The sequence below is a fragment of the Melopsittacus undulatus genome, chromosome 4 (assembly GCF_012275295.1).
Source record: "Melopsittacus undulatus isolate bMelUnd1 chromosome 4, bMelUnd1.mat.Z, whole genome shotgun sequence".
Classification (NCBI taxonomy): Eukaryota; Metazoa; Chordata; class Aves; order Psittaciformes; family Psittaculidae; genus Melopsittacus; species Melopsittacus undulatus.
The window spans coordinates 76,951,636-78,091,301 of NC_047530.1; the positions used below are offsets into that span (position 1 = coordinate 76,951,636).

The 1,139,666-nt window shown below is 37.5% G+C and overlaps 3 protein-coding genes and 1 pseudogene across 3 annotated transcripts; 3 read left to right on the forward strand and 1 right to left on the reverse strand.

The window, feature by feature from the left end:
- Window positions 1–111,339: 111,339 nt before the first annotated feature.
- LRP1B (LDL receptor related protein 1B) lies at window positions 111,340–676,419 on the forward strand. Its single transcript, XM_034061327.1, has 92 exons — window positions 111,340–111,430; window positions 117,768–117,893; window positions 227,585–227,722; window positions 316,079–316,198; window positions 317,506–317,634; window positions 324,749–325,006; window positions 350,783–350,945; window positions 386,350–386,572; window positions 389,431–389,602; window positions 391,478–391,621; window positions 394,681–394,917; window positions 403,902–404,082; window positions 406,873–407,092; window positions 409,764–409,953; window positions 414,582–414,704; window positions 416,340–416,480; window positions 420,586–420,711; window positions 422,499–422,615; window positions 427,934–428,014; window positions 429,281–429,448; window positions 430,500–430,682; window positions 437,331–437,531; window positions 441,121–441,366; window positions 446,346–446,537; window positions 448,115–448,319; window positions 451,614–451,778; window positions 452,696–452,940; window positions 463,288–463,419; window positions 464,744–464,971; window positions 468,411–468,585; window positions 468,879–468,973; window positions 473,445–473,594; window positions 481,974–482,114; window positions 484,065–484,190; window positions 485,258–485,389; window positions 492,434–492,568; window positions 492,994–493,123; window positions 496,413–496,539; window positions 496,694–496,845; window positions 497,138–497,262; window positions 500,416–500,787; window positions 516,922–517,111; window positions 518,521–518,725; window positions 530,698–530,890; window positions 531,352–531,477; window positions 537,189–537,317; window positions 539,694–539,813; window positions 540,839–540,952; window positions 541,146–541,295; window positions 544,347–544,469; window positions 546,309–546,428; window positions 548,678–548,806; window positions 549,761–549,883; window positions 553,705–553,845; window positions 554,950–555,137; window positions 555,358–555,541; window positions 557,496–557,581; window positions 563,081–563,203; window positions 566,116–566,297; window positions 569,620–569,819; window positions 580,721–580,909; window positions 581,463–581,611; window positions 584,327–584,420; window positions 586,011–586,127; window positions 586,298–586,417; window positions 589,058–589,177; window positions 595,619–595,735; window positions 605,565–605,671; window positions 606,328–606,457; window positions 606,809–606,915; window positions 607,684–607,816; window positions 613,001–613,123; window positions 613,655–613,777; window positions 614,036–614,173; window positions 614,672–614,806; window positions 615,835–615,954; window positions 618,203–618,444; window positions 624,009–624,232; window positions 624,487–624,593; window positions 627,854–627,970; window positions 630,352–630,525; window positions 631,010–631,135; window positions 640,433–640,597; window positions 649,686–649,847; window positions 652,563–652,737; window positions 653,346–653,450; window positions 655,469–655,582; window positions 667,949–668,025; window positions 670,336–670,426; window positions 670,821–670,965; window positions 672,006–672,104; window positions 674,538–676,419. The coding sequence occupies exons 1-92, from the start codon at window positions 111,340–111,342 to the stop codon at window positions 674,676–674,678; spliced, it is 13,917 nt and encodes a 4,638-aa protein (XP_033917218.1). The 3' UTR covers window positions 674,679–676,419.
- A 140,762-nt stretch (window positions 676,420–817,181) lies between these two features.
- Window positions 817,182–1,002,344, forward strand: LOC106023561 (von Willebrand factor D and EGF domain-containing protein-like; annotated as a pseudogene).
- LOC101878368 (ragulator complex protein LAMTOR2) lies at window positions 996,922–999,178 on the reverse strand. Its single transcript, XM_013130151.1, is given in 4 exon segments — window positions 996,922–997,094; window positions 997,097–997,250; window positions 997,253–997,292; window positions 999,126–999,178. Coding segments are annotated over 4 exon segments (420 nt in total).
- Window positions 1,002,345–1,095,268: 92,924 nt separating the features above from the next.
- Window positions 1,095,269–1,095,823, forward strand: LOC117435990 (transcription factor 15-like). The gene has a single exon (XM_034061329.1). It carries the CDS (start codon window positions 1,095,269–1,095,271, stop codon window positions 1,095,821–1,095,823), a length of 555 nt encoding a protein of 184 aa, XP_033917220.1.
- Window positions 1,095,824–1,139,666: the final 43,843 nt, after the last annotated feature.

A 1,139,666-nucleotide genomic window follows, 5' to 3' on the forward strand; every position in this document is an offset into this window, starting at 1 on the left:
AGCAAAGATGCGCCCAGAAGTTTTTTGAGGGAATTCATTCCAGCCTAGCTTTCCTAAGGGTAGAGTAGCTTTAACTATTTGTTTATCAACAAATACTATGCTTCATAAATTTCATGGAAAAAAATACACTGTGACTCTTTAAGAGAATGATCCTACTCAATCCCTAGCATACAGGGAGCTGGTCCAGCTAGATGGTTTTTCTGGGGGTAGGCTGAGATTTTTTAATTTGGGGTTTGTTTTTTTTTTTTTTTTCAGGAACACTAATATAGGCTATATCTGGAGGGGAAAAAATTTAAAATGAACAGAAAAGCTAGGGTACTTAAAGTGATGGTTAGAGGCTTTGCTAGCAGGACTGTGCTGCTGTAATTGCTGCTAACAAGAGTCCTCAGTGTGAAGCTGGCCTAGCATGGGAGCAAGGGCACGGGCGCTTGCTTTGTAAAGCTGTGGAAACTTGCCCACAGGTCCCTCCCACTCGCTGCTGTCAGACACTCAGTGGTACCCCAAGGATTAAGCACATGGATTGGAAATTAATGGGACAAAACTAGATTCAGCTTTACTGTTCCAGATTTAAGAATTCATGCTATTACCTTAATATTATGTATTTCCTCAAGGGCTTGGAAATTCCTTTGAATCTGAGCTAAACAAGAGATGGGACTAAGAAAAGCATACACCAAAAGTAAGAAAATGCTTGGCCTATATCTGACCATTCAAAGGTTTGTTTTGTGCTTGGTTTCATTCACTTCCTATCGCCCAACAGAAGACTTAATTTTCTCTGTGCATATTAATAATATCATGCAGGGAGACTAATAGTATGCAGTGTGTGTTTGAGGGAGCAGGTGGTGTCACTCTTTTAATTAATTTATACAGAAATTATCGTTTTCCTGCATTTTTGGTTCTATTCTAAGACCTTTTCTTTTTTCTAGAAGCATTTGCATCTAGGTCTAATTTTTTACTTTTCTGCTGTTCTTTTTAAATAATAGAGGTGTTTATTTAAGGGCAAGTAGGAGGTGCTGGGAGGGGCAGGCATCATGATTGAACTGTAGGCTCCAAATTGAAAGGACTTTTGAAGTTTGATGTTATTAAGAGCACACTTAATCAAGGGAAGCAGCAAACAGTTTGTTGAAAGACACATAAATACCAGTGGTAAACTAATTTCAGTGGCATAAAACCCAATCAACTCTTGCATATGAAGTAAATGGAAAAAGGGTACTTCTGCATGATACAGCTCTGCTATGTACTGCATTAATTTACAGCAATTACTTTCTTCTGTTGACCAAAATGGACTTTTTTTTAATCAACGGAGTAAAGCAGGGGCAGAAAAATATTCAGAAAGCACAGCAATATGCAAAAGTAGCTATGGGATTTTCCTTTTTTTTTCCTTCTTAGTTGGTCATATTTAATAATCATAAACTGCCTTGTTGCTTAAGAACCTGACCTTCTCTCTTAGCAAAGCTCGCACCTAAAAATCCTGCAAAGTTTCAATTTCTAAATGTCACAAAATATCAAATGGGTGCAGAAGATAAGAAGCAAGTCAATAAATGTTTGTATTCTTCTCTTGATGCTCTTTTGTATTTCATTTTATATGAAAAAAAAAAAACAAAACAAAATTTAATCTCTCTCAAAATAAAAGAAAGAGAGCAGAGCCTGGGGTAACAGTCAGTTAAAATATCAATTACAGTGCATAGTAGTTTACTGAAAAATAAATAAATAAACCCCAAATCCTTTCAAACTATTTAGGAGAAAGCATACTGTTTCCTATGGTGGGAAGAAGTATAATTAAAAAGCTATCAACAGTCTGGGATTGTCAAAAGTACTTTGTCACCTGAAGCACATTCCTTGTAATTATCTTTCAGGCTTTAAGCTAGGTCACCATTAACCTCCAAAGAAGAAGGGTTACTATGCTTTCTGGTGTGAGAAATTGTATCATCATGTAAATTAAACTCTGTTAGATAGTCAAATTGGATTTGGGAAACGATTGAGTATTAAACCTAGTCATGTATATTATCAAATGACACAAAGCATGAAATGCTAAAAGGAAAAGAAACAGGTTTTTTTCTTCTTTTTTCTTCCTCAAAACTGTCAACATTTTTGTACAATTTTTTTTTTTTTTTTGTGAAGGTAAAAAGAGAAGAAAGTGAAATGTGGACCTATATATGTTTGGAATACTCTTTTTTTTTTCTTTTTTCAAATCTCCAGAGAACAGAAAATGAGACAACCCAGTGCTAGCTGCTCATAATATAACAGTACTCAAAATCACACTTCCCTGTTACTCAGGATCTCATACGCTGACCCATAATTACGAAGGTTGATGGGCAATGGCTCCTTCTACCCATATGAATCCAGTTTCCAAAATTTCCTGCTGATGCGTCTACAGCAGTCACAGCTGGGTGGAAGTCAACTTTGTCTCTGCAACTTAGTCTACCTGCTACTATGGAACACATGAAAAAGTGTACTGAGAAACTGATAATATTATTTAGAATAGGTAAGGTATTATTTAGGAAAAAGGGAAAGGAAAAAAAAATTACTTAAGTTTCTTTTTACTGTAATCAGTGTATGCCTGAAGAATTTGCAATTTCAATCCAGAGAAAATAAATGCCTTTTAACCATAGTTTTGGTTTTTTTTTTTTCTTTGCTTTTCTAGCTGTGCTTACAGCAGTGCAGTATTTCAGTGACCAGCATAAATTAAAGAGTGGTTTCACTTTGCTTGGTAAAAGCTTAATATTAGGCAGTGCTGGAGGTGAGCCTGCAGAGACTCCAGCTCTGGGGATAGGTCTAAGGATTGCATGTTTCTGGAGGTGTTTAAATGGGCCATGTTGAGGTGTATTATCAATCAATTTTCAGAGTTTCAAAACTGCTTGTGGTGGCAAACTTGTTCATTGTCCTATTTCATGTTATCCTGTTTGCTGTGTACTCATTGAAATACCATAAGCTCTTCCATAAATCTCAAGCTCATGACAGATTTCTCTGTATACCAAGCCCAAACACAGCAATATGAGCTCAACATATCCATGAGATCTCTCAACTGAACATTGTGAGTGGCCACGCTTGTCTGTGTCACCAATGTGATGTTTGTACCCACTGCAGTGTGTTCAACAAGTGCTGTTCTGCTGTGCTTAACAAGGCACCAGCTTGACACAGGCATTTTAATGTGCAAAAGAAAAAATTTTCCCTTTTGCAAAAAATGGTGTACAGAAAGGAAAACACTGAACTGCAGTTAATGGTGAGAGAAGAGGGGATGATATATATTTCTGAGAAACAGGGCTGAAACTCGTGGCTTTGCAAATTGCTTACATGCAATTCCATCATTCAGGAGCATACATGCCTTTGTAGTTGCTAAATATAAAAATAATTTGCCAACGATCTGCAAAGCTTTCTAAGAGTTTAATTTTTTACCTTTATTTTGAAGATAACTTTTTTGGTAAATTTTGCTGCCATGTTGCATGTTGACATTGGGCTGTATCCAGTATTTATTGTCTTTCTGCTTTCAACTTGTAGAAAGTGGGTAATTGAAGTGGTATGCACAATAAGTGAGAACATCCATTGGTTCCATATAAGCCTTTTAAAAGCCACAAAATGGAAAGTAAGGCAGGCTAATATGAATTGCAAAGGACACAATTAATTTGTACATGAAAGAAGATTTTAGTATGCCATTAGCCTAACAGCCAAAAATAAAAAGGCAGTCATGTATAACCTTGCCAAAAGTATGACAAACTACTTGTCATGAAAAAGTTTTGTATTTTAAGCAAATGCATAATGTTTTTATAAAAATTGTTCTGTTAACTCTTACTTGCTGCCAATGAAATTAGGCTTAAAAACAATATCAAAAGGTCTGATCATTTCAGAGTAAACAACAAAAAAATAAATCATGAGCATCTGCTAAAGCAAGTGGAAGTGCTGTTGCTGTTGAGAAGACTTGGGTTTTCAACAAACCAGTTTTGTCTCAATTCCTCTGTATCCCTACTCCTTTCCATATGGCTTTTAAATTGAAGCATCAATTTAAAAAAGTTACAAAGAAGTTGTGAATTGCTGTTCTGCATCCCAGATCTTTAAGAAGTTAAATTTTCTTCTTTTTTTAATTATTTATATAAAAGTCTTTTTTATTCCCCTTTCTTCTTTGAAAGTTACTTAATCTTGTTCAGCATATATTATCTGCGTATTATATATCTGCGTATTATATAGCACTTATTCTATTTTTAGAAAAAGTATGTAAATTCTAACAAATTAAGTGGTTTTATTTCTAGGTGTAACTAGCCAAGGTCATAAACTGCTCTTGAAGATTCTTCCTAGCAATGAAAGTTAAGTTACGCTAGAGATACAAAAAGACAAGATTGTGTGACTGATAGATTATTTTCTGCATACTGTGAAAAAAAAATAATCAATGGATTTTGGTAACCTAATTTAATCAATAACAGTGTAATTCCTAGTAAATCATTGATGACTTTTATCCATCATTACAATCGTGCAATAATTATTAGTCCTTTATGAAAGTATCTGATAACATTAAATAATACAGGTAGAATAGGAGCATACTTAAGAAACAAGGAGCTGGTGTCTTGTCAGTGATTGTGAGCAACCATTATTTATGTTAATAACACTTAAAATATCATGTTGGCTGAAAAAGAGACCCCTGAATCTTACAGCAATAATAGAGATTCCAAATTTTATCTACTGGAAATAAGGTGGGGGATATTTGCTGGAAAAATGTGTTTCTCAAATATTGCATGGTTTGCAATGTTTAGTATGTATTTACTTGAAAAGGAAAAATCATTATCATAATTTATGGTACAATAAACTTCAGTATGAGTGAATTTTATAAGCCTTTCTCATGTGCCCAGTAAGAAAGTCTTATTGATTATCAGTCTGATTTTTTCATTAGTGCAGCTCATTTCTAGCTCCATTCAAAACTGGTTGGTGAAAGAAGGGACAGTTTTCAGTGCCTATGGCAATTGAGACAATTTATCTGCAGACAGAAATTTCCTCTCTGAGTTGCAGTGCTCTGATGGCAGCTTGGTGGTTTCTGTGCAAAGTCATGACCAATCTGAATCCACTTCCTTCCATCCTATTTACTCACCTTCATACTTATCCTCTGCAAAGGTTTTATATTTCTTTTGAAATCTTTGCTTGCACATGTCTCTGGTGACTTCTTAAAAAGATCCAGTTGGGTCTCTTTTGTATTGGGTGGATTTATGATATCACTTTAGTCTGGCATACTTTGCCATATACATATATATATACATATATATATATGTATATATATATACACATATATATATACACATATATATATATTTAGACGAATACATATATATATATTTTTAGACGAATCCTATTAATTATTTTCTAGATTTGTATCTTTCTCTTTTCTTCTTTGATGCTGTAAATCTAGACAACAGGACTGATGAGAAACTGGGAGTCAGTGCATGCTGTGTGGCAGAGAATCTGCATCTCACCTCTTTTCTGCTTCCTCTGTGATGCTTCTTTTCCATTTCTAACAAATTTCTTCACTCTGCTTTGTTTTATTTCTCTCACTTTTCTTTCCTCCTCTCAATAAATGCTACCTTCTTCAGCCTCATATTTCCTCTGGTCGTGTGCAAGCACAAGGCTGTGCTTGTCCCTGGGCATTATTCCTTCTACTCTCCTCTCCAATATGGTCCGTTCTGATTGCAGCCATGGCACAGATTTTGCATGTGAGCTTTGCAGTAACTCACACTTCTGTCAGTTTCCAGCTGTGGAAGATACCCCTCCTGATGAACCAGACATTGCAATTAATGACTATTACAACCCCATTGAGATTTCCTCCTTTACTTTGGCTGTCTGTAGCGCTGACCCCAGGATGGGATTGAATGGTGAGACAAAGATCTGCCACTTGATCTAACATTAAAGTCAATTGTTGTTTGGGCAGGGGTTTGAACCCCCCCCCCCCCCCGTCTTTAAAGAGTCATGTAAGATTCCCTAAAAATATAAGAAGTATCTCATCTTCTTCCCCATCTGGATTTCTGTGGTTCATTTTGTCTCCCAAGGAATCCACACTTGAAAGCACAGCTGGGGTATTAGGCTTCTTTCCAAAGACTTAAAGAAACATCAAGTTCAAATTAGTCTTAAATTTCATGGGCTTTTTTTTTCCAGCTTCATATTCTGAGATAGGGACAATTCATAATGACCTCTGCCATATGTAAAACTTGGAATTATATAAAAAGAATAATTATAACAATTTTGTTATTATTATTGGTTGTACCTGTATTATTCTTTCCAGGCCACTTAAATTTTCTTAGCTTATTTGTTTAGGAAAAAAAGTTTAGGTGAAGGATTATACCATTTGGACTATAAATGTGAAGAGAGGAGTGTGGAAAAGGCAAAGAATCAGACTCACCCTAGCATAATTTGATCAGTTTTGGTGAAGCTACACCAGGGATTAATTTGGCCCAAGAAGCTGGTAATCATGTACCACAGATGTTGCGGTATTTGAGGGCAATGGTCCATGATAGCAGAAGGAACAATATTATGCCCCAAAGGACCTATCAAATGAATGAGATGTTAGAGAGGTTTTTAACTCAGTGAATCAATACTGGTTGCAAGATCCAAGTGTGCCTAGGAAATGAAAGACTTTACTGGATCTTAACATTTTTGATTAAACCTACTTATGTCTGTTTCAGAGCAACCCGAGGGCATTTCTGATACCACACCCTAAATGCCTATATAGAAATGGACAATTCAGTATGCAAATAGCATTTTTATTTCTTAACCAATAGTCTTAAAAATTTTGAGGTAATGTCTTCGTGTGTAGCTCAAATCTGTCAGAATTTTTGTGTTAATAGAAGTGCTTAATGTAAGATCTTAAAATATTTTCACGTATTTGTTGCAAGTGAATGGATGGGAAAATCTACAGACATTTATGTATTTTGAAACCCAGATAGTTTATCATCTGGAGGGTAGAGGTCAGATATGTATTAGACGTAGCACAATTATGGTTTGTACTCTGTGATTAAGTATCAGAAGCATTAACCAGCCACAAAATTACAGTCATAATATTAGAATAAAAATGACAGTTACTCTTGTAAAAGGCTAATGAGGTTGTATGTGTATATAACTCTTCTGTAATTTAAAATCTGATACAGACCTGCACATACTGATTCATTCCTCCCACTCAAAAAAATAGACTTGCAAAATCTTTCATATGCCCTAAGGTAAACATTGAGTCCTTTGTTATATAATGCCGCCAAACTCTGAATCACTGGTAGCTCATTCCCAGCAAACCAGCTAGTTTAAGTAGGCAGCTTGGGAACTCTGGCCTTCTGGGTTTCCTTCACTGGGTAAGCTGTAAGGGGCAATGATGATGAACCTCAAAAGCAGGTTTGGTTTCTTTACTGCTTCTTTAACTGGAAAAGTTAATAGTGGAAAGAACTTCCCAGGCAATGTGGAGCACCTAGTGCAGTCCAGTTATTTCTCCTGGTGACCAAATAACAAGATGCTTTATATTCTAAGAAAATCTCTTATGCATTTTCTAGTTTCTTAGCACTTTGGGTTTAGTTTGGTGATTTGGGTTTTGTTTTTATTTGTTTGTTCCCCACCCCCAGTTTGTTTGGGTGTTTTCAGCATTGTTTGTGAAAGGGCAGTTGAGTCTCAAATTCTGCTCATCTTGGTACCAGCTGTGGACTTCATTGTTGCTGGTTTGCTATGTGTGTGTTTTATTTAGATTAAAAAGCAAAGTACATTCATTTGAGTCTTAGGCAGCTTAGCATAATTAATTGTACAATAGAAATAACTTAATTAAGTTTAAACATTGGTAAATTAAAGTCCTCAGAAAGCAGTTTTACCATTTTTACACTGCCAGACTAGGTTTCACTAGAGATTATTTTTTCAGTGTAGTCAGCACAAGGAAGTACAGGGAATAGGAACAGTCAAAAAAAAAACCCCAAACCCCATGAGGACCCATTGCACTGGTGAGAAGGGGGTCAAATGCTCTTATTCTAAGACATGCAATTCCCCTAAATGGCCATTGCTTTGAAAGGCTGAAATGATTCATGTCTCTGTGCCTGTTCAATCCACTTCCTGGAAAGACTTTGCTCGCCCTATATAACAGTGTATATTGTAATACTGTGTTGCGTTTCTCATGGCTGTCCTACAGAAAACGATTGGTTGAGCGTCTACTAGCCCTGTGTGGTCTCCCGACAACTATGATTTCTTCATTACTGTCCCCATGATTGGATGTTGATTAATGACTTAAAAATAAAGTCTTCATCAAGTTAGCAGTCCCTTGGGCTCATGAGTCCCCCAACACCTCAACTATTTTACCTAATTTATTACACAAATAAAAATGAAGTACTGCAGTCAGATTGCGCTGGGGAGTTGGAGCAAATGTGCTCCTGTGTGCTGTGAGGTCTTGGAGACCCAACCTCAATCCAGAGGGACTACAGCACATCCTCCGAGAGGTTTGTCCTTAAACCAGCTCACTCCTTTTGAGCTTTGTGGCTGTTTTCACCTACATAAAATGAACACTTCTAGATATGCCTGGCAGTGCATATTTCTGCCTTTTTGCTGCTCAGGAAAAAGGTTAAGAATGAAAATATATGCCAACTGAGGTCTTTTCTACTGATTTTTCAAGGTAGAGTCCAGCTGACAGATTTTGTATTGGCAGCTGGAGAAGCATTCTTAGAAATGACATCTGCCTATTAAAAATCTCCCTCTTACTTTTCCTTGTCCTTGGGGATTTCAAGACTGCAAATCATTTTCATGAGAGATGTAACCTTAGATTAAGTTATGTAAAAATATATCACTTCCATCAAGTGAAATAATCACAGTATGATACAGGAATATTAAACCAACTGTCTTCCTGCATGGTATGCACATGAATTTTCAGAGTTTTCCTCCAAGTGTCTTTGTTGGTTATTTTGTTTTGTCACACCTGTAATTGTATATAGCAATCTAGATTTCAAAATCCTGACAGGGCTGCTATGGGTTCCACAGCATACATAAATCCATCACACTGTATGAGATAGATTTTAAATTGATGGTACCACACCAAGCACCGAAATAAAAGCACTAGCAGCACTTATCCTTGTAGACTAATAGCTGCAAATGATTTTATGAATCATTAGTTCAGATCCTATAGTCCTACCCATTTGAAACCATTTCTAGATTAATGCTTTTTTGCCTGTGATATGATATTAATAGTCTACTGAAAAGCATGAAGTTTCTAGTAGTGTGTCACAGCAGCATTTATTGATGGAAGGGAGTTTGTAGTAATGCAATAACTGATTAATTGCTCTGATTCTGGTAGCCAGTGCTTTTTCAAGAGGCAGTCTCCCAAGAGCTAGTATCCTGGGAACAGAGCCAACTACTGAGCACATATTACCTGCTCCTGAGTAGTTACACCTGGGTGATAACATGGGACAGAAACATTTTGCCTGTATTTGGTGAGTGGATGCTGGCCAGAACAGGACACAGATGGGTGTTGCAGCAGCAGGTCCCTGTGTTTTTGCTTCTGAACCCTTTCCAGAACAGGGTTATGCCCTTCTGACTACATTCAGGACTTCCTGTACATGCCACAAACAAAGAAGTTTTCTTCTTTAGTGAGTAAATAAGGCCATGAATTCTCAGTTTTGTGGAAGAAGCCTCATCTCTGGACTCTCCTCTTATGTCTGCAGAAGAGATCCTGTTATACAAAGGTGGATATTTTTTCTGTATGGCAACTATGCATTTAACCAGTCATTTTCTTGTTCAATTCAATTCATTTATTTCAGTATTTCTCTAAGCACAATGTGGTAAATGTCATCAGTGGTTTGCAGCAGTTAGCTGAGTAGCTTTCGCTAGCATCATTTGTGTTGCACTGACGAATCCTGATCCTGCTTTAGGTATTTAGCTGCTGTTTTTACTGATTTATTTCTCAAAATGTGGTGAAATATGCTTGCTCTGAGTAGATTTTTTCACTAATGTTTTCTAGTGATGACATAGAGATGATCCCTAAAATCAGCGCAAGGAGGAGGGCTTTGCTTTCTGATGCTGAGGGTTCATTGCCCAGTGCATTTCCTTCCAGAGTGTTAGTTGCAAAATAAAGGGTGACAATCTAGAAAGTCAATGCTTATCACACTTGTACTTTACGTTTTCCTGCAGCTGAGGGAAACAGCTGGGTATCTTCCAGTACTCTCTGCATCCTCCATGTGAATGTCCTTTCCTTGATGAGTGCCTATGCCCTGGCAATGATTGTCCTGGTGAGAGCCTCCTGTTATCAGGGACTGTGACCACAGGCCTTCAACTCACAGACTGCGTAAAGGCCATGCATCCTACTGCAGATCTACGGCTTTGTGTAAGCTTTATAATCACAACAGTTTCAAATACAGCTCTATGAGAATAATTAATACAAAGAATGAGCAAAACTGTTTAAGTGGTTATTTTAAAGTAAATGAGTCTCACCTCCTACCTTTTGGCTTAATAGATATTTAATATTAATGGTAGTAAAAAGGTGAAATTGAATTGGGTAAAAAAAATAAAACCCAGTATGTCTGCTCCTACTTAGGCAGGCAGAACAATGCTTGTGTTTTCTACCTACCCCTCATTCTCTCTAGAGAGGGTCTGGCGATGGGCCTTTGGAGGAGCCTCTTTACTCTCCATTTAGCAAAGTGAGCAAAGGAGATCAGGCTCTTCATCTTACATATTTAAACGATGATGGCATGGTCACATCTTTAACATGATAGCAGAAAAGATGTATGGATCCTTTGTTACTTAATTGGCTTTCTTTATTGTGCAGCTGAACCCAGGATAATAATAGAAGTTAGTAATAACACTGTGATATAAGGACCTGGAGTGCTGGAAGGCTGACACTTGAAAGGGATGCATTTTCTGTAATAAGTCCTTCAAACTGTTGCAGTGTTAATGTTGTTAGTGCTGCATTTAGTTTGCTTCTCTTTCTGCAGAGATAGTTTAGTAAATTATGTTGAATGTATTTTCTTCTGCATCCCAGATGAGAGACTGACATACATCTGTACCTGGTTTGAAGTGAAAGTTAGAGGTGTAACTTTTTCCTTCTGCTCTATTCTAAATTCATAGGCTACAGTATCTCGTTTATATTACTAAAAATAATATGTCTGCATTTTCCAGATGTCTGTAAATAAAACATGCAGGCATGCCTACATTTTAAGTTGCAATGTATAATGTTGCCATATATTAATAAGTGCAAAAGTCAGATTCTGCTATCACTATGTTAACACTTAACTTTTTAGGTAGACAGATAATTTCATATTTAGATCATGTTATCAGACATATTATTCAGTTGCTGCACTGCAGACCTTGAACACACAGGCTGACATTGATAGCTACCAAATGTGCCGTAGAGGTTACAGGAGAATTATTTCTATCGTTATGTGCCTCTGCATTTTTTAAGTAAACTGAAGGAAGAAAAGAGAGAAGAAATGCAAGAACAAGTTTCTAGAGGATGACTGTGTAAACCTGGGAAGACGGATGGGTGTTACCTCCCATAATGTGGGAGGTTCCTTCGGACCAATGTGACCCACACTGTTGCTGGAGGAAAGGAGAACAGCACGAAGTTTTCCTGAGATTTTCTACATTTTTTCCCCCTTTCAGGGTTAAGGATCTTGTGTTGCATATATTAGAATAATCAATCAACTTCAGTAGCACTATGAGGATTTGTACCAGCTAAGGATCATTCTTCAAGCCCTTACAGAGGTTAGCGTGGGGTATTGCAAACCTGAGTCAGCCTTCGCTGTCTAGTTGCCTTAACCAATTCCTGAATGCAGTGCTCAAACATATCATAATATTCGCCCGATCCTCTCCCTAAATAAGCATGAAAAATTCCAGGAAGGTTTTTCTGTCATTACTGATGTTCATAATGTAGTGAGATTGATGGATTACACTGAAATTCTCAATGTGGCAGTGGCCCATTTGGAAATGCATTGGAAAAGGAAACAGCTTTTAGTGCAGAGACATGCAAGAATATTTAAAGGTGCTTTGGTGAAATGTGCTGGATTTAGAAGTGATGTGGGAATATCAGGAAGAAGCATAATTTGAACAAATGTGTAAATTGTGAAATTAAAAGTTTTTTACCGAGCTTGAAAAAAGTGGCATTTTTACATATCCACCTCTTTTATAGTTCTAATTTTTATAATTTATAATAAAAAGGTAGTGTATTGTGGACAGTCTTTGGGAAAACTTCAGTGCTCTCTAACAAACAAAAGCCTTTACAGGAGGTAGTCAAAGGGCTTGTCAATAAATTTAAAATACGGACTTTCTTACTGGTACTTATAGTGAACATTGTACATCCAGATGGTTTTGTAGAAGGAAAATTTGTATCTAAAACTGAGAAAGGAGAAAAGCACAGGATCAAAGTAAATCAACTCTTAATTCATGCAGTATGTTGGTGGCAAATGTAACATTTGCCAATATTTGGCTTCATATATTAATTAACACATTTGTGGAAAATACATATGTAACCATAAAAAAATAATCTTTGCATATGATCCACGAATGACCAACTGTCCAGTTTGCCTTGATCACTAAAAGCAGAACAATTTCATATACAATAGAGAAAATCATGTCTTTACAAAGATACCAAAGCCCAGCAAACATCGTTCTCCAAACTAACCTGCTACTTTCATCCAAGAAACAGCATTTCATCTTGTGCGAGGTGTCACTGCCCATGGCAGGGGGTTTGAAACTAGATGATCTTAAACTCCTTTCCATCCCTAACTATTCTATGGTTCTAAACCTATTTTTTGATCTTAAGCATTTGACACCCAGTCCAGCTGTCTTATATGGTCAACATGATCAAACTATCAGAGACTTCCACTGAAAAGGTCCCACAAGGCTACCAGTCTGCTTTAGTCAAATCTGAACAGTCACAGCAAATCAAACTCCTGAATCCTGTATCGAAAACTTTAATTTCTACCTCCAAGATCATATCTGCACTATCTTATTTTTTTCCAAAAACATACCAAGCTTCTTTTCAAATCAATTTGCCTATACCCGTTTCTTTGGGAGGCCTGCAAATTGTCAGGAATCTCCTAAATTCCAGTCTAAATTTATTCATGAGCAATTTATAGGCCCTTGGTCTTGTATGAGTATCAGCCTTTAAAGTTAAATAATTCTTCTCCCTCCCTGCTGTTTACTTCTAAATGTACCCATAAAGAATAATTGTATCCCCTCTCAGACTTCATTTTGCTAAGCTACACAGACCAAGTTCCTTTTAATTTCCTCCTCTTTAATCATCCTACCAGGACTTAGTTGTACTTTTTCAAACCAGGGTATGTAGAATAGTTTGCAGTATTCTGCATCACATCCTGCTAATGCTTCATGTGGCAGTCTTGCCTCTGCTTAAAGCTTACCTTCATGAGTTATCTGTTACTAAATTCTGCAAATAAGAAAATGTACTCACAAGTTAGTTTCAAAAAACTTACATCTTATCAGGGTCAGGAATTATCTGTTTGATGGCAATGCCTGTTAGTGCCTAGTTGCTTAGGTTGGACTCAAGTCTTTGCAGTGAAACGTGCAAAAATTTCTAAGGACCCTGATTTCTCTAACTAGTTTTATTGTGGTCTGCTCAAGAAAGAGGCATCTCTACCTTAACAATGCCATTTTTACATTGAATCATAACTACCCTAAAGACATCCTAAGCAGGCTTCAGCTTGCTATAAATAGAATAAAACCTCATGTGCTGTCCTTCCCAGTTTCATCAGCCATGGTGTAAGACAAGTTCTTCAGTGCATGCTAAGATCCGTAAGCTTCCAGTTTCACCTACACGTTGCTCATTTTGCAGTTTATGCTCCTTTTGACAGCTCACCTGGTTTATCAAATGAATTTAAATACAATTTTTTGGCATTTGGGTGGTTAACCACAATTCACTGTAGTCCTTCTTTTGTCCTCTGTGATTATAAGGATACTGGGGAGGGACTCCTCATTAGGGACTGTAGTGATAGGACAAGGAGTAACAGGTTAAAATTTAAACAGGGGAAGTTAAGGTTAGATATAAGGAAGAAGTTCTTTGCTGTGAGGGTATTGAGGCACTGGAATGGGTTGCTCAAGGAAGTTGTGAATGCTCCATCCCTGGTGGTGTTCAAGACTGGCTAGACAGAGCCTTGGGTAACATGGTTTAGTGTGAGGTGTCCCTTCCCAATGCAGTGTGGGTCTGGAATTTGATAATCTTAAGGTCCTGTCCAACCCTAACTATTCTATGGTTCTATGATTATCATCCAGTGCAATGTCAGGTCTATAGGCAAGTGTCGTCAGACTTCTAGCCTTGTGCTTTAATATCTGGCCATGCATCTTCCTGGGTCTCTGTTCTGGTTAAGATGAGTTCAGTTCAGTTCAGATGAGTTCAAATAACTGACCTCTAAGGTAAAAAGAGTGAATTGGTACCTTGTCTATGGCAGGTTGAGCTTGGCTGTGGCGAGGCATGATTGCCTGCTCGTGTGCACTAGGCTGAGGGGGATACATCAGAACACAGGGATGGAAAAAACCTGACTGTGGACAGCCACAAGCTCACCCAGGGACTGGTGACAGTAGGTGACTGAGTAAAAAGGCAGTATTATTCTGCTGGCAGAATAATGCCAAATGTGGCATTATTCTGCTGAATGAGTAAGATTATTCTTCTTTTTATTAGAGAGAGGTACTAGGTGAAATGCTCTTTTGCATTCCCACTCTTGCAGATAGAAAAGACTTGTGAAATTTTATTTATGTTATCAAAAGTTGTATGCTTTGTCAGAAATAAAATCTAAGCTTTTAGCATTTTATATTGGACCAATATTTCTCAATAGATTGCACTCCTGATCTGTCTGCTGTTAAGAGCAGAGACATTTTCAACACCAAACCAGGGTTTCCTCTGCCTGGATGGAGACCATTGTTACAGAGAGTTGTGTCTTCCCCATTCTCTCCACTGTGCCCAGTATTAGTGGAAGGATGCTCACTAATTTCAGTTGGCTTTAACTCTTGTCTTAAATGATCTGAAAGCAGCCACTTCACTGTAATTCTTTTGTAGTAGATGTTACGAAGAAATTGAATCCACTCTTTATGATGAAATCACAGTTCAGTAGCTGACCAGAAGATACAAGTGAGGGTGCTTTCTGAACCAGTGGATTTCTATTTTGATAAAGTTAATCATGGAATACGTGCCTCAAAAATACACAGACCAGACATTTAAGAAGTGTGAATTTCATATAGGATAATCAAGCCAGTTTTGGAAATGCTCACCTTGGTGGAATCACACCGGAAAAGAGCTGGTGGATTTTTCAGGCTGGAAATAGCACTTTCTCTGCCACCTCTCTGTTATTGACAGAAAAGTTCTGTTCTTTGGATGTTCCTTGTGCTCTTAATGATGAGCTGCTGAAGAGGCTGGAGATGTCTGTGGATGTCAGTATGGTTTTCCCACCTATCATTAAATGGCATGTTGGACTTCTTCCCCAGGGTTTGTGAGAAGTTACCTATGCAGGAGTACCTGCTTTTTCATAATATGCAGAAAATGTGACATTTGAAGACATTAGATATCATACCATTTGCCATAAATGGATGTTAGAAGAGTGTTAGAGAAACATGCAGGGGATTAGGTGTTGGTTGAGCAAAGGCAGTTTGAACGTTTCCTGTAATAACACATGCATGAAGGTGAGGCATGTAAGAGGTAGAAATCACCTTCTTCCAAACTAGCCCCAGAGGCTACCCAACTTGATGCACTTGATAAGTGGTTCCATTTTTCTGCAGTGTATGTGACATTTTTATGTGTGCAGGGTAACAGAATGGCTATTAAAGATTATATAATTTATTTCAAAATAGTAAAATGTAAATTTTTCCCCCAACATCATAACTGCAGTCCCTCACAAAAGGCAAGCTGGAATCAACTCCCCATTGATGTGTGTAGCTGATTGTGTGATTTATATACATGAAGGCCTTATTGTGAAATTGCAATTGGAAAAAATCCACAGAAGAGCGTATATGCATTAAGTGCCAAAGCCCTCAGTCTGAAAGCAACCTTCAAAAATACTTTTATTTGAAAGGCCATATTGACAGGCTGTGTTCTAAGCAGAGTTACACTGATTATATGGAAGTACATTCTCCTTTGAACTAAAATGCACTGCTATTAGATGGATTTTTTTAGTCAGGTGTTTAGTCAGGTGAGTCTCAAAGAATGACAGCAGATATACTACCGCAGTTAGGGTTCTTTTTCTGTAATTAGTTGTAACTTTATCCTGAATATTTAAAGAAGTGTGCATTTTCCATTGAAAACTTCATGGATGAAAGACATCAGCTGGTGTGTCTGGAAGAAGACATTCCACTAGTGGAGGAAAATGGGGTCACCAGATACCAACTATTAATCTTTAAGAGCTTCTCATACTACCTGTATGCTGTCATTATCTTTTTTTTGCTACCATCTATGTCTTTGGTTATTAATATTCTCCACAAGGTTTACTTGATTTTTCTTAAAGCAGTTCTCCACCGTTGGCTGCTCTGTAGAGATCCTGCCACAATTAGATGTGCACACTCAGCTCCTTTCATTGCACTTGCTCCTGGTGTGGTATTTACAGCATCCTGAATAACAGCTGTGCATTTGTGTGCTGTAGAAGCTAACTGTGGTACTGATGATCACCATTTCACTGTCATGGTGTGCGGCTTTAACCTCTTGTTGTACCCATCTGTTGTTTCCACTTCACCTTATGCTTTGTTATGAAATTGTTGTTGTGGGGATTGTCTGTCTGGGATTGCTATTACATAGCATTTAGAATGCTCCAGTCCTGATCACAATCCAAAGCTTTTAATTGTTGCTGTGACACAAATACATTGACAAGGTCAGGCCTGCTGTTATGAAAACTAAAGCTACCTTTTGACTGAATTTCTCTATGTGAGTGTCCTTCAGTTACAGAGAGAAACACTATTTATGTGCCCCTCACCTGCCCTCCATGTATCTCCAGGGTTTCAGTTCTGTGGGCTTTTACTCACTTCTCTCTCCTATTTAAGTTAATCTTTTTGTTTATTTCTGGTGCCATATATTGTTCAATGACGTTTCTAAGCCAGGGAGCATGGCTGAGATGTGGGTTGGCTCCCACATGGCTTGGGAGACTCCTTGGGTATTGCTTTGGGTTCCTTGTCCTGCCTATTCCACCCATTTGGCAAACCCCATGCAGATGTCATCTACAGGCACAGTTGTGATGATGGATGGCCCTCATGCCAGCAGTCATGAGTAAAGGACTCCTTTTCCTTTGTCCATCTGTGAGTGCCTAGCGACTGTTTTCCCCAGGGTTTTGAAGCATACTTTGCAGGCTACCATAATTGAAAAGGTTAGGTGAAATGGCTGGTGAATTTAAAACTGATAGCATTGTCTCATGTAATTTCTTTATGCTTGCTAATGAGCCTTCGTCTCCTTCTGTTCATATTAGGGAGGTAAAACAGTAGTGGAAGTTGAGATACAAAGAAAGGCTTTGACAAAAGCCAGTCTTCCATGAAATAAAATCTCAGCTTTTAGGAAAAAATGACCCACTAATAAATTACATTCAAAAATGTGTCTTCAAATAATGCGTGAAGTCTCATTTACATAAAAACATGTCTGGGAGCCCTTAAGCTCTCATTGTTCTGCAGCAAGCCAGAGTCTCTTTCAGAAAGACAAATGAGAAGTGTCCCTGCTTGCAAATTTAACATAGAAAAGTGACCGTTTTCCTGCGTCCCCTATTTTAATTAAATTATTTTCCTAAGCTTAGTCTGTTGACAGACCATTGCAGAGGATGCTTGGGTTTGAGTCCAGATGTACTGTATGCATCCCATTGGTGACATATAAAATTCTGGTCACCCTGGGATGTGTGTGGTCACTGGTGGGCACCACACATCCAGGTTTGAGCCCTTAGGGAAAAGCATTGGAGACTTTTTCCCCAGAGGAATATTGTAGATAGCAGAAGTAAGTAATGATGCTAGCTAATGGCAATCCTGATTAGGATTTGTAGAAGAACACCCATTATGGGATTAATCACCCCTCTCCTCTGTGCTGTGAAGGACTCTGCCTACCTTAAACTCTATGTGTTTTCACTCAGCGTGTGTCCATATGGGAGCACTGCCCTGGCGCTGTGCACAAAGGTTAGCTCTGTGGAGCTCATCAGGCAACTCCTATGGGCAGAATAAACGTTTTTTAGAAAGGTGTTGGTTTTGAGGATCTGCAGACAATTCTGCTGAAGAGGAGGCTAGTACACAGCATTACGGATATGCAGTGAAAGGTCATCATGTCCCACTTTCAGAGGGTTCTGTGTTAAGCAGTATTTCTCCCCATGGGCTCTGTAATGTGTAAATGGCACCAATTTCCTCAAATCTCCACTTCTAGCCAGGTTTCCATTAAGTCTGTATTTGCTGATTAGGTTCTTTCTCTAGAAAAGAGCAGTTACAGCATATGTTACAGAAAGATAAAGTGAAGAAATCAACAAAAAGAAAATATTTCCTTTATTTTTCTTCATGATTCTGCTTCTGAGTTTTCAGAAAGAGAAGGGACAGCAGCGTAAGGTGGGGAAATTCAGATCAAATCTCAAGTGAATTAGCATTCAGTCTTGGTATCAGGGATTTTTTAAACCTTCCTTAGCCTAACATCTCCCCGCAACAGTCTTGTGAGAAAAGCAGACCAGGAAAAAGGAGCTTGTAACAGCAACTTACAGGTTTTCCTCAAAGGTTAATTAATTGCAGTTAATTGTGAAGTACTGCAGCAGTGAACAGTAGCTTTGAATTTGGTAATGGAAACAAAAAAAACCTGAAAAAAATGGGAAGGAACAATGAAAAATGCTTATGAAACAGCTTGCAGATGTGCTTTTTCCTTTCCTCTCGGTAGGTTCACTTTGCAAACATAACTCAGACAATTTACAAATATAGTTACAGCAGAGAATTAATTAAGGAGCTGTGCAGTGTCTTGGAAAGAATAAAATGTTTTCATTAGCAAAGTTAAGACTGGCAATTCTGTAAAGGACTCAACAAGCCAGACTTTACCCATGTGCTTCACAAAAAAGGGTGACTTTAAATGAGTGTGTCCCCTGATTTTGGGCCGTTTCTATTTAGATTAAAACAGACATTGAATCAGCAGTAAAAAGAATAAAAGGCTCTTTTTTTTCCTGCTTTCAGTTGCTCTAGAAGAAGAATCTTCTTGGAAAATGAACTGACTGGTTTCAGTGGTTCCTCAGGAGAGTGTGTGTTGTGGAGTACAAAAACGGGACTGGAATAGTCACTGCAGGAGATTGGGACCATCTTCTCTTTCCACTTTAGTGCTTTGAAGAGACTATTGTTTTATTAGCTTTAAGGTGGCACTATGAAGCTCCAACCAAAACTTGTCAGCAACTGTTAGGAGATAGTTTCTAACCCAGGCAGTTCACCAGTATGCAAGGTAGGGGATGGAGCTGGTAGAAGATTAAGTGATTTCTTCAAGGCCAGTCAGTGGCAGAATTAAAAAAAACCCAGAACCCACTCCCTTCATATTAGTGTTTCATCGTTCATCGTTCTCTCTGCCTCTTGTCTACCATGATCACAGTGTTTGAGCCACTGAGCCACTTGAACCAGTGTTCAGTGGAAAGCCTTTACCTGGTGTCCTGAAAACCATAACCACTGCATCACTGTCATACCTCTGGGTATGCTGCAGAGCCTGTGGTGAGCCATCTCTAGCACTGATGAGGGGGAGCAGTTCATGGCACAGCCTCCCTACTAACCTTGTCCCGAAACAAGAGTCTCATCGTGCAGGGGAATTCATTTTGCTTGCTTTCTCATCTGCTGAAGTAATAGGGTCAGATCAGTGGGGAAAGCAAATATTACTTTCAAGTTTCCCAACTCCCCAAGAAGGTTGCTCTCTGTATATCATGTGGTTGCAGTTCTCCAGCTGATGTATTTATTTCACAGCCATAGCTCTGAGTGCACAGAACAGGGTTGCACAACAAAAAGTAGTTCACAAAGAGAGATACTTGCCTAGAAAACCTAAAACTGAAATAACAGAGTGCAGGTACACTCAGAGATACATAAGATATCACTGGCAATGTTTGTTCATAGCAGACTCATCCTGTCATAATAAAGGATCCCTTGAGCCATCTCAAAGTCTTATTTCAAAATTTATTATACTATTTAGCATATACAAGGTTAAGAAAACCAGCACCATAGCCAGATGGCTGGGGAATTGTATCATCCTGTTGCTCTCTTCCCTACTGCCAATAAATTTGGTGGCCAAGGCAGGGCACCAGATGCAAGATGCTGCAAACAGGGCCAACCGTGGGAGCTGTCTCAAGCGCCTCTGGTCTGTTGCCATTCTCTGGGGGCTGCCTGTGTGAGTGGGCTGGATAGTCCCAGTCGCATACAAGTTATTGCTGTAAGAAGAGAGCACAGCAGGGTCTGAATCAGAGGAATTGGCCCTTTTTCCACTCCTTAAAAGAGGAGAAATATTACAAGTGCCATGAGGTTGTTAAGAAATGAATTAGGTAAAGATGAAAAGTCATATTCAATTAAATCATGCCCTTTTTCTCATGTAGATAATATGACACTGAGGCTATGCTTCACAGTTTATAGATTTGAATAAAAATTGGTGCTAATAGTTCAATTTTGTGTAATTATCATGCTAGTAACATTGAAAATGAAGAATCTGGGTAGAGGGAGGAGGAGACATTACTTCTATAAATAGTTAATATCCAGAGGAGGCAGATGGGGTAAAATGATATTTAGAGATTAAACTGGCAGCAAAGAGCCTCCACGATCTAATTCCAGCTGTGACCCAGAGTTTCTGTCCATCATGAGTTGTCACTGAAGCTCACTTAAGTCTATTTATTTATTTATAAAATCTTTTACATGATGATAATACCTTGCTATCTTGCTGCAGCTTTTTGGCAGTTCATGTCTGTATAACACTTTGAAGCAGAGCTTGTAAAGTGCTAAGTATTATTAAGATGAGATGAGGAGAATCTCTTATCTCAAACATCAAGTTCTGTGGGATGGAGAAAGAGGCAGTGATCTGTTACCCATAATACTTCTCTTCAGACTAAGTTTGATCAGCCTTAGTGTGATTCAACAAAACCCTGTTCAACTATGGGCAAATGGACATCTCTATTATAAGTGATGAAACGGAAAGCTGTAAAAAAGGAGAAATCACCCGACACAATCTTTGATCATGATCTATCTGTGCCTCAAAGGAGAACAAACATGTTTGCAGGAGTAAGCCAAAAATAACTCCTACTGTTGTTCTGCTTGCATAAAGCCATCAAGAGTGTGCACAGACAGTTGTTGCTTTTGTCAGTGTTGCGCGGTGTTGCCATGCCAGTGAAGAGGCTGCCAAGGAGCTCACCATGAGGGTCGTATTCTAGCAATATGATCCCTGTTTGTGAAATTTGTGAAGCATTTAAACACCTTTCAAAAATGAAATGAAAAATTCTGATGTCACTCAGTAATGATAAGCTCCTGTTAGACCATCTCTGGGTTAATTTGAACAGATAAATAAAGATATGTTTTCAGGAAAAAGCTTATTGCAAAGAAAAAGCCTGGACAGAAGCAGCTATGGGAGCAGATGGTAGCAGGATGGATTTAGATAAGTTTTAAGCAGCAGCACCAATTCTCATCAAGCTTTTGAGGAAGAACAGGGGAGAGGAACTCTGTATGTAAAAATGCTTTTACATGTCAATAACTGCATATGAAGTAGTGCAGGGACTCAATGTTCAGAGGCTGTGCTTTACTTTTTCAGCAGCGTGAGCTTTCTGGACATTATCTCAAGGTCAAGACAACGCTGTTAGGCCTGCTATCAATCAAAGAATGAGCACCTTGCTCATTCCTCCTCACTCTGCCTCATACTCCATTCTGGATCCCTGTGCACAGGGTCAGCCTTTGCAGCCTTATTGCCTTTTACTTACAGGATTTAGTGGTTCAAAACATAAATAGGACTTTGAGTTCTTCTGATTTGCTGATCTTTTGAGTGTTATGCTTTTGTTTTTAGAAAGAGCTTCCTTTAAGTAAAACACTGGGGAATGAATGCAGACTCCTAAACTTGCTGTTATTAATTTGTTTTCCTGGTGGATCTGCAGCACCTTTCTGTGAAACATGGTGACTTCATTGCTTAATAAAAGTAAACTAATAAAATCTCTTATATCCATTTGCAAGGGGCCTGTAAATTGTACCGTAAATTCTCATCTTCAATAATTGTGTACTTCAGAGGATGAGTTAGACAGAATAGAGTTTTTTGAGTAGTTGTAGTCCCTGAAGAACATATTTCAACCAATTTTCATTAATAAATAATTATAATGTACTGGTTCTAGAAGATTAGCAAGAATATTACAAGTATAATATTCCCAGAATTACCAGCTTTGCAAGAATATGGCATGATAGTATTTGCATCTTTTTCCTCTTTTATCTGCTGTGGCCAGTACTTGGGATGGGGTAGAATAATGGGCAAGTGTTTACCCTCTGTCTCTTTCTTCCCAAAGACATTTTGCATGTCACTAATGGTGGACTCCTGTATGTGTTCACTCATGAAGCTTGGCGTTATATATAGGACAATATATATAGGGAGTATGTATGGGAAATGCTGGTAGGAGCATCTAGAGTTTTTACCTCTACTCTCTTAGGAACCATCCATCTCTCTGAGAGTCAGCATTTTTGTATTTTCTATCAGCACAGTATTCCAGGACTGTCCTAATTGTGTGTGTCAGGTTTTGCTATGCATCCTGTGAGCCCCTCCATGCTAAGTAATCTTTTCAGGATAGACAGGATGCTCCTTGTTATTGATGTATTGTTTTTTCAATATGCAGTCTGGAAATGTCAACATATTAGAAGGTAAAACTCTACTGTAGAAGCTCTTAAAAGTCAGATTTTGCCAACCACAGACTTGTCAAAGGGAAGTATGTAAGGCTAATGAGGGAAGAGTAATGGTATCTTGAATCTCACAGTGCTTTATATTAATTGCTTGCAAATGCTGACTGCTGGCAACTCTTACACAGTCAAAGTATAATGGACTTGAGAGGCCAAACTTGCATTCCTGCAATGTAGCAATTTTTTATAATGCTGTCAGAATAATTACAGAGGCCATCTAAATGTCTATGCCCACCTGTTATGGTTTGGGAGATCTGCAGGAAGAACAGCCTTCATCCAAGGGCAAAGAGAAGAGTGGGAGAGGTGTAGCAGTTATTTCTGTGGTGGTCTTGAAAATCAGAAATGGCAGACTTACAGCTGGAGAAATGGCTGGTTCTGCATGAGGTCAAAGGCTTTATTTTCTCCTAGTCCTCACCTTGCAGTGGGTATTTTTCAGACCTGTGCAAGGGCATAATATCACCACAACAGGCGTCACTCATGCTTGGTACCTGGCAGTCATTAACACCTACATGTGCAGGTTTTGAAAGTGTGAATTCCCATGTTGGCACATGGTGGGGTGAAAAAAGTGTCAAATTCTTGGGAAGGTTTTAGTAGTTGAAATCCTGACCTGCCAGAGTTCAAGTGAAGGAGAAGAAGGTAGACTGACGCTCTTTGCCAGATGTATACACTAAAGAAAACTGACTCCAGTTGTTAACAGTATTGGCTTGCTATTTTGAGACATCCAACTGAGCTTTCATGCTTATTTTCATACAATGATTTAACATAGTTCCAGTATAGCCCATGTTTTACATTTTTGGGAGGGTAAGAGGATTCATATTAATAATACTTCCATTTCATTAAAATTAAAGCCTGTGTAACATTTTGAGACCTCACTTGGAGTATTGTGTACAGTTCTGGTGTCCTCAACATAAAAAGGACATGGAACTGTTGGAACAAGTCCAGAGGAGGGCCACGAGGATGATCAGGGCAATGTAGCACCTCCCATATGAAGACAGGCTGAGAAAGTTGGGGCTGTTCATCCTGGAGAAGAGAAGGCTGTGTGGAGACTTCATAGCCTATAGGGCTGAAGGGGCCTATAGGGATGCTAGGGATTGATTCTTCATTAGGGACTGTAGTGATAGGACAAGGGGTAATGGTTCAAACTTAAACAGAGGAAGTTTAGATTGGATATAAGGAGGAATGTCTTCACTGTGAGGGTGGTGAGTCACTGGAAAGGATTGCCGAAGGAGGTTATGAATGCTCTATCCGTGTCAGTGTTCAAGGCCAGGTTGGACAAAGCCTTGGGTGACATGGTTTAGTGTGAGGTGTCCCTGCCCATGACAGGGGGGTTGGAACTAGATGATCTTAAGGTCCTTTCCAACCCTAACTATTCTATGATTCTATGATTTATACAAACACAAGATCATACAAATTATACATTATAAAATCTAAACCCAAAAAAACAACAAATATGTTTGATTCAATAGTAATACTAGAATAGTTGTAAAAAATGTAAATACAAATTACCTAGAATGTTATATACACTTTAATTAGCTCTTGCTACATCTTCAGAGGAGCTCTGTAGAGTTGCAGGGTATAGACAAAGAAGGTCCAATATCCCAGCCCTTCTACTAGCTGTTGAAGTAATTTGTCTCAATTTATCAGTGTAGTCATAGACAATACTCACACAAAATATATTCGTTCAAAAACCAGAGCAGACAAACAGAGTTAATATTTTAGATTTCACTTACTCAAAATATATTGTCTGACTTTTACAGAAGAAAAAGTAAAAGATATATTAAGGACAGGGAAGTATTGCTTATCTAGTCCAATAGATTGAAAAATGTTGGGAGACAAGGTGGGGAAAGTCATGCCTAGCCCAGGGAGTGTGCAAGAGCAAGTTTGGCTTCTTTTGCCTCCTTTTTGCAAGATAGTTTCCAAGTTTTTTGACAGTCTTCATTAAACTGAGGTAGTTTATCTTGCTTTGTGCATCACGGCCTGCCTTCATCCTTTCTTGCTCTTTTACCCTGAAACATGTGTTCTCTTACCTATGTAAACAAAGTGAATATGCAGAAATGGAAAGGATAGGATGGCACATTATAACGTGTCTCTTTTGCTTTTTCCCAACTCAAAATGTTTCAACTTTTTTGTCTTTAGAGGATTGTTTGCAGGGTTTTTTTTTGTTTTGTTTTTTATTGTTTTTTGGGGTGGTGGTCGTGGGGTTTTTTTTTCTTTTTTCTTTTTTTTTTTTAGTGCCATATGAAGTCTCAGGAGTGTTTAACTTTTCAAGAGCTGCTAAAACTATATCAACAGCCATTAAGACTTTGGGGAGTATTCTGTTTATGAAACGTATTTCCAGCATTTCCTTTTATTCACTGGGAATTGTTAGGATATTGTACATGTGTGTGTTCCAAAAAGGTTGTATTTACTTGTAGCCCTGTGCTGTAGAAATTATAAAGATTGAGCAATCATAGCTTCTAATTAAAGGACATGGTGGAAAGTATGAGGAACTTTGGGGTTTTAAGAAACAAAATTCCATTTTCCTGCATACGTCATTAGCAATGGAAAATAAAGGAGAAATTAATAATTAAAGTGCATTACATTAATACCTTACTTTTCCCTTAGGTTTCAGTTCCCCATAAGTGTGTGGGTTGGTTACTAAAATGAATCGCTGTGGTTTTGGGGTGCCAGCAGTGGGAGACTGAGGTGGTCCCTGTGGACAAGTTGTTGAGGGGTTGGCTGCAGTGTCCCCAGCACAGTTCAGTAAAAGTTTTCCAGTTTGAATGGTGACTTGTTTGGCTGAAGCTGATACTTCACTGACAAATGTCTTCTGCTGCCAGATTGCTCTTGTGCAATGGGAGCGTTTAATAACACTGTGCCAAGACTTTGGGAAGATGTACAGGCTTGGTGGTTGCTTGTGCAGCATTGCGTATGGGAAGCTTTCACCCATAAAAATCACTTGGTTGACATCAGAAGAGGTGTCCATGTTAATCAGCTCATGCTCATCTTTATGAGAAGCTTGACAATAGCTGCAGGCTCAAGATTCAAGGCAAGGTTTCAGTCAAAATATAAACCACAGTCATTTCTGTGGCCAGATTTGCACCCTGTGCTGTGACAGAGGAGCTATTCCTAACTGTGGCATGGAGCATTCATAAAAGACCTTAAAAGCATCCTGTAGACCAAAGCATACTAAATTGTGGCTCCTGTAGAACTAGCCAAAAGATAGATCAAGACAGTTTTGTGGTTCTCAGTGTGCCATGTGTACCCAGATCACCTTCCTTAAACAATCTGGGTGGGCCCCAGGCTTACCTGAAATTTAAGTGTCCCCATAAATAACAAAGCCTATTGCAATAATTATTTTTTTTTAGACATTGGAGATTTTTTTTTCTCCAAGGTTTTCTTAAAAGTTTTTTCTTTCTTAAAAGGTTTTCTTAAAAGTTTCTAGATGGTGTATGTAAAGTTATTTTTGCTTATACTTTTTTGCTATACAGTAAATAAGCTCAAATGCAAGTTAGCTTTGAAAAGATCTGACTGCTCCTAGAATGCTTCATGTTGTTTTACCTAAAATATATGTGCAAAAATAAATGTGCCTTCCTTTTGAATTTAGACAAAAACTAGGTAGCAAAAATTATAACTCTAGCAGAGCGATGGAGATATGCTCATTCGACCCTACTAAAAGTTGTCATTTTCAATAACTTTTTCTGCATGAAGAAAACTATGATGAAGTCTCAAAAAATTAAGCAAAATTACAGTTGCATAATGAAGCTAAGACCTTCATGGCTGGTAATAGAAGAGCAAGAATTTAAAGTTTAGTAAATTCATAGTGGTTTGGAAATGTTGTGACAGAAAGAGGGCAATGCAGATACAATAACAAGAACTTTCCATCCTATGACTTCATGCTTCCTATGAACAGATTGCAAGTTCTGGCACAATCTGTAGCAGAAAACATGTCTATTTTTCATTTTGCAATTATGAGAAATATCAGCAGTTCCTATTTTTGTAGATTTTGCTGGGGAAATTTGGCCAAGTTGTTCAGAAGCTAATCCCTAAGTGTTTTTATAAGTCACGTGCATTTACATGCTTCACGTTGTGGCAGCCCTGTTCTCAGTGAGCAGCCTCATCCAGATTCACAGCAACAGTAGGACCTTCCCTACCAAGAAGGACCAGCAGCGTGTAGCCCAGAGTATTTCTGTGTCTCTCCCTAAGTTCTTTTGCAAGTCCTGGACACTTCTCCACATCTGACATTTAACTCACCTGCCTCCTACACATACTGTAGCCTGATCCAGCTGCAGACTGAAATACTGTGCAGTGAGACTGATGCTGTCATTTAGTCCCTTCTAGTTCAAAATTGTTCTGGAAAGCAGAAATAAAGAGAACAATATTAGTGGATCTTTTCTGAACAAGCTTGGTTCTGACAGAGTCATGGGCTGTGAGGTGCAATTTGTCACATTCATTTATTTGTTTTGATTTGCTTATGCTTAATTTTCTCAAAGTGAGTTTTTTCCTCTGTGACACTCTTGTATGAATGGGAGCTTTAAAGTCAACAGTACAGAAAGTCAAACATGACTTGGTGTATGCCATCTTTATAAGCAGTAGCTCTTTCACACACAAAGGAGGAAATGAAAGCATGCTTCAAAGACAGTGTTTCTTCTGCAGCAGGATCACTGACTGTGTGATGCAAGGAATGATTTCTGAAGTATATTCACAGAGAAGCACAAGAGCTTTGATGCCAAATGTACACGGGCTGTGATGAGTTTAACTCTGCAAGTGTGAAAAAAGCCATGTACTTAGATTGTTCTGTGTTTTTTTTTAAATTAAGGATTGATTATAGTAATAAGCAAAGCATACACGGGGAAAGGTATCCTGTAATGAATGTAGAAGGCTCTGTTATACATAGCAGAGTATTTGCAATGCTATTTGGCTTTCCCTTTGTGGATGCTCAGCTGATTAATGTCAGGCATTTTTATACTCACAAAACAAAAGGATTTGTTCTGTAGTAGCTGTTGCTTTGTTGTTTAAGAGACATGCAGCGTGACAGAAAGTTTCATATGTCTTACTTTTTTCTTAGCCCATTCCTAGATGAACCATGGTTATCACAACCTGGGGACTGCTATGATTTGCATTGAGTTCCATAAGGCCTCTGTGTATCTGCTGAGTGGGCACCAGCCACTCCATCCATCTCCATGCTTTTTTTCACAAGCTCTACAGAGATCAGACAGCAGCTCCTGCATCTTCTCTGGGAGTGGAGAGAGCAATGGGTTGCCGTAAAGCACAAAGAGCGCAGATGGTTTAGTTCTTAACATTTCAAGAACTTTTATTTTTAATTTATTTTGGGCTAATGATAGAAAAGACAATTAACCTTCCATCATGAAAAGAGTTTCCCTAAACAGCTACGCTACACATAAAGTTCAGGATAAATAGGAAAAGGAAATCTGCTTCACCTCTTTTAGGCCAAAACTTGTGCATATCTGTTCTGAATGCAATTGCCATATTTTGTTATGTGCCCAGGTCTCTAGATGGGTGTAAGTTGTGGGAAAGTGGTGGGACTTTTTATTATTGTGAGACATAGAGCATCTGCATGCAGCTTCTAGTAAGAAGGCAGTATCTTCAGTTATGTGTTTCCCATCCCCAGATTGAAATACTGAGGTGCAGCATTGTTGATAATGGTTTCTCTTTTACTTCTTTCTGTGTGCAGGTTCAGTCTTTACTGCTTCTCTAAAACAAGGTGCTTGTAGGAAATCTAGACCTCTGCTACATTTTCTTCAGAGCATAAAACAATACCTGCAACAAACTTCTTCAGCATTATCTGCCTGAAAGCCTGGAAACAAGTTGGCCTTGGGGCTAACAATACAATTTCTCTCCATTCCTCTTGCCTGGAAATTTGTCTGTATCTCTTCCTTCTGACTGTTTCGTTGCAGAGAGGCTCCTGAGGATTGCTTTTTCAGGTTAATTTTCATCTCATGTCAGCTGGCGGCCTCATAAGAAACAGCACAGGCATTCAGGGAGCAAAGACTTAACCCCAAACAGGCAGGTAATCAGACAGAGAGAAATAGGAGATGATGGCACGAGATTATATTCCTCACCCAAAGTGTTCAATCATGCTATGTCTGACAGTCCTTTTCTTAAACCACCCTGTCCCATAGCCAGTCCCTTGTGCCCTAGCATGCTGGACATGTGGAGCCCTCCACTCCTGCCCCTGTTGCAGGGTGGCTGTGGGACCAACCTCTCTGTTGTCCATCCAAACTAAGTGATATTTAAGTGCATGAGAGAGAAAAGTGAGAAGGGTGTTATAAATATGAATGCCGAATATGACAAACTATTTAAGAAATTCATTACTTGTGAGCGGAAGGTGGTGCAGCCCTGCATGATGCACGTAAGCATTAGCAGTGCACCAAACCCAGCTCTGAGCTTGTGACTTGTGAAAAAGTTTTGTCTAATGGGGAAAAAAGCTGAAGCAATCAGTGCTGCAAAGTGCTGACTGGAAGAATAAACATTAAAGAGATAAAGCAAACCAGAAGGCAAAAGCAATCAGATTTGTAAAAGAGAGCAGATTCTGATTTTATCTTATGGAAATAAATGCAATAAAAGCTTTCTAACTGGAGTTGTATAGAGTTGCAATTTTTTTTTATGCAATAGGAGGAAAATTGATGCTGGTGTTTGCTTTAATATTTTATGGAAATGCTTCAGCAAATAAATTGAAGTGTTTTTTATTTGCAAACAGAAGGTAAATGGGAGAACTGAAGCTTTTTGCTAAATATATTTTTTCTATTGGGCGACTTCACCCTATGGTTCGGCAGCTTTCAGATACCATTTAAACATCATGAACCAGTTCTGAATGTCCAGGAGTGAAAGTGTTAGGGGCTAGAAATGCTCGCCTCTGTTTTACCACAAAGCCTTCAAAGCCACAAAGCCTCATACCAGTGGCTCACAAGAGAAGCAGTGCTGTGTGGATCAGGTATTTTGCATGTTGGCGTCCTCCATCCTGAAGTCACGTTGGCACCCTGGTGATTTCAGTGCTGCTTTGAGCATGCTGAAGCATGGACCATCAATCTGACCTAATGGCCAGCATTCAGATCCTGTCTTGATGTCACGAATGTAAAGCCTGTAGTATAATAAAGCTGACGGTGAAACTGCAGCACATACAGACATATATGTCTTTTCCTTTGAAAAATAAGGGAGCCAGCACAATGCGTTAAGGCAGTCATTTACTTCTATCTGATAGGGGAGGAAAACAATTAACACAACTAAAAATAGTCAGGGCTTTTTGCCCTATGATCTCTCTCCATCCTATGGATCAATATGTCCTGAGCTTGCATCCCATACATAAATAGCTTTCATGGGTGAGTTGACCTTGCTGTGGAATAGATGGATCTTTAATCAACAGAACTGTGGTACAGTAGTATGAGAAGGGTAGAGGCTAACAGAGTTTATAAATAACTGAATTCAATTAAATTTAAACCAAGATAAATCAGAAAATATTTCCCTGAAACCTGAAGACTCACGGTCATGAAGACATCTTAGTGCCACAGGAAAATAGTATCAGAATGTTAGCAAAACCTGGCAGTTCTTCTTTTCAGTGACTGTTTGGAAGGGGGACTCCAAATACTGCCACCTTTATTAATTTACCTTTGACAGGTAGAAACCAGAGCTGCAGGAGGCTCTTTTTACACAGGAGGCATGATGGAATAAGAAGCAGGTCTGCCTGTGAAACAAGTCATCACACTGAATAGTTCTGTTATTTCAGTGTGTGAGGAAGGTTTGCACTTTTTTCATCCCTAAAATTGTTAATAATTGAGGACATCTCTTTCTTTTTGGAAAGTTATGGTTCTTTCATTGGTATTGTGCTGGGCATGCTTTCCCAGATGAGTCATCAGAAGAACACTGAGATGACCTGCATGTCTTTGTACTTTGGACATTTGGTTGTACCCTAGGAGAATTGTATTTATTTTTAAAGTTAGGAAAGAATTATTTATTTTGAGATTTTGTTACCAAAATGCAATCTAGGCACTACATTAACTGAAAGAATAACCATTAATTTCTTTTATTTGTATTTTTGCCTTGTCAATTTTCACTACATAATTAGGAAATAATTTTCTTCAGTAACATAATTTAAAAAGTTCATAAAAAACTGTGAAGTTCTTTGTTTAAGAACCACAGAGGGCAGACAGGATTGGCATGCTTGTGTATGTGTGCAGTGCGTGAGGGTACATACAGGGTACCTGCAGGAAAAAAACCCTTCATGTGTTTTTCCTTCCTTTCTGCAAGACTGCACCAAGTTAATGCAGTGAGCAGTGAGGCAAGTAAAAAGCATTTGAAATGGGGAAAACCTGAGTGTAATAAATATAAAAACTCTTCAGCAAGTAATATAAGACATGTTCAGTTCTAAATTACATCTGGAGAATGCTGGGGCTGCTTTGTGAGAAAATATAACCAGTTGAAAGAGGATAATATACTCCATGTATTGAGGCTGCGCCAAGGTATGCTACAGAAAGAGTCCAGGAGTCTGCAATTATGCTGATACTCCAGCATTCGTCACTGTGTTGAATTTTTGTGATTTCCATGCTGTTGGCGAGGCACAAACTCTTTGCAATTCTCAGTGCATGAGGCAGACTGCCTGGGGAGAAGGGACTGATAATTAACCCAGGCCATTAGGACAGCCAAGTTCAGTCCAGTCTGACGGGTGTTCTGTCACACTTGATTTATTAATTTCTGCCTTACTTAACATAAACTTTTATTAAAACTTCAATTTACAATTTTCATGCCAGTTTTAAGCAATGTTCAAATAGAAGATGTAAATAATTAGCATTAGGTGAAATCCTTCATGTCCTGATTTGATTTCTGCCAACAGGAAAGTTGCAAAGGAGAAAAAAAACATCCGTGGAAGTACAGAATGCAAATTGCTCAGCATGCAGCGAGTCCCAACACAAGCTGGGTGTTAATTTATTTAAAGCTCATGATATTATAATGAATTCAGGGTTTGCTTGGCTTTGAGGGAGAAGTTGTGCATATATCAGGTAACAGTAGGATATAACATTCAACCAGTTAGTCTGGCCTCTACTCTTGTGGATGAAGCCCATGCTGCCTCCTCCTTCATCTTTTGAAAGCAGATGCATACCTCCTTGGGTGTAGGATCAAATTATTGTGAAACTGTGCCCTGGAAGGAAGGAGAGAAAGAAAGAAGTCTATTACATCTATAGAAGTCTATAACATCTTTTCAATGTTGGGCATGCTGTGTCTTCATTCAGGTATTGCAAACTCAGAGGAGGAAAGGCTGAGCCATTTAAATTTTATAGCTGTATAAATTAGAGATAGAAATCACTTCTGGAATAGGGTGAATTGCAATTGCCATATTCAAATGGCAGCTGATGGTTAAGTTTTGCGAGATGCTGATCATTAGTAATAGTCACTAGTAATAATTTTATTTAAATTTCAGCAGTGTCCAGAGATTTCAGTTTTGCTCAGAACTGCCGTGGAAGTCTTTGTACAAACACCTGACAAGAGATCTTCACAGCATTTTAAAGTAGGAGATAAGAATTGTTATTATTCTCATTTTAGAGATTTAGAGAGATCGAGCAATTTGGGAAATGGCTTCTGAGAAGTCTAAGGCAGAGCATTGCTCTGCTGTTAGTAAGCAAAGCAGAAATACAGTCAATACTTTGTTGGCTACAGCTTAACTATTTTGCTTTTTTAAGGTGTACCTTTTCTGCCTTTGCTTTTTGGAAATAGTCGGTGTTACAGTTCAAGTAACAAAAAACTTCTGTTTAAGTCCTTTGCCATTTTATTTGTCATGATTGCAAAGTCCCTTATATATTAGCCCACAACCACTGTTCACAGACAACCTTCTCTTAATATCTTGGGTTTTTTTGGTTTTGGGTTTTGGTTTCTTTTTTTCTGGGGTTATTGTTTGTGGCTTCTGTTCTAGTGTTATCTTTGAGTTCAGTACATAAATATTGGAAGTTTTCCACCCCAAGTCTATATAAGCAGAACAGAAGAATAATAAATATCACGTTAAATTATGCATGGCACAATAGCATGTTAACTACTTTCATGTTCACTGAGTAAAATGGAGAAAAGCAATTTGTGTCTAAACAAGGGCAGCATTTTTACATTGTGGAGGTCACTGGAACACATTGTACTCATTAGATACGCAGGAACCTTGGTAAAAAGTTGAATCCTAGATAGGCACAAGCAAACCTCTAATGGATAGTCTGCAAATACATCAGCTGATTTGTAAAATGTAAATGTTTTATGAGTAATAGGGTTTTAAAGCTGATTTTGATTAATGAAATGCAATCTACTTATTCCTTCAGCAGTCAGCCTACAAGCATCTAACCAACTAATTAGTCTGTTTAGGTAAAGTATTAAATCTGCCTTTTGCTTAAAAATAGGAAAAAGGAAAACAGGCTTGCTCTGAAAGGTAAGTGCACTGAGGAAAAAAAACTTCACTGCTGTGAATGACCTAATTAGAAAAGTACTATAATTATATAAAACTTTGCCAGGCTTTTAGTTCTAAACATAATGACCATTTTAATCTCAGAAGTGAAATTATTAAGTAGAAAAAATGGGGGGAAACAAGAATTACACATTTGTATTTTGCAGAAATTTGCAAACTGTGATAGAGGTGGTTTTGTAAAATCAGGGGAAGTCACAAATCTTACAGGTAGTTTAGTGGTCATTAAGGTGGACAAGGCTAGAAAGTCCAAGGAGTCTTTTCTTGTTTATTCTTCTAACTTGCATCTGCGTGCCAGAGGCCCTTCTACGATTACTTACGAGCATTGGACACCACAGCATTTGTGAACTGGCTTCCTTAGATGGTCTGCTGAAGAAGACACTTCCAAGTAGAACTTGTTGAAAGCCATTGACACAGATGATATCCATGTGGTATTGCTGGTTTTGATATATTATCAACGGAAAGCATGAAAATGGATTTTGCAGATTTTTTTTTGTTGTTGTTCCAGTTTTACCATTTTGCCTAATTTGTTTTGTCTTGGCTCTCCCATTAAAGCGAGTAGTTCGAAACATGTTCGGTTCCAGCATATTCCTCTCACAGGAATAGAGCCACAAGACTGAAAACTGCAGGCAGTTAACACCAGTGCCTAAATTAACCGCCTACCCTTGAGGTATATTACTTACATATCTTGATTAAGAAGCACTTCTGAGGAAGAAAGGTAACACCACACTTTCAGCCTATACATATGTCCATCAAATATGGCGACTGGAGAGCAAAGACACTTTAAAAGGCAGTGAAATGATACCTTCACAGGGTTAAGGGAAGGGAGAATGGTGGAGTCTGGAGGAGACAAATGAAAACTCATTCCCTAGAATTCTTGAGTTTTCTGGGAAAATATACTGGTTGGGCTATTCCATTGCAATTCATGACAGTGTCCTCCCAAATGGCGCTTGTAATTGGGCTTAAGATTAGATGAGGTCATACATGCCTGTTGGTGTTAAGATCATTCCCCAACACTCAAGCAACACTGGAGAAACACAGAAAGTTTGTGTTTAATCTCATGCCTGTTCGGCCACTGATGATAAGTAATCATTCCCCTGCTTCACTGAACTATTGGTCTTTGCATAATTCTTTTAAGTTTATGTTTACTTATTATACTGCCTGCTGCTAGGGAGAGATGGTAGTTTTCACAAGACACATCTGGCATGATAAATCTCAATTAAATTGTGCCTTAATGACTGACTAAAATCTTCTTTGGGTATAGCTTGAACAAATGTGAAAGCTTCAGTCTGTCTGTAATGTGGTAAGTTTTTCTGTCTGAGTGACAGCTCCACTGCGGCAGAAGGAAAGTTCAGTCCTTCTTCATCAGTCAGTGGCAGAGACTTTGGTAAGAAATTTCTTGCATTCCATTTCATAGAATCATAGAATGGCTGAACCCAGGACAACCCATTCCCCCTTGTCCTGTTACTAGAGTCCCTGATGAAGAGTGCCTCTCCAGTATCCGTGTAGCCCCCTTCCGATACTGGAAGGCTGCTATGAGTTCTCCATGCAGCCTTCTCTTCTCCAGGCTGAACAGCCCCAGCTTTCTCAGCCTGTCTCCATACCGGAGGTACTCCAGTCCCCTGATCATCCTTGTGGCCCTCTTGGACTTGCTCTGACAGCTCCTTGTCCTTATGTTGAGGAAACTAGAGCTGCACACAGTACTCTAAGAGGCATCTCACAAGAGCAGAGGGGCAGGGTGTCACATTATTCTTTTTTTTTTCTTTTGGTAGCAGAATATCTGTTTTCTTTGTTAGTATTTTCTTGCATTCAGATAAGTTTCAGAGATGTCTCTTTTTCTCCACCCTTCCATTTCCCATTAGCTCTCACAATAACATGTGTTGATTTTTCTTTACTGATAATGCCGACATAACCCTGACAGTACATCAGCTATTTCCCGTAGGAAATGCATTGCTTCTTCCAGGAAGAGAAGAGAATGGGAAAAACATATTATATTTTTATTATATTTCTAAACCAATCTAAATTATCTGCTTCAGTACATGTGTAGACAGTACAGCAGAACAGTCAAGCCTGTTTTCTCTTGTTTCAAAAATTTTCTTTTATGGTGCATCTAGATAATTTCTTTTAGTGAAGAAACTTCTGCAAAAAAAGTTACACAAAACCCCTATATTTCTTCATTTTGTGCAATCAGAAGGATTTGATACATAAACACCATTTTATCCTGAATCTGTACTAATCCACGTATTATTAATTTGTTTCCTCAATCCTACTTAGGATGACTTTGGTAAGGATCCTCTGGCTGTTATTCAGCATGCTTATTCTGCTAGTATTTTCATGTTTATCCCATTCTCTCTCTTTTGGGTAAGAATTAGGATTTATTCTTCCACTACTCTGGAACCTTCTCACCCTTTCAAATATCCCAGGGGGATCTTTCGTAATTCAGTTACTGTTCCTCTGCAGCTCTAGCCGTGAAAGCTCAAGCAAAGCTGCTTAGCAAAGAAGTGAGCTCACTTTAGAAAAAAATTGCTGGATTCACCAGGCTTTTATGTTTGACGTATCAGTACCACATATCATTTTACTGGGGTATCCACTTCCTTCACTTCCTCATAGCGTCTGCATCAGCGTCAGCAGAAATGGATTGTCAAACAAAAAGTGACATAAACTATATATCTTGCTCTTTTTTCTATCAATATATCTATAGTCTTTTAGCACATTTCTGTTTCATTTCCCATGAGATGCTTTTAGCACTTACCCTGTTTAATACCCTCTGAGCTTTCAGAGCACAGCAACTTTACATCAGAAAAGGTTTATAGTACTAAGTCCAAGAAGTGAAATGTTGCCGTCTTTCCACAGCGGAGTGGAAAATCCTCACACCGGAATAATGCCTGGAAGTCATTAGTGGCAATATTAGTGGGAAAACTGCTGCTTTTATTCCAAGCTTACTGCACAATGATATTCTAAAGCCTCTGACCATTGCCACAACAACATTCTGGCACCCTTTTTGTGTTCAAACAGTGCAACTGGTGCTGCCCATAAAAGCAGTGTCTTCATCTGCAGGTGCAACAGTAAAGGAATCATGGGAATACTCTTTACTGTGAGGGTGGTGAGGCACTGACACAGGTTGGCCAGAGAAGCTGTGCCTGCCCTATTCCAGCTTGGCTGGTTTTTGAGTAACATGGTCTAGTGGAAGGTGTCCCTGCCCAGGATTTGGGGGAAGGAACTAGAGCGTCTTTAAGGCCCCTTCCTACCCAAACCATTCTGTGATTCTATGAATATCCATGAAAACACAGAATAATTAATATCCATAAGAAAATTGAATCCTAGCCAGTGCACCTAAGTTGGTGGAAAGTTCATCTGAAACATAGGGATGAAAAAACACTAAAAGGCTATAGTTACTTCATGTTGCTGGATCATCACTAAAATTGCTAAACACATTCGTCATCAGGATACATTTATTTTAAAAAATGGTCAAATGCTTTTTGCTGTGACGCCGTTAGACCATTTACAAAAGTTAAAATGGTTTTACATTCTGTTAATGTGTTACTGGAATAAAATCATGCTGCACATTTAGCACTGGATTATGTGGAGAGCAGCCAACAGTTGTAACATTGATTGCAAGGTCTATGCCTAAGTAGTTCTCTCCCTGATTTATGAGCAATGCATTATCATTTATTGAGTGACAGAGTAAGCTACTAGATTTGTTAATTGGACAGTAAGCCACACTTTCATTCTCATGTTACAGCGTTTTTCATTAAGAAGAGACATATCTAGCATTTAATGAAATGCTTAAATAAATGGGTACAGAAGTGTTGACTATAGACCCTTTGCATGTTTCAGCAGAAAGGAGTAGTTTGCCATGTATTTATTAATTAGTCTGGCAAAACATAATTAAAGGACTGTAATCTCTTTGAGGAAGTTAACCAACCTTGTAATAAATACCAATTTATAAGTACAGTTGGTCAACCAGTATGAAGTAAAGAGGTAACCTGCACAGAAACTCATTTTAAGCATGGACACAAAATAAATGAGTTATCCTCATGAAAAATACAGCTGACCTTGCAGCTTCAAAGCAGCAGATTGCAATATTTTCACAAATTCACATAGTTTTTTTATCTCCTAGCAACTGTATGTCTTTTACATATTTTACCACATCGAACATCTTAAAGAGATTCTCTGATGACTGTTGTCGGAAAAGAGTCATTGTAGTGCAGTTCCTGGAAGACTGTTGTTTTTCATAACTGTGCTTAATGTCTTTATGGGAAGCTCTGAAGCTACATAAAAGATTTTGGTGTAGGAATTTGATATAACAAGCACTTTCAGTTATTTTGTGGTGTTTACAAAAACACTGAAGTCTGAGTTCAAGAACTGGCATGGCTCCTGCTGATGTCAGTCTGAGATGCAGCAGTGTAAAGTATACACATATATATGGAAGAAGTGTAGTGTGTGTGTATATATATTTTATAATATATGTGCACTTTATATATGTATCTTAAGGGTGAGAATTTTCTTCATTATTTTTTTCACTAGTTTATCAGCAGAGTTCTGCTTATTAATTGTCTCACAGCTTCTGCAATAGCAAGGTTTCAATTAAGACTTAGTGCTCCCAGCAGCAGGTGAGGAAAGGCGTCTGGGACTGTGGTAGTAGTGTGTCTGTCTGAAACACTGAAAGGTTAAACATGAATTAGCTGTACATTTTCATTTGTGTAAGAAATCTTCTGTTCTTGTACCACTAATGGTAATAGATGACGAAATTTCAGAAGATCATGTAACAAGCTTGTTATTTTCTGTGCCTATGCTAGGAAAATAGTGGATCTAGGTGCAGACTTCATCCGAAATACATGAGGAGGACAGAATGTTTGCTGCTCTATTGTCCATCTAGTCTTCTCTTTCCAATAGCTGAGAAGCAGAAAGACTCCTTACAGGACCTGAGCTGCTGTGATGAAATAAGGGCAGTATGGACCCTCTTTCACTGTAACATACGGAAAATCATTTGAGCTCATTTGAGCCTTGCCATCTGAGCCTATGAAATCACAAACTCTCTGTTCAGTTAGAGATAAATCTGTCAAGAGCTGAACCCGATGGCTAAAAATCTCATTCACTCACAGAGAGAAATGTTAGGGAATTCAAAAGAAGATACTGTATTTGCAGAGGTTTGCCCTATGACTGAGGGCTGAGCCTCCTGAATGAGGTGAACAGGAGAGTAAAGATGCCAGTAACAAAGCTGATGTCAGGCTGGCATCACTTATGGAGATCCAGGGATTCAGCTTCATGGAAGGAAACGCCAGCATTTGCATGCTGAGCTCTGGCTTTTCCCTGTGATACACACTAGAAAGCTGTGCTGTCCCACTGGAAATTACCCCAGGCTGATCCATTGGCACAGACGATATATCCAGAATCACTTCTTACGTGACTTGTAACTTAACAGTGAGCCTAAGACGTGAGTATTATACCTCTCTCTGCCATTAGGAGTTCAGTTGTGGTTGCTATAAATCGCTCTTTGGTCCCACCAATTTTCTATCAATGTAATTGATAGTGTGCTCGTTTCTCTACCCTGGCAATTTTGTGTAATCAATTATAACACCCTCGTCAGAGCAATTGCTTTGTGAAACTTGTGAGATGATACAGACCTCATGCAAGCTGTACAAAATTACCAATTATAGAACTACACAATCTTTTCCAGGATGCCATAAAGTGTCGTTATTTACCCTAGAAAGAGAATGTCTAAACAGATCGGTTTCTTATCAGATGCCATTGCTCAGGGATCTGAAAAATACGGAAATGCCCGAGTTTAAATCATCTGTATGCCTGAAACAGCATAAGAAATTAGTTTCTTGAGCTATTTTTATGTTTTTCTAGCTTACAGCTAAATCATGCATTATGGTGAATCATTAACTACTGACTTTTATAGCTAATCCTTATATAGCCCATTTTTAGCTTCAATGATATTTTTGAAATACAAGTTTTTATAGACTGCAAATGTGCATTAGACAATGCAATTATCTGTTTTCAACATGTCTCCAAGTTTATTCTTTCTCTGGAGAAAATTATATAGAGAGGCTGACCTTTATTTATAGTGTTCTTTGTACTGTACTTTGATTCCTTCTACAGCCTTACCTTCATGGGGAGTGATTTTCCCATCATTTGGGAGAGATACACAATTCAATTCCTGCTACACATAAAATCCCCACTGATTTGCCGCACAGAACAAAATAGCCTATATTTGCAATTGCAGGCACTGTGCATTCACTCTCTGTCACCAGGGAGGGGACAAATCAGTTCAAACTGATTCCTACCAGGATAAGATTGGAGGGACATATCTGTTTGCTTGCTACATTTCAACTGAGAACAGGTCAGGCCTTTAAACTCAAATGCAAGTTCTCCTGTCATTTCTATGTATGGAAATGCAGATAATCGAAGCTTTATCTTACCAGAGACAATGTAATTTTATGCTTTGATTTATTCTGAAGCACATGATTTGTTGTTCTCCCCAGTCCCAAAGAGTGGATATCATCCCAATGAGTTTTCTGCAGAAAAATTAAATAAAAGAAACTGTAGAAGAAAGAGATCTGTGATGAAACCTGGGGCTTGTCAGTGTTTTAGCACATATACCTCTTGGTGACAGTGACAAAATACAGATAAAATTGAGGATGTAAATAGAAAAGTATGTGGATTTAACTCTGTATGCGTATACACTCAAACTATGAAGAGATGCAAGGAATCTCAGTTGGGTCAGCATGAAGTCCACAGTGTGGGATCTCCTTATGCTAGCTACCAGCAGAAAATGCCTGGCATGGCCAAAGCTTGAAGACTGGGTCTCCTGCTGAGAGCTGTTCTTTTGCATAGCATATTGGAATGGTTAATGCAATAAAATAGGAAAAGGATGGGAGAAAGTGAGTGAGACTCAGGGAACAGGTAGCACCTTCAGACCTGGGTATGGGGAGCAGGGACAACTGCTGCGCAGCCTGGTCTAGTGCTCTCAGACCCTGGATTGCTCTGGGACCTGTCTGTGCTGAAGGAGACACTTCATATAATAAGAAAAATAGTGCTTTGGGGAAGGAGGTTTGTGCTGAAAATGGACAAGGTAGTGGCCCCTGCAGCAGGGCAGGGCAGCAGTGAGGAAGGGAGCAGAAGCTGGCCAGGGCACTACTACTTTGTGAGATATAGACACAGATATCAGTGGGTTTTTTTGAGAGCTAATTTTGGTCCTACCTTCCAGATAGAAAAGCAAAAAGACCAATAAAAGTGTCCTGAAAAATATAGCTGTGGTTCTGATTGCTGCTTTCTCAAGAACCTCTCAGCATTACTCACAACTCAGCTCATTCTTTGTTATATTTAGAAATGCTTCACAATAAGTTTTTTAAATAAAAATGAAAAGACCCCCGTGGCAGTTCAGACAGGTGTTTGTTACTGTTGAATGATTTGATTCAGGTTGACAATTGAGATACTTTGATTAAATTTCTGCTATCTGAAACAAAATTATTTGTTTCAGTTTTTCAAGGAAATTAAAATTCTATGTAAGCTTTATTTACCTGGAGATGTTACAAGTACCTCTGCTTTCAGCTGAGTTCACAGGGTTTGTGTCTAGGGTTTGGTAAGGATTAATTTAAACCTGTACATAGATTATACCTTTGTACTTCCTTCTCTATGCCAGCACCACTATGGGCTCCCACCTGGTAGTCAGAGAACCAAGGAATCAATCCAAATCCATTAAACAAAAAGAAAAAAAAAAGTATATATGAAATAGGAGAAGATTTCAAGTTCAGCTGGGCTAACTGCTGGATGTACCTGGTTTCAGAGAATGAGAGCCTGGTGGCAGGGTTGGGTCAGGATCACGGCAGCAGCTGCAGGGATCTAGGCTGGTGTGTGATGAGGGTTAAAGCATGTCCTTACACTGGGAGTGGGACAGAGGGCACAGAAATTTGTGAAGAGGGGCTGGGTTCATATCACTTGTGGTCTGTGATGCTAAAGAGATTCCAGCACACCTGTCTGTTGGTACCCAGGTCTTGCTGGGCCAGTTCTCCAAAGGTAATAATTGGGTCCAATAATGAAAGATTGACTCATGCTGAAGCTGAATTTTTAATACTTTTAAGGTGGTGCATGTAAAATGAATAAGAAAGAGAGTTTTGAGCTTAATATAAAGATAAGCCTCTTAAAGGTAAGGCAAACAAGTCAGTCTCATATGCAGATGCACCAGCAAGGCTGGGAATATTATGCAGTAGATGGTGGATAATGATGCTTTAAGGGAGAGAATATAGAATTGTTGATTTTTTCACAGCTCTCCTTTTTACTTTTTGTGGATAGGAAAACAATTAGACCTGTAAAGCTCTGTGGTGAGGCACTAAGATGGGCAGCAACATATCAAATGCCTTTTCTCATGGGGAGGTTAAAGCACTGTGGGTAAACTTTTAAATAAACAGAAGGTTTATTCACGGTAGTTGGGTGCCTTTCTTCCAAACTGAAGGCATCCTTTTAATAAAAATTATCCAGCTTCCCCTTCCCTTGCGGCCGCTGAGGGTGTGTGTCCACAGGGGCGAGCACAGGGAGCGCGTTCCCGCTGGCTTTGGATGCCTCACAAGTCTTTCTGTGTGTGTCTTAATAGCCTTCTGAGGGAACTGAAGTCTCATTTTGTGAGACTCTGAATTTAAATCCAGGTCACAGAGATGTTAAATAGCAAATGACACATTTACTGTGCCGCCCAGCTGCCTTCTGTAATGCAGCAGGAATGCTTTCTGAGCAGGGACAGTATGCCAATATTAACTTACATACAGGTTGTTTTGTTGTGAATGCTAATGTTAAAAACAAGGAAAAAAAAAGGATGCTGCTGACATTTAAATAGCTGGTTATTCGCTTTGCACCTTCTCTCTTGAACTGCTGATAGTCTTTCCTGACTGAAGAATTCCCAAACCGGTTCTTTTTGGTCCAGATTCTTATATTTATACTTATTACACAAAAGACCCCAATGATTCCAATTTCCAGGTCACCAGAAATCAAGATCATCCTGTGGTGTGCTATCCTGACTCCTGTGCTTAGTTAACAACCCAAATTACATCTTCAGTTTATGATGCTATCCATAATATTCTCCTTTTGTAATGGCACATACGTTATTTCTCAGGGAGAAACACATTTTGTTAGAGACTGCTGCATTATTGCAGCCCTACAAGCAAATAATGAAGTTGGACACCTGCATTCTGTACAAAAAGGCTTTTATCAGGCAGATGGAGAATGTGCTCTAGGGCATCAGAAAGGCTCATCACAAGATAGAAAAGATGGGGATATTAGAGTATTCGGTATGCAGATGTCCTTTCTGGAACAGTATTGCAAAATATATACCCAAACAGAAGCTAAATTGACTTTTGACCAATAGATGGAGACAAAAAGTGGTTTTTTTTTCATTAACTTCTCTGATGTATTCCTGCTGAGCAGGTAAATTTACCTGCAGTTCTCTCTTGGTAGCAAGTTTGTTCCAAGTGGCTCTCCCTCTCTCTCCCCACCCAATAAATATTATAATATTATATAATAATATATAATATAATATATTATTAGTTAGCTCTTCCGAGTGGTTTCTCAAGTGCTGTGGTTTGTTTTCTGTGGGTTCGTGTTGGTATTCTGAACTTGGGCAGCTGAAGATTATTTTCTTTTTGGCCAGGTTTTCGAAACCTGCAGCTTGCTGTCATAAAAGTAGCACCTGGTATAGTGCCTAAACATTATGGAAACTAACCACATGCCCTGTCAGTTAAATGGCTAGGAAACACCTCAGTCTTTGCTCTAAGTTCATTCTTGCTTGAGGAATTGGATGTAACTCAATTGACTTTAGTAATACCACATTTGGGAAGGAAAGAAGGTTGGCTCCATCCTAATGTTGCTGCACAACTCACATGTGGACGGAAACTTGGTATAAATGTTCATTAAGTTTCTGAGGACATTAGCACATATATGTTATCAAGTCAGTGTATCTGTGATGGGAAGAATTGTGCTTACTTTGCTGAAGTATGGCAATTGCCATCTTCTGAACACCAGAAAATTATCTGTGCAAGGTCCAGTACCCTAAGCATGTGTCTCCTCAAGACAGGGGAGCCCTGCAGCCCCTGGGTCCTGCAGCAGGCCTCCAGAATGCCTGGGGTTAAACCAGTGTCACGTGAAAGGGAGGAGATTTTCTCAAACCCTAGTGTTTGATCTGTCTACCAGCACTCCAGGAAAGCTGAGACCCTTGTGCATGACCAGTCTGTCAGCATCCTGTTATAGGGACCCTTCACTGAACAGTCTGGAGGGCGATTCAACTGACTTGTTGAGGGAAACACTCCAACAGAATAATGGAGACCCCTCAACAGGTCTCTCCCTTTATGTTACGCTCTGCTGGCAGCTGCTAGCGCCCACGAAGGACCAACACTAACAGTTTATGGACTAACACTCTTTATTAATATAAAATCGTGACAAAATAATGTTCGTGATTGCCAGTGACAGGGGCTGTCTGCAAAATCAAGCTTGAAGTGATACACGACCACACTATAATCACTAATAACAGCTGGCGTGAGTTCATTAGCACACATAAAGTTCTTACCCAACAGGCGTCCCTATGGGGGAGAAGACAAGTTCAGCCCATCAACTGACCCCAGAAGTTAAGACAGAGTCTTCCCTGCTTTCCCTTTCCTAATTTCACATACTTATACAGTTTTATTCAGGTTAGTAACTCCTGTAACCCTCCCACCATGTATGGAGTGGTCAATTAGTTTGTATAAGGTTACATCATTTTCATTGAAAGGAAATCCTAAAGTTTTGCTACTGTGTGAAGCCGTATGTTGACAATGACCATGTGCTTCCGAGATGTACCAGGCTTCTGCATATTAACACAGGTTTCAATTTTTTAACTTTGCACCTATGGAGCTTGAGTGACTCTGCTCATACAGACTTTGTTACTGATGGGTGTAAAATCTTCTTGTTTTGCTTTTAAAAATACTAATCTAGTTTGCCTGTTTGGCAGCTGCTGTATGATCTATCAGTACATGGTGCGTTCAAGTTCCCAATCCTGCAATGAGTATGACAGAGCCTGTCTGTGGAGACTTTGCTCCACTACACCCTTTGTTCAGCTTCTCTTGGCATATGCCAAAGTTGCAAGGTTGACTGGGGAATGATCACTGGGTAGATTCCCTGCATGCGAACTGCATCCCATCCTGGAAGTAACAGCTGTGTTTTACCCTGAGTTTTCCTTAGTGTTATAATATAACATTGTGGGGAGGTGGTCTCTAATTTCCCTTATTTTCCCACAACCAGGGCCACCATTACCCATCCCAGTGGCATGGCCAAACATCTCAATTTAGGGCTTAGGAGATGAGTAAAAAGCCACAATGACCTGGTCTGAGCTGCTGCAACAAACAGCACTCAACTTCAGTTTTCATCATGCTAGCATTTCTGTTTTATGATGCCATGTATTTGCTATGAATCTCACAAATGTTTATTCCTAAATATAGAATAATTTAGCCACTGAATCCAAGAACATGCTTCACTTTATGTCTTAAGATATTTCTGGTGATGGCAGTGGTATATTTCATATGGGCAGTCGAGAGCACAGATGTGTGTATCATAAACTCATACAACAGTTTGAGTTGGAAGGGTCCTTAAAAATCATCCATTTCCAATCCACCTGCATGGGCAGGGATGCCTTCCACTAGAGCAGGTTGCTCCAAGCCCTGTCCAACCTGGCCTTGAACACTTCCAGGGATGGGGCAGCCACAGCTTCTCTGGGTAACCTGTGCCAGTATCTCACCACCCTCCAGGTAAGGAACTTCTTCCTAATACCTGATCTGAATCTCCCTCTTTTGTTTTAAAGCCATTCCCCCTTGTTCTGTCACTACTTATAAAAATATGGATGTGTGCATGCGCATGTGTATTTACTTGTGAGATTTTAGCTAGCTTACTAACATGACAGTCTTGCAGGCAGAAAATCTGCTAGATGCTAATTGAACAGTGTCATGTGGGAAATGTACCTTCACAGACCAGCATGGAGAAGTACTCCCAACTGCTCCTAGGAGAATTACAAGCTTAAGCACTGGTGTAGAGTTTTCTTCAAAATATCTTGTTGTAAACTTCTGCTATATTTCCCTGAATGTGGAAATATGGACAATAATTAGGCTTGGCATCAGATTTTCCCTGCTCATGTGCCAGTTTTTAATTTAAGTCAATATGATATTGCAGTTTGCCCTCTTCTGAATCTTTCTGCCTTCTAGGACTGAATTACCCCAATATCTGAATAAGGAGTTTTCGTTTTCCACTCACCAGGTGCATGGGTTAAACTCTTTCTTCTTTCTTCTGTGTTCTAATTGCCATATTTCAAAACCACACATTTATTCCCAAAGCCTTGTTAAACTCTAACACTGTTGTGTTATAAATCTAATGTAGATAAATGTGTGCTGAGAAAAAAAAACATACCAAAAAACCCAACAGAAAAAAAAATACAAACCCCAGAAGCGCTCTGCCACCTGTTATGTTTTGATATACTGCAGTGAATCCATACCTATTTCTGATCCATGAATGTAAACATAATTTTAGTTTAGGTCTGATTTCCGCAAAGCACAAACTACTGTGTTTAGTTTATAAATTACTTCTTATATATTCTGCTCATGGCTGGTGAATATAATTAACATTTTCTTGTGAAAAACCTGTATCTATAAATACCAAGGCTTTGCCACACATTATTAATTGAAACAAAAAAAAGGTGGGGTTTGCTGCTTTCAAAAAATATGTAATATATGTTCACACTCCTTCTAATGAGTATAAATGTATATATTTTATGTTTATTAGGAGGGGGATATGAGAATACTGTGGTAGTATTTAAGTGTTGCAGCAGGATTAAATTAATGAGACCTGGAATCACTTTTCAGTACTAAACACTCTTTCTCATGCATAGAGCTGATTTCAGTCCTGAAGAAGGTGTGTAAGAAGTTTGCATTAATATATAATCAGAACCTAGCATCAAGGCAACCTGGCATCTATATCCTTTCACTATTATTTACTTCTTCTTTGAAATAAAACCCAACAAAACCTCCATTGACCTTGAAATTATGTTTGTGTTTGGTGCCATTAAGAATATATTTAAAATGAAAGTTAATGAGTTAAAATTTTGTTAAATGACAGTGAAATGTAAATACTAAGAATCTGTCTGCATCAAACAAACCATCAGAAGATGGACTTTGAGTAAAACCATACAAGATAGAGCCTGAATTTCAGTGTGATCTTTCATCTGTTCACAGGTTGGAAAATAAACCAACTCAATTCGATAAACTGAAGAAAGTAAAGCCAGAAATAATCTGTTCAAAATGGGTTATGAACTGGACCCTCTTGAGTGGGTTTGTCAAAAGCTCTCCCTGACTGTGTTGCAAGTCAGCTGTTAAGGCTGCTCCTTGTTCTAGCAGCTTGTGTCTTTGTTTTTTTTTAGGATCATCTTCTTGCCCTGGTTTCCAAGAGTTTGATCACAGTATTTATAGAAATTCCCTGGACAGCTGATATGGGAAGTTTACCTCTTAATGCTCATCTTTGCATAAATAAACAAACCACAAGATTTAAATAGAGACCTGATTTGGAAAACTTGCATGCAAGCAATCAATGAAAGTCCCTTAAACACAACTTTGTTATTAATTACACATTAAGTATTTATCTCCTCAGGCTTTGGTGGTGATACAGCATCAGCAACATGCTCTTCTGCTGGGTGAGGATATAAATTTGGGAGGATGAAGCAGTTTAAAGTGTCTGACTCTTGCTCCTGGGGCTACATTTTCTCTTTTCTCCTTAGTGAGGAGTTCTGATAGATTTACTTCTTTTCTTGGCTAGATGGCAGGTCCTTGAGGTCTTTATTTTCTGGTAGACACAAATAAGGCTTTTCTTCAATATGAACTATTCATAGAATAAAACACAAAAATGTTAAAGAACATAAAACTTTTAGTCTTGGTCCCAATCCTTCCACCCCTTCCTTTAACCCCATGAAGGTGATATTCTGCTTGGAGTTAACTTAGAGCTATGACTCAGAAGTAAGCTAATGAGCTTCAAAATGGGTTGGAGCATGCTGAGTATTGAAGTTGCTTGTAATTTAGCCCTAAGTGCGTAAGGGGTTTATTTGAGAATGCATTTTACTGCAGGTAAACATGATGAGCTGGGCTTGAGTAATGCAATTTTTTAGCTCATTTTCTAATGTACCCTGCACCCAATTTTCTGCTTATTGTGCCAAAGTCAGTTTGGCATGATAACACAAGCCCAGATTGTTCATGGTCAACTGGGGATTCCATTAGGACAAGAAAATTATTTTTTCATGGGATATAGGGTTTACTTGAACCCACTAAAGAGAAGGTAGCCCTATATTTCACCTTGATTAAATAAAAAAAACAAAAACAAAAAACCTCTGTTATACAATTACACCAAGTGTCATGTTCTGATTTATTGTGTCAAACCTTTCTTTCTTGTTGCAGCACCACAAAGGTCAGTTTCAAATCACATCTGCTGCATAAGATCCAGAAAGAAACTGATAATGTATATAAAAGCCAGGAATGCAATTTTTGATTTTCAATGTCACTGCTTTTGTGGTGGGGAGCCAGACCATAGCATTTCACTTGCTTTTCAAAATATTATATGTAATGCTTTTTTTCAAAGGAGTCTAGCTGAACTGTCTGGAGAATTGGGGTCAGGGTTGGAGATATACCTAGGGAGATGCTGGGAAAAACATCTGCAGACTTTCATGACATAACCCACTCTGGTGGGATTCCTAGTGATTAATTTTTCTATGTAGTTCCATGGCAAAAGGGGGAAAGAGGTTGCTTAGAAAAACTTTAGTGGCACGTGTTGGTGTTGCTCTGTTATGTCGTAGAAATTGTTTCTAATTCTTCCAACTCATTAAGCAATTAGAAAGCAGAAAGAACACTTGCCACCTGAGCTGATAAATTTTGTAAACCAGTATTATTTATAAATTACAAGTATAAATAGCAGAGGAAATAAACGGCAAACAACCAGAAGTTTAATATGTTTGTGCAAGCAGTGTATGTTGGTGAGTTTCTTTTGAACTGAATTGCTCAGTTCTTCAGACTATTATATGTATTTTATAATAAACTTACGTGTATTGTATTATTTTAATCACTTAGTGATTTTAGTGACACTTCACAAAGAATTGCAGAAGATGTGATCATTAAATATGCGACTCACTGATTACTTTTGTCCACATCTAATGGTAAATATTTCTTGAAAGTGAAGATGCTGACTTTGGGATGGAGAGCAGCTCAGCTCTCACACCTCTTTTCAATAACCTCCGACATCATAAAGTGTCATCTTTGCATGTCAGACAATGGAGCGCAGAAAGTGCATATGCAAAAGATCACTGAGGATAATAGTGATTTTTCAGCTGACTGCAGTGATCTTTGATGTGGTTTGCAATATTTAACTAAGTTTTTGAACACTGCTGTTCCTGCAGGTTAAGTTCACAAACTGCAATGCAGAAAGAGGAGCTAGTCAAATAAACTGATAGTTCTATAAAAACAAGCAATCTGCAAAGTGCTAGAAAATCCCATTTTGGCAAGAAAACACTCTAGCTTTGTTCTTCTGGTGTTCTAGCGTTATGAAGAGCCCTCAGCAGAGCTATAAATTTGTGTTACATAAATGTTTATCACCAGACCTCTATGCATGCAGTGTATAATTGGAAACACTATCCATCCTCTTTTCTTGAGCATTTCTCACTTCACCTTTCCTGGTCTTTTTTTGCAGGAGGTCTTCATTTCATATAAGCTTAGGTGATTCAGATAAATTAAAACAAGTGTCTGTACAGACAGTGTTATTTCAGTTTATATGACATATTCCACTTTACCACAGATTGCCTGTGGTGCAGAAATCTGTTACTCATGGTAACAAGTTCCTGTGTCCAAGACTTTAATCTGTTTTTTATATTGATTTAAACCACAGTAAAAGTGGTTTATGAGATTTACAAAGCCTTTTCTCTAGTTTGGCTAGATTAATTTAAAAGCATGCTAAGTCAAAGAACAACTTGGGGTAGATAAATCCTTATTCTTTACCTGTTTTTCTTTTTCACATGTTCTTGTTCTTATAATCTCTTATGACTGTGTATATTACGTGACACGGTTTGATATAATCTGACAACAAGAACTTTTGAGCTCTTTTCCCAGCAGCTGTGGGTGATGTCCAGGTTTTTGAAAGAAGATGCAGCTTGCTGTTGTAAAAATAGTACTTACTATAGTGCCTCAAGATCATGGAAATCAACCACAAACCCAGTCAGCTGAATGGCTAGGAAACACCCCAGTCTTTGAAATCCAAACCACATTGCTCTTTCATTTTTGCTTGGGTAACTGGGTGTGACTTGATTGACTTTAGTAATACCACATTTGGGAAGAAGAGGTTGGCTCCATCCTAATGTTGTTGCACAACTCACATGTTCTGTGAATGGAAACGTGGTATAAAAAGTTCACAAAGTTTCTGAGGATATTAGCACATGTATTTTATCAAGCATGTGTGATGGGAAGAATGTGGCTATGGGACAGATAATTACTGAATAACTGCTCATATAGTGAAAATAAATAGAGGGCTACAAAATCATTGTCAGTTGAACCTAGCTAATTTCTAGTTGAGCGTATCAGAAAAAGGTAATTTTGGAAGAAGTCTTAACTCCAGATAGTTGCATATAGTGGTATCAGTGCTGAAGTGAGCTGATCATTCTCTGCTTTGCTTTCATTTAGCAGAGCCAGAAGTGCTGAGGAGGGGGTCTGTCTATCACAGAACAGCAGTCCAGCCTGCAGCATGCTGTGATGCCAGCCAGCTAGGCCCATGTTGTAGGGGGGTTGGGGTAGGTACTGTACTGTGTCTGGGAACTGTAGAATAAAAGCAGTCAAAAGATCATCAGGGGGTGGGAGCACCCCTCCTATGAAGGCAGGCTGAGAGCGTTGTTGTTCGGCCTAGAGAAGGGAAAGTTCCAGGGAGACTTTAGAGCATCTTCCAGTACCTAAAGGGGCCAACAAGAAAGCTAGAGAAGGGCTTTTGACAAGTGCATAGAGTGATAAGACAAGGGGGAATGGCTTCAAACTGACAGAGGGGAGATTTAGGGTAAGTATTAGGAAGAAGTTCTTTACTGTGAGGGTGGTGAGGCACTGGTACAGGTTGCCCAGAGAACCACTGGTTGTGATTGCTCCATCCCTGCCAGTGTTCAAGGCCAGGCTGGATGGGGCTTTGAGCAACTTGGTCTAGTGGCAGGTGTCCATGTCTGTGGCAGGGGTTTGTAACCCTAAGATTGTTCCAACCCAAACCATTCTATTGTTCTATGATAAACATAGATTATCTAGGTGAAGTGTGGGAAAATTATCATAGAAGACTGAATGGATAAGATTGCTAATCTTGTGTTACATTAATTGTGTAGTATATGTGAGTGGGATGGATAACCTCCCTGGGGTACCATCCCTATCTTGTTTTTGAGCTTCTAAAACAAAGCTGTGATGCCCCTAGCAAAAAAAAATAATACAATGGTATTACTCAAACACTCCTCCTACATTCAAACACTATTCAATTTAATGTGAAGGAAAAAAAAGTTCAGAAAGATTCAGTGAAAAGAGTAGGCGCTTTTCCAGAAAAAAAAAAAAACACGACTTTTTAAAGCTTCTTAAGTAGTGACACAACTCCAGGCTGTTTGTGTGAGATTCAGTGTGAGACTAACTTACATGTCCCTATCTACATGCAACCCATGTGTCTCATCTGTTGTGCCAGTGGAGACTTGGATCAATAAAGCCAATGAACCCTGGGGAGTGGCTGGACTCAGGCTCCCCTCGTGTTGCTCTTCAAATTCCTCTGCCTGCATGCGCTAGATCTCCAGTGGTGATGGGATTTTAGGCATCTGGCTCATATGAAGGCATATGCATACTGACATGGAAATTTTAATTTTCTACTTCAGCTTACTTGCCATGATCTCAGAGATTCATGCTATTTTTGACTTATAAACTTTTAACTTCATCTTAATGAAGTTGAGCTAGTAGAAGGTCCCATATAAATAATTTAATAATATGCTGGAGTGAAATGACTGCTGCCTAACTAGTAGAAATAACAGAAGTGATTAAATTAAATTCAGTATACACATTAGCCACTGAACTACATGTCCGTAAAAGAAAGAAGAGTGTGGTCTAAAGAGTTGTCTCTTTTCCTCCCACTGCTTCATAATTATATCTTCAGGGAAATGCCAAAGCTCAGCATTTAACAATCTGCCATCAGAGACATGTATGAGGAGATTTTCAAGAAAGGAGAGAGTTGTTGGTCTCTTTTGTACGAAAAAAAGCAGTCATTGTATAGACAGGCAATCCTCTGCTGAGAGGAGCATTGATCTATGTATTTATGTACCATGTGAAGTTAATAATTCTAAGTTTTTCCCCCCAAGAAATCCACAACAAGGTCATGATCTCCTATGAAATGTTTGGAAAATAGAGCATAAATCTTGAACAATGTCAGTCTGTCACTGCCCTACAGCAGGTTTGTATGGTTTGAAAGAGCACAGCTGGCCAATTCAGTGACTTTGAATGTGTGCCATGAGGGATGGCTTGGGCAAAACCCAGCCCCTTTGGAATGCCTAACTGTGGGGAGACATTTGCAGTGTAGGAAACAGTGGAATGAGATATTCATGCAGAATTAACAGACAGCGTAGAGTAAACAAATGTAAAAATTAACAAAATACTTTTACTAGTGGCAGACTGTAAATCAAATTAAAATATCCTTTGGAGCTGTAATGTATATGCAGATATTACTGTTACTTTGGGGTGAAACCGAAATGTCTGGATGAATACTAACTTGTTAAGTTCTCATCATAAGTAACTTCCAACTTAAATACCTATGTGATTTACCAAATGGACAAGAAAAAATCCAGATGGTGGCTGTCAGGTGTTTCTTAGACATTTCAAAACATGGCTTGTGTAACTGCTCTTCTCTGAACAGGTTAGATTGTCCAAACAGATTCTGGGATGCAGAAAAAGATAAAGTACCCTCAAGAAGGACAAGACAAACTTAAGCACGTTTATAAGTGCATTTATTTGGCTCACTGAAACACTCAATAATGGTTGAAGAAGACTCTTTAATTAAGTTACACATGCTCCTAATCTAGTGAGACAGGGATTTTTCCAAGACGATATTGTCAGATTCCAAGTGAGGTGGTAACAACATCTCCTGCTTTGCCATTTGTAGTGACTGATCAGCACTTGCATTTGTCCCAGTCAAAATCACAATAATTTCTACTTACAGCAAAAATCAAAATACTGTATACTATTACGTTTTATCCAATTTTAAAGTCATAGCTCCTAATGACCTCATGCATGGTCTTGAACCTCACAGGCTGGTTTATCCATATGTATGAGAGCAACAGTAATATGCTTTTTTCTTTTGGGTATGCTTTGCTGCAGCCTGTGAACAAGAGAGCCCATCATCTTTCCTAGGATTTTGCAAAACAGGAAGTAACCAAAAAAGCTGGTTTAATTTCAAGCTCCATTAGGCACAGTGTTTGCCAAATGGAAGAAGACCAAATTGTTTTGTAACTTTGTCCTGAGACCTCTGTGTTGATATTAACAATCAGAAAAAGTAGGGAGTAATAAACAGAAATCACATCTGAATCCCTTACTTTGAAATCACTTTGAGTCTTTCAGTGTGGGTTTCACTTCCCTCCCCCCTCCACCCCTCCCACCCTTTTCTTTTTTTCCTTATAGAAATGTAAATTACTCTGGAACTATTGCCTACAGAATTGTAGTATCAACCTCAGTTTTCTAGTACTAGGTTGTTGAGATCAATATTTGAATGACTTAAAGATAATTACAGCATGTATATATATACACACACATACACGCACAAACCTTATTTTTCATACTTTTAAAAAGTTGCAAATCCATTCATAGCATTATATGATGTAAACACTGTAATTAGAGGAAGTAAATAGTAATGTTAATAAGTAAAGCTGATTTTAATCTAATCTACTTTGTTTACCGTGAGTTTTGAGTGGCAAAATTGATTTCTCACTCTGCATACTGTATTGCTTGTTTTCATGCAGAACTTTTCCCCCAGGAAGCTGTATGTTCAAGTCTAATCAGATGCTGATGTGTTATTCTTCTTGCAAATGTTGCGTTATCACATTTGCTGAGGATGGTGGGTTGGCGCTCATCACTTGAGAGCTGGGTCCTGCTGAATAGGTTGAATGATATGTTTTACAATTTCACATTTACATTTAAATGCTGAAGTTATATGCAAGTTTTTGAGGTTGGAAGAAGTCACTAGTGTACCCTTAAATGGTGTCCAGGAAAATGTGGACCACAGTAAATCATCTGCTTTTTTTATGTCCAGCTCAAGTATTTTTAGGGGAAGTTTATTCATTAATGTAAGAAATATCTCACTAACTCTAATAAGAGATAGGTTGGGCCTCTGCTTTGATGTATTGGTTCAATTGATTCAGCAGCCAGAAAGATTGATATGAAGGTATTCAAACCCTGTCCTGCAGTTCTGGCTGATGTTCATTAGCTGTGCGCACAGGCCCCAGTGTGCCATTTGTAGGCTTGGCAAGCCTGGGAGTAGCTGTTGGGCATATGAACTGTATAGCTCTATTCTCCATTTCTAAAATCTTCCCCTTGAGAACTGTTGCCAGAGTTGCCAGCAGAAGGTTGTGTGAAATATTGAAACTATCCCCAGTTGGGAAAACAGGGACCCTCAAAAGGAAATAATGATGCAAGATCTGAGGTCATGTCCCCATGAGGGAGAGTGGGCTCAGGCTGGAGGTGTTGCCATGTGTAAGGCAGAAGAGATGAGCAGGAGAATTAAATTGATTCAGTGTAACTGATTTAAGTTGTATCAAATGTAAAATTGATATATATTTTTGTGCTTGTTTGTTAAGAAAGATGGGATCGGTTCTCAAAGCTATCCTTGGGGCTGTGCCTGCTGCCCACGTGTGGTGTTGATATGCAGTGCCAGCAGCAGGCTTCTTCATCCCAGAGTGCTGGAGAGTGAATGTCAGCTCATTTAATCTTTGTCAGCATGATCCTCCCTCACTTTATCCTCTGAAAAGAAAGTTTAAAAGGATGCATTTAGAGAAGTATTTCCAAGGCTCGCTCAAGGAAGTGTGCTTCTCAGTATCTTCTGGGTTTAGTTTAATCTGTTACTCTCCAGGCAAATGATTTCAGAGTCACTCCTAATGCCAGAGATGGAATATTTAGTTCTTATTGAAGCTTTTAATACAGTGATTGCTCTGTAACTCATCATGGTGATAGCTGTGTGTGCTGGGCACTGTTTAAAAAGTTAATGTTTACCAGGAGGTGGGAAATCTTAGGGCTTTCTGTAGTTGGAGCTAGACCCATCCTTGTCTTTTACTCAAATTTTGTATATATGTTTGTGTGCATATATACGCATGTATATATGTATGTATATCTGTGTATGCCTGTGTTGTCAATCTTATTTATCTACCTACCTGCCTACCTACTTATCTGCCTGCCTGCCTGTCGTATATGGTGTCATATAAAGAGCTTTAAAAAATATTTTCACGTCCATGTTTAGTATGACACAAGTGATTCCCAACACTTTAGTGCTTAAGTATTCTAAGACCTGACTAGTCATTTTGAGAATATGCTGAATATATTGGCTCATTGTTGATCGTCAAATCCTTTGGATGCTCTTTTATTGTTGTGGGAGAGCAGGAGACTTTTACAGCCAGGAAAGAGCAGCTTGTGTAGTATTTCCTACAGAAGCCTCCTCTCCTATACCAGAGATTTCTGCTTCCCAGGGAACGGAAGACAACACACACTGCTTGGCTTTATTGCAAGGCCCTGCAACAGCTGAAGAAATGGATCCACTCATTCAGGACAAGTAAGCAAACTCAGCTGGCTGATGAAAGGAATCCTAGACAATGGTGTTCAAACACTCGTTCCCATTTCCTCCCCCCCCCCAACCCCCCAGATGTCTGGTTTCAGTTTTAAAACGTAATAACATTTCATTAAGGAGCCATAGCAACCCTTGACTAATTTGTGAAGAGTACATTGTGAGCTACATTCTGTACTTATCAACATTTGAGCACTTTAGATCTTGTTTCATCTCATTAGTGGATGTTTATGGGACCTGAGGGTTTCAGCACTCTCTGACTCATTAGTCAGCCTGTGGTGGTGCAGGTTATATACTACAGGAAACTATTTCACCAGCCTTTAAATGCTTGTACAACCTTCAAGAGAAGTTCAGTGGGAAATGTTTTCTCGCATTAAACAGTCAGTCAGAAAGGAATGTGCAAAGGTGTGTTGTTTTTCTTTAAAAACCACCACTTATTATAACGCTGAGTATATCAAAGTCATATTGTGCTTAGTCGCAGACAGCTGCACAACTGAAGAGATGTTATTTAAAAGGGCTGGATATTTAAATTGCTGGCTCTGGAAAATTTAGCATGGGGTGGCATTTACAGGAAACAGCAAATCAGAAGAATGTGTCATTCTGGAAGTTGCTTGGTTTTAACATCAGGAAGAGTAGGAATCCTGTTTTCATACTCATTTACTGGACCAAAGCCTTAAACACGGCAGTTAATATAGGTTCATGCATGATCTAATTCATATGAAAACAAATGTTCATTTCCTCTAATACATTATTAAGCAGTACACCATTTAGTAAGCTGTCGGTAGCATCTGTTGAAGAAAGGCAAATAAAATACTGATGTGGAAGGAGGTAGTTTGTCCAGCATACCGGCATGTAGTTTCACATACTGTGAGTAAAATTATGGGGTGCATAATTTAATAGCAAATAATCACCAATCTACTTTTTGTGGCTTTGTTTCTAATGCTTTTCTCCCCCATCATGATGTACAGTTTTCTCTGAAATGCACTAACAAACAGGAAAAACAAATATAAGTGTGAACTAACTGTGTGATATAAATGACAGAACAGGATGTGGCATCTTAAATTTGTTTGCAATATGCTGCAAGTCAAAGCATAGGAAACTGCTTTATTAATGAGCAGTTGATAGTCATGTTAATTAGGAAATCACAGAAAAAAAAATGCGCTGCTTGCCTGATAATTGCCTTATTAGTGCTGCATAGGCTGTATCCATTTTTTCAAGGATTCATGTGGAAGTGGGATTCATATGTTGTGCTTTTGCAAAGATAGTATGGATTTGCTTCATTACAGATGGAAGTCTGGTAGTGTAATTGGGAGAAGATAACGGGTAAGGTCCTTAAAAATCTCTGCCAAAATGGAAATGAGATGAAGATCAGTATCAGATCTTATCTGAATAAATATTTCTGAATTTTACAGTTGCTACATGGTAAACTGCAGTAACGGAATAATAACTTTACAAATTGGAAATCTCTAGCCTCATTCATCAAGTATACCTGCACAAGCATTGCATGAGTTTGCTACCAATCTTTTATGCATGAGTCACTGTGTACGTTGTGATTTTGATGGGAAATGAAAACCTGAGGACTCATTGATGGGATTTGGATTTGAAAGAAAAAAAAGCCAATATTTTATTTCAAAAGGCTGAAGTACAGATAGATGCAGTACCAATGTTTTTCTTTCAGGCCAATGACATGGTTATTTGTTTGTAGAACAGCAAGCTATTAAGTTCCAGGATGTCATCCTCTGAGAGCCTTGTGCTGCTGAAGTTGTCAGGGGACACAGCAGCTTGGCCACAAAACCTGCTCATGTGAGGCAGAGGCTGTCAGGAATGCTGCAGGAAGACGTGCTGCAGCCCCAGCATCAGGACAGGGCACCAGAGCAGCACCAGCACTCGCTGCCCCTGCAGCTTTCCCACCCCTTTTCCTCTTTCCCTTTTGAATATGAAGCAATGTGCAGATGCCAGAAGGTTTACAAAGGGTGAAACAGCTACACTTAGGTCACATTAAACTGTTTTCAGCAGTTAGTTTGAGATGATGCTGGTAGTTATGATGTGAGGACCCTGCTAATTGAAAACAGACCAACTCAGTACCTGTGTGCTTGCTGGAGTGGCTGCACTTAAGTACCAGATGACACTTGAGAACGTCTTCAAATTCTATTGCTTGTTCCATTTAATCCATTTCTCTTGATTCTTGAGGAAACTTCTCAAATGGAAGCTGCAGGCTGGAGTCCTCTGGCAGGATTTGAGGTAATTGTGATTTTTTCATGGTCAACATATAAGCTTGATAGGAACAATTGGAGCTCTGCCTGGAAGTGTCTTTTGCCATGGTGGGCCTGAAGCTTGATGGAGGGTCATGAGGCAAATGAGTTGAGGAAGTAATGAGGGAAAGGGCTTGCAGGATAGGGAAGGTTTTGCTGGGCACTGCTTTGTCTTTAGACTTTTTTGACTTAGGCTTCCGTGGATTAATGTGTAACATTTTCTTCCGGAACAGGACAACTCTGTCACTCTGATTTCATGGCCTGACATAAATCGTTAGGTGATCAGCTGTGAAGAATCAAGGGAATGTGCTATTCTCTGAAGTGTTCACATGAAGGAGCGATTGCTGCAAGAGCATGGAGGACTTAAAGGGACTAAACATTAAATGCTGTCTTAAGCTTTTGCGTCTCTTGTTAAGCTTCTTTCTCTTGGTCCTGATGACATAGTCCTGGCTATTTGTCAGGTATTTCCAGCAGTCCAGGACAAGTTAATAGAGTTATCTCTTTGCTTTCTGTAAATTCTGAAGGACAAGAGGGCATTAAGGCCCTGGAATTGCTGCCTTTAAAGGCTGTTTTGAGGACTTTTCTTTGGCCGATACCCCTGTGTAAATGGAGTGTCTAGACCTGGGAAGCAGCTGCTGATGTTTGCTCTTCATGTTGGTAAGTTGTGTCACCCTATGACTCCACAGGGATCTTCTCTCTTCATCTGTGCTGGCTTCCTTCTCTCCTCAAAATGGTATTTTTTCCCCACTGTCCTTTTCCTGTCTTGCTCTTCTTGCTCTGTCCCTGATGTGTATCAGGGTGTGAACCCCCTGGAGTTCAGGATGCGTCTGCAGCTCTTTCCAGGATCCAAGGAGATGTTGTAAACAAATGCCTGGGGGACCATAGCAGGAATGTGCAGGATGTGCTCCATATCTGTTATGCTGCTATCTCCTGGTAGGACAGGCTGCTATTTTTTACCTTGAGGTGTCCATGTGGGAGAAGCCAATGGGCCATGCTGGTAGCACTATCTCCCCTCTACAAAGAATTGCATTGCTGGGTTTCTGCTAAGAAAGATTTATCAATCCTTTAAAAATGCTAAAAAGAAAAAAAATCTTTATAGTTAAAATTTGACAAAGATTTCCATGACAAAATTATGACTTCTTATCGGAAATAAAATTAAAATGTGCTTTTGCAAAGTGAACTTTCTTATGAAGCATTTCTCCTGTACATCAAATGTAGCATCTTGGTTGTAGCCTCAAGAGTTAAGTAGATCACTTACATCTTCTTTACTATATAGTGATGCATCTGGTCCACATCTCAGCAGACACTGAAGCATTTTATTAAAGTCAGAGACATGTAAAAACGTATTGCTGAACTGCCATAGGCAAAGTTCTTTGGTGAACTGGAAAATGAAGGAGCTGCCGCAGGGGTCTGATTCACCACTGAACTATGATTCAGTTGAAAATTATTGGAGTCACAGAGATGTCACACTGGGGTGGCATGGTGCTAAACTGGTCCCTTGCCTTGCATTTAAAAGCACAGGCTGTGCATTTTCCAGTTGCTTTATGGTTTTACCACGTCAGTGCTGAGCAAGGGGAATGGGTGCAGATCTCATTTCCTGTTGTTATCAATAACAGTGACAGTTCATAACTCTCTGGTGAGTTAGATAATATTTTTGTTCATTTGTTACTTTTATATAAGTGGACAAAAAAAACCCCTAGCAATAAGCACACGATAGTCAAGAGAATCCTGATGCTCACCACGTGAAAAATTCATACAGTGATTACAGTAGTAAAAACAAGTGAATACTCCAGTTTAAACCCACTCTTTACTTTGGTCCAGCTCACCGACATGGCAAAAAATACATCTTGTACCTATGAGATAGATGGCACTTTTTATAAAGGTATGAGGAAAGTCAGTAATTGTTCTAGTCAACAATGACATTTGTCATACCCTGTTTAGTGAACTCAATTTCTCTACTGGTTCGAAGTGTTGTTTGTGAAGTCCTTGATGCTTGACACATTGATTTGTCTGTGTAAAAAGCAGAAATGCCTAACATTTACCAAAGAACAAGTTTTCCCAGCGGGTTTCCAAGTTGGAGGTCTTTTGGGCGACACTGAGTGTTTCTTTAGCTGCAACTCGGAGGATGCATGGAGAGGGGAATAGGGGAGGCTGCCTTTTGACCTTATGATGCCACATCCATCGCAGAAACTGGAACCGTTGCAAAGTTCCTACGTCTAAGCAAAGCCTTTGAGATTCCATCTGCTTCTTTCAGAATCAGCTCCTGTAGCCCCTTACTTATGGAGAATGTTGTTTATATGAGGTGCTGTCTTTCATGTGAAAAAAAAGCAGCTAATATATAAAGGCTGTGACTTTGAGTCAATAACTGATACATTTGCTATTTATTCCATGCTGAAAAAAGACTCATCATATGCTGTTTATCTAAAGTAATAGGAATATACACTGTTTTCTCTTTTAAAGGTCTATAAAGCAGACATTAGCTGATTTTAAAATACATGTGCTTCATGCTCTTGTGTAAAGAAGTCACAGTCTGCCCAGTTATGTTCGATTGCAATTCCACTGAACAGTTTCTTTTGCTAAGATATTGGGGTTTTTTTCCTGTGAATGTTTACTCTGGAGATGTGATTTGACTTCTTTCCCTGTTCAGGGTACAAGTCATGCTGTGCAATGTACATTTTGCATGGTATTCTGCTTTCACAAAAAACTAATGAACATGAACATTTGGGATTCATTGGAAATGGTCTACTTAATGTGATGCTTCTGTATAGCATATATAGTACTTTCCAAAAGTTACTGCTTCTCAAGTCCTTGCAGCTATTCCTATCAGATATACAGGGGAGCACTACCAAGGACATGTAGTACACTAGTTTTTTAAGTGCCAAAATGACTCTGATTGATCTTAATTCTTACTTATTCTCTGCACTGTAATTCAATAGGAAGACAAGCTCCAAATTCTGACTTGTGGCAGTGTCTTCGTTAAGACATGATTGAGTAATGCAGAGAGCTTTAGTACTTGGGACACTTCTTGATAGACTTTTCTGAGTATTTCTATTACAACAGGAGTCTAACCTTGATCTTATTCTTTCTGAAGCCTATGATGATTTTCCTATTAAATGAATTGCCTTAGCATTAACTGGTAATAAAGGAAGAGGGCAATTGTCCTTAGGACTAAACCTTTCAGCCCAGATCATTGTAAAAGTGGTGTTAGTGTGATTAAGAAGATCCAGGCCAAACTATTTAACTGCTTAATTTTGGAAATGAGATAGTGCAGATTGCAGTGGAAATGCCCCAGATGCAAGATCAGCGAGACATACTTTAAAAAAACATACATATGTGAAATTGTCTGCCCATGAAAACACTGAATGAATATATTTGTCCCACCTCTGTTGCAAAGAGAGTGAGAATGAGGGAAGCCCTGCCACCATGCCATGCAGAGAGAGAGACCCAGCTGTAATCTGCTGGGAAGTTTTCTGGGCCACTCTCAAAGGGGGTTTGGGAGACAGAGGTATAACTCCACAATTATATAGCTGCTGTGATTTATGAAGGGAGCAGTCCACAGCCATTCCTCTGCCTTCTTAAACTAATCATTTGTGGAACTGGTTTAGTTTTAGGTTGGAAGCTTTGTTCACCCAGTCCCAATTTCCATCCACTTTAGATAGCAAAGCTGTGTGCTGCCAGCTCCCTAATGAACCCCTCATTCTTTAATGTATCAATCTTGATAATTCCTCTGTGAAGTTAAGAAAAGCACAGAAATTTTAATTGTGCCATTAAAAGCCACCTAGATCCTTGTACTGAAATCCAAAGGTACCTGTGAGATTTCTAAAAAATCTTACATCTGACAGGGAACTGAACTTGCATCCTTTTCATTACAGACTATTGCTGTAATGATTTGAGCATCTTTTCCTCATCAGGGACAGCATATTTACTGTGCTATCCATTAGGGAGACAATTGCTTCTGGAAGATATGCCAAAATACCACTTTTTTGATGTGAGAATGTTCACAGTCACCTGTATAAATAGCAGTGGGCTGCTAGAGAAAACTGTATTGATGCTTTTGCCTTTGCTTCTGGGATTTACTTTATTTGGCTTTCATGATCAGTGAGAATTTTGTAGAACCGCTTCTCCAGAACAACGCCTGTTGTCTTGAGCAGGGAGGCAGTGGGCGAGTGCAGAGGTCCTGGGGGGCCCTGTTGTCAGTCAGAGCTCGTATCTGTCTGAAACGGTGAGTTTAATTTAAAAAATATTTGGCTTCTGCAATGGGTTCTATTTCTAGACCCATACTTTGAGGTGGAAGAGGTGCAGGGATCTGAGAATACTTACCTGTTATTGTTGCTCATACACTGCTGCGCCAAAGCAGTAATAGATGTGAATAGATTTCAGGTAGATAATTCGATGGTAACTTTCTTCTGAGCACTGCAAAGTGGGAACCTTTGAAAGAAAGAGGTTAAGAGAGAGAAGTAAGGAGGACTGGAGTGCTGTTATTACAGCTATTTTTCTTTACTTCTAATACATGTCATCCTCTTTTATTAGGAGCTGACTGTGGAACCAGGAAAACCGATGCCACAGTATAAAAATGATACATAGACAAGGAAGTATTGTTGATAAGTGATCTGAATGGTACTGACCTTTTAGGAAAAATGAATAAAAATATACATGTCTTGAGACTTTTAACAGTAAAAGATCACCTGCATTCTCACAGGTGTATCCTCTGTATTGTGCACAGACAGCACGAGTACTTCTAACCAGTGACAAGAAAAAGAAAGCTACTCCCAGCCACAGGAACCAGTACATCAGGCATTGTGTATTGGTAAATCCCAGCTCTCAGTGCACCAGGGAGCTGAAAAGAGAACTGAGAATAGCAGAGATGTCAAACTTGAGTGAATGCTCCCCAGATCCCACTTTTACAACTATTACACTCTCACTACACTATTCAAATATCAACTAATTAATGTTTGCTATTGTGTGTGATTTAACCATATATTCAGGGCTTCCTTGTTCACTTGGCAGCTATAAGATGTCACTGCAAGATCTATTGAGAAACTGAGGGAGAAAAGTCAATTTTTACTTGCAGCCTTGTGAGCTTTCAGTGATTTCCTATAAATTTGTACTGGCACTCTCCCAGATTCAAACTCATCATTCCTGGTTCTCAGTGGCCATAGGCACCCAGCCTTCCTGTTTCACATATTAGGTCACAGTGTTTTTCTTAAACATTAATTTTTCGTAGATTAGATTTTGTAAACACATTGTTTGATCTAGCAGTCTGTTTATATGCATTTCATGTGAAACTTCCCTCTTCATCTTCATGAACAAGGTTTGTGCATCCTGCTCTGCAGAGGATGATCTATTACTTAAAGCCTTCCAGGACTCTGAACAGGAGGGTTTTGGCTGACGTGTCTTTTTGTGAGCTTCTGCTTGGCTGCAACAAAGAAGTCTGGGGAAAAGACGTCAGCCAGCTGATAACGCTTGCTACGTCACAGCTTTCTGGAAGACTTCTGTTTAGACTAAAATTTACAGCACTAGAGTCATCCTAGACCATATGAATATAGCTTGAACAGAGGAGGTTTTAGTTACATGCATCCCATTCTCTAATGTACCCTAAACATGTATCTATAGAAAGAAAATGTAGGCAATGAGGCTGGGGATGTGTATAAGAAAGCTTCTTAAACTTCTCTGTGTGGATGTTATAATAAATATACACTCACACATATATGCATCTATATACAATTAATAAGCTTTCCATTAAGGAGTATAGCTAGGGAAATTGGTCAAATATGGCACTTTAACCCATCCATTTGAAGATGACTGATTGCTTTCTGCCTGCATGTTGCCACAGGGATACCTGTGCATGTGTTTGCAGAAGGGTTGGTGGAGCCTATAGCTGGCTGAAGGCTGCTGTGAGGCTCCCCAGGGCATGGGAGGTGGCTGCAGGTGGAGAAAAAATATTTACACAGGAAATAGCATTCCTCAAGTGACATACAGAAATAGGAATTAAACAAATAAAGAGGTCTAAATCATCCAGACTTGGGTTTTCCTCTTCTAATGCTCGTTACCATTGGAGTACTTGAGAAGAGTTGATTTCCAGAGCATGTGCAATGTAGTGTACTGCCAAGTAACTTTGAGCTGCCTAATTTCCCCTTGCTGTTTTCTTCTTTTCTTTTATATACACATTAGGCAAAAAAAATTAGAGAAACCAGGAATGAGAGGAGAAAGGAACAGCCCCAGTGTCACTTCTGAATTTAGCTATGCTATGGGCATTGTGTAATGCTGATAAAAAAAATTAACCAACTGAAGCATTAAAAAATGGATTTTCTTCTAAATGAATTAGGCTGAATTTAGCTTGATGTTCCACATCACAGAACTGTTAATCTTTCTTCTGTGAACCTGAAAGCTGTCGGTCGTATGGAAGTGAAGGCCATATGTATGATAAGGCAGTGGAAATTTTTCCTTTTCACTTTCAGCAGTATTCTTGGTAGCGCAGAACAAAACTGCTGAGGTCTTGAGAATGGACAAGGTCTTTGTCTCTGCTAAGATCTCTGAAAGTGAACCATGACAAGTGCAAGGTTCTTCACCTGGGTCGGAGCAATCTCAGGCACACCTACAGGTTGGGCAGAGAAGAGATTCAGAGCAACCCTGTGGAGAAGGACTTGGGGGTGCTGGTTGAAAAGAAAATGAACATGAGTCGGCTTCAGTGTGTGCTCACAGCCCAGAAAGCCAACTGTATCCTGGGCTGCATCAAAAGGAGCGTGACCAACAGGTCGAAGGAGGTGATCCTGCCCCTCTACTCTGCTCTCATCAGACCTCACACGGAGTATTGTGTGCACTTCCGGTGTCCTCAACATAAAAGGGACATGGAACTGTTGGAACAGGGGAAGTTTAGACTGGATATAAAGAAGGAATTCTTTACTGTGAGGATGGTGATGCACTGGAATGGGTTGCCCAGGGAAGTTGTGAATGCTCCATCTGTGTCGGTGTTCAAGGCCAGGTTGGACAGAACCTTGGATGGCATGATTTAGTGTGAGGTGTCCCTGCCCATGGCATTGGGGTTGGAACTAGAAGATCTTAATGTCCTTTCCAACCCTAACTATTCTATGATTCTAAAGAGTTATAAGAACCCTATTATAGGGACCTGTCTTTCTCTAAGCAGGGGAAAAAAGCTAGCAAGGAGACTGGGAGGTAAGAGCGAAGGGAGCAGGTAAGTGTTAGGGAATTAAAAGAGAGACAAGAGGACTGCTAACAGCTGAAGATTTGACTGTAGGATTGACTTAGTTCATTGGAGATAGTTTTGTCAGTTTTAGCTGAGGAAAAGCTGAAGATCACATAAGAAATCTGACTTGGCACTTTGGGGTGCTGTGTACAGGCCATTTGATCATTCTCTTGGGGAAAAAGAATTTCTTCCCTTCCAGACTGCTAGGGAAAAAAAAATATTTTTTTTTCTACCCAGATTCTCCCTATCAGGATTTTGGGTTGATGAAAATTACCTGTCAGCAGAGGTCTGCTGTAATGACATTTCTTAAGGCATTGGCTCTTTAATAAAGAGGAATTAAAAACTGATTTAGGGAATAATCACTTAAAGAAGCTGCAGCAGATGGTATTGACACCTACAAGCGTGATCCCTTCCCAAGCTCCTCGTACAGCAGAGGTCTTAGAGCACCCTAGCAAGTGCCTTATCCGAGGTGTGAATGCAGGTGTTTCAACAGCATACTAAAAAGTAGAGAGAGAGAAATGGAAAAAAAAAAAAAAGTGTTTCTGGACACATTCTTGGGAATACAAAAGTTAGTAAAAATATATGAATTCTTCTAGCATAGAGGAGACTGTATGGCAGTTGTGACTGATGACCCAAGGCAGTGCAGGGTCAGACCACCGGGGTTCTCACCTCTCCTCTTGAGCAAGCCACACAAAAATGGAGAATGCTGATTTACTTTAGAGATTGTAGTGTAAAATCTCTAAAAAAAAGAGAGATCCAAACGTTTATGCTAAGTTTTTAATATTTAGTTTGAGTTCAATTTGTTGCTTGAAATAAATACTGTTATGTGAAATTCGGAAAATTAATGGGTCACTCTGTTGTTGTTGTGGTTTAAGCCCAGTCGGCAACTCAGCCATGCAGCCGCTCGCTCACCTCCCCTCCTTCCTCTATCCCGATCCCAGAAGGATGGGGAGGAGAATTGAAAGAATATAACTCCTGCGGGTTGAGATAAGAACAGTCCAGTAACTAAGGTATAACACAAATCACTACTGCTACCACCAGTAATAATAATGATAAGGGAAATAACAAGGGAAGAGAATACAACCACTTACCACCTGCTGACCAGTACCTAGCCCGACCTCAGCAGTGATCTAGCCCTTCTGGGTTACTTCCCGCAGTTTATATACTGGGCAGGACACGCTGTGGTATACCTCTTTGGTTAGTTTGGGTCAGGTGTCCTGTCTCTGCTTCCTCCTGGCTTCCTCTTTTCCCTCCAGAGCATGAGACTCAGAAAGTCCTTGGTCAGAGTAAACATTACTGAGCAGCAGCTAAAAACATTGCTGTTATCAGTGCTGTTCCCAGGCTGAAAGTCAAACACACAGCACTGCACCAGCTACTAAGAAGGAGAAAAATGACTGCTACTGCTGAACCCAGGGCAGTTGTACAGAAATGTCAGCCCCTAGAAATGTCATTGCTATTTCTTTACTAGCTTAACTTCTCATTTTTATACCAGTAATTTTGTGTCTGGTGAAAATGTGCTGTCTTCATAGAATCTCAGAATTACAGAATGGTTTGGGTTGGAAGGGACATTAAAGGTCACCTGAGTTCCAACCCCCTGCCATGGGTAGGGTCACCTTCCACTAGACCAGGTTGCTCAAAGCCCCATCCAACCTGGCCTTGAACACTTCCAGGAATGGGGTATCCACAGCTTCTCTGGGCAACCTGTGCCACTGCCTCACCACCCTCACAGGCAAGAATTTCTTCCTAATATCTAATTTAATGTCTTGCTGCTAAATAATGGAACTAAATTTATAAGAAGGATAAATTTTCTGCATTTTGAAGACAGTCTTGTTGATAATTGACACTTAAACAGTGCCTGATTATAAACAGTTTTTGTTTTTTTTTGTGAAGGTGATGTTCCACGTTAACATCAGGAAGAACTTCTTTACTGTAAGAGTGACAGAGCACTGGAACAGGTTGCTCAGGGAGGTTGTGGAGTCTCCTACGTTGGAGATATTCAAGGCCCGCCTGGACAAGTTCCTGTGTGATGTACTCTTGGTTTCCCTGCTCTTGCAGGGGGGTTGGACTAGATGATCTTTTGAGGTCCCTTCCAACCCTCGGGATTCTGTGATTCTGTGATTCTTCAGCCTGCTGGAGGTAGGGGAGAGGTTTGCATACCATCTACTGCCACAGCTCCCACATGAAACAGAATATCCTGTAGGCTTTGGTGCTTCATCTGTCCTCATAGATGTGACTGGCACCTTGTTGATAGGCCTTCAGCCATCAGCTATCAGCCACTTCTGGGGCTGCCACAAGAGTAAGGCAGCTTGCAGCCATGGCCGTTTTTCAGAGAGCTCACACACGGCATATTCCCCTAGGTGGCAAGGGTTCAGCCTTTTGTTAGACACAGGCAATATTCTTTTTCCTTTAGCTGTTCTCAGACAGTCCCTTTAAAAATAATGATCAGGGTGGGGAGCGCAGATCTGGTGGCATCCATGAGTAATGCAGCACTTAGTGCTCTTAAGTGCCCCAGTGCTGCCAGTCAGGCTGCGCTTCTATGGCCCCATGGATGTGCATGTGATGTATGTGTTGGCATTCTTGTGGAAGTAATTAGGTGACCCAAGACATTTTAGTCTCCTTTAAGCCATAGTAATGCATGTTACAGTTTGCACTCTTCTTACATACTGCACTCTGTGATGAAACGATAGCTGCATTTTGCTGTAGGAAGCCAGTGCAGAGCTGGGACAGGCTGGTCAGAGATGAAAGTGTAGATCGTGTCTTCATTTTCTACAGAAGTCTGCTTTACCTCTATTGCAAAAGACATACTGGAATCTGGTAACTCAGCAAGGAATTCAACTCCATTATAAAATGCACAGCATTACAAAAAAAACCCGAATGGATAATGAAAGTACTGTATTGAATTGCATTATTATACCTACCAGAAACAATGCAAAATGAGGCATGATTTTTCCATCCTGGTTCTTGCCTTTTAAAATTAGTTACCCCCCAGTTAGCATTCATTTTTGTTTGGGTGGATAATTAGATGGCTATTCCATTTTATTAAAGCAAGTGCAACAAATTGATCACATTATTTTCAAAATGCTTTGCTTTCTTACAAGTAATTGAAACACTGGGACCAGAAACCCACCATCAATACCCACATTTATCTAATTTAAAGTTTTAAATAAACTTTTCAGGAGGGGAGATATATATTATGATGATTTTTTGATGCTGATGAAAGTAAAACTTGAGTTTTCTTGTGTGTGTTTTTTTCAACTAAACCTCTTTGTTATATATTATCTTGTAAGAAGTATTTGAAGGTTACTATGAGATAAGCACAAATGGTTGGTAACTCCTTTTTCTGTTGTTTTATCCTAATTAAAATCCAGAATGTTGTTTACTGCATAGTATTTAATTGAGGTTTGCAAACCCCAAGTAACAATTTACTTTTATTGTTTCAGCAGTTCAGCTTTGTTTCATTTTGATCACAGAAGAGCTACCAAGCAAACAGTTCATCTGCATACCATAGATTTTTTATTTTTTTTTTTCCAGTAGGTATTGTTCCTAGTGGATTAACTCTTTCAACAGCAACTTTGTTATTGCGGTTGTAATTACACCTCATATATAACCTATCACATCAGTAGGAGGAAAAGTTTAAGAGAAATGGCCATTAATTTTCTTCATTCAAATTGTGTTTGCTCACAAGAAGACAGGCTATTATTTCCTCTTACAAAGGCCATAATGAGAAATTTTCTGAGCTGATTGTTCAGATTAAGCAAAAGGCAATGTGGCTTTGATTAAAGTCCATTTGAAGTCTTGAGCCTAGGCATAGAAGCACAGAATCATAGAATCAAAGAATTGTTTGGGTTGGAAAGGACCTTACGACCATCAGGTTCCAACCTCCCTTCCATGGGCAGGGAAGACTGTGTCTCCCAAGGCTCTGTCCAACCTGGCCTTGAACACTGCCAGGGATGGAACATTTACTGTTTTGTTGGGCAACCTGTTCCAGTGCCTCATGACCCTCTCAATAAAGAACTTCTTGTTGAATGGGGAAACAAATTTGGTTTCTAAATCCCAGAATAGTTAGGTAGACCCCAAGCCTGTGTTGGCTGGGATTTTTTAGTAGAAAAAAAATTTGCAGGGCTAGATTGCCTGAAAAGGTTAAATAAGTGAGGAAAAAAACCCAAACAAATAAACCCAATAAGTCCTATTGTGAAGAATTCATACTTTGAAAGGCAGTGTTGCTAAGGCACATAAAATCCTTTCTTGCCTAGGGTAAACACCATTTAGTTTCTGTAAATTCATTTTATATTCACTTCTTAGAGATGATTTCCCTCCTGTATTGTTAGTACCTCTGTTTCCCCCAACATAGCACCAGGAAAATAACAAGCAATATGAAATTTGTAAAGGTATCAGTCTGGTATCTTTACAGAGTTGGTCTGATGCTGCTTTCTTGTTTATACCCATAATGTCCCTTGGTAGATATGCCATTTCACAGGATCTGATCAATAAGGTAGCAACAGCAGCAGTCAGTGAGCTTCAGCAGTGTGTTAATAAATCCCACTTTTCCAGTGAGCTATATATGAACTGGCATTGAAGTCACTCGGAGATTGGTGAGCTAATCAATGGCAGGATTGGACTCAAAAGCCTAATGAAGAGGGACAAAAAATACACTGCCACTCCAAATATTGTTGCCATGAGGAATATGAGAAACTTTACATTTGTGTCCTATGATTTGCTGCACGAAAGAAAGTATTTAAGTATCAACATTCAAGTTTCACTGATGCTAGAGACTATATGAAGGTTTCATGGAATAAGTTAAAAGTGGAACAATTTAATCCCAAATATTTACTGCCATTTACATTTACAAAGAAAAGGGGGAAATATTTAATGTTGCAGTGCACTTGGGGCATTGCTCGTTCCTGTTGGTAATTGTCCATCGCATTCCCATAACAAATTTCAGCTGCACAGTCAGTTAAAAGGAACAGGTAGCAATTTTAGGTGTTCTCAGCTGGATTTTTCAGTGACAAAGATATGCACTGATGTTGAGGGGAAAGGTGAATAAAAAAAGGATGACTCTTCCATTTTGATGTAACCAGCACTCGTGTGGTCTTGTGGTTCTGCAGTTGTGTTCTTGTCTGGTGTTACCCTCCCCATTCATCAAATACGGCTGTTGGATAAGACCTGGAACAAAACCTCAAGAGGTAAATTGGTACTACTTGAACAGTGGAATCATCAGCATCATTAGCCATACCTTTCTATTTCATTTACTTTCCTATCTTTACCCCAATTAAGTCTACAAAGATTAACCAATGTTAATGGAACTCACAGTAAGTGTGTTGTATGTGTTTTTTTCTAAGGGGAAAAAAACCCCAACAAACAAAACAAGAAAAAAGACCACCAAAAGCTTTTCAATCAAGCTGAAGTATCAGATGGAGAACAGATAAGATTGCTTTTGCTTCAGTTAGAAACTTTCCTATCTATGACAAGGCTCAGAAGGTGGTGCACAGTTTGGGTTTTTTGTTTTCAAAGGACTTGACATTGTCACTCCATACAGAAAAAACAGTTCATTAGAAAAAGCAGCTACTGTAGCATATACTTCACCAGAGATTGCTTTAGGTATTTTTTGCATTGGTTCAAGTATGTGCAGCCTGTGCAATGGGTTTGCATTGGAGCTGTGATGGTGGGGCAGAGTTTTGCAAGGATGCATGTGAGCCCTATTAGAGTGAAAACTGAAACCTAAACATATGTTCTCTACTCCTAAGCAGTGTCTCAAATAGTTCACAGTTATACAGTCTCCATTTAAAAGTTGATGCCTATTACTAGATCATGCAGGGATGGAACAGCTCAGGATTGACCTATTGTGTTTAAAAAGGAGTGATGGAAATGCTTCTTCTGAGGGACTGTGGTTGCAAAATGAGATTCAAAGAGAGAAGGGCTTAGCTGAGAGGTCTCATTTCATGTTAATATTGGCTAGTCTGTATCCTAGTGGAAAACTATATTCTTTTCAACTTCACTTTTGTGACCTTGATATTTTGCTTGTGGCTAAATGAGGGATATTTTTTAGCTGATACTCTGGTGAAAACCACAGTTTTATATTTGTGAAGCAAGCTGGATTTTTCTGTTACTGTCGTGGTTTGAGTGCAGTCAGTAACTCAGACCCACGCAGCCTGCTCGCTCACTTCCCCCCACCCCTTCCTTCCCTCTCCCCTCTCCCAGAGGGATGGGCAGGAGAATCGAAAGAATGTTAACTCCCATGGACTGAGATAAGAACAGTCCAGTAACTAAGGTGTAACACAAATCACTGCTGCTGCCACCAATAATAATAATGATAAGGAAAATAGCAAGGGAAGAGAATACAATCGCTCACTACCCGCTGATACCCAGCCCAACCGAGCAGTGAACTAGCCCTTCTGAATAACTGCCTCCAGTTCTGTATCCTGGTCATGATGTGCTGTGTTATGGAATACCTCTTTGGCTAGCTTGGGTCAGGTGTCTTGTCTCTGCTTTCTCTCGGCTTCCTCTGCTCCTTGGCAGAGCATGAGACTCAGAAAGTCCTTGGTCAGACTAAACGTGTGAGCAGTAACTAAAAACATCGGTGTTATCAGCACTGTTCCCAGGCTGAAAGTCAAAACCACAGTGCTACACCAACTACTGAGAAGGAGAAAAAATGACTGCTACTGCTGAACCCAGGACAGTTACTAACTTGTCTATTTCCTTGTATGCTAACAGAAAATATGAGAATCTATATGTGTAACTGTCATCTTTAATTTCTGCTGTACAAGTTTTATCATTAGTATTCATTACTCTGTAGTCTTTTTCCAGGGAATGTTTGCAAAGGACAGAATAGAAGAGTGTTTTTTGTAGATTGACACTTGAAACATGAGCAGCTTTACTTTGACACATGGGATCATGTAGTATATTGTATTCTTTGATTAAGTGCCTGCTCCCTTGCCCAGTGAAGTCAAAGAAAGAACTTCTGTTGACCTAACAGAGTTTCTTATTAGGATGAGATTATTATCAAAAAGGTAGATGAGTGAAAAAAATAGTTGTTATTTTTCATAAACATTATTATAAATTTAAAATTCATGTCCAAATTATATTCTATTAATATTCTGGGGTATTCCTCTTAAATTCACTGGTTCGGTGATTAATCCTGCCTTAAAAAAGTTTCCTAGACTACTGAAACCCAGGCAACACAAAGTGACACGAATGCAGTCAAATTCTTTTAACAATCTGGATATTTATAAAACAGTTCCTGTTCTGGTACTTACCTAGCACTAGGTTTTTTTCTTTCTAGTTTTAGTTTTGCCTTGTTTTCAAAATTGCTGATTGATCCATAAGTGAAGTCAGTGTGAGTCTTTCCATTGGTTTCACTGAACTATGAAACAGACACCTCATGTTATTGCGTACATTCACCCATCAGCTTAGCCTTAATGTCTTATTTTTTTGAATGAAAATAATAACTCTGCAGGGCAACTGATCACATTATTTGCCATAAATCTGCATTACTCTGTCCTAATTTTAGCTGGGATAGAGTTAATTTTCTTCCTATTACCTGGTACAGTGCCATGTTTTGGATTTAGGACGAGAATAATGTTGATGACACACTGATGTTTTATTTGTTGCTGAGCAGTGCTTACACTAAGTGAGGCTTTCCAGCTTCTCACCCCACCCCACCAACTGACCCCAACTGACCGAAGGGATATTCCAAACCATAGCCTCATGCTTGATATAGAAACTGGGGGCAAAGCTGGCCAGGGGCCACTGCTTGGGAACTGGTTGGGTATTGGTCAGCAGTTGGTGAGCAATTGCATTGTGCATCCCTTGTTTTCTGTATTTTGCTGTATTTTTCCCAATTCTCTCCCCCATCCCACTGCAGAGGGGAGTGTGTGAGCAGCTGTGTGGTGTTTAGCTGCCTGCTGGGTTAAACCACGACATTGTCACACACAAGAACTGCCTCTTTGCCAGAGAAGATACTTCAGTTAAAAGGCTGCCGGAACAAATGTACCTGCCCTGCATCCCAAAGTCACGTTTGATTCCAGCAAAATAGAAAAGGAGCTTCATCAGGTGAAGTCCCTCTGTTTGAAATGCCCAGCTGCCATTTTTACAATTTGCTTGAGGAGAAAGAGCTGAATGTCCTGGTAGATCATGGTTTACTTTATCTAGACAGAGATCTTATCATCACAGGATAGAGCTTTTCCCTACAGATGATAACAAAGCTTTTGCATTGCCAGCTTGTAACAAGAAAGTATCCAAAAAGCCTCTTGTTTAGTGAAGCTTCCTTTCATTACAGGGTATCTCAGTGCTAGATGAAATCATGGTAGACATTCACAATAATCTGTTCAGGTGCTCTGTGCTTCCAACCAGGTCCATTTCTCATGTGTTTCTGTGCTCTTACTTGGAAATAAAACCAAACAAGCAGAACATCTAAATCAGAAATTCTCCTTAATAATTCCCCATATTGTGATGGCAGTATTATGTTTAGAGAGTCTTGTACATTGTCATTGGCTACTGGCAGTATAATAAATAAAAACTAAAACTGTATTGAAGCTGCAACTTTAAAGGCATGTATTTTAAAAGAATTTCAGCTTTCTCTTTAATGATGCATATGAGAGTTAAGTTTTTTGCACCTTATGTCAAAACTTAGAAGACTGATCCAGGATCTGATTTTTTTTTAATATTACTTACTATTTCTACTTGTTAATAAATTCTTTTCTCCAAGGTTACAGGCATCAGTCACATATTTCAGGAGCCTTTTGTTTCTTATGTGCAATATCTATGGGTAGCATAAATGCTTATTGGAATCTCACATTTAGTTTATCACTTTGGTGTCTTTAGTAGGCCTTTCAATACTTAGCTCTATTTAGTGGTCTTAAAACAACAAAAAAATGATCCATCGTTTACTTATCCACACTAAGAGATCTCATACTTTCTGTAGCTGTGCATACACATTTTCTGCTAACTTTTCTGTTAGTGACCAGCTTCACTCAGGTGTAGCATCATTATTCTCTTACTAAATCTTCTGGTGTTAGTTTATTATTGTTTCAAGTTTTCTCATTTTTAAATGAGATGTTGGTAACATTGTATAAGTAATTTAGTTTCTTACTGGTACAATTGCACTTCTCATGCTTTCCTGACCATTAGTGAATTTTCTGTGAGGAGAACCATTGCCTTTATCTTGTCTGCTAGTAGCTGTGTTTGGTAGGGAAATTATTTGCATGCTGTTATACTCTCCAAGGCATCGAGTAAAGCTGCTGTTTAATAAGAAAATCTTCCTTTGCAGATTTATTTCAGACTGTATCAGTACAGAGCTCATTTTGCACCTATTATTGGTGCGTCTCAGTGCAAAACATGAGAGGGCTTGGGAGTGGTTGTATAACTGAAATGTAAAGAGGAAGTGGAGGTAGTTTAAAAAACCAGCCAACCAACCAGACTTGTATGAGCTGCATCTAGAATCAGGGTATTTAAAAGGAAAGTGTAATATTCTTCCTTGAAGAAAAACTAAATGGGAAGTTAAGGAAATCCTTCTACAGCAATGAGCATCAGCATATGACAGTTTCATGTCAAGAGATGCCAGTAGTAGTAACAGTATGTATGCAGTGTGACAGGCAGTTTAAGGCTAAGGCCACATATTGGTGGTCTTTGCATGTGAGCTTCCCTTCCCTGGGTACCTTGGGGAATGATGAAGGTGTGACAAATACCACAGAACTGTAGAATGGTTTAGGTTGGAAGGGACGTTAATGATCATCTAATTCCAGCCCCACTGCTACAGGCAGGGACACCTTCCAGTAGACCAGATTGATCCAAACCCTAGCCTGGCCTTGAACACTGCCAGGGATGGGAAGCCACAATTTTCCAATTATCCCAGCCTCCTCCCTGAAAGACTCCCCCTCTTAGTAGTAGTTGGGCACAGGGAGGCACAGGGAGGCATGCACACCTTTCTGTCTCCCTGACTACCCTGATGTGCCTCTTGCACCAGCGATTTCTTACACTGAGCATGTATACACAGTGTGGGAATGATTTTTCAGTAATCAAAATACAATACCTAAGGAAGCCCTTGAGAGGTGGGATTTCTAGCAGTGAAGTTGGCTTCAGGCCTTCCAGAAAGCCTGTGGACGCAGCAAGTGTTTTGTAATGTTTGCTCGGTATCTCATCTCCAAAGCCACAACAGAACTGGAGGCACCATTTGGGGAAAATCAGTTTGGTCCCAGCAAGCCAGCTTAAAACAATTTTAGGGGTAAAGAGCAGTGAAGAACCTGTGCTGATCCTGTTGTAAAAGGTGTGTATGTCATATCTGCCTCAAGCTCTCCTAAGTTTTCATTTCTCTTAACTTTTGGAAGTAATTGCTATTACAGATATGGTAAAAGAGCAGAAAAGCTCCCCTCAAGAAATTATAGATATTTTTTTGTCCTAGCAAATGATACGAGGATTTCTTTGATGGCATGAAAAATTTATTTAAAACAGCTTTGTCCTTTGGTAGACCATCAAAAGAAATGCTACTGGTAACATTACATTGTTTTTGAAATTGAAGGGGTTTGCCTCTCACATGCCATTGCACAGTGTGTGCATGGGGCTGTAGCGTTGTGACGTGATGTATGTGCTGGACTTCAGCTACATGTAAAGCAGAGGAGATTATAGCAACTGGGCTGTAGTCCAGAAGTAGGTACTCCGGGTTCTTGACTAATTTTTACGCCTTCCTACATAATACAGAAAGTGAGACAGTATTATTTCAGAATAAACAGTATAGGGCAAAACTGCAGGAGTGGGTATGCTAGGGTCTCTTTGGAGGATGCTTCCCTTTACCCCTCTTTCTTTCGTAGAAAACAAGAGTTCTGTGTGAGCTTTGCCTCCATCTGAAATCATCTCCTGCTCTGGAGTTTCTCTGCCAGCAAGCTGTGACTCTGCCAACTGTTACAGAAACAAAAGCTCTTTCCAGTTCACTTCACCCAGAAATAGCCTGCTGTTTGAATTTCTTCCTAGCCCATCTCTCAGCTCTCTATTTTAACATTCCAGCCCCAATTCCGTGGGGAGGGTCCTAAACCTGCAAGGTATTTTTTCCTTGCAGGTCTGGCCTCGAGCACCCTGCAGGCTGATCTGCGGGATGCTGTGCCACGGCCTCCTTTCAAGGCATCGGGCAGAGACACTGGTGCAGAGAAAGGTCAGAGCTCTTCATGGAGAGAGATCCAAGGGAAATGCAGCTTTGTACACTCTCAAAGACAAGTTTTTGCAAAGGCTATCAAGAAAACAGATGTGTAATATCTCAATTCTATTTTAAAGCTGCCAGACAATAATATAACACTGAATCCATGGTCTGATACATTCTAACCAGAAGGAGACAAGGAAAAATACTTTTGTTTCTCAGGAAAAAGTGATTATGCTGATTGTATGCTGATATCCAGAAATCTTCCAAGATCAGCCAATAGACACAGAGGACAAAATGCTAGATCACCCATTTAGTTTACAGATATCTGATTTAAAACAATTATATGAAATTTTATGTACTGAGGTATGCACAGTGCAATGTACCGATGGGCTTCCCAAAGTGTATCCTGCAACAAATAATCCATGTGTGTTATCCTTGGCTTGTGAGCAGAATGGGCTGGACAGATTACATGTCACTCCCAGATCTGGCTCACCCAAATAGGTGCAAGAATTTATTTGATCAGGCCCCTCCAAATTAGTGGTGTAATCACTATTACTTGCTTAAATTATCATTTCTCTAGCAGCTATCATAATACTGTTAAGTGAAGGAAAAATGGGTGAATCATTGAAAATTACTTGACAGTTTGAAATACTATTTTATTTCAACCTCCTCTGATCAGAAATGTTTTTTTAGGAGAATTTTTAATGTATTTTCAAATTGTCGTGACACAATTTGACCATGACACAAATACATGTTTAAATCTTTCCCATTTAGTTTTAGCAACTAAGAACATTGATTCCACCAGAATAGATTATGTCTACCAGATATGCTGAATGCCAAAGCTCCCCTCCTTCTTTCATTGCTGGGGAACTTTGTGTTGGAGACTTGAAGATCGCGTATGACACTATTCCAGCTACCTACATCAAAATTTCTTGATTGCTTTACAAACTTGGCTTACTTTGCAAATCCTTTGAGTACATTTCCTTCAAGCCCATTTTGACTTAAAAATATTTCATCCAAGAAATTGGATTTTTCAATTTACTATAACTTAAAAAAAGATTCAAGCTAGTGTGGACGACCCAATACAGTGACTATGATGTTTTAAAAGTCATCAAAGCAATTCTTTCTTATCATGTGAATTTGCTTGCAAGTTTGACCTTACTTGCTACCTTTTTTGCATGTACTGCAGTGCTTTAACCACATGATTTCCAATAATCTTTCATGGCTATAGCTTTGCTTAGAAAGTCAGGTGGCTAGATGTCTCATTTCTTTGCATGAACTCCATCTGAAAATTAAATACATTGAAACTACAGGAAATAAAGGGTGAAGCAGAAGCTTTTTTTTCTTATGGAAATTATTTAAAGTGTTTCTAAACATCTCACAGGCCTGTTAAGAGCTGCAGTAGACAGATGATGTTCCTGTCTTCATTCACAGATGTCTTCATCTGTGAAATTCAGGACACTGTAAATAGTTCTTAATCCTGTAAGCTTAGTGATGTTGTATGGAAATGATTATTGTATGTGCTGTACATGTTGCATGCTGGCATTTCTTGGAATAAACAATCAAACTAAGGCTTTTGTCCACATTCAAGTGAGACTTTGAAGAACAGATGACTGAACTTATTAAGACTGTGAATGAAGTTAGAAAGGACTGTGATTCCACCAACACAGAGAAGTGGTTTCTGAGGTTTGTAGGAAAGATTACTGCTTATTGATCAAAGCTCCAAAAAACAAAGTAGAAAAAAAATTACGCTTTTTAAGCTCAGGTCATTGTGTAGAACCCCATAAATTCCTCCACTAATCAAGGATCTTGCTTTTCAGAGCTATAAGAAAGAATAGTAAGAAGTGTGGCATCAGAAATTTGAGTAATACAGCCTTGATAATCTCAGATACTCTGCTCTTTTCCTGTGTGTTGCTGGCACCAGGATACCTAAAAGAACCAGTCTTCTTGTAAAAGTCAGATACAAAGTATAAGAGATGTATGTTATGAATTAGGAAGCTTAAGACCGTGAGCTCTAGCAGACAATCTTCTGTCTGTATAATATTTTATACTTGCAGGTTTTCCTTAATGAATGGTTTTGGTCATCTTAATAGTTTTAAGTGTTATAATTACAACTCTGAGAGTGCACTATGCTAAAGGGCACAGCCCTTGGGGCATGGTACCTGTGAACCTGGTGTTTGCAGAGGTTTTGACCCCATTAGCTGGGAAAACTCGAGTGCATTTGAGTCACAGCAATGCTTTGGGGAAATCTCCATCTTATTCCAGTATAATTAAGGAAATCTAGGCCACAGTGATTCAGCACAGAGTGTTTTGTGCCCACTCAAGCAGCATTACAGGGAAATGTTGACAAGGTGTATTAAAATCTCCAGGATTGTAATCTGTGAGTTTGATTGCCAAGCAGAACAGAGACAGTTAATGTCTTGAATGATGCATTCTGCAAAACCAGTTTTCTAAAGTTTGAATATGATATCTATTTAATATATCAAACCTTCCTATACTGCAGTTTCTGGGCTGTACAGTTGGTGCTGCAGGGACACTGCAGCAGTGAATGGGCAGCCTGGGCACTGTGACCAGGAGCACACGTTGTGCCAGGCAGGACAGTTCACATGATGAGCTGGAGTTTTACTCTTTGGATCTTTGTGCAGCAAGAAAAGAGTGAAATTTTACATCATATGCATGTCTCAAAGGAGAGAATTGAAATTCCCACTAGAACAAGGTCAGAATGATAAAAGTGACATGAAAGAGGGTCTTTTTAGAAGGATGTCATTGAAAAATGAGGGCTTTACAAGGAAAAAAATGTGTCTTGGAGTTGGTAATGGGATACAGATTATATTTCCTATATGTCACTGTCTCTGTTCCTATATAGATCAGTAGTAGTGGTTGAACATCATAACTAGCTAATAGCTGAGTTAGGCAGGCGATGTGAATGTACTGACTGTTTCAGTCTATTTTTTTGCGTGATTATTCACATCTCAAAAATGCCGTCTTGACTCTTGAGTAGCTGCTGTCCCCATTAGTGCTGTAAACAGGGAGGTCAAGGACTGGACTAGAACAAAGGCTGAGCTATTGCTTCTTTTCAGACTAGATTGAGCCTGGAAACTCACAGTGAGAATACAGTCACTCTGTAGTGAGATTTCCATCTGCAAGACACTCTTCCTAAAGAGCTAAAATGTCTAGCCATACTTATGCCTCGTTATAAGGAGTGATTAGAAATTAAAATAATGTGAGGAATGGTTTTAAAAAGAGTAGTTCAAGCTCACCCAGCAAGAACAAGCAAGGTAACTTTATACCTAAGACACAAAAATTGCAGCAGTATTCTGAGGATAGTTTTCTGCCTCAGTCTTGTAAGTAGCCTTTAAAAATTGTAATTTTATTTACATTTCTAATTTTATATATTTCTAATCCTATTTGTAATCCCATGCATTTCAATGGACATTATGTACTGAAGTGCATTTAATTCCATTCTCTCCTCCATAGATAGGGGGTTCAGGGCCCAATGATTCTGAGGGAGAATCGACCAATGCTTTGAGAACCATGAATCTTCCAATCACTAAAGTGGTGTTTTATTAGAACACAAGCCTAATGATTTAGAAAAAGGTAAAGGTAAACTCTGGTTTTCTGGATGAGACAAGTTGCATGTTAAAATAAAATAAAAAAATATATATGAAAAAAGGGGGGTGAACACCATCCTTTCATTTCCAGCCTAGTGACATTATTAACCCTCCAGGTTGCTACCACAGCCTGTAGTAAGCAACAAGTAATGAGTAAGAGGTAACAAGTAACAAGCACCTCTTTTTTACAGTTGCACCCTGCTACTGAAACACAGCACAAATGCTACATACCCACTCAACTATAAGAAAGCTAATTAGGTGCTTTTACCACCTGTCCTCAGTGGTAATGTTTATCTCACAGGGATGCCGATGAAGACATTGAACACTGCAAAGCGCTAACTGTTAGGTGTTTGGGAAGGAACAGAGTGCTGTACAACTCAGCACGGTGGTAGCAAAGCACCCCACCATTTTTTAGTATCCACAGTCCCATGGAAATTCTTGCTGTCCTTATTGATCGCCCAAGGGGAGTTAAGCGCTGGAAATGGAGTTGGCAGCACCGTGAGGGGCTGCGCTGCTCTCTTGTCCGAGTAGTAAATTGTCATGTAAAGGCAAAGGTGTCAGCAGGACTCTGCCACTTTGCAGATGTTTTACAGCTAAATGGGGCTCAGTAACAGAGTGCAGGGATCCTCACCTTGCTCAGTAATAAACTGTGATCACAATTAGTATTTTGTCTTCTTTATTGAAACAGCACTATTCTCAGCTGCCTTCTCTGTAGGTTCCAGAGACATTCTGGAGACAAGAATATAATTTTTGTAATATATATCAATACTTACATACTACTTACATACATAGCAATGTATGTAGCTATTTCTGGTAATTTCTATACCTGCACAGTTGTATTTTGGGCCATTTCGTATGATAAATAAAACACAGGTTTAGGATTTGTTTGGACTAATTTTCATTCACAGCTGGTGTGGAATAGATGATGCCAAGAGGAATATGGGACAGGGGAGGTCTTCCTGGATTGGGGCATGGCCACATAATCTCTTATACTAATTAATAAAACTCCATTTTAAGATTATTTGGTTCATGGTGTACTTTTGTCTTTGGTGTTCTTCCTGGGAGGCTGTTCAAGAAGATGACATTTTATGAGCTGTCAACTTCTTAAGCTTTGCTATTCTTAGACCAAATACATAGTAACTTACTCCTTAGTAATGTCATCTTTAAACTTGAATCCTTGCCTCCTGATGTGTACTCCTTTTTCTCACTATTCCATCCAGCCTTACCTTGGGTTTAAAGGTATATGACATAAACCTGATTTTTTGGTTTTGAGGTAATTAGTAATATATTGGTTTTTTAAAGGAAAACATAGGTAAGAAGTGTAATATCAACATATAGTCTAATTGCTATGTCATTGTTATTTTGGAGTGATTCAGTATATGTGTCTGCAATGTGACTAGAAGGTTGATAAAGTAATTACTGTTTTTATGAATCTTGGAGTTATTATTCCCTCAGTACAAGCCCTTGTAACTTGTCAGCTTCAGGGGGAACATTCATCACAATTTTTTTATAGTGACATGATATGAAAGTGGCTTATGCAAGAAAATTCAGCTTACATGTTCTAATAACTGCTTTCAATTTGTTCTTCCCATCAGTGCCATTAATATGCAAATACAATACAAAATTATGATGTCACATTATAGGCCTATTCACTGTATTCTACTTTGTGTATGACATTAGCTGTTCTTCTGGAAAGATAAAAGTGTATGAAAAAAAAAATAAGGATGACCCACATCACTTATCGCTATAACCATGACAAAAGAAAGGAGCAAAAGGAAAAATGAATACTGGAAAAAAGAATTAGATCTCTGGGTCAGCCATGGGCAGGTGTCCTTCATAGACAACTGAAATGTATCAATGATGTCGCCGGAAAGGCTTAGTTTATTATCATATTGACACTCAAATTTGTGCTTTTGTTCAGTTTGCTCTGTTGTACTATTTTGCAATATAGTTACATAGAATCAGTTTTTAAAGTAATGGTCTATTTTGCTGTAGCAGTAATACGTACATGAGTTGTTATATTTGTATTCATTTGTAAACTTTAACTTCTCAATAAGTGTGAAATTCAAAATACTCAGATAAATGTTAATTTAGTATCAGGTAAAGGCCATTTTAAGAAAACTGTACAGGATATGGTCAGAATAAGTGCAGATGGCACAGAAATAGCTGTGTAAAAAAAACCAGAAAAAATAAAAAAATAAGAAAACAGTATATTGCCAACTGTTAGTTTGAGATGTCCATCCCTACCCTCTATGCATCCCACAGACTGTAGTGTAAAAGTAATTTGTTGGAAATAGCAATAGGCAATAAGAAAAAGTGATGTCAAATGTGGTACTTGGAAGACCAGTCTTTAACCTGGGGTTACAGCAACCTCCACCTTTCAGATTTTCAGAACCATGATACCCTATCCTGATGACATGTAACTTTGAGAGTTGTTTAAAAATGTTCTTCTTGGGTAAGGAAAACATGGCCAGAAAGGCAATGCATGAAGTAACACCACCAAAAGATTGCCTCAACTTAGAATAGTTTTTATTTTAAAATCAGATATTAATAGAATTCCCAGTTCTGTTTGGGTTTTGGTGTGTTTTATTTTTCTTTAGTAGCCCCACTGGCTGGGGAGCCTGAACATATCTATCATTTCCTTCAGAGCTTTGTCAGATGGCAGTGATTATAACTTTATAAACTCCATCACTAGGTCCTCCCTGCAAGACCTAGACACTAATGTGAGATTTATGAAGTATTTAAGTACTTGGTTTAGAACTGAGATCCAACAACCACCCTTCATCTGCTGATTTTTTGGCTAAACACTACTGAGACATCTAAAGATCTGTAGAACTCCTCACTATTCTTGAAAGAGGTGCTGGCTCAAAGGGGCTGTGAGCCTTCCCCACCATTACAAAATATGCAGGTATTGGGGGTCACACCAGTATAAAACACATGGGTACTGGGATCATGCCTACACCTACTTTATTTGCCCCTTCTCCTGCCAGAAAACCCCAAGCATGTGGCTGGTGTGCTGCACATTCTGAGAAAAACACTGCAGAAAGCAGCGATTTCTTCTAACAGTCCCATAATCTAGAAATACATACCACTGCAGTAGGGCAAGCTGGTTCAATTTTTTTTATTTCATGTGTATTTATGTGCTATCCTACAGTTTTTACAAGACCATAGATAAAGCTGCATAGTATCCTGCAGGATTTCTTTTTTCTTTTTTTTTTTTATTTTAAAGATGGTAAAAGTTCAGATCAGGTGTGATTAAAGAGAAGAGGAGTTCAGGTCACCTGTGATTGATTAATCAGTTGCCTCCTCATTTCCACTTGGTGGAAAACACCTGGACCTTGTAAAAATTCAGAAGGCAGAGATGGAAAACGAAAAGCAGCAGCTTTCATGGTGCTGCAAGAAAAAACATTTTCTGGGATTTAATGTGGGAAGAATGGATAATCGGAAATACGCATGATCAGGGTGAGTGGTAGTAGCTTAGTGGTATTTAGATAAAACATACAGTTTTGATGGTGATAGGAGGGGTGTATTTGAACTATGGGTGGCTTAGGGTCTGGAAACCGTTGTGTTTTTATGTCTGGAGATGGTGAGGCTGGTTAAGGGTCTGGGAAATGAAATGGAAAAGGACACTTATTTACAGCAGCTTTGGGGCAGTGATTACACAGGAAGAATAGCAAATTTTGTGAAGATAAGAAAGGTAAGACAGGAAATACTGTCTCTGGGGTATCTCTGCAGTATTCATGCCCTAGGACCAAAACCCAAGGGGGCTGCAGTGCTCTGAGGTGTGAGAGTTGTTCTGCTGAGAATTTAATGTGCTGATACTGCCTGGGTTATGAATTATTCTTGAAAATGGGTCTCAGGTTGAATTTTGGGGAAGAGCAAAGGTATAACAGGAGAAATAATGCCATTTGCTTATTTTGATATTTGTATGGGGGCGAGAAGGTGCATGTGGGGGGTGAGATGGGGTGAGGGTATAAGGGGATTTTTATAGAAGACCTGTGCAAGTTTAAATGCAAAAGGGAGACACATTCAAATTGTGTACTATTAGCTATAGTTGAGCTGTGACTTCTGAGTGCTGTATAGAAGCAGTGACACTGTAATAACAGGAGACACCTCATTATGCAAGAGGAAAAAGAATGCTACCTAGGTGTCACTGGGGAATTTGGACTAGAACTGGTGCTGACCGTGGCTTATGGAAGTGGTTTACAAAGCCATGAAGGACTAATGAGGTTTGTAACCTCAGAAATGTTGCTCAATGGTTTCTTTGAATTTGGCTGTTAAAGCATGGTAGATTCTGTATGACATGGAACTGGTTCTGAAGTCTAGTTGTGTATTGATAAGGCTCCTCATGACAAAAATACTGTCTTTCTATGCTTTGGAACGAATTGTATCAAACATACATAACACTTAGAACAACTTGGATTGAAAAATACCCATGTATGTTCTGCTGTGTCAGAGAGCTTTTGCCAAGCCAGGACTGTATCCTTGGTCAAAGAAGAGGAGAATAATTTAGATTCTTGGAAATAAACAGATAAATAATATTGGCTGTCTACTTGAAAGTGATTTGTGTGTCTGGGTTGTGTCAATTCTGTTTCTTGAGGCTTGATGCAGACACTTTGAAAAGCAAAGACAGTGTATTTCTTAGTTTCAGGGACAGCATGCTGTATCCATACATGTGGAAAATAAATATGCAGATCTCCAGCAAAGATCTCACTCATGTTTTATTTTGGAGAAGAGGGAAAAGTAGAAGGCAAAATTGATGCTGAAATATCATAATTTAGTCACTTTGGAACATTCATGGGGCCAAATCCTGAATGTGGTTAGATAAGGGTAAATTATGTTGATTCACATGGGTGAGTATTTTGGTTGACAGGTGAACTGCTTTCATTTCCTTGCATGTCTGTATGCATCCCTGCATACTGAGGTTATCTGTTGCGTAATGGTTTTTTTTTCAAGGCCAAATTTAAATTTGCCTCAGCTACTTATTCCATTATATTAAAAATAAATGTTTCTGGCAATGTCATCAAAACACATCAGTCTAATCAGCATCACACAGTGGATCCCTTCTCAATGTGAATTGAGAAATATCTATCTGGTGTTTAAGGCTGACTGGCAGCTGCAATGCTGCTATGCAATTCAAAATCCCAGGGTTATGTCTCAGGGTGCTGTGTACTTTTGAGTCCCAGAACAATCTAAATTGCTCTTCTCTTTTTCTACCTATTCAGCACTGAGTTTAGTAGACTGGGGCTAATCAAAATATATATGTGTGTAAGGGAGAAAGTGAGTTTTGTACCAAGTACTCCCTTCCTTTTAAGGAAATGCAACTGACTGAAGTATATATAGAAATCTATATATATATCAAGATTCATATATGTACATACATGTTTGTATATGTATATGATATTCACGTATATAATGTTCATATATACATATATGAATTTAAACAGAAGTACTGAGGGAATTCCTTCATCAAGATATCTGAAAACTTGTAAGAAGTTCCTGTTTTGTGCAGTTGACAAAGGAACATCCCTCAAATGTAGTCATATATTTGTATATTTGAAAAAGTGGAAATTTATCAAACTTTGAAACCCAGTTTTCAATAAATGGATTAAAAAATGTTATTTAAATTTATGGGGAAAAAAACACCAAACAACCAAAAAAAAAAACAAACCCACCAAACCAAATTTTTCAACATACTTTAATTTAAATAAACTTGTTTTTTTTTTTTATTTTTTTCCTACTTCTGTCCATACTTACATGTTGCAATTAATACAAGTGGTATACTTATAAAAGCCAAGGTGGAGCGTTAAAAGTGAAGGAGGATCACTCTAATTTGTGCAAAACAGTTGTTGTAAAGGTTGAGATAACCACCTTGGAGATATCCAGCGATTATTAGGAGTCTCCAGGAGAAAGCCCCTGTCTGTAATTAGCCATTAATCAAAATCCTGATTATCTGGCCTGTATCCAGTGGCATTTCCAAACAAGATGATAACATGAAGCCTGTGTAATTCTGTTACATTAGAAAGCTGTAACTAGATTTCCTGTCAGCTGTTGCCACATAGCTACAATGCAAAAGCGTTTTTTAAAATAACTTTGTCAAAGATAGGTATGAAAAGAACAGGTGAAATATGTTTTTAAAAGCAACCTGAATGGATGAAATGGTCGCAGATCATATGTAATGTTTTCTTCTTTGTCTTTGCTTTTCTTGGAGTTGTTTCTTCTTTTCATGTAGCTGATGTTTGAGTTTGGTAGGAACCTATTAGCAAGTGGGAAATACCAGGATTTCAAATGCTGAGTTTTCAGCTGCAGAGTTAATGTAGCAAGAGGCTGGTGATGGGGAATAGTCCTGACCTCCCCATATATTAGACTTTGTGATAATACTGAGTTTTAAGATTCTGTTTCCCACATCAAAACCTTTGTCCCTTAGTTGCAGAGCTAATGTGAGAGCTGCTTTAATGCAGCTTGTATAATTCATTGAGCTTTTCTCCTTTCAGCAGCTGCCAGCATCTTTCATCGTCTACTCCTTGGGGAATGTAACATAATGCAAAGGACTGTGTTTCTGTTTGCTGATTACAGCAGTTCTGATGTTATTGCATAATCTGGACATTGTTCTGAAGTGTTAAGTGTTGCATGTGTTTCGTGGTGATCATAAACTGTAGGAGATGGGTCAGCAGTGTGCTGCTGTAATATGTGGGAGATAATTTCCTGAATGTCTGTAAGGACTAATTTTTTGCAAAATGTCCATAAATGCCATGCCCAAGTGATTTGTTCCTTTGGGCATGGTATTGTTTCTTTAACAGAAGATTGTTTTGTTTGGCAATTAATTCCTGTTGATTTCTCAAGATAGATTTCACAGGTTTGTTAAACTTTTTCTCAGGGAAGTTTGAGCATCCTCTTGGAATGATGATAATGAGATGTAATTGGAAAACAGACCTATCAAGGTAATTGTTGGGTTGTTTTTACTGTTGTTCAGTAATTGTTCAATGAATAGTGGTCTGAGCCACCCTAGAAGTGGAGGCCAGAGCCCAATTCTAACACATGGTCTGATGGACTCCTTGGTACAAATGCTTGTTTGCATCCTAGGAAGCTTATATGGTGACACGCTTTCAGAGGAAGAGTGTGGAGTCCTTAGCCAAAAGCCCTAGTTTGGTTGGTCCTGTTGGAGATTTTGGGTGAATTGTCTTTCTTCCTTAGCTGAGGAATTTGAGATGTGTCAACTGCTTTGACATACACACTCTAACCACTTGACTGCTATAGAAATACCCCTCCGGCATGGCGTGAAAGGAAATCGGAGAGACATTTTTTGTTTATCTAATGGACATTGATGCCAACCTCAAGGAGAAGGCTCCAGTCTGTGATACTTGTGTGGACTGAGGCACACACCAGTGTACTAAATCGGAAGTAGCTTCTCCAGAAGAAGCAAGGCTTCAAGCCCATATGGGTAACATTTATCATTAACTTAATTGTGGGTCAGTCTCTCCACAGTGCCATCCTTTAGAGCACCAGTGTTGGAATTGTTCAAGTGTCTCTGAACAGAGACCTGCTGTGCAGAGACCTATTTCTATAGATGGGAATTTCTATGTCTAGTGCTCTGGACCTGTTTTTATCACTAGCAGAGACTGAGTCTGTGTAATGACGCATCCTGTGGCTTGGGCACAGCACTGTTATTGGTTCAGCATGTTTTTGTTTCTCTACAAGAGTGTGAGCAGTGCTGGCAGCATGAACCAGAAGCTTTGACACTTCGCTGAGTGCGTATGCCCTGCTCACATCATCAGTTTCATGAAGCTTGTAGCAATTAGTCTGAGTGGCCATATCTTTTTATTCTATCTCTTCTGGTGACTTATTTCTCTAAAATACAGATGCTGCTAATCCTGTATCTTAGTTTGGAAAAAAATAAGGCATTTATTTTTCATCTCCCTTTTTAAAATGTATTTCTGAAAACCTACTAAAATGAAATAAGAAAGTCAGTTTGCAGTTTCACCTAACTGTAATGATAAAGTGCCATTCTATTAGTGAAGGGGGGGCAATGATGTAGGCAGCTCAGTAACTGTACACAGTCCATTTGCTCTGTTCGCTGTGTTTTTTTCAGGTGCATTCTATTATTTAAAAATAAACCCACTAGAAACAGGATACTGTTGCTTTTGCATTGAAAGCTGGCAAGTGTTAGTGTCCTGTTGAGCAAAGCTCTTTGCTTATTTTAGGCTAATCCTATGAAAATACTGTAGAAGTAACAACTCTGGTTCTTTTTTATGTAATCTTGCAATGGGGAAGATCCCAAATCTTTTGAAGTTGGTGACAAAATGCCATTGACTTGTTCAGCCTGTAAATCTTTTATTTATCAACAAGAAAGTAGAAGTAAATAAACTTTTTCCTTGACTTTAATTAAACCTCGCTACACACACAAGTTTTACAGAGCACTTAAACCAGGCAAATACAGCACTTGTACTATTTATGTGTTGAAGAATTCCAATTTTCTTCAAAGCCAAATTTTCTGCAGTATCATACAATTACTTTCACCTGTATATATGCTTTTGCTGCAGGACTTGCCCTACATGTGTTTAAAAGATAGGAAAGAATTTCTACCAGGAGATAGCATGAAAGATCAAATGTTTTCCCTGTCTTCATTTTCTTTATCTCTTTAGAGGGCTGACAGACAGCAACAGGTAATTTGGGGTCTATATTTATGAAGAACTTCAACACCTTGATGTTGCTGTTACCAAACCAAGCCTAGGTAGAAATGCGGTCACTTCACAGGGATGTCTGACAAAAGCTGGCTTTTTTGGGGGGACAGGCAGGAAGAGAGGAGGAAAGAAGTGCTTCTGTTTAGATAAAAGTTGAAGTAACCTAAGAATAGGAAAAGCAAAAGGGAATAATATTCAGCAGAAATGGAATATATATGACAAGAGAAGTAACCCTTCCACTAGGATTATAGAAGAGAGAGGAAAATACGGTTTTGCTTGAGTAATTAAAAAGGGGTTATAGGCTTGTATTTGCCAAACAGGGAGAATATGTGCTATCTGCATTGGGAGTGCTTAATCCTTTTTTTTTTTGAGTTTGTAAGCATTCTTTCCTAAGTCTAGCTTGAGAAAACATTATGTGATCACTTTGGTGGCTCATGACAAACAGCTGCAATCACAAACAGGTCATCAGTTGTTTAGAAACAAGATGTGAAGTTTGTGTGGGGCAAAAATAGCGAGTATCTGCTGCATTGTGACATTTGGATTCAGAAGAAAGTGAGGTTTTTCACTCTGAATGTGTTCTCACGCTGAATTTATCACGTACCACATTCTTCTTCTTCATCCTCCCCATCATCTTTTCTCCCAGTGATATTAAACAAAACACCATCAACATTTCTTAGAGCTAAAAATGTTTCCTGCCATTCTAACATTTTACTGAAACAAGGAATGTGGTTTAGTTTCATGGAGAACTTGTTTCCTTACTTTTTGTTTCCCTAAGTATCCCTGTAGTATCAAAACCTTAGGCAATCTAGCTTTTCCTAGCTCTCTTCCCCAGGTGCATACTCTTTGCTCAGCAGTTCCAAGGTCTGTGATGATGGCATCTAGTGCTCCTAACCCTGGCTGCCTTAACAGCCAAGGGACTGGTCAAATGGTTCTGCAAATTCCAGGCTCTGTATCTCTTGTGAATTTGGAAAAGTGGGGTAATAAACAGATTTAGTTATGTTTCTGTTTTTTTAAACTTCATTTGTGACCTTGTAATTTTGCCACATTGCATAGTATCTGCCCTGTAAAGTGTAGTCCAGTAAAGCCATTAACTTAACTTGCATTCACTGGGAAGAAGAGTGAGAGAGGTTGAACTTTTCTCCTTTCTGAAATGGGTCCGCTCAAAATTTCTAGAAGGCTTAAGGAAGAAGCTAATATTTTAATTGCCTTGTACTTCTCCAGCTGAGTTTAATGGTGCTGTCAGTGCATGAGATGTCATGAAGCAGAAATACATGCAGGAAAACACATGACAAGAAATACAAAGCCTTGCTGATTCACTCTGAAGGGCCAGCTCCTGTTCCTTTGAGTCTATTGCTGGTTGTGTGTAATGGCAATTTAAGACCAGCTGATCATGGTTATGTTTTACTGCAGCTGGAGTAGATGACCATTGTAGGTCCTTTCCAACTGAAGTATTCCAGGTCACCTGCCCTTAGCTGTAATGTAAATGTGTGTTTATCTGTGAATATAAGAACTTGCACAAGAATTCCTAGTGGAAAATCTGTAACTTCTGTGGAAAGGAAACAGATTTTTAAATACGTTCTTCAGGAAGGGCACTGAGGAAGGGTGGAACCACTATTGCAGCTGGGTAGCAGGTACTTCGCTGAGGGGTTTCAGGCAGCTTTGAAACTGTTTGTTGATTTTACTTGTAAATCTACTTTAAATCTGGTGCCTCTGTTGCTTATATGTTATGGTTCCCCCTTCTAATTAATGTTCTGCTAATATTTAATACGCATCACTGCTTGCATTATAAACCTGAAGGATATCACCACTACATGGGAAGACATGTCGATCTTAGATTTTCTTTCTTTTATTTTTTTTTCCCCTTTTACTATGTGGGTGTAAATTCTTCATGTTCATACTTCACTGTGCACTGGGGATAATAATAAAAAACAAATGCAAACACCTTATTGTAAGTGAAAAAAGTATTAATAATGGAGAAAGAAAACATCAAAATTTGCATTTGGTGTTTGCTCATCTGAGTGTTTTTAAGGCTGTCAGCTGGCAGGGGGTGTTCAGCCCAAACAGATGTCCCTTTTCTCTGCTGGAGACCAAAAACAGAGGGACAAACTGGATGTTTCATTGCTTATATTTCTCATGAGAGAGCAAGTGATGTGAAACTTAGTTTCCACATTACCAGAGAGAAAACAGCTGTTTCCACAAGCTTCAACTACAGATTTCCTTGCTGCCACAAATGCTGCAGCTCATACAGTGTGTCGTACATGCAGAAGGACACAGCAGAAGGTGAGGAGAGCTGGTATTTGTGGGTGCCTTACAGCCTCAGTACAGGGCATAAGATTTATTTATGTAACTAATGGATTTTGTAAATAGAACTTAAAACTTGAGTCTCTTGCAAATATGCATTAGAGTAGAAATATAGAATCATAGAATAGTTAGGGTTGGAAAGGATCTTAAGATCATAAAAATCATAGAATAGTTAGGGTTGCAAAGGACATTAAGATCATCTAGTTCCAAAAATGCTGCCACAGGAAGGGACACCTCACACTAAACCATGCCATCCAAGGCTCTGTCCAACCTGGCCTTGAACACTGCCAGGGATGGAGCATTCACAACTTCCCTGGGCAACCCATTCCTGTGTCTTGCCACCTTTATAGTAAAGAATTTCTTCCTTATGTCCAATCTAAACTTCACCTGCTTAAGTTTGAACCCATTACCCCTTGTCCTGTCGCTACAGTCCCTAATGAAGAGTCCATCCCCAGCATTCCTATAGTTCCCCTTCAGGTACTGGAAGGCTGCTATGAGGTCTCCACGCAGCCTTCTCTTCTCCAGGCTGAACAGACCCAACTTTCTCAGCCTTTCTTCATACAGGAGGTGCTCCAGTCCCCTGATCATCCTCGTGGTCCTCCTCTGGACTTGTTCCAACAGTTCCATGTCCTTTTTATGTTGAGGACACCAGAACTGTACACAGTGCTTCAAGTGAGGTCTCATGAGAGCAGAGTAGAGGGGCAGGATTATCTCGCTTGACCTGCTGGTCATGCTTCCTTTGGTGCAGCCCAGGATGTGGTTGGTTTTCTGGGCTGTGAGCACACACAATATATAGCAAATATCTGCAAGCAGCTTGGGGGTTTTAATCTGAAGTGCAACTAATTTGCATCTCTGATTCAAAGGACTAAGCAGGCGTAAGATATGGTACAAACATTTCCTGTATGTGCTCCTGGAAATCAGAGTTGTCAAAGATCTGTTGGAATGAAGGAAGAGTGTCAAAGCTACCTAAAAATAATAAAATATAGCTATATTTTTTGTTTTATTTATCATTTTGAAATGAAATAATCAATCTGCAGAATAATGTATGTTATTGTGAAGAAGTTATCTCCTACGCAGAAAACCAGCACAAAGATGGATGTGAGCTTAGTCTCCTTGTTTTATTTATCCTGGTGTATTCTAGTTGAGGTTCATTCCCACTAACGAGATCAAAGCAATGTTCTTCTTGCACTAACATGTTACCTCAAAGACATTAATTGCTTTTCCAAAATACATCTAAGTTGGCAAACCCACAGAAATTAATTTTGTTTTTGCACGTGCTTATCCAAACTTTGAATTAAAAAAAAAAATTATTACCCTTTGTGCCAAATGGATACCTAGGAGATCACTCTCCAGCTTAGCTGATGTGAAGGAAACCCTGGCAGGTAGTATCTCTCTAGAAGTGTAGCTAGTGGTCAGTCCTGGCCTTAGTGTGGGAGCTGGTGTAGGATACGCTGGTAGAGATAAGGGTAATGAACTTTTATTCTCCACCGTGAGATATTAATAGGGAAGCAGAACTAATAGGATAGTAGTGTAACGCCTTTGTAAATGGGCTTCAATAGGATCAGCAATGAAAAGGTAATGGTGAATTATGGCATATTCACTTCTACCTGTGTGCAATGTATTCCAGTTCAACTAAATTGGTGGTTCTTACTGTTATGATGAATCAGATGTTTTTAGCCTGTTGGGCAATTATTTTCTTTAGTTCAAGCAGTCCAGATTGCGGAAGTGTGCTTAAAATACATATATATTAAAAAAAAAGAAAAGAAAAAAAAAGGCTGGTCCAGTTGTTTCATGATATAATTCCAGCAGATGTGCAGCGCAGGTGTACATGATCAACAATGCTTTATGACAATCCTGTTTCTAATTTTCTTCTAATTTCCTTGATTGCTTATGAGTTAATTGTGTGTGTAGTGATAGAAAGACTTCAGAATGCTGCTTCATCAGTTAAGAATAAATCAACACATTTGAAAATGTAGTAAAATAGTTTTAGGCTTGTATTTATGTTTTGTTGAGAGGTGAGTGCTTTTTTAAATTTCTTTTTCTTAAGGACTCAGTGTTCTGCAAACTTGATGTGCAATTGGCTACTAAATTGGAAGTTAACTGATTAAAGAACTGTTAGTATGCTAATTAAGAGATACTTATATATTTCTATCTTTCAAACACCTTTGCACGGCTTGTACAAAGAACGCAGGAACTGAGTGATGCTTTGGTTTTAGTTCACTAAGGAGTTTATACAAGTACAAATATAATTGCACCTCTTTTTGCAAATTGATTTTAGTGTTTAATTGTTTGTTGAATAGTTTACAGAATAATGAGTGTCGTTTCCTTGTACTATACTATAAATATGGCAAATTTTTAATTAGGATAATCATGATAGCTTTCTCTACTCCTGTAATCAAGCTTTGCTTTTTCTATCCAAGAACTAATGTACATCTATGTCATGTTAGACCAATTTTGTTTTTCTAGAGAGTACAGGATTGTGTTGATTGTATGTCTGCTTTTTGTTGTATGTCGGCTTTTTGTTGTGTGTTTTCTGTTTTATTTGTTTGTTTTTTAATAGAACTTCCCTTCTTGAATCTTGGCTGTGCCTCTGTTGAAAAGGTAATTAGCTCCATTGGATGAGTTTTAATTACTTTTAATATTCTGATAGAAGAATTAAGAGCTCTGAAGTTTTGTTCTGAGATTTGAAAGTTTGGCTTTCTGTAGCATTTGAAGAAAATCAGGCATTTCCTAGTTTAAATGCTGTTGATAATACCTCTGAGTAAACACATTAAGGTATAAACATGCTTATAAAGAATTTTTTAAAAGCACTGTTAAAGCTAAATGCTTGCCATTGGTTTTAGGTGTAAACTTAAAGCCTATTTACAGTTTTAAAAATTAAACATCCAGAAAAAGATAACCAATTTGAGCAAAAGGTTGTGAGTGCTCCAAGTACCACATGGAGTGATCGCATCTATGGGCAACATCAGTGGGCAAACCTGTATTGCTAGCACACCTCTGGGATGACTGAGGGTACTCTGCTTCCCAGGGGCTGGCAAACTGGCATACTGTGTCCACAGGCCCATCCAGTGCCACTATTCTGACTCTGGAGAACATTTCCTTGGTCACAGCACTGTATATTATGAGGAAATATGCTCCACTTACTTCTCGTTCCACCTCTGCTTTGGTTATTGCCCATGTGATGTTTACTCCTTATGTGACTTCCAAGCATGTATGACTTGTCGTTACAAAAAAGCTTTGGTACCAAGGTAGTGCTGTGGATCTTAAGCTGACAAAAGATGGGAGTTGTGTCCAAGACTTACAGAGGTGCTTCATTTTAGTGTGGAATGGTTACGTTCAGTGGGATCGCACTTGTGCAACACAGGATAGATATGAGCAGTGCTGCTATGCAGGTGAGTGAATGAAACCTTGAAGTTGGTAAGAGGCAATGTGAAACTGCAGAAGAGGGTTTCAGTTAATGTCTCAATTTCAGTTACTTCCTTGTGCTTTTATAGTCTGGAGCTCAACCTGAAGAGGGCAAAAGTGCTCAGGGCTTCAGTGCCTTGAAAACACATATTACATCCTCAGCTTAGATTCGCAGGAACAGAAAGACTTAAGCTGTGTTGTTATTCGAGAGTGAAATACTGTCCTGTGTCTGATGGCTTGTTATCTTCTGGAGATATCTGAAGGGACCATCTAATGAGTTATATATGAGACAGCAAGACAGATACTTGGCATTATTGTTTCATGTCATTATTAACATGACATATTGTTTTCCCCATGCCCATCTCATGCTGCTCTACTTTGAGCATGTTCTCTTATGAGTGTTTCAGGAGTTACTGTTGGAAATTTTTTTAGTGAAGTAGACTTAATCAGAAAAAAATCCTATTTGTCAACATCTTGCACATGTGTGGAAAGCATACCACTTCTAGTGAAACTTGTTGAGAAGAAGAGGGTTCTTGGGTTTGTGAAAGAACTCTTGGCAAGAAAAAGATCTTAACTAATTTTGCTCTTTTGAGCAAAAAGCAGTTTTCTACCACCTACAACTTCATAAAGATTCATGAAGTTTTTGTCATACCATATTGCTGTATTGTAAATGACGATAGATCAGCAGAAAGGCCAACTCCTCTTTTCCACAGAAACCAGAAACTTAGGTTCAAATTTACCATTTCCTCTCATTTGTCTGTAAAAGCAACAGAGGGTCCTAGTTTATATTACAGGGTGCATGGTTGCATGCTTCTGCTATTGTTTGATAGCTTCACAAGCAAAGATTTTGGGAAGGGCTTTAACCAAGCTTACTTCAAGCACGATGATCAAGGGCGAGTGGGATATACAAATCTGGTTTGAAAAGGGTGCTTAAGCAATCAGGGAGTGTCCAACCACAACTGACATCTCCTGAGTAATCTCGAGCTACCCATGTGCTGGTTCACCTGCATGCAAGGTTGGATCTGCAGCTACCCATGTACCTTGTCACCTACTGGTTCGACCCTCACCTGTCCATACCGGCAAGTGAGAGTCCTTCCAACCTGCACAGTGGATTTTTTATATGAGGCGCAGCTTGTGCAGAGCTGACAATGTAAATGCCCATTTGATTGCTAATAATTGGAAGTTACTTGTTCGTGTGGCTTTCACTGCATTGAAGGTGGTTTCTTCAGCTCTGTGGACACAACACATAACATGCAGAGCTCTAGCTACTTGCTCATTGCAGTTTTGCAATTATGTCATCAAATACAAATCTAGACATATGGTCATTCCTATAAAATACGGAGCCTGAGAAAACTGGGGAGAGCAGTGATGAGCTGGGAAAAAGATCCAGTGGAAATACAGAGTTAAATGTCAATGTCTGCATTATGCCTAGTTAATATTTCAAATGAATGTCATCAACTTGTTATAGAGCCCAAAGGATTTATATGTTTTTGTGACAGATGATCATGATTCCCATCAGTACCCTTAATGCCAACATCTGTAGGATTCCACCTAATTTAGGAAACAAATATATTCTGTCCTTGTCAAAACAAACCCACCTTTGTATGTTCCAGGAAATTCTTCTTACTCTAGGGTCATTGCAATTAAGGGGAGGACAGAGATTTTAAAAGAGATATGGCACAGTTACATTATGTGATCCTTTTGGCTGCTGTTTTTTAATGCAGGTTGGCTGATGCCAGCTTCTTGTCTTTGTAGCACACTGAAAAAATGCTAATAGCTCTGAGTAAACACATTAAAGTATAAATATATGAACAGACTGTGGAAAGATCTGTCATACTGCCTGTCCTTTATGGATCAAGAATGGGTGGAATATATTTTATATAACAGTTGTATATTCCATTCATAAGTTTAAACTCCACTGAAATTTTTAAATTTTAGCTTATGCCTTTATTGTTCATTAGGGAGAGTCTCTCAAAACCTAGCTTTTAGGACCACCTTTACATTTCATCATGGTCAGTCCAGGTACTCATGCACAAAGACACCTGTATAAACATTCCTTTTTCTTGTGTCTCTTCCAGCATCATCTTACATGGTGAAGATATTCCATTCAGCCTTTTTTCATTCTGCTAAATGAATAGATTTCACTTAATGTCTTCTCTTGGTGATCTTTATTCCCCAGGTCATATTTCAGCAAGCTGGAATCCTTCATTGTTTACATGGGTGTACTAATACTGAAGGAAGAAATTATACTCCATGTTGTACATGGATTGGTTTTGCATATACAAATACAGGTGTGTGATACCAGTGTAGCATTACTGTAAGGAGAAATAGAGCTTTGTGCTCTTATGTCCTTCTGTGGAAAGTACAGACAAAAACTCGGGTAAGTCATGTCTTTCTGGGTTAATGATATAGCAGCATGACTAGAGGAGGAAAAGCCTGACCAGAAATGATGAAAAATAGTAATGGGATTTCTCATGAACTATCTGAAGAAGGCTAGAAAATGCAGAGTGGGAAATGCTAGCTTGTATCTGGTAATGCAAAAAAGAACACCATTTGAGTTTATTCAAAGAAATTGTTACTTTCAAAGCACTCATAAAATGACTTCCCTAAAATCTATGCAGTTCTGCAGATTTCTGTTATTTGTCACTTCTATATTATGTAAAGTAACTATCTGGGTTAAGTTCAGCTTTGGCTGAATTTTAATTCATGCAGTGCTTAAAGCAGTTACCTTCAGGGTTTGGGAAAAAGTAGAAATTTTTCATTATGTGGTCTCTTTTATGTTGGTGGTGTTGGACCAAATGGTGATTGAAAGAACTTAGAAAGTTTTTCCCAGGTACAGGATGATACTTGGGATATTTCTTTCAATAAAATGCTTGCTTTTGAATGATAAATGTACTATTATGTACTGAAATACCAGCCTTGAAATTGTCTTGGTCCTGTGTTCTTACGACAAGATGAGGAAGCGCAACAGTGTCTATCAGTGAATCTAGCCAGAATAAAAATGAACTTGTAAGCTAATAAAATGAGTCTAAACCACTTTATTAGAAGCAGCATTGAGTTAAACAGGAGCGATACTGCATTTCTTTTTGAATGATGAATAGACTTCAGTTTCAAAGGTTATTTTCTCTTGTCTACTTGATGTAGACTTATTGTAGCACTGACAAGTTCCTTCAGACTCAGTTGGTTTCTCTACAGATTTTGAACGTGCAGAGGTCCAGTTTCTAAGTTTATAAAGCACATTTCACACAAACTAGTAAGTCCTTAGGCTGCTCTTTCTTTTGCCTTCATCTTGATAATTTTTGTTTTAGTTGTCTCTGTTTTCATCTCTTTCTTGTCTTATCTCCAGCATAATTTCAACTTTTTCTTGCTTCCTCGACAGCAGTCCCACGGTGCTGTTGGCCTTTTCCCTCTTCAAATGAGACACCTTTCTTTCTTCCTGGCAGCTTTTTGGGGGCATCATTAAGTAATGTCACTTGGGAGAAATCAGAAGGGAGATGGTGCCCCTTGATGTTTTGTCACCAGTGTAGAAAACCATGAGGACCAAACAACATATCTGTTGTTCTTGCTGAGGTCACACACAGTACAAGAGTGAAATGATGCAAAGGGGTTCTCTTGCCAGTGTCCAGTAAAAGCCTTAAAGACATGATTTTTCTGGGGTGAAATCAGTGGCATTAGAAAGAGTTCTGTGGAAACATGGATTTCAAAGTCATTCATCTCTGTAAAGCATGAGAGGTTGTACTTTTCTTCACTAATGCTCACATATACACACATTTTTCTTCTGCATGAGTTGAAATCATTTGGAATGGCAGATAAAACTCCATGGGAGGTTAAACTATTCACACGTCTGCCAAAAGAGAGGAACTATGGACCTGGTTCTGCGTCCTCTCTCTTCAGACTGCATTGTGTTGTGCCTATTTTAGCTAAAATTGATTCACAGTGTGATATTTTTGACTGAACAAAGGCCAGGCAAATTGTTGCCCATGGTCCAGACTGAGGTAGAATGCTGTTCTGATGTGAATTTCATCAACACAGCAGGAAAGAGAAAAATGGATCCGATGGGCTAATGTAGACCAAGATGGTTAAAAAATTATTTCCTTTGTGAAGCCTAACATAAATAATTTGCAGTTTCTGCTTCAGTCCCTGGGGATGATGGGAATGGTGTACAGAGATTTCAGCAGAACCTTGAATCTTAGGCTGCTTGGGCCAGTGCAATAACAGCTGACCTGACATGTCCTTTCTTGGCCACCTCCAGTGACTGCCTAAAGCACATTAGTGTTCCCAGCTGGAAGTTTGGAAAAGTCATGGCCACGTGTATTTGACTTACTATCTTCTCTGTTAAATTCTAATAATACTGATTTTAAAAGTCCTTGGTTCATTAAGCAAAGCACTGAACAAATTAGTTGACTAGAGCATCTTGTCCTATTTTTATTCCGATTTTTACCTTGGGCTTCAAATATATGGAAGTTTGGATCAACTGTTTGATGTGTTACAATATCATCTTTTTTCTAGTTCCTCAAAAGGTGGATTTCCAGAATACATTCAAATATTCAGTAATTTTAAAGTGTGTCTCAAGAGATCATCAAAATATCTTTATACAGGTGGTATTAGTTTAAAAAAAGTATTCCCCTGTGTATTCAGTACATTCATCACCTTGGGTCTTCTTTAATATTCATGCCTTCAGTCTGCAATGCTTTTTTTTTTTTTTTTGTCCCCCGTGATAATATGATTCTCTTTAAAATGAAACATATATTTTATTTTTCTTGTCAAATTGCCCTTACAGTCTCTTGGATTTTTCTTGGTATTTATATCTTCCAGGATTTGAACACTTGCTGTTATTTAAACTTTCTTTATGATAGAGATCATTACTAGGTAGCAAATAACAGAAGAACATATTTTCTTTGTGCAGAAAGCAGCTTTCAAAGCTTCCTGTGTATGTTGCTGGATTTTACTATTCTTACTGTTTCCTCTGAATCCATCATAAATTACATTAGTCTCACAATGTGGTCTCTAGAACTATATTTGAAACCATTGCTATAGGGTTTTTGTTGGGTTTTTTTGTGTGGGTTTTTTTTTTTTTAATATCACTGCATAAAATGAATCTTCACTGCATAAAATGAATCTAAGAAAAAGTTGTTTAGAAATGTGTTCTTGCTGTATGCTCTGTGGGGGAGGATTCGGTGGGAAAAAAGTGTCCTGTATTGTTATCAGTCAACTAGAAGTGAAATGATAAAAAATAATTAATTTTGTCATTCCTAAGCCTCAGTTTAGTTAGACTTGGTTCAGTTGGTAACACTCTTCTGGTATCTGAACTTGTTTGTAGTTTAAAGAAACTTGTTGGAAGGTGATAATTGTTTTTTATAAGCCCTCAATGACTCAATGAGAAATATGTTTGAATAACTTAAAATAGTCATCACAAAGAAAGTCAAAAGCTATGTGAAGGAAGGCATGGACTTCTCTTAGGGAGAGAAGATTAATTTCTCTGCTGATCTTGTAGCTTAGGTAGATGAAAGGCAAGGGAGAAGTTTCTTCTAGTCTTGGTGGTCTCTAAGTGCACTAAGCAGTGAAGTCACACGATGTGCTTGATACCACTTTGACATAACTTCACAGGCTGATTTAATTGCAGTCCATAAGTGATGGTGTAATAATATCTCTTATTCAGTTAAGGAACAAGGTTTTTACTGCATTTCTTAATTGGAAGTACATACACAGGTCTTTGGAGCTATCTTAGGAATTAGCGTGCCTTAGTTACTGGTGCTCGAAAATGTTTCAGTGACCCATATCTATAGTTTTTGGTCATTTTAGATAGAGAAGAATAGGTGCCACCATTTTGCTACAGGTGTGCTTTCTGTGAAATGGCACTTTAAATCTACTTGAGCATCATTATTGAAGAAACTCAAACAGTTTGGATCTTAATTGATATTAATAGGCATAACCTTCAGTGACGTGAACTTGGCAAGCCAGGAATTGCAGCTGTTCTCAGCAGTAGTGGCAGTAACAAAGATAATTAATTGTTTTTCCCTGGGAAATATATTTAGATTATACAAACTAAATATGCCATTCCCTGAACCCTTATTCAGGCTTGATCTGCAAATACAGTAATTGAAACTAAAGTTGCTGAATTTTGAGTATTACACCATAATACTGCAATTATTTTTAAGAAATACATATTTTTTTAAGAAATTAAACATTTTAAATATTTATGACACAAGCTTCCAAATTATGGTTTAAATGGTTAATACCATGCATGATTTTGTTTGCATAAAATAAATACTAGTTTGATATTTTGTAAGAGTTGGTTTAGAACAGCTGGTACTTGAACTGGTCCCGGCAGGAATGTGCAAAGGGTATCATATTGAATATAATGGAAAATGTGCCTGGCAGAGTTTTAGACAAAAAATATTCTTGAGTGAGCCAACTTCATTTGCTAAGCATTTACAGGCAGCATTATAATCCTCCTGGATTATGAAGAATGTATCAAGGTTCAGTCTTGAAGTGTTGAAGTATTCAAAGAAGTGTTAAAGGTGCCCTAAAATGTTAAGTCCCATTGTGTAAGAGACTTCTGCATAGGTTATTGATTCTCAGGCTTTAAATTCACAGGTTCATAGAATGGTTTGTGTTAGAAGGGACCGTTCAAGACCATCTAGTTCCAACTCACCTTCTACTGGACAAGGTTGCTCAAAGCCCTGTCCAGCCTGGCCTTGAACACTTCCAGGGTTGGGTTAGCCACAACTTTTTTGGGCAACCTGTGCCATTGCCTCACTGCCCTCACAGTGAAGAGCTTTTCCTTCTACCTAGCATAAATCTCCCCTCTTTCAGTTTAAAGTCATTCTCCCTTGTCCTGTCACTCCATACCCTAGTAAAAAGCTCCTCTCCGGCTTTTTTGTATGCCCCTTTAGGTACTGGAAGGCTGCTCTAAGGTCTCCCTGGAGCCTTCTCTTCTCCAGGCTGAACAACCCCAGTCTTCATAATCCATTACATTTCACTTAAAATTTTCTGAGTGGTAACAAATCTCTGTGGATACTTCCTCTGAAGAGAACCTCAAATTGCAATGGCCATTGAAGTGCTTGATACAATGCACACTGCAGCACCTGGGAGGGGGTGAGACAACAAAGATGTGCTGCAGCAAGCACCTCCTGCATCCCCTTCTTTGGGGGTGTTATGTGGTAAGTGGGCTGTGCGCTTGGGGAGTATTTACTTCTGGTCCTGCTTAAAACTGTAATAGATACAACCACAAGAGTGTATATTCATATGCTTTAAGTGTGTGGGTTTTATTAACACTTATTATAATAGGGGTTGTAAATCTCATGCTTTGAAATGCTGTTCTCAAAAGTGCTGATATCCTGAGCAAGGGTTTCTTTCATCAGTTATTTATTTCTACAATACGAAGTCTCTAGTGCAGGTATAATTTTGTCTATACCGATAACATCTACCCTGAAAAGAAAACATGTGCTGGATGCTCTATTGCTTGGTACAATACTAATTTCCTATTACAGATTTAAAATCTGTGGTATCTTAAAAACCAGATAGCAGTCCTGGGCAGGAGCCACTGATGACAGAGAATGGTCTCTGTCCAAATGACGGCTCTTGTACAGAGCAAAGCGGGGGCCCTTATTTATTCCACAAATGTCTCCCTTCACTGTCAACAGATGAGGCTTTATTTTCCCCTAAACTAATAAGGCACTAAACCACCAAGCTAACCATATAGCTTTGTGGTGTATTTCTTAAGCCAAGCTTCTATCAAATCATGAAGGCCTTTGTGCTGCTTGGTGAGAGGTACAGACTTTGCAGCAGGAATATCTGATCTTTATGAATGGGGTGAAGCTCTTTTTTTCACTTGCATCTTAGCTGAAATCCAAATTTATATATCATGCCTTGCATGCAGCAAAAGTAATGAGAATAGTGAAAAAAAGACATTGCATGCAGTCAGTAGTTGAAATGATTTAAATGTTTTGTCCTGTACCTTTCCTTCAGTTAACTGCCCAGAAAAAGCACTTTGTTAGTGTATTGAATGAAGTTTCTTGAGTTCATCAACTGAGTTAGTTATTTCAAAACTCGGTTTATCTGGATATCCTTGTGTTACTTTGACCATTATATGTCTGGAATATCAGTTGCTTAGGACGAATAATCTATGTTGGCATTCAGGTCTGCATCTTTTCAATAACAATAGGTTTTTAGAGGTAAAACTGCTTTTGCCTGTGTCCTAAAATGGAGTGGACTGCTTTTAGTGAAAAAGGGGAAACTTAAAAATATGGCATCATAGAAAGAAAAACAAACAAAACCAAAACACAACAAAAGCAAAAACAAAACAAACCTCCCAAAATGTAAACAAACAAAAAAAAACCCCAAACCCAATCCCAGACACCACACATATGCCCCACACCTCCTCAAACCCTGAAAGTATTACTTTTATGCTTTTACATCAAATTACTTTTATATTAATACTTTTTATATCACTGAATTACTGTAATCATAGATCAGGCCAAACATCTCTTTCTGGAGTGTGTGCGCATGGAATTGTTTCCAAGGAATCATAAGGATTGTGTCTGTTTCAGTGATTTAGCCTGGTCACTGAGATTCTATAGAGCAGCTGCAAAGAGTAACTAGCACAGCGCCAAAGAAACAGGGTTGTCGGTAATACCCTGACTTGAAAGCATTTACAAGTGAAACCGTTCTGCTGCAGAGCTCCAAAGCTTCGTGGGTCTTCTGGGGAGAATTGCTTGGTTGTGTGGTTCTGCATCTCTTTCTTTCCTGCTGCTAGAATATAATTAAAGTTGCTAAAAATACATGCTTCCTAATATTGTTTTTTTTTTCCTGTGTAGGCATCTGCTATTACTCTAATCTCAAGGGAGGAGATGGTATAAGGATGAATGCCACTTAACGCTATTAGTGATCTATACTACACAGAGATATGAGAGAACCTTATTTATGGCCTGACACAAAGTCCCATGAAGCATTTAAATTAAAAATAAATATATATATTCAGAATAACCTGCTGGCTTTGTTAGTTTTATGAAGACTTTTACCCATCAGAAGAGAGAAGGCTTCTGAACTGCAAACTACAAGTTTTATGCTAGCCTTGTGAGAATTTACATTTTTAGTGCTAAGGAAATTAGTAGAACAAATGAGGGCATAATTACTGTGCTTTTTTACAATACTGACATCATACCTAATTATGGTTTAATCTACAGAACATAGTGTTTGTTTAACAAGTCCCAGCAGAGATCATTCAAGCGTATGTTTTCACATCACCTGGAGGTAGCTGGGAATGACTGTGGCAACACTGTCAAAAAATGACAGTTTACAAGATTTTAAGTCTTTTACAGTATATGGCATGACTCACCTTTAATATGCATGAAACCACTTAAGGGCAAGCAGTAAGAAGTATTTAGAGCCACAATAGCTCAATGCAAAGAGAGTCTCTTTTTCCTCTTTATGTGTAGTAAAAACTAAGGTGTGATTTTCTTAACCTACTCTCAACATCTAGTAAAGCTGGCAAAAAAAATCCTCAACACCCTTCTTCCTGAAGTGAGGTCTGGTTATTACTAACAAAAGTTAAATATTGATCATCAGTTTGACCTGCCAAAGTGATGGTATCTGCAGGTTTTATCCTGAGCTTACTACCTGATGATGTCTTTTGTTGTTTATTTAAAGCTGGCCACTTTTTCCTGAATATGAAACTCTCAGTTTCCTCTCTCGCCTTTTCAGCAATCATTTGCGTTTTAATTATTGTTCCCCACATGTGGATAGTCTCAAAATTAACTTAAGGATTTTTGGACAGAAGAGAGTTGAGACAAAGAAGAGCCTGAGTTTGTATTTATGGTGGTTTGTTTGAGGTTTTGTTTTTTATATAACATCAAATAATTTAGAGTGATAGTACTCGTTTTTCCTTGTGTGATGAGCTAACAATGATCCTGGAATGGAACCTAAAACAAGAGCTCCTTCCTGCAACAATATTGTCATCAGAGGTGGGTGATTCTTAGCTTTCTTTAAAATTGAAAGCTTTTGTTCTCCATCCATACTTGAGGCCTGTGGTGGTCTTCTCCCTAGTGTTAAAGTGTTAACCATTCATTTCTTGTTTCTAAGGAGGAAATAGGCATGTGTGCTCATTAATCCTGCTTGTCATTACCCAAGGCTCACATAACTCACCCCATGCTATTCCCGCTGTCCTGTGTGGGATAAAAAAATCCAGGCAGGGGCAGTTTCAAAACTTGTTTGTAGGTATCTGACTGTCACCATGCTTTCCTAGATGATGTATGTTTTTCATGGGAAAAACATGCTTATGTTTTTCACAAAGGAAAAAGGTACTTCAGATTTGAAATCCATCCATTATTTTGATGTGATCCTTCCTTGTAACAGTGCTGGTTTAGAATACAAGCTGCCCATGTAAATGCCATTTAAAATTTCCTAGTAGTAATGATTTACTAAATATTACATCTTTTTACCTCAAAATAAAATGTTTGCCTACTCAGACAGTCACATTCAGGGCATACTGACAGCAGCAGCTAAAATTACAATGCATTGTCATCTAGTGAAAATTATTAATTGGTGAATTAAGTTAAACCTTGAATTATCACTTGGATCATCCTATCAAAAATTCAGACCTGAACTACAGAAGATCAGAATTTTAACTACTTTTCTGGCTGTTAAATTGCAATTAAGCCTATATTAGGTGACCCTTTCATGTACCATTGACTTAAATCTTACAATTTAACTTAGAACTGTTGATTTGAGTTATTTAAAATAACAGCTATGACTTCAGTAGAGCAAAGCATAAATATGGAGCCATTTGTAGGATTGGAGTAGATTTAAAAAATATTTATATGAAAAATAGATTAAATTTTTTTGTTGTGAGTTCCTAATGTTACAAACACATCTGTAGTATTTTTTCTGAACTTTTTGATATTAAAGTTATTCAGGTACCAATTTTAATCGAGTATTTAACCTTGCTAAGAAGATTCTCCTTTTAGTTGTTTATGTAGACTGTATTTAGAAAGGAGTTTTGGCTTGGTTGTCTACTTTTTTTTTTTAATCCTTCTAATCCTTGGCTTTAGAATTAGGATATTTTTCCTGGATTCAGCTGGGATAGAGTTACCTTTCTTCGTAGTACCTGGTGCAGAACTGTGTTTTCAACTTAGTCTGGGAATAAAAGAAATGGAAATGTTTCAGTTGTTAAGTAGTGGTTACCCTAATCAAGGACTTCTTAGTGTCCCATGCTGTTCCAGTGAGAAGAGGCACAAGAAACTGGGAGGGAGCACAGCCAGGACAGGTGACCTGAACTAGTGAAAGGGATATTCCATACTGCAGCATGTCATACCCAATATATAAACTGAGGGGCATTGGCTGGCTGCTGCCAATCACTGCATGGGGATGAGTTCAGTGTTGATCAGTGGGTGTTGAGCAATTGTACTGTGCATCACTCGGGTTTCTTGGGTTCTGTTCCAATTTATTATCATTCTCACCATGTTATACTTTATTTCAGGTTATTAATCTGTTCTTATCTCAGTCCGCAGGTTTTACATTTTCTTGATTTTTCTCCTTCCCATCCCACTAGGGTGGTGGGCAGTGAACGAGCAGCTGTGTCGTGCTTTAAACTCAACCACACAGTCTCTCTCTCACACACCCCCCCCCCCCCTTTTTCTTTCCTTCCCCCCACCCCCGCTTCCTGAGGGATGGTGAGGAGAATCGAAAGAATGTAACTCCCACAGGTTGAGATAAGAACAGTCCAGTAACTAAGATATAACACAAACCACTACTGCTGCCACCAATAATGATAAGAGAAATAACAAGGGAAGAGAATATGATACTACCCACCAAAACGAGCCAGACCCAGAAGACAGCGAGCCCTTCCAGGTAACCCCACTTACCTCCCCGGGCGTGACGTGCTGTGGTATGGAATACCTCTTTGGCTAGATTGGGTCAGGTGTCCTGTCTCTGCTTCCTCCCGACTTCCCCTTCTCCCTGGCAGCACATGAGACTCACAAAGTCCTTGGTCAGAGTAAACATTACTTAGCAACAACTAAAACCGTCAGTGTTACCAGCTCTGTTCCCAGGCTGAAAGTCAAAACACAGTGCAGCACCAGCTACTAAGAAGGAGAAAAATCAACTGCTATTGCTAAACCCAGGACAAGCTTCATGGTACTTAGTTGCTGGCTGGGATTAAAACATGGCAGTATCTTACAGTTTTAAACCCATTTCCCTGTAGACTAATTATTCCAGTATAAAATGAGCATGTATTAAGCATATGTAGTTGCTTACGGTAGCAGTTCTGGCCTTTCATTTCATATAAATAGTTTGTTATACAAAACAAAACCTTCATATATAAGACTTCTCTGGTCATAAAAATTTAATTATATAGTAGGCTTCCATCTGCTATCAAAACCTGTTCATCATTATTTTATGTTATTTTAAGTGGAATCATTCTGAGATATGCTGGGTGACAGCAGGCTTGCCACTCCTGACTATGAGATTGTGGTAGGACAGGGCTTCCTTTCTAGGTGCAAAAATACCTTAATGTTTATTGCCTTCTGATAAGGTTTTCTCCAAGAGTTTGGTTCTCTTCTTCTGCTTTGCCATCTTCCATGTCATTATGCACTCAGTTTGTGTACTCTGATTGTGTGCAAGTTGAAAGTTCTTCCGTTCATCTCCCCCAGCCCATTACATTAATCGCTGTGGGATATCTTGCTATCCATCAAGCTCCGCCACTATCTTCCTGACACTGATCATGGTTAGCAGAGCAGTTAGTATTAAATGACTGGCAATGGAACGACAAAAGAGTGGGCAGAAAAGATGGATAGTCCCGTGCTACTGTGCTGAAGTGTGAGCTGTAAGCAGCAATTCAGAGCTGGGTAAATACTATCTGATTGCTGTAATGACAGCTAAGCTGCTCGTTATAGCAAATGTTCTCTCTATAAGAGTAGCTGAGAACTGGAATAGATGAGCTATGAGGGACAGAAATTTCACTGCAGGATTTAAGAACTTTGTCAATAATAGTGCTACGTAGAACTTAGGAAACAAAGCTGTGATTTACTCTGAAGGAGCTGGACTGTGTAACCTCATGAAATCACTGCTAGTCCTGTACATTTTGAGGTTCTCCAAAATTCCCCAAAGGCTGATGACTTCTGGTTGTTCCTGACTCACAGAGGTGGGAGGGAAGGGAGAAAGGTCCACTGAATCCCTAAGAAGTGATACATTATATGAGCTCTTTTTCTTGAACAAACCATTTAGCTTCAGGAAGACTGTACTGTTTCAGGATTAAACTCTCTGGTACAGTATTGAAAATATAATTTTTGGTAAAAGGAATGTATTAGCCACCAATGATAACACAGCCTCAGTGTCCTTCTCCAGGAAAATAAAAAAGAAAACTAAAATGATTCAGTTTAGTTCAAGTACTTCATAGTTGCTTCCATACTGCTTTGGGTTTTCTGGTCCTCTTGTCTAAATAGAGCAGATTTTTTTTATTCCCACAGTGTTCACAGTATCTTAAAATACTGTGTTTTTCCTTCCTTGCTTGGGCAGTTGTTCTATGAGTTTGAAAAGTTCAAGGAAATGGGCTTATGTTTTACTTGTGGTAACACTACTGAATTAAAACAATGACATAATTGATTACCCTTTGATAGATGGAATTTTTCTAAACTAATTATCTTTCAGTATTTACTAAAATGTTAGTATGTGAAAATTCACAATGGTAGAACAGCTGCTCAACAGAGGACTTATCCAAAGGTATTGTAATAAGCTATGTAATGTTTTGCAGCTTTCAAAAAAGAAAATACTGTATATGGCATTTCTTTAATTAATTTGTCTTAAGTCTGGATTTCCATCCTGCTTTAAGAAAAAGAAGTAATTTTGCCATGAAAACATTACAGTTTTATTTGGAAGCTTTACAGCTAGCAGAGTTACAGGTTTAACTTGGAAATAGCTGAGTTAAAACTGCTAACACAGATAGATAAAACAGATACATTTGAAGTCCTGCTTGGAGGCACAGCAAGTGGCACACTGCTTCGAATTGGGTTTGAAATCAGCTCAGTGACTTGTTCTCAGTCCCAATCCTTCTGTTTATTTCCTCTGCTTTTCAGGAGTTTGTCTTTTAGACCTTTTTTGAGATTTGATCCTGGGAGTTGCTGAAAGCCTTTGTCTTTTCTCCACTGAGCTTCCTGAAGAAGCAGCAAGCATGTATGTGTACAAAATATGTAGTGTGCAAGTCATCTCTTCTAGAGTTTTTTTGCATGTGAAAGTTTGTGTTGCTTATCAAGAAACTGTGGACTTCCTTGAACTAGAAAGCATGTAGTGTCCTCATATTTGAGCTCTTGGGTGTCTTTTGAAGGTTTTTGTCAAGATCCTCACAATTCTTTATAAAGACTAATTTTATTTATGTAATTAAAAAAAAAAAAAAAACAACAAGAAACCAGACACATTTCCACCTGATGAGGAGCTTTCCTCAGAGCAAATTAAATGGTAATATTAGAAACACATATGATAATACAATCCAAGGTAGAAAGGTCTAGAGACTTACACATTTCATATAAACAGTTTCTTCAAAGACATATTGTTCTGTGACATGGCAGAGAAAGATAACTTATGTCAGTGGAAACCTTTGAGGACTTTCCTCAAATGAGAGCATTTTCACTCATATTCACCCTGGCACTGTCTGTCAGCAGCTGAAAGGGCACATTGTTGACTCTGTTATGGATCTTGTCATTCTTCCTACATAGAGGGATAAGCGGTGGCCACTTTGACCCTCCATCCTGACATTAACATTCAGTCCAAGTCTGTCCGTTCAGAAAGGACATCTTCATGCTGGGGAACATGTTTGCATGTTTCCTCCAATTTTCAAGGAGGCAAAAGGTAATTGTGAGGAACTGGTTCATAATGAGCTTGTTGGGAATTCAGCTTCCTTTCTCTGTAGGGCTACTTGGAGTAGGGACTGTCAAATGACAAGATTACAGGTAATGTTTTTTTATTAGTATATCTCTATTGTATTAAAAAAGCACCTGGCTATCCTGTAGTATTTTTGTGTCATTAGGGAACATCACTATCATGTCATTTTGTAGTTTGCTGAGATATGTATTATTGTGTGACCCATTGTTGATTAGGTAAAAATGCCCTTTGGAATATTTGGGTCTTATTATCTGAATATTTCTTAGAATTCTTTGTCCATAAATTATGTTAAACTAAGGCTGAATAATAACATGCACTGGTTCAAGTCCACCGGAGGGGGAAGTTGGGATCAGCCCCCTTAATGGAAACAGGTTTTTGTTCAAAGAAGAACAAAAATTAGGGGAACAAGACAACCCCTAGACTTATCACATACAAAAAGACCTCAGGATTTGTATGAAACAGTGGGTGCTTCTTGTTAAGACTGACCTCGTGCTCACCAACAGGGAGGGCCTGGTTGGAAATGAGATTACCTAGGGCAGACTTGGTTGCAACATTCACAAGATGGTCGAGTTTGAGATCCTCAGGAAAGTGAGAAGAGCGTGCAGCAAGCTCACTGCTATGGACTGCAAGAGAGCAGACTTTGGCCTTTTCAGGAGCCTGCTTAGTAAGGTTCCATGGGATATAGCCATAGAGGGCCCAAGCCTGTTGGTTGATATTCAAGGATCACTTGCTACAAGCTCAGGAGTGTTGCATCCCAACTAGAAGGGAGTGCAGCAGGAGGCCCAGGAGACCTCCTTGGATGGCTAAGGACCTGCTTAGGAAACTTCAAAGGAAAAAAGAGGCTTATAAAAGGTGGAAGCAAGGACAGGCGGCTGTGGAAAGCGTACAGGGATATTGTCCAGGAAGCTAGGGACCAGGTTAGGAAAGCTAAGGCCCAGTTAGAGTAAAACTTGTCTAGGGATGTGAAAGATAACAGGAAGGGATTCTATAATTACACTGCAAATAAAAGGACAGAGTAGGGACAACGTGGGCCCTCTCCAGAAGCTATCAGGAGAACTGGCTACCCTGGATTTGGAGAGGGTTGAGGTTCTGAATGACTTCTTTGCCTCAGTCTTTACTGGCAAATGCTCTGACCACACCACCTAAGTCTTGGAAGGCAGACACAGGGACTGTGGGAATGAGGATGTTTGACCCACTGTAGGAGAGGATATGGTTTGAGACCATCTTAAGAACCTGAATGTGCACAAGTCCATGGGACCTGATGAGATCCATCTGTTGGTCCTGAAGGAGCTGGCAAATGAAGTTGCTAAGCCACTGTCCATTATATGCCATCCAGAGGAACCTTGACATGCTTCTGAGGTGGGCTGATGCCAACCTTATGAAGTTTAACCATGCCAAGTGCAAGGTCCTACACCTGGGTTGGAGCAATACCAGGCACAGCTGCAGGTTGGGCAGAGAAGAGATTCAGAGCAGCCCTGCAGAGAAGGACTTGGGGGTGTTGGTTGATGAGAAAATTAACATAGAATCATAGAATAGTTACAGTTGGAAAGGACCTTAAGATCATCTAGTTCCAACCTCCCTGCCATGGGCAGGGACACCTCACACTAAACCATGTCACTCAAGGCTTCATCCAACCTGTCCTTGAACACTCCCAGGGATGGAGCATTCACAACCTCCCTGGGCAACCCATTCCAGTGCCTCACCACCCTAACAGTAAAGAATTTCTTCCTTATATCCAATCTAAACCTCTGCTGTTTAAGTTTCAACACATTACCCCTTGTCCTATCACTACAGTCCCTAATGAATAGTCCCTCACCAGCAACCCTGTAGGCCCCCTTCAGATACTGGAAGGCTGCTATGAGTTCTCCACGCAGCCTTCTCTTCTCCAGGCTGAACACCCCCAACTTTCTCAGCCTGTCTTCATAAGGGAGGTGCTCCAGTCCCCTGATCATCCTCATGGCCCTCCTCTGGACTTGTTCCAACAGTTCCATGTCCTTTTTATGTTGAAGGCACCATGAGCCAGCTTCAGTGTGCGCTCACAGCCCAGAAGGCCAACCGTATCCTGGGCTGCATCAAAAGGATTGTGACCAGCAGGTCAAAGGAGGTGATCCTGCCCCTCTACTCTGCTCTTGTGAGACCTCACTTGGAGCATTGTGTGCAATTCTGGTGTCGTCAGCATAAAAAGGACATGGAACTGTTGGAACGAGTCCAGAAGAGGGCCACGAGGATGATCAGGGGACTGGAGCACCTCCCATATGAAGACAGGCTGAGAAAGTTGGGTCTGTTCAGCCTGGAGAAGAGAAGGCTGCGTGGAGACCTCATAGCAGCCTTCCAGTATCTGAAGGGGGCCTACAGGGATGCTGGGGATGGACTCTTAATTAGGGACTGTAGTGACAGGAAAAGGGGTAACAGGTGCAAACTTAAACAGGGGAAGTTTAGATTGGATATAAGGAGGAAGTTCTTTACTGTGAGTGTGGTGAGGTACTGGAATGGATTGCCCTAGGAGATTGTGAATGCTACATCTGCGTTGGTGTTCAAGGCCAGATTGGACAGAGCCTTGGGTGACATGGTTTAGCGTGAGGTGTCCCTGCCCATGGCAGGGTGTTGGAACTAGATGATCTTAATGTCCTTTGCAACCCTAACTATTTTATAATTTTGTGATGCTGTCTCTAACAGTATTTGCTCAGCCTACTAACTTATAGAACTAGTAGAACTGAGTAAGTCTGAATTATGAAGACTTATTGCAGATGTGTGATGTAAGTAAGAAACTTGAGCATTAATATGTATAGATTAGTTTACGGGCTGAGAACGAGGATGTCTGATGTCAATGAAAAGACTGACCAGGCTTTATACAAGACATCTGAAACCTTGCTGTGGGAAGTTGAGCAGACTGAGAAAAGCTTGCGTGAGGCATTGGAAGATACATGGCATAGACTGAATGTATGGTGCTTTTAGTGACTGGTACCTGTGCATGTGCTTTGCATATGGGTGAAGCAATTAGTTGATTAGTAAATTGTAAGTGATATCTAATATGTCAGGAACTAAAAAAATGCACATAAAACACATATGCTCCTGTTTAGGAATGCATTATATGTGTGAACTTACCCAGAGCTGGTTAAAGCCCCCTTGCACTGCGAAAGCACAAATCAGGTTCTGGTAGATCTTAAGAGAGATTTTTGGATCCTGTGAATGAAAATTTACTTTCTGACTTTGAACACAGCATTTTACTTACCTGAGCAACCAGAAGCCATAAATACATGGTAACTTTCTTAATTCTCTGAATGTAAAACTCTGTTTACTGTTTCACAAGACTTATTCCAAGGTTTTTTGGCTGAAGTTTAGTGCAGCCAAAGCCTAACTGCTTTACTGAATGATGGGCTCTGAAAATGGAAATTTAACTCCAAAGGTATAAGAGGTTGAAAAAGTATTACATGAAAGTCTGAAAAATCATAAGTGGAAAGTGCTATGCATGCTCTTTCTTCCTATCTCCCTTTCAGTTACAGTAATTGAGGTTTCAGCATATGATGAATTCTAGTATAAATTACTACCTGAATATACTTTTCAACTTTTGAGTAAATTTTCCAGAAATTAATCTGCAAACCCTTCCAAGAAAATCCGAAATGGAAAACAGTTTTGAGAGGGGGGGGGGAGAAAACATTGTGAATTCTTACGCACTTGTAATGAAGATAACTTAATTAAAATCAAAGCAAAACTAATTAAGAACTTAAAAGTGCAAGGTTTTGATTGCTTAGTATCCCTGAAATATGGAAGAATGGGTTTGTTATCACTGATAGAAGTTCCTGGTCATGCAGACAGGTGATACAGTCACTGATACAGTGGATCTGTATAAAAATGTACAGGAGTTTTACAGTTTTCTGACCACTCTTCTTGACCTTTCCAATTGCTCTTAGTCTTTCTGCTCTTTTGCTTCTGAAAAAAAGTAGTATTTTGGCAGGCAATAGCCCTTGGTTTTTGGTAGCTTTGTCTGGGTATGCAGCTGGGAACAAAACAGCTGAGCACTTGTATGAGTTTACCTTTTTTATTCATGGTTTTTATGGTTCTTTCCTTGATCTCACTATTCCTAAATTGAAAAAGAAAGCATATATGCATTCATATTCCCCTATTCTATGTGTGCCAAAGTTTTGTTTGAACTGTGGTTAAAGTGTCTTTAATTTTTTAATGAGTGAAATTAAATCCATGAAACATTCTTTCTTCAAGTTAATCTTAAGCCATTGTTTTAAAAGCTTTTAAAAAATGTTAGGAAGATCTGTTATCCCTAAACACTCATTCATGTAGTGCTGTATCATACAATTTTAAACCTTCTGTGTGAATGTAGGTTTTGGATTAGTTTGTTCACTTGGTTTTTAGGAATATTTAGTGAAACCTTAATGAGCAGGCTACCTACTATAATGGATCAAGACTTTATTAGGCTGAGTTTTCTTCATTTTGAAGATTGTTGCCATATGGGAGGTTGTTTTTTTGAGTTCTCAGGTGCTCTTAGCAGATGGAGATTGAAGTGTTCAGAAGGCAACACACCAAGCAACTGCCATCCAGAGTAGTGGTGTCACCTAGACCATAGCAGAAGCCTGACAGATCTGTAGAGCGCCCAAGCAATGGAATTCTAGAAGTGTGGACAGTGCTAATGTCTGCAAAAACAATTCTAGAAATAAAGCATTTATGTGCTCATCAGATTCTTTGACAAAGGCTGATTTTAATTAGGGAATCATTTAAATTCTCGTGATAGAAGAAGCACGCAATGAAGAAGCACTCAATTATATAAAATTATATAAATGTTATCTCCTATATAGTTCTTTCCAGGAGCCCTGTTGACCTGCTTTTCATAACTGCATTCCCTCAAATAAGAAGGATCCAGATAATTTTGACCTCTACCAGTCGATGTGATTATGGAGGGTGATCTTTATCCCTCATCATTTAGCAGATGGATGCATATTTACAAAGGCAGCTTCCTTATAAAAATAGGAACATTCCTGTGATAGAGAGATACTGGTCAATGTATGTGTGGAGGTTGTTTGATTGCCTTTCCCTCCCTTGCTCACCCCTTGTCTGTTAACAGTATAATGGATTTTTTGTTTTCCAGCTTCAGTGTAGTTACACAAATTCTGATTGTAGTTACTTTTCTAATGGAAACTTTTAGCTTTGTCCTCTTAAAAATATGTCTATCCTTAAAGTAATTAATAACACACACACCTCCTAGCCTCTCCCTCCGTTCTCCTCCCCCCCCCCCCCCCCCATTTCAGGCTCTAGAAACATTTTCTTTAAAGCAAAGGCACTGGCTTTTTATAAAAAAAAAAACAAACCAACCTTTCCTTCTTAGAAGCATTGTCAGGTGTTTGCAGCATAGGATAGGGGATACTGTCCTTAGGGAAGCAGATCTTTCATTTACCCAAAGAGAGATGATTTTGTACCATCTGCTCTGTATCTCAAAGAATTTGGATGTTAAAAATGTGAATTTTCTCATCTGGTGGGAGCCTGCCTGTGCAGCTGATATAATACACAAGGAAACAGTGTGTGGGGAGGTGTCACCAAATAATTGTTTTCTTCACTAATAAGGGGATATTAGATGGCCATTTTTTAGGAAGTGATGTTAAAAAAAAAACCACAAAAAAAACAAACAGGCTCTCACTAATTAGTGCATATTTATGATCAACAGGCACAGTTCATGTTGTAAAGGTGGCAGCTGAAAATAAAGATAATTCTATAGATATGCAAAAGAAAACAGTTTGAAAAAGCACTTGCAAAGCCCATAACCCCCCTAGCTAATACTAAGCTGCTTTATTCTAAACAAGATTAAGTTTTTCAAGGTGTTTTATAAGTTAATGGCTTAGTTTTTTTTCTTCTCCCATTCGGCTAGAGTTTTCTCAAGACAGAATATAAAAAAACTTAGATCTTCATAATTCCTTAACTTTAATAAAATACAAACCAAGAATTTTATTTTATGGAAATAGCTAAATTATTATTGAAAAAAAACAAAAAAAAAACCTTTTTTTCCCCAAGCACATAGACTCAGAACTGAGCTATATATAAAATAGATGTTTAGAACTTATTTATGTGTAGTTAGTTAGGCTATTTTTGTAATTTTCACACAAAATAAGAGAAAATGCAAGATTTGTTTGTGTAGACATATGTGACCATATGCAGATTTAGAAGAACCTGCTGCAGTAACAGGCAGGAGATAATCACCTACAATAATGCTTACTGACTCCTGTATCTCTGTTCCTCACAAAAAAAAAAAGGGAAAGAAAAAGCTGTATATTTTATTTCCCATCAGAAACCTACCAGGTTTTTGTGTCAGCCTGTCATTACCCTTGAGCATGGTGATAGGATACTCCCCTATTCCAGACAGCTTCCTCCTTTGAATGCCGTTTACTCAGACATTTATGGTATTTTTCAGAGGTTCCTGCTGGATTCCTGTTCATTACAGCTGGCAATAGCACTGTTCGTATGTGTTTTGACTGGCAGTTGACACTAATTAGTGAAAAGTGATTTTATTAGGGACAGAAGTATAAAAATATAAGAGAATGTTGCAGAAGAGAAAGATCTTTAATGGTAGTGTGGCTCTACTGGTTGTCTTATGCTATGCTTTAAATTTGGCATTTCCAAGGGAGAGATGTTAAGGAATCTGTGAAACGGAGATCTTTTCCCTTCATATTCTTTTCCTTACTTCTGGGGTTTCTTTGGTGACAGCCACAGGCCTAACAAATAGGGTTTATTATAGACATCGAACTGAGAAGCTACAGAAGAACAGTTCACAGTGACTTCATTGGTATCACTGCAAGTTTTGTTTACCGGCTTGAATAACTAGACTGAAATTCTTCATCAGCTTCAAATGTGATTTTTCTTAATGCTGGGCTCTGCTTGCTGTGGTATATAATTAGACTTGGAATCTAATTTTGGCATAAATGGCAGCACTGATTTCTTCTTTTACCCAATGATTGTCAGTTATGAGTTACGAGAAAACCAAGTCTGTAGGTCTTGTGCATGTCGGAAATTGAGAAGGTTCCTGTAGAACCAATTACTTGTGTAAACTTTACTATGTTAGTGTTTTCACAATTTTGCAGTTTATATTTATTTGTTATATTTTTTCTCACTTAGCTGTCAATTCAGAAATCTATGAAAAATAACATTTAGAAAAATCTAATTTGAAATAATTTGATCTTGTGAATCTTAGTTCATGAAGTTAGCCATTTCAGTTACTTTTTGCTCTGAGAAGTAATTGTTCTTGAGTGGCATAAGTAAGTGGACATGATAAATAACTCGTTTTGTGCTAGTCTTAATGTTCCCAGGTCTATTACAAACAGATGTGTAATACACAGAAAATGTCAGGTCACACTGTACAAGATTTCCATAGAGAAACAGAAATCTGTTGTGGATTTCAAGAATATTATAGAAACAAATATTAAACAGCTTGCCATACAGATTTTGCTCATGCTACTACATACCTTTGAAATGCTGAAACTTGCCAAACTCCCTCTCACTTCCTGACTTCCAAGATGGTTTTTCAGGAAGCACTATTAAAGCAGGACCTTTAATAGTCACCCTGATGGATTTAAGCAAAACCACTTTCATGTGCATAAAACTTACCCTTTTATTTATAGTCATTCATTTTTTTCAGAGAAGATATACAATTTAAATGACTGAGAGCTGTTTTCTGTTCAGTAAATGCAAGGAATGAAAGTATAACAAAAATGCTTTGATTCCTACGGAGTTACAGAAGCCCTGATACAGCTAGTTGAGCAATATGAAACATATCTACATAGCAGTTGCAACTTCGACTCATTTGGAACTATTGATACTGATCTTCAAATGAGGTCTGCACATATGAAATGATAGGTTAATTTTAACAAAGTGCTTCCTTTGTTATTTCATAGAGTAATGATAATTAAGTGTATCATTAAAACTGTGCCATAAGGGTTTTCCTTTGAAGTTTCATCAGGTTTACAAGTGTGTTTAGAAACATGTCGTACAGTGATTAGGTGACAGATTGTATGTGTAGTGTCTGCAAAATAGATATTTTGTTCAGAAGGCCAGTTAAGTTGTGAGGTTTTTTATTACCCTGCTGGTTGCTGGTTGATGTATCAGACTAAGAAATGAGTATTGTAACACTTCCTGAAAAGTCAAAGCACTTAAGCATAAGTTGCAGAAAGGAATGGCTTTCCAGAGCACAATTCTGTTCATTAGCTTTGACTTACATGGTGCTAAGAAAAAAGTAGCAGTATTCATGGCCTTTTGGAGGGACCTAAACAGAGGGACAGCTCTACAAGTGGAGTTTGGGTTATTCTCCTTACTTATACCCAGTTGTATATCTTTGTAACAGCATTGGCTCCTGTGAAGTAATTTTTCACTTTTCCTGGTGTAAGAATAATAAAGGAACCTTTTCTCAGTGACCTGCAATATAACCTTGTGGAAAGCACTACTGTAATTTATATATTGATAAAATGAATGTAATATATTGCACAGAGGCTTTGTGAGGCTTAGTTAATGTTAGAATCGTTTTACATTAATTAATGATGGAATAGTATTGAGTTAATTAATTCTAGATCTCAAGGACATCGGACTTTGGTGGTTGAATCCGGCAGATAGTTTGGGTGTGCCAGGCTTCCAAAATTCCCCTCTTTATCAGGCCTTTGTTTTCAAGGTGCCTTAGTGTTGACCTTAAATAACTAAATCCTTTGCACATTTGTGACATGAAATATAAAATAGTTTTGGTATAAAACTGTGGTAGGATTTGGTCATTAAAATATATACCCAAAGAAACAGTAAAAAATTTGTTTTAAAATACTCCTGACTGCTTATAAAAATACATCCTTAAAAATGTGACCACTTGAAACAACAATTTGAAATTATTTTCTGGGGCAGGAGAGGAGAATGGGTACCTCCCTACTGATAATATGAAATTTAAGCTTCTTGATTTCTATCTAGTGAACAAATTTACTTCATAGTGAAATAGATAGAAAGAAATAGAATTGTTTAAAGATCTGTTTCATGAGGTAGTTTATGCTAATGCAATTGATGTCTGGTTGGAGCAGTTATGGGATACTCCCACTGATGCACTGCAGCTCTGCAGCATCAGAGCATTAAATACCATTAAATTATTACTTCACATATTTTCAAGTTTTTGCTTTGTTCTATGATTTCAGGATAATTTTATTTTCACTTTTCATTGTGCCACTTTTATTTCCTTCATTCTTAATCACTGCATTCTAGACAATTCTGATTTTCAGCAGAACTTCAGTTATGTGACATAGGAGGGTTTCTGTGTTGTGATTGCATGAGTTGTGTCTCCCAGCACTGGTTGTGTAATGGAGAGCCTCATTGTCCTGATGATTCAGATGAGTCTTTAGACAGACGTAAGTAAAGAAGGAGCCACTCTCATTTTATCTTCCTTTCAACAGTAACCTTTATAGTTGCACTAACTATACAAATGAAAGGACAGATTCAATTTTTTTTTTTTTTTTAATAAATCCTGAATAAATCCACATATCAAGACAAAGAGGTTGCATTCACTGTATAGGTGAGAGCCAGTAGAAATGAAAGGCATGGAAAGTGTTTTGTTCATCTGCTGCTGTGTAATGAGCACTCTCGCCAGAGCATACGTTCCCTATGCTCTTACTGAGCTGTAAAGGGCAAAGTTAGAACTGGGAGAATGTGTTCCTCTAAATACATTTAGGCAGAGGTGGGGGGGAAATGATCAGTGCAAGATGCTTTCAATGAAAGTATGAAAAGCATGCAAACATCAAAGGGAGGAATGAATGAAGATGGAAAAACCTAGGAGGGGACAAGAAGCAGAGAAAGGAAAATGAGAGAAAGCTTTAATAAAACAATTATGATAAAAGACCTTGTTTTTTTAAATGTGGCTAAGAGTTTCTGAAGACTGGAGTAGCAACCTTACAGACTTTTTTTATCAGCCATGTAGACTACTGATGAGGTGATATGAAATCTTAATGTTCCCTTGTTTCCTGCATTCTGAGAAAAATGAAGGAATTTCGTGATTTTTATCCCCAGGATAATCACTTAATGTAAGAGAAGAACCATGCATTTTGTATCAAAGCAACACTGAATCTCAAGAAGACTAGAAATGTGGTTTACTACGAAAAGAAAATAAAATATCAAACATTAGACAGTATTTTGGAGTCTAATCTTTAAAATGAGGGACAGAAATTGGAGGTGTCTGGAAACAGTTGTTGCCTGAACAAACCTTGGACTGATGATTGCAAGCTTCCTGCTCCACCATTTGTTCTCTGGAACAGACAGGAAAATTGTCTCTGGGGCTGTGGTGAGGGTGCTCTGATTATCCACCTTTGAAACAGTTCAGAATTCTAAAAAACCTGCATACTTGTGCTGGAAGCAGTAGGGCCAGTTAAGGTTTTATTACTGCACTGATGATTGATTACTGTCTTCTCTAATACAGTATTTTCAAATATGGTACCTGCAGTTAAGAGTTTTTCTGCCAACTAATGGATATTGTGTTAGGGACACAAAACCAGTCACACATGCAGTTTTTAATTTGCCTCCTGATATTTAGCATGTAGTTCAAAATCCAGTGGATGGCTAGATATTTTCCTCTCAAGAACTTTCCGTGTTTGTTGTACTGGACCATATGATCTGTGTTCAGTAATGCCATTGAAAGGCAGAGCTTATTGAAATACAACCTTTTAAATTTACTGATGGCTTGAAGGGGAGACAGGGTGAGAAAGCAAGCCTGTTCTTTTCCTGACATCAGCCAGACTGGTCATCTTGGAAACACCTTCCCCTTTTTAAATGCTAACAGTTTCGGTAGGATGTGTTACTTAGGGTGTCCTAACTCAAAGGTACGAGTTAGCATCATTTCCTTTCTGGTTATAGAGCAGGAAGATGCATGTACAGCTTACACAGCCCTTGGCTGACAAACTGCAGGTTAATGAGGTCCCTGGGCAACACTTGACTGTATGGCCTGAGATGGTAATTATATTGGGTCTGGTGCCCTGTCTCACCCTTCGAGTTCAACTCAGCCCAGGACTCTGCGTGAGAACCAAGCAACAGGACTTCTTACATATTTGCTTACACTTTTATTACAATTATGTTTTGGTCTTGATAGTTCTTTATTTGTTAAGTTAGCACAATTTGCTAACAAATGTAGTATTTTTTAGAATGTGTGTATGTATTCTAGCTTCATCAGGTAAGTTGTTTCTCAGCTTTAGAGATGAATATGTTCCAGAATTTTCCTGCTCATATTTTGTATCATAGTTTCAGTAAGGATTTATAAATGACATTAAAAATATGAAATATTTGAAGACTCTGTGGTGTTAATGTCAGGGATGCAGTACCTTCCAGTTTTAGTGCACTGAGTCATGTATCTGTTTATAGATGAATGCAGCCTCTATTTGTCAGCTCTTTGCTGACTTACGTACAATGAATTATTTGGTGTAGCCTGACAGATATTGCTAGTTGTTCCTATAGCCATAAACAAATGGAATTTGATTGATTTTCTGTGGATTTGCGCCTAGCAATAGGACTTTCTGGGTTCTAATAATGTGCAAGCATTGATCAAAGGTCTTTCTTCAAGTGGAAGTTCTTAACTTCTATCCTGTGGGGATTTCAAGTTGCATAAAAGGAGAGAAAATTTCATGCTGCAGCTTTTCTCATGGTAAGAATAGAAGTCTTATTAGTCTCATTATTCAACCATCTATTTGCAGAAACCTTCTAGGCACTAACTATCTTTATGACCTGTCTCCATGTGGCATTCTAACCAGGTTTTGCAATAGAGACTTGAAGTTGTTAGGCTGGCCAAAAAAGCATGGTACAACTGTATCGGCTCCATTTCCTCAGGAATCCACTTGAAATTGTACAATCTAGTCACTTCAGCAGCGTTAGTAAAGAGCTCTAGGACTGGACAGAACAGAGAAAAAGGTAGTATCCCTTGTTATTTAATTCAGGCTCTGCCCTGGGGCAGGGCTTTATGCAGGCACAGCTTCCATGGGCTTTCAGCAAGTGTGAAGAGGGTCTCCTGTCACTTCCTATGTTTGTTCCTCTTCTGCTTCTTACATTTCACTAAATGGTCTTACAAATAACTGTAAAACCAGAAGTGAATTCCTGCAGCACCTGTACTTCTGTTCTCCTTGGTTTCATAGCAGCTGAATTCTTTCTGCTCTCAGTGGAGCTGTTGCTTTTTTATAGAGACAAAGAACCTGATTCTGTAACTTGTAATTAATAATTTAGGGAACAAATTTGGTTGCTGTTCTGTTTGTAAGTTGTTAATGAGAAAATTGATTAAAAAAAAAATAAAGCTTTTGACCAAGTTATTTCTACCTTTCTTGGGTGGTAGGTCTCTAGGTTGTTCATAAGTTTATTTGCAAATAGTCAGAATTTAAAAATCAATTTACTAAACCTAACTGGATGATGCTTGGGTCTTTAGTAGGCTAAATCAGCAAGCACACTGGAAATCAATAGAACTCTGTCAGATGCCGCAGAATCTGGCCAGACATGTTTGACTTCTACAGATAGCTGTTGGTCTGGAGGTTGATGCAAATGTTTAGAGGACTTCCTTAATGCATTAAAAAAATAAAATTGTGGAATGTGGACTCATCTGCCAGACTATTTTGATTGGACAATTACAAAAGTAAAATATACAGTTAAAACACATAGAGTTCAAAAAAACCCAAATCTAACTAAAAAAATACAAACCCAGCTCAACCAACCAACCAAATAGACCACAAAACCCAAACAAACAAATCCCAAAATAAACCCATGAAAATAGTGACAGCCTTTTGTGTCATCATTGCCTGCTTTAGGAACTCGGTAGTTGAAATCATTTTTTTAATACTGTTTTTCTTATTATTTTGTATCTGTGTTTTGTTTTTTGTTTTGTGGGTTTGTTGGGTTTTTTTAGGGTTTGGTGTTTTTTTTTTTAGTTTTTTTCTTAATTTTTCTATTCTTGCCATTAGTATAGGTCTTAAGTTGTAAGCATTTGCCTACCTCAGCAACTTTTATAGGGGCTTACGCAGGGGAGTTCACTAATTGTATCTCAAAGATCCAGTTTACAACACTGCCATTTTTGGGATACCAGTATGTTTTACGTTCCACAGCTGTACCTCTGAGTAATGCATTAATCTCTGCATAAGTCATGAGATTGGAAGAGGAAGGTGCTAATAACACCCTGTGATACTTGCCCCATGAACAGAGACTTAAGTCTGACACGAGTATACCCTGGGCACTTTTCATATCATTCTGTGGCATGCTTCAGGCAGCAGTGCTTTTCTCCAGCCCAGTTGTCTATTAGAACATCTATGACTCTAACTATGGCTTGAGTATCACGAATATCTTATGAGAAGAAAAAAAAACCAACAAAAGGAAGCACAGTAGAATATGAGATCTACTACGATGTTGTGAAAGTACCAGACACTTTTGGCAACATAGAAATTCTGAAGGCTATTCCCTGTGTACTGCTAGGCTACAACTTTGTCTCACACATTGTCTACAACTGCATTTTCCCTGTAATCCTGACGCTGTTGTTCTTGTATGCGCTCCTTCTTAAATGGTATCCAAATGACTGCATACACAATTTATTTGTAGCTAACTGGTCCTGAATTGAAAGAATCCCAGTTTCTGTTAACAAATCATCAAATTAGAAATGTCCCTCTCTGTAGAAGTTTGAGTATAGGTAACCTTATCATAACATGTTGAAATTATCTCTGGTACTAATCCTTTTCCAGGATTATAGGGGAATATCATCTTCTATAATCATGATTAAACTGAAGCTGGAGGAGCAAAAGAAAGGCAGCAGCCAGAAATACCTTTTTAAAAGCTTGAGTCTTTGTTTGCTAAAATAGCTTCTTTCATCCTCTGGATGCTAATAATGTGAGACTAGTTCCACAAGTTTAAAAATTCTTAACTGAGTACCTCAATAGTAGCTCTTCAACCAGCAGAGTATAAGATAATTGGATGTCACGTTGCTCCTGTGGTAAGAACAATGAAGATAAAATTTCCTAAAGCTCCTAATTCTTTTATAAGTAGATTCATTGAAATTCAACAGAAACCAGGTTCACAAACCACTCTTGTGTAGCTTTGGAAAATCCCAGATCAATATATAACTTGCATGTGTTAAAGCTGAGCTGCCATGAGGCTACTGAAAGTAAATGAAGAAAATACTGGACATGAGGGAAAAATATGGTTTTGGGTTTGCGCTCTTTATAATTTTACTGTCTGTATTGAACAAGGAGTCTGATCATAAAATTGCTGTTACTGGTCATATGAATTTAAACTGCTTTGAAGTGATGAATGTATACTTGCTTTATTCTCTCTGAATCAGAATTTTTCATATCAGAACAAAGCTTAACTCTGAAGCTCTTGTAGGAAACGAACTGCAACAAAATGACAAATGTCAACAAATTTTATGAAACTGCTGCTAATTTACATAAAATTAAATGATTAATGTAGCAATACAATATTCCTGTGTTTTTATGTTAGCTGGTGAAAGCAAGTGCTTCTGACAGAATAAAGGAAGTGTTTTGAAACAGGATTAGCTTTCCTGATATCATTTTTACAGACTAGAAGAAAACACACTTCCCATTGAGGGTCTCTTGGCAGTTCACCCTGGCAAAGTTACTGTAGTTAGTAAACACTGGTCAAGAAGAGATGTGTAAAGATGTATTTGTTATAGCTATGTTTAGCCATCCTACTTTCTGGCACATAGCCTCTCAGGTTTGTTGTGCTTGATCCTGTTAGATAGTTTGCCGTTGTCTGTTCCCTTTCCCAGTGGTAAACATCTGCGTGGCTGCTACCTGGGCTCCAACTTCCGACCTCTGCTTTCTCCTTACTTTGTTGTTTGGGAAATCTGCCATCCTCAGCCCTTCTAGGAAATGTCATTTTGCTGGTGAGATGGGATTGCTGATGTTCTGGTAGTTAACAGAATATTAGAGCAAACAGTCTGGAAAGGATGAATGTCGATGGTGTTCATACCCTCTAAGCCTTTTGGAAAGGTTATAGGCAAGTACCCCGTTGAGACAAATCCTGCATTGCAGCCAGTCTGAAGGAGTTCAGATTGTTCCACTGTGGTGTTTGGGACTGGTGGTGATGAGGCCCAGTTGTCTTCCCGAGGGGGTTTGTACTTTGGGATGTTCCTGCATTTCTCACCATTAATTCTTCTCCTTGTCCCTGTTGTTGAGTGCAGGGGATGATACTTGTCTTGAGCCAGGGAATAACCTTTGTGTTTTCACACTTGCTCTGTCACAGCCAACTTATAAGCAATGGTACTGTGGCCCTAGAGAACATTTAGAGACAATTCCTTTTCATGATTTCCCAGTGGGCCCTAATACTACATCTGAGACAGAAGCACCCTGTCAAATTACTGGAATAAGTGTGTTATCCTCCACTAAATAAAACTAGTTCATTTTGTGTGAGTGACTTTGAATACTTGGTGTGATTAAATATATGTCTGTGGTTCTACTGTGGAGCTTATTATGATTTGGATTATGATTTAGACACACTGGGTGTGTGTGACTGAGTGTTGGCTGCCAGGGCTGCGGGGGCCTCTGTGAGGAGAGGCAGAGCTGCCCTATGCCAGAAGCAGCCAGTTCCAGCAGGTTCCGCAATGGTTGGGTCTGTCAGCAACGCTGGAGGCCGCGCTGGGACAGTGTGTTAAAGAGCAAAAGGAGTGAGGAAACAAAAAGCCTTGTGAACACCCAGGCCCCAGGAGGTGGTGCAGTGGGTGGTGAAGCAGATTGCCCTGCAACCTGTGGGGAGACCATGGAGGAGCAAGTGGATATTTCATGAAGAAACTAGGGCCTGTGGAGAGGACTGCTGGAGCAGTCCTGAAAGGACTGTAGTACAGCTCTGAACTAAGTCTTCCCAAACTTGAGTGTGTTTTGACTGTGACAGTAACTGGTGAGTGCTTCTTGGCTTTATCAACTAAGAGAGTTGCTATCTTACTTTCCTCCACATCCTGTTAAAGGGGGAAGCAGGTGGGCAGTTGGGGGGGTGCCTGGCAACTGGGCGCAGTCAGCCTGCCACAGGGCTGTCTCTGTTTCCAGTATTATATGGTCTGTGTCCATACAGCCTGTGTATAGACATAAACTTGCAGTGAATGGAAGCCAAGCAAATGTGCTGGCGTAACATTCAGTACTGGTGCAGTGCTCAACATGAGCTGATGAGCCCCACCAGAATGAGGTTACGTGGCTTTTGCTTAGCACAACATTACATTCTGCTGTCTGAAGTATGGAATGACTGAGCTCATGCCTGCTCTTAATTTTTTTTAATAGATTATTTTATTTTTTTTTTACCATGAAGAGTGGCTCTGTGTGTCCATGGTAACTGTGGGAACTGGATTAGGACAGGAAGATCAGATCTACAAGGGGAATGTTTGAAAGGTTAAATAACAAAGTGCTTGAGGAATGCCATGCTATATGGAACAGGTACCTATGTTATACATGTCAGCCAGGTAACACTGCAGGAACTGATACACTGTAGCGAACACGAGTATTTTGCAGGAGCAGGGTGTAAGTCTGGTATCAGAAGCATAGCAAGCCTCCTTCCTGCTGACTTGTCAGGCACTGCTGTGGTATTCATTTAGGGTTAGAAACAGGGGCTTGCCTTTTGTTTTGAAGGGGGCTGCAGTTTAATAACTTTAAAGACTAGAAGTATTCAGTAGCTCTCTTTATATATATATATATATATATATATGTATATGCATATATATGTGTACACATAGAATCATAGAATAGTTAGGATTGGAAAGGATCTTAAGATCACCTAGTTCCAACCCCCCTGCCATGGGCAGGGACATGTCACACTAAACCATATCACCCAAGGCTTCATACATATAAAAATCAATCTATTCATTTCCACTGTAGTTTCCAGTCTGTTCAATGTTGTTTGACATTGACCTTGACACAGTGTGTACACTCCGTCCTGTTTCAGCCAAATATAGTTGCCTTGAAAGGTAGTTAAGATTTTGCAACAGATTTTGATTTTCTGTAGTGTGTTATGTGTGCAGAAATTTGAACAATTATTTACAATTTGACAATATAGTTACATTAACTTATTATAGGCCAGTAGGTGTTTGTAAGGGTAGGTCATTTATGGCTTAGTAGCAGTGACTCATCCCTTCCAAATGTACAGTTTAAGAAAGAAAGATTACTTTTTTTTTTTTTTTCAAATGTTTGAGCACGTAATATGGAAAGATCTTTCCTGAGTACAAGGGAAAATGTTGTCTAAAGTGCTAGAGTTTGTGACCATCTGAGTATATAAAATGTAGCATAAGATTTCATTTTGCCTTTCCACATGGGGCAAATTTTCAAGTGTTTATGAATTTGGAGGAGGGTGTGTTGTGTCAAAATCATGCAATCTCCAGCCTATCTGAAAGATGAGAACTATACAGGGAGTCGTGTTGTTGCACAGAAACTTATCATCCTTGACAAGAGGTCCATGTTCAAATAGATACAATTTCTGTAGTTCTCTGCTGCATATTTTCTTTTGGAATAAATTGTGCAACAAGGTCAGTACTGAACGACTTAAAGATCATTGTGTGTCTCAGTGACTTGGTCATTAGAAATGTGACTTTTCTTTTTTTCCCGGTGGCTGATTATCTTGTGCATGATTTTCCACAAGTGATTCACAGGGAATTCAATTAAATGATTGCTGCCAAAATGAGCCTCTTTTAAGGTCTTTGGAACCATGTAGGTGTAATACAAGGCCAAGATAGAGCCTTTGAAGGATGATGCCCAATACTTAACACTCAGAAACAGCTCATTTGTGGATTAATTGCTTGCTAAAATTGCATGTCTTATACAGAAGCAGATCTAATGGCATATATACTCACACAACAAGAAAATAAAAAGATTGGTCTTTAGAAAAACCTATAAAAGTAACTCATACTTTGACCAAGACTTTGTTTGCAAATTTTTAACCAAGAGCAATTTTATTTTCCCAGCTGAACTTTGAATTATAAAAAAAAAAAGTCCATGTATGTGAGAAGAGATGGAAAGACTTGGCAGAGTTTCTCTTTCATGGGATTGTGCTTGCTGCTAAGCCTAGTGTAGTTTTTTGTTTTTTATTTTAAAGCTCTTTATTTAGTTTGATGTGTACTGATTTGGACTTATTTCCATTATGTTTTTGTTCTTATTTCCATGTGCATTTGTCCATTCAATTTACATTCTTGTTTACAACTTAATTTTATTACTTATTTCGTATCTATGCCACTGAAACTCTTTCAGGGCATTCTGTACTTCAAGTATCTCTTTCATTCCAGCTCTGTGCTTTCACACAAGTTTTCTGTTTAGCCCTAATCCTCCCTAATCCTCATTACTGCTTCGTTCATTATTTTCCCACTTTTCTTGCACTTTTTGTTTTTTAGTTCTGCTGACGGAATTACTAAAACTACTATGAAAACTGTGTTCCTTTATTTTTTCTCTGTCATAATTCTAAACAGAAACCCTAACCCTTTCCTTTGTCATAGGTCTCATCCTTTTCACTGATGTCCTGATTCTTCTCCCTTCATTTCTATCTCTGTTTTTATCTTCCCATTAATAGTCATTTGTCTCTTGCTGTCTTGTCATGCTGCTGCTGCTCAGCAGTCAGCAAAAGACTGGAAAAGATCAGGAAAAGATAGTATTTTGGGAAATGGGAAATGCACCTTACACAGGATAATTGAAGCCAATGTCAAGATGATTGTGAGAGTGTTGATTGTTAGGCTATCATTGCGCTCTCTGCCAGGAATAACTTTGATGAAAGCGAGGTAGAGAAATTACCGTCTCACAGCATTGTCTATTGATTAGGCATTGATAAAATTTAAAAACACATTTAGAAAAAAAAACCCTTAGCTACATAGCATCATCAAAATCCTTTTTGGATTTTAGAAACTTCAGAAAGTAGTTTTTGATAATGCAGGGATTTATAAGTTACAGCAATCTTATGTATGAAATTTCTTGAAAGTTTTTTATCTGAGGTGGTGCCATTTCACTGTGGGCCCCCATTGCACTGAGACTCGTTACAAATGTTTATAATTACAGTGATACATCTGGCCTGTAGCTCCTGTGCTGAGAGAAATGCAGTGTATTTAAATAGTGGGCCGAATGGTTTTCTTTATTTGTCACTTTAAAAGTGCTAAAGTGTAATAACCATTTTTCTTCTCAAAATTACTGATGAAAATAACTCTCATTAGCAAGCAGATGGCTTTCTGGAAGAAAAGTAAAATTGCTCTTTCTGAAAATAGGGCTGTGATTTAAAATAAGAATTTAGATGTGTTATTAGCAATAAAATGCACAGTAGTTTTAGTCAGCAAAGGGGGCACTTTGCTATGGACAAAGAAATAATGCAAGACAGAAACCTCTGGTCACAAAGAGTAATGCATAAGTATGACAAAGGAGTGTAACTCACAGTTGCCAGCAGTCTCGATTCAGCTGTGCTACGTTTCAGCTTTTTAATAAAGCAGAAAAGGAAATGGTGAAGATTTCATTTCAAATAGCATCCTTCAGGATTTCATTCCTTATGCATATGGATATACAGGTCTAAACAGAAAGACCATGTTTTAGCCCCAGTGCTTCTGGGTGAAACTTACCTGTGCCAAATGAAACACCTTGAAGTCTGAGTTGCTTAATGCCTTCATCTTGCACAACTCTAAGATGCATCAACTTCCGTGTGCATCTACTTTGTAGCACTGTGAACTGTGCCCTCAGAAACAGGTCTTAAATTGTATGTAAAACTAGGATATGCCTAATATGAAACAGTTCTGTGTTAATTCTATTTGGGGGAATAGGCATTTAGAGGATTGGACCCAAGTCTGTGTGTATATTTCCTCACGGAGAATGCTAAATTAATTTTTACCATCTGACCTTTATTATTAAAGGTATAGTTTCTTAAAAATACAGCTTTTAATAGTGTATTTGCCAATAACATGAGTTACTTCAAAGTAAGCATGTGGCAAATTTATTTTTCATTATTTCAGTGTTGAAACAAAATGTAGGTGTAAACAAAAGTTGTTTCTGACCTTTTCTGCTCTATCTCTGTACCAGGCTATTTGATATTTTAGGTAATTAAAAAAATTATTTAATCTGAAGCTGTCTAATGTAGATCTCTAATGTGCTGCTGACTTTGGTTTTCTACTTTCTTGTTACAAGAGGTAATTTAGTTCTGCTGTGTGCTCCATAACCTAAAGCTAATGCCAAGTTCAAGTGTAAAACCCAGGTACAAATAATGGATAGTATAAATAATAGATATCTGCTCTACTATTAAGAGAGAAGTTACAGTATAGTACCCGCTCAGTACAATAATAAAATAAAGATACATTATTCTTACTGAAATCTATCTTCTCGCCTCTCACCCCCTCTTTTTCTTTTTTTTAAGTAAAATATATAGCACCTGTTGTTTTGCCTTTCAGTGAATTTTCTTCACCCTCTTTCACCCCCTTCATCCCAGGAAGTTGCTGGCATCCATAGCTCTGCTTTACATCCCTGGGAAGCCACATACAGGAGAATCTACATCAAGCTGGGGCTGCAGGAGCAGCAATTTTTTTCCAGCATATAAATTCATAAGGGAACCTAGTCAGACATCTGATTTTTCATAATACTAAATGCTTTGTTTCACTGATGTGTAATTCCCTGTTCAAACTGAGACAATTCTGTTTAATAGCAGACTTATTTTCACAGTTGGGCTTTTATTCAGTAACACGGTACTAAGTTCTCCACCCAAGACAGAGAATAGTCTGCTATTCTTCCACCTTATCCAGAGCTGGGGATTTAGGGGTTTTTTTAGGCTTTTTTATTTATTTGGGTGACCTGCATGCAGTTGTAAGTGTACTGAAGGCTGGCAGTTTTTCTCATTAGGCTCCTGTAATGTCAAATCTCTTTTCACTTGGGCTGCACTGGAGATGTGTCTGAGATCAACAAGGTCAAAGCTGAAGTTACTGTAACTGTATAACTTCTTTCCTGGTAACAACCCTGGGGATTTGAATGTATCTGATGTGTAAGGTCGGTTGAAATTAACTATTTTTGTATATACAAAATGTTAATTTGCCTTGTTCTTATCTTACTTTGCAGTGACTTTGGCGTGGCCTTCCACCCTAGTCACTTCTTGATATGTAGTAGATTTCATGCATATCCTGACTATGTGGCTTCATAGCAGGAGGAGGAAATTACAAGAAGATCATTAAAGTGTGAAATTAAATTCTTAAAGATGAAACATCTAAAATAGCTAAAACATTACCCCAAAAACAAACAGTGCAATTGGTACTACTTAATTACATGCTTAATAATTTTATACCAATGTAAAGTACATTGATGTACTAATCCATTTCATGTTCACTGCCAGTACAGATTTCCTCCTTCTTACTTGCTTTGAATCTTATCATTATTGTACACATAAAACTAGTATTCTTAGAATTTTTATAACATTATTTCCATATAAAATGGGGAAAAGTCTAATATATGAATACTAAATAGCTCATTAACATGGTTTGTAATATATCTATTAATGATAAAAGCAGCTGAGAAATGCTGGTATAAAATAGTACTTCAATCCCAGAGTATGTCTAAGATTAGAAGAACCACGCCTTGGATAATAAATGCTTCAGGGAAAACAAGAAATCTTAAATACAAATAGCATCAAATAAAAAGTTTTGTATGCTTAATTAAACATATTAACAGATTCATTTATTTCAGTTAAATAATTAAATTCTTGTTACCAGTACTGGTAATATATTTTTTTTTTGTGATTAAAACAAATAAATAACCTGAAAAGGTTTAAAATTCTTTTAAAGGCAGCATTTTCTCTCCTGAGATTAAGGACATGTTTATCTAGAACTGGCACAAAGATTCTTAATGATCTGTTTACACAGCAAGCAAAATGCATGAGAGAGCCTAATCTACTACATCAGAAACTCTGATCTTTACATTTGCTCTTTATGGGCAACCCACTGTCTCCAGGAGTGGCTTTGAAACTGTTTAGCTGATGAATTGCTCCCTCTCTGCTCATGTACTTTAAGGTTTGGTTCTTGAAGGGTCTGTGGCCCTTTACCTGTGCTTCCTGTGTCCAGGCCACAGGAACAGGCCGTTGTGAATTGCCTGTCCAAAACTGTCCACAGGCTATGTGACAGAGAAAAAACCTCCATTCACAGCAAGCATTTGTTAGAGACTGGAGCTGAACTTTAGGATGGTATTTTTCAGGATTAAATGATATATCTGGGGTTTAAGTATCGTCAATTTGTATTTTGGTATAGATTTAGCTAACTGCTTTTTCCCTCTCTGCAAGCTTTTTTCTACTGACCTAACCCAGAGTCCTGTGCTACTGTTTAGTTGCAGTTGTGCCATAACAATTCAGCTTAAGTTTTGTGTTCCACCTCAGGATTCTAATCTATGAAGAAACACTGCTGACAGCTTTAATAAAGGGGGCAGATGCAGTCCTTAACCTTTGCTTAGATACCAAATTGTACAAAAACTAATAAAGAGCAAGATGTAAAAATGCTTTCCTATCTGAAATGTAGATGAATAAATATCCCACAAGTTACTTCTGTTAGAAATGCATCTGGTATTGTTGAGAGAAAGTATTATGGAGTACACTTTCTACACTTCTGAGTATTGAGCCCCAAATTGGAAAATTCCCACTGATATGATTGTTTGGTTTTTTTGGTGTTTTTTTGTGGGGTTTTTTTGTTGTTGTTGTTGTTTTGTTTTTTTTTCTTTATTTTTAAAATGGACAGGAATTTCTCCTGCAATCTCAGCTTGGTTAATCAGGGGTAAGCCACCAAAGCAGGAAACCTGGGGGATGGCTCAGAGGTAGCATGAATTCATATATAAGCAAGGTAGACTGCAGAAGATCAAGGTAGAATGTAGAAGATCAGTCCAAGGTTCATCCAGAGTCTGGAGAGGGACTTTTCACAAGGAGATGTAGTGACAGGAGAAGGGGTAATGGCTTGAAGCTGAAAGAGGTAGATTTAGGTTAGATACAAGGTAAAAGTACTTCTGAGGATGAAGGTGATGAGGCATTGATACAGGTTGCCTAGAGAAGATGTGGCTGTCCCACCCCTGGAAGTGTTCAGGGCCAGGTTGGATAGGACTTTGAACAACCTGGTCTAGTGGAAGGTGCCCCTGCCCATGGCAGGGGCTGGGAACCAGGTGATCTTTAAGATTCCTTCCAACTCAAAGTATTCTGTGAAATGCATGAAATAATGTCCTTTTCTGCTTGTGAAGGAGAAACACAGTCCTCATGCTGGGCTTGGACATAGGGGTTACCTCCAAGTGTCCCTTCCATTGTTCATGAACACTGTTCACAGTAATGGTACAGAAAAACACAAATATTAAAAGAAGACATTTCATAATACTATTCCTTAGTCCGCCACAGAAAAGGATGTTGGAGGAAAGCACATGGCTAATTTACCGTTTCTATGAAGTATGTGCTATGGATTTGAATATTTTATTTAACATTCTTCTATTTTTCCCTAGAAGTACTGGAAAAATGTGAAATAGATAGATGGTTCTTAATAAGCTAAAACAAGGTTAACTTTGACTAAGCTAAGCCTAAAGAAAAAGAGTTTTGGTGGTTGGCACTTTTTTGAGCTGTTGATATGCTGAAATGATGCAAATAATATTCCTTGACCTTTAAGACATGGTCTCTCTTTTTTTTTTTGGCTTGCCACTATCAGAAATAGTACCCAGAAAGATGAGAGCACATAGTAGTTACACACCCAGCATCTCTAATGCAGCCACAGTTTCATAACAGAGGAAGCACAGCTAATGCCAGTGCGATAATCTGCTGCAGCTGCCCACTGGAAAAACCTCTGAAGGCTGTGTGGGAGAAAAGGCTGAGGAAAAGCGCTTGGCCTTGCAAGGGGAAGCTGTAGGTGGAGAAGCAACAGGATCTAGTCAGTTCTCAGGTCTTGCAGACCATGCAGCCGTTGCACCTTTATCCAAATTATAAACCGTTGCTGCCAAACAGTGACGTATACAGTCTTGCACTCGTGATTCACCTCCTCCTACCGGATATGCCAGACACTTAAAGTGCTATCAAGAGCGTGTTAGCTCCCTTTCTTAAAAACAGCTTTATCTTGTGGTCCAGTCTGCAGTGTACATTTTTTTTAAAGGGAGTTGATATTCACAGTAACTGAAATAAATTAAATACTTTGCTCTAATTGGGAGTGATTCAAGCCTAGGAAGGAAAATTGCAGTGATCCAGACAGCTCAGTTGCTTTTCTGCGGTAAATCATAAAACCATAAATCATGGTGTGTTTTTATTCTGTTTTTCCATGACTCAGCTGTATTTGTGGCCACATTTTAGTTGCCAGAAGGATTACAATTTTCAGTGCATAAAAGTGACTGAGATTCTTTAAGAGAATTTTAATCCTCTCAGTCTGATTTTTGATTTTTTTTTTTTTTTGTGTGACAGTCAGTAGCTGAAAAACTTCATGCACAGTCAAGGGAAGTGTTCCTTTTCCGTTGTGGAGGAGAATGTGTAAAGAGATGTATAAAGTTGCAACTGGAGAGTCAATTGTGTAGAAAACGCAGTGATGCAGCATCTCAGTGCTTATCTCATTAATTGCCTCAGACTTCCTCTTTTTTTTTTTTTTTTTAAATCCAGATTTTGACTCTTTGTGTGTATGACCTTCCTTGGAAGCAGTTGGTAACTTACTAAAAGACCTCAGAAGATCAGTGTAAAAAAGTTACTCAAAGCTGAAGGAGGTATTGAATTTAAGGTGCTTCTATATGGCTGTCTCTGTTCTGGAGCTCTGCTTGCATATTTCTCTCTGTGTAGGGGAGCACTGTGTCAGACGTACTTTTATTTATGTTTGAATTTAAAGATTTATTTTTATTGTCAGAGCACTGCAAAATAACCTTCTTGTAAGTGTGTATTTCTGTTTTTCTACAATAATGCTCCTTCTACTTGTGTATAGCAGGTAAGGAGCCCTGTACTTGCAAATGCACAGGTACATTGTCAGATTCAGCTTAGGCCTGAAAGGAGATCTTGTGCTACTCTGGTGCAATGCTGAGACTGAAACCCCTCCCTTAGGAAATGCATCTTACTGGCTCGATTTAAGCTGCATATGTACAAGAACCATTAGTAAAACAGCAGGTCGGCAGAGTAGTACTAAGCTGGTATTACTCTAGCAAGGGACTGCATATGCGTTTAAAGATTGAGATCTGAGGGTTTGCCCAGAATAATGCTGTTTTGGTGCAGAGAGGTAGGCAGGATTCCTTCTCAAGCACAGGCTTATTAGTGGTACAACTTAATGATACTGGGATTTTGAAGGGTTTTTGTCTTATACCAAATATATGCATCAAGTTGACAGTTACATACTTTTTAGCAACTAAAATTGCTAGAATAAAAAATTATATGCAAAGCCCCCAACCATTGTCAGCACAGAAACATGCCAAGTACCAAAGCTAATTCCTACCACCATGTGATGGCCTTGGTAAACTTGGTACAGCATGTACCCAGTTTACTGTCACTGATTTGTATTGACAGATTTCCTTCAGCAAGATGTTTTTGGCTTGTTAAAACTGTATTAGATAGTCTGCAGCTAGCAGTAATATTTGGATAGTGATCCGTACCCACCCCAGTAAACTGCCCATGAAGCAGTGATCTTTGGTGTAGCCTCTGTGCACAGTTGTTCTGAGCTCATTAAGGTGTCTTGCCCTCTTAGAAGGTATTTGCTATATTAAATATGGAGTTCTGACAATAAAAACAAATGCAGCATGGCATGGAAATACGTTAACATTCCCTGGTTCACTGTAGCATCATGTTTTTAGGGTAACAAACAAAAGTGGTATAATAAATTCATCTGGCATCAGCCCAATTACTCTCAGTGGATAGTAACGGCCTTCACAGGGTTCAGGGTTGTATTTTCTGCATCATTAATATTCCACCAAAGCCAGGCAAGATTGTGAGAGTGGTGAGGCACTGGAACAGGTTGCCCAAGAGTTTGTAAATGCTTCCTATCTGAGAGTGTTCAAAGCCAGACTGAACAGGACCTTGAGCAACCTGATCTAGTGGAAGGTCTCCCTTGCCCATGGCAGAGTGTTTGGAACCAGGTGATCTTAATGTCCTTTCCAACCCTAACCATTTTATGATGCTATTGAAATAAGGAATGAACAAATTAAAAATTAGAAGTCCTTGAAGGCTGTACAGGACCATACACTGGTGTATTACTGAGAGAAGATTATTAAGATAAAAATTCAGAACCAGTGTAGATAGTTTTCCTACTAGCTGTTAGGGTTTCCTCCAGCCACCAACAGCGTAGCCAGTCACCGATGCTACTGCAGTGCTTTCTGTGTTGCCATTGCTTGTTATTGATTACTCAGACCTAAATTCAGACCAGCCTCTTTTGCATCTCTGCTTTGCTCAGTGCCTGAGCTTTGAGTGCTCAGTGTGGCTCACTAATAAACTGTGTAACAGCAGTTGTACATGGCCAGAACATCTCAAAATAATAATCTTCTCAAATTTAATCAGACGTATGTAATGACGTACAATGAAACAGGTGGAACGTGGCTTGTGCGAGCTAATGATTTCTCAGTGATCTACATGGCACCCTCCATTTCCACCTAGACAGAAGATTTCATCCTCCACAGCAGCTCTGTCTGTCAGTAAGAGGGGAGAGCTTTTTAGCTGGTCTTGGAGAAGATTTTACTGATATATAGTTTCCTTCCAGTTTGGACTTTGTGAATCCTTTGTCTACCCAGCTCAAGTGCTCAGTTCAGTGTTTTTGAATCATAAAAGCCTACAATGGATTGGGTTGGAAGGGACCTTAAAGGTGATCTAGTTCTAACCCCACTGCCGCAGGCAGGGACACCTTCCACTAGGCCAGGTTGCTCAAAGCTCCGTCCAACCTGGCCTTGAGCACTGCCAGGGATGGGGCAGCCACTGTCTCACCATCCTACCACAGATTTGAAGTTCAGTTTGTAAACTGTTTAGTAACTGTTTAGTAACTGTTTGGTTTTGGGTTTTTTTTTTTTTCATTTTTGGTTTTCTCCCCCACCACCTCCTCCTCCAGAGGGCATTTGCAAGGCTGTTTTAGCGAGGTTAGTATGAGGCCGATTGTGATATGCAGCTAATTCTGGCACCTTGTAAATATCAAAACAACACATTTTATTTCTACACTAATAGACTAAGGTCAAAAAAGCCTTTCTATTTGAAATAAAACGACATTTAATCTTCATTAGTATCTATAACTTAAAAGCTGCAGGAGGAAACAGGAATTTTTAATACTGATGGGTTGATGTTTCAGCCTACTCTCTAAGGAAAACTTTTAGAGACAAAAACATAAAATAATGATAGAGCATTCTGGTGTATGCCAGCTTGTTTTGAGTGCTGTGTACATATGCTGCTTTCTGGCCATGGTGCTGCGAAAGGATTGGTCAGTGGTTTTCCTGGAGATACTCTGAGCTTGGTGCTTACTCTTGTTTCAGGATTATTCTCACTTATCATTAAATCCCTTCAGTTTCCAAACTATATTTTGAAATGGGAATCTGATAGCCATTGGTCATTTCTGAACAACAGCTTTTTCATGTTGCTGACTCACTTGGCATTATTCCCCCAGTATCATTTTACCTTATTTACTTTATGTGTGCATCTGCTTAGTTCTCATATTCCCTCAGGGTGTAGAAGATGACTAATCCAAGTCCTCAGTTTTAGCTTACTACTTTCTTATTCGTACAGTTTGATGTGCAGTATAAATATCATTGTTGCCTGAGCACTAATGTACAATTTAAAAACAATAAATACCCCATTTGCTGGATGCTAATAGTTCATTCTGTGCTGTGTTATCACCTATTACTTCTGTGAAGAATTTATCTTCTGAGGAGGTGATTCAGTGATCATTGCTGTGCCATATAAACTCTTACATCTCTTTTTTTTTTTTTTTGGCAAATGCCAGACATAGGCTCGGCTGTGCCTTGTCATGGATTTATCCTGATTGCCAGAGTGCCTCTTCATGCTAGGGCAACTACTTGCCCCTGGGCATTGCTTTGAATGGTGGAAACATGGTAAAACTCAAACCAGCTCTGGAGGAATTGCTGGTGCTGCTGCCTGGAGCCCCACTCAAATAGAGGTTGTTTTGAGATGAAAGATGATTGTATCCCTGGGTTATATTCTCAGGTATAAGTTTGGGGGTGCACAGGCTTTGCCTTATACTCAGCATAGCTTGATTAATAGTATGCTACCTCCAACATGTTAATCAGTGCTGCCTGTCCATGTAAAAATTGTAGTCGTTCAGGCTGGCTTTTTTTTCTGTTCATTTTTGCTTGGGTTTTAGTATATAGATAGATATACACATCTCTATATAGCCACAGAATGGTTTGGGTTGGAAGAGACCTTAAGCTTATCTGTTTCTAACCCCCCTGCAATGGAAGGGACACCTTCCACTAGATCGGGTTGCTCAAAGCCCCATCCAACCTGGCCTTGAACACTGCCAGGGATGGGGCAGCCACAGCTTCTCTGAGCAACCTGTTCCAGTGCCTCACAGTAAAGAGCTGCTTCTTAATAACTAAGCTAAATCTATCCTTTTTCAGTTGAAAGCCATTCCCCCTTGTTCTGTAACAACTTGCTCTTGAAAGAAGTCCCTGTCCAGCTTTCTTGCAGGCATATATCTCATTTTGCATCTTTAGCTTGTGCAGAATGTTATAATATATATATTTATTTAAGGTCCATTTCACTCATGAGGAGTGTGGCTCCTCATTTCAGTCTTGTGTTGCCTTGAATATCTTTTATGTTTCTACTTTCTTTTCAAACCGTGTAACACAGGAAAAATATACCTCACTGTTTTTCCATATTGACACTGAATGCAATGGTCCTTCAGTTTCATAGCTTGTTTTACTAATGTGAATCAACTGAAAAATTTTTGCTATTTTAACAGAATTTTCACCCCTTATTTTGAAAGACAGTATAGCCTGTAACGGGCTTTATTTCAGCCACATTACAAATGTTATTCTTTAATCAGTCAGGAAGGTTCTGAAGAAAGGTTGGTTGGGTGTGACCAGTCTATTGCAGCATTAGCTCTGGCATAAAATAACAACCTTTTCTTCCTAGAGATTATTTTAAATACACAGACTGATCTGAGAAGTGCCAGGAGTTGTGAGATAATGAAAATGTTTTGGCCCCATCTTTAATAAGGATTTTCAGCTTCAGTCAGTGAAGCGTATTGTAACATGAGTAGAAGTGAGAAACGTAAACAGTTGCAATAAAATAACCTGTGCTTAATTTTAAAATGCAAAGTGGCACATAAAGAATATAGGTTTATCTAGAAGAGAAAATTTTAAGAGAAAAAATACATGTGATATTTCATTATTTCTAAGATTGTGTCTGTCAAATAGTGAGGAGGAAAGAAGTGGTTTTTTTTCCTGTCATGTTTATTTTTTGAATTTTTTTCTTAACAGTAAGGTAAAATAAAGAATATCATCAGCTTTTGTGGTGAGTAGTGGTATAATTAGTTTATCAGCCTATTGGCTGTTGGAAAAGATCTATCTACCTATATGAAAAGAATCTCATTAAATAAAACAATAGCTATATAACTTATGTATAGTTCTGTCAATAGATGTCACAGATATCACATGGTAGATTTAGCTAAAAGATAAAGCATTTTAACTTCTTTCTAAATGTAATAATTCAGACAAAGATGAAATATATATACACATGAGGACAGTCATACATACATATAAAAAACATCTCTTACAGTGGTAGGTTATTTTGAAGAAGGTTTATAATGATATGAATGAAGATCATAGTCAGTGTTGTGGACTGATTTGGAGAAAACTCCAGGAACAAACTTGCCAACAAAGTTTTCAAGCTGACAAGCAGGTATTCTTTATTGAGGCGCCGGGAGACACGGGGGATAGCTCCTCCTAACGTGTGTCTCTCTATTGCTACACAAGCCATCTTTATATAGTCCCTGGGCATACATACATATTCATGAGTTCCCCTTGTTTCAGGGTAGAGAAACATGCTTTGGTGTGTTAGCACAGTTCTCATGGAACACCAACAAGTGCATGGTATGAAACCTGGGATATTGCTGTATGGGTGAGTTAGAGATGCTGAGCTGCTACTGAAGCTAAAGCAGTTTCTGAGCTTGTATTGGCAGACTAATAGCTTTGGGAATAGCTGTATCTCTTGGTGACTGGTTTATTTTGCAAGTATCTCACAATTGCTTAATTGTTTGAAGAAATTCAATATTTGAGGATTTAAAACAAGGTAGTATTTGATTGTCTGTGCCTATAGCCTGAGTCAGCAGTGTAACTATCAAGAGCACTGAAGTCTATGAAACAAGTCACGGAAAAGCAGCAGTGAAAATGCACACTCGGCTATGCAGAGGCTGTTTCCGTCTTGCACACGATCCTAGTACAGATGTACCTTGCTACTATATTGTTGCTGTAAGTGGTACTGCTCTTTAGGGCAAGTTTTTGTTGTGGTCCCCCCTCCCTGAATAAGTGAAACAGTTGGCCAATGTTTTTCCAACAAGTAATTTTATTTCACATTTCAAATGAAAAAGTTTGTGATATTTACTTTATAAAATGGCCAATAAAACAGTATTCAAAATGTTCCAAGCACACACACAGGACAAGAACAGAGTATATTGAATGTCAGAAACAGTAGGCAGAAGTAGAGCACGTGGTGACTTCATATTTGGCAGGTACCTATCCCATCTATGCTTGTTTGTAGGTTTAAAAAAGAATTGTAAACCTTCAGTTTCATATCTGTGTTGATTCTGGAACAGCAATTTGTTAGATAATGGCTGTAACAACTGCCAGGCTTCTGTCATATTCATTGCAAAATGATATGATAATTAAACTATTGGTCATTCTTTCTGTCTTGTACTCGTACTTCAGGAGTCATCATTTTGGGATGTGGGGTTAAAGCTGTCAGATAGGAACTACTGCTTTAATGAGATGGTTAGAAAAGAGTTGCAGTTTGTAACACGTAAACAGTAAATTAATCTGCCCACTAACTTGGACAGCTCCTTACCCTTGGTATCAGCAAAAGGTTTCTCACAACATGAGGTGACCTACGTGATATATTGTGCAAAATATATCAAAAGAGTTGAAAAACCTACATTATGATACATGATTGGTTAATGTGGTATGGAGGATGGGGACAAGGATCATTTAATGGTAATGATTAATGATAAAGATTTGATGGTAATGGTTAGTACCAGTGCACATAAATTACTAATGAACTTTTAAGCTTTCCTAAGCCTTTTGTTTGCAAGGTAACAAATATACATGCATGTGATCAGAGCAGCATAAAATTATTGATCTGTTGAAATATTTGTGGTTGCCTGCAGGCAGCGTAATTCAAACAGGTACAAGACTTATGCCAGAGTGATTTTCAAAAAGAGAAAAATTTGAAAATGAGTTCTCATTTTGAAACATTCACAAGAAATGTATGTGATGGAGTTGAGCACAGGGGCAGAAAGGGGAGAGCAAAGCTTTGATGGTGTCCCTTTAACTGCAGGAATCTCTGAGAATTAGGTGTGTTAGAGCAGGGTGGTGCGGAACATATTGAATTGTCTTATTGGTACAGTTGTACTTTATCTTAATTTCCTCTTACATATGACAGAAAAGGACTCCTTTCCTCAGTGTACCAGATTGAGACAGTAGGGTATTTACACATGTGTTTTTCAAGTAGACAGAATGCATAAAAACATACTTCAGAAAGAAAGCAAGAAGACTGTAATTATTTATGGCATTTCTCAGTGATCATAACACTTCGCTTTCTCCAAAGGTTTTTCTAAAACCTTAGATAATCTTAGGATCTTAAGATGTCTTGGATAATGTAAAATAGAGTTTTGCTGTTTGTTTACCCTTTTAATCTTGTTTTTCCCACTAAACTTACTAAGGGCCTTTTTCAGCTTTCTACTGTAAATTATTACAAATAAACTTGTCCTATAATAAAAAGAGGAGAATAAGATAGTTAAAACTATTTATCATAACACACTTGGCTAGTCTGGCATGTGTAAATTGGCATCTACTTATATGTCGTTCTTTATCTTACAAAGCAGAACTAAACCCAAATGAGGCATAGAGCCTTCTTGCTTTAGGAAAATGCTGGAGGTTACTTCTGTCTTTTTTTATTTATTAAACTCAGAAACTGTTAAAGAAAACTTTTAATAGAGGTAAAGACATATTGTCCTAAGTTATCTTCTCTGTAGTATCTTTCACATGAATAATTTGCCTTTCAAAGTGATTTTGAATTTTTTTTTAGCTATGTCAGGAAATTATTACGTATACTTGGTCATTTCAACTACTTAAGGTGCATGCTAAATACACCTGATAAGCATTTAATTTAGCATTAATGGGATAATCATTGTATGTGAAATACTGATTTATTATAAAAGACACAGTTACGAGGATCTGACATTTATTCAATTCATTATTCATGTTAGATAGCAATTAAATTTACAAGGTTATTTTAAATTGATCAGTACAGAATTTTTGTAATAGTAGTTACCATAAGACAGGAAGTGATACATCATTTACAGCTACAATGCCATGTTAACAAAACATTAATTTTAACTCATGTCTAGACATTCAGCTGTTAATTATAGTTGTTCATTGTTTACAATATGTTGTAGCATAGAAGGCAGAATATTTTTAGGAAGTATAATGGGTATTTTGTCCAAGAACTAAATTGTAATTTGAACAAAGTTCTCTTGAAACCCGTCACATGATGCTTTTGGATCTCTTAATTTTATGGCAAATTGCACACAAAAGCTATGTAGTGGAATGGAAAATATATTAAAAAAAATTTCTCTAAAAAACCTGCAGGCAGACATAAAACCTGCTGGTTTTCATGAAAGGCAGTTTTAGCATCTCTAGCTTTAGTCTTCTGTTTCCTTAATCTCCATTACTTTTTTGTAAGTCTTGGTGAGTTACTGTTTCACATTCTGAAATTCCTATTAAATAATGTATAAAGTCCCTGTCAGTCTCATGAAAAGTCAGAGAAAGTGAACACTAAGTTTCATTGTAAGAATAAGGATTGTGTTAGACAAGAAACTGACCTTCCTGCTGATCACTGCCTTTGAAGAGTGGAATTTCCCAGCACTCCCATAGACAAGAGTAATACAGCACTGGGACAGGGATATAGAGCTCAGACAAGGGAGGCAGATGAGCAGTTGTGTAGCTTGTGCTGGACTCCTGAGCTTCTGCCAAGATTTCATGTTGGTGAGCTCCCTGCAGCTGTTGATCGTCTTGAAGGCAATGAGCAGCTCTCTGTCCTGGCAAATTCTTGCTCTTCCAACCATTGGTGACTGTAGTTGGTCCTGAGTAGCTGGGGAGCTAAATAATAAATTCTTTCAATTTTGGCTTGTTGCTTTCTGCTGCTTTTCTTTGAAGTGCTTAGTAGCTGTTGAAATTCTGCTGCTGAATAGGAATTTTTTTTCTCCAAAAAATAAAAATATAAGACAAAGAAGATGCTGAAATGAGAGGATACTCCAGAGACTCAAAAAGAGAAAAAAGGAAACCTGGCTGTGGGAGGTAGTTGAAAGAAAAAATCTTCAGTATTAAGTTAGGGCAGTGAATTCAGAAAACTGATGTTTCCAAGCCTTTTAAGTCCCTCTCCTACCAAAGATGTGTTTCTTCTGCCATGATAATTGCTATTTATTAGAAAGAAAAAGCACAAGCTGGATTTGCAGTATGTAGTTGAGGAACAAAAATATATTTTTTGTGGGAAATGCTGTGGGTAACTTCTAGTTAGCCGGCAGTTCTGGTATCTAAAGAAAATTGCTTTTATATACAGATTTTTTAAGTTGGTATTAGGACTGATCAATAACAGTGGTATGAGGCTACAAATTTTCCACTGTGAGAGTGATAAGGCACTGGCACAGGTTGCCCAGAGAAACTGTGGCTGCCCACACATTCCTGGAAGTGTTCAAGGCCAGGTTTGACAGTGTGGAAGGTGTCCCTGCCCATGGAAAGTGTCGCTGCCCATGGCAGTGGGATTGGAACTAGATGATCCTTTGCTTTCCAGGTCCTTTCCAACCCAGACCATTCTGTGAAATTGTTGAAGGCTTGTGGAAAATAGTTAGAAAAATAATAGCAGGTGCTTAATCATAATCAGCAGGGTTTATTTTAAATATTTTGTTTTGGTTTAAAAAGGGGAAAAAAAAACACAAACTTTTTTTGGGAGCAATGAAATGGAGGAAGATTCCTGATGATTCTCATGCCTCAGCTCTGAGTATGCAGAGAAGAACAGGAAAGTGCAACATGTTCGTAAGAACCAAAACTTGTAAAGCATCTGCATATAAAGTATCCAAACCTGTATGTGAAAAGGGAGGACTGGGAAGGAGAGTGTTTGTCATCAGAAAATTGGGATTTTGAGGTCAATCAGTAGATCAAGACACAAAAAAAACAGGCCACAAAAAGGTCAGTGTGCACTTAATTCTATGCTATACTTTCAACAATACATAAGATGCAACTATTTACAAAAAACTGTGAAAGACTGTACACCTGTGGTTTAGTGTGCTTATATTATTAGAAGTTATTTGTCTTCTAGATTTCCCAGGATTAAAGAAAAAAAGTAATTATTGACAAAGTCAGATGGTTTTTCACAAATTTTATGTATTACAAAACTCCATCTTTTCAATCCCTTGGAAACTGGGAAAAAATAAAAATATTGTGGAGAAGAGCTCTAATCTTTTTTCTCTGATTTATCTAACATATAAAATGTATCCATTCTTTTTAAACTTTCAAATAAATAGTCTCATTCATTGTTACACTGCTCCAAGGAGGAAAAAATGACAATTGTACAGAAAAAATTGAAATCACACAATCTTACTGCTCTTAGAATTAGGAACTTGGATTTTATGGAACAGCCAGTGACTGAAACATCAGTTCTGATATTAAAACTCCTCTGTAGATTTGAAATGTGTCATCGACTTTCCCATCACTTCTGGTTTAATGTTCTTGTGATTCCGTAAAGAAATTAAAATAACAAATTATTATAAGTGTAACACTGTAAATATTTTTTTTTACAGAAAACCTAAATCATTTGTGCTGATAACTGCTTCCCTCCCATTCTCAGCTTTTTAATTTTTGTCATTTTTTTAATGTTTAATGCAGAAATATGCTTCATGTTACTTGAAAGTAGAAAAAGTGGAACAATTTGGATACAGCAAGATGAAACATCTCAGGGTTTTTTGAGTTTTGGGGGGCCTTCACCCCTTGGATTTGTACCTCAAATTCTCTCTGCTGTAATTGTTCCTTATTCCAAATACTTTTTTTTTTTTAAGATCAGTTATCAAAATAAATAAAACTTGTTCCATTATTTCTATCCCAGCATTATATTTGTCAGAAGGCCAAGTATTTGCAGGATTTGTGCTGCTGCTTATGGGTGGAAATGGGCATATACCTCATGCCACAAAACCTAAAAATGAGTGTATGTGGTCAGTATCCTGAACCCATGTGCTATTATGGGAGTAGATATTCTTAATACAAAGACAAAACTAATTATGAGCAGGTCTGATAAACTAAAATGAAAAATCAGAGCTAAGAAACCAAGAGTAGAAAAGGACAGGTACATTCTTTTGGATTTTTTTCAGGTTTTCAATAACTTGAGTAACTCTACACATATAGCATGTTTCAGTGGAATTAAAAGCAACATTTCCTCCCTTTTTTCCATATTTTTATTGTTCAAATTTTATCTCGTATATCTGCAGACCTTTGTAGATACTAGGCTGAATTTTTGTAGCTACAGCAGATTTGATTGTATAGGTACTTTTGGAATAATTAGACTCTTTAAGAAATTTAAGAAATGAAGCATTAGTTAAATTAAAAAGGGCATAATTATGATTTTCTATTAGTCAATTAATTTGTTTAACTAAGTGGAGAGAATAAAATGCCCCAAAGCACGTTTTCTTTTTACAGAGGATTATTCCCACAGCATTATTTAATTTTGTTTGTATGTATGTATCCTACAGAAATTGCCTCTGTTCTGTTTTTTTCTTTCTTCCAGTTGTACATAATGCATCTTGTTAGCACATCCGTAATTTACAGTCTAAATTCTCTTGAGAGACTGTGGTTTTCCCTCACTTTTTATCCAGATCTCCCAGGTGTCAGTGTTCAAAATACAATGAAGAAACCTCAGGTTCACAAAAGAAATTCTTCTGAATCATCAAGGCACTCATCCTTTTTATATTGAAAAAATGCAAAGGCTAATGTAATTAAAAACAAAGTTATTTCAAGAATTGATTTATCTCACAAACTGGTGTCCTGGCTTCAGAAGTAATAGTAGATGGAAATAGGAAAAGCGGAATTTTGCTTCCAGCACTAGGCTATAGCTGGTCATAGGATCTAAGTGTTTTTACAGGTTTGCATTCTGTAACTTTACCTTCAGATTTTTAGAACATCTCTCATGCTGTGTTAAGAGGTTCCTTATCTTTCTAGCTGTAAAAAGGGAACAGTAGGCAGAGCATTCAGAGAACAGCTGTGTGCTTTTTTCTCATACCGGAATTAAACTTGAACTGTTCTTCTGCTTCTGTAGCAGGTGGAGTAACACACTTCACTCATAAGAAAGAAGTAGCAATATGTTTATTGATATAAAATAAGGGTTTAACAAAGTTCAATAGTAAATGTGGTAGTGGTTTAACAAGATTCAATGGCAAGGTATACTTGAGTATTTACTGCCTAGAGTTACAGAGTCAGACAAAACTATCAGGGAGACCCTCCTATTGAGTCATGAGGTTCAGAAGGGACCCTCTTGTTTTCTAAAGTCCATCTCAGAGAGGAGTCTTGGTGTGGCTACATGCAGACTTAGTCTCAGACTTGGTCATTGGTTTATTTTGAAAGGATTGTATGGGCACAATTAATCCTTTATATCATTTAGCTAAGTTTTCAAAGTTTAGCAAGCTATTAATCACTTACCAAGAGTCTGTTGCATCAAGGAATCTCTCAACCTCAAGAAGTAACCTTGAGAGGCGTCCTTACTCAAGGAGTGATCTGGCATGCAGCCCACTACTGTGGAGGAGATCTCAGTGGGCCCTGGGCTTGTCCACTGTTTATGGAGTAAAATAATTGAGTCATAGTCATGTCTGCATACTAACTACAGAAGTTAGTGTTTTTTCCAAGCTTGGCTTGAGTTGGATCTTGACCAACTATTGTGGGGTGGTGTTCACGTGTCTGAGATTAGCTACTGACTATTGTGTTGTTACCTCTCTCCCCTGAATCCACTTCGAGCCAGATGTGGCCTATCACAACCCAGATGCATCCATTACCACCACCACTGGTGTTACCACCTGAGTAGAGCTGGGAATTGAAGGTCAGGTTTGGGAGGGTAGAGGTAGAGGGGAGCACACTGCCACACCTCACAAGGAAAGGCCCAAGTATCCAGGATTCACTTTTTATGCTGTGTATAGGTTAACAATTCAAACTGGCAGTGAAATTCCCTATTTCATGCTTGGCATGCTGTACTTCACAATGTCGTCCACAGCACAGGCTCCTCATGTACAGCGTGAGTTTAGTGGGCATATGCTGTAGTTGAGCAGAACATTTACACTGCCCTTATCTTGTCTGCTTAGGCTGCCAGGCACAGGAACAATTAAAGGCTACATCCGCAGAGCTAAGACCAATGCCTGTCACTTAAGAAATGTAAGTCCAGGGTTTAGATCTTCAACAAACAGCTCAGCTGCCACTCAAACTGGCAGTTTCCACCAGCTGCTTATGCTTTCCAAGAAATCATGCTCCACTATGCAGAGTGTGGGTGATGGATTGGGTTATGTTGGAAATACTGTGGCAGCTGTAGATTAAGTATTTGCCATTCATTGGAGCAGGACTGCAAGTGAGGCAGTTGTCATTAGCTGAACATCCTCATTGACTGGTTCTTGAATGTTATTTTGACTCAAAATGCTTTTTTGATGCTGACCCAGTGAATATTCTATATGTAAAATGGAGCAGTGCTATCAAGCAGAATAAGGTTGCCTGCTGCATCTTGCTGAAAGATGCTGGGCAGGGCAGTGTGTGGAGTAGGAGAAACAGGAGATGTGTGTTTAGACCTTTTTGATGTGGTCTGGGACAGTTTTTGAAAAATAAATTGTTGCAGAATTGTGCTATTAGGGCACTGAATTGTAAATGAGAGTAGTAATACGCTTTCATCTTAATCCCACAAAGTAAAGGTCTGTATTTCATATTTTTTTGTGTTTTAATTAAAGTTATGGAAAGATGAAAAATGCAAGATCTTATTTCTCATAAATGGCCTTTCACCTGCTTCAGCATTTCAGTTCATTTGCTGCTATTCTTTTAGGCTATGACAGATTTAGCATCTTTTAAGCTAAACTAAGGCCTCTCTTGACCCTGCCTTCTCCTTCATCCTGTCCTGCCAGGGGAGGGGGATAGGAATAGACCAAAGAGAGATTTGAAATTCAGTTTACCATGAGTAGCTTGGACAGCCAAGCTGCTGTCTGGGCTGGCGAGGTAAAGCCCCATGGAGGCAGCTGTGCTGCAGTTCAGTAAAAGCAGCTTTTCTCAATGTAATGTGGGAACAAAAAAAAGTTAGGATGTAAACTGTGAGATTAATTGTCGTATTTTCAACTTATGGCTTTTCCTTTCCTGTATCTTTTTAGTGTATTTATTTCCTCTAATATAATATCTGTGTCACAGAGAATAAATATTTAAAAAGGAATTGAACCTACTGAATGAAAAGATATTTAGAATCATACTACACTTAATATTATAGGGTCTCTGTAGTAAAATATCTTTGTAAAAATTAATCATTGTCTTACAATTTTTTGTGACTATATGAGGATTATTTGAGCAGAAATGTGGTTTATGGAGGGATTCCTATTGAGAAATTGCTTTCAAAGGTTTTCAAGTAGAGCAGTGCTCAACTATACAATTTTCAGTTCTGGAAATCTGTTTCAGTTCAGGAAATCTGTTTTAGTGGGATTTGTACTAGAATCAGAGAAAAGTTACTATTCCAGTGCCGCTAATGTCCTTAATTTTTAAGGTCATAGTTTGAATGCTTTATCTGTGGGAGAACTATACTCTTAGGGGCTTTGCCATACTCCTGTCACTTAAGCTGTCATTCAGTAAAATGCAAAGGACATTGATTTTAAAAAAGAAAATCCTGCCTTGGAGTAGATCCTTTAGTTTGTTACAAAACAATGAAGTCTAGTGACTTTATTCAAGGCAGTAGGTTTTCAAAAGGAAAGGTCTTACTTTGTGTATTATTGTTGCTTGAAGATTGTGGAGAAGAAAACAAAAGTAGTTTTAAAATACCCCACCAAACTGGATAAGGCACACAATAATTCCTTTAACCTATGGGACATGAATGTAGGTGCTGCTGTGTAAAAGAAATGATAAACTTTTGCAGAAAGAAGTTTTAACAGTCCATCTAGTGTATAAAATTGAAAAAGCTTACCCTAAAATAAAGAACAGGATAGAATATAGCAGGTTCCACTCCTTGATCTTTCTTAGCTGCTCTCCACAGAGGCCAGGGAAAGCTTTAATGCTGCATGAAAATACTGTCTGTGAAAAGGCAAAGTAAACCGGGCAAAGCTGCGGAATAGCAGTTGGAAGGCTGAGGCTGCTTTCAAATACAGAGATTTGGTACACTGCACATTAGGAACAGCCATCCTGATGTTCTTTAACGTTTTCAGGATTTGTGATTCAGTGGAGAGTGCGCTGCATTAGTGAGGACTAGCAATGTGCTGGTTTGCTCAAGAGCTTCCCAACATGCTGCTGGTTGCAAATTGGGCTTGCATTTAAGCATCAGTGAAGAGATTTTGGAATGAAACTGTTTTGCAAACAGTGCCTCTCCATGTGATTTTAATGATAAGTCTACAACATCTGGCTATGGTTTTGGAATCAGCACTCATACATTTGCATACCCTGGTCCCTCCAGAAATTATTATACTCTTGGAGGGTGAGCAGTGGATTTTCTATAAACACTATCTCCATGGTTTGTGATATAATAAAATCGTAGAATGATTTGTGTTAGAAGGAGCTTTGAGGATCAGCTACTTCCAGCTGTCCTGCCACTTTTGATTGCTTCTAAGCAGCCGAGAACAGATACTTTGCAGTTGTGTTAATTTTAAGAGAGTTTGCTGAAAGTTTATTTAGTTGTGCCTGAGATTGGTTATTTTATTCTTCTTGTTTTCCAACTCCTTCATAAGTTTCTTACTGTTGTTTTAACCAGTTCTGTTCCACCAGAACCATGGGGCACTGCAGCTTTTTCCATGCAAGACTAAGATGCCAAGGACTGTGCTATGTATCTTGAAAACAAGGACACAGAGCTTTGCATCTTGTGTATGCTGAGCCTCAAAACTACCAATTCTGATGGAACTGAGATGTTCCTGTCAAAAAGACTTCAAATATGCGTTCTTGTTTTTACATTGAATTAGTAGTATATCACTTTTTTTTTTCTTATGATTGTTACATTTTGGAGGTGGTTTCATTATCTCAGTGTAAGGATAGTAACTGTAAGAAGGGGATAGAAGTAGTTGTAATTGTCCAAGTATCAATACAGACAGAAAAAAGGAAGCAAATACAAAAATAAAATGCCCTAGTTTTTTAGAACCTCAGTAGACAGTAGTGTTACTGAGTGCATTGGAATTTATCTGTAGCATTGGTGCATATGTAGTGTTTTATTTAGAGGATATTAAAAAACTGTATGCCAAAATGTTAAACTTTTTAATATGATGCAGTGGCTAACTGAATAAGATATGCAGGATCTACCTCAGGCAATTGATTGGATATGTGTTTATACTCACCAACATAATGCTTTTGCATGGATTCCCTTTAATTTCCAGTTATGGTCCTGAGATGTGGATTCCATGTTTCCTTGGAATAACTGAATGCTATTGCCAATACCTTATGAAACACAGAGAAATGTTCTTTGTGCTGTAGTGTTGCCAATAGCACATCAGTTTGTGGGGGGAATGTAGCATGGGATATCAGGGCCTGCAGCCTCTACTGCTCTCCCATCCTGCCCCTCTCCTTCCCAGGGCACTGGCCATGCACTCACCAATTACTTGGAACACATCCCGGTGCTAAACAAACTTCTCAATAAAAAAAAAAATAACTTGCTGAAATGGGAGATTTCGTTTTGTTTGGTGTATTGGGTTTTTGGGGTTTTTTATTTGTTTGGTTGGTTTGGATTGGGTTTTTTTGTGTGGGTTTTTTTTTTTAATGGCTATTTACTTATGGGGCTTGCAAGTTAATTGGTTCAGTTCCACACTGAATCACTTTGTGGGAACACTGAATCACACTGTGGGAACAGAGACCACCAGCTGGTTTTGTTTCCTTTATCCTGGGGGTAACAGAAATGGCAGTCTGAATGGAGACAGATTTGTGATTTCCACAGGGGAGCCAGCTCCCACTGGTGTGCGGAGACTGCTGTGGTAGGCACAGCACCCTGACCACAGCTACTCTGCTCCGTCTCTTAATCTGAGTTGACAGGTCTCTGCATGGTGATCTACTTCATGTGGCTTTACCAGCGAAGTGTCTAGTAGTCCAAAACTCCCTTCAGTGGACTACACTTTTGGGATGAGGCTGTCTATGGGTGGGAGTGGTTCCATTTGGGATGGCTGTTGTGGAGTGCTGGGGTTTTGTTGTTTGTTTTTTCTTTTGCCTGCTCTGAGTTTGGATCTGAAATAGTCTTTATTAAATTTTTTGCAGGCTCAAAAAGCCAGAAATGGATAAAACAGAGTGATAGCATAAAAATATTCTCCACCAATAGATGGAGCACTAATAGACACAGAGCACTCCAGTAATAGAATCAGAGAATAGTTAGGGTTGGAAAGGACCTTAAGATCATCTAGTTCCAACCCCCTTGCTGTGGACAGGTACACCTCACACTAAACCATGTCACCCAAGGCTTTGTCCAACCTGGCAGAGATGAAGCATTCACAACTTCCTTGGCCAACCTCTTCCAGTGCCTCACCACCCTCACAGTAAAGAACTTCCTCCTTATATCCAGTCTAAACTTTCCCTGTTTAAGTTTGAACCCATTACCCCTTGTGCTATGAATACAGTCCCTAATGAAGAATCCCTCCACAGCATCCTTATAGGACCCCTTCAGATACTAGAAGGCTGCTATGAGGTCTCCACACAGCCTTCTCTTCTCCAGGATGAACAGACCCAACTTTCTCAGCCTGTCTTCATACAGGAGGTGCTCCAGTCCCCTGATCATCCTCTTGGCCCTCCTCTGGACTTGTACCAACAGTTCCATGTCCATGCACACAATACTCCAGGTGAGGTCTTGCAAGAGCAGAGTAGAGGGGCAGGATCACCTCCTTCAACCTGCTGGTCGTGCTCTTTTTGATGCAGCCCAGGATACGGTTGGCCTTCTGGGCTGTGAGTGCACGCTGAAGCCGGCTCATGTTTGTTTTGTCATTGACTAACACCCCCGAGTTCTTCTCTGCAGGGCTGCTCTGAATCTCTTCTCTTCCCAAGCTGTAGCTGTGCCTGGGATTGCTCTGGCCGAGGTGTAGGACCTTGCACTTGGCATGGTTGAACTTCATGAGGTTGGCATCAGCCCACCTCACAAGCATGTCAAGGTCCCTCTGGATGGCATTCCTTCCCTCCAGCGTATCAGCTGAACCACACAGCTTTGTGTCATTGGCAAACTTGGCTGAGGTTGCACTCAATCCCACTGTCCATGTAATGACGAAAGTGCTTCCGGTGTCATTGTATGGAATGTGAAATTTATTTCTTGCCCTGGGCATTGTTAACTTTATTGTCTGTGGGCAGTTCCTAAATGTCTGTGCTGCATTTGTTGCCTTTTGGAGTTTGAAATCTGGAGGTGGTGTTCTTTAGAAGTGCATTGGGTTCCAGTTTGCACCACAGACTGTCCCCAGGAATGAAGAAAATAAAGAGGACTAGCTAAGGCAATTAAAGCAACAAACTCATCTGTACAGTGTGACTTCATTTCAGTGGTAACCATGTGTTCTGAAAATAATTGACTTCAAGTCCCAGTCAAATCAACACTTGTAAAAGGAGAGGCAAGAGGTGGATCATATAGTGACTATTCTGAAGAAAAATGGGTAGTAGGACTACGAGTGACTAAAGGTTTCTTTATGAGCAGTTCTAAACTAAGTCTTTCAAGAACATGCTGATATATGAGTGATCCAAAATTAAATCTATTATTTAAAAGGCACTTACTGTAATGGCCAGTCTGACATCAAAGAACTTCCAAATTTGTGTGTGTGTAAGACCAATTAATTGTTTCTTATGTATTGTATCTCTTTGTTTGTTGTTTATGATAGCATGTATAGATTTTTTTTTAAGATATTTTGTAGATTTTTCATTTATAACTCCAGCACGAATGCCATATCCCAAATTTGACAGGAAGTTTGCACCTCGCGTTTCTGTGATTTTTACTAAGTCAAGCTATCAAGCCTAAAGGAATACATATTGGATACACGATGAGCGTGTTATTTAGGTTGGCTGTCTACAACTGCTGTTTCTCATTGCTTCATCTGTAAGGAGCAACCATTGCAAGCCTGGAGATTTGGTATGTGACCTGAGAGCAGAAGCTACACCAGATGTGTTTTGCAGTTTGCTGTCACTGAAGTCCATGGTAAAGGGTTCATTGATTCCAGTGGACTGAGATCAATTAGTCTTCAATTAGAACATGACCTTCATAGACTTTCTCTGATCAGCATTTCCCTGAGTGCTGCTTGGCACTGTCCTAGCACCAGTCTGAGTAATTTTTGTTTCTATGGATCTGCATTACTGCTTTTAGATTGACGTAAATGGGAAGTAAATTTTTTCTTTTGATTTATGCCTGTACTAATGCAAATCTTTTACTTAATGCAAGCCATTGGTTGCTTTTAATCTGTTATTCTTTTTTTTTTTAATTTTAGAATCTCTAGGTTTGCTATAGGTTCTATAGTGATTCTTAAAAAAAAGAGGAAAGAAAAGATAATCTAAATGTACACAGGCAAATACACCAGTTGTTAATCATACAGAATTTATTACCTTTTAAGAAACAGAACTGCACATTTCCATAAACTCTTTAAATATGCTGGTTAATTGGTATGCGATCTTTCCTAAATGTGCGAGATCACTTCAGCCTGAGTGCCATTCACTGCTGTAAATTTTGTTTTCTGACTTCTAATCGTTAGTGGTTATTCTCTTGGTGATCCTATGAGCCTTAAGCACAAATACTTCATATATCCCACTGAATAACTAAGTCTTTGGAACTCCTTAAATAAGCATGGATATCCCAAGATATTTTTAGTCTTTTTTTTTTTTTAAACTTTGCAGGAAGTAAAATGAAGTGACATTGTCACTATATAACATAATCTGCACTAATTTTACTATTGTAAGGCTGAAGGCTATCATATTTTGTAGGGATGGGCAATATCTACTGTTTGCTGTAGATGGGAAACACATGCAAGTGTTGTAAATGCACACTGTCTGAAAAAGCTTACTTGTTTGTTGTTTTTTGATTCTCAAAATTGTAGTTAGTCCTGTGAAAGATACTGTATTTCTGTACAAATTGTATCTTTTTCTAGTCTTTAGACTGTAAGACTTACAGTATTTTTTCCAGTGCTTTGTTAGTAAGAGCCAAATGTGTTCCCAGGACACTTTTTCTTTATTGATCTATGATGACAGATAAAAGACATAACTATGCTTATATAAAAATGATAAATTTGAAAGTGCATTGTTTTGATGATCATAGAATCATAGAATAGTTAGGGTTGGAAAGAACCTTAAGATCATTTAGTTCCAACCCCCTTGCTGTGGACAGGGACACCTCACACTAAACCATGTCACCCAAGGCTTTGTCCAACCTGGCCTTGAACACCGCCAGGGATGGAGCAGTCACAACTTCCTTGGGCAACCCATTCCAGTGCCTCACCACCCTAACAGTAAAGACTTTCTTCCTTATACCCAATCTAAACTTCCCCTGTTTATAAGTTTTAACCTGTTACCCATTGTCCTGTCACTACAGTCCCTAATGAGTAGTCCATCCCCAGCACCTTGCTACTTCTATACGGAGACTAATTTGAAAACTGAGGTGATTGGAAGTTTTGATAACACTTTTCTATATTTTCCTGGTTACTCTGAAATGTTAATCACTTCTGTCTTTTTGTGTAGTTTGTATGTGAAAATGGTTTTGTCCTCTCCAGTGCAGGTGTTTAATCCTGGCATCCTACACTGTATTTACAGGGACTCTCTGAATTGCAAGTAGCATGATGGTAGTTACAAATGTTACCTCTCCTTAGAATTCAAGATGAAAGTCAAAATTTCCTTGTTATTTATGTTTTTTTTTTTTTCTGGAGTTGTATTACAACAAGGCATTTTAAACTCCGGAACAGTTGCTGACCAGCTGCTTGCCTTGGCCTGTACAGATTGACTGTTTTTCTGGCTTTGATTTTGCATTATTGATGGTGGTACAGTTGGTTTTTCTTCGTGGGGTTGGATTTCTTTTATTTTCCTTTTTGTGTGTGTGTATGTAGTGGTAGGTTATTTTTGTTTGGTTGGTTGGTTGTTTTTTCTTTTTTTTTTTACTGGGTTCCTCCGAGTAAAAAACTCTTTTACTTCAGTTAGAGACCATGGTGTTCTAGTTCTCAAATAAGGGTAAGGCAAGTATGCTGGTCACAGGCAGGATTATTCCAAATGTTCATTATCAGTGTTTTTTATTGGTGTGTAACAGGGCAGAAAAATCACTAAATCCATGACCAGTGTGAACCAGTCTGCTTCTAATGGGACATGGAACAGAATGGAGAAGCTGGGATCTGAGACAAGAAAATAGCAGTTGGGGTTTTACTAAAAGATTGAAGTGCAAAGTCACATCAGGGAACATCCAGCTTGTTGAGCTGTTTGTCTTATCTGACCAATCAGTTGCTTTTACTTTGGGTTTCTGAGGATTTTGAGACACTGAAGTCTCCCAGCATACCTCAAAGCTTTATAAACACTTTTATCCTTGCTTTTTTTCAGTACATACACTGAGGCACAAAGGGGCTATATGGTTTCTCCAGTGAAAATGAGAATAATGGAACATTTTGAATCCTGGGGCATAGCACTAAATAATATGTATAGTGTGTGTGTATGTCAAAATATAGTGCTTATATACATATACTTAGTGCTAAAAATATTTTTATATATATTATCTTTCCCCAACTGTCTCATTTTGTTGGGTTTAAGTTGTATTTATTTCATTTTTTTAACCTATTTAAAACTTAGCCTTTCCTCAAATATTGCCAAATACTGTGAGACATTTGTAGCTGTCCTAATTCTGGCTCGTAAGCCATGCTAAAAATTACCCCTTCAATTGACAGCTTTCTTTGCCAGATTATAATATTCCCATCTGATTAGTTATCATAACTGGAGGTTTGTTGTTTTTTTTTTCTGAAAAGTACAATTAGCAGCGTTTGTTTCAAGTTCCTGCTAGGAGTCTGCTCTAGAATGTTATTTCTTTAATGTGTTCTGAGCAATAAATGTTACTTACGTATTTTTGAAAAATCTCTTGCTAAGAGTATATTTTCATCACTTTCCTTTCTTTCCTTCTCTCCCAGTGCCAAGAAATAAAAATTAAGTCGTGAATAAATCTGGAACTAAGAACAACCTTGGCATTTAACTGTGTGGGATTCTGGATATGCAGCCGTGGTTATTGTTAAGATTTAACTATTTATGAAAGTAATGCCTCCTAAGAGGTAGCTGGGAGAAGGGGAAAGCTGAAGGATTAGGAGCTCTCAAGAGTGCAGAGTTGGGGAATTGTGTACCTCTGGGCAGGATGTGCACTGCTGGGCTGATATGGAAGAGGGTTCACCTCATCATTGAAACTAGGGGGAATCGGAAATAAAGCTTGTGCCTTTTGCCAGCAGGGCCATTTCATTTTCATTCATTAGGAAATTCAGAAGCTGTAAGCTAGAAAGCAGACAGCAGTTGTTTTATACCTCTTTATTTATCAGCATTGATGGAAGAGGCAGACAGCAATCTTGCATGTGGCTTTTATAGAACTTTATAAAGATAAACCCCCTATAATATATCCTTCACTTCTGATGTGGCAGTTGACGTTTGCTGAATGTCTGCTGAAGTGTGATTAAATTCTTGGAGAAAAAGAAAAGTTACAGCAAGGAGCTGTTATAAAGCATTAGAAATAAATGCTGAAGACTAGATGTGCCTGGTTTCCGTTATGGGCAAAAGAGTGTGGTGGGAGTTAACATAGTAGATCCAAGTGGAAGAGGGAGTACGCAAGCAGAGAACAGAGCTAGTCCCAGATTTCACATGTTCACGGTCTGACTGTTTTGCAGAGTTGTGGGTTTTTGGGTTTCTTTGGTTTTTTGTGGTTTTTTTTTTATGTGTGTTTTGGTTGCTTTTTCTTTGTTTGGTTGTATTTTTTGTTTGTTTTTTGTTGGTTTGGGTTTTTTTTTGTGGCGGGGGTGGATTGAAATTGAACAAAAAATTGAAGTAGAATTAGATTAGATATTAGGAAGAAGTTATTTCCTGTGAGTATGGTGAGGCTGCCCAGAGAAGCTTTGGATGCACCATTCCTGGAAGTGTTGAAGGTCAGGCTGGATGAGGCTTTGAGCAGCCTGGTCTAGTGGAAGGTGTCCCTGCTGATGGCAGAGGGGTTGGAACTGGATGATCTGTTTTTCTTCCAACCCAAACCATTCCATGATTCTATGATGATATAAAAAATACCCCTGTTTCAATATGCATTAAATACAAATTGGAGCCATGGACTACTGTGGTAAGAAAGATCACGGAACCATAGAATAAGTAGGGTTTGGAAAGGCCCTTAAAATTATCTAGTTTCAACCCCCTGCCATGGACAAAAGGTGTGGATAAGTTTTCTGTTACTCAAAGTGAGAAGTCATACACTCTCTTTACTTCTGTTTATACTTGACTGTTCTGACTTCATATTGCCTTCAAATTATGAGAAGTCTGAAATGCTACACAGATACTGTATAAATGCCACATATTGCTCTTCTAGCTTTGTAGAAAATCTAGATTTTTATTTGTTTTAATAATTGTTAATAGGAGTAAAGGATCTGAAATTGTGTTTATTGTAAAATTTAAGTTTCACTAATCTCTTCCACAGATTTTTTGGATTTGGATATCTTGCAAAAACACTAAACTAGAAACTAGACTGAGTATTTCCAAAACATAGGTAGCATTTTCAGTCATGCACATCAGACCATTAGCAATCATTTTTACATTTAAAAATTAGTCAAAAGCAATATAGCTGTTTAAACTTATTTTAAATTGCCTGGTTATTTTCAAGCTGAAGGCTTTTCTCTTTGATTCTTTTTTTTTTCTCCTTTTTTTTTTAAGAAGATATAAAAAGATTAAAAAGATCTGCATTGTCCAGAGTTTAATTTGTATTGAAAAAAGATATAAAAGACTAAAAAGATTTACATTGCCCAGAGTTTAATTTGTATTGACATTTATATCTTACCTGTAAGGTTTAGGAAAAAAAATGGGATCAAATTAGGTCAGACACATAAAAATGAGAAGATATTGCTTAGAGCTGTGTGAGCACTGAAACACGGAAATCCAACTTAAACAAAAGTGAGCTGGAAACTCAACCCAGCATGTGAGACATGGACTGGGGGGCTGCAGAAATCTGTTTTATGTTTTACTGAGTATTTCTTGAAGGCATGAAACTCTGGGTTGGAAGGAAAGAATTCGGAATTCCAAATTTATTTTAATAATCATCTCATCAACAATATTTGTATGGGAGAAAAGTATATGTTTACCTGCCATCCTGTAGATGATAAAGGGCATACAAACTGAACTACTTTGCAGTAGTAATGCTGCAAGTCTTAATCGTCCTGTACAATTTAGCACAGCATGCAATTACAGGCATTTTATATTACAAAATATACTTGGCTTTAGGGGATTGTCACTCAGATACAGGAAAAATGTACCATATAAAGAAGTCATAATACCACAAACTGAATTATTTTCCTATTCTGTGTTTTTAAAAGTAGATGTATAAATATCCCAAGATTTCCTTCACTATCACCCTACTATATACCGATCTGTGGTGTATGTTCAGTGTTCTCAGAATCTTTTGTATGAACTTGCTTTGTGATTGTGTATTGAGTACAGAAGCACTTTTTCCCCCATGTTTGCTTAATGTGGATCAAACAGATTATCAGTTAAATTTTCAGTTATAAAGAGAAATTTCAGAACTTGCAGTCCCATGAACTATAAATTTCTACCCAATATTTTATTCCTAGGAACTTTATGTTCATATCAAGTGAGATAAATGCTTTGCTATTTACATGTTAATACTTACATGATACTTGGTGTTAACAAAATCTTCATCATACATATTCTATCACAACAAAAGGAGATATTGTTGAAATCTCCTTGTCCCTCCTGTCAATGAAATGGATACTCTGAACATTATCTGGTGACCTTGATGGCTGATGATATTTTAAAATCACTAATAAAAAGCTGGTTGTGATGGTAGTTCTTGGCCAGTGGGGAATTACCTGACCCTTTCAAGGCAAGCTGCACTGCCTCAATGTATCAGCTATCTGTAAAATGCACTGCTGGAACATTACGAAGTTTAGTATGTTGGGGAGATTTTTGTGAGATGAAAGCAGTGCATAAAGAAATCTATTTAAATAACTTTGGTTTCTTTAATAGGATGTAGCTTGAATCAAATTCCTTACATTTCAGTATTAATGACCCTAAAAGTAAAATTACTTTTTCTTTATGAGCATTTATATCAATATAATTCAGAGCTTATCCAAAACCACATAGCTCTGCAATTTCCTGAGCAACCAGGGAAACAACCTCGATGTAAAACTTCGTAATGTGCAAGCATTTGTCCTCTCCCTTCTCTCACTGATGTCTGAGCATAATAAAACATGGCAGTATGACAGATACCTTTTGGGAGCACTTAGCACTTAAAATGGACTCTATGTATTACAATATTAGAGTTACTAGCATAAAACACCCCAAATAGATTTACATTTAAATTGTAGCAGAACGAGGGACACAGTATCACAGCGAAGCAGCAAAACAGGAAAGCAAACCCCAGCATGCATCAGCTTCTTATTTCAGTCTCCAGTTAGTCAGGAAGTTAGGAACTTAATTTTGAGTTACACTTTGCTAACAAATATTGCATAAACTGTCGGCAGCATGGACCAGGGTGAGGGCAGATCCTGGTGGCTTACTGCTGTGACAATCCCTGTCTCCTAAGCTCCTCCTCTTTGCTGCTTGTAGTCTTCTATTTTCTTTTAATTTTATTTTATTTAAATTTCCCTCTCTCTCTTTCACTTTCCCATCTATGACCCTCACACAATATGTCTCATTCTCTTCCCCAGAATGTTATTTCTTCAGATTCTATGAATCACCGAAGTGTGGCCTGTTTTCCTTGAGACTGTGGCTATATTGGTGTAAAACTGGCATGTAAATATAGGGTAGAATATGTCTAATTTTTCCTCTGGTCCACAGAACCACAGTAGATTAAGTCAACTCCTAATAGTTAATGGAGTGATAGCGATTTTTCTGCAGCCATGTCCATGTGACATGGAAGAAATATTCAGAAATAGAAATGGTGCTTTTTTTGTAGTTAACTTCTTCTTAAGCAGTTGATGAGTGTGGGGTGGGTTTGACTGAGAAATGTGCTTTGTGAGAATGGGTCATCTCTTGGTTCTTAAACAACTTGTGTGTTAGTAAAACGTGGGTAGTTAAATTCTGCTTTAGCAAAAAAATCATGCCGTTCCTACACTTGAAAAGTCGACTTTTCCATTGCCTGATTCTGCAGGTTTTCTCAAAGTGTAGTTACTTCACTTATAAAACTTTTTAGATATCTTGTGATTTATGAATGGACTGAATTATGCTTTCAATAGAAGGGTTGTTTTTTTTTTATAATACTGAGAAAATAAACCACATATTTAGAAGGGGACTACCTTGTACTAGTATTTTGTGACTTACAGAAAATGTATTTGTCTTAATAACATTGATTTTTTTTTTATTACTTTTATAACTACAAAAATAGTTAAGAGTGTGTCACTGAGGGATGATTCCAATTCACTTGAGAGTCAATTTAAATTACAAATGAAATAAGGAAGAAGTGCCCTAAAAACTGATGTGTACATATTTGTACCACAATGAACAGATAGCAATTAGTGATAAGTGATTTGTCTCAAAGCTGCTTTGAATAGCACATGAAACAAAGCTCAATACATAGTAAATAAGCTTAGATTCGCTGGAGAGAAGACAGAGAAGTTAATCTTCCCTGCAGGGCAATAATGTTCCAGGTGATATATTTAAAATGGGTTTTGTTACATTGTGTTTTAATGCTTCCAAACAATGGGTTTCACTTCTTTTTTCTTAGATTCTTACACAAATAATCTGTTTGCGAGGCCTAGACTTCCCTTGAAAGCTTGTGTCTTTTTTTTCCAAATGAATCAATAGCATCAGTTAGAAATGATTAGTAAGGTCAAACTTGGTATTGCACCAGAACATTATGTAACCAGAGGTGGTCATGGCATGAGCATACAGTATTGACTGATTACGCTTTCACAGTGGAGCATGGATTGTATCAGAAATAAGTGGGCCCAGCAGGACTAGGGAAGTGATTGTCCTCCTCTACTTGGCTCTGGTGAGGTCACACTTCAAATACTGTGTTCAGTGTTGGGCCCCTCACTGTAAGAAAGACATTGAGATGCTGGAGTGAGTCCAGAGAAGGGCAGAGAAAGAAGGTTCAGGGGAGACCTATAGCTACCAGAAAGGAGGTTATAGCAAGGTGGGGGTTGGTCACCTATGTGACAAGAAATAGGACAAGAAGAGATGGTCTCAAGTTGCAGCTGGGAATGTTTAGACTGGATATTTAAAAAAAATGGGTTGTCAAGCATTGGAACAGGCTCCCCAAGGAAGCGATGGAGTCATCCCATCCCCGGAGGGATTTAAAAGATGTGTAGATGTAGTACTTAACGACATGATTTTGTAGTGGACTTGACTGTGCTAGGTTAATGGTTGGACTTGATGAGCTTAAAGATCTTTTGCAACCTAAATGGTTCTAGGATTCAATGACTCCATAAGAATTAAAGGCAATTGCTGCATCTAGAGACAACAAAAATACACATTACACAGAAATTGTGTGAAAAATTGACCCACAGTTCAATCCATCTGAACTGGAGGGTCATAAGGAAGGAGTGGTCTCTTGACAACTGTTTATTGATGAAATAAATAATTTTCTAATTGATAGATGAAGAACATTGTGATGGCTGTAAAGAAGTCTCAGCTGTTTTGCTGAGACCAGTGTGTACAAAGAAGTAGTTATTTACTGATTATGGATATTTTTATATTGTTCTCTCAAATTTACCACTCTTAATGATGATAACTTACAGGCATTCATATAGATATCTAAACTGATTGTGTATTTTACTGAGCATCCTGTCTCATATCTTCTGGCAGAGTTTTATTTAATGTATGTATTTTTTTCATTAATCAGGTTTGAATCGATTGTGGTTTATACTCTTCAGCTATTTCTAATTTTCAGTTTTGGTTTTGATTATTTTGTTTACTTCTTGAAAATTATGTAGTGCTATCTGACATTACCCAACAGAAGTACATTTGAAGGTGGATTTTTTTCTGTGTCCTAATTTGGCAGAAGTAGGACTACTGGATGTCTGTATTTCCCTGAATATATTTCCTTTCCATGAATACCTTTTTTGGCTGAACTGGAAAACTTCAGACCAGACATCCTGTAGTGTTGTCATAGCCAGTGCCTTGGTTAGACTGGAAAAATCCAGGTCTGCTCTTGAAGCACAGCAGGTCAACAGATCAGCATTTGTGCTTCACAGTAAGCTCAAACAAGTAAGGTACACTGAATGTGATGCATGCAGGTGGGTATGTGTTCCTGTCTAGGTAATCCAGGATAGGAATATATGAGTCTTAATGATGTGGTAAAAATAATAATAGCTGGTGGAAGTAAAGGATTGTTTTCTGCCAAGTCTGTCCTTAGAAGCAACTTTTATTCACCACATGTTTTATATGACTGATTTCCTTGATGTATTTCTTCCACAGAGAGGAAGATGGGGTGGTGGAGACTGTTGGCAAGTCAATTAAAATGTTGTGGGAAATATGGGGAACTCTGGGTGTTACCTTAAATTACTGGCTGCCTCTCAGATGCCCCTCTCCATTGGTGTGGCACTGGCTTGGCAGTCAGCCCTGTGTTTTCCAATTGCCAGCCTGCTTTATCGAACCACCTGAAATCAGTGGGGAAGTGCTGTGCAAAAAAATAATGGCAAGGTTAGGTCTTCATGCTGAATGGCAAATGTAAAAGAAACTTGAGGTGGAAAACCAGGGTATGGCTTTCTTCCAATATACATCTTATTAAAGAAGGTCTTACAGGAAGCTGAAGTAGCCACTTAAGCAACTGGTGCCAGCTCATTTGCAAATCAGTGTGGCAAGCTTGAGCAAGTTTATAAGCCCCTCCATCCCCTTCATGAGTCTAGTGAGGGCTGTTGCAGAATGTCAAATATGGACTGCCTCACTGAAACAGAAATCACTTGTGTTGATTTTGAGCTTCATTTCAAAAGCTTGAGATGTTGCTCTGGTGTGGAAGTTGAATAAAAAGACTTCAGAATGAAAAAAAATTACATCCCTGTAGAATTCCAGGCGTAAGCTGGCAATCAGGAAAGAACATGATCCATAGACTTTTTGGAATAAATGCAAATTATTTTTGGGCTGAAAATTGCAAAAGACAGGTTAAAAGCACATTATTGCAAAAACAGCTTATATCTTACATTAGTCATTTGTTGTGTAAAATTCAAACCAGAAATAAAAGCAGTATGTAAGACTGTTTATTGGTGAGGTTTGTATGCAGGTGTTTCTTACAGCAGTAGGAGGTCAGATAGATGCTTTGCAAGCAGCATAAAAGCCAAAAGATGTAGTCGTCCCAAAGTGCCCATAATTCAAAAGGCATATGAGAAAAATTGTGTTGCTGAGTTGTACACCCTCTTGGGGCTGCCTCGAGTTCACAAGGGATGTGCAGTCTGTCTTTCAAGGAAGTTTATAGCAAGTGTGTGAGATGCTGTAGTAAAACAGAGAGCATACACCCATCTTCCCTGTTTTTGTTGTCTTTCTTCCAAAGAAAAGGAAAGCAAACATTAATCATTCTTGCGCACATTACAGCAAGCACAGATTGTCCCTCTCTACATGGTCACGCAAAAGCCAAGGAGTGGTATGCTTTTAGCATGCATTGCACTATCACAGCCACCCCCTTTTTCACTAAAGGTTAGTTCACGTGTTGATTTTAATTTACAGTTCCTCCTTCCTTTAACAGTGGATGGTCCAGACTTGGTCCATACTCTGTCTGGAGATGCCTACTGGGAGCAGTTCGGTCCTGATACTTAAAATGATGTGTTTGTTGTCCTGTGTATAATCAGGTTAAACTTGTTTATTGAGCTATTAGTGTTTCACAGAAAGGTGAAATTTTGCAAGGAACAGTGACTTTATTCTGATGAGCATACTTGTGTAAATATTCTCATTCTCTTTATTCTCATTCTTGTGGTTTAAGAAACAAGACAAAGAGCAGCCTTAGTCACTCCTACAGCCTAAATTACAGCAAATATATATCACACTTCTTTGAAAAGCCAAAACTTCAAATATTCTATGTTTTCAAATTGTGGAAACATTTCCAGTGCATGTCCTAAAGATATCTTCTCGTTATCTGCCCCTTTTACATCTCTGTTACTAGAAATTATGGTTGATAATTACCGTAACAGTAATCCCTTGGAAGTTACTTAGTGAACACAGATGTACTTGGAGTTTGTCATATGCCAAAATCTGGTTGTGAGAAGGTGGTGCAAGCCAGCTTAAACAATGTGATGATTATAGCACTTCATCAAGTGAGTGCCTACCATTAAGGGGACAGTGTTCTAAAAGCACCTCAGCACTGAAAATAGAACTGCATGCATCATGCTTTAAACTGAAAGCAGTTCACTTTAAAGAGTGCTGTTTTAGTTAAGATATTAGCAAGAAATTCTTCCCTGTGAGGGTGGTGAGGCACTGGCACAGTTGCGCAGTGAAGCTGTGGATGTCCCCTTCCTGGAAGGTTGGATGGGGCTTTGAGCAACTTGGTCTAGTGGCAGGTGTCCCTGCTCATGGCAGGGGTTTGGAACTAGATAATCTCTTTAAGGTCCCTTTCAACCCCAATCATTCTATGATTCTGTGATAAAGAGCAAAGGTATAGGTTCTTAAATCATTCTGGTGCTCCTATAGGCATTACTGTATAAACTGCTGAAACTTTATATAGCCTCCAATCATTTTCCTAAACTTTGTGTTTCTGTGAAGCTTTGATCTTTGTACAAAGCTGACAAGTGATGAGAAGATTTATGGAGTCATGATCTGTTACCATGTGGTTTATCTTGTCAAGTTAGTAGCAAAAGAACAAATAGTTGGATGAATTTTGCAGGTAAGATTCAGTTAAGGTCACAAATACTATTCTGTGATTTCACCTTGGCTGTCTCTCCAGTCCTTCAGTGTTTCTTACTGTAGTGTTTTCAAAACAAAAGCAGAAACATATTTTTAATCTGATACTCTGCAGGAATGTTTCATCAGTTGTGTGTGAATGTCAGTGATATATGAATGTGCATGCTAAATTGATAGAAGATCTTGAAACATGCTACATGCTAGCATTTCAGATTAGGTAATCACTAAAAGTAGTAACTCAAAACTGATTTAAAAATATTGTTATTAAGATAACTTACATTGTTGCCCACTATCAATATATGGAAGCTGCCACATACTATACCCTAATATATATGGGATTTCAGAGGCTGGCCTACTGCTCTCTCATCTGAAGTCTAATAAATTTTCTTGTCAAGCTCAGGTTAGCGCTGAGAGTTTATAAAAAAATCCTTTGATTTTACTGTGTAACTAAAGGTAGACTACTGAAAATTGATTGATGGCAACTTTTCGGAAGTATCTTATCATTACTATGTGCTACTGAATTAGGGAAGGGCAATATATACTAATTCACATCCATGCAAACATGGAGCGCATTTATCAAAAAAGACTGGTAGTGGAAAGCTTCTTGACAGCTCAGTAACATGCTAAGATTTATTCTCTTGCACAGCTTTGTGTTATCTTTTCTGTCCATCAAAATGAAAAATTTTGTGGCTTGAGGATTTTAATTGCTTGAAAAGCTCTGTCAAGACACATGACTCCATATGATCTCACTGGTTTTAATCAGGAAGGGAGAATCTAGATGAAAATAAAGCCTGCAACTCCTAAGTCTTTCTAATCCTTCTCTTAAAGATCAAAACAGAAACCTCAGTTTCTCTCTGTAGTCACTGAAAGATACGAAGCCAAATAGAGAACATGCTTCACCATCAAAGGAGCAGAAGTTAATTTAAGTTATTTACCTTTTGCTTTCACTCTTCCAGATGTAATTTTTTTCCTCTAGCTTAGCAAATTTCTCCTTATAAAAATACACTTGCTTAAAACATGTAAGTTACTTGTACCACAGCATGGCCAAGGAAAGTTCAAAGGGACATTATTAATTGGAATGCTTGGAAACAGCATGTCCCCTAACCACAGTAGAATTCAAGACAATAATTTTATCCTAATTTATTTCAACTGTTCTGAAAGATAAAGTTGATTGTGAGAGCAGCTGGACCTTGAACTTTTGTCCTTAAGACATTTTTAAGGATTTATTGTGGAAAACAAAGGAATGAAAATATAAATCAGTTATGTAGTTTAGTCCCAGGGAAATGTATACATCAACACTGAAAGCATTCATGTGTATTGTGCTTCATATTCTGACTGTTTTATTGGCAAGCGTTGACTTGTGTTGCTTATGCAGCTGACCATTCTAAACAAACCCACAGATCAAAATGACTTCAAACTTTGGATGTTTCATTTAAGATTTATGTTTTAATTAGGCTTTATATTTAGATGGAGGCTCTCCTCCATGTTCCCACGGTGAACCTTTGCTGTCTGTTTTAGTATGGATTAGTGTGGTGGTGTCCATTTTATGCTAGCATTGAATATTCAGGAGTATCAGTGCTCGGTATCAATTTGACTGCTTTTGAAGCATTTTCATCTTCATTGCATAATGCAATTAACATTAAACTACTTATTACCTTCTGCTGGACTCTGAGGAAGATGTTCATGTGAATTAGTGAATCGGTTCTTCCATTTTTAATGCTGTTACTAGACAGTAACTAAACAAAAAAAGCCAAACCAAAAACCAAACAAGCTAAAAATAATCCCCATGTTTTTAAGAGCTGTCTTCCAAGAAAGAAGTCCAGTCAACTCCCGCTTTTCAGAATGTCTGGAATAATTTCTCAAATATCAGTCTAAATGAATTATATCATAGTAGAGTAAATTTCTCCTTCACTCGTTTACTGTTTCTTCTCTCTTTTGCTGTTCCATAATTACCTAGTTTAAGGTATGGCCATATGAGTGTTTTACTTCCTTTTCACCTTTTTTTGATTTTGTTCTTTATTGTTGATGCTGATAAAATTATATCATTTTGTCCAACTTGGAAGAGATTCTCTCTTCAGAGCTCTGCACCTATACATTTAGTTTACTGAAAGCCATTTTTAGATGTAGACTGTAAAACTTAACAATTCCTTTGTTAGTTTTTTATATGAAATACCATTACAAAGAAGAGAAAAACAACGACAAAGAAAAGGAACACAGGAAGAGTTTTTTTCATAGGCTGCATCCTGCTATGAAATACTGACCTGTACTAAAAGTAGGAAGACATTACATTTTAGATCTTGTAGTCTGCTTATCACAATTATTTTGTTCACAACATTTGATAGCTTGCAGCAAGTGGAAAGAAAATCTAAGTGTTCAAAGGGCAGAGTATTTTAAGTATCAAGAGTGCATTCCTTGGTCACATAGTAATGTCTTCAGTATGGAGATGTTTCTGTGTTATCCAAATCACATTCCAATACCATTCTCACCAAACCTAATGGGAATACAGTTGAATTTCATGTGGGATTATTGTGATTTACACCCATTCTTTACTAGAGTGAGTCTTCAGCCTTCAATAGCATCTACACTGAGTAAATAAAGGGCTACAGGTAAGCTGATATTACTCCTTGTGCTGGTTTTTTGGTTTTGGTTGTGCCCTCCCACAATGCCCTCCACCTCCCAAGTTGTAAGCAATGTCAGAAATTTTAAGTGATGTCATGTCTTTGAGCCATGAACTGTTTCTACCATGCTTGTGGTAATGCAGTGAGTTCTTGAAGCTGAGCTGCTAAAGCTGATCTTTAAATCAGGAACCAGCTAGTATGAGAAAATGTAGCCTTAGGGTTGCCTGCTACCAAGACTATAGAACGTCAGCTGTCATAACTATATTTCTAGTTATCAGTAACTTAATATGAGAAATGATTCACCTATTAAATCTATTAAGTCATCTCCTTGTGAATGACTGGCTAGCAAGGTTGTTAGCATTAAAAACTGTCTTCCCTGTCCTTAGTAATGTAAGTAAAAAGGAGTTTGCCAAAACCCAATGTCTCTAACCTTTTCAACATCTTTCCTTTTGCCTTCTCCCCCCCCCCCCCCCCCCCCCCTTTTTTTTTCCCTTCCCAAAGTAGAACTTAGTAGAACTCTGACCCCGTCAAGGAAAAGGTCTGTCTCCTTCTCTGATCCTTAGAGGTGTGACTACTTCATGATTTGTGGGTGGTGCAGCAAAATGCACCAGAGATCTTCAGGATTTTCAAAGTTTTGTAAACCCTTTTCTCGTATGACTGTTTTCTTGACTTTGGCCATGACTCTGCAAAGTAGCTTCAGAAATGGATGTTTATTTTGTCAGCAAGTTTCCTACCTCAGTTCACACAAATGTTGTCTTTATTGCCTGGGAGAGAGCAGTGCTATTAATGAATACCCACCTGCCTACCTTCCAGAGCTAAACAGGATACAGCCTTTACTCAGCAGCAACATGAGCTTGCACATAAATCCACCAGACAGAATCTTTTATTCAGAGCAGGACCTCAATCTGATTCCTCTGATTATAATCCCCTTCTCCAAGCAAAGATTAGTCTACCCTATTTCTACCTTATCGGTTGTTCCCAATGCTGACTTTGTTTCTACCTTTTGAGTAAGGCCCTGGGATGCCGTGACTCAAAGTGTAGCTGCACAGGAGGCTGACTGCATCCTTTCATGGAAAAAAATGAAACAATAGCTCTCATCTCTGTACATTAAAGGAAAGGGTTTGCTGAAAAGAAGGACAGTAAAATCCAATGCTCGTGCCTTGTGCTCTTTGCCAGTGTTCTCCCTGAGATAGCTAAGCATCATCAAAGGAAAGCTTGCAGGAAAAAGTATTGCTGGGTATCTCAATTGTTTTTACCTGCACTTTGTCTTTTGGCCGTAGGCAGAAAGTTGCTGCTGTGCTGGGTGTTTTGTGGCCTACCTTTCTATTTATGCCTGTGAAGCAGGCTCTTGTAAACATGAACTCTGGATATTATTGGTGATTAATAAAAAGTCATAGTTGGTGTGTGCATGTATGAGGTGTCTTTCTTACAATGGCTGACAGTAGTAGAGGGCTGTGGGGTGAAGGAGGGATCTATACAATTAACTTTATGCCAGGATGGATAATCATTGGGTTTGAAGGCTTACCGTTCAGGCCAGGCCCCATGTAAGGCTGATCTCACTTGGCTACAGCTTTTCCTGCTGCAGTGTTTCTGCAGAGCACAGGATGTATGGAAGGTCTTCTGATTTGCTGTTTTATCCATGGAGACCTGGGGGTGAAGGGGGTCAGGGGAGATCAGAGCTGACAGCAAGAACTCCTCTCCACATTTTATGCCTGATTAGTGGGTGTACAGAACTCTATAAAATAGTTTGTATATGCAAATGAGCAAATAAGTGAATTATCAAGAACTATCAGTTAGGAAGGAAAAAAAGTCAAGTGTCTTATCTTTTCTGGAGACATATGCTATGACTAGATAAGCAGTTCATCTTCCCAGGTATGTTCCATTAAATATATTATCCAATCAGCTAGGATATATAAGACATATTGCAACTCTAATCTCCTCAGGCAAGTAGTATTCAATTATATTCAATTATGCTTACGAATTTAAAAAGAGAAATATCCTGAGCATTTTAGAGTGCTTGCATTTTTGGCACTCAGTCTTGCTATGTGAAGGCTAATAAAGAACATTCCTTCTAAGAAGACATAGGACAGGCAGAAGAAATATTGAAAAAATACTATAAGTTTTGAAGTGGAAGTGTTCACTATCCTTCAAAATGGTTTCCTGGCATCTTATCTGATGTTTTGAAATCAGGTCAAGGATGGAGAATGAGAAAGAATTGCCATCCATTTCTGTCCTACTGTGTATGTTTTGTGTATATAGTTATAATTAAAATAGACAAGCTGCTGAATACTTTGTTTGCAAGTGCCCTTTCTGTTTTAAAAGTGCATTCAATTATGTACTTTGTTTTGTTATGTAAATTGCTCTTTGGATTGAATACTGTTCAGGCAGACGGATTTTCCTGTTACTCCTCCAAGCAAATATTAGAGTTGTCAGAAGTCTCTTGCGTGTAGCTCCTGCAAGCTCTCTGGAAGAGATGTTTGCTCTACCACATAAGATGTAGCAAATCAGCAGATCAATCACAGACAAGTTCATAATTTGGTTGGAGACTACTACTTTGTTTGGTTTGACTTGAAAAGTATCTAACATCTTTGGAGGCTTATGGGAAAAACTGCTTTATATCTGTTACTGGAAGAACTTGCAACAGAGGTTACTGGTGAGGTTATTTACTGCTTTCCCATATCAGTTGTATATCTTCTGCTGAGCTTTAAATATAGTGGCAGAAATTTCGATGCCAATTATTATTAGTTAAACTGAATAGTAGGATATTTCAGTCTATGAAATATGTCCAGTATTTAGGAGAAAGAGAAATTAAAGGAAAACACATTGTTTGGCTGACTATTATATATAAATCCCAAATTTCATGCATTTTTGCTAGATATATGCTTATATTTTAGCATCTACTTTCTTTAAAGGTCCTTTATTTTTGCACAGAGCATGTTCCATACACCCATGCAAATGGGTATAACATCCAGTGTTATTCCTCCCTTCTTTCATTTTTGTTTGTCATTGCCTCAGCAGCATCAGGTAGATGTAATCTCTGCACTGAAAAGAAGCCAACCATGTGCTCCTTCTTTTTCCTCTTGCATGTAGGTGCAGCATAAAAGGTGAAGCTGCTGGTGGCCAAACAGATTCTCCCATATGGTCCCTCCTCTAAAGCCTTCCTTTTGCCTTTTTCAGTAATCTGAGCCAAGGAAAATAGTTGTTTCCTGGTTCAGTAGCAGAGATGAGAGATCCAGTATAGGCAGGAGAATAGTGAGGAACAGAAGCTCTTGTGGTTTAAACCCTGCTGGCAGCTAAGTACCTTGCAGCTGCTTGCTCACCCACCCCTACCCTTCCCCTCTCCCTGGGCAGGATGGGGAGGAGAATCTAAAGAATGTAAAACCGTGAATTAAGAACAGTTTAATATCTAAAGTACATACAGTGATAATAGAATACCAACAATGACAATAATAACAATAATAGGAAACAACAAAAGAAATGAAAGCTCAGAAAGCACAAGTAATGCACATTACAATACCATCAGTCACGCACTGACCGATACCCAGCCCAACCTGAGCAGCTATCAGTCCCTTCTAGATGACTCCCCCCAGCTTATATACTGGGTATGACATGCTGTGGTGTGGAAATATCCTTTTGGCTAGTTTGGGTCATGTGTTCTGTCTCTGCTTCCTCCTGGTTTCATGTGCCCCTCCTCACTGGCACAGCATGAGAGATGAAAAGTCTTTGATCAGGGTAAGCATTACTTAACACACGCATGTTTTAGTTGTTGCTGTCAGCATTATTCCCAGACTAAATCCAAAACACAGCACTGCACCAGCTACCCTATCCCAACCAAAACCAGGACACAAACATAGTCTCACTTGTTATACCAAGGAAGGTCACGTGGTAAAACAGGACTCTTCATCCAAATTGGTATGTGTCAATTTGAAGATTCTACCTATAGATATTTAGTCTTCACATGTGCCTTTGAGTGTAACTAATCACAGCTGAAACCTTGGAAAAGTAACACATCTTCAATTAGCCGTATGTGACCTGGAAGTGAGCAATTCTAAATAAAGCAGTTCCAACCTAATCAAGTAAAATACTTTTTTTTTCTTCTGATTCTCTCTGCTCTAGCACAGGGCTGTTTGTAAATTAAAGTTTTTGGAGATTGGCTTTTTCCTTCTCTCACAGTTTTTCAACACAACACCAAACTGAAAGCAAAACACCAATGTGGTAAATAGGGCTTATTAAATACTTAGTGATGTTGCCTTCTATTTCCAACCTGAGGTTCCCAGTGGGTCCATACACTTACCTCACTAGATAACTTTGCAATAAACTGTTCATCTCTTTGAAAGTGCAGTGGCTTTTCAGAAGATAAGCGATTGAGACAGCATTAATAAAAACATTGGTCGCAACACTTACCTTGTGGTGGCCACTTGGGAAATGCTGCCTTCTTTTACATTAATTCTTTCCTGTGTTATACTGGAAATAAGAGTATTTGTGTAGTTGTCCCCACAGCTCTTCCACTCTCAGTCAGTCCAGTCACAGATAGTTAGGTCATGCTATGTGTTTCCTTCTGAATTCCAATTTTTAGAAAAGTCCAAGACTCCCAGTGGATCAAATTAATTGGGGAATGAAACAACTGTATTATATGGTTTGCCCTGTGGCTTTAAAGACCAGAAAACATTATTCTGATGACCTACATAGAATCTCTCCTATGTAAGCAGCAACTCTTACCTTTGGTAAGCAATTCCTGGTATTGAACCAGAAGACCAACTATTAATTTGACAGAGTTACCAATTAGTAGTAAAATCCATGTATTCAATAGTTGAGTACATTGTGCTGTGTAAGGAAGAGTAAGCCAGAAGTACTTAATAATGACAGTCCAAAATCAAGAGTATGTGCGTGTCACTACCTCAGCTGATTACCATGATTGCAACTGAAGAAAATCATATTTTGCAAATAATAATAATAAAAATAATATCCCTTGATCACCTGCAGCACCGGTCTGGGGTTCTGTTTTATTGCCTGTGTAAAAACTCAGTATCATTGGTTGGGAATAAATCTCTCATGATAAATTTTTGAAATGATTTTTCATCTTGGCATTTCAGATGCATAATGTGCGTGCCAGATTTTCAAGCATTAGCTCAATAATTATCCAAGGATAGCTCAAAGGGTCACTAATGTACCTGAGTGACATTACTAGGAATTTCATGAAAGATAAAAAATATCTGGGCCTAATAAATATTTAACCAGAAGTACATTAATGCTTTATATTCTTCATCAAAGTTTATTGTTCATCATCGAAGTAGCTTGTAAGATTAATTTTTATATAGAATGTAGTATGTTAAACTACAGAGACTTTTTTTGTTGATCATAGAATTTAAGAGGTGTTCACAGGTTCATGAAACATATGCTGTTTTAAGAAATAATGAAGAATGTTGAGAAAGAAACAAAATTTGTTCTTTTCTCCCTTCCTTTTTCAACAGCAGTTTTAATGATACATAGAATCAGCAAGTCTTTAGAAAATCTATTTTTTTTTTAGAGAAATAGAAAATCTTGACTTAAAGAATTCTGGGGAAATATTGCCTGGGGATATCAAAGTTATCCTGCATTTTAATGAAATCACGAATGAGTCAATTTAAAACTGGTATAGCATAAACTATGCTTCCTTCCTATGTCTGTTTGTAAACATAAAGATGTATGCCTAGGGGAAACTCAGTTGCTCTTACGTACGAGGAGGAAAAAGTCCAAGTAGGAGTACATATTTTTCCTTATTCCCTGTGGGTAAACATCACAGAAGAAAACCTAGTTAAGTTTCATTTCTAAGACAGAACTGCTTGTCAATCGTTGTTAATCAGGTTTGGTGGAGGCAGAAGTGTGTCAGTGTGTGTATCAGTGTAGTGTTGCGATTTACATCAAGTCAGTTGAGCATAGCTCTTGTCTAACAAACCATACAAACCATAATATCAGGTTGTAAGGCTATGAAAAGTCTTATTTATTAAAGCTTGTTTTGCAGAAAGTTCCCTGGATTGTGTAGCAAACAGCAACTGTCTTTAGAGAAACCTTAAAAAGACCAAAACAAAACAAACTTTGAATTTGGTCATTACATACAATTACATACATAAATATAGTAAATACTTACAGTTGAAATAGGGATATGTAATCTGTAGGTCTTCTAAATGGGCATGATTGGAAGTTAGAACTGACACATGCACGTAGCTGATTGTGTAACCATTGTCTTATTTTGTCAAAACTGGATCCCCAAACTCTGCTGAATTGCATTGTGTATGTAAGCTTTTCTAAAACAGCGTTTGTGCTAATTGGCAGAATCAGGCATCAGTGGTTACAACTGACATCTTGGCTGTCATCCATCAAGTCACACAGTGACATACTGCTTAGGCTGACTGATCATTTTGTTTAAAATGAGTGGGACGTGAATAGAGCAATCCTTGCTTGACAAAACTTAGGTCCTACATCCATGTCTCTTTTGATAATAATAACGAATCACAGCGGTATTTCGTGAATAGAAAGAATGTGTTGACCATTGTTCACTTTTTTTGTTTTGGTGACTCCTTGAGTACTATTATTTTTACCAACAATCCATATGACTTCAGAGAAGTAGAATGTATGGCAACAAGTGTAAGTTTTTTGTTCAGGTTAAGCAGTTTTACCAGTAACTATCAATTCAAATGGAACTGGAAGTGTACTAAATAGGCATGCATGCTATTACCTGTGCTTGAAATACGAATATGCCTTGAAAAATACCACATTTATTCTCACTGATTCAAAAGTGTTGCTTCACTGTATTATTATGGGATTCCCTGGCTTTTTTTGCAGTGTAGGTCAGCATAGCATATAGTATATGGACTTTATATGCTCAAATTACGTAAAAACAGTGCTTCATGAACCCAGCTATAAATAAAATATGCAATGGGATTTATGTTGCAGTAGAAATCCTGAGTAATTCTTAAACTGGGTAATCATTCTTGAGCAATCCTAATTAATTATTGAACTAGTCTTTGTTCCTGAAATGCTCGAAATACAACTGTTTGAATGAAGTGTAGAAGGAAAGCTCAGACTTCCAAGTGTGAAGGTGGACATTAATTCTTACTGCATCAATTGCAGAAGTTTGTTGTCTCTAAAAGTATATATGGACTTACTTGGGCCATGAAGATACTGCTGCAGTTCTTATTACCATACATAGCCGTAGAGAAAGTGAGATCTCTCCATCTGATGTGCTGATCCACCATCATCACAATATGATCTCCAGAAATTGTTTTGCAAACATTACCATGTAATAGGAATGCTACCATGATACATAATGCTCTCATTACTTCCTGTAAGTTCATATTTTCTTAGCATCTCTTAATTTCTCTACTGACTCAGTTACAAATGGTCACAATATTTTAACAGCTTTCCTTCTAATATGACATTTCTGTTTGAGGTAAAAGTCATGCTCTCCTCCATCTCTAATTAATTGTACCAGCAGTCATAACATTTTATTGTGTGATTCATACAGCTTTTATTTGGCATGAAATAGAAGCAAGCTAGCTTGAGCTGTTCCAAGTTCTGAGTTGTGTATTTAATTCTTTTTATCACCTTATAAGATATTTAATGATTCCCCTTGTCTTGCTCAGGTATTTTAGGGACCTTGGTGGTTGTTCTCTTAAGAAGTTGTTAGCTGACAGCTCAAAGATCAGCCATCCTGTCTGTATGCTCTGTGTCTCCATCCCTGCAGTATGGTTTTGCCAGTATCTGATCTCTGCTCACTGCAGCATGGTGACAGGACCTGCTAAAAGAGTTTGGATAAAACTAACCTTAATCCATAAACCAGCCAGTTGCCTTTCACTGTTTTGCTTTTCTATGCTATATTAATGTGCTGCACCAACACTGATTGTGATCAAAATGCTTAACAAGGAAAATAAACAGTAACAAGATAATAGCAGAACAGGCTTGATAGAGAAGCCCTTTCTCTCCAGCTGCTGTACAGCGTAAGGACTAAAACCACCGTGTCATAGTGGATATACCTCTGCCAGGTCATTAAAAGAGAGGGTACGTTCCAATTACAGAGAAATAACGAACTTACAGTCTGCTTTCTCTCTAGTGTTAGTAGATTCATTGTTAGTCATACATTATTTCACAACACCTTAAATACTGGTTTTAATTACAATTTCAATAATTGTGTATTGCAGCGATCTCATATCTAAGATATTTCTATCCAAGACTAGCATGCGTCTAGTATATTTTCCATGGTAGCAGCCTTTAGCTCATCAAGACAGCTATATTAGGTAAGCAGGGTGAAAACTTTTTGCTTCTAGTGGTTGGTTAGCAAAGTCTGGATCTATTTGGTTTAAACATATGCTTAAATGAGAGTTAAAGCAAGATGAAGCGAAGGAAAAAAAAAATAGAAATGATGGAATCATTTGCCATAGCTTCCTTAAATCACTGTCTTCTACCTAATGTCATGTTAGTTCAATATTAAAAAGTCTAAAAGTTTCAAAAAGTAGATGATGTTAGGTCACTGTAGATAAGGAAAAAAATGGACAAAAATGGAATAGCAGTGGAGCTTTTAAGCATCCAGTAAAGCTGAGATTGATTTCTGCTTCATGACAGGACAGTATGAACAATTGGGCAAAACCTGGGAATCTGGATTGGCAGTGTTAAGAACACATTTATCCTGTCCATGCATTTCTCTACCAACCAAAGGGAAAGATTAATCTTTGGCTCCTGTGGTATGGACACCTATATACAAAAAATAATTTCATTGGAGAATAGTTACTACTCACCCCTGTGGCCATTGCATGAATATTTAGCATAAGATCAAAATGCGATAACCATGTTCTTGCTTCTGATGAAAAAACACACTATCAGAAGTGATTTGCTGTTAATATCAGAGAGCCTCTAGGTGACAACTGCCTTTCAGAAGCTAGCCTTCATAAAATGGCATGCAAATGCTGTCTGATTTGCAAATGCATATTTCTCCAGGGCTTTCTATACAATAACCTCAGATACGAATTAGTTTTTTCTTCCCAGAAGTGGCTTTGGAAGGTTCTGTGCTTGAAGTTACTTTTGTTTGTGTTTTGTAACTTACTGATATAATTCTTCAAAGCAAATTCCTTAAAACTTTTTCATTTTTGAGATCTATTGACTTACCAAAAAACAACTTCAGAATAAAAACCAAAAAAAACCCAAAAAACAACACAAACCCAACCAAACAAAAGTATTAAAAAATGGGTAGGAATGGAACAAAGTCTGGTGAATGTACTTTGAATTGCAGTAACATCTGTAGGCTTAGGAGCTTTGAGCCAAACATAATCTAATTTAGGTGTGTACAATCAGTTTCTGATTCTTTTCCTTATAGAAAATTATGTAAAGAAAGCCAAACCAAAGTACAGACTTTGCAGAAGTTTCTGTCTTTCAGCAGATTCTAAAACATCAAAACTGTCATTCTGATATTTACAGGGTACATTTCCAAACTGCAAGCCAGATCTTGTGCCTGTTTTACTCTTCTGTGTATTTTGTTGTAAAGGTTGTACTTACTGAGAGAATTAAGATTAATAGGATAACATCACATCAATGTCAGTGTCTTTAGTGCTGGGCACCAAGTCTTTTTTTCTAATTCTCTAACACATGCACACACACAAACATGTGGAGTAGAGTCTATCCTATGAGTTGCCAATTTATTTCGCTTCAGTTTTTGCAGAGCCAAGAGTGTGAGTGACAAACACATTTAACTGTTAAATGTTTAACTATATTTCAGTGAGGATATAGGTTCTGGATAGGCTGCAGGTATAGAGGAAGATTGCAACATTCATTGTCAGTATAGAATGTCTCATACTTCTGTGCATTTCTCTAGCTTTGAATATAGCAAATCTATTAACTCCTGACAAAGAGTTTATAACGTTTAACAGGAAGAAGAGTATTTTACAAGCATGGCAATGATTTAAGTATTTTGTAGGCAATTTCCTTGCTTTTAAGCGGAACTGATGGTAATGCACATTGCAGTTTCTCAAATGTATGTGTGCTTTCATGTGAGTGCTTTGCTGAATGCGGGTCAGTGGCCTGTGCTGAGTAGAGAAGAACATGGGCACATCCTGAAATATAAGCACACTGTTACATACTTTGCTGTTTTGCTCTAAATACACTACATTGGTAAATATTACTTAGTAATAAGGAAAGATTGCTAGGATAATGAACCATAAATGCTGCCCTTCGCAGCATATAATGCCCTTTATAAGTCTTTTAATGCATCTGTATAGATATATATATATATATATTTGCTTATTATAATACACTTATCTTTGCCTCTGACTTGAGTGGAACATGTGCCTAAAAATGCAGTGTATTTACACAGAGGTAAAATGAGGGAGAACATCTGCATTGTTAAATGAATCAAAAATGATTCCTGAAATCTCTGGTCTGTCTAGAGTAATGTGTAAACTCAAAAAATCAAGTTATTCCATGTAACAAAGTATGATTTCTTATCCCCACACTAGCCCCAGCTAATTCTGAGGTAGAGCCACCTTCATCAGCTTGTTACAGAACTTATATGACTATAAAACTTGGCCTCAGTAGCAGAGACTGACTATGAGACAGAATTTTCCCTTGAACTGTTAAGTACCTATATGAGAGCTTTTTGGATATAAATCACTGTAGCAAGCATTCTAGAACTTTTCCATGTCCAGCTGTGAAGCGCAGTTAGCATTATCAGGCAGATGTTTTACCTATAATACGAACAAAGTTTGTCCACTGTTACTGGCACAATGAGCAGCAAAGATGGTCTCCTTTCTCATCCTGTAGCTGTTTTATGGTTTATCTGAAATTCAGAAACATCTTGCTCTGAAAGGTTTCTGTATTACACACACTTGTCTGTCCTGTCCTTTCAGAGTGAAACAACTCGATTAGTCCTTTTCTGTCCATTGTGGAAAATCTACTAACTGTGGTTTTCTTCAGAAACAAATTTCCAAAGAGTTTAAATCAGCTGAGGCCAATCTATTAAACCACACTGCCAAATCATCTCCTGAGCTTTACCTTCCTTACTTGCTGCTACCTGACCCTTTTAAGAACACTTGTGGAAGAGAGATTGCTTTCTGATTAATCCTACCCTAACAACCTACAGCTAAGAGGAATGTAGACACTGGGAGCAGTGATGTTGGTCTTGCACCTGAATACCAGGACAGCCGAGGTGTGTATCCTAACCCTAATCATGCCTCACTTCACATTCTTGTTTCTTAATAAAAGATGTTAACAACTGAAGTTAGTACTTCTCCTCCAAGTGTGATCTCACATTGTTCTCTCAGAGTAGCTAATAAAATGGAGAAAGTGGGTTTGTTTTGCAGTTACCTCGGAATGCCATTATTTTTGTTATTACATGACTATTTTAGCTCAACCTTGACTTCCTTTTGTATTGAAAGGAAAAAGAGAAGATGGCAGTTAAATAAGCCTTTTACTTCTAAACCCCCTCCATTATCTCTAGTCTTGCTTAGCTCTCTTGCTATTACAATATATGCATACATACGGATGAATACGGATAAAAATAGGAATAAATTGTGCTAACCCCTGCATGCTGAAGAAAAATTAACCCGATTTCCAGTACTGTTTTCTGACTGTTTTGAAGTAGAGCAAATATTCCAACCACAGGAATACTAAGGCAGAATCTAGTGTCTCTTACGTAGTGAGAAACAGGTATGGTAGGCTGCTACCCGTAGTAGCTTGCTTAATTTAACAAATTATGTTTACAAATGCTTGCACGTGTTTAAGGTTAACCTGTTCTCATCAAAGCAAACATTCTTAAATGCTCTTATTATAAGATTGAAACCAAGACTTGGGCATTCATTTTTGCCTCCCTTCTTTTCCCCACTAAGAAATATTTCACCTTTTGTGATTATACACATGGGCAGATGATCTGCAGTCTTTTGTGATTGAATAATGTAACTTAATGGTTTCTCAAGAGGAATGTTGTTGATATGTTGGTTTTGTTTCTTTTTTTCCTTTGGCACAGTTTGAAAAGGATGACTGAAAGATTCCTATGAACGTATTAAGTATGATCAGCTCTAGCAATGTTCTCAGCAGCACTTGGGTCATAACTGAAGACAGCATAGTGCTATCACTAGTTTGGTGGGATGCTTAGGGTTATGCAAGTCAAAATTACTTGATACATTTTACTAGTGAAAAAATGCAGAACTAGAATTTCAGTGAAATATGGTCTTAAAAGACAGATAATAAATATGCATGTCAATGTATATAATCTTTATTTATATACTAGATCAGGAAATTATTTCTAGCAGAAAAATAGCCTTTTTTTCTAGCTAGATTTGAAAGGACAAATGAGAGGATGCTGCATTGCAATAGAGCACATTCCAAGGTTGGACCCTTGTCACTTCTGTGTTACGCCTACAGTTGCACTTACATATTGCAGCTTCTTCCCTAATTTTTCAGCAATACCTGACTAAAGAGCAGTTACCTTCGGTGTGGGACAGTAAGTGATATACAGGCAATGAAAGAACATTTTATACTTCTTGTATATTCTGTGGATTTGCACTTTTATTTCACTTTACAGGAAGAAACACAGGAGATAAACCAGGCAGCATTAGGTTCTCATTTTCTCATTTTCTCTTTTTTTTTTTTCATTTTAAATGCCCCGAGACACTAACTTTGTTTAGCCTGCGAGCTTCAGATTTTTATTTCAAGTGTCATTCCTTATCATTATGATAAAAAGACATTGCAACTGAGAGAAAGAAGATAGTTTTCTGTGTATGTTTTCAGACTGTCTTTCCAGTGGATATTTTCAAACACAAGATCCTGTTGAATTTGAAGTACATAGAGGCTGATTGATGCTGTAATTGATTTAAAGCTGATTTCTCTTAGAACTGTCATTGTAAGACTTGAGGTGATAACAGCTTTCATCATGAGCACTGCATATGGTTTACTGATAAAAAAGTTGGAGAGGAAATAATATATTTTAAAACTTTCAGGATGGAAGGAAGAGAAGAAGGAAGAAATGAAAAAACTCTGACTGTGTTAACATTTCTGCTGGATCCAAACCAGCAGAGTCCTGCATCAGGGCCAAAAAGATGAATGCAAATCATAGAAAAACAGGTAAAAGAAAAACAAAAGAAGGCTTCAAACCCTTCAAAAGGCTTCAAAAGAGAAAAAATGCATATTAAAAAAAAAACACAACAACATCTCAAAATACTGTGACAAATTCCTTTAATGTTACTAATTTACCTTCTGCAGCCAGTTTAGCCCAACTGGGTTGAAAATCTGATACACAAATCTATATGTAATTATATATTATTTTACATTTTAAAAGGCATATTATTTTAGACTTTGCTCTCTGGTTTTGATAGTTTTTGAGGTGCCTGAAAATGGCACTTTTCTCTATTTTTTTTAATTCTCCTGGTTTTACCCTTGGTCAAGTTCATTCACACCTTGAGATCAGAAAAATTCTTACCGCCGTTCCTGAAATGCCTAAGATAGAAAAAGGCAGTAAAGCAGGCATATGCTTTTAGACTCTTATGCTGATACATCATGCTGTGATTAAAGTGCAAGCACCATAATATTAAGCAAGTCATATACTGTAATTTGGTTATTTAATTATAGGGTCTTTATGTGGAAGATGAATAACCCTCCCCAGATTTGTTCCTTGATTCACATATTTATATTAAAGACTGGGATTTTAGTCATGGCATCTCCATCTGAAGTGCAGTTGGACATATGTAGTACCAGCAGGTGCTATTGTGCCTCCAAGTTTTTGATTCTTTATAGGCCTTCTAACACTTTGGAAGCCATATATAGAAATACATGAGGTGACCAAATGCTATTTATAGTATTTAATATGTGTGAGGTTTTTTTAATGACTTTTTTTTTCTTTAGTGGTGATATTTCTTTGGGTTTTTTGGCAAGACCAGTGGAGATTAATTTTATTATGTGTTTTATGCAAATATAGGTAATGATCCATTAACCCATGGTATCACAGCTATTTTTGCATTCATCATTCAGTGACCTTCTAAAAAATATGGGGAAAATAAACACAACTCCAGCTCATTTGTTATCAGTATAATAAGCTTGTAATAAAATAGCAAAATTGGAATCCTAGGTGAGAATGAGGAGCTTACTGTTAGACACACAACTACCCCAACCCCCACCCACAATTAAAAAAAAATCCCACAACTTTTACAGTGAAACGTTTGACTTTTGATTTGGCAGTTGGGTGAGAGAGTGTAAGAGCAACAGTGAATAACAATTAACCGTAACAGGGATAAGAGAAAAGCTGTTGTAAGTATAACACATAGTGTTAACAGACAATGACATCAGGGTCTCTTTTTTTCACATTATCCCACCCATATGTGTATCTTTAGAATGCTTGTGACTGGAAAAGGTACCTGCATCTTCTGTTTTACCCATATGGTCCCATAGTAGCAGATGCCTGAAATGGCTTAGGAAAGGTGTGACTCATACTATCTGCTGGATTTTTCCTGGCATTTTTTCCCTTGATTTGTCAAAATATTGCACAAAAGAATGTTCATTTATAGGATTACAGACTAAAACCTACATTTAGAAATGCTGTCATAAATGCCTGCATGCAGTCTGGCTGTCTTTCCTGCCAAGGACTGTTAATGCTTAAATTAGCCACCTGATGGTCTGGTGCCTTGTTCACAAATGTCAAATGCTCATGAAAGAAATAACAGTTTTTTTCTACAAATTCACAGAATAACATTCTGAGTGAGCTCATAAACTCCACTAATTGTGGGCTAAAATTTGCATGTACTTCCTTTTGCATTGTTTACTGCTCCATTTTAAGTTAAATTATGACACATAGAGCTGCTACCAAGGCTGCAAGTAGCACTCTTAAGACTTTCTCACTTTGAAAGAAAAACTGGCCGAGACAAGAAAGCAGAAAACTTGATCTCAGTCTTGTTTCTTTTTTCTCATTAAAGTTGTATATAATTATTAGGTAAATTATTCAAATTACAGGCTTTTCCTCTCTACAGGGCTTATTCAGGTAAAAGACATATTAGTTTGTGTGTTTTTCTTCCACTGAAGTATACTTAGTGTTTAAGATGATTTGTTTTTTTCTTCTCCATCTCCTCTTTGCTCTTGCTTGCAGTGGGCTTATGTTTCCCAGAGCATCCTTTCACAGGGGAGATAAAATGGTTATTTTTCTTAAATATGTACATATGTACCCCCTTGAACTTTTTTGTTTCTAGAATATGCAGCAAATGAGACAAAACTCTCGCTTCTTCTCAGCACCATCCCTATCTTTCGTTTTGTCCTGTTCTGTTTACAAGGATAGGTCACCAGAAAAGGGGAAATAATGAAATATGACTATTCCCAAGGTGCATAACATACCTGGGACATGTCGTGAGGTTAAATTATGGTGATAAAATATGTTATTTGAAAGTAGATTTTTTTTTTCCTTAGCTGACAGGAAAGAAGCATTTAAAGCAATTTTATTAGCTACCCAAACTGAGTTTGATCAAGAGAGGCCACACTTCTTTAAAAATGGTAGGGGACTGGTTAGTCAAAGATGGCAAATATCTGTTCGATTTTATTTCCTGCATGTTAGCTGCATGCAGGGTGGTAATGTTTCTTGCTTTCAGAATGTGAATGTATGTGAGCCAGCATTTGGAAATCAAGAACGAGGGCACAAAGAGATCTGGTATTCACAGCAGGAACTTCAAACCTTGTGTCTGGAACACACTACTTACTTTTAAAACCTTGTGCTCTGAAAATCTGTTCCAAACTCATTATGCTAGTTAAAGCCAGGCAATAATGAGTCCACAAGTAACTGTTTGCTTTGGACCATAATGGAATATGGCAGCTTCCTGACTAGACTCAACTTGATGAAAATTCAAATATAAACGTTATGAACGCAGTAGGGTAACCGCTAAGGGTTGGCAATATAAACTGTTCATTTGATATGAACAGCGTAAAAAACGGCTGTATCAAAGTATAATGGATTTGAGAGTTTTGCAGCATATTTAAACTGTATTTGAGCTTTTTTTCTTACACCATATTGATTCCCTAAGCTTGTTAAAGTCGTAACTGATCGTAATTAGCAGTAAGCTTCCAGGCAGTTGTTGTAATAATACATTCTTTTTAAAAGGTTATGGGACTTTGTATGTAATTTATGTATAGAATTAGGATAACTAGGTCTGGCTAACTTAAGCTACACAAGATTTGTAAGAAATGTTTTATACCTTTTTTGTTTTTATATGGGTTCAATAAGAGGTTTCCAAATATTTCTGGAATAAGTGGTTTTCTTCATTTTTCTTCCTCTTTTGTTGTCTGGATTTCTTTGTGGCTAAAAAACAGTTAACTAGAAGACTTCTTTTTTTTTTAGTTTTTGTTGGTGAAATTTTTTGTGTGTCCTCCCTCCCCCCAACCTTACTTTCTAATCTTATATGCCCTTTTTTTGTTTGTTTGTTTTTTGTGTTTTTTTGTTTGCTTTTTTGTTGGTTTTTTGTTTGGTTGGTTTTGGTTTTTATTTTTAATTATATGAGAATGGTATGGCCTAGACGTGGCTTCCACTGGGATTTTAATTCGGAGGAAGGATGGAGTTTCTTGAAAATTTAGTAAGTCTTTGTATGAGGTTTGATATCACTCAAGCCCAGCTCTTCACCTCCACATTGGCATGTGGAAATTCATCTGCACTATGAGAATGGTGAGGCATTGGCACAGGTTGCTCAGAAAAACTGTGGCTGCCCCATTCCTGGGAGTGCTCAAGGCCAGGCTAGGCGGAGCTTTGAACAAGCTGGTTTATTGGAAGTGATCCCTGCCCATGGGAGCGAGTTGGGACTAGGTGATCTTTAAGGTCCCTTCTAAACCAAACCATTCTGTGATTCTATTCAGGACATCAATTTCATTTTATTTAGATCAGCTGCTGTGGTCCAGCAGAGTACTCAGTGAGAAACTAGCAATTCCCTTATTCATTAAGAACAGATAAAACTAGCTAACATAGGGCTTCTTTGGAGAATCTTCATATTGTGCTTTTGTTATGCATTATTTATGTATATTTGTTCTAGTGGTGAGTGAAATGGATAAACATTAGGCATTTTAACACTTTATAGAGCACAGTGAGGTAGAAAAGTATTCACACATGGAGTGCTTCTATGCTGCGCATTCACTTAAATGCAAACACCTCGTTGTCATTCTTACATAGGGTAAATGAAAGTGTTGGAGACAAAAATCTTCGTCTTTGATAGATTATAGAGCATTTCTTATAAAATTAGCAGAGTTTTGTTATTTTGAGAGGCATATCAGGGATACTCACCTGATCTTTCTTTGAGGTATTGTTGTGGTTTATACCTAACCACACAGTCTCTGTCACCACCCCCCACCCCCCCCCCCCCCCCACCCCCCCCATTCTTTCTGTCCCCCCCTGCCCCATTCCCGGAGGGATGAGGATGAGAATTGAAAGCATGTAACCCCATGGGTTGAGATAAGAACAGTCCAGTAACTAAGGTATAACACAAATCACTACTGCTGCCACCAATAATAATAATGATAAGGGAAATAACAAGGGAAGAGAATACGATACCACCTGCCAAAACGAGCCTGACCCCAAAGAGCACAAGCCCTTCCGGGTAACTCCCAGTTACCTCCCTGGACATGACGTGCTGTAGTATGGAATACCTCTTTGGCTAGCTTGGGTCAGGTGTCCTGTCTCTGCTTCCTCCCGGCTTCCCCTTCTCCCTGGCAGAGGATGAGACTTGCAAAGTCCTTAGTCAGAGTAAACATTACTTAGCAACAACTGAAAAACATCGGTGTTATCAGCACTGTTCCCAGGCTGAAAGTCAAAACACAGTGCTGCACCAGCTACTAAGAAAGAGAAAAATTGACTGCTACTGCTAAACCCAGGACAGGTATTCTGAGGCAGAGTTAGAAAACAAGTACAAGTTTCAATGATGCTGTAATTTTTGTGTCAGTGCAGAACATTATTTGATGTGATTTAGAGCTGCTATACACTTTTGCTGCTGTTTTCACTGAAGTGTCAATAAAAGAAATAATAAAAAGAAATTAGGCACAGATTAGCAATTACTAAGAATATGGGTACTTTTAGTGGTAAAGTTAGAAAGGAAGTGAAGAGAAACTGCTCCTGATGGGAGCAGTACTTTGGTTTACTAGTATTGCTGCTTCAAAAGCTTTGTAAAGAGAAAAAGGAAATCTGTTGAGCACTGTGTGATTGTCATAATTGAGTGATATTCTGTAATTTGAAAAATTAGCTAAATAAAGAACAATTGTAATTATGTCACTGATACTGCAATTTCAGGGGAAAACAGTTAAATAATTTTCATTGATTACAAATACTGTATTGTTTGAGGAAGAGAGCTTAATTCCCAAAAAGTAGTTTTGGGGGTTTTTTGGGAAAAAAAAAAGTCCTAAAAGAGGTATGAATAGTAAAGCAGTTACACCAGTTTTCTAAGTCAAGTTTTTGACCAGAATGTGAATTTTGCTCAAGGTCTAAGACTTTTACTGACTCCCATCTGTATCGCTGCTGTCTTCAGTAACAGCGGGTTTACATAATACATTTTGTGTTGATAGTGTCAAAACTTTTCGTCTTGACATCTGCAAAATTTCTTTTTTCTTAATAATTTTGTTTCATTGATAAAGATATATAAACTATGTTAAATCTGTATTGTAACAGCGTCAGTTTTTTTCAGTAAGATACATGGGTGCTTATTCTGTGTAACACAGTGCAGTATAATATCCAGAAGTAGAAGGAAAATAAAATGTTGTTTCATTTGTTTTAGAACTTCCAATGCAATTCATGTCCTGTAGGGATGCCAAATTTAATTTCATCATGGTTTTTTAAATTTATAAATATATGTGTGTGTATAAGTAGAAGGATACATTCATATATATCTATATATGAATATAGCTGCGCAAACATAATTTAAGAAATTGTAGTAACAGTTTCTTTCTGGTTGTTTTTAATCACTATCTTTCTGTTGCTAACTGCTCTGCAATCATTTTTGGCCATATGCCATGCTGTGTTCTTAAGTCAGTTAGCTACATTGCTCTTTAAAAGGCTCTTCTCAGCCACTAACTGCTTAGAGCATGCCACTAAAATACTGAAAAGTGGTAGAAGCAGGGTTTGGAGGTGTAGCTCTTCTCTCCACCTACACTGTAGAGTCAGGTTTACTTTTTCCCTCTTTTTAGTTCAGTGACTACATACATAGTACATATAAAATGTGATAGTAGAAACAGATAGAGTTGCGTAATACCTGACAGGATAACAGTTGGGAACCCTCCATGGAGATGTGTAATAGGGATTAAAATCTTCTCAGCCAGAGGAGGATATGGACCAGGATCTCCCCTGGGGAGTGTTTTGTTAGCAGGGTAGGCAGTAGGCAGGAGGGCACCATTTTTTTCTCTTTTTATTTCTGATATAATCAAACCTCATCTGCATAATGAGCCCGGCAAGTGAGAGAGCTGAATGTAGTCTTGCCCTGATGGGTCTTGACCATAAATCTGAATATTTTCAAACATCATTTTTGTACCTGCTCTGTAAGGGGAGCTCTGGGTACCTATAAGCACTAGAAAGTTGGATATATGCTCTTAATATGTATAGATTTATGTGCATAAGGCTTCTTGAGCATATATTCTAGAGTTTTATACCAAAAATGTCAAAGTAAAGCTACTTTGGCAATGGTATTTTTGTTGTTTGTATAGAACTGTTCTTTAAAATAACTTGTGGGAAAGGTACAGATGCTAGATAGAAGGATAATGTTGTGCCAATATTTAAAAAGAATAAATGCTGACCTGTTAGCCTGCTATTGATCTGGAGCAAAATAATGCAGTGGTTAATACAAGGAAGGTAATGTGATTAACGCCTAATAGCATTGGCTGAGGAAAAATGGATCCTACCAAGCTATCTTGATATTGGTTTTGATGAGATTACAAGCTTGACTGATAAAACAAAGATGTTGAGATTAGTCATATGCCTTGGAAAAAAATGTCTGTGGCCTGTGATACCTTAAGAACAGCAGTTAAAACAACACAGTGCAGTAGACTAAAAATAAATGACTGGTATATTTAAACACAATTATATTTAAAATAATGTTGGCATTACTGAGTAGATAAGTTTTAAGGTTCTTTGTACTACTGAAGACATTTTATCACATGTAATAAATAGAAGATCAGTATTCGTGAAATGTTCAGAATACACAGGTATTAGGTATGTGGTTAATGCTGATAGTGACTGATCAGACTGGACAAAATTTCTCCTATGCAAACAAGCAGCATGAAGAAAAGCCCATGCCTTTATTAACTTAAAACTTTCAGAAAGGAAGATCCTACTTAGGAAGTCATTACTCTTGCAGGCTGTTATTTCTTATGGAAATTAATTAAATATGAGTTCTTAGTGTTATCCCCTCCTATGTGTACACAGGGTGTATCAAATAGAATGGAAAAACGGTACTTCTTGAGTTTTATCATTTACAAACACTGTCAGAAAGTTACCTAGTTCTGTCCACGAGTCAAATCATGTGCTGGCAATTTATTTTTTTTTTTTTTCTAGGAACAGTAATTTGATAGCAAATGGGAGGGGAAGAGGTTTTTCCCTTCCAAATAATTAAAAATAGCTAAAGGCTGGAACTATAGGTTTTAATAGGACATTCAGTCATGGTTCGGGCTGAATTTCTAAATAGTAGAAAATTTAAAGTGCTTTTTATCCTTAGTTAGACAGCTGACTGAATCATCTCACTGCAGTGATTCTTTCCATTTTAAACTGAAGGATTATCATCATTATGGGGATAGGGTGTATGTGTGAGGCCAGCTGAGCCACTGTCTAACAAAGCATTTGAAAGTTTTGGAGCCTGGAGGGGGGTGTCAAAACTTGTTCCAGCAAAAAATTCCAAACACTGTAATATAGGTAAAGGTGAAACTCATAACATTTCTGTCTTAATAGTAATGAAGTGGAAATTTCTGATAGCCAAAATTCCATGCACAAACTGAGGAGCGGGTGAATTTTGGCGATGCTGGTGCTGTCTTTAAGATCAGGAAAAATCTCTATCAAACTAAGGCATTGGCAGTTGTCAAGGAAGAGCAATATATCCCCTACTGGTATATTTTATTTTGAGAAGCTTTAAGACAAAAATTACAGTAAGTAGGATTTTGGAAGGTGAGAAAAAATAGGAGATAGATGGAACCAGCCCTATATTCAAGTTAGGCAAGACAAATTCCCAATTTTTTAATAAGATAAAATAGTTGTAGAGAATAGAGGAATATGCTATAAAAGAAGAATGCTGACAAAGCATATATTGTTAAAAACTGTGGAAGGATAATGAAATAGGACAGGGAAGGCTGAAATTTCATCAGCATTCCATAATGTAAATGAAAAGAAGCCATTACAGTTGATCTTCCTTAAGGAAGTGGTCTACATATTTTCATTTCTTAAATCAAAAGAGAGACTAAATGCTTCAATAAAAAAATCCTAAATTTCCTACTTCTGATTATTGTAAACATCCTGATGGGAACTAGATTTTGAATTTTACAACTAGAAGAGATGAAAGGGAGAATGATTTTCAAAGAAAAGTTTTTAAAATCATTATTATTATCTTAAGTTTTGATGTAGAATCAGAAGAGGTCGTTTTAGAGAAAGAGGAGAAGTAAGAGTTGGTCATGTTGGGAGAAGAGGATAAACTGGCATTAGGAAAGTAAGCACAAATTCTGAGTATAGAATTGACTTAGTATTTCTATGCCAAATTAATTTTTGTTTTAAGGGATTTACTAAAATATGTCCCTGAAAGTATCCTACACATTGTTTCAAGTCTAGTTTTCCAACACACTTAAAATTGCTTTTTATCTCTGCTGCTACCTTTGTGACCACATAAAAATGAATAGAATTCACTCACTGTTCATATGCTTAAATAGTAAGTGTGTGTGCCCCTGTTTGTGTAGTGCACATCCTCAGGACAGTCATGCTTTTGTTATATATTTTTTAAATTTTCTTATTGTTTAGTGTGCATTACTTTATCAAGCTAGATAAATTCTGATTGTCTGGAGAGTAGACAGGAAAATAAACCAAGAACATTAGTGAACCCCAGACTAGAATTTCAGGTAAGCCTGAAGCAAGTGTACTTAAATGGTCCTAAAGACCAATATGCTTAACATAGCAATAATAGATTTTGGTTTTACAGACCTGCATCCTTTTGGTGCATGACCTGGTTTTGGAGTGAGGAGGAAATTGCTGAGAATAATTTAATGCAAGCTTTTCCTTTTGAAATGTTTGGAAGTGTAAGGAATGCTGTAAGTCTTTGCAGGAAGGCTTCTGAGTTTCAAAATCTTCTATATTAACAGGAAATTCTGTCAAATATCTGAAACACCAAGGACCTCCTCATAACTGAGCCTCAGGCTTAATTAACTTTATCTCTTACAGGTATTGAAGAAATATTTTGTTGACAACAAAAGTATTTTTAAATTTTTCACCATTCTTACTGAAAGAGGTTCAGGAAAGTACAGAAAGTTCCTGGTGATATCATATGGTCCTGAGATAATTTTTTTTCTCCCTATCCTTGTGGTGTAATTCATCACCAGTACAGCTTAAATATGAATGCATACTCATCCTGCCTGGGCCTGGGATCCCTCTAATTCCCTGACCAGGCTGGCTAGCTGCACAAAAGGAAGCCTTAATTAAATTATTACATAAATTCCCTTTGGAGAAGCTGAATAAAATTCACTAGATGTAAGATATCCAGCTCTGAGCAGATGTGAGAGGAAACCTCGGACATCTAGTGAACTGGCAAAGAAATCCCAAATCTGTGCTATTGAAATGCAATGCTTAACAAAATGAGTCATTTTGAAAGAATTGCACCCCCTTTTGAAGCATTCTTGTCTTTTCTCAGCCTAGCTAGTGTCTGGGATGTTTGTTTGGATTTGATTAAATGCATTGTACTTATGACTGACAGTCTAATAGGTGCAAAATGGGAGGATGTAGGTTTGCCGCCTCATTCCTCTGCAATATACAAACATGTCAGAAGAGAATCAAAAAAAACCCATATCTGTTCTCTTGATAATGACAGGGTGCCAAAGAAACCAAAATATTTTGCAGGGATCTCTCAGTTTGATATATTGTGTGAAAAGGGGAAGAAGGACATCCCAAAATAGTATGTTGGTAAGAACTATGCTGAAAACATCTGAAATGTTTGTGTTTGGGTTCCCTGAATCAGGTGCTGGGAGAGATGGAAAGCAAAGCCTTGAGTGTGGCCTATGATGTCTTTATAGTCCCAAACATCATCTTACATTTACAGTTCCTGGAATCAAGGAGTGCAAGTACAAGTTTGAAACAAGATATTTCAGCATGCCATAAATGAGTAACCATTCAGGACACAGTTTTTTCTCAGTTTAAAACAACTTTAGGTTTTGAAATACTGAAACTGATAAGGTATTGCCACAGCTGTGCAAGGATGTAATCCCCTGCCTGTTTGTGGCTTTCTGTCTAACAGTAACTGTTAAGTAAATCAGTTTAGGATGTTATTGTTAACTGTGGTATCCCCTGGCTTGTCATGAGTTTTGGTGGAAGAGTCATCTCTTCCATTTCAGAATGGAGCTCTATAGCTCAAACTCAGATTGCTGTCTGAGCCTGAATCCCACCCCACAAAAACATACATAAGATGATATGCATAATGACCAACAGTGTTACATTATATTTAGCTGTTGCATTATATTTAGCTTCCTGACATCTGCAACATTCTTTAACAAGACATAAACCTAACATGAGACCTTAACACTAGCATACTCTTCTGGGTCTCCTATGTCCTTGTAATGCACAAGTAGCAGAGACAATTCCTCATTGAGGAGTTCAGTTATTCTAATGTAGTTGCTAATGCTAGTCAATTAGAATCTCCTTGTACTACAGGGAGGTCTTTAGTTATCTGTGGGACCAAACAAAATTTAAATATCTTTAGAATAATATCTGTTTAGAGAGAAGTGAATAGTATTCTGAAAAGATGAGGAAAGCTCCGACTTTTTCCTCCTTAGTAAGGACTTTTTTCATGGAAATAAGATGTTATGTAAGTACAAGCTCTTGTTTTATACCAAATAATAATGATGATAAAAATTAGAGTGAAACAGACTATTTGCATATGGTTCCTCTAGCAGCACTGTTTCTGTTGTTTCCTTCTCTGCTGTCACGTAAAGCCTGTTACTTGGTGCAGTGAGCTGTGTTGGGAGGTAATATGTGTGCAAACTGTTCAGGTTTTTGCCCAGTAGGGTTAGTTTGTGCATGTTCAAGCTCTGTAAACAGGCTTGGATTGTGCAAGTGGTAGTGTTGGTACACAAGAAGAGGACAGCCAAGCTTGGGCTGTAGAGGAAGATAAGGGTCAGATGCTTTAAAGTGCCATGGAACTTCAGTCCTGGTGTTTTGTTTGACTGATGTGTGACTTGACTGGGAGGAATTTAGCAGTCGGCTGGGTAAGTAGTTGTTTTAGAGGAAAATACAGGATAATAATGTCCAGTGTCCCAGGCAGAATATTTTTCTGTTGATTTCAGTCCTTGACCTTTGTCATTATGCTGTCTTTCATGTTTTGCAGTACAGCAAATTTTCAACAGATTTTCAGCTCTGAGTTGTCTGACAGTTCTGCATGAGTAGGTTCATGCTGGTTTAAATGTTGTCCTACTACTGACCTTTCAAAGGGTGCTCTTAACCTCCCCTTTGCAGAGATGCAGATTTTTCAGAGTGAGGTAAGGAACACCTTCCTTCTGTCCAGTCATGTAAAACTGAGTTTAAATACTTCTTTGGGAAACTATGAGAATGCAAAATCAAAGAATAAATGGGGGGGGGGAGGGGGAGAAGGAGAGAAATGTCCTAATTTTTTCAACTAGGTAACTCTTATCCAATAATAAATAAAATAGTAGCTGTCTCAAAGTGCAGTTGTATCAGGTATACACCAATAAAAATAAACTTAAGAAAAATAAGCTTAAGGTTTCAGAAACATAGTTCAGAAGCTTAAAAACATCTAAGCTAGTGATATTGAATCCAACCAATTGAATAAAGTCTTTTGGAAAGTGGCCACTAGGGAAACATAAGGATGCAGGACAAATGGAGACTTCCCAAACCTTGGGATACCTCACAGGTTTTAACCATGACTTAAGAAGAGAAGAAAGGTGCTACTTAGGTAGAATTTGTATCTGTGCCATCATAACTGATAGGCAATGACAAACTCTGCCCCAACCTCTTTTTGAACCCACCGATTTCCATCAAATCCTGTAACAATGTGTTGCAAGCCTGTGGTTTTAAATTGTGGGTTTACGAGATTGATTCTTCCTAAATTGATCCTCCTATTTGTGTGAAAAAACATGGAATAATAATGTTTTTTTCAACTTCATCTTATGAATCATTATTTTACATTCTCTGGTCTTGTTCCTCTTTCTTTATCAGTTTGTTCTCTGCTTGTGGAGTTTATTTACTTTTTATTATATTTTTTCTTTCCTATTTAGAAACTTCTGTACAGTGGATCTTATTTTTTTGTACTTTTCAATAGTTCTGCTCTATGCCTTTCTTGAGGTACGATGTTTAGGATTGCATAGAGATTTCCAGACATCTTACATCAGGAATTTATACAATGGCATAATGATGTTTTTGAGATACGCTTAATAGTTTTCTGTTTGCCTTTTTGAGTGCTACTGAGCATTAAGCTGACACTTTTAAAGAACTGTCCGTTATGACACCAGATGTCTTCTATGTGTGGCAATGTATTATCTATTATTGTAGAGCCTATTACTGCACTAGGTAGGGTTATTTTTACTTGCATGCAGCTCATTGCCATTGAGCTGTATCTGGCGTTTCATCACCAGACATTCTGTATTGTCTGGGTCTTTTCAATCAAACTTACGTACTTATGTTCAGACTTGCTATATGATTTACTTAAATGTTGAATATTATGGATCTGAGTGCTGATCCTTCAAATAACCTGCATCTCCTTTCATATTACAAATAATAATAATAAAAAAGTAATTGTACCGTATCCTTTTTATCTTTTAGGGACTTCTTAATTCACAAGATGACCCTCTCTCTTATTTCATAATGATGCAACTATTTGAAGATACTTATGTAAGGAAAACTAGCAAAAAAGGTTATCATATAGACAGCTTATTCATTTCCAGAACCTTCTTGCCTGGGCTCATATAGATTTAAGAGGCACTTAAACAGTATTTCTTTACATTAGGGTACATTTCTTTATGTATCCTAATAATTCTCTTATCTTGTATGTCTCGTTCTTGTATTGTCTATTCTTTTTTTTTTTGTACAATTTCCATATGTTTTCTAAGATTAGAAGTCTTTTTCTTTTGTATCTGTACTAATTCTCTTATGTAGATACTAATGAGATACTAATTGCTGTAATACTGTCCCAAATAGTAATACTTCAGGGACATGGGTATGATCTGTCACATGTAGATTGTTCATTAGTCCTAAAAAAAGAAAATAAATTAGGTGAAATACTTTATTTTCTAGTAGTGAGTGGATTTTGCTTTTGGGGGTCTCATTTCTTAAGGAGGATTAGTATACTTTATATTTGTGTTTACATAAGCACAGAACTCACATTTCTGCTGGGGAGAGCCAAGGTCAACCAGACAAGTAAACCTTGAGGAGCCACCCCACATTTTCTGATTTGGGTTAGACTCCTGTTGTCAATGGCACAAAATGCTGAAAATGGAGGTCACCAGAAATGCTGGAATGGAGCACAGAAGCATATTAAATACACATTTAAGGACAGATTAATAGTAGCACAGAATGGGAATATCTGAACAGTTCTCTTTGCCACCCCCTTTCCCTCCCGCCCCCCCCCCCCGCCCCCCCATTTTTTAACACATAATGATCAAGGTGATAATTCCTTTTAAGCAGAAAATTAATACAGTTTTCTATGCCTGAGCTGGTACTTTAAGAATATGTGTGCAAACCTGGATTTTTTTATGATTGTGGGGTTTTATTTACATGAGAGGGAGGAAAAAAGAATTCCCTTAGCAATTTTTTTAATCTGGATTTTTACTAAGCTCACATTATGAAAATGACTTGCCTCTGAAGGGCTGTTCTGTATAAATTTAGCCTTCATGATTAAATTTAGCAATAGAGTGAAACTGTGGTTTAACTTATTTAGAAAATCTCAATCCATGTCTTAATGAACTTTCCATAATCAACATATATGGGGGGAAAGAAAATTAAGAAAATTCAATATTAAACAGTTAAAGCATGACACTGTGCAGACCCCAAGACACTAGAAAGAAGAAAGTCCTGCTAAGCTTTCCTTTAAAGAACGTTTTCCATTGCCTAGAAGCTAATGTTTAAAGTTATTTTCCACCAGTGGAGTAGTACTGTGTTTTGAAGAGCAGAATTTGATGTTTTCTTTTATTACTGCTAGAAAGCTTACTCAGTATAAGGTAAAAAAGATGTTTTGATGCATTGTCTTTCTCAAATGAGTTCCCAGCAGTGAGAAATTAGAGATTAGTGTCAAATGGTGATTCCCTGTCACTGAAATATGTACTAAAACAGCAGCTCTCACAACACAAAGCTGTCTGGAATTCTACTATGTAGTGCCATAAAGACAGTGTGTATTTTTGAGTTGTTCATGGGCAGATGTGAGGTGGAGGAGTTAGTAACCTATGTTGCTCTTGAAAAGATGTAATCTGTCTGCTTCTGCCCCCTCCTCCCTCCATTTTTTCACATGTAATTTCCGCAGTAAAGCCAAAAAATTACATTTGGTATTAATAATGTTTCTAACCTTCTTAATGATTGTTTAGATGATGACTTAGTAGGGATAAGATTATTCAGTGGTTCTGATTATAAGACTTGTGATAATAAATAGTGATAATAAACTCAAGGTTAAATAACACATAGCACCTTTCAGTGTGAGAGTTCAGATGTTATATACGCATAATTAATTGTGCTTTAGAAGATTACTATTATAAGCATGTAAGTAGTATTAAGGAAAAACGAAAGTTAGCAAAACCAGTATTTTGTCCCTAGTTCACATCATGGACCAGAAGACCAAGGTGGGGTGTAGAAACAAGCAATCCTGAGTTTCAGGCCCTCTCTTAATCACTGGACACAAATACTTTATTAAAACCAAACCACATTAAACCAGCTAAAACTTCACGCAGATTGCTATTCAGTTAGCTACAATTACCTAAACGTAGGGGAAGAGTGAGTAAATGTGAGTAAAACTTTGATGGAGGTAGGGGTTTTCTTTGTCCCAGAATGTTACTTCAGTGGTACTGAGGTGAGGTATGTGTGATGGACACAAAGAGGCAAAACACAATGAAGTACCGACAGAGGTAAAGTTATCACACCAACAGAAAAGGGGACTGTTCAGGAGATTGAGACTCGCTGAAACTTTGCTATTCCAGTACATAAACAAGTCTCTTCATTTCCCAGCTGCCCTTGCAGTCAGTCAGACTTTGAATGTGAACAAAGAGGTAGGATTTGGGGTCTTCTAATTTTATTTTATTTACTCTAGCTGTAGTTTATTTTTTTTAACTTTTTATTTCTCCAGAGCTTTATTAGTGAATAGGATTTTGATTAGTCAGAATCAGAAAAAAAAATAGATGTGTAGTTCACAGCATGGATGCTTCTTCCTAAAAGCAAAAATAAACCTGAATTATAAAACATTTTGAATTACTATTTTATTTGAATGTGCACATATATTTTGTTACAAGAAGTGGCAAAGAGAAGGGGCAAGCATGGAAGACATTTGTCACTTGGAAGAAGAAATGGCACTGCCTAAAATAATGGAGAATCAAGTCCCACTAAAGGTGTTTTTATGGGAGTCACCACCACAAAATATGGCCTTTTACCATTTTCCCCCAGGACGAGCTGTGAGGTGAGAAATCAGCCAGGGCTGACTTAGTCTTGTGACAGGATCTAGGAGTCTACAGAGAAAGAGGCTTTACACCTCTGCTCTGTGGGAACCCCTTGCTCACATCCTTGAGAATACTTGATCTCCACTGTACCCCTGGCAGTGGGAAACTGCAGACCTGGCTGCACACATGCGTACAGTCACAGCAGGGTGTATTTACCACTGATGGCTGGGAGCTTTTGTTCTGCCCTTCAGCTCCCCTGGGTTTCCAGGGTGAGGGAAGATTTTCTACACTCCTTGGTTAGCTGAGAAGCAGAACACATTCAGCTCTGGCAATTCAAAATGAATGCAAATTAAGGTAAATTAGAAAATCATGAACTATCTAATTCTAATCCTCCTATTTTCACAGTATTTATTCAGATGAGATTTCTATTAACAGTGTGTCGGACTCACAAAGCAATTAATCCTGTCCGGGTCACAGATTCCTCTACAGATACATTGACATTCTCTAGAGAACAAAGGATTTGATCTTTTGGGACTAAGATGCTGACTTTTTTTGTTTGTTTGTTGTTTTGGTTGGGTTTGTTGTTTGATTGGTTTTCGTGTTTGTTTTTCCATTTACTTATCACTGTGCTCACCATGTGAGGGAGTATGATTAGTTACATTGCTGCATTCTTTGAAGACACAGTTCAGGAGATATACAGCAACTTGAGAAATATTTTCCATTGCTGATATTCAGAGCATTCAAAGTGATTGTGTCTTCTTCCTTCAAGTCTTCTTTGCCCTCATCTCCCTAACAAATAATGGCTGAATACACAGCTTCTGATTTCTACATTTAGTTTGGTACCTGACGGAGAAACAAACAACAGATAATGATTCCTCTCAAAGAGGACAAGTGTTAGATAAACCATCATGTACTTTGTTGACAGAAAGATGCATTCTGTCTCAGTTCCACTGAGGTCCAGGAGTCAGTTCTGAAGGTAGGTGCCTTTTGTGCAAGGTAGTTTATTTTCTGCATAGCTCTAATACCATAATGCTGAAGTAAATGCATGCTTTAATTATTCTAAAACATAATTAATACATTAGTTTCCATAGTAACTTGTCATTGCTGTGCAGTGGTTGGAGCTAGTGACATTTGTGAGTGTAGAAAGTCAATTTATACAATGATTTACAATTTAGTGTTTGATTTCTCAAGTAAATATTTTTATTGTTGGTTATGGCCAGCTGCAGTTATATTGACGTTGTTATATTGTTATATATTCCATAGGTATAAACTAGATGAGAAAATTAGTCATTGAGGTCACTGTATTTTAAGCATTAAGAACTGTAATTGAAATCTGTTTCTGCAGAAGGCTATATTTTCAAAAATATACTACTTTGACACATGGGAATATTGTTTCTTCAGGGCTAGCTCCTCTATTAAATAAAGATTTAAGTGTTTAGCTCTGAAGGAATCATTACTTTCAACCAGGGACAATTCACTGAGCCAATAAAAAGGCTGTGTACAATTCAGAAAACAAAAAAAAATGTTCTTGGCTCTAATTAGTTTTCTTGATATATAAGGTAATATATTTCTCAGAAAGATATAAATGATACCAGTAGTTTTATTTTGATGTCATAAGCCTTCTAAAGAATTACTGAGTTTAAATGAAATATACATACAGTAGTTGCAACCCTGGTTTCCAGTGATAGGCTCGCAACTACTGTTCCATGTATCTGTACATGGAAGAAACTGTCATGGCTTAAACCATGAGCTGTTGCTGCTGCACACGTTTTGTTTGTTTGTTTTTTAATAGCCATCTTTAACAGGTTATGGAAATCTGCAGCAATAGGACATCTTGGAGAAGTGCTAGTTCATCCCAGAACACATTTGCTGCTGTGGAAGAGAAGTGACTCACAAAGCATGTCTTCATTAGAGAATCTGGTAGCTGCAAAACCACAATTTACCCCATAATACTTTGACAAAGACACCAGAGTCGATGCTGATCAGGCTAGAATGCCAAATACCCATGGCCTTGATGCAGATTTATCTATGATTAGTAGACAGTATTGCGAACATAACTTGAGCGTATACTGATCTCAAAGACAGGACACTGTTGGTGTTAGCTTGATTTTTGAAACTTTATAGGTTCCTTTTGCTTATAGGTTCACTAGATCGTCATAGTCTCATAGAATCATAGAATGATTTGGATTGGAAGTGACCTTAAAGCTAACCTAGTTCCACGCCCCCTGCCATGAGCAGGTCACCTTCCACTAGACCACATTGCTCAAAGCCCCATCCAACCTGGCCTTGAGCACTGCCAGGGATGGGACAGGCACAGCTTCTCTGGACGACCTGTTCTAGTGCCTTACCACCCTCACAGTAATGAACTTCTTCCTTCCTAATATGTAATCAAAATCTCCCCTCTGTCAGTTTAAAAACAATCCCCCTTGTCCTATCACTCCATGTCCATGTAAAAAGCCCATTTCTAGCTTTCTTGTGGGCCCCTTTGGGTACTGGAAATCTGCTTTAAGGTCTCCCCACAGTCTTCTCCAGGCTGAACCACCCCAGTGCTCCCAGCCTGTCTTGGTAGGAGAGGTGTTCCAGCCCTTGGAACATCTTTGTAGACTCCTCTAGATTCACTCCAAAAGGTCCACATTCTTCTTGTGCCTGGGGCCCCAGAGCTGGATGCAGTACTCCAGGTGGGGTCTCACCAGACTAGAGCAAAGTAGAGGGGCAGAATCACCTCCTTCAGCATTCTGGTCACTTTTCTTTTGACACAATTCATGACACAGTTGGCTTTCTGGTGTGTAAGCGCACAGTGCTGGCTCATGTTGAGCTTTTTGGCTGTGAGCACCCCTACATCCTTCTCCTCAGGGCTGCTCTCAACCCATTCGCTGCCCAGCCCATATTCGTGCTGTGGATTGCCCCAGCCCAGGTGCAGCACCTTGCACTTGGCTTTGTTGAACTTAAAGAGATTTACATAGGCGAACTCCTGAAGCCTGTTGAGGTCTCTCTGGATGGCAGGTTAGCTCCTAGTGCATGGGATAAAATTCGATATATTGGAACAGTAGCTTCATGTATGATTTTTTTTTTAATAATGTCAGTTTTTAGAATGCAGGTGACTTGTTATTCATTTTGAGGACAAAGTACAGAATGAAGAATAAGCACAAATGTGACTAAAAAAGCTTTAAGATAGGATAATGCAGACTAAGGAGGAAGGGAAGTATTTCTGCTGTGAACGTACCCTGTTGAAAAGGTCCCTATGGAGTTAACAGTATTCTGACAGTAATACAGACATTGACTCCAACATGCAGAGTTAAAGGGGTATGTGTGATCCCATAGGTGGCTTCCCTGTTGTGTAGATACAGGCCTTTGCAGTTCTCCAAACTGCCTTTTGCTTTTAGGTGGGTAACCTCTTGTGTAGCTGCTGCAGCTATGTTTTCTAGGGTCCCATGGCAGTAATGCACCTTGCTGTTGTTGAGCTGTGGTTTCATGCTGACATTCCTGTGGTATTCCACATGTAAACCTGTGGTGGGTTCTCATGGGAAGGAACTGCTGCTGGAGTGAGAATCATTTTGCTCCTTTTGTAACTGTTTCCTAGCCCTTACTTTCTGCTCTCCGTTTTTCATTAGTGAAAAACAAAACTTTGCACATAATGAAGCAGATAGCAGTCATTTAAATGTCTGATAAGTAATGTATGTGCACAGAGATGCAGTCATTAATCACCACACACAGCTGCCCCTGAACAAGCGTTCCACAGTAGGCAGTGACAGCAGCGGAAGTGGTAACTACTGTTAAGGAGTTTGAGCCAGGTAAAGGAAAAAGTGTATCAAATTGGGAAAAAATATAGTGAAAACTCACTGCTGGCATCACTACCTGTTTCATTGCAGAAGCTTCTCTTAGTATACTCTCTGCAACAGCTTAATACCAGCTCATCAGTAAATTGCTACCTAAATTATACAGCGTAAGTGTTGCAATTGTAACTGTGCCCAGTTCACAAACAGCTTTTGCATTGTAAAGGGAGAGGGTGGGAAGTGGGGATGGAGCAGAGCAGATTATCAGAAGACATCTGTCCTCCTTTCCCTGCTTGAGAAATGTTCGTTGTCAGTTGTGTCTGTGTTCTCCTTCTCATGCTTGTTTGATGATGGAGGAATAAGAAGTAGGTTTGCTCCTGGGGGGGGGTCAGTTAGAATGCTGATGGAGAAATAGAGTGAGATTTTTTGAGGAAATTTTCTAAGGCTTTTGAAAAGGCTTTCCTTTTACATTCTTCCCTTTCCTACAATCTGCAGTTGCCAGAAATAACTGGCCAATGGAAAGTATAGAGAGACTGCTGGAGTTCTACTAGCTACAAATTCATATATATTTCTGTATTTATCAATTCTGAGTCTTTCCAGCTCCTGATGAAGATAATAAAAGGTTGAGCATAGTGTTACAAAAATGTGCCCTGAAAAAGAATGAGGGTTGGGAGACGCAAAATGTGTGAATAAAATTGGAAACCAGTCATCTCATCAGTGAAGCTTCTGTAGTACCTGACATGCTTCCTTTTAGTAAAGTTTCTTAAGTAATTTAGTAAAGTTTAAGTTTCTTAATAGTTTTGTTACCTACAAAAGATCTACGCATACATATATAGCAACTATTGCAGTAACAAAAAGATGATAAAGAAATAAAAGGTGCAATATGGAAGACTACTGGCTATATCTTGAAGACAGTGTGGAAACAAAAAGGGCAGATAAGGAATGAAGACTCAGAAGTTTGACTGTCACCATTTTCCTGTTTCAATGTAATGTCACAGCAATCTTATCTGTAAAATAACGATTATAGGGTGTCTGTTTGGTGGATTGGTCATAATATGATCACGTAGACAAATTGAAATGATTCAGAAAGTTACTGCTTATCAAAGTAGCAGCAAAACATGGATGAATATTCCATCTTGTTTCAAAGTAAAATGTGGTAGCTTAACCCATGTGCATTATACTTAGGAGATGGAGTGTATTTTGCAAACACACTGAGATTCACACGCACACACACGGAGTTAATGACTGTTGCTTGACAGATAACTATAATTTAACTGTCATAACGTGAATGTGACCAATGGTTTGTATGCAGAACTGTAGCACTCCTCACCAGCTTTGTAATTCATGTTTTCTAAATACACAGACACACACCATATGCAGATGTTCTTATGCCAGAGGAGAACATTTAAGCTAGAGTACGCTTACACTGTTGTTAGCAGGTTTTATGCAGTGTTAGTGATGCTAAAATTTTAGCCATTTGTCTAAGTGATTAAATGTTTTCATTGTGGCCAGTTGATGGAGATATTTTACTCCTTTGGTTTTCTTTTTCAAAGGTGAACCTAAAGGAATAAAAATATTTTGCTAGTGTTCTGTCAGTAGTGCAAAACAATTTTAGTAAACTGGTTCAATGCACTTTCCCATACTTTTGAGCAATAAATTCCTATACGTGGTCTAGAAGTTTGGGGGGTGTATATTTGAAGCACTAGGAGAAAAGTTGCCTTTTTCCTAACTAAAGCAAAGTTCATCATTCCCTGAGTGACTTACCTCTGTGTGTGGTTCCATTTGCTCTCATTCAGTGGGTAACTGAAGTGGGAAGCTCTTGAAACATTCTTAACAGTTCTCTTTTTAACAGGTAGGTGTACCAGGAAAAGCTTTGCTTTTCTGTGCATCCAAAATCCATCTTAGCGAGAGAAATTAGGGACAAAGTCTCATCTAAGCTCAGCAGATCTAGTCCACAAGTAAGGCATAGTGATAATTAAAACTTCAGGGACACTTTTAGTAACTTTGTGCTTAAGGGAAAAGAGCTCATGTTATTCCTGCCATCCCACTTGCTGTAAGAGCTTAGAGGTCAGAGCACCATTTTCTTTCAGAAGGATTCATATGTGTGCCTACCCAACAAGCTATGGACTATTCAGTTTTGTTTCATTCTTAGTTTCCAATTAAAAGATGTCTGATATGTAGTCAGTATTCCCCCGTGCCTCTTTACTCCATGTTCATGTGTTCAGAAGATCCTTTGGAAGTGTCGCATTTTCTATATGATGGAGAGACTGCTGTGCTTAATTCTTGATTGTGGATGCTACACCACTGTTAGTTCTAAGATCTGTTAGAAGGAAAAGGAAACTAAGGGTTAAAAATGAAACAGTGATTAAGCATAGCTTTTATGAGAGAGAAAGGGCCAGCATGAGCTGATTCTCAGGGTATTGTCTCCATTTCATCTCATGACCAGTGGTGAGAAGGACAATGAGAATTTCCTCTCATAATTTCTGATCCATGGTTGCAACATTCTTACTCAGTTCAGGACTGGGTTCCAAATTGTTTAGATTCTTAAACTCTGGGTTAGAATTTCATTTCAGTGAGCTGCATTGACATCTCTTTCTGTTACTGTACAATTCTGCTATATACCTTGTCCTCATTTTTCTATAAACAATTTGTTCTTCAGTTAATGTCTGAAGGGATTATCAAAAGCATCCATTTGGTGACTGAAAGGCTTGTGTATTATAGACCTATTTTTTGAGATGAATGAAATATAGCATGTGAAATGTTGCACTATATAACACTCACGGATCACTAGACACCATACAGACTTTTGTGAAATACCACTATTTCAGTTAATGATAGTGTTGTGAGTCTACATAGTTATCTCAAAAAAAAAAGATTTGAAACAACAAAAGGATTTTCATTTAGCAAAGTATTTATTGCAGTCTGGTCAACAAGATGAACAGAATTTTAACATATGTTTAGATTTGCATTGAAAAATTGGTGCAGCTTTGAAATGCATGCACAACAGAAATTAGTAGGTCTTCAGTCTTTTACATGATACCTGTACACATTTAAAACATATGTAATAGTGAAAACCTGTAAATTTTTACCACAGATATCTTTCTACTGCCATGCTTTGGCAGTTGCCACATCATTTTTTTCACTATGAAAAGTGGCATATGTAATTATAGGGGAAGGCACAATTACAAATTGCATGCAATTACATCCAAACAAGTAAACAAAATAAAACTACATTCAGCAACCTAAGGAATAGCTGAAAGCCTTTTAATGGAGATACCAAAGATGAGCTTTTGCAGCTCTACAATTTGCCAGTCAAATTGTTGTCGTTTAGAACTTCCCCACAGAGGCTCAGACTAGAACAAATGATTGGTAAATTGTCTTTAAAAATTATTATATACTGTTGTGGTTGATTTTCTGGTATTATTCTTTGACAAGATCTTAATATTTTTGAAGTTGAGGACATGCATATTTTTCTTTAAAACTGAACTTTCCTATTCTGCATGTCTCCTAAAGTGAGACACGTCCACTGCAAGGGGCACACCTCAGGAAATCAGTAATATTTTGAAGGTGTGATTGTAATAAAAGAGCTTTATGAGTTTTTAAGAAGATTGCGCAAAAGAAGATAAATACTGCATCTATAGTTTTCAGAACTTTATCACTGAAATAAGTTCTATCTTCTGGATTTAAATCAGTGGGAGAAGTAAACAAAGCTGCAGTGATAAGGTCATGTTCTCAGGTGTAGAAGGATCCTGTTCTAAAGAAATTAAATTTTGGCTGTAACCGACTGCTGAAAATTTCTTTGTTATCCTGTATACAGTTACTACAGCTCCAATATAATTTATTCTGGTTAGCACTGCAGGACACACACGTTAAATGGATATTTTCTCTTTACATTTTCTACGTTGATATGCAAGTGCCTTTCATGTGGAACTACAGCTGCTCTGATGGAATTTCCAATGCTTTCTTGTGAAAGGGGAAAGAATCCCATAAAGCACTTTCTGGGTTATTTGGTTTTGAAAGATTAAAAGTAATTGAGGGGGTTGGATTAAAAGGAGAGCTGGCATAGGGATTCTTTCACATCCCTGTAGCGAAAAGGAATAATAAAAATAAACATTCTTCAGCCTAAGCAGACAGAGTTAGGTTACCTTATGAGAACATGGAATGCTTTCCCATTCTGCAGCTGCATCCTCTTGATGGATGATCCTCCCTCTCCACCAACAGCATACTTCAAAATAATTGGCTGACATTTTCTTAGCAAATAATTATTTGGCCAATTAAATTGTTAGTCTGCAGAGTAGTGAACTGTGAGTATTTTTTTTTTAATTCCTGTGAAATTCTGCATTTTTACAAATGGAGGGAGATAAAGAACACCTTTAAGTTGTTGAACACATAAAGAATTTGCTAAGGAAGACAATCTGGGTTATTCCTGCTTCAGGTAAAGGGAAACCCACTCATGGGATTGCTTTTACTCACGGATCAGGATATACTTGGTGGGTAATGTGGGAAGATGGGGAAGTCTGATGTGTACTTCAAAGAGGTATTCCATACCACAGCATGTCATGCCCAGTATATAAACTGGGGGCAGTTATCCGGAAGGACTAGATCGCTGCTCGGGTCAGGATGGGTATCAGTCAGCAGGTGGTGAGCGGTTGTATTCTCTTCCCTTGTTATTTCCCTTATCTTTATTATTATTATTGGTGGTAGCAGCAGTGGTTTGTGTTATACCTTAGTTACTGGACTGTTCTTATCTCAACCTGTGGGAGTAACATTCTTTCCATTCTCCTCCCCAATTCTCCGGGAGTGGGGGGAGGAAGAAAGTGGGGAGAGCGGGTGAGCAGCTGAGTGATTCTGAGTTGCTAGGCTTAAACCATGACAGTTCTTTGTGGCAAGTGGTTTTTTTTTTTTCATTTGTTTTAGTGTTTAGATGCTATTGGAAGCTAAGAGAACAAATTAAGAAGCTACTAGGAACTATGGGAGATAACCTGTTTGCTTAATTATATATTAAAAAAAAGAGGATAACTAATATAATGGAGGTGGAAAAAAAACTAAACCATAAAATCTAAGAGTAGATGACCGTAACAGGAATGTCTAAATAATTAGAAGGTAGCGTTCAGTGGAGTATTAGCAAAAGCAGCAGGAGCTAAAGACTAAAGCCAGTGTATTTTAAGTGCAAGAGTGGAAAAAGTAGTTGAAAGTAGAGTGTTTCTCAGACTGCAACAATGGCATATTTACACCACCATGTTCTGAAGTAATTTGCCTGTAGGCCAGAAAAATATCCTATTTTGATATCAGATGGAAATTAATATGCAGCACAGTCTCCCAAGTTTTAGGTAAGTTCTTTGACAGATACCAATGTCAGAAAAATCTTCCTATTTTAGTGTCTATAATTCGCGTTAAAAAAATAAGCAACATTAATCTTCTCTAAGTGTGTATATGGATATAGATTCGAGTTATCTATTGCTTTCTGGATAGTCCACAGAGAAGTTATTTAGATTTCAGTAGTATGAACTTAATTTAAACTAAAGGAGGTTAAAAATTTAAATATGTGAGAGTAAAGATTTAAAAGTAACATGAACTTTAAAATACCATTTAAAAACCTCCCCTCTTTTTATTTGGAATCACATTTCAAAATTGAGCTTAAAATTTTAAGAAAAAAACCCCAACAAACTCTATTTTTTCTTTCTGCCTAATTCACTGATGCCTCAAACTAACAATGTTCATCAAATTGTCCTCAAAAACCATCTTGTTGAATCCCAGCATTGGTTCTTCTAGGCTTGAATTTGCATACTTTGAAAGTATTCTGCAACATTCGCTCTGACTGCAAATGTCCTGCCACTGAAATTGTGAAAGACAGTGTGACAAGTCATACGCACAAGTTCAGTTAAGATTTTAACTTATCCAGTGTGGTACTGAAGTGATTCCCCTTAAATGCCCTACCATCCCTATGCTGGTGTTCACTCTCACTTGACCTCTCAAGGAGCTGACACTCTTGCTGTGGCTAGGGTAAGAATGCATCTTCACATATTTTGTGTACCCTGTTGGTTTTCTGCACTTAATGGAGACAGCAATGATTTTGCGTCACTACCACGCTGCATCTACACTAATTGTTTAGTTCAGCTCAGGGATGTGCACTGCTGAAGTGAATAAAGGAAATCTTCCAGTTCTCTGAATGAACTTCATTAATTAAATATCAGACATTTTTCAAAACCAGTGTTTTCTATTCTGGCAAATTTGTATCTTGTTGCATGCATTTATTTAAATAGAGAGAGACGAAGTGGTGCAAATCCTCTTAGTTCTATAAGTTAATTCTATTTTTGTTTATCATCTGTAACAGATTTCAGAAAATTTGGGAGGGAAGAATGGAAGCAAGGAGGACAGAGATACTATGGTTAGAGAATAGTAATATAGACCTAATAGAGGAAAAAAAGCAGTTATAGTCTAATAAATTGCCCAAAAATATGTTGTGCATGCAGATAGTATGTAGTCAATTATGCATGATCTTCCATGCATTTTCTGCTTTTTCTACATATTCCCTTACTTGAATTTGATAATTTGCTTAATGTCTCTCCATCAACATACCCTTGAGACCTTGATCTGATGTTCTTCAAATTAAAGCCTTTTTGGTTATTTTAAATGGAGATAAATATATATTTCAGAAAAATGAGAAAGACATATAAATATTGACATCTCTTCCTGGAACTCAGGACAGAAATTAAAATAATCTTGAAATCTTGATCTGAACTTTCACAATTTTCCATTAATATTTACTGATTACGTTATAAATATACACATTTCTAGGGAAATACAGGGTGCCATAGTACAGTAAACTTTTTTTATTTGAAGCAAATGGTGACTGTGAAGATCATAATTATATTAAACCACATTGTTTTTTTTATGTGTGATGTTGGTGTAGATGTCATGTTGCAGAGATTATGACAGTATACCTGTCAGTTGCACTTACTACTCTACAATTAGTAGCAATGTTTAACTGAAAGGCACATGAGCTGTGGTTCTGCTAATATTCAGTTCTAGTCTGTGTGTTCCATATATGCATGTGAATGATTTGTCTGGTAATTGTGTATGTTGTTTCAAATTGTGAATTTGACATTTCTCACATCTTTTAAGTAATTCTGAATAAATAGAATAATAAAGCAGGCCATTGTGCAGGTGATGTGTTCAGAATTCCCAGACAGAACTTTACTTTCTAATGGCTTTTCAGTCTGTCTCCCTGTATTGAGCCTTAGCTAGTATGTTAAAGTGTTTCTTTGGCATGAATAATCAGTGTCACACCTAATACATAATGTGTGTTCTTAATGTAGTGGCATTGCTGAGAACTGTGTGTGAACCTTCATGCTTTTGCATTTACTGAAATAATTACATATCTTGGAAAGAGTGTTACTGACAAGCACATCGTCATCTAATTTGTGAAACCCTGCATCCTTGCGTCAGACCTGCATCAGATTCTCGTGCAGCTGTTTCTGTATTTTGTAGCTGTGTTGTCTACTCTCTCCCACTACAGCTTTTTTGAATGTTTCATCTGATTTTTATCATTGTTTTTCCCAGCTAGTGACTCTTGGTATTTGATTACATTATCTGCTTGCTCAGACAAAAGATTTTGCTTACTAATGAATACCCAGATCAGGTGTGTCTATACAAAGGGTGGAAGAAAAAAAAAATCCATTACAAATACAGGAGGAGTGGTTTCTGCATGGTGACTTTGAGAGCAGGGGGCTTGATATGTCTTTCAGCGGATACATGTTCAAGAGCAGCAGCTAATTTTATGTTGCTGACCTGTTAAGGAAGTGCTACCAACTTTTAGCCAGAGACACTGTTACAAAGCTTTTTTTCTGTTACAAATGTAATGACCATTCTTCATCCTTCCTATCCTTAATGTTTGTAATTTTCTTAAAATGATTTCACATACATTATTTTGTATCTTTTTACTGACATTTGCCTTTCTCTTTCTGAAATCTTTTCTGTGTCATTGTCGAATGGTGTTTTTGTATGCTTTCTGGATGCCTCATCCAATGCAGAAAGAGAAAAATCAGTGCTGGGTATACTTCTCTCTTCACTCTGCACTCTCCCTGCCTTCCATAATGACAGTTTTTCTGACAAATTCAGATAATGTAACAAACAAAATAACCCATCTACCTACCTACCTGCCTGCCTACCAGTTTATCTTCCTCCATACCATAATGGACAAGATTCATTCCATGTTCTGGAGACCAGTGTTGATATCCTGGCCTTAGCTTGCATTTTATAGTTTGCAAGGTTTAACTTTTTGCTCATTTCTTAGAGGACAGAGAGGGGGTTTGATAAAATTAGGTCAATGAGCTCAATAAGAATCCCATCTCCTAATTCTGGGAGAATTTGGGATAATTTTGACTTACTAAAACATCTGGTAAATTTCAGCTTACTTATAGAGTTCATTTGTGGGTTTTTTTGTTTACTGTTATTTATCTGTGTTGTTGGCTTGTTGGTGAGCGTGTAGGTTATTTTTTTTGGTGAGGGTGTTGGTGAGAGTGGTAAGTATTTTTCCCCTTTTCCTTTTCTTTTAAAGTTGTTTTTGTATTAAGCACCAAAACATGGTCAAAGCCTGATTGTTATGCCTAAGAATAAATGTCAGTAAGGTCATGTGCACTGAGGGACTTAAACTTCTTTGATTATATTCATATTCTGAGATTATATTCTGAGATTCTATTCAGCAGCTCACTGGAACTTTGCAAGAGACCAATTACAGTCAGATCTGATGATCATTTGAATCTCTGTGCATGTCAACAACTGTCCTCATATCAAGGGTGACAGAGAGATTTCTTGCTCTATGGAAGCTGTTGTCAAGTCACTCAAGCAGTCTTCCCAGTCATTGAAAATAGATAAGTTGTAAATCACTTTAGGTCTCATCACTTGTGAGAAGGCACAGGGAGAGTTAGGCAAAAAAGTGAAGTAACAGCTGGAAAAACATCTTGTAAAAGATTAATTTCTTCAAAGCATCAATATCTATAAAGGCATTTGGATTTTCTGTTTTAATTAATACAGCTGCTTGTGACAATGTGACCTTCAAACAAGTAGTATGGCTTTAGAAATTTTTATCTGAGGGATTGAACTAGTGGTTACAGCATTGCAACCAGAAAAGAGTTGTGGGTTTGCAGGATGACATACTTGGCTGAATAGAAGGAAGACTCTTGGAAGAATCAAAAGTGATAATTCATTTTTGTAACATTCAGTGCACTGTTGTGTTCTAGGGTAAATATATTCAAACTTTTCTATGCTCAAGGGATGTCTGAAATTGCACTGACTTCCCAGCATCACCACACTACCGGACTTTGGTCCTAACAAGTTCCTGTAAAATAAAGCAGAACAGCATAAGTGCTTGCAAAATTGTATACTGGAAGGAGAAGGGGTTTAATTACCTGCAACTTTCTACTGGAAAGCTCTTAGAAGATGTAGTGAGAATTAAGGTATTTGATTGCCAGCTCTGTGAATGTAAACATCCGACTGTCCCTCTACATTTCAGTCTTTGATAGGGAGAACCATCCTTTCATAAAACCCAGAGGGAGGTGGCAGAAGAAAAAACTTTTTTGTTTTAACTCATTTTCCAAACTCAGAAGAAAAATCATAAATACTCCTCTCCTTATGAGGTAGTTTTGCTAAGTTCGTTACAGGCATAAAATCAATTTCTCCCTGCTGAAAACCATTTTAATTTCAATGACTTGTAACATGTGCATGACTGCCTGGGGGGTGGAGTTGTCTGATATGGCTGAAATAACTCTTGCTGCATCACTTGTTCTTGGTCTAAAAGTTGCCTACTTGATGATACTACCAACAGCTCATATGGGAAGTGGTGGGGGTAGCAGAAAGTTCTGAGTCCTTCTGAAAATTAATGATTTGTTTTCTTCAGTTCACATGCATGCTGTATTAGAAGAAACAAGAAGGTAAAATAGTCTGCAAATGAAAGCAAATATGGTTATGAACCAGGAAAAACTTGCAGTATAAAAAAAAGCCAACAAACCAGAGCCAAAGTATGAATGTGGCAACAACAACACAGTCTCTTTCCGTAAGTGTTTTTCTGTCTATGGCATGTGTCCAGCATAAACCAGATGGTATCTGAAATGCTGAACAATTTCAGCTACAGCCTGAAGAATTCTCAGTTTGCACATTAAACCCAAAGCAAAACAAAATTATTTTGCTTACTGAGGTTACTGATATTGTCTAAGAACTACAGTAATGGACAGCACAGACACTTAAGTTATAGTCTCAAAAATACGAACTGGTGTAAGACAGAGTCACTATTATGCTAAGAGTTATGTGGTTCTGGTAGAATATATGGACTTTGTTGGTGAGCAGGAAAGGCTGAATGTTGAAGCAAATGCCCTGCATGGACAGTCTCAGTTTTAAATGATATTGACTAAGTTATGATATCCGAGTTTCAGTGGATATTCATCAAATGTGTGAAAAATTCAAGTTGGTGTCTTTCTTCTGCTCCAGTTGAGAAATCACAACCATATTATAACATTTTTGGGGACCATTTTAACAAAACCTTAAATGTATTTCTTCTTCCCATTTCATTTCTATTTGGAAACAAAAAAAGTAATCTGTAGCAAATTAGCAACAGAAAACCTAGGAAAATTCTAAACCATAAAACAGAACAAATTAAAAAAAGGGCCCAAAGCTCTACAAATGACAAAAACGATCATTCTAAAGTCGGCCTGCATTTTGTTAAAAATAAATAAATAAATAAATAAATAAATAAAAATCTTTGCTTTTACGGAGATCTGTCAGGAAATCTACTTCTCTAGAAGATGAAAGATGGTAAAATGTACAGTCTCCCTGGAATTGCTATGGCACAGAGGCTAACTGAAACTGATGAAAGCAAAGATGCAGAAGTGTTCAGAAAACTAAAATCATGGTGGTTGTGTTTTAAAAGTGAGATGAAACAGGAAGCCTGAAGGAAAAGAAAAATATCTATTAGCAGTGTGTGGATGGTGGACTAAGAAGATCGAGATGACATTGTAAATGCACATCATGAGGTAAAAATGTATTTAGTTAGCGTTTAGATTTCTTTCTTCAGATATTAAAGAACACTAATTGTATAATGTGCAGTCCCTGTTCAGAAAGGAAATAGATCTGATTTGAACTAAAAGTCATGCTATGAAATAGCCATGCACTAGCAAAATTAGTAGTTCTGTGTAATAGGCCAAGCATAAATTCCACTAACACTATGGCACTGTTGCTCTGGAAGCAAACACTACCCAAAAACTGTGAAAAAGTCAAGCTATGTAACAGGAAAAAGAATGTTCAGTACAGCAATTAGTCATCAAATAATGTAAGCTGGATGATGAGCAAAGGGCTGTGCCTTGAACTTGTCTTGAAATCCAGTTGTTACACCAATTAAAATCCTGGTAGCAAATGTAGAGCATTTCGCTAGTTTGATAAACTGATTTTGTGGATGGGAAATGTTAATAATTCATGGAAGACATGGAAAACTGAGCTTTTGGAAACTCAGAATCTTTAAGAATTGAAGTACCTAAAAAATAAGATTTTGCTTTTAGGCACCTAAGTCTATGAGCTTTTATGCTTGAAAGCCATATCAGTTTTTCTAAGAGCTTAACTGGGAACTGAAGAAGTTAAATTAGACCTCTGATTGAAAAATCTTTCAAGTAACACTTGCTTGTGTCTGCACACCAGTAAATATATCAGGGAAACAATGTGATTATTGATGAGGGTTTGGAATTTGTATGGAGCTCTACAAATCTTCCTTTTGTTTATCTTTCTGCATATAAAGGTGCCTTCATGGCAGTTAATAAAATACCTATTTGTAGACATACTATTAAATTTCTTGAATATATAGATATATGGGACCTTTTTTTTTCCAAATAATTTAAATTAAGGATGAAATTATTTTCTTACTCATCAACCAAAGCCTTTCAGCAAACATTTTACGTCTTTAAGAAATGTACAAAAATCTTACAGCAGATGTAGCTCTTGAGGGATTTTTATTCATTTTTCCTTCCACCATTTGCTGCTAATTTATTGGCTCTGATTCTAGGTTATACTTCCAATGTTACTTTGACTATGCAGATAGGTTTGTACTAATACCATTTCTTTTTTTTCTTCATATTTTTATTTTATGTTTGATATCTGTACTTATTGATAGCTTCTGTGGTTACTGGGTAGGCGGTGCGAGGGGGAGAAACTTTTTAAACTAATATTAACATAACCCACTGCCTGGGGCAAGGAGCCTCACAACTGTTTTTTTTATGAAAGTAAATAGGAAAAGCACTTCTGTTTAGCTATAAAATAAAGTCCTTGAAATTTATTTGGATGCTAGTTCATAGACTGGGAGTTTTACTTGTTACTGTTCTGATAAAAGAGAATTGCCTTGAAGCAAACCTGATACAAGTGAGGTTTAGGAGTACATTTCTAAAGAACAGATCTGAAAATTAGGTGGTAAGGTTTGCAAGGAAAAATGGGGCCAATATTTTTATTGGGATTGCAGCTTCAATACCTTTCCTTTAATGTGTGAAGTTCATGAGCAAGGGTGAAACCAGTGACTGTCAGAGAAAGGAATGTGAACAGCAGAAAATGAGTTAGGACTAAAGAAGCACTTAAAAGTGGTATTTTTTAAAAAATAAAAACTTAAAAAGCAAAGACCACCAAGAGGCAGAGATAACAAAAGATGGGAGGAAGGTCTCCCAAACAGCATATTGAATTTTTTTTTTAATTTTATTTTTTTCCATAGAATTGTCTACAGGACAACAGCACAGAGAAAGGGAAACATCACTCTTGAAGTATTCATGGTAGCTAAGAGGTCCAGAGGCTGAGGCTGTTATTCATGGTGTGGGGTTTTCTTTTTTAATCATTTCTCGCATGGAAAAGACAAAAAGCTTCTGTGAGAAAAGAGGAAGAATGAAACTTACATTTAAAATACTTCCTTCCAACTCTATTATTGACTTGTACTCTTTTGTAGTTGAGACACAAAAATCAAAGATCAGGAAAGAAAAAAAATCCCTCATTCTGTTAAAATGGAAACAAGTTTCAATAGCATGAGAATGAGCCATCATTTTTGAAATAGCAAAATAGGGATGTCATTCCAGCTACTGATTTTCTTAACTGATTTTGGATTTAGAAGGGTATTGAAAAATTCTCACACCGAATGGGCAAATGATCTGCCACAAATTCTAGTAAAATAAATGCTATCAATTTTGGCCCCGGTTTTTAGTCAGAGAACAAATGCAAGTTTCACTAGGGAGAGGTTTAAATATGTTTTTTTTTTCTTTTTTAAGCAAGACTAGCAAGGCAAAATTGGGTAGTTTGGCACAATATTGGATCCCTACAGGCTTTGTACTAAAATATTGTGCATACTGTTTGTGCAGCAAGCGAACAGCTCACAAAAAGACAACTGGAGAACTCTACTTGCCGCTGTCTTTTTCCAGTAAAACACAAAAAAGACAATACAAATTATTCAGTCTATTAGCAACTTCCATCCTTTTAACCTTCAGTCCAGCTCTTTGGCTGAGAAATAAGAAACTGTTTAGTTTCCTCTTTGCCCCAGGGCTTTAAGAACCAGCATTCATATAGTTGCAGCACTGAAAGCCCAGGTTGATCCCAGCTGGAGTTAATAATCAAGGTAAATTAATATAATTTAAAGTTTGTTTGTGGCAGCTGAGCTAGAATCCCTACCATGATGCTTCAGTGTGCTCTGCAAACAGCTGTGTTTTGAGCTCTCTCAGGTGTTTCTGCATAGTGCTGCTTAGAAGTGGAAATGGTGAGCTTAGAAGACTTTTCCAGTCTCAGTATTTCGTTTAATTGCCGTAATTTCAGCTGATTTCACATTACATGCATTACGTGGTCTGGATCTAGACACAGAACTTCTGAAGGTGTGGGAGGTAGAGACCAGACACAAAATTAAATGTTTGCAAATGTTTTTAAAGCAAAATATCTGGGGACACCATTGATTGCTTTACTTGGGAAAGAAATATGAAACATTGAGGTGTAAGAAACTGAACTTTAAAAGAATGTGAATCCATGATAACTGCATCCTGCTGTTGTGGATGTTGCTTAAGGTTAATAGGAACTGAGCATGGATGAAAGCCAAGCAGTGCTAAGAAAAGGAATGTAATTATGTTACTTTTTAAGTCCTAACCCAGAAATATACAGCACAAAGGCAAACTGTTGAGATTAATAGGATAAAATTGTCAATGCAGCAGTCTGTAAATGGAATCCTTTAAATATATATGTCCTAAAAGTCCTTAGAAGTGTATTCAGGTAAAATACAAATATTACGATCTTTTCTTTCTGAGCTGCTGTAGCAGAATAAAGTGACTTTTGTGCTTCACCAAATGCCAGAGCAAAGCAGATAGGTTCAGTAACCACAAAAAGATTTTCTTGAAATTAGATTCAAGTAAATGAACTACTTCTCCTATAATCTGATGGTAAGGAGTGTAAAGAATTCTGACAACATTCAAACTTACCCATGCATATTCTGCAGTTATCAGATATATACTTTCTGTCATGATTTAGTCAACCATTGTAGACTTTTTTAAAAAAAAACACGAGTATCCCAACACTATATGTTACATACTGTCACTTTCCTGGAAAATTTCCAATTTTCATTTAAAATGAACAGTAAATGTCCTTACTCAAAATATATTTAAATTGCAGCACTTATTCTGAGCTGCAGTAAGCCTATCCATTTTATAGGTACTGCTCATTTTCAGGAAGAATTACTGAACACTGATTCACTAGTAGTATTTAGGAATCACATCTTAAAGGGCTTGTTGTTTGCCTTTTAATGTATAATAATAACCAGTTTGATGTTATTAGTGTCACCACTGTTCTTGAAGAGCAAGATTCTGTGCCTGTACATGTAAAACTGAGTATAGAATTGGAGCTGAAAATATCAAGAATGTTACGTGACACACACCCTTCTGATAGACCTTGATGAGTACCAGTAAAGGTTGGATTATTTAGGAAGCACTGTTTCAAGCTCCCCTTAATGGAAGTGATTTCCCTAGTCACAGATGATGAATCCTGTAGCTTAATAATGCTACCTTACAGAGGAAAGGAAAAGAGACTGAGAGCATTACAGAATCATAGCATAGTTTTGTGTTGGAAGGAACCTTTGAAGGTCATCTGGTCCAACTCCCTTGAGTAAGCGGGGACATCTTCAACTAGATCATGTCGCTCATAGCCCCATCCAACCTGAACTTGAATGTTTCCAGGGATGGGGCATCTGCCATTATGAAGTACAAGATGAAGTACAAAACCCAACTACTTCTCTTTCCTCATTTAAGTTCCTTCTTGGGAGTAGGTGACTTTCTTTTGTCACTACATTACCTTCTCACAGCATGCCTTGCTGTAGGCAAGGTAGGAAAGCCTTTAAAAAGTCACACCTGAGACTTGCATGAGTTGCTCTTACATTGTAGTGATCATTCACATTTAGGTGTAGCAGGTTTTGGTCAGACTGTAACAATGTAACTGTGTTGCTTCCTCAGTTTTATGGCATTCTTGCTTTTAGAAGTAAAGGTGCCAGATGTGATGAAGGTGAATGTGGTTTGGGTTATTGTAGTTATTAACATTCAGGTATTGCCATTCACTTCCCTTTGCCTCTGCTGAAGTTCCTGCACTTCTGAACTACCTTTCTTTGAGTCCTCTGAAGTGTTCAGCTCTTCTAGGACATGGTGGAAAGCTTAGAATACATTATAAGAAATGAAAAGCCTGAATGTTCCACTCTGAAAAACTGTATTATTGGCTGATGAGGAAGAAAGTGTCTGTAGCTCTTCTCAGGGACTGGGACTCAGCAGACAAATTATATTTTTTCCCCACAGTTTTTCCTCTATATTTCACATGAAATTGTTCTTGCTTCCTCAGACTGACCACACTATAATGCCTCTGTCCCTGCTCTTGGTGAGGATTCTGTTAAGAGCCAGGCACAGGCTGCTGGAAATTCCAGTGTGCTGACCCATTATTTTAATGGTGAACTACCAATTTTTGCTTCAAAAACCATTATTATATAGAATTACCCTGAAACTGACATTTTAAAGCATTGCTTCAGATATATCATGAGCACTTCAGCTCTTTGCAATCTTGTGTATATGCCAGCAGAAGCCTCTGGTGGATAAGGCTCATGTCTCTAGGTGTTTGTATTCAATCGCAGTTGAGGGGGCCTGGCCTTGAGTTCAGCAAAATCTTGTTTCAGAGGAAATGGAGGTGAATGAGCTGGAACTTTCCCATGAATTTCATTAGTACATATCCAATAATGGGGGCAGATCTGTCTTGAAAGGGCTAGAGAGTGTTGGCTTGCTTTGTAAGATTTACTGTGTTTGTGTCTTACATGGGTTCTTTGTCCGCTTCCACTGTGCTGTTATCTAAAGGCACTTCGGGTTTTGTATTGTGAAAAAGATTCAACCAAGGCTGAATCATGTTAAATATAATGTTGCTTTAGAATTATTCTATGAGCACAGAAATGGGGAGAAAATGTTATTTTGTTTTGTAGCTGGGAAACATATGAAACTAATTTTCTCTCTGAATTGTAGTACCTATCACACCGCAAAGCCTTTTAGAAGTCTCTGAAAATTACTCATTTAACATTTCTTATAAGCAATATAGGATTCTTTACCAGCTGTTCTAACTTTTTTTTTTTTTATACCAGTTTTGGTTCACATGTATTTGTTTCTAAGGAAGTTAGGATGTGGGGATATGTTGGGAGAGACAGAAAATTTTACTTTGATGCACACTACAACGTATTACATTTTGTTTGAAATTAAAGGTATTTGGGGTCAGTTTATAGTTATAGGCTAATACTGAATCAAATAATATCTTCAGTGTCTATACAATATAAAGTGCTGTAATTTTAACCTTTATGAAACAGTATATACTTCAACAAAACTGATTATTATGTTAAATTTTCTACTTAGAACAATTGATTCTTGTCATTTCAGTGTTTGACTGTATAAGAAAGAAATCATACAGTTTAATTATATGTAATTTACTTTTCTGTGTGTACAAAATAAAAATTAATAAATTTATGATTACAAAATACCTAGCTCAGTTTAAAAATGTGAGGTATGTATTTCTAAGTTACTGCAGTAAGGCTGAATTAAACATATAAAATCTTTAAAATGAGTAAGTAATGCAGATTTAATAACTTTTTTTTTTAAAGAAAAAAGAAGAAACATTTAGAAAATGTCAGCCCTCTAAGCTGAATTTTCCTGTGGTTATAGAACATAGTCACACATTTTAATGGTAAATTGCTACACCAAAATCATAAATAAAATGTGTGTTGATATTAATATCATCTGCTAAAAATGCTTAATGTATTGCAAATGAGATGAAAACTTCATTTTATTTTGCTTTTTAAAATAAGTTCAGGTATCAGTATTTTATTCTTCTTTCTGGTTTATTTAAAACTCTGTGTCTTAGGTTAGAAATCTCATCAAAGCTGTGAAAATTCTTATTATTTTGGACTTGAGAACTGTTTCTGGATTTGAATTCCAGTTCCGCTGATGTGAGCATGAGCTTAGTAAATTCATTCTCAACCTACAGGCATTTCTGAGGTTCTGTGTAGGTGCATAAATGTTCCTAAGATGTAGGCCATGGAAGGATTTCCATAAAAATTTCCAGAGCTTGTTACAGATAGGATCCAGTAAATAACTCCTTTTATTTTAGTACAATTCTGTACTTTAACGAAGAGCCAAGCTGTAACACAATAGAATGGGATATACAGAGAGGGATGATGTGTGTAAATATAGTCAAACACATTTTTATAATGCTGAACAATATACTGCAGATTCAGTAGCACTTCTGTGCCGTATCCAGCCATTCAATTACACCACTATATTGTTCTATAAAGAATACCTACATGCATTTGTCCACTGACATTTATACACTTTGAATATATGTAAATATCTATAACATAAGTGTTGTATTGATATTGCTGGTATACAGTACTTTAATTGTGGAAGTAATTGACACTTCTTTTGTTTGCCTCATTATCATTTTTCTCAAACTGAAACTCTATTAGCAGCCCATTCTGTATTGCACAGCGACATCAAGTCATTACAGGAGTTGACACAAGACAGCCTTGAGATGTGTGACAGTAATTAAGTAAAAATCTCCAAATTCAAAATAGCTTCCTTACAGCTAATGAGGAATGACCATCTACATGAGATAATATTAATTTTTTACTTCATTGGTCATAAAGTATTGCATTAGTGTGTTGTAGTAAATCACAAAAAAAAAGAAAAAAATCCATTAACAAAACTTGTCTGTCTCTGCAAGTACAAAGAATATTAATTATTGCGGCTTCCTGAAAACAGTGGCATTTTTTTTTCCTCCTCTTTCTACGGTCTTCATTGACAATGTTTGCAAATCCATTCTCCAAAAATAACCAGGGCTTCTTCAGAAATAAGCATGAAATATAAGTGTTTTTGTTTATGTATAGATGCGTAGAAAGATCTTTTACATTCTGATACATCCTACTTGCAAAAGCTTAGTAAAAGTGTAGTTTAGTATGGTTTTTTTTAATTTTCAGAGACTGCAACAAAGATAAATTTTCTCTCTCTTGTTGACTATATGGTAACTTCTACTGCACAAGCTGAAGCTGCTGTCATTGAGCAAATATATAAAAATACTAAAACTCATTGATGCATAACTGTATTATGCTGGGCAGTTTTGATGGAAGATAATAATGGTGAGAATTGTTTTATTGTTGTTTTTGACCAGACACCACTGGCACACTCAGTTTTGCAAGACAAGATAGAGACTTGATTTTTACAAAGTGTTTATGCTACGTGTCCTTTTGTGAGTTCTTCATTCTTCTTACAACTAAACATCAACCTGTTTTCTCTACAGCGAGACATTTTTGTTGGCATTTTCTGACCTCAAAGAGTAGGTTTTTCTTTGTGTTTTTTTTGATACATTGTGTGGCATAATTCATTTTCTTCCATGCAAAGTAATTTTGCATGGTTACATTTTTATATTTATGCCAAATCCAAATAAAAATTTTAAGGGTGAAATTTACAAATATCTAAGAAATATCTGAGGTTTAAACACAGTGCAAGACCAATTCCTAAGGTATTTATATTTACAACTCTAGGGTATTCTAGTATAGGGAATGGCAAAGTGTGGTTTACTGTTTTAACATGATAGTAAGTTATAGATTCCTTTTTTTTTAGACACTCTATATATGTTCGTAGGCCTGTATTTAGAGAGTTCATAAAACAAAGATAGTTGTTAAGTCTTGGACCATGAAAGTCAGATAATGTGAACAGAAAAGATGAGTTTACCAGCATCTAATGAAACAGTAGAGAGAACAGAAGGTTTTGATTTAAGCAGTAGGCAAAAATTAATCTATTTATCTTAACTTCACTAAAGGCTAGAATTTTATAATCTGGTCTTTAGGGATGGAAATCTCTGAATTGTGTGATATGCAAAGTATACTGTTGCTTTATTGCATAAAGATGAAGCCCTGCTGGTGGTATCAGTAAAGATATTTTCACTGACATCCCAAAATATGAAAGCTTAAAGAAAAAAAAAACAGAAAAAAAAAATCATATTAAGACATATTCCTCTTTTGGTCTTTAGGTTCTTGTCAGTTCAACAAAGTTATGTGTCTGCATTACCCTCTTCAGCAAATAATTTTTATTCTCATTCAGTATGGCAGTCCTTAAGTACTATATATTCATTAGCTGATTAATTCCATTAATCTTCTGAGACAGTGGGGAAAATATTGGAACACTCCAGGCAAATCCAGTATCATTTACCTGTCCACTTCTTTTTGTCTCTCTCATCATTTGTCCTTTTTTTTTTAATAACTAGAAAGCCTGCAGAAAACTTGGGGGACAAGTAAGGTTTGCTGTTCCCTTAGTGGCCACTGATTTATCTGACCACCTTTAACCTTGTTTAAAAAAAATAAAATAAAAAAAAAAAATGCAAACGCATTTTCATGCTGTTCAATCCAGAAATGGTTAAGTTTAGAGCTGTTCGGTGGAAAATTACCCCGGTCTTGTAGAACTGTTATATTAGATGGGTTTTGGCTGAGGATGTGGTCTTTTCTCCCTTTAGCCTGGTGTGATTTTTATTTGAGGTAATTTTTGAATGCAAGATATCCAACTGCATTTAAGAATCTAGGTGGAATTTGCTCTTATGATCTAATTTTAGTATTATCAGTCCTATATCCTCTACATCTTTTACAGCTTTAGGAGGTAGATTCATGTTAGGCAAAACCTAATTTTAATTCAAGTCCCAATTCTGGTGGGTGCTCTTGGCCTGACCACCTAAAGAGCTGCATTCTGACTCCAGACTCATCCTAGCCCATGTCTGCCCAGAGCGATGTTTGGAGAATGATCCAAACCTTAGCTGTTTAGAAAAAAATTCCTCTACCTCTTTTTTCCTCTTCATCAGCCATTGTGCAACCTTCAGCATGGCTTTTCTACTTCTCTCCAGTGGCTATCAGATACATTACAATAGAAAAGATGAGTCCTGTGGCTTTGTTAATTATTTACAGCTGTGTAGCAAAGATGAGCAAGTGTCTGACACATGGAGAGCAGTGATCAGGAAAAAAATAGCCAAAGGGAAAGTGTTTGCTGGAGAACCATCTCAAATAGAGATCCTGACAGAGTCATTATAGTGGCAGTATGCAGTGTTCATGTTTTTAAACAAAAAGAAACATTTAAAGTTGTTATATAATATTAGATTTAGACTCTCTGCTGTTTGCATTTGTCTAGTGCTTACAAAAGCACACAAAGAGAAAAAGGCAAGCAACTGTAAAGCATCCTAAACCTAGTATCTGTATGCTGTGTTTTGCACCTGTGAATTCATTTGTATATATTATCAGTGCCAGTGCTAAAAGCCTATCAAAGGACTCTAGAAACTGGAGTGTGTAACCCTAGGAGGCATGTTAAGTTTTAGAAGTAGATAACCTTTTGAACTATTTTGTCTATTTTGTTCACAGTAACACACAAAATTGAAAACCATCCTTTGAAGTGATTTTCAGGGTGTTTGTGTTTGTTGGTTGGTTGTTTGTTTTTTAATTATGAATTTTTCACTGGCTGAATTATATATATCATCAAGTCTAACTGTTACCTAATCACTGCCAAGACCATCACTAAACCATGTGTCTAAGTGCCACATCTACACATCCTTTAAGTCCCTCCAGGGATGGTGACTACCGCTTCCTGGGCAGCCTGTTCCCATGCATGACAACCCTTTCTGTGAAGAAATATCCAGCCTAAACCTCCCGTGGCTCAACTTGAGGCCTTTTCCTTTTGTCCTATCACTTGTTACTTGGGAGAAGAGACTAATCTCCACCTCACTGCACCTTTCAGGTAGTTGTTGAGAGCGATAAAGTCTCTTCCCCTCAGCCTCTTTTCCTTTAGGCCTAACAACCTCAGTTACCTTGGCCACTCCTTTTAAGTCATGTTTCAGACCTTTCACCAGCTTCATTGCCCTTTTCTGGGTGTCTTCCAGCACCTCAGTGTCTGTCTTGTGAGTGGCCCAAAAGTGAACACAGTATTTAAGACACAGCCTCACCAGCGCTGAGTACAGGGGATGATCACTTCCCTAGTCCTGTTGGCTGTGCTGTTTCTGACACAAGCCAGGATGCTCTTGGCCTTCTTGGTTGCCTGGGCACAGGCTGGCTCATGTTCGGCCACTGTTGACTAACACCCCCAGGTCCTTTTCCAGCAGGCAGCTTTCCAGCAGCTCTTCCCTAAACCTGCAGCATTGCACGGCAGGGAGCGACCCAGGTGCAGGACCCAGCACTGAGCCTTGTTGAACCTCATACAGCTAGCCTCAGCCTGTCAGTCCGGCCTGTCCAGATCCTTCTGTTGGGCCTTCCTACCCTCAAGCAGGTCAACACTCCCACCCAACTTAGTGTTGTTTAACAGGCATACCAAGAGTGCAGCACTCTAAGCACAGACTGAGATCAGTACAAATCCTTGATTGGACTTGGGAAACTCTGGATTGAAGAGCTGTGTTTCTTCTTCCTATATAAAGCAAAATGAACTAAAGCCTGTTCTTGAAAAGGGATGTTTATGTCGACACTCCTCTGTTTATGGAGGAAGAGGAGAGATGAGACACTTGGTGCTAGACGTGTGAGGACTGTTAATCAGCACTGATGACTGATTTTCAGACTGATGACTCAAAGCCATCTTTTGATTTCTCAAGTTCTTAATTTTCTCTGTTGTTTCTGTTTGTTTCAGTGTTGCTTTCTATACTCTTTAGCCCATCTCTTACATTTGGTTAGAAGTTATGAGGGTGCACTATAACTATACTCATTCTTTTGCACCCTCACAAACCTGCTGTCTGCTACAGGCTTTATTCTTTATTGTGAAATACTATTTTGATGACAATGAGCATGTTGTCATAGTGTCTGTGAGGTCAGAGGTTACAGCTACTGTTCTGTTGCAGACAGTACAATATTTCGCCTGCTTTCCTTCTTTTTTCAGTTGTCCACATCCTACCATATGTGTTTATTATTCTCCTTCTTTCATGGATCAATGAATACCTGATCTAATTGAAGGTGACTTCAAATTTATATCCATTAGTAGTCTACGTGGTTGAATAATGCATATGAATAAAAGTAGCAATGAATAAGAGATTACTTATGATACATCAATCCTTATTAAATATGAAATAATTTCTTTGCATATATATAAATATCAGAGTAAAGATTTTTAGATAATTTCCATAAATTTATCCCCATCTTTCAAAGTCCTGATATTAAAAGTGTGCATCTAGTCTGTGTGAAAAATTACTTTTTAAAGCAATTCTGATACCATGGGATACCATGTGTATTTAGTTTGCACTTTACACATTAACCTCTAGCTATAGAAATTAATGTGTAGCATCCAGCCTCTTTGAAAGTTTTCATACATTTAACATAATAAATGTAAAAACCATTTGTGAGGATGATTTCTCACACTTTTAAAACTATATCAGATATTTTATGTTAGTCTTGTCTGAATGTGGCAGGTTCCTTCTTGTTGCCAAGAGCTACATTAGAGAATAAATACTAAGTTTTTTAATTAGTTCTGGAAGATTAAATATCCTGTACTACAGTCTGAGTCCACAGCAGAAATGGGGCATGGCAGTGCATAGGAGGCAAGCTAACAGAGAGAAAGAGGTCTCACAGTCTGTATTGCACATGTACTGTATTGTACCAGAATGGAGTATATTCACTTAAGTCAGTGTCTACCCAGAAAGTTCCTACAAGTTCTGTGGATTATTCTTTCTTAACTTTGGGCTTTTTTGTCTTATTTACAATCATGAATCAACTTCATTTGATAATACCACAGAGAAGACCATGGTAGATGCTGTACCAAAGCTTCTCTAGAGGAACATGTGCTGCCATCGGAACAGTAAAATACATTTCTTGACAACGCTGATATTTTCATCAGAATTACCAGTTTTGTCTGTTGGCCAGATTCCATCCACTGCATGTTGGTGCTTTAGTACCTGGAAAGGTGCAGAATACCTTTCAAGGGTTCCCACCTATGCATGCAAACAGAGTTGAATTTAAAAGCCGCTGAATCAGTGGAATAAGGTTTTGTTCAGGGTAGCTGCTCACTCTGGAGAAGGTTCATTCCATAAAGACACTTAAGAGAGCAAAATAGATCTGTAAGTCGCTGATGTACAACACAAATGAGAATTTTTGAAGGCATCCCATACTTCGCTTTGTTTCTTGTGGCTGAGGACAGTGCAGGATTAGAGCTGCTGGAAAATTGCTGGTCTTAAAGTAAATTGGGTGCAGTGATTTAAAAGGGATCTACTACATTTGGCTGCCTAATCTCATTTAAAAGTCTGACTACTTACCTGAGATGTTGCAAGATAAAGCACTTTTTAAAAACTTAGTTGAGAAAGACAATGGTGAAAAAATATATTCAGAAGTAGCAGCTTTGACGCTTTTTATAAACAATTGTCAAATATGAGCAGCTCTTGATAAATCTGCAAGAAGTATGTGTGGGGGGGGTGTTTTACCGTAACTTAGCAACTTTTTGTGAACCTTGAATTTGTGCTGAGCATTCCAATATGTCTTCTTTTGCCTGGCTATCTGCAAATATCTTTTATTCATACTTTGTAACTCCTCAGTAATCTTAGCACATGAGTTTATACTTTAATTTACATTCAATTTGGGGGAATGTTTCTAGAAGACGAAATGTACATAATGAAATAATGTTCATCCATAATTTTTTGCTAATAAGCACTTGCATGTTGCTTGTGATAACAAAACCCAGTGGAAATAATCAGCCTGTAGATTCTACTTTCACTCTCTTGTTTGAAATTAAGTGCATCATGATCTTGAAGTGGGACAGGTAGATTTTTGATTAAGCACAAACTCAAGACAGATACCATGACAAAAGCACATGCTAAAGTCTCTGCTAATTTTGATAGAGGCCTTTAATACTTACTCATGATGCTTCTTCAGTGGGAAACCACAGGTTGTGCTTGATAGATCCCATTGTCTCCCTCTGAAAGGTGTCAAAAGAAGTCTCTTAACTTTTCTCAACCCCCATTGAAGTAAGGGCACTTTCATTGAAGGGACTGCAGATAGATTCACTGTACCCTGCACAGCTATTGCGAAAACATGGTGCAGTTTTCTTCCATGTTTTCTCACATGCTGGGAAGGTGCAGTGAGCCTTGATACAGTGTGACTGCATCAGAAATGGCCATCCTGATCCTGACACCCCCCCGTAGGCAGACATGGTGGCTCATCCCTATGAAGGTGCACAACACCGCAGGCTGAGGCTGCCCCAGCCACCCACCAGCTGGTGTGGGATGCCCCTAACTGCCAAGCCCAGGGGGATCCCGCTGGTCCTGGCTCATCTTTCTGCAGCTAGGCTTTTTTACCATTTCTTGTTTAGCCATCAGACAGTTACACTGAGGAGAGTTGCATATTCTGCTTCCTGAGAATCTCTTGAGCTGCACAGCACTTCATAAGCAATGCTGCTTCCATCATCTCCACCCTCCAAGTGGTGTCCTGGTATGAGTGTTTGAAACATTGAGATGTTGTATTACCATAATTACAGACAGTAGTTTTGACAATTTTTCCACTAACTGGCAAGGCTGGGAATTATTGTGTATTTCTAAGGGAAGAAAAGACACCATCCGTCTTTTATATTCTTAGGATTCTTGCACTGATGTAAAATACACTGAGATTATTTTGAAGAAGAACACTTTTAAATTCCTTTTCCCAAAGTTCACTTGATAACACTGCCAGAAGTGGCTGTCTGCTAAAGGAAGAGGGAAGAGGAATAAACAAGATAAAAAGCCACTCATCTTTATTTGCATTAGATGTTTCAGAAAGTGCAGTTGCTGGGTATGATTCAGTGGGAAAAGCTGCTTCAAGGGTATCAGAGCATGAACCTTTGTTTAGCTTCATTTTTTGTTCAATGAAGGGGGTAGGAAGTGTCAGCAGGGAGGGCTTGGGACATGCTGCCTGGTTGTACTGCCTGTGGATGATTGAGACCTTTTGAAGCCATTTTGCAGACAAAGTAGGTCACAAGTCTTCTATAAGATAAGGCTTTTTTTTGACTGAGGTTCATCTTCCTTAATAAATCAAGTTGACTTCCAAACTATCATGCTAGTAAGGAAACAGAAAGTATGTATGAATTTATCTTAATCACATGAATCAGTTTATCTCTTTCAATCTTAAGCTTTCTGTTTTCACAAGTAATGCATAACATTTCTCTTGAAAACAAAACAATGTGAATAATACTTCTTGGAACATATTTCAGTTTTCCCCCATATGCAGTTCGCAATCAAAGAAATCTAATTTAGGAAGCTCCCTACTAGTATTTTAATTTAGAGAATATGTTTAAAATTGCAAGATGTTTGTGTCCTGAAGGAATCTTGTATTTTTAAAGCAAGAAGCATAAAATCAAAATTAAATCCCAAAATCTGTAGACAGGAGAATATCAGACTCAGTAGTCCTACTGAGATTTTAGATGTTAGTTAAAAGATTCATTCTTTTCACTCATTAAGTTTAGAGGATAAATATTTATGCTTATATATTTATGCTTATATATATTTTTGGTCACAGATCTCAGTTTTCTATTTGATAAAGAATGAATGCTGAAAGCCTTCTAGCAATCTTGGGTTTATATATAGGTAATACAGGTTTACATGCTTCACAGACCTAAGTTTTTTTAATTAATGTTCTCTTCTGTAGAAGAAAAGATATTTTTTTTAATTCCACATGCTCTATTCACAGTTGCTCTAACGCAGTAAACAAGCCAAGCTATAAATGGCAAACCAGAAAATGAGTTTGGTTTAGTAAAGTGTTAGGTGTATTTGAGTCCTGATGCAACTGAAATGGAAATCAAATTAAACCTACCTGCCACTGGCTCTCCAAAGCTGCTTTATTTATGTTCTTTGAAAGCTCAGTGGAGTTAAACCAGTTCTAGAAGAATGCTAGGCCCTGACAGAGGTTGTTGTAGGTAACTTTATGTGCTCCGAATGCTTCATGGGATAAAGTGTCCTACATCCAGGTAACAGAAAAGGGAGCAGAATACCTGAAGTCTGAGGAAAAAAAATAAAATGAAACCCTCAACACCCTTCCTAGTGGCCTCACAGCCTGGGAAGGGCATGGAGCCTCACTGCCCCCATGATGCAGCGGTCTCTGCCAGCACCAGGAGGTCACACCTGTCTCCTTTCTTATTGTGATTTTCATATCAAACATGTAGGATAGGTTTTAATCATCTCTCAAATTTCTGCTGTTAATATTCTCCTACATTTTACTGGAAAACAGGAAAAACTTATTATTTGTGAAGTGTTTTAATACCTCTACATTTACTTAGCAATTATTTAACCTAGAGCACATTCAGAACAGTTGCTTATTTTCTTTGTGTTCAAAAGATATTTAGACCCTTACCCTTAGCTTAGGAATGCAGTTTTCTTGAAAAAAAGGTATGTAGCACAAGGCCACAATAAAAAATATGTTTGTTTGGGGTTTTTTCCACCTGGAAGTATACAGACCGTTAAGGCAGAATGCATTCATCCCCATATACATTGCCTTTTTTATCCCTAGTATCAGTGTGCCCTGTTTCTGTTAATCAGTGGTACATGAAGGATGTATCTGGTGTCACTCCATCGATGCAAGGTGTGAAGCTGAAAAGGTCAGAGGTGAAAGGAAGAAGCTGCATTTTGTTCATGTCTTCCTGCACAGTAGATGCATGTTTTTTAGGGCACATGCTCTGCTTGGGGAAGGGAAACACCTACCCTGTGCCAATATGAGTTGCCTAAAAGAATACAGGCAAACACATTGTAAACCATGAAAACCATGAAAAACCACTGTAAGCCATGAAAAAATGGTATTTTGTTGTGCACACTCTAAATGGTGGGCAGCTTCCTGACAGCAGGGGGAATTTTTAATTTAAGGGTTTTTTTTAATTAGGACAAGTTTTGTAAGTTAGGATTTTTATTTAATGGGCTGTGCTAAAAACTACCTGTATTCATTATAGAAATCATAAACTCCCCTTTGAATCATAAAGCTCTCCCTTGAAATTAAATCATAAGCTCTCCTTTGCTTTGTCCTGCTGACATCAAGAGACAAGATTTGCCAAAGCTGAGTTTTCTTTAACAGGGAACTCCTAGCTACTGTGTATGGTTTCTGTCCTTTGCCTTAGAGTTAGTACCTCTAAGAAGGTGAAAGCATATTGCACTTGAGCACAGTGCATCCTAAGATATATTTCCCTTGAGAACTGTTACAGTCTGTTAGAGCTAAGCACAGATGCAAGGCTCCAACAAGAACAATTAAGGAGCTCTAAGTTTTTTCCTGAAAAATTTCAACTCCTTCAGTCTCTGTTTAGCTAATCATATAGTGTGTATAAATTATGATTCATCCTCTAAATGACCTAAACCCTTCAGACCTCTATATGATCTTTGCAGTGTACTAAAAATCTCAGTCTTTATCATGTGAAATTATGTTGTAGGGTTTTTATCAGTCATAGCCCTTTCTAAAGATAAAAGAGTACCTAAAATACTCCTGTACAGAGATAAGGGGACACAGATGATTGCAGCCAGAGTGGTATCCCAAAGGGAGCAATCTCAGCATCCTTATCTTCTCCCTAACACTCTGTACTGCACAGTTTCAGAGGAAGATTCTTGGCCTGGAGGAACAGTTTCTCTGACCTAATGCAGGCATAAATATGTAACATTTATGTGTAATTTCATAAATAGCTACAATTATGTCTACAGAACAGCAATGATTGAAAATAGTGGTACCTATTACTCTTGATGCGACTCTTGATATAATATGAAATTCACAAGGCAATTGAAAAATCTTTTGATTTTTTTAATGATAAAAAAAAAAGCTTAAGTTTAGACTCTGCAAAACATTTGTAGTTTGGGAAATTATCTTCTGGCCCATTGATTTCCTTTCAATTTGACTAATCATTTCTGATTATTTTAATTCTCCTAAATAAATTGATGATAATGCGCTAAAATCTGCAAAATGGACTAATACATAGGATATTGCCCTTAGCTTTTAAATGGAAATGCAATATTGAACTTTCTTTGCCTTGTTGTGGATACAAAAATATGTATAAGAAATTTTCTGTCTCTTTTTTAGGTCCTGAGGAAGCAGATTTTAAGTGTGCCCTGAATTACATTAGCTGCATCGGTACAAACAAATGTATTCACTTGTCCCAGCTCTGCAATGGTGTTTATGACTGTTCTGATGGGTATGATGAAGGAGTACATTGCCGGGGTGAGTAAATTTGCTGAGCAAAAAACGCTTTAACCCAAAATCTTCTACTTTGTTTTCTTTTCGAGTTCAAAGAGGACCAGCACCTTCTTCTTTTGGGAATGAATATACAGATATATATTTAAAAAAAACAAACCAAAACACAAAAGTGAATTGACGGAGGCGTATTTTAATATATATTTCAAGTTTATTTTACAACTACTCTTTGTGAAAAAAATGCAAAAAAAGCACATAAGGGTTTTCAGACTTTTTCATTAAATTACTAAGCATGTATGATGGAAATGGTTATACTGAAAGAAGGATGAGGAAGCTCTTTTTTTCAGGAGCAAGAGGTGATCAGCACCCTATTTGCAAGAATATTTTTTTTCTCTTTGTTTAAACAAAAAAAGCAAAAAAAAACGACTCAAAAATGCATCAGGTTTGCTCTGATCATTATTTTTTGTTGAGGACTTGCTTTTGGGGGATTTTATTCTAATAATCTACTATTTAAGAGTGCTGTTACCTAATTTTGGCAGTGAGAAGACTTGAATAGAAATTTGTGCAGGCCAACTTTTTTTTAATATCTTAGCTCTACTATTCCAAAGACTTACTAAGGTTTGCCTTGGGGATAGTTATAAGGCTGCCATATTAAGTCCAAATCTGGCATACCGTGAGTTAGTAACATTAGTTATTTTCAAGCTGGAATTAATCAATGTAATACTGCTGACTTCTCAAAGCCACAAATAGTTTTTTTTTATGTAACCAGGTGAGGATGCAGGCAGTCATAAAATATATGACAATACTTATTCACATAGATAGGAATCATATCTTTTCTTGAAGGCTCTACTTTTTAGTCCTTGTTCAGTGAGCTTTACACAAAATCAGAATTTGTGTCAGGACATTGATTTTGGCACAGGACCCAGCATGCAAACCCCCCAGAAAGTTAAATTGGCCAAAGTAGAAGTTGGCCCATACTGAAGTTTTCTGAAGTTGCAGGTGAGTGTATTTTAGACAGCATCATTGATTTATTAAGTGCTATTTATGTGTATTCTTCAACACTCACATATTTGTATGAATTGCTCTAGATTAAATGGCAGAGGATTAAGAACTTCCAGTGCTGAATAGTTATTGCATTATAACTCTCTTGTATGTTTAATGCATTTTAACCCTTTGAATTAAGAGATTAATTGAATCAGAAAAAAATAACACTAAAAATAAAATCCTATATTAATGTAAAATAGTTATGTTTGATTTTCATATGTAGCTTTTCATATATGTAGCCTGTACTCTGGAACATGATAGCACAGTATAATTCCTAATCATTATTCATGCCCTTTTGATTTATGCTCAAATACAAAGTTCATGTTGATTCGCACTCCTTTACTATCATACATGAATATGAAAACTTCCCAATGGTAAAATTAATGTCTGCTCTAATAAACTACCATAGAATTTAGTAAAATATACTAAACAAATGTCTGGTCTAAACCACACAGGACACATAGATAATGAAATTCTTTTATTATATTTTATTAAGAATTTAAGGTTGTCTCTGAGCAACTCATCTAGTAAGTGGTTAACAACTTGGTAATATTAGGTTTTTTAGCAGTTATGTATTTTGACTTTCTTATAAGAGACAGTTCTTGAAATCACTAATGGAAACATTTCTATCAACAAAACCAAAGAATATAGGAAACAACATTTTTTCATTATGTTCATGTAGTTTGATATTAACACTTGGCACTGATGTTCTATTATGGTAAATTCCTATGTATTAGGCATTTGGTATGAATGCAGTAGTAATTATTCTCTCTCTGTATATGTCTATATATCAGAACAATGCATGGATTGAGTCATTCTGTTGTACTATGTCCTGAAGACACAAGTCATGTTTAGGTATCTGTATGGCCAAGAGCTGCAAAGTTGCTTCAGAAACCTAGCCAAATAGTTAGCTTTTTCTTGATATTAGTAACAAAACTAGCATTTTAAATGTGTACCTCCTTAATTAACATTGTTCATAGGAAATTTCTGATTGACAATAATAAGAGTTTTAAATATTTAATAGCAAACATGTCAGTTGATTACAGAGCTGACTATATTAAAACAAGCTATCACTAGCGTCACTGATGGTGCTGTGTAAATAAGTCACGGTCTGTACACCAGGAAAATAAGTTATAATATGAAGGGAAGTGGGGGGAGAGGGGTGACCATGGCAAAGACTATTTCAGTGTACAGGTCACAACCCCACAGGGGTGAAAGCTTCTAATAACGCTGAAGAACTAATGGACTATATGCATTCAGTAACTGGAGTTAGACTAATTTCTTTCTCTAAATTTAACACTTATGTTAGTTCATTACATTATGATCTTTTAGAGATATATTCAGGCTTGCACCTTTCCTGATCGTATCTTCAGTGTGAAGTGATAATCTATGTGAAATTTCAAGGAAATAGTAGTAAATACAATGACATTCCTGTCTCATTGTCTTTTATTTCAGGAACATAAGCATTTTTGCTGGTGAATGTAATGCATAAATTTAGGAGGGGTTGTGGCAATATGAAATAAAAAATGTTTTATTATGTATAGATATTTCACATTACGTGTTTCAGTGTCCTTCAGAAGAGAAGGGGTGTGTAGTTCATGGAAACTCACAGCATATAATAGTGATAAGACATCTGTATTTGGTAATTTTGGATTCTTTATATTTTTTTGACTACTTAAATAATACTTTAAAGAGGCTGAATAAGCAAGGTATCAATGTATATACTAACTCCTCCTAGAAATCTTTGGCTGGGGCTGGTCAGCTTTCCAAGATTTATTAGATTATATCACTAGGATCCAATACTGCTGAATGGAGGAGTTAGTACCCACTGGTATTTGGAGTATTAATAAGGCTCAGGTAGTATTTACCAATGCCAAAATTAGATTAAAGCTTGAGTAGTTCTAGTAGAAGACAGATCTGGAGTTGCTCTTGATAGTTAACCTTCTTTCTTTAACACTGTTCTTCAGGTTTTTGTTGAGAGTCAGGTCTTTATTTCAGTTACATTTTCAGCCACTTTTAAAACTCATTCATGCAATAAGCTGAGAAGTCTTCTTTCACAGAGAATCATCAAATTATTGCAAGCCGAACTACTTAGCTCTGAGTTTTTCCTTCCCACAGCTCATCCCAGTCCTGTATTGGCAAGCCCTCCATGAGCTCACCAGGAGCATCATCAGTATGGGACTGAGACTAGGTCAGGTAAAGCACATGTCATGTGCTGCAGCCTGCTCTAGCTTCTGATTTTGTGGTCTTTTGAAGGTTAATATACCTATTTTTATTTATTCTAAAGTTTTTAGGAACAGCTTAGACAAATATCCATCACAGATTAGGTTGAGTAACCTGGCCTTGCGTTATGTGAAGGATTAGATACATATTTATGATGACTTCATGAGAATGACAGCCATATTCCCATGTTTTTTTATAAGGCTGCAGAGGTGATTTGTACAATTTTATAAATAAGTACTTTATATATATATATATATATATATATACACGGGGAAAAAAAAAAGAAGGTAACATGCCAAAATTACATTTTGGTCTGTCTCTGAGTTAGAGCTATTGAAAACTGAAACTTTCACAGAATATAAAGATTTTCTTCTTCTAAACAACAACTTGAGGGATAAGTAATTATTAATATCTGCAGGAATGGTTATACTAATTCTGGATATTCCAGCCATAAAAATACTAAATAGTGAAAAAAAACAAAAAAATGCTAGAGCAAATACTTTGCATGTCTTTGCCTTATGCCAATTTATCAATGGAACCATTACAGAGAAGCAAAACTGACAAAGAATTAAGAGGCCAAAGTAAGAGCCCAGTGAAGGCATGAATCACACACTGATGCCCTGACTTTCAACTGAAGTGTATTTTGCATTATACTGCAGTACCCATTGCATTTCTATGGACAGTGGGAATACCGTAGCAAGTTTATCTATCCTATTTGACAAAAAATAGTAGTATCTTTAGCAGTCTGCATGTATACATTTCCAGTGCACACATTCACCATAAAGTACATTGGGATCTTATTAGTTTACTGTCACAGCCCTGACATGGACTATGCTTCTTTCGTTTAAGGATAGCCAAACCAAGGCTTTGGGAAGGGGAAAGCAGGAGTGTTGTAGGGATTCCCTAGAAGTCTATTTGCACTAAAACCCTGAAGTGCAAAGTTGAGCAGGTTCTTGAGGATGCTTTCTGTCATTTTAGTCACTGTTACTGATTAGCTACCAATAGTATCTGACCAGTATCCTGGCTCTGTGACATTCAGGAGTCACTGAACCAGGGCTTGGCAGAGCTCAGGATATTGCTTTTCCTGGCTCTGCATCACAACAACCCCCCGCTGAAGACAGGGTTGTATGAAAATGAGGCTGTATCTATTCGCATCTGAAATACTGATTATTCAGGTAGCTTTTACCACCTCATATTGAAAGTCATTGCAATAGCAACACTGCAACACCTGATAAAGGCCCTTGCTATTTGGAGAGTCACCATACATAATTGCCTGAATGTCTATCTGTCTGCCTAGCTAGTCCCGTGGACAAGATAAACCTGGGCATACAGGATAAATTTGTATTGCCTTAAGACCAAATGTCTTATGAAAATAAATTAAAATTTTTTGTTTGACGTATTAACTGGATGTAACCCAACATAACTTAGTATGTTAATTAGGAAAATCTAGGAGAGATCACAGAGGTTAAGATACTTTCTTTTTTAATTAAAACTTTATTTTTGACTGAACATAACAGATCTCATAGAATCTTTCCATGTCTTCATATTATTTGGATACTTTTATTCTGTGATCTGAACCATAATCTCTAGTCAATAAAATAGACAACGGCAAACTCTGGGTCAGTTAGTATTAGAAAACTGCAGAACACACATGCAGAAGATCTGACTGAAAAGAATGTTTGTAGTAGCTTACAGAGTATTATTTTTCTGCTTAGGCTTTTTGAATGAATTGTTATCATAAGACAACAATAAATGCCGCTATTACTGAATCATGTTTTTGTTCTGGCATTTCTACAGCTGGAAATTTCTACACTGGGAAATTTTAAGTAGTGTTTACCAGGGGAAAATACAAATTTCAGAATTTTATGGAAAAATCAGGCCTTTCAAGAATGAAGCAAAATTATAAAATGAAGTTATGGAGCTTCATATAGATTTTTTCTTTTCTTTCTTATGGAGTTGTGTAAGAAGGTAACAAAAAAAACCTAAATTAGTCTAGAATTATAAATGTTCCCACCATTTTCTAGTGAAACTATTTCTAGAAGGAGTACAAAGGATTTCCCTGTAAACTCATTTGGTTTACTCTGACAAGCTTTAAATTCAGTCATCCTTTAAGAATGTGATATACAAAGCATCATATCAGGTTGCTGAATCCTTAAACCTCCAAGAAATCTCACCATGCTGCTGATGTACCAGTGAGGCTGCTAAAACCATCATGTAGCATTCAGAATTATTTCCTTTGCATCTGCTCTGGGTTCTGCATCAACTCTTCTGTTTAGTGTAGGCACTAAAATAAGCTGATTGTAGGTATTTTTGCTTTGGAATAGGAGTGCTAGTAAGTAACTACATTTGTCTGGGCAAAGGATTATTTTGTATTTTTCTGTTTCATTGCATCTTCTTTTTATTTCACCATCCAAATATCCAATTTCTTGTGTAATACTCTCCCATCTTTTTGCCTTAATAGGACATGATGTGGATCACTGAAATTAGCAAGGTCATTTAGTCTATTCCGCTGTCAAAACAAAGAAGTCATGGACATGGTGATTTAATAACTTTCTGTCAGAAAATCTTACCACAGCAAAACAAATTAAGGGTGGTTAGCACAGTGATAGAGTCATAGAAGACATTAGAGTGATTTGATTTCATCCCACCTTCTATGGGCTGTTACTAAAGAGATTTTTTAGGGCAGAATATACAAATGAACACCGTTTTTAAGGTATTAGTATTGCCTACATGGCAAAGCAAGTGTAGGATTTAAATATTTGACCATATTGATAATAATATACAATAACACATCATTATGTAGTACATATCGTGTATATTGTTGTGCTTTTGTCCACTGAAGGTGTGATGTATGTCTTCTCCCAGTAAGTATTTCCATTTCAAGTTGCAGTATTCATTTGCTTGAGAGAAAATGTTGGATACTGTTCCTTACTGGCAGAATTAAGTGTTGGTCAGGTACGTCCCTGAATACAAGTACTGATAAGTCTGCCTATTTAGCATGCATGTTTTAAATATTTATACTTTCTTCAATGTCATGGAAACCATGTTTACAACAGAAATAGCATATTTACATGCAGTGTTGAATGGTGGGACTGTGTAGTTCTTTTTAATCTTTATGAGAGAGAGGAGTAAATATTATAAGTCAGATATTTCAGTTTTTCTGTGATCCTCTTGCCTCATAAAATGTGCAAAATGTAGTAGAATGTTAATGTGTCGTATTTTAAACATGATCACGGTAGTTAAGAGGGCCAGTTAGTGATGGCAGTAGTTAACTGGCTCAGGTTTAGGGCTACATAAACCTGATGAAAACAGCTACAGTCAGTGTTGAAGGGTATGTGATGGAATGATCTGAGAAAGCTTTGTTCTACTTTCCAGGGATTTCAGTTAAATGGTATTTATTGTTTCCTGCTGCTGTTGTTGCCTGCTCTTACTGTTTTGATGCTGCCCTCTATAGACAGAAGAAAACAAACATTTAAATTCTTTCTATGAGCATCCCCTTTTCTGTTTTATTCAGTATTTTTTGCCATCTTTATGTTGTGTATAGTTATCTTATTATTTTTCCCTGTTGGAGCTAATCAAACTCTTTAGCGAATTATCTTACATGAGAAATGTAGGATACTTTTTATACAAATAAATTTCAAAGTATTTTTCTGAAGATAAATACTCTGGGTATAATCTCAATATCAGGAGTTCCAGTCACATGACAAAAAGCCCAACACTTGTAAACTCACCCTGCAAGCAAGAGTTGTAGTGGCTGCTTGGGTCCCATTAGTTCACATCACAGAGTATATCTTACCTGCATTTTCAGTATATACATGTCAGAGACAGCTTTTCAGGGAGGAGAAACCAGGGGCTGACACCAGATGTTTATGAAACATTAGTAACCTTGAGACATAGGGAGCACATGGTTTTTGTTTGTTTTTTTTTAATCTAGCTATTGTCACCAATATTTGGGGTGCAGGGGATACATTAGACACTGAAATCTTATTTAGAAGAAGTAATGAGCTATTTTTTCAGTTTCTTTTTAAGTATTTTTTCTTTTTCAGAATTTACAGGAACTTTATACTTTACATCTATAGAATAGCAATTAATATTTCTTACATTAACTAATAGTAAAATTACATCTGATGAGGAAAAAATGTGTCTGAGTCACCTGTCCTTCAGTAAAATATGTGATTATTAAATTTCCATGTCTCTTACTCCAGTGACATTATTTGCCTGTTCATTGCTTGTATCAACAGAGTTTTAAAATAACTGGGCAACCTGATGTATGAAGTGAGGAAGAAAATTAAGTGAAACTCACATGCTGAAAAACATGGTGTTGGTCCTTCTAAAGCTGTTTGTAAAGTCGACCTGAATTTACAGAATGGGATCAAATTAAAGACAGAAAAGAGCAAATTCTGGGGCTAGCATCACATAATTTATCAGAAATGCAGTTGTCAGTTTTCTGCCTCAGGAGTCCTCAGCCACGCTAAATTATGAAACTCGGTTTCAAGTTCTTTCACTCTCTGCCTGAAGGAACTTGACTTCCCAGCTCCTTATCTTCCCAAGGTGAATAAACAAATAAGAAAACTACAAGATGTTCTATGTGGGGGGTGCTTTTGTTCCTCATGCACTCTTTGTGGAATGAACAGTTAAACATTTATTGTAGCAAATACTTGAAGTTCCAGTGTGTTCATTTGAATTCTCATGGCAAAGAGTCATTTCTGGCCTCCCACTTGTTTCCATCTCAGCAATTAGTCGGCATTCATAACCAAAGAGGGTTAATTCTGGAAGTCCCACCTGGAACACATATGCCTTTATACAGCATCCACTTTCCTGACTATTTACATACACTGTATTTTGCCTTTTCACACAGTACAGATTATAGCTGAAAAGAACTCACATTTTTTCCTTTAGACAAGAACTTTAATTTCTTACTGCACCCCAGTTCTTGCATTTTGCAATTTTGAGCTCATGAAACTGTATAATGAAAAGTCAGTACTTTTCAAATTGTGTAATACAGTTTAAAAATTAAAGTTGCCATAATTTCTTAGACTATGATAAACAAGATGTCACCAGTTTTAAGTGAGATTGATATTTAGTGGTGTGAAGAAGTTCACTTTGACAATGTGAGAAATAACTCTTGGTCTTCCACTAGGAAGGAAGAGTATGCACAGAGCATACAAAAACTGGTTTTCAGAATTCATTATATCCTCTCTGGAAGATTTCAGTAATCTTTTCTCCACAAAAATCTGTGTCAGGAAAATGTAACTTATTCTATAAATCGCAGGAGTAATGCCTGGAATTTGAGGTGTCTGTGAAATGTACACATTAAAATACTTTGATGTGAGATGGAAAGAGTTAAAAGTTGTGGGATAAAGAAAATAAAAAGTGTTACTTTTGTGTTAATAAAAGTACAGGAAGTAAAAGGCAAGTCAAAAGAATCACTGGAAGCAATCAAGTAAGAACAGGTTGCCCAAAGTGGTAGATTCTCCACGCGGACAGTGTTCAAGGCCAGGTTGGATAGGACCTTGGGAGACATGGCCTAGCGTGAGGCATTCCTCCCCTTGGCAGGGGGCTTGGAACTAGATGATCTTAACGTCCTTAACAACCTTAACTATTCTCTGATTCTAAAAAAAAAAAAAACAACAAACTGGGGACAATGCTGGGAGCAGTCAAAAACAAGGTTCAGTAAAATCATTTATATGAGTACTAATAAAACAGACCTATTTTAAGTCAATACTCTCTGTTTGGAAATACATGCGTCAAAGAGTAGGAACATGTTCCCACTGCACTGATTCATATAATAAAATAAGACTTTGCCAGGAGACTCTCTAACCTAAGAATATTTTATCTTCCTGTACATATGCAGCAGTATCAATCTGTGGCTCAGCAGCATTTCTTTGTGGTTGTTACGCCATCTGCCTATGTGCCTCTGATTATTGGTACTTGTCCTTTGGAACATCATAGATCTTACCATAGCTGCTCCATACACCACTTGTCTAGCATAGTGCACAACATATGTTTTAAATAGTCAAAAGTTATGATTTGTCATCATGTTCTTACAGGTATTGAATGGAAGAAACTACTTACTTCCATACTATATTCTACCAACTTCCATTCCTTGAACTCTGGAGAGAGAAAAATTCACCTGAATTCCAAACTGTAAAGTTCAGAAAATTTTCAGATGACTTCATATGATAGTGACATATGCTTCAGTCCTGTTGCTAAATAAATATAATAGAGTTGTAATGAATGTGAATCACATATAATCTATAGCTTGCATAGAGAATAGACAGATTAATAATTTCTAATAATACTATTTTTTAAACCAAACACATTATGCCAAGAAAATATAGACCTAATTTACTGCTCTCTGTGTAGATAATGTTCTCCCTGGTTAAGTTCATTAACAACCTCTTCAAGCATGAAAACTCTTGTTAAAAAAAAAAAAATTGAAAAAGCAGTGTGCATTAATCGAAAAATAAATTAGGATGAGACCTGAATCCTACTGGAATTAATGGCAACATTTCCATAATCTTAGGCTTCTATACTGGGCATATCCAAACCAAAAAATGAGCTTATTTTTTTTTTTTTTTCAATCACTTCTATTCAGGAGCTGTTTAAGCATTTACATATGCAAAAGGATTTATTTTTTTTAGGTTTTTTTTTTTTTTTAATGCTACATCTGGAGAAGGATGAAGAATATGAAGATCAGGATGTGAATGTGACCTGTTCTGTGCAAAGCAATAGTGTTTTCTGGCATAGAACTGTTGAATAAGGCTGCTATTGCTGTATTGGCTGCTCTCTGAGTTCCCTTTTTAACTGTGGAATATTGTGGCAGAACATATCCTATGAAGTCAAACTATCTGATACTATGTTTATCATGTTTCTAAAATACGTTCTGTCTATCCAGTCATTCTAAAAATCCATTTAAAGGTACCAAAGTATTAAAAATGCTGTTTGGAAGATTATGGGAAAATGGACCATCGTCAGCCCTCCCATTTTTCAAAGAAAGTGATGACCACAGATATTAAAGAGGAGGAATTAACAGCAGAACAGGTTATGATTCCAAACACAGATTTATCCAATGCACAGTGGCACTTTTCTGCCCTCATCATGATGCAGCTTGTTTTCCACACTTATGTGAGATGATGTCTTGTTCCCACAACAAGATCAACCAAAGAGAAAATTTATCTATTTTAAAAGACTCAATTGTAGTAGTTTAAGCCTCAGGCACATCTCTCTGCCTTTTCTATAGAAGCTCGGTATACTCACTTATTAAGAACTATATATGGTCTCATAAACAAATGCACTTTTTAATTATCAGCAGGCAATTCAATTTGTTGCTGTCTGAGGTACTTTTTGTTTTCTAATGGTCATTGATATTTGATAGCCTCTTTCAAAATTATGCATCAGATATAGAACCTACCACTTGTTTAATTTTTTCCCTCTTTTACTGATGTGCATCTCCTAGAATTTTGGCAGAAGTGAATCCAGCTACATATTGAAAAGGCAGCTTTTTGTTTCAGATGATGTATAAAGGTGATGGGATCCCAGCCAAAGCTTGCTGACCCCCAGAGGATCTTTTTGGAGTAGGGACACTGGAGCTGTGACCTATGTACTCTTGTCAAAGCAGGTGTATATGACAGGCAATGTCCTCTGCTGAAGGACAGGAGCTGCTGGTGGCTCTGCCCCCTTTTTGTGGGACCTCTGCTTAGTCAGAAAATATTCCTTTCAGATTTTATTTCCTTCTCTTAAGGTAAAACTCTGGTATTGAAGGAATAATCTCAATCTTTTTATTAAATTTGAACATGCTAATAAGGTGCTGCCATGGCATGCTGCCTCAGTGTTACTCTAAGACAGTTTCAGCAACTGCCCCAAAAGAATAGTTTGTTCCCTGGGCTGGTTGTGTCTTAATTTCTATAAACATTTGTTTAGTTGTATTCTTTGATATTGACTCATACAGTTTATTTATTAAAACCAAACTTTTTCATTTAATGAGCATTCAAATTTTGATTTACTTGCCAAACTAAATTCTTGAACAAAAATAAAATCAATGTGAAGTCACATTTATTTTGTATTTTGAAATATTTATGGTAAAACAGTTCTATCTAGGATCAAGGCATTGTAGAAAGTGACATAGACTGACAGATTAAAAAAAGAATTCACAATTCAGAAGTAGGAAAACAGTTGTTTTTTAGGAAATTTGAGATGTTTACTTCATTAAAGAACAAAGTGTAGAAGACTAGCAGAAAACATTTAGGTGCAGGTATTTCTTAGCTTTCTACAGGAAAAGCATCAATATAGTTTTAAATTTTCAAACTAACTGCACATTGGGGCATCAAGAAGATAAAACAGGATGGGAATAAGTTCTGTTCTACAAATTTTTCTGTAAAATGTGCGGTTACATAAAACCAAAACTGTTCAAACATCCTGACTACTGGCATTTAAAGTACATTGTAATTAAAAATACTTCTGTGAAGTGCAGCTGTTCTGCTTTCTGCCATGAATTGATGTTCATAATTTACATTAAAAATAATCAGAGAATTACTCACAAATTTAAATGGACATAGTGTGGAGCCCATACTCCTGCTTTCTGGTAACTTGAATTTCTTATGATGTATAAAAAAGTAATGTGCTATACTAGTCCTCCAGGAAAAAGAAGGTTTGCTTCCTCCCCTTAATGTGGGAGCTAGATGTTTTGATTTTTAGAGAGACAAGAAAACAAACCCAAACTGAATTCATGTCGCTCATAATGTCTGATATTAGAGGCACGGATAAAGCACAGTGATCTTCAAACTGTAATTTCCCCTCTTGAGCTTAATGGAAAAATGCTTTAAATAGCAACATACCTTTTAGTGACACGATGTGTATTATTTTTTAGATGAAGTAAAATGGGGATCATGGATGCTTCCTCTACTACTGAAAAGGTTACTGGTTTCTGCGTATGTGTCCTATTTGGAGGGTTGTAAAGGACAACTAGATGAAAGATAAAAAGATACCCTTACGTGATCCCCACAGAAAATCAGGCTTTGTATTATTTGAAAACTTTTTGTTTTGAAGTCCACCATTATGTGCCAGGTTAGTTGATGCTATCTTGAAACCGTTGTAAAAACATGAATCATTCTAGTACTAATGCTATTAAATTTGTAGGATGTAAAAAGTATTGAATATTTCCTTTTAAATGCAGAGATTCACAGTCTCATTATTTACATCACTTAAAAAAATCATACATTACATTTAACATTCTGCCAATCCAGGAAATGTTTCCCTCCTGATGACAAAACAGTCTGCAGCTGGGAAGAGCCATTTGCAAAATGCCTCGTATTTTCATAGAATCCTAGAATGGGTTTGGGTTGGAAGGGACCTTAAAGGTCATCTAGCTCCAAATCCCCTGACATGGGCAAGGACAGCTTCCAGTAGACCAGGCTGCTCAAAGACCCATCCAGCCTGGCCTTGAACACTTCATCCAAGGATGAAGCAGCCACAGCTTTTCTAGGCAACCTGTGCCAGTGTCTCGCCATTCTCACACTAAAGAACTTCTTCCTTATATGCAATCTAAATCTACTCTCTTTCAGTTTAAAGTTTTTTCCCCTTGTCCTATCCCTACCTGCCCTTGTAAAAGGTCCCTCTCCAGTGTTCTTGTAGGCCTCTTTAGGTACTGGGAGGCTAAGACTCATAACAGAGTCAGAAAGAACCCATGCTACATACCTAAGGATATGCATAATATATAAGATACAACCTTAAAGATGTACATAAATCATATACAAGATCCCACTATGTAGCAGGAAAGATCTGTGTGTAATGAGAATTCACATAGAGCTGCCCAGCAACTGGGCTATGTTGGACCCCAGCTCTATATAGGTTTGTGTTTACCCTGATGCACATATAAAAGGAACCACAGTGCTTTCAAAGTATTTAGCCCTCCAGTAGTTGTGTAAGGAAAGTCTCTTGGTTTTAATAAAGCTGCTATTAGTGTTCACCAGAGGATCCAGGAAGCCCTTTTCAATATGTGGAGTATAAATAAAAGTAGAAATTGCTGTTGGCTTGTGTTAGCACTAGTTACAATCATCTTCCAAGTAAAAAGTAATGTGAATGAAATACAATTCTTGTTAACAGATACATCTGCAGGCCTTTACTTCTGACTTCAGCTGTGAAAGTGCTTCTCATATCTTTCTTGTTCCCCTAATGAAGGCACAGCTGTGCATTTAGGGACTTGACAAAGAGTGTGATTAAGAATTCTAGACTTCCAAAATAATTTATCTGCCTTCAAAAAGGGTTGTTGTTAGCAACTAATTCTTGGTGAGATTTTTTTATTGTCTTGTTTTTTTGTGGGCATTTTTGGTAGTAGAAGCACAGAAAAATTGTAGCAGCTTAGTAAAACTTTCTGTCTTACAGCATTTATATGGTGTTTCAATTTGATTTTGAGGTCTGGAAGAGCAAGTCACAGACTTCCATAAAATCGGAAAACATTTGGTTCAAATAGAGATTACTGGAGTTTCTTGGGTTTTGGTTGTTTGAGTTTTTTGTTTGTTTTGCCATTTCTTATTCATTGCTACAAGTTGTACTGCTTTTGGATTGTCACTGCTGCCTCCTGTGGGACACATTTTTGGGGCTAGCAGAATGACAGCTGTGAGTGGGAGATCTAAACAAGAGAAAAAGAACAGCCTTTAACTATGCTTGTTCTTTCCTAGTTTGAACACATACCTGACAGATTTTTCTTATAGTCATACCCTACTCCCAAACAAGGGAAAAGGTGAGTATGCAACCAGAGGCTCACCAAGTTTCCCTTACATTCTCATCCTTGGTACTAGTGTTTACCTGAGGGACAGGTGGACTCTACTCAGCCATCCCATGCTGCTTAGGTGCAGAGATACTACTGTGCTGCAGTCTTTTTTAGCTGTAATACATGCTCTATTTTGAATTTCTGTTCAAGGACTTGCCTTTCTGTGTGGAAGGATTATTATTGTAGATGGGAAGTCAATTTGGGCTATGTAAAATATGTCAGAGATGTCCAAGGAGCTGACAATGCTGATGTTCAGCTACTGATCATTGCCTCTCATTCTGGGAAGTCCTGTCATACCTCAAAGTTTGACCATAAATCAAGCTTGCATATTTGTAATTCTGCTCTTTTGGAAACTGCGATCAGAACAAACTTTAGTGTTAGTAGTAAGGTAATAATTAGGATATTATAGATTCTATTGCAGTTATACTATATGTGTTTCTAAAGACATAATAATTTACGGACTTAGTGCAAGTAGATGCTGGAATTCAGCAGTTGTTCTGAGGCACAGCATGAGCACTTACTCAACTTTTATTTAGATTTTTCTCAGGTGAGCTACCAGTGAGCAAGACTCTTACCTAGGTTGTTTGGCACAATAAGTGTTTTTTCTGAACATAACAAATATGGAATTTTTTTATTGGTGACAATTTATTGCCAACTTTGTGGAGGAAGGCATTTACATCTGAATGTTAAAAATTACATTTTGGAGTGCAAAAATGAGTGTGTGAAAACAATAACATGGTAATTGTGTTTTTTCCTTCTTAATAGACATTAACAAACAACTTGCAGAGTTTTTAAGGAAAAGCTAATTAAATTGGTTTAAATTCTGCTACATACAAAAGACAAATATTTGTAAATTAAAAATTAAACATGAATTTTAAAACCAAGTTGGCATTAGCTTTTAAATAAAATGTCACAACCCTGCCTTATTAAATATGAAGAATATAGGCTTTCTTGTTTTTTTCTCATGCTGATGCGTTTTAAGGAGAGGGTTGCAGAAATCTTCAATAAGTTCATGCTATACACAGACATGCATAGTTTTGAGAAAATTTTAGAATTAAAATCTAGAATTTTGGAAAGATAGAATTTACTAATTGTTACAAAGATTTGAATTATCATTGGAAATTGCTATTGCTTTTTAAAAACTATTTTAAGATTCCCTGTATTGGGATCAGAGGTGCCTTTTCTCTATCATATTTTCATGGTGACTCTTCTTTTCAATGCTACTTGCAAAGCACAATTAGTTGATGAACCTGGGAGAATGTGAAGGTGGTGCTGAGATGTATGAGACCAGGCAGGAAAACCCCCAAGGGTGAAGAAGAGCGCTGTGCTTCCTGAAATAAGAGTCCCAGTGGGGAATCCTTTTCCTGGTGCATCGTTATTCTTTCTGGGGTGTCTCCTTGTTTACTCTGGACAGACCATTCAGCAGCCAGGAAATAACCGATGATGCTGAGATATGGGTATGACTGGTAGGAACCTTCGAAACCACATTTAATGTTACCTGAAATAAAGAGCTGTGCCATTGTAAAGAAGCTTACTAATTCTTTTACTTCAGTCATATATATTCTTTTTAAAGAGATGTGTGTCACATCTGCAATGTATTTTACTTTTAGAATATAGTGGTAAAATTTCTCTAGTCTCCTCAGAAAGTCATATAAAGATGGATGTTTTCAGGGAAAATGAGATACATAATCCAAACCACTGCAGGATAAAGCTTTTATTACTCTTTTGAAGTTAATTAAAATTCATAATATTCAAATCTGTTGTCAAAAAGTTTTTTCAAAAAGAAGAAATTTATATTAAAAATTGTGTCTATTTGAAATCTTTGAGAAAATCAAGAGATGTGTTGATGTTCTGGAAGGTCACAAAAAAGTCTAATTAGTCTGTATGAAATGGAGTCCATGGCACATTGGGCTGTTGCCTGTCCTACTGGTTATCATATTTGCTGTCAGGCGTTATTTCCTTTTCATTTTCCCCATGTAGTTGGTTTGCCAAGGATTGGAAGTTTTCTGTCACAAACTGACTTGATAGAAGGAATCTGATCTGTGTCTTGAATAATTATTGCCTTATGATAATTATAGCTAGTCACTCCAAAGGCAATTATCACATACGTAACTATGCATATAGGGGAAACCCAGTTGGGTATTACATGGAGTCAGGATCAATGAGCCTGTAGGGTACTATAGTATAAAACACAAACAACATGATTGCTATATTCAGAACATTCAACAGGCCCTCTCTAACAAGAGTAGAGAAAATGTTGCCAGTTTTGCTTCAGTGAAAAAACAAAAGCATTTTTATGAAATGTGATTGATTTACAAACTAAAGTAAAGTTTGAGGGGGAAAAACATAAGATAGACTCCAGAAAATTGCTAGCAGTGTTTAGCATTTAATGGGAGGAGTCACAAGTTAAAGAAGAGGTTTTAAAGGTTTTAAAGGAATAGTTTAAATGTTTACTTTTTCTCCTTCTTTTAACAGTTTGTATAATAAGAATCAATGGCTATTTGCCTTTAAAGTTCCCATAATCTCTTTCTGGAATGAAAATCTCAGAATATGTCCCTGGTACAGTCAAATGCTTTGTGGATTTATATTGGTGAAGGTGTGTAGCCCATTTGCAGTGGTGATATGTGCTCCTTTTAATCCATCCGTCTTTCAGCAGTGACAAACAGTGGCTGTTCTCTTTTTAGTCATAAAGTTAACTTCAAAAAGGAGATGTCAGTAAGTAAAAGAAAGTGATCTTCATCTTTTAATATCACCACAAAGCCATTTTTTACTGGTAGCTGCCAAAAAAAGGTGGCAATCCTTTTGCATGACTTAAAGCAGTGATAGCTTTACTTTGAGCACATTAAATCTGCACTGATGACTTAAAGAAGGCAGTAATTACCACATGGCTGGTAATTGCTGGTGTTATTCAGGGGAGAAAATGATGAAGTTCCAAAGTACAAGAGTTAAGTATTTTAATCATTGACAGGAATACATAAATCTATTAATCACTTTGTTGTTGTTTGACTAATGTTCCATTGTTGGGCTTGATTTGCTAATGCATTCATTTGTTGCTTGTTATTTTGTCACTGAATTATAATTTCATTATTCTCTGACCTTGTTTGTCCTTTGCTCAGACAGTTGCAATGTAAGGTTGGCTGAAACCATCTGGATGAAATAAGAAACAATCCAAACTTTTGCTTTGCAGTGGAACTGCATGAAGCATAAATCTTAGTTAAGTACAGCTGGTTTTCTGCTGCAGTTGCAGCCATGACTGCTGGCAAAGAATCAAACACAATTAAATTGTCCAGCCTGGAGGCTAGCTGGTTAGTCAAGGAGCATGGTGAACTAGACATCTCTAGAATCTAGAATCATAGAATTGTCTTGACTGGAAGCAGCGTTAGAGATAATCTAGTCCCAACTCCCCTGCCATGGGAAGGGACACCTTCCACAAGACCAGATCTGTTGTCTGCTGTTCCATCAGAAATTGCCGTAAACTGCAGTTTGGGACTGTTAAAATAATATTTTGAATGTTTCTAAAACTAATAATTCAGGTATGTTGTACATATGTATATATATATATTTAATATTTCACTTACTGCTTTGGTAGTTTTTTACAGCAAAATTAATTGGCTTTTATTTAACTGCAAAATTTCTGCAACACCCTTTCTTTTCTAATTTGGTGCTATAGATTGAAAATAGATTACTTTTATTTTGCAGTATTCCATGCATTAAAAACCCTAACATAATAGAATAGTTATTCATGAGGGAGTGGGACATTTTGATGCCCTAGTTTCCAGTATGTAGGGAAAGGCTGATGTAACATTTTGAAAACAAGAATTTGGTGTACTCCAAAATGTCTGAATTCTAATCTTCCCTGGAGTTCAAAGTTACTCTGGTGCATTGATATAATTTTCACCCACAGTTCATATTTTATACCAGTGTGGAGCCAGAAGTACTGGAAAGCCCACCTCAGAGGACTTCATCTTAGGTTGTGAATTAAATTGCCTAAGCATTTGAATATTAGCATGTGTATCTAAACCCAGGACAAATTAATCAATCTTTCTTCCCATAAGTAATATTATGATAATGATAACTAATAAGATAATGGATCTAACATTTATGTAATGAATGTTTTGTAAGGATAATGGGACTGTGTAGAATAAAGGGAAAAAAAACCCAACCCAAACCCCTTAACTTATGAAGGATTTTATATCATTTAGATTGGAATCAGATGATAGATTAGGAGATGAGAGACACTGTCCATCCCTGCCCCGACAGCTTTCGAGATAACATATTTTTATGATTACAGAATCCACCTGTTCACCAAGGTTAACAGCTTTTTGAAACAGTGGCTTCTCTTTGGTTTGCATCCTCTACTGCAGCAGGTTAATAAATGATTCTAATAGCTCTGTCTAGGTTTAAAGGCTTAAACAGAGGAGTCCATCCCCAACTGAAACAGAGAGCTGTGCTTTTCTTACATTGTGCGCTAGAGTTCTCAGTAATGATCAGGGCATGGACTCCATGCCTTAAAATCTCCTGCAGCTCCTCACCTTAGATTTGGATTCAGCTCTAAACCTGTCATGGAGGATGATTATTATTGTTGCTGGTTAACTGCCTTCTCCATCTGTGCATCAATTGAGGGGATATCCTCCCAGGCAAAAGCAAATCTGACGGCTGCCTGGAAATTTCAAGCAGCTGTGTCCAATATAGATATAGTTTTATGTATGCTACTGTTGAGAGATCTGCAAAATACACCACTACTGAGACTATTGCCTGTCTCAGGGTGGATTGGGAATGTGATCTGCTAAATAGAAAATTAATAGCACAATAGATGAAGGATGTTTGCTTTTAACAGCTCTTCTTTCATCTTTTTTTTTTTTTCAGAGCTTGCTTGTGCTTTATTTCATTCATGTTATGGCAGAAGTATGAATGTTTATAAGCCAGTGCAGATCCTTAAATACTTAGTCTAGGAACCGTTTACCAGTTCATACAGTGGAAGCTCAAATCAGATTCAATCCGTTTTAAACATTTTTTTTTTTCTAAAATAAATTAATAGAGTGTTTTGTGTAGCGTGGAGCACAATTTGGCTTGAATCCAGTTTTAACCTATGTGTAAGTTGCGTCAACGTCCTTGGTTGTAGGAAGGGCACCAAAAATGCATGTGTTCCTAAGTGGCTATGAGCTAATGGTGAAAATGCAGTCCACTGAGTTGGTTAGCAAAACCAGAGAAGAATGGTCATGCCAAAAGTCTCAGGAATAAACAAGTGATGGGCCTGTCACCTCTCCTCCTCCTTCACATGTACTCTGGATGTGTCAGAAACAGAATCAGACCTCCAGGTATCCAGTTAAGAAAGCCCTTGGCTCCTCTAGTATTTTATTCCAAAGTCCAAATGTCCTTCATTCGTTATTTTGACCATATTTATTCTGTGAGTTTAATACAGACTTAACTTTCAATAGATGCTGCATTTTATTTTATCCTGAGTTATTGTTATTAGGACTAAGGCTACTGTAAAAAATTACCTGCCTTCCATCCCAGACAGGGATGTCTTTCAGTTTGAGGATGACTCTTAGATAGCTTGCAATTATTTCATGATTCTTTTGCATGGAAAATTATTACTATTCAGCAAGTATCTGAATATTTGCTTATACGTTAATACAAATGCTTGACACTTTCAAACAAAATTGAAGACTAAAAGCATAACCTTCCACACCAAGGAGCTATGGTATGAAGTGATTGTAAGAAACAGTTACAAAATTCTAATGTCCTGCTTATGATTTTTATTTCAGGAGGGCTTATTGCACCTGCACCCAGCCTTAGGATCTGTGTGGCTTGGAAGGGGCTGTTCTCCTGGCAGCCCTTGGCATGTGTAGGAGGGGAAAGGTTCAGCATGCAGGTCTCTGAGGTTGCTGCATCTTTTCCTTCAACAGTTTCTCCACAACAGCATCTGTTCAGTCCTCATGCTTTTTCCCCAAAACACATTTCAATCTTCTGCATGGAAATCAAATAGAAAATAAATTGCTTTTATTATTTGGTTTTATTTGTTCTCTGACTTGGCCTAATGCACAGTATTATTCTCGCCAAAATAAATTACATATTAGAAGCAGTACAACAAAGGTACGTACTGTTTCAGTGGAAATAAGTTGATATTGGCAAAAGTGCATGAATATGAGAGAAGTCCAACTGTGCATGTTAAGGAGACAATAAATGAAAGTAGGCTGGCTTTACACAGTTTTTAAAGAAAATTGTTATTCATTACTGCACTGTCCATGTTTTTCTCCCTCCTTCTGCGTTCTCTACCTCCTCCTTGGTATTGACTTGTGGAAGAATAGTGCTATTATGTGGAATAGGGGTTGTAATTTATGATTACAATTCACATGCTTCCCTAAGAGCACTGCACCCTGCTAGAGTTATGCCACCCTGGCCTAGAGGTGGAAGCAGACTTTCTTGCTCTTGCACATCATTGAGCTGAGTAATGAAGGTAGTGGAGGGCAGCCAAAGCATGAAAAGAAGCCACCATCCCCTCTGCTGTCAGATTTCCTGATTTTTTTTATTCCTTTTTTAACACAATATTCAGAAATAATCAAATATATTGTTGTAAGTATCAGCATGTTATTGCTGTGGATAAGTTGTACGGAAAAAATGTATTTCATGGAGTCTAAATTGTGCTGAATATCCAGAAGTATTCACTAGCTACTTCTACTGTTCCTGCTGTTTTTTTATGTGCTTCAGGGAAGTCATTTATGATGCTTGAGTCACCAAAATTTAAGGTGACATGACAACCCATAAGCACATTTCATTTTCTCAAAGGCATGTGCCATAGGAAAAGCGGTTAAAAAACTGAGAATCTTGATGTTGATTTTGTCAATCTTTCTTACTGTCTGCTTTCAAAAAAAGAATTCACAATTCAGTATTTCACACTGAGTAACCCCTCCTTCCCCCTGAATGAACAAAATAATTTTGCAGTTTACACATGGTGTTGTGAAACGGAAAGTAGGCCATTGTCTGTCCTGTGCAGGAGTTTTAACCTTGAGAGTGATCCCTCTAACATGAAGGCAAGAACAAATGGGGAATGTGCTGCTCTAATATTCCATACTGCACAAAATTAGAAACTATTTTAATGATATTCCATTTTTCTTGTGTCCACCCCAACACTTACTCATATGAGATGTACTTTCTTAAAGGACAAGCTGCAGGTCTTTTCTGCTACAGAGAAATGTTAAAAATTCTAACTTTTTTTTTTTCTATAATGCTGGAACTCCAGAAGGAAAACAAAAACAGCTTAACTGCTGATATTCCTCCTACATGTGAAGAATTCCAACCTGCTGCTCATGCTAAGGGAAACTCATGGAAGCAAGGGCACAGGATAAAATATAGTCAAGAGATTCACTGGAGTACACCTGTCTTCTCAAAGAGAGAACAGTTCTGTTACTAGGATATATATGCTGTGTTCATTGTTTTGTTTTGTGTTTTGTTTGGGGTTTTTTTCTTGATATTTTTTTCTGGTCCAAGATCTGTAATCTCACACTGGACATGATTCCATGTGTATAGAATAATAGAATCATAGAATACTTAGGGTTGGAAAGGACCTTAAGATCATCAAGTTCCAACCCCCCTGCCATGGGCAGAGACACCTCACACTAAACAATGTCACCCAAGGCTTTGTCCAAACTGGCCTTGGACACTGCCAGGGATATAGTATTCACAAGTTCCTTGGGCAACCCATTCCAGTGCTTCACCACACTCACAGTAAAGAATTTCTTCCTTATATCCAACCTAAAGTTCCTCTGTTTAAGTTTGAACCCATTACCCCTTGTCCTGTCACTACAGTCCCTAATGAATAGCCCCTCCCCAGCATCCTTATAGGCCCCCTTCAGATACTGGAAGGCTGCTATGAGGTCTCCATGCAGCCTTCTCTTCTCCAGGCTGAACAGCCCCAACTTTCTCAGCCTGTCTTTATATGGGAGGTGCTCCAGTCCCCTGATCATCCTCGTGGCCCATAGCAAATAATATGTTTCTTCAGGGGGAAAAATATCTTGTAATATGTTATGGCTTAAGTTTTCCATTTGATTACAAAGCAGATTTGTGTACTGAAATCACAAGCAAATGCCTGTTGTATGTCCCTTGCACTGTGTTCAGGCTAACACTGTGATTGCATGAATTGTCATGTTTTCTAGAGATTGTCCCAACCAAAATATCTGCAAACCTGTTTTGTTTACTTTCTCCTTTTTTAAGTGGATCATCCTTTCCTTTTACCACATTTCAAGTTGTCTTGTCTCTCTCTTATTGAGCTCTAATTTTTCACAGCTCAGAATATTCCATACTGTAATCCACTGAAGGTTAATTTATGTACCTCCCTCTCCATTTAGTCATCTTCAGATATTCCATTCTTCTTAGTTCATTCCCAGTAGTATCTCAGTAGCTACCACTAAAACCAGCATAATTCTACCTATAAACTACTCTTTCACTTCAAGGCAATTTCTAAGTCTTTTAGTTTTGTCTGCTGTGCTTCATTCAGTTGTACATGAGACTTACTGAATTAAGATGTAAAGGTGGCATTGAGAATTGTATTTTCTGTCTTTCCTCCAGGTACTATTCAATGGTCTGTTTGCAAATGGCTTTTCTGAGTTGAGTGAGTTATGGGGATAAATAGACAGATAAATATGAAATCAGTTCCTGGCAACATTGTATTTCTTCTGTTCTTGTCATACGTGTGACATACATGTCATACACATCTCATCTCATACACTACCAGAGGACACTTCCTGTTTGTTGTAATTAACATAACCAAAAGCACATAGATGCACACAGCTAAATTTCTCCTCAGTACTCAAGCCTCAAGACTATCACAATCAGTGCGTTATCTGCTAGTTTATGTGAACACTCATTTTGTGTAGTTTCTTGAATCCTAGATTTGCTCAAATAACTGTCAGTCATTCTGTTGAGTAGATCCAATGGACTTGAAGGAAAGGCTGTGGCTGTCTACTGGGGATGTGTTATGTCCCACTAAAATATTCAGTCAAAAGAAGCTGCTAAGTTATGGCTAAACTGCACTTTCTTGAATTGGGGGTAAGGGAGCAGATATGGTGCTTACTTTTCCACTGGATTGAGTTACATTTTCAAATTTGGCACAGAATTTTAAAAGTAGAAATTATTTTTTTTAGTAATCTTATGAGTATATGTGTGTGTGTAAAGGTATGTGTGATGATGAATTCTTAATAACCACCACTTGGGAGACTTTTTCTGATATTCCAAATCAAATTAATTATGTGAGAAAGCATTTAAAACAATTTTTTTTCTCTAGATTTACCTTTTCCCTTGTATTCCAGTACCAATTTGTCCTCTCTTTTCCTATTAATGTATTTAGATTTTTGTTTGTAAAATAACATTCTGTCTTCCTTCTTTTATTTACTTAGGTTTCATAGTTATTCATGCATTGATTAAGAAAAACTATACACAGGAAGAATCAGTGGGATAAAAACTTTATCTGTAACAGTCTCAATAATCATGAAATTTTATCAGAATTTAAATTCATATTCTTGGAATGTTGATTCGGTGTAATTCAATTGATTTCAGTGAAATTATTTGAATTTTAGTTGTCAGAACTGGCTTCTGAACATAACCAAACAAGCCTTGCTTAGATAAGTTCTAAGAAAATGCAACCAAACATATGTATTTCTGTCCTTGTTCATGCAAAGGGAGATACAGAACCTTTTCCATCTGTTCTACTTCATGAACCAGTAGCTTTATGTACTTGGAAAATAAATGTCTAAATATTAAAAAAAAATGTATAAAAGACCTGGAATTTTAATTGAAAGAACTGGACTTACATGTTCTCCTTTTGAACTGATTTCTGGAGTTTTACTGTATGGTCAAATGTGCTGTAATATTCAATTGATTGAATTTGCCATTTTTCTTAAATTCTTGATAGGCTTCCACATATCATAGCAAATTTAAGTTTATGATAAAGGAAAAATACATTTTTTCCTAAAGCACATCTGCATTTAATATAAAAGGAGACAGCAAGTTCCAGAATATGGAAGTGATTAGCATAATGTTATTTATTTACTAATTGTGCAGTCTAGATACATCGACAGTGGAAAAGGTCATGTTGGTATTCTGATGGTAGTTTCTTAGATTTCAGAAAGGTTTTGCTTTATGTTTGAATGGTTTCAAGACCCTCAGGTTTTCCTCCCCATAAACCAGGAAAATAGCAATACCCTAACATGGCCAAATGGCAGAATTAATCATGTTTCAAAAGAAAGCTAAAAAAAAAAAAATCAGAGTTGTTATTTCTATTTTATAGGTAAGGAGAAAAAACAAAAGAGTTTAAATAACTGACTTATTGGGAAGTCTCTTTCTTCACCATGAAATAAAATGAAATTTCAGAGCACCTAAAACATGTGCTTATAGGTCCGTTCTATTATCATGGCACTAAAAGTAGTGTATTTGCTGACTTTCTTTTCAATTGGTGCCAATGAAATTAATCACGGGGTTAACTCTAAATACAGTTTTGCTGACTCGCTCAAACTGTGCTGTCATACATTATTACAACAATTTATACATGCTGATGGTTTTATACTCTTGAGGATGAAGTTTTAAAAACACAGTATTATTTATACTAACATGCTAAGTGACAATGAAATTCACTAAGTATAAAAGCATGGTCCAAAATTCCTCAGAGCTTTCCCTGCCTGAGTGACCAGCTACTAAGATTTTATGTATCATTTCAGGTCCAGTTAGAAAACTTGTCTCCATAAATCTCTTCAGCGTCAAGCCAGGTGATAAAATTCATGTCAAACATGACTATGCTGTTTATCATTTTATGTGCCAGTTTGTGCACATTCCCACTCCTTCCACTACTATTAGATCTAAGTAGACAAATATGATATATATATATCCTGTGAAAAAGCGATGTTCCATATATCTTCCAGTGCTTGAAAATAAAGATTTCAGGTTAACAAATTTATGGAACTCCACCGATCTTTGGGAAGAAGAAATCTTCATTGTTGGGTATATTGTGTGTTTCCCTTGAGAACAGACTAGTACTGAGAGATTATCAGTATGTTTTTTTTTTCCTTGACTAAGAAGTATCAATTAGTATAAAGCATTGCCGAGAAGTTTCTGTCAAAGTATGTTCTGCTGTTTTTACAAAGATTTCCTGAGCATTCTAGAAAAAAAAAAATATGGGATCTGTGGAGAGAAATAGAAGGAATTCTTTATTAAGGGATGGGAGGGCCCTACCCACCTCCCCTTTCCAAGGTAAATAATAATTTTCTCCTTCTTGACAAGTGGTACTGAAAATCAAAATATTGTAGCTTGCTTCCAAAAGAACAAAAATAGTACTACATAATCAGAAATTTATGCTCTTTATGTAACGGGTTTAGTTTACACTACCTATGTTGGTCTTCAAAACAAAGAAACCAGAAGCAGCTCACATAGGCAATTGCCTCCCATAGGAGAACTTAAACCAGAGATATCAGAACTCCTTCTCCATTACTGATTCTAGTTAGAGAAATCAAGATGGACAGCAAACTTCCGAATTAATTTCCAAAGACATTCCTCAGAGATTCTCTATACAAAAAGCAACACAATAGTATTTTCTGTTAAGACTAAAACCTCGCTCATCTAGAAAAAAATCTTTTATCAGTTAAATCTTTAAATGTTTAACAGTGCCATCTGGTGACCTTTGCCATAACAGCAGTATATTTCAAAGCTTTCGAGGACCTGAAAGCACTGCACAAACAACTGGGTGTTACCAGTTGAAAACCTGGCTTAGGGAAAACCTGAGACTTCTGTGATTTGTATTTGGCTTCATTTAAAGCTTCTAAAACTATTGAATCTGATTCATAAGCCTCATATTTTCTTCTTAATGATAACATAGTACAAATAATATCTATGTAGTACTGTATAGTTATAAAGCTGCCTGTAGAAAGTCACATGCAATTCTTTCTGGGTAACCAGACATCAACACAATTACTGGTACCTTATCATAGTACCTCATAGATTCCCATGAACTCTGAAAGGGTTGCAGGCAATGCACCCATGCCCAGTGGTGAACCTGAACTGTGGCAGTTTTCCCGCTTTTCTCATCCAAATTACAATTTTTAATATTATGGTTTATTGTAAAACTTCAATTTTCAATGCTCTTTTGCCCCCAGTGACAAGATACATAGCACACATGTTTAATCCTTGCCTGTTTTGTGGGTTGAAATTTGAAACATTTCAGAACAGGGACTCTCTAAATGTGAACTGAGGGAATTTCTCTATAGAACCCTGGAAACTACTAGCAGTAAAACAAGCCATTAGAAATATATTTGATTTAATGTAAAATTTTAATTTGCATGTAAATTTAAATTTTGAAAATGGTTTTGGAAGAGCAGAAATTAAAAGATGGCCATGGACTGTTGTTCTTCCTTCATGCTTACAAAATTAGTGCAAGGATTCTCCTCCCTTCAGAAGAGTAAAGAAGGAAATTAAGTAGTTAGGGAGTTGTTCTCAAGCATTTACCAATCATGACATGTTCATTGACTGCAGAGATGGTGGGAATACCTTTCTCAGATAAACATGGAACACCTGCTAAGCTCTGAGACTTTCAGCATTCGTTTGCAGCCAGCAAGCTTTGACATGTAAGGTAGATACAGGTAAATAAGCAGAAACAGAAAACCTACAAACAGTTTAAAAGTGATATGTGTCTTCCACTGTACAAAGATGCACTTGTCGGTTTGCTGTTAACTACAGGAAAAGCAAAAACTTGAAAACTAGGCCCGTACAATGGGAGACCTTGCACTGTATTTTTGCCGTGATGCAAACCCATCTTTTCACATCTCTACTAGTGATACTTCTTAATTTTCTTACTTCACTTGACTCATCACTAAGTAATTATTGCATATTCCTCTCACTTCATCCATCCTTTGTCACACGTTATTCAAAACTCAACTTTGACATTTTACTCCTTCTGTTCTGAATTTCAGATCTAATGCATTGTTCAGGTCTAGAGATTGTGGGATTGTGTTTGTTTGCATACTACACTTGGCTGCTGCCTTGCAAAATATGTTTTGTGAAAACATTGTATTCCTGTGTGAGAAGAGAAATGCTGCATGTTACTGAGTTTTGTAAAGTTCCAAAGCATTGTGGAGAATAAATCTACTGGAATTATTGGAATTTAACAAAACTACTTTTTTTTCCTGGAAAGCAACAGTGTTTCAACAGAGTAGAACTCTGTGGTTTGGTGACTTTTTAATTGAAATTTTAAGGCTTTATGAACAATATGAAAGTGATGGTAAATTCTAATCAAAACTTCATGCTATGTTATCCTGAGATGCACAAGATTTTGGAGGAGGGACTCTTGCTTCAACTAAAATGTCTGTTCTTGAATCATTTCATCAGAAAGCAAAGTTTTCGTTTCAAACTCTGGCTGCTTGGATCAATGTGAACTTCCTCCTGCCTCGCTTCACACAGTTTGATAGATCATCGTCCTACAAGAGGTTTTGTGTGGGCAGTTCTCAGCCTCTTTTGACACTAATTTCTTATTAAATTACTTGAGCTAGTCTTTAGTGAAAAAATGGAGTCTAGGTTACATTTCTGGGGGATGACACTGAGTTCTAGAGTAATTATATTTTTATATTTTAAAATATGTAATGCTTTGTTAAAATATATATTTAATTTCTTGAACTAGAACATCCTAACCAAGATTTTTCCCAGGAAGACATAATTTCATGTCAGGCAAGTGGGATCTCTGTTTCATCACCCACAAACTGGATATCAATGAGACTAGATAGGGAATGAAAAATGGATTCTTCCTGTCTGTTTTGATAATAATTGTCTAAATTTATCCTTAAAATTTATTGGCTAACTTTATTAAAAATGCTCATGATATAAGTAAAATACTTTGTAGAACTGGAGGAAAATTAGTGAAGGGCCACAAGTTTGGAATATTTTGGATGTTTATAAAAGCATAAATAATATGGATAGGGACGGTTGTTCGGTATCTCCTCTGTAACAAAAGTCGAGGTCATCAGACAAAACTGATGAGTAGCAGATTTCAGAACAATCAGTGGAAGAAGGTATTTCTTCAACATGTTGGATAACAAGGCTAAGAAATTTTTCACCAAAGAATGTAAATGCATGAGTTTATATGGGCACTAGGGCAAACTGGATAAGTGGAGGGATGAAAAATCTATTGAGGGTTATTAAATCTATAACAAATACAGTTCCCTTAGAAAATTCACCAACATGAATATATTTAGGGTCTGAAAGACTGCTAAGGGGGAAGTGTCACATACCCATCTTATTCTTACTCTTCTGTGGGCATCAGATATGGTCACTGCTAGCCACTGAGTTGGATCCACCATTGGCCAAATGCCTTACTAATTCTGAATTAGAAAATAGCTGGGGAAAGGCAGTTCTGCCAAAAGTAAATAAATCAATTCTAGAGAATTTACATTTTTGTCTGACTCAGGCATTTTTAGTTTCTTTTTTTAGTATGCTCTAGGGATTTGGTGAAGGAGATATAATTAACATGATACAGTCACAGTTGCCTCATTTAAACTTACATATAGTGTTATTGGTTCCACATGCAGATGTTATTTAATGAATAAATAAGACATATTGATCAATTTGACAATTTGATGTGTATTTCCTTTTAAGTGTTGTCAGATCTAGGCCTTATTCCAACTACTAGATTTCTGTTTGGGTTTGTTTCTTTTTCTTTTTGGTATCATCCTTATTTATCCTCGACTTAGCAATAAGTCTCATTTCTGGAAAGAAAATAGAGTATTCTTTACCATATATCATTCCTAAACCTCAAAGTGAAAAGATGCCTCATCTTTGAAACGTATAAACCCATGAAGCGAAGACAGCGTATGATACTGTACCAGTAGGAGCAATTGTCTGTGTCCCAGAGGATCCTTCAGTTTGTGCTAACACTGATACCTTATTTTGTACACATATCATGAATGCTCTAATGACCACGATTCATGTTGCCATTTAGAGACCAGGAGAGCATGCTGTGCCCATCCTTGTTTTTACAAGACTAACTGACACGAACAATCAAGGCAAATTCACAGGCTGTATGAAGCTGCTTTTATCATATCAGCACAACCAGTAATGCAACAATTTAATGTGTATAAGCATTTTTTTTATAAATACAATGTTTGGCACTTAAAATATCAGCTGTTAGAAATCCTACTAAAGAAAATATAGTGTTTTTTAGCTTATTCAAATATAACATAGAAAAAAAACACCTATTAAAATGTTGGTCAAACTTTTTTTTAAATAGATTAATGAAAAAATTTAAATGTGTGAAGCCACCTGATCAATGATTTTAAATGGTGACACTGCTTTATATTGTGGAGTAAGTTACATCCAAACATAAAAACAAACCTAGGGAATCATTTAGTTCAGCTTACATGAGGAAGGAGTAGCAATGAACACTGCACACTGTTTTGCCTGCAGAGTTGCTCTGCGAGTGCATGAAGGAAAGGGGAATGAAAAGGGCAGGATCCTCCCAGTGTACCTTCAAGGGTCTCTCTGTTCTCATGTTGAGGACAGACTCATTTGCACACAGGCATGTAATCTCCTTAACAGGAGACCTCGGGAAATGTGGTTTAGAAGCAGCTGAGGTGGGCTCATGGTGTGTGGGTATGTCCAGTCCCCACCTGGCCAGCTGCACAGCTGTCACTGGTTGTTTTGTCATCCTGACTGCCATTAGGGAAGCTTTTAGACATGTGTCAAACATGAGACATATGCCTTGTTCACTTTTCTATATTTCCTGCAATTATGGTTTTATATACAGAATTAGTGCTGAACTCAGCACTTGATTTAAATTTTCTCATTATAATGTTGTTGTGTATTTTATCCCAAACTAGGGCACTGGGACCATAATTTCAGCAATTACACATTCTTCCTTCTTATTCAGTCAAGCAGAAGCCTATCTTTGCTAAGCATGTAACTACTGAGTGGATTCCATGGGACCCTTATTAAGAAGATAGAAAACAGCACATAACATGCAATCATAGAATCATAGAATCCTCTAGGTTGGAAGGGCCCTTAAAGATCATGAGAAAGGTATATGAGCTGGACAATAGAGAGTGTGCTTTCCAGGCAGTAACATTTATGTAAATGTACTTGCCTGATGGAAAGCTCTGATAAAGTATCCTGCAAAACACTAACTGGTGAATGTGTCAAGAGTAGAACTGGGAGGAGCTTCAGTGAATAAAGATACTGATGGCAGATGGGTCTTCTGAGGTGAGATAATGACTAAAGGAGTGTCTTCAGACAAGGCAGTTTTCTCTTCTGCATTTTATTTCTGAGGAGAACAATGCAATGAGATTATCAAGTTTGTTAATGACACTAAACAGTTGGGGGAAGTCAGTTCAAAGGAAATTATAATGTTCCAAATTACACAGTGAGATTAAGGGAATACACAAAGCTGTAATCAAGATACAGAAGAAAATTAATTCTGAAAATGAAACAATAAACTATAGCAACAAGTGTAAAGTCATCCTGTAAATATCTACATTCTGTAGCATCAATTTTGTGAACTTCAATGAGCTTCTTTCTTCTTCTGCACATCACTTTAGAAACCTAGCAATCTCAACTACTCAACTACTGGGAGAGAGAGGCCAAAGACCGAGACCTTGCAAGTGCTTCTCCAATTCTGAGAGGTTTGATGTTCCTTTGTGCCAAGATTGTGTGCTCCTTTGCTCTTTTGAGCTACTTCGGGAGTGTATCAGCCTCAGTTTGAGTAGCAACCCCAGCCCAAGTATCAACCCCAGGTTACCTGTCAACCACACTGATGGAAATGACAGTGTAGGAACTGAGTCATCAGTGTTAAGTAAACTAGATAAAAAACTCTGTGTCAAAGCATGAGCCAGGAAGGAACTGAGGTCACAGACAATTTCTTACTTTTTAGCTATTCGTGTATTCCTATGGATAACTGTAGGAATTCTAGAATAGGATTTTTAAAGCATTAGGAAAAAATGGTAAGATAAGGGAGAAGACATCTTCTAACATAGTTTTGTCCCCTTTGATTTATTTTGCTTTTGATCATGAAAGATGTTTATGAGATCTTACATAATATCTGAAGTCAGAGTTTGTTTTGGTTTTGTATTTTTATTTAATGGAAATTCAGATATCAGATTGAAACAAATTCCACTAAAATAATCATGGAATCATAGCTATAAGTTTTTAGATTGGAAAAGACCTTGAAGATCATCAAGTCCAACCATTACTCCTTGACTACTAAGTCCATCACTAAACCATATCACTAAGGGCCTCATCTACATTGTTTTTGAACACTCCCAGGGATGGTGACTCCACCACTTCCCTGGGAAGTGTGTTCCAATGCCTGACCACTGTTTTGGTGAATAATTTTTTCCTACTATCCAGCATAATCCTTCCCTGGTGCAGATGGAGGTCGTTACCTCTTGTCCTAACACTTGTTACTTGGGAAAAGAGACCAGCCACTTCCGTGCTTCGTTCTCCTTTGAGGTAGTTGTAGAGAGAAAGTTCCTGTTGACTTGTATAAATTGCAATAAATAAATAATTATTGGTTTTGCAGTGTAGATTTGTATATATGAGGGCAGTTGCCCCTTTGTTAAAGTTATGCAAGAGTGGAGGTTTGGAGCACTTCATTAAATGAAAAAATCTGTATCATTTTATGTACATACACTGTATACATTCTGTAGGCTGCCAGAGAATCCATACACCATGAAGAGAGAAGTTCAAAGAATAAATGTAAATATCAAATAGTTTTTATATGCTGTAGGATACCCACTCTTGTGCTGTTACTTCACACAGGCAAAAGTCTCCCACAGATCCTTTGTCAGGCATTCCTGCCTAATGCAAGGACAGTAATTTGTTTTGGAGTTGTGTTTTTATTACAGGAATCATTTACTGTAAGGAGGTGATAGTACTTTATCTCTGTTGATCTGTATCTAGTCACAGATTAGTGTGTAGCTAATTTATTTGACAAAATGGTTTTATATTTATGTTGTTTGATGATTTATGTAAGATTGAACATCCCCATTTAAATATATACATACTATTTCTTTTCTAAGAAGGCATGAACGTAAAGGAATTGAATACCAGATTCTAGTACCAGCTATTTGAATGACTTAGAATCATAGAATAGTTAAGGTTAGAAAGGACCTTAAGGTCATCTAGTTGAATGGATGTACCTTGTCTGGCTTCCGATTTTGGTAGATAAAGAATGACAATTTCTTGCAGTGTTAGTCCTTCTTGCTCCACGCTGAAAAATGCAAAACATGTAAAATGATGGAAGTCACACCTAAATATGTCGCAACATCAAGAGAGTTAAGTGAAGCAAGTTTTCCTGTACATCTTTTTCCCACATGTTTCCTTTTTTTCAATTTGGTGAATTTTAAAATATATGAAATATTTTGCTCTGTGGTATTCCTTAAAACATTTAACAAAAATATTGGTCTGTTGTTACTGTACCTATTACGTTTTATTGTTCCACCAGTTTTTTTGTCACAATACATGATGCACATGCATCCTAGATTACAGAATTGATATACGCTCCCATTCATCAGATGTGCCACATAAATCACTTCTGAGAGTGATATAATATTTTAAAGAACTGACAGAACCCATTCAGCCAGATTGTTTTTCTCTTTTCTTGCTGAAGCGATTCAGTGGAAATAAGAGTGGAAAGTTTGTTGGTAGGTCAAAACTGTATGGTTCTTATGAGAAGAAAAGGGTGCAAGTAATCAATGACCCTGAACATAACTGACATTGGCATTAAAATCGTTGTACATAGATAATATATCTATAGAAGCACTACAGAAAGACATGTTCATAGTGCTAAAACAGAAGAACTAAGCTTAACCTAAAACTTCTTACACCAAACAAAATGAGAATCAAATGTATTGCATTCTAGAAAGCACTGCATGACTCAAGTTGAACAGTGCATATTACCAAGCTGAAGATATCTGAGATATCCTATGAAGTAGGCAGCCAAACCTTTGAACTGACATTGAATTAGAAAGTTTCAGACAGCTCTTCTCTCTGACTCTGAATGAAGAAATTTTCCATGCTAATAATTTGACCTTCATATTTTGTAAGAGACACACACAATTTTTCAGGAGTGCACAGTATAAATGAAACGTGATCTCCTTTACAAAGTAGTATTTAGTCACCAGAACTCCCTTGAGAGCACTGCTATATTAACCACATATTATAGGCCAAATACAGCTAAACTTTGGTAGTATATGTGTATGTTTTTAAGCATTATGTTTCATTTATGCCAACGGAGCATGCAACATCTGAGCTTAATGCCTCCAGCAGTTAGGACCTTACCTGCTGAATTAAATATGAATTACAAATGCTCACTGGCTTCCAATTCTAACAGGGTCCACTCCAAGGTAAAAATAAGAAATTTCCACCAGCCCTGTTTTGATTGTTTCTCCTTTTATTTGCTTTTCAAATATACTGCACCTTTCTCTATTTTATTTTAAGATCCCAGCATTTCTTAATTGACCTTTTCATTGTGTTTTGCATTTGGTAGGTGAGATACTGCTTATTGTCCTGGTAGCGCTGGGAATTTCCGTGCTGTGTTATTTCTTAAAAGTATCCAATATAGACTTCTTTGAAAGACAGAAGTTGGGAATTCACAACATTGCTGAATAACTCATGAAAGCAGTTGTAATGAACACTGTGTATTACTAAGCACATGTAAAACATTTGAAGATGAACTCTCATAGTATTAAGAATCTCTATAACTCTTGCAGCTTCTCTACCTACATTCTCCACTGGTCCCACACGAAGTATTTTGATGTGGCCTGAGGTCTCAGCAGGATTTCCTAACTTGCTCAGGAACTGTACTACCCCACCTGTACACTGCACAGGAGAGCTTTAAGAACAGCATGGGTCCTCATGCAAGTTTATATTTAAGAAGTTAATGTGAGATTTATGAGATGATAATTAGGTCTTAGCTAAAAGGTATAGTTCAGTTGGCTTCATCTTTCACTATGAAGGTGTACAGAATCTGTCTTAACTGCAGTTTTAAAAATTTGCACTACTGTTGTGCGTTACTCCACTGGAAATTAAGATTCTGACAGTGGCTTTTTACAGTTTTATGGCAGATTTTTTCAGAATGCCAAAACTTTGTAAACTTTAACATACAGTTATTTTCAGCATATAATATATATAGGTATTCTTTCTCCTTAACCAATAAATGAATAAAGTTTTGTTATCTAAGAGCAGAGTCAACACTGCAGCAGTGTCTGGCCAAAGACAGTTCTACAGTGTCTGTGTTTTCATTTATTGAGGAGATTCTCACTTGTGTCTTATGTTCACAGTCTAGGCTAAGTTTATGCAAAATTATTCATCTTTCATACATTTCAGAGACTTTATAAATGACCAAATAGCCTGAAAAGTTCCTTCCTTTCTTTGCTAAATGCTCAAGTAGATCCTCATAGAAATATTTCTTTCTTTTTTTTTTTTTTCAGTTTCTTTTTTTTGGCTGGACCAGTTAAGTTTGTCTTCATTGCATAGTGCCAGTGCTGTCTCAAACTGGGAAGTGTCTTAAAAATGGACTTGGCCATCTGATGGGATGTGCCACCTTCTTGTAATTTCTTGTATCTCACTACTTAGTAAGGTTTCTACTTCAGGTTAGCTCCAGTGCTTCTTTCTTTACCATTTTCTGATAGTTAAAATGTTCAGCAGGCAATGATAGGTACGACATTTCTCTTTTAGCAGCAGATATTCCCCCAGGCTGTCTCAGCATGTCTGATCTGATAACTATTAAGTTTCAGCAAACACCTACTATTCCCATACATAACTGTAGTAATAGCATTATTATTACTTGGTAGTAAGCAAAAATAAACAGATGTCCAGAGATAAACAACACTCACAGACTGATGCCTCCAAGTTGTTTTGCCTCTTTTTCTTGGAACAGGAAAGTGACTTTCAACTAATATTTGGTTTATGTTTGGTGCTTGGTCTGCAGTATAATCAGACTTCTGGATGTCTACATTGTTTTTTGTGGGTATTCTCTTCAAAACTTTTTTACTCAAGATACAGTTAAATTATCTCTATGAGTCAAAAACACGTAGGTGCAGAAAAGGGGTTAGTCACATTCCTGGTAGTAATATTGATCAGTACTTAGTGTATCTATCTGTTAGCACCATCAGCTTGAGACATTTGGTGGCCACTGGTTGTCAGTATCTGAGAAGATAAACCAGAGAGAAGGTGATTCTGTGCATGGCTTGTTGATAGTATATTTCCTCAAGCATTTGCTTCTGGCAGTTTTCAGAAACAGGACACTGAGCTGATGGATTTTGTAACTGAGCCAATATGGTATTACATATATTCCCTTGAGCTGCTTTCCTCCTTTTTTTTACTAAATTTAGTTTTTCTTATTTGACAAACTGATCATATTTGTTCAGGAATGTCATAGAGCAGATGAGAACTGTCCTAAGTTCAGCAGTAGCAGTAATTTTTCTCCTTCTTAGTAGCTGGTGCAGCGCTGTGTTTTCAGCTTTAGCCTGAGAACAACACTGATAACACACTGATGTTTTTATTTGTTGCTAAGTAATGTTTACGCTGATAAAGGACTTTTCAGGCTCATGTGCTGCCAGGGAGGAGGGGAAGCCGGGAGGAAGCAGAGACAGGACACCTGACCTAAACTAACCAAAGGGGTATTCTGTACCATGCCATGTCATGCCCAGTATATAAATGGGGGGAAGCTACCCAGAAGGGCTAGATCGCTGCTCAGGTCAGGCTGGGTATCGGCAGGTGGTGAGCAGTTGTATTCTCTCCCCTTGTTATTTCCCTTATCATTATTATCATTGGTGGCAGCAGTAGTGGTTTGTGTTATACCTTAGTTACTGGACTGTTCTTATCTCAACCCGTGGGAGTTACATTCTTTTGATTCTCCTCCTCATCCTCTCGGAGCAGGGTGGGGTGGGGCCGAAGGGAAAGAACAGAGGGGAGTAAGCAAGCATCTGCGTGGTTCTGAATTACTGGCTGGGCTTAAACCACAAGAACCCTCTGTCCCATGGACATCTTAGACATCAGGATGTATTTGGGACTATAGCAAACAGCTTTCTTTCCCTGCTCTGATAAGATCCTTCCTCTCCTGATTATCACTGCATGTTCCATGACTAATTTCAGAGGAGCTATAAACCAGGTAATTTCTGATTTATCCTGGAAGCCATTAATCTGTTGTGCCAATAAGGCAAATCTCCCAAGGTCCTCCGTCAGTTTCACTAGAGTTTCTTCTTTATATTCCCTTTTAGGTTTCACCTATGCCTTACCCATCTCTGACAAATGGCTGGAAGGAAGCCTTGTGAAAAGACTAGACACTAAACTGGAATAACTGAGTCATAGTAGTAATAGAAGTTCTAAAGTTCTTTAGTACCATTTGTTGGTTGCTGGAAATGGTGTTGGACTTTTTTTCTATCAATATTCCAAATATTACCAAATAAGCACTCTGCAGTCTTTCCAGTCCTGTCTTAGGTGCTTAAGTTCTTGATGTGATTCTTTTTTTATTAAGGATTTCTTAATATGATGTTCTTTCCTATTAAGAAATTGCAAGTTTCCTTTAAATTTTCTATAATTTTGCCATTAAAATTATTTTTTGTCAGTTATGATTGCATTGCTAGTCACTTCATCCTGATTTGTCATACCACTGTGAGAGGAATGGACTTCATAATCTGTCTAGATGGTCTGGTTGTTACTTTAACAGGTGTTTGATCTCCAAAAGCAAGATGTCCCTCAGCTGTTTTCTAGAAACCTTTCAGACACCACTTTAATTCATTTTTATGTGTTCAGCCTTGTTTTAAATCAGATTTTTCATTTTCTGAGACATCAGTGAGCTATGAAAGTACCTAGACTGTTTGTTCCATAATGGATCATTGGGAGGACCAATTCCTACCTTCTTTCCTGGTAAACTAAATTGCATGCTCAACGTTTACATTGTACCTTTTTCTTCAAAGCAGTTAACCAGCTTCATGCTCTTGAGTCTGTTTGAGGTAGGAAGAAAAAAAAAAAAAAAAGCTTTATGTAATTTTTTTTTTCCCAACAGTCCTATTTAGTCACAAAGAACATCCAAAGCTCTTTTCCCTCAGCCAGGAACTGCAACAAAGATAATGTCTGCAGCTCTCCAGTGTTCAGCCCAGGAGCTTTTCTTCTTAGCTTTTTTTAAGGACAGAGCTTCCAGAGCCTCTTTGGCTGTGCCCCAGGCTTATTTGTAGGTTTTTTCCCTCTGCTTTCCTAGTTCATATTCTACTTTCTTATTAATAGAAAAAATGGTCATAAAATAATACTCAGTGAAAATCCTATTCCCAGATGTCCTGTGCATACGCCAGCAGGCTGAATAGTGACTGTTGCCAGAGTTTTAAGGAAGTCTCAAAGTGTTTCAGCTACCTTGTTCCACAAAGGAGCTTACTGGCTTCTTACCAGTATCTTAATTCACACAAACAGCTAATTCTAAGACCTATCATGAACTCGAGAAGCAGAACATAGCAAGGTTATAATCAAAACAGCTCACTTCTGGATTATTGAGTATTTAATACCGTTATAAATAGGCTGCAGACAAAGAATTGTTTAAAGAAATTAGAGTGATTTAAAACATGAGATAGTTATGTTATAGATATAGTTGTTATTGAATATGGATACAATGAATACTTACAATTGCCAAAATAATTGTTGAGCTTCATTCTTAGTGTATATTTACTACTGATATTTTCTCCCTCAAATTTTAAATATAGAAATGGGGGAAAAAAAACCTTGTCTTAAAAAAAGGACTGCTTAGCTGAGGCTTCTTTTCTTAACACTGTTTGTTCTCCTGAAGGATGTCACTGTTTTTTCTTTGATGTGTTAGTATATCTTTTTATTTTTTGATAATTTTCCTCTATGAAAAAAATGTATGCCTCCACATTTCTTTAACAGGAAATGTGTATGCGAATATTTTTGTATTTTGCTTTTGATTAGGGAATAATTTTGCACAATTTCAGTTATCTAGCAATGTCATAACATGCTCTGTTAGTAGGTAAATATATATTTTTTGTAGTATTAGGATGAATTCAATACTGTGGAACTGGTATTTTGTAAAAAAAGCTAGTCTCCAGGCAGCTATTTTTTAAACTGCTATATTGTGGTATTTTAATAATTAAATATAGAGTCAATTAAGTATGGGTTAAATCCATTCAGTGATAGTTTTTGCCTTCCAAGTTGAAAGCTCTCTGAATTTATAAGTGTGCATATTTTCTAACCCATACATGCCTGCATATCCATATCTGTGTTTCCTTCTTATTTTCTTTGGTTTCTGGACAGACTAAAGATGTGATAAATATTAAAAACAGGAAGAATAATGTGTGGAACAGAGAGGTGCATGTTTTATTCATGTAGAGAGCTGTTTAGGTTTTGGAACTAAACCGTAAAATATTCTATACATTGTTATCAAAGGATGCTTGCATTCATTCCTTTTTGGTTCTGTATCTTTTTCTGTTCTTAACATAGTCACTTGTTCCTCTCTACTGATGCTAGCTCTTGGTTACGTGCCTATTGAGATTTATCCCCATTTACTTCGTTTAGATCTGAGACTGGTATTTGATTCTCTTGCCCCTGAGGCTGGAAGAGTACCAGGACAGAATAAAGTCCCAGCGAATACAATCATGTATCTGTTTCATACCTTACTTTTCAATGACACTGCAGAAAGACTGCAAACCATGATTACAAACATAATTTTAATATTTCAAATGAACATGCATTTTCGTGAGTAACAAATGCCCCAGAGAAACCCTACAAGGACTAGAAACTAGAGACCCAGAATTATTTACAGAGATAGTTCACAGGGCATTTTCAAAGGCAATAATAAAAAAAATAAAAAATAAAAAATTGCAATCTTTTTATGAGTAAAAATTGGATCTTAAATCATGTAGTAAATTGTTAATTGTTTATCCACCTGTGCTCAGGAGCTTAAGTGAGTGTAACTGGTTGGTCCCAGGTGAGATACAGTGAGGATTCACATTTTTCCTGCTGACTTGATAAAAATCAAACTAGAAGAATCTCTGAATATGTCTGTCAGTGCTATATATGCAGATGGCCTAATTTCAGCTGCACTCGGGAAAGGTCTGTAAGGGCAGTGGGACAGGAAAAAAAAGTTGGGAACAGGAGGAGGTGCTAAATCGGTGGCGGTATTCTTGTCTTTTTCTATTTTTATAGAAATGCAAATTGGATACTTACTATTTGTATTAGCGGCTGGTGTTCAAACAGACAAGTTGCCATTGGTGTGTGCTATCCAGTTTTCCAAATCATCAGTATTCAAAAAAAAAACAAAACAAAACCAACCAAACAACAGAACTAGATTGAATAATTTGTGCAATTCTGAGCATGAGTACATTTCTACAGAAAAAAAGAAAAAAAAGAAGAAAAAAGTTGCAGTGCCAGTGGGAAAAAACTCCACAACAACCAGCAATGAGGATTTGAAGTGCCTCAGATGAATTGCTCTTTTATAGCATTTGTATGATTTTCATTGCAATAAAATAGTGTTACTTTAATGAATTTAAAAACCAATCAACCCAACAACTTTAAGGGCCTCATGTCCTTAATATTTTGCACTGTACGTCTCACAGGTGATATTTGATAGAGGAATGTTGCCTGTGTGTTTTCTTTACCTTCTTCCATTGCTTTCCTTATCTTCAGCTCTTACAGCTCCATGTTTCAATGACCATTACAGCCACAGAGACTACACAGTCTTCATCAGTTCTTTTCTATTTCAAGTTTGTACTGTCACCACATCTTTATTTCGGACAGGCATTAAGCTAAGATACTCATGTAACCCAACAAAAGTAAGATACACATTTCTAAAACTATGTAGGAAAATGGGGGAAATAAGAGACCACTTCCTCCCAGTCCCCCGAAGTTATATTAAGAGCTAAGGAAAACTTAGAATCATAGAATAGTTAGGGTTGGAAAGGACATTAAGACCATCTAGTTCCAACACCCTCGCCATGGGCAGGGACACCTCACACTAAACCGTGCCACCCAAGGCTCTGTCCAACCTGGCCTTGAACACGAGCAGGGATGGAGCATTCACAACGTCCCAGGTAACCCTTTCCAGTGCCGCACCAACCTCACAGTAAAGAAATTCCTCCTTAAATCCAGTCTAAAGTTCCTCTGTTTAAGTTTGAACCCATTACCCCTTGTCCTATCACTACAGTCCCTAATGAATAGTCCCTCACCAGCATCTTTATAGGCCCCCTTCAGATACTGGAAGGCTGCTATGAGGTCTCCATGCAGCCTTCTCTTCTCCAGGCTGAACAGACCCAGCTTGCTCACCCTATCTTCATATACAAGGTCATCCAGCCATCGATCATCCTTGTGGCCCTCCTCTGGACTTGTTCCAACAGTTCCATGTCCTTTTTATGTTGAGGACACCAGAACTGCACACAATACTCAAAGTGGGGTTGCACGAGAGCAGAGTAGAGGGGCAGGATCACTTCCTTTGTCCTGCTGGTCACACTCCTTTTGATGCAGCCCAGGTTACGGTTGGCTTTTTGGGCTGCGAGCGCACATTGAAGCCAGCTCATATGAAGTTTCTGCTTGACCAACACCCCCAAGTCCTTCTCCACTGGCTGCTCTGAATCTCTTCTTTGCCCAACCTGTAGCTGTGCCTGGGATTGCTCTGACCCAGGTGTAGGTTCTTGCACTTGGCATGGTTAAACTTCATAAGGTTGGCATCAGCCAACCTCACAAGCGTGTCAAGGTCCCTCTGGATGGCATTCCTTCCCTCCACCGTATCAACCAAACCACACAGCTTGGGGTCATCAGCAAACTTGCTGAGGACGCACTCAATCCCACTGTCCATGTCACTGACAAAGATGTTGAACAAGATCGGTCCCAACTCAGATACTTGAAGGACGCCACTTGTTACTAGTCTCCAGCCGGACATTGAGCCGTTGACCACAACTCTTTGTGTGGCGCCATCCAGCCAGTTCTTTATCCACCGAGTGGTCCACCTATCAAATTGATGTCTCTCCAATTGAGAGACAAGGATGTCATGTGGGACAGTGTCAAACGCTTTGCACAAGTCCAGGTAGATGATGTCAGGTGCTCTACCCCTGTCCATCAGTTCCATAGCCCTATCATAGAAGGCCACCAAATGGGTCAGGCAGGATTTCCCCTTAGTGAAGCCATGCTGGCTGTCACCAAGCACCTTGTTGTTTTTCATGTGCCTTAGCATGCCTTCCAGGAGAATCTGCTCCAAGATTTTTCCAGGCACAGAGGTGAGACTGAGTGGTCTGTAATTCCCCGGGTCATCCATTTTCCCCTTCTTGAAAATGGCAGTTATATTACCGTTTTTCCAGTAAAAGGAATAGCGTAAAATGCAGCTGTTATTTCCAGGGGGGAGATGCAGTTGGCATGCAGGGAATCTACCCAGTGATCGTTTCCCAGGCAACCCTGCAAACTTGGCGTATGCTAAGGGAAGCTGAACGGATGGTGAAGTGGAGCAAAAGCCCTGCAGACAGGCTCTGTGACTCCTTGCAGGGCTGCGAACTTGAACGTACCATGTACTGATAGGCCATACAGCAGCTGCCAAACAAGCAAACTAAATTTGTATTTTTAAAAGCAAAGCAGGAGGATTTTACACCCATCAGTAACAAAGTCTGTATGAGCAGAGTCACTGAAGCTCCATAGCTACAGAGTTAAAGAATTGAAACCTGTGTTAATATGGAGAAACCTGGACAGATCCAAGGGTCTCCTATAAGGTCAGGATGAAAAGCACTGACAAAGAACTGACAGTGGGAGAGGAGGCTTTGTCCTTGTGTAGGCAGATTAAGAAACAGAGCTAACAAGACTTTAATCAGGTAAAACTGTCCTTGAAGCCTAGTACGTCTTAGAAGCACACGGACGTTGTCAACATATGGCTTCACGCATCAGCAAAACTTTAGGATTTCCTTTCAATGAAAATGATGTAACCTTATACAAACTAATTGACCACTCCGTACATGGTGGGAGGGTTACAGGAGTTACTAACCTGAATAAAACTGTATAAGTATGTGAAATTAGAAAAGGGAAAGCAGGGAAGACTCTGTCTTAACTTCTGGGGTCAGTTGATGGGCTGAACCTGTCTTCTCCCCCATAGTGATGCCTGTTGGGTAAGAACTTTATGTGTGCTAAAGAACTCACGCCAGCTGTTATTAGTGATTATAGTGTGGTCGTGTATCACTTCAAGCTTGATTTTGCAGACAGCCCCTATCACTGGCAATCACGAACATTATTTTGTCACGATTTTATATTAATAAAGAGTGTTAGTCCATAAACTGGTAGTGTTGGTCCTTCGTGGGCACTAGCAGCTGCCAGCAGAGCATAACATAAAGACTTGTTGAGGTGTCCCCCTTATGCTGTTGGAGTGTTTGCCTCAACAGATCAGTTGAATCGCTTTCCGATCCAGCAGGACTGTTCAGTGAAGGGTCCCTATAAAGGGACACTGACAGACTGGTTAGGCACAAAGGTCTCAGCTTTCTTGGAGTGCTGGTAGACAGATCAAACACTAGGGGTCAATAAAATCTCCCCTTTTTCAAATGACAAATGACATTGCTGAAATACGCAGTATTCAAGTGTGACATGTCAGTTTTATCCTGCAAACTGAAGTGAGGAGGAAAGTCTGGCCATGCCCCTAAATACGTCTTAAAAAAAGACTTTCACAAAACCTAATGGGTGTGATTAATAACTTGTTGTGAACTGAGAGGTGAAGTTTTTCTGCTGTTTGATCCACTTGCTTATTTCACAGGGCTGCCCTCCATGTCCTGGCTATCTACTGATAGCCTGGGCTTACCTTCCCACTGACCTGCCCATCTGGTGCCTGCTTGCTGCTGCCTATGTGCTATCAGCTATCCTGTGCACCTGCCCAAAATTCACCTTGAAGGTGGAAGTACTGGTTTTAGAGCAGAGAGTAGTTTTCTGCACCATGAGCTGCACTGAAATTAGAACCAATGAGAGCAGCATGTCTCCTCTTTCCCCCAGCTATAGCTGTCTTCAGCAAATTTTCAACATACTGATAGCAATAATAATAAAACCATCTTTGCATCTGTAACGTGATGATTTAAATTATAGTGCAAAGAACACATCCCGGTGCAAAATCTCTGGTTTAAACACCCAGACACAGCATTTCAAGGGTGCATGCAAATATCACTCCAGAGGTTTAGATTTCATTTGTGATGGGAGCTGACAGATGTAAGAAATTAGAAAGAAATTAGAAGACCTCTTATGACACAGTCAAGTATCAGACTATTTGCTATGGAAGGCATCTACCCCAAATACTGTCTGCTTGTGTATCTCATACACCTGGTGAACATCTGATGAGAAGAGTTCTGGCAGAGGATTGAACAACACCAGATTGTTATGAGCACATTCAGCTAAAAATCTGAGTGCTGCACACAATTGCATAAGCTATTTTTGTTACAAATCTATAAGCTGTACTTAACAATCCCATTTCAAAAGTCATTTTGAAGCACTGAGCAACAAACAATGAGGACCTTGATTTCCTTATTGTTTCATGGAAGTGTTTTGTGTTGGAGGTATATATGAAAAGACTTTGACACATACAATGGAGTCTAAACTGGCTTCATTCAAGAGGCACAAAATCAAAATATAAAACATAAACCTTTTTTTATTTCTGCATTATGGTATAAATCCAAAGAATTAATCTATTTTTTATATCAATGTAAATTAAGAGAATTTGACCTAGAGTCCTGGTCTTATTGCAGAATTTGTTATTTTGTCCTTGATAAATGTGTTAGAAGATATTTATCACTATGAAAGTTCTACTATAATTAATGTCAAATCCAAGTAAATAAAAGATTATAGTTAACTGACAATAGAGATTTATTTTGTTTGCTGTGGCCATAAATTGAAGCTGTATTAGGTATATGGCCTTGTAGAAACAATGCAATAAGATCTGCTGCATCTGAGAAAAGATCACAGTCTACCTCACACATTTCTTTTAGCAAATGCATACAGAAAACATTGGATATGTATCTGTGGAGCACTTGTCACTAAATGTTATTGTTTAACACCAGTAGTTGTCTGCTGAAGGTAAGAATAGAGAGAGCAAATGATCACATTCCCTATTATAGCTTCTTCTAAACCAAGCTTTTTTATCATTTTTGTTGATTGTAAAAACTACTATAATTTCCTTCTCCTTTCTTCTGTTTGGTTAAGTCTACTTTTGGCTAGGAAAATATTTTATATGTAGGATTTAGTTAACACTTTCAATTAAAATCATGATAGTTATTCAGTGGATCAAAATTCCAATGCAAGTAAAGTCATTGGGTTGGTTTTTCTTTGCATTTCACATTTCATATCATCTTTTAATAAAATTTTCTGCTACTAAATTATTTATTATAGCATCATAACTGAAGGAAATTGAGGCTTAAAAAGCTTTTACGGAGGAATATTGGTAATTTCCGCAAGTAGTGCAAGTCACAGTGGATCAAATCCTGCACAACAGTAGTTGCTACTTCCACTAAAAGCAACTGGAAGAGCAAAAGGGAACTTCTATGAATTTTAAGGATGTGCTGCCTTTTGAAGGAGCTATGATACAGTAAAGCTGTCTGGATGAGGTGCTCTTCAATAAAAAAAGGAAATAGTTAGAACATAGATCTTTGTTTTCTGGCAAATTCAGCAAAAGTCCACTATTTTTTTCCTACTTTCAAGAGAAATCCCCTCATTCTACCAACCAGTGCACAGAAAAATATCCAACTTTAACTGCTAGCAGTCTAATGAAAATCATATGTGGGATCTCTCTTATTCAGAATTTCTTTTCATTTTACTAAAAATTTACCTGTAAGCATGATTTTTGTGTTTTTTTCAAGATGACTGTGCAGTTGCAATAGTCAGTATTTAACATACCAGGTTTTAAATTAGTAGTGAAAATATTCAGCTGTGTCTGATTTTCCCTGTGACTGCAAAATCAACTGACTACAAACTTTTCTTCTTTGGTAGAACCAATCATATATTGGTATCTTTATTCCCTACTTTACTTTGGCTGTAAGGCATTTTCATCAGATACTTTAAAGGGTACTGGTAGTAGAGTCAAACTCATTTTCATCAAATCATGGGATTTTGGAAATATTGCTAAATAGTTCATCCAATAATAGCTCATCCATATGAAAAATTAGTCTTGACCCTGCTCTGTATCAGAGATACTAGATACTTAATGCTTGCATTGTGTAATGAGAGCTACAGATGTTATCATTATTTCCTCACTCCTACAACCTCCAATTAGATATTCAGATACAACCCTTTCAGCTTCAAGATATACCAGACTACTAGCCATCTGTCAAGGCAGAGATTTAAATAAAAATGTGTAAGATCTCAGCAACCAAATCATAATTACCCAAATGACTTCCCTATCAATTAGCCATTCCTTTGATCAGCTGGCCACTGCAGACTTGGGTGATGGGTGCTTCTTTCCCTGCAGTGGCCTCTTTACTGCAATGCAGACAGACCCAAAGACCCTGTCTTGAACATCTTCACGTATAAACCTTTGTGCCTTGTTGAATGCATAGGGTGATCTCTTTCCGCTACTTGATTGCTAACTTTGATAATTTTGCTATATGTATTCTCGCACATAAGATGTAGCAGTCTGATTGCTAAATTCAAACAAAACAAAAAGCTTATTATCCCACTCCTTGATTAACATACGAATGGACGTAAGTAGTACCTTGACTGCCTCCCTATTGTTTTCTTCTCTATAAGCTTTTTCAGACTGTTTCCATGGCTAAGATATAAGCCTGTACATCAGCTAGACAAAGATTTGGGCCTGTGCTCAGCATCTAGAGAGCATCTCTCTTGGGAATAAAATTCACTCTTTTTTGATTCAGTTCAGTAAGTTTTTGCTGATCTGCATTCTGATATCTGCTATGAAATGAGTCTGAAATCTGTAATTGTCCTGTGTGCATCAGAGGGAGATTTATGTTAGGTTTTAGTTGTTTATGAAATACCAGACATGCATGTAATTGAAGAAAGGAAATTTGGTTGGATGGTGAAATTAGAATGGATGTAATATTTTACTATAGAGAGCTTGTTATTCTGCTGTTACGTATTCTTACTATATGGTGTTTAAACCATCATGAAAAAACAGTTCAGAGACAAATTAACAAAAATGCTATGCTGTGTAGTTTTAGCTGCCACAGGAGCAATTCTCTACAGTTAAGGCTCTGTGAGTGAATAAAAAATTAATTAGCACATGGGAAACCATTGCAGACTTACAACACTAAAATTGCATATTTGTCATTGCTTAAGCCCCTGGAATGCCACCAACTGTAAAACCAGAACTAGTTAAACAAGAATCAGACTAAGAATAAACACACTGGTTTACCTAGTAGGGCAAGGAGATGATTCTGTTTAATGATGAAAGCATGAGATGTCTTTCCTTAGTGTGATTTTGGCTGCTTGGAATTGATCAGAAATTGTCAGCTGTGAGGAAAGGTGCTGTGTTATGAAAAGCTCCTTGGAGATGAAAGATACTGTGTCTTATGGATGACAATGCTGAAGCTAGATGTCTACCAAATCAGGTTTTATATATTATCACAGCTAAGTTTAGGAGGTGACACTACTTCCTCTTAATACAACAGCATTCTAACAAGACCTCACCATGTGAAACACTATAAATCACTCTTAGCAGTACAGTAAGTTTTCACAGGGCATCTTGATGGGTGTCAGATCTCAGCAGAATACTTCATACATCTGAGAAAGCATTAATGACCAGATTTCTTCTTGTCTGTTTATGTGAAGTGATAAACAGTGTGTAATATTGGTTTTTACGAGCTTATGTCACACAGAATTTACATACTGAGTTTCAGCTTAAAGGCAAAGAATTTATATTTTGATTGTAAAAAGTATTTGTGCTTTGTAGTAATTTATATGTTGGCTTTTTTTTTTTCCTTGAAAAATATTGATAATACTCTTTCAACACAATTACTGTTTTTCTTTTAATTGGGATTTGGGTTTGTGCAATACAGCATAAGAGAGAGATAAGAATTTACAGTTTTAAACAGGGAAAGCAGAAGCATTTACTGGGAAGTTTTTATTAATTGGGAACTGGAAAGTCACAAACAAGCAATTGTAACTTTTATAAAAGAGAACCTATGGGAGAATTTATGAGTAGCTGAAAAACAGGATTTTGGCATAATTCTCACTGATTTTCATGATAGCAAGGTTAATTCTTAGCATTTAATTTTCAAACATTTTACATATATTAATGGAGCACTGCACAACATCCTGCTGGAGTATCTGTAAGTTAATAGATTGCATGAGCAGATATCCCGTGACTGCAGTTAAATCTCTGACACTGCTGAACTCATCTTGGACTTGGAAAACAGACTTTCCCCTTCACAGCTTGTATCCTGCTCAGAAGCACAGAGACATTACCCTTTTATAAACTTTTCCTCACCTGTATAGTTCATTTGGTTTGATTTGCAGTTAATCTTTCCGCTCTGCTTCTTATGCTCATCGTAGGCATGGCATGCTACTAGAGGCAATCATGTAACTGTATAATTCTGAAACTTGACAGTTGTAATGCAAACACAACAGTCACTCTTTAATAGCACCGGGTCTATTACTGCAGTTGCAGCAGAGCCTGATCATAAAACAAGCTGATTCTCTTTATATGCTCATAGTTAATACTAAGATACATGTGCTGTCACTTGAATACAACTAATATTTTTAATGCTTCTTAGGTTTTTATCATGCCACAACAGTCTACAAACAGACACGTATAAATCCCTGAACAAAGACAGCAGTCAGAGACACCAAATACACATTTGACTCTTGGTATAGGAGAGAAATAACTGATTCCAAGCGGATAAAGTTGAAGGAAATTGTATTTACTTTAACACCTCCAGACGTTTGTAGAACCAGTTGAAAAACAGCTGCAGGCCATTCAAGAAGTCTGATGATCATCAAAGTCCTAGAGGCAGCTGTAAACTGCTGTTAGACAAAGAGACCAGAGACACCATGTCGGCCCTGTCTTTCCTGCTGTGGAGTGGAAAGATAGAAATAAGTTGGAGGGAAGAGGCAGAAGAACTGTATGTCTGCATTTTGGAGTAGATAGGAAAATACCTGTTTTGTGGGAAGATGTGGGGCTGGTACTCACCAAAATCAAGAAAGGAATGACTATAACATGTTAATAAAAACACTGTTGGGGGATTGGAGTGATTAAGGACAGGAATCAGTGAGAAGAGCTGCTGCTGTTGAATTCTCAAAATAAGGCAAGAATGTAGCACCCTCCTGGAAAGGGAGAAACACAGGGTTCAACTATGGAAAACAGTGCAAAGAAGTAGCAAGTCAGGAAGTTAAAAGATCCTTATTCACCAAGGATCAAGAGAAAAAGAGCTGTTTCATAAGCATAAATCATATTAGATAATGGAGTAGTATCTTTCATCTTCATCCATCCTACAAAAAATGCCAGGTTGTTGTCATCTTCCTTGAAACCCTTTACCCTTATACTAAGCCAAGCTTTCCTTCCAGACCTGCCTCTGCTGTCCTTCCTGCTTCAGTCTGCTTTTCCCCATATGTGCTTTCCAGATCCCTGCCTGCCTCCCTGAATGCTCCCAAAGTCCCGCTTGTTCCCTCACTGTTCACCCCAATAGGCAGGAAGCCTGTAGCCTTGGGTGCTGTACCTCCTCTGTACCTTTCTATGCCATTCCTGTGCTCATTGTAAGGCAGACTACGCGAGGTGATTACCAAGCTCTCTGGGACCAGCCAGGAAGGGAGTTTTTTCAGACTTCCTATTAGTGGAGGCAAGACACAAGTTTCTCACTTGTCAAGTGACTGATTTTCACAAATCTTGTCAGAATTTAGTACTTTCAGTTTGGTTGAACTAGGCCAACAGCTTAAAAAATTGTAAACTGACTATTCAAGTGGAAAAAACACTTTAAAAATGTAGCTGTGTAGTAAAGAGGGATGCTCTCCTTTTTCAACATTATTCTGAAATTCTTCATTACTGTGAGCACATAACTGCACATACAATATGTTCCTTTCAGGTTGAATTCCCACTCTGAATTATACATGAACAAAAATGAATGTCTTATGACTCTGCCATGAAAAGATGTCACGTCAAGTCCCAACATTTATTCTGAATACTTTTATATAGGACTTCTGATTTTGAAGATCACGAGATTATAATACAAAATATAACATTTGTTTTGATAGATATGTTATTAGAGAGGACAAGAGCATCTCTGTGTGACTTCAGGACAGGAGGAGGATGACCTGCACCACAAATGATGCTGACTTTACATTTACATCCAGTAGAGATCAGTGCAAGATATATATCACACTCATATATACACCTAGGTATATGTATAGATGTATATGAATATATATGAATTTAGTGCTACACAGAATCTTGCCCAGCTGAACAGCACAACTGGAGCAGATAGGTGCATTGAAGTCTTCAGGCTTTATGTCTATTGGCAGTTTATTTTTAAACCACCCCCTGTATTCCCACAGCACAATTTAGCTTCATCCGTACTTGCTGCACCTGCTGACAGACACAGAGGAGTTGGCTGCCAATTGTTTTACTGCTCCTCCTCTTAAGCACTGCATATAATTATCTGTGTGGCTCCTGCATCCTTTATCAGTGCTGCTGCTGCTTTCTTCTACATGTCAGTGCCACCTGGTCCCATGGGGAGGTGATAGAAATAGCGACCTGTCTAAGAGGAAAGGCAGAAGTGAGAAGGTGAATGTGAAAAAATAATAATAATTAAAAAAAGCATAAAGATAGTCATGCATATATTTAGTCTTACAGAGCTTATTTGGATTACAGCCCGAAAGGATAATACAACCACTTCCTCTCCTCTGTTGATAATTATGTTTCATGCAGTTTCTTCCTTGTCTTTCAAACCAGCTAAGAAGGACAGGGAATAAGGTCACTTTTAACTTGGCCGAGAGAAAAGCTGATGTGCAGAGCTTCTGGCTGGCTCCTGCCTGCAGACAGAATATTCTGAATCTACAGTGCATGCACTTTCCCAAGGGATGGGAAACTTAACAACTGTTTTGCATTTGCAATCTTTAATACAAGACTTTAGCAAGATGCACTGAATGTGACAATTCCAGAGCCCTGAATTATACAAAGGAGTCTCAAGTCTACATTCATAGTTACGTGTAAATGGAATTACATACTGAATTATTGCTGCCTACCTCTTCTCTAACAGAATCACAGTGGAAAAAAAATAAATAAATAAATGTGCTGGAGTACTGCTGTTTTATCTCAGAAAACATTTCAAAACCTATTAGTTTAAGTAGTCATTCCCATTCAGCTGTTACAGAAAATGGATGGGCCTGGGATTCCCTGCTGAAGGTATTATTCCCTTGGGTGTAGATGCTGATACGCTGATATTGTACTCTTTATTTTGTTTGCACTGAAATAAAATAACCTCCAGCACCTAGGTAAATTCTTAATTGCAAATATGCAGAAGAAGAATGCTAAATTCTGAGTAACTGTTATACACAGAAACGTAAACCTTGTGCTGATAATATCCTTGGGACCCTTCTGTGCAAAGAGGCTGAGTGGTCATGGCTTCAGCAAAGATCTTAGTTGTTTCTTTACTTTTGAAGGTCATTATCATTAGTACTCACACAGGACCAAAGCTGAAAGGGAAGCTGGAGACTTATAGTGACATTACTACTGTGTAAAATTTCACAAAAAAAAAAAAAAAAAAACAAAGCCCCGTAAAATCCCTCCTCTTCCAGCCAGTACTGTTAAAAGGCATATTGGTTTTAAATGGAGGCAAATGAATTTTTAGTTTTACTGAGGACAGCACAGGTAGCATTTGCTGCACTTGAACATCCTGGAATAAGCAATGGAAGAGGCTTTTTTCTTAACTCTCTGGTCCTGCATTTCATATTACCACCTTCTCTTGCTACACAACATGCTTCTGTTTATAAGAATCAAGGAACATAGCAATTATGTTCCAACTAATTGCAACCCACAGCTGTTTATGTATTTATGTCTATGTCCTTTTTGGCTTTTATTCAGTCTTTCTAAGAAAAAGCTTAATTATTCCTATAAGGAGATAAATTTAGCAAGCAATTTGCAAATACGAAACACATATCTATGGTAATCATTGCCATTCTGTTTTAATCCTTAGCACTGTGAATTTCCACCAGCACAGTCTGTGGTGATATTGCCATGAGTTAGATTTGTATTACTCACTGGATTATTAGCAAAAATAGTGTTAGATTAGTCCTATTGAGATCTACATAAAATTAATCTGTGGTAGAATTCAAGAAACCAAAGTTACGATAATTTTGTCTGGGTGATTAGACATTTTTAAAAGTTGGTGACAACACAGTTCAGGACAGCATATTTGTTAGAATGAAAATTGCAGAATGATGATAGCTTTTAAAAATCATCAATAAAATACTGCACTTTCTTTTTGCTTCTCTGTCACACAAATATGTGCAATCTTGGTCTTTATAAGCCACCCAGGAGAATTGCTTTTAGATGGAAGAATTACAGTATATCTCATTTGTTGAGGTTTATAAGCCACAGTGTAAGCCACAGTGCTCTTGTAAGAAAGTGTACCACCGTGCAGTGGTAGTTGTATAGTCTTGTGCAATTATAACTGTCTTTCTGGATCAGGCTGTAAATTCACACAGAGAGCAGGAGTGGCAACTGTTTTTCATTCATGTGTCATTCTGTTGTCTTCCCAGTAATTTCAATTCAGCCTAAATTCTTCTTGTACATACATTGTAAGGGCACATTAGGGAATTGCATGCACTAACTTGACCTACTAGGGCAAATTATTTAGAATCATGGAATTGTAGACTAGCCAAGGATAGAAAGGACTTAAGATCATCTAGGAATAAACATTTTCAAATTCCCAGTATGACATCTGGGGTTCATTTACTGAATATAAAAATTACAATAAAAAACTAAAAATACCCCATATTTAATCATCATAGAATTGCAGAATGGTTTGGGTTGGAAGGGTCCTTAAAGATCATCTGGTTCCAGCCCCCCTGCCATGGGCAGGGACACCTTCCACTAGACCAGGTTGCTCCAAGACCTGTCCAACCTGGCCTTGAACATTGACAGGTATGGTGCAGCCACAGCTTCTCTCAGCAACCTGCTCCAATGTCTCACCAACCTCACAGTAAAGAACTTCTTCCTAATACCTAATCTAAATCTACTCTCTTTCAGTTTAAAGCCATTTCCGTTTGTTCTATCCCAACATGCTCTTATAAAAAATCCTTTTATTGCTAAAACTAGAGAAGCTTTCCATGTTCATGATTCTCAGAAAAACTGTCATGTTAAGATTTTTTTTTTCCCAAATAATTCATCTTACTTGTTAATAAATGCATTTCTTAATATGAAAATTTCAGAAGTATTCTAATGCCATGTTCACATATTGCAAGTATCTGTTTTTACTGAATGAAGTATTACTCTCCTTAAGCTGGCATGGTTGGCTTCTTTTCATCTAGCTACATCTGATACTCTTTATAAGTCTTTTCTCCCAGTAGGGATCAAGCCAAACTTCTCCCAAGCCAATTCTCAAGTGTAACTTCAGAAATGCAGAAGTAATAGCTTTAACACTTAGAATCATAGAATCATAGAACAGTTAGGGTTGGAAAGGACCTTAAGATCATCTAGTTCCAACCCCCCCCTGCCATGGGCAGGGAGGATCTGTGGAAGGCCCCAGAGGAGCTGGCAGCAGTTTTGTCTGAGCTAGAGTGAAAATCATCCTCCTCCATTTGCCTAGTCTTTACTTGTCACTTGTGAAGGAGTGGATTTTAGCAACCCTCAGAAGGATTGCTATCATAACTTATTACTGCTAATTCAGCTGTTCTGACAGTCATATATTTTGCTATATTCCTTGAGATTCTTAGCAATAATGAAAATCTTCTACAATTAACTATCATTTATCATATGGAAAAATATATGCTTTATTAATTTTAATTTTCTACTTACTAATTTCTCCTGAAGTCTGTAAATTCCATCTTATTTAGTGGCACACATCTGGAGTGTGCTACAGATAGCAGTATAAATTCACTGGAGTGACACTGTAAAAAAAATCCTTCAGGAGTGAATGGTGGTTATTGTCAATGACCTGAATTCTATGATAATTTCAAAAATAAAAGTGTAATCTAAGCAAACAACAATGTCCTAATAAATGCCAATGGATCCAAATTGGTTCCAACAAGCACATTTACTCATACAGAGTGCTGTTTATCACATCTGCGCAATGTAGAAGGTTTATGGTGAGGTCAGAGAAATTCATCCATCAAATTCAAGTCTTATTAACACAACAGCCTGAAACATCAAAGTTTTATTATTGGTTGTCAAAACCATTTTTCTCTGACTTCAGATAAAGTAGTTTATTGAATTAAATAGTCTAAGTTAGTTTTGAAAATATCCCTTTGCTTTATGGTGCTCTAATACTCTTTTTTTTTTTAATTTTAAGTTGCACAGAAAATAACTTTCTGTTGAAACAGAAAGATGAATCAAAGAACAAAATATTCTGAGAAAAATTTACTCTCTCACTCACCCTAAAACTCAGATTTTTTTTCCTCATCTGCTGTCAAATGTGTCAGCCACTCATGTGAGTAATGTAATCCCGGATTTGGAATATGTTGGGGGTTGGACAGATGTACAGTCCCAGTGGGAGTCCTGCTCCTGCTCTGAACCCAGGAGGTTGTTGTCTTTTTCAGGTCTTTGTTGTTTTACTTTCCTTTAAGGTGGTATGAGGTGATGCTGTTACCGAATAAGCATGAGCTTTTGAAAGAGTAAATGTTTTATTTTTATCCAAGAGAAACAGAGCTATGAAAATGGTGGCAAAATGAGACTGTAACAATTATAGCATTACAAATATGGCCCTCTTCACTGAATTCCTGTGTGCATAAAAAGCCTCATGTTTGTTAGTACAGAAAAATGCTGTTCTAACTGTGCATCCATTCTAAAAACCAAATCCACAGATTGGGAGGATTTTCCAAATTGCATGATATACAAAGTTAGAGTAAAAGTCACATAGGGACAGGCTTTGGAGGGCCAATTCCCAAAATGTTTTGATTTTGGTTAGATCAGTCCAAAGAGCATCCATCACTAACTGACAGTGAAAACTGGGCATTATATTTTCTTATGAATTATGTAGAGGAAGAAAACTGTAAGTTGATATTGTGCATTAAAACAGATATGTAAGGCTTTTAATTTATGATGATATGTATAATGATCTAAGAAATTTCAAATAGCTATATTTTCTGAGTAAACCACAACTTTGATCTTTATAGGTTCAGAATAGTCTTTCAGATTCCAAGTGAGTTTAAAAGGTATCTTTTTTACTAGAAGTAGTAGGTCCTGTGTGTTGAAACTCCAAATGTAATACTAAGCAACAGAACTGGCTATATATTAATCTTTGCATTCTTTATTAGTTGAAGCTTTATGGAATTTCAGAGTGCCAAAATAAAAGTGGAGAATTAATATGCATAGAAGTTGTAAATTTAATTAGCCAGTATTATCAATTAGGCACACTCAGTAGAACTCCAGTATGAATTTCGATTCAGTGTATCTGTCAAAGAGTTTGACAAAATGCAAAATAAATGTTTAATTAAAAAATGAAATTGATCAAATACTCATTTTTTTCATCCAGTAATCTACTGGAACCAGTACAGAAGTATTTATTCACTGGAACACTTAAAGTGGTAATGATCAGTTTTGAACAAGTAGGGTGTGATACTGTAGCTCTCCTTATTAATTGCTGTTAAGCAGAAACCAATTTCTAGGTTTTGAACTAAGGGTAGAGAATTTTCCACTATTATATTATGGGCACAGTTCTACTGAGCAGTCTATTTCTCATTTATAAAACACTCTTAACAATTACTGTGATCAACTCACAGAGTTATTTATCAGTGAGCCTAAGAAATTTGAGATGGAATATTTATGTTATATCTTCTGGCCATTCCTATTTTGGTTTGAGATTGCTCCCTGTAGTATAATTTTGATGAGCATGCCACCATTTCCCTTTGAAAATGAAGTAACCATTAACCATATATTAAAAAACACACTTTTTCTTTGGATTGTAAAATACAGGCAGGAATTTTACTGGTTAGAAAAGTGAACTTGGTGAAGTAATTTCATTTTCCACTGCTTATTCTGGGCCAAAGCAAAAAAGCAAGAAGATACATTGTTATAAACTTTAGCAAAGGTTTGTTTTGTTTTAATACAAGACCTTCCTAAAGTGTCATTAAGCAGTCCTCTTCTAGTGCAATGAAATGAAAGTGAAATGCAGTACAGTTGCTTATTTGTGCCAACTTTAGATAGTGTCATTACTCAAAAGTAATTAGTAGCCTGTTCTTTCTTGTTATGATTTCTATGTCACAATGTGTCTTTGTGTGAATGGGAAGAAAGAAGAAAAGAGGAAAAATATGCATGTTGTCTCCTTTCCTGCTAGGTTTTCTTCTATTTTCTCGTTCATCTTTAGTCCTAACCATTTGGGGCTTTGGCCAAAATTCTGTTTCCGGGCTCCAAACACCAAATTAGAAATGAACTTTAAATGTAAGTTCTGTTTTAAAATTCTAATAAAAGTATAATATATGAAGGTTTCTCAGTGGATGTAAGCTACTAATAAAGCCAGTATCAGATGTCTAGGCAAGTGGAAAAACAAGTAGCTCCATTCTGTGTACTACTGTCAAGAATAATCCAAAAGTGATCTGAAAGTAATTTTCTTTATCACTAAGCCACTAGAATATTTATCTTTCGTTAACATCACCTTTGTTAATTAACACTTTGTACTTATATTTTTGGTAAATCCAATATGCATCATCAGCTAGTACCAACGTAAAAAGAGGGTTTGTTCTGAAATCCAGGTCTGTAAAGGTCGAATCTGATTACATGTTAAATATGCCCCCTACCTGTATTCAATACAGTCAAGGGAAAATACCTGCTGTTTTTTTTAATAGAGGCACATCTCTACTATTTTTTCAGTATGAGCCACTAAGAGAAATTGAGCTAGTCATGCATCACCAAGAAAATGGATAAATTACAGTTTTAGGGAATTCTGCCCTCAGTAACTGGCAAAAAAAAAAAAAAAATTATATAAGATTGTATTTACATTGAGTAGTCACAGAGTAGCACACATTAAATTATGCACTTTAAAATATTCGTGTACAGAATTATTTTTTGAAAATGTTCATTGGAGTCAAAGTGCAAACTAAAATTTAGAGAAATTTAGATAATGAGTTATAATTCTTTTTTGTAGGAAGCTATATTTTGTGCTGGTGTGGTTCCTACACTTCACCACCACAGTATCTAAGACCTTAATGCAAGGGCCTTAAACTATGTGACCAGCCTATCTCACATTTTATTAATTATTGAATCTCAAACCAGAAAGCCATCTCATAATGAAACTTGGCATTCTTAATAGAAAATAATTATTCTAGTGACCCCAGCAAAATATTTTATAGTAAAAAGAGTTCTTACATATGTAATAGTGTTTTAAAGACTGGTTTTGTTTTGTTTTTTTCACTTTTTTGGTTTTTAAGCTCAAATACCAATTAAACAGGGCTGTACAATAAAGCTATCATAAGCAGATTTAAAATAAAATAAGAAAATTATCATTAATAGTATTTAGGGATTTATCCTTCTTGGTTTGGAATCAACTGACAAGGAGCAAACCAGATAGGCAGTGACTTACCCAGTAAAAGCCAGGTCTCAGCACCCATCTGAGCTTTCCTGGGCTTCAGCTGGTTGTACTTCATTGCAGCAATTGCACAGTGAGCAAGTGAGTATCGCCTGACCTGTCTCAGCTTTGATGTACCCTATTATTATTGAGGCTTTTCTGCATTAGTTGTATAATTTGGACTAGTGGACTTTAATTCTATAAGCAAGAATTGGGCTAACAATAAATTCTTTTTTCCATGTGTATGGCTTTGTCCCTCAGAAAAAGAGTTTGAGTGTGACTGCAGACATATCTCATTCTTGCAGAGGAGTCTACTACACATTCTGAGCTGCTCTCTTGAGAACTCATGTATGGGCCCAGTGTTAGCAGCTGTGCAGTAGATGTTTTGATTTACTGCTCTTAAATCCTAAACTAATTTCCAAATCCCTCTAATTGTAGAAATGGAATAAAATAATCTGGGAATATATTTCCTAGTTTTATTTACCTCTAATTTTCTATAGTATTTCAAAATCAGACTTGAAAGGAACTATTTCCCCTCTTCCCTGGATCAAAATATATATTTTGAACAACTTAAAAATAATAGAAGTGGTCAATGTAGGGCTACCTGGTGCTTCTCAAGTAAAACAGGTATTTTCATTTGTCCGAGATTTCAGGTATCAAATGTGAAATACAAATGTTCATTTTTAAAAAATCTTGCTCTGCATAAAAGGGACCAAATCATAACTAAGAAAGCTGTTGGAAAAACAGGACATGATCTAGGCTAGCGCCAGCTGCAACGTGAGCCAAATGAAGAAACACTGAAATGTGCAGAAAAACATAAAGCTAGGATAAGATCCTTAGAACAGTAGCTCGGCAGTAAAAGACTTGGCATTCCGCATGCCTGAAATATATAGGAAAAAAACAGTAACAGCTTGCAATGAGGATCATAGCAGTTCACATCAAGATGAGTGACAATCATCACCAAAATACAGAAGAGAGCAACTCTCCAGGAATTATAGGGTTTAGTTTAATTTGCATTATGCAACCTCTGTGGCTTTGCAGTGGGCTAAGCACCAGCTCCTGTCCTTGTCAATTTGCTGCTCTATCAAGGTTTTCCTTTTGCATAGCTCCCAGAGGAACAAAGCTGTCCCAAACCTGAAAGTTCTAAAAATGGAGATTGCTATGAGGATTCCTTACAATATGCTAGTGTCAGCAAGAGACACTGGGGCAAGTATCAGTACACCATCAGGTACACAGCCTGTAGGTGTGTATACAAAATACATCCTTTACTAGCTAATTTTTATTCTGACTATTCAAGTTGTCCTTTCTGTCCTTCCTGTCCTAATCTACCTAATCCAGGTTCTTGTTGCTGTATGGTTGTCACAATATTCCTGCTGCTAGATGGCAGATGCCATTTTTTTTTTCCAAACACAAAAGGCAAGGTATTCTGATAAAGAATTGCAACCTTATTGCAACCTTATTGCAACCCATATTGCAACCTTAATCTCATAGTTCTTCATTGTGAGGGTGCTGAGACTTCGGAACAGGTTGCTCAGAGAAGCTGTGGCTGACCCATCCCTGGCAGTGTTCAAGGCCATGTTGATGGAGCTTGGAGCAAGCTGGTCTAGTGGCAGGGGGCTTGGAACTGGGTGATCTTTAAGGACCCTTCCAACCTAAATCATTCTGTGATTCTGTGGTTCTGTGTAACATTGAAATCACAGCTGTTTCGGAAAACGCATGAGCTGTCTGCCTTGTGCCATGAGCCAGTTTGCAGTGCAGAACCTTCAAGATCTCTGGGGTTACAGAAGAAACTTAGGAGCCTGCAGGTTTCCTAACAGGGGGAAGCTCCTGGGTGTGAAATCATACTTTTTATGCTTCTGATTTAAAAGCTTAATTGTACACAGTTGTAGAGAAGTAGATTTATACCAATAATAACCACAGATTTAACAATAAATTTGCATTGTAAATGGCTGAAGTATCACTGAAACTGTAGTTTTCATACTAGAACTCAAACTGTGTACTAGGTCTCCCCTAGTCTTTTTCTTCCTTCTTGTCTACTCCTGTGCCACAACTACTGTTGTCTCAATAATTACTACTCTGCAGTATTAGATAGCTCTTATCAAAGTGATCTTGGTTAGGTTTCAATAAATGATGTTTAAGCAAGTAAAGGACAATCTAAAGAAAAATCTGGAAGATCAAAGACAGTGAGCACATGATCCAGCACACGTACACAAATTGCTATATATGTGGGGAGTGATTTTAATTTTAACAGGATGGTTTTTGAATATGTGGCCATGAACAGATACACAGAGGTAAACAGCTCTTTTGGGTTAAAAATCGTTTCTACCAGCCTGGCTTTGCTCTGAAGCAGTTGAGCAGTGCTTGCACATTTGACTGACTCCACAGAGAGCAATAACAGATAAGTGAAATAATAACAGCCACCTATTATTTTCTGTACTAGCTATTTACTGTGAATGTGCTTCCACATTCCAAAGAATTTGGAGTTCACCTTCTGCAAAGTCTTACATGTTTAACTGGAAGGTGATTGGTTGTTACTAGTCCTAGTTTGACTTTAATATGTGAGCTGGACAAATATATTCAATTTACTTAGAAGTTTTCTCTAATTTTGAAGCTGTTTTACCAAATGCAGACACATGCTTCATCTTTAAAAAGTAAATTCAAATATAGATATCAGAACTTCTGTTATTTCTGCAGTGTTCTTTGTTTTTTATACAGAAAACATTGATTTTCTGTATATTCTTTTACTGATTGCTACTCACACAAAATTATTTATATATTCTTTGCAGCATGATTCAATGTAAGAGACCATAAATTCTTAAAGAGCTAAAATATGTAGCTGTATGAAGAGGGTTCCTTAGAGATATTGAGTGAACTGATTTTTACCTGAAATTAGATCTATTTTTAAAAATAATTTTAATCTACAACCCAATATTATGTGTTAAATTTTATTCATTTATTTATTTATTTATATATTTTTCCTTTTATCTTTCCTTTGTGGTTAAGATATAAGTTGTTGCAAATAATTAGGAGTTTGCAATTAAATATTGAAGCATAGCATGGAAGAGGTGCAGGGGCTTGTTTTTTGGGTTTGTTGTTGTTCCTTTTTTCTTTAAGGATGAAATATGGATCATGATAGTTCTGCTATTAAAGTCCTGGATATAAGTAACAAGTGTCAACACCTCACCCATACCCTGGTAATATATTCCCTTTTAAAACATTTAACATCAAAGATCAGGGATTAAATTTAATCATGTAATTTTAATATAAAACATTGCTTTTAAGAAGAAGAATCATTTTACAGTTAGAGTTTGTGTAACTAAGTAGAAATATCCATAAATTAAGATCCTACACTGAGTAGATGAAACTGACTGTCACTGAACCATAGGACTCCATCAGTCAGCTCCATAGTTAAATGATCTGAGGGCTGCTGTTCTTTTAGATGCCCTGGGAACTGAAGAGTACATTTTAGAAGTATCACCATTTACATAGAAGCAAAGATTTTGAAATAGATGAAAACTGGGTTGGAGCAGGGGGAAAAGAAAAGAAAAAAAGAAAAAGAAAAAGAGAAGTATAGATTATTTGCCAAAAAAATATATCATGAAAAAGCAGAGGATGTTAAAGGAAAGGACATGCACAGCAGACAGAAAATAATTCATGATACTGAAAAGAACAGTAGATCATAAAACTGCTTTCTTCTACATTTTTCTATTCCGAGTCCATCGTTCAGAGCCTCTAGGCCTTTCCAGCTCTTTGTGTGCTTTCTACGACCTTACTAAGTCTGGTATCTATTCCTGTTTGTTGTCTCTACTTGCTTTTCTTTTTATAGATATTCAGTGGGGTTCTCCACTCAGTCTCCCATTCTGTTTCAATATCTCATTTAGTTAATTTTTGCTCTTACTTAAGTGGATTGTGTTCATGCAACATTTCTGAGGAATTCTTTACCACATTAATTCTTCTTTAATTTAGTTCATCAAAATTAAAAATAGGTTAGTTCTTTCATTATTACAGTTCTTATGTGCTTGACCTGTTGAGGTTTTTGGTTTTTTTTTTGGTGCTTCTTGCTTTGGGATACACAAAACACTGAGTTGTAGGTTTGTCATATACAGTTTTAAAAAGATTTATGAAAAAAACATAATAGAAATTCTTTAAAACCTCAGAAGATATAGCAGCCAGAAAGACTCAGAAATAAAATACTCATAGAAAGTCAAAATAACAAGTGGATGTAGAAATCATGTTAGTAACCACAAAACGCTGAAGGTTGAAAGAAAAATAACATTTTTTTACTGGAAGATGACGTTATGGAAGTGAATTAATGAATTACAAAGCTGGAGAGATAGAAACTGGCCACAGATTTTTATTTTTTTTTTTTTATTAAATTGGAGGTGGAAAAGAAAATTTAAAAAATTAGGGAACTAATAAGAAACTGAAAGTCTTCTGGGCAAAATTTTCCTCTCTTTTTAAGGTGGAGGAACCTAAGAATGAAGTATCTGCTGATTCCCCGAGTGTTCAAAGTGGGTGAGGATGGCAAGGATGCAACAGAGCAGATGAAACTTGAAAAAGTTGTATAGTTGAGGAAGAGCAGGATGTCAAAGACAAGGCAGAAGATGTTCAGAGCTAGAAAAAACGTCACAGAAGGAAGTGAGTGGGAAATATACTGGCAAGAGATAAAGACTTTGAGATTTGAGACAGAACTTTTCTTGGTGACATTGAAAACACTCTGTTAGGCATTTGGAAGTAATCCGCTGTATTGATTCTGCACTCACTGTGGAAATGCTTATTGTGTTTGTGCACCAGCTACTAAACATGCTAAGCTGTTTTATCAGCATCTTTTAGTTTTAATATTCTGAATGATAGCCTTTGGACACTGCAGTCCTATGCCAAGAAGAGAATTCTAATGCCCCCTGGTACCTGACTTGATTATATTAACACATTTCCTCTGTGACTGACAGGCTCCATTCATTAAATTATGAAACTCAAATTAACCCCAGGCACTCTGTTCTGTGTCATTCCTTGTCAGGGCCAAGGGAAAGCAACACAAATTATACCATCAGCTTTCCACCCAGGCCCCACCTTTTTTTGTTTTGTTTTTTTTTTTGCTTTGCAGATTTTGTGATTTAAAATAAGGATTGAACTGTTATCTCTAATCTGTTATGAAATGCTTCAATGAGTCTTTATAGACAGCTTCAAACAGATCAGAATACAGACTTAGTACTGTAGAATTAGGAATACTGGCCAGTTTGAGAAGAGTCTGGGGATGTCAAGTGTTCGTTTCTCACAGAAAAGGTATCAAGATCTCCTTCTTTTGCAAAATACAACCATATTCGTGACTATGAAGAGCTTCTGCAGCATTATTCAGCAAATTTTGCAGCCTTTTGTATTCACAAGGTAAAAAAGAGGAAAAGCATCCAATGGTCATGTTGGACAAAGCCTTGGGTGACATGGTTTAATGTGAGGTGTCCTTGCCCATGGCAGGGTTGTTGGAACTAGATGATCTTAAGGTCCTTTCCAACCCTAACTATTCTATGATTCTACTCTAAATTACCTAAATGAGGTCTACTTCCCTTTGAAAAAAAAAATGAAAGCTTGTTGCCTGAGAGGTCTCAGCTGCCACCTGTTACCTGAGAGTGATTAGATGAACATACTTCCTACCCACTCTTCTCAGTAAGGGAGCACTTCTCTTTAGAAAAAAAATGAAAGATATGACAAAGCTGTTGTTGCTGAACAGCATATTGCAGTCAGGTCATCTTCTCTCTTTCTAAAAATCTAAAGAGGAATATTGCAGCTGCTGCCAGTTGTTCTTCTTGAAAGGCTTTCTGAATGTCATTTAATTTAAATTTTATTTGGGGATACAGTCATTCTTGTAAGAGATAGAAGAACAGGAAAATACATTAGCTTTTTATTTTTCAGTTGTAATTGTCTTACCTGGTCTCTTAACTCGCAATTTGTGGTTTTCTACTTTTTTTCTTTTTTCCCCCCAGTTTTCAGTTGTTTTTCGGCAGATTTGTGTTAATATCTGTCTTTTATATATGCTGTCTCCATCTTTGAAGAATGAAATTCAGTAATTTCATCTGAACTTAAATCAGTTAAATATGGAATTACATGGTAAATGTAAGACATATCCATGTAGTTGTGGAAATTACAACCAAATGTCAAGTGACTGCTGAAAGTCTGGGAGACATCAGTATCTTTAAGTATGGATTTAATACATTTCCGGCTGGGTTTTTTTTTGTGTGGTTGTTGTTTGGTTGTATGTTTTTTTGGTTTTTTTTTGGGGGGGTTTGTTTTGGTTTGTTTTTTTTGTTTTGTTTTTTTCTGTTTTGAATCATGTTTTGGGTATAAGTAGCCATATTTGTATTGTCCATATGATCTGATAGTTTATTATATTAGTCTGTTGACCTGCCCAACACACCAGTATTTGGAATGTTGTGCCCTGTCTTACTCTTTCAGTAGGAACAGGGATACTGAGTTCAGTATAACCTTTCCATATGATTATACTGCTTCTGGGAGTCCTGCTTTCTGACATAGCACTGATGTGTTAGTGTCACTAGAAAGAAATTTTTTATGTGAGCTGTTTTATAGAGAAAGTTGGTTGTGAGTTCCTTGAATTTTTCAGAAACATTTTCAAGAGCAACTTTAAATTTTTCATATGTAGAAGATAAAACAGAGCAGACAACCATCCTGTAACAAATGGTACCATCTGAAAATGTGAAGTTATGATTGTCATATTTTAAACTGCATGCTTTTATGCTGAGTTGGAAGCTGTACAAATTGTGTGGATGGGATGCATGCATGTACCATATCTCAGGTTGCTGACGGAAAGCAGTGACACTTTGCTCTGAAAGCTTCTTTTAGTCATCTTCCTGTTACATTGCAGTAGCTGTGGGAAGTTGTGATATATTGGAGCTGCAATTACCTGGGTGGAGCACAGGAGCATTCCTTTTTTTTTTTTTTTTTTAATAGCAGCAGTTTTCTATGCCAGAGATATATTCTGCTAATAAATAAGGCCATCTACATACTCTCTAGGTTACCCTGCTCTTGCAGGGGGGTTGGACTAGATGATCTTTCGAGGTCCCTTCCAACCCTTGTGTTTCTGTGATTCTGTGATTCACTGTTTTCTAAACAATCTTTGTTTATATGTCTTTTCCAATGTGCCCAATGCTATATAGACTTTGTGACCTTCCTGCACTGCCTTCTTGATGTTTGACAATGCAGATCCAAGTTCATCAGACTGCCTGAATTGTGGAGCAGCAGTAGCAAAAGAGCAACTCAACACAGCGGTATCAGCCTCATTAGCAGCGATAATGGGCTCTTAGTGCAGTCTTGATTCTCTTCTGATTTTAATGGCACAGCTTTCTCTGTCTTTTTTTTTTTTTTTAATATGGAGAAAGCATAAAGTCAGAGAACTTTGTAGCCAATAAAATATGGAGGGTTACAGATATACATTTCTTATTCTCAAGGTGTAGTTCCCTTTGTTCTGAAGAGCAGACCATTGTCAATAAAAAAGTGTTTGATGGGAGATTTTCGTTAGGAAACTCTGAATTTGAAATATTCAGGTCAGGAAGAGCACACTGTGATAGTCAGCATTTGGTTTGAACTTCTGAACATTGGAAGGGTTTTTGGAGGTGCTGCTTGAAAGAAAGTAAATCTCTGATCCTGGATGGTCTCTCAATTTATTAAAACCCTGAATGAACTAATAAAGGCACTTCAGAGAGCATTATACATTGAAAAAGTCAGTAAAAATAAGACTGTTCCCTTAAAAGTTCTCCATACAAATTTTTGGGAATAGTTTTGGATCTAGTTGTATTTTTTCTTATAGTTCAGCCTGGTAGGCAGCCCAGGTCTGCAGAACAATTGAATTTCTTACTAGTTGATATGTTGCTGGATTTTGCTGGTATAATTTTAATTGTGAGACTTGTTAGTAGTCCTTACATCTGAGTATAATCCCTGTTTCATTCTCTTTGGATTGAAATAAAGATCTGGTGTTGCCTTTGAAAGATGAACTATGAATTTTGGCACAGCTCTGCTTGATACTGTGCCTCATTCTCACAAGGAAATTTGCTTTCCTTTCCAATTTATCATTACTTCAAGAAGCCAATATTATTATAATGATTAGCAATTTGTTTAAATATACTAGAGTGAATCCTAGACGCTAGCCACGTTCTCTTCCTGTACCAATTTAGTGGATCAGAACACAGAACAAATGGTATGTAGTTCTTTACAATCCCAGTTTTCAGGACTGTGTAGCAATCACACAACTTGTGATGCTTATTAGAGACAAGAAGAGCTCTACCAAGAGAAAATAACTGTTAGGAATCTGTGCCTTTTTACTGAAAATGGTGGGAGCCAACACCTTACATGTCCTTTACCCATGCTTTAGTAAACTGATGAAGAGGAAGCGGTAGTCTGCTATATATATATTTTGGGACAGAGAATAACCAACAGCACCACATCACCAGGTATATAAGGCACATAAACCTTTGCAATCTAACCTCAGATTAAACAAAGATGATTTTAATATCGTAGCATATCAGCAGAGTATAAGGATGTATTTGTTTGCTCAATCAGTGGGATGTTCCTCCCTTCGTCACTGTGGTGCTTGTTTCCCCTCAGAATAATCTATACATTTTGGTTTTGTACCAGCCATGCAAAACCAAAGAACTTGGTCATCTCTAATTTTAATCAACTTTAACATCAGAGTCAGGAGGATATGTTCATCTTAGGTTGCAATTTTTTTATTTTTTTTTTCCCCAAAAGGGCAGCTGCTTAAACCAGTGTAGAACAAAAAAGAACTTCTGGGTTTGACATTTTTAATAAATGTTCCCATTATCTCAAATGAAAAGAACTTTGTATTTGAGGGGGAGGAGAACGACAAGGGGAACAACAATCTAGGAACATAACGGTTGTGTTTTACTAATACAGCAAACTGGTTTTGAAGGAAAACTAGATTTTCTGTTTTTCTAGTAATTTCTTCAAGCTTCTTTTAAAATGTGAATTTTCCTTAGTTGTACTAAAGCTATTTAAAACTTGCATTTTTCTACCCATGAAAAGAATAGGGGGTGGGATATGCTGATACTATTTAATTTACACAACTCCTTTGTTATTAATTTAACGTGTTTCATAGTAATAGCAGTGAAATGAGTCCAAAGCATCATAGTAAAACCATGGAAATATTTCTTATACCTACCATCCTGCAGCTCATCTATATACTGTAGCTGAATCACCTACTGCAGTGACAAGTAGAGCAAATGGAAGTGATAAAAAATAGAAAATAAAGAAGCTATTCACTGCAGTTCACAATATGACCTAAAATTAGCATCACTTCCAGGTCCCACCTGGAACAGAACAATATAACCTCTATGTTACCTTAATAATCATTATTCTATATGTAAATATTCTGTAGGAGTTTACTTTTTTACTGGTAGCCAGATAGCCAAAATTTGAATCTGGAGCCTCAGCCGTGCTAAGTGTACAAGACAGTGCAGCAACAAATGGTGTCTGTAATGAAAAGCCTACTTTCAGGAGATACTGCAGTAAAGTCTTGTGGTGGGGTATTGACTTGTAAAATGTAAGGTGGCTTCAGGTTAGATCACTGATATGCTGATCTCTGTGTGCCTGGACCAGAAGAAGATCTCAGAAGCTGGGAGTTATCACTCCCAGGATTTTCTTGGCAGGCTTTGGTGCTGTCAAGAGCTGCCATGCTGCACACAGCTGTAAAAGCTAGGTTAGATAGATCTTGCCTGAAATAACCATCCCAGGAACAGCCAGCCTTGAGGGAATTTCCAAAGGAATTTGTTCTAGTCTGCTCTCACTGTCCCCTCTGTTTCAGTTGGTGTATGAACGGTTTGGGGGCAGGCAGGCAGCTGGTGAGAAATCATTTCTACACTGATGATCCAAGATGTATGCGCATAAGGATATATGTAAATAGTTCTACATATTGTTGACCTGTAAAAAAGTACATACAAAGCCTATGCCTAAGTACGTGTGCTACCATCTGTTTATTACCTGATTCATGTCAAGGTATGTGAGAAGTAGTTATATTTTCCTCTCTTTTATTAAATAATATTTTTAGTTGGAAAAATTGCTTTCTTTGCCTTGCAGAATTTTTTCTTAAGGGATAACAGTGTAGTGTATAGCAGGGGTCTCTTGTTCTTTGGTTTCCAAACTCTGTTTTTTGGATCAAGCCCACTGTTTTGTAGATACATTTCGCATTCTTATCTAATGAGATTTTTCAAGATCTTATCTCAAAGTTTTTAAAAAATAATCCCCAAACTAAAATACTTCATGTGAAGTAGGGAAAGGAATATCAAATAGGAAAAGGAGTACATTAAATAAATGTGTTACTTTTAATAAGTAGCACTGTAGGTATTGCTTATATACCCATGCAGCTTTTGCTGGAACTTGTGACATCTTTCATAGAAGTGTCACCTTTAGGAGGCTATTTTTGGCAACGATGTTTCAGCATGGGATTTTAAGGGTAACAGTGAGTACTGGTCATACTCTCAAGAGATCACCTTCACATTCCCTCAAATATTGCCAGGTGTATTAAAAAAATGAGTAGTAGATATTGCTGAATAGTTATGTACCCTTGTTTTATTCTTTCTCATAAAGACAGATTCAGTAAAAACTTTGCCAATATTATGGTATACTTTTCAACAGTATTCAAACCTATTACTTTCTTTGGATAAGCAGCAGTTAGTACAAATCTTAAATATATATGTAGAAAAAATATTCAGGCTTTATAACACTTGTCACTTGCAGAACAACTAAAGCAGCAAAGATTCACCATCTGTGCTAGAAAAATGTTAATGTAAACCTTTTATACCTAGAGAGTCTGGTGTTAGCCTTCTTTCACTTATTTAGCCACAAATAGGCAGAAGAGGAGACATGAAACTTAACTGACTCTTAGTTTTTCTTCTTTCTGCTAAGAGTATGAAACTGTCTTATGTTTTTGTAACCTACAAGCTTGCTGTGTGTGAGCTGTTTAACGGACCTCTGCAAACTCTGCTAGCAGAGGCTTTGACATTTTCATGGCTTGTAGAGAAGTCAGTCATTACAGAAATGCTGCTAAATTATGGAAGCAATTTTGATCTTGCAGTCCTTTGCCACTATTGCCTCCTATAAACTTTGAGGACATTTGAGGAAAAAGTATTGGTGTACTTGGCTGGTGAAGTGCCTCCTGAGTTACTTATAGCATTCATTTCTAGGCTGTTCACGGATTTCTTATGTTGGCCTGAACTCTTTTTGGACAGGCCAGCGGGTAGGCTGATCTCCAGCTCATTTTACAGCCAATTCTAGGAGGCTGCAGAGAAAAGAAACCTTTTGCCTTTCCTCATACCGAATCTGGTGTAAGGATTCCTTACAGAGTTCTGTTCCTGTCATTGCAGTGCTGTCTGTGCACAGCCTCCAGTCATGCAGCAGATGAAAAAAGACAGACAGAAATAATTTTTTAAAAGAGGAGGCAAATACTGTGACATTCTGCTTTGCTGCTTCCTTGGTATGCTTCCTGTCAGAATTTGACTTAATAAATAACTGTTAAAATCTATATTTAGAATGGAAAGTATTTTAGCAAGAAATAAGACTCAGCACAACCAAATCTATTTAAATGCAGCATAATTGAAATGTCAACATAGTCGTGAAATGCCTCCAGGTGTTTCTTTGGTGAAGGCTGGATGTGACACAAAATAGATGTCTGAATATCACGGTACAGAAAAAGCCTTTGTGTACTCCTCAAATCTAATCTTGCACTCAAGTTGCTGAATGTTTGAAAGTGCTTGGCAGAAGCCTGACTTCTGCTGAGGTCCCTGCTCTTCCCTCCTTCCACGGAATGTGACAGTTCAGAGAAGAGTTTGATCCTGAGGGAGAGAGAAGTTCAACAGCTCTCCATTCTTGCAAGTGGGGAGCCTTTCACAAAGGGACGCCCAACATTAGCTTGGACCTCCTGCCTTGCTTGGCAGTACAGATCTTAACCCTTCTCAGTGAGTGCTAGTGGGCACACTTGGAAAATTTATTGGGAATCTTGTTCTTCTCAAAGTGATGGTTGATTCTTCACTCTGCTGCTGGAGTGTCTTTACACAAGCTGCTATCCTCCCTTTTTGGCAATGGCAAATACTTCACTAAATATAGAAAGTACCATTAAAGTGTCTTTTCATCTTTCATATTTTTGAAAATGAGTCAGTTACTGCCTATTACTCTTTTCCTAGGAAAGTCCTCTACTTGGTGACCCATAACATGCTCCTTGAAGTATGCTGCCCTGCTGGCCTTCCACTGGAAATAAACCCCCCCGATAAATGGTAGTCACGACGAATAGTGTGCCCGCTCTGTTCCCCCCAGCTCCCAGCTTCCTGGCTGGTGCTGCTGTAGGAGGATGTGCCATGGCCACGGAGCCTGTTGTGGTTATAATTATACCAGCTTTATTTACTTATACATCTATCCTAGCACTCTGGCTCTAGATTTCAGTCTGCCTGTGTGACACATCTTTTTTTAGCAATTGATAGGCAGAGAAGACTAATCCAACTGACTTCTGCTTTATGAGGCAATACAGGTTGTTGGGTTTTTTTTTAAGAGGTTAAGTTCAGCTAGATCTTTATCAGCAAACTGTGATTTTAGAAGGAAAGTGAACTTGACAACTGTTTTAACAACCTGAATGTTTATGTATGCCTTTGGTTAATGCCTTAAGTCAATATTTGTTAAGTCTGATTGATAAAAATATGTGCCTTTCATCAAGGTCAAATTAATTTGTGGAAATTTGCTTTTGCTTACCATGCTGCTTTTCCACAGAATCCCTGTCAGACTTTACTAAAACTATGCAGGCATTTTCTCATTTAAATTATTATCTTCACTGTGAACTTCCCTGTGAATATTACCTTATTTGAATGTGTCTTTCTTTAAAAGGATGCCTCAGATTGGATTCCAATTTAGGCAGGTGACAAATTACCTGACTTGACCTGATTCATTAATTTTAATGGTATTTGAAGTTTTTATTTTATTCAGGGCTCCTCTGATAGACCTGTCTTACAGACATAAATGTCCATTCATCATCTACTTGAAGGACATAACTTCAAACTGGTTGTGACTGCTAGGGTATACACTGTCTACTTGTTCAGATTGTGTTCTGGCTTAGGTTTTCAATGGATGTTCCAGGTTACGTCGGGCAAATGTAAGGCTGACTTTGCATTAAATAGTAAGGCTTGGAAAGGAGTGCTGCAACTGTGTTAAATATGTATGCACATTTTTATGTATATTCAAATGTTCACATAATTAAATTGTGTTTAAACTGCTGTTTTCACACAGCACAGCCAAACCATGTGTTGGTTCTGAAGTTACTCTATGTATTATAGTGTAGGACTAAGTAAATGGCATAATTTTGTAACTGAGGTCATTAGAGTATAGCTTTATAGTATACAGAGATGGAAGATTTTTTCCTGATATTTAAGTATTATTGCAAATACAAAAAACATGCAATGCAATAATGAAGTTAATGCTAGAAAGAAAAAAAAAAAAACAGCCCTCTGTTGCTATCCTCCTACTGCAGATTCATCTTGTGATGTACTGTATTCTCTTAAAATATGTGTCTGTTACTGGTTGATTCTTATCATATGGTTCTGAAAATGGTATGTGCCTGAATTATAGGATCATATGTGTTATAGATCATACTACGGATCATAGAATCATAGAATCATAGAATAGTTAGGGTTGGAAAGGACCTTAGGATCATCTAGTTCCAACCCCCCTGTCATGGGCAGGGACACCTCATGTGTTTTTTCTATAATTGTGGGGAAAAAACAGGAAGGAAAGATTTGTTTAGGGAAGGGAAACATGACAAAGAAGTAGTTTAGCACCAAAACTGGAGTAAGAATCCAGCATTTTTTTTGTTGCCATCCACAGAACAAATGTTCTTATATTAAATGAAAGACACATACAACACGTAGCAATGCTACACTAAAAAATAATCAAAACTGCTTGTGAACTCAAGTTTAACCACTTAAGACTGCTGAATTCCCTTCTTCACCTGATTTTGGTAAGTGTTACAGAGATAGACATGGAAGGACTGTGAAAGAGCTGTTGCAGGAGATGACAATTACTGCTTCCTGAAATGTTGCTGTCACACACAAAAGAATCTGATTAAGTTCACTTGCATTTGCAATGCTTCAGATGAGGACAGGATTGAAGAGTTTGGTGGTAAACTGCCTTGAGGGGAGGTGGTGGCCATAGCTGCTAGAAAGAGGCAAGCAGTAGCTATGGTTAGAGATCAGGAAGTTCATTCATAGTAGTCATAAAAGCATGAAAAAAGAAGAAAATAATATTATAGGCTTAATGTGTATTACAGTGCTTTAAGTAATAATACAGTTGTAGTTGGAGAACAATGAGCTTGCAATAATGAATTTTCTATTCTGACTTGCCTTCAAACCTCATTAACACACACAAGAAAGGGAAAATGCTGCAAAATAATACATTTTTGTCTTCTGAAACCCCTCTTTTTAAAAATGTGATATTAAAATTATTTTTCACAGTTCCATAAATATTGCATGTTATTTTTTTTTGTTGGAGAGACTGTGTCTGTTAGAAGCAGGTAGAAAGAAAAGCTTTTTTGCTTCTACAGTTCTTTGTGCTGTATGCTGGACCGAGGACAGTAAAACTGTTTGGAATGGTTCTATTTGGGGAATAGCTGAGTTTGTTTAGAATGGAGAACTTCTGGTGGTGTGCTGGAGGGAGAGAAAATAAGGAACATGTAGCAAAATTAAAAACTTGAGAGAGATCAAAAAGATGTCAAGATTTCCTTACTGCGAGCGCAAGACCCAGAAACTTGTAAGGAAAAGAAAAAAACTTCCCCTAGACAGGAATGTCAGAATTTCTTCAACACAAACATTATTGAAAGTCAATCTGGCTGTGAAAGAGCGCTGAATAAACAGGCACTTTGCTTTTTTCAGCAGCACTTATTATTTGTTTGTAGAGATGGTAGCTAAATTAATCAGTAAAAATCAGATTTAGATGCACAAATTAAATATTTTCCTGAGATATGGTGCACAGCTATAGTTCCCATTGAGACAATTCCTTCTAGCAGCTGAAGTTAAAAATGCCCAGTGCTTCTGAAATTCAACCACTTAATTTAGGAACCAGACCAAGATTTAGTAAAAAAAAAAATGTATTTTTTTTAATTCAAACCCCTCAGGCCTGTAAATGTTGCTTTGAATCTTGTTTGGCAGCTCAGAGATTGCTGTTGAAAACAATATATAGCTGATTCTGTATTAGAAGTTGTACTTACAAGTTTTCAGACTTAGTCTCCAGTTGTGGGCTGAAAACAAGACCTATCTATTGAAACACATGCAGAAAAATAGAGGTCCAGGTAATGTTCTTGAAGATCAAGATAGAATATGTAACATTTTACATATAATATCATATATATATTGTATATAATATTATAATTGGCATATTATCATGTTATATACTATAAATATGGGAATATAATGAAGCCATAATAAATAAATTACCAGTATGTCTTCAGCAGCTGTTATGGGGAGGTGAAAGAAAATTTGATCTTCGGCCAAAAGAAAATGTGAGCGAGAGTACAGGAGATAGAAAATGTGCAGCAGAATTAATGAATTCAAGGAGCAGGGTTAAAACCCAAACTGCTTAAGAGTCAGTCTTCTATTCAGAAGTAGTATTACAGAGTTCAGTTGCTAGAAATAATTTACCTGAAGAAATGTGTGTGTGCGCGTGTTGGTCTCCTTTAGTGAGAAGGTAAGTGCAGAAATACTGCTTTGCTTTTGATGTAGACCATCCCTTCAGTTACCTGGCAGCGGTGACCGATCAATTCTAATACTTTCTGTATAGTCTCAAGGTAGCCTTGCACTTGGCAGGGGTGAGAAGGGGGAAATTAGTTTGTGCTGATAGGCTTTACAAAATAAAGCAAGGCCTTTTCTAAATTTAAATAGAATTATATCCTGCTTGTTAGAAAAAGTGAAGGTGAACTGTACACACTTAAATTTAGCTGCTGCTGAAAATGCTTCCCCAATTTAATTTTCAATTTCTATTTTCTTCATGAAAAATCTAATTACACTGCAACTGTTTTAAATTATTGCCTCTTTAATTGCCTTTTTATTTTCACAGGAATCATCTATTCAGATTTTCTACTGTCTACAGACTGTACTGAAATTCATGTACTTAATGGCTTTTATTGAAAGTCATTAAATAAATAAAGGATTATTTTTTCTCAGCTGTTCCCATCTCATCCTTAACTTTGGATGTACAAAGCTTTTCCACTAGACTTGGAAACAGGGAATGGCAAGAAGATAACTAACAGTCATATATCAGTTTGTTTCACTGATGTTTTATAAATATATTTGTGCATGTCTCTTCTTATGAGTGCATAAGGACTTAGCTATCAGCAATATGTAAACAGTATAATTTTTCAGGCACAAGCCCATTAGTAATACAAATATACTGCAGTAAAAATGCTTATATCCTGGTTTTATTCCATTATTAATTTTCAAGGAAAAAAAGGTGATACTATAACTGTTAATCTCTTATAATTGCTGTGTAAACTCCTGGCATGACTGAATGCTATAGAAATGGTGGGAATATTTATCTCTGTGGAGCAAAATTCTCTTTGAAGTCTAAGCATCCTTTAAAAAGTTCTGCTACTAAGACAAGGAAAAAGGACATCTAATCCCAACTAAAGATGTTCCACATTTGTAAAAGGCTTCCTGCCTTCAGAGAGCTCTTCCACTGAAAGATTTTGTTACTCTTGACAGTGATAAAAGCTGCTATAGATTTCTTTGACTGCATAACTAGTAAACTACCAACAAACGTGGTTCAGGAGAAATGTTTGCTTCATGTTCTTTGAACTGTTGAAGACTGCATAATGACTATATAATTTTGCCAAATTTCATAACCATATTTTATGAGGGCAAAATACACAGAGCTTTATGAAAGTCTTCAAATAACATGCAAAATTTATACCATGCTGAAAACAGTCTCCTGTAAGAACAGTTTACAGACAGGTAAATACAGTCTTGATTTTTCCAAGTTATAAGTCCTATAACCAAGTTTATCTTCTGATGTATAGCTTCTGATGATCATGGAATGCAACCCCTCGTGCCCCACGTTGGGCACCAGAAAGAACTGTGGTTTAAAACCCCACCTCAGTCTCCCGCAGTACCACACACCCCTTATTTTTCCCCCCACTTCCCCACTCCCGGAAGGATGGGGAGGAGAACCAGAGGAATACAACTCCCATGGATTGAGATAAAACCAATCCAGCAATTAAGGTATAACACAAATCACTACTGCTACCACTAATAAATCAATGTTAGAGGAAATAAACAAGGAGAGAGAATATGATACCACCCACCGAAACGAGCCCAACCCGGAAGAGAGCTAACCCCCCCCCCTTCCGGCCAAATTCCAGTTACCTCCCCAAGCATGACGTGCTGTGGTATGGAATACCTCCCCGACTAGCCCAGGCCAGGCACCCTATCTCCCTCTTCCCGGGCTCCCCTCCTCCCTGGCAGACCATGAGCTTAGAAAAGGCCTTGGACAAAACCAAACATTTAAGCAGTAACTCAAAAATGTACGCGCCACCAGCAACTGCTCCCAGCCTGAAAGTCAAAACACAGCACTGCACCAGCCACCAAGAAGGAGAAAAAAATGACTGCTACTGCTGAACCCATGACAGGGACCTTCAAGATCATCTAGGTCTACCCACCTGCCATGGGCAGGGACACCTTCCACCAGACCAGTCTTGCAAAAAAAAAAACCCAACAATTTTTGTGATGCTGAGATGCAAGAAATAGTTACAAATGTAAACTAAGGTGATGCATTTCTTTGTTACCTTCCTAATCTGGATGTTGAGGGCTCTGCTCACCTGAATCCTATATAGTTTAAGCATAATAGTTCTCTAAGGAGAAGACGACCAGGCTCTCTGCCAATCTTAGAATGAGCCAAGAGCAACTAGAGTTACATCCATGTTCTATGTTTCTACTTGAAGAAGTAGTGAAAAGCTAGACTGAGAGATACTGTTATTTTTCTGTACTTTGTGGACAGGATATATCAAAATAGAGTTTGAGAGAAACAGCAGCCCCTAAGAAACCTGCACAGTCTTCGTTGTCTTAAGCCAAGCACTTGGCACAGTTGGACTGTTCTCAAATGTATCAGAAACTTTAAAAATGGAAACTGGAGAAAAAAAGAAACAGGTAGTTTTTTCCACCATCTTTTTCTCCCTCTAGAAGCCAGGGAAGAGCCAGGTTAACTTTTAATGTGCCAGAATATAGTAGCCAAATGTTTAAGTAGTACATGAAGCCTTTGTGTAAATACCATAGTGATTCCTTATTTATTGTCAGGAGCTAGAAATAGGGCTGATCTTTGTAGTACAGTTTAACCTCTAAAGCATATCACCTGAGTCACTAATTTTTGGTGTTATCCTTTGCAGCTGTGCTTCTAATAATCTCAGACTCTGGGATGCTGAGAATTTTTACATCAGGTTTTATTAACTTATTTATCAGCCTTTTCAGCTTACACCTTAGAGAATAAAGCTAAAGGGGCAGGATACACAAATGACATTTATTTACACTATTCCCACTAATATAATGTGTCAATGACATCTGCTGTGAAATACTGCATTTTTCTTTCCCTGTAGATGAAATGGGACATACAGTTATACAAAAATATAATTGTTATCTAACAATAAAAACTACATGTGGCAGAAAAAAATCATTATCAGAGCATGCCACTTATTAGTTGTCTGATTTATCAGATGGACTAAAGTAACGGTTTTATTTTGGGCTCTAGATGTTTGAAATGCTTTGAAAAAGGTGCTGAAACACAATGAGAAAATAACAAATGTTGTCCTAGGGAAAATATTCAGTAAAAAGTAAAATAATTCCTAGGTATTATTTGTGCCTATCACAAGAGAATGTATGGGCAATTATGATGCAGCTTTGAGCAGTGCAGCTGCTGCACTGGGTAGGTCACTGACTTACACCTAACTGAAGCTATGAATGAAAAGCAATACTTTGCTTTTGTTGCAACTCAAATTCAGCAATACTGAATCAATTGCACATTGCCAAAGGCTAAAGTCTCGTTAGCTGGGTAAAATATAAGAAAAGCAATGAAGAAACAGGAGCCATGGTAAAATGGCAGCAAATGTTACCAAACTTCGTGGTTTTATTGTTCATCGTCTTTTCAACCGGTGCTCTATGTGTATTTAGTTCTTTCAGAAAAATTACCCCTAAACAATCCTAGCTGGATGCATGGTGAAATGATGACAAATCACCAAACATATATGATGCATTTCCTCCCACACATCAGGACAGTTGGTTTCATTCACAGAGATTTCGTAAGGTTTGGGATTTGTAGCTTCATATTTTCTAGCTTCTCTGAACGTCTGTATTTATGCATAGTAACATACATGTATGAGACAAGACTCAGATTCGTAAAACTCTGATAAGTGAGCCATTAAGAAAACCACTTGCAACAGTATTTTGAGAATTGGCAATTGTGAGTCTTTTCAGACACAAGCAGCAATGTACAACTCTAAGTGGAATTTGTCATGAATTGTGCACCTCCAGTGGGGCAGATACATTCCAGAAGCCAACTTTCAAGCCAACCCTACTTACTGCAAAGAAAAAATTGAAACGCTCAGCTTCTTTAGCTGGCAGACACCATAAATGCTGCTTCTGAAAAACATATCACTTATTCCAACCCCTGCCACAGTTGAGAAGTGTGTGTCTGTCTCCCAGGAAGAATAAATGAAAAAAAAAAACATGACAATTGAATAAGAATTTTATTTCTCCAGTATAATATTTCCTTGCTAAGAATTTTTAATTCTCTTCTAGCTTAAAGACCTTTCTCTTCTTGCCTGGGTGTAGTTGTGCACATAAAAAAGGAGCTCGGCTACTGAATCACATGTTCCATTCTCTGGGATCTGTTGTTAAACAGTCCTTTTATGTAATTGATTCCAAGTTCTTGGCAGAGTTTCCAGGAAAGGACTGCCTTGTGAGTCTGAGGTTTCTGCTTGGCATTTTTTTGAGGATTTTATCTGTCAAGTGAAGTTGTATTCATGAAGAGAAGCAATTTCTTAGGTACTACTTCCATGAAGAGGCATGAAATTGGACTTTGGAAAAAGCTATTATAGATGTCTTTTATGACTTCAAAATGATTTAATTATGTTTTTCACATCACTGAGAACTCAGCCAAGTAAATAAGAATGCTAGCTTTATTTTTTTTTGCCCCCCCCCCCCCCCTTTTTGTTTTTGTTTCCCCCTCCCCTAATGTGGTATCAGGATAAAAAAAAGTAATATTCTCTTGGTCTCTCTGGAATGTTTTAAAACTCTGATGCCCTTCCCAGCTCTATTGCACCATTATATCTACAGCACTAGTTGAGACAACAGAACAAAGACATTTATTTCTGCAAACTGTCATTCCAGAAGGGGACCTTGGTATGCCACATAAGTGGAACATGGCATTGCAACTGCCAGGTTGTATCTGCTTGAGGCACAATAGAAATCATAAATTGAACATGCCCGGCCACTTCACTGGACACTTGGCGTGTATCAAGATATGAAAACACACAAACTCCTTGCTTTACACTGTCAGATTGCCTAGGGGCTTTTACACATGACAGCTTCTACACTCTATAGCACACTTGTGACCATGCATAATACTCCCCAGCATTGTTAAAGTTTGTGTGAAATGCCCTTTGGATTCTACTTTGCTCATGTAAAGTCAGTCTTGCAACATTGCCATCCTGTTTACTTGGAGTAGCAAATTAAAGTGCCAAATAATAGTGCTTTACTCCTTACATCCACCTTCTCCCTAATCTGGGACTCTTAGTGAGGGGGCACACTTGTAAATGGCACAGTTTCACAGCAGTCTGTGTTCTGTAACAGTCTTACTGATTTTATTTTTAATAGAGGCTCGATTTTAAAAATATGTTGATTCCGATTCATTATATAATGAAAAAGTAAGCAGCAATTTACTATGAGGACAGAACTGAGATGCAGGAGCTAGGGCAGAATATCTGCTAGGGTCTAGATGGATTTAGTGCATGCTAAAATGTGAACTGGTCATATGTTTGTGACCAAGTTGTTCAGAGCTACTGCAGAGATCACTTCTTTCTGAGACGTGGAAGTGTTGGTTGTGTAGCTACTGGTTTGGGTTCACAAAGCAGGGAGAAAGGCTACTGGTGTGGAGGGCCTTCTGTAATTTCATTGTAAATAAAACATCAGTTAAAACCTTCAGAGTTATATCCTGGTCTATTTTATTGTCAAACTCTAATCAGTGTAAAATTGCAACAGCCATTAATTTGGCAACGATGGTGTCAGTCCTGAGTCTTCATGGTTCAGATGTTAGAAAGTTTTAGTTTAGAGCCTTAATAAAAAGATTTTAATTTTATACTGTGGCTTCCCAATCAATAATGTTTCAAAACATAAATATTTGCTTTAAGTTTATGGGAAACTCATCAGGATTGCTGTCTGGAGTATGTAGTATTGCTTTGGTACTAATGTATATTTTAACAAAGGAAATTTTTCTTGATTCATATGTTACATGATGCTGTATAACAAGTTTACATGAACTTTATGTTTTTTAACATAGATGACCTTTAATGGAATCGTTTTTGAATGAGAAGGTATGTATGAGGAAGTCAGGTATTTCAGTCATCCACAAGAGACTGTTTTAAGAGAGACATTGAACAATGATAATGACATACTGTGAGCATTAAATAGAGCTGGAAAACATGTATAAAACAGTAACAGACACACTTCTTCCAGTTAGAAGTCCTTGTTTCCCAGGGGCTAGATGTGTTAAATGGATTCAGATACAGGAGTGTGCGTGTATTACAACACAAGACTGTAGGCCTTCAGTTACTGATTAATGATGTTTCCAGAGGACTCTGAGGCTCAGTAGTCTTTAGTTGGAGGTTGTTGTATTCAAAAAAATTCTTAAAACTATTACTTCTGACATAACTTCTTAAAAAGCAGCCAGTGAATGTTTGAAGTTACTAACTTCAGGTATGCTTGCACATGTGTACATATTTTAACAAACAAAGAAGCCAAAAGTCTAAAGCATTATTAAATAATGAATGTTGTGAGAATTGAATAGCAGTATGTTTAAGCCCGTTTAAAATTATCAGCAGAATGTGAAATAAGGCTGAGTATTTAACCATGAGATTTAACACGATCATTGAAGTACTTGATGGTCGAAGTAAGTTATATTTAAGAAGTGGTAGAAGATCTTGCTTCATCACAGAGAAAGCTTATGCAACACATCTTCTAAAATATATAAGATTACCTTTTCAGACATCAAGTCTCTGTAACTTAATTTGGTTGATCTAACAGCAAAGCACAGTGAGCGCTTGTACATTATGGGTCCTGACCTTCCAGTTGCTTTCGGTTTTAAAAAATAACCAATACAAAGGCTGTATGAGTATGCCACATTGGTCCTGGCAGTGTTATTTCTCCACCACAGCTGCTTGCTACTTTTCACATCCAAAGGTTAGCAACAGCACATTTACAACAGCATAGAATAGCATCATATAGGAGGTTACATTTGTGTGCTTGATGATTATGAAATTTTACACCCTTTTTTCCTTCATTTGGTGAACATAGCATTTCCTATTCCCTAGAGTGTGACTTTGCTCTTTGTTGAATTAAGATACAAAAGCTTGCTCTATTTATTGCTCTGTTGATAGCTGAGTAGTGCAAAAGTCTCGAAGGTGACATGCTGTATGCTTTGCCTGAAGAAACAATGATTTACTGAGCAAAGATGAACAGCCTGCTTTGTTCTGCCAGCTCTGTGTAGCTGTCACTGCTGGAGAAGATTAGGGGTTAGAAAAGATGTGGGAGAGAGAGGCGATAGCAGTTTCTACAGGGAGGAGTCCCTGCCCAATCTTCCTTCCCACTGCCATCTTGTCTGCAGGAGAAGGGAGAAGAGAGAGAGCTCTTCCCCAGCTCTCTATCTTGGCCTTATTCTCTTCCCATCGATGCCTACCCTCTGCAGATGGTAGTTAGTTGTTCCCAGTTGTATGGTTCAGAGTGATGCAGGTTGAAGTGGTAGTAACAGGTCTTTGCAAGGAGGAGACTGCCTGTAGGGTCCACATGTGCCCTGAGGTTGTCAGGGACTTTTGGAGACTGTCTAGCTAATGAACCCTGTGCTGAAAGCAAGGTCACCTTAACCAAATTTCTCAGCACAGTTTCCAGTCAGATTTTGATTATCTCCATGGATGAAGGTTCTACAACCTCTCTGGGTAACCCGTTCCAATGTTAACCACCCTCATAGTGAAAAAGTGTTTTCTTATGCTCACATGGAAATCCTGTAAAGATTATTTCATAGGAGGGCAATAGTATTCATACTTCTGGAATGTGAATAATAAAGGATAAGTGTTAGTGTAGGAACAGCCCAGGAGAGGAGACCTGCCTCATCAAGAACAGATTCCTCTAACATATTTAGATTTCCAGAGCTCCCCTTGAGAGGCTTCCTTCCTAACATCCTTTACCTCCCAAAAACATTACTGAACTTTTTTCACACCAGAGAACGGTTTGCTCCTGCCACCAAGTTAGTAGGTCTAGACTACTAAGAAGACCACATGATCTGCTCCTGTTGGCTACAGGGTCCTTTTTGTAGTGTATCTGCCAGTCTTTCACTATTCATTAATTTCTGGAATATTAATGAACACGTTCAGTATTGTCAGGCTTTATAACTCATTACACATACTCAATTTAATCATAATTCTCTGTAACTCGGTGAAACTGCTTCAGTATGCATTCAATACTGTGAAAATCCCTGTGGTCCATCCCTGAATTCAGGTGTTCAAGACAAGGTTGGACAGAGCCTTGGGTGACATGGTTTAGTGTGAGGTATCCTTGCCCATGGCAGGGTGGTTAGAACTAGATGATCTTAAGGTCCTTTCCAACCGTAACTCTTCTATGATTCTATAAAATACCTAAAACTGTAAACTTGTTTATATAAACTTAAGCAAAGATGTATTCTTCTCATATGAAGGATATCTATTATGTTAAAAATATATGTTGTATGTTGTATAGGTTAATAATCAGATAAATGATTCTCTTCTCTTTAGTCATGAAATCACCCAGTTTAAATGTTGCCATGTGAACTTCTTTTTAGTTTATGCTTATGCTTGTGTATGACAGCCAAGATATAACTAAAACAATAAAAGGTCAAAATAACGAGGCATTTCCACTGGTGAAGTGAATATTTTACTACATGCCTACTACCTGCTGATCTCATCTTTTAAAGTGTTTTGTGATGCTATGGTTGAAGAACACCACATAAAACAAATTGTTTTGAACCTCATCCAAATATTGTAGGTCAGCATTTAGGCAGCAAGAAATTTCAGTAGTACATCTTTGGAAAATAAATTTATCCAGGAACATATTAGGGATATGCCATTAGGTAAAATTTTGAAGATGAATATGCACACATCTGAAAAGGGAATACTGACTGGAGTACAGATTTGGAAGATTTGATTTGGTTAAACTGGAAAAGGGGAGATTTAGATTAGATATAAGGAAGTTCTTCATTGTGAGGCTGTTGAGGCACTGGCACAGGTTGCCTGGAGAAGCTGTGGCTGCCCCATTCATGGAAATATTCAAGGCCAGGTTGGACAGGGCTTTGAGCAACCTGGTCTAGTGGAAGGTGTCCTTGCCCATTGCAGGGGGGTTGGAAATAGATGAGCTTTACGGTTCCTTCCAACCCAACTGTTTATGGTTCTATAATCATAGAATTGTAGAATCATAGAGTAGTTAGGGTTGGAAAGGACTTTTATTTAAAATAATAGGTTGTGCAGCAATGGATTGCCAACATATAGTGATGTGTAGAAAGATCAAACAGAGAATTGAGGTGTGTCAGATAGAATTTAAGAAGTACAATCCATATGCCATCATGTTCAGAAATGCTTATCCTGAGTAGACACCTACCTTAGGTCAAGCAAAATGCTGCATCACTTGGTGTTATGGACCAGGATTTCCCAATGTGGCAGTACTGATGGGAATGAGCTCTGATGCAGTATAGTTAAGACAAATTTAATTATAAATCGTAACTAATATGACAAAAGCTGTTGCTCAGCTTCTATGTGACAGGGTTGTCCATTTAGCACTTGCTTAGGAGATGAGAGTCTGCATTACTCAGATGTGCCTTCAGCCTCAAGGGTATTCACACCTCATGCATTTCGCTGTAGGATGCACAAGTCACTACATCTTATGCAATATAGGTTGTTCTCATGTTGAACTAATACTGTGAAGAAAAAGAGTTTTGTGAGCTCAGAGAATGCACATTTGAGTATGACTCCGTTGTCTGATGGTTATAGTATTTGCAAAGGCTTCCAATGTGCCTTATCCATTAGCTATTTTAAGGAAAATTCAGGAACAGCTGCCTAATGGATCTCTGAGGCTAGACAGCTGGAGGCTGGCTTGCAGACCCTAACCATAAATGTCTCAGTCTTTACCACATCTGAATTTTAGACAGTTTTCCTGAATGGATGATTTATTTTAGGAACTAGTAAATATCATTTTTTCTTCGTGTATTTTTCTAAGCCTCCTTACCATGAGTTGGGAAGCAGCTGTGGATAATGCTTGAACACAGAGGCTGCAGCTTGACCTAGGCCAGCCATGGGGAAACTCAAAACAGGTGGAGGACATGTTCATCTAAGAACTTGTCTAAGGGCAAACAAGAATCTTTTTTGCTAGCCTAAGGTGTTCCTTTTCTTTCTCCCCAGTTTGAGTATAATGGAGCACATCAGCCACATATTGCAAGTTTTCTGAAATCTGACTCCTGCTTCTCTGCTGAACTTTGACTGAGGTCACAAATAGCGGGACTGTAAGGTTATGAATCTGATTTCTGATTTTCATATATTTTTCAGTAGTCTATCTGCCATAACAGAGTTGTGGGCTGAGATGTATGACAAAGTTCATTACATTTTTGTCTTTTTTTTTTTATAGTACGGTAGTCAAAACTAATAAAATAACCAACAAATGTAAGATAAAAACATGCTGTATTATTTCACCGCAACGACTGAATTCTATCAATCAAGCTACCTTTTTCTCCTGGAGAAGCCAACTGTACGTTGTGTATATAACATCAACAATAACAAACAAACAAAAAACTTCAGGTAGATTACATTAAAGAACCTAATCTGTAAAAGAATTGTACTTCAAAACTAGGAAAATGAAGTAGAAAAGAAAAATAAGGCTTACAGCTTATGTGTGATAAGAATAGTCTAGACATCAGTGTATGAATATTGAATCACAAAAACTGAATGAATAACACAGTGATAAGATCAAGTAAATTCATGAAACACAAAGCTGCCACAAAGAATGTGAATATTTAAGAGAAAAGTGAATATGAGTGGAGTACAATCAGGAGACTACTTCAGTAACAAGCTCCCCTAAGTTTTCCTTTGGGTGTGTTCCAGAGGCAAGGAAAAAAGGATTAATCTGAGTTCTGTAATGAACAATAATGTTTCAGCATAAGATATGGTGTTGCTTGAGGAATATAGTAATACAAGGAAACCTCATGGGTCACAAACACAGCTTCTGTTTTTTCAGGGGTCTTTCCATATGCTCTCTTTCATGAATCTATCATGATCCATGTTGAAAGCATTTATTTATTTTCTGGCTCTGCTGTTCCCATTCAAAGAGGAGTTCAAGAACCTGATTACGGTAATCGTTAAGAACCTTCTCATATTGAGCCAGAATTTATTAATGGGCAATTTATACCCATTTGTACTTCTGCCAATAGCCCTTTAGTTTAAATTGTCTCTTTCCCTGCTGTTGATCCTCTGATACATTCATAGACATCAGTCATAAATCCTCTCCTTTTTTGTCTCCCAGCACTAATCAACACAAAATCTTTCAGTTTCCCCTCAGATTGTAGCTCTCTGTTCTCCTGCTAATCTCTGAGGCCATTCTCCAATCCTGCTAAAATCTGAGTTTATCCTCCAGGTATCCACTGGGATAGGTGCAGCCAGAAACAGCTGCCTCTTGGAAGGAGAAGACTCATGAGCATCCTGGGCCTTGATATTAACCGTTTCTCTATGGAAAAGACTTATCCCAGTACTCTCAGTGATCCATTTACATTCTTCCCACGCAATATTGCACCGGTAGCCAATAGCTGTTCTCTGATGAACTGTTTGACAAGGATCTTTTGTGGTATTAAATTGTGAAGTCCTGAACTGACAGCAGAAGCTCCACTCTTATTCCCTGGGCATATTATCTTGCACTTCGAACTGATACATTTCAAGCAATTTCTTTTATTTACTCCAGCTCTGTATCATTGATGATTATCAACATTATGTAATCAGTAAATTATAGTTTACAAAGTGCTCTAAATTTGTCTATGCTGTCCAGCACATTACAAAAAAGCAGTACAGGACTTATATATTACAGATGTACTTGTAAAGCATAACTGGTGACCTACTATAGCCAAAAGGCCTTATTATCATCCAGATGGCTCAGAAATAATGGCATCCACATGCATTTTGCTGGGTGTGAATCTAGTCCTCTTTCATCCTGTCAGGAAAGACAAAGGTACCTGAGATATCTTCATAAATTCCTCTATTGCTTGACAGTCCCAAGAGCCAAAAAAGTTTTCAGTATTGAGAAACTGCAAGCTGAACTCCTTTTCTTGTTAGCATAAACAAACAAAACATCTAAGCTTAAGAACGCAGTATGAGCCCCATGTCAGGTCAGTAGGAATTGACAAAAAGGATAGTCAGATCAATTGTTTAATCCTTTAATTAAAAAGCCATTCAAGAGAAGATAGTTCTTTATGTCATTCATCTTGGATGAACTGTCACAAGCAGTGTATTTCCTTGAATACAGAAGGAGTAAATGAAGCGGGAATTTTATTAGAATGAAGTTCTGTGGGAGCAGTGTGAACAAGAAACTGCTCCTCTGAGTCATGGTCAAAGGTATATAATTTTTAGGAAATCAGCAGCATCTTTGCCAGATTGACAACTCTTCTTTGGGACTAAATACCTAGGAGTTAGAGGAATATGAAAGCCAGGAAGTATAAGATAACTTGGATGTCTTTGAGAAAGGAGAGGTGCTTTTGTGGTTGGACCTGGAGCACATTAGAGAGGCTCATTCATGGGAATGTAGGGAAGAAAAAAAAACCACCTGCCCTTTATATCTCCTGTGGAAAGAGAAAATACTGAACAAAATGATCTAAACCTGAGGTGGATGAATTAAAGCATGCCCTAGGCTTGGAGAAAACAGATATCCTAAAGCTACTCAGAACTGCTTCTGCTAGGCTGTATATCTGCAAATCTTGTGGCTTGCTGTGCAGCTCCAGGTCTTGAACTGTTGGTCTTCTTGTGAGCTGTAAAGCTCTCTCTTCTTGCTTTCCAAAAGTGCATCTTCTTACTTTAAATCTTGCAGCAGAAATATCATGCTTTGACAAATTCGGAGGTTTCTGTAGCTGTGATAAAAGTGAAAGCTCAGTGATGCTCGTTCTCCACTGTATACGTGCTTTGTGAAACATTTCATGTTGAGAAAAGGAAACCAAATTAGGTGCAGAATTTTGCTTGGATCTGAAAGAAAGGTAAAAAGGACAAGAAATGAATGTCCCAGCTTTCATCTGCTTAATTCCTATCTGTAGCATTCAAAATCATGAAGTTCTGCTTCATGATTTTTCTTTGCCTCCTCACCTCTTCCTAAGAAACCTGTTACAAATCTGACCAAACCATGAATGTATAAACTGTGTTCCATGTTCTTCAATATTTCAGATATTCCAGAGGGTAGCAAACTCTGTCTTTGTCTGCAAGTTTTCAGGATCAGTTACTTAAAATAAAGAAGACAAACAGCTAGTATAAACTAAAACTCAAACTATTTATTTTTATATTTTTCTATGTATTAAGGGCATCTGACAATGCCCTGAATAACATGTCTTAACTTTGATCGTCCCTGAAGTGATCAGGAAGTTGTACTAAATGATCACTGTAGGTCCAGTTTCCATTCCATGCCATTCCATTTGCTTACCCTCGATGTCATTGTATTTTGTACTTTTCGCCTTGTGGATTTCACCTAGCAGGTTTAGCAGATCAATAATAGAGAGAAAATCTGGAGCATGAAGGTGTCTCTCACACAGGCAATAAGAAATCTCTTCACTGGAGCTGTGAATAGGGGCAAATTACAGTTTTAATAATCTGATGGATATTTTAGGGGAGAGGATGGGAATGTTAGTTCAAAGTCAGAAGCATGGTGGTCCGCAATGCTTCTTAAGTGGATTTGTGGGAAAGTCTGGTTTCTTTGAAAACTTCCCCTAGCTGCTCTTTCCTCCAAGTAAAAGTAGTTGTAGTGTGAAACTTGACTCAAGTAAGCGTTTGCTTCTTTTTCTAGCTGGTTAAAAGGAGAGAAAATATTTTGGTTTTCTCATTGGGCCAGTTTTAATGGTCTGAAACCATTATTGACAATGGACCTTGAAGCGTGTATTTTGAGAAAGCAAAATTGAAATTAATTAATTAATTTATCGATAGGATCAGAAGGTATTCACAGTAAAGTGAATGGAAAGACTTATGTAAGGGAAAGAAATGTAAGTAGAATACCTCTTCAAATGAAGCCCTTTCTAAAAGTACAGCAGAATGGATAAGGGCATTAATGAAGTTGTGAGAGACAGTGTGAAGAATGAAAAACTGCAGAAACAATGAAGGTTGAGATGTGTGACAAGAAATGTTTTTGGCAGAATTGGTGTATTCACAGCGCTTCAGTTATATTTACTGTAAGGAAAATGCAACTGTTTTGTTTTTAAAACCCACCCTGCAATGATTTAAAATCAATGCAATGCATAAGTTTTTTGTGAAAAAATATGAGCAGATTGACTGGTTTTGTTAATTTTCCTATAATGGATATCACTTGCTAATTTATTGTTGCTGTTCTCCAGCAGCCTTCACTGGCTGTGTACAGGTCCCACTATTCTGGTTTAAGCTGCTGGCTGTCTGCATCCATTATGGAAAGAGTACAAAGAAGCCAAGTCTGTGAGTCAGATAGTCATCATCCAGTAAAAGCTCCTGGCTGTATAGCATCAGACAAATATTTAAGAAAGACAATTATAGGTTGTAAACGGTGATTGATCCATGTTTGCTTAGAAAATTGAATGTAGATGTTGATTTTGTACAGATAGAAATATTAAATAAACAGATACCACCCTATGAGCTTTGGTTACAGATCCCCATCTCAGCATGCAGTCCCATGTGAGGTTACCTTTAGGTAACATGGTGTGCATTCTGCTTGGGACTTGTTCTTGGAGAGGTAAAACAAATCTAAGGACTGGACTAGGGACAAGAAACAAAAAAAGCTAGATATGGCCAAAAAAATGTATCATTTTCCTATTCACCATGGCACAAAAGGCAGAGAAATAACCCAGAAAACACTTGGAAATGGGCAGATTTAGACAGTGGATGGTGTTTCAGCCTCTAGCCAGTCTGTAGATTACAGAATTACAGGGAGTGCCCTGAAATAATTGCATGAAACCTCTCTTTTTTATAATAGTTGCATTAGCCTTGGGTGCCAGCCACATCCAGGCACAGTTTCTCCTAGAATTTCTGCTTTATTTTGACACCAGCAGGGATCCAGAATTGAAGCCCCACAGCTCAAATGTTGATGCAGACTCTTCTTCATATTAATTTTCATTCTACTCCCAAGTAGAACTCAATGAATAATTATCAGGCAAATTAAAACTGCCCACATATTGAAACACAGATTTCTCTTTTTCATTACAACATACCCAGTTGTACTCCTGTAACAGAAACTTTCTTGTACATTCATGTGTTATTTTCTGCATGAAGGACTGAAAAATATCTTGAGATTAACTCCTTATGCAATATTCCTCAATCCATTTATTGTTTTCCTTGAGGAAAAAAAAAAATGTTTGTTTTTTTTTTTATTTATTCGCAAAATTACTGATCCACGTCATACAGCTTGGTGCTGAGAAGTGTTTGAGATTTGGGGGGGTGCTGTGTTTATGCTTTGGTGGGTTTCATACTTGAAAACATGACAGTGTATATTTCTACAATATTTCTTCTGGTTTTTAGTGTCCTGCTGATGGTATGTATTTAAGCAATAGATTCTACGAAGGACTTCAGTAGTAATGACATATATAATGGCCACTGTTTATCCTGCTTTACATGTCCAGTGTTAAAGTATTAAGACAGAATGTATTTCCATTGACTGCTGTGAAGGTTATATGTGTATCAGTAAATCAAAACAAGCTTTAAAAAGATAGAAAATCAATTGATATGAGGAATAGGAAAAACATAGATGTTGAAACCTTTCTCATAACCTTGGCTGGTTTTTATGGGTATAATCACACTGTTTTATCTTTGGTGGGGTTTTTGCTTGGTTGGTTGGTTGGTTGGTTGTTTTTTTTTTTCCAAATCATTGCTTTGACTGAAAATTACTGATTTGCAAAAAATTGATGTCTAAGCAGAGTAACAGTAGACCTCAATAATAAACCTCTGAGCAGCTTTTGATAGCAATAAAATGCTTATTTCTATTTATTAACTTGCTGAAATGCAATTTTCAAAGCAAGCTTTTTGTAATGTGTATGTAATTTTTCCAAAAACAGCTAATACAAATAAATGGTGATGGTGCTTCCTTCCTGAGGCATGCACTTACATATAACAAAAATTTTGTAAAATTTACGATTTAGCAGTCATAAAAATGTTTAGTAACATTTTGCTGTAACTGATATTATTTACAGAATTGCTACCTAAATGCCAACAGATGAATTGCCAATACAAATGTGCCATCACCAGGAGTGGCACCAGGTGTTACTGTGCCGATGGATATGAAACAAGCAGTGATGGAAGAAGCTGCACAGGTAAACAAGAGATGCACTGTGACATTAACAGCCAGGTATCCTAACAGCGGCACAGTGAGCTGGTTCTGGGCTCTGTCTGTCCAAGGACAAGCTGTCCAGCACAGCCACTTCCTCACCTGTCTTCAAAGGTATTTGTCAGGAATGACCAGGGGTGCTGCCTCTCCAAAATGAGTCAGGCCCCACTCCTGACTCTTTGGTGCTCCTGTGCCCCAGCAGTAGGTATTAAGTTACTGGAAGGAAAGCATCCTCAGCCAGACTGGAGGACATGGGGAGCATTTCCCCCTGCTCAGACAAGCTCTACAACTAATTCACGTGAGCTGCTCTCCAGACTGGGCTACCAGGAGATGCTGTAAAACTTGTAGTGTTTCACCTCATGCCCATAAAGTCACACCCAGATTAGAATTTGATAAATGAACACTTTGAGATCATACAACTTAACTGGGAATGTTACTTTGTGCAATTAATTGCAAACTAAAATTGGTGTTCTTTTCCATTTTTTAAATATATGACTTCTTAATTCTCTATCCAGGTATTTGTTTCTTGTTTTATTTTTTCTCTTTTTATAATAATATTAGAGTTCTGTTGCCTTTTGTATGTGCTCACTACCAACCACTCTTTTCTCTAAGTAATGGTGCTAAGCCAGATTCTTCATAAATGTAATTTATTATGAGTCCTTTTGCGCTATGGGTGTCATCTTTTGTGATTAAAAATATACCTGAGGAAATCATTTCAACAGCAGATTTTTTTAAATGTCAGTTTAAACCCTCAACCATTGTTAAATAGCATATCTTGATTTTATGGTATGCCCATGTACCCTAGTTGAGAAAATTGTTCTTTATATTTATTAGAGAAATATATAGGTTTTGATGTAGTGGATGATGGTTTAACGTAGAAGCTGTGACAATTCATTTAAGGAAATATAAGACATTGCCAGCGTAAATAGGTTGAGAAAGATAATAAGAAATTACCTTGCTTGAAATGTTGCTTCATTCATCAGTCCTGATAACCAGTGGTCTCTAATACTAACAAGAACCCTAATGTGATGTAGATATTGGATAGTACTTGAAAAAAATGAAGATTTTGTCTTTGAAAATTAATGTCTGTTAAACTTGAAAACTCTTAGCCTTCTCTTTGGTTACTGGAGTGATTTCAACAGCCAACATCTGTGATAAAGTCAAGGCCTGAGAAGGGGAAAACATAGAGCATCATACTGTAGTGAATTAATGACTTAAGCTTTTCTCTTAGGATTCTGATTTATTGCTGATTTTCTTTCAATCATAAATGGCATCTCGTTAATGTCCCTTCAGATCTGAATGAATGTAACACATATGGAAGCTGTAGCCAGATGTGTGTAAATACAGACGGATCATACTCTTGCAGCTGTGTGGAGGGTTATGTGCTTCAGTCTGATAACAAATCCTGCAAGGCCAAAAATAGTAAGTTTTAACATCTTTTTACATTATTTAAAATATTTTGTGGTTTTGTCCTATCTAGAGGGTACATATGAAAAGACAGACAGACAAACATGTAAAAGGTGGGCTTTCCTTCAGTCTACTACAAAGAACCACGCAACAACCTTTGGAAAACTTCTTATATATTATGACAGTACTCCAAGGGAAATGTTAGAAGTTATTATATGATTATTACTAATTAAAGTGAAAGACTCAATTCAGCCAAGATTAGAAGAGTTCCCAGTTTCCCTGTTCATAAATAAATCAAAGCTTTTTTTCCCTCACACAAACAAAATAGGCTGTTTATGCTGGGAAGACAACGGAGATAGTGGGAAGACAGAGGAAATGATTGTGAGGTAATTGTACCCTTAGGATAAAAAAGACATGAGATTGCTTTGTCCTTCGATATCCCAAGAGGTGAATTTCATGATATACATATTCATACTAGGCTTTTTATTGTTTACTGCATATTTTCATTAGTAATAGTGAATTAGGTATTTGAGAAAATCAGGGAATTATGTTTAAGGAAATGATATTGTACACAATACGCTGTTATTCAGCATACTAAATTCACAATACTTTTATATTAAAAAGCCCCAAAATTTCCTGAAGAAATTAGTCAACATCCACAATGGTTCAACACCCAAGTGTAAATCTGTGTTTGCTATATATATTTTTAAGTCTTCCTTTTTGTAGGTATTTTGTCATCAGAAAATAACATCTATTGGCTTTTTTTGAAGCTTCCTCACATAAAGATCATTGCTAAATATATTGCTGTGACTTGAGCAACAATATAAGATACAGATTTTCTCCTGCTTGTACCAATTTTTATACTGATCCACACAATAGCTGAGATTTTTTTTTTTTTAAATCCACAGTGAAGCATTGTGAGATAAGAAAGTCCCACAAAAATTTTAATGTTCTTCTTCCTCTACTACATGAAAATCAGTAATGCAGTTCTAGGTCAGGAAATCCTCATGGTACCAGGCTTGAGATGGGCCTTTGAGTTTCCCGTCTTAGATCCAGCAGTATGTGTAACAACTAAGTGTTGTAGTGAGCTGTCAGTGGCTGGATGGTCTTCATGAAATGAATCAGATTAACAAAGAAGAATGACTCTTCTGTTTTTCTTAATACTTCATCATGTATTTCTTAATACTTCATCATGTTTATTTTATAGTTTTCACCTTTTCTTGCAATTTCAGAGAAGAGCCACTCCTTGTTAATCAGAGAAATCACTGCAGGACAGTACAAATCAAGATGATGGTGCTGCAAAGAAATGAGTGTTGCTCATTGCATTATTTTTTTGTGTAAACACAACTTTTCCTTGAATTACTGCTGTATTAAATTATCAATATGATGAATATTTGGGTCCAATACTTCCTAGGGCACAGAAGTCACAAAGATGCCTGGTACAGTGATTAAGGTAGTTCCATCAGAGAACTCTGAAAGAGCTGCAGTGACTTGTAGCAGCTTGTGTTGCTTCACTGGTCCTGACTTACAGAATTGTTGAGTAGTTTGGGTTAGAAGGGACCTTAAGATCATCTACTTCCGACATCCCCCAGCAGCTTTAGCACAGCCTCAGAGCCCATGCCTGCATAACCATCTTTTTGCACATGGTATGGCACAATTAGCAAAGAACATCAGAGAAGCTACTTTTTTCATACCCTTCAGGCAGGTAAATGCTTGGCTGGGAAGGTGGTAAGGTCTTTCCCTCATTAAATTTTGCATTTTCTTCCTCAGCACATTTAAATAACTTTGGAGCTGAAAACTTTAGCTGCACAGTACCTTTGGGAAGCATGTTAAAAAAGTTGTCAAAACAGCTGGGGGCACACCATGTTTTTCCCCAGACTTTTTAACCACACATTCTTTTATGAATAAAGAAAGAGTTAATTACTTCTTCTGGGGTGAAAATTAAACAAAATAAAGCTCTGCTGAACAGACTTTTAGAACCTCTTTGTTATCAAGTTTGTATGCCTAGTTTGCAAGGGCTGCATTTGATGAAAACAATGTTTAAGGAAACAAAAAGACACAACTGGAAATCTTTTGCTGAGAAGAATTTGATTGAGAAATCTTCTTTCTTCCAAAAGTTTCTGGTATGTTTTATATTTGTATAGCCTTTCTAGAGAGAAATTCCATGTGGTAAGAAACATTTGTCATGTAGATAAAGCTGGATAAACTGATAATGGCTTAAGCAAAAGGCTCTTTCTGATATTTGGAAAATATTCCATCACTTTGAAACTTATTTCACACCAGAGTTTTCTAAAATCTCACAGAACTAAGCTTTGATTATTTAAAAACAAATCAGCCCAAATGTGTGGTACACTGTGGATAAACATCAAACATTTCAAATTTAAAAATTAAATTAGACTGCATTTTCATAGAATCACAGAATGGTTTGAGTTGGAAGGGGCCTTAAAGATCATCCATTTCCAATCCCTCTGCAATAGGCAGGAACACCTACCACTAGACCAGGTTACTAAAAGCCCCGTCCAACCTGGCCATGAATATTTCCATGGATGAGGCAGCCACAGCTTCTCTGGGCAGCCTGTGCCAGTGCCTACCACCCTCATAGTGAAGAATCTTAATATCTAATCTAAATCTGCCCTCTTCCAGTTTAAAGCCATTCCCCCTTGTCCTATCCCTACCTGCCCTTGTAAAAATTCCCTCTCCTGCTTTCTCATAGGCTTGTTTAGGTACTGGAAGCTGCTCTGCAGTTTCCCTGGAGCCTTCTCCAGGCTGAACAAGCCCAGCTCTCATTCTGTCTTCATAGGAGAGGTGCTCCAGCCCTCTGACCATCTTTGTAGCCTCCTCTGGATTCACTCCAACAGTTCCATGTCATTTTACTTAACACAATAAAACCATTTTTCATATTTTTATACAACGCTTGCATTGGTAAGGGCAAAGTACTTATCATTTACAATGCATACCTCAGGAGGAAGGGGTTTTAAGCTGCTTGTAAGCACTGAATTCTGAGTTTTATCTTTTTCATATCACTGCACTGGAAAAAAAAAAAAAGAAAAAGAGAAAAATAAGGAGGCATTTCTGAAGCTTTTCTTCCTGAATAGAAGTAGGGCTGCTGGCAGGGGAAAACGCCTTAGTTTCTAATTTATTACGACATCACTTATTGATCTGTATTTTAGACAAGATCAGGTAGGAGGGAAATGCAAGTCTTTCTTCCTTTCCACTACTCTATCTTAAACATAACTCAAAGGAAGATGTTTTCATTTTAGTCAAGAGGGATGAATCATAAAACTTCCCTGGATTACAGAGCTATTCAAGGCCTATCTTCCCCATTAAAAAAAGAAAAACAAAGAAAAACATCACAAAAAAAACCTTGTGAAAAAATAACACATGAAGTCCGGTTATTTGAAAAGCTGTTGTCAGCTCATGGTAACCCATCCTAGATCTGCCCACTAAACTTTAAGCTTTGCAGATTCTGTTCTTGAGAACTAGATAAGCAGTTTTTGTGAGGGAGAAGACATGATTTTGATTTTGTTATTCATCTTCTCTCTTGTTTTTCATCAGCATTTTCCAATAGAGTAAGATGCTTTTAATATTTATTTTTGTAGAAACTTTTAATATTTTTTACTCTTTTTAATATTTTTTTTATTCTTTTGAAAAAATAATTATGAAATCAGCTTTTATCTGAGCAACACTGAAGTAAGCAGGTTACCTACCCTACTGTGAAAATACAATAGCTCATTCAATCTATTGAATTATTTCATTTTCAGGCTGCTTGAAAAGTATAGTTTCAAGCTCAGTAATCTAATGTCTGGATAAGTTCTGCCAGAATGCAGATGTATTTTTAATGTGTCATATTGCCTGCTGAGCAGAACCTCTTAGCAGTGCCACGAGTCCTCACAATTCCTTTGTCTGCAGCCAGGTTTGATTACAACTGTTGCTCAGGAGGTTTGTCAGTAATTCTTTTTCAAAATTCCTTTATGTCTTAGACATTAATACTAAAATGCATCCTTTCTCTGGAGTTTAATGACGTATTAAATCCTTGTTACAGTTTTCAACAGGTCAATTTAAAACAGTGCAGGAAGGGATATTGCAACCTATTGCAACCTCGGACAACTGAACAACCATGCTGGGTTGGTAATTGCAAACAGCTTCCATATAGCTGCCTTCTCTTGTAGTTTTTATAGATTGCAAAGGGTGGAACTATCATACCTGACATAAAGCATAAAAGACAAAATAATAATAATAAAAGATTTTTCACAATGCTGCTGGTTGGGAAAGGAGTATTTGAACCCAGAATTAGGCAGTAGTATTAATTTGTGGGAAGGGAGAAGCTGAGCACAGAGCTGTTAGATGTAAGAAAAAATCCCCAAACACAGAAGGATGCAGAACACCCCTTGTGCTCCTTGGGGTGGAAAGTCTCTGGAGACAGTTGGTGACAGACAGAAGCTCTTCAGTCTGGCTTTCTTCTTCTGATGGGTAGCAGAAGTTGGTAGGAAAGGGGGGAAGAGAGATTTATATACTCCAGCCACGTATTGACTGCAAATGGACTTACCTGGTCAATTACAAATAAAACGGCTTAATAAGAGCCTCCACTGCTTTCTCTTTTGGAGAAGGAAGACTAGGGAGCTTCCTTCATGGCTTACAACAGAAGGAGTTGTTTCAGAAATTAGTTCAATCTTTTCAGTTGCTAGGTATCTTCCATGAGTAAAACAAAAAATAAAATAATGATAATCAAAGAAGAAAACCAAAAAGGATGAGAAGAGAAGGCTGGTGGTGGAGACCTCACAGCAGCCTTCCAGTATCCAAAGGGGGCCTACAAGGATGCTAGAGAGGGACTCATCATCAGGGGCTGTAGCGGCAGGATGAGGGGTGATGCGTGTAAACTAAAACAGAGGATGTTAAGGTTAGATATAAGGAAGAAGTTCTTTACTATGAGGGTGGTGAGGCACTGGAACAGGCTGCCCAAAGAAGTTGTGAATGCTCCATCCCTGTCAGTGTTCAAGGCCAGGCTGGACATAGCCCTGGGCAACATGGTCTAGTAGGAGGCATCCCTGCCCATGACAGGGAGGTTGGAACTGGATGATCTTAAGGTCCTTTCCAACCTTAACTATCCCATCCTATCCTATCGTGTCCTATCTTATCCTATCTGTATCCTATCCTGTCCTGTCCTGTCCATGAATCTGTGGAAGTGAATGTGAGGCTGATGGGGACAGTCAGTGAGTTCAGAAAGCAATGCTACAGAAGTGTAGGTTTGCATATATCAGTGTGAGATCTACCAGGGAGGGAAAAAGGTAGAGGGTTACAAGGTAGAGTATGCATCATGGAATGAGGAACAATAGGAAAAGATTAAATGAAATCCACTTTAGAAGGAATACATGCTGATCCCTTATTTAAAAAAAAAAAAAAAGTTATTTACACGACAAAATAAAAAAAAGTCAGCAAACAAGCTGTTTCAATAAAAGCAGATAGCACCAAAGAACAGAATTTAATGCCTGCTTCTGTGGATTTGAGTGAGACCACTGAGCGGTTTATTCACTGAAGCATTTTCTTCTTTTTAATCAGACTTGCTGATGAAGTATTATTTGTCAGATCCTTGTATTTATGCATTTTTTTTCTCTATTTAGACAACTGTAATTGCTTAGTAAAATTCTGAAAACTTCATTAGGTAGAATGTTGATTGAAAGTACTACATGTCAATGCAGCATTTAAACACTGATTTATTCCTTTGAATACAAGCCGATTCCACTGAGGTGAGAGCTCTTGACTTGGCAATAGAAATATTTTTCACATATGCTTGCAATAGCAGTGTGAGTTTCTGCGGTTTAGGGTAATTTTTTACAATACAACATCCAGAAGTTTGCCCACTTGACAACATTATTTAATTTAACAAATGAATGGGACAAATAGACATGTTGTAGTGATGGTGACCCTGTTGCAAAGGCCAGCTTTCCATTAAGTGATTCACATGAACATACTTCATTGCAATATTAGACAACCTGTTCTTTCAGTTAAACCTGAAACAGTTTTTAGGGTCACAATATCTTTCTCTCACAGGGAATCTTTTCATAAATTTCTGCATCAGCTGAGTCTTCGTTGGAGCAGAACTCTGAATGCTGAACAACATCTAATGGGAAGGAGATTTTTCAAAAAGCAGTTTCTCTATCCTGTGTCATAAAACAAGAGCAGCTGCTTTTGTGCCAAACAGCACTTGTCATAGTGCTAAAAATATTTTGTCACAATGAGCATTGTTTGTTCCTGTGTGTGGATAATATAACTCTTTCAAGTTTTAACTTAAACTGGAACATTCTATATTTTAAGAGGCATATTCTTCACTATTGGGGTATTATTGTTTCTTTCATTATTCACACATTGCTCAAATATTTTTATAAATTACTAGCAGGATTTCTAGGCAAAGTGATTCAGGTGAATGTGACACTTGTATTGCCTGTAATCTCTTAATATGAGCTGCTTCTTCATATTTCTGTTTGTGTGCTTATTGTAACATTAATAGTAGCCTAGTGGAAAGACACATTCGCTGTTCTCTTTCTGCTGTCGGGAAACTCCACTGCATGGTGCTTTCCCCTTGATATGCATGGTGCTTTCCCCTTGATAATGCATGGTAGCAGGCCCATAAACTTTATGATGTAGCCAAGTTTCATTGCATTGGGATTTTGTAAGATTTGGCTTATTTTTTTCAGCAGCATCCAGTCCTCAGTTTTTGTCTTATTATATAGACTGTAATATGAAAGTACCTTGCCATTTCATGTATACTGACATGTTTTGCAGCTTTTCCTGTTCTTCATTCTTTAGAAATGCTAGCAGTCTGGATAGAAGTAATTTGCGTGAGTTGTATTTCATTTTATGACATAGGCATGAAAAATGTTGTCATAATGGTACTTGGAATTAAACAGAAGCTGTGAGGCTAGGCTAATTAATTTTCTTCAATGATGTGAGCCATTAGAGCAACAGGATAAAATAGACTAGCAATTTGGAATATATGATAGTTATGAAAATAAAAACAAAACCAATTTATTATGTCTCTTAAAACATGCAGGTAAGAGCATTAAAAATACATTGAAAAAGTATGGTGAACACAGACCATTAACCATTTAAATTCTCTTTACTTTGTTTTTAGAGCCTGCTGATAGACCATCTCTTCTTCTGATTGCAAGCTCAGAAAAAATTGAGGTATTATACCTTAATGGAAGCAAAATATCTGCCCAAACGCCTGTAAAAGGGTCTGCAATTTTGACACTAGACTATAGCTACAAAGAGGACACCATTTGTTGGATTGAATCAAGAGATCTTTCAAGTCAGCTGAAGTGTACAAAGATAACAAAAGCTGGGAAGTTAACAGATGAATGGGTAATAAACATTGCTCAGTATCTCCACAGTAAGTATTTGACAGTTTTAACAAGATAGTGTCTGTCTTAGTGAACTGTCGCAGGAGCTTTCAGAAATATTCTGAAGCACTTTTATGTTTTTCACTCCTATATATGTGTACATATATATATATATCCAGTATATATCAACTAGACTAGACAAATCTGGCAGGTTAACACATGCTTAGAGGGGTGGTGCCATAGTCAGGGATTTGGTTACTTAGACCATGGAATTTGCTTTGGAAAGCTAGATCTACTGGAGTCTGATGAGGCCAGACTGACAAAGAAGAAGAGCTGTTTTGGTAGGAAACTTGCCAAGCTGGTCAAGGCAGCTTTAAACTAGATGTGCTGGGGAAGAGGAACACTGATCCATCCCAAAACTATCACTCAATTGCCAGCACCTATAACAAATGCTCAGAGCGATGCAGAGCTTCTCCAGCCAATGAGCCAGCTTTCTTTGGAGCTTGGCTCAGATGTCTCTATACAAACACCTGTAGATGTGCACACATCTAGAGGGATATGATACCACTGGCATCATGGAAACATGGTGGGGTGGCTTCTATGACTGGAGTATTGGAATGGAAACTTACAGAATCTTCAGGAAAGACAGACCAGGCAGACAGGGAGGGGGTATAACTATTTATGTCAATGATAGGCTGGGGAGTCTGGAAGTCTCCCTGGGAATCGGTTATGGGCCCCTAACTGTGGGTTATAGCCAAAGGGATAAACATGGTGGTAAATGCTCCAATCCCTGGCAGTGTTCAAGGCCAGGTTGGACAGAGCCTTGGGCAACATGGTCTAGGGTGAGGTGTCCCTGCCCAGGGCACAGGGTTGGAACTAGATGATCCTAAGGTCCTTTTCCAACCCTAACTATTCTATGATTCTATGATCAATATTTATATCTATGCGAAGTTTTTAATGATGTACAGTTTTATAGACTAAAAATTATGTGTGGAAGTTGCTTTCGTGGCTTAAGACCAGTTGTTAACTCAGAAACCATGCAGCCATTAACTCACTCCCCCTTTTTCCTCCCCCCCTCCCAGAGGGACGAGGAGGAGAATCGAAAGAATGTAACTCCCACGGGTTGAGATAAGAGCAGTCCAGTAACTAAGGTATAACACAAACCACTACTGCTGCCAGCAATGATAATAATGATAAGGGAAATAACAAGGGGAGGGAATATAACTGCTCACCACCTGCCGACTGATACCCAGCCAGACCGAACAGTGAACTGGCCCTTCTGGGTAACTGCACCCTGTTTATATAGTGGGCATGATATGCTGTAGTATGGAATACCTCTTTGGTTAGTTTGGGGCAGGTGTCCTATCTCTGCTTCCTCCCATCTTCCCCTCCTCCCTGGCAGAGCATGAGACTCAGAAAGTCCTTGGTCAGAGTAAACATTACTGAGCAGTAACTAAAACCATTGGTGTTATCAGCGCTGTTTCCAGGCTGAAAGTCAAAAACTGCACCAGCTACTAAGAAGGAGAAAAAAATGACTGCTACTTCTGAACCCAGGACACTTGCAAAACCAGCAGTGCAACAGAAAAAGTAAAATGCTTCTTTTTCTCTGACAAAGTAGTGCTACATGAAGCTTTAAATTCTACTGGGACAATATTAGCAGTGTATTAAAGAGACACACACTTATTACATTTGCTATCAATATCATAGGTTTGTTAGTTCTTGAAAATAACAAAATGTTTCCTGACTTACTGGAAATAAATTGCTGCCCTTTTTTGCAATTACAGAAAAATAAATTAAAAAGACCTAAACTCATCATACTAAATTAGTCTTCGGCATTACAGCATTATTTCTGAATCAGCTTTTCAATTTGTGGAGTGTTCTTATCTTGTAAAGGAGGTGTTCATCCACTTAAGGATTCTCATGTGAGCAGACTGTAGAAAAGCATGCACTCAAAAAAGTACAATTTGCTTCACCTTTCACAGAAGAGATGTCCATAGATTGGCTTATAAACCACAGCACTGAGGAGCAAAATGGTGGTGTCAATAACGGGCTTCTAAAAGACTTGAACCTGAGATTGGATCTATGATTTTGAAAAAAATCTTTTTAAAGAGAGATGGGCATCGAAGAATAGCTCTGAACAGGTCCTGCACTCTGACCAGCCAGATTAGGAATATGGAAATAACAAATCTGATTATAACTCTTAGAGGTGCATATTAATGTAATAAATTCTTCATAGATACTGAGTTTTAGACTTACAAGATCTGTTGTGAGGTTTAGCCGTTTCTGCAGATTAAGGTTCTTCACCTATTTTCCTTATTATATATATTAAATATTTACTAGATTAGAAAATTAAAGAAAAAAAAAACCAAAAACCAAAAAGCAAATAAGAGTTTGGGTTTTGTTGTGTTTGGTTTTATCTTGGATGTATAGTTTTTTTGGTTTTTGGTTGGTGGGTTTTTTTTTGCCTTCTTCCTATTTTATTCAGATGAGGGTTTTTTAGTATTGTATTTTAGAGGGCTTTTCACACTTCAGATATCTAAAAGACCTAAAATTCTTGGTGGTAGTGTTTGATTGTGCTTTTTTATTTCACTCTGTTATTAGTATTTTATTTTCTTTTCCTTTTATTAAGGACAATCAAATTAACTACAGTCTTTAGCAAAATTGGGTTTGCATTGAACTGTATGTGTGTTTGTTTTGTCACTTACCTTCATCATCAGAGTGGACCTTAGCACTATGTTTTGTAATTCTTTCCTGGGTTCCTCTCCCTCTGTTCTCTGCATGTGAAGAGAATTATTAATCTCTGTGGTGTTCAGATCTGCAATAGTGCATCTGTTTGCAAAATTAAGTCTGTATGATGGGTTTGAAATTAATACAGTGCCTGGAATTAATGAGCTAATCATTTTTCATAGTGGTAACACACATCAGCCTGTGGTCTCTAATATTCTTCTGAAACTTCACTGCAATTGTTCAGTCTTGTTTAAATGAAGGACAGAAATTTCTATGTATATGAATCGACTGCAGAGACTTGTTCCAACTGCTTGTTTAATTTTGATTTGGGAAATAGTGCTTGGAGACTTAGAGAAACATTGCTCGGAATCACATTTAGAGTTCTAACTGACAAAATCTAGCAGATTTAGCTGTGGTGGTGTTTTTTCCCAGGCATGTGCATCCACAGATGTGCTTCTTAGGTTTCTGCAGTGGAGCAGCATCAAATCCCATGGTCTCAGCATGACTTCTGAAAGGGGCAAGTAGTCCGAAAGCTTCTTTTATCCTTCTGCTCACAGCTCTGAAGTGAATGGTCTCAACAGACTGATCCACTGGGGCATCTGAGGCATGATACAGCATGGACTCAGATGAACATGCTGCTCCTTATGGGAATAACAACTTCCAAAGGTTCAATCAGAACTCACCTGCTGAAGATTTGTTGGCTGTTTTTCTCCCCTAGTACTCAATGTAGAAATTATCCACTCGATTAGTATGCTCTCTTCCAGACATAGATCTTGAGTTATGCATGCAAGGACATGGCAGGATTCTCCTGTTACTGTACCTCTCACATTTGCCTGCACACATGTATAGGTCATTTTGTAGCTACTGCAAAACTGAGATTTAGTTTTTAAATTCTTCGTTCTCTTCCCCGCACCTCCTGTTACTCATCAGATGACTTCTGTTATTTCTCTTCATCATATATATAAACACATTTACATATATATAGAATCATAGAATCATAGGATAGTTAGGGTTGGAAAGTACCTTAAGATCATCTAGTTCCAACCCCCCTGCCATGGGCAGGGACACCACACACTAAACCATATCATCCAAGGCTTCATCCAACCTGGCCTTGAACACTGCCAGGGATGGAGCATTCACTACCTCCCTGGGCAACCCATTCCAGTACCTCACCACACTCACAGTAAAGAATTTCTTCCTTATATCCAATCTAAACTTCTTCTGTTTAAGTTTAAACCCGTTAACCCTTGTCCTGTCACTACAGTCCCTAGTGAAGAGTCTCTCACCAGCATCCCTGTAGGCCCCTTCAGATACTGGAAGGCTACTATGAGGTCTCCACGTAGCCTTCTCTTCTCCAGGCTGAACAGACCCAACTTTCTCAGCCTGTCTTCATATGGGAGGTGCTCCAGTCTCCTGAAAATCCTCATGGCCCTCCTCTGGACTTGTTCCAACAGTTCCATGTCCTTTTTATGCTGAGGACACCAGAATTGCACACAATACTCCAAGTGAGGTCTCACAAGAGCAGAGTAGAGGGGCAGGATCACCTCTTTCGACCTGCTGGTCATGCTCCTTTTGCTGCAGCCCAGGATACAGTTGGCTTTCTGGGCTGTGAGCACACACTAAAGCCGGCTCACGTTTGTTTTGTCATTGACTAACACCTCCAAGTCCTTCGCTGCAGGGCTGCTCTGGATCTCTTCTCTGCCCAACCTGTAGCTGTGCCTGGGATTGCTCCGACCCAGGGGTAGGACCTTGCACTTGTCATGGTTAAACTTCATAAGGTTGGCACCAGCCCACCTCACAAGTGTGTGAAGGTCCCTCTGAATGGCATTCCTTCCCTCCAGCATATTAACAGAACCACACAGCTTGGTGTCATTGGCAAACTTGCTGAGGGCGCACTCAATCCCACTGTCCACGTCACTGACAAAGATGTTAAACAAGACCGGTCCCAACACCGATCCATGAGGGTCACCACTCATTACTGGTCTCCAGCCGGACATTGAACCGCTGACCAGAACTATTTGCATGTGACCATCCAGCCAGTTCTTTAATCATCGAGTGGTCCACCTATCAAATTGACGTCTCTCCAATTTAGGGAGAAGGATGTCATGTGGGACACTGTCGAATGCTTTGCACAAGTCCAGGTGGATGATGTCAACTGCTCCACCCCTGTTCATCATTTTTGTAGCCCCATCACAGAAGGCCACAGAATTGGTCAGACAGGATTTTCCCCTAGTAAAGCCATTCTGGCTGTCACCAAGCACCTTGTTGTTTTTCATGTGCCCTAGCATGCCTTCCAGGAGAATCTGCTCCAAGATTTTTCCAGGCACAGAGGTGAGACTGACTGCTCTGTAATTCCCCGGGTCATCCATTTTCCCCTTCTTCAAAATGGGGGTTATATTTCCCTTTTTCCAGTCATCGGGAACTTCACCTGACTGCCATGATTTTTCAAATATGATGGCCAGTGGCTTAGCAACTTCATTCGCCAGCTCCTTCAGGACCCGTGGATGGATTTCATCAGGTCCCATGGACTTGTGTACGTTCAGGTTCTTAAGATGGTCTCGAACAAGATCCTCATGTACAGTGGGCCCAAGGTCTAGGTTTTCACAGTCCCTGCGTCCGCCTTCCAAGACTTGGGTGGTGCAGTCAGAGCCTTTGCCAGTGAAGACCGTGGCAAAGAAGCCATTCAGAACCTCAGCCTTCTCCAAATCCTGTGTAGCCAGTTCTCCCGAAAGCTTCCAGAGGGGGCCTACGTTGTCCCTAGTCTGGTTTTTAGCTGCCACATACCTATAAAATCCCTTCCTATTATCTTTAACATCCCTTGCCAGGTTTAGCTCCAATTGGGCCTTATTTTTCCTAACTTGCTCCCTAGCTTCCCGGACAACATCCCTGTATTCATCCCAGGCCACCTGTCCTTGTTTCCACCTTTTATAAGCCTCTTTTTTTCCTGTGAATTTTCTTCAGCAGCTCCTTATCCATCCAAGGAGGTCTCCTGGCCCTTCTGCTGAACTCCTTCTAGTCGGGAGGCAACACCCCTGAGCTTGTAGCAGGTGATCCTTGAATATCAACCAACAGTCTTGGGCCTCCCTGTCCTCTAGGGCTATATCCCATGGAACCTTGCTAAGCAGGTTCCTGAAGAGGCCAAAGTCTGCTCTCTTGAAGTCCAGGGCAGTGAGCTTACTGCACGCTCTTCTCACTGTCCTGAGGACCTTGAATTCAACCATCTTGTGATCACTGCATCCAAGACATCCCTGGAGAGTCACATTTCCAACGAGCCCTTCCCTGTTGGTGAGCACGAGGTCAAGCAGGGCACCTCTCCTCGTCGTCTCCTCTATTGCTTACACAAGGAAGTTGTCTTCCACACAATCGAGAAACCTCTTGGATTGCTTGTGCCAGGCTGTACCGTCGCGCCAACAGAAGTCAGGGTGGTTGAATTCCCCCATGAGAACAAGGGCTGTGAGTGTGAGGCTTTGCCTATTTGTCTGTGGAGTGCTTCATCCACAGGTTCCTCTTCATCAGGCAATCTGTAACATATCCCCACGGTAATGTGTCCCATCACCAATTTCCCCTTAACCCTGACCCACAAACTTTCTGTTAACATATCACTGGTCCCCAGAGAGAGTTCCGTACTCTCCAGCCTATCCCTAACATAAAGGGCAACTCCCCCTCGCCTCCTACCAGGCCTGTCTTTTCTATAATTTATCTCTTTGTCAAGAATTTCATCTTGAGCATTTTCAAATGTTATTATGTTCTGTGACAGCTCAAGCCAAATAAATAGTCATGCCCATAGAGTTATTAACATAAAAAGGAAGGTTCGTTCTTTATAGGAGACTTTTTTTCTCTGTGTCTGTGTATAACCAGAAAGAAGATATTCCTAAAAGTATGAGGAAAAAAATATTTTTTTTTAGAGGGAGGGGAAAGAAAAAATAAAAATAAAAAGGTGTTCTTAGCAATGCTTGTGGATTTTTGATTTTCTATTTTTTTTTTTTTTGTAATCCTAGGCTTCTAATCTCTTCTTTCTGTTAGTAGGAGAAAGCATTTTACCTGCATATGACGCAAAGATTGGGACATATGACACTACAAGAGTTACTAGTCTCCACTGAAAAAACGTACTTTGAATAAGACCAACTCAAGCAGTCCCAATCAATTTGTATAAATCACTTTACAAAGGGTAGGGACTGCTTGAGTTGGTCTTATTCAAAGTGTTTTTTTTAGTGAAGGCAAGTCTTCTACTTATGAATGACAATATAGATCGTATTTTAAGATGGGCGACTACATTTAGGAAAGCAGGGACTATGAAAATTAATTTGTTTTCATGATAGGTCATATAGTACCAGCTCCAGGTAGTGATTGTAAGCTTTGGATTCACAGAAGAAATTACAGTTCTTTAGCATTCTCCCTCAAAAGATGGTGAGATACAACTTCATTTCAGTGTGCATGTGTCATAGATGGACACAAACAGATTGCTTTGAAGAGCAGTGTTACTTTGTCTTATATCTCTACCCTATTCTGCACGAGGGTAAAGAAGGTGGAGATTGTGATCCTACACTCGGTTGTTGCTTGCTGCAGGAGAGCAGAGTGCAGTGATGGTATTCCATGTGCTGAATTATTAAGGTGGCTTCAGCCTTGTAAGATTTATTGTATCATGGATAGGTTTTATTTGACAGGTTTATCATTTTAAATAAGGATACATTTCTGTAGGCACAGTACTGTCAGCACAGCCATTCTTGTCTTAGCCAAGGCCAGGCACTGGCATTTTGTTTCATCTTTTTAAAGCCTAGAAGTTTTTGGAGGCAAAGCTGGAAAATTTCCTTTTGGAAAGATTCATGCAGGCAGTGTCAGAGCCAAATAGGATTTCAGGGAAGATTCTCCCATGAGGAAGGCTTATGCAACCACTGCTCATAATATTGGTTATGCTTCTTGACACTTTACACTAGCTCATAGACCACTTCCAGTTAATACAGCAAGACTCTCAGGAACAATCAATTATGTAAAGTGCTACCTCTAGGACCAAACTAGCAAATATTCTTTTTAATGGCAAGAATGTAGAAAATCTCTTACAATTTTCTTCCCTTCCAAAGCTGTGATGTGTATCTTACATTAATGTTTTTGTGTGTTGGAGTGGGGGGTGGCAAGACAGAACGGATGACAGAATCTCCTTCTTCCTCATTTTAATAGGCATTTTGCTTCTTCATTACAAGTGCCAAGCGCTTTACATGCTCTCCAAATAACCACCAGGCAGCCACTATTCTTCTGCAGAATACAACAAAATATCCTCTGGGACAATGCTTCAGAGATTATTTTCTGCTTGGCTGATACCTGATTCAGGTTTTCTTGGCATTTAGTTATCACAGTATACCAGTACAAATCCTGCAATGCCTGTGTTCAACTTTTCTACCTTGTTATGTTTTATACCTCCAGACAATTGATCATACCTTGCCTTGGAAGGCACACGGGCTTTTCCTTTGGCACATGTGCTTGCATAGAACTTACCTGGATGAAAAGAAGCATCTTGTTTCTTCTGTGCTAATTCAGTTTTAGTCTAGCTGCCTTGCCTAGCCTGCCATACTACAACACAAGGGAAAAAATCACTCCAAGGTTAGAAACAAGTGATGGGCATTGAGGGTCACCAGTCTCCTATGGATAGTATTTGCCTCTCTGCTTGTGAAACTAAGCACCTTTGACTTGCCCTCATCATCACAAGCCAGAGCTGACTTACTGGCTCTCCCACTTTTTGGATGTAGTTGGTGTGAGGACCATCTAACAGGGAACCCTGATATTTTGACCAGGATCCGACAGTGTATTTTATTTACATTCCTGTTTTCTTCCCTGGTTTTGGTTCTCCAAGTTGCCCCACCAGCCCTAGACCTAACAACCTTCCTAGTAGTGATTATCCACAGCTACTAGTGCTCTGTTCAGAAAAACTAGTTATTTAGCTTGGCATTGATGAGGCTCAGCCATTGAAGGGAACTCTAGGACCTAGAGATGGTGCTTCTGTCAGCAGCTTTCCTGTGAAGCTTCCGTGAATATTCGTGAGAAATCAAAGTTTGGCTTACTCAAGAGGACAACAACTGAAGATCTGTGGAAGGTGTCTATTGTTACACAGAGTCTACTCCAAACTTGTCCCCAGACAAATATCATAAGCCATCATACAGTTGTAGAATGTGATAGGCAGCCCATGCTTACAAACCTCTTAGAAGATGAGCAGAAATGAGAAGGCTTCATGTCAAAGATCAGTTATACCACACATGGCACTTCAGTAGTGCTTAGAGCATCTGATACAGTAATGGGAGGCAAAATAGGGTGTGATAAGAATATGCTAGAGAAATACCATAGCATACTTGTCTGGTGTATGGCATCCACTCAGCAGCCCTAGAACCCTGGGTGATATTGTAGTGCTGTTCTTGCATTTCTGGGAAGACTGAACAAATTATTTTTCTCGGATAGTGACTTTTCTTATTTTGTCCAGAGCTGATTTGGGGTTGTTTTGGGGTTGGTTTCTTGGGGTTTTTTGTTTGTTTGTTTGTTTGTTTTAATTTATAGTGCCAATATCTCATTCTTAAGTGCTCTAGACAGAGCCACCATTAAATACACAAAACTAGGATATTGTTCTCATCAATTTCATGTTTAGGCAGCTTGAATTTCCCACATGCTTTTATTGCTTAGTCACTCAGTCACTCAAGGTCCTGAAGTTTCTCTTTACTATTTCAAGTGTTGTTCCTTACCCAACTTCCATGATTAATCTTTCATTGACATCAGCTCAAAATTCTATTCTTAGCAAAGCTGGCTTGCTATTTTCTTTTTTATATACTTTTCAATATATAAATATATATATATATTCTGTAGTAATACCTGTACTCAGACTGAGTACAGAAAGTAAAATGTCTTATATCAATGGCATTTCTCAGTGCAAATTTTTGATTGTTGTGTTGTTCCCTGCTCCACCCCTCCCCTCCTTTAAACTCCTAGGCCGTGCCTAGGACAGTCTCCTGAATGCTGTCTCTGCAAAGACTACATCTCTTCATGGCCTTAGTGCTGCATTGTCACACACCCTTTTTACCAATTTTCCAGCTTCCTAGCTGACCATTTTTGGACTTCTGTCTTAATTAGCTTCATTTTTGTCCTAACAGTGGGGTATGACTGTATCATTTGTGCCTTCTTTACATCCCAACCCCTCCTTGATAGAAAGGCTCTTCACCACAAAGGTAATTCAAGAGCAATCAAGCCATCTCCCACAGTAGCAGAAGGATTTTGTAAATAAAATATGAACACTTTGTCATAGTGTCAGTAACCATGTAAATTTATCTTTATCAAGCATTATTCTGGGGAACTGTTCCTCTCTGTCAAACTGAAGTATTATTCTGCTTGTAAAACAGTAACATTTGTATTTTTAACAAGGTTTTGAAGATAGAATAAAATAACTGAGGGGACTATAAAGATCTAATTTATAGATACGTAGCTTGCCGAAAATATAAAATGCACAATTTTGTAGTGAATACTTTAAAAATACATTTGCATCCACAGATACAAGAATAATGAAATATCAGTAAAACCAAACCAAACCAAAACCAAACACAAACCAAACCAAAAAACAACAAAAACCTCAAAAAAACCCAAAGAAAAACAAAACAAAACCCACCAAATAAATAAAACACAACTAATAATGGATATTTTATTGGACTAGACATCCATATGAACCATGTTGGATTAATTTTTGGTTTTACTTTATTTTATTTGTATCATGCTGTAAATGAAACAAGAACAGAAACATATTGTCCTTTACAACCCAAAAGTCTATCCTTTCTGATCCAATGCAAGACCCAAGTAACTGTCTAACTATAGCAGTTGTTAAATGTCCTCTGCTGTTTATGCTTTCAGACTCTTGAGATGTCCTCAGCCTTCACATAACCTTGTTTTCTGCCTTTCTTTTAAGAAAGATGTGTATAGGATATATATGAGACATGTAGTTATAACCTGCCCATTTCAATAAAATTGGTTACAGAGCTTGGGGCTTCAGGTGCACACTCTTAGAAACTGTCTTCAGTGGCTATAGAGCATCTGATTATATTGTGGTATTAGATATCTTCAACTAATTATATATGTCAGCTGCTTTAATTTTCTACTGGTACTTTATTACTTCATTTATAAATTTCACATTTTTCATGATACTGCTGTGTTTTTCTTCTTAAGTGGAGATATTTATTTGTAAATTCATGTCACATAGAACGATAATCATGTTTGCATCAATTAGAGTAATTAAGAGCAAATTTGCCACATACATTAAGATACTAACTTATTAATGCAAATATTTTATTCAGACTTCATAAAAAAACAACTTTGAAGTCACCAAAAGTCAACTGAAAAAGAAAAACAAACCTCTGCCTGCTATAATTCTGGGGGGAAACAGCAGAAAGAAAAGATATTTTCTTACATGTCTTGTGCAGTGGAAAGAGTATGAGAATAAAACCACAAGCATTGTGAGTTGCGGGCTATCTGGAAGCCCCTACTAGTTACTGTGGTTTGTAACTCAGATTTAATGCTTTGTAGTGCTACGTAGAAAAGGGTAAATAAAGATCACGTGTTTCATAAATGAGTAAGAAATTACATTAATCCACGTAAATCTGAAATCAGAAGCTACATATCTGATAAAATAGAAAACAGCTGCAGCATCTTTATCACTGCTTTTTAAGAAATTATAGGCTAGTCTGCTTTCTGTACTCACTGTGGCCTGGGTATTTTTGTGCTGTGCTATAGTCTGACAGACATGCCAAAGAGTTTGCACACATCAGAATAAGATAAAGGGCTCACTCTTTACTCAGTGCTTTATCAGCAGCTCTTGCAGAAAGAGGAATTGCATGTTTGTGAAAATTGATAAAACAGTGATTACTATTTACACTGTGGTGGGCATGACAAATAAAAACAGCCATCTGATTTGGGGATTTAATATATGATTGCTTTTTTCAGTTTTTAACTATTTTGAATGACAGAAGCAATGACTAGCTCAAAAAAAGTGCTATCTCCAGTTCACAGAAATATGTTTGTCTTCTCAGTCCACAGAATTTACATTGTGTATTTCTACTTTGAATCAAGTGAATTTGATGTAAAACTTTATTTTGACTTCAGCTTCAGAGTAGAACTTGAAATGCTGAGAACCTTATGGATCATGTCAGCACCAGGAAATAATGAGAATAATTAGAAAGAACAAATCCTACCCTTTTCACTATTTGTCAGTTAGGTTGAATAAAATAAAAGTTTGGGTTTTGTTTAAAATTTTAATGGTGGTTTTAGTAAAGCACTTATGAAAAAATACATGTAACAAATCTTTTAAGTGGAGTAAATCACCTTTGCTAAAGTCAGCCTTAAGCTACACAAATTTATTATTTTTAGGGAAAAAAAAGAAAGCATTTTTAGGGCAAGTAATTAAATGAGAAGCACAAAATGTGCAGAAGGGTTTGTCTGTTTTTGCAAAGCTGAAGCCCAGCATTTTATCAACATGTCACAACGCAGCTGTAGTTTGATGAGTTGGGTTAAGCATCCACCATGACACTTCTCAAGCTGATGCTAAAGTTTGTGTAGTCTTTGCACGTGTAATTGCATAAGATTTCTGTCACACTCTATAAGCAAAAATAATGAGCTGATTGAGGAGTGTGTGGGGATACCTGCCACGATTTTCAGTTTTAGAGACTCTTGCTCTTTATGGCATTTTTGGACTTGGTTTATGTCATTTGTTACTATTTTACTGAAGTATGCCATTCCATTTTTTAATATCATAGAATCATAATTCACAGAATGATTTGGGTCAGAAGGGACCTTAAAGATCATCCAGTTCCAACCCCCTGCCACAGCTGGGGACACCTTCCACTAGACCAGGTTGCTCAAAGCCGCATCCAGCCTGGCCTGAAACACTTCCAGAGATGGGGCATCCACAATTTCTTGGGGCAACCTGTTCCAGTGCCTCACCACCCTCATCATATAATATGGGGAAATATTTTTATATTTATATATAAGCAGATAAGTATAATGTGTTTTAAAAGACCAGTGCTGTTTCCCTTCCAGTTATGAATACATTCAAATAAAGTATTTTCGGCTTAAGACTTTTTGGAGGATTCATTGAGTCTGTTCAACTAGTTGCATGATTCAGATTTGTTTGGAATAGCCATAACCATTGCATTAGCTTCAGAAATTAAGCCATTGGAGAAAGGTAACTCAAGTAAGATGTAGTGGGAAAACATATAACAGTCTGAATACATTGTAGTCATTCTCTGTGTCTTCCAAAATAATTGGTTACATTTTGAACTTTTCATTGTTTTTCCTTTTTCAAACATATTTGGGTGGACAATTATTCTTTCACAAAGTAGACTGAGCAAAAACCATATTTGAGAGTAGCTGCTCTGACAAGAATTTAAATATGTTTTGACCATCATGAACCATCAAATTGTTTGGAGAGCCTTGTGAAAGGCAGAGCCAGCTGCTGGATGGATGAATGCTGGATATGGTGAAGGCAGAGCAAGGGCAGCACCTGGCGCTGTGCTCCTGCTCTGCTCTCACAGAGAACATTAACACCATATATTTTGCTGTGGGTGCACCCATCGCAGAAGTAATTTAACATTAGGGTAGACCAAAAAAAAGAATTGCTACAAGGAAGACAAGAGTGGGTGTCAGGATGATGGAGCTAGGTTTTTTTCAGTGATATCCAGTGACAGGACAAGGGGCAATGGGTGTAAACTGGAGCATAGGAGGTTCCACATTAACATCAGGAAGAACTTCTTTACTGTGAGAGTGACAGAGCACTGGAACAAGTTGCCCAGGGAGGTTGTGGAGTCTCCTACATTGGAGATATTCAAAGCCTGCCTGGACAAGTTCCTGTGTGATATACTCTAGGTTACCCTGCTCTTGCAGGGGGGTTGGACTAGATGATCTTTCGAGGTCCATTCCAACCTTTGGGATTCTGTGATACCTTGCAGAGGGGACCTGGAGGAAAGACGCAATGCATATTCATGTCTTCCCTCTCTATTTCTTTGCAGATGTTGGGAGAAACTCTTTTTACTGTTTACGTGAAAGGAGGAGTGATATAAGAAGAAAGGCAATATGCTGGTAGTCAGGAGACCACTGTTTTCCCCTGACACTTACAGGGTGGCATTTAACAAGTAATCTTGTCTTTTTGCCTCTAAGTGTAAAATGAGAATAACAGTATTTCCAGATGGCATAGGGATGCTGTGAAGTTTAACTGAAATGCTAAAATGATAGGGGATGCAAAAGGTAGGAGTGGTTAGCACAAAGTACACAAGACTTCTGTGGCTGAGGAGATGTGGGATTATGGTCTTACATCTTTCTAAACTGGCTAGTTTTGGAAAGGGCTGGAAGCTTTCTGAAAGAAAAGTTCAAGTTCTGCAAATATAAGAGCACTGAGTATTAGCCATACTGCTGGAAGCAATAGCTATGTGAGTGTTTCTTGAGATTTTTAGTGGGATCCATGATGATGTATCATTTTAAGTTAATGCTCAGGTAGACCAACACTTGGATCCCACCATTATAGTGATAGAATCAAACAAACGAACAAAACCAGTGTCCTGATGGATAGAAAAATAATTAATACATAACAAAACCCATGAGTTATTCTTATTCCTTGCATTACTGAAATAAGGAAAAAAGTAATATTTTTTAGGAAAAAAGTAATATTTTTTTCTTTTTTTTTTTATTTTAGTGCATCAACCATGCCTATATTTTAAGTCTGGGCAGTTGTCTGCATGTTGGTCAGGCCATGTATAATTAATAAGTCTTCTCAAAGATTACTATTTTGATATTGAAAAGATGCAATAAATGGATGAAAAAAAGGGCAGATTGGAAGAAAGGAAGGATGAGGCAATGATTACATGTGCATGCATTTGTTACAGTCAGTTGGCATGAAGGGTTTTGTTTGTTTTGCTCAAAGTAGAATCTGAAGCAGGCAACAGGTACTCCTCAGTGGATTTGAGTGTTCTGAAGAAGTACAAACATGCTGATGGCATCAGGTGATACCTCTGTTAGAGGAAGGGAAAAAATCAAGAAAACAGCATAATATGATTTAATATATGAAGCAATTATTATTTTTCTTTCCTTAGCAACCCTAAAAAAAGATGCTATCTAATCTAGGGAGGTACATGACATGTTGTTGTTTCAGAGACATTATAAGGTGTATATTTGCTAACTGTGCAGATTGTAATTTTTATAATTGAAGATTTTTATTATATTTTCTAATATTCTATAAGTCATAATTCTGAATCTGTATTTAAATTGGACTTTGTATGCAGATTTTAATATTATTTTTAAAATATTATGTAATAAAATTATTTTAGCTTTTTTTTTTTTAATGTAACGTCTTCCCATCCTCCCCTAATATGTTTGAGATGAAGAGAAAATCTTTTGTGCCCAATGTGAATATATCAGGGAATCTGAATCAAATACTCTATGGCCAGTATTACCATCTGATTAAAATTGAATATAATAGTGCCCTTTGGGGGAAAGAAACAAATTGATTTAGAATCATAGAATCATAGAATATTTAGGGTTGGAAAGGACCTTAGGATCATCTAGTTCCAACCCCCCTGCCATGGGCAGGGACACCCCACAGTAAACCATGTCAGCCAAGGTTCATACAACCTAGCCTTGAACACTGCCAGGGATGGAGCATTCACAACTTCCTTGGACAACCAATTCCAGTACCTCACCACCCTTGCAGTAAAGAATTTCTTCCTTATATCCAATCTAAACTTCTTCTGTTTAAGTTTAAACCCGTTAACCCTTGTCCTATCACTACAGACCCTAATGAATAGTCCCTTACCAGCATCCCTGTAGACCCCCTTCAGATACTGGAAGGCTGCTATGAGATCTCCACGCAGCCTTCTCTTCTCCAGGCTGAGCAGCCCTAACTTTCTCAGACTGTCTTCATATGGGACGTGCTCCAGTCCCCTGATCATCCTCGTGGCCCTCCTCTGGACTTGTTCCAACAGTTCCATGTCCTTTTTATGTTGAGGACACCAGAACTGCATACAATACTCCAAGTGAGGTCTCACAAGAGCAGAGTAGAGGGGCAGGATCACCTCTTTCGACCTGCTGGTCATGCTTCTTTTGCTGCAGCCCAGGATACGGTTGGCTTTTTGGGCTGTGAGCACACACTGAAGCCGGCTCATGTTCATTTTCTCATTGACCAACACCCCCAAGTCCTTCTCTGCAGGGCTGCTCTGAATCTCTTCTCTGCCCAACCTGTAGCTGTGCCTGGGATTGCTTCAACCTGGGTGTAGGACCTTGCACTTGTCATGGTTAAACTTCATGAGGTTGGCATCAGCCCACCTCACAGGCGTGTCAAGGTTCCTCTGGATGGCATTCCTTCCCTCCAGTGTATCAACCGAACCACACAGCTTGGTGTCATCGGCAAACTTGCGCATTAAATCCCATTGTCCATGTCACCAACAAATATGTTTATCAAGACCAGTCCCAGTACCGATCCCTAAGGGACTAAGTCATGTCGTGTAGTGCATATTCATATTGTCTAGACCATATATTGCTAATAGCAACTGTATTGACCTGAAAATTAAATTGTCCTACCAATTTATAATCTACCATTTACCTGCAAGAACCTACATCACGCTGCAGATCCTCTGAACCTGTGTTTTCTGATAAATGTTACTTTCTATCAGAGATGTACAATGTTATTTTCCTTTGTTCCTTAACTCTTTCTTTAAGAGCTGGCAAAGATAACTACTTCTACATTATTCCCTCAAAAGCATTCCTTAAAGCACCATTGCCTATCTTTGGTATTAAAATGTTCTGGAAGTTATCTTCATAGAATCATACAATGGTTTGGGTTGGAAAGGACCTTAAAGATCATTCAGTTCCAGCCCCCTTGTCATTGGAGATGTGCTCCAGCCCTCTAATCATCTTCATGGCCTCCTCTGGACTCACTCAAGCAGGTTCACATCCCCCTTGTGTTGGGGCCCCCAGAGCTGAACTCAGTTCTGCAGGTGGGGTTCTCACCAGAGCAGAGAAGCAGGATCACCTCCTTTGGCCTGCTGGTCATGCTCCTTTTGATACAGCCCAGAATACGGTTGGCTTTCTGGGCTGTGAGTGCACACTGCTGGCTCATGTTCAGTTTCTCATCAAGCAACACCCCCAAGTCCTCCACAGGGCTGCTCTCAATCCAATCTATGTCCTGCCTGTAGCTGTGCTTGGGATTGCCCCAACCCAGGTGAAGGATCTTGTACTTGGCCTTGTCAAACTTCATGGGGTTGGCACTGGCCCACCTCTCAAGCATGTAAAGATCCCTCTGGATGCCATCCCTTTCCAAGTGCTGACCACATGACACAGCTGGTGATGGTGGCGAACTTGCTGAAGGTGCATTCGATCCCACTGTCTGTGTCACTGACAAAGATGTTGAACAGGATCAGTCCCAATAGCAGCCACTTATTTTCCTTAAATAATTTGTATTGCAAAAGTAACTTCATATTTTATTGACATATCTATAAAATTGCAATAATCTACTGCTTGGCATCTCTATGGGAAAATGAGTTTAAGTGACCATATTTTTGTGTGACAATGGTTTATGAAGTTCATAATAGGTGCATCAGGCAGTCCTAGGAAGGTGGAAGGTTGTATGCTTTTGCCTTTGGAAGGTGGTTAAATGAGGCAAGTAGTACAGCCTAATTCAGCCGCATCATTTTCTCCACAGCAGTTCTTTTAGTCCACATGCTTGCTGGGATGCCTATTGTTGCTGAATTATGCTTTAATTTTAACAGTGGATTACTTAGCTGCTTTGAAGTAAATAACTGGGTTTGATTTACAGTCTCAGCAGATTTATAAGAAGCTTTTGTCTGTGTAGTTAAAAAAGAAGAAAAAAAAAAGAGAGACTGTTACAGCTATGTACCTCTATAAATCTTTCTTTATTGTTCAGCATGTATGCAGGCTACTGGGACCCCATTACAAGTTTACAGTTGCTGGGCAATGTGTTTGAAACTCAGTAATGCAGAAATTAGAAACAATATGGTTTTCAACTATTCTTGCTTATTTCTGATATGAGACTGATGTCAGAAATTTTGCTTCTTGTAAAAATCTTGATACTCAGGATTAAAAGATAGGGCCGATCATAAAGCCCTTATTTCATTATTCCACTGTTTTTTCCTTGCTTGTTTAATCTGTTGGCATCACAGCCAAATACGTGACTGAAGACACAGCAATAGAAAAGTTCACTTGTTTTAGTCATTCCAGAACTCGATGAACTGTGTGGTAGATCATTCTATAACACGAGTAGAATTACAAATATACTAGAGAATTCAGAATCAGGTTTTGCTACCCTGGTTTGAAATTCCTGGCAAGGGCATAGGCCCAAGCATACCTGGGGTCCACCATCATCACATTTCTTCAGAATACTCTGTAAACCAAGGGATTTGTTAGAAGAGGAAGATGCCCTTTCTTGTTCTTACTGTTCTGTAGATCCCAGGGCTCTCAATGTGAGGAAGAAGTTTTATCATTAAACCTACATTTCTCTCTCAGTCCCAACTCAATGTTCAACCTCAGTCTATATACCAGCGCTTGTCTATCTTAATAAAACTTTGTTGCCTGACTTACATCTGTAGAAGCATGCCTCATAGCAGCCTAAGGAGCTAAGCTCTAAAAACTTGAAAATGTCTAGCTTTTGTAGAAATAGAAGTTTGCAACGGGACTACTGCAAGGGAAGATGTAGGTAGAACAGGGCCACCAGGTGGCCTAAAATGGCATTTTGAGCTAAGCAGCAGACATGCACAGCGATCTGCTGAACTGCTTAATATGCTCCAGAACTGGCTTCTGTTGACCATACCTTATCATCAGTGCCTAGCTAATAATTCATAGATGTGAGGAATGACAGGGATTTTGTACACTGAATTGTCATGGTCTTCATGGACTCCTGTGAACTGTATGGAAATGCTAACTTTAACTCCTAAATTGTGGGAAGTTTCAGGTGTTAGATCTTCTCAACAAATGGCTGCATCCATTAGGATAAAAGTCTAATTCTAAATAGAGAAATTCCCATATAGAATAAATGCCTAAATGTGTTGCTCTCTTCTGTGCCTAGTTGGAGGCTGAATGTTTTAATCTCTGAGTGACTGGATAGACTGCATCTCTGAGAGACTAGGTGTCTTTGTGAGCTATCAGGATACTTTCATTAAGTACTCATAATATTTAGATTAAGCACGTATTTTTGAAAACTCTTCAGCTTGGGGAAACTGCTATTGTCTAAATGTTCGTTCACATTTATAGATGTTTAAAGAGGTATCTTCTAATATCCTGTAGAGTTGGAAGAATAAAAATTGTATTTTCAAAACTAACTCAATGTATTGAAATTTAAATTATGTTACTCAGCAACTAAGAGTAAAGGCTTTTTTTTTTTGAGGAACTTGAAGTCTGGGTGCTTTAAAGTGCTTATTTAAATTTAGTATGATTTGGGTTTTACATTATAAGCTTTACAAACAGTATCTAAGAAGGCTGATTTAATTCAAAGGAATTAGATATTTGAGGATGAGTCATTTGAAAAAGACATATGGATATTTTTCATTTGATTTTTCACTTTTAAACATATGCAATAATCAGTCAGAACATGGCTGTTAAAAGTTTGGACTTTAGTGTGCCTAACTTATTGAATGGTGACATTTGTAATAAAAATCATATTTTGTAAATGGCGTTGCAGATATAATTAACTCAAATTGCTGTCAGTAGAAGGGGCACAGAAAAATCCATGCAGGCTTAACTTCCCTAAGTCATGGTGTCAGTATAAGGTTGTCTGGGATACTAATTAGGAACAATACTTTCAGAACAGAGGCACAGCAAAGGCAGTGCTTCCGCAAGATTTCACAGCCTGTCATTTACGCAAGTTTTAACTACTGTTTACCTGATCTCACCATTACTGGCTATTTTAGAAAAAGAAGGTTTGCTACTGCTAGTCTTGTTATTCAAAACTTGCCTTTTTACTCAGGTGGAGGCAAAATGCTCCAACTTGCTTGCTATTGTTCTTTGGAATAAAATTTGTTCCTTTATAAATATATAATTTTAGATAGAATTTAAAAAAAATAGAAAATTAAACTAAGCAACTCTGGCCATGTCTGGCACTTCTAGCATTTGTCTACCTTACACAGATTACAAAGCCTCTCCTGCTAAAATCTCAGCTTTCAATCAAAAAATTAAAGCAGCTTTTTAGCTGTGGAGAAGTAAAAGGCATATATGTGGGGAAAAATCCCACCCTGAAGACTGAAAAAACTAAAATATGTGTCAAATATGTTGTCCATTTTTACTTATTTTTTATGTTATCACATTTTTCATGGGTTTAGCTTCAAGGTTAAGTGTGGTTTTTGGGGTTTTTTACCTTTGTTTCTGTGTGGTTTGACCTGGCAGGAAGTAGGAGACACTTCCTTAGTCAAACTACAGCGAAGCAATCACTTACTCCACAGTGGTTTATGAAAGCAAGTCCCAGGGGCAAACAGTTACTGACATAGTGGTTGCAGAGTAAGTGGGTGTGGACATGCCTAGATCTGTTGTCCTGGCCTTTGGGGGATAGGGAACCAGAAGGTGACTCTTCCTGGCACAAGGCACTTAAGCACTTCCACCCTTCCAGTCCTACATTGCACTTCCATTGGGGACTATACTGACATCTTCCATGTGTTGGGATGCTCATTACAGAAATGTTAAGCTCCTGAAAGTTTTATTACAATGATCCTCTCTTGTTTCTCCGAAACATTTATTCCCCTAACATATGGCAAACCATCCAAACAACTGTTGCACAATCCTCAAAACTACCATGCTTGCATAACAGAATCAATTAAACAAGTGATAAATAGCCAACCTGACTACCTGTGACAAAACTGAGCTGCTCTTTGTAAGGTGGAAAGTTTTCTGTAAACACTTGATGTTTTGGTGCAGCCAGAGAGACACATTCTTCCCTCCCATAACTGTGGTTGCTTTTGTGGGGAGTCAATGTACCTGCCCACATGTGCTCTTTTATTGAAGATACAACCAATGTTTTTTAAAGCCACTTCCTCTTCTCTCATCTTCCTCAAGCAAATCCAGAATACAGCATGAAATTCCTATATGGAAGTTTGAATGTTACATTAATTCAGAAGGTACAAATATGGGTTAGTACCTTTTTTTTTGTTTTTTCTTTTAGGTGAATCAAAATAGTTCTTCCTTTGCAAAAGCAAAAAAAAAAATCATTTTGCAATTAAAAAAAAAAACAAAACAATACTTTTTTTAAAGCATTTTCAAATATATGCATTTGGGAAAAACGATAGATACTGAATTGTTCTCTCTCTCTATGTATATATATACACACATAGAAAGAGTGTGTATATAGACGTGTATATATATACATATATACGTGTATATATACACACACGCATACACATATAGTGGCCCAAAACCATGCTCAAACTGAAAGAATGAATCATGATTCTAATTTCCTGTAGTAAATGTCAATGAATTTGTTGCACCTTGAGTCTTGAGTAGACTTCCAAGCTCCTTTAGGCAGTCCTCATTGCAGTCATGACGTTCAAAACAGAAAATTTTGAGTATGTAAGGCAGTAGAAGCTAAGTTCTTTTCCTTAAAATGGAGAGAAGTTGTCTACGTTTTTCATTATTAACCAGAAGCATGGGGAGAGTGCAATGAAGATTTTTAATTATATTTCATCCAAAACCATTACCCAATTATGCAAAAAAAGACTCTAACTCCTATGAAGTTCCATTGAGTAGTTTGCTTAGGTCATTTCTTGCATTAAAAATAAGGATTGTTCTTACTAAGTGTATAAATGGGGAAAGCTTACTAATTTTTCTATTCCTAGCCTTTCTTCAACATCTTTAAAATGAAATCTGTTAACTTAATATTAATTTTAGGAGGCACTATGTGTGATGAATCCTTGGTTACAACAGTAGTATAAATGCAAGAATATGGTGCAGCTTTTCCCTCTCTTATGTTAACTGAAGTCTTCTTCTTCAAGTCTTGAATTGAAGTTGAAATAAATGTAGCAATGCATACCATGCAAGATATATGTCTGGAAATTAAAGTTAAAGAAGACAGACATTCAATGTCTCTGTTATTTTCATAAAGTATAGTTTCACCATAAGACATATTTCCAGTACACTTTCAAGATTTAGGGACTCTCATGTAAAATTGCTATTTTCTGTAAAAGTATAATAATATTCGTGTTTTTTAAAGATAGAGAAAGTATAATACTAGTCACGCTTTTGCTAGTACCCAGGGTCTACATAATGTCATTAACTAGAGTAGAATTTAGACTATATGATGTCTTAACTGTTCTTTATGAAGTCCTTCAGAAGAAATCCTTGTTTTTTGAAAGTAATAAAGGAAGGATGATCACATTTAGCAGAAATGCTCCAAGGAAACTTATTTATATAGGAAAAAGCCCTCAAAAATATATAAAAGATTGCTCAGAATAAATGTGTGTGTTTTCCAGGGGGGATACTTCTTTTAGTAGATCAAAACTGTATAAATGAAAGAAAAAAAAGATAATTACTTTAAAGATGTGAGTGGACTAGACATCTGTACATATCGGAGTTTAATATATGAATCCAGAAGGAGGCATGAAATTAATTCAGGAACTTCTCAAGTATAAGACGTTATATGTATTTTAAAAGTCTCCAGTGCAGCCCAAATTTTATCTCTATGGCATACAGCACATTTAACTTGTGTGATAACTGGAGAGCCATTCAAACAGTTTAATGTATAGCTGCTAGCAAAACCGTAGAGATTAAAAGTCTGATTCATAAAAACTGTTATCTGCTGGCTAAGTGGATTTTTCATGTAGAATATAATTTTATAGGGGAGTGGACTTGAACAATTCTTTATAAACTTCTATTGTGAGAAACTGGATGTGTCCAATTCACTGCAGAGTGCATGATACAAAGAAGTCAAAACCCAAGCCAGATCAATGGTATCTGCAGTACACAACATGTTTGTAACTGTTAAATGCTCATGCATTGAATGTATAGGTTAATTACTAGATTACAGTGATGTATTGCCCCAGAAGGTCTATTTTTATTCTTCCTGTAGTGGGAGATCTCTGTTTCAGGCAGTAGACTTGTGAAGAAAATGTAAATTAATGCATCACTTTTTCTGCAGACTCTAATAGTAAGTCTTTAAGCATAGCATGCTTTATAAGGAAACAGCTTTATAAGGAATGGAGTTGTAGTGAGCTTAAGTCTCTGTAACAGCCTGCAGGGTTGGTACCTCCATGCCTTTCCCAGAGGCAATCTCCTGGGGAGGGAAAATTGGGTAAATAGGTGTTAAGAGCCACCAATGCCTTCTGAAGCCCTAGACACAAATATTATGGTGTGAAATTCCTTCTGGATGTCTCTCTTTCCTGGGCTTGATAAGCAGCCTCAGTTTTAACTTACTGATGCAAATAGTTATCCCTAGTACGACCTTCAATTAATAACCTTTGTTTTTCATATAAAAAAACCTGCTTAGTGCCATTTCATATGTTATGTTAACAAATAAAGAAGAATAAGTAAGAATAGAGCCAGCATTTTATAATGCGAGTATTTTTATGTTAACAGATCTAATAATCTGTGTGACATGCCTTTCATGTATTTATCACATTTATGTATAAATAGGTACTTTTCCCTCATATTAAGAAGACAACAGTACCCTCCTCCAGTTGCCTATTGCTGCAGCTTTCTCCTTTTCATCCATTTCCCGATGTATAGCAGTCTCCCAGAGCTCTTATTGTAGGAATTTATTTACAACTAGTAGATATCCCTACAAATATGTATCCCTACAAATATTTAGAATTTAATCTCTTTCATCCCAATTTATAAATAATATTTTCAGAAATGCTTCTATTACCTGAAAGCCTATCTTCAATTCAATTCAAACTGAATCAGTGAGCCATAAGCCTTTAATTCCATGAATCCAACTCCCGAAAATGGACAAGCAGACACATTGAAAATGCTTAAACTGTTACTGCTTTCTAGTGGGACAAAGTTTTTTCTTTTTTTTTTTTTAGAGCATATCCTATATTTTATTTGAACAAGGAAAAAAACCCACGCTTTCCCTCACTATTGTCTAAAATGCATTAGTGCTCACATTATGTTTCATAGTGCACCTGACATTGGCCTCCTCTGGAGGTTGGATACTGGACTAAATGGAGCATTTCTTTATTCTGGCTCAGCATATCTTTGTAATAGGACTCTCAGAATGGAAGAGTCATAATATTCGCTTTGAATTAAAAGGAAAATGGATAGCGCAAAGGGAGAAATCTGATCTGGAAGAGACAGCAGTGAACTGTGTAATGGGACAGCTGAGATGGAATACAGTCACTATTCCTGATATTTTATTGAGTAAATCTTGTTTATGTTGCCTGCACTTTGAAGGACAATGCATACGTTTCCATGGCTGTGTTAAATATTTAGCAAATGCATGACTCATAAGAACTCAGTTATTGTCAAAAAACTTAATGACTACAATATTTTTTTGAATCAAGTTTGGTTTACATCCTTCAATGCAGCACATATGTGATTATAGCAACAGTTGGAGTGCAGAAAAACAGCCTAAAAATAGACTATAAAACTTAAACAGGGGAAGTTTAAATTGGATATAAGGAAGAAATTCTTTATTGTAAGGGTGGTGAGGCACTGGGATGGGTTGCCCAAGGAAGTTGTGAATGCTCCATTCCTGGCAGTGCTCAAGGCCAGGCTGGACAGAGCCTTGGATGGCATGGTTTAGTGGGAGGTGTCCCTGCCTAACTATTCTATGATTCTGTGGTAGAAATGAAGAAAATCGAAATTAGCAAAAAAACCCAAAAAAACAACCAAAACAAAACCAACACACACACAAAAACTCCAAATAAAACCTACTATGCGAAATTATATTTTATCACACCTGGCTTCTCACATCATGAAAGAATTGCAACTTATGTTGGCAGCATTTTGAAACTATTGTAATATAATAAATATATATATATATTAATTTTTTTAAAACCCACTAAGATTTAACATTGAAAACATTTAACAGAAATATTGCTATAGTTGTTTGTTATATTGCTATGTTGTTATGGTATTTGAGTTTTTCTTAAGATTAACCAATACTGTCTAAAAGGCTATCAGGTATTAATACAGTGCTGTCAACAAGAATAGAAAGTAAAGAAATCTTATTAATGTTGATAATGTTATGTTCTTTGTGCTTCTTTATATGTTGCTTACTGTGACGGTAAGGCTATCTTTGGGCAGGTAGCTTGACTTACAAGGAAAATGCAGGATTTAGGAGACATTTATGAAAAGGGGTTCCAGGATCCCACAAGAAAAATAACTGACTGGTTTAAAACATCTGTGTTAGGTAGTTGTGAAGCTGCCAAAGCATCTCAAGAAGGAGATCTCCCGGCATCATTAAGAAATGTCTTTATACAAGTATCACGCAAACAGTTACTTTAATGTTACTCACTGTGGCAGTTGAATCAGAAATCTGGCAGCAGGTCATTTAAATGAGAATGAGCACTGGCATATGAATGTAGCTATTAAATGAAACTGTCTTAGACATGCCTATCTACCCACAGCTTTTTTTAGATTTTCTCTGAAGTATTAGCTATCTGGTTTTAGCCTGCTTTAATCACAACAAATAAACTTTTATAAGCTTTATCAGTGTAGCATCCCCATGGTTAACAGACATCCCTAAACAGTAACTTCAAAACCTGAGTGGCTTCAGAGGGTACCTTCCCACCTCAGTCTGCTACCAGCAGCATTGTGTACCCGTTTCACAGATCCACCATCATTCAGTGATGTTGCTTCTGAATATGCCATAAAAAAATTCACCGTGACAAACTTTAAGAGAACTACAGACAAATCTGTATCTTTCATGCCCTTGAAGTTGCAATCAGACTTGTACTTTCAAAGGAAAAATTCTCAACAGCCAATATTTGTGTGTTGAGAATTGGATTCCTTGTTCTATACCACATAATACATGTGAAAACAGCACGGACTGTCTAACCGAGAAGAGCATCTGCTTGGTGAAGCAGCTAGTAGTTCAGTTATTTGTATTACATTTGCACTATTGAGCTTATTTTTTTTCCTTCTTTTTTTTTTTTTTCTGGCAGATGTACAGCAAATAGCAATTGACTGGATCACTGGAAATTTTTACTTTTTGGACCATGTCAGTGACAGGATCTTCGTTTGTAACCAGAATGGGTCCGTGTGTATTACCCTCATCGAGCTTGACCTTAATAACCCTAAGGCCATAGCTGTTGATCCAGCATCAGGGTAAGATTATTTATCTGCATTAGGATTTATTTTACATGATGTGTGCTTGTCTGTGACTGCATATAGTGTGTCTGTTTCATTTGGGTGTTTTATAAACTACTTTTTCATTGCTTTATGGAGTTACTTGCAAAGTTGCTCTAACCAAACAGTGATGTGTAATGAATCATAGCAAGTAGTTAACTGTATTAATTCCAACATGTTCCTTGCATCTTGTTGAAATGGACTCAAAAATGAAGAAACAATTTTATCCCTGCTTGTCATAAAAGTTTCTTTTACCTCTGTTTTTCTGAAAATCGTATTTCTAGCTAGAGTATACAGGAAGAGAACTTTTGGGTTTTTTTTTTGTGTGCTGTATCCCCTCAGTTGCAAGAATATTGGAAATGTTTTTAACAACTTCAATTACATAAAAAAAAGAGAAGAACTTTCACTCTGCTTTAGAGGATCAGCTATAATGGTAAAATTTAACTGTATTTGCTTTTTTTTTTGTATAGATACCTTCAGTGTCATCTGATAGTAAAGCCTTGCTTAAAATACAGGGTACTGAAAGTCTTCCATTCTATAACAGCTACCAGCTGAGAAAAGTTTTCAAGTGAATGATGAATCAAAAACATAAATAATCAGAATAGTATCAATTTAATTTAGAAACTAAATTAGGTGAGGATTTTAGAACAAGGATTTTATCTTGGGTTTATTGGGCTGTAAGTGGTTTAGATTGAAATATCTGGTGGAATATGTCCTAAACTGCCATAAGCCCCTTCTCAGTAAATACAAAAATATTTACTGTAGAACAGCTTGTCATCCATATGTGGACTTTTGTCACTCTTTATTTAAAGCTTGATTGAATATTAAGATGCATTATCACATGGCTTTAATTCTGACAAGAACAGCTTGCATGTAAAGTTTACAAAGAAGTTTTATAATATAGCTCCTGAATATAGCTGTATTTCTGTCTGCAGCAGATGGTGATCTTGACTTGATCTGACTCCAGAGCTGTTTTAACAGAAAAATAAAATTTCATGTATAAATTGATTTTCTGCAAGTTCTGATCTGAAAGAACTTGAAGCTTTCAAATTTGCCATCAACAGTCCTTTTCTGTATGTTTGCTTCTGTATACTTTGCTGGATTTACTAGATGAATCCCAAGTTTGATGTTAACTCATCTTACCTGTCAGGGATGTAAGAATTTGTGATCAAACATTTGGGCTCTTTGAGGAAGGCTGGAACAGAAGAAGAGAGACTTTTTCCTTCATTTGTTATCTGCTAGCTATAAACCATTCTTATCCAGATAGCTGCCGTTTTCAGTATCACATGCAAGAGTAATAGTGTCTGTTGTAGCATATATCGAAGCTCTGGCCTGTAGGAAAGACCAAAAGTGATTATCATGTTTCACAGTGTGATTCTTCATGTAGCAATACCAATTTATTTCACAATAAAAACACTGTGTGGAAATTTTTCTCATAATGCATGTTTTGCATTTTGGCAGCTATTTCTTTACTGTTTTTATTGGCAGTTTCCTTAATTATCTGACATATGTTGTTCTGTTAATTGGCTATCTGACATACATTTTAACTGATAAGCCCCAACTTATATATTCATTTGTGCCTGGGTTTTGTTACAGAATGCAAAAAGATAATCAAAAAACATTCTGGCTATTTAAAAATGTTTTGTTACTTTTCCTTTTTTTTTTTTTTTCCTTTCATTTTACTCTTTCATGCTGATAGTAGAGACACATTTCTGTGTCAAAATATTAGCATGATATTGCTGTCTGGGTAGCTCACTGGTTTGAATTCATCGAAAGATTCACAAAAGCATCTGAATGTTTTTACATACTAAAAAAGTGTTCCAAGTTGAGCAGTAAATGCGTGAGTTGCATACATCTGTGTGTTCAATAGCTTCTTAAGGCAGTCATGTTTATACAGTGTAAACATATGATTATAAATCACATTTTGGGTTTTATTTTGGTTTTTAAATATGAAGCCCAGGCTGTTCTGGGAGGTTTGGTCTCCTGTAAGAAAACCTATTAATGTGTTAAATGTTATTACATCGTGTTTGTTCCTGTAACATGTAGTGCTATCATGGTATGCTCATTGTCCCCATCATTCTTCTACAAGCCAAAGCTACACTGACACAGAGAAGACCATTTACTATGCTAAGGGATACAAAACTCATCCACAAGCCTTTATGCCTGTGATAAACTTCGTAAAGCAGCAGCAGGTGAAGCCCTCCTATTCTTGCATGTTCACATCTGTGCTGTTACACATTTAGTTGTTTCAATATCCAGAAATTTTGCATTTATCAATAAAACAACTAAGGCACTAGTGGAAAACTTATTTCTGAATGGGTCCCCTCTCTGCACTCATGAATGTCTTTGGGTGTGATTAATTTTACATCTCTGCGCCTGCAAGTTTTGTTAGATATTTAGGGGTGAAGCTTTTATATACTCTTCTATGAGCTTAACAATGGAACCTGAGCTACTAAGCTTATTTCTTATCATACAATGAATGAAAGAACTTTTGTTATTCTTCTATAACTGAACCTTAAATTGGGAGAAGAAAGATTCTGCTATTCAAAAAGCTCTTGAACAAGCAAGATTGTTATATTTCTAAGGTAAGTATGTTACTTCGCCTTAGGATTTCAGCATTTTTGTCAGCCTGTGCTTCATTTTTTGGTTATCCCAGGCTATGTCTAATGGATGCCTAATCTCCCCCACTCCAAACAAGGAATTAATAATTTGCCCAGTTAGAGATTTTGCAGTATTAATACTAATCTGTTACACCAACTAATTTACTGTTAAGAGTAGCACAGTGCAAGTATCAGACCTGCGTTAGGGAGGCTGTCACCAGAGGGAATGGCTGTGTCTGCCCACATCACTGTGAGTCTTCCAGACTCCAGACTCATTGGTGAAAAATGTATTGAAGAAAAGCTAGAATAAGGCTAGTAGGAAAGAAAGTGGTGATCAGAAACAGAGATGGAGAATAAATTGTTTTGCAATAATATATGATCTATCAAATGTCTTTGAAGTCAGATGTCTGCAGTTCATAGTTTTGGTAACTATTAATATAGGGCTTCTTTTCTGCAGTGGTCAAGAAACAGAAGCTATTACTTTTACTGGTCCCTGAAACTGGTGTAAAATTGATGATGATGCAGATGACTGTCAACAAATACAATGACCGTGAAACAAAGATGAGCTGAGTTAGAGCAATATTATCTCTAGCTGAGGGCTTCAGTCTAGGTCTGCTGTACTCACGAGGAATGACTTTTCATATGACTCCAGCTATTCTGCAATCAGTGTGCATATTCATGAGACTTTGATCACTGTGTAGATGATAGGGAAGGTAATACATTTAAAACTCACAAGAGCATGGATATGATTTAGGTTCTCTCCCAGCTCTGCCACAAACCAGCTAAATGTCTATAGACAAAGCATTTTATTATCTTTATGTCTCTGCATCCCTTGTATTTACTAGAGAGCATAAAATGCATACTGTTTCAATTATCTGATATTTGGGTGTATTCAGGAACATTAGGAATTAATTTTGTAGAATGCACTGCTAACAGTGTACATCTGCATATTTATACTCTAAATATACATAATTATCTCCAGTGCTCAAGGTAAATTGTTTCCTTCCACTGTATGACAGTGGCACTGGAAAATGTATAGTGACATTTTATACAGAAAAATGCACTGGAGGAGGGTGATACTGCAGTTCCTTCCCAACAGGAGCACTTGAAATGTTCAGTCCTGATCATACTGCTTAGACGTCAATGTGGAGTAATATAATATCAGAATGTCTTAATTTCAACTAGGACCCATTCTCTGTTTTCTTTTTGGGAATGCCAGGAAACAGGGAAAGGCAGGAACCGCAGAGAGGGCTGTTGATTCAGGTATACTGCTGGTTCCAGAAACGTGCAGCTTATAACAGTGGCTCAAATACTATTTAGGATGCTGATCATAATTTTCTACTATATTTCATAGGCTTCTGGGAAAAGATAATTTTTAATGAGAGCATTTGATATGTGGAGGGTATTGATTTAGCACCCACTTACAAAACTGTTCCAAACATAAGGAGATGTGTAGAGAAAGGGTGCATAGGGTGAGATTACAAAGAGGATGTGCAGAGCAAAGCTGGCATGTGGGAGGATGCATGGAGCAGTGTAGAGAAGTACTGGGAGCGAGGAAATGGTTTAGGCGCCTCCCACATGAATTAATATAAAGACAAAGTGTAATGGAGGAGGAGAAGAGGAGGAGGGAAAGAAGAACTGGAGAGACCAATTAGAGGCTGAAGTCACTGAAATTTGTAACTACTATTTAAAAGGTAGTAGTAATGAGGAAAAAAGATGCACTGCTAAAAAGATTTGCAAAAGGAGCAAGCTCACACTTTAATACTGCAACAGTGTGTGTCATGTAAATATTTGAATAAATCTTTTAATCGGCTTCTCCTTCTGCTATGTTACAGAAATGAAAAAAAAACACGAGCTCTGCTTATTTCTTTCACACAACATTTGTAAATGCATACAGGAAGAGATTTTGATATGGTGATGTTAGAAGAACAGCATCTATTAATGTGTTATGGTGTTATGTACCATTTCCAATTAAAAAAAAATTAAAGTAAATAAAGTAGCATTTTAAGTTTCTCATAGCAGTAAGTTGATACCTTCCTGACAAGGAAGAAGCTTTTTACTGTGACAGTGATGAGGCACTGGAACAGGCTGCCCAAGGAAGTGGTAAATGCTCCATCTCTGGTAGTGTTCAAGGCCAAACTGGACAAAGCCTTGGGTGAAATGGTCTAGCGTGAGATTTCCCTGCCCATGGCAGGGGAGTTGGAACTAGATGATCTTAAGATCCTTTCCAACCCAAACCATTCTATGATTCTATGATTTCCAACCCTAACGATTGTAAGTATTCTAAGCACAGATTTTTCTGTGGCTAAAATCAAAGCCGCAGTATGAAAATAACAATTAAAAGTACATCATGATATTTTTGAAACACAGTAGGAAAATTTGCCTCAGTCTAAAATTTCAGAAAATAGGAGAAAGGCAGGGGTATGATGACATTTTAAATTGCAACTTTCTGTATAAGGACAGAGTTGAGCAGCATCTTTAAAATATCATATTTGGGAGAAGATACAGAAAAATCATACAAAGAGGTTTTTCTGCCTTTTAATGTTTTTCATTTTACTTGTAAATTTATTCTGACATAATTCTTTTAGGTGTAAGAGGAAGAAGTTGGAGGTTGGTCATGTGAACCCTGTTATGCAGAACAGTTAGCTGCATATCTTCTTACTCAAGCTGTGTATAACAGTACTTCTGGGATGTTTGCATTTATTGGACAGATCAAAATGTAATGTAAGGTCCACTGAGCAGTTTACACTAAAAAGCTAAGGGAATGGGAAACTTTTTACACATCATTGAATTATAACTTTTCCTTGCCAGAGAGGTATTGCTCAGGAGATAGTACCTGGGTATGGAAAAGCCATCCCAGAGGATGGAAAACAATCCTTAAGAGGTCAAAGAGATATTATTTTCTTTTTTTTTTTTTCCCTGTGAAGGAAATAGAGTGAGGTTTGGGCTGATGAGGAGGTAGAGACAGACCCTTCCAAAACAACTTTTCTGAAAGTAATTGTATTTTTTTATTTTCTGTATCTGTATCTTTAAAAGAAAAGAAATCATAAGTACAGACATGATGGATAGAGTTTGCATTTACCTTTTATTTTCCTTGAGTTAAGCACAATGTAAGGTAAATGGATTGGTAACAAAACACATTTGCAGAGTAAAGTGTGCTCCTGGACTGCACCAGGAGGCATTTTGGGTTTCCCATAAATCCCCCTCTGCATTCAGAGGGTGAGACAGAGGGTGCCATGCTGGGACCCAATGAGGAGGAGAGCTGCCACCCAGGTACTGGGTGGTACTGCTGGCACTTAGGCACGTAGCCACAGACTGGGCTATTGCATGCATTCCAACAGTTTGGACCTGAGTGAGAGGATTAAAAGTACCTTTATTTTAACCACCTACTTTCTGGTGTTGTTTTTTTCTTTTTTCTTTCTTTTTAAATTAGAAATGTTTAAATCATTTCTCCTATTTAGCTTGACTAGTGTCCCCGTGTCTGGACTGCAGATAGGCACAGCTTCCTGCTTTGTGCCTGTTTTCAGACAGTAGCTGGAGACAATGTGATGCCCGCAGGCTTGCTCGGGTAGGCAGAGAGAAAGTCTTTGGCCTGACTTGGCAGAATGCCCTGACAGTGCGATAAATTGCAGTTGGATTTTGAGTGATTTCCCAAACAAGGATAAGGGAGACAAAGTCAAGGAATTCATTATCAGTGAAAAGATTGGTTTCTAGCAGGAGAGGAAGAGAGCAGAAATTCAAAAACCAAAGGAGGTCAGACCAGTATATATTTTTCTTTATTTGCTTCATTGTTATTTAGACAGGGGAGTCTTTCGGGGTAAAAAATAAAATATCTACGCTTACTGTCTGCTGCCTTTTTAAGTTTCTTTTTACTTTGTTGTCTCTGAGCTTTTATAGCAGCTGCAAGGCTGAGAAATCTGGCTGGTATGAAAATGTTGGCAAATAAAGGTAAAAAGTGTTCACAGTCACTGACAGAACTGAAGGAATTAGAATTTCCAGCATATTAGGTAACTGCATTAAAAGGGAACTTGTTAACAACATCAGGCTATAGTTTGGGTTAAAGAGAATACTGTAAGTAAGATAATAAAAATAGTATAGTCATGAATGTTTTCAAGTAACTATGTGAGTGTATTTGCTGTTGGGCATACCTTTTTATCAAGCGGATATTAAATTAATCACTGATGGCTAGCATTAATATCCAGTCTTCTGTATATGCTTGAAGGTGCACTGTACTTGGAACTCAGAACACGTTTCATTCAAATCAAAACCAGGTACTACTAATAGAAGTGATAGTCTCTGAGTGATTATAAAACTTTGTGAAAAAGTTGGCAAGGCGGACACTGGCAGGGTTAATAAGAATAGCTTACTGATGTAATTATCTAATTGTCTAATTATTATCTAATAATCAGTCCTACTGTCTGGAGAATAAAGCTAGTGTGGTACTGATGAATCATCCACTGCAACAGGAACTTAAGTAAGGTTCTCCTGAACCCACCTCAAGGATTCAGCTGTCATCTCACTACAGCATCTTCATTTCCCCAACTTGCTCTTTTATGGGGTGTCCCCAGTGCTTTTGGTTACTAACCATTTGAACCATCCCAGCAAACCAGGCTGAACACATGAATAGCAACAACACTGATAAAAATCTATGAGTTTGATGGCTTGAGGCAATTTGCAGCTGATACAACACTCTCACTTCTATTTTAAGCTATCTCCATGTCATTAGTGTAGTTATGACTCTGATCCCTGTCCTTCAGTCCTCAGCTAATTAAGCTTCTGGTAAAAATGCTCATCTCTTACTGAAATTACCATGAGTTAGAATGTGTTATTTGTGAAGGAGATGGAAAATGGCTTGTTATTCTGCCTAGTAAGGAAGTTCCAAAGTATTTTTTTCTTTTTCTTTATTTAATAACTGAAATGTCCAAGCAAAAGTTACATGACTTAAATCACCCTATCGGTAATTTTCTTCGAGTTGAAAGCAGTTAAGCTAGAGAGAATTGAGGCCACTTTGTTTCTGAATGAGAATATAAATGGGAATTTAAGGCTTTATAATGCACATACATTATGTTCATATCCATTTGAATTCTCCTTTTATTTTTTTTTATTGCCTGATTGGCTTATTATCTAACCAGCTTCTGTAAGGTCATTCATGTTGAGGACAGGTTCTGATATGAATTACAGCACTGTATGCATGGAAGCAAAGAAAAATATCTTCAAAAATATCTGTTTAGGACCCACAGGTTTTAAGATGTACTTGCATTATCAGGGAGTGTATATGTGATAAGAGAGACTTTTAAGGAGGGTGCTTTTTTTCTTATAAAATGAAGAAAATTAAAATAGTAACTAAAAGTTCATGTTCAACACAAATACTATATTATGATGTTTTGAAGTTTTCCAAATCTGTTTTCCTAGTGATGACCACACATTTCTTGTGTTGTTTTTACATCAGTCTTTGTACTGTAGCAGTACAAAACTGTGCAAACCACAGGTTTCTAATAAGCTGTTGTCATGCTGTTCATTTCCTTCTATGCTGATGATAAATCACTGCCTGTGTAGAGGCAGTGTTTGAAGTATAAAAACACTGGGATTGCTCTTGTTCTGGATTATCAAGAAACACCCACACTCACAAAAATTATAAAACCCATTTAGTTAATTCATCGGCAGTACAATGATATCATCCTGAGAGAAACTGCTGTTCTCTCAGGGCTGGTTATATGGATAATTAGTTTTTCACATTGTTTTTCCAGTTTTTGTTGTCCTGAGGCTTCTTGCATGTTGGTACCCTCATTGCTATGCTCAGCAGCATGAACATGCCTTGCTAAAGCTCAGCTGCAATGTGACCACTAGCTGGAGGAAAGCTGGAGGTAATAATAAGAAATAAAAGATGTAAGAAATCCATGGCCTGTGTAAAACTAGCAGGAACCATTGCAATCCAATCTAGAAAAGAGAAGGTTGAGAAAATAACTATTTTCTATAAAAGTCTGGTTAAATAGAAAGGTGGTTTATTATTCTTGTTAAAGAAAGGACAGGGAAAAAGTAATTTTAACTAGCACGGACTGATATGGAAAAAATTACAAGGCTGAGGAGACATTAGTATATGACTTATATAAAAACTGTAATCTCTGTCTTTAGGAACGTTTAGGACTATGTCTGTCTGGCAGGGACATTCCAGGCTTGTGTTACACTTCTTCAATGTGAGAGGCTATATATGTGCATGTATCTGTAAACTTACAATGGAAAAGAATGGGATACTAGGAAAATAAATATGAATAATTTTACTAACATTTCAGTGTTGCTATTAAAATGGTATGGCTGAAACATTATCAAAGTAATGATAAGCTTTGTTTTACCATTTGAAGGGACTGGAGAGATTGTAAGGAAAAGGGGTCAAAAATTAAATTTTAGGGTTGTTTTGCTTGGTTTTTTCTTCTTTTCCTTTAGATGTGGTAGCATTTGCTGCAAATGAAATTGGAAACTAGGTTTTAAAAAGATTTTGATAGCAAAGAAAAAATACAGTGGAAGATCTGTAAAAGTTCCTATGCACAGGCTGCATACTATCCTTTTAAGAATTGCCTTGATTTTAGCAGAGAGCATGATCGAATTGTAAGCTTAAAAGTCATATTTAGTTTGGAGCCCAGAACACAGTATGAGCAGCTTTCTCCTATTGTGGTTGAGAAGGCTAATAATGTGTTGGATAGCAGGTTATGTACTTTGTGGCTGATGAGTTGCTTTTCTTTAGAGATGAGTGTTTCTAACTTACTGACAAAATTTCTCCTGTTTGATCAGTTACAGAGCTCTTAAATATGTTGTCTAAAGTTATCTATCAAAATACAGAACTATGTCAACCCACAGTAGGAAGAGAATCAATTGCTGCTTTACCATATTGAAAACTACAGCGAAATAACTGAACATGTGGGAGTGCTTGCTCTCTTTTAATTTTTGAAATGAGTGTGATGAGCTGCTAGAAACTTTTTTTTTTTACTCTGAGTTTGCTCATCACCAGTTACTTTGAGCTAGTTAACTCAGTTCCAGGCATAACACACACAGACACATGCACAGAGACACAAAATTTCTACAAGTTTGCAGTGGCCTCAGCCTTAGTGTTTCTAAGCTACAGAATTTATTAGTTTGGATATTATCCAGACTGGCACTTGGAAACTTGTTTACCTTGAATCAATGGATAATTAGCTAATTGAAGAGACAAACTTTTAGCATAGTAAAAGGCCATAAAGAGAAAAAGTGGTCTCATTGACTGTGATTCACTGCGATGTAGATTGGTTTTATTCATTAGGACTTGACAGCAAATCTACAAAACCTAAACTAAAATAATCCTCAGGGATTTCTATTTAACAGATTTTAAATGAGAATGTTTTATTAATAGTAGGATGTTGGAAACTCACTGCCTTTTTTACCTGCTGAAAAAATAACCACTTACAAGGTTACAGTTTGGCAATATTTACAAATGTACAATTTATCTTACAGACTTCTTCAGACACAAAAATCTTAAGGCACCATCTCTTGGCTGATCGTATCCAGCAGAATGATAATACGTGGTACCTTCTGCTGGCACAGCTCATTTGTCTGAGCATAAGGAAAGAAGAATAAGCAAACTGCTTTCCAACAGGGATTACACTGACTTCAGCAGAAAATCAGGCCTCTAACCAAAATATTTAAATTGGAACAAAAATTGGTTGAGTACACCAAGCCAAGCTCTTGTTTATATTGCTGAGTGTATGACATAGTCTACTGATGTGCGTGTTGTGTCTTCTGAAATCTCAAGGGATTTTTTGTTTGGTCTTTATTTTTATGTAGTAGTCTCCCTGTTAAATTATTGATTTGTATTTTGCCATATGGACAGTTTTCTGAACATAGTAAGATTTTAGTGTCCAAATATTCTTGTGTCTGCAGCTCACATTTAAAAAAATTATCTATTTCTAGCATTTTCAAAATCAAAACCTTAATATCAGCACTTAAATGCATGCTTAAACATTCAATATACTGGAAGCTTTATTTTGAAAGATTTGAATGCCCACAGGTCATAACCAATTCAGTTAACAGCTGAGACTGCTCAGAGTTGTTTGACAGCTTATGTAGTATGTGTGTGCATGTGTATGATGTACACACAAAATACACATGCATAGAGGTTCAAGTCTCTCACCACAGCTAGGTTGCACATTGTAGACCGTTAGTGACTCAGGCTAGATGAAGTTTTCCTCATCGGTTGTCTTCATTTTGTAGCCAAGGACTGAGGTAAGGGTAGTGTAAAGGATAAATACTTTCTTGGGGGAAAAAAAAACTGATTCTACTTAGGATTTTGTCCAAGATTTTAAGAGAGGATTCCTGTCTGTTGCCAGTTAATTATTTTAGCAAACTGTTCTACAAGACACTACTGTGTATGTGTTTTATACTATTTGAATGGCCAGCATGAGCCATGTGTCCTTGGCATGCAGAAGTTTTGATTGTGTTCAACTGTCTATGATTTAAAATAAGGTTTTGAAAATTTAATGTCTCAATGTCAAAAGCAAAAGCAGGCTGTGCAGTATCAGGCTTAACATATTTTAAGTTGAACAGTCATAAGTACTGGGTAGGTTTGAAATTCTGGGTTTAGGTTCTATGGGAGATTACTTCATTTAAGCTTGGGAGGATTTTGCGAAGAAGAATTTATTAATATATGAGAAGCAGTAAGAGAAAACGGTGCCAACACTGGTAAATTTCCTATTTGGAAATGAACAGATTTGTATTCAGAGCAGGATTTGAACAAAATGCATTTCTGTTGGAGAGCATGAGGATTCACATAATGTAAGAACACAAGAGTCACTCTTCAGGGCATGAGACGGTATATTTTGAAATAATAATAAGCATGGATGTAATCAAAGAATTTTGATTGGTTATATCATGGGAAAATTTATGACAACACAGGAATTGTAATACTTGGTGACATTTGAATGCTTGAAATTGCACCTGTAACCCTTTTGATGCAAGCTTTTATTTGTTTCTACTTATCTCACAGTGTGGAGATGTTACATAAACCCACATCTACTGTATGTTTTACTGTTTATATGGAAAAAGAGCAGAGATTAGACTTAGAAGTTTAGGGGTCATGCATTTTATCATTTTGTCTGAAGGCAAAACAAACTAGCCTGCAACATTGCTCAAGGAGGTTTTGTCTAATAGTTTTGTAATAGTCAGAGAAGAGATCCTGTGAACCTGTGTGTTCCTTACCTCTTACAGCTTAAGGTTATTGTCTTTATGCTGCAACATGGCACGAAGAATAGCTTATTCCCCTCCTCTTGCAGTAACTTTTTAGATACTTCAGGACAACCAGCAGACTTTCTTTTAATCTAGACTAAGAAAACTAACTTCTTGGAGCATTGTCCTATATATTCCCCACCACCAGCACCTTCTTCATCCAAACTTCTGGTTTTTTAGTGGCTGTGCTTTGTATAGTCTCTGTTTGGTCTCCATTTTCCTAGGAAGCCATGGGAAATAGGAAAGGTTGGTTGGTTTTGTCCTGTTGCAAGTATTTCAATGTGTTACTTGCTAACTTTCTGGAGTTCTTCCTTAGCATTGACTTGGGGCTAGATTCTGGGATAGGTGTTACCCTAGTAAAATTGATACAGTCATTCTGATTTTCTCTTCCAGTTACATTTTTCTGCCCTTACCTGTTTTTTCTGTGCCATGCCAGCTGTCACTCCTTCAGCTGAGGGAAGTTAACAGAAAGTGGTTTGTGTTGCCACACACTAAACCAGACCCATAAAAGAATGCAAGATAAACAAAACCCAGTTTTAAACCAGTGCTTGAACTTGGTCACAGCAGGCAATGACTTGGCAAAACAGAGTGGGTAAGCATCTGCTAGAAGAGATGCAATGGATTCAGTGTGAGAATAAAACCAACTTCAAGCTACATCTGCTGCAGTCAAGAGACGACTAACAGGATTGGGACCTAGCATGTGAGCTAGGTTTTGATCCTTTATAAAAGGCAAAAAAAAAAAACATGTACAGAATAATACCAGTCTTAGGAGGAGTACAGATGCTAAAAGATACAATGCAAAAGCTTTTTGACAGGAGATTTATTACTGTGAATATCCACACACAGACCACATGACTGGATAAGGATATTACTATCCTTCATCTAATGCACTCCTTATAGATATGGCTATATGATCTGTTTCCCTGTTGCCAGTTACCAACAGGAAATACTACTTGACTAAATTCTGTTTCTAGTTTTCAGAAACTTTAGCCTCAGAAATATTTCCATTTAGTCTGTAGCTAGTTAATCAAGTCTATGTTCATCTGTCCATACAAGCTATAAAATTCTGCAATGAACGTCTAATTGTAATTAACATCATCGATCAGTTACAAGGCGTAAGCAGTAACATATTCAGGATTGTGTGCTCTGTGCTTGCTGGCAATACAAGTTACACCAGATGCAGCCCTTGGTGCCTCCCATGGCCCCTTGCCCTTTCTCTGCTGCCTGTCAGATGGTGCTTTTGTTTTCTATGAGATTATTATTACAAAATGTTTTGGATTTTTTCATTGTGCGAAGACCCAACTAGCTAAATCACCTTGAAGGCTCTAACAGATAAGGGAGGCAGGTGACACTGTATCTGAAATGTTAATATGTTACTGTAAAGTTTTGCTTCCATTCTGGGATAGCAAGACAATTAAAACATCATTAACTGTTCTCACTGCTCTTAAACATGGTCTTTTCTTCATTTCATTGTAAAACTATGCACGATCATTATCATCACTTTAAGTATGGATTGAATACATGTTGTAGTATTCAGTTTAAGACATACTACTTTACCCCAACAAACTCATTAGGTAATAGAGCTGCAGGAGGGTGTAAGACCTGAAGTCAGTAGCTGAAATACTGCAGCTGTATTCAAGTCACCGTTAAGGCAGTGGTCTTGTGGGGCTGACATTGTCATGGAAACCACAAATATGTCTTCTGGACAAAAGTGTTGTGTTTTGGCTGCCTGAATATATCATACCCTAATAAGCAATATGCATTCTGCTCCATTTTTTCAGCTATAGATCTGACCTTCAGGCTCCAGCAAAGTCAAGATCTGAATTCCACAAAGTCTAGGTACCCTGCATGAGCAGGGTCAAACTGAGATTTCAATAAGCTGACAGTTTTCTTTCTTGCTTGTATAGAGAAATGTAATACTGGGTGTATATTGACACTTCCTTTTGCCTCAGCTGGCTACAGCATCAGCTAGTTAAAAAATTACACACAAACAAGTTTGGGCATTTGCATTCAAGTAAACGTACGGATAACGGGGCTGTAGCACTGACTGTAATGCATAATAAGCTACATAAAGCAAAACATAGAAACAGTTGCAGTTAAAACCTCCAGAAAATTCTGCTATCAGCATCAGCAACCAATTGAAAACATTGCAGAATAAATGTTCCTGGATTTTAATGTTCCGAGTAGCACAACTAAACAAATACAACATGGATTATCCTGCAATATATTAAATGGCAAATGTTATCTTGCTGAAAGATAAATAAGTTTGGGTATCCTACAGAGAAGGGTTGGAATCCCAGGCAAAAATACAAACTTAAGTGCTTACACATATAAAGGATTATACACCTCTGCAGCTGTTCAACATCTGTCCCCTGAAGATAATGATATAAACACATGACAAACAATGTATAAATATCTGGCAATTAATATACCTAGAATCACAGATGGGGGTGAAACAAATCTGAAATCGAGTGACTGGAGCTGGACCACAGATATGTGACAGTATAAAACTCAAAAAATAACTCCCAAAAATATAAATGTGGTACAACCATGAGAGTTTATTCTGAGCCAGTGCCTGGTCTAGGGGTTTGTGTTTGTTCCACTGGCTTTTAACCAGCAATCTGCAGAAATTTTTGGATTGTATCTGAGGGTTTGAATAAAGGTAAATGAGAAAAGCAAGCTCATATGTAGACTATTGTACCATACAGAGATGAGATTGTACAAGACAGCTGCCTTAGGGGTCTGGTTTTCCACTGGGAGAAAAAAAAAATGCACCTACAAGTAAATCCCTAGAGGTATTATGATTAGTATCCTTCATAATAACACACTTCACACACCTCACTCTGTACTCAATCTCATTTTAATAATTCCTAGGCCTAGAATATGATACAGTTTGATTGCAGTTTATATAGCTCCTTTCTGTTTGTCATTTGCACATTTAAATGCACCTTAAATGCTCAACTGAATAAATACAGTGTGGATTACCACTTAATATATTAAATGCATAATACTTTCTTGCCAAGAGCCAAATAAACTATCTGTTTCTGTTGTGGCTTACCTCCCTATCCACACATACTGGGGCTTAATGATGGGTACTTTATCATGCTATTTCTTTGCAGAGAAGTTTCAGAGGGAAATGGGGACCATAATAAAGATGTGAACTTCACAATTACAGAGTCTTCTGTTATGCTCAAGTTTAAATGTTTTTTTTTTTAGTGTCTCTAGGCCATTTCTTCTTCAGTTTTGAATCATCACTTTGGAAAGCTTCAATTCCTTTCTTTTATCCTGCATTGTAGAAAAGAAAGTACACTATAGGGCTTAAAATCAGTAGGGACAGATGTGGAAAAGACAGCGTCGAATGCTAGGTTGCAGACAGTGCAGCAAAAATAATCTTAAGTTAGACAAGCAGATACAGGTAAAAATGTAGAAGGAGCAAATTGGCTGAGGTGGGACAAAGAAAATTAGGTGAACAGTCAAGGAAAAGAAGGCAGAAACTGAAGAAAGCTTCAGGATGAAGACTACTACTAGGATGTTGGAGATGGAAATAATGTGGATAGCTATTAGGAAAAAGAAAAGACGTGATCCCACACATTCATAAAAAAAAATCATGCAATTTGTAGTTTGTTCCCAGGGCACAGGTTTTGTTATGATTTACAGCTCCTAAGATGAGTTGGCCACAGTTCTGTGCCAGACTCTGCTGTGGACAATCCTGCTCTCAGGATGGCAAAATGACTACCTCTCAGCACATACAATTTCATTTCTCTGTGCTTTCTTTTCTTGGATTTTACTCGTTACCAGTAAAGTACCAGTGTAAAATCAGATAATGAAGTTTTACAGGCCTCTTAGAATAATAAAAAAAATATAAAGTAAAATAAATGACAGCTAGTAATAACCAGGGGTGCCTGGACTGTATTTTCTTCTCTGCATGGTGTGGGTTTGTGAGCTCGCATTAACAGTTTGCCATGGATGAGAAAGGTAATTTAGCCATTTTCTGTCTGCTGAAAGAGAATATGGTAGGTAGAAAAGCTGTAACAGTAGCTTTCACATGTTTATGAAGCTTTAGTTTCTTTCTGACTGTCATGTAAGTAATTATGTGCAGTTAAAAAATGTGCATGTACTAAATAGTCCTTGGTAACATTTTCAGTCTTCCAAGCAGTTATAAAGCAACTATGGTCCTATGTAAGTGTCATATTTACTCAACGCCTTCCAAGATACTGTCACACCATCTGTATGTTCCTGAATGTGTGTCTATCCAAACACTGACAGGAAAATGAAATTGTTTTTTTGTTTTTTTTTTTGGGGGGGGGGGGCTGTGGGGAGGGAATATCTCCTCTAGTGCTGTGACACAATTCTCCCTTGGTTAACTGTCTTTGATTGAACCACATATAAATCTATGTAACTGACTTTTGTTTAGGTAAAGAGAAAATAAGAGCAATGAATGGGCCATTTCATGTAAAACAGTGGAAAAAATTGTAGAAGCTTTAATTTTCCCTTACCTTTGTATAGGACCCAAATATTTCTTGGTGACCCAAATCCTTGCTTTTTCACATCTGATGTCCTGCTGTATTTTATTTTGCTGCTGTAGTACTTCAGAGAACTACAGCCCCTAATTTGCAATTTGAAATCTGCAGGAATTGATAGGAAGCTTTTGCCACAACAGTGTGGTATAGATTTCTATAAATGGTAAGAAAACCTCAAGATTAAGATTGTGGAGACTTCCTTTTCTAAGTAGAGATCTTATGGGTATTGGAGATGACACTGTATTTCAATATTAAAGGTAATGACTGTCACTGTTGGTGTCAAGTATCTGAGGAACATGTTTCTATTTGGGCTGGGAAGATTGGAGAGAAAAGAAATGTACATAACACTTCTCAGCACTACATTTTTGCGACCAAAATAAATAAAATGAGTGCTGCTCAAGCACTTTTTATAACAATAAAATGCTTTACCTGACTCCTGGAACTGGTACCATCATGGAATAGATTTTTTTTCTGGGAAGCTGCAAGCATGGTAATACCAGCCACTGTGAATTATGGGAGAGGAGGAAAGGTAAATTAGCTCTTCTGGCGTTCAGCAGCCCGTTTAGCCTGGGTAGTACTGGCACTTAGTCTTGCTCTAATGGCATTATGTATACATCTCTGTACTCAGTCTGATAGTTTCCATATTTTGTTTACCTCTCTGTGAATGTAAATAATATCATTTTAAACCCAGTACCGTCAAGTCCAATCTATTGAAGTGCTAAACATACTGGTGCTGTGCATGTTAGAGCTAACTCTTGAGCTTCAAGGGATATTGATGGACCATATTTTCTGCTTCCTCCATTTCCCTAATCTAATTGTCAGGCAAGCTGTACTTTAAATTTCAGATTCTCGGTACGATTAGGTGTTCTTGGAAACTACTTTGACAGGAATTATGCTATAAAACCGGGAAAAAAGCTAAGATGCTAAAGTTTTATCTTGAAGGTGGCTCTCACTAACTGTTCTGATTTCCTGCAGACAAATATTTTATCTAGTCTATAGCTATGAATTATTTTGCTAACTAGGAAATCTCATGAAACTTTAAACATCTGTGCATAGTCCTATTACTTCATTTGTTTATAGCAAAAATAGACTTAAAGAAAACTGGTAAAACCACTGTGGAGAGCCCTTGCTGTGTTATTGCTGAGTCTAGATGTGGCTTAGAAGGTTGCTCCAATTCTGGTTTATGTGATTTTTTTACTCCTATTTTCTGTTTCTACCACCATTCTCCCAAATAATGTATCTAAGGCAAAGGTCAGACCGCAGTGCTATTAGCAGTAGGAATCTTGCAGTGTACTTGTCAGAGGTCATTTACTGACCATGCCCTGGCCTCTGTAGGTGAAATTGTCTATGCAGCATGTCTATTTGCATATATGTTAGAGATTAAAGTAAAAATTCATACACAGAATTTAAGATTGAAATCATCCCTAATTGTGTTTTAAATCATAAAATTGGTGACATTTAACTTTTCTTGTGTCATTTAATTTTTCATTTTGTGCTTTAAGCCAGTGTTCCCAAACTCAGTGTTGCTTAAAACTGCTTAATGAAATAAAAATGCTCATTTTCCAACAGTGGATTTATAACTCTGGTCATGATAGATTAAAAAAAAATAAATTAAGTAGCTTTGTGACAGAAATTAAGAAATATTCCTAACTACTATATGCAGTTAAAATTCCATGTGTGTTTAAAATACAGTGCAACATGAGTTCTTTTCAAGAATATGCAATTTCTCTATTGAATGCCAAACTCAAAATCTCAAAAGCAAGCTGAAAGAATTGAACCTTTTATCTCCCAAGTGGAGACAGCTGACACTGCTTAACCATTGTGGCTTTCAGTCAAAGGGGCAGTGCTTTAAAACCGTGAGGTGAGTGACTTGGGTAAGGCTAAATATCCAGTTAAGGAACTAAGTAACTCAGTGTGAAAAAATAGATGGTTAGAGAGAGGCAGGAATTTAGGCCAAATACAAAATGGAGTGAGTCTCGTTTTACACTGGAGTAGATATAAAGAAAAAAATGTAAAGAAACTCCAAGGTTTCAAAAAGAAACCTTGGTTAGGTGGTACAATCTCAGTCTGTAACTTAATCCCACAAGTTTTCAGCACTCATGGGGAAACTGTGGTACATGTAAATACTTAGAATATTTATTGTAGCTGCAAAATCTAAGTCCCTTGAAGTGATCCTCTGCACAGAAATATGTCTGGGAAATTTGTCAGAGTAGCAGGCGAAGCCAAAGAATGTATGTGCACTGTGTTGATAAAATTAAGCATCTTCTCTTAATTCCAGCAGTTGCCATTATTTGGCTATGCGGTATTGCCTGGGGCAAAGGCCTGAAACCTTTACCAGAAAGGTAAAGAATGTCTTAATGAAACCTTACTAAAACTGATTTGTTACCAAGTTTTGTAGCTGCGTGTTCAGGAGAAGGCAGAACTGATCACTTAGTTTCTTTATATTTTGATGTGTGTCACAGCCATGTATAGTCTTCCTTCTGTAACACATCAGATTAATTTTGCATGAGCCAAATTACACAATTTTGAGGTTTTATACTCAATAGATTCATGCATTATTTTACAACAGTGCAGGGACTGGGAAATGAAAGCAAATACTTGCTATACCTAGCAAACATATGTGAATACATCTCTGTCACTTGATGATGTATTTAAGCTCTAGGCATGCTGCCTGACTGGTGTTTAGTAAAGACCCAACTATAAACACAGATAAAACCAAAATCCTGTCTTTTTCCCATTTTAATACTTGCTAATTTTATGAGTGCACTGCTCCACACCTCCACCTTGCCACCTCTACAAATACCTTACTTTTCTGGGTGCTTTGAGAAGGATGAAAATTAATGAGTATTTGTTATGAATGACTGATTAGTGACAGTATTTTTATTAGGAAGACTTGAAAAGAAGCATAATAAATATCATCCTTTTCAGTCGTTTTACCCTGTGATTTTCATAGCTTTCTTGGATCGCTGATTTCATTATGTGACATTAGAGAATGCATTCTAAAAACAACTGCTAATAAAACACATGCGTATTCTGCTCTTATTGCTTCCACTTCTGTACTTCAAACAGAATGCATTCCTGTTCAAATCAAAGCAAAGATTAATGAATATCGCACTAATATCCAGTGATCTGTTATGAGCATTGAACAGCTTTCTGTCCAATTATTTTTTTTCTATAAATAGCTAGTGTTTTCATAAATATGTGATGGCAGTGTGCTGTTTAAAAAAATACTGAGCATTGATTTGAAACAGCTATTCTGTTCCTGAATATGAGAATAGCTGGATATCTGTAAAGGATTAGGGAAACACAAAACATGACCAAAAGCACAACAGCTGCCCTTCTGTACTGCTTTCTTCAGTTTCTTCAGTTTAGCCTACACCTAAGTATGATCCAAGGAAAGTATTTAAGGATAAAGAATAACTTGATATCTAGGATTTCTAGCATTAAAATGGGTTGGGCATTTTTCTTTGTAAAGAAAGTCTAATGATTTTTATGTTTAACTGTTCCAAAAGTATCGCTGCTCAGCAAAACTTTTTGGGTCCTGCAAAAGATTTGGTGTTCTAGGTGAGGTGAACCTGCAGACTTTCAGTCTTACTGTGAAACAGGAAACATCCTGGGAAAGCCATGGCCACAAGAGGTCCTCATATAATGTATGGGACTTCTAGTTTCAGGTGTCTCCACTTCTCCAATACACCAGAGAAGAGTTTAGCCACCCGATATTTTCTCAGTGAAATTTTTTATACATGTATAAATAAATAATTTTTATCACAGTAGAAATGAGTTGGGTTTTTTTCTGTCTGTCATGCACGCTCCTATTATCATTGAATCATAGAATAGTTAGGGTTGGAAAGGACCTTAAGATCATCTAGTTCCAACCCACCTGCCATGGGCAGGGACACTTCTGTTTTGCATGTTCAATTAGTAACAGAAAGCACAAAGGCTTCAAAAGGAAATACTGGGACAGGTTTTCTGATGTTGAAATAGGTGCATGCAGATCTGAAAAATTCATCTAGTCAGGAACAGATTTAACCCAGCCAGGGGTATCTCTTACACTATACTGCCCTTTTAACAGAAAATTTCCTGCAATGCCAAGATCCCTGCTTGATAAAACATTCAACCAAATTTCCTAATGAGGAACAATGTAACCAATAAACAAAAGAAACACCTGCCCTCCCCAATGTGCACTTCCTTCACTTTGATTTTTTCCTCCCATTGAAATTTAGCTTAGATGTTCAGCTGTTATGTAGATACTGAGATAAGTGCTGCCTTTTTCAAGCCATATTTAATAGCATGATGCTGTGATGGTAATTTTTTTCCTGTTTACAGCTGTCAGATACTTGAAGATTAGATGTTCCACCCTGAACTTTGAGTGGCAGGGTTTCGAGAGCATGTTTTGAACATACCTTGACATATTTAATTGAGTTCAGCACATGGGACAGCCTCAATTACCAGTTTAATCAAAATATAAAAAAAACTTAAGAGAAAAAGAGAAATCCAACAATAACAGAAAGGATGTAGTTTTGTGTAATAATTGAGTAGTGCTACCATGAATCCTAGTTCAAAGTGCTTCACTCCCTCTGGTTGCTGTGCAGGGACTGAGGGTTCATCATTTGTGCTATTAATTCTTGTTTGAATTTAACAGGAATGAAGACTAGATTTCAGGGATGTTTAGACACAGGGAGAAAGCAATCAGGATTTTCAAAAGCATCTGTGCAACTAATTCCCAGGGGGTTATCCTTAAATTGCCGTGGGTTTCACTGGGATTTGGGCAGCATATGATCTGCCATGCTGATTGTCACCACTGAACTCTCTCCATTAAGGATTGACAAGTAAGCACATCCCTTGCTAGGTACCATCAAGAAGCAGGCTATGTCAAGCAATTACTGGTTGCTGAAAACAAGGACACCTTTAAAGAATATAAAGTAGTATCTCTACTGCTCTTTTCTTTTCTGTCTCCTGGAATATCGAGTGAAAAAAACAGGAACACATCTTTTAATAAGGTAAGAAAGGAAATAACTCTTCTGCAGCAAGTAGTGTCTTGTACGTCCCAACCCAAGCTATCTTCCACCTTGTCACAGAAAGTAGCAAGGAATTTGAATGATTAAAAGAGTGCTGGAGATTGCAAGATTAAGTCAGAGGAGGACAATTATGTTGAAACAAATTGGGGGAAAAAATCCTCAAGTTAATCTGTGCTCCCTTCACCTCAGGCTGATTAGAGTAAATTAACTGCTATTGCAAGTAATATGCAAAGTAGATATTCATTATTTTTCTGACGGCAAATAAAATAATGTACAAATGTGACAAAAATAATCTTGAGATATATTTTGTTAATTATGCCTGTAGACTATTGCTTCATTTTTTAAAGCAAGCAAGGGATCAGTCCCCTGTCCCCTCTTCCAAACCCCATAAGGCTGTTTTTCTGATCCATTCTCAACTCACATCAGGGTGTATCAACTTTGTTCTAAAATAAATAAATAAATAAAACCTTCTTGACATGTAGGCACACCATGATATGATTTTAGATGTGAAGGGTTGTCTACCAGAACAGGAATCTTCTCTCCAAACTTTATCAGTTGTTTTAATAAAAGATATCTCCACTGATAAAGCTTGGCCTAGTACGTGTAGCTTTCTCCCTGCACAGTGTTAGAGTAGGTGTGCACCCCCGTTTCTGTTGTCCCCACAGCACATTATACATTCCTATTATACAGTGATATTATACATTGCTATTGGGGTTTATACTATCTATTATTTTCCTAAAATTAAATAGTTAAATTGATAATTGGTTAATAAAATTATTTAGTTAGTTAGCTCTAAAATGCAACTGTATACATTGCTGTATGCCTGGTGGCCTGAGAACCTAGGGGAGCAGTACTACTTGGACCAGAGGAACCGTGATTTAGTGACAGCTTACATATATTTGGATTAAAAATGCCCATGTTATGGGGCGGTTGCAAATACATTGAAATCCCATTTCATATAGCTCTAATGACAGGAGCCATAACTGTCACTACTTTGATTGTGAAAATCGTCTTAGAGTTGGTATTAAAATGTGTGAGGTAGCTTGGAGAGCTCAGCTATCAATGTATCAGCTCATGCTGGCATAATTGAATTACTTTCCACATTGGTATAATCCTATACTTGGCTGGGAAAGTATTTTTATTTTTCTGCAATTCCATCTTCATTTTTTCCAATTAAAGGATTTTCAGAAATCTGTCTTCTTACCTAATTCTACATAGGTTAGGTTGGTATTTGAAAAATTATTACAGAAATGGAATATGCAGGTATTCACCAGGGTATACTGGTTTCCCCCTCCCCTGCAAATCTGCTCAGGAGTCTCTGCAGCTAATACATCTCTACATTTTCGGAGTTTCAGAAGAATAAGCAGGAAGTGGATTTGTGCATGTGGTTTGAAATTGCTTGTGAAATTTCTTACTTGATTTGGTAATCTGGGAATTGGATCATTACAGGTGGTGAAGTGAAATGGGGGTTGAGATGGTACAATGTGGTCTTGTTCCTCAGTAATGTGCAGAGCCCAGTGCAGGACCATGCAGGTGGATGATTTTAACCTATGGCTGTGTGTCAGAGCTGCTTTGCAGATGGAGGTTTCCTTCCTTGAGGCAGGTCCTCCCTTCTCCATGAGACCTTCTGGGTGTAAGCAGGTGCCAGGCCCATGCATGGAATAGTGCAGGAGGGGAAGTAATAGGTGGCCTTTAGTTTTCTGTTTTATTAATTCAGTAATTGTGATTTTATGAAGCTCTTCCCATGCTGTCACACTGTACTTTTTTCCCCGAAGGTAAGTAGGTGTGGAGCAGAAATCACAATCCAGTAGCTGAGGGTGCCATAGAATCATAGAATGGTTCAGGTTGGAAAGGACCTTACGATCATCTAGCTCCAACCCCCCTGCCATGGGCAGGGACACCTCACACTAAACCATGTCACACAAGACTCTGTCCAGCCTGGCCTTGAACACTGCCAGGGATGGAGCATTCACAACTTCCTTGAGCAACCTGTTCCAGTGCCTCACCACCATTACAGTAGAGAGCTTCTTCCTTTTATCTAAGCTGAACTTCCTCTGTTTTAAGTTTAAACCCATTACCCCTTGTCCAATTGTCTGAGTCCCTAATGAAGAGTCCCTCTCCAGCATCCTTAGATGTCTATTTATCTATCTTTGTAATCTATCTATCTATCTATCTAAGGTTGCCCAGTATTCCATTGAAATAGTCCTATATTTTCTTGTCACATAACTTGGTTAAATTTTTCCACACCTGGTTGTTTAGTGGGTTGTTCGGAGGACTATGATGGCTCTTTAGTTTCTTCTAATTATCATTATTTCAGCTCCTCCCTTCAATAATTTCCGTAAACAAAGATAATGCCTAATTCTGTGTGAATACATTTTACCAACATCTTAAAAAAAATAACAACAAAAAGGTAAGTTTGGAGCAGAAATGGATGCTGTGCCTCTGGATCAGCTGGCAGCCTCCTTAAACTCATGATTCTCAGGTTGCTTAAAGTAGTCTTTTGTTTCATTCATTCCTTATGCTCAGAATTCTGTAACAAGTGTGGCAAGTGTATTACTGATACGGCTTTTCTATAAAGAACTTTGTCATGCCAGCACAGGTTTTCACTGTTCTTTAAATGGGACAAGCTTCGTGTGGAAAATAGTGACAGATGATTCAGTAGAGAAGGATTAGAATAATCCACTCAAATGAAATGGGAAATTTCAAGCCATTAACTCAAATAAATAAATAAATAAATAAATTTATAACTTTGAGCATCAAAATACACAACCTCCATTAATCAGCTCTCACACTTCCGCCATTATCTGCTTTTTATTAGATAGTGCCACATATAGGAACTTTTTTTGTCTTCATATTCTTCACAGCATTCAGTGATAATATGAGGAAAAGTTTATGAAAATATTTGCTAACTAGATCAGCATGCATGAGCATTCTATGAAAATTACTACTTGTGTAACTTAGTGGAAATCTTAACACGTAACATCACGGATCATCAGTGGCAGCCTTTCATAGTCAAAATTGAAACCCTTTCGTTGCTTGTATATTTGTGATTCAAATTAGCATTCACTGGCTTTAAATCCTGCATATATAGACAGATTTCTAGCAGTTTCATATTTCTTCTACTGATTAGGCACTAATTACTAGTGGTAGTATGGATAATTCTGTGTCCCACTAGGACTAGCTGCAGAAATTTAAAGGTTAAGAGATCAAGACTGGGGTAACAACAGCAAAAGCACTAGAGCCTTCTCCATGGTGGAATACAACCAATTTTGTGTCACAACTGAAACTGAGTGCTGTTCTTTAAAGCTTTAAGAAAAAAATATTATGAAGATTTAAAGAGTCTTTGATCTCAGAAGACAGAAAATAATGCAATTTCAAATATTATGATTCTGCATAAATTATGTGTTGGGGGTCGAGCATGGGCGCTTTAACAGGCTTGCAGCAAGCTGTGAGAAAGTGAACCTCTGACCCCAGGCTGGAAGAGGAAGCGTCAAGGTCAGCAAAACAGGAGAGCAATAACAAGATGCCAGAAGCATGATGTAACGCTAAGCTGAAGCGAAGGTGTGAAACCAATCAGGAGAGGCAAAGTGGAGCGTGTACCCCTCGTGGGCAAAGTGAAGCAGCCAATCAAGTAATGCGTGATCGCGTGTAAGACAGTATATTAAGAGCAGCCTTGTAATCAATAAACGGAGCATTTTGTGAATCTACATCGTGTCGGTGTTTTCTCCCCTCCACCTGGCCGCGGCAATTATGCTTTGCTTTTGCTTTCTATTAACTTGATAATTTGTTATCTGGGATCTTTGTTTCAGACCAGCCTTTTTTTTTTTAAATTTTTACTTTTTTTGAGTTTGCAAATGCAATTTTGGGGAGAAAATGACTTGTTTAGTTGGCAGTTAATGAAGAATCAGAACTGCCTCTTTTTCTTTCCCCGCTGTCAAATACTAAGGTGGGGTATGCATTCAAATAATTTGGTAGTTGCTGACATTACATACTGCTCCAGCTAGGAATCTCTCATGGGGAGACCACAGCCTCTGCAGACCTGTACAAAAATGTGCCATAAACAAGGCAAGGCTTGTTTATGGCAGTGTCAAAACCAATCTCTACAGCAGAAGATACTTGATCAGGAACTCAAGATGTAGGGCAAGTTCTAACATTCACTTCAGAATTTATTACCTTAGAAAAAACATTAAAGAAAGAGGATTTCTAAACGTGAACATGAAAGTGGTAGATGAGAATTTTATTTCACACAGTTGTTATAGTTTGGGTAAATTCATTTCTTTCTTGGTGAGTCCTGAGTACCTCCTCATTGCTGCTCACACCTGGAATCATCAATTAGATTGAAATAGTTCCCTGACTTGCAAAGTTTACTGCTTCATCCCGAAGGAAAGCTGCATGATGAGATAAAAATCAGCTCTGTCTGTTGCAGTCAAATGCAGGCCCTGTATTTTCTGTTCTACACTGTGCTAAATAGCCATATGCACAATTTAAAGTAACTTAAGGATTCAGTGTGTAAGAAATATTTGCTTGCATATATCAAATATGAAATATATTTGCTTCCCTTTGCGTAAGGTGAAATTATTAGCATGTGTAAAGATTGCTTTACAGTACATGTTTTATAAACAATTAGAATTTTGCATATATATTTAAAATATAAAATGTATTTTTTTTCGAATTAGCTATTCTGCAGCATAGCCTATATCTTCATCCAAGATCACCTTCAGCTTTATTGTCATTAAGTATATTTTACTGACTTAAAGCCAAGAGCTTTGAGAACAGTGGTATTGAAGAACATACTAGCACAGTTCCTTAGCATAGCATCCTAACTGTGACTTTTCTTAACTGCAGCAGAATTAAATGCTTAGCTGAGAAAGTGAGTATAAAACAAGCATACAGGAGTAGTTCCCACAGCAAACCTGTCATCTTCCAGCCTTGTACACTACTGTGATTTTCAGAGTTAAAAACATCATTGCATTTAATAGCGACTGATATATTCTTCTTCCATGAATCTGTTGAAGAACTCCCAATCCATGCTGTTGACTGCTAATTCATCATGACCTTAAATAATCAGTTTTCAAAACTGGGGTCTGAAGCATTTGAGATTTAAAAAGTACACCTCTAAATATAATCCTAGCCTTTCTTCAGGTCTGTTGATGAATGAAGAGCCCTGAGAGTCCTAAAGCATGCAAACTGTGGATTTTTTATTAATTTAATATAATCCAATGTAATGATAATTATTGTAGCATTTTCTGAATAAGATGGATGGGATAGGTTCTCAAATGCCAGCTATTACTGACATTTAATCTGGTATAGGTCATAAAATACCAAGGTGGAAGAACAGTTTCAATATATTTTCACATTAATAATAAATTTTAAATAAATTAATATTGTAAAAATGCTGTCATTTTCATTCTCTGTAACTAAATAGAAAAAGTTGGTTGACAGAAAGCACATATCTGAAGACAAAGCATTCTTATTTTAAAAAAGACATTGTGATAGATGGAGATGATGCAGAAAACATGATTTCAAATCTCTGACAAACTGAATGGGTCCATTTTTTTTTTGCATTTCATAGTGCACAACAGTCCATATAGCTATCATTTCTCAAACTGGGTTGAAAGAACTGTGTCTGAAATTCTGGGAAAGAAAAGCCACTGGGGAAGTGACATTGTGTTTGGGAAATAATAGCCTTCTGTGTCTAGACAGTCATTTTTAAAAAGGGAGTTACTGCTAATGCTGTCCTGATTTGCTCCATAGCTCAACTTAGCTCTAGGAGAAAACTTAAACCTAGCAAGTTCCAGACAGCTTTCCCATTAGCCAGTTTCATCAGGTTGCAACTTCTCTCCAGACTCAGATACAGATTTAAGTATATCTTATAGTAGTGTGTGCATGATTTGGATGTAAGAACACATTTTATAACTGTATTTAAAGTTGTGAAATAATTTTTGTTTTATATATACTATATTTAAAATATTATGAAGAGGTTTTAGTAGTATTTGGCTGTCATTAAAAGTCTACTCAAGTGATGATATAAAACTGTGTTACATGACAGTTTGGGTGTCTTTAAAACATAATTTCCTCAGTGGATCAACAAAGCAATTTGGCACAGCTGGTTTGTGATAAACTGAGACTAATCAATGTTTCTTCATTCTTATTCTAATTGATGAGCTTGTAGTAACACATGGAGAAGTACATATACAGTCTGAAAGGTCGCTACTTCCAGATTTCTGCATCTAATTTAAATCAAAATCCATACATTTTCAGATGAGTAATAGTAACTTGACAAAATAAATATTAATGTTCAGGGCCCTTAATGAATCCATAATTACATCTGCAGTGTGTCTTTCAGTTAAAAATGACAGTTACTAAAACTTTGCATATATTTATGAAAGAAGTGACATAAAAGGTAAAATTTGATTGACTCAGAAAACATCCTTTTGTTCAGAAGAAAGAGGAATACACTGAAAATGTACCACTGCTGCACAAAGTTACAGTAATTACAGGGCTCTAATGAAAGAATATTGAATTGTATTTAGACAGAAAGCAGATTAAGCAAGTATAAATTTAATATATTCTAAAGATTCAGTTTTTCAAGAGTATGTCTCATAGCAAGGAAAGGGGAAAGGAAAAAAAATATTTGTAGGATTTTTCTCTTTTCCTCCATCTTGCACTGCTGTATTCAGTATGAACTCCACAGATTATGACAATGTGTAGCTACTTCGGCAAGTGAGCCATACTGACTCTTTTTTTAACCTGTTCCCAAATTCATAGCCCCTCACCATTTGCTGCTCAGACTGCTATCCCTGTTACTACAGGTACAGAGCCTTTGTTTGAACTGGTGATTTCCAGGAAGGAGAAAGGTATTTAATTACAAATATCCCCCATACCTCCCCCCCCTCCCCAAGGCAGCTGGTTGAGATTTTCCTTATTTTGCCTGTATTCCATTGTACAACAAAAAGTGACTGGAACTTGGCTTTTTGCAGTGAGAATGAGTTGTCTAACTGGGTTTTATCTGCAGCTCAGCTCTGTGCTACATGGCACTAAATCTACAGCTGTCTCTGAGAAGAAACCATTATTATTTTACTCTAGGCACTCAAAGATAGAATTCCAAAATAATAGGGACATTTGGAACATACATCCTCCCTTCTGTTGCAGAAATCACAGAGGAGCTTTAATAGAATTTCACTTCTATGTAGCACAGAAAACATCCACCCAATGTTTCCTTCCAAAATCAGTTACGAAAACTAAGGCATGTTGCTTGAGAGCCTCCTAGTTTCTAACTGCCCTGAAAATAGTGTAGATATGCAAGAGGAAATTCTCCTCAAGATGACATATGTTTCATTGCCTAGAACGAAAGGTGGTAGGAGGAACCCAAATGCCCAGATGTAATGGCTTTTGCATTCCTGCCCTGGGGAAAAATTTGACTTTGTCCTAAACCTGGCAATTGCTTTAAATATGGGTGTTTTAGCAAGTAGTAATTTTGATTATCTAGAGTACCTTGATTACTCTTGAGTACCTAAGATTTGTTTGGTACAATGGGCGATGGCTCATTTACTACCAAATACGGGCTAAATCTGAGTGTGGCTGTTTTCTTTTGCTTTAGAGGATAAAGAGAACTATGGAATCCAGAAATCGACTTTAACATCAAGAAAGGGGAAAATATTCCTGGACTATGTAGGTATATATGGCCCAGGAACATATAGCTATATAAAGCATACTACTAATTAAATGCAATGTAAATTAAATCAAATCACATTCATTTTGATTAAGTGCAGTATAAATCAGATACAGGACTTCATGGCAGTCCCCTTCTGAGAATCCATAAAGTAGATCACCTGATACCATAAACTTTAATTTACAAGTGGAGAATCCTACAGATGTTTTCACACAGTCCTTTTAATTAGGTGCTTTTATCACATGCTCAGAAGAAGGTTCCCTATTCACCACAGTCCCCATAATTTTAGTTATCCTACAGTAATAACTTTTTGTGTTTATAATTTGTCTTACAGTATATGTGGCTTGTGCCACTCAATGCCAACAGTCTTCTCAATAGGTTTTAAACAGATTAAGTTGCATCCAATTAAAAAGAAAGCTTCAAATTTGTTGACATTCATTTTCCCAAGATCAGCAGAATGTCTTTAGAAGCTTCCTTAGTAATGATCCTTTCAGTGTAATTTCTGAAAATTAAATAATTCTCTTTCTACTCTTAGCTCCTTTTGAGGTACACCATCAACTATTGTATTTTAGATAGGTCTGGCCCACAGCAGTAACATTGTCTAAGAGAGCAGCCTTCTTTCTCTAGGAGGCTATATTATTATTTCTATTATATTTTTAATAATAGTGCATTGCTGTGGACTCTGCCCTGTGAATTGCCAAGCTCTCTGTTATTCTTTCCTTCAAAATCCATCCCAGCAATTCTCACCTTCTTCAGATTAAGTTAGTGGACCTGTAATTTGGAAGAACACCATTTCTGTTTTTTCAGTTTAAGTAGGTGCTACCCTTTAAATATGTGGGTATCCGTAATCTTTATCCTTTTCCTCCAACTAGTGCTGGAAAGATAAAAATGGTATTTTCCCTGGTACTGCCATTCAGCTGCTATGTGACAACTGGCACAGGTTGGGTCACCTTGACAGTAGTGCTTATATATTAGCTTTAGGTAACTCTATAGGCTACCACATCTTCTCTCCTGCAGACTGGAGAGGGTGTGTAATTTGAATAAGTCTGTGATTAGGGTGTTTTTGGTACCTCAGTCTATTTACCTTCCACTCTTGTCTTTGCTCTCAATCCACACCATACTACCAGGTAAATGATGGCTTATTTTCTGTACCTCTGTCCTGCCTTAAATTACATTTTGTTTCTCATAAGGGATTGAGGATAGTGTGCAATAACATATTACTCCTTCATAGGTCCAATGAAGGAGCACTTGAGGTTTAAAAGCCAGCCTGGAATTAAAGGAGCAATAAGAACCAGGAATAGGTTGGCTTGTGAGTTATGCAGGGAACAGTTTAGAGAATGAGGCCTGGCAGCTGAATAGCGGGGCTTCTGAACATGGTGTACTTCTTCCCTATTACAGAGACTACTGAGAGATGGAGGAGGGAAATAAAGAGTAAAAATTAATAATATGAATGCCCTCAACTGTGAAGCACAGTTGTATGTGTCAGGGAAAAATCAAAACCTACTTAATGATAACTTAGTAATATTGTTCCATACATGGGTGGTGTTTTTTTTTTTTTTGCCAAAGAGTTGCAGGATGGTGAATTTTTGCCCCAAACATCTGATTGTGGTATATAGAGTATTTGGCATCTTAAATGCATTAGAAATTAAGAGCTTTCAGTCATCCAAATGCCTAAATGTAGCTTTACAAGGAAAATATATTTGTTTCTTGACAAATTAAATGGGTGGATTACAAATGAGATGACTGAAATCTTGGAAAACAAAAGGAAGTGACATGAGAGAATTTGCTGGACAAAAGCAATGGTGATAAGGGAGGCATATGACTAAGACAGTAGCTATTAAGGTCTGAAAGGAAGTTTCTACTGAGGACAGAGGCTTGTCAGAAGAACAGCAGGACTTTTGTGGTCCTACTTACATGTTTTCAGTGCCTGATAATGAAGGAAAGGTGAATCTGTGACCACTGGTAGGAGAATAGGTACTGGCAAGTTCACTTTTCTCTTGTGATGGTATTCTTCTCCTCTGAAGTTAGTTTCATTTGCTAATATGACTTGATGGCTATTTGTAGTCAGTGGGTTTGTCAGTGAGGGTATTTAAAATGTGATATAGAGATCTCATTGGTCATATGTGGAGGGAATATTCCCTGTGTTTTCCTAGTTGAAACAAAACTCTGGTTGGAAATATTCCAACAGTAATTTCTTAAGTAATTTTATTAAGTTATGAAACAGATTCTATTTCATGGACTGGCAAAAGTCAGCAAACCCTGGGAAATCAGCAGAAGGAGGAGGATATATGTAGTAGCTGGTGAGAGGATGACTGTAAATCAGCAATGTAATAGAGGTGTGAAAACAGCAAATTTCACCCAGTAATGACTGAATCTCCAGATGATGCAGGGAAGTTACAGTGCCATTGCACAGACACTGGTGAACTCTCTGGAACAGCGCATCAATGCTGACCATGCTTGTTTGATTACATGACTTGAAATTGGGTAACTGCACGGAAGACCAGTATGAAGAGCCTGTCTTAGGAGATGAGAAAGACTGACTTTATCTGGTTATCTCTAGCTGCTGGGTAGAGAAGGAAAGCATTTGATTGCTATCTAGAAATACATTTGGAGGGCAAGACAGGTAAAAAGAACTGTTTCAGCCACATAAGTGGGCTGCAGTAATCAGTAGAAATCAATTTAGCCTTGAAGATATCATCATTAGTTATTAGATTTAGATTCCTAACTGTTGGAACAACAATGAAAACATCCTGGAAGAACATCTGAATAGAACATTGGGTCAAAAACCTAAACACTTTTATGAGTTTAAGAAGTTTGAAAAAGACTGGTACATAATGTCTGCAAAGCACCTGGACTTGTTGAAGAAGATGGCCCATTTTGTTCTTGATTCACAATGGGCAGAACATCTTGTTTGTATCACAGAGTTAGGGATATTCAGAATTTCTATGTGTGAAGAAGTCTTATAGCTTTCTGTCATATTTTAACCCCATACAGCAACTAAGTACCACACAGCTGCGTGCTCATCTTCCTCCCCAGTGGGAATGTGAGGAGAATCAGCAAAAAGGTAAATTTTGTAGGTTAAGAACAGTTTAATAATTCAAATTTTAAAAAATAATATAATAATAATAATATACTTGTAATGAAAAGGAGCACGACAAAAAAGAGGGAGAGGAATCAAACCCAAGAAACCCAAGTGATGCACAGTACAATTGCTCACCACCTGCTGATCAATGCTCAGCCTGACCCAAACAGCTATCAGTCTCTTCTGGGTAACTCCCCCCAGTTTATATACTGAGCATGACGTGCTGTAGTATGGAATACCCCTTTGGTTAGTTTGGGTCAGGTGTCCTGTCTCTGCTTCTTCCCAACTTCCCATGCCCCTCCTCACTGGCAGAACATAAGAGACTTAAAAATCCTTGATCAGGATAAGTGCTACTTAGCAACAATTGAAACACTGGTGTCTTATCAGCATTGTTCTCAGACTAAAGCCAAAACACAGCACTGCACCAGCTACTAGGACAAAAATTACCAATTTTCAGTTAATTGAAAATTAACATTTCAATTTAGTACCAAAATCTGTACTGTTTCATAGCAACCTCAATTAGCATCCTCACTGGCAGTCTCAGGAAAAAAAGGCTGTAACAAACCCAGCTCTCCCCCTGTCCCTGTCAGAGCTGGTCCCTCAAGGTCAGTGCTAATGTACAGTGCTTGGGCTGTGCAAAGAAATAAATGCATGTGGTCATTATTCTTGCTTGAAATTGCTCTGTGAATTGATAAAAGATTTCACCTCCCTTTGCTCAAAATGGATAGGCAAATCCAGCACTGTTTGTGAGCAGAAAAATTAGTCTTGAGCTGATACAAATAATGCTACGGTATGTCCTTGAGAACACCCAAGGCAAAAGAAGTACAGTGTAATTGCAAGTCAGCTTCATATGTACAAATGCAATTCCACATTTTAAAAATTCTGCACTAGTCTTTAAATAGAGAATTGTATTTCAAGATTACATGGTAAAGCATTTCATTTTCTTAATTTAGTTTTCAGAACACTTTGATCATACAGCATCAGTTAGGCAACTGCTTTCTTGCTCTGTCTTTTTCCTTTACATTAAAAGATAAATATTTCCAGTCTTCAGAAAAGTAATGATTTTAAAAATGAAAATAATGTCATTTACATATGGAGTCACGCTACCTTCCTTAGCACAGATGATATTAATATAAAACAGATATTTAGAAAACAGAAATGTGTCCCCATCCCTGAAAGCTGGAGAAGCATCCTAAATTAGATACTCTTTATCTATTTGTTATTGTCAAATATTTTATTTCTTATCTGATCTGAAAAGAGAATATACATGTAAAAAGCAAATAATTATTATCTCTGTCTTGTATTTTAGCCTGTTTTGTGATACCACGTAGAAACATTAAGTCTTGTATAAGAATGCTGTGCACTAAGCAATCAAATAAAGACTCAGTCTGAAGTCAAGTTCCAGGCCTTTGTAGTTGCTATGTATATGTATAGGTATTTATATGCACACATGCATGTATGTGCACATGTGCCTGATGGCAGTAAACCCATTTGGTACTATGACTACAAAACGAGCTTTGTTTGAATTATTGAATCTTGAGACAAAGTTCCATTAAGTAACTTAAATCAAATCCCCAGGACAGATTATAGACTAGAGTACATGTAATGTTTTAACAACTTACTTTTAATGTAGTAGGTGTTGGCCTTGTTATTACTGATGAACTACCTAGATATATATATGTATATGTGCATATACACACAGTACTTAGTTTTTGTTCCAAGTTAAATATATGCTTTGCAGACACAATTTTTACTTTGCACATATTCTGTAGTATGCACATTTTGATTTATATGGACCTGAATGTTAAGTATGTGGTTTTTAAAATGTTCTTACAGTGCAGCTGGGATGCAGAATTACAATAAAGAACAAGATAGGAATTCAAAATTATTCTGATAAATAAAAAACCCTGTCAGGAATGGAGTTACCCCTCAGGAATATTATAGGTAAAGTTTATTCTGCCTTATGGCCTGGTGATGGACTACATGACCTTTCAGATTCTCCTCAAGCCCTGTTTTATGATTCTGTGATCAATTCATTTTGGCATTTGACAGGTGCTGTAAATATACTATAGGTATTTCTACTACCTTTAATAATTTTAATGCTTTTTTTTTTAAAATTCCCATATTTTGCACATGAAACACTTTAACTACTTTTAAAATGTAATCTTATCTATCAGAAGATGGCCATAATAAAAGATATGAGTCTCATTTGGCTATTTAGCAAACATGTCTTCTTTCCACCCTAAAACTACCTGTAATGATGAATTTCTGTGAGAGATTAGAAGGCTGTAAGTTACAACTTTTTAACATAAGGGTAACTTAGGGTTTATTAGCTGTTGATCCAGTGTTATTCCCATTAGTGGTAATAACTTGCAGATAACTTTATTTGGAAAATTAAATCCTGATTCTCAAGTCATTTTAGTAACATTCATTCTGATAGTAACATTCAAATCAGATTACTCTTTGTTGCATGTTAAAATCATGACAAAGTGGTTGTCATCTTTCAAGTGTAATTTAGTCTTGCAAATAGGTGATCTTGTTAAAATATTGTCAGGTTAATAAAAATTGATTTGTGTGTACTAAACCCAGTGACTGCTAATCAAGTATTGGGTTAGGAAGCTTTTGTAGCAATTTTAAGTCTTTGATAGTTTCCCGTTATTCATGATGGAATGACTCATTGGATTTGCAGAAACATATTAAAACCTGAACATCTTTCCAAGGCAGGATACAAATACACTACAGACTAAAGCATCTTCTTTAGAAATGTGTTTTCAAAACCTGACAGTTTGGATCACTGTATTTGTTGTACCTTATATACAATGAATTGTTCTCCAAACCGTGTAAGTCCCTTGTGGTCTTCCTAAACTTTGCTGCTTATAACTATCTTGCTGTTTTTCTAGGCAACGGTTACAGAGATATTTACAATTGTAATGTAGTCTTTGCATAAGAATACCATCCATTTAAAATACAACTAGTATATAGTGCATCTGTAGTGCAAGCAAATGCATTTAGAACTTCTGTACATGTCATTTGAAAGAAAATTCTGTGTAATTGTGAATTTGTTAGACAATATGGAGTTTTTTTTGTAATTATATGATGATCAATATGGGCTATATAGGTTATTGGTGGATAAACCCTCTGACATGATGAAGAACAGAAACTTACTTTGTACAGAGGCACAAGGAGCTTTGCACTCTGCTCACACCCTTTAAAACTTACAACATCTTATTTTCTTCCAACAGAAAGCTTTTCTTTACAGACTACGGGAATACTGCCAAGGTTGAGAGATGTGACATGGATGGAATGAACAGGACGTGGATAGTAGACTCTCAAATTGAACAGCCAACTGCTCTTGCACTAGACCTCATCAATAAATATGTGTACTGGGTTGACATATATCTGGATAGTGTGGAAGTTGTTGACTATCAAGGGAGAAAGAGACATACGATAATTAAAGGCAGACAAGTAGGTATTTCTTCGAGCATTAGTTAAAAGTAATACACATACATAATGCTAACAGTTACGGTGATTTTTTTTTTCTCTTTTTAGTTCAAATGTGTTAGAAGTTAAAAAATCCGTCTGCATGTTTTGCAATTTAGCCCATTTCACAACCTATGGACAAGCTTCCATTCAATGTTGCATTAACTATACACCATGTAAGTTACACTCCCTATTGTAAAAGACTTCAGGAGGGAAAATATGGGGTTATAGAAAGGTACTAGGGAATAAATTATTGGCAAGATGTCCTTGCCAGTTCAGGAAGGAGAGACTAGCGGGCACAAGAATGTGAAAGAAACACAATAGCCAGAGCTATTCACCTGTTCAGACTCATCTAGATTCCTTTAAATCATATTTTGTTGATGGCAGTGATGCTTTTCCCAGTTGATCCAGATGTCTGGGGTCATAAATACAAATGCAGAGACTGAGTCTTTGAGCTGGAGAATATCAATCTGTTATGTTGCTTCAGCTTGGAGAGAGTGGTAAAATGGAGGGAAAGGCAGGGTTCCCTCGCAGTTGTGAAGATTATGTAAAAAGAGGGAAAATTAGCAAAGACCAAATTATTTCTTGTTGCTACTTGAACTGCCAGTTCTTTTGTGGGTACCGTGTTTACATCTGCTTCTGCCTGACGTTAAACAGAGTGTGTAAAAATGTGCAGACAGAATAAACACTTTACCTGTTGTGCTGTCATTCTTTGCTTTGCTTCCAGGTAATCACTGTTTAGTAGGAGAAGTGATTAGCATAACTGCCATTTTAAAACAGGCAGAAGATATGACAAAAAGCAATCTAGGTCACCTGGCTAAAGAGCAAACACCTTCCTACTTTTTACCAAATTACTGCAAGTCTTTAGCGACTTGTTCTGGAATAACAGGTCTTGTAAATAACTTCAAGTAACATTTTTTTCATAGATACCTAAAAAAAGAAACCCATTTTCAGAAGCAACTAACAAATGCTTTTACAGGCTTGTAACTGGGTTCTATTGGTGTCATAGGAAAGATGCTTGTTCCTTCTTTCTTAAACTTCAATGAAAAAGAGTTTATTATTTATGATCTTCTCTAGCTAAGAAATGAGAAGGATGCCTGTTTTTTCAATATGAATGAAAAGTGTCTGGCCTCTCAGTCATTGTTACTGCAAAAGGAGATGCATATTGGTTGTCTTTCCACTCAGATGAAAAACTGGTAATTTCACTAGTTCTGTGTCTGCATTTGTCAGGATTTGGAATGACTGCAGCTAAAAGTTACTTCTCATTAGTCTAACGGAATAGCAAACCAGAAAACTATTCTCAAGAAATCTTAGGGATTAAAGTCTATTTCATAAGTACAAGCATATCAAAGGACATGCTTTCCAAATGATATGGGCTTTTTAGGTTGATAGGCTTTTAAACAACTATTCTTTGTAGCAAGCAACATTTCTGTTCATGCATAAGATAGCTGGCAAGCTTCATGAAATATAAAAACAAACATGCATAAATTAAATACAAATAATTAAGTCATTATAAAATTCATTGTAAAAGAGTCACATATAGTTTTCATAGTGTAAATATAGAAAAGCTCTTTTGGGAGTTAAATAATAAAGATTTAAACTGAGTGCAAATGGAAATAGGGCAAAAAGAATTAATGCAACAATTTGGTACAGATACCAAATTGCAGATACATCAGACCATCACGTGCATGATACCATGTACAGTTGCATCATTATTTTCAAGGCTGTTTTCCATCTTACTGTAATTGGAACGAATTTTTATTGGGTCTTAATCAAACACTTCCATTGATTTTTTTTTTAATTATTATTTTTCTGGGAAAAGGCTCAATACAATGGCAATATTTGGCCAACTAGGGGGTGATTTCCAGAAAGGACTGAAATATTTGATGGAGAATGGGGGGGTTGGTTCGTTGGTTGGTTTTGGTGACACATGCCTGAATTTGTGATAAATGAGATAGATAAATAAATGCTTTCTGGTGAGCAATTTACTGATTAAACTAATAAGATATTCAGGCCATGAATATCTGAACATCTACCAACAAATTTGTTCAGCTTTCAAAACTACCAATGAAATATTTTACATTTCCTAAATCTATAAATCAAGCACAACCACTAGATTATTGAACACCTCATGTTTGAGCTGTGATTGGCTGGCTAACTAACTAACGTTAGGTAATTTTTAATGTACACATCATAGACTATTACAACTTTAGAATTCACTTTTTGAGAAACAAGCAGTACTGTGTGGACACAACCAAATTCAGAGACACTGACACAAAATGAACACAAGCATAGCTAAGGAAAGTTGTTTATTTATTCATTTATTTTACCTAAAAAAAATATCTGGTGGGTGTATATTGCCTATTTTCCTTGCTATGATTATAACATTATACAAAAATACATCAATTCATCCCATGAACACTTTTCAATATCTATATTCACTCTGTTTATTAGTTAATGCTAGCTAGCAAAAGTTGATCAAACTTTATATTGTTTAATTAATATTAGTTAAGACTAAAATAAGTTGTACATAACGTATGCAGAACATTTTCATTTAAATGTGAGAGAAACTGGGAAATGTAGAGGATAAATTAATTTAGATTGTTAAATATTTTGAATTTTCTGCCTTTCTTGTACAAAGCTTTTCTAATTATAAGCTCCAGGCTACAAGAATGTGAACGATACTTATAGCATAGCTTGTGTTTATTATTTACAAATATTTATTGCCATATTCAGCAATCCTTTTGTACAATTCACAATAATGTTTAATGTTTACAACTCATAGAGAAACATAACACAGGCAGCTAAAATAATGATGATTATTTATTTTTTTTCTATTCCAGATTAGGCATCTCTGTGGTTTGGCAGTATTTGAAAACTATTTATATACCATTGATTCAGATAGCCTCAGCATTTTACGAATAAACAGATATAATGGCACCGATATTCAGTCTCTTGCCAAACTTGACAATGCTAAAGAGATCCGTGTGTACCAGAAAAGATCTCAAACAGCAGGTAAGATCAACATTCATTCTTAGAAAACATTAACACTGGTGGTAGGTGGATGTAGAAAAATGTATCAGAATATACAGTGAAAATTTGTCACTGTGACGAAAAATGTTGTTTCTTCATCTGCCCAGTTTTCTTTGTGCTTACTGCTAGTTTTCTTGCATGTTTAAGCTTGGCTCCCTGAGCATTCATCTTGGAGAACCGCCAGAGAGCCCTGGTCTGCAAGTTTTCTGGCTCCACACACTTACCGCTTTCAGAATTTAACACCTTCAACACTGTTAGATGTCCAATACCATCCATACACTTGGGTCTCAGACCTCAGAGATTCCTGGTTTCTCTGGGCCTGCTTTTCAGACAGACTACAAACCTCGAGTAAGCCTCGTCTTCAGGGCTGCCAAAAAAGCAGAGACAAAGGCAGCCTTCCTGCATAACTGCCAGCACAGCAACTGGTAAAATAGGAAATTGCTGATAAGTTTTTCTTGGATTGTATAAATATCATCTTTGCCTTCTGTAGAAAAAAAATTTCATTTTCACCTAGAATGAAAAACTTCCTGTAATCTCAGCATTTTTGGTAAAATACCTATTTCTGAGGTCTATAGTCTGTACATAGTCCTATGGCTCTAATCATGGCTCTGATGCAAACTCCACATTTGCAACAGCAGTGTGATTTGTGGGAACTTTGTGCAAAGATAACAAGATCCAATTTTGTTGTTATTAAACAGAATGACTGCTGTTAGAGCCATTACTGAAGTGGGAACAAACTCTAAATTTACGTAGAGTGAACAAACTAAATTTCATCCTCTAGCTGAGGGCATTGATTTGCAGATGTCAGTGTCTGGAGGAGGCTGTAAAGATGCTTCTCTTGCTATAGGCCCCTCTCTTATACCCCTGAGGGAGTCAGAGAGGTTGAGTAGAGGACAGGCATGAGCACAATGTAATCTTTTATTACATCCTGTGATTACTCGGTTTCTCTTGCCCTTTGTTCACTCTGCTACTTCTTTTGTTTTGAATGGGCATGTTTGTTGCTTGTCAGGATTTGCTGTAAAGGCTGTCTCAGCTTAGTTGAGTTTCTGTACGCCTTGAACAATATCGATCTTAAACCACTTCATTTTTTTTTTAAACAATTAAGAAGCTTGAGGTAAAGGAGAAAGAAGATACAAACATTTTTTGAGCTGAAATACTGTTCGTACTGTTGCCCTGTTGTAAGCCAGTTTGGTAAATATAACATAGCAAGGTAGATTCTGTTTTTTCATCAGATTTACCTTAAAATGTTTAAAAAATGGATTTGATATATTAGTCTGCTAATTCAGAACCTTTAATTTGAAAATATGAAATCCAGAGAAAGGAATTATTTGGCTTCTTCTGCTGGATTTATATCCTAGCTCTATACATCTGGAAAAACGCTACAAGGTTTGTTCTGTTCTTTAGTTTTTGCCCAGGTATCTGCCCCAGAAAGTTGCTATTGAATGGAGTTGAATAAATAGCAAACTGCATTGGGATGGGATTCACTCTCTTCTCAAAAAAAAAACCAGCCAACCAAATAAATGAACCAAAGCAATAAATAAAAAAGGGGGAAAGTGTCAGCTACCCCAGGGGAGTGCTTCCTGATAAATGCTGTGCTGAAACTTATTCAAAAAGGGTGATCACACACAATGATAGGTATAGCCTGAGAGCCACAATACGGCCCTTTGGATCACTTGTCTGGTTTGGGTATCATCTTTAAAAAACATATAGCTGCAAGAAACTTTATAGCTGCATTCTAAGGGAAGATTTATTGTGACACAAATTCCCTTTTTTGCTGTCTAAACTTTCTACATGCTGATGCATATAATTATCTTGCTTTAAATGGATATGAATCGTGCTGTTTCTCACTCGCCATAGTCAGAAGCCATGCATGCGAAGTGGACCCATATGGAATGCCGGGAGGATGTTCACACATCTGTCTGCTCAGCAGCAACTACAAGGCACGAACTTGTCGCTGCAGGACTGGCTTCATCTTGGGGAGTGATGGCAGGTCATGCAAAAGTATGTTATTTAACTCAAATAATCTGTCAGCCACGAATATTCCCGGGTATAGTTCTGGGTTTTATTTACCATGTTTATCAATAACAGTAGAAATCACACAGGCTGCTTTTAAGTAAAATGTGTACCTGACACCTCGTTCATATATCCCTTCATTCCCTTGAAATTATTTGGTTTAGCTTAGTTCATAGAAGTGACAAATTAAACCTGGAATGCTGTTAAAAGAATTCTAAAAATTATCATGAGTTTTATGTTAGTCAGTCTTAGTCTTTATATATACTATGCATTCTCACAGCATATAGGTACTGAAAAGCTTCTGGTTTGTCACATCCAGTATTTACCCATACAATCAACTTGTAATTCAGAGGCTGACCATTCATGTGAATAAGTCAAGCAAGGCTTTTTTCATAATGCTTTGTGATACCAAGTTTAAGTTGTGTAACTATAGTTATACCTAATGTTAAGTATACACAATTCACCTACAGCCAAAAGGATAGTCCTGAAAGTCATGGGGAGCATCTACTTTTGTTTGGTTTCTTGATCAAATTGCATTGATCTAGTTCAGATGAAAGGCATGCAATTAGATAGCTTTGATGGATAGACGGTAGATAGATAATTGATCTCAGCCAAACCTTGTATGGTTTTCACCAACAATTCCAACAAAAAAAACCCTAAACAAATTAAAAAAGAAGTATATATTTTGGAGATTTTTAGCAGGTATAATGATACTATTAAGCATCTAAGGATATTTCTAAGTACTTCTACGGAAAGAAATATACTAAGCTTCAATTATTTGTAATTAACCTAAGTAGCTAAATAGTAAAAATCTCCTGAGAAATAACAAATATTGGTATCCATGTTTCGCATCTCAGTATGAAAGAACAGCATGTATTGATTTGTAGTATTCTTTCCCATTTAAAAGACATTTACTGTCATCTTTTGTCTTGTTTGTTTCTGAGAAACTTTAGGTGAAAAAAAACACAACAGTATTTTATGTTTGCCAGAGTTTATGACCTTGTTAGATACAATGATTACTTCAGTCATGGTGTACATTACCCAGATAGATCTTAATGAATTGTAAAATTAAAAATCTACAAAGCTGTATATGTAAATTTCACAGTAGATGCGAAGTTATTCTATAACCTAGAATTGCTTTTCAGTTGAACTTTTGCAGACAAAAATAATTAGATATACGCAGCTCACTGAAGTAATCTGCGTTTTAATTAAGGTAATATAATTAGCTACATTTTTTTTTTTTAGTTTAGATACCTTCAGAATAAATCATAGAATCATAGAATAGTTAGGGTTGGAAAGGAACTTAAGATCATCTAGTTGCAACCCCCCTGCCATGGGCAGGGACACCTCACACTAAACCATCTCACCCAAGGCTCTCTCCAACATGGCCTTGAACACTGCAAGGGATGGAGCATTCACAACTTCCCTGGACAACCTCACCACCTTTGCAGTAAAGGACTTCCTCCTTATATCCAATCCAAACTTGCCCTCTGTAAGTTTTAACCCGTTACCCCTTGTCCTATCACTATAGTCCCTAATGAAGAGTCCTTCCCCAGCATCCTTATAGGACCCCTTCAGATACTGGAAGGCTGCTACAGAAGGTGCTCCAGCCCCATGATCATACTTGTGGCCCTCTTCTAGACTTGTTCCAACAGTTCCATGTCCTTTTCATGTTGAGGGCACCAGAACTGCACACAATACTCCAAGTGAGGGCGCAGAGTAGAGGGGCAGGATCACCTCCTTCAACCTGCTGGTCATGCTCCTTTTGATGCAGCCCAGAATACAGTTGGCTTTCTGGGCTGTGAGTGCACACTGAAGCCGGCTCATGTTCGTTTTGTCATTGACTAACACCCCCGAGTCCTTCTCCGCAGGGCTGCTCTGAATGTCTTCTCTGCCCAAGCTGTAGCTGTGCCTGGGATTTCACTGACCCAGGTATAGGACCTTGCACTTGTCATGGTTAAACTTCATGAGGTTGGCATCAGCCCACCTCACAAGCATGTCAAGGTCCCTCTGGATGGTATTCCTTCCCTCCAGCGTATCAACCAAACCACACAGCTTGGTGTCATTGGCAAACTTGCTGAGGGCACACTCAAACCCACTGTCCATGTCACAACAAAGATGTTGAACAAGACTGGTTCCAACACTGATCCCTGAGGGACGCCACTTGTTACTAGACATTAAGCCATTGACCACAACTCTTTGCATGGGGCCATCCAGCCAGTTCTTTATTCACCAAGCGGTCCACCTATGAAATTGACGTCTCTCCGATTTAGAGACAAGGATGTCATGTGGGACAGTGTTGAACGCTTTGCACAAGTCCAGGTAGATGACATCAGCTGCTTTACCCCTGTCCATCGGTTCCATAACCCCATCAGAGAAGGCCACCAAATTGGTCAGGCAGGATTTGCCCTTAGTGAAGCCATGCTGGCTGTCACCAAGCACCTTGTTGTTTTTCATGTGCGTTAGCATGCCTTCCAGGAGAATCTGCTTTACGATTTTTCCAGGCACAGAGGTGAGACTGACTGGTCTATAATTCCCTGAGTCATCCATTTTCCCCTTGAAAATGGGGGTTATATTTCCCTTTTTCCAGTCATCGAGAACTTCACCTGTCTGCCATGATTTTTCAAATATGATGGTCAGTGGCTTAGCAACTTCATTCGCCAGCTCCTTCAGGACCCACGGATGGATTTCATCAGGTCCCATGGACTTGTGTACATTCAGGTGCTTAAGATGGTCTCGAACAAGATCCTCATGTACAGTGGGCCCAAGGTCTAGGTTTTCACAGTCCCTGCGTCCGCCTTCCAGGACTTGGGTGGTGTGGTCAGAGCATTTGCCAGTGAAGGCTGAGGCAAAGAAGTCATTGAGAACCTCAGCTTTCTCCAAATCCAGGGCAGAAACAAAATAAAATAAATGAAATTTAAATTTTTGGTATTGAATAGTACTACTGTTCCTCCACTCATTGTGCTGGTTAATTAAACAGTGCCATTATGCACTGCAAAAAGATTAGGCAGCATCAATTGTTTATGCTTGTAATCTTTCTTTTGCAGGACCAAAGAATGAATTGTTTCTTTTTTATGGGAAGGGACGTCCAGGAATAATACGGGGAATGGACCTGAACACCAAAGTATCTGATGAATACATGATCCCTATAGAAGACTTAGTCAATCCTCGTGCTCTGGACTTCCATGCCGAAACCAGTTACATTTACTTTGCTGATACTACCAGTTTCCTAATTGGACGACAGAAAATTGATGGCACAGAGAGAGAAACAATCCTCAAAGATGGTAAGCAACGCAGATAGTGACATTCACAGAATCTCACTAAGGAAAAGTTGAACTGACATTTACAGATAATGTAAGGCTTTATTTAAATCTCCCAAGGAAAACAGACCCAAACTAGGCCTCAGACAGAGTTCCAGAAACTTCCTTTCTTCTATAAGTTCCTGTTTATTCTTCCTGAGTGCAGAAACTAAAGTTTAGTTAAGTTGCTCTGTTGTGAATTCTTACTTTGGCCATTTAAGCTGATACCCAGCAGTGAGTAACTCCTGCATTTTCACTGCATTCCTTCAGCAGTTCTTTTTAATCATTCTATGATCCATCCCATATCCTTGTGAATGTTATGACTTCATTGTGTCACAGTGTTGATTCTGAAGCTTAGGCCAGTAGTCTGGCAGAGTGAGACTTCCTGTAGTTCTTGCACACTTATTTGAAAAAGAAGCTTTGTCTTTCCTGATGTGTTTTCTATTGTATATGGGGAAGAAACAGGAAGATGGAAACATTTTTCAGAAGCTTAATTAAGATATTTGTACTATTTATTATAGCAATGAGAAAAAATAGCAGCAGTTCTCTAGCTTGCACCTCTCCCACCACACTTCCCAGAATCTCCCTGGTCTACAATCATATCTCATACAAAATTCTGTTTCAGTGATAAAACCTCCAGTTTGTCAACATATACTTCTTTTTCTTTTATGGACTCTTTTTATGAAAGACTGGTTCAGTAGGAAGTAACAAGTGCCTCAGTTGAAATCCATTCTACAGTAATTATTTTCTAGTACTCAAGAAAATAAGCAGGATGAATATTAATCTTGGCTTTTAACTAAAATACTATTGCTGTATCACAGGCATTTTCATTCCATGGCATTCATAACCTATGTTTTAATCCACATGTCTCAGAGAAATTATCTCCAGTTAGCAGTGATATGGTGCTGTTTTGGAATAAAGTTTCTCAGAGTGCACAAAAATCACTTCAGCAGTAGTTGCAATGCATAGATGGCTCTTTACCCTCTATTGGTGGTTGCTTAATAGAAGGCAGCTGTCTGAACAAATAATAAATACTCAGCTGTCAATCTCATAAATCTTCATTTCACTGCAAACATGGAGATGGATAACATATATCACAGAACTTCCATTGCTGACTTCCACTTACTAAACAACATACATTGCATTTTACAACAAAGTAATTAGAGGAAGGAGCAGACAAGGATGTCAGTTTAAATATTTTAAGGTAGCACCAACGAGTATCCCTGCTGAAAGGTGTCAGACAGGTTTGGGTTAGTCTAATCAAACATGCAGACATGAATGAACTTTGTATACCAAACTGGCATATTGAAGAGACTCTTTTAAACAATGTTTAAGTGGAATTTCTGCTCTTTGTAAAAATACCAGTGCCATACCAAAAGAGTTATGGACTACCTGATGATGTATTATTGGTGGTCCTAATATTTACAAAGATCACAAAGTCACTGTCATTCTTTCCCCACCCACTCCTTCCCCAGGAGCTTACATTGTTTGTTAGAGCTTGGTGTAGTTTCATAACTTTGAAGTATGTTTACAGAGCACTTGTTAATGTATTTTTCATGATTTAAAAAATTAATATGTCCTCCAGTCATACCACCTCAGCTTTTATTCTTGTCAGCTCTCAAGAACTCAGCAGGGATAGATTAAATCATTCCTTGGTGGAAGGCTACTAGAGAAAATCAGGTGTGTCAGGAGGTGGCTTAATATTCACTCTGAACAGCATGCTGCTAAGGAACTCGTATCTGTGGTAGGTGTCACTTCTTAGATTAGAAGTTGTCAGTTTTTGTGACTATCAGGTTTTGCAAGAGCAGATATGCTAGCTCAAACAACACTGTAACTGATAATTACAGTTTGCCTACATGAGAGCCTTATCCTACAAGCTGTTGACTGGGAATTGAGAATGCTGCACACCTAACACTGCTGGAGTTTGATTTCCCATAAGTTTAGCTGTGATTTCTTATTCTTCACTTCAGGAAACAAACTGCTGTGTAATATTGATAACTATTTGACAGCCCAAAGCATTGCCTATCCTAGAGTTGGCGGCACAACTGCAATTGTAGTGTACTTTTGCAAGCAACAGAAATTGTCATAATTAATCTTTCAAACTTGCATGTAATTTTTTTGTTTTGTTTTGTTTTAAAACAAAACAGTGGAACAAACCAGACATTTTTAAAGGAATTCAAATATTGCTCAGTTGAAGTAACATAAACACAAACTCTGCTGGGATTTTTTTGTCTTTGTCCCCCTTACATTATTTTGGGTTGCTGTGAGACTTAAGGTTTTATATTACTAATTTGTAAATAATAGCAAAGATGCTCAAGGTCTAACTTTTTTGCTTAAACAAGGTCAAAGTCTGTAAAGATCTTTGGAAGCTGTTTAGCTGTTTGGTGTAAAAAAGAAATATTTTTTTTTGCTGGTTTTCATGTTAATGTAGTATTTTAGGCGCTATTAGTCTACATGATCTAACTGACATTGATGAGCTAGGCCATTCTGTACACACTCTTGCATATTTAAAAGCAATGTGGCAATTTGTTGCCTCTAGAAATATGAGGGTTTGGAGCCCACACCCTACTGTTGATTATAAAATTCCAGTATTTCCAGAATTACAAATCTTACTTTTTTAATCATCAGGTGAAAAATTATAAGAATGGTATTTTATTCACCTCATACTTTTCATGTTGAAAGGGCTTAACTGCAGAAAGTCTGGCTGTAGTCAGATCAATTCTGTTTAATCAGAACGGCCATTATTTTGTTTCTTTTACTTGATATGAAACCCACCAGAAAGTAAAGAATGTGTTTAAAGTTTTTAGATAGCTAAAGTGAACTTTAAACCATAACTTCACAAAAAGAATGTAAACTCTCTCTATAGGATTGTGCTATAGTATCTTCCTTTATTTAAAAACTTTACGATATATTTACTAATTACCATGAAGTTTTTTGATTTAGATTGTATTTGGTTTAGAAACACAGATCCTCCAAAATTCCCGCAGAAGGCATAGTAGGTGACATAGAGTAGATATTTCATGAAACTGGATAGACTTGGAGCAATACTGGGGGAAAATTGGAGGAAGTTGGGGCTGTTCAGCCTGGAGAAGAGAAGGCTGCATGGAGGCTTCATAGCAGCCTTCCAGTATCTGAAGAGGGACTATAAGGATGCTGGGGAGGGACTATTCATTAGGGACTGTAGCGATAGGATAAGGGGTAACGGGTTAAAATTTAAATAGGGAAGTTTAGATTAAATATAAGGAAGAAATTCTTTACTGTTAGGGTGGTGAGGCACTGGAATGGGTTGCCCAGGGAAGCTGTGAATGCTCCATCCCTGGCAGAGTTCAAGGCCAGGTTGGACAGAGCCTTGGGTGAGATGGTTTAGTGCGAGGTGTCCCTGCTCATGGCAGGGTGTTGGAACTAGATGATCTTAAGGTCCTTTCCAACCCTAACTATTCTATGATTCTATTATAATATGCTTGTAAATTTTAGGATGTACCTAGCATTTTAATTTAATACTTAGCTTTGCTGTTGATACATACTTGGACTGGTTTGTGTCCCAAAGAAGAAAAAAAAAAAACCCAACAAAACATTTTCATTAAAAAGCTGAACTTATTAGTATGAAAGCTTAGTTTAACCCAAAATGTCTAGGTCAGGCAAGGTAAAAATAAAATAGATTTTGAAAAAATCACTCCTTGTCCTAAAGCATGATTTCAATCATGTCAGTGTTTTCTTCAGTTGAACAGAATCTTCTGAGACCCCTCTGAATGCTAAAGGACTTTTCTTTCCTCCTGAAGCTTGTCTTGGTTGCCTGTTCTGTTCAGCAGACTTTCTCTGTGAGCCTTGGGCTCCCAGGTCCTTGGTGAGATGCCCTTTTCCCTACTACTATACTTCAAACTTCTCTCTTCTCAACATACTTGATCACTCCAAGACCTACTTTCAGCAAGTTCCAGCTGACTCTGGAACTACTTTCTTAAAAGAATGTAGCAAAGGCACTCAGATTGGGAGACATCAAATAAAACTGACAGTCTTATCAGCCTGGAAAACCTGGATGTACTGCTGGCACCGATCTCACCCACTCTGGCTGGTCCACAGTTGTTTTCTACTTGAACAGCTGAATCTTGTCAGACTGGGTGGTTGCTGGGTTAGGTATGTCTCATATTGTTTCATATCCCCCACCTGGAAAGTGAATTTTGACACCATTGTTTCCTTCAAGCTTCTTAAATCACAAGGAAAAATAGTTCCCCAAAATATAGTGTTGCTTAGCTGTATCAGAAATAGGAATAAAAATGTTAACCACATTTTGGAAAACCCATCAGCAGATGCCACTTTTTTTCCCCTATAACTTTCTCATATTGTGTCTCACAGTATGTAGTGTCATCTTTACACCCATGACTGATTTATTAAATTTAAGTCTAGTTTCTTATGTGAACAGAGTTTAGTTGATACTTCAGTGGGTACCTTTGTCTGTCTGTAGTATCTTTGAGACCTGCAGAATGATGCCAAGTCAATTTGATGTATAAGGCAGAGGTCCAACTATAATTAAAATCTTGTAATTTGGTAAAATTAGGGAGAGGAGATATCAAGGACTGATGATTTGTAAGTTCGCTCTTATTTTATTGATTTCTGTAGCTGGGCATAGCAATGTAAACACAGAAATTGTGAAATGGAATTACAATGGAATTTAAAAAAAACCCATTGTTCTTCAGCTAAGTAGTCAAAAATAAAAGGAGCACATGAATACATAAGTAGTCAGACTTCAATTCCTCCCATGTTCATTTAAAAATGGCAGCTGAGTATGTTATGTACCTTTAATTCCTGTTATTGTTCACTGCAGGTGGTAGATTATACTTTGCAGTTAAAGTGTTAAAAAAAAACAACAAAAAACAACCCAAAGAAAACCTAGCAAGTGTAAAATTCATCACAGTTTCATCTACATACATATATACGTATGTCTCTATGAATGTTTAATTTAACATAAGCAATATGCATGCAATAGGATGATTACACACTTGGAATTGTAGACAGCATTAAAGTTAGCAAGAATCCTGAAATACTCTAGACCTTGTTGATTTCTAAGTAAACTCATTTCTTGATTACTTTCTGTGTTATTGTCAAGAATTTCCTTCCTGATATGTTTAAAACATTTATCTCATTTGCATTATTCATCTTTGCTGATTGTTCATTGCCCTTGTGCACAGACAGAAGATACTGAGGGAAAAAGCAGTTTAAAAAATATTGCATGGATGTCATATATGAATTTCAGTAGCCACCACATTCTTTTAATATTCTATTGTTAAACATTGAAATCATACTGACTGAAGTATCCTTGTCATTTTTAAATTTTAGTATACAGTGCAAATTTATATCATCATACACTCCAACTTTGAAATGCATTTTGCTTTTTAAAAAAGAAATAGTTATAAAACTAACAAAACATGAAACATTTTGCAATGACAAGGTACTTGAAAACAGTATAGCTCTGCCAGCTTGATAGGGAGTATGATGGTATTACAATCACTAAAAAACACTGTTCAAGAAATACACCGTGAAGTAATTTATCATGTTTCAATGCTACCCAGACTGTAACAGCGCCTTCTATAGATGTTATTATTGCATCAAAGTGTATAAAGATCCCAATATTTCATTTTTTTTGGTAAAACTCCCTCTTTTTTTTCTTAGTGTATTGTTGATGACATACCATATGTTATTTATGGGTTACAGTAAGCAGAAACTTTTCTGTACTGAACTAAATAAGTTATGTGGACTGTGACTCAGTGAGAGCTTTGCATTCCCCTCCGCCACAAAGAATTTTACTGATTTCTTGTAGGGAATGAGGTAGTTTATTACGGGGATAGTCAGTAAAGGTGTTCGGGATCTATAAAATATTACTGGTGAAGAGTTTGTCCCAAGGAAAATATGTCTAATGTTGCAAAGGAGAATTTGTAGGTTTGTTGAAGTTAAGAATGTTAGAAAGACCTTTCCATTAGTACTTACTGTGATTGTATTATGGGGGGCATTTTGGTGGAGAAATCTGAGGAAAGGAAGGTTTAAACGATGGCAACACGGCACCACTGCACAAATCTGCTGCAGTAAAGTGACTGGTAACAGCTTGATATGTCCCAAGCCGACACTTCAGGAGTTCACATGCAGTTGCTGTCTGGGAAGCTGGCAGTTAAGTTACAGAGGTCTGGCAGCACAATTCAAACGCTACGAAGCTGTGTTCAGTTTAGCAGATTTTCACATGCCTATCTGGTACAAGGAGGATTTAAGTAGGAACAGTGACTTTTGTCACATCAGCATTTCCTAAAAAATTGTAATACTTTTTTTCTTTTTGTATATTACAGTGAAAATCTCTCTGCATCATACTTGATGGGAGAAAATCTTTAAAAAATAAGTAAAAAAACAAACCCCAGTGTTGATCAGCAAGTGACATCAACGCTGGTGAAGAAGAATGAAACTGATGAAAGCTTGTGTCTAGGTGGTATTACTGGCATAAATGTGAACAGAAAAAGCAATTTACATTCCTTTTTTTCATGTCTTGATGACTCCTATCATGGAAATTGTACTGTAGGATTGTATATCTGAGTATGACAAATAAGTAATAACATCCATATTGTCAAGAAGCATCCTAGTAAAGGTTTTTTGGTTTTGTGGTTTTTTTTCTTCCCTAATGTGGGTGGGGTTTTTTGTTCTTTTTTTTGCTTTGTTTTGTTTTGGTTTTGGTTTTTTGTTTGTTTTTGTTTTGTTTGGTTTTGTTTGGTTTTGTTTTGTGGGTTTTTTTGGTTTTTTTTTTTTGGTTGGTTGGTCTGTTCGGGTTTTTTTCCTTTTTAACTTTCCAGCCATACCGACCTTCATTTTTGCACCCATTCAGTGCTGTGAAGTCTCAGGCTCGGTGGAAGCACTGCAGTCATAGCTGTTCCCCATTATCGGTTTTTAATTCAAGTGACAAGGTACCAGACAAGGTAACACTGAAAAGAGCGGTTCCATTCCCAGTTTGCCTTCAAGGACACCAAAGCGAGCCAGTGCGGCTCCCTCAGCCTCTGGAAGGCGGCGGGAGGCAGCAGCCGGTAGCTCGCCCATAGCACTTCTTGGGTGCTGTGCGCTGCCTCCCATCCGCCTCTGAGGTGCTTCTGACTGGGCTTTTTAATGGGCGCCGGGAGGCAGCAGCTGCTAGTCAGTCCGTCCCTCAGCTCTCTCTCGGGTGCCGTGCGCTGGCTTCCAGCCCCCTCGGAGGAAGCGACTGGGGAAGGGGTCGGTGTTTCTGACAGGGCTTTTTAATGGGCGCCATGAGGACGAGGGGTGCATAGGAAACGAAGTGGGGTGTCGCCGTGCTGTGGGCGCCGAATCGGGCTGTTTGGGAGGGGCTGGAGACGCCGAGCTGTGCTGGCCTGCGAATAGGGCTGTTAGTGCTCCGAGCTCTCCCTTCGAGGTTGGAGCTGGGCTTGTAATAGGGTGCGAGCCGAGGGTTGTGCTGGTTGTTGAGAGCTCAGGAGGACTTGGTTCCGGCTGGTGGAGGGGCCTAGCAAAATATACCATGGAGGGACTGAGGAAAAGGGTGGAGCAAGTGCCTGGTTCTGCTTCTGGAGCCTATTTAAGGTGAGGAAGGAGTAAAGAAGGTGGTGGCGACTCATGCTACAGCTCAAGCTCCATTGCTCCCCTTGGTATTACAGCATCTCTGGTAATCCTACCATTTTGTGTCACCTGCAAAAGGTAGGATTCTCCTGTAGATGCAGAGTGAATACACCTGTGCCAAAGGGCTGGTGTAAGATCAACTGCCTGAAAAGGGGTCATACCTGAACTGGAGTTGCCTCAATGTTCACAGCTCTACAAAGGCCAAGAGAAAATAACTGAAAATTGTATTTCAACCCACATGCTTGGAATTTGAGCTATTCCTGAAAGGAAGAAAAAAAAATGGCTTGATGGAAGAGAGATGTTTAAAGAGAAGCTGTTTAAAGATCTTACATTTTCAGTTAAGGAATTGGGATTGTGTGGGAGGTGGCAGACCTCAATTGTTGTTACAGGGTGTTGGGGAAGCTTGAGGCAGAACTTGCTGCTTGGAGGGTTGTTTTACTGCTTCTCAGATGACAAAACCTCCATGCTGTGTGCAGCAAACATTGACTCATTTCAGTTCTGGTTAGAGCTCTGCTCTTGTCAAACTCCTGAGTCTGTTGGTACCTCCAGCGGTACCATTGCAGGGGGGTTGGACCTAGAAGGTCTTTAGGTCCTTTGCAACAGTAACTGGTCTATGATTCTGTGATTGCTCTACAGTGTCAGTAGTTTCATGGAATCATAGAATGGTTTGGATTGGAAGGGTCCTTAAAGACCATCTGGTGCCAGCCACCTGCCATGAGCAGGGACATCTTCCACTAGACCAGGATGCTCAGAGCCCCATCCAACCTGCCCTTGAGCACTGCCAGGGATGAGGCAGCCAAAGTTTCTGTGGGTAAACTGTGCCAGTGTTTCACCACCTTTATAGTGAGTAGTTTGCTCGTGTATTTGCTTAGCCATGGAGAGGAACTGGAGCTGTTGTGATGTTCTTGCTTACATGTTTTGCAAGGCCAAAGGACAATGGAACAAAGGCCCATTTTGTTTATTTTTTAGTAAGAGTGGATCTTGTGATTTGGGTAAAAGCAAGATGATTTAGGGTACTAGAACTGATCCTAGAAGCTTTTCTTGACTTGGGTAATATTTCTGCTTTGGTTTTAAATTAAGTAGGGTTTTGTTAAATAGTGATTTGCCCAGGGCTAGCTATGGTTAAATATGAAAGCTTATGTTTAATAACCAAGTTTTATGACCAGCCTTTGTCTTTTATAGGGTGCCTTTAGGAAAACTAATTCTGACTGGCACAGTAAATGTTACTTGGATTCAAGGAAATAGTATAATTTAGCTATATGAACCATATATTCTTCATTGTTTGTACTAATGGATAATGTTAGAACATAAACATATTCTATTAATTTCTTACTACCTTTTTCTCTCCGCAGACCTTGATAATGTAGAAGGCATAGCAGTGGACTGGATTGGAAATAATCTTTATTGGACAAATGATGGCCATAGGAAAACAATTGCTGTAGCCAGGCTGGAAAAAGCTGCTCAGAGCAGAAAAACTTTGTTGGAGGGAGACATGTCGCACCCCAGAGGAATTGTGGTTGATCCTGTCAATGGGTATGAAGTAGACTAATTTACGTGCTTTAATGCTTGCCTTTTAGTATAAATATGGGACTGAATTTTGCTTAGGATGGTGTTCATAGAGTCGTATACTAATTGTAATTCTGCAGTGGCCTATAATATCTGTAAAGCCTTTCCAGCATTTTTGCCTGAAGCCTTCAGAAGAATGCCAGACACTGCTGAACCTATGTCCAGTTAATCTGGATATGGTTCACCTTTTTCTCAAATTGAATGTATCAGACTGTATGTATTTTTAGTACTAAGTGAACTTTATAATGCTCTCCTTTATTTTTCTTTTTGTAACTTTCACTTTCTGAAGATAATTATAACCATACGCTTATACAGATTGGTTTACAAAATTAAATGAGACAGGTATCTTTCATTACTTAATACCGTAATTAATTGTGAAAGGCTGCATAATAAAAAGAAGATTATATTACTGTGGTGTAGTTGTGGTTTACCTAAAAATTCACTGTTACATTTATTCAGGGAATTGTCACTGGAGAATGATGTAGTGGGTAATTCTAGGGTGGCTGGATTGATTGCTGTTTTCCTAGTGCTAGAATGTATTTACACAACCAGGTTCTCACTTCTGAGCTTGTTCTTTGAGGAATGGAAGTAACTGTGGAAAGGCTACAATTAATTGAGGTCACATAGTAAGGATGTAAAATCAGACCACAAACCATAACCATACCTACAATTACTTTGTTAAATTTTCCAGCTCAGTAAATGCATGCCACAGGAAATAGCATATGAAGATGTATTGTCTGAAAAGGGCTATTATATGAAACACTTTTCTAATAAAAGTGTGCCCTTCATGATTATACTTCTCATGGGAGCTTTTCATGAGGGATAACATTTATTATGGCATTTTAATTATGTTTAGAAAATATTAGTCTTGATTTAACCAGTGTGGAATCATTAGCTGTGTTTTGAGATACAATTAAAGCACATTAATGTAAATGTCTGTTACTGTAAGCATGTTTTAGCTTATGACATGATAACTATAATAAGTACTGACAAAAAGTTAATGGAGAAAAGCTCAGTTATTGCTGTTGAGCAGTCATGTAAATATTTGTGAAGCACATTTTTATCTTCCAATAAAGTAAATATCATACAGACATGTTTGTCTGACTGAGATGTAGGGCATACACAGGTTTTATAATCCCATGATTAAACCTAGTGTTTTAGTCAAACATGCACTGAAGTGTATGACCCTCCTGGATCAAAAATTGGTTGATGTTCTTAATATATATTTACAAAAATAATAACCCAAAACTACTTTCTGGTGGGTGACTTAGAGGAGAGAGGAAAGAAACAAAGATGATACATATGCATATGTGTAAACCTGTGTAATAATGATGCATTTTTTTCTGTATCTTTTCCATTTTCTTACATAAAACCAAAATGGATCAAATTATGCTTATACATGTAAGTGTATTTGATTTTTTTTTAACCAGTAGATTTTGGCATGATTTACACAGATCTGATAACAGAACTTAAGAATTTAAATTCCAGGACTTTATTCTTCAAAGTACAGACAGGCTGAGTAGGTTAGGATCATACAACTTATTTCAGAAACATAAACCTGGTAAAATAAAAGGCCAAGGCACATAAATACCAATTAAATAATAAACTTCAAGAAGGAGGACCTATTTATGATCCGTATGAGATATTTTTTTTCCTCTAGTTTATGCTTAATAATCGAAATCCTAAAAGCATTTACTTGCTAGTAAATGGTTTCAGCATATTGGTATCGCTATGTATCATATAAGCAGAAATGCTTTTTAGTTGCTTCATAGATTAAATACTGGACTCTTTGTGTTTCTTATCGTCAATCTGGTTTTGCTTTGGGGAGGGGAGTAAGAAAAATGTGGTGTTTCTTAGCATATTTGCTACCCTCTGCTTTTGCTTAAGTTCAAGGTTTGTATTTTATATAGTTGAAACTAAAGTTGTCACAAGCAAATTCTGTAATAAAATATGATAACCAGGTTAATTCAAGAAGGAAAAAAAAGCAACTGAAGAAAACCCTGTAGCATGTGTTCTGTAGTGTCTAGTAGAGAAAAAATCTTGAGAAGTCATCTGAACTAATACTTTTAGATGACTTACTACACTGTTTGCTTAACCTTTCCAAATAGCATTTTTCAGAGGTGTTTGTTATCTGTATTGCTGCACTATAAACCATAAAACCATGCTAAAATTGCCTTATGGCTATTTTTCAAATGATTTTTATAGTCAATCTTTCTAAACATTTTTTGTGAGGGACTGAGTGCTTGTAATGTTTTTTGACTGCTTTCAGGTGGGATCTGAAGTTCACAGAATGTCAAGGTTATCCTTAGCTATTAAGTCAGAGTACAATTAATTCATGTATTGCCGCTTTTGTGGTAGTATTAACCATAATAATAAGAATCAGATTTGCATCATAAAGGCAAATTGGACAAAAAAAAACCCCACAATAAAAGTTTGAACTCTGACAAAGTCAATAAAATTGCTGGTTAAAAAAAAAATCATCATTCTTGTGTGATTAAATAAGGTCTTAAACAATTCTTTAATTTTTCTTGTCAGTTAGCTCATTTGGTATTCATGTAATTCATTACAGTAAGGGCAAAACAATATGTCATTTCAGGAGCATCCAGTACACAGGGAAAGTAAATGCAGTTGTGGCAAGAAACATGCGAAAGTCAAAATGGCTTTGACTTGTGGATGTGCTCTTGCAAACTGCTGCTGAAAATCTGCTAATTCACATGACTAAGTGGTATCTGAATGCTCATTTTTATAATTTCATAGCTGGATGTACTGGACAGACTGGGAAGAAGATGAAATAGATGACAATGTGGGAAGAATTGAGAAGGCATGGATGGATGGCTACAGTCGGCAGATTTTTGTAACATCAAAGATGCTATGGCCAAATGGTTTAACTCTGGACTATCATGCCAAGATGTTATACTGGTGTGATGCCTATTATGATCACATTGAAAGGATATTTTTGAATGGAACTGACAGAAAGGTAAAAGAAAAATACTGCTGTTTTGCCACAGGCATTCTATTTCTCTGGATTTTATTATGTTACATTAAAAACACTTTCCAAGCTTTTTAAAGTCTGCATAACCCTGTGGCATGTCCAGTGTAGTGTAGTCTCTGAAACAAGCAATGTTGGCAGACTCCTGTAGAAGACTTATCATGCAGATTAAAATTTTAGTCTTTAGAAAGTGACACAAAAGTTTATTTATTTATTTTTAGTCTGTTTTTCTCATATGGCAATAAACTACATTTTGCTTGAGCCACAAAGCTGCAAAAGAGCTTTTCAGTAGAAATAAACCTTCACTCTCGGGCAGAACCAAAAGGCTTTTATTTAACTTCACTGGATAAGCTGTTTTCAGTGAATCTCAATGTCCCAGTTGAGCATTTCTGGTAACAAAGGGAGCAAAAACACTCAACAGTTCAGTCAGAGACAAGAGAGATTGTTTTAGCTGTTACTGATGGCTGTGCTAGCTAAATACAAGTCTCTGTAGAAGTTCTGTCTTGTTTTGTAGAAGTAACAAGCACAGAATAGACATCTGGAAACTGGTTAATGCTTAGACTGGTGTCTGATAATTTGGGAGGGTTTACCATCTGCTCCAGAAAATTAGTACCCTAACAACTGAAAAGTCACTGTTGAGAATGGCAGGCATTAAGTTCTCCTGTGAGGGGATTTTGTCACAAAATGTACATGTCTAGTGACTTTTTATTTATCCTCAACTCATGATTCTGTCTGTGTGGTGGCCTTAGTAGAACAATATGCAGATTTCTAGTACTCAAAGTAGTAACTGTAGACAGAGTCCTTCCTGGGACTCGTTCTTGTACAAGCTTATATTGCTTTAATATTACTTTTAAAATCCTTTATATTGAGTGATCTGTTGTTAAGCCTGTACTAATACTGTAGTGTTTCATTTGTCATAATGTCTGGATTAGGATTTACATTTGGTGCTTCTACTTTTGCTCCACATCCATTATGCTCCTGTAGCGGAGCAGGGACGGGGCTAAGCACGTTGGCAGAAAGACGGTTTTTAATTAGAGATCCCTGTCCACTGACAATGCTAGGCTTCATGGAGAGTTCCTGAACAGGTCAAGGAAGGTTAAATGTGGCTGGAATGGATTACATGTGGATTACTAGTGAAAAATGCTGGGTTTGCTTGATTTGCCTCTTAATAGAACTAGTAAATAGTAAGCATCTATCTTTACAGGTTTTATTTTGAAGTGTGACACGGAATGGTTCTGGTGGTTTTTTTAAAGTTTTTTTCTGTAATCCTCTGATTTTAATAAAATGCAGAACTACTTTAATAAAATGCATGTAGCCAAAAATAAGTAGAAGATACTTTTGATCCTGAATCATTTGTTGCTAATTATAGGATATTTTGGTCAAAATATAACTGGGTCAGTAGCATCTTTAATTCTGTGTCAGTGCAGGGAAGATTTTGGGGAGTGGGAAAGTCCTACAGGAATTCCACCAGCAGTCGGGTGTATAGTTGAATAATAGATGGATTTTGATCAAAAGCAGCTTATTGAGAATGAGGAGTTTTGACCAAAACAATTCCAAGCCCAAAGAGAAAATTTGAAGAGCAAAAGGGGATGATGTTTGTCACCTCAAAGTAGTTGTATTTTAGGTGACTTTATCTCCTTGTTCTTTTGGGTTCATGTCTCTAGGCACAAGGTTAGGCATCTGATGAACTGCTTCCTTTTTTTCTAGAGATAAGGTAGAAATGCAGTGTTGAGTGTTAGCTTAAGCAAGGACCCCAGCCAGCAGAAGATAACTGGAATTCAGTCATTCCAAACTGCAGCGGCTGTGATGCAGGGATCCCCAAAGTAGGTATTTTAGAGTTCTGCAGTCCTCTGTGTCTATGTGAAGTAAATAATTCTAATTCTTGTAATTTACTTGCTGGTGACTTTAGACTTTTTTTAAAATGTTTAGTTTTCATTCTACAGGGATTTAGCATTTTTAAATGTTTATCAGACAGCTGTTATGTAGAGGTAGTTGCAGTTCTTGTGAAGGAGTCTAAGACTGGAGCTGTCACAAATTACATGGTTTTTAGAACATTTTACAGCTAATAAAACGAAGACAAGATTTGGGGTGTGATTTAGCTTTATGTATGAGTTAAGAAATTAGAAGTAGAAGGTGCATTCAAGAAAGTTTGTCTTATTTTGGGACAAACTGTGGTGTGCTTTTCTGAAGTTCTCACAACCCAAACTGGGGAGGAAGTTCACAGAAACAATCTCTGCAATTACTTTACATTGAAACAAAATTAGCAACTCACACATGCTATTATTTGCTTTTAAAGAAGCAGATATTTTGTCAGATTTCTCAAATATTGACAAATACAGCTGTAAGGGCCATACTTCCTTGCTAGCGAAGGAGGTGGGTATTTACTGGATATAATGATTACATGTTCGCCTACAATACCTCTGTGTTACCTGACAGGGGACACTTAGAATGAGTTTATACAAAGTTTTGAAGTCATAATGAATGCTAAATGCATAGAGTGGCTTTCCACTCTTTATTTGGTTTTACTGCCTGAAATAGTTATGTTTGGGCACACTACTTATCTCAGTTTTACTGTTTCCTGTTTTATGTTCTTTCCAGTGTTTGCTAAAAAAAATTATTTTAACCTTGCCAGTACTCACTATCCACTAATTAATTGCAGGTAGTCTACAATGGAAAGGATTTGAATCACCCTTTTGGACTGTCACATCATGGAAATTACATTTACTGGACAGATTATATGAATGGGTCAATTTTCCAGTTGGATTTGGTTACAAGGAATGTGACGCTGTTAAGAAGTGAGAGACCACCTTTGTTTGGACTCCAGATTTATGATCCACGTAAACAGCAAGGTATGTATAACATACCATTTCTCCAAAGGTCTGTTATAAAAGGATATCTTCCCTTACAGTCTCTTTAGTATTTTGAGGTGACTAGATAAACAACACTATAAAAAAAGAACATGACTTCTGGCATAAGATATTTCACAATGTTTCAGTCCACTAATGTTGAAATTGATCATCTCATACTTACTATAAAGTGAATCATGGTATTACTCCTGTGTGAATTTTGATCTGTGTAATTATTGCCATTTATTGCCATTTTTTGTGTGTGTCAGATACTATGAAAGTACAAAATAGAATAGGTAACATGCACATTGGCTCATAGGCATAACGTGTTATTTCATTTAACTTTTCTTAAATAAGATCATAGAACTTGTTTTTTCCCTTTTGTAATTTTCTCCCCCATCTTGGTCTATATTAGCACCATTCAACTTAATCTTCTGAAAGTACTTGATGCTACTACACAGAATCAGAGTAATCAAAATACCCAAAGTTGTTGCTACTTACATCATTAGAAAAGTGAGATAAAGGCCATAGGGTTTGCATGGTAGTAAATGCAATTGCTACTCTGCAGGTAAATTTGCAGATGTATTTTACTGAATGAAACTTCGAAATCCATTTACTCCATATAGTAACTTCAGATGAGTTGTGGAATATTTGCTCTCTTTAATTAAAACTAATTTATGGTTAATGCCTGCTACCAAACATAACGCTGAACTTCAGGAATTAGTATAAATAAAATACTTTTTTAAAATTACCATATTAAATATTAATATCTATCTAGAGCTCATTAATCTCTATAGATCATGATTTTGGCCATGTAGAACTGTTACAGTTCAACAGTTCAGAAGTTTCATATGCATCCTATTTTTTTTAAGTTTTTCTTCTGTCTAGAATTGCCTTTGTGGGTTTTGTTTGTTTTTATCCAACAACTGGTGAATTACAAAGGAAAGAAACAGTTTAGTTTTAAAAATTATGCTAAAATATAAAATGTTAAGTGAATATGTGTATAGGCACATAATTGGCACGTAGTGTCTGCACATATAGTGTTGTTTAACTTTATTTTTAAATTTACTGTATTCAGAAATTTAGATAGTTAATATTCTTTGGGGAAGACTACTTTTCTGTCTAAAAGTAGGTCTTCGAGTTTGGTTTTCTTTGGGAAACACACTTTTTATAATGTCTCACTTAACCATCTGTGGTCCTACTGAAAATCTTAGTGATTTTCTTTACAACAGGTTGATACAAAATTTTCCCTTTCCTGCTGAATAACATTTTCATATGTCCAGCTGACTTTCTCAGTGAAAACCATTGAGATTAATACTTAAGTATTGAGTGCTGAGGTGCAGGGAACCAACTTGTAATTGGTGTTATGAGTATGGAGGCAGTGCTGAAAGCTTTGCCTTTCTGATATTGTAACATCTAAATGTTCGGTGTCTAAATCAAACTGCAGTATGTGCAATACTGTGCTATGGCAGTGTAACAATACAGGTTTTATTTATTTTATTCTTCTAGGCAAAATCTGCCCCCAAACCCAAAAGTTGATCAGTTGGTAAAATTTCATTAATTTAAAAATTTATGTGGTTGCTGTTATTTTCCAAATAAGCTAACGCCAGAGACAGAAGTCTAAAATACTACTTCTTAGACACTTTTAGCTGAATGAGTGTAAATTTTGAAATCTTAAGAAAGAGAATTCGGCTCATTAATGCATTCTTTGTTTGAAATTTATATTGAAATTTTGTAAGCAGCTGTTAGGACCTTCCCTTTTTGTTATGCTCAGTGAGGTTGACCTTGCATTGTTACTAAGGGAGCTGAAACATTTATTTTAAAGTGAAACTAATTTATGTGGTTTTCTTATGAAAAAGCAAGATCAAGGCTGCATTATCTGGTATAGAGAAAACCATGGTAGTTCATTTTATGGTATGAGTTATATTTTATAGTTTATGTGCACGTACCTTAGAAACATTTGGCTCTAGTATGTTGAAGTTCCTGTTTGATGCTGCTATTATTGTCGCTGTCTACACAAGCAGAAACCATGTCAATTTAATTTGGAATGATTGAATTGAGACTGGTATTTTCATTAGGAGGTCTTCACAGGATACTGGACTCTGCCAGTCCTGCTTTGCTTAGTGCTCTTGGTAGCAACATTAAGCTGCTTTTGGTGTCTTCTTAAGTAGAGGTATTTCTGTCTGCCTTTGTATCTCATGAGACGTGATCCTCTTGCAGAGGAATACTTTTTACTTGCTTTCAGAGATTAGAATTAATTTTACTTTCTCAGGCTGTCTTTGGGTCTCTGTGTCAGGAATACATTAAAAAATGGGGAGGTGGTAGGAAGCATAATAATCCTAAAAGCTGGATTTACTGCCAGTATATGAACCTGCCAATGCCTATCAGTGTTTTTTACTGCCATGAAGGGGCAGATTGCTATTCATATGTAAGTATTTCTTATCTAAGTCCATTTAAAGTGGTTAAAATAGCCTCTTTTGTAGTTGGTATTTTAACTCCTCAGATTGCAAAGAAGAGCTGCTTGAGCCCAGGGCTGCTTCTTTTCATATGATCCTAAAAGTAGGCTTACACAACTTTAGCAGTACTTGAGATTAGATTACAGGAAGATGTGAGTGTATACTCATGAAAGTATAGAAGTATGATGATTGCTAAGCAGCAATAAATACTTCAGTGTGTCTTTTAAATGAGAAGATTAAAGAAATGTATATGGTTGCCAAAGGTTTTTATTTTTTCTGAAAATGATTTCTGAGAGGCACTACATAGCCTGATTGAAATGTATGCAGTGGCAGGACAGCAACTGTTTTAAAAGCTGGTAGAACATGAAAAATATTATAATAGATTTGAAAGTAGTTTTAAAAATTTGGGAATGTTTTAAGAACACCCATATAAAATAGCTGTTACGAGCAGCAGCTGAGGAAATTTAATTTCGTAAATACTTGGTAGGTAAGTGAGTTCCACAACTCACTAGAGATTTAATCTGTTTCTTTGCACTGAATTTTAGGAGGCATTTTAGCCTAGGAATGTCTTCAGTGATGCTGATGGGACTGAAGGTCTCATTGCACCTTTAGGTTGAAAACTTCCTTAAAGCTCGCTTTATAAACCTTTTTATCTAGGATCTTGTTGTGTTAACTCTTGGTACTTATATTTTCCTTGTCGTCATCCTCTCTTTTATCTCTTACTTAGCAAGTAACCTACTGTGCTGTAGTTTGTCATTTCAATTATGAGGCTAAGTAAGAACTTTTAATCTTCAAGATGGACCAGTTGACTTTGATCTAGTGTTTTAATTTTGATTTTATTTTAAGTTTCCATTGGGCTTTTGGAATCATTGTGTGTTTTCAAAGTGTTTTCTGTATTTGTCTTAAAGAATAAAGCTATAGAATAAAAGGTATTTTTTACTGATCTGATGAACTAATTTATATTTGTTAGTTAACTTGGCTTGTGCTCTATAATTTTGGATTTACTTTTGAAGATTATATTTAGATTGATTTCTTTTGGCAGCTTCTAATACCTTCTTAATCTTTGTGTTACTGACATTCTTTGATTTGTATAATAGGTGGCCCTGTAAAGATGCAGAGTTTCAAGGCTACTTTTTCTGAGGTGGTGGTGTACCTTAGGTTTTCCAAGACTTAGATGCAAATATATCGCTTACTCTTCTAGTGTTTTTTTCATATTGTTTGGGTTTTGGTGAACATAGGTATAATAAAGAAGTTGATTTTTGTTCCATGTTCTACATCATAGTTAAAAACATGAAAGCAAGATTCAACAAAGTATTTTGAAACTTCTCTATCTTAAAATCATGATCCAGTCCTCACATTTCATGTGAAATTTTATAGCTTGCCTGTTCGTACTCAGTTATCACCAGCACTTGAAATTAACAGAGCTTTGATCATGAGAAGTTGAATGTCCTCAGCAGTGCTTATCTAAGCATTTAGTTCACCAAAGTGACACAAACAGAATTAGTAACATTTGCTTCAGAGGACTTTGGTTTCAAGTCTCCTTGACTAAAGAATGAGGTAGTAAGGATGAAGCAGTCCTGGGCAGATAATTAAAACCACCTGACAGTTGTCAGTATGTTTATGTGAACAGCATTCAGCTTTTGTGAAGAAACAATAACACAGAAAAAGAAGGCAGAGAAATAGCAAATGTGTTCAGAAAAGAGTAGTGGAATATATCTGCCTTGTACTGTGTCTGTTACAGATCTCATTGTATTTTTAATTTGTTTCCTTTCTTTTTCTTGGTCTGCATTTGTAGTCACATTGTTTTAACATGTGCAGGTGCCATTGTACTTCAAACATTCCTTTATATGCTGTGTAATTTCTTAAAACTAATATGTGCATGTCACTGTGTCATATTAAATATTTTTGAGTATTTATTCTCCTAATAAAAAAGGAATATGGAATGTTGTGCACTTATGGTATAGTTGCTTTTTCTTCTTACAGGTTATTGCAGACTGTAACTAAAATAGTTTGAATATTATAGCTGTAATAACCAAACTAAAGAATAATGTGTCCCTAAAATGAGAGGAAAATAATTGTAAAAAATTCTTCATGTGCTTAGATTCTAAAATAAAAATAAAATAATAAAAAATTTTAGCACAGCTGTTCAGGTAGCTTTTTTTTTCCTTTTCACAGGTGATAATGCATGTCGTGTTAATAATGGAGGCTGCAGCACTCTTTGTTTAGCTGTTCCTGGAGGCAGAGTTTGTGCCTGTGCTGATAATCAGCTTTTGGAGGAAAACAGTACAACCTGCAAGAGTAAGATTTTTTAAAAAATATCTGGGTAGATACTACTGTTAAGGGATCAAGTCAAATCTAAAAATGAAACAAGAAGTGTAGTCTACTAAAGGCTTGTTGCAGTTCTGTAAGACAAAGAAATATTCCTTAAATAAAGATTCTAATTGAAAACAGTTTACTAAAGATTTTTCAAAGAAGACAAAATATTAACTACACAGTATTTGAGGATAAAATGCATTGGAAAATATTTCAGAATGTCTGATATGGTAAGGCACTGAATATTTTACTGTCCTGTTTTAAAGAATATCATAAATACCAGAACTTAATCTATGTAATTATATTAAATCTATATAAACTAGTTTCAGGTTATAATATTGACTAAGTATCTTATGTTGAAACATGATATTGAAAGTATTCATGCTGAAACTGTTAACAAAATGCTAAGCAGATACATTTTTGCATAATAGGTCCTAACATAGACTATGCAAATTTTGCAGTCTCGTTTGGTGGGGTTTTTTGGGTTTGGGGGTTTTTGAGCGGTTGTTTTTTTTGGTTTTTTTTTTTTTTTTCATATCTTCCTTGGATATGTTCATGACAACATACAAAAAAAAGTGTTATTAAAATGTGGATTTTTTTTTATTAATAACTCAGATAATACAGGTATTTTTGAAATGTTTTGACCTGGTATTTGTAACTTACTCAAAATTCTCCTTTTTCCTCATTGATCTATTTCTTCAAGTGTAGTGTGTACAACTGTGCAGAGGTCTCCAGCAGTAAGCCTCATAGAGATGAGTAAAGTATAAGAATTATTTCATAACAGTATGAACATTATTGAGCTTGCAATTACCTTGAATTTGACGCATGTGCATGGCTGCAGAGCCATCACTGTTGCTAAAGAAAACTATTTTTCTTTTAGCAGAAAATACTGGAAAGTGGGCTTCTCACTGGTAAAATGGGATGTAAGCATTAGGAAGAGAGATTAGACACTTTCAGATCTGAAGGAAACAGGACTCCTGCTTTTTCCCCAACACATGTCATTGCCCAGATCTTTCCAAGGGCTTTGGTGTTCCTTATAGAGTCCTGGAGTGATGTGTGGTATTTGCACATTAAGCATTCTAAACCTTATTTTGAGAAATTCATCTGTCTGGATTTATTAGAAAGCTTGTAGCTTTCTACTTAATTCTACCTCGGCAGAATTTTATCCTCTCTTTGCCAAGTCCGTACCAGTGCATAATGCAGGTGTTTGAGTTGTTGCTTGGAAACAAGGATCAGCTTTTCAATGATCACTTTCTAGCCCTTTAACATGCACCAGAATTTGTTCTGTGTCTGTAAGAATATTTTCACTGTTGTTGAGGCATTGCAGTATCTTAAACTGGTAGTTTTATGCTATCTCTAAGTATCATGTAAAAAAGCCCAGTTTTAGTGCCCTTCTGTTCAAAGTTCTACTTATTAAAAGTGTATTACCTCAACCGTACACTCAGATACACATGCTGCTATAGTTTTCAGAGGGAATTTCCTCAAATATGCAAAGTTTACTAAAAAACCCTGCTCTGAAAGGTACAAACAAAAATCTGTATCTATTTATGTGAAGGTAGTATTGCATTCTGTATGTATCAAGCTGATAAAATTGATGTGCTTCTTGGATATTTTTCCTAGTTAAACATGAAGAAGTGCTACCACAGTTATGCAAAGCTGAACAGTTTCAGTGTAATAATAAACGTTGTATCCAGGATCGCTGGCGCTGTGATGGGGATGATGACTGTCTGGATGGCAGTGATGAGCATTCTGAAATTTGCTGTATGTATGCTTTTATGTTTTAACCCACAATTAATACTTTATTTTGGCAGTTGGAAACAAAATGTAAATCTGATGGGAGTCAAACCAAAGTGATAATTCTGGAGTAATTCATGTAAATATCATTTTCTTCTTTTCCTGCATATAGTATTAGTACTCCTTTCAGATGACACTGGTGTACTCATTTCATAGCATACTAAAAGAGCGTTCATCTTTTGGTTTTGACATTGTCATTAATGATTCTTTAGATGTTTGTATTTTTTTCACTTTTTTCATATGAGTTGCGGGATAACTTGCATTGGAAGGGGTATCAGAATGTTTCAAGTCCAACATTTACAAAGCAAAGCCAGCCATACCTCAACCTCTAGGGAAGCGATAGTTCAATTAGTCCTGGAAACCATTTCCAAAGGCATCAAGGACAAGAAAATGATCTGGAGTAGTTAGCATGGGTTTATGACAGAGAAATTGCACTTACACAACCTCATAGCTTTTGTGAATACTATGACTAGCTTGGTGGATGATGGGAAAGCAGCAGATACTGTTTACCTTAACTATAGCATGGCTTTTGACACTTCCTTAACATCCAAAAAACAAGCTGACAAAGGATGAGTTAGGTGTGTGGACAGTGAGATGGATTTAGGTCATCCCTGGAGAGCTGCCTAGTTCTGAGGCCCACAGTAGGAGAAAGGCAGGAACTTATGGACCAAGTCCAGGAAAAAACTGCTAAAATGATGGATTGGTGCACCTGTCCCAGAAGTTGGAAGAGCTGGTATTGTTCAGCCTGGGGGAAGAGAATGCTTAGGAGAGATCTTACCAATGTGTATAAATATCTGATGGAAGGAACTGAAGAACAGGGAATCGGGCTCATAGTAGTGCCCACTTGCAGGACAAGAGGTAATGGACACAATCTGAAAAGCATGAGATTTTATCTGAGCACAAGAAGATGTTTTTTTTTTCTTTGACTATGAGCATAACCAAACACTGGAATAGATTGCCCAGAGAGATTGTAGAGTTTCTGTCTATATAGATACTCAAAACTTACATGGACATGGTCCTGGGCAACCTGCTGTAATTGTTTCTTGCTGTTGAAATTAAAAATAATAATAAATATATCAATTGTGTACCTCTGTCACTCCTGGAAGATACTTAGATAGCCTGCTATAAAATCAGAATTGCAGCAGTCAAAATACCTTTCCTTGCTTAGTTTGCAACAGTGCTTCCTATTTATAACAGGAAACCATTTCTCTAAGCCACATCTGCTTTACTGAAATGAAAATACATTATTTTTTTCCTTATCAATTGTAGGCATGACATGAACTGATACACTCTTCTACTGTGCAGCATTCTTGTATGTATCTGAAAACTCAGAATAATTTTCTCAGACTTACGTCTTTGAGGCAAAGCGACTCTAATCTTTTTTTCCTGTTTTCTTTTCTGTCTTTTCTGTCTTTTCTCTCTCTTTTCTCTCTCTTTTCTCTCTCTTTTCTCTCTCTTTTCTCTCTCTTTTCTCTCTTTCTCTCTCTTTTCTCTCTCTTTTCTCTCTCTTTTCTCTCTCTTTTCTCTCTCTTCTCTCTCTTCTCTCTCTTTTCTCTCTTTTCTCTCTTTTCTCTCTTTTCTCTCTCTTTTCTCTCTCTTTTCTCTCTCTTTTCTCTCTTTTCTATCTTTTCTATCTCTCTTCTCTCTCTTCTCTCTCTTCTCTCTCTTCTCTCTCTCTTCTCTCTCTCTTCTCTCTCTCTTCTCTCTCTCTTTTCTCTCTCTTTTCTCTCTCTTTTCTCTCTCTTTTCTCTCTCTTTTCTCTCTCTTCTCTCTCTCTTTTCTCTCTCTTTTCTCTCTCTCTCCTCTCTCTCTCTCCTCTCTCTCTCTCCTCTCTCTCTCTTCTCTCTCTCTTCTCTCTCTCTCCTCTCTCTCTCTCTCTCCTCTCTCTCTCTCTCTCTCCTCTCTCTTTTCTCTTTCTCTCTCTCTCTTTTCTCTCTCTCTCTCTCTCTTTTCTCTCTCTCTCTCTCTCTTTTCTCTCTCTCTCTCTTTTCTCTCTCTCTTTTCTATTTTTTTTTCTTTTTTCTTTTTTTTTTTTTTTCCCCAGTAGATTATGTTGGTTTTGTTTGGTTTTGGGTTTTGGGGTTTGGTTTTGTTTTGTTTTGTTTTTTCCTACTCATTGCTCCTTTATAAACTTTGCCAAGTGATCCTAGGGATTGGATGTCCAGAAATGGATGTATTTACTTCTGCTGAGGCTTTTGTGAAGCTGTTTAGGTGGAGAGAATGTGATTGTGTGGGTTGATAGTCCTTTTTAGACAACCATGGGTGAATCTTCCCTGCTTCACATTGGCCAAAGGTTGCTGATAAATACTGAGCTGGTTATCCTCTGTAATACCTAGGTCTTTTTCTGTACGTCTGTTACATGGCCAATGTGGGGATTTTTCCTTGCATTTATGTATTTTTATAACTCCTTGTTGTAGTCTTTACTGATTTCAGTTCTAATTCTTTTCAAAACATTTGCCCAGTTCTGATATGTAGTATTTACTAACATTTTTATTTTAGTATCAGAGGTTGTTACACTTAAATAGGGAGCTTAACTAATAATGACACTGACAAGAAAATCTTTTGGCAAGGTTGACTTGATTCTCATTTGAATTAATGTAATGTGGACCAATTCACTGATCAAAGCTTGTAATTCTCAGAGAATCTGTATAAATATAAATTAAATCATAATCTGGTCCCAAATCTGTGTGATATATAGTTTAGGTGGCCAGTATGATAACATTAATATCTTTTCAGCAGTTGCTATAATAACTTCAATAGTTCTTTTTTTAGTTGGAAATATTTGCAATTATGACTGGAATACACAAATGTTAATAAATGTATGTAAGCAAAAGTTAAAATACCATTTAAAACAGCATCTATGTCTAATATTAAAGTCAGATGTGAAGAAATCTTACATTTATAATTCTATTACATGGACAAGCTTTATTCTCCAGTCACATTGCCAGCTAGGTTGCTTCATAAGTATTTAAGACTTAGAACACCTTTCTGCTCAGATTATTAAATCTTTGCTTCCTATGTTCTTGCACCCTCCACACAAAATACTCATGAAAGGTTTGTGTGCTGTTGATACCACATTTGCTCTGTGCTGTTTTCAGTGTGATGGATGGGTAGAAAGGTCAAAGATGAAAGCTACTGAAATGTCAAGGATAAACCTGCAAGACATCCTTTCATTTTAAATACTGTTAGTTTTCAGATACACCTTAAATTTTAAAAAACATTCTGGATGACCTAGTAGGTGGAACATAGTTCAAGATTATATTCAACCCCACATTTGAAAGTGCATAGTTTACTGCTCTTGTGTAGATCAAGATTAGCAAGATCCACTAATAATAGATCTTGTCATTGGCATAAAAGAAGCAGAACATATATACTTACTACAGCTGCAAGAGCAGGCCAGTAGTATTTACATAATTTCCATGCATTCAGTCTTCATCCTTTCCATGGTGCTGGACTAGCAAAAACATGTTTGTGAGATACTTGTACACTCCTGAATATCAGATTTTTCATCAGTTTTAAACTGTGTTGCGTATTTCCATTTCTGACACCTACAGTTCTGTGGTAAGTAAATAACAGATCTGTATGTGGCCATTGACAGTAATGTACATCATTTTAGAAGCATTTTATAACCTGTCTAGATCCCTGCTCACTGTAGTATAATATTTTGGATATGCACAGAACTTGCACCTGTTCCTTCAATGTGTTGGGGTTTTTTTATATGCACTTCAGTTTGCAAACCTCATCACACTGACAAAATGGGATCGAGGACATTTTTCTTTAAATAAATAGCAACACTGTAAAATGCCGCTACCTTTTATCACTTAGTAGCTAGCAAAAGAGAATCTCCATATTCATGCTAGTATGATAGGAGAATCTTTACTATGTATTGTTTAATTTGGTTTGAAATAGTACAATATTTTTTAATTGACTAGTTTGCAACAACCTTTATGTCATGGAGACTGTATATACAAAGTAACCGTGATAACCAGGGATTACCATCTAATGTATTATTTTCAGCAGTTTTTTCTCTAACCATTTTCTTATGAGGAAACCTTTTTTTTTTTCTTCCCAGTCAATCATAGTTGTCCTGATGATCATTTTAAGTGCCAAAATAATCGCTGCATTCCCAAGAGGTGGCTTTGTGATGGAGCCAATGATTGTGGTAATAATGAAGATGAAACCAATAAAACCTGTGCAGGTAAAAATTTTACTTGTGTAAACAAGTTCTCAAACTCCAGTTCTATAAACAGTTCAAAACTGCTCTGAGCTGAATCAGTCTGCTCCTAGTAATTTGATTATTGACATTTTAAATTAATTCAGATTTTTATGCCACTAAGGCTGGAAATTAAATTGTATTTTTTTAGTCTTTATTCTTGACTGTGCTTTCCAGAGTAATTCAGCACTTAGTCTATCCGTATGGGTTGACTGTCAAAGCCCTGCTTAAGTACAAAATTTTCCCTGCTCAGTCCTTTTTTGCCACTTAGATAATATGGTGAGTGCCGTGTCACTAGTCAATTTAATTTTATGCTGACAAAAGCATAATTAGTTGTTAAGTTTCCCTTGGTACCTTGAAATTGTTTTAATTTCTAAGTTATTAACTGTTTAGTGGATTTTTAAGGAAATGCAAAGATGAAGATTGTTTACAGATTCCACTACAGTAAATCATGGAGCTCCAAATCAGTCCATTTCTTGTGTGGAAGTGATGTTTAGTGCTTTTTGGTAGAGTACCCTAAACAATCATTAAATATCTGCTACACAAATATACATCAATAAGCTGATGACTATTTTAAACTGAAATGAAGGGATAGACAGCATATATTGTGTATTAAAATATTCCATGAACTCATTTTCCTTGATTTAAATTTTCATGCATATAAAAACCAGTCTGGTTGTTAGTTGTGTGGTTTTACCTAAACTGCACTAGCAAAACTGCAGACCTAGAGTGTCCATATCACCTCTAGGGTATTACTGTGGATTGTCATACATCTTGATATCCTTTGATATTCAATTGTTTTCTTGTAAGGTAAGAGTTGGATTTAAGACCATATTTTTTATCCCGGTGTCAGTTGGCTATGGGTTGAATTCTGTTTTCCTGTTTTGTCCTTTTGTTCCTGCAGTGGCAAACACTATTCATGTTTTAAAAAATACTTCTTGGAAATATTTGAAACTTACATTCTTCTATTGTATTTTGTGCTACTTCTGTGAAGAAAAATGAAACTTGTAATAGATAATACCAAATTCTTTTGGTTATTGAGGATTGGAGTTCTGATGTTCATGTTGCTATCACTGGCATTGTAGTTATGGGTTCACATTTTGAATACAAATTACAAGTAATGTCAGCTTTATATGTTATTTCTATGGAAGTTTTACTGTTCATCAGCTTTCAAAGTAATTTATGTAGTTACATAGTATGGTTTCTTTTACTGATCTTTATTTCTTCAGAAGAAAGAAATACCTAATTTCATTTAGTGGATCATTACAGTTGCGTATTTGCAAAGGCAAAGATTATAAGAACGGTTAGGACAGGCACATCACACACTTTGTATATTGCATTTGTTTCTGTGTAAATAATAATTTTACTAGATCATTGTTTCTGAAATGCAGTTTGTTAATATTTCAGTGGCTAAATTTTTTTATGCCAATTGTTGTTTACTTCAGCTTTACAACTAATGATATTTTAGCAAACGTTGGTGCTCTTCTACTACTTAGTTTTGTATAATTACGCATATAAAACTTCATGTTCTCATATGCTGGAGAAACCGATAAGAAATCTACCTGACATAGGTAGAATACAGTCCTGCAGATGACCTCCGTTTTCTGAAAGGAGATTAATTATGTGTAGTCAGATCACGTAAAACGTGCAGTAGGCCAAGAGATGTCCTCCAGACTTGCAACTTCCATATACAGGCACATACCTTTTACATACAGAGCCCTAACAGATTGAGTCCATTTCCCTTGTATTTTTGGAGTGTTTTTTCTTGACAGCAAGAACTTGTCAGGTTGACCAGTTTTCGTGTGGGAATGGACGCTGTATTCCAGTGTCGTGGCTGTGTGACAGGGAGGATGATTGCGGAGATGAAACCGATGAAATGACATCCTGTGGTGAGTGTTTTGAGGTTTTGTTTTTTGTTGTTGTTGTTGTTGTTTTTTTTCCCCAGGGATAAAAGTAAAATTATTCTATAAAAAAGTTAAACATCTAAGGATCTCTCACATGAATTGCTGGGTCTGAGCAGAAGGCTATTTTGGTGTATTTTGCAGAAAAAGAAAGTAGTCTTCTATTTTTTTTATAACATGAGAGAGTATCAGCAGCTCTGCTAATTGCTGCTTTACTGAGATACTGCAAGGTGTATTCTCTCTAATCAGCTGCTTCCAAACAATTAAGGTTTTTGTAAGTCACCATGACTGCCTTCATCTGCTTGGCAGCTCAGGTAAGTGCTGTGAGTCTGAGAACAAAAGGGTCAATGAGCTGTCTGCAAAATACTGTATCATGGTGTGTTCCCTCTTCACGAGGTAATATTTGTGATATTACTTGGCTTACTAACATGAATTAGTAAGTATGTGACAATATAGTAGGATGTGGTTTTAAATGAATTTTCAAGAGTTTTCAAGAAAGAATACGGACTGATTGTTTTAGTAGCACCAATCTTGTAAAAGTGAAGTGATAGGTTGTGCTCAGAAAAATTGAAATTTAGGGTGTAATTCTTAGGATGCTTAGTAGTTAAACTTGTGTTTCACTCAGATACAACAACTGTTAACTCTTTCTTAAGGAGAAATTATGAAAGCAGTGTAGTTGGAAAAGCATGGTCTTTCTTTGAGTTTTTTGAAATTTCTTACTGCTGTAAACCTTTTTGATAGAGTTACTAGAATTCCATTACTAGTAACATTTTTTCTTCAGAAATCTCAATACCTGTGAATCACTGGCAGTGAAGAACAAGAAAAAAGACAAATTAAATACATAGATGAGAGTCATTGCCTGACTCCATGATGCCCTGTGTTTCATAAATATAAATCTCCAGGACCTCAGTTACCTGAGAATCTATGGAAGGCAACATGTAGAATCCAATCAATAAATTCTGTACATCCATAATACCTTAAATCTGTTTAATTACAAATTATTCATGACTGGCAAGCAGCTGATACTTTTTAGTTGAATTTGAATTGTTATTTTTTAGCTCTATGTGAGTAATACTCAGCATCTCCTACTTGTCTAATTGCATTCAGGATTTTTAAGGATTTTAACATTTAAAAAGTTATGTTTCTTGGAACATTTACCTGCTTTCTCTTGGGGTGTTTTTTGTTATTGACCTCCTTTTCCTTACTAGTGATATAATCAGCAAAAAGCAAACTAATTGTATACTGACAGTAACAGGTGTCTGATCAGTTACTTCAAAATAGATTACATATTTGATGAAATCCAAATAAAAATAAAACTATTATGTTATTAACAGTGTGGATATTATTAAGGTAGATGTCTAATTGCCATGTTTCAAATCAATTAAGTTCTGTTATGTACAGATGTAGAATAGGTGATCCCAGTTAACATGTATTTTGCAATCTCAAAAATTATAGCATTCTGTGCAATGGTACAGTGTGGCACTGGGTACAATAACAGTTTATCTGATTAGCTTTACCCTTTGTTCTCAGGCATCTTATCAGTACAAAGGTGTTAGCCCCTTTAGATACTGAAAGCTGCTCTAAGGTCTCCCCAGAGCCTTCTCTTCTTCAGGCTGAACAACCCCAACCTCTCTCATAGAGGAAGTGCTCCAGCCCTCTGAGCATCTTTCTGGTGGTATTTTGCACTTGCCCAATCAGGTCCATGGGGCCTCAGAGCTGCAGTGCTGCAGGTGTGGACTCCTGATTGCAGAGTAGATAGGGAGAATCACCTCCCTTTACCTGCTGGTCATGCTGCTTTTGATACAGCCCAGGATACCTTTGGATTTCTGAGCTGTGAGTGCACATTGCCTGGTCATGTTGAGCTTCTCATCAATCAACACTTGCAAACCTTTTTCCTCAGGGCTGCTGTTTTTCAGTTTGGCCAAACTTTGCATATGTTTCATGTTTTAGAATCTTGTCTCTTTTTCCTCAAATACTGTGGTTGTGCAAATGTGTCATATACTTAATTTTTCATTCTCCATTTTGATTTGATGGCTAATGGGCACGTTAATGGAATTTATTTAGCTATTCTATTTACTGAATATATTTTCTTCTATGAAACAGTTTAAAGTTCTTGTATTCACAAGTTTTAATATTAAAAGTAAAATAATGGTTTGCTTTTTGTTACCATTGCAAAGTGTTGATTTTTAACTGAACAAGTCTTTAACTGTGTAAACTTTAGGCTCCTATTGATTCAATAAGTTAAGCATGCTTATATTGGCATATAGCTGGGGTGAGCAGGACTGTAAAGATGAAATGCATAAGCTTTTTCTAAAGATACAACCAGATTTGTGAAGAAGCATGATATTCCTGAAAAAAATTTGAAAAGTGACCTTCGTTATTTTATTATTGCTTTCCTAAAGGAAACAAGACATGGTCGTTTTTTTCTGTCCATATATTTATCAGTTTGTTATTATAACATTTACACTCAGTAATAGAAGGGTGAAAGAAGTATCAAAAACTGGAGCTTCTACAATACAGCTGTGTAGCAGAGAAAAATGAGATTGATTCCTGCACTGTGGAGAGGTGTCGTGGTTTAAAGCCAACCATACAGTCTCTCTCTCTCTCCCCCTCCCCCCCCCCCCCCCCCGATGGTTGGGGAGCAGAATCGAGAGAATGTAACTCCCACAGGTTGAGATAAGAACAGTCCAGTAACTAAGGTATAACACAAATCACTACTGCTATCACTAATAATGATAAGAGAAATAACAAGGAAGAGAATACGGTACCACCTACCAAAACGAGCCCGACCCGGAAGAGAGCGAGCCCTTCCAAGTAACTCTCAGTTACCTCCCCAGGCATGATGTGCTGTGGTATGGAATACCTCTTTAGCTAGCTTGGGTCAGGTGTCCTGTCTCTGCTTCCTTCCAGCCTCCCCACCTCCCTGGCAGAGCATGAGACTCACAAAGTCCTTGGTCAGAGTAAACATTACTTAGCAACAACTGAAAAACATCGGTGTTATCAGCTCTGTTCCCAGGCTGAAAGTCAAAGCACAGCGCTGCACCAGCTACTAAGAAGGAGAAAAATTGACTGCTACTGCTAAACCCAGGACAAGAGGGTACTCTGTGAGCTCATGAAACTGCTTTCTTGCTTTCTCTGTTTTCAGGACAGTTGGCACAGAGATGGCTGTAAATCAGCTACAAGGTGTGCATCTCTTTTCTGTAACATAGGAAAGGAAAAGAGTACTGAGGAGACCATAGGGACAACAGGAGAAAATTATTGTGCTGGTCCTCTAGGGTATGAGAGAGAGCTGCAGATGATGGTGGAAACTGGGGCTGTGAGAAACAAACACTGGTGATACTGCAGAACTTCCTTAGAAAGACTGTGATGGGCCGAGAATCATGACATGGGAGGTGGCCAAGATAATCACAGTTAATTTTAATTAATTTCTGTCTCTTTTATGCAGGTCTTGGTTAGACAGATGGATTGAAAGTCATTCATGTAGTCATTCATGAAGGCATTCATGTATAGCAAACAGGAATATTGCATTTAATGTATGAGTTAAATTTGCGGAAAAAAATGTTTCAACAGCTAAGAAATGAAATTAAAAATGTCTGCAAGCTTTGCTTGAACCACACAAAGCGTATGTTGTAACTAAGTATCATCATAATTGCACATTTCCCTTATTTGTCTTAGAACAGATTTTTTTCGTACCCTGACAGCAAAAAGTGGTGGTTTTTGGTATTTTTTTTTTTTCCCCACAAAAAATCCCTACAAAACTTTTCAGGAGTAAACGATAGAGTGTAATTGTCATCACTGTGAACTTGTCACCCTTTTCTGTGTTGAAACAGACTAATCACTTCAGTCTTTCAATATTTTTGGTGATCTGTAAATTCTACTATTTGATACAGCTGATTTGGTTTGCTACTTCATGCATGAATAGAAGCCAGAACTCCCTCTGGACTTTAAAAACAAACAAAAAAAAGAGCACAACAAAAAACAAAAACTAAAACCAAGCCATCTTTTCAGTTAACTTTAAAACATCTTCTGCACCAAAGACAGCAAATAGAAATTTATTGACTTCGGAGACTAATTCATTTCTTGTTGTAAGGAAATTTTACTTGTATGTGGCGTGGTTTAAAAGTTAAGAAAATCTTTTCAGTACTAATTACATAGTGTAATTGTCAAGGTCTTCGTTGTTTCAGTTGTAGCAACACTAGAACAACCCAGTGTAGCTAGAGCAACCTACTGAGGAATACACCTGGGGATTTGTTCACAGCTTGGGCAGTTTTGGTGCTGCTGACAGTACTGTGCACCGTTTTGGACATTTCTGTTGCATTTGGGTTGCACTGTGTAAGAACTTCCAACCTGAAATCCTTTAGTAGAGAACAAACTTGTCTTTAAATAGCAGTTCAGGTAGATTGGCAATGTTGTCAACTTTGATTTGCATTAATGTTAGTTGCTGAGAGGTGTCTGACTGTTCTGATGGTCGTTAGGGAGAATTTAGGTTCCTCCTTATTCCTTTTGAATCAGATTAGACTTTCAGATTGTTTCCTATGAATTGCCAGGTTTTGTAAAGTTGGTTTTGTGTTTTCCAAAATGAATGGGTGCAAGCACTCCTTAACATGTTAATTGTATGAAATGTATGATAGGTCTTAGAAGAAAAAGAAGCTGAAAAAATTAATGTATTAAATATGTATCTATGTTACACAGAGGTGTGTTTTTATGAGTCCTGTGAATTATATTATCTCAGTTTTCTACTACTTTTTCTGGAATCCTTGGAGGAAATAATTGTAAATACTGACACCGTAATTTTGGAAATTTTTAATGTCTGTGTACAATAACTTTTTCTTGAACGTTCTTTTGCTTGGAAGTTAGCTTTCTCATTTTATAGTCTTCCATTTTCCATCTTGTAATGGTGGTGCTATTGCAGTTGGAGAACTTTTTTTATGTAAATACATAAATTGAAAATATGGTCTGTATCAGTCATCAAGCTATAGTAATTAGTCATAAATATTAGCATGCTTAGTGGCGAAGACAGCCCTAGGATCATGGGAATGTAGGACCATATTATATGACAAAAAATAATACATTTCAGTGGTCTGTTTTGAAGAAGGATAGCATTTGAACTAGTATTTACAGTTAAAAGCCCTTTTATCCTCTCTTTTTGGTGTTACACATTTTTCTCCTCTCTAGATGTATATCTGTCAGATGAAAATATTTCATGCAATCCACTTGTGTAATTTATGCATGTAAGAAGGTGGAAGAATATTATTAAAGAGGATATACATGATATAGTTTTTATTTCTTTTTTAACACTTCCACAGAATTCCCAACGTGTGAGCCGCTAAGTCAATTTATATGCAAAAATGGAAGATGCATTAGCAGCAAATGGCTCTGTGATTCAGGCAAGTATCAGGTGTTCTGTATCTGCAATGGATATGGTAGATGTTGCATAAATATTGCTTTGATACCCACTCTTTTCTTCTGAGGCTGATATTGCTAGTTTGTTTTGCAAGTGGTCAAAGAATAAATACAGTATTTTTACATTACTGACCTGACCTAGAAAGCAGCAATATTGAAGCTTCACAGAAGGAATGATGCAGTAGATGATATGGTAATAGTTACAAACAGTATTTTCTGTATCATAAAGTGTGACTTAAACCTTGATTGTTAAAAAAAAATGGTGTTGCTTATGAAAGTATTTTCTAGTTTTGGAAAACAAAATAGTTCCAGTGACAAAGTATCTGATTTTTTTGTTGTGAGTTCAATTTAATAAATACTAGAGCTTGAGAGGAATGGCTAAGACAATGTAGATCTTTTGTGTGAAAGATTACATATTTGAATGACAGCTGTTAAAATAAACCTTCTCTCAGAGCTTTTGGTGGGGGAGTGATGTCATGCCAGTCCTAATAACATTGGGTTGGTTCTTCATCCACCATAGCATTTCTTCTTACTAAGATTTTATATGTCTGACAGGAATTCATAGCTGTAAATGGACAGATTCTCCAAATTATCACAGTGTGCTTGCTCATATTCTCTGCAAGGAGACCCTCTAGCATTTACCTGACACATTTGTCTTTCCCTGTCTTGGCAATCACAGTCAAATTGTGGGAATTGTCTTTAAGATTTTTGTAATGACTAAAACAGAGTAATTGGAAACTACATTCCAGCATTATTTATATGCTGCCATCTCTCTCCACCTTGCACTGTTCCAAGTGCATGGAAATGACATTTGCAATACTATTGAAGCTCTGACATCAGATTTTCACTTTGGTTTATATGAAGTGCTTTGTGAGTGTGCTTAACTGTCCAAGTTAACTTAATGAATCACTGAGAATACTGTTTGGAAGCCTGGGTAGTTAAACACAAGTAAAGAAATTTAAAAAAATCCACAGCCTTTTTGTGCTTGCTGGTGTCTGTGACTGAATAACTGTAAGTAAGATTTTAGATTATCCAAAGTGGCAGAGAGAAGTGCTGTTTGTAAATTAAAGAATTACTTGTGTTAGATATAATTTTACTGTATGCCTGTGGGCAGTAAGCATGCAATTTTATTTACTGAATGTTATTTTTTTCTCTTGCCTTCTTGGAAATATTTCTTTCTCCTTGTATCTTTTATTCATATTCTTTTTATCTCTTTATCATTATTATATTTTAAATAATAATATTTGCAGATGATGACTGTGGTGATGGAAGTGATGAACTAGGCTGTGTTCACTCGTGTTCTGCTGATCAGTTCAGATGTTATAATGGTAGATGTATTCCAAGTCATTGGGCATGTGATGGTGACAATGACTGTGGAGATTTCAGTGATGAAACCAAAACAAACTGCAGCAAGGAAGGTTAGTTGCTTTTACTCTTCTTACGTACATACAGGCACAGAGAATACTTCATTATAAATACAAAGGACTCATCTTTAGCCAATGAAAAAAAAGAAAAAGCTTTTACCTTGGTAAAGGTTGGTATGGAAAATATGTCAAGTGTAAATGGTGATAGAGAAGTATATCATAGAAGAAAAATGCATTTGAAAGAGTACTGGGTATTGTACTGAGAGAAGTTTTGTAGTTTTACTTCACTGAATTGTGCTAAACATGATGTTTGTCTTGTCAGAGATGCGTACTGCCTAGGTAAAAAGACAGTAAGCAACATTCCTGAAGTTATTGTTTATATTTTCTGGGACTTTTATGCAGTAGCACTCTTATTGTTGATCTATATTTTTCTGTTGTGTGTGTGGATGGTTTTGTTGGTTTTTTTTTGATGGTTTTGTTTTTCCAATGGTCTTACTGAAGCATAACGATGTTGCAACAAGACTACAGTCCCATTTCAATGCCATGCACTGTGTTCATTTGGATGGGGAGAGAAGGGGATGATGCTTGTAACAAAGGATAAGAAATAATCAGATAAGAATGGAGGAATATTTTTCTCTTATTTTTCTCATAGTGATTTTTCCACAGCAAAGTAATTACACATAATTTTATTGGTCCACTAGGACATAGACCTTCTTGGGAAAGAGTAGAATGAAGGAGGAGGGAATGTGGTGTGAGGATGGGCTTACAAAGCACCAGGAAAACTTTTATCAGGCTTGATCCTCCTTACATCTCTAAATTCATTCTTGTCTGACAGCAGTGCAAAAAAAAAAAAAAAAAAAAAAATTGGTATTTACCTTGAGTCTATGGTGGAATGGCAGTGAAGAGAATGAGCAGAATAAGAGAGCTTATCTTGAAGCTTGTGTTGGAGTCATGAGTTAAGAAGGAATAGTGAGTTTTGAGGGTTATGCTTGAGTACTTTTGATTTTGCCTTTGGTTAGGAAGGGGGATTCTAAGTCATTGTAGGCTTGGCATGGAAGAAACACATATGAGCAAATTCTTCAATGTAATTTCTTATTTTTCTAAGAAAATCCCTCTACTAGAAGATGCAGTGGGAAGGAGTTTCAGTGCAGTCCTGATGGGAACTGTGTTCCTGAGTTGTGGCGGTGTGATGGAGAAAAGGATTGTGAAGATGGTAGTGATGAAAAAGGCTGTAATGGAACTATACGACTGTGTGATGAAAAAACAAAGTTTTCCTGCAAGAGTACAGGTATGAGCTTGGATATATGTTTTGCAGTCATTCATTCGTGTGTGCATCTGTCTGTGTGAATACTATTTGAATACTGCTTAATACTAGTGAGGTGATGTTACTTATTGCAGTCATACCAGAAGAATATCATTAACATACTTCTCCTAACCTGTTTAATGATTTGCAATATAAAATGGATGGGGTTTGAGACTACTTAAAGCTGAAACTGTTCTGTGTGATAATACATCAAGCCAAATATTTAAATTTAGCATTTACTGGTACTTAAAAGTCCAGGTATTTTCTTCTATTTTGCTATTTTGGCCCTAGAAATAAGTTGATTTAAATGTTATAAAGTAATTAGCTAGAAGACTTCAAAGAATTAGAATTGCAGCACTGGAAATTAGAACTTTCATGTGGAAAGCAAAATCCATAATGTGAGTATGTTTAAAATAAAATTTTGCTAAGTGTACTGCATTAAAAATTGGGAAAGAATGTGACAGTTTTTGCATGAGGATATTTTGCAAAGTAATGTTTTGATGGAACATTTTCTGAAGGGGCAGTCCAGTTAGGAAGAAGTTAATGCATGTCAGCAGTGTGCTAATCTTTTAATAATTTATTTCAAAGCTTAATGAAGTATTAGGGATAAAATATAATTTTCAAAGCAAAATTTAATTCAAAATATAATAATCAGTACTATTGTTGCCGTTAGGCAGCTATAATTATTACAGGAGAGAAGAACCCATTCTAATGCCTGTATTACAGTTAAGCATGACAGATATTGTAGGCTGGTTATGTGAGCTCTGTCCAAAAGTATTTGTGAATATGTGTGAATGTAACATGCTTTATTCAGATTTACAGTGTGAACGGAATTTTTTTTTAATATGTGAATTATTTTGAGAAGTCTTAGAAATGCTTGGGGGTTTGGTGCTACTTGGATTTTTAAATCCTAGAAATTATAATGTATGGTTAAATAAATATGGAATACTGAATCTTGTCTAAAGAAAACATTTCCTTTTGTGTTCTTACAATTTCCATGAAGATGTATAGAACAAGAAGCTGTTAAATGAAGCAGCTTCAATAACTAAAAAGATTATTCACTTTTAATAGGTCTGTTTTCCTGAAATAGGCTAATAGGAACCCTGACACGGGAAATACACTTTTTCCCTGGTACTGTCTCTTTCCTGGTGCTTAAATGGGGAAAAGGTCTCAAACTTTCATTGCCTCATTATACACCTACCTATGTTTAGTTGTGCACACGGACAGCAATACCTCAGTCATTTTACAGGAAGCAGCATGAAATGTGACTTCTCTGGCTGCCACATATAAATACAGCAAAAAAATTGTCATCGAGCATTTGCTAAATTCAATGGTAAATGGTTTTGATTGAGAGGAAGATGAAATTAAGCTTATTGGTTTTATGAAAGCATCACTTTAGAAATCAGTTGTAATAGTTTAATCCTTTTTTTTTTTTTTTTCTTTCACCATTTTTCTTCTGTCAGTCTGGGAAGGAGCAAAATCACTCTTCTGGAGCAGGCATGTTAGTAATGCATTGGAAGAGAAAACAACAAAAGCAAATTCTTGTTTAGCTACTTTTCAGTAGTATCCATATAGTCGAATAAAGGAGTAATGGGTTTCTGAGAAATAGTTTCTGTCATGATTCTTTCGGGTTTCAGAACGTGCATAATTTTCTCTTTGGATTATTTAAAGAAATAATACTGTCTGGCTTCCACACTTACAAGAATTGCTCATATGAGGAGAAACTGGCTAATTCTTTGATTAGAAACTGCTTGGTGGTGTCATCCGGTTTCCTATTAAAGAATATGGTGGGTCTGGGTAGGAACATATATATGGGTGGGGAGGGAGAAGAGCCAATATATTTTGAGGGCAGTGACAGCTGGTGAGAACAGCAATAGTGAAATGTTACTGCCGACTTTTTTGCTTACTTCTGTTTAGGTTTATGGCTGTAAATAGTAGCTGCAGGGTCTTTTACTGTAGTTTTTGTTGGCTGTGGCTAATCTGTCACAGTGCTACAGGCATGAGTGTCATGTTGCAATTTCAGCATTTGTCAGCCTTCAGTCAAAGATTTGTCTGCTTTAGATTAATGGTGGTCTTGAGAACCCATCATATGTAGCCCCTTTTCTGATATGCACCTAAAAATATCCAACAGTGGATATTTTATAACTTATATAGATAGGCTTCTTGTAACTTGCCTCTAATAGTTGAACTTTTCCTAATAAATTATCTGAATCTTTGCTGCAAGTTTAGTTAATTGTTTCATCTTTTCACTGATATAAAAGTCTTTTGAATATGGAAGATGTCTGTTATGTGTCTCCTTAACCACATTATTTATTGAATAAACAAATAATTTTTTTTTCCTTGCATATCTTCTGGTTTTACTTTAGGTTTTTTAAACCTTTAGTATTTTTGTTGGTCTCCCTGGAACTTTACAACCTGTGCAGTTCTTGAGCTGTGATATCCAAAGTAAGCCAAAATGCTCAGGGCACTTGAGTGAGCAGATTTCAGAGTGACATTTCTAATTTTTTCAAGAACATTACATGGTTGTGGTGAAGTGTGATGAAAAATACACTAGAGTTTGTACAGCAGTAGGATATGAGATTTAATAAATACCTGATTGAGATTGACTTCTGTTGGGCTGCTTCTAGCCAGTTATTTTCTACTTTTAAATTAGATTAGTATTCTTTTACATTAGACTAGACATAATCAGATTAGACAAATAGCTAACTCCCTATTTTAAATTCTTATTCTGTCCTCCAAAAAAAATATAGGCTCACTTTTATGTACTACACTAATCTATCATTTTAATTCCATCTCACTATTTTAAAATTTGTATTACTGGACCAGGAACAGAATTTGTGCAGTCTTAGTTAGAAAGTTGTCTAATTACTCTAATGATCAAAATCAAGTACTTTTTTAAGGTAAATGCAAGAGCCATGTATACTTCAGTTTAGTAAGCAGTTGGTCTGAACTGTAATGTGTATTTGTCATACTTGCTGCATTTTATATTTATTTCAAGAAACAGTTAATTTTATATCTTAGCATTTTTATTGCCACCCTGTGGGCTATTATTTTACCCTTTTTTTCCTCACATGTTCTCATATGTTAACAACATACTGGAGTGGGGGGCAGGGAAGATGAGGGTAGAAGTAGGATTTCTTTGGTGTGGAATATAAGGAAAGTACATAGAGAGGAAGTCAAGGGGTGGGTGGTGAACACAGTGATACTGGAAGAGGAGAGCAATAGCAGTTTTACTGGATGGATGGAAGTGTAAGAGTCAAGATACAAGTATGCGACAAATAGAGAAGAATGCAAAGAAGTCAATACTGAAAAGAGGCTGATGAGGAAATTGATAGGGCTACCCTATAGATTGTCAGCGCTCATGAGGAGGAAAGGGTTACTATGGAGATATATGGCAGGAGAGGAGTTTTTAAGAAAGAGAAGATTTAGTAAGAACATCAGAACGGGATGCATGGAGGAGTTCAAAGAGTGGAAAAGAATATTGCTCATAAGGCGTGTTTACCCCGTTGTGTTGCTTCCACTTATTCCCTGCCTGCTCTGCCTCCTCTCTCACCATTCAATCTTTAGAGCTATATATCCTGTACAACTACTTTAATAACCCTTTTGAATATAATGCTTGTTCAAAATGATGAAATTTCTAACTTGAGCAGTGGATTTAGTTGACACTAAAAATTTAAATAAAAACCTCATAGCAAGTAAACTAGAAAGTTGTACATGTTGCTCCAGTACTGGTTTTATTCTCATTTCATAGTTCCTTTGTTTTCTGTGGCAACAGCTGTTTTGTTTAGGCCTTGAGTTTTTTAATTCTGTCTCATCCAGGAGACATGCATAAACATCTGCTGTCTACTAATAGCTTTTAAAACACAGAAATTACCATCTTCTTTAAAGAATGTAGTTCAGTCTAAGTCTCAGGCGTGTTCTACAGGACTAGCAAGATCATCAATTTATCATCACAACATTTAGTTAAATGTGTCAGAACATTCTTTCATTTTTATGGAAATGAGCTTGGGTGCATTCTGTAAGTTAGGAAGGTATTACAGCTGTAGGCAGCAGGAATTAACAGTAAGATAAAGCTGAATGCAGTAATGCTCCATCAAAGTAGTTTTCTTACAGTAAAATATATAATCAGTTGAAAAACTTCCTGGGCTCAGTAACCCAACAAAGACTGAACAGTATATAAAAAGTTAATTCTGTCATACTTGCTAATATTTGTAGGAAATAAAAATTGTTGGAAAAGCATTCTGATCTGGCTTTCCCACATACTACTTGCTTCAGAAATTTTGATTCATTACTTTACATATATTTTTGTCTTACACAAAAAAGCCATGGAAAAGAATAGATAGATCCATTGAGACAGTTAATATATGATGGAATTTTACGAAAAATGTTCCTGGAAACCAAAATTGTAAATTTCAATACCAGTCAGTAAAGCAAAAATACTTCAGCGAATATTAAGGAATTATTTCAAGATGGTCATACTACCTCATTAAGTCCATCTCTTTAGAATTTTGGCAAAGATTATTTCCTTGAATATATATTCTACTTAAGAACCTGTCATAGTTATTGTAGTGGAAGATTAATCTTTCATTATAAAACATATCTTCATTAAAGTAAGAAGAAGGCAGTAAAAACTGATTTGCTCTGTAAACATTTGTATGTATAAAAGATTGAAAAATAGATTTGGAGCTCTGCTGGGAGTAATGTCAGTTTACTTTGAGATATGGTTAGTTTGCTTGATGATGGTATTTTCTATTAGCTTTTATTCTACTGCTGTGTTATAATAATATGTAAAAATCAATGATCATCTCAAGGTAATAAAGAATATGGGCACTTTTTTTTAACACTTGTGATTCCGTGTAATGATAAACCACAAACATATCATCCATGCAACTTTATTTTCTTGTGTCTGTGAAATTCTGTTTTTTTCATTGTAAGATATTTGGGACTTTGGCCACTATGAAAAAAGATGAAAGCTTTTAATTCTATATGACACCTTTTATTTTCATTCTAATTGACACTTTGTAAGTTTTCCAGGTGATTGTACTGGCAAAATGATGTTCTGTTGCTTGAAACCACACTCAGTGTAGTTTGATCCTAAAGTTTCACTTGTTTTTCTTCATCAAAAGTGAAAACAGTCTCGCATGTGCTTCGTGAGTGCTGCACAAACATAAATTTTTCATTGTTCTTGTTTTCCTATATTTTGCCCTGTTGTCACTCGTTGAGGACATTAGCACCCTTCCCATTAAAAGTTGACTAAAATATAAAATGAAAAGCATTATGTTACTCTCAAGCAAATATTTCCTTTAAAGAAAGCTGAAATCTGCTACTGTATTATGGAGATAGAATCACTTTTAAGGTGGTTTCATATTGTCATAGTCATTACAGAAGTAAAAGGCTGCCTGTAGCAGATGTGACACTGAGGTGCATTAAAGAGCAAGCAGCGTTTTGTTCCTATTGATTATTTCACACAAGACTCGCTTGCTCTCCCCCACAAAGTTGTGATCAATCTCAGCTTCCTATTTGGCGGATTATTGCTAAACTGAGGAGAGGGGCTGAAAGTTGTGTCATTTCATGCTGTGCAACAGTTTGCAGTTACCAGTCTCGGACATCATTAGTCAGTCCGTGGGCATCCACCAGCATTGTCGTCAGTGGATCTAGACATTACCAGGATCTTCTTTCCCATTCTGGACTGATTTTTCTCTGCCTAAATAGTTTATAGGCAGAAGCACAGCCCAAGCTTCCTAACCTGTGGTTCTTCCTGTTGTCTCTTTATTACTCAAAGAATGAAGTACAGTCTAGGTGTTAACAAAATTTACAACTAGCCCATACTGGTTGTAGCTAGCAAGTAACAAGTTTATGTTTGAGAGCTGAAAATCAGTTTGGAACGAGAGCACTCACAGATACACACCTGGAAGTGGTAGCATCTTAATCTCAGTTATTTTTCACCTAATAAAATCCCTGGTTTGGATGATGCTAATCTAATGCCTGTATGTTTTTTCAAGGTAACTCCCCCTTTCCTAATCAAGAGGCTGCCCCTAGACATTGATGATCAGAAGAAAAGTTCTCCCTCCCCCCACCTGTGGAGGAGTGAAAGAAAGGATCTGAACCCTGATTTCATAAAACTGAAATCATATAGGAGGTTTCATCTGCTGTAATTAATTTGTCTAAACGATGATCATTTACCTGTCGTAATCTGGGAATTTATTGTGTATAGTTCCTGGAAAGATTTTGTTTCTGAAACCTCTACTAATAGACTTACATTGAAATGTAGTTCCTATGGCAGGCTCTTGGACTAGAAAATAGAGATGAAAAGCAGAATTAAAAAGAAACAAAACGTAAAGCTTTTTATTATAATTTGTAATACTTAACAGATTATGAGGCTGTGTCCTGCCTGTATGCATTTCTGTTCAGCTTAGAATAGCTAGGACTGATGTTTGAAAAATGACTGTCAACATCGATCTGGATGATGCATCAGAGTATACATAAAAGTTGACTTCTTTCTCTACATCTAAGAGGACAGTACTATTAATAGCAAACATAATAAAACCAAATATCTGTGTAATGCTACTGATTTATTTTTCTAAAGTTTGCTTCCAGTCTAATTTCCTGTGTTTGTTGTCTCTTTTCTCCAAGGGAGATGCATTAGCAAAGCGTGGCTATGTGATGGCGATATTGATTGTGAGGATCAGTCTGATGAGGATAATTGCGAGGGCTATATGTGTGGACCACCAAAATACCCTTGTGCTAATGATACCTCCATCTGCCTACAGCCTGAGAAGCTCTGCAATGGGAGAAGAGATTGTCCTGATGGATCTGATGAAGGCGACCTTTGTGGTACTTCTTTTAGACCCATTTTCTTGATTATTCTTGCTTTATTATTGTTATTGTTTGTCATAATACTTTTTACCTAAAAAAACAGATCTTATGTTTATCTTACTAAAATTTTGTTATAGTAGTTTATAAGATGATTTTTTACTTCAATCATACTGGGTTTGTGCTTGAAGTATTAGTTTTCTTCAAATAAGGGAAAACATAATTCTCAGGTAATTCCTTAATTTCCTAACCCCTTAAAATACTCCTGGAGAAAAACAATTTAAAAGGCTCTGCTGTATATGGAAGGATAAGCTAATTTGCAGCTCTCTCCAACTACAGAAGCTTAAGGACTCCTTTTGGTGCAGCTCAGCATACAGTTGGCTTTCTGGGCTGTGTGCACGTAGAGCGCTGCTGGCTCATGTTCAGTTTCTCTTCATTCAGTACCCAGAGGTGTTCCTCCTTAGGGCTGCTCTCAGCCTGTTCCCTGCCCACCCTGCAGGACCTTACACTTGGCCTTTTTGAACTTCCTGAGGTTTGCAGAGGTCCACTTCTCAACCATGTCAAGGTCCCTCTGGATGGCATCCCTTCTCTCCAGTGTGTCAAATGCACCACACGAGCTGGTGCCGTCAGAAAGCTTACTGCGGGTCCACTGAGTCCCACTGTCCCTGTCACTGACAAAAATGTTAAATGACGCTGCTCCCAATACTGACCCCTTGAGGAATGCCACTTGTCACAGGTCTTTCACTTGAACATAAAGCTGTTGACCACAGCTGTTCAGCGCAACCATCCAGGTAATTCCTTATCCACTGAGTGGTCCATCTATCAAATCCACGCTTCTCCTTTTTAGACAAGGATGTGGTGCTGGACAGTGTCAAATATTGTGCATAAGTCCGGGCAGATGACATCAGTTGCTCTTTCCTGATCCACCAGTGCTGTGGTTTGGTGGATGGCAGTGCTGTAACCCCAGCAAATTTATCAGGCACAATTCACCCTTAGTGAAGCTGTGTTGGCTGTCACTTATTGCCTCCTTATTTTCCATGTGCTTTAGCTTAGTGTTCAGGAGGATCTGCTCAATGATCTTGCTGGGCACTGAGGTGAGACTGATCAGCCTGTAGTTCCTTGGGTCTTCCTTTTTCCCCTTTTTAAAAATGGGGTTTGTTTTTCTCCTTTTCCAGTTAGTGGGAACTTCATCAGACTGCCACAGCCTCTCAAATATGATAGCCAGTGGCTTAACCCCTTCATCTGCCAGTTTTCTAATCCCACAGATGCATCTCATCAGGTCCTATGGACTTGTGTACCTTCAGCTTCCTTAGATGGTTTTGAATTTGATCACCTACAGTGAGCAGTTTTTCATTCTCCTAGTCCCTGACTTTGCCTTCTGTGACTTGAGCAGTGTGGTTGGAGCTCTTGACAGAAGACTGAGGCAAAAAAACCACTGAATACCTTAGCATTCTCCATGTCCCAGGTAACCAGATCTCCCATTTCCTTCTGGAGAGGATCTACATTTTCCTTAGTTTTCCTTCTATCACTGATATACCTGTGGAAGCTTTTCTTGTTGCCCTTAACATCTCTGGTCAGCTTTAATTCTATGAAGGCTTTAGCTTTGCTGACATGATCCCTGGCTGCTTGGACAGTTTCTTTGTACTCCTCCCAGGCTGCCTGTCCTTGCCTCCACCCTCTTTAGGCTTCCTTTTTGTGTCTGAGTTTGTCTAGGAGATTCTTCTTCATCCATGCAAGCCGACTGGTCTTTTTGCCTGACTTCCTCTTTGTTGGGATTCACCGCTCCTGAGCGTGGGGGAGGTGATCCTTGAACATTACCCAGCTTTAGGAAAAATTTTGTTTATTTTAGAATTATTTTTTTATTATTATATCAACAGTTTGCCTCTAGCCACAGATCTTGCTTTGCATAAGATGTTTTCCAAGCCCCAGCGTTCCGTTGCAAAGCATTTGGAGATATTTACAAGCATTTTTACCCTGTAGGATCTTTCATTCCTAGGAGATCCTGCACTGGACTAAGCACAGCTGCTTAGCACAGGAGGCAGAGTTCACCGGCTGGGCAACAGCAGCTGCAGGGTATGTCAGAGAGATCTTCACACTGTCCTGTTCTGCTGGTCAGTCTTGCAGACAGTGCTACAGGAGAGGACCTGAAATTCGGTGCTCCCCTGGAATATATTACATTGTAGACCTGAATCCTCTGAGAGCTACATATGAATCTCATGCTGTCTAGACTCCAGGTGAAAAAAATTACAATGTAAGATAATTTATATTATTTCTCTGCTGTTTCTGTGATCAGACAATTATGTTCCTACTAGTAGCAGCCCATTATGACACCTTTATCCTGTTGGCTACTGTATAGGGCCAAGCTTGGACTATAATAGTTATTTCAGCTTTTAGGTGGTGTGTTAGTAGTCAACGGGTATTTCAACAGTTTTTAATTAGCTAACTTTAAAACATGCCTAACCATAAAATGAAAGACAAATATGGGATGTTGGACAACACATTTGCCATTAGGCACATAAAGGAACTTGAATGCTTTATGATTAAAAAAGCCACAAAAGACCAAACTTGAAATCTGAACAAAGGACTATTAGAAGAGGGCTCTATTATTCTTATTCTTATTGATATATTTTTTAATTTTGTTTTGTTTTGTTTGTTTTGGGATTTTTTGTGTTTTTTTTTTAATGATAAAGAAATATTTCTTCTGTAAGAATTGGCTACATTTTATACATCTTGCCATAAGTAAGCAAGGTTTTCAGGAACTTGTTAGAATCAAACAAAATAATTAAAAGATACCAAAAAAAAGGGAAAAAATAAAAAGAACCCAAAAGCCTAGTTTCCAGCAACAGTAGGTCAGTTCGGTCTTCCCGTTGATACTCTGGACACTGGTAGTACTATGAGGTAAGGAATAGTTCTGTAGGTCGATTGTTTGCTTTTTTTGCTTCAAAGATCCCAGACTTTCTCACAGACACAATTTTCATGCTTTTAATTAAGTTGTTTTAAGGGTTTCCTAAATCGACTTCAATTTGCTAAGCAGAGCTTTCTAAATCATCAGATACCTGAAGAATATAGTGTGGGGGTGCTGGCACAGGGATTGCAGCAGTAGCATTCTGTAGTTGATCTTACTGGAAAAGTAGGAGAAAGAAATCCTAATTTTTACTCCTAATTTGTACATATTTCTTTGACAAGTTGCTTGTGATATGGATATGTAGGACTAAGAGTTGGAGCCTTCTCCTTGAAAGCTCAAGTGGCTGGAGGTAGAGATGTATTTGTGAAAGTACACTTTTTTTCCTGGGCATCAGGTTTTGATCACCACTGAAGATGATTGAGCTGTAATGGTCTTTGAACTGACTCTGTATGGGCACTCTTTAATTATTAATGAATAAAATAATTTGCATGCAAGCCTGAAAATATATGTACATTTTACATCTGCCATGCTACAAGCTTGGAAAGTTGCAGTAAAGCTACCATGCCAAAGACTTATAAATCAGATAATATAAAAAATTGAATCTAGAAAGCTGTTTAACAAATGTAAAATTAATTTTCTGCTACTTAGACACCTGTCAGCCTTGCAGCCTTTAATGTTTGGGATTTTTTTTCTGTGTTATTTCAGATGAATGTTCACTTAACAATGGGGGATGTAGCCATCAATGTTCTGTGGTTCCTGGAGGAAGAATTGCGTGCTCCTGCCCTGCAGGATTCAGTCTTAGTATAGACAACAAAACTTGTGAGATCATGGATTACTGTACTAGGCACCTTAAGTGTAGTCAAGTATGCGAGCAGCATAAAAATACTGTCAAGTGCTCCTGTTATGAAGGCTGGAAGCTCAGTAAGGATGGAGAAAACTGTGTCAGTACTGGTGAGTTGAAATTTAATGTATTTTAAATATTTTAGATGTTAATAGCTGTTATGTCCCTTTAGTGAGAGGTTATGTCAATTTTGAAAGAAATATAGTCTTGAATTGTCCAAATGCATGGCTGACAGCAATATGAAGAACTCATTAAAACTGTCTCTATTCTTCATGTGGGATGAAGTGGTGTTGCAATATAAGCCTTTCTAAGAATGTCAATATCACATAATTCCTAAGTTGTTTGAGTTTTATAGTTTTTCATGTATATTTAATATACAGGGGGTATATATACATAAGTGTGTGTGTATATATACATGTATAATATGGAGGATTTACTATGTATTTTGAAGAAGTGGATCAGCCTGTGACATCATGGTGTTGATCAGTGTTACTTGAGGGTTCAGAAATTTAATTTTAAACATTCATGCGCACACATGTAGTCAATTATCCACTCCCTGTTAGCATTCACAGTTAGCATTCACAGTTTAACCTGTTTTTTTCAGCTGTGACATTCTGGTTCTTGTTTTTGGACATCAGTAAGGCCTTTCAGCTCACTAATCAAGAAGTAAACCAATATAAACCAAAACAGGAGAGGGGAATGCGTTCCCCTCATTTTTTACCACTGTGAATTATTCCAAAATTATTTAGAAACTATGTTAGGGGTGTATTTTGCAAGTGCAGTGTTGTGTATAAAATACAAATATGTATGTGCAGTATAAATTGCCACCATATCTTTGCCTCCTTGTAGGCAGTTACAAATAGCATTGATTTCTCTAGATTTTTGAAATTTTGCTTAAGGATTTTTTTATATTTTTATTCTTTAATAATTTCATACTTTGATAGTATCTTATCAATTCTGAGTAGAAATGTCTCAAACTGTCTGTTACTTATTTGGATTGTTCGTTATTCAGTAGATACTATAAATAAGATTATCTTGATTTATTTCAGATGTTCAGCATTTCCTCAGATGATTTACATGAAAAATTCTGAGTCTGTAAGGCTAGGCTTTCAAGGCCAGGTTGGACAGAGCCTTGGCTGATATGGTTTAGTGTGAGGTGTCCCTGCCCTATGCAGAGGGGTTGGAACTAGATGATCTTAAGGTCCTTTCCAACCCTAACTATTCTATGATTCTACAATTCTATGAAAGTTAGAAATAAATGCCCAATTTTCCTGTTGCTAGTTACCTGAAATTTAGTAGTTCGCACCTAACTTAATGGTCCTTATTTCAGAAAAGGCAAATTTTAATCAATCTGCTTTGACAAGGGGCTACTTTATACAACATTTTAGAACTTCATTACAGTAGTAATGAAGGCTGTAAATTACTTATGGCCAAAATATCCATTGGATAAAAATATTTCTCTTCTGCAAAAGAAATCAGTAATTAAAATGTATGTTTATATCATGGCTGCTCTTTTAAAGAGCTTTTTAGCAAATGCTCGTGAATTACAAGTTGTGCCTTAGAGCTATTTTTTTAATTCATTAAGAATGTGATTTACATTCATCAGGCTGGAATGACTGTTGTTGTAATTTCCAGAATGATCTCTAAATTGAGTCTTTGTGTCTCCATAATTGTTACTATCATATGTAAATAGTTACTAATACAGTATGAGATCAGGAACATATGTTGTTCAGACATTACAGAGCCCTGTAGATGGTAGACTCTCAAATCGTCCTTTAGTGGTATATTGCTGCAGTTCTGCGTATCTGAACTTTAATTCATTGCTGTTAAAGTCCTTATTTTATGGCATTGCTTTTTTCTTACTCTTAGTGACTTTTGGCCGGTCTGATTTGTTTTCTTGTGGACATCTACAGTAATTTAAAAAGTATATTCTTAATGGGTTACAGAAATTAAAGAATTAAAAGTATTTAAGACTAAATTAGTAACTTGGTGGAGGAAACAAAGCTGAAACAAACTTTAAGTTGAAGCAAATAGAGATGGACAGTATTTGGAATCTAAGGGGGAAAGAAAAAAACAACCCACAGTGACATTCATATGTGCTGGAAAGTAAGAAAAGCGAGACTACAGTTTCTCAGTTTTTCTTACACCCATTTGATGCTTTATTTTCTTTTATAGGGTGATTGAAGCATAATGTTAAATAAAACTGTTTTAATTCAGTCTGAAAATTCTAAATCACTTTAATATAGCTCATTTTATAGAGTTATTGAATGACAAGGTGGAAGGAAGATCAAAGGATAATACTGCTGTTGTTTATCTGTTTTCAAAGATCTTCAAGACACTTTAAGTGGTGAGCTCCAAGTTTCTCCATGGTGAGATACTGTAGTGCTTCACATTCCTTAAGATTCCCCCACTCCATTCCCCACTAGTCTTTCTGAGTCTTCCTGCTCCAGTTTAAGCCTTTAATCCTTGGCTTACTTGTTATTTATACAGAAAAGAAGATTTTCCTGTTTTCAATTCATTAGCCTTTTATGTCTTTGGAGAATTTTGTGTGCTTGCACTCATAATCTTATTCCATTGTTTTTTAGATTAAGCAGCTCCAAATTGTTCATTCTTTCCTTACAGGCCATGCTTTCTAGACCTCTTATAACACTTGATGATATCCTCTTGCATTCCTGTAGTTGATTCGCATTCTTCATTGAGCCATACTCAGGACAGAGAACAGTATTGTAGACTGTCTTCACCAAAGTTTAGGGGGAAGGAGTGGAAGATTTATGTCATATTTATTTCAGGTGCAAACTTTTAGTTGACCTTATTTACAGTGCCATGCCATTGTTGATCTAATTTTCTAAACTCTTTCCTACAGATATGGTATCCCATCAGTTATATACTCAGTTTTATGCAGCTTATTACCCTTGAAATGTGATACTTACTGCACATACAAGAATAGGGAGAGTTGTGCAGTAATAAGTAAAATTCTAGACTCCAGTTGTCCAGACTGTGGTGATTGATTGCTACATTATGTAAAGCAAAGTGGTGGCTGAACTCTGGGTCACAACTCACCAGCTAGGCAATAATTGCTGCTATCCATGTGGCGACATTTAAATAGCTTTATTATAGAGGAACCTATGTAAACTGGTTTCTGTTGTCTTTCTGAATTCTTTCCAGAGAAATTTTGAACTGCAGTGCAGTGTCTTTTGTTTATCACAATATCAGTTATTCTTTTATGTGGTATCATATCTATGACTTCACTGGATATCAGCCACAATAACCAAGAATCTGAATCTTCACATTGTTACGGGAAGGGAAAGAAAGTGAAAAAAGCACCATATGACCTTCTTATTAAACCAAAATGTCCAAATAAACAAAATGTTTACAAAGAATTAGTTGGCCTACACATTTTCTTACCCATTTATTATCATTGATTTACATTCTTAAGTAGTGTACCTTAAATTTGTCAAGATCCAATTGAACTACAGTCCTTTTCATTGGTGTATTTAATAATTTGCACTGTAGCTACGTCTACTTGATGTAGAGCTTAAATAAGACTTCCTCTACTTTAAATGGAAAAACTCCATCCAGCATAGCACAGATTTATTGGGTTTCTTTTTTTGCTTTGTGTTGTTAATTACCGAGAGACATTAAGGAAACTACTAGTAATGTCCGTCATGTGTGCTCTTATGCATTGGGGTTGCCGGTGTATGTCAGTAGCCTGTGATCTCCTGCATAATAGCTACCAACTTATCAGAAATTGAAAAGTGCTATTAAAGTGTTTTTCAGGTTCAGATAACTGGTACTTGTGAAATAGCTACTAATATCAGTAATCCTGTTCATCATTAAATTATTTAACTACTGTGGAGCTTTGAAAAATTGGCTTTACAGAAAGTCATTCATTGCTTTAACAAATAGGGGTATCATTTGGAAAGTCCAAGCCAGAATGTGAACAAGTATGTCAAGAGTAGACATATAGCTCTGCTGAGGTACCTGATTAATTTAAAACGTCATAGATAATTTAATCTGTGTGTGCAGTGGTTATCAGGAGAAGAACATGAAATTAATTCTTTTGAAAAGAGGTATATATGCATCCTTTTGTGCAACTCTTTATTTTAATATTTTAGAACAATGCATTATTGACTATTGCTATAAACTGCTGATAATCTGTCTTTGGTATAAAATTGACGTTTTATTCTATGGAAAAACGTAAACTCCAGTATAGTTTGTGTTTCACTCTACGGGAAAGAAGAGGGAGAAGGGGTGTTTGGGGGACTGGGGGACTGGAGGCGGGGAGGGAAGGAAAGAAAGCTACTTTCCCACATAGGATTGTGTGAAAAACTTTATTAAACTGTATATACTGAGTTGATTATTTGATTCCACAATTTGCAGAATCAAGTTTTGCTTTTTGTTATTATTGCAGCTACTGATTTGAAAAACTTCCTATTCTAAAATATGTAAGAACTATAATAAAAAGCCAATTTTGTAGTATGGTTGGCCTGTGCAGAGAATGTTCACAGATATTTTATATAGGTACAAATATTCTAGTATTAATTGAGTAATGAAGTAGAACTTTAGTGGTAGTTGTATTTGTGATGGGGTGTATCAATAAGTGTATAAAATATTTGTTTACTTGCTTGGTAGCTTGGGGTGACTTTTAAGCATTTCAGTTGAAAACACAAGGTATATTATTTTTAAAAGTAGATTATTTATATTTAGTAAATTGTTTCAACTAACAGGTTGTACTCTGAAACTTTTAAGAAAACATTTTGATTTTTTGGTAATGTGACTTTTTAAGGCTCTAATTATGGACTTGTGGTAGAGCTACAAAGCATGGGTCAATAGTTGAGTTCAATATCGCTGAATTTAATGTTTAACATCTTTAGTTTGGATCAAAGATAACGGTACAAGGGAGAAGTGAGAAGTCTGTGGGACTGACAATGTATTTGAAAGAATCATTACCAAAAGATGGTTGTTTTAATCATCTGTTTGTCCTGACAAAGTATTCTGGTTTTGTTCTTATTCCAGTTGTCATCTATATCAATATGTAACTATATATATTTTTATTATTCTTTTAAAATGTATAATCTTCTGCTTCCAGATCCATTTGAAGCTTTCATAATTTTTTCTATTCGACATGAGATCAGAAAAATTGATCTGCATAAACGTGACTACAGCCTCTTAGTTCCTGGTTTAAGAAACACAATAGCACTTGATTTTCATTTCAGTCAGAGTTTACTGTACTGGACAGATGTGGTAGAGGATAAAATTTACAGAGGCAAGCTCTCTGGAGGTATGAATTTAATCTTTAATTTCTCAATAGTAAGAACAACTGCAAGTACAGGGTATTAGACCTGATAATTTCTAATTGAACTACCCTTCACAGAAACAGATTTTGTAATGACATTCTGCTTTTTAAAAGGTGTATATCTAAATTCTGCTTGATGTAGAGCTAGAAAACAGCTCTATAAACATTATAAAGGTATAAAGCTTCCTCTTGGAATAGTGTATAGGGAGCAGAAAATAACAAATGAAAAGGGCTGATACTTCTTCCTTTTCCAATGAGTGCAATATTGACATTTTTTTCGATTCTTTTTTTTTCTTTAATTTACCTTCACTGTCTTAAAAATGTGTAAGAGTTTACCAGATGTCTGATAATCTGTCTGCTCTCATTAGGTGAAAGATTTTGTTTTATAATTTTATAGCATTCAGATAGACTTGTTATTTGCCCTGGTGACATAATTATGGCCTATAACTTGATATAATCTCATGATGTTTACAAAGCATTTCTAGAAAATGTTCTTTGTTGAAGTGTATATTCAGGTGTTTTCATTCCTGCATGAACTAACAGGATAAGCATGTTTAACTTGCTTCTGAAAAAGTTCATGTGTCCATTTATGCATATGTTCTGCAATACCTTTAGGGGTTTTTTTCTGGGTTTTTCTTCTCCTTAATAGATTGTATTTGATCCAGATCCAGCCCAAGAAAGAAATATCCTACAATGTTAAGTATATAAAGACAGCCAAAGACTTGCTACTTTTCATTAATGGCTATGGTGTTTGTATATGTTACCATCATGCTGTAACATAATCACACTGTACCAGAACCCAAGTAATTTCTTTGCTGTATTAAAAAAATAAAATAAAATTTACTCCCTCAGTCTTGCAGCTGTCAGGAACTGCCAAGAGTTAGATCTGCAAGGAGCACTGTGCCTTCCTGAAGGTCCTGAGGGCTACCAGAGTGCTTCTGTACTTGCCTTTATGTGAAAAATTTTGAGAGCCTCCAGAGGAAGTATTGGTAGGGAAGAACTGTTAGTAGATAGTGACTAAGTAAGGCTATTTGTTTGAGCTTTTCACAATATGTTGTCCAAACAGGGTTCTCCCTATGATTTATAGCTTAATCACAATCTGTAGCTTTTCACTTTTTCTGATTAAGAAAAAGTGAAATAGAGCTGCAGGAGTTCTGTCTAATTGTCTAGTCACTGGGAAGTGAAGCATGAGCACTTACTTTCCAGGTGCTGCAAAAGAGGTCACTGGTAATAAGGCAGATGTAGATCTTCCTATGTTACTATGTATGTGATCTCTGACTTTTATTGGAAATTTAAGAACTTTAATTACTAAAACATCGAACAAACATTTGACTACTGTGGATGTTTATTTGTACACTACTGGAATTGTACTTTATACATTTGTAAAATAAAAAAAAAAAGGAAAAAGTCACATGGAACAAGTATTATCACCCATAAAATTAATCAGCAGTTCTCTCCAAGAGCATATGATAGATTTGTATATCCATGTTCACTGTATCAGCCTCTACATCTTTAGGACTTATTCCCCACCATCTTTGTTGTTTTTGTTTTTTTTTTTTAAGGTGTTAGTGCCATCGAGGTGGTAGTTCAACATGGCCTGGCCACACCTGAAGGTCTCACTGTAGATTGGATTGCAGGAAACATATACTGGATAGACAGTAATTTGGACCAAATTGAAGTAGCGAAACTAGATGGCACTTTAAGAACAACATTAATAGCAGGAGCTATGGAGCATCCAAGGGCTATTGCTTTGGATCCCAGATATGGGTAATTATAAAAAAAATATTGTGTGTGTTGCAAAGTATTTTAAAGATAGAGGTTTAAATGTGAGATGGTTTTATTTCTTTTTTTTTTTTTCCTGTGAGTTATAGTTCTGAACTTATTTTTAATGGTTCTCGAAATAATATTTTAAGTGAAATACAATGCATTGCTACTGTGTTTTTCACCAGTGGAAAGGGTCAAGAAAAGCTAAGTTGGGAGATACAGGGATCTGTTTGTTGGAAAATTACTTCTCTTGCTATGTGATTGTTTAATTTTCTTACTGTGGGTGTAACTGGAGCCTTGGATAATAGTAAAGCTCTATCATGTGGATGATGGTAACTAGGTCTAACTTTCGTGTGTAGTTAATGGCAGATTTAAATATTGCCAAGATGATTCATCTCATTTAGAGATTGATACTGGGTTTTGGTTTTGGTGGGGTTATAAAAGTATAGTTTAGAGGTTGCTGGAACAGTAAAAGTTGAGTGAGGTAAATCCCAACTTTTGTGTTTGGTTCTCCATCTTTAAAATGAAGACAGTGCTGCCAATTTCTATCAGTATTTTTTTCTACCTGTTCATAAGGGGTAGTCTATAAACTAGAATATTTTCATCATAAGCAGCTGAGTGTAGTAAATTCAGCCTACTACCATAAATACATATTTTATCTAGTGCTGTCATAATTAAATGTTTCTAATAAAAATTAGAATATTTTCATAATATCAAACAAGATGTTAATTAAAACAGTCAAAATTAGGTGTTTCAAAAAAGTATGCTTGAACTAAAATATTGTCTGATTTTGGTAATACAGGAAAACATTTTTTTATTGTGTTAGCATAAAGAATAATTTTAACAGTCATCAAATATATGAAAGTATTTCACAATTCCATGTGAAAATCTTCACAGTAAAACAAAGCACCAACATTAAAATTTTGCTTATGGTATTTTTTCTTTCTTGTAAAATTAGCCTCATATTTTGGCAGGGCAAAAATGAGCCATATAAACCATTTGTATTCAAATTTAAGTCAATTGACTGAAGTTGTGGTATGGAAGTGAAACTGTTCATGAAACCCTAAACTCCCCATTTAGCCACATGTCAGTTCTGATTCTATATTGAAATTCAGTCTACCACTACAAAAAAGTTATGATTCTTGGACTTAGAGCAGTGTTTTGAGGCTATATGAAATCGCAAACTCATTACAGAAACCTCATTATACAATATTGTGTATAGGTGGATCCTCTTAGGGAGGCTAAAACGTACTGGTCAGGAGCTACATCCTCTTACAATTATTGTTCTTTGAGAGGGAAAAAAAGAAATTGGCCAGCAATAATATAAATTTCAAAGAGCTTCAGTTATGATATTCAGCTTTGCTCAAGAACCTGCTATGGTCTATTATCTGTCTTCATTGAATATGTATTTCAGAAACACAGCTTTAGACATACAAATAAAAGTAGATAAAGGCCCCAGAATCTGGAACCTGAGGTCCCTTCTGGACCTAAATTCTGAATTATGAGCTATATGCTTTAGCAAGTAAGTATGCTGGCCTTTCAATTCAGATGCTAGAAAGCTTATTTACAGAGTGCATTACTTATCTATAGAAATCTTTAGAAAGAGGCATCTTGTTGGCAGAAGGCTTGTCAGATAAGTTGCCCAAATTAAATTGTTGGGAGAGAAAAAAAAAGTCAAATCACCACTCTTCCTGAAACTGAAATCTTATTCTGCCTTTTGAAAAGCTAGAAGCAATTACATGCTACATTTTGTTAGAAGTGAGAGAAGAATAAAATTTTTGAACGCAGATGGGAACAGCTCCTCAATCTTCTCACAAATAAATATGAGCAAACACTGATGATTCAGAGTGGATGGTTGTGTTGAGATAACAGATTTGTGCAGTCCTAATGGAGGCACAACTGCTGAAGCTGCATTCCAACCTGCAGTGAGGCTTGAGCGTGTATTCTCAGTCCACACACACAGAGATGCATGTATAAATAAACATAAAGGTAAATACATGTGGCTGCATACTTCTACGCAGGTGGAAACTCTCAGCACAAATGAGCAGCACCAATGATACCATCCTGTTAACCGCTCTGGCTGTTAAGGATGAAGGTCTATTAATGGGAAATATACATGTCTAATGTAGATTCCTCCAGTAACTGAGTTTAGACACTTAACACACCAGTTAAGTCTGGCTTTCCTCTTTGACAGCGATCACATGCTACGTGCACAGCCTCAGTTGCTCTGTTTGCATGCACTCAAAGTGATCTGTCATCGCAGGTCACTCCCACCCTGTGCTGTGACCTATTGTCTGGCTCCAGCTGCTGACACATAGCTGTCTGTATATACAGCATGTGTACGGAGAAGATACACTCACCCAGGGAGAGAGAAATGGAATTTGATAGAAAGATAGGCCTTTTTATGCCCTTATCCCTTATTGTTTAAATATAGATTGTGCTACTGTTCATAGACACTAAATGGAGAGTCCTTATTATATACTATATGTTAAGGACTAACTGTGGCCAATGTTACTTGTCAAAAGTTTTGTTGCAGTCTGACTCTCTGCAGTTAACTCTTTACAACGAATCAAAAGCTTTCATGTCAAAGGCATTCTTTTCCTTCAAAAAATAAAATATAAAAAAGTTAAAAATCTAATAAGGTAAGAACAGTTAAGAGTGTATTTTGGGCCTTTTGGTGACACTGCTTCTGTCACTTAAGTAACTTCTTTGGCAGTACTAGTGAAAACTTACCTTATTGGAAAAAAGTTGCAGATAGTACATAATGTAGGCTACCGTACAACATATTTTTCAGCTTTCTTAGCAAGACTAATCTGTATAAAATCTGCTAGTTACGTACCAAAATCTGGGGGTCTTGACTGGAACACTCTTATGACTAAGTGGAAATCTCTAGTTTGGCCTGGTGTTTAATCACTGCTACCTCAAAATACTTTTCTTCCTTTTTCCCCTCTTCATCTGTGGATCACTGTCTTTTTTTTTTTTTCTTTCTAATTAATGAAGACCACAAAAGCTGTGATGTTTATGAATGGGCATGAAAATGGAACACTATTAAACTTCAAGTTTTAAAAAAACTTCTTGAGACTTAATGATTGTTCTAACAGTAATAAAGAAATACTACTTCCATGTAACCCTGTTACTTCAAGGAATTTATATAGTTGCCCAGATTAATCTGTTTATTCTTTTCATTTGAAATGTTTGACTGAACTTTTTTCTTTGTCTTAAATAATAATTTCAGTTTATTCTTCTTGCGTTAATATTTTATTATATCTCTTTTCATTTTCATTTTGCTCTCACCAGAATCCTGTTTTGGACAGACTGGGATGCAAATTTTCCTCGCATTGAATCCGCTTCCATGAGTGGAGCAGAAAGAAAGATCATATACAAAGATATGGATACTGGAGCCTGGCCTAATGGCCTTACTGTAGATCACTTTGAAAAAAGAATAGTGTGGACAGATGCTAGGTAGAGTGATAATAGTATTCTTATTATCTGTTTATATATCCTTATTTTTACATATAGAAATATGAGCATACACTGTAAGTGTATGCTTACGGCATAGGAATGTAAGTTATTATGTATGGAAGTGGAGTATACAGTATGTATATAAAGAGTCTGGTGAACAAATATACAGTATGTACATTTCTTTAGTTGTGTTACTAGTACGCATAATTTCTTCATGTCTGTACCAGCAGACTTTTATGGCCCTGACCAGGCTTCTCAGGCACCTTCCAGTGCACATCCAGCCTGGGGTCTCAAGAGACCATTTCAGCTCTTCCCTGGACCTCACCCCCTGTCCAGGTGACACCACCAGTCTCCTGCTGGCCGCAGCACTGTGTGGCAGTGGGCCCTCTTGGTCCAGTCCTGTCTTGTCATCATAAACTTTTCTGGTGATATGAACTATTGGTTGAACCAGGCTGCCACTCCTGTGGCCTGCTCTGCTCACGTTGCACAAGGTCAGTGGGATGTGCCCCTCAACAGCAAAGCTTCTGCCCTGCCAGCTGTGGTATCATCCACGACTCCTGGCCTTAGAGAGCATCTATACATGTGTCCTCTCTGACCCTTGCACGTGGAAGACCCAAGATATTTCACTGTTTTTTTCTGTAAGTTCGTTTGAATAGAAACTGATTTTTCTGCTGTATTTTCACAACATGGAGGTAAATTTGAGTTTAAAAGCAGTATGCAAGCAAACCAGTATTTCATATTCCCAGTTAAATAAGGTGAACTAAATCATCTCTGAAGTTAATGATTGCATTTTAATCATTCTTTGGCCTTATCAGCATGTAAGAGAAAGGTTTGTATACATTTTGCATAATATCATGATGGTTGTGTTGATTTTCATTTTATTTTTATGTAATCTTAAATCTGGGGTTATCTTGCAGGTCAGATGCCATTTATTCTGCATTATACGATGGAACCAGCATGATCGAAATTATACGGGGTCATGAATATCTTTCTCACCCTTTTGCTGTTTCTTTGTATGGGAGTGAAGTTTACTGGACAGATTGGCGGACTAATACACTTGCAAAAGCAAATAAATGGACTGGCCAAAATGTCACTGTAATACAAAAGACAAGTGCTCAGCCATTTGATCTTCAGATATATCATCCAAGTCGTCAACCACAAGGTAAGTATTTGTAGAATAATTAATTATTATGTGTGTGTGTGTGTGAATTTAGTATATGAATTTAATATACAAGTATCTGTATATGAATTTGCCTTGAACTGTCAATTCTTAAGTAAGTGTTATATTCAGTGCTCGTGTTCCTTGGGTGGTAATAGAATATTCAAACCAGAAGCTTTACAGGATCAGTGCTTGTGAATATTGCCCATTTGGTCTCTTGGTCTTGATCTGCTACAAAGCTACTGCAGAACCCACGTGTTTAAAAGATCCAACTTATTTTTTTAACTTAAAAAAAATAAACTAGTAACTAGTCTAACAGAAGGAAAAATACATTGTTCACTCTTTCTCTTGCTTCTCTGCAGAGGATGATGAACTTTTCTCTGAAATAAATTGTAAATACAATTCTTAGTTGTAAATATCAACTTTGTGCTATAGTATGCCTTCTTTTTTTTCATTCACTTGTCTATTTGCTTTTCAGTCTTCTTGTTCACTCTTAGGACTGCATAACTTAGCTGACCGCAGTGGCAGAATCTACTTTTCTACCTAAATAGCCCCAACTGGGTGTTGTCCATAAACTGACACTTTCACAAATCGTATCCTATTTCCTTAACAACTTTTATCTTAAACAACACAATTTTCAATTTCAAATTGGCACAGTATGTCTTTTATGGGAGAATGAACTTGGCCTGCTGGAGGCATGAGTTTGGAGCTTGAAAATTCCAGAAACATCAAAACTTCTTTTTGGTGTGGATGACAGTCAAAACTGAAAGGAAGTTCACGGGATATACATTCATTGAGTAATAGGAAATTCTGTAATTATTTCTTGTTGCGTTATTTTCTAACTTTTAATTTCACATTTTCATCTGTATAAAGCTTACCTCTTAATGTGCATATATTTCAGTTTGAATTTTTTACCAGCTTTTATAGTGTAACATCTGCTTTTATCAGAACACTGTACAGCTATGGTAAGTTATACAGCAATACAAAAACCCAACAGGCCATGTCATTAGGTTGATAACACAACAGTGATTGTGTATTTAGTCATCTTCAGCTACTATAAGATAAAACCGTATCAGTCTTGAAAATGAAAACTGACTAGATTTTATCGATCTGGTTTAATAAAATATTCTATTTAATTCTTAATGAAAAATGCAGGAACCTGATAAAACTTAGCTCCTTGAGACAGATTTACGGTCTCTGTCACATAAGTAAAAAGTCTAATGATTTTCTTATAACTTCAGCTGAAGCTTTAAATGAGTGAAACACTCATTCAGATAGTAAATATTTGGTCAAGAAAGTTATTGATTTAAGTAGCCCTATGTATGCAGATTCATAAGGACTAACAAAGAAATCAGAGTATCCAATTAGTTGCACATCTAGTATTTTTCTAGAGTATAACTGTATTTGTTACTTCTCTGAGGATTATGAGGATTGCAAATACAGAGTTTTTATTTAACTGATGTAAAATTATTTTCCACTTTATATTTTCTGTCTTGTTAAGGCAATATATAGAATGAGTATAAGCATGTTGCTAATACCAAAGTAATAATTAAATTCAAAGGAATTCTAGAGGGACTTGATACATTTTGCTGTGATTTCATCCTGATACCTACTCGTTGGTAGCACTTGCTACTACTGGTCCAAACACATCTTCCTGCCTCCCATCATGCTTCCTTTTTCCCCCAACTGCTGTCCAGTTGAGGAGAGATGAATCCAAGATACTTTTTATAATGCAGACAACTGGCAATATTCTTCTTACAGTTATCTCCACTTCTACAATCGTGAAAAAGAGAATTTTAATTGGGCTTTATAGTTCCTCATTTCTGACTTCTTAAAATATTGATCCCTTCTAAGTCCCTGTACCCCTGGCTTGAGAAGGTTAAGGTTAATGGAAGTAGTTGGAAAGCAGTGGTACATAGTCATTTACTAGGCATCCTTGAGCTTCTGAGACAGATTTTTTTATTTTATTCAATGTGGAATAGCGAGGATGAGGTTGTTATTTAAGTAGTAATGACAGAGTAAGGTAGGTTGCTGAGTAGAAGAAAATGGTCCTGATTAAACTTCGATTTTCTTGGAAGGGTACTTGAAGATCAGTTCTCACAGTGGATCTCCATGTAAAATGAAGAACTGAATGAAATGACATGTTTTGATATGACTACAGCTACACTGATGTTTAAAATAAATTTAAAATGACAAAACCAAGTATAGGACAGGATGACATTACCATGAGATTGGTGACAATTTCAAAACCCATTCTTTGAAATACATGCTTTAGAGTATTAATCTCAACCATATCAACCATGGCTGAAATGCCAGCTTTGTCAAGATAGTCCAGTTCTTCAATGCAGCTTTCCTATACACATGTATCAAATATTTAATTACTTGTATCAGCCATTGGAGGGAAGAATTAGGTCTCTGCAGGCTTTCTGTATTTTTATATCAATAACTCATAGGTTGTCTGTAAACAAGAAAATAGATCATCCAAAACAGAACATGTAATGAGTAATGAATGATGTGAGTCACCCTCCTATTGGTTATACATAATATACCACCAACAGTGTTTAGCTGCCTGCCAGGTTAAACCACAACATTCCTACTGGGGAAAACCTGGGTCAGCTCCTTGAAGATCCAGTCAAGCTGGCCCTGCCTAGTCAAACTTTTATGTGCTATAGAAGGGGATGATGCTACATGTCACCTGGGCAAATGGATGGCCGTGGAGAAAGGTATCCAGTACATGAGGGAATTTGCTATGCTTGAGGTGATTTTTGATGGCCTGGGCAGTTATGCAAAGATCCAGATGGAGCCAGATATCCACGACTTGTGACAGAAGTTTGTACAGTGGACTGTACCAGCTACTAGGAAGAAAATTATCCCAGCTGAAACCAGGACAAAGATACATCTGGGCCATATCTAGCTATAAAGCTATAGCTTTGAGCTATAGAAGCTCTTGAGATGTGCCCTACAAAATACAGGTTCTGAAAATTGGATGTTCTTATTTTGATATATAGCAAAAGACAGTGACTTAATTTGTATGTAAATATAGGAAAGGAAAAAATGCTACTGGAGGATGACCACTACTTAGTTACAGAATGTTCTGTGATCTCTGGGTAAGAGATCATGGTAATAAAAACTACTTTAAAATTTGTATCACGTATACTTAGTTTTTTGGGTTTTTTTTTTAATGTTGAGAAATTATACTTTGTTCTTCTTGTCACTCAAGGTTTGTAGTTTCAGTAAGCTATTCAGACTGTTTTGTTAGTTCTGAGCAATCTTAATTTGAAAGCATTAAATTCTGACTATTTTGTTTGGCTTTGTAAATGTCTTAGAACCAAGTTCTACATTATTTATACATACAAAAAAAAGATATAGCTCTAATGTAAATGAGAACCAGCAAGTAAAATTCTCCCTGCACATTTGAAGAATGCTCTGTAATAGCATGCATCAGGGAAAAAGAGAGCAATGAATACAACTCACTGTTTGCCATCATGCTTAGACTTGCCAACTACTGTGATAAGGACTCTCAGTGAACAGCTAATCTACCTTTCAATGTGACGTTGTCAGGTTACCTTTTGTGGTGGTTTTATTTTAAAATAGTAATGAACTTACATCAAAGAAGAATGTTGACGTTTTTCAGTGGATGTCAAGTTCTTGGGTTTTATTGCTTCTTCTCTTAGCAGAATTTACTTTTTAGGCCAGGGTACCATCCTAACAAAGCTGTCTCACTTCTGGATAAAAGGGTGTGTAGGCCCGTGATCTTAAAATATGGGTGGAGTAAATCTGGTTTAGCAGTAGCAGTCAATTTTTCTCCTTCTTAGTAGTGGTGCAGTGCTGTGTTTTGACTTTCAGCCTGGGAACAGACCTATTAACACTGATGTTTTTCAGTTGTTGCTAAGTAATGTTTACTCTGACCAAGGACTTTGTGAGTCTTGTGCTCTGTCAGGGAGGAGGGGGTGCCATGAGGAAGCAGGGACAGGCCACCTGACCCAAACTAGCCAAGGAAGTATTCCATACCAGAGCACGTCATGCCTGCAGAGGTAACTGGGAGCGCTCACTCTTCCGGGTCGGGCCCGTTTCCGTGGGTGGTATCGTATTCTCTTCCCTTGTTATTTCCCTTATCATTATTATTGGTGGTATCAGCAGTGATTTGTGTTATACCTTAGTTACTGGACTGTTCTTATCTTAACCTGTGGGAGTTACATTCTTTCAGTTCTCCTCCCCATCCCTCCAGGATTGAATGGGGCAGGGGGTGGAGGGGGGGGGGGGGTGGGGGGGGAAAGGAAAGAAAGACATGGGGGTGTAAGAGAGAGACTGTGGTTGGGTTTTAAATCACGACAGCATCTCTAGACACCCCCTTCAAACAATGATTTTTGCTATTTTTATAATTAATCCCTTCTTCAGCTTTGGAATTTGAGGAGCTGTGTTCTGTATTTGGTGTTTTCACAGTTGCAGTGGAGTTCCCATTAGCCATTTTTTGCTGTCAGAAAAAAAAACAAGAAACAACTATTTTCTGTTTGGACTGGGGCCAGACAATGTCTTCAGGGAGAGACTATGGCCTGGGAGACGAGTTGGTATTCCGTAATCACAGTTACCTTGGCCTCAAGGCAATGTATAATTTGTAGAAGGGTTTTCAGCTGTTATTTGCCAGAATCAAGAATATCAAATATCAAGTTGTGTAATTGCAGCTTTCATTTTATGATGTAGACAACATCAGATTCCAATTTATGTTGGCCTTTTGGGCTCTAAACTATTGTCTTTCAAAGAAAGCAATTTATATCTATAAATTCACAGTACCTAGCTTTGTTGGAGCTAGGGAAAAATGGTGATACTGTGTGATTAGCTCTTACTTTTTCTCCAAATTTGTAACAATTTTGCAATAAATGAAATAAGATAGCATTCAGTTTAGGATTGCAAAATAAAATTAACAGTAGATTTACATTGCAAAATGTCAATATGAGTATAGCACTGAAGAACATTTTGTACTCTCAGCTCCATAGGTATATATCTAGGTCGCCTTTGTACGTGAAATATTATTAGCTTTTAAAATATAATATTCAGCTTAATTTGATTGAAATAAAATAGTGCAGTGCTAAATAAATTTCTGTAGCCTAAAGCAATGTTATTTCACTTATTCTATGACAGATGCTAATTTAAGGTAATGAAGTTATAGTGAGATATTTGCATGGATGATAGGTTCCTCTGTCAGTAAACCACAGGGGATTGTGGAAGGCTTCGTGACCTAATGCAGAATGGTGTCACATCTCAGAAATATGAGTTTGAGGTCTACTCATCTTCACAGAATCAAAGATCTGTATCAGGAATGCTGTTAACATAGCAAACACAAGTTTTCTAGGAAGAATATTTTCCAAGCTAACATTGTATTTTTGAAAAATACCTGTTGCAAAGAACAAGGTCTTCAATTTTAGGCACTAGGAGTTGTACCAAGAGTTGTACTACTGGGGATAGTGATGAGAGGAGTAAATTGGAAGGATCACACAAAATCAGCCATGGCTATGGCATTATTCTTCCTCTGCAGATCGATTTTTATAGTCTAAAAATCACAACAAGTAGTACAATAACTGCTGAATATAAAGTATATTGGTGCCACTGGGCTCCAATTAATTAAATTGGAGTAATTTAAAACATGAAAAAAAAGTAATTAAAGCATGAAAAACATCTGATGTGATACCACTGTTTTGTTACCATATTCTCTTGAGGCATAAATTGCCAGCTGTTTAAAATAACTTGTTTACGGAAAGATAGCTTAAGATACACATGAGCAAAGTGTTGGCTGTTGATTTTTTTTTTGGGGGGTGTATTTAAAAAATTTATTACTTTCAGATTTTATCACAGCTTACTTGTATATATTATTTTTATTTCAAAGCCAGCAGCAAGCGTGGTATATGTATTATAGATCATGCAAAATATATGTAATTTTTCTGGACTTCAAATTAGATTCCTTTGCGGCTTGTGAAAATTCCATTTTTTGTTTTAGAAATTTTAAGAGCATTCTTTAATACCTTTTTCTTAACTCAGCATTCTGTCTTTGACAAGGGCTAATTAGAGCCTACAAAAATATGGACCTTAGAGAGGTTAACAGCCATGTGCCTCCCACGTCCTCCTTGCTAGCTTCCAGTAGCTTCAAGCTCAGTGACTTTTAAACCTGAAATGGTATCTATGCACTTCAAAGGCCTTTGATTCTTCTTGCATGAACTTTTCTGGCTGATTTTTGAATTTACACTAACTGTTGATGTCTGTAACTTTTTGGGCAGCTGGCTTTGGCGGGTAGCTGTACTATGTGAGAGAGGACCTAGTCTTGCTTGTTTTAACCATAATGCTGATAATTCTTTTCAGTGTGTTCTACCTCTTGTAATAAGAGGGGTATTGGATGGCAGTTTCATAAATACAAATTAATCAGTTGCTTCAGAAAAGGATCTTGTAGATATGGATGCTATTTCAGTGCTCATTCACATGAGCGTAACAAGATTGGTTTTGGGTTGGGTTTTTTTTTTGTTTTTTGGGTTTTTTTTTTCCCTTGTGTATTTATATCCATGTATTGAATTTTATCAGATGTTTTATTTCTCAGTCACTGTCATTTAACTCTTGCATAGCTTTTCACACTTGGATTTAATTTAATCCTTTGTTACTGACTTTTTTTTTTCCTTACTTGAATGGTGAATTTCTGATTTTTTTTTTTTAAAGCTTTCTATAAAGCATAATACCTGCTCCTAAAAGTACCATAGCCTTTGGCCTTTCCCCATGGGAATACTATAGCATTACAGCACTTGTTCTTTTACATCTGCCTTTCTTATCTGCCTAGTATGCCAATATGATTTTTTTAGGTCAGCTATTCCAGGCAGTCTTGTCTTATTTTGTAACTTACGTAATTACATTTTTCTGTTTGTTTTTTGCAGTACCTCAAATTGTATACTGGGGATGGTGAGAAACTGAGAGATTCATTATCAAGAGCATCAGAATTACCATAAAGCCCTCATACCATATACAATAGAGTATCATGAAGAATTGTACTCACATTGACCTAACAATATTCTCGTTTATTTTGGTTCATGCTGAATATGTAATTTTTTGTTAGATGGTAGACTGACTAATTCTTCAAGTGAATGGTTAAAAACTGAAATAGAAATTGTGAATATAGGAAATAAATATGTATTGTAGAACTGATGTGTTCTCTGATCAGACCTAACTTGCAAATTCCAAAGACTGATGCTAAAATAGTCAGATGAAATCAGGTCATATAAAGATTTTGACTGAGTACAGCAGAAGGATCTTTTGCTGTGTAAAAGTGTTGACAGCGAGCAGAGGATAAGATCTGTAACTCGTTTTAAATATGAGTAGGAATAGATTGTCAACAACTTAAAGGTATTATATTGATGTAGCTGTAGTGCATATATTTGAAGGTGTAGGCTGAATTTAATCATGTTGTGCACCATTACAGTGTAAGATTAAAAAATTGCCTAGCTAAAATCTGATGCCAAGAAGGGACAGGTTCAATGTTAATACGGAGGATAAGTTGGTTCACAGTGAATGCATATTCAGAGGTTCTCAAAATATCTGTTAATTTAACTGGTGATAGAATGTCTGTAGAGGTTTTTTAAGGGTTAATGGTCAAGAAAAAGAAGCATTTTGTTTAGATAATCTTTTAGAGAGCAGTCAAGAGGAGACAGGATGACAGAGTGACATATATGTATCTGTGCACGGTACTGTAAAAGAAATAAATTGAAAAGTAATCAGCAGTGAAAAACAAGTAAATAATGTAAAAAGCTGGCCAGTTGGTAAAAATGCAAGTTCTATGGGTTCCCATGATCAAAAGGAACATAGATTAGTGGAAATTATTAGGAAAGGAGTAGAGAACCACAGATAGTGAGCTGTGGTGCTGTATAAATCCATATTGCTCCCACAACTTGAGTGCTGTATACAGATCATATAAAAGATACTGAGAAAGCTTGACAGACTGATCAAGAGTATGGGAAAGGTTTTTGTATGAGGACAGGTAAGCTGATGCTTCTTGAAATACAGCTTATAGACAGGCTTCTGTATGATGGCAGTCTGTGAAATCATAAATGGCGTGGCGAAGGTGAATAAGGAATGGTTATGTGGTTATTCATAATAGAAATAGAAGGAACTGTTAGATTTAACACAGAAAAAAGAGCTGATTTTTTTGAGAGTCAAAGCAGTGCCATACCTATTTTCTTTCAAGAGGTTTAGTTTTTTATTAAAATATAAAGGATGGGCTTAGCTGTTACTCAGTGAAAGTGGTATGAACGTGGAATATATGAATATACATATGTGCTGGTATAAGTAATTTTTTATTATAGTAGTTTACTTCTCAAATAGTGTATGTGTGTGGAAACATACATCTGATTTATAACACCTTTTTTCCACTAGTTTTGTATTCTGTGATATATGAAAGGAATCGTTATGGGAACAGAGGAGACAAATTTAACTGTCTCCTCTTGATGATGCTTGTAGCAAGCTTTAACCACAACTCTTTCTTTCACACAATCATTAACCAGCATTTTTTTCTGTATGTATTTCTATTTGAATGCTATACTGAAATAGCAACTTCTGTAAAGAATATTATGCACTCTTAGCACAGGAAGACAGGGGATTATTATTCTTAGGCCCTAAGTAGATCCTTGCCACAGACAGTTGAATGCATATAAAAAGGTTGAGGTTCCACTGAAATTACTGTTTTTCATTGGTAAACAAATTGAAGGAAATGCAGTTTCACAAAATGTATGACTAAATTTTAAATTGCTTGACACCAGTGTTGAGAATGCTGAACAATGCAGGAGGTTGAATCACTAGATGAGCTGAGATCCCTTACAACCTAAATGATTCTATGATCCCCTTCACAATATTGTCAAAACCCTAAATTATGTTCCTTTTTTATGTGTAGTTCATAGGTATAGTAGTGAACATATTAAAAGACAGTGCCCCAGATTTTTTCACATTGTTACTACATATACAAGAAAAGTGATGATGTTAAGTAAACGTTTCCCTATTGTAAGTTTTGGAAAAGTCAAAATCAAATGTAGGCATCACATAAGAAGAATTAAGGTACTTGCAGTCCATTAGCAGACAAAAAAGTTGCTGAGTCATTAACCAAGAATAAATATTTCTAAGCTTCTTGGCCCAGTTCATTTTATTTTTTTTTTTTTTGTCAGAGGTTTAGAATTGCTGACAGAGAGGGTGTGGGATGCTTCTTTGTAATAAATGTTTGAATAACAGGAGGGACCACAAAGGCCACAAGAGTGTAACATGGCCTCCAGTGCTGCGTTTGAAAGGGACAAATGGGATGAATTTACAAAAATCTGTGAATTTTTGATAGAATGATGGAAGATGCTGGATAACCTATTTATCTAAGATTTTGAAAGTTTCATTATTCCTGTTCCACTGGTCAGACCAGGAAGTAGTTAAAGGATTCGGGAGCTGTTGGATAAATTTAAGGAGGCATGCTTTGATGAAAAAGAAATGGTTCAATAAAGCAAACCCTGACTTTGTCTTAATATTTTAGTGCTTGAGTTTGAGCTAAATTTATTTGGCAAAGAAATTCATACATTGGATTTCTATAGTTATCTAATTACTTATATTGCAGGCTAGCACAGCATTGGAGGAATATATTCTAAACTAATTGATTTTGTTAATTATAAGTTTCTCTTTATGAGTTAGTCATCCCCACTTCCCTTTTCATCACTGTTAATTTTTTAAGTTTTCTTTTACTAGATGGAAAAATCAACATTACTTTCTTTCTATGCCCAGAATGTCTCTTCAGCCGTTCTCCGGAGCTATGTGTATAATGAAAGAAGATAATGGTTTCTAGGTTTTGTAAGACTAAGAAGTCTTCTCTGGTCAGCTTGCTTTCTGCTCTTTAAAGCAGTTTTAGCACATACTGTTCAATCAGTGAACTATAGGAAGCTACTTGAACAACGCTACACTTAGGAGAATTTTTTTTGCAAAAATTAGAAATGTTCCATATTAACATTTTTCCCCATGTGTCCTGTTTAGGTGTGTACAGTTCTTTACATTCAAATGGTATAAAAATACTTCAAAATTCATATCGTGCTGGGAAATTCTATCTAGAGGCTTCTGGAAGTTACAGTGATAAATTTTGTGGTTATCCTAACCAAAAAACAGAATAAAAAAAAATGCTTGGACAACAGTTGAATACAAAGTGATAATAGAGCACGAGCTCAGTTAATCAGTAAGGTTGGGTTTATTGTCTGACAGAATTTTCACAGCTTTCTCACCCGTGTAGCGTATGCTAGTTTGACAAACCCTGGTTTCAGAAAGGTGTTTTTATATTTTTTGTGTTTTGTTATTCAATTTTAGCTTCCAATCCGTGTGCTGCTAATGAGGGCAGAGGTCCGTGTTCTCACATGTGTCTGATTAATTACAACAGAAGTGCTGCATGTGCCTGTCCACATCTGATGAAACTATCTTTAGACAAGAAAACTTGTTATGGTAAGTTTTCCTCCTAAAGCCTGACAATTGTATTGATTTTAGAATTTTGAACTAGACAAATTAAAATACATAATCTTAAAAACAATCTATACTGTGCATTTTAATAATATATTTTAGAGGGACATCCACTTGAGAAGTGATAACATACTCTAATATGAGGTGTGTGGAGCTTTGATATTTATTACTGCAACCATATTTTTCTCTTGTTTATGTGTATGATATATTTGTAAAACTTATCTCTGTAAAACAGAAAGATTTATACTTTAAAGTGCGTCATCAGACAATGATGAGTCAGGTAAGCTGAATAACAATAAGGTACTTACTAGCTTAGATCTCTACCTATTCTTCTAAAGTTGTCTTAGTTTCATTTTCAAGGATTAAGAAACTGAAATAAAGAGTAAATGCTAGCCTTGCAAGGGAGTTTTATGAAAAATTTCAATAAACAGCTTTTAAGTTATAAAAGCCCTTGAACTGTTAAATAATGGTCTGTTATCTGTAAAACCTTGTACTACATAACTCTTTGCAGTCTTGATTCATAATGTTTAGAAAATAAAAAATAAAAAAAAATTAACAAAAAAGTATCAAGACTATTGTAGGTAAAAAAGTTCTCTCCTGTTCGCTCAAAGACATTTGCTCCAATAGTTTAGGCTTTTGAAAATAAAAGTAAATAAAAAAAAAGTGTTCTGGTTTGTCTTCAGTGTATCACAGATAGGGCTTTGAGCAGGCTGGTCTAGTGTAAGGTGTCCCTGCCCATGGCAGAGAGTTGGGACTATGTGATCTTTATGATCTCTTCCAACCCAAAACATTAGGGAATGTCTAAATTAGAGCAACCAGTGTGTTCTTTTTCTTCCAGCCTGTGTGCATTGTGCTGCTTACACTTATGTTAGGACATGTCTCCTCAGTTTTGTTGTTTGCAAAACTTATGTGTTCTAGTGATACTTTGTTCCCCTGAGATACCATATATTACTATCTATTATGATGTGCAAGTTAAACAGCAATTTGGGTTTTTTTGATTGGGATAAGTGGGGTAAAATTTTTAGAATACAATTTTAAACATTTTTCTGTAAGCATTCACAAGACCATATTGATTAAGTGGTGTAGTAACATGCCGAGCATCCAGAATAAATGTGTTTTCCTGTGATTTTTATGTTCTATAACATACTTTATTTCTCTTGTCACAAAGCTTTGGGGTTTTCCAGAAATGTTAAATCACACATATAAACCTTATTTATGCATTTGTCAAGTGATTTCAAAATAATAACTTAGACTTCTGTTAGCGATGTTGTGAAGAGGATGAGGAGTGATGTTTACCTTTTTCTAACAGAAAGGAAGAAATTTCTTCTGTATGCAAGGCATTCAGAAATAAGAGGGGTCGACATAGAAAACCCATACTTCAACTTCATCACAGCCTTCACTGTTCCTGACATTGATGATGTGACAGTCATAGATTTTGATGCTCTTGAGGAACGCTTATACTGGACTGATGTGAAAACACAGACCATCAAACGTGCTTTCATTAATGGAACTGGCTTAGAAACCATTATTTCAAGAGGTAAGAGGCTTAACATTTAAATAAATATGATCCATTATAGGTAAATGTGTGTTTATAAGCATACTAAAATATGAACGTATAAGTTCTTCTTAGGTGTACCTTTCACTTGGATAATTGATCTAAACAATGAGACAGCACAACTTTGCTCAAGATTTTAGTTCCTCTTATTGATTCATAATCCATTTTTATTTAAATACATTTGGAGGTAATTGTTACATTGTTTTTATACAACATTGAGATGTATAGTAAACAATGGAAATAATGTCTTCTGGGTTAGGTAGAAACAAAAAAAGATTAAAACCAGAAAAATAACAATATCCTGATGTAGCTTTGCACTGAACAATTTCGTGTGGATTTCTTACGTCCTTTCGCTATCTGTGCTGACACAGCAAAGAATTGAGCTCCATTAGAGTTTTTTTTTCTCTAGTCCTTGTGGATCTTTTGGCTTTGTCACCATTGGTGAAACACAATATGATATCATTTTGGTGATACTGGTGCTGTGCATTTACTTGTTGTCTTCTTGCAATATGCAGTATGTGCCATGTACAAACTCTTTGCAGTACTTGAGTCCCATGAGGAAGTGCAGCCCTTTAAATCTGTTGTCTTTGAACCCTGAATGCGTTCGACATTGTTGCTTTAGTTACTTGTAATGCAATAATTCAGGTTTTGCTTTTTGCTGAGCTTTTTAATTATAGGTAGCAATAAATTACAGCAATAAAAGGGATTGGAAATATTAAGGCTTTATTATTAAAATATTACAATAACTTAAAATATTTTTGCAGTTAAAATATTCATTGTTCCAACACATTTGCTCCATACTTTGACTACAGAAACTGAATGGATTGCAAAGTCTGTACCTGATTGCTTCAGCCCTATGTTGCATATTGAAAGTGATACCCTTTCTTGTCCTTGCTACTGGTGATTTTTTTTTTTTCCAGCCACTGACAGTTCCTCTTCTGGCAGAACATGATGTTCTTCTATTTTGCAATATACTTACCTGCTTGAAAATAGGAAAAGTCCTGTCTGACAGGGACTATATAGAAGCAGGTTTTGCAAATGCTGATTCCTCAACTGTTAAATATATATCTTAATGGAAAGAGAAGAAAAAAAAATAATTCAGTTCTGTAAGATCCGACCTTTTCTGAATTTAGGAACAAATTAAAAAAAAATACTTCCGTAGTTGATTATTTGGGAACTTCAGAAAATTATTGAAGCTCTGCCCCTGGTGCTGCTTTGGAAGAAATTTGTTCTGTATCATCATACTTTGGGAAATCATTGGACAAATATGGCCAGTATCCCCACATGGCTATGTAAATTGATGAATTTATTTCTCTGGGTATCTTTTTTTATCTTTTTCCCTGCTATCTCAGAGACAACTTTATTAACAATTGGAAACATTTTTAATACGAGTAACAAGAACAAGGTTGTCCTGCATTCAGGAGTAGCAGTCATTTTTTTCTCCTTCTTAGTAGCTGGTGCAGTGGTATTTTTGACTTTCAGCCTGGAAACAGCACTGATAACAGTGATGTGTTTGGTTGCTGCTCATTAATGTTTACTCTGATCAAGAACTTCGTGAGGGGGGAAGCCAGCAGGAAGCAGAAACAGGATACCTGAAACAAAGTAGCCACAGGTGTAATCAATATCACAGCATGTCTGCCCACTATATAAACTGGGGGAAGTTACCCAGAAGGGTTAGATCACTGCTTGTGTCAGGCTGGGTATCTGTCAGCAGGTGGTGAGTGGTTGTGTTCTTGTTCCTTGTTATTTCTCTTATCATTATTATTATTGGTGGCAGCAGTAGTGGTCTGTGTTATACCTTAGTTACTGGACTGTTCTGCTCTCAACCCATTGGAGTTACATTCTTTCAATTCTCCTCCCCATCCTTCCGGGAGTGGGGGGGGAGGAAGGGGAGGGAGTGAATGAGTCACTATGTGGCTCTGAGTTACTGACTGGACTTAAACCACAACAAAGGTCTGGAGTTCCTTTTAGAGATGCTCTTTACATCAAGATGCCCTAAAGAGAAAATGTTGTTGGGTTTTAGAATGGTAGGAGAATAAAAGCTTTTTTTCATATATATAGGGGGTAAAATCACAAAACTTGTCAAGAAACTTAATGAAATGTGGAGAAACATACTATGTGTGGCTGTTTCTGTTTATCAGCATTCATATTCATTTTATTATGGTAGCTACAGTGGTGGAAGTTTTGGGGGGAAAGGTTGTGCCAATTGTAACTCACTAAATATAAAATTTGCAAAATTATGATCTTCTGGTGCATCAAAACTTTATAAAGACTATTTATGCATAAATTAACTCATTTGCTTAGTTATATTTTTATACTTCTTTATAAGAACATAAGAAGCTTTGTAAGTACATATTAGCAGGATTCTCCTTGGATGAAGTCTTATGCTAGTGTCATAAAGATGCCAGTCATACTTTAATCTTTTTATGAGTGTGAAATTCTTTTTTTCTAGTTGCTGCAACCAAAATCCCCAAAAAAGCAGGGTATTGGTTTAAAGCGGGTCAAGGGCATGTATTCAGTGTCGTTTGTTGCATTCTCTAAAGTTGACATCGTAACTTCCTAATGCCCAGTCACCATTTGACCTTAGGTATGTGCAAGTCAGTTCTTAGCTACTTCCATGATAGCTTGTCAATGACAATAATTCTGTCAGTCAAAATAGCCAAAATAAGTTGACAAATTGACAGCGTAAAAAATAGGAACCAGAATGAAATCATTAAATACGCTTGGCCTCTTTCCTTTTCTACAAAGATGCTGGCCAATACGAATCACAGCTATGCCAAAACAGAGTGGTGTGTTGGTATATAGATCTTGAGCAGTGACTTTATACCGAGGATTTAGGGCAGATATTAATATACATTAGCATTTTTTAATCAGTATCATACTCAGGAAGGCTATCACATCTCAAGACACCTGTGAAGCTACCAAATTAATCATACCTTACTCATGTTTTACTATTTCAAGTAGCAAATTCGTCATCAACCCTTAAAACACCACAAACCACAGTTTTTAATAGTGCACTGTGTAGCAAATTCTTTCCAAAGTATAAAAATACACTGCAGTCAGTTTCTGATTGTTATTTTTTTGAAATAGTTTTTATTATAATTTTTAACAAACTATCCCATGGCAGGGGGGTTGGAACTAGATGATCTTGAGGTCCTTTACAATCCTAACTATTCTATGATTCTATGATTTATGCATCATTTTCTGAATCTTCAGTGAAGTTTTTATGGTCTCATTTCAAGAGTATCATCCCAAAAAGAAAAAGAATGATTATTAATCTTGACCACCAGTTTATAAGTACATCTAAGCAGAATATTGCTCAATATTGTTACAAACTGTAAAATAAATTCTTGACTTTTTTCTTCCAAAACTGCTAATAATCCAGAAAGAAAATCAAAAGAACTGCTTTCATTTTTTGCAGATATTCAGAGTATCAGAGGTCTTGCAGTGGATTGGATATCACGTAATTTATATTGGATTAGTTCAGAATTTGATGAAACACAAATTAATGTGGCACATTTAGATGGTTCCTTGAAAACTTCAATCATCCATGGGATCGATAAACCCCAGTGTCTTGCAGTTCACCCAGTAAAAGGGTAAGATAACTGTGGTTTTAATAAATAAAATACATTAAAGCTATCAGAAGATTTCTTCTTTGTTCAGATTTTGAGTTTGCCCATTCTTTTTTCTTTCAAACTTAAAGTAAATGCATATGTTTGGAAGATTTTTCTGAGAAGTTCCTAAGTACTTTCCCTACCAAATGTTACTGTTGATCAAATCATGTAATAATATTTTGCTTGCTTCTAAACTTACAAATGTTTTCACTACTGATGGATTAAAAAAACTGTATACAGAGCAACATTTTAAATATGTTCATTTTCTTCTTCAGGAAACTCTACTGGACGGATGGTAACACAATTAACATGGCAAACATGGACGGTAGCAACAGCAAAATACTTTTTCAGAGCCAAAAAGATCCTGTCGGTAAATACCTTTTTTGCTGTTGCTTTTTTTATTTGATAGTGCTTTATTATGATCATTGTCTTCCAATGCTACTTAAGTATATTATGATGTTTTTCCTATACTATCCAACAGTGAGAAGAACGGGCATAAAGAAATGAAAAACATTTAATGTACATTTCAGTTTCACAATCTAAGGTATCTTTTGCCCGTTCTTATTGTTATCTACTGTAGTGGGTTAAGTGTAGTATCATTAACTTCTAGGATTACAATAGATTGAAAGTGAAGGAGAGCCCACCTGTATTTCTCAATCTTTAGGTCATGGGTAAAATAATGTAGTGGGTTTAATAAGTTCTGGATATGTGTGAGAGAATACTTTGGAAATGTAGAGCCCAGCTGCATGATCAAAAGGTAATTTGGCTCTTAACTTTTCACATACAGAAAAAAAACAGTAGTTGATGTATATAAGGACTTAGCTTCAGTTTTAGTATACTTGGGAATATAATTGATGATAAATCATGGCACTTTCTGGGGAAAAAGAAAACACAAAACCAAAACAGCTCTGTATGTTCTATTTATTTATTTTTGGTTCAGGTCTCTTTGCAATTTTATTTTTTAGAGGGTTAAACTGGTTATGTCAATTGTTCCTGCATTATTAATATCCCATCAATAAAGTGATTACATTTCAAAGCATTTACATTTTTTCATAACTGAATTTGTTAAGCAAGCAGAAGCAAAAATGACTTAATTCAATAAATTTGACAAAAGAGGAACACAGCGTGCATTTTAGATGCTAAATGCAAAGAATTTTGTAGAAGTGTTCTAAAAGGCTCAAATACCAACACATATAGATTGTGTAAAAAAAAAAAAAAAAAACAAAACAAAAAAACTAGTCACTCTAGTTCCATTAAGCTGCATACTTAGGTGTTTTTTTGTTGTGGGGTTTTTGGGGGTTTTGTTTAGTTTGGGATTTGTTTTTTTGGTTTTTTTTTTTTTCTTTTTAAGGAAATGGCTATAGTAAGTTTTAAAATAGCTTAGATATATAACTTTGTAAAACATTGTCAATTACTGTCTCAGCTGCATTCAGAGGACTCCATAATTATAGTTGGGGATGATGTTCTTTGGATTTGTTGTTTTTTTGGGGGGGTTGTTTTTTTATTTGTTTGCCCATTTAAAAAAAAAATATAAGGTTCAGTCCTCTCTTCTGAACAAGCTCAGAGTTTCTGTTTCGCTCATGGTTATAGTGCAGACCTATTTGCTGTTTTAGCTGTTCTTGTTTCATTTTCCTGGATGTCTATTTGAATATTACTTTCTTTTGAATTTATAGCATAGTCTCCAAACAAAATCATTGCAGATGTGAACCAAAAATCTTCTTGAGGCTGGCTCTTGAAATTTTCATCTTAAAACTACTTTGCTTTTATTCAGTTATTTCTTAGGTATATACGTGCATTTAGCAGACAAAGAAACTCCCAGTTCTGAGCATTTTTTTTCACCTGATATGTAATTAGCCATAAACACTTAAAAATTCCTTTCTTAAGTCACTAAGGTATGAAACATGAAAAAAAAAAATTCTAAATGTTGTTCCTATAACTCATCTAAGCTGTAATAGCAGTGTCCAGCATTTAATTGATTTAGGTAGTACGAATGAATCCCATCTTTAATGTTCTGGGAACATATTGTTTCCTTAAGCTTCCACTGCTTTTTAGAGAACATTTTCACAGGTAAAAATTAAGTTAGAGGAACATACATCATTTAATCAATAAGTATATGATAAATGCTATCAAGAGTCATTTCCTTGAATTTCAGGGATGCACAAAATAAAGATACCAGACTCAATTATCTGGTAAGGAAAGCTAAAATCTCATTACATTTGTAGCTTCAATATTGGAACCTCAGTGTATGAATTGCTGGAATAACCTTTGTGATATACTGTTAAACTGTAGCATATTTCTGGAAAATTGGGTAAAGGAATTGGAAAATGCATGTGAAGAGAGTGATAGCCTAAATCATGCTAATAATGCTTTTGAAACACAACAGAATTCTCCAAGACTATTATTTTACAATCCACATGTTCAGGTTGACTTTGGCAGCTAGGACATAAGGTGTAAGCCAGTCACGCATGCTGGAATGCATCATGAGTATCTGTGATGCTTATGGCTAATAAGTCATCTATTTTTACTAGCAAAAATAGGACGATTCCTAGAAAAACCTAAATGGACATGCTCTGCCTACATTAGAAATAGTATGTTTTTACAAGGGTTGGTAGAGGTAGAATAACGCAATGGGAAAAATACTTGGGGAAGAAAAATGTGGTAGACTTGGGTAAAAGGGAATAAGAATGTTGCTTCTTGTCAAGTGCTGCTGTGTAATTGTAATATCTGCAGGTAGAAACACCAGTTTATTACCTGAAGAAGTAGAAAACCTGACAAGATAACATTGCAATTGCTGTGTAGATTGCATTCACAGCAACACCATGAATAGATTTGTCTAGGTGAAATCAGTGAGCAGCTGACTGTTAGCAGTCAGCAGTTAAGAGAATAGCAAATGCTATTCATCTCAGACTAAGGAAACTTTTATACTTGCATATTACCTCTGTAACCCATGGCAAGGCTCATCCATATTCTCAGGAAAGTTTCCTGTTCTAGGCATAAGCACTGTAAGCGTGTGTTGCATTCTTCTAGGTGATACACTTGCAGAAAGGGAGAAAATATCAGTAACTAAAGGAACTGGAAAGCTGTTTCTCAAAAGCTTAGAAAGCGGATAGCTTTTGGCCTACTATGACAAATGTGCTTAAAGTAGTGGTGGCATGATGACATCTCTAAGTTCTGCCGCCCATGGCGCTGCTTTCTCCTGTCAGAATATTGAAAATATGCCAGGCTTTCCACAGAGAAGCAGTTTACAGGACAGAAGAATACTGTGTAGTATCTAGAGGTTGACCTATAGAGAGAAATACAGTATTTTTTGGCAACTTGCTGCTGGGTACCTTAACATGAGTCCTGGACAAAGTCTAGCACTAAGGCAAAATATTCTGCCATCTCTTGTCATGCTGCTAAATGTATTTCATAGAATCTTATTTCATAGAATCAATAAGAAAGGACGTTAAGATCATCTAGTTCCAACCCCCCTGCCATGGGCAGGGACACCTCACACTAAACCATGTCACCCAAGGCTCTGTCCAGCCTGGCCTTGAACATCGCCAGGGATGGAGCATTCACAGTTTCCCTGGACAACCCATTCTAGTGCCTCCACCACCCTTACAGGAAAGAATTTCTTCCTTAAATCCAATCTAAACTTCCTCTGTTTAAGTTTTAACCCATTGCCCCTTCTCCTATCACTACAGTCCCTAATGAATAGTCCCTTCCCAGCACCTTTGTAGGCCTCCTTCAGATACTGGAAGACTGCTATGAGGTCTTCGCATAGCCTTCTCCAGGCTGAGCAGCCCCAGCTTTCTCAGCCTGTCTTTATACGGGAGGTGCTCCAGTCCCCTGATCACTCTCATGACCCTCCTCTGGACTTGTTCCAACAGTTCCATGTCCTTTTTATGTTGAGGACACCAGAACTGCACACAATACTCCAGGTGAGGTCTTGTGAGAGCAGAGTAAAGGGGCAGGATCACCTCCTCTGACCTTCTGGTCATGCTCCTTTTGATGCAGCCCAGGATACAGTTGGAATTATATTACCCTTTTCCAGTCATGAGGAGCTTCATCTGACTGCCATGATTTTTCAAGTATGATGGACAGTGATGGCAACTTCATTTGCTAGCTAATATTTACCGTGGAAAATCTGCTGCTACAATTGCTTGAACATTTTTAAGATTGTACAAGTCTGAAACACATGATTGCTTAGTTCTTTGTTCTTAATTCCAGAAAATTATATGCTATGCTCATTTAGTAGGTTATTTTGCAAGTATTTTTATTTCTATGGGTCTTTTGCTTGTAACTCCAAAGAACTGATCATGAGGTCAGCTCACTATGAAGCAAAATGAAAATGAATACTATGAATTTATTGAGGATTAGTATTAGGTTTTGGTGTTTCAGCATTCTAAGCAGAGGGCTGTGCATATAGGGAAAGAACATACTTTTCCTAATTTTGAATCACAAAAAGTAGCTTGTTTTCTAAGTCTTTATGTATTCATAATGTTAGAATATAAATTATGGCTTCTGGTTTGCATTTACCAGTGGCCTTGCAAAGGACCTCAGTTCACTCAAGTGCTTGTTCATTGCCAGATAATGCTCTTTCATCAGTTAGTCACCAATTGATTTCTGTAGATGCTGGGAGAAATAAAAGGCAGGAATCTTTTGAAATTCATAGGGGTTTTACTATTAATGGCCAAGTTTAGTTTTAATTGTTTGGGTTTTTTTTTTTTTTTAAAGCTTAATTTAAAGCACTTTGTGTGTATATTTTTAGATGTGTATATATTATGAAAACAGTGTAATGTTAAAGGAGTATTATCTATCCAAGCCAAAGTTGTTAAAAATGTGTATATTAATTGCAGGTTTATCAATAGATTATGGAGAGAACAAACTTTACTGGATCAGTTCAGGAAATGGAACAATAAATAGATGCAACCTGGATGGTGGTAATTTGGAAATAATTGAATCAATGAAAGAAGACCTAACAAAAGCCACAGCTTTAACCATTATGGGTAAGTCCAGTGGTAATAACTTAGATTTTAGATGATGGGAAGCTAATTGATAATGAAATATCAAAAGCTTGGAGGAGCTATTGCTTTTGTGTAGATAATATATAGAGTACATTCACTAGTGGTACGTTTTTGTTTGTGGAAAAATGTTTATCTTTTATTGAACAGTTTACAATCTCTATTAAATTATGTTTCTAAATATAGTTTGACATACATATACACAGTACTAAGGTAACTAAGACTGTTGACTATAGTTATTTGTAAAGCATATTGGAAGGAGATATGCCATACTCTTCATTACAGTTATCTATGACTTTCCTTTTTCTGCTCACTTCTATTATCTTCATTCAGAATAGCCTGAGTTTGTTGGATTGGCTTGCACTTTGTGAAGACTTCTTTTGATCATGAATTGCTTGTGGATGATTTGGATAAATGGATGATTTGGATTTTCAGATAACTGCTAATATTCTCTGTATTAAATTGGTTGAAGAAATAAGTTGTTTGTTATACTTTATATGTTAGAAATCTTTAGAATGTTCAAAAACTTCTGAATTATAAAAATAGCATAAGAAAAAAACCTAAAAAATTCAAGAAGTCTTTAAGTTGCAGATTGCTGAATATTATGGAAATACTGTTCTGAATTCTCATTTTTTTGTATGCTTCTTCAGCTCTTGGCCCTTGCTGGAGCTAGGATAGAGTGTCTTGAAGAAATCCCAATGTGTCTCAGAACTGGTATTTATATTAGTCTAGAGATAACTTTATAGCTGTCCATATTTCCTCCCAATGCTTTGCTGACCTTTGTTCTGGTTCAGTTAACATTATTTATGTTTATCTTGGATATTACAAAAAACTAGTTCAGTTGATAAGTAGAGTTTTGTTCGGATAGTTGACTCATCAACTGCCAGAATCTTTTATGAAGTATTTTATTTGTCTGATAAAATATACAGATAGATGGTGTGCTTATGAAAGTTATGCTAAATGTGCATAAAGTCTGTGGAGTTCATGGTGTAAATTAGGTCATATTTTAAAGTGGTAACTGCTAAAATAGTTTTATTATAAACATATTTGGCCAGTATTGAAATCTAAATGCTGTCCAGATTTGTTGGAGAGTGAATGTTTTTACATACGCATTCATCAAAAGCAAGTTTTGTGCCCAAAGGAGTCATGAATGGTAGTATCGTCAAATTGTCTTTTGTTGGTTTTATTGTGACTAGAAATAGAATGAATAGATGACCTTTACTTTAGGGAGCTATTGGAAGCTTTTAATATCAGATGTTGTAAAGAGCATTTGTTCATACTGTCACTGCGATTTCTGTGGTATCAAGTCTTCATCTGTGATTCACAGAAGCTACAACAGTAATGATCCGTCTGGGATATTGAATGAAGGGTTTATAGCTATCATTCAATGGAATAGTGTTTCGTGCTTCTTTGCATGAAGGTGGTTGAATTTTTCCAGGTGTGGAGATGTGAGAATTTCAGATGTGAAGATGTAAGAATTTCTCCTGTATAATTTTTAAACATCTATGCATCTAATACTCCTAATCTTGGAATGCTTTGGTTTTATGGGTGATAACAGCTCCTTCTATTCAGAATTAGTAAACAAGACTTGCAATGTGTTTGGGTTTTTCTTTTGGGTTTTGTCTTTGTTTTGGAGCAATAGTTTTGATAAATTGCAGTATGACACTGCAGTATAATTCTGTATATAAATCTGTTGGAGAAAAGTGCAAACAAATACAGTTTTATTAACAGTTCTGCATGTGCTGATTGAAAAACATAAGAATTTTCTGGATTTGTTTTCCTGTATATTTTTATATTGTGCAACATACTAGGGCAACTTAAGTGCTATCTATTTTCCTGAAATGCTTGTGGGTTTATAATCAGACTTTCATGCATACAAAATGGATCAGAACAGAAAATCCAGTGCGATATGAAGCAAGATAAGAGATTTGTAGTTGATAAATGATCATAGCTAATAATACATAGATAAAGAACAATGAATAATTTGTTCTAATGTAGGATTTAACATGATAATATGTGAAAACTTAGTGCCTCTATTGATCTTTTTGCTTACAAGTTTAATAGGAAGTTTTACTTAATGAAAATGATTTCTTGACTGTCACTGAAACTAGTTGGAAATCTATGGTTTTGGTGGGAATTATATGTATTACTAGTTTGATGAAGAGTCATTATATTACAAGATTTGAATTACAAAGGGACTTGAAACAATATCTGTTGCATTTCCAAACTGGTATATTTTCTTGAATGATATATGGCTATGCATCATAAACTGAGTATTGTTAGAAAAGTATTGATTAGTTACTGTAAGTTTGTAGCTGAGAATTAAAACAGATATTGAAGTCTTCTGTCAGCAGTTTTGGTGGAGGTATTTGGTTGGATTTTTTTTCAGGTCAAATACAAAATAGGAATATGATGTAGATTGTGTAGGTTGTATAATAGGTTTGTAATTAGTTGTGCATTGTGATTATTTTTTTAAATACTTGTGGTAGAAACCTCAAAGGAATTATTACATGATACTAAATAGTAGACCTTTTCTAGTTGTTTTTAGTAGTATAACGTAGAGTAACTTCTTGTAGTGAATAATTCTGTGTATAAGTGCTATTTCTGTTGAAATTAATATAAAAAAATTCAGTCAGCAATAACAAAAAACTCAGATGTATATGATAGCTTTTCAGTGGGAGTGCAGATATTAGAGCAATGTCTTTTGAGCACAAACTGTTTATAATACTGCCATCAAAGTGTATTATCAAACAAACTAAACAGACAGTAATATTGATAGTGTTTCATTTTAGATAGAAAACATGGATTGGTGTTACTAAAATATATTCATGCTTCCTTTTGTTTTTATCATGCAGTTAAGTGTTTCAAAATAAATTCTGAAATAAAGTTTCAAAAGTAACAGCAGAATGCATTTCTAGTAACTCAGATGGTGGGAGCTGTGACTTTGTTGGATGTAATTGCGAAATGAAAGGGGTTGCTTAGATCAGAAAGCTTCACGTACATACACCTTAATTTTCCAAGTCATCAGTCTTCTAATTACCGTAACACCATTCATTACATTAGCATTAATATATGGAATATATTTAGGCAATTTGCCTGGTTCTAAGTATAGTACATAGTTGGCTTCCATAAATACTCAAGCCACCATTAATGAAAACTAATGGCCCATCAAAATTTGCATTCAGAGTACTGCTTAAAATCTCCAAAGGACTGTCCACAATGCTAGTGTAGCAATTTTTGGCATTTCAAATTGCTGTTTCCCTATATGTTGCTGGGTTTAATGCTAATTACATAACAAATGGATAAATGCAGCAGTTTTAATATCTATTATGACCTATTTTCAGCAACAAAATTGTAATTACTGATCAAACAACTCTTCTTAGCATAATAAAGCAAATAAATAATTTAACTTCGGCTTGATATTTAAAGGTTTTAAATAACATTATTTCTTCCCTAGTTCATGAAAGCAAATTGTCTTTATTCTAAAGTCAGCTGTTTTTTTAAAATAATCTATAATATTTTAAAATGAATATTAAAGTAGATTAATTCATCCTGATACTATAAGTCATAGGTGACTTATCTACTGAGAGAAATATGTTAACACAGATAGAAATAGTCCAAGACTCTGCTTAGAATTATTGTCAAAAATAGCTGTGTAATACATTTCAGTTGCTTTGGTATAGGACTGTGTTGTGGCATATAAAGACACCCAGCAGTTCCTGAACAATTAAAAGTTGTATTCTTTAGGTCTTAAATTGTAACTGGCCAGATTGAGATGTCTGTACTTCAGAATTTGTGAGTTGTTTCAGGTTGGTTTGGTTTTGGTTGTGGTGGAGATTTTTGCTAGGTTTGTTGGTGTTGGGTTTTTTTTGGTTTTGGTTTTTTTTTGGGTTGTTTTTTTTTTTGTGGGGATTTTTGGGTTTTGGGGTTTTTTTTTGGTTTTTGCTGTTGTTGCTGGTTTTTCATTTGGGTTTTTTTTTGTTGTTTTAAATTTGGTTTTGGGTTTCATTATTTGTTGTTTTTTTTTAATATACCTGAAATGTCAGGATTTGCACGGGCTTTGTTATTTAACTCTCCATACTCTATCCATGTAGCTTTCTAAAACAGGATAAAAAGCCTTGATGTAAACCAATAATAAAGATGACTTCAGTAAGATTTTTGTAACTTAAAATTTTAATTAAATGTTTATCCACATGTTATGCTAACAAGGATTTTTAACTTTTTTCATTCTGGGGTTTTATTTTTGGTTTATCTACCATTTTCTCTCTGAAATGAAAATGCTGATGATGTTAAACTACAATTATATAGACTTGCACCATTTAGTTATTTAATTTAAGATGATTGAAAGATATGTATTTGGACAAAAAAAGAGAAAGGTTCATACTTTTTTCTCATGTGGAACATGGCTGTGAGATTATATTTCACAGTAATTAATACTTTTAATGTAGTCATGAGTGAAATTTTAACTCACTGCAAAGCATGTTTTATTGGCCGTATATTGCCATTTAAATTGTTCCAGTTTAAAAATACATGTGACAAACTGAAGCTAAAGTTAAATTAAAATTGCTGCTGTAATTTCTTTTCCTTTTTTTCTGTTGTTTTCTTTACTGAGACTTCCTACAAGGCTAGTGCCAGAACTATATTTCATTTGATTGATTCATTTGATCTATTTGGTTATGATTAAGCCAAGAAAAACTGATAAGCCATAGTGAGTTGAAAGGAGATCATTGTACTGCTTAAGTCTTGTGAAAGGAGTAAGGACTTTGGTGTTCTGGCATTCAAGGAAAAAAGAAACGGGCACTGTGAAATGTATTATGGACTATGGAACTTGTCTAACTGGAACACTGAGGCCGTTGCATTCATTATTCATCCATCCGTGCTCTGGAGACAGTGTGGACTGACATGTTAAGGACTTGAAATCAGATGCCTGGTTTCTGTGTCAGTGTTTGGTTATTAGTTTACTGCAGTTTGAGTTTGAAATCCAATCTGATGCATTTGAGGTAGAGCCTGCTTTGCTTCCTTCTCCATCCACTCCTTTTCTTCTCATGATTTCTTAGTTCTGGATTACTTCCAATGTTCAGCATTGCAAGCATTTTTGTTCACTTGTGAAAATTAACTTCTTCCTAATAAAAGTTTGTTGAATTTCCATCTATAAGTAGGCATTTTAATTTAGGATTTTCTATGAAAGTAGGCTCAAACCAGCAGTTGCTTCAACAGAAGTGGAATTGGTACAGACTGCTTTCATGTCTCCCGAATCTTAATAACACAGTACCTTCAGCTTCATTCTATAACCTTCTCTCCATAGTATCTCCAGTGCAATACTCCATGACTTTCATCCTGAGATCTCACTGCAATTTCTCTCCTGCTCTTCACAACAGATATCTCTACTGCAAGCACTTTCGAGCTTTGCCCTGTTCACAGTTCTGTGACTTATTAGCACAGTACCCCCATTTTCATTACATATTCCTTAAATTTCCCCCCTCTTTTTCTCTCCACTCCATTCCCCATCTTTATGTCAAAACAAAGCAGAGGCTGTTGCCATTCTGGAGCTACACATGAAGTGATACACTGGCTAGTGCATGTTGTGTGGCCAGCTGGCTACCGACAAAGGGATGAATTCAGACAGCCCATCATGCTGCTCTTTTCCAGAATTACTGAGGTTCAGTCAGATGAGATTTTGTATGGGTTGGCTTTTGAGTTTGTCTAGGATGTATGGCATATGCATGTTCTTAGTTACACTTCAAAAAGAAATCCTTAGACAAGGGTTGTGTTAGCTCTGTGTGTTGATTTTTTCCTATGGTAACAGAAGTTATCTTATGACTTCACTGTGAAAAGTAGAATACAGGAGGATGTTGTTCCCGTTACACTTAATAGAATTAGCTGGCAGTGCTTTGTGTTGGATGTTTATCTACAGATGGAAATGTCAGGAAGTTCTTCACTGAAATAATGGTTTTATGCTATATCTGAAGGATGACAAGAATCAGCATTGGCTGTTTTCTGTATGTTTGGTATGGTCTGTGTTTCTGTCTCACACAGACAGGAGAGGAATGATTTGCTTTGCTTCCAGCAACCATTGAGATTAATGTCAGCCATGATATGATAAATATGAAAATATTATGTTGTAAGGGAAACAGCTGGAGGGCTTGACACTGGTTAGGTAAGGAGCTCTTCACTGTGAACATTCAGTCACTGTGAGTTAGCAGAGTCCTTGTTTCAGAAGCAAGTTTAAATTCGTCAGTGTTTTGTCTGTTAGAATTAGGCAGTAAGCATCATTACTATGTTTAATATTTTGGATCTGACAAAATTTTGCTTGCCTTTCAGAAATACACTTCTGCAGTTTCATTGCATTCTTCAGTTTCCTCTAAACTGAACCATCACCATGTTCTCATGGAATATGTTTATGTAGAATATGTTAGTTGGCATTAAACAAATGATTCCACCTTGAGTGTGCAATGTTAGTGCTTGTATATGTGAAATCTGGCACATGGCAAGTCACAAAATCATGTCATGGCAGGACCCAGTTCTCAAGTCTTGATAGTCTCATGTGTGACATAAGGGTGAACAGTCATTTGGTACCCCCGATTGATGACATATGCCTGTGGTACCTGGCAGTATGGGCATTACAAGTAGCAGTGCCACACTACAGAGCTTTTCCACTGTCACCACAGCATCTTCATTGAAACAGGGTGTAGCTGTTGTAGAAAGCAGTTCTAAGATCTTGATGTCATCCTTCAGAGCTACGGTAAAGACAATAACCATGTCCTTTTATATGTGCAGGGGTATATGAAATAGCAAGAGAGTAAGGGGCATTTCCAGCTTTCTTCTGATGCTCTTATTGGCTCCCTCTTATTTTACCATATTGTTATATGCTTAGCTCGTATTTTACCCTATTCTGCCATCCAAGTCTTAGCAATAAGGAATAAAAATTTTCTATGAAGGCTGCTAAGAAGGATTTTAAGAGTGTATATTTCATACTCTTTTATTCTGTTTGCATTATTTCCCCTTGTGTTTCCAGATAAGTAATCTTTTTTTTTCTTTTTTGCCTTGCAGTTATTATGGCTTACTTTATAGTCCATTTGTACAATATCAAGTGATGAAACATGAAATATTCAAAACTTGGTAGAGATACCGATTTGAGGAAAAGTAATAAAGATTATTACCTTAAAGAAGTTATAATCCATTGACACCTAAGCATTTTATTATCTTTCATTTCATGAATGAGAGAGTAGCAAATACTTTAGCTGAAGAAGCTTTTTTGTTAATTCCAGCAGGTAATGAATCAAAGTCTCAAAATGACAAACTGATAACACTAATAAGTGTTGTATATTTCTGAATAAAATTAAAGTAATCCCTATTGTTGAGATTTAAATTGTTTTTTCCTGTAGTGATGCAAGTAAAATGAAGTAGACAATATACAAGTCCCATACACCTTCTTCCAGCTTCTTGAAATTGTTAAATTAAGTTTCTTTGTTTATCTTCATATTCAGTTGTTTAAATTGTTATGAAGATTATCTTTACGTTAATACTGACATTTGTATCTTAATTTCTTTTTAATGAATGTTTATGTTCCACAGTAACCAATACACTTATGGCAATATGATCAAACTTGGTGGTTTTGTCCTCATAGCACTTAGACTCCCATCAGATTTAAGTGAAATCTTTATGACTAAAATCACCTGAAATCTAGCCACAGCAAAATAATGTTGCCTATACTGGAATTGCGTACCAAGTGAGAAATCTTAACTTTTTGGCAAGTCCCTCATACTATGATTCAAGTACTCTGCATGCATGAATTGACAAGGATGGTTTGAAATGTTATGCTTGTGTGTGCATAGCCTGTCTCACTTTTTCTGTTATTTTAAAATCTTGTATAAATTATGATTAAAAGTTATTTTCAATGTAACTTGGGAATTTCACTAATTCCTTGAAGACAGTAAAAATAATCTTAATTTTTATGGTAATTGTCATGCTGCTTAATTTGAACACTCAAATAATGAAAACCTGGAGCCAGAGTTCCTGTCATCTCTATGTACATAATGAATGGATATAGCAAAGTTCAAGAGCAAACCCTATGTTGTAGTACATGATCTATGAATAAGTTTTTGTAACTTTTAGTTATGAGTTGTGCATAATACAGTTTTTCCACTTAAAAATGTATGTAAGCCTGTCACCTAAAGAAAAAAAGTAAATTTATAAACCTAAATTTTGTGGGTTTAGAATTAAAATCAAACTTTATTTATGTCTGAGCAATTTTCTTTGAAATCGATCTGAGAATTAACCTCAAACGCTTTTCCCACCTTAGGTTTCAAAGATATGTAACTTGATAGTGATCCTCTTAACTTTTAAAACTTAAAAATTTTACAGATAAAAAGCTTTGGTGGGCAGACCAGAACTTAGCTCAGATTGGCACCTGTAACAAAAGAGATGGAAGAAACCCAACTGTCCTGAGAAATAAAACTTCAGGTGTTGTACATATGAAAGTGTATGATAAAGCAGCACAGCAAGGTATGTTAAACTTTAAGCATGTTTAACCAACTTCAAGAGTGCGTAGTATCTTTTTCCCATATTATTCTCCAAATGTGGATAGAACAATATGTATTTCATTATAATTCAGTGATAAATTACAAACTTTTTTATTATTTCATAGAATAATTGCTTTACCCAATGTATTGTAATTGAATTTAAAGTTTAAAGTTTTTAGTAAAAATAAATCACTGTGTGATCTCATCTGAAATTATTTAAATCTTAAGTATTATAAGAGAATACATTAAGATTCTTCACTATATATGTGGTTTAAGACAGTTTAATTTGTGAACTGACAGTAGTAAAAATCAAAAGTGCAAAAAAGCAAAAACATGCTATCAAAGTTTAGTTCGCAAAGTGGAACTAAGATAATATGAAAAAGTGTAATTTGGGATCATGCACACAGTTTCATGAATTTGGAGATCAGAGATAAAAGCATTTGGGTGTTTCTTTAGGAAGATATTATTTCTGATTCCAGCTACTGAACCAGGTGAATCAAATTATTTCATTTTGTGGAGAAGCTTCCAAAAGAAAACAGGATGTTTTACCACAATAAAACAGTAACAAAAAGTCTGTGTATGGAATATGTTAATTCACTTGTATAGTAAGTGCTCTTAGGAGAACTTGCCATTTTACATAACCTAGGAAACACTGGAGATGCTTTCGCAGCCTGGCCATTACTTTTAAATGTGATGGAGCAGCAAGTAATAATTCAGGCATTCAGTCATGTGTCTGTCATTTTAAAATGCTTGAACTCTCTATCATGGAGGTATACAGATAGCCTCATGAGTGCCCAAATATTAACAGTATTTGGTGTCTGCAGCATTAAGATGTGTCTTCCATTGTACAAAAGTGAAGAAAATTAACAGTTTTTTGTACTACTGATTTTTAACTGTGATTTCACTGTAGCGAAATGTCACTTTGCTGATCTATGTTTTGACAGAGAGCAATGTCAGAGTTTTGGTTATAGGAGTCAAATGCTATGGATGGGATTTACACTTTTTTTGAAGAATCTTCACAGATTTAATTTACATCTTACATTTCTATAAATCAAAGTGACATGCCAGCAAGTAGAACACGAGGGCACTTACACATTTCGCTGTATACAAATTTGGCATTCTACATTAATTTTTACCTTACAATTTCTCTAATTTTCTAAGGATACCTGAGACTTAGAAAGCTCAACTGCCTTTTCCATTTGTATGGTTGTATAATTAAAAAATGGCTATAATTTTAGATGAAGAAATTCTTTCTACTTCAAAATTAGGAATGCAAAAATAGGAGTGATATTTAGTGCTCTGGTTCATATGGACTTGCTAACTTGTAATTACCTAATTTTTCAAATGTTTTAGTAGATTTACATATATAAATCTTACTAAAAGGTGTTTATGTGTTACTTAAAAGTACATACTGTTCTAGTTAAGATACAGGTGCATGGATCTGTGAGGTCACATTGAAGTGTATCTTAGATATACTAAACGAATGCTGGTTCATGAAGATAATGCGGATGGTACAATGTTTGTTGAATGAATACAATATGATCAATGACTTGCTCATCATTTAGAATAAAATAACTTCTAGACTAATGTCAGTGAGATTTCATCATTGCTACTCAAAACAGTGTGGTATTTTCAGTTTTATCATACGCTTTTACTTTAAAAAGGCATATTCACCTTCAGAAAATTGAGGTATTAAAAAATATTCTAAAGAAAAAAAATATTCTAAGTGCACAGATAAATGCTGCAAGAGTGAAGCACTGAAAATTAGTAAAACCTGAAAGGTTACATGCATATCTAAATTTTTTAAACAAGTTAGCTGGACAATATTTGGTTTTGATCATAATAATAAATTGATGCCAACACTCATTTTTAGTCAGGATTGCACTGTTCAAATTTAGGTTTTTTTCTTGTCTCTTCTCCCATCATGTAATAGGTAGCAATTCCTGTCAGTTAAATAATGGTGGATGCTCCCAGCTTTGTTTACCAACATCAGAAACCACCAGGACATGTGTGTGTACAGTAGGCTACAACCTTCAAAAAAACCGCATGGCATGCAAAGGTAAAATGATGTACAGTATTTATTTTCACTAACTTCAATTTTATTGCTGTAATGGGTATATAAACTTTCTTTAATGCAACATAAATGTGGCTTTCCTATTTTTTCAGTGTTTTTCATATGTGACAATAACATGCTCTTAATATTTTTTATTTATTTTTTAAAATAGTTTAGTTTTACATTTATTTCTTTGGATATTTATAACTTGCAGTTGTTAATTAGTGTAAAATTGGTATACAGTATGTATTTAAAATATATGAATCCTGTATTTAAAATATAGGACTTTTTGTGTATGGTAGTTAAAATTCTTCAGTATCGAGTTAGATATTGTCACCCTGCATAATTTCTCTTAAAGGTTTTCTGATATATGAACAGAGTAGGGCAACAAAGTATTTGTTCTAATCTTGGTTGTGAACAATTAGGTGTGATTCATCTCAAGTGGGAATGACAAAATAACAAGACCACTACACAGAGTTTCTTCCTACTTAATAGAAATTCTTCCTACTTAATAGAAATAGAATGCACCTGGAATATGATTAATCTAACACGAAAGTAGGCATTTCATATATATCAACTGCATTGTTCACTAAAGCTGTGTATTTCTCTCTATTGTCTATAAAGGAAGTATGCATGACTAAATGAGCTGAGATGAATCCTGTGCCTCAAAAGACTATTTTCAGTCTTGAGTCCTGGTTTCCACAAGTTCTTTAAAATTGTCATTCGCTGAATATATATAAGAAGTGCAGATGTGCACTGAAAATATTCCTAAATTTCTCATAATTCAAACCCAGTTTCTTAAGTTCTAATTTTCATTACTGCTTGTTACTTAATTAGAAGGTAATGCTTGAAATGGGCAACTGTTTCCTTTTCGTTATGAGACTGCATTTATCATTTAATTAGAACTACACCATATGAATTCACCATTATTTTTTCAAAGGGATGGCTTTATCGTTTTGGAAAACTATGAAGCCATACTGGAAAACTGTGTCTAGTACTTGTTACTTCCCCAGGTCTTTTTAACTAGGAAAGTCTTCACTTTGCTCCCATCAGCTATTTTATTTTTCCCATAGGTATTGAATCATTTCTTATGTATTCTGTTCATGAAGGAATTAGAGGAATTCCTCTTGATCCAAATGATAAAATGGATGCTTTAATGCCTATATCTGGAGCTTCATTTGCTGTGGGCATAGACTTCCATGCAGGTAAATGTCATGTATAGTTTATTGTATGTATGGTAAATATTGTATACTTTCCTTATAAAAGAAATATGTTTATCAAATGAAATGAAGGTTGTCAAACCTTCTAAGTAATTGCAACTATATTTAAGGAAATTGGAAGTTGTATGCTACAGTGTTAACCTGAAGCTATTTATTATTTACAGTAAAGAGAAAAACTTGTTATGTATATGTAGACTGCATTAGCAGCACTATCTGCTGTTTTTCAGTGGAGACATCACTAAGAACTTGAATAGGAAACTGGTGATTTTACAGAAAGTGCTCAAATCTGTAGAAAAACAGGTTTTATTAGTTCTTTTCTTATAGAAAAAAGCTTGTTGCTGTCATGACATTTTTCCTTCTGAATTTTGTAACCTAACAGGTGGATTTGACAGCTGAGTGGCATAGTTTTCTTTCTGTCCAGTAAAACTCAGCCTCTTCACTGTAGTGTACAAGCCAATTTTGTATCTGTTTCTTCTCTTCAAAAGTGGGAGCTCTAACAGCCTGAAGAACAGGCATGTCTATCTCAAGTACACTACTTAGCTTTCCACTGCAGTGTATAAATAGGAAACAGATTTTAGTTTGCATAGCCTCCACAAATATCCTATGAAATTAGGTTTCTTTCTTGCATGCATGTGAAAGAAGGTGGAAAAAAAATTAAGGTTCATGTCCTGAAAGATAATTTGATACATCTCCCACTGGAACTAAGGTGCATGTGAGTAACTTCAAAAACATTAGGAATTTTTGGTTAGCTTACAGTAAGTAAGAAATCTGACCAAGTAGTGACCTGAAAACACCTTGTGTCTCCTTACTTTTGAGCCACTAGCTCTTTGACCAGCCTTCCTTCTAAGCTGATTCTTACATGAGCTATTTTGGGGTATTTTTTTTACCCATAGAGTTTACAAACTAGCAGTTTAGACATAAAATTTTAAGTTATCTAATACATAAGGACATTGACTTCCTGAAACGTATGGTTATTTTGTCATACTCCATTGTATTTAATTTTGAAATAAATTCTGCCTGGGAATTCAGCACCAAGAGATCCTATGTTTTTTTTGCTTAACTATATGTTAACATATGGCGTCATATTAAAAGCAGGCATTTTCCTATTTGTTCTGTTTGACTACTTGATTGCACAAATATCTCTATAAATTTATTAATAGGTCAGGAGTTAAATTCATTAAAGTCTTTTCTTTTGGCCTGCCTTTTACCGTGGCACTCTTGTACCTCTGCTCTGCCTAGTAAGATTCCAAATTCACCCAACATTTTACAGTGCCCTCAAACTTTTATATTTTGCTTTCAAAATCAGTAACAGGTAATGTTCAGAGTTTTTGTTATATCATAGGCAAAGTTCCATCACACTCTATTGAGACTTAAAAATTACTTAAAAGCCAGTGCTTTATACACATATCTTAGATGGGAAGAACTATGATACAGCTGATTTCATCTATTCCTTGAATGCCACAGGATGATAGAGAAGTGGTAGGTACACATATTCATGACAAAGTACCAAGACTATGTAATGGGGTTTTCCAGGGATAATAGTTTTTATTATAGTATACTTAAAAAATACTGTGTTTGAACTCATGTATTGCAAACTTTATAGGATATGATATTTAATATAGACGTCTGAAATTTGACCTTTAATTCTAAAATACCGATACTAGGATTGTGCTGGGGATTTTGCATCTTTTATTTTCTTTGGGGTTTTTTTTTTTTGGTTTTGTTTAGTTTTCAGCATGGCTTACTTACATGATAGCTCCTAATTTACAGAGCTTTGGATGCCAGTAGAAAGTATCAAATTGGTGTTTTTTGAGAATAAGATGCAGGTACCAATGTTTAACTTTTAAAAATGAGAATTGAGGAAGGATGAAATCGAGTAGGGTGATGATGAGTTACAGCACAGGGAACATGAATATGTTTGACAGTGACAAATGCATTGCTAAATATGAATGTAAATTTTCTGGAGCAGTGAAATCACAAGGGGATACTGTGTTATAAAAAGTTACAGTACAGCTTTCAACTGCATTTCAGCTTAAAAAGCAATTATTTTCTCATTTTGGTACCTTGAATTTTATAAATTCATTTCTAAAACCTTTGGTCATCAAATCTGATTGAGAAGACAAGTGAATGTACTTTCAGATTTCATCTTGTTTTGTTTGGGGTTTCTTTTTATTTTGGGTTTGTTTTCTAGTTGGTTTTTGTTGGTTGTTGGTTTGGGTTTTGTTTTTTTTTTTTTTTTAATAAAATGACTATTCTTAGTCATGTAACATTCCCTAATTCCAATCTACTTGCAGTAATGCTTAAGTATGCAAAGTGGTTAAAATACATTAACATATGCTAGTGTATAGCAGTTATATAGTGTTAGAGGATAAATGCACATTTTCCCCTCCATGCCATTTATCTGTGTTCTCCTTAAAGAACTACAAGAGTAGTTTTGACCTTTGGACTTCTTTTAGAGGTCAGTGGGAAGAGGGTTACCAGTATTGTTTAAGACATAGGTTTATAAAATTGGGTGTCATCCTAGTAGCCTTTCATTACTGTTTTGTTAAGAACAATGGCATTGATTCTTTCCTGCTGCTGCAGACTTGTTCACAGTGTCTCTGGCAAATGCCCATTGTTTTCCTCTCAACATTATCCCAGGAAGCTCACCACACTTTTTAAGTTAGTATGTGGTTTGTGTTTGTTGAAATAATTGTTTCAAACATTGGGAGGTACTCTATTTAAGCTTGGTGTGGGTGGAGGAGAATCTGCATGGCAGAGAGACACTACTTTATCGAAGACATCTAGGGCATTCTAAGTATTGAAGAAACAAGAACATTGTGTTTCATTGTGTTTACTTGTATCAAATTGGTAGGTAAAACTATGTGCCCAAGAAAAACTGATACTGTTCATCAGGAGACACTATCTCTTAAGTCTTAGTGACTTTAGAGGGCAGAAGCTACTTAATGATTAATAACATTTCTTATTTAAATTACAAAAATGAAGTACAGTTACATGAATGTTTGCGTATGTGTCAGAAAGCCTTCATAAAGGTGGCATAATAGATTTGTCGGTAGATCTGAGATCATACTGTTTTATTGCTGAGCCCCTTTCACTTCTGCAGTAGTTAATCTCAGAAACAATTTAAGTTTTTGCCTTTGTGAAAAGAGAAGTCTTCTCAGTCCCTCACTGAGTTTTGCTGAACTTAGTGGGATCTGGGAATCCAGAGGTGTTCTGTGACATATTTTTCCATACTTCTGTCTCAGTTTTCTGTCACCCTGTTACTCACGCTATCATTGTGCCTTCAGGCATTTTATCTGTCATGTACATGCAGGTGTGTATAGGTGGGAAGAGAATATTTTACTGTCTTTGTAAAAATAAGCATTTGGAACACTTACAGACTAAGCTGACAGAGCCTGACAGAAGGGGTAATGTTCAGCAAATACTTTGCAGGTGGAGTTTTGAGTTACAGGATTTTATTGGCAAAATACTAATGCATTAAATGGAGTTAATTTGCAGTGTTTGCTGATAAGCAGTCTGTGTACTCTAAGAGTCAATGTGAGGCCATGGTTACTAATGCTTACCACTTAGCAAAATGCTTGTAGGAGCTGTGCAAAGTTATAGATTGTTATTTCCCATTTTGTGGCAACTGTAATTTCCAAGTAGTAATTCTCTTTTCTTCAGAATCCAACAGTAGAATAAGTAAATACTGAAGGCTCCAAATTCAATATAGGCCTTCTTTTCATCTACCTGAAGCCAGAATAGTCTTCAAGAACTAGGTGCTGAAGAGAGTTTTCATCTCCATGTCTCTAATTTTCAGAGTAATTTAGAAAGTAAAATAGGTTTGTGTAATTATGATATTAATAGTTCTACCTGACAGAGACAGCCTTGACACACAAATCTGTGAGAAGTGTTCACTTTTTAAAGTGAACTGCTACAACAAATTAAAGGCCAATTGCTTAATCTGAATTCCTATTAGCTTGTTCTACATGGCATGGATCTGAGTGGCTGAACCCTACTGTGAGAATGTTGCTAAATATTTTATTGAGATATGGAGAACTCTGATTAGTAACAAAAAGGAATCCATAATAATTGCTGTGTCTATAAAATGAGAGGGGTCTGTCATTTGGATCATACCATCTGTATCCAAGTGCGAACTGAAATTCAGCAAATGCTGTAGTATTAATTGTATATGAAACCCACAGAAATCTTTATTAGTTTGGTGGCAACTAACTACTTACATATTTTCACACCATACAGCAAAGGAGTATAGGTTTTTTTCTTTTCTTACTAGTATGAAGTACCTGAAAAATGAAGAAAAAATTCTCCAATATCATGTATAGTATATAGTTACTGAAATTTTTTGTATTGCTGTGAATAAATCGAATAAATAACTTTTACTTAAAAAAAAAAGGCATCTTTGAACAATTATCTCCAAATGTCATAATCCATGCATTTTATAGTTAGGTTTAATAAAGATTTATTTCAGGATACAAAATGCAGACAAGTAAGGCATTGGGTTGTAAAAGAATATGAGAATTTTAAGAAAATTATGTGTTAGCTCAAGTTTAATGTCAGTGTACAGTTGGATATTTTTTATCTTTACGTACTCAAGCTATTAGCATTTACTTTTGACAATACTTTCTAGAATCAGTGAACTTCATGTACTTTGTGAGATTCCTCCAACACAGTAAATATTACTTGAGCTTCTCTGACTAGCTCCAGTCCCAAAACTACTTACGTATTTTTTATTTGTAGAACAGATTCATTCTGCTTAAGAACTCTGGTAATTTTACAGGAACACTACCATCTAAATAAAAAATTATTTTGACTGATGTTAAAATAGTATTCCCTGTAATATTTATCTTGAAAATGTGTTTTCCTTTATTAATGGGAAGTATCTTTATATTTCTGAAGTTACATCTACACATATCCATGATTTTGTATGCTATCAACATCTTTCTTTGTACATGTACATAACCATCAGTTGCTTCCTACATGTTCATATTCAGGTCGTGTATATTGTGTATTAAGGAAAAGTATTAATCATTACTAAACCAAAACTGTGTCATAAACCATTGCATTTTACAGCAAGTAAATTAGTTTATGTAGACTTTTAATCGTGGTTGTATGTGATAATATATTTTAAAGAGCAATATTATTTTTTTAGATTTGCTTTATTTCTTTAACATGATTATGTGGAAGCAAATACAGGTTGTTCAGTTGTTTGAATTTTTTAATTACTGAAAATCAGTATTTTAAGAAAACAGAACTACAAAGCTGGTTGTGCTATATACAGTAAGATTTCATGGAACTGAAACCACCAAGAGCTCTGCATTTTTACAACAGTTTCTAAGCTGTTGTGTGGATTCTTGCACATATGGCTGACTTAGTCATAGTATGACTACAGAGTGGTTTATTTTTATGGAGATGAATTAAACTGGAGTATGAAATACAAAAAAAAAAAATCACTTGTAGAATATCTTATCCAGATGGTAAAAATAATAGATTTTTTTTAAAATTGGAATTCACAATTATCTGTGTAAGTTTTGTTTTCTCTCACATATATATATGTATATATTTACACATGCACACTTATATATATGTGTGCATATATATGTATAGACATATAAATATTTATATATACTATCTGTAATATTTCTATAGATGTAGAAATATATGTATTATAGAAATACATATGTATATACTATCTCTTATGGAATTATAAGTAGATACATATCTAAAGTATAAAAAAATAAAGGAACAGATATTATTTACCTGTGAGCAGTGTTTTTCCCAAACAAAATATCTCACTCGGGATGTCCACAGTGCATGGTTTGAAACTAAAATGTGGGTTGCTAAATATCTGTGTTGTTAACTCGGAACTCTGTTAAAGGGTCATAATCCTTTTGTTTTACCCCATCTGCTTACCAAGGGGACTTTGTGGCAACAGAGAGGAGTGCATATCTGTGCTTTTGCCTTTCTAGATACTCAGCCTGGCTTAAGACTTTAAATGATCAGTGAAAATAAGTTTATACTGGAAGAACACATAGTGGTCCTTCTCTTCTACTTTTGGACAGGCAGCAGAGGCAGACTGACAGGGAAGACAGCTAAAATCCCTTAAAGCCCTGAAAAAGGCTCTTAGGGAAAGCTTGACAGGACATTCGAAATAAAAGATGAACTGCAGATACAGTCAATTTTCTATGCTTTCATCAGGATATCGCTCTCAAATGTAACACTTTTTTTTTTCCTAGTTAATTTTTTCTATGCTGCCAAAATTCAATCTGAATTATTAGAATCATGGAATTACTGGGGTTGAAAAGGACCTTCTAGTTCCAACCTCCCTGCCATGGGCAGGGATAGCTTGCACTAAACCAAGTCAACCAAGGCTCTGTCCAACCCAGCCTTGAACGCCACCAGGGATGGAGCATTCACAACTTACTTACTTGAGCAACCCATTCCAGTGCCCCACCACCCTCACAGTAAAGAACTTCCTCCTTATATCCAATCTAAACTTCCCCTGTTTCCACTTGAACCCATTACCCCTTGTCCTGTCACTAAGTCCCTAGTGAAGAGTCCAGCTGGGAAAATAAAAACAGGTTTGTGTAATTATAGTATTAATAGTGCTAGTCCAGTTTCTGCAGTCCATTACTGAAGAAAAAGACTGTATAGGCAGTTTCAAAATGTAGTATTTCAGACTAGTAGATACTTTGGAATGGTGATTAATAAACAAAACAATGTTTTTCAAACATCCCATTAAAAAAATGTCAACAGTTATTGTCATTTTAGCAAAGGTAGTAGTTTTCATCTGTTGACATGGCCCTATTGTGTAATATGTGCAGTACTAAATAACCAGAAGAAAACCTAGAATTCTCATTTATTTACTTTAAATAAATAAAAGGAAAATAAGGGATTAAAGATGATGGTTTTGATACCATTTTTCACTCTGAGACATACTGATAAAGTTGTAATTGTCAGGTTTTACATTTACTAATGTAGAAACTTGAAGTAGCTGAATTAATTTAAGGAATGCTGCTATGTATTTTTTAGGAAATGATACAATCTATTGGACAGACATGGGTTTCAACAAAATTTGCAGATCTAAACGAGACCAAACATGGAAAGAAGATATTGTTACAAATGGTTTGGGAAGAGTTGAAGGCATTGCAGTGGACTGGATAGCAGGTAGGTCTTAGCCTGCTTCTCAAGACTCTTCATGATTTCTGACAGTACATTCTTGCATCCTCAGCTCAAGACTAAATAACTTGCTTTGCTTTTTGCTATAATTTCTGTTATTCCGAACATCTAGATATTCTTTGAAGCTACCACCACTGTTTTTCCAGTTTTATTACAGACAGAAAAGTTATTTAAGTATCTTGGACACTATTTCTTAGATAGCCAGTCTCAACCATTAGTTAGCAAGTGACAACCATTAATGCAAGCTTATTCTTTACAACAGAAGGCTGAGTAGGACCAGAAATTACAAGTAAAAGATACATGTAAGTTAAAATACAGCCATTAGTTTCTGGTCCTAACTTGCACACTGAAGATTTTAACACTTTTCATGTAGTGTTTTCTTTTTTCCAGTAACCAGAGGGTATTTTTCCTAGGTAACATATATTGGACGGATCATGGCTTCAACTTAATTGAAGTGGCCCGGCTCAATGGCTCATTCCGATACGTAATTATATCCCAGGGTTTGGACCAGCCAAGATCTATTGCAGTACACCCAGAAAAAGGGTAACATGACTTTGGCTACTTGCATTTCTTACAAAGTTTGCATGCTAGCACTGAAGATTTTGCATAAGAAAATTAAGGGCTTTGTTACAATAGATAAGCATTTAATGAAATCCAAAAGGATTGTGTTGGAAACTATTATATTGTAAATAAGCTCGGGTAGAAGAAAATGTTATTCTTATCATAGGCTGATTTTTTTAGTCATTGGTCTCTGTATACATTGCATACTGTACATTATTTGCAAAACTATTTTCATTTTCTAAGGCAGCCATTTCAGCTGAAGTTTAGACATTGCTTGGAAGCGTATTTGAATCTGTTCTCAAGTTTCCAGCAAATCCAGGGAAATCACATTAGCTAATGGCGACCTCGATGTCATTATGACATCATAGAACAATATAATCCTTGGTAGTTATAATTTCTAGTATCATGTATAATCATGATACTAGAATTTATAATACACAACCAAGGAGATTGCCCAGGGTAGCTGAAAGTAAGGTGAGATGAAGCATGTGGGTAAGAGAGTAAGGGTTATCAGAAATTATATCTGCATTCATCCAGCTGTTTGAGAGTAGAGATTACACTGCAGCATTAATAAAAATAGACAATGTTCTGTCCCATTCCAGCTCTGAAACTATTGCTAGCAGAGCTACAATTAAACAGTAAAAAAATGTTAAATGTAGAACTGAATTTGTCAGTGCAACATTCCTTAGATGTTTTGATCATGTGGAGGTTTATAATTTTGGGGTGTGTTCAGAATACTTAAGAAAACATAGAGGGATGAGAGGATCACATAAATAATTGTTTTACATGTCTGGTAGAACAGTGTATCACCTAACTCTGAAGGTAATTAAGCTTGATTTTTTTTTTTTTTATGTACTGTGACATGAAATTATGTCATGAGTTGTCTCCAAGTTTCTTCAGGAGAAGGCATGGCTTGCTAGTGAAGTGCAAGTATATGTTTCTTTGGGAAGATTATGGCCTTTTTACCCTCTGTGTTATTGGCATATCTTTTTCCCTTTACGAGGAAAAGCTTTCGAAGTTATTCTTCCCTGCTCTTGCCCTCACTTCACAGTCTTCATTCCTTCTGAAGCTTGTGTTAACAGACAGAAAAATAGAGAGAAAAATAGCAGTTATTAGATCTCATTGAATCTGCCAGTTATACCAATTTGTGGAGCAGCCAGTATCCGCTGGTTTGTAACGTCATTTATTGTTAAAAAGAAGAAAGTTAAGAATGTTCAGTACTATAAGGGAGTATCTTTGTCCCTCATTGGGTATGCTTGTTCATGTTAACATACAGTTGGCTGATTCCCCACACACACACCCTAATGAAATGTGATTGAAGTATGGGGTTGAGGTCATACTGAAATAATTCTTAAGACTTTGTAGATACCTTCTTCAAAAAAACATTTCCGAAATTTCATCCGTGTTTAAGGGGGAGGCAGCAGGCTGTGAGCTTAAACTCCAGTTTAATTTTTTTCAGAGAAGGTTTTTTAAAGATTCTAGTCCAGCATTAAATTTCCACCATGTGCATCTCCATTTCTGATACATAAGTTCTGTACGGCATAGTTCCAAAATAGATTCATAGTTCCATTATTGAAGTACATGCAGCAAATGTGTTGATAGCATATTACTACCTACAAAGGTCCAAGAAATGAGTATTTTAGATGGTGCTTCCCAGATCTTTTGAGAAGATACAGGAAGACAAAGTTTTTCTATATTAATAGTTTATGTGAGTTTATATATCAAAATACTTATAATCAGTAATGTTTTTTTGAAAGTATTAAATAACTTTTCATTTTGTCAGCTCTTCAGGATTTTCCCTGGAGGGTTCTAGATTAATTTAAATTGCTAACAGTGGTTTTGTTGTTTGTTTTTTTTTTCCTCTGAGTAACTAGTCCAAAAAAAGAGCACAGAATGTTTAATTAAAGTATACTGAATGCTTACATTTCTGTAGTCAAGATTTAGTTGATGTCCTATGTTAACAAAGTATATCTGACTAGGTGCCTGAAAGCCAGTTCAGTTCTGCTTAGAGCAGCAGTTAGTTATCTGGTTAAACTTAAGCAGTGATTGTTGATATCCAGCTGATTAATATTGTCTATTTTAACATTTCTAAGACATATTTTTCATTTATCTAATGTAGCAGTTCAATTTCCTAATGTAGTACAAGTTTTATAGTTTATGTCAAGAAATATGAGAACAAATTAGTTTTAATTAAAGCCAAAAAGCCTAATTTCATGTATTTGCAGTAATCCAATCAAATATAGCTATTTAACAATAGATGAGTATATCACCATCACCGGTCTTAAGGGTAGAACTGTGTAGTAATGTACAGAAGACTTTGGTACAGACCAATATGTACATTACACACAAAAAAAACAATGGAGAACTATTTTGTATGTTCTGTTCAGTTTGTGTACAGTGTATTAGTAAACTGCTTTTTAGTGTATTCTTATTAATATCTACAATGAAAATAATTCTCTTCAGGCAATCAGTAACATGCTAGATCTCAATTATCTTAGTTTTCTTGCTTAGAATATATTTATGAGTGTGCTTATAATATATTTTAATACAAATGTACATACATATATAGATTTGTAGACACATAGACATTTACTTATGATATTTGTAGGTTACTGTTCAGTAAAGGAAGTGCTCTGTGTGGATTGACTGGCCTGATTTTGCTATATCAATAACAACAGACTAAGAAGTAGGAGGTCAAAGCAGAAGTTTGACCTAGCATCTTATCCTGAAATAGTGATGTTACTGTGCTAGTAAGTGTACAGTGACATAAAATTGGATAAGATGTAGATTCTTTCCATGAGCATTTGGGAGAGCAGGAAAAGTATTTTCTTCCTAAAATCCCTTTGCTCTATCATTTCCTGCAGTGCTTGTCACTGCTTTATATTTAAAATGTTTTTAAGGTAGACATACATCTCTTGTATTAGCCTACATTTGTTATTTATTAGTTGCTGGACCTTCTGTTCCAGTATTTTTTTTTCTAATTTGCTTTTATGTTTCCAAACTCAAAGCTTAATTCTTTAAGAAACAGGATTGCTTATTTATTGATCAAATATATCATTTGCAATACATCTCTCAACAAAGTTTCTATGAGACAAGTATTATTATTAATTTACTCTCTTAAGATTATTTAGAGATATGAGCCTTACCTTGTTTTCTAAATACCTATGTAATGGTTATGATGTGTTTTGTTTGCTATTGAAGAACAGTATTGCATGTTTTCAGTTCTTACTTTGATGCTATACTTTAATTGGTAATTTCTACAACATTTTAGGTATTTATTTTGGACAGAGTGGGGACAGACTCCTTGCATAGGCAAGGCACACTTAGATGGATCTGAGAAGGTTGTGCTTGTGAGCCTGGGGATTGCATGGCCTAATGGGATTTCCATTGATTATGAGGTTAGTTCCTCTGTCTTCCAGTATATGTTGAAATGTGTATTATTTGTTATGTTTCATTTAAGCCAGCTGGACTTTCACTTCGATATAATCTTGATAGCTCTTAATTAAATACTTGGACAAGACTGTTGATGTTTTCTTTAAAATTAATCTTTAGGAAAATAAATTATATTGGTGTGATGCTCGTACCGACAAGATAGAAAGAATTGACCTTGAGAGTGGAGGGAATCGGGAGATTGTGCTGTCAGGGAGCAATGTGGATATGTTTTCAGTTGCGGTGTTTGGAGCTTACATCTACTGGTCTGACAGGTAATTTATTTTTTATAAGTATTTGAGTCTCAAAATGTTATTTCAGTGCCAGGTGCTTCACCTTTGTAGGATTAGCCATTCCTTAGCAAGGTCACAGAATGGATCACAGAAACCTATGCAATTTCCAAAAGAAAGGGCATTTCTGATGCTGAAAGCTAAAGCATATCAGTGTCAAAGATGAGAACAGTTTTCTTCACCTTCTTTTTGGTGAGCTCTCCACTGCCCTTCAGTCATTTGTTTGGTGTGAATTAGTTGAGGATTGTTGATGAGACATCTTCAACTTTTTTGGCAGAGCACATGCAAATGGCTCTATTAGAAGAGGCCACAAGAATGAGGCCACGGATGCTGTGACCATGAGGACTGGCCTTGGAATAAACCTGAAGGAAGTGAAAGTCTTTAACAGAGCACGAGAGAAAGGTTGGCTGTTCTTAAGGATGCTATTAATTGTTTTAATATCATCTGCTATTTTTTATATATGTTAAAGCATACCAGAATTTAAATAATCACTGATTTTATCTCCACTTTTTCTTCCTGAAGTATTTTTCTTAGCTAAAATTAGTGTACTGAAGAAAACACATAGAAGAGTTTTAGTAGTATTTATTCTGAGTGTTTTAAGGAGAAAGTAGAAAACAAAACCACTTCGTTTTGTTCCAGGTTTGGTGAATTTTGTTTTGTTTTAAAGAAAATTAAAACGGGGGTAGGGAAGCAAAAAAAAAAAACAGTCTTAGATTTTAGAAGGGCCTTGAACTATGGTTTAAAGAGCAGTAATCTCAGGTTTGTTTTGCTTTCTATTAGAAAGCAAACCAGATTTATCTATTTTTTTTTTTCTTCACACAGCTAGGAATTCTCGGCCTCTGTCTCAAATGTTTGTTTTCTGAGATTACTTGGGTTTGAGGTCAATTTTTTTTTTGTGTGGGAAGAGACATTGTAAACTATCAGATTTCCTTTATATTCTGTTTATTTAGCAAATTCAAGAGAGAAAGGTTAGCATATACTATCTGTGATTTATGGTATCAATGGTAAAATTTTATTCTCTGCTACCTTACTAAGAATAATCTTGCTTTTAGCTCTCTTTTTACACTTAAAATTCTGGTTTTGAAAAGACTCAAAAACCTTGTTTCAGTGAGCAAATGTTGACAAAAGTCTACCAAAAATGATGATGATTTCCTCAGAACAAACTCTTAATAGGCCATACAGATGGAATTTCTATAAATACACTCAAAAGGAGGGGGGGAGGGAAATGTTACAGTAAAACAAAATTATCTTTTTAACATAAATATATCTCTCGTCTTGGTAGTACTCAAAAGTTGCTTTCATCACAGCATTACATACCCAATGATCCTGCTTTTTTTATACATCTTTCCTAAATAGCAGCATTAAATGACATGTAAAATAAATCTGCTTTTTAAAGAAAACATATATAAGGATCAGTAAGAAAAACTGTCTTCATTTTTTATTTAACTTTTTTATGAAATACTTAAAAAAAAACAACCACAACAAAATTTTGAAAACATACGTGGTTTTATTTTACTAAGAATTTCTGCATGTAATTTCAGAGTACTGTGGGCATCGTATTTTGTGGATAAAAATAAAATCCACCTAAAAATTTACTGTTTTTTTCAACTACGCTAGAAATAGTTAATGTCTGCTTTCTTGGAAGGGCTTTATGTTCTAGAATTAAGAAAAGAGACCAGTAGGTTAAAACAATGCTTCTTTACATGTAATTATTTTTATTGATAGCTTTAAAGACTTTATCGCATTAGAAGTAGAAGAAGTTGCCGAGGCTAAAAATCTTTCTATGTTAGTTTGAAAAACATAACTGGATGATTTTTTTAATATGTTTTTCAAATTTTACTAGGGTACAAATGATTAATGTCTTTGGGAGGGGATGTCAGTGAGCCAGAAGGACAAAAGGGAAAAAACAGGTGAAAAAATGTTTTTTGGAATGTTTTTGTATATCACACTATTATATATATACATATATATATATTTTATTTTTTTAAGTTCATTGAACTACTAGTTAATGATGTTTTAAAAAAAAATGTAATTAGTAGCTTCCTGACCTTCCATTATTAAAATAAACAAACAAAAAACCCCAAATAAACCATTAGACAAACACAAAAGAACCTCTCACACACTCCCCAAAACAATCCCCAGAAACCGAACAATTTCTGCTGATGATAATTAATGCTTTTTTTTCAAACACCTGTTTTACCCTTCCTGATGAGCCAGTCCTGTAGTGCTGTTCCCAAGCAGACTCCTATCCTTCAGTGCTATTTTCTATGTGAACACAGACATGCCCTAATTACACTGGTTTTGAAATTGGCCATTTTCAAAGATATTTACAGCTGGTGAACTGTGGAAGCATTGAAGTTTTCAAAGATCCCTTAAGAATCTTTTTCACATATTTTCTTTTCTCAATCTCTCATCCTTCCAAACAGATATTAACATTTCTAGCCTAATAAAACTTTAAAAAAAAAATCAGTCTTTAAAAAAAGCAAATGTAAAAATGTACACTGTGAAATCTCCAAATTTTTTTGCATAACTATAGGGGAATGTCTCATGTAATGTTCCCTAGGAACACAAAACACATCTAATTTTAAGAGCAAGTTATCCCTCATCCTCCATTATTTTTTTTCTTAAAAGTATCTTTGGTTTCAAATGTAGCAGTTAGGAAAAACAACCAGCAGTACTTTCAGACACTACATATTCCCTAACAAGTATTACGGTTTTCTAGCTGAAAACAATCTATTTAAAATGTTTTGTTCTTCTTCACAATATGAAAAACTTTCAGAAATGGGAAAATTGCTACACTGAAAGAGCTGAATTGTACGGAAAGTGTTGTCAGGAAGAGAAACTAAATTATCTAAACTAACTATGATAATAATTCATACATAGTCCAAAACAGAAATAGGAAAATAGCTCCTAATTATTGACGATTACTGTAATTTTATATATTGCTTGCAAGAAGTGTAGTTTAAGTCATTGAAGTTATTAATTTGACAATGATTTCTTAATGGTATGCATTTGTCAAGGAGTAAGTTTTTAAAGACAGGGTTTAAGGAAATTAGAACAAAATGTTAGGAAATGTCTTTATCAAAAGCTGGGAACTGAACTGACACAATTTTTTATCTGTCAATATGTATGTTTTCATTTTGCTAGAAATTGTCTAAAACCAGTGTTGTGTTCTGATGGTATCTAAATTTTGCAAGTAACAGGTGTTTTAAAAAAAACCTAAATCTTTCAAAGCACTTGAAACAGTTTCTAAACCTTAAGCTCATTATTAAAGATTAACCCATTTTATTATTTTCTATTCATTCATCCTCTTACGAATTGGAAGGGACATTAGTTATTTTTGCACATTAACTGTATTTAAAATTGTCTTTACATTATGGTTAAAGTTACATCCTTTACTATTTTACATTATTTACTATTTACATTGTTTTACTTCTGAATATTTAATAGGAACGATTTTATGAGAAGAATTCTCCAAATATATAAAATTACGTTTGGATTCAAGTTAGCTAAGTGTAGGACTATAAAAGATTTTTCTTTTATTTTGATTTACAGGTACTAATATTTGTTCCAAGAATAATGGTGGATGTCATCAACTTTGCCTTTATCGGGGAAATGCACGGAGAACATGTGCTTGTGCACATGGCTATCTTGCAGAAGATGGAATTACTTGCCTTAGACATGAAGGCTACCTGTTGTACTCAGGAAGGACAATATTAAAAAGTATACATATTTCAGATGAAAACAACTTAAATTCACCAGTGAGGCCATATGAAAATCCGGAGTACTTCAAAAATGTGATAGCTCTTGCTTTTGACTACAGTCTGAAAGGAAGAGGTACAAATCGCATATTCTTCAGTGATGCACACTTTGGAAATATACAAGTCATTAAAGACAACTGGACAGGCAGAAAAGTGCTTATTGAAAGTAAGTAAAGAAAATATTTACTTATATTTTATATATAAGTATATATATATTTATATATATTTATATATATTTTTAATATATAAGTATATATATATTTATATATATACTTATATATATATATTTTATTTCAATAAACTCCCTTTCAATTTACCTCCCATATGCAAATAGGCTGAGAAAGTTGGGGCTGTTCAGCCCGGAGAAGAGAAGACTGCGTGGAGATCTCATAGCAGCCTTCCAGTATCTGAAGGGGGGCTATAGGGGTGCTGGGGATGGACTATTCATTAGGGACTGTAGTGATAGGACAAGGGGTAATGGGTTAAAATTTAAGCAGGGAAAGTTTCAGTAAAATCTTCAGAGGATTTGGCACTGAAATCTTTATCAACAAAGTCTAACATAACTTTAATAGAAGGTGTAAGTAATAGTTATCATATTTAATCTTCATAAAACTAGAATTCAAGGAAAACCTGAATGTGAATGTGTAAGAAATGTATCCTTAATGCTAAACATCCAAAAATCTGTGCTACAGATATCTAAGTTCTAAAAACTTCTGTTGTCTCTTTTTTCTATTCCAATTTAATTGTTGTAAAATATGTAGTAAACCTCATTCATCTGCAGTAAGTTACCAGATGCACGTATTTACTGTGTTTCTTCTTTTCTACATAATTTTTGACTGCTGTGTGGGTTTTTTGGATGCTGGAGTTAATATCAGTAACTGTTCTCCAAAACTGAAGTGTTGTCTAGTTTTTGCTCCTTATGTGTGTGGATGGTGCTCGTCTGAATTTCTGATGTCATATATTGCCTATGGCATTGCTACATTTAGCTATTTATTTGGGTCAAGCAGTATAATAACAAGGCTAAAGGAAGTGATTAGGAATAATGGAAGTACATCTGATGTGGAACATACCACCCTTTGCTGTTGCATGTTAATGAAGTATTTTTAGAAAAGAAAGAAGATAAACAGCTGCAAACAGATAAAATATTATTCAGCCACTGACATTGGATAATTTTATCCTGCAGCTCAGCTCTGTGGTTCTGGGAAGGTATTCATGGTCATGAAAAACTGTTGACAGTAATGAACAGAAAAGCATTTGTCAGATATGATAAAAGATCCTTTACTTTTTTAATGTGAGTTTTTGTGCGTATGTTAGAGGCATTAATGTTCTCTCTATTAAGATATGGTAAAAAGAAACTAAACAATGTTGTCAAGATGTTTTCATTACTCCTAGGGCAGCGTCAAAACCTGGGGATTCAGACTTGTAGTTAGCTGTGCAAAAGACACTAACAGCTCACAAAATGTGCAGTGCCAACTTACAACCATTATCCTTAATCCTTGTGTAATAGGAAGAGATTGAAAATATTACGTGAAAAGCCATTGGAAGTAGACAAAGAGAAGAAATAAGGTACTGGAGAAGCATCAGTGCAGATACAAATTGTTTTTTAGAACAATAAAGTGTTCCCCATTACTCTATAATAGGTGGTTGTACAAGAGCTGAAGACATCTCATAACACATAGTTGATAATTACAGTTTTAAGGAATTGTTAGGAAGTTGCTCCTACCTGTAATCTTAATATGCCTGATTTCATTTTTCATTAGCAGACCCAGCACTCTGAGTAATAGAATGTCAGATGAAATTTTGTCTCCTTGCAAAAAATTTAACTGTGTATTTTCTTGGGATGTATTTGTGAACTATGGTCTTTGTTTTCGAGAAATGTTTTTCACTGCAAATTGCAAGGGATAACACATCCCAGTATATGTTAGCTTATTGTTCTCCTTCATGTGTTTTAAATCCCTTTTCTTTATGTTGAGTCATTAAACTGGTATTTTTGTACTACATACTGTTCCTTTCCACAGTCTGCACGTGATTTTTTTTTCTCACTGTAAACAGGAGGCAGTTTGAGACTGCTTGATATAGTGGAAGTATTTGACCAACAGTGATACCTGAAGAAAAAAGCAGTGATAAGACTGGTTAACACCAGTGATTTCATTCATCAGAAGACATAAAATTTTCTGATTTCAATTTTAACTGTGTGTGTTACATAGAAACTAAATGAAATTCATCTGAGAGATTAAAAAATAACATCTTCAGTGTTCATTTTGCTTTTTTTCCTCAAATTTATTAGTATGCATCTGTATAAAGTTTTACTTTATTAGGAAGAGATTCAAAACCACATTGCAAGTATTTAGTGTAGTTATTAACAATTTTACACTCACTTCCTCCCTCATTAAGTTGAAGCCTAGAAATCATGCAAACTCTTACTCATTATTTGACTCAGAGAAAATAGAGCACACTATATGCAAGATACTGTTATCCCAGATTTTTACTTCTCTGAATGTAGATCTGCACATAAAAATCCATCAGCTGATCTCACTGAGATCAGTTACATCCCACTCAAGCCTAACACCTTTGTGAACTTTTCTGCACTCTAAAAACAGTTAAGATATATAGAACCCTTTGTTAAACACATTTTCAGTACACTAAAAACAGATTTACAACTCACAAGCAAACCATTATCTAGCATGTTTTTAGCTCACTGAGAACAGATTTACTACTAGGAAACAACCCATTATCTAACATGTTTCGAGTTCCCTGAAAACAGATTTACAACCCATCCACAAGCTATTATCCAACATAGTTCCAACTCACTGAATATTGATTTAGAATTCATAAACAACCCATTATCTGACAAATTTTCACCTCACTGAACAGATTTGTAACTCATAAACAACCTATTAGCTAGCACATTTTCGGCTTAGGGAAAGTAGATTTACAGCACATCAACAACTTTATCTAACTTGTTCCAGTTCACTGAAATCAGATTCAAACTCAGGGAGAACCCAGGAAGAAAAAATAACAACAGCATGTAGGATGTGCATAGTCTGCCCTAACACATTTTTTTTTTTTTTTGTGCAGAGTAGGTTTTTGGTGTGGATTCTTTTTTTATCTCTGAACACTGCTGTTAAAATGAGCATTATTTCCTTTGGTCAGTAGGGTCTCCTTTCTTATAAGTAACTTCATAGGGTCAATCTTTTGTGATTGCCAATTAAAAAAAAATACCTTCTTCTTGTGTGATTTTTCACAAATAGGTTTTTGGGTGGTGAATTCAGTATCATCATTTCATTACTGTAGCATCATATACAGCTTAATCCAGTCTGTAGACATTTTTAAAATTAACTTATTGATGGAGCAACCTATTAAAATATGTTGTGACATGACTACCATGTATGGTCACAGTCTTTTAGTCTCAGTCTTTCCTTCCAAAAAGAGTGTGAGATGTTACATTTTACCACCTTGCTTGCTTTAAGTACATGTTTTGAGGAGTACTAGGCTGAGGGAAAGAGGTACTTACTGTGGAGTCCACACCCACTGATTTCTTTGTAGCCTTCTGCTGTTTCATTTTGCATCTATGCAAATGCACTTGCACAAACTAGACAGCTTCTACTTCTAACCTGTAACTGAAGCTAGCTGTATGTGTGCTGTTGTGTCCTGTTGTGTTGCAAAAGCTTCATGAAGCTAAGGCAAAATGTGCAAGAGCTTTCATGACATTTCTATTTTTCATTGTCAGTGGCAGCCCTTTGTGAAATAGAACACAGCCACAGGGATTATAGTTGGAAAATTCATTTTATATGTATTGTATATAATAATAATAATATATATCATCTACCTGGACTTGTGCAAAATGTTCGACACTGTGCCACACGACATCCTTGTCCCTAAATTTGGAGAGACATCAATTTGATAGGTGGACCACTTGGTGGATAAAGAACTGGCTGGATGGCCACATGCAAAGAGTTGTGGTCAATGGCTCAATGTCCAGCTGGAGACCAGTAACGAGTGGTGTCCCTCAGGGATCAGTTTTGGGACCAGTCTTGTTCAACATCTTTGTTGATGACATGGACAGAGAATGCCATCCAGAGGGACCTCAATGTGCTTGTGAGGTGGGCTGATGCCAGTCTCATGAAGTTTAACTCTTGATAAGTGCAAGGTCCTACACCTGGGTCAGAGCAATCCCAGGCACAGCTACAGGTTGGGCAGAGAAGAGATTGAGAGCAGCCCTGGGGAGAAGGACTTGGGGGTGTTGCTTGATGAGAAAATTAACATAAGCTGGCTTCATTGTGCGCTAGGAGCCCAGAAAGCCAACTGTATCCTGGGCTGCATCAAAAGGAGCGTGACCAGCAGGTCAAAGGACGTGATCCTGCCCCTCTACTCTGCTCTCATGAGACTCCACCTGGAGTATTGTGTGCAGTTCTGGTGTCCTCAACATAAAAAGGACATGGAACTGTTGGAACAAATCCAGAGGAGGGCCATGAGGATGATCAGGGGGCTGGAGCACCTCCCATATGAGGATAGGCTAAGAAAGGTGGGGCTGTTCAGCCTGGAGAAGAGAAGGCTGCGTGGAGACCTCATAAGCAGCCTTCCAGTATCTGAAGGGGGGCTATAGGGATGCTGGTGAGGGACTCTTCATTAGGGACTGTAGTGACAGGACAAGGATTAATGGGTTAAACTGAGGAAATTTGGATTGGATATAAGGAAGAAATTCTTTCCTGTAAGGGTAGTGTGACACTGGAAAGGGTTGCCCAGGGAAATTGTGAATGCTCCATCTGTGTTGATGTTCAAGGCCAGGTTGGACGAAGCCTTGGGTGGCATGGTTTAATGTGAGGTGTCCCTCCCCATGGCAGGGGGGTTGGAACTAGATGATCTTAAGGTCCTTTCCAACCCTAACTATTCTGTGATTTTATATATATATATATATATATATATATATATATATATATATATATATACACACACATTCTTTGTTCTTCCAGGTTTAGGAATCATACAGGATTCAAACTGCAGAAAAGGGTTGGGTTTTAGGTTGGGATTTTTTTCATTTCACATAAGCTTTCTGGAGCTTTTGATAGTCATAACTGTTGCCTCAACAAATCAAATCCTAATTTATTTGGTAGTCTAAAGGAGATTTGGGAAGATTGCATGTGCTTTTGAACTTGTTTTACATTTAATTGTATCCTCCTGTGGACCATAGGTTTTGTTGAAAATTGAAAGAAGGCATCAAATATGAAAAGAGGTACACAAGGTAAGAAATTTAGATGGAAGTGACACAGCTTAAATCAATATGTTGAGGTTGCCATTTCTGAATAAGCGTTATAATTTCTTTGCAGCCCTACCAGGACTAGACCATCTAACTGTTCTCAGTCTCTCTGGGAGAATTTGTTACTGAAAACTTAGGGTAAAGAGAGGTAATGTATCAGTATACAGAAAGAACAGAAATCAGTAGCAGTTAAAGGCATTGACTTCTTAAAAATTGCTAGGTTATCAGTTTCATTTGGTCTCTTCTTCTCTGAATGAGAGTCCGGGGAGAATTTTGCACTTGTTTATTTTGTCGTTAGTCACTTTTAGCCAGACCAGCACTTATTTCAAACTTCTGAACCAGTTTGTTTAGTATTTAAACTGGAAGCCATTTCAAAGGCACTGTGATAAGCACATGTGATGTACTTTAAAAAACTTTATAGTTTTGGATAGACCTATTTTTCCTCTGTAAGTATTTTTTAAGGAGATTGAAACACCTGAAAATGAAAATGTTTCAACAGAAGCAAGCATCTGATATATGAGTTTTTTTGGTATTATATGCTTATACCCTCTCATATTGCTTCTTCCACTGACTGTTGTTATGTCAACTGATAAATGACAAGTTAATTTTATTTTTAATGTTGTGATGATCTGAACAGAGATTTCTTCCACCTGGGATTAGAGGTTTCAAATTGTCTCAGAGAAAGTCTGTGGAAGATAATATGTTGTTCAAATAGTAGATTCATTGTGATTTTGATGGAGCAAAGAACTAATGGGCGCCTTCATTAAATTACTGTTATGAAGACCAGTGTGCTAAACTTCTTGTTTCATGTGACACGTAAGATAATTACCACTGTGGCTTTACCCATTAAGCTAAAAAATGCAGTACATTTGATGGGATAAAAGTATGCATTTTTTCTTTTCCAGTGCCCAAGACTGAGGCCTAATTTGCAAATCACTTGACAAAATTCTCTTCTTTACTTCGGTATCCTTCCTTCTCTGCCTGACTAGAAGCAGAGTGCCAGAGTATTGCTTTCATTCTTCCTTTTCTGGTGAACATGGCATTGTGTAACAGCAGCTCTGAAAAAGTCTAAAATTTCTATTGGCTGAGAATGGAGAAAAGACCATCTTAAGCCATCTCTGTGATAAACCATCTTTGTGAGCTATCTCTGATCACAGTAAAAATGTAAATTAAGAGTAGCTTTAGACAGCAGATGACGTGCTAGTGGATAGCTAATTTGCAGTTGGTAGCAAGACGTTGCCTCATAGTATTTCATTTCTGGAGACTGCTTTTTGTTGTCTGAAGTTGTGTCAAACTTATGTTTATACAAGGAAGAGTTTTTTTTTTTAACTAAGGCTCAGTTTCTAAGCTAATAATGCAGTCTTCTTTATTTTTTTCTTTTCTTTCTTTTATCATAGGTAAAAGCTTGAGGTAATCTATTCATTAGCCAAAGCCTGACACAGTACATCTGCAGAAAAAACAGTGCAGCATTGAAGTAAGTTTAATGTAGTGGCATAACATTAGACAGAAGACCAATAAGGGAGTTAGAAACTAAAGAAATTAGAGGAAAAAAAAAGGGGGAGGAAAAGCAAATGAATGCAAATGAGAGGGAGAAAAAGTATTAAGATGAGATAGTTTCAATGAGCTGTTTTTTTTTCTCTATCTGTAAATAATGGCGCTGACATTCTGCCAGTGTAAGGTCTTTCACAACACAAAAGGAGGTTTTGCATGAGAAAATGCTGCTTCTGTTTTGAACCTTAGGCACTAGTGTCTATAGAAGGTACAAACCTTTTTACTGCTAACTTCAAATGTCACATCCTGTGATGTATTGTAAGTATGAATCTTTTAAAGGTGTTCCAACGTGTGCTACTATTCTTTCTAACTAAAGGGGTCCAATTTTACTGTCAAAAAGGCATTTATGTTCCCATTTCTCTTACAGAGCATTAAATTTGGTGCATTGTATGAAACCCTTTTAGTTTTTGAGCTTTTTTCTCCAAAAAAGAAATTTTTACTCTCTTAAAAATAAATACTTTAATATTGTTGCTTTTCATTTCGTAAATGAATTGGATTCATTATAATTCTGTGTATAGGAATATGGGTCCAGTGATTTTTCACTTTTCAAAGGAGGGAAAGTGAAAGGCTATGGTTAAGTCCTAGGACATTTAAGTAGTAAAAGCTAAAATTTATTACAAGTGCAGCTTTGTTAGTGAAAAGCAAAATGTCTAGTTTATCACAATATTTTTTCTCAATGTGGCTGCATAAAAGGATAAAATTTATGAGCTGTTGCTATATATGGATAAAGTTTACTAAGTTTATTAAGCAATCGTTGTGTAGAAATACATATTTGTAGAATATTTCATGCTTTATTTAGCTGTTCCTGTGTTTGAAACTCTGAAGTGTGCTCCTGACAAGAGCTGATTTACACTGATATTTCCATTCAGTGTTTCCTGAGCATTCACAGCATCAGTATTAAGGAAAGGTCCTTCTCCCTACCAAACTTAAGATTTTTCATGAAGAATTAATACTGTTTGTGACAGCTTCAACTTTACATGTTGCCCCTACATTTTTATTGGTGTAAGTATTTGTTTATGAAAGTTTTTACATCAGCAGCCGTGGCTTAGTTGCATGAAACACTAAACTATATTTGGTGAATTCTCAAAGCTATACAGAGGATCATCTCTTGACTTAATATATTTTACCTTTTTAATTATTATTATGAAGAATAAGGTGCTCCAGCAAATATTATTAGTTTATTGGGCAAGTCTGACATTAATGCTTCTAAAATCTCTGTAGTGTTTGATTGTACTTCAACAGTAATGGAAAAAAATGTGATTATATATATTCATTAGAAAGCTTATTTGTCTTAGGGTAGTCAGGGTAGTCATTCAACTTGTAATATTTTAAATGTGGTAAGGGTTAGGGTTAGACTCTTTTTGAGTTTTCATGGAGTAGATAAAGAGATAGATAATGTGGGCTCCTGTAATTAGAAAAAATCTTCTATGACAATTTGTTGTGGTTTAAAACCCAATCATACAGTCTCTCTCTCATCCCCCATCCCTCTTTCTTTCCTTCCCTCCCCTCCCCCACCCCACTCCCTGAGGGATGGGGAGAATCAAAAGAATGCAACACCCACGGGCTGAGACAAGAGCAATCCAGCAACCAAGGCACAACACAAATCACCACTGCTACCACCAATAATAATAATGATAAGGGAAATAACAAGGGAAGAGAATACAATAACACCCACTGAAATGAGCCCGACCCAGAAGAGAGCGGGTAACCCCAGTTACCTCCCCGGGCATGACGTGCTGTAGTATGGAATACCTCTTTGGCTAGTTTGGGTCAGGTGTCCTGTCTCTGCAGAGCATGAGACTCACAAAGTCCTTGGTCAGAGTAAACATTACTGTGCAACAACTAAAACCATCGGTGTTATCAGCTCTGTTCCTAGGCTGAAAGTCAAAACACAGTGCAGCACAAGCTACTAAGAAGGAGAAAAATTGCTGCTGCTAAACCCAGGACACAATTGTTGATATTTTAAAAAATCTAGTGTCTAATAAAACACTTCTGACTCTGTATGTTAGCTATTCATTCTAAAAGGCTTTCTGCTTTTAAAGCCTCTTGCGCATGGATATTTTAACTGTATTGAAGTAATGCTATTATAACACTTGTTAACTGATGATACTCTGAACTATACTGAGAGGGGTACAGATAACATTTATACAAAATACTATTATTTTTCTAAGTTGTTGAGTTACCTATATTTCCTGAAGTATGTGATGTATCATTATTCTTTTGCCACATTATTCCACACTGACCCTAAACGTAATCAGAGAGTAAGTTCTATTTAAGGTAACAGAGGACAGTATAATGCAAGTTTACATTTCTGTGGTTTTCTTCAACAAGCTGTCAGGCAACAGCTATAGAAGGGTTATATCCTTTGTTGCAAAAAAAAAGCAATTTGAGGTAGGTAAAGATTTCCACATAAAAAGCTGTTGGTTACTTTCTTCCCCCATGATAAAAAGGGATAAACCGTTCTTTGAAGGAATATATTATAGTCCACAAGAATGAAGACAATAAATACATAATTATATTCAGCAACAGAAACACGACTTGATTTTTAAAAGCTGATTATCAAGGCAAATTAAGATGATTCTATGTACTGTGACTTAACTAATGTGGTTTTTAAATGTTGTTACTTTGGAGCTAAAAAGAAACCCAGCATTCATGCTTAAATAGAAATAGATCTGTAACAACCTTACAGTTTTCAAAGTCACTATTTTCCATATTTTAAAGAGTATGTTCAGGTAAAAATGACCAAAAAAGTAGTGACATATTTTCTGTTCTCTCATGAGTTTCTGAGCTCATCTGTTTGAGCAAAATGCAGAAAACCCACCAGTGCTGGTAGGGGACAAAAAAAAAAATTAAATTCAGGTAGTCTAAAATCAAAATGCTGCTATGAATTATCAATTTCTTGATGTGCACCTTGTGCAGGTCTCTGCCTGAATATCTAAAATTTATAAGAGTGAATAATGTATTTCTTTGAATCTCAAAAATGAAATTAAAAATTAAGTTTTCTAGAACTACTGAATGAAATTCTGATTGATCCTTTCAGGATCAACTTTTTCTTCTGATATCTCTGTGCTATTTGCATCACTAGGGCTCCCTAAATTCTAACCACAAAGTAGTGAGCATGCAGATATTCATAAAGCATTGATAGGTCACCTGCTTTCAAAGATCCAGATTTGCCCAGAAGTGCAGACCTACCTTGTCTAGCTCAAAACTGGGCATCACCACTCTTGTACCGCAGGTATGTTGAATCAATATCTAGTGCACTTCATTGCACAGAAATACCATCCGCATCCGTCTATTCCATACTATTCGGTTGGTTAGTTCATCTAAGTATGATTAAAGTCATCAACTGCAGGTTAGGTTTGGACTCTTTTTCATGCTAAGAGCAAGTGGTGGTAGCACAAGGGGTAGTGTCTTTAAAACTGGAAGAAGAAAGATTTAGATTCAATATTGGGAAAAAGTTATTTCCCTTGAGTGTGGTGAGACACTGGAAGAGGTTGCCTGGAGAAGCTGTGGATGCCCCATCCCTGGAAGTGTTCAAGTGGATGGGGCTTTGAGCAATCTGGTCTAGTGGAAGGTGTCCCTGCCCATAGCAGAGGGGTTGGAACTAGATGGCCTTTATGCTCCCTTCCAATCCAAACCGTTCTATGGTATGAACTCAAGCTTTTGTACTTGGAGAGAACTGCAAATTAGCCTTTCCTATAAGGTCCCTTCCAACCCAAAACCATTCTGTGATATAATACAATTCATCGGGTGTTTTGTAAAGACCTTCATAAGTTCACTGTTGGACTATAAATATCCTGCTACTTAGGCATCTGCCTGTCTTCAACACTGTACTTATTTCACAAATACAGAAATTATATACAATATTTTATTTATCTTCATTGGCGTAGACTAAAGTAATGTTATAAAGCCAGAGAGCTATTTGCGTGGTATTTTCTGAATGTATTAGAAATATTTCTTGAGCAATTATTCAGTATTTCTATTCTCATTTTCATTTGCATGCAGACTGATCTTTTAATTGTCATTAGGAAGACACCAAACAGTTTGTGAGATACGAGATACTTTCTAAGAAAAAAAGGGTAATTTTTTTCTGGATTCTAAAAACATAATTTAGAACTTATGGTTTTCTAAAATTATTTTACTTTAGACTATTCCCAACAAATCTTTATTCTTTCCAGTGGTGGTTACTAAAGAAAGTTTGAAGGAATAATAAGATTACATACATGAGATGTTCACAGTATCTTGAAGTTAAGTCAGTTTTTGCCTTGAAGAACTCAAAGTCTTTGTTCATACTATCTTACTAATGATATTTAATTCGTAATAGAGCACAGCATGGGTTTATATTTTGAAAAGAAAGAAAATTATGCAAATATTTGCCCACTTCAGCAAACTTTACATGTGCTCTGAAATAAAATAATAGTCTAAATAGGACAATGAAATAAATGGTTATCACAGTTCAGAGTTCTTTATGCCATACTTTATATTTAAGATTTTTGTTATGGTAGAATGTATGGTGGCTTTTTTTTTTTTACATGTGACTGACAGAAGCAATTAAAAAAATAAATCTCCTAATTTTTGAGACAAATGGAACTCACCTTTTTTTTCCTTTTTTTTTTCCTTTTAATTACAACTTGTGTTTGTCTTGAAATTTTTGTCTGGCAAGTGGCTTCCTGCTTTATAGTACTTGTGTAGCAAAGGAGAAGGGTAAATGATAATTTGAAGTCCTAATTGTGCAGTCAGATTTGTAGACATAAACGCTTTTCTTCCTGTGCTTTATTGCTTGCGAGGAACTTTTCACCTCAGATGTAATGGTGACCACCTGTTATCTATCACCATAATCTTACAAAAACAGATTGACAGAAAGCAGTATCGTCTCTTGTGACCAATTTTTTATAACAATTGCAGGCTATATCCTGAAAGGTAAACTGTGAAAACCGATGCAGAGAATGAATAAAGATCAAACAGGTGCCTAATGTTAAGTACTGAACATCAAAGTCTTCAAAATTCTTATATCGAAGTGCTGTTTATACTTAATATATTACTTTGATGGCTTTTCAGTATTAAAAAAAAAATATGTTGGCAGTTGTTCTTGCTTTACAACTTTGATAAAGAAAATAAGTTGAAAAAACATGAAATTAAAGAAAAATTGTAATTTAACTGGTGCAACTGGAATTGTTTTGAAGGAAGAGGAGATAAAAATGTAGGAAAGAGGAACAGTGTATACATTACCAAAACTCAGTGGCTACAGCTATTAGATAATTTAAACTTTTATGTCCTGTAGGATTTTTATTTTCTGTTTGCAGTAATGAGGGAGCTCTAATCTGAGTTCTTCAGTTATTGATTTGTTGCTTGCCTGTTCCCTAGGAAAGTCAGATGAAGATCAGCATGACAATATTTATAGGCTGCATCTCATCTGTGGTATGCAATCCATCTTCGTTAAGTTCAGTAAAAGTGATAGATAGCATTTGGCAACGCAATGATGTGATCACTCTACCATTGCCTTTGTAAATCATAAGCTGTTGCATTCTCTTGTGTAGATATTTAATCAGTTATACACCCCATTACTGATTTAATTCAGAATGTCAGTGGCAGGTGAATAATGTAAGTATTTGTATATTAATATCATATTGTATTAATGTTCCTTTCATTTAAGTATGCTATTCTTGTGAAAATCATAAACTGTTTCTTCATGGCTAGAATAAATTTAATCAGTGCTGTAGGCATCTAATGCCATCAGTGTTTTAATTCAATATGTCAGTGAAACAAATGTGTTTCTTTTCATTTCCAGTTTCTTTATGCTTTACTAATTCAGAATATTATATGATGCTGTGAAAATATGAAGCAGAGGGTAGACAAATTGCTAAGTTTTATCGTGTCAATAGACTTTGGGACTGGATCCCCCAATTATAGCACCAGAGAGGATGAGTACATATTTCTGATTTTTTTTTAAGTAGCTGAATAGCTAATGACAAATTAATTTAAAAAAAAGAGTGCTTTACAGTATTTCATAGTTAGGTGTGAAATAAGAAAATATAAAATATCAGTGCAAACTGGTAATGATAGAATAGTAGAATGCAGTCGCTTTGGAATCTTCTCCAGCGTCCTGTCTTTGGCAATATGAAGTTGCTTGAAGATTTTGCTTTTAAGGAACCACGTGCAAGTGGATAGAGGGTCATTCTGGGACCATTTCTATCCTCACTTGGCACCTGTTTTAATATTGGTAAAAGGGCTTGTATGAAATTTGTGATTCTTTACTAACCTCTAGAAAAAAAAGTTTACTAACTTAGAAACTAACAAAACCTGTTAGCACTGATAACTTAATATGTTGAAGATTTGCCTGAGAAGTGTACTGGTGGTACTTCATACTCAAGCTAATAAGAAGAAAGTTAGTTGTATTTTCTGTTATAAGAATTTATCTAAATGTTGGATCACTCCAACACCTACTCTCTAAGTCTTACACCATTGACTTTAAAACTACGTTACTTACAGATTTCCACCAGTATGAAATGAGTCTTGTCTGTATTGGTGGAGTTCTCAACTCTGTAAGTAATATGATAAAGCTAAAAGTTTCTTGGCATATAAAAGACTGTGCTTGGTATAAATACTCCAGGATTTATACTTTTGATGGAGCTAAGCAAGTGCTCTTGGCATGTGTTTGCAGCAGACAGTTTTATCTTTAATTAATGATTGGGTTGTGGTTTTTTGATTGTTTGGTTTTGGTTTGGTTTTTTTTTTCTAACATCAAGGCAATTGAATTACACTGATTTTTATTTTTAAATGAAAAGCATATATTTGTTTACTCTGGATTTTTGTGTTTGTGGTCTTTATAAAACCATTAGCATTCACAGAATTGTCACCTGAACCTTTTGATGCTTTCAGATTTAATTTGCTTACCTTATAAGGAACCCTCTCTTTTTTAAAAAGCATACATACGTCAAGCAGTTCCTGAAGTTTTACTTCTAATAAAACATCTCCTGAATTGGATATCTGTTATTTGATTTCAGGCAGCTTTCACAGTCTGATTCTGTTCCAGTCTGATTTTCAGATTTCTTTCCAGTCTCAGTCTTACTCACTGAAATTCCCATTAATATTGTTAACAACAGTATTGCTTTTTAATAATAATTAACAATTTTTATAATAATCTTTATAATTTTAATAATATTATCTTTTGTCTATTACAGGAGAGTTTAGGGCTATGTTGTATAAGCAGTTTGCTTTCAAATACCTTGACAGATTCAAACAAGAAACTAAAGAAAGAAAGCTGAAGTTGATATATATTCAAGAGGTCACATGAGGGATGTGATTCTTTTTTTTTTCTGATTGTTGTCTTTCAAATGAAGAGCATGATTTGCAGCAAACCTTAGTTATATCCTCACTTCCTAAGGGTTATGTCTTTAACCACAAGGCAAAGACTTGATTAAATTTTCCTAAAAACTTCCCTAAAAAAGATGGAGAAACACTCAACATTCACAGATATGAAAGGCATAAAACAGTGCTAATGTTCTGGATAGTAAACAAGACAGTAAAAATGTTCTGATGTTTTGTTCCTTATAAATAAAGTGCAGAATTGGTCAGACAATGTCTTCTGTTGTAAGTCACAGAATATTCTGAGTTAGGAGGAACCCATAAAGATCATTGAGACCAACTCCTGACTCCACGCAGAGAGACCTGAGAGTTAAACTGTGTATCTAAGATCATATTCTGAATTACATCTGACAGCATTGCTTTTAGATTGGAGAATTGTAAGCAGCGGTGACTTGGGATTCAGTATATAATTTTAATGGAATTTAGTAGATTAAGTTAAAATTGTATTTTTGCTCTTTATCATGTATCACACTTACTAAGATTTTGTTTAATTTCACATTTAGTGGAAGATTTGCAAGAAGTAACTAAGAAGTGTATCAGAGCCTGTATCTAAACTGTACAGACTTGCGCCCCTGGGAGCAATGCCTGGGCCAGAAGCAGTGTGGTTCATGTATGCAGTTCTCGGCCTGGTGCCCCTAAGATGATTTGTGCAGTCCAAGTTTCCTTTAAAACCTTCACTATATCTCAGTATGGTTTAGATGCTTAAAATTCAGAGTAAAGTAATAAGGCAACAAAATACTGCATTTGAACAAAGAATACATGTAACCTTATTAATCTTTATTAAAAATCCTATCAAAAGAGTTATCTTTGCAGTTCTCAGAAGTTCTAAAATTTTCAAGTTGCCTTCAATGCCATTTTTGAAGTTAAATTCAGTTGCTTTTTTGAGTGGTAAAGATATCTTTTTTCATAAATGCTCCTTCATAAGCAGGAAAATTCTTTCTATGTATATTCACCTCCCTTTAGGAAGTGTCATCTCATTATTTTTATTCTTTCTTCTTTAGGACAAGTCATTGAGTTGTCTTTACAGATACGTCATGAAAATGTAGTCAGAAGATATCCAAATGCTTTAGAGATATAAAAACCTGATAAATAGTCACTTGTCTCATAATTTTGATTTATTTGCCTCATAGTTTTGGTTTAGTATTAGCACTTTCAATGTGATCAAACTTATTTTGGGACTTTCTGTTATGTGTATATGAATTGCATGGTAAAATTCCAGCAAGCTGAATATAAATTACAATAACCAGGGTAATGTAATCCTTACTATAGTTCTAGATTTTTTTTCTTTCTGTAGCTCATTAAGAAGCTGCATGAACCTTCTGGTCTAAAATTATTTGTTTCTAACAATAAGTGAAGAAATCAACGTACATTTCTGTAGTAATTCAAAACTAATGGTAGGAAATAATTACTCATATTTCTCAGCCTGTCGCTTTTATATATTAGAATCAGAAACAATTTATCCTTTCAAGATGTTAAGTATATGCTTTAGCTGCTTATTAATATTTGCTTTGATTTCTGGCTCACAGTTTTTTATGTAGAATGAAAGAGTGTGGGTTTTGGCTTATTAAAATGATGTATTGATGCAGAGACCTTCAGAGTTTGGGTTTGGGTTTTTTTCAGTGTTTTTCAGGTGTTTAAAGAAGCCTATACTGTTAATAATAACTGAACACTTTGATCCCTATTAACGTAATGTGTATTTGTGTTAGAAAATACATTGAAAGATAATGCTACATAATACAAGTAATTAGTGAAAAAATACCCAAGACTTGGCATAAACGGTGTTTGAAGTTGACTAAATTATTGTTGTCTTGAATAAAAGCTTATTTTTCTAATGTATTATCTGGGGACATTGTAGTAAAATTATTATTTTAATGAGTATTAGAATTGACAAATATAGTACAGGGATATGAATAGTGATCTTGTTCTCTTTTTTTGTTGTTTAAATTTATGAAAAAAATAATAAGACTTTGATTACAATAAAAATAATAAACAGGTGAAACAAGAAAAGAATTGGCAGAGTCAACAGGCTGAAATAGCTGAACTCTGTGATTCTGCAGGATCAACTTCAAAGAAAAACAGACATCTTGTTAAGAAGAGTTTTAATTGCTCTGTAACCATGTCTTCCAGATGTTGGGTCAGTGGAGGGACTTGCTTATCACAGAGCTTGGGATGCTCTCTATTGGACCAGTTCAACCACATCCTCAATCACAAGACACTCTGTTGACCAGAGACATCGAGGAGCATTCAACCGGGAAGCAGTAATAACGATGTCTGAAGATGATCATCCACATGTGTTAGCTCTAGACGAATGTCAAAAGTATGTGTTACATCTTTCTTATCAGATTCTAATTTTTGCCTAATGTCAAGGATGCAGCAGTGCTTCTTTATTTCAGAGTCAAGTAATACTGCTGGACCCTACAAGGGTTAAGCATATTTCTTTGTTTAGAAGACAAATCTTAGTATTAATGTTTTTAAAGCAATTGTAGAATTAAGTTACATATGCTTTTCTTACATTTCAGATTAAATAGTCACTTCATTTTCATGTCATCTTAAAAAAAAATGCTGGGTTTGAAAAAAGTGAGCTAAATGTGATCTATCTAGTGATGATTTTACTGATTTCTTTGTCAGACATGCTATTTTCTGCTTAAATAAAAACAAAATTTAAGCATTTACTAAAAGGAATGTTGAGTTTCTTGTGTGGCAAATTGATAGGCCCAGGTGTTTATCACAAATATCAGTGTTGTATAAAATTATATAGCAAGATCTTCACTTACAGTGTTTGTAAACAACATCCTGGAAAGAAGTCTTATTTAGTACCCTTCCTGCCATTCTCAATCAGACTGTTTCCTAGTAAGATAACAGAAGGGCTTATATTTTTACTGCAACCTCTTGCTAATAAGTGCCTTACAAATCTAAGTTACTTTAATCTTCTGTGTTAGTTCTGGAAGAAAGGCTAGGCAAACTGATTTTTCTGCTTATAACTCTTCACCTTTGGGGAGGCTAGACTGCATTTCTGACTTAGAAGCTCTATTTTCAAGATGTGACTGTTGAATGTACAATGTTGCAGTAGTCAAGTAGGTTATTTCCCTGTGTGACTTCATGTACAGTTTATACAAGTTAAGAGTTTATGCTCTGCTGTAAAATACTATTTATCTAGGTATTGTAAATAAACCAAGTAAATACTGATGGAGATTGGAGTGTGAGAATGGGCAGGTTCTGATTAGTGTATAAATGTCAGCCACAGCTCATTCTGTAACATTTTGTCCACCATTATTTAACAGTAGCAAGAGGCCAATTGAACCTCCTGTAAAGCATATTAAGCTGATTTGATTCCCCATTACCAACCTTCTGCATTACCAGTCTTTTGGTCTGTATCACATTTCTAATACAGGAAAAGCTGCAGATTAATTTCACTGTTAGAAATTACTAATATGCACATTACCACAATTAAGTTTATATTGTTACACAGTTTGTATCTCTCTCTAGTGGTATGATCATAATTGAACAGACCTGTGAAGAGAAAAAAAAAAAAAGTGTACTTGTATACAAGTTAATGAACTAGAAAACAGCTATAATTTCTAGGATGTTGGGCTATTACATTTTTCTTCGTCAATAGATGCCATTTATAATTGTCTGTAAAGGCATGTGGGGTTTTTTTTGTTGCTCATTTCATAGAGAATTTAATAATAAAATGTATCTCATGTTTTTGTTTTGATTTTAATACAGCTTGATGTTTTGGACCAACTGGAATGAGCAGCTCCCAAGCATCATGAGATCTACTCTCTCAGGCAAAAATGCACAAGTTATCATTAGTACAGATATTCTGACACCAAATGGACTTACCATTGATCATAGGGCGGAGAAACTTTACTTTTCAGATGGCAGCTTGGGAAAAATTGAGAGGTGTGAATATGATGGATCACAAAGATACGTAAGTAAAACAAAAATCCTGAACTTACTCATTGTAAATCTGTTCGTGGTTTTTAGTGTTTTTAAAATGAAAATGTTACAGAAAGATTATTAGTTGCCAAGTTTCTCTTACTGTAAGTTGTATATGAGATTTTAAACTGAAACACTTCTGAAATACAAGTAATGCTCAACATACTCCAGATTCTGTATGACCTTCTGGAGATGCAGACCCTTATCGTGAAATCTGTTTGCATTAGTATTGAGCCTGAAGCGTCATTGTCCTAAATGTTCTGTAATATCAACTTGAAAAAATGTAGAGCTAGCTTCAGGGGAAGAGAAATATTCAGCTTTACATGGGAGGATTACAGTTTTCCTTCCAGTTCCCAACTTATCTGTGTAAACTGGAATTTCTTTCGTGTAATGCTTCTGTATTACCGTACAAGTCTTTTTTCTTTTCTGACTATACATTTTCAGATATATTCAACCATTCAGATATATTCAGCTCCATTGCTCTTTCCTTATAATACATTTTTGTACTCTACTTGAATACAGAATACTTAAGTGCTCTATTAGTTTTAGCTCAAGTTGACCTTTTGCTTGGAACATGCTGAAGGTGGTTGATCTTTGCTCATGGTTCTCTTGCATGTTTAGCTCTGCATTTCTCATATCTCATGAAGTCTTTCAGGGATTTTGTGCCTCCCAAAGTGCATGATAGCATGAATGAAGGGCATGTTCTGGGTCATATTTTCAGTTCCTAGGTCTACAAGATAATATCTGGTGTATCAGCTCACTTTCATGTCTATTAATTTTTAATGAATTCTTCATACACTGTATAAAAGCTTTTAAACATTTGCATCTGAAATGAAAATGGCATTATCCATGAGAAGTTCCACATACTTTGTTTAGGCAAAATTTCCTTATCAGAACAAAATAAGAGAGCCAAGCTTGTAACGGATCAGCAGATGTGGCTTTTTGTTTTCTTTTGTATAAGTTAACCACAGCTTACCAATGTTTTTAGATGCAGTAACTGTATCAGAAACTGGGCAAACCACACCTCTATAGATTCTAACATCTACAGTTTCTGGCTATATACACTGTCAAAATTGATAAACTTTCTGAGATTTTTGCTCAGTAAATCCACCTGTGTATCTGAGAATAACATAAAGAAGACCCTTTGATGGTTTTCTCTGGGGTTTTGTTTTGTCAGTTGGGAGACAGAAAAACTACTTTTACTTCTTTCATAAATTCCCTTTTATTTTATCTGTTAATTATATCATGATTTGAAATACTGTACAAAATCTGTAGTTACTCATTAAATTCGGGTCATACTTTCACAGATGATTCATACCATTTAGATCTGTATGTCATTCAGTTACTGTTACATTTTTGTGTTAGAAAATGTAACATAACAGCACATGGTGTTCTAGATGTACATGTAATGGATCCATATTGAACCATATAACAGCTCAACAGTGTTTACGGAATTGTCTCTTATGTTACTGCATATAGTGATCAAAAGTTTTAACTGGGTTGCATGCAATGAGCTTGGAGTTCCTAATTGAACTGCAAAAGGATATAGTTAGTTCAAATAAAAAAACTTGAATTTCTGCCATTTGAAATTTTTCTACATCCTGCTTCATTCGTCAGTTCTCTTATGTGTGTTTATTCCTGGCCAATTTGAATAATTATGTGTCTGGAAAGTGCCTTAGTTTTCTGTCTACCACATGAAAGTGGACTTTTGAGAGGCTTATTGCCACCTTCAAATACAAAAACAGGAGATTTGGGTAGAGGAAATTATCTGTTTTTCTCATATTTGTCAGCTTTCTTAACTATTGCCTTTATAGGACTTCGATCACAATTTGAAAGTTCTAATATATAGTGACATCATCCTCTTGACTTTCTGTCCTTTGTCTTCTATTTTATTGTCATTTTTGACGATTGACAATATGTTAGAGGATTTTTTTTTTAACTTCATCACTTGATGCATTCATCGTTGTTATTATTATAATTGCAAATGACAAACTGCTGTATTGATTTAAGGTCCACTGGTCAATTGAAATGCCTAAATGAAAGATATATGCCACGTTTATTTCCTTCACAAGTAAGATCCTGGGCTGGTACTTCACTGTGTTTGCCTGCAAGAGCAAGTTCAGACACCCTTACCTTCCTGGAGCTTGAGCTCGAGCTTGAACATGAATTGTTGCATAGATGCAGTTTTATTCCAGTGATTTGCTTTTCTGAAATACATTACCCACATTACCATCTCTACCTACAAAGTTATTTCTCTATTGCTACTGTTTCTTCCCCATTACAGTAACAAGGAAGTCCCTGAAAGCAGTAGACGTAGTCCAGCATGATCTTCTGAAGGCTTTTGGGGAGCTTTAGCTCTACTATAGTTGGTTGTCTTACACCAACTTATGTTTTGGGAGAATCCGTTAACTCTGTTGTCAAAAATACTGATCTGAGTTACCACGTACTATGAGCTTTGAAACAGAGTTGTGTTCACTTTCTGGGTTTTGAAGGCACTTCTTCTGCATTAGTTAGATGGGGATTGTCATACCAGGAAAAAAACTCCCACCAGGCTGCTTTATTCAAATTCGTACTGAAACTGTACTGGTTTTACTAGCAGAGCTTCAATAGAGTTGCTCGTCACCGTGGAGATGCATGCTTACTAATACAACAATGCCAGAAACCAACCAGGAAATTTTATTCTTGATACAGTGAAATAGTATTTCCATGACAGTTGTTTTTCTTCATTCATGTGCTGTCCAGATTGACAAGATACATTAGGAGAATACAAGCAACAGTCATTCCACTGTTTTGGTGAGCTGAGATTCTTTAGGGTGTTTCAGCAAGGTCCTGCCATCAAACATCCCTCAAAAACAGTTTAAACAGATTATTCTTTTCCTCACTGTGTCTGCTTCATTGCTTCTAGTTTCGGTTAGGTTAACAAAGGTAGAAATAGTATAGTAGATTTTATTGATTTTGTGTTAAGCTGGTGTTTTAATACTGGTATTTGGTTGCTGGAGTAATCTTTCAAATTTGAAAGATTTTTTTTTTTATTCTTTTTTATTACTTAGAAGATAGGCAGTTTTGTTGTTGTTTGGTTTTGAATTTTTGCTTTTGTGTTTCTTGTTCTGCTCTGTCAGATCTTGCTGTTTAAAAAACACAAATGGTAATTACATTTTTCACAATCCCTCCCCTTTTTCTTCCAGTTTTTCTCCTGCACTTAGTTGGACTTAATATTGTGACCACACTTGGTTTTAGCTGCTTAATGCTTTAACTGTAACATTTTGTTCCTGAACACAGAGTAAGCCAACAGCAGATAAACCTGATTTAATGTTTGGACTTATTTTTCCAATGAATCATGACCTATTTTGTTTGGGTTGTTTTTTTGTTTTTGGTTGGGGTTTTTTTTGGGTTTTTTTTTCTATGTTAAGTTTTTTTTGTGGTTTGGTTTTGGGTTGTTTTTTTTTTTTTCTTTTGTGTCTTGTTGCTTTGCATCTTTTTTTTGTTTGGGTTTTTTAGTTTTGTTTTTGTTTTGGCTTGCTGGTTTTTTTCTTCTTCAGTGTTGAGTATTCTGTAGCATTTTGTGTACTGAGAACCTAGAAATAGAAGTCTGGTTATTTTCTAACATTCAGGCTGAAATGTTTTGGTCTCAGTTATGGTTTTGTGGACCTGTAGGTGTGATTTTAAAAATCAATATGGTTTTAGAGATGATTCCAGTAATTATAACCTTTCTGTAATTGCAACCTTCCAGTAATTATAACTTTCAGTTTCTAGAATATATGGTTTTATTTTGTTGGGATTCTATATTTAAGCAATTAAACAGATTTCAAAGTTGATTTTCAGCTTCTGTTATCTTCAGTAACATTTTATCAGATCTGTTCTTCAGAAATGCAAGTTAAAGATTTGGTTGTGCATTTATGAAAAACATGACTTTGTGACTGACATCTAAAATTACTTTTCAGACCTGGCATTGTATTTATTTTCAGTACAAGTATGATTGAGAACAGCAGAGTAATTTTGGTCAGTTCTTGGAAAGTATTCATGGTGACCTTGAGAAGTGGCTGAATAACTCACCAAAGCATCATCAGAAGTAGCCAGAACAGATATAAGTAATACAAAATATTAACAATTAGAAATGTAGAATTCATTTCTAGAATGGAGAAACAAAAAATAGTTGTTGAAGAGGAAGCACTTCTGATTCTGTTACATTGCACTTCAATATTTCTCTTGAAACAGGATTTTACCATTCTTGGTAAATGTTGTATGTCCCTTGTATCCCTTGCGGTGTGATTGCAAATCTGGTTATTATGTATTTTTGAAAGAAACAATAAATGAAAATCCATTAATCAAAGGTATGACAATGATGAATATACAATCTTTATTCAGACCAGTCAAGAAAAAGCATGATTATTTTTAATAGGGTATTGGCATTGTTCTTCCACAAAATCCAACACGAATGTGGACTATAAATTCTAATTTCTTTTGTGGCAAAAGGAATGGTAATTGGTAAACTCACAAGTTCACCAATTACACGTTCTTCTTCTGTCTATAACCTCCCTTTCCAATTCCCACCCACACCCACCACCCCAAATATTTATTTTATTCATAAAAGCACATTATCACAGAACAGGGACACCTACCACTAGACCAGATTGCTCACAGCCCCTTCCAGCCTGGCCTTGAACACTGCCAGGGATGGGGCAGCCACAGGGTTTCTGGGCAGCCTGTTCCAGTGTCTTGTTACCCTCATGGTGAAGTATTTCTTCCTAATACATAATCTAAATCTTCCCTCTTTCAGTTTAATGCCATTCCCCCTTCCTGTCCCTGCATGCCCCTGTAAAAAGTCCCTTCCCAGCTTTCTTGTCAGCCCCTTCAGGCACTGGAAAACTTACTTGATCTTTTTTTTCCTCTGGTTAACATAACATTTTTTTCCCAATAACTACACAGTGTTGGAAGATCAGAATTTGAATGCCCCAGATCAAGGCTGATAGATTTGCTTATCTAGTACGAGATAGCATTTTTGCTTTTTATTAAAGCAATAACATCAATAAAAGGCAAAACACAGTGTAATTTAAGTGTGTATCTTTAGGCGGGTAAATCAAATACTTAAAAGTTATGACTTAGGTTATTTGATTTTTTTTCCCCTGGCTTTGCAGCTGATTCCCTATATCACAGTGTCTTTTTTTTTTTTTCATAGCTGCCTTCTCTCTAATCTTTTGAAAACAGTATTCATAACTGAATAACAAATGTTATGCTATTCTGTGTCTTCTATTTGAAACAATAAAATCCATTAGCTAATTTTGGTTAATGTGGTGGGTATAAGAAGGTTCTGTCAGAGTGGAATTCCTGATTTTCATCTGAAATGTTATTTTTAGATTATTGGTATTGCTTTATACTGGTATAATTTATTATAGAATTGGCTTTAAATTGCCATTTATTTAAACCTTTATAAGGATAATTTTCTATACTAGATTTGTCATTCTATTATAGACCCCTGCTTGTATTTGAATCCTTTAAAAACATTTAAAAGCTTTATTAGATGCCCCTGCCCATTTATTAAGTATTTTCAAAGAGAAGCGTTATCAATAAGCCATTTGTTATGGCTAAATTAATGGAAAGCAACTTTTATAGTTTAAACCCAGCAGGTAACTCAGTACCACACAAACACTTGCTTAACCCCCAGTTTCCCCTCCATATGTGGGATAGGGAGGAGAATCAAAGGAGTGTAAAACCTCTTGGTTGGGATAAGAACAGCTTAATAACTAAAATACAATATAATTCTAATACTATATTATGCTATAATAATAGGGATAAGGGAAATAACAAGGGGAGAATATGAACTAAAAGGGGAAAGGAAAAAAAAAATAAACACAAGTGATACACATACAATTTCTCACCACCTGCTGACAGGTATCCCACCCGACCCGAGCTGAGATCTGTTCCTTCCAGGAAACTTCCCCCGGTTTATATACTGAACATGACATGCTGTGCTATGGGACACCCCTTTAGCTAGTTTGGGTCAGATGTCCTGTCTCTGCTTACTCCCAGCTTCTTATGCCCCTTCTCACTGCAGAACATGAGATACTGAAGAGTCCTTGATCAGCATAAGTGCTACTTAGCAATGACTAAAACATCATTGTGTTACCAGCATTGTTCTCAGACTAAAGCCAAAACAGAGCACTTTACCAGCGACTAGGAAGACAGTTAACTCTCAGCTGAAACTAGGACAGCAACTTTGTATTTTAAGCTGGTGCATTATGGTGATCTCATATTTAAAAGATGTATTTTTATAAGTTAGACATTGTCATGGTAAGAATTGTTGTGAACCTAATTCTTACTGATAATTTAATGCAAGTTCTGTACTTCATCCCCATCCTGGGCCATCCAGATGGTGTCACTCAGGGAGGATTTCAGTAGGGTCACAGTGTAAGAACCTGAATTTTTGTTACATGATCCTGCTGGTGAATCTACTTACCTCTGAACAGAGCTGCAGACACTGCTGGGAAAATAGACATGCACACTGTACAGACTGCAAAATTTAGAAACCTAGATGAATTAGAAAGGTCTGATGCATAGCAAATTTGGTTGACACTGAATCCTCAGGACTTCCACATGACTTGGCAGGTAACCAAGGATGAACAGATTTTCAAATAAATCATCTTTCAATTTCAGTTAATTCTGCTCATCTAGTTGCGCTGGCAAGATTAAAAATCCAACAAAACAAAAAACAAAAACAAACAAAAACTCTAGAAAGTTAAAAGGGCTGTAAAGGTGACCAAAAGCTAGTAGAAATAGGAACACTTTCTTTTGGAAGCTTGAATAAAGCCAGTGACGTTAATCTGTAATTTAATTGAGGAGATTTCAGTGAATGAAGCACTAGTGAACAAATGCTCCTGAATGTTAGCTTTTGTGACCCTTTATTTGGATCTCAAATCTCCCAAGGTTAAATAGTGATGATCAGTTCTGTAATGAATTTGCATTCTTTTTTCAAATAATTCTTTTAACAAAGAATTTCTGGAGAAAAATTACGACACTGCTGCAGAACACAGAAAGCTGAACATAGTGATACCTTTAGCATCAGCTGTGACAATGAAGTCCTTCAAACTGGTGCAATTTAACACTATCATAGAGAAAAAAATCGTGGGGTTACATAATCTTCACGGCCAGATTTTGTACAGAACTTTCATAATCATACATGATCAACTTTATTCCTTTTCCCCCAGAAATGTGTCTGAACGTGAATAGCATAGGCTTTAAAGTGTAGTACACAAAAGTGTCTTACAGTAAATGCACACAGTTATGGAAGAGGCCTTTTTGTTATTGATACATTCTCATTGATCTTTTAATATTTTTAATTTTGGAAAAGGTTGATTAGAGAAAATGTCCTCTTGGTACATGTATCAGTGGAAAAAATCTTTGCTGAAAAGAGGGATATGCTGGTCAGACCATTTTTCGTATTTGCAGAAATATACAATATGGATAGTAATGCATAATTTGTTATAATTATCTGATTAATATAAGTAATTTTACACTTTATCTGTATAAGTGAATTTAAACACCCTGTATAAGTGTGTAAGTGAATTTAAAAACTCCCAGAAACACTCCCATGGGCTGGACTACAATTATTTATGTTAGAATTCTGGAAATACCCTAGGCAGTGATCTGACATAGGTGTGAACAAACTCCCACTGAAGCATTACTTGGTATTGAATACTGAAGAGCTAAGGCATCTTAATCTCCAAAGCCTAGTTATAAGGGAAAAAGGAGCAGGGGGAGGGATGTTATTCCACAAAATTGAATATGGACATCCTATGTATTAGGTGAATTATTTACACAAAGAGAAAGACTTCCCCCCGTTACATCTTTATTTATTAAATATAGGATTGAACATTACTACTTCTTTCTAATTTCTTCATTTAAAAAAAAAATGGTACACAGCATCCGCTTGCAAGTAGGCTAAACAGTGTACCAGTTCGCTCTGTGTGCACAGTGCAACCTACGTGTATGTCAATAGCTCAAATTCATCAGATGTTCAGTGTATATGCAGATAATTATTCTTTATATTTCAAGTAACTCACATTTTTGTTATAAAGGTCCATAGGGAGACCTTATAGCAGCCTTCCTGTATCTGAAGGGAGGCTATATGGGTTCTGGGGATGGACTCTTCATTAGGGACTGTAGTGACAGGACAAGGGGTAACGGGTTAAAACTTAAACAGGGGAAGTTTAGATTGGATATAAGGAAGAAGTTCTTTACTGTGAGGGTGGTGAGGCACTGGAATGGGTTGCCCAGTGAAGCTGTGAATACTCCATACCTGGCAATGTTCAAGGCCATGTTGGAGAGAGCCTTGGGTGACATGGTTTAGTGTGAGGTGTCCCTGACCATGGCAGGGGGCTTGGAAATAGATCTTAAGGTCCTTTCCAACCTTAACTATTCTATAATTCTATAAAGGAAATAAAGCAGATGAAAAACCATGGTGACCTAAGTAGAGATATAAGTTGAGTGCTCGTGATTATGAAAAGAGTGATTTCTGTTAGGTAGTTAGAAGGAAGATTATTTATTATTATTGTTATTATTATAATTATTATTAATTTCTGGTTTAATCCCAATTTCCCTATGATAAGTAGCAGCTAGATACATAGATATAGAGAGGTTTTTTGCCAGTCTGGATCAGAACTGTTCCCAGTTTATATATATATACATAAATTATTAGTTTTCACAGAGCAACATGAAAGAATGCAATGCAATAAATATGTTCAGAATATTATTTCTTTCCATTATTTATCTAATGGATAAATAATAATCCCCTTTCACTAACTCTGGCCAAAATTACTTTTTCAACTATAGAACTGATTAAAAAGTGTTATATTCTTCAGAATGTACATCTATGTGATGCATAGAAAGAAAGAACATGTATGAAAATATTTCACAGGAGCTGTGTTTTAGACTGGGATTAATTGTACTTCTGCAGTTTGCTTTGAACCCCTACCACAATGAACTGCAATTAATATTTTCTTTCCGGATTTTAAACTGATGATCAGCATAGGGACTGAGGAGTTTTAAAAAACAAAACAAAATAACACAAAACATCTGTTGTCTTGGGTTCAAGTTTCTAATGTGATCATATGGTGAAAGCTCTTCAATTGTGAAACATGCTTTTTGTTTTCTTCATAAAGACTAAGAATTTTTAGACTTTCAGCCATGCTAAAGTACCTCTTCTCTTTTCTGTTTGAGCTATTAAGCAGGTGTCCTGGGTTCAGCAGTAGCAGTCATTTTTTCTGCTTCTTAGTAGCTGGTGCGGTGCTGTGTTTTTGACTTTCAGCCTGGGAGCAGAGCTGATAACACTAGTGTTTTTAGTTGCTGCTCAATACTGTTTAATCAAGGACTCTCTGAGTCTCTTGCTCTGCCAGGGAGGAGGGGAGGCTGGGAGGAATCAGAGACAGGACACCTGACCCAAAGTAACCAAAGGGGTATTCTGTAACACAGGATGTCATGCTCATGAACTGGGGGCAGTTATCCCGGAAGGGCCAGATTGCTGCTTGGGTGGGCCTGGGTATCAATCAGAGGGTGATGAGCAGTTGTATTCTCTTCCCTTATTATTTCCCGTATCATTATTATTATTGGTGGTAGCAGTAGTGGTTTTTGTTATACCTCAGTTACTGGACTGTTGTTATCTAAACCCATGGGAGTTATGTTCTTTCAGTTCTCTTCACCATCCCTCCAGGAGTGCAGGGAGAAAGAATGGGGGGAGTGAGCAAGTGGCTGTGTGGTTCTGAGTTACTGGCTGGGCTTAAACCACCACAGTTCTTTGTGGTGTCCAGCGTGGGGCCCAAAGGGTTGAGATAATGACAGATCTGACCAGAGTGTGTCTAATTGTATTTGTGGTAAGCATTCATTGTTTTGGATTAATAGTCACTCATCACAATACTGATTTATTGGTTTTAAACTTGTTACTCTTGATCTCAGAGTTTCAGCATGTTGTACCTTACTTACAGCAGGAGTTTGCTGTTTTAGTTTGTATTGGCGCTGGGGCCTTTTCTAAGATTCTTGTTTCACTGTACTTTATGGTAGTGACTTGTAACACAATAGACCCATTGATTATGAAAGTGGTCTGGCTTGCATTCCCAGTGTGGTTGTCACTTCTATGCTTTCGGAGGTATATAATGGAATTGTTTAGCAATTACACATCTTTTTTTTTTTTTCTCCTCGGGTAGTCAACCTGTAAAGGAGACATTCCTTACGTCCCGTCCCTCCCCCCCCCCCCCCCAGGCTATTTACAGCATCATTTGAGAGTTCTGAAGGTTTTTGATGGCCTTTGAATAACCTTGAGACCTGCCTGCTGATTGTGATGGGAATCAGCATGTTGGCACACATACAGAATGTGTTTACCTATGGCCATACCACCCTGGGAATGGCCAATTTTGTCTTGTCCCAAAAGGTAAGCAGGTTCAGGTTAGGGTCTTGTCTAGGGTTAGACAACGATATAGGAGCACCACCAATAGATTTTCCCCAAGGCTGAACAGTCATGAGTGGCAGGTTGTGTGGGACAGTATGGGCAGCTATCTAGTCCAGTGGGCCCCTCTAGTGCTTTGGAAATCTCAGAGATGGAAGGCAGCTGTATGGAGTCTCCAGCAACAAGTTGCAGAAACTGCTGAAGGAGAAGGTGAATTGAGTCAGTTTGAAAACCATCCAGCTGGCCTTGGACAATGCTTAATGAGAGAAGTGGACAGTACTTTATTTCTATACTGACTCATGGATGGTGGCAAATGCCCTGTGGGGCTGGTTGCAGCAATGGAAGCAGAGCAACTGGCAACAAAGAGGTAAACTCATCTGGGCTGCTGCACTGTGGCAAGATATGGCTGCCCAGGTGCAGAATCTAGTGGTGAAGGTACACCATGTAGATGCTCATGTACCGAAGAGTCAGGCCACTGAGGAACACCAGAACAACCAACAAGTGGATAAAGCTACTAAGACTGAAGTGGCTCAGATGGACTTAGATTTTCAACATAAGGGTGAATTATTTTTGGCCCGGTGGGCACATGACACTTCAGACTATCAGGGCAGAGATGCAACATACAGATGGGCTCATGATGGAGGCCTGGACTTAACAATGGATGCTATTGCCCAGGTTATTAATGACTGTGAAACATGTGCTGCAGTTAAGCAGTAGCAGTCAGTTTTTCTCCTTCTTAGTAGCTGGTGCAGCACTGTGTTTTGACTTTCAGCCTGGGAACAGAGCTGATAACACTGATGGATTTAGTTGTTGCTCAGTAATGTTTACTCTGACCAAGGACTTTGTGAGTCTCATGTTCTGCCAGGGAGGAGGGGAGACCAGGAGGAAGCAGAGACAGGACACCTGACCCAAACTAGCCAAAAAGGTATTCCATACCACAGCATGTCATGCCCGGGGAGGTAACTGGGAGTTACCCGGAAGGGCACATTCTTCTGGGTCAGGCTCATTTCAGTGGATGGTATCATATTCTTTTCCCTTGTTATTTCCCTTATCATTATTAATATTGGTGGCAGCAGCAGTGGTTTGTGTTATACCTTAGTTACTGGACTGTTCTTATCTCAACCTGTGGGAGTTACATTCTCTCGATTCTCCTCCCCATCCCTCCAGGAGCAGGGGTAGAAGAAGTAGGGTGAGTGAGCGAACGTCTGCGTGGTTCTGAGTTGGTCGCTGGGCTTAAACCATGACAGCAGGTAGTGTGTTGAGTGGGTATTTTTACAGGCACATTTAGATAAACTGTGATTTTTTTTTTTTTTAATGAAGAGACAGCTGCCTGGATTTCTCATATTTGGACTCTTGTAGCACCTTTTGACGCACTTTATGTGCACCAATTTCATTTTTTCAGGTGCTGTAGGTACAGAAGAATTGTTTTGTCTAGAACTATGAAGTTATTTGAGTCAGTTTGCACTTTTAAAACTTCTTGTTCAGCAACAACATTCCTCTCATGTTTCTCTTCTCTACTTGATGTATTCCAGGTAATTGTTAAATCTGGACCAGGGACTTTTCTCAGCCTGGCTGTATATGATGATTATATCTTCTGGTCAGATGGAGTGAGGAGAGCTATTCTCCGTTCCAGTAAATATACAGGAGGAGATACAAAAGTTCTTCGTTCTGATATCCCACATCAGCCAATGGGCATTATTGCTGTTGCCAATGATACTAACAGTTGTAAGTTACAAAGCAAGATAATGTTATTTTGTTAATTCCAGTATAATTTGTTTCAAGAATTTTACTCAATTTTAACCAAGTTAACACATTTCATGGTGTTTCATAAATTCTTTTTGTTGTAGGAACTGTTAACAAAGGATTGGCTATAACCTCTTCCCCAAGAAAATATTACTGAATGACCATTTTCTGTGGTGGACATTGCTCTCATTTGACAGGAGTCAAATAATTTCCTGTTGAATATCAACAGTTTTGAATGTTTTGGGGTTTTTAAATTATTAAAGTAACTCCGTTGTTTATCTTCAGTATGCGAGTATCTGAAGTATTTTCATCTGACTGATAAAACTTGAATCAGTTGCCCATGAATCTGAGCTATGTTGATCTTTGCTTTGCTTTCTCAAAGACATTGGCCACTGAAGGAAATTTAATAAAACAGACTTCATCTTTTATCATTTGTTTTTCAGGTGAGTTATCTCCTTGTGCACTAATGAATGGAGGTTGTCATGATTTATGCCTTCTGACTCCTGACGGACGAGTAAACTGCTCATGTAGAGGGGATAGAATACTGATAGATGATAACAGATGTGTGAGTAAGTAATACTAGCTGACACAATGTTTTTCTATGGTGTGATGCAGTCGGCTATCATATTCAAATACAGTTTGCCCACGCCATTAATTTTTTTGATCTATATACTGTAAAAATTGATCTGGCAATTCAGCGCATATGAGGCTTTTTACTGTTTTGTGTCTTACAAGGCTTTTGGGGTAAAAATCATTAATACTTAAATTCACTTTGGGAGTAAAAATACATTCATACATATCTACTTATTATGAATTCTTATTTGAGGGTAAATATGTTAATAATCTCCTTAAATTCTAGTTTGGGTAATTGTGTTCTGCTCACCATTTCCTATTTTCAGTTTGTTTGTGTTGAGTACCATTATCTTAATTTCTTGTCCTTAGACATGTGAAAGTATTTTAACTTATTAACCAGCTGTTGTATTTAATCATGTAGAATTGTGAGTTAATAATTGGGAAATGTATCATTTTAAGTTGGCAGACTCCTTGAGACTGGTGTTGTTGGAGAATGTTCTGTATTACACTGTTTCAAGTTCTCATATCTTCCCAGGCTTCTTCTGAACCAGTGTCTCAGTACCTAATGAAGAAAATAAGAATATGTGGTCATCCATTTCAGCTTCCTTAGATAACATTGTCTTTGTGCACAACTGAAGTTTATGAACATGAAGCATGTGCTAATAATTTGGAATTGTGCAATATATGTACACACTCTGCATTCTTCCAGCTTTTCTAATAGTTTGGAAAAAGTCTCCATCACTTTGCTAATGCTGTGCCTTAGCAGGAATCAATTCACTGGAAAGCTTTGAGCAGTTTCCCCATGCATAGCCCACATTCATAACTTGGAGCATGGCTGTGCTTCTCCTCTCAATAAGTGTAGCTGGCTGGATTTGTAATGAAGAAAAAGCTGGGGGGGGGGGGAAGGAAACATGTGGCTCCTTATGTCTTGGTTAATGTCACTGTGTTATAGCTCTTCTGTCAAAGTTAGAGACCCCTTCCAAACTCCAGGGGTTAATTGGACCTTTACCTCTGTGGGGCAGAAATCTGAACTATTGGATCAAGTTTTCAACTTCAGTATTTATTTGCCTGTTCTGCTGCTTCATTTTCATAGCTTTGATCCACCTGCTTTCTCTAAATCAATTTTTTTATCATAACAATAAAGAGACACTATACTATTCAATGAAAATTACATTTAAGTTTTGGATATGATTTAGCAGGAAGTGTAGACAGTTTACCTGCTTCAGAATCTTCTGTGGCCGTCTGTTGCTCCTGCACAGCCTAACAAGTAGCTTCTCTTCTACCAACACAGAGCTGCTTTTAAAACTCTAGTCTGTCTATGAAGAATTGTGTTAATGTGGGATATGAAGACGTAGTTCTTCATTGACATGCTGGTATTTTCCTAACCTGCTTCTTCGTAATGGATTTTCTTTTGGTCATGCCACTGATATTTTTTTATGATAGAAAGTTATTAGGCTTTCCTAGTATATTTGGGTCAATAGTATTTTCATATCAGTATTTTCATAACAGGACAAAATACTTTTGTTTAATGATCAGTTGAAGAAGAGCAAGAAATGTGCTTCTGTCTTATTCTTCCTCTCATCATATGCCTTTTATCAGCAGTAACAGTTGTGTAACTGAAAGATGACTTTACTGACTTTGTTGACTAGGAATTAGATTTCTGGGGGCTTTAGACCTAGTTTTGGTTGAATCAGTGAGCAGAGCTTATTCAACTTGATGCTGCAAGATTTTGTCCAGGGAAGTTGTGAATCCTCCATCCCTGGTGGTGTTCAAGGCCAGATTGGAAAGAACCTTGGGTAGCATGGCTTAGTGTGAGGTGTCCCTGCCCATGGCAGGGGGTTGAAACTGAATGATCTTAAGGACCTTTCCAACTCTAACTATTCTATGATTCTGTTATTCTAAGATCAGTAGAGCCAGTTACGGAGAACTAGTGAGAAGACTGCAATGAGGTAAAGGGCAGAAACACACCTTAGGTAGTGGCATTATTTTAAATTGACTGCAGGCATCCTTAGGACTGGACCCCAGTCCTTCAGAATCTGATTCTTAGGCTTGGCAGCTCAGCTATGTAGCTCTGAGGAGCCTGTAAGTAATTTTATACCATACCAGGCTAATTGCTTGGTTATCGTGTAAAAGATTTTTATCCTAATTTTTTTTTTGCCATATTTATTTTGATCCATAGCTTTGCCTTTTACTCAGTTTCTTAAAATATTGATATTAAGTGAAACCAGATGCATACATTAATTATGTGTATTCATAATGCATATCATATAGCATATATGCATACTTATCATATTTATATGCATAATCAGTGTAATCATGCAGAAGCTACCAACATGTCCTAAACTAATATGTTAATTGCTAAGGTTCTATTCTGTGCGTTCACGCACTTCATAGTTCTCCCTCCAGCTTTACCTTTGGGTCACACATACATGTTGTTCTTATTTGTTAAGTATTTACATAGTGCATTACAAGGCCACTGAGATTTCAGAGGAAGACCTTGTTCTGTAATTGAATATATGGAAGTATGAGGGTTAAAACTCTTATCCTTCAGGACCAGGGAATATGCAGGTGATCTAGAGTCGAGATACAGTAGTAAAGTAATGTATAACTAACCTGTATTACATTTACAGCTCTTACTCAACAACTGCTTTATCTTCTTGTATAATTGAGACACAATGAATTTTAAAAATTATTTGCAGTGATAAAGATTTCAATTTAAACTATAGCACTTTCAGAGTAGCAGACTTTTAGTCTAGTAACAGAACCCAGTGATCAATTGAGCTTGTATGGACAGGAATCTGATTGTTAATGGTTTAAAGATAATTAAGACTTAACAACATCACAAAGAGATATTTTCATCTAGAGCCAAATGTTTCTGCTTCCTGCAGATGGAATTATTCAATCACCATCATGGAAATTTCAGTTCCCTAAATTAATTAGAATTGGAGAAAATACAAAGAAGAGTTGGAATTCTTAATATCTGGAGTAGTAAGAAGACAAATCTTTCACTGATCCTCATTTTACCTTCATTAAATGTAATGGACGTTGTCAATTTCATGCAATGATTTAAAATTGTTGCCTGAATGCAATGTCCTGGTTTGTTTGGAGGTGGGAGAGAAAGATGACTGCTGGCATCCCAAAAGAGTTTGAAAAAAACAACCAGGATGGAAAACATAAGTGCTATTATGGTAGCAGGATACTGCTTTCTTAGTTACAGTTACTATCTTTGCATATCTATCATAATTACTACTGAGATAGATAAAAGTATCTACATGCGTTCATTGAGTGTAGTTAGGGCTATATATCAGATGAGTGACTGAAGTTGAACCTTAATTAAAGAGCTTTATCTTACTGTTGTTTTTTTTTACCTTGAAAATTGGGGTTTGAATCAACCCTACAATGGTTTCTGGTTACACTTTAACTGAGGAAAGATTATATTATACATACTCTTTCTTTTCCCCCACCTTACTCTAAAGATTGCAATCTAAGATGCTGAACTACGTAAACTAAAACAGTAATTGAGAATGACTTTCCCCAAGATCTAAGTTCTTAAAATGCTTAAAAAATGGGGGAGAAAGAGAAAACTAATTGTTGTGATAAACGAGATTAAAATTTAAAGGGCTGTATAAATCATATACAAGATCAGACCTCACCTTGTTCAGCACTTCTTCTATATTTTACTTCATCAAATTGAGAAGTGTTTTTAGTTTATGTTGGCTTGTTGCATATAGTGGACATTGGTTCTTCCTGAATTTGTGCTGAAGTAATTATAATGGAAACAAGAAAAAAAGTGCAATTATTAGGTATCATTTACCTATTCTTTCTCCTGAGTTGTTTTATGTGCTTGCCCGTTCTCTTAATTTTGGTAATTTGTATAGAACCATACACATGAAACAAATATGCCTAGTATTATGTGTCAATTTTGTGATACTTTTCTAGTTTCTAACTGAAGTAAAAGAAAATCCACATGCAAGAGAAAGCAGAAGCTAAAATTTTAAATGTGCATCTTACTCTCTTTTAAATTAATAGGTAAAAAATTAGAAGGTGTCCTGGTTTGAGCAGTAGCAGTTATTTTTCTCCTTCTTGGTAGCTGGTGCAGTGCTGTGTTTTGACTTTCGGGCTGAGAACAGTTGCTGATAGCAACTATGTTTTGAGTTACTGCTCGGGTGTTTTGTTTGTTCAAGGCCTTTTTCTGAGCTCATGCTCTGCCAGGGAGAAGGGGAGGCCGGGAGGAAGGAGAGACAGGACACCTGACCCAGGCTAGACAAATAGGTATTCCATACCATTGCACGTCATACCCAGGATGTAACGGGTGTTACCCGGAAGGGCTGGGACTCTGGGGGATGGAGGAGGTATCGGTCGGTGCTTGGTCAGGCAGGGTGGGGTGAGTTATGGGTCGGTGGCTGGTGAGGTGTTGTATTCTCTTCAATTGTTATTTGCTTTATCATTATTGTTTGTAGTAGTAGTAGCAGCAGTGATTTGTGTTATACCTTAGCTATTAAACTGTTCTTATCTCAACACATGGGGGCTACATTCTTTGGATTCTCCTTCCTAACTCTCTGGGAGTTGGGGGAGCAAGGGGCAGAGTGAGTGAATGAGCTGTGTGTGGACTTGGTTTAAACCACGACAGAAGGAGAGAACGCAAAAATTACCTATTTATTTATTTATTTATTTACATTTATAAATAAGTAAAGTAGAAACAGCAGGTTTTCTTTGTTGGGTGTTAGGCTGTATCTTCAACATTGGATGTACTACAGGAATGCCAGTACATGTGTACATACTGAGTAGCTACACAGTTCCACAAAGTCAAGAGTTTAAATTAACTGTTAGGTAATGGTGTTTGGTTTTTCCTTTCGGATGTGCTATTTGAAGAGATTATATTTAGACACCTGTTAAGAAACGGTTGCATAGAAGCTGGGGTTGTGGAGAAGCATATGTGGGCAGAGGGTAGCTGAGCACAGTAGTTACAGAGTCATTCATTCAACCTGGAGGAGAGAAAGCTGCAGAGTTACCTTAGAGCAAACATCCAGCATCTAAAGGGGCTTACAAGCAAGCTGGAGAGGGATTTTTTAGAAAGGCAGGTAGGGACAGGACAAGGGGTAATGGCTTTAAACTGAAAGAGGGTAGATTTAGATTAGATGGAAGGACTTCTTCACTCTGAGGGTGGTGAGACACTGGTGCAGGTTGCCCAGAGAAACTTTGGCTGCCCCATCCCTAGAAGTGTTCAAGGCTGGGTTGGACGGGGCCTTGAGCAGCTTGGGGGGTTGTAAATATATGATCTAGAACACCCCTTCAAACCCAAACCTTTCTATGGTTCTGTGAAAGTCATCATCTTATCAGAATCACTGCCTTCACATTGCTTTACTGCATGTTCCTTCATGGATATTTAGCTATGTATTTTTCTTTTACAAATGCTCTTACCTTGGTTTGGAATTCACTCCAACATAAAATTTCTGAAAGCAGTTTTCTACTTACATATCTTTCCTCAATCCTACATAATATCAGTAAATTTACAGAGAAGCATAGCAGTCTTGCTAGATCACCACTGTGTGGACGCTTTTAAGTTCTGATGCCGTGGTGGGGTTTTTTTGTACTTAGGTTATCAAAAACTTTGTAGGAGATATTTTAAATGTAGGCAACATTTTTTCTTGTTTTCACTAAACGTAAAAGCTACTAAAAATTACATTTTAATGTGTTTTATTTTTAGCAAAAAATTCTACATGCAACATTTATTCAGAGTTTGAATGTGGAAATGGTGAATGCATTGATTATCAGTTGACTTGTGATGGCATTGCTCATTGTAAGGACAAGTCTGATGAGAAACTTTTCTACTGTGGTATGTTTCACCTTTACATTCTTATTTTGTTACGCATGCTTACATTGTTACTTTGTGACTTATCTACTTATTCATGCCAACGGCTCACCAAGATTCACAAGAACAAAATGCCAACTCACACGTTAAGAGAACCCTTCATATTAGATGGCTAGAATTACTTATATCTGAACATAATTTTCTTGTAGACTTCATGTACTAGATGACTTAGGTTGAGTAAAAAGCGTCTAAAATATCCTCATATTTCTGTCTTTAAAACCAAAAATAAGGAAAAACACAGCTGGCTGCTTTTTCAAGGATGAAAATGAGAATATTTTCAATTTTAATATAGCATCTTCAAGTAGTTTTTCTGTATTTAAAGAAATTTTCTCTCGGAATAGAAATCACTAAAATAGAAGTATTATAAAATACAAAAAATGCCTGTGTAATCTTTCCAACCAATTTTCTGTTTAAGTTTATAGTATCATTATTCTTCATACCAGTCACTTTGCATCTTGCAACAAGTTTGACACAAGTTTGTCTTCTCATTATTTTCATAAATTTCACAAGATCTCATGTCCTCATCTGGTGTGGGGTTTCTTTATTCGGTAGTAATCACTGAATCACTTCCAGGGTTTTTTGTTTCCAACTGAGTTTGCCTGTCTCAGGGTCTAAACCACTACTGTTCAAATAATTTTCCTAATAATTTTCCTATCTCTTCTGTTTCCCATATGAACAATTTATCATTTCAAACCCACCCAGTATGTTTATACCTGACACCTCTGTAGTTTTATGAAAATATCTGCTTTAATTCCTAAAGGTCACCTCTGACATTTTAATAGGAGGTTGGTAGTGGAAAAAGAAGCAGAATAGCTTTCTTCTATTCACCACCAACCTGAGCATAGCAGCTGATACTATGACCTGTGTCCTATGTCAAACTTCTTTGTAATAATAGCTTTGATCGTGTCATATAAAACTAGCATTCCATTAGATCATCTACATGTAGGAAACTAAAGGAGATTTGTTTGTTTGAATCTGAAAAAAAAAAAACCAACAAGACAGGGAAATAAGAATCTGGATAGTACAAAACATTGCTAGTTAACCAGGTAGGGGTGTGGCCCTTGAATTGCAAGTGAGAGCTTCAAAACACTGAAAAGTAAATGACTTAGATCTCTGAATTCCTTCTAAGGTTTTCTTACTAAGCCTGTGTTGATGTATTTGTATTTATGTATGCATATTTCTTAGACATAAGAAGTGATAAAAAAATCCACGCACATCAAAAAACCCCACACACAAACCAACACCAGCAAAAAGTTCCATCAGTTATTTTTTTATATTGATTAAGCCTCTTTGTCTCTAATTTTAGTCGTTTATTTCATTCACAGTCAATGGAAAAAGGATTAAGGTTTCATATAGTTTCTTTTACTTTGTTAGGAGGGAACAGGTTGAAGGAATAGAGAGAAAGTCACCTAGGAACAAACAAGAAAAGTGTAGCTGATGAGGAATCTCACAATACTCTTTTTTGTCATTCTGGAGAAGCTATCTTATATGTCAGTAGTCAGAGGTTAACTGAGCTACTATAACTTTTTTATGCTTTATTTTACAATACAGAAAAAATACATGGGATCCAACATTTGTTTTTCCTTGGATTTGCCACATAAGCTTATGAAGGACTTTATATTAATTTGTAGAGTGACAGTGTATATTTTCATAGAATGGTTTGGATTGGAAGGATCATCTAGTTCCAAACCCCCAAAAGTAGAAAGATCTATAGTTCTGTCATGCACTAGGTCATATAAAGTGCCTCTTTTTCTGAATCTTATAAAGTACAGGATGGTGGACTCATTATTAACTAATTCAGTGAACATTATTTACTCATTATTGTGGCATAATTTCTACAATGGTTAGGGGTTTTGTAAACCATTCCCAAATTTTCAGCGTATCTATATTTGTAACATTCAACATTCTTCAATAGTGTCCCTACTTGAGCAGATAGCTTGCAGTGTTCAGAAGTCCAGAAACTTTTCTGCTGATGTTTTGTTATTTTAATCTACATTTATTTCTAATTTGGGCAAATTTTCCATGGTTCATTGTATATGAGAGTATTGCTGGTGCTATATTTAAACATTGTCACATGCCTGACAAAAGTGTGTCAAAGCAGATGTATTTAAAGCATGTGGACTTTTTATACCATGAGATGATGAAAACTGAGAATTAGGCTTCCCTTTTTATTCATTTTGTCATTTTTTGTGCTTTTATTTATATATGTTTTATTTTCCTGTATCTTCAAATGTATTTTCATATAAAATGTTTTTCTGGAATGTTTGTCTGGTTGTAATGTAAGGCTAATTTTATTAGAGGTCAAGTATCTAAATGAAATTATGTGCTTGTACTTACCAGAAAACAGAGGCTGTCGAAAGGGTTTCAAGCCATGTTCTAATCGTCGCTGTGTTTCAAGTAACAAAGTATGTGATGGTGTAAATGATTGTGGTGACAATTCTGATGAATTTGACTGTAAAGGTAAATGACAGTTACTTCCAAAGTGATTTCAGAATGTTGTCCTGTAAATACTTAGCATGTAAATGGAAGTACCTAAAAATGCATAGAACTTTATTGATGTTACAGGGATTTGTTCTAATTCAGAAACAAGCAGGTGCACACTAATATGTTTGGAAAAGCATATGTTGGGATTGGTAGGAAGTTTGATTTTGGTTTACACCTGCAGTCCTCCAGAAAGAGAGTGGGTTTGGCTATGGAAATACAGTTGCTGCTTGTTTTATGAAGAAGAATGTAAATTGTAAATGAGAAGAATATCTTTACTGCAGACAGAAGAGTTGAAAGATGGGTGATTTCTTCTCTATCTGCTGCACTTTCTTTAAAGTAACCAGTGTTCTGTTTCTTTGCTTCTCAGATATGTGACAACATCTGTGTCCTTTTCAAAATTCACTAGAATTGTTCTTCTTTTTATATCAGAATTTTTTTTTCTTTTTATGTCTTAAAACATGAGCATAATCTGTTCATCAGCCAGTGGATAAAAACTAGCTAGCAGACAACACAAACCCTTAGTTACAGTTCAGAAGGATTGGAGGGGAAAACATTCCACAACATATAGATAAAACCTATGTAGCTGTAGTAACAAGCAGTTTTTTGAAAGCACCTCATGGGTTTTAATCGTTTAGCTGAATATGAGTAGAGGGAAAAGCATACAGGCAAAAACTTCAACCTGATGTTACATAAAAGAGATCTAATTCATAGATGGTCCTGAAAGTGCTTCTTCCTTCCTAACATGAGAACTATCTCAAATGGAGTTGAAACATCAAAAAAGAGACATTTAGGTGGGAAAAAAAAAGAAAAGAAAAAATCAGAAACTTATGCTTTCAAGTTTAGTAGACCTTATATTGCTGCTGTTTTTTTAGCTATGGCAGGTACAGTGTGTTCTGAATTCCTCATGCAAAGGTAGAAGGTTTAAAAATAGTGCAGATATTATGCATGTGAGGAGCCTGTTTAGTACACAAATTTACATCTTTTCTAACCATACATTGCAGATTCAGTGTGTGCTTCAACAGAATTCCGTTGTGCAGATGGGGTTTGCATTGGAAAATCAGCAGAGTGCAACCAGATCATTGACTGTGCAGATGCTTCAGATGAAAAGAACTGTAGTAAGTTTGTGTTTAGGACCATCAGAGTATCTGGTCCATGATTATTCGTTGTTATAGAGCAGCTAATTCAGTCATTACTAGTTGGGTACCAGCAGCATCATATTTTGCACAAACTCAAGTTAAACCTGAAAACCAAACTATGACACTCTCAATCTGTATTACATGTGATAAAGTAATTTACTTCTCTTTCCAGATAATACAAGCTGTGCTTACTTCTATAAACTTGGAATAAAATCTTCAGGATTTATTAGCTGTAATTCAACATCACTTTGTATACTGCCAGAATGGATATGTGATGGATCTAATGACTGTGGAGATTATACAGATGAGCTAAAATGCCCAGGTAATTATGAAAAAGAAATAAGAAAAAATAAATTTACTTTTTTTTAATATATTGCTATATTTCTGTCTCTTTTTTATAATTCTGGTGCAGAAAAGTTTATTTAGTCAATATTGTTTTACTTAATACAGAGAAAATGTAATGCTGAATGCAGGGTTTTTTTCACCAATCTTTATTTTGCATTTCATTAGATTATGCAAATTAGTACAAATTACTACTGCATTTCTCTGAGGCAAACTATGTCTAGCTTTCTATTTCATCCAGGTTAGGTCTGTTATAAACCATTTTTATTTAAATAAAACATTAATCAGTACAATATCAAGCTCATCAAACATCAGCACAATCACTCAGGAACTTTTATTAGCTATTACTTTAGTAACTTTCCTGCTTACTTTTTTACTTTCTCTTTGAATTTGTTGAGGTGCTTGGGATAGGCTGCCAGGGTAGAATCCAGGGTTATTGCTTTTGTGCTTGTTCTGATCTTCAGCCAGTACAAAGCAATTATGGTCCACTTGAGTACCCATCCCAGCAATAAGGTGATTTATGTTGCATTTCATATTAAGCAGTGAAGGATGACATAGGCTTGCTCCTTTATTATCCAGAACCTCTCATTTGAGAATGTTAAGTGGAATATGTAAACATACCTATAAATAAATAGACAAGAAATTGTATTTAGAGTGAGAATAATTTAATGGACACAGGTTTCTTGATATATATTTGTAGGATTAGGTCCATCCTAGTAAATTCTCATCAAACTGAAGACAGTGCACTAATAAAGAAACTCTGGGGACATAAAGCCTGTACTTCCTCTACTGCACCTTGAAATTTTAAAGAAAATTTATAAAATAAATCAGTACTATTTTTTGTTCATAATATTCCTGTTACTATCATATTCCAGAACCTCATACATTAATTTCTAGTCTACACATCTCCTGGATTATACCTGCTCTTAGGCTGAGGAGGACCTTGTAATCCTTCAGTAATCATATCCATAATCTTTACTTGCAGTAGCAAATAAGCCAAGGCATTTTAGAATTCATGCTTTCAATATAGGGCTAACAGTCTGCATCATCTTAATCATGTCAATGTGCATCTCTCTTGAATATCCAGACAAGAACCCAGCATAGCAGACGATGTCTTATTTTTGCTTTTTGTCTGCACAAATGCATTTTATTTTTTTATATTTTTTGTAACTATCATAGAATGTCCTCCTGTGACAAGTACCTCTCTTTTTTCTAAGGATTAGTATTTGTAAAAATAAATATTTACTAATTAATAAATGTTACTAGTTTGTAAAATAAAACTTTCCATTTTATGTTCTTGGATACCATCCAGTTTTTGCCAAGTAACTAATATCATCTGATTCCAACCCCAACCATTCTATGATTCTATGATTATTCCCATTTAGTATCTTGGTTTTATTGTGTGCTAATACCATTGTGTCACCAAGACCTTCTGTTACTATTCTCATATATTTTGTGGCAACTTTATCGGTGAAAATATTACCAGGATCCAAAAGAAACCTAGGGCTTCAGCTCTATCATCAGTGAACCTGATATCGAGAACTTCCATCTGTCCTGTAGGGCAGATGCATATTAAATTATGATTCCCATTCTAATCTCCTTATTCTCCAGATTATCTATTAATTCTTTTGATTTAGCTGTATATAATGTTTCATTGAGCTCAGAATAGCTTAGATTTACTGTATTTCCTTTGTCTATAGACAAAAAAAAACCCAAACCTATAGTGTTTCTTGAGGGCAGTGTGCTATAGCTTCAGTAAGCTAATGTTGCATAAGTAAATTAATGTTGCATTTTATTCCATCGTTCATTTATTTGTATTACTTTATTCTGTCTTTCATGCCAAAATGTTCCATCGTTTTAATGTGTGACTAATTGCCTGGATCATTCCTCCCTTTACTTTGAAGCAATACTGTTCCCATTCAACCTACATGTAATTTCCTTTGCCATTTCATTCAAAACTGACCAACTTTGACACATTTAGTTTTGGAGTTGTGTTTCTATTATGAATATAATTGCCATTACCAGTCTTTGTTCAGTGTCATTGTTCTTACAGAAAATTAAGGCAAAATACTTATTTAATGGTGGCTATACTTAGATGACCTTGAATATCTACCCAGTTATCACAGACATTTTACTTCTTTCTGTATTTCTTTTTTTTTTCTATTCATAGATCTCTAAAAGCCGTAAATATGATAACTTACATTCTTTTTAAGAGAGAGAGTGAGAGAGGGGGAAAAAAAACAGTGTCAATAGCCCTGTGCATTAAGGGAATAATAGAAACCTTGGCAGAGAGCTTCGATGATCTCCAATGCTTCTTTATGGAGTATATTGTCTGGGTATTTCCAGGCAAATGTTTTGCTGAAGCTTTCGAAAATAACCTATGTCATTCATTATACTAATATTTGTGCATCTGTTTTGAAACTAATATATGGTATATTTATTTTCTTCACATCTGTTTTCTAAGCATTCATAGAAGTACAATCTTTAATGACTTTCACTCTTTACAAAGTAAAAAGGCAAGGAATTTGTGATGAAGCCTAAATCTCTGTCCCCAGCATCAGTGGTATGGCTTCAGTTAGTCAATATGTACATCAGATCTGTAGCTCATCACAGTGAATATGACAAAAATGCTACCACAATTAGTTTATCCTGTAGATGATGGCAGATAGACCAGAAGGACTATTCCTTAAGCTGGTGTAAGCCAACAAAGTGTTGTTCTACCTGAGCTCAAAACCTGTAAACTGAACTACTTTTCTCTATAGGTCCCTTTAATTTAGTTTGAAGCTATGCTCTGATTTTTATCTAAATAAATGAACTCTCATAGCTCCCTCAACTACTTAGCTATCACTATTTTCCAATTTGTATGAATACTAATAATATAAATAGTTTGGGTTTGTTTGGTTTTTTTTTTTCATTTTTAGACACAAAAACTTTGTTGTCCATTAGTATTCAGCAATTTAGCAGAAATGTATTAGGCTCCTAATCATGCTAGTAGACACCATTTTACATTGCATTCTTTATTTTATCACAGTTCAAAACAAACCCACATGTGAAGAAAATTATTTTGGTTGTCCTAGTGGAAGATGTATTCTGACCACCTGGCTTTGTGATGGGCAGAAAGACTGTGAGGATGGAGTAGATGAATTGCACTGTGGTGAGCATTTCATCTTATTTGTATTTCTGTAATTAGCAATGCACTTTGAAAACAAAAAGAAGTGTGTGTTTATATCTCAGAGACTGAATATAGAGCTATATAAAGCAGGCTTTAATACTTTATTTTCAGATTCAGCTCTCTAATGCTTCATGCTGCCAATATCTTAAACCCTGTCTCATGCCAGAATAAAAACTCTTTTTTTTTCCTCCTAAAGATTTGTTTGTATGCAGACTTTTCTATTGGTTTAATATTTAACAATTTCACTAATTCCTTATAACTCCTCATTAGGACAGTTATGTAGATATAATCAATTTGTATCAGTATCTTGACCTCAACAGGAAGTAACCAGAATATACCTTTATGACATTAAAAAATAGATATTTCTTTGTATCAGGGGCCACACAGGTGTAGTTAAAATAACAAAAGTGATATGGATAAAATACAGCATAAACTCTGTGAACTATATTAAGGTTCAAGGAAATTTTAAGATTCTAGAGCTCCACACAACTGAGGAGCACTACAGGTTGGTTTTGAGGTTTTGCTCATAGGGAGAGCTAGTCTTTTAAATTTGTATGGATTAACTGAGTGAATTATTACTATAATTAAATTTTATCAGAATGTCAAAAAGCAATATCAAGTCTTCCTATTCCCTATTTAATTAAAACCTGAAAATAAAATCCTAAACTTCTCTATTGCTTTTTTTTTTCTTTTTTTTTTTTCATGCTTCACTGCTTCACATGACTGAAAGTTCTGCGGTAGTGTCTTCATGACCCAGTTTTCTAGTAACATGCTTACATGTTTAATTTGCACTTTACATTGTGTATATATATCTTAACTTCAAAAGTAGCAACTATGGACTATGAAAATCAGATGGTTTTCTGTTGACAGCATTCTTCAATTGTAACTTGGCATGTTTCCAAGTTCTATTACACATACATATTTCCATGCAACATATTAGCCAATTTTTTGTGGGAGAAAGGGAAGGGGGTTTAGTCATTTCCTTTTTGCCTACTTATTACTCTTACCCATTTTGAGGTAGTTGTTACAATACACATAAATTCAGATTGCATTAACTAATTTTTTTTTATTTTAAATATTTATTTTAAATAATTAAATTTGTTAACATCAATTAAAAATAAATAGATTTTGTTCTCAAAGAAAGTCTTGGAGAAGTGGGCAATTTGAAGTTTTCAGAAAAGGTCATAATAATAGCATTTATTTATAACAGTTGTGCAGACTGCTTTTGAAATGCAGAAGGATGCCATTAGTTTCAATGTATACAAAAGTGTATGTTGAAGGCAGTGTATGATGCAAGTGTAACTCAGTGTTTATGTTTCCAGGTTTAATAATGTATGTATACTTCTGTGCAATATATAGGGATGCAAACACAAGGTAATTTTTCTTGTGAGTGAAAATAACACCTTTTAAAGATGGAGTTAAATGCTGCAATATCAAGATGAAGTCTGTGTTTGAAAATTTGGACCTAATACCAAAATAAAGCAGCCACAATAAGCCACTATATTTACAGTATCCATGTGAAATACACAAACCTAACTTCTGCTTTTAAAATATCCCCATCCCATTAGTGAAATGTTTATGAATAGGTGAATGTGTTTTAAATGTTTTGATATTTGCTTATTTATTTTTATAAATGTGAATGCAAACTCTTAGGCAAACTGGTAAATCCTAAATAGGATTATACTGTGTTTGAGTTTTTTTGTACACTGAAATTGGGAGGACAGATAGGAAAAGAGTGGAGATTCCTAAACTATGCTAGAAAATACAGGGAATGCAGTACTTTTGTGAAGCTAACAAATATAGTGCTGGTGTTATTCCTAGATTCGTCTTGTTCATGGAATCAGTTTGCTTGCTCTGCAAACAAATGCATCTCCAAGCAATGGACTTGTGATGGTGAGGATGACTGTGGAGATGGTTTAGATGAAAGTGATACAATTTGTGGTAAGTAGAATTTTAGTTCTGTGTTGTCAGATTCTGAAAGAGACCAAGTGATCCAAAAAGGTTGTGAAAAGTGCAACATCTCTGAAGAGCACATACTTTAAAGATACCTTTTTATGGGGACTATATGATTTGTGTGTAGTCTGTCAGTGAAGGTAGGAATGGCACATCAACATGGGCGGGCAAAAGGACCAGACTTTTGTTCAATTCCTATCCTTGAGGTAAAACCCCTGTATCACTATTTGAGTTTTGCATTTTAGTGGTATGTGCTTGAAGACTCTAAATTTACTTCTTTTCTCTAGTTCTTTCTCTTATTCCCTTAAAATTTTTGTACATACAGCCATAAGCATATTATAGCATGATATTCATCTCAAATGCCCCAAACTTTCAAATTGTGTAAGGAATTTAAGATTTTACTTTCATTCTGGGGCTCAACTGACTGCAAAAGAGTTAATGAATTCTTTTCAAAAGAAAATCACATTGTGTCAAGTCATACTGTCAATTTCATGATAGTTTCAATATTGTTTCCATCATTTATATTGTATTTTAGGATTTTCTTTGTAAAATGACAACTTTTCACTTTTAAATACTTTTTCTTTTCAAAAACCCTCTTACTTAAAGTCCATCCCACAAAGTGTATTTTATTCTATATTTGTATGTGATACCACAATAAAAATATTGTTGATAACTTTACTAGAAGTGTTGAGTAGATAGGGAAGAAATCTCTTTAGCTTATGTTCAGAACTGTGGTTTGTTAAAAGTAGTTTCTTAGTCAAACACAGATGTAGAAATGCCAGCAAATAAAAAGGATGAAGTGGAAATTACACTGTTCTAATATTGCAAAGTTCGAATGAATTACTAAGTTAACTTAATTTGACATCCATCTACTATACATTTAGACATTTTTTTTTCATGGTATTGAAGTCATGCTGATGACTGGGGTATTGGAGGCAGTATCTGTTTGAAAAGGAAGATTTTTCTCTGCCTCTCTCTTTAAGGAAAATAAGAAGGTGTGAATTGAGAAGACAAGCATGCCATCTGTGACTGTTGTTCAGGTTGTTCTATAACAAACTGAAGCCCTAAGAAACATTAAGGCCCAAAGCTTAATAGGAAACTTAGATCAGGAAACAGAAAACAGAGAGGAAAATCAAGACCACCAAATTGCAAAGTATCAATACAGCACAATAATTTATCTTTCTAAGGTTGTTCAGAATTACTGCTTTTGATATTTTGTCTTGCAATACACTGAAGATCTCTTATATAAGCCCACCAATGAAACTGTAGACCATCTCTCAAAGAAATAAAACTCCACACCAGTTATGAGGAGGAGAGAGTTAAGGCTGTATCTCTCCCTAGGAACAAGGGCAAATCTGAATTTCAAGAAGAAAAAAGAGACCAAGATGACTTCAGATTTTACAGTCCTAAAAAATCAGTATTTACCTAATGTAAAGTTTAACTTCAGAAGTGTCAAAAAATGGCAAATGAGTATAAGCAAGCAAAAATTGTCTCTCTTGCATGAATAGCACAAAAAATCAATTTTTAATTTGCTTTGCTATTTTCTTAATTTTTAATTAAAATTAGTAAAAAATAACTGTTTCCTTTTTAGTGAAATATATGTAACTTATCTAAAAGAATGCATTAAATGACGGATTTCACAAAAGTTTACTTCAAGCAGGGTAAAACTTATCGTAGGACATAATTTTCTTATCTGCAGACAAGCCTATTAAAAAAAATATAATGCCCAAACAAACAGTACGTTGAGTTACTTGCATTAGAACTGTCACGTATTTTCTTACTCCAGCTACTATTGTACTTGGTACCCATTGTTCTCTTCTACATGGGGCTGACTCATGTGGGTTTTGGATACCTCTCACCTCCTGGCATAAAATACAGTGGTGAGAGGGTTACTTGATTTAAAGGATTAGTTACTTCCTTCAGTCAGTTCAAACATGCAGTCAAATGTAAAGGCCAAAATTGATCTGAAAAGTTATACAGCTGGATAGTTTCCATGAAGTATGGTAAATACATTTTCCTTGCAGAATTTAAGAGACTCAATAAATGAAAAAAATGGAAGAAATAGCAGATTGCCAAAATTTTACTATAACGTACATTCTCAGTATGTTTATCATACTGTGCAGAACAAAATCTTCTTTCAGTTTTATTTTAAAATAAAAAACCCTTAGGCATTGTCCATTACCTTAAAAAAAGAAAAATCAGAACCTGTTCAAGACTCACATGTTATGCTTTTTCAGGTTCAGTGACCTGTGCAGCAGATACGTTCAGTTGCTTGGGCTCGCATGCCTGTGTTCCCCACCACTGGCTTTGTGATGGTGAAAGAGACTGTCCTAATGGAAGTGATGAGCTGTCAACAGCAGGCTGTGGTATGCATGTTAAAAAGTTATAGTATTTATTTTCTTGGTACTCTACAATAGCCAGATGCTATTTCTGTTTGTGCCATTGTACTCTTATACTGTCAAGACTGTTAGTAAAGACTGATGAACCACATGTGGACATGCATACTGTGATTCTTCAGTATTTTAATCAACCTAACTTCTTCCCATTTTGCTAATAGATATTGAGGCACATCAGCTGAAGATCAGTATGTATGCAACGACACAGACATATACAACATGGTTACTAATGAAAATTACCTCATTATTGACCATGAAGTTTTATTGCTTTTCCTGAAGAAAATGCTGCTGCATGTCAGGGGGGTTGTGCATCAAAAAGGGAGACACAGTTCTGTCTTCAATTTACTCTGTCTAATTGTTAGGAACGTGACATCTCTTGCCCCATAAGCTATTACTTCCAGTCTTCTGAGATACGTTCCTGTTAAAAGTGTCTGGAGTTTAGTAATAGTTTCATTAGGGAGTTTATTTTATTAATGTATATAAAAATGGTAGAGGTTAAAAATACTGAAATATGTTCTCACCACTGAATGCATATTCTATCACTTACCATTTCTAGGCTGGGTTGTATTTTGAGTATTTATGGATTTTAAAGAGCTTTTGTTCAGGAGCAGAGGAACATAGTAAAGACATCTGTAATTGCCAAGTGTTATTTTCTTTGAAGGCAGACCTTAGGTTATTTATAGGCAGCATAAACTTCTGAGACCTCTGTCTTGCATTACATAAGATCTTACTTTTTAGCTATCTTTGTGGAGGTGAGTAGCTTTCTCTGCTCTGTGGTAGTCTTTGTATGACTCAAAAGTTACATTTATTTCCATTGAATCCACTCAGACTAAACTAATTCTTATTTCAGCTTTCTGTAAGAAAATGAGTGTATACCTTACTTTTCTCAATTTCATTTATCTTTATGTACTGTATTTTCCTTAGCTCCTAATAACACTTGTGACGAGAATGCTTTCATGTGCCATAACAAAGTCTGCATTCCCAAACAGTTTGTATGTGACCATGATGATGACTGTGGAGATGGATCAGATGAATCTCTGGAATGTGGCAAGTATAACAAAAGTAGATTAAATCGACAGATCCGACTGTTAACTGTGAGACTTTCTGATACTGAAAAAGAGGGCTCTTGGCTTTTTAAAATTGTTTTAAAGTCAACTTTAAATTATGCATTACCCAACACAACATATTAACACAGAGCTAGAGCTACAGTGACAAATTATTTGCTATAGTTGTGACTTATAGTTGATTCTAATAAGCAGTGTCAAGCCAAGTGAACTGCTATGGAAAAGTACCCCGCAAACCTCAAAAAACCTTTGAAGCTGGGCCACTTAAAACACTTTGGCCAGTAGTGGGCACAAAATCCACAAGAACAGAGGAAACTTAATATGAACCTGGTTTGGGGCAATCCAAAGCACAGATATAGGCAGAGTGCAGGACTGATTGATAGCAGGCCTGAGGAGAAGTACTTGGGATTCTTGAAGAAGGTGTTGGTTGATGAGAAGCTCAACATAAGCCTGCAAGTGAGCACTTGCAGCCCAGGAAGCCAACCGTATGCTGGGTTTCCTCAAAAGGAGCTTGTCCAGCAGGTCAAAGGAGGTAATTCTTCTGCTCTACTCTGTTCTTGTGAGACCCCACAGAACTGTGTTCAGCTCTGGGGCCCCCAGCATAAGAAAGATGTGGACCTTTTGGAGCAAGTCCAGGGAAGGGCCACTAAGATGATCTCTATGAGTACAGCCTAAGAGAGTGTGGCTTGTTGAGCCTGGGGAAGAACAGAAGGCTTAGGGAGACCTTAGGGCAGCCTTCCTCCTAAAGGGGTATACAAGAAATCTGGAGAGGGACTTTTTACAAGGGCATGTAGTGATAGGACAAGGGGGAATTGCCTTAAAATGAAAGAGGAGAGATTTAGATTAAATATAAGGAAGAAATTATTTACTGTGAGGATGGTGAGGTACTGGCATAAGTTACCCAGAGAATCTGTGGCTGTCCCAACCCTGGAGATACTCAAGGCCAGGTTGGATGAGACTTTGACAAACCTGATATTGTGGAAGGTGTCCTTTCCCAAGGCAAGGGGTTGGAAGTAGCTGATTTCGGAGGTCCCTTGAAACCCAAACCATTCTATGCCTCTATGAAGTATAAACCTGAAATACATCTAGTGTGGATAGTGGGTTCTCATTACTTGCTGTTTCAGTCTATTGGTTCTCTCTTACTGTGCCACACCACTTGCCAGCATGGACTTCTTGATCCTTGAAGAAAGAAAGGAACAAACACACCCCTCCTAGCAAACTCCATTTGTTTTTTACTTCTGTGAACTACCTGGTGTTTTGAAAGGAGCACTTTGCAACAATAGGCTGTTGTAGGGAAAACCTGCTTTGTTCATGTAGTTTAAACCAAATCAGGATGAAAGGAGGTTGTTGATTTACTGATGCAAGATAACTACTTGGAAATCAGTGAACTATATATTCAGTATCAATAGCAGCAACACAGCGAGTAAATCATGCCTGCAAAATGTTGATATATCTTACGGGTTTCTAAACAGTCTCCAGTTTATAATTAGTGCCCAGAAGTTCTCAGCACCCAGACACACAGAGCACAGTTAAGTGCACCTGTTGCCCTAGCCCAGGACAAAATGGGCATGTGTGCCCGCTAATCCTCAGAAAGCTCTGAGGCTCAGAAGTAGCACTCCATGAGCTTATACAGGCAACTCTACTTGAGGTACCCATCCTGACGGGTTCAAGGCACATGCTGTTATACTTTGCTGTCTTAACAGATGTGGTTCTCCAGGCCCTTTTCCCAAAAGTAAGATCTGAGTGTGGATCCACAGAATAATGAAACTGTAAACTATTTCCTCCATTAGTGATAGTTTATAAAAGCCAGAACCCTTTACAGAAAGTGACTTGTTATGGGTTTGTTCATCTGTTTAGTACAATGTTATCAATTTGAATGGTGGGGGGAATAGGAGAACCTTTCTGATGAGATTTTGCTTGGAAGCAGGCTGTAATTCTTAAATAAGTATTTAAATGAAACAGTCACAAACTTTATATAGGTGGGTTTTTTGTTTGTTCTTTTTTTTAATTCCTTGATGGTATATTTCACTTGTTTACTGCAGCATCATATACATGCATGGTCCCTTAAAATACTGACAAATAAATAGTGGTAGTTTGACATACTTCTGAAAAGAGACAAAAGGGGGAAACAGCAACAGAGGTGGAGGATATACAAATCACTGATCTAATTGCGGTATAGGCCTGCCTGCAGGCACTGTCTCTATTTAATTTCCACTAAGCAAACTAAAATCTACAGCAACATTTGTTACATGTTGCATGACTCCAATGCAGTTTTCTGTTAGTTGGTAATCAAATACACATCTTAGTGTGTGACTAGTATGGTAAACTCGCTATACATTCTTTTATGGGAAAGGGAACTATTTGTAAAGAGTAGGAATCAAATTCCAAAATACATTTTTCAAGGTGTCGGGATGTAAAAACAAACAAAAATAAAATTGCTGAGATTTTAAACTTGTGATTTCAGATTTGACTGCAAACTATGCAAACTGATCATAGCTCTGTGAGATTCTAGAGCTAGACCTTTGCATCTTGATGTCCAAAAAAAAGAAAAAAGTTACCCTTCAGCAACCAGTTTACCGAATGGAATGAAATATGGTTTGAAATACATTCCTAAAAGCTGAAATAAGGGAATGAATTTTCAAATCTTGTTTGTTTGTTTCAATTTATATCATTAAGGGTATATTATAATAATATTATTCGGATACAATATAAAACTGGGACTGTTGATTAGAGTAATAAGTTTTTACTTTTATCAGAATTTGTAGCTAAACCGATTTTTAAAGCTTACAATTATTCTAATCCTTCAAAATTTCTTCGATACAGGTTTTGATTCTATTGTATAATCCTATCTTTTAAATGAAATCTTAATAATGACATGAAAACAAACAAAAAAACCCAAACAAAAACGCAAGGTGAGCATGAGAACAAAAAACATTGCATCCCACATTGCTGCTGTCATAGACAGAATACTGAGCTACAAGTGATACAATCTTGAGTTTTAAACTAAATCAAAGTTTCCTTTCAAGAATTGTCTAAAGGACTGCAGGTTTTTTTGAGACAGGATTTATATACATAGAATACAGGAAAAGCTATACTTTTTTTTCGCAAACAGGAACGTAGGTTTTTTAGTAGTTGGTCTAGTGTAATGAATTTTACAAGTAAATATTTTACAAATAGAAGGTGATTTTCCCTCTGGGAATTTTTCAGCTTTCATGTTTCAAAACTGAATAACACCTCCCCCCCCAAAAAAAAAAAAAAAAAGAAACAAGCTTGTGCTATCTTTTCTATTTTTTTCTACTGCTTTTTTTACTTTTGGCTAAACAGTTGTGATTTCTGTACTTCATTATATATTATGACTTTCTGTTAAAAACCCACTCTAATTTTTAAAATGTATGCATTTTCTAAATACCGATTTTGTGACCGTCTTGGAAAATGCATGTATAGCATAGTTGAAATTACTAAAGTTCTGCATGTTTTGAAGGGAAAGCATATAGTAAAGAATACTGGCAAATGTTTGCTGTAGTAATTTCTAGAATGTCCTAATAATAGCAGAAAGTTAAATTACACCTGAAAGAAAATGTATTTATGATTGAGAGCATCATGAACACATTTTATGTATGTGGGTATTGATTCATGACTATGCTGTGTTGCATAAGAGACACTTGATTTCTCTTGTTGATAGATAAGCATATATGTATCTCTTTATGGGACAAAAGAACTTTTACATATGTTGCCTAATATGTGCAAAACTTCATGTTAAAAGAATGAAGCAAATCATGAAGTCATGGATTGCTGTATTTCTAGGGTATCGTCACTGTCGTCCTGGAGAGTTCACCTGTGCTGATGGAAGATGCCTCTTGAATTCTCAGTGGCAGTGTGATGGTGATTTTGACTGTCCAGACCATTCTGATGAAGGACCTATCAACATAAAATGCAGAAGTTCAGGTTTATATTTAATTTTTTGAATATTTGTTTGAAAAACTGTGGTTTAGAATTGTAGACAGCTATATGTAAAACCTTGTATCTTAACTCTCCAGTGCTTTCATGGTGATACTGCTTATGTCTTGCAAGAAGAATGTGTTGTTAGTCCTAAGCATCCAAAACCTCAGTTCACAAAGGTCAAGCCACCATTTCCTGTGGTGTAAGATGACTGCTGGTTCCTTAACACGTTAATTCTGTTAGTACTAAAATACGATGATATTAATGTAATAATTTCCAGAGTTTCTAGCTTGCCCTGGGAATGTTTTCTATATTTAATATACTCATCACACAAAAGGAGATAATACAAAAGGGGAGAAAAAGTTGTTCTTCCTAAAATGACAAACACTGGTCTATTTTTATTAGTGAATTACTGGCCAGACATGATTGGTTTTATTGGTATTTTCTAGTGACATGTATAAGTTTGCTGCAGTCTGACTGGTTTTTGAGAGGTAAATGAATCCTGGTCTGCACATAATACTCTATTCTGTAGCTTTTGAAAGACCTACTATTATAAAAGATTTAGACATTTGTCTAAATCTTATGACAAGAAGGATAAAGGACAGTAGCCCAGTCCTTTAATACTAATTTTGATGGAAAACTCTCATTTGCTTTGAGGAAAACCAACATGCCTGCCTTATATTTAAGGATTCTAATTTGAAGAATCTGAATGTAGCTGAAATGACATATTCAAGTTTTGCCAAACAGGGAAAAAAACATGTATGTGTGGTCCTCAGACTGAACCCCTCAGCATACACAGGGGACAGAAGCCATGCTTTTTAAGTTTTGTAAACTGTAGATTATATTTTGTGCAAAGATAAGGTAGAGGATTCTCAATTATATGAAAACAAATGTGCAGGAGGGTGTAATAAGTTGGACGTATTCACACATTCTCTAGGATAGTGATAACCTTTAAAAATACTGCAAAATAAAATGATATTATAATAGTATCAATAAGAAATTTACACAGTTGTTTCATCTCACATGCACACATTGCAGCTGTTCAAAAAGAAAATTTATTTCAAATAGTAATAGACCACACCAAGTTGTGTTGTCTTTTTTGTTTTCCAGAGCAGTCATGTAACAGTTCTTTTTTCATGTGCAAAAATGGTAAATGTATTCCTCAAAGTGATGTTTGTGATAACAAAGAAGATTGTAGTGATGGATCTGATGAGAAAAGCTGCCACATTAATGAATGCCTCAGTAAGAAAGTTAGCGGCTGTTCTCAAGATTGTCAGGATCTTCCTGTTGGATACAAGGTGAATAATTTAAAAAATGTGGTGTAATATAATGCAAATTCTTAATTCTTAATTACCGAGTTTGCCTGTAAACAGTGTAAATGGCAAAGTAATTAAGATAACACTTGAAAAACTGAGACTAGATGAAAAAGTTTATGATTGTAGCATATTCAGAGCAAATTGCATAACAAATAGAATCAATTATTAATTAAAATTGCATGTATTTGGTTTTCTTTCCCAGTGCAAATGCTGGCCTGGATTTCTGCTGAAGGATGATGGCAAAACATGTGTAGATATTGATGAATGTTCATCTGGATTTCCCTGCAGCCAGCAATGCATCAATACATATGGAACCTACAAATGCTTGTGTGCAGATGGGTATGAAATACAACCTGATAACCTAAATGGCTGCAAGTCCCTTTCAGGTATTTGTGAAATTCTATACCCCATGGTCTGTGTAACCCTTTTATGCAGGATAAACAGTTACTTTGAAGCACACTACTTCAGTAAACAATAAGAATGTGATTCAATGTCTGAATGTAGTAATAAGTTCTATTTTTAGTACGTATTCTGCTCAGATCACATGTAATGGATAATTACAGTGTATTATGAAAGTCTGAGTAACTTTATTTGGAAAAGGTATTGGGAAAGTTAAAATACATCACTTAATGGGTCACATGATAATAGTATGTTTATAAGTGTTTAAAATACTCATGCTGTTTTATTTCATCAAGTTTAGAAATTAGACTGTACTTTCAGACTTCCTGTTTTGAAAAGGAGAAACAGGAAAAAAGAATAGAAATTGCAAAATCTGTTATTCCTATAACATATTAAATCCTCTTGACTTACATATAATACACAATGAAGTTTAAGATACATGAGTGTTGGTTACTTCTTCACCCCTCTGTCTATACCACTGATGTTATTTTTATGTGCTTCAGGGAGTGAGATTTGCTAGATCAGTGAAAGGAAGATCAAAATGTCAACAGGAAAGTAACAAAACCCCCATATCTGTGTTCTGCTGGATTTCCTTCATATTGCAGGCAGTCTTTGGCTTGAGAAGATTCTTACTTATTCTAGCCTTGCACAAAGTTGTTTGGTGGGGATTTTTAAATATAAAAACACATTATATTTTCTTTCTAAATGACAAAACTGAAACCTCCATCCACCTCATATTTCTGTCTCAGGTACTTCCCCAAGTAACCAGAGGAAATACAGGGGAGGGCAAAAATACAGTGTCTGTTTTTTGCTTTGCTCCTGTGTCACGCCTGCTAAGCCACTTGTATGTTTAGAAGCCATAAATCACTCAAACATGACGGGGAGCTGGAACACATCATAGTAGAGTTTGTTGGAGTTGTAATATAGTAGATTTCAGAAATGACCAAGACAAAATAGTCCATTCTGTGATTATGCTGCAATGAGGGTCCGACATGTGGGTCTTTGGCCTAATGCTGATTTCTGGCATAAATTGCTTTGAACTCCTTACAACACAGCAGGGTGTTAAAGCCATCCTCTGCAAAACACTAAGTCAGTGCTGAGGATGGTGTCTCAGATCTTTTAAGAACTGGATGCCTTAGGAGTTAAACATAAAACACAAGCAAGGTGGTACAATGTATTCAGTATAAAAGAAGAGTAAGCTGGACAACATATTACATTCCTGGATGTATAAGCATTTTTATAATTTAATTATTATTGGTATTTTTTTAAATTAATTTTAGCTGAGGTCTCTGTTCATAGAGCTCAAATAAAGACAGATTTTTTATTCTTTTTACTATTACATATATCAGTGTCAGAGCTGTTTCAAAGTAACTGATGGCATGAATAAGAATCCAAAGAAATATTTTTTTAAGCTAGAAAGCCAGGGGTAAAAAAAGCCAAATCTGGCTTCAGTTCAGAATTAGACAATCAAGGTTTGTCCAAATGCTTGTTTCTTTATGTCCGTACTGTTCAGGGTATTGAAATCTAAAAAAAAAAAAAAAAATAATGGTCAAAACATGCTTGATTTTCAGCTGTAATAAATAATAGCCTTAGTGAAACTTTGAAAGTAAATGTTGAAATTAAAACAAGTGATATGAAACATATTTCAAATTCAATCTCTGGCATCAAGTTAGGATAACATACAGTATGGTTCCCATCTCATAAAGGAAAAAAAAAACTTACATTGAAAGATATACTAATTGATTGCTTTGTTCATTTTTATACTGCATCATTGATCTTTCTTGGAACATTTGAATGTTTTAAATATTCTTTTCATCCATAACATTGATCAGAGCATGTAACATTTATTTTTCAAACCATCTGTATTTCAGCATTGTATTCCTGATTTTCCATAAATTAACGTAAAAGCTAGTCTAATGTATTCTTTCTCCCGGGGTTTAGATGAGGAACCTTTCTTAATTCTGGCTGATCATCATGAAATCAGAAAAATTAGCACTGATGGATCCAACTACACTTTGTTGAAACAGGTATAATCATAGTACCATGCTCTAAGTTTAACTCAATACTTTTATTCTTTTCTAAAGTGTGCAACTGACAGAAACATCATCCTATAATTGGCACTGTGTGCACCATAGAACAACTGCAGTATCTTCAGAGATTTTGTAATATTTTATCTGAATTTGATGTGGTGAAAGTTCAGGCAGTTGTTTAATCAGTCATTCTGATGTACTAAAAAACTTAAGTTATTTGTGATCCTCTTCTGTCACAATATGTTTTGTGCAATTTGTATATTTCAGTTAAAAAAAAAGAAAAAAAGCCAGAAACCCCCCCTATTCGGCCTTGTATTATTTGAGGAACTTACTGTCATAATCCAAATCTTTTTTTTTTTTTAATTTAGATATACAATAACAAGATTTACAGTATTACAATACTTGAATTTATATATTTGGCTAAATGTTTGGGGTTTTTTAAAATCTTTATTCTAAATTATTATGACAGAAAAAACAATGTGAAAAAACCCTACAAAAATTACAAGGTCATCAACTAAATACAGAGCTGTCATTTTAGCAGTTTCTGCTCTGCTTCTATGCTTCACCTAAGTGTAGTTACTTACCATAGATAAAAGTTCCAAAATATGTTTAGTAAAAACATCTATTTCCTTGAGTATTAATTAATCAATTGTAGAAATACTAGAAAAATTAATTATTGCCAATGAATATTGTTGGGTTTTTTGTGACTTTTGTGTCAGTAAGTTGCGCATCTTAATGTCACAATAGAGGTGCTTAGGTCTCCACAACAGTAATTACAAAATTAACCATCTTGCATTAAACATTGACTTTATTTAAGCATAGCAAGCATTATGGTAAAATCTGTTTGTTCTTCTGAAATCCTTCTGACTACCTCTCATTTTTACATCTCACTGCCTCTCCTCTTTTGCTGGTATATCTATTGATAGAAGCCTGTGAAAAGAGGGGAGCAAAAATAATTTTTCTTTATGGTTGGTGCTGACAGATTGACTCATTAGTCTTGAATTTAATGGACTCCTCTTTGGTATGTTAGAGGCCATGTAGCTCCATCCATGGAAGAGAATCTGCGTTTTCCATATCATTTTTATTCATGAGTCTAGTAAATACCTCTGCTATTGAACCTACTGGCCTTTGATCCTACAAATGTGGCATTTTTGAAAGCATACAGATTGGAAAGCAAAAGAGGGAGCTATACCAGCAGAACAGGTGGGCTGTCTTCATCATAAGGACAACTTTTTGTCCTTGCAATGTTACAATGGATCAGCTCTTTCTTAGAAGTCAAACAGATAAAGCAAATAACAGAGCTGCCATGGCAAAGGAGCAGACCCACCCTTCTCTGTGTATTTGATCTGTGCTTTGCCATTCTAGCAGTTGTGCATATAAACTCAGAGTATAAGAGCTGAAAAGAGGTGAACATTCAGGCGTTGCTGAATTGTTATGTGCCAGCCTTTTCATTTTGTTTTTTTGTTTGGTTTTTTTTTTTTCCCTTCCAAATATACATAAACAGTACAAGTGTTTGAGCTGTGCCCTGTGTGTGTTCTTTGCTTTCCATTTTCTTCACTCCTAATTATCAAAATCCTTAGGGTTTCCCCAGAGTAGATAGATAGAATCTTCTTCCTCATTAGCTGTGATTTTTACCTCCATTTTTTAATTGGGGCACCAGGGCAACATAGATCATGGCCTGGGATACCATATGCCATTTGTAACACAAATAAAACCACAGGTTTAAGATGAGAGAATAATGCAGCTGATGATGTTTGAAAACAAGGAGATTACACTAGGAGGACTTAAAAGTGTTATGTAGGTCACAAAGAGGAGATGTCTGGACAATGAACTCAATTGCAGATATACAGAAATAATTTTACCCACAGTTGATGTCCTGATAAATATTGGAACAAAACTGAACTAAAATAAAATACTTGGAAGACTTGCAGGCAGTCAGTTCTCTTTCTTAAGTATCAATATTTAAGAAACTTTTACAGTGTTGTACATAGATATACAGCTGATTTTTCACAAATTACTGACTTTGATTTCTAGTATGTTATAAATTTGCTATAGTCTTCTGTATTCATTTCCCTGTTGTCTCCTTTATTAAGAATTTGGAGTTAGGGTATATCTGTAGTCGTATTTATGCTAACAATAGAAAAAGAGACAGAAAAAGTATTTTGGAGCACAGTTTTGACTGACAGAGCTGCAGCTGATTTTATTAAAACATGGTATATAAGGATACCAGAGACAGACTTTTACCATGGACTATAGTCATAAGACAAAGGGCAATGGGTTCAAATTTAAACGGGGTAGATTTAGGTTAGGAGTAAGGAAGAAGTTCTTTACTGTCAGAGTTCTGAGGCACTGGAACAGGCTGCCCAAGGAAGTTGTGAATGCTCCATTCACAACTTGAACACCACTTGGCAATGTTCAAGGCCAGGTTGCGCAGGGCCTTGAGCGACCTGGTCTACTGCGAGGCTTCCGTGCCCATGGCAGGGGGGTTGGAACTGGATGATCTTAAAGTCCTTTCCAACCATAACCATCCTATGATCCTATGTGAGTTTTGAAAATGAGAGTGGTCCTTCAACACTGTATTTGTTTCAGCCTTTCTTTAATAATAATTTGTGCAGCCTAATCACTCTTTTTCCTTTGCATTTTGATCAAAAGGTAGATATACATTATTACACTGTATTAGTTGGCAGATAAGCCATGTATCACTTTCTGTACAATTAAATATCGTTGTTCTTAGTTGTTTATTTTAGAGTTTGCTAGTCCAGCACTCTATAGTCCCCTCTACAGCTATGAATTGCATTAACAAGGGAGGTTTCTGATCCATGCACAAGTAGAATGTCATTGAGTTGATAAGGGTATTGATTAACTGAGTTTGCTGTTTTAAAAGGAGTGCAAGCTGTATCACTTCTTTTTATCACTGTTGCTGCATCTTTCACTTATAGAATCATATAATCATAGAATAGTTAGGATTAGAAAGGACCTCAAGATGATCTAGTTCCAACCCCCCTGCCATGGGCAGGGACACCCCACACTAAACCATATCACCCAAGGCTTCATCCAACCTGGCCTTGAACACTGCCAGGGATGGAGCATTCACCACCTCCCTGGGCAACTCATTCCAGTACCTCACCACCCTAACAGTAAAGAATTTCTTCCTTATATCCAGTCTGAACCTCTGCTGTTTAAGTTTCAACCCATTACCCATTGTCCTATCACTACAGTCCCTAATGAAGAGTCCCTCACCAGCATCCCTGTAGGCCCCCTTCAGATACTGGAAGGCTGCTATGAGGTCTCCACGCAGCCTTCTCTTCTCCAGGCTGAACAGCCCCAACTTTCTCAGCCTGTCTTCATACGGGAGGTGCTCCAGTCCCCTGATCATCCTCATGGCCCTCCTCTGGACTTGTTCTAACAGTACCATGTCCTTTTTATGTTGAGGACACCAGAACTGCACACAATACTCCAAGTGGGGTCTCACAAGAGCAGAGTAGAGGGGCAGGATCACCACCTTTGACCTGCTGGTCGCGCTCCTTTTGATGCAGCCCAGGATATGGTTAGCTTTCTGGGCTGTGAGTCCACACTTCTGGCTCATGTTCATTTTCTCATTGACTAGCACCCCCAAGTCCTTCGCTGCAGGACTACAATGAATTTCCTTTTTGCCCAACCTGTAGCTGTGCCTGGGATTGTTCTGACCCAGGTGTAGGACCTTGCACTTGTCATGGTTAAACTTCAGGAAGTTGGCAACAGCCCACCTCACAAGTGTGTCAAGGTCCCTCTGGATGGCATTCCTTCCCTCCAGCGTATCAACAGAACCACACAGCTTGGTGTCATCAGCAAACTTGCTGAGGGCACAATCAATTCCATTGTCCATGTCAGCAACAAAAATATTAAACAAGATCGGTCCCAACACCGATCCCTGAGGGACACCACTCGTTACTGGTTTCCAGCTGGACATTGAACCGTTGACCACAACTCTTTGAGTGCAACCATCCAGCCAGTTCTTTATCCACTGAGTGGTCCACCTATCAAATTGATGTCTCTCCAATTTAGAGACAAGGATGTTGTGTGGGACAGTGTCGAACGCTTTGCACAAGTCCAGGTAGATGATGTCAGCTGCTCCACCCCTGTCCATCATTTTTGTAGCCCCATCATAGAAGGCCACCAAATTGGTCAGGCAGGATTTCCCCTTAGTAAAGCCATGCTGGCTGTCACCAAGCACCTTGTTGTTTTTCATGTGCTTTAGCATGCCTTCCAAGAGAATCTGCTCCCAGATTTTGCCAGGCACAGTGGTGAGACTGACTGCTCTGTAATTCCCCAGGTCATCCATTTTCCCCTTCTTGAAAATGGGGGTTATATTTCCCTTTTTCCAGTCATCAGGAACTTCATCTGTCTCACAGGATTTTTCAAATATGATGGCCAGTGGCTTTGCAACTTCATTTGCCAGCTCCTTCAGGACCCGTGGATGGATTTCATGAGGTCCCATGGACTTGTGTACATTCAGGTGCTTAAGATGGTCTCGAACCAGATCCTCATGTACAGTGGGCCCAAGGTCTAGGTTTTCACAGTCCCTGCGTCCGCCTTCCAAGACTCGGGTGCTGCGGTCAGGGCCTTTGCCAGTGAAGACCGTGGCAAAGAAGCCATTTATAGCCACATCTTTTTAGGTTAAGTGTAGATTTCACTGCATATCAGAATGTTAAGCAAATTGTGGGCCAAGGCTTTCCTATTCTCAGATAAGGAAGTAAGAACCATTGACTGAATGCAATCCCTTCCTTTCTTATGTGCAATTTGGGATGAAAAGCCATTATTATATGACTGCTCTTTCTGACCTATAGGAATACCTCAAATATGATAACTGCTCTTTCATGCAATGATTTGGCTTAGCAATTGGAGCCATAGGAGACTTCGAGATGCCTGAATCTCTTACCTTTCATGCTTTATGTGTATGCTACCTCTCTGTGTGTATATACACATATATATGTACACAGTACCTTTAATAGAGCATCTAAAAATTTAAGACTTTATTTTTGAACATCACAGTTTGGAATTCCTGATTAATTTATATTAACAATGAAATGTTGTCATTAGTCAAAGTTCATAAATTTCCAAGTTTGTTGTTATAAAATGAATATTACCTAGTTTGCCAAAGTAATACTAAAGGTAGTAATTAACAGTAATGCAGCAAAAGTTAAAGCATTTACTGCTAAAGTTCAATTTAATAATAAGAAGGAAAAATGGAGAAGCTTCTTTAGTTTCATGTTAGCTGCATTTTTGAAGTGAGATAGTTCTTCATCACCATATTTCTGTTACACATTTTTATCTTATTCTGATTATTTACAGGTAACATATGGAAAAATGGGAGAGGTACTTCAAATATAGGCAGTCAGTAAAATAAAGCATTTTGAATATTACCTGCAGTGCGTCTTGTATTCTGAATGCTATCCAACAGTTGGTATTCAAACATTTGAATAAATGGTCTTTTTTTTTTTCTTTTTCTGATTTTAGGGGCTGAACAATGTGATTGCAATAGACTTTGACTATAGAGAAGAGTTCATCTATTGGATTGATTCCAGCAGACCAAATGGCAGTCGCATAAACAGAATGCATTTAAATGGAAGTGAGATCAAGGTAAATGGGGATTAATAATGTCACTACTGAAATTATATTTTTTTTTGCAAATTTGAGGAAATGCTCCTTCATGCTTTTAACCCAGATGATAAGGTTTTGGTATATACATACAAGCACAGCATAAGCTACCAAGTGCTAGTAAAAGTTAATTTAATTGCATTTGTATCTTATTTGAAGTACAGATAAGGATTAGGAGGACTGTATTTATAGGCTAAATTCCTGATGATGACAGTTGAGTGAATTGGCAGTTCAGTGTGGTTTACCAGATGACAAAGAAAAAAGAAGTATAATTAAGTATAAGCTGTCTAAATATGTATTATTTCTTTGTATACAGTTTTCCATGGTCTTCAGTTTGTCTTTGTTGTGAATAATCCAGAGCAAAATTGTGCTCCCACTTCTGCACAGCCTGTTTTGTTTTGGTTTTTTTTGTAGTGGAATAAGTTCACAGAACTTTAAAAACATGTGGATGGGCATAACTTACGCCACTCTGATTCCACTGAGGTATAACTAAAGCCTAAAAAAAATAGGAGATTCAAGTGTGAGGTTCAAAATCTGTAATTCATTAAATCCTTGAATGGTTTTCCTAGTCAAAAAGTTGTAATTGCCAGGTATTGCTTTGTAATGATGTAATAATATTAATCTATTTTTTTATGAACAAACATTAGGAGAAATTTAGGTTTGGGGGGCATAGAGGGTATTTCTTTTTTCCTTCATTAATATTTTGCAGTTTACAGAGCTAGTGTCATGTTGATGGAGATTTTATTCAAATAAGATGCCAAATAAGAAGCAAAAATTGGGGGGGAGTGCATTTAATTTTCTTATGAATGTTTGGTTTGTTTCACTGAAAAGCTTGTTCCAGGTTTAGCTTCTGAAAGCTAAAAAGGCATGCAAAAATTTATCAAGAATTATATATATATTGTAGTTATCTCATATTTTGTCAAAATTTTAATGGGTTACCCTAGCACATATTTAATAATCAGTGTTACAGATAATTAGTTTGCCAGCAAACCTGCTTAAACAATATTTGATATATTACCTAGGAATTCCTTTTTAGAAGACAGCATCTTTTTCTGCATGCCAGCCCAAGATTTCTTGCTCTGGGAAATCTGATGGCATCTCATTTTTCTTCGTATCTGATCATGCAGGAGATATTTACGCCATTGAAGCAACAACTTTTCTGCCTAATGTGTTCATACAATGTGTTTAAACATTAGCACAGTGTTTCATGTATAGTATTCAGTTAAAATATGTTATTGGAAAATGCTGTAGTAAGCTGGATTGTGTACATTAACTGTCACACTAGTGATCTCAGTTACTGGCATAAGCTTGAAGTGACTCTTCAAAGGAAAAGCCATCAGAGGCTAATTACTTTGGTTGATGCTTCTAGATCATGTAGCTAAACCACTAAGTTTGCAGAGCTGTCCATTTCTACAGGAAACGCCCCATGTTACTGTGCAATGTTTACTGTAATTACAAGTTTATAAAACAGTGAAGCTGATAGTGCTGAAGTATTAGAAAAGAAAGTGTTTTATTCATATTAAGAAGTTGGTGCATGCCTGGATTTTTTAGAAGAGTTTATAAGATGATAAATAATGTAATTACCTGAAAGGGTACTTTTACATATTCATAACTATAAAATTGGTTTAAAGTATCTCACAGTATCCCTTCTTATCTTGAAGGCTTTTCAGTATCTTCAAATGGTAAATAAAATTAAAAATAGCACAGTTGTACATAATCAGGTTTACCAGTAAATTTTATACTTTATTGCATATGCTATTAGTGGTAAAGATAACAATAAATTAGAATGTACACTACAGTAATAAATCCATTATTAATATTTAAGAAATCTCAAATATTTCCAAGTATTGCTCTCTCTGATTTGTGTTATTTGTTGTTGTCGTTGTTTGGTTGGTTTTTTTTAATTAAGTTCTAGTTGCACAAGACCTAACCAGGACCTAATTGGGAATAGAACAGGTCTAAATAGACTTTATCAGGAATTGAATTTGTAAGCCGAAAAGTTAGATTCTGATGATTTAGAATATTCATGTTACTCAACACTTAACATGAAGTACTCCCAGCCAAGCAAGACTGAGTCATACAATCATGATGAGATTTGTAATCATGTACATCTAGAGGTGTTTAAGTGTCAGAGTTACTGAAGTCAAAAACCTTGAGATTAACACATCCTTGTCAGTAGAGCACAAGCTTTCCAGTAGGTCATTAAATTGCTTCTGTATCACAGTTCATTCCTTAATATTGTGGTCCTCTTGAAACTTAACTAATTCTTAGAAAGTTCTTCTGCCACATGCATTCTGGAAATAAGAGTGTAGTATTTACTTTCCAACTAGGTAATCTTTTTTCTGTTTGCCTGAGTTGAGTGCCCTTATGGTATATCTGTCATGATGACATGGCACTACTGTAATATTAGAATGAAAGATATTGCTGATGTGGACTGGTGAAAGAAATGGTAAGCTAATAAACACATGTGCTCAGAGAGCATGCTATGACAAGAGAAGCCTCATGTCCATTTGGTTCTTTGAGAAAGAAACAGAACAGAAAACAAAAAAATCTTTTTTTTTTCTTTTTAGATATAAAATCAAAGATAAAGCATAATGCAGGGAAGTTCAAAAGTTGGTATTTACTACATCACAGTATTCTCCATTCTCCCTTACTATAAGCAAAGCGTCATGTCTCAGTTGCACAAGAAGTATCATTACTTTGGAAGTATAATTGTTTAACAGGAAATAATACCACCATTATTTTTTATTTTTTAGGGATTTTTTTTTTTTGCATGTTGTATGTCACTGTATCATATATCCAACCTCTGGATATGCTGGTATTAGTAACTCTTGAGTTGTTTTTCCTTTTCCCAGTATTTAGATTAAAAAATTATGTAAATTTTGTTTTCTTAGGTTGTCCACAATACAGCTGTTCCTAATGCATTGGCTGTTGATTGGATTGGGAAGAATCTCTATTGGTCTGATACTGAGAAGAGAATAATTGAGGTGTCTAAACTCAATGGCTTGTACCCTACCATCCTTGTGAGCAAAAGAGTGAAGTTTCCTAGAGATCTGGCCTTAGATCCTCAAGCTGGGTATGAAGCAGCCATTTTGTAGTAATTCATATTTAATCCTAATTTTATATTTAAAACCAGAAGATAGGAAATACTAATTAGTTTTTTATTATCTAACTTTCAGCTACACTGAATGTCAGTAGTCTAAAATGCATTACTTGATACTTACTGTCTCAACATTAGATATAAAATTGGTGTAATAGATAGATGAATGCAGGTACTAAACCATATTTTGTTATATATAATACTCTGCAAATGTTTTATTTTGATAGGAGGAAAGCAAATATTTAAAAAAGAAATATCCCCATCTGTTTTAATAAGTGTGTTAGTAAATACCAAATGTTCGTGTTACATAGAAGACTATTCTTACGTCTTGCTTTGTTTGTTCACTGAAGTGAATTGTCTTGTTAGTACTCTTCTTGTATTTACTGATTTCCAGAACAATTTAGGCCATTAAACTACCACATACTTGAAAACTTTGATAATTTTTCATAGTAATCAGAGTGAAAATGTTTTGTCCCATGTAATTTGAAGGTAGCTTTTACCTTTTTTAGTCTATAAAATTAAAGTTTTGGGTTTTACACAGATCTAACAACTGAACTGCTTAATTATTAGAATACAAGGAGGTTTTTTTTAGGAGACTTAATTTATAACTTTAGTTTTCAGACATTTGAAATGATCAATATGCTTGACAAACCTGTTGCAACAGCAGTGATAAGAAGTGAGAAATGCCTAGTTAGTTTGTTTAATTAGTTTAACTGATACTTTTAATTGCTAGTTTTGTTAATTATTGCATGACTTATAATTTATTTATTTATTAATGTAAGTCTGTGCAGTTATTCTGAGTGCAATTTTGGGTACCACCACCATTTTTGATTTCTTAACTGCTGTGGGAGCTATGTGAAGCATTATTTCCACATTTATATTATAATTTTAAAATATTATTATTTTCCCAATAAAATTGATGTGCATGAGTAATTTAACCTAATACTATGTGTTTTAAAAGAAAGAAAATAAATTATCTTTCTATTAATGGACTTAATTAATATTTGATTTTCACAGAATCACAGAATGTTTGAGGTTGGAATAGACCACTGAAGGTCATCTTGTCCAACCCAAGAGATATAATCTCTTTTAACTTTTTCCTGTTAGGTTGATGTTATTATTATTATTATTATTATTATTATTATTATTATTATTATTATTGTATTTTATTATTTATTTATTTGGTTTGGGTTTGGTTCTGAGGTTTGGGGTTTTTTTGTGGTGGTTGGTGTTTTTTTGTTTTTGTTGGCTTTCTTCTAGCAGAACCGTTTTAGTTATGTCTATTTGAGTAAAACCGTAGCAGCATTAGAGAGAGACTCAGATAAACCATCTAACCATTTCATGTCAGCATCTAATTTAATTGATAGAAAAAGAAAGATTTTTATATTCTTAGAGGATGAATGAAAACATGAGGTATTTCCTAGTTATGTGACAGTTGAACCCCTGGAAGAGAGAAGGCTCAAGGGACACCTTAGAGCAACCTTCTTGTACCTAAAGGCAGCCTAGAGGAAATCTGGGGAGAGCCTTGTAGTGATAGGACAAGGGGGAATAGCTTTAAAATGAAAGAGGAGAGATTTAGATTAAGCATAAGGAAGAAATTATTTACTGTGAGGATGGTGAGGTACTGGCAAAAGTTACCCAGAGAATCTGTGGCTGTCCCAACTACAGAGACAACTGCAATACCAAGTTGGATGAGACTTTGAACAACCTGATCTCGTGGAAGGTACCTCTTTACTTTGGCAGGCGTTGGAACTAGCTGATCTTGAAGGTCCCTTGAAACCCAAACAATTCTATGATTCTGTGAAGTAAAATCTTGAAATACATCTAGTGTGGATAGTGGGTTCTCATTACTTGCTGTTTCAGTCTATTGGTTCTCTCTTACTGTGCCACACCACTTGCCAGCATGGACTTCTTGATCCTTGAAGAAAGAAAGGAACAAACACACCCCTCCTGGCAAACTCCATTTGTTTTTTACTTCTGTAAACTACCTGGTGTTTTGAAAGGAGCACTTTGCAACAATAGGCTGTTGTAGGGAAAACCTGCTTTGTTCATGTAGTTTAAACCAAATCAGGATGAAAGGAGGTTGTTGATTTACTGATGCAAGATAACTACTTGGAAATCAGTGAACTATATACTCAGTATCAATAGCAGCAACACAGCGAGTAAATCATGCCTGCAAAATGTTGACATATTTTACAGGTTTCTAAACAGTCTCATTTATAATTAGTGCCCAGAAGTTCTCTGCACCCAGACACTCACACAGAGCACAGTTAAGTGCACCCGCTGCCCAGCCATTTGGAGTAGTATTGTCTCTTTTTTTCTCTCTCTCTTTGTAAATGAGAAATACTAAATCAACTCTACTGCTAATGCCATTCAATAGTAATGATATGTTTCAAATATAAAGTTTTCTGTTAGAGTCACTGGGAGAAGTTCCCTTTTTCTACTGCTTATGTGAAGCAGGCTAAGTGCCAACAAGTTGCGCCTGCATTTTGTAGGATAGCTGTATCTGTTCTTAGGGCCACTATTTTCTCCTGCACATAAACAGTATTCCAGGTGGCTGTTAAGAATATAAGCTGCATCTGGCTTTTTGATAGCCTATCCAAAACATGTAGAGTAGAAGCATATCAGCTTCCCAGCTGGAAAGGTCTCTCCTGAGGTTCTAAGTAATGGTATATACAACAATAGTAACATGCATTCATATACCATATAATAGGACTTTCTCTTCCTTATGAAAAACATGCACTGTATTTGTGGCTAAATAGCATAGAGGAGAAAATTGCTATTTCTCACCGATTTGTCCATTTTTAAGCCCTTTATGTGAGAAACAGTTCTAATGTTTTGGAACTAGTACTTCTTAAAGTAGAACAATTTGCGTTATATTACTGTTAATGACAAAATTAGGGTTTATAATATGTGTAAAAAAATAGTAACTGAAATACAGTATTTGTGATAAGTTTAGTACTGATGCCATTTTTGCAGGATATGAGATCTGTGAAATTCAGTCTGGCTGTTCTTCACATTCTAAGGTATCAACACTAACCAATTTAAATGTACTTCTTACTAGTTCATAATTAATTTTATGAAATTATATCTAGCATAAGGACACTCCTATTCAAATCCTTCTGATTTAGCACATGTGCTTAAACACGGGTCTAGAAAAATCACAAAATCTATTTGGAAGATGAAAACATTATAGAATAATTACTGAATTGTTCTTGAGATTAATTTACCTAGTTGATTTTTTATTGCTATTATTTTGCATCTGTCAACAAAATAGCAGTTGTGTTTTGGTTTATAGATATTTATACTGGATTGATTGCTGTGAGTATCCTCACGTTGGCCGTGTTGGTATGGATGGCTCTGGTCAAACAGTTGTCATAGAAACACAGATATCTAGACCTATGGCTCTTACAATAGATTATGTCAACCACAGACTGTATTGGGCTGATGAAAATCATATTGAGTTTTCTGACATGGATGGATCTCACAGGCATAAAGGTTAGTCAACAGCTTTTTTACTTATTTTTCTTTTTCATAATTTGTAAATTGAAGATGATGTTCATGTTAAGTGTAATTATGTAACAACTACTTTAAAACAGTTTTGCAGGATTGATACAGTTTCTTTTTTATTAATATTTTAAAAGCTGTTTTTCCTATTCCTTCTCTGTTATGGCTATGAATAATTTTTAAACATGCAGTAATACATGTCTATGGAAAAATTGTCAAATAAAAATAGAAACTCTAGAAATGGACTGAGCAGTCAGAGGCTTCCCTGTCAGTTCTGTACTCTAGTGTATGTTCATAACACGTGTTCTCAACCAAGTTACAAAGCCAGTGAAACCTGGCTGTTAAAAGGGGAAGAGATAAACCCTGTGTACATTGTGCCAGTATGTGGCTAATAGTAACCTTTTGTCCAGCCTGAGAAGGCCTGGAAATGCCCATTAGTCTCCTCAGCATGAGTCAATAAGGAGATCAGTACTGCAAATGTAATTTGGGACTTTCCTTTTGGGGGTTTTAGATTGGAAAATAATAACTTTTGAAATACTTACGTAGTGAAGTAATCTTTATCCCTGTTTTCTGCTTCTCACATGACAGATAATTGAAAAGCTGGTATCTTTTATCTATAAAGTGTTTAAAAAAAGTTTCACACTATGATGAATAGCTCTCATATTCCAAATGGTATAATTAAAGATCTTTCACTTTAATTCAAATATATGGAATACTCAATATCAGTGTGCTCATTTTGTGGGTTTTTGTTTTGTTTGTGCTTCTTTTCTTTGAGATGGAACTCTTCCTGGAGCTCCTTTCTACAGTCTTTACCAACACATCAGGACTGTGGCTGTCCTGGTAAAACTTACATTGGGGCTTTATTTTAGGCTTTTTTTTTTTTTTTTCCCTGCTGGCTGCTGCCAGGTTTTCTCAAAATCAGAGTCCATGAAATAACTATTTTCAGATTGAAGCTTCTCTGTGAAAAAAAGAAAAGAATAAAAAAGTTCTAGCCCTTTTATTCATGAATAGTAAGTCATAAATACATAACGAACAATTCAAGGACAGTTATTGACATGGTAAACTGGAGATACTCAAGCAATAGCTATGGGAGCTGTAAACATTCCTGTTTATCTCAGAATTAACTTCCACAACTTTTGAACAAGCACAGGACAGTTGTAACTGCCCATCTAAGCAGTACTTGCCCAGACATACCCATGAGTGCCAGCTGGATTCCTCCTGACAGTCTATTTTTCTGACAGATGAAGCAAAGCTCTGTACTTCTCTTCGTGTTATTCGCTCTGCTGCTATCCTGCCATCTTGTTCTCATACAATTATCCTCTTACTCTTCTTTCTGGATCTTTCCGAGGAAAGAATAGCCACTGTGTCTCTCTTAGCCCCAACCTGACCACAGTGGTCAAACCTTTCTTGATTTTCCTCTTTCACCCTGAAAGTTTCAGACTTTTTCTTTCTCAGAAAATGTTCTCCTATTACTAGATTTCAGAAGATATCTGCAGAATTCCAGTCATGTTGTCTTTGGTGTCCATTGCCTTTATCTCCAGCCTATGGATTTCTTTTGCCTGAGGTAGTAAAATTAGCTTAAAATTCTTCTATATTCATGGAGTATCTTCCCCTGAGGATAAGTGAACCTGGAGAAGAATAATATTTGTCACAAAGTCACAGCTGGTACCAGTGAAGAGCAGTTTTCATACAACAAAATCTCTTTCTCCTTCAGGAGAGGAGCACCACTGCTAGTTTTAGGCAGTTGACTGCATTCATGACTGTTTAAAGAGCATGTCTAACTCTCCAGGTATTACACTCAAAGTGTTAGAAGTCAGGTATTACTGGAAGTTCTGTGGGCTTTCACACCTGATAGTTTTACTGTTTCCACTTGTGAATTAAAATTTACAAATATTTGGTACCAGTTAAATATCTCAGGCAAGCTCCAAAAGTGACAGTGACTTTGTGTAAACCTGCTATCATGCTACTTTTGATTAAATATGATTTGTGAATGGTCAAGCAGTAAGAAACACACTTTGAGAGAGAGATCCTGAAGTATTTAAATGATGTGGGAGGAAGATTTTCTCCTTAGCTAATGCCGTTTGTCACTTTCTGTTGTCAGGATCTGCACCCAAAATGTAGTTATCAAAACAAAATCAAGTTGCATAAAAGTTTCTACTGTAAAAGAAGTAGTATTCTTGGTGTCTGAAATGGATGGAACATGCCTGTAGGTGCTCCAAAGGGTACATAATGATCAGTTTGCCTTTAATCAGAATTTTCCCCTACTTCTCCTGGAGCAAGCTACCAAGTGGGTTTTGCATGTATTCATGCTTCTAAACAAGACTCAAAATATTTCTGAAAGATACATTTTTAACCTTGCAAATTAGTTGCCTTAATAAGGGAAACTCAGGGAAGTTCAGCAGTGCTTGGGGTTTAGAGGAGGTGAAACTGTGATCCCTTTTAGGTTTCTGATACAAGAAAATTGTAATCCTTGTTGATAAGCACTTAATGAAAAAGATCAGGTTTATATGTTGTGATGTGTTTTTTGAAGACATTTTGTTCACATGGATTTCATGGCCCATTTTGAGACACACTCTATTGTCAAGGTTAACTAAAGTATGGTCGCGTTTATTCTGTCTTTTGTGTTTTCAAATGGAGAAGCATAAAGACATAGATATGCTGACCATAAAATACATGCTCACAGAACAGAAAGAAAAAGTATAAATGGTAATCATGTGAATGATTCAATCTGAATTGCTAGTTATTGGAAATGAAGTATTTCCCACCTGTTTCTGTGACCTCTGAGGATAAGGCAAATTTGTCTGAGAACATGCTCCTGTGATCTTAAGTTATCTACTACAGAATGTATCTGAGAATGTCACAGCGATGTCACAAGACCCAGCAAATAACTTACCTTGTCAGAATGGGTTGATCTCATAAAGAGATATTGTTCTATGAGATAGACTGCAGTGTGCTGTTCTCTGCACTAAATAATTCTTGAGGACAAACAGAACAAATTTATGCTAATTATTGCCATTCTATATGTTAAACCAAGGACCATTTTTTCCATGCAATGGGAGTTTACATATATTTAGATCTTAGCATTAATACTTTTTGCAACAAGGTGTTTTTTTCTGGTTGTTTTTTTGTTTGTTTGTTGTTTGGGTTTTTTTATGAATCTCACAGAATTTTTCAGGAAAAGAGAACATCTGCTGCTTTTCTCCTGTAAAGTTTCTGCATTTCAGTAGAGAAATGGGCATTTATAATTATCAGGAGAGTCCTAGTAAGAACTTTGAAAACATTCTAACTAGGCCAGAAATCTTACCATACTTGGGAGCTCTTCTTGATGCTAGGGGCAACATCAAGACCTTGCTTATCTATTTGAAGTTTAATTCTTTATTATGTAAACTCTTTAAGAGCTTAGCCAGTTTAGCACTGCAGCATTGGCAAATGTTATGCACAGTAAATGATTAAGCAAGCATTGAAGCACTAATCTGGCTAAGCACTAAGCACTTCTGTGAGCATTCAAAAAAAAACCCAAAACAACCCAGCATTTAAGTGTTTGTCAAATTTTACAGCTACTTTTGGTTCCCACTGCTAAGAGGAGATGTGAGCTTCACAGTTCCCTAGGTATCTGATTGCCTCGTGCAGGTTTTTCTTTCCTTCAGGGCTCTTAAAACCCAGAGGTGCCTACCATTTTCCCATTTCACTCGTTGAAGATGAGAACGGAAGTATAATTAAACCATAAAAGTGCATTCTGATAGTCCAGTTTAAGAAATAAAGAAGGTTCTCTGAGCTTAGTCCTTAACTATGTCGAGCTCTTTGTTTATACTGTAAAAACAAAAGTTGAGAACTGTTTTGCTTCATTTTACAGCTGTAGGAAAATTAAGCAATGAAAAGGTGTTTGTACCATTAATGAATTAAGTATTCATAAATTACTTCTTTAGCGGTAATATGGTTAGCAGAGAGAAACTTCCCTATAGCATCTCAATTTGAAAAACACTTTTATTCATAATTGGATTCTGCCATAGTCTTTACAAAGCTGAGAATTGGTGTACATATATGCAAGTTTGAAAGCATTGAGTATAACTTTTTTCAAAAATTTCCATTCATATGGGCTTTGTAGGTGAAAAGTGGGTATTTGTGTCTAATTCTGAACTTTGCCACCAGAGTTTAATGAAAGAGTAAATACAGTTATTAATGAAATCATCCAAAATCTAAGAGATTACAGAAACCAGTTCATTCCAGATTTATACTGTGTTTTTCATAGCTAAAAAAAATAGAGAAACCTGAAAAGAAGCTTTCTCACAGCAGATGAGGAATAAACAGTAGTTTCAATATTGAAACATATTTTCCCAACTTTTGAGGTGTCTATAGAATTACTCATTGTAGCCACATCTGATAACACAAACCAATAATTGCTTAATTCCACTATTGCATTCTAGATTCAGTTTTTGTAATTGTTCAGATAAAATTCTCCAATTCATGTGTCTTCCTAAATCTGATCATTTTATTTTATTGTATTCTATCTCTTTTAAAGGATAATATTCAGGAAAAATACCTATATTAAAGGCTATTCACACAGTTACATTACTCTAAGCTTCCACAGTCTCCAGTTTATGGAGCCCAGTTTATGAAGATTGCCAACAGGTTGGTTTTTGTGTCTTCCGCTATTCTTGTGATAATATGCCCAAATTTGATTAGATTATAAACTTCTGAACATAGTTTTTCTACATACTCATGGAAAACTTAGCTGACATTCATGCATATTTCCATATGAGCGGGACATGTGCCATCAAAAATTTTAAAAGATGGGCATTATTTTCCATGCAGTTGTTCCTGTCAGAAAGTAATCAGAAAAGAGAACATGCAGTACAGTGTTTCTTGTGTCTCCCCTAGTTTATATCAACAGAGTCAAAACCAAGAGGTTTTTGATAAAGAAAGTTGCATAATATTGAACAGCTCCTATGACTGCAGTTGATGATGACAAAGGGACTTAGCAGTTCATGTGCTCATAGCTGGATGATGGCAGGCAACAATACAGGCAGGAGCATGGAGATGCAAAGATGAAGGAAGGAATTCCTTCAGAGCAGAGTGAGGATGAATGAATATTGAAACTAGCAGGAGGACATGAGTCCAAGGTGTAGGGACTGATGGGCAGCTAAATAGTCTCTGTAAGTGTGAAAAATGATTAAAATATCTTTGAAACTCATTAGCAAACTGTTGAGTCATTCTGCTCAAATGATGATCTGTATATATTTGAGAATAATCACTTGTGTGAGAGCATGCTACTGTCTACTGCAACAGAGTAACTGGCATATAAACAACTGCTCACACTGAAATTCAAAAGTCAATAAAGCATTTTAAAGTGGGATAGTGAAATATTTAAGGCCAAGGTCTGATCAGCTGATTTTAAAGGTAGATTTTTTTAAACGTTATCCACTTCTTCTTGGGGTATCATTATAAGTCATATGTAATAGCTTTAATACCACATATACTTTTGTAGCTTAAAATGTTTAGAATTAAATCTAAATTGCCTACTTTTGTGATAGTAGTTTTGGGATATATAACAATTTCTGTGTGATTTCATTGTACTGAAATATTCTCAGTTTTTACTATTTCAGTTGCATTCTTTGATTTGTAACATATCCTGCCACTTCAGTGCTGGGACTTGTATTGTCCATACTTAACGTATGAATGCGTGATGTATATATTAACTTTGCAGAAAGAAATATAAATGCGACTGTCCACATTTGAAAACTCATGGCAGTTAGGTATGTTCTCAATGACTGGAAAAAGGAAATATAAGCCCTATTTTCAAGAAGGGGGAAATGGAAGACCCAGGGATCTACAGACCAGTCAGTCTCACCTCTGTACCTGCAGAATCTTGGAGCAGATTCTCCTGGAAGGCATGCTAAAGCACATGAAAAACAACAAGGTGCTTGGTGACAGCCAGCATGGCTTCACTAAGGGGAAATCCTGCCTGACCAATTTGGTGGCCTTCTGTGACAGGGCTATGGAACTGATGGACAGGGGTAGAGCAGTTCATGCCATCTACCTGGAACTGTGCAAAGCGTTTGATACTCTCCTGCATGACATCCTTGTCTCTAAATTGGAGAGACATCAATTTGATGGATGGACCACTTGGTGCTTAAAGAACTGGCTGGATGGCCGCATGTGAAGGGTTCTGGTTGATGGCTCAGTGTCCAGGTAGAGACCAGTAACAAGTGGTGTCCCTCAGGAGTCGGTGTTTGGACAGATCCTGTTAAACATCTTTGTCAGTGACAGGGACAGTGGGATTGATGTGCCTTCAGCAAGTTTGCCAATGACATTAAGATACGTGTTTCGGTTGATATGTTGGAGGGCAGGGATGGGATCCAGAGAGACCTGGACACACTTGAGAAGTGGGCCAGTGCCAACTTCATGATGTTCAACCATGCCAAGTGCAAGGTCCTACACGTGGGCCACGGCAATCCCAGGCACAGATAGAGGTTGAGCGAAGAGATTCAGAGCAGCCCTGCAGAGATGGGATTGACTGTATCTCAAAGAGATTACAATCTGAATGTAAAATGAGATAAAAATTATTACAAGGGAGTTCAAATGGAAGGAGGACAGTATGGGCAAGTAATTGCCACACAAGAAAAGATAAGCAATTTCCAAGTTCATTTAGTTTTGTAGGTATAATGGCTATTTTCTTTTTAAGTGTTTTGCTTCCTTGATGCTGTTTATTGTTGAAGGGGTACTTAATGTTACAAAAGAGCTTATCACTGGCTCCATTTGGGTCATGATGTCAATAGGCTTTATATTTTTATTTTATTGCAGTTCAGATAATTTAGAGTTTCAGAGAGTGGAATGCAAAATAATGTAGCCTGGTTTTTAAGGTTTGATCACCAATGTAAATTTTCTGTCCTTGGGTGCCAGAATTCTTAAACAGAAACTGCTCTACTGCCAGAGAGGGGAAAGGTGGCCATTTAAAATGATGGCTAGCAGCCATTAATTACCTTTAGCAGTTACTTACCAGCACTGGAACTCTGGCTTTGTGAATGTGTTTTTGGGAAGAGCATGTCAGGAATCTTTTCGCACCTTCTCTTCTTGTAGACTTTGCACAAGGGCTCAGCAAGTTTGTAGTCCCTACATTTTGGAAAGGGAAGGGGCAGGTATCTTTCTATCTCAGAAGTGATCAGTCAGCTTCAGTTTGAACAGGAGCTGAACACCAAATAAAATCTAACCTTCATGGACATGATAGAGCATGGGTATTTTTTGTAGTGTTTATTGGTTAGAAGGTGTTAGTATTTGGGTTTCTTTAAGGGTACTTACTGGCACATGAATTTTACCATCTGACAATGACACATTTTCAGTTTTTATTAATATTAGTTAGACTATTTGATTTTACCTTTAAAAATATTTGTGTTTCAGTATAAGCCAAGTGTGACTGGACTTCACTTCTGTATGGCTTCTGAAGAAGCGTGTTTTGTAGCTAAGAAATCCTAGCTGGCAGGATTTTCCCCCCCCCCAAAAAAAAACAATTTTTTTTTTATGCTTAAGTAGGTGTACTCAGAAAATATAAGGGAAAAAGAGTTCACACAAGAGAAAAGTTTACATTTTTATCACAGATATGACTTCCAGCATATGAATTTGTATTCTCAGATCCAAATAAGTACAAAGTGCACGAGAGAGACAGATGTACATCTTAAATCTCTGCATGCTTCTCATATGTCTACATAACGGTGTTCCCTCTTATGGAGATGTATGTCTCTTTCTTTAAGTTTTGTAGCACTTTATCTCCCTAAGTTATGTTATCATTTTACTATTGGTAAAGTATCTAATAATTTTTACTTTCCACTGCTTCTGACCTGTTGCAAGCCTCCCCTTTTTTCCCTTTTACCACCTACCTGTATTTATTCCTCCTTTATGACAGGCTTTCTGATAGGCCTATGTATTCCTTCTCTTTTCTACCTTCTCTTTCCCATCACACCTGTCATCTTCTTGTTTGGTCAAGGACTGTTTGGGATTAGCATTCAGTGTGAGAGAACCCATGGTTTATGTATAAAATGAAACACCGGCAGAAAACTAGAGGTAGCAGTAGAAGGCCTGTTAGAGAAGGAGGGATTTCAAATGATTCACTCATCTTTGGTAGGAAGAAGACTCACAAAAACGAATTTCAGGTTCCGCTGTTCCTGAGAGAAATTGCTTAGGGTAGTGATTTTGCATTCCATGAATTTTGTCCTTCAGAATTGTTGAGTAACTTGTTGAATATGCTCCCATAATGCATTTTATTACACAAATAATAAGAAGAGAGTCTCAAAAATCAAAGGAAGTATCACTTTGAATCAATACAATTCTGTTGCTGGCACAAAGTAAAGCATTTTTTTACTTGTGTAGTATGTAGTCTGTGTTGCAGTATATGAAAGCTATGTTCTAAGATCTACTATGTCTAAGCTGTAAGAAACCTGAGTCACTGATATAACTATTTGGAACTCAGTAGAAGCAGCCAGCTGATTAACATGGTTCAGGAAAGGATTTATGAAAGAGGCTGAAGGCGATTCTCACCTCTTCCTTTAAGCTATCCAGTGTGCCTGTCCATGATGTTGGAGTCTGAGTCCTGTGGCATCTGGGCAGTTATTCCTTTCTGATTGAACGGCACTTCAGCTGTATTTGTTGAGATTTTTTCCATATGAGAGAAAAGTAATATGCATGGGTTACAAGGAATTATTTGAGGATTTGATGCTGTAACAATGAGCGGAAAAAAACACTTGCAGTAGCTATTGGTCTACTAGAATACTTACAAACTGCTAGAGCTGTATCCAGTAGGTTATTGGTCTGCAGGTGAGGTGTTCTTTTAGTTATTTTTGCTGAGTGTTTTGAGCTACCAATAGTGCTTCAGCTTACTTAACCCAACTTTGGAAGCTTTCATAGAGGCCATAGGGTGACACTGTTACGACAAAACTTAAGAAAGAAATAAATTTAATGATACATAGATAATTCTAGAAAGTAGTTAATACTAAGTGCAATTCTCATGGCTCTGTGTTAAAATAGGACTATTTAAATTCTCCATGAGTTTGTTGATCGAGATCTAACCCTTCTCTTGGTATAATGTAATTTTTGTCAAGTACACATCTTTATTAAATGTTTTCAAACAGGTAACATGGGAGAAGCAGAGGTACTTATCAGTTGTGAGTAATCTGGCTTCACTTTGAATTTACAGAAAGTAGTCAATTTTTACACTGCTTGCCAAAGAAAATGAGAGCAATTAATCCTGCTCTAGCCTTTGGGTGTTTTCCTTAATCTAGGAGGTTTTTTCTTGCAATTTATTCTGATAAATCCAGTTGTGAGAAAATAAGGAAAGAGGGGAAAGAGTTAAAAAAGCCCAGTAAATAACTGTACTTATAGTTTCTCTATTTTTATTTTGTTGTACTTGATATGTTAGTTTGGCAGCAAATTTAAAATAGTCCTTCTCTTCCTTGCTCAGATGAGCAGGGTAGAAACAATTGCCATGGGATGTGATTCACTTCTGGTTTGTAGGTCCTCTTCTCATAATGTGATTCTACAAATAAGGGAAATTATAAAAGCTTTTCTTGGGGGTGCTATACTATATGAGGAGCCATGAAAACTGCCTATGTACTAAATCCGAAAATTATGATTTCTTTGCACTTCAACTAATATCTTGGGAATGTTATGACACTTTTTAAAAGAATATCATACTGTTATTTCAGTATGATGGGCTATGGTGTGTGTTAACATACAAGAAGTGAAAATTTCAGGTCTGAGATGCAAGATTTCCTTGATCAAATGGCAGCTTACTGTCCACTGAAGTTAAGTATCACAAGGCTAGGCTATTGTATACAAAATAGAATTTGCTAAGTTGTCATTCCATATACTCAGTATCAGTCATCAGTTGTTAGTCAACTACGAAATGTTCCAACTGGAATCTGAGATTTTCCTACTCTACTTAAGCACATTCCAGGTTAAAAGATGAAGTTATTTTCATCTAAGAAAACATGGTAAAGATGTAAAGGATCTCCTGGTTAAAAATGCACACTCAGATGCTCTGATCTGCCTTTTCAGCTATCTGAGTAACTAGAGTGATTAATTGACAATTAGCACATACAAATTGATTATTGCAGTCAGATATTCTCCTGTGACATTTTTTGTAACAGCTATATATGTTAAAAGAAGAAAAGAGTTCAGTTTATGTTTACCAAGAACAAATAGTTCAATTTAAGAGTATAGCGTAAGATAGAGAATGTTCTAAAGCTTGTTCTTCCTTTTGTCTTTCCATTTTTTTTAAATTATGTTGGTTCCTAGTTTTGTGATATTGTAAGAATGGGTTATCATCATCACTTTGTTTATATTTATAAATTATATTGTTGGCTATGCCAAGAATAAGCAGTAAGCCCTTTCGTTTCTATGTTTATATTAATGCAAAGCCCCCCCCCCCCCAGTCTCTCTTGGCTGTATATTTTGCTGAAATAAAATACTATTGTCTTAAAGGGTGTTAAACACACTGCATCTGGAGATGCTTCTGTTTTGGGTATTTTCTAGTAACTTATATTCCCCTAAACTGTCAAATGAATATTGGCCTTCCGTAAAGAGTAGGTTGAGTTATATCTATGTTTCATACTGCTTTAAAGCTTAACACATCATTAGTTTAATAGAATAGGTGATTTTTGTTAACTGAAATTCTTTCATTTCCTTAACATTGATTGGCCAACTAATTCTAAGCAAGCAGAGCTCGTAGCCCATCCATCTTTATCATAACTGGTAATAAAGAACCATCTAGGCTTGACATATTGTCATGACAATTATTCTCAAGACATTATATAGTAGTTCTATCTGGCAACCTATGCAGTATGGAATATTTTAACTGGCAGTCTTCCAAGAGTGAGCATTAATCTTAGCATCTCTTCTTACAGTACCTAATCAAGATATTCCAGGGGTGATTGCACTAACATTGTTTGAAGACTACATCTACTGGACAGATGGGAAAACGAAATCGCTCAGCCGTGCCCACAAAACCTCTGGATCAGACAGACTATCACTGATTAACTCATGGCATACCATAACAGACATACAGGTGTATCACTCTTACAGGCAACCTGATGGTAATTGTTCTGTCTATGCAATCTCTACAGCACATTCATGTATTTCACTTGAGTAGCCAGTTGCTGACTTAGTGGAAGCTCATTTATCTGCAGTGATTTATTTTTATTTCTGTTCAGTTTCCAATTTTGGAAGTTTTCAAATTACCATATTTAAACCTAAATCTGTGCTTGAAGGGCTAGCTATAACTGGTTAAATAAATGTGATATATCTTGTTCAGTGGCTTGATACCAGTTTTGGTGCTTAAAAATTAACCCAAATACTGACTGGAGGTGCAAATCTGGTATTGCATTTCAGGAAAAGTTACTGTTCAAGGTGGGAACAATATGTTATGAAAAATAAAATAAAATAAAAAAATGTTCATAGTAATAATTTTGCATACAACAGAGAATAGCTTAAAGTTAAATGGAAAAGTTTGCCTCTTACGGGTTTTTATTTGAGATGTTTCATTGTAAAAATAGTATGGGTAATACATTTTTATTCCTCTGTAAGGCAGATACCCTGAAGTATACTTAAATAATGGGTTCTGACATAGTTTTCCTATTCTGTCCACAGTGTCTAAACATCTGTGTACACTAAACAATGGTGGTTGCAGCCATTTATGCCTTCTGGCCCCTGACAAGATGTATACATGTGCCTGTCCCACAAACTTTTACCTTGCTGCAGACAACAAGACATGCTTATCAAACTGCACTGCCAGTCAGGTAAGTGCATATGTATGGGGAAGTGGGAGTGGAGATAGTATTTTACTGTATTCCCACCTGCTTTTAAATAGGGAATGCTGGTGTTTACAAAATGTGGAAGCATCAGTCAAAGGAGCTGAAGACTAGGTAACTCATGGCTGCCTTTAAAGCATTTCATCTTCAAGGCTCTAAGTTGAAAATAGGTTTACAAATGCCTTTTTTCCAGAGAATGCAGAACTTGTTCCCTTTCAAATGTGGATGTTTCTGCCAGTCACTAGAACAAATACTGCTACTAAATCGATAAATTTGCTTTGGAAAAAAGCATCTGTAGGAAATATGAAATATAAAAATACAAAGTGTATGTAACAATGATTTGAGAATATTTATGCTTTACTAGTAGTCCACTTTTATTATATGATGTTTATTACCTCTTGCAGAATTCTACATCATGATGTCTGTACTCATCAAGGAAAGGGTTTTATTCTGAATTTTTAAGGAACTGTGGCATATTAATAAATTATGTACAGTTTCATTCAAGTAATATTGTTATTTAAGAAACCTTCCCAATTTCTTCTTCTGATTCCTTATGGTAGTTTTTTGTGTGATTGTATTACATTCATTGTCTATTTTCTGTTTACACTGTCTGTTTGCTACTTGCCATTAAGTGATGAACACAAAGAAAGAGTGAAACACTTGCAAAACGCATAGTGTCTTATTTTCCTCCCATATCTAGCTTCTCAAATTTGTTTGGTTAAAAGAAAAAAGCACTGGTTTTTGTTTTGTTTTTTATTTTGTTCTGTTATGTTATTTATTTTGTTGGGGTTTTTTTAAATGACACTGAAAGCTTATTCCACAATGAATTTATATGCTACCAGTTGACTAAATGTCTCTGTTCTTTTCCAAATAATTTACTGTTAGTCTGAATTGAAGGGTAGCATCATACCTTGGATCCTCAAGGGGTAATATTTTATCTCTTGTGGATTCCATATGAGGGAAAGCAGAGTTAAACAGAAGAAGCTGCTTTAGACAGTTACAAGTTGACATTGGTTCTTAGTAATTGTCTTCCAATTTTGAAATCTGTTTATTGTTTAATAATTCATCAGTCTAATGGCATCAGATGCAGAGATCAGTGGCAAAAACATACTTTGCTTCTGAAGATTTTCAGATAATGCTGTAAAATCAGAGCTGTTCCTGTGACGTAGTCTCAACATACCCACTGTTAGCTATTTTTGAGGAAAAGGAGTTGGATGGCTGATATGCTGGTCTTCCACATCTACAGACTTTTCAGGTGTCCTTGATGGCTGATCTGATGTAATAAATTGTTTAGTATGAGACATGTGAGACTGTAGAACACCAAAAACTTAGGCCATCCTAAGCACACTCATATGACTCTGACCCCTGGTTTTGCAAAGTATCTGGCTCCTCAGTTTAGAAGGGAATGCATTTAACGCAGAGCATAATAGCATCTAAAAGTTAGTGTCCGTTTCCTGTAATTAAATTTATAATGTGATTTTAACAGCATCAAGTCTCTTGTGAGCAGAGCGAGGCTGGTACCTTAAAACAATTAAGCAGCAGGAAGGCTTTACTAGCAAGTAGAAAATACCAAGAAAGGGAATTGTCTGAGTTTGTTTGCCTCCTACTTTTGGAGGCCTTCTGCTGAGCTGCTCTGTTGTGCATACCTTTGTGGAACAGTTTAACAGTTTAGAACAGCTGCCTTCCAAACCTACCTTGTCCCTCAACATGGTAGAAGAATGTTGTTTCAACTATAGGTCTTACTAAATAAATGGCCATGAAACCCTAAATTTTCTTGGCAGAAAAGAAAATTGACCTACTGCACCAAATTTAATTTAGCTTTCAAATACAGCTTTATTGAATAATCAATGATTTTAAAAATGTGAACAATAAAAAAATTAGGCCTTGTCTCAGGAAATAAAATGTCTTGCACTTTGAAACCTGTTGGGTTTTTTTTATTTTTATTTCTGTGCTCATGTAGACATGAGATAGGAAAACACCGCATTTCTTAAAAGGCGCTAATAATCTATCCAGCATTTTTCTCCTTTGCATTAGCAACATAGTGAACTCTGATTTTAGGTTTAGCCATAAAAAAAAAATGCATTAAGTAATTTCTAGTCCTTTTTTGATTTGCATTTCTCTTTCAGTCAGAACGAAGGTACAGTGTTGCCTGAGTTCAGAGGAAAGGAACTGCCAAGGTCTTACAAAGGGTTTTTCTTTTGAAACATTGGAATGCCTAGCTTCTGGTTTTCTCATTTAATTCAAAAAAATATAAATGTTACTGTATAAAACACTGCATGTTGAGGCCCTTTTCTGTAAGTGTGGGCTTTTTGGTGTATCTGGAAAATTATATCAAATCTGCGTCAAGAGCCTACAAAGACTGTTTAAGAATTGAAGTGGTTGTTTTGAATAATATCTTAAAGAATCAAATCATACAATGCAGCAAAATCCAATGAGTGGTTTATATGAAGGGCACTGTAAGTCAGTATAGCAATGTCAGTGAAATGACAATGATTTGCATCCATGGAATTCTCAGTGCAAAACATCTCCAAAAAAAAATAAAGAATATTTTTTAAAAACAGTTTTATAAGGTTAACATCCAGAGTTGATTAACAGAACAATGACTTAAGCAGTCAGTCTTCTCTTTCATAAACTTTCTGTTTAATAATAAATAAATAAATACTCATATCAAAGCTTTTTTTCCTTCTTTCCTTCCTTTTACAGTTCCGTTGCAAAACTGACAAATGTATTCCATTTTGGTGGAAATGTGACACAGTGGATGACTGTGGAGATGGATCTGATGAGCCAGAGGAATGCCGTAAGTGCATTCAGAATTTGGAACCCCATTTTGTCAGTATGGTCAAAGTCTAAAATACAATGCTTTATAGATGTTAGCAAAATGAGTTTTTTTGATGCTTTTATTTGCAGTGCTGTTTTCTGTTCTTGGTCTCCATCAAATTTACCAAGGGTACAGGTTGTTATTTTCAGCCTGTAAAAGATTTTCATTAACTCATATCTACTAAGGAACTTTTAAGGTCTTTGTAAAATCATAAGAACATTTTTTTCATGTTTTTAACCTGTACTTTATCCTGTTTATGCTTTTGCTAAAGATCTTTATTTCAAAGCTCTGTTCTGAGGTTGCTTATTTTATATATATAAATAGAAAATTCTGCCAGGCTTATTTTTGTATGTAATAGGAATGTGGAATTCTAATCTCACTTGCTTACCTTTCATTGCAATTATACAAGTTTAGCTACACATTCTCATTTAGTGTGGTTTTCTGAACAGTGTTTTCCATATGGTTCCTACTAAGCATTTTTGTGTTTTGCACAATATGTTTTATATAAATATTTTAGTTATATAAATATTGCCAAGGAAAAGTGTGGAGAGCTAAATCACACCCCTCCAGTATGAACAGTTTTATGTGAGGAACATTTTTTATGCATCCTATGTAACTTTGACACACTAACCTGAAGGTGGTGCAGATACAGCATATTTCTCGAGACCCGCACATAGTCCAAATAGGTAGGTTACTGTAGTATTTTCCCATTGAATTGTAGACAATTGGATGTCAATTCTAATTGTATTTTTAGCATCGTAAAGGATGGTTGGTGTGGTGGTAAGTGACTGCAGGTTTACTTAGAAAAGTACCTTTCTAGTGTAATGCTAATACCTGTTGGTGATGCTAATTTTCAGTCCCAGTCCTGACTACTTTACATACTATTATATTAATTACATAAAAGATTCTTCCCTTCTTCCCTTAAGCTGATACACATAAAGTTCTTTATGATGTGTTGTACAATCTTCCAGTTAAATAACAGTTAATTTGATTTTTTTGTTTTTTTTTTAAATTTTGCATCTGTTTTTTTTACAATTTAATAATTAGCTCTCTTTTTCTGCTGCAGAGGTCTTTGAAGCAAGCTTTAACATATGTAATCACTCTACATAAAATTATATTTTAAGCTACACTATGTTTATATATTATATTAGTAGAGAGATGCATAATTGCTCATTCACTCAAATAGCAGTGGCTGTGAGAAGCAACAGTGTTCGACTTTTCATGGAAATATAGAGTGGGATAGGGGGTTTCTTAAACACAGACGTAAACTCAAGTGTTTAGATCCTAAATTGCAAGTCTCTGTTTCACTAATAGTTAGCCTCAACCTGGAGAGGGTTGTACTCTGTATTATTAGTAACGTATAACTATAGTTATACAAATTTAACATCTCAAACTTTTAAATGAATTTTGCAATAGTACATGTACATGCAGTTACTAATATCTACTTAGATTGAGATTATAAAATCAAATACAAAAGTTTGTAAATTCTTTTGATTAGTCCATAGAAGAACAACACTATTGATACTTTAGCCATTCTTCTGGTAGTATTCATGTTTTTGTTTTTCTTAGCTGAATTCAGATGTCAACCAGGACGTTTTCAGTGTGGCACTGGGCTTTGTGCTCTTCCAGCCTTCATCTGCGATGGAGAGAATGATTGTGGGGACAATTCTGATGAACTGAACTGTGGTAGGCAATTATAGACATTGTAGACTTCAGAAAAATGGTAAACAGATTAAAATACCACCCTTTAAATTCTGTCAAGAAACTGCATTTATATTTTTTTTACTTTTTAATTTTTTAATCTTTTAATCTTTAACTTTTTTTTAATTTGATACTTTTATTCTTTTAACTTTCAGAGACACATGTGTGTCTGTCAGGTCAATTCAAGTGCACAAAGAATCAGAAGTGTATTCCAATAAATCTGAGATGCAATGGACAGAATGACTGTGGTGATGAAGAAGATGAAAGAGACTGTCGTAAGTAATGTTTAGAGAACCTTGTGCTGATAACTGTAGCTGGTTTTAAACAAGAAACTGAAGTAGAATACTGTAAATGTCCTCTATGTACAAAACCCCATGCAAACCAGTTAATTTACGGATGGACTGATGTACAATGCTTCATGTATGTAGAAGAGAACAAACTAAAATGTCAAGTATTAACTTCACTTTTTAAAGTCATTGCAAAGAAGGGGGGTGTATAAACAGTTAATTTCAAGCATTTAATTGGGTTTCTGACTTAGGCTGAAACATCCATTTTACTGTTAACCAACTCACAAATGATTCATCTTCTTGTATCTTTCATCTGCCATGCCTTGCAGCAACATATTTGAATGGAAGATATTTTTATGTGTCTTTTTTTTTTTGCAAAAGATGTAGATCCGTAGCTGCTTTTATATCCTTTGATGGATTTTTCCACCTTTTCTATTCCCTGTCTTCTGGGGACTTGTACATTAATTTGCCAATATAGCTTGATTTCCATTTACTTAGCTGTTAACACATCTTCTCATAAATTCATTTTCGCTCCGTATTTCTTAGATGTAAGTAAAGAAAATATTTTCAGATTTAGAATGGGAATTTATTGAGTTGCTTGTGGTTTTAATAATTTTTCTAATTAGAATGATGGTGCTGTCTTGAAATACATCTCTGTCATTCACTCAGTTATTCAGATCTGATGATCTAATGTGGTTATTCCTGTTTTCTGAATTAGCTTTCTCAAGGTTTGTATATGCTGCATTTCTGCAAAGAACACAGCCTTCTTCAAGGAATTGCTGAGGACACAAAAGCTTTGTTGCTGGTCATGTTTAATGGCCATCTTCTAAACATCCTGGCAGAACTATAGCCTTAGGCAGACAGTATCAAGTGCTGGTTTGCATGTAACTTTTCTTTAAGTACTTTAGGTGGGGTCAAAGAAACTCCTCTGAAAGATAAGGGAGATTGCCTTTTTCATTATAAAGAACTGCATATGACATGGAAGGTTCCCAAAAGCTTGAGGTGCAGCTGACAAATGAAATCAGAGTAGTAGAGTCTACAGCACAGCAGTACTTAGGGACTGTGGTGGGGGGAAGGGGTCAGGATCAGTGGCAATGGAGTTAAAACTTCCTAGGGATTACTGGGGGTAGGAGAGTCTGCTGTGATATAAAGAAGCTTTTTAATTGTCTGGAACTCAGCCGTCAACCCACTTGCAAAGATGTGGTGGGTTTCTGTTCTGTTTTACCTAGTCTTTATTAGCTTCCCTTCTAAGAAAGTTAAGTGTGCTAGTTTTTATTTTAATATAACCTCACTTGTGGCTTCTGAAAACTCTTCAGATGCCTTTGAGGAGATTATGAAAAGGAGAGGTTTTAAGTAAGTCAGACAAAAAGTTCATATTGACTTGGCCTCCTGTCACAAGACAGATAACGGAGGAGATTATCCATTTTATTCTAATTTCCCTGGATTAGGATTCATAAAATACAGACCTTTTTTTTTCAGACATACCACTGATTTTATATTCAAGTGACCTTGAAAAAGTTACATTTTATACTTAAGGCTTTCCATATGTGAAGTTGAGGTAATTATGCTGGTCTTCCCTGTAAAGCACTTTGAAATCCCCTTGTGAGGTGTCCTAACTGAGAATCAGTATTATTTTTTAATAAGTGTAGTTATCAGCATCGCCAAGTCTAAATGCTGTTTAATTCCAACACTGTAAATTTATGTATGGAAATGTGACACTTAATGAAATAATACAATGACTTCTAACAAATGTAATTTTTTTTTTATCTTGCCAAACACAAGAAACAAGAGTGATAGTACCAAGAAGCAAATAACTTCAAAAGGGATAGAAAGTTTGTTAAAAGCATTATGGAGCTCCCTTGGTAAAAATGGAACAAACATTCATGTGGGAAAACATTATCAGAGAATATATCATGTTTTCTACATAGGTACAATTCAGCTTGGAAAAATTTCAAGGTTTTAGTACCTGTGCATATCTCTAAAGAAATCCTTATGCATTTGACCACAAATAGCTTGCTCACAGTCTAGTCCAGATGCATGTCCTGTTTTCATCTTGCGTCTATACTTTCAGTAGTGAGAGTTTAAGAAATAGTAAAATCCCACATATAATATTGTGAGAGAGACAGTCTAGAGAGCTGAGGATCTTTTTTGTTGCCAAGTGGCTGTTTCTAAAATTAATGCAGTTAAAGCTTTAACTTAGAGCATCCTGAAAGAATAAGATGAATGTTAGCTGCATCTTTGCATCTTTAACTTGCTCTAGGATTTGTCCAAAGCATTTTTCTGCGAAACTGACTTTCAGAATTGATAACTGGTGTTTTAGGAAGTTAGGGGAAAAAAAAAAGTCTGCCTGCTTTTTACTAAAGTGGTTTGTTGAAAAAAAAAATCACAACAGACACTTTGTTTATTAGATTCATTTGATCTTACTGTAATGTATAATATAATACATTTTAAAAAAGAGAAAATTTTATATATAAACCTGAATGCTGTTTTCTCACAGATGTTACCTAAGTGATGCTAGAGATATACAGTATCTGAATTTTGAATCCTTAGCAGTTTTTTCTTTAAAACAAATACTTTTTTCTATTAGGAGAAATTTCTATTTTTAATTTGGGATCCTTTTATTTAAAGCTGAAAACAGTTGTTCTCCAGACCATTTCCAGTGCAAAACAACAAAACACTGCATTTCTAAACTATGGGTATGTGATGAAGACCCAGACTGTGCTGATGGATCAGATGAAGCTAATTGTGGTGAGTATGCCAGTTCTTTAGAATGTATTGCTGTAGCTTAGCATTTTTAAAAAAAGTAACGAAAGGGTATAATCAACCCCCTCAGTATGTCCTCTTTCAATGTGTGGTAATACCTATCTGATATGAGAGCTCTGTCTGGCTCGTGCAGTTCTTGTTGAATGGAAAACTTTATATAAGTAGTCTCATATAGTCTCATCAAACTTCATATTATACTATTATGTTATTGACAGGAGCTGTAAATGAGTATCTCATTTGGAATATGATGACAGTCTTGATTTTTCTCAGTATTATTCAGCTACTGTCAATTTATTCTGCATAATTTGTTGCTGCTGGAGTTCATAAATAGAGAAAAATGTAGTAATTTGCAAATGATGTTATTTAAGACTAGCTGTGCAGAAGGGTCCAGAGCAGATTCCAACTTGACATGACCAACTTCTGCTTCTCTCTGTGAGCTCTAGCTAATTACATGCCCTAACACACCACCCACAAACTTGGCATCCCCATAGGAATTCTCCATGAACCGCCAACGAAACTGGTATGAAACTTCTGTTCTTAAATTTGATAGTTTGAGAAGGCAGATTCTCTACAGAGAAGATCAAGAACAGAATTGCACCATTACCAAACCAAGCCCTAATGTCAGTCAGATTTTGCACAATATCCAGAACCACAGTGTTCTACCCCACTGGCACAGATTTTTTAGAACATAAGTATTAGCTTTGAATACAAGAATTTACTTCATTGCTTTTTTGAAGATTCATTGTTGGATCACAAATACAACTCTACAGTTTTTAGTATGTTTCTTATTGACAGAACAGGTGAGTTGATTATATTTCTGCAGAAACAACTAAAATTACTAAGACTATTTACAAATTTGTACATGATATTTTATTGTATATACCTAGTATGTTATTTACAGTCACTTGGAAAAAAAAAAAGTGTTACACTGTATAGTAGTAGTAGCTGTTCTCAGTCATTCATTGCTTGTGCTGTTGGAAAGTACTGGGTCAACTTTTGCAGTAAATAAAATAATAAATATCCACCTGGGAAATGGATTACAGATAATCAGTTGGAGTAAGTGGATCAGTGTTGGAAAAATCACTGAACATGGATGTCAGTGCAAGACACACACTCACCAAGTGCAGAAAAACTTGTGAAAATTTCAAGATGCAAGGAAAAAGGTGAAAAAATACTCTGAGATGGGCATGCTGTATTCAAGAATAAAGTGCTGAGAGTGCCAAATTGCCATGGATATGTTTCAAGCAATTGACATGAGCACATATATGAAAATGTTGGAGCTGGTAAATATGCCTAGGAAACTTGAACTCTTCCACAACACTGAAAAGCAGACCATCATTTGAATTGTCAGGAAGGGGAAGCTAGTTAATCATATCAACTGAAGAGAAGTTACAATGCAGGAAATCATTTTGCTTGAGAAAACAGTGTGTGCAAGAGATGAACCTTTGCCATAGATACACTTTATGTCTTCTTGGCTATTACAGAACCAGCCTTACACTGTTCACCTTCTGATCTACTTCATAGGTGCTTTCTCCTGTGCTGTCTCCCATCACCTTGATGCCCAACATATTTTTTCTTCTAATTTGGGCAGCATTCCAAGCTTCCAAACCGTGAATTTATATTTTGAGGAACCCATGCAAGCCCAACAGCACAAAGGGTCTCAAAATAATTCAGCTAATAGTATCATCAAGACACAAAGTTTAAAAGCAAATAATTAGAAAAACAAAGCTAATGGCGAAGAGGAAAAATTGTATTTATAATAGATAGTTCACTGTTATTCATCATTTCAGCCAACAGAAAGAATAACTTCCAAACTACTCGAACAGTAAAATGGTATAGAGGTGCAATACATGCAATCCCAAGTTAAGGAGACTTTTTCAATCACAATATATGCAACTAGTTTTGCTGGTTCATAGCTAAGGCTTAGCTTGCCTTTTGTTCTGTCTCTAGCAGTGACTGAAAGCTAGTATCTAGGGAAGAATATGTGAGCCATGCAGGGTTGTACTTAAACTTTCCTGAGATACTATTCTACCCTCTAACAATCTGAGAATCTGGATATTGTGAGTCAAATATAGCCCTGTATATAGCTACCGTTGATGGATTTCAGTCTCTCTTAACCTTTGTAAAGTTTTACAGCATGCTTCAACAAGGAGTTCTGCAGCTTAATTACACACTTCCCAGAAAAAAACACCTACATTTTTATTTTGAATCTGCTAGCTGCATGTAATGCTTTTAGTTTTTGTGTTGATAGGAGACAGAACGGTTTATCCATATTTACAATCTTTTTGCCTGACATAATAACGTACACATTCTTCACAAGAACAGGGTGGGTTTAATCACATTTTCAAGTTTCCCATAATTTTAGCATTCGTTTAAATGACCTAATTATAGCAGTAGTTTCAACATGGTTTGGACTTCAGCATTGTTTTGGCTTTTTTTCAGATGGCTATTTTTATGAGCAATTTTGATTGAATTAAATTCTGAAGCTACAAGCTGAGTACAATAAAGATCTGCATATAATAAAGATCTGCATATGCTGATGTAGTACTAGATATCATCTCTAGTTAATTTCTAAAATGCTTGCAATGCAAAACTTGTATAAAGGATAATCTTTTGTGCTTCAGTGCTACATAGTCACATGTATTTTGCTCATTCAACATCCGGTTCTATGTGTTACTGGAGATAGTATGTTGAGTAAATTTGTTAGAAGTAGTCTGACTGTATTCAGTCTTCCGTGGTTACTTTCCAACTCAAACACCTGTAATAGAATTAGGAAATGTATGTTTATTAATTAGTGTATGGTGGTTTTCAAAGAGCAGTAGGTAGAGTTAATTCATGCTTTCTGTCTAGGTGTCGTGGTTTAAACCAAGTCCGCCAACTCCTGGAGAGTTAGGAAGGAAAATCCAAAGAATGTAGCCCCCACGGATTGAGATAAGAACGGTTTAATTGCTAAGGCATAACACAAAACCCCTACTGCCATTTACTACTACAAATAATAATGGTACAGCAAACAGCAAGTGAAAAGAATACAACACCCCACCAGCCACCGACCCATAACTCACTCCACCCTGCCCGGCTGAGCACCGCGTGCTCCCTCCTCCATTTTCCTCTAAAGCTCTATCTCTCCAGCTTTCTCTTTCCCAATATGCCTCCTGGGCATCACGTGGTATGGTATGGAATACCTCATTGACTAGCCTGGGTCAGGTGCCCTGTCTCTCCTTCCTCCCGGACTCCCCTCCTCCACCTGTCTGGAAAAAACCTTGAACAAAAACACCCTCAAAACATGCTCAACCCATGACACTAGGTAATTAAGAGAAGCCGTTATATTATGCTATTCTTTGCTCACAACTTTTAATACTTCACATCAGAAAAGGCCCTGTTTGAGTCAGAATCTGAAGAAAGCTGTGTGTGGTCATAGAAAGTGATTATAATCTGCTTTAAAAGTTATATGTATTTTAGGTCTTTATTAGCATAATTTTCAACAATAGTATGACTGCATCCTGCTTCCTCACTTTTTTAAAAAATAATTTTACTTTTAACCTAAAGAGCCAAAGCAGGTTTTTTTTCTAGTGATGGAGTATGCTGTATAAAATTAAACCTTCCTCAACAGACCTATTATTTCCTGTATCAGGCATCAGTGACAATCTGCCAAGTGCTAGAACAGCTAGCTGACCCTTGATCAAAAGTGAGTTTCTTCTCATTTTGGATTTTATCCTTCTCAGGTAAACATACAGTCAAATGCGAAAACATGCATGTGTATGGAATCAAAATCCCCAAACAGTAATGCAGTGCAATTAATGACAAAATAATGTTTTAATTTGTAGCGATTGTTGTTTGAACTAAAATGCTTTTAGGATGCATATATAATTTGAGGGGTTTGTTTTGTTTTCCATTTTAAGCCTTCATCCCATTTTCTTCATGCTCAGTCAGAATCTTGATTGTACTATGTGAAGTACAATCCCAGTTCAGTATGCACGAAAGACAAACCCCAACTACTCAACAGCTGCCTCAGGCAGTCACACAGATTTCTGAGAAGGGGCCTTTGATTATTCCAGTAGATCAATGAATCTCTTAATAACAGTTTGGAGATATATACATGAAAATTGAGTTATCAGTACTTGAATTCTTTGCCTTTGTACCATTCTTAACAGAACTTTCATGTTTTAAGGTGATCTCATTTTAAGAAAAATGGAAAGCAGTTTAGTACTGAAGACAGCAATGAAAATGTGTGTGGGCTTATGCACGCTTTTCAGGGTTCCACAATTCTTGCTTTAGTTCCTTTGAGCTGAGTAAATTGGTCTTTCTCAAAGGTTAGGTATTTGTTACACAAGTTCCCAAATCTTCAGCTTTGTTATATTTTAGTTCCAGTATTCTAGTTTTTTCCTTGGTTCTCGTTAACATAAAGAAGGAAATAAAAGATAAGCAAATCTGGTTCATAAGGCATTGTCAAGTGTAAGCTGCTATGAGAGATCAGTCAACCCAAAACAAGCTTTCAGATTTGTGAAATGAAGAGAGAGCCTTACAAACATGCAAAATATTTTGTATAGAAAAAAAAAAAAAGTAAATATTTCTTCGTGTTTGGTAAAAATAGAGTAAAAAAAGAAAGATGAATGTTAAAGTGGTAATCATAAGTTTGGACTGCACTTGGATTAACTAATAAATAAATAAATAAATCAAATCAAATCCAGCCTTTTTTCACAAGTGTAAAGATGCAATGCTCGCAAAAGGCATCCTTGAGACTAGGTAATACTTCATGAAGAATAAGAAAACATATACTTCATGTTCTCTTCATCCTAGCAGGTAGCTGAAATAAAGGGATCCTTCATTCAAAAGAAGCCGTCACTGGCTTCTGTGTATTACTGATTAGATCTTGGTATTTCTATTGAATGTATAAAGATAAAAAGAATATAATCTGCCATTAGTCTGTAGGATTCATTTTGTGGGCAGATATGTTTATGGGAGATTGTAAACTTTCCTAGAAGTTCTTTAATTGCTAGTGGACAGATTTCTGGTTTGAAACTTGATCTTTTACAAAGCTACAGAAAAAAAGTACCAGTGTCTTTTTTCTTTTTTTGTGTTTTGTAATGTTAGATATTTTTCTAAGTTCTTGACAATGCAAGTATTTGAAATGTCATGATTGAAATGTTAAGCTGTCATCTTAAGAAACATCATAGGAAAAAGTACTGTGGGAGAAAACTACTTACTCACAGTATTGGCAGAGAATAAGGAATAAATGCAAAAAGCATTATTATAATGACCGAATTTTTGAGTGCACACAGCTGAGCTGCAACACCATTTACTTCCGTCTTCTTGATACTCAAATGTAGTTTTAACACATTAGTTTGGAACCACACCTAAAACAAAGCGCAGTAAACAGCAGTTTGGGCCATAGTATCAAATCTAATACCTGTAGTTTGTCATCCTTTCTGTTTCACAGGCTGAGAATGCAGGTTGATTTAAGCTGGTGTTTCATTCCTCCTTCACTCTGTCAGTCATTAGAATTCATTGAGTTCTCGTGATAAAGAGTATGAAGTCTGAAATGACATGTTATGAAATAGCCTAACAGAAATTTAACAAATTTCTATTGAAATTTCATCACAGTGACACATAATTTTAAATATGTCATTGAGGCTTTTACAATGCATGCTTTCTTTTTTTCTTCAAAGAAAATGTCACTGGTAACTTTTTAATTTACTTATTTCATCTCAGTCCTTAGAACCTGAACGAATTACTCAAGAGATAATGTAAATAAGACACAGAGGCAGCTCCTTCCTACTGGAGGAGTTCAGGATGTTCATGCATCTCCAAGAGGCTTTGCTACAATGCTAGTATAAACAGGAAAGCTAATTGAAAATTGAGTACATTGTGAAAATTAAGCTGTTCATATAATGTTTTACGTTGTATAAATAGACTTACAGTCCAAGACATCAGAAGGTGAAAATGTAAATTAAATGCAAAGTTTTCTGTCAGATATGATTAGTCATAAACATAGCATTCTAGAAATATATATTTTGTATATATTGCAATAAATATTCTTGTGGTTTAATGTGATCTGATCCTTTGTAAAACAGTCTTACAGATAAATCCAAGGAAAAGTCAATGCAATTTTTAAGTTTCAGTGAAAGAATACCCTCTCCAAAATAATTTGAGATCAATTCTTAAGTTTTTACTTAAAATGACAATGTATATACAGTCCATATTTTTATTTTATCATCAAATTTGTGTTATCTCTTTTGGTATGAGCGAATAAATAGAATCTTAAAGAATGTGGTATGAGAAGTAAATTATCTCTGCAAGTAACGTTTCAAGGATAATGGTTGCTCCTTAAATGTGCTTAGCAATATTGTCATGTCACACTTTCGTAGCAGTCTTTCCAATTTGATTCTTTATCCTCAGTAATGTAAATAATATTCATCTTAATTGCAGATAAAAAAACTTGTGGGCCTCATGAATTCCAGTGCAAAAATAACAACTGTATTCCAGATCATTGGAGATGTGACAGCCAAAATGATTGTGGTGATAATTCTGATGAAGAAAACTGTAGTAAGTACCTTTTACCAAAGTGTATGTTATAAGGAGTGGAGTCAGTTTAGCAACGTGTAAGAGGGAGCTTTTCAATTTTGATAAACCGCACCTGTATGTGTTGAATGTAATCTCATCTGTTGAAAATCAGTTGACCAGAATAGAAACTGTCCATTGTTGAAATTCTCCAATTTTATTCATCCTTATAAAGAGCTATAATTCTGTATTAGCTGTGAAAAATACCTGACCTATGATTTCTCAATAATCTAATGAATTCAAAGTAAGTATTACAAGTAGTTTACTTTTGTCAGTAAGTTATTCATCACATTTCTGATCTCTGGATAAGAATCATAGTATCATAGAATAGAATCATAGAATAGTTAGGGTTGGAAAGGACCTTAAGATCATCTAGTTCCAACCCCCCCTGCCATGGGCAGAGACACCTCACACTAAAAAACTGCTCAGTGATAAAGTGACAAACGTTTGTTAAACATAAAGTTTTATCAAACTCTATTTGCCCTTTACATTCATAGATTCATAGGATGGTTTGGATTGGAAGGGACCTTAACAATCATTTAGTTCCAATGCCCCTACCACAGACAGGGACAACTTCCACTAGACCAGGATGCTCAAAGCCCCATCCAGCCTGGCCTTGAACACTTCTAGGGGTGGGGCAACCACAGCTTCTCTGGGCAATCTGTGCCAGTGCCTCACCACCCTCACAGTGAAGAATTCGTTCCTTGCATCTAATCTAAATCTACTCTCTTTCTGTTTAAAGCCATTACCCCTTCGCCTACATTCGTTATGTTCCTGAGGTGGTTTGCCTTGTTTTATATCATGAGACATTCAGTTCTGTAATACTTAATTGCATTAAGAAACAGTTGTTATTCAGTGTACCTCTGTTAGCCTAGTCCTCTCCTAAAAATGAAAAACCTGAATGCCTAATAAATCTCTGTAATACCACTTTCAGTGATTTAATTTAGATCTGCTTCTCAGGAAGAAATGGCAAATTCTTCATGGTTTTATCTCATGATTGTTGCCTTTATAAAATATTTCAAGAGAGAAATTTTAAAAATACTTCTCAAGTGGCTTCTCTTCAGTGGATCATTTCTGTTCTTTATTTCTTTTGTACTTAGAAATACAATAAATTAATGTCTCTTGTGTAGATAATCTTGAATGTATATTCCTGATTGTATATCATGAATGTATATTTAGTGTCTCGAAGGTAATGACCTAGAAATCTTAATAAATTAGGCATTCTAATGCTGAGTATGACCTGTCGGTCCCTTTCTCCAATTTGAGATACAGTATCTATAAATACAAGATGTCTGAAGAATAGCTTGTTCTGCTTGAAATATTAAAGTGGATTTGTCTGCCTTTTTCTCCTTGTTTCAGCTGTAACAGTTATTTTTTCTTCCTAGTAGTTGGTGTAGGGTTGAGTTCTGGCTTTAGTCTGCAAACAGTGCTGATAAGATAGCAATGTTTTAGTTGTTGCTTACCCAGCCCCTACCCTGATCAGTCTCTCATGCTCTGTCAGTGAGGAAAAGGCATGTCCTGGGTTCAGCTGCAATGGTTACTTTTCTCCTTCTTAGTAGCTAGTGCTGTGCTGTGTTTTTGATTTTAGTCTGAGAACAATGCTGATAACACACCAGTGTTTTTAGTTGTTTCTAAAGTAATGCTTACTCCTATCAAGGACTTTTCAGTCTCATGCTCTGCCAGTGAGGAGGGGCATGGGAAGTTGTGAGGAAGCAGAGACAGGATTCCTGACCCAAACTAGCCAAAGGGGTATTCCATGCCACAGCACATCATGCCTATTATATAAAGTGGCGGAAGTTACCCAGAAGGGGCAGATCACTGCTCAAGTCAGGATGGGCATTGGTCAGTGAATGGTGGGCAATTGTATTGTGCGTCACTTGCGTTTATTGTTGGGTTTTTTTCCTTACCCCTTTCAGTTTTATATTCTCTCCCCTTATTATTTCCCTTATTTAGTAGTAGTAGTTGTTTTACATTATGTTTTAGTTATTGGACTGCTCTTATCTCAACCCCTGGTGTTTACATTCTTTCGATTCTCTTCCTTATCCCACCTGGAAGTGGGGAAGGAGGGAAGGTGAGTGAGTGGCTGCGTGATGCTGAGTTACTGACTTACTTAAACCATGACACTTTTAATTACTATATACATTTTAAAATGTTGTGAGTTACTGCAAGGAATAGTGCTGTAGTTTTCCCATGCAAGTCATCTAAAGAGAAAAATGTCATCTGGTTCAGTAATCACTCAGAACTATTTATAGTTATACACCTAGGGGTAGGGTTGGCACATAAAACATTTCTTAACTTTGTGAGAGGTGTTACTTAAGAATTTGTTATGAGTGCTAGTGGTATTCTTTCAATTTTCATATATACTAAAATACTGAGAAGGCCCAAGACTCTTGGTTAACATTCAAGGATCACCTGATACAAGCTCAGGAGTGTTGCATCCCAACTAGAAGGAAGTGCAGCAGGAGGGCCAGGAGACCTCCTTGGATGGATAAGGAGCTGTTGAGAAAAATTCACAGGAAAAAAAAGGCTTATAAAAGGTGGAAGCAAGGACAGGTGGCCTGAGATTGTCCTGGGTTCAGTAGTAGCAGTAATTTTTTCTCCTTCTTGGTAGCTGCTGCAGTGCTGTGTTTTGACTTTCAGTCTTGGAATGGTGTTGATAGTACTTATGTTTGTAGTTACTGCTCAAATGTTTACTCTGATCAAGGACTTTGTGAATCTCATGCTCTGCCAGGGAAGGATGGGAGGCTGTGAAGAAGCAGAGACAGGACACCCAATACAAACTAGCCAAAGAGGTATTCCATACCACAGCACGTCATGCCCGGGGAGGTAAATGGGAGCTGGCTGGAAGGGCTCGGGCAGGCTTTCTTCTGGGTCGGGCCCATTTAAGCAGGTGGTATGGTATTCTCTCTTCTTGTTTATTTCCTCTATCATTGTTTTTATTGGTGGCAGCAGTAGTGATTTGTGTTATACCTTAGTTACTGGACTGCTCTTGTCGCAACCTGTGGAAGTTGCACTCCTTCGGTTCTCCTCCCCATCCCTTCGGGAGCGGGGAGGGGAGGGGGTAGTGAGAGGGAGTTGGTAGTTGGGTTTTAAACCACGACAGGGATGAATAAAGGGATGTTGTCTGGGAAGTTAGGGACCAGGTTAAGAAAGCTAAGGCCCAGTTAGAGCTAAACTTGGCTAGGGATGTTAAATATAACAGGAAGGGATTTTATAGGTATGTAGCGGCTGAAAAACAGACTAGGGACAACGTAGGCCCTCTCCGGAAGCTTTTGGGAGAACTGGCTACACAGGATTTGGAAAAGGCTGAGGTTCCAAATTACTTCTTTGCCTCGGTCTTCACTGGCAAAGGCTCTGACCGCACCACCCAGGTCTTGGAAAGCAGATGCAGGGACTGTGAAAATCTAGACCTAGGGCCCACTGTACTTTCATAAAAGTATGAAGTTTAACCATGCCAAGTGCAAGGTCCTACACCTGGGTGGGAGCAATCCCAGGCACAGCTACAAGTTGGGCAAAAAGGAAATTCAGTGCAGCCCTGCAGAGAAGGACTCGGGGGTGTTGGTCAATGAGAAAATTAACATGAGCCAGCTGCAGTGTGCGCTCGCAGCCCAGAAAGCCAACCGTATCCTGGGCTGCATCAAAAGGAGCGTGACCAGCAGGTCGAAGGAGGTGATCCTGCCCCTCTACTCTGCTCTTGTGAGACCCCACTTGGAGTATTGTGTGCAGTTCTGGTGTCCTCAACATAAAAAGGACATGGAACAAGTCCAGAGGAGGGCCACGAGGATAATCAGGGGACTGGAGCACCTCCCATATGAAGACAGGCTGAGAAAGTTGGGGCTGTTCGGCCTGGAGAAGAGAAGGCTGCGCGAAGACCTCATTGCAGCCTTACAGTATCTGAAAGGGGCCTACATGGTTGCTGATGAGGGACTCTTCATTAGGGACTGTAATGATAGGACAAGGGGTAATGGATTGAAACTTAAACAGGGGAGGTTTAGATTGGATATAAGGAAGAAATTCTTTACTGTTAGGGTGGTGAGGTACTGGAATGGGTTGCCCAGGGAGGTTGTGAGTGCTCCATCCCTGGCAGTGTTCAAGGCCAGGTTGGATGAAGCCTTGGGTGATATGGTTTAGTGTGGGGTGTCCCTGCCCATGGCAGGGGGGTTGGAACTAGATGGTCTTAAGGTCCTTTCCAACCCTAACTATTCTATGATTCTAGTATTTCATATTCTTTTATCCTTACATAAAAGTAAAATAGACCTATTATTTTGCTGCAGCAGTGTTAATCTACATGACTAGAAAATGTGTTGAAAATTTGAGGAAAAAAATCATACAAAATACAACTTATAGAATCATAGAATATTTAGGGTTGAAAAGGACCTTAAGATCATCCAGTTCCAACCCCCTGCCATGGGCAGAGACAAGTGTCACACATCTTATTTGTAATTTGTCATATGTGACGTGGGATTTATTTATCACCCAGTGTTAATAATTTTCTTCCTTAAGGTTCAGATTATCATAGTAGAAAGTTAATTAAAAAAAAACAACAAAAAACAAGGGAGCAATTGTCTGCCTGGTTTCCTTTTTTTTAAAAAAAAATATTAAGCTTGCCATCTTTTTGTTCACATCAATAATTAAGTTATATATTCAGTTCTTGGCTGTTTTCTAGAGTTGGAGATAAAGACATCTGTAGTTAATTACAATGGATGGAATTAGTGAGTTGAGAGTAAGCAGAAACAACCAGTGCATGAAACTAAAGGCCAGAGTGGTGAACTCTGGAATAATTTTTTAATTTTACTTTTACTTTTCTTTTCTTTTGCTTGTCAAATGCATTATTCACTTAACTTTTGTTAATATTCCATATTCTGCTGTTTAGAGTAAATATGGTAGGTGTTTACTGACACAGTGTAGTATTTAAAATCTTGAAAGCATTGTGAAAGTACACAATACTGTTCAGTTTGAAATAGATGTATAGAATTCTTTATAGGCTGCCAAGACACTTATATAATAAAGTGTAATGAAACGAAATTAGAATTTCGAAAGCGTTTGACAAAATATATTACATTGTGCATTATGATAAATTGTTCGTAGCATACATGAATATACAAAAGGTTGTCAGGCAACTACATCAGAAAAGGAGTCGTTTCTCAATAATGCAGACTGAATTCATTGGATTACAGAAATCCAGAGCAAGTATTTCTATAATCTCTACACAGTTTCTTTACATGCACACAGAGATTCCTGGTGATGTTATCAGAAATGAAACAGAATGCATGTTAAAAAATATCACATATAGGTATGAAAAAGTATTAGTGATGTAATGCAAATAGTTGTGTCTGTTATGACTTTATTATTTAAGTGTGGTTGTCTTACAGTCTGTTATTCTTTAGCTCTATTTGGACCCTCCCAAATAAGTGAGGAAAGTTATAGGTCCATACTGGGTTAGTGCTAAGCAAAGTAGAATGCATATTTAACTCTTCTGAGGTCACATCTTTTTGTAGTGAAAATTTGCTTTCAGATTTTATTTGGATTTGTTGAAATAAAATAGAGCAAAAAGAGTATTCAGGGAACCTGGAAAAAGGAAAATTTTATAGTAACAACTATCTTATTCCTGCTGAAAAGAAAGCAGAAGTAATATTTTATTGAACATAATTAAAGAAAATATTATACTGTAGACATTGAAGCAAAGCAAATGTCATAATGCTGTAGACAGACATTAATTCAATCATTGTAAAAATATTATTTCTGCAGGAGAATCTTCTAAACATTGTTGTATTGCTCCTACAAGTTGTCAAGAAAACGAATTAGTTAATTTTGTCCTGGAATAAGTTTGTATCCCAACATGAAATGAGAACTAGCAATTATTTAATGTTTAATTGAAAATGTTTTAAACCAGCATATTGAAAGAAACTAACCTGGAATGTCTCATAAATTCACCTTGCCAAAAGCAAATGTGTCATTTTCACATCATAAAGTGATGTGTACCAAAGGTTTTTCTTTTATCTACACCTACTGGTCTAATGCCTAACAAAGAGCAAGTGTTGTCTTTGTTTTGGTGAAATACAATGCTAAATACAAGTTACTTAAAAGAAGAAAATCTTTACTCAATGCCACATTAAGTGTGTGTGGGAAAAAAACATCTATGACCACTTTCATTGTCTTTACAGGTGTTCATGTTGCAGGATTGGCCATGTTAGAGTTTTTAGCAGTATTGTAATAGACTATTGGAATTGTAATTCCAATAAGGAAGGGCGGGTTTGTTTTTTTCCTCCTCTACTATTTTGTCAGATGTACTGGTCTTGGCTGGGATAGATTTAATTTTCTTCATAGTATCTCCTGTGGTGCTCTGTTTTGTATTTGTATCCAAAGCAGTGTTGGTGACAAATTGATGTTTTGGTTATTGCTGAGGAGCACTTGTACAGTCAGAGCCTTTTCTGCTCCTCACCCCACCTCACCCACCAGTAAGTAGGCCAGGAGTGCACAAGAAGTTGGGAGGGGACACAGCCAGGACAGCTGACCTCAACAGACCAAAGGATGTTTCATGCCATAGGATGTCACACTTGGCAATGAAAAGCTGGGGAATATAAGGAAAAAGGAGGTATGTTCAGAACTCTGATGAATGATGGCATTCATCTTCTCAGCCGTAATACATGATGAAGTCCTGCTTTTCTGAAAGCAGATAAACACCAGCTTGCTCATGGGAAGTAGTGAGTGAATGACTATTTTGCTTTGCTTATGCACACAACTTTTGCTTTACCTATTAAACTATCTCATCTCACAAGTTTTCAAACCTTTGCCCTTCTGAGTAGCTGTATGTGGCTTAGCTGCCCTGTAGGCTTAACTCGTGATATTACTGTTTTGCTATTATGTTTATCATATTGGATACTCTGGCTTAGTTTACTGAAGGGTTTCAAAGCCAGCACAACTATCTAGTAGCAAATCTGGTGAATGCTCATTCATCACAAGAAAGTGTGGCCTATGTACGTCCCCCAGTTTCTATAAATGATTGTGATCTCCTGCCAAATGCAAGGATTAAGCGGGAGGTCAATGTACACTTACTCATCTTGGTTGAGGTGCTCATATCCCATGTTTGTATTGCTGTTACTTTTTCAATGTACCTTCCCTATTATACAAATTATTTCTCGAAAAGTTTGATTTATAACAGCTGTTACAAGGCATAGAATTCTCACAAGGAGCAAACACATTTATCCTGTACAAATGTAGGTAAAAATTACACTATAGCTTCAAACTTCATGTTTTAAGAAAAAAAAGTTATGTTTTTTTCCTCTTAGACTTGTATATCAGTACATCAGTCTCCTAAAACTGCTTTCCATTCATGACTTAGTGCAGTATCTATGTCTATCAAATGGGAAATTGAAACCCAAATATGAAATAATTTTGAATGTTTCTCATGAGATCCTTTTCTTGCTGCCATTTAAGTTGTTGACAAATGTCTATTGACTACAGATTATTTTCAGACTCCAAAATGTGAAAGCAGTTGATCATCTTACGTGCTGTGTTTCAAATGAAATTCTAATAATTCAAAAAATGCTTTTTTTCAGGAAGGAGATTCAGTGTTTTTATAAAGCAAAAGCTGAATGATGCTGTCCTTCATTGCTTATACAGAAGTCTATTAATACTTATTCCTTTCAGCCTGAGCAATGATGGGAAAGTGCTCTTCTGTGTTCATATGTAAATCACAGAGATGTATTTCAACCCCAGAGAAATACTTCTTGCAAGCAGAGAACTGAGAAGCTAGCTCATTGTATACATTTTTCCAGAATCAGATCTGTTTATAAATAATTCATTAGCAGTGTAGAAAATGTATTTGCTTATATTTTGCAAATCAGTATAGAAACATAACAAATGTATTTGCATGTGAATTACTTTCCCCACAAATTATTTCTTTTACATAATATGTCATATTGTGAATTTTCTTTTCCTGGCCTGTTGACAACAATAAGAATCAAATGTCAGTGATTTGCTAATGTTTATACAATTAGCTTTTGCTTTGAAAATAATTTGAAGTAGTATGTGTATAATGTAAGAATCTGTATAAATGGCAGCCTTTGATTTGCTTAAATACGATATTGCTGGTGAACTGATGCAATTGCCATAGATCTGCTTTATTATGACTTTCCTACAGCTTCAAAATGAAAAGTTGTTTCTACCTAAAAAATTAAATTTCTCTCAACAAATTTCAAACAAACAGGGTCATTTTGACATTTTTTATGATGTCAAAAGAAAAGAAAAATGACTGAAAGGTTCTTTAAAATGCTTCCCTTCTAGAAAGAGTTTTTGATTTTTGTAAATGCAGGAAAAACACTAAGATCAGCTTTACTTTAGATCTGTGCAAGTCATGTCTAGTATATTCTCATACTGGTACTTAACATATCTCAACTGGAACCTTTTAATGTTATGTCTGCTTTCCTTGATCACTAGTGGTACGTTTTTCAAAAGCATTCATACTTGCACCATCCATAAGAAGCTAAAGGACCCTTTAGCATTACCTAGTCCATTACTGTCCATTGATACTGTCTCCTTTCAAATCTTTCCTCTTTCTTGTTTACCCTTGCTCCACTGATTTAGTCACTGCCACTTACCATATGCCTGACTCTTTTCCCATCTCTGTGTTGAAAAGATCTTACTAAATGATCCTTATTCTTGATTTGTATTATTTACATAATGCAAGATTTACTGTAATGGAAATAATCCCACAAATAATCCTTGTTTGCTTTTTCAGTCCTGCTTTCCCAAAGGTCTCTGACTGGCAAAATTTAAATTGCATGCAGAGACTTGTTTAAGTTCTCCTCAGTCACCACTACTTCTCTGCCTTTGTTTAACTTGATGGTCCAAAGTCCAGACATCAACTTCATTTTTTCCAGTGTCTTCAGTAGCTGTCCTAGTTTTTAGGAGGAAAGCGCATATTATTCTGCTGAGGAATCTTCCACACTGGTCCCTTTGCCAGTGTTTTTGTGGCAGCAGTACCAAAATCACACAGCTGTGCAGTGGAGTAAATAGGCTGAAACAGACAATCTCACCTTCTCAAGATTACTCCGTTACTCCCTTCAGCATGCTTCTCTTGTTTTCTTTGTCTGTATCTTGAATTAATTTTGTGCCTACTCTTCCCATTTATTGCACCTGCCTTTTATAATTACTTCAGACCTCCCTGTGTTTTGTTTCTTCGCAGGGAGTAGAACAAAATACCCATTTATTACAAAATCTCCTACATACCTTCCAATCTTTACTATCTCCTGTCCATCTGTAAACTCTTTATGGTTTTTACTTGTTTTTTTTTTTGTTTGTTTTTGTGGTGATTTTTTTTTGTTTTGGTTTCATTGGGAGTTTTGTTGGTTTGTGTTGTTTTCTTTGGTTTGTTTGTTGTGGTTTTTTTTTCTTTAATCTAACATCTGCCTTCTGTTTCCCTAAAATTAATTGAAAATTCCATCCTTATCCTTACCTTTTTTTTTTCCTCCATTTCTGTTTTCTAACAAATTGACAACAGTAGTTTCTTTTATACTATCTATTGACTTCTACAAATTCTCATTCTGTTAAATCTCTCTAACAATTTCGTCAGTATTTAAGTCAGGAGAATATTGTCATGCTTCCTCCCGTACTTGATTTCTGGAAAACAGATTTTTTATTTGAAACTCCATCCTACAGGAAAAAAAACCCAACAAAAACAGAAACCAAAAACTGTCAACGTTTGCAAGTTTTGACTCTGATGTAGTCATTCATTAAGTAATTTGGGGGGTTATGTGTAAAATATTTTATGGAAATGCTAGTAAACCTAAGATTGTTACTTCTCTTTATTCAGAGCCTCAAACCTGCACTTTGAAAGACTTTCTTTGTGCAAATGGAGACTGTGTTTCAGCAAGATTCTGGTGTGATGGAGACTATGATTGTGCAGATGGCTCAGATGAGGTAGGCTTCTTCCAGGAAAAATACTTCTTTAGGGTATAAGTAGGTTTATATTTTGGAGAATGGATTCCCACACATGAATATTTTAAAAAGCAGCAATGATGATTCTACATAATCCATATATACAAATATCTTTAATTCATAAACCTAAACTTATTGAAATAGTCATCCTAAAAAGAGAATGTACAAATAAAATCAAGTTGTTTAACAATAGTCTACATCTTTTTATCCTAGCAATAATTTGTACCTCTTCCCATCCTGAAAATATTTTGTGTCCTGGTTGGGGAACTCTTCTTTCTACACAAAGCAGTGTTTTAGTTTGTTTGTTTGTTTGGGGTTTGTTTTATTCTTTTCGAGAAAGCAATGTAGACTATTTGCTGTTTAGCATAAACTCACTAGGTAAGACTTTGCTATTTTTCTGTTAATTCATGTCACTTTTGTCCCTTCTTTCATGCTCAGCTGCTTCCCATCTACTTAGAGGGTGCAAGCTACCTTTCATAAATTGTATCTACAAATACATATGTTTTTTTATAAGGCTGAATGTATTTCATAATGTGGAGGAATATTGACTGCAACCTCTGTGATAAGCTGAATATTTACCAGTGTTTATATTAAACTCCTTATCTTGTATATACTTTCTTTTTTTTTAATTGTACCAGAGGTATTGTGAAACAAGCTGTTCTAGAGATCAGTTCCAGTGTTCCAATGGTCAGTGCATATCTGCAAAATGGAAATGTGATGGTCACGAAGACTGCAAACTTGGGGAGGATGAGAAAAATTGTGAACCAGGTATTGTTTTCAATAATGCTGAGAAATAAAATAAAGGAGTAAATCAGAATGAAATAAGGATAACATAAATCAACAAATCAAGGTTTCTGAGGGACTAGAAGTAGCAAGGAGTGCAAAAAAAAATTCTTAGTGATAAAATGCAAATATGCTTTCACTATCATTATACAATTTACTTATGATGCAACAATACAGTTTTGTCAAATATGTAGTAGTTTACAAAACAGTTTGGGAAAGCTCTGGTCATCTACAAATACATGTTTATTCGTATGTTAACCAGATGAAAACAAATTATAAAACAGCTTATTCATAAATTCTCTTTTTCTTAATGCTAAAATATGTGTTTGTAATCAGCATCTCCAACGTGCTCTTCAAGTGAGTACGTGTGTGCAAGTGGAGGCTGTATTTCAGCATCTTTGAAATGCAATGGAGAGTATGACTGTACCGATGGATCTGATGAGGTAGGTAACAAATTCCTGTTGATTTTCTTTTTCCTCACCTACTCTCTGATGTGAAATTTGTTAACAATTTTAGATCTGAAAATAATTAAAGAGCCAAATGTTTTGGGGTGTTTTTTTACATCCATTGAACACTGTCAGATAACAGTTCTATGATTTTTGCTCCTATGTTCGTTATAATAAAGAAAATTGTGTCCCTTAGGTCAAAACCTGAGCGTGGTTCTTGGGGGTGGTTAGTTTAGGGAATGCTTTGTACTGGCAGCTTGGAGACGTTTGTGTCACAACTGCCTCCCTCTGTCCTCTAGATTCATTTCATACAGTCCTACCAGGCACCTCAGACTGCATGGGCCTTCATACTGTGCTCTTCCTACTGTTGCACTGTTGATACATTTTTAAAAATTATCACTTTTATGCACAACTTCAGGTAAAAATACCAATTCTGTTATTTCTCAGAACCATAAACGTGGCAGTTAGAGTATAAAGGATCATTTCTTGTAGGACAGTCGACCAGAAATGTAAATTTAGCCATTGTTCCCATTGCTAATATTAAGCAAGGTAAAGAAGTAATACGAAAACACATATAAGGTGTGATTACAGTTTCACTTGGACTTCAGTAACTATTTAAATTGTACATTGTATTGTCAGGGGCAACTTTATTGTATTAAATACTCAATGCAATAAAACCCAGCATTGGTAAATTTTGTTCGGTTTGTCTTAAGTATGTTGCACCTCTTGTTCATTAATACTTCATTCATATCTGTATTCACACAGATGGATTGTGTAACAGAATGTAAAGAAGATAAGTTTCGATGCAAAAATAAGGCTTACTGTATACCTGTCAGATGGCTTTGTGATGGGATCCATGACTGTGTGGATGGCAGTGATGAAGAAAATTGTGACCAAGGCAAGAGATACTTTTCCTTAAAGGGCTTACTTTATAATTTTTTTTATTAACACACATTGCAATTTATTGGTGCCCTGGCCATTCTGAGTGATGAAATGAAAGCTCTGTGGCTTCTTTTGACCTCATTCTTGTGATTTTGAGGGCCCCAGAGCTGGACGAAGTACTTGAAGTGGGGTCTCAAGAGAGAAGAATAGAGGGGAAGAATCACATCCCTCAACCTGCTGGTCATGCTTCTTTTGATGGAGCCCAGGACACGGCTGGCTTTCTGGGTTGCAATTGCACATTACTGGGTCATGTTGAGCTCATCAGTGAACACCCACGAATCCTTCTCCTCAGGCTGCTCTCAAGCCATTCTCTGCCCTTCTTGTATTTATGCTTGGGATTGCAGTAATCCATGTGCACGACCTTGCACTTGGACTTGTTGGACTTCATGATATTTGCATTGGCCAATTTCTGAAGTCAGGGTTCCTCTGGATGGCATCCCTTCTGTCCAGCATGTCAACCATTTAGTATCCACGGCAAACTCACTGAGGGTGCACTCAATCTTACCATCCAAGTCACTGACAAAGATGTTAAACAGTGCTGGTCCCACTACCAATCCCTGAGGAGCAGCACTTCTCACCAGTCTCTGCTTGGACATCAAACTGTTGACTGCGGCTCTTTGGGTATGACCATCCAGGCAATTGCTTATCCACCAAGTGGTTCTTCAGTGAAAATCAATGTGTTCCCAGTTTGGAGACAAGGATGTCATGTTGGATAGTGTCAGATGCTTTGCACAAGTCTAGTTAGGTGACACCACTTGCTCTTCCAGTATTGTCCACCAGTACTGTAACCCTGTCATAGAATAGCACCAAATTTGCCAGGCACGGTTTTCCCTTCGTGAAGGCATGTTGGCTGTTGCCAACCACCTTCTTATTTTTCATATGCCTTAGCATAGTTTCCAGGAGGATATGCTCCATTATCTTGCTGAATGCTGAGATGAGGCTGACTGGCATGTAGTTTCCCAGGTCTTCCTTTTATCTCTTGTTTCCCTTTTAAAATATGAGGATTATGTTTCAATTTTTCCAGTCAGTGGGAACTTCACTGGACTGACATTTCTCAAATAGAATGGAAAGTGGCTTACCCACTTCTCCCAGTTCCCTCAGGACCCACAGATGCATCTATTCAGATCCTGTGGTCTTCTGCACCTTCAGGTTCCTTAGATGTTCTCCCACTGAGGGCAGTTCTTCATTCTGCTAGTGCCTGCCTTTGCCTTCTGTGACTTGGGCAGTGTGGCTAGCACACTTGCCAGTGAAGACCAAGGCAGAAAAAGAATGTTGAGTATCTCAGGTTCCTCCATGTCCCAGGTAACCAGTTTACCTGTTTCCTTCTGGAGAGGGCCCACATTTTACCTAGTGTTTATTCTATCACTGACGTACCTATAGAAGCTTTTCTTGTTGCCCTTGATGTCCCCAGCCAGACTTAATTCTATGAGGGCTTTAGCTTTGTAGACCTGATCCCTGGCTGCTCAGACAATTTCTCGGTATTACTCCCAGGCTGCCTTTTCTTGCTTCCACCCTCTGTAGGCTTCCTTTTTGTGTCTGAGTTTGTCCAGGAGCAACTTGTTCGTTCATGCAGGCCTCCTGGCCTTTTTGTCTGACTTCTTTGTTGGGATGCATTGCTTCTGAGCCTGCGAGAGGTAAACCTTGAATATTAACCAGCTTTCTTGGGTTCCTCTTTCCTCCAGGGCTTTATTCCATGATACTCACCAAGCAGGTGCCTTAAAGTGCCAAAGTGTGCTCTTCCAAAATCCAGGGTAGTGGGCTTGCTGCTCACCCTCCTTGCTTCCGTATGGATTTGTGATCACTTCAGCCAAGGCTGCCCTGAGTTCCACATCTCTCACCAGCTTCTCCCTGTTGCTGAGAGCAAGGTCTAGCATGACACCTTTGCTTTTTGGCTCTTCTGTCACTTGGAGAAGGATGGTGGTACCAACACATTCCAGGAACCTTCTGGCTTATTTATGCCCTGCTTAGTTGTCCCCCAAGAAGACATTAGGGTGTTATTTTGTTTCTCTATGGAGGTGAAATGTTGCAACTAATAAGAACTCATAAAACTGCATTTTGAATTCTCACTCTCTTTAGAGAGAAGTGTGCGCATAAGTTCATTCATAGGACATTAAACACTATGCTTAAACCTTCATGCTTGTGATTAAGCTTCCAAATATGTCTTTGAGAAATACATCTCTTGATCTAATTTTCATAGTTCAATAATTGTGACAAACAGAAATTCTTAGATTTTTTTAAAAGAAATATTTGACTCAAGTGTTTTGTCAGCTTCTCAATTTTTTCCAGATTTTTCATTTTCTTTTAAGTGAGTGAGTAGTTCTCTATGTTAGTCATCTACAGTCACATATGTATGTAACTTCAAAAGCATTGCACAGTACAATAATAAGTAAGAATAATAATGAGAGATGAAGTAGCAATTACCAAGTAAAATATCCTTCACTTATTTTGTTGCAAGTTTGTTAAGCAACACTTACCACTAGGAAAAAAAGAAGTTATATGGGATGATTGATTTTGAAACAGGTCAGAAAATGAAGATAATAGGAAGAATATTCCAGATATATTTAGATGCAAAGAGAAATCATATTTTGAAGTGCTGAAGAATGAATTATTTTAAGAAGACTGAGAGAAAGCTTTTAAAAAAGTTGTACTAGAGTTTAAAACTGCTTTTAAAATATCTGGACTGTATCTCTTTAAAAACCAATGAAGTGTAAGTAAATATGAAAGTGCTCATTTTATCTGAAGCCCACATTGTTCTTTGGCTAGCATAATGGAGTTTCTGTGAACTGCAAATTGTTCATAATGCAATAAGAAGCCTTTTGCCTAGTTGGTTATTACTGTAATACTTTGTATTTATGTCACAATTATGATTTCTGTTACAGTAATCTGTTTTCTAAAGAAATTATGACAGGCAGAGCAATCACAAGAAACAAATGCCAGTTTATCTCACTGATAACTAATCTTTTCCTCTTTGGAAATGCAACAAACACAAATGGAGTTTCATTCTACATCATTCTGAAACAATCTCCGTGATATTTATCTGTAGCCCAATGTTCATATTTATAAACTTAGCTCTTTACAATCTTATTATACAACTAGAATTATGGTTATATTGTCATTACATACACGCACTTATTTATATTCATGTCTTTCATAATGAAGAATGCTTGAATTTTATGTATTTTTCTTGGATAATAATGAAGGATATTTCTGTTAATGTTCCTAAGTTATATCTGCAATGGGAGTTAATTATATTTGGTGACATAGAGTGAGAGTTCTCAACATTCTCTTACACAGTGGGTATTTCATGCAAATCAATATTCGGGGGGGGGGGAGGGGAAATTAAAACATTCTGAACTCTGTATAGCAAAACAAGTGACTTTTTTGATTTTAATGGGGTGTGAACAGGGCACTGAAAGTAAAAAGCCACTGGAGCCTGATGTAAATATTGGGGTGGGTGTAATGCACTAAGGTAAGCCACAGCTAGAGGTTTGCTGTTGTCATAAAAAAATTCATTGTTTCCTCCTCTGCAGGTACACAGCTTTATTTCTTTTACACTTCTCTCAGGAAACTGAGAATTCAGTTACCATGAAAATGTGTATTACAGAAAATCTATTTCAAGAAGTTTCCGTAACTTTGTTGATTGGTAATGGTAAAATTTAGTCATAATTTTGAAACAAAATGCCTTCTTACTGCTGCACATATTAAAACTGAATCCATCTTGAACCAATTTTTGAAGCTTGAGCACTCCAGTTTAAAATATTTTCTCTCACCCTCTGTTTCATTTTGTTAGATGATTAAATCAATACTGAAGTTACATAGAAGTACTTATTCCTGCTGCCTTTTGTGTTAAGTAAATATCCTAATGAGAAATTTCAGAAGTTACAAAAAGGAAGAGACTGTTAGAGGTCACCTAGTCTATCTGTTCTGTGCCTGTATGGCTAGATCTTCCCTAATTACAGAATTTATAGTTGGTGGGGATGTTACAAGCCTGGCCAACCCTATTACTCCTCAGAAAAAAAATATGCCACCCCATGTCTAAGGGACTGCAATCACTTTGTCTCTTCTGAGCACAATGTGTTGCTTAGAGAGGAGAAGTTGGAAGATCAGACATTCATATAAAACAAACCTGGACTGAAGTAACCTGTCACAACATTAGCCATATTTCCGTGTCCTGGGTTCAGCAGTAGCAGTCAATTTTCTCCTTCTTAGTAGCTGGTGCGGTGCTGTGGTTTTGACTGTCAGCCTGGGAGCAACACAGATATTATAGATGTTTTTACTTGTTGCTTAGCAATGTTTACTCCAACCGAGGACTTTGTGAGTCCATGCTCTGCCAGGCAGGAGGGGAAGCCAGGAGAATGCAGAGACAGGACACTTGACCCAAACTAGCCAAAGAGGTATTCCATACCACAGCACGTCATGCCCAGTATGTAAACTGGGGCAGTTACCCAGAAGGGCTAGATCACTGCTCAGGTCAGGCTGGGTATCGGTCAGCGGGTGGTGAGCGGTTGTATTCTCTTCCCTTGTTATTTCCCTTATCATTATTATCATTGATGATAGCAGCAGCGATTTGTGTTATACTTTAGTTACTGGACTGTTCTTATCTCAACCCGTGGGAGTTATATTCTTTCGATTCTCTTCCCCATCCCTCTGGGAGTGGAGGGAGGAAGAAGTGGGGGGAATGAGTGAATGTCTGCATGGTTCTGAGTTACTGGCTGGTCTTAAACCACAACATTATGTCTTCTGATTTGTACCATTTTTTAATAGCACAAATTAATGACTTTTTGGGTGGGTTTTTTCGTTTAGTTTTGTTTTTTCTGTAACTGAGTTTTGTGTGTCTGTCTTTGATAACTGCTTTTTGTAGTCAGGCCAAATAGGTAATTCCTAGCTGATTGTTGTGAAAAGAAAGCGAAAGAAGTGTGTGGTTAAGAAAGAGATTTTTGAATTAAAACTTCTCTGTGCCTTTCAGACCATTTCATTTGGTATTTGTGCATTTATTTATGCTAAATTTGTGTCATTCTCTGCAGATAGTATATGATAAGTGATTGTACTGGTTTTATCAAGAATTAATATTCTTTTGTCTTTCATTTTTCTGGTTTGATTTTTTTTTTGTTTTTTTTTTTCTGTTGTTTCATCCTCCCAGGGGGAAATATATGTAGAGCTGATGAATTTTTGTGCAACAATTCCCTCTGCAAACTACATTTTTGGGTTTGTGATGGCGAGGATGACTGTGGAGATAACTCTGATGAAGTTGCTGAAATGTGTGGTATGACATGATGTTTTTCAGTGTTTTTATGCGCTAAAACAGGAAATTATATTCAATGTACATAAATGTATAAAGACATCAGTGTCTAAGTTTATTTTAGAAGATTAGCTTGAAATGTGGGATACAGCTTTCTGTTGTTGCTGTTCAAGTAATTTCACATGAGGTATTTTGTGAGAAATTAATCTTTTTGTAGAAAATGCACAGATGAGAAAAAGTTACTTCTACATTGAAATACTGATCATCATTAAGCTTCCTGCTTTCTTTGTTTTATTTGTCATAATACTGATTTTCAAAAAATAAGTGTAATTAGGCTTATCACACAAAATAATTTCATTTCCTAAATGAAGTATTTATACTGTAAACATTGCTAAAGTGCTGTTTCATTAGGTACTAGAAGTTAAAATCAAGTACCATTCATATGCCATGTACAACTATGTTCCCATATCTACATATTGCTTTGATAAGGAGACATTATAGAAGTGTCAAGAATACTAGCTTTTTAATAACGGATTCATTCTTTTTAATATACAGTAAAGTTTCCATGCCCTCCAACAAGGCCATACAGATGTAGAAACAACAGGGTTTGCCTACGACCTGAGCAGATTTGCAATGAGGTTGATGACTGTGGTGATAACTCGGATGAAGATCACTGCGGTAGGTGACATTACCTTTCAAGGCATTCAGATAAAAGAAAACAACTTGAAGGCAAACTGTGTTACAGAGATCTGCTTGTCCTTCAGTAAAGCTTAACTGGAGGTTAGTAGATCAGAATTTGAAATTGAAATAAATTAAGCTTGAAATACTTTTCAGTTCCTTAATGCTTCATGGTCATTCCCATTTGTATGTGTCTAAAGTAATGTAAGAAATTTAAATACTGATTTATTTTTCTCTCATTAATTTGCAATTGTATAGATAAAATCACATATAAAGCAAGACCATGTAAAAAAGATGAGTTTGCTTGTAATGATAAGAAATGTATTCCAATGGAGTTACAGTGCGATTGGTTTGATGACTGTGGAGACGGTTCAGATGAGCAAGACTGCAAAATAAGTGAGTTTGACAAGATATGTTTTTGTGATTGTAGCAGAAAAGAAATAATTAACTCATACTTTCATCCATGCAAAATTTACTCAACAACACAGCAGTTAATTAAAGTTGTGGGGATTTTAATTAAAGAAAGAGTTCGTTCTATTTGACCTACCACAAGAGGATGGCAAATTTTATAGCAATTCAGGTTGCAGTAGTTTTTAGAATAGTTCTTGCATTTTTGGAATAGCTTAGCTATAAGTTGATGTCATTTTATTTCATATTAGAAACAAGATCAATTTTAGTAGTAGATTTTTGATGAGAAATTAAGCATCTCAATTAAATACAGTCAATTTATGTACATATGTAGGTATATCATAATATCATAGATTTAGGTAAAATTTACCTGATACTCTTTTAACAGATAGTTAAATTTGTTATTTGTCATTGTTATCTTAGGTCTCATTTTTTCCAGTTTAAACAAATCAGTAGCAGTTTTATAGACATTCTGTTTATGCTTAGGTGTCACTGAATATACATGTGAAGATAATGTGAATCCTTGTGGAGATGATGCATACTGTAATCAAACAAAAACATCCCTTCTGTGTCAGTGTAAACCTGGATTTCAGAGAAACAAGAGGAACAGACAGTGTGAAGGTACAGGTCTTTTCCATTATCCCCTGCTGTACAGTATTAAAAATCATCTGCGTTGTCAATTTTCTATGCTGGAGAAAGGGATACATATAACATAGTTTTTCTCTATAGAGTAAAATCTCATAGCTATGGGATTAACAAATCCCATTAAGAAAAGAAACAGAAAGGATTTACAGGATGTAGATTTGCACATTTTATCATGAAAGGTTGTCAAATACTAAGATTAGTTGGGAATATCTAAAGATGTTTGGTAGACTATAAAGTGATTTTATGATTTAAGGGGTAAATGAGTGGTTTAAGGTCTAGTGGATTATTCAAATGAGAAATTGGGGTGTTTAAATTGGTATATGAGAATATTTTGAGATGTTTAAAATAATGAAGATGCATAAACAAAAACTGAAAGAATAATAAACATATTGAAAGTAAAATTCCTTAGAAAATCTAGTCTTAAGATATATGATGGCACACTGGTCAGGAAAAAGAGGCACAGTTGTTATAATGAAAGTTTATCAGAAAGGTAAGATAAATCTACTCTCCCAAAGAATGGGTTGTGAATTTATTTTCTTTACTGGTGAGCAATAACTTACAAAAAATGTGGAGATCACTTTAGTGGGACTATCAAAGTGAATATACTTGCAGATTAAAATATCCTTCTTTGGCTCTTAAGCAAAAGGTATACACAGGAGCTTTTTTCAATAAGGAATAATTATGTAGCTTTGACAGTACCAGGGATAGGTAAGTTGGAGATAATTGTAGCAGATATTTTCATTCTTAAAGTTGATTTCAAGGTCTGATGATAATAGGTTGATGTAGGAAGCATGGAGAAATAATATAAAAAAATCTTTGAGATACTTTGCAGTGGAAATAACATTAGTGATAATTGCAGAAGGTTTCTTTATACTGTTGCAAGATAACACCAATGCTGATGAGATTCCTTTTGTTCATTTGCTTTGTTCCATGATTTTTCTGAACATGTTAAAAAATAGTTTATTAAAATATAGATGTATAAATTACAATTCTTTTCCTCATAGATATCAATGAGTGTATGGTATTTGGTGCCTGCTCCCAACACTGCAGTAATATTAAGGGGTCATACAAATGTGCATGTGAGAAAAATTATAAGGAGAGGAATAACAGTTGCATAGCAAAAGGTAAGGCTATAAAAATCAAAGTGGAGAGATAGTACGAATAACTTGTTATGAACATGGTTGGTAACACTAATGTATTGCATATGCAGTTTATTTTTATATAAATATTTATTGAATAGTTCACAGAAATAATTCCCAAAACCACTCAGATTTACCTTTCATTTCAGTAAGCAGTAAAGTCTTACCACTTCCATGTAAATGAGCATATCTAATATGAAAGCCCCTTTCCAACTCCATCTCTACTCCATCTCTATTTACAAAAAGATAAACACAGATAAGAAAAACAGAGATTTTAAATGGGCAAGCATGTAAGTATTTTGGTGAAGATTCAGAAGCTTGAGAAGAAGAATTAACTCTTTCATAGAAACATGTTTTAGGACTTTAGAAATAAGTATTATTTGGAGTTAATATATTTTGCTTTGTCTTATTGAGAAATCATATAGAAGTCATTTAAGTAGAGTTTTTCTAAGTACAGTCACCTAACAATATACTCCTCATATAAATCAGCTGCTTAGATCATGGTCTAGTGAAGGTAAAGCAGTACACACAGAGGTTATTTCTGCCTTTTATAAGACAGAGGTATTGCACAAAGTAGAGGTCTTAAGGCTGGTATTAAGATGTATTAGAGGTATTAAGACTGGGTATTAGGTAACTTGCTAATCATAATGAAACAGGCAATAATCCAGCTGCCTGAGTAAAGTTAAAATAATCTTTATGGATCTTTATCTGAATGTCTGTAAATATGATCATAATGTCTCACCTGCAATTGAGATTTTGGTATGAATTTGACTTATACCTACGCTTGGAGTCTTGAGTGCAGAACGAGTATTGAAGTTAGAAGGTGTGGCTCCTCATACGATTCTGTATATAACTGGTGCACAACTATGAGCAGTACAGGATCTGAACTTTATGGTCAGTAAGCACATATTGTGGACATGCATCCTAGAACCATAATAGATTGTATCATGTTAAATCTAGTTCTTCCTTCTTTGTAGCACACCAGTCAGTAATGTAGGTATGGCCATCCTGGGTAGTTAGATGGTGATAGGTGTCTAACATGCGTTGTTCACATTCTCTTGAATCAAACTTACCATGGGAAGATTATATCAGTGGATCATTAGCAATTTCTTCTATATAATGTGGACTTTATCAGGATTTAGCATTGTTGCATACTGCCACAAAAGCAGTCAGATTATGACATGGGAATGAACAAGCTTTGTAGATAGTGGCTTGTTACTATAGAAATACAGACATAATTCTGAGGGATTATAATTTAAAAATCTGCAAATCATTATCCTACATCTGATTTTTTCACAGCTTCATTTCCATTGTAATACAGTTAATGTTTCCCTCTTTCCCTTGTTGATACTTGCTTTAATGAACTCCTCTTTTTTCTTGTATTTAGCAGGAGTGAGGGAACAAATTATTTTTTATATTTTATACTCCTAAAGAGGAAATGTGTTGGACAGACATTATTATAAGTTGATTATCTGTAGATAAATGTGGTATAAATAGGAAAATTACAAAATTGAAAGTGCATCTTAATGGTTACATCAGATTTGAAACTTTCTCAAAACTTAATGGTATCGGAGAGCATTTTTTTATGAATAACACTTTACTACATCTGAATCAATATAGTAGCTGGGTATCCACTGGTACCACCCATTCACAGGTACCCATAACTGCTCACAATCTGCAATATAAGGAGATGTAAGACACAACTGCATATGTTCTGTAGCAACTTTCATCCAGTTTGCTCATATTGAAGTTAATTTCAAAATTTCACTGCCTTCACTAAATACAGGATCATTCAAATTCGAATTTCCAATTAAGCAATTTCAAATAATACTCATTGGCAACTTTGTGTGCCCTTAATAGATATGTATTTTGGACACAACATGCATATAAAAGTATATAGCGATTCATATTGGGCTTAATGCATAATATCCCCAATTTTTATATACTGCTTGAGGTGGTCAAATTACTATGTATTCCATAAAACATGGAATGTTTTAAGTGTCACAGTGTGAACTTGGAGAGCACTGAAGTAATACAAATAGTATGAAGAGTTGTATTTATCGTCCAGAGTGCGAGTGGTTTTGCTGTCTTCAACAATCAGAAAATAATTTCAACATAAGAAATTATAACAGCAATTATAAGATAAACACAAAAAAAGCTACTGGAGTGAAAACTACTGATTTTGCATTGCTTGATATTTACATTATTTTTGTTTCATTGCAATAATCCCTAGGCTCTGAAGATCAAGTTCTCTATGTTGCTAATGATACTGACATCGTGGGTTTTGCATATCCATTCAACTACAGTGGTGTTCGTCAGCAAATATCGCATATCGAACATAATTCAAGGATAACTGGAATAGATGCATATTTTCAAGGGGACATGATAGTTTGGAGTACTCAGTTTAATCCAGGAGGGATTTTCTACAGAAAACTTCATGACCAGGAGAGAAGGCAAAGTAACAGCGGCTTGATAGTAAGTGATCACAATCAAAGTTTACATAATACAAATTTACTACATTTTTCTTTTCTGGTTGTCTATAATGTCTGCTCATTAAAATGTTTACCTGAGAACAGTTTTATTCAAATGGTATATATGTCTTCTAAGACATTTCCCTTCAAGACTGACAGACTTGGTTGGGTCTCTGTAAGAGAACACAACTGTAGTATTTAAAAAAGTTTTCTACAGAGAAATAACTAGTATGTGAGAAGCTTGGAAAGGTTATACCATCAAGAGTGGCTATTATAAATGTATGTAAGCAACACATGGTTTAAAGAAAGGCATGAGTTGCAAAATGCTTGGAAGACAGAAAATGTAGATAGGCCAAAGGCAAGCTTGGTTTCTACAGTGACCATATAAACAATAATATTAACAAAGCTCTGACAAACATATAAAAATGATAACAATATGTATTTATTCCTTTATGTGTTGAACTGTATAGTATCTTCTTTTCAATAAACATAGATGTAATTTTGCACTTTACAACAGAAATTAGGGGTTTTATAACCTAGGGTATTTTCAAGTGGTCTTTACTTGAAAAAAGATGCAGGCTGATAGTCATTTTTATCTAATATATTTCTAGAAAATTCTCAAGGAAGTGTTAGTGTTTGTTGTGAGATAACAATGTGATCATTCTTTACATTCATGTTTCTATAATGCTGTAAATTCATGGGTTTTTTTTACGCAGATGTGGTTGCGTAGAAGAGTTTTTCAGTTTTTCATGGCCAGTAATAAATCAGGTTAGAAATAACACCTTTCTGGCCGTTTCCTTAAATTTAAGAGAGGTAGCAGTGAGGTAGCAGTGATGACCTTACATCACATGAATACTTTTATATACCCAGCAGAATAAACAGCAGTAGCAACAGTAGACTAATCTTTCATCTATCATTCAACTCTTACACACCTGAAGCTACTTCTAAGTACCTTTCATCTAGAGTCATTTCCTTTGCAAACAGCTGACATTCCTGACATTCAATGCCAGCACGGCAAAAAAACTGAGGATGTAGACAGCAATGGACTGAAGGTGTCTTGTGTCTGTGATGGCAAATGTATGGGAAGACAGGTTAAAAAACAACACTTCCACCTGCCCAGCACAAGATGGTCCAGATTTTATTGGTAGAAAGGGTATGGAAGTAAATCTAAAGTAGAAAGTGAGGCACTGGACTGGGTTGCGCAAGAAAGTTGTGAATGTTCCATCCCTGGCGGTGTTCAAGGCTGGGTTGGACAGAGCCTTGGGTGACATGCTTTAGTGTGAGATGTCCCCGCCCATGGCATGGGGGGTTGGAACTTGATGATCTTAAGGTTCTTTCTAACCCTAACTATTCTATGATTCTAAGAAAATTATTCCTATTATGTCTGGTAGGTCAGGTATGTCATTTGAGTTTTGCAAAAGGATTCTTTAGTATGTATTGAAGTTTACTGTGACTTTTCTCACTGAAATGTACCTGTGCCTAGGAAATCCTGATAGACACATCTCTGTCAAGTTCACTATTAGAAAGTAATGAGCTTGTAAAGTCTTGTGAAATTAAAGGTGTTTTTTTTCTGTTTGGGTTTTTTTTGGGGGGGATGTTGTTATTTATTTCTTTTTGGTTAATATGCAGATGCCTTCTGCAAGGATAAGGATGTGACAATGTCTCCCTCTTTAAACTAATAAAATGTTCTTTGAATTACTGTTATTTTTCTGAAGTACTGAAATACTTTCCGCTTTTTATACCCCTCTTTCAGTATTATGCAAGAATACTTTCTAGTCACTTCCTCTTAATTCAAAATTATTGGAAAAATTATGGTTTTCATTTTAAGCTGTTTTTCCTTTGTCAGTTCAGGTAGCTGCTCATGAAGATTCTTGATCCAAGCCATACAAACCTTTTTTACAAATCTGTGTGGAAAATGCACAGATTGTGTCCAAATATGTCTTTGATAGATTTCATTTATATCTGTGAAGTATTTATTTCTCACTGTGTTAAACTATTCAGGATATTTTCTCAGCATTCACTAATTCATGCTCAAATATTATTACCTTACATACATAACCGATCAGTGGGTTAATTGGTATTATACTATTGCTTTAAGACAGTCACTTAGATTTGGTTTTGAAAAGCTTGAGAATTCCTTAGTTTTAACCCAAGTTTTTTAATGGATAAGTTTTCAAAGCTTACATTATAACTTTTATATCTACACTTTGATATGTAAATCAGGACAGCAAACTTGAGCAAAGTCACCTGCATTTTCAGGTAATTACATTAATGCAAAAATCCATCTCAACTGAAATTGCTCCATGGAATTAGCATATCAAGAGCCTTCCTCAAAGTATAGCTTTAAGTATCTCTTGTATTTTTCTGAAAAAAAAAAGGGTTTAAGCTTGGTACAAATTGAAGTATTAAAGGAAATAGTAAATACAAACTCTTCAGAGTTTATTGACAGAGGCAGAAGAGGAATGCATTCTAATTGAGTTAAGATGGTATAAATGAATTGCTGATAACTGATGAAGCTGTTTACTGGAATAATTCTTGGAGGAGATATATAAGTTACCTGATGTGAATATTCAAAACAGAGTGACTTGGCACTTGAACTCAAGTGCTGTTTTTTGTGGAAGAGGACATAAAGCTGAACTTTAAAATAACTGTATCATATAATAGGAAGAAAAACATAGGTTTTGTAATGTATCCAGTCAGTGTGTTAGCAGCTTCCTCCAGTCCCAGTTGTTCTTAACAAGGACCCTTATCCACTCCTGGGACATATTCGCATGTATATTCACATTTGTTCCAGGGCCCAATGAAATTCAGTGTATCACTGTGAATGGAAACAATTTCTAGACTGCTTTCTCTAAATATTTTCACTAAGAGAAAACCACTAATTTGTGGCTTTCTCTTAAAGCTATAGCTCTGTATGGATTAATTTTATGTACTTAGGAAACCATCTCGTTCTAGAATCAGCTGGTTGGGATTTTAAAATGATCCTACTAATGTAATAAATGAACTATTGCATCTACTGGGCTGCTCATCTCTTGAGGAAAATTTTCTGTTTCAGCAAGTAAAAGCCTCTAAGTTTTCTAGTATTTTTTCTATCGTTGTAATAACATGTCATTAGATAATGCATTTTTTGTTTTGATGAGTATATTTTAAGCAACAAAAAATCATTAGTTTCCTATTCCAGAGCAATGCCATACCAAAAATGTCACTTATGTAAATAAAATATTGCTTAACACCTGCTTATGGGTTGAAAATATTTCTCATATTTTCTAATGTAATCTACTGTTACATCTGCATAGTTCCCAATTTCAAGCTTTTTTTTGTTTGTTTTTTGTTGTTTGTTTTTTGTTGTTGTTTTTACATTCCTCTTTTGTTTCATTATAATAATTCTGTTTTCTTTTTCTTTTTTTTTTTTAATTCTTTTTCTTTAAAACAGGTATTACCATAGGTAGCAATTCTGATCAAAAGTCATCGGGCTGACACAGTCTGTAGTTAGACTATAATATACCATACTGTAAAAGGCAATTAGGCTTCAAACCCTTATTTTTCTAATAAGTTATAGTACATTTTATTCAGCATCAAAGTGGGCTAAAATAACTGTAGAAAATAATAATGTGATTTTGTTCATATATTTTCATCCTTATTCTGTATGCAAATTCATTCTTCAAAATTAGCATAATCCAAATAAGCCATTAGGTAAAAGCTCATTTACAGTAAGTAATTTTCCTAGACAGTATGAGAAGATGCATAACACATCAGAAATATGATGTAGCTAGGATGAAATTTAATGAACACAACTGAGAATTACACAGCCATAGCATCAGCTAGTGGTTTTTATTCTCTTTTTTTATGTCTTACACCAGATGGCTCCTTTACTGTTCTGGTTATACCCTTGTTCATTTGATCTTTAATACACACCACAGTATTACTGGAATTTCACTTCTGTATTGTTGAGAAGAATGAAAAAGGGTCAATGTCAATAAGCAATATTAATTGTTCTGGAATCTTTTTAGGACATTCCTTTGTCTTATTTGCTTGTAGACCAGCTTTTGGGGAACTGTCTCTCACTCTGTGTGGTAACTCCCATGATGTCCTTACCTGATACCAGAAAATGTAGTTGTACTGTCAACAGTGGTTGTTTAACAGTCCACAGAAAGACAAGGGACTGTGCTATCCATGCTAGCTGCCTTTCTTTTAGAACAATGTTTGGTTCCTCCTTGTAGGCCAGTGTCATTAACCTTTGTAGTCTCCAGATATGAGAGGCTTCTTGACACAACTGCCTGAATATTACCCAGAATTAAAAGGAGTTTGGATTACAAATACAATGGTGCTTATCTGCAAATACCCACATTTTTCAATACGTTGTCCTTTATATGAATGCTGCTTGGATAATGTAAAAAAAAAAAAAAAAAGTCTGTGGTATCTCTGGAACCATATGCTGCAAACATCATAACAAAGAATCATGATACATTATTTTGCTTAAAAAGTGACTATGATCCTGTTTATAAAAAAAATACTGTTTTGTAAATGCAGTTATTTATTTTGGTTCTTTCATACTCATCTAAATAGAAAGTCAGGGTTCTGTATGTCTTTAGAGTATGCATTCTGTGACATTTTTGCAGAATAAAGGTTTATGAACAATGGAGTATCTAAATTCACCTTTGCAGTTCTATTATTCCACCTAGAGAATGAAGTGACCTTTATATTATGATTAAAATAGTGTACAAATATCTTGCAGTATTAGTGAACTCTGGCATCTGAAGAAAACAAGTTATTTTAGGATTTCTTCCCTGATTTTTAGTAACATAGCTTAGTAGCATTCCATTACTGCATTTGCCAAGTAATAGACATTTTTGTTCATAATTTAACTTGATGTTGCTCTAGGTAAACAGGCAAACAATTGCATAGGTATTTAGTTCATGCAGGTCATGAATTTTTTGTTATTCTGCATTCATGTTAGAAATAGTTGGGTAGTCCTATTTTACAGATTTTACTCCTCTGCAGGAATTCTACTAGACTTGAGAAACCTGTTTATATATATTTCCTATTTGCAATATGAACTTCTATCCATAGGAACATTTTTTTGGGATAAAGGCAAAGATACCACAGTTTATAATTTTGAAGTTACGATCAGTCAAGTCTCTTTTACATGTGAAGCTGAATATTGCACTAACTAGTTTCAATCAGTGGTGGAACACAGGAACAGTTAGCAGCAAGGGACGAGAAACAAGTAAAAAAATCCTTATACTTGCATACTAGTATTCATCAGAATACAGGGGTACTTCAATGCAGTTTTCTAAATGCAGTGGTTTTATTTATCCTTGGCAAACTATGAGCAGCTGTACCTCAGGATGATCTCAAGCACCATTTTTACTTAAGGCTTTGGGACGAGACATTATAACGTATTTCTTCTTGGAGTATAATAGGTGTAGAACCTTAATTCTTGATTTTCCTTTTCTTTTGAGCTACAGTATGTAACATTTAAAAGTTACTTAACTGTAAAGTTACATAATTGCAGTTGCTGTGAAAGATCATTTTCACAAATCTAACTTAAACATCTCTTCCTTTTAGTGTCCAGAATTCAAAAGACCCAGGGGTATTGCTGTTGACTGGATTGCTGGAAATATTTACTGGACTGATCATTCCAGAATGCATTGGTTCAGCTATTATACAACTCATTGGACTAGTCTGAGATACTCCATCAATGTAGGTCAATTGAATGGGCCAAACTGTACAAGACTGCTTACAAGCATGGCAGGAGAACCATATGCAATTGCTGTAAATCCTAAAAAGGGGTATGTATGTGCCAATGTTACTCTCTTTTGCAATTAAAACAAAAACGTGGAGTAAGACAAATATGTCTACAAATATCTAAACTTTTTAAAGTCATTTACTTAGCTTTTCTGTTCAATTTACCTGTATGTAAATCAGGATGAGTTCTCTGCCATCTTTCAGGTAGGTTTAAAGGCTCATGATAATTTAGTATCAGTGAAATGTTTTGAGGTTCTCCATAGGCATTCTGCTTATTTTTTATGTTTAATACTTTCAGGATGATGTACTGGACAGTTATTGGAGATCGCTCTCATATAGAGGAATCATCTATGGATGGTACTCTGAGAAGGATATTGGTTCAAAAGAATTTACAAAGACCTACAGGTATACAGCTTATCCATTTTTCCTAATTACATGGCACTTCCTAACTCATGTAGATTTGTTGGCTGAATTCCAGTGCCTCCGTTTGCAAAAAAAGAACAAAACCCAAAACTTTTAAAAATATGTATTCTGGTTATTCATAGGCAGTTACTAATCAAATTCTTACCTCTGTTTTCAAATGATACACCTTAATGTGCCTTGAACTTTCATACAAAGTTTACTGTGATGATTTTACAAAGTGATACCAAAGGACTACATATAATCAATTAAAATATGATTTGTTCAGTAACACTGAACAAGCAAAATCAATTAAAGGAACACCAGTTACTGGTGAGACACATTTTTTAAGAATGTATTTGAAATCTCACAGCCTATTCTGGTTACTTTCTTGAATACACTGCAAAATAGTATAAAACAAGGTTTAGGTATTCACAGAAGCAGCAACTCAATTATCTGTGTGTTTTACCAAACTATTTTGAAGCTTGACAATGCATGTTGAGATCTTGTGAATTACCATTAAGACTTCACTGGTAGGATTAAAGTAATTTATATGACAAAGGAAATGATAAATCCAGAATGAAATACCTCTCTTTTAAATAGCAGCATCCTGCCTTGAAACTGTGACTGATTTGGTCCTGACCCGTTTTCTCATGGGGTATTTGATGTCTCTTCAGGCTTACAATGATATTTTGTTACTGCATTGCAAATTAGAGTTTTTCCAACTTCAGTACGTGTATTTGTTGAAACATAGGCTTCATTCAGGAGGATGCTGTCTGAATATCTCAGTGTCTCAGAAACTGCCACTGTCACAGCAACAAGTAATAATATTTTAACATTGGTCAAGTTCCATGGTAAGGTGGGCTTAAGGTGTTGTGTATGTAAATTTATCTTCATCCCTTGAAGGGGATTATTGACAGGATTAGATTGAAATACAGGAATTTAAGAAATTACATATGTGCTAAAGAAAGCTTTGAGGATAGGAAACTTATGCTCATTAGGTAAGTAGGAAGCACAATAGTAATGATAATAAAAAATACGTAATAGTAATTTCAGTTAGACACTTCTGATTATGCAAACTGAAAGGCAACAGAAATTTATGTTGATCAGAGTTGTTACATATTTTTTGCTGAAGTTTTTATATAAAATATTCTGAACATATTAGATATACAAATCATGAGATTTGGTTCTAATTGGTGGGACTGGATTTTTTTTTTGTCTCTTAGTTTAGTTCATTGCCAAAGTTATGTCCTACAGAGCCAGCCATCACTTTTGTGAACATAAAAGGGCATTTGAACATTTTCCCCCCACCTTTTTTTTTTCACTATCAATGTTGAATTAGTGGATTTACTGAATTTTGTAGGTAATAATGGTATCAACCTTACCTGAAAATGCAAGTACTTACTTCTTACCTTACCAGAAGCAGAAATGAAAAGCTTTTCTTCATAGAATTTTCTTTCATATATTTTACATAGTAAAGTTTCATATAAGCATTTAGCCAGACGTCTGCCTCCTTACAAGGATGAACAAAATGAAGATTAAGAAAATTAGCAGAGTTACCAAAAGTGAGCAGTCTTTGCAAAGAGGGAATTTCAGAAACTCCTCACCACAGTATTGAATTTTCCTAAGCCTTCTTCCTGAAAACATAATTGTGGCATAATTCTGTGCTTTTCTCCTGTTGCTTCATTGTAGAAAGCAGACATTTATGGAGGTGTTTTTTTTTTCTTTTATTTCATATAGGTCCATATCTTTGTAAACTGAATGCAAAGAAAGAGCACAAGCCTTTAATATCTCCTTCCAAATGAGACTTTACTACTGTTGTTTAGATAAAGTTTAACGTTTTATTAAACAGCTGTGTTCTGCTGCTCTTAAATGTATAACTAAATATGTCTTTCCTATTGCAAGTAAGAGAGGGTGAAAGTTTGAGCATTTGGGCTTGATTTCACAGTATTTACATTATAACAGATATCATAGGACTGCTATACATAAAAAACAAATATAGCTACTTTTTTACATTATCTCTGATACTGTGAAAGATGCATTGAGAATGTTACTTATTTGTTATTTGAGATTGAGACATTCTTATTGAAACGAAAAGAATAATTCAAAGCTGGAGAGCAGGGACTTCTAAAATACTCTCATTTATCGGTACTATGTATCACACAGAGTTGACACCTTGTGACTATCTTTTAACAGAAATTATTCTCTGTAGCTGTATGCCTGAATACCAGTATTTCTTTTAAAGAGGGTGGGTTTTTGTTTGTTTGTTTTTTAATGAAGTTGCAAATGTAAGCATATTTCACTGGTCTGTACATCATCTCTCTGTGGCTGATTAATTTATGACCTTAAAAGCAATATTTCTGCTATTATGTATAATTTCTTTTGATGTAGTTTTTCTGACTTACCTACTTACATAAATAGAAAGAAAGATACTTTTTCCCATTCTTATTAAAAATACCCTATGATTTCAAAAGCTCAGAATTATTTTATGGAATCAGTATTTTTTCAGACTGAAACTTTTGAGATGACCTAAAATGGCATATTAATCTTGTAATCATCTGCTATGAAATATGGACTGCTTGATTTAACTATTTAGTTACTGTGTGAAGGCTGGAAAGTCACATTATCTGCTATTCTCATTTGAGCTCTATCACCCTTGTCCTTTCTTTTCATTTATAAGTGAATATATATATATATCTGTCAACACCATTGTCTTGCAGCATTAATGTAATTAAAATAGTTTGATTTTTAATTCCATACTAATTACTGCTTGTGAAGTATTGATTATTAGAAAACCCACAATTATATACTTGTGGAAACAAGATAGGTTAGGAAGACTCTATGAAATCTGAATGACTTGCTTTTAACACACAGTCAAACTGGTGCTGCTACTTGGTCAAAATGGTGCTACTGCTTAGTAATCTATTGTCATAATAGATTTTTTTTTTTTTTTGGTAGAGCAAATTACCAGAGTCTATTTTTACTTTTCACCTGCTATATATCTCTGCTGCCTGAGGATGATGGGCCTGAAAAGGTACTGACCTTGGAAGAGTAAATTAAAGAAAGTAAAAAAACACAGTTGGCTCAAATGGAAGGTTAAAGCAGCAGGTGTTAAATTTTGTTGTTCTTAGTTTCCAGTCATGTATTTTCATTGTCACTGTATTTTGTGTTCATAAGAATATGAACAGCATAAAAATGTAGAGTTGTATAAAAATACTATTTGTTTTTCAGGTTTTATACAGTGATTTGAACTTTTTTCTTTGTAGGTCTTGTAGTTGATCAGTTCAGTCAGCGCTTGTTCTGGGCTGATTTTGAATTATCTGTTATTGGCAGCGTTCTTTTTGATGGTTCTGATTCAGTTGTGTCTGTGAGCACTAAACAAGGTATGGATAGCTTTTATATAACATGATTTCTATTTCATTTTATTTTGTTGAAATATCACTATTCAGAGAAACTATAAACAAAAATCAGTGATTAACCAATATTCATTGTTTTTGTTTAATACTTCAGATATTATCAAATAGATATTTAAGGCAGGATAATTTTAGCTTTAAAATAATCTGACAAATTTACTTTAGGGGAACAAAAATTCAGTGATAAGTGAAAAGTTTGTTATCTGATATCTTAGGTATTATCAAATAACATTGTGATTCATATTTAAACTTGGCTTCACTTGGACTTATACAGCAACAGGATCACTTTGACTAGTTAGAAATTAGAGCTGTCTGCATTGCGCAGGACTTGTATAGTTTATAGAAAGTGGACCTGCATAAGTTCTGGGAAAACTAATGGGTTTGGCTTTCAGGTCAGTAAGTAATCAGAGAATTCTGCTAACAGAATGTTGAATGAGGAAAGTGGTTTTCATAAAAGAGATTCTGGTTAAGCAAACTGTTTTTTATAGAATTTCAAGTTGACTTTTCAACAATTTGATAATATATATAATAAGTTATGAAATTTGAGTTGAAAAGAGAGGAAATACTAAAAAAAATAATTTGAAAGCAGACTTTTTTATGAGGATTGCTTTGTGGGCAGTTGGTACAGAGTTTATTCAGGATTATATTACATTTAGTGCTACTGATTCTGTCAACTGATCATCTGGAATTCACCAGAGGGGTCTGGAAGATACTAGGAAAAAAACTGCCATAATCCAAACTGAGCAGGATGAGATTTAAATCATCTTACTCCAGTTTAATACCATTTTATTTCACAACTTGAATCAATATACATGGAAGTAGTCATCTCAAGAAGGATCACTTTGGGTGCATTGATCTGACTAAAACCTCCTGTAACACTAAACAATTCTGTACAGATGCCTGACAAGAGAGTGTAGAAGAGAGTAACTCCTCCTTATAACTTTGCTTGCACTTCCTTTGGTTATAGTAATTCATCGTGACTTGGCTGTAATCTGTCACAAAACACACATTTCGTAATCGCGTTCAGTGTTTGTGGCTGGTACAAATATTGACAGAGTATCCTAGATTGTGTTTTAATGTGTGTCAGTAGTTATTTTTATTTTAAGAATAAGTGGGAGGTTATTCTTCAAGAGAGAAAAAGAACCCCAACCAACCATGTGCAGTGCTACAGAATAGAAGGTATTTAAGTTGATGGCTTTCAAAATATTTTATAGCATGAAGGGTTTTGTTGTTTGGGTTTTTTTTTTTTTTTGCTTTTTTTTTTTATAGCATGAAGGGCTGCCATACACAGCAAATTTGGGGTTTATAAAAGGGAAAGTGGAATGTAGAAACTTTGTTGCTTCCATACCTAGCATTTAATACCAAAATACAGGATAACTAAAGCAAAGTCTCCTGTTGACATTTGTAGTAACTATGGAAAAAATAGAGAAACATGACAAAAGGAAAACTGAGGGAGTTTAGACCTTGCTTAGCAATGAGACTAAACACTGCCACCCATTTGATTAAACAAGCATAAAATAATGAACTAGAATTCATAAACATTTTCTCATTGAGTACCAAGTATTGATAAGTGGAAAACAACAGGAACAAATAAAGGTTGATAATTGAAACTGAATAAGTACAAGTGAAATATAAAACCATTTTTACAGTAAATGGGGATAATAGTAGAAACAAGGTATCGCAGGGAATGATAGATTCTGTTACCTTATAGCTTTAAATGAAAAAAGATACATCTCTGGCAAAGATGTTTTAGTCAGAAGCAATTGCCTTGCTATGTGGGTAAATGGTGTGAATTTCAGCAGCCAATTGTGCTTGGGAAGTCCAACTATGTAATCTAATTGGCACTGGTAGCTCTTAAAAATGAGAAACTGGTAGAGTCTTAACATTTTATTTTGCATTAATTTACAATCATTATGAATTAAAATAAGCATAGCATGAAACTTAACCTTTGAAATACAGTAAGAAGGAGCTTAAGAAATGTTTTGTCAGAATAGTTTCTTTTATGTACAGCAAAATAATGTTTCTTACATGTGTACTTCTAGTTCAAGTGTACATTCTCAGTAGCTAGTTTTTACTGTAGATTTTCCCTGCTTTTCAATAATCAACTGCTTTCTGAAGCTGAATTGTGTGGAAAGCTAATACAGAGCTTTAGCTTTCACTTGTAGCATGAGAAGTGTTTCTTTTAAGCAGATTGTTTTTTTAAACGCAATCTCTGGGTACAAAACAAGCTGTCTGAATAATGATGTCTTTTAGGTGGTAACTGCAGTAATGCAATTGAAGTTGTTATTATTAAACCCAAGTTGTTTATCATTTGAATATATATTTGTATTTATTATTCATTTTTATTTAAGGTTTACTGCATCCACATAGAATTGACATTTTTGAGGATTACATATATGGAGCAGGTCCTAAAACTGGTGCATTTAGAGTACACAAATTTGGCAGGAGTCTTGTAGAATATCTGAGTGTGGATGTTGATAAAGCAAAAAGTGCCTTGATTTTTCACCGCTACAAACAAATGGACTGTGAGTAAGCATAATTAATTTAAACTCAATATTGAACAAGTTCACTTTGGGGAGGTGGGAGCGGGAAGATGTAGCCAAGTTGTATAAATATGAAACAGACCCTGATTGTACAAAGTGGAAATAGTTTTAGTCATATTTCTTTATATAATTTTGATTTAGGGTTTTTTTTTTATGTATTTTCTCTCATTTGAAAGGACATTGGACAAATGTTTGCTGAATACAAGTATCTCTAGCCACAATCAGATGAGGTTTCCTTATTACTTATTACAAATAAATTTTTTGTTACTGGAATAAATTCTATCCTGGTTGAGTCTTGCACTGCCAGTTAAATGAGTGTGCTTGCTGACTTCAGGCTCTTGATATGCTGGTAACTAGAAGTGTATCAGAATGTCTGAATCTGATTATTTATTTTTTCCTACTTTTAGCACACAGTGTAATTCTAAAAGAAAAATAAGTATTTTTAATATTTTGTGTTTTTGAACAGTGCCAAATCCATGCTTGGACCTTAAATGTGAATTCATATGTTTACTCAACCCTTCTGGTGCAACATGTGCTTGTCCAGAAGGAAAATCACTGGTGAATGGAACATGCATTGATCAGAGCCTCTTAGGTAGGTATTGGAAACTGCATGAAAAACAAAAAATAAACAAATGGTCACTTTTTCTCACTGCAAAAGACTGGGCTGTCAGCAAGTCGAGTTATCTGATGCAAGATAATATTTAAAAGGGAGTATGAATATATATAGATCAAAATAAATTTGTAAAACTCTGAATTGTTTTGGATTACAAATTACACATTAGCCATTCAGACGAAAAAAAAAAATAAGCTTAAAGATCACCAAGAAACACCTCTGCTTAGACTGCAGCAATAGTCAAACCCAATAACAGCAACACAGCAAATAATAATGATGACTTTGAAGTAACTGGCAAAAAAGGAAAAAACTGAAATATTTTTATCTAAAATTGTATCTTTCAATAACGTTTATAATGACTAATATCAAGACACATGAAAGCAGACTTAATTGTAAAAAACATACTAACTTCTTGCTAAATTTGAGGGCACACAGGGGGTGAGGAGGAATCTTCTTTTCCAAAGAGATTATTAAATAGTCTAAAACTATTCCACTCTAATTGAGGCCAAACCTAAGGTGGCCACACTGGTGGAAAGGATTGTTAGTGAGCTTAACTTTTAAAAGATTCTAGAAATCATAGAATAGGATTTCTTATGTGTATGAGAAGTCAGAATGTAGTAGGATTTTTTCTAATATTTAATTCCAGGCTCAGAAGTAAAAGTAATACATTTTTTGTGAGATCCTCAGTATTAAAAATGCTCAATTTAGCAATTAATTTAATTTACCTGAAATGTCATTATTCTTTGGAGAAAATCTCACCTGTTTTTATTGCCTAGTCTTTAAATCTTGAATTTACTCAACTCTGGTTTATTGGTTTATGATTAATGAATGTAATAATGAAATAGAACTATCCTGTCCAGCAGCATTCCTTCTTCTGAAGATATTTAAGAATATTTTAGAGAGTAAAACGTCCTAGGAAACTTGTAACTAGATAACAAACCTGTTAATGGTTTTTGCTTATGTAGGAGTACATTGTATGGAATGTATTTACAGTACTAACCCAACTTTTATATGTACTACACCATGCTCTGTCAAAAATAGAGAAAATAAAGCTTTGTTACTGTGCAGTCTTCACTGAATACCCATCAATGCACATATATATGATAGTTTTACAAGTATATAAACTAGTTTACAGCTGGTTTACAACAATTTCCACTGTTAGGGTAGAAGTGATGCCACTGAAAGTAGATGTTATAGAAAACATTTGTATATGTTTCTAACATGGTTCCTAGCTCTTGAGACAAACCAGTCTCAACGCTTTCTGTCTTCAAAGAACAACCCGCCTCCCAGGCCCTCCATGTGTCAACTCTTGATTCATCTGAGATGAATTTTTGTCAAGATTTTCTGCTGATATAATACCACTTAAAAATATTTCTAATGGCCCATAGTTACTACTTCGATGTTGAAGGACATAAAAGAATATTGTTTTTCACTGGTGATTGGTGGTGATCTGAACCAATCATTTCAGTAATACTACAGTTTTACTAGTGGGGCAAAGGATTACGTCATTGTATAGTTTTGTGGAAATTATGTTTCTATTAAAGATCTGAAGCAGCTTTTAAATTATTTTCACTGTGGATTATAAATTTTTATGGATAGACAGAAAATGCCTAGAGAAGCATTTTTAATGTATTGCTAAATTTCAGTATTGTCCCACAACTGTTATACCTGTTTAAACAGCTGCTGAAATAGTGTTTCTTAGTTTTCTGATTGCAATTATATTTCAAGTAGGCTGCTAATAGCCTGCAAATAAAAGACAAGTCAAGTTCTAAACCAGATTTTTGTTTCCTTTAGGAAGGAGTTTATACAATATGGAACAATTAAAAAAACCCAAAAAAGCACTATAGTCTTTCTTTCCTTTTCTTAGGAAATGCTAGAAAATATATATTAAATATTCCAAACCATTATTCGTTCAGATTGTTTTAATCTAGCATTATGTTGTCTTCATTGTCTCTGAGCATTTTTGGCACAGTTATGGATGTCAGTAACCAAACCCAGCAACTCCTGCCTTATGTGGCTGTCAAAACCTGTATATTGTAGAAGAGTTAACTTACAATCCAAAGGGTGTTCATATAGGTGATTGTTTTGTTTGCTTGCAGTAAAATAGTGATTCAAAGTCAATTTAAATATTCCTGTTGATTTTGGTTGTTTTCTGGTTTGTCTCTAAAAGAATGAAATACAAAAATTTTTATTATTTGAGACATGAGGATCTGTGAAATACTTTTTAACTGATATATTAATTTGGCTTTGTAAGTGTACCATAATCCAGTATTTGTATAGTAGATAGGTTACAATAATTTATATACGTCGTATGTTATATGTTCAGAAATGTATTACTACTAATTTACACATCTGAAAACTCAAAGTTTTTAACTCTGTTTCAGTGGACATCATTCATGTAGCAATAGAAGTGAGTTGTACTGGTTGTTTTATATTTGCACAGTAGCTATTTCATCTCATGAAAGAAGACTTTTGATGTCACAAATGAGTAGTAATTGTGGATCTCAATAAATAGTTTGACTGAATTGTACTTTCTGAATGATATATAATTCAAGTTACAATAGTCAACAGTAGTATATTGAACATTTGTAATACTTTTTAGTGTCTTTTAAATGGTTTGGGTCTTAAAATGTAGTAAGAAAACTACTAGTAGATTTCCATGACTTGACAGAGTCAAAATGGGACATCCATCTCAACTTCCCATTCATCTTCAGTAGTGCCCCCAGGAGAGTCTATGTTTGAAGATTCTCTTTTGACAATGCATATGTCTCTATCCTTTTGAAAAATGCCTTCAAACAAATAATGATTATTTTCAACATTATTATGACATTCTTCATTTTGGTAGGTTTTGGTATGACTATTGTAAAGACACCTTGCATGCTTCGTATAATTTCTTATCACTCTGTTTACCTTAAGGTTGGTGACTGGGAGGTAATCCCAGTCTTGCTCTTTTTCTTTAGACTGTATCCCACAAAATTAGTCAGTCGTGTTCATTGGATTTTTTTGGGGGGGTCAGGGTGAGGTGGCAGTTAAAGAAAGAATATAGAGCTAAGTCTTGAAATTCTGCATAAAATAGTACTAGTGGCTTGATCCATTGAGTTGATTTTTCTTCATAAATCCTAGATGAGAAATTCTAAATATTGAATCCTCAGGGGCTTTCTGTAAGACTCAGTTCAGATCGCTTCAAACAGCTGTTTCACCAGCATCTCACTCAACTGCTGAGAAACAGCTTTTGGGTTTGATCTGGCTTTTTCAAGCAAGACTTATCACAACATGCATCATTCAGAACGTTTTTATAACAAAATTAAAGCAAGTTCCTATGTGTTCTTAGATAAACTTACATCTCATTTCTCCTTATATGATTATGATTTACAAAGCATAGTTCATTTGTGTTTTATTTATTGACTACAGCAGCCCCTGACTTTCTTGGTTTAGAAGATACCTTTTAGTTTTGAAATAGGTAGAGTACCACTTAATTTTCGTAAGAGAGACCACTGGATTTGCATCCAATAGGGTTATTGCATCTAATTGTCTGTAACACAATGAAGTTCAAAACGTACCAAGAGGATGAAAATAGACATGTACTGGAGGAAGACAGTGTGTGCCACAGCTGAGTGAGCAAAAGTAATGAACACTTTGAAGAGTTTCACATTCCAGAGCTGCATGTTTATCACTTTCGTTTTAAGAGGGAACATTTGTGCTCTCTTGGCTGAGTGAAAAGCCTGAGAAAAATTCCAAAGACTCAGGTCTGACATTGCTTATGAAAAGAGAAGAAACATTTAATTTATAATGGTGTTTCCTACAGCACATTTCTATGGGGACATGCCCACTGCACTCTTAGATGGCAGACCAGGTGCTTTAGCTGGGGATGTAGAGGTTAATCCTTGCATACCTTCTTTTTCACCCACAAAGTCTGCCTCAGGGAGCTGTACTAGCAGAAGCTATGGCAATTCAATCGATGCTATCTTCTTGGGTTTTGTCCTGCTTTCAGTCTTTTTAGACATCAAATAGAACAGGCTTCACACAGAAATCTGCTTCTGGGTTGGAGAAAAACTTTTGTTTACAGCAGTATCTTCTGTATTTACAAAAGGGTTACCACTGGGACTGATATTTCCCAGAACAGAAGAAAATGGGTTACGTTGCAGCAAGTGTTGGTTAGTTTTTCTCACTGTGCATCCTTTACTTAGCCCTTCTCTTCCATTTAACTTCATAAAGCAAATATTTTTCAAAGAAAATAAATGTGAAGGGAGAACAAAGAAGACAATCTTGCAGCTTTCATGCAAAATTTGGTATTACACCTTGTTCTAATAAATCTCAGTATATGGAAAACTGGCAGATAGTAAGACCCTCTCATCTGGAGGGACCAGAACGTTTATGCAACCTTAGTGTAACATTAGAGCTCTGTGTTTGGAAGGATGACCTACACCCTAGTCTGAAGCATAGGCAAGAACAAATGTGTTTATGCCTTATGAATTGAGTATTTTCCACTGTTGGAAGGGAAACTGTTCTTGTCCCAAAGAATGTAGTTCATGATCCTTGTGCTCTGTAATGTCATCTCCCCATTTAACTGCCTAATTCAGAAATCAGTGGATATTTCAAAGCAAAAAAAGTATCAAAAAGTAAGATTCATTTTTCTCAAGAAAGAAAGGGTTGTTACAGAAATGTCAATGAAAGATGTGTGCTTGTATTATTGGATGGATAGGGATGTAGTATCAAAAAATTGAATGGGTGAAGAAAAAAAAACAGTAGAGCTTACAAAGCTATCTGTGTAAGATTTCCCTTTATTTTCAGTCAAAGGAAGGAGTCAGAGGTGGAGCAGAAGTCCATTACTGATTGTGTCAAACAGTCATATCAAGAAGAAAAACTTCAAATCAAAGCTATTTGATTCTTTATTGAAGATATATTAAGATTGAAATACGCAAATCGAGACAGCTGAAGACTACATAGGCAGGGTAGGAGAGAATACATGACCTATGCCCTATCCTTCCTTTCATGTTAGCATTATCAAATAGCTAGGAGTAGACTAGGAGACTAGATCCAATAGACTAGGAGTGGGATAACAGGTGAAGTTATTTACTGCTGTAATTTTAGAAATGAAGAGTAACTGAGGGGTCTTTGAGTCCGAGTTCCAACAAGCTCAAAGCAGCATTGAATTGACTCCAGATTGAAAATTTCTCAATTTATTTATTTTTAAATTTTGTTCCAAGATTGGGTACCTACCAGAGCTGTTCCAAGCTCTTCTTGGAGAGGCCTTTATTCAGTAATTCACATTAAGAATATTCACCTTTTTGTAACAATTCTTTTGTGGTTTACTCCTGTATTATTCTTCTTCCTATGGAACAATTCTGCTTGTGTCTCCCACACAAAGGCATCTGATCCTCTTTTGTACTTAGTTGATGTGAATCAGCAAGATTGTATTTACTTTCAGACAACAAAGCAGCAACATTAAAACCCCTGTATTGTTAAAAGTTTACCATAGTACTTTAAAACTGGCTTGCCTATTAAACCTTTCAATCCTACTTCTTACCTTATTTAGAGTCCAAAATTGTAGTAACTTTTCCCTGTTTCACATTAGATTTGTGTTGAAACTCTTGAATTTAATATGCTTTACAGAGAACAAAATCAAAGACAATTTTTAATAATCTTAGATGACAGAAAATAGTAGAAACATTTATGCTTTTTTCAGGAGCCTTCTCATTTGACCATTATGTTAAGTTATAGCATATGTTGCATTTTAAAAGTGTGTCTGAGTGTCCCAATCCTTGAAAGTCAATTTGATTAGAAAACTCCTACTATGGGCCATTTTTTGCCTCAGTATATTTTCCTGAGAATATGAAAGCATGTATTTCTTGTTGTGGTTAGGTTAACTTTCAAGTTTGTAGTTAATTTTTTATAGTTCTAAATATGTTTTGATTGCTCTGTTTTAGTCTTGAAGTCATAGTCTGTTGTAATTTCATAATTTCTTCTTTTTAATTTCATATCTTCATAGAATCATAGAATACTTAGGGTTGGAAAGGACCTCAAGATCATCTAGTTTCAACCTCCCTGCCATGGGCAGGGACACCTCACACTAGACCATATCACCCAAGGCTTCATCCAACCTGGCCTTAAACACTGCCAGGGATGGAGCATTCACTACCTCCATGGGCAACCCATTCCAGTACCTCACCACACTCACAGTAAATAATTTCTTCCTTATATCCAATCTAAACCTCCCCTGTTTAAGTTTCAACCTGTTCCCCCTTGTCCTATCACTACAGTCCCTAATGAAGAGTCCCTCACCAGCATCCCTGTAGGCTCCCTTCAGATACTGGAAGGCTGCTATGAGGTCTCCACGCAGCCTTCTCTTCTCCAGGCTGAACAGCCCCAACTTTCTCAGCCTGTCTTCATATGGGAGGTGCTCCAGTCCCCTGATCATCCTCATGGCCCTCCTCTGGACTTGTTCCAACAGTTCCATGTCCTTTTTATGTTGAGGACACCAGTACTGCATACAGTACACCAAGTGAGGTCTCACAAGAGCAGAGTAGAGGGGCAGGATCACCTCCTTCAACCTGCTGGTCACGCTCCTTTTGATGCAGCCCAAGATACGGTTGGCTTTCTGGGCTGTGAGTGCACACTGAAGCTGGCTCATGTTCATTTTCTCATTGACCAACACCCCCAAGTCCTTCTCCGCAGGACTACCATGAATTTCCTCTTTGCCCAACCTGTAGCTGTGCCTGGGATTGCTCTGACCCAGGTGTAGGACCTTGCAGAATTGATGTAGAGAAGAAACACCACGTTTTTGCTGTGCTATCAGAAAGGTTCATAAAAATGAGCACTTGTCAATACTTCAGTATTATTTATCCCATCTTTACCAGGTTCTGCTCTATAAATTCATGACTAATTATAAGTAAAACAGATAAGTAAAATAAAAATAAACCTTCTCTCCAATAAGATGTGCTACATAATCTACTTAACTTCTAAAATGAGTAACTGAAGAATGGTTCATGGAACATCAAAGGATTTAATGAACCACCCAAATAAATAAAACAAGGAGGCATCCTCAAACTCCCAAATACCAAGTAGCTTTGTTACAACACAATTATGTATACAGGGTGGATATAAAAAAATTAAACACATACAGTATTTCATTTTTTCATTGTAAAACACACAAAATAGTCATGTGCCACTCAGTCCACACAAGAAATTTTAGATTTCTTGTTTAGTTTCAGCTTAATTTAATAGAGGTGCAGTTCTCTGAAAGATGATGACCACTTCCCAGAGGTTTTGAGTTTGATCCCAGGTTACATGTCTGCATCTTGGAGCTGGCTGTGAATGGAGGCAGCCAGACCCTGACAACAAGGGGTATTACACAGGCAGGAAAGAGAAATGATATCTGATGTTCCTAAATTTTGCATTTACAATACAATGTATTTCTTTAAAGATCGAGGAGCTGGTATGCCTGTGTCAGTCAATGGTAGAGCTCAACAAGTATGAGACAAATGGGAACGTTGGCTCTTTTCAATTAGCCTAAAACAGGGTAATTCAGAAAATCATCTGCAGCTGGTGGATGTATTACTGAAGAGTTCTTTATGTTTGTGGTATCCCTTTTGTTGAAAGCCATGTATGCTCAAATGCTGATTAGTTAGGAAGCAGTCTGGCTTTGCAGGATTTGTTTTGCTGTGTGAGAAATGAAAGGTCTTATTGCCAAAAATATGTTTTGGGATGGAAAGATGCTTGTCTGTTTCCTTAGGATTACAGTTATTTGGATGTTTGAGCATTATGTGTGTGCTAGTCTATAATTAATGTCTTATTGGTATCATTGGATGATTTTATATCTTGTTTACTAAAATGAGTAGAGATTTATTTTTCAAAGTGTATCCAAGACAGTTTCATAGAAAGATTGAATCTGGCCTACCCAGAATTTGTGTCACCTCATACCTCACAGCTAACACAGTGGCACTGCTGTTGTAAGCACTCAGTGAATGCAGAGCATCTCATTGATTTTGCAGACTGAGCAAATGAGAAAAATGAATCAGAAAATATAATTTAGAAGCAACAAGTTAGTATGGAACTATATTTTTTGAGGAGGGTTTAAAGTCTGAATATTTTTTTAAAGTATTTTGGATAGGATTAAAAAGGGTGTTACTTTAACAGAGATACTGGAGGAGGGATCAAAAAAAATAAAATAGAAAAAGGCCGAGATCACCAGAAAATGACTTGGAAGATTCATGTTTTTCATTTCTTCAATTAAGAATCACAATTTCAAATCAGAATTCATACAGTCATTACTGACTTGTCCCTGCCAATGGCAGGGGGGTTGTAACTAGGTGATCTTAAGGTCCTTTCCAACCCTAACTATTCTATGATTCTATGTCTTACATTCTAAGGAGCTCACCTTTTCTGGGACGTCATTTGGATGAAGGCCAGGTTGGAGAGGGCTTTGAGCAACCTGGCCTGGTGGAAGGTATCCCTGCCCATGGCAGGGGAACTGAGTGATCTTTAAGGTTCCTTCCAACCCAAACCATTCCATGATTCACAGAATCCCAAGGGTTGGAAGGGACCTCGAAAGATCATCTAGTCCAACACCCTGCAAGAGCAGGGTAACCTAGAGTACATCACACAGGAATTTGTCCAGGCAGGCCTTGAATATCTCCAATGTAGGAGACTCCACAACCTCCCTGGGCAACCTGTTCCAGTGCTCTGCCACTCTCACAGTAAAGAAGTTCTTCCTGATGTTCACATGGAACCTCCTATGCTCCAGTTTACACCCATTGCCCCTTGTCCTACCACTGGATATCACTGAAAAAAAACTAGCTCCATCATCCTGACACCCACCCTTTACATATTTGTAAACACTGATGAGGTCACCCCTCAGTCTTCCCCAAGCTAAAGAGACCCAGCTCCCTCAGCCTCTCCTCAGAAGGGAGGTGTTCCACTCCTTTAATCATCTTTGTGGCTCTGCGCTGGACTCTTTCAAGCAATTCCCTGTCCTTCTTGAACTACCATGCAGAGGCCCCCACTTTAATAGGGTGCAAGCTCCCAGCTCTGCTGTACAAGGTAGCGTAGCCCCCACTGCCTGTAGCTCTTGAAAGCCTTTCCAGTGCTTATGGTCTCCTAAGTGGATAATTTTTTTCTGGCATAGTAGAAACAGAAGTAATAGTTTACTTTCTCCATTTTGAAGAGTGATTCCCCCAGCTTTATTGATAGAGATCATTTAAGATGCAAGGTTCTGTTTTGCCCATTACATGAATTTGGATTGTTCAAAATATTTCTATGTGTGTGTTCTTGCTGCAGATGATAGCTGTAAATTAACCTGTGAAAATGGAGGGAAGTGTATTATAAATGAGAAGGGGGATCCCCGATGTCACTGCTGGCCAAGTTACTCTGGTGAAAAGTGTGAAACTAATCATTGCTACAATTACTGCCAGAATGGAGGAACCTGTGGAGCCTCTCTCCTAGGTAAATATTTCTGAGCAGCTGTATCTATTATACTTGCCTTAATTAAAATGTTTCACTTTGTTCCTTGTATGTGATATTTTTTTCTCTCTGTAACTTATTTACTTGTACTTAAACCATGTATGAAATAGCAGTATAGACCGTATATATACTTTATAATCATTAGTACTTTTCATTCATGTGTCTTGGTGTTTTAGAAGAATTAAGCTGTATTCCAGAAAGGGAGCGTATAAGCAAGCATTCAGTATAAAGATGTAAAACTTAAGGTACAGTAATGGAATTGTAAAACATAAGATCCAGTCAAACTGTATCTGGAACAATCCCACACATCTCATTTTTTCTTTATTTCAGTTCTCTCTCTAAACTATTTTATGCATACACAGAGATATTTCCATAATTACAGAGTTGTGTGACCTCAGTCTTTTACCTTCGTCTTACTGGAATTCATGGAATAGGCATTTTACTCGTCTAATTCTCAGGGAGATTTGGTAGATTAGAACTCAGATCCTTTGTTTTCCTCAAGGAATTTAAAAATACGTATCTTCAGGGAGATTATCCTGGTTGTCAAAAAGTGATATTTGACAGTTGATCTTTGTCCCTAATACATAAGCTGTTGTAGCATGTATAATGCAGTCAGTGTTTGGGGTAGAAAGCATGATAAGGAGTACTCTAAAATTTAGTATTTCTGTGAGAAAGGAGGAGATGAATTCTCTTTTCTGCTCCAAGGAATATTAAATATTGATTCAAATTAGAAGAGCTGAATCAGAGTTTGCTGCCTAATCTCTTCTCAGAAGCCTGCCAGCTGCTGAATATGGTGTGAATTATTTTTGTCCTGTGTGATGAAGTGATCAACACTGATCTCTGACAGAAAAGTACAAACACCTGACTTTTAAAAGAGAAATTTGTAACTACTTAGCACAGAGAGCTCCCTGTAAGGAAGAGTTATGTTTCTTAGTCTCTGTGACAGAGGGAGCTTAGATGTTAAATGTTTTCCTCATCACTGCTTATTAATTAACTTTAGCTTATGTAATTTAGTAATATTGCTTCACTTGTTGCCTTCTCTGGAACCTCCTCTTATTTATTGAGATGCGGTGGCAAAAATCGCTAAGTGAATGCAAATCTAGTGACCTGTTGTATGCCAAAAAGGATTTTTCAGTTCTGATTATTTGAGGGTTAATAATGTTCATAGATAACATCAGTAACAATAACTCAATATTAGAAAATGAAAATTACTTGTATTGAAGTTCATTAATTATACTTGAAAGTGATTCTAGCAGCTGATGAAACTATTGACACAAATGAGGAGCAGAGATTTTTGTCAGTAAGTGAAATCAATACATGCTTAGTGAGGACATGCAATTGTATGAAAGTAAGTCCTGGATTATTTAAATGACTTGCAGAACTTGTCATCTGAAGAGATGATGTTTACTCCCAAATCTTTACATGTCTGCCACTTAATTGACTCTTTTGTGGGGTTAAAAGGCTTCATAAAATCAATTTTTATTTTCCTGCTAAATCCATGCTCTGAATTCTCTCACCCTTGCTGAAGTAAGTAGTGTACTATTTTTTTTCACTATTCCTTCTAAATAGTTAATAATGGCCTAGCTGCTACAGAGGGTCTGGAGATGCAGCCATTAGCCTTATTTCTGCTGGTCTTAGGCAGGGTAATGTGCCCGCACCAAAACCGCAGCAGGAGAGCCAGTATGGGTATCTCCACAGTCCACATTTCATTTTCATTATTCAATTGTCTGATTTTTGGGAATACAAGCCTTTAACTGCAACTAAAGTTTACTGTACCACACATGGCCAAAGTGTGCCAAGCCATTATGAGCCAAGACTAATACAGAACTGGTTCTGATGACTTACTCATACCTGTAGATGCTTCTGCTGTCCTCTCTTTCCCAGTTTCATCAAATTTTTAAAACTTGTATTTCAAAATAGCCAGATTTCCTATCTGCTGTTTCCAACTCATGAAGGTAGCCATGCCTTGAAGTTTTGCCATAGCTTTCATGTGTTGGATTTGTGGAAAATGACTGTGTATCTTTCTAAATCAATGTGAATCCATCCAGCATTCCAGATAAAATTTTCAAATTGATCTACATCTCATCTTCTTTGCATGCCTGGCTCTTGGACCCTGTAAATATTCTATTAAGAAAAAATCTGTATTTCTTATTAGACTGTGTTTCTTATCTACCTCAGGCCATAAATAGTGTGTTACTGAAGTAAAATAGCATGTCAGTGAGATGTCCCCTTATCTTAGTTTAATCTAATCTATGATGTACTAAGACCATTATAAAGCTAAGCTGGACTTCCCAAAAGCATTGAAAGCTGTAATTAAGTCAACAAAGCTGAATTTCTCTAGTGTTTTTGCCACAACTGTTTCCTCTTTCCAATCAAATACAGCACTGTGCAAAGCAAGTCATTCACTTACTGCATTCAGGGAGTGCATGTTTAGCTACAGAGGCTGTGCAAATCTTTCACAGTTTGGACTGAGGGTGTGAAATCCAGAGCAGAGCAGCACTCATTCACTCACATCCTTCTTGTCATCTCAGCCTTCAAGGCATAGTTACTCTGCTTTGTCAGGTTCATATGAGAGTCATTAATGAATGCTACTTTATTCATCCACATCACTACAGGTAGGAATAAAAAGTTTCTCTATTACCAGCAATTGCTCAGTTTTTCTTTAATGGTTGTAGGACGCTCTCAGCACATACCACTTTACTACAGTGCTCACAACCAGATCCTCTAAAAGCAGCAGTTGTACTTTTGATCTATTATGCAATAGGCTCATCAAACTGTCCTGCTAAACTGTGCAATCAGGTTGTACCTGTTTTCCCAATTTTTTATCTTTTTTCTCTTTTTTCTTTTTTTTTTAATTAATTTTTTTGTTCAAAATGATGAAGCTTTTCCTTCTGGAAGTTGCAGAAGCTATATGTGTGCAAGTGCCAATCCGAATCCTGTCTGCAAGATATAAATGGCCTGTAATAATTTCAGCTTGCTTGACTCTTTCTTAGAAGCTCTGATTGCCCTCATTAATTCTGATATGTTATTCAACCCAAACAGCTTTGATGCTGTCTGTCTAATGAGTGTCATTCTACACATATGCCCTTCAGAAAGTTTAGGGACTGCCAGTAAATTTAAGGAGATGAGCTTCTGAGAGTCACCACTCCTGGGAGGCTTTCCTAGGAGTCAGATGTGTTACTCTTGGCTTCTGGCTTAAAAAATGAGGAGGAGATATCCTGACAACAAACTTTTCATCATATTCTGATGTCAATAAAATGATCCAGCATGTGAAATACTCTTCTAGTGAGTGTGTGTGTTCTAGTCAATGTGTAAATGTTGTTCTCTTTCACTACCGAATACATAATAGTAATGTGATAACTAATTAAGTAAATTGCAGAGTATTACTCAGTTTTCAAAACAGAATTGTGCTAAATCTTCACTGGATGTGTTAAGTTGTAGAACCTCATTATCTGCACACAAATGTTAATTTGTTAAACAAATCCCACTGGCAATTCAGGGATTATTCACTGTTGGTTTATTCGCTGCTAAGCCTTTTGGCAAATTCCTGTGTGAACATTATATAGCTAGAGATTGGGGTAATTTTAATTAAAATTTATAAGTTTATGACAGTTGTATTGAAATACAATAATTGGACAGAGAAAAATGTCATCAGTTAATTAAAAGTATGTATCTGAGACATGTAATTAAAAGTTTGGTGTATAATAATGAACACTTTCCAGCAGGCCAAATTTACGGGAATTTGGAAAAAAAAATTTAATGTTAACATAAAAATGCACTTACTTTCTCCTTATCATCTAACGTGAAAATGTTGGAGCAATAGTTTCCAAAATGTCTTGTAAACAATAACTAGGTCTAACTAGTTTACAAAATTAGATTAATACATATTTGTACTACAATTACAGTATGAAGATTATATCTAACCATATAGAATTGGTGATGTTTATATCAAAATGAGTAAGAAATTCTTTCTACTAAAAGAAAATTGATAGAATGTTCTTCAAAAAATTATTCTAGGTAAAGTAGATATTATTTTATATTACATATATAAAACCTCTATATATTTGCTTTTATATATTAATATATATTCTATTTATATTTTGTAAACAAAATATCCCCCAAAGGGGGATGCTGCATTATTTTCTTACCAGGGAAGGGACTTTGGAGAGGGGCAAGAGCTGGTATTTAACCAGATGTGAAGGACAGCTGGTCTGTCTGGCCAGTGCACAGCTGATCTCAGGGTACCCACAGAACCACCACAACCAGCCTTGTTAAGAGGGGCCTTTAAGACTAGTATACTTAGAGATTCTTTTCTCACTTTTTTTCTCAACATGGAGACAATGTATATCTATTGAGATTGATCTCAATCAGATCACTTCCTAATTATGTACAGTAATACAAGTTCTCTCTGCTTAATAGAGCAAGTCCAGAGGAGGCCATGATGATCAGAGGGTTGGAGCACTTTTCCTATGAAAAAAGTCTGAGAGAGTTGAGCTTGTTCAGCCTGGAGAAGGCTTCAGGGAGACCTTAGAAGAGCCTTTCAGTACCTAAAGAGGGACTACAAGAAAGCTGGGGAGGGACATGTAGGGATAGGACAAGAGGGAATGCCTTTAAACTGACAGAGGGAAGATTTAGATTAGATATTAGGAAGAAGTCCTGTACTTCTGGAGGTGGGGATGGTGACGCACTGGCACAGGTTGCCCAGAGAAGCTGTGGATGTCCCATCCCTGGAAGTATTCAAAGCCAGGTTGGACAGGGCCTTGAGCATCCTGGTCTAGTGGAAGGTGTCCCTGTCCATGGCAGGGGGGTTGCAACTAGATGATCTTAAGGTCCCTTCTAACCCAAACTATTCTGTGATGATGTTTCTATGATATTGTTGGTTTGGTAAATCTGATTATGGTTCACAGAAATTAATCATTGTGATTCCTACAACCTGCTGATAACTACTCCAGAATACATGATATTACGTATAGTAGGCTGTTACTCTGCCGTACTATTTTCTTTAACAGTAACATCAAGGGAAATATGCAGTTTAAATTCACACACAGAAATTTACACACACACATTGCTGGTAGTGAATTTACCATTGACCGGAATAAGTAATCTGTGTCTTGGTGCATTCATCTGGATGATGTTATTTTTCAAAACTTGCAGAAAGCTGACAAAAATAGTACTTTTTTCCCTATTATTTTTTAATTTTAATTGCAAAATACCATATTCAGTCACGCAAAATACATGGTGTTTCTCTATTGTTTAGGGAATAGCATGAATCAAAGCTTATCTCCTTATTCTGTTCTTTACAAAATGCAAATAAGAGTTTAAGATATATGATTAGATTCTCAAAAAAAGCAGCTAGGTGAGAGAGTGCACTAAAATATTTATTAACTATTTTTGAAGATTATTTGAAAAGTTATTTGCTCTTATATAGCAAATTAAATTGACAAACCAGGAGTACCTGCAGCCTCTGTAATCAAAACCTAATTGAACTTTATAGGATTTTTATCCCTGTCATTTTCTTACGGATGATTCTGTTTTGTAAGAAAGGGGGAAACTGCATTTCATCTTCATGCCAAATACTTACTTTGTTCCTGGCTTATTGCCAAAATTACTTCATATAAGGGTCACCATAAAGTATTCTCCTTTAATTTACTAAATTCTGTGCAAAACATTTGAAAAAATATGTGAGAATCTTGTCAGGTTTTTTTCAATTTGTATCAGCTCTAGAATTAAGATTAAATTTTATTTTTTTTAAGAGACAGGTTACACAGAGAATCATCAGATAATAGTGACTTTCAAGTACATAGTTTCCCTGCAGAATTTTCATTATTATTTTTGCTACTTGTTTTATATGTCTTACCAGAAACCCTTTAATGAATTCTCTGCAAGCCACTTCTTAGAGTTATGTATAATTATTTTAAAAATAAAATATTCAATATAGAGATATCCATAAAGGGACAACATGCATTGTGTTTCCACTTGCAGATATATATAATGTGAGAGACTCAGTGTATCCACGAACTGGCTTAGAGACAGTAAATAGCTAAATGCATACACATTCATTGTAAATGAGTAAGTGGAGAAATCCTGAACAGAAAAAAAAAAAAAAAGATGTGCTGCTTCCTCTCTAGATATTGTTACTGTGGTTTTGAAATTGAACATTTACACATGAGATGCTGAAAATGTGCTGCACCGTGTCCTCCTGGACACTTTGGCAATCAACATTGTTCAACATAGGTAATGAAAACAAGAGTTTTTTCATTGGGTTTAATGTTAGGGAAGAAACTAAAGAGGAGGATAGGTGAGAGGTCTGATGCTAATCTATAATAGGCAGAAAAAAAACAAGACTGTCTCATACAATAAATCCAGTTGAGGATTGCACTTAAGAAGGAAGGGCTCAGTTGGAATTTTTTGGTGTATTTTCTTTTGGAAAATTATTTTTGCTCAGCTTTGCATAAAGTACACCAGAATATTTTTCTTTAATATAATGTGTTGTGAGCATTTTCCTGTGGTGAAGGTCAGGAATTAGGCAATTTTACTTCTGTCCCTACATAGCTTTAATCCCAAAACTTCACGACCAGTGTAAATCATAGAATCATACAATGTTTGGGGTTAGAAGGGACCTTAAAGATCATCTAGTTCTAAACCCCTACTATGGGCAGGGACACCTTCCGCTAGACCAGGTTGCTGAAAGCTCCATCCAACCTGGCCTTGAACACTTCCAGGAGTAGGATATCCACAGCTTCTGGTGCATCCACACATCCACGCAACCTGTTCCAGTGCCTCATCACCCTCACAGTAAAGAACTGCTTCATGATATCTAATCTAAATATACTCTCTTTACATTTAAAGCCATTCCCCCTTGTCCTGTCCCTGCATGCCCTTGTAAAAAGTCCCTCTCCAGATTTCTTGTCGGCTCCCTTTAGAGAAGGCTGGAAGGCTTAGTCTAAGGTCTCCCTGGAGTCATCTCTTCTTCAGGGTGGACAAGCCAAATTCTCTCAATCTTTCTTCGTAGGAAAGGTATTGTGCTTGAGACTACAAATAGTAGTTAGGTAGGATATGCGACATCTTGGTTAACATCACTATTTCCTTTGCAAACATAAGTCTATATTCTGATTTAATGATACAAAACCTCATGGCATTGTTTCTCATTGTTTAATAAATACTCCAGTTTTATTAAACTGTTCCTGGGACCATTTTGTATCAAAAACAATTTATGAGAATAAGGCAGATTAAAACATCAGTAATAGATTTTTTTTTTTAGATGCCAACAGTCTGTATATAAATAGGCAATAAACTATTAACATTACTAAAAGTCATGTTAAATTGAGTGACAAAAATGGGGTTTAGGCTATACTGTATTAAATTTTCATATAACGGTCATCACTTTGGCGTATTTATAAGCCTACATTAGCAAAGAATTGAATAATGTTTTCTGCAAACTGGGAAAATATGATTTCCCCATCATTTTAAAAAATAGAGCAGTATTAATAATAAGAAGTGATTTTGGACCTCCAGATCTATGTTCTATCACCGTTCTATCTTTTTTATTGAAACACTGATTCAGATGCAGGATTATATGAAACCCCATGGCTTGGGGGCAGAAATTTAAATATAAGTGTATACATGGGGAAAAACAAAGAGTCTGAGCTAGCATCTGAGTTCAACATCTTTGATTTAATGTTTACATCACAAGGGACAGATATGAATAACCAAGCTGATGCATATTAAACTAGTTGGAACTATTTTTAAGTCAATGGTTTTGTTCCTGCTGTACTCATTAGAGGAAGAGACTAACTGATCTCATGGCCTTCAGAATGATTTGCAAAACACTTTAAATTAGCATAGCTTAAAATAGAAAATCTGGAAAAGAATTACGTGAAGAGTTTCATATAAGATAAGTAAAAAGTAAGTGAAGGGAAAAGAATAAATCATTCAGCATGAATTGGAAAGAACAGGAAAATTGGAGGTGCTTCACTTACATAAAATGATCATATTGTTTGAAAACAAAGAAGAGAAACAAGACCAAAAGAAAATTAATTTGTGGGGTTTATGGAATATTTTGTATATTCTACATTATTTTAATGAGGCAGCCAACAAAATAGAGAAGTAATTAGAAAAATAGGTCAGAAGGGCTACACATTTCAGAGTTTTAGATGCAGCTGTGGTAACAGACATCAGGAGGCAAATGTGCATATAGTTGTGGATCCCTACACCAGACATTGTATTAAAATGAGGAAACAATGAGACAAAAGACAGCAAGGAATCACCTAATCATATTGCATCACTACATCAGGGAGCAGTTAGGATTTCCTGATAATCAGTGTGCAGATGAGAAATAATTTTTATGTAAAAGTAACTCTGAAATGTATGTAAGTGTTAAGAAAAAGGTCAGGGCAAAGTGGAAGAGTTAGTAAACAGTGGAATTGTAACAAAGCTATAAATCCTTTAGATATGGGGGGGGGGGGGAAAGGAAAGAAAAACTACAATACACTTCTTTAAAACCCTTTGAAAAGAAGCAAAAGATAGGAGTTCATTGTGTGCAAGTGGTCATCCCTGAGTGTTCAGTACTTTTCAGACATTCAATACTGAAGTTACAGACATCTTTGGTATGATGCAAGACAGCAATTTTTGTGTTAAAGGGTTTACTAGCTGAGGGAATACGATAGCAAAACAGATGTTTGTGTTTTAGTAAAAACTGTTATGTAAAGCTGGCTCATTAGTAAATATTTATATATTCATGTGATGATATATAAAGGTTTGTAGGTTTGAGAATAATGGAGTGTATTCTGAAGAGAATCAATGTTGATTATACAAACATCCCCTGCAGGTGGAGGAACCCAACCTGGCAGGAGGATATAAGGAGCTTAGTCTTATCTTAAATTGCTACTTAAGACTGTCTTTTAAAATAATTTCCAAATAGAGTAAATGACTATATATGCACAAGTGTAATATGCATAAATGCAGTTTTTGAGGTGTCTGTATTTTTAAAAGTTAGCATTTTAAAAGTGATTATTTGGGTTATGTTTATTGATTTTTTTTGTCATAAAATAGTTTTCTTTATTTTGAATAGGGAGGCCTACCTGCAATTGTGCACTGGGTTTTACAGGACCAAACTGCAATCAAAGGGTCTGTGGGCGTTTTTGCCAAAACGGAGGGACCTGCAGTGTTACTGCAGGGAACCAGCCCCTTTGCAACTGCTTGCCTGAGTACACAGGAGACAGATGCCAGTATTGTAAGTAATCCCCACAAACTGTTACATCTGGATTTTCTTATGAAAGTTCTACAAAATGGAAGTTCACCATGAGTAGAATGATTTTTTAAATATTTTTTTTGCATACATTGCTAAACTTAGCTCCAAAATTATTCATACTGACAAAGGAGTGTAACCTTATCTTTGAACATATTTCTACAATATCCATCTACATGTGTGGCTGAAGAAGGAGCTTTTTTTAGGGGTTATTTATTCATTATTTTCATGTGTACAATGGAGCTGTACAAGAAAGCTGACTTTGTCAGTAGAAATGAGATAATTGTGTTAAAATTTTCCACTTTAATATATTTGTTATGTTGGTGAAATACCTAAACATAGCGAATTGATGTAGTTGGTTAAAGAATTTCTCTGGTATCCCTTATCTTTGCAGACCAACGAGTGTCCTGAACTGCTACTTTACCTTTCACTTCTATTTCAAACCCCAGTAAGCAGTATCCAGTAAGCTGTACATTGACAACTACTTTGAATTTCACACCTCTATATTCCTTCATCTTATTCCATCAGTGATCACCTTGAGTATGGCTTCTGCTCCATCCTGTTACTGAAAGTCAGGATTTCTTAGTAGTATTCTCCTTTCATTCTCAAAATTCTGTCCCCTGCAGCTGAAGTTCTCCTAGTTCTTCATTACAATGACGCACCACTCTCTTCTCACTGAGATATTATTCAAAAATGTCCATGCCTTCAAAAAAGTTCTTCTCCCTTTTTAGAATTTTCTTTAATTTTTTTACTTCTTTTACAGAGAAGGAGAAAAAGAAGATTATCAACCAACAGGCCTTCTGTTCTTACCCCATTTATCTTTTTTTACTCTCCATGCTTTCTCTTGGCATGGATCACTATTAGTTTTTTCAGTAATTCAAGACATTTGAACATAATCCTGAGTTTCTTCTGTTGGCCACTGATTTCAAAATTACAGTTTGTCTTCCTCATATCTCTTCAACGTGATGACTCACTAGCAATCTGTCATAGTTTAAGCCCAGCCGGTAACTCAGAACCACTCAGCTGCTTACTCACTCCTCCCCACCCCAGTTCTTCCTTCCCCCACTCTCAGAGGGACTGGGAAGAGAATCGAAAGAATGCAACTCCCACAGGTTGAGATAAGAACAGTCCATTAACGAAGGTGTAATACAAACCACTACTGCTAACACCAATAATAGTAATGATAAGGGAAATAACAAGGGAAGAGAATACAACTGTTCACCACCCGCTGACCAATACCCAGCCTGACCTGAGCAGCAATCTGGGTCTTCTGGGTAACTGCACCCAGTTTATATATATTGGGCATGATGTGCTGTGGTATGGAATACCCCTTTGGGTCAGGTGTCCTGTCTCTGCTTACTCCCGGTTTCCCCTCCTCCCTGACAGAGCATGAGACTCAGAAAGTCCTTGATCCGAGTAAACATTACTAAGCAACAACTAAAAACATCGGTGTTATCAGCGTTGTTCCCAGGCTGAAAGTAAAATAACACATCAGTACACCAGCTACTAAGTAGGAGAAAAATGACTGCTACTGCTGAACCGAGAACATAACCCTAACCTAAACCTGAATATTTTTCTGAGATCATAATTATAACACTCTAAAATAAAGGACTGGCATATTTCTTGTTATAGAATAGAATAGTGAATGTAAAAGCCATTATCTATTTTGTGCATAATTCAGTGAATATGAAGATGAGGAAGGCTAGATTTCAGCAAAATAGAAGCAGAATCAGCTAATATAATCATCTGGTTTAGAATTATCTACAAGATGCAAAATGTATTTAGTTTTGTGGTCTGTCTGTCAAACAAGGAAAGGGCTAGTGTATCTTAAATAGGATTTGTAATAAAGTAAACTGAATGTATAGGTTGGGAGACTATGAAATATATTGCAACCTTTGAATGGAAAATCAGCCATAATTGTGATTCTCTCCCATTTGGTATTAAGCAAACTGCATAGATCCACAAATAACTGTCTGCAAACACAACTGGGTATTTGAAAACAGTATAGTACATAAATCATGCAGAGGCACACAGATTAAGAAAAAAATATTTACTTGAAGATTATCCAAAACAAACAAAAATATTGTTCCTACTTGAATGCTCCTGCAAACATTTTATTTATTTATTTATTTATTTATTTATTTATTTATTTATTTATTTGAAGAATTCATTTAAATGTAAATGGGGGGGCAGGTGTAGATTTTGTAGACATTATGGGTTATTTTTTTATATATTACTAGAACCTAATGAAATTGTAATATGTGGATAAATGAATACAATTTTTTTTTTAAAAATACTGTTTCCGTTTCAGTTTAGCATAGTGCTGTTAATGGTAATGTGATTGAATCAAAAGATTGTTATTCAGCCAGTGTCCCATTAGATATATTAACATTGCTCTGCTTTTCTTGTCAGTAGTCTTTATAATATGTGGGATGATGACATAAATGGTTAGACATCTAGAAGAAAAAAAATACAATCTCTTATGAGTTTCTTCTTCTGTTTAACTTCACAGGACTACATCATTTAATATATTATGTGCCTGTTTATGCAGTATTCTTGATTCTTGTAGTTGCCAGTGAGCCACTAGCTTAATTTATCAGTTTGGTTTTATTAAAGTACATTTTAAAACAGGAAAGTGAGGTATTTTTTCTATGATAATCCTTAATGTCTATTAGTAATTAGCTTTCATGTTGCTTGCAGATGTTTGCCACCATTATTGTGTGAATTCTGAATCATGTACCATTTCTGAAGATGGAAGTGTAGAATGTGTCTGTCCAGTACGATTTGAAGGTCCAAAATGTGAAGTGGATAAGTGTATCAGATGTCATGGGGGACACTGCATAATAAACAAGGACAGTAATGACATAATATGCAAGTAAGTCAGGGTGCGTGTGTGTGATTGTTTTCAAAACCATATATTTAATAGTAATTATATTGCATTATCCTTTGAATCTCTTACACAGTGGCTAGCTCCTGAGCTGGTTCAGGAAAAGTTCCTTTTCTTGGTAACTCCCCATGCAAAACCCTCTGGTTCCTACTTTTTTGAACCAACTTTTGGAGCAGTTCTCACTGGGGGAAGCATAATGTAGCAAGTTACTGAATGGGTCTTCACTTGGAAAAACTGAAATCTTTTAAGTTAACAGCCAGACTCTCAAAATTTGTTCATTCTGTGTTGCCTATGACAGTGATTGAGATAGATTTTATGCCAGTGAAAACATACAGTAAAATGTACTTCTATATTGCTGAGTGATTATTTTGTAGAATAATAATTCACTTTCATGAAAGGAAGGAGAAAAAATATTTTTTGTAATAAGCTTGTTCCCTGTGCTGGCTTTTCAAAGTGAAAGCCTAGAATTCTTGCAATCAGAACTTAACACACATCATAAAATCACTATTCTAGTATATAGATAATTATAAAGGAATTCACCAGATTAATAAAATACTGATTGTTATTTGTTTGGGTTTTTTTTTTAACTATGGCAGTTGCACTAATGGAAAGATTGCCTCTACCTGTCAGTTGTGTGATGGCTACTGTTACAATGGTGGTACCTGTCAACTGGATCCAGAGACAAATATACCTGTCTGTCTGTGAGTATCCTGAATTGATCATTAAAGTATTTGTGTGCCAAAAAATAACAAAATTATTAGGCATGTGCCTGTATTTTTTCTCTCTCCAGGATGTATAATGGGCTGGTTGTAGTCATAACTTACTGTACTTTTTCTAGCTAGTTCTATGACCTATAATTCATTTACGTTTTTGCAATGTGTTATATACTGAAAGATATAACTAAGGTATGTATTTTGATGCATATAGGTGCAAAGATACATCTTTTAAGACTTACAGTAATTTCAGGCCAGATCTAAAGCCCATACAGGCATTTTTTCCAGAAAAGAATATGGAGGTACAGGATGGCTTATTGCCCTGCTTTTCAAAGGTGGATAAGTCTTTTCTCCTATAAAGATGGTCAGAGGAGGGGGCAATACACTCCTCATGGCTAGGAAATAGGAAGAATAATGTCAGTGTTAATTTCCATTATGTGTCTGAGGATATGCTTATATATCTTGTGTTTCTGCCCTAACCTTCACACTGCTCACAGTAGCTTGGCTCTTCTGGGGTAAGATTGCTCTCTTTTTGCAACATGGTTGAAAGAATATTTCAGGATGCTTTTCTTAAGCCCAGACATCAAATACCAAAGGAAATGTGATTCTGTAGTCTATACACAGTGAAATACCATTTTTAGAGGTAGAAAAGCATACATTTTAGTCTTGAGAGCTATGGTGTGTCTTCTTTTCCAGCTGCTAAATATAAAATGCAGAAGTAGCCATTGTAGCAAGAAATTAATTTCTTTCCTGCTCTCAGTTACACTAAGCTACCTAGTCATAATCCTTGTTGGTTTTTTTTCTTTACTTTTGCCTAATAAACATTATGATCTTTTCTGCACTGCTGGAAAACTTCATTGTTGAATAGTCTTCCACTCCTCAGAAAAACCTGGAGGTCAGAGCATTTTCCGGGAAGATTTTAGGTGTTGGAAGAGAGAATTAGACTCGAGTGTCTCATTTCCAGGGTCGCATAAGTAAGCTATTGTCCAAAGGGATCTGGCATTACAACTTTGTAAATACAGATACAGCCATCCCTTCATTCTGTTGATGTGTATGAGGTAGGTGATTTTAAAAGAGAGTGCTTATTGCATTCAAACTCTTAGGGAAGTTAGAGAAATGCCTAAATTTTAAAGTATGACCACTGTAAAGTTGGACCAACTTTTCCTCCCTGTGAGAGCTGAAGCACTTCTGAATGTGCAAAGGGGCAAAACTGTAGTAGCTGTACTACTGTAAAGAAGTTGTCAATAGGTGTTTGCAGCTTTAGGGTCAGAGACAGTTGAATGCAGTTCTGCATGGCAGTCTTTACACAGCTGAAAATGCTTTCATCACCTGTGCCTCTTTTTCAGGATTATTTTGATCCAGCCCTTTTTACCTGTTCTTTGAATCTCCTTAAATGTCTTTACTTGATGACTAGAGGAACTTAAAAATCTTAGCAAAAGGAGAATGTCACAGATATAATATATGGATTGCAAAGATGATGACTAAGCTAGTGACTCATTTATTTAAACATCTAGAATAGCTGTTTTGGAAATTGCGATTTTTCCTTTTTCTTTATAAAACTGACATATTCTTTTTCAAATTCATATGGAACACCATAGATCTCAAGGTAAAAAAAAAAAGTTTAATACCTTAATTTGTGTGTTTACAGTACATAAATGTTGCAGCATACACCAACACTCTTAACAATGCTAAGAAAAAGGTCATGAACATTTTTAAGGCCATTGCAATCTGGATCAATCGATACAAATATGTAGTACATTTACCAATAATGCTTCATTAAGAACATTAAATTCCTGAATCCTCAGTTAGTATAGGCACATTGTTTTATGAGTGATGAGCAAACTTTTTGTATAGTTAGATTGGACCTTCTGTGAGTATTAATTTTGTTATCTGTGGGCGTGTGCCTGTGTAGGTGTGTGTGTCTTGCCATTATATATAATGCGTTTAAATTCTGTTCAGCAAAAGGCAGAATATTTATATAGGTCTATTTTACTGAAATTCTGCAGATGCTCTGTGGGGTTTAAAAATCAGCGCTGTGACCAGAAAGTGAACCCTTGTGATTACTACTGTCAGAATGAGGGAATTTGCACTTTAACCGCGTTTAATGAACCGAGATGCAAGTAGGTTTAACCTTCCACTTAATGCTGCGCATTCTGTGACATCATTTCAGGCCACAGTTCATTGGTTCAAGTCATGCACATTTGCATACATTTCACAATAGATCCTTAATCTGGGGGCTCATTTCTATAATACACACTTACCCTTTGATATTTGCATTGATGAGTATATTTAAACATATACTATTGGAGTATTTGCATCATTGGAGGAAGAAATAAAGAGCTTTACTTTTAATAAGTGAATTGAAAATACTGAAAATGCCACTTGGCTTTTATTGTTCACATTTTAAAATATTTTACCAATTTAATCCTATATAGCATAGAGTTTAGCAACATGTTTGGTAGTCTAAATCTGACTTCCATTCATTATCTCTACTGGGAAAGGAACAGAAGACCTATTTAGGTACCACTTATTTAGGTACCACTACAGGAGTTAAGCTTGTATTCATAAGTCTCATTGTTAGCTTTATGGAAATAATACTGTAAAGTAGAAATTGTTAATAAAAAATGCCAGTTACGTCATAACTTTGACTTCTTCTCTGATAAAAGTAAGATATGAAATAGATATATTTGTAGGCCGTATTTCTCTAAAGAATTTTAGGCTTATTTCTTAAGGAGAAAATTTTATCCCCATCAGGGAAAGAAATAACTGTAGTATTTGAAAATGAGAGATGTGAAATAGCAGTCTTATGAACATAGCTTTACTCAACAATTGTGATGTAAAAGTCAGAAGTGGAATCAAGATCCAAGGACCTAGACTTGGGATAAAAAACTTGAAGAGCTTTAATCTTATCTCATGTAAATGTGTGGTTTCTGAAAATATGAAATGCTCTGTGTGTGTGATGTGTCTGTCTGGTTGGTAGCAATGGCAGTGACTAGGTATGGTGAGTAATCATCTATTAAAAAAAAATTATCACAATTCCTTTGTCAGCATTCTCAAGCAATGAAACAATGACTTGAGCTATTATAAATCCATTGGAAACTAGATAAGTATTCTGACTACTACTTAAACTTTGAAGAGTATGAAGTGGGTTTGTAAGGGACATGGTTGTATGGAACCGGTGCCATCTCTGTGTATCATACTGGGATTTTCAAAATAATGAAATAAAGAACAACTTGTTGTTTCATATAAGGTCATGTATTGCAAGTGACTTTCCTCCTCTTTATTTAACATGCTCTCTAGAAGGTAAGAGTGCAATTTTTTTTTTATACATTCCAGTAGGTAATAGAGTCTAAAACTACAGCATAGGGAATCACTTCTGAATTTTACTTGTACAATTCTTAAGTATGTGTTATCCATGTAAACATTTTTTATATTTATGGATTTTTACATAAAAATACATAAAAATACTTGTGTAGAGGTTTTTCTCAATAAGAAATTTTTAGCCAATAAGGCTTAATTTCTGTTTCACCTATAACCAAGACTGACATATAGTGACAGCAGGATTTTAGCAAAGAATTGAATTCAGAATTTTCTCAATAGCATTGATATTTGGGTTTGTGGCATTGCCTATCCTCATGTGATCTTTTGATCTGGATTAACTATATATACTGTCAAAATGAAAACACGTATTAAACTGAGGGATTTTAAATCTTGTTTGAATCTTTTAAGTAGTCTTTGAATTGATAACATGAATTTTAACCTCAGAGTTTCTGTGTGAGGCCAGATGCCAACAATGGCAAGAATTCATAGAATTTCCAGGCCCAGTGATCGTTTCTTCCTACTTTTCTAACTGCATAACTGAATGAAGCATGGAGATGGTTTGTTAGAATAGGAACTATGCTGAAAGGCTGTGCTGCTAAACATTTCTTCCAGATAGATGAAGTTATGTTTTTCCTTCAGACATATTTCAAGCCACTGCCCAGGACATGTGTTGGTCAAAGTTTGGCTCATCTGTAGGAAGTAATGAAATGGGCTTCCAAAATCCAAGGAAGAGTATTAACTTTCTAGGACAAAGTGAGACTGTTCCTTTCTGTCTGAAAGACAGAATTACACAAAAATGAAAAAGAAAAAAAAAAAGAAAAAAGCTTGAAGAAGACAGAGCAAAACGGAAAAGTAGTAGTATTAGTCTCCATTTTCTTCTTTCCAAAAAGTGAAATGCTGATACCCAAAAGAGGCTATTTGTTGATGATAGTTGTGGTTCCTCTCTGTGAGAAGTTTGTCTTCCACAGAAAAGATGAACAAGAAATTGCAGCATTTTGAACATAGTGATTAAGTTGTTTGTTTACTTATTGTTCATTCTTACTGTGACAGTATCCCCCATACTGCTTTAATTACACTTGTGCTATACAGTAGAGTGAATAATCCAAGCTCCAGTAAAAAGAAAAGTGGCAAAGCACATCAGTAATATAATGCCTTTCAGCAGAAATGAACATTCCTTTTGCTTTCATCTTGCAGAGTTATTTGAATATAGTTTGGGATTTTTACTTTTTTTTATTAAATCTATTGTAAGGTGGAAAAGAAATGGAAGAAAAGGTAGTAAAGAAGGATTAAATTCAAGTTTCTCTTCAGTGTGAGGAAGCATTTTAAGTGAACTGAGAACAGAACTTGAAGTTTAAGTGAAACTTTAGTAGAAAATTAATTTCTTCACATGCAGAATGTAAGCATAGGTAGAACTAGTGTTTCTGTTGTCTCTTTAGACTGATTATTGGGTTAATACAGCCACCACTTTTTGTTAATAGAATCTTCCAAATTGTTTCTTTACAAAGCAAAGGTGGCTTAGAGAAAAGGAAAGAGAAGCAAATAGTTTTTTGATGGATTTGAAGACAGTTACAGTGATAGAGAGCAAGAAGTGTAACTCTGTATGTCCCAGTTTTCCTTGCCAGTCTCGGTTCAAGGTCCAGTTGTTCCCTGTATCTTCTGGTTTTCTGGTGCCAAATTAGTTCTTAACTGGAGCTTGTTTATAATTTTTATCAACCTGATACTGATAAGTAGAAGATATCAGGAAGGAGTGAAATAATCCCATGCTCCATGAGACTCATTGTGTCAGGGAACAGGAGATTCAAAGGTTTCTTCTAAAAGTTCTGCTCCTGTGCTAGGAAGAAGGCTTTATACTTCCAGGCTTCATGTGTGGCCATGCTATGTATGAGGTCTGTCTCTGGTCCCTGAGAGGCACATACCTAAGTGCTAACATATTTTTTAACCAGTCTCTAATTCATCACTGGCTGATTTTTAGAAGTAGGAAATGGCTGATTTTATTGTTATTTGGCAGGAACTCCTGTCTCTCTCACAGCCAGATCAGTTGAGAATGCTAACTTTTTACATAATCAAGTCCTTATTATTATTCAGTAAAGACAATAGAGAATAAGGTTTATCTGTTCTAAAGGGCAGTCCTAAAGCCATAATTACACAGAGGAACTATAAGCCTGTAAGAATGTGCTCTCCTTTTATCAACTTGTACTGTTAGGTTCCACTTCTATTTTATCTTCCTATCTCAAGGGTTTTATTTTAAACTTTTTCTAAACTTGAATATGCTAAATATTAGGTGCACATTAGAAATAGAACTTGTGCTTTTCAGCTAACCAGTTTAGGAATGAATTACAGCCTTGCTGTGTCTATGAGCCATCTAAACAGGAAGGTTTTGTGAAGTTGGTCTCTAGTTTCAAAGAACACTTTGTCAGGTTTTAAAAGATACAGAATATACTGTGATTTGTCTTTGGAGATAAGGTCCTACACAATATAGATTATTAATTCTTAGCATTATTTTTAGTAATATAAGGAACATTCCTCCCCCTCATCATTATTGTCCTTCTTGCTCAGTAAGAAAGGCTGTGAGACAATTTAATATCAGAACATTAGTATTTGATGTACTGACCTTTCCTGAAAAATGTACAAATGAGCATATCTTTTAAAGAAGTATTATTTTACAGATAGTTACTGTCTTTTAAGCATTCATGTACTAAGTTTTTTAAGGATATATTCAGTACTACTCACTGATGGTCTGGGGGCAATGTGTATAAGACTAGAAGCATATGAGAGATATCTGAATTGCTCCAGTAACTTAACAAATCCATTGAAAACAAAGTGAACAGGATAGCAGATTCAGATGGGAAATAATCTGAGTGCTTTTTATTTCACAAACTGTCAGTTCCATCTATTCTATCAGTCTGGCATTTGTTTTAATAATTACCTTTATTTGCCTCTCTGTTTCCTTCTCACTTACTGCTTAACTGCATGTACATTCATGCAAGAAAAGCAGGGTTTAGGGATAGATTATACCTTGTATGATACCAGTGAAGAAAGTTGGAAAAAATTTGAACCTTCAAGTACACAAGATTGTCACTGATTGTTACATAGCCAGTGGTATATCAATTTCTTTAGTACAAAATATTGCCCTTTCTCACCTTTGTTTCTTTTATGCCTTCACCATAAGTACAGATTGTCATAATTCCATCTTTTTATTTGTATTAATGTGATTATTTGCACGTGCTCATAGATGTGGTCTAGTGTATTATTATTAGCAGCATCTGCAAATAAATGTGATAAGTCATAACCTCCTTACACTAGGCATTATAGAAATATAATGAAGAATAGTTCTATTACAAGTTTACAGTCAAAACCAGTAGAAGATATAAATCATATTGATCCTTATTTAAAGCCAACTAAATTTATAGAGCTTTTAAATGCTCCAGTGAGCTTTTGAGCAACACTGCATGACTATGGCTGAGAACTTTAAGGTGAAACAAGGTTATATTGTGATGGCTATTTAAGAGGATAGTAATTTATTCCTTCTTAGGTTATTTTCTGTATAGAGCTTTATGCAGTGCAGTGTGTTTACAGTTCAGAGCCTCTGTTTCCTAGGTGTCCCCAGAAAGAGAAATTCAAAAGACAATGTACAGTGTTAAATTAGTTGTCTGAGGCTGGATGTGTTGGCTGTTCAGAGGACTTCAAGTTGTGTGTGTTGTATTTCTACATTAGAACAATATCAGTTCTTCTATAATGAAGAATACGTCATCCTGCATAGTTAATTGTTCACAGTAAACAGACACATGACTTCAAAAGCAGATTAGACAGATATCAATGGTCTTGCAGATTAATTAATTTTGATGGAGTAACAGGGATTAAAGACAGTAGTGAACAAATGGGGAGAGAACAAGTCATGGAACTGCTCTAAAAGTGATGAAAAGAATCTTCAATGTGCAAGTGCAAGCATGGATAAATTAGAAACAATAATCCCTGCAGGAGTGAAATAAGTAAGAGAGATTTTCTTGCCAGCTTTATTTCCAGTAGCTGGAGAGAAACACTGTGTGCGTGTCTGTGTGGTACATAAGCATGTGCACATGTGTGCGTGTTTGTCATGGGATTTTTTAAGGAAAAGAGTATGTTCTTCTTGATAGAGGAACTTCCCTGCAGCTCATATGCCTGTGAGGCTATTCCTTACTCATTGCATTCCTTTTGTATTGAAAATATCTTTAAATATGAACAGTCTCTATTTAAATACATGTATGACTTGTACAGATACTGTAAGTACATGCGAGTTCATAAGTGAATGTAAAACTTATAGTAAACCTCTGTTCAAGAAAAGGTTAAGGTACATCCATGGTCTAGTTGTGGACAAGAAAAAGACTTTACCATGCAATCACCTGACTGGCACTTGCTGAAGGTTGATTAGAAAAACCCACTGCAGCATAGAGCATTTGGAGCATTGAGAAGACTGCCTAGAAGTAGAAGGCAATTGTAACCATGACAGGCAATATATCTGGCCATAAATGTTTTCCATATAATTTCCTGATGTATTTAATGAGCTCCCTAAGTTTTATTACAACAGGAATTTTACAGTATTATGTTAGTTCTGTGAGAGCTTTCTTTTTCAACTAGAAATACCTTTGTTATAAATGTCTTGAATTTGAACATAGTCAGCAGGTTTTAACTTTATATTATAGATCTTTAATTCAGTTTGTATCTCAAACTAGTAGTAGTTCAAGAATTAAATGCACATATGTTTGAAGAGTGTTTGTCAAAGGAAGAGATGAGAAGACCCTCCAAAAGAGGAGAATATATATTTTTCATTGAATATTTACCAGCTAGGCTGTAATGCAGATATCCTTTGATCAAGAGTTTAAAGTTGTTTTGATAAAACTTGCATACTAGCTACGATTGTACATCACTACTTACTTTGCCGCTGAGAAGGAGAGAAAAAGTTTGTCATATAGCTATTGATCCATCCGTGTCTCTTTTTTTTTTTTTTTTACCATTTCCATCTCTTTTCCTTTTGCTGTGTTGCTCTCTGTATTTTCAGCTACAGTAGCGGTCATCTAGACATATTTCATTTTTATATATTTACTCTATGTTAGTACTAATACTTGTATAGCATATGTACTGCACACATATTCCTGATAGCATAGTGTATAATGACCCTCAATTACTTCTTTTTATCACCTTGGGATAATAGAGGTTGAGTTGTGAGTGATGATTTGTATACAGTAATGTAATCAAAAATCATGTTTAAAGTCACACTTTATTTTTTCATTTATTTTGTAACTGAATTTAAGATTCTTTGTGTTCCTTTAAAGTAATTTTTGCTTTGCCTGTTTTTGAATTATGCTCTTTTCCTATTCTTTATTTGTTGATTGCAGGGTTATCTGTGTTTCTTTTTTAAGGAATGTTGTAAAGCTTCAATCAAATTCCTTCACTTCATTTTCTTTATAAAGATAGAAAGTGATGCTCATTAGAAAAAAATACTAAAATGTGTTCTGTTTATGTATAAAATAATTATGGAAAAGTTATTGTTTTCATTTGAAAATAAATAGGCCCTATCGCATAGGAGAAGGTACTAGATGTGCTATTGATCAAAGTTGGGGTGGTTTTTTTTGGACTTCCATTGTTATGAAAGTTCTTTGTATATCTGAAGTTTCACTGTGGGTATAACTATATAATATCAGCTCTCTGTATGAAGAAAGCATGCTTCCAAAAGTACTGCTAAATTTAATATAAAGAGTATTTTAGTGGTTTGGTTTAGTGCAAGGATTTTGTCAGTCTGTCATCCTACAGATTTTTTTGAAGAAATGGGGATTATATTGATTTCTCTTTCAATGCAAATTAGTACGGATACTAAATAACTATAATCCAGATGTTCTCTTCTCCTGTCTTACAAATAGTTGTAATGGTAATGATGTGTTCCAGTGAAATTTTTGGTGTAAGTGTTCATAAAATAGTGAGGCTGGATGTTTTCATTAAGATGTTTTTCTATGTATTACTGTCTGTGCCATGACTAAAAAGAAAAGTTAGGAAATTACTTTGTATAATGAAGAAATATCATTTATAGGTAAGAAACATTTTCAATTCCCCTTCCATCTCTATTTTGTAACGGCTGTTTCACATATTCTGTTATACTTCTAGACTAATCTTTCAATGCTGCCTTCTGTCATTTTTTTTATATATACTGGTGTATTGAGTTGTCTATAAAAGCACTTTTAACTGCTTATTATGCCTTTTATATGATATTTTTATGGCAATGCCTGTGGGAAAAAAAGGAAGAAACTTAAAAAAAAATCAAAAAATTGCACACTGCCTCTTGACTATTTTTTTCTGTTCAGACATTTCATAGTCAACTGGTTCCTTTTGGTCAAGTGCTCAGGAAATTGAGTTTTGAGTGTTTCAGTGCACTGACATGTAAGGGTTGTACAAAAAATAAGAGGAGAGAGGCATTTTCTCTCATGAATAAGTTCTGTAACAGCAGCATGATCTGTCTCTGGAATGTAAACATTTTAATTCTAAATATTACTCGTTACAGGTGGGACACCTTCCTCATTTTGGTTTCAAATGTTTTAAATGTGTCCCTTTGTAATATTCTTTTCTCAAGTAAATAATTCCTGTCACACAGGCATTCTGCATCTCAGAACATGTTTCCCAAGCAGTGTCTCTCTAAATGTGGAAATAAATTGTAATAGAGAAAGCTGTAGCATAGTCTTAATGACCTTGGCAAAAGACAATGTACAACCTTTATTTATTACATTAATTTTCAGTTTTTCTGTTGGCATTTTCTGTGATATTGTTGCTCTTTCATCTGCTCACCAGTTCCTGTTGGAGAACTGGAGATTTTTACCATGAGATTTTTGCTATAGTGCCTTGCACCATACAGCTGACTCCAACCTGTCCTTTACTGTCAATCTCCCAATCAGTTTCATAAAATCATAGAATAGTCAGGGTTGGAAAGGACCTTAAGATCATCTAGTTCCAACCCCCCTGCCATGGGCAGGGACACCTCACACTAGACCATATCACCCAAGGCTTCATCCAACCTGGCCTTGAACACTGACAGGGATGGAGCATTCACAACCTCCCTGGGCAACCCATTCTAGTACCTCACCACCCCAACAGTAAATAATTTCTTCCTTATATCCAATCTAAACCTCCCCTGTTTAAGTTTCAACCTGTTCCCCCTTGTCCTATCACTACAGTCCCTAATGAAGAGTCCCTCACCAGCAACCCTGTAGGCCCCCTTCAAATACTGGAAGGCTGCTATGAGGTGTTCACGCAGCCTTCTCTTCTCCAGGCTGAACAGCCCCAACTTTCTCAGCCTGTCTTCATATAGGAGGTGCTCCAGTCCCCTGATCATCCTCGTGGCCCTCCTCTGGACTTGTTCCAACAGTTCCATGTCCTTTTTATGTTGAGGACACCAGAACTGCACACAATACTCCAGGTGAGGTCGCACAAGAGCAGAGTAGAGGGGCAGGATCACCTCCTTCAACCTGCTGGTCACGCTCCTTTTGATGCATCCCAGGATACGGTTGGCTTTCTGGGCTGTGAGAGCACACTGAAGCCAACTCATGTTAATTTTCTCATCAACAAACACCCCCAAGTCCTTCTCCGCAGGGCTGCACTGAATTTCCTTTTTGCCCAACCTGTAGCTGTGCCTGGGATTGCTCCAACCCAGGTGTAGGACCTTGCACTTGGCATGGTTAAACTTCATGAGGTTGGCATCAGCCCACCTCAGAAGCATGTCAAGGTCCCTCTGGATGGCATTCCTTTCCTCCAGTGTATCAACTGAACCACAGAGCTTGATGTCATCGGCAGTCTTGCTGAGGGTGCACTCAATCCCACTGTCCATGTCACTGACAAAGATGTTGAACAAGACCGGTCCCAACATCGATCCCTGAGAGACACAACTCATTACTGGTCTCCCTCCAGACATTGAACCATTGACCACAATTCTCTGTGCTGCCATCCAGGCAGTTCTTTATCCGCCGAGTGGTCCACCTATCAATTTGTTGTCTCTCCAATTTAGAGACAAGGAGGTGTAGCTCAGAGTAGGCATTATCACTGTTCTTCCTGTTCACAGTTCTTGACAGTATGAGTGTCTTCAGTAAAACCAGTGTCTTTTTGTGGTTCTGCTTCCGTAACACAATTTTGTTTGCTTGTACTACAAATCTCCAGTGTCTGACCATGCAACTATTGGGAATGGTACAGAACAAAAGTTCCTGCTACCAAATGATTTGGAAAGGTGCAAAATGGTGTGCATCAGATTGAACCAATAGTCAATTCCCATGATAGGTACTGTTATTACTAAGAACATTTTATGTCTATAGTATCTGAAGACAATTGAAACTGGTTAAGTCCTGCTCATTTCCAATGTTCCTTCATGAACAGTTAGTTGTCCATGTCCCAACCCCATCATTATTTGTATGCCTACTCATGGCTAATTTTCTGTGTCAGATTCCCTTGCAGACAGCATACCTTTCCCCTGGGCTTTATTTCTTGTTCTATTCTGTCTTCCCAAGACACGTCTTTACTAGCGTGCTGAACCATCAAAGGACATTTTACCTTTAAGGACAGAAGGAAATGACTGCCATCCTGTCAGCTTCAGTCCCTCGTGTTTTTATTGGAGACAGCAGGCATTTGGAAAAAGTGAAAATGAAGCGGCAACTACCTATCACAATTTTGAGACTTATCAAATGCCTCTGAATTTTTTCAATATTGCTGACTTTTACAGTTAGAATGCCAAAATAGGTAAAAAATTTCTAATATAGTTACCTTAATCTGGTCCTCTGTTTACTACATGTATAGCTCTAGGATTTCTTTCTTCACCAGCTCTTATGGTATCATTATCTGCTGTAAGATTTAGCAGAGCATAATTGTACATTTTACACAATTTTCTCATAAGCTTATGTTTGCATGCTTCATAGTGATTCTTATGCTGGTCATGCTATCCTATATTCTTTGAACTGTTTCAAGACAGATTTATGGTAGTGGTACTCTTACACAGCAGAAGTGTTTGAAGCCTTCACTATAAGGATTTGGACACAAGATTAAGATATGTCTAGGACTCAAAGAAATCTTTCCCTTTCAATACTGTAGTATTAGATGAAAATTGCCTCTCATAACAAGCTTTAATCATATGAGCTGAATCCCCACAGCAATGATGCAGAACTTCCAGATAGAAATATAAAGACTTTATTTCATGGTTGTCACATGCCAACAGTTTGGATCCCAGTAGAATATTCTAAGTATCAAGACCTATGGTGTTTCTCTACAAAAATTGAGATATTTTGTAGCCATATGCTGAATAGTGGTCTTTTGAAAAAACAAGTTCCTTCAATAGTGTCTCAGTGAGGTATGCTGTCAGTGCAATCATTTTCATTTGATATAATTGTTAAAAGGAGATTGTAAAAAGAAAAAAATTAGACAGATGCATCTTCTAAAGCAGGAGTGGAAATGTCAGTTAAATTCAGTTTTAAAATATATAAAATCATATAGAAGCAATCAGTGTGCGAAACTAGTAAGTAGTTTTCTTTGCAGTGAGAAAATTTAAGTGTGTATTTGCCATGTTTAAGTAAACTTATTTTGATAAACCTGAAGAGCCTGTTATACTACAACTCATCTATTGCATGAAAAATCTTGAATCAACTGTCAATTAATTAACATGTTCTTAAAGACTATCTGTGCCTTACCTCTGTCTCACTTTAATGACCTCCAAAACATAACCTACCAAAAAAAAAAAAATCAGTCCCCCCAGAAAAATTAAAACTTAATATGAAACCCAGTAAAGAATTTTATCTGAATCATTATAGAATCACAGAATGGCTTGGGTTGGAAGGGATCTTAAAGATCATCCCTTCCAACCCTTGGGATTCTGGGATTCTGTGATCATCTAGCTCAAACCCTCCTGCCATGCACGGGGACACCTTTCATTAGAGTATTGGATTGTGTTGGCATAGGTTTAGGAGCAAAAAGAGAAACTAGCCATTCTTCTGCAGTGATCTGCAAAGACAAGAGAGAGTCCAAAGCATCATCAGCAAAGTTGGTTAGGGCTCTCCTATTAAGAATTTTGTCTGCAGTATTTTGCACCTTTCCAAACCTTTTTGTATTATGGAATAATGTCAGTTGTTAAGCATGTCCACCTCTGCAATTTGTTAAAGCTTTAGAAAGGCATCGGGAAACTGTATTTCTTAGAGCTGCAATGCAGTGTGCTGCTCTGTTTCATTTTGCTAAAGATAACCCATGTTGAAATTCATAAATAATTCAAAAACACTTAGAAAAAATATGATTCATTGCACAATATGCAACAGGAGAGATAAAAAGTGACAACTTCCTGCTGCTCCAAAAAGGAAAATTTGAGGTTCTGTAGTAAACTTAACCATATTTACAGCAAGACGAATAAGCGATTGATTTTCATTGAGGTATTTGTTTCCATTTTTTGACAGATTTGCTGAGTCTGCATACTTGGACTCCTTGTGTTTGCTTGTATTCATGGAGAGCATTCTGAATCCCAATTGAAGAAATATTCCAATATTGATATTCCTACAAAGATATTATAGCAGAATAACTGTGTACCCATCCAGGATTCTGGTTCATGAAGCGTACATTCAGAATATAGACAGTATTCAGAGCACTCTGAAGCCAGTAGATACTCCTGTCCCTTCGGGACAGCTCTTTATGCTCTAACTGTCTCACCTACTTACACACACATATGTATTTCTTCAAATACAAACCTAGTTGTATAGTTCAGAACTGAAAAAGAGAAAGCCATCAAAATATAGAATTTTCAGGAAAGTATTTAAATCTGAAAGCAAAGGGGAATTATAGCCTTATTCAGAGCAATGGGGGACAGCAGAACTTTGGAAGGAGCCATTTGGCATGGATGCTGCAGTTTACTAGATGCATGTAGTAGTTTATGTCCAGTCAGATATGCTTTGTGGATATGGATATGACTGTACAAAGCTGTAGTTTTAAACTAAAAATATACTCAGAATGTTTTAAGTGCCACGGCAGAGTATTGCTGACTCCTTCCATGAAGCTTATTGTTTATTTGGTAGAATCACTGTTGTCATTCTCATAGCTCTTGAGAAGATGCTGATGGTCTTTTTAATAGTTTAGTGTGTTAATAGCTAACTTATATTAACTTTACCATCTTAATTGGATCCTTCTAGATGTTCAGCCAATTGGTCAGGCACACAGTGTGAGAGGCCAGCTCCCAAAAGCAGCAAGTCTGACAATATCAGTACAAGTAAGTACTTCAGATAACTGCAGTTGCTTGTCAGATTTGGCTCAGTTTAGAAATTTTGATCTGTTAATAGTTCAGATTTTGAGTTTGTGTCAAGAAATGTGCTGGTTTGCCTGCATTTATTAAAACAAAAGCAAACAAACAAAAAGAACACCCCCCTCAAAAAAACCCCAACAAAAACCAACCAAACAAAAAAACCACTGACACACAAAAAAACAACCAAAAGAAACACCTCAACCCCCCCAACTGTAAATGTAGGAGTGTCTCAACTTTTTTTGATTGGCATTCTGTGTTTTATGAGGTGGTTTGGATGCAAGCCATAAACTATGCACTCACTGGTTCAAGGGCTAACCTGTACTTTTCTTAAAGAATGTGTATCAAGCGTCAAGTGTTTGATGATATCACTGCTGTGCAGAGACCTAGTACGTGATTTCTAACCATTCAAGTCCTACTGAAAGCATCAAAAACAGAATTGTAAGTAGTTCATAACTTTTGTACTGGCTGTCTGCAGAGGTTTGGATTTTACCTGCTGTGAAAATCATCCAGAAAGTAAGAATAGCTCCAGTCATATTTTTCTTTTAAACATGTCTGTAAGCATAAAAGGATGGTATTGCTACACTATTGGCAGTTTAAACTGGACAAGGTTCCCCGTGGTGCATAGAGTATGCTGATGGTACCCTACTGTATGTCTCTTGGTTGCATTTAACCCAACTGGAGCAATAAAATGGATCACCCTCTATTCAAGTCAGCTTGATGCTTAGATGAAATCTTCCTAGTGATCCAGATAAGTGAAAGAACACAAGCTGGAGATGGGCAAAAACACAGCCAGAACCTAGACCAGTGTGTCATGTTGTGGGAATATCTCCTACGATTTGGGAAATGGTTGTTCATCCTGTGCTTGCTCCTACAGGACCAGGCTACACCATTGGCACTAGATGGCAATTCATCTAGGGTGGGCTGTTGGTTGTTTTTTTTTCTTGAATGTTTACCAGCCAAGACAAAATGAACTGGTTTTTTTTTTTTTGGTTTGTTGGTTTGGGTTTTATTTTGGTTTTTGGGTTTTTTTTCTTGGGGGGATGGTTGTCTCTTCAGTTAGAACTTCATCCAGTCATGTACTAAATGTTGTCTTAAAATAGCATTGCTGTAATGTCATTTACGTACTGAATCTTCATGAGCCTGGAGTGAATTCGGAATGCCTCGAGCTTTTAGTAGTACTTTGTTTCAGGCAACTGCCAGCCTGACTTGGCTTTCATGAAGCCTTCAGGCAGAATTCAAGGCATCTTTTTCAGTCCTTTATTTAGACTGTGCTTAATGTAGGACAGAGACTGCCAACAGCTTATTTTTCTAACAAGTCAGTAACTGTGAAAAACAGTGAAAAACCACCAGTGAAGGACTGTGATATCTAAGAAAAAGCAGGTTATTCCATATTGGCTTTATACTGAATACCTGCAGTTTATAAGGGCCATTTTTTTATAACATAAAATTATTTGTTACATGTATTTCTTTATTGCCAGATACTTACATTAAAGCTGAGAAATTCTTAGAGAGGTATAGTTGCTGACCTTATTTTTGCAGGTAGTGTAATTTCAGAAGTTATCTGCCAAAATGTAAGCCTGTTTCTTCTTCCCTGTTCCCTCCTCTCCTTTAACATCACTGTCTGATCTGTGCAGTTTTTCTGCTACATTAAGCACTATTGTAGTTTTCTTGATTGCCTGTATCAACATAACAAAATTATTGGCTCCTTAGTGCAATGCACTAAAATGCAGGAATGCACCAACCATCTAAAAAGGTATATTGCTTATTACTTTTAATTTTCCCACAAATAAAAGTAATAAATACATATAAATGCTAATAACGAATTTCTTTAATCACAGGCATGCTTACTGAATATTTTAAATTAATAGTTCTGTAACTTAAATATACAGCTGAAGATGATGGTAATAGTTAAAGTCAGTAGCCATGCCACTCCTGATTTTTCAGCAATTCCACATACCTTCATATGGTATCACTGCAAATGAGAGCATCATGTTACTTATTTTATTATTAATCTAAAGTATATTGGTATCCAGAAGGAGGAAGATCCTGATTTGTTGATAAAAATCCTGGTGTGTACACCATTATCTATAATGATTTCTTTTTTATTATTCCTAAACATTAAAGTTTCAAATCAGTGAAGCTCATCACATAAAATTCCACTTGTTGGTAAGGGGATTTTTTTTTCTTTTTTATTAATAATTTAACCACTAAACTCATGTGAAGAAATTAGTTTATATAGCCATGAATATTCAATTATATTTCTTTTTCCTGGTTTAGGAAGCATTGCAATCATTGTTCCTCTTGTTTTACTGGTGACTTTGATCACTACTCTGGTAATTGGATTATTTCTTTGCAAAAGGAAACGAAGGTAAGTAGTTTTATATTGATGTACGAAGTAAAAAAAATAAACATTTAAAGTATGTGCATCTTTTCACTGTAAAAAGTTCACTTCATGTATGTTGGGAGAGATTTTTAAAAAATGCTGCAACAAACAGCACCAAACTTGTTTGTGGATGCAGTGGCTTAGTTATATTTTGTGTCTATTATTTATACTTATATTCCACATACACTAAATAAGAAAATGTAGTTCTGTTCTTATCCAGTTTGTTCAAACTTGTCAAGGCTATATAAGTGTTAATAATTTTAACCAGAGACTTAGTGAACTTAGTAAACAGAATTAATGTATTTCATTAGAATCAGAACCCAAGAAATAACTTGACAAGTCACTGGCGTCTTTTCTTGTGTGTGTTTATGCATTATAGGACAAAAACTATAAGAAGACAACCCATTATAAATGGAGGAATCAATGTAGAAATTGGCAATCCATCATACAACATGTATGAGGTGGGCCATGATCACAGTGAAGGTGGTCTTTTAGCCTCAGATTTTACTGTAAATGCAGAAAAGGTAAATTTTTTTTCTTTTTCTGGTGGCAAAAACACTACTTATGTCTTGCAAAGGTTTTGATGTTTTTGAATGTAATTAGTAGAAACATAAAATAAAGACATTTAGATTTAGTTAAGGAATATAAAGGCAAGTTAGATTTCATTGCAATAAATGTCATGTGTATATCAACAGCTGTTTTACAGTCTGATGCATCCTGATGGACATTTTTCCCAGTGTCTGTATTTTTCCAAAGTAGATTTAGAACTAAATGGTGAAATGTGTTTTTTGTCATAGACACATTGCCTTAAATTGCCAAACTACAACCTATTTAGTCTAGTTGCAAATACTGAATGGAAATATGTCATTGTACAGTCTACAATTTGAAGTGTGAAGGGGTGTATGCATACGTATGAGGCTAACTTATTTCATATAAGAAAACTTCTAAAGACATAAAGAATTCAGAGTCCTGGCAGGATAGATAGATAGATTAAATGTTTACTCAAAGCTAGTAAGTATTATCATTTTCTTGTAAAAGATGCTGTCACTTCTGCAGCACCACTCTTCAGTGATTGAACTCCCTGAGTGATGTGACATGGGATGAACAGGGTAATGCTGCGATATCTTTCCTAGCGCTCCATAATCAGGCATACACCAAAGGGCAGCCATCATTCTGTAGCGTTTCTGACAAAGCAATAACCGGATTACTGATAGCTGTAGGAATGTCATTGCTGAATCACATAGTCAGTGTGCTGAATACAAGTAAGCCAAAAATGAGGTTACTCACTGGAGGAAGAGTAACTGAACCAACGCTTATTGTGAAGTCTGGCTCTAATCCTTAATGGAAAATGATTTTAAAATGCTGAATTTTATTCTTCTATTGAATGTAAGAATTTTTCATGCTGAAAAATACCTGTAACTAGATCTCTCTTTTTTTTTTTTTTTACTTCTAGATCACTCTAAAATAAGGTTTTTAATCAATGCACTGTTTGTTTAACAGTGTTGATAAGTACACAGGGAAAATGCTTTATCAGCACAGAAACTAAAATTTTCTGTTTATACAGGCCAGATACATAGGGGGAGGGCCCACTGCATTCAAGCTTCCCCACACAGCTCCATCCATCTACTTAAACTCTGACTTGAAAGGACCACTGTCAACAGGGGTGAGAAATGATGAATCAAATCCATTTCATTCCACCACAGCCCCTTTCTAAAGAAAGTTTGTCTTTATTTTTTTTTAAATAAGAGGCATTTTCTGTGTAGTTTTAGTTTTGGTTTTCTTCTTTTAATGGAGAGAAGAATGACAGTCATTAATACTCTTTCTATTTCAAATAAAGGGTTCCTCTCTGCATCCAGAATTTCACCTCTACTCATGATTGTAGCATGAACTAAAGCTGCAAATGAGTCTTTTTTGCAAATGAATGCAAAATCTGTAACCAATGTGATGCTTTTCCATGGCATTATTTAAGTTTACCATAACATTCACGGCCATGTATCTTGATACATTTGTAATTTATGTGTAATTACAGGCATTTAGTGAAGTTTGTCAAAGTGAAAGAAGTTCACAAATAAACGAAAGCAAGTGCTTTTATTTTAAAGAAACTTGATACAAACTAAAATTAACAATTTCTTTAATATTTGCAGTGCATTTTTTTGATTGTTGAGTTTTCAATTTTTATTTACTTTAAAACATCACATTTTAACTACAATTTAACATGATGTTTGCAAACATTGAAATTTAAAGTATTAAAAAGGGTCATCAATGTGACATTTCTTTTCATGTGCTTCAATATAGATACTCATCTTTCGTGCCATTTGCATTCTTGCATGGTTGAAATACGCTGTATTTGGAAGTTTAACAAATTCTATAGGGTATGAAAGCTAGAATATATGCCCATTTTTAATATTAACTCTTTCTGTTATTAGAATTCACTTAAGTTACTTTCTGTAGCTCCTGCAATATGCTATTATTACCCACTCAAAGAGGTATCATGAGAGAGAGCCTAATACTATATATAATTTTAATAACTCTATAAGGCACTATATAGATGACAAGTGTCTCTCGTCTGTTGTGGTTATTATCCTTAATAATGATTGTCAATGAAATAAGAAGTCTTATCAACTGAAATAAAACTAAATTTCTATTTTCCTGAATTTCTGATTATAATCATTACAACAAATGTAACAATCTCTAATTCAGTTGGGACAGGCAGGTGTCACTGAGTGTTTGCTCTCATAAATTACTAGAGCAGTTGATTGAATATTTATGTTTCATTAATACAAAAGAGTATTTTTTTAAATATGACTCATCTTTTCCTTTTTTCCTGGCTCCGTTCCAGGGAGGTGTAAAACTAACTTGTAACTAACTAAATGAGTAGCTGCTGTAGATAGCAAACCTAAGAAATATCTGAATCCTGGGCCTAGAAACATTATTGATCAACAAAGAAAGGAAGAACTAGATTCTAGACATCATTCATTCCTTGTTGCCCAGGACTGAGGATATTTGCAAGTCAAGAAAACTTACCCACTTTTGTTTAGGTAATTTAAGATTTAGCCACTTTTTATGTACACAAAACTAATTTACCTACTTTGTAGCTTGTGTTCCACTCAGTATTTGTGTGAGCAAAGCTGTGCTGTTTCATTAGTTGTAAGAAAGGAAGATTTTGAATGCAGGATGTCTTTTCCAGTTATTATAGGTAAAAAGCTGAACATCTAGTTGGATAGCAAAGGTCTTCTAGGAGACTATAAAGGCACAAAGTATGAAGGCATTACTGGAGACATAGATAAGATAAACCTTGCTTTATCCTTAGCATGAGTGACGGGAGAGTAAGTTTTCATCCATGTTATATACATCCTTCTGTGCTGTTATACTCAGGAGATTTCTCATATACTGAAATACTTTGCAGAATTAAAAATGGACTTGTCCTGTATTGAAGTTTTGTTAATTTCAATAGATTTTTTTGTTAAAGTCCAAACTACCAAAATTGTTGAGAAAATATTTCTCAATCTGTAACTACTATGATATATTGACAGTTATGCTGGTTTATTATTAAAGTTAAATTTACATTATGGAAGTATTTAATTTTTGGTCAAATCATGTTGTATATTTGGGCCACAGAATTCGAAAACATGGTCAGCTATTGATGGGATGCTGTTGTCTTAGAACAGGTAATATATGGAAACTGTTATTTGCAGTTTTCTACTATTAAACTTGTCACATGGTCTCACAGTGCACCTTCTCTATAAACTTTTTCATACCTATTCTGAAATCTTCCCGTGTAATAAGGTGGACAAGTCAACATCAGAGACATTTTTCAAGGTTTTTGTCTTAATTTTCATCATTGTTTTTATGGTTTGAATATCATAATATTCTGCATGTCATGTCATTGATTCTTTTAATAGCATGTCTCATCCTGAATTTAGTTTTTAACTAAATAATTAACTCATCAGGGTTTCAGAAGTCCAGGTATCTATTAAATACGGCCAATTATATTTTACATGTACTTGGTCTTGCTTTATCAAACACATTTCCATTTCCATAAATGTTTATTTTGGTTTAATTTGACTGCTCTAATTTACGCTTAATTTCTCTGCAGCCAACAAATTATGCCAATCCAGTATATGCAAAGTTATATATGGATGGACAAAACTGTCGAAACTCCTTAGCAAGTGTTGATGAAAGAAGAGAACTCCTTCCAAAGAAAATAGATATTGGGATAAGGGAGACTGTGGCATAATCTGCTGTTACCTTTTATACTCTGTATAAATGTATAAAATATAAGGATTACTTTTCTATGTACCAACAGTATTATAATTGTTTCAGCATCAGCATTACCTCTGTTTCTTGTTTGGTTGATTGTTTTCTGGGTTTTTCTTTTGCTGATGACTTTTGACTGGCCATTTGTAAGGTATTTTTATGAAAAAGAAACTGCACTACAGTACAATTTACAACAATGCTGCTGAAATAACACACCTTTAAATTTGTTAAAATTGAGAACAACATATTCATTTGTAGCGTGAAAATGAGCAATCTATTTTCTATGAACTCTTTTGGTTCTACTTAATTGATGAAGATGGTATCTGCACTTTTTCATTATGTAGTCTGGAAGCTGTAGTACAGTGTGTAATTTTGTTTATTTTAAATGGTGAAAGAATGATTGAATGGTCTACTCTCTTCTTTGTGCCCATTAGAGTTTCTCTTCAGATCCTGGTAAAGCTAGATAACTTTTCACAAACAAACATAACTTGCTTTTAAATTAGCTTTAGGTTGCCAAGAAGTAAGCAAGACTATAGAAATGAAACATCTAATGATCTGCATGAACACAATGATTATGTTTCAGAAATTCAGTGACTGTACATGATATACTAAACATATATACCATGTAAACAAGCTTTGTATTTATTAAAACCTTATAGAACATAGTAATGGTATATCTTGGAAGCTGAAACCTTACTTGCTGTGGGACAAAGCATACAAACACCAACAGTCCTGTAGGACAGTAGCCACCCTAGAGCACAAGAGGGCATTGCCTACTCATGCATTATATGTTTATTCACTTAATCATACTCATTACTTATGGATTAATAATTCACCAACACATATGAAGCAGTAGGGAACAAACCAAACCCCAAATCTTAAGCACACACAGATGATCACAGCATTCAGTTTTGACAATCACAAAAAAGTCATACTTGCGATATTAAAGAATAAAAAAAAACACAGCAGTTTCTTTAAATGAAGATAAACTGTGATACTGCAGAGGTAAAACATAACTAAATTACATATTAGGGAAACCTTACCTAAGATCAAGTTTCAATATTCTGGGTTAAATATCAAAATCCAATTATCAAAAGTGAAAAGCATCAGTAACAATTCCCAGCACTTGCTCTGACCTGATCTGCTTTCTGTTGTTGCTAAGAGAAAAAATCTGATTCACCTTTTTTAATTTTAATAGAAATAAAGACTACAATTTCTTTCAGGTTTGAACTGAATCAAAATATTTTATACATAACTTTAAAGGCACAAAAGATGTATTCACGTATATACAGTGGAGGACTCTTCCTTTCCTCTGCTAGACATGACTGACTTTTAGCTGTCATAATATATTAGTCTAACAGATTAAATATGTTTGTGGTTGCTCTTTATTCCCTTTGTACAAACATTACAAAAATAACTGCTGTTTTATAAAAGATTTTTGTTGTACTATTGTGCATGCATACTACCTATTTCTAAACTTTGCCATATTGGGGCCTTTATAAAACTCTTGATTTATGTAATACTAGTGCAATTCTGGTTGAACAATGTTATGCATATCATAAACTTTTTCAGGTTCTTGTTTAAGTACATTTTTTTAAATTGAACAGTATTTTTCATTTTGGTTATAATAGTCATTTTGCCTATGTTTCTACAATGAAGTGTTAAATACTTTATAAAGAAATTGTTGACTGATTTATTTAAATGAAGATCTACATACTTAATTCAGTGTGTTGGCTAATTTTTAAATTTAACTTATAAAATGAAAACTAAAGAAAAGCAAATTGAAGGGAAAGGATATTACTTTGTACAAATGCCTAAATTTCTTTTTGTTGTTTTTTTAATGACAATTTTTGCTTTTTATACAACTTCTATTTAAATGTTTTTTGCAGTTCTGCACATTTGGGTAACTTAGGTATATAGCTGTATATTATGTAAATAGAATTATAAAACAATTTCATTTTTTATAAAAATATTGTATTAAATAGTTTTGTGCCATGCAGGTATGATTCCACAGGATCTGCTTTATTCTGCTGACCATCAGAGATGGATTTGGCCCTCAACTTTTGCATAATTCCAGGTTTTATGAAGTAGAAGTAGTTGGGCTTTTCAGAAACATTACAGTTTGTTTTGTGGCAGAGAATCTCACACTTTTAATACTCAAGTAGTACTAAGCTTTAATTAGTGGCTATACAAGTAACCTGAGTTTGAATCATGAACTTTTATATGGACCAACTGGAATTTATTTATTGTGATGTCTCATGTTCCCTTTCAGTGAGACATTTTTCTTTACTTCACACATGCTTAAGTGTAAATTCCTTTTAAAACATGAAATCAATTTATTTTCTTACAAATACACAGTTGTTATCAGTAGAATTATTAGATACTGGATATTAGGTCAGAACCTAGTCCTAAGTTTATAGGCAGAGTTTTGATATTGAGCTCTACCACTGCCATGCCTTAAGGATCTTTAAATCACACATTGGTGTAATAATCCCCAATGGAATTGGTTGGTTGGTTGATTTTTGCTTTACCAAGGTTCTCTGCAGGAACTGTTTCTTCATTAGCCCTAGAATCCCCATGATCTGTAGCTGTGCACACAAGGATCTGGTGGGGGGAAGGACCGAGAATCTGATCAATAACCTATACATGCATCTTCATATGCTCAGTAAAATAAATTTGGGCAGGAATTTCTATAAACTTTTGCCAGGAACAACTAAAATTTTTAACTTTTCACTGCCTTCTTGTTGATGCTAATGCCAAAGATTCATATGTGGTTTAAGCTGACATAAGCTTAGAAGAAAAAAAAATTGGATAAATGTGCCTGTATCGCTGATTGAAACATTTGTCTCTTCAGGGTATAGTTGCAAGGCTTTTTCTGGTTGCTTTCTTGAGGATACTAATGGTTTTTCATGTGAAATGCCAGTAGTGTACTATTTCACTGTATTCATCAGGGTAAAATTTTTCTTCCACAGTACTAATATGTTTTCTTAGCAGTGTGAAGCAGTTTGTGGATTCCATAAATATCAGGTATTAAAATTATTCAGGAAAATAGAACTTCTGATAAATCTAACCCTCAAATACATTGTTCGTTTACTTTTTACTCTCAGGCTAAGGAATGTTTCCAAGTTCATGGGTGGCCACCATACAGCTCTATGTCTCTTATTTTCATTATCCATACTTACATTAAAAAAAAACCAAAAACATGTAATCTTGAAGGGTGGCATGATGTGCTCTGCCACAAACTAGGTTCTTAAGTTCTTTCCTGAATGGAAAATCTTTGTGCATAACATATGAAAAAAGGCATTTATGCCAAACTTTATGTAATTGTGCCTTGCCGTGGAATGGACTCAGTCAGAGATCAATATGATCAGACCAACATTAACTCCTTATATACTATTGCTTACACACACCTACAACGATTTGGCATATCATTATTTGATACATGTCTTGATGACCCTTAGTAACTAACATATAATTGGTTAAGCACAGGTGTGAGAACTTGACCTCAAAAGCTTGCCAACAGTCAACAGTTCTCATCACTCTGTGAATTCCAGCTTCTTCTTATCTTTCTTGCTTAAGCTTCCTTGGGCCTCTCATGGCCTTGCTGTATCTTTCAGAGTTATTCAGAGTTCATGTACCAAATATCTATTCTCCTGTGAGAACACTGTCTCCACAGTACCTAATTGATTTTTTTTCTTCCTCCCAGATCATACTATTCACACATAACAACAGTGCATCGGAGTCTCTGCCTTGTGATAGGCCTCTTGTTCTATGCAAGAGTTTGCATAAACTCTAAATTATGACAACAGAAGCTCAAAACAGCAAATTGAGATGGAGAATATTTTTGCTCCTTTGATTTGTCATTCCTCAATGATGCTCTTGCTACTTTGATTAGTCATTTTGCACAACTAAGATAGATTGACAATGTGAAAACAATCCTGTTGATAAACACAGCAGGAAGTGCATTTGAGAATATTTCTTTTGATGTGCATTTTTTAATTGGTCTTTCATTTCCAAGACAGTCGTGGCGTTTGATGTTTCTAGAAGGAAAGTTCTGTAGTGGAATGCCTTTAAATCTTCTTCCCATGTTTATTATCAATAACAGAATAATATAATAGAATAGAATATTTTTATCAAACTCTTAGTGACCAGAATCAGAGTAGTCCCATATCTAATAAAATTTTGTGTAAACACTTTTCAGAATGTTTGTTTCAGTGCATAATATATCAGAATAAAACCAATTATCTTCTCCTGTATCCCTCTCTTTGGAGGATGAGAAGATGAGAAAGGAAGAAAATGTCAGTGTTAATAAAAAGTCCTCAAGCCATAAAAATAAAGACATTTTTCATGTAGAACAAGGAGATCAGCAGTGAATTTTGTCTGTCTAGCCTGGGGCATCGCTATAAAGATACTGAGACACTGGAAATTTTCAATTCTTAGATGGGCAGAAGTATGGCTGACAGAGGGAATGATAATTTATCATCCTAGTTCTCCAATTTATTGCACTTACCAACTCCACATGTGAGAAATACAGATCTGATGAAAATAAGGATTTCTAATTTACTGCCTGAATTATAAGCTTACAAAAAGGATGAAAGAAGCATAAAGCATCTTTTTGCTTCCCTATGCTAGCTGCACATCACTTGGTACATATTGTGACTCCCATGACCTCTGACAGTGGTCTTCAAAGCAAAACTTGTTAGAAGGAACTGTCTGCTGGCCTCAAGAGCATATTGAATGAGTTTTTCCTGGAAAGCAGATAATGATACTACCACCTCCACTATTTCTATTAAACCTAATAATAAGCCATTTTTGTAAAAAAAAAAATTAAATATCAAAGTATGTACATATACAAAATACATATAGTATCAAAATGATGTGTGGGTTCCATAAATATGGTCTTGAGAATAACTCAGTATATGAATACTCTGGGTAAAATCTCTATTTTTACAGGTGAGTAGAAAAGAAAGTCTGAAATTGACATTGAAATTCAAGGGATTATATTAATTTAGTATTACTGTTTAGTTTTTTAAAAGTGAGTGTTCAACTTGGAGAAAAAAAAAGAATTATACAAGCTGTTCACTGTATTTTTCTGAATATTTAACAAACAATTGTGAATGTTACTGAAGTTGACACCTCAAAAAGATTTCAGAAAAAAAGGTGTCTAGTCAAACAGTATCTCACTTTTGTTTCATGTCAGTAATGCACAAGCAGCAGCATTGTGCCACAGAAGTAGGCATTTGACGACTTGTTAGAGATTAACAGAATAAGATAAGCATGTGTAGATTGATGACAGCTCTAGCTGAAGTGATGATCTACTCAACAGATCAGTGTTCAGCCGCTTGAATAGCTCATGAGGTTGTGAAAGTATCACACTTGAGCTTCAGGGAATGGGTTTCCAGCAGCACCAATGTACCTGAATGTGCTATTGTCTAAATCTGGTGACCCATGTTTGTGCTGCCCACTGAGTTGTGTAAAAGGCCACCATCTAAATCAGGCCAGAATCCTTACTCTGTCCAAAGAGCAGGAGACAATGTGAAGATAACAAAGCTGTAATTCCGTTGATGACTGTAAGGTCTGGGCGTCACCCTCATGGTTAATAGGATATCCCAGTCTAAGGGTGGTGGAGTCCTGGTCTATTAGAATGACAGGAATTAACTTTCTAAGAGTACATCATGCCGGGGTGTGAGAGCAGTCAGAACTGATAAGAGTCGTAGCAGAGAGCATGTGTGATGATCTTAAATGTCTTTCACAACCTATTTGATTCTATGATTCTAGACAACTTTCTGTCTTCTGTCCCAAACATCATGCCCTACTGGTGGACATTACTATGCACTGCCTTTCTTTCATATTCAGAAAGTATAACTAAGTATCTGTACCTTTGACTGAGGGGTTGGGTGGTGCACTGTCAGCTCAGAAATAGTTTCTCTGGGTAACTGACTGTATCCGGGCTGGTGTGTCAGACTCAAAACAAAATATGTCAGCTCCCATGATGGCTAGAGCAGCTATTTGGAGCAACATTCACACTTGTTACAGGTCTTACTTAAACCAGGAGGCTGCTCTTCTGCTTTAATTAGGTAAGCAGCCTGCACCATTCCCTGAGAAACTGATACAGGGGTGGATAAACTCTCTGGTTTTCATCTGGGACATGTTGTCTATATGTAGTTCACAGACCCATCCTTCTATTTTTCACTGCCAAGAAACAGGATGTGGAAAACATTGTGACTTCATTTGAGAGTAAAAGAGAAGGTTGACTCCCCTTTTCATGAAATCTTAAAAATAAATGCAATGGAGGATTAGACATGACCTTATGGATGCTGTGCCCGCAGTGTTTGTATATAGACATGCTTCCAGTGTGAGTATACATACAGGCAAAACATCTAAAAGAGGAGCAGTGCCAGGTAAGTGACCTTTCCAGCAGGAAATAATGTTTTTGTTAGATGAAATGCGTCTGTTTCCCACTGTGGTTTGCTGGAGCAAGTCTCTAAAATGGTTTTCTGCTTGTGTATCTGAGGGGATTGTGATAATTTAATGGAGAGAGTTTTACCCGAGATACCACAGTGATGACTCTTGCACAGTGTCTGACAGCAGCATGCTGATAAGGCAGTTTAGGTGTCCTCTAAGGTCAGCAAGTGGCATTGCAGAGGTTGTAGGTGGCCCTTTTTACTGAGATACATCATTCCTGGTGACTCACATGAGTCCTGAGTTTCAAATGGTAGTTTTCAATGTTGGCAAATAGACCTTTGCTGGAATTACTGCCACTGTGAGCTTAAAATAGAAAGCTAAAAAAAAAAAAAAAGATTTTGGTCTGTTGATTCTGAAGGGCAGAGCCTGTTAAGAGTTTTGGTGTGAGTTGTGTAGCTGATATCCTTGTTCAGACCTAGCTGCCATGTAGTTAGCAAACCTCACCTCCTGTGGGAGCTAGCTCCCATAGGCTACAAGAATTTGATAAATATCCTGGAAGCCTTGAAAATAGTTGAAGTGAGTTGCTCAATGGCAGTTTGAGAGTTGCCCCACAGAAATTCTGCATCCTTGGTGAAATATGATATGAAAGTAGTATTTTGTAAATCAGGAACCCTGAACTTCCAGAAGTGTAAGTGTTGTAGCTAGAATGATGTTACTAGTTTGAGCTGATAGAGGTCCTTAACCAATTTTATTTTTAAAAGACAAAAGACAGAATGCTCAAGTAACATTCCCAGTTACAGGGAGGGAGTCTGCAACATTTTATAACAATATGTTGGCAAAGCTGTCCTTAAGGAGGAATAGACTCATGAGAATGAGGTAGGATGGGAGGTCTTGAGTATCAAGTTAAGGTTGCCTTTCTCCAGGCATGTAGACCCTAACATCTTTCTTCTCCTACACCACCCAAACCCCGTAATATGTTCATATCCTGCACCTGTAAACGTGTATATAAATGCTCTACATTAAAAGCGTGACCATATGTGCCGCTTTTCATGGGAGGATTGTGGCACCTGGGTAGTTTTAAGGTGACCAGTGCATCCCTCCACTGACCATTTGTTGAAATATCTTAAGATGTGAAAGTATGAAACACTACACCACTGTCTTTACTGGAGGAGTCACAACATTCCAGTTATAGATCCTTGATAGTAATTTGAACTTCTTTTATGTAATAACGCTATAACAGGATGTTTTGTACAGCATGAATCAGAGTACCTGTTCAGTAAAAGCCATGCTTCATGTGAGCTCCCCATGGCTAGCGTACAGCCCGTGCTTCCTTAGGCTGGAGATCCCACGGTCTTTTGGTGGAATTTCAACTGTCTGTAATGAGCTAATGTGGTTCAAAAAAACTATATCTACCCTGGTGGGTTTTTAGTTCAATAAGCAGGCTGAAAATTGGTCCATTTTAATAAGACATTGACCTTCTTCAGGTTTTGTCTGTGTGAGTGTGTGATTGGGTTCAAATGTTGTACTGTTCTGATGTGTCTTACCTGACCCTTTTCAGAAGATGTTAAGCCATTGTGAAATATGTGTGATGATTTTCTGAATATAGTTAGCTATTTTAATAATCTTGAAATTGCTGAAGTCCCAACAGTTCATTGCCCTGAACAGTATTTTAATACAAATTATTCTGCAATTGTTGCTTTAATTATTTTTTTTTCAGTTTGTTCCCTGTTTTGCAGAATCAGAAATCTTATTCACCTATTCTTAATGGACATGAATAAAATAAAACATAATAAGATGGCTAATTTGAGATTGCTCTGATATGTACTTCCAAAGTCTTGTCTGAGAGTATTAAGTTGTCCTTTTTTCTGCTTAAAATTGAAACATTAATGTAACTCTCAGTGATAGGTACTAAAACATCTTTATAAATATTTGAAAAGATGCTGTTCAGTGAACTGTGCAAGACAGGAGGCTGACCTCTCACAGCTAATTAATTATCACAATCAGAGGATCTCCAGACAAAGTACCCTCTCCAGCAATTTGAAAACTAATTAACATTCATGTCTCGTAAAAGTCACTTGACTTCCAATTATGATTAAATATGCAAGGTCAGTGGGACACAGCAAGTGGAAGAGCTGAAAGTAATCCCCTAGTACTGTGGCAACAGTTAAAAAGTAGTGTCATGCACTGAAGGACTGTGCAAGAAATACAGATTCCATCATTACGTCCCACTGTGCTAAGGGAAGGACTGATAGGGAAGGACACCGCTAACACCAGTGGTTTTGATCCTACTTCTATGGACCAGCAAAATGCTTAACTCATTATTTGCAAAACTGAATCACACTGGACAGTTACAGTCTTCCATAGGCCTAAACAAAATATTTGTCTACCCAGTTTTAAGAATATCTGTCAAACTATATGACAGCTCTCATCACACATTTTGCTATAAAATTAATAAATGTAAAGATTGAACAGCATCACACTTGTCACTGAAAAGTCCTAATTACTGATATCTGACTGGACAACAATATCCTTTGTTAAGCAGTATCAATATTACTTAACAAAGGGGTTTGGGTATCTAGAACATGGGACCCAATTTAGTAGGCCAGGTCTACTAGGGGCTGGTGGAGCTAGTCTGACAATGAAGGGAAAGAGTGGGTTTGGTAGGAGGCTTGCAAGACTGGTCGAGGAAGCTTTAAACAAGATGTGTTGGGGAAGTGGGGCATCATTCCATCCCAACACTCCCAGTCAGTTGCCAGCACCTATAATAAATGCTCGGAGCAATGCAGAGATATTCCAACAGCTCCAGCCAATGAACCAGCTTCATCTGGAGCTAGGCTCAGATTCCTCTATACAAACGCCCGTAGCATGGAGAGCAAACAAGAGGAATTAGAGATGTGTACACATCTACGGGGCAGACTTGGATGCAGTGATCATGAGATGGTCGAATTCAAGATCCTCAGGACAGTGAGAAGAGCGTGCAGTAAGCTCACTGCCCTGGACTGCAGGAGAACAGACTTTGGCCTCTTCAGGAACCTGTTTAGTATAAGGTTCCATGGGATATAGCCCTAGAGGGGAGGGGGCCCAAGACTCTTGGTTGATATTCAAGGGTTGCCTGCTACAAGCACAGGAGTGTTGCATCCCAACTAGAAAGAAGTGCAACAGGAGGGCCAGAAGACTTCCTTGGATGGATAAGGAGCTGCTGAGGAAACTTCAAAGGGACAAAGAGGCTAATAAAAGGTGGAAGCAAGGACAAGCGGCCTGGGAAGAATACAGGAATGTTGTCTGGGAAGCTAGGGACCAGGTTAGGGAGGCTAAGGCCCAGTTAGAATTAAACTCTGCTAGGGATGTTAAGGATAAAAGGAAGGCATTCTATAATTACACTGCAAATAAAAGACAGACTAGGGACAACGTGGGCCCTCTCCAGAAGCTATCAGGAGAACTGGCTACCCGGGATTTGGAGAAGGTTGAGGATCTGAATGACTTCTTTGCCTCAGCCTTCACTGGCAAAGGCTCTGACCACACCACCCAAGTCCTGGAAGGCAGACAAAGGGACTGTGGGAATGAAGACCTTGGACCCACTGTAGGAGAGGATCTCGTTCAAGACCACCTTAGGAACCTGAATGTGCACAAGTCCATGGGACCTGATGAAATCCATCCACAGATCCTGAAGGAGCTGGCAAATGAAGTTGCAAAGCCACTGGCCATCATATTTGAAAAATCATGGCAGTCAGGTGAGGTTCCCGATGACTGGAAAAAGGGAAATATAACCCCCATTTTCAAGAAGGGGAAAATGGATGACCCAGGGAATTACAGACCAGTCAGTCTCACCTCTGTGCCTGGCAAAATCTGGGAGCAGATTGTCCTGGAAGGCATGCTAAGGCACATGAGAAACAAGGTGCCTGGTGACAGCCAACATGGCTTCACTAAGGGGAAATCCTGCCTGACCAATTTGGTGGCCTTCTATGATGGGACTACGGAACAGATGGACAGGGGTGGAGCAGTTGATGTCATCTACCTGGACTTGTGCAAAGCGTTTGACACTGTCCCACATGACATCCTTGTCTCTAAATTGGCGAGACATCAATTCGATAGGTGGACCACTCAGTGGATAAAGAACTGGCTGGATGGCCGCATAGAAGTGTTGTGGTCAACAGCTCACTGTCCAGCGGGAGACCAGTGAGAGTGATGTCCCTCAGGGATCAGTGTTGGGACCGGTCTTGTTCAACATCTTTGTCGCTGACATGGACAGTGGGATTGAGTGCACCCTCAGCAAGTTTGCCAATGACACCAAGCTGTGTGGTTCTGTTGATACGCTAGAGGGAAGGAATGCCATCCAGAGGGACTTTGACACGCTTGTGAGATGGGCTGATGCCAACCTCATGAAGTTTAACCATGCCAAGTGCAAGGTCCTACACCTGGGTTGGAGCAATCCCAGGCACAGCTACAGGTTGGGCAAAAAGGAAATTCAGTGCAGCCATGCGGAGAAGGACTTGGGGGTGTTCGTTGATGAGAAAATTAACATGAGTTGGCTTCAGTGTGCTCTCACAGCCCAGAAAGCAAACTGTATTCTGGGCTACACCAAAAGGAGCGTGACCAGCAGGTTGAAGGTGATCCTGCCCCTCTACTCTGCTCTTGTGCGACCTCACCTGAAGTACTGTGTGCAGTTCTGGTGTTCTCAACATAAAAAGGACATGGAACTGTTGGAACAAGTCCAGAGGAGGGTCACGAGGATGATGAGGGGACTGGAGCACCTCCCATATGAAGACAGGCTGAGAAAGTTGGGTCTGTTCGGCCTGGATTAGAGAAGGCTGCGTGGAGACCTCATAGCAGCCTTCCAGTATCTGAAGGGGGGCTATAAGGATACTGGTGAGGGACTCTTCATTAGGGACTGTAGTGATAGGACAAGGGGTAATGGGTTGAAACTTATACAGGGGAGGTTTAGATCGGATATAAGGAAGAAGTTCTTTACTGTTAGGGTGATGAGGTACTAGAATGGGTTGCCCATGGAGGTTGTGAATGCTCCATCCCTGGCAGTGTTCAAGGCCAGGTTGGATGAAGCCTCGGGTGACATGTTTTAGTGTGAGGTGTCCCTGCTCATGGCAGGGGTGTTGGAACTAGATGGTCTTAAGGTCCTTTTGAACCCTAGCTATTCTATGATTCTATTATTCTAATACCTCACCAAACAGAAGGCAAACACACTTTTTTTGTACTAAGAAGTGCTTACATCCATTTGCATTTTTAAGTATTTTGAAATGTAAATATCATATTTCAACAATTGAAAATAACTTAGAATCTTCTTCTCTCATACCTTATAAAACACGCTTTTAAATATATATTGTTTGGAAAATGAATATTTTAAAGAAGGACTAAAACTGTATAGGTTAACAAATACATTAACGCTTAATGAAATAGCAAAATATTGACCAGAATGACAATGTTATCAAAAAGCAGCAATTATATTGTCTGTTTAAATGGTCATATCAAATAAATACATTGTGACAGCCTGAATCTTGTATCACTGTACCAGGTCCTATTTATTTTGAACAATAGTTACAGTCGACCAGAGAGAAGAATGTTGAGGTCAGTCACTCATTGCCGTTCCAGTGTGGTTAATGGCTGCCACGGCAGCCAGGAACAAGCAATAACCTGTGAACACTAAAACCCCACTTAGATGCTGCAACAAGTGTGTTTATTTGTACAGCGTGATGTAAAACAGGAAAGTTCACTGAAAAGGACACTTCATGATGAGATGTGCTCAGTGATTCTCCAAAGGGGAGAGTGTAGGAAGCATTACCAGTCACTGGGACAAGGAGCAGTTTATTGGTCCACCAGGGAATGAGATGGTTCTTGACCTAATAAAGTAACAGCTGTGTCTCAGAGGAAGTGAAACAATGTTCTTCTTAATTAAGAACACCACCTACATACACTGTCTTATAATAGCAAGTTTCAGAGTTTTAAATCTGGAATGAGCTTTTGGGGAACTTGAGAAATACATGAGCAAGTGTTGTGTGCTGGAAGGGACTGTCTCCAAAGATGCCACTTCAGAGGTATGCAGGAAGATGGAGACTCCAGGAGGTGCGTAGAAGGCTATATGCAAGTTAATTAAAATTTAAAACATGGAGAACAATGATTTTGGGGTTTGTTTGTAACTATGTGGTCTATTTTGAATGCTGGTGTTATGAAAAAATACTTCTGTTTAGATTTTCCCTTTGCTGGCCAAGGCTTAGAGGGAGGTCAGGGAACAAGATAACAGCCAGGCACTCCATGTAATGCTGAGCAGTTTTGGCTAACTGGATGTTCTATTTCAAGTTGCTTGGACTATTTAAACAAGAAATGGAGTCTAGCCAATAAATCACATTATATGTTATATATATTAAAAGAATCAGATTATTCTTGTTTTTAGGTATTTTAGAGAGTATCTATGTTTAGCTAAAGTCTGTAGGACTCAGTCATCATCAGCATCTTATTTGTTAAATTGTTTTCAATCTATCCTTGGTCATATTCCAAAGTACTCAAATGTATTTCTATTTCTTTAATGTTTTCATAGGATTTTTTTTATTTTCTGCTGTATATAAAACAGTTCACTATGAGGTTAAAAACAAAATCAGGGGAATCAACTGGATTTCCATGGATACAGATAATATGAAACAGCATTCTTTATACAGAACTGTTCTTTTTATTTGTACTTACTACATTTTTAAAGTTCGCATTACAATTTAAAAATTTGAGATGTCTTTGCAAGATTTGAATGACAGAATACCAGAGTCATACTCATTACATATGACAGAAACCCTGTAGACAGGACTATGTCTATTTAAGTAAGAATAACAAATATGGAATCACAGGGCTTGACAGGACCTTGGGGGCCGCCTTGTCCTGTTTATGTTTCCCAGACAGCACCAGCTATAGCTCAGGCAGCCTCTATAGACATTTCTGCAGCATTTTTGAAGACTGACAAGGAGGTACTGAAACAACCAACTTCAGCGCTTGCTGTCCTTTTTTTTCCCTGTCAAGCATATGACTGATTTTCCATTGCTGAAGTTTAAAGCTACTTATTCTATCCTCATTGAAATGAAAATGAAGCAGAGAAGATGACCCTGTTGTGGTGTATCTTGGTCCTGCTTCATGTCCCAGGAGCATGAAGGAACCTTCTAGAATTGCATCTCCAAACAGACTGTGGGTGACAGCACGAAGACTGAAGGTGTCATGCTGTCCTCTGCAGCTATAGACTCTGCATGGTATCAGAAGGTATTGGTGGGTGACATGGGACTGATGGAGGCACTTTCCTATCTGTCTCCTTATTAATGCAATCCAATGAACCAAGAACTCTAAATTGACACTTCTTTTCTTGTAAATTTTACTCTGTAAATGAAGGCATGCTTTGATCACTTGCTAATGCCAGGCAGAATCTGTAAGAAAGTAATCCTCAAATTGAAGTGGTTCTGCAAGAAAATATCTTCATATTTCAGCAGAAAAAAAACCAAACCAAGAATACATTCATTTCTAGAAAAGGCAAGAGGTAATATCTCTGTAAAGCTCTGGACAGAGAATCACTCAGACAGTATGTAATGTATCTAATATGACAATGTTATCTAACTTCATTAGGTCTACACCTGTAAGAACAAGACTTGGTCCTAGGAAGAATTCCTAATCATGTCTGCCAGAGAAACTGCTGAGCTTCATTAGTTAGAAGGAGGTTCTTTGCTGACTGGCCTGCCCTGCTTTATTTCGCAGCAGCAGGCTGTATCTATCAAAGCACCAGGTCAGTAATGCAGATAATGAATCAGGAAAGCCAATACTGCAACCAAACATCTAAGTGTAATAAATTGAAATACTAACTCTATGAAATTATCTTGAGCAGGGTTGCTGAAGGAGGACATAGCTAATTGTGGGACTGGAATGGGTCATTGATTCAAAAAATACCCACAGGTTTGCAAACTTCTCACCACAAGGAGCAGCCTAATGGGTCATTTGATCAGAGACTACAGAGCCCTCCATGAGTCAGGATAGAGGAGTATAGATGGGATTAATTTAGAATCAGATGAGTGAAATTTGACGATGTTTGGGGTAGAAGTGTGGTTTTGTTTAGTTCTGATGTTTTGTTTTCTATCAGTGAGGATGTTTAGCACACAATTACAAAAGGTCATTTTTGCAATCACCACCACTGCAATTCTTGAAATAAAATCTAAATGTTTTTCTAAGCAGATAAGGCTGTAATTCAGCCAAGATTTAATTCAAGTGGTTCTTACGTTATTCAAGGTGTCAGCCTAAATGTTCAAGATGTTCAGACCACAGGACTATCATTCTATTGGCTCATTACAAAAGAAGTTCCTAAGCAGCTGAAAATCTCTGGAGAAGTACAAAATTCGCCACACACACCCCCCACCAGACACCAGTAATATTCATTTTCATGTTTCATTTCAAACCGGTACCATTTAATTTTCTAGGATAAAAATTATGGTGATAAGCTACAAGTCACATATTTTACCCATGCAACAGGCTGCACTTAATGGGCACATTATTCAACTAAATTTTAAATGCAGAGCCACACGTACATGTGTGATTAAGTTGTCTGATGATACTCACAGCATCAGCAAGAAAGCAATGATGTGCTCCATTTGTAGTTCCTGAGATGAGGGAGTCCATTAACAGTTTAGCACTAACAACTGACTGTGAGAAGTACAACTACAATTCCTCTGTCTGCAGAAAAGAAGACTAAGGGAGAGCAATCTGTGATACTTACTGAGCACACTGGGCTGCTGGCAGTGGAAAATCAACAAACATCCCAGGAGTTTGGTGCACCACTGAACTGTGCTTGGGGAGGGGGGAGAAGAGGGGGGATGTTTAGGAACTGGCTGAATAATGTTAACCTTCAAGAAAAAATAAAAAGTATCCAGAAAAAAAAAAACAAACCCCAAACAAAAACCATTTGTATTACTCTTCCTATATAACTGCTAACGACTCAGGTTTTCATTTGGTTCAAAAACTCAGGCCATAAGGTAGCTGGAATAAAACAGAGACTTTCTCTAGGATGATGGTTCAAATAGCTGGTCATGTTCCTACGTCTTCTAGTGAAGTGGGGTTTTTTGTTGGTTTTCGGGGGTGTTCCCCTCACCCACCCTGTCACTCACTGCTAAAAAGAAGATTTCAGAGATCAGAAAAGGTGAGAGAAGTTAATGCTAGTGTACAGCACAACCCCAGGAAGGACCCAACCACACATTTTCTTCATGAAGGGGAGAAAAATGCTTCTGTGCGAATGCTGTTGTTGTATAAAGCATTGGGTCTGTTTGGTGCAATTGCGGTGATTACACTCTTTTTCTCTGCAGCTAGTTCTGGCAGCGTTTAAGTTCCACTCCAGTTCCCTCCTCTCTCTCTTCACCCTCACCATGACTCTTGCTGTTTCGTGGCCCCAAGGAATTTAAATTCTGCCATGTTTCCTCCTGATGGCTCTTGTGTTCACTCTCACTTCCACTTCATGCTGACCTCCTCCAGGGATCAGACATACAAGCTACAAAGGATGGCTGGCTCATCTGGCTCGCTTCCCTTGTGGGGAACAGGCTGCCTATGATTTTTGTGCAAATATACATACATATTTGCTCAAAGATGATCAGGAGATAGTGATAAACTTATAAGTTAATAGAATTCCTGAAAGTTTCTAAAGAATACATAGGGTTATATAGAATACATAGAAGTTTAAGATAATCTAGGCATCTTGCATTTTAATTTTCATTGCTGTAACTTTATAGAAATTCTTTTTTTTTTCCAGTGAAAATGCTATCTGACCTAACCTACAGCAGCCTTGCAGTTATGGTGCTTCACTCATACTATGGCAAAGAAAAATGCCACCTGTAGGACTAAACAGCTTTATTCATGAAACATTGCAACTGTGAAATTTTCATCTAACCTATTTAACTATTTTATCAACAGGCTTTGAGCTGATTAAATCAGTTTTTTTGTGGTCTAGGATTTAAAATCCTGTCTCTGGATGCTTTGCGTGTGAGCTTGGAGTTTGCCATTCAGTGTGTGTGAGAGCGTACAGCACAAATCCATGACTGATCAGATTTCCGTGTAGCAAACCTGGTCCTAATGTTATATTTGGGGGGGGGGGGGGGGAGGTTTGCTTGTTTGTTTTTTGTTTTTTAGATTTACTGTACAGTCAGGGCACATGAGATTTCTTTTTCCTGAACCAAGTTTACTGCTGAAGGTAGCAGTGCAGTTTGCACTAAAGTATAAATCTGCCATCTGAAACCCTTGTAAGAACATACATACAATATTGCTATTGAGAGTACTCAAGTGAAAAAAAAAGAAACATTATGTATTTTAAAGTGCTTGTAAAACCCTCTTGCCCTATGGTTTGCTGATACATGCATGCATATTGTTTACTTTAATTTTTCAACAACAATAATAATGTCACTGTAATGAACATTGAACACTGCTGATGGGCATCTGGATATGAAGTGATACTCACAGGCCATAGGCCAAAAAAGAGAGCTGCTTGTCAGAGCTGCACCATCTTCCATACAAAGCCTGGAGAAAATCTTATTTATCCCATGTACACTTCAAAACTCTCTGTGATTTAAAGCTGCAAGTAACCGTTTGGCTATTTATTGGTCCCATGGGCTCTTGTGTGCATTGCTGGAGCTTTTTGCTGTCTCATAATTAGTATTACCCAAAGGGTAGAGACTGGCAGTACCCTGCCTCCTGGGAAATAGACAAGACAGGCTGGTCTTGGCAAGGAGAACTCCAATACATATGCCAAAATTCAACAGAAAAGAATTTAATGTGATTCACATGGTATCTACTTTCCCATCATCTTAATTCTCAATAGCTTTTGTTCATGAGAATATTTAAATATTCAAAGCATATTCAGTATATTTTCACTAGAAAAACATGTTGATCATAGGATCATAGAATCATAGAATAGTTAAGGTTGGAAAGGACCTTAAGATCACCTAGTTCCAATCCCCCTGCCATGGGCAGGGACACCTCACACTAGACCATATCACCCAAGGCTGGCTTTGAGCGCTGCCAGGGATGGAGCATTCACAACTTCATTGGGCAATCTCTTCCAATACCTTGCCACCCCCACCGTAAAGAACTTCTCCCTTATGTCTAACCTAAACTTCCCCTGTTTACGTTTAAACCCATTGCCCCTTGTCCTATCACTGTACTCTTTGCTAAAGAGTCCTTCTTCGGAATCCTTGTAGGCCCCTTTCAGACACTGAAAGTGGATGCTTAGATTTAACCAAAACTACAATATACAGGGTATAGCTGCTAGAAGAAGGAAAAATGTAGTTCTTGGGATAGAGTATTTAATTAATTTGAGTTACATTGTTTACTCCTCTATTCATGGATGCAAATTCAATTATCTTTGACATACTTTTAAAAATATCCATTGTTATGAAAAGTAAAGTGCAGCTTCATTACTAAAACTCATTTTGAGTTGCTGCTTTTCTCTGCTGCTTTAAAGTTCAGTACAGATTTGACAGGGAGTCCTGCTTGGTTTGCAAGTCTGGACGACTTGGGCTGTTAGCTGAAAGCAACACAAAGTCACTAAAACTGTGCCCCTTCTTTTGCACCCACCCTGCCCTTTGCTTCTTCTAGCATTACCAGATGGCTTTTATCCTTCTTCAGCAATCCAGATCCTATACAAACAATAATGTTTTATAGGTAAATCCATTCATGAGGGATCATTAGCTTTGTTGGTGAGCCGTGTATCCAACACCTTCTTTTGTCTTTGCTGTCAAAACAGTATGTAGCTTTCATTGCACTGCATTTCACTGCAATGCATCATTGCATTATATTTATTCTATTTTATTCTCTTTTGTTCTGTCCTGTTCGGTTCCATTGGAAACATGGCGTTGTCACTTGACAAAAGAAGAAAATACATAACAAAAATTTTATGTTGTCACCTTGCTGTTTTTGATCTGGGATGTCTATATCCTACCCATGTGTATATTCTGTAATTGTGGGACTCTCAATGGGTAATATGGACTATGTTCACAAATCCTGGGCTATTGGTGGCAGCACAGATGATAGAGCAGTGTAAAGGCACAGCTGGTGGCACTCTCGGGTAGAGGATTAATTAGGCTTAGTGAACCCCATGAGGTTCACCCACTCCCAGTTTCAGTTCTCTGTGGCCCCAGTAGATTTTTCAGTAAAACTATTGCTGAGGATTAAAGGCTGCAGGAGATTGTTGTTAACGGCATTGTGAAATGTGTGTAAAGCTCCTCTCACTTTTCTGTTTTTTCCTTTTATCTTAATATAAAAATAAGTTGGGGTAAAGCACTTCACTATTGTACATGGGTAGCCTGACTATCATACAGCACAACTGGCTGTTGCTGAGGGCAGTGGCTGAAAGTTATGAGCTATGGAAGCTAGGCACTCTAAGAATGAGCCTCTGTGATCCCAAAGTAATTTTCAGATCTGGCACAGTTTTTCTCTGTCTGAAAACCAACAGGAGCATTTGTGAAATGAAAGAGGGAAAGCCAAAAAACTGCAGTGAAACAAGTGCCTGTTTTCAAAGACTTCTGGCTGCTTTTAGAGGCCCAGCTCATCTCTTCTCCATGCACCAACACTTCCCAAACTTGTTATGACCATTGCAACCCTCACCAATGCCCCAGTGAGATGAAAATTTATTTGCCTGTGCCCACACAATTGCTGCTGCTGGTTGGGGGAAGGTAGGCTGAAAAAACCTTCCTGTTTGGGGCAGTAATACCTGTGACTTTGAGGTGTACCTACAGCAGTTATCTCCTGTGCCGATTTAAAAGCCCCAGTCTTCACTATTTTTGCAGTTTAATGAGCTGCAGAAGCTCTTTATTACTTTCTATACATGAGTGTCTCAACACCACGCTTCAATTAACTGTGTTGGGCCTGGCTGCCATTTGACACAGGTTTTATTGGAATAGATGTTAAATCCCATCTTTCATAACTGTGTCTTAAACACATCTGTACTGAAGTCTTTTAAGTAATAATTAGTTTCCATCAACTGTCTTTTATTTGTTTCACATTTGCTCCTGGGCAGCCTCATCAAAGTCCATCACAGCTTTCTTAGATGATGATTTCTCCCACATCCTCTGTTGGGGTGGGAAAGCTCTAGCCCAAACTTGTTTGTTCCTCTCCTGGGGATCATGCCTAGGGCAGATCTCACCAACACAACCTTCTTCTGATGTTACTGCAGCTCCCTGAAAGCTGTCTCATGCCAGGGAGACAACCCCAGTAATTCCCATGAAGATCAACCCTGCACATGCCTGAGAGCTTGCAGGTTCTCCCAAGTCAGTCTTGGTCTTGCAAAGCCACTCTTTCCACTTTGCCTTGCCTGGAGGTCCACAGCTGCGTCCTCTGCTCCTTTTTCTCTTCCCTCCTTGCATGTCCAAGACACAGGTGTATTGTTTAAGCATGCAGGCTGCCAGAGCATTCCAGGCGACCGGTGAGTTTTCCCTCCATACCACTCCAAAGCTCCATAGTCCTCTCACCCACTGGTATGACCTCCTGGCTGTGCTTCGTCACACAGGATGTAATTTTTCTGGCTTTTCAGTCTGATTTATCCAACTGCTTACACACCAGCACAGTATTTTGTATTCCTCTTTATAAATGCCAGGTTAGAGCTTTCTAATTTTACTGTTGTGGATCCTTGGAGAGTTTTTGGAAGGAAAAAGGATATATTTCTCTGTTGCTTTAGCCAGAAGCAGCTAGAAAACTGGAAGTGACATATCTCAGCTGCTATCCCCCAGCCTTGTCCTGAGGACAGGCAGTGCTCTCTGAGGAGCCCTCTAAACACCATCGCTCTTCACAGCTCATGGTACAGTCCCCTGGAGTGCTCCAGTGCCACCTCCCACACAAAGCAAGGCCTCTGATTTATCCTCTAACAAAGATGATTTCATGCCTCCATTACCTCCATGTTTGTTTATTTTTTCCCTTCCTGTTAGCATTTTAGACACTGATATTATTTGTTATTTAACACAGCCTGGCTGTTTATAGATTAACAAGGTGACAAATTTCCTCTTCACAATTCTTAGTTAAATATTTAAGAGCACTTACATACCGGATGGATAATTTCCTGTATGTGCACTAGATCACTGTATTTTGTATATGTATATATTTCCTGTATATGCACTAGATCAATACATGTTGTATTTTGTGGCACACAAACCCAAACCCTTTTCCTCCTGACACCCAAGCCTCCCACCCCATCACTGCCCACTCTCGGGTAGGAAGGCATTCAGCTAAATGGGTAGAAGGACACCAAAGTAAAAAAAAATATGTCTGACCAAAAAAACTGCTCCAAATTCCAGGATTTTGTGTTTAGTGGTGCCCTGGGTTCAGCTGTAGCAGTTATTTTTCTCCTTAGTAGTTGCTGCAGTGCTGTATTTCAGCTGAGAACAATGCTGATAACACACCAATGTTTTAGTTGCTAAGTAATGGTTACTCTGATTGAGAACTTCTCAGTCTCTCATGCTTGCCAGTGAGGAGGGGCACAAGAAGCCAGGAGAGAGCAGAGAGAGGACACTTGACCCAAACAATCCAAAGGGGTATTCCATACCACAGCACATCATGTCCAGTATATAAACTGGGGGGAGTCACCCAGAAACCCCAGATTGCTGCTTGGATCAGGCTGGGTATTGGTCAGTGGGTGGTGAGCAATTGTACTGTGCATCACTTATGCTTATTGTGTTCCTTCCTTTTTTAGCTTTATATTCTCTCCCCTTCTTATTCGCCTTATCATTATTATTAGTAGTAGTTATTTCATATTATACTTTAGTTATTTGACTGTTTTTATCTCAGCCCCAGGACACCATGGGATTTACATTCTTTCGATTCTCATCCCCATCCCTCCGGGAGCAGGGGGGGAAGAAAGAAGGGAGCAAGCGAGTGGCTGTGTGGTTCTGAGTTACTGGCAGGGCTTAAACCATGACAGTTGGTGAGGCTGAGTCAATGCCCACTCCTACAAATGTCCTTCAAGGCTTTCATCTCAGTGTGACTTTATGGTTTAGGGGTTCAAGCTAACTTGACATTACAAATCTCTACACAGATGCCTGGAAAATATCAGAATAAATTTACCCTCACAGGAAAGACCTAGATGTTAGACTGTAAGGACGGTATTTAATACTCAGTAATGTACATTCTTAGGCACCATGTTACTATAGCTGTTGTAATTGTGTCTGAAGTTTTCCCTTAGCTTTTAAGTTCTTTTGGGAGATGCTATGAGACTTATCTTTCTGTATAACGATATTTATCGATGGAGCTGGTTTGAACTACCTTGAAACTGTCATGTTTTTATACTTAACATTTAATTATTACTACTTCCTCAGGCCTTTGCGGAATGGTCTGTTTTAGTATTCCTATGATAACTTCCTGTGAAGTTAGTTACTACTGCTCTTAATAGGAAAACAACAGAAAAATACTAATTTTTTCCTTTTTGTCTTTATTATTCTAGAAGTGACCAAACCCACTTGAGCTGGTGGCTCTTTATGCTGAGGAGCCATAATACCAGACTGCCTGTAAGAGCTCACCTAGAAAGAATGTTGAGAAGCTGTCAAAATGGCTTATTTAGTGAGTAGACAAACTACTTTTGGGAAAACATTGCTGTTAAAATGGCTTCCTATAAAACCTTTATGGCAGATGTGTGGATGTTTGGCTTTAATCCAAGGGGCACAGATCCTAAAATTGGGATCGGGCATATTTTGAGACAACTCGTTAATGCCAATGGGAGGATAGGAATGATACATTTTATATCCTTTCTGAAAAAAATTCTCTAGCGTAGGTGTAGGCTACTGTTAAGAAAGGAAAAAAGATTTTCTTCTTTATACTTACGTAGAATGTCTGTTCTCTGTTCCAGTGAAAGTGGAGCAAAATTTGTGGGTAGCAGCTGTAACATCCTTGCAGAGGTGCAGCTGGCACTGCTGCCTGCCATCACATCACAAAGTCTTTGCTAGACATGTGTGTACTGAGGAAAAGTAATAGCTCTGAACATTGTCCTCTCTTTCACAGCTAGAATACATTGGTTTTGGGAGCTCTTCCTTCATTGTCAGCATATATCATGTTTTCTTCCCCCACGCTTTATATATATATACATATATATATATATATATATACTTTACTAATGCTATCAATAATGTCTTCCCTCTTCTATATGTTACTTTTTTTTTCTTCTTCTTTCATTTCTTCTGCTGCATTTCTGGTATTTTATCAACATGTGCTCTAGATTCACCTCCCTCCACTCTGAGCTTCCTCTTCTGGCCCCAGCACACCGCAAAACCTGTATAACCAGCAGCTCCCCACCATATTCCCAAATGCATCTTGGACCCAAGGGTGGTATTTTGTGTTGCCCTGGAGGGTGGCTCTTCTCTGAATGCTGCGTTCGTCCTGCTTCCCCCTAGCCCTCCCTTGCACCCTCTGCAGGAACTGTGTGGGCATAAAAGCTCAATGACGGATGGGGCACCTTCTCCTGCAGCCACAGTGTTATTTCACTTGTCCATACTGGTCTCCATCCAACAGCAAGAAGCTCTTAAAGGACAAAAGAGAAACTATCAGGGTTGAGAAAAGGGCAGGGTTTGGTTGTTAATGGAAGAAGCTCAGATGGGAAGTGCACAGAAAAACAGTGACTTCTTCAAGTTAAAGGTGAGAAAAAAAGGGTTGCTTCTTTTCCATAAAATTGTACCTGTATCCCAGTTGCATGAGAAGGGGTTTGTCACACACATATCCGAGCAGTGGGCACTCTAGTACAGGTTATGCTGCTGTCAAAACTGCACATCTGCCAACTGCGTGATGTTTCTAAACCATCTTTGCTTTCCTGTCCACACTTTTAACCTCATTCTGATCCAGCTTGCAGTTCCAAGTGAAAGAGCCAGCTGTGAGGACAATGCTGAACATGTTGGTCTATTTTCAGCAACTTCTGTGTAAGATGTAAATGTTCTTTTGTTGCATAACGCAGCAACAAAGCACTGCAAAGTCTCAAAATCAGTGTTAAGCAGCACCGAGCACTGCAAAAGCTAAAAATTGCCTTTGATCTGATCCTTTGAGAAAAGTGAAAAAAATAGGTCCCTACCTGTGTGCATAATGCTTTCTTTTATCTTGCACAGGGCCAAAGCCTGGCTCTGTCCTGCGTCTTGCAGCAGAGCTGGAGATGAGGTGCCCCATGCCAAGCCTCCTCACCTGACTAGGGCAAAACAGCCCATGGAGCAGGTTATTAATTTCTCAAAGCAGGAGCTGGTGGATGGAGTCCAGAGTTCTCAGGAAACCATTTGCTGCTGTCTGGGGTAGAGCCCGTTTCTCCTTTTTCAGCATCTGCTGCTGTGCTGGCCCATGTCTCAGTTCAGCCTCTCCCTGCTGCTGTTACACCACTATTTTGGGGCTGTGTGTGGTTATTTGATTTCTTTTTCTGCAGCAACCCAGCTGGAGATGTAAGATAATATCCAAAATAATTAAGCATTGCTCATAATATAGCTCCTGCTCCAAGATATCTTTAAGGGGAGGTGTGCAAATGGGAGACCTGAGTGTCAGAAAGCTGACAGCCGAGGCGGACACAAGAAGAATTATAGACATTCAACAAACATTAAAAGGACAACAACATGCTGGTTTATGGCTATTTATTTTTATGAGCAACTTTGGCAGTATTTTGTTTGAAGTTTTGATGGCCATATGTTTTCCAGGGAGGCACAGCGCTTTCTTCTGTTTGTAAACTGTGCTATAATTGAAATTGAATTTTTATGAAATCTTTGTGAAATATGATAACACATTAAAATACTCTCCTTCGGAGAGTTTCCTCATTGATTTTTGTTGCATTAAATCTGTTTACACATCAAAGGAAAATATTGCATTCTGCCTGTCTTCATTTCAGTCACACCCTTACTTTTGTTTCCCAGAGACTATCCATTGCAAAGCAAAATCCCCTCTGTTGAGAGCTCTTCCAGCACTCACACTTCTTTCAGTGAAATGATGCTTTACACCATGGTTTGCCTTCCTTCTCCCATCTGCTGAGCAAACCAGGAACTTTACGATTTCTTTTTTTTCCTTCATCTTTTTGGCAACTCAACTGTATTTATACACTGCCCTACTGAAAATATATGGGATTTGATGACTGACTTTGCTAGGATCAGGATCAGTTTGCAGAGATATCTGCTATGGACAAAATCTGTAGCTGGAGTACACACAGTCATGGCTCAGTTCAGAGGAGCCATGCTGATTTATCTGAGCATCTGTCCCTGGAAATTTTTATATTATGGTAGAAATTATTTTAAATTCAAGCAGCATATTTATCTTGGGCTTCTCAGGTGTCGCTGTAAAGAACTGAGATTTCATTAATTTTTGTGTGTGAGAATGCCATTTTGTATATATGTGTGTGTGTGAAAACTATTTGGTATGCTATTGAAATTGTATGCAAAGAACAGAAATGGTGTGGGTGAAGGAAAAACCAACCTATTTTTAGCCTGGTATTAAGGAAAAATTTCAGAGTGAATCCATCTTAATGACCAGACAAAAATGGAAAGTATTCTTAGGACGAATAACTAGATCTGTGGTGATAAACCTTCCCTTGCTTTACTCACAAAGCTCCTTTTCAGAGCATCACTGCTGCGATAAGGGTGCTTGTATTATCCAGTCCAGGTTGTACGTGTGTGGAGCTAGGACAAAAGCCTATTTCAGACACAAAGGAAATGATCTATTTTGATGTTTTTCTCTGTCACTGTAGGGATAACAGCTAAATGCTATCACTAGTGCTTGATGGATTTGCCTCTGAGTTAAAGCTGATCTCTAGCCAAATCTTATTTTTGTTTATCCTCTGCTAGTTGCAAAATTATCCTGGTTTTAATCCTTCTTCTTGCACTTGACTGACATTCATTTTCCTCTGTTTTCAGAACACAAAATGTACTGTGCTTGGTCAGACCCTGGCCTACCACAGAGCCTTCCACCCCTTCCAGGTGTCCTCCCTGGCAGAGATCCATGGGTTGGTGGGAGGCACCCATAGCTTTCTGCACTGCCTGAAGCATGGGATTGCATTGCCTTTATTATCTTTGTTTCCATGGTGTGGCTACAAATGTTTTTATTAATGACAAAAATTATCTAGCTGCTGTTAGAATCCAGCAAAAGTGTAGACTATCACGGCCTTCTGGGTGGATACACTCCAAGCTGTCAGCAGGCTCCTCTGTTTTGTCTTTGCTTTTCTCTGCTTGCAGCTTTGTGTTGGTTAATTTTTTTACATGTAAAAATCCCTATGCAACTAAGACAGAGCAGCCAGAGAAGATGTAGTTGAGGCATAGCTATAGGATTATCTTCCCTGACTGAGATGGAGAAACATCAGCCTGTTTCAGTGATGATGGCTTTTAAGGATAGAATGTGAAATAAAAAAAAACACAACCATGTGTATTAATATTTAGAGACAGCACTTGGAAGCTGAGGTCACCACTAAAATGGCTGTCCAGGCACTGAGAGAGAACTGTTCCCATTTTAAGGACTAGGTATGTTTGCAATGAGAACAATCTTCCAAAATGTTACAGACATCTAGTGCCATGGAAGTTCCTTTAAGGAACAGAAAACACAGACACATGTCTACTTGATTTATTTATATCAGGAGTTAGCATTCTAGAAAAGGCTTGCATGGGCATGGTGATGTGTCTGAGGTGAGAAGATTCAAGCTTTAGGCACGCCAAATATTGTGAAATTTGTTGCAAAGCCTGATGGAGACTGTGGCATACAGCAGGTGACCGCTTTTTCTTTCCACAGGCTGCTGGTCCAAAGGGGAGAACTTTGCTGCATGCCAGTGGGGAGAGATACATGGATGATTGTGTCACAAGTTATAAAGAAAAGGTGAGGTCTACTGTGCCTCATTTACTGCTTGGAAGACTGGAAATAGAAGTGGGGAGTGTACTTTAAAGCTAAGCCATAGCTTTCACTAAATTCAAGGTGTGACACAGAGCCACACAAGCTGTCTGAGTATGTGAAAGTCTGAGGAATTTATAGCATAACCCTCATAGTGTTATAATCTCTTATAGAGAGAAGTTTTAAATTCTTTTCTGTTCTGAAAAAATTAGATGTCTTCCACTGTCCTGTGCACTACCCAGGCAACCAACTCTGCACATTCTTGTCTCTGTCTCCCAGGTATCCCAAACCAGCTCAGTCTGAGAGGGCTCTGCACTTGCCTTTTCCTGTTTGTGAGTTTCCAAGAAAGAGCAGAGTGCTCAAAGTTGGAAAAAAAAAATAGACCAACAAAACAAACCCCCAAAACTCACAAAAAATCTTTTTTCCCCAAAGTTCAAATTCACCAAGTTACCTTCCAAACAAAACAAAAACCCTCAAAGAACTGAACTGAGACAGAACAACAGCAAAAAAGGGTTTCTGAGCATCTCCTCCTCGCTTCCCTGCGATGTATTTGCAGGTCCATGCTGGCTTGTGGGATTTGTTTTGGTTACTTCAGAGTTTCTGAGCTGCATCAAACTGTGCAGTCTTCTCTCTCATCTGTGGGCAGGTTTATTTGCTCATCTCCTCCTAGGCCAGGCTATTGGCTCCCTGTGCTTTAATGCAGCTTCTCCCCTTGAGCTACAGGCTCCTTGTCTGTAATTTTTCTCTTCCCTGCCTCTCCATCATGAGGTGTGTGGGGCAGGCTGCTCAAATGTGTCCACCCTTGTGCTGCCCTTCTGCATGTGGGTCTGCTTGCTGTACTCCCTCCTTTATTGGCCTCTAAATACAACAGAAAAGAAAAAAATCAAAACTGCAGCCCATCAGAAGAGAATAAAAGGTAATGAGGTGTTGTGGGCAAAAGGAAAGAGATAAAAATGAGAGAATTAAAAAAAGAGAAAAAAGAAAAAAGGGGGAGGCATGAGAAAGTGGCAGAAAAGTACAAAGAAGATCCATAAACCAGAATGGAAAGGCAAGTTTTGAAGAAGTTGTGGTGACCCAGCTGTTGTGAGACAGGTAGGCAGGCAGGTTGTGATGAGTGGGAAATCACAGCTTGTGTGTGCTGCAAGCAGAACAGTTAAAGAGCTTGGTGCAGTGAAAAGGCATGTGCATTTTGTATTGAAAATTAACAGTAGCACCTCATCCTGTGACAAATTATTAAATAAAACATTAAGAATTGCTGGGGCTGAGTACCACTTCCTGCTTCCATATGTCAAACCCCCTCAGTGCAGGGGAGGAGGCTGCGAACTCTGGGCCATTAAATCACAGTGCCCTCGAGGTGGAGACGCCTGCAGAGAGCAGAGATCGTCTTTGTACTGACACCTTCTGTGCCAAGCAGTGGTGCAAAATCCTCTCCTCTTTCCTTCACAAATTGTGATCATTCCCTGCAGGAATAAGAATAATCTGTATTTCTGGATTGGAGGGTGTGAGGGAGCAGAGATTGGAGGCTTTGCTTCTGTACAGATTGTGTGTGTGCACACATATATAGAGAGATGTGTGTGCATATGCAATTATATATGCTATGCATATACATATTAAAAATTTCTACAAATATGATCCAGTACATGGATTATCAGCATTAAATGTAAAGGTAGAACTCCCATTTAAAAAAAAAAAAAAAAAGCCTGTTTTTTTCAGGGTCAGCTCCATAGCACTCATTCCCATCCAGGATGAGATGGCAGCCTTCCAGAATGCTGCCCTGGAAGCTCTGCCTTTCCAGTGCTCGCCTGGAAGCCAAGTAACCCATCGGGTATAACTTCTTTCTGGGTATTGAACATTGGCTGTATTGAATACATGAAGTATTTTGTTCATGCTAGTGTGAAAAACCTTACCTGATGGTGTTTTAACACCTTATTCTGATGAATCTCTGTGAAATCAGTGGGCAGGAGACACAAATGTGTTGTATAGTGCTTCAGATACTGCAAGGGAGACTTACATGGCATTAGAAATGTTCATTTTAAAGAACAACCTGCTTATCCAATTACAGCTGGTTCTAGGGGTATTCCACTACTTTTGGTGACACTTAAATTATAGCTAAGTCCCAGCACCCAAGGGCAGGTGTTTGGGCAACCAAGGCAAGGATTCTGGTAGGAACAGGATCCCGGTAGGAACAGGATCCCAGCCAGTGGGTCAGTGTGAATGTAGCCTACACTAAAGCAGGATCAGTGCTGAGGACTAGAATGAAGAGAAACTGGATTATTTCCTGCAGGAAATTTGGCATCCATTAATTATGAAATAAAGTTAGACCAAATAGCCATATAAAAAGATAGCAATAGCATACAATTTAGGAAATAGCATTTCACAAGTGGATTAATTAGCTAGTCACAATATGCATAGTAAATAGTAAACATATGGCTGGTTAGTTTTGGCATAATGCAAAGTAAATGTAGACACTAATAAATAGTTATGCATTTCTGCCAAAACTTTTCTGTTAATTGTAGATATTGTGATATAGTTGTTAAAATGAAATCTATAATACGTGACCTGGTTTTCTATTAATTAAACATATTGCACAAAGTATTTATTATGTTATGCCTCTATTTATAAAGAGAACAGAAGGCAATAGCTGACCAAAATAGTTAATTTTTTCTAAGGAAAGACAGAAACACTACTCTATACTGTCAATATATTGTCAACATTCTTTTTAAATACTTGTTCCTGGTTTGTTTCCAGGTACCTATTAAACTTTCAGATCTTTCTAGAACTACGTTCAAGATAATATTTAGCATAGAGAAAAACACTAAATATTTCATAGTATAATTAAATCTTATTAATGTAATTGTCTGTATATTTCATATTAAAAATTTACAAAGATCATTTTCCTTTTCATTAGAAGTTATATTTTCTTATGAATGTCCATAAATGTTTTGAGCTTAAACCTCAGCTGCAGGAAGCATCCAGTGTTTTCTCATGGTTTAATATTGAACCTAAGTTGCTTTACTCATATTTTTCTTTTAGCTCAGACAGAGACGCTTTGTAATTGAATTAGTAATCACGTAATTAAGGTACAAAATTTACTTTAGCAACTGTGGATCTAGACTCTGGCACTGAGTATTTTCTAACATTTATCATTCTATTTATTGTTTTTCTAGACCAGACTGTTTTAAGAACTGGATAGCTAATTTCTTATTTTTCTGCACTGTGCTATATGCAAGGCATGTACAGAACAATTTGCAATTTTAACTTTAAAACCAATCTCTCTACACAACCAACAATAACCTGAGCAAATCCATATAATTCCGTGTTGCTGTTCCCTTGTAACACCAAATTGTATGGCCATCTACGTATGCAGAGGAATAGCATGTAGCTATCATGCATCACAATGCTTCATTTTCCCTGCTAGTATTTTTGAAAAATTCCTTCTGTACCTCAAGCCCCCTGCTCCAAATGTCCCTTCTGCTGCAGTCAGAATCAGTATTTCAGTGTTTCCTTTAAGTCCTCTATGGGTACAGAGACTGCATACTCACTGTTCCTTGTCTTAAAAAATTTTGTATTGTTGGATTGAGAAAACACACCACAATTCCCTTTAAGCAGCATGAAGAGAACAAAGGATCACCGGATGGTTTGGGTTGGAAAGGACCTTAAAGATTATTATTCTGCAACCGCTCCCACAGGCAGAGACAACTTCCACTCGAGCAGGCTGCTCAAAGCCCCGTCCAACCTGGCCTTGAACACTGCCAGGGATGGGGCAGACAGCTTCTCTGGGCAACTTATGGCAGGGCCTCATCACCCTCACAGTGAAGAATTTCTTCTTATTATCTAATCCAAATCTACCCTCTTTCAGTTTAAAGCCATTACCTCTTGTCCTATCCCTACTTGCCCTTGCAAAAAGTTCCTCTCCTGATTTCTTGTCAGACTCTTTATGTACTGGAAGGCTGCTCCTGGGAGCCTTCCCTTCTCCAGAAATGAGGTGATGTACTCAAGCGCTACAACTGCCTGAATTTACTCCATGCATCAGGTACACTACAGCTTGGAAAAGTATCATTCAAGAGCACAGCCTGATTCTCCTATAAAATAATTGACTGCAGTAATGCTTCAACAAACATATGGTGCTAGAGCTAGCTACCTCTGTCTTTCAAATACATAAGAAAATATTCCTTATACACACTTCCCTGAATACATGCTTAAAACTCTTAATATGTTTTTGTCTTTCTCTAATTTCCAAGATGTCTTTAATGGAATCCTTATGAAGCTTTCATGAATCCATCAAATATTCATCTGAATGGTTCCGTTTATTGGTATCTCCACATTAGCATATTGGTCTGTTAAAACTAATGTAACTGTCCATCTGCCTAGTGGCTCCAAGTCTAAGCAGACTTTACTCAGCTGCTAGTACCATTAAAGTCAGCTTTTTCAATTGAACTTGCTTTCATGTAAGCCACTGCTAATGTAGAAAGGAGCTCATTTACTGATGCTTTTTCACCTTTATGTTAACTCCAAATGCATCATTAACAGAAAGATGTTGACTAATTTGGAGAGAGTTTGGAGAAAAGCTATAAAAATGGCTATCGGGTCAGCAAAGCATACACTGTGCAGAGAGATAAAATAAGCTATCAATGTCTAGACCAGCTGGAATAACATGATTAGAAATTTTTAAAGGATATAAACATGGATAATGGAAGAATTCAGGGCGTTAAAACTATAATGAAGTGCTGCCACAGCTTATGTGGGGAAAAAGTAGAAAACCCCTCTTCAGATGATTATGGTGGCCAGCTGGGGGTGATCAGTATACCACAGTGCTGTGAGAAAGACCAAAGAAGCTCTTGTGATGTACATGTGTGTTTTAGTAGTTATAGAGGGGAAAATATCACCAAAAAAGCAACAGAAAATGTATGGATACAAAAAGGAGAGAATCACCATTTATTTGTGGCAACATTTTTTTTTTTTTGGCAGGGCATATATTGGGCTATGGAAGTCTCCCTTCTGAACTGCTGGGGGGATTGGCACGCAGGCCTTTCAGAATCACAAAAGAATAATACAAAACAGGGAATAACCTGGCATTTCTAGAGATTTTTGGTGCAAATCCCCACAGTGGGGCAGCTTTAATACTAACTGTCACAACTTGACAGTAGTACTCCAGCATTACTCCATCAGAGGGACTCTGGGAGGTCTGAGATAATATCCGCTTGAAATTTGCTGCCTATTTTGTTTTATTTGACTCACAGCTGTGCAAGCCGGGGACTCTGAATTTGTGATTTTGGTATCACCGCAGAGTGATGCACAACATAATTTTGCATGTGATACAGGCTTTGGGTTGTGTCCACTTTGTTTCATTTGGCCTTCATCTTCACAGAGAGCAGATTCTAAAGCAGGGTCAGAATTCTATGGTGGAATTCCACAGCAGAGCTACCTTGAGCAGTCACAAAATACTATTTAAACTGTGTATAGACTGCAAACACTAGATCATGAAGTTTAAAAAAGGAATTATGTTGGTAAGAATTCAAATGAAATATCTTCTTCAGGAAGTAAACTCATTTGTATTCCAAAATGCAATTATAAAGTTGCCTCAAGAAACTCAGTACTCCTGGTCAGCAGCACTGCCATTATCTTTGCACAGGATCATGGATAGGTTTAATTTCCAAAGAATAAACCATTTCCAAACAAAACCACTGTAAAGGTAAACATTTTACAAGCCATCTGACTACTAGAAATATTAAACAAGTTACTGAGTTTGCCTGCAAATTGTAATGTGCTTGGAGAGAAAAATGGTAGCTGATTGCATCACAGGTTCAAGTAATTAGGAACCGAATGAGGACCATATATTTCAGTAATCTGTCTCTGTCAACAGTGAGATGCCTGAAAAAAAAACAATGAAACTCTTCCCCTAAACTCAGGATACAAAGATACAAAATACAATCCAGCCTACTAATATCTGAAACATAAATGTTTGAACTTCTTTCCAGCTTCTTTGGAGCCTTGAATATCCATAGGTTTATCTACTCCATTTGAAAATTCTTGTCCTGCAGTACCAGTAAACCTATAATGTGGGGACCACTCCTGCAAAGCAATTAAGTTCTTGTTTGAGTTCAGTAGGGATGCATTTTAAACACTGCTGCTCATTTGTTTATAACTAAGCTAGACAATGGGCAAAACTTTCTTATTATAAAAAACCCAACAAACCCCCAAAACAGAGAAGAAACTTTTTTTTTGTGTGTTGTACTTACAGCCTTGGAAGCTGGACAACCCTATTTCTTTGCTTCATGGGAAGGAGGAGTGGAGGAGAGGGGTGGCTTGCTGCCCTGACTACATGATGGATCAGGAGAGTAAATTATAGCAGTTACTTACAGCAGATGTTCATGCAACATGTGCTGCCAGGATTAGTGTTTGGCTATAGCTTTCCATTGCCAGTACATTACATGACAGCAGAAAGAAGCTGTTGAGTCTGGCTTGATCACAGTGTTCAGCCATTCCAAACCAAATCCAGGCACTTTCATTCAGGTAATATTCAAAATGTAACAAAATGAAGTAGCCTTGTCCACTCCAGTGATTGTCTATGTGCTTGTCTTTGGTTTATTGGTTTGGTTTTTTTTTTCTGGAACCACTGAGCACTGTGTTCCTAAGAAAAATTTCCATAATACAGTGGATTTTGTAGCAAATCCATAATAAACTACTATTCCAACAGGTATTGCAAGTGGCATTTACTCCAAAGGCCAAAGCTTCGCTTCCTAAACAGCAGAAAAGAACATATACTTCAAAAGAGTCATGTGTGCAGGGCAGAAAACATAATATAATATCCTCTCCTGCAAGCTGGATTGACTCTGCTATGAGATGGCAACTCCAAGATTGCTTGTTGTGCTTAAAAAACTAGCGAAGCATGAGTCTAGCTTGAGGGAAGTGCTGACGCAAAGGATAGTCCGGGAGAAAAATGATGGGTAGAAAACGTAATTTATCTTGATCTTGCATCCTAATAGTTTCAATGCAAAAAAACCCCAAAGCCTGACAATACCTCACCCACCTGAAAAGCCTCAAGAAAGCAGCCACCAAAATAAAGCAGAGCAAAAGTAAAAACATAAGATAAAAAGGAAAGACCTACTAGATGACAGTAGTGGTTCCTTGTGTTTTTAATACTAAGAATAGCAAAAGTAACAAAATTAACAAAATTTTAGGAGCATTTTTTTATATTGCATTATAAAAGTTACTTATATTATTGCAATATTCTCATGAAAAAAATCTCATGGTATGTATGGTCTTGATGGAAACCAGATTTTTGGTTTGGTTTCCCCTTCACTCCCCAAATTTTAATTTGCGAATAATGCACTTTGGTGTCGAAAGAGTCCATAACATGATCTGTCTGTAAAAGAATTCAGTATTTTCTGGAAGATGGGTGGTAAAGTGAGATTTACCACAAAATACTGTATAGCAATATTCTTGAAATCCAGTGAATGAACAAGCTATGCCAAAGGTACAAAATGCTTATTCACTATGAAATCCTGAAGTCTTTTCACTCATAAAGGTGAGAAGATGATATGTTTATTCTTTTCAATGCTTATAGCTCTCTGCATTCAGCAGTACGTATTACCATAATTAGTTTTTACATAAAGTGCAATGTAAGCATGCTCTTGCAAGCAGATTTAAGCACATGTGTTGAGATCTGCTTGATATTTCTTGGCTAGATAGCAACAGAAATATACTGCAAACATTTGATTTATACCTGTATAATATCTGTCTAGGGTTAAGTGAATCACATAACAGCATCCTCCATTTCTGCAACTGATCTGCTCCTGTCCTTATCCCTATCTCTTGTTTGCTTTTCAGATAACACCAGCAATGAGCAATTTTGCAGCCCCAATTAGAAAATGTACTGACAGAAAATTTGTTACATTTTGTGGTAAGAGGGGGAATAAAAGCACTCTTTCTCTTAGCAGGCTTTCTGAATTTGACAGTGCTGGTATCTAAACACGTGCTGCATAGCTTTGTTTCATTTTTACATCCAAAGTGCTTTATAGGAGATCACGTCATCTCTTGTTGATACCTATCCAGGTATCTAACAGTAATAATGCAGTTTACAGAAAAGAGAAAAAAACATTTTTCTGAAAGTGGTGAGGGGTTTATATTCTGCCTACTCACTGGGAATTGTTTGTGATAGTTATAAGTACAAAAGTTTTATATCAGAGTTCTCGGATCAGCCGATGTGCCTGAGAAATGGGAGAGAGTTGGGAGGAGCTGAGTGTTGCCATGTCATCATCATGGCACTCCCACAATCTGCGATAGCTCATATTACTATAATGCTATTATAATATTAAAGATGATGATATTATGAGAAGCCTCTTTTTTGGAATGTGGTTTTATTTTGGTGCTCTAGTATTGCAGTAGTGCTAATATAAACATAAAAATTAGATGGGCTTAGCATCTTTTTCCAAGATTACCAGCGATTTAGGAACACAATGATTAAGGTTTGAGATGAAAAATACAGTTAAAATACAGACACATAAAATCTCTTTTTCAAGTATCATGCCTTACACTGAAGTGCTGGTGACTTGCAGAAAGAGCATCTGAGGTCCAGGACCACATATCACAGAAATCTTCCCTCCCAGTTGCTGCTGTTGCCAAAATAACTTCTCTAAATAGTTAAGAACTCAATGTAGTATCATTGTAATGTATGTAACAAATGTAAGTAACACTTAGAGCTGCTGATATGATTAATAAGGATATTGTGACTTTTGGAAAACCTAAAACAAGATATCAATGAGTCCAAGTGATGCTTGAAACTAAATATAGTTCACATTAAATTTTAAAGCTTTGAATTACATGAAGAACTTCACAAGTTCTAGTTCAATCGACAGTAATTGCAATTTGCCTTCAGCTACTGAATCTCTGTGTTATTTTTCTTTGTTGGTGTGGGAGATAACAAATGTGTGAATGACATTTCAGTCTGGTAATTGGGCCATTTATAGTTCCTTGTTAGTTTGTGCTGGATAAGGGCTGTGGTGCTGATTTTACATAAGGATCAAGCACCTCATTAAAACACCAGTGCTGAAAGCATGTCTATGATACCTGACTGCAAGACAAGTGTTGCCACATAATACATGAAAAATAAGTGACTTTGTGCTTGCCATTTTCATTAAAAGATGTCATTTTTGTCAACTAAGCCAATTCCTTGGTCTTTTTTAGATTGACATCTCCTTTACAGAAAGCTTTGCTTATTCAAGTGGGGTTATCCTCTCTTTGTCCTTGCTTTGTTTTTGCAGGAGCTGAGCAAGGGTGACTGGCTCCCCAGCTCACAGCCCCATGTCAATCCTGCTTCTTGCTCTTTGCTGTGGACATAGCTGGTGCAAGGGACCTGGAGATGTAAGTGACTCCTCTATGGAAAACTGTGACTACTTCTTCACTCAGCCTAGGTCTACATATTGACATAAAGATTGCACAGTGCATTGTCTTTCTTGTTTTGGTGTTTGTTTTTTCTTTGTTATTGTCTCCTATGTTTGGGTTTATTTCTCTTTTTGTGTCACCTACCTCCACAGGTAGGTAAGACAGGACACAAAACTGCATTCCTGTTTTCCTCCTCATTTTTTTGGACAATTATCACCCTAAAGACTGTGGAGAAGCTCTGGATGTTGCTTTATAGTCAGATTTTTGGCAGTGCCATAGATGGCGAGGGTTAGAAGATTCCCTCGCACAGCTGGTGTGAATTGTAACGTGTAGGAAGAAGACCAATTGCAGTGGAGGATAAAAATAAAAAGCTAACCAAAAAACCAACATGCATTTTCAGACATAAACATTTCACCAGGGGCACAGAGTCAGCATTCTTCCAACTATGTCAACTGGTTTAATAAAAGGTATTACCTCTCCCCTCGAAAACCTTGTCTCTCTTATACTGTATAACCATCACAGCTATTACAATGCTGCTATCATAGACTTAGCAGGAAAAACAGTATCTATTCAGCTGCAAGCCATTCCCTGATACCATCAGGGAATAAGTTTATTTTCACTTGGATATAGAAAAGCAAGATGCTCAAGTTATGAATACAATTTTTGTAGAAAACTATTTCCTTACAGCTATCTATTGAAGGTTTATAGCACAGTTATATGTTTGGTTTTGGCTGCATTGTTTCACTGCATTGGCTGCTGGAAATTTTCAGTAGTAAAATGGGAGGAATTCAGTTAGCATATGGAAGAAAAAGTCTGTCTAGGCTTGCTGAGGTTGTCACTTAGGAAAAAAAACTATGAGAAATACAAGTTGCTTTTAACACTACACTAGCAGTGACTTGGAACTCTTCTTCTTATTAAATTCATCGTGTTCACAGTGCTCAAAAGTGAGTGCAAAATGTGCCTGACTTCTCAAATGGGTTCTGGAATCAGAAAAATATGTAAATGCCTGTAGATCTTTCCAATGATGTTGTCATCATCCATCCGTATTACATTTCTGCCTTAAACTAGAAGATTCCTTCATGGTGATTAGACTGCTTAAAGGGAGGCTTCTATTGCTTCTGTTATTGGTTATTAATGAAATCACAGTGCTCTCAGTCTGTTAAAGCTGCAGCCCTAAAATAAGGCTTGGCAGTGATAACGTTTTCTTGAATCATGACTATATTAAGAAAGGAAGCTTTTCTGGAGTATTCTAAACTTTGTGAAAATTTCATAATAATGGTTGCTTGGGTTGCTGGAAATCTGGGGAAGTACTTGAAGCTTCTTAGAAGAATCAAGCATGTTCATGTTTCTTGAACTTCTAGGCAGGCATTTCCAGGGTCAGGAGAAGTAGCTGAAAAACCCCAACAGATAATGATAAAAAGTGTGGCTATATTGGAGACTCTTAACACAAGGACCCTATAGAAATCTATGGTCCTTTAATATCTAAGAAAGCAGAGAGCAAGTGATTGATTATAAAGAAATCATACACGTGTTTTTACTGGTTTTCAAAGAATGATGATGTACTGGATGGAAAATAAACTTGCCACATTTGAAACATGAAAGCATCAAGAAGAAATACATGCCCAGGTTCTGAAAGCACAGGTGGACATAGCCTCTACAGCTTTCCTTTCATGTGTCCTCAGAGATGAAGAACACCCTCTGCACAGCTGTGCCAAAGTAAATTGTATGCAATGGCTGCCTTGATTTCTGTGCATTTTGGAGTGTGTAACTAATGTTTGTGTGCAGATTGTTTGCACTGAGTTTCACCACTGTTATGTTCCAAGCAACATCTACCCTGGACCAAGAAAAGACCCTGGCTTGCACTGAGCTCAGTGTCCAGCCGTATCTGTGAGCTCATTCAATGGACATGCAAAGGCTACAGACCGTGTTCCCAGCTAAGCAAAATTCCCTTATGCAGGTCAACACTGAAAAGCCTGAGATGTTTCCAGTGGTTTCCATATGAATTATGAAATTATACCCATAGTCTTTTCATTACTTTGGTCAACTCATGAGAATGGTCATGTCACTGCATGCACAAGCAGTGTGGTAGATTTCATCCTAATATTCACTTTACCTAAAGTTCAGGAATGTGCCTTGGTCACTTGTGTTTCTTTGATCCACCCTAGCATAATCCATCTAGTCATATCTTTATTTCAATAGTGAAGAAAAAAAGAAGCAAAGCAGACATTGCATCAGTTACTACCTCTTTTGTAAGAATCTTAGTGCACAGATTTTGACGAAGTTTGCAAATTATCTAGTAGATCTGTGCTTGACCAGGCATATGTCTTTGGAGATACAAAGCCAAAATGGCTTATGCTGCAGAGTGTCTTGCCCTGATGCTACAGAGAAAACTGAAGTTGGTTATAAAGGTATAGAATAGTTTAATGTAAAGATGCAGGAACTATTATTGATATAGTAAACCATTTTAAGTAAACAATTTTAGAACTGGTAGAAGTTAAATAATCAACTAAATCTTATGGAATCAAAGAAAATAATTAAAACAATTATTCAGGAGTTCTTGGAGGCAGTGTTTTAGAAGAGCCAAATAGGTTGAAATTTTAAATTTTCAATTGCAAATAGCAAAACATTGTCTCTTAACATTTATCAAGATTAACCGTCAGCTCCTTTTTGATTGTGTAATCCTACTTCAAGTAGACAGGAGAAGTGTATGGTAGATAAGCTGATGATATTTTATCTTACATTGTTCTCTAATAATTCCATAAAAGCATTACAAGACACATTAGCATGTAACTGTTTGGCAGAGCTTGGGTCCATTCAGCCTCTTCTAAACCAGTAAAAAAAAAGCAGATGAAACAGCAGAAAGTTTGGGCAAGGCTGTGTCCTGGTTTCTCTGCTGCTCAGGAGCCAGGGCTGGGAGGGATCAGCCGTATTCCTCCCTTATCCACAGGGACTTGCACTCACCTGGCATTGCCACATATCACGCAGCATGAGACACTATCACTGCCAGGCACTGGCTGATAAAAATCCTCCTTCCTTTCATTTTTGTCATTTATTCAGTGTTTCCATAGAATTCCCATGCCAGCAGGATCAGGTCATGACTAATTTATATGCTGAACATGTGCAGCTGGGTTATAATTTTTACCGAGCTTGATGTCCTTTGTTTGGGCAAAAAGTACTGAATATTGTAGAAGTTTCTATTTTATTTTTTCATACCACACATTTCTTGAGCTACACCATTAAGTGCCTGAGGGTTTGAAAAGGAGCAAAAATGCTGTTTCTGGTCAGTTCATTCTTATTCGAACAAAGAAAGACTTCCAGCTTTAAGCACGTCTTCTTAAATTCAGTTCTCACAAAAGCTGTGAATGGAGGGATCACCAAAGCAGGCATTGTCTCTTTTATGTATCTTTGTGGGGATATTTCTTTCTAGTTTTGGCAAGGAAATTGCTTAAAAATTTCCAGATAATGACTGCTTAAAGAATATTAATGGGTTTTAGCTTTTTGACATTGCAGTCAGCTGAAGGAAGAACAAAATGACACAAAAATAAAACTTTCAGAGCTACCATTTTTTAAAGTTTTCTAATTTTGATTGTGGCAAAACACAAAATACCTGAAAATAGACTTGTCAGAAGAACAATTCATTTTGGGGCTGGTAAGAAATACATGTAACTTTTCACCTTTAAGCAGGCAGATGGATTTGCAGTGAGAAACTTTTTCTACAAAACACTTCTCAGCAGTAAATGTTCTAAACATATGAGGAATAAAGACTTTATAATGCTTATAAAAAAGGATTAGGTTTATTTCTAATTGTTCAAACTCACACAGAGTTCTTCTAAAAATGAGATCTTTTCCTGACAATGGAGATGAGGAAAGAGCCATGGCCAAGCCAGTTCTCTTGTTGCTGGAGCAGGAAGGGAATCAAGGTCCATGCCATGGGGGGTGAGAAGACACAGAGATAAGACCAGAGTAGCTGAAGAACTGCAAGATGACATCTGCTTTGTACAGCATAGATAATACTCCTAGTGTCAGATTTTTTCATGATGCACAGTGGAATAATGAACTATGTTAATCAGAGAGTCACCTCACTATGCAGCTTTACACCTGCTCTTCTCTGAGACAGCAACATCATTGTTAGCATACTTGGCCAAGGGTGGAATTTCAGCACACCTCACATGGCGCTAGTTAGATTTTACACTCAACAAGATCTTAAGCAGCTTTTGCTTGAGATTTTTGCAGGGTTTTGTAGATTGTTTTGGTTTTGGTGTTCGGTTTGTTGGAGGTTTGTTTGGGGGGTCCAGTGGAGAATTTTTTGCAAATCATCTCTTAAAGCTTTCATCATTCTCACCCAGAAGACCAAGTCTGTCAAGTGAAGAATGATTTTATAGAAACATTTTACATCCAAACCCAAAGGAAAGGCCATGAGCCTGCTTCATAGAGCAGGCAGAAATAAACGCAGTCCCCAAAGCCAAAACTAATTATTTTTCTCTTTTTTACTTTCAGACAGAGAACTCTACCAGTGGCTCTCCTGCCAGACCTCACAGACAGCACCATCTTCTCCCACCTCTTCTACCTGAAAACCACCTCCTGGAATTTCTGACTATGCCCATGCTGTATTAGAAGTCCGAGACCAACACAAGGTAACTGTCCAGGCCAGGCTTTTGTCTTTTCCCATGCTTCTTGTTCTCTCGTTGTCCCTCTTGTCATCACTAATGCTGGATGGCTCTAATCACACTCTGATCTCCTCCTATCTCCTATTTCTGTTCCAGGTGTCTGCACTTCTGCTGGCCCTCCAGGGTAAAGAGGAGAGAAAACAGAAGGAAATGTAGGTGCTTGAAGCCCATCTCACAATACAAACACATAGTTAAAGAGCCTATCCCCTGCCTTTATTATTACAGCTCTCATCTTTAAAGGTACCCTTGAGCTTCTTCTGGATAATTGTGAACCATGCCAGAAAGCCAAGTAGAATTCTGCATATAAGCTATTAAAAATTTATGGCTTTGCTGTGTTTGCACAGTCTTTTAAGACTTTGAGTTTATTAAGATACTATCAAATGTAGTATTCTAAGAGTGTAATGTTGCAACATTTGTTTTGCACATGTAATGCATATAATGATTCTTTTAATGGAATTTTTACAAAGATATGAACACTTAAATATGCTTATAGATAATCACAGTCTCCTTGTGTGCCTGTTAAAGATTGCTATCATTTAATTTAAGTACATAGGGTTCTTTCTCTAAAGCAAACCAAGATTTTCTAGCTGATAAAAGGGATATATACATCCGTGCATTCCCTACATTTGATGATATCTTTCAGTAATATTTTTAGAACTGAAGTAGTTATTGCAATCAAATGTAAAAAAGAACTGTGGATATATTCTGAGGCATTCAGACTGCGATTTAATAAGTATGAAAATATTCAGGTTGCCAACTCTACAAACTATAGTTCTCTGAGAACTAAGTCCTTCAGGTTCCCTTGAAAATTTCTTAAAACTCAGAATGAGCTTTTGACAGAGAGAAGTTAATGTTTCATCTTTTCTAGGTTATTAAGCTTTAGTCTTACACTACCAGTAAGAACAGCAGTAGGTGCATAGAGAGGGCAATTGACTGTCTCAAAAGGTTAACAGTCTTCTGGCTGAAAATGAGTACAATTACTCATAAATAGCAAATCACTAAAATCCTCATCCAAGGATTTTTCAAATGCAATGGGAATGGACACTGTTCAGCTGAGGAAGGATGGAATTTATAGAAAGAATACCTCAAGAAAGGAAAGATTCAAGTGATTATTGGTGGTGTTCTGCAACAATGGTAGACTATGGGGGATTTGGAAGAGAATACACCATTTACTGTCCTTTCTGAACCTGGTTTCCTTGAAGTTGTATTAACATGTTTAGCTGTATGGCAGAAGGTAGGGGAATGAGAGAAGGAGAAGGACACAGGTCACTCTATGGATCAGTTCATCACTGTTTTCAGTATCATAAGATTATTTACCAAATTGAACAAAGCATTAGATATTGTTCTTTTCAGGCCAACCTTGGCTCTGTTAAAAGCACTGAAAGGTTCGCTGTATATTTCTACAAAAGGAATATCAGGATATAACTGCATGGAACTCTGTTGGAGTAAGAGATGCAGAAACTGCTAGCTACCTCCTGTGAGCTGCAGCCATGCTCCTGCATGGCCAGAAGCCTTGGAGCACTGAGTGGTTTTACACTGGAAAAACAAACAAATGAGTGAAACACAAACACCCCACCAAACAAACAAAAACCAAACCAAACCAAAAAACCCTCACAACCACCCAAAAAATCCCACAAACAAACCAAAACTTACTAGTGCACTGTTGAGAGTTTGATTTGTTTTTTTCCTTTTTCTTTCTTTCATTTCTTTCTTCTTGTTAGAGGTGCTCAGTTTTATCCTCCTACACAGGCAAGCCTGACCCCACCTGAACACAAGTGATCATAATTTCAGAGGTGGGTGAGTTTTCTGGCTTTCTGGGGTGATCCAGTAATAAGAGGATGAGAAAGAAAGTCTGAGTAGCACAAAACAGTAACAAGATTGACACAACATAATTTGGACAATCAAAATTGTTTAGTTCAAGCTAATGTGGTAAATCTTCTATCATTTTCAAGTTATGTTTTTTTTTTTTACTGTTTTGGTTACATTTTTAGATTGGAAAGAAAAAGAGGGTCTTGTCCAAAAGAAATCTTTTCTTTTTGAAGTATTGAAATTAAATATTTCCAAAATACTCCACTAGGTAAAAAAAAAAAAAAAATCCCAGCTAATCAAATCTGAGTGAAAATTTGAGGGCACTTCTGTACCAAACTCTATGACTCTGAGAAAACAATTCAGATAGCTCTTCTATGTTTTTGCCAGACAAAGGTAAAAGGTGAGTCAAAACTATTCATAAGGCATTATAGTTGCTGGCCCTACTCAGTAGCAATGTTTTCTGGGTATGCAGCTCAACACTCTCTTGTGTGATCTGTAGATGTAGAAAGGTTGAGCACTTGCAGACACACCTGATGGCAATGGGAGGGGCTGTCCTGAACCCAGGACAGGGGAGTACTGAACATATGTAATATCACATAATGCTGAGCACCCTAAAAATTCAGATCCCTGAGGTCCAAGACTGGGCATCCAAAATTAGCAAACTGTTCTGACCTTCATCTGTTTGTACTTCCGTTTCCTACACTAAAATTAACATTGTAAACTCACTGAACATGACCTAGCAGTGTGCGCTCACAACCTAGAAAGCCAACTGTATACTGCATTGCATCAAAAGAAGTGTGATGCAGCAGGTCTAAGGCGGTGATCCTGCCCCTCTACTCCGCTCCTGTGAGACCCCACTTGCAGTCCTGGTGTCCTCAACATAAAAAGGATATGGAACTGTTGGAACAAGTCCAGAGAAAGGCCAAGAGGATGTTCAGGGGGCTGGAGCACCTCCCATATGAAGACAGGCTGAGAAAGCTGGGGTTGTTCAGCCTGGAGAAGGCTGCACGGAGACCTCATAGCAGCCTTCCAGTATCTAAAGGGAGCCTACAAGGATGCTGGAGAGGGGCTTTTCATCAGGGACTGTAGAAATAGGACAAGGGGTAATGGGTTCAAACTTAAACAGGAAAGAGTTAATTTCTATTAGAGGAAGAAATTCTTTACTGTGAGGGTGGTGAGACACTGGAACAGTTTGCCCAGGGAAGTTGTGAATGCTGCACCGCTGGCAGTGTTCAAGGCCAGGTTGGACAGGGCCTTGAGCAACCTGATCTAGTAGAAGATGTCTCTGCGTATGGCAGGGGGTTGGAAGCAGATGATCCCAAAGTCCTTTTCAACCTTAACCATTCTATGATTCTGTGATTGTAATGTAGATAGGAAGATCAAATGGTAGCTCCACAGAAAACTCGGGAAATAATGAATGTGGTTTGATAGTGCAGAGTTTAGCAGATCTGTCCTCTGCACGATGCTTAAACAGTGCTTAGAAATATGTTACATCTGCATGATTAACAGTGAGGTTGAAATAATATATTGACTAGCGGTACTCATTAAAGGAGTCCCGGTTAATCCATGCACCAAATGAGTCAAAGTTTCCATGGAAATAATAGGAGGTCACAATGTAATTACAGATTGAATCACTGTAGTGCATGAAAGAACAAAAATTTAGGTTGCCCAGACAACCTGGATTATGAATACTTGACTTTGCAATATTAATGACAAATGTTAATAAATTAACATTTATATTTTGTGTACAGTGGGTATGAAATGTAACAAAGTTTGTCTAACCTTTCTGTCAGGTGCAGTTTGTTGAGACACAGACTGTTTAACACCTGAGAGACATAAAAGTAGCATTCACCCAGACTTTTCTGGGACCCTAAACTGCTTCAACCTTTTGAAGGTTTTTCTCCAACCACAGAAAACAAGCTGAGAGGTTTAAACCAAACGAACCTTTGCCAGGGGAAAGGAAATACAGTGAAATGGTAAGTTTGGGAAAGAAAAAAAAAACTGAATAAGAAATTGGTAGCAGATAAACCTAACTGCCCACAGGGGCTTGGGTACCAATCCTGAATGCTGTGTTCCTCCTCGTCAGTGGCTGTGAAAGCAGCTTCTTTATAATTTTCCACCCCTAATCCCCTCGGTCTTGTACTTAATAAAATTGCCAGTAATGGCTTATAGAAAATCAAGAAAATCAAATGCTAACATCATTAAAAAATAAAAGATCATCTCAAGATACTGAAGGACAATAAAGTATGTGGCTTCATCTCATGAAAGCATGCTACCACTTTGTGTGTTGTTGTCCGGAAATGCATTTTGCAGGGCTAGACCAGCAGAGAAGTTTCCTCAAACTCCTCATAAATAATAGTACAACAGACAACCATGAATTTTGTAGTGACACAGATCTCATGATAACTACATTGCTTAGAAATGCACTGCCAGAGAGGATGTGTTGTAACAGCGACGGGTAACATCAACAACTCAGGCAATCCTCTGTGTAACAAGCTACTGTACTCCAAGAGGTAGGAAATTGCTCATCCAGGTGGCTGGAATGAAATTAAAAGGGTCTAAGATCAGCTTTCATACTGAAAACTGTGTTTTCCAGTGAGCAGTAAATGGCTGAAGTTGAACACATTCTAGTACTCTATTAGAAGGAGATAAAGTTTGCTGAATTTTCTTCATAGAAAATATGCTTCAAAGGTTGCACTGAGCATAAGCACATATTTTTCAAACAGAAGTCTGAAATTCTAGTGCTGTTTTCTTAAGAAGTGATTGACTGCTGGTACAATATCCATAGATTTTTTATTAATTTGATTGATTTCACTTATTTAGGCATAGACCATTGCAGTTAGCTCTGGTATGAACCTGCCAGCTTTAGTTCCCTTCCTCTGAGACATATGCAGCCTGTTTTGTTTTGTTCCACCAGTGCCAGTGGGGGAATATCATATGGATGAACAAAAGTTGCAGCTGATTTGGAACTATTATTTTATATCTTCTGGCTTTAAATAACAAACCTAAACTGACCCACAGTATTTAATACAAAATGTAGGCTTTTTCTTAAAGCTCTTCAGGGCATATGTCTTGTTGTTTCATAAACTCATCAACAGCTCCATCTGTTTCACAATCATAATTTTCAAACATCATAAGATATTCAGGAATAGTAAAAGGTCATTTGGGCCTTGCAGCTTTGTTCTCTCTATCTGTGAGAGTTTTGTACTCAGCCATTTTACATTCTGTCTGGTCTCTTGGGCAATATATTTTAATCAGCCTCTAATGCAGAACTTCATTATCTGAACCTGGAAATCCAAGCTCCTAAGCATCCTTTTCCTCCTCTTCTTCAGAGACTCTCAAAAATACAGAAAAGTACATAATTTTCTTAACTACAGTTCATTTTCTTTCAGCCATTAACTGAACTTTAGTAATGTGTTTAGAAGCAAGTAATTTTATAGTTTACGTGACTGGCATTAATTATTGCTAGGTGGCTGCTGCCTGCTCAACACTGCACCCTGGGGTTTTTGCTGGTGGGACATGTCTGCCCTCTCCTCCCAGGGGTTCTGTAGAGGCCAGGGTCAGAGCTACTCCCTGACAGGCTTCTGTGTACAGGGAAATTTCAGAATGTAAAACATAAACCTGACTTTCCCAGGCTAGGTTATAGAGCCATCCAGTTCAGTGTTTCATCTCAGGCAGTAACTATTAACGAATGCTAAGGAATAAGAGTACACCTGCAGTTTAGCACTTCTGCTCTCATCCTCATAGCTTAGTGGGGTTTAAAATGATGATTTTTCAGCTTCTTCTGTAGATTAGTCCCAGAAGTGCCTTTCTTCCCTGTATTGGTTTAATTGGTTTTGAACCTTTTTATGATTTTAGCATCTGTAGCACCCTATAATAATCAGTTCCACAGTTTAATTGTGAATGTGTGAAAAAAGCTGACCTTTGCCTGTTCTTAAATTACATAAATTAATTTAGTGCACCATCCCAAACTATTCTGTGCTAAGAAATAGCGAATAATTGCTCCCTATTAACTTTTCCTATGTTGTTCATAACTTTCCCCTGTGACATCCCACTCCAGCCACCTATTTACCATACAGTTTACATACAAATTTATTTAATCTCTCCCCACATGGAGGCTGTTCCCTATATCTAACAGTCTTTAGCTTCCTTCTATATGCTTTTGCTAGCACTACCATGTATCTCACATTAAATAACTACCTACTTGGTTTCTAGTCTGAGATGTATCAGCCGAATTTTATAAAGTCAACTCTATGTAATACATGTAAGAAAAACTGTTATAAAATCAGGCTTTGATGTTACTTCAGATATAACTTTAGACTAGAGATCAAACTAAAGCACTAAATAGGGACCCAGTGTGAATATATACATTTCCATGGAGCAGTACTCCGGTTTCTTTTACAGAAGACAGTTCCACAATTCCTGTTTCAAGTAAGTCTGAGACGTGCAAGGTATGAGAGCAGGACCCTTGAATTCTGTATTTGTTCCTTTTATATGAAAAGATACAATCCTTTCCCTTGTTCACTGCTCGTTTTTATGGATTGGGCAACATGCCTTGCTGTTGCAAGAGCACCTAACCCCATATCTGTGCAACTAGGAGCAAGTTACAGGATTGTCCATGAAGTGGGAAGGGGGAGTGCCTCCTAAATTGCTTTTACAGGTACTAATTTTCAAAGAAGGTTTCTGAGGATTTATACAAATTATATTTGAAATATTTACTTACACTTTAAGATTGTTCACAATCTAACTTTATAAACCAATAATCCCCTGGCACACAGATTTTAATTTAAAGTAGGTTATATCTCTTACACAGCCCACTGAGATGTTTTCAGGGTATTCCTCTGGCATATATGTAAGCTCAGTGGAGCAACACCATGACAAATGCTGCTCACAGGTATGAGTACAGTGCTTGCAGACTGAACTTGAAAAATTGGTGGGTTTTGTTGTGGGCAGTGTTCAAGGCTCAGGTCCATGCACACTTGAAGGGGCCCAGGGCACAAGATGTACTGTGGGGTGTTGAGGAATGGAACCAAAGGTGTGGAAAGTCGTGTCAGGGCTGGCTCTGGAGATCAGCAGATTTGTGAGATGGCTACTGAAGAGACAGGGATTCACACTGGCCACAGGGAAGATCATAAGGTCTGGAGGCTGACTGAAGACCTGTTTGTATGCATGTGTGTCTGTGTGCAAGGGTAGCATGAGATAGGACCATCTGGAGCTAACTAGTGGGTAGATTATGTGTCTAAGTCCAGCTGTGGAGGGATCCACACTGCTTGTGTGTATATGCTTCTCACAAATGGATCATTATCCAGATCAGCAGAGAGGTAAATGGGACAAGGCCATTGGTACCACCTGAGTTAACATGAGTGTTACTGTGCTCACCTGTATATGTGTGTTTTTGGTGTGTCTTTGGTGTGTCTGTTGAGAATACATGCTCAGCCTCACTGCCAGCTGGAATTCAGCCCAAGGAGTTGCAGCAGCCTCACCTCCACTGGACTACTGGATTGGGCAACTTGTAAGATTTTTAAAGGTGAATTAGGAAAAATTGCTTGTAAACAGGAAATTGTTAATTGGCCCAATGAGTGTTCCTTTCTTCTGTGTGTGTGTATTCTGCATTTAGCTGTTGGAATTTTCTTGGTTAAATCAAAGCATCTAGGTAATGTAGTTTTTTTAAGAGAGTGCTGATGGCTCAGGCTTAAGGTTTCCGATGCATTTATTTGAGATCAAAGCAAATTCAGTCATTTAATGAAGATGCTTTAGAAGCTAGGTCAGGTCTACTAAATTCATACACCTTTGATGGAGTTGTCTATGATGTATCAGTTGGACCAGATACCAAAAATGTTTTTATAATGCAAGCATGGAGCTTTTCTTTGGCTTTATTTGTTATAATCTACAGCTGTATTTTTAAATGTACAAATCAATATCTCCCCTAACTTCTCTCTGCATGTTCCCAGCTAACTTGCTTTAAGGAAATGATCAGGCTTGGAGTGATTCTGTCAGAGATTACAGGTTGCAAGTTACCTTTTATTTTTACCAAATAAGAAACCTACAACTGAGTGGTTACCACACTATCTCTACAGTTATGCTGCCTTGAATGTGGTTAAATAATATGCTGCATTTTCTTGTGAATAAGAAGTACATACTATAAAATATTGGTTCTTCACCTTAGGATCCATTTCATGGGAATTACTAACCAAAGTCAAACTTTATAGCGAAGGTCTTCATGGGTAAGGGATCACTCATCAGTGTTAATAGTTCTCTGCTAAGAAAATTACCCTGAAAATGTAAATGTGAAAGAAGATGCATTTCAGATAATCCTAGAAAATGAAGGAGGAATAAACCAGTTGGGACTCAGTGGCATTTTCTGATTTGTGTAGGTCCTGTTCCCCTTTTGTTACCAGCATGTGTGCAAACAGTGGCCATGCATTTTGTACTGATTAGCTTGACGGTTTGAAAGATTAGCTTGATTTGACGTATAACAGTGAATGCAATTAGGAAAATAGGACCATATGTTAAAAGGACCTTAGCTAGATAATGAGAATGTAGAGAGAGGAAAAGTCTTTTCCAAAGTCTCAGTGACATGATACGTTTAGCAAGCAGAGGCTGTCAAATCTCAACTGACTAGACAGAAGGGCTGTTGCACATAGTTATTACTGCAGAGGATTTACAGAACATGATGAGTAAATGGCAGATAATTTCACAAAGCAAAGACAAATAAGTTAACAAAGATGAAGTCATCAAGAGTCTACTTGAACTGAAAACAACATTGTCACAGGCACTAATTCTCTTTAGCTACAACATTTAAAGAGAGAGACAACCCACAAGATGATGGTAATTTATAAGTTGTTTTGAAAATGAGGATCAAACTTTGCACACTGATTTTTGTATGGTGTGTTAAGTTTCTCTTATTCAAGATATGCATTTCTTGCTTGTCAGACACACTGAGAAGGCTTCTTCTGTTTCCCTTTTCTTGAAAACTTTCTTTGATAAGTGCAAAGTCTGCAAAGAAACCCAGGAGCAACCTGAACAGGCATGGTTAGAAAAACTGGTTCTCAGAATCAGTATGATCTCAAACGTTTTTACCCTTGTCTTTACCTATGAATTACAATCTGTATACTCTTGTCATTTAGTACCATGCCTCTTCTTTCCCCCAGATCAAAGATGGTAGCTGCATGTAAATGCCTGTGTAAGCTGCACATTTTTGTAAACCTCTGTTCATACTTTCTGCACTTCTCAGCCCCTTTTGGTTAAGCTTCGTATCTTCTGATGAACATCACCTGTAACTAAGTGCTCTTCACCATACTGTATTTGTGCAGCTGATTATTCCTGTTTAAACTTTAAATCTGTTGTTATTGAATAGCACTTATATTTTTGTTTCCAGATCAGCTATATAACTCATTAAGACTCGTTTGATTTTTTTTGATGTCTTTTCATTTTCTAGTGTGCTTGCAGTTCCCTTCTACTTCATTTTAAGTGTAAATTTTTATAAGTCTGTACTCTGACCTTCATCAGTCACTGCTGAAATACGGATTTTGCCCTGGTTTCAGCTGGGATAGAGTTAATTTTCTTCCTGGTAGTTGGTACAGTGCTGTTGTTTGGCTTTAGTCTGAGAATAATGCTGGTAACACACCAATGTTTCAGTTGTTGCTAAGCAGTGCTTACCCTGATTGAGGACATTCCAGGGTCTCATCTGTGCCAGCGAAGAAGGGCACAAGAAGCTGGGAGACAGCCAGGACAGCTGACCTGAACTAGCCAAAGGGCTATTCCATGCCACAAAATGCCATGTTCAGAATAGAGACCAGGGGGAATTGGCCTGGAGGGACTGATCACTGCTTGGGTCGGGCTGGGTATTGTTCAGAAGGTGGTAAGCAACTGTACTGTGCATCGCTTGGGTTTCTTGGGTTTTATTTCTCTCTCTCTTTCTTACCTTTTATTACTATTTTTGTTGTTATTTTTTATTACAATTTCAATTATTAAACTGTTATTATCTCAACCCATGAGTTTTACCCCGTTTCCCAATTCTCCCCTCCAACACACAGGGTGAGGAGAATGAACAAGCAGCTGCGTGGTACTTAGTTGCCAGTTGGGGTTAAACCATGACAGATTTGCAGGAAGCTAAGGATGCAGCAGCTCTCTCAGGAGCTGCTTGCCAGGTCCTCACCTTCTAACATTCAGGCCCTTCCTGCTTTCCTTTTCAGTGTGGATTTGCTGACAGTTTCTCACTGTTCACCCTAGCAAGCTCATCTAGGCAATGTTAGCATAAGAAGATTTTTTTGGAAGTCTCACAAGCCTCTTGCAGTGTGGTAGAAGAAAATAGTTGACAACATTCTTGATGAAGAATCTTGTCACAACAGTGTCACAGTTCCTGATGAACTTGTCTGTTAACCACTTCCCTGCTGACTTCTGGGTGTTTGTAATTAGTTAATTCAATTATTCCAAAATTTTTCTGGTAAGAGAGGTTAAATTGATTTTGGAAACCTCTGGCTCTTCTTTTGTTATTTTATGGTTTTGTGGGTTTTTTCTTTCTTTCTTTGTTTCCTTGGATTTTGGGTTATTTATGCTTTAAAGGTCTTTGACAGTTCCAGTCTTCCTTTTCCTCTTCCATTTTCTGTGCATTCCTGGTGACAGACTCAAAGTCAGGCAGAGCCATACATCATAGAATATTATGTTGTAAAACATTTTCTAAAAGTGCACAATAGATTTACAAATATTCTTCAAAATCTACATGCTTTGTTTTTCAAAACATCAATAAAAAGCCCTCTTGGGAGCAGAGAAATGTGAACACTAAGAGATCAGATGAAACCCACAGACAATACTGGTGTGTTAAAGTATTAACCTGGAGATCTTACCAAATGTTATCAAACATTTTATAGAGACCTTTTCCCTCTGAGTGACTGTACTTTTTCTCCTATGATACTCTCATTCCTCTCACGCACAAAGAAAGGATTTTTTTCTGATCTTTGTCTAATTAAAAACAAACAAAAAAAAATCTCTAATAAAATAATGACTAGTATTTGGGGCCTTCAGCTCTCCCAGCTAGTCATTTATCTGAAGGAAATGAGCCAGGCTTGATTGTTATTACTAAAATGTATTGCTAATGTAATTTAGAGCTTCCTAGAAACAGATTTCTTGAATATATTCTAGTCTTCCTGGTCCACCTAAGAATCTGTGCATGAATTTATCAATATACAAATTAAAATATAATTGCAGTAAAGAAATTTAGGGTGTTACTCAGGAAAGTAAGATAAAATTTAAAACAGCAAAGGATATGACAAATTTCATTTTAACATCTTTATATCAAGGATGAGTGCCTTTCTGGAAGACAGGTGTTCGATACACGTTATGGAAGGTCAGATACATCAATCCAAAGTCCCTTCTGGTGTCAAAGAAAAAAAGAAAAAGAAAGCAGTCATTAGAGAGTAGTGGTGTGTGCAAAAAGAGGCTGAAACACGATCACTGACAAGGGTACAATTATTTTGGTAACATTTGGAAGGCGGAGAAGAAGGAAACCAGAGAAAACAAGTGTGGGGTGATTTAGAGATGACTAAAAGATGACTAACATGGAAATATTATCCAGGGGTTGAAAAGGCACATATTTATAAACATGTGCGTGTATGAGGTATTTTGTTTCATTTTGGGGCACAAGCCATGCAAACAGGTACCATCAGGGTGTTATCTCTGGTGATGACCTTGTTGGGATGAGCATATTGTCAGGGTGACATGACCCCTCACATCAGCATGGCACTCAGACATGATCTGTGTACAAGCCGCCCCACAAACTTTAACAGAGCTGCTGCTTCCTCCTGCTCATTTTGTCTTGAAGGTTAGGCTCTGCTTGAAGGGCAGTAAGGGCCATAAGAAAGGGGTCCTTCTAATCAGTAAAGGGTCTCCACAGAAAGGGGCAAGTCATATTTGACACCCGAAAGCACCAGGCTGAAGCTTTCTGTCTGTGCTACCTCCAGCTTCCATCCATATTTTCTTTATGTGTCTGAAAGTTTGTGTGCAGTTCTTCTCTTTCTTTTCCTTTTCTGTTACTGCTTTCAGTCTGTGGATCTTAATTGCTAAATCACACTAATATGGATGTCTAAAAAATTTATAATCTAGCTATATAATGATATTGAGGATAGCTAATTGCATAATTAATTTGAAGCATTTATCCATTCTTACTAAGAGATGCAGAAGGAAGTCCATCACAATCCATGAGATGACTTATATGTAAATAGCTATTGAAAAGGACATGGAACTGTTGGAACAAGTCCAGAGGAGGGCCATGAGGATGATCCGGGGACTGGAGCACATCTCATACGAAGACAGGCTGAGAAAGTTGGGGCTGTTCAGCCTGGAGAAGAGAAGGCTGCGTGGAGACCTCATAGCAGCCTTCCAGTATCTGAAGGGGGCCTACAGGGATGCTGGGGAGGGACTATTCATTAGGGACTGTAGTGATAGGACAAGGGGTAATAGGTTGAAACTTAAACAGCAGAGTTTTAGATTGGATATAAGGAAGAAATTCTTTACTGTTAGGGTGGTGAGGTGCGGGAATGGGTTGCCCATGGAGGTTGTGAATGCTCCATCCCTGTCAGTGTTCAAGGCCAGGCTGGATGAAGCCTTGGGTGATATGGTTTAGTGTGAGGTGTCCCTGCCCATGGGAGGGGGGTTGGAACTAGTTGATTTAAGGTCCTTTCAAACCCTAACTATTCTATGAATCTGGCTCCAGTACTGGCTCCATTCTCAGTTCAAAGAGTCTAAGAGCAGAAATCAAAGAGTAACTCAGACTGCAACGTGCCATATAAGTGGCAAAAAAGATACTGCAAACCATATTGTATAAATGTTTTATTTCAGTCTTCTGAGTGATTAGAAGATGCTTCTGTCTTCTTAGAGCTTTTTTTTGTCAAGCTGAAAATAGGTCTAAAGAGATAAGGATTTAACAGATGGGTTGTGGAACTGATAATGTATATATTGTACATGTGGTGGATTCTTATGCCCTTTCTTTTGTGATTAGCACCTCCTAAATATGTGTGACAGCAGTAACCCTGAATTTGGCCCATGTTTTGCAGCTGGAAGTGCTGCGCTAAAAATAAGCTTCACAGCTTGGTGGAAACCTTGACCTTGCTGTCATGCATGATTATGTGTTCCATGACTTTACCAGTTCTCATACACAGGTTGAAGAAAAAAGAAATAAAATTGTAAATGACTGCAAACCCCTCAAAATTCTTTTCTGTTTCTGGACAGTAATTTCCAATGCATGGTTTATGTACTCAGGATGTAGATATAGGGCCCCAGTGTTCTTGTACTGGCAACCTGGAACTGGTAGGCTCTGTCCACCTCAGCCCCAGCCCTATGGTACAATGTTGCAGTTTCAGTGGGATCAAGAGTGCCCATGTTGGGCAAGCAACATGGCACAACTGTCCCACAGTGTTCCCCAGACCCTTATGCTGTTCAGGTTAAGAAGGATAAAGGTACGTCCCCCGTGTGGTTAGCTTCTAAAGCTGCACTTTAATATAAGCAATATGTTTATATCAGCATAATTGCCTCCATAAACACAGTGCTGTGTTGACAAGGTCCAGTGATTCCCACAGAAATTGGGTTTGCTGTATCCATGATGCTTTTCATATGCTGTAGTTCTTTTGCTATTTTTCTTCTCTCCAAAATGATAGCTTATGTGTTGTTATGACGCATACTTGATGATGTTAGCTGATTAGCTTGAACTTCTGTCACTGGCGTTCTCATGGATGTGCGATGGAGCTGATATCTTTCCTGCCTTCTTCCTCCAACAAACAGCAAGGATATTTGACTACCAAGTTGCCAAATGATGAATGTAAAGTGTCAGTAAAGAAAAGCTTAATATTACAATAGGAGCACTGTGAATATAAGATCACATCACAGTTACTTTATGTTGAATGGAACAGACCGACTGGTGATTAGCAATCAAGAAATAAGGAAAATACCCATTTCTGTGCTAAAACCCAGCTGCTTCTGAGTTGTCATTATGAGCAATGCACAAATTATCCTTGCTATGCTGTCTTAAATCAGTATTTCTTGTACATTTTACAGAAGTAACTTTAAAAAGTGTTGCTGTAGGTTTTTTTTCAATGCTCATATGAGCACAGAGGATGGGAGCTCACAGAGTGGAGTCAGGACAAGTAGTCATGTTTCCTTGGTGTGAATCCCACTGCAGTGGTATTTCTACCTCACTGTGTTTTGTGAGCCCTACTGCAACCTTCTGATAGAAACAATATTGAAGTTAAAGGAAACTCTTCCATCGGCTTCACTCAACGTCAACTCAACGTTGCTGTTGACCCTAGCAAAGAAAGGAAAAGTTTGCCATTGAGGAAGGATGCATTTTGGGTCATTAAGACATTTTTTGTTTGGCTTATTTATTTTGTTGCTTTGATAGCAAAGTTAGAAATAGGTAAGTTACATCGTCTGCAGGGCCCTGATGAAAAGAAAACACCTTAGAGAAATTTGGATTTGATGGGCAGAGTAATTGCTGGACTCTTCAGGCTACTAATCTACCCTGCTCCCAGATCGTGAGACGGGGGATGTTTATTCAGCACAGTCCCATTTGAAATTAGTCACATAGTATCAGTTTTCTGACTTTCTGGTATGTACAGACTGATTTTTGCCTCATTGATGATTGTAAACATTGTTCTAAGTGATATTTTATGATCCCTGGAGGATTACCAGTGTAAACAGCCTAATTATGTTCACCTCTGAGGCATAGCTAGAACCTTTGTTCTTCCAGAAGAGTGATAACAGAAATGAATACTGCTGACAAGGTAAACAGAGAGCCACCACAACCTGTTTGTTAGAGAGAGCTAATGCTTGAGGGAACCATGAGTTTGAAACCATAACAAAATAGTGTTATACATTTATCATGTGCCCACATTGAGATTTATTCAGAAATACATTACAACATGGGGAAAATATTAAAAGCAATAAATTTTGAAATCTTCTTCTGAAGAAACTATGAAGAGTTACTATTAGTAAACTGTATTTCTACAGATAGTCACCATGTTTGCCAAAGGTGGCATGCATATCTGTCCATTTTTACCTACATTTTTACAGCAAGGTTCCTCCAGGGTAGGTCTGTATTTGGAAGACACACACTAGCTTCAAACTTCAGCTTTTCTTTTCCTAAACAGTGTAAAACAAAGCATCCTACCTTAGACTCTCCAGCTGTTAGCTCTTCACAGTGAGGAAATCTCATGAATATTTCTTAACCCTTGGACTCATTGGTGTAACACAAATAAATAATTTTTCACAACTGCGGGTATTTTTAAGGAGGGTTGATAGATATTGATGGGATTACGGAGCATAATTTAACAATTTATTTAGATTTAGCCACCATAAAACAGCAAGACCTGGGGAAGAGGGGGGAGTAAGAAAAATGTCTCTATGCAATTTTGAGAAAATTCTCCATAGCTTTCTCAGTTTCTATACAAAGACTGAACATTTTTGAGTTCTATCTGGAGTAAAAAGGCTCATAGTTCCTTGGGCATAACTTCCATTCCATTGCTCACAGTTTCCCTCCTCTGCAGCTCAGAGCTCAGCTGAACAGCAGAGTCCATACTCCAAAGGCAAGATTTCTTCCTTCAGTCAAGCCTCCTGCAAGTTCCAGGGGAAGAGCTAACACCTGTCTTCATTTCTACATGGCAGACTCTTCTACTCTGCAAACCCGAGCATTTAAAAAATAAATTGAAATGGATTGGTTTCTCAGTGTTTTCCACCAAGCTATCACCCTGAATTGAATAAGAGTCCTAATATCTTCATGACCCTTCTGTATTATATTTATTTGGGTTAATTGCATGGGTGACATGTTCATGTTGATAGAACTGAGAACCAATGCTGGATGCTAAGCACACGGAGGCATTTGTGATACAGTAGTTACATAACACTGAAGACAGTTTCATAACATAAGACAAATTCTACAAATAGATGCACCTGCTTATCTGCAGATGGAGAATATAAAGTGTGTTATTACTGTGAAACTTATGAATGCAGTTTAACTATCTGGCTTATTCATAAATGTGTTCACAGATTTAGAATAATCTTTAGCTTACTCCTGCAGAAAGAATTATTGTCAGCTTTTAAATACTGCTTTTCATTAGGTTAGTCTTGGTTGTAAGATATTATACGGTAATAAAGGTGCATTTCCACCTAACTGCATTTGGGGATGGAAAATACCTAAAGATAACGGTAATAACAATTCTTGGCATTGCTATAGCAACTTTCATCCAAATATCTACAAATGCTTTCCAATAAGTAATTAATTAGGCCTCACAGCACCCTGGAGAGTTAATTACAAATTATCAAGCATAATCTCAAACTGTTTCCATTGAAACTCTTCTTGTACTATTTCCAGAGGAAAACAAAATATGTTGGCTATAATACTATGACCTTTCTCTCCTCTGCTTCATTCTGAAAACATAATTAGATGAGAGTTTAAATGTACACAGTTTTAGGGAAAGCTAATATAGTTACTGCCTGTCCACAAAACTCATTGCAATTTTCAGTTTCTTCAGTAAGATGATACTTTTTAATCTAGTTCTGTTTAATAAAACAAAAACAGCAACAGAAGAAAAACTGCTAAGTGTTCCAGAGGAATTACAGAGAGATTTTAAATTGTAGATGTCCATCTGTTCTTCCATCATAAGGGTGTTTGTTTGGTTTCAAGACTGTTTGATCCAGGTTTTACTTCTGACACAGCAAGAAGAGGAGGACATGTCTGTGATACCTTCAGATTGACTTTTTCTCCTGGGATGCAGCAAACTCAGCTAATCCAAATACCATAATTTGAGCTTGAAAAGGTATTTGTCAGAGGATGTTGTATCCCAGGAAGTATCAGAAATGAACAATAGTATTTCATCTCACATTTTCAAAGTGGCCCAGAGTATAAACACATAAACACAATAAGATGCTCTAAGCTGGGCTTCTGAAGATATTAAATTCTGTCTGTTAGTAAAATAAGAGTTGTTAAAGAACAGTAAAGATTGAAATTAAAAATAATAACCCAAAATACCATAACTGAAAACATCCTGTATTTCCACAAACAAGTAGAAGACAAGATATAACCACTGCACATCAGAGAACTGAAGCTGTAGTTTTACCTTCATCTCATACAATCATAGAAGTAATCAAAACCCCTGTTATTTATGTTAGGTTATGTCTTTTCTTGCAATGTTGTTATTGGTTTGCTTTTGATATAAGATGAAACTAATTTACTTGAGTAATTATTTGAGGGCATATATTTCAGTTCTTTTCATATACTAATTTTTGAAAAAAAAAAAGAAAAGGAAATAATGATGCTCTTGTTTGCAAGAGTAAAATCTGTGGACAATTTGCCATCTAAAAAAGTTCCAACATTTAAGCAGTGAAAATATGACACACATTCATGTTCATAGCAAATGTGTACAGCAATCATGTAGACATTTCAAAGGCTATTCTGCTTAATATATGAAATTAACAGTGAAAACCAATTTCTTTTCCTCACAGAAGTCTAAAGGCAGTGATGAGAGAAAACCTAGTACTGTGGAAGCTAATTGTAAGTTTTGCTTCCCTGTTTGCTGCAAGTGGTAAAATACACATGTGTAAGCAGGAAGCATTTAAACATACATATGACATACCAAAGTACTTCAAGATTCATGAGATACCTTCACTTATTGTTTTTTTTTAATTTAAGAGGGAAGTCATTAATAAGAACATAAAAGATTTATAAAATTTTCGTAAGAGCTGCTAGAGGGAATTATGCTCACAGTAGATTTACAGACAAATAAAGATAACCTTTTTGGAAAATATGTGAGGCATTTGAGTTATAAATACGTGTTTATGTCTGATTTTGTGCCACTGCTTTATTCCAGCAGAAAAGGCAGCTAATTTTCTGAAAGTGTTATTTTATTAAGCATCTACTGGTCTCGTATTCTATTTTCATATCTGCATATGCAATCCCAGTGAAGTCAACAGCTTCATCCAGGTGTGAAAGATAATTTGATCCCAGAAGCAATTCAAAGCATAATAGAAATGAATGTTATTTGTCTCTGCAGTTTTTTAAGTGTAATCAAACTAATGAGACAGGATGAAGAGTCTGAATTCACTTTGATTAAAGCTCTAAACATCGATTGGGCCAAGAAGAAAATACAGAGGCATACATGTTTAGTGCTGGTGAAGGCATGAGAGCAAGAAAGCCTTAGGAAAAATCTGAGCTGATATAATTACAGAAGGGATCAGGGTTGTTGGTGTGTGCTGTAAAATGCCCATATGTAAATAAGCATATTAACTGCTCAAGCATTCTGTTTTTCAAACAAAAGAAGATGGATGGTAAGAAACAAGAATTTGTAAACGTACTGTGGGTCAGAATTGAATTGAAGAATCTGTTCAGGAATAACAGGAAGACTAGGGAAAACATGAACCCTCTACAGAACAAAACAGGAGTTCTGATTACCTGGCATATGGAGAATGCTGAGGTATACACTGTTTTTTTGCCTTAGTCTTCACCTTCTGCAACTTTAGCCATACTACCTAAGTTGCAGAAGGCAAAGGGAGGGACTGGAGGATGAAGAACGGCCCACTATGGGGGCACATCAGGTACAAAACCATCTAAGGAATGCGAAGGTGTAAAAGTCCATGCAGCCAAATGAGGTGCATTCGTGGGTCCTGAGAGAACTGGCAGGTGAAGTGGCTAAGCCACTATCATTCATATTTGGGAAAGAGTGTCAGTCCAGTGAATTTCCCACTGACTGGAAAAGGGTAAATATAACACCCATTTCTAAAAAGGAAAACTAAGGAAAACTCTGAACTAAAGTGCAGGCAGACTTATCTCGGTGCCTGGTGAGTTCATGGAACAGATCCTCCTGGAAAATGTGCTAAGGCACATGGAAAATAAAGAGGTGATTGGTGACAGACAACATAGATTCACTAAGAGCAAACTGTGCCTGAAACTTTGGTGGCCTTCAATGATGGAGCTACAGCATTGGTGGATAAGGGAAGAGCAATCAATACCATCAATCAGAACTTGAGCAAAGCATATGACACTGTCCCACATGACATCCTTTTCTCTAAACTGGAGAGACATTGATTTGACAAATGAACCACTTAGTGGATAAGGAATTGGTTGGATGATTGCCCTCAAAGGCTTGATGAAGATCAGTGACAAGTGGAGTTCCTCGGGGTCCGTATTGGGACTGGTGCTGTTTAACATCTTTGACATGGACAGTGGGATTGAGTGCACCCTCAGCAAGTCTGCTGATGACACCAAGCTGTGTGGTGCAGTTGACATGCTGGAGGGAAGAAATGCCACCCAGAGGAACCTTGATAGGATAAAGAGGTGGGCCAATGCCAACCTCATGAAGTTCAACAAGGCCAGGTGCAAGGTCCTGCACATTGACTGGGGCAATCCCAAACACAAACACAGCCAGGCTGGAGAATGGACTGGGAGTAGTCCTGAGAAGAACTTGGGAGTGTTGGTTGAAGAGAAGGTCAACATGAGCCAACAATGTGCATCTGCAGCCCAGAAGCCAACCATATGCTGGGCTGCATCAAAAGGAGCGTGGCCAGCAAGTCAAGGGAGGTGATTCTCCCTCTCTACTCTGCTCTCAAGAGTACCTGGAGTACCGTGTTCAGCTCTCAGGCCCCTAACATAAAAAGGATGTGGACCTGCTCAAGCAAGTCCAGAGAAGGACCACCAAGATGATAAGAGGTATGGAGCATCTCTCCTATGAAGACAGGGTAAGAGAGCTGGGGTTGTTGAGCCTGGAGAAGAAAATGCTTTGGGGAGACCTTATAGAAGCCTTCCAGTACATAAAGGGGCTGACAACAAAGCTGGAGAGGGACTTTTTACAAGGGCATGTAGGGATAGGACAAGGGGTAGTAGCTTTATACTTGGAGAAGGTAGATGGAGATTAGATAGAAGAAAGAAGCTCTTCACTGTGAGGGTGGTGAGACACTGGAACAGATTGCCCAGAGAAGCTGTGGATGTCAAATCCCTGGAAGTGTTCCAGGCCAGGCTGGACAGGGCTTTGAACAGCCTGGTCTAGAGGAAGGTGTCCCTTCCTATGGCAGAGGGTTTGGAACTAGATGATATTTAAGATCCCTTCCAGCCCAAAACATTCTGTCATACTATGATTCTTATAAAGACTTGGAAGAAACCATATCTTTAAGCAACCCTTACTAGCATAGATTCATCCACCTCCTGGAAATGAATGCTTGATTGGCAGTCCTTCCTATCAAAACATTGAGTGAATGAAATCTACCTGGTCAGCCATATATAGAAGTCAGCAAAACCTGCACAAGAAGAACAATTGTAATTTTATCTACTGTTCTGGATAAAGCAGTTTTATGTTTATTTTCAATGGATCAAGCCAATTAGAACATCTTGAACAAAGTTTTCTCTGGTTTATGTTTACCATTGCTTTTAAGAAAAGTAGCAATGTTTTTCTATATGTGAGACAGGCTAATGCTCAATATTGCTAGATGATTAATTCTCCTTTAATGTTAGTCTTGAAAAGAACAGTAAAATGGGTCAATACAGTGTTAATCTTTTGCCAGCAAAGCTCTTAATTTCTTTATAGAATTTAAGCAACTCCTCTTCCTTTTCCTGGAATCTATCAGATAAAAAGGGTAATTATTAATAATACAATGCAGATTCAATACAAAGTAAAATATCTACTATGGATGCTCAAAAAGAAAGCTAAAGTCTCTTATGCTCATTTTCATGTAATCTAATAAGACAAAAAAAGAAATTACACATTCTCTCAAGATGAAATTAAAATAATAGTCTCCAGGTAACACTTCTAGTTAATTTTAAAAATACATATCAGCAGAATAAATTTATGTGAAGCTATTTAGCTTTACCCATCATTAAAGGCTGAGCTGTGGCTGTATCTCAAGCATGTAAGACCAAATGGGGCCCACCTCTATTTTAGGTTCTCCAGAAATAAATATGTATGTCTTATTCAGAGAACACATGGAGTTAGCCAATTGTGGGAACACCAAAAGGACAGAGGGAGCTGTGAGGTGGCTGGAAGGAGAACACACATTCCCAAAGGAAGGTCCCAAACTACTTCATTTTTTTTTTTTTTTTTTACTTTACCAGGCTCACTGCACTTGTTCCATTTTTCCTGATGACTCTTTCCTGAAATATTTCACAGATATATGGAGATAGGAAACTGGCTTTGCTGTTAATATAATTATATGAGAGGAAAGGTAATCAGCTGTTTTCATGCAAACTGATAACAAACTACACACTGTGTGAAATCTGCTTGCATAGTAATAAGAAAGATGCAAAACAAGTAGCGAGTGTGATTAATTATCTGAGTACATTTGTACTCAATTTAGCATCAAAGCCTGACACGATCAGAATATTTGGTCTGTCTGGAGACAGACGTATAAATGGAAGAAACTCAAGTGCATTCTGCAAAATGCTGCATTTAATGTATTTGATTTAGAATATAAAGCCTTGGAGGCGATTAGTAAACATAGTCCTGACAGCAGTATGTGTATGACTCCCAATATTGTTAATGGTAAACATGTGCTTAACACCCAGAGCTCTCTACCAAAACTTTATTGAAATTACTTCAAAAGATGTCCAAAATGTTTCAGAGCCTGAAGTAAAACAGACTGCTAATGCCAACTAGCATGTGTAATAAAATCCGCTGCAAGAGAACACACTGATGAGGTGATGTTTTTCGGAATCTTATATTTAGAGAATACTTACTAATCTTTTAAACTCAGCCAGCAGGCACTACACTATATAAAGTACATCCTGCTCTATGGTATAACTAAATAAACCTATAGTACCTTCATAAAAGACAGACTTCTACAACCATAAAACTGGTGAGAGAACAGACTTCAGTCATTTCTTAGAACAGCAGCATATTGATGCATTATTTTCTCTCTAATTTGGATTCAACATTTAAAGTTCACTCTCTATCCTATGATTTCTTAGTGTAGTGGGCAAGTCTTTTTAAAATCTCATAAATATTGTTTAAGAAAGACAAAGTTAAGAAATGGCAGAGCTCAGAGTTAAAATTTTGAAATCTGGGGGGGAAAAGTTCAAAAGTTTTACAATAACTACCACCAGCTGTAGGATGAAGCATATTACATACCTATTTGTGTTACTATGACTGGCTTTCCAAGGGTGGGGTTTTATTAAGGCTTACAGTATCATATATTTTTTAAAAGTAAGTAATCATTGTCACCACTTACACAGTGGTAATTACCTTGTAATTTATTTTGCTGCCTTAGGTGACCACAAGCTGCTTCCCTGTCCTCACAGGGGCTCACTCCTTCAGCCCACACCGTTGTGGTCTGAAGTTCTCAGAAACATGATGTGGTAACCCTTGTGAACAGGCACCTGAGGGAAGTTACAACCATTATTCTGTCTCTGAAAACAAAACCTGATAGAAACTATTTGTCAGGTTTTACTGAAGTAAAGTAGTAAAGTAGTAAAAAGTACTAAAAAGAAGTAAAAAGTAGTAGCAAGTAGTAAAAAGAAGTTAGGATAGGAGAGGAATTATAACCAGAGTGAATTTCATAATGAAGCATTAGATACTTGGAAGCATGGGTTACAAAAACCACTCTACTGTTCCTATTTATTTGCCCATAATCTACTATTTTAGAGTTACTTTTTGCGATCAATGCTACCTTAAAGACCCACAGAGTAAACCCAGATGACTGGTGGTCAAAGTCTTGTTAAACAGTTGGTAATTTTTTTTTTCTGAAATTGGCTCTTCCTCATCCTACAAGTCAGGTTTTACTGAAGCTGCAGTAGGAAGAGAAGTGATATACACAGAAAATGACTGGGGCTCTGAACACTACTGAATAGCAGACGAACAAACAGAAAGCACAAAGAGAAAATTGCTTGTGCATGGGTGTAATGAATACATGGCACAAAGAGGTCATTAAATGGAGAATGTTTTAGCAAAAGAATGAAGATGTATTACATATCTTCATGGAATAAACAGGCAGCGGATTTGTGTGAAGTTCACACCCTGTGGACATCTACTTGTTACTTCTACGTAAAAATATGCACTAGAGTGCAATAGCAAATACTAGAAGTGTGGTTTGCAAATTCTTTCAGCTGTGGCCTCTATGTTTTTGAAAATATACACTGTCATGGAATAGCAGGTGTGTTCACCTTATGTGAGACTAACTAAAAGCTGCCTGAAGTAGATAACATGGCAGAATAAAAATATTTCCAGGTTAGAAAGCTGGAGTTTGTTCTAAACGCTGAAAAACAGTTAGTTAGGGAAACAGCAGTCTATGCTCAAGAGGAAATTCAGAGCAAAGACAAAGTTCTGCAAGATGCTTAACAACTGTTAATTATCATTACAGGTGATGTGCATATAGGAATGCAAATACTACCAGAAAATATTAATCTGAAATGTTTAAACACACACAAGACTCACAGGCTAGGCTCACAGAGCAAAATATTTACTCAGAGACTTTATAACTCAGATGCATTTCAGCATATTATCATTCAAAAAAAAAAGACATTTATTTTAGTTGGAGGGCTTAGCATCGTGATAATTATGATTTATCCAATACTTATGTAACTCTTCTGTACATGTATCTTACTATGAATAGTTTGTTAAACTGGTTAAAGTGGTCAACAGGCACTGCAAATGCATTTGCTTTAACTTTAATGTTGCATGTTACATTAGAAATGGCTGGATAAACATATCTAAGACACTGCAGTCTGAAGTGCAACCCTAAAATTCAAGTAAATGTGCTTTTCATAGTGGTTGATGTGTTATGACTATGTTGTGCCATATATGTTATGCATGCTATTTCTGAGGTATTTACACATTGCTAGATTCCATCTATAGTACTTCTGTGTTTCTTAAATTACAAAAACAAACACAAAAGTGTAACAGTCAAGTGTAAAGTCATGTCTTAGAACTGCATAGCAAAGACCAGCTTGAATATTCCAGTGTTGTTAAGTGTTGAAGGCTCACTGAAAGCAGTAAGATCAAAACTACAAGTCAAACAAGCAGCTGAAGTGTTGGTGTGTTTGTCTAGATCCTGTTGGTATGGAAATCAGAAATGGCAGATTTGCTTGTTTCCATATATTCTCAGTGAAATCAGATAAGATGGAACTTAATATGCTATGTCCAGTTCATGTGGATTACAAAAAAGTTTATGCTGAAATATTTTATTAGATCTAGATTTCATCATAAGTACTATGGGATCCATATCTAGAAGAAATATTTATGTTTATTATATATAAATGTTTAAGTTAAGGTTTCCTAACAGTTCCCATAATCAATCAACCTCAGTTGCTTTTTACTGTGTCCACCTTATGATTGCTTTTAGCTACATGATTTAAGCCACAGTATTTTGTATTTCTTCTGCTATACCCATGAGAGCATGCTATTTGGCAGAATTCTCTTGTATCAGTGGTGTTTTTTTCTGATTTTCTAATACAAACTTCCTCAAAAGGAAAGCCTTTGCAAACCTCAGTGTGCCCCAGCTTGGCAAAACATTGCTGCAAAGCTTTGTATTTGGTGTGCACAGTCCATACTCCCACCTCTCCTACTGAGGTGTGACTCAGCCTGCTCATGTTATGTCTCCAGCTGTGGGAGCAGTCATATCTTTTTGCGTTTTGGGGTTTCTGTCACAACAAGGCTCAAGCTGACAATAAAATTCACTGCTGGTAAGGGCCCTTCTGGTAAAACATAGTCCTGCACCTATATACTGTGTACAGCTGTTTGGTGTGTTGTAAAGCAAGCGCACAGAGGACACTGCAGTTCATAACTCGTTTATTGTTTAACAGTCAATCTAAACACGCTCTTGAGACACAGAAACAAACTTCTGAAGAAGGTCAGTCACAAGATGTCCCTCTTAGATGTGTCCCAGTGGCTGTATGCTTTTGCTTTTATGTGTCTGCAATGAAGAAGATGAATCTGGGTAATTCAGCTCTGGAATGGATATGTCAGAAAAAGGTCTTTCTTTGTGCTATAGAGAAGCCTGTATTGAGCCTTGAAAGGATGCCACTGATGGGGAAGCAGTCTGGGATGAAGAAAAGGACCCACCAGGCATCATCTCTGGGGTCTATTTGCTTCTGGTTTTCAGCAAAGGAGGAGAGGTATTGGTGAGCAGGTAATGTCTGGGAGCTACCCCTCTTTCTCATTCCCATCTGGAAATGGGAAATGTAGAAATCACCAAAACCACTGGTGTGCACTCAAGGAAGTGTGCAGCACTTCAAATAGATGGCTGAGATGCGGAGGGTTTATACCTGTAATTGGGAGTGTCCGCATTTCTCTGTTGTATAAATGAGAAAACTGATCTCCTTGTCTGGGCAGAGTGTAATCATTTTCATGATTTTACACACCATGAAAGCTTTTACTGCATTGCCTGCCACCTGACCTTATTTAAATGAAGCTTTTATTTCAACAGCCTGTAATATTTCCAAGGTGGGAGGAGACTCACTGAAAAAAATAATATTAGAGCATTTCAACACTGTCCACAGCTCTGTTTAGCTCTAAATTGTACAATTCTTGAATTAACTACTGTCTGTTTTCAGTAGTTTTCCATTACAAGGGGTCAGGCACCAGAGGAAACAGTTTTCTAATCCAGAAAGGAATATTAAATGACACAGCTGATAAGTATGAACAATGGTGCAGAAGATTTATTGAGTAATGTGTTAGGTTGATAAATGATAACATTTATTTGCAATTTGAGGATGTGACCCAAATGACACTCATTAGCTGAGCTTGTGTAGAACTGATTAGTTTTTTAAATTTATTATTTGTCCAGTGCTATTGGAAGGAGAGTCTGCTTTAATTGATTGGAAATCTGTTTTTTTCAGTGAATATTACATATTCTAGTTTTAATTGTATTCTGTTGTTTCCTTGTGAATGTCAGAGACATTATAGTCTATTACTTGCAGGGGAGCACTTGGCATCCTGCTAAAAGGCTGTAGTGAATGTATTAATCCATACATAAAACAAGAATTCTGTTGCCTACTGGGCTTCTTAGGAATACACTGGGAGTGAAATGAGGAAGCTGCTGGCTCATGGATAAGCTGCCTTCTGTTGGTGGAGCTTGAAAGATGCATGTTCAGTTTCCCACAGAAGTGATTGGTTTTTAGAGTATGATTCCAATTGCATGGAGCTTTTTGACTGTGTTCATCACTAGTGCCAGATGAGAACACTGAGGAAATGTCTCTGGTTCTATTTTGGACTCCCAACAATAAAGTGTAGGGTTTTGGAGCACCTGAGAAATACTGTTATGTCTGGGGCATTGCTGCAAAAGTCCAGTGAATGTTAAAAAATTACAACTTCTCATAGGTCTTTCTATTTCAGAAAATTGAATGGAAAATGGTAGCTTTGTCTCAGGAGGATTCGAAAAGCCTAAAGAAAGTAAAAGGTTTTCTAGGAATCGGGATCTGTGCAATATAGTCTGCAATATAGGTGCAAGAACCTTGAAAGGAATTTAAAAGAGAAACACTGGCCTGCTGAAATCGGGAAAGTGTTTGTTTCCACGAAGACACTGATGTAAAACTCCAGAGAGGAAGGCTTGCATGTTATCTGAGTGTTTCATTGCAACCTTTTTCTAAACCAACGTAGCTGCTTTCTGAAGGCTGGAAATGAGTTCTGTTTTCATATTTTGTTACCCCTTATTGAAGAGTAAACTTTAGAAGATCAAAACAGAAATGAAACCTGAGAAAAATAAAAATTTTGACTGGAACCACAAGAACTCCCTCAGCCTCAGAGCCTTCTTATAACAGGGAGAGAGACCTTGGCCCCTCATCCACACCTGGCAGCCACAAATGTCCAAGACAGAAAAAAATCTGTTGAGACAAGAAAGCTATTTCTTGTCTAGTTGTCACAAAGTTTGCATTGATCATGGATAGTTGTTTCATTTGGTTTCAGCTAATTCCTGCTGCCTGAAAATGATCTGTAACATGCTGGAGAGAAGAGACAGAAAATGAAAGGAGTGTTTCTTAAATCTAAAAAGATAAACACCCTAAAACCTGGAATTCTTTTTCTCAGTGCCCAGGGTTTCTAGGACACTGTGAATTATCTTTAGAGTGAGGAAAGTCTGCAAACATACATGGCACAAGAAAAAAGTAATCAGGTTCAATGGCTCCTGAGAAATTCTGCTGAAAGGTGGAAATGCAATGCTAAGAAAGCATGACGGAACAAGCACTTGTTCCCTAAAAAGAAGCATTTCCCTCATGGAAAGAATTTGCCTTTCCTAGTGTATAGAGAAATATAAATAATTTTCCCAGGGAAATCTGACATCTGGTGTTTGGAGGCTTAGGACGCACGCTGCCTCCAAATCTAGAGCAAACCCTCACCATGGGTTTATTGACCATTGTACAGAAAGGAGGCTTTTAGTCTCTTTTTTTGAGCCTCACTAATGTATTCACCAGAAAAGGGACCTTCTCTTGTGCATCTCTGTTGTTGTAATTACCAGTTTGGTGGTTACTTCAGGGGAGGCATTTCTCATCCTGAGCAGAACTTGCAGCTAAAAAAGTATTTTCTGACAAAAGGGTTTGCTCAGCCAGCTTCTTCTACCAAAAAAAAGGTTCATCTATGATAAATTATTCTCCCACTGATGGCAATTCCTTCTGTCAAAAAAAAATCCCAAATGTGGCTAGTATTGACACAGCCTCCTTCTTTGTTTGTGCCATCAGTCCTCAAGGCTAGGTGACACCAACCAGCTTTTGTCTCAAGGCAGGACAGCTCAGCTCCTGCTGTATTACTGAGGGAGCCTGTGTATGCCCAAGGTGCATGCATCTTTTTAATGTGTAAGAAATACACAAACAGCCTCTTTTTTCACACAAATAGCTATATAAAACTGCATTGTAACTTTCTTTGGTTATTTTTGCTTCCTTAAAAATGGGTTTCAGACCCATTTAGGGTAAGATATTAACATTTTCCTGCCTCTTCATATTCTCATATTGGTCTCAGAGACATTATAGATCTTCTTTTTCTGGTCATAGCTTTTATTTCCTTCAAAAAATCACAGCTTTCTTCATGCAGTTGTGAGCTACTAAACCGAGGGAGTTCAACTAATAGATCAGTGTTATTGCATGGGGTGAAAAGAAAAAAGGCAGCTGTATGGAGGCCGGAAAGCTTTCCATACTTATTGATACAAATTTTGGCACAGTGGTTTGTGCCAGTTTTGCTCAAGTAAGGCTTGCAAAGACAAAACACACATCATCTCAGTAAATCTGGCCAGCGCTGCCATCTCCAGGGGGAGCTGCTTACATTACATCTCTTGCCATTTGCCTCCTGGAGTAGAGACAGATAAGGCTTAAAGTCTACCTCTGCCTTGGCTATTTTCTTTGAATGTGGGAGATCTATATTAAAAGCGCAGCAGAAGATGGTACTTAAATGATGTTTTATTAATTAGTATAGAAATTACTTCAATTCAGATTTAAATTTCCTGAACCAATTTTTCTGTCTGCTACTTTACTCAAACACATCATGCAGACAAATCTTTGGAGCAGAAAATGCTGTGTGGCTTTGAATGAAAACATAAACCTGCTCATAACTACAGAGCTGCTGCTTGCACCTCCATAATGTGTTGTTCACACATTATCATTTGCAGTGCAAAATAAATATGCATGGTAAAACTGTTACTGAATAGCACTTGGATGCAATTACAGGAAGAGATCTCAGGAATTCTTTGGAGGATGTGAGAAAGAGGAACTCTATACACATAAAATCAGCCAGATTTGAGCAAATCAAGCCAATGACAGCATTATTTTTCCTCATAACTATCATCTTTGGCTAGCTCCAGTTGGCCAGTATTAAAAAATTTTCTCGTGGGTCTTTACGTATTGTATAGTCCTTTCCTGCTGAGAAATTTTTCCCATTGTTATAAAAACACCAAAGAAGGACATACAGCAGCCAAGCAAAGCAGCTGCAGCTCATACATGAAATTACAGCTAGAAACAAATATTTTAAAGTGCTACACAGTGCATGTCTATTGTGCTAGCCTTGCAGCAAATGATAGCATTACAAACATTATCCCACTATCTTTCTGTGCTTCTGTGACCTTGTCCTTCATGCGGCTGTTGCCTGTCCTAGCTTCTGAGCATCAGCTCCAGCACTCTTTTATGTATCTGACATTTCCTATCACATCTACCTCCAAAATCAACACCAAAATATTCTGATTTTAAAACTACAGTAAATACCCTCCTCCCCTCATTATTTTTTTACTTCCTTGAAAGTAGAACAAATCATTATCTTTCCTTTGTACAAACCATGCCAGACTGTAGACAGTGCTGGAAAATAAATGCAGCTTTTCCTCTGGATTGTCTATTTATGCTTTCCACATAATTCAGGGACATAAGAATTAATATTGCTAAACGATGAGAGCAATGACATAGTCATTTCATTACTAGCCCACAGATAACACTAGAAGAACAGATTATTATTTAATGCTGCACTGAATCCATGGGTTCAGTGTTTCACAGTTTCATCTCATTAATACGTTTGTAACAAAAAAAATGCCTTTGTAAGAGAGCATTATATATGTTCCAGACCAGACCTTGTGTTGTTTTGCTGAGGATTTACTTTGTTTCCTACTAAATCTCTGTCGTCTGCATGGATCATGATAAAGGAACAAGAATGCCTTGAGCCTTTATGCTTCTCTCTGGTGGGCTGAATGCTGGTGAGGATAACCACCTTTTTTATTTTTCTTAGTGCTCCCTAATGGCAGTTTCTGTAATACTCAGCAGTGTCATGGAAGCAGATCTCTATGCTTAAGAAAGATGTAAGAACTGTAACGAAACTGAACCCATCATATTTTAAAAATCATCTATTATCTCAAATGTACAAAGATTGAAATACCACCTACAGCTTTGACTCTAGACAGTCTTTAGAGCAGTGTGGTTAAGGTAAGGAGTTAAATTTGTGCCATCAATGAGAAAAAGGCTCAAAAAGTGTAACGTATTTAGCCTGAAAGAAAAAGCAGGCTGGATGATGATCTCATTACAGTGTCTAAATATATAAAAAGATTATAGAAGAATCTGGTCATGACCTACCTGGCTGGACTCTGTCAAAATTAAGGGAAGATATATTGACCATGATGGACAATGAAATCCGCACAGAAATAAAATGTGGAAAGTCTTACTAATGCCTTCTGAACTGGACTGGAGCATAAAGTCTTGAAATAGAAAATGCGTAGAAGAGAGTTTTACAGATAACCCAGGCTGAGGAGTGAAGAGTAAAGGTATACATGTGAAATTAGTATTCTTAATACTGTTTCTTAAAGTTTATTAATATTCTAAGCATTGCAAAAACTTATTAAGATAGCTTGGGGGAATGATTTTGTAGAAGCTGTGTTCTCATATTTCTTTGATGGTTAACATAATAGGGGAGGATGGTTTAAAATATAAAACCTACAGAAATGGGGAAAGACTAGTATGTTGGGAAAGACATATGCCAAAGCTAACAACTTGACTCAGGGCCATGTTTATCTGGCCCACACCCAGCCCTGGTAATGAGTCCTTGCTATATTTATAATTATAACACATGTATGTATAATGTAAAAGTAAGGTTCCTTAAAACTTTTTTCAAACTTACAGCTAGCATAAAAATGTGAAAAATGCCCACAGGTATTTTACTAAATAAACTGTCATTTAAAAACAGACCAAATCAAAACAATATTTTTAGCTAGTGAGACAAAATAAACACCCATAAATACAGTGCTCATAATGGTGAGGAATCGAATAACCAGAGTAGACATCCACACAACCTAAAAATTAGAAAATTAAGGTCAATGAGGGAATTAGCTCATGCAGGGCTTTTTTACTCAGCATGGAAAACAGAAAGAGTAAGTTATCAAGTAAAGTCATAAAAGGCAATGACATAAGTGAATTTAAGAGACAGCTGGACATTTTTATGAAGAGAAGGAATTGAAAAATTCAGAGCCAGTGACAAATTGGAGAGATAGGTTTGAGATAAAATTAACAAGGACAGATTTCCTTGGGGCCAGAGGCATTTTACCATTTAGCAATACCTTATATCCTCTGTCATCACATCTTAATCTGATGATGACATCTGAAGGTAGCGTGAAATATTTTACACCACTTACTTAGTATATTAAAGAGGAAAAAGCACTTTTAGAGTTTTCCCCCAAAAGGGAAAAACATTATGTTGCTTATTCACTTTTCAACACATGCACGTGTTTGCAGTGGATGCTGAAAGGTCTCAGTCTTAGCCAGTACACAGTGGCCTGCTTATAAATTCACAGTATAGATTCATAGAATGATTAGGGTTGGAAAGTACCTTCTAGTTCCACCCCCCTGCCATGGTATCATCCTTTGGTTACTTTAAAATTCTCCATAGAGCAGTTTCAAGCATATCTCCATCAATTTTAAAAGATATTATTTTTATTTATTTTTATTTTTCTGTAGTTATTTCTTTAGATAATGGAGAGCAACTGGAAATTCCCACACCAGTGTCCTGCTGGGTTAACTCATCCTGCTGTTGCATCAGCTCTGCTTATTGATACATTGCCATATGCTTTAGAGGCTGTGGCAGACTTTGAAAAGGTCACTGAATCACCAGCATCCAGGCACTGCATCCAGAAGTCTCTGATGACTTTTTAAGTCTCCAGACTGCAAGGGCTTGGTGCAAAAGTCTGTCCTTGAATAAATGAAAGAGCAGCTCACTCTGTTAATTTTATCTGGAATTGGAAGAGAGAGCTGCGTGCCAGTCAGGAAACTGTATGTATCCCATGCTGTTTAGGAGTTAATGCACATGAAGATTGAAGGAAATGAGCCTTGACGTTTTGGAGAATGTACATTTACATTAGTTCAGGCTTAAAAGTATAGAGGACAAGTGGAAGGCATGCATAAGGACATTCGGGATAACAGGACACATTACCAGGCTGACATGAACAGCAGTGCTACTGCCAGCAGGACACATGGTAGAAGGACTTTTCTTGGCAGTATACAAACCTCAGGTAACCCAGAAACCTTTCTGAGAACTTGTTGGCCACTACTAAGGTACCAGAGGGCCTGGCAGCCCAGACCTTTCCCTAGGCTCAGGAGAGCTTTCTAAGACCAGAGACACCAAGCACCAAATAATACATATGACATCCTCAAAAATTCATACAGGTCTCTTGTAGTTGTGCTTTGAAGGAAATACTTGTCTGTGTTTCTGGTGTCCTTTCTCAGCTGCTTCTTCACAGGAAAGGCAGGCAAATGAGCTCTTCCAGGGTCACCACACTAAAAGGAGCACAAAGCAGTAAGGAACATATGCCTCTGAATGTGAGAGGCACTGAGCCCAGACTCTAGAGCAATGTCAGGAGTGCTGAGCTTTGCAATATGCATATTCTGAAGAAAATATCAAATAACAAAACATTTCCATCATGCTGACAAAGTGCAGTAATGCTCCCTTGTAGGCAGAATCTTTTTCCTTCCAGCTAATAGCTTCATCTTATTCATATAAATTAAATTCACACAAAAGCATGTGGGTTTTTCCCTTTTTTCCTTTTCATGCATCTCTATAAATACGTAGCCCTTAGGAATGGTTGTAGAGATGCTTAAGAGATTTTTATGTTATTGCATTTTAAAAAAGCATGTCCCAGTTTGTGTAGGGTTTACTGTAACCAACTGCTTAATCTAAAGTTTGATAATGAAGACTAAACACAAATAATACTAACTTAAAAATTATTGATAATGTGATTAGACTTCTCTTGAATACAACAGCAAGACTACAATGTATTTTCCTTCCTTTATAGCTACTTCCACCATAATCTGAATATCAGAATCTTAAATCCATCAGGAACCCAGCAAGCTGTCCACCTTTATGAAGAACATTACCATTAAAAGTAGAACAAAAACGGCTCTTGAGAGCCATCAGGGGATGGGCAGCCCTGGAGTCTCAATGTATTTAGTTGATATGGAAGAGGGGGAGGTGGAAGTTCTTGGATTTGTTTTTGATTTAAATGGCTCCTCTGCTTCCCAAGGAGCTGTATTGATGGACTCTGAGAGAAAGCTGAGGTCAACTCTTTGTCTTGATGGGTTAGTGGAGAAATATTTAACTGTGGCCTTATGAAAACTACTTAGCTGTAATAATAACAGCATCAAATTGCTGTTTAGTTTGTTTCAGGAACTGTCATTAGCAGCATAGCTATACAACCTAATTCTATTTGTTTAAATATAGATCTCCTGAGGTCATATTATTCTAGTATAAATTTTAAAAGCTTGGCTGCTGAAAACAGTCAACTGGAGACAGAAAGCAGAGTTTGGATGATATCCAAACTTTATCATATCTATTCTTTAGTGTGGGCATGTGGGGACAAAGATCTTGCTAGGGCTTTATGAGCTCTATAAGCTGTAACACCATATGATTACTTTTTCCCATTCTGTGGTGCAGCTGCAAAAGGAAATTATTAGTTCTGTCTTATCATGAGGGTCTGGGCAGCAAATATTTATTATGGCTTAGGAGAAACTGTCCATTTGTCTTTTCTTTCCTGGTGATCGGAGAATCACCCTGCAGTGAAGACAGGAAACTTAGAAAAGTTGTTGCCCAAAGACAGGATGGGGAGATACTAGTGTAAATGTTGCTTAAGATAAGCCATTAAAAAGAACAGAATAGAGATGTCGTGGTTTAAGCCCAGCCAGTAACTCAGAACCACACAGCCGCTCGCTCGCTCACTCACCTCCTTGCTTCCTCCCCCTGTTCCTGGAGGGATGGGGAGGAGAATTGAAAGAATGTAACTCCCATGGACTACGAGCAGTCCAGTAACTAAGGTGTAACACAAATCACTACTCCCACCACCAATAATAATAATGATAAGGGAAATAACAAGGGAAGATAATACAACTGCTCATCACCCACCAATCGATACCCAGCCTGACCTGAGCAGTGATCTAGCCCTTCCAGGTAACTGCCCCCCATTTATATAGTGGGTATGATGTGCTGTGGTATGAAATACACCTGTGGCTAATTTAGGTCAAGTGTCCTGTCTTTGCTTCCTTCCAGCTTCCCCTCAGAAAGTCCTTGGTCAGAGTAAACAATACTTAGCAGCAACTAAAAACATCAGTGTTACCAGCACTGCTCCCAGGCTGAAAGGCAAAAACATAGCACTGCTCCAGCTACTAGAGAAGGAGAAAAATTGACTGTTATTGCTGAACCCGGGACAAGAAAACAGAGTATTGTCACTTGGAAGAAACTTGCAATGATCATCAACTGAAAGAAAAAATGAAAATAATAATAACAATAAAAATATATTTCAGTTACTTGCATCCTACGCTTTCTCTAATTCATCTGGGAACCAAAAGTGTGCAATGAGGAGACATCCTCAACTATTAGGATTAATATCCTTACAGTTACGGATATATCCACTTAAAATAAGTAAGTGGAAGACATAAAAAGAAGAAAATCCCTTACGTGCTGTCCCCACTGCAGCACAGGTTTCTCACTGGAGACTTCAGAGATGTGATGTTACCCATGTGTATCTTACTTAACAGTACTGAAAGAAAAGAAATGTCTATGTACTCTCTTTTGAGGAACTGATGAAGGCTTACTTACTGAAGAACAGTATCCCTGGCTAAATGTGGAACAGAATTTTTAGAAGAGGGGTAGTTTTGCACTTTTTAGTAGCAGGCTGAGATTAGACTAGTAGCCTTGGGATGGGTATGAAAGACCTTCTCAGCCAGCAGTGGGTTGAAATTCATGTCTTTCTCAGCAGCCTTTGGTGAGGATGAAGTCACTATCCCTCATTTCAGAATTAATATAAGATTCATTATTCCAGGAAAATTGAAAATGCAGCCCAAAAAAACAAGGCCACCTGCAAAGGCATCACCAAATAGAGAACGGAAGAGAGAGACTCTAAAGAAATGCAATCAAGACTAGTATTGATGGTCTAATTTTAAAGTTAGTATATGAAAGTGCAGTTAATAACAGGGTAAAACTCCCCACAAATAAACAAACAAACAAAAAGCAACAAATCCAACAAAAACGCACTAGGGAAAAGCTGTCTTAAGCACCCACTTCCAGCCACAGCTGGCTGGAGTTCTCCTCAATGCACTCAAAACCCCTGCAAGAAACACTTTAGACCAATATATGCAAATAGCACTTCCATAGAACCACTGAAAGGAGGAGATAAAAATGGTAAATACTGCAGTTATTATCTGGAATAATATACTTGAAGTGGAAAGATGAAAACCCAAAGGATTTGAATGAATGATCAGGATCCAAATTAAATGCTTCACTAGAAAATATTTCTTTTCAGTCTGGAAATTATATTAGCTAGCTGCGCCTCTCTTTCTGTAGGTGAAACTGAAAAAGGCACTCGTAAGACTGTTTAAAAATATTTTAATTTATGGATTATTGCTTTGAGTAAAATTATTTAGCTAGCCAATATTACATTTATTTATCTAGTTTCCAAATTCCTTCACTCTGTAGTTAGAATGAGATCATATTGCAGATGAATACTGGTACCTGAGCCTCCATTCAGAGCAGAATTGACCAAAATGAACAGTTCTCTGAGCAGGGAAGGAGATATTGCCCAAAAACCTGACAGAGCAGGTTGTGGTCAAGATCTGATTTTTTTTTGCTTTCAGTCAAATCCATCCTGCAGTATGGCTTTATCTGAAAACAGAATTTGGTGAAAAATACTCATTACATGTGAATTCCAGCAGGATATTGCATAGTTAAGGTCTCTGAACACATTTAAAATAATCTTCTTTTGCTTTATGTAATGAATAGAATAGATGGAATTGCTTTCCCAGACCTTCTGGGGAAATTGAAGCAATGTGTTAAAGATTTAACAGCTTTTATTTCTTTTTTTTTTTCAGATCTTAACCCAATATCAAATATTAAAGTGCTAATATATTTGAGGAAAGCAGAAGTTGCTGATACAATTAATTTCCTTTCTGAGAAAAAGTATTGGTGGCTTCTTTTGGAAAGAATATGAGTAATTCTTTTAAAAAGAAACAAAACAGAGACAATGTTTGTGCATGCATGAAAGCCATTTTCTTCTTTGCCCTAAATTTCAAGTGTAAAGGTAGATTGTTTGTGTTGTACATCAAGGCAAAGACACATCATGTCACAGCAGTAACATAAAGATTAAATATATGTTAAAAATATAAAAAAAATAGATCCTACAAGACACATGGCCTCTAACTCTGATTAAAAACAGGCAGAGGAGTAAAAACTGAGCAACTATGCGTCCATTGAATTTTCTACCAAATCCCCACTTTCCTAAATGGGAGTGTAATTTCAGCACACATAACTAAGGATCATAAAATGAGTTTAAACTGAGCAATATTTTGGGAACTATAGAGCAATGGAGAGAAGGCTGGCACTGAAATATCCAAACACTTTTTTCACTTTCCTTTGAAACGCACTGTTAAAGTTACATGCTTGTATTAATGACCTGGAGGAGCATGCAACCTGTTCATGAAGCAGTGCTGCTTTATGTGTTTTGTATGTTTTCATTACCCTTGCAGACATACCATATAGTTTCTGTTTGCTTTTTAGCTGGAAACAAAGTACATTAGTGTTGAAAAGTATCAAAAATAGCTGTGTTTTTTTTTCCTTCTGACTTCAATACTGTAAGAAAACATTTGTTTAAATTTTATTTATGGGAGACTCAATAAAAGAGTCATGCATGTAAAAAAACTTATGGCAGCTGCCAATGATACAAAGAGCTACACAGCTACATTGGTTACCTCAGAAACTCTTATACGAAACATGGGAACATAGAAGGAAGATGAAAAGCAAAATTTCAGAGATGGATATTAGAAACATTCTTAAACAGCTATTTTTCCATACTGTTCTTCTTATCACCAGAAGGGTTGCCATTTGAAAACAAGATTCACTTCCTTACAGACATTCCTGGGGAAATGGGCGGTGACACATGGCTCACCATCACACTGGAAAAAGGATTAAAGTAGGGTGAGCTCTGTGCATCTCTGTGTGTATCTGTTTGGGCTCCTTGGGCAATGTGTCTACTTCTGAAATATGGGCTAGAGAAATCCCCTGTATGTTGCTAACAGCACAAATTAGGTGTGTGAGATCCTGGCTGAGCCTGGCTGAACCCTGGCTTAGGGTGGGCTGATGGTCCCACTTTGCACCCACATGGCTTCAATTTCCTCATTGAGCACAGAGATCCAGCAGGATGGAAAGGGGATGAATTGGCTTCACTACTTTTAAATAACTAATCTTCAATTCAGTGGATCCATACTTGTCATCAGCCAAAAGAAGGTATTGATTTGGGGGGTTGTTTTGATTTTCTGGATTGGGGTGCTGTCTATTTTATAGGTTTTTTGCAGGATAACATTTTGGAGTAAAAAATTAATCCCAAAGAACAGGACCATCCTTTATATGTGCAATTTATGAAGGGTTAAAAATTATTAGTATTTTCTAGTTTGTTTGTTCATTCAAAATGTCAATGAAGACCTCTGGTGCTTTTGTAACTAGATGAGAATGCCAAAAATACAGTAATAATAAAAAAACCTGAACAAAAACTTCCAAGGGGACACAACTGGAATCAGAATGATGTCTGATCTAAAAATGACTAATTGTGTCACCTGTTTTTGTTTACCCATTGGTATGCTGCAAAATAAGTATGTGAAAAGGTAAACCCATCTAGTAAAAACCAGTGTATCTGGAATATATTGTTTTACTTATTTTTGTCATCTCTCTTGTTCAAGTTCATTGAAGATTTACTTAAAATACAGGCTATTCTTCAGTCTATTATTTGAAGTTAAAAGAAGCATATGGTGCTTTGCAACAAAAGATAATTAGATTTCTTGTCTGCTTTCAGTGTTATAGTTTGTTAATGCACTTTAATGGAATTTACAGGCAGAATAGGCAGAATAAATGATAGAATAGATTAAGAGGTTTAAAATTATGAATTTTGTTTTTCTGGGTTTGTTTCTTGTAATACGACTGTCCTACAGTCCATCTATTGCAGCATCCTTTGCTCCTTTAGGCATTGCTTGATATTTCAGAAGAAAGTACAATAATCCTGTTGGTGATTGAAAGACCCAGTCATGCCAGTGTTTTCCTCCTAAACACTCCAGTTAACTGCTATGGCCTGAAGCACTAATGCTTATAGCCCTTCATTATGTCCTTATTTGATGTTCAGTCAACATTAACTCCATTGGTAGTAACAGCTAATCATTCATTTGAATCCTTCTAAACTCCTTCCTTGTATAATATCTGACAGCAGTGAGTTCAACAAATTGCATATGCGTGGTCTAAAATGCAGTCCTTCCTTTAACCTAATTTTAGTTTGCATTTTTCATGCTTAAAGTGATGCTAGCAATGTAACAAAACAGTAAGTTAAATTCTTAAATTGTTATACATGCAACTTCACTCAAACATTTTATAGACATTTTGATGTAGCCTTTTCAACTCCTAGAAGGAGGCCTGGAGAAAAAAAGGTTTGAAGCAAAATGTGAAACCACTGCCATATTTCTGCTAGGCTCACCTCCATCTGCATTTGGAATGAAAAAATCAATATACAGAAATAGAATACAACGTTCTATGAATTTACTATACCTAAATCAACATGATTTTTTTAGACATTATATATTTTTGAAAAAGTAAAAGCCAAAGTTACTGGATACTTTGTGGTTTGATTTTCAGAAAAGATCTTGTTTGGTACAAGAGGGAAACTTTTTTAGTTCAGATAGACATGAAGTCAACAGTTTGATACATATAAAAGTATAACGTGCAGTATTTAGCTGCATGCTGCATATAAGCTGCTCTGTGGGTCTGCAACTGAAGTGTGTCTCCAGTGAAGATAATGAAATATTTAGACTACAGAGTAAGACTGTGGAGTGAGTTGCTGCATACATTGCCTGTTGTACATCTTTAGAAAAAGTGAATCCAGACTGGAATATGTACAGGGAACGGGTAGTGGATCAGCAGATGAGGAAAGCTTATTCGCAAAATCAGACTTGTTTCTGCTGAAGCATTGAATGAGTGAGATATGATTGCCCTTGATAATTTCATTTGCTAATGTGACTAGTGGTATAGCCCTTTAAAATAATCCAAACTCAAGAATACATTGGTCACAGTGGCAAGGTTTGCATTCAAGAACAGCTACAATTTCCTACTAAAATGGCAGTGAAAAATAACATTCCCCTGTTAAATGTATTGCTAAGGTGTGGGAGCCAAATGAACTTCAATCCTCTCTAAAGGAAGGGAAAATATAGTCCTGCCTATATAATGTCTCTCCTTAATGCAGCATGACCCCAGCCTAAATTGATTTAATCATTCAAATAGTATTGTATCATTTCCCTTATTTCTTCTCTAATTTAATTTTATGCTAAGGGCTTTGCATGTAATCATTATTTTTGCATTGGTATACTTTTCAAAGACAGTTTCTTTTATTTCTTAAAATAAATTTATAGGATAACACATAACACCTCTGGTCTTTTTGGCTAGCAGGACATAGGCAAAGTAATTTTTGACACTTATGTGGTAATTTAGAAAATTAAAAAGACATTGGCTAAAAAGTTTTATGCTTCTTTTTATTTTTATGCAGACCTGCGGCTGATACATTTACATTGCAGCATACTCTGTGTCGTTTGATATTATTCTCCTACACCATAATATGAAAGATGTATATGATTCTTTTTTTACTCACTAAAGTTTATATAAATGCTTGCTACAGGGTCTTTGATTTTTGCTCATTAATAAATTCAAAGGTCTAGTTATGAGGTAGTAAACAGCCACTCGTAAATAATAAAACTGCAGGACTGTATCCCTTCTTTGGAGAATACAGCATAATTTCAAGGCTGTCTGTGACCCGTCTTGTCCATCTGGTTGTCTTCATTTAGTTCGGAAAATAACAAGATCTAGAAAACTTCAGAAATGGGAAAAGTAAGAAGCAAACTGGAAAATTATTAATAACTCTGCAGTTAAGCTTCAGACTAATATAAGCACCCACAAAAGTCACTGCATTCATTAAGTCCTGAACTACATTTTTAAGGTGAGCTCTCCAGAACAGATGTGGAGATACATCTGTTCAATACTAAAATTGTCCTATAGAACAGTATTAGTAACATGTAGGATTTTCATTTCGTAATGTTTACACAAATACTTGCATCAAGTACTTTGACTGTTAGTCACTACCGATTCCCCAAGTTTTAAGTCCTTCCCAGATATTTGCTTTCCCGCAGAAGGGCAGCCATGAGCACAAGAGAAGTGACTGTCCAATTTCCTTCAGAGCCCTCAAATTCCCACCTCACAAAACAAAGAGGAAACCAGAATTTGGCAGGAAAAATAAAACCAAACAACCAGAACTGGGGCTTAAAATGGCTGCTTTTGAAACCTGGCAAAAGTATCTTTTAAAACTTTATTAAAAAGGAAAAAAAAATAAAGAAGAAAGGAAATGTAACTATCTCTTGCCAGCTCAGCAGCATGGAGGCCAGATTTGTTTAAGCTGAGGAATGGGCATGTTTGCCTTCAGCTCTTTTGAAACAGATGACAGATATTGTGCCAGAAAAAATTTACTGACACAATTATTGTTTCTGTGAGTCAATGTGTGACCTAGACCTAGGGCTAAGTGTGTTTACTCTCCTAATATAATATCAAGTCATTCTTTTGCCGAAAGATGAGGAAGTTTACAATAAGAAAAAGAATTAATGTGCACAGGCACATACAAAGTTTACAAGCTGGTGGCAATCCAAAGCGAAAAGAATTTGAAACACTGTGCAAGCACATGTACATACTTACTTGAGAATCAAAGCCTGCATGTTTGCACAGCCAAAAACTTGTGTCCTAGCAGTCTGGTCTAGAAAAAATCCTTCCTTCTGCTTCAGCTCCTGTCCAGCTGAGAGTCTGCATATAAATATACAGTGACTGTCAAAACAGATCAGAGACTTTGACAGCAATTAACATTAAAGAAAAAGATATTGAGGATTTTTTTAAATACCTGTTGAAATTGTGAAAAGAAGTGTAGACCTACAGGAAAATACAGATTGATTTCAGAATTTGGTCAAAATGTGAATATACATTTTTCTGAAAAAAAAGTTTTTATGTAAGGTCTTTAACTTCTTTTCAAGCTCCTTATGTATTGGTGAGGAAAGCAACTAAGTATCCTAGTCTCTCTTTTTACTAGTTTAACATGCTAACATCACTGTCTGCTCCTTTTGTTTGCTAACTGTACCTTCATCTCTTATGTACTTATTAGATCTCTGGCCTTCTTCCATCCACCCATCTAGAAAAAGTGTAGTTAGAAAAGTATATGGAATCACTTAAATTTGAGTGACAATTATTAATCATAGAATCATAGAATAGTTAGGATTGGAAAGGACCTTAAGAACACCTAGTTCCAACTCCCCTGCCATGGGCAGGGACACCTCACACTAAACCATATCATCCAAGGCTTCATCCAGCCTGGCCTTGAACACTGACAGGGATGGAGCATTCACAATCTCCCTGGGAAACCCATTCCAGTACCTCATCAACTTAACAGTAAAGAATTTCTTCCTTATATCCAATCCAAACCTCACCTGTGTAAGTTTCAACCTGTTAACCCTTGTCCTATCACTACAGTCCCTCATGAATAGTCCCTCACCAGCAACCATGTAGGCCCCCTTCACATACTGGAAGGCTGCTATGAGGTCTCCACGCAGCCTTCTCTTCTCCAGGCTGAACAGCCCCAATTTTCTCAGCCTGTCTTCATATGGGAGGTGCTCCAGTCCCATGATCATCCTCGTGGCCCTCCTCTGGACTTGTTCCAACAGTTCTGTGTCCTTTTTATGTTGAGGACACCAGAACTGCACACAATACTCCAAGTGAGGTCGCACAAGAGCAGAGTAGAGGGGAAGGATCACCTCCTTTGACCTGCTGGTCACGCTCCTTTTGATGCAGCCCAGGATACAGTTGGTTTTCTGGGCTGTGAGTGCACACTGAAGCTGGCTCATGTTCATTTTCTCATTGATTAACACCCCCAAGTCCTTCTCCACAGGACTGCCATGAATTTCCTTTTTGCCCAACCTGTAGCTGTGCCGGGGATTGCTCCAACCCAGTTGTAGGACCTTGCACTTGGCATGGTTAAACTTCATGAGGTTGGCATCAGCCCACCTCACAAGTTTGTCAAGGTCCCTCTGGATGGCATTCCTCCCCTCTAGCGTATCAACCGAACCGCACAGCTTGGTGTCATCGGCAAACTTGCTGAGGGCGCACTCAATCCCACTGTCCATGTCACTGACAAAGATGTTAAACAAGACCAGTCCCAACACTGATCCCTGAGGGACACCACTCGTTACTGGTCTCCAGCTGGACATTGAACCATTGACCACAATTCTGCGTGCTGCCATCCAGCCAGTTCTTTATCCACTGAGTGGTTCACCTATCAAATTGACGTCTCTCCGGTTTAGAGACAAGGATGTCATGTGGGACAGTGTCGAACGCTTTGCACAAGTCCAGGTAGATTATGTCAGCTGCTCCACCCCTGTCCATCACTTTTGTAGCCCTGTCATAGAAGGCCACGAAATTGGTCAGGCAGGATTTTCCCCTAGTAAAGCCATTCTGGCTGTCACCAAGCACCTTGTTGTTTTTCATGTGCCTTAGCACGCCCTCCAGGAGAATCTGCTCCCAGATTTTGCCAGGCACAGAGATGAGACTGACTGGTCTGTAATTCCCTGGGTCATCCATTTTCCCCTTCTTGAAAATGGGGGTTATATTTCCCTTTTTCCAGTCATCAGGAACCTCACCTGACTGCCATGATTTTTCAAATATGATGGCCAGTGGCTTTGCAACTTCATTCACCAGCTCCTTCAGGACCCGCAGATGGATTTCATCAGGTCCCATGGACTTGTGTACATTCAGGTTCTTAAGATGGTCTCGAACCAGATCCTCTTGTACAGTGGTCCCAAGGTCTAGATGTTCACAGTCCTTGTGTCTGCCTTCTAAGACTTGGGTGGTGTGGTCAGAGCCTTTGCCAGTGAAGGCTGAGGCAAAGAAGTCATTCAGAACCTCAACCTTCTCCAAATCCTGTGTAGCCAGTTCTTCCAAAAGCTTCCAGAGGGGGGCTATGTTGTCACTAATCTGTTTTTTATCCTTTACATACCTATAAAATCCCTTCCTGTTATCTTTAACATCCCTAGCCAAGTTTAGCTCCAATTGGGCCTTAGCTTTCCTAACTGGGTCCCTAACTTCCCGAACAACATCCCCGTATTCATCCCAGGCAACCTGTCCTTGCTTCCACCTTTTATAAGACTCTTTTTTCCTGTGAATTTTTCTCAGCAGCTCCTTATCCATCCAAGGGGGTCTCCTGGTCCTCCTGCTGCACTTCCTCTCTAGGTGAATGGACTTTGTAGTTCTTGATACATTTTCTACTTAAGTGAGTGCTAAATCTTCTTGCTGTATGTCTTGCATGGTTTCTGTTTGTATTACTAATTTCAAATATAATTTGCAGTTCTGATTGTGTTAGTTTACTTCTTATTAAACTATCTGATCCTAATGCCTTGGTTCTCCTTTGTACTAATATTACTTTTTTCTCCTTCATTTTTTACCTCTCCTTTGGTGTCTCTTTTCCCTCTCCAGTATATCAATAAGGATAGACTGAAGTATCCTTTTAGAAGTCAGTTGTTATGCTGAAAATAAATACTCATTAGTTATCTTTCTGATGTCAAAAATAAACTATAGTATATTTTACTGTATTTGCTTTTCGGCCTCTGTAAAGAATCTTTCTTCCTTTAATAGAAGCAATAGCTTCAGTTCAGTTAGGTCAAAATTTACTCCAACTTCAACTGTCTGCTTCTTTCTTTCCAGCAGTGTTCTGGAGAGAATTACAGGAGCCAGCTGAATAACTGAAGTGGATACAGATTATATGTACTTCTCTGGATACTCTGAAGTGTGCTGGAATAGTCAGACCTTTAGTCAGAAACACATTTACATTATGACTCAGTTTTCTGACAATTGCTCTAATAGTAGATGTTTTAAAAGAACGAATAAAGATTCCTATCTGACACACTCATTATTATTCCCCTGAACAAGTAAGATAAAAATGTGCAGTGCTTTTTCACTCAGAAAATATTTCCTTATTTTCTGCACAAATGGTTAAATTCTCAGCTGTGCAAGGATTCCTCTACAATTCACACGTGTCCACCCTCACTGAAATTATTGCAGTGAAAGCAGACAAAAATAAATTTAAAACTTTGGAGTTTCCTTTCAAGGTAGTCAGGAAAACTTAAGCCCATATATCTGAAAGAGTGTCTAAAACTTAGTGAGGAGCACTATGACTGACAGATTTTTCTGCCAATATGCAATAAAAGATCAAATTAAACTTTCTTCTGTAGTTGTTTAACTCATGTGTGTAGGAAACAACTTTCTTGCGAGAAAGCACTGTGCCAAGGCCAAAACAGGAATAAACTCCAGACCTTAAGGACAATAATTAACTAAATTACCACTTTGCAAGGAAAAGTGAACTGTAACATTGTTCTTTGTGTGGTACTGGACTCTGCTGTGTCACATATGAATCAAGGTAATATTTAACAAATATATGAAGCAAACCTACCAAATTTTTGAAAATGTGACTGTCAAGGGCAACCAGCTGATTTTGCAATTGAAAAATCTGAATAGCAAAGCCCAGTTTGCCTCAGAAGAGTAATTATGATTCATTGATATAAGCATTAAGAAAAGCTCAGTCTTAAAACCTAGCTATAGTCAATGACAGTAAGCCTAGATATGACGCTTGATTTCTCTGTTGTCAGGGTGAATAACCTGAGAACAGTCTGAGTTCATGGTAGCAACCTCAACTGGACCATCTTGAGATGATCGAGAAAGGAATACAGTTTTAAGATGTGCATGTATTTGATTTCCATGGAAAGCATTTTACGGAGAGTATTTTATGGTATCAGACTGTAGATTTGTGAACATAAAAGCTCAGGGACAGAGAAAGTTTCAGAAAACAGAAAAACTGGAGATGCAGACTTAATGCTTGTCAGATCTGCCAGTTTCAGAGGTAAAGCAAAAAAGGTTCAGAGAAGATGTCTTTGAGACCTGGATGGAACAGGGACATTTTTGCATTTGTCAAGATGTCTGATCTAGAATAAGAAAATAGGACAAAGGAAAAAGTGTTTTCAGTTTTCAAGGTCTTAATTTTGACAGTGCCACCTTTTTCATAAAGTGCTAGATTTTCCTCCAATGAGAAGTTTCTGGTTTTTTACTATGGACTTCAGTGCAGTTAAGATCACATTGGAAAAGATTACAATGTAGTGGAAAACAGAAAAGTGGGAATTGAGGTGGATTCCTCCCACTATTACTAAATATTTTTAGAGAGAAAAATATCGGGGGGGTTTGCTTAGGTTTACTCTGAGTATTCTGCAAATTTATTACTTCTCTGTTCTGCTTTGTTTAACAACTGATTCCAATTACAGATCAGCCTGTAATGCATGAAATAAATGTAAGCATCCAATTTTCAAAATTAACATTTTGAAAACATTCAATACTTCTCCTCAATAAATTTTAAATTCTTTATTTTAATTTGTAAGACAAAGGTAACTCGTTATTTACTGTGAATTTATTTTCTGTTGAGCAGATCCAGATAGTTTCATCTCAAACTGTCTTTGAAATAAAGACTCAGTCATTACAATATTCATATTCTGAATATAATTATCCATGAAGCAAATGAAGAACAAACAAAATTGGAGAGATGAAGTGAATTCTTTCTCTGGAAATAAAACTCTACCAAAAAAGTCCTTTTTTATTTTTTACCATGAAGAAAAGATGTATTTGTTGTTCCACAGAAGTAACTGCATGATTAATGGAGATACATTTTTATATCATTATTTTGATATTGTCAGGGTGCAATGACAGAGCTTTTATATCAGTGACTGTACAGACCAGCATTTCCTGTTGATTAATTTTATTAGACAATGGTGTCAGCAGAGGTGAGAAAGCTGCTGCCAAGAAAAACACAAGATAGCAATGAGAAATACAAAACTAGTAAATACCTCAGGATGCACAAATGCACCTAAGTCATGTAGATGTCAATATATTTAATATCACTGGTGCCAGTTTCAATGAGAAACCATCAAAGAAGACTGCATGACTTTATATATAAACTTTTGGGTAGGTGAGTAAATCAAGATAATGTGTTGGCTTAAAGACACTAACATCAAAATAACTTCCTATAAATATATTTAATAAATATTTAATTAATAAATACAATAAATAGAACACAAAGAATAGAAAACATAAAGAAAGTATAAAAATTGTCTAAATGTAAACTTTTAAAGGATATGTCCTTCAAATCTAAAATAAAATATTCAGTAATAGACTTCTTTTGGTAGCATATTTTTGTCTTGCAACTGACTCCAGTAAGCTCCAAAACCCTCTCAAATTCAAGTTAATTGCAGAGCAGAGCCTGAAATTTCAGGTGCGGATAGTGGTCTGCTGGAAATAGGAAAATTAAGTATTTTACTGCTGTGCATTATCAATGTGCTTAAAGTTTTTTTTAACATCTTAAGCCAATTCTGTCTTCAGATAAATATGTAGTGAATCCATATTTTTTTTGAAGATTTATTGTAGTGTTAATAAAGATATAATGTCATCTGCTACTTTATTTGTTTATTTTACTTACATAAGCACCTACACTTACCCACATACTCTCACAGCTGAATTAGCAGAGATGGGTCAGGGAATTTGTTCATGCAGAATTTATGAATTCTGGATAGAGGTCTAAAATTGGCCCTTAATTGGATGCTTTGATATATACAGTCCATGCAGTCTGCCACTGGTGTGATTTTGTCTAGAAATAATAGAAAATTGTTAAAGCTTGGTGACAATTCAAGCACATGGACCACCATCAGACCTGAAACATAGCCATGCTGCTTTGGGACAAAATTGAAGTGGAACACTTAACTCCTCTTGAGAGTGATCTTGGTGTTATTTTTAAATTGGTCTTGAAATTATAAAAAGAAAGATCCTTTTATAAGAATAATTTTTTTAAATGTGAGGCATTTAAAAAAAAAAAAAGCTTTAGATTGGAGGAGAAAAAAAAAGGGGGGGGCTATTTTAACCATGGACAGCCTTTTTTCAACCACGTAAGCTGTTGAAATAAGAGAAGAAGCCGGATCCTGGAAAAGATGCTTTTATAGCAAGCCATGCAACAGCCAATGTTGCATCCTGGTTTCAAGGATGGGGACTGACAGCAAGTGGAGAATTTTCAAGAGCAATGGTTACCATTTCTGCTTCACTTCAGTGCTGTCTGGTTTTATTCCCTCAATCTGTGTCTACACTCACTGCCAATGGTTTTTAGGACCTAAAGAAGCAAAAATTTTCTGGTACTACCTGTTTGGAGCCTATGTTGTAGCATAGCCCACCCTAACCCGGATAAGTGATCCTGCTTACAGCAAAACTAGCTATAAGCAACATAACCAAACCTATGTCTCTAAGACTGTAAATATTAATTTCTTGTATGTATTAGTGTGTCCCATAGCTGGAATTGGGAATTACAATTAATTTTTCTTTACGGAAAAGGGTTGAGGGTGGCAGCCTACCAAGAACCATCCATAGACTGAAAAGGATAAAGAAAATGTCAGCAACAGGGGATGCTGCCAGCTGTCTTGCTAAAATACCTGGTCTAATCAGTCACTGGAAGTCATCCTTAGCTTGGGTGCTTGATCAAAATTTACAGATGTTCAATGATTGCAAAGGAACTGCAGGATGAGTTTCAGCCCATTTCTTATATTTATTTTGATTGTGGTGATTTTTCCAAGCTAAGATGAAAGACAAGAACAAATCTTTCCCCATCTGTAGCAGAAGGAAAAGAAAACACTTCAAGTACACAGATACCTTCTGAAAACAGGGTTGGTTTTTTTTTTTTTTCACAGTTCTTAGGCCACAGATTTCAGTTCTTTAAATGATACATTTCAAAGCTAGGTTGGCATGGAAAGCTGAGCAGATATTGTTTGCCGAAGAGAAAAAAAAAATCTATCAATGCACAATTTTTCCAGGGTCACTTTACACACTTTTACAGTAAGGATTCAGCATCATGCTGGCCAGCAGAGATTGCTTCAGGGAGACATTTGGGATATTTGTAGATTATATGAGAGAAAAAAAGGCAAAATGTGTAATAGAAATACCCTTGCAATTAGACTATTTATTACTTTTAGCAATAGACTTGTAGTAAATATGGCTTTTCTGGGATTGCTGCTGGCAAACAAGCTAACTATAGAAATGCAAAGTTGTGGAATTTCCATTTCATTTCTTGCCTCATTAATTTCATTAACTTACAAATAGATGAATACATGATATTAAAAAGTAATTTCCTTTTAATATTTTTAAATTACTCTCTCCAAGTATTCAACATTTTAATCTGTTCTTTTAAGGTCTCCATCTAATTTCTTGTACAGAGGCATAATTGAGCTTTTGTGAATCAGATACCAATGTTGATTGATTGTGAGAAAGCTAATCAGAGGGTGCCATTCACAAGATAAATGCAATTGTTTCTGAAATATTTTCTTGCAGTCTGCAGCATTTCACTAACTTTGCAGCAAGTATGAAATGATGTGTGGGTGGGGTGTGTGAAGGTGTGGATTTATGAGGGGAAATCAAATCTAGCCATGGAGGAAAGGCTGTTTCTTCCTTTTTTCTTATACAAGGACAAATTTCATGGGAATTATAGTGTTTTCCATTTAATAGAAATAGCCTTCATTTTGATGTTTTTACAACAGTGACAAATGGCAGCTAAAAAAGAAAATGGGAAAAATGTAATCAATCTTTATACCTTTAAAAGCAGTTGAAAACTAAGATAAAAAATAAACCATTTCAGAAAAAAAAAGGTAGTTTAAAGCAAACAATTACCTAAAAGATAAGGAAAGTGCAGAAAATCATTTGGGGCTAAGTGCTGGGTCTTGGAGGAGGCAAAAACTGCTGTTCTGTTTTTCTTGCCTGTTTGGGACTGCAGTTTCCATGGACACAACACTGTAACATATATGTCCAGAAAACAGAATATTCTCCCAAAAGGCCACACAGTGAGTCTGAGAGGAAAAAATGTGTAAAGGAGAAATTATGAAGAAAAACTGAACTTTCTTCAAAGAATTCCCAAGTATTGATAGCTGTTACATGACAATAGTGCAGATGGCTGCAGGTGTAATTCAGACTAGAAATCATCCAGGTATTTAACATTTATTTAATGTTAATATTTTACTTACCATAATGTTAATATTTATTAACATTACTGGAAAAGGCATAAAAATAAAATTTTAAAATAAAATATTTTAGATGTTAGAATAAGCTACAAAAACACATAATGCAAAAACTTCTGCTGTATTCTTAGAAATCCATTCTAAAAGCTTGTATTATAAACAAAAGATGAAAATAGAAAACATTTTGCTGAACTCAATGCAAATTCACTCCTGGGAGGATTAAATCAGTCTCTGTAAGATACACTTTTGATGATGGAATGTTTGAAAGGGAAAACTCATACCTTATTTAATCATGTGACTTGAGAAATTAACAGGTCAGTCAGAGAATGGTCAACTGTTTATTCTGCTATTCAAATTACCTTAATACAGCTGTGGTGCTCAGCTGGGTTAACAGACTTTATGTTAAGGCATTTTCTATGGGCTTGTTTTTCTGACTGTAGAAAATGCCAATCAAATGTTTTATCAATGACATAGCTGAGGGTGGAAATTCCATTATTGCAATAGGTGGTTCTTGGAAAAAAGGCATGTGCACATCCTGACACCTCTAGAGTTTTACACAACTCACTATTTTTCCTTTTTAAATCAAGTATTGATTTGGCCTGGGTTCAATATGTGCTTTGAACAAATATGTCATGATGAAAAGTCATGGCAAGATTACTTAGGGTTAAGTTTTTTAGGTTTAGCTGAACTGCAGTGTTTTTGCAATTTTAATGAAGACACTTAGGAGCATATTTTTTCTATAATGCAGGGCAGTAGTCCAATGTGATTCCCACTGAAATCACCTGATCAAAAATTTAAGGCCCTGGTGCTTGAAAATTGTAATTTTCAAGTAACAATATATTTTTTAAGTGAAATTAAAATCCCAAACATATTATTTACATATTTTGTATTTATTATATTAGAACTGAATGTCATTCTTTAAACAGGTGGTAAAAGAGAATAACACAAGTTTATTTTTAATTATTACTGTAGGTGCAAAGGACAAGTTGAAAATGAAATTTTTGGATAACCATTAAAAAAAGATATGACAGCTAAAATATGCATTGGTCTTATGAAAGTAGTTTTCATAATATAGTAATGTTTCATTTGGATATTTTTGCAGGCAAGTTTTTCTACATATCCAGACAATTATAGATTATGCATACCTCACTTTTCATAATTATGTTATAATGCAATTTTTAGTCATTTCCTTTTATCCTTCTACAATTGGTATCTTAACATATCTTCTAACCCAGGTTGGAACTTCCCCATAAGGAGTTTGTATGGTCTTTTCTTACTCTTTTATTGGATTGAGGATGAAGGCCTAGTTGTTTCATGATGCCTGAGCTATATCCCTTATTTCTGACTTTGCCTCTGGTCTCACCTATTCAAGACTTAAAAAAATCAGTAGTAGCATTTTCAGGAGAGCTATGCTACTAGCAGATACTTATTTTGATTAGTGCCTTCATTGTTGTGCCTTTGCAAATATTTGGACATGACATGGTTTGGTAGAATATTTGCATTTTTGTTGCACCGACATGCACTATGGAAGATAAATCCTCTTTATTTTCCCTTTAGGGAGTATGTGTGAGCTCTGCTGTTTCAGCTCCTGAAACCCAGTTTTCCCTCTTTGAGACACTGAAAACTTCTTATTAACACCTTATGACCCTCACTAAGTTCTAAATACAGGCCCAGCTCAGTCTTTTAGTATGTGTCCTTCTGTATCACCTTTTTTTCCCTACATTTCAAGCATTACACTTGTCTAACACAGACTTCATAAACCCATCATGCTTCACTGCTTCTGACATCTTAATTTACTGCTCTATCTCTTTGGTCCACTTTTCACTATCTATCTGCTTTTTCTGTGCTCTTGAACAGACTACCCAAAAGGAGACAAAATCTAGAGTTTCTGGTGTTGCTGTTTCTTCTACTGGTCCTTTCTCCAGCAGATCCTTTATAAGTTGATTCCATCAAAGCACTATTTTGTACCGGTCACCCCGATCAGTAATGGTCAGTAATGGTGGTCCAAATTTCAAGGGATCATCCTTTTGAAACAGAGTGGGAATACCTTCTAAAATCTGAATTGCTCCTGGAGAAGTCAGGTTCATGAGAAAAGAAGAGCAGAGAGCCAATGCCCAAAGAAAAACCTAAAGGATAGATGTTTCCCACCCTGCTCCCTGATCTACCACTCTGAGATAAGAAAGGCAGCAAGCAATGAGCGCTTGGAGTGCACAAGGTGACACTAGCAGCCAGAAAACACCTGCAAATGAAACGAAAATTCAATTTGCTGGGAACATCTTTGTCAACATCACAACTCCCAAAATAAAGCTAAAGTTCAGTGAGGGTCAGGGAGAAAGAGTAGTAAAATGCCAGCAAAACTAGGAAATGCTAGCAAGGCATCCTACGAACCCAGCAGATATCAGAATTGTATCCCCAGTTAATTTTATTTTAAAAATCTATTGTTTACATTATTGTTTAATGAGTCCTCCAAAAGTAGGGCAAAAGTTTATATTCAAGGTTAATTATTCCTGGATATTTTAAAGGGATATGAGAGTACTTTGTCTCAATAGGTAACCGAACTATTAAGGAGAATGAAGCAAACCATTGTGTAAGAATTCGTGAAAACAATTTAAGTCACAGAAGAAAGCATACTGTGTCAGATGTCATGGTGCTGTTGCGTGAAAACCAGTCTACTAGCAAATTAAATTAACTTTCTGTGCTGAAAGAAACTTGTCAATGGCTTCCCCACATTTGCTCCTAAATTCTGAGACTCAACTGAGGGAATTGTGCAGTTGTTTTTTGCAAGCAAATGAGAAAATGCATCCATCAAGGAATAGCATTCATTGAGCTGCCAAGAAAGCTTGATTCTGCTCCCTCATACTTGTCTTTGCTAATTACCATGCTGGGTTTCGTCTATCCAATAAGCCATGCATCAAAACTCAGGATTCAACATTAAAACCTCGTGCTAATTGAAAAAAAAAAGAGGTATGAATTAATAACTTTTCAACATGGGGAATAGTGGAATAGATCATTGCATGTGGATAACACATACTATTGAACATTAGGAAAAGAGTTTAAGAAGTATTATTATGCGAAGGTCCCTATATGAGCTTAATTTCCTACCAACTGCATGTCTTACAGAAGTACCTTAATGAGTTTACTAACATCTGACATGGGAAGTTTATTCTTTCTCATTTGTTTTCCAAAAAAATTAATTGGCAACATTTAAAAATGCCATAAAGTTCAGAATCTCCAAATCACCAAAGCAAAAGTAGATATTTCTGCTTCCCAGTCATGTAGACTCAAATGTGTAACTACAAGTAGGCAACTTATTTCCTTTTTAAGATATATTCCATGACCTGTGCCACCTAAATTGATGCAGTCTGTAGGTGTTACCCAGGTTAAGTGTATCTAGGACATTCTGAAAATTTCTCTAATACAGATGCTTCAGAAATAATCTTACTAAAAGACAGACATAACAGCACAGAAAATGTAGGAATCCCAGTCTTTTGAAAAGACAAGCTTATAACCACCTCTATACCTAAAGATATTTTGAATGTTGTGGACAGTAAGCATTGAATGAGTAGAAGAGAAACAGCCTGAAAAAGCACCGCATTTTAACTTCCTGGGATTTCCTGTAAAGAAAGCATTTTAAGTGGATAAACATGCAGGTTTTTTCATATGTATTCTCAGTGGCATATCTAAAGGTGTTCATATCACATCAATATCATGATTTATTTTTACTTAATATTATCACTACTTTCTATACTTTGTTAACATACATTGTTACTATAAGCAGTGTACCTTTTCTAGCTCAACATTTCTCTCTCTCTCTCTTATTTCCTGTGATAATGTGGCCATGTTTATCATTAGAAGTAGGTTACCTGAACATTTAAGACATGCATTAACTTTAATTTTCTGTAGTTTTAAGAGGACATTTTTCATGTTTCATTGAAGTTTTTACTAGGTACTCTTAGGTATTACTGTTTGTCTTTTTAAATACACAAAAAAGACAGGGAAATGGTTTTAAACCTCTGTCTTTCAGTAACTTCAATCCTTTAACCTTTGTTATTCTTACAGTTTTTTAATAGATTCGAACCAATGACCTGGTGGTGAAAGATTGTTTTCCATCAGGAACATTTGTCTTTCTGATAAGCCTTTACAGCTTAGGTCTATGCGTCATTTTCCTTTGCTCAGGCCCATATGTGTATGTGTGAAGGCTAACTGTAGGAATCACCCACTGGCTTCTTTCCTCTTGTTAGTGTGACCTACCAGTATCCAACAATGATTTTTGACACAGCAGTGTCTTCATTCATTCATTACTGGCATTGAGGAAATTGATCTCCTCAGGAGAAGATGACAGCATCAGACTGGGTAGAAAAACAGAGATTTAATGTTCTGGGATGGGAATTAGGGCAGAGACCTTGTGAGCTGCACACAATTTGGTGCACCCTCTGTAATGACCTGTCAAAACCAATCATGTCTTTCCTAAATAAGTGAAATTGTCTGTATTGATAACAGAATGAAAATGATTGTGGTTGAAAAATTGAGGCAACTCTTACTTAAGGTGTAACCCACAGAAGCTGAAAGAAAACATCTTCTAATTTTCTTCTTCTTTTCTGTTGTAAATGATTCTCTTTTGGGGACTTCAGATATCATAAAAGGAATGGAAATGAGGATGTTTCCTTAGGTCTGAGGAAAGACTAAAGCAATATAATTATTTTATTTAAGTCTTTTCCAGTGGAGGAAGATGCAGACTGACACCTCTGTAGTAAAAATGTGTCATACCAAGCATGTTGCTGAAAAACAAACATATAAGTTGTATTTAAAAAATAGTTTGCAAGAATTTTTTTCAAGGTATGAATTTATGTTCTTTCTGGTTAAATCTTTAATTACTAGAAGTGGCAGAATTAGAAATAAAAGAAATGCTTATGTAGGTGAGCCTAAAAAGCACAATAATTTAGTGTTTTCAGGCACTCACATTTGGTTTATTATTTGTAATTCAACAACCTTTACAATCAATCTAAAAACTTTAATTTTCTCTCTAATGTATATCTTGATGAAAGTGAACAGTTTAAAAGGCTTCAAAGCTACAGACAAGAGAGAGATAGAGGACAATTAGTCTTCAGCCTTTTTAAAAGCTCAGTGTATCAGCTTTATAAAATATTTCTAAGGTTTCACTTGGAAAGGAAATTATGCAGCAGGCATTAATAATTTTTGAGGCTTCATATTTCCTCACAGTTGCTTATAGTGTTACCCAGATCAACAATGTTAGAAACTAGTGTGTGTATCAGAAAGTTCATCTGCTCAGATAATAGCAGAAAAAACAGAAACTATTTTAATGTAAAAACATTGCAGCAGCCTAGGTTGTCTTCTATAGAAAATTTTGTGGGTAACATGACATACAGATATGTCTAGCAAGATGTGCTATTTCACAAAGCAAAGGCTGAGAGAGTGGGGTTGTTCAGCTTGAAGAAGGCTCCAAGGGACCTTATTGAGTCCTTTCAGTTCTTAAAAGGAGCCTATAAGATGAGAAGAGACATTTTTAACAGGGCCTATTGTGGTAGGATGAGGGGCACTGGTTTTTAAATAAGAGAGGGGAGATTCAAGTTGTATTATTCTATGATTTAATGATTCATTTAAGAAAAAAAACAACTGAGATGTGCATGTGTTTCTTTACATTTTAAGTTGTACAACAGCAGTTTTTCTGCTTCCATCCACAGTTTTCTTGTGTTTGTGCTTTGTTTAACCAAATTGGACAGTGATAAGAGATTTTAAAGTTCCTTCTATTTTTGTGATTTTGGTGTTTTGGTAAGTCCTGACAATAAAAACCCCAACAATTTCTGCCTTATTTGTTTGGGTTTTTTTCTAATGAGGTATTTTCATTCCCAATTGTTTATAATGAAAAAATATGTAACTTAAAAAAAAGGAAGAGATACAATATCAAACAGAGCATGACAAACTAAAACACTCTAATGAAAAATTTCTTAAAACTTCACAGACTTTTTGTTGTAGGGCTATATGCTGTATGTGTAATGTTGAAATGTTTAGTTGTAATCATCATTGGCAAGTAGTTAAATATGGCCTTATTTATATTATTAGACATCTCATCATCATGCCATTCCTGATAAGGGTGATACAAACATAGGCTCCATTTCAGAGTCTGCAGTTCCAGCAAATAGACCCCAGCTGCATATAATCGTTTTTTCACCTACATAATTTCCTATTTTACCTTGTTGACAGAACTCTGATGGAAAATCTCTTTGGTACCTAAGCCCTCTGTGAGACATGCCTACGTCTACAAAATATAGTTTAGCAGGTGAAAAAGAACACTGCCTCATTGTGGTTGTCCTAGGTTCAGCAGTAACAGTCATTTTTCTCCTTAGTAGCTGGGGCAGTACTCTGTTTTTGACTTTCAGCCTGAGAACAACGCTGATAACACTGATGTTTTTAGTTGCTGCTCAGTAATGTTTACTCTGACCAAGGACTTTCTGAGTCTCTTGCTCTGCCAGAAAGTGGGGGGAAGCCAGGAGGAAGCAGAAACAGGACACCTGAAACAAACTAGCCACAGGTGTAGTCCATATCACAGCATGTCTGCCCACTATATAAACTGGGGGCAGTTACCCAGAAGGGCCAGATCACTGCTCAGGTGGGCCTGGGTATCAATTGGAGGTTGGTGAGTGTTTGTATTCTCTTCCCTTGTTATTTCCCTTATCATTGTTATTGGTGGTAGCAGTAGTGATTTGTGTTATACCTTAGTTACTGGACTGCTCTTAGCCCATGGGAGTTACATTCTTTTGATTCTCCTTCCCACCTCCCCGGGAGTTGGGGAAGAAGGAGTGGGGGGAGTAAGTGAGCGGCTGCATGGTTCTGAGTTACCAGTTGAGCTTAAACCATGACAGTGGTCATGTTACCTAATTGATTCCTAAACATGATTTATTCACTGGCAAAGCTCAAACACACTTTCAGAAAGTGGTTGTATTACAGCCTTTAAGAAATCAAGTAAACAGTGCTTTTTGCATATCTTTTTGCTATGTCATTATTCACTTCAAATGTTCATTAAAGTTCTCTAGAAATAACTTATTAAAAAAAATTGAGTGCACATGTGTGAGAGAAGACAGCAAGGGGGGAAAAGAAAGAAACACAGAAATAAGGGAAGAAAAAAGAAAAAAGAAAGAAAAAAGAAAGAATCAAAGAAAGAAACTAATATCCAGTATTTTATGGCTATAATTGCTGTGCTCTGTATAAAGGCTTCATTTTTTGATTAGGGACTTTAAGATACTACTGAAAATGGTACTTAAAAATCATTCTTTCCTCCTTTTTCTTTGAATTCTTCATGACATAAAATTTGTTCTCCAGTGATCTTGAAATGTTTTGTTCTCTTCTTTAAATAGCTTCATTTTTACTTTAATGTTCTTGTAGTCTGGATATTCTCTAAAATGCCTATCTGCTAAGAACAAATATTCTTTCAGAGCCTGTTTCCCATTTCTTTTTTTTAAATTCCTTTTCTGAGTGAAAATGTAGCTTTGTTTGCCTGCTTGTTTCTTTTAAAAATCTGTCTGCTTTTGTTTCTTAAGCAGATATCTCACATCATCACAGTATCTATCAGTCAGGTCCTCTCTCAATTTACATGCCCAAAGACGAGGGAAGTATGTGATTACTAGATATTATAGATGCAATATTAAATATTCATTACTTTTATTTCATATGTATTACTTTTTATGTCATTGCCTAAAGATCTAAACACAAGCCCTTGCAAGAATGTTACTAAAGTAAATTTTACTCCTGCTGATATTTTTTAAATGCCAGATTGCTTAATTGGGATAATACATAGGTGCAAGTTCCTGTGACTTATAAAATGTAAGCCAACTTTTGTCTTACTTTTTGCAAGATAACAGAAGAAAGCCAGAGGAGCAGCTCAGACCACTGAAACTACTGCTTTTCTGTCCTTTCCACTCTTCAGAGCGTGTTGAGCAAATGGTTACTTTGTTATACAAGTTCTTTTGATATAAGCTTATAGGAAATATTTAAGGAAACATCTTTGTTGAGGGAGAAAAGCCTCATGATGATACTTGTTTTTACTGTGAGTTTCAGCATTGCAAGAATTATGGACACCATGTAACCAGCACTAATGTGCAGAGGCAGTATCAGGCTGATATACTGAGCATCATTACTTACTGTGGACTTTTTAAGAAGTTAGAAATTGAAGGCTGAAATCTCAAGACAGTCCTCTCAGCAGTCCAAGCACTTGGGTTTAGTTATCCATAAATTTTGTTTATGTTCATCCAATAAGAACTTAGTCAGTGAATGCTGCAAAAAAATCATTTACTTAAACATGAATGGGAATTAGTCTATCAAATGAAAGGAGATTCTGAGTTAACAATGCACTCATAGTCAGAATAAAACATCACCTCTTCATTTGATGGGCCTAAAATTTCCTTTAAGAGTGGCTCCCAAATAATCTTGGGGTTTTTTGTTCATTAGCCAATTTATACAAATATCTTGCTTGAAAGGAAAAAGCTTCTAGCCTTTTTTATGTTACCTATGACAGCCATTTTAGCAGCTGATTTCTTACTGGAAAATATCCTTCCGCAAAAAAAAAAAAAAAATTGGCTTTTTTTTGATTAATGATAATTTTTACTGGAGTTATTTTGTAGATATTCAGTATCAGGTGCACTTCTAACCTCCCAGCCCATTATTCAGCACGTCTGTTGGTGCACTTATCAGTTTGCCAGTCCTGCACTAAAAGAAATTAATGGACTATCCTACTTCATTTCATGGCATCCGGTTGATGTAGTACAGAAACTGCTATAAACACTGAGGTTCAGTGGGACTGCTGGCATTAACAAGGTGTACAGCATTTGGCTTCCATTTTGCATCATCATTGACCAGGCAGAGTTAAAATTATCACAGCAGCCTGTCTTGAATGAAGCAGAAAGAGTGGTGCAGGCTGTGCAGCCTCCTGACTATTCAATTGACCCATTCTCTCTTTTATTTTTTCATTAACTTAATTTTGTGTTATATTGAAACAAATGCTACTACTTATATTGTAAGAAGAAGGGCTGGTTAATCTGGCCAATATAGCATATTAATATTATGTGTATTTTGCAATTTATAATCAAATATGATGCTCTTCCTGAAATAAGTACTATCTAGCTGCAGCAGTAATTACTAATGGGTCATCTAGGTATCAAAGCACTGTAAATTCAGATGATGACTGTATGTGTATGCTGCAGATTTTTTGGTTTGGTTTGGTTTTTTGCTGGTTTGTTTGTTTGTTATTTTAATAGAAAGAAGAGCTAGGCAAATCAGGGGTAATTTTCCCTAAAGTATATGAATAAAATCCTATTTAATTACATCTTACAAATCTCATGCTAGTTAATGTTTTCTTAAAGCTTCAACACTTAGAATCACATTCTTTAAAAATGGGCCTCCCTGAATGGGAAAAGTGGCATTCTTCATAGATGGGAGTTAACTCTTGTAAATGATACTTTGAGCTGAATAAACAGATGGAAAACATAAATAAAACTAAAATCTTTTGCTGCTGAAGCCTGGCTCATGAATTCAGGTCATGAAGACTATCACTGCTGTTATATGCCCTATACCTATATCTATATGCCCTATACCTTGGCAAGACTCCTCAGGATCATCATAGCCACAAGGAACAGGAGCACAGGGTGGAAACAAGTACTCTCTGAATGACAGCTACATTTTTAGAGACACTGGGTGCTCACAGGGTACTCAGTTACAAGCCTAGGGACAGACACAAGTATTTTTCTCTGCCCTTTCAGATGAAGCAGGTGCAGCAGATCAGGGAATTTTGCAGTGCAGAAAGAATGTGGTTCAGCATGAAGACTTATTTATAATCCACACCTTGTAAAAAAAGAAAAATGGAGGGGGTGAAAATCAAAGGCTAAGTGAGGTCAGAGGAATACCATCCTTAGAGAAGAACTTCATGTCAAAATTCAACAGCAGACAGATTTCCTGAGCTCTTGATCCTAACTATTCTATGATTCTATAAAAAACCCATGTTAATTCTGTAGAAATTATAGGTGGGAACTCAGTATTTTGAAACTCCCTTGGTACAATCAGTACTTTGAAACTCTCTTGGCATGTTTTCCTTCCTGTTCTATTTCTGTCTAATTTTTATTCTTTTATTGATTTTAATGGACTTCAATTAAGGTCTCTTGTCTCTGAATCTTTAGGGCTTTATTTATACAGAGCACAAACTACTAGATCGCTAGTCTCATTTTCCCCTCCCCCAGACTCCTTAAACCAATATTTTTTTACACTGATCTATCATTTTAATTGGGCTAAATTTAGAAATATTTAAATACCTTTCAAACCATCTGCAGTTTCACTCTGCTTAGTGACTTTTTCTTTATGGATATATTGTGATAATTGACAATTACATCTTATTGTAATTGCCATCCAACTCTGATATTCTAAAAGCTCAGAATTTGTTAAATCTGTATTTCAGTCACAAAGTAAATTTGCAAACCATTCCATCATTAGCTACAGCAAATGGCAAGAGAGTTTTAGAGAGGGAGAACATAATTCCTTATTTATAAATTTAAATCCCTTCCTCATCCTTATATTTCATGTTTATGGGAATGTAGCTTGAATTTCAAGTTTAGCAGCTCTGACTACTGAAGTGTGAATTGCTGGTTCCTCCCCTTATCTTTCAACTACTGTAAATCTTCTGTACCCACTGCCAACAAGACACAATATCAATTATATACAAATAAAGCCATGCAAACCCACTGCATTATTTCCTTCTTGAGGTGTGATAAAACAAAAGTGATTGCAAATAGCGTCAGTAACTAAAAATCCTCATAACTGGACATCTTAATTCAGATTTATTCTGTCACTAATTGGCCAGACTTTCAGTGTCATTCTAATAAGTCCTGTACATTCGAGGGCTGGAATTGCTCTTAGAGGCTCTGAGAATAGCAATCAGGGAGGAGAAATCAGTGAAGCAAAGTCTGGCTATAGTCTAATTTACCTTGTACATATACACACCAATGTCATAATAAAGAAAACTGATATGCAGGCAATCCACAGTCTATTCTTTTGAAAACTTTAACTCATGTACCAAGAAAGCTATTCTGCCCTGGGAGCTGACTTGAAAAATGGAGAATAAAATCTTGAAAGATGGAGAAAAAACAAGTTCTCAACTGTCTGATGATTTCTCTCTAATGACTGCTCTTTAGGAGAATAAACAATACTGTGGGTTTTTTTCCAGACAAAAATTCTGCTTTACCTTCTCTCAGAAAAAAAAAAAAACCTAAAAAAACCAACCAAACAAAAAACAAACCAGCAAATTTTAAGTCTGTTGTTAACAAAATTGCCTGGTGACTCCTGATACAACAATGTTAATCAGTGGTGTCTTTCACAAAAATGACAGTGAGAACACTGAATTCTATAACCAAATTCCTGCTTAGTAGTTAAAATCTACTCTCTGATGTGCCTATCCAGTTGAAGCTGGACAACTTATTTTTAATTATAACTAAAATGACTAAAGCAAAAAATTCTAACAGAAAATTTCTGTCACAGAAGTGAACTTCCTTTTGGTAAACTTACTGTGCAGGAAAACAACCCTAATAAATTTTAACAGCATGATCTTCAGTTTGGAAACACACCCATCAAAAAATGTGTTGAAGTACAATGTTAATCTGCCTCTGTCTAATGACTAGGAAAATTTTTAGCCTGAGTCTCTGGTATGCTATTAAAGACCTTAAAGAAAAAAAAAATCTAATCTAAGGCAATATATCCTGTTCCTTAGACTATGCCATTTAGTGCTGGCACTTCTGGGGAGAGTGTGAGGAGTGAGATTGCCTCTGTCCCTGTTCTTATATCCTTAGTTACATTTATTCATCCTCCCTCATGCTGAGTGAAGAACGCCTTGCCGAAGTGAGCTCAACACCAGCAAAGCACAGGACATCACTGGACCTGATTCACCAGTGCAAGATGGACACCAGCACCAAGTCATGCACCTTTCTGGAAGTCCACTGTTGTGTCTCACTTCAGCAACAGAGAAAGCTCTTTGAGACACCCTGCCTCAATACCACTCCTTTCTTTCCAGCAAAGCAAAGGTAGCTTTGAACAACACAGTCTTTTAGCAGCATTTTCAGGAACAACGCTCTATATCTTTATTTATGATGTGAATGATGACCTGAGCAGTAATAATAAAACAGGATCATAGAGGTTTGCCATTGTGAACTAGTATTAAGCTAATTTCCTACAAGATGTTTATCTAAGTTGGAAAAAAGCAAGTGATTCAAAATACTTTGTCAAGTCTCTGATGAAAAGAAGCCTGGGAAGTGCTAAGGATTGCTGAAGAACTCTAAATTGCATTCAGTCAGCTCTGCTGAGAAGGCTATGTTGATTCTGGCAGGGTTTTGCTAGGATTCTTATTTTTGTGAATGTTAAGAGTCATAAACATTTTTAAATAGAATACAACTATGATCATTCAGGACTTTCACCCATGAATAAATACAGTTTTGCCAAACAGTGAATTTTGCATAAATATTGCAAATTCTATAGACCTTTTAAAAATCAAATAATAAAATATATGTTGATGTAGGTATTTTACAGTTTTGTATGTACATCAAGGTTATGTGCTTTTCTTTAACTACAAGCCATTCCCAATATACAAGGGTATGGGTTACACTCTCCCATTAATATGCTTTTAGGTTATCAGCAAAGCAGTTTTTCTGCAATACCATTTCTATTTGAATGCAATCTCCCTACCTTAACTAACTGTAGAAAACAGGATCACTGCTGGACACAGGCTATCTTTAAATATTTGGACACTTTCAGAGATGGGAAAGCCCTGTATTTGACTGATGCCACTTCCATATAGGTAGACTCAATTCCATACATGTCTCATTTCTGTTCCTAGCGAATTTTTTGTTATCTTTCCTGCTGAGATTACTTACCTTTTTGGGATGTGATATAATGCTCATTAAGTTGATTTGAGGTTTTTAATGGTAATGATAGAGCAGACACTTACCTGGGCTTACCTTCCTGATTTGCACACACACTGAGGAGGTCTGGGCTCAGTCAGCTTCCCTGGCTCCAGCTGTAGGCAAGTCAGATGTGTTTTTGATGCCTCAGTTGCACCTCTCTTCCCTTGAGACATTCCACAAGGACCTTCACTGGAAGGATGTCTCACTCTATTGTCCCAAAAAAAGGACTTTTGGTTTGTGTTTGGTGCAGCCCAAGCTGGTGCTTGCACTGGCAGGTCTGCGGGGCTGTGCTGGAAAGTCAGGGTGATACAGCCACATCTGGGCACTGGACTCCTGGACAAAGTCTTTTTTCCCATTCTTAAAAATTACACGTGAAAGGCGGCCCTTCCAAACAACTGGTGCCAGCCTTTGCTGTAGCAGCATGAGTGTGGCTGGAGAGTCTCTGGGAACTTCCATTTGAGAAGCAATTCCCTAAATCACACCATGGGAATATCTTACATGATGTGTAAAGTGGCTTGGGTGAATTAGCATATCTGACAGGCAAGGAATTTAACTAGCATTCAACCTTGTACTTAATGAATAGTCCATATGTCCAGGGAAGCAGGTAATTTTTAGTCTAACATTTTCTTTTGATCTGTCATTTGCTCTTTCTCTTTCGAATTAAATCACTTCAAAATGCACAAGGGAAGAAAGCAAAGGGAAGAAGTCTTTTTATTTTTAATTAGAATGTACTAAATGATAATAAAGTAACATGAATACAGCAGAGAGCTCTTAAATCCATAACTGTAAATCTATTGCTGCAACAGGTCCATCCTTTATCTGGTATTCATTTAAGGAGATTTCACCTGAAGTGTAACAGTGACATGAACTGATGCTAATGGAGTAATATATTTAAAGAATTCAATAGAACATCTGCTGAAGATTGTGATATGCCTTGTAATTTTATTGACAGAGCTTTGTTTTGTCCTGAAACACACAAAATGTTTTGTTAAATGGCTTGATTATACAGTACTTTTAAAAAATATGAACTCAACTGATTTGTTGTATAATGCAGCTTGTCAGTGATTAGCCAAGATGATTTTTAAAATATAAATAATTGGATAGGCTCTTAAAAATTAATATTTCACTTACTTGGGAAGGAATTCTAATGTATGTGGCAGAAGCAGCATAGAGGAATGTTTTAAAGAAGGATACCTCAAAGCCACAAGAAAGAGGAAAGATATTTCTGAAATATAAATCTGAACAAAAAGTTATGGGGTTTTTCTTTTTTAGTTAAGGAAAATACATAAGAGTTTAGATGCATTTCCATGAAACCTTTCTCCCACCTGGCATCACCCCATCCCCATATAAATAGAGAGACAGCTTGGCTCTACTTGAGTAGAAGTGGATTTTGCATATGACTGCAAGCTTCTTTCACCTGAAAGCAATTATGCCCATTTAGTGTATGCAATTGCCTATTCCTTCAGTTCATCCTCGTCCTGAGAAGCTGAAAAAGGCCCTAGTGACATGAGGCTCTATCTGTACCATTTACACATTTGGCTGTAGGGACATGTGGAGTGTTTAGACACAGTACAGATTGATATGGGAAAGACTATTTTATTTCCAGGTTAGCAGGAGGCTTGTTTTTGGAAGCACTACCAATTTGTATTAGATAGGATGACTGCTTCGAAATGGAGCTATTTTCTTAAAACAACTATCTTCTTTGCTTCTTTTTTAAACACTTGATCCTGGGCCAAGGACTCTGGCAGCTTTCCTCTGCCCAGACTTGACACTTCATGATGTGGGTTTTGTTAACCATTCCTGTTCTGTATTTTTTTCACTTTTAGAGCAGGTATTTTTTCCTCTTGTTAGAAGGAAAATTTATGACTTCATGTTTCAGCATGCTTTGTGAAAAGGATAGCAGATGATTTCTTCAAGGGATTATTCGTCCTTGAGGACGGGGCTTTGAGGTGCTTATAGGATGCATGTGTGGACATATTGTGGGGCTTTTCTACTGATATATTTACTGTTGGTGCACTTTGTTCTTGTATTTTTAACTGAAATATTTTAAGAGATGTTGCTACTTTTGGTTTTGGAGAAAGAAGTGTGATTGCACACATCAGAAGGGTTTGTATCAACAGCTTTTTGCTTTAATCTTAAATGACAGCTACATCTGTTGGAAGTTTGTTCCTTTTTTCTTTTTTTTTTCTTTTTAACTTGACAGGTTGAAAGAGCCATTTTAGGACAGTCTTAGTAGCTGCAGACAGTTTTTGAGGTTCTCTTCTCAGGCTATGAGCTACTCAGCACTGGTTCTACTTTCTGGTAGAAGTTTCAGGTGGCTCCAGAGCTTTTGTACCAGCAGCGCTGGTGAGAAAGGCAGAAACAGCCACTTACTTAATATACCTTAGTTGTTCTTTTGGATTCTGCAGGCTGGGCTTTGTATCTTATCACACTGCAGTTAAACTCAGTGGACACACATACAAATTTAGCTGGCATATTATGGCCAAAGCCTATCACAAGTTACAGCAGTAGTTTTAGCTGGCATCATTCCATTTTCCTTCTTTTGCAGCTGGGTTTTGTTCCACTTTTGTAATCTGGTGGCAGATTTTCACTGATTCTTCCCTGATGGTCACAAGATCATGGATACCATGGATGTTGCAGACATTGTAGTTAAAGATCATTGATACAATTAATTCTGTATATATTATTATCTGCCAGAATCACAGAATCCCAAGGGTTGGAAGGAACTTCAAAAGATCATCTAGTCCAACCCCCCTGCAAGAGCAGGCTAACCTAGAGTACATCACACAGAAACTTGTCCAGGTGGGCCTTGAACATTATCAGTGTTAGAAAGCATACAAGGTGCTTGAAGTTTTTGTGTTTTGGAGTCCTTGAACATTGCAGTGATGGGTAAAACATCCTAGAGAAAATAAAAAGAGTGTGTTCTCCTTGCAAAACCAAACCAAAGTAACTTAGTGCTAGCTGAGTCTTCTCTGGCAAGGCAGTACCAAAAGTACATGGGATACAAACCTGCCTCCAGCATGCATCTCCTCAGTGGGCCTCCTGAAAGCTGAAAAAGCATTTTTTACAGGTCTGTTATGAAGGCCCACAAGCCTGTGTGAGAAGCAATGCTTTCTGTACCTCCTTCAAGTTCCATAATTAAAAACCCTAGTCATCATTTAGCTTTTTATGTGTTTTCTGCATTGTATGTCTAAATATTTCCATCCTGGCATTCTCATTTACTAGTAGTTTAGTCAACTGGAAACTGCAATAGAAGCTACTTGTCCAATTATTTTGATTTCTTCTAGGTTTATTCATGCTGACACATTCATTTATAGTCTGACACTCTTGATAAAATAACCGAGATGTTGCTCCATGTTTACATTAAACAGCATTGCAACATTGTAAAATATGAGAGTGCAGTCTATATAAACCAAATTAAAAGAGTGCTTTTGATAGAAAAAATAGTATCTTCCATAAATTTAAGCTTTAGCTCAAAAATTTCATATTTTGATATCACTTTAAATGTTCAAAAATATCACTTGTACCTTCTTTCCTCAGGACTCTGGTTTAGCCATTAGTTTTGTTGCAAAGACTGTCCAGAATCATTACAGCCTTGCCTCCAGATACCTCAAGCTAAAGCGTTTCTCTCACAGCTAGTGGTATTGATCTAATAAGTTTTAGTGAAGATGTTTCTAACATCTTTGAGATGTTATCAATGTTTCAGGCACCTTCCATGCTGTAGATCTACTTGGGAATGCCAGGTTCTTACCCTGCATACCAGGAGGTGAGCACAAGACAGAATCTTCAGGTTTGCCCTAAGTGTGTATCCCCAGGTCAGGTCAGAAACCTCTCCTGAAATTGTGCAAGTTAAAGAATTTTATTTCTGCCTCTTTTACCTTTTCTATAGATTTTTCCTAATTACATTTCAGAGAATACAGTAAGAATCAAAATGTTATTGCAATAACTGTATTATAATAAATGTGGGCTGGGCTTTCAGCTAGAATTTTAATCTTTTCAAGCTCTTGCACATTCTCAGGTCATCAGCTCTAGATGGGGAATGTTTACTTTCTCTTAAGCTTCTGCTCTTAAGATTCAGCTAAGTGTCATTAAATCCAGGGCATCACAGAACCCAGAACAGCTCCATAGATGCAATTTGCATCCTTATTTAACCATTAGCTATGATTACTCTAATTGTATAACTTCATTAGTCTCTTTTTTTCCCCATTTAAATGTAATATGGAATCTTCAGGCAATTACCGTGGCTAACTAGTATTGTCCAGTAGTAATGCTAAGCCACTAAAATACTTTAAATACAATAAGATAGTAGTTTTATGTGAAATTATCTACAAATATTGCCACTAAAATACCACTTTCAGTGTAAATTGTTAACAAAGATGCTGCAATATTAACCTATATTCAGCCAAAATTTAGTTAGCTGCCCTTGAATACTGAGCTGGGGAAGCAGGGAAGAAATGACAGCTTCTGATTTTCTAAGTCCTTGCATGGGTCTCAACTGACCAGACCATCTGGAAAAGACGAAAACCGAAGCAGAAGAGATGGAGGGATTTTATTTGTTCCTCTTAAAGAGAGAGCTTTCCTAGATATGGTCAGAGAGAATACATGGGAAAAGTGTCAAGATTACTTTTTTAAATTAACAAAAAATTTGAATTCATTTATGAAAGAAAATTTACACAGAGGTGCATATGCTTAGGTACGTTCTTTAAAAAAAAAAAGTTTCATTTGGCTTTCTACTTAACATAATCCTGCCATTTAATCAAATTGCTATGGCAGTGAACATGGTGATACCCTTTAAATGAAGTGCTAACGTGGGAACCTTGAACATAAAAGAAGCAACAATAGACTATTTTCACAAGATGTTTTGGACAAGCAGATGACCAGATGGAGGAGAGAGTCAAACACTCCACTTCTGGCTGGCACCCAAAGCCTCTTGAACCTCATATACCCTTCTCTAATAAATATGTAATTCAATACCAGCTATGGTAATGTAGTGAAAATAGCAAGAGAATAACTCTCTGTATAATTGTGTAAGGTATCCAGATATATTCCCTTGTCTCCCTGACTAATGTTTCCAACATGACTTGTTAGCTTCTGCAATGATCAAGCAGCTATTAAAGATAAAACAGTGTTAACCTTTTCAAAAATTAGAAGAGCATGACTGTAACTGTAACTACAATGGCTCCCTGGAGACTAGAGCAAAAGGGTGAAGGATCATCCTGCTTAGACATTAGTAACAGATGTATTATTTATTTGGTATGACTGAAACACATATGAAGGATGTGGCACCATGCAAATGCCTCCTCCTCAGAGGGTAACTGCTCTAACCACTGTAGGTAGGTAAGTAGAAAGATTCTGGGTTGTTTTTTATTAGAGAGCTGAATTATCTCCCTGTTTAGCTTCCCTCCTGACATATAGTCTTGCACACTGATCATAGAAAAAGAGCTCTTGAAACTGAAATCAACCACATTTTTCTTAATTTTGAGTTTAAATTGAACCCCAAACCATATTAATCCTAAGGAACTTCTGATAACCAAGGCGCCCATCACAATTTGTTCTCTTTTATACCTTCCATCACAGATTCATGAATTAGATACTAACTTATAATACTTAATACAGCTAGACCCTCAACAATGACAGCAGGGGTGTCATGTCATCCCATGAACTGACAAACCAGAGGTGCAGTATACTCAGAAATTGTCTTGTCTGATGTTGAAGCTAAATAAAAAATCATTCTTCACATGCACAATCTATAATAAAAGATAGGTCTTTGTTTACTGATAAGTATAATCTGTGGACTACAAGTGACAAACAGGCAACAAATCCCAACTAGAAATAAGAATGATGAACAGTCTAAAAATCCACTAGCTTTGTCTACTATGAAAACCTTCTTGGATTTGTTTTCTTAAATAAGCTTCTTAATGAAGTTATCAGAGCTGATGATAGAATAAAGCTCACAATAAAAATAAATAATAACAGTATAAAAACTGTAGGAATTCAATATACAATTCTAGGCACATGGAATATTTATAAATTCTGACCTTTATTAAATTAACATCTCAGTCTAATTTTTGAGATTTTAATATCTACAAGTAATTAATTGTCTTCCAAAAGAGCTGGTCTCAAAGCACATTAGCAAACATTGGAACCATGCTTTTTGGAAACTGGATCTGCTGCCTGCTTTTGTAGAGCAAAAAGGAAAAAGCAAAATCCACAAGAAAATACATGAAGGGCTAAGCTCCCTGTGTGAAATGTTTCATAATATAGGAGCTGCTTTTCTCTCAATAGAGGTAAAAGATTTTTCTTTTCTCTGAACGTAGATGTTAGTAGTAATTTCCAGTATCAGAAATTTGCCCCAAATGGGAAGCTCAGGAACTGTTTATCTCTTTGCCATGATGCTTAGCAGCCAACAATGATCAACCCCAGAAGTCACAGAAAATAGAGGCAGACTCCCCAGGAGGAATGTATCTTACGGGGTTTTCCTCAGTGGTGCAGCAACTAATGAGCAGTGTAAGTAATTTCTCTCCATTTCTTGGTTTATTTTATTTTATTAAGAAACCTAAAACTAGAACAAGCTTAAACTGTTGAAGCATCTTCCTGTAGCATTTTCTTGCTACTTCAGGTACTCTTCCCACATCTAGTCATGAGACAAATAAATGTTCATCTGCCACATTACACACATTTCTCATCTTACATCTCATGCAAGACATGCAAAACTGTGAGACAAAATGAGCTTCCATCATATCAGCATGAACAAGGCAACCAGGGATATTATATTTTACATATTTTGTCTGATACTGGAGTACAAGAGTCCCATCTGCTCAATAAAATATTTGCCTATGAAAAGAAATGAAGGAAAAATAATCTCCCATTTTTTCTCATAGAGGATAAGTATTAACATGGTATTAACAAATTGTATTTATTCTGAACTGCATCAACACAGAACAATGTTGTTTTTCCAAAGGAGGATGTGTACTTGGTCATTCTATTCTTTCATTTAATTTGTGTAACTGAGAGGAATGATCACACAGGGAGGTATGAAACCTCAGGAACACCCAGCCCATGCTGGAGGAGATTTAATACCCGAAAGGTAAAGTTTGCTGGAAAAGGAACCTTAATCTAATGATAAAAAGAAAAACCAACTTGACAGCTAAAAGAAGTATCAGAGCATCTTTTGTCAGTAGGGCATCTGGTTTCACCTTTAATCTGAGCAGAGCTGTGAGCAGTTGATGCAGAACCTGGGAAATTCCGACCTCGTTCTCAGCACTGCATTTCAGCTGAGGGCTGAAATATTGCAGGCATAAGATCTCTATTGAACTGGGACAAAAATGGAGTAATGTAATACTTGTATGTAAATTATTAGAGAATAAGAGGGCAATACTAAAGCTATCAACTAGAAAATTGCTTTAGTACTGTACCATATAATTTTTTTCAAACATAAACTTTGTGAAGTCAGAGATATTAAGAAAAAAAGGCTATAAATCCCTCTAGTAATAAGCAATGGAATTAAAATTCAGGCAAAATTAAATTTCAGAAGATTATTATTCTTTTTTGTATTTTGATGCAACTATAAACATAATGTAATTTTACAAATTTACGGCTTTAAAATGCAAGCTGATACCCCACAATGGTGCAATTCAAATCACAAAGCAAATAAGTACTTTTTATTCTAATGTCCCCACAGATAAATTCTGCAGTAGTAATGAAATTACTTTGAACTTCTTAACTACCATGCAAAACAATACAGAAACAAGTAATTTATAACTGAAGTCCTATCATATTTGAAATATATGTAGCAGCACATAGATAATAGTTGCATATCATCAAGGTACATGTTCCAGATGCCAAAATTAATAGACAATTCTTCTCCAAACACTTTGTAAACTTCTGTGGCTTAGATTGCATATTTCTTGTTCTCAGTCCTCTGCCATATTAGTGGCAATAACCTTGCTAAGTCATTTGAAAAATCATTAAATAACCTATAAGGACTCTATTTTACTGGAGGGTAGAATAAAATGGAAACTGGTGGTGGACCAGCTGGAATATGAAGTGCTGGAGCAAACGGGAGAACTGGAGGGCTCCTTCACAGAAATAAGGAACACCTTGCATTATTTGGTTTGTATACTGCATGCACACCACCACCACCACCACCAAAATCACATGCATACACACAATTAAAAAATAAGGAAATTTACAAAAGGAGCAAGGGGAAAGATCAGGTAACATAATCAGGAGACAACTGTAAGAGAATGTACAATGTGAAGGAGGTGCTCAGACACTTCATAGAACTTCAGCTGGATGTCAAGTGGCAAATACAGCTTGTGCTGTTTGCCTCAGTACCATGCCTGTAGTCACAGCACTAGGGTTTTCCACTGTAAGATCAATTCGTACCCTTGTTTTGTGAAGAGTTCTGTACAAATAATAAAAGGGATGTCCCAACTGTTTTCACATGTTAGAAATTGTGCTAGATTTGTATAGTTGAAATTTGCTCTTTGGAAATCATCTACAGAACATTTGTGGGAAAAAGACACTTTATCTCCACTGTGTCTCTAATTCTCTAAAAATTTTAAATTGTGCTTTAAAAGGAACCTTGATGATCAGATCTCCCCATTTCTGAAGTCAGAATTTTTCTGCTATTGTTAAATAAAATGCACATAAAGAACATAATTTAAAATTTTCTGTATGTGTTTGACCTATCTGTAGCATGTTATGCTAAATGGACATTTTAAATCTACTTTCCTCAATGGTATTTTTCAGAAAACAGTTCTCACACAGCACAAATGTGCATAATAATCCACTCATATGAATAAGCAATCAAAACAATTAGGAGTGAACAATGTCATGTTGTTGCCATAGAAGTGATATGGTCATGCTGCAGACTAATAGAAAACTCTTTAGCAAATTTCACAATATAAGGCCTTGTTTCCACTGAAATTACAACAAAATCTCCATAAACTTTGCAGAAACAGGTCTGGCCTCATTCCAGCTGCAGAGTGGGTATGATAAGGAGAAGGGAGGAGACCAAGAGACAGCGTGAACTACCAAGGGCAGGGAGGAGAAAGTGCGTCGGTGCCTGCCACTTACTTTCAATTACACCATAGAATCATAGAGCGATTTGGATTGCAAGAGACCTTGAAGTCCCATACGCAGGAACACCTTCCACTAGACCAGCTTGACCAAAGGCTCCTCCAACCTGGTCTTGAACAGTTCTAGGGATGGGGCACCCGCAACTTCTCTGGACAACCTGTTCCAATGCCTCACCACCCCCACAGCAAAGAACTTCTTAATATTTAATATAAATCTACCCTTTTTTAATTTAAAGCCATTCCCCCCTGTCCTGTCACTACGTGCCCTTATAAAAAGTCTCTCTCTAGATTTCTTTTTGGCCCCTTTAGGCACTGGAAGCTGCTCTAAGGTCTCCCTGCAGCCTTCTCCGGGATGAACAACCCTCTCTCTCAGCCTGTCTTCATAGGAGAGGTGCTCCAGCCCTCTGAGTATCCCCATGGCCCTTTTCTGGACTCACTCCAATAGATCCATGTCCATGAGAAAGAGGGGCCCTCAGAGCTGGGTGCAGGTCCAGGAGGGGTCTCATGAGAGTGGAGTAGAGGGTGAGAATCACCTCCCTTGACCTGCTGGCCACATTCATTTTGATGCAGCCCAGGACACGGTTGGCTTTGTGGACTGAAAGTGCACAGTGCTGAGACATTAAATCCATAGAACTTTGCTAGAAAAAAAGAGGAATTTTTCTGTATCTTTCCAAGATAGATTGAAAAATGAAAATCTTTAAGTGGCAGCTCCCCAGTACTTGCCTCGAGGTCAGGGATCAGACAGGGGAAATGTAGAAAGACAAGCCTGACCCAAGAGCACCAGGGCTCAGAGCTGCTGGGGATTGCTCAGTCCTGCGCTGGTTTCCCCCTGCTTTAGCAATTACTTTGTAGCAGCCTTGGCTAGTTTTCAAAAAGGGGCTCACTCACCATTACTCTGGTTTCCAAACTAATGAACACATTACTAGTAATATTAAGATGAAAGATATGCAAGTACCCACCACTGACATCCCTACAAAAATATTTTTAAATGCAGAATTATAACAGTCATTAAATATTTAATATTAACTAACCTGTGGGAATTTTAATGTATTCTACTTGAAGAGAGTACATAAGGTAATAATAAAAAGGTGAAAATAAATGCAAAAGGTGGTTCATCTGAAAGCATGTAGCAATTTTAACTTCTATTTTATATATGAACCCATAAAATGTATATGGAAGAAATTAAATGTATAAAATGATTTATAGGTGGATTAAAAAGGCATGCAGGTTTTTTAGTTTCATACATCTTCATGAAAACAGTTATAAATCTCTATAACTTAAATTGCTTATCCAAGTTCTACAGGAACAGCATAAACAGAGCAAGTAATTATCTGTGATAAACTTTTTCTTTAATATTGTGGCATTCACCTTTCTGTAAAACTACATATTGTGATTTATCTTGGGCAGTATTAGAAAATCAGATTTTATTTGCTAGGCTCACGTGTTTTTTGCAAAGGTGCACTAACTCTCATCTTCCTGGTAGCATAGCTGTTATTAAGTGTTAAGAAAATAATAATGTAGTATAATCTGTACTTCTGGAAATTAATTTATGTATATATAATGATGATTTCTCCCTCATATATCACAGTTATCAAAACTCTAGAAAAATCCCTTTGTAAGTGTGCTTCTTGGAGTAGATGAAGATTCAGTTTTCATTATAGCTAGTGCTGACATTTTAAATGACAATTTGAGTAGTTTTTCCTGGGCTTCAGACATTGACTTTTACACTCAACAGAAGGGTTTGATGTTTTTTGTGATAGTCATCTAAAAATGTCCAATTTGAATTGGTGCCAGCTGTGTTGAAGAAAATCTCCACAAAGGTGGAAGAGGTGGGATTTTTCAGAGAAGTAATCTTAGCCCTCAAACTATATCCTAAAATACAAGTAAACTGAAGTGTTATCATTTGACTAGAGTAACGCCTAGGATGGGGAATCTGAGCTCTCTGAAGCACAGAACGGAAGAGGAGAGGTGATCCAGGAGCAGGATGGGATCAATTCCTACTTGGTTTGGAGAACAAAGCCACTGAGACCAGTTGCAATAGATGCAGAGTATATTGCTTGTATATTGTGCTATAAAAAAGCCCCACAAATCTGCTTCAAATAAAAAGACAAGCTACAGAGATTTATCTCAACATAGAAAGAGTTACTTAGCCTGTATGAGGGTTTCAGAAGAGAGGACACTGATAAGTGGAATGGATATGTGCTAGCACTGTGAGTCCACCGGTGAGGTGTGTAACCCTGATTTTCACCTAAGGTGATAATAGCCAGAAATATAATTTCAATTCAGTGTAATGCTTTCCTGGCATATTAATATATGCAGCAGTGTTTCCATGCAATGCTTGCTTATTGTCATGCTCACAGGCTGAATGGTGTGTGTTAAACTTCATATAAATTGCTCAGATTTTGAGGTTAATGTAGACAGTTTGGCCTTGGATGACATTAGCTTTGAGTCAGCTGCTTCAAGGACACATACCAAGTCGCTGCTGGCATGGATGGTATCAGAGACAGACCCTAGAGTCTGCAAACTGCAAAAGGCAGCTCGTAAATGAGGATGTCTGATACTGTTATCAGTAACTGTAGACAGCTTTTAATCTCTGTGGGCCTTCAGTAGCTCAGACATGTATATCCTGACTGGAGACCACACCATGCTTCTTCAACTTAGCATGAAATTGATGTTGGCTCTTGACATGAAGATGTTGGCATAACCAGTGGCATAAATCTGTATGTCTAATATCCTGTGTACTGGATATATAAAAACAAACCACATGTCTATTCACTGCAGTGCTCTTCTTCACAAACAGGGAAATCAGGATTTTAGTAGCAGCTATAAAAACACACTGTTTTCAATTTGCACATTTAGGCAATCTGTGGGACCTAAACTGCACAGGCTAGCCATGAGATCAAGTTTGGTTGCAGCTAAGCCTCAGACAGCAGTTGCTTAGGCTTAGTGTAGTCATTTTTATGCTTCACTGCAGGACCTTGTAACCTGCTTTGAAAGGCTTTGAAACCTGCATTACAAGAGGCTGATATTCCCAGGAGCCCTGGGCTCTCTCCTTTATCTTCATTGTCTGTGACATGGGAATGTCTATTTGTCACTAACACAGTTTACGTCTGCAATGAAGAAAACATGACAAGATATCTTAATTGATACTGAAAGCACAGTCTTTTATATTTGATGGATCCTGTTGGTTCACTGTGCTCATTTCTGCCTTCTACACGTCAAGAAACTTCAGAGCAATGGTAAGTTTCCCATGTTGCCTTAAAGAAGATGGTTCAACTGGACACAGCCCAACTAGCTTTTATCCTTGTAATTAAAGAAACAAACAAAAAAAAAACCACCAAAACTAAAAACAAAAAGCCAAACAAAAACAAAACCAAAAAGCTAAACCAAAGCCATAATTTTTATTGCAAATATTTTCTGTCTTCTTGCCTTTATAGTTAATCTTTCAAATCCTACTGTTAGCAGCAAAGACCAGATTCAAATAACAAGCTAATACCTTTAAAAGAACACTAAACTACTTCTGCCTTCAGTAGCCTCTGTTAGTTCCTTGGATTAATAGTAATTTGCTAAACCCTACTTCCAAACAGTGAAATAATTGCCCTAAACTTGGAAAGGCTACACAGATCAGGCAGCTGGTTAAAGCTACCTTGATGCCCTCTGTTTCACCACCTGTAAAGGCTGATCTAACCCATCACAAAATATATCTGAATTATCAAAAATAATTTAGGCTGGATAACCTCTATGGTTTCCATCCCCAGCTAGGGCTTCTGCAAGTCATTGCCCTTTGTAGGATGCTATAGATGACGTGACAGCTATTGAATTACCAATGTTTTCTGTCAAATGCACTAAGTTAATCCAGTATCAGCCTTCCCTGAAGGCAAATGACATGAAATTTTCTCTGGAGGAGTGTTTTTGCCTTAACTGGGTGATGGCTATCTCATATACAAGGTAGCTAAATTTCAGTGATGAGTCTGTGTACAGAATAAGCAAAACATAGGAATAAAAAAGAGCGAACCATCCTATTAGGAAGACAACAATGCCATATGAATCACGATTCCTATTTTCCAGTGGAAGATCATTTCCTCTGAACAGATCCTTGATCCATATCAGCACTGACACATGAGACGCAGGAAAATTCCTTAGGAAGACAAACCAGAAACTAAAAGTTTAGAAGCCAACTGGTTAATACAAATCTGTAAGAGCTCTTGTTTTGTACTACATTACAATCTTTCTCTCCACAACACTGGGCACCTTAATATTTCCCCCAAACTACAGTGATGGTCCCTGTCCCCTGTTAAGAGCCCTTGCTGCTCCGAGATGCCAGCTCCGTTCTCTGCCACAAAGTGATTTACACAATTAGATTGAATTATGAGCTACTGTGTCTGACCTACATTAGCTTGAATTTTGTTCTTTTTGTCAGACTGACAAAGGGACTCTGGCTTGAAAGTCCATCTGTTTTCTAATTAGTTGGTTTAATAAGGGACATTACCTTTCCTCATGAAAGTTATTTCTCTTAATGTTAAGTAATGCATTCACTCACAGAAACATTGTCAATATTTCATTAACTCAATTCTCCCAGACTAAGTGGAAAGCAAGTGGGAAAATGTCACTCTGGATATCACTTCTCTCTCTTTTTCTTTGCCTAAGCTACACCCCTCCTTTGGTGCCAGGGAATATTATAATATTAGAGTTTGGGTGCAACCAGCCTGACCTATCTTCCAGTCCATTTGCTGAGCCTGGCCCTCTCTTGAGGCACCTTAACCCAGCTCTAATGACATGATTCATATTCAGCGGTGGAGCTGGTGAGATCTTGCTGGCATTGGCTCATTTCTGCCATTCCCTCCTGCAGAAGGGCTTTACAATGCATCTCAGTGAGATGCAGGCTTTCACCACTTCCCATCAAAGCATCCTCCCACCAGCACAGAGGGGCTAGGAGCAGAGAAAAAGGTCCTTGATATAAAATAGCAAAAGCTCTTTTTGCTCCTCTCCTCAGTCTATTCTGCACTTCTTTTAGGCGGGGTGAGTCCTGCTGTTTCACTGCAAATGCTCTGTATAGAAAGTGTATGTGCATTAAGCCATCTCTGTGACTGTGACTTCCACTCTACAATAAATGGAAGTAGGTAGCTCCTTTCCCTCAGGAACTTCTGTCTGCAGAAAACTGAGAATTGCTGAGATATGCAGATGAAACAGCTCTTTCAGTCCACCAAGATATGAAAAAAGAGAACTCCTCACCCTTCTGAGTTTCAGGCCAAGGGGTTTTGACACACACAGAGCAAATAGGAAGATGTGCGATTAGGAAACTTCCAAACTTCAGAAACATTTTCATTTCAAATTCTGACTTCCTGCCATGCACATATTCTTCTGTAACCAGACTCTGTGGCAATTTATTAACAACTCCAGAGGAGTGATATCTGTAGAATCTGTTTTTCAGCTTTTGACAGCTAGGCAGGGCTAAATGTTACTGTTTCAGAGTGCCATTGCTTGAGTACTGATATTCTGTATATTCAATGAAGAAGCGTCATTTGAAAGTGCAAATGGAATACCTTATCTGAGGCAAAAATCTAAAACCCCGTTTTAATATTTTAGGTCATTTATCAACACATGGGAGAAAAATGGGAGGAAATAAAACGTAGACCATATTTTATGAAGAAAATATTAAACCACAAACTACTGGAATTTTTAATCTGTATCTCTTTTGACTCTACTTAAGTAAAGGTTTTAATAAAATGTACTGCATTTCAATCAAAAAAACTCAATCAAAGTTAAACAGCTCCAGTCTTTTAATTTCCTAAAAAAAATATAGAAGAAGAAAAAGACCAGTGAAGACACTTCTACGGCCTTGAAATCTAAAATTATCTAAAAAAAACCCCCATTTACACCTGAGCTCTGAAATTAGGGTTTTTAAAAAATACTTTCAGTATTATATCAAGAAAAATTACAGAGGTCTTACAGAGTGAAGGAATAAAAGGAATTTTGATCACATTAAGGATTTAAAACGAATGTGAAATCATGGAAGTCTCGATACTGTTCTTGAACTTTCCCAGAATATAGGTCTTCCTTGGATGAATGTTGCACGTGGAAGAAGTAGTTAGACTAAAGAGGATTGGCATGCATGATGAATTACAGTTCGTTAATCCAATTAATGACTAATTCCGGAAGCTTTAATCCCAGATAAAGCTCTTTATCATAGCTTTGTTGGCTAGTGCTGCACTACGAGCAAATCCATTGTAAATCTCTATTATGTAAAGCCTGTCATGCATTGCCATAGCTTTTTTGGTAACACTTTGTCCAGAAAATGACACTAAAAACAGAGGAAGTAGTGGTCTCTACCCTTATTTGACCCAACTCACATTACAAAAGAATTCAAGGTACATTTAAAAAGATACAGGCCAGCTGAATGTAACTTCAAATAGTTATATGCACTCTTGGTTTAGAAGGCATTTATATGTTCCCATTTCTGATGTCATCTGTATGCATACCATACATACATGATTTCTTCATGCACATCCTATTGATTGCTGGGAACCAACAAAGTATACCAAACTGGTTTTGAAAATAATTGTTCCATTTTTACTCTATTTAATTTTCAGTAGCATTACCTACAAGTGTTATGGTTTCTGAACACTTCAGAAATACATTCTCTCAACTGCAAATCTCACAGGCAAAGAAGTATAAAGAGAGGGAATAAAAAGAAGGAATAATACGAGTTTACGTATTGGTTGCCTTCATTCACTGTACACAGCACAGCAGAATAGAGCACATAAGCCAGAGCTCAGTGTGGGACAGCATCTGAATTTTTAGTGTGTACCTAAGAAGGTCAAACCATGAATTAAAATCTGTATAGCAGAAAGGACAGTGTTTCAGGATTTCACATAAAACCAGGAAGAATCCTCTCTCAAGAAACAAGTTCAAATTCCCACCTAATATCCCTGTCACAGCAGCTCTCTTCCTCCCAGAAGCTGGTCAGCTCAAATATTTGTTTACCTACTGTGATGGGACTTCACTGAGACCCTTCTGAAAACAGGCTAACAGCTCTGGTTACTGTTCTGCAGTGATTTTGATTTGGTGAGTACTTGGCTATTCAACACTACAATGATGTATTCATCTTTTTTAATAATGGAGAAGACTTACAGTATCATGAGATCCTGTGAAATACACTCAAAGGTTGTTCCTAACTTTTTTCAGCAGCTATGTCAAATTATCTTCTGCATTCCCAGTTAGTAGAAGCTGTATTACGAAGAGACAAGATCCTGCTAGGACTATTCAAGTAAAAGCGCATCCTTTCTGATGTTTCCAAAGTGCCTGTTGTGGGATGATGAACATTCACACCCAGTTACACACTGTGATGGATTCATATTTCTTGATCAACGACTTTTAAGCCTTCTGGAACAATGCTGCACAACGAAACCTTGTTTTAAAGACCAAATAAGATGATTAGTGACACACAGAAAAAAAAGAATCAGAATTTCATGCATGTCAGATCTAGTTTTAACCAGTCTCTACCTTTATCAGTGCTCCTAAACTGGAAGAAATTTTAGTCACTCAGCACAGAGAAAGTTGTTCAGTAGAAATAAGCAACTGCAGAGATTATTGAGGTAGGAACACAATTGTCTGAAAAGGACTTCCACTTAGCAAAAGAAACATCACAATTTTAAATCAAAGGCTAAATATTTGTGCAACTAGTGACAGAATTTCAGATTCCTGGAGCTTGCAAATACAGTAGAAATTATGAGCTTTGATGAAGACCCAATGTACTTCAGCATGGTGAGGCCTATTATTACAGCTAATAGGTTTTTACTTACATGTTTGAATCAGGCCCACAAAAGAGTATGGTATTTAAAAGGGTCTTTTATACTACTAGAGCTATAAAGGCCTCTTGTTTAAACCCCTAAAAGTTTGTCCTAGATCATCCAAAGGGAATATTATATCCTTCAGAAAACACAGCAGCCTGTAGAATGGAAATGGACTTGATCCACATATCCTGCTCCTGTTCTGTAAATATAATTACGACTGTACGATGTTTATCTACAAGGAACAGCATGCGAATCAATATTTGACTAATCAGTACAATAATTCCTGTAGTTGTTTTAATAACAAAAATGTCTGCAAGCATTCAGGAGCATCACCCAGGTCATATTGAAAACTGTTTAGCAGATTAGAAAACAAATTAAAATGAAAGTCATTGTGAACTTCAGGGCCGCTCCCTCTAGTGCTGGCTGCAGGCTGCTGCTAATGGCGTTCACATGAGATCCTCAGTGCACTTACACATAGTCATTTCAACTCTTCAAGGGCCAGATCTGCCAGGTCATTCTGTTTTGCAAAATCCATAGATTGATCTGTATGAACTGGGGCAGTGGTGATAGCTCAGTCTCTTGGGGAAGGGAGGAGGTAGAAGAGGCTCCCACCTCTGAAAATCCATGAGAAAAACCAGATGCTCCCTGGGAGAATTTCTGTGGGGTAAGAGCTGTTGTTGGTGCTGGTGGATTTTGCTGGATCCCACCTTGTGCCCTCTTTCAGGGGGTACCTGGGACACTTTTTCTGTCATCAGAAGCTTTCACACCCACAGCTCATGGCCTCCCAGTGCAGCAGCAGCATTAGCATTTTCAGGGACACAAGAGGGATTATAAGACACACACAAGTCACGGGAACTGCAAGACTTTGACCTTGAGCAACATAAGAACTGTTGCACTGGACAGCCACAGTGCATTTCATACCTCGAGAGGAAGCAAGGAAGTGAGAGATGGATGGTAAGTGTGTGTGCTTACAACAGAAGAAATCAAAAAAGGTGAAAACTAAAATCAACAAAAGCACAAGATTAAGACAGAAATAGAAAGAGCTAAAGTCACCAAAAGAGACCAGGTTCTTTAGTGTATATAGAAAACAGTCATGCTATAGTCTTCCAAATGCTTTTAAAGCCAAATAGGCATTTATGTTTCTTTTCTTGCGCTTTTCAAACTTCAGTGGTAAAAGCTGTAAACAGTAAATCTGAAAGAAACAAAACAAAACCATCTTGTTCAGACCTTCTAATACACTATGGCTTGTAAACTTCCTCAAGAAATGTCTTTTGTAACTAAGAATCTTGCCATATGTGCACTGGTTTGTAAATGGGAAAGTAAAGATAAGAAAACCTGAATAAAAGCTACTTGATATTTGCATTCAAAATACTTTGCAAGTATCAGACAATTACCTCAACATGCTTTCTTACTATCCCCAGCCTGGCTTAAAAATGCAAGCTCACAACTTTCCTGTGAGATAGGCATTATTAACCCATTTTTCACAGCTGGAGACAAACACAGTAGAGGCGTATGGCCCATCCCGACTCACAGTGGTGCAAGTCACAAAGCTGAAATAGACCTTTGGTTTAGATTATAAAGCAAGACACAGGGCAGTTAGTTTAAACAGGTGTTTCCACATTAGGATTTTATAAGGCTCCATCACATGGATGAATTGAAATTTCACTGTTTCCACTCAAAAAAATGCCTACTGATACCCACATAAGTTTCTCTTTTTATTCATTTATAATAAAAATAACTATTTTTCATTAAATGCTATTTTTCACTCAGAATTTCCCTCTACCACTGACTCACCACTCTATTAAAAAAGGAATCACCATGTTCTTATAACTAGACTCCCATGTTTTTTAGGCAAGATTAAGATGAGCAGTGGGAGAGAGGACAGAGGTATGGTCTGATGGTATTTACCAGTATCAGCTGTCAGCTTACAAAGCATTATGCAATGTACATGTCCAGCTTTCACTGTTTGTACTGCTGTCAGACAGTATGATTCCTCTTTATTGCCATTTGGCTTTTTCTGTTAAAAACAAACAATCTACTGATTCCTGGAGAAGGCCAGGTAGTGTTTTTTACATCCAATAACAAGCCAAAAAAGAATAAATTTTGGGACACTCGTATTTACTCTGATGCTGATCGTAACAACAGTACTTCTTTTCTACAAGCAGTTATTCAGTCTGCTGTTGCTATTAAATTATATATGTTATCTATGTTATTTTCTGTGTGTAGTTAAAACATATTTTATTTATTACATTTTTCCTGATGATAGCTCACTTTGTGCCCAGGCAAAGGTATTTCATTGTCAGAGGAAGATTAGCTGTTTTGCATTTGCTATAAGAGGGAACTATATACTTGAGCATCCAAGGAATATTTGGACCCCCCCCCCGTCCAAATGCCAGATAAATCTCTTCTAATGAGAGGTTTTAAATAGTTACATAAAATGGATTTAGATTTTTCAGTCATTAGAGTAGTTTCCAAGATATGGCACATCATTTTTTTTTTTTTTCTTGAATACCATAGTGATGTGATTCTCCTGTTTAAGGCTAAGGATGAAATAATTAAAAATAGCTAAGTGACCTTGAAAGTCATGTCTTTCTGAGAGTCAATAGGGGCTGTGCACACTAATTAGTGTTTTTCAAATTCTACTCTTAATATTTACCAAAGCAGAAGGCTTTTCCTCAGCCAGTCAAGGACAAGACCAGCTGGCCTGTGACTTGACATATTTGTCTTTAAAATTATTTTCTTTAAACATTATTTAATTTGTAAGAACACAATTAACATTTTGTTACAGAAAGTGCCATTGAAAATGTTTATTACAGCTTCATTCATAAGCATGAAAACATGCTTATGAATAACAGATTTGATGGCTAATATTATAGGGAAGATACTTCTTATCAATGATAGAAATATGAGATAAAGGACACAAAAATGTGATTTATTAGGTGGGTATTATCACAGAATTATAATCATAGGATGGTTTGAGTTGGAAAGGATTGTCATGCTCATCTAGTTCCAACCCCCCTGACAAGGGCAGGGACAGCTTCCACTAGACCAGGTTGCTCAAAGCCCCATCCAGCCTGGTCTTGAACACTTCCAGGAATGAGGCATCCACAGCTTGTCTAAGTCCACAGCTTATCTAAGTAACCTGCTCCAGTGTCTCACCACCATCACAATAAAAAAATTCTTCCTTATATCTGCTCTAAATCTACCAGCTCTCATAGCATAGAATCATTTAGGTTGGAAAAGATCTGTAAGATCCTCAAGGTCTCCTGTTTCCTTCCAGAGAGGAACCACATTTTCCCTAGTCTTCCTTTTATTACTGACATACCTGTAGAAGCTTTCCTAAGTGCTCTTAATGTTCCTGGCCAGCTTTAACTCCTGATCATTCTATCAGGGATTTAGCTTTCCTAAAGCATTTCCTGGCTGCTCAGAAAATTTCTTTGGATTCTGCCAAGGCTGCCTGTCCTTGCTTCCACCCTCTGTAGGCTTCCTTTTTGTGTTGGCTCAAGGGTTGCAAATGCAAGTAGTTAAATTTCATCAATCATTATCATAACAAAATCCCAACTTTAGTATGACTTTAAAATAAATTTGTGTTTTCACTGTATTTAATAAAAAATGCTCTGTGAAGTAGGGTGTGGTTAAGCTTTATATTTATTTGCTTCTTGTTCATGAATGAAAAGTCTGGCAAATATCAATACACAGCAAAGAGATTTTATCAGGAGTATCCATTTTATTGCTAAATTATTTCAGAATTATCCTATTCAGGAGTACTCGAGACTAGAGTATACAGGACTTTAGCAGGGCTTGTTGTGATAGGATGAGGAGTAATGGTTTTAAACTAAAAGATGAGAGATTCAGGATGGACGTGGGGAAAAAAAGTTTTACAATGAGAATAGTAAAATACTGGCACAGGCTACATAGAGAGGTGGTTGATGTGCTAAACCTCATAAATTTGTATTGCACTCTATATATACACTATTTACAACTCTATTGCATAAATAGAATTGGTTGCATGTACTACAGACACAACAGTACTGAAAAAAATTGTGTTATGAAATTATGTTTTTTCAATTTACTTTTCTAGAAAATACTGCTATAAGCAATGCCCAATTTTCACTCTGGCTCTATGTTACCTCTGATTTTCTAGCTGGCTTGAGTGAAGCAAAAGAAGGTCAAGGGACTTGTCTAAAATTATATAGCCACTCTAAGTCTCAGCTGACTACCAGGACTTGCTTCATCTGTTACGCCACACAATCTCCTTACACCACACATCCTCCCACAGGGCAGTGACAGAAGATGACAGTGAAATTGCCAGTTATTTTAAAGCCTCATGATATAGTATTTCTTATATTCTGATTTTAATTCACAAAGTTTCTATGCTGAGGCTGCCTCAGAGACTTAAGAGAGGAAATACCATACAAGTACTTGAAGCAATATAATGTAGCTAACCCTTTATCATGACCTGCTTGTTTCAGCTATATTTGTTTTGTAGTCTTCCTGATCTAAAGATATTAAATTGAATTCTTGATTTGGATAAAGCACTGCAGAAGGGACTTTGGAACCACACTGGCAAAGACACAGAGGTCTGGAGTTTGTTCCCACAAAATCAGCAATAAAATTGACTTCAGTAATTCCAGGATGAGGTGGGGAATAACTCAATACAGCGGCACACTGCTGGTTACAGTGATCCTACTTCAGTGGGTTTGAAAGCAATTTTTTGAGGAAGACAGACTCTATCTTGGTTTGCCATCAAACTAAGGTCAGTCAGAGCCAGTGGAGGCTGGAACATCTGACACTGGGAACATTTTTTGTAGGCTGATCACATTTTTCAAGTGCAAATGTTGAGGTACTTTGAAAGTGAATTGCATATAAGCAATTTAAATAAATTAAGATCTGTAGCTGATTGGTATTCCAGTATTTTTTATGTAATTAATAGCATATCAAATGGATTGCTCTTCTAAGACAGGTGAATTATCAGAGAGATGGCTGTTATCTTCTACAAATACCTTTTTTGTAACATGTTAGGTTTTCTGAAGGTCAGCAATGCTGTGGTATGAGTGACTGTTTCAAGTATTAGTGATTTCTACCCTGTACTGTTACTGTTATAAGAATTGTATAAATGCTCAACCTTTGACTCTTAGTTTTGACAGTAAGTAGAATGTGTCCCTTATACTGATGCAGCAATTCTCATTGTGTGATAAACCAGAGAAGAAGGGGTTTTTCATTCATTGAAACTATAGGGTGAAATGATTGTTTAGGAGGTTAAACCCCAGTTCAACCTGCAAGTCGAGTGAAACAAGTTAAAAATTTGCTTTGATGAGTCAGATTTAAGAATGTTGCTGTAATGAAGGATAATTATAATGACAGAATTTAAGGACAGAATTATGATAACTGAAAACTGTTGTGGCAGATATTAAAAGACCCTGGAGTTCTGGGGCTGTTAAACATTACCATTAAAATCCTGGTAATTGGAAATATTTGAGAAAGGATGGGTGAACATTTAGTAGAACAAAACCTTAACTATTACTTTCTGATAATCCTGTTAGATTGCACACTGTATTGCATGTTTAAGTCTTCTGTGTCTGAGACTGCTTGATGGCATAGCTGGTTTCCAGCATCTAAGCCCTCCAAATCACTGCTTTAGAAATAGATTTAACTAAAAATAGAAAAAAAAAAAACCAAACGAAAAAAAAAAACCAAACAAATAAAAACCAAAAACAAACCACAAAACTAGAAAACCTTTTGCATTTCAGCCCAGTGCTGAAAGTCCATTTCAAGCTGAGATTGTGGCTGTATGGTATACACTGCTTCCACTCTTTAGTAATTTTTTTGGGTGCTTTTTCTATAAGCATTGGAAGTGCTTATGTATTCCACTTTGAGAGATCTCCTTCATTTCTTTTTCCTCAGGTTACATGCAAAGATACTTTCTGATCATCCATGTAGAAATCAAGCGTAGTAGAAGGCCATCCAAAAGTCCAGGACATGTGTGATCCAAAGGCTATTTTCACATGGGGGTACACTGAGGTAATTAGGTAAGACTTGTTTAGTTTGTGAATTATTTTAGACTATTTGGAAATGAAGTAATTTGGGTCCTGGAACACAAAGAAAACCAACCAAACAAAAAAAAAACCAACAAACAAAAAACTTAGAATATTCCTATTAGAGTCAATTCAGTAGAATTTACCACTTGACCAGCAAGTAGCTCCCATCATTTTAAGGGCAGTATGGAGTCCAACCCTGTAAACACACAATCCTGGCAGCCCTAGTGAAGTCTTTGTGTCCGTAGCAACGCGCTGCAGCATGGAATATTTCTGCACCTCCTCAGTTCCCATCCTGGCACTGCTGGGGACACCGACCAGCTGCACATGACTGATCCTGTTTATGTCACCACTATTTTAACTCCACATTACAAAACTTGTTACCCCTGCAAAAAACATCTGCTCTCTGTCTGACATGGTTTTCATGCTCTGATTTATCATTGTCAGATAGAGGATTTTTATTGCTAAAATTTGAATATTGTATTTAAGGCTCTTTTTTATTACCAATATTTTACATATAAATTGCTTTATATTAAAATATATATATATATTCTGTTCTTCTCAAGCAGTCTCATTCTCATGTGTTCTACATCTTTATACCTTACTCTGCATGGATAAGTGGATGTGAATAGCAGTCTCCTTGGGATAACTGCAACCCAGGCTACAACACTACACTAACAACTGCCCCCTGACTATGTGTGGACTGTGGTGGTTGAGGAAACACACTGGAAACAGAATTTTGGGTCCTGCTCACAAATTTCAGCTGTGTCTGCACTGCAGGTGCCCCAAAACTCTGAGATTTCTGGGAGCTTCCACTAGGGCCAGAGGTGCCAGAGGCAGCAAGACGACTGCCGTCTCCATGCAACCTGGCTGAAGGGAACAAATGCAACCTTAGGCAAAGCACACTGCAAGCTTGGAGTGTGACTTGGAGCCATCTCTTCACTCCCTGGGAAGGGGCAGGAATGGGAATAAAGGCTTGTGGGAGCTCTACAAGGCAGTGCAACCGAAGGAGCACTCCTCCATGGAAGTTGTCAGACCCTAAAGAATGATGAGAGGATGCTGACTTCTGCTTTTGGTGCTATTTGGAGGAAGCAGCTCAGTGGTGGACAGGTTTGCAGCCACACAGCAACAGCCATACTGTCTTGGACAGATCAGCTGCTGTTTGCGGCATGTGACACTGAGGACATGCTGGTCTGTCATACAAACATCCTGGTGTGAAGCATGTCTCTGCAGTTCCCAGGAGACGCAGGCTACAGCAGCAGCAGCAGCAGCAGATCAGCTGGCTGGAGGGCAGCCAACCTGTGCCGGCCTCCCCCTGCACCCAGCCACAGGTCTGCCTGGGCTAGTGATTAAAGAGTTTGAGCAAAAGTGTGTTGGCATATAAGATTTTTTGAACTCTATTTTACTGTAGGTCATTAAGGGCGCTAGTGTCAAAAGTTTCTTGATCTCCTAGGTCTTCCTAAAGTTGTTGCCATATCCAAGAAACAGGTTTGGTCCTAAGTTTTCTAAATAATATATAATACTTGTAATCAGTTATTGGGTTTTTAGCATTACAATATGGAAACACTGAGATCTAAACAAGTATAAAAATATCCACTCGTGCTGGCATCAGGAAAATTACTTGTATGGTGTTTCAGATTTTGAGCTCATGTTAAGTATTCATGAAGATACACGCCAGCTAGCTAAATACACAGAACAACTCAAAAAGTATGCACTGAATGCATGAGTCATGCCAAACTGCAAATATAAGCTAGTCTCCAGATATTGTGTCAGACCACAATTGACTGAATACCATCCACTGAGCACACAAATGTATCAAACTGCCTTTGGACCATCACTTCCAGCTGATGACTGACCCTGTCCTGCTGCAACAGCAATGACAGTTTTTAAAGTAAGCAAAAAGATTAAGTACAACTTGATCTAGTGCTTGTAGAGAGAGATTCCACCCTAAAATGCTATTTCACCCCTCAAGCTCCCATCCAAAGGGGAAACATCATCATATTTGTGATGGGATTTACTGCTCTTGCATGAGATCTTATTCCAAGACAGCCAAACAGCCAGGAGCTGAAGTGTTATGTATCTAGATGTGGCCAGCAGCTTGACAAGGAAAAGGACACAGTATAGACTGCAAAAAGGGACACAAGAGTGAGAAAATCTAATGAAGTATCTGCTCAGGAGGAGACAGGAGCAAAGAAGAGTAAAAATGTTACAAGAACTGAGAAAGAAAGGACAGGGTGTTGCTGGAAAGGAGCATGAATAATTAAGTTATCCTACATAAGCTTTGGAGAACACTGGAAATCCCAGGAGGAGGTAATTAAACCACCAGACCAGGGCTGGAGTGCAACTTGTAGCAGACTGAAATTTCTGGAAAAGAGATTCTTCAAAAAAATATCTCTTCCTGTTTGTGAGATGGCACCCTTCCTCCTGTCACTGGCCTCTTCATCAAGACAATTATAAGAACATTTAATTTAGTATAGATATCAGTAATGTTTATTTCTACAAGAAAGAATATCGGAATGCTGCAGGAAACTACCTGTATGTGCCATCCTAGGAGCGGCAAAATCTTGAAGCAGCTTCTCCCATAGCTGTTTTGTGCAGTCTGACTGCTTTCCCAGAGGGTGCAGAGCAAAGTAGTTGAAATAACACCACCATCTACTGGGCAGCTGTTTAATACAGTTATCAGAGAGGTTGTACAGACGAAAGCCAGCGTAACTCCCAGCCACTGCTTCTTTAGTACGTACTAGAACATGCTTGGTAAGCCCTCACCATGTAATTCTTCATTATTTTTATTATTAATGTTGACTGATGCTTTTCCAGGCTGCTTTCTATGTAATAGATAGATAGATACATAATAAAAAATGACTGCCTTGCGTGGCATGAATAGGGAAAAAGGGAATATTTTTCGTAACATTTCTGTGCACGGAGCAGCACCAGTACAGCAGCTGTGCCCTGTAAAAGATGTATTAATTTTATTCTCATCAGGATTGATATTATTTGCTCTTACAGATCTGTTGCTAGGTCACACACAGTTCCACATCAAGCAGAAACCTAGAAATAGCAACGTCCACTGACAAGTTGAGATGCACGACATGGCCAGATGTGGGAAACAGCATGTGATAAAGAAAGAGAATTTTTTCTTGCAGGAAATATAAATGCTGCAGAATTTCTTGCTGTTGGGTGTATTAGACTTATTGTAGCCTCCCTCCATGCTTATTTCTAATACGAATCATTTCCAGTAACAATGTATCTATGATACATAGATGGTACTCTGCAAAAACGAGCTGAAAAGCCACAAGTCAATCAACTTAGCTAAACACAGTTAAGGCACATCGTTTTCTGTGGCCTAAGGCACAAACAAGGATGATGTGGCTGGTATTGCATGGAGCATTTTTGCTGCCCTCCACTCTCCAAATGACCAGAGACTTGCTAACAATTGGATCAGTAGAGAATAGCTTTCAAAGGAGTAAGAAACAAGGCTAAACATGCATCCACTGATGTGGGGAGACAATCTGTTACTGTCCCTTAAATGAAGAAGAGGAACAGCCCTCCCATGAGACACTGCGGGATTTCCTTTTTCTGCAGAGAAAGACTTGCTGGAGCTATTCAAGACCTCTTCAACTCCATCATCCCTTTGAATTTTTATGAAGTTATAAAAACTATCAATGCCTCTAGCTATTTCAGACCCCTACAGGGTAAAACAAAAAAAGGATGAAGTCATTCAGCTTTGCATGCTCCTGCTGGGTGCTACTGAATTTTAAAATGCTTCAGGAAGAAATATCCAGAAGAGACGTCACCTGAGCTGCAAAGACTTGCCTGGAGACAGGACAGTGCCACACACAACATACTGCTGGGTGGGGATCGTGAGTTTGGATGAAGAACTTGGCCATTTTGTTACAGGGTATGTGAAGACTGGGGAAATGCTCATTAATGCAAGGCTGAGGATAAGTGCAAGGTTAGGCCAGGTCCTATAGCATTATGGGCATAGGTGTGGCTGCAGCATCCCTGCTGGGGCCTTGCCAGAGGACAGATCTGTAAAGATCTGTAAAGATCAGTGCAAGCACAGCTGAAAAGACTCACTCGTGATACTTAAGGTTGGTTTTTTTTTTGGTTTTTTTTTTTTTCTGGGTGGCTATTAGATTAGATCTGTTTAATGTTAATGTATATTTTTACAGCTGAATGGTGGTAAATCCCTAGCCTCGGAAATCAACTTTAAGCTAAAAAAAAAATAAAAAAAAAATCCTTCTTTCTAATGGATTCCTTCACTTATATTTACAAATTAATAGCATCAGATAGCCATGGTGCATTTTCTCTATCAGTAGCTGAAGCAACAGTAGAAACTGTGCATTAATTATAATTAAATATTATCAGTGTCTGTCATACTTGAATGAAGCCCTGCCAGGAGTTGATTGTCTATCTCATACAGAAAGAACTTGGAAGAAGATTTTTACACATTTTTAAAACTTGTTACCTATCCCCAAGCTATCCGCTGGTTTATTGTCCCTGAGACAGTACAGCTTCTAATACCATGCAGAGAATATATTCAGCAAGCTTGAATGAAATTTGTAAGTTCAGCAGAACCAAGTAGGAATTATTTTCAATAGGACAGCTGAGAGCTATCACATTACTTGGTATCATAATGTCAAATGAGAGATTATTGTATTGTTGCCAATGTTTATCAAATAATATAGGAAGAGTATATTTTCAGTTCACTTGTGAAATAACCATGTCTGAACACCTGGGATCATGTAAGTATTTTTGACCTGAGTGATATCAAGCTGTGATGACTGCATACTCTGCATGTGTAAGTAAAGGAAGGGTATTACTTCTGATGATACTGCTTCAAAGGACATCACATGGATGAAGGCGACACGATTTAATGCAGTATTACAATTGGATCATCTGAACTAGTTCTGTGTGCTTTGCAGTTGCTTTCCTGAAAATACAAAGTGACAGACTTTTTTTTTTTAATATTTTCCTTCAATGTTTTTTTGATCTGAAGTATGCTGTTTATTCTGAAGTGTCAATTTAGCCCTGCCATCCTGTGTACATCATCAAGGCAAGCTGCTTTAGCTAACCCAGGAAATATTCTTTACTGGGAATACAAACACTAATAAAGTTTTTAGTGCAATAAATTATTTTCTGCTTACTTCAGAAAAGACAACACAACCTATATTGTGAGTCTATTAGCAGCAACAACAAATCTTTCCTGGCTCTAGAGGAAGAATTAATTATTTACATGTTTCTCGTTAACTTTTTACCTACTGTTAACAATAGGTTTTTTAAAGAATTCCTTTCTGTCTGTGATCAAAGTTTTCAACAAACCCGTTTACAAGCAGCATACTTAGCAATTTTTAATTATTTGAAGTCTATCACAATGTGACATTTGTGATTTGCAAGCATTGCTGAAAAGCTGCTGGTGTTCCAGAAATTCCTGTTGAGTTTTTTTTAGTGGCCAATGCCTTTACTCACTGCTCTTGACATGCTGTTGGATCTTCTGCTACTGTATCAGATATCACATATATCTTGTCTTCACCTGACAAAATAATAGTAAATCTCATGAAAGACTTGAAGCTGTCTGTACACACATCCGTGGAGCTGACAGTCATGTATTTCTCTGGAATCATATCTCTGCTTTATCACATCCTCGTAGCACTGTTAGTGGGATTTGGGCAAGAGAACATGGATCCATACTGCTCTTTTAGTACAAGATCTCAAGCTCTTTCCAGCTATACCTGGACTCAGTTTTGACAAGGCAGTCTCAGAAAAAAAACTTGTTTTAAAATGGTCTTCATATTTCATCTGAAAAACTTACAGAATCTGGAAAATTTTCAAGAATTTTGACAAAAAACCTGCGAAATTTCACTGTCTTTAGTACCATTTGACTCACCTCAATTTTAAAATGCAGAGAAACCCAGAACATACCCAAAGGTATTTCCATTTTTTGTTTAATTTCTTGAACCACAGGGACTCTCATGTGTCTGCAGGCTTGTGAAACTGAACCCCCTACAAATCGATTCACCTTTCAAAAAAAATAATTATTTTTTCTTTTTTTTTTTTTTCTTAAATTAGAGAAGGGTAATATAATAGGAATTAGATTTTTAGATTTACTGAATCATGCTACAAAATGGGCTGTGCCTTCCCAAAATGGCTGCTGAATTTTCTTTATATCACTGATTTGCCTTATTCCTCATTTGTTCAACCCCAGCACCTAGTGCACAGCTCTTTAGGGCCAGGATCCTTAGTCAGGGGCAGTAATGTTTTCTGGGTTGTTTTTTTTTATCCAAAGGCTGAAAATACGGCTAATGCCAGCAGTTCCTACACCATGAAACAACCAATTTCTGCTCTTTGACCCACTCTAAACTTGAGAGATTTATTTGCAATGCAACAAGCCAGATTGTTGCTCATTTTGTGGAGCACTGGCCAGCACCAGCTGCTCCTGAGGAAAGTTCAGCAAACTTGATAATGAGCATTGGGGGAATAACAAAGTTTCTTCTTCAACTGAACAGTAGTTGGCTTATGTCTTAAATAATTTATGTCCATTATACACTCAAAAAATGCTGTAAAAGGTCTGTGTAAGCTCTTGGTTTTCATACAGGTATTTAGTCTGCATTTAAACACATATAGTAGATTCAGTGCTGGGTAATGCTATGGAATGTCACAGGTTTAAGATGTATCACCAAAGGAAATTACACTGAAACAATGTTGTGATTTAATCCCAGCCAGCAACTAAATACCATGCAGCCACTCCCTTGCTCCCCTACCCCTCCTGGTGAGACAGAGAGGAGGATTAGAAAAGGTAAAACATGCACGTTAAAATAACAGTTTCATAATTGAAATAATTAATAATAATAATAATAAATAATGAAAAAGAAAGAAATAAAACACAAGAGACCCAAGTGATCCACAATACAATTGCTCACCACCTGCTGATTAATTCCCAGCCCTCCCCCAAGCAGCAACCGGCAGCTCCCAGCCAACTCCTCCCCAGTTTCTATACTGAGCACGACATTCTGTGTTACGGAATACCCCTTTGGCTAGTTTGGGTCAAGTGTCCTGCCCCTGCTGCCTCCTGGCTTCTTGTGCCCCTCCTCACTGGCAGACCCTGAAAGACTGAAAAGTCCCTGATCAGAATAAGCATTACTTAGCAACAACTAAAAGCATTGGTGTGTTATCAACATTATCCTCATGCTAAACCCAAAACACAGCACTGTACCAGCTACTTGGAAGAAAATTAACTCTATCCTAGCCAGAAATAAGGCAAACAATTTTGAAAACAAACAAAATCTGATACTTGATGATGGATGACTTTGTTCTCTAGTCTTAGATCAATTGTTTAACAAAGCATTTGTTGCATTTGACTTTAAGCCAAGCAACAATGTAAGCTGGCATATTACTGAATAATTTTTAAAAATGGACAATTTCTAATACATTAGAGAGCCTAAAAAAGAGCAAAGAACATTTAGATAAAGTTATAAGATCAGGTACCTTGAAAACTTAGCCACTGGTATTTAGTCATAATATAGCCACTGATATTCAGTCAGTTCTACTATGTGCAAAACAAAATTAATCATAAGCAATATGTCTCTTAATGCTACTTACTGAGTTAACTCTTCCCTACAATGCCATTACCTGCAGTGATTACAGGTTCACAACATGGAAGTCAAAAGCAAATTCGGCAGGTGCAAATGCCTGCTTCTTTCTTTATAGCTGAAGAGGAAAAGCATCCTGTAACCTAGTGTATTTCAACTTGGACAGGAGTTTTACAAAGCTCTCTGCATAATGAGTAAAAAAGAAAAATAAAAATCTTTCATTGCTGCTGTGCAAACTTACTTAACTTCATCCAGTCTGTCCAGATGGGTAGGCAAAGGGTTTGGCACAAATTTTCTGAAAGTATATTGAATGTTGACAAGAGGCTTGTAGCCTATTATTTAGGCTAATTAATAGTATTAGAATAATTGTATATGGTAACAGAAAACAGAGGAGTGTTTTATTGTGGATAATGTACACAGAGCAAATCTGTCTTACTTTTATTGCAAGCATACTTCTGAAAAAATGCTTTGTGTTGCTCTGGCACTGAACTCAAACTGAAAGAGCCTGGCAAGCCCATCAGGCTGATTAGCCAGAGGATGAGAAGAAGAATTATTCAGGATGAAACAGCAACATCACCTTTTCTACACAGCTATTAGAAAAATAACTGCTTTAATGGGCTTTCAACCATTAAAAGGTAAAATTAGAGGCTGAATTAGAATATTCAATTAATAGGCAGTCAGCTGTGTAAAACCTATCATGTGACACTGATGCTCTAAAACCCAAACAGGTAAATGTAATTAAAGTCCCTAAGAAAGCAAAAATGTTTTTCTGGGGTTTATATAAATAGATATAATAATGCTTGTATGAGAATTGCTGTGATTGATAGACTAATTTAGAATACCTGCATTACACCAGTTTGTATCAAGTTAAAAAATGAAACTAGAAAATGAAATATTTCCTCTGCTGCATGTATATTGTTTTCAAAAACCTCAAGAAGCAGTGATTGCAGAATTGTTGGGTGCTTAACAGCAAATCTCAGGTTGCCAGCAAAACTGAAAATATAAAAAAGCAACAGTAGAAGGGAACAATGAGAATAACTGACTGTAGGCAAGATCTGAATTTTATAAATATCAGAAGCCAAGGGCTGCTCTACTGAAGGCGAAATGTCCCTTTAAAAAGCACCTAAGAGCAACTAATCCAAAGTAAAGGCAATAAAATGTCCATGCTTCTTGAAATGGATGACAACAGAAAAGTTGGGCCAACAGAAAAGAAGCATTAAAAAAATAGCCTGAGAAGTCTATTTATAGATTATGTATATAAAAGAGCATCCCATTACCTACTTCCCAGAAAGCTAAACAGGCTTGCAGAGTTATGATTCCAGTTTATGTGAAAAAAAAAAAACCCAAAAAACAACTCTGAACAAAATAAAACCTATTCTAGAACCTGAATTACCTCTAAAATGTTACTGGTCTGTAGCAATAAGTAGTATTCTATTAATTTTATATTACTAGGTTTTCAAAGGTTACTATTCCATGTGATCTTTTCACAAGGGATTAATTTATGAGACAACTGTTATTTAAAAGAGCTGAAATAATGTGTTTGAAGTGCTTCTGTTTTTATTTCACACCTGCTTTTTCCTCCATTGTTCTTCAGAAAAATTCAGTAATTACTTGATTTTTACCCATCTCAGAAGATGAAAACCTGAAATTTGCAAAATGTCTGGTTGAGAATACTGAATGGAGGAAGCCTTGTGCAAAATAAATTACTGGACTGGCTTTAAATTAGCCTGTAACTCCTGTGAGGTCTTTCTGAGCTCTGTTGGAAACTTGCTTTTTCCATGGGGTGATGTGTATAAATCCACTGAGAGAATGGAGTAAATATATCTGAGACAATCCGGTCGTATATTTCCAGCATTTCTCTAGTTTCAGTTATTTTTATGGTACGCTAAAGCCAGCAGGCACTTAGAGGGTTTATGACAATATTAGCAGTAAAAAAGCTGAGATTTTGAGGAAAGAGTTTCTCTAAGAGGTAGAGTGTCCTATCCATGGCTGGAAGCTTACAGTTTATGACAGCAGCTCTTGTTCCACTGTCCAAGGCACCACTAACCACCAACACATGATATTCCCACATACCTTTTCTAGTATAAATAAGTGATAATTATTGTTTAATACAGAAAGAAGCTCATGTGATCTATCACTACCCTTCTGTTCTTGAAATTTATGCAATCTGTATCCCTAGAGAAATAATTTTAGGGGGAAAAAAAAAATGAAAGAGAAACACAGGGAGCAGCAGGTCCCTGTGGATGAGAGTTGAGGTGCCATGGCTGATTTATAGGTCTGGAAAATATTTGCTACACCCACATTATACTTGTTCTGGGGATAAAGAGGGTTTAATTCACTAGTACTATCAATCTGTTACCTTTCAAGGCAGTAAATTCTTTAAATTCACTAAAAAAAGCAATTCAGCTTCATGGTGTTGTTGTTGTAATATATCATTTATCATTTATTGTATGTAAGTACCTATCGCACAAACATTTAAAATCATCAACAGAACTGTAAAGAGATGAAAGAAAAATGTTTCAGAATAAATCTCTGTCTGCTTCAAAGCTACCTACTCTGTGATAAGGTTATAGAGTGAAACATGTTACTGGTAACTTGAAATACAATTCTTATTTGATCCACTGCAAATGTTTTAACAAAACTGTTAAAACTCATTTCCTATTTATGCATGACACTGATGGCAGGAAGCAAAGGGGGAATTTTAAAATTAAAAAGAAAAAAAAAAGGGTTTTTTTTGTTTTTGTTTTTGTTTTTGCCTCGGTTTCCTTTACAGTGATGCGGTGAGGTTTCTCCAGGGAATTTATCAAAGACCCTAAAATTATATACTATGGGGAGCATTCTATGGAGCAATCTAACTGTCCTTATTAAGTCTGCAGGGATACCTGTCTCTTAAAACTGATCTTTAGAGTTAATCTGACAGTTATAAATGCTGCATTAATCTTAGATTAACCTATCATCTCTGAAAATAAATAATATTTGTAATATTTTTCTTTCTTGAATGAATGCAGAAAGGCAATTGAACAAAATTAAGGGGGTGATCTATGCTGTATCACTCACATTTGTCTGCCACTTATTTTAGTTCATTCACTAGTTAGCCATATTTTACATTTTGGTACCATTTATATCAGATTTTTGGTACAGCTATTAGGTTTTTTATTTACTTCTAGCATCCTTTGCTTGTTCAGCAATCAAAAAGCCTTGAAGAGGCAATATCTGCGTTGAAGAAGCTGAAGCAACTATCAGGTTCATTCGAGAGTGCCCTGCCTAGGCCATTTGCAGTAATACAGCTTTCTTTGACCACGATACCTGCTCACATAGACTCTCTTGCAAGATCAAATTGTAATAGACAAGAAGGAGAAGAAAATGAAAGAAGAAATGTCAGATACATGGATAGGCAGTTTTAATGCTGGTTGTACACTGTTTTTAATCCAAGCCAAATTCCCACCTTTTGTCATTAAACTTGATGGTTTTGCTTTGATTCTCATTATTACTCCTGACTGGAAGATCTGGGCAAGGACTGACACTGCACTGATTGCCCTTTACAATTTTTATTTCTTCCAAAAGTTCCAGAAAAATACTAAATGAATGATTCAAAGTAGGAGTAACACCTTTCCACTTCTTGCCCTTCCACCGCCAATACTCCTTTGAAATACCTTTTTGCTGTCATTTCAAAGGAAACCGTTTCCTAAATGGAAAGTTCACTCAATAAGAAAATTCAGTCTGCAGTGTTTCTTGGCAACAGTGATTTTCATATTAGTGTTATGTGTCCAAAATCAAGGCTATGATTTCTTACTCTTTCTTCTTACTATCCAGCCAAGATAAGCCAAGAATTAAGGAGAACAAGCAAAGAAGTTTTTCAGAAAAAGTCCATTTCCTTTTCCCTATCCTCTCCTGTTGGACTAATCCACCAATGTGAAAGTGTTTTGACACGTTCTGCTCCATTAGAGCATTTTGATACTTTCGTACTTATTAATATTAATTTTTGCAGTAGAACAGACAAAATGCAAGGCTTTTTTAACATCAAGTAATCCATTTTACCCAGGTTGTACAATAAATTATGTTCACAGAAGCTGAAGCAGTTTCTTGTGGAACACAGGGCCATGACTGATTCAGGCACCAAGGCACCTCACAAAAAATTAAAGGATCTAAGGACAAAAAAGGTTTCTAAAAAATTTCTCCTTCCTACTGATTTTGTGGAACATACACTTTTCTAAAAATTGATTCTGATGAGAAATCTCCAGGCAGGTCCAGTATACACTGTTTGCACATAGGTGTTATCTTTTTATTACTGTTTGCTAATTGTCACTCTCTTCACACAGAAAAGTAATTTTTGGGTTTGAGCTGCTGAGTAATGACAACCATTCTCTTAAACATGTTTTGGGGCACTCTGGAGAAGAAGTGAATTAGAGATGTGATTTATATTGACATCTCCACCATAGTTTGCTGTTTTCCAACAAAAAAAGGAACTTGTATGAATGCACACGTCAGTCATGACCATGCACCAGCACACATGAGTCTCACAGGGTGTCTGGCTCACGTATAGCTCACCTACCTTGGCAGAGGTTTCCACCTGAGAAAGGCATGGATGGTGCATGCTGCAAATTTAGTAAGGCAGGCTGCACACAGCCAAAGTTCAGATGGGCAGGGCAACACACATAGCAAAATAGTCAGGAGAGCAAAACAAACATTCATTCCCCTGCACACCCAGAGCTGTGGGTGCACCACATCAGGTCAGGGGTCATATCCAACTTTGAGCAATACCAAGGACAGTATAATTACAAGGAACTGATCTAATTTCACTAGTAGGTTCACTAAGGATGTCTCAGAGTGAAGCACTCATGCTCTGTATACCCTTAAAAACCCCTGGAGATAATGAATAGGTTTCTTCACTTAATCTCTGCTTGAGTTTGAATGCCCATTATCAGGCTCACTGGCTAATGAGAGCTGATACACTGAAAGCCATCAGAGTTCTCCCACAAGGGAATTAAAACCTGAAAAGTAAACACACAATGATTGGAGGTCCAAATCACTCTCCATTCTCCCAGAGCTGGGATGACTATGCTTTCATATAAGGAATGAGTCAGGATTAAAGGGAGAGCAGGGACAGGTGACACTGTATTAGACTCATAAGCTCTCAGTCAGTTCCTCATCCATCCCCAGGTAAAGCTCCACACACTCCAGATGGTCACTGACATAGACAGACACACCCCCTCCTTGTTTTCCCTGCCTGTCCTTCCTGAAGAGCATGTATCTTTCCATTCCATCACTCCAGTCACAGGAGCCATCCCACCATGTCTCCGTGGTGCCAAGAAGTTCATAGCCCTGCAGGCATGTGTATTTCTCATATTATTTTATGAAGAAACAGAAACGCTGTGTTCTGTACACTAGAACACAAAACAGAGGAAAAAAAACAAATCTACTAAGAGTGTGACCACTGTTTATTTCCTCAAACTAGGCATAAACTGAGATGAAGTTCTTCCCATTAAATGTCACTCAGCTGAGTAGTCTTGAAATGAGAGTTGTAAAATAGAATAGTTGTTTGGGCTAACAAGGTGTATGGATATAAACACACTTTGATTGTAGTGTTTTTGGGATGTCTCTAAAATATGTGGAGAGAGATGACTGAAAACAAATAAAAGCCAACAGCAGAGAGAAAGAATCCCAGGCCTGAACTCCTTATCAACCGTTTTAAGAAAATCCTTATGTGAGATGCCTGGGACTCAGCTAAAATCCATCATGCCAACCTTCCCACCTTCTCAGAATCTGAAGAAAGTATTGTTAGATGTGCACACAGCTACTCCATACCAGTAGAGAAGGGATTTCCCTGGGAGCACGGCACATATATTCCTTGTCACTGGACTTGGCAAATTATTTTTGATCAGAAAAAAACAAGGAAAAAAAGAAGAAAAAGCACAGAGAAGGGTTTTGGCACATATAAATGTGTAAAGTAAGACTCATAAAATTTTATACTATTTAATGAAGACATCTTTTCTCTCTGAAGGACTCTGTACTACTAGGAAAATATGTGTGCAGGCAGGGTCATGCTCTCTATGTCACCCATGAATAATAAATCTCTTCTCTATTTAGAAAGCCACTCCAAGGGACAACCTCATAGCAAGGGTATTCCTCAGAGAAAGCAGAAGGAAATAAACCCAAACTATCATTTTTAGGTCAGTTTCTAATGAGTGTGTCAGAGCTTAAAAGGATTGTACAACTTCTTGCTGGCTCAAGTGCAAAAGGAAAGAAGAGGAACAGGGTACACCTTTTTTCTTCCTGGGGACATAGAGGTAGATGGACACTTCCCCATTACCTTCGAAAGATACCTGAGTAATAGATTCATACCTCAAAACTTCCCTATATCCCAGGACTTCTGCATGAAACTCTTAAACCTCCTACACTGACTCAGAAGCCTGAGCATTTCATACTTGGAACAAAGTGTCAAAAAGTCAAGTCTTTGGAGGCCTTCAAGGTACTTGTATTTTCAACATCATGTTATCATACAGTCCCATCCTGAGGTTTGGTTCTGCATCTGAAGTAAAAAGCAAATATTGTTGTTCTTAATACGCTTATCACAGCCTTCCTCCTACATCTGCTCACTTCCCCCTGGGCTGCCCATTCCTCTCCACCCTGAGTCAGTACAGCTTCTCTAGCCCACCATCAGCATTGCAGCACCAATTTGCCAAGTAGGATATTTCAGGCAGACACTGTTTCTTATAAAGTGAAGAGCTCTGAATACCTAACATGCATATCCATCAGACAATTTTTGGCCAAGTCTGAAAAGCTGCTGCCAACTTCCAGCTGTTGCCTTTTGATTTATTTTGACCCACCATATCCATTCCTACCATTGAAGATTAATTTAATACAAGACAGACTGGTGTCAGGCCTTCAGTGTTGTGTTGTCTTTTTGTACAGTGGAGCTAATTGTTTAAAGTGTTCACTAGCCACACTTGACTACACCAAATTTTGGGTGAGTTTCAGGTTCTCCTTATACTGAGGTTAATGGTGTGAAAACTGTGAGAGCATTTTCCAGCATTTTTATGCAGGTTCTACATGGGTTTAGTTTTCCATGATTTTTTAGATTAATATTTGGAAGGAGAAGGCATTGTTCACTGTTTTTCTGACAATCAGTAAGGTCTTGCCTTAGGATGGGAGAATATCGGGAAATGGGGAATATTTGGACCTTGCTGTCTGACCTGGAGCTGTTTGTCCTCCCAATATGAAGGGAGCCATATCCAATCCAGTGAAATTCTTTGGCTGAGATGACAGGAAGCTTAATTTTACCTTTACCAACAGTAACCACCTTCAAAAGCTTTCCCTGATTACAACCTGCTTAGAGAGGCAACAGGTAAGGGGATAAGCAAATCTACAAAATTGTCCCTATTCTCCTGTTGTCGTAACCACCTTCCATTTTTTTTGTCTGGTTACTTACACTTTCAGTATCCAAAAGATCAACAAAGCTGGATTGTTTGTGGAAAGTTCTCTTGCTGTGTTATGTATTGGCTTTGGTTGCCAATATTTGGTAAGGATAAATCTCAAGCCACAGCAGATTCCATTCTTATGTATGTTAAACATTAAAGCTATGCCTTTTAGGCTGAAACTTAAGAGTCAAAGAAGACTAGGCCCTATCAGTATGTAGATACTGCTACAAATAAATTCAAGCATTAACTGAGAAAGCCATGTAAAGGTAGAAATTGTGTCCTGTTTAAAATGAACTGGAATTTTGTCATTTGTCATACATTTGTACTCAAGAAATGGATGGAGATCTCTTAGGAAAAAAAAACAATCAGAAATACTGGGCTTGGAGTCTTAATGATTTTGAAAGAATATAATCTAAACATCAGTAAAATCAATGGAAAGATTCCCAGAGACTCTCAAAGGGCTACAAGTCAGGCCTGTGAAACAGCTAATCTAATGAGACTACTAAAAGAAGTGATTTTACAACACTGAAACTCAAAATCAAAATCAAGAAAAAAGTTTTAGAAATTTCTTCTTAAATAACTTACATGTCCCTCAAAGAACCCAGTGGTATAACTCCTCAAGGGATATAGTTATGCCAAATGAACAACATTTGAAACTCCTTGTCTGTACTGCGAAATATTTTTAATGGCTTTGTTTATGGCTTTGAGATTAAATATTCCTCACAGTGATTTGCATGGAATGTTTACAGCCTTGTGTATTACACTGTTATCAGATAATTCACAATATCCTCACTTAAACAAGCAAACACAAAATAAACTTGACAAGTCAAAGAAAATAAGTGCTGGCAGCTATGGAAAACACTGAACAACCAGTGAGGATATAATAATTTCCAAATAAAATTCCATGAATATCAGACTATAGCATATAATGTAATAGCTAATTCTTCATATTGTGCATTAAGATGGCAATATGCATTGTCAGACAATAAACAATGTTCACATTTACTAGAAGTAGCAAAAGGACCCACGTGGTAGCAACAGTTCATTTCCCAGTGAGACTAAACATCAGAAAAATGTGATGGAGCAACTTGAGTGATCCAATTCTTTCACTGCTGCTACCTTCTATTTTCTACTTATATTACTGTTGCTGGTGCGCCAACCTTCTGAAACATACATCTCATTTTCAGGGTGGGCTGGCAGAGCAAATGCTGCTGCACTTTATTCCAGTAGCTAAGGACTGTTCTCTGAAACACCAGACAGCAACCCAAGATACAAACCTTCAGGTGCTGTTTGTGCTGTACAGGCTACTTCTGTATCAATTTTGCATGAGTGTAACCTCCAGGAATTTGATGCAAAAAAACAATTTGCAAACATATTTTATCATTTTTTTAAACCCCTCTCATGTAAACATGTCAGATATGGCTGCAATATTTTGAAGCATCGTGGTTTAAACCAAGTCCCCCAACTCCCGGAGAGTTAGGAAGGAGAATCCAAGGAATGTAGCCCTCACGGATTGAGATAAGAACGGTTTAATAGCTAAGGCACAACACAATAATAATGATACAGCCCATAACAAGCGAAAAGAATACAACACCCCACAAGCCACCGATCCATAACTCACTCCACCCTGCCCGGCCGAGCACCGCGTGCTCCCTCCTCCATTTTCCTCCAGAGCTCCACCCCTCCAGCTCTCTCTCTCCCAGTATGCATCCTGGGCATCACATGCTATGGTATGGAATACCTCATTGGTCAGCCTGTGTCAGGTGTTCTGTCTCTCCTTCCTCCCGGACTCCCCTCCTCCACCTGGCTGGAGCACGTGCTCAGAAAAGGCCCTGAACAAAAACACCCTCAAAACATGCTCACCACCAAGTAACCGCCCCCAGCCCAGAAGTCAAAACACAGAACTGCACCAGCCACAAGAAGGAGAAAAAGTGACTGCCACTGCTCAACCCATGACATGAAGTGACTGCTTTAAAATCCCCCTGAGCAGGCACACCTGGTTTAGCAGCCTAATTTCTATCAGACCTTTTCCAACTACCTACACTGAGGGTACATGATGTCCTCATCCTCTGCATGTGCACACCTGTGTGTTACTGGTGTGTAAATCAGAGCAGCTGCAGCCAGAGCAGCTGCAAAGACACATGCTCTCTGCTGATCTGCCTGGGGGATGGGGGACTTGGGGTGAGGGGGGGATAGGGGAGGGACGGCGGAAGAATGTGGTTTGTGTATAGCTGGAGGACTTCAGTCTTGGAATTGTGGTATTAACGACACATTAAACCCCCTTCAAGAAAGTGGATTGAAAAGAATGAAAGAAGGAAGGGGGAAAAAAAAATAAAAAAAAAAAAATGAAGAGGCAGGCAGGCTGATGGCTTTTCCTGCAGAGTTTAGTACTTCAAAAGTTAACTTCTAAGCAACATCAGATGCATAGATAAAACCTATCCTGGACACTATGCAGCAACCCTTTCCTTCCCATCAGCATCTCCAACTTGTTTCTTACCTCTGTTGGATTTCTTTGTTGGCCATTAGCACTGAGTCAGCTCCATTAGGTAAGGTTTTTGTACTTTTTAATTATTTGATAGTTATTTGGGGGATAGAGTTCATGTGTATTTTAAACTGAGATGATCTTGTTTACATTAACTTCTGAATGCGGGTTAGAGGGATAGAGGGCTATTATTAGAAAGAGTCTGCAATATAGAATGGAAGTAATGTTGAAATAAACAGCTAGGGTAATGAAGAAGGTCACAGTGATAACCAAGCATGCTTACAGCACACAGTGATTATTGTCCATTAGTGGATTTTTTCCTTGTTTTTTAATAAAGTACTCATAACATTTTCCCAAAAATGGGATATACAAAATGAAGCATAAAAGCAGAAAAAAAAATAAGTATCTATTCCTCTAAGGAAAGAAGTATATGCATGGTGTATCACAGCAATATTATAGATTAGTTAATTACACATATAATAATACACAGCTATACAGTCTCTGGCAATAAAAAGTTCATGAATAATTTTTCTACTACTGTACACATTATATGTAAGGCTTATTTCAGTCTAGCATAGAGTTGGAAGAGGACATAGATTTTACATATGTGGCTTGTTTATACAGCTTTATTAATCTACTTCAGGAATACATTGAAAATCATTAGTAAACTAGTAAAATAATAGACAGTCAACTAGTAAAACCAGGCTTAGTAAAAACAAAAAAGCAAGCATGAGAAAAGCGATGGGACCAGAGAATAGTGTTGTGAGTGATTATGGATACATCTCTGGCAAACTCTGTGGAGGCACTCCCCCTTTAACGGCAATACATTGCAATATTTTACAAAATTTAATTTCAGTGGAGTTTCTTAGAGTCTTAAAAGTGGTTGTCAGCCAGCACTTGTTAGCTCTATGAAGATAAAACAATTTAAAGCGCTCTTCGCTTCAATATCAAAGGGTCACCTAGGAAGTTTTGCAGAGCTAAACACAAAGCAAATGACCTGTCGCCTTTATCCTCAAACAATACCTTTAATTTCCGAAACCTTTTGCAGGGTTGTCAGTTTTAGGGAGTGTAGCCGGTACTTATCTGATAGAACAAGCTTTTCATCAAGGGGAAATGACCTTTTAACTCCTAGTAACTAAGTAACTGTATTTTCCACGGTTTTTTTGCTCCTGAATGTACTATGCATAGATATTAAGATGGGAACACAAAACAAGAATTAAGAAATAGCTTGCGGTCTCTTAGGTGACACAAAAGGATTCATAAAGCTGGGGTTTTGTGTGGGTTTTTTTTTGTTTTTTTTTTTGATAATGTGAACTTGAAGTAACTGAAACTGCTCAAATAAAGTTTATATTCTGACAGATTGTGTTGTGACATTATAAAGTTATGAACAGAGCCATATGCTGTTTACTTTTGTACTCTTAACAAACCTACTAATCCCATAAGAATTTAACCATGAATAAGGAACGTCTGACCAAACAGCTTTTTGCAGATGCCTTGTTAAGAAGAAGAGAAAATCCTTTAAAGAACAAGGAAGAACTTTATAATCTTCTGCAGTCTTATTTTAGGGAACGAAGCTCCCAATGACAGAGGGTATTCTCATTATTTGGGGGTTTTACATTATTTCCTGTGTCTGAGAAACATGAAAGTGTTACCAGTAATGTCTGTGCTGTCTTGTAGAAGATAAAGCATCAGGGACAAAAACAACTCAGTGAATCATAGATGTGTGAGGGCTGAAACAACACAGAGCTTGTCAGACTTTTCTCAGAAGAATTTCTGTAAACGAGTCAATCAAAAGAAAAAGACAATAGATTTTTTACAGAGGCATTTTAGACAAAAGTATTTATCTTAAAAAAGATAGTTGCTTGAAACATCATCTTCAAGATGAAACTGCTCCCCATCTCCTCTGGATCCTTTTCACTGCATACAATTGAAAAAGGTTTTCAATGGGATATGAGCTTCCTGCAAAGGCACCAGCCTCCTTTAGAGCTCATGAAACACACTGGAGCTTCACTGCAAGGTGTTGCAAAATGAGATATAATTAGTTGTTTGCACATTCACTCCACTAGATTTTCCTCAAATCTGAAACACATAAGAAAAAATTTAAGCATATCCTGAGGTGGAGAAGGTGGTGTGAGAGAAGACTAGGTGCCTACAGCCAGCAGGAAAAGACAGCTTATTCTCAAACAATCCAAATGGTCTACTTTTATTAAAAAAAAAAGTAAATGAGAACAGTCTAGCATGGCAAAAATTATTCAATGTATCTTGCAATTTTATAAGATCTCAGTCACAGCTTCTGCTGAAAATCTGAATGCTTTAGAATGTTCATGCCTTAAGCAAAACTCTCCTGAGCTGAGAAAACATTTCCTCATGAGTATTTCAAAAAGAGTAATTGAGGACCTTTCCCACTTCCCTGCTTCATGTATCTACAACTGACAGCAAGTCCTCCCTTGGTCAGACTTCAGGCATGACACTCATGTCCCCAGGAACCTCCTGGCACCCCAGGACTCCTGTCACCCTCTGGATCCCCAAGCACAGGAAGTGTGCAAACACCCATACAGAGAAGCCCCAGGGCATCTGATTTGGAAACAGCTTGCAGGGATCAGGCGCTTGGGTTGGGTCACAGAGATGCCTGTGTCTTTAGAAATCACACTGGGTTTGTATTGGCTCCACATCTTTGTTCTGTAGAAAGCACAACAGGTGTTTATAGCACTGTGCAAACAAAGAATACCATGCTGAATGCTTTCCTACAGAAGTAAAACCAATACTCTGGCTATGGCAAGTAAGCAGGAACAGCTCCCAAAGGGAGAGGCACAACTGTTACATGTTTCTCTCCTAATACTGTCTTTAATTATCAAAAGCTGTTTACAGGTTAATATTTTATTTCCCTCTTATTTACATTTTTGTCAAAATTAAGTAACTCCATTGGCCTCATTGTCTGGAATTAAACCAGTTTGTACTGTTTGAATAACAAGTGAAGTCTGATTTCATCTGATTTTGTGCTGTCAAAGCAAAGCTAATAGCAGGGTTGTGCAATTATTTCTGTTTTCTGATAAGTTTTTTGTTCCACTCCTTTTTAACTTAGACAACAGGGTTATGAATTGCAGGGATAGTTCTTTCATAACGAAGGCAGAGGTGGGCAGCTGTTGCAGCCTGCAGGTGAGAGAACTGGGTATGTTTGTGACTTTCCTGAGCAGTATCAGTATGTCAGTACTGGATTTTTGGACTTTGAAAACAAGAATTAATTTTATTAGAAGATTTAAAGGCAAATGCTAAGAAGCATTTCCCTAATAAATTTCAAAGTTATACAGCTTACAAAACATGTTTGGTGTGAGAATACCCTCTTTCTACTGCACCTCTCAAGGATCTGCCTATTTCCAATTGACCTGCCCAGTGTATACACTGTTGTCCTTTTTAAACTCCTTAACAGCTATATATTACTCTGTGCTGTACTAAAATTGAGGATCCTTTTCTTAGACACTGTTCATAACAGTATATAAAGGACATTCATGGCCAAAATATTTGCTTTAAAGGTCCAGTTCTTCAAAGTTATTTTGTCTCCAAAAGCCAAATCTGAAGAAGTACTATATACAAGTAACCTCCTTTGCAATCGATAGGAGCTGCAAGCAGTCAACACAAATCAGTATTTGCTCCTAAACTGACAAGACAGATTACTGCAGAGAGGAAGCATCATCATTCTGTTTTACTGATGGGATGGAGACGTGAAGTGGCTTAAGGTCACGCAGAAAATGTTTTGATGGAGTTGAGATCTGTACCAAGACCTCATGGCTCACAATCCAGACCCAGTAACTATAGTAGAACTCATAACTGGAACAAAAGCCAATATAGTAAATAGGAGTGTAATAAAAATGCTGAATCTTTCTTCATCTTTCCTGTAAACTCTGAAGTCAAACAACTACACACACAGATTCAAGTGGACACAAGGTATTGCTGGTGGGATTTAGACTACTTGTATTTTAGAAGAGCAGTACTTGAAATCTCACACTTTGGTTTCAATCAGGTAAGGATCCATACACTTCCAAAATGTTACACCTTCTTTATCATAAAACTATAGGTGAAGAGAAGAAGGAAAAGTCTATCACTAACTTCACTAGGGACAGAATTTCGTTTCTGTTTGCTCCTTCTTCCTAGACCACTTCTATAGCCTAATAAAATGTTTCTGGCTTTGGAAATGACTATTTCATGACAATATATTCCCCCCCCCCCTTTTTTTTATTTGTGACATAGGCTTGCTGCTTCAAAAGGCTGAGAATATTGTGAGAAGTACCATTTTGTTAAGTTTTTAATGATTTATACTGTACCTCTTTGAAAAGTTGGGAAAATTTCTCAAGGCAGCCAGATTATTGGTTTGTCTGATTTTATCTACAAATCTGTTTCCTTGGACAGTTGCAGATTTGTTCTAACTTTTTGGCTACTTTCTTCCTGAATGAGGCAATTTTCTTGTCACCTCACAGATGGAGGTTTAGTGTTGTACATTGCTGATGCATTGCTGATGCCCAATCCGCTACAAGAATGGATATTGTCTTTAATGCTTGGTTGGGAGGATATACTGCTCATTTCATGATATCTAAGTTTTCTTCAAAGTAATGTATTTTACCTTCAGTTATGATGCTTATTAATTTCATTGTAGCATCTACACTATGTGTTTTGCCCTCAGTAGAAGAGCTGTTGGGGCAAGACCAGAGGAGGGCCACGAGGATGATCAAGGGGCTGGAGCACCTCCCATATGAAGACCGGCTGAGAAAATTGGTGCTGTTCAGCCTGGAGAAGAGAAGGCTTCGTGGGACTGTAGTGATAGGACAAGGGGTAACGGACTTAAACTTCAACAGGGGAAGTTTAGACTGGATATAAGGAGGAAGTTCTTTACGTGAGGGTGGTGAGGCAGTGGAACGGGCTGCCCAAAAATGTGAATGCTCCATCCCTGGCAGTGTGCAAGGCCAGGTTAGACAGAGCCTTGGGGTTTGTCTAGGGCAAGGTATCTCTGCCCATGGGTTATCTTAAGGTCCTTTCAAGCCCAAACCATTCTATGATTTTATGATTCTATAAATCTGAAAAAAAAAGTATTAGTTTGAAGAATACTTTTTCATATGAATTTGAAACACCAGTAAACCCATGTGTTAGCGCATGCAGTCAGTTGTTTGTACAGCTTTTCTGAAAAGAGTTTGGTGTGTTAAGCTCTTAGGAGATTTACTTAATGAATATATGTACTCATTTGCTTCTTTCTGACACATATGATTTTGATTATTCTGACATCTATTACTTTGATTGCCGTGTTCACACTGCATGACATCCACAGGGAGCCACAAGGGAATAGTCTACATATTGAAAGAAAAAAATTGATTGCCTAATACAGTTGAAGGATTGTAGTAGTATGCTATGCTCATTTTGCTGGTTTTATATTAATTCATCGATTGAGAGCAAGTTTATTTTATTCCCTTATTTTGTTCACAAAGCAGCTTCCACGAGCTAGATAGCAATTTATCTGCATACCGCAATAATGTACTGCCTCTCCTGTGGTAGCTGGAGCATTTTACAACTCAACTGTCCCTTGACAGCTTTGTGTGTTGACAATTTCAGTAAATGATCTCTCATGAAGTATCTTGATAATGCCTCATCAGTTCAGTAGTTCTTTCACTTTCCATAAACTGGTGGATACCCCAACTTTTCCTCCTCCTTATGCTACTAACAGGTGTTCCCCATCTCAGACTCACAGTCTTACTTGCTCTTATTTTTTTTAAATGGCTGATTATTTAATTTGTCTCAGAAAGAAAAAGCCTATGGAAAAAATCTGGATGATACAGAGACAAAAGGATTCTCAGAATTTCCTAAATTAATAGCTCTATAGTTAATGTAATTATAAATATGGAAAATGACTTGGGATCTTATCTAGATAATTCCTTCACAGGAAGCAGCCTGTCTTGTATCATCTCCTTCTTGTTTCTCATCTCCGTCTAAAGTTGTCTTTTGCTGATGTTTGAATATCATGCAAATTTTTTGTCTCATTGATTTTCCCCAGACCTTTATGAAACACGGAGGGAAGTAAAACTCAGTCACTAGTGTATTTAATAGCTATGTTGGTGTTTTGTTATTCATAACTGAATAAATTCTTTAGAATTAGCATTATTAAACCTCACTGCATTAGTCATATGTAATCTGTTGGTTGGTCCAGCTGCCAGAACATGCAGATTCACAAACACCTTTCAGAGATTATTTTTAAAACTTTTCTTTTTCCCTTTTCTCCAATTATTTACTTTCTAATCAACTATGAGTATGCTATAAAATTAGTTGACTGTGACTCAGCCTCCCTCAATAAGACAGCATAGATACTTTGATTCACTCAGGCTACGTTATCATCAGCTCTGTTCGTTTCTTAATGGGCTGGAGAAAATAAAGTATAAAAATTCCCAGAGCCAGTTGTTCTGTTCTTTTATTAGATGTTAAGATTAGAGCTAGCAAAAAAGACATAAACAGGGTGAAATCTAATTAGTTCCTTGTTTCTCTTTTGCAAGAAATACAAGGTGAATGAAAAGGAGGCTATTTCCTACCCCAGTGTACTTGCAACTCATTCTTTAAGTGCTAAAGTATGTGAACATTTCATTTTCTGAATATGTATAAAGCAGAATAAAAATAAAGGTAAAAGAAATCTGTCCTACTCCTTGAGCTAGCCCATAATCACCCCAGAAGTTGTTTATTTCTCCAACAAAGTCTTATATGTGCCGGTGGGACTCAGCCACCCACACCCCATAATATTCCTGAAGTATCTGGGCTTCTTGTCTCCTACAATGTCCTTTAAAAGTCTCACTCATAATTGTTGAATATAGAAATCATCCAGTTTCAAGCAATTTTCAGTCCTTTGCCTGGACTACTTATACCATTAGATCCTGTAAAAGAAATCCTTAGTAAACCACTGTGAACAGTTACACTGGGAATGCTGGAGTAGCTCATAGCCTTCCCAGTCTGGAGCAAAGATGCATTTTGTTAATTCTCCAGTCCATGAATAGGGGTACCTGTGCAGGAGCATGACCTGTCCTACCTGGTGTTTCAGCACCTGCTTGAAACAGCAACAGGCAGGACTCACTTGTGCCTGTCCAGCGCTTACCTCCTAGCACAGCACCACTGTGATCCTGCCCACTGCAACACACCTCATAGGAGTGAACATTTGGTATATCCTTAAGTTATCATAGTCAAAGACAAGTGCCACATGGGAGCACTCATGCTCAGATGTGGAGGGCTGAAGTCTGACTTAATACCTGTCCCTAGAGCATGCTTTTGTGAGGACATTAGTCTTAAAGATACTAATGTACTTCAGGATAGCTGGATTTGAGCTGTAAACTATGATCCCAGCACAAGCTACACATCTCCCAAAGGAATTTTATAACTGTTTTCTCCTCTTGACATGACTGCTGCCTTGCAATACAAATAACTCCGACATAAATCATAAATCTGCTACCAACCCCTTTTGCTTTGCTTATTCTTTTTCATATTTTCTCAACTGATATCTTAGTCATAAAAATCATCCACAGTTTTTCCTGCTGCTTCATAATGTCTGTTATCCACTAACGTTTCTTGTTCTTTTTGCCATTACCTATGGTTTGCACGGGAGTATAGACACTTTCTCTCATTAATACACTCCTGATAATACTATCCGTCTGCTGTTTCAAAGCATTTTCATCTTCTCTCTTAGGTCTGAGCTTGCAGATTGCCTCCTGAGAATACCAAGCATCCTCATTAAGTGCCAGCAGGATGCAAGGGGACATGGTGAGCTTGCCTTGTCAGCCTTGTGCAGCAACCAATGAGCCCTGTCACAGAAGTATTCTCATGGCCAAAAAACTGTGCTGGAAGGAACTTCTTTACCACTCAGAAAGGCTGGTGGCAGAGACGCTAAATAGTACTTGTATGTACAATGATTAGCTGGAAAACAAGCTGCCGCTGAAAGCCGGTTTTTTGCAGTGGTATTGGATTTTGTTTTTTTAAGACCTCTAATGCAGACAACTTTATTCTGGCTTCTTTAAATCAGGTTTGCTGAGAAATCCTTTGAGAGTGGAGTACAGGCTTTCTGAAAGACCCTTTTGTAAGGTTCTCAGATTTAAAACCTTACAGCTGGTCAGCACATGGGGATAAGGTATGCCTTTGGCAACCTTAACATACATTAGTACTGACGTTGCTTTCAATGGGGCTAAATTGATTATAATGCTAAAGCATTACAATCCTGTAAAAGGTAGCACAGATGGCCATATGTATGCATAAGCATAGGAAACATCATTTTGGCCTCCACTGTTATCACTGGTTCATGTAATCATCAGTAAAATTAGTGCTGCAGAAATGCTGCAAGAAAAAATATGTTTGTCACAAAAAATACACCACGCAAATCCATCCATTAAGCAGGATTTTTGCCTTTGAACTCCATCAGGGGCTCACTGCTGTTATAGCCCAACTCTGTGCTGTGTTTATTTGCATAACAGTTTAAAGACTATACAACTTCCCAAAAATAACCTACTTCAGGTTGAGTAACTGCTGTTGATCCACACAGGAAGCTTTTTTTTCCTGTCTGATTGCTTTAACAATTGAAAACAATTAAAAATTTACTTTCCCACTGAGACAGAACCAGGAAAACCCCAAAGTACTAAAAGATAGCCTGATATTTTGTTAATTACTTCTGACAGGAAAGATGTTGTGTTTTCGGATAGAGGAGCTTGATCAATCTCTTCTATCACAGACAAATGCCCTCAGAACTAGTCTATCGATTATGGTGGAGAGAATATCTTTAGATCTCTTCTTTGAACTGTTTCACTTTCTATTAGTAATTAAGTACATCTTGGAGTAAGTGTTCCAGTGTCAGTCTCCCATGTGTTCATCTACTGTACAGGTGTAAATAGCAGTGGCAGACAGCAGGTTCATTCATTCTGTGGCATAATGTATATTCACTATTTATAAAAAAAAACAAACAACAAAGCAATTCCAGTGTAGAGTTAGACAGGTAGGTAGACTGATCATTCAATTGGTCAATACATGGGGTTTTTTTGTTCAAAACCATATGCCAAGTGCATGAGCCTCCAGATGCCTCCCTTCCTAAGGTGAAACCTGCACCAAAAAAAGTACAGGTCTTCTCCAAACTTGTATGTTTCCATTAAAAAAAAATCATTAACAGCATTTAAAATAATAAACACTTTAAATTCTTGAACAGTTCTAACTCAAGCATATATTTTTTAGAAGAATGAGCAGGCTAAATAAAAGGGGCAGTAAATTTTGATATTAGTAATTACACTTGCTTGGAGTCCTTAACAGTGCAGAAAGGAGTGATTTATGTTCGTTTGTGCTTAGGAAGCAATGTTCTAACACACTGATTTTCAACCTTATTTTTAATCAAAGGTCCTTTCATTAAAAATAAAGCCACTGAATAACCTGCATCCCTATTGTTTTATGCTTAAGAGAAGGCATATTTTGCATTAAAAAAAAAAAAACAAGATGAAGTGAACTTTACAAAAATTGTAATTTTACTGAAGAGAAAGAAGTCCTTAATTTGAGAGGCTTCGATGAGGGCCTTGGAGCCTGGGACAGCAGACACCCACTGGCACAGAGCAGAAATCTAAACAGATATATTTGCATAAATTCTGCATGAAGGCCTGGGGGCAGTTGCATTATTTGTTACATGAACTGAAATTTGGCATCTTAAGACACTTCATAGCTTAAATAGTATTTCAGCCTATAAGATATTTACATATTATTTACATATTAGATTTTTAGGCTGAGAAAGTTGGAGCTGTTCAGCCTGGAGAAGAGAAGGCTGCATGGAGACCTCATAGCAGGCTTCCAGTATCTGGAGGGGGCCTACAGGGATGCTGAGAGGGACTATTCATTAGGGACTGTAGTGACAGAACAAGGGGTAATGGGTTAAAACTGAAACATGCTCCATCCATTGCAGTGTTCAAGGCCAGGTTAGACACAGCCTTGGGTGACATGGTTTAGTGTGAGGTGTCCCTGCCCATGGCAGGGGGGTTGGAACTAGATGATCTTAAGGTCCTTTCCACCCTATTATATTATTCCATTATTCTATGATTCTATATACCTGGGAACACCCATTCTCTAATATCAGAGGTTTTGAACAAGGGGCTCATGAGACATTTCTCCCCCACACACACATTCAATTGCAGGCAGCTGGAGATGAGAAAAGCTGCTCTGGGTCCTGCTCCATAACAATATCTAATAACTTCTTCACAACCATAAGCTTATTCCTGTTATTTAAAGCCACCTTCATTTCCTAAAATGTTGTCTAGCACTAAAGTGCACTATTAAACTGCTGCCATGTTTTTCCATTGTGATAAAAATTATTGTTCTATATGGTTTGATTTTAAGAGTGCACTCTGGCATCCATTTGGGGAAAAGGCACTATATAAAAGCAAAATCAATACAAAGAACAGTTATATTTCCTGAGCTTTTTCATTAGCTAGAAAATATGTACAATCAAGAAGGGAGGGGATAACAATGTCAGTTTTTCATAGACTGAAGTAGGACAAGACAGCGCATACAAGAATATGCATGAATGTGCACTGGCAGAAGTGTTAGCCATGCAGCTTTTCTGGGTGCAGGCAGATTTCTGCTCTCACTATATTCAAACACTCCTGGAACACACTGGCCTCTCCTGTGGCAGGCAACAAGCCACTGAAAAAATACAGAAATATGTGTATTTTGGTGAATGAGGTTCCTTGACTTGTTCTCAGTTTTTGTAAAAGTCAAACTGACCATTGGTTGTATGTTCACAGGGAAATGTTGCATTTGGTCAGCATTAAGTATGAACAGAAGAGCAATGAAAAAAAATTCTTCCTGAATCCCCACTGAACTCCACCCATGCTTTGTTCTTTTCTCCCAGAACACACCAATATATTCTTTCTATCTGAGCAGGCTGTCCTTTCAGTGATCCCTGGATAAGCTTCTCATCACCACATGCAATATTTATTCTAAGACTTGCAAATAGAGCTGGAGCAAATTCAGAAAAAAATGTAACCTATATTTCTACAATTAAAAAACTTGAAGATATTGCAGTGAATTTTTACCAAAACCAAATCACTCCTGCTTTGTTTAAGCCCAGCTGAAAAATTAAAATTCATACTGCTGTATTAGCTAGTATTCTAACACAGGTTACTAAACCATTAGGGAAAGCATCTTATTTTAGCCTGGAGTAAAATTTCACATTACAGTGTCTTTTCGCTATCAGCATGCAATTATGTGAGCAAGAAATTGCACACAAGCCTTTTTTTCTTTCTAAATGGGCCTTCTATAATGGCATTTTCATTAGTTGGAAATACCTGTTGTCTGTAGAAAAATAATTTGTCTTGTTTTTTGAAAAATAAATTATTCTCTCTAAAAGATTAGGTGAAAAACACTATAATTTTATAAGCATTCCAGATTAAATACAAAGTACTTTTTATTTCTTGTGGCCCCTAGTGATGTATTTTGTGAGAGTTCGAGAGTGAACTCAACAAGTTGTTTCTGAAACACAGATAAGGCATCTGGAAGATTTTATCAGTGTGATTCTGCCACTAGCCCATAATTCAGGGAACTGGGAAATAAAGGCCCAGAAAACTTATCAGCATGTGACTGATCATTTGAAACCAAAGTGAAGCTGTGAAGGAACATGTCATCTGGCAGTAACAGCACCAAACAGCAGAAGAGGATTTGTAGGACAGCCACTGCATAAAATTAGTCTCTTGAAATTAAGATACGACTTACACTATGTGATTACCATCAAGAAGCTTTACATGTGTCTTCCCATATTTTCCTTTTTGCCTTACACTCTGGTTTGATATTCACAGAAACTCCCATGCTGTTACGGCTTCTCTTAGGGCTCTCAGTGAAGTAAGATAGTGAAGCAAACCAGAACTAGGTTGCAAAACTAGGGAAAAAGTAGCTATCAAGTGGAATTTCATTTTTATTATCATAGATACCTGGCATACAGATCAAAACTTATTCCAAACCCATTTCATAACGGTGCATCAGAAAGATGTCACTTTCTCTGCCTGCATGACCATTATATAATACGACTGCAAGGCGTAGCTTGTTGAACAGGTAATTTCATGAGAGAGTGCTCCTTGCTGTGCATACACTGCTGCATTACAGGAAAGGTTTGGATTAAAAAGAACAAGCCTCCAGCTGGCTCTACCCTGCTTCTGCAATTGTATGGTATGTCTCACACAAATAAGAGACATTTGCCCACCCAATGCATTCCTCTTGAGTTAATAATTGTAAGATGAGCTATAGCAAGATGTTTTGATGCTGCTGCACCATCTATCGCTGTCCCAGGACTCTGCTTTTCCCCGATCCTGTCAGTCTTTTCCTGGGCAGTGGTTGAAGTTTAGGCATTTAGTCTCCCCAAGCACTCTTCTTCCAGAGGGGAGTGGCAGGAAAGCATTCCTTGCTTTATCTCTAATTGTAACAACAAGGTAGGACTTTACATTTTTAGCAGCCCTTTTGTACATCTCAGTATCCTGCTCAAACTACTGAGTTTTGGGTAGATAGCAAATAAAATGGAAGATTGCCTCTAATTTCTTACACAGGGATCTCATGTTATTAACTCTGTTATAGTGTGTTAAATTCAAAGTTGTTGGTCCTGTTCAACTTCGTTGATTTTCACGGGGAGTAGGGCAGTCAGATTGTGAGCAGAGTTTGGCTCATTCAGGCTGCCTTCAAAGCTATTTTCATTAAAAAAAGACAAATAACATTGAGACCGGCCTTACATGTCACAGATTCTTGCTACATATTTTTTCACTGCTTTTTCCAGAACAAACTATTTACTTGCTATCTAAATATTTTGATTGCTAATGTGAGGATATTCTGCTAACAGGCAGGATACTCAACAAAATGACCACACACTAGCTGTGTAACAAGCACAGTTTATTAGACAAGCACACTAAAGCAAATAAGCACACTAAAGCAAACACACACACTAACACAAAGCAGGTATATATTCTCCATATATAGTGCAAAAGTACAATAAAGCAAATCATATATATATATATATATGTAAGTAAAGCACAGAAGAAAATTAGGAGTGCATCAAAGCGTTAATGCATAGAACAGAGGCTAAGAAGAAATATATCACCAGAAACCAATGAATCAACATCCTGGCCCTAACCTCAAGCTGGGAAGCCCCAGTGCAACTAATGCCAGGAGTCTCAGGCAATTGGGAAAGTTCACGACCCACAGGTGAGGATTTCAGTTTTGGCTACAAGAGGGTCCTAGTTTTATACCCATAGAGAAACAACTGGTTTTACACTAGCTCTGTAATTGTTTACTTGTGGGCCTGTGTAGTTTCTTATGATCTCACTGTTCGTGCTGAGAGCATTGGCAAGGCACCCTGATGCAGCCAAGTATGAATGTCATAGAACAGTAGCATACCTACGTTTTCCTGCCTCTTCCTGCAACATTCACAATGAACATGAACATATATACTCTACCGAATACACTTCGAAAAAAAAACATACTTCGTTATGTCTCTTAGTCATGAGTGGGAACCAATTCTCAGCTAGGTTCTCATCCATCACAGAGAAAAAGCAAGAAAATTTCCTTTCTGTTTTTATAGCATAAAGATTTATCACAGCTTGCTAAATTCTGAAATGATTAAGTCGTATTAAAGACATAACTAATACAAATGTTTGATTTCTGGCTTCTGAAGTTTTATACTTTGTTCAAAAACACATCTTGATTTTGAACATCATTTTTCTTCACTATAATGCAAGTATTGCTCTCCTTTCACAATTGGTCACAATGAAGTCAATAAAATATGCACAGAAGAAATGCGAGCAGCATTTGGCTCAATATAAATATTGATAATGTAACAACCTAAAAAAGAAAATGCTTTTTATCTTCATAAGTCTCTTCTGTTTTTTTGTAGTTTTCATAGAGCAAAACAATTCATCATATTTGAACTTCATGCACGTCCCTGAAGCGAACAGTTAGTACAAGTCAATTTTTAATTATATTTTTATAAAATCTACAATTTATTTCCTGATTTTGTAATATATTTTAAACAGCAAGTCATCAATATAAATTATGTAAATCTCAAGTGACCCCAAAGTCGTTAATCTGACTGAATTTCACAGTGAAACTTAATATAGTAATAACCCACTAGCTCTCTGTTTAACAACACAGAGCAGCAGAGGTGGCTACAGCAGTGATGAACAATGGAAAATCACAGTTTTGTTCTAGATTAGTGTGATTTTTAGCCTTTTAAATGAAATAGCTGTTGTGTTTCAAATACCTGTTCTCCTCTCACTTTAGAGCCAAAGGAAGGTGGGTCTGTTAACCCTGAAAAAGAGAATAAAAGGTTATAATCTATAGCACTGTGCAAAAAGCGATGAACCGCTACTCTGAACTACTGAGTTTTACAGTTACCTGGCCTGTGAACTTGTCTCCATCCTGTTCCTACACTAAGCCACTTCAAATCCTGTTGCCAGCAGCAGAAAGAAATCTGCCTAGGAGAACTGAGTGCAATAGTTGCCCTTTGGTAGCAGTAGCAGCCACATGCCAGTTTCCAGCAGTCCTTTCTTTTGAAACACAGAATGGGTTGTGTTGGAAGGGATCTTGAAGATCATCTAGTTGCACCCCCCTGCCAGAAATGCAGCAACATCTTTCACTAGATCAGGTTGCTCAAAGACCCATCCAACTTGGTCTTGAATACTGCCAGGGATGGGGTAGCCACTTCTGGGCAACCTGTGCAGTGCCTCACCACCCTCACAGTGAATAACTTCTTTTTTATATCTAATCTAAATCTACCTTTGCCCAGTTTAAAACCATTCCACCTGGTCCTGTTGCTATATGCCCTTGTAAAAAGTCCCTCTCCAGATTTCTTGTAGGCCTCCTTTAGGCACTGGAAGGCTGGTCTAGGTTGTTCCCAGAGCCTTCTCTTCTCCAGGCTGAAGAAGCCCAGGTCTCTCAGCCTGTCTTCATTGGAAACGTGCTTCAGCCCTCTGAGCATCTTTGCGGCCCTCCTCTGGATTCCCTTCAGCTGGTCTATGTCCTTCTTGTGTTGTGGGCCCCTAGAAAACAAAAAAGATCTTTTACTGCGACAGCCCAAAGGCTGCATAATCTCCTGGAAGGTATTTCCCTCAACCAGTATGAAGCATAAACTCTCCCTTCTTTCCATCTCCTGTTACTGTTCCTTCACCAGGCAATCTTGCCTCTCCAGACCCAACATCAGTTTGTCTCAGTTGAGCCAGTTTGTTTGTGCCTCCTTGAAAACCACTTTATTGATTTTCTAGCTGTTCTTTATTTTAGTGGCCACTTAAGTTCTTTCCAGCTGCTATCTCCTTAGGCAGAGCTGTGCTGGCTCCATCACCATCTGCTGGCAGCAGCCTTCTGCCTTCCCTGTATTTCTGTGTGTGGGCATCACCTGTATCCTTGTGGACTTAATACTATTAAAATAGAATTAAAGTATGTAAATCTGAGAAGCTGCCACAGGAACAAATTAGGATGTTTTTTGCTCATGCACAGGAGAGTCACAGGATTTAGCTTTTATTCTTCACTAAAAAAGAGTACTTCATGTTATTCTTTTAAAAGTAAGATGTGGTTATTGCCTGGGTCTCAGTCTACGTGAACTAACATCAGCAAAGTTCATGCAGACCAAAAAAAACTATTGTAAGGCAAAATACCCTGGCTGTTAGACCTCTCCAGCTCCTCTTGCTTTCTATGTCTTTTCTTTTGCTTTATGAAAGTTTGTGCAGGAGACCAGCAGGTCAGAGGAAACAACTGCAGCATTTTAGGATCTTTGCTAAAACATAGTTGCAGAGTAGAGCAAGACAGCTTAAAAAAAATAGATTACTTTTTTGCCTTTCCTAGGAGAAAATTTGCTCATACAACATTCTTTCTTCAGCACTTGAAATGGTTTCTCTTCCTATTTATGGAGTAAGATATACATTCTGTTCTTCGGTTCATATTTTTTGAACTTCAGATACTTTTTTTCATATTAAAACATCTCACAGGCAAATGCACATCCTTATTTATACTTCTTATATTAACCCAGTTACACAGTGGCAATAAAATTCCATAATAAGAAATAAGAACTCTCATAGCAGATTCATAAAACCCTCCAAAGAACAGAGAAAGAACAGACCATAAGTCTCATAAATCCACCTTGATATATTAATAGTAAGAGTCTACAAATCAGACTTTTTTATATTCCAGGATATTCATGATAAGATGGTGAATGTAAACCCCTCCCCAACAATAATTGTTGATCAAGTAAAAAAACAAATAATAGTTTAAAAAAAAACCTCATCAAAAAAGTGAAATATTATAAACAATGATGTGGCTTGTAGGCATTAAATCCTATATGCAGTGGGAACAGCATGAATAACATTCAAAACTTTCGTAGCTCTGTGATCCCCTGAACCAGAACCTTCCAGCTTCGCTGCTTCAGTAGCTGCAGTAATATGCAGATATTTTCCCTTTGTCAAATATACCAAAGTAACCTGTACGGAAGATGCTATGCATCATACACATTTTCAGCCTCCAGAAGGTTTTTGAGGGGTTACATTTACAAGAGAAAGGGAGTTGTCTGCTAGAGTTTTCAGTCCATCCAGTGTAGTTGGAGGCATCTTTGGTTTTTTGCAGACCATGCCCAGGTTCTGGGAAGACACACTAGAAAGCGGATTTGGCAAACATCACTGTGCAGAGGTCCTTCAGTTACATTATAGAAGACCCTCCAGCTGACCTATGTCATTGCTCTTGCTTAGTCCAAGTCCCTTGCTATAGAGGCAGCATTCAAATCTGTTTTAGAAATAGGTCAAGTCACCTAGATCTTTCAGTAGGTAGAAATTCCCTGTTTTCTACCCCAAATATGTGTATAGATGGTGCTCCTAAAGAGGATGTTCTAACAGCAACATTCTCCCTTGGCCTACAGAGTTCCCTTTCCCACTATGTACGTATCAGCAACATGAAAAGCATCCTCAGTCTCCCTTTTGCTAAGCTAAGCAAATTAATTTTAATCTCTACTTAAACAGCAAGCTTTTCATTCTGGTGATTATTCTAACAGCCATTCCCTCTGCTTGCACAAAACTGAACATGTACGCAGTGATCCAAATGAGCTCTATGCAGTGGTGTTAATTTAACTGTTGCTCTACTGTAGTGTCAGCACTGAAAGTAGCTTCTCACATTACAGTGTAATCAGTACCTTGTGATCAGATAGTATATCCTTCGTTTATTAACACAATTCTGTTGCTAATTGTACTGCTTTGCCCTGGAAGTATTCAAGTCTCATTTGTATGCAAACAGGACTTAAAAGGGCTTTTGGAGATAATTCTAGACAACCGTATGTTAGACTTGTGCATACTCAATTCAATAGACCTTTTTAGAGAAAGGAGGAAAAAGAATGTCTAGCAACAAAGGAAATTCTATGAATCAGCTAGAAAGGTAAAAAGCAAGAATCCAGTAAACATCAGTCTTTTCAGATAATCGCTTTCACCATTCAGCTATTCTTTACCCGTTCCTTATCTAAAGCCTCTGTGGCACACACTGATGAGAGAGAATTCAACCCATACAGACTCATAGGAGAAAGCTATGTACACTTTAGGCCCACTTTTCAGCTGCTTAACAGCTATGAATGCTTTTCTTTTTCTTGTTTTGTTTTGTTTGGTTCCTTTTTTATCATTTAGATTAGAAATCAAGCAAACAGGAGTTTCATACCTGGAAGGAAGGTTCTGATTGATAGTATTTCTGCTTTTGGAACCTTTTTCTCCCATTTAGAATTGTTCTAGTGCTTATCAAGGTCAATTTTCTGTGAGGACAGAGTGGCCAACAATGGAAACTTTGTGCCTGCATGATTTTGTGTGATTATGAAATTCTGAAGAATTCCACACAACCAATGATTTCTGCTTTGGTCTTTCCATTTAAGTCATTGTGAAACACTCAGAAAAATGTGAATACAAATGCAGATCAGCCTGTTTCCTCCCTGATAGCAGCTTACAGAACTGATGGTGAGTCTCTTCACAGCTCTCCTGGTTGTTTTTTTTCTGGGCATTCTGATGAGGCTTGTCTTTCTCTGGGAAAGACAAGGCATGTAGCCTGGTTGTTAGAAGTCAGCCTAGTGAGTAACATGCAACACAGCCAAAGCCCATGTGTTTTTCATGCCTCCATCTTTCAGAAGAATATGCCATCTACACATCTAGGAGGGACCAATCTTGTCTTCTTCATAGTCATGGGGTTTTTTGATAAAAACAGAAGATACTGCATGGGGCTTGAAGGAGCAGGACAGCCACCCCATATCCTGCATGGCCTCATCAGCCATTGTGGTCCCCTGCCCTTTGTGCATGAAATACAGGAAAACCAGGCAAAATATAGACATACTGGAATAAAATAGCCTTCTTCTAGTGTGAAAGGTACATGTACTTAGATACAAATGTTATCCAAGATCTATAGAAGATTACATATTGCTGCCTGGTGTCTGCAGAGAACCCCTGTCTTACACTCAGCCTAATGATGCACTGGTATTCAAGCATTATTTCAGTCTTCAGCAAGCATTCACAATTAACATAAGGAGAGTAATACCTGTGTATTAGTTTCTGTATTTGACTTGAAGAGGCAAATGAATAAAACTAAATAAATGTCAACTGTTAGACCGTGAGACTTAACATGGTTCTGGAAATAGGCAATGGAAGTTTTAATTGCATAAAGAAAGATTTCAAGATCATTGAGATCACTTCCATCTAAAAACCCAGAATTTACAGCCAGGCTCAGCACCTGTTTTGCTTAGATCACTTCTTATGAGCAATAATGACCAGTAATGAAGCAGCCAAAAGCCCTGGTGGCTCTTCTGCAAATGTATGTTTTAGAGCCTTGAGACCTGATCCTGCAGCTGCCAGCTTCACCCTATGAAAACCATTAGCAGCTGGCTTCACGTCTAGAAAAAAAAAAGAAAAAGAAATATGCTGCATTTTCACAGCAATCAATCAGCAGATGCAGTGCCAGGAAAGCTTCAGAATGATGTAGATATTGCCAACTGACTTTGCAAAAAAAAACATTCTTTTCAGGAGAGAAATATGTAGGCAAAAAACAACAGATGATCTCAGTGTACACTTACGTGCAGTTGGTATTGATCCCTTTCTTATTTGGACAGGAGGGGACTGAGACCAGAAAGCAACTCCCTTCACAGAGGTATCAGTGCTCACCCTCACACCTAAGAGCATCAGTGGGAGCAGGACAGCACATTTCTATGAACCCTTCTACACCACCTCACTGGAGCCATCAGTAGGCTCATCCACAGCCATACATGATTAGATGAGTGACTTTGCTCACTTTGCTGAGCATTCTGTTATTCTTACCAAGAAAAAGTTCCGAGAGCAGAAGACCTTAAAATGAAAAATAAAATTGGAAACCTTAGAGTTACATAAATGCAAGTAAACAGGGTGGGGAGCAATACGAAAGTATTAACTAAGAAAATGTTACTTTGGGGGGTTGTTTTCTTTTTCTCCTAATGTTCTGCAAAATGACTGAAAGCTATAAGCAGCATCACTACTCTTAAATGTTGCATTTCCAAAGATTTCTCTGCATGTACCCCTTTTTATTATCTTTCATACTTCCTGACGGTGATACTGAAATGTCTGGCATGATTCACACTGTGAACAGTCCTTTTGTGAGAACTGAATGAAAACAGGCTGATAACAAGAGCAATTTAATTTAAAAAACCCAGCCAGGTGACTGGTTACATTATCGAAACTATGCATGCAGAACTCTAACACTACCATATTGTTTTAGATCATTTTTTCCATGGTGCAGGAGAAAATATCTTTGTCAGCTCAGTGGGGAAAGGTTGGAGATGATTGAAATAGAACAGCAGGAGGAGGCTGATATGATTAGGTCACATAGCCAACTGCCCATGTATAACACAGTAATGGAGGTGAAAGCAGAGGGTAACCTAAAATTAAGTTGAAAGGACACACGAGACAAAAGGTTACACATAAAGGAGATGTACAACGAGCTGCTTTGTACAGCAGGCAGAGTGCAGAATTTTCATGTTCCATATTTAGGTATTCCCTGTTGATACTGATGCAAATGCTGTATTAACTAGTGCTGGAATGTTTAGAAAGCATGCATGGAGAGAGGCATGCTTAATTAATTTTACAGTCCTGGGCAGAGAGGTCAGATGACAGCCAGTGAGTAAAAACCCCAGCAGCCAGACTGGAGAACTGAAGAAAGAAAAGAGTATTTGTGAGAGAAAACTGGAGTTAGCTCTGGACCCTCTCTGGTGATTGTTCACACTTCTTCAGCAGAAAATAAGGTCTTAATTTTGCTACAAGCCAGAAGGTAAGAACATAATTTTTGTAGGACATCTTGGTTGATACAATCAAAACATAGTCTACTTTAAATTGTTTTTTCCGGGTAGAATGATGCTATATACAAGTCACAGAACAGCTGGTCAAATAAGTCATAGGGCAACCAGAGCGTCAGCACTGTAGTACTCTCCAAACAATAAATGATCCATAAAAAATCATTAGAAACTTCTGCAGTTTGGTGCAGAGGCTGCTGTGGGTCACAACGTTATCAGAGTGGCATTTGGTTCCCGATAATATCAAGCAAATATGTTGGGGGAACAGCTTGCAAGATCACTTTTGCTAGTCATCTTCATGGTGCTATTTCAATTTTTTGTTCTCAGGCACTGTTTTGGCTTGAGGCCTGAGTTCACTTCAGAACATTTTCCATTGACAAGTTAGATCATTGCATACATTCACAGTTGTGCAAGTCACAATTACCATGTCCAAATGTTTCCAGAAGACAGCAAGACTGTCTGGTAAAATCATGAAGTCATCAGACACTATAGAAGTGGGTGTTTGAAATTCCCACAAATTTATGTAATCACTAAGAGGGTATTATTTTCTCCTTCTCTGGAAAAGGGACTTCAAAAGCAGAGAACATTACTTCTGAGGTGAGGAAGCAGTTAGTACCTTGAAGAAGTTGTCAGAACACTACCCAGCTCTTGCAGCAGGGTAAATATCTCACCTTCCATCTATAAACACACGAAGTCATGATGGGAAGCCCTCACAAGCCAGGAAAACCCAGAGCTAGGGTTGTTTACAATGCCTTTTTTGCTTTTTGTGCTTCAAAACTCTAATCCAGTCTCTGTGACGAGATCACACACTGATTTACTTGAGGACTGTCTCTTCCTTTGATGCCCAGGATAAACGGCACTGCATTACCAAGCAGTGAGACAGTATTTCCAGTCATTCTTATTTGTGAGTACATGGCTTTAATGCATGTACACCAAAAGTAGCAAAAATCATCCTGGAAATGCCGTTCGTTTCCTGAAAGAATAATAGAATCATCTAGGTTGGAAAAAACCTCTAAGATCATCAAGTCCAACTGTTACGCCAGCACTGCCAAGCCCACCACTAAACCAGGTCACAAAGGACCTTGTCTTCCTTCTTTATTATAGCAACTGGGTGCTTAATGCGCAATTATTCATTTACTTTTGCAGCCCTTGTGGGGTAAAGGGCAGATATTATTTATGTTTTCCAAACAAAGAAAAGTAGTAAAGGTCCATTAACAGGGTAAAAGAACAGGTAAAATGATAGGGAATACAGATGCATTTGAAGTCTTTGTTGCTTAACTCTTTGAGAATTCTAATTGCAATCAGTTATTTAGCACAGTTAGTTTCAAGACTGTAATAGGAACACAAGGCACGAGAAGAGGTGAGACAGCTAAACATGAGTATATCCAGTTTGTCGGTAACTGCCAATCCACCTCGAGTAATAGCCAAATCATTACTTGAATCATTAAAAATTATCTTAAAAAACTTATGGAGAGCCTCTAAGATCTAAAAGACGAAGACAGAAGTACAAATTCAGTACTTCACATTGATAAGTGAAGAAAGGTTTATTTGAGAATCTACAAACCTTCCAGACTACCTTCAGTACAGGTTCCTAATGAATCACAACTGGCAGAGTTATTAGGAAAAATTAACAAGAATAAAATTTATTGCTGAGGGTAGTGCACATAAAGCACAGCAACTCATTAAAGCTGTGCTCTTGAACTTGAGAGGCCACAGCTGGAGTACTATGTCTAATTTTGATCATCATACTTAAATAAAGCTGGACAAATTAGAGGCAGTTCAAAAAGGGAACTAACAAGGGGCCTGGAAATGTGACCTGCAAGGAAAGTTAAAAGAAATAGGTTTATCATAGAGAAAAGAGAACTGAAAGGGGTTGCATTTAATCTCCTAACATGGGCAGCAGAGAATGCAGCAGTTGGTCATTCCCCATATTCATGTAAGGCAGAGGAAGAGGGAGACCAGCCAGACCTCAGCAGAGGTGAAGGCTGGGCACTTTCATGAGAGACTTAAGTAGTGGGACACCTTGTCTGGGGAGATCAGTGTCCACAAAACTCCCTTCACCTGGAGCTGAGAAGGGGATAGTCAAATTCCACAGGCTGGTGGTTTAGCATCATTAAATCCTGCCTTTAAAGGGCAAAAATAAAGTGACGGGGGAAAAACTTACACAGCTTATTAAGAACAAATTGCACTGTATAAGCTGATTTTCTTTTCTGACAGTTACTGGTCTAGTAAATAAAAGGTGATTATGAGGTGTGATATATCCTGACTTCACCAGTATCTCAAGGCCAACAAGTTAATGGTTTCAGAGGCAGGAAAATGGGGCTAAAAGTGTCTCATCCGCTGAGGTGTCTGATTTCTGAATCCAGAGCTGCCTAAAGGGGAGGCAGGCATGGAACTGCTCTCCCTTTCAGAAACCTTTTTTTTTTTCATGCTGAAACAACACCCCTTTAAAATGCTTAGTAAAAGCTCTTAGTAAGAGAGGAAAAGGGAGAAGGATCCTTTTCTCATCTCCTCTATTTCCTAAGAGTGGTCAGCCCAAGAGATAACAGCATTGATTTGGGACGTCTTGCTTGGGCAGACCCAGAGCAGAGCCCAAGCCTCTCATTTTGTGGATTTTCGTGTGCTTTGATTATTCCAAAGCACAGAGCTTCTTACCCTTTCTCTCTTTTTTCCCCTCCAGTAATTCCATACTAAAAATCACACAATGATAACTTCAGTGGAAAAACACACTTCTGTGAAAATCTCAGCTGTGGCAAGTCAACATTTTCCAACAGAAATATTTTTCATCAGAAAGCTTGCAGCCAGCTCCAACATTGAGATTTCAGGAGCGGCTAAGCTTTAAATGCCTCATATTTCTGCATATCAGGGTCGTCAGTCAGGCACCCAGAAAATGAGGAGTATAAAAGTAATGATCACCTCTGACATGGCTGGAGTGACTTATCCAGCGTGACACAGGCCCCCGTGGCAGCCTTATCAATCACCTCCTCAGGGCAGCATTCTCATAGTATTTTTTTTTTCTGCAAAACATCAATACTAGCTAACATTTTTTAAACACTGTCATCCATTTCAGTCAATCTTATTCTTCATAATTTTAGTCTCTTTCTATTGGGAAACTTGGAGTGTATTTCATAGTACGAAGTGTCAAGAGAATGGCATCAAGGAACAACATCCTTTCCTTTGCCACTTCTATTTGTTTGCCCGAGATATATGTGCAGTAACAAAATATACACATCCACCCAAGCAAGAGAGTAAGTAGCAGTTCTGATGCACCACCACATACTAAGCATCTCTTAGCCTTACTAAAAATTGTAATATTCAAACCTCTGCATGACCAGAGATAAGATTTTTAGGTAGTTTGATTTTGCTACCCAACATTCTAATTATTTTTGTCCTCCTTCATAACATTTGGATCATTAAGATAAAATATTAATGGGTAAAGCTACTGCTTTTTTAGCTTATCCATACAATTGCTCTAACTCATTCATATGGAATAATTTCACAAATAGCTTATACTTCTCACTTTCATCATCCAAAAAACATACCAGAATTAACATATGGTGTCTCACTCTATTCACTTTATACTGATTCCAAATACTCAGGGGCAAGTTGTTAGTAGACAGTGAGTAAAGCAAACATCTAAAATCCATGCCAAGCCCTAAATAAAAAAGGGTACCAAGCTCCCCCTTGTTGTTGAGAATCAGGGGACTGCTCAGAGGCCTCTCCTCAGAAGGACCCTGAAGATGTTCCCCTGGGGCAGCACCTGAGGCTCCATGCAAAAGTGTTTGCAAAGGTTTTAGGGGATTTCTGGAAGCTGCTCAGAAAGATAAGTTCTGCATCAAAGCATCACACTGCTAAGCGCATAGACCAAGCAATGGTAACGTCTCTAAGGTTCATAAATGTTATCCTGTATGTGTAAAATGGGATAGTGTATAATCTGTGGTCTACGTTGTTGAATGCATGTGGATTACATGACCCTCCCAGTCCTTTCCTGCCCTATTTGCTTTGACCTTTGATTGCATTGCCCAAATGTCATGTAGTTCTTTGCCCCCAGCTCAGGCATCATGGCAATAAAAAAAAAAAAAAAAATAGTGTGTTTTCCCAGCTGTATGTCTTCCTTTCTCCTTCTAGCAAGGTTTTTCTCATAGGACTTTTTCCCACTGTCAGTGTAAGAGGGGCTAACTCAGCTGTAGCCTTAATTTTACTTGGGCCAGAAGAAATGATTAATTGGTTTGTTTATTCTCTTTAATCTGAATCTTGTTTGTTAACACCTCCAACTCCTACTTGATTTGGCAGAAAAAAAAACCTCTTAGGTATTATAAACATATATACAACTATGTTATAAAAAGACTGAAAAGCAGAGCTTCAACATATATGCACACACATGTATGATGACATCTCAGTTCTTTACATCCTGCTGTCCTGGAAGAGGAGACTTAGCCTAATGACTATTTGCAGAGCCTTTTCCAAAGAGCTAAAACACCGTTTCTTGTGAAATCACAGCCAAAATAACCTACTGCTGTAAGAAATCTTTGAAAGGATTTTGGCAATGCAAAAATACTGCAAATTATTATTGCAAAAAAGATTCAATCTGTATAAAAATCTGTGTCATTCTTGGCATATACCCGTGCACTCTGTGGACTATCCTAAGTAAAGGTTTGCCTTGAAAGAGAAAGGTCATTTTTCCTTCCTTAGAAGAGGATTTTAAATGATTGGACACATTCCAAGCATAAGTCTGAGAAGAAAATATGAAAGCTGCAATTCTATGATCAGAGTGACAATGTTTTTGGTCCCTGATTAAAGAGAAATATTCAGCTTTGATGTACTCTTTGTAGTCAACGAGTCATAATGAATAAGTAATAAATATCAAGAAATGAGTTAGAGAGAAGTACAGAAATTAACTGGTTCAGATGGCCACTTCAAGTCAGACCTACATTGTGTTATCCATGTCAGTGATTGGAGCCCTAATGGCAGATCAGACATGCTGGCAACATGAACATATTTGCATGGTAACTAAGAATAATTGCAAACTAAAAAGGTGCAAAAATGTAGGAAAGGCAGTTGTCTCTAAGGGCAGATGAAGATGAAGACTGTGTCTTCCTGTTGAAGAAATGCATAGAAATATCGCATGGAATAGAGACATTGAAATAGACATATTTCATGACATAGAGACATGGATCGAGAGTGTTTTGGATGCACAGTTAAGGAGTCATTTATTTATGTGGCTGATCATGTGGAATATGGGAGATAAATCAGAATTAGATATCCTTGCTTGAGGTAAAGAGCAGGAAAATAACTGTATTATAGAAGAACCACCAGGAGACTGAAGCAGTCTCCCAGCCTCATGTTCCCATGCAGATGCTATAGCAACAGTTTAGAGATAAGAAGGATTATAATGAAAAGCAGTAGGCTGACCCTCTTTTTAGCACTGTTTATGCCAAAATGCCTCTGTGATCTACGCTGGGTAATCAGGGTTGGGATAAGTGCCATGCCAAGACATATTTCATTCTTCTATATTTTATGCTGTGTGTATGCATTGTTTTCCTGACACCACAGCAATAGCAGCTGTGTAACTTCCAGCTTGTAATGTGATGGGGATGTACTTTTCACAGGAGACCTGTGTTTTGGGTCTGGCTGTCCCACCGTCAGAATAAAAAAAAATTAAAAGATATAGGCTCATCATACAGAGCAGTTCATGTGAATGAAGGCAGCTGAGATAGGGAAAACAAAAGCACAGAGATTGTACTCCTTGGAGCAAATGTCATGAACTGATCACCCTCAGGAGAGTTTCAAGTGAGCAGAGCTTGGGTTAAAATGGTGTTGGCAACATTTTTCTGTACTCAGCAAGATCTACCGTAGTTTCATTTTGAACAGGACCAACTTGGCCTAGAGAAAAAGAAGCTTATTTTTCTAAAAGTGAAATATTTTCTTTCAGTGCATTTGCAAATGAAATGATTCAATCCTGCTTCCAAGATATTTAATTTCAGGTTGAAGAGGAATTTAGACTGACTTTTGATTTCTATCAGTCTTTTTTTGTGATTTTAGAGATTCTGTTTCTCTGGATATACTGAAAGGTTTAATTTTAGATTCAAATAAGTTGCTTTTACTCCTGGACTGGTGAATTGTAAATCATCTACTCACTAAATTTTCCATGTGCCAGTAACATCTGTTCAACAGTTGCCTTTTTAAAATTTACTACAGCACAGTGTTATAGATGTGTCTTTCTGTTCCTCCTACATGCAGTCTTTCGCTTTCTGGGTGCTGTTTGTACTTATTGCAGCACAAAAATGTAGAACATTAGCATCTGTTAATCCTTTTATACCTCAAGTCTTCACATGTTTGGCCAACTCGGCTTTTTATTGTGCCTATTTGCCTCTTGAATACCCTCAAAATTCCAGATGCAGCAAAATAACCCAAAGTGTAGCCTGCCCCCATGGTACTGCTGGAAGGCTATTTTAGAATTAAGATAATTCAGTGGTTTAAGTGTGTTTGCTGGATCCCTAGGAGCAAGCTTTTATCCCAGTTTGCAGGGATTTAGCCATTCAATTGTTATTAATATTGAGCCATGCTGCTGAATCTACATGTTCTGTAAGGAAATAACTTAAATGTTAGTGCTGTCCTTTACACTAGACACTTGTTTCAGCAAATAATAGAACAGATGAAAGAAACTTGTCTAAGGACAAGGCCTACAATTTTGCAGTGGCATAACAGAAAAAGAATGAAAGGTTAAAATATAGCTAACAAAGACCTTCACAGTAAATTTGGACCCTGACTTTTCTTTCACACCATGTTTGAAAGTAATATGGGGGTAAAATAAGGAGTTGCAGGTCCTGCCCAAAGAGTGAGTTGCAGGCAGGGTAAGGGTGGGGGGTGAAGTGAAAAAGGAAAATAGCTCATCTCAGATTTGCAGTCCCAGTGTGATTCACCTTTGCAGGCTTGAGCATTGGGTCTTCTCGTGTTCATCAAACAGAAACACAGACCTATCCACAGTGTGCTTAGAATGAGAGACAATAAGCCTTATGCTGCATACTGCTGTGATGAAAAGCTGATTTTTGGACCACTGAGAGCAAAATATGCCAAACATGATCAACTGCAGAATTAGTCTAGCCAGTGGAAAAGACTCCAAAAACCAAAACAAACACTAACCTAAAACCCAAAAAAGCAGTTCAGTGATGTTTTCAAAAGAAACAGAATTGCTTAAGAATCACGTGGGTAGGTAAATTCTTTGAGATTGTGATACTTTGCTACTTTGATACTACTATACACACAAAAATATGATACTATTTTTGACCACTCTTTGTCTCTGAACTCTATTCACAAATGAGATTTTAAGTGTAAAGGTTGCTTGCATAACAAAGGATGAGAATGAGAGTCCAGTAAGGATGTTTGCTTATACCTGCTCCACCTCTAAAACAAGTGAATGCACTTATGCAAAGCAGTTCAATTTGATAGTCCATGAGGAGCAATTTTCTTTGCTGCACAGAGTATGGATCAGAAAGGAAGGAGGGCAGAGGACACCACAACTGGGAGGCTGGGCAACGATATGTCTAAATTCTCACTAATGGGAGCAAGTGACAGCAGGTAAACCTGGCCTTTTAGAGATTTTTTGCCTATCTTATCCACTTCAGAAGTCTCATCTGTGAAACACTCTCCCACAGCTAAGTGCTTCTGCCAGAAACTCTTGCCTAGAAAAAGAAAGTTTTCCATCTCATTATAATCAATAAGCAGAAGCTGTGGCAAAGAACTGATTTTAATATCCTGCTCCCTGGTTTCTGCTCTGCAGGGATATCCTGAGGCAGCAGAATATTTTGGTATCAGACCTGTAGTTTTTCTTGATGAAATTATGTATTTTGTAAACATAATTAAGTATGCATCAGTGCAAAGAAAATTAAAAGGGAGGCAAACAGCTTTGGAAGACAGAAAAGTTGGCATATCCTTATTTATAGTTAACAATGTATAGTTAACAAAATTATAACAAGGGGAGCAGTTTCAGTGGGAGAGGAATCTGCCACAGAATATCCAAGTGCTCAGGCCACTGCCCCAGCACATGCCAGACCTTGTTTCAAGTCAGGGAAAACCAGCCAGCTCCAAATCTGCCAGTGCAGCCCAAACCCAGCTGAAGATGTCTCCAGGTCACTTTACCTCTCACATTTGTTTGCCTTTCATTGCTCTTCTGCCTGGTCTATACTGCAGACTGTGCTCTAAGCACATCTACTGCCTCTCTGAGCATACCCACTGCTTGCAAACAATATTTATACAACTCAATTCAGCATAAAGGCTAAAAAAAGTTAATGGGATCCTCATTTCCAAATGCAGAAAGATGAACATGGTAGAGGATAAAAAATAGAAAATCTTCTTGAGGTCATCTGTGAATAAATGTGAACAGGTGTAAGGTCTGCACAGCAGCATGTGGCACCACCACTTCTCAGTCTATCACAAGCAAAACCTGGGCTGACAGGTGTGTTGTTCAAACCATGTGGTTAAAAACATCTTTAGGTTTCTGTAATATTCACCCATGCAGTGGGTACTGTGGGAGATGCAATAGTCAGTCTTGCACATAGGACCACAGCTGACTCACACGCTGGTTTGGAAATTTAGGTCCACAGCGTGTCTTTTGAAATGCAATATACCTGCTTTAGTGAAAACTAAGCCTCCACTGAACTGGTTGGAAAACAAAAGAAGCAGAGCTGCCAGGGTTCCATTCTAAGGTTTAGCTATATGTGCTTGTACAGGATATTAGCAGATGCCAGACAGATCTACCTGTACAAACTTTCTGTTCTCTAAGTGACTCATAAAACACAACACAGAACTGACCAAAGCCTGTCATTCACCAGGTTTCACGTAATCAAATTTTGCAAGTTTCAAAAGCAGCTCGGCAATGACTGCAAATTCCTAAAGAATAAAGTAGCAATGATAAATTGATTGCCTGCTGTTTCTTTGTGTACTAATTTGTGTTATGGCTTTCCAATCTGAAATTGCTTGAATAGATTTTTGCTGTTTGCTTTTTGGTTGTTTTTTGTTGTTTTTTTTAGCTCAAATTGTAAATGAAATTACTGTGGTAAACTGAACACATCAAGTGTAATGAATAATTGATCAACTGTTATGTTGCAGGGTTTTTGTGAACAGTGATTTCTAGCCTATCTTTTTAAGATGAAAATTACAGTTATTAGCCAATTACCAAGTAAGAATGCAAAACTGAGTCTGATTTTGATAACAGAAAGATGGAAGAAAACCTGAAACAGTGCATGCTTTCCTATACTCTCCTTGTTTTGTTTATGGACAACATTTTATGTTGAATTATTCCCCAGCAGAAGAATTAAGTTCTTGTTACTTTCTCCTTCAGTAATGGTTTTAAACCATCTTTTTCAATAAAAGGTATAACTATTTTATAAGCTAAAAGTCTACTCCCACTGTTATCAGGCAGGAAGGAGGTGGAGGAGTAGAATTGAAAGCTCAGCATGAAAATGGCTCCATGGAAATAAAAAATTACTAGGATTCATCTTGTCTGGTGAGAATTACCTATACTGTGTCATCAGTATCTAAGAAGGAAAGAGAATAGTTCCCATCAAGAATAATCTGCCCGGTAATCTTGTTTTCTTTTTTATTTCCTAAGGAATTAGAAAGTGCCACTGCTACACCCCCTGTTAAACCTACCAGCACCACACTGAATTTGGCGGAGGAAAAACTCATACCATCCCAGCCCACTCGTGCACGAGAAACTCTCCACACAGCCTGCCCAGCTACTGAGGGGTGGAGCTCATTTCCTGGCTCAGAAGACTTTATAAGGACACAAATCCCTCCAGCACATTTGGAGTCATTTTCAAATGAGCATAAATTTTAAAACGTGATACTACACTGTGATCAAAGTTAGTTCAGTGTAAATGAGAAAAAAATCAGTTGGTTTATCTCCTGCATAGCTGATCCCGATCAAAACACATCTGCCTATAATATGCACCATATGCAGCAACATGTTTATTTCTATGCCTCCTTAATCCCCTGTGTCCTCTGTAAGCATGCATATCTGTATCTGCAGCTCTAGCTGGATGGCCAGAGAAAGGCATTTTGCTTCATGCACATATAATTATGGAGATGTTTTTTCTTATTATCATAATTACATCCCAAAAGATTGTGCAGGTAGCAGCTGTAAAGGTAATGAAAACTCATCTGATACCAGCTGAACTGGATTTTCTTTTATATCAAAAAGCAGCTTATAGCTGAAGTCCTTATTGATTCCTGAAACCTTGTTATTTTCATGAAAGCTTCTACTACTCGTAAACAAGCAGAGATCTGTGAAACAATCAAAGCAGAGATGACCCTAAACAAACAGAGAAATTAGTACATTTTAGAACCATGAATGGGTACTAAATTTGTCTAAATAAAAATAGTAAATACAATTATCTGGAGGGTTTAATGTATAGGAACTAAAAGCCTTGCTCTTTCATGGCATGAATAGACATCAACAGACCTCATTCATGTGCTAGACGCACAGGGGCTGGTGCTTTTACAACTAGATGTACAAGATTCCCCTGAAATACCACCATGACTGAGGGAACCTGCTGGTTGAAACTGTGACCATCCTGTTTCTATAGGAGACAAGAACTGATGCATATTAATTCTGAAGATAATTATATGTTCAGAAACCATATCTTTCCAATGTCAATAAAACAAACAGGATTGCTGATAAGCTCGGTTTCTAGAAATCTATTAATGTTGCCCTTCCACGGTTGGGAGGGCACAGCTTTCTCTTACCAAGCTGGCCAGGCAATCTGGCGACTATTTGTAGCTAATGACCTTTTATTGTAATATTTTTTAATCCATCCAAAGTGCTATAATGCATGAGAAGGATTTTTTGCATCCATAGCAGGAGCTGCAATGTGTTCAGTTCTCCATCAGCTCTCTCCAGGCTTCAAAGAGTGGGCAGCCTATGACAGGATGAAGGACAAGGTAAAGGATGACCTGAATCTGGGTAGGAAGGTGGTAAGATCCTTCCAGGTTTCTGCATTAGTTGGGAAGTGGAGCGTGTCCACGCACACTGCTGCAGAACAGAAATGAATAAAACCCTACTCCAAAGGTAAGAACAAACCAAACCATTCTTTCTAAATGTCAAAACCCTGACAGAAAAGCCCATTATAAACATGTGACGAGTGTGTGACTGCTGAAACCACTATTGTGCAGTGAATGAAATGAATAATAGTGATGAATAATAGCAAAACAACAGCAGGAAAAATTGCCTCGTCACCCTGCATAAATTAGGAACTAAATCACACCCAGGACACACACATGAATCTGGCATTTGGCAGCGCTAAGCTGCCTTCAGTCAGATTCCCCTTATCTTTCCACCAGTCTCTGCTGTATTCTGGATGCACTGACAATAAGTTAGTGGCAACATTTTCCCCAGCACTCTATCACCAAAATACAGAATTAAATTGAAGAAGTTGCTGGGAAATGTGGCCAAAATTCAGCATTTGCCATGGGAGCAGTCTGGAAAAATGTGTGGCTCGCAAACTGTAATTAGCCTGCATCGCTGTCTAGGCTTGGAAATAGCTCCAGCTCTCAAAGGGGTAAACCATGGAAATCAAATTTCCATCTGAATAGAGCCCAGTGGGTTCTAAAATCAAAACATGTGAGTTTGGTTTTGGTACTGCTATTTAGGAAAGCTATATTTGCAAGTGTATGTTCAAGTGAGATTAGGAGGTAAGAAAGAACCTTTTCATTTATCAATTTTTTGTTCTGAGGAATGAGAGCAAAATAGACCAATCAATAACAAAAATTATAATTTTCTTTTATTGATTGCTCAGAAGTCCTTAAAGGCATCATCATTAACTTAGAGATAACTTGAGGGAATTTATGAGGTTTTTAATTCTCTTCTGACACAGCAGTGGTAGGTGATTTCTATATTCAGAGTTTCAGCCTTCCTGGCTCAGAAGCTGAGCCAGAATTAGTGAGGACAAGACCCGGTAAAATTTAATAGAGTAACTGACACGATTTGGCTTTGTTGCTTTTTCTAACTGGCACATTCAATAGATTAAGCTGTATTTTGCAAAGCAGGGGAATTACAGGCTTCACCTGTACTGTCCAGCTGCCCATTGATTTTTATCCATGTGATCATGCGTTGTCCCTCTTGTGCCTACCATATTATTTGTGAGCAAATTTCATGCAAATGAGAGATAACAGGTAGTGATTCCTGGAGACCAAAACATTTTAAAGGACACTTCAGCTGGTGACTTCATGGTTCCTCCAGGTCGGTTGAGCATACATGTGGTGTTGTCCCTGAGGATAAACACTCAGTTCCTTTATTCTCTCTACTTGTGGAGCACTGAAGAAAGCACTTTTCAGCACATTTGTGACAATGCTCCAAACTCCACATTAAACTACCCAGAAGTTCCTCAGACTTTTTTCATGATTCTCGCAGGGACCTCTTGTTGTCATCTACGTTGTTGGCCCCTCTTGATACCTCTTCTAGTCCTGTGCAAAATGCATGTCTGCCTTTTTCCGCATCCTCCTGTGTGAGCTGTATGTACTGCATTGTTCTGCAAACCACTCAGGGGAAACACAGGCTAGAAGAAAGGTTTTGTATAATAAATTTCTACTTTATAAGCCACAAGTTAAAAATAGAAATGCAACTCAAGATAAGAAATATTAGCACAAATAAATAATTGTTTTCTCTGGAACTGAACTTGGTTTGTCAATAATATATTGCGCCACAGAAGACCAGGATGATGAGTGACCTTGTTCCCAAGCAAATGAAACTGGGATGTATCATATAGACAACATCTTGAGATTGTAGGAGGATTTTTTCAACTACATTTTCCCTCAGGGTTTCGTGCTATCACCTTTGTGAATAAAAAAATCCCCTAAGGTTCCCTAAGAATTAAGCAATAAGCTTCCCAATCCTGCCTGATTGGAGCAATCTCTAGCAAGAGATTCAGTTATGGTTCTATCTAATAATTATCTAATAATATGCCTGAAGTACAAAATATCAAGGGTGTTGTATAAAGTATTCATGGGACTGAGGGAAGGAGGAAAGGGATCTTTCCCCACACAGCTGCCTCTGTCCTTTGTGCTTGGACCACACTTAGGCGCTGCAGGAGGATGAATTGCAGGCTACGTTTTGCTTCCAAAGATAGCAGAACCCCAGAGCTGAACAGTCTAAAGAAGAAAGAAGAGTGCTTACTTTGTGAGACATGTGAAAGAGTCTTTAATTTTCTGCTGAGTTCCCTGGGTTACAAGAATATTTTCAAAACAGTGCTACAACTAAGGGGAAGCACTAAGCAGCAGATTCCTAGAAAACCATGTTCCTGCTTGGCTGGATTTTCCTTCTCAATTCTGTCTGTTTTAGTACAAATAATATGTCTGAAAAACAGCTTATTCTTTTCAGCGGGTGCTCAGCCTCTTCCTGGGTCAAATTTTCTATAATTACATTCATTTTACATGATGGTTTGCTTACCTCTATCAATTCTGTCTTATGATCTCATTATGACTTGTTCAAGACCCAGCCATTATGAGTGTGCGGTGTTTATACAATATTCTTCCTTATCATTTCAGTTAAATAAGAGGTTCTTCTGCTTTTGAATTACCTGAAGATAGCTCTATTTATTAGCTATCAATGTTTTTTATAAAATTATTATGTTTTATACCAAAGGAGAACAGGTTCAAGCATTTTTATGGAGTGATCACTTTCCCATGCACAACAAATTTCTGTCTCTGAATACTTTTAGGATTAAATTTTTCGTCATCAGCATGCAGAATAATTGCATTAAAATCTTAGCAAGTACTCATGAAATAAAGCAGCAGCTTTCACCTGCCATAAACTGTTGGATGTTCCTTAGCCACAAATGCCTTATCTATTAATAGGTTATATTTTACATAGAAATTGCATGCACCAAAAGAAATTCGTAAATCTTGTCATATAAGAGCTTTCTTCTGTTATTTTGAACACATCCGTTAAGAGCTTGGAAAGAATTTCCTTTTCCCAACATATGCCTTCTTTTTCAGCTCAAACTCTCTTTCAGTGTATGGTAAATCATAATGTGGGGAAGTGGATGGCACTGACAGGTTGAAAGCTTCAGAAGTTTTCACTTGAGCTTTGGTACATCAGTGAAATGCAGCCACTGGGCATGGAAGTGGCTGGTGATTAAAAAGTTTTCTACTGTCTCTAAAACAGAAAAAGAAGAAAGTGAACACATCCCTTGTCTGCAACTAATTTAGAGTTATGGCTTAATAGCATAGGTATTTTGGATTGATTTTTCCCAATTAAAATCTTTAATCATTTTCCTGCGAAGTGAAATTATAAATGCTCTGGAAAATGTTTTCTTCCAATATGGATGGTAAGAAGCAAAAAGTAGAAATCTGAAAATCTGCCAGGGAGGGACTTCAAAAATGTATTGTATGCCATACAAATGTCAAAATATGAGTATTCTCATGCATCAGTTGAAATATATATATATATACTCACAGGCCCTTGTTCTCATGGGGGACTTCAACCACCCTGACACCTGTTGGGGTGACGGTACGGCCTGGCACAAGCAATCCAGGAGATTTCTCGATTGTGTGGAAGACAACTTCCTTCTGCAAGTAATATAGGATCCGACGAGGAGAGGTGCCCTGCTTGACCTCGTGCTCACCAACAGGGAAGGGCTTGTTGGAAATGTGACTCTCCAGGGAAGTCTTGGATGAAGTGATCATGAGATGGTAGAATTTGAGGTCCTCAAGACAGTGAGAAGAGCGTGCAATAAGCTCACTGCCCTGGACTTCAAGAGAGCAGACTTTGGGCTCTTCAGGAACCTGCTTAGCAAGGTTCCATGGGATATAGCCCTAGAGGGCGAGGGGGCCCAAGACTCTTAGTTAATATTCAAGGATCACCTGCTACAAGCTCGGGAGTGTTGCATCCCAACTAGAAGGAAGTGCAGCAGGAGGGCCAGGAGACCTCCTTGGATGGATAAGGAGCTGCTGAGAAAAATTCACAGGAAAAAAGAGTTTTATAAAAGGTGGAAAGAAGGACAGGCGGCCTGGGATGAATACAGGGATGTTGTCAGGGTAGTTAGGGACCAAGTTAGGAAAGCTAAGGCCCAATTGGAGCTAAACATGGCAAGGGATGTTAAAGATAATAGGAAGGGATTTTATAGGTATGTAGCAGCTAAAAACCAGACTAGGGACAACGTAGGCCCCCTCTGGAAACTTTTGGGAGAACTGGCTACACAGGACTTGGAGAAGGCTGAGGTTCTGAATGGCTTCTTTGCCTTGGTCTTCACTGGCAAAGGCTCTGATCACACAACCCAAGTCTTGGAAGGCGGACGCAGGGACTGTGAAAACCTAGACCTTGGGCCCACTGTACAAGAGGATCTGGTTCGAGACCATCTTAAGAACCTGAATGTACACAAATCCATGGGACCTGATGAAATCCATCCGCGGGTCCTGAAGGAGCTGGCGAATGAAGTTGCAAAGCCACTGGCCATTATATTTGAAAAATCATGTCAGACAGGTGAAGTTCCTGACGACTGCAAAAAGGGAAATATAACCCCATTTTCAAGAAGGGGAAAATGGATGACCCAGGGAATTACAGACCAGTCAGTCTCATCTCTGTGCCTGGAAAAATCTGGGAGCAGATTCTCCTGGAGGGCGTGCTAAGGCACATGAAAAACAACAAGGTGCTTGGTGACAGCCAGAATGGCTTTACTAGGGGAAAATCCTGCCTGACCAATTTCGTGGCCTTCTATGACAGGGCTACAAAAGTGATGGACAGGGGTGGAGCAGCTGACATAATCTACCTGGACTTGTGCAAAGCGTTCGACACTGTCCCACACGACATTCTTGTCTCTAAATTGGAGAGACATCAATTTGATAGGTGGACCACTCAGTGGATAAAGAACTGGCTGGATGGTCGCACTCAAAGAGTTGTGGTCAACGGTTCAATGTCTGGCTGGAGACCAGTAACAAGTGGTGTCCCTCAGGGGTCGGTGTTGAGACTGGTCTTGTTTAATATCTTTGTCACTGACATGGACAATGGAATTGAGTGCGCCCTCAGCAAGTTTGCCGATGACACCAAGCTGTGTGGTTCTGTTGATACGCTAGAGGGAAGGAATGCCATCCAGAGGGACCTTGACACACTTGTGAGGTGGGCTGTTGCCAACCTCATAAAGTTTAGCCATGCCAAGTGCAAGGTCCTACACCTGGGTCGGAGCAATCCCAGGCAGGTTGGGCAAAAAGAAGATTCATGGTAGTCCGGCGGAGAAGGACTTGGGGGTGTTGGTCAATGAGAAAATGAACATGAGCCAGCTTCAGTGTGCACTCACAGCCCAGAAAGCCAACTGTATCCTGGGCTGCATCAAAAGGAGCATGACCAGCAGGTCAAGGGAGGTGATCCTGCCCCTCTACTGTGCTCTTGAGAGACCCCACTGGGAACATTGTGTGCAGTTCTGGTGTCCTTAACATAAAAAGGACATGGAACTGTTAGAACAAGTCCAGAGGAGGGCCACGAGGATGATCAGGGAACTGGAGCACCTCCTGTATGAAGACAGGCTTAGAAAATTGGGGCTGTTCAGCCTGGAGAAGAGAAGGCTGCATGGAGACCTCATAGCAGCCTTCCAGTATCTGAAGGGGGCCTACATGGATGCTGGGGAGGGACTATTCATTAGGGACTGTAGTGATAGGACAAGGGGTAACGGGTTGAAATGTAAACAGCAGAGGTTTAGACTGGATATAAGGAAGAAATTCTTTATGGTTAGGGTGGTGAGGTACTGGAATGGGTTGCCCATGGAGGTAGTGAATGCTCCATCCCTGGCGGTGTTCAAGACCAGGCTGGATGAAGCCTTGGGTGATATGGTTTAGTGTGAGGTGTCCCTGCCTATGGCAGTGGGGTTGGAACTAGATGATCTTGAGGTCCTTTCCAATCCTAACTATTCTATGATTCTATATATATATAAATCATGGTGTGAGGGTGAAACTAGATGATCTTAAAGATCCCTTCCAACTAAACCATTCTGTGATTTTATGATTTATATATGCATGCACATACCTAGATATACTTACATGCGCATATTCTCAAATGCCCCCCAGCACCTCTTTCTGCCTTTGAGCAAAGCCATATGAAAGACAGTGGACAACCCTGCTTCCCAGCTCTGGGGCTCGCTGCTGCTTTGGGGGAAAGCTCCAGCTGGGCTCCCACAATGTGGAGGATGACTGCAAGAAGGAAAGTTGAATCTGGGAATATATCTTTCCTCATCACAGAACAATTACAGCACATTGCAAAATGGTGCTGTGGGTTAGTACATCCTTTATCAGCCACTGGGTTTTCATTTATTCTCCACACAAAAATTATTTTGCAACCCATCTGCTATTTCCCAGAGCTTTAGAATGCCCTTTAAATATATTGTGTAGCTGGTACCGCTTAGCCCAAAACAAACATGTACCTCAGGCTTGTGGTCTATATTTCTTTAAGGGTTTTCTAGCTGCCACCACCTATTGGTATTATTTGATTTGCAGCCACTATTCAAAGCAAAAAAAACCCCCAAATCTCTCAGCTCCTTATACCTTCCTCCACGTAAGCCACTGATATTTACTGGGAGCAAGAGTGACAGGCAAAGTTCTGTCAAGCTGCACTCACCTGTCTTTAGAAGTAAAAGCAAAAGGTTTAGTGAATTATTTCCTTTAAGTTTTCAGCCTGCTGCTCCATTTTCCTGGCATCCCTCCCTGACATGTCTGGTGCTTCCTCCTATGGCCATGAGCATTAGCCAGGATAGATGGACCCACAGCACGTGCCTGGTGGACCCTACCTCTTTTCCATCAGTGTCTCTGCTGAAGAAGAGCACGGGTGGCTCAGCTGCTTGGAAACCATAGAGCTATCAACCTCCTTAAAATAAACTCCAGCCAACAAATGTTTAAGGTGTTAAATGTACAGATCTGTGCTGGGGGTATCCCAAAGTAATGCCCTAAAAGCACCTTTCCAGACTTGTTTGGCTGGTTCCTGGTATAATCGTGGAGCCTCTGATACAATACTGAGCAACCCACAAAGAATGGACTTCTAAGCTGCTGCCCCCAGGATCTACTGACATGCATGGCTTCTCCAGCCATGGTCACATTGGTGTTTCCTTTAGCAGAGAGCCATACCCCAGGTCCACAACAATATTTCAGCATGAAACCCAAGTTCAGATATACACTTTCTGAGCATTTTCCATAAGATATTTCTGGATGATTCTGCCTTCTGCAGGAGGGTCTCTTTTTTCCCAGCAAGCCCACTGGCTACCCCTCATTTCATGTGCACATAACAACTTCCTGTACATTAACGTCAGGTGAATCTCAACCTCCAGGCATTAACACCAACATCCCTCATGACTTCAGCGGAGATGGATTTTTCCCCACAGGACTTCCTTTATCAGGAGTTACTCTAATGCCATCATAGCAGCTGCAACAGTTGTTACCTGTTCAATTATTGTGTCAAAAAGGAAGTACTCAGTGTCTCTTTGCAGCAAGCTGCTGCCACAAAATTCTTGGCTTTAACAAATGCTTTAAGTCTAGTAAAGTGATCAAATCCTTATGTCTTAGCAACAGCTCCTTGCCTATATGGAGTGTGGTGGTGATTTCGGAAGAAGGTTTTTGCAGGAGACTAAATCATCAGATACCCAGAATATTCTGGACTGAGAGCAACAAATTCTCACTACACAGTTTAATTTCTTCCTGAAGGAAATTTGAATGGTCATAGCAATCATGAGCACACAGATCCCTGAAAAGCCAGCACTTTTTCATAAGCCTTTTTAATGCCATCAGTAGGAATAGAGCTGGGTGATTAAATACTTCCTTTTTAAAGGCAATCTAGCCTTCATGCCACAGAGTAACAGCAACTCCACAGAAGTCATGGATGTGGATTTTTATTGTTCCACACAACAGGGGTACAATTGCAATATTGAGCACTTCATCACTGTACACAAGCTTGACATCTGCATCTGACTTTGTCATGAATTAAAAATTAAGAAGAAGGCTTCATAGGATTAGAGTGTAGCTGCAGTCACCATAAGGTACAAATGGGCATCCCTCAGGTGTACAACCAACAGGGGTCAGCTGTGTATTCTTGGAGGATTTTTAAATAACATTTTCATAACACAGATGATAACAGCAATGACTTTATTTCTTCAGGAAAGGCATAATAATTAACTTACACTATGGCCTGCAATTTACATGTTAAAGTTTACAATGATTGTGTCATGAGGCTGTAATTAGCACCATTTTACAAGGGAAACCTGATAATTGAGGGATTGTTTTGATTATGGCTTGCTGCAAAACTTAGGTGAGCTTTTGCTTGAGTTCCCTCCTGCTCTGTGTCAGCGCACCACCATTGACTACAGCATGATTCAGTCTGATCTGCACCAGAGTGAGAACAAAATCCATCACGCTGGCTCCAGGGGAACTGACAGCGGATCAATTTGCACTGCTGCCTCCTCAATAACAGCCTGCAAGCATGATTAAACCCAGTCACAGGTATATAAACATACTCTGACATTTAACAGAGAATAAAATACACTTTTAGAGCTGGTGGCTGCTTGGGCCAGAGTATCACATATATGTTTTTTAGGGAGTGAGCACGTGGCTTTTGTCCCAACTACTGTTAAATTTAATGGGTGAATACTCCACTCTTTACTGACCTTGCATGCCTCTTTCTCTTGTGCTCCTCCAAGTCCCTCCCTGCACTTTGCAAGTCCCATTTGCAGCATTCAGCTCCTCTAATGTTAACATGCAAAACAGCATTTCCTAAACTACTGCAAACAAAATTATGTGAAGGATGAAAAATAATTAGCCACATCTCACTGTTTAATATATGTGCATTGTTTAGACAGAGTAGTTAATCACTGGTAAGACCAGGACGTGTTTTGTGAATTTGGATTATAACTAATACATATTGAGCAGAAGGTTATTAATTACATTTAAAGGAGTATTTGATATTATTGAGAAACTGAACACAATTAATGATATGACAGTGCTCTTGCAGGATTTCTGTTGAGATACTGTACAAAAACATGTTTACTTTTAGTCTTTTTTGTTCTGAGAAAGCAGGTACTTAGGGCACGCAAATAAAGCCTTGAGCCAAAGTCCTGTTCCTGTTAATGCTTCTGAAGTACTGAGGGTATTGAAGCAATTGGCAAAGGTCTGCATTCTATAAAAGTTTTTAAATATAGGGTAAATTTTTCATTTCTGTCAGTTCATAGTTGGTTTGATGAAATGTCACTTATTGCCTTGGGTTGGGAAGTGGCAAAGGACAGCCTCCATATTGTCCCATCTGCTGGGCCCAAATCTCCAGAAAGAACATCTAAGGGAGGGAATTGGATACCAGATTTAATTAGAGGTGCAGTATTTCCAAGTGTTCCCTCTCTAAAATGGCTCTTACCTGTAGAAAAGAAAAGCTTAGGGCACTCATTTTTTACTTAAAAAGAGCAATTTCATTAATTCAGCTGAATTTTGCATTGGAATTGCACCATTGCTTTGACAGTTTAGTTCCATGAAAACTGCAATAAAGGCTCTGTTACGCTACGTTTTGTCCCCATTTGTCTTGTATACCATTGCTTTGCCTTTGGCACAATAAAAATAATCTTTAAAAATAGTACCATAAATGGATTGACTTTGACCTTCTGAGTATCTTGTCAATAAAATAAAAATGATAAATCTGTTTCAGAGTGCCACTGGCGTAATATTAAAGCAGAGTTACCATCCGAAAATGACATTTTAAAAATGCTGTTATGGGGAGGGGTCTTATTCTCTGTCAACAGTATCACATAAATAAGCTCTATTTACAGTGCAAAGAGGTGATTTTGCTAACTGCCAGGCTCACTCCTGAAACCCCATTGAGCAATTCCTATGATGTGTTCTCTGCCACTTACATCACCATTAGCAATTAAAGATTAGTGTAGCAAGAAATTAGCTGAGCCTTTTTTTTTTTGCCAGGGCAGAACAGGGAGCAACTCCACCTCTGTTTCCTCCTGTGGCCTGCTCTACAATGCCAATACAGCAAAAATGGACTTTGCCCCATAGAGAAATGGATAAGATAAGCAAGAAAAGACCCTTTTTTTCTACATGATCAGCTTTTTTAAAATAAACAACCTTTCAAAGAATCACTACAAGGCTTATTTTTATTAGGTGTCATGGTTTAGCCCACCTGGCAACTAAACCCCACGCAGCCACTCACTCACTCTCCCTAACAGGATGAGAGAGAGAAACAGAGGAGTAAGGAGTAAAGAGAGAAAACTCATGGGTTGAGATAAAGACAGTTTAATAGGTAGAGTAAAAGCTATGGATGTACAAGCAAAGCAAACCAAGGAATTAATCCACCACTTCCCAAGGGCAGGCAGATGTTCAGCCATCTCCAGGAAAGCAGAGATCCATCATGTGCAATAGTTACTTAGGAAGACAAATGTCATTACTTCAAATGTCTGCCCTTTCTTCCCACCAGTTTGACATGCTGAGCATGACACCATATGGTATGGAATATCCCTTGGGTCAGTTGGGGTCAGTTGTCCCAGCTGTGTCCCCAGGACACATTGGTGAGGAGCAGAAAAGGCCTTGACCTCATGTACATAAAGCTCAGCACTAGCTAAAATATCCCTGTTATCAGCACTGCAGCAGAAATTCAAAACATCACACCATACTAGTAGCTACTGTGAAGAAAATTTAATCTATCCTAGACAAACCCAGCACACAAGTTGATGACAAAGTACTGAATATTCTGTTAAAAAATCAAGAGATATATAAAAATAAATGGGGCAGGTGTGTAAAGAAACACACATTATGGGGCAGCAGTTTTGTTTCAAATTTTGTGATGCATGCACAGAAGTTCTCATGCATTTGGCTTTATGAGTACATGCCTCAGGCGAGTCTGACCTGTGAATATCTGTGTCCTGCGTTCAGCAGTAGCAGTCATTTTTCTCCTTCTTAGTAGCTGGGGCAGTGCTGTATTTTTGACTTTCAGCCTGGGAACAGTGCTGATAACACCGATGTTTTTAGTTGTTGCTAATAAATATTTACTGTGACCAAGGACTTTTTCAGTCTCATGCTTTGTCAGGGAGAAGGGGAAGCCAGAAGGAAGCAGAAACAGGACACATGAAGCAAACTAGCCAAAGGGGTATTCCATACCACAGCACGTCATGCCCACTATATAAACTGGGGGCAGTTACCCGGAAAGGCCAGTTCACTGCTTGGGTGGGCCTGGGTATGAATTGGAGGGTGATGAGCGGTTGTATTCTCTCCCCTTGTTATTTCCCTTATGATTATTATTATTGGTGGCAGCAGTAGTGGTTTGTGTTATACCTTAGTTACTGGACTGTTCTTATTTCAACCCGTGGGAGTTACATTCTTTTGATTCTCCTCCCCATCCCTCCAGGAGCTGGGGGAGGAAGAAGGGGGAAGTGAGCGAGCGGCTGCATGGTTCTGAGTTACTGGCTGAGCTTAAATCACGACAATCTGCAAGCCTAACCTGAATTTATTTCTAAAAACCTCATAATGTTGGTTTTTTACCATTTCTTTTTCTCTTAGAATTTCTTAGTTTTGTTATTCTAAAAATGTATTTAAAAATATATGAAATTCATTTGAGCATCAATTTATGTCATTATTAAGATGCTCATGCATATAATATATGAAAAAAAACCCAAACCCAGAACTATTTTCAAAGATCACAAGGCTTTGAAACCTCAGAACATAATTTGATTTCTGAGGAGAAGCAATTCAGATGTTAGCCCCTAAAGACAGAATGAGGTCATATTAAAGGTTTAAGGCTTCTGGTTCTGATTCAGATATGATGAAAATCTAGATAACTAAAATTTTTATGTTTCCAAGTTTACATATTTAATTCCAAATTCTATCTTTTCCTAGTGTTTGCCTTGAACTGAATCTGACCTTAAAAGGATATACCCCTTTAAAAGGTAATTAACAGTATCTAATTAACTTGAATTAACTATTTAATTGTTGTCCTTTTTCATCCTTTCCAGTTCCTGAGTGCTCACAGGAGGGACACCACATCCTCCATAATCCCTACCACAGCACAAAGTTGGACTCACTGGAGCTGCAGCGAACGGCAATTCAGGACCTGGTTTGTGACCACTCCTTGCCACCAGCATGGTACCGTTTCATGACTGACAACAAGCCTGCAGAAATGCCAACAAGATGTGTTGAAGTCAGTAAAACCCTAGTGAACTTAGAATTTATCCTGTGATGTAGCTTTCCTTTCCAGCTATCTCTGTATTCTCATAGCCAGTAGACTACAATAGATGGGTGATAGATGGGAAAACCACTTTCCCAATGATAATAGTAGTAGTAATATAATAATAACAACAAAAATAAGAATAGCATCATATCCAAGGGTATCAGTCAGAGACCAGGACCTCTATGGATTTGGCATTATTCAAACATAAACCAAAGTGGTTTTGCAACAGTAAAGAGAGATACTTAGGAATCCACATATGTCACCATAAGTTACACCTTTTTCAAGCAATTCTACTGCTTTAAGAATGGACTCTGGCACCTGACTCTTTCCCCATATAATTTACTGTGAATTAGGAATATGTCGTTATTATGAAATCAGAAGGGAAAAAACAGAAAAAATATTAGAGGGTATTCTTTAGTGATACAGAAGGAAAAGCTAAATTTGAATCTTTTTCCACTATTACTTAGCATTATTTAGTTTCATAAGTACACAAATGGCTTTCTAGACCAAAAAACCCTCCACCACATAAGTCTACTCTCCAAAAAAGACAAAACTATCATTATCTTTTTTTATGGGTATGACAATAACATTCAACTTGCAATTATTGCTGTCAGAGCAACTTGAGATCGACTAAAGTCATTGTGATCTCAAATAAGCCACCTGCAGTTTAGAATACTTAAAACACACTATTAAATTTATTCAGCAAATAATAAACTTATTACCATAAATTACTTGAAATATTAAATATTCAACCTAGATTGCCAGGAAGTTTAATATTAGGTGATGCTACCCTAGCTGGAGAACTTTCTTGAAATTGTCAGTGTTCCATATCCATTCAAAATGGACCTGTGAGTTTGTCGCAATAGAAATATATCTTAATAATCTAATGTTAAACGAAATGTAAAGAGATAACTGTTGCTTCTGTGGGATTTCTAACTCTGCATGCACAAACCATAAATCTAATTAACATTAACAAACTGGCATGATTATTATTGAAATATTAATTTCATGGCAGGTCATCCTTGACCACCCCAATGCATTGTGAAGCTTATTTTTACAAGTTGCTCTATAAGTGTGTATCTATTCTTTAAAGTTATTTAATTTGTCATCATATTTCACCAATTTTGTGTATGTAGCAAGGCTTGACTGTATGAGATTTCTTTCCAACAATACATGCTTTGTTTCTTTTAATCTCTCTGGAGTTTTTTATTCAGGTTTGTAGAGCTATACGCATTAGTTTAGTTTCTTATCTTGTAACATAATTCTTGCCGTTGGTTTCTTCATTATCCTCTGAATGACAGTAAATCCCTGCTTCACCACGCTGATGAAGGATTACATCTGTTAGATGTCACAACTGGAAGAATATGCTTCTTTTAGATCTTCACCTTCGAAATGTGCCTCTACATTCCATCTCTTCCACTTAATTATATCATTGTTTAATTTGGCTTTCCATTTAATTTGAGCAAAACCTGTGGAATAAAATAATTTAAATTAATAACTTCAAAGCTCCCACTCCTTAATAAGCAGTTATTATTGGACATTCCAGCCTGGCTGGAGTGAGCTGATTTTAATTAAACAAGTCAAAGAAAATCCTGAACAGGTAGAAAAGAGACCAAATAAAGCCCAACAATACAGCTGGAGAGTTAAAAGTACATTACTCCAACACCTTGCAAAATATATTCCTGGTGATATCCTGTTGATACTGATCAGATAAAATTAGCTGCTTATCAATAGATAAGATAAACTTCTTAATTCAAGGTAATAATAGGTAAGGATTCTTGTCACCCAATTGAGCTCAGAAGGGATTTAAACTATAATGGAAATTTAGAGGTCCTGCCCAGCTTGGGAGAGGATTGCAGCAGGAGAAACTGCATGTGTTGGGTGGACATGAGGGAGGTGACCTCCCAGAACTGGCTGCAGTGCCTGGGCAAGGGTAGCTGACTCCAAGACACATACAAAGCCTGTATTCATAATATTGCCACAAAAAAAAAAACCCAACCAACAATAAATATGTGGCCCTACCTGCATACAGCTCCATAACCACAGAAGGTGTTATATTCAACAGAGGGCAGAACCAAGTCACAGACATTATGAGAATTTCAGTCTACAACTGTGTCACAGCAGCCATTTTAATGGAAAACAAGTAACAGCTCTTAAGAAGCTGCTTATCCACTAATTAAAAATAAAATAAACCGAACAAACACCCCCACCCAAAAAAACCCAACCAAAACACCAACAAAAAAACTCAAACAAAACAAAAACCTAGTTGAAAACAAAGGGGGGGGGGGGGGGGGGGGGGGGGGGAATGTATGAAGACAGAAGAAAACCCCAAAGGCTTTTATGTCAAAGAGAGTGAGAATATGAATTGTATTCCTGAATTCTCCATCCCTTGGATCCAACTGCTGACCATAAACTTATTACTCCAGTGGCAAAATACTTCTGATTGAAACAGCTTTCCAATTTTGGCTTTGCCTGCTGAATTTCCCTGGGGGGGTAAAGAATGATCCTGACCTTCCTTCCTCTATTTTTTTCCTCACATCTCCCCCTGTGCTCCTGAAGGAGGCACAGCAATTACTGCATCATGGGCATGGACTCTGGGCCACAGCAACTTCCCCATGCAAAACCACATCCTAGTAGAAAAGCAACACAAACTTGCAAATTTGATATCTTCAGATACTGAGACTAATGCCTATACATCACAAACATGAGTTTATTCTTCAAGAACTGCCAAATTCACTGTGAAAGGCAGAAACGCTAAAGGAAGAAAGCATAGGGAAGCTTTTACTAAGATTAAGGCACTGTACTGAGAAGCAGGAAACAATGCACAAACATGGCCAGACCTAGTAATAAAATGACCTTCAGAGGAACAAAACTGACATAAAAATTAAAGCTCAACAGAAAATGTATTAAAGATACAGAGAAGTATTTAACAGTCAATACAGGAAAAACATACATCAGTTACAGAAATTCAGGTTTCTGAATAATAAGAATATAAAGTATACACATACATATGTATACATGTACAAAAATGGGCAATCCACATGAAAGGAATAAATACTGAAATGTGAGAGAACACAACCTACTAATATTATTGCAGATCTGCTCTACAGTCAGATTAAAGATCAATCTGTGGATTTACAGATGCACAGGCCTTGCTGCTAACTGTAATGCAAATGCAAATGCCACACCATGCTAATGACAGGCCTTGCAATGCCTGCTCGTGCCTAATGTGAAGCCAGAAATACAGCTGGAAATGCACTTCTTTCCCTCATTTGCATGAGGATAAAAATGCATAGATTATACTCCACCTTAAGGAAAAAGGTCAATTAAGAACTTGATTATGCAAGTAGTAATTGGTTCTGGAGCCAGCAAGAATACTGTGGATATCACATACACAAGCTTCATTACCTCTCAAAACAATGCTAGTATTTCCAGCTTTGAGTAGTCAATTGTAGGCATCAGGTGACAAGACAAAAGAAAGGGATTAAAACCAGAATCACTACTAGAACAACTGTCATTAGCAAACACTTGTCCTCTGGAACAGAGAGATTGTGGTACTATATTCCTTCAGTGGAGAGAGTAATACAGATGTTATCGCACTGACCACAAAAGTCACTGCATTCCTGCTGATGAAGTAAGACATCGGTCTCACTGGTCTCCAGATCTTCTGGAATGCAACTCATTAGCCAGCAGTCCTCCCACAACACCCATCTACACAGATGGTCCAGATGTATGGTTTGGCATTTATATATGTATGCATGCAAAAATATGCACACTACCTAGAATGATAGGCTCATCCCATGTGTACAGGCAACACATTCACACAGACACACACGTAGATACATACCTACACAGCACCACACCCCATCAGCTAAAGTTGAACCTCTCAGAGCAGCCACTGCCCCACTCCTGGTTTCCTCCCAGTCTCAAGGCAACACCTCACTTTGGTTCATTTTATTTTCTGCTTGCCTGTTGGCATGCATGGCAGGAGCCTCAAAGTGACCTCTTACACCACAGCAGAGTTCCACTGGCCCCAGGTTCTTGTCATTGCCAGCAGCTCTATGTGGTTGTCCAGAGGGGAGGGCAGGACCAGGGAGTAGTTTCAGCTTTGCATGTTAACAACCTCCAGCAACCGCTAGTTCAGGGACTTTTGGATTCAGACTTGGATTGTATGAGACTTTAAAGTGATTTCTCACCCATCAGCCAGTCCATTCATTGTAATATTTTAGCATCCACAATTCTGCAGCAAGGATTTCTACAGGTTAGTTACAGGTATGACACTCTTGGAAATGCCCAGTAACACCTGCCTCTGATGGTATATCAAGATTACTTCCAATGTCCTTCTTCAGAAATTTCATTCTCTAAAAGAGAAAAAACAACTCAAAATTTGTAAATGCTCTACATTCAGGTACAACTATAAATATGGCAAAGGAAGAACATGTTAAGCAGTCAGGGCTGATGTTTTCTCAACAGTTACATTTTTAACACGATAAATTTAGGTTTTAATATATATACTAGTCTCAAACATAGGATTAAATTATAATCTTCAGGGTATAAACAACGTCATGTTAAAGAATGTCAAATCTAACCTGCCTATGATGCTTAATATTGTAGACCTCATGAAGAAAATTTACGTTTTTCCATGTACAAAAATGTATATTTTCCCATTTTTCAGTTTAATTTCTTCCTCTACTTAACCTGTTGCAGAACATTTTATACCCGCAATCAAAATACAATACCTCAACTGCTACTATTAAATTTTTATTGTTTCAATTTTTATTTTGCTCTAAATCCAAACCCATTTTGATTTGCAATTGTTTCATGAACTTTAAAGCAAGTGACAATTTCAAGATGTTATTTAATCTGCAATTCTCTTTCTCGCAAGCATACGTGAATACTCCAAATCATAATAGTTGGCATGAAGAGGTTTTGTTTTTCTTGTTTGTTTTTCAGACATACGAAAAGCCTTCTGCAGAAATTACAATTACAGCTTCTATTGTTCAGAAGCATGTACTTAAAGGAAACACAATGCAGGCACTGGTTTAATTGCTACTACAGATATTCCTGATGTAAACTGATTTCTGTGGAGTTTGCCCCAGATTGAAATAAAAAAAAAATGTTATTTACTTTAACTTACTACAAAGAAATTAAAAAAAAAAAAAAAGTAAAGTTTTGACTGGATAACAAATGCAAAATCGCAGTGCTTTAACTGCAAACCACCAATATCCCAAAAAGCCTTCCATCTCCATCTAACTAAAACAATGAATTCCTCACATATGGTACTACTTATTTTTAACAGCATAATTTCAGTGCAATACCCAAGTGACAAGAACAATCAAGCTTGATTTCTTTGTGCAATTTTATAAAGAGCCTTAGAGCATTCAATCAATCAAACTTGTTGATTCTCCAAACCCCAAATAAATAGAAGGAGATATCATTGGATTAAACAATAATGGGTTGTCCCATTGTTTTGGCAAAGGGGGAACAAATTTAATATTTTTTTCATTTAGGTTTTCTGAACTGAATTATTTAAATGATAATCTGGTGCCTAATTATGAATCAAAAATACTCTGTGAATGCTTACCTGCCACATAGAGGTGTTGAGAAGATTAATTAGGTAAGATTTATAAAATGCTTTGAAGATTAAAGGCACCACTTAATTATAGTTGGATAAAGTATACTGAGCACTATAGAAGCCTGGCAACAGCCTAAAAACTTCCTTTTGTGTTAGGTAAGTTCTCCTTCATGCAAGCTGTGTCACTGGTTACCTGCTGCAGATGCACTGAATTACAGAAATTTAGGGTTTAAAACAACCTAGTTTACTTCACTAGCTTTCCATTACATTGATCAGTTGCAAGTCCAAGTAAACATGTCAACTAAAGTAATCAAATGCTTGTGATTTGTTGTACAGAGTGTTAATCAGACATTCACTGCCCTTCACCATCAAGAACACTGCTTAGAAACATACATTGGAGGCAGGATTTGTAGGAAGAGACGCTATTTCTCATTGGATCTACCAATATATTCAGACGTGATTGGACAGACTGTGGGCACACAGGTGTTTTCCAGTGTCGCTGGTATTGTAGCTTTTATTTCTTCCTGCTGTTTAGCTTTCGTGGATATTTTGCACATCTCAGCAATAGTGCTGTTATGCAGTCTACATTGTGTAGATCACCCAACAAAGCCATGGCCTGATCCCCACCACTGGCTTCCCAGCAGATGAGCTCCTGCATGAGAGAGGCTTGTGGCATATGCTCTTCTGTGGTGCCAGCTGTATAATTCCTCTTCATCATTTTGGAAATGCTGCTGAATTACAGTGTGAGATTCCCACTGCTCTATGCTATTCTTGGAGCAGCACTGACTGTAGTTATTGCAGGTAAATGCTGTATATTGAATGCCAATCGTTCAGTATCGTTGTGCTCAATTTTCTGGTTACTCTTCCAAATGACTGCTGCAAAATTTAAAGCTAATTATACCACAGCTGAGACTTGAGAATTTGGCTCTTTGAAATCTCTTCCCTTAAGCTTTTTTTTTCTAAATATTTTTCTTTGTTTTTCTCTGCTCTTATCTCTGCTGCTGGTTGAATACATGAATATACATTTGCCCTTCCCTTCTCAGGTCTGTTTTCTAATTCACAGAGGCCTCATGCAGCAAATCCTTTCAGCTAGCATGGGACAACTTGCTTGACTCAGATGGGCAGCACTTAGCTCAAAGCAGAAAATAAATGCATGTATGTCATAAAACTGCCAGAAAATACAGAAATACTTGATTTATACTAAAATTCTTCTTTGTCCAGCCAGTAATACTCCATCATATTTTGATAATAACATATTTAACTTGCTTCCTCACAGTCTGACTTTTTCTGAGTACAAAATTGGTCAAAAGGGTTCTTTATTGCTTGCAATTTGTGCACATTACATAACAAACTATTTCACTCAAAGAGTTTCAATGCGAGATTTGCCAGAACAAATCCGGGGCGCTGCAGATCACAGCAGGGGTTATCAGAAAGCCTGCACACAATACTGACGTCAGTGATGCTAATCCATACTTTCTTGAGCACTGAACTGGCTCAGAGGCTTGTGGCAAGGATAAATACAGAAAGGGAGAAGATCACCATCCTCTTATTTCAGCATTTTATTTTGATTCCTCTATGTGTTAACAAGGAATACAGACCCACTTTTATGTATGGATCATAATTTTGTCTTTTTTCACAGCCACAATGCACTGGAATCTGTCTATTTATCTACATGGCCCAGAGCGCAGCAGACAGATGTGTGTCTCATTAATTAATTTATCTTTTCAGCATTGCCACAAGGCAAGGAAGTACTATTGCTGTCTCAGCCACCTCTGCCTCTGGAGATATGGAACTAAGGTACACAAAGAGTAAGTAATTTGCCCAAGGTCAGGCAGCAGCCAAGGAAACTGAGGCACCACGTGTGCCTGGCCAGAGGCAGCCCAGCAGCCACACTCCCAATAAAGCAGCACTGACATGTGGAGGCCAGTTACACCATTAAAGGCAGAAGCAAATGGATGCAAAAGCTTATTTTGAACAGCAAAAGATCTTCTACAGAAAACTGTTTTTTAGTTTGTTCAACTATGGGTGCAAATGTTCCTTGAGGAACAGTTATTTGCTGGATACTGAGTCACCATAAATAAATAAATGTCACTTTTCAGTAACTGAGTATCAGTAAATGGTGGCAACAGCCCTTTGCAGTGGTTGTTAGCAGCACTAGGAATGCTCTCCTTGCCATAAGCAGTGCTGGCATCTCTCCTCTTCCTTCTCCTCAGGCAGCAAGCTGCGATGCCAATCGCAGAGTCAGTAGGAGTAGGGGAGTCCCCCATGAGGGGTGGGTAGGCTGTGCTGTGTCTCCTTACCACACCATTTTCCTTCAACACTTTCTGTGATTTTACGTACCCCCCCTGAGTTCCAGTGCTCTTTTATCTCTTCTGCTCTGCACTCCCCTGTTCTGATTCTTCCCAGTTTGTGGGATTCACAACACTTGCAAGGTACACTCACAAATACCTTTTTGTTTTAATGTAATTTGAAACAATAATTATTCAGTCCAGCAATCTTCACTCACACATGCATAGAATCATCATAGAATCATAGAATGGTTTGGGTGTGCAGTCTCTTAAAGCTCATCTAGTTCCAACCCTTCACATCAGATCTTGCTCTCTAGACCATAACCTCACCAGGAACGAATAAATTCCTGACATCTGCATTTTTTTCCAACACAGAAAGGACTGCTGTCACTTAAAAGTTGTAAATAAATAATCAGAACAAATCTCTTACAAAGTTGCACACAGTATGGCTTTTAAATAGAGGAAAGGAAGGGATTTGTCTAAAATTCCACATAAAAGCATTTTCACACTGATCTGCTCCTTTCCTTCACTAGTGCAATGCTGGCACACTATTCCTTCCTGGGGACCTGCTGCACTGGGTGAGTTCCAGTGCCTTCTGCAGGGACACTGGGGACATGGCCTCTCTGCTCAGCCACTGCCACATCTCTGGGGAAACAAAAGACTTTGGACAATTTTAATGGTGTCTCTCTGGAATCCTTGTTTTCAGAAGCCTGACAATAGCTAGCTCCAAATGGAAATCAGACTGTGTCATACCATATGCTTTGTTTTCTTCAAATATCTTTTTTTGCCTGTGTGTGAAGCCCCCGCTCCCCTGTCCCTGCATAGCTCCCAGGTAAAATTCAAACTACAGGAGGGCACTGGCACATGACTTAATAAATTGATCCTTTGACATTTACTGCTTTCCCTGCTGTCACAAACAACTTTGATCTTAAAAGTGAAGCAGCAAACCCAGGACAATGGGAAAAATGGTGTGTTGTTGTTTTTTTTTCAATGTGATATACAGCCAAACATACACATTAGGAGGAACCATGTTCCCCACGTCAGACTATTAGAGAGAGTTCACTACCGCTGGCTAAAGAAATGCAAAGCAACGGCAATAGTCATGCTCTGTGCAATATGACAGATACCTAAATTATTGCCAGTATTTGGTAATAAATTTCAAACTTCAGCTCAAATATCTGTATGCTTTGCATATTGAAAAATGATAGGTAACAGTGCAGAATAATGAGCTACCATTGTAAGTGGCTGTGTACATTTTATTAGGCTCTGATTATACCTAATCTTCTCACTGAGGTCCTTAAATTAAAGACAGCTTTGGATAATCATGTCCCTTTAGGCAGTGGAAAGAGCCTGGCAGATAGAGAATGCAATTCAGATCTGAGATGCCTGAACATCCATCTCCAAGTTGGAAAAGGTAAATCTTGCAGCTACTCCCATCTGTGATTCAGAATGCCATAGTACTATTTAGTACCAACCCCTTCTGCTTTGGGATTTTTTATGTTCAGAGTATTCAGGGAATCTGTTAACAGTTAGAAGCCTGAAGGTCAAACACTCCCCCACCCCAAAATTTGATCAGATGACGTATATTCTGCACGTGTTTCATATATCTTGCATATGTATTTCCCTTTGAATGAGGCAGAGGCTCAAGCCCCAAAGACACATGCAGTATGTGCTGGAAGGGTAGGGCAGAAACTGTCAGGACAATGACAGCTTAAGCTCTAACTGTTTTGGAGAAAGGTGCTGGTATGTGATGCTCTGAGTATCACAGTGTCCTGCTTTGGGATGGTCCTAACAACTTCTTGCCCCCGTGCTCTGTCAGCCCTTGCTTTCTTCTGTCATAGATGAGTCATAGACTTCTTAAGTGTAATTCCCAGAGAAGGGATGTAGCCTGTGCATATGCTTTCATCTTTTTCATACAAACCAACCAAAAATAGAGGAAAATATTTTGGAATCCAGTTACTGTGTTCTTGGAGAATTTTATCTGTGTAAAGTCACCTCTCTAAAATGAGTAAGACATTTTCATTCCCACTTACACAGCTTTTTCGCTTACTCTCCAAGTCCACCACACTCAAATTCTTGGGTTTTAGTGATACTCCACAGAGTCTTACCTCATTTGCTGTAAATGTTTTCTTTTGTATGCATCCTTAGATGAATAAATGTGGGACACAAGCTCCGATGTGGTTACCACTGAAGTCTGAATCCCTACCAGTTCCTGGGGAAAACAAGAGGCTGATGACCTGTGTTACCTGGCAGACCTTCTTTGGGGGCATCAAAGATTGCTGTTTGTTTCGGATACCCATTGCCATCAGGAACTGAGGTGAATTCTTTGTGTATTTCCTGCAGCCTACTCAAGGATGCATGGCTACTGTGCAGAAGGTGAGAATCAGTAGATTGCATATGCCTCTCTGACTGTGTGTTCAAAGGTCCTGTAATGCATTGTACATCTCAGTGACCTTGCAAGTCAAGCATCACTCCCAGTAAGACACAGACTGTGTAGAAAATAAATCAGTGGCAGCCCAAGGTGTTCCTGAAGAATAGCTATTATTACAAGTGCGAAATGTAATCTGGTGTGTATTACTGTAGTGTTCTTTGCTTGGTTACAGTTCACATGTAACCCTTCCTACTGCCTTTGGCTCCACTTTGGCTTGAAGTTGTGTAGCTAGTGAGCAGAAGCATCTATTTTTATTGAAGCACTGTATCCAGGATACTGTATCGAAGGTCTGTTCTTATCTTCAATAATCCAGTATCCCCCAAAAAATGATAATTCTGAAACTCTGGAAGGAAAAAAAAAAAAAGCCAACACAACGATCAACTGATAACACCTTTTTCATGACATTTATGTAATTGCTCTCATCAAAAATAATTTTCAGCCTGCTACAAGAGATCTAACCTCTGTTCGGTAGCTAGGAAACAAAGGAATAGCAGAAAGCACTTGCTCACTCAGTTAAATCTTCTGAACTTTGGAGCATGTTCAGGTGCATACAGATTTAGTCAGAAATGACAGTTCTCAAAAGGTAAAAATTAGCTTTATACTTTCCTTTCAGCATTTTTGGACAGATATGACTCACTGAGAAACCAGGGTTATCACCTTTCAATCAGGGAAAAATTTGAGCTTAAATAAATTTTAAACAGAGATATATTAATTTTCTTATCTCTATCAATATTTTAACATTCCCACACAAAGAAGAGGGAGAAAAAAGGCTCAAAGTAAACAAGATTAATTCACTATTTGAAATTAAAAAATATATTACAATAAATGGAACTGCTCTTTAATTTCCACGATGCTCAGAAATGACATTCTAACTGAACACAGTCATATTCTAGTCTAAGCTTGGCTTTTTTTTTTTTTTTTTTAACTAAAATTACCACTACTCTTGTTTGGAGAATTTTTTACCAACACCTGGGTGGCTAGTTTTGTCTTTTCTGTTGATCTATGCTTGTTTAGTAATGTAAATTCTCCTGCCTTTTTCATAACAGAAAGTTTATCACTTCCTATCTACCACAAAACCGTGACTTTCTGCCTTTTTCTTACCACTCCTGTTGAAGCTTTCACCTTTTTCCTAGTCATTTCAGTGAGGTCCAGCTCTCCTGAGCCTTTAACTTTCTGTCTTTAGGATGTTTCTGCAGTATCAAGTATTGGATGGAAAACACCCAACACTGACATTTTTTACTCAGGGTTGTTAAGTCACTGTCTTAAACTCAACTGTTAACATTGCACCACAGGAGTCTCTACATGGCCCCAGAGCTGGGTCTAGCTGTCATTGTCATGGCTTCTTGCCATTGTCAATCCCCCAGCCTCACCACTGGAAGCTTGAGAGCAGGACACTGGTCAGCATTCCTGAATTTAAAGCTTCATAGCTTGCCAGAAAGGAGATGCCAGGAGAAAGCAGCATACATGCTTGCAGTTCTGCTCACATCTTCCCATAAGCTGATCAACTTTGTCCTACTGGAATAATTTCCTGCGGAAAGTTATGATGTGAGCCACAATTTGAGGCAGCTTTCCTTAGAAACTAAAGAGAAAAGGGTGTAAACAACTGACCCGTATTCATATTTTAAGTAACTTGTTTCTCTTACCTCTTGTATTTCCCCTAGACAGATGTTAATATGTTGGTTCTTCATTCTGCTAGAACAGCCTCATGCTCTATTCTCTTGGGCTACAATAATATCACCTACATTCCTCCAAAAACTTACCTAATTTATCCTTTCAAATCATCTGAACCAGCTTCATGTTCCATTTGAGTCCAGGTCTCTAGAGATGAAAGAACATCACCCTAAAGTATTACACACCTTTATCTTTATAACTTTCTAGGCGAGTTTAACAGGAAGGAAAGTTTCAGACTTCATAACTTGTTGAAGAGTATAGAAAGCAGACTGTATTTTTAGAGCAATGGCATTATTCTGGGCAGAGGGAGGCTATATTGAGCAGACTGAGAACAGCCTGGAAAGGATCTTCACAGTGTGGCAACATGGGCTGTGTGCTCTCTGCAAGTCAATTTACCTCTGCAACATAATGATTTCTCATATCTCTTCTGTACTTATTGCAAAACTTGGATGAAAGTGCTGTGTTTCAGGGGAATGCAAAGCTGACGGCCTTTGCCAGAGTAATTAATTTGTATTAATCCGAGTGCTTCATTTCAATAACATTTATCTTACTTCAAAATAAAAACAAAACCAACAATACAATATTCGAACAATAGGAAGTCAACACACAATTAGCAATCTTTGCATTTTTAGGAAATATATTTGCTTTCTTACATGGTTAATAATCAAATCACAAGAATATAACACGCAGTGTTTCTCCCATGTTTAGTTATATAGAAATCTTCCTGCTGAGTGAACGACTGTAATATTAAAATAACATTTTATGCTGCATTCATCCTTTGTTTCTTTCTTCCAGTCAAACTCGCAAGCCTGGCTTTGCAGCCCATGATAGGTCCCAGGCTTGTGCAAGGTCGTGTCTACCTGAAGTGCACTTTCAGCTGCCCCTCCTCAAAGCCGCCGCTGCAGTACGTGGTGGTCCGGTCACGCCTGTCCACCTCTGGCAAAAAAGATCAAATTCAGCGTGACACCACCCTGCAGTCATTTTCCTACATAGAGATGAACAGCAATAAACTTCAGATTGGGAGACACAGTAATGTAACTCCCCGTTCAGCAAAAAAGGTCAAACACTCAAGGGGATCAAATCCTTTTCTTAAATCCTTGTTTTGTTTTTATTAGTGCTGCTCTTCACTCATTATATTACAACTCCTGCAGAAAAAAATACTGAAACCCTTTTGCAACAAGACTGTTCAACAGCTTTTGCCAGATTCAGGATCTGTAACATTTCTTTGAATTGAAGTGAGTTCACTGAAGCTATTCATTTTACTATTTTCTAAAGGCAATTTGAATACTTGCACTTACATTACAGCTTGAATGCTATGAAGTTGGTATAAGTAGTAGATACATGTGCCTGAGACAATTTTTGCTTAGTACTTTCTGTATCTTGCAGCAGCAAGAATTTGCAGTATAGGCAGGCTCAGCTATATACACTCTGTAATTTTTATACTCATGGACCAGAGACATAATAACATCTTTTCATGGAAAAGAAGGACAGCACATTTTAAAATAGAGGGGGGTTTATTTTATGGTCTCTTACATAGTGTTCTGCCTCTCTGATTCCAAATTCTTGGTTCAATAGCATACTGAAAGATAGAGTTCATTACAAAACAATCTCTAAGAAGTATATTTTATGGCTTACATAGCAACACAGATCTAGTTTCAACAACAACAACAAAACAGAAGCCAATATAAGATTTGAAAAAAATTACTTCTGTACGAAGTCGTGGCTTTTCATGGTACAGAAACAAGACTTTTAAAGTTAAATTAGGTGCATAACTTTTATAGCCAGAGAGCCATTAGTGATACTACAACAAACTGAAAGAATAAAGAGGGAAAATGACCTTGTGTTAAAAGTAGGTTGGAAGTAGTCTTGGCATGATCTTGCCCCTCTGCTCTTGTGACACCTCACTTGGAATATTGTGTGCAGTTCTGGTGTCCTCAACATAAAAAGGACATGGAACTGTTGGAACAAGTCCAGAGGAGGGCCACGAGGATGATCAGGGCACTGGAGCACCTCCCATATGAAGACAGGCTGAGAAAGTTGGGGCTGTTCAGCCTGGAGAAGAGAAGGCTGCACGGAGACATCAGAACAGCCTTTCAGCATCCGAAGGGGGCCTCTCCCTGGAGAGGGACTCTTCATTAGGGACTGTAGTGATAGGGCAAGGGGTAATGGGTTAAAGCTTAAACAGGGGAAATTTAGATTAGATATAAGGAAGAAGTTCTTTATTGTTAGGGTGGTGAGGCACTGGAATGGGTTGCCCAAGGAAGCTGTGAATGCACCATTCCTGGAGGTGTTCAAGGCCAGGTTGGACAGAGCCTTGGGTGACATGGTTTGGTGTGAGGTGTCCCTGCCCGTGGCAGTGGGGGTTGGAACTAGATGATCTTAAGGTCCTTTCCAACCCTAACCTATGATTCTGTGATTCTATGTTTAAGAAATGTGAATAAGCTTTTTCCAGTCCTTGAAAGGATAAGTCATTTATAACAGTAGTACAATCTAGATGGTTTGGGTTTTTTTTTTCTCCTCATAATTATGCCTTCTGAATTCAAAGTCTGACTAATGCTTCCCTCACATACTATAACATGAAGCAGACAATTCTGCCAGCTTAAGACAAGTTTGTAAGAGGTATTTTCATCAAAATAATTTCACTTGCAATCATTTCAAGTTTCAACAGTCCTAAGGAATTCAGAAAAAAATCATTTCTGTTAACTAGTAGCAACACCAAATCTTTATAAAACCATTTTTATTATATTAAGTTTTCAGTAAGCCCTTCTTTGTCCTCTGCTGAAACTACATGTTTAATTTAGTGGGTTTAGTGAGACTAAAATGTTCTTCTCCTTGCTAGGTTTTTTTTAGAGGTCTTCATGGCCTATTTGATTAATTATAATTATCCATAAATCATCACTGGTGAAAACCAAGCAATGAAGCCTCAACTGTAACTGAGATTTCAGTTTTACATAATAAAGATTTAAAAAAGCATTTCACCATGTTTGCCATCCCAGTCTGGGTACTAATAAGAGTCACAGAAGTAGATTCTCCTTTCACCTCCAGTGGTGTAAATCTGAAGCAACTTTGTAGGCACTGGTATGTGTACAGCCAAGGAAAGGTGATGCCACTAAAGGGAGTCAAACCCCAGGGATCAAACTCCACTGCAGAGAGGATGTTTGTAACTTCCACCTGCCCGTTAAAGACGGAGATTGAAGGATTTTTTCCTCAGGCAGGGAAAGGGAGGCCACTGATAAAAGCCATATGAGAGAGGAGAGAATGAACTGGGGGCTCTTTCCCGTACTCTTTCCCCTTTCACAGCCCAATGGTAATGTCCTCATGGTTGCACACTGCCAGGGTGCATGGGTAGCATTCAGAGCAGAATTTGTCCCCGAGGATGCAGAATCTGCAGCATGCTGAAAACTGCTTACTTTTTTTTAACCTATTCTTCATGAGCCTGCACGTAGCCTGAATTTGGTCTCAATGCTTTGATACCCTGAAATCAGCATCTTCTCTGTCCATTTATTGATAAGAAAACTAGAGTCAAGCAAGACTTTTTTTTTTTAATCACCTTTTAGGTGAATGATATCTACACTATTTTTTATCTGTCAAAAAGTCTCCAGATAATAGGCTAGTCATATAATAGAATATCTATTGATGTATTTTAATACACAGTCAAACCTTAGAGTTGAGATTTACCAGCCAACATTTCTGAACTTGTATTGACAAAACAGACAGTTACTTTTTAATAGCAATCATGTGTGCTTTTCTTCCCCATCTTTGGGCTCCAGTTTCGTTATTTCAAACAGTAATGCTGGCAGTATAATGTTCACAAAACTATTGCAGCCTTAAATAAATCTATAACATGCCACGATTTCTATATAAACACTGAAAGAAGCTTACTCCATCTGATATGAAAATCCTGGCATTCCTAAGCCTTATTTATGTGACAGTGACAGAGGTCATTTCATTCCTCGAGGCGCAGCCATCTATAAATTATAGTGGCACACTGTGAGTAATGAGTTATGCTAAGAAAGAAAGGTGTTTAGAAGAAAACCGTGCAGATTTTGCTCAGCACAGCAATCCAGAAGTTCATACAGCGAGGAGCAATTGTCACTGTACATAAACTATGATGAGCATTGTAAAATAGAAATGTTTAAGTAAAACTGGCCTTTCTGAGCTGAGTGCTAGAAGCGGCTTCTTTGCTGAGCACTCTGCAACATCAGAAGAACATGCCCTAGCCAAGACTGTAAATTAGTACCTCAATATAAAAAATAACTAATTTTCACTCACAAGGGATGAGGAGTAAAATTTTCCACCAGACTTGACAAAATCAAACAGAAATAGGAAGAGCTGCCTATCTGTAGCTCATACTTCAGTTTACAATTTCTTTTTCAACCTTCAGATAGAAAATGAGGAGCATCCCCACAGAAACAGAGCTCTAGGTGAACTCAAACAGAGATTTTTCAAAGCAGAAAGGATCAGAGATGATGAGCAAAACTGCAGCTCATAAGACACCTTACTACCACCCTAGGATATTTTTTTTTCCTTAGTAGATGAGTGACCTGCAGTCAGCCTCCACATACTGTTTGGCCATTTGGTAACTGGAAAGAGCTGCCTTCCTTAAATATACTGAGCAGCAAAGTGACTAGAGCTGGACTTCCCTCAGAGATAGGTTATACTGCTGCACCAGCTCCCTCCCTTCTTCAGCCAACAGCCCATCACAGGGTATGATCTCTGTTCAAAAGATTTAAGGTCTAGTTGATTAATTAACTCTGTCAGTTTCTCACTGCTTTCCCCTTTCTGCTAACCCTTCTGGAAAGTCTTTCCACAGACTTTGTTCCTACTCCTTCCTGCAAATACCTACAATCAGATCATTTCTTCACGCTAATGAGATTTCCCCCATGCCCCGGATTCTCTAGAAATGCTGTTCTTCAGCTCTGCTCATCTTTTTCTCTTTTCATCAAGGCTGTAACCCACAGTTCCCTCCTGCACACACTCCCCAGCTCCCAGCAAAGCAACTCTTCAAGGCTTTTCTAACCTCAGCCCATTAGCGTTTAATAGAGTTGACAAGGGCAGCCTGGAAGGCCTGACAGCCATTGTGAGACACACTTTCACCTGGTGTGATTGATTCCCTGACCAGCCCTTCACCTGCAAGCCATGAATGTGGCTGAGTGACTCTTGCGCTTGAGCCCTCGTCTGCCTTTTGACATTGGTAATGCAGCCAGGAGGGTAGATCCAATCCTGGAGTTACGAGAGTTAATCACCCACAGCTTAGGCATCTTACGAGCAGAATGCAGACTTCCCTACCCAGTGAAGGGAAGAAGTGGGCCTCCCTAAATGTTACCTTACACTGAGAAAGGAGCTTCCCAGAGGTGGACAACATAAGTTACTGACTGACTCCAGCATCCCTGAATTCCCTCTCAGGAGACTGGATGTTCAGGTCAGGAAAGTGTTTCCATCTACTTTTTAATCCAGACGTTCAACTCCTACTGAGATGTACCTGGCTATACACAGTCTCTGAAAGATCAGTAACAGTAAAAGTGCATATTTCAACTTTAAACCATTGCTGTTGTCACTGTGAGGCCTCTGCACTACAATACTCCTCAGGTGCTTTCTGGACAGATGGGAAATGGGTAGCTGGTCTTCCCAGCTGTGAGCTGCATGCATGTCCTGCCCTTCCCAAGGGAGCATCTCACCCACAGGGCATCGGCTGCACTAGGAGAGGAAGCAGTAACTGCAGGTGGGAACCTGCACATGCATTTGCTTATTTTCTCTGGTGACTGTTTAGGTAAAACATACAAGCAGCCCTGATGGCAGACCCAAACCCAGCACACCCATCTGCCGCCTCTCTCTGTTTTGGGGAGAAGTGCTTTAGCTCCTGGGACAGTGTTGAGAGTGGTGGTGACACCATTTCTGCCAGTGCTTTGACAAGCATGTGGCTGAAGTTGGCTTTTCTGAAAGTTCTCAGAATTACCTGGCAAATCCAGGAGTCTTCAGGTACCTGAGTGATGAGCAGGGATGGGTTTTAAGCACCAAATAAGCATCTCCTCTTTTGCCTTTGGAAACACAACCTATTATCTGAACACGGCTGGGAGAAGCTGGTAAAACTGGAGGCATGGCCATGCTGGATGCACTAGCAAGTGTCCCCTGCCACATCCCAGCCTATGTTCTCCGCGGTACATTCAGAAGTAATTAGGAACACAGAAAAGGGTGAAACTGGAAGTGGGTTTATACTCAAAATGAACACAAACAGCTGACCTGGAGGAGCTTTGCATTCCAAGAACCATAGGGGGAAAAAAACCCAAAAAATTTTGATATGCAAATTGTTAGGGGGGAATTTGCCAGAGATGGTGAAAGGTCCTAGGATTGTAATATTTTCCCAATCTGTTTCCCAGAGATACTTGATCTTCCCAAATTAATAACTGAATTCTGTTTTCAGCTAAATATGCTGCTCACAAGGTTCATAGCACAATAGGACAGAATCTGACTGAGTCTGTGTAAGAGCAGAAAACTGCTCCAACAAACAGGGAATGAGAAAATTCTTAGCTTACAGGGCCTTTTCTGATCAGAATTTTGTACTTAGGAGTAGTTTTCTGCCCTAACAAGGATCTGCCAGCACACGGGAAAGAGAGCAGCTTGTGCCTGGCAGCAGTCTGGTCATCCTCTCCGAGGGCATCATTACATTTCTGTCCCTTTAAAAGGGATGATGAAAAAATATAATTTGATTTTTTTAACAGATATGATGAGTTTGTGGAAAAATACTGCCTAACCTGTCACGGCCATCAGCACACTGCTGTCAGTGATGCTTTCATCTCTTTGCTTTAAAAAAGGATGTATCCTGAGATGGGAGTGGGGGCAGAAGAGAAAGAAAAGTTGATTACTGAACTGGAGAAAAGAGCTAGTATAGCTGAAGGCAAAAAAACACCCCCTCAGAGTGACTATCATAATAACTATATGACAAAATATCAACTTGTAGCTCAGTAGCCATCGAACATATCTGCTGATTGTGAAGTGTGCACCTAGCAACATAAAGGCACTAAAGAGGAGGAATCGTATAAAAGACAGAAATAACATTTAACTCATGATGGCTGTCTGTACATTTAGGATTTGCAAAGTTTGTGCTCATCTCCAAAAACACTGAAGATAGAACTGGAATGGACTGATTGACAGTCTGAGAATGTCTCAGTGTGTTGTCTCAGAGTAATTTTTTATTTTAGTGTTCTGTGCTTTATCAATAAAATATACCTCTAAAACATGTGTGTGAGAAAATACAATGCTCACAGGGAACGAGGCTAGGTCATGACATTCCCCAGAATGTCACTTTGGTGAAGATCATTGGGAGATTCCTCCATCAGTACTGGGCATCCTTTTATGTGACCCTGCTGCCTCACACGACAGCTCCCTCCTTGGCAGGAACACTCCATGTGGTGTGCTCAGAGGGAAGTTTCCGTGTGAACATTTTTGGCAAAAAAGCATTAAAGCCAAAAGTGCACACAGTCTGGCAAGTGTAAATATAGCATCTGCAATGCAGGTGTATTCCATTTGCTCAATGAGCTTTCCAAGGGGATCAGGGCTTGGTTTGTTTTTTTTTTTGATAGAGGGAGTATACGCTGTCTAAACCCTTTCTCTGCTGTCACCACCTTGTCAGATCTTGATTTTGCAGACTGTCCCTGTGGCAGCTGCAGGAGAAGCAGCAGGAGGAAGATCAACACTTGCCTCCTGCCTTTCCAGCAGAACTGTTCTGAAAACTCTGTAAGCTGAACAGGAGCCTTTAGGGAATGCTTGAAGATAATAAATATCTAATGATAACAGAGAACTATTGCCTTGAGGGGACAATGACATGCTCTCCTTTGGAGGCAAACTGGCTAACTATGAAGTATCGGAGGCTAACTGTAAATTACCTCTGTGAGGCACACCCAACACAACCACAAGGCTTTCATCTAGTTAATGTAAGAAATAAAACCATTTTCACATGGCCTAACTGACTGGAGCTGTCAGCAAAAAAGTGAGAAACTTTCTGAAGGTGAAAATGGTCAATTTACCAAAAGGTATGTAAACCTGGGATTGAGCTGGACTGGAAATAATCCACCTTAAGACCACAGAAGACACCTAATTTTCCCCATAGCCATACAAATGAGGCTGTGTTGCTGCTGGGGCACACTTGTGCACAAATGAGTTTGGAAAGATGATTCTTCAGTTTGGAAGAAACTCACAAGTTCATGGCAATGAAGAGGGATTTTGAGGGTGGTAAAAGAAACATTCCAGAGTGCTATTCAACTCATGCCCATGTGACCCTGGGAATATCTGGGGTTTGAGCCTCTTTTGCTGCTACTGACCATGCGGGTTGTGCCTAAGCTGGTAGGCTTAGAGTGGCATGGACAGTGAGTGATGCTGGAAAATCCGTCAAAAGGAGTTTATCACAATGGAAAATAGATTGGTACAGTTCCTCCTCATGAGTTACTCAAGGCTTAAAAAAGGCAGTAATTACAAATATGTCATCTGACTATTTGGAATTGGTTTAGTATATTACAATCTGTTACTCCATTTCTGAGACAAGCTTCCCCCAAAAAAGATTCTGAACTAGTTTCAGAGCCTGTTGTCATTTGCTTTAAGGAAAATTTCTGTAGTTTAATCTTATGATCCTAGAAATTATGTTAGCAGCTTGGGTTTCCTGAAACCAATGAAACTTTAAGATGGCAGATGGTGTGCAGGCTCAACAGAGATGAAGGTTGCATGACTGTGCTAGGAATAAAACATAAATGGTCTGGTACATTGTGTTTGGTGGAGTTTTTTGGTTAGGGGAATTTTTTAGTATATTATTTTCTTACAATACAAACGCTGTAGGCACATCTGCATCATCTTTTATAATGCAGTAAAAAAAAACAAAAAAAAAGCAGCTTCTTATATTGCTGACACAGTTTCTATGACTGGATGACTGTCAAACTAATTTAAACTAAAAAAAAACCCTGTTTACAAATATAGTACAGAGAAAGGATATTTGATCCATTGGACAGACTGAAGTCCCAAGGGCTAATGTTCTTATCCTGACAGTAATGTCCATGAACAATGTATTTCTCCCTAATTAAAATGAGTTAATATCACTAACCAAGATGCTTGGAAAACTGCAGAAGAAAACACACTGTAAGCATTCAGTGTTATTAACTGTTAAGACAGAAACCACGTTTCTTTGCATCAAAAATTCTTCCAAATCTCCAAGTTTATGTAAAAGTATTGTTAAAGCCTAAACATCTCAAATATATTTCAACAGTAGGAAAAAAAGCTTCATAATTCTGATCAACAGAAAGATGTATAATTATATGAATTTTCTTCAAGGAAAGGCATAGCATATGTTGTTTATTTATCATAGGTCTTTTGCACTGTCACCGCTCTTATGAGGAATACTGCTGAGCAGCTGTCATTGCTGGAGGAGAGCAAAGGTTTCTATGCCGGGATTAAGGTAACTCCAATAGCCTTGATTTACTGACTTGGCATATCCTTAGGGAATGTATACATTATCAGACATGCTTTGAAAAACAAGACACAGAAACTTAAGCCCTGATTATCATAACCAGTGCTGCTTTCATGTTTACTTTGACAAAATGGCTTTTAGTCTGTTTGTAAAACACCCTAGAACACTGATCAGCACCATGTGCAGGTGGACACTAATTGTATCTAACTTGTATCTTCTAGTATATATACACCAAAGTACTCTGCCGGTTATATTTATGTTATATTATGGTATTACAGGACGGCACACCTACACAGATGATTTGTCATAGTTCAAAAGTGAAAATAAAAATTAATTTCTATGGGCAGGCACTTACAATGCTGCAGATAAATTCAGACTGAGTGCAAAACTCAGGTCTAATCCCACTCAAGGATTTACACTGTCACTCTGGCAGTCCAGGAGATGTTGAGATCATCTGAGCATCTACGATTCATGCCTCCACGAATGGTGTTTGAAAAATCTGGCAGCTCTTTCTGTCTGATGTTTGAAGAATAGTTTCAGGTTTCTTGGAAATGTCAGAATTTCCCAGGGAATGGAAATTCCCATTTCTGAGTAACCCCAAGTGCTGTTTCTACTCTTGTCCCAGGAGAACAGACAGACAAAAATGGCACAACCTGAACTCTCTCCCCAGCACATGAGACAACGAAGCTGTAATGTATTATGTACCGAGAAACGCATCTTCCTGCCATAGCAAAGAAGAGGAGTAGGGCAAAAATTGCACTCACTTTGCACCTGGAGCAGAGTACAGAAGCAATTAGACACTATGTATGACAACTGCAAACATTTTCTTAATTGCCAGCTATTTTAACAATTTCACCTTATAAAGCAAAATATCATTATTGTGAAAATTATTATTATGAGGGTTATTACAATGATTATTATTTTACAAGCAATTCTATATTTTCAGAATTGATTAAAACCACTCACAATTTCATAAATATCAGTATTTTCTAATTAATCTGCTAAAATTATCTAAAAACTATTTTCTTATTTCCAGTTTTTACCAGAATCATTACAAATTGCAAAGGATGGCAAAGAACATGTTTTGACCATTCTGAGTACTGTACTCTTTGTCTGTCCAGAGCATGGCAACTCCTCTAAAATTATTCTGCAGCTAAGTATTGAGGATTTGGGTAAGAGTTTTATATATTGGGATTGAATCAATGTGCTTACTTTCCCCTGCATTTATTGAATTCTAATAGAAATTATGAGATGAGAAGCCAGAAATTATGAGATGAGAAGCCATAAAATCAACAAGCTAGATCATATATTTCATTGCAAAATAAAATAGATGATAATAACATGCAGGTTTTCTAGGGGAAAAAAGGAAAAAAAAAGTCTGACTAGCAGAAACCTGAACCTTAGTCCATTGAAATTTATGGATGAAACAACTGTGAGTGGGAGAACTTATTTTAAATTCCAGGAATATAAAATTCCATTTTAAGTTTTTGTAGCCGCAGTGATCTTAGGTAGAATAATTTCATTAATTATCAATAAGAAGCTCACTTGCAGATTTATTATTCAGTAAATGTGAACTGAAGCCTTCTTTCCTTCTTTTGCTGGCTTACAGTTTTTCTCTAACTTAACACAGAAGAAAACCATCATTCTTATGCTTATATATTATCCTCTTTCTAAAGGTATTTTTTTTTAATTTGAAAACATTGACAATGTCACTTACAAAATTCTTGCCCTTTTAATCAGTAAATGCTTTCCTCAGGTTAATCTGCTGGAATATCATGCCTAACCAAGGGGACATATAAATATTTACTTTCCATTTGCAGTAAATAAACCACCAAACCGTACTTCTAAATAGATATTTATTTCTTTTTCATAGGTGACTCAATGAGAAAAACATTTTGAGATAGGATTACAGCAACAGTTTCTCTATCCACAAAAAGCCAGCTCAAAAAAATGTTTGGCAAAACCTAGGTAGTTCCTGATATTTTTCCTTTTTTAAATCCCTCTCCTTTCTCTCCCCACTATCAGCCAGGGCCTTAGACAGAAGAAAAAAATAATTCAAATGATATCATAACACAATGATCTTAAACTGAACGGCACCTTATGGTTCCAGCAGCTGTGCTGGCTCTCATACATGAAGTACTTTGCATTTATCCATGGCTCAGTGCTGCTCTGTTCTACATACTGCTCTTGGCTGAGAGTTTCTGCTGGTCCATCAGGCAAACATCCGCTGAGCTCATGTGAACAGATTTTCTTAGATATCGAGTAGCTGAAAGCACAGGCTGGTGCTGGGGTGCGGGGGAGAGAGACACATCTCCAGTCCCCATAGACTCCAAGCAACTTAGGCACCTACCATTTATGAGGATCAAGTAAGAATTAGTCACATAAACTGCCAAAGTAATTTTTTTTAACTCACTTTTTCTCTGGCAATGAATGCATAGTCCAGGAGTTCTCAAGTGGGGGAGACTAAGTTCAATTGATCACACTGAAACTAAGGCTGACCCCTTGCCAGGGTCTTCTCCAGCCCCACATTGTGCACGTGACTGGAAGAAAGAGGGGAGGCAAGACCCACAGAAGCAGCTTTGTTTTTGAGCTGTCAATGGGCTTGATGTGTGCCTATAGGTGAAAGGATAGAGGCACAAATCCGCTAGTTAACTAATCTTTGAATGAAGTTGTTGCTGAAGTGGAAATCAACTTGTTTCTGCAACTGGAACTGATAACCAGGTCTAGCTCTTGATTGCTCCATCCTGAGCCTGTCTCCCTGGGTGACACTTGGGTCATTTATGATTAACTGAGATACCTATATATACTTAAGGTTGAGTATCTGTTGCTAGTGTTTGCGTAACTGCATGTTTAGTTTGTGCCCTTATTGTCTTTAGGGTCTATTAGTTTATCTAAAGCACACTGTGGGCTTCTGAAAAAAGCAAGGTTGGCCACAGTGCTAGAAACTGAAAATAAAATCTATTTTAGCTGAGATTTGTTTATACCAGATAAATTAACTGACAAGCTCCTTGTCTGACTGAATCCATAAAATAACGTTGTGCTAATTATGTAGGGAATAAGTGATAAGAAAGCTAATTACAAGCACAGAAATATCTCTCCAAGTTCAGACAATATCATAATGAATGTCAAGGCACAGTAGAGACATTGGAGTTCAGCTTCTGTTAAGTTTATCATTAGTGTGTTGACAAGATGATTTTCTTTGATTTTAAACTTTTGTTCTGGGTTGAGAGAACAACTCACGGGGCTGTATTGGCAATAACTGTTCCTCATGGAAACCTCCAATTTCATTGAATCAAGAACCTTGAAAATGAGCCAGGACTTTTCTATAAAATGTGAGGCAGCCTTTTAAGGACTTGATACTAGCGATAATATATTAACATTTGTAGGGTTTTTATTCAGTTCCTATAGAACTCTACAGCATTAACTTTTATTATATTTTATTATTATTTTCCATAAGGAATAAAATGCAATGGGTTAAAACTTAAACAGGGGAAGTTTAGATTGGATATAAGAAAGAAATTCTTTACTGTTAGGGTGGTGAGGTACTGGAACAGGTTGCTCAAGGAAGTTGTGAATGCTCCATCCCTGGCAGTGTTCAAGGCCAGGCTGGACAGAGACTTGGGTGATATGGTTTAGTGTGAGGTGTCCCTGCCCATGGCAGGGGGGTTGGGACTAGATGATCTTAAGGTCCTTTCCAACCCTAACTATTCTATGATTTTATGATTCTATGTTAGAAATAGCATCTTAAAGTACATGAATGCCATCTCCTATAAATTATTAAGCAATACTACAAATGGGGAAAATATTATGATAATCACTTATTTTCATATCAGATCAATTACATTGCCACCATTTCTAGAACTTTAATCTTATCAGCTGCCTGGGACAGAAAACTAAAAACTCATCAAAAATGCTGGCAGTCCTGAAATCAGCAGCAAGAATCTGACTACCTTCAGTAGGGTCACAATTTAAGTTTTTACCCAACAAAGGATTCATGAAGTGGTGGCTTCTTGAGCAGCACATACACACTGTAAAATGCAGATGGCTCAGAACCCAATGCTATCATAATTCAGTGTTTGTAAAATAAAAACACATCTATGGAGATAAAAATCCAGGTTTGTCCTTTACCTGAGACCTCAGGATGAAGGGTCAAGACCCAAAAGAAGTGGACGCTACCAGTCTTGCTGCTAGAAGAAGTCCCTTTAGGAAATATAAGACATGCAGAAGCAGATCTGCATAATTGACTTGGGATGCCATTGCAATTTCCATATTAATTTTGTCATGACCCATCACATCCCTATCCATCAGAGATACATAGCCAATACCATCATAGCCTATTACTTTTCCACATTCTTGTAGTGAATTTATCCTCGCAATGCCTCTGCAAATGACAGAAATAAAATTACCATCATTTTACAGATTGGAAAGCGAAGTACCATAGCTAACTATTCCAAAAATACAAATACAAATCTGCTGCATCTGCCTTCCTGTCATGGATCCAAAGTTTACTAAAATCTGACTCAAGAACTGCTACCTTTCCAGATCAAAATTCTGTTTATTTTAAATTAAATTACTCCTCATAACAAAGCTAGTGAAAGATTAATGTTTCACAGAAACATGGGTTCATCTCTTTCTTTGTCATGAGAACTACTCATCTTCATTCCCTGGGCATGGACCCATAAAGATAAGACTGTCATTCCAGAAATACGAGCACCTGTGGAAAGAAAAGCACCACTGAGTTTTAGTAAACTGTCTACTGCATGCAAAAAGAAAAAAAAAGGACAGAAAAATGTGCAGAGGGATGCCAGACTGAGTCTGTCACAACTGTCTTCATGCAAACCCCATCTGGTTTCAAGGCATGTGTGTCCTGGAATAGGAAACATTTGTGTTGGATGGTAAAGAGGGAATGGGCAACTGTTCATTTTAGATAGCCAGTTACTGGGCTTTCCAAACATCACCCTTTCATCATGCCAGGTGGATCTGCTGCGAATGCCCTGCTCAGAAATCAGCTGTGCAGCTGCCACGCTGACAGTGACAGCTGTGACAGACTTTGCTCAGGATGGGAACCGCATGAGCCACATCAGAGCTGAGCCAGTCGGATGGAGGGATTTGCTCTGGAGGGCTTACACACCCAGTGATGTGAAGGTCGGGTCCTAAAATAATTTGGAAAACATGTCGAATTTAAGTGGGAGGATTAGTATCAAAGAAAATGAGATGCTGATAAACCTGAACCATATAAATATCTGGGGGCAGCTGTCAGGAGAGTAAACCAAAACAGCCTCTTTATAAACCAAGAAAATGAAAATATTATATAGACTTGTGCTTCAACAGATTTAGGTTGGATTATTAGTGAGCACATCAGTTAAAACACTAGGTGGATTATAGATGTAACCAGGCATATGCTGGAAGAGGAGAGAGGGAGAATCTAAGTTAGCAAATTAACACCTTTTCAAGAAAGAAGGAGAGGGAAAACCAAGGGTTTAGAGAACAGTTTATGAAAAGCAGACAAAAAGCAGTACACTGGTAATGAGAAAGGAGAATGGAACTCAATAGAGCTGTGTTCAATTTGTGACTGCCTGGATTCACCGGGACACCCCGGCAACACATGTGGCTGCTCCATCTCTTCGTTTATTCCTGTTCAACATATCTAAAATAACAATAAGAAGAAGCAATCAGGGAGAAACGCCATGCTTGTCCTGCAGAAAACCTGGCCAAAGTAGCCTCGTGAGCCGCTACCAGCCTAATGTCTGTGAAATTGTTTTAGGGCCTTGGCTGGGAGGTTTGAGAGCCATAATCCCACTGCCTGAAAGAACAAACCAGAGCACAGATTTGACTCAGCTATATTTCTCAGAGCAGTGGCACATCCAAGCTGGTATATATTAAGTAACCAAAGGAAAACCCCCCAGTGAAATATATAATTTCATTGCCCTAATTTTTGTGGATTCGCTCATGAGAAAATGAGATTAAACAGGACCAAAAAGAATTTTTGTCTTCAAAGTAAAATGTCTAGCATGGGACTATATCCTTTCCTCTCCATCACAGGCTTCTTTAAAACATTTTAGGATTCTTAAATCAGAAATTGCAGCTAACTCAGTGTAGTGCACTCGCAGCTAATTCAGTGTAGTGCACTCACATCCCCACATTTTTTCTTGCTGTTACAAATGCGTTCATTAAAATATGAAAATGTAGCAAGTATGAAATTGGATTAATCAATTTTAATAATAAATTCCATCTATCTCAGTTAAAACTTGATCTATGGAAGCTTAATAGACACTACGTTTCCTCCTCCCCATTTCTATGTTGCTGTTTTGTGGTTAATTAGAGGCCTTAATGTAACGCAGTTGCTGCAACATATCAAGGAAAAATCCACTTAATCTTTAGTCCTTCAGACTTGTTCAAATACTTTTGATTTATCTGCAAATTGAACAGAAATGGTGAGAAAAACATCCTGAGAAGTTCAGACAGATGATAAAGCAGATTTCTTCAGCAAAGTAATACTGCCTATACTTAGGACTTGCATACACTCCTGGAATCGTGCAAGAAAAGAGCAAAACAGAAAATGCCACATGGATTTGCTTGTACAAAGGTTTTACTTAGGAAGTTTGTGGCCATGGAAAGAATGGAAAAATTCTGAGACACTCCTTTATATCACACTGTAGATACAAATTATACAGTTGACCTCAGATCGAAATGCTGTTCAAAGAGGTTTTTAGTCCTCAAGACCATCACTCTAATAGTTTGGTGTGCCAGACACTGGTGGGTGTCTAAGCAGTGTCTTTGTGAGTTGTTAAGGGGCATTTTGAAATACAAGATAATGTATTGCCACAGGTGAAGAATTTTATCAGGAAATGTGGTTCTATCTTCACCCTCTTAGTCATTTATTTGACTTCACAAATGTTCCTAAAAGCTAAGGTCTGCTTTGTCACTGAAAGACTGCACAAGGATATAGCAGCCATTCTTCTTCCCTGCTCTGTGAATCGTAGTAAAACTAACTGAATTGCACCTCTGGACTTCTCATGGGCAAAGAGTGAACAAAGAATTAACAGCCCTGGCAGGCGAGATATGGGAAAATCATAACACTTCATCACGCCCACCAGTATGACTGGGAGCTCTTAATATCACAAACCACTACACAACCCAGTCTTCCATTTCTGAGAACTGGATAGTAGAGTACTCAGCCATGAAAAAAAGCCCACCATCTTGAGTAGATGTTGCAATGCCCAGCAGTGCCTGAGATTCACGTATTGCAGCTTCAAAAGGAGTAGCCTTAAATCTGGCTTTCATAGGCATATATTCTTGAAGGGTGCCAGGACTTAAGACCTTGTGTGGGACCCAGCTTGTGCCCAAGTAACCAAGAGCTGATGCAGCTGAAGATCTCTGTTGCTGTAGTTGATCTTTGATCTTTTTGTCTTGCTGTAGCAGATCCTTTCCTTTTTTATTCATGTGTCAAAAACATACAGCTCCAGTGTACGGATTAGGGGCCTCATCACCACTACCCCACTAATAACCTGCATATCAAACATATGAATCCACCATTCAGATGCTGTATCAAGAAATCTAAGGTCAAATTAGGGGACAGGACATGACTCCTACTAAAATATGCTAATGCTACTCAATTACAGCATATCTTAAACCATACTTCAAGCACTAAAATTAGTTCAGTTTAATGAGTGTTCTCTTGATAATTTTCATGAATAATCTACTTAGCAAAAAGTTTTAATAAAAAAGCCTCACTTTTTACTAGATAAAGAAAGAGCATTACATCAGGTGGAATAGGAGCACTTTGTACTCCCTTACTGCATGTGATTAAACTCCGTTGTTTGAAAGCAAAGCCTATCTTGTACCCATTCACAATCATGTTTTAGAAGTCAGACTTCAGTTTGTACTTGACACATGAATCCTGACCCTAATGTTTTGTGAGGAACAATAATGAAGAAAAACCACTGTGTAGATTGTATTCATTACACATTTCATTTTAACTAGGTCACAGTTCGAGACCTCCCAACAGGGAACTGCTACTCTTTCACTGATCCACACATTATCACATTTGATGGATGGTGAGAATTCCTCTTCAAAATAATCTGGCTCAGTTACGGAGTTTTCAGTTTCTGGATGTAGCATGCATTTGGGTTTATATTAGAATAACAAAAGAATGTTGTACTACTTTGCTTACAGTGAGTAGTGTAGTGCTTCAACAACTTATATGGTTTCCTACAAGCTGTTTATACTGTTTTTAACAAAAGAACTAGAAATGGATTAATCTTGAAGTGGAAATGGTTTTGAGTCTGAATAATTTTTACAAGACAAAGGTCAGATTCAAAAATGTTCTTCAAACAGAACCATCATTAATGATGTCAAGAGGGTTTCTACACCATGTGACATCATGACAGTGATGCCCCAGTTCCACACCAGTGAGCCATTAGGTCCCTGTAGCAGCACAGCACCCAGGGACAGCCTGGTCCTTCTCAGCAGTTCAGTAACACCTGATGCAAAGTCCTTCAGCCCAAAGATAACTGTTGCATTCTTCTACTTCCAGAGCTGGTTTATACACAGCTGCATCTCTGCATAGAGTTGACAGTCATAATCACAACCAAAAAAACCCATAAAGTTGGCCGTACTGCCTCAGATAGAAGTCCAGAGATGATAAGTGGCAAATATCAGAGCAGAAATAAAGTTGTATGTCCTCCTGTACTGGCCAGCAGTATAATTATTACCGACCGATAAAGACTTAATAAGCCAAAGGTAGTATCTTTGTATTTGACAGTCTGTACTGTAGAGAACTTTTCTTCAGTTAACTTCCCTAATCATTCATGAATCTGTTTACCCCAGCTATTTAACATAACAGAAAGTGTTTAAAGTTTGCATCTAGCATGTCTGAATCAAAGTTGCTAGCATTTCAGAACGCATTCTGGGTTTGTCATTCCACCATTAACCTCTTAATGGCACAGATGACTTTAGGCACACAGCATCCACATGTGCTTGGCAGGTGTGATGTTAGAATTTTGATATACTAATGCCCCAATTTCAGTCCAGGATGCTCTGGAGGTAGCATCTGAAATTACATCAAATCTGGAGAAATGGGTCTATGAAATGTTAAGTAAGAAAGGCTGTGCCTCCATTAAAGGTTGTGCATCTGCCTCAAATAAAGATTTCACCTAAACTGGGTAGTCTCAGCTAGGAGATTAGCTCTGCACATCTAGGACTTTCCAGTTTCCCTTCTGCTTTGCTGAAGATAATTTTATAATGTGGGCAGGCACTTGTTTCCTGCAAGTTTGGCTGCTCAATGTATAGAAGAGGCAGAAGAGCTACAAGAGGTGCACAGTCATTCCCATGCCTCATATATCTACAATTATTTCAACTCTGGGATATTAAACGAGATTAGAATATTCTTTCAAAACTCTCTACACATTTATATTCTAAACTATTCCCTTCTGGTTTATGGCTGAGAATGGACAGTAATCTGCCAGGTTGTTGTGTTTAGGAAGTCATGAATTATTGCAAATTGCTTCTTGAAATGGGGAAAGGCTCTCAGCCATGTAGCATATTTATACATAGTTTCCATGGGGGAAAAGGTCTGAAGTAAAATAAAACTATTTTATTTGAATAACTTATTTTGCTACCCTGTTATTGATAACTCAGGAAATGCTCTCTAGTGTGAGGTGTACGTGCCCATGTCAGGGGGGTTGGAACTGGATGATCTTAAGGTCCTTTCCAACCCTAACCATTCTACTATTCTATGATTCTATGGTTCTAAGCAATTTGCAATTCTGTTTGAGCACAGGGAGTTTGGAAAAGCCCATCCTTCTGTGGCATCCTGCCTCAGAGTTACACAGCCTTGAAACAGAAAAAAAAAACAGGATAGCTTGCCCCCTGATGACATTTGCCTTGTGGACAGACATTCATCACTGCTTTGTCCAGTGTAGCTTTAAAAAAGCCAACCTGATGTGGCTTCAGCCATCTCAATAACTAGGTTATTTTAATAAGATATATCACTTCTTGATATTCAGCCAAGTTTCTTACTCATAATTTCACAGTCGCATTACTCCTACTTATATTCCCATTTATTATTGTAAATAATTTCTCTTTCAATTATTGTAATGATTATGCCACCCTATTATACATCAGTTAAGTGGTTTCTCTGTCTGCCTATTCAAAAAAATGTTAATACATTAGCAAATTACTTTAAAGCTCTGTATTTAAGGAGTGGGGAATGCAAGTCTTGGTTCTGTCCTGATACAAAACCTATATCCTAAAGACAAAGGTTGACACAGAAGTAAGGAACCGAAGCATTCCCTTTTGATCATAAAAGGGTACATGGTGGGATATCATGTTTGAAATGACGTGTATTAGGTGATGTGAAGAGCTGTACAAAAATCTTGTGGGCTTAAGTAAGAAATTATATGAGTGTCCCTCCATAACAAAGAAGTATCAAAAGGAGACTGATCTGCAGGTTACAAACAATGAAGCAAGAGAAGAGAAAAAGCTAAGAGAAATTTCTCCTAGGGACTATGTAGCAATAGGCTGAGAGGATGATTACAGCATCAGGTCTTGGTCAGCTGGCGCTATATCAACTGTAAGTGAACTGTAGACAAAGGCTTAGGTGACAACATTAGGCAGGAAAGAAAAGAAACATCCACAATTAGTCAAAGAGAACTGAAGAGAACAGCAGACTACCCACCTCTGTATGGCTACAAGGAAGGCAGCAAAGAAAGCTTAATAAACTATCAAAACTGCTTCTGAATCAACAGCAGAACATCCATCAAACAATATAACCTAAGGAAATCCATTTATTCCACTAGAAATCCTGTAGGTCAGCTCACAAGAATCCACCAGACTCTTGAGATCAAAATGTAGGCAGAGCTGCTGTGGGTAGGTGGCGATCACTTGTCTGTTCTGCACCCTTTCCACCTGAGTCCTTGGGATGGTCCACTGAAGGACTGTCACATGAAAAGCAAAAGAAGGTCAAATGTGGGAGCCATTGCCAACAGTAAAACAGTAGGAGTGTTTTCTATGCAAACAGGAATGCACACAAACATACTCCTGCTTGCAAAGAGAAGGAAAAATACACAATATGGAAAAACCAAGATCAAATCAAACATGAAAACAGAAAACTGAAACCTTTATTGGTTTCCAAAATTTAAATGAAAAACATTCAAAATTTAAAATTTAACTTGATTTAAAAAGATTTATTAGAGTAATTTCTTTAGCCAATTGGTTAGAAAATGTTAAAATTTCATGGAAATCGAAATACTGAAACTTTTTTTTTTGTAGTAAAATTTTCTTACTGAAATGGTCACTTCTAGTATATAGGTTGTTTGTGACATTTTGCAGTATTTCATTTTGTAACTTCTATAGTGATGTTTTCAACAGTTTATAGTTGGACATACTGAGCTCACATTGCACCTGACATAGGTAGCTATTCACTACATAACTGAAATACCTAACTCCCACTTCTAACAATAACACTCCTCTTTGGTATGCCTCCTGCTAATATATTTGTATAGAAATATTTATCATGTAATCTTCCTTTTTGACCAAAGGAAGTGACTGAAAATCAAAGAAGATTGTGTCATATTTTACAGTGTAAGCAGAATCAATTTGTGCATATTGGAGCATAGATGTGAAATAGTGTTAATTATACCAGCTAAAGTCCAGAGAGAGCACTTCCTTTTACAGCAAAGTACCTTCTAAATTAAACAAATGTGAAAGCCTGGTAAAGCAGAAGTATAGCACTCATTACAAGTTATGGCACATTATAAATAGAAAAGCTTTTCATGCCATAAATTGTAGATTCTTAAACATGAAGTACTAGCTTAAAATTAAATATGCAGAAAATCCTTTTAAGGCAAAATATAAAAAGGGAAATATTTCTTCATTGGTGAACTACATGTATCATTCATGTTATTTTGCATTTTACCTTACAAAGGAAAAAGGGTTAGCAGATTTTTCAAACACTGATGCTTATCCATCCATCAATATTATCACAGGGGTAACAGCACCATTTCCTCTTCAATCACAAAATCCCTCAGCTTGCACAGCTTCACACTTCTGGTTGGCTTTAATGGCATTTATTGTAGTAACCTGCAACTGAGTTCTGGACATAAGCATCCCTGACTGTCATGGTTTAAACCCAGTCAGCCATGCAGTCTCTTTCTCACCCCCTCCCTTCTTGCCCTCCCCCTGCTCCCGGAGGGATGGGGAGGAGAATCAAAAGAATGCAATTCCCACAGGTTGAGATAAGAACAGTCCAGTAACTAAGGTATAACACAAATCACTGCTGCTGCCACCAATAACAATAATGATAAAGGAAATAACAAGGGAAGAGAATACTACACCTCACCAACTGCTGACTGATAACTCACCCCACCCAGTATGACCAAGTCCCACCCTGCAGTCCCCTAGCCCTTCCGGGTAACTCTCAGTTACATCCCAGGCATGACATGCTATGGTATGGAATACCTCTTTGGCTAGCCTGGGTCAGGTGTCCTGTCTCTCCTTCCTCCCGGCTTCCCCCCCTCCCTGGCAGAGAATAAGACTCAGAAAGTCCTTGGTCAGTCTAAACATTTGAGCAGTAACTAAAAACATCGGTGTTATCAGTGCTGTTCCCAGGCTGAAAGTCAAAACCACAGCGTTGCATCAGCTACTAAGAAGGAGAAAAATGACTGCTGCTGCTGAACCCAGGACATTGACAGTGGTGCTGTTCTTTTTGGTAGTCTGTAGAAGTTTATATATCCTGAAGCATCTAGTGACTGAATGCAAACCAACAGCTTTGGTCCCCAAGAACAACATCATTCGTTCTTTAGTGGTGAGCACTCTGAAACCAGAGAACATCCTCCAGCATCACCCAACACTTCCTAGGATCACAACTAGGATAAAATAAATCTTACAAGCAAGGAAAGAGGAAGCCTGGAGGGACATGTCAACAAATTAATTTTTTTGGTGCCAGAATTGTGGTGGAAAATCTTTAGGAGCAGCAACATTAATAACTGAACTAACAAAAAGATGAAGTGGAGCTTCCTCAACATGAAGTTCTTTACGTTGAAGGTGGCAGAGCACTGGAACAGGCTATCCAGGGAGGTTGTAGAGTCTCCCTCTCTGAAGGCATTCAAAACCCACGTGGACATGTCCCTGTGCAACCTGTTCTAGGTCCTGCCTTGGCTGGGGGTTGGACTAGATGATCTCCAGGGGACCCTTCCAAACCTAATGATTCTGTGATTCTGTGAATACTAAGCCCATTGTGTTAGTTAACCTAACACTACTAGTAGCAATTGTTTATATATATTTCTATCACTTTCTGTCACTCTCTTACAATAAACCAACTGAATTAATTCCTATAACATCTCTCTGTCAAAACCAAAGATTTAGGAGTATTTTATAATTCTTGCATTAAGAGCACAATTTGAGCCATGACTTCATGCTAGGACAAAAACTTTCTGCATCCCTTAAAAAACAACCCAGACACAGACAGGGAAGTGATTCCTTTCCTCCCAGTATATCTATTGCTTCAGACCATTAGTGAAGCAGGATGACGAAGTGAACTGTGGAGGCCAATTCAGATAAAAGTAGTGGTACCTGGCTCACAAACAATACACAGAGCTCCCTTGTGCAAAAAATCCAGTAACTCTACTTCATGCTTTTAATGCCACAAGCAATTTCTCAAATGTTCTCCAAAGAATCATTATGAGAATTACAGATGTTTAAACATCACAAAATTTTACCTGACTGCAATTATCTATTCAAGTAAATTGAAAACTTCAATTTAGACACATTGCTGATTCATTAACCACTATGCAATCTATGCCATGACTTAATTGAAGGACAATAAGTGACTTACAGGAAAGTTGGATGGGGTGTCAGTGCTTATTAAGCAGTAAATAGCTCCCATAATAGCAATGATATTTATATGCATATGTTAATACAGTTTTATTTACCACATACAGTTGATTAGTCTGGCTACAACCATTTTGAGGCATTATTTTTCATCAACCTCTCTAAACCCCTCTCCAAGTTCCCCCTGTTTGAAGGAAACCATGGAAGGTGATTCTCATAAAATATCCTGTCTCCTCTGTCCCTCTTGTGAAGATGTCTAAATGGAGCTAGTACTTGATGTTAAAGGAGATTATCTTTTCTTTTATGTTGTCCTTAGTTCTAATCAATCTTAGCAACAGGATCTGCTCAGTGTACTTAGAATCTATGTACCTGATTAGAAAATAAGATGAGACAGAATCATTCAGAATCTCATTGGTTTATGGCCAACTTCACTAAGTTTTCTAAGATGAAAGATAAAGTCAGATGTATTTTCTAGCAGAGAAAATTAGCTGGAGTTTGAAGTCTTACTGTGTTTTAAGCTACATAGCTTTCTATGGCTTTTAATCTGAAGAGAAACAAAATGCAGATATATACATGCTAACAAAAATGTGGTTCTTGAGCCATTTGTTCCTCTGTATAGGAAACACTAACAGACTGAAAAAATATTGATGCTTGTATGGCCATGCTTAAAAATAATCCTGTTATTTAGTTGTGGTATTTTATATATTCCTTTTTAAATTTTATTTTTTTATTGAAGAAAATAATAATGCCTATGATTATAAGCTTATAGCTTAGCTTCCATATGACTTAATTTCAGAGAAATCATGTTTAAACCTAAATGCAATGCCTTAAAAGGAAGTAGAAGCATCGTTTTTAAAGATGGTTTGTGAGAAGAAAACTCCAAACATATACAAAGTATAAAGTTATTGTTTTCTTCACTTTTATACATAACATTGGAATAAAACAGAGTAAGAATAAGGCAAGCTTTTGGAATAAGAAAACAAAGAACAAGCAGAGGAAGATCCTCTCACAGATCCCTGTGAAGAAAACCTGAAGCGTTGTAAGTGGAATGAGTTTTACTTGTTTCGTGCAGAGGGCAAGCTCTTTCAAAGTTAAAGTTATTCTGCTTACTCAGATGGAGCAAGGACTTTCTGTAAAGAGAGATAAAAGTCTCAAATTGTTCAACACACTGCACTGTGCTGATTGCCAATCCATTTAGAGTAAAAGTCATGCTTACGGGAAAGTTCTGAGGGGAGGAACCAACTTCATTTTAACAGGTTTTCAGTAGAATCCCAGTTTTTCATATGAAGTATTCACCTAGCCACACTCAGTCTTGTAAAAGTTAGTGATTAGTCACAGAAGAGGCTATCTGAACACTGATTTTGCTTTGAAAAATATCATGCTGTAAACCATTTGGTTAGCACCAAAACATATTTATTAAGGCCTGGAGGCAGGGACTTATTCCCATTTGCTTTTTATCAAATATATATCCTTTTTATCCATTCCCATTGCCATAGAAGCAGCTAGGAAACAGCTACCCACTTTTCACATGAATTCTTATGTACTTCCAGGTAATAACTGCGACAGCATTCCTTTGGTTACAGTGCTGGAGAAACACTTCCCCTTGGGTTGATTTTCCCTCCTTCAAGGCCAGCCACTACCCTGGTCTGATTAAGGAGTGCTGCTGTACAGTACCAACAAACACCCATCACAGGTGGATGTACTGGGTCTCTAAGTCCTGTTTTTTAATTTGTTGCTCTTTAGGCACTACAATAACTATAAAATCGTCACCTTCCTTTTGTGCCAGAGTGTGTCAAGGGCATTTGAAGTGCACATTCAGTAGTGGGATTGTGGAGTCCACTGCTCTGCCACTGCCTGCAATTGTGGTGTGGCTGCATGAGAAGGGGGTGACACCGTGGTGCTGGACACCTGCAGTGGTCATTTCTGGGAGAGTTAGCCATCAGAAGTGAAGCATCACCACATGTCAAAATCCTGAAGTCCTACGGAGGGAGAAAAATAACAGTATGTGGATATTTGAGTACTTTTGTTGTTGTTGTCCTTTAAGGATGTGAGATTAATATTTCTGAATTGCTAATGAAGTCACTTACAAAAATATCTATCTGAAGCCACAAGAGTGCCTGCAGGGAAATGTACCAAAAAACAAGATGAAGGGAAGAAGCTGGTTGAAGTGTTAGTTTACAAACTGTAAAACAAAACAAATAGCTCTGGAAACTACTCAGAGACACAGCAGAATGCTAGTATTGTTACTCTCTGCAGTACGGCAGTCCACTCTCTGTTTATGCTAGGTGCTACCCAACTGTATTGCATAAAGCAAATTACTTTGCAGAGCTTATGTTATAAATATTCAAGGAAAGATCAGAGGTAGCAGAATAATGTAGTTTTAGAGAGGAAAGGTAAGGCAATATTATTCAGATAGAGATAGCCCCCAAAAGCCATGAAAATGGGTTGCAAATGCACATTTGGTATAATTTAAAGTATTTGCCTAAAAAATGTATGGCCACAAGATGCTTTGCATGAGTATCACTTATCCACACTAATCCAGTGAAGTCACTGGAAGAATAAAAACAGGCTGTACCAAGGGGTTTTGTGAGGAGAAGAGCCATAAATTATGACCAAGAAGATAATCTTATCTTAGAGTTGTTATTAAGATTTGTTGCCAGGAAATGTTTTGAATGAAGACAGGTCCACAGTAGAGCCAGAATGATGCAGGGAGTGCCTGTGCTTGGCTGTTCTTGTGATTGCTTGGAACAGATATTAGTAAAGCAGTAATTGAATATCTGTTAATTATAGAATAAAGAAAAGGCAGGAAGCAAGCTGTCATTTCATTCTGCAACTGAATGTTGTATAATTATTCTTTTATTACTAGAATAATCTTAGCAAGGAATCTCTATTTTCATTTACACCTCATGTAAGTGTCAGCACAACAAATCGTGACATACCCAGGACATGAAACTGAATCCTTCCCTGATATGAATGGGAATGTGTAGGAACTGTGCAGCAACAAACATGATCCCTGATCAGGCCACAGTGCATGCTGCATCCCAATTTGATCAACAGCCAATCCTGCACAGTGCAGGAGCTGGCTCCCCTGTGGCTCCCATGATTTTTCAGGCTGATGTTTTGAGCCGAGTTAAGTCACTTTCTTTTCTATGCAAGGTAACAGCTTCCAGCAGCCAGTCACTGTATATCTCTGCAAACCGAGGTCTCACAAAAGCTTCTTTGAAGCCTCAACCAACTGGCAAAATTAAATCCAGGTGGGTTACAGAAAACCTGGGCAGTTTTTAGCTCCTTAGTAGCAGATGGGATGCCTTGCCTGCAGCAGGCTGAGAAAGAGAAAGAGTTATGGTTCTCTGAATAACTGAATGTCGTGGTTTAAAACCCCACCTCAGTCTCCCACACACCCCTTTTTTCCCCCCCCACCTCCCCACTCCTGGAAGGATGGGGAGGAGAACTGGAGGAATACAACTCCCACGGATTGAGATAAAACCAATCCAGCAATTAAGGTATAACACAAATCACTACTGCTACCACTAATAAATCAATGTTAGGGGAAATAAACAAGGAGAGAGAATACGATACCACCTGCCCAAATGAGCCCAACCCAGAAGAGAGCTAACCCCCCCCTTCTGGCCAACTTCCAGTTACCTCCCTGAAGCATGACGTGCTGTGGTATGGAATACCTCTCCGACTAGCCCAGGCCAGGCGCCCTATCTCTCCCTCCTCCCGGCCTCCCCTCCTCCCTGGCAGACCATGAGCTTAGAAAAGGCCTTGGACAAAACCAAACATTTAAGCAGTAACTCAAAACGTATGCGCCACCAGCAACCGCTCCCAGGCTGAAAGTCAAAACACAGCACTGCACCAGCTACCAAGAAGGAACAAAAATGACTGCTACTGCTGAACCCATGACACTGAAATAAATTCACATCTAGAAATATGAATCCAGACAGCATGGAAGACTGGAGCAGCTAATACAGTCATGATTGCAAGGGTTTTATATGCAGCCTTGTAGGAAATGCTCCTGAACCCAGGACACTATAGTAAAGCATGAAATTAGAAGGCACATATTTATTTGAAGAAGGAAATCAGATCCTATCCAGCACTGTGTCAACTACAGTTCTCCTGCTCTACCTATTAAAGTTTTAAGCTTACTATGGGAAGAAAAACATACAGCCAAGGTGAAGGTACAGCCAAGTTGGAGATGCAGCCAAGGTAGACATGCAGCCAAGACCTTCTGTTGTATTCAAAGAACTTCATTTATTTACATGATAACTTCCATTATTCACCAAGTAAAATATCTTTTTTTTAAAGGATGCATTAAATGCCCTGGTCAAAACACAGAGGATCTGAGTTCAAAACATAATGTTCCCAGCTGTTCTCGCAATCGGTGGCACTTTGCAGCTGAACAAGAAAACCACTGATGGAAAGCTCCTCAGGAAGTACTCTCATACCTGAAAAGATGACTGGGAAGCTAATAAATGGGGAAGATTATTGTTTAGTTCAGCCAAAATGCAAACTTTGGAGTCCAGCACAGAAATACAAATATAAGCTAGTTGCTTCTTCACAAATATGAATGGATTTGCTGAGGAGGAACATATAAAGGACCAAAAAATCCCCACTGGAAGAAAAAAATCAACTGCCATTATTTGGCTACATAAATTATACTTAGGCAGGGGTCACTTAGAAAAAGGCAATAATTATTTTGGTATTATTGTAATGAGATGTTTCTAACTATTTAATGTACTTTTTAAGATTAACTGAAAACATTTAATTTTGGATAAAAACCCTATTTTTGGTTACTTATCAGGATAGAGTGCTCCTGCTCCTGGCCCAGATCAGTTTTCACCTGTGAAAATAAAGCAAACAAACAAAACCACATTTCAGTTGAACAGATTTTTTTTTATTATTATCTTGTTGGGACACCAATCTGAAAAATCCATTATCCACACAGTTATTTGTCTTAACCTCAAGATCTTTTTTTTTCTTTTAAAGGTCAGTGTAAGTCTGCCACAGGTTCTTTAATGAGAAAATTGCTTTATACACTTTAAAACACAATCATTTCCTGGGTAATCTGGCCTTGGAAAATGAAATGATTTTTCAATGGGAAGAAAGCTGTTTTTCAGACTTGGCAGTTTATCTGAAAGAAATTATTTCCCAGGCAAAGACACAAGGGTGGTCTTATTGTCATGGAAATCACTTCAAAAATTTGCTGGTAACTTACCAGTGGGAAAACTTCAATGGATGTAATTATTAATTTAAAAAGAAAGTACTCATGCAGTTTGATATTTATGTAATGCTATCAGCTATTAGTACCACAGAAACTGAAAGCAAGCTAAATAATAGCACAAATAAATATTTATAGTGTATCTAAGTGATCTTAAATTACCTCTGCCATTGCCAATGTCCTACTTTGATATTTGTGTTCATAGAAAGGGACAGTTTTTATTGCATAAAAAGCTTGGTAACAGCTTTAATTCAGTAGGGTTTTCTTCCGCCTTTTCAAATCCTGTTCCCTTCAGGAGCATTTGTTCGAGCTGATGTGAGTGAGTGGGGAATGGGTGTGATGGTGAGGATGCTGGGGAGTAACTTCAACAGCACCAGAGGTTTGTGTGGTCTCTTTGATGGGATCAGCCACAACAACCTGAGCAATGTGCCCGAGGAAGACTTCATAGAGGAGTGGAGGTACAAAGCCAGAGAGGATCCCCCATAGGCAATGCTTTGTAGCACTGTTTCAAGGGGGTTGATAGGTTTATTCCGTTACACACTTCCCTAATAACCTGACAGAGAGATCTGCTTAATCTAGGGAGGGAAGCCTGGAGACCCATTACCACCCATTAAGCATGGAGGCTTAATTTTCAGTCAGTACAATACATATAAGCAGCTACTGAGAGAAGTTTTATATTTGCAAATGATGTCATGTAAACACTTGTGTGAAAATCCCACTCAGCTGTTAAAAAAAAAATGCAGTTGTCACTCACATTAGAAAACGTAGATAACTGACAATAGTGATTAATTAAGAGTTTGGTATTTCCCTTCTTCTTTTATTCCTGAACACTAATTACAGTATGTGAGTATACATTAAATATTACATTTTGACAAAGTGTGGTAATATATGTACCATGCTAAAACTTACTATCTACTCTACTAATGATGACAGTGAGGTTTGAAAACTTGCACTTTCTGAGACAGATGATCTGGAACCAAAGCCAGGAGTCTGGTGCTCTAACACATCATTGCTCTTGCTCCTGTCCCTGTTCCTAACCCTATCCCAATCCCTATCATTATCTCTAACTTTATCCCTATCCTTATTAGTTCCTATAGCTGAACATTTTCATTCCTGTTGCTGAACATTAAATGTTCCTAATAGGTTGACTGTGAAGGTTTGTTTGTGAAGTATGTTTTGCAAATAAGGAAAAATAAGGTGTACCACCTTAACATCCCTTTTAATCTGTACATGTGAATTTAGCACAAATTTTCAATAGATTTTTAATAGATTTTTTATAGATTTATTTATAAAAATTCATAAATGCGTACTTAGAAATATTTATACCCACCACATTTCAGAAAATAAACAAACATCTCTACCATATTCTGTTTATATTAAATGGGCCTAAGTAATGGCAATTTTGACCTGTATTTACAAACAGTACTATTTAGAATACAATAGCCATCTTTAACATCTTAATGATGTGATTATAAGTGAGACCTTACTTCTGGAAAGGCAATGGAGAACAAATTTGCTGCAGGAACCAACCAACTGCTGGCTACATAAAAAGGGGCTAACAACATCCTTAGAATGACCAATTCAAGGCAAGTTTGCTGAAAGATCAGAAGCCAAAGCACATTATATAGGATTTTATTTGTAAAACATTGAGGAATTTTCTACTGCTTGGCACATATAATGGAGATATTTCAGGGAAGGCAGGAAAAGCTCCTACTGAGTGAGAACAGCAAGAGAAGTGATGAGTTTCACCTTGCAGTACTCTCAAGGGTGGATTCTCAAGAACCCTCCAGACCCTGGTTAAAGAAACAAGCCAGTGAAAAGGCTAAAGCCATCTCCAGAGGAGGCTGGACCGGTCTCTGATCTATCCATGGAGAAATGACACAGTAAAAAAACATGCCCTTTTTAATTTCATTTTAAGTAACACTGAAAGCATGTTAGGTTTTCTTCAGTATGTGAAGCTATTCTGAGTGCCCACCATCTGGCAGGTCAACTCTTCCTGGTTTTCACCTCTCTCAAGCATCTGCAGGGCTCTGAATAGCACAGATCTCTTTTAAAGGCCAGCTTTCTAATGGGACTTTTAAACAATAAAACAACATCAGAGCCTCCCAGCCCTTAAATAACATCCAGACAAAGAGCTGAATTTTAAAACATTATTTTAAGTAGGTAAAATACATTCTGCAAATTATTTTTTCAAGTCTTTCAATAAACCAGCAGGAATGCTATTGATTTTGAAGTCTCTCTCTATGAAAATATCCAACTCTGAAAAACTTGTCTTTAGTTCTTTGCTAATGGGCAGCTAAGAGGAATGATAGTCTAGCTGTCTTATGTAGGTGACAGAAGACACATCCTAGCTCACTGAGGTTCTTCTGTGAGGAAGGATGTGATTTCCAGTGGGTCCATCCTTTGCACACCATACATCCCCATCCTGTTGACCAGGATGGGATGGATGGGAGGTATTTGGTTTCACATGGGAATAACAAAAGAATTTGTTTTAATAAAGTATCAAGACAAAAGAGCTTCAGTGTACTGAAATTTTCATTTCTGTTTTCAGTTTCTGTCCTGATTCTGGAGCAGTTTATGTGATTATCTATCTAGCTAGCTATTTACTTATTATGTGATAATTACCTTGGACTCTAGTTTATGTAGTATTCCCTCAAAGTAAGAGTTACTTCTGTCTTAGTTTCAGTTTGCAGTTAGCTCATGATGCGAGTCTGAGCAGCTTCAGCTGCAGGTAACACCACCTTGCAGAGCCAGGGGAAGGGGGCGCGCAGAGGCGCTGACTCAGACACTAAACTGCATTCTTCAAAGGACCAGCACTCCCTCCGTCACCAAATATGTTTTATCATCCTAGACCATAGCGAAGTGCAGAACAGCTTGTGCATTTCTGTGAGCATGAGCACCTTCTTGTTGTATCCCATTGTGTTCTGCTGTGCTCGCACACTAGGAAAAATGGTTTCATAAATGTCTGGGCTCATGTTTCAGAAGGAGAAATTGGTTAATTTTTCTTGTGTCACTGTGATGTTTTATTTAAAAGTTAGTATGTATCAATGGTCAAAATCATATATGTCATTTTCAATGTATTTTGGAAAAAATTGATAAAGGCAATTGCATTTTGTATAAAAGTATTTACTGGCTCCAAAATGTTGCCAAATACTTTCACTTTCCTGAAGTACCATCTATCTTCTGGCTGCAAGACAAAATTAATGCCAAAATAATTTAAAATTTTGGTATTATTTCAAATATGGCTGGGAGTAAAGTACTGCAAACTATTGAGACAAGAAGCATATCCTTTGCTATGAAGCTCCAGGATTCCTCTTGTGCTGCCAAATAAGATTAATAATTTTACACTCATGAAAATTCTGAAGAAACTTTAATAAGGCTGTTTATTCAAACTGAACTCTATAAAGTTCATCCATCATTAAAGCTGGACTAAATTAAAAGGGGGAAAAAAAGCAATCACTTCACCTTATTTGATAGTCTAGCCTTATGATCAGTAGAAAACTGTTTTGTCAAATATTTTAGAGGAAAAAACACATTTGATTTTCATAACAAAGCACTTGAAACAAATAAAACTTTTTTTTTTCTTTTTTATTATTCTCCAAGCAGTACCAAAGTCACACCAGGGACAAATCAAAGGCCTTATTTTATATATAATATGAAAAGGGTAACCTGCATCTTAAAGGAGGTTCTGCAAAGAGAAGTCAAACAGCTAGGCAATGCTCCAGCAACACACTTAAGCATCTGTTACTAAAATGTCTCCATGTAGTACTTAAAAATGTATAGGACAACTCAATAAGGGCAGTGAAAAACAACTAAAGAAAACAGAGCTTGAACTTAAGCATTTTCTTAAGTACTTTGGTCGATTGAGAATTTATACATTCCCCAGCCTCAGGGAAAGAAAGTTTACTTGCTATTGTAAACTAATTTGTTGAAAGTTTCCTTCCTCTAATCTCTTTCTATTTTTAAATCAGAATACCTCCAGGAAAAAGTTTATTTGATAAGACTCCAGCACCTTCTGAGGTGAAGGAAAGAAATAATTAGTGCAGATGTCAGAAGGAGAAAACTAAGTCCAGAAACATGCTGAATGCCTTTCAGATACCCTTCCCACAATCCTCTGGTTGCCATTATGGCCATGTGGATTATAGCTCTGCAATCCCATATCTAGATGTTACATCAGAGTTTGTCACTCACTTAGAAATAGAGTCTGCTTTAAAACAAGATGAGAAGCTGTTGACTAAGTCTTTTGATCAACAACATCTGCCTAAATCAGTCCAAAAGTGAGATAGCCCCAAGGACCAACTAAAACCTCTTACACAATGTTTCCATGAAAAGAAACAGTTCCATTAACTCTACCAAACCAACAAAAGCTCCAAGGAGAGCAAAAAGGCAAGATGACTATTTTGAACACTCAACCTTCCACCCATTGCATGGCCCAAGCCAGAGAGACTCGGACAGCTTTGCATATTTTTTCCTAGAGCATTACTTTGAAGGGGATTGGATGAAGCTTCCATTGTCATGGCCCACACCCAATGGCCTAACAGCTGCCAAAGCCCTGGAGATTTGCCACCAAATTCTTGCAAATTCCACCATTGGCTAAGTGTGTGAAGCTCTCCTTGGAAAACAGATAGAGGAGGCAATTGATGTATGCCTTTTAGACCTGCAGCTCAAACATGATGTGGCTTCAGTGAGGGAACTGTTAGCCCTTTTGGAAAATGAATGTGAAAGAAGAGTACTAGGAAACAGAAACAGTGTGTTTCATGTAGAAAAACAGCAAGAAACCCTCACTGGCCTCCGGTGTCTCTTTTTGTAATGGCAGCGGACTATGTACTGAACTGGGCTGCCAGTGCTTTGAAGACCACAGCTCCTCTGATTGTAGTATTACCAGAAGTAAGTAAAAAATTCTGTTTGTTCCTACCCTACCCATCTTTACATAGCATTAGAATTATTACATAGAATATCTGCACAGAGTTGTTTGCTCTTCAAACAGTGCTACCAGTAAGGTATTTGATGAATTAGTAATCAGGTTTTGACCTTGAAGAGAAGATCAAAGTATCTGGTTGGCTAGTCCTTCACTTTTTCGCCTGAGTAACTTTTAAAAATGGATTTTACAAGCCCCTTAGCAAATTGGTTTTGCAGAAGTGATTTTCTTTACATCTGATCTATCACTGGCATGCTGACAAGCAAGCTTCTGACAAAAAAGAGGGTCCTACTCACCTTGTGGTCAATATTCATGTTAACACTGTATAGATACTTGTTTTTTCTCCTGATCAACAGAGAATAAAATTTGAAAATTAATCTGAAACACCTTACTAGTAACAAAAAAAATAAAAAATAGATAATTGAAAGTGACAAAATGAACAGGTAGCATTGTCAAAGCCATAAAATAGCTACATAAAATAGGACCTATCTGAACCTGCAGACCTGATTCTGCAGATTTTTATATATTACAGTTACAGGGAAGACTATCCCACTATGTTTGTTTCTTCTTTACAGTTCACCCTCTCAATGGTTAAACCCAAGTCCAGTGTGAATACTGACAGTGCTTGAAACTAAGCACACGCATATATGTTAGCATTAACATCAAAACGTAAGCCCTGCCTCAGCAAACCACATAAGCTTATGCTTGAAGTTACAAAAAGGTACTTAAGGCTCAGCCGTCCAGTTGAGTTCCTGCAGCTTAAGAAGTAATTCAGATAAACTGAAACGACAAGGTATGCTCTCTTAACTCAAAACAAATGTGGAGAAAAGCCTTTCTCTACAATGGTTAGAGCATTATTCTGTATTTAGGACAGGTAAACATATCTAGGGTCAGTTGCCATAGCTTAGCTGAGACTTTAAAAACTTCATCCAGCCCCAGGAGCTCAGTGACATATCTGATACCCCAATGCATTTACCAGATGGGATGGGATTACCCACATATAAGAATATCTTCAGTGTGTTGATTTAAAGTGGTTTAAATATGCCCCAACATTTGTTTTTTGTTTGGGTTTCTTTTTTCGGGGGGGGGTGGGGTGGGGGGGTATTTTTTTTAATGGCAGGCTAAAACTTGCAGGATCATTTCTTAAGTGTGGAGAAATTAATTCTCTTTCATGGAGAGAACAACGGACACTAGTGACTGGAAAGCGAGTTGAGCAATTTTGCAGTTAATTGTCCAACATACAATTCAATGTTTAACTTCATTTCTCTATTAAATGCTCAGGTTAGCGGGGTTACTTAGGACAGATTTTTAAATTTTATTTTATTTTACTATGGTTGAAATCCCTCAGACTAAAGGAAAATAACCTCATTATGACCTTTCAAGTCAAAGCTAATGGCACCTTTTCTTCTTGCTGCGATATCAAATATAAACAAGGACAGAATAAAGAGCACAGCCCGAGATTGTAGAAGCAGGTGAGAAGTGAAAACAAACATGTATCAACTGTGGCAAAGATACCATAAGCCATTACTACTCCCTGATCTGCCTTCTTTGTTCATCTTTCACTTTTCTACAGCTGAGACAAATGTGATATTTGGTCTTTCCTTGAAATCACTTTTCTTCTGTGAGGCTGGTTTATTAGAGTTCACAGTACATCAAATGATTCCCTCTGGTTTTCCAAAGAATCACTGTTATTCCAACTTCCCCCAGCAGACTCCTGCTCCCTCCAGTGCCACTCACCTGGAAAACCACCCTGCTACTCCAGGGCTCTCATGGTGTCTCCACTGAGAGCTGCTCCATGGAGGCTGAATTTTTAGCATAAACATCTTAGCCTGGTACCTGGCGAAACCAGCATCATGCTGGACCCGCAAAAGAGCAGCACAGTTGCAATTAGGAAGGTATAAATTTCTCTTAATGTTTATAGTGCTCCATTTGCTGGGAGTGAGTCTGTTAGTGTCGTGACAATATTAACATTGACAGCTTCAGCAATTTTCCTAACACAAGGCAGAAGGCCTTTTTCCAAAATTCCCATGCAGTTTTCCCAGCATTTCAAGGGCAATGTTTGATTTAAAAAGAAAATGGCCCTTCTTCTCTCTATCATACTGTATACAACCCACATTATCTTAGCTTCAGATAAGGACTAGCCTTTTTTTTTTTTAACTCACACCTGTAGAATATTTTCTGTGGGTGTAAACTTCAAGTACAAATATTATTTTTTATTTAAGAAAACCTACAGAACACATTAAGAATAACTTCTTGAGGAGAAGGATGCTTTCTGGCTAACTAAATTGAGCTCAGGAAAGAAAGCATTAAATAAAATTGTAGTAGAAATTGCCGTTTTGAGCCACCAGTACTTATTATTTTTCTTGAGGAAAAGGTAGTGGCATAACTCTCTGATGCACAGGGTATGTCTTCCGAGAGGTGCACCTGACCTGAACATTTACTATTAATTTTAATTTTTTGCACCATACTAGGGAGATGAGAGGGAATTACCTTTAATCACTAAAATTCTCTCTGTGAAATATTATTTTTTTTCTAACTGTAATCTATTTACCAGCTTGCATAGGATAAAACCCTGAACATGGAGCACAGTTCAGCGGTATAGACCCTCAGTCCATGGAAACCTCTGTGCTGTTTTATGCATGGAAATGAGGATCTTCAGGAGGACTTGCTGTTTCCTAAATATCCTGGTAGACAATAAAACTACTTAGGCATTTACAGTGTATCGCACATCCTAAAGAAAATATTTATTCAAAATATTTTACAACCTGTTTTTCATTAAAATGGGGGGTTGGGGGAGAAAGCACCTTATTAGCAAATAAAATTATTCAAAAACTTTCCCACAGACTAACAAAAAAAAAATCTGTCAACATTTTTGAGAGGCTCTTTGTTAAAGAAGGGATTCTCCTTCATATAAAAACCCAGGGTTTGCTTGGATGGCTTTGGTTTGCATTGTTTGGATTGTTGTTTTTTTCTCCCCCAAAATGAAGAGACTAAAACCAAAAAGGATCCATGTCCTGACCAAAGTTACCGAAAATATCATGGTATTTACAAATGGGGGTAATGGGAATCAGAAGAGTTGTAAATACTTTCTGTAATATAGGTTCTACAATGCAAAACATAATCCACAGATTGCTATCGCTTGACTCTTCCCAAAGCACAGTGCCAGAACAGTCCTTGACTTCTCCATGTGGTGGGTAGTATGAATTCCCCCCAGCGCTGGTGGTGACAATTTGAAGATTGTCACCATATAAGTCCCTTTATAGAGGAGGGGAACAACATTGAAAATTAACTTCTCAGCATGTTCCCTGGATATTTGCCTATTTACTGAAGACCAGTGATTAATTAGTTAATTATACTAATTTCAGTTCTAAGGATGGGATTCCCTGAGGGTTATTGTCTCTCATATCCTTGTGTCCATGCTCTAGTCAGCTCATCCTTGAGTCATCCTTTCATATTCTTGTGGAGGCTTAATCAGCTTCAGACAAAGGAGTCAGAACAATCCTATCAAGGCCTCCCATGGTCAAATGTAAATGGGATTTGCTTGAGACAAGCTCAGTTTTCTGTCTCTTACACTATGGAATGTAATGTGTATATACACATGGAATGTATGGAATGTAATGTAATCTATGGAATGTGTTTGAGACAAGCTCAATGTCTAGGCTCTCACACAGAAATAAGGAGATGATGAAGCATTTGAAGAACAAGCTAATTATGAGCAAAACTGGGGAAAAAAATATCCCTGAAAAATTAAAACCAAGGTAATAACTGTCATGATTAATTTGCAGAACCTTTTCCTGTGTCTTTTGTATAACTGTAGAGAAGCTAAGAGATGACTTCACACAAGAAGTTGATTTCCACATTAAGTATTAAGAGTGAAAAGTACTGACACAGTCTAGATAGAATCAATGTGATGAACTGCAATGACCTCCATGTATTACATACTATTTATGAATTCATTTATGAGCAATCTAGAATATTCTTTCTATGTATACAAAAATACAGAAACTGTATCTATAAAAGTACCCGATCCTGTAATTGCAATGTAAAGCAGATCTGTATGTCCAGCCAGAGGTCAGATCCGCTACAAGGAGAATTAAATCTTAGCTGTGGCATGCCAATCACTCTGACATTATTATACTTAGAAAACGTAAGCTAGTTAATTTGGTACAGACAAGCAAGAAAAGTATTAGCGTGAGCTTCACCTTTAGCTTTTCTTCAGTTTTTTACTTTCATTCACAAGGTTTTTAAAGATATTTGCTTGTTTTTACATTTCATAGGCAGAATGTTCTACATACCTGTCGTGGTTTAAACTAAATCTGCACAGTTCCCCCTTTGTTTCCCCAACTCCCGGAGAGTTAGGAAGGAGAATCCAAAGATTGTAGCCCCCACGGGTTGAGATAAGAATGGTTTAATTGCTAAGGCACAACACAAAACACTACTGCCATTACTATTACAAATAATAGTGATAAAGCCAATAACGAGTGAAAAGAATACAACACCCCACCAGCCACCGACCCATAACTCACTCCACCCTGCCCGGCCAAGCACCGCGTGCTCCTTCCTCCATTTTCCTCCAGAGCTCCACCCCTCCAGCTCTCTCCCAGTTGCATCCTGGGCATCACGTGCTATGGTATGGAATACCTCATTGGCTAGCTTGGGTCAGGTGTTCTGTCTCTCCTTCCTCCCGGACTCCCCTCCTCCCTGGCAGAGCACGTACTCAGAAAAGGCCTTGAACAAAAACACCCTCAAAACATGCTCGCTATCAAGCAACTGTTCCCAGCCCAGAAATCAAACCACAGCACTGCACCAGCTACAAGAAGGAGAAAAATGACTGCTACGGCTGAACCCATGACAATACCATACAATCATAGAGTCATTTAGGTTGAGCCCCCAAGGTATGCATGTCATCTCACAGCTATTAGCAGGGCAAGTATAATGCAATAAATATATGCTTCTTAAATGGCAGTTCAAAAGCCTGGAAGTCCTCAGAACTGAAGTCCTGTTGACATCACTAAAGACAGGATTTCACACCAGAAAGGCCATTACAGATGAAGAATCAAGATCAATCCCAGAAATAAAGCTATGTTTCAACCAGAACAGCCTAAGCCCCCTAACAGCAGCTCAGGCACCCTGACCTGGCTGGCAGCATGTAGGCAATCAGCACTGTGCAAGCACAGGTGGTATAAGCCTTTGGTCTTTTGTACTAACAAGTAGAGGTTTTGTAGGAAGGGAAGAAAAGGAAGAGAAATTAAGAACTGAATTAGGTTTCTGCAGGACATATGAAACTGCTGCCTCTTTCACTCTCTTTTAAAAAGGACAGAAGAAACAGAAGAATGTATCATGATATTGAAAATGCTAACTCTTAAATGCCATTGTTAGGAAAAAGTTTTTCCAGGAGAAGTTACATGAGTAATGAATGAAGGAGAAGGCAACTCCTTTGACTGGCTATACATTTTCCCATTAACTCTAAAGCAAATCTCCATCTAATTTTTTCAGGCTGGAATTATAGATACAAATTAAAACTTCCCCAAGATCAAAAAGGCCATCAAGATAATTCAAGTATCTTTTCCAAGGTCACCCAATCTCAGCTACACTTGCCAGTACATAATAATAGTTTTGACTAGCACACACACACACAAAAAAAATGGCCATGCAGTATGTTTAGGGATCAGAATACAACCCAAAACATGTTTGGAATAATTTTAAATCAAAACATGTAGAAAGAAAAAAGATGGGAAGTGTGGCTTGCAGACAGGCTTACTCCTCTGCTCTGCCCAACTCCAATGGGAGCAGTACAGGTGGTCATAGCTATAATTATCCTCACATGAAAAATACAATTTGGAGTTGAAAGGCACCTCTGAAATTTGGCAATGCTCCAGAAGTTTAAACTTTCTTAATGTTGCTAAACATTTCATAAACCCTCCCCCCAACACCTGCATAAGGTGCTTAAAATGTCATTACCATCTGTAATTAAATCCAGAATCCAATTACTGCAGATAGCAAATAAGGTTGGTGCTTACTGTTTGTATATATTGACCATGCTGCTTATAAAAAAAAATATCCTGACTACTAAAGCACACATAGAGGGGTGTAATATGCAGATTGTATGAAACTCTAAAGAGCAATTACAAGATAAAAAGTAATGAGGAATAATAAGGACAAATTAGTTTCAGTGAAGTAATGACACTTGAAGTTTATATTTCTCTGTGGGAAGTTCTGGGAAAAAAGTAGTCAGCAAAGAAATTAAAGTGAGGAAAAATGATGGTGAGAAGGTGAGAAATTAGTGCTTACCTAACACACTTACAGACATTCCATTTTCCTGTCAATAAATTTCAATAACATTATTAAGAAGTGTTGTGAATTCAGCTGCATTTTCAGAGCACCGAACCACAACCACACAGGTCCCTCAGACCCATTTGCAACAGCAGTTACATGAATTACACCCTGTTATTTTTAGAATGATTATATAGACCTTTCTGAATTTATCATACTGCTTTGGGCTGAATTTTATCCATGTGCTCTAATTAAATAATATTAATTAGAGCACCAACTATTACAGGTCCTCAAGTGCGGTCTTTGAAACAAAGATGTCACCCACCTATGGAAGAATAAGCTCAGAGCTTTAACCTGACCAGTCATGGAAGTTGAGGATGAAACATGTATTCTAGAAATCTCAACATTTATATAATTTATTTTTAATCTTAATTCCTGTTTCCAAAGACAAAAGACATTTAAAGAAAATATTTGAGTTGGTTTGAGAGTCTCAGGTGAAAGGGAACAGAGTATTTCAATTCTCTACATCAGATTTTGTACAGCAACATATTCTCTGAAATAAATAAGTTTCTCCCACTTTTATCAATTCAGTGGTCTTTAAATTCCAGATTGTGGTGCCATAATGATTATTTAAGGACTGTTAGTCTGTCAAGTAAATGGATACATTTTGGCACATGCAGTATATATTTTGTGGACATGATACAACAGCGGAGGCAGAGCCATCAGGGCATACTGAGTCAACAGAAGCTCTCCATGCATAAATTAGACTATACAAAGTAATAATGCATACTAGACTTTTCAAAGATAAAACAGTTAATTTCTTAAATCACCAGGAAGGAAACATACTACTCACTGCATGTAAAGGGTATAGCCTCTGTTTCTGTGACCAGCCTGTGGTGACGGTGTGACCAGACCTTCAATTACACTTCATATCATCATAAAGGCCCCAGAAATAGTTACCTGAAAATGCTGAATTTCTGTCTGATCCTCTCTCTCTGATGAGGTTTTCAAATTTGTTCAGATTAGTAAACAAAGAGAAAACACAACCAAGCTTTTCACGAACATGGGGAAACCCTTGATATGGTAGTGAGTATACAATACACTCTAACAATTAATTGCACCAATTTTTCAAAATTGGATTCCAAAAGAAGAGACTAACATGCTTGTGAGAACAGCAAACACCATACCTACTACTATCATTATTCTTCAAAAAGCTTTTTATCTTTTCAAATTGTAAGTCATTGGGCTTAATTTTCCTCTTTATTATAATAATTCCATTGATTTTGGTGGACCTAGTATTAACAAACTCAGTTACCATTATGTTGATGAAGCTTACATTTTCAAGAAAAAAATAGGTCTCTTTTCACAAATGCTCTTTTCATTTTCCTTTTTTCATATTTCACAATGTTGGGGTTTTCTATCTAGCCAACTAAGGAGGATTTGGAAATTTCCTATGCCTGTGCCCACCATGTTCGCTTGAGTAGGTACTTGTTCATTTGACAACTGATGGACTGTAAGTGAGGCAGTGTTACCGTATTGAAGTTTAGAAGCTAACTCAACTGCTATCATATACATTTTTCTTCAGTAATAATTCCTGTAAAGCAGGAATACTTGAAGCAGATCTTTATATACTGTTGTGACATAGAACACACTTTAATGTGCTGCTTCCAGTCCACTGGAATTGCATTTTTTTACATGGAGTTATAGGTATTAACAATATATTCTTATTTCCTTCAAGCTGACATTAAAGAAATACCACTAAGATAACAATACTTTGTAAAAGAGGTTCTATATGACTTCAAAATGGAAACTTTTCTTTTGAGACCTGTTATCTCCACTTAATATCAAATTTTTCCTTAGCTTACTGGACAAGACTGAAAAAAAGGTAAAGAATAAATATGAAAATAAATATTATGCAATTTGAGATATTATTGGTTTCAGTTATTCAGCTTTTTCCTAGAAAAAAAACAATTTATGATTTAATACTAATGTAAACTGGAAAAAAACATTCCTTAAAATGTTTCACACACAGTTTCTTTCTCCCAGACATCTACAGAGTGGACTTCATCTGAGTTAGCTATGAACCCTAATAATAATGATATATGAATGAAATTATTCTATAGTATCTACAGATCTGGGACATAAACATTCACACCAATATCTTCTTTTCAACAAACAAAGGTGGCATTAAGAATCACAATTACAAAAGACATAATGAGTAGGCACAACAAGTAAATACTAAGACTGTGAGGTTACTCGTTAAAACATTATTTTTTTAACATAGCACTTGCCTGCTTTTGGAAACATCACTCCCAGGCTTTTAGAATGAACAAGCATCTCCAGCTACAAAAGAAACAAAAATAAAAAAAGTTTAACAAATACAAAATTTACAGAAGAAACATAGTTAAGAATCACAAGAAGAAAAAAAAAAGTGAACTTAACCTACCATTAATGCATCCTGACTGACATGTAGGTACTCTGTTTTATATTGATGGAGAAAGATTTTTCCAGTCACATAAAACATATTGGTGGGTAATTCTCAGGGACTGGCAAGCTTCCTGCTAGTTTTGAGGCTTTTCTTCCTTTCATAGCAATTTTAGTTTAATTTTTGATGGTGCAGATGCAATAAACATGCATCAGAAAAGGCAAATGTCAATACCAGCCTTCATCTACTGTTTTTACTTGCAGTTCTTTCCATTCAAAACACAGACCTGGCTAAGCAGGAAGAGGGTTATTAGCTTCATGGTTACAAAGTCAATAGAAACCAAATTCTAAAAGGATACCAAATCCTCGTGATACACAGAAGGTTGCATGCTCAGTGACCCATACTATTCTCTAAAAATCAGATCAGGGAAATTAGTCTTTTCTGGTGATTAGTTTATTTGCTTTAACGCAAAGCAGTGAAAGAAGTTTAGTGAAACATGTAGCTACACAAAACTATTTTCTGAAGTATACAGAATTAAATGCTAGGAAAGTTTGCAAAACTATACAGCTGATTTAAATTGATCAAAGCCAGACACTCTAGATGTATGCCTATACCTTCTTTACATCACACTGTGTGTAGGCACTGAAGGGAATTTCATCCTTAAATCTTATTAAATATGAAACAAAAACAAAAGCCCTGAACAAATAACCCCCTTCCCCAAATACTCATACACACATGATAAATAACAAATTAATGACAGAACCAAAACCTGTGAAATGTTAAAAGGTCTGATTTAAACTGACCAAGTTCAGGGCAAAACTATGATGTCTTTATGTCATGCTTTATGTTGTGTAACGAAACCATGATCTCCCAGTGCAGAATGTTCAACCAATTGTGAAAGAAAACTGAAACATGATAACAAGATTTATGCTAAATCAGTAACTGAAAAGATGGGTAAATTACTAAAAACAACCAGTTGGATACTAGCATGGACTAAGGACCACAACGACATCCATGAGTGCCCTGGTACCCATATCCCTTCAAGTGGCATCAATGTAATCATTCATGGAAAGACACAAGATGCTACCAGGGGTTCTGCCCCCAAGTGCCTTCAAGACACTGAAACTAAGATCTCCTTTGGTAAGCTAGTAAACTTCACAAATGCACAACCAGATCTTAAATTTCGCCACCTTTCAAGGCCATCTAGAAAAGAGGTGATAACCCATAGCTAACAGTACAGTCTTCCTATCTGTTGCTAAAATAAATAACTAGCAAGCATTTTAAAAATAGAAGGATCAAATAAACATAAAATGTCATAGTGAGATTTCTAAGGCAAAAATAATCTACCATACTGTTGCAACACATGGATGATTGCAGTGTGAAACTGATCCAGCACATCTCTTGCATGCCATGAGTACTTGAAAAATACATCTCCCATACTCTCATAGGCTTCACTTCTGCAATCTGTACTGGGTATTAGAGATCCTCAAAGGAGAAATCTAGATTCACCCCATGTCAGCTAAGAATCACAGGTTTATAGTTTGGTACTACAGAATCACAGAATCATTTAGGTTGGAAAAGACACTTGAGATCATCAAGTCTAACTGCTAACCTAGCACTGCCAAATCTATCCCTAAACCATGTCTTTAAGCACCACATCTATAAGTCTTCAAAGTACCTCCAGGGATGGTGATGCCACCACCTCCCGGGGCATCGTGTTCCAATGCTTGACAATCCTTCTGGTGATGAATTTTTTCCTAAAATCCAATGTAAACCTCCCCTGGCACAATATGAAGTCCTTTCCTCTTGATTGTTTGTTCCTACTACTTTTTACTTGGGAGAAAACACTGACTCCCACCTCTCTACAACCTCCTTTCAGGTAGTTGCAGAGAGTGATAAGGTCTCCCCTGAGCCTCCTTTACTCCAGGCTATAATAAAAACCCAGTTCTGTCAGCTGTTCTGGTTCTGGGCCAGCAGATGTGAACATGCAGCTTCTTACATCTTCCTCTATAACATGACTGCACCCTGCCCCAGGTGCTACCCTGAGGTTCAGTTTTTAATCTACCAGTAAAAGTCAAAGTACATTTTTGGCCTATAGGTCACAGAGGGAAAAGAAGGAGGATGTTCTGTCCCAGATTTTGTTATATATACACTCCTAAACATAAATTATTAACGTTCAAACATCATACATTTCACAACCTTGTTCTATGCACTGCCTGATTTCCCACAGATTTCTCTCCTGCCTCTAACTTGCCCCTCCACAGACATCAGACATCCATCACAGGTCTCCTCAGCCTCTGCTTTCTCTGGATATCTGCACTTTTGCCCTTACTCTCACCTTTGTGATATTTCCTAGTTCTTCCCTTTGCTTCTGTCTTTCTCTCCTCTAGCCTTCTACTGAACTACTTTCAGCTCTTTTGCTATGGTTTTTCAGGCTTTCCAATATTTCCTTCTTATGTCTCCACCTGTCTGGCCCACATGCCTATGCTTTGTTAACTACCCATCCACTAACAAGGGGAGAGATGAACAACAGCTGAAACTTGGCTTTCGCCCAGAAAGAGCAGGATCTGTATGGGTGAATACCAGCTGCTGACTATCATGAGACTTTTCTGAAGCTAATGCAATTGATATTTCACCTTTCATGTTTGCGTGAAACTGCCTAATACACAACAAAACTAGAAGGCAGAAGGAAAGACAAACAGAAAACCACATTAAAAACAAATGCCTAAAACTTCTGCACTCTTTAAAATAGTTAGCAAAAATAACGACAATTTTCAAAAGTGATGTACTACCTATACTGAGGTCTAAGATCTGAACTCCAGAATTCATTTATTTATAAAGGAGTCATTATAATTACTTTCATTTTTCATCAGACTTCCTTATTCTCCTTCTTGTAACACCCACCCCTTGTGGAAAGTAAAAATCTGCATGGGGACTCCAGCACCTCCTCAGTGCCACATTGCAGCTGGCCAGAAATAAAGGAATAGAGCATTAAATTAAATATGGTCTTCCTCATAGCTGTGCTGTGCATTCCTCCCTTTAGAGTGCTTCCAACTGAAGATGGCTTGACAAGTCCAGCTGAGGTAATAGAAAAATGCCCACTCGAACAACAGCTCAGTCCCTTCCTTCTTCCCCACCTTCATCAAACTACAGAAAACACAAGGTGCACTTCTCTTCCATGAAACTTACACCCCTCTTACCAGAAGAATAAATCTCATTTTCATCTGGATTAACCCACAACACGGCAAATCTTGAGAGAAGAAAACCAAAGCATATATGGTGATATATTTCTTCCATATTCATATCAATTTAAAGATATTGTACAAAGTGTTGTCCTGGTTTCAGCTGGGATAGAGCTAATTTTCTTCCTACTAGCTAGTACAGTGCTGTGTTTTGGATTTAGTATGAGAATAATGTTGATAATACACTGATGTTTTTAGTTACTGTTAAATGGTGTTTATACTAAGACAAGGACTTTTCAGCTTATCATGCCTTGACAGTGAGTAGGCAGGGGGTGCACAGGAAGTTGGGAGGAGGCACAGCTGGGACAACTGACCCCAACTGACCAAAGGGATATTCCAGACCATAGCATCATTCTCAGTATAGAAACCAGGAGCAAAGCTGGCTGGGGCCACTGCTTGGGAACTGGCTGGGCATTGGTCAGCAGCTGGGGAGCAATTGCATTGTGCATTGCTTGTTTCATTTGCTCTTTTTTTAATCATTATTATTACCTTTTTTTTCTCCCTTTTCTATCCCATTAAACTGTCTGTATCTCAACCAACAGTTTTCCCCAGTTTTACTCTTCTGATTGGTGTTCCTGCCTGTGGCAGAGGGGTGGTACTAGATGATCTTTAAGGTCCCTTCATACCCAAACCATTCTATGATTCTGTGATTCTCTACTCCATCCCACTGAGGGGAGTGAGCAAACAGCTGCTTAGTTGCCAGCTGTGGTTAAACCATGACAGCTGTGTACAGAATGGTTTGAGAAATAAAAACAAAACTCTGTACTGATACTGTAAAACATTTCAAAAAGCATTGAGGCTGGGTAATCTTGCCTTGGCCCTGACACAGTGGTGCCATGGTAGTGTCAGGATGCTTATAAAGATGTAAGGAAACCCTCAGGGAAGCATGCAGGGCTCATCAGCAAGCAACCAAACTGAGAGTGCCTTCCTGGAAGAATAGCTGCAGGAGCATTCTTCTGTGCCTCACTCCTTCCCAGGTTATGAGATTTTACTTCATCCAGAGAAGTCTGAAAATCTGCAATGATAATGAAAATGTTAATGCAATCTGAGCTACCTCAGGCCTAGTGGGGCTAACTATTAAAATCTCATGAAAAACACAATGAAGCAATTTTTTATTATTATTTTTATGCACTAACCACAGAAGAAGGCGATTTATCAAAAACATTCACTACATCTGACTAATAGTTTTGTACATTACAGGAATCCACAAATAACTGATGAATACTGATAAGCTGTAAACCATTTCTCTTCTTGTAAATACTGCAAACCATCCAACAGTGCTGCTAATACTGCTGCAAGAAAATCAATGAAAAAAATAAAGAAATAAAAGCTTAAAGCATTTCAGAAGTATAAAAAAAAAAGCCTTTTCACTATTTTTCATATTTGTGTTGCTTTCCTTCCTCTCTCAAAAACCATGAGTCATGCAGCTGTGTGGTTATAGGTTGCAATCTGGGGGGATCACATTGTTTAAACTGCATTCATCCTAGTTACAGCTCAAATGGCAGAGCCCTAAAGGAACAGCAAAGTACTGTGAAAGTTATCTACTCTGCTCAGAGCATTTTGCCCCTTGAATCAGAGCTGAACCAATGTACCATTAAAACATTAGGCAACACAGAGCTTCTGTGTTAGATAAGTTACAGCTCAAAGAAAACTGATAAGCAGTGTTGCTTCGCCAGAGCAGTGGTGATGTGGCACTGAAGAGGAAAAGCTAAGCAGCCCCTCCCCACCATGTAACAGGGAAAACAGCTTGCACTACACTGTGCTGGTGAATGACATGCCTCCGAGTGCTCCTGCTAATGCCCCTGCTATTGTGTTATTCAGGAAACAAGCAGCAAATTTTCTGCTTTGTGTTACTTGTCATCATAGTGGCTTCTCATTGAAACTACAAATATTATCAATAAAAAGATAAAACCATGATCCTGACCGACTGCTGCTATTGAGGCAGGATATTAAAGATCTGATTGTTGTGCTATCCATGTGCCGACACAAACATCTGCCCAATTATATTTTTTCTAAAGATGTGAATTCTGTGATGCAATGGACTTGCATCTTTACTTTGTAAAAGTAACCCCAATATTAAAACAATGAGCCATTTTAGATGTTGAATACCTGAAGTGCAAAAGAACACAAATGAAATTTTACCTGAGAATCATAAAACATTTTAAAAACAGTAATGGTTGAAATTCAACCTTGTACAGGGGGCAGCACTGGCTGTACATCACTTAAGCCCTATTTAAGACTTCAAAATAGGATTTAAGTGAAACTTCGCTGGTGCATGACATTTGTGCTGACACTGTGCAGAGCTGAGTGCAACCCATTAATGACTTAACCTTCGCAAGCAAGCATCCCTTTGAGGATCATTATTTTTACTGCATCCATAGCTTTAGGTAAAAAAAAAAAAATAAAAGGACTGTCTTTTGCACTGCTGTTTGACATTATGACGAGCCTGGTGGCATGGTCATGTTGGATAGTTCCACCTCTCATTCTCATGCTTCTCTGTGCTATGGCATGTCACGCTGTCCTCTAAGCTGTGCTCCCATCCAGTTACCTGGGTCAGCAGAAGTGTTACCACTAGAGACCTTTTAACACAAAGCTGCAGCTTCAGTTAATTGATTCCATGAGTCGTATAATGCTCACTGATACATCTTGCAGTGCTTGGTGCACAGGGCAATTGTTCAGTGGAAGTTTGCTACTTCCCATTTTGACAACCACTGTGCTCTTTTCAAGAGAAATTCACAGGGGGGCAAGGGAGACCCCAAGAAAAAGAATTAAACCAAAATAATCAGGTACAACAACAACAAAATCTCCGATCAACTAGAACAGCATGGAAGTGTTACTCTCTAAAGCTTTATATCTATTTCACCCTTTCAGAGCAAGCTTTGGCAACTACAAGTTTAGAGAATGGGGGCCTCTGTGACATCCATGCCTCCAACTGCACCAGGATTCGGGTGTTTGGCCTTGGCTTCAAAGAGTCACCCAACCTGCACTGCAAGGTCACCAGATTAATTGTAAGCAGCTTGCCAAGGGTTTGTACAGTACTGATGATACAGTCAAATTTTGACACATTCATATTAAAATCTTTTACCATGAACTGTGCCAAGTGCCATCATCTCTCATTGCCACAGCAGGGTGCAAATACCTCCAAAGCCCACTGCAAATATATTTGCTTCAAGTGAGGGGGGGTGAAGAGCCTCAGCCCTTTCCAGGACTGGTTCCTTGGAAATGCACAGCTATGTGTTCTTGCCAATTTTCTCTGTGGGGTTTTGTTTAACTCTTGTTTGGTTCAGCTGCACTGCAGTCCAGTGAAGCCTGAAATCACAATATTATTTCTCATTGTGTGCATCTGGAATCAGTATGCTTGGTTGTTTTCCTAAACACATTTGAATGCTAAGTTTTGTGGTTAAATATAAGGTTTCCACAACATAGTTACAGAGGTTCTTATTTGCATTTTTTTACTCATAGTTCAATACCAAATCAGAAATTTTAATGAGTATTATACCCACCTCTTTTGCTAAAACTATCATTTTATTATAAACAACTATACACAGGCAATGCTAGGATTGAATTATTTGGTATTTCAGCATACTTGTGTTTGATTCATCTCATAAATCCACCTCATAAAAGACAGCCTGGTTCCCATTCAGTGCTAACATGCTAATGAGGCACAGCTGAGATTTGCCTCCTATGCCTACTTAACAAGCAGTGATGTCCTGTGCAGCTGGTCTAGATAAGTAGCTGACATCATGTTCAAGGATCAATAAGTGGGATGCTGAGCTCCAGGAACAGACACAAAGTTGCTCCACCATGTTACCCTGTCTCATCCCAGCTGCTCATCCCAAGCACAGAACACAGAACTTCCTAAATCATTTGACTGCCTGCATGCATAGAGGAGCATGGCTTGATCCTTACTGTGGCTAGAGTAACAGCATCATCTCTTTCAAATAAACCATCTGGAACTGCCTTATATTATTAATTAGAAATATAAACATATGTCGACAATTTGAATTTCTCTATATGAGCTTTCATTTTCTGCACCTTCCTTCTGTTTTACTGTAGCATCTCAATGGCGAATGGATATCAAGAGAACAAGAAACCACAAAAGCAGATTTTCTCAGCTCTGAGGCTGTTGACTGTGAAATTCCTTTCCTGAACATTACAGAGCCAGAGGCTGTGCACTTTGCGACTGGTGATGAACCGTTCGCAAGATGGCAAGTGAAAGTAGGAACTTCTTATGTTTCTAAGAAATTATTTAGTAGGAGAAAATCAGTTGTCATGGTAAATTAAAATGCAAAGAACAATTTGCTTCCCTTCAGAAATGAAAATGCCTGTAAAAATACTAATGTTAATGTCACGTAGGGAATAAAACAAACCAACTCACAAACAACTAAAACAATAGGAGTTAAACACAGGTGTCTTTGTAGGCAATACAGAAGTGCAAATTAAAATAATTTCTCCAGGTGATCACCCGAGATTGATGCAGTCATACTGATCAATTGTTAACCATCATTAGTATTTCATTTCTGGAAATCCCAGCTGAAACTCCTTATTAGGTAGCAGGTATAAGACAGATGTGACACCCTTGTAGCAAGACTGATGTGCACCCAGTGCAGGAGCAGAGCACTGTCCAGCTCCTGGACAGCAAGTGGTGTATGGCACAGCGTGAGCAGAGGTGTCTTGGTTTTGGTCTTGAATGACTGCAGGAAGAGGTGTGTGCAGTACCTAATCCTGCCAGGTGATCTGCTGCAGTTTTAGTCCCTTTTGTTCATAAAATGATACCTACTTTCTAAATATTTCAGTGCCTTACTGACCCTGTGCCTGCTACCCCTGGTACCACTTTGAGCCCAGATGGTTATTTTCTGCAGCTTCGCTGTTTTTTTAAAAGACAGGTCATTTAAAGGCTCTACAGCTGAGAAAATTATATTGTTGTTGTAGGAAATTGCAGATGTGCTTTGAAAATTGCAGCATGTTAAATGAAACACGTAAAACACTCACTTACTGGGGTGCTACTGCCTGTCCTGCACTCCACAGCTGTCTGTACACCAGACTAAGATGTTTTGCCATGTGGCTTGGGGAAACAGAAAGAAGTTTGGTGTTGCTCATTTTCAGTCATTTATTTTAAATAGGTAGGGATTTGTCTTTCAAGAGATTAGTGTGAGATCTCTGTGGGAGCAGAGCCTGATCATCAGCTGCTGGGATGGACCTTAGACCTTCCTTCTGAAGAAGGTGCTGTCAGAGGGCAGTCCCTCTGCTTCATGCTCCATTTCTCAGATACTAAACTCTGCCAGCTGTGAGATGAAATACTGAAATAAGGATCTGAGAGGCCAGCCTTGAGTTTCCTGGCCCAAGAGGACAGCTAATAGTTTTGCACTCATATAAGGCTGTTTCTCCAGTGTAAACAACACAGCTTCCTTAAAGCTCAGGTGTATTGCAATGCAGTTTGCTCTCAAGTTACTGCCTTTCAGCCTTCAGAAGGTCTGAAAATATTTTTTCTATCTCCCCATCAAGACAGCTATATAATGTCTCATTCCTTGCACTGAAGTTCAGGAAAACCTCTGCACCTGTAAGCCTTCTTCCCTTTCCCTCTCCTTCAAACCCTGCAGAAAAATAGGTTGATGGCTATGCAGGAAATGTGCAATTAAATCATCTCTGTCCACATGCGAATCCTAATTCTCCTGTGGATCTTTTTGCTGATTGAATTGGGAAGGCAGAGCTCAGTCCTCAATGTCATAGGCAGCAGAGAGAAAAAAATGACAGTGCTTTTCAAGATAAAAAATTATTTGAAACTAATTCCACAGATGTTCAAAAATTCATGTTCTGGAAAAATCCTGTTGAGATTTCCTGCAACATTGATATTCTAGATGGTGTTAATAGATACTTTAAAAACTGTAGGTTAAATAGTTTGCAGACCTAAAATCAAAACAGTTCTTTCTGGAAATATCACTTTCCGATATTTTCAGAATCTCTCCCCACTCCCAAATCAAATTTCAGAGGAATCAGCACATAAATTTCTCATAAGCCTCTTTCACAACCAACACTGGGGGAGTAAGGACTTGACAAGCTTTTCTCAGTGCTCTTTCATTTTATCTGCTCCTGTATTCATGTTTCAGATTTTGTTCATTCCTTCCATGACATGCTGCCAAACCTAGATAAGAAAATACACAGGGCTGCACCAGAGTGTTCGGTATAATTAGTTTAGATATCAAAATACAAACTCCTATTTGGACAGCAAATGAGATGGGCTGTCCACAGAGTTGCCTGGGCAAAGAGGTGAAAGAGATTGGCAGGCACTGATCTAATTTGGGAACTAGGCCTCTGGCTTATCCTTAAGTCTTTATAATTTCTTGTATTTGTCAAGAGAAGAAAAAAAGCCAGTGAGGCAGAAACTGAATTTGAATTCAGCAAGTTTTTGCATCTTTCTTTTTTCATTTACAAACATTTGTACAAGTCAAACTGTATGTAGATTATGAGTGACACAAATAGCCAAGATTGTTTTGTGATGAATGAAATACTTCAGGCAGAAGTGTCAGACTTCCTGATTGTCCTGATTGCTTATCAAGAAGAAGCATCTCTTTCTCTCCAGATGATACGTATGTTCAAGAATCAAGCTACAACTCTGAGCATGTCTTTGGCTTTTAAGGACCAACTGAATTTGAAGAGAGGTTTGCTCAGCTTGGGTCTCATTGAAGTATTTGTTCCACATCACTAAGGTGACTAATGAAAAAGCAATTAAAATAGCTATAAAACAACCCAATTCTGAAAAGACACCAAAATGGGTGTTTATAATGGAATGTAGAAAAAAATACAGATTTAAAAAAAAAATCCAATTGGCCAGAATTATATTTCACTCACAATGTTCACTTCAGACAGAACAATTAGTGCAACTTTCTAGCTTTTTATATTTTTCCCTATCTACCCATTCGTTCATCCATCATTAGTGCACTAGTATTGAGACAACATTGGATGCTTTGGTAAAAGACTCAAATGAAAAGAAATGTAAATTGCATTAGAAATAACATATTCTTAATGGAGATCTTGCTGCCAATAAGCAGTCTTTCTGAAGCACAGGTTTTGAGGGGGGTTGCCTATTGCTTATTTTTTCTGTTCTCAAACTGCAGGGTAAGTTCTTCTTTTAAAGAGTTTTTACCTTCAGTATAACACACAAAGATCTAATATTGCAAGTGAATATGATGCCTAGGAAAAAAAAACACTATTATTTTTCTTAAAGCTATACCAATGAATTTTACTGATTTTTTAGACCAATTTAAACTTTTACTCCTTGCACTTTCAGTTATTTTTGTTTGATTTAATACACATTCTTTATGTGAACTGAGATTATTAATTGATAAAAAAACTTTATATTCTTGACCATGTAAAAGTCTCTTGAAAAGGGATGAGGATTTCTCAGCTTTGGGGTAGCAACAGAGATAGAGGAGGGCTTGGGGGTTGCTTTTATAGCAAGAGGACAGGAGAGCACCTGACTGATCCAAAACAAAAGCCTTGTTCAATCTGCTAAACAGTGGCTTTAGTTTGACTATGAGAAACCAAACACCTAAAAAATACTGGAAAGAAAGGGCTTTGCTTTCTTGCTGGAGGTCATCAGTGTTTACAGCATAGCTTTTAGCAGTGTTTTGGGGTGCTGTTTAACATTCACACCTCTAAAAAGGTGTCACAAGGGTTTCTCAAAAACTAACCCTTTTCACACTGGTCTCACATCTTTCCATTTATATTGTAGAAAAATTAAAATATAAACTCAGTTAACCCCTTCTCCTCGTGTAAGCATTCATATATGAAAACCACCATGCTATATTAAGGCTTTCTAAATCACCTACATGTCCAGGAAACTGTGACTGTGAGCTGGGACAAGAGGTGACTGTTGTAATTTACATTCCTATGGAAATGGGAGTGTTGCTCTCTGGTATTATCCATCCTAGCACTTTTTTAAGGTTAATTTAAAATCACATATAGAATAAAAAAACCTCTTTTTTTGGTTCTTTTTTTTTTTTTTTTTTTACCCCAAGGTGTTTACTCATTTGCCATTATTACAAAATGGTCCTGAATTTCAGCCAAAAAATCTTAATTTCATTTCACGACTCCTTGAAAGATTGTAGCACTTAAGTACATTTTCCACTGGATGTTGAAAGAAAAAAAAACAGGCAACTCAGAAAAAACCTAACAGCAATGAGAAAAGTTAAATGTCAACCGAGCCAAAAGATCTTCTGGTTATTAATGAACAGTTTCCAGTTTGGAGCACTAAACGATTTGTTAGCTTGCAGGAGAGCCACTCACAAGTGGTTTAATTTATCTTGCTGGCAAGCATCCAGTTCAAGGGGGCAATGGTATATGCTCCAAAATGAGCAGACAGTCTCCATATGGAACATTATTACTTATTTTGTATCATTTAGATCTCTAACGATGGCTTCCAGTACAGTAATTCCAGAGTGCTGACCCTGTACGATGCGGTCTGCCAGGCCTGCCAATTCCAACCAACCGGACTTTGTAAATTAAAGGTAATTTAAAGATCATAAAGGTTTAATATGGATTGTTCATCTCTTCCTTAGCCCTCTCCCTCCCTTTGATGTACTGTGTGTAATAACTGCTTTAGAAGAGGAAAATCTATTTCATAGGTCAGCTGCATAGCCTCTTTCCTCTTCTCTCCTTCACATTCTCCTGTCTGCGATTTTTCTTTTATTCATATTTATGTGGGGTATAAATACCTGATACATCACACTTTATGAAGGACCTTTCTCAAGCAGACTCTTCCAGAAAGACCTTGGTTGACTGTTTATACTTTGCAGTTTTTAATGGAAGCAAATAAGACTGAGGAGTCTCCCCTGAAAGGCAGCTTAACTTTACTTTTGAAGTGCCTCTGCTATTTTAGCTCTTCCAGCCTGTTTGGTGACGGCACCGTAACTGTAAGGTATATAATTTCTATACCTATCTCCTGCCTTAGCAAGAGGTACACTGCATGTTATACAGTTTTTGTCATGTGAAAACACCCTGCTTTCCTACCAAGCAAGTAATAGGAGGCCACAGGTCTGCATTTTCATAAAATGGAGGTTAATCAGGTACATCTTAACTCATTTGCTCACTATTCTCACTAACACTAATGGGAAAATAGATTTTCAGACTTCCACTGATTGCAAGAACGTACCAGTTACCAAGATAAAATGAAACCTCACATTTTTTCAAACATACCAGTGAATAGAAATTACTTTATAGGCCCATGTTGTGAGTTGACCCTGGCTTGACACCCGGTGCCCACCAAAGCTGCTCTTTCACTGCCCTCCTCAGCTGGACAGGGGAGAGAAAATATGACAAAAGGCTGCAGGTTGAAGTAACAGCAAGGAGAGATCATTCACCGGTTACTGACATGGGCAAAATAGACTCCACTTGGGAAATTATTTATTACCAACCAAATTAGAGCAGAATAAAAAGAAATAAAGACTACATCTTAAGCACACTTTCCCTCCACCCCTTCTTCCTGGACTTTACTCCTGAGTTCTACCTCCTTCCCCCACAATGGCATAGGTGGATGGGGAACAGGCATTGTGGTCAGTTCATCACACCTTGTCTCTGCCGCTCCTTCCTCCTCAGGGGAGAACTCATCACACTCTTCCCCTGCTCCAGTGTGGGGCTCCTCCCACAAGAGACAGTCCTTCATGGACTTCTCCAACATGAGTCCTTCCCACAGGCTGCAGTTCTTCATGAACTGCTCCAGTGTGGGTCCCTTCCACAGGTGCAGCCCTTCAGGAACAGGCTGCTCCAGCGTGGGTCCCTTCCATGGGTGCAGTCCTTCAGGAACAGGCTGCTCCAGCATGGGTCCCCCACAGGGTCACAACTCCTGCAGCAAACCTGCTCCAGCACAAGCTCTTCTTTCCATGGGGCCACGGGTCCTGTCAGAAGCCTGCTCCAGCATGGGCTGCCCACAGGGTCACAGCCTCCTTTGGGCACTCCCTGTTCCAGCACTGGGGCCTCCATGGGCTGCAGGTGGACCTCCGCAGGCTGCATGGGGGCCAACCTGCTTCTCCATGGGCTGCACCATGGACTTCCAGGGCTGCAGGGGAGTCTCTGCTCTGGTGCCTGGAGCACCTCCTTTGCACTGACCTCAGTGTCTGCAGAGCTGCTGCTCTCAGAGGTTCTCACTCTCTCCCACTGCAATTGCTGTTGTGCAGTTTTTCTCCGTGTTAATGCCCAGAGGCACCACCACTGTCACTGATGTGCTCAGCCTAGGCCAGCAGTGGGTCTGTCTTGGAGCTGGCTGGCATTGGCTTCCTTGGACATGGGAGAAGCTTCAAGAAGCTTCTCACAGAAGCCACCCCTGTAGCTCCCTGCTACTGAAACCTTGTCATGCAAACCCAATACACCCCAAATGACGGCAAAGACATTTAAATTTCAGACTAAAATAATTGTGCCAGAATCATTTCAATTAATGCTAGGGTAGGGTTTTTTTGTTAAAGGCTTTCTTTATTCTTACATTTTTGAAACTCATAAATATATGTATTTTTTTCCTCAATATGCTGGTATTGTCTAGGGATAATAATTTCTATTCCAAGATGCTTGAAGGGACTATTTGAACTAGGTTTCAATTGCATAAGACCACATTCTAATTACTCCTCTTATACCATTACTTATTAATACCTAAATTGCTTTCAGAAAAGGTGTTTCAATTAGGTGACATTTTATATCAAGCCATTTCACGTTCTGTGTTCTTTTATGGACCCCATTCTGTACCACACTCGTATCAGAAAAGAAAATAATCTTTTTCATCGGAACATCAAGCCTTTGAAAACAACAATATAATAAAATTTAATTAACATACAGATTTTAACGTTGAAGATCTGCCATGTTCTGTCACATTGGGAGAATTATGAGTCCTTTTTTTTTTCTCTACCTTATCCATTACTCTTAAAGCAGCATCATTTAAAATACTGACTAATATACTTTGCAATAGAAGTTTGAGAAACTAATAAAACAGTAGATAGAAACCACACAGCCAGTAACAGGACACACATTAGTCTCAAAAAAGCAATGTGTATGCAAAGGAATATTCAAAGGAGACTTCTCCCCCTTACTGTCCCACTGTGATGGTGCCATCCCCCATGTTCCCAACAGCACTCCATGTTTTGCTGGGAATTTGCACTGTTGGATAAAGTCCCATCTGCAGGTGTGCCCCAACACAGGCTGCAAGCAAAAGGCACAGGACCTTGTCATGGTGCAGATGTTTAATTACATCTGTTAATTATGTCGCTGTGTTTGCTTCTCAGACAATACAAGTGTCTTCAGCCTGTGGGGAAGCCACAGGGCCTCTCTGACACCAGTGGCCACCCAAAGTAGGAGAAGACCAAGTCAGCTTCAAAGGCTGCTGTGCACACACTGCACTACATGAACCTTTGCTGGGGTGTTCTGCTCAACGCAGGCACCATTGATGTGTCTTGCTGCTGTTTACAACTATCTTATGGAAGCCTAAACTCTAATGCACTTCTTTATTCTGATCTTATCTCATTGCTTTTTCGTATTTTTACAAAGCACTTACCTAAGTTACCAGAACAGGATTCCAGAATTTCAAACGGAGCTTTTCCAATCCCAGGATCTTTTAGTCTCATGTAGCTCACTTTTGAGGGCTACTTAATAGCCAACATGTTATTAGTCACAGCTGGAAACAATGATCATATACACTACATAAGTGTGGAAATAGAAATAAAAAAGTATCACATTCTGCTGCAGTCCTCCACAACAAGCTGAAGCTAAACATTCACCATATGTGAATGAATTCACCATATGAATTCACCTAAGCTAAACACCATAAACACTGGTGCCTAAGCTAAAATGCTCAAAGCCACAAGCCACACATTCAAACTGAAACAGGAAAATTTACATCATGTTTCTCCCCGTCAGGAGAAAGTACCAGCATTTAAATTGCTACTATTTTATTGTTTCGAGTCAGGTGAGTTTCTGCTCATCTCCAGAAATTATGAACTGCTAATTTCTTCCTTATTTCTTTTTTTTTTTTTTTTGCCTCCACCGTTCATCTGGTTTTATTTCCTTTTTCATCAGGAAAATACATGGACTTTGCTATGGTGAAGGAAAGTCAAGCCCTACCAGTCCTTGTCTTCTCTGTGAACCTGACATTTCAAAGTTCACCTGGTCTATTAATGAAAGTAAGACAGCTCTTCTCTAAGATTTAGAAGCACTTACCTGGGAATTTATGACTTGGTCTATGAAATACATGGTTCCTTCTTTTGGATAATGTGAATCTATACAGTATAATGTGCATGGACAGACTGCAATGAGAATAATTGGATGCACCAGAAATGCAGACTGACCAGAAGCAGACATTTCTCCACTGCATACACTATGTATCTGTGCATGTACCTTGTTCTGGTGGAAACCTGATAAATCCCAAATTAATAAAACCAACATAATGCCTGAAAATGAAATTTTGATACACCAATGCCTAAGTCTGTCAGCTAAAGGTGATGGATTCTAAATACCTCTGTCATCATCCCGCAGGTACAAAACTTTAAGGGAACAATTTGGGGTAAATACTGTTTTTAAAACAGTAGTATATATTTTTGGTGTCTGGAAGTATTGTTTGTTTTCCCTGAGCCAAATCCTGTGAAATGCCCCACAAAAGACCTTGGCTTGGCAGGGAGTCTAAGTGATAGGGATCAGCCCCTCATTACCTTCACTGCCACAGAACCTAAAGGCTCATTCTGCAGCAAGTGGCAAAGGTCACGGAGAAGGCTGCCTTTTAAAGCACCTTCTGAATGCTGAGGACTTAATCATAGCTTTTTCATGGCTATATCCCCAGTGTAAATAACAACCATTACTTACTGCATGCTTTAGAGGTAATCCATGTTTCTAGCAGCATTACCCTCAAAGTGCATCTCCCCACTTACATAAGCACAATTGCATCTGGTCAATATAAAGATCACATTACTGCTGCTCTGTAGATTCCTGTGTTGGTTCTAGAAAGAGTTTCTTTGCATTTTCAGGTTCTGTAAACACAAGCAAGGTATGGGTGTGACAGGACCAGTTTGCTTTGTTTGTTTGCAGCTTTTTATTCCTTTAGGGTAACTAAGTCAGCATGACCCTTCTGGAAGGTGAGGAAGATTGCTCTTGTCCTTGGGGAACAGCTGGGGATGCTCAGGGACAGAAGCTCCTAGAGAGCACAAGGTACTGAAGCAGAAACAGCAACAGCTGTGTGATAGTTGCTGGAGTCCATAGCTCCAGCTATGGATTGGAAACACTGCTGAGACCAGTGGGCAGACACGCTTTTCTCAGAGGTGACAGAAAGGCCCTTGAGAAAGACCAGAAAGGACCCAACAGTTTCCAGCAACACAAGAAGCCATAAATTGTCTGAAATCAATATTGGAAGCAGGAACACAGTAGGAAGGGAGAGGGCTGTTCATGAGTCCTATTAATTCCTGTTCCAGGGTAGCCACTTTGAATGTTCTCTAAAAATATATGCCTCTAGTTTTTATATCTTAAAAAAAAAATCCTACTTTTGGAATTTAAAACTCCCTGTCACGAGAAGGTGTAGGCAGATCCATCCCTAGTATTGGCTCTTAAAAATACCATTGGATGTTACTTGGATGAGCAGTTAAAATGCCTCTGGTAAGCCAGACATTAAGAAGAGCTTGTACACCTGAAAGCTGTGTTTCCCCCCCCCCCCCCAGCATACAGTTTAGTCTAATGAGAGATATTACCTGTCACTCACAAACTTTGACTCCTTTCTGTCCTTCTATTATGTTGGCCACAGCCGTAGCACCTCTAGAGATGAGCTAATCCAGATGGCTATATTGCCAGACTCATTGCTAATATCGAGACAGTTTGATCTTAAAATTCAGCAAATGGCTTAAAAGGGAATAACTGCATTAGTTTTGGAATTTATAAATCTATAAGTGATTGGGAAATGTGAAACAGATCACGGCTCACTTTACAATAATTAAAAAATTTAAAAATACTTAAAGGATTTGTCAGACTTGTTTTCAAAATTGTGAAAAACTTTTTGAAAGTTCTGCAATAATTGGTAGGATATATATATATATATATATATATATGTGGCAAGGAGATCTCTGTGGAATTAGAAACACTCTTACTCACAGACTACTTTCAGAACATCTGATTTTATGTTATTTTGTGTCTACAATTTCTCGTTACCCTTCATCCAGTTAACACCTTTGTGTTTATGTGTAAATGCATGCCCAGCATCAATATCTCATTGATTACTTTGTGTACAACTTTTATGGGCTCCATGGTTTAAGTGCTTGGGAAATAAAAGGTAAATTAATAGATGGAAGCTTTCAACAGTTATGCCAGGACAATCTGCTGGACAAGCATTTTAGAAAGCTCTGATAGCACAGCAGCAAGGAGTGGAGAGACACATTTAAATAATTGCATAATATGAGATGTGTTATGGAAAGCAAAGCTTGATAAGATCATATGCAGCACAAAAAAAAAAATCCCAAATGATGACTTCCCACAAGCATAATGCAAGGAGAGACACAGTCCTCATGAAATCACATATACAGTTCATAGTTTTAGAGCGTGACTTGAAACTAATCCTCATTATTAGAGATGTACTTTTAAGTTAAACATAACTACGGTCAAATTACACTGTGGGAAGATTTGTTTAAATATCAATTTATATTGAGGAAAGATGGCTTGAGACAGAGGAGGCTTAAAACATGGAGATGAAATTCCCAGCCCCGTACAGAGCTGCTGTCACCTCAGGGTACTCATCCAATTTTACTTTTCCCTGGTTTCCAATTATAAAATGTAATACTTCTCTGTAACTTGCCCTCATATACCTATTCATATTATAAGTGTCTTCAGGTAGCATTTGTCTTCTACTGTAAAAGAGCCTTGTACCATTAGATTTTTATTTTTCACTATGGAAATACTGAATGTAAACACCACTGCTAGAAATAACAATGCCAATAGTGACAATATACACTACTGTCACTAGGGATAAAGAATCTCAGCATCACTGATGGACCTCTGCTGGTACTGGAAAGACCTTAAATGCTGATGAAATGTCCAACTGAATTCAGTCAGACTGCTCTGGTACAATTACTACTCATGTAAAGGCAGGACAGTCTACTCAATGGAGAAGTTACAAAATCCCCCCTTCTCCATGAGTTGCCCATCCAATTAATTTGCCATTCATCATTTTGAGATTTAGTTTACTTATATTTAGATAGAGTGGTAGAAGAAATATATATTTCTTAGAAATACAATTAATTAAAGTTTTAGTAAGAGCTGGGGGGCTAAGGAGAGGTTACAGAAGTCATGTTTGGTCACCTTGCACATATCAGACAACATACGAAAAGTAACCAAAATTTAGCATGGGAGAAAAGTTCAGTATGGGCATGAACACTTCGTGATAAAACCATTTGCTGCTTCTAACATCTAAATTGCTTCCTCTGTTAGTCTTCTGTTAGCCTCAGGGTACATTCTGTACCTCTTTTTTTTTGAGAACATCCCTACAAAGACCCATGCTGTGAACCTTTACATGGAAGAAACTGGAATTTATGTAATCATGGTTTCATTTTTGCTGTTTAGACAACCTGCCCCCTGTGCTCCAGGCCCCCTCCAGCCAGCTGCTGACATTTATTGGTGAGAATTTTGTTTACCAGTTGTTAGCAGTAGATCCAGAAGGCTCAGCTGTGCTATTCGTCTTAGAGGCTGGGCCACAGGATGCCAGGCTCTCTCCTGCTGGCCTTCTTATCTGGAAAGTTGATTCAGAAGAAATGCAGACCTTTGAATTTGCTGTGCTGGATGAATGCAATGCACAGAGAAGATACTCTATTAAGGTAAGAAAAGGAACACTTTAAAGGAAAACCAAAACAAACCTATCATGTCACTGCCTCAGTGCAATTGTCATTATAGCTAATAATTTGTTACTGTCTTGAAAACTAGGACTTCAGCTTTTTCCTCATAAGTGTATATTATCCAGCACAGCAATAAGGATCAGCAATAATGGAATAAATATTTCTGAGAACATAGGAACTATGTACAAGGAACAAGAGAGAGTGCTATTGATTGCTGTTTGAAAGAATGCTTTTGCAGAGCCTTTTAATGGTTCATTAATCTGCTTTAAAATTCACATTCTGCATTTGGTTTGCAGAAAAAAAGCATATAACAAAAAAGACCAAGCTGTAGCTATAAAAGGGAGATTATAACTCATTCTTAATAATATTTTTAGAGGATTTCTTGCTCTTATATCAGTACTCCACACTTTAAGTTTCTTGGCTGAGCTTGTGCATTGCTTTGACTTTATTGTATAGCCTAACATTAATCCCATGATAGGATGAACTAATAATGTGGGATGCAGACTCTTAACATAAGAACAGTTTTGTGAAGAGAAGATTTCTATTCATATAAATTCTTACTTTTACTCATTCAAACCACTATCATCAAAAATACCAATCTCCTAAACCCACACAGCAAAAGGGAAACTGGAGTCTAGGTATGGTTTTAATGGAAACATTTCAAACTAGAGCTATGTTTAACTAGGTGAGTATGTCATTCTTGTACATACATAAAATACAACTATGGACCTCTCTTCCCTGAAGAGAAAGACCAGCTAAGGAATGCTGAAATTATGTTCCTGCCTGGGAATCATTTGTAATGGGAAACAGTAAGGAGGGCAGGCAGGCAAAGAAAAGATTTTTCATTTCTTCTTTGAAGAATAGGGAACTGCACTCAGATACTATGTAAAAACTACTGTTATGGCAAATAGGATTTTTTTTTTCTTATATGAAGTTAGAATGTGCAACCTAAATGGTGGGGGGGGAAAAAAAATCCCTTCGAAGTCAAGCTTTCAGTTCAGTAAAAAATTATGCTGAGTATGAGACCACCTATCTAGATAAAGGAAATAGGTTAGAAATAAGTTTTTACAGCACTAGATAACATGTTTGCATCACAAATCTGTCTCTTCATAAAGGGTAACAGTGTACTTCTCAGCTGTGATTATCTGAAGGAATCTTACCACAACTCCCTCTTCCCTTCCTCAGGTTGGAGTGAAGCCCTGCAGCTGCCTCAGTGGTGGAACGTGTGTTACCAATATCAAATTCCCCCCAGGCCTTGGAGAATACCTGTGCTTATGTCCAAATGAATTTGATGGAGAATTTTGCCAGGAAGATATTAATGACTGCAAATCAAACCCCTGCAGCAGCAGAACATGCATGGACAGTGTGAATAGCTACTTCTGTAAATGTCCCCCTGGTTTGGGAGGTAACACTTCACTGTTTCTATCTCCAGTTTAACTAGAGATATATTGTGCTACAGGATTTTTTGAGTGCAGCATGACTGCAAGCTTTCAAATGGACTACATAAGCTTCCTCTTTTGCTCCCATGACTTAGCTTTAGACAAATAGAAAATGTGCAGCTATCTAATTATCCATGCTCAAGGAAGGGGAAAGTATCTAAAGCTCTGTAGTACTGAAATGACCACTAAAGGAGGCTGTGAACCTCACCAATCTCAGTTCCATGTGCTTATTTCCCATGTATTTGTGTATCCATGAGATGAGCTAGGAGTGGAAGATAAAAAGGGCAAATATACAGGACCCTTTTGCAGTCCACAGGATTTGACTAAATTAAGCCAACAAAAGAACTGGGAATGAACGATTTTTTCAAGGTCTAGGTAGGAAAAGTAGATATGGAAAACGTGAAAAAATAAATTGTCCTTTAATGTCACTTTAAGCTTCATTAAATTTAAGCAACATAAAATCACAAGCCTGTTTGGTTGTCAGGCATGCTGATGGAACAAAATCTAAACTTTCAGATTCAGAGCTGTCCACAATATGATTTTAAGAGAGGAAGGGAAGAGAGATGATCACCACACCAATAAAAAGACTCTTTTAGAAGAGCAGAATAAGAAGCACAAAGAGGAGGAGTTGGAGAATTAAATGCAATGAGGCCAAAGGGGTGGATGAAAGACATACAGTGCAAACAGGAATGGAGTGAAGATGTGAAGTCTGAGGAGAAAGAGAAGCATCTAGTAGATAACATAAATGAGAACATGTGCATCATCTATGTGTCATCAACATCTAGCTATCATGCAATTTACAGGCAGCTTCACCACACTCAATACATCTGTGAATGATTCACACATGAAAAAGCACTTGTGACAGCATGCTGACAATGACTTCCCCGAGCTCTGCATACTGGAACCAGCAAAACCAGCCATTAGACCCTCTGCTGCATTAAGCTTCTACAGTTTGGCTGAGCTGAGTCACTGTTGGGTCTTGCCCACAACTTCCTCCGGGCAGGCACCCAAGTTCCTGCTGCTCAAAACATCACTCACATCCAACATAACAGATTTTTACATTGCCCTAACCATGCCTTCACCTGGACTTTTACGAAGTTGTATTTTCATTTCCAGTTTAGTTCTTCAGGAGGTACAAGGCAAATCTGAACATACAGGATTTGAACTGGATTTCTAAACCTGGCTCTTGGTTAGCTTTGCAAAGGAACAGTTAAAATAATAACCACTCTCCCAAGTCACTGTGCAGTCATTAGAAAGTAAAGACATTGTGTTACTGCCCATTCTTGTCAGAGTCAAATTAGTCTTTTGCAAGTGAAAAGTGCTAAATGAAACTGTGTTGGGACATCTGTTCATGGGATCAGAACCCTTTCAAAAGCAGAATAAGAAAAAAACACCTTAAGCTGAGCTCAGATTTCAGTCCCTGAACCTGTCAAAACCCCCACTCTGCTCACACACCGAAGTATGAATGAATTAATGAGACCAATAAAGTTGACTGCTGTGTGGTGCTATAGGTTTGAAAAAACAAGTAGAAGTAACATCAAATGCACATAATTATTACTGCTTACAGTGTGTTTATATAGAAGAAACTCAATTTTAAAGAAAAGCAATGAACACATTTTACCCAGTGGGCTTGTGCAGGCAGGCAGCAAGGTACCCTACCTTTCAGCAGTTCATTAAACCTTCTTTGTTTTGGTCATGTGGGATGGCAAGTCCAGATTTCATTAACTGTAAAAGTCCAGCAGAAATTAAAAGCAAAAATCATTCAGAAGTGGAAGCTCAGTAAAATCTCCTAAAAGCTTTGTGACACCTAGGCAGTGTTAACTCCAGGTAATGCTACCAAATAGCCAAAGCCTTCTGCTACCATGCTCTGTCTTCATGCCACCAGAGACTTTACTGATGCAAGAACACACAAGCCTAAGCATGGAAAATAAATTTTGAAAATTAAAGTTTGATCAAAATATAAAAATCCCCAAACCAAACAAACATATGCACAATGTCTTGAATCCCCCTGGAAAAAACATTCCTATGAGCACAGGGAAATTTGGGAACCTTTTAGGCTGTATTTGGTTAAACACCAGAGATCTACAATAAGAACAATTATTCACAGCTTGTAAGGAGATGTATTAAAAGAATAAAAAACAATATAATTTCACGAGTTAATAACTTAAGTAGATCTGTTCCTGTTCTTTGATACCAGTTTCACACTGTTGCCTTTCTCACTGTACATTGATGGAGTGAAATCAAGCTCTATTATTCTATATAAAACATTCTGCCATAATTACAGTGCATTGTTTATAAATTCACACAGAATGTATTCTGAGATCTGGTTCTCCCTGTTATGCAAACAAAGTGTTGTTAAATTTATAATAACATGCTTGAAAGCAGCATGCAGCTAACTCTAGAGACAAGGGTACAGGACACCTTGATGGCCAGAAAGTAGCTTGGTGCTCCTGAACCCTTAATTTTTGCCAGGTTAAATAAAAATGCACTGTTTTTTTTTTTTTTGTTCTTCCCTGGCCCAAAATGCTAAAACACAAGCAACAACAATAAAAAAGATATGATTGAGTGAAACAGGAATACATCTGAAAGTTTTAATAGCAGGTGAAAAATTATAAGCAAGTGGAGCTGAAAGCCAGCTGGGAAAGTAGATGATTTCACTTCAGTGCAGCTTCTCTGACAATAAAAGCTCACCCTTGATGCTATGTTTATGCCTCAATTCCTCAGAAAACCATCAATAATCTAATGAGAAGGCAATGCTATACTACTCAAATGACAGCACCACTTCACCATCAAATCTTTACAAATGATAGCAAACAAGTAGTAGAAACAAGACATTAACTCTTTTGAAAGCTTCCCAAACACTGCTGCAGAAGTGGCAGCATAGAGAACACAGTGTGTTGCTAAGTGGTGGCAATTCAGGTGCATCGGTGTATCTCAGGCAACATAAGGGTATAATGTAGAAATGGGAACACAGCAGGGAAGGAAGCCATTGGAAAATCTGAGAAGGATGACTCCAGAGTTATAGCTGTTTTAAATTTCTGCAGAGACTTATATGCATTTATCTTATCAAGTGTTCAAAACTCATTTTTCTTCGACACTGTTAAGAGAAGAAATCTGGTTGTTTCTTCTTTTGGTCACTGAAAGCTAGAACATCACCCACATGAGAACAGAACTCATCCTTGAAAACTGTATCTCAATCAGAAAAACATTATTTCTTTCCCCAATAACAGTGATTAATAGAAAACTGGGGGAGGAGGGAAGAAGATGGAACTATAATCTCATTTTACTTTTCAGAAAACTGAAAAAAACCCCAAGGTTTGGGGGTTGTTCATGGCTTGTAACAAACACAGAGTCCCTAAATGAAATTGCCTGTTCCTTTAGAGTCAACTTAATGTGAAACAGATGTTTCAACCTTGCAACCTGAAGATCTTTTATTCCTATTATTTTCATTTGTATTGTAGCAGTGCTGAGAGAATTGAGGTTCCCTTGTGTTGCAGTGCACTGGAGGTCATGCAAACAGAATAAATGACACTTCTTAGTGCAGGAAGTTTTTGTCCATTTCTGCTCTTTTTCAGCAACCTTCAGCCAAGTTTCAGACTTTGCAAACATTTGTTCTTGGATTCATCTGGGGTATAATTATGCGCAAATTGATCAGATACTGTTTAAAATCCATTCTCTCTGAATGAAAAGCACTTTTATAGTTCCACCTTTATGTTACAAAATCAGTCAAGTGACTGAATTTTAAAATTTAGCTTGTTACTTATGGTGTTGCTTTGCTTTTTGTAATTCTCTCATCTTTGAGATTTTAAAGCCAGCACTTTGCAGCAAAAATAGAGACTGTAGGAGGGAGGAGAGGGGACTGAGGGAGAAGTGGCTGTTGTTACTGAAACAGAACTTCATTCTTACTTTCATTGTCTCCGGTGTTGTGTTTAGTCTTTATATGATACTCAGAGAAAGAAAATAATTACTAATCTAATCAGAGGATAACTCATACAATGTTTTCCATAACGTGATGTCTAATAATTTCCCTATGTGCATCAGAGAAAACTGTCAGAGAAAAGCAGTCTGATGCTACGACAGTGCTAATTAAATTATAGATTAGAACTAGTAATCCAAAATACAAAAAGGGAGGAAAAAAGTAAGTTAAGCACTGAAATACTATGTGATGTCCAGCTTAAATTACAGAAGCAAGAAGCATGCAAAACCAGAACAACTTAGCTTGAGATGGCATCAATAAAGGGATGCAGGTTTTGCACAGCTGTCCTTTTTTTTTTCCACAAGAAAAAATAGGCATGAGAGGGTGATGTCACTCGCTTTTTTTAGGCAGCCCAATCAATAGAGAATTCAATTTGATTTTTTTAAATGGAGATGCTATTTTAACTTGAAAGGAGCAGTGGAAGCTATCTGAAATGCTGAGGCAATGAGAGATTATGTTGTAGAAGATGAATAATAATGCTCTGTTATTATCATCCTGTAATTCATTTCACTGTGACAAATTTCTTTTTTGAAGGGAAAAAAAAAACCCAACATATTCTTTTATTCTTAGAACTTCTTTCATGACAAAGCTGGATATCTGATTTGAAACAAGCGTTTCTGTACCTTGTGGTATGTCCTGAAGCAGATACCTAGACTCTCCAGAAGGTGTCCCAGTCTCCTTGGGTGTTCCTACAGGGACAAAGGGCAAGCCTTAACAGAAGCAATATGGACTGGTTTGCATCTTGCTATCGGGGCTGCATATTCTGGTAACCAGTATAGCCAGACAAGTTTCCTCAAGTGCACAGAAACAGCAGCATGCATACCTGAAGCCTGAGGGAATTTTTAACAACTTCATACATGATTACTCTGCATCATTTTCTGTTCAGATATTAATTTTAACTTTTGGGTCACCTTCCCCTATAAGGTATCCATTAAATCATCCAGAGTTGTGAATCTCAATATCAGTTGCTTCAAGGGATTGTTAAAACCCTATTTCCCAAATCAGCAATACTCTAGACACATGGTTTTGGGTTCAGATCTTATAGCAGCTTATCTTATGTACACCAGCAGTGTGGCTCAGAGACACTGTGAGAATGTTTCTTCAAATGTTAATTTTAAATAGAAAAAAAAATGTTTTATAAAAAATCTGACCATTTTGCAAAGTTTTTCAGTCAGACTCTACCAGGCTGTTTCACAATAAGCTACTGGTTACATAAATTAAAATGAATTTGTCATAGAAATGGAAAGTACAGTAAGTCAGTATAGGGTTCTTCCAACCCTAAAGCCAAAATGGTGCCATTCACTGGCTTCTTCAGTATATGACAAAGATCTCACATAACAAGACACCAAAAGAAGCAGCATAGATGGCAAATGCAGGGGAAATAATTTATGTAACATGCATATTTTTCTACAAGCAACCCTCTCCAATTCAGCACTTCTGGTGCCAATAACAACAGTAATAAACAGTGTGATAAAGGCAGGTTTAAGTGAGACAGTGGGGAATTTGGTTCTAACATGAGTGACATACCCTGTAATGAGTTTACAGCTGAGAAGTAAGACTTAGTGTGTTTCAACATTTGAGCTGAGGAATAAACAGGGAATCTTTCCTGATAATTAACCTCCCCTTTGTTTCACCACAGGGCTTACTTGTCAGGAAAACAGGAATGAATGTGAAGAGAGTCTTTGTTTCCCCCGACTGTCTTGTATGAATACCTTTGGATCATATGCATGTGGAATTTGCCCCAATGGGATGGAGGGAAATGAAAAAACTTGCAAATATAAGTGTTTTGCATGATTTGTTTTAATAGATAAGAGGAAAAAAATGGGTTCAATTCTACTCCTATTATCTTTAATTGAGTACTTTGCAACTTCCTTCAAACACAGACCTTTAAATATACAAAGCAGACTGTTGTCATCCTATATTAATATGGGTAATTGCTAAGTGGTCTCTGCTATTTTTCACTACAGTTTAGTTTCATTTTGGTTAGAATGAACATTATAGATGTTCCAGATGCCAGCTAGATAATTCACCAAGGACATTCTCCATGTTTTCCATTGTTTCACTCCTGAATATACCATTCACTAACAAGTACTTGGGGAATACCCCCAGAACTACTTTTGTTTTGGGTGAATGCCATGTCAGCAGTATGTAGGGTAAGAAGGTCCATGTGCAAATCCTCCACAACCTTTCACCTATTTCCAAGGTGTGCTTCCGTTAGAGGACCCAGTACACAGCTGCTGATTTCATGCTTGGCATAAAAGCATGACACAGGTCCCAGCTAGCAAAGAAAATGGCCAGGAAGACTTCTACACTTGTTCAGTGTCTGGGGGCAACAGACTCTTTAGAAGGGAGACTACAGTGACCCTGTACTCTGATAAGACCTTCCCAGTGCACAGGATGTGACCTACTCACACTCTGCTTCTTTCAGTCATATACAAATAAGCCTTGTCCAAGAATAACATTCTGTTGGGCAGAAGGAGAAAAATCAACACTTGCAGTGTTTTTCATTATTTTGTTCGTGTTTCCAAAGAAATCTGATAAGCCCCTGATACAGATATTAACTGTGCAGATATTAATTTTTTCTCATATTGACTACCAAAAGGAAAAAAAAGCAAACCAAAGAAACATGTAAAAAGACTCAGTTGAACCTGCAGGATTCTGAGACCAGCAGGACTGCTTTTGCCAGACTGACCAAATTTTCCCTTAATCGTATTGCCAAATGTCTGTAGCGAACATTTTCTTCGCTGTACTATTTGGCCACATTGGTTATTTCAAAGTTATTTTGTATCCCTTTCACTAATGCCTGGTTTTGTAGGTAATTTGACTAGTGAAGGAAGGATGTACAAAATAATGCCCTTTTTAAAAATATATCAGAAAAGTCATTTCTTCTTTGCTTTTTTTTTAATTATAGAAAGTTTTCTCTATTTCCAAAATACACATTAGAAGGAATAAACCTGAGGGCTTCCTTGCCCACCCAAAGAGGACAGAAGTCATTCTTTGTGGTTCTGATATACAGAATTAACATAACTGCTCATACTTCCCTTGCTTATGCAAATATAAAGGCTTCTGGGAGGAAAGAGGAGAAAACTGAAGTAACTTTATAGCTCTTAAAGTGGGCTATATCTCATTACATTGTTTAATATATGTAAGGACTCTCAGGCTTTATTAAGAGTACAAAATATCCAAGAGAATCAACAGTTGTTTAACTTGCAGCATTATCCATGTAGACTTTACAATCACTAATTCATTCAAGAAAGTATCTTAAAATTATTCAGAAACCAGTATTTTTTTTAGAGTCTTCACCAATCAGCTTTCCTTTTCACATGCATATATACTTTGTAGAGGTATTTTGATATGTACAAAGCTTACAGCTGAACTAACTGAAGACAACAAACATGCACAACATTATTCCAGACAGAAGCTTTCAAGGAGAGGCAGGAATCAGAGCACAGGTCCCAGTGTGTAGCATGCAATCTTCATCCAAGTAATGACACTCTTTAATACATGGGAACCTGATGCCTCCTTAGTGCCCTTAGCTCAGTAAAAGATCACCCTGTATATTAAGCTTGTCTCCCAAAAAAGTAAAGTTCGGTGACTTTGGGCATAGTAATTTTTTCTATATTTGTGTTGAAGCTTTGCTGTATGTCAGCAGCTGACTCACCTGATTTGCCTTTATTTGCTTGATGGTTGGTTCCCAGAACAAACTTATGTCAGGTTAGCTGATTTGCTGTTACTGTTGCTTTTTATCATCAATCACAGCTAAGTTCTAACATCTTGTTTCCTTGTCTTCATGCTTTCTTTTCACAGCTGTGCTTGCTGCTGACATTACAAAAGCTTTAAGCATTGAAAAAGGCAATGGCAAAGGTGACTTCAACAAGACTGAGTTTAAGCAGCCACTGCAACTCTTAGAAGCAAAGGATTCTCCTGTAATTAAGACTTTTAACATAAGTGATAGATCTGGTATGTATACAAGGATATGACCTATTTTTTTAATTTGCTGCAGTTTACATATTCAGAAATCATACATTTTACCATCTTAAGAGTAAACCTACTCTAGCTGTTTATAGTGTATCATAGAAATATAGAGTAAAAAATAAAAAAAACCCTTAATTACGTTAGACCATGGAATACTACTAAACAATTTTATGTGGAAGGGAGACATTACAGCAGTAGTAGAGCGGTCAAGCTTAATTAGAAATTGCATCGCTTTTGAAGTAGAACAAAATCACTCTGTATCTGAGTGATCAATGGAAAAGAAGATGAGAAGAATGACAGCTTATGCCAGTTTGCCATAACCAAGTGATGCCGACATTTCTGTATTTGATGGATTCAATCTATTTGATTGAGACTGAGTTTCATGTGTAAGTGAAGATGGATTCTTGAAGTACAAACTTGACTGTAGCAGTTTCCCAGAGGTAGAGCACTACAACACTCTCTAACATGGGTGTACACCCACATGATACTTACATTGGCCCTGTTCTTGTGAGTGTTGTATGTTTAGTTGATTTTTCTAGTGAAAGCAGGGAGCAGAAAAATTGAGACTGCACATATCTGTTGTGTAGGGGCATATGTAAAAGTAAAAATTATATTTCTCTCACTCCTTTTTCCTATCTGTACCAAGCCAGCCAACACCTCGCCAGAACTTGCCTCTTGCAGGTATCCATCGTAATGCTGTAGATCAGGTGCAAGATGAAAATTCTTGAGAGTCATAATGGAGACCTCACTGGAGGCAAATAAAAAAGATCTACAACCATCATTAAGATTTTATTCATCATCTGTTCTCTGTCTTGACACTATTAAATACTTCACAGGCAGTTCATATACACTTGCTATTCAGTGACATCATAAGTGATAAAATATACTATCAGAGTAACTTCTGCACTTAGTTCTGAGATAATTAACACAGTCTTCTGCATACAAGGTTTGACACATCAAGGTTGATTTCTAGATTAGAAACATGTATTTGACAGTGTGTTTTTAAAGGTAGGTATATATGCTGTAAGTTTTGATGATCACCTTCCAATTCTAAAAGACCAAAGGATGTTGAATAATACAATTTCTCACTCAGTTAATCTTTCACTTATGCTGAAAATTACAGTTTCTATATTATCCATGATAAATGCCAAACAACTTTGAGTAATTAACTTGAAAACATGTAATTAGAGAACTAATAAATCTTGCTTTAATGAGAAACAGCTGTTCTGTTACACTGTGCCTACAGGACATTCTCATGTTTGGCTCAAGGTTTGGGAACATTTTGCATTAATTAGTCTTTCATATAATAAAAACAGTTATAAAGCTTTAGCTGAACTCAGGTAGTCACTGTTTAATTTTACATTAAATAAGAAATTAAAAATAAACATACTTGAACTTCCTTCTCTTTTAGGCCATGCAGCACAACTATCACATATTACGACCTGTGTCAACAGGCCATGTTTTCCTGGAGTATTATGCTTTGCTAGGAAATCCCCTTACATTGGCTATGTCTGTGGACGATGTCCAGCTGGGTTTTTTGGAAATGGTCAAACCTGTACCAAAGTCCACAGATCAGGTACTTTCTCATTTTTAGAATATTAAAAAGGTTTTGCATACAAAGGCTGTAAGAAAATATGAACATGGCATTACAACATAGTATATATTTTATAATCAAACACTGAAGGCTTTCTTTCACTCTTACCTGACAAGCAGTTGGCAGGTCTTATTTCAGTAATACCTGGCTCTGAGAGTTAAAATTCAATAGATTAACCATGTCATTTGCAACTAGGTAGTAGATGGTATGAATCACCACATCCATACTTCTGCCACAGCATTGACATAGGATTTCAAAACATGAGTATCACTCTGCTTTCCTTCGTTCCTAATTCTTTTGCTGCAAGGCATTTTTCCCCAAAGTGACCTGTGAAGACGATAATAAACAAAGTGTCATGCAAGAACAACTATACCAACAACTAAAGGCAACACATAACTAAAGCATTTCAACAGTATTGTTCACAGTCTGAACAAAAATCTTCCTTAGTGAGCTCTGAAACTCAGTCCCATTAGTATCTGAGGACTGATCATTAGAAGAGGTCTTCTGGTGTAACAAACCAAAGCTGGGTGGTGACCACAGGCAGAAAGTGGCAATGTCATAGCAACCACCAATCAGTCACCTGATCCTGGTCTCTCACAATGAAATTCTCATAATTTGGTGTATGGCTCCCTAGGGACAGTCTGGATGGTTGTCCCCTTTTTACTGCATAGAGTGATTTGCATAGAGAATTCATGTTTATTCCTTAATCACAGTAGCTACTAGATCAGATTCCTTGGTTTTCATCTAAATCTTTTTCTTAAATATTTAAGACAGACTGGCTTGAAACCTCTCAAATTGTTCTCCAATTTGCTACACTTGACAAACCCACCTTTACTTTCCATTCTGTGTCCAAATCAATGACTGGCCCCTTGGTGGTGTATTTTAATGCATGCTATCAAAGCAGAAGTAATTTTACTGCTTAGTGTAGGTATTATCCAATCTCTTTGAGCTATAAATTGATTTTAGCCAGTTCTCTGAATCTAAAGGTCACAAAAATAAACCCAACATTTTTCTTTCTCTAGCAATGAGGACAAAGTATTACAAAGTCTGTCAGAGTCACTAAGCCAGCTATCAACTCTTCTGTAACTTGGTGGAGCTGTAAAAGCAGTTGGGAAGAAAAAAAAAATTGTTCTCATAAATAAACTAATATTTCTATTCTTGCCCAAAGCTACACTTTGTCATTAATGGGATAAAGGAATATGCATTGAACACCTTAAAGGGCATTTAAATGCTGTTGAGTAGAACAGTAGTCTACAGCTGTAGGTACTGGTACAGTAAATCAGACAAACTTATATCACGCTCATATAAACATTAACAAATAAACTTGTTTATGTTCTAAAAAAGGGAAGTGTAGACAGTAGTTGCCATTTACTGTGATTCACAGTGTCATACACACCTCCAGGCAAGTTTTAAGAAATATCCCAAGTATCAGGATCTGAAAATAATACATGCTTCTTGCAAAATGAGCAGTGTATCAGGGTTTGTTTTTCCTCTCAAATGTGCAAACTGAGTCCAGGACTTTGTGCTGTAAATGTAGCCATGCAACCATGGGGAGAGAATAAAGAGGCTTTTTTGTTGTTCTTCCATCAGAACCTTAAATTCACTCATGTGAATTATATCTCAATATAAATGATGAGAATCTTGTGCCCCAAGGTGAAATGAGAGTACTCATTTTTTTTAATATGTAGAAATTAAAGCAACTGTTGCAGCTGTATGTGTCCTAATTTATGACCAAAATGATCAGTTTAGCTTTTACTCATGTGCTTTGCTAGTTGAAGTATTGTGTATCATCAATGATTAAAAGATTTCAGACAAAAAAAAATTTATTTTCAGTTAAATTTATGTACAGTTATGGATTATGATTATTGTTAAATCCTCCCTGTTAGAATAATAGCTTCTCTCCCTTGTAACTTATACCATCAGTCTTCAAATGAAACAGAACAAATTTCTTTCAGCTTACTATAGTGCTTGTGAAAATACTGGGATTATGTGCCACTTCTTTCTAACTCCAGTAATTTTAATCTGAAAATACTCTTGATAATCCCTATTTTGTAATTTTAATGGCTACTTTTGACTTGAAGCTATACTCAATTGCTGTGATTTAAGGATTAAAAGATAAGTATTTTTTCATAAAGAAACAACAAAATACTGAGCAGAAAACACATGCCAGAAAATAACTGTTTACTATATGTTTGATGAGCTGAACGCAGAAGTCCTTCAATTTTGATTTATAATCAGAAAAGTACCATTTCCTCAGCACTGATATGTGACAGGTATTAATTTTTTGATGTAGTTGACTTCTGCAAACCATGTAACTCCACAAATAAGTTTCTGAGCTGTATTTACCTGCTCTACCAAGAAAGCAGGGCCTCATTCTGTTCTCACTTATGTGCTTTACCTGGTTTATATTAGTAGTCTGTACTGTTTAAATTAACCAGACTTAGTTGCAATTGTTCTTGAAGTACATCAGGTTAGTCTTAAGGAAAAACATTATCAGTATCAAAGCTGGTATGAAGTTTGATGTACAAATGGAAATTATTAATTTTATAAACACATTCTTGTATCAGAAACAAGAAAACTATTTCTCTCTCTTCAAATTCCATGAAGTCCCTTAATTTTGCTGCATTTCCAATAAAGAGGAAAGTCTAAGAACTTTAAAGCTGTCCAAGTTTCCCTGGGCAGATTTCACATTTGTATAAAATATCTGTTACCTTCTTGTTAGAAGAGGCAGATCTATTAAATCAAACCATACAGTATCATTGGTCATATTCTTGGCACAAAGAAAATGAATATATCCTAATGGGAGATGCTGGTGATATTACTGCATGTTGTAATATTAGCTCTTGTCAGACACTACTGGTATTTCTCTAGACTGGTTTCATCACTCACAGTCACAGAGATACCCATCTGTTTGCACTTCCTTTAGCAGATTAGAAAGGTTGGTGTCATCACAAAAGATTTATTTTTTTTTCCTATTAGTAAATCAGCAATTTTACTGGACAAAGCAGTGCCACATCCATCACTAATAAATGATTGTTTGTTCAGAGCCAGCTCTTTCTGCCTTTCCTGGTTCAGAGAGCCAAAGATCAAGGGAGAGATTATTTTATGATCTCTGTAATAGAGTTCTGCTTTTCCATTCTGAAAACCACCACTAGCTCTCCTGCCATAGCAGTTAATTTGCAGTGTTGTAGACATCTGGCACTTGATATGTTTTTGTATATGCCAGCTATTTGTTGTGTTTATGTACTTTATGTTTTACACTGCTCCAGTATCTGCATTGTGCTTTTGAATTCACTTTGATTTCATATCAGAGAGAACTCTGTGACCTTCTTATTTGCACCACTGTCAGATCAACAACAAGGTGTGGATTTAAAAGGAGAATAAAATTAAAATATTAGAATTAAAAGAATGTGTGTGTTTAAACACATAGTGCTCAGGCTAACACCAGAGAAGCATAATAGTCTTCAGTTTTACATTCTTAACTTTTAACTTTGAAATCACTGCTGTCATTATTGGCACTCATCATTGATCACTGTCCATGACCAAGAAATAAATCCAGTAAGAGCTTTAGTCACCAACCCAAGGTTTCGTCTCTGGGGCTAACTGCAGCAGTAGGGACCTCTTACTGGTAGAACCAATACAGTGATTTTGCTTCAGGAAATAACTGAAGAACATTGTGGTCTCCTTTCATCTCTTACTTAACAGAATGGGTAAATTTGCATTAAAAAGATCAAGGCCCAGATCCCAGTCTCACACCAATGTAAATTGTAAGCAATTCCATTAAATAAATAGCATTACCCTAACAGGGCAAGTCAAGCACTGTTCCTGGAAGACACATCTTAAAATCCGTTAAAGCAGGCACATTACACACAGGGCTTTTAAATACAAAATCTGTATATACTAATAGGTGTAGATAAAATACTTACATTTTTCAGCATTCAGAGGGTGCTTTGCAATCAGTAACTAACCAGCCTTGACATTTATGCAGTGAGTTTCAAGGCCTACCTGAAGGCAGGAATATTTTGATGTGCAATCATTAGCTATGAAGTTGTCTGATATCCTTGCAAAGAAGGCATAACAGGAATACCAAATAAATAGTAAATAATACTCTGATTTGCTTCTGTGTTGTGATACCTCCCACCTATTCTTGTGGGCTCCAAAACAGGGAAGCATTGCATCCGAATGCTGCGCTTTTGAGACCCGATTTAAACCATCAAAACTCTGCCCACAGTTCATTTTTGGGATTTATGCTGGAAGTTGGCAATCTCTTTCGTAAACTGTTTTAGTGTTTCTAGATTGTGTATTTCAGGACAAAATGCACATTTTTTCCAGACTGACCAGTTATGATGTAAGGACATCTCCTTCAAGGGGTATGTGATGGAATGGCATCTGAAGTGGGGTTAGAAATGCCACACAAAGACGTTTTATATAAATTAGGTCTCATGAAAGACAGTTTTGCAAATGGTACACCAGTAATCTTTGCACAAGGCTGGGATCAGCCTGGCATTTTGAACATAAGCTGTGACACCTTCCTGCCCTCTGAGTTTGTAATTGCCACTGAATATCCACTCGTGTACTTGTCAAGATAGAAAGGGAATCTGAGAGTCCTTCCAATGGCTTCTCCTCCTTAGGGATACCTAATAAAATATTAAGTATTTTCAGAAAAATATCAGCGGAAGCCTGTAGTGTCTATGCTATGACCCAAACATAACAACTAAAGTAGGCACGGTGGGAAGAATATGTTTACATAATTTTAAAGATAAATGGTTTCCAGCTTCACTGATCCATGTACTCTGTCAATCCAGAATTTGTTAAGTGCTTCCAATACAGATGATATATTTAGGAAATTATGTAGCTCAGCAATAGAAGACCAATGAAGCCCAAGCCATAAAACCACTAGGGAAGAGGACTCAGCTATGTGCCATGAATAATATTTACACTCAATCAGAACATCAGGAACAGATTACATTTCTCTCCTACCAAGAATGTGCCCCCTTTTGCTTAAGCAATCACTGTGCCATCATGACTTTTAAGTGATAATAACAACTCAATCTCCAGTAAATAATCTATGGAGGACGCAGGCCCTGTAGTTTTTCACACTGACAGAATAGAGAGCAAGATTATCTCCTCTGAAAATTCTCTGCATCATTTAATCATGTAGCTATAATAGTACACAGCTTTTAAAGATAGACAACCCTTTTTTCAAAAATTTGGTAAGATTGCTGTTTTGTTAAAGGCACTTAGAAGCCCTTTAAGACTGTAAGTCAGTCAGACTGGATCAATATCCTGACATCATTAAAGCAACACCAGAATTTTGCCACTAACTGCAAAAGTAAAGCATGAATTGAAGAAAAAGGATTCATAAGCAATGCAAATCAGAATACAGTAGAGGGGGGTAAAAATAGGTATGAAATACACAGACTCATTGTTGAGGACAAATTTTGAAGTAGCTCCTTAACTTGTTGCTGTTATTGATGACCAGGTACCTATAGATGTAGTGGTACCCACTTCACTGGGTTTGTCTGCAGAATCAGGTGATGTTCACCGCCAAACCATGTGAACCTTGCCCCCCAAATTACATGTCAAATGTATAGAGCTAGTTCATATCTGAAGGGACACAGCAACAACCTGTAGCTAACACAAGACAACTGATCCTCTGGGGTGCAGCAGGAAATTCTCTCATGCTGCTAATTTATTAGATTAAGAATTTTATAGAATCAGAATAGCCCAGGTTGGATGGGACCTCAAAAGATCCAGCTGTACCGTCCCTCCAACAGATATGAGGGTGGTTGGAAGTCCCCCTTGAAAACAAGGGCCTGTGAGTTTGAGGCTGCTCCTATCTGTCTATAGAGTCATGTCACCATGTTCTCATATAGAGAACATGCCACCACAGTATTCAAAGGGCAGAAGTAAGTTTTGTCCAGAGCCGATACCTAAGTTAATAGTGAGCTATAGCTCAATAACCATACTCCAGAAACTGTTGCAATGTTGCATTAAAAGCATATGCTGTTCAGATGGAATATAAGCACTGAATTCTGCACTAATGCTGCTTAGCTTGGATATAGGGATGCTGAGCTCCCTTCTAAACCACAGCTTGAATTCAATGCACATTGTTCAGTCTTTATGCACAGCTAAATGGACACATCAGTTATCATTGCTAACCTGCTAGCAACAGTGAAAAACCCACTGGTTAAAATAGATAAAAATCAACATAACTGATTAAAAACAATGTGTAACATGACATCTGAAAACTCACTGAAATTCCATGGGGGGGGGGGGGGGGGGGGGGTGGGTGTCCTATATTAGAAAGAAACTATAGATAGTTTTCAACCTAGTTAGTTAAAATTTTGGAGAATTCCATAAAAATATTATTTCACTAAGGGTATTTATATGTGCTTATATGGTATTAAAATAGGTTCATGACTGGTCTTCAGCAAGGCATAGTTCAGATTGTGTCTTGGCTTTCATATGCAAAGTAACTCATTTTAATGTGTTTACAGCTCAAAACAACATAATTATAGTTTTAAGCCATTTACTTCTTGAATTGAATAAAAGGCCAATTTCAGTAAAATATTCAAATTTAAGCTACTTTTTCTTTGAAGCAATATTATGGATTTTCTTTTGAAGAAATGTTATGGACTTTCTTTATAATCTATTATTACAGTTCTAAAGAATTCTACATAGATGTTTCACAGACAATGAATTTTGATTTAGCTTATTTTGTATATATCTATCAACCTGTTCAAGCCATGACAGAGTCTGAAGACCCATGAAGGCATCATGAGATAAGAACACAGTTTCTGTTAATTTTTCCATCTATCACAGTGCTGAGAAGTAAAATATACTGCCAATTCCTGAATAGAAAATATAATTTAGTTTTATGAACTCTATCTTAATACTGCCTTTGTAGTTGCTGAAATAAATGAAGTTAAAGACTCAGATAATTGGAGAAGGTAGAACACAAAGAGGAGAGGTAAAAGTTCAGACCTGAAAGATGGACCAAGGATAATGAAAGAAAAGAAAATAAAAGTTACAAAGGGACTAAATGGGTGATCCATGGTAACCATACTTCTCTGTCGCTTCATGTTTTGTTAGCTGGATAATCACAGAAAAGGACAAGAACAGCACTTCTAAAAACTGCAGCAGAGAATGGTTTAGGCCTAAGGAACATAAAGAGTATGGAAAGACATCTAGTAACAAAGGAGCAAGAGGAGCAAGGCTCCTGTGCAAGGGGTGAGAGCACATCAAACATGTAGAGTTTTTCCAGCCCCTAGGAGAGAACTTTTCAATTATATCTTGAAATAAACTGGAAGGCAGGAGAGGTATTTTAGAAAACTGTTTGTTTGTAAAAAACATAGCTGGTTTACAAATCTCCATATACAACCAACAAAAGATACTGATAAAGAAAAATATTCATGGAGGGAAAAAAACGTGTTTGGGGAGCATGCTTTTATCTTTGCAATCAGTAATTCTTACACCATTTTCAAAAACACTGTCTCTGGTGAGTCTGACATTAAAATTTCTATTGAACACTTACAGAAAACATCATAAAAGTAAAAAAAACAAACAAATAAACAAAAAAAAATACCAACAGAGACTGCAAAAAAAGCGCACAAAATACATTCTTTTCGTCAAAGGCCCATTCTCCTGTACAGGTATCATTGTGTTCATCCCCTTCTTGCCCTGTTCTTGCACTTTGCCTGTGTATGACGTCTTGTCCCAAGAATCCTACTAATCAAAAGCTGATGTATACCTCCTTGGAATGCAGATACACATATATTACATGAAACATCATCAATTAGAAGTTTCATATTGAAATCTGTTTCATTACTTTCAAACTTGAGTGTCATTTTAGAAATCCAGTTTATATCCCAGTACTACTACTATTTACTCAGGACACATAGAAAGGAGTTGATCATTTAAAGTTTATGGAGAAATCTGACTTAAATGAATATAAACTAAGGCAGTATTAATGCCTAATTCTTTGGTTTTTTTTTTTCTTAAATTCTGCATTATAAATTTCTATTTAAAAAGTATTCTGAACAGAAAAATACTTTGTATGAAGAAAAGGCTATACCTAACCAAAATCTTTCTAAGATATTGTTTTGGTATTTGTTGAGTATGGAAGAGATTATCTTTGTGTATTCCTTAACATACCTTAGATAAGACTGAAAATGGTCTCTGACATGTAGTTGGTAATATAATTTCTATGTTCATCAACTGTTTGCTTCCTGACTGAGCATCACAGAACCCCCATTTTCTTTAAATGCATCAGTTAACGAATTTAGATGTCAATTATATTGTTCTGAAAACCTAGAGGCAAAGGAACAGTGATGAAAACAAATACAAAAGACTAATGGGACATAAGCAAACACAAAGTCTCTTTTTGAGGTAATATTTTATTGTATATTTATATAGTATTCCAACATCCCAGAACTGGAAAAGATCCCCTTTATGGCAGAGTCTAGGCTCTATTCCATTTGTGGAAGTCATTTACTCTGAATACAGGGAAATTTGTATACAGAGTTTAGTGGGTGAGCTGGCTGAAGAGCCCGAGTTTTCTCCTCTACTAAAGGCATTGTGCTAGAGCAGAATGATTTTGAATTTCATACACACAAACAAATTTGAGTTGAAAATTATGAATGGTGTTACAGAATTGTCTATGTGCAGCTGCAGCCACATTTGACAAATGAAAGAGTCTGCAGCAAAGGAATGGTTATAATCGGAAGTGGATGTGTGATTCAGACTCCTCAGAATATTCCCTATTGCTCAGGAATTTGGTAGGTGAAGGGGAAGAAAACTGCTCACCAACTAGCAACATCAGCAACACAATTTCATTTTTTACCAGGCTGAAACATAGTTCAGGGACACCAAACTAGATGTTCACATTTTAATTTCACGATTAAAGCAAAGAGTAAATTTATCCATCACAGAAGTGCTGGTTTGAGAGCACAGATTTTACTAAGACTGAATGTGCCTGTACAGATGGATACAAGGTGGTGTGACTGCTTTGATCATATGCTGACCTGTCTGGATGCAAGGCACACTAGGTCCACAAGCTGTCTCTCTCTGTTAGCCCAGCTCAAGTTAAATAGCATGTCTGGCTCATTCTGTCTACTTATGCACGGTTAGTGCCTCTCACACAGCCCTACATCCTTCGTAGATTTGTGAATTCCAGATCTGGGCACTTCCCATGTAAAAGTTATTACTCCTATCTTCTCTTTCCACATTTTTTAAAGTGGGAATTAACTTTTGCCTGTGCCTTTTTCCAGTGTGTTGTATGTTTCTGAATCATAGAATAATTAGGGAGAAAAAGGACCTTAGGATCATCTATTTCCAAACCCCCTACCATGGACAGAGACACCTCACACTAAAGTCTTTTACAATACATTTGACTTTTCAATTTTCAGCATAAAGAAATTAGTAAAGGATCATAAGCTCTGAACTTATGCTCCCATCTAAATTTATAGTAACATCCTGATTTCAGTGAGTCTTTAAAATGTTTTTGTTTCTACAAAAATAATCCTGGGTCTACACGCTTTGTAAAACTTGGGAAGTAAAAGTACCTCACTTAAAGAAGCTGAGCACTTCATTCTGGTCATTACTGCTTGTGATTGTAAGAGAAGAGACAGCAGTGACTAGGAAGTCTAACCAGCACCTGAATGTGGGGAATTTCTGGATGCTGGAGGAATGGAGAATCAAAGCTGTATTTCTGAATATCTAGGAGAGGTAAGACATTAGGGTATGCCTGGATGGCTTAACAGATAATTTAGGAATTAACCACATTCAGACTAGAGAAAGAAAGTTATGTTAGAACTTAATAAAATAAGATGACAGATTAAGAATTGATAGAAAATGAGAATTTCCATAGGGCTTCCTATCAACAGCTGATCCATCTCCCTTTTCTCACCAAATAAATACAGGAAAAAAACCCCACAAACCATTAATGTGTAAAAGTAGAGAGAAATGGGATGATCCTTGATACTCTGGTAACAAGACTTCTTAGACCAGTGTAATTTTTCTATCCTGTCTTGACATTTTAAATAAGAATTATGTGCTGGTAGATGTTTCAATTTTAAATGATGACCCACATAGTGTAGTATGTCAAAAGAGCATTTCTCTGTTGACATTCTTCTGAATGAGAAATGTGCTAGACAGTATGTACCACTAAATGTTAATAGGTCTAAAACTACACAAATTGTAAATTTATTGAATTGTGTTAATAATGAATTCTTAAACTATTCACAGAATGTTGAAATAGTTGTAACCTGATCAGAATTAAAGGTGAACTGATAGGCAGAAAAGGCCACAGCCAGATGACCTTGATAAGGAGAAGGAGCCAATCTCCATCTGAAGAGTAGTCTGGTTTGGGGCATTTTCTTATATTAAAGGTGAGAGCAGTACTTGAGAGTACATGGTGATGCTTATAGTGTCTCCCTCATGTCATTACCTAAAAATGTTACACTTGCATTTAAAAAAAAAAGTATATTTATAACTCTAATATCTGCAAAGAAAAGCATGGTGATGAAAAGGTAATAAATGCTTACGTACACAAGAAACTTAATCAAGTGTTTGAGGTATGAGCTGCTAATTGTAGGTCAGGATGGCACTGCCTTGAAGGCTTAGGAAGAAAAGTGTGGAGATGCGCTAAGTCTAAGACCAGCAAAGACTTGGGTGAATGAATTTGGTAACCAACCTGGTCCACCTTGTCCCAGAGTATGAAATGTGTGCTGCTTCTCTGAGAACACAAATGGTTGGGGTCAGAAGGGGATGTGACTTCTCTTAATTCAAGCCTGGATGTGTCCTTTTTCCAAAGGCTTGCTAATGCAAAAAAAAGAAATAATAAAAGAAATACCCCCTTCACCCCCACACAAACCACAAACAAACACAAAACACACACACACAAACAAAACCAAAAACCAAACTAACAAGCAAACAAAAAAAAACAAACACCAGAAACTCAGAAAACAGAAAATATACTGGATTCATTTTCTGTGTTTCAGAGTGTTGATATCTCACCCTAGATTTAAGAGACTGTTGAGTGCCTTCTCTGTTTGTGAATTGCTGTTTTTACTAGCTTGTGCAGTCATTTTATTATCTCCAGAATGAACATGTTCCTCTTCAACTACAGACATCTACAAGTTCACTATAAAACGGAATTCAAGCGAGAGAAGAAATCAGAATTTGCTGTGCCTTAAGAACACCATGGTGGCATTGGCAAGCATCATAACCAGTCTCTGGATCATGATTCTTATTTATGAGCTTAGTGTAAGAGGCACAAAATACCCGAAACATCAGGCAAAATGAAGGCTGTGGTGTTCTCATGGGGGAAACTCCTGCAACACACATATGGAAAGTATCCTGGCGTTGAGCTGGATGAGGGATGTTAAACATCTGTAGTGGAAATTTGCCCTCTGTCACCCTTGTTCTAATCTTTCCCAGACAGAGGACAACAGAGAAATCTATCTTCTTGAGGTCTAATCCATCCCACATTATTCTGTGCTTACAGTGGTGTAACTCCATCAATACAAACAGAGCTACTGCCCTACACAGCTGGAGCAAAGCAGCAGGTTCTCAATCTCTTACCTACATCTCTGAAAAATAAACCAAATTGTTCCAGTGCTGTACATTTCCCCATTAATACAGGCAGAAATACTGACAGGTAGTGAAAATGCATTCTTGTACTGTCATATAACCTTGAGCATTTTGCCTTGTCATTTATTTGTTATTTTCATCCAGTCCAGTATGTAATCATACAGTGGAATCACAGAGAAAACCAGATTTGTGGAATCACAGTTCTGCATTGATAATGGGTTATGCATTTGAAGATATTGATTGGCTGCAAGGAAAATAAATTGAAGTAATACAGGATTTAAGAAAGCTACTGACTACAGACAACTGAGTCTGCAGTCTTCTGGTATGGTTCTTTGGTTTAGCTCATTTAGATATCTGGAAGACTGCAGACAGAAATTTTCAGGTATTCCAGAAAAAAATCTATCGTATTCTAATCCTAATTAAATTGAACAGTGTCACTGTAAGTAAAAGCTTGAAATAATTAAAGCTGAGAGGACACTCTAGTTACCACATTTGTATGACACTAAGATCTTATGAAGTTGGGTGGCCTCTGCAGAGTGGATGAGGGACTTTGAGCTATCATAATGAGCAACCAAAATGCATCACTACTCTTTATTGGTAGTATTATTTAAGATGGTAAAAATTGCATTATCATCGATACAAGCCAACACTATGCTCCCCTTATGGGGAAGGCTGAAATTTGTTTGCAGGATGGGTATATGACCTATATAATCTCATCAAGAAATAACGTATTTCCCTTCTGCAAATAGTCAGTCTGATCCTAGTTAGTCAAATTTAGTTATGAGGATAACCCATTTAATTATGACACAGTGGAAGCAACTTAAAGTTATAATCAGATCTTACTTCAGAAATTTGTCAGAGAGGTCATTCAGCCCTTCACTGTCATTCCTGTTGACTTCTGGTCTCTAAAGGCAGTAAGGATCATCTATTACTGATAATTTTCTACAGGGATATTTCTTTCATCTTTCATTAAATTTTTAAAATTATTTGACTGCTCTTATCCTCTCATGCTCTTTTTGCTTATGGCCTCCCTGCTTCATCATCTCTTTTCTTTCATTCCTTGCATCCCATCATTCATCAGCCTTACTCTGGACAGTAAAATCCATGTATTTACCAACTGATGTCCATTTCTTGATCAAGTACCATTGTAAAACTCCAAAACATAATGCTTCAGGGCAAAAAACACTCACCAGCCACCAAGTGAATGACACTGTTTATCAGCCAAATGAAAACAACTTTGGATGCCAAGATTTGCTTTGATCTAGTCAACTTTCATTTTGACCATTGCCAAGCATCTTCATCTCTTTCCTTGCTAACTGTGGCTAACTTCTGCATCTGTAAGAGTTTTAAGAAAGTGATTAATATTTATAATTTTTTTAAAAAGGGGTACATTACACATGGCGTTAACCCTAGAACCAAGTGAGGTTTTTTGTTCAAGATCCAATATACTCCATTTCCTATGGAGTGAGTGTGCCAGAATTGGTTAAAAATAGTTTCTCCCATTCATTAGAGTCAGCAGATGGCCATTAATCTTCCTGAAAGTATTGATTCAAACTACTCGTCTCCACTTTCAGGGCCCTTCACAGACTACCCTCTCCCCATCTATCACCCCTCTTTACACAACTGAAAAGGCGACTGGCTTTGTAACAAGTGGGTGACAGGTACAAAACAGCACTCTCCTACATGCTGTCGCTCACTTCTGGAGGGAGCGGTACACAGCATTAACAAAGCTTTTTCATTTGTCTCTTTTAAATGCTTTCCTAAAACTTTCCTTTCCCAAAAGGGCTACAAAAGCATTACACAGTTATACACTGGTATGACAGGATTAGAGCCTCTTTAGGACACAATCCTTCCAAGGACCATCTTAACATTGTGTAAGTCTCAGGCTCTGGTATCTATCTGTCCCAAACTGCAATGTCTCATCTTACTCCTGGAATGCAAAAGCTTGAATGTAAAGTATCTCCATTATGTACTGTCCAGCTGAACATTTCCCAGCAAGCTATTGCAATATAGACAGTTAACAAGAAACAAATATTAGCTTAGGCAGTCAAGACTGCAGGGTTCACAGTGCCAAAATCTCATGCGTTAATGTAAGACAAAATCAGTAAACCAGCATGGCAAGTGTTTTTGCCTGCCTGCAATTTAACCCCTGCAATGTAAGCCCAGTGCTGCACCTCAGAGTAACGTGCAGAACCTCCACTGAGAACTACTACCTTAGTCACAATGTTAAGCCAGCATAAACTTATTTCATGTAGTTCATGAGCTGCCACCATGTAAATTCAGTACTGCAGTTCCCTGCGCATTCAGTGCTAGTGTTACCTTTAGCAGATAACACCGCATCATTCCTATGCCAGCCATCACAAATGTGCCCTTAGCATATATGACAGATTAACTCTTTTATTTCTGGAACTGGTGTTGTTCGCTCATAAGATAAAGGTTCACTATGGTTCCTTTAAATTCTAGACCAGCACATTTAGCTAATATTTATCTTCCTTCTGCCTTAGTTTCAAGATCTTCACAAAGCCACGTGGATCTTGATGGAAGAAATATTGAAGATGCTAAAGGCTCTCACCAGGAAGAAGTTTTAAAGGCATTAAGACACATATATACCCTTCTTTCCCAAACCCAAATTCCAAGACAAGAAAGCACATACTTTCTGGAAAGAAACCCCACAGTCATTAACACTCCTCTTACAGTGAAAAGGAAGACTTCCCAAGCTCACACACTCAGCAGCAAAAACTGGTATGGAGTCCAGAGCACCTGAGAAACTATCTTTTCTTGAAAAAAGAAATAATACACACACTTTCTGCACGAGGGGCCAGACCCCAGTGCAACAACTGTCAGTGTGACAACCCATACCCCTCTTCATTTTAAACAATACAAACCAGGTACAACACAGACTGTTCCTTCTCATCACAACACAAATGCAAGTTCATTCTTTGCAAGGCTGCATGCTGTTCAGCAACCTCACTACATGTACAGGTAGTCTCCCAAGAAATGGCCTGGTCAAGTCACAGTCTTGAGGACTAAACCATCCCAAGACTTACCAACACAGCAGCAGAGAGCACCTCCTTTGGCAACACACTTCACCTTCCCTTTCCATTTAATAGATTCTTCCTTTGATACAGCTCCCTGGACTGCTAGCATCCCAGCAGGGGCTGCTCCCCAAGCAGGGCTTCCAGCACAGACCACGGTAGCCAGAAAGGTGTACAATACAGTGATGGATCATATGAAACTGCCAAAACCGAGTGGTGGGACACATCAGAAAGTTGTTTGTGCTAATACACTATGCTTTACTGGTGTGCAGTGCAAGCCAGCTGAAGATGGAGGATTTAAATATGGGCCTTGTCCCACTGGATACAGCAGTGATGGAATTACATGTGAAGGTAAGGGGGAGAATCCTTTTCCTTTTATAACTTCAAATCTAGTAAGCTTCCAAAGTAAAAATGTATTTTGATTATAAATTTGGAGATTTTTCTAGTGGGGAACATTCTGGCTTTCAAAGCCAATCATATTTCAAAATGATAGACAAACATTTTATAACTTTGAAAAAGCTCTTTCAGCTTAGAAAAATTACATTTATTTGATAATATCTAATCTATTGAAACCAGGGACAGATTGTGATCTTGCTTACCCTTGCTTAAGGCCAGATCCAGTCTACTGAAGTCATTACATTTAAAAATATATAAAAATGCTATGGAAAGAGTAAAATTGACTCAATTTCTCTATACAACACATTCTAGAAAAAGACTAATTGTTCAACTACCTTAAAAATGACTTTTAAATATCTAATATTTTTAATATAAAACTGAATTTGTCATCTGAAATGTATAGCACCAGAAGGGTTTTCACAATATATTGAGCTATTAGACAGCTCAGAATACCTCTGCAAAACAGCAGTATTATGCACATTGTTGAAACAATGAATTCCCTAACTTAGCTATCATTAATTGCACCTTTTGCTGAAATCCCTTTGATAAACTGATCTCTTAATTGGCCTTTCACTACAGAAAGCAAAATAATTTGTATAATCTATTTCATTCTCTTTCACATATGGTTCCTCAAGCTTTGTGCACAGAGAAGGCAGGTGTAGAGGGGGGTCTCAGCTGTGAGGCACTGTGGAGGACCTTGCAGGGATTCCTTGCAGTAAGCAAGGCTTCATAGGGGTGTAAAGCCCCCAGCAATACTGTAGCCCTCTGAGGCTGAATATATATCAGAAAATGCATATGAAAAAGTTATTATAATTTTGGGTGCTATAATTTTTGCCTATTTCCACATTTCTGAAATGCCCCTTCTAAGGGACTGAAGGTTACTTGACACAAAGCGACCCTGTCTCTGACCCCTGTATTATACCCAGGGCCAGAAGAGTACCAGCTAGCTCCCAGTACTAGGAAGCCTAAAGCAAATCTGACCACAGAATGGCCTCCACTCAAAGACCAGGCCCATGAACATATGAATATTTACAAATATGGACATATGGCTGCTTTGTGTATATCTAATATATACTAACAGTATAGTCCTTAGAACATAAACCTACCTCTGCCTTTTACTGTCTCAGAAGATATTTTCTTCACTTACTGGTATTATTGAAAATCTCCCTGGAGAGCCTTTAGGATGAAATACATCATTACCAACATCAATCTCTGTCTCAGGGCTTAATGACATAATGCACAAACACCATTATTTGTTTCTTATCATTGATGATGTCACCTGAGTCAGGAGTTAACCTGTCTGCTTCTTGCTTCTTCTTTATTCTGAGCCCTTCTGTGCACCTGTGAGCAGTACCCTGGAGCATGGCCAGCAGTATGAACAGCACCCATTGTACCTCCAGTGGTTGATGTCTCTTCCCATATCAGATGTAACTCAGCCATAGTGAGAGCCAAAGTTGAAAGATAAGGATAATTCCTTAGATTAAGGCCTGCCATAACCTGATCTATCAGCACCTTACAATGCCGCCACAACTGTATCAACTTCCTTCAAAATATAGTACCCTCTCAGAACAGGAGCAGCAAAACTGAACAAGTGATCAAAGCTCAGATGAGACCAACATCTTTAAAAACTTCAGGCTTCAATGCGATATCTGTGAAAAGTGAGCAAAAGTTTTGACAGACTCAGACACAATTGATAGTTGTCACCATCCTATTTGATATTAAAATGCACCAGAATTAAAAAGTAGCAAGTTTTAACACCTCTGGAGCTTGAGGAGATGTGACCTTTGTTTAACAAGAGTGTCTGAAAATACTCTTAAGATAATAAATACTTTACCAAGTGATATTATGTTCTGACAGAATCTATTTTTTTTTCTTTTTCAGATGTGCAGATTTAAAATCAGGCTTGGAGGACTGGTAGGGAAAAAAATAAACAACATCCTGAAAATGAATTTCTCTTCTAAAGTAAATCCTACCACATTTTATATCTGTAATATTATCACCTCTTTGGACAAGCACCTCAGTCTCCCTATTAGGTTCTAGTTGGAAGTCCCCTCCCTCTACTGTCTTCCTGCTTTGGGGATCACAGACTCACAGGAGTGCAGGTTGGAAGAGACTACTGGGGACGACCAGGTCTAACCTCCTCCCTTCTTTTAAAAGAGCATAGCTAGATGTCAGTATGTTTGCCTTATATTCAGGCATCTAAATTGAGACATGTTCACATGCTCTTAGGAATTTTCATTTAGATCACTCCCTTCACTACTGACAAATTTGTCATCTGTAAAAAGTAGGACCTTGCATTTGCTCATCTTGCTTTGGTGTAATAAACATTACAGATTCCTAATTATTTTAGTGCAGATGAGATAAGATAAACTAGCTCCTCAAGGCTCTACTCCTCACTCTCATGCCCTTTCCTGCACCTGGCCAGATTCCCAGCTTGTAGGGCTCTTTCACCTTCATTCACAAAGGCAGTATCACTATTAGTGGCCTAATGTTAATACTACTCTGCTAAGCAGGCAAGGCCTTGAAAAATTTGATTTCAGAGCAGCATTTTGGAGATATCTGGCATCACCTACACAATAATAAAAAATAAGTAGGGGACATAAGGCCTGCTTTGTTCACTGGGTTCTCCTGCATGTTCTCTTGCAGAAGATGCTCACTGGCATTTATGGAGTAGTTAACCAAGAGTTTCCCTAGTAATGAGGGAAGTTACTAAATACCTGATTTCCACTCTGAGCACAATTTTAGGTATATCTACCATATATAGCCAATGCATTGCTATAGCACACTTCTAGCAGTTTTACAGGGCAGCACCTATCAATCCCCTGTCAAAACACACTGCAGAAGTGTCAGAACAGTCAAAGAGATTTAAATGTTCCTGCTCAGTATGCCAAGCAAATAAAAATCTACTACTTTAATAATACTTAACTAGTCCAAACAGGATTGTTTTCAGAATGCTTCTGCTAGTTTGTCTACAGGTGCTTAGTAACATTTGAGGCTAATGCTCTGAAATATTCATTACCACTGTTAGTCACCTTGGACTCATCGTCCTGCCTCTGTCCTCTGTTACACACTCTACAACAGGAACACAGACAGGCCTTCACTTTCAAAGATGCTGTATCTACTGGACAAGGAAACAAATGCTGTCTTTTCCCTAGGCTCAGTTTTTCACCAGGGTCTGTGCATATGGACCTGTCTGAGAGCATCTGTTCTACTTCTTGAGCTCCTTGGAGTGCCCTAAGGTGGAACATGTCCTTTCCACTCCATACCAGGGTTGAAGTTTAAAAAAATATCTGCTCTGGACATCCTTGTTGTGCTTGCTTCAAAGAGACCTTGACCTGAAGACTAAAGAAAGATAGGAATTTAAGCCAAATATCTTGTCATTATTGTTCCTATCTCTATCCCCAAGTTGATAGGGAGTGTCTTGTTACTCAAACTGTACAATTAAAAATTAGTTAAAGACTAAGTTCTGTAGAATAAAGACAATTATTTAGAATTATTTTGGATTAGGTGACAGTTGAGGACTAATATTTTTTAATTTTTACTAGTCATAAAAGTTCCTCAGGATTCCTATGGAATATAAAGTCATGCTACTTTAGAAATATTTTCTTAAAAATCTGAAGTAAAACTCTGGGCTTTGCACAGTATTTCCTAAGGAAAGAGGACATCTAGAACAGTAGGAGTTACGCTTTCTGTTCAAGAGTTAAAAACACAACATTGCCTTGGCATTACAAAACTGCTGTTCAAACCTAATAATTTTCAAAATAACAGGAAAGATGGAGTAGGTGGGAAAGTATTATGACCTCAGGAATGTCACCTGGATGAAGCAAGGCAAAAAAAATCAGGTAGTTGACAGCCACCTCTTCTGACATTTTACTGCCCAAAAGCACTACTATGTCAGACCAAAATTCCTTCCCCTATCTCCAATAGCTATCAATAGCAGATGTCTGTAAGTATATGGGAAAGATACAGGGATACTATTCAGAACAGTCCCTCAGCAAGTCATGGATCCTGTGCTTTAAAAATTCAAGCACCCTGTTCAGCCTTTCCAGGCCATGTCTGTTTTTGTAGTTTTCTATTCTATCCTTCCAAGTCATGTCTTTCCCAAAGACCTAATACATTCACTTGTTCTTCACACAAAAGCTCTACTGTACCTTTGTTTATCCCTGTCACCCTTTTCAGCATATTCTCCACTTTTACTGTATCTTTTCTGAGATGGGGGATCAGACCTGAACATGGTATTTAAGATGCAGCTCAGTACGGATACAGACCATAATAAAGTCTGGCATTTTGTGCTCTGCTCATTTCTTAACAATTCCTAACACTTTATTTGCTTGTTTGACTGCAGATGAGCACTCAGGTGACATTTCACAAAACAAAATCCATTAGCACAGCCTAATCAGAACTGTTGTCTGCATTTGTATTCCAAATTTATTCAGTGAAGTTAATCTTGTTAATTTCCTGTTAGCTATGAGGGGACCCAGGGACTAACCACAGGCCAGCCAATCTCACCTTGGTGCCCAGCGATATCACGGAGTAGATCCTCCCAGAAACTATGCTAAAGTACATGGAAAATAAGTAGGTGGCTGGTGACAGTCAATGTGTCTTCACTAAGGGAAAATCATGACTGACAAATCTGGTGGCCTTCTACAGTGGGGTTACAGCATTGGTGGACAAGGGAAGAGTAACTGATGTCATCTGCCTGGACTCGGGCAAAGCATTTGACATTGTCCTTTAAGACATCATTGTCTCTAAACTGGAGAAGCATGGATTTCATGGATGGATAACTTGGTGGATAAGGAATTGTCTGGACAGTCATGCTCAAAGAGTTGCAGTCAACATCTCAATGTCCAAGTAGTGACCAGTGACAAGTGGTGGTCCTCAGGGGTATTGGGACTGATCCTGCTCAACACCTTTGTAGGCCACAGGGACATGAGTGCACCCTCAGCAAGTTTGCTAATGACACCAAGCTGTGTGGGGCAGTTGACCTGCTGTAGGGAAGAGATGCCATCCAAAGGGGCCTTGGCAGGCTGGAGAGGTGGGCCTGTGTGAACCACGTGAAGTTCAACAAGGCCAAGTGCAAGGTTGCTGCATGTGGGTCAGGGCAATCCCAAGCACAAATAGAGGCTGGTCAGAGAATGGATTGATAGCAGCCTTGAGGAGAAGGTTGTGGGAGTGCTGGTTAACAAGAAGCTCAACATGAGCCAGAAACATGCACTTGCAGCCCAGAAGCCAACCATATCCTGGACAGCATGAAATGGAGTGTAACCAGGTTGAGAGGGGATTCTCCCCCTCTACTCTGCTATCATCAGACCCCACTGTAGTAATGTGTGCAGTTCTAGGGCTCCTAACATAAGAAGGATGTGGACCTGTTGGAGCAAGTCCAGAGAAGCCCACGAAGATGATCAGAAGGTTGGAGTACCTCTCCTATGAAGACAGTCTGAGAGAGTTGTGGTTGTTCATTCTGGATAAGAGAAGGCTCTGGAGAGGACCTAAAGCAGCTTTCCAATACCTAAAGGGACTGATAAGAAAGCTGGAGAGCGACACTTTACAAGGACATGTAGTGATAGGACAAGGGGTAGTGGCTTTAAGCTGACAGAAGGTAGATTTAGATATTAAGAAGTTCTTCACTGTGAGGGTGGTGAGGCACTGGCACAGGTTGCCCAGAAAAACTGTGGGTACCCCATCCCTGGGAGGGTTCAAGGCCAGGTTGGATAGGGCTTTGAGCAACCTGGTCTAGGGGAAGGTGTCCCTACTTGTGGCAGGGGGGTGGAACTGGATGATCTTTAAGGCCCTTTCCAAGCTGTTCTGTGATTCTACAAGCCTTTGGATATCTATTTTGTAAGTGGGCTCCAAAGTAATGGACCATTTAAATATGCAAATGAGTTACTTTAATTGCACTAATACATGCTTTAACCCTATGCCTTATTTCCTTTATCTGTGTATTTTACATAAACCAATAATGTGGTAACTTTCTTTTCCATTTTTCCCCTCCCTTCCACTGTGCATGTTCAAACTTCTATACATTTAGGAAATTAGATTAATACATCTTTGAAAGGAAATAAATAATGTACAATGATTGCATGAAACAAGGTAGGCTACGCTACTTCCAGTGAAGTCTGTCCTGACCTGACTGGTTTTCAGAGGTTATGCTCTCATGCCTCTTAGCCTTGCTTTAGTAGTGTACACCCAGGACCTCACATGCCAGATGGCACAGGGAGTTTACTCAACTGTTGGAAATGCTAAGCAATAACTCTGTTGTGGAAGACATTTGCTGATTAGGCTATCAAAAATGGAAGAAACAACATAGCGTCTTCTATTGCTGAGTACTCCCAAAGTTATCATAGAAAAACTTACAGACTGTAGAGAAACTTACAAAATGTGCATGATCTCATTTTAATGGAAAAAGAAATTCTGGGATATTTCCCAAAAAGCCCTTTCAAAGAAAACAATAATGGACTTCTCCATTTTCACCTCCAGATTTTAAATTATAAACATAAACATACATATATTTGACAGCAAGATTGACCATTTGCAACAATGTTTTCCTCTTACTGTTATTTTATACCATCCAAAACCGCTTACTATAAAAACACTGCAATACCTTTGTACAATTTAGCAAATGCTTATGGAAAAAAAAATATTTATTCCAGAAGATGAAAGATAGAAGTTTTGGAAAGGAATTTGATGTAAACAGTATATTTCTATCATGGAAGGAAACATATTTTAGGTGAATATTGCTCTTTTTCTCACACTGCAGTCAGTGTTCAGTTTTTATCTTTTGCTATTCACCAGTAATAGAATAGTTTTAAACACTTTACTATTAAATGTCACCATAGGAGCTAAATGTTTTAATATCCAAAATACCACATTTTTTTCTGACAGTTCAGATGCATCTCAAAATGTGTAAAGGCCAGATGGAAAGTATTCTATTCAAATGAACATATTCGCTTTAAGTGCTACATACAAAACATGCTGAAATAAAGCATACTATGTTTGAATGTCACTGAGCTTAGCATAGCACTTAGGCACCTGGGGGCTTTATGCAACCATCATACTACAGGAAAGGCAATCACATTTCACATACTTTAAAAATAGCATTACATTTTCCACAGGTTTTGTGTTTCCCTGTCTCCAAGCAGAGAATATTAACCAAGTCTACCTGCCATTAATTTTTAATTGCAGAGAAATCTCTTTATAAACAAGCCCTGGGCTTATGCAAGCCCAGCAGAATGGAGATGCTTCAGATGGACATATGTGAGCAGACAGGTTGGCATCCTCCTTTCAAAGCCCTCAACCAGTCACTGACTTCAGTGAGATTTATGACAAACCCCTGAATGTGAGTGGTGGCTTATAAATGTAGTACTGCAATTTTAAAGAAATAACAAATATATTGAAAACAGCATCCATTTCTTTCCCTTTCTTCCATTTTCCATTTCATTACAGACTGCTACCTGCTCTTTGCCCTAATAGCATAAGACCCCAAGCTACCTGAGCCTCTGACCTGCTCCAACAGCTACTACCAGTGGCTGAATTTGAACAAGTTCGGGGAAGTTTAACCCTAACTGCTTAAATGGATCTAAATCAAACCTTCTTAGTTGTACAGATGTCGTGGTTTAAAATGCAACCAGAGTCTCTCTCTCAGCCCCTCTTTCTTTCCTTCCCCACCCCCCTACCTCTGCTCTCAGAGGGATGGGGAGGAGAATTGAAAGAATGTAACTCCCATGGGTTGAGATAAGAACAGTCCAGTAACTAAGGTATAACACAAATCACTACTGCTGCCACCAATAATAATGATGATAAGGGAAATAACAAAGGAAGAGAATATGATACCACCTGCCAAAACAAGCCCGACCCAGAAGAGCGCATGCCCTTCCAGGTAACTCTCAGTTACCTCCCTGGGCATGACGTGCTGTGGTATGGAATACCCCTTTGGCTAGCTTGGGTCAGGTGTCCTGTCTCTGCTTCCTTCCAGCCTCCCCTCCTCCCTGGCAGAGCATGAGACTCACAAAGTTCTTGGTCAGAGTAAACAATACTTATGCAACAACTAAAACCATTCGTGTTATCAGTGCTGTTCCCAGGCTGAAAGTCAAAACACAGCGCTGCACCAGCTACTAAGAAGGAGAAAAATTGACTGCTGCTGGTAAACCCAGGACAACAGACCATGTCATTCTTTTTAATTATATTTTCTCACAGATATACCCTTCAAATTTCAGCTAAACCTATGCTGAACTGAAAATGTCTAAAACTCCTCCCCCATCAAATCAAAACTAAATTTAGCTTAAAGACATTCTCAGCATGTATATTATGGATCTAAACTATATCTAGTGATTTTCTGTCCTCAAGCATGACAAATCCTGAAGATATTTTAATGCAACATTGAAAATTTCACAGTTAAAACAGTATGGTAATAGGAAATGTAAATATTGAAGCACCTGAAGAGCAGATCTAATACTAACTATTTTTCTTTAATGTTATTTGCATCAAAATGATTTATTTTCAATTACCTTCTTGAAGATTGTCTTTTTAACTGCAATTGGATAATGTGTGGTGACTTACATTACTTTTTTGGATGGCAAAGTTCATATTCAATGGCTTTATCTGAAGGCTTAGTGATAATAACAAGGAGGCCTTCAACACATAAAGTTCATTTAAATTACGTGATGCTACAATTATTTGTTCTTCATGTAGCCTTCCAATTACACAGTCCATTTTCCAGTTTTAAGAATGAAATGTGGTACACTAGGTTTTGGGGTTTTTTCTACAGTAACAGTACTTGAAAGATGCTTTGTTTCAGACCTCCTTAGCTTCATTTGTATTTTCCTTGGAATAACCTTGCTAGCTTCATATCCATTATAGAAGACAAAACTCTGCCAGTGAAGTGCGCCAAAGTACAAGATTTTTCACTGTATTCACTTCCCAAGAGCAAGGAAAGACATTTTTCATTCTATTATGTGAGGTGGCATTTTTTTACAAAGGTATGAGAGCCAGCTGATACACATGTTTTGCTCTGCTCCTGCACACAGCACTTCTTTAAGTGTCAGTTGCCATATTTTACCTCCAGTGGTCTTCTCCTCCTTTTGGCATACAAAACTACTTCTTATTAAAGGGCTACAAAAAGAAGTGTTCACGACATCAGATGTCAGGTAGCTACCTTAGATGTTACGTTTACGTGGCTAAACCTTCCAGGCCCCCTGCACAATAAAGCCATTAGACTCATAATGATCAACATTAAAAAAAAAAAAGTGTCTTCAGTAAATTGCCTGTTTCAGGATTTGCAGTACTTTCCAGCTTTATGCAGTACACCTGCTCATCCTCTTTCTTCTACAGAATGATGCTGCACATTGCAGTATGTCAAGAAATCATTATGTAACTTGCTGCTTTGTCTGCAAGCCTCACACTGGTTATTAAACATTAAAATCATTACTTAAACGTTTATCATTCTGCTGACAAATTCAAATACAATTCTTTTTTATACAGAATATACACTTCATCTCTGCTTTAGTGACTTTTAACACCTGTTAAGCTTTACTGAACATCCACATAGTGAATTTGCAGAGAGGGTTGATCAAGGTTTTATTATTGACTACATTTGTACTCGATCAATTCTTAGACTTCAAAAATACATACTTAAAAATGTGCATGCTCAGAAGTGAAATATGATTATGTTAACGTCATTCCCTTGCAGACATTATATAGCTGCTCATTAGGGCTGCATTACTAATATAATACTTACTTTTATCCTGCAGTGTTTTCCTCTGTAGCCACATTACTTGCTGGATTAATAAAATGGTATGGGAAAAATAATAACAAGCGCTGTGCTCATAACCGCACAGCATGCAATATTTGAACTGCATCTTCTTTTTCATGTTTTATTCTTGCAGTGCAGTGTGATCCACCATGTGAGAATGGAGGAACTTGTGTATCCCAAAATACTTGTTCTTGTGCTTATGGATTTGTTGGTCCTTGATGTGAAACAAGTATGTATAAACTCATTCAGGCTTTTCTCCTCATTACATGTTTGAATCTGCAGAAAATTAGAAGACAAAGAAAGCCTTTTCATTTTTCTGTATTTCCCTTAAAATGATGATTGCATGCAGCAAGAAAATAAAAGTATAATATATTGAAGTAATGCAGTATCTAAACTATTTCAGAGCATATTTGGATTATGTAAAAATATGCACATCTATATCAACATTTTCTACAGGCAAAATGTTTCCAGAAAAAAACCCAAACAAACAAGCAAAAATATCCACGTTATTTAAAGTAACATTTATGAAATTCAAGGTTGTGTGAGTGAATGCAGTAAGACTAATTTTGAGAACACAAAAAGACAGCCATACCTATTGAGAGTCACATTATTGTGCAATACAAGTTACAGGAGAGGCTCAATATATAGAAGATCTGGGGGAAAAAAAAAAGCCTTTGGATCCTTCTATAGTAGCTGAATGTTGAAACATAGGCAGTTTCATTATTGCAGTCCTTGCTGCTTATTTAAATATCCGGTTGCCTTTGACAGGAATATAATTTTACCTCTGAATCAGAGCAGGTGGAATACTTAAAAAGTAAAGAATTTTAGATGCAAGATTTCTATTGAAGTAAGAAAACCAAGGAAAAGGACAGATTCATCCCTCAGGTTGGATAAATACAATTAGGTGCTTGCTGTAGTAGAACAACTTCAGGATCTGCATTGGTGTTACTGACAAGAGATTTTGATCCTTTGTGTATTTTCCAGTGGTGTGTAACAGGCACTGTCACAATGGTGGGGTCTGTGTGTCACCAGATGAGTGCAAATGCAGAAATGGATGGAGCAGCCCTTCTTGTGAAACAGGCAAGTCATTAGAAATGACTGGTCTCTCATGTACTTTGCTCCCTGAAATCCACGATTCCCACAATTCAGTCATCAGATTGGGAATTGTTTAAAGATTAAGACATAAGAACAGGAGACCAGTTTAAAATTGGACAAGAATATAAGCAAGCAAACGTGACTTCTAAGTTAGCAACTACATATGCAATTCTAACTGCACAGTCAAAGGAAGAAAAGTGAACCTAGAAATGTACTGTTAGAAATTGACTACAGTGATTGTTGTGGTCCAGTTCTTGGATTTATTTTTGCCATTCTAGAAGATGGCTTGTGACTGTACAAGACTGAACAAAAGCCAGTTTGACAAGAGAAGTAACCATTCACCCTTAATATCAAACATTCTGGTGCCAACAGAATTCACACTGATCCTCCTGCCTGTGTCTCATACTTGTAGAGTGCCTACAAAAGGCATCCACAGAATGCATTTTCTGCATCCACTGCTGTGGATTCGCTCAGAGAAAAGCCATCTTCACACATCAGTACAAAATGTCAAGGATTGGATCTAGGCACCTATTTCTAGTCAGGACTCAATTTTTGAACCCTATTTTGAATAGATATTGCTCAAACTTCCTCACAAAGTCTAAATGCTAAACACTGGAGTACATATTTTTCTTCCAAAGGCACAGTAACTACAGCACTCACCTGGAACAAGGCAAGCAAAATAATGAAATACTAAAAGGAGCTAGAATGAGGAATACCTTAATCAGTGCCAAACCTCAAGGCTACAGAGGCACTCTGGCTCTGCCATAGTGAATATTAAATGACTAAGACATCTTCAGCCTACATTACCTTTCCTGGAAGGTAAGAGATATCATTTTAACCTTCATCTCCCAGATATTGCCCTTCCTGTAGATATTGAAATAACAGAGCTATTGAGGACACATAAATTAACCTAAGATCCATGATAAATGACTGGGATTGCCACTAGCTATTCTGGTTCACACCACCTTCTCTTTTTCCTGATGGAGATTACATTACTTTCCTTGAGTTTTGCAAATTTGTTTTGGGGTGGTTCTAAACAGGATTATTCCAGGAGCAGGACAAGCAACAGCAGAAGCAGCAAAGCAGTAATTTCCAACCCAGAATAACAGCAGCAAGATTTGTTTGCCTGCCAGTACCTCAGGTGAAAGACTATCAGGCTCCCCTCTTCGACACTGTTTTGTGTGTACTACATAGAATATTTTGTGTATACTGTTGAGATTTTCTGCCTCAATGTTAAGGTAGGAGTCTCTGGATAAACATATATAGTAACAAAAGAAATAATAGAAAAAGGAACTTAGGGGACCTTACCAATGGAAATATGAATACTGGCAGAATATGGTATCTGTGAACTAGCTAGGACAATGAGGCAACTAATCCAAATTCACCATTAGCAATGCATGAAGTCAATTTTGACTTTGTAAGTGATTGCTGCTTAGTCAGAAAAACCTCTCTTCTAGACTACAATTTCACTTTTTTCTTTCAAAATTGACATTTTATTTCTGTTGTAGTTCATATGACGCATTTTAGTGACCCTTAAATTATTTAATCTTAAATGTATTTAATTTATTTAATGGGCTATTCTGTCAGATACTGAAAGACAAAGGGAACAGAAAGAAAAAGACTGTTTCAAAGTGTCACTCTGCTTTAAAATGAAAACTTTATCAGATTCTTTATTCTTCATGCACTGACTTCCCAACTAAACTAATTTGCAATTCTAATACTTCTTTATTTCAACAGGCAGGTACTTGCTGCATAGAAATATGCAAGGCAGCTTTTAATTTCTAATGCCTGTTATATCTTCTCCAGCAATAACAGATAAATAAAGAGACAAAGGAAGCTCAGCCAGTGGCTTTGTTGGTGATGCATGAGCCAATATGCTGGGGAACTGGCATTTCAATGAGGCAGAACAAACAGAGTCTTTGCGGGGCATACCTATTCAACTTCAGGGAAATGCCACAATGCTCTGCTGAATTCAGACAAAGTAGCAAATGGTTAATAGCTCATCTCCACCTTATCCAGGCTGTATGCAATCTGACTACATTTTACTACCTTGGGATCATGTTTGGTGAGGATACTAGAGTGGAAGAAAATGAAGTATGCAAATCAAAGTAAGACATCAGAAATAAACTATTATGTTATTTTTCATCCCCAAAGCTATGCTAAAACACCACTGAAATGCTCCCACTGTGCTGACAATGAATAAATGCCACAGCACAACTGACCAGCAAAGATTGTGTGAAATTTATCACAATATTATTACAAATGTTTATTCTAATGTCATGTGCAGAAGCAAAAGTGTGCCTACTTTAAAAAATTTAAAATTCTAAGAGATTCACAAAATTATCTTGTATTCACATACAGCTGTGTGCAATCCTGTATGCTTGAATGGAGGAATCTGTGTATGGCCAAATATGTGTACGTGTCCTTATGGTTTCTATGGGCCACAGTGCCAGAGAGGTAAGAAAGTTCTATTTGTCATCTTGATATAGGATCCAGGCTTAAAATATAAACAGCAGCCTATATCATTACCTGCTCCCACATGAAGTATATCCAGAGACTTTTCTTGTCATAACTCCCTTTGTGTTCGTTCGATGTTATAGTCTGTCACAAATCTACATTATGTTGTTCTTAATGGTATTCTGAAGGAGTAAACACTTATTTATGATGGCATTAATGATAACTAAATAATTATTCTAAAACTGTCTGAAGTCAGTGATATCACTAATTAACAACTGTTCAATTAAATGTTAAAGCATGGCTCTACTTTATTCATTTTGCATACTCTATAGCGTGTACTATACTGTGTTCAGAGCCAGATGATAATTTATCTTCAAATGTATCATCTACATGACCCCCCTCAACTGCAGTGGATGGGAGACTTGTGTAGAACTTCAGATCCCTGCTCAATGATCTGATCAAATATTGCTCTGCCTGACATACAGCACGGACTTGATTTTGAATCTCTGTCCTAAAGGGGAGAGCTTTAAGCTGAAGCTAATAGAATCTTGGGCTTCTTGCTCACTTTGTGCTGCAGAAGTCAAAATAATGAATACTTTAACTACCCATTTGCTCAGGCAGAATACACAAGAGGCAAATTTATGTTTAGGGCTCAAATACCTGGAAGATCCTTGTGATTATACCACTGGTTTTCAATTTTTTGAGCGTAGCTCTAATAGCCCCTCCTGAATCTGGAAGTATAAATACACTGTTATTACCAAACCTAAACTATTTCAATATTAAAAGTTCTTTTCTCTTTCTCTTGCTCTTTTGTTTCCCTGGAGTTCCTAGATGAATGCAATCCCAATGCATATTTTTGCAAGTGAATGACTCACACACAGAAATCTAATTGCAAATGGAGCCTGCTGGAAGCTCTTTGTTTTTGTGATGTGGGGGGTGAAGGAGAGTGAAAATGATACAGACTCTGTAATTTTATGATCTTTCTCTTGAGGTTTAACATGGAAGGTGATTTTCAACATCTAGGTGATTTGGATTTTTTATCATTAAGTGTCATGGTTTAGAAAGAACTAAAACTTGAAAATAAAAATCCACATTTGTGGGATATGGAAGTGATACAGGGAGATAGTAGCTGGATGCTGAATTAAAAAGCATCCTTCCTTCTGCTTCATTAGAAAGGGGAAAGAAATAACACCAAAGCCAAGCTAGCAGGTATCAATCACCAATCTATATTTCAAGGGCACAAGCCTTTGATGAAGGCCGTTAGCTAAAGAGTAAAAACTTAAGAGATTCTCAGGAATATTATGACCACTTAACTGCAGGTATCTAAGAGACCCTTGGCTACTAAGAGTCATGTCCCACATTCTTTCCACAAAGAGAGAATCATAATCTCCAGCTAGGCATCTGCCTGAATCACCCTTGGAGAGACACCTTCTCTACCCAACAGAAGGAAAAAGCCCCTGCAGACTGGTCTCCCAACACAGACACCTATATAAGGAGCCTGTATTTAGGCAATATTGATCCCCTGTGTGATTTTGGTGCACAAAACGTTTGCTTTCCTTTCCCTAGCTGTTTGCATTCCTCCTTGTAAGAATGGTGGTCACTGTGTACAAAACAATGTATGCTCCTGTACCCAGGGCTACACTGAAAGAAGATGTCAAAAAAGTAAGTTACAAACTTCCCTTTTCTTTCCAATGTTCTCTGACTCATAATCAGTTTTTCTCCTTTTCATACATGTTCAACAGAATATTTAGTCTGGATTTATGTGATGACCTCCTATAGTCCTATCAGAGCACACAGCACTACACTATGTTTAAAACCAACTTGTTAATTAGAATAGCATGAAGTCAAGTCAATGTTGGGAGTAGAACACTTTGCTAGAACCCTCACTAAGTGTCTCATGCATTCAGAATGGGTAACACTTGTGTTTGGAGATGAATTATGGAGAAAAATTCACAGGAAAAAAGAGGCTTATGAAAGGTGGAAACAAGGACAGGTGGCCTGGGATGAATACAGAGATGTTGTCTGGAAAGTTAGAGACCAAGTTAGGAAAGCTAAGGCCCAATTGGAGCTAAACTTGGCTAGGGATGTTAAAGATAACAGGAAGGGATTTTATAGGTATGTAGCAGCTAAAAAACAGACTAATACCAATGTAGGCCCCCTCCAGAAGCCTTCGGGAGAACTGGCTACACAGGATTTGGAGAAGGCTGAGGTTCTGAATGGCTTCTTTGCCTTGGTCTTCACTGGCAAAGGCTCTGACCACACAACCCAAGTCTTAGAAGGTGAACACAGGGACTGTGAAAACCTAGACCTTGGGCCCATTGTACGAGAGGATCTGGTTCGAGACCATCTTAAGAACCTGAATGTACACAAATCCATGGGACCTGATGAAATCCATCCACGGGTCCTGAAGGAGCTGGCGAATGAAGTTGCTAAGCCACTGGCCATCATATTTGAAAAATCACAGCAGTCAGGTTCCCAATGACTGGAAAAACGGAAATATAACCCCCATTTTCAAGAAGGGGAAAATGGATGACCCAGGGATCTACAGAGCAGTCAGTCTCACCTCTGTGCCTGGCAAAATCTGGGAGCAGATTCTCCTGGAAGGCATGCTAAGGCACAGGAAAAACAACAAGGTGCTTGGTGACAGCCAGAATGGCTTCACTAAGGGGAAATCCTGCCTGACCAATCTGGTGGCCTTCTATGACGGGGCTACAAAAATGATGGACAGGGGTAGACCAGCTGACGTCATCTACCTGGACTTGTGCAAAGCATTCGACACTGTCCCACATGACATCCTTGTCTCTAAATTGGAGAGACATCAGTTTGATAGGTGGACCACTCGGTGGATAAAGAACTGGCTGGGTGGCCACATGCAAAGAGTTGTGGTCAATGGTTCAATGTCCAGTGGGAGACCAGTAACGAGTGGTGTCCCCCAGGGATCAGTGTTGGGACCGATCTTGTTTAATATCTTTGTCAGTGACATGGACAATGGGATTGAGTGCGTCCTCAGCAAGTTTGCTGATGACCCAAAGCTGTGTGGTTTGGTTGATACACTGGAGGGAAGGAATGCCATCCAGAGGGACCTTGACACACTTGTGAGGTGGGCTGATGCCAATCTCATGAAGTTTAACCATGACAAGTGCAAGGTCCTACACCTGGGTGGGAGCAATCCCAGGCACAGCTATAGGTGGGCCAAAAGGAAATTCAGAGCAGCCCTGTGGAGAAGGACTTGGGGGTGCTGGTCGATGAGAAAATGAACATGAACCAGTTTCAGTGTGCACTTGCAGCCCAGAAAGCCAACCGCATCCTGGGCTGCATCAAAAGAAGCATGACCAGCAGGTCGAAGGAGGTGATCCTGCCCCTCCACTCTGCTCTCATGAGACCTCACTTGGAGTATTGTGTGCAGTTCTGGTGTCCTCAACAAAAAAAGGACATGGAGCTGTTGGAACAAGTCCAGAGGAGGGCCACGAGGACTATCAGGGGACTGGAGTACCTCCTATATGAAGACAGGCTGAGAAAGTTGGGTCTGTTTAGCCTGGAGAAGAGAAGGCTGCGTGGAGACCTCATAGCAGCCTTCCAGTATCTGAAGGGGGCCTGCAGGGATGCTGGTGAGGGACTCTTCATTAAGGACTGCAGGGATAGGACAATGGGTAATGGGTTGAAACTTAGCAGAGGTTTAGACTGGATATAAGGAAGAAATTCTTTACTGTTAGGGTGGTGAGGTACTGGAATGGGTTGCAGTTCTCCTCCCCCTCTCTCCAGGAGCTGGGGGAAGAAGTGAGGAATGAGCGAGCGGCTGCATGGTTCTGAGTTACCGGCTGGGCTTAAACCATTACAGCATTAAAGATTTTCTTGAGGAAAAAATAAAGCCAAAGGCAGAGCTGTTAACTGAAATCCTTTAAAATATTAGAACATCATACTTCTAGATTAATTAAGACAGTTAGTAATGCTTCAGCCTTGCCTTTGTTCTTGTCACTGAAAACTCCTTCTTCACCTTAGCATCATATTCATATTCACTTCTTCCATTCTTCTGGGGAAATAGGTTATTTTTGCACTTTTACAGACTGTATTGCTCAACAATATCTGTTACCCAGGGAGTTTAGGATATGTATGTGAAAACTTTTTTTTTTTTAATTTTTATTATTTCTTAACCAGTTTGAAATTGGCAAAAGGGGAGCTGTGAAAACAACTATCCTTGGCACGAAGAATCTGTATGGTTCCAGAATACTTTATGTCTCTCACACACAGAAAAAAAAAAATCTAGTAAAAAATCCCTTCCAGCAACAAAAGCCCTCTCAATCCCCATACTACAGCTCTCCCCGCCTTCAACAGGGAGAATCATGATGCACAGTTCTGCCTGGCTGCAAAGTACACAATTGAATAGTCTGTTCTGGCAGGAACAAGCTGGAGGGAAGAAAGAAGAAAAAAAAACCCTTATGTTTGGCATCTTGTTTTTGAGGTTAGAGAACATAAGAAAAGTGCTGTTTCCAGCTTTAAACATACTACCACATCTCTAGACAGATCAAAGGAAAAAGAGGTGATCATGACTGCAACTTAGCAAAGCATTCAAAATTCTCTAACTGCTCCCAATACACAGCATCTTTCTTTCCATTTTCAAAATGTTTATGAGATTTTGTGGCCCATCTTGGTATAATCTTTGCAAAAAAGCTTTCTGATATGATGAAAATATTTTTGTTCTCTATAGCCTCAGCCTCCATTCTACTTCAATAACCACTATACAGTCTGTTTTATTTAGTCTAGAGTTATAAAAACTTAGAGGACCTGTGTTTGTGATGAATGAAGAGAAACATGACTAAGTAAAAGCAGCTACTACTATTTGCCTACTCTTACTGGTCACTGACTGTTACTAGGTAAAAAACATTGCATAATGGTTCTGTTTTCTTGTTTAAAATCAACAGCACATAGGATGTGTTTTATGATCCATAGAAAGAAGTACACTATTCACAAGCTTTTAATAACAAGCAGTTGCTATTAGATCTATATGTTTTAGCATTGTTGCCATATGAAATAGCTGCTCTCTCCCCTGCCAGAGGATGCGGAAGTCTCCACTTCTGTGGAGCAAAAGACTGTAGGGCAGATGGCAGACCTAAGTCTCTGCTGACCTTCACAAACCTTCCCCCATGAACAAAATGGAGAGAACTATTTCTCCCATCATCTGGAAGCTGCTCCTAGTCCAATACCTGTCAGAGTTAAAATGCCAAAGGCATTTCATACCTTTTTTTAGGCATAATTTTACATCATTTTTGATGAGGCATTGACCTAATCCATGGATCAGCTGATGTACATGGCAAACACTTAAAGGTTAGAAGTATGTACACAGACAAGCATTCCTAACTCATTTACACACAGACAAATGAAAAAGTGGAAAATAAACTCCTAGCATGAAGAAGTTTCGCTACCCAACCACTTTATCTTAAATAAAAGGTATAAAAGTACCACAGTACCCATTTGGCATTCCAGAAAGAGCTAATATATCATGTAGCTCATTCTGTCTCATTTGCAGTGTCACTAGCAGTATATGTATGTCCTTATACATTAATCACATTAATTTTGATAATCTTGTGGCTGCTTGAGGTGAGACCAGCCCTATGAAGTGTGCCTGAGTGGTCAGAAACCCAGCTGGGAGATGATCTGTGTAGTGCTTCTGCTAACCTTCCTGCAACGGGTATGGCAAGAAAGAATCAGAAAAATAACCAGTAGGTTTCTACTTTACAGTGAGTTTTCTCTGGATTTGAGCATCTTTTCCATTTGCCTTTGAAGATCCCATGAAACCAAGCTGTGCCCTCAGTTTTCAAGTAAGGAAAATAAACTCATGACAACAGCAGAACTGCTAATAGATACAAAATTTGCCGTAAGTTTAATATTGTAACAGCTCCCATTTGTAAATCACCAGGAAAATGTGCCACATTCTCAGAGGAAATGCCAGAGGTAAACCTGTGGCCTAAATCATGTATTGGTGGTGTCTAACCTGTTGTTGCCAGGTTACCCCACACTGTGAAAAGTACAGTTAGCTTAGCCAAAATTCTTAACCATTTCTCAGAACATGACAATTCTGAGAAAAACAATTCCTTGTGAGGGGTTTTATAATTCCTTTAATTATTCTTTGCTCTCTGAACATGAATTTGCAGTGTCCTTAAGTCCTTTAACACTTCTAGTACAGTTTCTAAAACCTCTTGACAGCAAATCAGCTTTACTATGTACTTATTCTGAGTGTCTAATCTTAGAAATTTCAGGTGGATTTATTACCTGCCTAATAAAACCTATCTAGATAGAGTGAGTAAACTTAAGATTAAGAAAGACAAGTCTGAAGAAGGTTTCCAGCCATGTATTACACGCAGAGCACTCACAGTCTTGATCCTTAGCTTAGGAAATTTCCCATAAGCCTTAAAAACTCAGAAGGAGTCCTTTCAGAAACAGTGATCTGAACAAAAATATTACCTCTCCTAAGGTGCAGTGAATGCTTGGGATTGTCTTCTGTTTTCTCTTTGTTTACACGCAGCAGGACACAGTTTTTTCACACATCTCTGATACCTACTCATAATGATTGGAATTGCCTGAGTAAGCCCTTAGATTTCAGCTTTAACAACCTCTAACATGGAGTTAGAGCAAGGGGGAAATTCTCTGTCATGCACAGCCCTGATTACCACAGAGGTGCTAGTTTTCAGGCTCATGATACCATAACACATTTCTGGATGACCCCTTTGATGGACGTACATGAAGTCAGGGAAGCCACAAACACTTGGATGCCCATGCTGGAGATAATTTGAACATTAGAGTTGTTCCTAATGAATGAACCCAAGTGTCTTGCAACTCAGATGTATCAGTGGTTAAGTGAGACAGACATTTGTCCTTGTGATGAGTCAATAAAATAACAATAGTAACAGTTGTGGGCATCTGTTTCTCCAGTAATTAATATTCATCAGAATAAGGAATTCTTATGTAATTAGTAACAGACACTAAACAAGCAGCATATTTGTCATGATACCAACTTTATGAAGTTTTTTTTTAGGTAGGAATAGTGTTTAGAGGCAAGATAGAAGTAAGTCAAATGAGGTTTTTGTTCACTTACCCCTTGGATATTTTGTCATTGTTTCCACTTCTTTTAGGCATATCTTTTTCCTTCTTGAAATCTCACCTGCATGGACAGAGAAGCAAAAGCACCTGTTTCTTTTTGTCAGCTTCAGATTCTCAATTGAAGGAGATAACTGAAACTAAAAGCCATGGCAGCCAAACAAGACAGGTTGTTTCTAAACTGAACCCAAATACACTACTGATGTATATTAAATATATATCAACATGGCTCAGGACATTCATTTCCATCCCTGTACAGTTTGCCATTTTTAATACTACAGAGCCAAACCAATGCAGGACAGAGTGGCAGCACCACATCTTTGCCACTGGGACTTACTTTTCTTTCCTTCCTTACAGTACAGAGAAAGGCATTCAGCCTGAAAGTTTGTGTTTGTTTTGTATATAAGTAAACATCGTCTAAAAAAAAATGTGTAAATCAACAAGGTCTGATTGGCTGCCATAAGAAATATAAGACTGCCTGGTGAATTTACTGATAAATAACTGACTGGTGATTATGCAAACCAGACATCCACATCCAGGATGAGCAGGTGTCAGAGCTGAGAGTGAAATGTACGGTTATGCCTCAGCAATTGTACAACCTTGTATCCTCACTTGCTATGCGTTGTTTTCAATACAATCAGTCTTGTTGAGTGGAAAAAAGCAAGTGCTGGTAGTACCTCAAAATAAAATCTATTTCTGGATCAACTTTGCGTCAAACAAACATACTTGGAGTTAATACTAAAGAAAAGCTATTTGCACGTGGTTTTAAATTCCCTTTTGAAAACAATTCGCAGCTGTAACAATCCTGGGATATCACTCCCGTTCATAAGGCTTTAAAGAAGTGTTCACACTGATTTCTACTATAGTCTTACAAAAATTATAAACAAAGAAAATAGATTAGGTTTCATTTATATATTACACATATTTACACTGCTTTACAAATATATCTTACAAACGGAAAGCTAATAAAAGCTGGCCTTTCTTATGAAGCGTTAGAGCAAAGAGAAACAAAGAAGCTATTCATGGGTCCACTTTGAAACATGTTTATCTTCTCTCTGCGGCTGCTTCTAGGGAGGTTATCTCTGAGCAAAAAGGCAAACCACAGCTCCCTCTGGAGCTCATCAGCAAGCAAAGGTCACAGGAGAACAGGCTGAACATCCTCCTCCTCCCTTCTCCGGAATACCAAACACAGTTCCAGCCGCACCTCAGCGCCTCTTCTGGCAGCATACCTTCTTGTCACTCTTTTCGTAGCCAGCCAGCAGTTTACTTATGTTTTAAAACAGAGACCATCTTTCTGCATGCACCTCTTTTATTGCATCAGGCTGAATCCTGCTGACTCTGTGTCACATAAATCATTGCACTGACATCAGGATTTTGCAGACTGGATCTCAAAGTTAGTAGATAACTATTTCTCCATTTCAGTAATGCCTGCAGGCAGGATTTACAGCCAACACACACTGCACAATGTAACTCACATTCATTCTTCCAGCTTCACTTGCTCTTCCCTCCCCCTTTCTTTTTCCTTCCCGGTACCATGAGGACTTTACTTGCATGAGAGCTAGGAGCAAACTAATTGGAAATGTGAACACTGGATTTCAAAGGCAGCTTTTTGCTAAGCAATGTCATATTGTGAAAGTCACTGATTTTCCATAATCCGGCCTTCCCATGTAATGTTTCTGTAGATCACTGCCTTATCAGCTGCATAAGTGGAAAGTTTTACTACTCAACAAATCACACTTCTACCAAGTCATCATCTTGACAACAGGTGACTGATATATTTTCTGGAACACCTTTACTGAGTAGACAGATTGACTTAGGCTATGTAAAATAAGCCAGGTTGCAAATCAGAGGTCCAGCGTACCCTCCCACAAAACTGAGCAGGAAACAATCCATCTAAACGGATGGAGAAATCATTTGTGGTAGACCTACTTTTCATATGTCAAGGATGTGTTTAAAGGCAACAACTATTTGTCCAAGATTTCTGGATGGCAGATATCCTTAGACAGTGGGTGTTCAGCAGATAAACAGCTGCTCATTTCAGAGAGACCTGTAACTTACTGCAAAAAGCATTAGTTTTGCAACAGAAGTAGAAAGATTGTCAGGCTGAGTAGCTGGTGCACAGTCTGGAGGCACAGGAAAAGGAAACAATGGTCCAGCCCATGTAACACAACAGGTTCATATTAGATGTCCTCTTGCTTCCTTGAGCAGGAAATACAATAGAAGATGAAGAGGAAAAAAATCAGGGCTACTCCTGTCTTTCCCATTCAGCTGAACACATGATCCATGCATTTTGCCTGGGGGGAACTGGGAGAGCTGACATCCCAAAGAAAGGGAGAGAGACAAACATTAAAACAGTGACCCAAGTTACAACCTGTTTTGTGGTCTGCTATCAGAGCAGTGCTCATTTACTTGCTTTTAGGGAGGATTTGTGACAAAACCATTAGTTGGCCTTTCTTAAAAGGTACGTTTTCTGCATATATATGTAGCTCATGCATTTATTTTAATACAAGTTTTGAGGACATACAGTTGTCTAAATTTATTTTGCAGGAAGAGAACAAGAATACATCTGGGTAAGAACTGAATATATATCCTAAATAAGCCCAAAAGCCTTATTAAATTTTTATTCATTCCCTAAGCAAAACATTCACAGGCTACAGCACGAATTTTACTGTAGTTAAAAATCTAGGGTTTGAACCAGTATTTCTTTACATGTATCTTAAAGGCACTAAAGAAATCTGTAAGATCTGATGTTGTACATAAGCATAAACAAAGTCGAAGAGCAGGGAGTCCTGAATTAATGTATTTCTCTTTGCCGTGGACTTCCATGTGAAGGTGAGTGCTTTTTTCAGCTAATTAAGAAACAATATTTTGAGGGGGTGTCTATTTTTAATTGAAATGTTTAAACCACGTCTTAAGGGGTGCACCTCTTAAAAGGGGGATAGCACCTACTACTCAAAAGCCCAGAAGATGGACTATTCTTGTGATTAACGTTGTCTGCTTATTGACAAAAAGATTGGAAAGACAATCCTCTCCAGCATGATTCCCAAGTAAGCCTTAGCTTACCTTCTAACACAGATAATAACAGGATCACTAGCAGATTAGTGCAGTGCCAGTGGGGACAACACCGAACACCCTGACTGGGCTCCCATTGTGGCTGGGTTATCAGCCAGATCACAGTGGCCTATGGCTGGTCTCCTTGGTTTGAGACTATGTATCTCTCCCATACCACTGTAGTTCCCTTTGGTTACTCTTCCTGAATCTCCCTTTTCTTTTCTGTAGATGAAAATAAACCAAGTTGCACCAAGCGTAGGCAACATCATAGCCTACACAGTGCAATGAAAATGTGCCTAAATGGCCACACTAGAAGCACAGAAACTACAAAACCAATCAACAGAGAAAAACATGAGAATGCTCTTTCACTTCTTATTCAGGCATGACAAGAAAGCAGCTCAAAAGAACAATTTATACACACTCTGTAATGGTTCACTGACCTAATAAAATACAAAGCATCCTTCAATGAAGAGAAAATGTTAACCAAACCCAGGACCCTAACAAGACAGGAATATAAGCTGTGCTGGGAGTATACTTTGCAATTCCCCACATAATTATATGCTAGCAGTTGCAAAGATGAGAATAAAGTACAGCTATAGCCCCTTCCAAATTAACAGTTGTAATCAGAGCAAAACCAATCAGTAAAGAAGAAAAAGGTTTTGCTAATGATATCTTGATATTATTGTCAGATAAAATCTGACAATTCCTGGAAGAATATATATATACACACACCTGCTTATTTTTTTTATAGTGGCTTTCATTCTGAAAGATGCTGAAATATTCTGCAGCTACCCAAACTTCATACTATTGTATCTCTTAAAAAGAGTTTCACCTGACAAGACATAATAGGCAAAATGAACCTCAGGAGACCTTTCAGCCCAAGGAGAGGGGAGAGTCCCATCTGCACTGGAGTGACAATCCCACACTGGCTTCCACAGCTCTCTGAGTCTGCAGAGTCTTGCATACCACACACTACCAGGAAATCTTTTTGAGGTACAGTTGGAGAGATCAAGATACTCTTTAACTGGTGGAAGATGTTATCATCTGATGAGAGTGACATGACAGCAAACAGGAAGGCAGTACATTACACATCGACACTCAGAGTTTAGTCTAGCATCTCAGTATTTTTGCCATACAGTATTAGTTTTCCCATTTTTCCTGAACTAATACCTGAAATTAAATTTATTTCCTGCTTTAATATCTCTAAAAGGCCCCATAGGTCACATCAGCACACAGTACACATCAGAATGAAGACTAGACAGAATTAGACAAAGCACTGACATTGCACTGCTGTCTATAGGTTGTACAATTTTTCAGACCATTTTTTCTTCTTAAACGTGTGCTAGGCCATGCAAACTAAGCCATGTTGCTAGAGCCATGTGGTAAAGGGAATATATTATAAATGCAAACTCTTACCACACCCATCACAATTACATTTACAGCTCCCTCTGTGTTTTGTAGTAACTGGTTCTCCTGCAATGCACCCCTCAGAGGTTTCTACCAGATTATTTTTACTATTCAGAAAGGTAATTTATTAAAGAAGTGCTTTGCATCTCTGACAGAGATACGTGAAGTGAGAAATAGGGATGAGAAAGCCTCAAAATGATTGGTAGCTTGTTATGGATAAGGATCCAAATTTTAGAAGAACCTTGAACAAAAATTGCAAACAGTTTTATTACATGTATTACAAGTACTCCTTCTCAAAATGTAATCTGTGGCTATAATTACTGACATTCAGTGGAACACACATTCGATGTCACTCTTACAGAGCTTGGCGAGAAAGTTATTTCTTTATTTACAAATCCAAATCAACATAGATGAGGAATTACAGAGAAAATCAAGCTTTGGAAAAATATTAATACATAAAATGCAACATGGGCAGAACTATTTCCTTCCTGCCCTTGGAAGAAGAAAAAAGGGGACTAGAAATTGCTGGTGTCCTGAATCCATAACATGTTTTTCAGAGCTGTGTGCATTTGGGACTTTCACAGCAGCAGATATATTGGTACATCCATCTCGCTAATGATCTGTTGAGCATCAGTTATACCCTCTAAAGGGGAGAATGACATTTTTTATGTCGACTAGTTTCTTCTAGTGCCAGGGCAGTAGAATCCAAACAATGGTGACCTTTGTTAGAAACACCCCTTTTGGCCAGGACACACCCATTTTGTGATTAATTTTTTCTAAGAATTAAAGATCATTCAACAAGATGAAATCTTTACTTGGAGCCTAGAAGCATCCAACCAATTGTTTCTTTACTGCAGTCAGGATAATGTTTCATTCGAGCAGTGCCGCTGGGATGCATAATGCATCCAGAGAGATGGGGAACCTTCTTTCCAGTCAATCAATTGAACCATGCTATTTTGTGAAACTGCTGATCTGACCTTCTAGTTCTTGTCCTATGAAAAAGATTAGCAACATCCCTACATTTTAAGGCTGTGGTCTCACGATTGTGTTATTCCTGGCACAGAGCTACCCAGTTTTTGTGTTTCATCAATAGGTGATATATATGACCTATAAACATTTGAAAACAACTAGAAGGGCCCATTTTAACACAAAAACCACTGCTTTCACATCTATGGGTTTCATTTTTGTTCTCAGCTTGAGCTCTGTCATCTGTATTTTCCTGACAAGACCAGTCGGTGTTATTTTTAAATCTGTCCCATGTTCTGTGTCCTTACGGTGTCATATCTCCCCAGCTGCAGCTTTTTGTTTTTGAGAATGTCATAGCAAATCAAGATAACCACTAGGCAGAAAGGAGAAAATGAACACTAAAACAACATTAACACATAAAAAAGCCCAAACTGCAGATGACCAAGTTCCGGCTGCTCTAAAGACCAGTAGTGAGAGCAAGTTGAAATATGCACTAGACCCACAAAGAAGTCAGTCCAAAACCAACAGCAGCCAAAAATAAAAGCAGTGCCTGTGAATCACATATAACTGACAGCACAGGGATGTTGACTTAAAGGATACATTGAAGCATATATCGACAGTAGGTGCTCTTCTGACCACATTCCTGTATTCTTTGTCAGTAAGCTATTGCCTTTTGCACTACCTTAGCTGGCCCACATAGATGTTACTGCTTGAGGCTATTTTCTCTCTTCCATCCAAAAGCAGAAGGCATCCAGAAGTAAGTCAATTTTCTCAAGCTTCTACAGAACAGATAAAAAAAAAGTCTTGAAAGCTACATCTTCTAATCAGCAGTGCAATGTGATGCTCTGTCTCCTCATCAGCAGCATGGCTCAGGGTACGTGATGACAGGTAATTTTTGATTCAGAAAGAGGTAGGCCTGTGTAGTCTGGTGAGGAAAGGACATGGATGTTCAGCTGCAGCAAGGTGTATTCCTGAAACACTGCAAAGGATCTCTTTCTGCCAGGATTTTAGGACCCAGATTTAATATTCTCTCTGTTTTGAATTTATGAGGGTGGTGATGTAGACTGCCTCATTTCAAGAAAACTGCAAGTTTTTCACTACTTATTATCTACTTCAAGTGAGAAAAGGTGTAATGGGGAACTTGCATCAGAAAGTGACTTAGGTTCAGCTTCAAAAGTTTTGTTTGCTAATTCACAGAAGCAGTGGGAGTCTGAGAGAACTGTCTGGCTTCTTTTATCACTGTAAACTGATCAGCAGATACTGCTGGCTAATAATGTCGCTGTTTGTTAGAACGGGAGATTACTCTCAGTTCCTCAGTTTGTGCAGTCCAGCAAAGCATGCCCAGTGCCTAACTTTGTTCCCTTTTAGCTTTGCATAGCAGGGATATTTTGCCTAATACTGTGTATTTTTAGGGGAACTGTTACTGTAAATCAATGGTAAAGGCAGGCAAAGGAAGACACCAGAACTGTAGGTGTCCATCTCTGGACATGGTCCTCCTACACCAGGAGGGCCTACTCGGCTTTACATACCACATTTAAGGTGTTGATTAATTGTTGGTTTGGGTTTTGGGTTGTTTTTTTTTTTTTTCTTAGAATTTTGGTAATCTCTGGAAATATTTATTTTGCAGCAAAAGTCTTTCTTTTGTCTGACAAAGCAAGAATTCTGACTACCTTAAAGATGTTAAGGCTTAACAGTTGAACTATAGACTCCATGGATGTTGATAAAAAGTTGCAAGAAGTACCTCACTGGGCAAAGTCAGCCTAGAGAAGACAAGCTATGAAAAGAGTCACAGGAAATTCTAAGTGATTGTAAGGTCAAAATGCATTAATGCCATCAAAGAGAAATAGCTGCTACATAAAATAGAAAACTTAGCAACCTGTGAATGCCTTTCAGTGCACAGAAGAATTGTGTACATTTTATATGATGTTCCATGCAACAACTGTGTTTTATCTTAACACCCGCACCTACTTGCTACCTTATCAAAATCACTCCTCACCTGAAATACAACACATAATCATGCTTTTTCTTTAACCTGCATTATCACCTTGAACATACGCTCACCTTATCTAACTTACCAATTTTGGAAAGCGTAAGATCATTGAAGTCCTTTCTAGCTTTAAGAGGTGGCCTTATAGAATTGTGGCACGTTGCAGAATTGAGTAACTCTTGCATATGAAATTCTATTCTTCAGTTCTTACTGACAAGCATAGAAATGTCACCACTGACAGCAAGGGGAATGGGATTAAGGCTTTAGTGATACTGACCGCTAGAAAGCTTGCATCCGAGATGTGTTGATAGTACAGGACTCTCCATGCCCAGTGGTACATCCTACCAAATTACAACAAAGAGATGACACAAATGTGTTTATATCCCTGTCATTAGGTCTAGTCCCCAAGACAGGTGGAAAGCCCATCAGACCACTGCTGTTTTTGGGTCAAAATGCCAGACCTATTTTAAGAGGAGGGGTAAAAAAGAAATGTGAATCTTTTCAAAGTCATGCCAGTGCCTGTGAGGATTACAATAATTTGATTTGCTCTCCTAGTGTCGGATAATTTATTTAGTTTTCCTGTGAGAGGCAGTAACAGTTTTGTTTGCTATTTTGAAATTGGAGCTCCTCCACAGAGGCCAAGGAGTGGGACTAGAAAGGATCTGAACTAGTTATCATTAACAAACGTTGAAGTGTGTCTGATGGGTATTGAGATGGAATTGTATTTAAGAAAGTTAAAGAAAGGGAGAAGAAGATGGAGATGTCAGAGAGGAAAAAGGGAGAGATAACACTGCATTCAGTTACATAAAGGTGCTCTTGAATTCCCTAGCAGGAAGAGAAGGTATCTGCCCTGGAGGGCAGGCAGGCAGAAGTGCCCCCTCCAGTTCAGAACAGGTTTGATACTTCCCTTTGTTCATTCTGAATAGAACTCCTTTGGGTTTATCACCAAAGTGAGAGATGCCATGACCAATAAACAATGTAAAGGAAGTTCATGCTATATTTTCAGTTACTTTTTTGTAGGCAGCTGAACAAAGAGAGAAATAGATCCCAAACTGAAACTCAGTTTGAACTGATATGTTTTACTCAAACCAAGACTGGACTTCACCTACTGCTTAAAGTTTTGCTGAACTGCAATACAAATTGAGCTGGTACAAGTTCAGTTATACACAAACTGAAAATGAAAAGTTAATGAAAAAGCAGACCAGTTTGACTCCCTGTAATTGAAGGAAGAGTCGGTTGTTCTACAGTTTAAAATATCTACCAGTACAAAGCAACGAGGAATATCTTAAAATGTAATTGCTTGTACAAAGTTTAAAATTCACAGAAAATGTAATGGTTTAAAAAAAATAAAAAAAAGGAGAAACCCCCATTTGAACAAGTGCTATTGTGCTTCTACTTACTTTTTTTGGCTTTATGTTTTAGGAGCAGGGGGAAGGTATTTTCCAAGTTTCATATGATCTCAAAATCAAATATCTAGATTTTCAACTGATTTGGGGACAGAAGGTTAGCACCGGGGTCATCTGAAATCTATAAACAAATTCTATTTTGGGGTCATCTTTTCTAAATTCTGAATATCTGAGATTAAAACAGGGAATCAAATACAACACAAGATTGTAGGTCAGAAGTCCATTATTGGAGACATAAGACCAAAAGGGGGAGAAAAAGGAAGAGGGAAAATAAAAGATTAAATTCTTTCAGTTATACTGTGGTACTCTGAATTCATTTAGGTTTTAACTAGTGGTTGCAGCACTTTTTGATAATTCAGCAAAAACTGTAGATCCCTTTTAGCCTCAGTAAGCAGAGGCCAAGATCATAGCATGGATCAGGAGAGGTGGAGAACGAAGGGAAAAGAGGATGACAGTTTCAGGGCTTGGATCCAAGCAGCCTTTATAAGCAGGAATAAGTCTGACCTGCCTGAGGGCAGGTCACTATGCTGAGGGATCCAGGAGGCTTGGCACAAAACAAAATGCAAACGTAGCAGCCAACCAAGAGCAGCAACAGTGCTAAAAGCTACCTGTGCAGTATCTACTTGAAGGAGTAACCCAAGACACAAAGCTCCACAAAAGCACTATTTTGGTACATCAGAGGAATAATTAGGGAATCTATATCAAACTATGTAAAAATGCCTGGTGATACCTAAGAGAGAAACAGGCTATTCTCCCATCAAACACAGCTGCTGTATTTTTGCATGCTATTTTTTAATCATTCCTGTTTTGGGACTCTCTGCAGCAAAGGGGGGGGGGGGGGGGGGGGGGGGGGGCTGTGGTAGTTTCAGTCTTGTATATAGTGATGACTTGAAAACCAGAGTTACTGTAGCATTAGTTCTGCTCTTAACAGCTGATGTTAACTGCTAAAAGACTCACAACCTTCACGCTCATGAATGTACTGTAATGCTACATTTTAGTTGTCAAACCCCTTGGAACCTGCAGAAGCAAGTAGCCTGCTCCATGCTGAGGAAGAGCTGGGTGTTATGCAGCCACCCAGCTCTGCAAGCAAGTAGAACTCATGCCAATTACCGGTATTGGTAATGAGTCACTTGAAAATCCCATTGTGCACATAAAGCTTTAAACATGGAGGAATCCATTCAATACAAATGTGTTCTCAGACTTGCACTGTCAGATGCCTGCTGACATGGCTCTTGTACGCCAGTCCAACCACTTGCTATGTAATGTGGCTTTATTGTCTTCCACTCACATTATCAAATGCTTTCCTTGTTATTAAATGCTTTTTTTTCCATGTAAAAGGCAAATAATTTCCATTCCCATCATACCAGCACTGCCATGTTTCTAAACTACACCGTTTGTGATGGGTCCTCCTACACTTATCATAACAGGCAGGCAGAAACAGGAGATAAAGAATTTGTGTATCTGTCTGCGGCATCTACCTCTACCAAATCAGGTTGGGATTGCAGATGTTTGACTTGCCATAACAGTGGGAATTTACTGTTAGTTGTTGTAAAGCAACGATATTGATAAATACAGGCCTTAATCTGAGATAAAAAAATTAGCAATTAGATTTCTAGTGAAATCTAACCCCCCCACCCAAAAAAAAAAAAAATTTAGTTTCCTGTGGTCAAAAGAACAATGTGGCTTTTCATATCTTATTTGTATGAATAAATAAAAAGGTAAGTACTTTAACAAATAATGGTGCAAAAACTTGATGGAGGAATAGAAATATTCAGTCTTAATGCTTGGTTGAATACAAAAACATTCCCAAAATTGTGTGAAACCAATCTACCCTCTTCAAGTCTTTTCTTATCCAAATGAACATCTGAGAACACATTTCCAGTCAGGAAGCAAATACTCTAACAAGTATTCGATCTGTCCACAGCTACCATGGAAAATTTTTACTTGTTTTTCTTAGAATAATTGTAATTAATGATAATCTGTTTTTTTCTGGTGAGGCACCTCTTACTGGAGCTTCCCCAGAAGAGCTTCCACACAAGGTGCAGCATTTTCCAGAAGGATTTATGGGAGCTATCAAGCCTCTCTGCCTCAGATTCTTAAATCCAAATTACTTTACCATCTTTTAATTACAAGCAATTCAACCTTCTGAAGGGAAGTGAGTAAGTTTCTAGTAAAGTCTTCCCTCATTTTCCAGTTACCATGTTCTCTCTTTCGTATGTATCTGCAGGTGTCTGTGATCCCATGTACATGAACGGGGGGAAATGTGTACGCCCAAATGTCTGCGACTGCCCAACTGGTTGGAGGGGAAAGCACTGTAATAAACGTAAGAATCTCTACTGCCCACAAAACAGATTATTATTACTTAGGCCAGTTAACATAAATTGTAATCTTCTTTTAATATTAAAAAACAATGTAGTAAATAGAATCCGTTTTGCTACTTCAGCAGTTTGAAAAAAAACATTTTTAAGTACAGGTAATATAAAATGCTATAAACATTTAATGTTTGCAAAGCTAAAAAAAAGCTGTGTTAGGGGAAGCCTGGTTCTGCTTCATGCAGCTGTCTGTTATACATCTTGTTACAGAAATTCATTTTTACAGTATTAAACTTGAAGCATTGATTTTATGTTTGCTTCACATATTTTGTTATATTTTACTGAGAACTGCCATGTATTTCAAAATACAGAACTATTTAAAGCCTGCTATAAAGCTTTCCAAACTGATATACTCTCAAGGTCACCAGATACATTTTGGTGCATAATTTGGAGAATTATGTGTTCTTACTCTGTAACTCTACCAGATCTGACTACAGTTACATAAAAATGTAATTAAAAAAACTCTCCTGCCTTAAAATATTTCCAAGGAATATTTTTCCGTACATGGCTATTTATTACCATGATGTTGACAGATAAACTGAATAAATTTATAATCAAGATGACATACTGTATGTAAACCAGATTAAAATATTGGCTTCTTACCCTTTGGGTCTTGATCGTAAATATTATTTCAGAACCAGCGTTTTGAAATTTAAATATTAATAATTTCTTCAAAAATGCTGAAGGAAAGAGGTGTCTCTCACACATACACACCAAAACATGCATTTGCTCCTTCAGCATAGCTGCAGAAATGATAAATGCATTAAACATATCAAACTTTACTATGAGAATCTATTTATTTATGACATGGAACACACTGTTTGCATATAACACATATGAATATATTATATGGGAAGTATTCTTAGTGGATGGTGAGCTGAGCATTAGATATACCAAAACACCCAGTAGGCAGTCATCAAAGATAAATTTAAAATATCAAAGAACCCTGAACAGTGATTATCTGATGGAGAGAAAGCATACACTTCTAAAGAAGTTAGCCATACTGAGTAAAACCTAGCAGGTCACCTTTCAGACAGAATCTTGAACATCCAGATACCTCATGTACATCTTCTCTCTTGTTTCATGTCAATCTGTTTAGCTGTTTGCCTGCAGGAGTGTCTGAACAGTGGAGAATGTATAGGTCCAAACACCTGTGAGTGCTCTGAAGGATGGGTAGGAATGCTGTGCCAAATCTGTAAGTGCTGTTTCAATTACTACAGTTTTGTAACCACACATGTTGCACTAGAGATCTTTATACAGTAAATTTTCTACTATGTGTATATTGTGTTAGGTTTGTAGTTGGACTCAATGATCATAGAATTATTGAATGGTCTGGGTTGGAAAGGACCCTAAGGCTCATTCAGTTCCAACCCCCTGCCATGGGCAGGGACACCTTCCACTAGACCATGTTGCTCAAAGTCCCATCCAACCTGGCCTTGAACACTGCCAGAGATGGGGCATCCACAGCTTCTTTGGGCAGCACCCTTACAAAGAAGTAATTTGGTTATGTGAATTTTGGTTTTCACTTATACAGGCATGAAAATAAGTTAGGTCTTCAAGGTCTTTTCCAACCTAAATGATTCTATGATTCTATCATGTGAAAGTCCACCATAACATGATTAGCACACAAATTCTGCCTACTATTTGTCAGAACTGTCATATGCTGCCAGTAAAACTATTACTTTCAAAGACATTTCTGTATTCAACATTAGTATGAGACAGAGACCTGACTCATCTTTTCCTTATGTGAATGCTGAGCTCAACCTGTCAGACAAAATTAGTAGTCTTTAAATAAAATAATTTTAAATAAAAGGTAAAAAAAAGGGGTTGAGGACAGAAGGAAATGGAGTAGCTCTTTCTGTGTCATTAAACAGAGAAAGAAATTCTATTTATCTTGTAACCTAGGAGCCTGATGCTGTAATCATTACCTGCTCAGGCTGACCACCAAGATGTCTGGAAGTATTTGCATGCAGAAGGGATGGAAGACCTGGAAGAGGAAGAGACCTGTTGCTGCCTGTTACATACAAGGTCGCTTCAGTTTGTGTATGTTATTAGCTTTACAGTAAAAGGGCATAAGGAAAATATCAAGGCATTATCTCCTTTAAAGGGCAATCTTTCTTTCCTCTCACACTCGCAGAGCATAATTACTTATGGAGATCTTTTGTCAGTTAAATCCCAGTGGCTGTGTAATTGTTTATTTGAGCCAGCTGTCTTCTTGTTCAAACATGGCAATGTTTAAAGTTATTTATTAGTTGATGATATATTCCTGACTCGGTTTATTAAATAAACAAACAAATCGTGCCTGTTTCTGTAAAAGCCAATGGTTACTTTCATTAACAATTTCTGCTATCCTATGCAGGCACACAGCCTAGGCAATTTTATATATATCTAACATTTGAAACTTTGCTTCAAATCTGTTCACTTACTCTACTTTTGCTATTTCTTCCCACTGTAATGGAAAGTTAAATCAGCCTTTTGTACAAAAAGCACTGGCTGAAATTCCTAGGTCCCACAGCAAACCCAGATAATCACCAACTGGTTGGAATTACTGTTTTTTTAGATAGAAAGTGAGAGGACTATTGTCACAGAGCAGATGGCAAGGTCTTATGATGTTGCTCCAGGGTATTCCAGTGAGGCAGAGAGGGAGCAGGGGAAAAAGAAACATCTTCATCCTCACAGATGTTAGGTATAAAGTTTTGCATAGTAATCCCTGAAAGCAAGTCTGGTTTTGTGTTTTGATGTGAGGTTATTCACCCAAATCCAGAATTCAGTGGAAAAATAAGAAGTGTTTGTCTGTCTAAACACAAAGAGCCTTCTGAGTGCCTCCCTTGCTCAAAGAAGTGCTTACCTTCGCCTCAGCTTTGACCCTGAGGAGCAGGCTGCTAGCAGCACAAAGGGGACTATAAACAACCTCTGGTTACATCTTTTTGTTGTTTTCATATTACTTTGTCCTCTTTCCCATCTCCCAGCAGCACACAAACAGTGGGCCATATCTGCACACACTGCAGAACAAGTGTGTCTCTGGCAAGCAGACATTTATTTCATGATAAATTTCTGTGCAAAATTGCCTTATGAGATTTAAGTTCCCAGCTTTTCCTGTGCTCAACACCCCCTTCTTGCTTGGATGTGTGTGCCCAAATTCTGTGCATCGCTATTGTATCAACAAGGCTGAATACGGCCTTGATTTGCACCACTTTAAGTATAGACTTCAGCTGTTAAACTCAACAATGGTGAAACAATCACATTATAAGAAACATACTATTCATTATCTACAAATATTGATATTCTGTATTAATTTCTTCTATTACATATTAAAATTTTACATATATACTATGTATGAATGTGTCTATTTATATTTTCTATTATTTTTATATATTTTTCAATATTAATTTAACTTTTTTGATTTCATAATGCAAAAATTCCATCTCACTCCACAATGAACAATCCAGATGATAACATTTCTCAGCAATCACTGTACCTTCTCCACTGTCCAGAAGCAATTAGGGCTGAACTGTTTCTCTGGGGCTTTTTCAAGGGTAGGAGGAGGTTTGATAACCCAGTTTCATTCTTTGTTCATCCTGTGAATTCATGCAGCTGCCCTTACTGGTATGGCAGCAATAGAAATGCAGATACAGGTTTTATCTACCTGTTCAACCTCATTTTTTCCTCATTAACTTCCTAACACAAGTCCAGTTGGGTGACTAAAGTAAAGGATCTAAGAGATGTCCACTACCATTTTCTGGATATTTCTCAGATGCAAAAATTGTCTCAGTCCTCTGTACTGAGGCAGCTAGGCAGAGTAGTCAATTAAGCCAATAAAAGAGAAAATGGACAAATACTGAAAATTTATCTTGGATATGTACTTTTGATTTATTTTTAAGAAAGCCACAGATCACCTTCATCAGTGAAGTTTCTAACTTACGTAGGCCTAAGCCTACATGGACAGTTCAAGACATTTGGAGGCATCAGCAGATGCAGCTTCCACAATAAAATCTTTTCTAGATCTCTCTTTGGTCTTCTATAAAACCAGAAAAAGCAGAGCAAGACATTCTCTACTTTTAGGTCCCTAGCAATTAATTTAAATACTTAAAAGTGCAAATATCAGTGCCTTAGATTTTTCTGCCAACATTCACCAGGAAAAAAGATCATCAATCTCTATTACAAGCAACAGTTCAAAATGCTTCAATCTTTCAGCAGATACCACTATGGACAGTAACTTAAAACAGATTTTCAGTTCTGTTGCAATGAAGATTGGCAATGTCTAAGGTTGAATAATTTGGAAATGTCATAAAATCACAGAATAGTTAGGGTTGGAAATGACCTCAAAATCATCTACTTCCAAACCCCCTGCCATGGGCAGGAACACCTCACACTAAACCATGTCACCCAAGGCTCTGTCCAACCTGGCCTTGAACACTGCCAGGGATGGAGCATTCACAACTTCCCTGGGCAACCCATTCCAGTGCCTCACCACCCTAACAGTAAAGAACTTCTTCCTTATATTCAATTTAAACTTCCCCTCTTTAAGTTTTACCCCATTACCCCTTGTCCTATCATTACAGACCTTAATGAAGAGTCCATCCCCAGCATCGTTATTATAGGCCCCCTTTCAGATACTGGAAGGCTGCTATGAGGTCTCCATGCAGCCTTCTCTTCTCCAGGCTAAACAGACCCAACTTTCTCAGCCTGTCTTCATACGAGAGGTGCTCCAGTCCCCTGATCATCCTCGTGGCCCTCCTCTGGACTTGTTCCAACAGTTCCATGTCCTTTTCATGTTGAGGACACCAGAACTGCACACAATACTCCAAGTGAGGTCTGGCGAGAGCAGAGTAGAGGGGCAGGATCACCTCCTTTGATCTGCTGGTCACACTCCTTTTGATGCAGCCAAGGATACAGTTGGCTTTCTGGGCTGCGAGCACACACTGAAGCTGGTTCATGTTCATCTTCTCATCAACCAACACCCCCAAGTCCTTCTCTGCAGGGCTGCTCTGAATCTCTTCTCTGCCCAACCTGTAGCTGTGCCTGGGATTGCTCTGACCCAGGTGTAGGACCTTGCACTTGGCATGGTTAAACACCTCACAAGTGTGTCAAGGTCCCTCTGGATGGCATTCTTTCTCTTCAGCATATCAACCGAACCACACAGCTTGGTGTCATCGGCAAACTTGCTGAGGGCACACTCAATCCCACTGTCCCTATCACCGACAAAGATGTTGAACAAGACCGGTCCCAACACCAATCCCTGAGGGACACCACTCGTTACTGGTCTCCAGCTGGACACTAAACCATTGAAAAATATAAAAAAAAATAGCATCAAAGACACTTTTATTCCTCCCGTTGATATTTTGCTCCCCATACCTTATTTAAAGGTACACCAATGTCTGGGAACGCTGATGGTGTTGAAGGCACCAGCTTTCATGTGGTGGCACCTCCAAGCTCTGCTCCTGCAGTCAGGATGTGGCCACTTTCTTGAGTGTCTCCTTCACGTACTAGACCAGCACCTGTGTCTTGACCTTCAGCATCCCAAATTCAACTGTCTCCTTCATTTACATGGAGAGCAGCAGGTTTGCCACCCGCATGATGGCCACTCGCCCCTCTATGCAGTCCATGAGGATGAACTTGAATTGAATGCCTGGTGCCCATTCTTGTCATAGGCCATCCAGATGTTGCTGACAATGGCCATGGTGATTCTGGCATCAGTGTCCCCATAGCCCGAGCAGGCAAGCAGGGACCTCTTGTTGTCCAGGAGCAGCATGCTCTAGACATCACCGGTATTTGCCTCTGGCTCACCACCTGTGTCAGGGCCTCGGGAGCAGCATGGCTGCAACTCCAGGAAAAAAGGGCATCAATCTTTCAGACTGATCAATCATCAACGTCTCAGGGAGTAAGATCAGACTGTGTTGTCAGAAGAAGTCACCACATGTTAAGGAGCTTGTATCTAATTTGGAAGAAGTGTGCTATGTTTTGGAGAAGCAATCATTCCACATTAGATATCCAGTCTAAAGCTCCTTGCCTGTGGCTTCCCCTTGTCTCCTGCAGTGCTAACTCACATCGCTCTTTTTCTTGAGCAAGGAAAGAAACATTAGAACAAAGGAGTGAAGACCTGACAGTACAGTCTGACTATCCTGACAGATATTGCCAAAACATAACCCAGTAAAGTCAGAAGGCTTCTAGCCAGGCATATACGTCTGTTGTTTAAGGTCCTGAATGCAGAATCAAGTTATAATTCTAATAATTAATTATTAAGTATATAAAGGTTATAGTTGTGAAGGATCTTCATCATTAAAATTCATGCTGCTATCTTCTGTTCTAATATTTTTGAACCCATATTGGCTCCTCATTGCCCTTCAGAATATCTTCTCTTTATTTGCATGTTATAAGTGTCAAGCTTAAAGCCTTATAATTTCCTCAACATTCTTCTTCATTCTCTTTCTCTGCCTTGAACAACATCTCAGACATGCTTTCTTCTAGGTTTCCTATGTAACCCTTTCGAACCTTAAAAAAATAAAAATGTTAACAAAGAATGTAGTTTGCATGCAAATTACAGCTCTGTTCTTTTAATACCCAGGGATAAATCTCTTTTTATAATGGGCATTTATTGATTATAATTTTTACATAAGCTTAGCTTATTAAATTACTTTCTTTGCTGAATCTGTACAGGATGAGGCATATATAGCTTCTATCATTTTTAGTGTTTAGAGGCTTAGCATCCCTTGTAAATACATTTATGAAATATTCATTTGAACTTCAGCTATGTTATTATCCTCTGTTATTTCAATTCCAATTTTCTTCCAAAATGTTTTAAACTTTTCTCCTAACTGAGCTCTTGTTTTTCTGAGCACCAAAGCAAGAAGCAATGGAGGGAGATGGAGAGACAGGAAGGTAGCAAAGGATAAAAAAGGAGGAAATATTTCCCCTTTTTTCCCTTAGTTTGCATCACCTGATAATCAGACAGAAAAAAGCCATATTCAATGCCTGTTCTTCTGCCCATGCATACTGATATAGGGGTCTCCAGAAGAATCCATCTTTCTTTACCTTACCTGTTCTTATTTTATCCGCTATCAAGATGAAAGGAGAACTAACTTCCATTTTTCCCCAGCCCAAGTTCATATCAAATTAATAATATTAATGTCATGCACAGTTCTCTGAAATAGCAGTATCATGGACAGGTCTCTCTCTTCTAGCTCACTAAACAATCGAACAAAACCGATGTGGGCACAAGGAGCCCCTTCTACTGACAATGCACAATTTCTGTTCCAGTAAACAAAACTCTCAGATTTTTCCAGTTATAAACTTGAGTTCTGTCAAAGTTCATGGAGGAGCTGATGTAGCAAGTTGACAAATGTTGGGCATGCTGTTCTAGCTAACATGAGCATGATTTCATTCATCCTCTGCCCCATCCAAACCCAGGATTCAAATCTGGGACTCCCGATTGCAGAAGAAGGAGAAATTCAGAAGCTTGCAGCTGCCCATTTTGGGTCTTAAGGAGTGCTTTGCAACAGACACCTAACAAGACCAAATTTGCTTTTAAAATGTTGTGTCGACAAAACCACACTTTCAACTTTTCAAAGTAGCAGAAACATATCAAGTAGCTCATCTACTAGGAGGCAAGTTGCTGTCTCCAAGTGACTGGAGTCCAACAGCAGATAACAACCTGACAGCTGGCTTTTTAAAAAGGAGCACCTGGAGGTGCAGGTCCCGGTCCATCCGTGATCTTGTTCTGGACATGATACAGGTCGGTAGTTTTGACACAATATGAACCCTCACTACCTGCCTTTACGCAAAAGGGCAGCTGTTTGCCAAGCTGTTTACAGCCTCTCTTTTTCAGATGTGTAGAGTGGCAGTCAGTCTGGTTCTTCACTCCTCTGTCCTGCAGCTGTCAGGGCTGAAGTTCAGTATATATATTTAGATTTTAATATTCCCTACTTTGCCAAAATCTCAACCTCTTCACTGAGTGTTAGCAGCCATGATATAACACAAGGTAGAACAAAACCAATACACATTCCATGTATTGTTAAACAGCTTGTCCTGGCCTTTTAAGGTCACTATAGCAATTACTATAACTGAGAATCACATTTGCATGGCACAGGATCCTACTATATGTTTTCTAAAGAAATTTTACTGGTCTATCCCTGAGACTTTATATCATAACACAAAGAATTTGCATGAGCTTAATGTGTCAAAATCAGAACCTAAATCTAACAAAATTCTGGAATTTGCTCCTTCAGCCCCTGAACTTGTTGAAGCTGATTTTCTGGAAAACAAAACAAAACAAAACAAAACAAACAAAAAAAAAACCAAAACCAAACCACCGAACAACTCACAGAGTTTAAACTCTGTGGAATTTTTGGATGGAACACTTTGCTCTGTAATAAAGGAGATGGTATTTGATCATAAGATATGCATCTATATTTTCAGATCTGTCTTAAATGGGACATGGTTTGCAGCCTCCTATATGCCTCTGCCACACAAGAAAAGATAAAAGCCACTTGTTGATTCATATCTGACCAGTTTTGAAGGCATTCATTTTGACTTCCTGTAATTAGGATGCAACAGTCTGGCAATATTTATAGGTTTAACTCATGAGATCTAATTAAAATACTTTGACATGTGTGTTCTTCCTGAATCGGTGCCCTATGAATTGGCTGTTCTCTTTCCTCTATGCCAAAACAATGTCATAACAACACAAATAGCTAATGAGAATGAAAAACTGGCTGAAATTTGACTAGTTCAATTTATTATCTTTTTTTTCTCTCTTAAAAAAACCCCACTGATTCCTTTAGTAACAGAATATCTTCAAGTGGATGTGCCTCAATAAGTACACTGGTATCCAGGACAGAAAAGGGTTTCTAATTATTTTTCCTTAGGAAATCATTACTGATTCTGTGGGGCCATAAAATTACATGTTCTAATGCCCTAGTTTCCAGAGATGTAAAGTGTGTAGTTCAACAAATTCTCCCTTTCATTTATTTGCAATATTTGGGAGTATATATTTAACATATCTTTTCCTATCAAGTCAAGAACAGACCTTTTAACAGCCATTATTTTATTTCAATTGAAACTAAAATAAAATTTGGCGTAACTGTGACCCAAACCTCAACACCCAGAATGTATCCTTGCTTTCAAAATTAGGCCTTGCACTGATCCATTTCTGACTGAGCTAAGGTGACTGTTTTAGCACAGTCTTCTCTTTCCCCATCACTGGGGAGAAAAGGAAAACAATAAAGGCAATTGTAAACATAACAGACACATAGGCATGAAAAAGCCTATGGCAAACCATCTTTAATGCTTCCATTTATTTATTTTATTGTCCTTTCCTCCATCATATGAAACTACAGAATAATAATGTATTTTGTCAAATAAATCTCCTTTCAAAAGTAAACGTATTTTCAAAAGCATCTAAATATTCCCTTTCTAATTAGGCGACTTAGAATAAGTGTATCTCTAAGCAACTTTATCTTTCATTTGTAGCACTTTCTGAGCAAATATGTCTATCTGGAAGCAGATGCATAAGACCAACTGTCATGTACTGCAGAAGTGACTATACTGGTTCAACATGTGAAAAGGTAAGGTCCAAAACCACTGACTCTTATGGTAAGAACAAAAACAACCAAATGTAACTGAAATAGTTTACAAGAAAATGGATTAAAGTCCTGTTAACCTTATGAAAGATATAAATGGGTTATATAATATCTTAAAGGAAATTCAATGACTGTTCAGTTGCAAATTAACCATGTATCCAAGTTCAATGCAAAATTTTCCCTTAAGGAACAGTTTAATGCTTCAAATATAAAGCCCACAAAAGCTGTGTCTATTCTGGTAGTTAGGCTCACCCTTCATACAGTGCTCCTGTCCAAACCCACTAGTCATTTGCACAGCAAACCCTGGAGAAAAACAGCTAGCTGCAGTCCAACCAAAGCCTGAAGGATATTCTGAATTGCAAGAACAACCTCCTCCTCCTCCCCAGCAAACACCACTCCACTTGCTTTTCACATCCCTGCCTTCCTAACTTTGCCTCTTGTTTGCTATGTGAAATTGCATGCCTTGCACCCAGGAGGTCTGCAAGCAGCAATTACTCCTGTTCATTCTTTTTCCACACCAGTTTTCACAACCAACCAACTTCTTGCTGAGCTTGACCTCAAACTCTACATTAAATGTCCACTACAGACCTATCCAAAAGTGGCAAAACACTTTTGTGTTTGCCAATTTGCCAGTTCTCGTGGTCAGAGAAGGATCCACCTCACTTGCCTAAGGAACTCTGTTAGGTGCACTTTTCCAAGACGATCTCTCCCACCACCTGTTAGCACTTCCTACTCCATTACTAAATAAGTGCTGCTGCATGTGCTCAGACAGAGCTGATGGGACTAAATTTTCTGTGCCCTTCCTAGGTGAATGACAGCCAAGAGGTGACACTTGTCCTGCTATGCATTTTCTTTCTGTGATAGCTGTTCCCTTAAAAGAAACAATGGTTTATTTCTTCCTGGCACTGAAGCTAGCAAACTGAAGTCTAGTTCATGCAAATCTTTTTGGGTTTTATTTTTCCCCCTCCCCCCATGAATTTGTGAACCATTGAGTTGGGCAAATACTATCCTTACCCTCAAAGTAGATGGAAAGCTTGGAAGGCTGCCTTGCAGAAAGAGACCTGGGGGTGTTCGTTGACAGACAGCTGAATATGAATCAGTACTGTGCCCAGGTGGCCAAGAAGACCAATGGCATCCTGGCTGGTATCAGCAATAGCACAGCCAGCAAGAGCAGGGCAGTGATCATCCCCCTGTATTCAGCACGGGTGAAGCTACACCTCGAATACTGCATTCAGTTCAGGGCCCCTCACTACAAGAAAGCCACTGAGGTGCTGGAGTGTGGGAGCTGGTAAAGAGCACAAGTCTTATAAGGAATGGCTGAGGGAACTGGGGTTGTTTTGTCTGGAGAAGGCTCAGGGGAGATGTTATCACTCTGCAGCTACCTGAAAGGAGGTTCTAGTGAGGTGGGGGCTGATATCTTCTCCCAAGCAAGAAGTGACAGAACAAGAGGAAACAGCCTCAAGTTGTACCAGGGGAGGTTTACATTGGATATTAGGAAAAACTTCTTCCCTGAAAGAGTTGTCAAGCACTGAAATAGCTGCCCAAGGAAGTGGTGGAGTCATCATCCCCAGGGGCATTTAAAAGACTTGTAGATGTGGTATTAAGGACATGGTTTAGTTCTGGACTTGGCATGACTGCGTTAATGGCTGGACTCTACGATCTTAAAGGTCTTTTCCAATCTAAATGATTCTATTCTATTTTATTGTTGAGGGACACATTTTTAAGCCACAGACATTTTCCAAACTCAAATTCAAACACTGTTCCACTCAGACGACCTGACTGGCCCGATCTGCAACTTTTGTAAAGGCAGGTTGACATTTATCTGTTTTGAAAAGCTAAGGGCAAAAAATCAATGTATTTTTGTTTCAATTATATAATGCATTAAGTGAAAGCATAAAAATCTATTCAGATAGTAACTTTATTCTGTTAATGATAATTAGATTTTAATATCACAATTTTTTTAACAAGTACATTCTCATACTAAAGTACAGCTCCTTAGCAATACTGAAATGCAGCTGATGTAGATAAAATGACTAAGTGCTGTAATTTTCTGAATATAAAAATCTATTATACAGGTTGGCTGTAGCCTACAAAAATACGGTGCACATTTTCTCAAATAATTAACAGAAGTACAAATGGAAGCAGGAATATGCCAAGATAAGCTGGAGTTATTGTCTGCAGGTATTTATATTCAGAAGACTTTCCTTTGACGGGTCAAGAGTTGCCTTTTCTGATAAAGCAGACCAAGATTACCAGGAATGCTTTAGAGTATTATTCTAGTTGTGAAAGTGCGAATTATGATAGTTGTCATTTCATAAAGGGAGTGGATCTTTGTTGCACTTACAGAAAACATTAAATCAAAAACAAAAGAAAAAAACAGGCTTCTTTTTCATATGGATAAAATATTACACAGTAAATCAGTCCTGAAAGAAAAGGAAAGTAGAAAAAGACTTTGCGTATTATGTATGTCCAAGATGCCAAGCCATCCATGATACATGTAAACACATGAGCCTCTCCAGCAATGATTTATTTCATATTTTTTAAGACTGTTTGTAGCACTCTTCAGTTTCATGGCTCATTCCACAGCAATACTGATTGGCTGCACTGATATGAACATGCATTGCTTTGATGTGAAGAAGGAAATGTTCTGAATAAAAGAGAATTAACAGGTTTCCTTCAATCCATGAGCCTTGCTGAAAGCTAGATTCAAAATTAGTAATAAAAATGATGGATTTAATGGTGTGTAGTTTAAACTACATGGCATGTACTATGTGAAAGCAAATGAGCTACCCATAGAAAAAATCAAAGTTAGTTGAGATATTAAAATACAAAGATCATTTAATAGCATGGATTATAGTAAATTGTAAACATAGGAATTCATACCCATACTACCATAGAAAAGTTGATATGAAAGACCCCCCAAGACTTAATTAGACTGGATCAGGAATAAGTGAACAATCTGAACAGGATTTAATCAACTTCTCCAAACTGCCAGTCGTGGAAATCTCAGTTTATCTAAGTAATTGTTCAAATATTTAACTATGTTATTAGAGCACAGTTTTGTTTTTCCAAACACTGAATATAAAGCCAATCTGTTGCAAGTAAAATTGATACTTCTTGGAGTAACTTTAGTGGGCATAGAGAAAAGTTACCACAGTAATATTTACACGCTTGAAGACTGAGTCTCTGCTGCCTGAATTTTTAACCTAAACTAACGAAGTTTCAAACCCTGTTCCCTGTTGCTCTTGTCTAAACTCCCTCTGGTTTCTCTATATTCTTCCTGACATGTAACTGAGCTCCAGCATAGGCCAGAGCCCAGAAACTGCCTCCCAGTGTGGGTCCCCAGCCTCCAATACATTTACAGCAAGAGATTTCTATTTGTTCTGTGACAGCACTGCAACCTGCTCAGTCTTCTCAACAGTGCTGATACCTCATCACTTATTTCCCATTTGGCATTTGTGCAGTTGACTTTTCCTCTGTAAGCACCATCTGTATTGTCTTTACTTAATTTTGTCTTATGATTTTCAAGCTATCTCACCCATTTATCAAAAAGATTTTTAATTCTAAGCCTCCTTGCATGGCCTCCAAGTGTGCCATTGTTCAAAACCATAACATTTAATTGGCTAAGACTTTAATGAAAGTAGCAATTATTAGAAAAATGAGGGCCTGTAGACTATTGGTAAAATTAATTCTTAATAATACTTTCTCAAACAAGCCTTGCTCCTTATTTATTCCATCTGAATCATACTCTTACTGGCCTGATTATCTGAAACATATCAGAAGTTTCCCTAATGTGAAAAACATGTCTGCTCTTGGTGGGTAGAGCAGCTACTTCCCTTATTAAGTTTAAGGGGCTTGTAAATTGATTATTTAATAATTTGATTTAGTATCTTTCCAGATACCAACTTAATTTGAATTGCTGGCTGACATTTCCTTGATTTTCCTTTTTTTTTTCCTCACTTAAATATATGTAATATGTTTATACGGACTATTTATATCCTTCGGGAGTACTCAAAGCACATCACTGCTGTTTTAGAAACTGCATCTTTAAATATGCTGGGCTAAACTCTAAGAGGCCCTGTCAACCTAGAAAAGCTGCTTCCTGTACAGACCCTTTTATTTACTAAGACCTTCCATATGGGGAGTTAATGCACAGTAGATAAGATAGCATACCATAAATTCAGATCCCAGTTTATTGCCTAGTCATTTGACCTTGCAAACAAGCCTTAAATCTGACTTTTCTGAATCTACTCAGTTCCTTCCCTTCTCTCCCTTGTTAATTCTGATTATGTTAAACCTTTTGTCACATTTAACCTTTCCATGAAGACTGAAGAAAAGGCATTGAGCACATTAGCCTTGCCTGTGTCATCTGCAATCTTCTCTCCTTCCTGTTAGTTACTGCTATGTTATCCTACAGGAGTTAAAACTCCTGCTTCATTCTGTTTCTGTTATGAATCTTCAGATAATGGGAACAATACAGTAGCAATGGCATATAAAATTTGTCAAAACCTGAATTAACTTGAAGAGGAACAGTCTCTTCCCTCCTCTTGGTAGCAACTGACAAGGGATGCTCTAGGTGACTGCACCCACAGCTGAGTCATACCAACCTCCAATTCCTAAAGAAGGAGATGCAAGATAATTTACAGTTATCAAGTATAAGAGACTGATTTCCTCCTTTAAACTTCATTTCTGGTCTTCAAATTACAAAATTAGAGTGAGAAAATATAGACCAAAAATGCTAAGGATGTGGATACAGGGAGCTGGGAAAAAAAGGTGTCACTGCAGAACTCTTTTTTTTTTTTTTTTTTTTTTTTTCACAAACCAACTAGTGTCTGGAGTCTGGTGGTGCCAGTGCATTTGGAAAAGCTGGATGGCACATATTCGCTTAAACAAGTTATTCCCCTTTCTCTGCTGTAATCTTCAATACAGTTCCCCTTTGTGCAGTTAAGATTCCTGGAGGAGCAATATACATTTTCTCAAATTATTCATCATCTACATCCTAGTTCTCACATTTATATTGCCAAGTGATCTCCAATTCATTTTCTGACATTTTTGGTTTATTTTGCTTTGGACTTCTGCTAAACAGAGCCTGCCAACAGCATTTCTCAAAAGGCTAATGAACTTTCTAGAATAGCAATCACTCTCTTAGAAAACTTTTTTGTATTTTTTATTTGTATTGACTCTTTGAGAGATCCAGATAATTTAGCAAGTTTCATGGCAGACATGAAGACAAATGCTCCTGATGACTTTTACACTCAAAACAGCCATTAGACCACATTTGTTCAGGGCTGGAAGAGATGACCCAAACAAAACACACTAAACAGACCTCTTTTCCAGTGTAACCACAGTTCATAACTTCAGCATGAGTCCCAAAAGAGACTAAAACAACCACTGCACCATTTGTAAAATGGGAAGTTTTTCAGAAAGCTGAAATTTGTATTGTACCTGTTGTCCTATGTGATACCACCATGCCTTTGTGTTTGTTTTTGGGTTTTTTCCTTCCTAAATGGATTAAACTAATAGCATTAATTAAGCCAACAGAATTAATTTAAACTAAACAATGTTATCTATTTAGATATAAATGCTACATAATATTACACTATAAGCTGTCATGATGGTGTATTTTCCCAATAACAGTTTAAATATCAATGCGCTAAACTTGCCTGTCTGTTTAATATTTATTCTAAGCCATAAAGGTACTGTGAAGTGCAGCCTGTTACACAAAATAACAATTAACAAAAGACAAACCTTATAGCAGATACTGACACTGGAATTTACCAGTAAATCAAATAGCAACAGGTCATTCATTCCCTATGAATGAACCCATTGACTACCTTTCAGAGATCAAACATACTATTGATTTCAGTACAGCCTGAAAATACAAAATGTTTTTAATAAACAATTTCTCATACTAGGCAACCCTTGCTGCAGCTAGTGACTTTTACATCACTATTACTTTGTTCATTCATAGATTAAGAGACACTAAACCACAAATCATGCTGCCCAAGTTACACAAGTTGTATTCAGTGACTGTGAATATACAAACTAATCATCTGTGGAATTTTAGGAAAAGATGGCATGCCTATTCATATACTATTTGATGAATAAATGGAAGTGATATGATATAAAAAGGGAATTAAAAATATAAGTATTGAGCTACACATGTATGTCAGTCAGACTATTTATTTGCTTATTACAAAGGAACGTAAGAGTAGTTAGTGCTATTTAAGCAAGAAAAATTACTGTGACTTCCTAATCATATCACTGAATACCTTCAACACATAAACTTGATCATATACTCAGACTGTATTCAGAAGCATCATGACACACCACAGCAACTGGGGTTGTTGAACCTGGAGAAAAAGACACAGAGGAGACATTATCACTCTATTGTTACCTGAAAGGTGGTTGTAACATGGGAGGTTGGTCTCCTCTCCCAAATAAGAAGTGATAGGACGAAGAGGAAATGGACTCAAATTGTGACAGGGGAAGTTTACATTGGATATTAGGAAAAATTTCTTCCCTGAAAGAGTTGTCAAACACTGGAACAGCTGTCCTGGGAAGCGGAATCACCATCCCCAGAGGGATTGAAAAGACTTGTAGATGTGGCATTTAAGGACATGGTTTAGTTGATGGACTTGGCAGTCCTGGGTTAACAGTTGGACTCTATGACCTTAAAGGTTCTTCCTAGACTTAGAATGTAGATATATTTACACCTAAAATATAGATATATATACACATCTAAAATCCAGATGTATATTTTAGTACAAATGTGTATATAGATACATGGAAATATGTAATATGACACAGAAATGCACATACATTTTTATTTGACCTCAGTAAAAACATATCACTCTTCCAGATATTACACACATTTTTTCCATGCAAATTCAAATCCTCACTCTAACTAAACCTAATCTGTCTAGATCTCAGTAGGCACTTCTAGAATTATAATCTCTTTTCACGTAAAATAAATGTGTTATGTGCTATTCACAAATAAACAACTGCTACCTGGATACATCACTATCAGAAACTAAGGTAAGGTATTTTGGAGTCAAACAGGGAAGTAAAATTTGAATACATGATGCTAATATCAAGGTTAACCTGTCATATCAAATACAGATACATCAAGATTAAGAAGCACCTTTCTTATAGCCCTGAATAATAAACTAATATCAACATGTTTATGTGCTTTGTAATACAGATTTTTATAAAACTGTCCTTCAAAATGGGTTCTTAAATCTATGTGTAAGCATAAAATAAAGCATTTCATATCATCAATTATCTTGTTTTGGAATAAAGAAAATTCACTCATGTATTTAAATCAGGATGACATTCACGGACAACTTCTGCTGTATGAAAATGGGATAAGTGCACTGAAACACTTTCAGGCAAGAAGCCAACAATCTCCATGCGTTATACAGAAGTGGCAGAATGATTTTCTTAAGGCACACCTGCTTTAGATGAAAGAAATTGAATTCCAACTCCATAACTGTCAAGCGCCACCACAAATAATAGAGCCTAAGCTGAATCATTTCAGCAGTATAGCTATTTTCCTGTTGAAGTGATGGAGCAGAAATCAGCCATAGCTAGATGATATCACTTTATGTGCATGCTTTGGAAACAGTTCCATTCATCATTTCACTGCTTAATCCCTTTCAAAACATGTTCTTTATTCCCTGGTTATTAAAAATGTTGGTTACCTAAGTCAAAATTCTGAAAAAATGTGGATTATGATTTTGCTGTAATTACATAAAAATGCCAAAGAAAATAAACTAATTACAAAGAGTCATTCAAACATAATATTTCTTACATGACAGCACATGCATGAGGCTGATTCTTCTACAGTCAGTCAAGCAGCTGAATGCTCATTTCTTTTTTGCAGCTCCCAATAGGATGAAGATAACAGTAGGACAATGAAGACAATCGTTTGGGTATTGATAATCTGGCACTGAACATGTTTTTCATTTGGGAAGATACAGTGTGAAATTCTTTCCCATCTACCCTTATATAATCACATAGGATAATAAAAATCCTCCCAAAACCAAACTTCTCATATGTTAATAAACCTACATTTATTTTCAATGAGTCTATGGCAATGCTCAAATTTGTGATTTGTGCTATAATGACACCATCACAACGACTGCTCCTGACAATAAGATTTTAAAATGGTACAGACCATTGTATAAAAATTTTTAGGGCAATATTAATTTGCTTTCATTAAAATTTAAAGGCAAACATAAATTCTCTCATTTCTCACAATTAATTTTTTTTAATCAGGTATGTCTAGCCACATTCTAGAGAAAAATTAATAAATAATATCCTTCTTCTAGTGAGGAATTTCAGTTACTACTTAAGGGAAAGACTGAATAATGCTTAACACTAGCTCCAGCCTGTAGTGTCCTTCCACTGAGTAACTGCTAAAGGTAAACACTTTAGTTTTCTAAGCTTGTAATGTGTCAGCATGTATTTGTGGCAGTATCAATGCAATACCTGAAAAAATACTGTCTTTTAGTTGCCTCTACACCTGAGTTCTCCTTTGCCCTCTGTAATGGCTATACATTGCTCCTGGGCTAGTTAATTGTCATGCCAAGGATACACAAGACCCCCATGCAGCCATATAGCCTGGGAGCTCCCTGGGATCATTTTAGAAAACTAGCTTTCTAAGCATACAATAGGGGCTTGATAAATACTGGAAAATCTAGGTTCTCAGAAATTTGCATCTTAATCTGAAAATTCAGATTTACAGGAATCTACCACTGGCTCACCTAGCAGTGGCCAAAAGATGAGACGCATGTTTCATCACAGGCAGTGGTACTGACTTGGGATGGGCAGAAGCAGTAGAGGAAACCTTGAGGGGAGGAGGAACTAGTGCAAGAAAAGGAATAAGGGCAGCAATTATAAATGGACTTGAAAAAAAGAGTTTTAAACTGTCACCTTGGACAACTCAGGTTCAGTAAAGTAAACCCCAAACCATGCTCTGGACAGCCATGCTCTCCTTTGGTTTGTCTCACTGGAAGATTCAGAGCAACTATACAGATCAAAATCTCAGTGTCTTCATGGAGGAAGACAGTTCTCTCTTCTAGAAGCAACTTAGAGGAACAATGAAACACGGATTTTTTTGATTGAACTTTCAGGGTTGCAACAGTAACTGGATGTAAGATTTTAACCGACCCTTATTGTCAATTTATAAGAATGAAAAATAGTGACTGTGAGACCTCTGAATACTGCAAATTAAACGCTTAGAAAAGCTTGGGAAAATAGTTTGCATTATAACTCACAGAAATATTCCTCCTCCCAACAGTAGCATTTTCCCCCATGTCTAAGTAATATAGCAAAATGCTTTTAAATGTATCCATTATGTTTTCCAATAAATGATTCTCTATTCTTCACTTCTGAAGTTTCACCTTTCATTTTACGTTATGAACTTCTCCAGTGTAAATGGTATCCCAAATACAAAAGATTAAAACAAACAAATTACACTTCCCACTCCTTGCAAGTTTCCTACAAACATTTAGATAAAGGACTACACTTCAAAAATACTTGCTATATTTTACTAATACACGCTGATCTAGATCAGAGGTGACAATGTTAAGATGAAGTTGAGCTTTTAGTATTCACTTTAACTGTTCCAGGAAGACATTAATACTAAAACAGAACATTGGCACCAGCTGAATATCTACAAGATTAAATTTAGGGTGGCAATTACACCTTTCTTGAAGTACAGCCCCAATCAATAAAAAAGATTTCTATTACCTGGCCTCCATAATGTCTACAAGAGACAGTGCTAATGACCAAAACCCCTTGCCAAGATTGGATTTGAGAACCTAAACCAGTTTTCATCGCCTTGCAGCTTTTCACTACATTTCTAGAAGTGATTGTTTGAGACAATATACATCCTCATCTATTTTTAGACAATTAGGAAGTTGTTTTGCATTACTGAAGATAGTTCATGTGTGCTTATAAAACAGAAAACATTTCTAATAAACAGCAACACGCAGGTTCTAGTATCTGATATAAAAATAAACATAACCTACAGTTACTGTAAGCTCACAGATTGCATCAGTGTAACACTTCTTTTCTGGAGTATGAGTTTGACACTGCTCCTTTTCTCCCAGCCACTTCAGCACTTAACTGATTTTCCACCCTTGATTGATCAAAATACGTTGCTACAAAGTCACTAGATATGATAACTATATTCCCAGCTTGTGTTTTAAATAACATATGTAATAATTCCATAGGTCTTTTACACATTTTTGAAAAATACCCAAATTGGACACTTTCTTGCAAATACAGGGTCTTATTTTTATAAACCTTGTCTTCTATATCACTTCTACTTCTTGTGTGCCAAAAACACCTGTAAGGAGCTTTAGGCAGGAGTCAGTCTTACTAATTGTACTCTACAAAAAATATTGTACCAGCTCAGTGTAGTTGAAGTTCTAAGTTACTTAATTCTAACTTCTAATTCTCATTATGACTTCCAATACTCTTTGTTTGCTACAGATTTATTGTAAAATCCTATTAAAATCCCAAATAAATAGGGCACAGTAAATCGTGATCTCCTGTTATGGGAATAGCAAACAGAACCATTAGACAGAAGGGAGAGTGTTTGAGGGGTTTGCTTAACGTAGACCTTTTTAAGAGCACAGTCACTGGCAGATTTAACTCATCTGTGCCTTGTAACATTCATTCATGTGGATGTCTAAACATTAAGTCCCTGGCTCTATTATTTTTTAATAGGTCTGTGCTGGTTTAAAGAGAAAAGGTAACACTAACACTTCCACCTAGAAAGCAGGAGACTGCTATAAATAGGAGTTAATTTTTGTGCCTACTCTGTACCATTATTAACTTTTGCCAAAAAGATGGGGCATATTATATTCTTTATTGAACATACATATGCATACATATGTGTATCTCCACAGGATATTAGCTTAAAACCTCCTAGAAATTGTTATAAAGTAAAGAACATTTTCTAATGGCAAAACGGCCATGCTATTCGGTATTCCAAAAGGACATATGCCATTTTATTTCCATTTAAAAAGGTCTTTTTCTCTCCTGTTAGGAAGTATAATGTAAGTTGAAAGGCGTGCATGTACTCCCTGCAGAACAAGTTTTAACTCCTTTTAGAATGAGCAGAAATATATCACTTTTGGTGGCCTGAAGATATCACGCCTTAGTTTATCCATAAATAAGTACAGCAGCAGCTCAGCAGCAGAAGCCACAATTCTGTCCTAGGGACACCACCCAAGGGGGACAGTACTGGTCTGGTCTCTACATGTATTTAACCCTCAGCCTTCCTGCCAAAAAAAGCCTTCTGCCGAGGCCACTGAAAAAAACAGGATGATGGATTGAAATGAGCATTTTGAGACTCGTTTCTAGTAACAACTCATTTCAAGATAACAATACATGGTAACAACTCATATATCATGTCCCAAATGAAAAAGACCTTACAATAGCCTATATACATAAATAAACATTCATAAAATTATGCATAAAATTATTTTCACTTTAAATTATTTATCTACAAATGCTGTAGAGCAAGACATGCTCTGTGAGCCTAATACTACATCTTTATGCTCACTGAATTTTTTAACATTGATATCAGTTGGAAAAGGAGCAGGACATACCAGAATATACATGGTATGCATAACAATATGTACCTCTAAGATTACCGTTTATACTTCAGCAAACTAATTCACACTTAGGAGCTCTGGGTAGCTGCTGCCACATCCAAATTAATATTCATTATTCAGAACAAGTTTTCATTGTGCTTGAGAACAGTATCTCTGGATCACTCCCCAGGCACCTGCAAGGCACATTTGGAAAGAAAGGTGGTTTCTGCCTTACAGGACACTGAAAACTCTCTCTTCTACATTGCTTCCTATTTGTATCAGGTGAGAACTGGGAGACTTGACATTAGCCAGTCTCCCATGGGAAGAGGAACATATGGATGCACTATGCAGTTTATTTACATGAGCTCCAAGCCCTGCACTGTGAGCAGAGGCAGGTAAGTGGCTGCAAAGGAGCTCCTCCTGCAGAGGTGAAGTAAGGCTCCTGTGGCACAGCCCACTCCCGTCTTCTTTTGGTGACTGCCAAGACCTTATCCAAGAGGATGTGTGTCCCATCTCTGCGCTCCTAAACTAAGACACAAATCATCCAGAGATACCTTTTTTTTCTTTGTCCAAGTCAAGTCAACTCGGTTCCAAATTAGACATGGTAATTGACCTCTTCAGAGTTTATGACTTCATGCCCTTCCCTCTCCCTTCTGTGCTACAGCCAGTTCTGTTATAACCTTCTCATTTGATAAATACTCCAAACTCTGCATCTAACCTAGTTTAGAAAAGTCCCTCTATTAAAATTGATCAAAAAAATGGAAAGTGCTTCCAAGGAAATACTTTAACTAGACGAGTTCTCAGTCTGAGCCAGAAAGAACTTTTATTTTAAGAATCATAATTTTGTAAAAAATGTTGTACTATCCTTACTCTTGAAATGTTATTCTTGTCATGACAGTGTTCCTGATGGGATCAGCCAATTCCCCAGCTGATTTCTTTGACACCTGGTTTAGACTTTCTTCCCTGTTTAGAAGTAATTTTGATCTAGACATGTAACTTGCCGGCATTTGTACTATAACAGGAAGATGCGAATAACTTGTGGTAAGCCTACTGAGAGAATACAGAGGCGTTTGATCAGTTTGCTTTACAGCACAGGAAGAAAGAAACATACTCCTGGTCTGTTCTAACGTCCCCCATTTTCCCTTTCCTTTTTTCCCTGAAGCAGCTTCTAACATGCATTACCCATGACTGATCTATTAGATTGTTAGTACTTTCAGAGTCCATGTCAGGTATAAAACAGATCTGTCATAAAGGTGTAGAAAAACCTAGATTACCCCATTCAATAGCTGTACACCTTTCTTATACTCTGTGCCAAGCTTCTGGTAGTCAACAGACTGTTTGTTACTAATATCGATGTCTGACAGAAAGAACATGCAAGCAATTGTGATCATTAAGCCTGTTTATTTCACATTTTAACAAAGTCAGGGGTACTGAAAAAAATTTCAGTGAGCACAAAATGAAGTATCCTATCTGTTTAATACCACAAGCCACTATCAACCTAATATGATCATGTGCCCTTTAATACAGAGACCATTTCAAAATCTTTCTCCTGCTATTAAAATGCTTTTAAAGGCTTATGCCCTTGTAAACCAAGCAATCATTTTTCCCCCGACAACTATGACCTGCCATCACTTTACACAACCAAATTACTGAAGAAGACTGAAGGTTCATGAAGGCAAGCAGCAGGGATTTCCTGCAGGAGATAAAAATGACCAAAGCACTATTCACATACAAAATGAAATTCAAATATGCCTTTATTGCATATTTCTTCATACAAGAACTATTTTTGTAACTAATAAGATGTAAGATGGAAGATACCCTTTTTACAAGGAGTCACATGCAAAAGACAAAGGGCAATAGGCATAAATTACTCCTGGGGGCATACTGACTGGACACAAATGGAAACTTTTTCCCAACGACAGCAATCAGCCATTGGAATAATCTCCCCAGGGAAGTACTGGATTTCCCAACATTGGACCCTTTTAAGAAACAGGGTGCTGGGACATCTTTTCTAGACCATTCTTTGGCCAAGAACATGCCAGATGATCCTTAAAGTCCCTTCCAACCTGGTATTCCGTGATTTTGTGGTTCTATGAAATCTCTTTAAAAGGTTAAAACATTGATCATGAATGGGCTGCATATATGCTGATCTTAAACTGAAGGAATCTCAGTGGAAACACTTATGAAATCTGTATATTCATGGTACATATTGTGTTTTTAAATAATTTAGAGAATATGGCTCAAATCCTATAAGTTAACTTGATATAATTGATCTTTAGATTCTAACCAATTTTTTTTCATGTCTTTACTTCTGGAAATGCTTCAGGTTAGGCAGAAGAGAACAGCATTTGGATAAACCAATGTTTCAACACAAAATTAAACTGATATTGAAAAGGGCACCAAAGAGATGTTAAATTGTCTTCTACCTCAAACATTCCCAAAACTATTCACTAAAAAGAAGGTACTAGAATAAGGAAAATAAATTTTCTACTGAGCTTTGACAGGGCAGCCACCACAACAGAAAGTGATGGGATTTGAACGGGAACTCCATTTTTCTAAGTCCAAGTCCTGAGCTGTGTGTATATGAACAACCAGTTTCTTACAATCTATATACAAGAACTGGACAAATGAAATGCACCTGTGAAATGAAGAAATCAGATGTAACAAGGCAAAGGACCTTCCATAAGTATGACAAAATGCTTCTGCTACATCCAGCCATCTCTACACCACCGGTGGCAGTGGGCTGACAAGATGGATTTAGCAAGAGACCAAGGAGAGGGCAGACTGGGAGGCCTCCATGGCTGGAATGGGCAGGAGGAAGAGAACCAATTTCCCCTGAGGCCAAGACAACAGCAGAAGCAGCAGTGGCTGTGCTCACACAGCTTTCTGGAGGCTGTGGATTTCTTAGCAGCTGGTTCTTCCAAGCCAGACGAATCCTGTTCTAACACAACCCTTAGACCAAGAGCTGAACACAAGCCCCAGAGATCCTAGACCAATGTTCTGAAAAGAATGCCATTTTTTCTTTCTAAACTCACTGGTCTTGATAAACTAAAAAAGGAAAAAAAAAGCTGATTATATAAAATAATTAATATTGAATACTGCTCAAAAGTCTTCACTCTTTCAATGACTACATGACTGTTTTAAGGTCAAATGGCACCACAAGGTCAAGTTAAAACTCAGACAAACCAAAATCAAGGCAAATGCCACACTGCCACATTTTAGTCCACAGTTCAACTAAAACAAACGTTAGAAAGCAAAGTTCAAGCTATTTTAAAGCCATTTTAATACCTTGCTTATAGTATCAACCTAAATGCACTTGTTCACTCATCCCAGTTGCTGAGCAATCTGAAAACTAATAAATATTACATAGACATGTGAAAATTTGCCCCTGTGCTTAAAGAGGAAAGTTTTGTGCCAGCAGCCTGGCATCACACACTGCTTCTAATGTATGTGCAGTGTTTTGTGTCCATGAAAGAAAATCTTAATCTGCAATTTTAATACTGTACTGACAATTACAGTACTGCAATCTGTTACTGACTGAAAGTGCTGGAGAGTGTTTTGGTTAGATGCTGTAGGCTAAGTCCTGTCCTTGGGTGCAAGGGCACAGCAAGACTCATCTGTATACTTAAGGGCTAAATTTAGATGAAAGAGAAAAGGCCACATGAGATACAGAGTTCCACTTTAAATCATTTCATGCTTGGATTTGTAGTCAGTAGCTTTAAATTTTCCTAGTTAAGAAAGGGCACCTGCAATACACTCAATTTTATGCAAGTTAGGTCTGCTCACAGATTCATAGTACGCTGCTGAAGTAGCTCCTATCTGAGCAAAGTGTGCACAGAACTACCAACAGAAATGTCTGTGTGTGAAACTTAACAGCAAAACAAATTAAGCAGGAGTTCAGAGAGTTTTCTGTCTAATTTTGAGCTAAAGCTTTCTCAAGATCAGTCTCACAGCCCTTATACACACAAAGCCTGAAGGAAAGCAGAATCCCCTCTGACTCCACAGCTGTACGGAGAAGCTTACGCTTTGCCTGCCCTATTGAAGCCGGGCCAAAAGCTCCTTGCTTTCCTGCAGGTCCCTATAGCCCCTCCACAATCTTTTAAACACCATCTTATTTATGATGGAGTTTCCATTACAGATATTCTTGACTATATATTCCATAGTCATGTATGTCATGTCAAGTAAACATTCAGTGTGCTGACTTACCTGAAAAACATCTGCATTTCCTACCTGAGCTCCCTAGAGAGCCAGCACGCAGGTAACAGGAACTATTCAGCATACCAACTAAAGATTGTAAGTGAACTAACAAACAAGTAAGCCCTCACAAAATTTCTTTGGTATGTAAAGGTAACTGAGTTCTGTGGATTTATCAGTCCGTAATAGCAAAACACAAACCCCATAAATTATTTGCAAATTAGAAAGATGTCTAGCAAGCACTGCGTTCTGCAGTTAGCAGCATGTGTATTTTTATTGAAAAGCATAGTGTCATTATTGAATATACCATACAACTAAGCAGAGATAATGCTAACATAATTACAGCAAAAATTACCAAAGACAAAAGCTAAAACATTATTGAAAATTATTCCATTAAAAATAATGAAATGATTGTCTACTTCTCTTTTATAGAAGTAACTCCTGGAGAACACGCAACCAAGTGGACATTTCCTGGGCACAATGCACTTACTGTTTAACTAATATTTTATAGGTAAAATAATGTATAACTCAGAGACAAAATCATACCCACTTTGGCCTTTAGATTTTACAAAAATTAGTTTAATGTTATTGTTCTCCTCCTCCTCTACTCTGCCTTGGTGAGGCCGCATCTGGAATATTGCATCCAGTTCTGGGCCCCTCAGTTCAAGAAGGACAGGGAATTGCTTGAAAGAGTCCAGCGCAGAGCCACAAAGATGATTAAGGGAGTGGAACACCTCCCTTATGAGGAGAGGCTGAGGGATCTGGGTCCCTTTAGCTTGGAGAAGAGGAGACTGAGGGGTGACCTCATCAATGTTTACAAATATGTAAAGGGTGGGTGTCAGGATGATGGAGCTAGGCTTTTTTCAGTGATATCCAGTGATAGGACAAGGGACAATGGGTGTAAACTGGAGCATAGGAGGTTCCACATTAACATCAGGAAGAACTTCTTTACTGTGAGAGTGACAGAGCACTGGAACAGGTTGCCCAGGGAGGTTGTGGAGTCTCCTACGTTGGAGATATTCAAGGCCCGCCTGGACAAGTTCCTGTGTGATGTACTCTAGGTTACCCTGCTCTTGCAGAGGGGGTTGGACTAGATGATCTTTCGAGGTCCCTTCCAACCCTCGGGATTCTGTGATTCTGTATGGCTTATCATTATTTTTAAAAATGATCACCAAGACAACAGAAATACTTACATTTTAACTTTCTAATCATGTAAATAATTTCTAGTGGAGAAAATACACCAGCTCAGAGAACCAGAACTTGAATGGATTTGGATAAAAGTATACAAGGAAAAAAAAAAGTATATAATCCATCTTCAAAATAAGAAAAAATAGATAATTTTTCTAGTCAATATGATACTTCAAAATGCAGTCTTATGTGTTATATGGGTAAAAGGACTCATTTCCTATTTTGTTAATATTTTTATTATCAGTAAATACACCTTAGTTCCTATCTCTTCCTTTTGAGACACTATTCATATCAGCAGAGAATAGGTAAAAGTCGGAGTTTGAAAGGAACTAACAATTAAAACTGTAGTTTACCAACATTCATAAACACATGAGGCATTATACCAAAAAAGTCTTTCAACTTGCACCAGCCTTTCTTACCCATTTCATCCATTTTAAGACATACCAGATCTTCCCTTCTTCAGGCTCTGTTTCTCCCACTGTTTCCTCCCTCCCTCTTGTTTTCACATTGCTGATCATTCTCATTGCTCTCTTTTGCATTTCTGTAACAGTCAAGACCTTTCCTGAGGTCCAGTTTCCTTTCTGAGTGCAGGGAAGAAACTGAGGCCTTTTGATGCCAGACAACGTTAGTACTAATGCAGTACTTTTCTTTACATATCCCTGAACAAGTTTTTATTTCTGCTCTGTAGCAGGACACTGCTTACTCATATTTTGTCTGTGATCCAACATAATACTCTATATGCTTTTTTTACAAAAAAAGCCATCTACCCAAGTGGTACTCAGGCTGCCAATGATCCCTGCCGAGTGCAGTGTGTTGTATTTCCATGGTGGAATACCACCCTGTTTTTTTCTGACTGCTGCTCCAATTTATTAAACTCATTTTGAATCCTAACCCTGCCTTCTGTTTACTTGCAGCCCACTCCCCCTGTGTATTACCTGCACATTTTGTAGGCAGGATCTTTGTTCTGCCTTGCATGTCACTACAAAAACAGGATGTGACCAAACACAGGGCAAACCCAATGGAGCCTCACTAGCAAAATATGTTCACATAGATACTGTAAACCATTAGTACCTCCTCAGATTTGCTCCCTTCTCTCCCCACAGCAAATGCACCCAGACAGTGCTTCCTCAGCTTTCTTATGAATAGTTCTGACATGACTGCAAAAGACAATGAAGTTAAGACACATACAGCTTTCCATAGAAAAGGTCTGGCTTGACGTGATTTTTTCTTAATAAATTCATATCGGCTATTACTCATTTCCTTGTTAGTAACTGCCCTATATACCTGTAGAAACAAAACTCTCTCTCACCCACCTGCTCCTCTTTTTTCCCTTCCTTTCTTTAAGCACATACTAATGCAAATCAAAGCCCTAAAGCCAGATTATATTCTTTGCTTCTTCTTATCTTTGATTTCAAAACAGAAGTATGATGGATATTCTGATAAAAAAGAGACTAGACACATTAGCCCATAATAACCCTGTGTTCTCAAATAACTTAAGGTACCAGTTCAGCTTCAGACATTCAGCAACATAAAACATTATTCATTGGCTGTTAAAGAAAACATATGGCAGTTCTCCATAGCAAATTCATCCTTGTTTTGAAAGATATGCTATCAATGCTCAGAAGGGAACTGTAAGTATAGATTTTCAGAATTGTCTTGCAAAAACATTATCTCTGAAAAACTGAAAGCAAAGCTGCCGGAATACATTTGATACCTTATTGCTGAAAATGTCTGCAGATGTCACAGTAGTACATTTACTGTATTTCCAATGTGATTCTAAAACACAACTGAAAGCACAGAATAGTGCTGTGCTCACAACACTGATGTCAGGTGCTGGACAAAAGGCTTGTTTGGGCTGCCCTCCATCCAGGCGTTCCCATGTCACAGGCTCAAGCCACAAACACACATCACAGGCTTGGGGCATGTGGGTCAGCACACAGCTTGAAATTGGAGCATTTTTAATTCTCCAGACATTGTAATAGAGGTCAAATACCATTTACAGTGTTTAATATTTTATTTTTCAGAAGACTGATGACATTATAGCTCATTGGATATTAACGAAGAGTCTGAGTAGTCTCATTTTCATGGCTAGTGAATGCTGTGGACAGAAGCATTCACACAAAACCCAGCTGTTGGTAAGCTGCATTGGGACATTTTTAAAACTGTCAAGCCTTATTTTGAGCAAAGTATCATGTCTTCTTGGTGTTTCCATACAGTAGAAAGCACACCGAGGGAACAGAAACAGGCATGGAACATCCTGTTATGCAGGTTCATTAAGTCATTGCAGCACAACTTAATTTTGCTGTAGGACATTATTTTCCATGGAAACCCTGCTTTGTGCTATTGCAACTCTACAGGAGGCCTAATCGGAAATGTCTGATGCGCTTAGGGGGAGAAGACAGAGGAGCTCTTCACTGAGTCCCGCAGGCCCTTGGCTGATGATATCAGGGCTCACAGGAGCAGAAATGCCTTTAGGTTTGTCTCCAGCTTCCCCAAACACTGGAACCCCTCAAGATCCCAGGACACAGTTGCAGGAACTGGAAGGGCAAACTCCCTGCCAAGTGTTGGGATGCAGGATGAACCATAGTGTTGTGTAAGACATCCCTCAGACTCCTCTTCATAGCAGGAATAACCAGGTGAGAGTTATTTTGTCCCAGACTTTTCCACACTCGTCAAAGCCATGTCCACAAAGGCACCCTGGATGCCAAGGAAAAGCCCTGTGGGCAGCAGGTCCCACAAGCCTTTCCTCCCCACCATGAGCACTGACGTCATGGGGCTGCCAGATAACATAATCACTTCTGCAATGGCAACAGGAGAAGCAGGATTATAAATGTAATAGTTTTTAACAACATCTACTGAGATGATGCTTACAGATTGTTTTTCTCCTAAAATGGGCCATTTATCTTTTAAAGTTTCTATGTCAGGCTCAGTGTCAGATAATGCTAGACTGATACTTATCTGTCCTGGTTTGGGCATTATAAAGGACATTTTTCTTTAAGCAATACCCTCATCAACGGGGTGATATGGGCATTAATTACAAGAACACAGTTTTTCATAGGATCCCTGCTTCAATTGATGTGCTATGGACATAAGAAGAGGCCAGAGTCGGACTGCATGCAGTCTGCCATTAATCTGGCATTTCTCACCTCTGAGCACAGAGCAGATTTCCTCTTCTTCACTCAGGCACCTTCCCTGATTAAATTCTAGTAGCTAAAAAAAAAAAAAGTACTAACTCTGCCTGCAAGATGAAAAAAGATTGTGAAAATAACCTCTGCTGGAGATGAGAGTGAGATGCAGATAAAGAAGTAAATGAGGAAGAAGTGAGGAATATCACAAAATTCAGTGCTTGCAGGCTTCACTTAAAAATGTATAAATAAAATGTAGAGTTCTGACAATCAGAGCAGAGTAATAAAGTATTATCTACTAATCTTTTGAATTTTAAGTGCAGCTGTTGGCTCCACACAAACAAGGCTTGTTATTTTTTAATGTTTCTTGGAGACCTTCTTCTGTCTTGACTACTTTCTATCACATTATATCACAAGTACAGTTTTACAGTTAGTTGGGATACCTAATAGAAGTTTTTTTCCCTTCAAAAGTCAATTCGACAAACAAGAAAAGCTTTAAAAGTGAGGTGACATTTTACCAGTTTAGGACATAATTTTCATTAACCGAACAACTACTATGTTACGTGAAAAAAAAGTTAAACATAGGTAGACAGAGGGAAAACATATTTGATTCAATTTCTGGAGCTGTGCTACTTAAAATCTGGTTATTTTCTAGTAGTTGGACAACCTTATTATTTTAAAAATGATTATATTGAAAGTAAACTCGTCACTGCTAACATGGTAGAATAACATTCTAGCATCTTGTGTGACATGCATGTCACAATGAGGAATAACTGTTCAATTTGTGGATTATATTCACATTAAAATACTTCCTCTTATTTCTAAATAATTCACACTCAGTTATACAATTTATTTTAAATTTTTATCATTAGTAAATCCAAAGCTGACCTGTAACAAAACACTGATTCCAAGTTTAAAAGCAAGAATTTAATGTTAAGGAGAATAGTCTAAATACCTGATATTCCAGGTGGTGGCCTACCAAAAAGCATTATTGGTGTTTTTTTCCTCATAATTTTATTTTGTTTCAAATGAATCATAGAATTATAGAATAGTTAAGGTTGGAAAGGACCTTAACATCATCTAGTTCCAACCCCCAAATGAAAGACAGTTATGCCATTTTTAACTTTACTTTAGGTGACATTTTGCAAAGATAATGAGATAATAAACCTTTTAACTTATTAAAGAGGTTAGCACACTTGCTTTCTATCTGAGCTGAAGGAGTTATCAATAAACCTTGAACTCATTTTAGCATAGTGGTTTTATGTCTAATACAACCGATGAACAGAAAAGAAGACACCAGTGAGGTGTAAAATTCAGGACTTCTTCACCTGGAAGCTGTCATCTAGCATCAACACTGAAACAGTATAATGCAGTAATAGTCTGAAATACTGCAAAGTCCATGTAATCCTGTTAGCACAAAGCATTATAGAGTTTTAACCTCTAAGAGAGCAAGCAGCAGGAGAAAAAAAAGCTAGGTTTATTTCTCTAAAATTTCTCATCTTTATGAGCACTGCTTTAGCTCCGCTGGTTTGCAGCAAATTCAAGTCTGCAACTTCACAAAGCTCCAATAAAATGCACAATATTCAATTTCTCCCTTTCTGAAACCCTCTATTATCGTACAGGACTTAAGTATATATCACTCAGTTCTGAAACTATGTGTTTAACAAACAGAAGCAACACACATTAAACACAGGTAGGGGCTTATGACCAACAATTCAGGCAAAAATGTGTTAAAAAGCATTATGGAATCTGTTAGCATTGCCATTCTTAGTATACACCCCAGATATAAGATGCATGTCTATTTATCCCTGCCTCTCTGATTTTAAGGTAAATGTTCTAACTTCAGATAAATAGATAAACAAATGGAACTAAGCTTTACCAAGGTTGTCTCATTTTATTATGAAATCTAAGGCTTTTTGAAAGATAAACAGGCTATGAAAATACACTGTAGCTACTGCACTTTAAAAAAATGCAGGTTATAACACATCCTCCAACTGTTCTGGGGAAAGCAATAACAATTATAAACAAGACCCTTAAGGTTATAAACAGGTTTGCCATAAACTATCATATCTTTCCAGCTATTACATCAATTTCCTTCTTACTGCCTCCACTAGCTTTACTAGTAACATCTTTTTAGTCTTCTCATGCAACAAGCTAAGTAATATTCTGTGTGACTGAGTATTTATTTCCTTTTGAGAGATCAGGCTCAAGGCTCAGCTGAAGGAAGCTATCTCTTGCAAAATATTCTTTAAGTGCGATGCACTCTTCAACTTGGACTTCTATGAAGATATTTTTATGCAGCAGTAATCGGACATCTTGCTTGCACCAAGGGACAGAAAGTAGTCAATCTATTGACATACAAGTTATTCTCATGCCAGGTTTCTGATTTCTTCCACTTCCCAATATACATGGCTAGGTCTCGTTTACCACAGGATGGAGCAGAACACATTGTACGAATGAGTTATCAGTACACGCCACCTTAGAAGACCTTGTCAGTCTCCCATTTTCACCACCTTAGAAGACTGTGCCAGTATCCTGTTTCCACAGCACTTACTCAGAAAGACTATGTTAGGACTCTGCAAGACTGAGTTTAGGACTAGGGAGGAGAAAACATCCATTTAAATCCTGAATGTGCCACAGATTTACCACAGACCTTCAACAAAGGCATTAAAATGTTCTATACTTCAATAACCTCCATTATTAAGATATATAAAGAACTTTCCCTGTTTTGAAAATCTTTCCTTTAGAAGGATAACCTCATAAAAAGGATTAATGGAGAATAATTCCCTTATGGTCCACCAGTCCTCTAGACATATCTCACCACTGGCAACTGCAGCAGTACCTCCAGAAGCACCACATGTGTAAAGAACCAGGCAAATTATGAACAAATCTGCCTTCCTGTGTTTCTCTATTTCCTTACACATTCTTCACCATCACAGTATTTTTTGAATCGTCCATGTCTCAAGCAATGTACCATGCCTCATGAATGAAACACCTGTGAACAGCTTTGCTTTTAGGCAGAATCTTGATTTTGATCTGAATTTAAGTTTTGCTATGAATGAAAACTCATTCCTGGCACACAAAAATCCAGTCTGGCAATAGTTCTATTCCCTGCTATTTTTTAGTCTTCCAGGAAAACAAGTAACATCTGTAGCCTGGAATATTTTTTTTAAATTATCCAAATTATTGTTTACCAATATGTGAGCTACCATGAGGTAGCCAGCAAACAAAAGCTCTGGTATGAATATGATGTGGGCAAGAAGAATCCTTATGGCTTCACCATGGGTGATAAGGATGAAGGGGTGCAGTGATAAGGATGAAGGGGTGAACATATAAACCCAGAGGTGTGGGTAGGGGAAGGGAACAGGGATAGGAAAGGGGAAATTGATTCTGGTGATGTAAGGATGCGGAGGGAAGAAGTGAAAAACAAGGAAAAGCAGCAGTTCCAAAGATCACCCAAGGGACATGAAATTATTTCTATATAATTGCAGCTTCCCATCTCTCATAAACTGAGTCCTTGGATGAGCTTCCTCAAAAGCTCACATCCAGTCTATACATATCAACTTAGCACATCATTACCCATGCTTTTTTTTAGGGATATTAGCTCAATAGAACTAAAATTCAAGTGTGACTGAGACTAAATTCATGCTGAATTTTGACCCATTTCATACAACTGGCACCCACAATAAATAAGCCACGAGTTCCTGGAAGTTTGGATGTGATCTGGGCCTTGCTGCAGTTTTCACTGAGCTGATGTGAATTTTGGTGAATATTTCCACAGCATGTGCCAAGCCTCAGAGGATACTAAGGGACTTCAAGGGATAAAGAAGAAAGCTTAATTAAAAGTAAGCTAACATCATTGCACTGAACCCTTTGAGAGATGTTCATATAGTTCTTTAAATACTTCTGTAGCAGGACTCACTGCAAGAAAAGTAGCTGTAAAATTTTTCTTGAAACTTCTTTTGTATGACATTACGACAGAATGTTTCACAGCTTTAATAGACAAAATCTATCACATAAGAGAGTATCAGGCAGGAATCATGACACTTACTAAGATCAAGTTCAAAAAACAATTAGTTCAATAAGGCTAAATCTTCAGGGAGCATACTGAGACTGAAGAATTTAACGGGACTTCATAAGAACTTAATATGGACTTCGTTTAACCATGACAAGTGCAAGGTCCTACACCTGGGTCAGAGCAATCCCAGGCACAGCTACAGGTTTGGCAAAAAGGAAATTCAGAGCAGCCTTGCAGAGAAGGACTTGGGGGTGTTGGTCGATGAGAAAATGAACATGAGCCAGCTTCAGTGTGTGCTCACAGCCCATAAAGCCAACCGTATCCTGGGCTACACCAAAAGGAGCATGACCAGCAGGTTGAAGGAGGTGATCCTGCCCCTCTACTCTGCTCTTGTGCAACCTCACTTGGAGTATTGTGTGCAGTTCTGGTGTCCTCAACATGAAAAGGACATGGAACTGTTGGAACAAGTCCAGAGGAGGGTCACGAGGATGATCAGGGGACTGGAGCACCTCTCGTATGAAGACAGGCTGAGAAAGTTGGGGCTGTTCAGCCTGGAGAAGAGAAGGCTGCATGGAGACCTCATAGCAGCCTTCCAGTATCTGAAGGGGTCCTATAAGGATGCTGGGAATGGACTCTTCATTAGGGACTGTAGTGATAGGACAAGGGGTAACAGGTTCAAACTTAAACAGCAGAGGTTTAGACTGGATATAAGGAAGTTCTTCATTGTTAGGGTGGTGAGGTACTGGAATGGGTTGCCCATGGAGGTAGTGAATGCTCCATTCCTTGCAGTGTTCAAGGCCAGGTTGGACAGAGCCTTGGGTGGCATGGTTTAGTGTGAGGTGTCCCTATCTGTGGCAGGTGGGTTGGAGCTAGGTGATCTTAAGGTCCTTTCCAACCCTAACTATTCTGTGATTCTACGACTCTATAAAGGTCCAAAGAAAGGGAGAAAAGACCTTTTTCTTCCTGCTTTTATTATAGATTCTGTAAAAGCATTGGACAAGACAAGCTGTCACCTTCCAAAAATAACTGGTCCATGTTGTGCTAGCATTCTCCAGTTGCTATTTCAGTCTTTTGCCTAGGATGGTACAAGAAATCCCACCATAAAGCAACAGCCTAAAGCCTGAATCTAAAAAATAGTTAATTGATATATAGGGACTTTTTCTTTTCTGTTCAGATAATGGAGCCAGTGCCCAGACATATATATTCCATTTTGCAACAGAGTCTTATAAATTCACACTCCTGGAAAGGCAAGTGGTGAGGGAACAGGATTGACAATTGCCTGGCCCCAAGGAACGGCAGATTCCACGCTGTATGGTTCTGCCTCAGCTCGGTATTGATTTCTCTGCTTACTGATCAGTCAGAGAACCAGTTAAGTCATTATAAACATGGTTTTCATACTACTGGGGATAGATGCTCCTCCACTACAGTATGTAGTTGTAAACTTTGTTTAATACATTAAATTTCCAAGCTAAATTGCATTAGTAATTTTATCTCCTTACTTCCCTGACTCTCATAGGTTTAAATATTAGATACTTAACCTTGCATTAATGGCAGAGGTTTTATTGCACAAGATTACACATTTAAAGCCATTATTATAACCTCTACTCGTAGGTATAAAAGGCTGAGAGGCATTCAAACACACACCAGGAAAATGTTGGGTTTTTTTACCTGTTATTAAAATTATCTCTTCCATTCACTGATAGCGCTCAACCCTAACAAAGCTTTGTGGATATTTCTAATATTTTTAAGAGTGACAGTGCAATGTTATTTATGGGATTTTGTAATTCCCATAGGTCTTGTTTTTACAAGGAAAAAGATTGGCATTTGCCAATTACATGTAAAATTCCAGTAAAGGCAAAATTAGTGTTATCCTAACATGAGTTTGTAAATTCAGTTAAAGAAGAACCCAGTCATAAACCCTCATTTACCAGGTGTTCTCTTCAACTGTTCACATGCTCACAAGAACAATCCTCTCACTCAGTCTTTGCACTATTTAAAATCCAGGTTGCTGGAGGTGTAGGATAAAGCTTGCAAACTCCTCACAGGCTGGATTTGTTACTGGTGTAATAAAAACACACTCATACCTAGCCTGATATCTTATGCCTGCTTTTTGTAAGCATTAAACTTTGCATTAAACCTATGAAAATGCTAATGATGACATACCATTTCCATGCTGCTGTGAAGGTATAGTCTGTAGGACAGGCCTGCCAGTCAGTCATACATCTCAGGAAGTGAATTTGATTTTGCATAAACAGTCCCTTTATTTTTTGTTTTATCTCAAATAAACAATTTCATTGCAGAATTCCAATTTCCAGGTCTTTGGAGCAAAGTAGACCAATACTAACTGGAAAGGCCACGTGGCCAGTACTGTTATTCTTCTATGGCATTAACTGCCACTTGTGATCCAGTGTTACCCATTACATGGCAATTTTGCATTCAGGTGGAGCAATCCAGTAGTTACCAGACCTTATCAATACACAATAAAAGGTGGCAGCTCTTGGTCATGCTATCACTGGGAATGCCAGATGGCTTTTTCTGGATCATGGCCCAGATAGACTGCTGGTTATGTTATTAGTTTACTTCAAATGCCTATTTGCTTTAATTGTCACAGTGCTATGTTTTCTAATTATATTTCTTGAAAAAAACATGAATTTATTCTTTTTACTAGCTATTTCTCTCTTAAAATATGATAGTAGGTATAAACTGAGATTATACTATAAGGAAGGAAATGAAGTAACTTTAACAGATAAGTTTAATAACTGAGTTTAAAAAAATAAAATTTAAAAGAATAAAACCAACAAAAACTTGAAGAAGCAAAAACTTTACATTTCATTGTATTAATAGGTCCTCATGGCTCACCTTAGATTTACTAGTATCCTGTGGAGAATTTTTAAATGTAGTGAAATACATGCCCCAGGTAAAATTGCCAGCACTTCAGAACAAAGGTTTTGTAAGTGGTGGTTTATAATGCATGTGGGATTTGAAAAGTACTTTTTTTCTTGTCTTGGAGATAAGTCTTATTAAGATGGCATACCACCTTGGAGGCAATAATGGGTTTTTCCATACTTCAAGTTTGAAATAATGCTATTTCTTGTAAGAAAGTTACAAAAGGGGTTTTTTTTATCCTCAATGAGGCTGATGCTTTCTGACCCAATATTGTTACAGTAGGATACAGATTTAAAAGAACCCTAGTTCTAAGCACAGAAATCACTACTACCAAGACAAATCACCAATATTCAATCTATAGCTAGATTTAAATCTTCAGTTTTTCATCCTGTTTCCGTCACATCCTCACAAGTAAAGCTACTCGGGGAGTATAGTGCAATTTTAAAATTAAATATATTCTAGAGATGACAGAAATCTGTTATCTCAGCAAATCCAAATCAGGATTTTAAGTATATTTCTAATTATACTTCTGAATAAGTGTATTTTATAAATGCTTTCAGGAATCAAATTTCAGGGCTTACCTTGCACCTCTGAATCTTGCCAATATCTCCAGGCAACAGTCAAGCCCCTACCCCACCAACGAACTGGGCTCTAGAACTGTGTTTTACAGTCATCAGGCTTTGAAATTACACACTGTCATCCTGTTAGCTAGTACTTTGTCTAGCTGACTTGCCAACTGAATTACAGCATTTTAAATATGCAGATTGTTATGAAATGCTCTATTGTATGACACTGGATATTCAAGTAAATCTTGCTGAATGCATGCAAAGACAGGTGAATCACTTTACACAGCATAATAGGCATGCACACTTCAATTATTCTAGTGTTTCAAGCAAACTAGATTTAACAGAACATTGACTTTATAGTAGCAACAATTTGTCAACTAAATTAGAATAATAAATATCAAAAAAAAACCTCCTGGAATAGATCTACGTTTTAAATCTGGCTTAAACAATACAGAAAACAATTACCAACACAAAATCTCCCATAACTGGCTTCTTATCACAGGGTGGGGCACGTCCATGCCCAGACAAAGCACTGCACTCCTCATAAGGACAACTTAGTTTGTGTCAAGCTTTCTATGGAATTCCCAAAACCTCTTCTACACTGGAGTTTGACTGCAATATGTGCAATCTCTGACCACAGGCCTCTTCTCCACTCAGAAATGCTTACATATGATTAATTCATGGGATTGTTCGCTCCTTCCCAGCTCACCCTGCCAATCACAACATTGTCCTGAAGTGGAGGGGCAGCTGGAATCAGATACTTGGGCCTTTGCACAAAACCACAAAAAAACACAGGCTGGAGGTCACCCAGCCCAGCCTCCTGCTAGAAGCAGGGTCAACTTCCCAGTGAGGTCAGGGTGCCCAGGGATGTGTCTGGTTGAGTTCAGTAAAAACAGCCTCTCTGGGCTCCTGGTGTAACTATGTCTATTGTGCCAATTTTTTTCTTTACCTCCCTTGTTGCAATAGATGATTGTTGCCCCTTTTTGGGTCTTTTCTCTGTGCCTCTCCGAAAAGAGCTGGGGAAGACTGCTATTAGGTTCAGTCCACCCCATCCCACCCTTCTCCAAGCTAGGCAAAGTCAGTGCTCCAGGCTCTTCTCGCAGGTCCGTATGTCTCCTGAACCTAGACATAGTATTGTGGATGCTGCCTCCCATGGAAGTAGCAACCTCGTTCCCTCTCCTGCTAATGCAGGCCAGCCTGCAGTTATAGCCTCCATTGCTATAAAGCCTCATGTCAACATATTGGTCACCAGCACCTCAGGTACTTCTCAGCCATTACCCCAGGAGTGAATCCCCAATCCCAGCTGTGGCATAGGGTTTCCCCATTCCAGCTGCTGGACTTCAGACTGGCTTTTGCTGGGCTCTGTGAGGTTCCCAATGGCCAGTCTCTCCAGTCTGTTAAGATCCCTTTGAGGTCTTCCCTCCTCCTAAGCCACCTACATAGTCCCAACTGCCTCAGTTTGGCTACTGGGATTTGGTGGGGTTTGCCTTGATGGCTTTGCTAATATTGAACTGAACAACACTTGTGGCTGTCACCCAGTTCATAGAGGGATTCCTCCCACCAGGATGGCAGTTACATTAGCCAAGCACAATGTCTTGCAAACCAGTGCTGGCTACTCCCATGATTTCTTTATCCTTGGTGTGTCTGGATACACATCACATGAACGGAGACTTGCTCCATGACTTACTCAGGCACTGGGCTGAGGCTTACAGCCCTATAACTTCATAGGTCCCCCTTCTTGCATTCTTTAATGACTTCAGATGCAGAAAGTGTCTTTAATTTCTACTGTTTTGGACAGGGCCTGGATGTTTGGTTGTTTAGGGTTTTTTTCTGGGGGCAGAGGGGGGCAGTGTTTCAGTTTTATCCTGCTATCCCAAAATATCCTTCTCATTTTTCTTTCCAGTAACATCTATTGCATTAGGGCTTAAGGGAAAATTTAATAACCAAAAAGACAACAACTTTACTGCATATTATTTCATTAGTTTCAGAACCAACCTCACTAATTCCTCTGCCCCTTCTATTTTCATTCTGTATTTGCAGTCAACTACTCTGTTCTTTACTTTAACAGTTGTTAAGCTATGCCATGCATATTTAACTCTTAATCATTTCTCATTAGTTCATCTTTCCAATTCTTGGCTCACTTTTCTGAATATTAATTAGCTTGCTAAGAGCTTTGTGTGCCTATGGGCCTCAGTCCTGCCTTTATGGGAACTGAGGGAAAATTCCAATTCAAGGGACTAGGCAGTCCCTAGTCCAACTGTGACATCTCTGGACAGGAAGGAGAATAAAATCTTTCTTTCTGACCTTTGCTCAGAGCATTTCTGTCATTTCTCTGAGCCCAAACTGCCATTGATTCCCCAGAGATTTTCAGTTGTGGAGCTGACTTCTATTACTGAAGAAATAAAGCGACTTATTCTCTCAATAAAGTGGAGATGCAAAGCAACAATGTATAGAAAAAAGGAAGAAATATTTTACTTAGGTGTTGGAACATACAGGTTGGTTTATAACTGCTTGGTTAATAAGCATACATATTGATCAATATTACAGAGTAATATTAATATAAATGTTCTTTCTTATAGAGAGATACAGCTAAGCAAAAAAAATTGGTGATAGCTAATGTGGAATTAAGAAATAGAAGAAAAAATGCAAGAAACAGGACAAACAGGCAGGCTTCTTACCTTTTAAACATAATCTCTTGATTCTGTTCTCATATAAAATTATTTCTTTAATAGTTCCTCCACTGTACTTTTCTTTATTAGGTTGAAAACCATAAACATCTTTTTTGACCTAGACAAACATTGTAACAGCTTTTCATTTGGAAAAAAAAGACTTGCTTTCGTCCTCAAATTTTAAAAGTCAAATGAGAAAAACCATTTTTATCCAAGCTCAATTTCATTTTCTCACCAAGTAAATCAGCAAACAATACTTGATAGATAAAAGAAAGTCCATTAAGATGCTCAATTATCTATTTCCATTTAAATGCCGTATGCTTTAAATACCATGTCGTACCTAAATCATGAGAGGAAATGTTAGCTAGAACAAATAAAATCTAGGGAAGGATGCTTTCAGCTTAAAAAAAATGCTTGTATCAGTTATTACCATAGGTCACCTTCAACTTCTGTATTACAGAAAGCTCTTATTTTTATGCAGAGTTCTACCTGACAGAGTGGTTTGCATTTTCCTCTAGGATAAAAAACAAATGGTACTGAAACTCCTGCAAGTCCCTGAGCTCATTCATTATGTCAAGAGAACCAGAATATTAGTCCAGGAAACAAAGCATCTGAAGAAGAAAATGGAGATGGCTGCGGTAGAAAAATATTAGTAGTATGTTCCTCATCCTCCCGGTGCTCCCCACGTAGGAGGAGAACATGGATCCTTGAGCAGAATTCTAGGTCTGTGGCTCTTTTATGGATTAAATCTTTCTTCTTTTAAAAAAAGAAACAAGTATGAGAAAAACTGATCTTCTCTTGCAAATAGATTAAACAGCGTGCTCACATCTTTCACGGTGTTGTTACACATTTAAAACAGTGGCATTAGCCTGAGGTCTATTGAAAATAATTTGCATAGTTCTATATGAGTGGGTTTAAAAAAGAAACTGAAGGAAGGAGAAAATAGGGACGACCGCAGGAGTTATTTTTCAAATCCAGGTGTAAGACATCTTCATTGACACGCCTTAAAAATGCATTTTCCATTTGCAGTGAAGATGTGGGCTCAAATATTCTAGGCTGCCTTAGACTTCAAAAGAAGTGAACCCTTCAGATTTGCAACTGCCTAGTAGTCCTTTGGAACCATCACCAATTTCAGAGAAGATGACGGCTTCCCAAATTGCAGTCTTTTTGCAGTCATCAGAAAACATGCACTTTTTAGCTATTGTTTTAATATGCATTAGAATGTAAACTTTTTTTTTTTAATCTTGATATATACAAATACACACCTTTCTGATTACATTGCGTTTAAGAAAAGCACAAGAGAAAAAAAAAGCCTGCTGGAACTTAGAGAAACTCCACTGAAATCAGTGAAACTTTTCCAGATGTACCAGTATATCATCACTGTCAGGGCATGAAGAATTTAGTTCAGCTTGTTTAATTGCTCAGAAACTGACACAATCAGTTAGTAACACAAAAGGGAGTAGCTGCACATAACACTTCATGCATGCTCCAACTCCTGGAGAAAGCTGCTGCTAGTTGTTAAAAATTTCCCCTGGTTCTGCTGGATTTGTGCATTATTGATTAATGGGTTACCTAATTCATAGAATTATGGAATGGTTTGGGTTGGAAATGACCTTAAAGATCATCCAGTTCCAAGCCCCTACCATGGGCAGGGACACCTTTCACTAGACCAGGCTGCTCAAAGCTCTGTCCAACCTGGCCTTGAACACTGCCAGGGATGAGGCATCCACAGCTTCTCTGGGCAACCTGTGCCAGTGCCTCACCACCCTCACAGGGAAGAATTTCTTCCTAATACATAATCTAGATCTACCCTCTGACATGTCTCTACACAACCTTATAAAAAAGTCCCTCTCCAGCTTTCTTGTTGGCCCTTTTAGGCAGTGGAAAGCTGCTCTAAAGTCTCCTAGGAGCCTTGTCTTCTCCAGGCTGAACAAAGCCCAACTCTCTCAGTCTGTCTTTGTCAGAGAGGTGCTCCAGCCCTCTGAGCATCTTCATAGTCCTCCTCTGTATTTCATCCAAGAGGTCCACATCCTTGTTATGTTGGGGGACCCAGAGCTGGACACAGTACTCCAGGAGGGGTCTTACAAAAGCAGAGTTAAATGGCTCAGTAAATTGTTACCACAGTTATTGTTAAGTGCTGCATGAGATTGTTCAGATGAAAATAAGACTCAAAACCCATGAAAAATTCAAATCAGGCAATTCTGACATCCTGAACAAGAAATTGGCTTGTATGCCTTTGTTTTTCTGCATTAATCTAAGAGAGTAAACAGGTCTATCCAAAGACTTCCAAGAGTTTTTTAAAGTAGCAAGTCACTTAGCTTCATAACAACCTACAAGGTAAATAATCTATTATGTTTTACACATGGCTGAACTGACTGGGGTTTGCAGAAGCTCCCATATGAGAAGGGACTAAATAGACAAGGACTCATCAGACTGGTTAACATAGCCACTATGTTGAAATATGAATAGCACAGAAGCATAATTATTCATTATTTTTCAAAACAGAAGCACTAGGAGGAACACATAAGCAGGAAACGAGTTTTAAAGCAAGGGGAAATAGTAATCTGAGGAACTTAATCTAAGACATTTGCACCTTTTCCAAAGATCTGCAGTTTGGAAAATATGTCTTTGTCTAACCTGCACCTTGGGAAAGAGCAGTGGAAGTATGATGAGGATCAGAAGCATGGAGAATGTCTATTATGGGACAAGAGGTTGTTGGACAATCTTCTTTATACACACACATAATTTGATTATAGGCAAATAAGACAATTCCTTTAGAACAGAGATCATCTACAAACTACAGCAACACACAGAGTACTTTTTTAGGTAATACATTTTCATCACAGAGCTCATTACCAAAGAAATCTGTGGAAACCAAAAAAATAAATTATTTTTAAAAGGTATTTAGGCAGATTAATCAGGGTTGGCACACACAGTGCAAATGTAACCATTCCTCAGTAAGGCCCTAAACTGTGTCTTATCTGAACTGAGCAAATATGCCAAGAGCGTGTTAACCTTATGTTCCCCCTATTTCTTTTAGTAAGGATCTGTTACTGGAAATTGCTGAAGACAGAGGTCCACTTCAGTCCAGCAGTTTTTATGCTGTTATCAAAGGAGGACAAGTGAAATCCTGCCCCCCGAAGTCATCAGATATTCTGCCATTGTCATCACTGCATCCAGTACTTCATCCTAAAAGTTTACCCTGTATACTGCAGTGCAATAAAGCTGTGCAACAGCCACAGAAAAACGCCCTCAGTCTCCTGCAAAAGACAGTATTACCTAGACCTTCCACAATCCGTATTCCAATACTCTTCACCTTTCAAGGAAGCAACTGAAAAATACCTCAACATATTCCTGCCTATTTTCAAGATTTAAATGATTCTGGTAATTTGTGTAAGAAATAAAATGCTATTATCCACAATCCACTGTGATACCCATTGTGAAAAGGTTATTTTTCATAGTAAAATAATATTCAAAACTCAGTAATAACTGTCCCTGGTTTAGGTGTTCTAAGCTATTAGAAGAAAGGTCCTGACAAAAAGAAGTCTACCCAGGGCTGTACAAGGGAGCTGTAGACTGGCTGTAGCTGCACTGGTGGGTAACAAGGTAACATTGCTCACACAAGAATGACAAACTTGACAAAACAATTAACAGGATGTAATCTCTATTCACCCCTCATTCTAGACCTGAACTGATTACTCCTTGCAATCATATTTTTCCAAATCAGCCTTTAATATAACCAGTTATTGTTACATCCCCACTTGCTGGGGGATGTAATGTAGGTATTGTACAGATAATAAAATGCTTGCTTTGCAAATGAGAAGACTGTGCATTCAGCAATGAATGAAGTTTCCTCATTGGATTCAATCATTTTGACTTTAAAATATTATCTCTCCTTGCAGAATAAACCTTCTATTTGTGTAAATCACCGCATCAGGGAACATGCATCATAATCATTCAACTTGCAGTAGAATAATTGAATCTGGGGGGTTTCATCATGCTCGTGTAAAAGATCCAGAAGATATTTCTCAACAGCAGTAAAGTAACTCCAGGGAGTGTAGTTATCATGATGATCATCAGGCAATTACTGTCTAGCTACCGAAGGATAAGAGACCTTGAGTTGCATTACTTGCATCATAACACAGACATTAAGAGTTCAATTATCACATAATACCTGCTTGTTTATCCTGTTTTACTATTTAACTTTCTAGTATGCACAAAGAGAGAAAAGCAACAATAAATACAAAGGACAAAGAGCAACAATAAGAATATACATGGAAAGAACAAATAATCATCAGGATGCCTTAAAAACCAAAGTAGGTAAAAAAAAAAAATCTTTAGAGAAGACTATCCAAAGCTCTTTTTGGAGAGCTTCTGCAACATGCTCCATGGATTCTAACTTAATAAACACTTAAAACACAAAAAGCTACTTGTAATCACACAATTAATCCCACCGTGAATCTGTAAGGCCTTGATCCAGCCAAGTGCTGTTCATTCTGATTCACTCCAGCAAAGCACTTAACTCATGCTTAGTTTTAAGCACTTGAGAGTCCATCTTTGACCTCAGTAAGACTTAAGCATGATTAAAATGAAGCGTGTCTTTAACCTGCTGTGGGATTTAGGGTTTGAGCAACAAGGAGTTTAATTTTTTATTTTGTCTACAAAGAAGGAAAATAGCATTACTGTAGAATATAATGGTAGTAAAATAAAAATGTTCTATACTCCCGTAAGAAACATGTCACTCTATGCGTATATTACCATGTGCTGTCAATTAAATGCACATTTAATGCATATATAAAGTCAATGCCTATTGCCATATGCTTGTGAAATTTTGCTTTTCAGAATTTTTACCCATAATTATGGTTTACCCTTTTGTGAAAGGGACAAAACTGGACATGATTTGTAATTCCAATACTTACCTGGCTGAATTGTCTAGATAATTTTTTGAATGCTGTGCCTATAGTTTTTTCGCCCAAGCAGATGTCCTATTAATTTTATGGAATCTTATTCCATTTCAGTGGAAGGTTTTCACCAAAAAAAAGGATTTTTGTGGTTGGCACTGAATTAGATTGAGACAGTGCAGAGGAAGCATGGTTTCGTACAAATGTGGAAGTATTTATTACATTTACTGATTCTTTAAGAAACATTGTGAGGGTTTGGTTGTTTCTGTCTTCTATAAAGATGCAAAAAAATAACCAAAAATAACAGGGAAGGCTTTTGCCTTTGTCTTTAGGCAAAGGTATATGCAACATAAGGTATGTGCATCTTATATTTAACGTCACATATCTCAATTCCTTAGCTTTCAATCAAGCCTTTTATTATCTTGCAGTGCCATATGTCACCCAACACTTCAGGTGTGCATGTAACTATGCATTAATAGCAGTTGCTATCTATAACAATTGTGAGTGAGTTTAGTACAATGTTCTAAGTCCAAAACATCATCATTGCCAGGAAATGCTTTTTGTGCTGGTTAACCTCACTGCAATAAAGATAAGAAGAACTGGGGTGGAAAGGGAAGGAAAACACTGGTGAAGTAAATCTGAAAGCAAGAAAGAGAGGAATGTAAACAGTCAGGACACTGAAAGCCCTGCCATTCCTATTCCCTTGGTCTTTGTGGCAGCCATGTGGAGAGTTTATATTTCAGTCTCCTAATGCTAATCACACTGGCACATCATGTTCAAAGGATTTACAAAGAGGGTTTTTTTCTCAAAGCCAGCTAATTTGCTGTGGACTGCACTTCATTCCAAGCAGATGTACAATGCTGCTCCCTGGGCCGACAGGTAGCAGCAGGCTAGGGAGGTGTTTACTCGGCTTTTAAACTAAAAGGCAGCCTTGCCACATTCGCTGACCTCCAAAGTGAAGAGAATTGCAAATGGCAAAGACCGCATTTAATTTGTGCATGATCAATAAGCAGAACTGGGATGTGAAAAGTGCTGAGTATTAAGGGCAATGAAATTCTCTAACCCTAATTTCAAAGATAAAATACCATTTTCACTTTGATGAGACCATTTTGGGTGTTTTCCAAGAATAGGGCTCATTAGAAACTTTACACTGAATGTGAACAACCACTGCTCTTTGTCAGGCCTGGAATTACCTTGGATGTAATTGGTTATGTTCATATGACTTACTGGCTGTGGTGCATGTAACCCAACAAGCTACCCATGACAAATCACCCTGAATAAGTTCCTGCATTGTTACTGTTAACCTTCATACTTCTTCTCCCACCCCTATAGTTTACTGCTGCCATTTGAGGTCCTCAGCTGCGTAGGCCTATCTGATTAAGCCTTATGAAAGTAGACCTTGAAGGTTGAATGCTGCAGAGCCACAAAAGTATCAGGCACAGGCATGTCTTTAACAGAGCTGTAGGAACACTTCAAATATAGATTGTACACTCCCTCCAGAGGAATCATTATGATCAGGCAATTAAATGGACCCTGTGTGATGCCACCTGTCAGAGTTATGGCAGGGAAGATGAATTTCAGGCCTTCTTCTACCTATCTTTCACTAGCAGTTCATCCTATGCTCACTTCCAGTTGCTGGCCCTTAAGACAAGAGCTGTAGAGCAGGTGATAAAAAGTGGTTTCATAACCTGTGAAATTTATATCACTCTCTGTCTTAAAACCAGCATGAGATGTCAGTGGCCTGTACTTAGGTTCAGGTTAAGTATTGACCTATTATATCTACTTGTAGTGTATCCATCTATTGCAATAAATTCAAACCATATTTAATCTAAGATCAAACTTCTAAGCTTCTGCAAAGAAGGCTAAAAACCTACTGACTTAGGAGCAGTTATACCCAGACAGAAGATCCTTTCTCAATAAATCAAGAACAATTCACACAGGACAGTCACTGATTCATTTGGGCAGAGTAGACCATATTAGGAGCAAAATGTTGCACTTCACCAGGGAAGAAATTACAACTCTGCTGGCATTGGGTCACATCTTGCATAATTTCTTCCACTCTTACTTTGAGCTACATAATTTTAAGAAATCTCACCTTAGTTTAATTTCCCATCTATTTTTATCCAAATTTCTATTGTTCTAAGTTTACAGTATAGGTTTTTGTACGGGATTATCTAGTTCTAGTCAGGTGTTTTTCCCCAATATTTTCCATTTTCCTTTGAAAGTCCATCTTTAAATTCTATTTGATTTCTCCAATTCTATTGAATACTAGCAAGTGTGTTTACAGTTTGTAGGCATGTAACTTTCTAATATTACCTTGCAAGCAAAATGACTTTTTCAATTCAGATAAAATCCTCTTTCCTATCAACATTATCCTCTTTCTACACCACAATATGCAACATAAAAGATGCAACACATGCTGTTTTTTCAGAGATCTGTTACCACAACTACATATTAATACAAACTTTCTGAAACAATATTCTCTTCCTTAGAAATCTCGTATTCTGCAAACGTAGAGGGTTAAGCTTTTAAGTGGAAGATGGAAGCACATATACCTTGGAGCACTGATGCTGTGGAAAGGAGATTTGCGAAATTACAAAGCAAAAACATAGGTTCTGGCAACTCAAATCCTGATGAAGCAAAGAGTGCTGTATTTTTACTGCATCACCCGCTTGAGCAGAATTTTAGGGTTTTATTTCTGGTTTCACTATGTGCTTTCTCTGTTCTGCACATCTTCCTTTTGGATCAAGTAAGAGAATTTAAAGTATTTGAACTCCAGACAGGGAAAATATAAGATAAATTTATTGGAATTCGTGGTATTTTCGCACATAGCAGGCAGTGCAATAATTATCTCCTGAACTCAAGGTATCATTAAGATAAAATTGGAACTGGAAACTACTTGTTTATTCTGAAAATTTCCTTCTACAAACAGAAACAGCAATTTAGACCACAAAGACAGCTGGTAAATTAATCCAAACCATAACTGGAGAATTAAGTGAGGCTCCTCAGCAAGAATAAGTCAAACCAGACCTGAAGCCATTCAGACACTTGTGAGCAGTGACAAAGAGTTTAGTTGACAAGTAATAGAACAGCAGAAGTGCCTGCAAGCTTGCATCATGCTGTGACACAGTTTCATGAGCTTTTCACCTATTAACTAAAGTTCCCCATTATTGAGAAGCAGCATCCCAACGCCTACTCTGATACGTTACAATATCATTGCAGTGAATCAGGTATATTTTGGGATGTGCTGCAAGAATTAGACTTGCATGTAGGCAAAGATGTCCTTCAAAGCTCAGATCCTGAAGGACCTCCACTACCCACAAGTTTGAATTTATTCTTCAATAATCATTTGCTTTTAAGCACAAGTTGCAAGGTATGTGACAAGATCCTTACCTTGCTCATTTTAATGCTCTCTCTCTTCTGTCAATGGGGTTTTTAAACCCTGTCTGCATGCAAGCTGTCTTATCTTATATAAAATGTATCCCTGCTGATTTAAGCACTTGGGCTTATTTTCTGTTGCTGATCATAATACTAAAAATTAGTTGCTCAGATGGTGGCAGGACATAAAACTCTAAAAAGGGGAAGTATTGTCAAAGTGAATCCACTTGCAAATTCCAGATGAAATTCATGGCAAAAAAAAAAAAAAATCCAGCTATTTCTCTAGTGATTTTTAATGCCTTCCAAATTCCTAATTTGGAAGACATATCTGATGGTGAAATACAGCAGGACATTATATATGAATTATTGTCTTCTAGCCTTTTGTCAAAAATGTAATTGGAAGTACATTACATGAGAGAAAAGATAGTTTTTGAGATTACTATGCCTGTGGATATATTTACTTTATGTCTCTGATGAAACTGAATTAAATGCAGGTGCAATTTGATTAATGAAGAACATTTTACATAATTCACATTGACTTGCAGACAGTAGAAATGTAGCTCTTCTCTTTGTTCTTACTTTATATCTGCATCCTTTGAACAAGCATGCTCCATATTTATTCTTTGGCATGACTGGAGGACATGAGGCAGCAACACATCCAAATTGTCCTCTTCCTCTCCGTGCACCAAGATCCTCAAGACAGTGAGTAATGGGAACAGGGTTGTGGCCAAATTACTCTGGAGATGACTGTCCGTCAGAGAGGATTATCTAGAGGCAAGTTACCTAGTCAAGATAAAGTTCACCGCATCAATCAACCAGCTTTTTGTCCAATCAACACAGGCTGGACACCTCCCCAGTCTGATTTATAATTCCATCCATTGGGGTTTAGACTAGAGCCTGGGTTTTGCAGATCCCAGCTCTGCCATTGTGAAACCAGAGGCTCTGTGCTATAAGCCCCAGCCTCCCTAAGCAGCCAAAACAAGGCATTTCTGATGTATTGTTAAGTGACTATACATAAATTACACACAAGTTCATCGTTAAAACATTTCTTATGGAGCTGAGAGTGAACACACACTTGGTTTTTATGGTGGCCTTTAAGCAAGCTTACATTTTATGTAAATATATTAAGACACGAGCTTCTTTAATCTTAGTATGGTGTATGATGACAGCTGCAGGTCAGGTGTCTGTCCTGACTCCTATACAACATTTCCAGTCATACATTGTTTCAAAATCACACATTTTTGCAGAGGTTCTTTTTGGCATTTTAGGATTGGGTAAGAAAATATGTAATGAGATTTTATATGTATATCCTTTGAAATACATGAGGCTGAGTGTCCACAGTAACATGAGCTGGCTTTTCTCCAGCTGAGGAACAAGGAACATGGAATAAAAAGTAGTTAAGATTCAGTTTTGCTACTGTGGTACCAGTAGTTGAATAAATTTCAAGTTCTTGACACATGATAGCAACGAAAATGGAGAAAAGTCATAAAGATCATGCTATTATTATCACATGCACCATTAGGACTAAGATGAGTGGTAGTACATCAAAAAGCTGGAAGTGTAGTAATTCCTGGAGGGACAGATTATACATAGTGCAAGTACATGCCATGTCACAGAATCACACCTGAGTCCTCACTGAAGCTTACAGGTACAGTTGCACATTCACACTTCTTGACAGTTTGACAGGATTTTTCATAAATGATAGAAAAATACTGGACAGGCTTTAAACTGTTTCTGATATGTGAAAAAGAGCTTTGAACTGAGGAGCAAGGAGTTCTTCCCTGCCCTGATGATCTATGCAACTGAAAACTGGAGACCAAGAACCAGTAGGCAGATATTGCCACTAGCCAATAAACATGAAAAGGGATACAGTTTGTTAAAAGGTGCTGTCACACGTGAATGGTAAGGAGTCTTGAGGAAGATGACTCACAAAGAGGAACTCAAGCATAGAAATTGAGAAAAAAAATACATAATTTGAAGAAGTATTTGGGTCTCTGAGAGGTTTGTCATTTTACCAGAGTCCAGTTCTTAAAAGATGATGCATAAATTCTAGGGTATCTGCAAAAGCAAATACGAGAACAGAACTTGGCACATAAAATAAACTTCATTCAGGTAGTTATCTCCACAGGAAAGGTTCTAGGAAAAGAGCTTTCTTTTGTAATCTATAGTTACATAAATTATATTCTTTGATGGACTAGGATGACCTGAACATTATGTACCACAACCAGAAACAAAGTACTAGCTGGAAAAATATGTTATTTGAGTTCAGAGAGAACAGAAAAGGAAAATGTTTGCTTGTTTTTTAAAAAGGGGAAATGGGAGAAGGGAAAGAGGGACGGAGGAGCAAGAAGAAAAGATATTCTTGACTGCTGGTCCTCTCAGATTCCACAGGACCAGTTTTAGGGACCACAGTTGAATGAATACTTTTGTGTCCAAAATGATGAAGAAAGGCTTTTATTTAAGTATTTGCTTAAGGTTTTGAAAATAAGAAAAGGTCAAAATATATAGGTGGGGATAAGGTGAGAGAAACAATATTACCCATACCACCACTGTATACAAATCAGTATCTCCTGTGCGGCAGGAGAGAATGTGGCAAGCACAGAGAGCCACAGTGACATTTCCTTCAGTCATGCACATGCTGAACAAAAAACACTGACTGGTGGCAAAGGCCCAACAGGGTTGCCCACAGAAGCTTAGTACTGGACTCCTGGTGCCCAGAAGCAGAATGAACAATGCAGGGCTGGGCAGTAAACTGTTTTTGCCAAAAACTTGCCACTGACTGAGCAAAGAACTGGTGAATAACTGCAACACAAAGGGGCTGAGGTCCTGCAGACTGAGAACATGATGCTGTTTCTTATGCCAAAAGCACATAGGATTCAGGGTGTGATGGTTTCTGAGACACCAAACCAAACTTGTTCCTAATACAGCTTCATTAATGACAGCAGACTTACTTACATTACAGATGAATTTGGACCACTGTCTTTCCAGAAATACAGTACAGCTGTAATGCTGGGGGGAAGGAAGCAATCTTCTCTTTGCCACAGGCATGCTGAAGTTTGTTGCTCAGTTCAGTTAACGTGTGCACTGAACTTCAGAAGGTTCATTTAGTAGGATATGCTTTTAAAAAACATACACTAAAACTTTTAACTAAAAAAAGAATATGAAAAGATTCCAAAGGTACGAAACACTTTTGCAGGACAGTATTCAAAATGAGTCTCACCACAAAAGTACTCCTGTGAAGAAGCAGCACTCTGTTCCTGGTGGATTTCCCCAGCAGGTTTCTTTTTTTAATATGGAAACTATTCACACTAAGGGATTTCAAACCAATCAGTTTGCAAGCTGTTCTTAAACATCTACCCTCCTTATGAGACTAAAAATAATGTTCAACCATACATTCTCTATCTACATTGTATCATCCTCTAATTACATTTCACCACAAGGGCATAAAAACGCACGACATCCCACCTTTAATACTATAAAGGTGGGCAAAACTCTCTCATCTCAGTATTTAGTGTTAAATTTTCTTCTGTTCTGACATTTATCTTTACTTGCATGGGCCTCCACACTAGCATGTGCCCTCCTCCATTGCAAAACCTGTCTACCAATTATTTGATTTTCTCCATTGTCCAGGTGGCGAGTTAATACGAAACTGATTCAAATAAAACTGAATCAGACCCCTGGATTTGGAGTATTTAAAAAAAAAAACAAAACAAAAACAAAAACAAACCACCACACACAAAACCCCACAAAAAAAGCCCTATTGAAAACAAAAGACAAAAAACAAAGAGGGATGATAATTTTCACCTCATTGCAACTCTTATAGCTCTGGCTTCAGAAAAATCAGCTTTTGTGGAAGAGATATAAAAATAAGAAAAATTAAAATTTACATTTTTCTATTGTAAAGGAGAAAAACTACAAAATCAAATCAAGAACAATCAATCTCCTATTAGAAGACAGACATCCTTCCCTTTCTCAGGAAAGCTGGGGCACAAACAGCAAGAGTAAAATCAAAGGGCCATTGCTTTAACTGATTGCACTGCTTGCTTTGGCCTTGTGCCCCCAGTTTGCTGAGTTTGTACAGAACCAGAAGTGGATCCAGGATGCAAACCAGTGTGCCATCTTCTCCTGGCCAGTACCAGTCACCCAGAACAAAAGTCAGAGTCTGAGCAATAGGATCGCGAGGTTGATCTCATTCAAACACCCTGTCCAGTCCAAGCAAAGGGGCCTCTGAGTTTCCTCTGTGACATGAGAAAAGCAGAGACATCCCATAACCCATCATTTTAATCAAATTACTCCAGTGCCTTCAGAATCAGCTTGCCTGTTGGCATGTCACAGCTCCCTGGGCTTAAGAGGCCCCCTGGAGAAACAGGCTTATGCCCACTTTTGGTGGCAACAGTCTGTCTGCGGGGGGAATGCTGGATGCCCACAACAGCTACACACCTAAGTAGCTCTAAGGGAAGTGCAGTCCAGGGGTCACCCATACACATTCACTCAGTATTTCTGCAAAGACTTCGGCTGGCAAAGAGCTGATAAAGGACACCACAAATAAAGAAGCTCAGGACAGAGCTATCAGCAGGAAAACATAGTGATTTATCAAGAAATGTACACTCACATTGTCAATTTAAAATACTGAGTGAAGTATCTAGATAGAATCTATTATTTATAAACAATACTGTTTGAGTTCAAAAATACACATGCATACATACCTATATATATACATAGCTATATACACGTATGTTCAAATATAAACTCCTGTGCATATATACGTGCAAGTACACACATAACAGACTCTCTGTTAAAGCTACACAGAACTTCTTGTGTATCTGTAAAAGCACTCACCCAAACAGAAAGATGTGTGTGCTGAGGAAGTAGATAAAATCTAGTTTTGCAAAACAGTTTTGTACAGGTGAATATACTTCCCAGTGAATATATATGTGTATATATATGCTCCGTTTCTGAGTTAAGAAGCTTATTACATCTGAGATGGGTACTCACAGAGTCATAGTCGCAGACTGCTCCCTGTACCAGGGAGTATTATGGCTCACCTGAAAAAAAAACTAACTGTCCAAATCATGGCTAGGTTGCATTGTAATTCGCTTCTTACTATGATCATCATTTTTCATTCTCTGGTCAGAATACACATGATTAGACAGAGACAATTAATTCACACTAAACAGTTATTCCAGGAGAGTCCAGGCCATTACTTCCCCTTTGTATATACCAATTGAAAACACCAATTGATAAAGAGAATGTTTCTGCATACTTTAACAGCAAAATAGCACATTAATGAAGGAAGAAGGCAGCTTTCCTTTTCAGATACAAGACAATGCAGTAACATTTTCCAGAGAAGGCTTCTGGCCCATGAAGTCATTTAAACTTCATGGAGGTGGTGGTGAGGGAACCACCATGTAGTTCGGATTTAAGGAATTGTCTCACATTCCCCAACTGCTGCCTTTCCACAGCCCTGTCTCTTCACTCATTTGAAGAGGTTAGATCTGTCATCAGAGGCATGTCTTTGTAATCAGTATAAATGCTCAAATTTACAGTGACTCTTTAAAACAGCACATAGCCTTGAGAATCAGTTTAAGTCTGAGGGAAAGACTTCATAGCCCAGCACAAAAGACATCACATTGACACTATGTAAACCTACATTGACCCCATTTATAGAAACTCAAGAATCATTTTCAACACAGGTTGTTACATTTATCAAAGCTTTTATGAGTTCCTTCACAACATTCCACTACCAATTTGAATTCCCTGCTTGAGCTGAGATTTCCAGAAATCAACAGAATTAATTCTGTTATGATTAAAGTACTCAAGAGTTCCCAAATAAAAGCTATATTTTTTACATTTTGCCCGAGTTTTAAATATGTATTTTTAGATTCCTATATTTCAAAATATGATTTCCTAGAAGATAGCCAGTATTTTTCCTCTGGCCAGGCACAAAAAAAATATTAGCATCTCTAGCAGTAATTGGTTTGACAATTAAAATCACAAACATCAAGCCTCTGAGGGGAGATTACCTAGGTCCAGTAATTTGCAGTTTTGTTTAGCAGGACAGGATGCTTAAGGGCATTAAACAAATGGCAGAAAATGTACTATGTAATACCAGTGACATTTTCAGTTATCATTATTGTAAAAGGCAAGAAAATACATATTGTCAGCTACCATACTGGCAATGGCCTGTGTCCTCAGAGCATTTATTCAAAGAAGATGTTTTTAGAATTGCTCCAGATATTTGGGGCACAAGTTCCTTTACCTGAGAAAATTCAAAACCATACACAAACCCTGGATTTCTGACAATGCTTTGAACTGATTTGATCACAACAGTGCCCTAAAATAAGTAAATGGCAACCCTGGGGGCTGAAGACCTGTAGTCTGTGCTACCCTCTCCAGCTTCTCTACTGGTATACACCAGCATACAAAAAATACACACATGCAAATGGTGCCTGTTGCTCCTTTGCCAGCACCCATACTGACTCACCCCAAAAAACAGTTCAAAACTGGTGTTTTCTTCCTTGGGCTTCTAATCATTGAGGATTTCAGTACATGCAATATCTTTGCAACTTTTCCATCTCCAGAAGAAACTTACTCAAATTAATAAAAAAAAAAGGGGAGATGCAGCCATTACAATCCAGAATCCTACCTGCAGATGGTTAATCTATAAAGACAGCCTAACCAAGTGCTTCATCATATTTTCCTCATAAACAAATACTTTGCAAATAGCCGTAGCAGAAGAAATATTACAGTTCCACATGGGAAAAAAAAATCCAAAGAATTCAGCTAAGAATACTGCACATGAATTAAAAGTTATTTTGTTTCCTCCATGTGGGCAGAATTGGACGGTTCCAATTGACAGAATTGGGCAGGGGAAGGCACTCAGTTCAGCCTTTAAAGAAAGTACATATTTCTACCCAATCCAAAACCAAACAGAAATAAAACATTTTTTGTCTCCTACATGTGCTACAGGAATATAGCAATTTACTGTAACTGATGTAGGGATCAAAAATGCTTCTACTATTACAGTTTGGAGTACAGATGTTCTTTTAATGATTCAGTCCCTCTTTTTACTCGTATATTATTGGCAAACTTAGAATCATAGAATCATAGAATAGTTAGGGTTGGAAAGGACCTTAAGATCATCTAGTTCCAATCCCCCTGCCATGGGCAGGGACACCTCACACTAAACCGTATCACTCAAGGCTTCATCCAACCTGGTCTTGAACACTGCCAGGGATGGAGCATTCACAACCTCCCTGGACAACCCACTCCAGTACCTCACCACCCTAACAGTAAAGAATTTCTTCCTTATATCCAATCCAAACCTCTGCTGTTTAAGTTTGAACATATTACCCCTTGTCCTGTCACTACAGTCCCTAACGAATAGTCCCTCACCAACATCCCTGTAGGCCCCCTTCAAATACTGGAAGGTTGCTATGAGGTCTCCACGCAGCCTTCTCTTCTCCAGGCTGAATAGCCCCAACTTTCTCAGCCTGTCTTCATATGGGAGGTGCTCCAGTCCCCTGATCATCCTCGTGGCCCTCCTCTGGACTTGTTCCAACAGTTCCATGTCCTTTTTATGTTGAGGACACCAGAACTGAACACAATACTCCAAGTGAGGTCTGACGAGAGCAGAGTAGAGGGGCAGGATCACCTCCTTTGACCTGCTGGTCACACTTCTTTTGATGCAGCCCAGGATACAGTTGGCTTTCTGGGCTGCAAGTGCACACTGAAGCTGGCTCATGTTCATTTTCTCATCAACCAACACCCCCAAGTCCTTCTCTGCAGGGCTGCTCTGAATCTCTTCTCTGCCCAACCTGTAGCTGTGCCTGGGATTGCTCTGACCCAGGTGTAGGACCTTGCACTTGTCATGGTTAAACCTCATGAGGTTGGCATCAGCCCACCTCACAGGCATGTCAAGGTCCCTCTGGATGGCATTCCTTCCCTCCAGTGTATCAACCGAACCACACAGCTTGGTGTCATCAGGAAACTTGCTGAGGGTGCACTCAATCCCACTGTCCATGTCACCAACAAATATATTAAACAAGATCGGTCCCAACACCGATCCCTGAGGGACACCACTCGTTATTGGTCTCCAGCTGGACATTGAGCCGTTAACCACAACTCTTTGCATGTGGCCATCCAGACAGTTCTTTATCCACCAAGTGGTCCACCTATCAAATTGATGTCTCTCCAATTTAGAGACAAGGGTATCGTGTGGGACAGTGTCGAACGCTTTGGACAAGTCCAGGTCAATGACATCAACTCCACCATCCCTGTCCATCATTTCCCTGTAATTTGCAGGTCAGCTTTGTGGTTTCTTTTATTGCCAATAATTGCCAGTAAGCAATTCAAGGTAGATTATTTCACTCACAAAAAGCAAATATGCTTTGGGAAAACTGTTCTGCAAATCATTCCCGCTTTTTGTCTCAACATAAACTCCATGCACATCACCAGAAATCAGACACCTTGTTCCTCACTGATGTAAAGGAAAAGAAGTACTGTGACTTCCCACAGAGCTGCAGAATCACTGAGGATCACCTAGTTCAACCTCAGCTCAAAGCAGGGTCAGCTAGAGCATGTTGTGCAGGGCCATGTCCAGCAAGGTTTGAATAGCTGCAAGGATGGAGAGGCCACAACCTCCCTGGGCAGTCAGTGCCAGTTTTCACACACCCACATTGTAAAAAGCCGTGCATTTTGGGGGTTTTATTAATGGCATTTCCTGAATTTCAACTTGTGCCCATATCCTCTTGCCCTTTCACTGGATACCACAAAGCAGTCTGGCTCTGGCTCTGTACCCTCCCATCAGATATTTATACACAAGGATAAAATCCCCTGAGCCTTGTGTCCTCTTGGATGGCTCCTTCCCATTGTCTGAAGAAGGAGTCATCTCCTTCTTTCTGATCTGGTGGTCTGTGGTGAACACCCACCACAGCATCACCTCCATTGGTCTGCTCTCTGAGTATGACCTAGCAGCTCCCAGCTGGCTCATTGTTTGGTCCCAAGGCAAAGTTCCCTCACATAATGTGCAAAACCTGCTGTGGTTCCTCACTGCCCTCCCCATCATTCCTGTGGTGGTTTTGCCCCACTTGATCAGGAAGATCACCTTGCTTTGTAGGCACCTTTGATCCCCAAAAAAGATCCCATAGTCATAAACGCCCTGCCCTTGCAGCTGACACCAACTATGCAAACAGTTGCAGACCTACAGGGTCTGTCCACTCCTTCTCTAGCCCTACCCCATAAATGAGAAAACCATCGGGGCCACATGTCCTCAACCGTGACCTGTGAAAACTTATGGCCATAAGGTATACGCTCCGGGTGCCACTGACTGTATCACTGATGCTCACCTGAAGTGAGTGATAGCCCAGGGGCTGGACAAGCCCAACCAGTTTGTCTACAACATCCGAGATCTGAGCCCTTGGTAAGCAGGAAACATCCCCTAGAACACAGGTTGGGTTGACAGATGAGGACTCCATCCCTCACAGTCACACATTGCCACCAGCCTTCTTTCTCAGGCTCAAATGTTTTACTGGACAGAGTTCCAGCCCCGTATCCACATCCATGGAACTGAAGCTATTCTGTATTTGCATATCTGCAAGGGGAGCAGAAGCCTTCCTCCTGAGGCCAGAACTCACAGGCCTCTGCCTCTGCCACCATGGAAATCTTCACTTCCCAGCCTGATAAGCACAGACTTCCATCACATTCTTCAGTACAGCCAGGGGCTCAGGCTTTTGTATCTTCAGGGTCCTGGAGAAGAACTAATCTTTTCCTGGACTACTGCATCAACTGCTACCTCTGGGAGCTGCGTTTTAAGGCCAGCAGCTACATAGGCTTCTCCACAGCACCTGCTGCAAGGGTGCATGATCTTCCCAAACTAGGAGTCAGCTGGAAAAGGAGAAAAAGCTCAAAGCACCTTCTGATCAGGCACAGCTGGCAGAGTTCATTAGAAGTTGCTAGAGCCTGCTGGAACACAGGCCTCCTGTAGTTCTCCCTTCCCAGCTGCAGCCAGCACCCTGAAAACCCTTGAAGAGTTCCCAGTTCTCCAGCAGTCCCAGAAGTTCCCAGGAGATCTCAAAGGAAAGCACAGAAACTACTCATCTGTTAGCTGCCTCTTAGTTGCGCTCACCACATGAGTTTAATGGAGTCCCAATGACTGCCAACCAACAGCGGCTTCTCTATTTTGATGGATAAACAATACACTAGCCACTAAGTGGACCTTTGAAGGTCCATCCAACCCAAACTATTCCATCATTCCTTTTCTTCTACTCTGGCTGTGCTCCAGACACGGTCTGGTGTTTGTCCTGGTGTCGCAGGTGAATTATTCAGGAAAGTCATCCTTGGTGGGTTAATTAAAAGGGCTTTCTTCATGGTGAAGCAATGATCAGATGGTAAGGAATCAACGACTGAAGGAAAATCATAGCGTAAGCAAATGATGATAAAGTAATAGTGGAATGGTAATGAGTCACAGGAATCATTTACGTTGGAGAAGGCCGTAAAGGTCATCGAGTCCAACTCTTAAGCTAACACTGCCAAGTTTACCAGGAAACCATGTCCCTAAGCTGGCCCTTGACTCTGCACATGCAGGTGGAGCAGCTGCCCCACTGACCTGGGTGCCAAGGGCTCGGGTCCCTGCCTATGCACTTCACAGCCAGCCCTGTGATGCAGTGGCCGGGTCACAGTGGGTGGTGTGTGGCCGAGAGTGCCCCTGCCCGTATTTGGGATGCACGCGGGCCAGTGGTGATAAAAAGGGGAATGCAGGGCACAGTGCATGCCTGCGACCTGGTGAGGTGCAGGGAGCAGAGGGCAGGGACAGGGCTCTTGGGGGCCTACTGAGGGAGAAGGGGGCTCCACACCACAGAGCTCTGGTCTGTGCTGCAAACTCACCCATGTCTCTCTTCTGCCTCAGAGGTAGCAGAGGAGCATTTGAAGAAGCCCCAGCACTGCTGGGACAGGGACTCTCCAAACGCCCACCTTTGATATCTGACAAGTCCGCAAGGAGGTGTAGGACCCCTGACGTGATGGAGCAGGGTGAGAGCAAAGTCCCCCTCCTATACCCTGGCTCCATCCCCGCTAGGCCCGCGTGGGCGCAAAACATCTCCCACTTGCAACATCGGGCCCAAACTCCCAAAACACGGCTTGGACACCTCAGTGGGACCAACCATGTTTCACCTCTGAGCAACCACTGCGATCCCCCTCTACCGGCACAATAAAGGTGGCCCTTCTTCTCTGGACTGGGAGATTCCAGGATCCTTGGTTGACTTCCTCCTCCTCTGCCTTTCTCAAGGGGCGTGTTCTGCTACTCATTTTTCTTATAGTGGCTTCATACATTTAATTTTCAGTATGGTGTTAAGGGTTTATTTATATTCTTTCCTAGTGTTCTCTTTTTAAGCAATACAACATTGGCATTGGCAGGTACCTGGAAAGGTACTAGCCAAAATTTAACATAGACCATAGCATTCCACATCTGCTGATGCAGTGAATCAGTTCATCTCCCTTCCAGTAAAGGTTGAACTTGATTATCTTAAAGGGTTTTTTCCAACTGAGTTGATTCTATGATTCTATGATCAGAGTAGCATTTTGGTTTACTACACTTAAGGATTTTGTTCTTAGTTCATATCTGATATAAATAAGCCTCATTGCTGAGGTCTTCCTGGGCTAATGAAAGCAATCTCATTTGTTTTGTGCTGTGAGATTCAGTTTCTTAAGTATCACCTCAGCCAGAGGACAGGGTGAGGGGGAAAAAAAAGGAGCATCCTCTGCATGGTCAATTGATCTGCAGTACAGAACCCTGTGCCTCTGCAGCACAAGGCAGGACACAGCGCAAGCCTAGTGTGGCACAACTGATTAAGGATCCTGAATGCCAGTCCTGTGAGAAATGGTTAAAGAAGGAATTGGGGAAAATATATCAGAAGCTTATGGGAAATTAAAAAAAAAAAAAAAAAAAAAAAAAAAAAAAAAACAAAGGAATGAAAAAATAGAAAATGAAGTGTGAAAATAGCACAAAGATATAAAGGGGCAAGGACAGTGATGAGTGAGACGAGCTACAGGAGTGAAAATTACCTTGGAAAGAATTAAAGGGCATTAGAGATTGGAAAAGGAGAACATTTTAAAGATTGCACTCTCACTTTGATTTAAGAGATTTTTGTTTTGAAGAAGAAAGAGATTAAGAGTAAGAAGAGGTAAATAATGAGTCCACATCTAACTTCTTAATAAATTATTAAAGCCAGTAGCCAACTCAACTAAACAGCCTGTAGTTCAGCTGGGGTCCTTTATAAAACTACTGTAAAATTAAGAAGGTGCATTTGGGAATTATATTTCAGTTACCTTACTCTTAATTATCCCTTGCTTGACTGGCTATCTGTGCAGATCACTTTGATATGAGCCCTCCACCCGGAAAGTTCTACAGCAGCTAAAACAAAAGGCCAGCAGGAGACCACTCTTTCTGTAGTGCGTACAGTCCATATGCTCTTCAGCCACCATCAGTAGTAGCTTATTTGGACGTCAGCAAGATGGTTGAGGATTTGAGGTCTGCTCATCAAGATACAGATTCAAAGGCCCAACTTATGAAGCTCAGGTTCTTTCTAAATGCGAAGTACTGCACACACAGTAGTTGTATCAATCAGATGATTGACGGTTATTTAACAACAATTACAATAACCCAGTGAAAAAGTATGCAAGGCACAGGTAAAATTCTGCCTTTCTAACTCATCCTTTATCTCCACCTCATACTCTCAAAGTACAAGTAGTCTGCTTCCTGAAAATTTTCTTAGGATGATAACCACAACATGCCAGCCATATGTACCGGGATGCCAAAGGTGAGGCAAAAAAAAAGCTAATGAGTTATAAACAGGAGATGATAAGAATTCTCCAAAGGACTCCACTGCTGGCTGGCCTACAGGGAGGCTTGCTCTGCTGCTGTATCCAAGAGCAATCAAGTAAAGTCAAGCCCAGCAGCTCCTGCCAACTCATCCCCTTCCTCCTCTCATGCACCAGGCTGCACAGAAGCCACTGATCCATCACTTTCCTGCAGGTATCACACAACACCCTTGATAGGCAGCTTCAGTACTGATCAAATATTAGATCAAGGTCTCATATGTCAAAACTGAACTTCTAAATTTGGTCATAGGAGACCTGCTATCTTACTGACACAAATGAAAGCCATCTCCAAAAAAACACATATTGGTCTTCAGGGCACCTGTATCACCAGTATACTTCACTAAATATTCATCTACTCAACTCACTTGTAAAATAGACAATTATTTTTCTTTTTAAGACACTCTGAGGCATATGTTCAATAGGAAAGTTGTAGAGACAGGGTTTGAACAGGGATTCCTTCAACCCCTGGTAGGATTTACACCACAGAAACACTCTTGCTCAAATGCAATAAACTCTCCAAATCAGGTACTCTGTCTTCCTGTGTTAAGACTAATGCTCCAAATGACTCATTAACAATCTATATTGAATCATTCAGACATTAGATTTTGTCCGATTTATAAGGAAAATTGCATTTATGAAACTAAAATGAAATGGATTTTAGCCTACCTAGGTCAAGGTTTCAGCTGGGTATCTCCATCATAAGTAACAGTTAGAAATGAAAAGCCTTTGCTTTTCAGGTAGGCCAAATGAGGTATTAGCATAAAAACCAGTCATTAGGGTCAACAGCAAAATCCCAGACTCTGGTGCTAGAAAAGCAAGGAAATAGTAACTCTATGTGTTTAAATGTTTGCATTCCTAACTTCTGAAGAAAAGATATTTTGGTTTTGTCAATTTATAAATTTTCTTCCTCTTTGTTTGCAAGAAGTGCAGCCTACACTCAGCTTTTTAAAATTCAGAGATTGTGGATACTCTCCTAAGCCCTATGTTCTTGCTGTTCACGATCAAGAGAAACAATAGGAGGGTTGCAATTCTCAGAGTTCTTCCAAGAGTGAAGACAGAAAGGGTTTTTGAGAAAATTATCAAGATAGGTATTTCCCTTTGTTCACTTCCCAAATCCCTGTAATTGTGTTCGGTGAAGTGCAGTTCTCAACAGGCCTAATCCCTACTGAAAGTGTTTTCTGCTGCCTTATAATCTTATTCGTTTGTCATCCACCTTGTTCCTTGCATATACTTTCTGTGCTACTTTCTGCAGCCTGCAGAACACATCCTCTTCTAAACCCTAGTGCAATTTGCTATTTTCAGCTATGAAGGCAGCCTTCAGATTCTTCTGCTTCTGAAACTGATACATTTTACTCATCACAGTTCCTTTTCTCCCCTCCTAATTTATTTTTCTCCTTGATTTCATTCCTCACCCCACTTCTATAGGGTCAGCTTTTATATGGGTGACATCTGTCGATCAATGAAATCCTTAGTAACTGTGGTGCTTGGAAACAGTCATCTATGTCAAGATTATAAATCATCTCCCCCATTAGATGTACAAACTTACATTTCAGGCAAACAAAGTCACCTCTCCGTTCAAGGCAGGCAGCAAACACACTTTTATCACATAGTAGCCACAAAACCTGATCATTCTCCTTTCTTGTTGCTGAAATGATACTGTCCTTACTGGAACTTTAACTCCTGATAAGAATATTCCTACTAACTACTCTAGATTTATTACTCAAATGTTGGCTGCTGCAGCATTTAAACCTGATCAGTCTCTCTTCAGTAACTTGGCAAACTCACTAAAGTAAAACTCAAATACTAGATCAAGGTCTCAGATCTCAAAACTGAACTCCTAATTTAGTCATAGGAGACCTGCTATCTTAGTTACACAAATGAAAGCCATCTCCAAAACAAAAGGTCAACAATTTAATCTGCAAAAGTCCTATCGTTACCATCAAGACTTGTGATTTTTGACTTGATGCCTGTTCCTTTGAATAACTCATAATTAATTTATCATGAAAATTGCTTTTATCAAGGCTAGAATATGCTGCAAAAGCCATGTGCAATGACTCAGATCAGAAATCCAACAATCTTATGTACCAGTTGTATGTAAGTATTAAAAAAAATGCTACAGTTAAACCCCAAAGAGAATTCAGACAGGCAGAATGGAACTTGAGTTGAATTCATTTTAAGGTGACACCTCCTCTCCTGCAAAATAATTTTTAATACCATTCTGTCCTCTTAGTTCAACATTGTTATCTTGCACAATGGTCACGTACGTTGCAAATCTCTGCCAATTAAAATCTGCTTTAAATCACAGCTACCCTGAGCCACGCAATTACCATTTTACCTCCTCATTACTAAAATGTGCTACTTCTATCTTAATTTATTATTCACATACGTACTCTGAAATCTTTCTTATTCCCTTTGGAAATTGTTGCCTTCACTGAGATACACTCGATGGTGATAGATAACAGCTCTGTTAGCATTTCGTAATCCAGATCAGATTATTAGATTAGGATTGAACGTGCATTAGTATAATAAGATAGAAATCTATTCCAAATAGACTGCAAACAAGCCCTACTTTAGAAAACAAATTAATGAAACTCATCTTTGAGAACACCATTCAGTAGAAAACAAAGATGTTCTGCTGAGAAAGCCTGGAGGAGAATGCAATTTGCAGAAGGGGTAGAGGTCCAGAAAGTATCACATCTTGCTTATCCTTTCCTCTTTTCTTTATAATAAGATCATTACTAGAAGCCAACATTCACATGTTCACTAATTAGAAACAGAAAAAAAAAATCATCTGAATTTTTGCTATTATGTTGTAGAAGAAATCTGCTCTGCTTTGGATTAAGTATATAAACAGTGGTCTAACTTTTTCAGGTTCCTGGAGTCTTTCTTTCATAAATTTATTCAACAAAAACCATGGATCTTACCCTAAGCCTTTCTCCCATAACTGTTTCTAAGGGGTTTTTGGTTTGGGATCTTTCCATTCCATTCTATAATCTCTTATGCCCCAAAGGACTTTTCAGCTCTTTAACCTTGCTCAAGTTAATAGGCTCAGAGGATTTAGCAGAATAAGTCTTTGTCTCCAGGAAGTGCTGAATAGTTTCAAAATATGATGACTTAACAATAGGCTTTTATCCACTGACAAATTTCTTGCTCTTCTCCCTCTCTTAAACCAAAATGCAAAATTCAGCTCAACCCATTTTAACTAGTAGATCCATTTTTCAGTTTTAAAAATTAGAGAGAAAACTTTGGCTGAGATGTAAAACAGAATGCTTCCACTTCTCAGTTCTGCTGTGGGGTTAGAACCCTCCTATTCCTGTGCCTTGACTTTTCTAAGCAGGACAGCCAGGCATATATGCTGGAGGAGAGCCATGGCATGCTCTTGCAAGCTTTCAAGCAACAGAGAATGATAATTAAATGTCTGCCCTGTGGTCCAATTATACCTTCTGACCACATAAATTAGACTGAACATCAAATACTCTTTGAATTAATATACTGATTTGATAAGATGAAGACTGAAAATAGCAAGTTTAACTCTGAATTTCTACTAAGTGTTGCTTTTATCAGTTTAAAGTTAGGGAACTGGTCTGTAATCATCCACTATTTGAGTAACTTCCCTCCAGGTATCCAGTTTGGAGTAGAGATCATAACTGCCTTCACAAGCCATAAAAAATAAACATTGCAGAAGTGGGTATCAGTATTCAGACTGCAATGTTTTCCCATCCTTCTGCACTGCCTCTCTGTGTGACACTGTGCTGACCTGGGATACAGATGTGAAGGAAAGTGAAAAAGCTTTAACACTTCAGATTTCATCAAGCAACTACATATGTGTGAACACCTAGTAAGTGCTCATAAAAAGAGGAGCCAAGTGTAGATCACAGCCAAGGCACACAAGCTAGCTTTCTTCTAGCTGTCTTGTAACACAGCTTGTTTTGTAAGAAGCTCAGTACAGACTGCAAAATCCATGAAAGAGCAAGATAAATTAGCCTGCATGGAGCCATCAAGGCCTTGCTAGGACCTTCAGGCTGCCTTTCCTGGTGAGCTTCCATCGTTCAGACTAATTAATGTATCTTACCCTGTACTGAAAAGAAAAGGCTTGGAGACCTGATGAAACTTCAGCACAGACTTGCTCTTAATTTTCTTGGAATCCCTGGTAGCCAGCCAGAATGCTTTTATAATTTTAACACAGCCAATAACTTTTTGTGGTTTTTGTTCTTCATTTGGATGGATCATAATCTTCTACTGTCCTACTTACAATTCTGCTGGAATATTACAAGGAAATTAAAAACCGGACTTGAAAAAATATTTCAACTGCCAATTAAACAACCTGAAAAGACAGGTTAATCTCAACGGACCTCAAAGTTGACAAAGTCATTGTTTAATGTATTTAGATATAAAGCTAAAAGAAATTTGATAACAGCAATAAGGCAGTTCCAAGAACACCATTACCATAAAATAATTACATCCCAACAGAATTAGAGGTAATCAGCCACACTGTGTCTCAGTACACGTCAGAGAGTGATTATCTTACCGTAACATCACCACCCATTGTGTTTCATTGCTTAAATGTGTTCTGATAAAACAACATAGTTTTAAAGTTTACGTAGCTGTTTGTGAGAACAGAAAAGCAAGAAAATTGTAGTCATAGTATATTTTCTTTTCCCAGTAACTCTGTATTTTAAAAAATTAAATCCCATTGGAAATTTACAAACATTAATTATAAAAATATATTCTATGTTTAGATTGCAACACAAATAATCAAAATTAGGACAGTCAAATTTATCTTGCCAGGCTGTACTTTTTTCACACTCCTATGACTTCAATTTGTGTCACCATTTTAATGTTATTTAAATATAGAATTTCACTTAATGTGTTTATGAACTGCTAGAATGAAAAAAAATAAAGAAGTGCTTCATAGAAGGTTATGAGCCACATAGAATATTACTTATGTAAATGACCAAAAAAAATAAAAGTAATAAATCTTAGCCTCTCAAATAAATGAAGCTACTATGCCTGATTGAATGCATTTATTTATACCGACAAAAAATAGTATCTCTACAGTATTACTTTGCTATTATTTATGTGCTGTCAGTATATTAGATAAATTTAAAAACAAATAAAAATGTATCACAGAAACAAGAGCTCCACACTATTCTGTAGTCTACATTCTATATTAGCACTGCACCATATGGGTTTTACTATGTTTTCTTAAATATGTGCATGGCAACTGACAGTGCAAGTCAGCTTTGACAGTGGAACATCAGAGATGCCATGCTAGGCTGCTGATCTGTCAAGCTCAGTATCCCACATACAAGAATCAAGCTAAATGATGTCACCTATCACTTATTTATCATTACAGACAGATCTAGTGGTGACAGTTTACTTGTTCCGCAAATAATCATGTTATTAGTGTGATCAAGCTAAGATTTCCCCTTTCCTTTATTACTTGAATATAACATTGGCACTTGGGTTGGCAGTCTAAACTTAAGGAAAAAAGCAATTTATTCTGAGCAAATGAGAAGCCTAGGAATTGTAGAAGCACACTGAGTGCAAACAATAAATTACAAATAAAAAGAGATTTATCAAGAGCAGCTACCACTCAGAGAAAAATCATGTTTTGGTCTTCTTGCCCTTTCTGAAGACTGGTTTTCTGGCTTATTACCAAGAACTTTAAAGACTATTATAGATGGTTGACTCAGCTGTTCTAAAAATGAATTATGCAGACTATAGAGGGAACTTAACTGACCTCATCTACTACCCTCTTTTGAATGACTATTTTGTTTTGAATTAAAAGTCAAAGGGAAATTAAAATGGCTATCTTTATGATTGCTTTAAGGAATTTTTAAACCCATAACTAAAAAATAAAAAATAAAAATTTGCATTTTTATAGCACATTACTCAAGAATCCCCAAAAGCAGCTAATGTATGGGATTGCCATTTTACAGATAAGAAAACTGAGGTACAGAGGCAAGAGAGAACAAGTCCACCCAGAGAACTTACTGCCTTTTACAAACAGAAGCGTCTTCCATTAATGCATTCCAAGATTATGTTCCATTAGTCTACACTATGTAATTTTTACACTAATTTCAACTAGAGGAACTTGTCTTTCATGAACATTAGCATTTCAATGTTCAATAAGCCAAACTGAGAATAAATAATGAAACCATCCTTCTCTCACATGGCACTGTCTTCTTTCAGGAGCCCTATGAATTCATCTATTTTCTGTTCATACCAAGAACATCTAAATGAAGGTGCTAACGCTGCATGTTTGAGGAGAATCAAAGCTGAAATCAAGGAACAAAATGCCTTACTGTGAAAGCATCTTTCGATTTGTTCTGTGCCATTTTGCAGAGAAAGAAATAAAAGCCTCTGCACTATCAGTAAGGCTTTGTTTTAATCCTGCATCACCGAGACTTGTAAATCTACTGTCATAACTGTTTGGAGATTCTTCTATAGTCAGCCCAAATCAATTATTATATTAGAGGTTTCCAAAGGCTTATTATTATTTTTCATTTCTGAAACTATTACATAGAGGGACAATCACTGCTATTTAATTCTTACAGTGGAATTAGCATATACCCATGAAACAAAGAAAACATTTTGCTTTACCTGTTTGTTTTTTCTAATACCTGTAACTGCAACCACATCTGAAATCAACCACTGTTTTGAGCATTGTGTGCTTTTCATAAAATTGCAGTGTGTAGAAATACTTTCCCTAGTGATGTTCAGAAGTCTGATATACGTGTCAAAAATCTATCCAGAATTCAATATCTACATTAGTATTGGTGCCATTTGGGAATAAATCATTCTGACAAGGACTCAAACGCTTATGTAAAGGATGACTGGATGAGATTTTTTTTCTAGTTAGGCACAATAGGACAGATCTTAGCCTGGCTCATATCTTCTCACAAGAGGCACAATGCAAAAAAAAAAAAAAAAAAAAGAAAAGAAAAAACCCCACACAAAAAAACCCAAAAAATCAACAAACAAACCAAAAAAAAACTGAGAATAAATAATGAAACCATCCTTCTCTCACATGGTGCTGTCTCCTTTCATAGGAGCCATCTGAATTCATCTATTTTCTGTTCACACTGAGAACATCTAAATGAAGGTGTTAATGCTGCATGTTTGAAGAAAATCAAAGCTGAAATCAAAGAACAGAATGTCTTACAGTGAAAAGCATCTTTCAATTTGTTCTGTGCCATTCTTCAGACAAAGAAATAAAAGAATAAGAAAAAATAAGTTACTCTTCTAACTCATCTGCTTGCCCATCCCAGCTTTGGATCTCCCTCAGATTGTCTGCATTTTCTTCTTTATTCTATTCTTCAAGCCATTAGCATGAAGTAGTCCCTTCTCTGTACAAACCTGTGAGGGTTTAGTTTTTCCTAGCCCCATTACTTCTCAGTTGATCATTTTTTTTCTCAGTTTGTTGAAATTCTTGTCTACAACAGCTGATTAGAGTTGGGTTTTTTCCAGTCTCAAACAACGCAGCTCAATATAGATTTTAGCTACCATTAAAAGTCCTGATGCAGTCTCTAAAACTTGAATCAGCTTCCATTCCTCTATTGCTTTATTTGTGAATAACTCCTTCCTGCAACCAGCCTTTCACTTGAATTTTTATCTGCCTTTGATTCTCCCTGTGACCCTATCACCTCCCTTTTCATTCTTCACTTTCTAAATGAGCCTTTTTACCCCTCTGCCAGTTTCCTAGGTGGTTCCACAAAGTTGCATCCATTATCACCATTTCTGCTGCTAGGTCACTCTCTATTTGAATAATACCATCAAAAGCTCAATCACCTTCAGGCTCTTTCACAGAACTTCTCTGCTCAGATGGGCCTACCTAGGTGCTCCCTCTCTGGTATCCTCTACATTCCAAGCAGTCAGCCACAGACAAAGAAGCTTTCAAATCACTCCTAGAGAATCCTCACTTCCAGTACAGATACTAGCAATATCCTCACATGTTCACCACGTGTGTTACCTTTGACTCAAATCTTACTCTGGCATCTCACATCCAGGCTGATTCTAGGAAGTCCTTTCTCTTATCTGAAGGCTTTCTTGTGCATCCACATGATCAGACTTTCATCTTGGGTCCCAGCTGATGAATAAAACAAGATGGTGCTCTGGATCAGCATAACTCTTCACAATACCAATGTGTAAAGATAAGAGGCATCAACATCAGACAGTTCTCTTAGTGGAGAAGAGATACATAGTTCTTTAAGGTATGTATTTTTGTTTGTATATAATACAAATTGTCAGATCAACAGGTGGCCTAGACACCACAGTCTTAGAATCATAGAATAGTTAGGGTTGGAAAGGACCTTAATATCATCAAGTTCCAACACCCCTGCCATAGGCAGGGACACCTCACACTAAACCATGCCACCCAAGGCTCTGTCCAACCTGGCCTTGAACACTGCAAGGGATGGAGCATTCACTACCTCCCTGGGCAACCCATTCCAGGGCATCACCACCCTAACAGTAAAGAACTTCTTCCTTATATCCAATCTAAACATCACGCTGCTACCCATTGTCCTGTCACTACAGTCCCTAATGAAGAGTCCCTCACCAGCATCCTTATAAGACCCCTTCAGATACTGGAAGGCTGCTATTACGTCTCCACGCAGCCTTTTCTTCTCCAGGCTGAACAGCCCCAACTTTCTCAGCCTATGTTCATACAAGAGGAGCTCCAGTCCCCTGATCATCCTCATGGCCCTCCTCTGGACTTGTTCCAACAGTTCCATGTCCTTTTTATGTTAAGGACACCAGAACTGCACACAATACTCCAAGTGAGGTCTCATTAGAGCAGAGTGGAGGGGCAGGATCACCTCCTTCAACCTGCTGGTCACACTCCTTTTGATGCAGCCCAGGATACGGTTGGCTTTTTGGGCTGTGAGCACACACTGAAGCTGGCTCATGTTCATTTTCTCATCTGCCAACACCCCCAAGTCCTTCTCTGCAGGGCTGCTCTGAATCTCTTCTCTGCCCCACCTGTAGCTGTGCCTGGGATTTCTCTGACCCAGGTGTAGGACCTTGCACTTGCCATGGTTAAACTTCATGAGGTTGCCATCAGCCCACCTCACAAGCGTGTCAAGGTCCCTCTGAATGGCATTCCTTCCCTCCAGTGTATCAACAGAACCACACAGCTTGGTGTCATCAGCTAACTTGCTGAGAGCACACTCAATTCCATTGTCCATGTTACCGACAAAGATGTTGAACAAGACTGGTCCCAACACTGATCCCTGAGGGACACCACTCATTACTGTTCTCCCACTGGACATTGAGCCATTGACCACCACTCTTTGCATGCGCCCATCCAGCCAGTTCTTTATCCACCAAGTGGTCCACCTATCAAATTGATGTCTCTCCAATTTAGAGACAAGGATGTCACGTGTGGAAATATTGAATGCTTTGCACAAGTCCAGGTAGATGATAACAACTGCTTTACCCCTGTCCATCATTTCCATAGCCCCATCATAGAAGGCCAAATTGGTCAGGCACGATTTCCCCTTAGTGAAGCCATGCTGGCTGTCACCAAGCACCTTGTTGTTTTTCATGTGCCTTAGCATGCCTTCCAGGAGAATCTGCTCCATGATTTTGCCAGGTACAGAGTTGAGACTGACTGCTCTGTAATTCCCCAAACATTTTCTCTGCTTAGATATTTTAAAGCTTCATCTTGTTACCAGAACTTCATTTCAGAGTTTTACCTCTTGCTAGGTATTTCTTAAAGGTTTCATTTTTTTTCTCATCATATGAAGAGTGAAAACACACAGATTCCCTAAATTCAAAAGCTTCCCAAAAGATTCCACAGCTGTAAACAGCAATAGTGACTACTTTTATTTCCTCCTCATTTCATCCAGTATGAGTCTCTTTCCAGTGCTTGCTGCCTATGTTTTTCCTCACAAAATTACAAGACTTATTTTGGAGGAAAAAGGCACTTAGAACTACTGTTAACATTTCTTTGGTATTCTAATCAACATAATAAGCTCCCATGATGGTTCTCACAATGAAGGGAAACCTTCAAAAATATTAAAGTGACTTTTTACTCCAGCAGTAAGGAGCATTCCAGTTGACTGGTACGATACATCAATATTACAAGTGTTCTCTTAATGCTGGAAAGGAACTCACAAGAGGAAACAATTATTCATTTTGAAGCTTTTTATTATTTTTGAACGTGACTCAATTATGTTATTTTGCTTATACATTTATTTTTTGTTTCACCTAAAATATCACTTGATTTCTGATGAAACCATATTTTCTCACTCAGTGCTAATTTTATTTATAGTGCACTTACAGTTTCTCTATAATTTAGTGGAAACTGCAGTTTGACACTTTTTCTCTGACACCTAAACTAGCACCACAAGGTAATGAAGTCTCCTGACTCTGCCAGAAGTTTTGAGATAAAGAATTCTTATGAGTATTTTTCCTACAGATTATTTCTTTAGACCCTCAAAATAATAATTTTTAAAATTAAAATATATATCTATAAATTATCAAAGTAAAAGCATAAATATCCTCATATCCCGTTTTCAAAACATATCCTTAGTTATAACCCACATGATATATATACATTTTCATAACATGAAGAATGAGGAATTCCACCTCTTAAGACATAGAATTACACATATAACATTACATATTATATAAGCATTATATTAAATTGCATATAATTATAGATAGATTTAGATCAGATATTAGGAAGAAGTTCTTTCCTGTAGGGTGGTGAGGAGCTGGCACAGGTTGCCCAGAGAAGCTGCAGCTGCCCCATCCCTGGCAGAGTTCAAGGCCAGGTTGGACAGGGATTTGAGCAACCTGGCCTAGTGGAAGGTGTCCCTGCCTATGGCAGGGGGTTGAAACCAGATGAGCTTTAAGGTCTCTTCCAACCCAAACCATTCTATGATATAACTGCCTGGAGAATTCCTTGCATCACGTAAGTAATTTTTTGAGGTAAGACTTCAGCTAAAGTCAGCTTGTTGTCACTATCAGAGGCACTGAAGGAGTTTGGCAAGGTTCAGTATATGCTGACTCCCACTTCTGACAAGTGACTCGCAGTTTAATTTAAACAGTAGATCACCTATGTCCTGCAATCCTCTCTTTCCTATCTATAAAAAGGAAATATGTTACAGCCCTTTCTATAAGGCATTCTGAAATTTAAGGATTATGCAAGTGAATTTTTCACATCTCAATCATGTTATTAATTGAATGCCTGAACTGTAAGGCTCACGCGTATTTGCATAAATAGTTGTTTATTGAATTTAACTGGATCAGAATCAAACACTTATCTGAGTTACACTTTTAAGTAACTTTTAGAGAGGTATATTATTTTAAGGCTGATTTTCTTTTAGGTGAAAAAGTACATCATATTGCTAATATTAATAATTCTAAACTCTCTGATTCCCCCAAAATATCCAGAAATTATAAGAGACATTAAAAAGATTACATGAGAACATAAGCAGTAACAAGAGACTTTCATTTATAAACTAACTGGAACACAGGGAGAAAACAAAACAAAACAAAACAAAACAACCCACAATAAAAGGAACAGTTTGTAGATTGATTTTCCTATGGAGACAGACAGAGAGTTGGTATTGTTTGGAATGGAGAAGAGAAGGCTCTGAGGACACCTTAGAGCACCCTTCCAGTACCTAAACACTGGAGAGAGACTTTTTACTGTATGGCTGTAAGCGAACAGTGAAGAGATTTAAATTAGACATCAGGAAAAAATTCTTCACTATAAGGGTGGTGAGGCACTGGCACAGGTTGCCCAGAGAATTTGTGGATGCCCCATGACTGGAATTGTTCAAGGTCATGTGGGATGGGGCTTTGAGCAACCTGGTCTAGTGGAAGGTGTCCCTGCCCATGGCAGGGGTTTTGGAACTAGATGAACTTTAAGGTCTCTTCCAACCCAAACCATTCTATGATTTCTTACTATCAAGGAACTTAAATAAAACTATAGCATGGAAAGGCTAAAATAGGGTGCCTATAACAATATCACAGATGCCTCAATACCACAGGGTAACCCATGGACCTCTAATTTATTGGTTGTGAGCAGAGTCTGATCACATGGAGCAGTTCACAGATTGCTGTAGTTTTGTTCACGATTAGGAGATCTAACACAGGAAATGGTGTGCTGTACTGGGTCAAGACTCAGTAAGTCTACAGGAAATCAGACCTACTTATTGTCGGGGATTAGGGTCATAACAGGAACAATTGAACAGGAGGCCATCAGCAAGGCTACCATTACACTTGTCAGTTCCAGCCACCAGCAAAACCATTATAGCCTCCACACACATTTTTGTTCTTCTGACCTTTTTGTCATGGCAAGGCTAGCACCTCCTTTTCAGATGCCCCCACACAAATATATAAAATTCACAGATTTAATAAACCTTCAAGAACAATCAAGAAGCTTAGTTAGGAAATGCCTAACTATGCCATGTCTTGTGCTACAGCTAGAGGAATACAGCATCTGTAGTGTAATTGCACCAGCTGGATCTTAGTGTGGCTTTCCACAAACAGTGACTGATGCTTCCTACGTGATCTTGTGTATTGGAAATTAATAACAATAATCTGATAAAATAAATATAGTTAATTAGTTAATAGCCTATTTGGTGATGACTTTACTCATAGCTCAATTATAAGGATAATTCCTTACATTGGTACTAAAAGAGCATTGCTACTCACGTACAACACATTCATTGCATCCCTTATTCAAACTACCTGTAATAGTGGATCATAAACTGAAACTGTAAAATTCTCTCAGATCACTCCTTTATAATGTAAAAAAAAAGCATTAAAAAAAGACTAAATGGATGGGGGAAGAAAGACAGAAAAGAAGAAAGGCTGGAGGACCAAAGGCATTGAGTCAAATTCTTATTCACACTGTCCACCAATATAGAAATGTTAGAGCAGAAAAGGACCTGCTCTGCCCACCTCACAAGTGTCATATGACTATGAAAAAAGAAAATCTTAGAAATGAAAGTCCCTTTCAAAAATATGTCCTCATGTATTAGCTAAAACTTCAGTCCTTTCTAACTGCAGAATTTGATATTCTTTCTTCTGTGCTTCAATTTCATAATAATCTAAAACTCTTACAGGAAGAGGTTATAGATCATCGTGAAATCAAAGCCACAATGTTTTTATACCTCCATCTGTTTCTACCACACTCTCATTTTATGGAAAACATTTTCATTGCATCTTCTTACTTTAATTTTATTGTCTATTTACTTCTCCAAAATAAACTGAGAGGAGAAAAAAAATTTATAAATATATTCTATAAAATTGTTATTTAGGAAAAGCTTCCAAAGCACTAAAGAGCCATGCCTGAGAACTCACATGAAGGATGAGCATTCATTTAGGTCGCTGAAACTGCAGCTAGTAAGATGAGGTGGCAGCTCCAGATCTTTTTTGGACTTTTCAAGTCTCTTGCTCCTCTGAATGCTTCAGTTCCCCTCATTCATAACAAGAGAACAATATTATTCCATTAAATACAGCCTCTTTTACATCTGAGTTCTTAATCTCAAAGAATTTGCAACCTAAGATGAGTAACTCTTGGTATAAGCTTAGACAGCATCCAGCACAGTGTAGTCTCATCTTCAGCCTAGGTCTGTAGTTATTAGTGCACTACAGCAGTTCTTAAGAACTAGAGGAACATCAGGTTTGACATGCCTCAAAATAATATAATGGAAAGTAGTGCTCAAAACCACAAAGATATGTTTCACGAAACTATGAACACTTACATCATGCACATACAGGCACACATAAAAGACACAGAGGGGTGTAACACAATCTACCCAGAAAGTCAGAAGTGCGTAAGAAATCTTAACTGTCATTAACTATCAGTATACCTTCAGGGAGCTCAAACAAGTCAGGTTTAAGTCAATGAACAACGACAGCTAATGTGGAAGCTCGAAAAAAATATTAGAGAAAATCCTACGTCTACATTAAAACCCCTTTGGCTCCAGGTAATATAAGCTAGCATGATTTCATTAAGAATATAGAGACAGATTTTTAAAGCTGAAAAAGAATTGTCAAGACGTTATGCAATTTCCCTTATAAGAAAATTTTAGCAGAAGAATCCTAAATTTTTAATATTGACAAATCTGAACTGCCACATTTTTATACAAAGAATGCATAGAAAGAGAGAAGGCAAAACACAGGGAAGACAAGTTATTCACTGAGTTGAGTGGCCTAGTGATTTAGCAGAGACATAGGCTGATATTCTTTCAGAAATAAAGTAACAAACTCTTTGAGGCATAAAGAAGTTCTACAGGGAGTAGAGAAGGAAAATGCTACAAAGGATGTGTGAGTCCTTATGACATATGTAACAAATGACCAAGCAATGACTAAGAAAGACTGAGGTAGTAAGGGATTTAAGACAGAATATCTCTTTTTTTCTAGCAAGACTATAAAAATATGAGATTAAAAAAAAACCAAACAAATGACCTGCAGTCTGAACAAGCAGTAAACATTATGAATTTTTAAAATATATCTGAAGGATGAAAATCCTGCATTAAGAACAGAGAGAGGCGAATGGCTAATTGAAACTAACAAACAAATGTAGTCTCGCTGGGCTGTTTTGTCAGCTTCATTTCAGACACCCTATGTTCCCATATCTGGTACAGCAGGCAGGTTGGTTGGCATCATCAAGTTGAAGTGTTCTTTATACTGGGAACACAGACTGCATTTATATCAGACTTCAGTGTTTACACACTGCAGTCTTCCACTACAAACCAGCTGAAAAACACCATACAGTTATGCTATACACATTACAGCACTCCCTGTATTCTCTGCAATGCATACAGTAGCTTTCTGTGAGTTACTGAAGCTTAATATTCTGTTTCTTGCCAAACACCAATCATCTAGTTTTTAAAAAATTTCCCATTAAATTTTTCTATGAACTAATTATTTTGTATCTGGTGAAGGTGGAAACAGCCAGTATGAGTAAGATTGCAGAAACATTTTCCAACACAGTGGGAAATACTTTATTCACAAATCATTTTTCAAAAATCCACCAAAATGATAGAAAGTTGCGATTCTTTTCCCTAAGAGGACTGTGTTCACCATTCACAAATGTAGAGGGGAGGAGAGAGGGGGGGACAATAAAATTAAAAATCCCAGGTCTACTGTTTCCATATTTTTCTAAAGGAATAAATTCAACTATACAGCATGTGACACTATTCATTTGGCATGAATACTGTAAATATACTTGTAAAAATTATACAAGTCCATTATTTTAATGTCCCGAGTATCTGAATTTTGGAGACTGAGTATCTGAGTTTCTGAATTCAATTATGAAAATCATCAAGGAATTCAATTAGGAAAAATGGACCTGTAATTGTTGCTTCTGGCATTCACTCTGGATTTAGTTCCTGGCATTTAATAGACCACAAATGACTATGTAGAATTCCTAAAGTTTGACCATAATAAAAAAAAAAAAAAATTAAAAATCTTCCTTTTCTGGATCCATTGAGCAATCTCAGTTTTGCAAGATGTAACCAGTAAGTTTGCACATTAAGTTTCTAGAAACTCAATTTTAAAGATAATTGAAGAAGAAAATCAAAGAAAATAGAAGGTGAGAGGAAGAAAGATGAGGAAAGTGGTTTTCACTTGAAAAGAAATAACCAAAAGACAGCACCATGCACTCTTTTTCCTACAAAACATAGATTTTTGTGGCTTGACTAGAGGAGGGAGGTCAAAGATGCTATTATGGATAAAAGGATCTATCTTAGGACAATTAAATAATAATGCACAATTGCTTCATGGGTTATATTTCCTACTGCCACTTTCAAAAGAGTTTGAAGTAATGAGATTTTTGCAGTTACTTCTTGAATATTCAGTAATCTAATGGCTAGATCCAGATCTGAGTGCCAGTCCTGCGAAGTGTTATACACTAAATAAATAAATGAGAACTAGGAAGTGCAAGACTTTACAGAATTAGCCCTTTATGCCATACTTCCAATGAAAAGGGAGGAAACCCCTCGAAAGTGAAATAGAGGGAGAATGTAAAAACAATTATTTAACTAAGGTTATTTAGATTTCTAACTGGAGATGCAGGTATGCCACAAAAGCAAATCACCTTTAGTACTACCTCCAAAGAAAACAGATTTGGATGGCTGAGGAAGAGTTCTGCGAGATCAGAACAAAAAGGCAAAGAAAAGGTCACACTTCGACACTGAAATGTTTGGAGAAGCTAAGGTTGAAAATGGTGGCCTGACCAGCCTGATACCAGCAGAATTATGGACATGGTGTGGGAAATCCAGCACACCAGTAAGGACTATGGGCTGTCTTCTGGCATGAATCACAGCTGTGCTGAGAAGCTTTAATCCAAGCTAAATTCAAGAGGAAATAGAATATCTCAGAAGCTTGCAGGACAGATACCTGGAAGTCTTTTATGTACTGAGAAAAGGAGGAGGAAATCCAGCACATTTGTAATTTTTGCATGTTCCTAAAGTATTCAAATGTGACATTAAAAAAGCGTATCTGACCCAGAGGAAGGTCTTTATGTTGGGTTCATAATTATTGATGTTTGTATTTCAGCATATTTAGCGTTTTCTATTCAAGGTCCATTTTTTCCTCACAAATAATTATTTTTTTTTTTAAGCAGAGGACCTATTTTTTTTGGAACAAGGTCTGGTGAAAATATGCTTTATTCATGTTAACATTTGGGACAGTCTTATCTACTCATTTCATGCTCAGAAGCAGAGACCTGAATTTTTAGCAGAGGGACAAACAGCACAGAAGGAAAATCTTGTTGCCATCACATTAAAATGTTCAGATCTGGCTGCACTTTCAGTCTCTTAAAATATTTTCTCAGAAACCCACTAGAATTTTGTAGAATTTCCTTCAGCCTGAGAGGACTTTGTATGTGTCTGATCCACAGAGTATCTTGACCACTCTTGAGCAAACCCTGAGCCATCTCAACACAGTAAGAACTTGACGCATTCTTCCACACAGCTGTACCTTTGAGAAGACAAATACTCATGTCAATAAGCATCACACGGTTGGATGGCAAGCAGTCAGTCTATCTCTTTTCTACAATTAGAGTTTCCACCCTGTCCAAGGGGAAAAAGGTCAAAGCCAATCTGGGCCAGGTTGCAGGAGAGTGAAATTGTGTGTATATAAATACATATATATGGCTTATATGCATGTATATGTATAATTCTTAATATATACATTTTATATATACTGTACAAACAGTATAATAAAAATATATAGCCATATATATAAATACCTTTGAGAATTCCATTACACAACACTATCTCAAAAGAAATTGTTAGGAAAAATAAAATTCTCCAAAAATAAAAATGGCAAAGTGACAACTCATGGAAGGTTAGTTTAGCTCCCTTAGACATACAGCTTCTGATACAACTTCACTGTACATGACTGCATTAATTTTGAAAGAAAAGAATTCCACCTCATTCAGAAGATGAGGTCATGAATTCAAGCGTAGACACCTGGGGTTTGATTTGCAGACAAGCTGAACACCCACGTCCATAACCGAGATCAACAGAAAACACAGTTTGAACATATAACATGCTACAGAAGACACATTACTTTGCAAGACTACATATCAATAATTTCAAACTGGATTCACAATATTAGCACTTTTATTCTGTGTTCTATTCTATGTTCTACTTCATATTCACACAGGGGCCAATGCTGACTCATCTTGCAGGGGTGCCATGCTAGATGACACAAACAATTGCAAATCAGCAAGACACAGCACCAAAAGCACCACAAAAAAGCACTACAGTATATTTTTTTTTAATCTGTTGATGCAAGGTTTCGGTAGCACACAGTAAATAACAGAAGAACAATGACTAGAATAAAAACTGACCCACTATTTATTCATTAGGAACACTGTATGCTGCACTAAGCAAAGGCCATCTGGAACTAGGAAAGGGGAAATTTAAAGTTTCATAGATAACTTGGATCCTGGGACTTCTAAGTGCTTGACTTGCTGTACTCTTATCTTTATATATATATATATTAATATAGGTTTGGGCAAGGTCAGTTTTATGCAAATTAGACTAATTTAATGCTACTGGGTGGAATTCAGACTAGAATGTAGAAAATCCCCTACAATGCAGATGAAATCTAAAGGGTTCCTTGTTGTAATTAAAGGTATGCTAAATTGATACAGAAGCAAATCTGTCTGGAGGGAACATAATGACTGCCCTTGTAATAAGTCAATCTAGACAGAGAAATGCTCAAACCCATGATGTTAAAGTCACCTGCTCCCATAGGCAAAAAACATAAAGGGCAACAACACATACGCATTCACTAGCTCCGTTTTCTTGGTTATTTCTATTCTATCAGCAAACAGTCTAACTATCACTATCACTCAGAAATAACATGTTACTACTTCTGGAAATTAAGAGGAAAATACTCAGAATCTATCAGGGTGAAAAATTTGTAGAAAAAGGTTTGAGATACCCTTGGTGGGTAACGTTCCTCTGAGCATCCCCTATCAGACACTGAGAAGTCTGCAGAATACATCCAGCTGAGGAATACCCAGTGGCTGCTATTCAAAACACAGAATTCAAATGAATTTAAATATCCTGCAGTGTTTTGCAGATAGATATCTGAGCATTAAGTTTCTTGAAGACAGACCTCCAAGCTCTACCTACATCCCATTTTAGGTGCATAATCATCCTTGGGCTGCCTGGATTAGCAGTTTGCTCATTATAATACAGAATAGTGATAACACAACTGAATCCTCCCTGTTCTGCTAGGTATCAAGAGGAGGGAGGAAATTTCTGTGTCTGCAGTCACAGGCACCTGCCCCTTGTCAGATTCTTAGACAGAACCTTGACCATATTTCTCTAAGCTACCTGCCTGAAGCATCCTGTTTGGCATATGATACCAGGAACCCCCTGATATGGGCCTCTAAATTGTATCCCCCTGGCTAATAATTGCTGCTGTGGTGTGCCAGACTTGACTACAACAGAGCTTTTCTTGTGGAAGATGAGAGGCACTACTAAAAGGCCATGATGTAAAAAACACATTCTTCAACACGAAGTATGATGTATTTTGTCTAAAGGTATACAAGACTCAGACAAATTGACTTAAAATAGCAGAGGCCAAGGCATTTACTGCCTGGCATCACCTCCAGGCTCCAGGCAGATGTGATTTAACCTTGACACACACTGCTCTCTTACGTACCTTGTTACAGCTGTCCCAACCTTTGGCCCTCAATCAACCTCTAGCAGTTGGCAGCAGATGCCTATTCCTCTCTCCACCAGCTTACAACAGTCCAGTCTTCTACCAGATCAGTGCCTATTGATCTCCTCCTGCTCTTTCTTAGCAAGACAGCCTTGCTGCTACTATTAGGACTCTGCAGCTGCAGTCTGCAGATATAAATACAACCACTCTGTTCAAGTATTTCTGGAGTGCCCTTTTTATAGTCCCTTATTTTACATTTCTTGCCTGGTTTGTTTTTTTTTTTTTCTTCACTGTTCCACTATCTCTCTCCTCCATATTTCACTTCACATGATAGATTTCACTCCAATGAGCCAGACAGACACTATAATCATGAAAAATGGTTCAGAGACAGAGGAATGGACATACTGGGCAGAGAGAGAAGCTTGAATGCATATGTGGTCCCAGGCAAGGGATGCAAGCAAATCCCAGTAACTGTGCAGCCCCTGCACTGAGACCAGGGCTATTTTCATCCCTCCTGCCTCCATAGCTAGAACCTATGAACTTTATTACCTGTTTTGAGCTGTTCTCTTCTTTTTTTCCAGGATACAGAATTCCCCTCAGAAACTAGATTAAAATATATCTTTTAAGAGAAGACATCAATCTTATCCTTCACCCTTGTGTAACTTCCCATAGGAACCCTATGAAAGTGCCATTCTCTCTACCGCAGAAACCTGTAACTGTATTGTAAACGTTCAACAAAGATGAAAAAGGAACGCAATAAAAAACCAAGACATGCAGCATTGTTAAAGAGCTACTGGTCATGAAACAATATGCCTAAAGATCATCAAAGGAACAACTAATAGTTTTGAACAGCACCTTGTCTATACTTCGATTTTCAGATTCAACATTTGGTGATATTTTATGTTAGCCAAGTCTTCTCTTACAAAGAAATTTTCACTTTCTCACAACCCAGGGGAGGGGAGTTCACACAGACTAAATGAAATACCACAGCATTTTTCTGTCTTCATCAAATACAGGGAGTGTGAAATCTACAGAGTGAGCCGTAAGCAGATAGCATAGTAGGTGGGAAAAAGTGGGGAGGAGGGATGACTGGATGAACCTCCATTGCTGATTGAACAGGACAGCAGATTTAGATGAAATTAATTTTCAGTGTTGAAATTATGTTGCAGTAGTGACAACCAGAAGAAAATATTGATAGCAATAAAATGAAATTCTAAAGATACTGGCACTACTTCAGAAGACAGGATGTTGACACTATTTATGTTAAATTCTCCAGGTTTCAACCCCATCTGCATTACTGTTGACACCTCATGTAACCAAGCAAATAACTCTCAAAGAGCCAGGGAGTGAAAGCAAGTGATTGCAGCTGCCATTAGGCTCCTATATATTGTAGCAAGCAAACTCATTATGACCTTGATCTAACAGCCCCAGTGATCTGCCCAAGGGCTCATCGAGTACTGCATTTTTAAATGTTATTTCACAGAGAATGCTTATTTAAAGTTACAGTTCTCTTAACAGTTTTCAATTATAACAAGCAAAAGATTATGGCAGAGGAGATAGGGAAAATAAAAATGAGAACAAAAGGAAACCAGAGCAAGCATATCAAAAGCAATAAGCAAACCTCTTTTAATAGTCAGGTGCATTTTCAAAACTATTGACAGGTCACAGATAGAAGGGGACACTTACTCAGCTCACCTTCGCATTATGTTAGCAAGCATCCTTTCCAATTTCATCATCGCAAAACCTGACTTTTCAAGCACATTTGCATGCACGTAAATAAATGACAGGAAAGTCCTGTTGGCTTGTAATTCACAGAATCACAAAATCCCAAGGGTTGGAAGGGACCTCGAAAGATCATCTAGTCCAACCCCCCTGCAAGAGCAGGGTAACCTAGAGTACATCACACAGGAACTTGTCCAGGCGGGCCTTGAATATTTCCAATGTAGGAGACTCGACAACCTACCTGGGCAACCTGTTCCAGTGCTCTGTCACTCTCACAGTAAAGAAGTTCTTCCTGATGTTAACGTGGAACCTTCTATGCTTCAGTTTACACCCACTGGCCCTTGTCCTATCACTGGATATTCAGTCACTATGATGAAGCTTCTCACAGAAACTCTTTCCACCGGGAAGGAGGATACACTGCATCATAAACTCTCATTTATTCAAAGCAATGAATGTCAGGTTTGAGCAATTGAAGTCAACAGAAAAATTCCCACCAAATTCAATGGACTTTGAATCCTACACTAAGTTCCCAACAGGCATTTGCCGTGTCTTTAATTCACCTGTTGCCCCCTCTCCTTCAGGTGCAGTAACCATTTGGCCAAATTAACTGTTGTCAGATTCAAGAGATAGATGGGATTGGCTGTGTAGCTGCCCCTGTTGCATTTTCATTTTATACACCTGCAGCTCCTTTCTTAATTTGGAAATTACTTTGTTATACTTAAATTGCTTTCAAAGGCAGTCTGTCCAGGCCAGCAGATGCACTAATGAGGGTTCTTTATCTTTAAAATGTGCAAAGGGTAATTTTCTTTTTTTCATTTAATTTTAGAAAGATTTTAGTCTGTTATTTTTCAGTTTGCATTTAATACCAGAGTAAAGGGACAGAAACATCAGATTCTTTGTAGTAATCTTTAATGGATTAGTGGTATTGATCAAAGAGCTTCAGGTGCTGATGTGAATTTGTCACTTAATCTTAAAGGCATGTTTATCTACTTACCAAGAAATCAGTGTCAAGCTAGCACTGGTATGAGGCCAAGGGCTAGTATATCTGCTTCCATAGTTGGATGCACTTATTAACAAAAGAAAATAAATGGTCAAATTATATATCATTATGTATTAGGGTGGGGACTGCTGTTTCTTTTTCTAACTCAGAATTTCCCTTAACTTCACCTAAACAGAACCATTTCATCAGGGATGGAGCAATGCAAGACAACATTCTGTATTAAATTAGGTAGTAACCTGTGCAGTGCATGTTAATGGGAAGAAAAGCTGCATCACTGAGATTTCTTTCTTTTTTAATTAGATACAATCAGTTTGACAAAAGGACATTGAGTGGTCTTGATTTTCATTTCAGAGAGATGTGATCATACTTACAAATTTGTCAGGCAATTTAAAAAAACTGAAATATTAGATTATTAAATTAACTCTTCACATATATGAAATTGGTAAATTAAATCTGAAATGACCTTGAAGAAATAAAAGTTTCAAATTTTAAAAAGGGTAAGTTTTTGAAGGGAAAATAAGATTTCTTGAAGTCTACCATGACTTGTGCCCCAGATTTCAGCTCTTCTCACTCATTCCCAAACCCTTTACGAAGATTCTAGGATCTTGACTTCATTCACAGGAGGAAAAGATAACTGAGAAAAAAGTATGTCAGTTGAAATGCCATGTAAAATCACTGTGACTACAACCTGGCAGTGGTTAAAGAAGAGTGGGGCCACAGGAAAGGAGCTAAGATAGGGTTACTGTATTATCATTGTACAAGAAAGTAAAGAACAGGGATTCTAAATGTATTTGGTCCAGAGGTTCTTTTTGGACAAAACCTGATCCATTAAATGTTTAATCTAGCCTTTTCCTTGCCACCAGGATCTGACTCTTCTCTCAATGACTTCTCCTCCGTGTGGAATAACCCATGAAGTAGGGTGCTAGCCCTGCTCAGGCTTGTGGGGAAGGATGGCTGACTTGTGGGCTAATGGGGAGGTGGTGAGGGCTTTCCCAGAAGCATGGAGTAGGGAAATACTAGCTTTGCAAAGGCAAAGGGCAAAGAGGACTTACTCTGGTGCCAGGGAAAGAGTTCCATGATGAAAATGAAGGGAAAGTAAATACTGTTTACACAATGGGGGTTGAGATGGCCCAACATTTCTAGTCATGTGGCAGAGGTGGTGCTGTAAAAGCATTACAATACTGTGAAAACTAGTGCTGCAAAGTAAACTGAACAGATAAATGAGCCAGAAAGGATTCAAAGCACCAATGAGATGCACAGACTTCTTATAATCTGACAAGACAGTAAGCTATCTTCCATGAAGTGTATTTTAGAAAACTGCAAGCTGAATGCAGATGTAGCACTGGCTTTCATTATCAAGACTTTCATATAATATTTGCTTCTGGAAATTAAAGTTCATATCATTTCAGAAAAGATATTTGCATATAATAACTCCTGATCTCTTTGATCTTTCTTTCTTCCTGGTTCCTAATTCCTACAACCAAATTCCAGTCTCAACCTGTATGTTTCTCTCAGTCCTGTTCCCTTACCTGAACCTGATGCCGCTACTTATTCACAGCACCTTCGAGCTAACCTGACCTTTGGTCAAGAGACCACACTTCTCCCACAGGCTCAGGAAGCTACAATGTTTTTTAGCACTGACAGGGCTCATAAATGTGTTAGCTAAGACTGATCCTTGTTTCCATATACTTGAAACTTTCCTTCTGCTGTGAGTAGAGACTGGACTGTTCTTCTGAACTGCTGATATGAACCATTTTTATCAGTAACTTTGAAGCACATTACCCCTAATCTTCAGGAGACACCTTCTGTTGTATCAAAAGTGCATCACTAAAACAGACCTCCAATTCCCTCAGAATATCCTGAACTCAGATGTACTTCTTCTCACTTTGGGTTAGGAAAAATACACTTAGATTACAAACATTTTTTTACATCTCTGTTTGTTAGTATGAAGCAATGAGACTTCTGCAACTTATGTTTCTGACTGTCAGTGCAGTCTTCCATGTAGCAACACCTTTATTTTCTCTATTTAAGATAAATTTCCATAAACCTCCTGCTGGTTGCAATGGAACAGCTAATCAAAACGTAACAGCATGTAATTCACTATTTTTTTGTCCATCAGCTTCAGGCTGGGCATAGTCTCAAGGACAAATAGGATCAGAAGACAAAGCAAGGAGGTTTATAAAGGACATTATCACTGGAAAGAGACACTAGGGTTTATAACCTATTCTCTCTGGGACAATGCTTTCAGAAAAGTAAAGACCTAGAGCTATAAACATTCTGCCAAGAGTACAATAAGAGTGACATCCACTAGAAGCTAAGGATTTGTGTTTGTGAAAATCATAATTGTTGCTCATATTTTTAAATTTAATAATTCCAAAGATAACAAAGGAAAAACAACTCCTTGTCATGTAAGTTACTCTTCCCCTAGTTTGGACAGTGGAAGTAACAGGAGAGGAAGCAAGGAAGAGGTGAAGACTGAAGAGTTACCAAAACCAAACCTACCCAATTTGTTCTGACCTGAAGCAACAAAAACCATCCAGTGTTTCTGCAGAATGGAAACCCACACATTTAGTTAAAGCACATGCCCCTAGATGCAAATGCCATTTGAGCAGTGCTCCCACATATGCTGTCCTTTATGATTTGCCATTTTTTCCCCATGTGGGGGAGATTCAGGCCTGGTGACCCACAAAGGCTTCCCACTTCTGCATAAGAAGCAGATGCTGTTTATAAGAAATGTAAACCATTAAAAAAGATGCTGAGGAAACTAGAAATGGAGCTGTTGTCAGCAGAGATTAAAGTGTAAACCAACAGCATGACATTTATGCACTGCTACTTAAGCTGTGACAAATGGTTGCAAACATGATAGTTTCAGGATCTTTAATCTAAATGAATGGTGCTTTTAGCCTACCTCTGACTGAAATTCATTTTGGAAATAAAGAAGCATTTCCTACTTGGTTGTGTAGAGAACTATGTCACCAATGACTAAAAGGACAGGAGTCACAGTCTTCACAGCTCTCGACAGTACCACAGCATACTGCAAGGACTGGAACAGGCTATCTTTATGTATCTATTCCCTTCTGAGTCCCAGAAAATGTCTGCAAATTCAATTAAGATTTTACCTACCCGTCTACCTTATAGAAACTGTTTTCAAGGGTTTTTTTTCTTCTCTTTCATTTTTCTTGTTGTAACAACATGCATAATGTAAGCTCATATAAGACAGCAGAGATTACATTAAAATGTCATTTTTTAAAACTACAAATATCTCAAATAGCAAGTTATTAAAAAGTAATTTCCATCATTACCGGTTTATATGTAATATTAACTACTGGAGAAAACTGATGGCATAGGTAGTTTATCCTACTTACACTAAATTTATTCCTGTATTATCCTCAGAGACTCTCAGCTGGAGGAATTAAAAGCATGATTCTTACAAACAAGTATTTACAAAGTGATTTTTTAGTCTTGTTTATAGTCTTGTAATACAATATTTATCAAATAATCTAACTGCAAACATTCCAAGGTGTTCCTCAGCTGACAGCACAAGAGAACAGTTCACTTTTTTATCCTGTCCCCCCTGCCTTCCCAGCTCCTTGTTCTTTATTAGTGCCTTGACTGCACCCCTTGGAGATTTCCAAATTTCAGAGAAAAAAAAAAGAAAAAAAAAAGGAGAAAAGAAACAGGAAAAGACATTAGATGAAAAACATGATTTGATTTCTTTTTTTGTCCCAACAAAGAAATAACTCATCACAATCACAGAAATGTGCATTTGGCACATAAATCAGGTGACCAGCTTCTGATGTTTGCAAAAGCAGTCCCCTTGCTCAACTGCAAGATTTGTAGCTTGGAGGGGGGGGGGGGGAGGGGGAAGACACGGAACGTGAGGTGCTGAACTGGGTGATACACTAAGGAAAAGATACCTAAAGTTGCCTCTTTAAAGCCTGAAGTTTACTCCAGCCTTTCAATGGCTCCTATGTTTTTAAAAAGACAATAAAAACAATCTTCCCTGTTTGTTTTCTTTTTTTTTTTTTTTTTAGGAAAAATACAATCTTTGTTCAGGAGAAATTCTTCTGATGAAATACTTAACTTAGAACAAGGTTAAAATAAAGTTAAGGCTGTTTTTAAGTGCAGGAGCGCACTGCCATCTCGTGGAGCCTGTGATGGGAGGCTGTGCATCCAGGATGAAACACCGTCCAGAATCCGCCACCTCAGCCTCACCGCCCCAGGAACACCACTGCTGACAGAGTTCATCTTTCTGTGCATGTGCAGTCACACGGGAAATAGCAAGTCACTGGCTCTTTGGAAATTATAAGAATTTTCCTAAAGAACTGTATCTGACCAAGCAAGATAAGAGACCTTTAAAAATACATCCAATATAGATACCAGGGTGGAATTCTGAGTTACATTGCCTCCAAAGCTGTGTCTATACTGGGATATTTGCACCTCAGTAGTGCAAACAGAAACCAGTCCCAGCACAGAGGCAGTTTTGGCAGGGAAAGCTGTCCTGTCTGCTGCTGCAGCACCTGCCACCAAAAAAAAACAAAAGCATTATAACAATAAAGCATAGGCTTTGTGGTAGATGCCTAGGCACTGGGCTTCCGTGGGCACAAGGGTGCCCACTGAGTCACAACCCTGTGCAGACCTTATCAACACAGAAGTGCTGACAGAAATCTGCAGCACAGCCCATGGTTACTCTGTCAAGCCTGCTGAGAATTGCCGAGATAGAACAGTATCACCCCCTCTATTCTCTCTCTCTTTTTTTTAATCAGTGCCTGTTATTTCAATATATTAGAGCTGAGATATTCAAAGCTGCCTGAGGGGTTGGAGAATTAGATTCAAAATGTTCTAGGCAGTTCTGAAAATTCCTGAGAGAGTGATTTTACAATGCTATGAGTCTGATCCTTCAATCCCTCCTTGTGTAAGGAGCACTTACTTAGAGAAATAGTTTAACTAGTATTGTCTCAGAGCCAAATCTTGACATTTAGCTGCTGGCCATGCTGGTAGCACATTTTTTCTCATGCTCTCTGGTCTAAAAGTAAAGTCAGAGCAAGCAAAAAGCTGCCATCTTGCCTTTGGGCAAGGTACACTCCTGGACATGAACCAAAAGAAAAGCACATGATTTGAAGATGCTGCGACTCTGAGAGATGCAAGTGGAGCATGTTAAGTGGAAAATAGATTCCTTACATGCTGTGTTAGAAGTGGGGAAGACTTTAATCATTTTGCCAAAAAATATGTCTTGGTTTGTTTGCCTACTACTGTGTGGTGGAGGGGTTTGTTATCTGTGAGCTTAAAATCCAACAAAAGCTAACAGGCACAGAGACGGGAAGAATGAACCCATGCATTATGCCATTCATTCCTAATGAAAAGATGCAGCAAAGAGCAGGCTGCTGGAAGTCCAAAACCAACCTGCTGAAGATGCAGAACCCAGCTGGGAGCAGTTTCAAGGCCCCAGGAGAGACACAGGTTATGTGGATAAAAGACAGCCTTATGACTGATGTCAGTCAGATCGATGGAAAGATGGTAAAGTAAGCTTACCTCTAGTTTTAAAGCAACGGCTAGAACAAACAGGTCCTACTCAAAGGACACAGTTCAAGGGGGATCAGGTATGTTGAGCTTTTTGCATGGATTTTCAGAACAACAAGTGTATGTGAGCATCCTGCTTGTGTGTACATGTCTGGCAGTCCACTTTTTAATCCTTCAGCTTGTTTTACCAAGCCCAGCAGAGAGGTAGCAGGCTTGAAGACCCTGCAGTCCTGATACAGGTTATCAATACAAACACTTAAGACAGTGACGATGCACTTCACACCCCCATCAAGGAAAATACTGCAGCATGAATCAGAGCTCTGTCATAACAGAGCTCCAAAACAGGCACAAAACCATAGAGAAACAGATTTTAGGAGTTCTGCATTTTGTAGGACTAACACTTGTTCTAACCCATTTTTCTCTTATCACTAATTTAGTGGCTGGTTTTCCTTTCCAAAACATTATTATATCTCAGGTGGTAAAAAGGAGATGGGGTGGAATGCTGATTTAATTTAAAAACAGGATGAGCAGTGAGTTTACATTTGGAAAGGAGCAGAGACAGCCATCTTTTGAAAGAAACTGCCAGGAAAAGTGAAAAATGTCTCATAGCTCACCCTGTGAAAAAAGTCTGACTGTGAAAAGTCCTGAGTAAAGGGTGGAAGTAAATATACTCCATTCATGTCTAAAATAGCACTTCCAGGCAATTTACTCTATACCCAGTGCACCAGAATGGGTATTCACACTTCACAAAGTAACCTTGAACAAGGTGTAAAAAACATTGTGCATAAGAAGCTGGCATGAGTTTCCAAAATGCCCTAAGTATCTGACTCCATCCAGTGAAGGGTTATGAACTGAAGAAAAGGGTTTTTCCACCTCACTCCCAGCTGGTTAAACCATTCTTACTGTATTGTGGAGACCATGGCATACTGCGTGAGGATGTATTTTGTTATGCAGGGTAGAGACGAAGAACCTAGACAGTATTGGCAAAAGCTTGGCAGGGACTGCAGTGTCATGTAATTCAAACTAAAAACTATGGCGAGCTCAGCTCTGCATTACTCTTTATTGAAATCACTAAAGCTTGGAGGGCTCAGAAGCCTCATTGAAGGATGATGGGATCCAAGAGGTTCAAGAGGTTTGGAGGGGTTTTGCCCATGTCTGCTGCTGATTCAGTTCTCTAACAGTCACTGGATTTCAGTTTCTCTTTTTGTTTGTCCCTATCCATTAAAGCCTTCTCTTTAGTGCCCACTATTTCTCAACATACACATGGATGATCATTAGAGGATTTTTCTGCAACGCATTTGGTAAGCTCCACAATGCTGAGATTAGAAAAGGACACTATACCAATGGAAAAAAAAAATTCTCATGAAGCCTTTGATGCTAACATGAGGTTAGAACATTTTTTTCGATATACTCTGGGTTTTAAAATCCACTATTCCAAACACTTCTCAGGAATGATTTAAGTATATTAGGACTAATAACTCGACACATATTATCAACTTATACACTTGTAACAGCACATAATTTTATTAGAAACATTTCCAGGTCTTGCAGAAAATAAAACATGGCTTCAAGAAAGCATGGTTTCAGCTCTGCAGGTCAAAAGCTACCTCAGCTAGTGACACACAGTACCAAGCCACCTGGTGGCTTGCAAGAATCTCAGTCTGGATTACAAACAACAAAACAACCCTGATTAATAACACGCTTGGGAAGTGGTGGGGGACAGCTATTTCCCACACAGGCAGTATTTTAATAAATCTCCTACAGCCAAATGTTATACAGAGTTTCCCTACACTTTTTAGCACTTGCAGCTTTTGGTTCTAACTGGGCATTTGCTCACTGTCAGCAACCAACTCTCCTCTCTTGAGCAGGTCATGCTTTTTAGCTCCACACAGCTACTGGAGAAACCTACGTTGTCATTTGTGCCCATCTGAAACTGTGAACGCTGTCAACACTACATCTGACTGTTGCAGCAGTATCAGAGGACCAGTCCAGTCACTAAGTATAGTCCTTGCCTCCAAGGAGCTAATTCACAATGAATAATTTAGCTGACAAACTTAGTCTGCTTGAGAAATACCCATAAGCAGATTTCAGTTTCTTCAACCTTAACAATTAGCCAAAATATTCTGGAATAAAGATGAGGTGAAAGAGGTTGAAGGGAAGAAAGATAAGCAAAAAAACCAAAGGGGATCATACCTGTATTTCTGGATAGGACAACATGACTTCAGACCCCTAATTTCTATTCCTCATACTCGATGGATGAAATTAATTTAGGCAGAAGAGAGAGAGAGAAAGCTTTTCCAGACCATGAAACTAGTTTAGATCAGAACTATAGTACTAATGTAAATTTCACCGCTTTCCATTCCAAGTACAAGATTTTCTTCTTTAATCATGGGGTTTTTTTTCTATCATACAGATGCCCCAGAGTACCTATAAGGAGAGGTGGAAAATCTTCCTTAGTCCCTGCCCCACAGGCAGAATTCTGTGGCAGAAATCACACAGTCTATGCACCCATGGTGTGTGATGCAAGTGCAAACACATACTGAGCCAGCCACAGCTCACACTGGAGTACTTCTGTCCTATGACAAAGGGCTCCTGCGTTCTGGCTGAGGATGGCCAGCCCTTTGCTCAGAGGAGGTCTACTACCCCTAAGAGCTCTTCACACACAGTACCTCAGCTGAGAGATTTAGGGTGACTAAAAGAGGGAGAAATTACCCATGAGAGGAAATACTAGTCCACTAGTGAACTGGTTCAGACTACAGGAAGCAACAGCACGGGACCAACAGATACTGCAATACCGGCCATTAACGCCTGCACTCCCTGAATTAACAATAACATTTTCCAAACTCATGTGATTTGTTATACTGTACGCAAGATAAGCACATCTAAAGGAAGACCTAAAAGGACCCAGGTTGGATGAAGCTTTGAGCAACGCAACCTCGCCTAATGGCAGGTGTCCCTGCCTGTGGCAAAGGGGCTGAAACTAGATGATCTTTAAGGTTTCTTCCAACCCAAACCATTCTGTAATTCTGTAATTCTATGACAAGACTCTTGTTTCCTCTTCAAAACACATGAAGAACTAAAATAAGAGCTAACTATACACTGACTGCAACCAAGCTACTGCAGAATTAGACTGATATACAACAATCCTGCCCTAGACCCAAAACCACTGTATTTGGTCTAACCCTTATCAGGTGAGTCTAATGCTGCACATTTATGGCCTGGAGGATGTATATGCCACTTTTTTTCTCAAGTCTAATGTCTGACCTGCAATCTCAATTTTTCTAGGAAAGTAAAAGGAACTAAATTGTATTCTGCTGTTAACTGTTAATTGCTTTTTTTGTTCAAGTAAACTAAAGCATTTCTTTGATTAAAAATGAGCATGTGGCACTTATGATAGTGTATAAGTGACTGAGAACTTGCTCCCTGACTCATAATGATCACAAGCAATTTTAAGGACTGAACACTGAAACACAGTGTCTGCCTTCCCTTTAGTCCTTCAACACTGAATAGCAATTTCAAATTACATAAATGTCCCCACTCCCTTTCTTCCCTTCCTTTCAACAGGTTTGGCAGCTAGATTACTGCCACAGAAGCAAGCAGGAGCATGTGTGAGCTCTGTGCTATATTAGTAGAAATTTTTGACAGGCTTCTTTATTTTTCTAAACATGGGAGAGCGATGTTTGTTACATTTCTTATATATGTGACATTAACAATGAATATCAGGCATGGTGATCAGTCAGAACTAAAACCATCATTTTAAAGCTTACATTCCAAATGTCCCTTTCAGAGAGGTGATATTTTGGATAAATAATTGCTCGGGATTTTCTAGAAGGAAGCTTATCAAACCAAGTGCCTCCCAGGCAGGCAGCAGCTCAGTCTGCTGGGGACACAACTCTGTATAGAGCTGCTTCAAAGACAGAAAAGATAACTAGACAGTTCTGCCTTGGAGACAGGTCATCAGCAAGAGGATGTCTCCTAGACAGGAACCTGTTTTTGTCTGCCTGGAAAGTGAGTTACAAGCCTTTGTACAGCACCTTTCAGGCAAGCAACTTATTCAGGTCTGCCTACAATGCAGGTCAGCATGCAGATAAGCCTAAACAGGCCCAGGACTATGCAAGTCTGCCTCTCCACACCTTCAAAGATCCCAAGACAAGTCAAGAATTTCATTTTAATGATTTCAGAAGAAAGCCATTATTTCCTGTAAGAAATGATTTTTCAGTACAGTTGCTGGGTATGTCAAACTGCAGTTTCTTTAACAACACACTCTCAATGCCAAATACAAGAACAGAATTCTTCTCTACAAGGTTCTGGTATTATTCTTAATATAAAAGGAAATGTTGTTTTATAAGATTTGGCAGCAGGTTACTACAGAGAGCAAAATGTCCAAAAGAACAGGCAAGTACAACTTGAAAAAAGAAAACTGACAGTAGACAAACTAAGAAATATGTGCTCTACCCATATAAACACAGATGTTGGCCTACTGTTTTCTCTCCCAACAATATATGTAACAGCAACGACTGCAGTGAATGTTTAGGTAGAATTGGCAAAAGGAATAACATGGATTTAAAGCTCATTCATTTCAAAAGGATTAAAAATTGCAAAAATTTCCAATCAGCAAGGGCTTTAGGAAAGCAATTTTAATCACTCGGCTAGACAACTTTTTCATAAAGATGAAGAGCTTACTTTGCACATATCAAAGCTATGGTTTCAGTGTATTTGTGAATTCAAACAGCGCTCCCATCAGGTAAGCAGAAGTCTTGGACAGATTGCGGTTAGCAGTGGTCTGAAGTGAGATGAAAAAACTGATGCTAATCAGCAGTTTTTCATTATGGAAAGGCTGTATATCTCTAAGACAGATTCAGCAGCACCCACTGTGACTGAAGAGCACTGGCTTAGGTAGCCCTTCCAGCCTACAGCCACCCCCTAAGGCAGCTTGGAAGCTCCAGTTATTTTAAAAGAAAGAAAAGCACAGAAAAAGAGATCTACAAGACTCAAAAAAGTGCTGTGGATAGATAGTAAATGAGGCACATTCCATGTGGAAAGCAGGGCATATCCAGAAAACAAAAGGCAAACAGTAGTTGTTTAAACTAAAACAAAACAGTTTGGATTAATTCAGAGGACCAGTAAACCACTCTTTATACCCGCACAGTCTTCAGTGACTCAGGATATGAGACCTTGCACTTGTGTTATGCAGGACCACCTGGTCTGCTAACTGTCAGCAGGAATCTTAATGAGAGTGATTTATCTTTTCCAAATTATATCCCCATAGGCACAAAAAGAAAGGTCAAATCATCTTTGTAGAGGGTTTTCTGTGTCTGAGCTTGATCTTTGGTGTGCAATCTGTGCTATATGTAAAAGACTTACCATAAAAAAGAATCAAGAGAAAAATTCTATACGTATAAAACCACAAAAAATAAAATAAAATTCTTATACATGTACTTTAAATGAGATTGTTACAGTCTGCAGAGCCCGCTAATCTATATAGCTTAGACAAACTTACTTTACATAGAATCATAGAATAGTTAGGGTTGGAAAGGACTTTAAGATCATCTAGTTCCAACCCCCCTGTAGAGCTGAAAATTCATACTAAAAGAATCATACTGGCATCATTCCATGTTTGTTCAGCACTACAGAATGCTGTTTTAAGCTTTCAGACTGTAAACTCTTTATTTGCCATAATTCACATAATTTTTTATTAAACTGTATTATTCCAGCCCTGAAGACCCACAGAACAGATGTATTCTTTGACAGCTGTGGATTTAGGTTTCAAAGCTACTCTTTTAAATGTCCTTTCATATATTTTTTAGAGAAAACCTGCCTCAAACATGAGTAAAAGGACAGGGACCAGATGATTTTATTCTAAACTGCCTTTCCCATACTCAGCTACTGGCATCAAAGCAAATCCTAAAATGCCTTAGAGGTATCTATGGGCTGATTTAATTTGTTCAAACTGAAATAGCCCCATGGAGGTCCTCTCCCGCTGAAGATCAGATGAATATAGTGTTTGGCCAGATGCTACAAATGCCCTATGCATCCACCTCTTCACTGGAATAGCCTGCTAGTATCTGTTTAAATTTCTTTTGAATCTTTCAGGCTTTTTACAAATGTTGAACAAGATTTAAGTAGGTCTCAAAAGTTTAGTTCTGAATCTTACATACCTTTTTTGTGTAAGAGTGGCCTTGTGTTATCCAGAGAGTGCCCCAGTAAGCAGAAGCCATTTCACAAAACAGTTCTGGAATATCCACCACCTTTTCTTATGCTGGAGCAGAGGAGACTGGTACCAGGCAATGCTGGCACTGCATGACACTGGTGGTTGGCTGTGGCAATGCCCTGGCATACAACTGTGTGTTAGCAGCTCACATGTCTGCCAGGCTGCACCAGAAAACATGGATCCAGTCTGCCTATTTCTCTACATGACACTGAAAATTTGTCTGTCTTCTTTGCAACACACATTTGAAATTCAAATACCTTTATGTTTTTATACACACACATATATTCCACTTTAAATTCTTTCAAAAATTTAGAATATAAAGGAATTTACTTTCATGTACCCTCTAATATCAGTAATATTTCCAACAGCAGCTTGACACTGGCTTCCTTGTGATGTCAGTTTGGAACCAAAGGGATTGCTAAACTGTGAGGACAAACTCTTGTATTGTGCTTTTGCAACACTGAGCAATTAGTAAATAACCTTAAAATGCTGCCTACAGTTCAACTGATTATCATTCTGATTATGCTACTAGCTACACTGGTGCAGAGACAGATTAATTCGACTGGTGGCAATGAAGTTAGTTCTGACTTAAACCTCAGTGATTGAAATTGAATCTGTCCTCTAATCAAACTTGAACTATGGAATCATGATCACTGATATCTTCATTAACAGAACTGAAAGTGTTCTGTTAGGAGGATAAAGTGAAGGAGAATAAAGTGAAGTATCTAGAAGAGGTCAGATTTTGAGTATCTTCATAGGAAAACACTCAATAAGCTTAGAAGAGGAAAAGAAACCATACAAACAACTTCAGTTGCAGTTATATTGAAGAAGCTCCAGTAATTATACAGTCAATTATATTTCTTTCATGGGGTTTTGGATATCTTTGTATTTGTTGGCTCTAAGCACTTGAAAACAACTGTTGAAAATACATTCTTTAAAGTATCTACAAAATCTTGTGCAGTATAGTGCACTTCATAAAAGGATATTGCAAAACTACAAGGATGAAAAAAAGCTTGCTTTGTGAGATCTAGGAATCATGGGGAGAGGAAGATGAGCCAAATCAAATCACAATACTTTTGAAGTGTTTACAATAGCTGTTCCACACAAGTGGACGATTCTACATCTCATGGTCATGTTCTTTACTACAGCAGCTGAGTATTTTTTATAACTGAATTATTATTTTTATAACAATTATAAAATTCAGTTGCATTTCTTCAGTAGCTTTAGTTCACTTAAAAAATAGTAAAAAAACACAAACACTGGTCTGTGTGGCACTGGTCTGTATGACAATTCTATGACTATTTAATAACATATGTTTTACACTTCTCAGTTACTTAGAAAACTGCAGGGAAGCCAGAAAAACAAGACTCTCCATTAGTGATCCAAGCTGATGAGCCTAGAATGTAAGACACTGCAAAACAGACCTAGAAAACCATTAGTCTCTGAAAAGGTGGCAAGATTATGGAATGTGGGGTAGTAAGGCATTACACAGGCTGACCATCACGCTCACAACACCTGGAAATGAACAGAGAGAGCACAAATTGTTGGCACTTTGTCATAAGAAAAGTCTGAAGAGTCCATGACGTTTTGCTGGATGGTTCTTCAAGTGCCCTTAAAACCATCAGAGCACACCTCAGCAGCGGGAGCTTGAGGCATGGATTCACATGGCAAAGCACAGGATGGTGGAAGGGTCCCTCCTATCCAGCCAGCCAGCTATGCTGGGAGGCACAAGCAAATACAGCTTGCATCAGAGGCCTGGATTCTCACCAACATGTGAATTTCCAAACAGATTGACAAAGGACCTCAGCCCCCAAAACCACACACCACAGGTGAATGTTACAGACAACATCACCCCAATTGCCAGTGAAGCTTGGTTAGGACAAATTTAATCAGCAATGAAATCAGGGAGAGGGCAGGGAGAGCTTTAATGAACAAGAAAGACTCAGCACAAATACTGCTTGCAAACCATTTCATTTCCGAGGGCAGGTATACTGTCCTTGTATCATTTCAATTTGACAGAGAAATGAATATGCCTTCTCACCTTTCTGCTGAATGCAACCACAATCAAAAATTACTTCTGAGACAGTTAATAACAACTTTGAGAGTATCAGCAGAATCATCTAAAACACCACTTAAATTTGGCAATTCTAGATGGTTTTGAAATAACAGGTGAATAATATATTTTCATTTGCCTCCGTGGGCAGCCAGAGCAGAGAAAATTACTGTAAGACATTTTTTTTGACAAAAACTTAAGATAAACAGCTCAGCTTCTTTTTGTCAGGAGTAACAGAGTGGGTGTATATATAAAATGCTGTAGGCAGGATGTCTCTGCAGTTTAACAAGGCCTCTAGCACTCCACCACACAGAAAACTCATTAACACACCAGAGAATCATGGCACAGATCAATTCAGATGAAGAACACAGATTGTAAGTGAAGAGATTGCAAGTGAAGAGATAAGTGTCATGCTAAATCAGGCTGGGTAGAATATCAAGAAGGAACTTCTAAGATCCCATATCATTAATCAACTACCAGCAGTCCAAGGCAGAGCTGGTCCTGCTCTACCCTACCCAGGGAATGGCACTACAGTAGCAGACTTCTAGTTCAAAATGTGTGGAGGATATTTATTAAACTCCAGAAGGCTCACCATCCTGCCTGACTTGACTTAAACACATGAAGCCTTACATCCACATTATGTTGAACCCTTCCTCATTTAACACACTCTGTGCAAGTCCTCCTTCTCAAAGAAAAAAAAAAATCTCTTGTACTGTTCTGTATTTTGACTACTTCTCAATCCTCTCTCCTTAAAACCATTCTCTTAGTAAGCCTGTATAGGGGTAAAATGCCATTCAAAAGATTCTTTGATCAACATATATTTTATTTATTATGAACTTTTTTATTAAGAACTGCATTTATTAAGAACTTTTATTAAAAAATTATTAAATCACATTTATTAACAACTGCAATAAAAATTACAATTGCATCATCTTGTTTTTTTGTGAAGGACAGAAGTAATTGTCACAGACAGTCAAAGTCCCAGACAGACACATAATGAATAACATTCTGTCAAATGCATTATTCTCAATGTTGTCAACATTTCCAGCCATCCATGTCCTCTATTTGTTTTGCTTTATTAGATCCCTCTGGACTCTCCCTTGAATCTGTCAAATATGACTGAAATATACCATTGTCATGGTTTAAAACCCAACCACAGTCTCTCTCTCACCGCCACCACCACCCCACCACCCCCAACACCACCCCACACTCCTGGGGGGGATAGGGAGGAGAATCGAAGGAATGTAACTCCCACGGGTTGAGATAAGAGCAGTTCAGTAACTAAGGTATAACACAAACCACTGCTGCTACCACCAATAAAAATAATTATAGAGGAAATAAACAAGGGGAGAGAATACAATACCACCCGCCAAAACAAGCCCAACCCAGAAGAGAGCAAGCGAGAGCCCTTCCAGCAAACTCCCAGTTACTTCCCCAGGCATGATGTGCTGTGGTATGGAATACCTCTTTGACTAGTTTGGACTGGGTGTCCTATCTCTGCTTCCTCCCAGTCTCCCCTCCTTCCCTGGCAGAGCATGAGACTCACAAAGTCCTCGGTCAGAGTAAACATTTGAGCAGTAACTACAAACATAAGTGCTACCAGCACCGTTCCCAGGCCAAAAGTCAAAACACAGTGCTGCCCCAGCTACCAAGAAGGAGAAAAAATGACTGCTACTGCTGAACCCAGGACAACCATGAACCTGCTAACTCCAAAAGAAGTATCCCAGATATTAAAATATACATGCATGAACAGGAGTTCTGTGGGTTACTCCAGATGAGCTTGCACCGCTTTCATGCCTGCTGCCTCTTCATGAGACAGAACAGCTCACACATGCACTCATGTGTCATGGTTTGAGCATGTTTTGAGGGTGTTTTTGTTCAAGGTTTTTTCCAGCCAGGTGGAGGAGGGGAGTCCGGGAGGAAGGAGAGACAGGACACCTGATCCAGGCTAGGCAATGAGGTATTCCATACCATAGCACGTGATGCCCAGGATGCATACTGGGAGAGAGAGAGCAGGAGGGGTAGAGCTCTAGAGGAAAATGGAGGAGGGAGCACGCGGTGCTCGGCCGGGCAGGGTGGAGTGAGTTATGGGTCGGTGGCTGGTGAGGTGTTGTATTCTTTTCACTTGCTGTTTGCTGTATCATTATTATTTGTAGTAGTAAATGGCAGTAGGGGTTTTGTGTTATGCCTTAGCAATTAAACCGTTCTTATCTCAATCCGTGAGGGCTACATTCTTTGGATTTTCCTTCCTAACGCTCCAGGAGTTGGGGGACTTGGTTTAAACCACGACATCATGATACCACCAAAATTCAGGGTTGGTCAATATTCCTCCCTTGTGAGGACAGGAGCATGGTAGCCACTTGAAGCATTTCTGGGCATGGATGGCTGATCTGTGGTTTGATGACAGCCATGGCAATACTTGCAAAGCCAAATCACAAACCAGTAGGTCTTAATGCAGAGTCAGTGGCTCAGATCCATAATACAGACTTGTGTTACTTTTGCCTACAACACATACATCCTTCTCATACATGTAAGCAACACTGTGTAAGGAAATATACATACCTATAAATGGGTGTGTCTAATGGCTTTGATGGAAAAGACAAACAATGAAGAGCATAGTCCTTCAAAAACATGGCATGCGGCAGGAACCGTGCCATGGTATAAGGCTGAAAAATACAGGACCTGATGAAATCCATCCATGGCTCCTGAAGGATCTGGCAAATGAAGTTGCTAAGCCACTGGCCATCATATTTGAAAAATCCTGTCAGACAGGTGAAGTTCCTGATGACTGCAAAAAGGGAAATATAACCCCCATTTTCAAGAAGGGGAAAATGGATGACCCGGGGAATTACAGACCAGTCAGTCTCACCTCTGTGCCTGGCAAAATCTTGGAGCAGATTCTCCTGGAAGGCATGCTAAGGCACATGAAAAACAACAAGGTGCTTGGTGACAGCCAGCATGGCTTCACTAAGGGGAAATCCTGCCTGACCAATTTGGTGGCCTTCTATGATGGGGCTATGGAACTGATGGACAGGGGTAAAGCAGCTGATGTCATCTACCTGGACTTGTGCAAAGCGTTCAACACTGTCCCACACGACATTCTTGTCTCTAAATTGGAGAGACATCAATTTGATAGGTGGACCACTCAGTGGATAAAGAACTGGCTGGATGGCAGCATGCAAAGAGTTGTGGTCAATGGCTCAATGTCCACTGGGAGAACAGTAACAAGTGCTGTCCCTCAGGGATTGGTGTTGGGACATCCTTCTCACTGACATGGACAGTGGGATTGAGTGCGCCCTCAGCAAGTTCGCTGATGACCCAAAGCTGTGTGGTTCAGTTGATATTTATATGCTGGAGGGAAGGAATGCTATCCAGAGGGACCTTGACACGCTTGTGAGGTGGGCTGATGCCAACCTCATGAAGTTTAACCATGACAAGTGCAAGGTCCTACACCTGGGTCAGAGAAATCCCAGGCACAGCTACAGGTGGGGCAGAGAAGAGATTCAGAGCAGCCCTGCAGAGAAGGACTTGGGGGTGTTGGTTGATGAGAAAATGAACATGAGCCAGCAGTGTGCACTCACAGCCCAGAAAGCCAACTGTATCCTGGGCTGCATCAAAAGGAGCGTGACCAGCAGGTTGAAGGAGGTGATCCTGCCCCTCTACTCTGCTCTCGTGAGACCTCACTTGGAGTATTGTGTGCAGTTCTGGTGCCCTCAACATAAAAAGGACATGGAACTGTTGGAACAAGTCCAGAGGAGGGCCATGAGGATGATCAGGCGACTGGAGCACCTCCTGTATGAAGACAGGCTGAGAAAGTTGGGGCTGTTCAGCCTGGAGAAGAGAAGGCTGCGTGGAGACCTCATAACAGCCTTCCAGTATCTGAAAGGGGCTTATAAGGATGCTGGTGAGGGACTCTTCATTAGGGACTGTAGTGACAGGACAAGGGATAATGTGTTAAAACTTAAACAGGGGAAGTTTAGACTGCATATAAGGAAGAAGTTCTTTACTGTGAGAGTGATGAGGCACTAGAAAGGGTTGCCGAGGGAAGTTGTGAATGCTCCATCCCTGGAGGTGTTCAAGGCCAGGCTGGACAGAGCCCTTGGATGATATGGTTTAGTGTGAGGTGTCCCTGCCCATGGCAGGGGGGTTGGAACTGGATGATCTTAAGGTCCTTTCCAACCCTAACTATTCTATGATTCTGTTCTATGATTCTATGAACAGTTATGCAAAATAGAAAAAAACTGTCTATAGAATTATGCTGTATTTCTGCTCTTGAATAAACAAGAGAAACTAACTGCAGTTGACCTGAAGGCACAGAACATTCAAGTACTGCTTTTTAAAGGCATTTTTGTCTCCAAATGCCTTTTTTTTTTTCAAGTGAAGTAATTTTGGGTTATAATTTCTATTTAATGGAAATAAATTTGGAAGGCTTCTTGGCTGTGACCACAGACATTCTGAGCCACTTACTTAAATTTCTTTCTTTTGTTATCCTCTAATTAACTTGCTCTCTTCAAAGGCAGAACTTTTCAAATAGTCTTCTTCCAAATTCTTCTTTCTTTTATGTACTTCCTATTACTACTGTTCTTCAAACAATAAGGGCAAATTAAAGAAAGAATAGGTACTAGACTGCAACTATATCAATCAGATACTTCATATTTCCAGTCTTCTAACTATCGTTAAATGCTTCCTTACAATGGACATCGGGTACCTTTCTCTGAATAGCACAAATGCAAATATCAGGCAAAACCTTACTGCTACACATAAAATACTGCCCAATCTTCTGCTTTACATACATGCAGCCTCATTCTTGCTTCCTATTAGCAATCCAGCAAATTGTAAAATAACAGCAATCTTGTGTTACTGCACCTTCCTTGAGGAGTATGCTCCCCCTAGCACTTGCATAAATGTTACCCGAATCAATAACCTCGTAATTAAAGTCCCCAGCATTTTGGCTTTTTTACAAGTCTCCTTATCTGAAATAGAAAAAAAAAAAAAAACCAACCACCCTAATTTCTTGCTCTACTTTTTCAAATTGCCTTGGAAACAGAACAAGAATGATTCGGTCACCCCTCTGTCCTTAACCCCTGAATTAACTATTGCTGTAATGTCAATGAAAATCGGTTTGTTTTCCTCTGCAGACACAACATCATTTTCTTCCCAGTATCGCTTATTCCTTTTCTCATTCTTCTAGTTTATCACTAACCCATAAATCCTGATTTTGATAATACTAGTAGTAGTTTTGTCTTGGGATTCTTTTTGTCTCAGGAGTTTGGTTGTGTTTTGTTTTACTTCCAGTAATAAAAAAAACAAAGAAACTGAAATGCTAAGGACAAGAAAACACTGGTAAGCAAATGACTGGGTCTGACAAACAATCAATTATCTGCACAGCTCAGCTACCAGAACATATCAAGGGTGAAATCCTGCCTCCATTAATGTCAACAGTATTTTTGTCATTGACTTCAACTGAGCTAGAATTTCACTGTAGAAATACTGTTTGTGACTAAACGTGAGAAACCCACACAAGAAACACTGCAAGCTTACCTCAGAACATCACTTCTCAGGAAACTAAAAGCAGCACTTCTAAGTGTTGAAATTAGACTAAAAAACTTTCTAGATCATTTACTCATAAAAGATTACGCAGAAAGAAGATAGCGCTATTAGCACTATGGAAGTAGGATACAGTTATATTCACATACTCTAGGGAAAACTATCACTTGCATGATTTTGGACACTGCTTGCCCCAGCATCTGATAATGAAGGGCCACATCCTGCTCTTTACTCCAAAAGAAGGAAATCTTTTGGATCAATGGCAGTGGCACACACCTGCCCATCCAGCCTCAGATTTCTTCAGCCTTCACTATCACACTGCCTCAACCTAGAGCTAAGTTTATTGCATCGATAGTTCCTTACAGAAATCACAAAAATCTCAAAAACACTGTCCAATGGGAAATCAAAAATCTTTTCCCCTCTCTCTCCCAAGTAATATAAATAAAAATTACATTGAAAAAGTTTTGCTTTTATGCCAAGGTATGGTACAGTTGCAATCAGCTAACATGGAGAGTTGCTTGTCCATTTTTGCCTACAACCTCTGCCCACAGAGAAAGTGGAACAAACATAAACCAGCCCTTTGACATCCCAGCAGCTGAACACAGGGCATAGAGGGATGTGGCCTGCCTGTGGGTACCAGTTGTATTTTCAGAGTTCATGACTCCCAGCCAAGTATGTCAAAGCAGCTGTCTGCCCCAAGTGTGTGCACCCATGATTAAAGAGATATGACTCTGCTAATCCAGCCCTGATTTGGGAAGAAGGATGAATATTTACACAACAGCACCACCACAGATAAGCTTCTGGGACCGTAAAAAACCACAGTCAGTCAAGGCTGATCAGGTAGAGATGATTCATTTGAGAAAACCTGCACCTTGACCTTTCATGAGTTTCTGAGTGCCAACAGGCTGTCAAAATTTATGGAGAAAAGAGGTGTAATCAGCCAGTGCTTGTGATGACCTTTTAATAAGTAAATGGTTGAGGCAGGCACAGCTTCTGAACAGAATGAGAAATTGGATTTGTAAGTACATCTACTGTTTGCTGGGGAGGTGACGAAGTCCACCCCTGGGCTTGTTCCAGCATCCCTCTCCAATACTGATATACACATACATCTACATGTACATATAGATCTAAATACACATACACATGTACATATATATTGTACATATATGCATACCCACACACGTACACAGTTGGAGCAGAAATGGTGAAGCCCGTAGAGCTTGTCCGTGCACCCTGTGCCGTGAGAAGGGCCGTTCACTGGCGAACGTGGAGAGCGGTGCCAGTAGGAGCCTCCCAGCCCCTGGCTCCCAGCCCAGCGCGGCCGGAGGGCGCCGGCCAGGACAAGCCTCCAGGACAAGCACAAACCGCCCTCCGGCCGCCCGGCGGAGGAGCCCCCGGGAAGCGGAGGAGCGGGGGAGCTGGTGCCGGCCACGGCGACAGGTGGCAGCGGCGGCGGCCCCCGGCTAAAAGCAGCAGCCGCGCCAAGCCCGACCCGCCGCTCCGCCGTCGGGACACGGGGCCCCGGCGAGCAGGGGCGATGCTGCACCTGCCGCGCATAAAAGTCATGGGGCGGCGGGACAGCGGAGGGCGCCATGAAGGCCGGCGGGGGGGCGGCGGGTTCGGGCTGCGGGAGGCGGCGGCGACGGGCGCGGGGCTGCGGCGTGGGGCGGCGGGCGGCGGCCAACGCCCGGGAGAGGGACCGCACGCACAGCGTGAACGCGGCCTTCGGCGCCCTCCGCCGGCTCATCCCCACCCGGCCGGCTGACCGCCGGCTCTCCAAGGTGGAGACGCTGCGCCTGGCCGCCAGCTACATCGCGCACCTGGCCAACGTGCTGCTGCTGGAGCAGGCCGAGGGCACGGCGGCCGCCCAGCCCTGCCCACAGCCTGTGCCGCCAGGCACCACCGCGCCGCGACCCATCTGCACCTTCTGCCTGAGCGAGCAGCGGAAGCGGGTAAGGGCCCAGCCAATGCCAGTCTTGGGAGTGATCCTCTGGGAGGGTGGCTCTCAGTCTACACTGTGGGTTTGGGATTGTCCCAGCCTAGGGTTTAGGGCGTCTTCGGTGTCCTCTAACCTGGGCTTTTCATCTCTGGCACAGCACCAAGAAGAAGAGAAACCACCTCCTGGTCCAGCCATAGGTGGACATTGAATCGGCTGAGAACCTTGCACCCATCTTGCGCTGACTTGTACAACTGCTCAGGGTAACCTCGCCGCACTTGTTCTGTATGTTTACATTTGAATAACACCGTCCTAAAAGAGTTACTTTTGAAGCCTATGCGCTTTGTTTCACATTGTGACAGGTTTATTCAGGGTGTTTTGCCACTGAAATGGAACACTGTTGAGACAGTTGCACCTGGTGTAGCAGCTATTTTAGTGCGAGAAATGTTAAACCTAAGCAGCCAAGCCCTGATCTTGATGTGTCCTAAACCTGTGGCACATGATGAAACTTGAACTTCCAAACACAGTGTCTGCTGTCTGGGAAGCTGTCATGAATGTGTCATGGTGGCTGCCTCCAGCCCAGCCCAGGCTGCCACCCACTCCTCCAGCTGCATGCTAATTCTTAGGCTGAGGCCCGATACCAACAGCTGACACACTCGAGAGGTCTGAACGATGCTGGTAGAGTATTTTAAGGCGTTCACAGAAAATGGGAAAACATACAGTGAAAGCACTCCTGCCTGCTGTACACGTAGGCACAGTGGTGCACAGACCCGGGCCATAGCCAGGACAGGAAAGTGGAGAAGCACTATGTAAGCGATGCTCTTTTACTAGTGGTGCAAGTCGTGCCACCTCTTCAAATAGCGTGGGATATTCCTAAACCTGGCAAGCATGGGGGAGGGAGGGTTTCCCAAGGGCTCTCTACATTTATCCATCAGCCAGGTCATTCCCAAACTGTGCCTGTACATCACTGATGTAACTTATCTCCCCTCAGTTTATTAACTCATATGTGTTTTATTTTTTCTTTTAGAAGGAAGTCTAAAAGGCAAATATGCATGTTATGTTTTCCATTTGGGATATTAGTGAAATAGCAGGCTAAAATCTTAAAACCCTAGTAATGGTGGATATTTTTTATAAAAAAGTATACAGATAGCTTAATTTTGCAATGGTTTTTATAGTTATTTATATTTAATTAAGCCTTAATTAATCTGAACTTGTTACTCTGGGAGGCACTCTGTATTCTTTCAAAGCTTGCTAACTGGTAACCAATTAGATATTACAAAGAATTCTTCCATGTCAGGGTGGTGAGACATAGGAACAGGTTGCCCAGAGAAGCTGTGGCTGCCCATCCCTGGCAGTGTTCGTGGCCAGGTTGGACGGAGCTTTGAGCAACCTGGTCTAGCAGAAGGAGTCCCTGCCCATGGCAGGGGGTTGGAAATAGATGATGTCTAATGTCCCTTCCAACCCAAACCATTCTGTGATTCTATGATTATGATTAACTGTACCACTTGGAGAAGGACTGCAAAGAAGGCTTGTCTTATTCTCCTTCCCCATCTGCCATCTGTTCAGTTCTCCAGCCAGCCTTGCTGCTTTACCCAGACGTGAGGACTGTGGAAGCAACTGCATTGCTCACTTCACTTTCTGCATAGTATTTTCTCTTCTTCCTCTAACTACGTGCAAAGCAAATTCTGGCATTTATTATGAAGAAGTTAGCAACAAAATCTTGGTATATCTCTCACACAATGCTTCATGGTTTTAGTTTTTCTTCTCCCCTCCCCCCCCACAGTGACCACCTTTCCTTCATCATGATGAAGAAAAATCTGTTGTACCTACAGAACTGGCAATAAATCAATCAATGCTAATCAAGAAAAATACAGAAGCAAAGTTCCAGCAATTTGACATCATACCAATCTATTCACTCATTAAAATATGTATTTTCCTGGACTGAAAAAAGTATTTTGGTTTTAGAAGGCTTCTATCATTATTTTCTTTTTTAATAGGGAACTTTAAATTGCTGCCAGATTATGATCTTTGTTTTGTTTTGGCACTGATTCGTGAAGCTGGAACTCTTTATAGATTTATACAAAGTGCTTTTTAATTTTGCATATTAAAGGAGTATTATGTTGGCATGTTTGTGGGTATAGATTTCTACAAATGTATCCTCCTGGCTTTTCTTTAAATGAGTTTGAAAACGTTTGTCTTTAAAAAAGTTGTTTACTTTCTAATTAAAGCTCATGTTACAGTGAAGTTCTACGTTCTTATGAATGCTTTAAACCAAAGCATCTGACCTGCTTTACAGACAATTAATACTAATCTATTAATTTAGCTGTATCATTCAGTATGATACCCTAAAATGGCAAAAAATAATGTGGTTTCCAACAGTTTTAGCCAAAATCTGCATTGAGTATGTGCTGTATTTTGCAGTACGTAAGAAAGACAAAATTAATTATTTCATGTTTTCAAAATGTGATTGTATTGCAGCTTTAAGAGTTTTAAGTGGTTTTTTTTTTTTGCAAAAACTGTGTATTTGGATTTAACAGGGTATCTCTGTACTTGGTTATTAAAGGAAATGAGTATAAAGAAAGCGAGGCCCACATTTTGTACCACAGTATTAGCTTAAAGCTCACAGCTTGAAAGTTTCATGAATAATTTGCACAATCCTACAGGAATTTGGTGTTTTCACTTTAAATGGGATTTTATCTTCTGGGTTTTATATAATGTTTATACAAAACGCTTTCTGATCACAAAAGCAGGAGCTGGCTGTTATGACTTAGCCGTCTTTCCTATTTAATGTGGCTCGGTGTAGCATTACATTCTTCCCTCTTTACTCAGCATAAACTGTTTAATTCAGCTGGGCTTAAAATTTTTGGTATAATGCTCGGGATTTCAATTACTAAATAATACTGGAATTTCAGTAGCACTGATTGATGGTGGCAGAAATTTGGCCCCAGAGCACTGTGGCCCAAATATTCACGGTATAAACAGATAATACCTATCCAAAGCAATTATGACAGTGATTTCTCTGAGGAACAGACACCAAGCCTGCACTTAGGTATATGTAATACTATGTATTTAAATGGAAACAAGTGGGGACAGATCCTTACCTTTGCTGAAGTTTATTTATAATGTAAAACTTCTCCACCCCCAGAAGCAAAAAAGGATTCTGGAATGAGGTGTTACTGTGTAGTGGGGTTTCTGTAAACTGACAGAAAAATAAGCTAATTTCTAGAGACAGAGATGAACCAAGTGCCCAGATTTCACACATAAAGAGCTCACTCATAATTAGGTATGTTATTGATTTTTAACTGTTTGAGTTTGGTTTATGAGTTCTATTTTTTTCATCATTTCATGGAGAGGAATTGTTCACAGCATGCACAAATACATATTTATATGCCAAAATTTTGTCTAAGAGCAAGTACCGTACTTGATGGGCAGGCATTGAAGTGCTGTGAAGTAGTCCAAAGGTGCCAACCACCCTTTTGTTCTGGTGAAGACCGTGTCTTTTCGACATATTTGTAAGTGTTCTGTACATATGAACAGGGGCATGGCTAATGCTGATCCCATCTCTGTTTTCCTGTGAACACTTGGCTATACAATGAACATTATGCATGAATAAAGCAGAAACAGTGAGATGTACACCATTTGATCTTAGATCCTCTTAAATGATTGTTAAAATATTCCAAGTGTAGTACTTTGCATAAATCATTGTACTTAGCCTGCTGTATCACAATATAAAAACAGCATTGATCAAAATGAATAAATCATGGGGTTTGATTTTAGTGGTTAAGTTTAAACAAGGTTTTTAACATAGTTCTTGGTTATTTATGAATTAATCATAATTTAAAGTCAAAGTACTTTCAAATTTTTGCTACTATTTACAGTTCTGTTCTACAAAATGGAAGTTTCCTTTCTAACACCTTCTTGGAAAATCAGCTTCTTTTCAAAAATCTGTAATAAATAGTATTTTGTTAAACTATGAACAGTAAGGTGGTAGTTCTCTCCTATAGCCATCTCAGTTAAGATAAAAGCTTTTAATCTTTTTCTTTACATTTTTCAACAAGATTTCAGCAGCAAACATATGTTATGTATATAGTATTTGCACACATACCACAGGTCTGTCAGAATGGCTGCATAAGACCAGTAGTTTTTAAATCATTTGGGGGCAGCCTTCTGATCATAGAATGGTTCGGGTTGGAAAGGACCTTAAGATCATTCAGTTCCAATCCCCCTACCATGGACAGGGATGCCTTACGCTAGACCATGTCACCAAAGGTCCTGTCCAGCCTGGTCTTGAACATCGCCAGGGATGGAGCATTTACCACTTCTTTGGGCAACCTGTTCAAGTCCCTCATCACTCTCACAGTAAAGAACTTCTTCCTTATATCTAATCTGAATTTCCCCTGTTAAAGTTTAAACCCATTTCTCCTGTCCTATCACTACAATCCCTAATGAAGCCTCCCTCTCCGCCATCCTTGTAGGCCCCCTTCAGATACCTTCCAGTATTCCAGCTGCTAGATCCTGTAAGGTCTCCCTCTCTTTAGCACTGACAAAGTCAAACCAAGCATCTACACTAGTACTTCAGGTTGAGCTAGCCAGCCCACATACAAACCACTTACACCTCTTGTATCTACTTCTGTGACCAAAGCTCAGCACATTGAGCTTCAGGATTCTAATACAGCACTAAAGATGTGTCCTAGGTGTTCTCATGAAATGGTAGGGCTTGATTTGCAAGCTACACATTTCTCCTCAGCTGCTTGGTGTACACTGGCAGTAGAAAAGGAAAGTGGATGGAAAGCTTATAAAAACAAACAAGGGGGTTCCTCTGTTTAAGGCCTGCATGACATCATAAGTGTCAAATACAAGAGGAGTTGGAGGGAGAGAAAGGATGTAGGAAAGAAGATGGAGAAGAAGGAAAGAGGTTGATTTACCAGTGGAAATTCAGCTGTTTCCAGCATCAGATTAAACAAGTCAGTACATGAGCAAAAGTCCATAGTATAAGCAGTCACATTTCCCCATAAGCGACTTTCTTTGGTTGTTATGTGTTTATCACCAAAACGGTTCATGGTACCTAAGGCAACAAATAGGACATTGCCACAAGAGGAAAATCTGCTCAGCCAAGTAACTACATTAAAATTCTGCCAAATTTACCTCTCAAAAAAAAACTTTTAGTCACCAGAATGTTTCTCACACTGTCACAAATATTTGTGGCCCTTCCAGAAGGCAAATAGTAAATAATAAATCTTTAATCATCATACTTTACATTCTTTACATTCACTTTCACAGTCTTACATTCACACATACTCCCCCCTCACATATACACCCCATATGAGACAGTATGAGCCACTTCTCGCTATGGTGAGAGAATCTCACAAAAAAAAGTAAAACCTTAATTGGCTGTCTAAATACCACTTTTCATCAGCAAGTAGTAACACCTTGATTGATAGTAAGACCTAGTGAATAATACAAGGCGAAGAAGAAGAGTTTATATAAAATTAGCTAATATAAACAGCATGATCCCACATCAAAAGACTGGGGGATATATTGTAGCAGGAATGCCTTGAAAGCTGAAGAAAAGTGTTTCTGAAGAATCAACATGGGGATTGTGGAGGAGGAAGAGAAAATTATTACCGGGATAAAAAATACTGTAGAGTATTGTGAAAATTAAGGGAAAAATACCCATTGCTTAATAGTGAGGAGAACTGCACTAGCTGTTGTAAACATATTTAATAAAAACTTTTTGAAAATCTGGATATACATAGAAAAACAGGCAGCCCAACATCTTATTTCAAATTAAATCCTTTAGCTATTACAATGTAACATTGTTGCAGAAACCTTGAAGATTCACCCCACTTCTGAAGTTGTACAGTAATGACTACAGGCTTCTTCAGGAGTGGAAGGAGGAAGACAGAGCATTGTTAAAGACGAGCAACCACTAGCCTACCAAGGAAGATATTCTCGTGGTGCCAAGACAAATCCTGGTTCAAGTCCAAGTCAACACTTACCCTTACAAATGCTCTAGTCATTGTAACCCTTTCTCATTCTCCTGCCAGAAGTACATGCGAGGAATACTTGCTGTCTATTTTGAGACTCCCAAGCAGCCTCTGGTGAGAGGTAGGCATCTCAGATCTGCAAGAACTATGCTGCAATGGAGCATAAGCTGGGCAACTAAGGGAGGTGAGGGGGGGGCATTGGTTTTGTTTGTATGAATATTTATATACTTATCATCATTTAGGCAAGCAGGATGGGTCCTCATGAATTGCTGTGCTACAATTAGGTACCTAAATTATGCCTAATTGAAAGTCAGGGTGCAAGAATGCATGTATTTTCTCCAGCAGAAGGCAAATTTAAGGCAATCCTTCCTCCAGCTTCTCTTTCCTGACCAGTTGTGTCACTGGAACTTTCTGTTGACTCTCTCTGAAGATGGATGAGGTAAATCATTTATGTTAAAACAACAACTAATTATCTTCTCTCATTCATTTACTACATTCACATCACAGTGGTGTTTTGATGTTTTATTTAAACGTTTAGAAATTGCTATGGAGGAAATTTCAAAGGAGAAGCCAATATAAATAAGACAATTACACTGAAATGTGTGATGAAATAAGTGATAGAAGTAATTCTACTTGTCTCTTTAACATCCGATTGTCTTTCCTTCACATTATTAAAATAAACCCTACTTTCCAACCATATGTATGCAGATCATTTTTAAACACAAGAGTTACAGAAAAAGGTAATTCTTTCATGAAGAAAATTGAGCTTGGCAGAAACGGTAGGTATCTGTCAGGCCCAGATAAGATCAGACAGCTGTGCTGTAACCTGAAAGGGTGTCATGAAGTTAAGTTTTCCTAGGGAAATAACGTCTTTGGTATGAAAAGAAGAAAAATGTCATGGAGTCTCCAAACAAGTAAGTAGAGACAAAAATTCTCAGAGCTTATTTTTATCTAAAGCACTAACCCTGTATCAGGAGAAAAAAATGTAAGGCAAGAAGAAGATAACATCTTTACCAAACAGTAAAAAATAAGGGGTGGGAGGATCATTTCACTTTATTCTCAAACAAATTAATCCTTTAGATTACAATCAAAGGTAAGGTGTGACTTTACCAACAATAACCGTAATAAAGAGCCACGATAATTGTGAAAAGGCTAGGACACATGACACCTATGACAGCCGATGGGAAGAGGGGTAGTTAAAACAGAGACCAGAAAGTAAGCTAGGTGGAAATTTAACAGTAACCTTGCAATAGCTGAAGGGAAAGGTAGAGCCAGGCTTTTCTAAGAGACACACAATGAAAGGACAAGCAGCAATAATCTCAAGTTGCAATAAGGTAATTTGTTATTTTATTTTTTACCCAAGGAAAAATGCTGCTCATGACAAACAGGGTTAAGTGCTGGAATGGGTTGTCCAGGGAGGCTTGTGGAAGCCTCCTCCTTAGACAGCTACAGAACTTGACAGGGCAAGGCCCTGAGCAGTCTGGTCTAACTTTGAAGTCAGCCTTGCTTTGAAAATGGAAGATGTACTGCATAACTCAAGAGGTCCTTTTCAATCTAATTTTTCCTAAGATTCTATGAAAGGATGAGCTTATGGTTCTCTGGAAAGGTAAAACAGAATAATAATAAGAAAAACTTGAAAAATACAAGGACTTCATGAGAAAAATCTATACTTCTGGGCACTGTCAGTATCTATTATACCACATGAGAATGAGGGGCATCCAGGTATGCATATCAACAGGAGAGTGAAACAGACTCCTGAAGAAAAGAGTAACTGAATATGCCAATAAAGGGGATTTCCAAAAAGAGAAACAGTCAGAGGAAGGGCTCTATTTCTATCACAAGGATCTCTCAGGTCTGTCCTGGGCCTGAATTAGTAAAATTTTAATGATTTGGTTTTTGATGGGGTAAGAATTAAATTTACAGGTGACAGCTCTGGATGACAGGATGCGAATTAGAGATTAACTCAGAAAGAAAAATTAAAGGAGAAATGTTCTTTAAAAGATGCATTTCAACATAGAAATGTATGTAGTATACTATACATGGATAGGAATAATCCACCACACAAACAAATGATGGAGAATGACAAGCAGAAGATAATTTCTGAGGTGTCACATATAACAAGCCTTTGCAAGAAAAGTAAACCTTGCACAGGATATGTATTTCATCAAGATTTCTTCTGGCACTATTTTCTACAATTACTAGAACTTCCCTGAGTTCTATCTGAAATTTCTGGCTGGGTGGAAAATCTGTTTAAAATCATAACTTAAAGAATACTGTGTGTAGAGAAAGATATAGCCTTAACTACTGTGTCTGTGCAAATGAAATGACAGAGAGGGACTTGAGATTGTGAATGACAAAGTAGGTAACAGTGATACAGGAGATATCTGTATCTTATTAACTAATAAGCATCTACCGAAGACACCTGCAGGTGTATGAAAAGCAGTTAGGAGACCCTGAAATTTTCAGGGGTAACATTTAAAGAACACGTAGTGTTGCTACTGACTAGAGCTAAACAGGTGGATATATGGCAATTAGCGCATAAGAAATACATGACAGAACTTTTAGCATCATAATAAGAGGTATAACAAACTGATTAAAGATATATACATGGGACCGGGAACCAAGCTGCAGGGTAGCAAGGTCCTACTGTGTGCTGTTTGTTACCACTGCAACTGATTATTTTTATTTGCCACACTGCTCAAAGAAAATGTAAGTGGAAAAGAGAGGCTTAAATAACAGGTGCTGTGAAAGATAACAGTGTGAGAGTTTCTGGCTGATGTAAGAGGCAGTCTCTGGAACGCTCACTATCTACACCAGCTAGGCGCTAAGCACCAGCCCTGGGCTAGCCAAGCGTAGGTCAGGACCAGTGAACCACCAGCGGCCAGCAACACAGACCCAAAGAGAAACAGCCAACAAAAGCAATCTGCTACATTCCTGCACCACACAAAATATAGCTGGATCCAGCTAGACCCAGGATAAAAATCAAAGACTACTTTTCTGCTACATAAAACATATTACTGCTTATTTTAGCATCTGTAATGAGATGAAGCAGAAATAAAATTCATGTAATGGCGTGGCTGTACATTCCAGCAAATGCTGTAACATTGCAGTGTACTTCATTACATGAGACAATCCACTGATTGGCACATTTCAGCCATCACTAACATGTAACAAATGAGCAGCTCCTCTTCTGTGCAGAAACTATTTCTTGCTGCCATTTTGGTATGTTTGCCTTTACTCATGTGGCCCAGCTTTCCCCAGGATGGGAAACACACACAAAAAATGACATAACAAATCACCACTGTTAGGAAAACACCACTGCTCATGAGATGTTTCAATTAAGCTGGTTAAACTGTTTAATTAAAACTATTTAAAAGGCCCATTCTCATTTCCATTACAGACTTTAAAGATCTTACGGCCTCTGAGAGTATAAAGGAGTCCAAAAGTAGCCATAATGTAAATAAGAATTAGCAAACTTATTTTCACTGGCATTATTTACAGTTAGTGATCTTCTCATGTTGGCTTAATTATCATCTGATTCTAAAAGGCTAATAATTTCACTCCATTACCCTCCAGATCTGGTTCTCTTTCATAAGTAGTTTAACAGATGCCAAAAAAAAAGAAGAAAAGCAGAAGAAAGCTGAAGAGCTTAAGCAATGCAGAAAATGAAGGCTGTAAAGACAAGGTTGGGCAATTCCTGCACCAGTCATTTGGAATCTGTTGCCCACCACCTCCATCTACTGAAAGTTACTCTTTGTACCAGCAAAAAGAGATTAATCCTTGGAGGTATCACTGTTCTCGGACTGATACAATAGTTTAAACTAAATCAATGGCCATTTCAAAGGACACATTACACTCTTAGTTGTCGTGGTTAAAGATCTTTTGCCATACTTTCGCCAGCTCTGCTAGCCACTTACTCTGTCTCAGAAAAGACATACAGATGAAGCAATAGCTTCTAAAACTGTACAGTCAGAAATTGATGGAACTTGCCTGTCAACATCCAAATTCACTTGAATTTCAACAAGACTTGGGTCTTTGAAAATGAAATTAAGGTTTTATGAAAATACCAGTATTCTGATGCTGATTAAAATGACAATGCATATAAACATTTAACACCTACATACATCCTAAGATGCTTCTGTGATCAACCATTACTTGAACTGCACTAAAATTGACCAGTATTCTAATAAGCAGGCACACAAGAGACCATCTTCATACATTCCAAATTGAGAAAATGATCAAACTAATGCACAATAATTTATAGGGGTGAATATCAGCTAAGAAGTGATGAACAGTGTACAACCTCTACGCCTCAATGCTACCAACTTACTTCCATTAAGATACTAATGGAAGTATACTCCATCTCTGTTGAACACAACAAGCCACACAGCCAGGACACAGAGAGGAGGAGTCAAAAAACAAGCTGCTCTCCTCAGTATGTTTGGGTTTTTTTACAGGCTGAAGACATAGAACTGAAATACACATTTCAGTAATTTAGCTCTAAACAGCACATTCTGCAATCTCTACTGAGAGGGTCCCTGAACGCCCAACTGCTGTTCCACAGCCAAATGTCAGCAGAGCAGCTGAGCAATATATAGGCCTGGAAATAAAAGGGAAAATTCAGTACCAATTAAGGGAAAAATAACAAAACCCCTTTCTGTGTTTCTACTTGATGACATATGGTACATGGTTTGAGCTTTCTTGTGACAAGTAAATCTGCTATGCAAGACCTCAGATAATCAGAGTATCATAGAATGGTATGGGTTGGAAACACCTTAAAAAATCACCTAGCTTCAGCCTGCCATGGGCATGCACCCCTTCTGCTAGACAGTACAAATCCCAGCTTTTCTAAGGATGGGTACTCCATTATGCTCCCATTTTAGGCACAAATGAAGCCTACAGCTCAGTTTGCCTCAACATTTAAGGGTAGGTTTTAATTTCTAACAACTCTGCACCACCTGGGAAAATTAAAATAGTTCCTCTTGTTCTGAAAGTATAGCTAAAACAAATTCTGTGGCACTGATTGTTATGTTCACTAAACTTTAAAATCACATTACAGATCTTGCTAATTAGTGTTTGTGTATGCTGTACGGTGACTAAGAAAAATCATATTTCAGGTGCTTGCAACTATGACAAATAGGTACTGAAGTGGCCTTGAGCACTGTGATGTAGTAACACAAAGGAAATTGAAGCATTCAATATTCTGAGGTGCCTGAGCCCTCTACAGATGGCTCTTGGATACTTGTTAGTAATGTAGCAAAGAAAAAAAATGCACCCAGTTTTGCTTGGGCTTGTTTTGTTTGTTTTGTTCTTTATGCTGGCAAAATAAATAATTTTAATGCAAGCAATATAATGTGCATAATAATAACATGGACACTAAATTGCAGCTATTATTTTAGGTCCTCATCTCTAAATGAAACTAATGCAAGATTTAGCAAGTCCCTTGTAGAGTATCAAACCTCCAATTTCATGAGGTTACTGTACATTTCTGATTTAATTAGGATTTAATTCAAGGCTGCTGACAGAAAGGCTTGTGATCAGGAGTATTTTAAACTTGTGACTGACAGTAACAGCAGTGCAATCGTCTATTGCCTTAGTTGGACTATGTGTTCTGCTCATCTTCATACCCCAACAGTTCATAAAATAAGATGGTATTTAACAACTCATTAAGTATGTACATGTATTTGTGTATGTTCATCTTTCTCTAAGTCATTGGACATAGAATTAAAATGCAGCATCACAATATATGATTTTATTTTTGTGCCTGTTTCCATCTGGCAAGTAGACCCTTGGAAAGAAATTAATTAATAGATGAACAGATTACCTGAAAATATTTATATATATGCATTTAGACATTCACCTTCAGTGAAGGAAGACAGTATCAGCAGGTATCTGATAATTAGGTGCCATTAGCACATTAATAAAGACAAATTTTGATCTGTTTGACTGCAATGAAACTATGGAGTTTTAATATTTTTAACTTAAGAGCTTCCATGGTTTAGATTTCCATATTTATGGGGGTGTTACAATTCTGAAATAAAGTTCAGTGTTAAAAAAGTCCCAAAAGATTAGAACAGTCATACTTTGTCTAAAGATTGTCAGGCACTTGTGAGTCATAGCAAAAAATTCTGATTTCTTCCCTCATCTTACAGCAAGAATAAATCTGTGTTTTTAATAAAATTAACTTAAATTATTTGCATTGTAGGTTCGATCAAACATGTAGAGCACATAACAGATTGGAACAGTAACTTGGCTATTACTCAGTAATATACACAGGTGTGACCCAGCAAAGGTCAATAGCCAAGCATTTTGTTCAAGTATGGAATGTTAAAAATAGATTGTGTAAGTGTAGTTTATATAAATTAGTGAATATACAGTAGCCTTTGAAGGCAAATAAGAGTGAAAAAGTGTATTTAATTACCTAAAATTGAATTGACCTGTACATAAGAAAAATATTAAATATGAACAACAAAGCAGTTTTATGAAAGAAATTAAGTTGTACTTTATAAGATTATTAGGATTTCTATTGATTTTGTGAGTAATTGTGTCCTTGATTGTTTTATCTGTCTTTACATACATTCAGTCATCCCCTACAAATGAAGCTTAATTATTGTTTAAACAGAATCTGAGCACATCCTCAAGCGAACTAATATAACTAGCAATAGCAGAACAATTCAGTAGCTCCCTGCAGCTGTACACAGAACCAGTGCAAAATTAGATTGTGTCCTAGTGTGCTCCACAACTACACTTTATTTAGTTGTTTTTGTCTCTCCTTATGTTATCAGACAAAACCAAGCCACCCAAAAGATTAAATCAGGTAACTGCTGTTTGAATTCCTGTTTCTCCCTTAAAGCCAGCACTCAAAATACCTACAGTGCCTTATCAGAAAAGGCAGTGACTCCCTTTGACAACCAGCCTGATGGGCCTCTCCTTCAGGAACAGAGAGGGAAGAAAGAGGGCTATATTCCTTCTCACCAAGGAATATCTGAATTAAACTGATAGAAGAAAAGCAGCAGGTAGACGATCGATGGGTTAGTAGCAATCACGACACCCCAGTATTGCAGGGTTTGTGCAATGCAGGTCACAGCACAGGGTGTTTCAGATAGGCAGATATTACAGCACCAGTTACATCCAGACCTGGTCTAAAGTGGTAAAATCAAAATTATTCTGAGATATCCTTCATGCCTCCTTTCAGTGGAAGAAGAGTTCTTTCAAATTTAACATCAGTGTTAACAACCAAACACCATGACATTTCTGCAAAGGCTGCAGAATCACAAACAAGATCTGGACTCGGCAGCTGCCTGTCATCTATGCCAGTCATAGATGCCAACATAGATGTGGCATATTTAAAATGTACATAAAAAATAATTTCTACAGGCTGAATTATCACTAATTTTATAGGTACATCTTGTCACATTTTCCATGCAGCTTAACCTTTTGAAAATACTAGATATTACTGGGCCAAAAGCATCTGTTAGGTTCAGAAGTTCTTTACATTCAAAATACACGTGGCACGTGTGTTTCAAGTAAAGATTAAAAGCTAGTAAAAAAAAGAGTTTCACACTGAGCTAAAACCAGCCCAGAATGATGCTACAACTATGCAGAGGCTACAGAGGATTTTGAAAAAAAAAAAAAAAAAGATCATCCAGCAAAGAGCATTGTTTCCTTTTCAGGATCAAATGAGACCTCAAGATCCAGGAGAAAAAAAAAAAGGTGAAAACTATCAAAAACCACACTGGATGAGAATCTGCAGCAAAATTTAGAACAGAATTATTCTTCATCAATGTGTAAGAGAACAGGAAAATAAGCATCAGGGATACTGTTGTCAGGCATAAATTAAAACTCATCTACGTGTGACTAAAAATTCTAAACATTGCATTTAGGTTGTCTATTAGCTCCTGCCTGTACATCAAATAAGACAGCTATGTTCCCAGTTTAGGCTTCCAGATTAAGACACCCAAGTCTCTCTGAATGCTCACCCAAGTTGATGACTCTGAAGGTTTCAGTACAGGTGAGACAGGTAACTGCAATGAGGTTGAGGAACGGGTGTCACTGAATTCAAAGTAAAAGTAAAGCTTAATAGTCTCAGATTGAATATGTTTAATAGTCACCATTAATAAAGAAAGTCTGATAGACTTTTTGTCTAATACCTCTAAGAAATTCAGGGTTGAAAAGAGAAAATACACTGTGTATGTTTTAAAAGGTGGGATGGAATAACTTGTACACTTTCCCAAGGGAGAAAATAGAAAAGGAAAAAAAAAGAAAACCAGAACAAGACTCTGCACCTCTTTGTAGTAAAATGAGCATATGCAAGGCAGACATGGAGCCATCATATTTTCTGTAATATTCCATGTGCAGCTGTGAATGCTTGCATTAATGCCAGTTAATCTTCAGAGCTATGAAGTGAGGGAAGGGAGTGTTGGCCACAGTACTGGAGTTATGTACTACTCTTCAAACACTGTAACTGAATCCCTCACATCCTCCTGGACTCTACCATAACTGCGCAGATGGAGCCTCACTAAGCTGCTTGCTCAAACACAAATGCATAATAAAGCAATAAACATTAAGGGTTTAACATGATACCAAAGCAGACGAACACGAATAGTTTTACTTGAAGTGCTTCTCATTTAAATCTTCTAAAATTCTAGCTTCCAGGAGAGTGAAGAGTTCATGGCTTAAACCTAGACTAGCAGCTTGCAATTAAACCTAAGTAAACCTGGTTTACATCAAAAAAAACCAATAAAATGAAAGGCAAAGCAAAGATCCTTTGCAACAGCACAGTCTGACTCTCCTTTTATGTGATGCATCAACTTCAAGCAGTTCTGTAGTTTTCTGAGGTTTTGCATCCTTGCAATTAGGCCAGAATTTCTCTCTTACGTCCTGCACCAAGAAGATGCCTTTCAGCATGTTTTGGGGTTGGGGTTTTTTTGGTTTGTTTTGTTGGTTGGTTTTTGTTGTTTTGGTTTGGTTTTTGGTTTTTTTTTTTGAAAGGCCTGACACTTTTCTCTTTCTTTCCTACTCCAACTGAAATTAGGGGTTTTTTTCTGCCTTTTCAGCTGTCAAACTTTAGAGATCAAATAAAATGAGGATGAAAAATTCTCCTTGCTCAGCTTTTTAATTTGAGAATTTTGTGCTCCTTTTTCCTTTTCTTTTTTTCTTTTCTTTTTTTTTTTTTTTAATTCCGTGAAATCTTAGTGTTAGTAGAAGATGTGCCATTGAGAGCATCTCTTTTTCCTGAAACCACAGCAGAAACCATCTACCCCTTTGGGATAAACAAGCTGAGAGAAGACCTGCTTATGTTCTTTTTGCCATGACTGAAATGGAATTGCTTGCACCACCGGATTATAACTTCATTTTAAAGACGTTTTCTTAATAAATGGAAAGTAGGAGTAAGATTATGTAGAAAGATAGGTGGGACAGAAAAGTTAGAGATCTGCACGAAGAATAAATTTCAAAAGAGTTTTCTACTTCTTTGTAGGTATCATACTCTAATTCTGACATATATTTCCTCCTCATAAAGTAATTCTGACTGCAAACTTCTTCGTATCAGCTCTTCTGAGTTTAAGAACATTTTCACATAATTTGTGACTTGTGCATTCCAGCCCCTTAAGTGTGGCCCTACTGTTTTGCCAGGGTCCATTCCTGTCTCATTTTATTAAATACCCCTAGGACAGTATTAGCTGCAACACAGTTAGGCAAGGAAGAGAATATGAAATGGAGTCTTAATTCTGAATTCCCTGACCAATCTTCTTGTTCAAATAAAAATAAAGAGCATGGAAGAAATCCAAACAGGAAAATGAGAACACAGTTTTCTGTGCTTATTCAAAGGATAATGATGTCCTAAGGGAACCAATAAAAGAAAATGAAATTGTACAAAGGACACCTCCAGTGCATCTAGCAAATCTTGTAGGCAAACACAACAACAAAAATCAATAGTGAAAAACTACTCACAAGGATGCTAAATAAAGCAAGCCAGGAACAAGCCCCTTTGAAATGCATATACTGTAAGCTGAGTTCTAAGTCTCCAAAATAATTATTCATAATCCAGGATGAAATTCAATAAAGATATTTACTCAGTGTTTAACTCTTCCTTTATGCAACCTGAGTTTATATAAATTACCAGGGAAAGAGAAAACATGGCAAACCTCTTCAGCATAGTACACACCACGTACAGTTTCTGCTCAAAACTATGTTTGCATTTGCCAGTAAGATATATGAATGTTTAAGGAAGATAGTCCATGTGCTATTGTGTCCCATTTGCATAGATGGTTACTTCTTTTAAAGGCTGCTGATTTTTATGCAAGATGAACAGCAAAATCAATGCATAAGTTCAGAACAAAACGGTGGTATGCTGCACCACTTCACAAATATACCAACTACACAAGTGCAAGAGTATTCCAAAAGCAGCCTATTCTATGTAGCAAACACAACAGTGTATTTTTCATATTAAAAGGGGATAATCAGATGTTTGTCAAATTATTGCCACAATTATCTGTTTCCATTGAAACTAAGCATAACAAAAATAGAGTCTAAATGGGTTTTGCATAAGTTTGGAAAGAGCTGGGTAGGGAAGTCACTGAGTGAACTGAAATGACGCTTGATGAATGGCAGGAATGGATCTTCAGATGTACTATGAAATGCATGTATTAAAACAAACAAAGCTAGAGAACAGATACTAGCACAATACTTAACATGCATAAACCAACTTTGATTCACTAATGATCACAACACACCTATTTAAAGAGAAAAATTCCTACATTCTTACACAGTGCTTTGCGCTTTGCAAAGTTGAATTATTTTATGACACCTGCATACTTCAGCAGTACTTAATTTTTAGGTAATCCAAAATTAATCTCAAAGTTCAAAAAGTATCCATAAACAAAATGTTGGCATTCCAAGAGGCCGACTCTTAATCTGTCAAAGGATATATTTTAAAACTCACAGCAAAAGCCTTGTTTTAGAATATTTTAAGGTCTGGTCATGCAATCCAGTTTATCAACGCCAATAAAGCTTGGCAAACATAGAGGCTGTGGTTGAAGTTCATATTATAGCACAAGGTACCATGGAAGCCTTTCTGTCTCACTGTTCTTTTAAAGATTAAACAAGAAAAATGTTAATGACTCTGCACTGGACCCACATTCACCCTGGAAGAGTTTCCTGCTCATTGTCACAGTTATTAAAGATGCATGCAAATACAGAATACACAACAAAAAGTCCTTTTTCAGTACTACAATAACCATGGCATTTACACTTCAGGACCTGCTGAATGATGACAATGGTAAGTCTGGAATTATTTACTGCAATCAAACTTTGTGCCACTAAAATAACCCTTACTCTAAAATATGCAACACTAAAGTAAAGTACAGGACAGGTTCAAGGAAAAAGCTCTCAGTACTTACTATTATTGCATCATATTTTATAGCCTAAAGAGTAGCACTACCCAAGTCTTAAAACATTTAATACGTAGATTTCCACCTTCTACTCTTCCCTTGAGGTGTGCTTTATCACATGGGTGCACAACTGAGTAAGGATGGTCTGACTGACCTCTCCCTTCTCTTAAAAGTCCAAGATGAATTGCCACTTACTATAAATGATCAAAGTTTTATGGACTAATGACAGTTTAAAATACTTTTTTTCTGCTTTTACTGCAATCCTGTCATTAAGACTAACAATCTAAAGTAGCTAAGAGAATGAGTAAGCAAGATGATTTACACAGATGATAGTGCAATGGTAAGAAGTGGGGAAAGATTCTTCGAATTTTGTGTAGCTGAACCATTAAAAAGATTTACACCAAGGTCTTTAAGTGAAAAGAGAGCATTGCCAAAGAGGTCTGGCAAGCTCTTCTATCAATAAAATATTCTGCTCCATAAATTTAGCCAAACCCTCAGCTTAAAACCTGATTAAAAGCTAGAAAGAACTTGCTTTGTTATCAGAGGTAGGCCACCAACCCAGTATCCAAAGATACTAACGACAAAAATCAGACAACATAGGAGCACTTCTATAAAATCTTCACCACTATTGCATGTTCTATACTTTTTCCTGAGGCCACATATGAAAACTGAGGAAATATTTAGCATAAGAAAGCACAGGTTCTAATACAGGATAAAGTTGTGTTGAAATTATTTAGGGCTGGGCACAGTATTAAAACCTTTCTGTACCTGGCTGATCTGTACCTTATGGCAAGACAGACAAAACTCCTGCCATATAGAAGACTCATAAAATATGTATATAACCTTATAAGGTTTTTGTTGTAACTTCTGTCAGAATATTCTTTGATTAGAGGTTAAATCAGAACAAGCTTGTATTTTTTTGTTATCCCACTTCCTACCATTTTTGTTCATTAGAAATAGCCTCAGGAGGCAATAATCAGATCTGGATTCCTGTGTAGGGCAGGTTCAGAGTCAAGGCTTGATTTATGACTGTACCAGAACATATTTTTGTAATTTGAAAGCAACAGTATTTAATACACTTCACAACAAAGTCTCCAGACTAAACAACAAAAAGAAAACCCCTTTGCTCGATATATCAGAACATTGTTTGGTGCTAAAAATGGGCTTAAGGTTGTAAAACACTAGTGTTTTGACAGTCCTTCCTTCAAGATCAGCTGTTCATGACATTTCCATCAACTTGAATTGCAGCCTATCCAGATCTAGAGAACAGGTGCCATCCAATTTTGGACTTCACCCAAATTCAAAGAAGTAGGGATACTCATATGCTCTTATCCTTACCCTGAAAGTCTCAATAAAGTAACAAACTTTAAACAGGGTACCCCAACAGTCAAATTCTAGTCGGAAGAAAAGGAAGGAGTCAAAGTGGTGGACAAGGAAAAGAACCTGTTTGCTCAATCTTACTATGCCACAATAGTTCACACATCTCTGCTGCCTGAGGCCAACAGGTTGCCACCATTTAGAAAGGCATCCCTAAGATGAATTCTTTACCCTCCAAACAGAAATACACAGAAAGGAATCCACAGGGATAGTAGCCAGGTTAGCTTGCTAATCACTCCCTATGTCCTGTGCAATTTTTCTCCGCAAGCTGATTCAGGACACAGCCTTGGGTAACTGGTCCATAGAATCAACTAGGTTGGAAACAACCTTACAGATCATTAAATCGAACCTTTACCCCAAGGACTGCCACGTCCACCACTAAACCATGTCACTAAGGGCCTCATCCACAAGTTTTTTGAGCACTTCCACGGATGATGATTTCACCACTTCCTTGGGCAGCCTGTTCCAATATCTGACCACTCTTTTGCTGAAGAAATTCTTTCTAATATCTAGTGTAAACCTGCCCTGGTGCAGCTTGAGGCCATTTCCTCTTGTCCTATCACTTGTTACTTGGGAGAAGAGACCAATAACTTCCTTGCTCCATCCTCCTTTCAGGTCCTGTAGAGAGCAATAATGTCCCTCCTTGAGCCTTCACCAGACCAAACAACCCATGTCCTTGGAAAGAAGCAGGTTCTATTCCTGTTTCTGCTCATCTTCTCCTCAGCTGAACTTTGAAGTCCAGTTTCCAAGTCTCCAGCTTTTGCCCAGGTCTTGGACTACAGACTGGACAGCATCAACACCCAGGTGTAAATTTGTCTCACAGAGTCCCAGTATCAGCATGGGAAAATAATATAAAGAAATTACAGAGACACAACACTGCATCGAGGGAAAAATCAGCCTACAAGTCTTATTGTCAGTCTTTTATCTGTCCATCACAGAATAAGCTCTATCCAAACTCAAATAAGATTTATTGCTCTCTAAAATACACTTGGTGTTCCTGGTAGTATTCTGAATGAGACAGGAAAACTGAAGATTACTCATGAAAGCACTTGACAATTTTTTTCCTCTTTTTTAGACAGAATTCTAAGTTTTAGCAAATAAGCTTGCTATTTCAAAGAGTACAAGAACTCATCCCAGCACTACACGTGTTCACTCAAAACATGCATTCACGCATGCATAAGGAAGACTCTAAAGACTGCTATATCCTAGAAACAGGAAACAGGAAAGAACGTGAACTTCATGATGGCAAAGATTTAACTGAACACAGAGATTTTAAACTGGTTTAGGAACTTGTTTCACATTTGTCAAAAAAACCATTTAGCAACCATCAACAAGGTGGACTAATCTGGAAAAGCTGTAAAATGGGAGAGGATGACTTAGCGAACAAGAGGAGGTTTGGGAAGACATGATGGGAAACAAGTGGAGGCACAGTCTGTACACAATCAGCTAGATAAGCTCCCAGCACTGGAAACAATGACTCACATGAGATGCTTTGGACTGCAGATGCCATTTCACTCCATAAGAGTCAATACCTGTTTCAAAAAGCTAAGAGACTCTAGATGTTCCTGCAGTTTGGAGAAGGATACCTCTTCTGCAAATGCAAATACATCAACTCACTAATAGCAGATGGTAAGCTTGGTCATAAACAGAATGATTTTACTCGCCGGTCAACAACCAGACATCTGATCAAGTTGTCGTGATTTTTATGTATGCTCCTTTTTCATGGAAATAAAGGAAAAATTGCATACATTTCTTCATTCATATACAAAATATTAATGAAATTTTAGCAGGCAACTTTCATAAAAACACAGTACCCTTTTCTCCTCTCCCCTCCCACACACCCAGCATGTGGTATAGCAGTCTGGGAAACAAAAACAGATCATGCATTGAAAAACAGTTTTCAGAACAAAAGCACTGAAGAACACTTGTTGCTTATATTTTCTCCCCAGATGCTGTGCTGACTGCACATATACAAGCCCTTATCCCTTACAGACCTGGTCCCAAGAGATTGCGTGAGAGAGTTAAAAGTGGTGACACATTACTCATTCAGGTATGTTAAGTGAGATGGGTTCAGAAGGGATTACAAATGCCATTTTTGCTACTGAATCTCTTTCACGCAAAGTACTGTTCAAAGCACATGCTCGTACAACATTTCCCTTTGGCTGCACAATCATTAGCTTTCAGATTTGTAGAACCATTTCAATCCCAAGTATCTTACTTGAGGAAAATGCTGCATAGTTCTTTTGTTTTCAGCAAGTTGGGAAAGAGATGAAATTTAATCATAAATAAATGGTTCATTTTCTCCCACATTCTCCCTCTAATGTGAAATAGCTTTTTAATATTCTGCATATTGATGACTTGCACACTATGGTGATCTATAGCACTTGTTTCACTTACTGTCATTGCAAATTTTTGATTTTGAACAGTATCTTTTTTTCCTCAACTCTGTCCTTCAATTACAGCATTGTCTTCTGCTGCTTCTCAATTTAAAGAAAAAGTTATGAGATAAATTTGATAGCATTTGCTATTTTTGTTCTAGGGTACCTATTGTGCCTTTAGCCAGCAGATGGCAGCATGTGGCTGCTTAGCTGGTACCGGCTCCGTGAATATACCTACAGGGGAAACAAACTTTCAGAGAGAAACAACTGGGTCTTTGTAAACCCTTATTCCTATTCTCTCGCAGCAAACTACTGTAGTCATGTCCCTTAGAAGTCCTTCAGGGACTGAATCAAAGAGTGAAGTTTTCCTTGATTCTTTGTTTTGTTTCTTGTTGTGGGTTTTTTGTAGTTTCTTTTTGTTTGCGGTTTGGTTTGGTACGGTGTGGGCTTGTTGTTGGGGGTTGGTTTGGGATTCTTTTTCAAACTAACGATTTGCAGAAATTAAAAGATTTCTGGAAAGCAGAGATAAGCTGGATGAAGTCGCTTAGTACAGATACTCAGAAAGGTTTGTGAATTTGGAATTCCAGTCCTGCATCTGGAGTTCAGATATCATTTCTAGCAACAAAACCAGCTCTCTATCTCTGCCTCTTCAAAATTCTTCACCACACAAAATATTTTCCCATTTTCAAAAAACACACACACTTACCTAACATATTTCTCCCTTTCCTACCTGTATAAAAGGCAGTAGCAATATATCTGTGAGTATACATTTAAATTTAAAATAATAAATTCCAAAAGTTTACTACTCTCTTCAGTGGTTTCTATATGGTAATTTTAATAGGAAAAAAATTCACCAAGTATGTAGCAAATAGGTTTCAGTCATTCTAATTCCTAAATTCCTAAAACTTTGCATTTTCAAAAACACAATGGAGTTTAGATAATGAGCTTTGTTATTTGTACTTGCAATCTGTGGTTTGCTCCTGAGAGTAAGCTATTACATTAGATTATGTGGGTAACATAACAAAACTGTATTTTTCTCTCCTTTGTATGCAAGTATTCAACTCATATGATGTAATTCTTTCAGGTTAGGAAGTTCAGGGTATACTTAAAGCAGAGTTTTCACAGTATATAGGCAGCCTTCTCTCCCCTACCCCTATTAATGGAGCCTGAATATATCCTTTTAGCTTTCTGACAATATAGCAGTTTAGCAGTACATCTGACTGATAATTTTACAGAAGTGCAAATAAACAACAACCAGCTCATGCATCCCCTGTGTCATGTTGATGCTGCAGCCAGAATGACTTGGCCATTTCAAAATAAATGTTAAGCAAGCAAGAATCTATTTGGAATTGTTAGCACTTTTTTCTTACCTGAAATGATCTCGTTAACCTGCTGTCCCTCAGAAGCAGCTAAAATTCCACTTCTTCCACATTGCAGCTGCTTTGGCACTGTAGTGAAAGAAAACCATTCTGTCAAACAATATACTGCTTTTATGCTACAACATATCACACACAATTGATCTTAATAAAGCAAGGCCTCAGGAGGGCCTTCTAATATGTGAAAGCATATAGATTGCTTTAAAGCAGCAAGCCTGTTTGGTTTGAGCTTGTATGGGTAGTTTGCATGGCTCCCATGCCAGAGGTCTGACAGCTGGATTGCGCAGCATTGACGTAAACACTGGCTGTGAAGCCTATACTCCTGGTGGGTTCATGTGCTAGAACCACAGTGCCCTCTAAGCTTCCAATGTCTGGGCACCCAGATCAGGGTGCTCTCCACCCAGCTCCCGCTGCCCCAGGACTCTCAGTGCCTGTCAAAGGAGCATGTGCTCCCCCAGGCTTCTTCTTGGAGCTCCGTGGATTTTCTTAGTCTCTAAAAGTCCATCAACCAAGGGGCAGAAGTTGAAACCAGCTGCTTATACATGGGGACCATCATCACACAATTATCGCAAAAGACTATGTCAAAAAGTCCAAAATTCAATATGCCTTTGAAATTCAGTGTGCTTTGAGTTGAAGTGAAAAGAAAGATTAAAAACTCCTTTGTACTGCAATGTATATTAATGAAGTAAAATGATGATAGGATTTAAAGACCCCCAAGGTAATGACAGTTTAAATTATAACGATTTTAGTGATTAACAGTAGTAAAAGGTCTTCATAAACCTAATACAATAAACACAGGCAAGCAGATTTCCACTTCTCCAGCCTCAAACTCTGCCCTATTATATCCTACTTGCAACTATTGTTTCCTCAGGTCCTGAGCACACCTTATATTCATTATGACAACTGATGAAACAATTCGGTATGTCTTTGATAAATACTCTTCTCACCCTCAGATTTCCTTCTATGACCTCCCTATGCTTTATTATCTTAGCATTAATCTATATTTCCCCATGACTTCTCTTTCCAAGTGTTTCCTCCTTATTTCTTCAGGATCTAATAAATTTGATGTATCATAATACTGGGGGGGGGGGGGGGGAAGGGGAGGAATCTTCTCTGAAGTAGTGTTTAATAAAGATAAGATTAAAAGAGGGGCACCAGGACCTAATGTTATTATATATTTAAATATTGCGAATAGGGCATGAGCAGGCATGCCAGAATTCACCAGCTGTCCCTAAAGGTACAAGCCAGCTTTCTGTCCCCTCGTATTATAGACCAGTTTAACATCTGTTGTAACATATCCCAACACAGAAAGGTTGTAAGATGCACTCCACTAGAACTGGAGATCTAATTTACCTGCTTTCAGAAACATGTTCTGTAGAGTTAAAAATGTAAAGATTACATTCAATGTTATAGAAAGCTAACACAGCAGAAGTTTAATAGTAGTATAGTACTTTTTAAAGCAGAGCAGACAAGCTTGCATAACAGAAGATTCTTCACAAATATATATTTATAGGGAGATTATAAAGAGATATCTATATGTAAAAATATGTAACAATATACATATATTTTTTAATATAGATAAACTCTGTTACCATTAAAAATAAGTGGAATTTGGCTTAGGTTTGAGCCATGCATAGGAAATAGTTCTGAACATAGAAACATGCACAAAATTAAGCCACTGGTTAGCAGAGGCAAGATAATTGTGCTGTTTTCAGCTAATAGAACAGCAATTGAGTTGCAGCTAATAATATCTTATCTAGATAGTTCAGAATGTTTAGGTTAATTGGCAGCTAAATGCAGTTAGAAAACAACAGATCAAAATTTATGAGAAGCCACATTCTCACTCCCTGCCCCCACTATTAGGAAGTAAAAATAGGATCTGCAAATCAGAAAGAGAATTAATTTCTAGGTAAGTATGTGAATACAAAGAAACCAGATACCTAATTTTGGCTACGTGCATCTGGATGTGCAACTTGTAGTGTTAGCTTTTGGCTTTTCCAAGCTACCACATGTACCATTTTTCTTGCTTGACTCAGTGTCTGAGAAGGATTTAGTCTTGTCTTGGACATCCATCTGGAACAAAATGCTCTCTGGCAGCTTGCTGTACCTGTATCTCCTAGTCTGTCTTCAGACCTCCAGCAAAAGCAGTTTTATATCATAAAAAAGTTCTCAGAAATTCTTCTCAGGCAAGCGGGTATTTTGTTAGGGCTTTTTCCACCCAAGAGAGATTATGGGACTGCTCACTTAGCTTCACCGTCTTTATAATTTGTTTAGGTTAACAACATATACTACGTACCACATCTTCAGCAAGCTTCCACAGCTGTGCCAAATACCATCAGTGGAAGATTATGGCAATAAAGTAGGCTTCAGTTCATCAGTCCAACCAGATTCCATAGTGAGTGCTGTTCTGATGAAGTCTCTGCTACAAACACAGAAGCCTCAGGCCACCATTAACTTTGGCAAATTGTTGGAAATTGGGTTTATGTGGCAGGCTGATGGAGACTTCTACATACTTCACACATTATGTACTACATAACCAACATTCTCATAGACAGAAGTTTAGAGCTGCTCCAAATTAAGAAGAAAATAATTCACTCTTTTGTTTAATCCTTTATAATTTTACTGTTAACTAAAATGCCTCTGATTTTCATCTGGTCTTACATGGTGTATTTTCTAATACTGCCTGCATTAGACAGCCCTTGTCTGTATGCAAATTCCTGTATCTATGAAACTATTTCACTTAACTGTTCATAAAACAACTTCTGACACTGACAGAAAAGTTCCAAATAAAGTGTCTGTCCCTTTTGTTCTTTCTTTGCATGCACCAATGTGTTGGGAATGAAACAAGGTCACAAAAATCAGAGCTAGATTGCAAAGAGGCAGACAGAAACCAGCTATGATGTGTGAGTGAAGCTCTGACTGATGAAACTACAGCTGAACTTCAAAGACTTTAGTACAAAAGGTCTGAAGAATTTCCTAATAATATGGCCACATTCTGAAAGTGAAGTAGGAATTAGAAAGGAGAAAGATGTGGGCACACGATCAGCTAAGGATAAGCCATGATCAGGCAAACCAAAGGCACGATCTTGATACAGAGGTTTTGTTAACGTACGGGGGGGTTAAAGGAATTTCGCTTGCTTAACAAAAAGCAGAGCTTGCTTATACTCATTCAGGAAATACCTATGTGCTTACCATGCAGTAGCAGAACATAAGCTACTGATAATGGAAGAAACAGTTACTTAGTTCCAGTAAAAAACAGCTTCGCTGTTTGGATATTGACCAGAGTCCTAGAGAGCATGCGTGACAACAAGAGGTGAAAAGTTTAAACTGAAGAAGACTCATTTACTTCATCTTGAGACCCTCGCCCAACGACCACCAGGAGGCACTGTGCATGTGCAAAGGACGTTTTGGCTCATTATAATACGAAGCGGGGATAGATCATAAATATGTATAGGCGTGTTGAGCAACCCAATGCATATGTATAACTTTAGAGGATAAATGTAGAGGGAAAATGACACCGAGGTGTGCATGCCTTTGGAGGAGCAATCCCCCATGTGCCTCAGCGCTGAATAAACGCATACCTACTTTACAACTTTAACTAGTTGTGGAGTCTATCCGCTTATCAATCTGATATGGTTTCCTCTGCAGACAAATTCTTGGGTATACAACTCTCCTGCCCTGGGTCACTTTAGGCAACTTCTAACATGCAAAGAGATTCTGGAAGCAGGGTACACACCACGTAAAAGTACAAACCAACTCATTATTGTCCCAATACACAAAAATAATAGATAGGAATAATGAGCTACCAATCCAATAGTCAAGAAGCTTAGCGCTTCAGAGATGACATCAACCAATATTTGCCCGCCAGGCAAATCATGTGAGGAGGCTTTTCTTTATTCGTCCTTTGGACAGGCCAGTCCTCAGTGCTGCAGAGTTGCCACCCTCAGTCTCCTTGTTTTCTCTTTAGGATTCCATGTTTGTGCTATCTTTTGAATCCCTGAGCTGCCAACTATGCCTTCTCACTAAACTTACCTCTGCAGTCTCACCTTCCTAGTTTTGCATGACTTAATTCTATGTAGGCTTTTACAGATCTTTCTATCAGGTTTCTACCAGGTTTTTAGCAGGTTTCTCCAAAGTCTAAGCTGGGGTTACACAAGCACACTGTGTGCAAGCTGGGTCTTGGATTTCACACAGCTGAACTGCTGGGAGGAGAGTTACAGGTCTGACAGGCTGTTCAGGAAAAAAAACTTGACATTATCTTATGAAGAGCCATCTCTTTTTATTGTCAGGTCATGTTGCTGTGAGGGAGCAGAGAGCAACAACACACACTTAACAAAGAACCTCTTCGCATCTCATTCAACTCTGACACAGTGGTGATAGCAGCAGAAGATTCATTGTTTAGGAGCACTGATCACACAAAAGCAGACAGAAGTACATAACAGACCTCTTCATTTGCGCTAAGAAGTTAAGCAGCAATAAGCCCACTTATGCTTGCAGATGGTTCAGTGCCTATAATGTTTGGTTTGGGGTTTAATGCAGAAATATCAAAAGCTGTTAGTGACAATGCTGAATGACCTCCTCCCTACAGTCAGTGATTTTCTTTTGATTCTGAACACATACCACAGAGTGACTGATCATATTTTGAGTCTCATTAGGCAGTCACAAATGGAAGGAAAAGAGGCACTAGCTAGCGATCTCTGTACTGATGAGCAATTGCAGGATAAACCGCTGTCAGTCCTCATGGATAAGAACTTGCACTCTCTGGGAATGCATCAGTGTGGGAAAGACTGCTATGTATAACCAGCCTATGCAACATGTGCCAGATGTGACACTGCAGGAAAAACATAGGAAGAAACAAAAAGGCATAACAGATACAACAGCCTCACATGTGGCACTCTGTCTTGTGAGATGAAAAAATTTCCGTATCTTACCACATAACACATGGTAACTGCTTTATTAAGTTGAATAGCTAAACCATTGTTTTCTTCCTTTTCTCAGTTAGCAGGCCCATTAAAATGTTCAAATATTCCAAGACTGTAAATGTAAACCAACTTACAATTGGCATGTTTTTCCTAGTTATTCTTCTTGATCCCTGAAAAGAAATACATTAACCTCAGGTCAATGAGTCAGAAGCTGCTGAACTAGAGCTTTTGCCATAGGCATGAGTCTGCACTTGGACAATTCCCACTCACACACAGGGCTGCTGAAAGAAGCTTGTAATAAAAGTAGCTTCAAATCCCCTCCAACTGCTGTGAAGAGAAGGAAAAATGACAAATACAGCAAACATAAGCCTCCTCACTTATAACTCACTTTCTTTTCTAATGTTCCAATTTCTTTCCACTCCTCACAGTTGCCAAACACATTGCATTAAGCACCAGTATCAATAAATTTAATCTTGCATATTGGTTGTCCTAGAAAGTAAGCTATGGTGTATGTTTCTAGAAAACTGTTACAAATGCTGCAAGCATCTGGAAATTAAAATCACTAAACAAAAATTTCTGGTAATTTAATAGCTCTCTGAAGTAACTTTGAAGGAGTCTATATATGTCAAATACCACCTGCCTAAACTTAAGTCCCCTGTTGCTTTGAAATGACTGGAAGCAGTGCTAATGAGTTTGACTCCTAAATCCTAAAATGAATGTTGAGCTGTAGACATTTCAGTAGTGAGCAGACTACTGAAGATTTCTACTTGCTACACTTACTCACAATCTGGCTACAACATGCCTTATGTGATCTGAGAATAAAGAGGGAACTACATGACTGCACAAAATCCCCAGATACCTTTTATGAAATATTTAATCCTACAAAGCATATTTCTCTCGATTCATTACTTTATTGATGATATTTACTGATTGAAAAGTTACAGTAGTAGTACTTGCCTCCACTAATCATCAGATCAAAGAAGGCTGTTAGGGTTTTAATTTTGGTAATGCTTTTGAAGAATGTCGTATGACTTGAGAAATCCAGCTTTTCTCATCCATCTGGGCATTTTCTTTCCTTCCTTCCTCCTGATTCCACTCTCAGAAAAATTAATCTGTCAAATCTTTATTGCTCTAATTCTGCAACTTTTAAAGATGGCAAAAGCTTTCATAGGTTCTTTCAACTTAGTCGTACAATCATAAAAAATTGTCAGAATTCTCCAAGCAAGAAAAATGAGACTGTGATAGCTTTGTGGATAAAAATGAATGTAACAAGACATATATATATGCCACTTTCTGCTGTGACTGAAAGAAAGCCTCTTCTGAGTCACCAGCAGGAACACTCCATTCCTCATCTTTCGGTCACACTCGGCTTACAGCTTTGTCTCCCTATGAGCGGAAGGATGATGTCTCCTATTCAGGCCAGCAGCATCAAATGAGATGATACTGATGATACAAGAAGATGCAATTTTAGACTCCTGTAACTATTGTAGACTAATTGCTTCCAGACTTTCTAGAACGGGAGGGCCTTAGTCTGTTCTAGATCTCCCACAGGTACTGTAACATTTACTCCTGCATTTCAATTTTCATGCAGGTATCTATCCCCTGAGCTGGATGGCAGAGAAAAATCGGAGGCCAACACAGAACAAACTGCAGTGTGACATTATACAGGAAATGTTAATAGGTCATTCATAAATTATTGCTGCTGTCCTTATATAAGTCAGCTGGTCTCAATATACCATTTTTAGACAGCTTGCCCCTTACTGAGGCAGGTTTTTCAGAGCAAAGTTAAATAGCACTGATGGAAGTATATGGCAAACTCAATTGTAAACACATGGCTGTGTCCCTGGATGTCTGGTCCAACAGTTTCTCCCAGTGAGGCCTCTTTTTCCATACATTTGTCTGAATTTCAAGCACCTGGTCTCCAGAGGTCACAGATTTTTTCAAACAAAACAACACAAATGAAAAACAAAAAGCAACAAAATAAACTAAATAAACTATCTTGTTTCAGTGAGATTCCTTAGGCCCTCTGGTTTATTCTAATGCTGAGCAAACTGAGCAATTTTGCAGCAGGCTTTGCCAGTTCTCCTAAATAACTGTGCTAGAAATCAAAGTCTGCCTTTCTTTCTCTTTTTATCCATAGATAGAAGCTGTTTCTCCAGAGCACCAAAACACAACTTCATCCAAAGCTCCTCAGTGGTTCTGGTCTGGATCCTAAACAAAAATAAGAGGTTTGGGTGTATTTTCCCTGCTTCTGAACTACCCTTCTCAAAGTAATTCACTCCTCTGAATGAGCAGGCGGATGCTGCTTGCTCCAGAGGCTATAGTGCCTGAAAAAGAAGTAGATATTTAAAACACAGGAAAGGAACTATAGGAAAAATAAAAAAAAAAAAGAGGGATCCTGTTTTCAGTGCTGAAAAAAGGTGTTGAAGTACACAATTACCTTCAGAGTGAAAAAGAATTGTGATTTTAGATGTTAATGATGTTAAATGGACCTTATTTAAGTCACAAATTTTTATATTGAATGTCAAAGGAAACTTTTCATTTATGAAGCAGGATGAAAATACATTTAGAAGTTTGAACTCACAGGGGAATGAGTAACTACAGGCTGCAATGGTCTACAGCACGTGTATCACACTTAACAACAGCAGGGCTCACATGACAGACTGTAATTCTTCGATCTCGTAACTGTGGCAGGTAGTATAAGAAATCAGTGGAAGGAATTGTGCTTACTCTCCACCTCAGCTGTCTAATGACAAGCTTATAGAAGAGGGAAGCACAAACTCTTTCCAAGTAGCATGACATGAGAAAAGCTTGAAAAATTCCCCGTTTCCCTCAGATACAAAAATGTTTTCTGAATATTTGCTTTGGTATTGTAGAAGATGATAAAGGAAACAAAAGATGTGTGTTAATTTTCAAAACCAACTGATTGTGTACTTAGCCAAAGAGCTTGCACTATTTGTGAATCTGCTAGAATTGTTCCGACAATGTTAATGCATGTTCTGGCTGTTTTATGAAGAACTTTATCTCATGAGGTACAAAATGCCACTGGGACATGTGCTACAGTCTAGCTTGGGTAGATTCAGAATAAAAAGAAAAAAAGAAAAAAGAAGAAAAAAAAAAAGAGTAACACAATCTGACAATTGCTGATAATGTGAAAACAGACACAGAGCCTAATGTCTTAATCAGTGATTCAAGTCACTGCCTAGGTGGGGAACATTATAAATAAAGAGATACCCATTTGGCCAATTTGGTCAGAAAAATTATCTTTTTAGAAAACACATGGGACCTCTTTAAGGAAGACAAAGATATGTTTATCTCTATCTTTGAAAAAGTTCACTTGGGCGTGCTATCTGTTTAAGCTATTTATATCCCTGACTTACCAAAACTCTAAAAAACATGAAAAGTATTAGTTTTGTGTTCTCATTTAGAACTGACCATAATTCACCTTGATACTCAGTAATTGTGAATGTTCTATATAGATATTTTCTTATCATTCCTCATGCAAAAGTTGACAGTAAAAAAATTGCATCTTTTTATATAAGAGATTACAACTTAGAAATGAAAGTGAGGTGGATTTGGAAGCATTCACTGAACATTTTTTTCTCCCAATACTAAATGAATGCAATAACAAATTCTAATCTCTCCAGTTACAGTCATCATTTTAGCACAACTGTGACTTTTTTTTTTGTTCATAATATTATGTGGGATTTTTTTTTTAGCAGAATTACACAGCAAATATTTTTGTCATAATGTAGATTTGCTTCTTTTGTCTCCTGGATCAAACATTATCCACATGGTGCAGGTGTGCTGATATGATTTATTCATAATCTAGCGGAAAAACAGGAAAAAAAATAAAATCCCTCAAAAAATATTCAAACAGAAAACAATTTTAAAACTTACAACCTTAGAGCTAAAGTAAACAGAGTAGCCACTGCATAAATGAATCTCACACAAGGGTCCATTCTAAATTATGCAGGAAATTAACCGATAAAATACTATATCCATCTAGGAAGAGGAAAATGCATTTAAAATTCTGAAGGTGAGAAAAAAGAACACCTGAGAGTATTAATTCAGGGACACTCTGCCCTTAAATGCTATGATTGCTCTATGTAAATATTTAGTATTGCAATAACTCTAGCTAGTATGACTTCTAAACCCAATTTCATTTCATAGCACTTGTTACCCAGTTACAGATAACTCATTCGCCTTCAAAGCAGAATTTTCCTCGTTACTTTTTCTCATTATATCTTCCAAAATCTTTTCCATGTTCTTGTTTTGACATGTCTAGCCATAGTTTATAAATTTTGGAAGTTTAACTGTTCTAGTAAATGATAATACATCTAGATTTTAAAATAAAAAACATTAAGAACTTAGCAAGTTTAACTTTCTACCAAGTGTAAAGCACTACCATAAATCAGAATTAATCTATGCCTAGAGTATCCCCAACACTTTGACATAGAAACATGTAAAAATATTGTGAAGAATACAGCATATTAAGTAGATAACTTGTTTCAACTTGTTACTCATATGGCTCCAGTTCAAGAAAATTTCTCTGCTGAAGATGTTTATAGATGACTAAAGCCAATGAAGTTGGGCAGATGCTGAAATGCTTTCTTGAAAAGGACTTCAGTACAGGCTGCAGCACTTCCCTGAATGGGAACTACTCCTCATCAAAAAAAACCCCACTTGATTTACAAAACAAAATAAATAAATAATTGCATAATTAAAATAAAGCAAAAACACACCCCACAACATACATTACTTGTTATTATTGCAGCTGGAATCGTGCAATTTTTTCCTCCGATGATAAAATATTATTATTAATGGGAATACATGCAATCATAAAAAAACCTCAACAAGCAAACACTGCTGGAATGTTAAGTTTGGTCTAGTCTTTGTAGAAGCAGGAACATCAGACACCAAATTATTTCCTAGGTCCTGTTGTATCAATTTCTTCAGTATTTTGCCTGGCATTAGACTTTGATAATTGCTGATTTGCCAGTGTCCCTTTTTATTTATTAATTCATACTCATAAAAATATTTAAAATGTATTGATTACCACTACTGCACATCTCTCAGTTGTAATTAGTGACCTGCTCTCACCAATCCTCTTCCAGGGTCACCAGCATGTCTATGAAAAATTTTGCTTTATCAAAAGGTTGTATTTGTCCATAGAATTAGATCTGGATGTTCCTTTGTATCTACTCATAGATCTGGTAAACTGCTATACTTCACTTGCTTGGATTTTTAAACTTCTGAATATATTTGAATTCTAGGAACTCAAAAGGAGCTAGTAAGTACTGGTGACTCATCTCTCTTTCAAATAGTTTTCAAGATCAAAAATCAAATTAAAGGTGGCATGGTTTAGTGTGAGGTGTCCCTGCCCATGGCAGGAGGATTGGAACTAGATGATCTTAAGGTCCTTTCCAACCCTAATTATTCTATGATTCTATAATACAGCAGTCCCTCATAGACTTCTAAAACCAAGGTTTAAATCTAAATTTGTAATGAACTTCTTTAAGGATCTGAACTAAAGTTCGTCAGTGTTACTGCACAGATTCACTACCTGAGTTAAAGCAGGAGTAGTAAACAGCAACAGCAGACTATGATTCTCTGTTTAGACTAGTTACTACAGAGAAACCCAGTACACTAGCTGCACCTTGTGTGTTAACACTAATTAACTGATTTGATAGAAAATTCCAGTGGGAAGGCAATCTCCATTCAAGACATAAAATGGGATCAATTTGTTTGGTTTTTGTTTGGGCTCTTTTTGGTGTGTTTATTTAATACAGAAAGGTACAGATCATTTCTAGGATAATGAATATTTCATTACCTGCCTTTGATTAGGTTGCTAATTTTCTAGGCAAATTAAATAGAGTCATCTAGCAGGCCTTCAATCAAAAAATGACTGGATGTCATGTGTGAAAAAATTAGATAGGCTGAAGAAGGTGATTAGGAAAAGGTTGTGAAGAGAGTAATGTATGGTTTTACAGGTTGCATTCACAGTCTGGAAGGAAATAACTAATACAATTCACCAAAGACTGATCTTGGGACCACTACTATTCAATAAATTAATTCGCAATTTCAGCATAAATTTAGGACCTTGCTATTGAAATGTGCTGCTGACATAGACACAGTAGGCAGTCGGTAGTGTGAAGGATCTGGGTAACGTGTTGGAACGACCAGAACAATAAAGAGAAAATATAACTGTTACAGATTCTTGAAAAGGGAAATACAATAACACCATGTTTCAGAGAACATATTTCCAACAGAGATAGATTAGGCATTCATGATGTTCCACAAGACTACTAACATCTAAATTTGGACATGTACCCACATCCAAAAAAGATTAATTCTAATGGGACTAGATAAAAGAAAAGCTTTACTAGACTAACACAGGAAATGGAGATATATTGCCTGAGAGAGACTGCCTCCTGGCTCACATAATTAACAAAATGTGAGAGGGAATCTGTACCTTCTAAATTTTTGAGGCTACACATCATCAGGAAGAAGAGGAGCTCACCAAGATAAAGCAGTAACTATAAAAGAACAAGAGTGTATAAAACCGCTTATCAATATAGTAAATCCAGAAACTAGAAGTTAGAAGGTTTTCAAATGCCAGGAGTGAATTTTTGGAATGGCTTCCTTATGCAGCGTGGGATTCCCCCCACTCCTGACTAGCTAATTTAAAGACAGATCCTGAAAAGTTTCCAAAAAGAACCAACACTTCACTGCCTGCACTCTAGAGAGATTGACTGACTGACACCAGCTGCTCTTCCCAGTCCACCATTTCTAATATTTGGAAACAGAGTGAAGAGTCCTAAGAGTAAGACAAGCAGAAGTTGGTGTCAGTGTTTTTAGTTAACTCAGAGGAATGCGATTTGAGAATGAAATTGAGGTTGACTGACAGATGGGTTTGATGTTAATTTCAAGTTTTACTTGTTTGTGCTTCTAAATTCCTTGATAAAGGAGTAAAAATTACTATTAACTTTATGCACAAGCATAAGAGATCATTATTAATCAGATATCTTTCATTGTCTTGCAGCAGCAGAGATGGTTTAGTAGGACCTCAAGCTCTTAGTTTAGTTTTTCCACAGCTGGCTCATGAATCCATTTCTAGAGAGATTAGTATTACTTCCTGCCATGTATAACTCTTATTTCCTGAAATGAGCCAACTATTTGCTACTGTGCCCTAAAATTAGATCAGAAAAATTTCCCTTCCCCATTTAAATGATGTCTGAAGATCATGCTAACGTGCCAAAGCAGGGAAACACAATGCTCAAGCCTTACATTCTGGTCTTAACCAACCCTACCATCACTTTTCTGGGAAGTAACACAAATAGCAATAATCACTTATTGTGCACAGTGCTTTTCATCTTCAAAGTGCTTAACAAATATTTATTGATAGTTAATCTGGAAAAAGTATGGTTTAAGGCCAACTTCTGATAGCTTGTGTGACAAAGTTAATGTCATTTAAATAGAGTCTGTTGGCATTTAATAGGATAGTACAGTATTTTAGTTTAAACACCATTGTTCCATTAAAAGCCAGTTATAGAAATTCGACCTTCCTTAAAATTTATAAATCACAGCTTTCCATTTGAAAAAAGATTTATCTAAACACTTCATCCAAATTTAGTCTTCATAATTCTAACTAATTGCATAACAGTCTTTTCACCCAGCTGTATAATGCAATTCGTCATGAGGACATAAAATCTTCACTCTGCACTTGCAGGCAGTACCGCCTGTGAGCAGTAGATAGCACTCAAGATGTTTCCATTTACTATGAGAACCCGAGATCAGACCACTATTCCCGTGCAAGCTTGGCACAAGGTAAACTCACACCTACATGGCTCATCCCTGCACAGGGTGCTCAATACAACAGCTTTGGTCAGCTCAGTAGAGTGCTTCCTTACAGTTAGACCAATAACCGGGTAATTCACACATACAAATACATAATTTCTGTACCATAGAAATTATATATATATATTTTTATATATATACTAAGCATATACATAGCAGCATTTAACTATTTTCCATTCAGGATGTGAAGACATCTTTCAGATATAAATCCTACCAGGAAAATCCTAACACATCTTACGCTGATCATTTTGTATTAAAAATAAAATCAAATGGTAGCACAACAGGCTGAAGAACACTAAAATAAACACTTTAAAATAACTTTGTATGAACTTTTGACTCAGTGATTAGTATAGTTTCCTCTTTTTTCTGAATCTTTGAATCTGCTGCAAATGAACCCATTTTAGAGTTGTTGAGTTTATTTGTATTTTCCTTTGCTGTAGATCAAACATCTCTTCTGAACCCAAATGAGAGAACACAGTTTGTGGCTCAATCACATCCACATAATGTGTTTTTCAGGACACCTAGCAGCAGAGCTAGGAAAGGAACCACTGGGGTGTAACAGCTAAATAACCACAGTCACTACCTGGTAAAACCATGGCTGCTCACCAGCACAATGAAAGGTCTTGCAAAGCTGTCTCCCCTGGCAAGGATTTTAGTGTTTGAAAACACAAAAGTAGTCAAAATGTAACCTGAACACAGGCCTACTTAGATGAGACAGGGAAACCAAGAATTAAGAGGAAACTAATCTGCAAATGAGATGCAAGGTTTGGAAACTGATGACACTAAGTTCACTTGAGTGGCAGAGAGCTTGTGTATCATATTCCACGTGCATTACCGATCAATAACCGCCCTCACTGCCAGACTGGATGCAGGTGTATCTGTTACAGTGCTACCGCTCTGGTTCTAGGCACGTGTGCCACACATGGCCGCTTTCCACCAGGTCCTGGCCTCCTGCTCCCAGTACTGTACCTCCCTTTTCAAGGCTACAGCATTACAAGGTGATCTCTCCTGCAGCTTGACAGCACAGGAATGACATTTTCAGACTGCTTATGCCCATCTCAAAAGCAGGTCCACAATGTGTTCATTAATTTATGTTATTAAATGGATATAACCCCAGAGTGACTTCTTTGAAGCCAGATCATCCAGCCCTCTGGCTCCCAGCACACTTGGATGCCATTTACCAGGTGCAGCATGCCCCTTGTCTCCAGCAGCACCGCTCCAACCCACTGCCCTGCACAGCTCAAGCCCCACAAGAGGAGCCCACCTGAACTTGACACTGTACCTGGGACCGCTCAAGGGCACAGACATGTAGCGGCCCAGGCAGGCCGAGGGGTGCATCCGGACCCTGCGCCCCCATCCCACTATGCCTCCTCCCTCACAGCTGGGGAGAAGAAACCCGGTGAGTTTCCCCGCAAAGACCACAGCGTGTGGGTGCCGGGGGTGGGAGAGCAGATCGACCCTTGGGAAACAGAACGGTGATAGCGGTTTTTCTATAAAAGCACAACTGGGAAAGGGACACGTTAAGTCAAATTCTTCACCTGTCTCTCCTTTCGTACCAGAGCATGAGGCCGGCGGCAGTGCCGGGCAACGACGGCTCTCTGAGGAGGGGGCAGCATCGGTTTCACTTCCCCTCTCCCGGTAAACCCGAGCTCTAGCCCCGCAGGCCGCCATTGCCCTCTGGGCCGGGCGGTGGCTGCGAGTGAAGGAGGGGCCGCCACGCCTTTAAACTTTCCGTGAGGGGCGGCTTGCCCAGGTTAATAGGGTTTCCTCAGTGTTTGGTGGGGTTACTGCCTTCGTTCTGTACTCCCCGCTGTGGTTCGCGTTAACTCAGTTTGGCCGGGCGGCTACTTCTCCGCAGCAGCACCATGGCAGGCAGCAGGGCGGCGGGCTCGGACCGCTGCCATGCCCTCGCGCCGCCGATCCGCGCCAGGCTGTGAGGGGTTCCCCCTCCGCCCCGCAGGGGGTGCCGCGGCGGCCCGGCTGGGCAGCGCCGCCACCGCCGCCCCCCGCCTCCTTTTTTCCGCCTCCTGCCCGCGATGGCCGCCCGCGGAGCTGAGCGGCGCTGCGCGGAGCGGCGTGGCAGTGCCGGGGTCTCGCCGCTGCCTGCCAGCGCCCCGTGAGGGGGGACAAGCGGGGCGGTGTGTCCCTGCGCTCAGCCCGGCCCCCCCGCTCCCCGCAGCGGAGATGTGCGAGACCCGTGTGGAGGGAGTCGCCTCTTAGACCGGCAGCCAGGATGGTGCACCTGCGGCCCCTGCCCCTCGTTGTCGTCCAGGGCGTCCTCCAGCTTGTAAGTGTCCTTCCCCGCGGTCCCTTTCCCGTCCCCGCAGCAGGACTTCGAGGGAAATGGCTCCTTTCCCTTGGTGTGAGCGGTAGACGCGGTCTACTCTGAAGGCAAAGGCAGAGCTGGCTCCGGGCAGCTCGCACCGCGCCAGCGGGCAGCCTCCCACAGCACGACACCTTATCTCTTTCTTTTAATATGTGTGTATATACATATATGTGTTAAGTGCGTCCGTGCTTTTCCAGGCGTTTGCCGCTCGGTGGGCTTGTTTGGGATGGTGGGGCACGCATGTAAGGAGCAGCTCCTGGAGCCGGGATGCGCCGGGAGCCACCGCGGGGCTGGGCTCGGCGGGCGGGCGGGTGCCGGGTACCGCCCGGAGCTGCCTGCTCCGGAAAAGTTTTCCGCTGGGCTCAGGATGACATAACGGGCTGTGGAGGTCGGGTCACCCGCGCTTCGGAGGCTCCCCTGGTAGTTTGGGCTTGCTGCAGCGCGGGCATGGGGGCTGATAATGTTTACGCTGGACTGTAGCTGCATGTTCCTGTATTGCGCTACATGTTCCTTTGTGTGCAGCGTGGGATTTGGGACTGACGTGGGAGTGAAATGTAAAGTTGGGATCCCGGAGGTGTGTAGGGGAAGAAAGGACAGCGAGGTGCGCGGCTGGAGTCGGGAACGCGGAGGCCAGCTTCTCCTTGAGCCAAAAACTGCTGGGTTGTGGAGTGTCAGTGGTGCTCGTGGTAACGCGGTGAGAGGGGTTTAAAAAGAGTAAAACCGGTATTTGCAAACAGGTTTGGCAATCTTCACTTTAAGGAGTGTTTTTAAAATGTTAATTCGAAGTTATTTGGGGGCGGAGGGAAGTTTTGTTTTCAGTCCCCTCCAATTCGTGCTGCAAAAGTTGTGCCTCTCTTTCCCGGCTGAAAGTATCGCAAAGTTTGTCGCTGTAGTCAGTAGGGAGTGTGTAATAAACCTTGAAGGGATTAAACAGCCTCCTTAAGAACTGGAGTCTAATATTACAGTGTGAGTTGATTGATTAGTTTTTGAGGAAGCTTATGTCAAATTCTAATCCGGTTTCGGATTGTGCTTGTCGTGTAATGTTTTTTGCTCCAGCGCTTTATCACAGCAATGAAGTAGCGAGCTGCAGTCCTGCGATAAGGCACCCATTGCTTTCACACTCCTATCCTTTTGGACAATAAAAGGCTGTTTACACTCCACATTCTTGCAGCCCAGTTTCCAGCCAAGCAACGCGCAGGGGTGAGAGATGGGAAAGGAAAGCAGAAAATGGATTACGAAGTTGTTGAGCAAAAGGAACTAAATAAACCCTCTTTTCCTCGCACCTACAACCTCTCTCACACTCTCCTTTTTACTTATTTTTAAACAGATATCAAAGGGATTGATTGAATCCGTCAACAGGAATCGGGTTTGTTACATGATGTTTTATTGATGATGTTGGGGAAGTTGCTCTCTGTGGTTTTACACACCTTGAATGAAGGCAGACCAAAGAAGCAAAGTTGCTGTCTTGAATTAAAATAATCATGTATAGTCAGTCCAGGTTTTCAGGTGGATGTGGCACTCAGCTCACTCGGGTATTCCTATTTACTGTGTTCCCTGTGTACAAAATGGTAAAGTTTTAGAGTCAGTTAGCTTTATGGTTTATATAAATTAATTGAAATTATAAATTAAAGCAAGGTGAGAATGGGTGAAATTTTTGAAGCATTTTAGGTATACCTTTTAGTAATAGATTAGTATTAAAAGCTTGAGTAAATGCATTTTTGCATACTATTATCAGGATACCTGGTTAACATCTGATTTAAGTTACAGCTTATTAGAAATTGAGTTGAGAAATACTTGAGGCTAGTGGTGGTAATACACTGAATACAAGTCTCTGTTTTAGTCTTTGTTCTCTGGCCAGTATTTGTAAGGACTGGTGGCTTCCTGGAATCTAATTAGCAGTTTTAGCAGGCAGGCATTGGTGGTACTAAATCTCAATTTTTTATTTTGGTTTGTTTTGCTTGTTTAGTTGTTTTGCATTTTTTTTGGTTTAATGGAAGATTGAAATTGTTAAAATGAAAGCAACACTAAAGGCTCAGCGTTTCAGCCAAGAAAGAAAACAAGTATGGGTTTCAGTGTTGCAGTGCAGAAATCAAGCCCTTCCTGATGGTGCAATCTTAAGTATTTATGAAACTGGAGATTTTAGAATGCAAAATGCTTTGGCACTGTATTATTGAAGGTGGAAGTACTTGTGTTTTGGTGTTTTGTTTTTTGGTTGGGTTTGTTTTGGGGTTTTTTTTTTGTTGGTTTTTTTTTTTTTACTAGATTTAACTTCCAATGTGTGCTTGGCTTTCAAATACTGAAGTGTGCTATCTACTTTCCTGTTTCCTAAAGATGCATAAATACAGGATAATACCCATGTGAAACTTAACAAATTTGAGGAGATGCTGAGGGTTATCAGACAATCTCACTAAATTTCAGAATACCATGTTAGTTAGATGATTGTTTATGTGCTGTATCTAATATTGACCAATCGGAAGTTCATGTTTAGTACTGAACAGAGTGTGGATGTATTTCTGTAGCATGTTCCTGGATTAGTATTTTGATTAACAGGTGGTGTACCAGTATACATGCAGCATAAGCGCATACACATTTCTTACACTACTCTGCATATTTGCATATATTAAACAGTAAGAAAACTTGCTGGTGAGTCAGGTTAAGGTGCTAACTTACTTCTGTAAAAATGCATTAATGTTCAAAGTCACGTTTACATTATATTGTCAATATAGATGGAAACAACAATTTACAATGCATAGGCAGTACTAGTCTGGGCTGTTAGCGATAAGAAGTCCAAAAATTGTTGTATTGTGTCATCTTTAGTAGGTACTCCTGCTTTACTATTATTTTTCGGTAAGCTTTTTCAATTGTCACATAATTGCTGAATATCCTGTTACTTGGCTCTTTGTAAATAATGGAGTTCAACATGTTGGGAATTGAAAAGACTGAAGTTACTAGGATTATATGGTTTATAATATGCCTGCTAGTGTTTAAGTTAGCTTTATGTGCCTTAAAGGGGGGGGGGGGGGCTTCTGCTACTTCTGTGGGAACATTACTTGCCCTTTTAAAGAAACCTTGGTTTAAAAATGAAACCAAACCCCAAAACCCAAAAAACAAACTGCCCAAAGAAAACAAAAATAACCAAAACCCATAACAGAAAAAGGCCTCTGCTGTCAGTATCCATTATCTTCTTTTCATGCTGTTAATTTGCACCTTTTAAAATGTCACATTTCATAACATTGTTTAAAGTAGTTCATACAGGATCTTCAAAATGTATGGAATTTCTCCCGCTAAGAATGAAGGGGCTGTGGGGGAAGATCTGTTTATGGGTTTTCAGTCAAGAAGCAGAATTTGCTTTTGCTAGATACAGCTGCTGTAAGCCGCTGCTTTGTTGTGGCAAGGTTCAGTTACAAATGCTCACAGATGGGACCTGTGGTTCTGTAGGATAACCAGGCACCTTAACTGTTAGCTTATGCTTGCATCTTTGCAGTCTGAAATTGAGGTGCATTTTCTTGCTCCTACAGTTGCATCAGCATTCCCACCAAGAAACTCCTTTCAAATGTTATCGATTGAGCAGAGTTGTCACCGTCTCAGAAAACCAGGAATCAGTTCTTTTACAAACCCTTAAAAACAGTTATTTTTTTCCCAGTAGTGTCTCTATAGAAGACAAATAATTAAGGAGGATGGGGGGGACTAAAACCCAAACAAACAATGTTATTTTAAGATTTTTCTCCACCAAGACTGAAGTATAGCATTTGACATGAGTGAAATTCAATGACATATTGTTTGTTGTGGACTTTTCAAGAGTTGAAATTTTTAACACAAAACAATTTGTCACACAAGCCAAAATTTTTAGAGGGTTTTTGGTTTGGTTGTTTTTATTTAACAGAATTTGAGGTTCTTAACAACTTGAGCTGAAAAGAATATTCATAACTTGCTAAAGTATATGACATTGCATCATAAGCAGAAATAGCTTGAAAACTGAGATAAAGCTGCATTTCCATATAAAACATGTATACCGTGCAAGGCATAGAAACAGAGCTATATTCCTCCTGGCTTCTTTAATTTTGTCTCCATAGCCTTGCAAACGTGGTCTGTGTAACATGCCCTTGCAGTGAAAATTAGAAATAGACACCATGCAAAACTCTCAACTCTGTTTTGGAAAGGTAAATGCTTCCCTCTAGTCATCTTGAAGCATGCAGATGAAATTCTATCCCCCTTAATTCCAGGGAGAACTTTGACATGAAATATATTGGACCCAAGATTTCATTTGGTTTATTTTGGTATTTTTCTAGGTGCTGTAGGCATTGTAAGCCCGCATCTTGTTCTAGAATAATAAAGTAATATAAGTAACCCAAGGAATGCAGGCAGTTTGAAGTTGACAGCTCAACAAACACTGGTTTCAGCAGTTCAAGAATTTGTTATCCTGAATAAGGAGTTACGTCTTAAGGTGGATGAGGCTAGGTTTAGTTTACATAGGGGGCTCACATACAGCTTGGCTTGTCCTTACATCATATCTTTTGACCTGGTTCTGTAGAATTGTTGACTGATACTTTTCAGTTTATTTGTAGCTTTACTGGGGGCATAGAAAGGTTATAGACCCCATTTAAAATCTGTACAGCAAGTCTGTTTGACTGATGTCCAGTAGACCACGAAGTACGCCAGGCTTCCTTCGCACAGGGCGCGTACAATTCAAGTCTCACTTTTTCCATCTCTAACATGGAAGGTGTTTTTCTACCATTGTAAAGCACACTGGAAGCTACATGTCAGAGATGTGCTGTAGGCATTTCTTTTTACTGGTAGTGCAGTGTAAATGACGGGGAAGTGAAACAGAGAGATCAGTGGAGCCCAAAACTAAATTGGGGTGCACCGATTGGTCCCAGCTTTCTGTTTTGTGTTTTGAGCCTTGGTTTCTGCAAGAAGGGAATTTGGGTATGTGAGTTGAAAGGGGGCAGCAGAAACCACTCGCTGGTCTGGACATTCAGGACATCAGAGAGGTACAGCTCTAATCTAGGTGCCCCAAATTCCTCCTATACTGTTAAAAATCAACACTTAAAAGCCAAAAAACGTATGAGGAGAAGCAAGAGCTACTCAGTATGGCATGGGAAATAAACAGCAATGGGCAGTAACCCTCACCAGTAGTAGCTGGCAGTAACCAGTGTTAAGCTGTGTTTGGCTCAAGTATGGAATAAAACATGGTAATTCTTGGTAAACTGCTGCAGTAAGGAAAGATCAGTGCTAGTCTATGTTTAATGGGCTTAAGACAAAAACTGTAATTCCATAGGTTTAGGTTCCATCTTCTGGGTTAAATCTTCATCAGAAAGACCAGAACTGTTCTGATGCTTAAGGAAGCTTTGAGTCTTTCACCACATATTTGTCAATGTATCAAAACCAAATGCCAAGGAAAAGGGAAGAATTGTTGCCTTTATCACAAAAATTGCTGTGATAACTGACTATTTAAAAGCATGTGTACTTCAAGGGTCAGTGCATTTGCTCTGTTAATCTGCCTTCTAGTCCTTATTTTTGCCCACCTCTTAACTACTGCACTATATCCACTGTAAAACAGAAATTGAAACTTAAACAGCAGAGGTTTAGACTGGATATAAGGAAGAAATTCTTTACTGTTAGGGTGGTGAGGTACTGGGATGGGTTGCCCAGGGAGGTAGTGAATGCTCCATCCCTGGTGGTGTTCAAGACCAGGTTGGATGAAGCCTTGGGTGATATGGTCTAGTGTGAGGTGTCCCTGCCAATGGCAGGGGGGTTGGAACTAGATGATCTTAAGGTCCTTTCCAACCCTAACTATTCTATGATTCTATGAAATACTCGCCTTGAAAGTTTTACTAGATCAAATCTTGCAGAACTGAATCACATCTAGCAGAACTGGAAAAAAGAAAGTTCACTTACACATAACTCTTATGAATTCATCTTGAACTTGATTTCCAAACATCCTACTCTGAGACAGCTTTGGCCTTTCACTTCAAATCTTAAATATGCTTGCATATTTTTCCTCAGCCCAATTCATTGTTAGCATTCTCTTTTCATTCCCTCAATTTCCCATCATGTTTGTGGTTGTAGTTTATGCTGTTTAGTTAGTTAAAGAAACAATCAGAGTTAAAGAAAATGATGGGCGACCCTGCTGGTTAGGTTCTATTTTCAGCAAAGCATCACTCATCCATGAGAATCATGTCCCTTTCCCCCAGTATAGTACCTTCAGGCTTGCAGGTTTAGTCTGATACTCTTATTTATATTCATCCTGTTTATCAGTTGTTTCCTTGTTCGTACTTCACATGCTATTACCGTACTGTTGTAGCACTGAAGATGTGCTAACATATGTGCAGGGTCGTGCAACACCATTGTGCCTGCATGTGGCGTCATACGCTGGGGATACTCCTTGAGTAAATGAACCAATGGAGGACCCTCAACATAAGGCTGCAGTCCAGGAAA

What these genes read in the sequence shown, in the direction of transcription:
- LRP1B (XM_034061327.1), top strand. Translation starts at nt 111,340, where the DNA reads ATGTCTGATGTCAATGAAAAGACTGACCAGGCTTTATACAAGACATCT. An exon ending in GTTTTCCTGCAAGAGTACAG is followed by an intron (nt 430,683 to 437,330) that starts GTATGAGCTTGG and finishes CTTTTCTCCAAG; the next exon opens with GGAGATGCATTAGCAAAGCG. An exon ending in GCAGTACACCCAGAAAAAGG is followed by an intron (nt 493,124 to 496,412) that starts GTAACATGACTT and finishes ACAACATTTTAG; the next exon opens with GTATTTATTTTGGACAGAGT.
- LOC117435990 (XM_034061329.1), top strand. Translation starts at nt 1,095,269, where the DNA reads ATGAAGGCCGGCGGGGGGGCGGCGGGTTCGGGCTGCGGGAGGCGGCGG.